This window comes from Chrysoperla carnea, chromosome 5 (genome assembly GCF_905475395.1).
Source record: "Chrysoperla carnea chromosome 5, inChrCarn1.1, whole genome shotgun sequence".
Lineage (NCBI taxonomy): Eukaryota > Metazoa > Arthropoda > Insecta > Neuroptera > Chrysopidae > Chrysoperla > Chrysoperla carnea.
This window is the reverse complement of record NC_058341.1, coordinates 46,627,942-47,667,500: the sequence shown is the minus strand read 5'-3', so window position 1 is coordinate 47,667,500 and position 1,039,559 is coordinate 46,627,942. Positions and strand designations below refer to the sequence as shown.

Below are 1,039,559 nucleotides of genomic sequence, written 5' to 3'. Positions count from 1 at the left end.
GTTGTTGTCACGCTATCAGTGAAGTTAAGAAATATTGAGCACACTTAGTTTTACGATGGGTAACCGCTTGAAAACACTATGTGGATGCTTTTTTTAAATTAATTATAATAGTTTTTTATACACACGTAAATAATTTCAATTTACAAATTATGAAATTTTAATTATTTATACTATAATTAATTAAAAAATTTAAAAAAAACAACAGTTATTTCAAAGTTTTAAGTTTTCACTCCCATCGAAAATCCCCATGACTGAAAAATTTTCTTCGTGTTTTTCAAAACTGCTGCTCTGATAAATCGCATTTCTCTTTAGGACAATTGGACAAAATCTGAATAAAATATTTTCTTTTATGGATGTTTGAAACAACGTTTTTGACAAAAAAATTCAAAACTATCATAATTTGTCTAATTATCCTAACCGTAATACATATAATTTTTGAATTCTTTTTACTCACAGATTATTTGTCGCCCTCTAGACGAAAGTCGCAGCACTAAACACCTCAAAATTATTATTACTTATTGTTGTTGTTTACATTCCTGGTTTGAGTGTATTTTTTTCAATTCTCTTTAATTAACCTCAAATTAATTTTTTTTTTTAAATCATTAACTCCCGAATTAAAAAAGGGGGGTGTTATAAGTTTTACCGCTATGTGTGTGTGTCTATCAGTCTGTCTGTCTGTGCCATCGAAGCGCCTAAACGGATTTTGATTTTTTTTAGTTTCGTTTGAAAAATACCTTCCGTACCTGAAAAAACTAAAAAATTGTGATGATAATCAAAATCGGTTCAGTTTGGAAAAGGCCTTAAAGAAAATAGTAATTCAATGGAGACACGTTTCAACTGCGAGTTTAGACAAAATTTGTCTAAGGTTTTGTAAATTTTATAAATTTCACTTGTTAAAAACTTAATTTTTGTAATCCAGCGAAATTTTAATGTCCCCTTAAGATAATCAAGGCTATTAAGAAGGATAATTGGTTTTATTTGCGCGTAATATTTTCTTATTTCATTATATGGAGTACTCATTTCATTGGTTTTTTAATTTTGGGTCCTGTGAAGCAGATATTATTTTTGTATTCACATAAATAAATAAATAACGAAGAAACGAATAAAAAAACAAGTCGTTATATCGAGAAATAAAAGTGAGTGAAAATTGTCGACGTAGAATTATTGTATAAAAGAATCCTTTTTCACATACAACTATTCGAAACTTTGGATTTATTCACGTCTCGTTTGAACTCTCCTGTCGCTTAAAAAAATTTATTTTGAGGAAATATACCATAAAACCTGTAAATTAAATCTAAACACCGAAAAATCCCTTGGCATAACTATCTCAGACATCATCGTCTTTAGGGTTGGTACCTATTTATTTCTCAAACTTTTAATATTAATAATGTTACCTATTTAAGTAATGTTTTATTGGTTGAATGACACAATAAATGAAAGTTAATTTAAATAAAGGGTTTTTGAAAATGGGTAACAACTTCAAAACTTATGTACCTACATATTTATGTATATTGTCATCACCTCAAATGAAATGAAAGGTGGCATCACTCTTGTCTTGAACATATTATAAGTTATAATAAAGTTGTTCTTTTTAGCTGGGTGTAGGTATTACACTAAGTGTAAGTAAAATTTTCAATTATAACTTTATAAACTAAAAAAACATGACTTTTTGTACTAAAAGATGTATAATAATTTTAAGTGTAACGTAAAAAAAAGAAAGCGTGTTTTTTAGTTTTTATACCATGAATATGAAATATATCAAAGTACACTAAGTTTCCTAAATCACCGAATTAGTCCATTTTCGGTTGTTTGTCAGTCTGTCTGCCTGTCTGTCTGTCAACACGACAGCTCAAAAACGAAAAAATCTATCAAGCTGAAATTTTTATAGCGTGTTCAGGAAATAAAAAGTAAGGTAGAGTTCGTAAATGAGCTTCATAGGTCAATTGGGTCTTGGATCTGTAGGACCCATTTTGTAAACCGTTAGAGATAGGACAAATGTTTTAATGTAAAAAATATTCGTTATAAAAAAATAAACAACTTTTTTTTGGAACATTTTTGTGGGAACATGATTGTTTACCTACAAGGGCGCTAATTATGTGCAAATTTTATAGCATGTATTAGTTAATATGGGAATATCAGTTCTGTGCGTGTGGCTATTTAAGTGGATATCTTTCTTTTATGTGATGTCAAAAAACAAACGATTGCGTCATCAACACTGTCTATACATGTTATTTCAACAATTAACTCAGTCAATTGTTTGTTTTCACTTGTTTTTTTGTATTTTTAATTCATTGTTTACACCGTTATAACATAGTAAAAAATATAAATACTGTTTCAAAATGCTGTAATTAAGTGTAAAAAAATATCTAAAATAGATAATACATTTGAGATGTTTAGACGCAGTCCTTTTGGCGCTCTCTGTTGATGACGTATTAATATATGTGCTGTCAATTGGTGATAGTTTAATGTACTGTTTACTACAGGTGTAATACCCACCTATGTAGTAATTATAGTATATATCCATGGTAATACCATACACATATAAGTAATTAATGCCAACACTATGTTAACAAATCTGACAAGCCACATACTATGACGTCACGCCCGCTTAACAATTTGAATTTCCGTTTTAGAGATTTGAATTTCCGTTTTAAAAAATTTGAATTTGTACTTTTATTAATTATCTTAAATAATTAAAAAGATATTTATTACTAAAAGAATGGTTTAGTTAAAATGTCCAGCCAATGAAGTTACGGAAAAAATACTTGAACCAAATTTAAATTTAATGAATATTCCCTATTACAAGTTTTATAACAATGTAATAACACTATTCGTCGGTTCTGCTTGCATCTACTTAGTGTATACACTATTGCATAAAAAGAACAAATGCATATAAGGTAGACAACATTTTATACAACACTAGACATATTATTTTATACTCGAGTTCAAGAAGAAGAAGAAAACTGTATACCACCAAGGGAGTGATGGAGGAGAGTCATACTCTTACAAGCACTTTATATATTATTTTGTATTATAATTTTAAATGTTAAGAGGGGAATGTGTTAAATGCAGAAGAAGGATATGCAAAAATATACATTGTGATCGAGGCAGAACATTCACTTTCTGATGAATCCTTTTGATTTACTAAAAATTGTTACCAACAAATGATGGCGCAGTTTTAGTTGAGTTTTCTGTCAACAACGAGCCGAGTTGTTTTTTTTTTAGCAGGAAGTTAACTTAATCGTAATATATCTCCGGCCAAGCGTAGTTTTAGTGAGTGTAGTGTCTTTCTCAAGTTTGAACTGATTTCTGAACCTGATATTCCAATCAAATGTAGTCAATGTGAGATTGTCAGCCATGGTACTGGAGAGGTTGGGGAAGCTATTCCACAATGGTAAATATGTAGGCTCTGACTTAACAGAAAACTGATTTCAGAATGGCTGAAAATCTGCTCATATGAACAATTAAGTCTAACAATCATAAATATTATATTTTCCGCAATGTGATAATAACAAGTGAAAACAAATAAGTGACTGACTTAATTGTTGAAATACCCTGTATGGAAAGTGTTGAATGTCAAGTTGCATTTCGAGAATCTTTCCAAAGACCACTAGTTGAAGCTACGTGCAAAGTCTGTTCCATTTTTATAGTTTTGGAGAAAATTGACACTAGAGTTTTGTTCTAATTGCCCTCAGGAGTGAACAGTGATATATTTAAAAAAATGTTTCAAACAAAAGTTGTTAATTTTTACAAAGGAACATTTTTTTCATTTAATCCTTTAGTCTTACTCTAACGGCTTACAACATGGATCTAAGGGACCAAAGAAACAATATACTTATGTTGCTCATTTACGTGCTCAAATTCATTGCCCTAAAAAGTGAATATAAATTTTAATTGCAATGTAAAATTCAAAGTGGAGTGGGGAAGGTTTTCATCTGTAAATCAGCCAATTCAAAGAATGTATGTAGAGAGCACTTCGCGCTTTTATTTTACATTTAAAATTATTATCCACTTTTTAGTGCAATAAAGCGTGTGTCGTTTTTGCCTGATTTTAGAATGATCCTTTAGCCTTAGTGGCATTTCAACATGTTACTTTATCATTGCGAGATTATTTTGAAATTAAATTTGTAACATCTGTGTGTCTATTTGTGGCAGCGTAGTTCCTAAGCGGATGAACCGCTTTATTTCATCGAAGGTAATTCGATCTAGACTGTTCTTAGATATGTTTCAAGTGCGAGTTTTGGATTCACCCATACATGCATATTATTTATGCAAATTGTATTTTTTTAATTTCTTATAAATCAATTTAGATCACAAAATTTCCCTCGCTCTATCGAATGCCGAAAACCGCATTCAAATCTAACTTACTGTTTCAATTTTTTGAACTTCATTGCTTCGTTTCTACGACTACAAACGAATTTCTTCAAACTTTTATTTTAATACTAGAGTGATACCCACCCGCTTCGCTGGGCTTAAAAGTAAAGATTGATAAAGATTGCTCTCGCTTATCCCCTTTCTGTAACACTCGAAATAATGGTAAGGATTGTTTTACACAGGAAAAATATATGTATAATTGTCTATTTTTTAAAATTTATAATAGTAATTATTCATTGAGCATATCAGAGAAGATGGCCGTGAAATATTGACTATTTTTACAGAAATCTGTAATTTATGGTAATGCCAAATGACTACTTTTACAGAAATGTGTAATTTATGGTAATGTTCAATGGCAAATTAAATAAAATTTTTTTTTTTTTTTAAATATATTTTTATAAATTATAATTCATGTGTTATTCTGATATACCAGCTATATTGCTGTACAGTTTCAGTAAAAACTATTCGCTAGTTTTAACGTGAAAGCGTAACAAACAAACATGCTTACTTTCGCATTTATAATATGTAGAGATTGTAAGTTAAACGTTTTCAATCACTCAGTATTACAATACATTTTAATATTGACACAGACACATAAGTTGTGACTTGAAAGTGACACAACACTAACACACACACACACACACACACACACACACACACACACACACACACACACACACACACACACATATATATATATAACAACCAGTACAACAGTACCAACATCAACTAATTAAATTAAAAATACCAATTTAAATTAAGCACAATTAAGTAAAGTACGTCCCTATATCCGTCGTCCGTCCATCATTTTATCACATTTATTTTAACAACCCTATTTTCTATTATATCATCTCATTGCTGCCTGCATTGAATGTTGGATGTGGAAAAACTACCATTCATCTCTCAAACCATTTTACACCATGCAAAGTGTGTACCAAAACATGATGTAACACGGTGTGGGAACGGCACTCATTTGATGTAGCATGGAAAAACAGCCGTCGTTATTTTCAAAATTAAAAGTGTTTACATTTTGGATACTTCACTCGTTTTGTTCACAAAAAAAAAAAAAAAAGATTAATACTAGATTATTTTGTATTTATTAATTTTTTTAAGTACTTTCATGTACCTAAGGTGGAGGTTGTCAACATTTTTGTTTTCACACTATGATCAGTAAAAAAATTTTTTCTGTGTTAAAACTTTTGTATATATTAATTGTATCAAAAACCTTATCTAATTCCAATTTTTGTATAATGTGACAGAGTAATCAACACTGTCTATACATGGTATTTCAATAATTATCTCAGTCAATGGTTTGTTTCCACTTGTTTTAAACTAATTTTAATCTGTCGAAAACGGCATCTTCAATTAGGATCCATTTTAAAATATGGTTCCCTAGATATCAGATCCATATCTGATATCCCAAATCTAAAATCGAATAATTTGACCAGCTCGTACCTCGATACAGACTGGCAATATGTTCAAATATATGCAATTTTCGTAATTTTTGGGACTAAATTACCAAAATTAATTATTCTCATTAAAATTAAAAGCCAAATTATTTCTTTTGCTTTTTTAATGGGTTTTATAAGAAAACCGAAAAAAATTGTTAATTTTATTTTGTCGCCAATTTTGTATGAGCATATCGTTTAAGACATATTTTAATCTGGAGAAAACAATGCCACCAACTAAAATGAGTTCCAAATAACGGCTTCTTGGGTTCATATTTCAAATCCCAAGCTCAAATGAATTGTTGACATAACAAACTTACAAAATTTTGAGATTTTATACATTTTATTTTCGAATCAATTTGCTCCTTTCTACTTTATGAAAGTTATTTGAAGTAACTGAAACAGTTGCGTTTTTATAATGATTATGGAAATAAAATTCTCACATTTATGACCTCTTTTTTTTATTTTTGCTTGTCATTTGAAAGACATATGGACAAGAAGACAGCTTGCGTTTAAGAACTAATTTCCATTTCTTTAAGAAATACGTTACAAGAAAAAAAAATTTGTTAATTAAATTAAACTGTTTTATTTATTATTTTATTAAAGGGTTTTTTGTTTTGGATGGGTGACAGTTTTTTTTTTTATAATGTTGTGGAGTAAAGAGACTGATCTAACAAATTAATTTTGATATGACGTTTAGTATTCTTATTACCATTATTTAAATACAGACATTATTTATTATTTGTTTTAATATTGTAATTTAGAAAATTGTAAAATGTTATTTATAAGTGAGCATTTAATATTATTTAGGGGAAAATGGGAGCATACATATAGTATTTTCACATATTAAAACTCCTATAGTAAAACAATCGCCTTGAAATCGGCAACATAATTTATGATGCCTCTGACCAGTACACAGATGATTTTGAGTACCCCTACTTTTCCTGGGTATAATTTAGTATAATTGGATATTAATTCGTTCTTTTGGTTGTAAAAATCGAGAAATGGTGCTGAAGTTTCTTTCCACTTTTGAGAAATAATGATTCTTTCTTCAAATTCAGGAATTTATGACTCGTAAATCACTGTAGATACTCAAAACCCTGAATGAATATTGGTTTTTTATTAATTCGGTTTCACTCTTAATTTCTTGTTTTTTTGTTACAGGTAAGCAGATCATTTGAAAGCTATATATCCTGTTATTCAAAATTGGAGTAAAGTATGTACTATAAATTGATAGTAAAATTTTGCTAAACCTCTATAAATTATTTCGGCTAAATTATGCTTTAGCTAACAACTTTTTTTTTTTAAATTTTTCGTTTTGGGGACATTCTATTTAGGCATAGAAATTATTTTATTGTTTCGAAAAGTTTAGCTGAATAACAAATGAACAAATCGTTTTGCAAACTAAGGACATAGAGAATGGGCTGAGCAATACACGCACAAAATTGACCGCTCTTTAGAAAGAGACAAAACGCCTGTGTGGCCAGTATCTGTCTCATTTCTATAGGTCTGTAGATTTTTTGGACCAAGACAACTGCTAGCCGCACAATCGTTTTATCTCTCTCATAGTTTCTTGTCCGTATTTATTCTACAGCTGAATAAGGAACACTCTATCCACTCATGCATACTTCATTTTATGCAGTGCAAGACAAAATTATTTTTAAATCTGTTTATTCAGATATTGTTATGTTAAAATAACAAAAAGAAAAAAATGGTTATAAGTTTATTACATGCTTGTCTGCGCAATGAAAAGCGTTCCAAGCCTTGTGAATTAAAACGCCTCACTTAAATACAATTTCGTCAAGTAAAAATTTGTTTACTAACCTTAATAAAGTTTCTATACTGACTGAAGCTCTCAAAAGGGATGATAATCCACGAATTCATCAGTAGAAATGTGGCATTACAATTGGCGCTATGGTCTCAGATCTATTATTATTATTACATATTTATAAAACTGTTTAAAAGTGTAAAATAGTTGACTGGTACTTTTTAATAACTGTTAAACGATTCCATTAAATAATTAACGTTTGTTATGGTAAAGTAAAGCGCTAGTGTCTTATTTAAACATCAATTTAAATTCCATTTTAAAAATAATCAACCATTTACACAAACAGAACTATTTCTAGTTTTAATTTATAACTTAATTTTTTTTTAAAGCTTTGTTAGTGATAGACATGCATTATTACAAACGGTTTCTAAAAGAGAGGTATTTTAATACTTTCCATTTTTTAAGTTATTTTAAAAATAGTTATCATAAATTACATAAATAAGGTATCATAAATTGTTGACAACTAATGTATTAGTTAATACAGATGACAACTAATTCTAGGCCATTCGTTAAGTAGATAGCCGAAATATTTAAGTATAACATTTTTGGAAATCAGATTGTACTTGATTGTCTTACAAATGATTTCTGAGTAAAAACGTGTCATTTTTTTCGAGGCACGATTCGAGGGTTCGTGTAGCTACAGAATTTTTTAAATCCTCATAATATTGAAAATCTTCATTCTCATAATACTGCATACGCATTATTGCTGCAAATGAAATTTTCCGAGTCATCATTTTATTTTGATACTGGACGACATTGTTTTGATTTTGTCTGAGGTGAATTATTGCCCCCGAAGTGTTAGCTTGCTTCAAGTCTTTTTCAGGTATGATATTAAGTATTTATTATGCAAGGACATTTAGAAGGGTATTTCTTCTGGGGTTTTGTTTCGTTTATATGAATTTGAGTAAAAATGCTGACAATTTTCAAATTAAAATTTCAAAACTTTTTATGTACAAATTTGGTGTGTTATCATCAATTAAAAGAAATCAACAATAATAAGGTAACCTTGTTTTCTGGAAATATGGGGTAGTTTGCGTGAAATCCGGCTGTTCTTTGAGCGCCAAACGCATCTTTGTTAAAAATCGGAAAAACTGAAAATTTCGGCATTTTTTCAAATTTTGAGGATTAATTCCATAAAGTACTAGTTTTCGATGGTTCCATTTCTAGCCATTTTAAAAGTAGACTTAATTTGCTACGATATGAGAGTAGAATTGACTCTGTATACTTTTCTTATTCTTACCCAATACTTTCGGAGAGTAAGCCTACCAAAATTTATCAAAGTTACTTTATACACCCCAGCTTGCGTCGAATCCGGTAGTTCTGATTTTTTGCAGCATCGTTTATGATGTTGGTCAAACAAATAACTGAAAAAAACCGTTGGGTCAACATCGTAAACAAGTTTGCGAAAAACCAGAACAATCAGATTTCATTTAAGCTGTAATGTATAAGGTGGACTACAAAGGTGATCATAGAATTCGATTTTTAAAATTATTTTTACTTTAAGTATGTTTATCTATTTTCTTTTGGAAGCTTCAACAGCCAAGATTGACATCTAGATGAAAACAATTGTTCGGTAGTTTCAAGATTATTACAAACTTTTTCCTGTTTATGTAGCAATCTTCCCATGGAGATATGTTCTTGTTATAATCAAAAAACATTCATGCATGCCGCATTTACTGCCTTTCGAAAAGGCTTGATGAGCAGCCTTCTATGTAAGGTTAGGTTATATTAACTGTCCACGAAGGACACACTTAGGCTATAGAGACCATTGTGATACCATATATGTGTTTTACTATCAATTCCGCTGATAATTTTATTTATCAGCTCCTCAATTATTTTCGTGATTGCACCTCCTTCATGCATATACTATGCATTACACCAGCCCATCACAACTATTGATTAAATTAATTTTGGTTGTGACCGCGGGAATCGAAGCTGTTATCTAGAATCGAAGTAGCCTCCTAGGACCAAGACAAACACATCTAAAAACTTCCTTATATTCTTGCGTACAGTGTCTCTTATTTTTATCCTCATCATTAATATGTGTTTTTTTTGTCTCCACGATTATAATAGATGAGATACAAAACGATAAATTTATATATAAACGATTATTATTATTTTAAAATGTTTTCGTTCATTCAAACGCCACGCCGCCCGTCCGTAATCTACTACTATCTATATCTGAGGAGGCCACCGTACAATATGTATCTGAGTTGTGAGTGTGTAATATATCACTTCTCATTCAATTCACGTTTATCATATACTTAGTGAATTTTTGGAAGAATGCCAATCTGTTGTGTATAGTAGTAGAGAAAGGTTTTTACTTTTTATACCATGTATATGAAATATACCAAGGTATACTAAGTTTAGTCGCAAGTTTGTAAAGCTTAAAAATATTGATACTATGAACAAAATTTTGGTATAGGTGTTTATAAAATCACCTTATTTGTCCATTTTTCGGTTGTCTGTCTGCCTGTCATCTGTCTGTCCGTCTGTCATCACGATTACTCAAAAACGAAAAGAGATATCAAGCTGAAATTTTTATAGCGTGCTTAGGACGTAAAAGTGAGGAGTTCGTAAATGAGCAACGTAGGTCGAATGGGTCTTGGATCCTTAGGACCCATATTGTAAACCGTTAGAGATATAACAAAAGTTTAAGTGTAAAAAATGTTCCTTATAAACAACTCTTAACAAAAATAAACAGCTTTTGTTTGAAACATTTTTTCGTAAACATCCCTGTTTACCCGTGAGAACGCAAACTATGCGCAAATTGTATAGTATATATTATATGGGAATATCAGAGTAGTCAACACTGTCTATACATGGTATTTCAACAATTAATTCAGGCAATTGTTTGTTTTCACTTGTTTTTTTTTTATTCTTTTTTAGTGTGGATACACATATTATGTGATATCATTGTATGAGATTTGTCTATAAGATTATTTTCATTCAAATTTCTTTTTAGTGTTTTTTTTTCTTGAATAAAAATGACAGATGTTGTAATTCTGTTTTCATCAATGTAATAGATTATCATTTTATTACTTTTCTAAATGAATAACTCAAAATGAAGGAAAAATTGAGTTTATTTAAACGTAAATTAATTGCTGCCACTTTGATCATTTTCTGGATCATCGGAATTAAAATTGTTTTTTCCCTGTACAGTTAAGGTCGTTGTGAACTTTTTTAGACGAGTGTGTTTTGTAGTTAATGGAAGACTGCTTCAGCAATAATTTAACAATAATTATACTTTTTTAAAAAACAGATAATAGGATTTTCTAGAATATCTATGGAAATTATCTCACACTATTAAATAGAGCCCTTAGAAAATATTTACTTTTAATTATTTTATAGCCTATTAGGCTTTCACGAGGAACTTAGGCTTTCACGGGTTTTTATTGTAGGAATCATTCAATGGACTATTGAAGAAGAAAAAATCGAGGAGTGCTATTAAATTATAGAGTAGAATTTGAAGATAAGGGTGAACTTCTGGTTTGGTCCAAATATCTCGTACACTAAGCAAAACTGCGAGAAATTTTTTATAAAACTTTTTATAGATAATCAAATTTTCCATCAGCTTAGTATTTTTCAATTTATAGAAAAAATTGTTTCTGCCAAAAACAGTTGAAACAAAAAAAAAGACAAAATTTCGTTTTTTTGTGGTTCTTTGTTTTTTTGCCTGTATTTTTTTTTTAGCGGAGATAGGTATAAGCATTGCAGGTGGCAAAAGAAAGTAGATTAAATTCCCTTTTACATGAAATTCTGAAATTGGAGGCTCAGATCAAATATTGGTATATTGAATCACTTGGAATAAAATTTAACATGGGAAAATAACGTAGGAGAAACAAAAAAATAAAATTCATTGAATTACGAATTCATTCAGCAGTAGTTTATTTATTTGCCAAACATCAGAACTAACATATTTTAACCACACATATAATTTTCTGATTCGCCCACCATACAGCAATGCCATACAGACCGTGGTGTTCGAGTTAGTTTCACATTCATATAAATAAAACGATAATGATTGATAGAATCACGTAATTTAGAACATGGGATAAAATATTTGTAAAATGTGATTTTAATTCCGTACGTGATATTCCTAGAGTAGCGGACACTATTCTCGAAGAGAAAACCAAATTTAATTAAATTAATATAGGTCATGGGCTAGTGTAGTGCATGGTACATAACATTGGCTGATAAGTCCCCGGTCTGACACATAGATGGCGTCGCTAGTATTAAATGCATATTATTTTTATATAGTACCAACCTTCAAATGATTCGTGTCAAAATTTGACGTCTGTAAGTCAATTAGTTTGTGAGATAGAGCGTCTTTTGTGAAGCAACTTTTGTTATTGTGAAAAAAATGGAAAAAATGGAATTTCGTGTTTTGATAAAATACTGTTTTCTGAAGGGAAAAAATACAGAGTCCGGAAACTCATTATCAAGCCAAGTTTTTGCTTCCACTGTATTTTTTCCCTTCAGAAAACAGTATTTTATCAAAACACGAAATTCCTTTTTTTCCATTTTTTTCACAATAACAAAAGTTGCTTCACAAAAGACGCTCTATCTCACAAACTAATTGACTTACAGACGTCAAATTTTGACACGAATCATTTGAAGGTTGGTACTATATAAAAATAATATGCATTTAATACTAGCGACGCCATCTATGTGTCAGACCGGGGACTTATCAGCCAACCTATTACGTAAAGGAGACAATATCACCGAAGTTACATTTCCACCTACATACCTGACATTAATTATAGATTTTAGCTTTCGTGAATCTGACCTCAGATCCCGAAAATACTTAACGAAATAAATATGTGAAACAAACTGTTGATTCTTTTCAAAATCTATTTCGAAATATTTAAACTGGAAAAATTGTATTTTCTTGAAATAGTTTTGGATAAAAAGCTTGATCTCTTATATATACGAAGTTAGACTTTGTCTAAATCGTCTCTGAAAACATTAGGGAGGGGGTTCTCGATTATTTAAATAAATAAACGACTTCAAAACTAGGCATTTTTAACTTTGGTCTTATGGGAAAACGGTAGATGGATGATATGTTTTCATAGAGTTCTCCAAAAACAGTAGGTGAAAAAAAAAAACTATTTAAATTGAAGGTAAACTCTTAAAAAATTATTGAAAACAAAAAAAACCTGTCGTGTCCGATTAACCACAGATCTATGAGTACGGTAGTCGGAAAACAAATTTAAAAAAATTATATATTTTCAATTTTGACGGTGGATCATGTTTTAACTTAACAATTTAAGACGAAAAGTAAGAATACAATTTTTAAAAATCTGGAGTACCTAATTTTCAAAGTACCGAAAATTGAAAAATTTGTTTTATTATTTTGATTTCGATATTTCGAAAGTCAAGGAAGATGTTGAAAAATTTTATTCTTATTTTTCATCTTCTTTCATGAAGTTATAACAAAATTCATTATCAAAGTTGCAAAGAAAGTACAAATAATTTTAACCACAAGTCTAAACTTTCAACTTGCCTTGGCGCTCGTATTACCTTAAAGTATATTTTCTCTGGAACTTCTCATAATGATCATAGTTCTGAGACCAGATTCGAATACAGCAAGTCAAAATCTATTACCTCGTTTGAAAGAGTTAATTTAAAAAGCAAAAAAAATCACTGTGCAATTTTTCAATAAGATTTTTTATTTAGGGATACATGTTAAAAATATCCCTATAATGGTCTTAAGATCTCAAGTTTTGTTGCGTTACTCTGATTTCAAAAAAAAAAAAAAGATACAAAATTTATCTAAGCAAAAAGTGTTGAAAAAAACATAGATGAGATTTGTAAACGTATTCTTTGATGTTCTTCTCATAATAATGCTAATAATAATATCCAGTAACACATAAACTTGATCCTTATATATATTTTTATATATACTATTAGCCTTTATAGGATTATCCCAATTCAATCCTGTGAGTAAACTACACAGAAATATATTTGTACATATCTACATCTGTAAAAAGGTATAGTAAAGGTAAGGCGGCTAAGGATAGGCTAAATAATAATAAGCATATTTATCTGTTTTTATCTGACACAACATAAAACATATGTGTTTAATGATAAATGCAATGGTGAAAATTATTTTAACGCATTGTGAACTATATGAACATTGTGCCCAAAAATAAAAATTTATGGTTTTAAAATTATAGACACGATCCACAAAACTAGTCGGGACTCTGATCTGGAGACTCCATTCAAATGAATAGGTAGTATATGATTATTTAATTTAACTTAAATTTATAACGAACTCGAAAAAGAGCCAAAAATTTGATATTTATAACTTTCAATTAATCGTCTGTCTCACTTTATATTATGTAAAAATCCTGATGTTAGTAATTTCAGTCTTGTCTCAATCTTATATCGATAGTATAAATGGCGTCGAAATTCAATTTGTGTAACAAGTCAAATTTACAAAATTTAAAAAACTCCCGAAAAATTTTTAGCTACGAAATACTAAACTCGCATTTGAAACATATGTAAGAACACTCTCCATTAAATTGCCTTTTTCCTTAAAGTCTTTTCCAAACTGAGCCAATTTGAAAGATTATCGCCAATTTTTTTACGGAACTCTAAATTCGCACTTGAACCATAGCTTAGAACACTCTCAATTAAATTACCTTTCAAACAAAACCAAAAAAAATTAAAATTGATTCATCCGTTTAGGCGCTACGATGCCACAGATAGGCAGACAGACACACACACAGCGGTCAAACTTATAACACTCCTTTTTTTAGTTAAGGGGTTAAAAAAGAAAACAATCGTTGCATCGACGTAAACTTGAATGAGAATTTATCGGAGTAGGCTGTACATGCTTGTTCCAGAGATTCTAACAATTGATGAGAGAGGAGTCCTGAATGTTTTATCTTCCCGGACACTCGTTCTATAAGAAAAACTGGAAAGTTGAATGGGGAAATTCTCATGGAGACTATTCTCCACAAGTGTATCACATTCGCTGGTGTAAAACAAATTACTAAAAAATTTCAATATTTATTTAACAATTTTAAAAAAGCTATCGAAAAACATCTCTAACGACAATTTGCCAGACGTTAAATCGCAAAATAGTTAGATAAACATATTTGGTTAAGTTTTGATTTATAGTTAAATCAACATAAATCTGTCGGTAAAGCAAATCCATTATGGTAAGTTATGGTGATCAATTTTATTCATGATCTCAAAACCGCAATCTTATTATAATTTTATGGCAGTAGAAAATATGGTTATGCCATTTTAATTATTAATCAAGCGTAGGTTTTTAAATAAATTTATTGTATATTTTTAAAAAGATACTTTACAAATATTTTAATTGGTAAATTAATTATCTGTTCAACAGTTTAGCACTGGACATTTACTAGTATTTAAGTTTTAAAAAACCACTTGAATAAATAATCTGCAACAGTCATATTTAATTAATAAAAATATTAAAAAAAAAAAAGTTGGTATTTCCGATTACTTTTACTATCTATTAATTTTATTACACATCTATCCACAGGCATAGTCGAGTCGTTAATAGAAGTGTTATGTTTTGATGTTTAAATTTAAAATCCAAATTTCTGTTTTGTACCAAATTTTAGAAGTAAATGTTACCATATTATTATATTTTATATGCCACTGGCTCTTAATGCTTATGCAAAAATTCAAGTATTTCCGTATCGAAAAAGAAGTGAAAAATTTCATTACAATTTACATACACTTAAGAAAGGATTGAGATTGTGCTTATACTATTACAAAAAATTTAATTCAAATTATTGGATCTATGGCACATTATCGTTCTGATTTGATTTTGGGTTGGGAAATAAAACCAAAAATGTGTAACAAAGAAGTGAAATTTACAAAACTTTAAAACCTCCGACAAAAATTTTTGGGTTTGAACCCTAAATTGGCACTTGAAAGATATCTAAGAACTCTCTCCATTAAATTATCTTTCAAACAAAACAAAAAAATCAAATTCGATTCATCCGTTTATGCACTACAATGCCACAGACAGACAGGTAGACAGACAGACACTCGCACATAGCGGTCAAAATTATAACACCTTTTAAAAAAATGAGTTGTGAAAATGAGCTATCAGAGGTTATTGATAGTATCCAGTAACACAATTAGAGCTATCAGAGGTTATAGATAGTATTTAGTGAAGATAATTTAAAGAAAGTACAAGTTTTGGTGTTATGTCATAGTAAATATACTGATCAAGCCGAATGTAATGTAGCATTTTTTTTGACAGTGAGTATACGCACATATTGGGGGGACTACAATTAATCAGAAGTTTGTCTTTTTAAAACTAATATTACAACTAATTCATACAATAAAAAGTAAATGTAGCTATAAAATTCAATTTTTTAAAGAAAGAACAAGTATTTGACTTTTAAAATGTTAACTGAAATTTTCAGCAAAAAACCTTGAAAATAAAAAAAAGCACTACGTTTATAAGGTTGGATAATGTACGAAGATACGAAAGGAACATAGTGCTTACCGGGTGTCCCACGATACCTTTCGTTCTTTTTATTATCACATTGGTATGCATAATATTATATCAATATAAGATAACTTTTGCAATAACACGTCAAAATTTCTTGATTAATAATTTCTTTCATAGACACAACTGATAGACGTGGGGTAATTACGAATTTTGGTGGGGTAAACATACTTTAACAAGCTGAGCAATTTTATTGACTATATTTTATTATGATTATCAATCTAAAATATTTCCAAAATGTCAGAGTAAAAAAAAAGCTTCTTTGAGTACTCTTAATTAAAAACTAATAAGAGACTCGTAATTATTAATTTAAATAAGTTAACAAAATATGAAATCTGATAATTATAAAAATTGACTCAAAATTATGTGTAGTAAAGTTTCCTAAAAATGAGCTACGTTTTCGTACTGAAAGCCTGAAATTCATGCTTTGTAACGAACATGATGACAATAAAAACATTTTTGGAACTAATTTCTTGATATTAACCCCAAATCTGCACTGTCTATAATTATACTAATAATACACCTCCCCCCCCAGTTCGTGTTCACCCCACTCTCCACCACACCTTTAAATATACCAAGCTGCCTATAATTGTTTAAGAAACCTATTATTTTAATATTCGATGTTTCGGTCGAGAGATTGAGATTTAGACACTTTTACTTGTATTATATGACGATTTTCATCGGTTTGATTCGCATTCAAATAATTTTGAATGAAATATCATGCAAAAATATCTGGTTTCCCATTTTGCTGGCCCAAGGTAATATTTTTGTAGTAGTATAATTTTTGTATACCGAGGTTCTATGACATCACTACGTACTAAATTTTTCATTTTGTGGTTTTTTATTGTTTACCAATCTTATTTTTTTACAAAGTAAGAATGTGTGTTTGAGATTTCAGTATTCAAATATATCTTTTCAAAACAGTAATTGATTCGACATAATAATTTTGTCAAGATATATATATTTTATACTACATTCAATATCATATAGTTTTAGGATTCCGATGATGAAAACAAACCTTTGAAAAAAATTATTGTTTCGTATGTTTAAAATAAAAGGGGAAATATTTTTCCGAAAAAAAATTCAAAAGTTAGATTACACGGATTCTGTCACGTCTTCTGAAAATCGTGCCAGTTTTTGTCAATAATTTTAGTTTTTTGGCACAAAAACGGCAAACTAAATGTTTATAAAAAATAACACGATTTTCGGAAGGCGTCATAGAATCCGTATAGTCGGACGTCGGATTCGTTAACAGCGGCCAAAATACCTCCTAGAACAAAGTTTCTACAGCCAATATTTAGTTTGCCGCTTTTGTATCAAAAAAGTTAAATTTTTGGCAAAAAATAGCGCGATTTTCGGTATACATGACGGAATTCGTTAATCTGACATCAGATTCGTTATCAGTGACCAAAAATTCCTCCCAGATGACAGTTTGGACGATAAATAATTAATTTTCCGTTTTTATGCCAAAAGCAGATTTTCTGATAAAAAATGGCTTGAATGTTTGGTATACGAGATGGAAATCATGTAATCCGACATCGGATTCGTATTCAGCGACCAAAAATACCTACTAAATGACAATTTTAAGCCAAAATAAGCATTTCCAAAATGGATGGAGGCCTAATACCTTTTTTTAAGCAGGTTAAGTTGGCTGAATGTTCTTAGGGGTCCTATAAACACGTTACAAATAGTTTGATTAAAATCGGTGCTGTTTCCCCACTTTTCCTATGCATCTCGGCTCACGTATTCGTTTTCTATTAGGAGAGAGCTAAAAGTGTTTTTTTGTATTTTCATAATCAATTTTTGGTGAAAATTTTACTTAATTTTTACCTACTGAGCCACTTTTCTTCGACACTGTTCACACCTACCGAATACAAATTTTTTTCTCCGTTCAAACTATTAAATTTACATATAGACAACATTTTATATGTTTGCCTGTCTATTGAAATGAAAATACCTTGACATTTGACTGACGCGGCGGTTTAAATTGTGATTCAAACTAAAATGTTTGCCAATTTTTCAAATAGATTTCATTGTATTTTGTATATATGTATATAAAAATATCTTTTTGGCACAATATATAAACAAAATCTGTATAATTCCCAGACATCATGCTCTTCTCCTAGGAAATAAGTAAAATATAATTATTCATCGACCGCACAAGATCGTGAGTACATAGTGAAATGAAATTTCCATGATTCGTTTTGATGATCAAAGGTAAATTGGGTTTTAAATACATTCCATATTTAAATCGTGACTCGAGTATCAAATTCATATAAATCGAGTTATTGGATTGTTTCGTTTTTCAACTATTCTTTCAGAAAGTTAAAGTTAATTTATTGACAGTACAATGCACAAGAAAAAACGCTTCGCAGTTTAAAACTTTCGAAAAGGTTAAATAATGAAGGATTATGAGAATGAGAAATCATTCTATTCTCCACCGCCATTGACAGTTGTGAACTTTCAACCGTTTTTACATTTGAATAATATATTCCTTTCTCGTAAGATTATTTTTATTGTCAAATTCATCTAAATCAGTTCTCAAAAAGACAGATTGAGAGTATGAGGAAAATTTCGTATAATAATGAGCTGACGGTCTCATAAGATTGATGATAGGAACATTTAGTATAGTACCGGATGATGTAATCTGTAAAAGTCAACAGGAAAGCAAAATTTACACTTACTCATTCATTTATTTTATATTTATTTGATATATAATTAAGTAATTTGGCGAACTTTTATTGTGCGAATATAAACATTAAGGATATTTATTCATAAAATTTATTATTTTGTTTTTTTGGAGTTTGGAAATGGAGCCAATTTTATTTAAAAGTGAGTTTGTTGTGACGTTGATGGGAACATTCGTGTTTTAAGACAGGGATTTTCGGGAATTAATTAAAATCCGTCTAATGTTTCTATTTCAGACAAATCCCATAATATATAATTGCTACAAGAACTAAGAATGTTTTATTCCTGAGATACAGACGGTTTAAGATATATTAGCTTTATCTTTTTGAGATTTGACAGCTTCTATCTGTTGTTTGATTGCAAATAAAGCCTTTTTTAATGCTTCGTCTTGGTTTACACAGATTTAACATACCAAGGAAGGTAATTAAGATCTGTTCTCAAAAACGACACCAAATGTGTCTGTAATACCTTTTCTTACTTTATGTATCTGTAATAGCTGGAATACCTTTCTCTATACTCAAATGTTCCAGCAGCAGCCAACTGTTTCATGGTCGAAAAATACATAGCGTGCGTTAGATAGTAATCCAGTCAGCAAGTCTAAAGAGAAGTGTTTAGATGGCACTCCCTAAAATTAAAATTCTATAATATTTGGTCTAGAAAAAATCTCGATGTTCTTCTATAAGGCTGACTAATCACTTCAAAATAAACTTTGCGGACCTCTTTTAAAACACCTAAGCATAACCAAAAAAAAACCCAAATGTTTATTTAAACATAAATATACATACATTAAATCATTATTCGTGAATAAACATACATAAAATGTAAAACTAAGCGTCATACATATACAGTATACAGCTCGTATTCACTTGTTTTTTGTTTTTTAAGGATGTTCCAGCATGGTATTTGCAGTTTCTATGTTAAAGCAATGGTACAATTTTTTTTTCGACAGAATTTAACTTAAAATTAAATTTAAGAATTTAATAATGCTTACTATTAATTCCCAAAGTTTCAGAAATTTTGACCGTTTAAAATGGGAAATAATTATGCCAACGTCCCAATTTCGATCAATTTACGTCAAAATTAATATCTCGAAAGTGAAAATTAATTTCTAAATTTTTTTTTTAGAATTGTATTGTATAAACATTTTTTTCTACTTTTTCTTCAATATATAATAATATCATAAAAAATAGTTGGAGAGACCGGACATTTTACATGCTTTAAATGGGACATGACCCTCAAAATCGCGAACTTTGTCTTTAAATATCTCGCGATCTAAACGGTCAAAAATTATGAAATTTTAGGAATTCATAAATAAAGCTATTATAAACCCGAGAAAAAAAATTCGGCCAAATCTGTCGAAAAGTGATTTCATGCTGGTACTACCTTAAGTATCCATCATCATTTTAAAAAACAAAGATACAAACACAACAGTGTTTTGTTTTATTGTTTTTATTGTTTTCAGATACATTAAAACAATGATAATAATATATAAAAAATAAAAGGAAATAACATAAATGTGAATACAAAACAGATACACACATTACTTATTATATGTTAAAATCGATAGTGTTTTGTTTGGTTTTGTTTCTAGTATACTTATGTATGTTACCGATAGAATAAATATGTTGAGATTATTTACAATTTTAAGTCATTCTATACAATACCTTAAAATGTCTATCCGTCTTTATTCTCCTAAGGCCCCTCGAACAATAGTTTGCACAAAATGAACATTATGCTTCAGGCCCAAGTTTTTTTTTGGATCGACCATATTTCTTTTTGAATCTTCCCGCGATGTTCGACACACGTCAAATTTATTTGATTAGTCTATCATCTATATCCAACCGGACTTTGAACCAATTGTTCCTTAGCATTAAGGTTAACATACTCCTCAATAAAAATTGGTACGTGTTTCTAAAATATAAACATCGATATCGCTGGACCTTAAAGCAAATATTTATTTTGTGTAAAAAATTGAATATTGGGCTTATATTCCTACCTTGGTCTTAAAAACTCTGAACCTTAGGATGTTATACAAAATCGTTTATCGAGATAAGGTATCTAGGAAAATTCATTACAATATCATTAATATATCAAGTAGATCATTCCCAAAGTGGTCTATATCGACCTTTGGGGATCGACTTCGGGACAAAAAGGGTCAGAGAAAATAATAAAAAATAAAAAAAAAAAACAAAAACCTGACTGCCTTTTTCGGGATCGATTTTGTTTATTTTTTTTTTCTAACGTATTATTTAACGTTTATTTAACTCTTTCGCTGTTAAAATTCGCCATTTTGTTTTGTTTTTTTAAACACCTATCTTAGAATATTTGGGTTTTGAGACAAATATACATATATTTGAAATGTATAAATCTAGCCGTTTGGATGATACGAGGAAATAAAGAAATTTACAAACAAATACACATACAAGATATGTACAAAAAGCATATCCACTCCTTGACAGTCGGGTAAAAAAAGAAGACCCATAAGAATCAATCTAGCATTAGAATTGGAACGGATTGTGCAGATTTGTTATTGAACGTAAAAATGGCAATTTTACCTGTAGAATGATGAATGTTCGGCTTTGTTAAATGTGGGACAAAAGATTTTTGGCCGTTTTCTTTATTTTGTTTTTTTCATATGTTCTTTATTTTAACCTCATGAAAACTTTTGTCCCACATATGGTACAAAATATTTTACAACCGTTGAGTACAATTGACAGATGAAGAAAATTTTTGTATTTCTTAAATTTTGATTTTAATATTAAACTACCCGATAATTTCAAAGTTAAAAAATAAAATTAACCTAATAGTTTTTCAAAATTTCCCGTACATGGCACATAAGATATCATAGTTTGTGATTTTTCGTCATTTAAAATGAATGTCCCATATTTGGGACAAAAGTTATCAACTGATGTAAAAACGAACTAATTGACTGGTCATCATGAGGTTAATATCGTTCTCAATGAATATGCAGCAATTTTAAGTTTTTCAGATTTCCCGAAAAAGGAATCTATAAAATAATAACTATAAAATTTTCGTAAAGAGGAGTATCAACAGACTTGTAAGGATTGTATTCGCTCCGTGCGTGAGTTTCACAAATTTAAATAAATAATTATGATAATTTACATTTGAAAAATAATATTTGTTCAATTTGATTTCTTATTTTCACAATTTTAAATGCATTAAGTTTAATTAATTCTTGTTTTTCAATAACTTTAATTTGACATTTCTATTACATTAACATGTAAAGAATTGCATATTAGTCATAACAGCCCCGTTTAACTCCAAAATTTTTCACTTAAAGCGCTGGCATCGATTTTATTGTCCCTACCATGACTACGCACACGACGAATAGAATACCTTGTTAAAACCATTGCCAGTAACCTGTACACTATTCCACACCTTTGTGTTTTAGTAGTAGGTAGTCATATATAGATTGTTGGCTATTGTGTGTAGATGTAGTTAGTATTAGTATACAAAACGACTAATAGTTAATTAATGCATCACACATACGATACGAATAGTATAATAATACAAATGGATAACGAATAACTACAAATATATCTTGAACGAAATATGGTAATAATGATACCTACCCTATATTGTTATCTACAATGTGATTCTGAAGTTGGTTGGTAAACAAATAGACATTATGGTAATAATCTGTTCAAAACTGAAATTTTTGAAAATATTGCAACACAATATCTTTTAAAAACACGATCATATTAATAATTTTACCGACCGATTGATATCACACTAGCTTTTATCCGCGGCTCTGCCCTCGTTTTTGTCCGTAAATAATTGGCAAGATCTTTAAAAAGTGAATAAAATAGTATGCAATTTTTTTTATTGCCTTAAAGGTTCATAAAAATAGAAAAAGCCAAAAATTAAATCTTTTATGTTTTATGAAATTTCAAATGATCAGTTTTCAATTTTTTCTCAATATTTAAGTCCATTAAGAATGTAAAGTGCTTGGTGTGCTTTTGAAACTTATATTATCGTTATTATGGAAATTTCGCTCGGTGCATGTTTTATTTCAGGGAGTTACCATTGCAACGACATACTATTTTATTAATATAATTGTATGGGTGGGCATATAGGTCAATAGATATTTACATTGAAAATTTTATACTATTATCTAACAAATTTATGTAAGTAATTGGATTAATTTACATTTATTTTCACAATTATTTTATTTTTTAATAATTTAAGGTTGAATTCTACTATACTATTTACATGTAAACAATTGAAAATTGGTCATTTTAATGGTTTAAGATCTGGATGACCGAGCTTTGCTCGGTTATTCGCCAATAAATGTCAGCAAGAGTCATATTTTTCACTTTAGACTACTCAAACGCCTCCTTTTTGTTATGTTATAATTTGCATTGTATTTCATTAACTACGTTATACACCAATAGATGTCTGATGAATTTTTTTCACTTTAGACTACTCAAACGCCTCCTTTTTGTTATGTTATAATTTGCATTGTATTTCATTAACTACGTTATACACCAATAGATGTCTGATGAATTTTTCATGAAAAGACGGATAAATCGACATTTCTGATAAATGAAACCTTGCTAGATCGACTTATCGCCCCAAAAAACCCCTACATTGCTCGTTTAAATATATAAGATAACAAATTTTGTGACATTACATCGTTTCCATCGATTAAACTCTCCCCTCCACCTTCTCAGGGAGCATCTGTTATTATCATTGGCCCATGGTTAAGACTTAAGAACTACAGTGGAAATGATTTGTATTATAGAAAATTGATTTTATTTAGCTTTGAAATATATTAGTCTATAAAAAACTTGATTTTAACCCCCATACAGTTTTGCATGATATATTAATCCTCAAGACACTTTTTTACATGTTTCCACGAAAATCATTTATATCTCAATAGAACTTTTTTTATACCAAGCGCATCAATGAAAATATTGATTTAAGTATTTACCTTTTCAAATTATTAAGTAACTGAGACAGTAGCTTTTAATTAAGTTGTTGTTAAAATATGATAGAAAATCAGTAATCAGAATGTCTATAGTGAATTCGTTTTTATAAATTTATGAGTATCTCGAAATAATCATTCCAAGTCACGCTTCGTTGACAATAATTTAAACGTATGTATATATAAATGTTTGTACTGACAATGGCGGCTATTGTTCTTAAAAGCTTAACATCTTCATAAAAGACAGTTTTTGTCCAGAAAGTCCACATATTTTCCATCCACATTTATCATAAAATATATCATTATCAAAGTCTTCAGGTACAAGGTACAAATAATGACACCTGTATATAATAAAAAACCCATGTAGCCAGTAATATAAATACCAACATAAATAAATCCCCATATACATATAAATATACATTATAAATATATCAGACAACAAAACATTTCAAGTTAATGGATTTTGTAATTAGGCAAATAATTTTTTTTGTCACATAAATAATGTCGACACTACAACAAACTAAAACTGGCACTACCTACTACTATAGTTAGTCACTACTGGTTTGTTTGTATGGTACACAATGAATGTAAAGTGATTAGAGGTAGATATAATTCTGATGACGACGCCAAAATTTTTACTGACAAATCTATGTATAAAAATGTTTGTATAACAAGTTTCAAAAATATTGAGAAGAAGAAAAAATTTAATAATATTATGAAAGCTTTTATGCATGAAAAACTATGTGTGAAACTTTTTATCCGACTGAACGACGCAAAGGAGTTGGTAATGCGTTAATCTTTATAATATGTATGTGTGTTCTTTTGTGGGGCACAAAAGATCAAACGCGTTGACCGATTTTGATGATTAAGAGGGTGAATGAAGATAATGCAGTAGAGAAAAACAAATAATTGAAAGTGGGCGACCTATGTTAAATGGGGTATCATTGGATGGCAATTAAATAGATAAATCGATTGACGTAAGAATAATTAAAATCGGCGCACGCGTTAAGTCTCTAGGACTCCAACCAAACACACATATTAAGGCTGAAAATGAAAGTGGATGAACCATGTTAGGGGTGTTGTATCATTGATTTTATAGGTACTGAAATTCCAAGCTAAAAAAAATAATTTAAAAAATCAAGAAAACGCGACTGGGTTAAATAAAAATTGAAGAGAAAAACAAGTACAGTAGTTTACATAGCGACTTTAACAGTCGGGATTCATTAAAATCCACACCGACTCAAATCTTCCCAATAATGGGTCCACGCTGTTAAAGTGGCCTTGTAGACTCATTTTTTATTTAACGCAATCGGAGTTTTTTGTTTCTTTAGTTGTCATAAGAAAGCTTCAATCAAAATAATTCACCAATTGAGGTACTGCTCAATTAGACAAACATAAAATAAACCGAATTAAAATAAAAAAATTATTTAAATTATTTACCATAAACGAATGTATTACATTTTAGAAAGTATTACGAATTCTACCTTCGTTATTTTACGAATTTCTTTTCGTGAGTTAGACATTTCCACAAAATGTTTTCACGTTTAATAAATAATCAAGGCGAAAATGTACATTTGTCAATAAAATGTCAGCTTTCTTCTGCTATTATTATAAAATTTATCACTAATATTAAATTTGATTTACGAGTGGATAAAATTCTCGATATTTTAGACCAATATTTTCATATGAATGCTTAAACAAGCTTTTTGTGATATAAATTAAAAAGGCATAAAATAGGATAGAGTTTTTAATTGAGATGGGTGCTCATTACATGAAATATGTAGAAGGCCTAATGTGTAGAATCAAACTTTCTTTCGATTTACAATAATTTTCAGTTCAGTTTTGGCGCCAGGTATCTCGCAATTGAAATCGGTTCCTGCTCTCAACCTTTTACTTTCAAACTCAGTATTAAGTGCGCACTAATTTTAAAACATCCTACCAAATAATACAGATTACGTAATTGACCCAATTGACCCAATAATGAGAGCTTTAGGATGTCTCCTGGTCCGTTTTCCTTTAATACAGATATGTAAAGAAGACATGCTTAACAGCAAAATTAGTTTTTTTCGTTTTATGAAAACTCTACATATGAGGAAATCTTTCTGCATAGAAAGTAGGTACCAATCAAGAGTATAGCAAGTAGGTGACCATGCGACAATGTTTTATAATCCTTTAGGTACTGAATCCTTATATGCATTTTAATTAGTCCTTAGCTGCATTATTATAATAAAAAATACTTTTAACAAAAAAAAACCGACTTCAAAAGAAAAACTTTTCCAGAACAAATTAAATTGCACTAAAAAGTAAAATATTAAGGATAATATAATGTAGTTAAAATTATTGTTATTTTTGGAATCGGTGTCAGCCAAGGAAACAATTCTGATAGAACAGTTTGCTACATTAGCTTGGCTGACACAGACTCCAAAAATAACAATAATTTTAACTACATTATATTATCGTTAATTTTTTTACTTTTTAGTGCATATTAATTTGTTTTGGAAATCTTTTTCTTTTGAAGTCGGTTTTCTTTTTGTTAAAAGTTTGTTTTATTTTGTGATTTTAAGTAAATCTGAAGTACACTAACTAATTTGTCACTAAAAAAATAATCATCGAAATCGGTTGACGTGATATTGAGTTATTTGTTATCTTGTCGTGCAAACTTAATGCATAATTAAGACTTTTATGCTTTTCTCATGGATGTCGTTGTCAGAACTGGATCAAAATGAAATGGAACCACACGGGAAGCACCAGCTTTTAAATAGATAAAGAATCATCAAAATTGGTTCACCCAGTCGAAAATTCTGAGGTAACATACATTAAAAAAAAAATAGTCGAATTGATAACCTCCGCCTTTTTTGTTTGAAGTCGGTTAAAAATTATGAACATAATTATGCGAATATTGTCAGAATTATTAATTATAATAATTTTAAATTCTTTATATAAAAATTTAAATTACTATCTTCAAAGAAAAAGCTATATTCTTTATTTTTATGAAAAGAAATAGAAAAACTAAACATGTCACTATGAATAAAAGAAAACAATATTATTTGAAAAAAAATATTTTATACAAACATAAAAAATCATTTTCATGTTTGAATAATTAAATAAACATTTAGATATAAATTACTTTAAAATTATTTTTAATAAATAATAATAAAAAAATATGAAACGATTGTGTTTTCCATTTCATTTTCATAATGTGTAGTCGATAATAATTTAATGTATTGTTATTGTATAGTGATATAGACTCATTATAATATCGTTAATATTTCTATTTTTCATTTTATAGTTTTTCCCTTTTTAAAATTTCCCAAATACGTTTATTGTAAACATTGTACATAAAAAAATCTGGTTTATCCTCTGTTCGATGTTTACGGTTTTTGATGTAGAAAATCGTAAAAAATCACCTTCAACTTTAACTTAAAATTGACTGTACTCTCCTGCATAATTATCCATATTTATTCCGATCATCTTTTGGTGTAAAATGTTTCACCCATTTTGCATTGAATTGTTTTAAAATCAGCTTAGATTGCAAAGTTAAATGAGCAACTGCTAATGACATAAATCTTTTGGTCTTTCAAATTGACGGTGAAAAAATTTCCATCGCTGCACAATCACCTTCAACTTTAATATTGCCATTTGTAAGTTTTATATTGACTCTCATCATCTTTCTCTTGGATTTTCTTACCAAAAACTGGGTAGAATTCAATTTTCCCCTTGCCTTATATCCAAGTATCAGCAAAGATTATACAACTTCTTCAAGATTGAAAACCTTCTCTCAGACAAGTGTAACGAGTGTAACGATTTTGCAACGAGTTTCGGTTAGTAATCATAACAACGAAAAATAACTACATTCGTATTGTAAAGTTTTGTGTTGTTTATATTCATAAAAATGTATGTAAAACTATAGTTAGTTCGACTACTACGAATTGTTTGCTACCACCGCCCGTGAGTTACCGTTTACTATATAATATTAACCAAGTGATTATCAGCACGCGAATATATCATAAATGCAATGGGAGAATGAAAATGGTATTCAAGTTTTGTTCGAACGAGATTTTCAATTGTATTGATAACCTTGTGTGTAATGTAAAAATCGGATAAACTAATTTGTCGACGCACTGTTCGATGTAAATTTTGTTCAATTGAACTTTTCGTTGTTTAAGTACAAAATCAACTTATATTCTGTCTCCACCAACGAACATCGATAGCTACCGAAATCACTATCTATAAATTTATAACTGTAGATAATTTGGGATAATCCTGATGTCGAATTGGCCAAATTACCCATTAAAATGTTAAAAAACTAAACTTCATACCATGACAAAATTTGAAAGTGAAATTAAAATTTATTGATAAAAAACGTCGAAGTTATAAGCAATCAAAAATTACATTTAAAGATTCTCCTTGGAAAGGCAAAGTTTTATATGTAATCTCTATGGCGATACCTACGTATGACGTCACTAGTGGGTATCTTTCTCTTTGTTTAATTAGGAATTTTAAACGTTTATATCTTGCATACTAGGAAAGATTTTTAGAAAACAACTTCCCTTTTTTATTCGTGAAGTGAGAATTCTTCATCTGAAGTGATAAAAATAATTTAGTCCGATCCCTTATTTCGTATTGCCGCTATATTTATACTATCCTACTGATGGTTTTAAAAGCTTTTTTTTTTAAATGCTTCACAAAATCTTGATTAACCAATGTGTTCGTGCCTAGAGTAAAATTTTAATTACTCGTGATTCAAACAGTTCGTTTTATATTTGCTTTTTGCTGTGGTCACATTTTTTCTAACGTCGCTCAAGCAAAGTTTTAAAATACGACTGTTAATTCCAGTTTGAATTTCTAACATTCTTCGTAACTCTTTTGTTTATTCGACTCATATAAATTAGGCATTAGTTCGATAATCTAATTTATTACGAAAATTATCATTCCATTATTGGATACGAACCATATATTTAACAAGCCAAACCATTGTATGGTATGAATTACACTCAATAATATTTTCCCATTTTTTATATATTCAAGACACACGCCCGACTGTATGCCAAACACAAAAACATAGCCACCACTGCTACATACAACGTGTTTTAGTAATCAGCATTTACTTCAAATGAATTGTTCTTACAAATTGAAATACAATTCAGCTTTTACTTATCGTTCCATGTTTGGCTGCTATAGCTGCACAAACCTTCAAGAAACAGGGCAGCTACCCACAGTCCATATTTATGACAAAGCCATTTCCCTGAGGTTTATTTTTGGCACTAAGGCAGACTACATCAACTACGTAGTCTGCCTTAGTGCTCTTTACTCTGAATTTCGGTAGCTTTTTTTTCCGTTCATATAATTAGTCTTATTAGCCAACGTAACTGTGAGACGACGTTTTAGATTTAAGTTTCAATTTGTTAGGTTAGAGAGACCACATCTGGTGTTATCCGACTTTTAATTTATTGACTTTATCAGTCTCTGGTATAGTAACGATCTTGAAGAAGTTCGTGGGTTTTTTTGATTGATTATCTAGCTTATCTAGTTTTTTATCCATAAGATCTTAACTCCGTGGTAATTAAAGTGAATAACGTTTTCGAAGGTACAATCAAAAGTAAGTTGTATTCATCATTTGCTTGAAAGACTGCAAACCCATGCCAACAATTTTTGGGTGAAATGTCCCATCAGGAATCATGTAGAAAAAAATGCTCCTATATGTGAAAGTACTTTAAAGCACGATGGTACTTACTCGAGTATTCGAATTACATAAATGCCGTACAAAAATAAATCTCGTAGGGCTTCGGAAATTGACGGGAGATCAAAAATTATTTTTAACTTCCTATTTATGTAATTCGCTTTTGAATATTTTTACCGAGTATCCACCAACGCCGTACAAAATTGTTCATGCAGGGGTGAGACATCAAGTGGTGTGACATATATATTCTCACCTCTACTCACCTGTACCGCGCAAAACTGACGTGCTTAAACTTAGTTTTACATATAGAAGCATCTTTTTCAACATGATTCCTGGTAAATCATTTTACCTGAAAATTTTTTGCATGGGTTTGTAGTCTATAACATAATTTGTTGTAATTTTTTACACTTCATTTTTTCTGGAATTACCACATCATTTTTTCTCTAGTTTGTAAATTGGGAACCAAATAGTACCCTCCACAAAGATATTATTTGAGACATTTGATCTGATACTATCATTTCGTTCTGAAACACTCTGTAGCAAGCGTAGCAAGCATAACATATGCATATTTATGTAGTATGAGAAAGAGGCGGGTATACTTTTTTTTAACCACTATTTTTGACAATATAAATCATTTGTATGTATGTAGGCATTGTTTATGATCGTAAAATTCTATATATGTGTGTTTACAAAAATATTCATATGGAAGGACCGACCTTGTCGGTTGTTGGTGGTGTTGGTGGTGCTAAATAATACCACCAATACGTATGTACATACCTATTATGTATGTGTATGTAAGTGTGTATGATCCATATGAAAATAATGACGGTTTTACTGGAAAAAGAAAAAAAAATTATTGCGTGTATATTTAGTTAAATTGGATATTGAACTGATTTATGTGTGGTAGGTTTTTAAAAGTATTACAAGAAGAAGAGGTTTACCAAGAAGAGAGTTTTGACAGACAATTAGAAATGAAGAGTAGGGGTACCAAGACCAAAGTGCCCTATTTTCCTGCTTCTTTCTTAGAGAGGGTTAAAAAGTATGCCAGCTTTAACTTGAATGTATGAACTCAATTTCAAAGATTAAATAACTTTTCTTGTGCACTAAATTTACTTTATGGTACAGTCTAGCGTTTTAAAAAGATCATGTGAGAAATAAGAACCTGGAAGATTTTTCCAATTAAAAGTATTAAAGAGATACCAAAAAACTACACAGTAAATAATGCCTGGGTGGAAGTACTTGCGTTTACTTAGCGCAATCTCAATCGCAAATTGAATAATATAAGTCTGCTTAAACCAAGAGAAGGTCGAGAGGTGTTCCGTTAGGAACCTTTTATACCTTGGTACATTTTAAATGTGGCGCACCTTTTTTTTTACAAGATATTTTTCTGAAAATTTATGGTATTAATTTTATAAGTCAAATACTTGAATTTAATTTTATAGCTTCTTTTAGTTTTTTCTTTATGAAATAATTGTTGTATTGATTAAAAAAACAAATACTTCTGTTTTAGCAACCCAATAAGTGAGTACATTACGTTTGGTTTGATTAGGATGTTTATTATGACATAACATAAAAATTGCTATGTACTTGCTTTAAATTGAGTCTCATGGCCTAACTGTAGAAACAAAAGTTTAGAGTATTGAAAAAAGAAAATGAGCAGCTTTTACCGTTTAGAGCAGATTCCAATACAAAGCTCAGTATTGAAAAAAATGCAGTTAGGGCACTATGACTCTTATGGCCTCAATTATCTCTGAATAACTTTCACAACTCAATTTTTTTATTGATAAAACACAAAATTTCGACAAAAAATACAAATTGACTTTATAAAAGATTTTTGCATTTTCTCAAAATTCATGCTACCCTGAATCGATTGAAAAGTTTTAGTTTCCTAGGTAACCTAGATGTCGGTTTTTGATGTCTGTAGAAGTTTTTTTGGCTTAAACTCCCAACCAGCAAACAAATATCATGCGATAAGGATCATAGTTTCAAACAAATATTTACTTGCTACCATGTCAAAAACATATTTTCTTGCAACTAGTAAATTTTTTTTAGTCCGTAAACAAAAATTGACTTCAGATCTGTAAATGCCCAACTAAAACTAAGCGCTCGAAAAGTTTTAAATCCTTCGATATTGAATTTACAACAAAAACCAGCGAAAGTTGTCTTTATTCTAGTCAACAATAAAATAATGGACAATCACGGAAATGAGACACTCAAATTTGCCACTATATTCTAATTAATAATAAATACTGAAGCATAATACAAATTTATAAATGATTCTAATGTTTCGAGAGTCTCTATATTTACAAACTTTTATAATATTATCTTAAAGTTTTACTAATATTATTTTCTTTTGTTACAGGTAAGCATCAGAAACATTTTCAAGGACTCATACCTACTTCTGATTAAAATTTAATAATCCTGTATCGCTGGAAAATTTCAACCCTTAAGTATTATCAAAAAACATTTTAATATTTTAATCTAACCAAAATATAGATACGACAAATTTTTAGTAGAAAATACATTTAAATTTTTTATCTCTGCTGTCAAACTTATAAAAGAAAGAGGCGGTAAAAAATATCTGACAATTCTCATGACTAATATCATAAACCTTTCTATTATGAAACGATTTTAAATATTAAATCTTTTATTTTAATCAATATATTTATGTATTTTATTGTAATAAAATCATTTTTAATAATCTTTTATGTAATACACAATCGAACAAACAAATCGAATTAATATTTATATATTTTGTGTGTGTGTGTTTTTTTTTTATAATGGTATAAAATAGTAATCGGTGTAATCTTAAAATATATTGATGAATATGCATTAATGCAAATATTATGCATAGTTATTATCAGTAAAGTGTATGTAGCATTGATGCATAGATAACTAAATACATGGTGGTGTACGTTAATATAAAAAAAGTCCAAGATCCCGCGACAGTGCGAAATACTTTTTAGTTCAATACTTAGCCTACATTAAAATTAATATAAGCTTATAGAATACTAGCTTGATATCCACCCGTTTTGCTGGGCTTAAAAGTAAAGAACACCGCGTTACAGCTTCCACCTCTCTTGCGCTCGCTTATCCCCCTTCCATAACATCTGAAATAGGAGTAGGGATTGTTTTACAATGATAAAATATATGTGCAGAATTCAATTTTTTTTTTATATATGATATAGTCTTCACTCACTCTTTGAGGGTGGCAAACTGCAGAGCAGGAATTGGATATGAATTATATGTCATTCACAATTTTACAGAAATCATTAATTTATCGTTCAAAATGATGATCATGGATGGCGTAGTGAAATGTCATAGACTAAATTTAATTTTTTTTAAATATATTTTTATAAATGATAGCTCGTGTGTTAATCTGAAGTATGAGATATATTATTGTACAGCTTCATTCAAATCTATTCGCTAGTTTTTGCGTGAAAGCGTAACAAACAAACAAACTAACAAACAAACAAGCAAACATCCTTATTTACAGTTATAAAATAACTAGAGGGATACCCACCCGCTTCTCTGGGTTTGAAAGTAAAGATTGATAAAGATTGCTCTCACTTATCCATATTTCTATATCACTCCAAATAATGGTAAGGATTGTTTTAAACAGGTAAAATATATGTATGGTTTTTTATTTTTTTAAATATATATAGTTGTAGTTATTCATTGAGTATATCAGAAAGGTGGCCGTGAAATATGATATATTAACTACTTTTACAGAAATCTGTCATTTATGGTAATGTCAAATGACTTCTTTTACAGAAATCTGTAATTAATGGTAATGTCAAATTAAATTAATTATAATTTTTTTTTTTTTAAATTAATATCTCTTTATAAATTATATCTCATGTGTTATTCTGATGTATGAGCTATATTTCTGTACAGTTTCATTAAAAACCATTCCCTAGTTTTAGCGTGAAAGTGTAACAAACAAACATGCTAAACTTCGCATTTATAATATATAGAGATAGGAATGTATTTTTATAGTTTTGACCATTTTTTCTTTGCTGTATTTTCAAAATAAAATATAATTTAAAAAAACTAAGAAAACACGCTTTATTAAAGAATATAGTATGGTTATATAGTATGAAGATCATGCTTTATTTAGTAATTTATTTAAATTATTTATTATTAAATAATGTAATACACATTACCAAAATTAATTGCTTCTGCTTGATTCTTTTTGAAAACTACATGTCCAAAGTATTAAACTAAAATGATACCGTTCACGCTAACTAAATATTTTCCTTTTAATGGGTTTCACGAATGAAATTGTTATTTCGTTTTCGAATCAGGTAGATGTTAGCGTATTATTGTATTAACTAACATTGAAATATTTCATTACATAAAGGCAATCAAGCTACTAAAAATTATCTTTTTGTATGTATATGATATGGAAATTTGTTGCGGTTCCGGTAGCTTGGACTAAACCACATATATTTTAATGAAAAACATAATAATAAATAAAATATATTCTGTTATGGTAGTTTTTTTTATTATGTTTTTGTTATGGAAATATGTTATGGAATAAGTGTTTTTACGGGTATTTTGATTTTATATTTCTGAATAGATAATATGTTATTATTCGGCTATACAGATTGGCTCAAATAATGATGGAGAATAATGTTTATTCAATATTTAAACTAATAGATTGGTCGCTGTTAGTTTCTATGAAACTCTTTCCAAATCTTTAGATAATCTTAATCAAAGTTCATGCAATAAAAAAAAAATACAGTTTTAAAAAACTATAAAAACACACTTTGTTGCACTAAAAAGTAAAAAATAAATTTAATTATAATGAAAAATTCAAAGCGTGGGGTGATATCTACATTAATTCTTTCTTTTAGTTGAATTGACAGATATCGACCACTCACGCTTTCAATTTTCCATTACACCAAATTTATTATTTATTTTGTAAAAGGCGGCTTTTTAGTTTTTTAAACTATGATTTAAAAAACTTAATTTTTTCATTTTTAGTGTCGTTCTGCTAAAAGTTGTGTAATCTTTGAGTTACATCATAGAGTTTAAGAAAAATGTACAAACCTTCCGCTCTCGTGAAGGTAGTAAAGATAGATTGCTCCTAATGATCCTTACCGGGATACTAGGACAAAATCGTTAAATTATGTATTGACACTGAGCCTTGGTATGTGTGCAAATTTGCAAATTAACCTACAATGAGAAGAAGGTAAAAAACTTGACTCGATTGTTAATGATTTACGAGAAATATCTTTTCTTGTGTATAATTATTTCGTATCTTTATATTATATTTTTTAATTTAAATCCAAATTACCGTTAAATCTGCGGGTTTGAAATAGAGTTTGATCGGTACCGCCTAGAAGACATGGCGGGCTTGTAAAAGATGGTGTGGTAAATTAAATTGAACTACTCTGCAAAGTAAACATATTTTGCCATCTATTTATAAAAATAACAAAACCAAACCACCAACATTCAAAATAATCGAATTTCAAAAAACTATTTTAAGTATATCTGATTTTAATGATCATCCGATCTGAAATATCTTTTGGGCAAAAAACATCCAAAAGTATACGAAAAGCGCTTATACTTCGTATGATTGAACCTCCCTGCCAGGTTGTCGATTTCACCATCCACACACTCGCAAGTTATCAACTTTAATAGTTTCAATGTGCCTCAAATATGTACTCAAGGGAAAGAATCAAGGGAATGTAGTTAAACTGAGTATGCTTAATTTCTCAACAGGTTTTGTGTCTCGTTTTTAATATTTTGTATTTGTATATGTACATTTATAGTTTGATAGTAATATTCATAATAGAACAAACATTATAGTGGTTTTTATTACAATTGTCATTTACTACTTAGATAGATAAAAATAATAATAGTTTGTGACAAAGTCTTCATAGTTCTTTGTTAGTTCATAGAACTATATCTATTCTATGGCCATGGGGTGTGGGTATGTGTGTATGTATATGTGTGGGGTGGTGTAAACACAGAACACATTACACGAGTGCATCTTTATTTCTTTTATTTGTCAATATTTACTTTTATTTTATTAAATATAATAATAAGGGTGAAATTATTAAATATTTTTATTCAATGTTCACATTCACGTTCACAATGGGAAGGAATAGACGAGAACATTTATATTCTATAATAGACAAAAATTTATATTATTTAAATAATATAAATTGTGTAATGATATATAACTATTATTTACAGAGTGGCCCACTGTGAAATAGTGTTATTGAGAGACAGTGCTGAAGTTTCTACCAACTTCACTATCTTGAAATTGATATATATCTGCTTTTTTTTCCTTTAAGCTAGGGTAATCGACTCTACGAGCCGAATTTTCACTCAGAAAATATTTCACTCGAGAAACACTCGGGATAGGAATGTGTTGTACAATTTCAAGGTGTTTGAGTACAAAGTAAGGTATCAGCTTTGACATCTTCCAAATATGGAAGTGGGAGATAGGTTGCTAGCGTATGATACAAAACCCTTTTAGACAATGGTTTCTTTTCACAAGCTCGAAAATTTTCGACCAAATTTTAAAACACACTATAAATGATTTTTTTGAATAATTTAGAAAAGAACTATTTAAGAAGTAAACCTATACCGGAAGACGTGCAAGATGTAAAAACATACAGAATAGTGGATAACTATGATGTCGACTTGGCCATATTATCCATAAAAATGTAAAACTAGACTTGATACCATGAAAAATTGGAAGGTGAAATTAAAATTGATTAAAACAAAGATGTTATAAGCAATCAAAGATTGCATTTAAAGGTTGCTCATCTCCTATTAGCAAAACTCTCTATGGCGATACTCACGTACGACATCACTAGCGGGTATCGTCCTCTTTGTTTAATTAGGAATTTTAAACGTTCATATATTGCATACTAGTAAAGAATTTTAAAAACCAACTTCACTTTAATGCACGTCCATTGAGAATTCTTCACCTGAAATGATAAAAAAAATTTAGTCCGACATCCTTAATTCCTGATTAACTACGTATGTTATTTTGAAAATCATGCTCCTGAGAAACAAAAATTTTATAGAATTGAATATTATATCGAAGAATAATTTGTATAACGTAACTCTTAAAGCTTCACAAACATAGTGGCAATATACTGTTCAAGGTAAAAAACGCAAATTAAAAAGCCTACCTGCTTTAGTTTTAAGTGGGACAACCTATATATGTATATTATACATGATTAATGTATTTATAAATTTTTTTCTATTAAATATAATGTACAAATGCATATATTAAAAATATTTTTCTATTTAGGGTAGGGGGTCGAAATAATTTCGGTTAATGTGTTTTGAGTTTTTAATCATATTCCAAAATTTAGCAGATAATTTAATCTATACAATTTATTCGATTGTAGATTAACTAAAATCCTTAATTCCGGGGGTCAAAATGTCGTGAGATTTATAAAATTATTACTAGAATATTATTAATTATGTTTAAAGCCGCGTATATCTGAGGGTGAACCCGTATAAGTGTGCCAAAAAAAGATTCAGGTTTTAGATATCTTTGAAATAAAAGCTATTGAATATTCTTGTTTTGAGATTTCGTTACATTTAAGTTATCAAACACATAAAGAACTGGAATTGGCTTGGCTAGTCACTTTTAACTGAATTGTTTTTTCAATTAGTTTTATTTTTGCTATTTCTTTATTTCTAGGACAAGTTTTCTGACTAATTCAAATAAAATAGAGAAATTATAGCGTGCAAACTAGAGAAGTTAAACTCTAACTGTATCATTCGGTGACATTCAATTTAAAAAAAATATCAAGTTTTAAACATATATCCCTTAATTTAAAACACGGCATAGTGTGAGAATTGCGATTTTAATAGAACTGTTGAAATGATTTTTGAAATTTTCTTAAGTTACTTACCGATAACTGTGCAAAAATTATTTTGCCTAACGAATTATTAAAGTACTCTGAGTATATAGACGATGGGACAGAAAGGGTGCTATGTATAAAAGGGTGCTATGTATAGTGATTAATTTATACTTGAAACTTCGTGAGTGGCTTCCTTTTGGCGAGTCTACCAAATTTCTTTCTCCGACTTCAGAGAGTTTGTCGTACTCTATGACCGCTTGATAACATTAATAATTATTAAGCAATTCAGCAAAATGAACTATGTATGTGTCGAAAGGCAAAATACTGAAGCACGGCATGTTCGAAGTTGTAAACAAGTTTATAGGTGCAGTATTTTTGTCAGACAAATTTTTTATTAAGCGGTCATAGTATCCAACAAATTCTCTGTTTCGTTATCGTGCTCCTTTGAAAACCCAGTATTTTCGAAAAAAAGTCCTGGAGAAGTTTGGTAGACTTGTCAAAAGGAGGCCATTGATGAAGTTTCAAATAAGTATGTATTAATCATTTTACAAAGTACCGTTTCTGTCCCACGTCTATATTTTTTGAACTTATACCTGCTAGACGACAAACTTATCGATAAATTATATCTCAGCGTCCAAGAAATTGTTTTATTTTCTTTTCAAAAATCATATAAAAAAATTCTTTTTTCTGAGATTGCCATGTAGAGAAAAAAGAACTAACTATAATAAATCCTTCTTAGTTTACTCTTTTTATCCACTGACAATTTTGAATAACCAGAATATTTTCGTTTGAAAAGACAACATACTTTCATTTTAATCTTCTGTACAATCCTATTGTTCGGTTTACTTCATCAAAACCATAATATTTTGTCGGTTGACTTATATCCATCATCTTTATTTGACTAAAAAACACAGACAAAGAAAATAAACAAAAATAGTAACCCAATTTCTAAGGAAATAAAATACTAGGTACCTTTTAACCTCAGATTTCAAATTAGATAAAAGTAAACTATTCCATTCCACTAAACTTGCGCTACTTATACATGTTTTATAGATACATTTGTTTATCTCACTCGTTTATCAACAAATTATCTATATATCCATCTACAGCATGCGAAAGAAACAAAAGTGAATACAATAATAATACCAGATATATCTTACCAGAAACGAAAGTACTCATAAACAAGATAGAGAAACAAGTGAAATGAAGCAAGAAAGGGGAAAAATTAATAAAAACCTGGATGGCATGGTAGCGTAAAAGAGAAAAGTTAACCAAATGTCTATATAGAATGTGCTAAGATCCTATGCAAAGGTATGCAAAGGCTGTAATATCATTATTTAACACGCTTACATTAACTTCAATTGTTTCAAACAATTTAATAAAATCTAAGAAGTCAAATTTAATTAACTTTAAAACTGTCTAATATTAAGATCACCAGGATATTCGTTGGATATATTTATTACTTCCATAATATTATCTTAGGAATCAATAGTACCTAATTTCGAGCCCGCTCCAGGTCAGTTGGAAACTCAGAGATGTTCATAGACTATTATTTTTAAATTCTACTTTGTAACTCAAAAATACAATCTATAAGGCGAGACTCAAAATTAAGAAAATAAATTATAGTTTAAAAAACTACAATGAATAGTTATAGCTGATTTGACAAATAACGAACATCCCGCGCTTTCATTTTTACATTACAATTAAAATTTAAAATAATATCCAGTTTTAAGTGCAATAAAGCGTGTTTTTTTTTTGGTTTTTAAACTATTATTTATTTTTATAAAATATAAGATTTTCAAGAAATTTTGATCACAGAACACATTGTACGTAAATTCAGTCTTAAAATGAAGACAAAAAAATTAAATATTTGTTACATACTCTATTTTTCTGCAATTAAATATTTTACTCAATCGGTCCTAACATTTTAATACTTAATAGTAAACATTCGTCCAAGTTCTAACTTTTTTCCAATTTCCAAATTTGTTGTTTCGATGTAAGATGTAAAAACTTGGAATGGCGTTAGAATCTTAGATAAATTGATGATAAAAATTCCAAATACATTTTCTGGTTTGTGCAGATTATGACATTTAGAAGTGCTTCCAAATACTGTAGATAGACCAGCATATAGAGCAAATTGATTAAAAAATCTAGCTCAGCTTGTTATAAAGCCTAGCAGGATGCTTTTGCTAAAAGAAAAGTTACTTTACTACATCAATTATCAAATATATTACGTAGAACACCAGTAGATTCGATGAAAACAAAAAATTTCATTGCATTAAATATTTTATAAGATATTTTGTTAATCACAAATGTTTTATAAGAATCAGAAAAACGGAAAAATATAAAATAATGATATAAATAAAATATAAAATTACAGTCAGATTTTTAGATCTTCTGACGTGGGCAATACGAACATTTCTGAAATTTAAGCAAAGGACTTTTGATGAGAAAACTAATAAAATTTTTAATTGAAAAAGTTTCTGAGATTTAACCGAAATAAAATTGCTTCAGGATATCGCGTATCGCTTTGAGTTATTTTGGGTCAAAATTATTCTATTTTGTTCAAATAGGAGACATTTTCTGATTTTTTATGAAAAAAAAAGATTACAATTAACGATTATTACAAATATAACGCTTTAAAATGATTTTCTTTAGCCTGACCGACATTTATCTCGCTGTTTTCTAATAAATAGAAGACAATTGTGAGACAACTGTAACGGTATTGTCAAAGAGGAGGGGGGGCTACAGAAAAATTTCTTTTCTATTTCATTTCCCTTTGAAAAAAGCACGAAAAACTTTTATAGAAGGAAATTTTGAACCAAAAAGTACAAAAAACCAGATTTATTTAGCGATGGCTTAAGTTAGGAGCGATTCTGGAGACGATGCTTTTTGTATTCTAATTTATCGAACTAGTTTGTAGACATGAAAATCTGGGTTCTTTATTTTACGATGGAATAACAAGTTTCTAAGGTATCAACTGACGGCATTGTATTCAACCCTCTTATACGATTAGTTAAATCGAAGAAAGAAAATATCCCATGTTCATATTTAAAAGTAACCAATACTTTTTTGGAAAATTTAACTTATACTTCCAATAATATATTAAAAAATCCAACGAAGAATAAAACGGACGTTATACGATATCGATAATATATAGAAAATTATTCATATAAATTTCAAAGTTCATAAAACTTTGTGATAATAATTTTTTTTTTCATACATAATAAAGTCTATTGAACAGTGAAATATAAATTACAAATTTTCAATTTTTATTTGAGAAAATACACATAATAAACTATTAATATAAAAATAAAATAAAAAAACGGTAAAATGTTTGTTGTGTGATAACATTTACCACGTATGATTTCACATACTATGTTCGAAAATGTGTATAGAAATAAAATTATACACACATATACGCACCAACGGTTAAGTGTACGACAAGGATTATAAATGTTTAGACGTGCGTAAATCAAACAATGTTCGGGAATAATATTGTAAACAATATAATAATAATCTAAGTTATTTAATTTTCTAAGATTGATTTTTGGAACGAAGTTCCTTAACACGGCTTGCCATGATGAACAAACAGGCAAAAAACATCACGTAACAATGTGGGGTATGCTTTGTGCGTGTGTGTGTGTGTGTGTGTGTGTGTGTCATATCTATGGCAACCACGATATGTTCACATACTTTATATTATTTTTATTTATTATAGTACACTTATTTTGCCATTTTTGTGCTATTTACATTCAAAACTCGTTATGAATACACATGCATCACTTCTTTTGGATGTAAACAGTACAAAAATAGCAAAATTTGTGTACTATTACTATGTGTGTCCGAGAACACTGCCTACTTGATACTAATCAAATAATCTATTGCTATTCTTTTAGCTGACGAATTAATAAACGTTAATTATTTATTAAATTATATTAACTAATTAGTTTATAAAGTAAGCAATCAAAAACTTTTATGTATTTATTTAACGTTTACATTTGTTTTTGTACAGTTTCGTAAAAAACTTCGTTCCTAACGAGGGTCCCATGAGTGCATTCTTTTTAAATTATTGATTAATGTAGAATTGATGCTCGGCCATACGAAACAAAAATTTCTACACAGCGGATAATATCAACCGAAGTTGTGATCTATTCAATTTTGCACATTTCCGAGGTATTGAACTCTTTAAAGCTGGAAAAAATTAAATTAAAATTTGAAGACTTAACATCAAGGAGGAGTAAAAGTATACCATCGGATCGGTTTTAAAGCTTTTATAGTATTCCAATATTATGTTTTCTGTCTGTTTTTTTTATACATCTTAGCAAATTGGCAATTGAACATATTATTTGGGGGAATTTGTTAAATTTAAAATGTGCCCCACTGGTGATGTATTTTTATACATGTGTGCCAAAAACTTAAAATGCTTTTGTCTTTCAAACTAATTAACAAGAGGTCTCCGATTTATTATTCTGCCAACTTTCTTAAACTTTCTGAATAAAAACTTAAATGAGTAGATTAGATAAAATCTAGAAAAGTTCACATTACGAGCATATAAAAATGTTTTGAACTTAGAAACTTTACTTGTTAACTTGAATACACTTTCTATGAACTACACGCTTCGCTATTCAACTTGAATATCAAATACAAAGATTATTGTGTTATAACCGTCACTTCATATGCCGTCACATATCGGCCTTTTGTTCACAATTTCTATCTATTAGAAAACAGCATCACATTTGGCGCTGATTTATAAAAAAATTTTAAATCCTTAAAATTGTAATTCATGTCAATTAAAATTTTGGAGTAAACTAGAAATAGTTTTTGGAGGCTTGACAATTGGTAATAGGAGTTCAAACCCATTTTCAAACTGTCTATATATAAAGTTAAATTCGCTTAAACGATTATTTTCCTGGGTACTGGATCCTAAAAGGAACGTATAATAAAGTATGAAGAACAACGAATATATGACGTTACAAACAGTACTCACACACATGATAAGGCCTATTTTTACATAGAAATAATAATAATAAAAGACTCTCATCCATCCCACACATAATTTTGATACGTTACGTACACAGAAGTTAGTCTAGTAGCGACTACTAGACTGAGGTGAGAGATAGTGGACCCCAAAACTATATGCGTACACGGTAATATGTTATCAATGTTACGCCTAATCATACACGTTGTGGTGAAGATGGCTGTTTGGGACTAGACCAAAAACTTTATTTATAATTACTGATTATAATAAAAGTATTGCAAATTTATAATCATTGACAAAATATATAAAAAATTTATTTTCTTATGGTAAATTATTTTATTTTGCTAAAAATAACACAAAAATTTTAAAGTTTTTTCTTCCCCCTTAAATCAAATATCCCGGTATATATTACAAAAGAAATGCAGAAAAAATGTGTAATTTTATAAAATCTAAAAAAATTGACTGTCTTCAATTGTGCTTTTAATAAATGTTTCTATTTTATATATATTAATACAGAAATTCTAACATTTGAGTGTACTCTCTCTTAATTGAATGTATTTTTCGTCAACTATCGAACGTTTGAAATGTTACGTCATTTGTCCAATCGTCAAGTAGACCCGATTCATTCTAATTAATACCTATTCAGAAATAGATAAATAATAATAAATACAACCTCAATACTAGTCAAGTACCTGTTCACAATTCTAGAAAAATATGGTGGGGGCGCAAATAAATATATTAGTATATCTAATATAATGCATTATTTATATGCGTTTCCACCACTTATTGCATTTAATATTTTGTCTTAATTTTCTAATGTTCTGCGATGATCTTCAAAATAGGTTCAGTTTGGAGAAGGCTCAAAATAAGAAGGCTATAAGAGAGTGTTCTTAGATACGTTTCAAATACGAGTTTAAGGTTCCGTATCCGAAAAATTATCGGTGGGCTTTTTTAAAGTTTGCGCCTGTTATTTATTATAGAACTACACGATTTTTGCATTTTTGTACTATTTGTATCCAAAAACTAGTTATGGATACATGTGCATAACTAGTTTTGAATGTAAATAATACAAAAATGGCAAAATTCGTGTTGCTATAATTAGGTACGTCTTGAAACCTTGCCTACTTGACAATACAGATTGAAAAGATTACCTTTATGTATTTATTTAATGTTTTGATTTGTTTTTCTACAGTTTCGTAAGGAATTTGGTTCCTAAGAAGGGTCTCACAACTTTTTCTCTTTTTTTTCTGCCACGAGTTGACATTCTTTAAATGTTTGATTTTAATTTTCAGGGTGAACACAATAATTTCAAATCAGAAAGTTGATAAATCCAGTCATATAGGTACATACATAGAACAACATTCCCTAAACGGCTTACGCATCATTACGCATTCACAAAACTTAATCTCAGTGTTGTATTATAGTACAGTGTATGTATAATAGTACGGTGTCCTTTTTACATACACAACACAACATACAGGATAAACAGGGGTCGTTTTAAACGGATCATTCTATTATCAAATGAAAATACCACACGGATGGAAAGGTTATCCGGTTTAAAGAAGACAACAACGAAAATCTTTGGAAAAAAAATTTAGGTACTAGAATTTTTTTTCTTACTTTTTCTTTTTAGATAATGCAATAAGTAGCTTATATGTATATTATAGACGAGACGACTGGATATGGAAAATATATTTAAAGATTTTTTTTTGGGACTGTTTTTTTAGGTTTGTGGAGAATTGTTTTAAATAACTAATCTTGTCTTAGGATAGTTGTTTTTGTTTGTTTTGGTAAAGAAAGTTGACATAAATTTTTTATTAAGAAAATATTTTTTTTGTTTTTGCTTACGGGAATGATTCGTATCTTTTATATGTTTAGATTTTTAAGGCTATTTTGTTCGAAGAGATAAATCTGTTTAGGTTGAATTTTAAATTAAAATTGAAATGGAAATATATGTTTATTTACTCATCTCAGATTAATGTACATTTCTCATTCTTTTGTATTAAGTTCACTTCTGTAAAAATCAACTCAAAAAATCAATTTTCGTTATCTTGTAGCTGATGCATTGATGTAAATTGATGTGCCAAGTGCAAAAAAAAATTTCTTGTCCTATCTTTTGAAACAAGACGTGTAAAAGCTAAGTAAGTATTTTTTAAAGGTAGCCTAAATATTTGAGTTGGCGATTTTCGATAGTGAAGTGTTTCTCAACAAATGAAAAATTTTTGCACAATAATTGTCCATTGTGTAAACTCATTTGGTCTCTCAATTATCATAACATAGTTAAGTTGCAGTATCAATTGTGGGTGGAAACGGATGGTGAAAATTTTCTTTTTACAAAGTTGCCCATAGCGATGGGAAGGAAATGCATAAAATGTTTACCATTTACATTTATATACCGAGGAGAGAGTATTACTTCACATTTACGTTTTTCCAACGAAAAGTTTGTTGGTAGGCCTGCTACTGAGTAACACATTGATGTCTTCGAGATGTCCCAAAATATTCAAAAAATTCTAGAATATATATTCTAGTACAAAGCATATTAAAAAATTCAGAAACAGTGTGTCGATGTGGAACATTTTTTCACATAAGATATATATATGGCAGAGCGGCCATTTTTAGTAAACGTGGCAAATAAAATGAGTAAACATTGAGAAATGTTGCCTTGCCAAATAAATTCCCCAACGACGGCACAATCGTCACATAATGCTAGCAGACAATCCACTCCTTCCCTTCTCGATTAATATCACTCAAACCATGTTCCCCTTTTTGAATGTTTGGGAGAAATAGAGGGGGAAATGTCTCCCAGCAGTATGTAATATTTGTGCGATCATTAGGGAGCTTATTTCATAAGTGGCAGAAATTTTGCTAAATATTTTCCCTATTTATTTGCCCCTTTTCTTCCATCTCGAAAAAAGCAGCTATGCCATATATATATGAGAGAAAATTCTCCACATCGACTCGGGAGCTTCTTTACCCAGCGGCAGAAAGTTTGAGTTTATGGATTTTTTACATACTATATCTTAGACTATTCTTGTCATACAAACTTTTCGAGAGAGGTTGAAAGAGAACAATACCTAATCAAAATATCAATTCAAAGTGTATATAAATAAATATATATGTTATTTAGAAAAGCGTGCCAAAATGTTCTAAAATGTTTTGAAACTTACTCGTGCAATATCGGATAGGGGGTTTTGGAACTGTCATTAAAGTTCTTGAGAAAAAAATCAATACTTCTAGGTTCAAAGTAAATATTTAATCTACTAATTAGTGTTATTTAATAAATATATAGAAATGCTGGAAAAACGACTAATTTAAATTAAAAAATAAAAATAATATCAAATGCCACGTGGTTAAAACAATTTGCAACTTTACATTCGTATTTGATGAACAATTAAAGTCTTACAATTGCAGACGAAAAAAAAAAATAAAAAATTTGTGTCAATCTATAAATAACTTTAAAAAAATATGTTGAATGTAATTTGAAATGATTATGTAAGCGTTTATGAATATGTATGTATTGTTATTATGATTATTATGAATATGAATACAATATCATAACTTATTTATTCAAATTCAAATAAAAACTAGCACCCAAATAAACAACCTACACAATATTTGTAAGTTTATACTTCTTACATGCATGTATCAAACTATCGAATATATTATTCAATGACTCTTGTATGTATTGAGTAAAGAAAAATATGTTTGGTTCAAATAAAATGAATTAACAGAAAAGTTTCTGTTGTTTTCTTACTAATCGTGCTGTATCTCTTACTTTGTTTTTTATTCGTGCGAAGATCATTTGTCATTTCGTTTATAAATCGAAGTGCACTGTTTCTATTCTGTGTGCATAATGGACACATCCTTCTCTATAAATGAACCATTTTGAGATATAGAAGAGATTAATATTTATGCTTAACTTAACAACTTTTATATCTACGAAATGTCTTAGCTTAATAATGCTTAGTTAAATAACTTTTTTTACCAAAATGCTTGTAGGCGGGGATCTCCCCCTTTTGATCAACGAATTTTTGAAAGTCGGGTGTTCTCTTCCCCGCGTTTTGGAAAGGTTTGGATCTACTTCACAAGCTTAAATTTGACGGAAATGTACTTAATTCTTAATCCATTAGGAAAATATTCAGACAAAGTCCAGGATAAAACCATTTTGGACTGGATATTCAAGTATCTTCCTTTTGGATATCTTCCAAAATGTCCAAATCCGATATCCGTCAAATTTAAGCCAGTGTGAGGGATTGAAAACTTTTCGAGCCGAGAGAAAAGAATTTTCTTAGATAAGGAAACTTGTTGAACCAAACATAACTATGCAACACAACAATTTCTGAAAGTGCATTTAACAATGGTAATATTTGTTGACGAGCATCGGTACTGTCCATTGAAATTTAGGTACGAGAAATCAGACACCTCGAATAACGAAATAATTGTAGTACATATGTACCTAGAATAAAATGGGCTCCATAGCCTAGATGTGTCCTTCGTGGACAGCCAATATAACCTAACCTGACCTACCTACCTAGAATAACGCTGAATTCACATCAACGTGACGGACAACAAGCGACAATCGAATGAGAGAGTCAGTTCATTTCATTGAACTAAAGGAAATCAACAAAAAAAATTTCATATAGTTTCTTGGAATGTGTTTCTTTAATCACGTGTTGCTTGACGTTGGTGAGAATTATTAATTTCTAAAAGACATAAACGATTCTCATTATATTTATTTTATATAGCAATGACTATATATAATTTATTTCTCCAGTTAAGTTGGTGGTTATTCAGGGTCTATCTATAATATAAAACACCCACTATCTAAAACGCAAGATAATTTTTTCTTTCTTTTTCAAAAAAATACTATTACATGAACCAAAAACATGTTTATTTCAACTTAGATTATTTTACATGTCTATTTATTATTTACAGCTGTTTATTTCAGTTTATTTATTATTATTTTCACCGGTGTATTACACGAAGGTGTTATGTCCGAACCGCCTAAAGTGTGTCAAGTATCTTGCTGAGCACAACAACAGACAGAATGTCTCAAAAATGGAAGGAAATTAAACATTTCAATTGGGTTCTTTGAAATTTGTTGAAAATAGAATGTACGCATTTAAGTATAATCGATTTTTTCGAATTTCGACTCCTTGCTAGTTCAATTCCTGTTCAGTTAGTAGGAATTTTTAATCCGGCAAATATGTGTGATATTTCGACTGGATGACATTAATATGAATTGTTCTTGAGTTTCTTTCAAACAATAATATATTGAAGATATGAAGTTACATGGGATTTTAAATTTGAGCCCTGAAAAGCTGTTATCACGAGAACTATAGTTCAAAACGAATAAAAATTTGAAGCAAATGTTATAATCCAATTGATACGATATTCTTAAAGGGAAGAAAATCCTTTGAAAAAATGAAAAAAAAAAAAATTGTATTTCAAATTTTATTAAGATAATTTTGTTCGTTCATTCATATTTGATTCCAAAACAGATAAATTCAAGATTGTATGCCCATGGTAAAGGCCAAAAGGCTATGCCCGATATACTTAAATAGATCTTACGTAATTGGACAATTATCCATTATCTAACACCCATCATAGTTTAATAACGATAATAAATTACGCAGCATATCGATCATAATATATTATTTATGACAAAGATTTAAAGTGCAGTTTTATATTGCATTATGTTATTCATTTGCATATTTATGTTGTTAAACATACAAGAAATATGTCTATTTAAATTAAGCTGGTATTTATACCGTGAGTCCAAAAGAAGTTTCAATGATTTTTTTTGTCTGTAATTTTCAAGATTGGTCAAAGTTAGTCCGATAATACAGAAAAATCAGGTTCTAACCTCCAGTTGACTATTGAATAGAATTTTGTCCACTAAGAATAAATCTTTTGAATAAAAATTTCTAATGATTAATCATAATATATAGATAACAAAACACAAAATTAATTTTAATAAAATTAAAGGATCATAAATATTTTTAGATAATAAGAGTACTGATGTACTTTTATGGTATTACGTCACATCATACGAAAGACTATGTAAGCTTACAAATACAAACACATGTAACATGTCATGAAGTGACATCATACAGGACGCCATTTCACTCTATACTGTTTTAGTACTAAATTTGAATTGGTTTTTTAAAATGCAAAATACGAAAGGTACCTAAATAGTTTTTTTTTTTTTTTTTTTTTAAATAACACTTTCTTGGTGTATATCAGATACTAATTTAACATATAAACCAATTTTTCAAATTTAAAGCAAAAGCGTATATATGAAAAGCTCATATGGAAATCGAGGTTTTCGATTCGCAATTCATTTGTGTATGTTCAAAAAAAGATATTTGTTATCCTTAAAATAAATGGCATTCAGTTTGCAACTGTTGAAAAAGTTATAAAGAAATAAAAGTTAAAAAAATTGAAAACTCTTGAAAAAAGAAAAAAATTTTACTATTTGTTTTTGTGCAATGCTTTCTATGTTGTTAATGAGTTTGTTTTAACTTAACTGCCACGAAAAATAGAAACGTACGATGAAAACCTCAGATTTTCTTATTTCCAAATCCACCCTTACCAATCTTTCAAAATGGAAGTAGAAAAAAAGCATACAAATTTTGTTTCACGATAGGCTCACGGTCTAATTTTAAAATAAAGGTGTGTTTGAATGAAATAAACCAGGTATTAAATAAACATTGTGACATTTCATATATTATTTAATTCCATATTTAATAATAATCGATTGATATATCTTTATCCATAGAATTGAGTATTATGATACAAAGAACTAACATTTTTTATTGATACGTGATCTAAGAAGCATTTTATCAATTTCATTATGTTAAATGGTCTGTGAAAATATAACATTGCTTAATCAAAATGTCTAATGCATTTTCTAAGTAATTTTTAAAGTTAATAACATTTATGAATTAAAAATATGAACACTCAGTTATTTCACATTTTTATTGCACTTTACAGCTAGGCTCTCCACCTGCGGCGAAAATATAAACCAATGTTGTTAATAAAACACTTGTTGTTGTTAAATTCTATAACCCGAAGATTGTTTTTTTGCAGATAAGTGAAAAAGGGCCCCTAAATGTGAATTTTCATAAAATGTTAATGGGTTTCGTTTGTCCATCATTTGTCCACTATTGAAAGTTATGACATAATTAAATCATAACACCAGAACTCCCAGTTGCAATTAAAAAAAAAATGCAGATATCAATTGTTTGACAACGATTTGTTCACTTTAGTCTGGTTAACTAAGAGGTCCTGAGGACCCATAGGTCGAGACCCAATTGACCTATGTTGCTCATTTTAACGAACTTAACCTCACTTTTTACGTCGTGAGTACGCTGTAAAAATTTCAGCTTGATATATTTTTTCGTTTTTGAGTTATCGTGTTGGCAGACAGACGGACAGACAACCGAAAATGGACTAACTAGGTGATTTTATAAACACCTATACCAAAATTTTGTTCATAGCATTAATATTTTTAAGCGTTACAAACTTGGGACTAAACTTAGTATACCATATTACATATATGCATGGTATAAAAAGAATCTTCGAAATCGGTTGGCGTAATATTGAGTTATTCGTCCATTTGTCGCGCAAATACTTGATGCAAATTTAAGACTTATGGTTTTCTCATGTTCATAGTCAGAACTGGATAAAATTGAAATGGGACCACACGGGAAGCACCAGCTTTCAAATAGAATCATCAAAACCGGTTCACCCAGTCAAAAGTAGTGAGGTAACAAACATTAAAAAAAAACAGTCGAATTGAGAACCTCTTCCTTTTTTGTTAGAAGTCGGTTAAAAATACATATTTTGTGTTGGTATTTATTAAACCACTTAAGTTGTTTATTTCTGAAAACATCTAATCACGAGGAATATTTTTGTTTTTATAAAATAACAGATTTCCGCAAAATTACAGTAGGAAAAATTGCTTTTGCCTGGTATTGTTTCCGTGTAAAAACACGATATATATGCCTTGCGATAGTTACATATTAAACCTTATTCGTTAAAAATTGACCATTTATAAGAGTACCTATGGATCTTTTAATATTCTGAAGACGTTTCCATCACAAATTTAATGAAATGCTTCATTTAATGTATTGAAAGAGCATCAAAACGCATATGGTGCTAAAAGTACACACGATATCCGGTAATTTTTTATTATTTATTTACCCCTTATATAAAATCAGATATTCTATACTCATACAAATATATTGACAGATTTTTATTTATGACAAGGGGATTGTAAAAGTGGTAGAAATGCAATGGTCAAGAAATTTTAAATTATGACTGTGAAATTATGTAGTAAGGCTACCCTCAATCTACAATTTTTTATGTGTATATGGTAAAGTTTTTATATCCTAACCTACAATATTGTGTATCGTATAACAAATAAGGTCTATACAAATGTACATACATTTCTCGCATTTTTTTTATACAGATTTTCGCTTTCTATTCTGATTAAATGCAGAAAAAAATGATGAGGGAGTTTTATTTTTTCCCATCACATTTTCCTTATTATTTTTTAGTTTTTTTTTTAGATCATTCATGTATTACGATTTGTTTTTGTGGTCTTGAATAAAAAATAAAGTATATTTTGAGTGCAAATAAGAAAGTAGATACTAAAGATGATATTGATTACGGCGGTAAAATTGTGATAGTTATGTATTAACTAAATATCGGATTCACTGGGCTTAAAAGTAAAAACCACCGCATATAGCCTCCACCTCTCTTGATCTCGCTTATCACCCTTCCTTAACACTCGAAAGGGTACGCTTGTATGTTTAGTTTTAAATTTTTTAAGTATAAAATAGTTCATTAAGTATTTCAGAAAAGATGGCCATGAATGGTTTGATATTAACTATTAACTATTAAATTTTTACAGAAATCTCCAATTTATGGTTAAAAATAAAAATTAAAGATAGATAAAGAACAATAAAATGTTTTTTAATTTTTATTTTTTTAATTTATCTATATAAATTATAGCTCATGTGTTATTCTAATGTATGAGCTATATTGTTGTACAGTTGTTGGGTTTACAAGTTTCTATTTCCTACATTACCAAAATAAGATGTGAAAATATCTGATTTTAAAATCAAATTAAGATAATTTTCAAAAAAGAATTTTTCATATTCTTTTTGGAATATAAATTTCCTTACAGCTTTTTTTTCCTTACCTTAACCTTCGACTAACAAAGAGGGATGTTATAAGTTTAATGTGTCTGTGTGTCTGTTTGGAGCATCGTAGCTCCTAAACAAATTTTAATTAAATCGATTTTAATTTTTGTTTCTTCATTTGGAAGGTTGTTTGATCGAAAATGTTCTTAGCTACGTTTCTAGTCCGAGTTTAGGATTCTCTACCCGATAAATGCTAGTAAATGTTAAGCTTTATAAAAAGGTAATGATCTTTAAACGGCTTCCAAGATTTTCTTGAAGCATAGGTAAAAAAAAATCTCGATCAAATTATCTTTCATAAAAGAAAATCGATATCAATTTATCCGTATAGGAGCTATGGTGCCATAAACGAATCGATCAAACCAGATTTTATGTCGGGGGTTTCTTTAAATTTTATATTTGTGTGTTATAAAAATAAATTATGCAAATTTAATTTGCCATAAAATTGGCAAAAATTTCGATTCCTGTACTACCCGAACCGCTCTCCGCAATGCGTAGGTCATCCCTGCCTCAGTTCAATAAGATAAGATTAATCCGACATTCTGGTATCATTTAAAACAATTTCTTTGTCAAACGGGTAAAATTTACAAAATTTAAAAAACCCCCGAGAAATTTTTGGGGGACGGTACCCTAAACTCGCATTTGAAGCGTATCTAAAAACACTCCGTTAAATTACTTTTCCAAACTGAACTATTTGAGGATCATCGCCTATTTTTTAGTTGTTCCGGGTACGGAACCCTAAATTGGCACTTGAAACACAGCTAAGAACACTTGCCATTATATTACCTTTTAAACGAAACAAAAAAATTTAAATCGATTCATTCGTTTAGCGGGAAAACTTATAACAACCATTTTATTGGTTCGGGGATCAAAAAATGGACTGACGGATCAAAAGATTCAATTTGGGCTGTTTTATTTCATTTTGGAGTCCTTCAATTTGTCCTTCAGTCAGTATGATAACTTACAATTCATTCCATCAGACAAATTATACTAATTTGACAACATTTACCACCGTAAGAGGTTTGAAGTCAAGATTTGTTAAATACAAAGGTCAGACAAACATATATTACACTAAAACAATATTCTATATACAATAGATATATATTTTTCGTACATATTTTCGTTGTTGTTAAAACAATGCCTTGTCCAAAACAGAACAATATTGCTACAAATAAATTCATACACTTGGGTGATTAAAGTGAACAAAAACAAAAACGAAAAAAAAAAAAAAACTCATATATGAGAGAAGAGAGAATATTATTTTCAATGTAGACGAAATGGAATTTTTAATAACGAACGAAAAACACAAAATGAAAACGAAGTATCTAAAAACGTAGTTGTGTGGATACGTAGAGATATTTAAAATAAAAACAAACATACGAAAAAAAAAAAACAATATATAATGTATAGCAAATAATCAAAAAACAACAAAACTGTTGTAGTTACACACGCATTAATATTTACTAGAAAATTCTTACGAGCGCCATGGCAAGTTTAGATTTGTGGTTGAAATTATTTGTACTTTATTTTCACCTGACTCCATATAGAGTATTGCCTGGAAAAAAACATATTTCTTATTATAATTATTTTGGAAAAAATATTTGAAGAAAGAATAAGAAATTCTGAAAAAGTCTTAGGAACTTTGAATTTCTCAACGTTTTCGGACTAGTCTAATTCAGAGTTATTAAGAGTTCTTTATACTTTTTAAAAAATTAAATAAAGACTTTTTCAGAGTTTCCTAAGACTTATTAAGACTTATTCTTTTTTCAAATATTTTTTCCACTGGGGTTGTTGGATGGGATTTAATTTTTTCTTTAATGAAAACCGAAAATGATCTGCTTTTCCAGGTCCATTTTGTCTTTCGAGAGACCAACAATACAAATGGAAAATTTGTGACAATGTCGGCGATAATTTTTTGTTATTTTCTTACTTAACAGTTTTGAAAGTATTAGAAATCATTTGATCACACATAAAAGTAAATGTAAAAAACATAATGAAAGTGAAGGCTTATTTGAATTTCCTTTTTTACACTAAAAAAATTATGGACCTCGATAATATCCTGTGGCAATAAATTACAACTTTAACCTTTAGTACGCTAACTAAACGCAGAAGCTCAGTAGCTAATATATTAGTCTAAAAAGCGAATAGATGGCACAATCAGTTTAGTTATACGCCTGATCCGTTTTACCTTCTTTTCCCTTATATAAAATTCTTGGTCCATTTTCGAATACATTTTAAATTTAACTTAAATGACTGATCCATATGCGATTTATCAAGCATTTTCAGTTTACTATTCTTAATATATAAGGCTTCGATTTCAGGTAAAAAGATTTAAATCGCTATATTTGGAAGTTAACGTGAATGGAATTTATCGGTAACGGCTGTAAATTTTTTTTAAGAGGAGTCTAACGATTGATGATCGCGAATCCCGAGCCATTTTTAAGGCTACGGGCTGGCCTATAATACAATATCTACGTATATTTTAATCATAAGTCATTATGCTCCAAAAAGTCAATTATATAAAAAATTGTATTATCTTTATTTCTTCTAATATCCAGACACACTTCTACGAATCATTATATTTAACATTGACGCGACAATGACTAATAATCTCACACACATTCCTAAAAAAAACTTTTATTATAACCATTAAAATAATTTAAACTAGCCGAGTGGAAGAGAAGGGCCGGTTTATATCTACACAAATTCATTCACAGACCCATACATCAGTGCTCGATAAAGAAAACTTTTACATCACCAATTTCGACCTTACATAGAAGAGGTAAAAGTGATACCCTAAGATTAAAAACATTTATGGCATGCATTTATATTTACAGTGTCCTTCAGAAAAAGGGTGCTCTCAAAGACAGTGGAAGAGGTTTTTTTATCGATGATAATTTAAACTCATAGGGGACACTTTCTAACGTCATTCCAAATCCGCGCTTTATTCAGAAATAGATACTAATTTGATTTTTTAAACGATTTAATTCGCAAAATTTGTAAGAAAACACGTAAAGAGAATAAACAAGGAAAAACGGACTGAGTTTAACAGACTTCGCGGGTGGGCTAGGCATAGTATAGCTGCTATTGAATTGGAGCTGCAGGTTAATTAAGATAAATAATCGCTGATTTATTTAATTTATAAAATTCATAGAACCAAAAAATGTCGAAAAAAAGCTGGTGTTTGAAAGAAAAAGTCCATTTAAGGTGGAGTAAAAAAGTAAATAAAATATTTACCATAATACCCACACCTTTTAATGATTTTCAGTATAATGGAAAGGAAAATTTAACGTAAATATCCATTTTGAATAAATTTATTTTAAGTAGTTTTCTTTTGCCTGGACGCATATTTGATTTTCCATTTAAAAATACGAATGCTGTTAGAATTTTATTGTGTATCTTCCTTTATATGCAAACATGGAGCGTATTAAAGTGGAAGGTTACATGCAGTGTCCACAGCAGTTTTTATAACTTCAAAAAATGCTTGCTTATTCCTTAGTTTTTTGAAGACCCGGTATATTTCTTCCCCTTTAACGAAAATGATTGGGAGTGAATGAATGAGTCACTTTTAATCTTAACGCTAGTAATAGTATCCCTTATAATATAAGATAGACATTGCCATGAATTGTTTTTTGGTATTAAATAGATAACATAGTGCATAGAACAGCAAGCAATAATATTGTATTAAAAAATATATTTATTAACCCTTACTAGGATAACCCAGTGTCAAATCAATCAATATTTTTAAGATTGTGTATTTAAGCTATTAAATTGTATTGTGGTCATTGATTTATTAATGGAGGGTTAAATATATAAGGTACTTACATAAGTTTAATCAGTTATGAAAACATATGAGACGTCAGTATTCAGTACCAAATTGAGCGTTTCTAAGCCTGACATGTTTCGCATATTAAAGAATATGAAGCTTTTAAAGTTTAAGAATTAAGAAAACTATAGAGCGATAAAAATTCAACCCATATATGAATATTCTTCTACTTTTTTTTAAAATTTAGTAAAATGTGCTTACTCGAGGAAGAAGATGGAGGATTAGTTTTAAAAGCTAGTTTAACAGTGTAATAGAATTGATAAATAAGAACAGAACATTTGCCAACTAGGGGAGTAAGATTCATTGCAGCTTCATGGTCGAGTATCTGTCATATTGTTTATGAGTATAATATTATACTTTTACAACGGTCTAATAACAGAGAAAATTAACATCAATTCGTTATTTATGAATTTGGTGTTTTGGATTAATAAAAGGTAGGAAAATAATCATCATAAAAATTACAAGTGAAATTTGCAAAATTTTATAAATCTCCTACCCCAAACTCGCACTTGAAACATATATAAGAACACTATCTAATAAATTACCTTTTTCACTATCTACTAAAGCATTTTAAAGATCGTCGCCAATTGTTATGTTTTTCGGGTTCGGAACCCAAAACTCGCACTTGATTCATAATTAAGAACACTCTCCGTTAAATTAGCTTTCAATTGAAACTAAAAAAACTTAAAATCGGTTGATCCGTTCAGGCGCTACGTTGCCAACGACAGACACACACGCATAGCGGTCAAACTTATAACACCCCTTTTTTTAGTTCGGGGGTTAAAAACTAACTCCGAAAACACTTCATCCAATATTTCATGTAATTTTTCATATTTTTATTATGCTGCTGTTAAAATGACTATTTAGACTAAGACTTAGGTTCGAATCCAGGCAGCGGCAGTGTGAACAATTTATAATTCATGGGAGTGCAGAATTGATAACATTGTCGTCGCTTGGATAAGAACGAACTAACCGATTCCACCCACATCGAAAATGTAATTGTAAAGTATGAATGTTATTTAATAAATAAAGATTAACAAATAATTATGTGGGTGGCCTCTGTGATAAGGCGTATGTCATAAAAACGGAGTTTTAATGACACAGTATTTCAACGGTTGTCTTACACGTTTTCTCCACTTTTATCGGATGAATTTAATCCTCACTGAACTGATTGTTTATGTGATTGATATGATTTGCTTTTAAAAAAGGGTGAAAAGTTGAAGAAAGTATTGATACTGTGTACTACTAAGCTGTGGTTTCTGATTATCAAAAACCTTATCGTATATGCAGCATACTTACACATTTTCCACCAAATAGTACAGTCTTCTTGATATTTTCGTATTCAGCCCTTAGATTTGAGTTCGAAGTTGAAAATGTTGATAAACAGTAAAAGTAACTCTAATTAGTTTCCACGTGAGATTTTGAAGAGGAAAAACATACTTTCACGTAAGTTTTTAAACAGTTTCAATAAATTTCTGTCAACAAGTTACTCATTCCGTTTTTTTAACCTTATTCTAAAATTTATAAACTTTACCTTTTTAAAATTTAACTAGTGGCCTCGAAACTTTTGTAAAAAATTTATGTAAGATAGATTTCTTCGAAATAATTGTTTTTTTTTTTGTTATACTAAATGCTGACCTAGACACGATATATGTTGACAAGTTTTCAAGACTTATAAAATATTTAAAAATAAAACACAGTTTTACGATAAATGAATTAAATAAATTATCCATTAGATAAGAATTTATAGATGAAGGTGGAATAACTTGTTCAAAAATGTTTGAACTTTTGTTAATTTTATGGATGCTCTAGGCTTTTTTCAAGTCCATTCAAGACAAAATAATAGTAATTACTAACTATTTGAACCTGGGCAATATTAAACCATTGGCAAACATCTGTTGCGAATTATAATATCTGGTTATAAATTGTAGTGTCGGGTTTAAAACTAATTTGAATTTGTTATTATAATACTTTGTCCAAAAAATAATATGAATTCCTTCCGCCTCGTCAACAAACAATATTATTTGAACGTTATGCGGCATTTGCATAACGCTGTCTGCCTTAAAAGGCCGGAATTGTGGAAAGACAATTCATGTTATTACACCACGATAATGTACCATCCCATACTGCACTCATAATTAGTGATCATTTCATCAAAAACTCAACCCATATCGTTCCGCAACCACCGTATTCACCTGATCTGACGCCGTGCGATTTCTGGCTGTTCAGCAAGCTCAAAAGACCGCTGCGGGGACAATCCCGGAAATTGACTACAACCAGTGTTTCGAAGATTGGAAAATCCGTTGGCATAAGTGCATTGCATCGGGAGGGGATTACTTTGTAGGCGATGAAATTGATTTGGAAGAATAAATAAAGAATTTTCAAAATAAAAACAATGTCACCTTATTTTTGGGCACAGTATTCACATCTCTAATTTTGAATTAGAGATGTGAAGTTGAGAGAGAAAACATTCTTGAAATACGCAAACAATGATTCCAATAAATACCATTATAAATTTCTCATTCAAATTTTTATAATCTTTGTACATTAAAAATTAAAAATTATTAATTATTTAGAATAAAATTATTTTTGGGGTTCAATATAAAAAAAAAAAAAAAACGTAAATAAATTTTTATCACATTAAGATTACATTATCTGTTCTTCACTTCTCCACTTCGCTTGAAGTTAAATTATCCAATTATCTTGAAGTTATTTTGAACAAATATAATGTCGACACAAAAGGTAGAAGATATATAGGTGTATATACTGTGTTCTATATATACACACATACAGGATGGGGCAAAAAAGTATGTGATTTTGAAAATCAATTTATCATTTTTTCAATTAATTTTTATATTACGATAAAATTAAATTAAATTGATAAAATTGTTCAATAAATTGTATTTTAAACTCAATAAAGTTAGTTAAGCAAGTTGCAAATTAGTCGGCTCTAAGTACTAACGACTTTTTTATATGAGTTTTGTAATAAAAAAGAGTCGCTGGTGGCTGAGAAACTGTATAAGAATAAACGAACATCAACGGTTGAAGTACTGACAAAATTTATGCTTGAGTTTTTATTTTAAAGCGGTATAAGTTAATTTTAATGTATAGTTTTAGTAAATTATTTTAATTTAGTAGCTGAAGTTTAATTCCTAGTAAATTTTAATCCCATTCCTAGTGGAGGTGACCTCCACTTACACGTACCAATTAGAGCTTGAAAGTTATTTATCACATTTTGCAATATACTGTCAGATTCTGTATATCAGAGCTTCAACATTGTTTTGCCAAAACGTTTTCACAGCGTAAAGATGACAATAGGATGTTCAACTTTCCATTGTGAATGAGAAATGACGTGAAAAAGTGATAGTTGAAATGAGAACATTGAATGTAATTTGCTTAAAAACACAAATAATTTTCTTCAAAACTTAAATTTTCTTCATTCCTACCATTTGTAGTTCAAAGTGGTAAAAAAGTTTCATATCAAAATTACTTTGGTAATTTGAACTTTGTTTTTAAACTTTTGAACATGTAAATTTGAACTTTGGTTATTTTAGAGTTGTAATATTCGAGCCTTGTGCAATTAGAACCTTAGAAAATTGGAGGATACCAAGTTAGACACCATCAAAGGCTGAATATTTAAGTCAAAAACTCGCAGATTCGTGCTAACTCGATCACATTAGAATACGAATTACGGGCAAAGACAGGATGCACGCACAAGTTTTTGTTATTCACGTTCACTCTTATGCAGTCAAGTTAACACGGATCGGCTTTTTTGGCCCTAACGTTCACTCTGTGATGGCGTCCTACGTGCCATCCTTCTATTTTCAAAAGTTCTAATTGATCAAGATTCAAATTGTAAAAGTTCTAATTGTGCAAGGTTGAAATAACAAAATTCTTTGCTTGTTAATTTATGGGCTCTAATTAGTAGCATAAGTGTGCGAGTTTTTAACTATAATGTTCACTCTGTGATGGCGTCCACTTTGTAATCCGTAGGTTGACCATGTCTCGAATGGGGGTATAAATTTCAAGTTATTTTGGTCCTGCACCACTAAAAAGATATAAGTCTTCTTACCTAATTTTCGAAATCGCATATTTCTCTGCACCATATTTTATGTACATTATATTACACATACCTCTACATATTATATTCATTACCATGTTTTGTTGGAGTATTAAGATAATTCACATGTTACAATAAGTACTTGAGACAATTAGAGAACTTGTGACATAGTAGGAACTATTTATATACCTATACAATACTTAGGTGGGTACCGAACTCATACCTTTGGGAGTATATTATGTGGAAGTACACGAAACGCCTTATCAAATTCTCATATATATTATAATACAGTGACAGGTAAAATTAACATTGAGTTTTAAGCGTGTTCTAAGTCATCTTAGTTCTAAGTCACCTTACGAATAATATTCCCATAGTATGTTTCAAGGAGAGAATCTGGGATTAAGAAATGAAATCTTACATTATAAGACAATATAAATATCATCAAAGGTAATAAATGAGAACTCTAATATATTTTGAAATAAATCTAAATTTTTTCCCCACTCTCCTAGATCTATTTGTTTGTATTATATAAATACGTATTTTGACTACCAAGTAGTCATCATCAGTATGAATTAGTTAATCGTAATTACTCTTATTGTGTATGTTCGACCAGTTTGATTACTTGCCTTACTTTCTTTCTTTCAAATATTCTGGAGTCAAATCTTGAGATATCTCCTAACGTCAACCCTAAGAGCTCAGTTAAATCGAAACGAATTCCGTTCGCGGTATGCCTAGGGTAGCGGGTTTGATTCCCGCCATCACAACAAAAAATAATTTAATTAATAGTTGTGATGTGCTGGTGTAGTGCATGGTAAATGCTTGAAAAAGATGCATTCAGCTTCTGAAAGTAATTGAGGAGCTCATAAATGAAATTATCAGCGGAAAAAGTGGTAAAATACATATATGGTATAACAATGAGCTCTATAATCTGTGTGTCCATCGGGGACAACCAATATAACCTAATTTAACCTAACCTTATCTAAACGTTATTTCATTGATTTCATCTGATTTAGGATACGCCAATTCCAAATGATAGTGTCTTTTGAGAAGGGTTCATTACGCCTTGTTACAGAATGTGAATGCTAGTTATCTCCCATTTATGATAAGTACAACAAAAACTTTTAATCGGAGAATTGCGGCTCTCATTCTTGGTAGGCAAGGGCGTTATTATTTAAATATCGAAATTTATCACATAAATGAGAAATATACGAATCTTAAACCTAAAAATCAATTTTTCCATTCTAATAAACAAAGACACCAATGATCTGTAAAGGTTAAAAAAGTTTTCGAACCCTAAAACTTTTAATTTCCAAATTACAATATAATCACCATGTTTAAATTTCAATATATGATAAGTATGTTAATTATTATAAGTCATTTTCACCAACTTTTGTCGTATACTGTATCTCTATCCTTCTTATGATCCGTCTACGTAGGTACTATATATTTGAATTTCTCTCTATTCAATAATATGTTACTGTTTTACTTTGCTTGTGCTACTTGACATTACAGAATATTAAATTGCAATAATAATTAGTTTCTGTTACTTGTTAATTAAATAAATCTACTTCTATAATAATGTATGAAGTATTTTATTCCGGTGTTAGTTGTAAGTGTATACGGATTTAATAGCTAATTTTAACTTTTTCTTTTGTTCTTGTTGTGACAATTATCCCGAAAAATTACTATTTTTATTTTTTGTAATTTGGTATTGACCAAATTTGTCTTCTTTTCCTGGACAAAAAACTTCAAGACATCAAAATATACGATCGAGACTTTTTTGTTTTTAACCCCCGAACTTAAAAAAAGGGGTGATATAAGTTTGACCGCTATGTGTGTGTGTCAGTGAATGTGCCTGTCTGTGGCATCGTAGTGCCTAAACGGATAAACAGATTTGATTTTTTTTGTTTCATTTGATTGATAATTTAACGGAGAATGTTCTAAGCTATTTTATTGTTCCGTACCCGAAAAAACTAAAAATTTGGCGATGATCCTCAAAATCAATTCAGTTAAGAAAAGGCATGACGTATAATTTTAACATATTATCATTAGTTACTATGGAAATGGATGGTCAAATAAACCTGACTTAATTCATTTCGAAAATTGAAATGGTAAAATAATTAGGTAATTCAAAACAATAATTAAAAAGAACAATGCCAACTCAAATATCTCAATTTCCATTAAAATATTCCAAGAATTTGTCCCAAAAAATGATACCTCTCTAAGTATCCTTTTCATCTCATCTAATGTCCTTGACCAACACTTTCAAATTGATTTAGTACGTCATTTACGCGTGTTTTTAGTTTTTTTAAACGATATATATTTATTTGTTTTGTGTTTTTTCTTTGGTATTCCTGTTGAATTGACTTCACTGTCATTGAAGAATCATAGATGCGTTTAATATAACTTCATCAATTGAAAAGCCTTTAAATGTTTAAATGTAAAACTTTAGTTTTTAAAGAAACTGAAGCTGAAACGCAATTTATAAAAAAAGGCTTGGTTTAATGACACGGTGTTTTAATCAGATACTACCAACAAACGTAGTTACATGGTTTCGCTGGAAAAAGTACAAAGCAAAGCGGTGTTCATATCGAAAAAAAACTAAAAAACTAGCTATAGTCATAGAAATCTGCCAAAACTTAAAAATGCGTCGAAAAACGTGAGAAACAAAAACGCAAACGATTAATTTATGAAGAAAGTTGTGATATATTAATAGAAAAGCCGGAAAATACATAAACAAAAAGTAAAGTGCGTGGCATGAGAGCAATTAATAGCTTGAACTATGTTTCATAAAACGGCTGCTAGGTGGCTATCAGAAATAAGGATGGTCTAAGATACCAGAATGGACAACATATACGAAAAAAAAGAAATAATGTTTACGTCATTGAAATTCAGCAGACGATTTCGCTGATAAATAATACGAGGCATAATCGATGAAAAATAAAAATGAAAAGTAGCTATGAATAAGTAGTTAAACGTTAGAAAACATATTTAAAATGAGGAAAACAAAGGCTGATAGTTTAAAGAAAAACCAATGTTCTAGTAGATTGATTTGCCATTTAGTCTTTTTCTTAAAGTTCTTAGTTCTTATCTATTTATTTATAAAGCTTATATTTTAGTTTTTGCCTTTTTTCTTAAAGATGTTTGTTTGACTTTTTACGAATGTTTTCAACAACCAGGTGCCATTGATATCTCTCAGATCTTAGGGCACTATCTCTATATAAAATTATTTTTGTCATAAAACGTAGTTATCCTCCTGAGGTTAAGAACTAATCGCAGATGGTATTTAAATTAATTTTTGATAATGAAGTTTACATTGTGTCCTCCTTACAATTATTCCCGTATTCCAGAAACCTATTAGAGAAGGTATCTCTTATACTTTGCATAGAATCACCCAGTATCGATATACAAACTTATAATTGATTCTATACAAAATTAAAATTAAAATCAATTTTATATTTGATTATCCCTTAATGACCATATAAATATATCAATTATTTGAATAGGAAAACAGTGTATGAGTTAAAAAGAGATGCTGTGTATATGGGTCCAACACACTCATACATATGACGTACACGTACAACAAACACACAATTTAAAAAAGAAAAAAAACTGTTAAATAATTATACGGGCTTTTAAAAAAATAGCCTGTGCCTATTGTGTATTAATATAATGAAAATAATTGTAAAAAAAATAACCAAAATGTAATGAATAATCCATTTTTCTATTATTCGTATGCTTTATGAATGTTTGTAGTTACAAGGTATTTAAAAAGTTTTGTCTTTCAATAGAACACGCTTGCAGTAACATCGACTAAAATTAATTTCATAGGAAATGTTAATTTTTTTTTTTAATATACCCGTACAAAGTCGTCAAGCGTAGAAAAAGGATTATATCAATTACTGGCTTTATGCCTTAATCAGGCTTATTCATCATGAGAGTGATCCCGGTAGAGAAACTGTGGGCTTTCTGCTTGACGCCTGGTCTCGACAGAATCCTATAACTACAGGCCGTAACAGGTCGTTCTCAAAGAGGACACAGAAGACTCTTGGTCTTGGTGCTAGGATCCCACTTGCGGTATCCCTTTTTTGTTATTATTATTAATCAAACTTAGCTCTTCAAGCTTAAAGGAGTCATACTGGACTATTACCAGCTTTTGAAGTGAACCATAACTGATTTTTCAAGTATTGGCTACATATAATAACCAAAATAAACGGCGCATTGGTTACACAAGGTAGTCATGTATATCCTTGGCTAAGCGTTGAAAAAAAACTTTGTAAACTTGGCTGCAACTGAGCAATGTAAGTCTTGAAATCAGACAAAATCATAAATTGTAGAAACATATCCATTGTTCAGACTATTATCAATAGCAGCTTATCTGAGAAAATTCGCCCGGTATGACGAATCATAGATTTTTCAATTAACTTTCAAAAAATTACTTTTATTTATCCAATTAATTGGTAACCATAAGCCTTTCATGCAGCCAAGCGTTAATCAAACAATGGATAAATATGACAATAAAGTATCGACCAAACCACGAAAGACATCACAAAGTTTATAAAAATATAAATTGGTCGGACGATCTAAGGCTACTCCATTTGGTTATATATGGCGCGAATCATTGTGATTCATTGGATTTAAGATTGTCGGTCTATAAATCTCTGATTGTTGCGGAAAGTACATTGTATGGAATAATTATAGGCTATTGCCATTGTCTATGTTTGTTAGATCTATGTTTTGCAGTGAGCACTAAGGTAACACATACTTATGCCATGAGTATAGTATCTGCCCGAGCTAAACTTTTCTTATTTCGTGTACTTTTATACTATCTAATGCAATTTTTTCAAACACGTGCTATAAAATGTACATTCCTCATAATGATAGCATACTTTTGTTAAACCCGGTAAAAAAATTAATAAAAAACTCATTAGGATAACAACTAATTTAAATTCAAATGTAATTATAATTAAAGTGTAGTTAGCTTAATTTAAGCTTAATAGATGCATCATACTTTCCCAAGCATATAGCTTTAATATACAAATATTATATGATATATACAATGGACAAACAAACCAAACAAATATAACCGTATTGTTCATAATAATAAAATAACAATAAAAAAAATAAAAGAATAAAATTGTTAGAAAAAAAAAATTATAAAACATTTTTATTCTATCTCGCTGAAATAATCTCATTTTGTATATTTTTCAGATTCATCATTTAATTCAGAAAAAAAAGTAACTACAGTGTGTTTGTTTTATGGTAAAAAAACCATTACCAACTTAGAAAAAAAAATACTACCTACACACGTATATATACCTACTTCAAACAGACTGCTAGTAGGTATTTAAAACAAATATGGCGACGGTTACATCACCAGTACAGCTAGGGTTCAGGATAACGACCTTAATACAACTAGTAGCAGTAATATTCATTTTTGTTTCGTCAACATCTAACGGTAAGTAGAGAAAAAAAATTATTTCCTTTTTTTATTATTTTTTCAATTTTTTTATTACTTTAGTAGCTTTTATTAAGTTTTTTTTTTGTTCCTCTGGTTCTTTTACTTTGGTTGTTGGTTATGGGAAGATAAAAGAATTTTTATGTTTTTTAAGTTTTCCACATTCGTCGTTTTTTGTGTTTTCTTCTTGTATGTCGCTCGTGTGTGTGTGTGTGTAGTAATGCCAACTTTGAAATGTCATCATCATCGAAGTTGTGTTCTTTACGTACGACGTACAACATTGTTGTGTAGAAAAGAAGAAAAGCTTTTGTGAAAAATTGTTATTTTTAAACATAAAAATATTTTCAAGTACAAAGCATTCAACATTCTTTGAACAGCTAATAGCCAGGATATCTGTATGACAAGTACTAAACCGTTTCCATATCCATAAAATAATAGTGTGGGTGGTCAATTTTTGACCACCACCACCACCAAGGTTACTAGTTTACCTTGGGACGTGTCAAAACAATTTTAAACATGTTGTCTAGAATTCAAAAAAGCTCATTTGGAAGAAAAAAATGTGGGCTTTTCATTTATTAGGACAATTCGGTAAAACTTTTACGACCATGGATTTTTATTGAAAAACCATGAAGTAAAGTCCGCATTTTTACGATGTAGAAAAGTAAATATCATTTTATTAGTTGAAAGTTTGACAATTATCTCTTAGAAGTTAATTTCGACAAAATATTGTGTTGCAGTTATTAAATTTCACTTTCGAACTGAATAAAACAACTTTTCGTCAATTCCTCGATTATTTTTGGTTGTTTAACAACTTTAGTTTTGTGACAGGGATCGGTAGGCTAAATGGGCAGTCAGAAATTTCTTGTATGTTCTGCTCCTATGAGTCTACTCTAAATTGTTATTCAACGTGGCAACTGACCAGTAATAATAATTATTATTTTTCCTTAAATGAAAAGAGAATAGATCATTTTCAATCGAGTAGGTTTGGTATCCGTGGTAGAGCTGTAACCAAACCTGTTAGTCTTGGTAACAGCTCTACTACACTATGGTATCTGGGTACGAACTAAAAATTAAATGGTATTGGCTTAACTCTCTCATGAAAAACTTTTATTTAATAAAATGTTATTTGATAACAATCACAACCAATATAATCCGTTTTCAATCACATGATAAGACCTTCAAAATGTAAATTTAGTTTGGATTATTTAAAAAAAACGAGAGGTGTCGTGGGACATCCGGTATTAACTATATTCCTTTCGTACCATGTTCATTATACATTATTGTTTGATTCTTTAAAGAATTTAATTGTATAGCTACTTTTAGTTTTTATTGTATCAATTAATTGTAATATTAGATTAAAGAAGACATACTTCTGATTTAGTAGTCAACCCAATGTGTGCGTACATTACGTTTGGTATGATCAGGATGTTTATTATGACATAACATAGAATAATGTAGTTGTAGTTAGGTATTTTAAATCATCTCTGTTATCTTTAACTTTCACAACTCAAAAATGATAACTTTTTAAATGATAAAACAATAAATGACAAAAAATACAAATTGACAACTATATTATTATTTTTTCATTTTCTCAAAATTAATTGCAAGCTGAATCGAACGGAAAAGTATAATTTTCTTCGTCTATCACTTTTTGGTTTCATTTTATTTTTTGTTGCTTGTTGTTTTTTTTTTTGGTTTTACCTCCCAACCAGCCGATAAATCAGAAAAATAACGTGTGATAAGGAACATAGTTTCAAAAGCATTCAATATTTTTTTGTCAGGTTACGTCCAATAGGTTTAAAACCCAGAATCACTAATAAATCATGACAATATATTTTATGCAATCAAAAAGCCTATTATTTCCATTGTATTTGCTTAAGAAATTATTGAACTATAGAACCAATAAGATATGAGACAATACGACAATAAAAACACTTAAAATTAAACTTTTGCAGTCGAGGCAATATAAGATCCATGCTCTTCCCATCTAGCCTTGTCCTGCCTCAACAATAGTACAAAATCTTCAATTTTACGTTTTTTCTAAATTCTTAAAAAGTTGAGTATTCAGTATAAAATATATTTTTAAAACGTTGATTTTTTGTTGTTTTCTGTGTACTTATCCACATACATACATATTCACTGAACAGTTGTTATTACGTGCATTTTCTCTGTGTAAAACACTAATAGGCTTTCTCTTTAAAGTAATTTAGCCTTTAAAAAAATAATTTTATATCTACATAGCAGGTACATAGACATTGTATTGTATGTGTATATTTATGAACTTATAGTATTCATTAAATCGTAATTTTTATATGTCCATGTATTTCTCCCGACCATATAGCTCGTAGCACCTACATTCAGAGAGAAAGAGCTTTGCAACATATAAAACTACAATTTTCTTATATATTTTTTTTTATTTCGGTTATATTTTTCTGTTGTTTTTATGTGATTAAGTTTTTAAAAAGTTTTTATTTCGATTTAAAAACCACTCATCGTTGAAATAAATGTAGATAATAATAAATCTTTATGACGTCACCGAGATGATGGATAATTATTTTACTAAGACGAGTCAATTTTGTAAATTTTACTAACTGAGAGTGTTTTTATGAAACGACGTCTTTCGAGCTTTGGTTTCAATTTAAAACAAAGCTGCTTGTTAAATAATTGTGCTTGGGGTTCAATGAAGTACTAAATACAGAGAGAAAGGGCAAAAGTGTGTAAGCAAATATCAAAAGAAATTATTAATTAGTTGAGTCTACGTTCTATTGATTTGTAAACAATTTTAATGTAGGCCACACGATTTTTACGATGATGAAACACGTCGATAGTTCATCAAATATTTTTGTGAACGTCTTAAAAACTATTTCTTACTTTTTGCAATTGAAGTATATTCCATTCGGGGAAGATAGTTTTGGTTTTCTTCTTAATCCATTATATTTTTGATTCTCAACAAACTATTACTTGTTTCACTAATACTTCATGGTGTGTCAACTTATGCATCCTCATTCTTCAAATTTGAAGATTTATTCTTATTATGGATACAATTTATTTTCGAGCTTGTCTAGATTTGGATCAAACTGAACAAAGATAAATTGACTAATTTTGTGATTTTTTTCGAAAAAAATTATATAAAAAATACAATATTGGCCTCTAGGGTAGCGTTTATATCCATATCGTAGACGAAAAAATAAGAATTCATTAAATATAGATAATTCTATTTGAGTGTATATGGACTATATACTAGCTTTACTTGTTCAAATAAGAAATGTTACTAATCATAATCTAGAAAATTCTACTCTGTTTTAAGTAGATATTTCATAAACAATATATCAAAAAAATTGATGGTAAAGTCTGCAATATATTTGTGTTTGTAGCATTGATAAGATTTAAGACACAGTGGAAAAGTGGAGAAATAATAGAAAATCACATAAATGTCAAGAACCGATCTATGAAAGGCTATGTATGCCTGCTTTGCACCTCCACCGTTCAAATCTCTATTTCGTTTCGCATTTACGAATTCTGTTATGCTATACAGGGTACATTAATTTCAAATAATTCAGATATCTGGGAATAAATGAATTATTTGCTTACAAACTGTATTATCTAATATCAGAAATTCTTAACAAAAGAATGGTTTTCGCTTCGTCAAAAATTGAATTATTACTTGGCCTAACAACCCCCCCCCCCCTTTGTTCACAAATTCATTAGCTTTAATTTTTTGGTACGGAACCATAATTGTTTTTCAAAAATAAAAGCAGCCTAAACTTCTCTTCATAACATCAACTATCTGCAAGTGAAAGTCCTGTCACAATCCCTTTAATTCTTATATCAAATGTAACAGATTTTCATTCAAATTCGCATTACCTTTTTCAAATCTAGGATTTCTACAGTTGAAGAAACCTACAACCAAATTTCATAGTCTTAGCCTCAGCAGTTTGTGCTGCGCGTTGGTATGTCAGTCAGTCAGTCAATTATTCTTTCATGTATTCATATAAATATACCAGCTTAACTTTCTTAACTAACTTTTCTCCATAGCTCTGAATTAAATTTTCAGTCAGAAGTAGGTATAAAGTTCGTTATTTTGTATGACAGCTAAATATAAAAGTTCCATTACAGGTCAAGCTGACAAAAGTGTGTTTAAACAAAATAGTTACTACTTAGGCTCAACATCAGGTTGTATTATTAAGGTGATGAAAGTCCCCAGTTGGTATTTTTTACTAGTTAGAAGTTGTTCTTGAGGAGCGTCTTATAATAATACTTACGATTTTGTTAACATTCGCTTCCTATATAACAACTTTCATATAAATTGATGGCATCATATTGTCCCATTTGGCAGGACGGTTTTGTAGACAGGAACAGAGGATATGTGTACATAATGTTCGATTTACATCCAGGCATATAAATATCAAGAGTATGATAAAATACATGCGTTATATACGATGCATCTAAGTGAGAGGTATTATATACATGTTTTGAAGCTTCGATATGCGTTGAGATAGTTGTAAGACACTTGAAGAGTTGGAGTTTCTTAATTGAATAGATGAACTACAGCAGATAAGCCACGATACAAGTCACTTTTGCAATTTTCTATAACACCTATAATACCTCTTACTTAAATTCATTGCTTATCGCATATACTCTGTCATAGTCGTGATATTTATATACCTAGATGTAAATCGAACATTCTGTATAGTTTCTAAGCACAAGAACTGTTGGGTAGTTGGATTTCATTGAAACTGATTATGGGGGAAGAAAAAGGAAATTATAGGGGGCGTTTTTTATTCTCCGATACACTGTAGCATGAGGTATTTAACCTGCCAAGATAAACAATATATTAACTTCTTTAATATGTTTGTTTAACTGTAAAATAAAGCTAATAAAAAAGTTTCCGATATTACATCTGATGAAACGGAATCCTAGAAACGTTCGAGTTCCTCAGTCTGTGTGTGTATAATATAAAACTATAACAATTTGTTTGATGAGTACAAAAATATTCTAACAACAAGAAATAGGAAAATAACACATTGAATAAATGAATAACTTGGTAACAAATAAACAAAACAACAATAACAACTATACTATACTACTCTAATATGAGCATATCGTATCGTATCGTATCGTAACGCTACGTGTGGAAGAACTATAGTAACATGCCATAAAGGCATTAAAGCAAGCAAAAAAAGTGTATAGTATTCACTTGTTATACCACGAAGTTATATTAACAAAATGGTTTGTATAAATGGCGTTATTACCAACTGTATGTTTTTCCTACGAATAATGCTAACGTTAATTTTGGAGTACCATTTTATGTTTGTATACATAGAAACAGAAAGATATATTTTTCCGAAAATCTGATAAAAAGTTTCTAACCAATCTTTTTATTGATTCCAAAAAATATCATACTGGTCTTTTTCAAACTTTTTTGAAAGACATATTGAGAATGTCTAAATCATCCAGCTCTCTGAAAACTGCGTATAAAGTAACTGTACAAACGGGTTTGAAATCATCGAACACATTTGGAAGCTGTGTTGATCATAGAGTTAGAATTGCCTCCGCTTAAAAGGTAGCTTAATTTCGTTTTTGCTGCCTTGGTGTAGTGATAAGCGAGACCAAGACCAAGACCAAGACCATGACCGTATTTGGCTGCCTTTGTTTAACGAATTTAGTTTAATGGGCTTATTATCTTTGTCTAATTCATAGGTTTTGGTCCTGCAAATCTTTTTTTCTCACTTTTATGTGTAAGACTAAGAGCAAAGCACCAAGTTTTCTAGACAGAAGTAGTTAGTTACTGAACAGGATCAAGGACCAAGGAGCAAGACCAATGTGTAAGGCAAAGTTCGATTCTAAGTGTGTAAGATAACGACAGCCAAATTAGTCTTTTTTAGTTTTTTAAGCGGTGACACTAGTTCCATGCAATGCGATTTTGTATCGTTTTCATGGTATATTACCACCCCACAGCTTGAAAATTTGGTTGTTACTCCACCCTCGCATGTTCTTTAGGATTTCTAGTAAGTAAGTAAAATAACGTAATACTATTGGTATAAGGCTAATTTTTATCGCCCGTTGGCAGGAATTATCTGATTTGAATTTAAATCTTTTTATTGGGCTTAAAAAATGGTTAGTACAAGTATTGCCACCTGGTGGTCGAAATTGTAACTATTGAATTTGGGTCTTCTTATGATTTTAATTAGTACGAATTATTGTCGCCAGTTGGCGAGTTGCAACTTCCAGTTATCAATAATCAACTACATCCTAATTATTAATATCTTCTACTCAGATATTAAAATCCTGAAAGACAGACGTGGTTTAATTGGCACTAAAATCGGTGAGGATCTGCTCTTTTGAAAAGAGTTCAATGAAGCAAATCACGGATTTACCAAACCTGTCCAATATGAGAATAAATTTAAACAACAGTGAAAATGGTAGTCCCTTATGCAAGAAGGTATATTAGCTTTGTACAATTACGATCTCGCCCACAAATATAACATAATCCCTTAAAATCGTAACAACAGCAGAACTATTCAACAATAAAGAATCTACACTTACCTGTTTTATATCTAACGGTGTTTATTTTAAATAAAAAAGTCAGTCACAATGATTCGATATAAAATAAAAGTTTATTTTGAAATGGATTTTAAATAAAAATAAATAAATATAGTTTTTTTGTTTTTTGTTTAAATCTGCAATTGAGTGAGAATGCATGTATTTAAAGCGAATACATAAAGAGAGTATTATCATTTGTTCGCCGTCAAGTGTAGAGGGTTTAAGTTAGCAAATGGTCATTTTTATCTAAGTATACGTGTATGATATTTTAATCAAACGCGGATGCAGAGATTTGTGATTTCCTATTTCGAAAAGCTGTACACGATGTACACTATTGGATAATAAACAAATACTTTGCATCTATAGAGTCATAATAAATATTAAGGCTCAGGTATGTTCTAACAAAATGTACTCTAAGTAGTTTGGTCAAAGGCTGCATTTAAAAGTAACTCTCTTGGGCGACATTTTATTAACTGATTCATTTATACACGACAAGAATTTTTTGTGAATATCACTATGTCAGTATTGGTGTGAACGCCATACTGATTTGGCCATTGAGAATATATTAACATTAGCAATAGTTATGGCGGACGAGTCATTGCAATATGGGAGTCAGGCCCAAACTGGTTGGCGATATCACATTATTTTTGGGGGATAGCCCTATTCAATACTGCCATATTACTTATGCTTTCATAGATACTATAGTATCTGTCTCAACATACCATACCAAAATTGTAGTAAATGCCATACCAGCATTGTAATAAACGACATCTTTGAATATAAATAGACCAAATCTGCATATGTGAACTTTCATTTGAAAAGCTTCTTAGTATAAAAGTATATCTTCGATTTGATTAAATATCATTTTCGAATGAAAGCTTTACGTGCCAGCTTTTGAACGATGTTTCAATAAATACCGACCCCACCAATTACTGAATTCAATTTTATTACTTTCAAGGTTAAAATAACCGTTAAATTTTTATTGAGTTTTTTCGTTCTGTGCAAAGGGTGCGTACCCTTTAGGTTAGGTTACGATAGAGTGGCTGTCCTGAGGTGGAACACACTTAGACCATAAAGTCCGTTGAGAAACCGAAAAAGGGTTGGCCCATCCCCGGCCACTACTCCATGAACCATTTGGAGCTGTTTAAGAACAGCAGGAGTACTTTGACGTCAAAGAGAGGCTGACTCATGTAAGTCCATTTCCTCATGGCAAGAGCTGGGCGGTGACAGAGAAGATGAGACATTGTCTCCTCTTCCTCACCATTGTGACAGCGCCTGCGGTAGTCGTAATGCACTGCCAGGCCCAGGCGTTCAGCATGCCTGCCGCTCAACCAGTGTCCTGTAATAGCCGCAACAACTTTGCTAATAGAGGCCCTTGGAAGTGATCTTTGGAACGCCTATGATTGTACTAAGATCATATCTGTCTTGTAGTACCACAAGTACGTTCTTCCCTCCATCTAAGATTGGCCCTTTTATAAGGTATCCTCTTTGAGGAGCAACTGGCAGTTCGCAAATGGAACTCCAGGATATTTATTTATGCCTGTGTCCTGCAGCATTGTGCTACTTCTAGCAAGGTCGTCGGTTTGCAACGTATTCCATAAAAATAGATTAATCGTGTCTTTTTGGCATTTGTATGTAGTTTATTGAAATTTCGCCTAAGATCGAACACAAACAGCGATATAAATGAGCAATTTTTGTTCATATATGACAACCATTTTCAATTTTTCACGATTTTTTCAAGTTAAAAAGCTGATGTTACCAGACAACGAAACAAACTAAAAATTATGAGAATAAATGATATAAACCCTTTATACCTGATGACGAAGAATATAGATTATGCTTACCACCGTACCGCTTCAGTTTCACAAACAAAATACATATATAGAGAATGTCCGCACCATTTGTCTCATCGATCGTCAACAACTCAGTATACACTACCTACCCCAACTTCGCATTATATTCCAGTATATGTGTTTGCATATTGGTCGAATGGAACATATTATAAACGATCGATTTTCTACCCGAAGAAACTAGATTATAAAAATCAGTTTAAAATTTATACTTTCTAATATTAGAAATTCAGAAAATAATACGTCATTGCTTCGGAAAGAATTGAAATATTACATAAATCATCTTAACTATGATGTTTTTGATGTGGCGCTGGTTCTACAGGTTTTAATTTTCTAATACACGTCAATTTAGCAAAATGAATTTCAAAATTTTTCAAAATTATTGTTCGAAGCAGTAACCTTATTTGTGAGGTGAATGTGTGTGTCTCGATTGGCGACGAAAATGACCCGCAAAAGTCAGTCATGCCTGTATTAGCGAAATGTGACGGATTGAGCCAAAAAAATTGTACATAACGAATTAACAAAATTTTATAAAATGCGGTAAATTTATCGAAGCAAAATATATAATCTAACTTTACCTTTTCAATTATTCAAAGTGAATTGAACTGTGTTAGTATACCTTGGAATCTTTTGACCTTATCGTTTCTTTTGAATAGGCAATTTAAAAGCTTTAATTTACTCTTTAGAAGTAAAATATTGTTATTTTTTCCTATTTTGATGAAAATAATTTCAACTTTTAAAGTTTGGAAAAGCTGATTCGAATAGCTGCGAAAATAGGATGTACATGTATATTGAACAGGCAAATAATTTGGAATAAAGCGTGGCAGAAGTGTTTATAAATTTATTTCTAATTCATCTCTTTTACTCTCGTATCTATTGGGATTGAATTTTGAATCAAATAAATTTTAATGTTTTTATTAAACGATATTCACAAAAACCATACTCAAATATTGGTTATATGCTATAATATCATACATAAAAATAAAAAATGCAAAAATATTTATTATTTTTATAACGTAATCAAAAATACTCGTGTTACCAACAATAATTTATTATTCATTTTTATTAAAAAAAATCAAAATAGAATCAAAGTATACATAGCACACAAAAAAAAGAATATTACTGCATACATCGTTCAGATTGTAGTAAATAGGTCGATAAGGTTTAATTCATAAGGAAAATTTCCTCCTTTGACTCGAGGGCTGGTTGGTACCTTATTATAACATATGAGATATATCAAGGTATACTATGTTTAGTCCCAAATTTTTAACTCTTGAAAATTTTGATGCTACTTCTTGTCACTCCTTGTCTATTTGCACGATGGAAGGAAAGGGTGAGAAATGTTATTACTAAATTTTACATAAAGTTAAGAAGCGTTTTAAACATTATTTTACAACAAAATTTTTAAGACTACTCGAAAGTTTGTTTATGTTTCTTCAAAATGAGCTAAAAAAGTTTCCATATGATGTTTTTGGACCAAGATATTTGCTTTCTAAGCGAAATTGACACTTCTGGATTGAAAATCGCACTGAAATTTCTTGATATCATTTTGTAAAAAAATTTTCCACTCTCAAATATGTCAAAAAACTGATTTTTTCCATATTTTAGACGTTTTTTCATCTTATAAAAAAAGGCGTCTTTAAACTCTTATCAGGATTATTAGAAAACTTGTAGTTTCTAGATTTGGAATCTATTACTCAAAATTTTGTTATCACCCCTGCCGATTTTTTCGTATGGTTGAATGACTGATTTTAGTTACAAGTAATATTTGTATATGGTAAGCTGTTATAAGAATAAATGAGGGGCCTCCAAAGCGTATTATTTTTGCGTTGTCTTTCAACCCTCCGAAAAAATCGGCAAGGGGTGGTAACAAATTTTGAGCAATATATTCTAAATATAGAAAGTACAAGTTTTCTAATAAGCATGATACAACTTTAGATAACGCCTTTTTTTATAAGCCGGGGTCCAGGTGAAAAAACGTCTAATATAAAATATGGAAAAAATCAATTTTTTGACATATTTTAAAAAACCAAAATTGAGAGATTGGAAAATCTTTTTAGAAAATAATACGCAAAGGCTTACAAGAAGGCAGTTTCAGTTTTCGAATGATATATTGAAAATATATGTTTTATTAGAGCATTTCTTGTTCCAATGCTCGTTGAAAATTCTTTTTCCAACGCTTCTTTGGTTTTGTGTTTTTTCAAGTAATCAACTTTGTGTATCCCGGTATCGATCACATGTGGGAATATTTTCCCGAAAAATGAGACCTTTATACCCTATCTATGTAGGGAGAGAGTGAACTGAACACAAAATATTGCTCATATGTGTCTACATCGTTAAGCTACTACTACTCATTCATTCGTACTCTACTGTAACTGTACTCGTTTGAGTATCTATCGCATCATATCAGTACGCCTCGCGCCAATGGCATATTATATTCGATAACAACATATTTATCTTGTATTATATTATTTTTATTTGTATACTTTATTTAATTTTTTTTTTCATATCGAAAATTTTTTTCGATAATGATACTGCGTGTTTCAAAATTAAAACAATATTTGATAAGAATCAACGAAATAAATTAAATAGTTTGCTGTTTACGTTTATCAATTAGCCTTTTCGTTGTAGTACCGAAATAATTATTGGTTCTAAAAGATGTAAAGTCTTTAATAGGTAAGTCTTATACCTACATTTCTTACTTTGAAAATAACAGAGTCTCAGAGTCTCAAAAATTCCGGCAAAATCTTTCTTGTCATTTTAATTCATTGGTTTTACGACGTTCAGCTAGTGCTAGTATTTTGAGAACTTTGTAGTAAATCTGTTGGACCAGGATGCAAAACTAGGATCGGATATCGGATATATCTTACTTTTGCTCTTCAATATCATAAGACATATTCAAAAACCAAGTTTGTTTTTGTCCGCCTTAGAGAGATAAATTTTACGCCACAAGTAGTCTTAATTTGTTCAGTCTTTATCAAACAAACTAAGGACGTATAAATTCAGATATCATTTAAGGTAGTCCTTTCTCTGGCTGGAAGTAAAGAACATCTGAAATGCAATAAAATAAGTATTTGACTTCTAAAAAATTAAAGTATAGCAAGAAAATATTGTCGTAAATCAAAGTATTTTCTTGCTGCCTTTTTCCAAGAACCAATTTTGCTGGTATTTTACTTTTATTTTATGATTTTTACTCAATAAATTTCTCGGTAAGTTATACATTTTAGTGCAAAAACAGAAACCTGAGTATTACGAAAACCTAGTTTTCAGTTTTTTTTTTCACTAAATCTCATCGATAACTGGTAGTATAATTCAGGGGAAGTTGGTAGCGTCTTACTTTTTCACAAACAAATCCTAACATTTTTGAAAAAAAATTTGTACGGTAAAGAATGATCGAAATTTCACGATACGATAGATAAAGACTTAAATTATTTTTCATTGTAATCTAATTGTTTAATTAGCATGGGAGGCGAAATACCCCTCTTAAAGATATGTTTTTTTCTGTTACAAATTCAATAGGGAATTTTCATTAAATTTTTTTTCGCATATCTTAACGAAATATCAAAATATCGTAAAAGAGATGACAAAAAGTGAAACTAAAATTTAAATTAGCCAATACAAATGGATAATATAAGCATTTTAAACTACTAATTAGGCGGATATTAGAAAGAGAGATCGAAAATGATATTCGACGTAATATATTTTGTTTGTAATAAGAATACAGGTGAAATTCTGTTTTGCTAGAAACAGATATATATAAATATTTGATGGCTTTTGTCATGGTTGTTTTCAGTTTTTCGAAAAAAAAAACACTTTGCTGTTTGTAATATGAAAAAATTTTATTAAAGACAAAAAAAACCATGAATATTCCCTTTTAGAATGAATATCATAGAATCTCCTTGCATTTATTAAAATTATAATTTTTTTTAAAGTTTATTGAATATATTTTTATTAAAACATATATATTTATACAGAAGTATAACCAATATAAAATTATTTCAAATGGTTTTAGTTGAAGGCATTCTGGGCCCATAGAGTGTGTATATTACAACAAATATTTAATCAATTCTATGTAAATTCAGTAGCTAAACTAAACTAAAGTGGGCATTTGTAATCTGTATACCAGCATAAAATAAAATATAATATAATATAGGGGAGAGTGTAGTACCGGAAATAATAAATTACATTGTATGATTAAAGTCAATGTTTATTTTTCCTACAAACTTTTGCATTTTTTATAATTTGATCTATAGTACAATATCATGATGTAATATTGATTACACGCTAATAAACCTAAGATCACTCCATTCAATTGTACCTACAATTGTACTCTTTAATTCCGTGTATGCGTATAGTGAAACAAAATTTTCAATTTTCGATATTTTGAAAATTACTCCAGACATCGAAAAATTGTATTCTTATTTTTCTTCTTATATTGTTAAGCTTTAACATAATTCACAATCAAAATATATTTATTTATTTTTATTTTTTATATATTTTTTTAAAATTGTGTCCCCACTACCTTGCTCATACATCGTTACTTAGTGGGGCACAACGGATTTTCTTTTTTTTTTCAATAATTTATTTTAAATCGTTTTTTTTTTTAATTTTCACCGACTAGTAGAAAAATCTATGAAAAAATATCATTTATCTACCCTTTTCCCATAAGACCAATGTTAAATATTCCTACTTTTAAAGTCATTTATTTATTTAAATAATCGGGAATCCCCCTCCCCCATAAAATTTTCCAAATTGATTTAGACTTGTATTAACTTCATATAAAAAAATTCAAGCTTTTTATAGAAAATTGCCTTGACGTTCATACAAGACTCGACCTTAAAAAACTATAACTTTTTATTTTACTGGAAAATACATGCGCATAGATAATCAATGTATTATATCCGAGGTTCTACATTCTCTCCTTTATATTATTTTATAGTATATATTTAATTTATTATTATTATATCAATATTTTTGTTGCTGGTTAGTTAGATTTTTTATATTTTATATAATATGAAAGCTTTATATTTGTTGTTATTACTTCCGATATAATATAATATAAATGTTTTTGTTTTGTTTGTGTTTAATAAATATTGTTCTTTGTGTGGTAAAATAAATACTGTTTTCTTTTCTTGTATATTTTATTGGACATTTTAAATAAAAATTAGTTTATTTTGTTCAGAACCCTTTAACAAAACAAGTTCGATGAATGTGGCTTTAAGGGTCAAATACATAACCAATAATAGTTAATAGAATTTTACTGGTAATGATTCATAATTATAGTCATTTTAAAGTTGTATGTTTCCATAAGTGACACAGCAGTCGTTTTATTTCCTTCGTCTAATTTCACTCTCTATAGCAATCATACAATCTGTAACAACTTCTGTGTTTCGTCAATGGAATAATTAATCTGTATTTTTTCGGAGGTCTCGTCATTTTCATTGGAAGTGGGTTTTTTCCCTATACTGCTATGATAATAATACCTTTGCAAAGACTACCTACTCTGGTCTATGACAGCACTTCCCTAAAATTCCAAAATCCTGATTTATTGTTTTATAATTTCTGCTTAACTATCTACCTAAGTTTTGGCATTTAAAATTGGTCTTTCTTCTATTCAATTACCTATATTCTGGCTTACCAAATAATGCAATCATTCTGTAGTCCCCCCAAGGTCAATCACAACAAAAATTAATTTAATTGATAGTGTATGCATGAATGACGGGTGTACTCAGCCGTCCAAAATGATTGAGTAAAAAAAGAAAGGTGGTAAAATACATATAATGGGAATAAAATACATAATATGGTGTAAGTGTGCCCCTCGTGGACAGCAATTATAACGTAACAAAATCTTATCCTCTCAAATGGACCAAGGAATGGCCAATGATTCTGAATGGGTGCAGTCCCTTGTACAAGAGTGCAGGCTCTTATTAAACTCAATTGCCTTTTGGGGTGATAGAAGATATTTCTGCACTTTTATTCCCAGAAATAACTTCTGTTCGTAAAGAAGACGCCGGTTATAATCATTTTTTACCAAATAAACAGTTGGAAGTACTGAATGTTTTTATATTAGAACCATAAAACCAGTGTATGTACATTGATTTTGTTTTTAGAGTTTTAGTTATAGAGTGAATATAACCATTTTATACAAACGATAAATGTACAAACCTATATGTTGGTTATATCATATATCAATATCAATACATATTGATGTTCATCGATTGGTATGGCAGCCATGATAGACCGTAAGATAATAGAAGGTCAGTGTGCCTCATTTTCTCGCTTTAGTCTTGGAAAGGACTAAAAAGTATAGCTAGTGGCTTGGGTGAGTGGAGTGCGATTTCCGTTGACGTGTGGTGTTGATAATTCGTTCACACACATATTCAATTAAAAACAAATATAATCTAGACAATTCTAAAAAGAAACAAACAATATCGTTTTATATTTCGTAAGCAAAGATAGAAAACTTATACAAGTAATATATATGCAAAATATAGGCAATAGAACATACGTGACAGTTCTAGAATTTGCTAGATTGTTGATTGTGACTATATAAACGGTGCACAGCGTGCGATACAGTCAGATTATAATACGAGTCAGATTACAATCGGTCAGATTACAAGAAGACAGATTACAATAAGTGAGATTACAATACGACAGATTACAATCGGTGAGATTACAATACATAACGAGTGAAGTGAAGAACTCATCTATCATAATGACATTAAAATAAAAGTGTTGTGAATTGTATTATATTTGTATGTAGTAAACGCTACAAACATATCAACAAATTCATTTTTGGAAACAGCTAAGATTTTATCGCCTTTGCCATGTTTACTGAATAAATTCTATTATAGAATGTAGTATCGGAAAATTATTGGTACGAGAGCTGGCAACGTTTATTTTAACAGGACTGAGTTTCAAATGTTTCTTTTCTTTTTGAACTTATTTAGGGATGAAGTACTTAGTAGTCCACCTAACAGCAGTTGTGTTAACTAACGCAATATGTGCCCTAGTAAATTAACATTAAAATAGCATTCAATTAGTATTTGTTTTATCGAAAGGGCATGCAAAATTATTTAAAAAATTGTCTTAAAATGATTCTAACATCAGCAATTTTGCAATTTTTTCGGGAATAGCAAACGCAGTAAATGCAGTTTTCTCAGATTTCAGGCGTTCTTCATTCCTACCTAATTTCAATGAGAACAAAAATATAGAAAATCCAGTCGTCTTGAAAATAACATTTCAGTGACGTCAACACTGAAATCTTTCTAACCCCATACCAAGAACGATTCCACAAAAAATGACTTTAATCTATCACTATCTTTCTGTCTATGACTCTGATCTAGATGGGTAGGTAATATAAGTATCACATTATATAGCCAGAATAGTCAGAGTCCAGTATATGTAATGAAACGATGGTATTTACTACTAAAACTATTTATTGAAAAAAATTACATCTCATTATTCTTAATGGATCAAATCAATTTGTATCAAATTATCATCAATATAAATTAATATGTTTAATAAAACAACAACCTATATATTTGTTGGCATGGAGCTAGCGTTTGATCGTAACGATCTTCATCAATTTTTATTAAATACAGAAAACTGTTTACTTTTTTTTTCGACGTTAATAAAAATTTAAAGCATTTTTATACCGTTTTTTTGTTTTTATACCATGTATATATGAAATATATCAAGGTATAATAAGTTGAGTCCCAAGTTTGTTACGCTTAAAAATATTGATGCTGCGAGCAAAATTTTGGTATGGGTGTTCATAAAATCGCCTAAATAGTCCATTCTCGATTGTCTGCCCGTCTGTCCGTCGGTCTGAAAACACGATAACTCAAAAGCAAAAAAAAGTATCCAGTCGAAATTTTTACAGCGTGTTCAGGACGTAAAAAGTAAAGTCGAGTTCGTAAATGAGTAACATAGGTCAACTGCGTGTTGACCTATATTGTGTATAATAAAACTGCGTATATGACATCTTGTAAACCGTTAGAGATAGAACAAAAGTTTAAATGTAAAAAATGTTCTTTATAAAAAATAGCGGGTGCTTTATGTTACGTATTATATGGCAATACCAGTCATGTGTGTGTGACATGTATGTAATTCTGGCTATCTAAGAGTGGCTATCTCTCTTTACATACATGATGTGAAAAAACAAACGATTCAGTAATCAACACTGCCTATACATGGTATTTCAACAGTTAATTCAGTGAATTGTTTGTTTTCACTTATTATTTATATAAAATTTATTTTAATGTTAATCTATAAATAAGGTCCAAAAACCAATTAACCCACAGAAACTGTTCTATAGAAATATTACGTTCTATGAAAGTTTTTATAGAACAAATGTAAGTAAAAATTTCTTCTTGATCAGTATGTTTTTGTAAGTGGAATGTACATTCCTCAGTTATTTGAAAACTAAGGTAGAAAATATTTACAGACTCGCTTTTTTGCCTGTCTAGCTGTTCGGTATTTCAACATGGATTTGAAAATTTCTTCACGAAGATACAGAAACAGTAAATTTCTCAAATGAAAGTTAACAAAAATATTGTGCTCGAGTTATAAAACTAAATTTTTTTTCACGTCACTCCCATCATCTTTTGTTGTACATAAGTGCTTCTTAGTAAAAAATACTTCTTCAGGTGGAATATTTTATTGCATTAAAAAGTTAAATGTTGTAAAAAATGTGTAAAAATATAGTCTAGAGAAGTTCACATCATAGAGCTTATAATCCATATTTACATTGTCTTTTATAGGGTGATCTTTTAGTAAGTTATGATCATTTTGTTTAGTGGAATAAAGAAATTAAAGGTAATTTGATCGGGGAAATGAGTTCAATCGCAGAATTTTACAAGATATAAGGTCCACAACGAAAATAAACAACCACTTAATTTATTATTGGCACTACATTATGTGATTCAATCCTTAAAAAAAAACTTTTAACAAAAGAAAAAAAACCGACTTCAAACAAAAACTAGTCCAAAACAAATTAATATGCTTTATAATATATAATATATTGAAGCTATAATTATTGTTACTTCTGGAGTCGGTGTCAGCCAAAAATAACAATAATTGTAACTAAATTATATTATCATTATTTATTTATTTACTTTTTAGTGCATATTAATAGTTTTTTCTTTAAAGTCGTTTTTTTTATTTTGTGATTTTAAGTGAATATGAAGTAGACTAACTACTTTGCCACTAAAAACCGAATCAAAATCGGTTGGGGTGATATTGAGTTATTCGTCCATTTGTCGTCGCGCACATACTTAATGCAAATTTAAGACTTATATGGTTTTCTTATGGATGCCACTGTCAAAACTGCATCAAATTGAATTGCGACCACACAGGGAGCATCAGCTTTCAAATAAAAAAAAAGAATAATAAAAATTTATTTCACCTAGTCGTAAGTTCCGAGGTAACAAAGAATAAAAAAAAAATACAGTCGAATTGAGAACCCGCTCCTTTCTTGAAGTCGATTAAAAATATATAAAATTGAAAGTTCGATTCAGCGACTCAAAAAAATAATAACCACAAAAGATAACTAAAAGCTGCCGAGGGGAAATTCTAATTACCTAATACTACCTTTTCCACTGAAGCATTAAAGTATTCTGGAACTAAAAGCTTCCACGATCTCAGCTCTTATGATACTGATTTATCAACCTGTACACACGTTTTTGTTAAGTACCTGCATACATTCGTAAGTTCCGTATAATGGTTAAAGTTACGTATATGAGTGAGCAGTATCCATATCTTCTGCTTGTATTATGTTGAATTCAAATGACAAAGGTACTTCCGTCACTATTATAATTTAAATTGTTATTTTGATTTATATGATTCATAGTTTCCCGCCATTGTCGCCATTATCGTTTATAACTTCTCTCTATACATGCATGTATAAATGTGTTTGTTATTCTCTATAGTCACATTTCTGTCTGTCTGTTTGTCTATCTATCTGTCTATGTGCGTCTGTCAACTCGTCTATGAACAATATAATAATTGTATAATAGTGTTTTGTGCACATCGGTAACAAATACATACATGTATAGATATAGAAACGTATGTATTCGTCGAATATTTGAGCTTTTACACTACGTGTGAGTATGATTGAAAGTGATTTCGATGTATCTAGTTATCTTTATTACTATTGAACTCTCAATAATAACACTCTTGATTCTAAAAGCTCGCGTTCGTAAGCGTCCAATATGTACTCGCTCTTAATCAATCGTTTATTTTAGAAGCAGCTAAAGGACGGTTTATGTTTTCTGTAATCAACGGTGTTTGTCATTGAAATTTGTTTCTGATTAAACTTCAAATGCTATTCTGGCGTTTTTTCTGCTTCTATTTCAGCCCTTTTATCTCCAATACAGCAATTCATTGTTTCAGACAATGATTTTATTTTGTTTAAACATAGAATCTGTTCAATTATTCATCATTTTCTATGCCAAGTTTCAAACCAATGAGCTGTAAGGTGTTAAAAGGAGTGTGCTTGAAAAACTTAAAAGTTCCTGCTTCGATTTAGCTTAAATTTTGACACAATTTACAATCAGCTTCCAGGATCGTTTTTATCTACTTTAAACCTTCGGGACTAATAATCCAATAGTTTCAAATCAAATAAAAGAGCATGGCGTGTACATTACGAAACTGTAACCCCGACGCAAGAGAATAAAGGGGGGAGGGGTTGAAAGTGGGGATGAATGATAGAATATTTTCAAATATACCCAAGTTTGATATCTAATAAAAGGATATGATATGTACATTAAAAAACTGTAAAATATACGACAGTCAGTTTAGGCGTTTAAAAATTTTGAACTCTTTTATCGTGGCTATGAACAAGGCCACGGCCTTCAAGTTATGCTTTCAAGATATGGACACTGGGTACTTAACCGATTTGAAAAATTATTTTACGTATAGACAGCTTCGTTATCAGAGAGTTACATACACTGTTTTAAAAAAAAAATTGGGGTTTCGTATCAAAATATCAAAATCTGAAAAATTATTTCACGTATAGAAAGCTTCATTATCAGAGAGCACCATAATAACAAAATCGACGAAATTGTGAACAAAAGGAGGATAAGTGACGGCATTTGAAGTGAAGGTTATAATACAATAATCTGTTAATTTAAAATTAAAGTTGTTAAACGAAGCAGGTAGTTCAAAGCTAATGTTTATATAATCTAACATGTCTGTTTTCCACGCTAAAATTTCATTTATTCTTTCTAGAGGTAAACTTGCCACTTTAAAACTGAAATTAATCAAAATCGGTTCATAAATCTACGAACACTATTTCATTCAATCGTATTCTCTTACTAAAGCTTGAAAGCACATATCTACATGTGTATATGATGGATGCATTTATTGTGTGGAATGAAGCTGTGCTATGTTGCACCAGAGTTTAAAGCTGCTCCATGCCTTTGTGTGTGTGTGTGTTTGTATACGTGCTGTGGGTGTGTGTATCTATCTATATCTGTTAATGTTACATGTAAAGCTGATGAATATAGAAACTATTATTAATTACAAAATGCATTATAGATTATGTCATATATTATTTTATTGTCTTTTTTATATTTTGGAAAATTTATGTGTTTGTGACTGTATGTATTCAAAGCATTAGTTTTTCCGTTCTGCAAATGTAGGGAAAATTGGATTATTTAAAGCATATATTTTCAGTGAATAGGATAATGATCCTGTGAACGATTGTAAATCTGTTAATTTTAAAAAACAAAATAGATTATTTTATAATTCAATAAAATATACAATATTTTGAGTTTCACATTTATTCTTTTTCATGTAAACTCTGCAATTCAAACATAATTATAACTATCATCTGCAATTATGCTTAAGTCTTGAACAGGCACATATGTCGTTAAAAAACTAAGCCCTCATGACAATAACTATAAAAAGCTCGAATAAGATTGGTTAAGTTAAATAAAGATAGAATAATAGTCGTTGAGAATCAAAAACACATATTCAGTGAAATTGAATGGATTGTTTCAGAGTTTTGATTCAAAAACAAAATAAACCCGTAACAAGAATACAGAAAGCGGCAATGTTCTTTACGTCATAAAACCCCTTTGAGTCCTGTTATTTTAAATGTAATTGACTTGCTGCTTTGAGTGTTGGGTGCTACAGGAGGCGTTTTACAGGTGTTACAAACAAGCACAAAGATCACGGATGACTTGTACATCATGTATTTTGTCTTGCTACTTCAGCGACGCAATGCTTTCGCAAAATTTGTAGCGGTTTAAATAATCGTAGAAATAAATAAATGAGTTTTAAATTAAGATGTTTATAAAATTTTTAAACAATTTTTTTATTATGCGGTATAGTTGTACGTTTATAATAACACTTGATCTGATGTAATTAATGTCTTGAGTGAAGAAACGTCGATTAAGATATCAAGGGGGAAGTTAAAAAATGGAACCTAGAAAATTTAGAGGTCATTCCTTCCCCCTCACTTTGAAATTTCGAATAACATCCCGAACCTTGTAGTAACTCATCTCAAAGGGAATAAAATTCAACCGCAATAAAAATCTATTCAACCGCAATAAAAAAATGAAATCGATCGATTTGTTCTTTACATCAGGCCAAAAGCTATTGGGGTGGATACCTACCATTTTCTCTGTAGTGTATCCTAGGAACCAATCGATCGATTTCAATTTTTTTTTTGTCAAGGAAGGGGGTGCCATTTAATATTTCAAATTTAGGTTAAGTTTGCTGGGAGTGAAGGGATGAAATATAAAATTATCTAGGTACCATTTTTGAAATTTTCCTTTGATATCTTAATCGGCGTGTTTTCACTGAAGACAATTATTTCATTAGGTCAAAAGTTATTAAGATGGTTATCTACCATCTTCTGTGTGGTGTATCTTTGTGATTTAAATTTTTGTGTCATGGTTGAATAGAAAATTTTTTGGCCTTTTAAAATGTGTATCGCAAGGTATCTAGGTATCTTAATAGACGTGTTTTTACTCAAGAAAATTTCATCAAGTCAAAAGTTAATAAGGATAAATATCTTCCATCTTCTGTGTGATGCGCCTTCAACCAATCGATCGATTTCAATTTGTTTTGTCGTTGAATAGAAATTTTTATATCCTTTCAAATGATGCATCGCAAGGTGGGAGGTGCCATTTGAAATTACAAAGTTAGGGTGGCCTGGGGATGGAACTAAATCGATGTGTTTTTACTCAAAACAAATATCACATCAGATCATAAATTCTTAAGAGTGGATACTTTTGAAATGAAAACATTGTCAAAATAAAATTTATAGTGTTAAAAATGTTTGGATAAGCATTTCTTTGAAAAATAATGTTTCGAGAGACCAATTTTCAATAATACCTTTTGTAATACCCAATCTCATTATTAATAATTTTTGTATTTTTGTAATTAATAATAAACATAAGAAAATAGGTTTTGTTTTTGATGCGTTTTTTCTTAAAAACAAACTTTTAGGAATATGATATAAAAATTTTTTTTCAATTTAATATTTGACTGTTAGGTTTATATTATATGCTGTATGATATTATGAATCTTTAGTTATAATAATAAGATTTTGTATATGTTTTTGACAAGTTAATCAAACAATACTATAACTTGTACACCAAAACCTCCATCCAACAAACACAAACACCTCACATTTCTTCTAATAATAATAATATAACAAAATATATAACATTTCGCACCCTTTTTATTTCTGTCAAAACTGAGGTATGTATGTATAGAGTAAGATATATTACTTATAATTTCAAGATTTAATACCCCATGTGTATAAAATATACACAAATATATAGTACGTACGTAAGTCTGATTTCACACGTGAACAATACTTAATCATTTCAATGGGGAGTTTGATGTAAGTTTTCATATTTAATATATACACTGTATCCAAAATTAACAAAGGAATCAGACCAGGAATCAAATTGAATGTCCAACAGAAAACTGTAATTTTTAACCCGGAATTACGGAACACTAAACTCGCATTTGAATCATATATGAGAACATTCTCCATTAAATTACGTTTTTCCTGAAAGCATTTTTAAGATTTTCGGCAATTTTTTAGTTTTTTCGGGTACGGAACTCTAACCTCGCACTTGAAGCATAGCTAAGAACACTCTTCGTTAAATTACCTTTCAAATTAAAAAATTTAAAAAAATTATTATCGTTTCATCTGCTTAGGCGCTTCAATGCCACAGACAAACACCCACCCACACATACATAGCGGTCAAACTTATAACACCCCTTTTTTTTAGTTCGCAGGTTAAAAAATATTATAGTGATCTTTATGACACTTTCGATCTTTCATTTGAGACAAATTACTACAAAATTAACGTTTTCTATCTTCGTGTGTCGAAATTTTCGGCAAAAATTATGCTCTCATGTACATTTTTATTTTTAAAGTAGAGGGTTTTGGGGGAATTTTTTTTTCTCGAGAAATTTTAATATAACTTCGAATGTAAATATCCACGAAATTTATTCTCATGTCAAATGAACTGAGAAAAAACATAAATTTCTTATGATCTATTGATTTGCTTAGAAACTCAAAAAGGAGCAAAGCAGTTTTTTATTTTCTCCCATTTCCCGGAAAAGTTACATAAAAAAGTGTCGTTTTGGGCACACGGAGCTAGAAATCGTAAATTTCTTAAAAGTAGATTGAAGTTTTGTCTTGGTTTTAGTAGTTGCTGTGACATTTTACATTTATAGCCACTTTTTAGACAGAGTGTCCTTCTTAGAAATTGTTGGGCGGTCAAATCAATTTCGGTGAAATGTTCTAGTGTTTTAGGGCATACCTCAACGTCAATGATCTACTCTCCTAACAAGAATAGTAAGACGGATTTGAATGCGGTTTTCATTATCCAATTCGTAAAGGCATCAGGAAATTTTGTGACCTAAATTGACTTAAAAAAAATTAAAATATGCATAATTAATAAGCATTTTAAATTAACCGTAAATATACTAAATTTACAATTCGGTTAATAGTGATGAGAATGGTTCCAAATTTGTTGCTTGAAGGTTTTTTGGTGTTGATGAACACGAATTTCGCGACAGAATCGGGCTCCAGGTACCCCGAAGACCAATTCTATCGCGATATTTGTGTTCAGCGACTCCAAAACCTCTTAGCTACGAGTTTGAACTGATTATATAACGAATAAAACCTTAATGAGCTTGAAATCATTTTCAACTAACCAAATTGTGTATTAAGTAGGTATATTTACGGTAAATTTAAAGTGTGCTTAATTTCTTAAATATCAATTTAGGTTACAAAATTTTATGACGCTCTAACAAATCGAATGCAGAAAACCGCATTCAAATTGTTCGCCTTTTTGTTCAAATTGTCGAACTGCATTGCTTTGTTTCCGCTTCTTATTACAAAAATTAAAAATCGATCGGTGTAAAACCTAATTTGTAAATTTGTTGTTAAGTCAAAAGTAAATATAAGGGATTCTTGATTATCGTTCTTTTAAAATTAACAGACCCATTATTTTTGAACACGGTGTATATTTATAAGTTTATGTGTATGTTACGCGAGCAAGTTGTTCCCTTTACGCCTGCCTGATCCATGACAAGCAACATGAATGTTGTATTTTTTATTTTGGAAACTTTTCTGGGAGTATAAAACAATGTAAATTTCATTTATCAAAAGAAAAATTGTTTGTAACAATATAAAATTTTCTTAGACTTCTCAATCTTTAATTATATCTGATTCTGTCAGTTGAATAGGTACTCTAGCTAGAAATAAATTTCCTAATGCAAAATGACAAAGCAAAAATTGAAGTTCATGCAGAATGTTTTAATTAGTCTTGATGTCAGAATTTCAATGCTCGATAAATAAAAGTAAGTGGCAATCTTCTGCCTATGATTTCTTTGCAGAGAAATTACTTATATTCTTCTATATACTTACCCTTTTTCTAGCTATGTAGTTGGATCAAAACGGCACTATGCGAACAGTTTAAACTGAAATATCAATCCTTAAAATGACAGGCGAAACAATTATAGAATTTTCACATTATTGTTGGATCACGGGTTGGATCACTGATAAGAATCTTGTCAAAAATATATTTGGTAATTTAGTAATATATCTTGTAAACACCTTTTTTTTTCTTTCCACATGTCCAATTTATTTTTTTTAAATAACAAATGAAATCGGAAATTTATTTAAGTATAATAATTAACAAAGATAAAAAGCTTCGCTACATATATAAAATTATACAACACTGAACACATTTTATTTATTTAAATCAGATAAGAAAATCTCTTGGTGAAACAACCCCTCATTGTTTCTCTTTTGCTCTCTGCTATTTATATCAGTATAGGAGCTGACATAAAAATTTTAAATGCCTGCTGGTTGGTAAATTAATAATTGTGTTAAGATTAAACTTTTGTTTTCTCTTCACTTGGTCGGTAGCTCTGCTGTTTTTGACATATTGGACCTTGGGCTGCTGGCAAAGTTTAAAATGATAATTTATTTTCTGCCAGCAACTATAGTGGGTGTAGTCTAGCAGAAAACATTTAATTGACACTCCATTTGTGGACTCATCAATAAAAAAAGGCTGTTAAAGGAGTTAAAACGATAATTTAGGCTGTTAAAGGAGTTAAAGCTCTTCCAGAAATAGTGTAGAAAAGACAGTTTTATTATCAATTTACTGGTAAGAGTCGAACTTCTAAGGTTTTCGTGGTTATATTTTAAGACAACCGAATTTCAGTTTTTTTTTTCCTAATCGAACGATTCTTCCATCTGATGCATCTAAGAGATATCATGCAAATTCCTTACTTATAAACCTAAATCATATTAAAACTATAACCCCACTAAACTCGATTGGCCACATTTTTTTTAATTATTAGAATAATATCTTAAAAACGAAAAACTGCCTGAATTTATGTTGCTATTTATGCACATGGAAAATAATTTGAAAAAATCGGTTCAATTTCAATTAGAAAAGAAGTGAAAACAAAAAATTTACTAAGTGAATTGTTGAAATACCCTGTGTAGAAAGTGTTGAATATCAGTGCTTGCATTATTTTTTTTTTTTCAAAAATTATGGCCTTCCGGCAGCCATTTATTTGATTTTCGAAAATTTTGATAATCGAGTATTGTCTTCGTTTTTTAGAATGTTTCACCAGGCTACTGCTTTGTTGAAGCTACCTGCAAATTTTCAACTCCCTATTTTTTTTTATAGTTTTGGAGGAAATGAACACCAAAGTTTTGTCCTAATTTGCGCCCTCACGGGTCAACAATGATGTTTACGAAAAAATGTTGAAACAAAAGTTGTTTATTTTTTTATAAGAAACACTTTTTACATTAAAAATTTGGTTATATCTTTAACGGTTTATAAAATCCAAGACCCAAACTCACGGATCCAAGTCCCAAGCCTCACTTTTTACGTCCTGAGCGCGCTTTAAAAATTTCTGCTTGGTATCTGTTTTCCTTTAGGAGTCATTGTTATCACAGACAGACGGACAACCGTAAATGGACTAATTAGATGATTTTATGAACACCTATACCAACATTTTGTTCGTTTCATCAATATTTTTAAGCGTCACAATCACAAACTCGGGACTAAACTTAGTATATCTTCATATACATTACATATAAAATACAGGATATAAAAAATTGAATAGTCTTTAAATCTCTTACGTGTCGTTGTCAGATGGTTTAGAGTTTCACATAAAAATGCATGTCAATTCCTCGACTAAATGCTTTTTTCACTGAATGTATAAATTTTTCTCAATGTTCATTTACATTAATAAAAATTCTAGATATAATGTATATAATTAAAAATATGATAATTACATATCTCGCTGTCTGTCTATGTTATATAAAGACGGCAGTTTTTTTTTAATGTAGATATAATTATTAGTTTGTTTATAAAAATCTTAATTTTTATCAGAATTATTTTATTAAGAGAGTCTCTTATTTTTTGTGTAATTTATTTTGACATTTTGTTAATGAATATATCATAATTTAATAGGGGTGTTGTTGGAATGTATTTTTATCAAAATATTAGGTACTAGTTAAATTTATACATACGTTAAAATCTTCACAATTTTTTTCTCATTCACTAGCATTAAGGTGATTGTTTCTCTCCATTATTGTAAAAAAGTTTTGGTTTATTTCACAGTACATAGATATAAACCAAATACATGCTTTGTAATCAAATTATGTGTTTTTTTAGCTTTATACCACGCAAATACAAAAATATATAATATATTGTGTGCAAATGCTGCTTATAAATTTAATAATATAGATATCGCTCTTCAATCATCAATACTCGTACTATAGTCGTGTCTGGTCATCGAATGATGGATCTTTGATGAACTCATAATTAAATTAAAATTTTGTTTTTATATCATCGGCAACCTTATATTTTTATGGTATTATTATAAACTACAAGATTGTCTAAATATTTTAGATAGTTTTTTATCACACTCCCTAGATTTTTTGATATAGAAATATTCAACTGAAAATGATAACCTATATGATCCACCATTTTTGCAGGCAGTCTTGAACGATAAAATAATAATTAAAATCCCGATAACCTAGGAATTTCTTGTGGTTTTTGGAAAAAATGTATTCATAAGTTTTATTGAAATCCCTACTAGTATTCAATCCTTGCATATCACTTTAAATGCTTTTCAGAAACTAGATGTTTATTGAGCAAGGGAACTCAAATTTTTAAGTGAATGCACTGGTGAAGCTTTCGAGTTCCTGAGAGTCCCCCATGACTGGCTACAAACAAAAGCATATTATAAAAACCTTCCAAAATCTACTAACCTATAAAAAAGAATCACAAACTCTACATTTATAGTTTTAGTGATAACAAAAATAGGAATAAGGTACTCGCTCAGATCAACAGCCATTATGTTATTTACAGAATAACTTAAGGATGATTATAATATGCAGTATTTAAACATTATGCTCTGTTAGTTGTAATAAATCTGGTTTAACAAAATTTTCTATTTTTGTTTGAAAAACAAATTAATACGGTACTCCACTACGAATATTGTATGCGCATACGAAGCTAAAATGAATCGTGATTATATTATTAATAATATTTTATCCATAGCATATACAGGGTGCCACATAAAAAGATGCTTTTACAAGTAGAATTTTTTGGTCTTTCTGATTCTCGAATATAAAAGATTTATAATTCAACATGTGGAAACCAACTTCTTTGTTTGTTGATTTACGAATATTAATTTACAAGTTATGTTAAGGAAGACACATTGCAACACGCAGTAGGTATCCAAACTTGTGAGTTCAAAAATTGATTTATAAAATTTTAATTCCAAAAATAATTGAAATAATTTGTGGCATTGTGGCTAGATTTTTCGTGTATAGAAGTATTTAAATTATAATACTAGAAAATTTTTCTCAACTGGTTTAATATTGTATAAATTTATGTATACAACATACCAGCATAGAATATTCTATCTCCATAATATAATTTTGTTTTGAAAAATTATTTAATAAATATGTTTGTAAATAAAGAATAAATTTTGAATAAAACCATTAATAAAGAATTTTTGAGTAAATTTGAATAATAATTTATAAAACGCTGGTCATAATTAATAAATGTATGAAATTGGAATGACTGAATTTTTTTTTCTTAGGTGAATAATTCTCGCTCCACGGGCAGGAAATAAAACTCTTAATTTACAAAGAGGAAGATACTTTACCCTAGTCGCTCTGGGCTCGATTCCCGCCGTCACAACAAAAATTAATTCAATTAATTGTTGTGTAGTGCATGGTATATGCATTAAGGAGGTGCACTCAGCCTCTGAAAATAATTGAGGAGCTAATAAATGAAATTGTCAGCGGAAAAGGTGGTAAAACACAAATGGTATCACAATGGACTCTATAGCCTAAGTGTGCCTTCGTGGACAGCCAATATAACCTAACCTAACCTACCATGAAAACGATTATTTTTTGCTATAAAATCATACTCTTGCTATAACACCCATATGGTGAGACGGAGTGGGAGGGGGGGTGTTAGTTTGCAACGCATTCAACATTAAAATCTAGAAGTTTTAGACAGACGCACAGGCAAGAAAGTGAAATAATTCACGTGTTGTAAAAATGATTATTAAATTGATAAAATTTCCTTGTATTGAAGCACACAATCTCATTTCACTATCCTTCGATTGTACCTTCATTCTTGAGTTATTTTTAAACATAATTTAAACCATAATCCATTCTCCTCTATGAGTATTTTACATTAATTCATATTACAGTATTTCTCCAGTTGTAAAGCTTGCTGGCTCGTTCAAATTGAACAAATTTTATTCATTTTGTGCTAATATTAAATAATATTTATAATAAATACTATGAACACAATAATAAATAAACAAGTTAACAAAAACTCATATTATTACTTTGAAATGAAAATGTTTTAAATTAAACCCAAATTAATACAATTAAAAATATGAATGATGTATAAATACTCCAAACTCACTTCTATGTATATGAATGAACTCAAAATAATTTTATATTAATTTAATATTTATAATGTATATATTTATAAATATTATATATTTTTGGAGTTTTTGAGGTTTTTATATTTCTGTGGAATATTATTTTATATATTATATATTAAATTTATTTTGTGGTATGAAATATTTATGATTGTTTATAGAGTATGTAAAATGAAAATTAGGTTTAAATATTTAATGTGAATTTTTTCACTACAAATAATTTAGAGGTTTTTGGATAATGTTTCTTATTATGATTTCGTTTCTAGTAATGTAACATTTATGTTTTAATATCGAATTCAGGATACATTTTTTCGAACATTTTTTTGTCTTAAAAGATTAATTCAATGGCTTTGTACTGAAACATAATTTTTGTGCATAATTTGTTCAGAATTTGGGAAATCCAACCTTATTGTTCAAAAGGTCAAAGAAATTTTTGCTACATACCGCCTATTGAATTGATAAATAATTAAAAGTTCACTGAAAAAAAATTCTTAATACCAACCGATATGAGGGTGTCTCTATCTCATCACGAGATCAAATACGGCGAATGGTGCCACGAATGTGATACAACTACCGTACGGGGTTGAGTGGTGAAATTGACACAAACGCATGAGTTGTTTGTACGAAACTAATATACTGCCTTAAAACTTTAAAATATTGTTGTTTTGAAATGAAACATTTTAAACAAACCTTTTTTTGATAGGTTCTACCACTTCTGTAAGTTAGTAACAACAATCTTCATATAGTTGGCTCAATCACATATGGACTAGACATGATAGATATGCGATCTTCATAACCAAATCCTCTATTTAAAGCAAACGCAAAGAAATTTTCTTTTAATTCATTGGTTCGCTTTATTTACACGATTTTCAAAAAAGTAAAATTTTATTTTCCATCAATAAAACGCATGACTTTAAACTAAAATCAATCTTTTTGATAGAAGTAACCATTTTGTTTATTTAACTTCAGTGATTTTTTGTCAATGAATTCATATTTTAAATTCTATTACATTCTATTGTAAATACAAATATTTAGCTGTACTTGTTCCAATCGTAAGGCAATTGTTTGAAAGTATTTTACTTTATTTCAATACTAGCTGTGAACTACCCGCTTTGCTGGGCAACATCCCCACTTGCATCCCTCCCTCCACATTTCCTTGCGTGGGATAACAGTTTTGTAATGTACACGTCATGCTCTTTTATTTGATACCCCACTTAGGTATATTTGTAAATATTCTTTGAAGCTGTTTGTATATCGTGTCAATATTTGAGCTTAATCGATGCACAACTTTTTTATTTTTTGAAGCATATCCCTTTCAACCCCTATTTCAACCCCTTACTATACTATAATATGGATGTATTATACATAAAAACCTTCCTCTTGAATCACTCTATCTATTAAAAAAAACCGCATCAAAATCCGTTGCGTAGTTTCAAAGATTTAAGCATACAAAGGGACATAGGGACAGAGAAAGCGACTTTGTTTTATACTATGTATTGATGAAACGGCCAACCTGAGGTTGTCATTATTTTAACTTTTTTTTCTTCAGTGTTAATAAACAGCAAAAAGTCGATACGTGAAACAGCCCTTACCAATCATACCTCTAAAATTTGATTGCAATTTTTTCGATAAATTTCCGTAAATCCTTTCACGGAGGATTTCACTACCTTTGCCGTGGCTCTTATCACCTTATGGTCCAAAATGACATACATTTGTATATGAAAGGTTATCTAATTTGTATTATATAAATGACCAATTTGGCGATATTCGCCATTGTCGTCGCATTGGCCCAAAATAAATAATAACTCGAAATGCAATTAAGCTCCCTTGTCGAACTATTTTGAATCACTTATTTTACTACCTTCACAATACTTAACGTTATGAATTTATCATATACATTTCATTAATATATACGTTTTCGATACCTTTTTTCAGAGTAGATTTTAACATAATAAACAAAATTTCAAAACAAATAATCTGAATTCCCAATAAGTACAAACGAAAAACACACACGAAACACATTTAAATTATTTCACGCAAAAAACAATTTTCTCATTTCCTCTTGTATGTACAATAATGTTCTATAAGGTCATTCATTTCATATACAGGTTGTCTAGTTAAGTTGGCTAAATATGGAAAACTTTTTTATTATTAGGTTTACGAAAAATTTTTATTTTTTTTAAAAAGCACTGCTTTCAAAAATATTAACATTCAGCTATTCACTTTTGTCGTCAAATATACAGGCTGTCCACAAATTGAGAATGTTTGATAGGAATGTTGATGGTCGTTCATAAACGTTAACATTTAGAACAGATAATAAAGGAAACGGTTCAAGAAATCACTGCCGAGATATCTGGAAGTGTACTTAAACAATTATATAATAAAACAATTACATGTATGGAACGCAATGGTGGATATGTTGAGGCAAAAACGAACTGAAGGTAACTGTTTTTACTTACGTCAACAATAATATAGTAACGCAATGTATGGAAATAAATGTTCTGTATTAATTATTTTGTTATAAATGTTTCAAATAAGCAAATAAACATTTTAATTATGATGACCAGTTAATTTAGATAACAAATAACGTGTTTTATAAGTAGGATTTGCAAAATTTAATTTAAAATATAAGTAGTCAAAACATTCTTATCGTTCAATTCATCCCCTAAACAGTTACCTTCAGTTCTTTTTTGCCTCAACGTATCCACCTTCATGTTCCATACATGTCTTTTACAAAAGTACACTCCTATATATCTCGGAAGTGATTTCTCGAACCCTTTCTTTTATTATCTGTTCAAAATGGTCTACATTTCTAAACAACCATTAACATTCCTATTAAAGTTTCTCAATTTATGGACATCGTGTATAATCGATGTCAAAAGTGAATAGCTGAATGTTAATAGTTTTGAAAGCAGAGCTTCTTATAAAGAATAAATTTTTTTTCATAAACCTTATAGAAAAAAAGTTTTCCATATGTAGCCAACTTAGCTAGACACGCTGTATTTACGTATATATGTACTATTAGAAAAAAAATGTATGTTTACATTTTAGAAACAAAGAACTCTAGTATTCATCACATAATATTAATTTGTTTTTATAATTTATATAAATTGACTTGATGTATGTTTTTATAAACAATTCTGCAACTGAAATAAAATTCAATTTCTATATAGTTAGGTATATTATATATACATACTTTATTTATTCATTTTAATCTGAATGCGTTGCAGTTAAGTGAAAAATATAATTCAGATTGTTCATGTATTCTACAGGCGTACGTAAAATACAGAGTGTTTACTTGCCAGGTGATTTTCTCTCGAATTTTTCCAAAATGAAATGAACGTAGAACTAGCAAACATTTAATAACTCTCGAACTAAAGAAAGAGGTGCTATAAGTTTGATCGCATGTGTGTGTGTGTTTGTCTGTCTGTGGCATCGTGTGAGAACATTACGTTCGGTTTGATCAGGATATTTATTATGACATAATATAGAAATTGCATTATACTTTAAATTATCTCTGTTTTATTTCTGATACTTTCACAACTTAATTTTTTTAAATGATACAACATAAAATTTTGATTGAAGTTCTTTTTCCTAGGTAACTTAGATTGCGGCACTTTTTTTAGTTTTACCTTCCAACCTGCAAACAAATCATAACTATACCGTGCGATAAGGAACATAGTTTCAAAAATTATTTCCAAATATTTAGGAAAAGTAAATAAACTTTCTCTTCACAAGACTTTCTCGATTTTGATGACGCTAACCTCTGGTTTCACAGTTACAACAAGAAAAATTTGATAGCAATTCTGCGCGTGAATGAAAGTAAAAAGATTTTGTTGTAATTGTGAAATCTCAACTTTTATCGCTAAAAAACAATTTTCAAGAAGAGTGTTTTGAAAAAATTTACAATCAACAATTAAAATTATCGAAGTAAGGTCATTTTTAACCGACTTCAAACCAAAAAAAAGGAGGTTCTCAATTCGACTGTATTCTTTTTTTCTTTTTTTTATGTTTGTTACCTCAGAACTTTTGACTGGGTGAACCGATTTTGATGATTCTTTATCCATTTGAAAGCTGGTACTTCTCGTGTGGTCCCATTTCATTTTAATCTAGTTCTGACAACGACATCCATGAGAAAACCATAAAAGACTTCAATTTGCATTCATTATGCACGACAAGAGGACGAATAACTCAATATCACGTCAACCGATTTCGATGAATCTTTATCTATTTGAAAGCTGGTGCTTCCTGTGTGGTCCCATTTTATTTTGGTCTAGTTCTGACAACGCCATCCATGAGAAAACCATAAAAGTCTTAAATTCGCATTCTTTATGCACGACAAGAGGACGAATAACTCAATATCACGTAATATCACGTCAACCGATTTCCATGATTCTTTTTTAATGAAAACCGACTTTAAAAGAAAAGCTTTTCCAAAACAAACGAATATGCACTAAAAAGTAAAAAAATAATGATAATATAATGTAATAAAAATGATTGTTTTTTTTTTTTTTTTTTGGAGTCGGTGTCAGCCAAGCTAATGTAGCAAACTGTTCTGTCAGAGTTGTTTCCTTGGCTGACACCGACTCCAAAAAAAAAAAAACAATAATTTTTACTACATTATATTATCATTATTTTTTTACTTTTTAGTGCATATTCATTTGTTTTGGAAAAGATTTTCTTTTGAAGTCGGTTTTCTTTTTGTTAAAAGTTTTTTTTCTTGTATCATCAAGTAAAACTACACAAAATGAAACCTATAAAGGAGACTGCACGCAATATGAATGTTAAACTGATTCAAAATTTTCGGATTTGATTGTACATTATTTATATAAATAAAACAGAAACCACTGAATTGCATAGTTTTTGTTTTTTAATTAAATTATATGTATTTTATTTACCAGTATTTAATTGACTGACCATTTGATAATGTTTATGTAGTCGTTTTTATTCGGACATCCATAATAATTTAAGGTTTGAAATGTTCTTTGTGTATTGAATAGACTCGATCCATTTTGAAAACACGATAGTTGTGTACTGGATGTCCGTCAAGACTGGATGCTGTCTTTGATAAATACATGTTTAGAAATTGTGTGACTTAGTTATACTGAGCTAAACAACTTTATCTTATGCGTAAATTCTCGTGAAAGTAGAGTTGTTTTTTAAGGGTCTTGAAAGCGCGAAAACATTCTTGAAAGCGCGGAGATTCTGTTTTTGACTCCAGAACTAAAAAATGGGGTGTTATACGTTTGACCGCTTTGTGTGTGTGTGCCTGTGTGTTTATCTGTCTGTGGCATCGTAGCGCCTACAAGGATGAGCCGATTTTAATTTTTTTGGTTTCATTTGAAAGGTAATTTAGCGGAGAGTGTTATAGGCTATGTTTCATGTGCGAGAGTTCTGTACACGAAAAAACTAAAAAGTTGGTGATGATTCAAAATCGATTCAGTTTGGAATAGGCATGACATATAATTTTAACATATAAATAATTACTATGGAAATGAATGGTCAAATAAACCTGGCTCAATTCATTTCGAAAAGTGAAATGCTAAAATAATTAGGTAATTCAAAACGATAATTCAAAAGAACAAGTCAATTCAAATACTTCAATTTCAATTAATAAATAAACCAAAATTTGTCCCAAAAAATGAAAGCTCTTTAAGTATCCTTTTCATCTCATCTGATCATCACTTTGATTTTGATTAAAGAAGGAGTGTTATAAGTTTAAAGTGTTTATCTATGCGTCCGTGCGTTTCTCAGTGGCATCGTAGCCCCTAAACGGTCGAACCGCCTTCTTGTGGGGGGTTTTTTAAATTTTGTAAATTTCACTTGTTTAATTATTCTTATAGAAAAGTAATTCTCTGATAATTTTAAAAGTTAATTTGTTCTGCACTCGTTAAAACGGGTTGTCTAATACCCAAAAACGATTTTTTGAATGATTGAAATAAATTTCTCTTTGAGTTTATTCTTTGAGTGTTTTTTCTGTATGATATTGACTAATACATTTATGAATATAAACGAAATTTACCGTTCAATTGATATTTTTATTTCTACCAAATAATAATTTTTACAACAATTTCTGCATCGATTGAGCTCAAATATTTACACTATATCAACCTGCATCGAAGATGGTTTTAATCTATATCTAACCCTCAGAGGTGGAAGAGTGGGGGTGGCAGTGAGGATGAAATTTTATATATGGAAAACTCATGTAAATAATTTTATAATCAAATACAGATCAACGTTTGCCTAAATGTCGTGTTACTAGGTTTCTTTAATTTCATTTGATCTTTATATATAAAAATGTTATGTTCGTTTGTGTATTGCTTATGGACTAAAAAAGTTCTGCATCGATTGGGCTCAAATATTTACACGATATAGAACCTGCTTCAAGGAGGATTTTTATCTATATTTCACCCCCCCCCCAGTGGGTGGAAGAGTGGGAGGTGGAATGAGAATGAAATTTTGTATATGAAACTATATTATGAACTCTTTCATCGGGGGTTTATCAAATTCCACAACATTTACTTGATACCATGTAACCATAATCCGACACCGACAGCGAAGTGTGGCGAGACACAGCTAGTTAAATAAAATTCCTAAATGGTTAATGTTTGATTTTTTAAATTATGAAAACAATTTGTAAGTGCTTTTCAAACAACGTTGTGTCACTCATGACCTTGTTGGTAATTCTAGTTAAAACTTCAAAGCCGTTTGTTATGGGTTTCATGTATGGAAGTTATGCGATTATGAAAAAGATTCCACAGAAACTATGTTTTGTTTGAAATGTTGAGAAACGTTTGAAATACACATAAAGTTTTAGAATTAAATAATAAAAACTTGAATGTAAAAGTAGCCAGGTATTTACAATAATTATATTTTCAACATGTCTACATATAAAATGGTTTTTATATGGTTTTTATAAACATCATATTCGTTGGCTTTGACAGTAAACAGTAAATTAATAATGATAATAATAATAATAATAATACTATATACTTGGTTATTTTTAATAAACATAGTTATTAATTTATTTTATATTTGTTTAACTATATTTATTTAAATAAATAGAAGTTATTTTTGTAATTAAAGAATTTTATTTAATTCTACGATTTGTAATTTTTAATCGTCGACCAAAAAGATGGTTGTACGTCAGTCTAATTTATTCCAAATTTAAGGAATTTTTTCAATTTTTAACCTACTAAGCAGCTAGCACTTTTCTTACTAAAACAGGAGCTTTATGTCGCGTTTTGAGACTTTAGTTATATTAAACATTTCTCTTTATCAGAATTTCTTGGAGGCATCATAGCTCTTTAACGAATTTTGATTTTTTTTAATAGATAATTGATTCGAAAGTATTGTTTTATATTGAAAGTGCGAGTTATGCTTACCCGAATTAACAAGATAAGAGGCGATGATCTTCAAACGGCTGAGTAGAAGTAGCTCTGAGTAGTTAATTACATTCTCGATAAAATTACCTTTCTTTCAAAGGAAAAAAATCAAAATCGATTCATTCATTTAGGAGCTACGACCCTACAAACGAATCGTTCAGGTTTATTTAAGTATAATCAAACCTATAAGGTACCTTAGCCTTCACTGTGTGGACTCATGAATCTTGTTCAGGTTTTTAATGAACATAAATTAGTACCTTGCTCTTCTGATGTGGAATTGACTTCCTTTTAAGAAGAAAGAACTTTATTGCTTGGACAAATATGCCAAAAATTATTTCTATTATTATTTGTCTTGGGATACTTTAATTGTTGTATCGTCTAGTTGTGTACCTTCTCTCGTAGAGACATTAAAGTCTAAGTAAAAAGAGCTACTCTTTCTTTTTTTCTTAACTATTGATTAGATTTTTCGGAGAAAAGCTATCAAATTTTGATGCAGATCAAAATATATCGACTCATATTCTTTATTCCTAGTTACACAAATTGACCAAAATAAATAAACCGCAAGATGATGCCACGATTCATCATTTTATTGTTGTGTGTTGAGCAAAGTGCGAGGAAAAAATTGAGAGGGATTTGGATGAATAACTTATTGGAAATTCGTTTTTATCCGCTCTGAAATGTTCACTGAATAAATTCTGTTAATATACCTAGCACCGGACAACGACAGACATAATGAAATATGACAAATGAGAAACATTTTTTGAAAAAACACATCAATTTTTTACGCTTTAGAATAGAAAATAGGAGATAAAGTAACTTTAAGTCCTTTTAAATAAAAACCGGACCAAATATTTCCCAATAATTAGTACTTTATGTTCAAGAGAAGTATCTTCTGTTCTCAATTCTCAATAAATCTCTTATGGTTTTGTCTTTTATTCTCTATTAGGTTTCAGCTTCGATTAGCCATTTGCGCCACTCAGAAAGCCGCTGAATGACTAGCAAAACTTTAGTATTTGAGTAATTGCAATTAATAGTGCAACGGTATTAAATTTTTAATACTTTGACAAATGAAGTTTTGTTGGTGTAAATATTGAACATTTCAAAATATTCCAAAAATTGCTCGAGCGTGTATCTTTATTTCGTTCATCGGAAATATATCTGTCACTTAAAACAGTACCTTGGAGCACCGAGTACAAAAATAATCGCTAGATGGCAAATATTCAAAGTCCATGTATGAATACTTTTCAGTCACTTCAAGGCAGAAACAGAAAAAATGAGGTTTTTAAATTTCCCACCATCTTTCGGTTTATACACATTTTGTATACAAAGATATATTTTTAGTTTATATAAATTTTTGTATCGAAATAATCATATTTTTGTGGTAAAAATACAATCGAACAATGAGGCGGTTATATTATATTTATCAGAAGCGATGAAATATTATGATGATCATGAATGAGATATCATGGCAATATTTTCTCTAGAAGGCATTACAAAATAAATGAGCAAATAAAGCGTATAGGCAACTGTTCATACACACACACATACATTCAAAGGCCACAATACATATAAATGATATAGTGTATAGACGTCGTCAGTTCAAACTACGACCATGTCAAAGTGGCCTTGCGGTTACCTTTGACATGTTTCATCAGAACGTTATATACACCCTTAGGGTTCTATATAGTATATGAGAATGTATGTAGGTACATGCATATACACATACTACAAATTCATTCATTTTCTTCGAACCCCTTTCCATCTCCCCAATTTCAATGTCGAACATAAAATTGTGTTATTTATCAGTGACTTTCAATATTTATTGAATTTTCTTTGATATTTTGTTTGAATTACAATTTCTTTTATATTGAGACAATGTAGTTATAAAATGGTTGATTAAATTTCAATCATATTAGATTATTTTTTTGGAATTTAAATTTAAATTACAATACGTATAGCAATTACATTTGATTTTCTTAATTTTAAGGTTAAATGTTCCTTAAATTTTTTGCATGGTTTTTTAATAGATTTTCCCAAAGGGCGCTCCTTAAGAAATTCGTTAAAATTCTAGAACCTATTTGTTTCTCCCATTTTCATAAACATCAATTGAGATTTTATTAAAACATCAACAAAATTACTCAAGTAAATAATTCAAAACAAAGAATTTATTTTTCCTTAAGAGTTCTGGGACAAAATTACCTTAGGAAATGATAAAAATTAAAATTAAAAATAATTTTTGATATACTTAATTTACTAGGTGGTATATTTTGTTGTGAATTTTTGACTAGTTAATTTTATCCTTGTTAGTCGCATCAATAAATGTATTTACTCGCGAGTCCTCAATAACAGCTCCGATTTTCATGATTTTTTTTTTCAAAATGATTCTTTTGGTGTATATTATTTCAAAATGATTATTTTTGTATATTATTTCAAAATGATTATTTTTGTATATTATAAAATCAGAAAAATTTCAGAGGGGTGAAATAATCTGGAGGGGAAATAGGCAATGTCGCGATTTATATATCGATGCCCAGTCGTACCCGCTAATGATAGAAGTTTGTACTTTCGAGAGGATATTGATTTAATAATTTCAGCGTAAATTCATCCCCTAAAAGGGTTAAATAGGGGATGGAAGTTTGTATAAAAATATATATAAATCGTCATTTTTGAGTTCACTACTTAATCGATTTTAAAAATTCTTTCACCTACAGAATGCTACATTATCGGCAAGTTACATGGGCTTTATTTTATTTTTTTTTTTAATTTAGGTGTTAGTTTTGTAGGATTGCTTAAGAATGGTTATTTTATGTATTCCTTTATCCTACTATGTGTTTACTGTTTAAAACCAAATACCTCCAGACTGTTCATAATTTACAGTAGTCCTTCGGGAAAAGTTGAGGCGCTGAGGCTTCACATTGGACAGTTTAAGTATCACTGTTTTAATTTAAGGTATATAATATTGTATGTATACTACTGTCACAAACATACACCAATCCATCCATACATGCACAAAAACATTTTCATACCAACTCGGTATTGTACATTCAGAACCGTATTTTATGTGGAGTATTATACTGGTTATAGGAATAGACGTACTTCACGCACAGGGTTTTCAAAAAGTGTCCGCTTTCGGGGTAGAAAAATATTAAAAAAGAACATTGTTTCCTCTAAAATTACTTTTAACAAAAAAAAAAAAAAAACCGACTTCAAAAAGTAATAAATAAAAATGCACTAAAAAGTAAAAAAAAACGCGATATTATAATGTAGTTATTATTATTGTTATTGTTGGAGTCGGTGTTAGCCAAATTAATTTAGCAAACTATTCTGTTACAGTTGTTTCCTTGGCTGACACCGACTCCAAAAATGACAATAATTATAACTACATAATATTATCAATTTTTCACTATAAAAGCATCATAGAAATCGGTTGGCGTGATATTGAGTTATCCGTCCATTTGTCGCGCACATATTTAATGCAAATTTAAGACTTGTAAATTAAAGACAAAATGGTATTGCCATGGATGCCATTGTCAGAACTGAACCAAATTGAAATGGTACCACACGGGATGCACCAGCTTTCAAATAAAATTGATCAAAATCGATTCACCCATTCGAAAGTTCTGAGATAACAAACATACAAAAAAATACAGTCGAATTGAAAACCTCCTACTTTTTGGGATTTGAAATCGGTTTATAATAAATCGGTTGTTAACAATTGTTCGAAAACCGACTAGATTCCACAAAAATTGAAAAATAGAAAATTAAAACAAATGTTTGCTAATAAAAACGGTTGCGTCCTAAAAGTTAAGCTTTTTTTATAACAAATAACTTTCTTATTTGAAATTTTTCTCTATTTCTTATCAGTTTCTACTACTGAATGGACAAAACAAAAACAGAACAGAAACTTGTGTCAAAAAAAAAAAAAAAAAAAAAAAAAACTTTAAATTTTAAGAAAATTTTTTAAGATTGGCAATGTAATGACCATAACAGTTTCAGTTTTGTTTTTGTGTTTCAACAAAAACTTATCTGTCCGTTTAGTGGAATCATACCCCCATTCTCCTAAATAAACGTTAACCCTGACCACTTTTCTTTAAAGTCTTTAATTTCTAAGATCAGAGTGAAACCGATAACTTTTTGAAAATCTTGTATGCATGCAAACATGTAGAACCAAACCCTTCAATATCCATATATATTGTGTGTTTGGAACCTGCTGCCAATCCTTATGTTGGTAATAAAATATCTGAACATCAATATATAAGTGAAAGGATATATGAGGTTTAGTTGAAAAGTAGACAACGACTTTTAACTATGAGTTTTTGGTGAAAAACAGTTCTGAAGTATACTTGCATGGTGCATACATTTCTTAGAAATTATTACTACTGGACGGCTTTTAGTTCAGTTAACTTTCTTATACATTTCAAAAAATTGAATCCGCCTTCGTTAAGTAGTAAATCAAATTTGAAAAGAGTAAATGAACTAAGAGGTCCTATTTAGATTTTTATCAGACATACTTCGAAATCGCAGGTATGATTAGGATAAATTAGCCGTGATTAAATCGTACTTCTTGCGAAACGTTGTATTACCAATCAAAATAAGAAGTTTGTTTCAAGTCAATTATTCGCGAAATTTTGCATGGGCACATAAACTAACATCAAAATAAGATAACAAGCATAACTCAAGGCGGGATACGGTAATTGTAAGTAAAAAAAAGTTGAATTTTTGAAAATATGCTTATTTTACTATTTTCTTGCTATTCGGGCTGATTCTAAGTTAAAATTTAATAATAAAAATAATAAAATGTCATAAAACTAATTTAAATATGTGAAACATGTCAGGAAAACAGTTAAATAAGATTAATTGTCGGCCCTGATCATTGTACTCATCAAAACCTTCGAAAAAATAGAAGCGCCTATTACAGAGAGTTATTTTCAACAACAATTTAACGTGGATGAAGCTGCAAACCTCAATAATGTATGTACACTCAAATAATAAACGGAAAAGACATCTTATGTATAATTGTAATTTATATTTGAATAAAATTACCATATCGGTAATGTTTGAGAACATTGACGCCGCCCTGTGTTCACAAAAACCATCTTCCTGTATGTTTGGGTGTATCTTTTTAAGTACCGTTATCACCGACAACTATTTGAACCTGAAGAAGAGACGAAGAAGAAAAGCAGACATGATGGTGTCTACGCCATAGTCATATCTATCTTATAGAACATTTGAATTTTGTTTATTAAGCTTCCGAAATACGTTCATGTATCTTATTTTTGTACCTTCGAGCGAGATAAAAAGTAAAAAATTCAATATCAAACGGGCTACCGTTGCCTTTATATGTCGTGATGGCAAATCTACCCTGAACGTCCAAGATATTTACAACAGATGATTCTCTTTTGCAAAAACTTGATGCGTTTATACTTCAAAGCTACAAACCAAGCAAAAAAGATCTTTATCAATTTTTTCATGAAAAAAATTATGTGCTTGCTTAATTACCATTTTGTTCTGTGCTTATAGGCTACAAGTGTAATTAGATCGCATATTCCCTTTTGTCCACCTTCGATTCTAGGATCTTTCACATGAAATTCATTTTACACATCTTTGTTTACATAAAATCCATTTTAGATAAAAATTGTCTAAAACTAAATTAAAAACATAGTTACATAGTTTTGTTTTTATTTGTTTTAATTTATTCAACGAATGCAAACAATTTAAGCTACTGATTATCCATCGACCAATGCTCGATTGATATACACTCAAGCGGTGAGGAAAGTTTTTAAATAGATTCTACAGTAGAAGCTTCATAGAAATTAAAATAAGGAATTCTCTCAAAATATATATGTTATATATTTTATAGAAACATAGACTTTAGCCTGTAGAATTTAATTAAAATCCGTCAAATTGATATTAAATTAAATCAATTCAAAAATAAAACATTTAATTTTATATTTTAATGTACGCTATTAAGACTTCGAACGTCTATGCGATGCTTTACATAAGGCTTTATATCTTTGTTTGATCAAACGGTTATTGTTCAATGAAACACTAAATATATTTTACCTATATCTAAAATCATGGACTTAGTTTATAACGTCCGACGTTCCGCTTTGCTTTCCCAGTATCCTTCACAAAATCTACAAGGTGGTCCAAAATATAACAGTAGGACTTCATCGAATTGTAGGTAATGTAAAATATAAAAACAATTTCTTAATATTCTCAAAGCCGAAAAACTTACATAAAGGGTGTCGAAAATTCGGAAAAAAGTATATTTTCGTGAATATTGCTAAACTACCGGCTTTAACAAATTGTAAATTTGACGGTTCGAGCTAAGGATCCTTCATTATTTATGAGAATAACGTCATGCAATCAATACTCCATGCTTGGAAAATTATGTGTCAAATTACCAAAGGTCACTTTTCTTACTATAAATGTGTTGAGAGATCTCCATTACTTTAACGTTAGTTACCATTTAATAGTGACGGTGCTTGGATGAAACATTGTTTTTATAATTTGAACCACTCTGTATATGAGATATGTAGACACGTAGTTTCGATCATCTATCTATCTATCGTATCGATACCAATATGTTATAGAAGGTACACACGCGTACACATCATGACAAAGTACTACATTGAAAACAAAAAGGTTGATTTTATTTATACAAAACCGAAAATAGAGAGAAGAGTAGATATTATTATTAGTCAGTGAACCGGTTTTTGATATATTGAGATTTCCGACCTTTCTTAACCAATATTTTGTTTGATTTTCCTACAAAGAAGATGTACACAATCTGTTTTTGCTTTTTGGTTATATTATATACCTACTTTTTCCTTTTTTATTTTTTAATCAAATTTTTTTTCTTACGAATATGGAACATGTATCGAAAGAAATATTTTATGAATATTTTTCCCTTTTTTGTGTTTATCATTTGATTTTTGAAGTAAATTACTTCTGATCAATTAAGCATTTGTTCAATTTAATTTTTGATTAGTATAAAAAATTGTAATTATATATGCATTACGCATTAAATGGAATGGGCTCTGAAAGTTCAGTTAAAAATGTAAAGGTCAAAAAAATATTGTTCTCACATTAAAAATCCAAGATCACACGTCAAACATTACAAAAATAAGTGAAAATCAAATTTTTTTGTTTTGATTTCTTTATCCTTTAAACTCTATTTAGAAAGTCTGAATCAACTCCGCAGAATTCAACAAAATATGAGATGCAGTCATGTTTAAAATGCGTTCAAAGCTGTATATTTTTAAGGAATAAAAAGTAAATTATCCCACTGGATATATAAGACTTGCCGTTGTTTCTTCTTTTTTTCCCCCTTTCATAGAAGGTTCACATAAAAACTTCTCAAATTAAATATATTTCTGATTCCATTTTTCGGTGTCTGAAAATGCGGCTTCTATGGTTAAAGAATCAAAATTATTTAAAACTAAACTTAAAAAAAAAAAAAAAATTTAAAAAAAAATTTATTTTTGTTTTGCGGTTGTTGAAAAAGTTCATGAGTTAATTCTAACAAGCATGTAATCGTGTTTGTTTTAAACTGAAACAAATTTTTACAAATTGTATTTTTACACCCAACAAACACCCATACAAACAGAAATATTATTTAAATAATAATAAGCTATTTACACACTAATTCTTTTCCTGTAAATTAGGTAAAAAGTATGTAAAGGTTCGTGGAATAAAACGATAATTATAAAACAAATAAACTTTGGAGTCGTTAACATTTTTATAGAATATTGTTTATTTCATATATATTGAACCATATTTTTGCTTGGCTTTCTGTAACTTGTCGAAAACTGCTCAATAAATGGATTCATAAAAAATAGTTCTATTCCTTGAAAATACTTTTGTTTTCTTATTACTTGTATCCCATTCTTTTTGTACTTTTATTGGTTCAGCTTAAATTTTTCATTATATTTTTGAAAAGTACTGTGAATGCTTTAAGGTTCTTAAACTACACTTTGTGTCTTTAAATCCATATTTTTAACCCCCGAACTAAAAAGAGAGGTGTTATAAGTTTGACCGTTATGTGTGTGTCTCTGTTTGTGTGTCTGTCTGTCTGTGGCATCGTAGTGCCCAAACGGATGAACCGATTTTGATTTTTTTGGTTTATTTAAATGGTAATTTAATGAAGAGTGTTTTTAGCTATGCAAATTTAGAGTTACTTCCTCGAAAATTTTGATGATCTTCCAAATCGGCTCAGTTTGAAAAAGGCTTTAAGGAAAACGGCAATTGAATGGAGAATGTTCTTAAATATGTTTCAAATGCGAGCGTAAGGTTCCTTGAAGGAAAAATCTGTCGGGGGTTTTTTAGAATTTTGTAAATTTCCCTTGTTTAATCACATTCTCGTGTTTATGTTTACTCTACGAGATAAAGAAAAAAAAATTATATTTTCTAAATTTCGAAAAAATGCAATTTCACTACTTTTTTCTTCTGTTTATATAATTTTTTTCAAACGGAAGATTTAAATTGTATGTCAAAAAACATCATAATATCAGACATCGTAGAAATTGTATAATTTCTATAACTATGAAATGAATAAGAATCGTTCTAAAAATGAGTTCAATGTAATTAATTTTTCAATGCAAAAGAAAAATACCATGAAAGAAAAAGGTAGGTACTTCTTAATTACATTTTTCTTTGTAATTAGTATTTAGTAACAACAAAAATTTCCTAGAATTTAAATATCAAACTAACAAAATGTCTTCAATATATTAAAAGAATAGTGAAGGATAAATTTATATGAAAACCTTGAATGTTTGATATTCAATATTTGTATTAAATCCAAAAACACTTGAAAAGGTAAAAGGTCTTTAAGAATTTTCGAAGAATTTCGAATTCGTAATAATGTATCGACGAATTCATTTCTGAGAAAACATTTATAAGGAGATACGCAAGGATTGAATAAACAAGGGATTTTAATAATACTTTATAAATACATTTTTTTATTAAGAAAGTTTCCAAAACTTTAAAAAAGATAAAAAATTCCTAGGTCACCGCGCTTTTTATTATTATTTAATCGATCAAAGTTGGCTGAAAAAATGATTCATATAGGTTATTCTTTTCAATTGGATGCTTCTATATCACAAAATCTAGACAGTGCAGTGTGATAAAAATCGTATCTAAAATATTTAGACAATCTTGTAGTTTATAATAATACCATAAAAATATAAGGTTGTCGATGATATCAAAACAAAATTTGAATTTAATTATGAGTTCATCGAAGATCCATTATTTTATGAACAAACACGACTATAGTTAGAGTACTGATGCTTGAAGAGCGATATCTATATTATCAAATTTATAAGCAGCACTTGCACACAATATAATATATATTTTTGTAGTTGCGTGGTGTTGTAAAGCTTAAAATAGCTCATTACTTGACTGTTGAAAAGCATGTATTTGGTTTATATGTATGTACCGTGCAATAAATCAAAACTTTTTTTCAATACTGTAGGTTTACAATCACCTTAATAAATGATATTTAAATTCAAAAACCTGGTACGAAATAGACATATGGTAGACTTTTAAACAAGGTTTTATTTTTATGAATTCAAAAATAAGATTGTTTTAAGACAAAATCATTACCTGCAAAGTAAGAATACTCGAATTTCGATGAAAAATGATAAACGGTTTCAGTTTTTGTTTACCATCACTTATTTAACTGTTTGTGTTTTTGTAATAAAAAAACTGTGTTACTATTTGTATGTATACATGTATGTATATGGTTGTCGTATTCAGTATTTATAATTACCTATTATTTGTTTGTAATTGAACTGAAAGCTTTTCATAATGAAAAATTCAATTAACAAATTAGTTTAAAAAAATAGGGTACAAAAATAATAAAATAATTTCTATGACTATCGTGCTAAAATAAATTTTCCATTCGTATATTTTCACAATTAGTGTATTATGTTATACGTGTCTCGTTTACACAGAGAATTTGTAGCATATTGAAGGTAGATTAACCTCTATTCTGGGTTTAGGTAGTATAATTACACCTATTGGATGGAAACTGTAAGTCAAAAAAACCGGCTTCGGAACTAAGCCAGTGTAAGTAAAATAGTAAATACTAAGTACAGTAATTAGGAAGGTGTAAGTTTCTCTTAAAAGCATTTTCCTTTCTAATAAGACTCTTTTCATTTCCATACTACGTTAACTCATATATTTCAACCGTAAATGTGAAAGTAAGAATGTTTGTTTGTTACGGTATCAATTTATAGACCTTTGTTCAACCAAGGTTATCAGATATACATCATACATTAAAAAAAATTGAAAACTGATTATTTGATATATATACTTTTGCCAGTGTAAGGACAAAAACGGGATCTAAGCCACGGGTAAAAACTAGTCAAAGATAAAATAACTGTACAAATAAGTGTCTATTATTTATAATGAGAGGTGAGTGCTACAGTGCGTACTTTTCAAAATTTAATCTGCTCAATATTTTACATTTATTTTCAAAACTTAATGATATATAATAACAAAATGCTCAGAGTTTTTTCTCAGTTACTTTTCCTCCGGTAATGAATCTTTGTTATCGTATAGTTGCTGTACCATAGATAAAAACATCCTTCAAGACTGAAAGTATTCTAGGATATAGCACGTAAAAAATGCATGAACTCTTACTTTATGCCGCGTGGTAAATAAGCTTCTGAGAGCAGCCATTTTATAGATAGAGGAAAAGAGCGAAATAAAATGAGTAAAAATTGAAAAAAGTTTTTGATCCTTTCCAAATAAGTTCGTAACGACCGCACAAATGTGACGTAATGATAACAAACATATGCCGTCTTCTCTTCGCGGTTAATATCAATCAAATTTTGATAGAAATTTTCTCAATTTTAACTAATTTTATTTTCCCCTTCCCTCTTATCTTGAAAATGGCCGCTCTACCACATATATGTGCTGGGAGAGAAAATGATCCACACCGTTTTAGTATCTTATTAACTAGAATAAAGGTTCATTGCCGAAATTCTGGAATAAAGTGCCATATCCTAGAAAAAAGGTACATTACCGAACACATTATTCTATACTATACAATTATTTTTCGTAGATTATATCATCTTCAATGTTGTTATAAACTCTCTGTATAAAGGAAACCAACGAGTAATTTTAAAAGTATGAAAGATGTCTTGTTTTAATAAGGACAACCATATCCAATATTTTAACACATTAAACAAAGACAGAAATATTATTATACATTCTCATTAGCTCAATCATATTTTGAATCTTATCCGTACACTCTTTTTTTCGAAATAAAAGTGTCTATGTAAAATATACAAAAGATATTGGTTTTATTATTTTTTTTCGCTCCCCCATACACTTTTTTAATTTAAATAATGGATCATTGGTAATTATTATTTGTTTTTTTTTTTTATTATTTAAATTATGAATATGCCTAATTGGTTATCACAATTAGACAAATGGAGTATAAAAAATTAGGAAAAGGGGTTTATATGATGACATGTATACACGTTTAAATTGTAATGCTACGTATATGACCTTGATTCTTTACATTGATTATTGATTTTTATGTGGGAGTATGTAAAAAATTATTATTATCTGAGGAAGCTATTTGATTTTTAATCTTTTTAAACGAATATTTCGCATTATTATTATAATAAACTTGTCACATTGCGGTTCGTTTTATTAGAACTTGTTACATTGCGGTTCCTTGATTTATGAATAGCAGTGGGTGACAGCCTTGACTGAAGCCGCTAGTATCTGATAGCAAATTCACTTTTTTTAGTTCCATAAAATAAAGAAAAAAATAATTTTGTTCATCATAATTTACCCATGACAGATTTGAGATAATAGCTGGCTGTGTTGCTCAAAGAGAACCAGATAAACCTCACATCTTTTCTATGACTTTTTATAACAGTATGACATGTTTTTTTTTAAATTGCATAAGTGTTTATTAATAATAATTTATAAAAATAATGATAATAATAGGGTTTAACCTTCGTTTTTAAGACATCCATCTATCACACAGTGACATTATTTATTTTAATCTATATCCGATTATACAATTAAATTTATAATGTGGATGAAGTCCGTTACTTCGTTCTTACCCAAGAGACGATAGTTTGATCAATTTAACTCCCTATTAATTATAATTGATCAGCCTGACGCTTCCTGGATTCAAACCCGCAACCTCCCAGTCAGATACCAAACTGTTAATGGCGATTGCACCTATACTCGCACCGCCACTGTGCCAGTTATAAATGTTTGTTCAGAAGTTTGTCGAAAATATTCCGGAATATCTGTTCTACAAAAAAATACAGAAAAAAATTTTTTTCACTAAATACAGAAAAAAAGTTTTTATTCATTAAAATTTACCACTGACAGAGTTTAAATAAGAATTGGCTGTAACGCTCGAAATTTCCCGGATAAGCCTAATATCTTTCCCAAACTGTTCAATTCAGTGTCTCGAAATTATTTCATAATATTTCTTATATTCGCCAGTTAGTATAAACCTAACAGTTTTGTCTCCTTTTTTTAGCTTTATTTAATAATCATTAAATCAAAAATATTTGTTAGTTACTCATTTTATATATATATATATATATATATATATATTTTATGTAATTATAATATTTTCGATTAAAACCAAAATGAACTTTAAAAAAAAATTAAATCTGTCTGGATAAAAGCTATAGACGACATTGACTTTTCAATTCCGACATTTATAATAATATTATTGACATTAAAAACATAGAAATTGTGAAGAGTATTAAAATTTATAAAACAGAAGATTAAATTTATTTAAATTATGAATGTTAGTTAGGTTATGTCTATTTGTCTATTCACAGTGGCAGCAGAACCGTGGCGGTATGCAGCGGCAGGTCTCTGACATACCAACAACGAATTTATATTCTAATTGTGAAAAACATTGAAGAGAAAACTAACATATTATAGAGTCAAATAAAGAGTGTGTAATTCATTTTGTATACATTCTATGGACCGAAAGTTAACAACACTTGTCTTATAAACTAGTGTTTCCTATTGATACATGCATTTAGTTGATCGTTATCGACATTGATTTCCAATTTCCATTCAGGCTTTTATTCGTATGCGGCTAAAAATTAATGTTCATAACTGCTAGGAAAACGTTATTCTTAAACTACTTTTGTCCAACACATTTTTGTCTTTATGTAGAATGTTATAAAATGTTAGATTTATTATTTTTTTAGTTAAATGTTGTTAAAAGTTATATCAGACTAGTTGATACCCGCCCGCTTCTCCGGGTTTAAAACTGAAATCCACCGCTTTATAGCCTCAACGCTTTCTTGATAGATACAGTTTTCAATTTTTTAAATGTAAAATAGTCAAAATTTATTGAGTATATCAAAAAAGTTGGCCATGAGTTGTTTGACATTGACTATTTTAAATTCTTACAGAATTCTTTAATTTATGGTTCAAAATGATTTTATTAGATCTGTTCCATCGATAATCATCATTTTGAACCATAAATTAAAAATTTCTGTAAAAATTTAAGAAAATGGTAAATGTCAAATTAAATTTATCTTTATAAATTATAGTTTATGTGTTATTCTGATATATCTGCTATATTTCTGTACAGTTTCATTAAAAATCATTCGCTAGTTTTGGCGCGAAAGCGTAACAAACAAACAAACATGCTTACTTTCACATTTATAGTATATAGGGGTAATTAAATCACATGATCATGATCACAAGCTTAATTTGGGTTTCATTAGGTGTTGAATAATTAGATGGATATTAAGAAACTATGGTAATTTACAGTAATATTGTTAGAATTGATCAATAAACTGTTGTTATTCATAGCCCTCTCTCAATGAGCATACTTGTTTAATAAGCCATTGCAGTTTCTTTAATATTTAAGATTGCTTATGACTACTATATTCCTAAAGTTAATCAGTGATTTTTTCAATTAGAATTTAATGATTTACTATATTTACTCATTAAAATAAAATAAGAGTATTATTTCTTTTTACGAAAAGAGGCAGGTAAATTAGCTTGACTCCATGTGATCAAATTTTAATACAATGTCCTATTTCATTTTTTCCAATTGGCAGAGCTTGTACTTTTTCTGTAACCCAAGACATAATTAACTCACTTAAAGAGATGTATTTATCAATGACAATTAATGCTGCTGGACACCGAGACAAACAGAATTTGTCTCAAAATATCCTTTTATGACTAAATCGCCGCTTTTTACCTAAAGCTGAAGAGTAAATAAAACAATTTCTTGTGTTTTAAGCTTCCGGTCTTTTGTAGAGTCAAATAAAGAGTGTATAATTCATTTTGTATACATCATAGACAGAGCATATCTTTACTTATACAGAATACTGTAGTAACATTGAAGTTCGTCATATACAGAACATAGATAGAACACAGAAAGACGAAAATAGTCGCCATTTTAAGTAGTTTTAAATGTAGAAATCTTTTATAGAAATGTATTCTAAATGCATATTCTGCTACTACCTACTACTACATATCGTATGTTATTTACGAAGTAAAACTATAGAATTTACTATGTGTTGTGTATGTTTCTTTATGTAGAATATATTTGTCTAAGAAGGTACAAAGTGGTGAGTAAAATACAACCCGAAATAAGAATATTAAAAAATGTTGTTCTTTGATTTTTGCTTGAAATACTAAAATTATGAATGAAAATACTTTTTTCATTACGAATCCTGTAATTAAGAAACTTATCTTACGCCGAAGATTTCAAAGTAGCACACATAATTGTATCCCAGGATTGAAGTTAACAAAAAACGATAGCTTTTGGAAGGCTGAAAACGTCTTTAGTCAGTTTATGCTTTATGCAGAAAATCTCAATCACATTGCGTTACGCAAAGCGTGGAAATTTTGTAATAATTCTTAATTCTGCCCTATTAACTACCTTATTTATTGCTTAGTTACTCCCTGACTATGATTTCGTTTTTAAGTGATTGAATCGTTGATAACGTGTGTCTATAATATCTAAACAGTCGTTTTCCACTTTTCTCGTTGCCCTTCTTACCTTTTTCATGCTGTTGATACTGTCGATGGGCCATTTTCTCAATTTTTTAATAGGATTACTATTACTGTAAGGGTAGATTCAGATCGTTCAAATAATCACAGTGTTGCAGTTTGCACTAATCTTAGATTTTCTTTCATCAGGAAAATACTGAGTATTTGAATGAAAAATAGTCTCTTTAGAAGATATGCAACGATTGTATAAAGTTTCTCAAAAACAAAAAAAATTCCTTGGTCATCGGGCTTTTTATTATTACTGTATCGTTCAAAGTTGGCTGAAAAAATAATGAATCATATAGGTTATCCTATTCAACTGGTTTCTATATCAAAAAATCTAAGGAGTGTGATTAAAAAAAACTATCTAAAATATTTAGACAATCTTGTAGTTTATAATCATATCATAAAAAATAAGGTTGCCTATGAAATAAAAACAAAATCTTAATTTAATTATGAATTGATCGAAGATCCATCATTTGATGAACAGAGATGATTATAACTAGAGTATTGATGATTGAAGAGCTATATCTATATTATCAAATTTATAAGCAGCACTTGTACACAATATATTACATATTTTTGTAGTTGCGTGGTGTTGTAAATCCAAAAATAACTAATTGACTACAAAGCATGTATTTGGTTTAAATGTATGAACCGTGCAATAAAATAACTTTTTTACAATGCTGTAGATTTACAATCACCACTAAAGACTATTAAAAATTTCAGTTTCCTTTATTAAATGGTTCTATGATGTACTGCTGAGTCCTGACTAATTGGGTCCATGGTACAGTTTTACAAACCAAAATGTATATATTTATTTACTCAAACAACAACAAAACAAAACAAAACCACCATACCTCTACCAAGATCCAAAGCTTGAGTTGAGTTGAGAGCTAGTAAATATATAATACATATATATAAAGTGTAGCAGAAGTAAGTAGAGTACTAGATAGCTATATAGCAAGCAAAGCAAGTAAATCTTGCATGTCTTCTTCATCATCGTGTTAGTTAATAAGATTATGCTATTAGTAAATAGGCAATGTTTTTGGTTGCCATCAGTAACGCTTCAACACTTTCAACTCAAACACATTAACAACATCACAAAACAGACAGACACTATTTATGTACAATATTATTTTATGCAGAGGTATATACTTATGGTATTATTCATGTTATGCTTAATTTTAAAGTATGGTTTTGATATTATTCAATTTTCTTTTCAAATCAAATTGTTTTTCAATCACTCACATGTATCTTTTTTGTCTCGTCTCATACAGACTTTATGGATGTGGTATTTTTCTAAGATTCTAGTTTGTAAATCTGTAGAAAAACAATGTCAATTTTTTAATGTTTTTGGTCCCTTTTAATTTTTTCAGATTGGCAAAAATTTGGGATGGAAAGTTTGACAAATTTCTATTATTACAAAAAGGGGATGGAAAGTGAATCACGTATGCGCTTATTTTTAGAGAGAATCAGAATACAATATCGAGTTTTTTGACGGGCGTTTTCATGGTCAAATTTTTTCGATGAAACTATGCATTTTTAATGTGTTTTTATTCTGTTCTGACCCCTATTTTCGGCACAATGATTCTCTCCTAATCAGCTGTTAGTTGTTTTTGATAAAAATTCAAGCCATAAACTTCAAAGAATGGTGCAAAGACTTGTGAGTTAAAATTCACCAGAAATGGTGTAAGGTTATAGGATTCTAAATCAAATAAGATTGACAAATATCAAAATAATGGAGAGAAAAGCAAAAGTGTTTATGATTTGTGAATCAAATTTGAAAATCAGATGAGCTGTGAGTCTTAGGCGAGATTAATTTTTTAAGAAACAAACTAATTCAGCTAGAAAAGCAAATAGTGATTGACATTATTTATGACTACCCAAGTCTCTTCTTCAGATGCCAAGTCTGAATGTTTGCTTTAAAGTTTATAAGCAAATCTTTTTGGTTTTTAAGCAATACTTAAAAAATTTTGTTCGAAATTTCATGACGAACGAAAGACGGTTTACGTTTTTTATAGTCTTCAATTATTATCACCTTGTCCGTACAGTAATTTAAAATTATATAAAAATTTTATAATACGTTCACAATAATTACTAAATATTGACCGCTAACATAAAATTGCTTTTAAAAACTTTTTTTACTTAGATATTAAAAATTTATTATAATTTTTTTATTTCGATTAATTTTTTATGGTACGATGCCTACAAAGTATCCAACATACACACCCATCAAAAAAGGTGACAAAGTTTGTATGTACTAGAAAAGGTGTTGTAAATTAATATTAAGTTTGGAAAATAATAATTCAAGTTTACTTTCAAGTTCAAAACATTTTATGGTAATCTGAATGGAAAACGAATTATCTAAATTGTTAATATTGCCACTGTATTTGTGAAGAGTGTGACAATATCTTTACTTATCTAATCACTATCGATCCACAATACAATCGATACTAATGTTTAACATCTGAATTTTTCTGCTAATTCTAATTAAAATAAACATCGCATATAAGACTTCTGCAACATCAACGCGATTAGAAGAGAGTGGTGTTACTCGTTATTAAAAGAGAGTTTGAATTTGAGAGTTTTTATCGTAACTGAATAAATTAAGCAAGCCTTCTTGAGAAAAATGAGCTAAAAATCTATCCCGTTCCTGTATGATATATACGAACCGTGAATTTTTTTGTGACAAAAATTAGCCTATGTCTTTTTCTGACCCCTAACTACCACTACCTTTACACAAAATCATGTCGATCCTTTGCTCTATGACAAATTAAAACAAATCTAACCCACGGAAATTATACATCTTACCGGGATAGCCTATGTGTTATTCCAGGCTATAGTCTATCTCCTTGCAAAATTTCATCCAAATACGTTCGGTAGTTTTTGCGTGAAAGAGTTACAAACATCCATCCATTCAGTTAAATATGTAAGTTTGTTTCGAAATAATATATTAAACGATTCTTTCTTTTGTTTTAGGTAAGAAACTTACTCCACAAACACAAAACACCTTTGGGTAATGTATTGTTGGCTTAGAGAATTTATTACTCTTATTTATCATCTAATTATCTCTTATTTATCATTTTTCATTGGAAGGATCATCAATTTTATTTTTAAAAATAAATTATCGCTTATATCAGTATTTTGACAATAATTAATTTTTTTTTAATAAAACAGAATATTTTTATCCGAAAATAAATTAGCTGTGATTTTTGTAGTTGTTTATTTTTAATTATGAAAATTTATTTGTTGTAGCATAAGCTAATGTAAAATGGCAGAACTTTAGGATCCTACTTTGGCACAGGTTTACCATATCGTCCTTTATTATATTATAATTTATTCACAGGCTCGGGTTTTCCTGAACAGGACACATCTTCTCCAAAGACCATACATTTTCGCAGGTTGTTCCTACTGAGATACTTTGAATTTAAGTTCAATTTTTCGAATTATAAGCAAATTTCAAGGAAGCCAGACAGCAAATGTGGTATGGGAGATGTTCTATGCTCCTTAACATAAAATAATAACTTTTTACATATTGATTCATTTTTTCACAATTTCGTGTGTACAATGTCAACTTGTTTTCGTTTAATGTCATTCATTGTCAAGGACAATTTATGATGTTTTACTTAAAAACTTATAATACAAAGTATATAATTTTATGTAAGAAGTTTTCAAATAAAATTTACACATTAAAATAATATCATACATACATTAAATTAGGGTAAGTAGTTAATATAGAAATTGTAGAACATTCACTAGTAATTGTTGGTGAAAAAGTTTTTTTTTTGTAATAAGTGTAGCATTGTAATAAAATGTAGGCTAGTAGTGTTCCCATATTAGTGCGAATTGTTTGGACAAATATTCAGGGTTACTTAAAAAATATTCTTGTTAGTTTTCACAAGTTAATTTGTAATGTGTTACACAATCCCAATATATTATAAATGTGAAAGTAAGGTTGTTTGTGTGCAAACTGTTTATAATAATATAGCTCACACATCAGACACGCAGATGTACTATAATTTGTAAAGATATAGTAGACCAGTTTCATGAAAAACAGAAATGCTTTTTGATAATTTTTTATGAAAATATAGGTCGAGTAGAGTCTGTAACTCAAAAATTACGCATTTTTAACAATAGAAACACTATAAAAAAATTGTTTAAAAGTAACAATATTTGAAATATTTTAAAACGATTTTTTTTTTGCTCCACCGCACACGTGATCTGTGATGTCAATCCGACAAGCAATGACAGTAAAACAGTGTCAACAGTTGTATTAATATATCACTATTATCAACTTTAAATGACGTCAAACCAACCTTCGTGTAACATCGTGTGTTTCCGGGTCGTTTTCGCCAATTTGAATTTTAATGAGTTTCACTGTCAGTTTTCTCGGTCATGTGGCTTTTAGCCCATTTAGTGGTTAGCCCATTTATCAAGACATTTACTTTCATTTAAAAAAATGTGAAAAAGGTCTATTAAAAAAAATTAAATATAACCTATGACATACCACTACGCCATCTATGAGCATCATTTTTATAAATTCAAAATGGTAACGAGATACAGTTCGAGGTCTCCTGTTTTGATAAACTCAATGAATCAAGACTAGATAACATTTAAAAAAAATCATATATTTTATCAATGAACATGTTATCAACGTTTATATACGAAGGGTATCTGCTTGACCTTTTAGGGCCCTATCGACTATATGTTTATTTATTTATTCATTTACCCAGGTTAAGCACGCATAAAGCTTCCCAATTTCATCAGTAAAGGAAAAATTGTAAATTAAATTAATGTTGTGTCCAAATTAGGTTAAATTTCAGTGTTTATTAAAATACCGGAAAATATTATGTCAATTTTTGAATTTTTTTAAACTCTTTCAAAATTAAACTTTTTATTCCGGTGTTCAGATAAAAATTTTTTTTGGGTTATTTGGATCCAAGTTTTACTGAAAGCGAATTCATTTCAGTGTTCGATTTTCAGTACTCAAAAATTTGAAGGTATTACAAGAGCCAATAAGACAATAAAACAAAATAGGAGAAGGAAATATTTTCAAGGGATTTGAAGAAATCTTAAATTAAAAATTTTTTTGTTGCTTAAATTTTAATAATAATCATTTTCAAAGGTTATTTTGATCCACAATGCAAATCAGTTTTGCCAAATTCGGATTTCACCATGGTGGTACTGATATCTTGAAAACCATAAAGCTGATCTTATTTTAATCAATGTTATGATTTTCGCTGTAACAACTTAAGTCCCAGTTTTTATCAACAAATATTTTTGAATTTCAGAAGTTTTTTGTGGCTGATTTTCATGAAAGTCATGTAGAAAAACCTATACGAATAGCTTCCTAAGACAGAATGATCATATTTAAAAATTTATCCTTGGTACTTGTCCAGAATAACCGCACTGTGTATTTATTTTCACTGTTTTGAGTGAGATAATTTAAGAAAATTTTAATAAGAACCATAAAAAGTATTATTTTACTACTCCACACAGTTGTTGGGTAAAATGATAATTTCTTTAATATTTAATTAGGGTAAGTTGGCAGATATGAACAAAAAAAAAATGAATGTACGAGTATATACTTTTGTATAAGTGAAATTTAAACCATAAAATTTTATGTATACTGTTTTTTTAAAAACCTATACGAATAGCTTCCTAAGACAGAATGATCATATTTAAAAATTTATCCTTGGTACTTGTCCAGAATAACCGCACTGTGTATTTATTTTCACTGTTTTGAGTGAGATAATTTAAGAAAATTTTAATAAGAACCATAAAAAGTATTATTTTACTACTCCACACAGTTGTTGGGTAAAATGATAATTTCTTTAATATTTAATTAGGGTAAGTTGGCAGATATGAACAAAAAAAAAATGAATGTACGAGTATATACTTTTGTATAAGTGAAATTTAAACCATAAAATTTTATGTATACTGTTTTTTTATAAGACCTTCTCTCTTTAAAAATTTTGTCTACAAAAGTTTTCGTACGAATCATAAAATTAGTTTTCATGTTATTATTTTTTTGCTGGATTAATAAAAATGTAATGGTCAAGGAGATGTACAGGAAAAATTTGTGAAATGACGTGAAAGATAATCTGTAGCTTTGCATAAGGAATCGATTTCTTATCTCCAATTCAGGGGAACGTGTAAATCTCTAAAACAAAAATATTTTCAAGAGGGTTTGTTTATCATTTCGCACCAATCAACCATTCAGCTTTTCCGAAAATAAATCTTTATGAGGTTTCTTATTTCATGAGGTCGGCGGGCGAAATGATTTCGAAAGTGATTGGTTAGATTTTCGATTGGTTAGTTACGAATCTTGCTCTTTCTTCCGAAATTCGTATTTTAGTGGCCACATGTTTTTTGTTTGTAGATCATAGTTAATATAACGTGGCTTGATATATGCATTATATTTTACTCGTCAGCTTAGTGGATGTAAAAAGTTTTTTATTTTTTTTTCGTTCAGTGTTCGAACTACCATAAATATTTGTTCAGAGTGCTTTAGAACAGGCATGGGGAAACGTGGCTTAGAGGAGTCCCTCAGATTTCTGTATCTAAAATAGGAGTAAGACAGTATCAACCTAAACAGGGAAAACAAAAAATACGAGTAAGACAGAGAGCCATCATTTTTTTCTATTTATCTCATTGTTATAAGAGAAACTGAGATACGTAGAAGAGTCGTATACCAGGCTCGCTTCCTCCTCTATGAGCAATGCGGTCTTGGATAAAGAAACACACAATGAAGTTTATGCCACACAATAAAATTATAACAATGGTGACTTTGACTTAAATGGCGAGTCGCCCATGCCTGCTTTCGAAGGATGCATACTTGTAGGTTAGGTTAGGAAATAAAATATATAATTGATTTTCAACCTTTTCTACAAAAAATTGCAATGTTAGAATAGAGATTTTAGATTCTGGGTAGTAATTTGGTTTCTAACAGGTATTTGAAGAAGTTTATTTTGTCTTTTTTGGTCGCAATACTTTCGTTTTACTGATGGCTTATTAAAATTTTTAATCAAAAGTCAGAAAAACGAAATTCCTAGATTATGTTTTAAACAAATACCTACATAATAGAACTATAAATGTTATTACAAAATGAAAATAGGTATTTCAACAAAATATTATTAAATTATATGATAATTTTAAATTCATATTCACTGAATATTTCATTTCTAAGTATTTATGATAATAAAATACATATATAATTGTATCTATTCTTTGAGCTATGTGAGCTATGTATGTTATACAGAATGTGTCAAAATAAGACGATGTCACCATGGAACCGTTGGTAACCGATCGATCAAATCGATGGATTAAAGAATATTTAAGAAGATTCTTAAAAAAATTATAAAATTTCATGCCAATCAAAAATGCCTATAGAGCCGTCTTAAGATAGGTATTGGTTACACTATATTTCGTGACGGCGTTATATGTGCTACACTACAGCGGCGCGAAATTTTCGAAACGTTTCGTGGAATTCCTTTAAATTTCTGTTAAATAATCTAGTGAGGCGACAAATCGCAACCTTGGCCCAATGCAATCTATTGACTCAATGAAAAATGTTGCTTATCTAATAGGAGAATAAACTAAAATGCAGTTTGGTGTATTTTTCATATGAATTGGGCATTTTCGCTCTATTTCAAACTACTTTTATCAATTTATTCAAGTTAGAGTTTGTAACGGGCACAAACTTGATGAGCTTTGATGGTCGTTTCGAACAACGTTTCCCTCTACGAACATTTTCCTAACTGTGATTTAAAGATCTCATAGGTGGAAACTCTCGAAACTTTTAATTGCTCCGCAAGTTTAAAATTGATCAGCATCCGTTTTGTATGATATTCCAAAAACGAAATAATTATTTAAAAAAATCAAAATTGATTTGTTTGATATCTGGCTTAAAAGAGTCTCCAAATATGCATATCTTTGTGTGGAAAAAAGTAAATAATCTCGACCTTTACAACACCTACAGAATAATTTTTGTGAAGAAAAGTTTTAAACTTTTGATTTCTGCAAATATTTTTAACGTTTCCGGTATATGTTTACGTTAAGAGTTACACATATTGGAGCTTCTTTCTCTAAATATATGTTGGTGGTATATATACCTACATATATAAGATACATTTTACTATATAGTTATTTAGCAATATACAAACGTATTACCTACATATTACAAATGCAACCAACCGTTAATACTGATTATATAATATATATTTATATAAAGCACGGGACCGAGAATTGTGCGATTTTTAAAACGATTTTTAAAACACATCAATTTTATTAAAATAATTTTTACCATGTTCAAATTCATCATAAAAATATTACATTAATTGTATTTTCAACTGAATTATAAACGAGATATTTAACTACATTAAGTAAAGTGTATTTTTAACAACTTAAGGATGTATGAGCACGGTAGTGAAGCGACAAATAAAAAAAAATTGATATTTTCAATTTTGATTGTGGAATTATATTATAACTTGACGATATAAGACGAAAAATAAGAATACAATTTTTCGATATCTGGCGTATTTTTCAAAATATCGAAAATTGAAAATTTGGTTTAACTATTCAGTTTTCGATATTTGGTAAGCCAAAGCAGGTATCGAAAAATTTTATTTTATTTTTCGTCTGCATTCATAAAGATAAACTAAAATTCATCATCAAAGTTGAAAATAAGATAAAAATAATTTCAACCCTAAATCTACCCTGCTCATGCCACCCTTATATTGATGGAAACATTTGGTTTTTTTTTCTATGTAATTGCTAATATGTTTACTTTCTATTAAAAAGTTTTTTTTAAATTTGTTTTCATTTGTTCGATGTGAAAATTATCAAAAACTTTCAAGATATGTCGTTTTTTGAGATTTCTCCATGAGAGCAATATTTTCAATGATATTTTTCTTAAAAATATGCATGAATTCTTGAGCTGAAATGTTAACCACATATTCTTTGAGTAAAAGTGTACCTATAAAAAAATTTTGAGCCTTTTAATCAAACAAACATTGTTGTCTTGCTCATATATCCTTAAATTGTTTAATTACATAAAAAAGCATTCATGAAATTTAAATAATCGTAACTAAGCCAAAACAATATTTTCAGTAAGGTTATGTCAATTCAGGAGTAAACATTCTCCCAAACAATCAATATATTCATAACATTTCGATAGATTTTAACTAATTATTTTGAAAATGGGTTTTTTTTTGGGATTTGTTGGTTGGCTATCTTGGTACAATTTCTCTCACTTCCAATAATTTTTTTTCCAGATGCAATCACAGATGTTATTCCCAAATTTTTAGATCTCATTTATAATTTAATTGACTTTATAAATACAATTTTTGTGCTTTTATTTAAATCGCATTCTTCTTTGCCCCTTCGTGTATATGTAAAACATAAAACATATATGCTTTCAAAATATTTGCACAAACATTTCAAGCAATAATCAAAATATATACCTACCTATTTTAAATAGTATACTACTGTCTGTTTGCTCTAAATTGTATAAGGGAAATTATCTTTTCTTTAATCTCATCATTTTCAAACAAACATTCTAAGAAAAAAAAAAAGTTAAACATTTAATTTAATTTAACTTGTTTAATCTACAATGTGTTACAGATCAAAAAATTGTTAAATAACAAACTTTTTTGTTAAAAAATACGTCTCTTTTACATGGATTTTTAAAATTATTTTATTTCAATTATTGGAGAGATGAGAAATCATATAATTAGGAAATTACCAAAATATAAATTTAGAGGCTTTATTATTCTATGAAATCGCTTGATACAGCACTAGAGTAGAAATACGTGGCGGGTGGTAAAATCACCTCAGGAACAAAAATTTTAGAAACGTTCAATCATTGATATAAAGATTTGAAAATATATGATTATACGATAAGACCGGAAGAATCGAAAAATAATTTTTATTACCCATTTGAAAAATTAATTTCTTTACTTTGTCAGTAGCCACATGAGAAACATGTTGTTATTTTTTCAGGATGACGTTGTTTTTTCCTTGAATTTTTCATGACATATGAAGCTGATATCTTGTGAACGACAATGCGGATCAGATTTAAGCCCATCGTATCGTTTTTTACTAGATTCATATCAAATTTAATTTTGATTTTATCACCAATTTCCTAGATCAATTTTGTATTATATACATAAAAATTTAATTCGGTATATCCCAGACTTCTCGTTTGTTATCTTAGATAATACTTATATAGGTTCATTCCATCAAAAAACTAAAATTTCAGATCAGATTCTTCTGAAATATGAAAACCAATTTTTTTTAATATTTTAAAATTCGAAAATCGTACTTAAAAACCTAAGCAGCAGTTGTAGTGAAAATAAAAAATACAATTGGTTAGGGGGAAGCTTGTTACTCATAGACTTGCTTATCTGATGAGTAAACCGCCTCCAATTCCGGAACACATGTCTATTGTCACGTTTTCTAAAATCTTACGATCCAAATAATTTAAATTTGACCCATAAAAAGTGACGATACCAAACAATAACCTTAATTCATTGTAATGCGCCTCTGAATCCGGTTCACTTGTCTATTTTTACGTTTTCCAAAATCTTACGACCTAGATATTTTAAATTGCAACCCCATAAAAAAATGACGATACCAAAATAATAATCTAATTTCATTGGATTTACAAGATATAATGTATAAAATTTTTAGAATACAAATATTTGCATGATATCAAATTCAATTCGTTTTTTTTTTTTTTTTTTTTTTTTTTTGTTGTAAAAAGATAATTTGAATGTAAAATCACTTAAAGAAAAATATGCTTATTTAGTAGAACTAAATAATATTTTCTCCTTTTGCTACAATATGTAGGTATGTATGTAATACAGGTTATACAGAAGCTAGTTACTCTTGTCCATAATGCACTCAATTTTGCACTCAAAGGAGTTACTTTTTTTATTTAAATAGGTTCAGTATCACGTACTGAATGTAAATGCAAAAAATCCTTACAAAAATTGGCGAGGAAAGTGCCTCCATTTTAAAGAAAACCGTTTTAGGCTCTATTTTCATAGCCGTGCACTTTAGACCAAAAATGGAAAAACCTTTATTGTAGACAATTAAATTACTTTTCCTTTTATGTAAAACAATTTCTTTTTCTATCACTAACCTTTTATGACTCATAAGACTATGACGATTTACTTATTGACTATTTGACCGATATCTCTCCTAATATTTGTTTAGTCAAGAAAATGATAATCACTTAACTTTTAAATCTACAAATTTCGTAAAATTTTTACTTTAAATTTAAACTTTTTTTTTCTAAAATTTGTATTATGAAGTTATAACTCGTTTAATGTTTCAACCACCGAGTGCAAGATTAATATAAAAGTAGTATCCATATTGTAATAATTTAGTGTTATAATTAGCAATTAATAATTTACCTTCTTACCGGAAAAAGCAGCGAGCACCCCTAGAAATTTTTTTTTTGAAAAACATAGGAATTTTATTCTCCAAATGTTACTACCATTTTTGGCACAAAGTGCACGGCTACAAAGGCCGTAACGGTTTTTCTCAAAATGGTTGCACTTCCCCCTCTAAATTTGTAAGAATTTTGTATATTTATATTCAATACGCGATAATAAACCTATATTATTAGATAAAAATAACTCCTATAAATAAGTGCAAGAAAAAATTCTCAATTATCTGTAGCTGTAATGCAATTTTGAATGCGTTATATGTTGAACAATATTAATTTTGGAAAGAAAAGTTTAAAGTAAAAGTTTTAGAAAATTTATAGATTCAAAAGTTAAGATGATAGCATTTTATTGTTTACACAAATATTAGAAGAGATATCGGTCAAATAGTCAATAAGTTAATCTTCATAGTCGTAAAAATCATAAACGGTTAGTGTTACAAAAAAAAAATTTAGGTAATTTAATTATCTATATTAAAGGTTATTACCGCTTTTGGTCTAAAATGCACGATTATGGAGTTATAGCCTAAGACGGTTTTCCTTAAAATCGAGGCACTTCCCCCACCTATTTTTGTAAAGATTTTGTGCATTTACATTCAGTACGTGATACTGAACACATTTTAAAAAACAAATAACTCCTGTAATTTAATGCAGAAAAAAATTCTCTGTAGTCTGAAGTAATGTATGAATGTATGTATTGTATTTGAAATAAAAGTTATCGTTTTGCATGCAAACAATTTTACTTTTTGCAATCGTACAAAAACTTTTATAATACAAAATCAAATATATAAGAATATTATTTAGTATAGTAATAATAATAATAATAATATGTAGTTCAAAACAGTAGTACCAGAAGAGATACCAACATAACACTTTCTTATGTGATACTCTTGACATCGCGTTCTAATTACAAAATACTTTTCTATGCTGCAAAATTTTGTATACAGTATGTCAAGCGCATGCAATTTTCTAATAATAAGAGATTTGAGAAGAAGAGAGAAGCAGAATCCTTAAAGAAAAATGGTCAGTATAAAATTGTTAAAGTGGCAGACATTTAATGCTCAGAAGTTGTTCAAGAAATTATCCGTTCCAAGAATAGTAACCTGTAAGTTTTATTTTCACTAAATTTCTTACAATACAATATGCAAGGGCTTACAAGAAGGCAGTTTCAGTTTTCGAATGATATCAGAAACATTTCAGTGCGAGGATTTTTTTAGATAATACAAGATGTTAAATCCAGAAGTGTCAATTTTGTTTGGAATGGAATATCTTTTGCCAAAAAGCTCGTATGGAAACTTTTTTTTAGCTTGATAAAATTGTATGTTAAAAAAGTTTTAAGGGATGTATGAGCATGACAACAATGTTTGATTTAAAGGCTCAAAATTTGTTTGTAGGTAGTCTTTTACTCAAAGAATATGTGGTTAAAATTTCAGCTTAGGTATCCGTGCAAATTTTTAGAAAAAAGTAATTAAAAATCGATATAAAATACATTGGCTCTTATGGAGGAATCTCAAAAAACGACATATTTTGGAAGTTTTTGATAATTTTCATTTGGAATGAATGAAAACAAATTTAAAAAAAACTTTTTAATAGAAAGTAAACATATTAGCAATGAATTAGAAAAGAAAAAAACTAAGTGTCACCGTCCATATAAGGGATGTAAGAGCAGGGTAGATTAAGAGTTGAAATTATTTTTATCTTATTTTCAACTTTGATGATGAATTTTGTTATAAGTTCATGAATGTAGACGAAAAATAAAAATAAAATTGTTCGATATGTGTCTTGGTTTTCGAAATATCGAAAGCTAAATAATTAAACAAAATTTTCAAGTTTCGATATTTTGAAAATTAAGCCAGATATCGAAAAATTTTATTCTTACTTTTCGTCTTATATCGTCAAGTAATAATATAAATTTATCATCAAAATTTAAAATATCTATTTTTAAATTTGTGCCCCCACTACCATGCTCATACATCCTTAATAGTTTGGTTCTGTATATATTAATATGTTGTATAAATTTCTTAAATCATTAGTTGTAAAAAAACAATTTAAAAATGATGATTACTGATTTGACTTTGTGATTTGGGTAACAAACTACCTTAACAATCCTGTACAATATATAAATTGTATAAAATATTTATAAGAAATTTTATAAATAAATAAAAGCACATAAATTATAAAAGTTTGATATAAAAGTTGTATGTATTTGTGCATTCTTATTAATATATTTTAAAATATCGTTGTTCGTGTGTATTTTGATTTCACACAGATATCATTTTCTGATATGTATTTTATATTATAAAATGTCATATTTTACATACAGGGTAACACAAACAAAACGGTTATTAGCCAATTACCGAAGGAAATGGAGATATTGGTTTTGAACTGATGGTGGAATTTTGGAAAATGTTCAAATGTTCATCGATCCTACCTAATAGACGTCAAAAATGACCTTTGTTAAAATTTATATGTATATACATACATATACATCATATCTATACATTTATGTGTCTGTAAAAGTGTAAACTTTTCTTAAGGTATAACATGGTATTGTTTGTTACATCCAGTATTTAACATAAAATGTCATATTTAATATATTAAATACAATATGCGACTGTGTTGTTAGCACCGATTCAATCCAGTAATATGATTAATTACTTTTTCAAAAATAACAATTTAATTTAGATATACAAAAAAACTTTTTATAAAGAACTTTTCTCATTAATTATTATTATAATTATTACTATGACTATTATGATTATTATTATTGAATTCAAAAAATAATTTATTAAAAAAAATGGAACTGTGAAAAAGATATTTTCTACCTAAATATAATGTTCGTTTACCTCTCTTTCTACAGTGTGTCGCATTTAAGATGAAGACACCCTCATATTTTCGTTATTTATGGGAATATCGATATCGCACAGGAGATGGTTAGAGATAGCGAAAAAAAACCATTAGAAAAAATTGCTTAGAATATTTTTTAATACAAATATACCGATTTTCACGACACATTTAATTTTAATTTCTAGAGGTTTTTTATTTATTTTATAACTAGTGTACTATGGAATTTAAAAACAGGACAAATTGATAATTTAATAGTTTTATATATTCAAGTATTTCAATAAATTCATAATGATTTAAATAAAGCCCAAAATAATGAAAGAATAAAAACGTTGTTTTGAAAATCGGTATATGAGTTTTAAAAAATATTTTAAGCAACTTTTTTTGTAATGTTTTCGATATCCCTCTGACGCTAGGCAAAATATTAAGAACTAATGTTTGTCAATTTGTAGAGTTAAGTAAAGTTTTGATTTCGGTTAAGTATCTTAAAAAATGTGACCCACCACCCTGTATGATTATGCAAAATTTCATACCGATAAAAAAAGGTGCTTCATCTTCAATGCGACACACTGTATATAGTAACTGACTATGTTAGACGAGTTTGTTAAATGAGTTTGTAAACAAAAATTTTAATTAATTTTTTCTATCATGGGTATTGATTTAATTAATATAATGTTACAGTGCTTTTCTGTGTGATTCAACGATATTCGATATTTTAAAATAAAGTGAATTAATTTTTGGTCACGTACTTTGTAAATGTTCGTTTATTTTGTATTTTATAAACGAGTTAAAAATAAGATTGTTGATTTTATAATTTTTGCTATTTTACTAAAAATATTTTAGAATTAAAAATGATGCACTTGTATCATTTTTATTTGGCTATGCGTACAACGAAGCATTTAATTTTCTATAAAATTTGCATTGAAAAACTAAATATGTTTCTCTTTTAAAAGATTTTTAGATAAGCAACTGTCATCTGACTCCTCCACTGGAAACTTAAAAATTTATAAAAAAATTATCACAAAATATATGTCATCAATCCCTCTCCCTAACTCATTTATTACTTTTGAAACGTTCAAGCCTGTAATTTCGTAAAATAACTGTTCGTTAACTCCTAAGGATACCAAGAAAGTTCAAGGCGTTATAGTCAATGTAAAGAGAATAATGATTAGGAAATTCGGAGATATCGCTTCACTCGTGGTTTGGATTTTAGCTTCCAATTATATATATATTTATATATATAATACAATATTTAACGTCATTGTAAATCTACAGTATTGTAAAAAAGTTTTGGTTTATTGCACGACATATACATATAAACCAAATACATGCTTTTTAGTCAAGTAATGAGTTATTTTTGGCTTTACAATACCATGCAACTACAAAAATATAAACCATATTGTGTACAAGTGATGCTTTTAAAATTAATAATATAGACATCGCTCTTCAATCATCAATACTCTAACTATAGTCGTCATTGTTTATCAAATGATGGATCTTCGATAAAATCATAATTAAATTAAAGTTTTGTTTTTATATCATCAGCAACCTTTTATTTTTATGGTATTATTATAAACTACAAAATTATCTAAATATTTTAGATAGTTTTATATTACACTCTCTAGATTTTTTGATATAGAAATATCCAATTGAAAAGAATAACCTATATGATTAATCATTTTTTCAGCCAACTTTGAACGATAAAATAATTATAAAAAGCCCTGTGACCTAGGAATTTTTTGTGAATTTTGGAAACTTTGTTCAAAAAATGTATTTATATTTATTGAAATCCCTTAAAAGGAGAAGCAGAGAATGGTAAATATCGGCTATCCAAATATTTTTTTTTTAATATATGATATGTAAAAAGTTATGGCTTTTGATAACTTTTTTTTCTTCAAATTAGTTCAATTTTTTAAATGGGACTATACCACAGAAAATACATACAGATATAATAAACAAGTGTTTTAAGTTCATGTTCATATAACATACAATATTTTATATAAGTCATGATTTAAATCGCATACAGAAAATTATTATTTTGAGTACATATGGTTGCCAAGTCACGCTTTGTCTCCCTCCGAAAACATGCATATACCACAGTTACAGGGTATATGATTATTATTATTTTCTAGAAATATATATATAGTTTACTGCATTAAATAGAAATATAACTTAGAAAATACCAGTCTATATTGTCTAGTCTATATTGTTATTACATTATATGTTATATTATAGATATAGTTTATTATACTTATGTATAAAAAGAAATATTACCAAAATTTGTTCATTTTTAAATATATGTTTGGTTTGATATTTATGAAATGATTTTCTTTGATTTGGTTACCTTTAAATAGGTGTTTCCTTTAGAGCACCAAGACCGAAATTCGTAAATGAGCAGTATAGGTAAATTGAATCTTGCCAATTTTGTAAACCATTAAACATAGATCAAATGTCTAAGTGTAAAAAGTGTTTCTTTTAAAAAATAAACAACTTTTGCTTGAAAATTTTTTTCGTAAACATCATTGTTAACTCGTTGGTGCGCAAATAAAGGAAAAAAAATATATGTTGTCTTTGTGTGGCTATCTTACTTTACTTACTTGACGTAAAAAAACAAATGATTACGTAAGCAGCACTGTCTATACATGGTATTTCAACAATTTACTCAGTCAATTATTTGTTTTCACTTGTTTTTTGTTTGTTTGTATGTTTTTTTTTTTTTTTTTTTTAAATATTTGATCCTTCAAGCCGCATTTAGATGATTTATTTCATTCCCACATGATTCATTTATCACAAATTTAAAAAATATAACCCAAAAATTACATATTTTTACCTCGACGATGGCGAAGGTTATGTGCTTGATCGTTATCTATGTTCGTCTGTATCCTCATAACTGTTAATCTACCGATCAATTGATATCTAAACTACCCTACCTAAACCACCTATCAATTGATAAATGACTTATCGTTAAAAGCGTCTTGATCGTCCGCTGGTGTGACTTTACTTTAAATTGAATTTGGCGCTCTCTAAAGGTCATAAAGTCATACTAACTAAAAACAAAGCAAATTCCTGAAGGCACAAAGTACATAATTTCGAAGTTTTTCAAAATAAAAAATTTTTTTTATTTTTAGAACAAAAAAATTTTAAGCAAAAAAGTAATCTTGTGATTTTTTCTCTAGAAGCTTAGTTTTCTATATATGAGCGCAATCGTTTTGGGCGCAAATTCAAAAACTTCCAGAATGAACAAAAAACTGAACCTATTTTATATTTCTTGCTTTTAATATGTAAATTTGGAGCCTAAAAGATAGTGAGAACTATTTATTTTATTGTTTACAAAAGCATATAAACTACAAAATTTCTATGAAAAGACATCTATACAAAGGCTAAAACCACTACACTTCAAGATTCTATTTGATACAGCATGCTGAAAGGAGAAAATTAGGCTTAATTATTAAACAATAAACAAGTTTTTAACCTAGTTTATGGTTTTTTTGTTAAGTAGTTTTGACATTGATGTTTTGTAGTATAACACATACAAAAAAAAAAAAAACTTTTTGTATTAAATGTGGTTTAAAAAAATAAAATAACACAAAAGTTCATTAAACAATGTGACAATATTAAGTCACTTCAACAGAGAAAACTTTTTTTTTGTGTATGTAGTCTCTGAAGTACAGTTTCAGTTAATAACATTATTGAGAGTTCACCGTACAAATTGATAATGTTTTTAAATAATAAAAAAAACTTTTAACAAAAAGAAAACCGACTTCAAAAGAAAAACTTTTCCAAAACAAATGAATATGCACTAAAAAGTAAAAAAATAACGATAATCTATTGTAGTTAAAAATAACAATAATTTTAACCACATTATATTATCGTTAATTTTTTACTTTTTAGTGCATATTAATTTGTTTTGGAAATGTTTTCTTTTTTATTAAAAGTTTTTTTTTATTTTGTGATTTTTAGTGAACCTGAAGTACACTAACTAATTTGTCACTAAAAAAAGAATCATCGAAATCGGTTGGCGTGATATTGAATTATTCGTCCTCTTGTCGTGCATACTTAATGCAAATTTAAGACTTTGATGGTTTTTTCATGAATTTCATATTCGTTGTCAGAACGCAAGCAAAATGAAATAGGACCACACGGGAAGTACTAGCTTTCAAATAGATAAAGAATCATCAAAATCGGTTCACCTAGTTGAAAGTTCTGAGGTAATAAACATTAAAAAAAAATACAGTCGAATTGATAACCTCCTCCTTTTTTGTTTGAAGTCGGTTAAAAGTTTAAACTAATAAAAAAGGTATTTTTTCAAGTTTTGCTCTGAAAACATTTTCATTTTGTTCCATTTTTACACTACTTCGTTTTTTTTTTTTTTTTTAAACAATTATTTGCATTGTGTGACACGTTTTAAAGTAATTATTATGTGTGTATTTTTTTTTAATTTTATTTAAATGTAGGGAAAAGTTTTCTTTTTTTCTGTGAACTAATTGATTTTTTTGTTGTTTCATTGAATATGTATTATTAAATAAAATTAGGGTAAACCTGGGCTAGTCAAGCAAATTTTGGCTTTTACGGTTGTACATCCTTATATTTATATGACTTATATATCGATAGATAAACAATTTCTTCCTTTAAGGAGGACTTATAGACTTAATAGACTAATTCCGATATCTCTTATTATTTTGGGAAAAACTAGTTTTAAGTGACGATGGTCGTAGCTGCTCAACTAACCTGCAATAGATGAAATCAATAAAATTACATTTATAAATCAATCATACATACATACTTGAATTTTCAATAATTATTTTAATAAATTAAATAAGTGGTAATCAAAACAATTGACTAAGGTAATTGCTAAAATACCATGTAAAGACAGTGTTGATGACGCAATCGTTTGTTATTTGACGTCAAGTATCATATAATGCATACTATACAATTTCTACCTAATTTGCGCCCCCGTGGTTAAGGAGTGATTTTTGTTTAAACTAAAGTTGTTTATTTTTTTAGAATGAACTTTTTTTACATTTAAACATTTGTTCTATTTCGAACGGTTTACAAGATGGGTCCTACTGACAAAAGACCCAATTAACCTATGCCGCTCATTTACGAACTCGATTTCACTTTTTACGTCCTACTGAGAGTATTTGTTTAAATTAACGCGGGCTACGCGTTTGTAAAGCAAATAAATAACTGCTCGGGAAATTAAAATTATATCATTGCTTATAAAACATACTAAAAAGGCAGTAACATTAATAGTATAGGACCTCGCAACGTTTTCGAGAGAGAATTTTATTATTGCTGATTTTATGATATGTTGTTCCCCTTGCTCCTTCTGTTAGAGCTTGGGCGGTCTGGCTGCCGAAAGTGGTTGCGTTTAGTACTGCGCAGCCTATATGTACAGGTCATAATACTAAATTTTAAAAGAATTTTATTATGTCTGTAATTTTAATATTATGTTATTTAAGTATACAAAAACCTAAAATAATTTGCCAGACGGTAATTCGGTTGCTAAACCTTGAAAAAAAGCGAAACGTCATTCCCATAAAAAAAAAAGCAAAATCCTATCGTCTTTATCAATTTTTTTTTTTGTGGCTTTACTATATATGCAGAGTATAAAAGCTCAATTCTGTAATAAATTTATGCATTTTTAATGTATATTAAAAACTACGAGGAGCTTTTTAAATAGCTTTTAATGTAAAAACGTATTAAAAAATTATTAATTCCTGAAAAACTTATTAAAAAGCAGTATTACGTGCGATATTATTAATGTCAATAATGAGAGAACCGAACCCATTTCGAGAAAAAAAAATTTGAGTGAAAAAAAAAAACATTTAAAAAAAGTTATGGTTGATTTATTAATACGGATATCCTGTTTTTTAAATAATATTCATATGCTTTGTAATGAATATGTATACGCATTCTACTCATATAGTAGTAGTAGACTATGTATGGAAAAATTGAAAAGTGGAAAATAAAAAATACATGATGGCAAACAAACCAAACCGTTTTTTGATGTACTACAATTCTCATATGACTTTCATGTGGGAATACTATTTGCATATCATTATTATAATATTTCAAATATATACCATTCAATCAAAAGTCAATTATTTGACGCCTTACGAAAAATTTTTTTGCAACATAATTCAATTTGAAATATTTTAAAAATTTTTTTGTATTTTAAATATTTTGTAATATTTTTTTTTTTTTTTTTGACATCTACTTGTATAAATCTTGTTTAATTTTTTTACTCAAATCAAGAAAACATGAGAACGGTGGTACTGCTTTTACTTCATCCTGATAATTTGGTGAAAACTTTGAGCCATATTTTTTTACAATAAGTGTAAAGCAGCTATTTTAAATATGCGTCTAATAACACTGTCTTTTAAGTCCAAGTGTAAAGGAAAATGATTTTGACAAAAATCATAAAACGTAAAATTGTCCATTGAAAGGGATTGCTTAAATTATTTCTGAATAAATGATCCCAACAAATACATTCTGTAAAAAACTACCCAAGTCTCGATGGAGCTGTTTGTTTATCTCTAAAAAGTAATAAAATCTAGACAAAGTCGTGCCAAGTCTAAGGTTGCTTACTGCGATTTCTTTATTATTATAGTTAATGTTGTGTGACTTAGCCGTTGAAGGGTACACAAGGGTACAAAACCAGGTGCTCCAAGAAGAATTTGCGCGTAGATGTGTAATGCATGAATTGGTTTTTGCAAAAATTTCATGCAACTTTAAAAACTAACATGAAAGTTAAATAGAAAAAAAAAATTTTGAGAGGGATCAGTCAACCAACAAGTTAATATCCAGTTTATAGTGACTGTTATGTATTATTATATTCACATTGCTTTTGCTTGCTATATTATTATGAATCAAGTAATATTTTCAAATTCACTTTTCCGGTTTTCCGCCTATCTCTTTCTCTTTCTTCCTCATTTTCAACACAAAACATTTCAACATAATTTTTTTCGCTCTCATATATGAATTATATACCAGACAGAGATAGATAATTGTATAATGAACGTAACTTGTAGTATATGTACAGTGTGGGGCGAAAGATTATATACAGTTATGAATAGTATAGTTTCTTTGTTATTAGTTGTTACCCAACGAGTAACTAGTTTTAGCACTATTGGTTTGCAGTTTTGGCACTATCTAAAACATACAAGAAGTTGTTTTATCGCTTCCTGTAGAACATTGTCATGGCGGTTGGACTGAGTTTTAATACATATTTTCTGACTGCAAAACAGAGCTAGCGCAAGTGATAACAAATTTAGCCCATATTAAAAAGAACCATAGGCAATTTTATCATTTAAGTGATAGAACTTTTGATTGAAATTTAATTTATTCATGAAACATGTAAATTGAAGAGAATAATTTATTGATTTATGTGCAGTTCCTAATGAGCCCTTCTGTATATATAAAATTGTAGCTGTTATACTATACATACTATAATTCAATGCTTTTTAACGCTTAATTCTGTCATACAGTAAATTATAAAATGGAAAATGTATGTTATAAGTGAAATAACAAAGTACCCTATGAAATATTACTTATTTATAATGAACTTGTTATCACGTCATATCGAAAAAAAACTTTATATAGACTTTATTTTTCATTCAGGTATAATATAACCCTTGAAAGCGGAAAATATTCGAATCTTTTTACTCTGCGAATTAATGGCCTTTTAATTGCAAGAATTTTAAAAGGTGATCTTTAAAAAGCTCTGAGTACATTACGACTTTTGATTGGCAATGTCCATAGTTTTACCCAACCTGTAGTGAATTTGCTCGCTAGATAATTTTCGTGAGAATTCTGTAGAGTGCTTTAAAAACAAAAAAGTATATTAATTTACAGCGACACTAATTTTTCTTCTGAGTCACATACATGAGTATTTGTAAAAGCTGGACGCTATGGATTAATAATATCTTGGATTCGGATCACTTAGAGTTTATACAAATAGTCTTGTATGAGTGATTCATTAGAAAAATTATTTTCTTGTTTTCAGTACAGTAAAAGCTTGTCCCTAAAAAGTAGCTTTTATTTTAATTTTCAAAAACTCAACAAGTGAAAAAACCAATATACTGAGATTGTTGAAATACAATGTATAGACTGTGTTGATTACGCAATCGTTTGTTTTTTACGTCATGTAAGCAGCGAAAGATAGTCACTCTTAGATAGCCACAGTCGTGTATGTATAACATGACTGTGATGCCGCACACATATGACTGATATTACCTTAAAATACATACCACGTAATGTCTTAACTTAATTTGCACCTTTACGGGTAAACAGTGATATTTGTGATTTAAACTTTAACGGTTTACAAGATGGGTCCTACGGACGGATGGATCCTGCAATCCGGCTTATAAGTATATTCATGGTATAAGAACGTATGTATATAAAATTTGGTGGAAGCTATTAGAAAATTAGATCATAATGCATTGCAAATTTAAGTTGCAAAATTAGATTACAAACAACGAATAGATTAAACTTAAAAGCTTGTAGAATAGTCTAAAACCGTTTTTCAAAAAATCAAAAAGTTTGAACATCTCTGAACTTTCAACAAGCAACTTTATATAAACCCAAAACGAATTTCTTGTGTTTCAGATAATTACAAATACAACATCAACATTTCCGTAAAAATAATTAAGCATCTCTTAATCAAATTGTCAATATTAAATTTATCAAAAATTTGTCACTCAAAATTTTGATTGATAAAATTATAGTAAAAATATCACATTTAAAAAAAACTGCCATTTTTGTTAAATCGTAAGAATCTTACATCAGAAGGGAGAAAAACTTTTACATAATATATAATCATATGACGAACATTTCAGTTAGTAAATAGAAGTAACCTTCCCATCATACCTCCCCCACATCATTCTAAAGTTAAAAAGCATTCATTCATGTGGCCTTTTATTATAATCTAATAGACGATGACGCTCTATATGTGTTCGTTGCTTGCTGGAATTCGGGAGTACGTTTTTTTTTCCTTATGGGTTTGCTATTGTGGGTGGGTATGATGGTTTGAGGAACCACGTAGTGAACAGTCACCATCAATTCAAACCTAGTGAGTAAATGCGAACCGCAGTTAGTAGAAACCGTTTATTATTAGATGTGGAGAAATAGATGACAATAACAACATCTTCGTATCGTCAAGTCTTGGTGATGACAGCAGTCAACACATCGTATCTACACTTACTTAAATAATAATACAAAATTTTCATAAATAATTGTGGTTTGATGTTAAAAAATGGTATACATATATATGTGGGAAGAGCATTAAATTTCTTTGGAAAATCGGTTGGTATGAGGTGATGATCAAATAAAAATTCTTCATTTTTTATTGTATTTTTTTTTCTTCGTAAGTTGATAATGATCAAGTAGGGTGATCACAATGGTATGGAGAAAAAGAACACCAAATTAAATTGTCTTGGGGTGGAAAGTTTGATCTAATTAGTGGTATTAAAATGTGTTATGTACAGTAACAACAAGTATGCATAATAATTGGCCTCAAAAATTTTGTGGTATCTACAAGAGGGAATCTTTAAATAGTACTCGAAAATAGCAGGCGTTTTTAAAACTGTATTACCTGCTCCTTTTTGGTCTATTTAACTAAATGTTTTTTTTTGCACGATTTATGCCTAAAATGAATGGAATGGACTAGGAGATTTGGATGTTCAAAGTTTTTGGATCAAGGGGACCTAACAGAAATTAAGCAAGCCGTGAATAGGGGTCTGGTTCGACTCTGGAGGTCCAGGCGAATAACTTCCTAGCATAATAAATAGTTATAAAAAATATTTAAAAAATAAAACTCGAAATGTCAATACCGATGTTATGCCAAATGACCATGGTATCAAATGACAACGAACGTACGTACGCACACACACATTGGTGTTAATGCCTTGTTCTGACTAAGAAACGTTAAAATATGTTGCAAATTTACCAGGAAGTTAAAAATCAAATTTCATCAATTCAATAATATTTTGGAATAAACATATAATTAGTCAACTAAATGCATGGTAAGTCCAGGTTTAGCGCCTCGGTATGCCCATGCTCGAAGATACTGACAGACTTTTTCAAGTAATTTATTACAAGCATAGACAAGTATAGACGTAATTATTGAGTAATATCTCAAGCAATTAAATCGAACTAGTATTATATTTTTCGTATTTATTTATAGAATTTTTTGTAAAAAAGTACTGTCGAGTACCGTCGATGACAGTTCTAAATATTGCTACAAAATTAAATAAATCTACGTCTTAATGGTGGTATGATTCTTATAATGATTTTCGTCAATATGTTCAAATTTTTAATTAGTCTCAAAAAAAAAAAAATTAAATTAAATTAACTGTCACAACTAATATTTTATATCAGTGATTAAGCTTCAAAGACCATAGCTGTATTTATCTTCATTTCGATTTTCCGACTTCATGAAAAAAACGTATAAAATGTCAGCATAATAAAGCGAGTAAAGAGTAAGTATCTGTAGATACTTAAGTTTATATTAAAATTTTTTTTTGAAACAAATCGAGCAGTGGATATTTTTTGTATATTATTTTTTTAATTCACTGAATATTATACACAAGTTAAGAAGGAACCACAAATGAATGTAAGATTATATCCTAGCTATTGCGCTTGCTACTATACGTTTTATACTTCTTGAACAAAGAAGTATGTCAACATAAATTAATGGTTTATGAAGCGTAAATATGTGACTATATGGTTTTTTTCACCATATTGTATTTTATTTTATTTGTATTATTATATTAAATTTATTATCTTTCTTTATTTTTTATATTTTTAAATATGTTTATTATTCTTTTATTGAATACTTAGTAGAGCAGAGAGTAGAGTGTTGTACCTTGGGTCGTCTTATTTCCTTCTTCTAAGCAGTACATACAAAAAGACAAGCTTAATTACTAGAAGAAAAGCAACTTACATAAAGTATATTTAGAATTGCCGCATCATCACGTGAATTGGATCGAAATAAAATCTTGTATCAGTGATCAATAAACATAGATCTTAATGTTCATTACTTTTATACCATGTATATTTGTAATATACAAGGAATACTTAGTTTATTGCCAAGTTTGAAACGCTTAAAAATATTGATGCTACCACCTAAAATCACCTTATTAGTCCATTTTCGGTTGACTGTCCATCCGTCCGTCTATCAACACGATAACTCAAAAACTAAAAAAAAATGAAGCTGAAATTTTTACAGCATACTCGGGGCGTAAAAAGTGAGATCGAGTTCGTAAATGAGCAACGTAGGTCAATTGCGTAGGACCCATTTTGTAAACCGTCAGAGATATAACAAAAGTTTAAAAGTAAAAAATGTTGTAATGTAAATGTAAAAAAACAACTTTTGTTTCAAACATTTTTTCGTAAACATCACTGTTTACCCGTGTGGGTGCAAATTAGGCGCAATTTGTATAGCATTTATTATAGTGGAATATCAGTTATGTATGTGTGGCATGAATGAATGTGTAATGTGATAAGGGCCATCAACATTGTGTATACATGGTGTTTCAACAATTAACTCAGTCAATTGTCTGTTTTCACTTGTTTTCTTTTCCATCAGTCAACATATTACATAAAACAAGTGGGAGAAAAATAGTTCTGTAAACCCTGACTTTGTAAAATGCTGATTTCCAAAGTTAATTGTAAAGTTGAAAGTGAATTGTAAAGTTCAGAAGAAAGCACCTATTATTATGGCCTTGATAAATTACAGTATTGCATTCGTCATGTTATATTTAAAAATTACTATAACAACATTGAGTAAATTGTGATCCAAGGTACAATAGTCTCTTTTTTTGGTTAGTCAGAAGACAAGTGAAGTAGATAGGTTCTGATAACGGCAAGGAGATGTAAAGAGGTGGTATATAATGTGACAGTATAATACGACTAAATTAATAAATTAAATTCATTATATTTTTTATTTATTTTGTTACCATGTCCTAAAAGAATTCATTCAATTGTGCATGAGGTTATTGAAAAAATTTGATATTTTTTTTTATATTAAAAGAGAGATCTTTTGTGTATATTTTAATGCTTTTTGACATTATTAGTTAAATTTAATTTCAAAAGAGGAGTTGCAGAAGTGAAAGGTATAAGGCATTAAAGCGTCTGTTCGCCTGTATATCTATTTGTGGCATTGTAACTTTCAAATGAACCGATTTCTTTCATGACTAAAAGTCATAAGCTGCGCCTGATGAACTCATATCCATATTCATAACTAGTTTTGGGTGTAAGAAGTACAAAAATGACAAAATTCGCTTACTAAAAGTAGATGCCCAAATTCATTACTATTTTGTTAACTGTCAAACGAACATCAATTTATAATTATTTAGTAAATTATTATAACTAATTAGTTTATAAATTTATTTAGGTAAGAAATCAAAACAGACTAGGTATATGGATTATACAGATTTATAAAAGTAAGTTAATATAAATTGGCAGTACATAGTCGTTGTGGTACTGAAGTCATGTGAGTGTGACCCCCTGTAGTCCACACGACTAACTTCCCAGAGGGAAAAAAATATTAAAAAAAAGGTCGTGTTATCCTTTATAGAGTTTTCTTCGAACATTTACTGCAGATTATGCTGGAACAATCAATATTCCCATAGATAAATGATCTGTTTTATCCGTTTTTCAGATTCTGTTTATTCAGTTTTTTAATGACCATTATAAAACGGCTTAACTAATTCTCTTTCAGTTCTTATATACGCGATTACGCGTCGAACAAGCCCAGTCTTGTGTTCATGTCATAACTGGTTCGCGAGATAATTGAGGCGAAAGAATCTGAACGTACATACGTACAAACACACACAAACATCACATTGAAAAGGTTTGATTCGGATATTGCGGACTTGAAACCTCGGAAATATGTAAAACTGGAGATTTTTAAATTCGGCCCCATTACATTAACTGGGAAGTTAAAAATTGTATATAAGTATTTATTTCACGTTTAAATTTGTTTTTGTACAGGTTTCGGAAGGCACTTCATTCCTAACGGAGGTCACGACACGACACGACCGCAATTTATTTTGTTTACTAATTACTGGTATATAAAATTTATCGGGTGTTGATTGGTTTCTGTATCAAGCTTTTATTAAATTAAAAATACTTAACTTACACTTTTTATTTTAGATTTAAAAAAATCTAAATGTCTAAACTACCGTCTTTATTGTAGCAAAAACTCAAAAAAATATGAACATGATTTTCTACCAACGTAAATAATACTTTTTTTTAGGCCATTATTATGTTAGAAATGTAAACATATGTATTATCATAAACATATATTATAAAAATTTTATTATACTTTAGTATTATAATAATTGGTTCTAATGCTTTATAATGTGTGTAATACTTTTATATGTTGCCAGACCTTAGACGATGATATACACACTTATTTTTACTCATTCTATTGGCTAAAAGGTGTACCTATAAAACTATAAAAAGACGATAATGTGTGGTTTTAGTCTGTTATATATATCAGGGGCTCTGTATTCACTCTTTTGAAGAAATATTTGACCAATTTACCTGACTGAACAACGCAAAGGAAAGTAGTAATGTGTTTATCAGTCTATGTCTGTTCTTATGTGGCACACTAGAGTCCAAACGTGCCAATCGATTTGTCTTAACCTTGCGAGTGCTACTGAAGATATAGCAAATGCCATATTGTGACAATAGAAAAAAATGAAAGTCGGCAAACAAGTGGGGTATTATTGAATGACTATTAAATCGACAAATCGATTAACGTAAATCGATCAATAAAATCGGTCCACGCTTTTGGTCTCTAGAGCGTCTCAAATGACCAAACATACATACATTGGCTGAAAATCCTAACTAAAAAGGGTAAAATAAAACAAAATATTTAAAAAAATCAATAACCGGAGTTAAATATAACCTGAAAAGAAAAAAAACAAGTCCAGCAGATTAAATAGCGACTTTTACAGTCGGGAACCATTAAAATCTTTACTGGCTTGAAACTTCCCAATCATGGATCCTGGCTGTTAAAGACGCTATGTAAACTGCTGGACTTGTTTTTTTTCTTTTCAGTTTATATTTAATTTAATATGCTATAAAATACTCGTAAATGAACTATATCAATGAACTAGTCCGTCCAATTTCATGAAATGGAACTAACGTAGTCAAGTCTTGAGAAAGACGTCGCCGCGATGCTTTATGTTTGGCCAAAATTGTCCTTAAATCATCATTAAATAACTCGGGAAGCGCAAAAATTCACTCACTGTAACGTTTAATTATTTGGAATGCCAACTTCTCGAGTACAAAAAGCTACTTCCGAATTCATCTAGGTCCCAGCAGTTTTATTTTGGTCATAAAATTTATGTCGACTTCAAAAAGGTATTCTATAGACAATTAATAAATTCAAATGTTATAAGAGAAGTAGGTATAAATGTGGGTTTATATTATCAAAAAATTTGAATGATAATTAAAAATTATTCCCAACATAGGAGTACGTTAAGGAAATAAGCTCACAAATAAAACACAGAAATGAATCGATGAATCGAAGAGCTTAAATGTCTCAGAGTTACGAAATTAATATCAAAACATTCAAAAACACGGTATCGATATTTTTTTGGAATTGGGTGTTATTTTTGTATTTTCTAAATGTCTTAAAATTTTGCTGTGTTTAATTTGTGGCTTCATAAGACTATTTTTGAATGTTTTCGTAATATCCGTATTCATACGTCATAAGATCGCTTCGTTTCTACCTTATTTAGAAGTGCCTTTCCTACCTCCGAATCTGATTATATGTATAAAGTGTGTATTTCGATTGAATCTCTATATATTTCTAGACAATGTTGATGCAGAGACATTTTTTGGTACCGAATCCTAATAATTATAGTTATATTACTTAGTTATAAATAAAATATCTAATAAAAATGTGTCACGATAGATTTGGTGTTAGAAAATAATTTTCAACACGATAAAACTTTTTTCACCTTATTGCTTTTATTTTTGTACTTATTTTTTCTTTTTTTCTATATACTTACAACGTCTTGATGAATAATAGACATAGCGTAATAGAAAGAGGTCGACGTTAAAATGGGATAGAGCATCTATTTATGATGACGACATGCAATCTTTTTTCTTCACACAGTATTATATATCAGCCAAGATTCCGTAGCAGCAACCAATACATTATAAAACTAAAAAAATGGGAGTGTTTAATAATATTATGTGTGTTAGAAATACATTGAAAACTTACTTACAAGTAGATACTAGCTGACAACTGCCCGATTTACGGGGCAACTTCAATTTTAAGTAAAAAGATTATTGTGTTATAGCCTTCTTCGCTGATAATGAATCTTTCTGTACGTGAAATAATTTCTAAAATCGGTAAAGTACCTAGTACCTATACCTTTCTAAATGAACACCTATTTTGCGCGATTGCGTTAATTTCATTTTTACATTTAGTAATGACTCCGTAATTCTCCGTATTCCTTCTATATTTTTATTTTATGGGCCGTAAGCTTTTTCGTCGCCGTCATCACACAAAAACTTTCATCCTCTATTTCTACCTCCTTTAGGATAAAATTTCTACAAACTTTGAATGTCGTATTTATTTATATCTAATTAAAAGCCTTAAAAATAAGTTTTAAGCTTCTAGCATTAAAAATGTCGTAGTTTCCATACAAACTTTCATCCCCTATTTCAACCCCTTTAAAAAGTAGCCTAAGTACTTTTTCAGGCTCTAGACTATCTCTGTACCAAATTTCATTTAAATCAGCTCATTACACATTTTAGTAGCATCTCCAACCTCTTACAATCCTTTTTTCCAATTCAAAAGTAGCCTATTTACTTTCTCAGGCTATAGACTATCTCTGTACCTTTCATTAAAATCGGTTCATTAGCTTAGGCGTGATTGCGTAACAGACAGACGGAGTATAAAACCAAAAAAAAAGGAATTACAGAAATTAGAAATTTATAAGTCTCTAGACATTACCACAAATTACAGATTTCTGTAAAAGTATTTATTTTACATTACCATAAATTACCACATTACCATAAATTACCACGGCCATCTTTTCTGATATACTCCATGAATAATTACAACTATTATGCATTGAATAAAATAGAAAACCATACATATATTTTACCTGTGTAAAACAATCCTTACCATTATTTCGAGTGTTATGGAAAGAGGATAAGCGAGAGCAATCTTTATCAATCTTTACTTTTCAACACAGCGAAGCGGGTGGGTATCACTCTAGTGTATAAAAAAAATATGCTTTCGAAACTTACACTAATTGCGGATAATAATTTAGATTAATTAAGGAATAATGTTTATTTATTTTTCAATAAATACGCTTCAGCAGAAAGTCATTTTAATAGGACAGACAAAATTCTGAAAAATAGCATGATGTGTTATGATTTAAATTTTTAAAATTTTATTTTATGACGTATTGATTACTGCTGTGGGACCGTGGATTTTAGTAGTGTAATTATTTATATGATATCAAGAAGAATGAATATTGTAAATTTATATTTCATTACTTTGAGTGGTGGTGGATCGATTTATGTAGACGATTTTTTTTCGTTATACACACATTTTGATGCATTCAAGTGTAAAAGATATATATAAAGCACCTATTTTCTTAATATTTTTTTTATTCAATGAACAAAAATATAAAAATTTGTTACGCAGAAACTGAGCAGTCTTAATTTTTGTAGATGAATCACAATTGCATTAAAAGTATTTTCGTTCATCTGAATCTCACAAAAGTAATTATAGATATCTTAATTATTCTAACAACAAATTTCAATATTACGATTCGTTATAATGTCCTAGATATATTTTGGCACCTTATTTTATAAAAGTAAGAAATATGAGAGCCTCTTGGCTGGAACACACCTTTGCCTAGATGATCATTCCTATCAGGAGGTTCATAAAAGTTTGATTACGCTTAAAATTGATGAAAATTCCTTGAGGACTTTATTAAAAATAAAAAGCTAGTTGAATGATAAAATGCAAAATCACTACATTTCACACAAATAAGTTACAGTTTAAAAAATCTTTAAAAACACGCTTCATTTCACTAATAAGTGGTTAATAATTTTAATTGAAATATAAAATTCAAATCATGCTCTTTACATTCATTCTTTAAATAAGCTGATTTGAAATATCAGCCACTTTAAGCTTTAAATTTAAATTTACAATTAGAATTATTATTCACCTTTTGATGAAAATAAAATAAACCAAAGTAAACTCTGACTCTGAACCCACAAAATCTTTATTAGAGAATAAGTTGTACTAAAAACGATTTTTCACGATTAGGCAATCATGACACAAAGAAAATATAGGACACTTAAAACAAGGTAGAATCAAAAACTCGCATGTGATACCGCTCACGTTGTCGAAAATGATCTTTCTATCGACAAATCTAATTTAAAACTTTTAAAATCAGAACCCAACCCTAACGAATTAGATGCTTATAAAAGCATCTATATTCAAAAACTGTATAATGAAACAATGAAATTGGGTAAGGGACCTAGCCCAGTTCGGTTTTTATAAAAGTCAAGGTTGAGTTTCTAGAATTAATAATAGATTTTGAAAAGGAAAAATTATTTACTTTTATGATTTATTTTGTATTTGTACTTTTAATTTTGATTTTTTATTTTATTTGTATTTGCCAATGCCAAAATCTGGTGATAAAATACTCGAATGTCATTAGCCTATAAGGGATAGCTCATTTTCCAATCACCAGTCACTTGGTTGAAGCTGATTGTCTGACGTCATAATTTGATAGATTCTTAGAACAGTATAAAATTTACATGAAACGATGATTGTCAAACATACACAATAAGAGTAATTACGATTAGCTAATTCATACTGATGATGACTAGGAAATTGGGGCAAAAATCGAAATTTCTTTCGAAATATCCTAGAAATCTTATTTATTATCTTTGGTAATATTTACTGTGTGTCATTCACAACAAAAGCCTACATTTTTTAAAGATAGATAATATTGATTCACAGATGTTATCTAATTATCCTTGAAAATACGAAAGTCGAAAACAATACCAAAACAAGAAAATGTCGTGTTTACAAATCATATAAAAAGATTGCATGAAACAAATACTGAAAATATAATAGTAAACAATTTGTTATTTTTGTAAATGACTTGTTTAGATATCACAAAAGAATGACTTTGAATGTCGGTTTCTACAATTAAAAATTGTGCATTAATAAAAAGGTACATTTATGTGTATATCGTTTTAATTTATTCTTATTTATACAAACAAATAGATAAAACTATTATTGCATGGCCAACCACAGGCACTAAATGGTGTTCTGTTAAATCAAAAACTAAATCGAAGTTTTACTATTATGCACACATTACGAAAAAAAGTTATGAGATATCGAGATGCGAGTTGTAATTATGCTCACCACTTTTTGGAGAGAAACACAACAACATCTTTAATCAACCAACAAGAACTTATAACAAATAAGTTATCAATAATTAGATATGGGTTGTGTAAACCAAAGTGGCATCAAACAAGAAAGAGTGTAGTAGATGTATTTACTACACTCTAGATGTATTTAGTGCACATATATGTGCACTAAAATCTTCACTCGCTTTTGTTCGCTACCTCTTTAGTTTCAGTCTTTTTCATATAAGCATGCAGATGCTTAGTAGCATGCAGATGCTCCTTTAGTCACATTATTTCGAAGTTAGTACTGGTTCGAATTTGCATGTGTTTTAAAATTTTGAAATGCAATTAGCAATTTTCGAAACGATATATGTTTACAAGACACACGATTTAATCAATTTACAGGTTGTCTAAACAGTAGATTTTTTTTAACAAAATAGTCAGTACTTTATAGGCACCCTTTATAAACTAATTGTTTAAATCAAATAAATTATTTTTAAATTTAAATAGATCAAGTTAAACTTTAAATGTAAAGTATTTTTATTGCATGTTGTTTTGTAATTTTCTGATTAAACTTAATTGGGCTTTTTCTTAATATTTGATCATTGCATTTGGATTTAAATTACGATTAGATTTTTTATAAGCTTGATTCTTCAAAAAGTTTAGTTTAGTGCATCTTTTTGGCCTACATTTATTGAATGTTCAAAAAATAAGTCACTGAAAGCAGTACCTACCTTACATACTGAAATTTTTTTTAAATTGAGAAATGATAAAGAATAAGAACATTTATGCGTTCTCGAGTTACTAATTACTAGTTTCATTTTGTTAAATTTTATTTTGTCAATCTCTCTTCAGTAAAATATCGGTTTCGTTTTTAATGTATTGACATATTTTTATTAGGTTATAAAACGCAGTTAGAGGGTTTAATTTTGAAATTTTAAAGCGACATTTTTTATTGAAATAATTTGACCCTTCAGTTGTAAATTCGATTGAAATAACATACAAGCCTTCTGCAAAACTGAAGTTTCTACCGGTTTTGAAGAACGTTTTATGGTGAATTAATTAAGGGGCATGTGCTAAGAAATTTTAATCGATCATTTATAATGTTTTTCAGACTTCTTCAACTGAATTAAAAAACAATTGTTGATTAAGAGAAATTTAGAGGGAAAAGTATAGTTATATCTATAGTTCTCTTCGGATTGCTTCAATAGTCTGTTTAAAATCCTAAAAGAGGGTTAAGAGAGTGATAGAATAACACTTTAAATTAGATAGTTGATACTCATAGTAGATGTCACTTAAAAATATGTTATTCATTTAATCGAAGAAAAAAACAAGCTAACAAGTTATTTTAGCTAAAAGTTTTCAATTATAATAGAGGACATTCAACAGTGCCCATGACTTTATCCAGAATTTCTAGGTTCAAGGTCATTTGACCTTAATCTTCAAACGATCTTGAAAATTTACCTGTACCAAAAAGTTATTAACTATTGACCGCTTCATTCTTGAGATACAGTTACTCAAAGTTATTTAAATTTTTTGTATAACAGAAACAATTATATTTAGAGTATAAGTAGTGTAAGAGAGATGTCTATTATATACAGAATTACAGATTTTTATTATCATGCTATTATCATACAGAATACGTGATAAATGGACAGACGAGTTAAAAGCATGTTAAAATTAATACTTATTTGAGTGTGCTAGGAATATCTCTATACGTACAAACCACTGATGTAGTATGATTAAGTACACTATTTTTACAATAATGTACAAAGGCAACAACCTTAAGAATATAATAATTTCAAATATATATGAATACCAACCAATAACTTTTAGAAAACCAGATCAATTTTCATGGTGGAACTGCAATAAACATTAATCGTAACAAATATAAATGTTTATTTCGTTATAATAACGATATACTAACTATAATAACAGAAAAACGATACAAATGGAATCACTGATCTGTAAGTTAGTCATCAGTTTATTTCCGGTTAAAGATGTTGTAGTTCAGGTCATTATAATTTCCGGTTTTATGTATGCCTGTGTGTGTGAATTACGTATCGATCAAAAAATATATACTCTGCATACTCTTCAAAGTAAGTGGAGAAAAGTTCTCTTTCCTTCCACATTTACAATCAACCTGCAGGAAAATATACATTTTAGGTATACCAAATAGTAAATATATCGGACATGGCATATGTTTGGTACCGGCGACAACAAGGCCCTTCTTATCAATATTAATATATCAAGTTTTGTGTTAATTACTGTATGAATTAGATATATATGTATATGGAAAACCCGTTATGGAAAATTTATTTGAAAACTATATTCAATTAATATGCAAAATAGCGTAGATATATGTTTTCTATATGTACCATATAGTTTATGGAAAATGTTAGTTACAAACTCTCCCGAAAATTATCCCTATATGGTGTAAATTTTAGATAGTGTAAAAGGGGAAATAGAAACTGTCATATCGTAAATATAATTTATAGAAAATATAAATATTTATTCGTACATTTCAATGCATATAAATATTTCTATTATTAATTATTAATTGAAATGTTATATAATTCAAGTCAATAGATATTTTATCTGGACATGTACTAAATATTTTAAAATTATGTTTTGAAAACTTTGCGGACATCAAACGAAAAACCATAAGTGAATTTGAGCAATATCACGGAAATTTATTTTGTTATGATATGGGGATGTTGTTTATGTTATAAATTAGACCGTGAAATTTCACTGTCAGATTTACATGCCTCATTTTCTTGATTCTTTCTGTTTCGGAGGAGGTCAAACATTATTTCAGTATTGTCTAAGATTGAGGTAAATATACAAAAATTCTGTATGGCAAACATATTTTAAAAAATTGCCAGTATATTTCACTAGGCCATTCGCAGAACTAATGTCTTTATTGCTATTAGAATCATGCTATTCATTCAATAAGATTTCATTCAAGCGAAGCGGGTGACTATCACTCTAGTCGGTATATAATTTTAAATCCCATAATATTGAAAACTCTCAAATTTAAATAAAATATTGAACTTGGAAAACTTTTGCGCACTTTAAATCTTGTAATTAAACACATTTTTATTTTTATTATTGTATAACATATAAAAAAAACCACAAAATAAAATATTTAAATATAAAATATTTTTGCTATACCTATATTTGTTTGTTTATAAAAACAATTTAATTTATTATTATTAATATTTATAAACAAATATGCATTTATTTGATATTTTTAAATATTAAAAAAATATTCTATTTAAAATATTTTAATACATGGGCACGTTTTCGTTCGCATAAATAAATAGTATTAAAATCTAATTGATTTTTTTTTAAATAATAATATAAACATATTCAGAATTCATTAGTGAAATAAATTAAATTAAAAATTTTTAATTTAATTGAAATGACGAGTAAATGTGATTTTACTCGGTGGTGTCTGGTTTTCAAACCTAGAAAAGGAGGAAACAAGGTGAGGAAACATTTTTTCGTCACCTTTTTGGTTATTTTCTCGATTGTTCCTCTCTTAAAAATCTTAGTCTTTCTTGTTTTACCATGTATATGAAATATACCAAGGTATACTAAGTTTAGTCACAAGTTTGTAACGCTTAAAAATATTGATACTATGAAAAAAAATTTGGTATAGCTGTTCATAAAAATACCTAATTAGTGCATTTCCGGTTGTATGTCGTCTGTCGTCTGTCGTTTGTCCCTCTATCATCACGATTACTCAAAAACGAAAAGAGATATCAAGCTGAAATTTTTATAGAGTGTTAAGGACGAAAAAGTGAGGTCAAGTTCATAAATGAGCATCATAGGTCAATTGAGTCTTAGGTCCGTAGGACCCATCTTGTGAACCGTTAGAGATAGAATAAAAGTTTAAAAGTAAAAAATGTTCCTTATAAAAAAATAAGCAACTTTTGTATGAAACATTTTTTCGTAAACAAGACTGTTTACCCGTGAGCGCGCAAACTATGAGCAAATTGTATAGTAACTATTATATGGGAATATCAGTTATATATGTATGACATGTATGTATGTGTAGTCATCAACATTGTCTATACATGGTATTTCAACAATTAACTCAATCAATCGTTTGTTTTCAATTGTTTTTTTTTTAATTTAATATACTTAAAAAATTATTTCTATGGAAACAAACTATACACAAAGTAGTATAAGATATACAATAATATAACCTATTATTGTATAACAATTAAATACATATTGTGCGGTTACAACATTGGTAGGTAAAGTAGATACCGGTATAAACACATACACATTCAGTTTAAACCCAACCCGTAGACACCCACAACCTACTACCCAACTACCACTAATACTACCCCATCTACCTACCATCATCATCCACTTATTTATAGATTTTAAATGTTTGTTATAAAATCATTGAATTGTTTGTTGTATATTGTGGTTCCGGTTTTATGATATGTATTCTATCTGAAGAGTGATAAAGACAACAAATATTATAGATTAAGAGCCCAATAGCTACTAACGTCTCTTATAAATAATGCTTCTGTAAAGTCTTTTTAAATCCCAGCCGAAAATTGTCTTGAAACCATAAGTGAATTTTAGAACAATCTTAAAATTTTTTTTTAGAAGCAGTGATATTTAAATTTACTACCCAAGATTCATACATATTCATTTTCTGCCCGAGTAACCTCATTATAGATGGTTTGAGATTCAGTAATACAAAATATAAATATAATATTAATTTAGTTATGACTGCTTAATAGTTTGTTCAATTTTACAACAAGTAATAACTCGCTTTCTTGTTTCTTTATTAGTAGGCAGAATGAATGATCGACTCAAATTTTGTATTTGAAATTTGTGGTTCGTATAAATACAAAGCATGAAAATACACAAGCCAGCGTATATGTATAAATTGAAGCACGTTACAATATTATTACGTAATAAAATATGATTGAAATGTGTTAATCTATAAAGAACTACCTAGAAAGTAACCCCACCTGTGAGCTTAAAGTAGGGGTCATTATTTCCAATCCATAAAAATAATATTACAATGGCATGTAAAATTTTAAGCACAAACATTTTTTTAAAGAAGCTAAATCATTCTAAAAAAAAAATCCGATTTGGGAAAAATAAAACATCCTTGCAAATATGTACCCATATCTATGAAAATCACACAAAGCAACCTCCTCATCTGTCTATATATGGCGTAATTTTTTCCGATTATATATACACTTTAAAAACAGTATTTTTTTATGTCTCTATGATTTTTAAATTCTAACTAACGCTTACTAGAATCTCTCCATGAGTACAGGTCTAGCTACGCCAATCTTATCAAAATTATGAAATACCAGCTTAATACTCGCTGGGTTTAAAAGTAAAGATTGGAAAAGATCACCATGTTATTATGGCTTTTACCTTCCCTTGCTCTCACTTATCCCCCTTCCATAACACTTGAAATAAGGATAGAGATTTCTTTACACATGTAAAATATATGTATAGTATTCAATTTATTTTATAAAGTGTAACATAATCATAATTCATCTAGTGTAACTGATGGTCATGAATTGCATTTTTACCACTTTTACATTTTACGTTTACCATTTTTACAGAAATCTTTAAGTTATGGTTCAAAATGATGACCATAGATGGCGCAGTGAAACAGACTAAATTTAATTAATTAATTGATTTTTTTCAAAATATATCTTTATAAAACTATAGCTCATGTGTTAGTCCGATGTATAAGCTATATTATTGTAAAGTTTCAATCAAATCTATTCATAAGTTTTTGCGTAAAAGCATAACAAAGAAACAAACAATCTTACTTTCACATTTATAATATAGAAGGATTCAGTTTTTATGATAGAATTAGAATATCCATAACCGTCACTCACATGAAAAGTTGCTTTCTATTAAGTTTATGACAATAATTCTTATTTGAAAAGTAGTACCAAGTATCGGTAGAATTTTCGAATGGTTAGCTCTTAGCCTAAATATGTTTTGTGAACAAAACGATTGAGAGAAATGATATAGTATATAGCAAATATGCATACAGACAGACGTACACATATAGGTACACATACAAACAAACAACAGTTTGTTATTGACCCCTGAATTTGTGGTTTATTTACAAATTTAAACAATTTTATAGCATAAATCATTTGATTTGAAATCGGTACATCCAGTGTGTATTTTATACTATATAGGCTTATTTTATTTGCCTAGATTGCCTGCATTTACGATCATCGTATAATTTGTAGGCAAATATAATATCTAAATGAATCATAAAATTTTTAACTGTTTAATATAAGTATAAACTCTATTTTATTCTACAATATGAGAAAAAGTAGAAAGAAATAAGTGAAAGAAAATAATTGACTGAAATCATTGTTGAAATTCCGTGAATAGACTGTGTTGCTACAGTAAAGAAAGATAGCCACTCTTACACACAGAATAATAACAGTATCTTTCTTCTCACTGCTTCAGTGGATATAGTAATAAACAAACTAATACATACATAATATATGTAACGTAAAAATTTAAAATATTTACAACACTTGTATGCATAGTATATAATGGTTTTTATTTAATAACGCCCTCACGGGTAAATAGTGATGTTTCCGAAAAAATATTTCAAATAAAAGTTGTTCGTTTGTTTATAAGGAACATTTTTTACATTCAAAATTTGCTGTATCTCCAACGGTTTAGAACATAGATCCTACCAATCCAAAGCCTCGATTAATGTTGCTCATTTACGATTTGGACCTCACTTTTTACGTCCTGAGCATGCTATAAAAATTGCAGTTTGGTGTCTCTTTTCGTTCTTGAGTTATTGTTTTCACAAATTACGTTCGCAGTTATATTTTTAAGCGTTATAAACTAGGAACTAAATCTAGTTTACCTTGATATATTTAATACATAGGTGGTATAAAAATTAATACACAAACCTATATTAAATGTTGAAATCTAGATTTTTTTATGTATTATTTTTTTCTTGGTTTAATTTATTCGACTAATTGTTATCGTAAATTATTTTGGTCTGGGAAAAATTTCTTTGTTGATTTATTCTATCGATCATCTGTTCACTCAATGTTAAGAGGGTAGGCCTTATAAAAGAATCTTTAGAAAAAACCTTGGAAAATTTACTTTTTATTTTTAAAAATAGAAAAAAGTATTTCAATGGAAAGAACTGACAAAGGCACTAAATGATAATAGAAAATGTTAATAGACAACACTTAAATATGACATGACATTGCAAAAATACTAAATGTTTCTTTTTTTTTTTTGTTTTAGGTAAGGAATAAAACCTTTTCAAGAACACAAAATTTGGGTAATGTATTATAATTTAAAGATTTTATGTTTGAAAAAATTTATTTGGTATATCATAAATAACAAAACACAATACCTAATGCTTTTGAAACGGTTTTCATTGCTCTGTACTAAAAATGTGGTATTTGAGCAACAATTTAGGGAAATAAAAAATAAAAGATAAAAACCTTAAACCTAATCTTAAAAAGATTACAAAAGGAGCTATTTCACTGAAAAATCATAATTCTGATTTCTTTTGAAATCTTGGGCTACAAACGATTGTATTTTTTGCTTCCGCGTGGTTGGAATTTAATATAGTTCTTAATACTATATTTTTTTCACCGCTTCCACCTTTATTCAACAGGGTACCTATTCTGCTTCTAATGTTTTGTGTGTTTGTGATCAAACTGTATAATAATGGTTATTATTTTCAAAATTAATGTATCCTAAATTACATATGCAATGACAATACACACATTCATACAAAACATACAGTTTTTGTTGATTAATTCAAAATATATTCAAAGATAAAATTAATATTCACATTACTACTAAATATTGTGTATCTATTTTCTAATTAAATTCACTGATACACTACAACTATCACTAGTACGAACTATGTTGGAAACCAGTATGTTGTAGACCAGTATATATATTTATACAGGACGCTTTTACAAAAAGTTTCAACCCATGTAAACGGAATAAGAATCTGCAACCAAAAATTTGTAGTTGCTGATTATTGCGTTCACGTATCTCGATTTTCAATTCCATTTTCGAAATATATATGTAAGCAAGTAAAATTTACAAAATTTAAAAAAACCCCGATAAATTTTTCGGGTATGGAACCCAAAGCTCGCACTTGAAACCTATCTGAGAATATTCTCTATTACATTTCCCTTTTTCTTAAAGCCTTCTCCAAACTGAACCGATTTTAAATATCGTCTATTTTTCAGCTGTTTCGGGTACGGAAACCTAAACTAGCACTTGACATATAGCTAAGAACACTCGCCATTAAATTAACTTTCAAGCGAAATGCCACAGACAGATAGACAGACAGACAGACACACTCACATAGCGGTCCAAGTTATAACACTCCTTTTTTGGTTCAGGGGTTAACAAATATAACTAATCATTCTGTATATATGTTAAATTGTAATAAAATAACAATATTTGTTAATTAATAATAAATAATAAATACTACGCTATATTATATGTGCATATAAATATAGATTCTAATAATAAATAATAATAATATTTTATTAGCAATAATATATTTACAATTTAAATTCATCATGATTTTTATTTCAATAAAAAATAATTGTTATTACAATAACAAATGTGTTATTACACCTACATTAATTATAGTTGGTAAAATGAATGATAAAAGTCATTAGACATTTTGTCAAAGTAAGAAAAGTGTTTAAGTTGCAAGCAATGTACACATTTGGCATGTTTTCACAGTGCTTTAAGCATCTTACATTTTTATGCCAAAATTTGAATTAATTTTGACTTAGATTGATTTCATAGAATTCGTTTAGGAACGCTGTATAAAATAATGTGACATTGATATTTTAAAGCCTTGCGGAGGAGATTTCTGACTAAGATGGTGGGGGAAAATTATAAAAATGGATTAATAATCGTTTTTTATTATTTCTTTTAATGGTATTTTTTCGAATTTTTATGGTGTAATTCCGAGCTTTAGGACTTTTTCTGTTAATTTTGGTATTTAATAAAATTTTTAAGAAAATTATTACGTTGTATTACTCGGCGGGATGGGTGAGCTCATAATTTTTTGATTTTTGCTTAAGTAACATTAAGTAAGAGTGGATATAGTCATTGAAAGTTTGCTTAAGTTACATTTGAATGACCCCTGTAATTAAATTCTCTATTTCTTCCACCAGATTTTCATTAATAGTTTTTTTAAATTAAAATTAAAAATCAATTTTTAAGGAATATTACCAATATGAGCTTTTAAACAAAAACAAAAACTAATTTTGAATTGAACATTCCTGATTGAATGTAGTAGCAGCATGGGGTGCTCGGGTTTTAAAAACCTTTTTAAGCAAAATATACAATTAAGTGTCGTAATTTTTTCAATAATAGGGAATATTACTGTATTTTTTTTATATTTTTAATTCATTGTTTACACAGTTACAACATAGCAATAAATACTGTTTAAAAATGATGTTAATAAGTGTAAAAAAGTATTTAAAATAGAGAATAATTTTGAGACGTTTAAACGCAGTTTCTTTTGGCGCTCTCTGTTGATGACGTATTAATATGTGATCTGTCAGTTGGTGACAATTCAATGTACTATTTACTACAGGTGTAATTCCCATGTATGTAGTAATTATAGTATATATCCCTGGTTATACCATAGAAAATATAAGCAATTAAAAAATACAGTCTGTCAACAAGTCTGACAAGATACATACTACCACGTCACGTCCGTTTCTAAATTTGAAATCCTGTTTAGAAATTTGAATGTTATTCACTGAATTTCTACTTTTGTTAATTAAATTTAAGTAATTAAAGTGATTTTAATTACTATAATAATGGCTAAGTGCAAATGTCCAGCCAATAAATTTAAAAAAAATATTTGAACCATTAAGCGGAAAAAAAATATTTGAACCAAATTTAAATTTCATGAATATTTCCTATTAGTAGGTAATGGGTGCTGGCTTATATAGATCGTTGATATTCGTAACTATATTCCCTTTACATGTCTGTTCAAAATTTCGAAATAAAAATGTTTTTCAATAAAATTTTCAATTAATTATTATTTTTTTTAATAATAATATAATAAAATATAATGATTTATATGTCAAATAACAAAAAATTCACGCTCAAAAAAATTCAATTGAATTGTCCGTCCATAACATATATAAAATAAAATAATTTTAATTTATGCAATAAATTTTGGTTGATTATTTTGTTGTTGAAAATTGACAGAGGATGCACCAAAAATTTGATTAATATTTTAAATAAATTTATTATTGTATATCAACAACAATATAATAGTATTTGACATAAATTATCATCACATGGAAATACTTACAGGAGGGAGCAGAAATATGCACGATTTTGAATTCGCTGTAACACAAAAACTTATCAATTTCAAACTATCATCTTAAAATATAAAAAAAAAGCATATTATACAAAATAAATTTAATTTTTAAGTAAATGAAGTTAATTAAGTAATTTTAATTTAGCCAGAAAAAAAGAGTATCATACGAAAGAGAGATATTATACGAGGATAGCTGGTCACCAACGGTTGAAGCAATGTACGAATGGATCTTACAAAAGGTGGTTTATATTAACGTCATTATTTAAGTTGCTAAATTACTATGTAAAATACAATTTTTAACGAATTGCCGAAGGAGATGGAGCTATTGCTTTCGTACTGATGATGGAATTTTGAAAAAGATTTCTTCAAATGTTCATCGATCCTACCTAATAGATGTCAAAAATCACCATTGCTTACATTTTTATACGCATATGTATATATACGTTTATGTGCTTGTAAACTCTCTAGCGGTCTCAATTTAAGTCTAATTTGAATAAAATTTGGTATCACGAAGGGTTTTGGTATTCGATAGGTCAAGTTGAGAAAAATCGACTGGTAAATAAGGGGTGGGGGATTGCACAAAGTACAAAATTTTAAATTTGTTTAAAAAAATAAAAAAAAAGAAGTTTTTTCTTAATGCTTAGTTTTTGAAATAAAAGATCTCGAAAAACTAAAAATGCAATATTCGATTTTAAGAAAAATGTTTTGTTTTTCAAACTCTGAGGGAATTCGCTTAGCTGACGCAGCTACTGCGTTACAAATTTTTTTAATTTTATTTTAAGTTAAATATTTGGTAAAAATTGATGGGTGATTTTTTATAGCGTTTTCAAAATCTCACTTCTCGATCCCACCTTTTTCAACGAATACAATAATTTTGATTCGAATACATAAATTAATTTCATCGAATATAAAATTATTAACGAAAAAAACAATAAAATCGAAAAAACAATTGGTTTTGTTCCAAAATAAAAAACAAAAATAAACGGTGAATAATTATTATACATCGAATCGAATCGTGGGCTTTAATATTTGTGAATTGTTTTAATTAGAAATCAATGAAAATTTATTTGTTATCCAGGCGAGACATTTTTATAGATATTTTAGGGATAATGTTTTTTTAATGGAAAATTATTTGTGAAAGTAATTTTTTCAAGGTTTTAAACTTTCTATTTCTTTCTTACTTTTTTATGTGTCTGAAGTTTATCTCTTTGTTAAAACCCTAACTTAAGTTTTGTTTTTGTGAAAATTGGTAAATAAATATTCATCAGAATATTTACGATATTCGCAAGAGACATTTCTTCTCGGAAAAATTAAAAAAAATATTTTAATTTTGGCTTTTCAATTTTATTAAGGTAATTTATACTAAAAAACTAGCCGACCCGGCCAACTTCATACCACCTAACAGTCGATTCTTTTTTTTTTTTTTTTTTTTTTTTTATAAATCACAAACACGCAACACTTTTTTAATTTTATATAAATTTGTAGCTTTTATATTAAGTAATATTATAAATGCACAGCAAAGAGACGTTTACATTTCAATTGACATATACAACAGACAATTTGTTTTTGAGTAATGTTACAATAGTATAAACATTGATAAGTATTCATTAATATTTATACGATACTAACGTCACTCAATGGTTTTGCTTTCCCAATGGTTTTGCTTTCCCGGAACCCCTCTACTAACACTTAAGCTTCATGGTATAGTATTAAAGTTCAAATTGACTTTTAATTATTATTACGAATCTTCTGTATGGGAATATAGAAAAGTGTTGTTTTTAGACTTTTTTAGGAAATTTTTTTAATTCCCCCCCCCCCTTAAGAATCATCCTCGCACTTCAAGGGATATTATTAAAAAAGAATTACCGAAATCGGTTCAATTGCTCGCGAGATTTGCGCTTGGCAACACATTAAGCGATTCATTTTTATGTTATATTGATTGATTTTTTAGAACGTATTTCAATGGATAACTTAGCAGATAGCTGTCTGAAGCCGATGTCTCAAGAGAACCATAACTCTTAACATATTTTAGCTAATGGTATCATTTTAGCCGTTTTCAAATTAACCAAAAATCATGCGGTAATAACAATTAGGAATAAAATATTTTGAATTTAAGCTCTTAACAGCCAAGAACTCGACCTACATAATTCCGAATTGACCTGATCTATAGCGGCATCGTTTCATATGTTAAAGTAAGACTAAATCCATATTTTTATGAAATGTGTGAAGAAAAAAGGCGAATCAAACAAGAGTGAATTTCTCGGTTCGAACTTCTGTTCCTATATTTTCTCATGTAAAAGTAAATCAAATCCTAGGTTGTTTTAAACTAATCCAACTGACTCATACAAAAAGCCTTTTTCACAATGTTATGATAAACACAATACAATTAACATAAAGTTTAAATTTCCATATTATTTTCACAAGTTTAATTCATTTTAATAATAACAAAATTGAATAGATTTCCACATATAATAATATTAATTATATTTTGGTAAGTTTATTTGTCACATTGTTTTTAGTTTTCACAGTTTAATAATATTGTGGTATATTGAAGGAAGGAAATGGAAAAGTAATGGGTCGCTTCACACATTTACGGTGTTATACGTTTTCACATATTTAATAATCACAATTTTCTTAGGAGAAGCATAATAAAGTAATAGTATTATTATATCAAATGTAATATGTGGTTCTAGTCCAAAGCTTATATTGTCCGGGACTATTATGATACGAATAAAAAAGTTAAAAAACTGGGTGGACAATACCCAATGCAGAGAGGTAAAACAAAATTATTGAAGCAACATAATGGTATGCAAAATGTATCGGTTTTAACGAACCAAAATCTATGTTCCTAGGAATGTGTAAACAATAGGGTATTATACTATTTTTGGAAAACATGCTTCAAAATGTTGATTTTCTCAATAAAAAGCCACAAAACTTATATTCTGGCAAAATTAACACTCTTTCTTGCCAAAAAATTAAATTAAATTTTAAATCTTTATTATTCTGTCAAAAACGCTGTCATCCATTTTGGTGACGTAATATTGGTACTATCTGTCATTACTTTAAAACATTTTGAACGTTTGTAATACTTATGACAATTAAAAAATGTGCTATTTGTTTCAAAAATTTATCACAATTATTGCTTTTTTTACTACACATTAGGTAATATAATAATGAAATCATATTTATTTTTTTGCAAACCAAATTATTTGCATGTTTTAAGTATTGATATTAATAATTTTTTTTTATTCTGTCAAAAAATCTTCTACCACACTTGTCACTGTATCAATACTTTTACCTTCGTCAGTTTTTCAAGCTTTTTTATCATGTCCTTAGTGGTTATTTCTTGCATTTTAAGAAATAAATAGGTACAAATGAAATTCACTGACGAAAGAACACAGTTAAATTTGACAGATATGTACCCAATTCTTTACACTGAACCGAGAGTTAATGCATTGTTAATGCCTATATGACATCATATCAGGACTCGCTCGTGTTTTAGGTCACATGATATACAGTTTAAAAATTACGGTTTTTAAATTTAATAAAAGAAAACAATTATATGCTTTTTTGACTCAAAATCAGTATATTTAAGTATATTTCTACATATATTTTAATTTTTATCAAATTTCATAATTTATTTTTCACTAGGTACGGAGAGTAGAATATTTTCTTAAAAGTGCAAAAACTAGATATTGCAGCAGCTCTAAGTTCCAAATTTTCAAGATTCGACTTTACTTAAAATGAAGTCGAGTCGTTTTATCACGAAAGATTTTTCCAGCAATAGAAACTAACATCTATGTTAGGTATTCTTATATTCTATGTTCTATATTCTAATATTCTAATATTCTAATATTCTATGACTCAACTTTTAAGCGTATAAGGTATAGTAAGCGTATAGTTGTGTTCTGCCTACAAAAATTTTTTAAAATGGTTTCCATTTCTGTGAAAAAAGGTATAAAACTCATTTTTTTTATCAAAAGAATCCTGCTACACTTTTCGTATATTACGTGAACGATAAAGAAAAGCACTATGAATTGGCTACTGACTAAAATCAATAATCACCCTAATTTGTGAATTAATAAGAAAATATTACCTAACTCCGTCATTCCGAGTACAAATGTCAAATGTCAAGTATTCTCAAATCAATTAACTATTACCAATGATTGATTAGAGAGAGTATTATATATTCAATCCTTGAATGCAAACATGTCTGTACAAAAATTAATTATAATAATGGGAGAATAATGTACGAATTACGTAAATTTTAGGACGTTATTGTTGGTAATATTTCAAGAAGAAAAAAAGTTAATAAAATTATTTTTCTATTATTCAGATAAATTTTTTGCAATTTCATGTAAACGGAAGTACGGATTTATAATATATGCAGGGGTTGAAAGAAAAATGGTTATTTTTAATTTAAATACCCTTTTTAATTGATTTTATAGTGCATTTACAATTAAACGGATGTTAACGTTTGAGTATGCTACTAATAATCGAAACATTCACTTCTATTAAGGTAAAATAGATTATTTAAAGCTTTTTTTAGTTTATGAAAGGTTTTTTAATTTATCCTCTATTTTTTACTATTCAATTGGTTTTCTATGAGACCACCCACGTATACTTAGGGTGTTACTATTATTATAATTATATTTTTACATTGAAAGAGCCTTTTTTATTATAAATCGAAATAAATTATTTAACACAAAATTTTACCAAAATTCCAAACAGCTGTGCCTCCTCGACAAATAATCGACTTTAGAGACATAATAGCTCATTTATAAATTTTGTGCAGAGGTGCCAATTTTGCTTGGAAAACGGGAACATTTATAGCTCATTTTCAAGAAAAATCAACAAAGTAAAATCAATTAACAGTTTAATTTTTTACATGTGCTTCTAAACTTGATATAAAATTTAAGAATAACATTTCTCACCTCTTCAACCTTCCGCAAAAAGCGACGAAATGTGATTTTTGAGCAGTACATTCCAAAATAGCAAAGTTTGTTTTCAAACTATTGCTGTTCTAAATTCGATGATTATTCACAGAGATAAGTTGTTTTAAATATTGCTAAAATTTGTTGTTTCAAAAAGTATCAAAAGTGTAAAAGTTATAACAGAAATGATTCCTCTTTAAATTGTACCTACAACAAAATATCTGCGAATAAGAATTTCGTGAAACCTACACAGAAAAAAATGATTTCTTGCCTCAGTAAATTTTTTTGCGATATTTATGGAAAAAAAAAATTATTTCAAATGAGAATAAATTTTATGTTATGTTAATTTTGTAATCAAACGAGTTAACACAATTAAACTTTTTTAGTTTGAATCCACAACCTTGTACTTGAAGCGATTATGGCTTTTTAAATGGCCAACGGCTTCAATGATTATAGAACTCCATATTTCTTCGTGCTATGAAATAATTTATCTTCTACATCAGATAAAAATTCATTATGACTCACCCTGTATCAATTATGCAAGTCACAAAAACAAAGTTACATTATAAAATTATTTCATACTTAATGAAAATTTAAAAGGAATAATCATGAAAACAAAAAAAGAAAGCACGTCTGTTCATTGCAGGTTTTTCATATTTCCTTCATATATTAAGGAAAACAAAATAAAAAAACTGGTGTGAATACTCCACAACATCTATGTACAGACATATTGTGAATATTTTATGTAAGGATGAATTCTTGTTGACTTCGAGTTGAGACATAGTTATTGCAATAAATACCACGATACTCGAAATAAAATGGGATATTAAGGAAATTCTATTTAAAAAATATAATTAAAAAACATACAACGGACTTACATGTCACTAAATATCGATATTTCGATTGCAACGCAATCATCGTCAGTAGCAAACGATTTACAAAAAATAAAAATACAAAAATGATCACAAATTTGAAGAAATTTTTTGATATTTTTTCTTCAAATTTGTGATAATTTTTGTATTTTTATTTTTTGCAAATCGTTACTGTTTTGTTGGTAATCTTTTACTTATTTATTTTTAATTTTTTAATTTTGTATAAAATGTTTGTAATGCGTTATATGAATTTTTGCTACTGACGATGATTGCGTTGCAATCGAAATATCGATATTTAGCGACATGTAAGTCCGTTGTATATTATTTAATTATATTTTTTAAATTGAATTGCTTAATACACCATTTTATTTCGAGTATCGTGGTATTTATTTCAATAACAATATTTTATGTATTTTTAACTGAACAGCATTTCATTTAATTAAAAAATAATTCATTTTTAGGTCATTGAAAATAAATTAAAAAAACTCAAAGATAATTGGTAGAACAAAGCTCGAAAAATGATTTCTAGTGGTGAAAATTTGGAAAGCAACATCCGTAAAAAACACGACCTTTCGCTTTATCACTCTTATTAGCTATCACAAAATATCAAATCATGATAACCCTGGTTTCCTTGCGGCTTTTAGGAGCCCTTAATCTAGAAAATATCTTCGATTAGCTAATTCATACTGAAATTAGTATGCTTATTGCGTGTATATAGAAGTAGAAACAAATTGAAATTAATAAATAAATTTAAACATTTATTTCATTTTCTACATAAATAAAATAAATGTAAAATTGTATTATAAAATGGTTTCTACAACTACAAAACTATTATTATCATATTTATAATAAATTTAACATAAACAGCTCTCAGTACTCGGTATGTTCTTGTTAGTCTAAGGCCAGGCGTAGCATTTGAAAGCTAATTCAAAACGGTTGACAATGCTGTTATCAAGACTTTCCATATCAATTTAATATCTAGCGAATTATTTTAGAACTGAGGACTTTTCTTTCATAAGACCAGAAAATGAATTATGAAATTTTTTTTTTTCATTAAGGGCAATTTTCAATTTTTAAATAAGAGGATAATTCTGAATACATATAGTCGAATAAAACGATTGTTACCTGGATTCGAACCTGCAACCTCCTAGCCAGTGGTCATAGTACGTTAAGGCGCTTTAGCGAGCTCGGCCACTGGACCGGTCGCCGCTGAAAAATCATCTTTTTTTCCGTCAATGTAAGTTCTTCGACCAACATCATTAAAATTACAATTTTGTAGGTGTCGAACAACGGGTATATTGTTATTTCGAGTGTCGAATACAATAATTTTTGCATTTTTTTTAATTATCCCATTAATTATATTCTTATACTCAATGAATATTGATCAATTTTATACTAAAAACGAAGTTACAAGCTATAAAGTTGTAAAACACACTTAGAGTTTTAAAATTAGATCTTGAGAACAGCCTCTCAAATTTCTAGCCGTTCTGTATAAGACAAATCTTTCGTCTGGTCCTAGATCGATAGCGGACTTCAACTCGAAGCTCTAAGCTCTGCTCAGTCAAGTTTCACACAATATTCTGTATGAATGAATAGACTTGAAACAACACTAAGGGTAACACAAAACTAACTACCCTAACATACATTGTATGCTATACGTATTTGTATAAGTGAATAGGTAAGTTTTAATACATATATACAGCACACACCTTTTTCACAATGTAATAGAGAAAGTTTATAGTTTTCATCGTAAATAGTTATTTCAGTTAAATACAAATTGTATATTCTGGTTAGTATTCAATAGACTGGTTGATTGATCAAATTTGAGCTTAGCTTAGGTCTGGATAAGTTTGTAGATCCTCTTAAACGTGGTCGTTACTCAAATAAACTTGTTGTTCATAGCCTCTGCTATATAATCTTTGAAATTCATTATCATTTGGAACTTAAGTTTTTACCCCCACTATACAATGGCAAGGGTTATGTGTTTGGCCGATATGTATGTATTTTCATCTGGTTGGACCTAACTTCCAAACTACTTATCATAATTTTGCAAATGGGGTATCGTTAGAAGCGTCTTGATTACCCGCTGGTTTAAGGTTGTAGTGTCACATTAAAATTAATATGGCGCCCTCTAGAGGACATAAAGTTATGATCGAAAAACAAATTTCGATTTCATTATAGCGTGTTTGGTATCAAATGAAAGGGCGTAATGATGAAATCAGTAAAACTGTCCAAACGATAATGAACTTGAAAGATTATACCACAGGCTATGAAAGTTTCATTTCTGTTTTTTTTTCATATTCTGGTTGGTATTCAATATAGCTTAGGTTAGGTCTGAATAAGTTTCTAGATACTCTTAAACATGGTCCTTACTCTAATACGGTTTATAGCCTATGCTTTAATCTTTGAAATTAATTATCATTTCGGCCTTTAATTTTACTGATTTTCCAAAGTACCATATATGTCTAAGACCAACAATGATGAAGTGTTTGTATTCTGTGGCACGAAATCTCTACAGTTATCGTCTTCTATGACTTTCCACTTTTTGAGTCTCCCGTTTACAAAAGTGGGCGTTCGTTTCCAAGTTGACTCAAAGAACTGAAATTATTTTTTAATTTTTAGTTATGTGAGTTTGTTCTTGTCTGTAGTTTCAGCTGTTTGAATGGCCTATTTAGTTGAAGTACAAATAATTCATTTTCGAGTTTGACGTCCTCTTCATTATCGTGATTTGCGATGTCGAAAATACAGATATTCACCAATATCTGAAATAAAATCTATTTAAAATAGTTAAGAAACTTTGATGTAGATCAGAGACGTCTTCAATAAAATCATATTTGTGCTTCTTTCAACAACAGTTGATCGATGATGACAAGTCATTTTCTTTTCTTATTCCTTCTTGTGGCAGTTTTTGTAGCCGTGATACATTTACTGTACGAAGTGGCAATGTTTCCATGTTCTTGAGCGAAACATTTTCATTCATGCGTAGCTCAAAACATCCAATAGGTTTAATGGATAATTGGTGACTAACAATGCTTGTAATTGAAAGCTTTCCGCTCTTTTTAGTTGTTCAAATAACTTATATGGCACCAGGTTCTACTTGTCCAAAATTCGTTATAGTTATAACTTCCACTTGGCACACACTGTAGTTATCTTGCTTGGCAGTTAGAATTTCTGCTGCAAACTAATAACATTAGCTTATTTTAGATCTGCCTTTCTTTTTCTATTTCTCTCAGAATCTTTAGCAAACAGATTTATCAGCAATATCTAAGTAAATTTCGATCGCTTTCACTTTGCATTATTTTTTATGATTCAGGAGGCAATTATTTATTTCATAAAGATACATTTATAAGGATAATTTCAAATTATTCAAATGTTTTCAATGGTCTTAGCCAATAATATATCGTAAGTAATAAAAATAATTAATAATTTTCTTTAAGTATTATGCTCGATAGATCACATTACTCTATATAAACTCTTTTAGTTAAAATATAAATCTAGTGAATAAAGCACATTTTATAGTTAATATTATTGAAAGGCGACAAGCATAACAAAAACACTCGCAGACTATTTTGAGTGGTAACTACCTGTATGTCTATCTGCCCGTCTGTTTAATAGGTATTTAAAATAATATATATATTTTCACCTATTTGAAACAATAGATTAGGAGTAACTCTCCTACATTTTATAAATGAATAAAATCGTTTTATATACATTTGAAATATCAAGAGACCATGTTGTTTTACAGTAGACTAAATTTGCACTTTGGTGTTGTTCGTATTTAATTCACACATTTCTAACTATAACCAAAGCTATCGAAGTACAGTGTACCGTCTATTTATTGTGAATTTATAAAACATTTCATTTATGAATTAAGTGAAAACAAACAATTGACTGAGTTAATTGTTGAAAAACCCTGTTCAGAAAGTGTTGAGTGTCAGTACTTGCATTATTTTTAATAAATTTGAAAAGTGTAAAAAACCATCACAATTATGGCAGCCGAAAATGTTTTGGCGAAATTTTTTTTTAAATTTTTGTTCGTTTTTCGAGAATCTTTCACCGGACTACTATTTGAAGCTACCTGCAAATTGTCAACTTTAATAGTTTTGGAGAAAATGGACACAAAAGTTTTGGCCTTGTTAGCCCTCATGTGTAACCATTAAACAATGATGTTCACGAAAAAGTGTTTCAAACAAATGTTATTAATTTTTTTAAAGGCACATATTTAAATGTTTTTTCTATCTCTAAACGCTTTACAAGGTGGGTCTTACAGACGTTTTGAAAAATTTTCCTAAATGCCACAGTTTGCACCACTTATGTATTACTCTGATATATTGAAATTGAAATGTTGCAAATCCTGATATATTATAAATGTGAAATTTTGATATATTATAAATGTGAAAAATAATCTGCTATATTATAAATGTGAAAACTATCGAATGGATTTGAATTAAAACTGTACAGCAATATAGCTCGTACATCAGAATAACACATGAGCTATAATTTATAAAGAAGATTTAAATTTTAAAAAAATCAATTTAATCTGACATTTATTTTACTGTTCCATCATCATTTTGAGCCATAAATTAAACATTTCTGTAAAAATTTAAAATAATAAATGAATTTAGAGAAATTTATGGCCATCTTTTCTGATATGCTCAATGAATTATGACTATTTTACACTTTAAAAAATTGAAAACTGTGCATATATTTTAGCTGTGTAAAACAATCCCTTCGAGTTTATGGAAAGTGAAATCAAGAGAGGTGGAGGCTATAAAGCGGTAGTTGTAACTCTTAAGCTCCGCGAAGCAGGCGGGTATCAAGCTAGTAGAAATAACAACCGATAGAAAAAAAATTATAAATAAATAGAAATATATTCCTTAAGACTTAATCTTCGAAACAACTCGCAATATTTATGTGTTTCTGTTTTACTTCCGCACAAAAATTTTAACAAAATTTTTTCTAAATTTGTGTGCCACGGTTTGTAACAGTCATGTATTACTCTGATCAATTACGAATACAAATCATTGACGATAGAAAAAAATTAATACCAAATCAATTTCTCGATATAGTTACAAGAAAAAGTAAAAATTGCAGTGGGCGGAACTTGACAGCTTATCACATCACCGAAGCGTTCATAGGAAACTTTTCTTTAATAATATGAAATTTTTGAGCACTGAAATATTACAGTACATATTATATTTAAAATGTTTTTGTAATTTGATTGTATCTTGTAAAAAACACAAAAAGCAATTGAAGCAATAATTTTTTATTGAAAGCATAAATGTTGGTTTGTTTTTAAAAAAATGATAGTAAAAATTTATAAATCATTTAAGTCGAAAACTCGCCCACCCAATATGAAATAAAAGTATTATTATTGTTGTTGTTTGAAAACATTAAAAAAGAATTCATGTTTGATGTGGTTTTACCATTAAAAAATTTTCCACATTATTTATTAAACAACCATAACCAATAATATATAAAAGTGTGGATGGATGTGGAGGCGCTCATTCACTCACTCAGATTGTGGCGCACAGTGTAAAAATAGGGGGTGAAACACCAAATAGCAATAATACCTCCACTTTGTGGGAGAATGTCGTACCTAGGATCATAGTTCACATTTATATGATCTATTCGACATTTTTTTCATCTCTAGGAGCACATATATTGAACTAAGGTTTCTGGTTTCTCGACCTTTTTTGTTTCTCGAGACATGATAATTCCCGACCAGAATTTTGTGAGTTTTAAAATTTATAATAAAGCAGGATGTTATTTTCAAATTTTTGCTTGATTACAAATTAGACTGATAGATGAGCTCAATTAATTCAAATAGTAAATTTTTAGTTAGATTTACCATTATTACGATTATCCACAATTATCTCTCTGGTAAGTATATTTTGTCTTTATATAGTTGTTGCTTCATAATTTACAATACTAGAAACTGTGGTCCAAACTGCATTTTCATCATGGTACAACGCTCTAACCTAAATAGCTCTCGGTACTCCATCCATCCATGGTTTATGTTCTAATAAATATATTGAAACATTTATATTTATATATAAAATGAAAAACATAGCTAAAACATGATTGAAAAACAAATGAATATGAATTTTCACAAACACTTTACTTCCTGAAATAAATGGGAAAATTTTATATAATATATAAACATTATTTTGATTTTTTGTTTGTTTTTCGTTGTGTTTAGTCACAAGCTAGCTAAAAAGAAATTAAGTTAAATCAAAAACTATTCACGCTGGTATCGTCGACGTAAATTTTTAATTTATTCCGTACAATAACAATTTGGAAAATGACGCTCAATTATTGATATATAAAAATTACATAAAACCATAGCTTATTCCTGTTGAGCTCCCACACTAAATCGCTTACCTTTTTCTTCCTTGTAAGTCTGCTTAAATCCCTGTATGAGGCGGAAAGACGTTTGTGTCCTCTCCGTTAGAATTATAGTGCCTAAGTTTGTTTATAATTATTTATCCCTTTTAAAAACGTGAAAAATGTGTAGCGAAAATCAGTTTAGTTAGTTTTACAGTACTTTTGTTACTTTTATACGTTTGATTTTACGTTTGAGCGTTGATTGGAACAAACTCCTTAAATGAATTTTGTGTCATTATTGAATGCAACCCTGGTGTTGGTGTTTTAATGAACCAAGAACATTGCCTTAATAAGCCATCGAAGCCATTGTTTTAATAAGCCATCGAAAATTTTTAATCATTAAAATATTAAAAATCTAGTCTAAACTTTCATCTATCTAAAAAATATCGAGCATAATAAATATTAACATAAAAATCGAAACCAATTTATGGTTAGTCGCTAGCGATTAACTGGACATAGCATTTTATTCGAGCATTAGCTTAACGTGAAATGTACGCTGTTGTTATAAACACAAAAGTCTTTTTTTAAAAACATTAAATAATAATTAGCTACAATAATGAATTAATTACAAATTGTGTATCAGACAAACATTTATAATGATTATCATGGCGGAGTAAAGTTAGTGATGCGATGTGGTGAATGAGAGATGCATAATAATTTGTAGTTCATACACACCAAATTACAGAATGGTTTAGGAATAGTGGAAAAGACATTCATTACCGCATTTATCATTTCAATTTGCACACCTCGATCATAGTTCAGGAAAAACGAAGTAGTACTTCTATAAGAAGGACAAACTTGTAGTATCACCATTACCATGATCATGATTCAACTGGTTTCAGTCTTTTAAGTTCTCTAAATAAATTCTGTTCTTATGGTGATGCTTGCACGACCGAACTGACTAAAGTTGAGTGTTTATTTGAGCAACTCAGTCGCATGAATGGGCGTCCAATCACGAAACTGGGAAGTTTTCAAGTCCTTGTACAACTTAAAGAAGTATTGTACTCGCAAAAAGACTCGGTGTTAAATAAAAGACCGTCCTGTACGCCCGTTTATACGTATTTTACTTAGCTCAAAAACTACAAGCAGCAAAAGTTTTCTAATTTTGGTTTAGCATTGGCGATATTTCTAGTTGTGCACTTGTGCTGTTGTATTTTTTTGAATACTGAGATATCGACTTTTTGGTTTCAATAGAAATATTATTTTTGACTACGTTTTTTTATGAGAGGATAATGCCCTTGTGATGCTCGTATCATATGTTTGGTTTACTCTAGGATGTAGCAAATTAGCCGGAAATTCACATGCACCTTTCCTTTCTGTAGATAGGATTCATAATTTTTAATTGAACTATATTTAGAAGTTTGGACATATGTCTTTCTCTCCGCATGGAAAGAGAAATAGACAAACTTTTTTTAAACATTCAGTTATTATATGTTTCAACTGGCTCAAGAGCCGAGCGACTTAAGGCATCTTTCCCTGCTTTGACTACTAACTGGGAGGTTGCGGGTTCGAATCCAGGCAGCGGTAGTATGAACAAAAATAGTTAATGGGGCTGTTCATTGTTCATATTGTTGTCACTTAGATAGGAACGAAGTAACCGACTCCACCTACATCATAAAGTTTAACAAATAAATAAAGATTAAAAATAATGATGTGGGTGGCTTCAGTTATAGATGTGAACTGAGAAACGGATATTAAACCTCGTTATTATGTGAAATTTTGTTCTAATATTACTGGACCATTTTGTATACTAAAAATTTAATCAAACATGCCCTACATAGAACCATCATTACTCTTTCCTCTCATCTCACCCCTTGGTACGTCGCGCCATTCTGATATACATAAACCGATTTAAATATGTTATATAATAGTTTATATATGAGTTTTAGTGATGTAATTTACTATCATGGTGGTGTAAAAAGTAAATAAAGAATGTTTAAAAAAATAAAATAAATAAAAAACATCCAAGAAAACGTGTTGTAGAAAATTCTAGTTTGTCTTCGTCTTCAACGTTCGTTGAGTCTCATTTAACTATTTTGCGCTGTACTAAACTTATGAAACATACAGAAAAGTATTAATGAGTTTAAAAAAATTATATATATGTACGTACCGTGAAAGTTTTCGTATAAATAGAAAAATATGGTTTTTACTAGAGTTACTTTTATACTCGTTGACAAAAGAAAATAGCTTCTTGAGTTACGTCAAACTTTTTTGGTATATCTGAAGAAAAAATGTTATGCAATATGCAAAGCTGGGACGAAGAGTTAAACAAAAAAGCATGAGATTTCTTCGTTAGCAAAACTTTAAATTTTTCTAATCGTTAACAGCCTTTGTATATATTTTGATTTTGACTATTAAATAATACTAATCCCTATGCATTTTTCTAATCCCTAACCCTCGAACGAACTTATAATAAAATTTAATAAATCATCATCAGTCATCTTAAAAAGGCTGAAAAGAATATCAGCTTTGACAAGACTTCGATCTCGTGTAATCTACATGTTCAAAAATTCGTTTTACATTTTTCGAAACACTAACGAATCTGTTGACTCTGCCATGTTGGCTGTAGAACTTCTATGTCAGAGCTTGGGAAACGAAAGACGTTTATAAGTTGCGGAAACGTTGAAATAAGGGTTTTATTTTCTTATTTTTTGTTTTAGAATATAAATTAAGAGGATATCCGTAAGGCACAATAAATGTTGAATAAGATCTACAAGTAAGACAGTGATGTCAAGGGACTAAAAAGTGATAATTAATTTTTCAGTTTGTTTGCTCGCGAGTATATAACGCTTCTTAGTTGACGAAGAAAACAACTATATTATATATCATGGCCATAGAATAGACAAGATACCAAGACACAGAATATCTTCTTAATAGATCTTATATTATGATACTCAGTGGTGGTAGCTTCAGCATGCAAAAATACTTTTTAACTGATGTTCAAGCTCAAGCTAACTATATCTACCATTGACTACATGGGAGTCATTATTTTTCTAAATATTAATAATAATATTTTTATTGTACAATTCATAGTCATTTGTTGATACGTCATATAATTTAAAAAAAGATATTCGGTCATGGTTGTAGTATAGTAGTCAGTGGGTCAGTATAGTATAATTAATTAAAGTTTCACTATTTGTACATTGAAATTATTAACGTGTGTATATAAAACTATTATAAATAATAAAAAAGCAACAACACACTATATTTTCAAGCGGTTATCCATCCTAGAAGATCGGGTGAAAACCATTAACCATTATAAAATCTTTATTCATATCAAGAACAATACATAATTAATTATACATATATGGCTTGTAATCATTAGGTAGCAAAACAGGCATTAGGTAATACCCGCCATGCGCAGCAAGAGTACAGGGTGAGAACCGTTGTTTACAATGTGGTATGTATGGAGCGTGAAGATGGCGCGAGTTCCATGACTTTTGTTCATCCAAAAAATTTCAAGGTGCCCAAAGAAGCCTTCACTTCTACAAAAAAAAAAAAAAAAAAAAAAAAAAAAATGTAATACTTTGTCATGAGTGATTGAACTCAAGGATATAACTCAACGCCGGAAAACAAAAGGCACCTGAGTTACAATTGAGAAAAGGGTTAAAATAAAGATCTGATTTTCTAAGAAATCATAGAATTTTTCCCGTTTTCGAAATGTTTTGCTAATCGAAAATATGTAAATCGATTCGCGCCTCCAAAAAACTATAGATAGTACTAACTTGGAGCTTGAAAAGGGGAAAAACAACCGAAAAACCATTATAAGTTACTTTATGTAATTTAAAACCTGTAGTTCATAAGATAATTAATAAAATTTCTCTTTCATTTTGGCATTCTAGTAAAGCTTAGAAAAATGATGTCAAATAGGGCTTAAAAAATGAAAATGAATTTTTGGATATATACTCTGTTTTTTCTCAAGTTTCACTTGAATTCAACCAACATGCTTGTGAACCTTGCTTCAAATACTTAAATGTTTTCAGCCTCTGAATCAGAAAACAGAAATAGAAGTAACTCATACAACTCATTTTTTTGAATGAAAAAACATAAATTTTGAACAAAAAATACAAATGTACAGATTGTAAAATATTTTTCAAATTGTCAAAATTCATGGCAAGATAACCTAAATGTCGGATTTTGGGGTTGTTTTATTGTTGCACTTTTTTTCGGTTTTTCCTCTCTACCAGCAAACAAATCATAACGTGCGATAAGGAACATAGTTCCAAAATTTGACTTTCTAAGAAGACATTTTTTTTCCCGTTTTAGAAATGTGTTACCATCGAAATGTATTGAGCCTCTAAATGAGACGCGATAAAATGAAGTACTAAAATCTTTCTCTATCTTATCTTGTAAAATAAGAATTTGAACCATTGACATTATGGTTTACCTACTCCACATGATTGAAATAAATAATTAGTAATGACAAAGTTAAATAAATCCATGTATAGTACCTACCATACAATAATTACATAGAAGACAATTTTTAACATTGGTATAACATACTGTTAGTTCTTCACCATATTACAACGAAAATGAGTAAAAAATAGTAGAAGCATTAACACAATTCTCTGCTCCTTATGGGTATAACATAGCCAAGAAAGTAAGCGTTGGTTAGTTAGCTGGCTCAGGGTAACTGACTGGCTGGATTCGATGTACGAACGATTTAATTTTTCATTAAAGTTTTCTTTCTAACAAGTTTCAACGTTTAAAGAACAATTTTAATTCCCGCACATAAAGTTTCAATGTGTGCATATAGATGTACAGAGTGATTTTTCTGCTAATTTTTTTTATACGGATTGGAATATCAGAATACGGTAAAATATGGATCTTTTTTTTTCGAGGCGAAAGAAAAAAAAGTGTCTAATTTTATTCTTCTAGAATTACCGAATCAAACGATGGTCAACTTTAGTTTTTTAAATCAAACTACCTCTTTTTTGTAGCAGCTTCAGATTCTTTGTCTAAAGAAAACCAATTTTTGTTTAAAAATTGTTCAATGTTTGCGGTACCTGATTTTACGGTTTTTTTCATTATAAAAACTTACTAGAATCTGTTCAAAATATTATGATTTAGAGAGTTTGTTGTTTCAATATTTTCTTGGTGTAAATTATTTAAGCTGAAATTACGTGCAAAAAATTGAGATCTAGGAAAAAATATTGTCGAACAAAATTTTGCAAAAAAGAATCAAAATCTGCCACCAAAAATAAATAGTTTCATTTAAAAAAACAGTTGAACATCGTTGACTTAAAGACCTGCCTTGGAAAATAAAACTTTTTTCATCCTTTTCGAAAATACAAATACCCAGATTTTTTTTTCCTTTTGTTATATTTCAATCCGTTTTTTGAAAAAAGTACTGGCTGAAAACTTTTTAACAAATCATGCTGTATATTAATAATGCATACATATTATAAAGCAACCAAACTATTTTATACTACTTTTAAGTACATACCATGTGATCATCAACTTATCCCCCCGCTATCACTCCCAATCCAGTATAACTATTTAACTATCTATCATATTAACCCACTGTTGATGAGTTTTGCGAACACAATGAGTCTTAAAATTGAAGTTACATCTCGATAATTCTATCTCGACTGAAATTAATAAATTGCTTTTAAGTATGAGCCAACTTCTTTTCAGAACTGTTCACTCCGCAACTCGTGGTTATAGTGGAGAAGTCTTTTTCCTTGCTTTAGTAAATGATGGAACGAACCATGAGAATTCAAAGAAGCTTATGACACATTCAAATTTATGGGTTGAACTTAAATACGTAATTAAAATCAAAGACTATAGGATAGACAAGAAGCAGAAGTATAATTATAAGTGACATCTGGAGTCTGAGGCGATCAACTATTAAGTTTGTAGGCCTTTGCGGGTATGGCTATTAAGTTTAACTACTTTGCGGGGGTGACTATTAACTATTAGGTTTGAAAGCCTGACTCGGTAGAGGCGCTGAAACTCGTATACTACGATTTTACATTAGCTCATATGGGCTGCTTCTCCTCTATCCTATGCTCTTTGATTAAAATATCTAACGTTTTTTAACAAAATGTTTATTTAACCAACCGAAATTTTGACAACCGTGATTGATCCACTTCTGATGGACATGTTTACATATTTCGTTTTGTATACTAATTCCAGCTCGTATCTTGACTCTCTACACTTCAATATAAAAAGTAAATGTCTACTTACTGTATATCTATCTTTATTATAGTTTTTATCATGAAGTGCATTAAGCTTTCCTGGAAATTTAAAGAAGATTGCCGTCAAGTTGGCAATTTTTGAAATACCTTGTGTTCACAGAAGAACAAAAACAAATAAAAATTATCTTAGAGGGTATGCATGAATTTAGAAAAAGACAAACGATATGCAAAAGTATTTGGAATAGTATACCAGAAGGAACAGCTGTACCTTGATGATAGTGCATGTTTTTCACTCTTAGATTGGAAAGAGATACTATCATGTACCTTCTATAAAAGCATCGTCCAATACTACTAGCCAACGACCTAAGGTAATTTTTGTTACCTAAATTGCTTATACTTTATTTGAAAAGGCGAAAGTCCGATTGACCTTGAGACAAAGAAGATGTCTACTTAAACAAGAAAAAACCATATTCATTCCATTACCTGCTGTGATAATGTTGGCTAGAGGGAACTGCAATTAAAACTATCAAGCGGAAGTAGAGGGTTTTAAAGGAAAATATGGTGATCCATGTTATAAAAATATAACTTTAGTTTTTATCTCTAACTTTTTTATACTTATAGTCTAAAAACGCATAGTCTGTGAGAATATAATGAGTAACTTTTTCCATTGTTAACAATCTAAAAATTAAATCTCGATCCAAGGTACAGCAATTTGCCATGTACAATATACATTATGTAAGTAAAATTCTCTTAACTTTTTGTTCTTATTAACACTCGTTGAATGCTATTAAATATCTTCCTCTATTACTATACTTGATCCATTTTTTTATCTTGTTTTTTTTTCTTCTTTTACTATATATGAATATTATCTTATTTTCATAACTTGGAAAACGAAATGAAAAAAATTTTCTACTTCGTTTAAAGTAAATACTGACTATACTAACATATATAAATGAGAAGAAATTAATTAAAGATCACGAAACTCTTTATACTTCTGTTTTTATATGTTGAGAAAGTCTGTTCAGTATTGTTTTCGATGATCTTTTTATACGATTTTTCTATATATTCGTACGCATTCGGAATACACATTCGATTCATGTTTTAAAGGGTGTTGCTGTAATTTCGTCAACTACTTCACGGTACCCTACGCTAAATTTAGAAGTTAATTATGTTTTTATTTCATTTGGAAAACCTTGCCCCAAAATTAAAGAATGCTGTCATCTGTGAGCTCTTAATGTCCTGTGACTCTGTGAGCTCTCGAATATCCTTCGACTAATCTTCAACCACTTGATTCTGCTATATATAATAGGTTAACATTAAAGTACCTTTATCGCCTATATTTGAATTTATTTTTATAATGTCAACTAACGTAGTTTTCATTCTACGTTCTACGTTATCAGTGATGAATCTATGAAATTTTGATTTTCTTAGACTTCTCGCAAAAATTACAGGAAATCATTTATTTTTTACGAGAGCGTAGGAAAGCAAGAAAATAAGTGAAGTGGTTGCTTTCGTAAGAGTACTTTTCACTTGCTTTGTGATTTACCATGCAATATCAAACGGGAAATTGTTCAATAAAAGCATAAATATTATGCACACAAAAATGTGCTATTTGTCATATTGAAAAAGCTAGCTATTTGTCGTTAAGGAAAATTAGCACAGAAATCGACCGGATTTTGATAATGAATTCGAAAAATTGTTGCAAATAGCTAATGCTTTTTTAATAGGTTTCTTTTGTTGTAAAAAATACAGAAGAGGAAGGAATATTTCTTGAATATCTCTGCTTCTATTAGTTAAAATCCGGTTAGTTAAAATTGAAGTCTTGTATCGGGGTAAAATTTATTACCCTTTTTTATGATCACAAGTCAACTCAATTCCTTCATGTTTCGAAAACTTATCCGAGAAAGTTGAAAATACGAGGCTACAGCGCTACGAGGGACCTGCTGTCGAGAATGAACGAATTGGGACTGATTATATAACGAATTTCTCGAAAATTGGGCACCAGGTACCTCTGAGACCAATTCTGTCGCAATATTCGCGTTCTGCGACACCAAAAACCTCCGTGTAGCAAGTTTGAAATCATTTTCATCATTATTAACCGCGAATGGTGACTTTATTATTAACGGTCAATTTAAAATGCAATTATAAAATTGCATATTAATTATGCTAATTGAATATTTTTAATTTCTTATAAATCAAATCAGGTCACAAAATTTCCTGACGCTCTAATGCCCAAAATCGCATTTAAGTCCGACTTACTGCTCAAATTTTTCGAACTGTATTCCTTCGTTTCTCCGTCTAATTGTACAGTATGAAGGTATTTATTATATTATATGCAAAACTCTTTAACAATATTGTACTTGATTTTTTTATACTGCCATCAGTGCTAGCAGCTATGAGAAAACTACTTTATGATGCTACTTTTAATGTTTTTTAAGTGTTTGTTTTGTTTTGTTCTTAAAAAAAGTATAAACTTTCAAAATGCTTTTGTTTTTTCCACTTTTTATTTCAATTTTAGTTTTTTTTTTTTTTTTTTTAATATAATTTTTTGTTAATTCGTATTATTCTAAGGAATTTTAATAATTGAACTTTATGAATTTATTTTATATTTATCGACTTCAAAAAGTTTTTTTCAAATTTCCCCCGGCAAAAATGCAGCGATAAATGTCGATGTTTAAAATAAAATTGTAATTTACATCATATATTTATTTATGTTTTGATATTCCGCAGTGCTCATTTAATAATTCAATCTTGATTGAAATGATCCGTAAAAAACTATTTACTTGGTATTTATTTTATTCAGTGTTCAGTATTCAATATAGTATTTTATTAGGCGTTCCGAAGATCTTATAAAGCTTCCAAGGACCTCTATTAGCAAAGTTATTGCCGCTATTACAGGGTACTGGCTGGGCGCAGACATGCTGAACGCCTGGGCCTGACAATGTATCACGACTATTGCAGGAGCTGTCACAGTATGGAAGAGCAGGAGACGATGACTTGTCTTCTCTGTCACTGCCCAGCTCTTGCCTTGAGAAGGTGAACTTATTTGAGCTAGTCTCTCTTTGGCCACCCCTCTGACCTAAAGTCCGTTGATGTCAAAGCACTTCTTGTTCTTAAACAGCTCAAAAGGGCCAACCCTTTTTCGGTATCACAACGGACCTCATGGCCTTAGTGTGTCCCACGCTAGGACAGCCACTCTAACCTAATCTAACCTAGTATTTTATTCTTCATTTATCTACAATGATAGAAAGTAAAACTAACGCAGTCATTCAACTCATAATCGTGATTTAAATTATGATTGAAACGTTATATTTTTTCTATCTGGAAATCCATTTTGTATGTTTTTTCCATCTGGAGATCCAATATTAGCGAAACAATTTAAAGGTGTATTTCTACAATAATTTTTCTGTTCTACTTCGAGGGCCTGAGAGAAGGTGGGGCACCTATAAATTAATTAATTATTACTTGGATATTTAATAGAAATAGGTAAACTATGAAGATTGAAGAAAAAAATTTCCATTCACATTTTCAGACACTATATCGATTTAGCATTGATAAAAAAAAAAAAAAAAAAACAAAACAAAACAAATTTCGTCGAGATTAAAATAATCTACTTGTGTATGACTGCAAAGAGGAATACGCATTTCCTTGTCCAAATCACAAAACAGAATATCCCTCGTCTTGTGGTTCGTTTTTCTTTTCAAAAGTTTCGTTATTATTGTAAAAAAAATTCATTGTTTTTAACGGAAATTTCCAGTTCGAATATTCTTGAATCCATTTTTAGTGGCATAGCAACCAATAATCGTAGAATGTTGTAATTTTTGAAACTGTTGCTCATCTTGCCTAGATTGTTAATTCATCGATTTCCTGATTTTAATAGAAGTATTCTTTCTAATTATCCCTAAATATATTTTGACTTATTTACGAGTATTCAACGTATTTCTTAGGTACCCATAATTTTTTTTAGTAAAATTTATTGCCTGAAAGTCACCATTAAACTTTTGACCATGATTAGTTACTGAATCCTTAAATAATTACAATAAATAAGCTTAAGAATTACACTCTGTGAATCATTGTAACACTTATCCTACAGGATATATAAGGATATATAAATAAAATATATATACATGTAATATTTAATATGAGGGTTAGTAATTTCTCTGAATGTCCATGTCCATGTATACAAAATAATAAAACGGGGGGATTCGCCTGTTCTATTTTGTGAGATTATTATTATTTAGTCCAGTTGTATATGTAATATTTGCAACTGGACTGTCATAAATTGTAGCCTGTATATTTGTAAAGCATGCATATACACGTGCCACTTAAAGCATTATTGCACTTTATGCTTGCTATACAAAATAGGGGAAAGTATGGTACCAGAAATCAAAATTTAAATTTATTTTTTATAGCCATTCTCTAAAATAAAAAAATTGGGAATACATTCAAAATCAATTATAGTGACATCGTTTAAACGACGAAAATGTAAGATCCCTGCTAAATCCTTACATATTGGTTAGGTTGTCTGTCTAGGAAGGACACACTTAGGCTATAGAGTCGATTATATTATCATATATGTGTTTTACCACCTTTTCCGCTGATAATTTCATTTATCAGCTCCTCAATTATTTTCTGATGCTGGATTCACCTTCTTCATGCGTATACCATGCACTACACCAGCCCATCACAACTATTAACTAAATTAATTTTTGTTATGACGGCGAGAATCGAACCTGCTACCTTAGGCATTCCACGAAGGGGTTGACATAAACACATACATCTATACACAATATATCTTCTATAATGCATCGGTTATAACGACATATTGTAAAATTATCTGGAACCCATTTTGAATGTTTATTTTGTATTAACTCATATATCGGGTATAGTGAACAATTTTCATTGGAATTTGTCACTAAGAGTGACCAAAATGTGTACATAAACAAATACAGTACAATCTCACTAATTCGGCACGTAAAATAATCCAACAAATTCCAACAATGAAATTCTATAAAAAAATTTCTAAAAATTTTTATTTTCGTGCCCGACATGATATTTATTATGCATTTTTATTTACAATTCAGTAATTCGACACCCTCTGGTTTTAAAAGTGCCGGATTAGTGAGATTCTACCGTACTTTCAATTTAATAAAATGTATACATATCGCTTATGATAACGAAATTAATTTTGACTGCAATGTCTGTTGACAGTACTATTTATGCTATCTATATACAATGTGTTTTTTTTTTTATGATTTTAATTATTAAACAGCTATCGATAAAAACTTGTGACAGAGTTACATGATTTGGGATACATGGTATCAGATATGAATATACCTATACATCTCCACTGATTCAACCTGAAGGCGAGCGTTCTCTTCAGCTTTCGATCTTTTCAAATATAATCTTACAGGCATTCTCTTCTTGGAACGTCCAGTATAAAAAAGAAAAAAATAAATGAAAATGTTAGAGTATTATGCATCAGTGGTACAGTACCTTGTTTGATTCAAGACACATGATTGTTGCATCTTTTCAAACTTTATCTTCTCCATATTTTACGTTTTGTTTAAAGCTGAAATATGGCTTTAAAAAATATCCATAATAAACCAGTGATTTATGTGAATTATGACTCAAAACACAAAACACAGTAACCTGTAAACAAATAAGCAAAATCAAATTTTTTTATTAGACTTGAAAATAACTGCACGTGTAAAATCATTTTCATGGTTGCTTGTCTTCAAGTAAGTAAGCTTTATCTTCATATAATTGCTACCCAACAGTAATATCTGTTTAGAAACTTCACGGTGATTCAAATTACTATTTATCGAGGGTACTAAACTTTACCAATTTTGTATAGTCGGTCATTTTGAATGCTCTAGAATCGATTACTTACTTGTTGTTATTGTGTTATTGTGAACTGAACCCACTTGTATTTGCTGTATACTAACAAACATCAAAGTATCATATATTTGTATGAGAGATGAGATAGATATTCAGATGGACGACTGGCTAAAACCATCTAATACTCTAATATTAGTAACACTTAGCAAGATTATTATTAACTAGTGAATGTGAATGAATGGTGAATGTAAACATTCACTGATATCATTGTTTACTTTTTTATCGGAGTAGTATTTTTTAGTTCATAGTATTTACGAGCAGCACTTTTTCTTCATAGCCCTCAAAAGACAATACAAAAAAATAATGGAAGTTGGAATTCAACAAAATTGTATGAAGATTCAATTAAAGTTAATTATTACATGCCGATAAAAAATTTCAATAGGAATGATGTTAATTGAGACTCTAAATTCGTTTTTCTCCTGGAAATAGACAAATGATTTGAAAATTTTGTGGTAGAGGTGGGATAAATATACTTTTTTCTGCAATTTTTAAACAATAACGACCTTCAAGTAGCGCTTTGATTTGAAAGTCGCTATCGTTTAAAAATTTAAGAAACAAGCGTGTTCATTTCGTAGGAAGAACACACTCCTGGTTCCTATGGTTGCTGACTGAGGTGCCTGCCGGGGTACAAAAATAAAAAAGTGATAATAAAAATAGATAAATGATTTGAAAATTTGAAGAAAGGGGTGGGGAAAATATACTTTATTCTGAAATTTTTTAACAATTACGACTTTCAAGTAGCGCTGTGACTTGAAAGTCGCTATTGTTTAACAATTTTAGAAAAAAGCGTTTGCATTTCGTAGGAAAAGCACATTCCCGGACTCCTATGATTGCTGACCGAGGCACCAGCCGGGGCACAACACGAAGTTGATAATTCCTCAGCCGTCCGAAAATATATTGCTTTTCCTACTAAAAACATATACTACTGCTTTGGTAATAAATAAAAAGGAATAGAAAGGATAATATGGTTTTATTGCAATATGGACAAATATAAAATAATTTTTGTAATTGAAAGTTCATGTTTCATTCGTCTCACTAATTGTTAGTTATGATGGTGCACTAATATCTTTTATCTTTTGTTTCAGGTAAGCAAATGCATTTTAACGTGGTGTTGTAAAGAACACGTAAAGTCGAATAAACGTGAGTAGCTATTTATCATAAGAGGTTATAATTTTAGTATGTATTTGTTATAAGTATCACTCATTATAATGTCAATATTATCGAGGCTCTGATTATCTGTATAGATTTTCGAAAGTTTCGATCGATTCAAGCAATTTTTCAAAATGAATTTTGGACACGTGAAATCTTTGTGACCCTTAATGGAACTCAGTCTACCAAATTTGGTTGAAAAAAATTCACAATCAAGGAACTTATAATTCGAAATATCATATAAAACGAACGTATTTTTTTAGGATTGATTTTTTGTTAAAAACTTATTCAAAATATACAATACAAAATTAGGGGAATCAAATCGAGAAAGAAATGCGTATAGTTGCACATTAAAATATACCTTATTATTAGTTTTCTATGTATGAATTCGACAACCTTCATTGCACACAGTAGTGGTAGTCAGTCGCAGCGCGTAACTATAGTAAAGTAGCACAGCAGTATCAATTGAGATAACTATGAAATTATATTATACAGAGTAGTTTTTACCATTTTAGGGGTAAGTTTTTACTGTATAACATAAGGGTACACACACGGCTGTACGTAGCTGTAGAAACTAAAAACCATATGTGATTCACCCACCCAAAATTGTACTATTAAAATTTATACGGGGTAATCATAATATCTATCGATTTCTATATGAATTGTGTTAGAAAGAGTACAATGGATTTAGTTTAAATATAGATTTAACAATAATAAAATATATTAAATGAGTTTTATGCGTTTAGAAATTTTTTTTCTTGTTAGATATTCTATCTTTGTCATACGTAAGTTAATATGCTCATTGATTCACTTCACTTTAAACATATTTAAGAAATAAAAGGTAGTTTCATACTATAATGAATGAAAAACTTGAGAGGAAATGTCATACTGTAATGCGTGTTTCGATAGGCCAAAATAAATGATATTCGCAGGATTTATTCTTTCACGAGAGTTTGAATATCAGAATAGGATAAAAGTGCACATGTAGGACACTAAATTTCATGTGAATAAATTATAAAATTTTTTACTCTTACATTAGTTTAACATCCATGTAACACTATGATGTGATTTACAATAGGGGATAATCCTGATGTCCAATTGGCCATATTGCCAAAAAAATTAAAAACTAGTTTTGATATTATGATCAAATTTGGAGAGTGAAATTAAAATTGATTAAAAAACGAAGAAGTTTTTAGTAATCAAAGATTGCATTCGAAGATTTCCCATCTCATTTTAGCAAAACCAAGTTTTATATGTAATCTCTATGGCGATAGGAATTAATTAGGCATTTTAAACGTTCATATCTTGCATACTAGTAAAGACTTTTAAAAACCAACTTAACTTTTCTAACTTAACACGAATTGAAAATTCTTTATCTGAAGTGATAAAAAAAAATTTAGTCCCAACTTTTATTCAGGTTCCATACACCTCTGGATATCTGAATGGCCTAAAATTTTGCAATTTATCAAGAACCGATGAAAATATAATAATACGACAAAACATAGAAATTTGAATGGTGGTGATGGTACAGAGAATGCTTAAATGTTCATAGTGAGAGCGATGATTTTTTAGTTTTAAAGTTTGAGGTTTCGAAAATGTAAATTATACTCTCATGTGTACCAAATAGTATAAAATATTTTCATTATGTGAAGTTCAATGTCAAAAAATTGCGTGTGTAAAGTATCAATTCTCAACAAAATTGGATTTATACCTACATAATATTATAAATGTGAAAGTAAGGATGTTTGTTCAGATTTCACCCAAAAACTACCGAATTGGGTGTAATAATATAGCTGATAAATCAGACTAACACATGAGCTATCATTTGAAAAAAAAAATTAAAATTTACCCTATGAAATTTTATTACGCCATCTATGAGCACCTTTTTGATCCACAAATTAAAGATTTCTGTAAAATTGTGAGCGAGATACAAGTCATGGCCACTTTTTCTGATAAACTCAATGAATCAAGACTTTATAACATTTAAAAAGAATTGAATTCTGTATTTATATTTTACCTGTGTAAAACAATTCCTACCCCTATTTCAAGTGTTATAGAATGGGGATAACCGAGAGCAATAGATGTGGAGGCTATAATGCAATGGTCTTTGCTTTTTAGTCCAGGTGGCGGGTATCAAGCTAGTTCACAAATTTTTATGTAAGTGTAGTGACATCGCTCTCACAGATCATGTAAACTATCTGTTATCTTGAGATAACATTCCTATTTAATGGCGCTCGCATAGAAATTAGTTGTACTTGAAGAGCATTTGACTTTACTAAATAATTGAATAAATATGTTTGGTAAATCATTTAATAATAAAAGCAAAGGAAAAAAGATCAAGAGTCGAATCTTATGCATCTTCAGACCAAATATTCCCCCATTGAGTTCCCCCATTTTACATACTAATTGTTACTTTTTCTCTAAATTCATACCGTATGCGTTTTGTATTTTATGGTGTGAATTTATCTTTATAATAGAAATGGATTTTAACCCCTTTTTACATAAATATAAATAATGTTACTTAAATTTGATAGTTTTAACAATATTTATACATCGTATAAACTTAATTAATTAAGTTTATTATTATTAAAATGAGAAATTATTATTAACAATAATGCTTTTAAATAATGAATCAAAACATTGCTTTATAGTGAATACTAATTTATAATTCACATATAAGATTAAGTACTTCCGTTTCGAATATCATATAGTATTGTTTGGTTTATTATGATTTATTTCAAGTATTTAGTAGACACAAACACAAAAAAAAACAAGAATTATGAGGGTTAACAATAAGGAATTAGTATAATTAAATTTTTTACCTTCTTGTTTTTGAAAGCTAATCAAGGATAACAAAAGAATATTTAAAAAGGAAGGGTGTGTTTGGCTAATTATGAAAATATCTTGGGGCTAATTTATGTTTGAGTGCTCAAGATTTAAGAACTATTCTTCTTCTTTGTTGTGTAAAAGTAAAGAGATGCTGCCAAAATATTTTTGAAACACAAATTGTAAAAATTGAAGCGCCCCCGGGTGGGCTCGAACCACCAACCTTTCGGTTAACAGCCGAACGCGCTAGCCAATTGCGCCACGGAGGCTCATGATATCAATTTCTATTTTGTTTGTAAATTATTTTTTTATTTTATTTTGTTAATATATAAAAATAATTAATCAACCGCAAATCCTTAAAAGTTTTTGAATGAAAAATTCCGGGAAATACGAACTTTTCATATATACTTTTTTGGTGTAGGTAATCTGATTTTATTGGTATATTATCAAACTATCTAACAGAAGTTTTTACATATTATATTTACTTTTATTTTAATAAATGAAAAATTAATGATTATATTTAACGGTTCTAAACCACAGAAATAATTAATCGTCAACCAGCAACGAACGAAGATAATTCAAAGAAGAAACGCCTTGTATTCCAAGAGAATTCAGTAATACTGATATACCAACGTTAAATTTAGTCACTCTGATGTTAAAGAAGAGAAAATCTTATACACGGATGACCTCATTGTCTTGATTATACATACTTTTCTTCCTAACCCATATTATCGTGTCAGAGAAATATCAGTTACATATATTTACATTATACGTAGAAGACCGCGAGCTTAAAACAAAGCGGATTTTTCTTGTTTCTTTTTTGTCTACCTTTTAGGAAATTCAGAGTAAGTTTGCTAACAAAGAAATTAATTAAGTAAGTTTAATCGTGGTCTGAGTATCGAATTTATGGAAAATTCGTGTTATTCGATTGATTTTTTTGTTACCCGTAAAAGGAAAAATAAATTAAAAAAAAATTATTGCCAATAGTATAGATTATTGGCAGAAAGATTGCCACTGTCGAAAGGATTGAAAATGATTTTATTTGTTACAATTTCACTTTATTTTCAACCCTTACTTACAAAAAATAACTTTATTTTAACATATTATACTGTGTCCAAAAAATAAGGCGACATTTGAATTTAAACTGCGCGCGTTTGTTTTGCATTATGAATTCTTTCCGTCCGGCCAAACAGTGTCAAAGGAATATTATTTGAAAGTTATGCGTCATTTGCGTAACGCTACTCGCCTAAAGAATTTTCAAAATAAATACAATGTCACCTTATTTTTTGGGCTAGTATATGGTAGAGAAAAATATGACGTTGTAAACACGAAAATCGAAAAATTCAATTTCTATTTAATCTATTCTCGAAAAAATTAAACCTTAAATTTCTTAAAGCTCAAACCAATCTTGATCAGTTCTTGAAGACAGACAAAATAAAAAATGGTAATTAATTATGGGCTTACGGTCTTTATAGCGTATAGCTATACCACGGTGTAGAGTACAATTTGATATATTATAACATGAGGTAATTATCTCAAGTTTTAATCGTTAACTTTTAATGTTTATTTATAATGTAGGTACATATATATTCGTAAGGCTATGTATACATAACCTAAATATTTGATTCTTATTCAATTATTTGTGTAAGAATGTTTACTTTTAATTTTTTATAACTGCGAATAAGTCCAGGAATATACACTAAAAAAATGTGACATTTTTTGTTTGGTTAAAATAGAACATATTATTAGACATTTTGTTATCATTGGTCCTTCTGGCTATGACTTTAAATGTTGCCTTAGCAATCGGAAATTGCAGACCAATTCCTTTGTCGTTTAACACTAGAGAGACATGACTTTTTGATGATTTTCCATAGATTTTTAAGATATACCGAAATAGTTTCTAATGAAAATCGACCATTATCGCAAAACTATAATTTTCTGAGATTACCCCATATTACCAGTAATAATAGTTCGTTTTTTTTTTTGCTTGTTTGATTTAATATGACCGAATTCAATATATGTGGTATATGAGCCATATTTGCAAATTTGTAAGCGAGCATATTTGTAATTTAAGGTAGTACTATCGGTAATAGACTTTTACCGATATTTATATAGATTTAGATTTATGTGCTCATGCTTTGAGAAAAAAGTATACTGTACACTTTTATTTCATTCCTTAAAGTAGCACAGTGAAATACATCATCGAATGACGTCTTAGTTTCCAACGGGATGTAAGTAAAGCTGACCTTTTGCGAAGACAAGTGGGTTGAAGGGTACCATTTGGATCTTCAAAGTTGACATTGTGTATATTGCAGTATATAGAGGGAATAAGTAAGGTAAAGGTTGGATCTCTAAATGAATCAACTATTCACTAAATGAATCATTATCACAAGCGATTGAGAGAAAAGTATACTGTATCACTTTTTTATTTCATTCTTTAAAGGAGCACAGCGAACTCCATGGACGAATGCCACGTTGTTTTCCAAGGGGATATATTCCGTAGAGAATCTTCACTACACCCAAATAACTCAATCGTACTCAATGCCCGCCTCGACTATTAGCTTTCGAATGTCCACTTTTGTATTCCATTAATTTCCATTACCGGTAATGGACCCTCTATAAAAAGTTTTTATGACACCGCCAAATATAATCTTATCAGCATATATAATATTTTTGTACAAAAAAAAAAAAACACTCTCTCAAAAGTTGTAAAAATTCAAATACATAAAAAAATCTACATACGTGCACAAAAATATTTTTAAACAAAAACCATAACTCGTGACTTTCCCGTCGCGACGCACGTTGGTTGGTGTTGGTTGTGTTATCAGACATCATCATCATCTATTCTATACTCACTTCTGCCATCATGTTATAAATTTTTTGATTGAAATAAATCGAATTTATTCCGAAATTCGAAATCAAAACATTAAATTATATTCTTTCATTTTGATGTGTCTGCAATTTCATAATATTTTTACACAAAATGATGTTTACGGAGATGACCGACCCTTGAGGCATGAATCTAATTAAATAAGTAGCCAAATCGCAACAAAATATAAAAGAGGGAGTAGTATAAATTTCGAATACTTATCGAAAATATTTATCGAATGCAAAATTGAAGAAACAATTTTTTTTCAGTTCATAGCCTGACTAATTTTTTTGAAACTCTAATTTTTACTTACAACTATTTTTGCGATTTTATACTCGAAACTCACGACGTTTGTGTTTGAAACTATTACAGTCCAGATATTTGTAGCTCAATTTTGATTTAGGAACCGGCCGCGGCCTCCTAAGGATTCAACGTATAACCCGTTATGTTGAAAAATCTTGACTTTATTATCCAGGATTGGGACGCGACTAGAACATTTTATATGAGCATCTTTCAGAGAAGAAACATATTTAAAAAGTTGTTACGGAGTTTGTGGCGTATGTCATTGAATAACTTATAAGAATGCTTACTAGAAAATAATTGTAAAACGATTTCGCTGAGAACAGCTGGACTAATGACCAAACTCTTTAGCTTTCGCATTGTTCACCGAAGCCATAATGTATACGTACCTCCAAAGTCTACATATGTTACGAGGCAAGACAGAAAATTTAGTTATTGAACCTCTAAAAATATCATTCACCACCGCTTTTAGTACCTAGGTATGTGTCGAATACATATAAATCATATCATATATGAAACATAACAGAAGATAATAATAACCTGTTTTTACCCCATGTATGAGAGTATAGAATTTACAGCTCCCTTGTCGACTTACTACTCCCCTGACCTGTTAAACAATAATACATATAAACAAATGAAGCTCACTGGGACTTCTCTGACTGCGATGCTATGTATGATGAGTGAATAGTTTTAATATCAAAGAGAAATCATCATTATTATTACGTCATATTTATTATATATATTTGTGGATATGTAATATTTAAATCAAAATATGCGAATAAATTTTGTGTTTGAGAAATTAAACGTGATATTTGTATTTATATGTTAGCATCAAAATACGAATTTGGATACTTTCTAAACAAGCTGTTCAGACAAGTTCTTCCCTTACGGCTAACATCATTAACTTACCTAATGATGGAAATAACTTTTCATAACTGCCTTTAAGAATGCAATATAAGTTTTTTTAACAAAGATATTTAGCTTCGAGACTACACACGCGCCCAGAATGGAAGGGATACAGAAATAAACGCTTGTCACTTGATAACTTGTAAAAATGACATACAAATCTTGAAAGGATATCTACAACTTTCCTAATATCAGTGTCTTAAAATTAAAAGAAAACTTATAAGTTTTATTTTTCAACTAACAATTACCCACCCGCTTTGCTGGACAGTTATAACTTGTTCAGTTATAAAACAAAGCCTTTCTACGGGTGAAAGAGCTTTTAAAATCGACCCAGTTGCTTTTCAGTTTACCCATTATAATGACATTTATAAATAAATTTTTGAAACCTTGGGTTACATTATTTAAATTTTCGTAAGGTTCTACAATTTTCGAAAATAAATAATAACTCATGTAACTCGCTGATAATGTAGCTTTATATCAATGAAAAAATTTTAAAATTGGTTCAGTAGTTTTTGAGTTTTTCCATTGCAAACAAGCAAAATTCGAAATTTTTCTCTTTATATAATTGGTGCAAATTTGTATTAACCCCCGGTCTAAAACAAAGGTGGTCTTATAAGTTTGACTGCTATGTGTGTGTGTCTGTCTCTATGTGTTTCTGTCTGTCTGTCTGTGACATCGAAGTGCCTAAAAGGATGAACCGATTTTGATTTTTGTGATTTCGTTTAAAAGGCAATTTAATGGTGAGTGTTCTAAGCTTATTTAAATGCGAGTTTAGAGTTCCGTACCCGAAAAACCAAAAAGATTGGCGGTGATCTTCAAAATCGGCTCATCCTTTAAAAGGCTTTAAAAGGCTCCGTATTCGAAAAATTTGTCGGGGGTTTTTAAAATTTTGTAAATTTCACTTGTACTACAAAAGACATTATTATTAATTAAAATTGGCTTCAGCAAATTTGCTATACAGCCATAAAAGACATTAAAAAGAATTTCAGAAAATTTCTTAAATTGTAGGTACTTTCAATTAAATAATAAATTGTATTTTTAACTCCCTAAGTTAAGTAAATTTTATTTTTAACAACTTTGATATAAAAAAAGCATTTTAGAAAATTAATTGCAACTAAGCAATAAGAAATTTCACGCAACCAAGTTATTCATGACAGCCCGCAGAATTTGAATCACTTTATTGTCAGTTCCCTTCTTTCAGTACTTTAATTTTTGGTGCTAGCTTATCCTGGGACTATTGATCTCCCTCCTGGATTTTGTCTTATCAAATAAACTCGCAAGTAGCTAGATTTGAATAATATATCACCTAGTTAACTTTATTTAATTAAAAATATTTTAAGAAAAACATTTGATGTGTTTTTGTTTTGTAGCTATTACTTATGTTGAGCTTTTTGTTAGAAAGTATCTAATTTCTTGTGCTGGGAATAGCCAATGCATAAATTTTATTTAATCATACCCATATTTATTCGACTATTTATTATCCAAATGAAAATTTATCTCTTATTTGTATAATTTAAACATTTTCCCTGAAATTAACTAAAATATTAATTTTGGTATGCCAAATTTATTTTACATGATTAAAGTCTAAAAAATGCGAATGGGTTAGTCCGATTGTAGTTAGTTATAGAAATCGAATTTACACAAAATTTTGATTAAATATTTTATATAAATGACCAATATTTTATCCATGTTTAAGGTAAATACGTGTTTTTCTAGAAACATAAATGATTCATGTGTAAGTAGGTATTAAATAGCACTCAGCCACAAACGCCAGTACAATCACTCACATAACTGATAATAAAGTCTATACAAATATTTGTACCGTATAATAAGTGTTTATAATATTGTACACTGATAACAAATATTTCTTCAATATTTATTTGTATCGAGAAATGACGCGAAAAACCTGTTGAAAAAATCCACTTCGTGTATAAATTAAGAGTTTTTTGTTGTTGTAAACTTAACCATCGGATGAGTTAGAAACCTAGGTGGTCAAAAAGTTTTATGTCTACTGGGGTTATTTTTAAGAGGCTAGTGATGTGAATAAACGCACGTTAACACTGCATGCTTAGATTGATAAATATAAATGCAATATTCAACCGATTTTCATTTACGTCCCTTTTAGTGTGTAGTGTCCATAACTAAAGTATATTACATGTTTTTTTGCGATTTATAAGTTAAATCTGTAAGAAATAAAGGAGAAAACAGAAATCAATAATTATAATTTTAAAATTTTTATTTTCAACCATTATTTTCTGAACTGTCTGATGATTCTGAATCAGATCCATTAACATTAATAATAATTTTGTATTGAATGTCATCAAGATGGTTTATCTAGCACCCACATTCTATTTTCAACTTTCGTAGCATTTTTTCCAGTTTTCAGAGGTAACTGAATTTATTGCCTCTTCTAGCAACGTTTTAACTTTTGCTAGCTTAAAAGTTTTTTTTTTTCGACATATCTTTTAACTTGTGCACAAATTAATCCGAAAGGGGTCAATTTGCAACGAAACGGTGGGAACATCAATACGACCCACCCCCTCTCTTTAGCCATATTATTAACAACATGTTCGTTATATTTAAACTTTTCTACTCTTACCAACTCCATAACTTGTACTTTAAGAAAACTTTGTTGGTGGTAAGCTATATTTTTGTCATCTTTTTTCCCACTACTGTTTACTTTTCTAGCTGCCTTGAGAGATGAGGAGCATTGTCCCTCACAATCACAGATTTCTGTGGTAATAATTCGAGAACCTTGGAACCACTGCTCAAAAATATGAGAATATAGTAATAGAAACAAATAAATAGCTTGAAAAAAATGTATATCGAACAAAAATTATTACATTAGTATTAATTTCAAGATGACAGCTGTCAAAGCACTCAATCAAATGCGTTTGGTCACGCATAATAATGAGGGAAGTTTATTTACATTGCTGGCCTATGTAAAGTAACACAAATATAGTTTTATTTTTTGGAGGAATTCATTGCTTTAGAAAGTTTGACTGAAAATAGCATTTCTCATAGAAAAATTGCAGGATTATTTGCAACGATTGTTGCGTGATACATATTATTTACTCATTAACATAAAATATCTAATTATTTTAAGAGAATTGTACTTCAAGCATCGAACATTCAATGCAATTGCTTTTTATAAAGTAATAAAAAGTGAAGTATTATTCTTTGTGTGTGATTCATCAAATATCATATTTACAGTTTAGGTATTTCCGTTTATTAATAGAATTCGCATTACAAAATAATAATCTTAATCAAACATACAACAATAAATGTTCGATAAGATGTTTTTTTTACCGTTCTATTGCAGAATGATAACAAATTTATTAAGAAATAAAACACTAAAATAAGGAAAATAAACATTCATCAAATATCCAACAAAATCACTATTGTTATATGAACAAACACTATGACATTTGCATACATAACGGAACATGTTAATAATTAGAAAAGATAGCGAGTTAGTTTATAAAAATATATATGGACTAAAAAGTAAAAAATTATTGTAATCTTCTCTAATATATAAAAATCTCGTGAAACGGTGTTTGTGGTTAAACTCCTCTGAATCTGCTCGACCGATTTTAATCAAATTTTTTTGGTGGGTGTGATAATAGGTGGTAATGTATTTGTCACCCTCCTACCTCCATCCTATTGTATATGGAAAACCCAGGTTAATAATTTTATAGACAAATATATATCAAAATCTGCTGAAATGTCAATGTTACTTAGGTTTCATGTGTAAAATTTATTCATAAACAAGCCGTGGGGTGGATCAGGTACGACTCCTGAGGTCCACACGAATAACTTAAAGAGTTATAAAAAATATATACATATAAATAAAACTCGACCGACTCGAAACTACTCGATCTAATCACAACGAAGTCGAAACTTTATTACATAAGATGAAGCTCAATTTTATTACATAAGGTGGGGCTTACTGTCACGGGCTCCATCGCTAACAAGCCTTACGAAATGAAATAAATATTTTAAAAATTATAAATAACTGAACTTTATTAGGGTACATTGAATAATTCATATATTTTCTTTTTTGCAAAGTGCTGCTTTTATACAAGTTGCTGACATACAAATTCGTGTACTAAATCTCTTTCAAGAGTAACAAATTTTCTTTTTCATTAATTTTTGTGAAAACACATTACTAATCCTGCCAACTTTAAACACGATTCAATAAGATATAATAAATTTTATTAAATTCAGTAAAGTAATTAAACAATATTTCGACATTTATTATAACAGATAGTACAAAAAAATAAATAAATATAAATTATATAAATAAAATACACACAACATGCAGCATATAAAATAAAAAAGCAAACATAACTACAAAACACAACGTTGTAAAAGAAGGAGTACGTACACAAACGCATACGGAACGAAGAAGATGCAAAAAAAAAAATAAAAGAACTAAATCCGTTTTTATCTATTTCTCAAGCACACTTTTTTCCCTTTATTTACAACGTGAATCTTTTTGAAATTCAAGTATAAATCTTGTTCATTCAAATACACATATCATATAGCTCTATATATATAGGAAGATTGCCAAGGTTAGATTGTTTTGTAGTATCCGAAAACATATTGGCTAACCTTGAATATTAGAATGGTCCTAATTTAAGGACAATCAATATTATTTTATTAATCCTGACCAGAGCAAGTACGTCATGAGGTTTAATTTTAATCAATATAAGTTCATATTACTAGTTATTTTCTATTTCTATTACGTGCACGAATAGAAAGCTTTTTCGCAAAACATATATGTTTCTCAAATTTTCCCCTATTTTAATGGTACAGTAAGAATATACTTCCTTAAGAAAAAATAAGTAAACGAACAAATTTCCAAGCTAATTGAAGAAGTAAAAAATTGCATTGAGACGAAATAGACTAGGGAGTAACCTAGACGACTATCTCTCACACATATGAGCTACATCGGACGCTTTTTGCTTGTGTATAGTGTACATAATAACATACATATAAAAGTGAATATATGAGTTAAAGGATAATAGCATTTTATCCTTGGTCTTTGGTCCATTTTATATTGTATGAATATAAACGATAGTTATTACAATGGTTTGCGAATACGATGTTCACAAAATATAGGGTACTGATGATATAATCAAAAAGGATATATCTATGTTGATTTTATAGCTTAAAAATTGTTTTATTTGCATGAAAATATCGTAATATTATGTGCTAATTAGCTATTTGTATAATTTGTTGGCAGTTTTAAATATCAGAAGGTTTGAATCTTTCCTTTGAAAATTGATGATCACTTCATTTTTGCGATATTATTCAGAGGCCACATTAAATTAGTAATAAGTTTGCACCAAAATGAATCAAAATCATCAAAATTTTCAGGGAAAGCATTTATATTATCGTAATAATGAAATATAAAATTAAATTAAATGAGATAAAAAGCAAACAACAAATTTGACAGACTCACCTTCTTTTGAAACATTTTTTATATAAAAAGATTTTTTTCTAGTCCATTGTGTAAGGTTAAAGCTCATTTAAAAAATGATGTTTTAAACACCAAAATTCCTTTATTATGAGGGTTGTCTTTTACACATCGAATGGTCTGATGGTATTTTACTCCAAACGTAGATCACTGTAAGATATTTCTGGTGTCGCCAGTGAATTTTCCAAAAATAAATGAAGAATAAAGGATAATCTTGTAACGTTCAACCTCTGTAGTTTCGATACAATACAACACCAGTAGGTGAATTCTTTGAAAACTTTGCTAAACTTTAATGTTTAATGCAAACATAATCCTAAATGCTAATTATTCTACACTTAATCAATTTTTCCAAATATATTTAATCAAATATATTTAACAATAACTCAACAACTATTCTCAACAGTGCACTATGACACAATCCTACAAAGGAAGACTTTATCTACCGATTTTTAATACAACCTTTTTATAGGTCATAATTATGATTGTTAATTATAGTAACACGTTGAAACTAAAAGGAGAAAATTTGAATAGTACAATATTTATAAGAAAAACACACAACAAGATAAAGTACAAAATTTGTATAAACCGTTTATTTTAAAATATTGCTCTCCTTGACTTTTTCTTGTTTTGTGTTTTAAAATAGGATATTACTGTTTTGTGTATTCGTATTTATCCAGGCATCAGCTATCAAGACTCAAAAGCCCGCTTTAAACACATTAATGCAAAATATCTGCACAAACAAAAATATATCAACGCATTCTATTATCTTTTTATTCAATGAAAACGATCAGCTGGGTGACCTAACGAAAAGTTCATTTTTTCATTATCGCGGCACTGAGATCTTAAAAATATACTCGAACAGTATTCTCCATTGACAATCTATTCGTTGTGTGCGTAGTCATGGTAGGGGCAATAAAATCGATGCCAGCGCTTCCAGTGAAAAATTTTGGCGTTAAAGGTGGCTGTTATAACTAATTTGCAATTCTTTACATGTAAATGTTATAGAAAATGCCAAATTAAAATTATTGAAAAACACTAATTAATTAAACTTAATGCATACAACATTGTGAAAATAAGATATCAAATTACATAAATATTATTTTTTAAATGTAAATTATCATAATTATTTATTTAAATTTGTGAGACAATAATATTAAATATTCAATGTAAATCATAAATGCAATTCATATAATTATATATGCATCCATACAATTCTATAATTAAAGTAGTGTATCGTTACCATGGAAACGCCTCCAATAAAACTCACACACGGTGCGAATAGGTAACCGCACTGTTATTTTTACAAAACCCGTAACTACAAATTTTTATGTAATTCGTTTCTATGAAAACCACATTCTATTTTTGATATTCGCACCATAAATGTCAGACTTAATTTAATTCTTCTAGAAATGACCTTAACAACCATTTAATTGATGATAGATATTTACAGTAAAAACGTTTTATTTAAAATGGCCTGCTGTAAAAATGGTACATGATTTTATCTAAGGGCTAATTGGTTTTCCAATCCCTTCACCATTTACATTAAAAATACACTATACGTTTTTATAAAAAAAAAAAACATTTTCTCAAAATTATATTTAATAAGAAGGCATTGATAAAAGTCATTGATTAACATGAACCCGACAAATTTCATCGGTGTAAGATAGTATTAAACAAAAAGCTTTGTATTAATCATGTCTTATCAATGTATACTTTTCCTAACCATTAATTTAATTTCTTTTTGAAAATACGTTTCACAAAATGATAAGCTTGATAAACATATCGCCATTACATTATATAAAATTAAATCTGAAAATATGCTTGAAGAGAAAACAAACCTTATTATTTACATACAAAATAAAATTCTGTATCGGAAAAATATAATTCGAAAAAATTGTAAAAAGATGTTATATCTTTATATTTTTCACACAATGTACGATATATGACAATAAAAAACATCGAACGAACGAACGAATCTCTTTCACAAATCTTTGTTATATGCAGTAAACCTTATAAACATATTTGCTAGACTGCACAAATAAAAACAGATTAAAATTGAAAAAAAAAAGTAGCGAGACCTTTTGTTATATACCCAACCTGTATATATGTATATTACATTCACACAACTGCTACTATATTGTACACACAGTATTGCACAAGTAAGCATAAGCAAGTTGCTTCCGTGGTTGGGATAATCCAGGATGAGAGAATGATTCCTGGTTGTAGTTATATTGTACGTGGCATGCGGTCACGTGTCCACTGTTTACCGAATAAGTGTATAGTTACACTATAAACTCGATGTGGTATGTATGTGTTTCAGATATATTATATAGATATATCACAGACTATTTACTTTCAATATAGAATGATTGTTATCGATGCAGACGGCTATCAAAAAATTGAGAATTCTTTTTGTCTTCGTTTAACTTTCCTATACAAAGTAAAGAAAGTATTTTAATCGTGGAAGTAATGTTAGCTAAAATTTAATTCAAGCTGATTAGCCTAATACTCTATGACGTTTATATTTACGTTTGTCGCATGCCTCAATTCGCCCTAGATTGTTAAAATTTTACTTTGAAGTCTGCTGTCCCTTTTAACGTAGGGGCATTGAAAATTTTCGTTTTTTAATTTTCAAATAAAATGTGATGTAATTTGCCTCATTATATTTCACAAAGAACTGTGTAACATGGTGTCAGTAAACAACCTTTCATTTCTAATTACTCAACATGAATTGACTCTTTTTAATTCATGCCGACTGTTTTGCAACAAGTGGATGTTGCAAGTATTGTCTAGCTCTAGAGCAACCCGATGCTGGAGGTACCATTTTGAGAAACTCGCAAAAAATAGTGAATGATTCACACTTCTATACTTGTATACCTATAATTTAAACAGATAGTCAAGAAGGATTCTTGACTATACTAAAATTGTAGGTACTAAAATTATTTAAAACAAGTGAAAATAAACAATTAGATATCGATAGATAGTGTTGATTACGCAATTTTTTTTAACGTGATGTAAGTAAAGAAAGATACCCACTCCTACACACAAAGATATAAAAGTATCTTTCTTCTCACTTCCTTAGTGAACAATATGCTATGAACAATCAAACACATACATAATTATGTAACGTATAAATTTAAAATATATACAATACCTGTGTAAATACTATATAATGTTTCTAACCTACGCCCTTTTGTTTATTTCTTTTTAATGAACACTTTTTACACTTTAAATTTTGTTCTATCTCTAACGGTTTACAAAATGGATCCCAAGATTGCTTGTTTGTACGTCCGGCGCAGGCTATAAAAATTTCAGCATGATATATATTTTCGTTTTTGAGCTATCGTGTTCACAGACAGGAGGGCAGACAGACAAACGGACTAACGAAAATGAACTAATTAGATGACTTTATGAACACCTATACCAAAATTTTGTTCATAGCATCAATATTTTTTAACGTTACAAACTTGTAACTAAACTTAGTATACCTTGACCTATTTCATATACCTATACATGGTATAAAAAGGTCACTTCTAAGGTAAAATAAGCATTAAATAGTAGAATTGTGATAAAATCAATCAACGCAAAATATTTTGAGCTCAGCATAAATTTTCATATTCTTCTTTATTTCAATGCAAAGAAGGAATAAAGAATTGTGAAATCCCTTCTTTAACAAATATTCGTAAAACGTCAATCTGGAACACTAGTTGAAAAATTTTGGTCTCTCATTATTTTGTGTAAGGCTTGGAGAATGGTACAAGGAGTTACAGTTTTGGTTAAAATAAAACGAAGTTTGTAACTCAACTGCGAGGATCATAGTTTCTATTTTCAAGCTGTTAATCGTATTTGGTTTCACACAAACTTGTACTGTATATCTCGCGCTATAACCTTTGACGATTTTGACTGCCAGGAAGTTCTAAAACTGCCTTTTCAATTATTTTGTCTATTGTTTTCCGAAGCTACGTTCTGTCGAGGAATAAATTAAATTAACACTTGAAAGTTGAAAAATCGTACCTGTTTCGAAAATTTTAAGTCTTAATAATTTTTTCCATACAAAACTTTCAATTTTCAATATTGCTCGATTGTACCAGCTAATGTAAAACCCGACAACATTTATTATGAAAAAAATCCTCCAATAATTTTATTTTATAGTAACCAAATAAACTTCTATGTTTATTGTATCTATATTTATTCCCAATAAACACGTACCTTCAACCACCATCTTAAAAATAATAATTTTGAGATATTTACAATATCTATGATACTCATAGATACCATCAATATCTTGTATATAATATTCTATATAGTATATATCTGTCAATATGGCTATGTTGTGGTATTGTTTGATTCAAATCCTACGAGACAGCTGTTTGATGGGGGATTTGACACGTTTCACGATATGAGAAAATCTCTATATCAATATTGGAGGAAAACTTGCAACCAATTTTGTTTAATACATCGAATATATATATACTAGAGTGATACCCACCCGCTTCGCTGGGTTTAAAATTAAAGATTATTCATTTAGTATATCAGAGAAGATGGCCGTGAAATATTTTATATTGACTATTTTTACAGAAATCTGTAATTTATGGTAATGTCAAATGACTACTTTTACAGAAATCTGTAATTTATGGTAATGTCAAATTAAATTAGTTTTTAAAGTTTTTTAATTTTATTTATTAATATATCTTTATAAATTATATCTCATGTGTTATTCTGGTATATCAGCTATATTGCTAAACAGTTTTATTAAAAATCATTCGCTAGTTTTAGCTTGAAAGCGTAACAAACAAACAAACAAACATGCTTACTTTCGCATTTATAATATATAGAGATATATACAGAACAAGGAAGGCGTAACACCAGCTTCAACCAGAGAAACACACCAACGATATGGTATGTTCAGCAGGTACACACAAACTAGGAAAACGGAAGTGAGTGAAAATGTGTGTATGTAGATGGGTGGTTATCATATCTAAGGAAAATGAAAATATGAGAAGATATTTATTGAAAGGTTTGATGTGAGATGTCGATGATACGAGACAAAGTAAATATGAAAAGAACATTTAAAATTTAATTGTTTTGATTGTTTGTATCAGCACTTAACTCTGTTCTATCATGTCACTTAACTCCCACGTGATCTTTCGTGTTTATCTTTTTTTTATAATTATAAGAAGGAAGAAATATACAGGTTGATCGCACTTAATATAAAGATTGAATATCACGAAAAAGTTAATTTTAAGGCTATATTTTAAATATTTCTTTTTTTCCCTCCGACTCCACAATAGAGAATAATCCTGATGTCGAATTGGTCAAATTACCCATAAAAATGTATAAATAGACTTCATACCGTGACAAAATTTGACAGTGAAATTAAAACTGATTAAAAACTGAAGAAGTTATAAGCAAGATTTCATTTAAAGGTTTTCCATCTCCTTTAACCAAATACGGCGATATCCACAAATGACGTAGCTTGTGGGTATCTTCCTCTTTGTTTATTAAGGAATATTAAACATGCATATCTTGCAAACTAGAAAAGATTTTTAAAAACCTTCACTTTTCTGCACGTCCAGTGAAAATTCTTTACCTGAAGTGATGAAAAAAATTTAATCCCGAACATAATTGAGAGCATATTCTTAACGCATTACCAGTATCAATAATGATACTATGATCGAGCTTAGAAAAAAAGTAATAATGTAGCAGAATAAAAAGTTGTTTAATATTCTTATGTTTTATAAGAAATATTTTTTAATATAAACACATTTATTGCTATATTAAAAAGTTCGTGACGATAACGAATTCTTTGTTTTATTGTGTTCCTTCAAAATGTTCTCATAAGAAGTCTAACTGAAATTAGGTAGTATATTTTTTTATGTATATTTTGTCAGACATCAGGATAAATACAAAATGCTTTGAATAAAAGATTGTGAATATATTAAACCCTAAAATATCCGAAGTGATTTCGAATTGAAATTGATTTTATTTTTAGTGAGAGTAATGAAAAATGAAAATTCCTCGTTGTTTTCATATGGGAAGCTAACAAACTTCCTTCTAGTTGGGTGATTTTAACTCCTCCAAACTAGTTTGGACAGCGATGCATTAGATAAATACCTGCTCTATTTCTTTCCGGAGGATACTTTTTAGTATGTTCAAGATAATATCAGCAAGGCATAGTAAATCAGTTTGTTAGTAATTATCTACTAAAACAAAATAATCTTTGATCTAAAATCATTTCAAACCTATGATTGTAAATAATGATCTGACTAGCTTACCAAGTCATGTTTAAAATCGTTCCGTTCCGTTGAAGTGTATTGAATCTTTTTGGATATTTACTTTAAACTTAGCTGGATTATGTTAGACCTTTAATGATTTATTTTTCCCCGGTAAAGTCGTTTTCTCAGGTATATCTAAGTAAAATCTTCTAAATAAAATTATGTATAAATTATGAGATTGAGATATAAATCAAAGCTTAGCAGTTCTATAAAATAACTGATTTTGTCTTCAACTTGCTCTATAATAAACATAGAAAACATTTAAATGTGAATCATTTAATGAGGAATGTTATAGTTATTATTTTTTTCTTCTCAAGGTTACTGTTTTATAACTTATAAAAGCCTAAGCAGTGGCTCTTGCTTCTGTTCTGTTTATTAAATAAGTAGTTAAAAAGTGATTGTGTAAGTTTACTTAATGCTTGTTGTTCTTTAAATGGACAGAATATTAACAAAAAAAAATTATGTATGACTACGTGTAAGTCATTCATAATAAAATTATGTCATAAATTTTATAAACTTTTAATATGCGTGAGAAAAACATTAAACGTTTCATGAAATCATATTGTTAGGTTAGGTTAGGTTAGGTTATATTGGCTATCCACGAGAGGCACACTTAGGCCGTAGGGTGCATTGCGATACCATTATGTGTTTTACCACCTCCTTCATTCATATACCATGAACTATATCAGCCCATCACAACTATTAATTAAATTATTTTTTTGTGACGGCGGGAATCAATCCCGCTACCCTAGGCATATCGCGAACGGAATTGGTTACGCAGTGGGCAAAATTTGATTCGGGCTTTTGTAATCCCTCGGAAATTAAATTAAATTTTTATTGTACGGCCACGAAACATCGGATCTCTACATTTCGAGCAAACAAACTGTCTTACATTCAATAATATCATAGATTCAATCCAAGCATATGCCTGCTGGATGAAACAGGACTATAATTACAAGTGTAGATCTGTATGTATATTGCCAACATTTCCTACTATATTTGATGGGCAAGGTATAGGAAAACTTGAATGTATGTATTCCTAGATGAAATCATTGTAGATTGTGTGAATTGAAATTATTCGATTTTGTCTTTAATATGGAAATTAAATAATGCGAAAAACAGTCGGTAAACATCTTTTTAGCATCAGTTAGTTGGTCAGACAGATACAGACAGAGAATTTGTGTATCTTCCACACAAAAATTATGAATCCAGGAAATTTACCACCAAAATTGATGGTCTAAAGTATGACATTTCTTGACAAATTCAAAAATCTCATGTGCTCAATCCAAGTTACTTTCCATTTCATAAGATCAAGTAACTTTAAATCAAATTCTCAGTAAGTTGTAACAAAAATAATAAAAGGTTTTAGAGTAAAGCCAGTAGTGCCCATTACATTTTTAACCATTCATTAATATTCTGGTTTGGTTGAAGTATTAAATGTCTTAATGGATATCTTATCTATAAATCTTTTTTTTTTCTTTTTTTTTTTAGAGAAATAACTAAATAAAAAATATAATATTAATAATAATTTTTATTTACATATATTTAAATTTTTGACATAAATATAATGGATGAAATTTGTGAATGAATGTTGTTTATGAAAAATATTAGGCATTCATTATTATAAACTTACTAGCTGGGAACTACCCGCTTTGCTGGGCAACATCCCCACTTGCACCCCTCCCTCCACATTTCCTTGCGTTGGATAACAGTTTTGTAATGTACACGTCATGTTCTTTTATTTGATACCCCACTTAGGTATATTTGTAAATATTCGATATTTCCTTCCCACTTTCTCGCTACACCTTTCTACCCTCCGAAAGTTAAAAAAATTTCTAAATGTAATTTAAAACATTCTGACCAAGTTTTGAACTATTAAAAGCCATAATTGAAAAATATGAATTTTTTATTCATGAACACCCCCGCAACCCCCCTTGTGGGTGGAATTTCGTAAAATCCGATTCTTAGCTGACCTCTACTTGGCAAAAGGAATATTCCTGCCAAATTTCAAGTCTCTAGGTCTTATAGTTCCAGAGATATCGTGATGAGTGACTATCTATATCTATAGAAAGTCTCCTATATATTTATAGATAACTGAACGCAGCTTTGACCCAAGTTCAAACACACATTTTTTCTTAATGAAATGAATCGAATGCACCTATATGACTTTACCAGAGATCTTTCAAGCCCTGGCAAGGATGAAATGATAGTAGAAGAATTTGATATTTGAATTTGTCAGTGTGCTCATATAGAAGTCGTATTTTTGTTTGTTTACTAAACAAAAATTAAAATCTCGTTACATTACAAAAGTTGTAATTAAGAGTGAAATAAAGAAACTTAAGGTTGATTGCAATTTTACAATAACTTTAAAAAAAAATTAAGATTTTAATTTGTGAATTATATTTGAGTCAAATTTGAGTCAAAAGTTGTATTTTGCATCAAACATCACTATTAATCGAATTTATGTATTTTTTAATGAATAAAAATTTGTTATTTTTTAATTAAGATATTAACAGACTATTTTCAACAAATCCTCGCTAGACTATTTTTATACCATGTATGTATGAAATATATCAAGGCAAACTAAGTTTAGTCCCAAGTTTATAACGCTTAAAAAATGGGTGCTACCTATAAAATTTTGGTATAGGTGTTCATAAATCACCTAATTAGTCCATTGCCCATCTATCCGTCTGCCTGTCTGTAAAAACGATAACTCAATAAAGAAAAAAGAGAGCTGAAATCTTTAAGGACGTAAAAACGTCGAGTTCGAAAAGAGCAACTTAGGTCAAGTCCTATCTTGTAAACCGTTAGAGATATAGCAAAAGTTTAAGTGTAAAAAAATGTTCCTTATAAAAAAATAAACCACTTTAGTTTTGAAACATTTTTTCATAAAGTTTACCCGTAAGCGCGCAAATTAAGGGCAAATTATATAGTAAGTAGTCTATGGGAATATCAGTTATATGTGTGTGACCTGTATGTATGTGTGGCTATCTTTCTTTACCTACATGAATAAACGATTGCGTAATCAACACGGTCTATACATGGTATTTCAACAATAAATTCAGTCGATTGTTTTTTTTTTTCACTTGTTTCCTTTAATTTGAACGTAATGTACAATAATTAATTTATAAAGAAGTTTTTACTTTCTAGTCTATAAAAGGTGAAGCAACATTATCGAAATTGTATGCGTTCATTCAACATTTTCTTTTTACCACATGTTAAAATTCCAATTTTTTATGATTTATTACTAGTAAATCCTTCGTCAGATTTAAAAAAATATATTTTATTAGTGAGCAATTAAAAACATATCTAAATTTAAATTTTTATCTTTACGTTGCCTTTCTTTACGGAACCTTAAGTTGCAGTAAAAGATATTTGGCTTTTATTTGTGTATTAGAAATTTCCGATTGAACTGTTGTCAACGCGTACTAAATAGTAATACAATAGATTTCCGTAAACAGCATCTTTCGTTAAGAGAATTTTTCAAAAACAACTTGCCTTAAGTATTTACTTATGCCGTTATCCAAATAATGCGCCCTGAAATATGTTCACAGTGGAAGTTGTATTCGTTCTCATAAGAACGTAAAAAATAGTAAAATTAACTTAAGGAAACCGCAAAACATGGAAATCTATGTAAAACTTGGAATCGATAATTATAATATTCATGATTTATATACTTTACCGAAGCTTATTTTGTGAAACGTAAAATAAAAAAAATAAAAAACGATAATTTTTAAGCATAGTCTAATTAAGGAAATATAATTTGATACTCGTTATCACAAAAATCACTGAGTAATAAATAGTGACTGTTCGTTCTGTTTTGTATTCGCTTGTAATCTAAAAACATTTACAAAAGTAAACCAATTAGATTTTTGTATTGTAAGTAATGTAATATTATACGTATGTAATAAAATTTACATACGATTAAAATAAAACTGTATATAAGAGCTCTTTAGCTAAAGGTAGGTTTACATCCTTATAATAATCATTCTAGTATCTGGAAGAATTGAAGAATTTCTTTAGGTGGTAGAGTGTACATTAAAAATAAATTTCTTAAATAAAGTAAATGCGTTTTCCTGGCTGTTGATATTCTTTAAAACAAGTAAATATTTAGTCAACCATCTTAATACTCAATTCTAGAAAAAAGGTATTCGATTGTTTAAACTTTACTCTCCTCTCCATTCTGTCCATAACATTTGCTTCAATGAAGTTTATTAGCTAAACTAAAACTCGTGCTTAAAGATGTTGTACCTCTCTTAATGTGTACGACACTTTATTTTAATTCTCCATTAACGTGGCTAAATTAACCTGGTGACACAAAGAAATCTTTAATATTCTAAGTAATTCTCTATTAGGTTTTTCAATTAGCCTGTTTTCTCTGAAGCTTAAAAAACGATCCGCTAGATGAAGGCACTAGGGAGGGGGAGAATTTAAATCCCCTTCACATCTCTGCTTTTTTTACGATCTTTGGGAATCTAAAAAATTTTTTATAGACTATGAGTATTGTTGAAATTGGGAGTTGCTTTAGGTTGAGTTTATCGACTATAGACTGCCCTGCTTGGGTTCTGAAGTTTTTAGCAATTTCGTTTAAAAATTGTACACTATCATAGAAATTTTTTTCGGTTTATTTTTTCCGGTTTTATTTTTTTCTTAAGTCCGATATTAAGAAACCACAGTTATTTGTTACAAAACTATTAAAATGTAGTAATGAACTTTGACATTCATAATACACTCTTTTAACGGTCCTGCGGTTCCCTAGACAACTGTTACTTTTAAGATTCAATCCTGCCTATGACTGCTATATCAACTGTCAAGCGTAATCAGTGATTTTCTCAATCACGGAAAAGTTTCCTTGTTCAAACATGACCCAATCAACATAATAACAGGGTAACAATGCCCAGATATTCCACTCTACAAATATTATATTTATCCGTGTAAACCTACCTTTAAAGAGTCTTAAACTAAGCTAAACAAAAGCTAACTAGCTGATATATCTTATACCAAGAATAATAATTGTAACATTTATTTAATAAGACGCGTACGTTTTTGTGGTTTATTTAAATGGACCCATAATTTACATACCCACTTTTTTATCTGATTTGTAATTAAATATTATTTTGTATGTAGTACTTTCTTTAAAATATCTTGTACCTTGAACAAGGTAACAAAGTTGATCTAATTTTTAGATCTTTCTCTCTAATGACGGGAAACATTAAATAGAAAATATATTTTTACTTGGTTTTGTAAATCAAGTGATTTGTGTTATTAATTTATTTCAATCAATCAGAATGTGTTCTAGATTTGTCGTTTTTAATAAAAACTAATAAGGTAGTGCTTTTAAGATCAAGCCTCTAAATAAATAGTGTAGGCGTCGATTTTTTTTATGTATTTTTTATTTTGATTGTAAGGCTTTCAAAATAACGTATAGAAAGTTGGACCATAAAAATTGGTCGCGTAGCGAAAAATACTATTTATTGAAATTCATAAAATATCAGATCGTACGTACTTTGTACGTATGTTTCCTTAATTTTAAATGAGATAGTAGTAGCGTATACGTGTATAAACGTACTATAGAGGATTTAGTTAAAAAGTTTAGCTAAAATCAAGGCGAATTTTCAAAAAAAAAATTGTAGTTTTTACTTAGTCCTACCGTTACAACTAAGAATAGAATAGTCCTATAGCATCCATCATTAACTTTTATGATTATATTTCATCTGCAACTAAGAAACTGCACAGGTTTTTCACTTTTTATTACCTCCTGAAACTGGGTAATAAATATATTACAAAACTTCTACCACGTCTGGTTTTCTATTATGAAGCCCTCTAACGATCGAAAATTCTAGAAATTGAAGGTGGTAGATAATATGGGTGATGCTGATTCAAGAAGGAACGTCGCAGTTTGAGAAATTGAAAACATGCTCGAAGGAGCTTTAAAAAGGCGAAAATGTTTCCAGGACAAGTTTTTTGCCCACCTTTGCTATCTTTTACTGTGGGTTAATTGTTTTATGTAATTACACAGTTATTGCATCCTCATACTGTAAATCGCTGTTGTTAAATGTTACCGTCTCCATTTATGTAACTTTCGCCTTTCCTCTTAATTAGTCTCATTCGCATTTATAATCCTTTAAAATCATTTCTCAATTACACATTCAATTTTGGCAAATGTAACTACAAAATTTGGACAGGTTAAAATATCGCTAATGTATAATTTAATGGTTGAGTGTTTCTAGCATAACAAAAAAGATCTTTTTTTCGAAAAATTAGTACGATTTTAATGGGAGCAAGATTTACCCTAAGCTAAATACTTTTACTAAGCCAATTATAAATTATTGATTAGTAGACGTGATACTCGTACTTTTACAAAAATATTGAAAAGTGCTAACTACTCCCTTTAATTTTACACCAAATACGCTATTATTAAATCGAAATTGGTTTTTAGATCATAACTTTATGTCCTTTAGAGGGTGCTTCATTCAATTTAATGTGACGCCACATAGCCCATAACCAGTGGGTGCTTCAAGACGCTTCTATCGATACCTCATTTGTCAAATTATGATAAGTAGTTTAGAAGCTAGATCCGAACAGATGAACATACATACATATCAGTCTCGTCATTGTATGTATAGTCGGGGTAAAAAATTATAATAATCATAAAATAAAAAAATCAATAAACAATTTAATTAAAGTTCCTATACACACTGATTTAATTAATCAATAGAAAAAATAAAATAAAATAAATAAATAATTCCATTGATTAGAAATAAACAATATCAATTAATAACTATATTTTATTACTGATAGAGAAATAAACAAATCAATGTAAGCAATTGTGTTTTTTATAAAAATGAAATAAAAATACTGGATGCATGATTATTTATAATACTTTATTGATGATGATGAAGAAGTATACATGATATGTTATTACTGTTGACTGTAATTGTAATCAAAACATTCACTATTATTATTATGTGTCTGTCACATAATTTCCTAGTGGCGCCAAGCAAATCATAATAATCATTTCAAAACAACATTCACTTATTTAAGTTGCTTATTTTACTGTACTAGTTGTAAACGATATACTAGCAATTATATTCATAAAAAAAAATGCGCTAGTCATCATCAATGAATATAATTAACATATAAAATTTTTTTTGTATATTCTTTGATGATTTGCGGTTATCAGAAAAATACAATTTTTTAGGCTAAATATTTCCCAATACATGATAGCTTTAAGAAAGATACCCTCAAAATCTACCTCAAAGCTTACGTTTGATACAAAGCATTCTGATATAGGTTACAACTTCAGTATTTATTGTGCCAATTAGTGCGGGATTTACTTTTCAAAGGACCGAAAATTTTTGATAGAAACGGGAAAATTAACAGATTTTTAGTTATTTTTTTATTTATTAATAAATTAAATGAACGATACTTCAAGTTTATTAAAAGATTACAAAATATAATTTTTAATTCATTTTCCGAATCTTCTGCTCAGCAATACTATCGATAATGTCATCAAAATTTAATTTTCTCAGTAGACCATATTCATTGGTCATGACCGTCAAACTCGTTAACCTATCTTGTGCAAATGCAATTTTTTTTTTCATTTTGTAGTGCCCTTATTTTGTGCGGGCCCATAGGCACCACCTAGTCCAGCAATACGGTAAACCCGGCACTGGTGCAAGTAGATATTTCCTTCATAAATTAAAACATCCTCCAAAATTATAAAATTTTAGTGATAACATACTAAACATACTGAATTTTAAAATATTAACAAATATCGAATAATAGTACTTGCGTGAGTTATTTTCGTTTAAAATCATATCAAAATTTTTTTAGTAGATTTGTTTAATTTTCTTATTTTGCGAATGATATGTCGTCTGCCTGTTTCTGTTTAAATAAACAATGGAATTTTTAGAAAATAAGATAAATGTAAAACTTTTTTTTGTTGACCCCTCCAAAAAGGCTTTTAATAACAATTCTTGGAATAATATCAGGGTATGAACCATTTTTCTGAATTTTGTAAAACGCTATCACTAGGTAAGCGGTAATGGTACAATTAATGTAGGTAGATAGAATCCATAAATCTCACTTGAAATTTCGAGTGTTATAAATTATGTTTCTATGGAGTTTTACACGGGCATTATTTATCTGTAAATAATTTTTTGATTATTTGTTTTATAAAAAATTTAAGAAAAATTACAGTTACACAAAATAAATAATAACACCCACCACCCAAGACATATCGTCCTAAAACATGCTTCCGCTGACTTTTTAATTGGCCGTACTTCTTTCACAATATTTAAATTGGCAAAGAATTGAGAAGTTTTAGTTAAGAATCGAAAATTGATTGAACACTGTCAATTTCTATCCTAATCCTTATGGTGATTTTTGACATGTTTTTTCTAAAAATTGTTTTTTTTAATTCAAAAGCTAAAATTTCAGCTTTTGAGTTTTAATGTAGGAATTGGAGTGTAAATTTTAACTCAAAATTTTTGAGAAAACGATCTAACACAAATAAATAAGTTATTTCGTTAATTTTTTTTTCTATACCGTAAAAAATAGAATATGATTAATTCTTCCAGGTGCACCACAAGTGTATTTTTTCCAAAAACATGTATCTTTTATACATACAAGCATACTATAAACAAAATTTGTACTACTAATAATTTTAAACGTTCATATTATATATATTTTGTTATTTTATGTTATATACAAAACTCTATATAATAATAACTATAATATAACATAACTACCAAATTCATGATGTAATAAATCATTGTAAAAAATAAAAATAATTTATTTATATTGTTTGTAGTCGCAGTCGACTAACAACTATTAGTAAAGTTACCCGCATCATCAATTCTATCTAATGTTTTTTTATTCTTTTTAACTCCATGCAAGGCAATAATTCGATTCACCTCGAAAATCGAAATTCAAAATTTTTTATATCGTTAAATTTGAACATGTCCCAATGTTTGCATACCCAATTTTCCGAATCTGTTCATCCATTATGATAAAAGATATCCTTAAATTATTACTCCCGTATTAATTCTCAGCCCATAAATTCTATTTTATCCAAATTGGCTGGACATAAAAAAAATTGATACAAAAACCAGTTATGGCATACAAAAAAAATCCATCTTAGCCCTTATACTCTCTTAAACCTTCACTTTGAAGCATTTTCAGCTACTAGCAAAATTGCTTATTTACTCGGTATTTTTTTTCGCTGCCTGTTTCAGACCGTTTAGAAGAACTTATTCCATATTGAAAAAAGGCACTTGCAAAAGGGTAGAGCAACGCTTCAGTAAATGATCCATGGTTTTTTTTTCTTCATTACATTCGCTTCAAAAGTTGAATTATAATACCTTATCTTTTGAAGTTCATCTCAGCAGCACAGTTTCCTGTGACAGTTCTAGTAGATATGCAAACTAGGTTATTTTTAGGATTCAGTAGTCTCTTGGTCCTACTGCTACCAATCTTCAGTCATGAGTTTCAAACAAAGACACAATCGTCTCGATAGCCCTTGCTTTTTTTAATAATTTTGTGGGAAGACTTTTTGGCGATTTACTGGAGAGTGAGTGGCGAGTGGGTTCAAAATTTCCACACGGTTATTTTCTACTGCAAACTTTGCCATTTGTTTGCTTCCATTTTGCTCTTCATATTTGTTTAGCTGAAAGCCCAGTGGTAATACATTTTGCGATCCAATAACTCATCACTATCGTTGATATCTTGTCTTTGATACTATGCATTTATTTGCAGCCTGGTTGTCTGAGTAAATTATGATATTCTTGGCTAGGCTGCTCTTCCCGGTTTCTAATAATCTTAGGTACTTCCCTTATTGAACAGGTATCCGCCTGCAGTTTACTGTAACCATTCTTTGTTCGAAAACCATTCTATATCATATTCAAATAAAGTCAGTAAACGAACTTTGATTTTTGGAGATTTATTGCATATTAGTTAAATGTATTCAGTTATTGGTCTGAATTTTTAGAATTACACTCGCTGTCACTTTTATTTCGTAAAAACAGAAGCGAAGATACAAGAAGTGAGACACGAGAAAATTCTTCCATCAATCCAAGATATATAAAGGAAAAAACTTAAAGAAAATTTAAAATAAATGAATGATATTCTTTTACACTGTGTGGAAGAAATGTAATGTCGTACTTTTTTTTCTGAATTTTTTTCTGTATTGTTTTATTTTATTTCATTCATTTTTGTTTGTTAAGTTTTAATAAAATTAATTGCTTTGTTGTCATTTTGTTTACAATTGCATTTAGTCTAAGTAGACAATGTTAGATTTTAATGGATACTGTAGCAGAAAAATAAGAACCAAGAAAATGTATACGAATTGTCCTCTTTTATTTCAGTTGTAATAACGGAGGCTTGCAACCGAAAATAAAGCCGATGGCATATTAAAAAGAGAGAGACAAAAATAAACAAATTTGTTTCTATTTTCATTTTCTAGAATAGGTCTATTAATAGAAAAACTCCAAGAACATATGCAGCAATTCAATCAATAATATCTGCCTGTAGCTGGACAAGCTGGTTTTTTGTGTTTTCTGATGGATGGTAGACTTTATTCATTTCACATAGTTTGTAGCATGAATCTCATTCTTCAGGATAGATTTCGATCTTATTTATCCAAAAGGATTAGATAGCAGATTTACCTTATTTCCTCGTTTCTGCCTGGGATAAGTATTTCAGTGTTAACTAAAACGAATAAAATTTTCCTGCGCTTGCATCATGTAAAACAATAACGTTTTCTATTTTTAAGGCACTTCACCTTGCTAGACCTTTCGCAGAATAGAGAAGTTGCATGTTTTTTTATTTAATTTATTTTTTTTCGAAAGATTACTAGAAATTATGAAGAAAAAAAAATTAATTGTTTTTTCAAGTAATTTTATAATTAAAAATGGTTTTTCTCAACTATAAATTCAAACGGCAGTGACGTCAACACTTCACTTTAGTAACGCCATTTCACGGAGAAATTATAAAATAACATGAATGATAAATGGTTTGTTTCTCAACTGGCATTTACTTCATAGATAATGATTGGGTCACAGTCTCAACGGAGGTTAATACGTCACTATCGTTTTATTTGTTCAAAAATATAACTTTTTTTATTAATTATTCATAAAATAATGGAATTATTAATTAAAAAAAAAAAAACTTAAATTTAGGTACTTAAGATGAATTATTCTTTCACTTATATATGAATTTGTGGCAAAAAAAAAAAAAATAATAATGCAACTTCTCTTTTAGTGCCAATACTTTCTGTGATCCTGATGGTATTCATATTTATACTTTTGCTTGGCAGAAAACTTCTAAAACACATAAAATTGCCATATTTTAGAAAATCAAATCCTAGTTTAAACCTTTTAATGTAAGCCTTTTACGTTAGCTTAAACTTATATTTTTTTAATTCCCATTTGAAGCGAGAAAATGAGTTAAATTGGCCTATAAGAATTCATTTTTGACTATGAGTAATTTAAATGTTTGCATTTAATTAAACATACGAATCATTTGCTATTATTTAGTTGAACAAGTATAACATTTTATAATGAATTTGATATTGTTTGTTCTCACAGTGTTGCTATCAAATATAAATCTTTTGTTTTTGACAAAAATAATAAAAATGAAACAACTGCTGTATATTCTTTTACAAACATTTTAATTGCACATACATTCGTAATAATATCCGTATATTTGTCGGGCTGTCTCAAATTTTTTCTTTTGTTTGTATGACCTGATTTAAGAATGCTGAAAGAAATTGAATGCATTTAAAGAAATGTATATCTGAAGAAGGAAATGTAATTTTTACAAACAACTTAAGGGAGTACGATAACTGTCACATCTGTAGATTAAACTTTGATTTTCTCGTTTAGGTAAGCATACTGTGAAATATAGTAGACAAATATTTTCTAATATGATGTATTATGATGCTAGTATGCTGACGCTGAATTTGAATTTAATCTTTTAATAGTACGTTGCGAGTTTTACGTGAAAAATGAAGCGATAAAGGACTTCACTCAATTTGTCTCTTGAAAGTGGAATTTTTGTTTTGAGAGAGAAAATATTAATAGAGTATTTGCAAAATGTTTATCTACAGAGCAAGAAAATTTGATGGATTGGCAAAGGATCGTACAATATCGTATCATCATATTGCATTATATCTTTTAAGAAAATTGAGTAAGTAAATATTCAATTCAGTATTTTGGAATACTCCAGGATTACTTTTCGAAAGTAGGTATTACAGAGAACCTTCTCAATAGCTTTTAGTTGTTATTAGCCCGCCAGCAATCGCGTTATGAGCGCTTGATTTAAGGCATAAATAACTTGTATTTACTTAAATGGCATATGTGGTTCAAACTTTTTCTATTCATATAATTAATAAATATTTTTGTTCAAGTCCTTCAGAAATTCGTGTACTTTCGGTAGTTTAATTACTTAATAAATTTTAAAAATAATTGCGATAGAAATATGGTGAAATTTACAAAATTTAAAAACCCCCGACAAATTTGTCGGGTACGGAACCCTAAACTCGCACTTGATACATATATAAGAACATTCTCCCTCCATTAACTTAAGTTTTTCCTTAAAGTATTTGGAATATCTTCGCCAATTTTTTAGTTTTTTTCGGGTACGAAACGCTAAAGTCGCACTTGAAACATATTTAAGAACTTTCTGCGTTAATTTACCTTTCAAACAAAACCAACAAATTTAAAATCGGTTCATCCGTGTATTCGCTACGACGCCACAGGTAGACAGACATGCACATACAGCGGTCAAACTTATAGCACCAGTTTTTTTTGGTTCGGGGGTCAAAAATAAATTTATGTAAAATTAAAGAATATATATAAAGCATGTGCAGAAAGTTAAAGATTACCGAACGGTTGACACGAGTACTGACGGATTATGTCGATCTTAATTTCCTGCCAATTCGATCCGATATGACTCGAGGTTTCAATTAAAACGGATGATAAATGAATAATGAATTTAAAAAAAAATGTGTCCTCAATTTCCTCAATTTCATTTCTATATTATTCGAAAAGGCAAGTATTCCACTTTTAGTGACACTCTGTATTTTGTTAGTAAAATAAATATTTTAACAAATATATTTTATTAATAAAATTTCATATGTTGTTGAATATAAATAATAAATATTAGTTACGAATGTTGTATATGTAATAATTATTATTTTGAATCGAATTGAATCGTATTCATTATATTTATGTGCGTGAACCTATATATATATACATGTTTTCCAATTGGATTTTAATTATTATTTATACGTGTGTTGATGTGATTTGTGTTTTATAACTAATTCATGTTTAAACGAATAGTATTTTAAATACTTTCTACCATGAATTCAATAATAAAATATTTTTAGAAGACGTAATTTTCTTAGGGTTGTCAGATCAATTCGTTTAAATATTGGAACTAAAAAGGAACATTTAATGTTCCTTATCACACGTTTTGATTTGTTTGCTGGTTGGGAGGTAAAACCAAAAACGACGCCAAAATCCGACATGTAGGTTTGCTAGGAAAGCAAACTTTTTTTAATCAGCTTGCCATGAATTGAGAACGTGCACACAATATTTTACAATCTGTCAATCTGTATATTTTGTCCAAAATTTATGTTTTGGACAAATAAAAAAATTAGTTGTGAATTATCAGTTGTTAAACATAATGAGTTAGTTCAAGGAAATTTTATGTTATGTCATTTCAAATATCCTTTGTTAAACAATTTGTGGGTAATCTACGCATATATTGGGTTGATTACTAAATCAGAACTATGTCGTTTTTAAATTAATTCATAAAGTAGAGAGTTAAAGTAGCTATAATATTTATTTCTTTAAACAATTAAGTAGGTATTTGTCATTTAAATTAATACTTTATATTTTCAGAATTACCAATATACAGATATGCAAACAGTATCGTGTAAGAAAAACGTGAAAACAAAAGAGAAACTTAATGGGGTTTAATCTCCGTTTCTCTGACACATACGCCTATAACATAGGCCATCCACATCATTATTTGTTAATCTTTATTTATTTAACTACATCTATATTTACAATTATATTTACGATGTGGGTGGAGTCGGTTACTTTGTTCTTATCCAAGCGACAACTATGTGATAAATTCTACCGCCCCCATTAATTATAATTGTTCACATTGCCGCTGCCTGTATTCGAACCCGCAACCTAAGTAGACAAACTGTCCAAGTGTAGCGCTTAGACCGCTTGGCCACTTAGGCTCGAAGAAGAAACAAATTATATTAAACCTGCAAGGTAGCGTTCCACAAAACTAATATTTATAATTATTTACTAATACAGTTATTGATACGAAAGGAACATAATTCCTACCGAGTGTTCCACAACATCTTTCGTTCTTTTTGTATCTTATAAAAGTGAAAACAATCAATTGACATAGTTAGTTATTGAAATACCCTGCACAAAAAGTGTTGAATGTCGCTGCTTACATTATTTTCAAGTAATTAAAAAGTATATGAAAACCGACACAATTATTCAAATTTTCGAAAGTATTTTCTATAATTTTTTATGTTTTTTGAGAATCTATCACAAAACTACTAGTTGAATTGATATTTTTTTTCGTTTTTGAGTTATCGTGTTCACGGACGGACAGATAAACGAAAAGGGACTAATCAGGTGATTTTATTAATACCTTTACCTAAATTTTGTTTGAAATACTAAAATAGCGACAAATGGAAAACAGAAATGCTTATCAACTTCATGAAAGATAATGCCGAATCTCTAAATTTTTTAAATCCGTTTCTACTATTTTCCTGCAACACGAGACCGATTTTTTCCATGTAAATTCTGATTTCAGGATAGTGGTTTTTGAATCAGTCCATAATAACTTATGTATTTGATGTAAATAACAACCATAAAATGATTGGTTATGGTACTAATTATAATCATAAACAATTACAAACATGTGGATAGATTGTTGTGTATAGTTTATATTATAATAATTGTAATTTTAATAAATTTTATAATATTTTACTCTAAAATTTATAATTAGTATGTTTTAAAATTAATATTTATATTATTGGAAATTATGTTATATAACAAACACTACAATTATAATATATTTAATGATGTATGGAATTTAATTATCATAAATATAACATTATTTATAAACCGCGGACATCCTTTTCAATAATATAAATAATTAAAAAATTCAAAGCCCGACTGCGTTAAATATATTTTGAAAAGGAAGATACAAGTCCAGTCGGGGCCCATACAATAGACGGGGCCCACCATTATTTGGAAGATTTGAGTCGGTCTAGATTTCAATCGCCTGGTGAAGTCACTATATGTAACTACTAAACTCTATCAAATTTTTTTTAACGCAATCGGTTTGATATTAAATATTCATTTTATTTTGTATCGCAACTAAAAAAGCTTCTTAGTATAATATATTAAAACTTTTTAAACCAATTAATTATTCCCAATTAAATTAAAATAATTTCCTTTTTATTTTGATACCTTATTCGATATGTTCGGTTAATTACTGTTTTGCGTAAAAAATCGTCATTTTCAAATTCAAATCCGTCAAAAATTTACAAACAGACAAGGTACGCAGGAAAAATTTACCCACTGCTTGACAGTCGGGTAAAAATGTAGGTACTTTGTGTGATTGAATTCTGTCATATTTTTATAATCAAAAGCAGAAGCCCAAAGAGATTTTGAGATTCATAGAAATTTTGAGTTATAAAGAAGAATAGTAAATATTTTAAGTACCTACTCAGAGATCCTAAATAAACATACAATTTCCTGTAACCATCGGTCCTACAATTGTTTCAGGAATATACAATATAACCATTTATTTCTGTAGCGCTTGAGAATGAGATAGGAAAATGGCTTTTTGTGAAATTTTTTCAAATCGCCCGTAAAATGTTCCTCGGATCCTTCTAATTCAAATCTCTCACGGCTACAAAATTTTTTAACGAGTATTTTCGCCCCGGGGTCTATTTAACTTTGATAATGTATGTGTAGCTTCCATCATTCTTAACTCGAAAACTACCCGTTAAAAAATTTTTGGTCGTGAGAGGTTTTGATCAGAACGATCTGAAGAACACTTTGGAGGCGGTTTAAAAAAATTTCACAGAAAGCAATTTTCCTAGTCACTGTAAATATAATATATGCGTAGCTTTGATCGCCCGTAGCTCGAAAACAACTGGTTAAAAATTTTAGTGGCTGAGAGAGCTTTCGATCAGAATGGTTTAAAGAACATTTCAGGGTCAAAGGAGGTTTTTTTGTAATAGCCTCTATCAAGTTTGTAGTTTCAGACGTAAAAGTGGCTTACACCTTTATGTGGAGAATATATATCATAGTTTTCAAGTTGGGCATATAATACACATAATTATTTAACATCAAATCTTCATTAACAAAATTAAATAACCTTAATGCCAGAATCCAATATCATCGTCTTTAATTTTAATAATATTAAGTATAATTATTTTGATCAAGTAAATAGTTTTAATTTTTCACTATGAATAACACACAACATATAAAGTTCTGATAATAATTTTATAGTAGGTATATGATAGAATTAATTTGATATCATTATTATTTAAATTTTATTTAATTAAAACCAAACAAACTTTATCATTATTATTATTATTATTATTGATACAATTTTAACTATTGAGACTGTTATATACCTGTTTACTGGCTGTAATCTATAAGGTAAGCTATTTACGATACAAAATAGAAATAGAAATGGTATCGAAGCTTTTAAAAATAAATTGCTTTTTTATTTTTTATCCATCGTTTCCATTATATATTGGTGCTGTCACTTTTTTTTTTAAAGTACAAGTTTGAGGATATAATACCATAATTTGAACAGAAAAGTGGCTGATCATTAGAGTAACAGTTTGCGTACGTTTATATTTCATGATGTTTATTCTTGTTTTTAATGTCCGATGTGTGATGCACTCTGTTAATAAAAAATGTTATAACAAAAAAAAAAAAAAATTAAAAAATAAAGTATTCCAAAACAAATTAATATGTACAAAAAAGTAAACAAATAACGCTAAAATATAATGCAGTTACAATTACTGTTATTTTTGGAGTCGTTGTCAGCCAAGTGAATGTAGCAAACTGTTCTGTCGCAGTTGTTTCCGTAGCTGACACCGACTCCAAAAATAACAATAGTTGTATCTACATTGTATTTTATCGTTATTTTTTTGCTTTTTAGTACATATTAATTTGTTTTTGGAATAGTCATTTTTTTTTGTAAAATTTTTTTTATTTTATTATTTTTAGTGAACCTGAAGTACACTAATTTGTCACTAAAAAAAGGAATCATCTAAATCGGTTGACGTGATATTGAGTTATTCGTCCATTTGTCGCGCCGCGCACACACTTAATGCAAATTTAAGACTTATATGATTTTCTCAAGGATACCATTGCCAGAACTGGACCAAATTGAAATAGGACCACACGTGATTGACCAACAAAAAAAAGAATCATCAAAATCGATTCGCTCAGTGAAAAGTTCTGAGGTAACAAACATTAAAAAAAAATACAGTCGAATTAAGTTAAATAGTTTTTTAATGATTTTTCACAAGTTGGTCAAAACAACACATTTTCATGAGATTTTATTCAACTGGGAATATTTTACCTTCTTCTACAAATATGGCGACTACATTGCCAAAGCTTCGAGACCATATTGTTAAGTAGGTACTTATATTTGAGACAATGATAGTTACATAGTTTAACAAGACACACCTTATGAGATACTCCAGAACTAGTTGATTAGAATTTTTGAGTTCGTAGCCAAGAAAGTGCCGACGATTTACATCATTAATTTCTCAGCGGGTTTTCTTAACTTATTTTCATATTTAAATGTAGTATAAGAATAAAATTAACCAAGCAATATTATATGTATAATATATAAACATGTTCTGTTTTGTTATAGTTTCATAGTCAAACACAAACATTGATGAATACATGTTTTGAATAAATAAATTATATTTTCATTATTAGAAATAGTATGAACATAATTTTAATATCTATTTTAAAATTCTGAGAGATCTCAGAACTCATTTAGAATTCATGATTTTGAAAGTTGGACTAAGAATATTCAGTCTATGCTAGACAAGAGAAATTTTTCGGGCACGGAACTCTAAACTTTCAAAAGAAACATGTGAAATATATCAAGGTACAATAAGTTTAGTCCCAATTTGTACCGCTTAAAAATATTGATGCTTAGAACAAAATGATGGTATAGGTGTTCATAAAATCACCTAATTATTTCCTTTCCGACTGTCCGCCTCTCTGTCTTTCCGTCTGTCTGTGAACAAGGTAACTCAAAAATGAAAAGAGATATATAGCTTAAATTTGGAAACTGAAATAGCGTGCTTAGGATGTAAAAAGTGAGCTGCGTTCGTAAATGAGGAACATAGGTTAAGATCTTGGGTCCCTAGGACCCATCTTGTAAACCGTTAAAGATAGAACCAAAGTAAAATAGTTTCTTATAAAAAAATAAACACCTCTTGTTTGAAACATTTTTCGTAAACCTCACTGCTCGTGAGGGCGTAAATTCGCTTAGAAACATTATACCAAGTGTTCAATTTACATCTAGGCATAGGCGTACCACGATGTATGAATACATGTGCCAAGCAATGCATCTAAGAAAAAGGTGTTATATACTTGTGATGAAGTTTCGATACGCTTTGAGTTAATTGTAAGACGTTTGGAGATGTAAAGCATACTTTTGCAATTTCATATAACACTTATAATACCTCTTACTTAAATACATTGCTTATCGCATATACTATGCCATACTCGTGGTAGACGTCTATGCCTAGATGTAAATTGAACGATAAGTATAGTATGTATATACAGATACCTATTGTTTATAATTTAAATTTATACATTACATATATTATGGATGTGTTTGTTTATCTTTCTTGTAAAACAAACCAATGCGCAATCTACATTGTCTACAATTTGATCAGTCAATTGTTTTCACTTGTTTAATTTGAGTTTTGTGAAGCTTATTTTTCGAGAAACATATTTTGAAACGAATTTTAATTATTCTTTAATTTGGTCTGCATAAAAATTAATATTTCCTGCATATATTTGGCGTTTCATTCATATCTTTAGTATTCCTATTTGGTGTTTAAAGAGTTTTAATTAATAATTTTTTATTTTTGATTTCAGGTAAGCGGACACTTTTTTCCTCTTGAATTAAGCAACTTTATATATGTAAGTAAGTTTTAATGTTTTAGAGCGGAGAAAGTAGGTACTGATCAGAAATATATATAAGGTATCCGAACAGAACCTACCTAGTTTGAAACACTTGCTTTTGGAATTGACAAGAATAGGAAAAATATCTCGGTATAATTAAAGTTTGCCACATTCATCTTGACGCTCTGTATACTCATGTAACAAAAATTTTATGTACAAGTCTCACATAATACTTACGGTTGATTTTGTTACATAGTTCAACAATATTGTTTTTGTTATGGCGAATAATATGTAGGTTTGGTCCTGATTTAATGGTCCATATTGAAATTGAATAAATCAATGCGATAAAAAAAATATATAATCTGTAGTACTAAAGTTTCGATGTAAGAGGTTTGGTTTATTCTAAAAAGTTTCTAAAGCTTGGAATTATATTAATTAGAGTTTAGAAAATTTTATAAATTTTAACAAACCTTATTAAATATATATGCTGTATAAACATAGAAATATAGTTCTATATCGAAATTTCTCCTAACACTTATAAATTACATATTTCATCTTAATAATTAAATCAACAAAGAAAATTAAAAAACCCTCCGCCAAATTTTTCTCGCACTTCAAACATATCTAAGAACACTCTTCATTCAATTACCTTTTTCATGAGTGCCTTCTCATAACTGAACCGATTTTGAGGATCATCGTCAATTTTTTGTTCCGGGTAAGGAACCCTAAACTCGTACTTGAAACATTGCTAAGAACACTTCCCATTAAATTATATTTCAAACGAAACAAAATATCAAAGTTGGTTCATCCGTTTAGGCGCTACGATGCCATACACAGACAGACAGACCTACACACATAGCGTTCACACTTATAACACCCCTTTCTTAGTTCGGGGGTTAAAATTAAGTTATACTAATCGGACTGTAAAAAAATCCGGACTGTCATGCTGCTTGGTATGACATATAGGGGACAGAAGTTGCCAGTTTTATGTAGACGCATCCAAAGTCTAAGGAGAATTGTAAATTTAAAAAAAATTATTAATAAGTCAGTCTCAATTTCTATTTGATGGCTATAGATAAAGTCTCAATGTGATAATATTTCGGCGTTTTAATTCTGGTTAAACAGGAAGAATCTGCATTAACTCCTGAGTTAATTTAAGCTTTCAATAAATGCATGTGGCCAGCTTTTTCTTACATTTTATCATGATAGATAGCGCGCGAACAAAAAATGATATCGAATTCGTTGAGGTGCCGATCGAAGCGCATTAACGGCAATATCATCCAAAAAGAATTTCATAACATTCGATCGAGTCGATCGAGTTTCATTTTTTTTATAACATTATATTTTGCTGGGAAGTTATTCGTGTGGAACTCAAGAGTCGCACCAAACTCTATCCACGACTTGTTTTTTTTTAGTGATCTCAGATTCTATCGAAATTATATTGTGATTGTTTATTGAGAATGGTTTACATTTTTGTTTAATTTTTGAATTGAACGTACCTAATATAATTTTTAATATAATTATTATTATTAAATTGAATATAATACATAAGTAATTTTACCATTAATTTAAAGTACAGTAAACGCAATGTTGATAATAAAGTATTACGATTTGGTATGGTAAATAAGTCCATAATTGAATCAACAAGATCATTACACAAAACTATATATACAATAATTCTCTGCAGCTTATAAATTATATGAATAATATTCAAGAGATAAATAATATACAGTATGTTTACTTTCCGATTATTTTTTGCTATTTCCTTACAATCCGTCCGTATTCTCTAGACACAGTGTTGCTTTGAGCCTTAGACAAGATTTTTCTTTCATTTGAAATTTATACATACAAGTATTCTATTAATGAATAAATTGAATTGAATAATGGTGGAAGCGGTGAAAAATCAACAAATTATATACATATTTACTTATACATATAAAGCCCATACACAATTTTCGAATCTCCGCTATCAAGGTTGCCGAGCTATCTAAGGACGTAATTGAAATATTTTGAAATTGAAAAGAAAATGTTGCTTTTTTTATTCCTATAATTAAATTTATATTCATGAATATAAAGTTACGTTTCACGTTTGACTTTTCCCATGCGAAGTTTTTACTATTTAGAAGCTTACTATTTATTCAATGAAAAGCTACAGTTTTAGACTTATTTTAAGTCATTTAGTTTAAGGTTTCTCCCAAAGTGCATAATAGGCCAGACGATTTTAAACAGAAAAAATTTAGTGACTGAATAGTCTTTGAATTTTTTAAATATTCAAACGACAGTAGTTTTAATGCGAAATGGGAAAGTATTATGTGGTCGTCTAAAAATTAGCACATTTTCGTAAGATAATAAGAAAGATAAGCGAAAGTTTATATTATAACGTTATCATACAATATCATATTCCTTCATTAAAAGCGAACACTATGATGAGTATTCAAGTGAAATTTACAAAATTTAAAAAATTCTCGAAAAATTTTTCTGATACGGAACCCTAACTTGCATTTGAAACGTATCTAAGAATACTCCCCATTAAACCCTTCAATCGAAACAAAGAAATCTGAATCGGTTCATCCGTTTAGGAGCTACAATGTCACAAACAGACAGACACACATAGAGGTCAGACAACACCCCTTGTTTTGGTTCGTGGGTTAAAAAGATCGGAATGTATCCTGTTGTTTCATTATTTCCAAAACAGTCCGATTGGCAGAATTATCAAACTCACCATTTCATCTATACATTAAATCTCGTAAAGAGAATCTGGAACTAATCGTACTGTAGGAATTACTTTCAAGAGATGTAAAATATTATGTATAATAATAGCAAACAATAATTTGTTATATAAACAATTATAGAAATGACCTGAGCATAATATAATACAATCATCTTTATTATAATACTTTAAATAAAATAATGAATTTCATATTCAAATGAAAATTGTAATTATTTGTTTATTGTTTGAAAGGAGACGTAAACACAAAATGACAGTTTTTGAGATGATATCAAGCTGGGTCATTGAACTTTGTTTGATTATTTTTGTTATTTAAATGTTTTTGTAAACAAAAGGTGTGGAATTATTTATCTATGCAATGTATTTTATCATAAGATTTATAGTTTTTATTATATTTGGAGTTTTAGTTCTCTAGATATTGGCGTTTTTGCTCCAAAATTACAAACCGTGAGGCTTAAAAAAACCTAAAAATGTTAGATTTACAATAAAATATATTTTACTTTTGTAAATTTGGATCAAAATAACAAAGAATAAATTTTCATGAAAAGTGTTTTCTCGAAATTTTTTACAAGAGTACTCTCAAGCATAAAAAACGCAAGTAAGCTCGTAAATAATGGAAACAAGTTTTTTCAAAAATCGAAAAAGAAGGTTTCAAGATATTCGAACTTCGCTATTCCTACAAGAGTTAAAACGATGCTCCTTAAGAAAATCACACAAAGCAATAAAATTTCTTTGTATCCTTTTCTGACAAAATCCTAGTTTTATAGGTACTATAAAGTTGGACCCGCCGAAAAAAAAGGAAACAAGGAGTCTCAGAATTATTTTTTGTTATAGCGCCATTAGTAACAGTCTGTCAAAATTTCACCTGTCTAACTATTGCGGACAGATAGCGGAATCATAGTAAAAAGGTCTCGTTGGATACCGTTTAGGTACGGAGCCCTTAAAAGAAATTTAAAATTGCTTTGATATATGTAAAAATTAAAATAAGCTAAGGTTAGCTTCTATTGGCGGTCCACGAAGGACACACTTATAGGCTAAAGAGCTCATTGTGATACCAAAATTGTGTTTTACCATCTTTCTGCTGATAATTTCATTTATCAGCTCCTCAATTATTTTGAGAGGCTGAGTGCACCTCCTTGATGCACATACCATACACTACAAAAGCAGTTAAACTACAAAATTTACTTATCTCTTTCTGTAATAAAATTTAAAACCATCGTGAGTTTTATTTATATCATAGCTTTTATTTGAATACTCTTGTTTCGATTAATCGATCAGTTATTTTCATGTGTTGCCAACTTCCAGGCTGCCTGATTCTTCATAGAGACTAAAAATTTTATCAGTTTCTATTGCACTATGTAAACTCTCAGTATATACTAAAATGTGCGTTTTTTGTGACACAGATTATATCATTACGATTCAAAATATAATTTTGTATAATGCTAATGATAATATTATATAATTGAACATTGAGCAGCATTATAAATTGTAGCATAGACCTATAAACTTTATTGGTACAAATGTGAACTATATGGCATGGTAGGTATACACATAAAGGATCACTCCATTCATTGATGAGTTGAGTTGATTTGTGTTGAGTTGTTGTACTATATAAGTGTACCAACTTGACAGAGTTAAGCCAATAATTTAATTATACAATTTCAATGAGTACTGAGTAGTGAGAGAGTTCATGAGATTCAAACAAACAAATTATATACACATACAACACAAATCTCATACATCTCCTTATTACATTTACATACATGTAATTGTATTTTACAAATTACGATTTTATAACGGGTGTTTTTATTAAAATATAATCCCTCAAATTCATTTCATAATATTGTCTCTGTAACCCTCCATTCATACTCTCGCGTGATACCCTCTCGAGTACGCTCGTCAAGCCTAGGCGAATTGAAGCACTCACTACCACTATCGCCTTACTTCGCATGTACCTCATTGCTATGGCTGACATTGAACTGGCAATAGCTGTTGCGGTAATGTTTTGTACGTATGGCTATTACAATAGTCTTCATGTTTATTGCAATAGAAACAAATTTTAACAATGTTTTATATAAGCCATAATAGTTACTGAACTACAGATATTATCATTTGTCGTACGTAAGGTCCCTAAAATCCATTTAGATTCACCCACGGTCAGACAGTGCAAGCACCGCCTTCCGATGGGGCAGGTTACAGTGATACGCCCAGTTAGCGCACCAAAACTTCTAGTGTGTCTTCCATCTTGGCTATCAAAGTCCCTACCAGGTCAAGACTTGCAGCGCGTCATGTTGCCATCCGACTTGACTTTAGATGCAACTAACACACTGCAGAAGTGAGCAAAGCTACACTGAGTTCAGGCTAGTTACTGAACTATACAAGTTTTAAGGAGAATATGACCCTTTAGTGAAGTCGGGCAAGGTGAGGCGAAGAGAGGCAAGATTCCACAAGTATCACCTTCGTTTCTTTGCGAACTTTGTGATACTTCCCGAAGGTGTGAAGGATTCATAATTTTACTTATAGACTTAATTTAAGACATGAAGTTTTACGAATGTTCGCAAAGGGAAGACAAAATTGAGTTTTACAATTCTTCCACCATGTTTCTATAATTTTGTTTGTCATAGAATAACATTGTCATTCGACTTACACAAGCAGCCAAACTAGCAAATTTATATCATAAAGCATAAATTTAACAGAAATGCTTATAGCGAGGGTATTATTCCGAATCTGCTAATATTATACGACTAAACTTTTAAGACACAACCCGTATACTAAACATGGTTTTAAGCATATTGTTACAGTTAATAAAAATTTTGATTAAAATTGATGTTATAATTAAGATAAACGATGCAGTCAGTCATTCTCCTGGTGATAAATAATCAAACTAATTCAATTTAGTAATTTGTTATTAGTTTATGTTTAATTGCAATTAAAAAGTTTTTATATGAGAAGGTTTTAATATCAATTATCGCTGATATTTAACAAATATTATTTGCTTAAAATTTATTTAGTAAATTTTTTTTGATTTTTTACTCTAGGAATGTAGAATATTTTATAATTGTAGAAGCTAGAGTAAGTTATACTCTCACTTAAACCAATAATATTATAATAAGCCTAAGGTATTAGTGTTAGTATGATATGTTATTTTAAAACAACTCTATAAAGCGACCTACAACTATATTAATAAGTTAATTAAAGTATAATTAAGTATCGATATTTAATTAAATTACCATTTTCAATAACTCTGATATCATCGTATAAACTTTTATTTTCAATATAGGTAAATTTTCTCTTTACAGAAAATTAGTAACTGGTTTTGTATTTGATAATTTCGAAACTGCCGTTTTATGGTTACTAAATTCATTAGCCAGGAAACGTAGACTAATTTGACTTGCTGAAACACAATTTTTAATTTTAATCGTTTTCTCAAAACGAATTTTAGTTGACGAAGTAATTCTTTATTTAATTATATTGTTTAATTTTTTGGAATAACTCAATAAGTTACAATTATATTTTAAATTTTTCGTCAGAGAAAATTCTATTATTTCACGCAGCCCTTGCGATAAAAATTCTTATTATAATAATACCAACACAGCTAAAAAGATTTAGCAAAGTTTATATTGTAAATCATTCAATTTCTTTAACGATACTAGGAATGGATTCGCAAGCATTAAATTTATTTTATAGTCAGTGATAAAATAGTAAAATTGTAATACGTTGACTTCGTATCTATATGTCTTCTCTATTGAGTTGAGAAATCTTATTATTGATTGTACTGTTGCTATGTGTTGATTATATTGCAAAATATAGGTCGTTTATTTAGAATGTTGAAAATGCATGTCAAGAAATGCTTCACAGAAATGCTTCACAGAAATATCAAGGACAATTCATCGAACAGCAGATAAACCAATTGTATTGTCGATTCTTTAACACCTATCAGTCATATCTGTTATGTTGCCTGAGTATTTAGTTCTAGTCACCCAACTCTGAAAGTAGACTTCTTTGACATTGAAATATGTTCAATTTGGTTTAAAAATTACAAGAAAGGTAATCTTCAATACACAGTATAAAACAAAGTTGTGTCCCGCTGCCTGTACCTATCATGTCCCTATTTATGCTACGGATTTTGATGTGGTTTTTTCTAATAGATAGAGGGATTCTAGAGGAAGGTTTTTATGTATAATACATGTAAGAGGTTGAAATAGGGGTTGAAAAGGATGAACTTCAAAAACTTAAAAAGTTGCGCATCGACCAAGCTCAAATATTGACAAGATATACAACCAGCTTCAAGGATTATTTTTATCTATTTTTAACTTTTGGGAGTGGAAAGCTGGAGCGAGAAAGTGGGGATGAATGTTTTCAAATATACCCAAGTGGAGTATAAATAAAAAGAGCATGACCTGTATATTACAAATCTATAACCCCTACGCAAGGGGATATGGGGGAGGTGAAAGTGGGAATGCTTCCCAACAAAGCGGGTAGTTTGCAGTTAGTTTTAAATAAAGGTCAAAAATACTGAACATAGTTTAAGTTTAAGTCTAGAAAATTGATATGGGATACTCTTGCTTTGTAGTAATATCGTATTATAATGATATAAATTTTATTACAAGTTTTTCTTTTACAAATTTTTTTTCTTGTGTTAGCCTCCTTTCAACATTTGTGAGAACACCTATTTGAACTGGAATGTTTTTCTTGAGTGCCTTCTGGCTTATGCACTCGATAATGTTGTAAGCTATGTAAAAACCAAGAAGATTGGTGAATAATTTGAGGAAACACTAAATGATCACACGTTGAAATTTTTTTATTTAATTTTAGATTTAACTGTGCAAGACTAAACGATTTAATTGGTGTTAACCCTTGTATTAATTTACTGCTAGAATAAATGAAATGGATAAACGTAACCCTACAATAAACCACAGAGCTAAACAGTTACTAAACTTTTACATATTTCAGGCTCTTTGCTAATAGCTTCCGCGTCTTATATTCTCAAAGTGCTGGCTTGTTTGCATTCTCAAAGTTAATCAAAACAAGAAGCAGAACCGATTGATTAAAATTCCGCATATTTCTGTACAATTAGAAGTGAAATTTTCGTTTCGATTGCCACGCGCTGGCTCTTTTAACCGAGTGAAAGCTTTTAGATCCTCCTAGTTAAATGTATATCTAATTTTTCAATCCAATCGAATAAGTTAAAAATTTTTCGAATATTATCAACGTTATCGTAACATGAAACTTTAATATAACCACCATGGTATAGTATTGATTCCCACACATATAATATAGTATAAATTCCCAAAAGTCGTTAGTTGATTATTCATTTCGTGTTTGAATATTATGATCATCACCCTCAACCTGCTTGTTGCCACCACAAGCCAATGGTGGTGCTCTGGTAAACTACCGTTGTATGAGTTTTTTTTTAAAATAATTACGTCACATATAGCTTTTGTCATTAATTTTATATTGTTATTTTAATAAACAACATATATGTGAATGACAAACAATAGACGGGCATTGACTGACGGACCAGAAACGATCATCATTGGTCGACAAACTGAAATTTATTATATGAACATGGCTTGTAAAAGAGGTAAATCGAGAAGGGAAATAAGAGATGATATTCATCTGTTGTGGAGGCAGATTGTTGTAAGGTTAATAAACAATGGTACATCTCCTAAAAGTCTTTACGGTTATATAATTTGTATACAGAATGATTTGAATCAAGCAACAAATACTGTAAGAAAACAATTAAATTTTCTAGCCTCTTAAGTTATAAGAGTAGTGCTTAAGTTTCTAAGCACTACGCCTGGAAACTTTTCCGAGCTGGTTCTGCATAAATTTGAGTGTCAATTGTGGGAGAATCGAGGTTTTTTTACATTAGGAAAATATTTCGAGGATTTGGTAGTGGCGTATTAACAAGTTAAACCAACAATTGACTGAGTTAATTGTTGAAATACCATGTATAGACAGTATTTATTACGCATTCGTTTTTTTATGGTATGTATGTAAAAAGATAGCCACTCTTACACACAAAGTAAGTGTGTAAGAGTGAAAGAAGAGATAAACAAATAAACACATGATAATATATGTAACGTATAAATTTAAAATATAAACAATAGGTACCTGTGTACATACTATATAATGTTTCTAAGCTTATTCCCTTATTGCATTTTACTCCCATAACTTTTTTAGGGAGAGCACCAATAACGTTTGTCTGAACTAAAACATGTATACGCATATCTTATTTTGTCAAAATTGTGCCGTTTTAGAGATATCATCCCTATAGGAAAATATCACCTCCTCGGTGGGCAAACAAATCCCAGTTTTGACTAAACTAAGAGACAAAGTCTTATTAATTTTCTGTCTAAAATCCATTTTTCAAAGAAGATTTTGTTTCGGTGGTGGATCTAACTTTATTGCTCAGTAAATTTTATAATGGAACTTACCATCGGAAAGCGATACATATGACTGCCAAGGGCAAAATGATTGAAATAACGATGTAATATTCGGAAGAAATATGACAGTTCTCGCATGAAGTATTGAGAAGTTTTCACATACACAAACACGCCAAATACAAGATAGAAGTGATAAATGTAAGATTCGATGTTTTCTGAGTGGTAACCATACACCATCAGTATCCAATTTCCATTTTTTGCACTCAGTTTCCTGTTTTTTTGTCATTTCGATCAGTATGAGTAAATACCCATTCAATCACACGGATAAATTAAACTTATATAAGCATGTATGAGGATTGAAAAACGATTCGGTCCTGAATTTCATGACATTTACAATTCTCACTTTACGACAAAATAAGGAGTTTTGAATACATAAAAAAGTACCGCAACTACAAAGAACGCAGCCGCCCTATTAGCCTAGTTGATTAAGGTAGCGGATTCGATTCCCGCCGTCGCAATAAATTAAATTTAATTAATAGTTGTGATGGGCTGGTGTGCATGGTATATGCATGAAGGAGGTGCACTCAGCCTCTGAAATTGAGGAGCTGATAAATGAAATTATCAGCGGAAAGGTAGTAAAACACATGTATGGTATCACAATGGTTTCTTTAGCCTAAGTGCGTCCTTCGTGGACAGACAATATAACCTAACCTAACCTACAAAGAACGCATAAATCACACCGTGTTCCATTCATCAAAAAATCTCTGATAATGTTTTTTCAAAAGAGTCTCAGTACTTATATTTCTTAAATAATAATTATTATATTGGTTAATTAAATTTTATGTTCAAAAAATAATTTTTCCTCCATTGTGTGTGTCATAAGCGTGTGAAAATAATTTATTTTAAAATTTATTTATGAGAAAAGGTTTTTGTATATTGTGTGATGATTAAATTGAATTAGGTGGTATAGTATGTACGTACACTCACTGTCAGAAAAAGTGCCACAGTTAAAACATTCTAAGCGTACGCATCATATGTTATGTTATAATAGTAACACTTAGAATGTTTTAAAACGAGCATTTTTTGTGACATTGAGTATACCTACTAATATAACGATATTAATAATAAGGAGTGAGACATGGAGAGATAGATTTTTAAAATATTATATTTTGGTGGAGCTAATATGTTGGTTAGACAAAAAGGGTGTCATATTTTGTACATACATACATATTTGTTGTAATATTTTATGGCTTTTTAATTGAATAAATTATTAAAATTGTTTATTTTAATTTTTTCCATATATCATTTACAGAATGTCCCAGAATTTTGGTCCATATTTCCCACTTTAAAATTAAATGTGAAATTTTCTTTTAATTTTTTAGAAACGAAACAAAAAATGGTGTAGTTGTTAACTATTGTGTATTACGAAATTTTTACCTTTCAAGAAAATTGAAACATTTATTCTACTCTTTAATAAGTAAAATTTAACAAATTTTCAGAAAATCCAAGAGTGAATCGAATTCTCATGGAATAATTCGACAGGGCTCTTTATTTTGTTTTCAATTTGTAAGAAATGGTCTTGTTTAAATTAACTGTGCTTAGTTTCTTTCTCTCTTTACGACGAGTGCAGGAGCTGTCATATTGGTGACGAGGAGGAGACAATGTCTCATCTTCTCTGTCACTGCCCAGCTCTTGTCATGAGCAGATGGACTTACTTGAGCCAGCCTCTCTTTGACGACCTCTCCGACCCAAAGTCAGTCGACGTCCAAGCCCTCCTGCTATTCTTAAACAGCTAAAAATGGTTCATGGAGTAGTGGCCGGGGATGGGTCAACCGCTTTACGGTATCACAACGGACCCTATGGTCTAAGTGTGTCCTACCCCAGGACTGCCACTCTAACCTAACGTAACCTAACCTATGTTTGCGTCTAATACTAAAAAAATTTTGAGTTTTAACTGAAAAAAGGTTGAGAAAAAATGTAGTAAACACATTTTAGGGTTCAGTTTCGCAATTTTTGGCCAGATAGCTAATGATTTTTAGATCTGAGTGCCATTTATCTTTGAATTTTAGATAAAAATTTCAACTCAGTAACAATTCGCAAGAATTCTAAGAGATAAAAATCATTAAATTACTTATTAATGTCTAAGTAGTGTTATTGAAATGAGGTATGTACAAGTAATTTCAACCCTAACTTTAAAATTGCTTTGGTGCTCGTACTACCTTAAAAAGCTTCTAGTGAGGTTTATATTACTGGATGAAATCAATGAAGCAAGATACAATTTCTGATCTACAATTTTTAGAACTGTACGTCCAGAAATTATGATTATTTTTATTCTGGCATATTCTGTACATTATGTTATATATGTTATGATTATGTTTTATATGTGGTTTATGTTGAATTTAACATGAGGGGATTCAACCAACTCCACTATATATACCAACTCTATGTGTGTTGTGTGTGTGTTTTTGTTCTGTGATTTTAAATAATATACTTCAAAATTCATGTCGCGTGGAAATTTTGTTTTTCTTACACACCCTTACTTTATGAGATTTTTGGTATAAATAAACGTATAATATATATACGTTATAGTATCGTATATGTACATCATGTGACGTTCTATATGGGTGTGGTTACGTTACGAAAATTTTTGCCAAATTACACACACTGCCTTTTAAAAGTAATAAATATTAATTTTTGGTTGTTTTGTTTTACTTATAAAAGTTTTTTATGCAATTTTTTTCTTTCGATCTAGTTCACGTTATTAGACATTTAAGACACATAAGAGCGTATTCATTGGACAATTTTAAGCCGATAGTATGTACTAAGATTTTTTAAATCCAAAATAACCTTGACAACCAAACCGAAATTAAATATTATTCGAGGGGATGATAATAGAAACACTGGCTTCGCGAAACTATAAGATTTCATTCTTGTTTTATTCATAAAGCTTTGCATAGAATTTTACTCAAAAAGGTTTGCCTTTAATTTTTTCTATTTCTCGGGCGAATGACTTTTGTTACCTTGATGATATATATTATTTCTTTAGCCTATTTTTTCCTGGTTACGTGAAATCTTCCTTATTCCTGTATCAAATTCCATGATTTAACCCTCATATTCAACCTTTTCGTGCTGGCTAATGATGAAAAATAGACTCGCTGCTTACAAATGTACAGCTTTGGAGAAATAATACTATGACTTAGTTTTATTCATTATGTAATTTGTATATCATATCTGTAAAAAAATTGCCTATACATAAAATAAAGTAAATTTAACTACCCTATTACTTATTGTTGTTGTTTACTTTTAATCATCCACACGATATTTACATCACGGCTATATTTTGATATAATATGTTACATACAGGCGTAAACTAAATATTGACAAATATCTTGTCCAGTAATCTTAATTAAAGATGGTTTTTACTTTTATGCCTAGTGAAGCGGGCGGGTATCAAGCTAGTATAAATATAATGATTGCATTCCAACTAGATTAGTATTCTTTAAAACAGTTTTATTAATTTTGTGTAATAATGAACATCAAAATAACATGTTTTTCTATTTTTTAAAGAGCACCGACATTTTTAACGCATTATTATATTTAAAAAAATATTATACCAGATAATTAAATTAAATCTTATAATCGTATTACTTATTATTAAATATTATAAAATTGTTAAAATCAAATTACCTAAATGAAATTAGTGAGTTGTGATAAACTGTCAACAATAATTTTCTTGTTAATGATTATAATATTAACTTTCAACTCAAAACTCACCATCATCATGTTATAATGTTATGTTAGCTTAGTGTATTTAAGTATTAAGTTGATTAGTGACAGTTGATTTACAAATTTAATATCTTAAACAATAAAATAGATTAGATTATAATATTACAACAATATTATGTGTTATAATATTATGATTATGTATTACATAATTATATATAGGTTGATCTTCCAGCTAATGATGTAGTCTGTAAAAGTAAGAAAATATGCTGTTTTGACGTACGGACTATTGAAAAGTATTAAATAATTTTAGTTGTGCAACGAAATTTAATTTTTAAAACTTATTACTCCACACTCCGATACAAAGCTTAAGAATGATAATGCAATGGTTATACTTGTGTTGTGTTGCCTGTTCTTGTTATGTACCCGAGTCAAAAGTAACATAAGACACTCAAGCTAGTGGCGGGCGAGTTTCAGTCCAAATTCTCGTGATTTCTTGTGTAATTCAGCAGCTATTTTTGCATATAAAATGCTGATTGCCTGCCAAATGCCATCATTTTGATTTGCTCAAAATTTAAAATTGATAAAGTGGATGAACCAAAATTTTGAGAGGACAAACTTATATACCTGTATAATTTTCGATTATTCAGACACCTAGAAGAGTATGAAAACTAGACATAATTACGACCCAGTAATCTATAAGATCTTCTAAGTCGAAGTTTGTGGTACGACGGTAATTGTTATAAATATTATGGATTCGAAATCATGGCGTGTCAAAGGAAATGAAATAACTATTTGGTTTGCTGCCTACCGCAGTGAAGTTTTAATCGAATTCAAAATGTGTTCCCAAGCATATTCAATTTGATCGAAGAAAGTATTTCGAAGTAAATCTCATCATTATTAAGATAAGATATATGAACGGCTATCAGGACCTTCTTATAACTCAACCTGTTAATGTTGTAAATAAAATGGTTATGATGAATTAAAACCAATTATAACTTCATTTATTCAAGACATTAATTTTCATAAGAGATTGCAGTAATTAATCAATTAACTTCACTTGGATAAGTCATTATTTTATTAATTATAAAACTTTACTAAATAGACGTTTACATATTCGTATTCTCCCATCTCAGTTGCTCGCTATAAGCATAAAAGAGGTATCATACCTTATTAACAACTTTGCACTAAAAATTGTTTCGACTCTAAAATCAAGTATATCACTTTAAGCTATCGTCTTTACCGTGTAATTTGCTATACCATACCTGATATGACGAAATTTTCAACAAATTTCAATCAACATGTATTCAAACCACATTATCGTTGCAGATTAACATTTTACCTCTACGCCAAAAAATTTTGTGTGGAATTGTGTTGTTTACTATTTCCATAATGTGATTAAGGTTTTTTATAATATATCATAATAGCCAAGTAGATTGCATTTACTTATGGTTTGCCAATTGATGCAAAATGTCTGTACAACTGCAAGCAAACATTACCTTACGTTAGCTAAAAAAAGAGTGAAAACTACATTTTCACGAATAAATGAAGAGGCAAATCTTGCAAAAGAGATAGATATATATAAAAAAAATGTAAAGAATATAAAAACATTAGTATTATATTTGTTAACGTGTTCTGACTGAATAAATAATCTTTTGTATATACTATGATTATTATTATTATTGTTTTGTAGATATGTTTGTAGTTCTACCTCTATACCTATAACACAACTCACAAAATGGGAAATAGTTGAGACACATGATGAGGTCAAAGATTATTTCGTGTTTGAACGTAAAAACAATACGCTATTAAAATAAAAATATATAAAATACAAAAATACTACATAAAACCATTTTGTTTGTATAATCAAAGAACTTTTCATATATAGAGATATACAGTATTGTCCAAGTTAAAACAGCAAAACTTAAATAAAATGGTTGATAACGTTAAAATATTAACAATTTCTCAATACACTTATTGCTGGGAAAGCGTCTTTGTCACTGTACAGGGTGTCGAAATTTTACAAATATAAAATGTTATTGCCAAAATGGTTGATTAGATAAACTTGTAATTTGGGACAATGTTTCAAGTATGGGAAGTTGTATACATATATAATGTATGTACAATAAAGTCATTAGTGTACCATAACTCTAAACAGAAATTTTGACAATATTCTCAAAACTTTTATTTTTTCATTCAAAATTTCATACCCTGTACTTGGAGAACGACTTTTTCGACTGTGAGTGTAATGACAAAATGTTATTACTTTAAAGTTTTCTACTATTTGGAAAAATCCTGCCGTTATAACTTTGACCACACTCCATAAAAGGGCTTTGAAAGTATTATTGGCAATCTACTTTTACTTTGGCCATATGGGTTAAATGTCAAAATGAGTATATCTCTTAGAAAATGAAAATCTCTGATAGACAATTATATACCATTTCAAGGTCAATATTTTATGTACTCTCTGTATTTCGTCCATATTTGAAACCCGACAGCTGAATGTACTATTATATTTATTCAAACAAAGACAAAACGATTGTTGTATAAAATTAGCCTTTTTTTTATTGCATCAAAAATTTTATTTCTTTTCTCTATTCTGTTCATTTAAAAATTCGATATGCTTAAAAAACACAAGCTTATTGAACAATTTTTCGTACATTGTTGTTTTTTATTGGACGAATTATTCCTCTCATGTGTTATAATTGTTTTGTAGGTTTGAAGTAAAAGCGTATGTTTTTTCATAATTTAAAAAAAAATGATTTCGTAATAAAGAAAATGCGTAGCAAAAATTTGTGTTTATTTCCGCAATTGGGTGATAGAAGTGAGTGACCACTTGGGTAATGATTTAAAAAAAAAAAAGATATTAGATTCTTGTGTTTTAGATTTAAACTTGAAATCTAATAAATGGTTGCATCTAGCATCCAGAGGTAAATAAAATAAATAATTTAAAAAATAAAAAACCCGACTGCGTTGAAGAACTGAAAAAGAAAGAAACAAGTCCAGTAGTTTACATAACAACTTTAACAATCGGAGCCTATTATTGGGAAGAGTGGGTCTAGATTTTGCAAAGTAAACTACTGGACTTATTTCTTTTTTTTCAGTTTTCTTAATTATTTATTAGATTTTTTAGAGTCCTGGCACTAAAAAAACCCTCCTATAATACTATATTAAAACTTGTAAACTTTATTATTCCTTATTAAATTTAAACATATAGTTTTTATATATTTTTGTAATTCTCTTTTAAATTCCATTATTTTTATACCCTACTCGATGGGTTTTGTTTTGTTTTTTAAAAAAACCAATCTATAAGGACACTTACGTTTTTGAGACAAACATAAAGATATCTCAAATGTTGAAATCAATTGAGCCGTTTGTAAAATATGAGGTAATAAAGAAATTTACAAGCAAATATACATACATACATACAAGATACGCATGAAAAACATAACCACTCCTTGGCAGACGGGTAATAAAAAGAAAATTAACTTTCTGTGTATATTTGAATTTTTTTCCATTTAATTGATATAGACATTCGACGAATAAAGTCAAAGCTGAAGCACGGAAGACAAAAAATATTGGTTTGTTTCACGTCGAAGATTTTTTCAAATTTATTGTAGGTATATTTAAATTGATGTTCTTGAGTTAAGGTGAAGATAGTTCATTTTCAATTGATTGTATATTGTATAGAAAACATAAGGGACCGAAGAACTAATTCAATGATAATTTCTTCCAGTAGCATGTTTGGCCCCATTAAGCGAAACCAATATATGTGCATTCTGAATATTATATCGTTGTTCAATAACATTCAGTCACCCAGATACAGGTAACTTTTTTCTTGTTGAAAGTTGAAAGAAAGTTTCAAGTATGTATAACTTACAAGTAGGTATTTTTTGTATTCTTCTGTACATATAAACTTAGATGAAATGTTACCGAATAACCGAAGAAAAAAAATATTATATATAAATTAACTTTATTTAGATTGTGTTTAATTCTCCCAGAAAATATAACGAATCTTAAATTCAGTGATGTAAAAATAATCTTTTACATGGTGTTATAGACTTGAAAATAAATTCCGTTTTTTTGTAAGAATATATCTTTTCATCGTTAAAAACAATTTTTTTTGTAAAAAATTGAAAACTTGTAAAATGTAGGAATCTATTTAAATTTTTTGCTTACATACATTCACGAATTTTTTAAATGAGAAAAAAATTGTAACAATTTTTTATAAAATGAAATATCGGAAAAAATATGCTTTGAATCATGTGAAAATATTCAAATCTGTAATATGTGTAAAATTACTTAGAAACTAAATTTTACTCGCAGCCTCGTATGTGCATAGATATATCTTCTTCTAATATCTTCTTATCTTATATTTATATTTTTATAATGATTTCAGAGACATGCTTTTATTAGCCCTAAAAATGTTTTCTTTTACAAACCACTTTTGCCTAAAATATAATAGGGAATATTCATGAAATATTGGCTGGACATTTGAACTAAACCATTATTTTATTAATATCTATCTTATTTTATTCTTATATATGTTTTCAGTGAAAAATTTAAATTTCTTAAACGTTGACATACTGTATGGTATTAATTACATGCGTGGGTATTACACCTGTAGGAAACAGTACATTTAATCTCCAAATGACAGATCGCATATTAATACGTAATCAACATAGAGCGCCAAAGGTGCTACGTTTAAACATCTCAAAATTATTCTCTATTTTAAATATTTTAAACACTTAATTACAGCATTTTTAAACAGTATTTATATTTTTTACAATGTTATAACGCTGTAAACAATGAATTAAAAATATAAAAAAATACATTAATATTCCATTCCCTATTAAGCAATTCTACCTACATTATCTATGTGAAAGGATGTTGAAAAGATAATGCATTAATATTATTCTTATTACAGGAGCCATGTACTTATCCGTTTCCTAAATTTTTGCATCTTCAACTGATCGGTTGAATCTCTTGATCTCGCTGGCAAGTTGGTCTACAAAAATTTCAAATTCTCTACATTTCCTTCTCGAATTCAGCAACAAAAGTATATCACATGGAAAATTATGTTGGAAAAGTAGTCACATCTTGCATTTAAAATTTCGGAGACTGGGCCTACGATCTTGATCATTATATTAATTTCCGCTTACAGCAAACATACAAACATAAAGGCTTAATAAATAACATATTCGGTAATGGTGAATGCGATTGAAAATTTTTGCCAATTCTTCCAAAACTAATGTTCAAATGCATATATTTTCGAGATGTTTAAACGCAGACCTTTTGGCGTTCTTTGTTGATGAAGTATTATTTTGTGATCTATCATTTGGTGATAGTTCAATGTACTGTTTCCTACAGGTGTAATACCCACGTCTGACAATCTACATACTGTGACGTCACGTTCGTTTTAAAATTAAATTAAATAACAATTTTACTGAAATAATGATATATTTTCCTGGAGATTATGTTGATTCCTCTTGTTCTGCTTTTATGTAACAAACAAACTATAATTCATCACATTTTTAAAATATGTCTTTTCTAAATTTAAAATTATACGCTTCGTTAACAAGATTATTTGAACAAAAATGTTGTTGTATGTCAAGAACCTTTGAACATTGAAAATGGAGAAACATAGAACGAATAAAAAAAGAACACTATAATATTGTTAAATTAATAAATCAATTAGAAAATGCTCTCAATAATCGATTATTTAAAATGTATTTATAATTAAATTTGAAATATAAATTTAATTTTCATAATACATGGGGAACTATAGCTGGTTCTGCAGAAGACAACTGAAGACGTTTTTCAAACTGACTCGACTCGAGAAACAAACAAATAAGAACAATATGAAAATAGAAAGAATTGAACATAAATGACAAACAAATTTATAACAAATGTCAAATTGATATATACTATTTCTCTTTACTGACATTTTTACTTTATGAAAAATGCAATCATTAATTTCCATGTCAATTTCTATTCGTAGAGTAGCATATTTTTAAGAAATTATATATTTTATATTACATTTTTAACTAATTTATCTATAAACGAATGAACAAATGGGGAGCATAAAGGAAGACAGAAAAACTAATTTGTTAATAAACGAAAATTCGAAATAAATTTTAAGATTGTAAGTTTTTATTTTATTTTATTCCAACTGTACTGACTTCGTTAGCCAAAAGATGAAATTTTGTAAGAAGAAGAATACTAGCACAGTAAAAGGTGTTACAAAAATCGTCTAATTAAGGAAAATGAAATAAACCGCTTACTGTTTGCTAAAACCTGGTGGAACGACTTTTTTAGGTGTAAACTTTTTTAGGTACAAACGTGTGACTTTTTTAGGTACAAATAGAAACATTTCTCCCACTAACACATAAGCCTTACTAATGATATTTGTCACTTAAAAAACACATTTCATCAGGTTTTTGCAAAAAGCAAGCGGCTTATTTCATTTTCCTTAATTTGTAACATCTTTTCCTGAACTATAAATGTGATTATTGAAGATTCTGATTCTATTTGAACGGATTCGTGAATGAAAATAATTTTCATTTAACATTCAATGACCATTTTAATCTTATCATTGTGCCTCACTTAAAAATATTAAATTTTTTTGTGTGGAAAAACAATTATGTATAAAACACAATCAACTATTTCCGTGATAATACTATTTTATTTTAAAATAACACATAATTGGTTGTTATTATGAAAAACAATCATAATTTTACATTTTATAAAAATATTTTCGTATTTTGAAGATATCCGAAGGTAAAAACATGATCCTTATCAAAGTAGTTAAGTGCTTCAAATGCTGGTATTTCAATACGTAAATGTCTTTTTGCAAAATATTAGGAATAGTTGAAAACCTTACCATAAGATTGGGGACATAAAGTGGCGTGCACAGAGTTTTTTGATAGGGTACGCAGAAATTTTTAAAAGCAACTATATAATCAAAAATACTGCATGTTGGTTTGGTTCAGCGTCATGATGAGTATATAATTATGTAGGTATTTGTAGCCACAAATATCCATAGATTGGCTGATCTTTAAATACTAGAATTAAATAAAAACAATTAAAAGATGGTGGTGTGAGTACACGGATTTTTTCCGAAGAAGTGATGCTTAGGAGAAGCTTCTAAGTGTTTTTAAGACAGATCGTTTTTTTTTTGCGGTCGTAGGAAAATTATGAACATTGTTGTAACCAGTTTCCTTACAGATCAACCTGTCAGCCAATAATATGAATCAGATCGTTTTGTGTTGAATTTACGATTGACTTTATCTTTAGTTTATATTAATTGTAAATTTGGTGTACAACGACCTTTCAAGATCACTTGCTTTTGTCAACGAAAGATTTTTTGAAAACGCATAATTTTTTTTCTGTACCCACACTATCTGAACAAGTTTGGCAGTGAATATTATCAACGATAAAATCTGAAACACATGATAATATAACCACAAGCAAACCAAAATAATCAATATTCGACTCGACTCAGTATAAAAACAATTAGACGAAAATAATAGTGCTTTATGTGCGTATGAACTCACAACGTTACAACTGATCAATCAAATACTTTTAGTGTAGGTGTATTTAAATGAATAAGAAACGAAGCTACTTCGGTAAATGTCGTAGTTTGTCGTGTTGTAAAAGACACTGTCTTAAGTCTGTCTTTCTATGTGTTCTTATGAGTGTCATTTTATTTTATTTATACGAACGAACACACATATGGTTATTGTTATAGTTCACATATAAACATTTAGGCAATAATAGCTTGTACCTTTGCCTGGAGGCACTGAGCAGCGCTAGTGCAGCGCAATGCGAAGTTACTTGAAATTCAATGTATTCCGTATAGAATTATAGATGATACCCGTTAAGATGTTGTGTTTAGTGATAGTACTCGTAGATAAATAATACTAGATATCAGAACAAGATTATTCATATTTGTATGAATTACGTAGGGAAGGCAGTGTCTTTCTGTCTATATGTAATACCACTGGGGACATATTAAGCACAAGCACCAAATTTTAAGAATTGTGTAGGCTTATTAGTTTGTTTATAATGAGACTTTGAATTTTTATTTGGTTATAAATTTTATAATAATTACCCTGTTTTAGCTGAAAACATTGTTTATTTCCAAGATATAAATCAGTTGGTAGCTATGAACTTGATGTTGGTTTCCGGAATCAGCCCAAATAGCCTTTTTCTTCGACCAAGTAAGCTATTTTTATTTCTACTAGGCTATTGATGTCTTCGAACCTTTAGTGGTATGAGATATACTCGTGTATTTGTCGAATGTGTGTTATATGTTCATTCAAAGAGAAATAACCGAAAATAAAATACAAAAAAAGCTTATAAGCACTTATTTATTAACAGCTAAATACACACACATTATATAAAAATAAATACATATTAATGCTCAAATAATACAACATTTATAACAAAAATAAAACCCTTATATCCTTAAATAATACATAAAAATTCATTATAGAACAAAAACAGTATATTTAAACATTTATTATATAATACATACATATTTACACATATTTTGAAGGATGTATATTAAATTAACGGAAAAATTTTGAAAAATTCACTAAAAAACATATAAGAAACGATTTTAGACTTGCGTGCAACTTACTCTTGTTTGAGCACTTAAATAAGCACTTTATAAATTAATCGATTGAAATATGACTTCTGATAAGCACGGTTTGTTCGATAAATACCTAATTTACCATTTTCGAGCCAATAAAGTGAAATTCATGGCCGAAAATATCACGATTTACGGAAGATGGGCCAAATCCAATATATGTGTGTAATCGGAGATCGGATTCGTAATCAGCTGCCAAAAATACCTCGTATAGCAAGGTTTGAAAGATAAATATTCAGTTTAGAACGAGAAATTCTTAGCACGTTTTTTCAGTATACGTGACAGAATCTGTTAATCTGACATCAGTTTCGTAATCAGCGACCAAAAATACCTCCTGTAACGTATATCTATATCTATTTCGAATCAAAAATGGTACGATTTTTGTAATACGTGACAGAATTTGTGTAATCTGACATCGGATTCGTATTCACCGACTAAAAATACCTATTAGAAGACCATTTTAAGCCAAAATAAGTATTTCAAATAATTTGGGCTTCAAGTGACCCCTGCTGGGAACCTACGCCCCTTAAGAACTTGGTTAAGTTGGCTGAATATTCCTTGAGGTCTTACAAGCACGTTACAAAAAGTTTCATTGAAATCGATGCTGTTTCCTCACTTTTCCACTTTCGACACTTATTTCTAGTTTATTTACTTTATTATTCTTTCAAAATTAAGAATAAAAAACCAATATGAGCTGAAAAAGAAATATAAATGATACAGATAATAATTTCTGTTATTTCATTTATAATAATTACTGTTTATTAAGTAGATATAATATAAGTAGTACTTTACTATGATTAACATTTTATTTTGCTTGGTTATAACATAGGAGAGTGCTATGCCTTGACTCAAAATTTGCATTTATATGCCCTTAATGTTTTCTTTATTATCTGTTTATTTTATTGAATCATCGTTCAAAAGATTTATTGTTTCCACTCTCGGTACATAGGGTGGCACGTTTTTTTCTTCAGAATTTTCGTTATATTTTAAACTCAAATATGGTATCACAAAATACCTACCAACAAACAGTGATTTAGATAGAATGCGTTTTGCATCATAAAGAAAGACTTTTTGGAACTATGTTCCTTATCGCATGTTAAAATATGTTTGCTGGTTGGGAGGTAAAACCCAAAAATATGCAACAATTTAAAACGACCCCATAATTCGAATATGTTACCTAGGACACTGAGAATTCATAGAATCAGAGAATATTATGAAAATAATTAACAATCTGTCAATTTATTGTAATTTTTTTCCAAAATTTATAAATTTGATTTATTTATTTTTCGTTCAAAAAATGAGTTGTGAGTTATCAGAAGAAGTTAATGATAAGAGAGATAATTTAGAGTAAGTAGAGTTCAATCAAACCAAAGTGGCACCGAGCAAGAGAGAGTGTATGATGTATATGTATGTGAACTCGTATCTATACTCTCTCTTGTTCAGTGCCACTTAGGTTTGATAGAACTCTACAAAGATATTTTATGCTATGTCATATTAAATATCTTGCTTAATCAAATTGTGGGTAATGTTCGCAAATATTTATAACAAGTATTTTACTTCTTAAATTAATACTTTAAATTTTCAGAACTACCAATGCACAGATATGCATGCAAACAGCATAGTGAGAAAAAAAAATAACACCTCAAATTACCAATGCACAGAAACGCTAACAGTATAGTGAGAGAGAAAAAAACCGTTTACAATAAACTAATGAAACTAAACCTGCAACGTAGTGTACCACAAAACTAATAATAATAATTAATTACTAATACAGTTATTTGTATTTTCGGGGAGCCATACTACAAGTAACACTGAATATTTTTTAAAAAAATAGACAAAAGGTAAAGCACAAAATCTTACAAAATTGAAAATGTGCAAAATCAATCATTCAAACCAGCAAAAAAATCAAAGCATGTATGAGTAAAAAAGTAAGTGCTACATTTAATATATACGAAGATACGATAGTGGCATACATGCATGTGTCCCACGACACCTCTCGTTTTTTTCTTTTATTTTAAATTTTGTACTTAAAAGCATATGGAAATATAGTTGTGTTTTATAGATATTTATATTTTTCAAGTAACTGAAGAATGATCCCAAAACATTTCTATCAAGGTACAACACTTCAATCTATATAATGTAAAATATATTTTTAATATAATAATAATATAAATGTCATTGGTATTATTAGATACATTACTACACAACAATATGTGTGTATAATAAAGATAAAATGATTGAGACTAAGCATACATGCATGAGTCGTAGTCGTAGTCGTGGATCCTGGTAGACAAACAAGATTATTACGCGTGACTGGTAAAAAGAATATGCCATTTCATTCAACAAACATATTTCATTTTGATAATTAATTGATTTTTCTCTCTTCATACTCTGTTGTTCAAATATCATTTTTTTTTCTAATTTTGTTTCATTTTTTTTATTTTTTTTCTGTTCATGGGAGAAGTCTAAACATATAAATATCATAATATTATACGTTGGGTAGATCTTAGAATTCCGTATCTAGATGTAATTATAGATGTAATTAATAATAATATATTGATTTGATTTGGTATTTATGATTTCAAGTTTAATTATTTCTTTTTCTTTAAGGGGTAATCCAAGGATTGAATAACACTAGGGATTTCAATAAAAATTTATTAATACCATTTTTTGATTAACAGAGTTTCCAAAAATCACAAAAAATTCCTAGGTCATCGGGCTTTTTATTATTATTTTATCGTTCAAAAATGGATGAAAAAATGATGAATCATATAGGTTATCCTATATATCTGGATATTTTTAGTTCTATAAAACTATCTGAAATACTTAGACAATCTTGTAGTTTATAATAATAGCATAAAAATATGAGGTTGTCATATTTTTATAAATAATATAAAAACAAAATTTAATTTTATTATGAGTTTATCGATGATCCATCATGTGATGAATAGAGACGACTGTAGTAATTGATGATTGAAGAGCGATATCTATATTATCAAATTTATCATCATCACTTGCACACAATATAGTATATATTTTTGTAGTTGCGTGGTATTGTTTTTCTCAAAATAACTCAGTACTTGACTACAAAGCATGTATATGGTTTATATGTATGTACCGTGCAATAAAACAAATTTTTTTAAAGATACTGTAGGTTTACAATCACCTTAAAAACCTCTGTTCAAAAAATCAGTTACTTTATGTTGTAGGTCAATGACATCCACAGGATTTCAAATAGAAACTTCAATTTAAAAACTAAAACGAGCTATTTGACCATTGGATATCAGTAACTCATTATTGAAGCCTTTAAAATGGCTTAGTTTAGCCTTCTGTAGGTAACTGAATTTAATTCAAACTTTTTGAGAGGGATTTATCATTCTACTTCCTTGAAGTAAGATGAAAACGAAGAAATATAAACTGAGTAACATTATGTTAAATATACAACAAAGAAAAAACTGAACAATATTTTGATACCATGTATATGTGATATATATTAAGTTATACTAAGTTTAGTCCCAAGTTTGTAACGCTTAAAAATATTGATGCTACAAACAAATTTTTTGTGTTCATAAAATCACCCAAAAGGCCGTTTCCGGTTGTCTGTCTGTTCGCCTGAAAGCACGCTCAGACAAAAAGGAAACGAGATATCAAGCTGAAATTTTTATAGCTTGCTCAGAACGTAAAATGTGAGGTTTAATTTGTTAATGAGCAACCAAGGCCTTGAGTCCGTAGGACTAGAACAAAAGTGTAAAGAATGTTCCTGATAAAAAAAAAAAACTTTTGTTTTTTTAAAAGATCACTATTTACCGGAGACGGCGCAAATTAGGACAAAACTATGGTGTCCATTTTCTCAAAAATTATAATAGAGGGAGTTGAAAATTTGATGGTAGCTTCAACTAGTAGTTTTTAAACTCTTCTAATTTATAAAAAAAATAATGCAAGTACTGATATTCAACACTTTCTTTACATGATCTTTCAACAATTAACTAAGTCAATTGTTTATTTTCACTTCTTTATTTTGATATTAAAAAGCGGAAGCTGAAGATAGAGCTTTTTAATATTAACATATTAAAAAGTAACTACAACATTAAAAAGTAACATTTATATTTTATAATGCCTTCATATATGCAAACGTGATTGAAAAATGTTTCTGAAATAAATTATTTAGTTATATTTTAAATTCGATTGTGATAAAAACTTCGTTTTTGAGTTCTGTGATAAAAGTTTTTTTACACCGCCGTTGACCTTGATACAAATATTGTTTCGCACTTAATCGAAATGATTCCAATGATGAAGCACTAAGCCTAAATATCACTCATAGAGTATGTGTGCGTGTACAATGTACATACATTCTATAAAACAGATATTCCTACATTGTAATAAATAGTTAAATAGCAAATAAAATACAACTTTATTTCCATTTCACTAAACATCGAAATATGGGATAATACTTCTCTACGGCTGCTGTTCTGTCTCAAATAATAATAGATTTTTTTTCCTATCAAATGATTCTTAAACACTTATTACCAGAGCAAGGGCTAGGCGCAGTAATTGAGAGTCATTTTATAACGGTAGAAAATTTGGCAACCTGTCATTAAATTTCTTCCTTTTTGTTATAGAAAGTCGTGCTTGTTTTACCTCAACGCAAATTTTCAAAGCCTGTAAATAAAATGAGCGACAAGTATCGTAGGACACCAGGTAGGAACGATGTCTTATCGCTGTAATTTATGTATGTTGAATTAAAAAAATTATTATTTTTTTAATTTAAAATTTAAAAAAAAGCTTTTGGCGTGGATGGGCTTCGACTGGACGACCTGAAGTATGAAGAGCGGACACCGAAACCGAAGACCACGTCCTCGTTGAGAATGCTATTAATATTTAAAAATATTAATCAAAAACTGTAATAATTTTTGAAATTAAAAGAACCGAACGATATAGTTTTCTTATTTGAAATCGCCGTAAATGGGTGTTTATCAGCAAGTATTTACCTTAGGTTAGGTTAGGTTATATTGGCTGTCCACGAAGGACACACTTAGGCTATAGAGCCCATTGTGATACCATATATGTGTTTTATCACCTTTCCGCTGACAATTTCATTTATCTGCTCCTCAATTTCAGAGGCTTTCTCTGTAATAAAAAAATTTCCATATCCAGGTTTCCCTCAAGAAAAAAGTTGTGGACACGCATTCTGAAATGACCTTCAAATTTTACGCCTGACTCTAGACCAAATATTGACGTCAAAGTACTGTAACATGTTATCAAGATACTCCATTTAAAACACAAAAACCTATATTTATGTGTCATTAAAACGTATTGCGTGGGTTTTTATTAGTATTATTAAAGTAGTGGAACATGGAACTTACATAAATGTTTTTGAAATTTTGGTTATTATTGTTAATCAATTTTAAAGAAAAACCAATTTGGTAATATAAATTTCCTGATAGGAAATTGTCGTATTTGCTTCAAAAATTGAAATACAAAACTTTAGGATACTTAAGGTTTTGATATAATTGTGGGAGTGAGAGAATTTTTGGGGAAAAATTATGCAGTCTGTATGAAATTACGAAATTCCTACAAAATTTCTTTGAATTTCTTATGAGAGTGTAATATGCTATAAATAAAATTTTAACCGAAATATGATAAAACACAAAACAAATATTTACGTAATTAAGAATTTATTGATCTGACCGGTAAGGGATACTTTGTGACTTGTGTAGATAGACTTCTATAAAAAAAAAAATAAACAAATTTGATATACCATTTGTAAAAAAGTAAATTTGTTTGATAATTTTGTTATTTGATAATGGACAGGAGTTTGCAAAGTAAAATAAGATATACACAGTTTATTGTATTTTAAAGTCCATAGTTTATTGTTCTTTTGAAGTGTTCTCTCAAATGCTCTCATAGAAAATCATTTTGCACTATCTACCTGCACAAATAAAAAAAGGTATTTGTTATCTGGTTAAACATTATTATTTGTAAAAGCGTGGTACACTCTCAAAAGCTCACTTAATCAAGCCATGTGTGAAAGTATTTAAATCGTGGTTAAAAATGATTTGACATCAATTTGAAAATAAGATGTTTTTCTCATAAAGGAGAAGCTTTATTTATTAATTTTCTAATTCCTTAAAATAACATCATATTTTAAATCCTAATTTTCAAGATGCCACATTTTTTCTTCCCTTATAATAATTATTATTCCAGACATTACACTTAAGGGAATTAAAATGTAAAATGTCAATTATTGAAGGTCATGACACATTTGTAATACCGATAAAGAAACCCATTGAACAAATCCATCAAATCCTCTAACCCTCAAAGCTTTAAGGTACAACACACATAAGCTTATTGTATGTTATTTTCATAATCAGTATAAAAAAATCAAATTAAAATTGTGAAATAACTTTTTGATTTGAAAATAATTAGAAAATAAATAAATAAATAAATAAAAAACTTCTACCCTCTCTCAGACTAATAACATGTGCTCCAAAAAAATAAATAAAACTTGTGTAATAATACAATTTACATCTAAATACGAAAAAATAAAATTACATGTATAAGATTGTTTACCAATAATCACACAAATATCTTTTATGTAGTCATCGTGTTACTTCCATGCCGATGAATTAAATTGTGCTTTATCATCTAAATTATGATATTAGTCATGAAAAGTGCAACACTCCTAACATTATATTACCATATGCAGATCTAACGTATTATGAGTCATTCATAAAATGATTGTTTGCTGACTAGACGATCTATGTGGACTTGAATTTCAAAACTATTGCCATGAAACATCGCATCTTATCAAACGTGAGATCTTCAATTTGAATTATTAATGGAAGTTCATTTTATTCTGTGTCATGGTTAATATTTCTAATAAATGCTGTTGATTAAATCGATCTTGATTTACAGAGTTCTTTTCATAAATGATTTTTAAAAGCAAATTTTATTCAAAATAAGTAATTTTAAATTTCTCAGGCACAACTTTGCAAAAATGATCTTTGTTTTTGTTTGAAAACATTTCTTTAACAAAATATTGATGATATAAGATTAATTAAAATGATACAGAAGAACCATGCACCCTTGGAAATAGTAAATGTAAAACAATTTATGGCCATCTTTTCTGATATACTAAATGAATTATGACTATTTAACAATTTAAAAAATTGAAAACTGCATATATTTTAGCTGGCTAAAAAAATCTCTTCCAGTGTTATAGAAGGAAGATAAGTGTGATAAAGAGAGGTGGAGGCTATTTTTACTTTTAGCCCAGTGAAGCGAGCGGATATCAAAAGCTAGTATATTATAAATGTGAAAGTAAGGTTGTTTGGTTGTTTGTCTGTGAAGCTTTCACGCAGAAACTACTGAACTGATTTTATTGAAACTCTACAGCATTATATCTCATACATCAGAGTAACACATGAGTTATAATTTATAAAGATATACTTAAAAATAAATTAAATTAAGTCTGACATTTCACTGCGGCATCTATGAACAACATTTGTAAATCATAAAATAAACATTTCTGTAAAAATGGTAAACGTTAAAATTTAAAAATGATAAAAATACAATTGACAGTCATCTGTTCTGATAAACTCAATGAATTATGCATCTTTTTCACTTGAAAACTGTGTAAAATCTCTCATTTCGAGTGTTATGTTGGCGGAATAAATGACATCAAGGGTGGATCTTTACCAGGCAGTATTTTTAAACCCAGCAAAGCGGTCGAATATCAAGCTGCTTGTATTGGCATACAACAATACACTAATAAATACAAATTTTCACTATTTAGGTAGTTTTTCAATTTTGATGAACTCATAAATATAATTTTTTGGATTAGTAAATTTTTAATGCAGCCATTTCTCTTTGCTTAAAATATTTTTAGTATGCATGAGTGATAGATGAATACAAAAAAAAAAAAAAAAAAAAAATAGAAAGAATACAAAATTTCAAATGATAAATAATTTATGTGACGATAAAAAGTATTGAAAAGTGTAACAAGGGTATATTTACACAATTTTTTTGTTTTGTTCATTTTTTCTTTTCTTATTATTCATTAATTTCTTAACGAAGCTTAAGCAGGTCTCTAAACTATGGCACTTACAAGAGTTTTTCTTGCCTATTTTCAAAATGAAACATGCTTTTTGACGCATTCAAAAAGTACATGTACCAATACCAGAATAAAACTGTTTTCTTGAATAAAGTATACTATAGATTTATGTTGCGATATTTCTAGGAGTGTGTCAATAGCTCCATAACATATTTTAATATGGAAGTGATAAAATATAGATTATTGGTGTATAAGAGTATGTGTAATATATAAATATTTTTTAAAATTGTACATATAGGGTATCTAAATGGGCGTTATAGTATCACGTCATCATAATAAAAATTTTGATATATGAATGTATTTACAGCAACAACAAAAAATTTTTAGATATATATATATATATATATGAATGTAGAATGGAAAAATTGAAGGGGGAGGTAATTATCCTCAAAATAAATAAAATTTCCACGCTCTTGAACATTACGTAACATGTGGCTAAATTTATATGCTTGTTTCACGCCCTATTCGATTTATATTAGGGGGTTGCTTTTTAGCTATGTATGTATGTATGTATGTATGTATGTATGAATTCGGTATACACGTCGCGTTCCTCCAGAGTACGAAGACATCACACATTGTTGTCTCTCCCTGCGAGATATAATGTTGTATATTATACTATACAGTACGGCCCATGAATTAATATATATTTTTGGGTGTAATATTGCAGCAGTAATTCCCCGTTCGTGCTCGTCTACTCGTATGAAGAGGAAAGAAAGAGACGTTTCCGATAAACGATATTTAATCGAACCAATTTAAGGGAAAAGAAACTCTTATAAATATACGGTTCTCTTTAAGTTAACTTTTTTTAACAAGAAAATACATAAATGTATTCGATGTATTTTCTAATTGAACAATTTTCCTGTTTGTGTCAACAAGGTTTTAGGTTGATATCCAACTTCAACTTTATTTTATCGTTGTGAGATAGCCTGAAAAAGATTAAATGCAAAACGAAAATCGGAAAGTAAATCCGTATTCTATCGCTTATGATAAATAAAATCAACTATCATATATTCAAGTAAAACAGCAAAAGGCCACGTGGTCGTTTTTTTTCAAAATGTATTTGGTGTTCCTAAGGCATTTTTTGAAGATACAGTGTTTTTGTCTTGTGTTAGTAAAAACAACTCAAAAAATTAGTTTCTTGTCTGCTATTCCCGCTGATTATTTAGATCCACAGTCCATTGCGATTAAATCATATTATATTTAGAAGAATAGCGGTTTGTTTATTCTCACTGCTGTTACCTTCGATTATGAAAAGGTACCAATTGTGGCTTAAAGCTCATTTTTGTTACAAAACTGCTCGTTAACGAAATCTTTATTTCAAAAATAAAAATGTTTTTGTTTGGAACTACATGTTTAATTTCTTGACTGGTGTCGAAAGAATATTGCCCTTTGTTATTTTCAGAGGCACTGTCTCTGCTCTGTGCAGTAGCAAGTATGTACGCGTGTCAACCTGGCTTAATATTTGCGTTTGATTCTCACTAATACTACGCCATTTGGCCTTCGATATTTATGCCTTGCTGGTCCTAGTTGAATATCTTTGCCCTGCAAGAATTATGGTAAGAGTTGTTCTAGAGTCATGCAATGTTACAATTGTAGTAACATCAAGACAAAACATGACATAAAAACTATAAAAGTGTGCCTCTAAATTTAAAATTGTCATTATTAAAAAAATCTTACCAAACCTAAATTCGGAGTTAATCTGTTTTATAAATTTATGTATTTTTTTTTTAAAGTCGGTATGGAAATTGTTTAATGCACCTCTGACACTGACCTAAGTAAAAATGTGTATTGCTAAATGTCACCAAACTTAAATTAGGAGCCATACTGTTCTATAAATTTCTTTATATATATATATATATATTTTTTTTTTTTTGGCAAAAAACAAACTACAACACTCATTCAAACATACATAGAGATTGAATGTTGGTCGTATGTTGCTTATATACAGTGTGATCATTTCAAAAGTGTCCACAACTATTGATGTGATTATTGTTTTGAGTGAAAACACGCCGATTTAGACATCGAGGGAGAAGTTCAAAAATGGTTCCTAATGGGAATTTTATCGACCCTCAGCTACATGAACTAACTCTTGACCCCCAGCTACTCTAACTTTGAAAGTTAAAAAGCCACCCCTTACCTTGTTATATCTTTTTGAAAGAGCATGAAATTATCTATTCAACCATGATAAAAAAAAGTATAATCGATGGATTATTTCTTAAGATAGACTACGCAGAGAATGGAATTCATACCTTCCATCTTCTGCGTCGTCTATCTTAAGAACCAATCAATCGGATTAATTTCTTTATCATAGTTGAATAGAGAATTTTATGCCCTTTCAAATGAGGTATTACTAAGAAAGAGGATGGAACCTAAGGGATGAAACCTAAAATTCTCTTACTACTATTTTTGAACTTCCCCGTCGCTATCTAAATCGACGTGTTTTCACACAAAAGTATAATCACATCTAGTCAAGAGTTTTTAAGGGTGGATACTTTTGAAATGATCACACTGTTTATGTATATATGTCGTCCTCAATAATATGTGGCAAGGCAATACTAACAACAACAGCACCAGGATAATAAGCAGGAGAGAGCATTGTACGTAGTACACCAGGATACTATACTCTTTATTTGACGTGTCTCGTTCCGATTCAGTAGAGAATGGTGACAATACGATACTTACACTCTTCACTTCACTCCGTGTGTGCACTCTGTGCCTCTGCTGTATCGGTGTATAAAATGTGTTTATGTTTTTTTGTTTTTCTGTATTTTTAGTGACTTTGTTTTTGTTGTTTTTTCTCTCCTGTTGTTAGAGAAAACTTTTACTCACACAAAGTGTACATGAGACGACACATGAAGGAACAAAAAAACAAAAAATGTTGTAACGTAGTAACGTCTTAACACCCTTTTTGATACTGTGAACGAAGGATATTTTGTTGCCTTACCTTCTTTTCGAAACAAAACTGAAAATCTAATATAAAATATTAAGTTAAATTTTATTTTCCAAATAATATTATTTGTTGTTATTTCAATTGTTTCTTCGTTCGATGTTTTATCGTTCTGTGTATCAAATGTTTCGCAATTCGATTTTTGGTAGGAAAGGCAGTAGAATAATTTAGAACGTTCCTAAATTGTTCAATTCTTTCTAAAATTCAATTGATTGATTGAGCTACGTCTTACTGAACACTGTAAGTTGCTAGTTTGTTAATATTAGTTGGTACAGAGCTTACGGTTGCGGCTAATAAAACACATTTCGATTCGGAAATTAAATCATTTTTAAAAAGATATCCAGAGAAATGCGGCAAGATTTAACTGTATAGAAATTCGCTTAATCAAAGGGACACTATTATTAACAAAATTTGCAACAAAGTAACTGCGTTTTCTTGAAAAAATTTCTTAGGTACACTTATACCACGTAAAATTATACCACATCGCTTCAGTTTTTATGAAAAGTTATTTTTCTATTAAACTTTGTTTTTAGAAATCTTTCTAGTTTTGAAATATTAATCCAAATTTTATGTTGTTATTCTAATCGTACAAATATAGGATTGTGTATGCTACATAATAGACAAGTAAATAATGGTCTATGATATAAATAAATTTACGAGTAGAAATTTAATGGTGGTCAAATTCGACACCTTCGTGTTTTTCAAACATTACAATTTAAATAGTCTAGAAATTCGAGATCGAGTTATTTTCAAATTTAGGCAAGGAGAGTGTAGCATTACCTTTAAAAATTCTGGCTAGCGTTCAAAAAGCGTTAAACTCATATCAGCATATTGAAGTATTTTTGTCATGACCAAATCGATAATATAAATACTTTTCGATACCAAATTTTATAACATCCCAAGGGAAATTGTTCTAGTTATATCAAATATAATCTTATTAATATTGTTGCAATCTTCAAGAATCAGTTCCGTGTGCATTTAAACTTGAATCTTCTTAAGAAAAATTTGCTTTTAAAATTGAAAAACAAACATTTACCCTTTTCATATTAAACTCGACTGTATTAAGAGGAAAACAAGTTGATAAGACTGCAGTACGCTTTCCTACATTTGTTATGATAAAAAACATGATGTTATATTTAAGAATAGTCCATCATTATGACAAATTTTCGCTTTCAAGATTGAATTTATTCATATACGATTTCTATAATTACTTTTATCATGGTAAATTGGGCCCCTGAAAAATCTTGTTCAAAACAAAGCCGCTACGCTTACTGTAACGCACTGGGAGGGACTTACATAGTGGTGGTTTCGGAAGATGATTTTTCTTAATTTTACACAAATTCATTCTCAGTTAACTTGTATATAATACTTAAAAGTAAAAACCACCGCTTAATAGCCTCCAACTCTCTTGATTTCATTTATTCTCTCTCCGTAACACTCACACAAATTGTTTTACACAGCTAAAATATATGCACAGTATATCAGAAAAGATGGCCATGAATTGTTTGACATTTACTATTTTAAATTTTTTCTGAAATCTTTAATATATGGTTCAAAGTGATGATTATAGATGGAGCAGTAAAATGTCAGATTAAATTTAATTTTTTTTTAATATGTCTTTATAAATTATAGCTCATGTGTTGTTTTACAATTTCATTCCAATCCGTTCGGTAGTTTTGCGTGAAAGTGTAAAAAAAAAATAAACATCCTTACTTCCATATTTACAATATATAGGGATTAACATACACCTATCGTCCATCATATTATAAGATATTTAGTTTTCAGCCAGCGGCACTATATTTTTTCTAAGATAAAAAAACTATTGAGACGAAGTTAACGAGGACATACGGAAGAGAACAGATGACAGAGGATGTTCTATAACATTATATATATTAGGATTATGTAAAACAATGTTTTTAACACGATATTGAATTTTTAATATCTAAGAAGTGAACTCTTTCCCGCCAGTATAATAATAATGACTATACTTAGAATTTTACTATTGGGAACTATTATATTTTTAGATCAAAAGTTCATACAACTCTATGTTTCATATGTCCTAGTTTTTTGTCTATGTGATACTATCAACTTTTCCAACATAGATATTAATATTAGTAAAATCGATGTATTGTGGGTAAGGTAAAAAAAAGTTGAAAAAAAGTCCGGTTTTTTTTCAAAATGAATGAGTTTTCTTGGAAAATTTTACTATTGGGGATTGGATTTTGTATGTGTAAATGTGAGTATTGGTTGTTCTGTGTAGACAAAACTAATGGTCAGTTGATAGTTTATCAACCATAACGATTGTCCTAGTTACTGGTGAAAATATTGACTGTGAATTAAAGAACACAGTCATTGGATTTTCTTTTGTACGATATAAATGTTTTTAGTTGATTTTTAGGTTAAACGATTTCTTTTTTTTTATTCTCTGAAAGAAGAAACGAAGGAAAAATCTTTTTTCTTTTAATGTTTTACTGTTGTCTGTTAAGGATATTCGACATTCCTTTTTAATTTAATTAAGAACTAAGTTTTATATATTCTGGTAACAGGCAATATTGAATATTTTCTATAAAACAATTGAGTTACGAACAACTACGCAGCGTGTGCAGGGCTAATATAATGAGCTCAAAAAGTATGAAAACGCTCTCTTTTTAACGCCAGATATTGTAAAGATAGGAGATTATTTTCATTGATTTCAATCTCTATCGAAAAAAATAAAATAAAGATGTGTTAATAGTTATATTTTATTGTCTGAAATTCTGGCTTCTGACGCATTGTCAAAAGCATAGAAGAAATTGCTTTATTATAATTAGGTAGAATTCGCGAATTTGGGTAGAACTTCTCCATCAAAGACCATCTTCTTTGCAGAGATATATGCTTAACTCCTCTTCATGCTTATACTAAAAAGTCTGAGCTAAACTAACTTTGTGATGAGCATAGTACAAAAAACAGACAAAAAGGTGTCTAATCTATCTGCTTGAAATATGATGTTCTTTTAAAAGAAGATTTTACCTAAATAGTATGTGATTTTCAAGAATTCTAATCAGCCTCTAATACAGCCACTTCTTTATACTATTAATTCTCTCATATCTACTTTACCCTAAAATTCAAAATACCCACGAATTTGCTTTGATATTTTATAAATACATTCCGTCTAAATAGGTTTCCATATACCGTTTTGTTTGAAGAACCTTAAAAAATATGAATTTAAAAATAAATTATCGTCGTATATATTTTATTTTAATTTTATGCCAATAAAAAATATGGAAATGCATCCATTCATTATCAAAATGAAAAAAAAAAAGGAATTGTGTCAAAAATTATGGTTGAAATGACCTATTTACCGAAAAAAAAAAAAAAATAAAACGAATACAATATAGGCACTATATAATCAACTCATCCGTTCGATGACGTTTGACTGTTTAGTAAATATGACTACTTACTCTACACAAATGACGACTGAATAAATAAAAACATACTGAAAACTGACAGGCATTCTGTACTTTCGACCTCTATATACGAAACGCGAAAAATCCTGAAATGTATTATAGGGTATTGATTTATAAATCAAATATAGAGATTGTAATTAAATTGAATATACAAAATGTAATATCGTAATATCTATTACGAGATTTATTCAATGGTCGTTAAATTTTGTATTTAATAATCATAACAAACTATATGTAAAACATGTTTAGAAAATCGTTACTCTTGTCCATAATGCACTAAATTAAAGGAGTTATTTTTTTAATTAAATAAATTCAATATCACGTACTGAATGTTTATGCACAAAATCCTTACAATAATATGCAGGGAGAGAAGTGCCTTCATTTTAGAGAAAACTGTTTTGCGCTATATCTACATATCCGTGCCCTTTAGACCCATGTGATAATAGTTAAGGTGATTGTAAACCTTCAGTATTGTAAAAAAGGTTTGTTTATTGCACGGTACATACATATAAACCAAATGCATGCTTTGTAGTCAAGTAATGAGTTATTTTTGGCTTTACAATATCACGCAACTACAAAAATATATAATATATTACGTGCAAGTGATGCTCATAAATTTGATAATATAGATATAATAAATTGCTCTTCAATCATCAATTCTCTTAATCATAGTCGTCTCTGTTCATCAAATGATGGATCTTCATGAACTCATAATTAAATTAAAATTTTGTTTTTATATTATCGACAACCTTATATTTTTATGCTATTGTCTAAACTACAAGATTGTCTAAATATTTTAGATAGCTTTTTATCACACTCTCTTTTGATTGTTTGATATAGAAATATCCAATTGAAAAGGATAACCTATATGATTCATCATTTTTTCAGCCAACTTTGAACGATAAAATAATATTTAAAAGCCCGGTGACCTTGGAATTTTTTGTGATTTTTGGAAACTTTGTTAATCAAAAAAATGTATTTATAAAATTTTATTGAAATTCCTAGAGTTATTCAATCCTTGGATATCTCCTTAAGTTCGCAGCAGGCTAAAGTTTGTATATAGAGGTTATGTGTGGTTTTTCACATAATATTTTTTTATGAAAAATTTTATATAAATGTAATATTATTTGTTATTTCTTTTGTTTACAAATGTGTATATGCCTATCTGGTATTCCTACTACTAACTCTTAGTCACTCACTACTTTACTTATACTTACATAAGGAAAACGGAAATATAGAATAACGTTTGATATATTTTAAAAATGTCAGTAGGAAATTGTTTGGAATAAATTAATTTTTTTTTTCTCATTTTTTTTCGGTTAAATAAAGTAAGTACTGTTGGATATGCTATATCAAAAAAAAGGTATATAAATTGTGTATTAAAATCGATGCTGTAGGAAAAAGAAGCGTAAAGCGATGACTCGGAAACTTCTTGCCATTTTAACGCACTTTTTTGTCATTTTTTTTATACATGTTTTCAACAAGTATAAAAAAACTAAATTGGAAGTTTTTCTTTACTACCAAGTTTGATCAACTCTCCCATACTCAGGGAAAAAAATTCGTGCTTTCATAAAGGCTAAATAATAATACAATGAAACCTGGTTAAGACAGAGTTGAAGGGTTCGTGAATTTTTTTTGCTTATAAACGCTTTCTCCGCTTATATTTTAAACTTAACTTAAACTTAAGTTTAAGACCATTTACTTTGTTTTGTTTAAGAAATGGTCACCTTGCAATTTTGAATCTTAAATTCTTGTGAACTGTTTGACTGAAGATCAAATCAAACAAGTGAAACAAACCATTGACTGATTTAATTGTTGAAATACCAAGTATAGACAGTGTTGATTACTCTGTCACATTACACATACATACATGTCACACACATATAACTGATATACCCATATAATACATACTATACAATTTGCGCATAATTAGGGCTCTCACGGGTATACAGTGATATTTACAAAAAAATGTTTCAAACAAATGTTGTTTATTTTTTTATAAGTAAGGATTTTATAAGGAAGATTTTTTACATTTGTTCTAATTCTAACGGTTTACAGGATGGTTCCCTACGGACCCAAGATCCAATTGATCTATGTTGCTCATTTACAAACTCGACCTCTTTTTTTACGTCCTAAGCACGCTATAAAAATTTCAGCATGATATCTCTTTTCGTTTTTGAGTAATCGTGGTGACAGACGGGCAGACAGACGACTGACACACAGAGACAGAGAGACAGACAACTGGAAATGGACTTTAGGTGATTTTATGAACACCTTTACCAAAATTTTGTTCATAGTATCAATATTTTCAAGCGTAACAAACTTGGGACTAAACTTAGTATACCTTGGTATACTTCATATACATGGTATAAGAATTGAGATGAAAATACCCATAAGTTTATGATAAGTCATTTGTATACGTTTTTAATACACAAACTGTAAATAAAAATTTCGTTAGTAAATTCCTAGCCCTCCATTAAAAAAAAATGCAAAAAATATACTACGAATGTAGCACAAGCAGAACAGCGCACACAACTTATAACCGTGTATATAAGCAATGTGAAAATCATGGTATGCCATAGCCTATACCAAGTACCTTACGCTACAAACTGTTATAAAGGTATATTTTTCTTTTCTACTTTTATTTATAAACATTTTTTGCGTGATAACTTGCTATTAAACTTTTTCTTTAAATGTTTTTATTATCATTACATTGTCTGTATGTTTCTCATCAAAATGTAATAATCCACCAAAATGTGTTTATAAAATTATTTATTAAAAAATTTTTATAATATTTTTTATATTCATAAAAAAAAAATTATTAAATTTTAAATTTAATATTTATATAAAAAATTGTATTATTTATTATTAATAATAATAAAAAAATTTATAAAATAAAATAAAAAATATTAAAAAACTTCTAGGAAAATTACTAGGTTTTATGTTTTTTATCGTTATCATTATTATTTTATTAATTTTATGCTTTATAATGGTGGATGGTTCGTTCTTTTTTCATTGAAGGTCACAGACATTGTGTCGTCTGTTATAGATAGATAATCATGGGTCAATCGTATATTGTACAATATATTTGATTAGATAATTGCAGTGTATAATAGATATGACATGGTTTTTGAAAGAATCATATTTTAGTTCCATGATTGTAGTAATATATTTATCATGGAAAACTGGCTTCCTTGAGCCTTTAAAGTAATAGATATACCCTTTTTTCACCCATGCCTTCTAACTCCTATCAGGAGGGATATATAACCCTCCAGAAGTAAAATAATTCCATGGACGGTGTTTCGATATTAGTTCATCGCTAATCGATTTTTTCCAAAAACGTGTATATTTGAAACGTTTTTAATGAATAACTGCTTACGTATATTCAAAACTTTCGGTGTTCTCAAAAAAATTAAGATTTCTAAATATGTATTCCCTTGTAATTCAAATCAATATATTTTAATTTCATAAAATTCTAGTACTTTTATTTTTATTTTGGTTCACAATAGAACTAAAAAATTTGCAATTATTATTAGCTAATTAATTGACTCGATTCGTAACCAGATTGGAATTTACAAAAACCAATAAAGAAACCATTTAAAAAAATACTTAACAAGTCTTCTGCTTGTGAAAATACCTAAGTTTCCTGTCTAAATACATTTAAGAATGTTTTAAACAGTAAAAATACAAATTCAATTAACTGAATTTTTAATAATATCGTTTGTAAATAGAATTCTAGAAAACCTCTTCTTTTTATTTATATTTTGGGACTTTGGGACACAGACAGACAACGATAAACTTTTAAAAAGTATATTTCTTTATTTAAAGACCGTTAGCTCATAACGAAGCGAAATTCCTATGATTCTTTTTACTTCCTTTTTAAGGATTTATAAAGATAAGTTTGATAACAAATAAATTTATTGTTTTAATAGTGAATTGATTGTCGATTTTATGTAAACCGAAGAGAAGGAGAAGAGGTATGCGTGTGTGTGTGTGTGTACGTACGAATGTAGACATTTTTTTCGTCGTCAATATCGCGCGAACAAAAAATGATATCGACTTCGTTTAGGTGTAGATCAATGCGTGTTAAGAAGAATATGATCCGAAAAAAATTTCATAACATTCGGTCGAGTCGTTTCAAGCCGGGCGAGATTTTTCTTAAATTTTTTCCTGACCGATTTCGCGCGAAGAATAAATGATATCGAATTCGTTGGGTTGTGGATCTAAGCGTATTAATTTCAATATGATCCGAAAATAATTTCATAGCAATCGGTCGAGACGGTCAAGTTTTTTTTTTTTTTAAATTTTTTATTACTTTTCATTATGCTTAGAGGGTATACGTGTGGACCTCAAGGGCCGCACCCACGGTTTGTTACGTAAATAGTTGACTTTGAACAGCCTTAAGCAATCTAAAAACCCGTATTAAAAGAATAACGGAAATTTCATTTTATTGTGTGCTCATGGTCTTTTACTTATATTTTGTATGTAATTAAGTTTGTTCATACACATTTCTAATAGTATGTTTTTTATTTTTGTTTCAGGTAAGCAAACACTTCACAAATAAATTGACTTCCTTCTGTTCGTGTACGTAGTGGAATAGCAAAAAAAAACGTAAGTTTTATCATCATCTCATCGTCTTAAATAATTAAATTCAAAATAAAAACCTGTTGCAATATGCTATACTTATTTTACACACCCCTCGATTCTAAATAAAGTTTAATTATTCCACAATGATATGCACAGTGCATTAATGCTTAATCTATTCTTTTTATTTTTCGTATATATATTTTACAAAAAAAGTTTCTTCGCTTGTTTTACAAGATGTACCAGATTATTATGTTTGGAAATATGAGCCGAAGATATTTTTAATTAACTCTTAGATATGAGCGCCATGGCAATTTTGGATACATGGCTTGATTTTTTTATTTCGACTAAGTCTAAATCAACTTTTAGGGGAGGTTTCCCGTTTATTTAAGTAAATAAATAACTTCAAAAGTAGGCATATTTAACAGAGGTCTTATGGGATAACTGTAGATGGATGATATGCTATCGTAGATTTCTGCAAAACTAGTCAGTAGAAATTAAGACAAAACTGTTTTAATTAAATAAATTATTGAAGAAAAAAACCATTGTACCCGACTAATTAAGGATGTATGAGCACGATAGTGGGGACACACATTAAAAAATATATTTTTTCAATTTTGATGGTGATGTTTTAACTTGGCAATATAAGACGAAAAGTAAGAATAAATTTTTTACTTTATGGTAAGCTGTAAAGGAGGTATAAAATTTGAAGAAATGTATCACCGAGACATTATTAATATTTGCAAATAACGAAAGATCTGAGATCCCCATTTTCTAGCTTCTGTTTCACATGTGGCGGAAAGTATATCAGTTTTTACAATATTGAAGGAAAATTCTCGAGGTTTCCACTTTAATGTGGAAATTGTCCGCAAAAATTTGGGCAATATTTCTGTGACTGGTAGGAAGATTAAGGATCGGAATAATTATTTCATATTTTAACCACGTTTCTTGCTCACAAACTACTTAACTTAGTCCAAATTGCCTTTCGTAGTAGAACATTTCGAGAACAGGATGGCTTTAAAATATTCCATCCCAATACTTTATATGGATTTGTAAGTAGTTGAAACCGGTATACGCGTTACCCGACAAAATTCAGAATTATTTTTCATTTGCGGATTATTCATAATTTGGAGTGATTGTTTCTCGGAACCTTTATTGTTGATAATAACGATATCTCATACTACCGAACATATTCAGTTATGGAAATCTTTGAAATTATTCTGCGACACCTTGCATCTTCAAAACAAAACGGTATTATTATAACTTGAATTTTTACTCAGCTCGAGGCAATGCTTTTTTGTCTTGTCTGTTTTAAAATAAAAATTCTGAAGAATAATATTCAATGTCTTCTCTCACACACTGGTGAATGATATGATAAAATTTATCTTTTTAAAATATGAAAATGACTTTCAAAAAATATTATATAAGACGCAAAAACAAAAAAAAAACCAAGATGAACTCAAAACAAAAGAATACTTTATATCATTGTTTTTGTAAAGTGATCACTTAAACAAAACACTTAATTTTACAGTGAATATTCTTTAGACGTATGTTTAAACTATAAATTGTTTTTGTAAAAACTGTCATGGTTTTTACTGTATTACAAAAATTAATTAATTTGGAATTGACTCGAATAGTTTTATTTGTTTCATATATAACACTTATTCAATATTCCACTCTTTTGCCAGCATAGAGCTGGCAAAAGAAAACAAGGATCCAACTCGCACTGACCAGATTCTACTGTGAAAAAATTGGTATACCTAGACACGCAAAACTTGAATACCAATTTGTATTCTACTCGACTTAATTTTTTCAAAAGGTTTAATGATTTCTTATTATCTCCTATAGGCGTCACATTGAGCTAATTGATCTTAAGGTATTCCTGGGGTACTACTAGTGAAATCTTAACTACATATTTTGCTGGAGAATTTAAAACATCGAAGTTCCTCGCACGATGCGACACTAATTTTTCTTCATTTTTTGGGATTCACTTTTGTTCTACGAAGGGACACAATTCTATCATCTCTTATTCTCATGCGAGGCTATTTGAGCATTCTATTTCACACTACTGTATTTTAGATCGTAGCAAAGGCTTTTACATCGCTTGTCCACAATAGCACTTCCAGCTCATTCTTATTATCGATAGGGCCATTTTGAACATTATGGCTTCCAGTGCCTCTGTGCGATAGATGTGTGATATTTCAATAATATTTGAATGCATTGTTGATTTTTGTTACTGAGTTTCTTTTTTGTTTGTTATTATCAGTTCTTCTGTCGTTTTCAAGAAAAATTTGTTTTTGATAATTTCTTAAACATTAGGAAATTATTTTCCTAGGATAGTGGATGCTTTTAATAAATATATGGATTTAAAGAAATCACATAAATTTATAATAACACTGTTCAACTCTTTGAATGGGTTAGACCTTCCTTAGAATATTCCTGTTTTTTATAAGTTTATAGCCAGCATATTGACTGTTTGACGAAGTAATTTTACCAATACAGACAATAAATAATTTTAAAGGCGTTCCACTGCATATTGTAGTAAAAATATAATAATACTAGCTTGATACCCACCCACTTCACTGACCTTAAATGTAAAAACCACCACTTTATAGTCTCCACCCCTTTTGATTTCACGTACCCCACTTCCATAACACTGGAAGGGATTGTTTTACACAGCTTAAATATATGCCCAGTTTTAATTTTTTTAAGTGTAAAATTTATGTCATAATTCATTGAGCATTTCAGAAAAGATGGCCATGAATTGTTGACAATTATTATTTTAAATTTTTACAGAAATCTTTAATTTATTGTTCAAAATGATGATCATAGATGGAGTAATAAAAAGAATAAATTTAATATTTTTAATTTTTCTTTTTTTTAATATAGCTTTATAAATGAAAGCTCTTATGTTATTCAGATGTATGAGTTATTTTGTTGTACAGTTTTATCCAAATCCATTTGCTAGTTTTTTCGTGAAAGCGTAACAAACAAACAAACCAACATCCTTACTTTCACATTTATAATATATAGGGATATATTGCCATTAATTTCTATACTACTATATAACTTATAGACTACTACTTCTTCTGCCAGAAGAATAAAAAGGATGGGACAGCAAGCTATACAACAAAATAATATTTTTGTGTGTTAGTAAAACATTTTATTCAGAAAAGATGGGCTTATCTTGATAAGGCATAGCACACAGATACAAAAAAACACCAAAAAACAGTCAAAAATAAAGTGTTATATGATGTGATGATCTTACCATTTATCATTTAAACAAAAACAAAAAAAAATTTATAAAAACCACTAAAAATTATGCTTAGAACAAAACAAAACATTGTTAACTGTTTGTTATGTTTGTACTTTTATGTATGTTTGTTATGTTTTTTTATTCTGTGAGAGATTTATATTCATCGTAATGTTTTATTCCGACTCCGATAACATAGTTTCGTATAGTTTGTACTAAGTACGTTTTTAGATGTTTGATATACGATTATTTCAATCTACATAATATATGAGCACGTAATTTGTATAAATTTATGAACTAAATAATTTTATTGTGGTGAGAAATAAGAATTTCGAGAAAAGACGATGTTGTAGTAATAATGCTAAACACACGATAGCAATTTCAAGGCGTACAAAATACCGCCAAGTTCATTTTATTAGATCCTGTGAGATTGGGCAGTAGTTTCTGTTTTTTCTTTATTTATTTACCATAAAATTGAAAAAAATTCTTAATACCAACTGATATGAGGTTGTCTCAACCACTTCGCGAGATCAAATATGGCGAATGGTGCCACGAATGTGATACAACTACCGTACGGAGCTTACTGGTGAAATTGACACAAACGCATGAGTTGTTTGCACGAAAGTAATATAATGCCTAACAAATTTTAAATATTGTTGAGAAGGTAAAAAAGATGAAAGTTATATACCTGCTAATAGGATTACTATTGATTTTCGTGTCCTAAGTCTGCAGCTTAACTAACTATGCTTTACTACAGATGCTTGTTATTTAAATACAAAAAAATATGTTTATCTTATGAAAATGATCAATAAATTTATTTCAACTTTTCTGTATTTAGTAACAACAATCTTCATGTAGTTGGCTCAGTCACATATGGACTAGGGCATGATAGATATGCAATGAAAGTAATCAAATCCTCTATGTAAAGCGAACGTAAAGAAATTTTCTTTTAATTCATCGTTCCAATCGTTAGGAAATTGTTTGAAAGTATTTTTACTTTATTTCAATATGAAACGGCCAACTTCGATGTGTCAAAAGATTTCCTATAATTTTCCAACGTATACAACAACCAACCGCTTTTAAAATAAATATTGTAAATGATTAAAACAATGGATATTCCTAGTGTAGCCACTATGGGCTATTTTCATCCCTACTCATTATATGTCTTTTGTTTCGTACCGTACATTGACTTAGTATCCATGAAATAATTTTAATCAAAAACAATAATTCCAACGAGTATATTTAACTCAAAAGAGTAAATAAAATAATGTTATTTTATTATTTACACAATGAGCCGAATAAAAACAGAAATAATTATTGTAATATTTATATATAAATAAAATATATAAAATAATATACATCAAAATATTACCAGATCAATGAACTGAAATTATATTTTGTACATGTTAGTGAAGTACATAATGATTGTTAAATCATATCCCAAAAAATGACATATTATTTTGTTTAAAAATTTATTTTAGCAAATTAATAAACATTGTTTTCATTTGAAACAATAGTCAGTAATCATTAAATAAAATATCTTTTTATATGTATTTTATTAATTATTTAATTATTTTAAATACTTTTTGAACATAAAATGTAACAACTAATGTGTCATTTAACATAATAATTTCTTGTCCTTATGAGATTTCCTGTGATTTTTTAATTCGTTAATGATGATATCTAATTGGTGTACCTGATAATTTGCGTTTTTGTTTAAATAAGGCAAAAACTTGTGTAGTTCATGAGGTTTCGGTTAGGAAGTAAGGTTATACACTCGAGGAAGGTGGGGCCTGGAGAAAAAAACAAAAAAATTTCATCGAGTTAAATTACATTTTTGCTTTCAGCTTTGAAGACATGGCAGTTGAACCGTTAATTTCAGGCAAAGGTCACCGAACTTCCGAGTGTTAAATACGTCAAAGAAACGGTAGTTAACACATTGTTCTATTTAAGACGACAAAAAGTTTTGTAATACTACAATTTATACAAAAATCCACCGATTGATCTAAAATTACATTCAAATTCTAAGAATCTGTTTTCGAAAAACAATTTTCGTTAGAAATTTAATTAAAATTTTTAAACATTCATTCCGTCTTAAAACGAAAAAAACAAAAATCTTTAAAGAATGTTTACAAGAAGAAATCTTCAGTTGTTGTTTAACAAGAATATTGTGTTTATTTATCATTACGTACTCCTAAAATAAACAAAAATACATATCAAACAATTTTTTTTTTCAAAAATAAACAACAACAAAAATAAGAAAACAAGAAAACAAAAAACAAACACCATGTATTTTTAATTAAATTTATTGTTTATTTATTATTATTAAAAACATTCAAAAAATTATGTATAATATAATAAAATATATAAAATTTAAAAAGAATAATATATTTTTGTTTGAAAAAATGAATGTGACACATTTTTCAAATGTTTATATAAAAAAAAAAATATTTTAATCAGATATTTTGTATCTCGACTATTTTAAATTATTAGTTTTTGTTGAATTGAAAAATACAACAACGTTGATACTACTTTTATAGTAAAATTCTTTTGAAATGACTAAATGCATTCTGGTACCATTAAATGATGCGCCAAAGTTAAAATCACGATGCCGAGGGACCTTTTTATATAAGATAGGTGATGCTCTTAGAACACTTCCCCGTTTTTTATTCGGAAGGTGTCCATTATTTTGAATTGAAATATACAGTCAGTTATCATAGCCTAGCATATTGAATTTACTTTCCAATTGAAAATTATAAATTAAATTTGTAAGAATTAAATCGGATAGATTTGTTTAAATGCGGTTTGACTATCACTTAGCCATTTATCTAAAGTATTTTCTAAATAGAGGTATATTATACTAGGTAGACCTTCTATCTATTTATATATAGATTCAAATGACTGTTTTAGTGTACCTATCTTGTTTAGCTGGTCATCTGTTCGTTATGCAAAGTTGGTGGACTAAGTCGAAATTAATCCTGAAAATTTAAGGGGGGTTGCCCGTATATTTAAATGAATAAATCACTTCAAAAATAGGCATATTTAAAATTGATCTTACGGGAAAACGGTAGATGGATGATAGATATGTTTTCATATAAAAATCCGTGCCAGACTAATTAAGGATCTATAAGCACGGTAGTGGGGACCCAAATCTTAAAAATTATATAATTTCAATTTTTGATGGATGATATGTTATAACTTGACAATACAAGATGAAAAGTAAGAATACAATTTTTCGACATCTAGAGTAATTTTCAAATTATCGAAAAATGAAAATTTTGTTCAATTATTAACTTTCGATATGTCGAAAACCAAGGCAGATATCGAAATTTTTTCTCTTATTTTTCGTCCACATTCAGGAAGTTTCAACAAAATTTATCATTAAAGTTGAAATAAGGTTCAATTAATTTCGACCAAATGCTACCCTAGACTTATATGTTCATCCATTAAATTACACTAATAAAGATCTGCATCATTACCATCAAAACTTCTGGAATAAAACTCATGCACGTTCCGAATACGCAGGTGACTGAGGGAAAAAATTTATTTCTTACATTTTTGTTAATAATAGAAAAAAGTTAAAAGCTTAAAATAACCCTTAAAAAATCGAAATCATTAAAAATTCCAGCTAATACATAGAAAGAATATCGACCACTTAAAATGAATTCATATTAAACTAATTTCATTGTATAGAGTGCGGCATAGCATCATGGTACAGTGCAGTACAATGAAGGTATATGATTACAAACATATTTTTATATACAGATATTTTAATTATTTGAAAAATTTTATTAACACTCCCCTTACAATATCAGTTAGATGATAACTTTTTTATTTTTTATTTATAATGAAATTCACTGTGAATGTTAACAACATTCAAGAGAAATACTTTTTTTTCAGTTGTTTCGTTATAAATTAAGTCATGAAGGAATTTCTTTATTTGTTATAAATTAGAATAAAAAATTAATTTTGTTTGTTAGAGATTGTCATCAATTTTGAATAGCATAGACTTTTTATCTATTATTTAAATTGAAATGAATGATAAAATATTTTTAAAATATCTTTGTTAGTCATGCTTGAACAATTTATTCGTAATATTTTAAAATAATTCGACTAAGATAGCCTACTTTTGTTTATAAAAGTGAGTAGATAATTCATGATTAATCTTGATTTGACATTATCCGTTAGTTACTCTTTCATTATTTTCTTTCAAAATTTACGAAAAAACTACTAATTCGGTGAAAAATTAAACGTTGGCTAAAAATATTCTGCTACAAGGTACCTGTCATTTGATTTCACTTTGCTGGAAGAGTTAGGATAATTTCATTTCAAAGTTAAGAAATTCAACCTTATCTACTATATATATTTCGAGTGTGTAGATATTAGTGACTGTACTTCTTCTAAACGGACTTCAATGAAATTGTTGCGTGTGTTTAAGTGAATCCGATGATGGTTTAGATATACCATTCAGCCCACTTAAACTGTTTTTGAGGGTTACGCACCAAAAAAAAATTAAATTTTATTAAATGGTGGAAGCGCATATAAATCATACATTACATTATATTACAACATTTTATGTACTACCTTTTAAGAGCCTATGTATCAAAAATAATATTGTTCCAATGTCAATGATTGCTTCTTTTATACATGCTTCCCTTCCAAGTTTTTTGTAATTTTTTAATGATAAAACTAGATTCAAATATCAAGGACATATTTATATTGTGAAAATAAAAATAATGAAATAATTCATAAACAAAGATCTAGATTCAAAGTTAAATGCAGGTCCAAGAACTGGTAACATTCACCGCGCCAGTGAATTGAATCGTGATTGAAATCTTAAAGGCATCGTTTTCAAAACATAATTGGAATTTCTTAACTATTTTTATATTCAGTAAAGAGTTTTGGATTTCGTAAAAATATGTATCTATTATTTTGAAGTCTGAAAATGTTAATAGTCGGTTACACTTGTATCGCTGATATTAAACAAAAAGATATGAAAAATGGCTATTTCCACTCAATAATTATTTATCCCACCGATGTCACCAAATTGATTATTCAAGTGAGAGTACATATTACTCTCTTCCTTATAGGATTGTTTTAATAAATGGATAACAAGAAAGGAACCACACATTAAAAAAAGTAAAATAAAATTTCAAACAAAATAAGATTAATATCAGTATAAATGCTTTTTGTGTTTTTATAAGATGTATATAAAATATAATAATGAATATCTAGAACACATAGCAGTATAGCAAAACCAAACCAAAAAGAACATTTTATACACATTTATACAGAGTGTTTCAGACTTGCACGTAATTATTTTAGGTTGCGAGATTTCTAGAATAAAATGAATCAAAAAATTCATATTTACTTTTATCTCTAAACCGGTTAAATACGGTTTTCACAATTTCCCGATTTATCATCGTAAGATTATTTATGCGCGGCTGGAAATCTATGTTCTATTCTTCGTTAATTGTAGCGTTAAGAGAGGTAAGGCATTGAATCGCGAAAGCTGTAGTAACTGAGAATGTTAAATAAATATTATTCGATAGTAAATTAATTAGAGACAGCACCGGTACCCGGTCTTCAATAGGCTACTCGTCCCTGTTTTATATATGAACTTTGTTTTTGTAGATTTTTTGTTAGAAAATACCTACACATCTAAAATAATGCCCTACATTTATGAAACATCCTTTGTACAAAAATAAAAAATGTCATTTAAACTGTGTGGTGTTTTGTGTATGTGTATATATAGAAAATTTATGGATAAAACAAAAGAAAAACAAATGAAAAGCATTGTGTAAAGTTATATTATTTGTGCTTTATATTTGCGTGGCTGTATTGTGATGCTACCTATATTATTATACCGAGTGTTTATGAAATAATTTTACGTAATATTAATCAAAGTAATTTGGAAGTGAAGTTTAAGTTAATAAAGAAGTATTTGCCGTTTCTCTAAGAACTAGTATTCTCTACGAAAATTCAAATAAAGAAAATTTTTTTGTCATTCTGATTAAAATAAAAAATTCCGTCATTTTTTCTGAAACATGCCATACAGTCAAAATTCGAATATGTTTTTGTTTTTTTATATAATTTTGAATAATTAATATTCAAAATACAAAACAGTTTGTCTCATTTGGTGATAAGATGAATATTTTTCTAGGTATAACGAGAATGCGTACGAACTGAAAGTTTTTCGAACATGATTTTAGGCAATGTTTAATAATTACTCACCTAATGGCTAGGATCCCAAATTGGGTTGCTATTTTCAAAGCAATACTACCTTTAAGTTGTTGTTGTCTCGCAATGGGCAAATCGACAGAAAATTGGTGTATAAGTGTATGCTTACTAAGAATATAATAATACATTTACCATAAAAATTTGAAGTCGATTGACCGTCTCTAACTCGAAATAAATTTAATTAAAGTTCGGATAATTCACATGCTGAGCAGAGGAAAGTTTGTGTTTTGTTGTGTTTTTAACCAGTTTCTTAATTTTAGAAAAAGAACTAGGTTTCAGATATTTTCAAAAACTAACTAAGCATACTTGTTGTACCCAAAATTATTGACCGCTTCATTCTTGAGATAATCAATCAAAGCTATTTTAATTTTGCATAACAGAAGCAATAAGATATATTTAGAGTAGAGTATAAGGATGTTTATACATACATCTTATTGCTGCGGAAGTAGTATGCAACATTTTTAGGAAACTAAATTTCGTTTGTCATTTTCCTGATTTTTTGAAAGGGTACAGTAACGATTAAGAACATGGTATATATTTTATATTATATGATCTCCTTTCACCAAATTATCTTTTTGGTAAACCCGGTATACTGCTACATATTCCAGTTAGTATGGCAATTATTATCATTCTTTTGTTTATTGTCTGTGTTTGTGTATCTTAGAAAAATATTCCAATTAAAAGAAATTAATTTGAATGTCAACTATTTTGATTTATGAATTTTTTTGTTTTTCTATGTTTGTTTTATTAAAGATTTACTTTGTTTTTTGTGTGGTTTACGTTTTGGTTGATGGTAAATTGTTTTTAGTCAAATTAATAACCAAATCTTATGCGGAAAGATTAAGCTTTGGTGAATTTTCTTGTTTGCTTTATTTATTTAAATAGAAAAAAAGAAATTTTGGTGCGAAATCTTCTAAATTACTTAACTTGCACATAAAAGCTAGGCAATTACGTGAGAAGCGGAAAAAAATGAAATTTGTATTCGATTTTGCTAATCACCTTGTCGATAAAGTCAATGTCCACTTCTATCAATTTTCTGTTACCACACTTAGCAAGCATGCACTAGCTGTTTAGCCTTTCATCTCCCATCGTTGATCGATTTCACGTCTTGACACGTTGAACCATACATTTAATACGTTCTAAATTGATAAATTGTAGGAAAACATTTTTTTACTTCTTAACTTTAAAATTCGCTATTTAGTAAAACTGATAAAATGAGCTTTACATACTTTTGTAGGAAATTAAATGACATATAAAATGGTCCTTTTTTTAATATATTACTATCAGTTTTTAAAGGATATTCGTAGCCAATGTTCAAAGCATGCTGATTTTTAATAAGTTTTTAATAATTGTCTTAGAAAATATGAATTTAATTAATTAATTTTTGATAATATCTGTATATAAAAGATTTAATGACTATTATGCATAAGCAGATTATAAAATTACATAGAAAACAAAACTTTCGCCAGTTCTTTAAACTTTGACCAGCAAAATATTTTAAATGTTTAGATAAGTAAAAAAAAAGAAAGCGGAAATAAAAATGAGAAATTTTGATGAGGAGAACTTAATATTAATAGGAGCTAATATAAGGAAATAATTTTCTGGAAGTGTATTTGAAATTATACGGTAATCCTGGACTACACTTTTATTGTCTGAAAGTTGCAAATATAACACACGAAAATTTACTGTTTTTAAAAGATTTTTTACTATTCACTATCGTAATTTAACAAAGAAAATATTTTATTTTATTCAAAAAGAAATATTTCAATACTATTATTGTAAAAATAACGATAGTTGGATGGAAAATATCTATCTGACTAATGTTGTTACAATACTATGATATCATGTTTCTATGATCAGTTTATTTTTAACTTTACTTACAAATACAAGTTGAGCTTATACAAAAATATTTCCTGAATTGATTGACTAAATTGAAGATTAATTTGATGGTAATATAAGATTCATTTGATGGAGTATAATAATTGTTATTCAATTTTTATAAACCATAATGAGTTGATATATCTTTAACTTATAAATTACAATTTTTCTGGACATGATGTATATTGTCCGATACGATACATCATCTGTATCATTGTTATGACATTAATGAATCAGACATAATGAAATTAATTTTTTTTACTGATAAATTCAATTTTCCCTTTTTTTTATAGGAAGTATAGTAATTTTTGTTAACACAGCTTGTATTATTTTCTAAAAACTATAGGCAAGCGTTACGACAATATTTAAGAAAAATAACGATAGTGGTATCATAAAAAATCAATGAATTTTTTTCCCGTGTAGATGAACCTCCCGGAAAATAATCCTGGTAGCATCTATGACACAGAACCATCGTTTTGAAACTAAATTATGTATAAGTACTTTGTCAAATAGCAAACAAATGATTATTAAAAAATATTGAATTTAATTATTGATCACTAGAGAGAGCCGTATTGCGTACATTTTATGTTTAGTTATTTGGCATTTTATACATAATACATTTAATACATAATAAATATAATAATATAGAAGTATAAAAAGTTATTTGTTTTTATGTTATGTCTAATAAAATCGATGATATAATAAATTAACAAATAAAACATTAATTTTATTAAATAAATAATATAATTTTCATGGAAATATGTTTTATTTTTTATTTTCTAATTTCCTATAGCTATTGTGTATATAGTCTGGTGCTGGTGTGTTGATTATTATTTGCACGCAATATACCGGGTGTAGCAAGAGGGGGTGGAATACAATAAATGACTTTGAATACAGTTTTAACGAAAAACTCCTTTGTGAAAAGTTTTTGAATCCAAAATGGAAAAGCATATAATGGTTTAAAAGTTCATTTTAATTTTAACCTTCAGGGAAATTTATCTGATCGATTCGGTAAACTCATAATTGGTAAGACATATAGTACATCCTATCGTACGTTACTACTGAAAAGAGAAAAATGCATCAAGGGAGAGCTGCTTCATTTAGACTGCATCGAGTGCGACTTTTCTATTTCATAATAGATCGTATTAGCCCATATTTGTATAGGTTTGCCTTGCTTTTTCATACCCTGATTGTTTGACCATAGATGTACTTCCAAAATATCGTTGGCTAATTTTTTCAGCCTGATTACATCGGAGTGTGACCAATTCATCTCCAGTTACTTTTTTCTTAAAGTTTTGTGAATACTAACTGTAACTTACGGATCGTAACGATTTGATACGCAGTTTGTGAAGGATAAGACAATTACTTGTTTTGGTTTGCGCTATTTGTAATAAAAGTTTAACATGCATAGGTCAAAACTGAAAAAATTAAACTTGAAGATCTTGATAGTATCGAAGTACAAAACGTGTTAGCGAGAATTGATAAAATTGAGACTTCTTATTGTATTCCTAATGAGCATACTCAGTTTTTGCAAAAATATTCCCGAATAAAAAATGTATTATCATGATCAACTTGCTACTGTGAAGACTTTTCATTTCATGTCTTATTTGTTAGAAACTATGACTATGAGCTGGATTTTTACTTGGATCCTACAGGCAAGGTAAAATTGATGGCTAAGCAGTAAGATATTTTTACCCCAAAAGCTTTTGATACATTTGGTTATGGCAATCTCCAATAGATGCTTGTAGACCTTTGTTACACTTGGTACGAAAGTATAGCACGAAATAGACTCATGTAGAATAGAATATCTCTGACGATGTTTTTATACTCTGTGTTAATATTATTATCATGCACTTAATAAAATTGACATTTTCAATGAGTTTTTTTACCTTGCATGTATCGAGATTATTTCTTTGGCTGTAAATATAGGTATAATAATATACAGAGTTGAGTTCCGGAATATCTACTCAATTTCCTCTAAATGAGTTTATCTACGACCATGAGATAAAAACTATTTTTCTCACTTATTTTGCGTGCGAAAAATTGTTCATTACCGTACTGCTTTACATTACCACACTCATTTTTCAATTTCTCATTTTCAACCAATCAAATCAGATTTAAAAACTAAAAACAAGTTACTATAATATTTAATGTTCTATTTTTTTCAATAACTCATGATAATTTTAAATTATAACTAAAGTTTATTTTCACATTTTATAGTTTATTTTCATAGTATTGTATGATAAACGTGTGATTACGTATTATTAACGTACTGCTGTAATGCAAATTTCATATGCGTATGTTAATCTATATACTCTTATCCCATTTGTATCGTAAATAACTATTACAGAATGTCAATCCATAATGAAGCAAAACTTTCATGATTTCTAAAGATCGTGAGTCAATCGCGAAGTGAAATTTCATTGATTTTTTTCAATTTCCATTTGAAGGTATGATTTATGTAGATAAATTAGGTAATAAAGAAAACTGAGGTATCTAAATTTTCGATTATGAAGTGGTATACATTTGATTATTTAAGAAAGGTAGAAAATCAGAAATATCCAAAATTGGTTTTCAAACGAAAAGAGGTGCTTTCTGATATCAATAATCGTTTAAGAAATCAAATGAAATGTTCAGAGCAACGTAACAAACATTATTACCAGGAGGGCTCGATTTTCCATTTAAAGAACAAGATTTCTTAAAACAGTAATAAGAGTTACAAAAAAATTTGCTTAAAATCTGTGCTGAGGAAGCAATATAGAATTAATATCTAGATAGGGTTCAGCTTGAACATGAATCTGCCAATATGTTTCTTACTATTTTATAGAAAAGTGAAAAGAGTAAATCTCGATTATTAACTAAGTCAAATTCTACATAAAAGTCGTGAAGGCTGCATCAAATTAGGAATTTTTGATATGTTGTTTGTAATGAAAAGGCAATGTTAAATCCAAGTTTAAGACATCGGCGAACGACCGAGTCATTCTTAAAAATAAAAATTTTGAACTTATATCCGTTTTTTCCGCGGAGTCCCCTGAGACCACATGTAAAAAAAGAAAAAATACCTGATTTGACGTAGCGTTCAATATTTAATTTGACTGAATTATAAGAATGTAAAATCAAAATTAAAAATTCATAATAAATAGATATACAACACCTTCGAAACTAAATCACAAACAAAAATTTAATTACTAGATAATTAAAACATCATTTATCTGAATTGAATTGAATTATTATTGTTTACGGTTTATTTATTCATCTTGAGTTGGTTGACGTGTGGGAAGACGGACAGTATTAAAGTAAAAGGCATAGTTAATAATACTGTCGGTCGATACAAAAAGAAAAAAAAAACTTGACTACACCTTAGTTGATTTAAATATAAAATTACCGTTTTTTTTTTCTGTGTGTGTATATTGTGTGGAAGAACAAATTGAATGGATATAGTATAAAGTCACCCCTATATAGATTATAAAATATAATATAATACATAACGCCTTTGACAAATAGCCGTGTGCGCGTCATCATAAAACGCATTATATAATTTGTATACTATACACGAGAGTACAGGATGATTGAAGATAAGAGGACTAACCGTTAATTTAACCGTATTAAAATATATGTACTTTCGAGAAAAAAAAACAATACATGATATCAATAGTAAATTTTGGTTTTTTGTTATTGCTTAGGCATTAAAGTTGAACTATAAAATATCGTTCAAATGCCCTCCACAAACTTTTTGCTGGTCTAAATTTGAAATCCGAAGGCTTTCAATTACACCAATGATTTGAATGTTGAATTTAATTAAGATCTTCAAATGTTTGTAAATGATTCACATAATATTTACTTCAGATAAATTCAAACAAAATAGATCAATAAGTTTAGTTTTTCATGACAAAAATTACAAAAAAAAAAAAAAAAAATTGGGATAGACTCCTGTTCGGGAAGTCGTGATAGATATTTACAAAATAATTTTGTCAAAAAAGTTGCTATATCTAAGCTCCACAATAGAGCACAATTTACTTTGATACATTATTTGCTTTAGTTTTTTACTCAAAATTTTAAGAGTGTCTTTGGCATTGCAAGCCCCTTTTCGCGGTTTTCTCTGAAATGTTAATAAGACGAATTCTAAAGTAAAGCTTTGCCGATGGTCAAATGGAATGGAAGGATCTACAGAAATGATAACTAGTTTTTCTTATGAAGTATGGAAATATATTCTAGAAGTATTTCAGAGGTGTTCTTATAATCGAAAACAGCAAAGGAGATGCGCTGAAGCCTCCAAAAATACTGAAATACTGAAAAAAGTTGAAAATTTTCAATGTTTCTACTCAGTTCACTTGCATGATTCCCTTCATTTCAGTCAATACAAAAAATCTTTCAAATTCAGTAAAGAATAAAAACATGGAAATAGGCACCCAAATATTTCCTTGCTAAAGAAACGGTGACTTAAATGAGTCCAACTCACGAATTATGGCAAGAGTTGGGTTGTGACAGTGAAGATGAGATATAGTTTCCTCCTCCTTCCCCCTATGATAGTCCCTGCCATAATCGTGATGCACTCAGTTGTTCAATGTGCTTACATCTCAGCGAGTGTCCTGTAACAGCCCCAACGATTTTGCTTATAGAAACCGATGAAATGATCTAAGTCCTTCGAAACGCCTACGATAGTACTCAGAATACATTTCTTGTAGTACCGGAAGTATGTTCCGTCTTTTATTTAGAATTGGCTTTCTTTAAGATTAGGAATAAGGTAAATCAAAGCCTACACCAAAACTAAGACTGAATTTGACTATATTTGCTCAACGAATTTAGTGTATTGAGTTCAGCATCATTGTGTTACTCATTGGTCTTGGCCTTGCAAGTCTTGATAGGTCTTCTATGCTGGGCAAAAGCAGTTAGTTTCAAAAGAACGTGAAGAAGTGTGTTCTGGTACCCATATCGGGATTACATTTATTTGTTCTGGCATCTCATTTAAGGACGTTCGGCAGTCTTGTGCTACTATTGAGAACCTATGATTTAACAGGTAAATGATTTGAAACATATTGTACTTAATATTTACCATATATAACCGTTTATGAGGGTTTTGTTCTACCTATTATATGAATCAAACGCGAAGAGCCGCTGTTGCCATCATAATATCATATTGTCGTAGAGTTTGATGGTTTTAGTAGCTGCTTGTCATAATTTAGGAGAGTTAGAAGGTTCGCTTATTATTATTATATAACATAAACAATAAAGACTTGAAGAGTATGGATGGATAGATGGTAAAATATAGGCGGGGTTTTTATTCTATACGTATGTAGTATATGTTTATAATAGGCGTCAGAATGTCGACTTGTCGAAACACACAACATTGAGCTAGATCTCTAACGTCGCACATTATTTTATTATTATTTACATGACGGACGCCACTTAAACTTTTCATTTTCACCGTTAAATGAAGTTGAAACGAAAAATTTGCCAATATTTAAATATGAAATAACAAAATGACAATAAAGAAAATGATCGTTCATTGGTAGTTTTTGGAATAGTAAATTTGTATTTTGTAAATAGATAATTGAATATTTAGAAAGATTTTTGCTTTATTCCATTCCGATAAAAATCAAGATACTTGTTCGAAAATCTGTCAATTACATTTATTGCAATATTTGAGAAAACGGTGAGGTATAGTTTATTAAAATATAATTGAGAAAATCATTTTGCTTTGCGACAACCGCTGCCTTAAATAGCAAAAGCATAATAGAATAGCTGAATATTAAGAAATCATAGTAATTTGTAGCAATATTGTTCAAACGTTGGAAGAAATAGTCTAAAACCCACTCTTTTTAATGACCGGGCTTGTCCATAAAGTACCGAGCAAGGAGTTGCTAAAATCGTGTAAAATGTCTTTTAAACCAATCTTGGGATGGTACGAGTGTCAAGGCTAATTAAGATTTTTGGTTGAAATTATTTGTACCTTATTTTCAACTTTGATGGTGAATTTTGTTATAACTTCATTAATTTATATTTTTTTTAAATTTCCACCGACTAGTTTTGGAGAAATCTATGAAAACATCGTTCATCTACCGTTTTGCCATAAGACAAATGTTAAATATGCCTACTTTAAAGTCATTAATTTATTTAAATAATAAAATTTTTAGAATTGATGAAGGCTTGGCACACCTTCATTAAAAAAAATTTTTTATCCAGAAAATGTCCTGGCACACGTACATCTTAAACATTTTCTGGGATTACAAAATCAATCAAACTTTCGTAAACTAAACTTCGCCTTATTAAATAAAGATCAAGTTTTTTATCCAGAATTAGATTTTTATTATTGCACTGCACTAAACTTCGCCGTAAGGCAAGCGATTCTTTAGTCTCAATTCTGTTTCGGTTAGTTAGCCTGGCTAAATAAATAATGGCATGCCGTGTGGTGATAATTGATATTTACTCTGTTCAACCATATATTGGTTTAAACTTCTTTTGAAAACATATTGCCTTCGCGCCTATTGCACCTATTGCGATTCGTCTGGATTTTTTTGTTAATTTAAAATCACTACGTTCGTTTTGATCGAATCCAAATTAGTTTTTAGAACCGTTCGTTACAAATTAAACATTTTTCACCAAGGTCCCACGAGCCTTGATGATTGTTGATCTCAGGGACTTTTTTAAATGAAATCAATATTTCGGAAATTTGCAAATTTACAGTTTCGCGGTAATAAAAATAAAGTATTATTTTCTGTGAATGTCGCTAGTTTCACAATGAAATTGGATCGGTTAACTTTAATTTGACAAAGAAACAAAAACCTATGAATAAATCAATCTACACTTAATGTTTTCCTATCGAAAAACCATTTCAAGTAAAATATATTTGTTATACATTTAATAACACTAAAAAAAAAACGAAATAACTTTTCGAGTTACGACACACACTACCTACTAAAAATAAATCAATAAGGTTTTTATTAACCTTTTATATAAAAATTTAATACCCTTCTATCATGTATGTATCTACAAAAAAAGAATATCTGATAAAATCAGTATCGATACACACGATACGAGTAGTAAGTGAGTATGTTTATATATATTTTTTATTTATTTATTCGATAACAAAAGAGACTACTTTATCACATTCGAATTTTTTTCCCTCCGAACTTCGATCAATTCGATGATGATGATGTCGATACTGTTTGAGAAAATGTGAGATATTTGTACATGGGGTTGTTAAAGAGTGAAGTTATGGTGTTATTGAATACTCTATCTGGGTATGTACAAGGTATAAATGTATATACTTAGTAATCTGTGCTTTTTGAACTATATTCTAGAAACGGTTTTATGTACGTACGCATTCTTTAATTTCTCCAAAATAACGTAAAATAATAAGCTTTCTCATTTGCTTTTACTCAATATATATATATAGACTATATCTCTGTACCCGCCTTATCAAACTAAAATCGTATTCGGGGGTAATTTCGAAGCAATATCTTTAATACGTATGCCAGTGTCACACAAAATTCACAGATTACATATGCTTAGGTTAGGTTAGGTTAAATTGGTTGTCCACGAAGGACACATTAAGGCTATAGAGCGCATTGTGATATATGTGTTTTACCACCTTTCCGCTGATAATTTCATTAATCAGCTCCTCAATTTCAGAGGCTCAGTTCATGCACTACACCAGCCCATCAAAACTATAAATTAAAATAATTTTGTAACGACGGCGTATAATCGACCTCGACAGTGGTATTTGAAGGCAATCCTACGGTTTGACTTGTGAAGTTGTAGAGCGAATGCAAAAAAAATTATTATCCTAGGGATTTTGGTTCTTCATGCCTTTTTCAACCACCATGACAGTGCAATCACTGTCCAATAGGTAGGTTCTTAGAGCTGCCTAATAAATAAATAATACAAAGTAACTTGGACTAACGTATAATGTTCATAACCATATATGATATGGTTGTGTGTCTTATTTTTATTTTTTTTTAAATCAAACTAACAAGTTCGACTGTATTTGTTCTATATGGACTTATAAATACATGTCTATGTGCGTTTTATCCTTGATATTTGTTGGTTATTTCGTATGGCTGTTCGTATGTTGCAACGCAGTCTTACTTATAACGACACTATATATCATATATATGTATTATTTATAGAGGACGTTAAGTACCACCACAGCAGTTGGCAACTCTAATTTGTTGAATGACAGCAAATAAGAAGAGGTAGAAAAAGAAGATAGAGATAATAACTGTACGTATGGTAGATACATAGATGAATATGTGTAATACACTCTTGTTTACAGTGTTTATATCACATATGATGTTGTTTTTCTGGGCTGTTATTTTTATGAATACGTAGTTTCAATCTTAGGAAAAAATATCTACTGTCTAAGAGGTCTTTTTAACGCATATATTCGGGGCACCTTGATAATTTGCGGAACACCTCATTTGTAAGTCGAGTATTCAAAAAGCTGACCTAACTATAACCGGCTTAGCTATGAACTCGCGATTAAGGTGTCCTACAATTGCAACAATGCCCTAGAATTGTGCATTCTCAACGGTTTGATTTGTGAAGTTGTAGAGCGAATGAAAAAAAAAAGTATTATCCTAGGGATTTTGATTCTTCATGCCTTTTTCAACCACCATGACAGTGCAATCACTGTCCAATAGGTAGGTTCTTGGAGCCGCCTAATAAATAAATAATACAAAGTCATTTGGACTAACGTATAATGTTCACATCCATCTGGACGGTAGAAACTATCTTCATCCAATCGCAATAGAATATCACAGTAGTATATATCCGATGTTAACCTGAGTAGCTCAGTGGTATATGCAGGTGCACTCAGCCACTGAAAATAATTGAGGAGCTGACAAATAAAATTATCAACAGGAAGGTTATTAAAACTCATATACGGTATCATAATGAGCTCTATATCCTAAGTGTGTCCATCCTGGACAGACAATATAACCTAACCTATATATCCGATGGAAAAAGACTTACGAAAATTACGGAAAAAGGTATTGTTATCTTCGCTGGCAGCCGAGTAGTTTGCCTGTCTTCCTATTTAAAGCGGTACCTGATTACCAGAATATTCTTGCTACAAAGCTTTCTAAGTGGTTTTATATTACGCAATAGTTACTAGCGCATTACTACAATGGCTGAAAGAAAAGTATGTGAAGTATTCAACCCTGCATCATTACTACACAGTGCATCATTGCTACCCTGAGGGTTGACATAGCGAGTAGAAATAATAAATCAATATCAATCTTCTTTGTAATGGCCATCTCTTGCTTTATGGAGACACATGGGTATTTGGTTAAGACATTTTTAGATAACTTGTGGAAGCTATAAATAGGTTAATGGCTGTCATGTGTAACTGTCTGTCCTCAAGTATTATAATGGGCCTTATGGTCCAATTGAACCCAACAAACCTCTTTTGGATATATATTTATTGGGTTTATCCTGATTTTAAATTAGTCAAGGAACCATGAATGTATTAAAATTAAACTACAATTTTTCTAGTCATGATAGGCTATAGTATAAAATAACTGCTACCTCTAATAATAATAATATATAAATATCATCATCATGTTGTTTAGTTTTTGTAATATTTTTATTTGTTTATGTTGGTAACATATGCTGATAGATATGTAACCAGATATCTTTTAAATATTTCCGCAAAATCATAAATACATATCTAAATACATCTTAATATATATATTTCTTGTGTGCGTGTGTATGTAATTGAACTCCTCCTAGACGGCTGGACCGATTTTGATGAAATTTTTTGTGTGTGTTCGTGAAGATTCGAGAATGGTTTAGATTTACAATTTGGTCCAGTACAACTGTTTTTGAGGGCTCCGTACCAAAAAAATGAAATTTCATTAAATGGTGGGAGCGCATATAAATCATATCACATTATGTATACTATGTGTACTATGTATTTTTAATAGTATTCAGGTATTGTCAATAGGCATTTATTAGAGCCATATGCGAGCGCAGCGAGCTCTACTATCAAAGGTCAGGCCAAAGGTCGAAGGTCAGGCCACTCCAATAAATAGGAGTTAAATTGGGGTTTAGCGGGATGGGTTTAGCGGACAGGCTAAACGTAGTATAGGTATTCATGAATTGGAGTTACGTTTTTACGGGACAACGTCCGTCGGGGCCGCTAGTATATATGTATTATTTCTTTTTTTTTGTGTTTATTTTATTTGTCAATATTTATTTATTTTTTATATTATGTAATTTCTATTAATTATTATAAGTTGTATTTTTTAATAAATTGCATTAAAACGGGATACAACATGTTGTAAATTTATTTTATTTTTAATATAATCTGTCAAATTGTTCATTATTTTATTAGAAGCTTAATACAAAATATTAAAATCTCAATTGCTAAGAAAAATATATCTTGGAATTTATCGTAGGTATTTTATCAAGCAAGAGAAAAAGATGTGAAATTTGTATACATTAAATTAATAATGTCAGCTTAAGAATAAAACCTCATATTCATGATTGTATAATAAATACGAAGTTTCCTATCTAAAACTTACATTGAATTCTTTTGAGATATGAGGCTAATCTATGTACGTTGAACATACGTTACCCCTTCATAGTTCCAACAAGTGAAAACAAACACCAGACCATATCGGTTATACAGTTAAATCAATCAATTGATTGATTTAACTGTTGAAATACCCTGTATAGAAAGTGTTGAATATTAGGGCTTGCATTATTTTTTTATAAATTAGAAGAGTTTAAAATACCAACATACATATCGCTGCCGCTATTTATTTATTTTGGTTTGGCTTTAAAATTTTTGAATTCCTAGAATGTATTTTCCATTTTTGGGGAATGTTTCATTATACCACAAGTTGAAGATACCTGCAAATTTTCATTTATATAATTAATATTTAATAGTTGAGACGGAATATGAACAACAAAGTTTTGCCCTAATTTGCACCCGACTATGTACACAGTGGCGTTTAAAAATCTGGTTTATAAATCGCCTGAAGCAAGAATAATATCCAGAAAAATGGAAAACCTATAAATTTAGATTTTTCTAATAATGTTATTATATACCATAGATAAACAAGCCGTGGATAGGGTCTGGTGCGACCCTTGAGGTCCACACAAATAACTTCCCACCATAATAAATAGAAATATAGAAATTCTTTTCGGATCATATTTCTGTTAATACGCTTCGATCGACACCTCAACGAATTCGATATCATTTTTTGTTCGAGTGAAATTAGCTACGAAAAAAATGTCTACAGACGTACGTAAACACAAATACTTCTTCTTAAAATTTGTGTCTAAAGCCTTGTCCTAACCATAAATTTGAAAATTTCGAATCCGAAAATCGGACCCATTACAATAAACTTCCTACACTGGGAAGTTAATAAATTAAAACTGTCAGCATAAAGATAATAAAAAATATAAATTTTTTTTACAGTTAGTTACTGCGTAAGCGTATAATAAGAATATTAATGCAATAGTTTATCATTTATCTTAAATATATTCTGACAAGAGTTAATACTTTTTAAAAACATATCAAATTACCCATTTTGTTTATGTAATAACAAACACATTTTTTTAAATGGATGTTACAATTATCTAGGGGTTCTACTTACTGTTGTTACTACCACTCCATTCATTCATCGTATCGTATAAATGTAACAATATATACATGCATATTTTACAAGTTAAAATACAGTGAGAACTATAGAAAATTGAACAAGAATGGATATTTGGGCTTAAGATGTTTCAATAACAAAACGATAGAGTTATATAATAATGGAGTTTGAGCTCCGTTTCTCTGGCATGTACGCCTTATAACAGAGGCCACCCACATTATTATTTGTTTATTTTTTTAACTACATACATATTCACAATTACATTTTAATGTGGGTGGGTTCGGTTACTTAGTTTTTATCCAAGCAACGACAATGTGATCAATTCTGCACCCCCATTAATTATAATTGTTCACACTGACGCTGCCTGGATTCGAACCCGAAATATCCTTGTCAGTAGCCAAACGGTCAAAGACTAACGCCTTCCATCCAGGCTAGCATATCCCTCGCGTAATCTATGTATAATATTCTATGACCATAACAAAATGTACAATTTTATTGTTTAATTCTCATTTTATCATATCTCATTTTCTTTTTCTGCTTCTGTACAAATATGCATATTTCGTACTAAAAAATATATTACAATAATAATAACATTTAAAGAACTGACTACACTATGTGTTGTTTACCATTACAGATGAGTGAAGAAATATTGTACTTAAACAACTAAAATTTATATTATTTCGTTAGACTTCATTAAATATATGTTAAATAGTAACATTTTGTTGCATACTGGCAAGGCAAGCAAAGCAGTTAATATATTTACATTGGGGTGGTGAAGAATGGAAAGTAAACTTGCGTCAGATAGCAAAGAAATGTTATTAAAAAAATATCATATGATCATTTGATATTTAAATTTTTTTCATATATTTTATGACTCATAAATTTTATAGTTTATGTCATAAGATTTTTTTTTACTATGAAGGAAACCATACGTATTTTAGTACAGCAGTTAGTTCTTCATAGATGGAAACTTGTCATCAAGTTTGTGGAATATTAAAATATAAATTTATTAAATGATATTTTATTTCAGTTTGGAACGGGTGTTTAATATTTTGAAAATTACCTACTAATGTGTTACTTATATTGACTTAAGTTATGATTTATAAATAAAAAGAACTATGTTACTTTCGTACATTATAAATGTATCACTTTTTTATTTACAAGATGTTTTTATAAAAGTTAAAGGTATTAATTTTAAAAGTCTGATGTTCGTGGCGATTTTATAGCGACTTTTAATTTTTACTTTATGAATAAATCGTAAGATTAGTTTAAAAAAGTTATATTTCTGATGAAGTAATCAATCCATAGATAAAACTATTACAATATCTTTGAGTCAATCCAATATGTGCGTACATTATTACATTTGGTTTGATCAGGATATTTATTATGACTGAACATAAAATTTTCTTGTACTTACTTCAAGTTATCTCTATTATCTTTAACTTCTGATAACTAACTTACACAAGTCTTTTTTTAATGAAAAATTATTATTTACTAATTAATATTCCTAATTTACGTTTTTGTAGAATCTGTTCATGAGAGCAAATAAATAAACTGAACCTAGGAATCCCATTTACATCAATTTTTGTAGAATGAAAAGCTATTTGATACACCAATTTCAAGCTCCAAAAATGGGTTGGGACCCTAATAATTTCGTTACTTACATCAATTAATAGAATACATGTTTTAAAAAAACATTTCTAGGGTACTCCGATATTTTTCATTTATGATTCATTCTGAATAAGTTTAACGAATCTTACATAAGTTAGATATTTAACTTAAATTTAAACCGGATTCGAAAAGTTTCGAGAATTTTATAGGCTGTCTACCCTCAAATATGTTAAATTCTTCTGATTTATTTTGAGCAAAAAATTATCCTTAAATTTTTATTAAACGAGAATGTGCTTTTTTGGAGTTGACCGATTTATCATTGGACCGGTCAATAATGCAGCTGCGTTAGAATTTCCAGGCGTGTAATTATGAATGTGCACATACTGATGTGCACAGGGATTATTTTTAATATGTCATGAATATTCATATTTTTTATTTTCCATATATATTTTTTTTAACTAATAGTCAGACTTGCCAAATTTTAGTGATACGATAATTACAGAACACAAAAAGTGGCTTTTCAAATTTTGTAGGTTTGATTCTTAATAAGTTGTGCAAATGTCAGTTCAAAAGTGAAATTTGGATTAAAAACGAGTCCCTTAACAATACAAATTCAATCAAACAAAGACACTCATCTTCAATTCGATGTTATCTGCTTTATACTCTACAAGCGTGAAGAAGCCTTGGTAACAGAGACGAACTTTTATTCATTCTCTTAGACATTTTTTATTCTATAAATTAAAAAAAATCTTTGGGATAAAAAAATAATACAAAACTTACAACTACTAAAAGTAATATCATACAAGTTTCATGGTTCGCCTTCGCTATATCTCAGTCACAACATAGACATCTGTTTTGATGAAATAAAACACGACAAGCCGACGAGCAATGCGACGGACGTAAGAGGAAATTGTCAAACTTTAAATATTTAAGTAAGGTCTTTATCACACACATAGATAACTTGAAAAAGAATTTGTCTGCATAGACAAGATGCGCGGCGTGAATAGCGTTTACAGTGTGTCCAAAATGTAGCAAAATAGTATACCCGATCAAATTAATATACTCGCATATTTTTGCTTTTGTCACTTTTTTTTTTGAATTTAGGCTGTTCTTCAAAATTTATATTAATATAAATTTGGCCATGATTAGGTGAAAAATGTTTCTCATTAGGGACCTCCGGAGGTCATGTTAGCCTTCGATTTAGATACAAAACAAAATAATTTGGAATGGCCAAAATCAAGATTTGTTTTTTAAAATTCAACAGCTTGTGTAGTCAATTCTTATAAGTCCCAGTATTTCACGAAATTTTTTCAGTTATTGCCAAAGGTTTCAAACTTTGTGAGTAGCTTTGTTTTAACGAGTCAACATTTTAATATTTAAACGTCATACTCTTTCATTTACAATTTACAAGTATGGAGTGTTTGGTCGTAAATAATAGAGAAACGGTTAAATTGACATGTTTACAGGTGTCAAGCTCGAAAACGGAACGGTTCTGATAATCGTCGTAATGGTAAAGCACGGTAGACTCAGAGGTAGGGTGGTAGAGTCAAAACGAAGCTATTCAAGCTTAAGGTTCCGTACCCGAAAAATTTGTAGGGGGTTTTTTAAATTTTTGTAAATTCATTTTTTATTATCTAGTTTGTTTTTTTAGAAATTCAACTGCCCCGATACTTCTAGAACATAGTGTGTATAAACTGAATGACTGCCTTTTCTTATTGCTTTTACTGCATATATAAATTACGCTGCCAAGAAGAACTATTATATAATGCTATGTATTTCGAAGATGATGTTCATATCGTCATACTATGAAACACATTGGTTCTGGTGTACAATATTGAATACAAGATTTTCGTGTGAAAAGAGTTTCTTTCATTTTATTTGCAGTAATTAAATAAGTTTTTATTAATATTTTGCTTGTGATAAATATCGTTGAAAATTATCATTAATTCAACGTCATTGACATCCACTGGATTTTTCAATTTCTGAGGTACCAACAAAAATTTTCTCTGAATATTGTATGACGAATTTTTGTTCTTGTCTTATCCATCTATTGCGTAATTGATGGAAGGCAATTTCGTAAGAAAATTAAAATTGGGCTATGGCTCAAATTTCAAATTTATAATTTTTCGATTATTTAATATAACTGTGAAATTCTGTTTATAAAAATTGCCAATCCTTCAACAAATGTAAACTTTCAAACATTTTTCAGTAGATTTCTTTTATTTCATCTGACAGACAACAAAAATTATCGTAAAGCACTAAAGTCGGAAAGATCCATTTCTTCGAAGTTCGAAGTTCGACACTCGGTGATAAACTTTAATTCTGTTTATTTCCAAGTATACCTTATCACCCAATTTTCGCCTTATTGCGAGTTTGGATGATACGATCCACATTTGCGGCTGGTCAAGAAATAAAAATATTACAATTATTAATCTATTTTCTCGGGTCCATACCCAGATAGTCACATTTAAAGTCTATTTTAAGAACATAAAACAAAATAAATACTCAGTTTAAATTAATTATTACTATACTTATTACTATCATTTAAGTGGTCTCTCCCATTTGAGTGATAACTGTTTTGGACAATGCCACGCTCTCATTCAAGTGGTAAGTACTCTATCTTTTTGGATAAAATTTCTCCTATATAAGTGGTAAAATGCTATTAAACAATCCCTGTAGATTTCACAAATCTTTTCGAAACTTCAACGTACAATTTTCATTTTATTTCAAATTCACAACAAAATTTATGATTCAAAAAAATTCAATTGTACCTTCCCTCGATTGAACTCAGTAAAATATGAAAATTTAAAGTCCACACATGTATTTATATAATATCGACTTGCAATACAAATACAAATAAATATATTAAACCAAAATATAATGTTCAATAATTATAATAATTATAATTTTATGTTTGTTGTATTATTTAAATGTCTTTTAATTAAAATAATAAACACAGGTATATATGTATATAATATACCTACCTACAAATATATAGATATTGGATACATATAACAACACATCAGTGTTTGTATGCATGCATGGATGCTGTTGTGGAGTCCATGGTCTGAATTTCATCCTATATTTATACAGTTGAACCTCAATAAGCCAAATACCTCACATTTTTGTAAATTATTACGGTGTAATATTTTTATTTTTTTTAAACAAAAGCTAAGTCCAAAACGAGTAAATGCCTTGAGGGTAGTTCTTACTGGTTGTTATCCGACTGCTTCGCTCAACGATCTCAACGTCAGAAATAATAATAATTATAAATGCAAGGAATAAGTCAATTTTACTCTGATTCTACTTATAACACGCATTATCCTTTTATCCCTAACCTTTTGCACTCCGTAAACTACTCCTTGGCTTCCTATTACTCCATCTTGATCCTCAAAGAGATTTTCAATGCATCTCTTACTCTATAAGGCACTGACCCATCGGAGTGCCCCATTTTTTCACTGCTGCGTCAAATATAAAATATATTTCTCACTTTCAATTAACAGAAACGCGGGAATTTAAAAAACTAACCGCTTACTTCAACCCTTTGGCCGTTTGTTATTCTTATATTTACCGTTTTCCGATGTTTTGCCTCTATTATCGAATTCTTTCTTATTTTGAGAAAATGATTGCTGTTCCGAAAAGAGGAAAATATTATTATCCACGCTGTTACCCAAATCAGCTTCGAGGTACTCAAGGTTTCACTGTATTTAGTTTGTTATAAAAGAGTTAGTTTAGTATGGTAGTATGAGTGTATAAAATGATGTTAAATTATAATTATTATCTATTATTATTATTTATTTATTTATCAATAATTATTTACTATTTATTAATATTTAATATTGGTTTTATTATTTATTAATTATTATCAATTTTAATATTTAATATTATTATATTGAATATTTAGAAACAATATTGTCAACATGTCTGTTGATTGATTATATTCAATGAATTTAATAAAAATTATGTGACCTTTGTGCTTACAGTAAAGAGTTCGGAGCACCAGGAAGGATGGATCTCGACTTAACTACCTACTGCAAGCTTTTTAAATAGTAGGTACACGAAAATATGTGCAGTCTGCCACCAAATTAGCAAAGAGTAACATACATACCTAATAAGAGTAGTAACGGTTAGCTAATCCATACTGATGATACGTATTTATATAATACAAAAAATTGATCTAGGAAATTGGAGCAAAAATAAAAATTTATTTCGAAATATCCTAGAGTTCTCATTCATTGTCTTTGAAAATATTTATACTTTGTTTTTATTTAATGTCTTTAAATTCAGTGTATAGGTGTAAATTTAGTGTATTATTGAAAAGTGTAATTTTCCAATCGATAAATAACATTCAAAGGGCTAATAAAGTATAAAAAACACATTGCTTCGTGTTTATATTAAAAACCGTTTTTAGGTATACCCTAAAAAACTTATATTTATTAAAACCATATAGAGATATGAAGATAGAGAAATCTAGCCTGTAAGTGGATGCGTTATGCGAAGCGAGAAAGACTGCCAGTAAGTTCCCGTGTGCCCTTGTCTAACACATATACTTATACTTACGAATACATACAATAAGTATATATGTACATACAATTATGACAAGGACAAAGGATAACTTACTGACAGTCTTCTCTCTCATTCATCATATCGCATGCACTTACCAATTGGAGAAATTAAAATTTGTTTTTGTAGATTCATGAAATGATAAACTAAAAAAATCAAAAGCAAACAAACGAAGAACTTTGAAAGTATTATGAATAGGAACATTCTTACTGTCACAAATAGTGCAACGATAGTACAACGTAGGTATATGTAAGCATGTTTTTATGGCCAAGCTAAGCTGAAAAAGGCGGAATTATTAATCTTTTAAGCTTTATAAAATATTAAAAAATTTAATTACTTGAACATAATATCATTATAAAATATAAATAGTTTTCTATTCGTGTTAAAAACTATTAACAATAAAATTTAATTTAAAAAAAGACATTATATATTTTAATTATTTTTAAATTGAAATTGGTTTCAACTGTACTGTATTTTCTGCAAGTTTTTTCCAGCACAGCAACAAATATAAAATAAAATACACATATTAACTATTGTATAAATAAATATAGGAGGATATTATTTTTCGTCTATTTACAATAATAAAATAGAATATCGTACAAGTGCTTGCTTATACAACATTTATATATTATTACATACATTCATTGCATTGTAAAGATCCATTATTATTATATTTTTATTTATATAAGTTTGTTGTATATATGTGCAAATGTAATGCAATGCAATGTGTTTGTTTATATCGCGCGCGAACAATGTTTTGTTCATATAATAGAAAATCTAGTATGGGAAGATTCAAAAATATTGGAAGTGGCATAGCTTCAATAATTATTGTAGTTGCTATGTCCTTAGTAGATTGTGTTTCCTTCATATTGTCAGAACGGAATATCGAAAACAATTCCAAACAACTGTACTTTTTACAATAACCTACTCATTATATGGGGCATGTAAGCACGGGGTACAAAGATTTTTGGGATTTTTGGAAAATAAATTTACAATCTGATGAGTTTGCTTGCAAAAAGAACGAAAATTCATTTTTACGGTAACATTTAAATTGCAAAACTAATATCGCATTCCGTCTATGATAGGCGATTGGCAGCGACAACTGATTTCTTAGTAGCAGGGCTATGATTCGATTCCACGTCATAGAAAATTTGTCCTATAACTTTTCGTTAACACCTAAAATAGTTATTACTTTATCTTTTTTTATTACAGCTGTTTTAATGTCAGGTATGACATTTTTAGAATTTCTCAACATGTAACAAATTTATAAATTTTTAAATGGATTTCTATTGCTATTGAATATTTTTTTCTTTGCTTTTTTACTGATAGTAGCACACTTGTGTGACTTATATTAATTTTAAAAAATTCAGTATGAAGTAATTATGGAAAAATTTGAAAAAGAGGCGTGAATAATCGGAAAACTAGCATTTAATGCTTACGGGCCCCTAATCTATCGTATTAGGTGTTCGCAGAACTTAAACTAACATTTTTTGTTACCCTCAGGGTACACGCTTTCATTTTCTTGAAAACATTTTTGAAATGCAGAAAATTGTATTCCTACAACGTCATACCATTTTAGCGAATTGCCGAAGGAAAGGGAGCTATTGCTTTTGTCTTATGGTGGAATTTTGAAAAAATTTCTTCATATGTCCATCGATCCTGCCTAATAGATGTCGAATGACCATCGTTAAAATTTATATATATATATATGTTTATGTGTCTGTAAACTCTGTAGCGATCGGAATTTAAGTCCGATTTGAATAAAATTTGGTTTCAAGGAGGGTTTTGGTATTTGAAAGGTCAAGTTCGTTAATGAGAAAAATCGACTGATAAACAAGGGGTGGGGGGGATGAAAAAAGTACAAAATTTTGAGTTTTGTCAAAATAAAGAATATTTTTGTATTTTTTTATCAGATTTAAGCAAAAAAGTACTCATGTGATTTTGTCTCTAAACGCGATTAGTTTTCGATATAAAAATTTTTGAAAAATTAAAAATGCAATATTCGATTTTTAGAGAAATGTGTTATTTTTTCAATCTCTAAGGGAATCATCGCTTAGCCAACGCAGCTTTTGCGTTACGAATTTTCTTACTTGCAGTCGTTAAATCTACCGTTTTTCGTAAGAAAGATTCAACCTTAGATTTTATTTATTATTGAAAAATCGTAATCTCCTGCTAGTTATTGGCGATCTTGATCAATATCTCTCACAGAATCTTTATACAGATTTTCATAAAGTTAGATAACCAAAAGTATTTGTTAAGGTGAACTAAAAGTCAAAAATGTAATCAACTTCCATTCAAGTAAACAAGTGAGCGTTTTTCAAATACTTATTTGGTTTTTTTTTTTCAATCAGATTTTTCATTTATTATTTAAATTACTTATTATTCGTTAATTCATTCAATCCCTTCATTATCGATTAAACTTTTTATATCGACGCAATCTATATTATATATGAAATGTTTTGTTTAAAATAAATACAGTTTTAGTTTTATAGTAAATAATTTATATGATTGCCAAAGAAAACACATAAATTATAGGTTTTGTGAATAACTGACTGCTATTTAAACTTTAAACAAATGAGTTTGTTTTATTATTTATATCTAAAATAATACAAGCAAGTATTGTTGTATTATTATGTATTGCATTATTTATTTTAAATAAAGTAAAGTGCATTGTCACATGATTTTACATTATTTTATGACACTAATAAACTATCGAAATATATATTTTGTCATTCAAATAAAAAGCCACTAAAATTTTGAATAGGAATTAGGTACCTGGGATAGATCGAGAAATAATAAAATTTAACATCAAAACTCAATCAAAAAGATTTATCAATCCGTGAATTATTTTATTGCTCAATCCATGATTGTTTATTTAAAAAAATTTAAAAGTTCTAAATAAAATTTTTTCCGATCAAATTAACGGTTTGCTTTGAAAAATGTCCAACTTTAAATTAAAGGTGTTGTACCCATGTGAGCGATTGAAAATTCTTTTTAAATTGTGATGAGTAATTCAAACCATTTTGTGGGATACATTATAATGTCTCAAATTGCTCCAGCTGTTTCGATAAATAACACTTTGAGGAGGCATGCAAGGATTTAATTTAGGAATTTTCAATAAAACTTTATAAATACATATTTTGATTAACAAAGTTTCCAAAAATCACAAAAAATTCCTTGGTCACCGGGCTTTTTATTATTATTTTATCGTTCGAAGTTGGCTGAAAAAATGATGAATCATATAGGTTACCCTTTTCAATTTTTGTCTTAGACAATCTTGTAGTTTATAATAAAACCATAAAAATATAAGGTTGTTGATGATATAAGAACAAAATTTTAATTTAATTATGAGTTCATCGAAGATCCATCATTTGATGAACAGGGACGACTATAGTTAGAGTATTGATGATTGAAGAGATTAATAATATATATATATTTCTTGTGTGCGTGTGTATGTAATTGAACTCCTCCTAGACGGCTGGACCGATTTTGATGAAATTTTTTGTGTGTGTTCGTGGAGATTCGAGAATGGTTTAGATTTACAATTTGGTCCAGTACAACTGTTTTTGAGGGCTCCGTACCAAAAAAATGAAATTTCATTAAATGGTGGGAGCGCATATAAATCATATCACATTATGTATACTATGTGTACTATGTATTTTTAATAGTATTCAGGTATTGTCAATAGGCATTTATTAGAGCCATATGCGAGCGCAGCGAGCTCTACTATCAAAGGTCAGGCCAAAGGTCGAAGGTCAGGCCACTCCAATAAATAGGAGTTAAATTGGGGTTTAGCGGGATGGGTTTAGCGGACAGGCTAAACGTAGTATAGGTATTCATGAATTGGAGTTACGTTTTTACGGGACAACGTCCGTCGGGGCCGCTAGTATATTATATATTTTTGTAGTTGCGTAGTATTGTTAAGCTAAAAATAGCACATTATTTTACTACAAAGCATGCATTTGGTTTATATCTATGTACCGTGTTATAAACGAAAACTTTTTTACATTTTTACAACTGTCGGGAAACAATCACCTTAACGAAAAGTTCCTCGGTGACTCTAGCACAATGATCTTCAATAGCATTGTGCGTATTTAATTTTAAGGGCATTGAATAAGACCTTATGGTTGAAAGAAGTTCGTATGTTGTCTAATTATTTGCTAAACCAGTTAATTAATAATCAAATCATATTGACCACAGCAGATAATACAACTTATTTATATCATACTACGACTTATTTAATTTAAGATTAATGTTTACACACTCTTTATAAAACATAGAAAATCCAATAGAACTGTATTATAAATGTGTACCCTAAAATGACTAAAAACCATTTAAAACAAAATGAATAATTATAAAAAACAAAAATTTTCCACATTAAAATAAAGGATAATGTAAAAAGAAAAAACATCCTCATTGACATTTCCTTAGATAAATTTCCATAAATCTAATAAAACAAACCCTCTCAACTTGACTTGATAAACTGCTTTGATAAAGAGTATGGGTGTACACATTATTCGGTAATAAAAATTCTGATAAAGGAAACTTAAAAGTGTTTACATACACCGAAAATTATGTAATGTTTATTTAAAGAAAAAGGTTTTCCTTTCTAAAATTGACTATAATGGTACATTATAAATTACCACAGAACAAGTATGTACATAGAAACTATTAAATTACAGCAATTTATAATAATGATCCTTAATAATAGCAAATCAGTTCAAAATAGAGAATTTATGATTGGCGGTTGTTTTAAAAAAGTGTTACTATTCTCAAATGCGCTTTTATTTGAGAATTTTAGTTGTCTACTTTAAATTTATTAAGTTATAGTATCTCGACCCGCACGGGTACTACCCTGTACTCGTGTATAAAATTAAACATAAACTTCATAGAAAAGTTTTTACATTAGTATTAGGAGAACATGTTTTCAAAATAGTTTAATGTGAAATATCTTATTAGTATCTGTTACTTCTGAATGATTTTTTCAATATAAAGAGAACATCTTTAAAACTGTTACGTTCTAATTATGTTTGCCTTATGAACCTATTTTTTAAACTTATTTAAGTTTATTGTTATATTTTGTCGTCAGCCTTTGAAGCCAGCCTGATAAGCTTGAAAATCATGATTAAATCATAAAATTTGAGAAAGGAATAAGTAAGATAAGGTTTGGACAGAAAAAAATGCTAAAGAAATAATATATAAGAATGTACTAATTTATTTTCTCGTCCATTATCGCTTCAATCATAGTGAAAATATTTTTAACAATAGAAAAATTTGCCTTGATGGAATTTCAATGTTCTTTGGTTAATGGTTTTTGAATTTTATATTATTCATACATAAACACGTACTGGATACATAAATACTCATAAGGATTATTGGATCTAGTTAAAATATACTTAAAGAGATAATCGAAATGAATATTTCTGTTGAAAAAAGCTTAAAAATTTATTCGTGGATGTACAATACTTCCTTTGCTTTGAACGAGAAAGTAATAAAAGCTCGAATTAAAAAAAAAAAAGAAGCTTTTTTCTAAAGTTTTAATTTTATATTAAAATTAATTTTTACAATATTTTGCTTGTGTTTTGTTGCAGGTAAGCAAAATAATACTACTACTTGAATTTTCAACATCTGTAATTATATTGCAACAGAGGTAAGTACTTTTTATACCCTAAATATGAAATATATATAGCTTGAGCATATTAAGCTTAGTTCCAAGTTTGTAACACTTTAAAATATTTGTCCAATTTGTCCATTTTGGTGTAGGTGTTCATAAAATCACCTAATTTTACCATTTTGGTTTGTGCATCCATCACCAAAGTAATTTAAAGACGAAAAGGAAACGAAGCCAAAATTTAAAGCTGGAAATTAAATAAAAATAAACATCTTTTCTTTGAAACATTTTTTCGTCAATATATATTTGTTTTCCCGTGACAGTCCAAATCAGGGCAAAACTGAAGTTTCCATTTTCGAAAAAACTCTAAAGGATAAAGAGTTCACAATTTGTAGCTTCAATAGTTAAGTCTTTTGATTCTCATTACATACCAAACCCATTCAAAAATATAAAAGATTTCAAAGCATGTAGATTTCAAAAAATTTTGAAATTTTCGGGAAAACAACTGCGCGGCTATTTATATTCATAAAAATAATATAAATACACTGGTATTTTACACTGTTACATATGTAAGGTATTTCAACAATTAACTGAGTCAATTGCTTTACTTTGTTATAAATATTTTGTTCAATTTCCAGAGAAACCTTTTTCTAACTTTAGAGTACTATTAATACAATTCATTTCTATGTTAATACTTTTTATGCGGTAAATTTTAAGTACCTTAAAACAAACATACAATACACATAAAACTCAAATGCAATTGTTCTAATTATTTTTAGTGTTTGGGTTATTATATTAAAATTTTATGAGCAGTTAACTGCTACATTCATTTATAATATGACCGACCGACCACACACATGTGGGTCTAGATCCAGTTGTAGTATTTGACACCGGTTGCAGAAGGCATAGAAACTTTCTGATAGAAATCTATCAGAAGTTCTGAAAAATTTTCAATAGGAGATAATCCAAATGCCGAATGAGCCATATTACCCATGAAAATGAACAACTAGACTTGATGCCATGAGAAAATTTTAAAGTGTATCAAAGATTGCATTCAAAGGTTTTTCTTGTAGCAAAACAAGATTTAATATGTAATCTCTATGGCAATACCCACATATGACGTAACTAGTGGCTATCTTCCTCTTTGTTTAATTAGGAATTTTAAACGTTTATATCTTGCATATTAGTAAAGATTTTATATGCTTTATTTTTCTGCACTTCCAGTGAGAATTCCTCAGCTGAAGTGATAAAATTTAATCCGATCCCTTATTGCATGGAAAGCCGAAAATTGATCAAGATCATCGAGGACGATAAACAAATAAGATAATTACAAAAATTTGGTATATTTCGTTTTGTCGGGTGTCGGATATGATTTTTTTACCCCCGAACTAAAAAAAAAGGTGCTATAAGTTTGACCGCTATATGTGTGTGTGTCTGTCTGTCTGTCTGTGGCATCGTAGCGCTTAAGCGGATGAACCGATTTTGATTTTTTGGTTTTGTTTGAAAGGTAATTTAATGGAAAGTGTTCTTAAGTATGTTTCAAGTGCAAATTTATAGATCCGTACTCGAAAAAACTAAAATTTGGCGATGATCTTCAAAATCGGCTCAGTTTGGAAAAGGCTTTAAGGAAAAAGGCAAATTAATTGAGAGTGTTCTTGGGTATGTTTCAAATTCGAATTTATGGTTCCGTACCCGAAGAAAAATTTTTTGGGGATTTTTAAATTTTGTAAATTTCACTTGTAATCATTCCAAGTCCCTGTGGTCGAAATTTTTCGTAAAGGAAGAATTTGCTAGGATGACAAGCTTGACAATCCCTTCTTAATTATGCAAAAATTACTAAAAATTACTACAGCTGGTCCTTGACCTAGTACACAGGCACAAACTCCCACCTCTAAATGACAATTTTGGTTGGTTATTCGAATAATATTACTTGGACTATTATGATAATTGTCATATGTATAATATTTATTTTAATATTATTATGAGTATTTTAGTAAATGTTTCTAGCGATATTAAAATAATACACTTCTACAGTTTTATCCAATTATTGTGTTAATTGTTTGATTTTCCTATTTTGTGGGTAGAATTTCCTAAAATCATTTACCCAAAATACAACATATAGTTTTAAATTCAATTTAGATATGTGTGTTTTATCGTTTTGTATGAACCCAGTGGGATTTTTGGTAATTTATCTTTTAAAATTTAAAAAATATATGTATTCATGTGTTATAAACCAGCTCGATAACTTTGAAATTAATATTTCTTTATAGCCATAGTGATATGATTTTAAACTTAAGAGGTTAACAGATAACGACAATCATGAATCTGTTCAATTCAATTGTTTTTTACAAGACCTATTTTTACGCAGATAATTTACACAATAGAATATTTTTTTTGGATATCACTATGTCAGTATCGGCGTGAACGCCATACTTATCGACCATTGAAGGAAAAGTAACATTAGCAATAGTTATGGCAGATGAATCAATGCAGTGTGGACGTCAGGCCCACACTGGTTGACGATATCACAATACTTCTGGTAGATACATACCCTTATTCAATACTTTAATACTACTTTTGCTAATATAGATACTATACTATCTGTCTCTATAACATACCAGCATTGTAGACAACGCCATACATTTCTTACCGTGTACTTATGATACTGAATTGGGTTCAAACGATGTAAACAAATGGCTTCGTTTAAAATTATTTTATTTGACCCAAAGCAGTCGTAACAAGGAATGATCTTTCCAAAAAACAAAATACAACTATTTTGGCCTCCGGGAGGTAAGCCATTTAACTTAACTCTTTCTGACCGTTCGTAATATACATTTTAATCATTTTACCGATCATTTAGAGTTAGGTCTTTTAAATATTTTTACCGATCACTTAGAGTTAAATCGAGAGATCATCTACACAGTCCAAAGGGGGCTTAGTTCATCTAAATCATAGACAATCAAAAGTAATAAAATTTGAAGGTACCTATTTATATGTAAATCATTATGTCAATGTATAAAATAATTTCAGCACCTTTTGTTCGCTACCACGCCTGTGATTGAGGTACTACAGTTTTTCACTTTCTAGTGCGAAAAATTTAAATGTTGGTGTAGAGATTCTGGATTGTTCAAATATTGGCTTTAGGTTAGTTATTAGAACTTTGTTCTAAACGGAATAATTCATTAAACGTAAACAAAGTTTTGAGATAATTAATATGGATTCAATTGGAATCTCTTTAGGGGACCAACCATGTAAAGGCTGTATAATTTGTTTTTTCAAAACGATATGTGAGTTTAGATGCATTCTTTGGGGATAAAACCATTATCTCCTTGAATTTGGAAATCATTCCGAATCAATGACATATTAGTTATATTTGACAATAAAAAAGGCATAAAAAATCCATGGTCATAGTAGCAGACATATTACGTCATCAAACGTGTTTTAATATGTTTTCTAACCTTAATGAATGAATGTTAATTAAAATATAATAATAATAGTTATTTTAAAAATATTTTTATTAATTAAACAAAAATAACAAACAGGCAAAGTAAAAACAATAATATTTTTATTTCATTTTGCATATGCAGGCTAATTAGTACCTGTTACAAGTTTGTGTTTATTTATAACCAGAATGAGTAAAGTAATACACCTAACTTTTTATAACTCATACAATAATTATAAATATATGTATCTTTTCAAGGTATCTTTTGCTATAAAATTAATAGTAAAAGATGTATTGTTTGTATATTTTTAGAATAGTGTTCGAAAGTTCTATTTTACACCCAGATAATAGAAATCAACAACTTTTTAATGTCTCTCAATCGCGGCTGTAAATTTTTGGTCGTTAAAAAACTTGGCTAATTTTGTTCCTCACAATTTAAAATTTACCGTGGCATTGTCTTGTTCCTTTATCCGTTCAATACTTAAACTGTAATACTACCTTTATCCGTTCAATACTTAAACTGTAATACTATGCCAACGTTGGCATAGGAAATAAGTAATACACTGCAAAATCTGCTGGAACTAAGCTAGCTGTAAACCTTTCAAGCACGCAATTTAAAATTTCTCGAATATAATTTTTAAACTGAGCAAATCTTTTATGATGTTCAGTCTGTAAATGTAAATAGAAAACGAACAAAGGCAACCGATGTATTTTTTTACTCAAATAAGATATTTAGGTACTTTAAGAGCTCAAATATATGTAGGTTTTTTGCAGGAAAACTTCTCAGTTATAATTCATACCTGCATTTCAAAGATATTTTTAATTCCCAATAAAAGTTAATGTAATCGGTTTGAAAATTCCAATCGAAAATTCCAACATACATTTACGGACAGAACAATGCATTAACACAACTTTAGGTGGAAATCGACACATTTTTCCTTTACGATTTATTGTGAAAGATGATGGTGGATCTTGGATTTACGCCATTCGTTACGGAATAACATCAAGATGTGCTTTAAAGTCTTCCAAAAGTCGCGCGTAGAAATAGAGCGTTTGGAGGAGAAAAAAACTTAAACTCGAAAGTTTTCGCCAATGTTTATGTTCGTTCGCGCAGTTTTCGATGAGTCATATCGTTCTTATCTTGGACGGGCAACTTGGATTTGTTACAACGTTACACTTAGTCTTTCATATTTGTTGTCAGTAATTTAAAAGACATTTTGAAACACATACGGAACCCTTATAATTTTAAAAAATATAATAACACAAAAAAGAAAAGGGAACTTGGGTACATTTACCGCAAGTAATCCTTCAAGAGTCACAGGTTGGTCCCCAAAATTAAAAAAATTTCATTGCCAAGTGTCGGGCTTAAATCTAAATACCATTTTCATAGGCAGTGAGTATTTAACCTCTAAGCTACCCGACTCTGTTTGACTTTTCAGTTATAGAAAGTATTTCCATCATCGAGGAAGTTGAACCAAACTTTACTGTTTTAGAACATATAATTGAATGAAAATGTATTGTTACCTTAAATGTAATATAATTGACAAGTAAGAACTCTGCAAGTTTTAAATCAGATGTACATTTTTACTTGTATAATTTACTCAAATTAAACAAGAATTGATTGATCTTACAACCAAGAGTCATAATTATTACAACTTGTTTTACTTTTGTATACCGCCTTTCATGAAATGTGTCTACAAAGTTTTGCATAAATTACATGTTTGTAAAATAATTATCACTGTTGGAACACAGATCTGCTATAGTATAGTTACTTTTGTTTCTTTTAAATAATAATATGTAGGTATATGTTACCAAATGTTTATTTATGTATTATTGTTTCCGCAAAATGTTACCAAGTTTAAAGAAAATATAAAGTTATGTACGTACTTGTTGTAAAATTCATTATTTAATGTTATGTTTCTTGCATTTTATTGTTTAATATCCTTTTAAGTTTACGAAAATTGTCATAAATGTATTAACAAAGTTTGTTGAACCTTACAATAAAAAATAATTATTAAAATTGAAATGTTTGTCTCATAAACTCTTCTATCTAAAACCCCTTTTGAAAGGTTATCATTTCGGAGCGATTCTTGAGCCTGCCTTGCCTTGGTTTTCGAAATGTTGAAAGCTAAATAATTAAACCAAACTTTAAATTTTCAATATTTTGAAAATATTCCAGATAACGAACGATTGTATTCTTACTTTTCGTCTTATATTGTCATGTTATGACATAATTCACCATCAAAATTGAAAATTTTATTTTTAGGTAAATTTGTGTTCTCACAACCGTGCTCATACATCCTTAATTAGTTAGGCACAAATGCTTTTTTTCAATAATTTACTCAGGTTTTAAATTTCATTTTAATATTTTTTTTTAATTTCCATCGACTAGTTTTGTAGAAATCAAACATATCATCGATCTACCGCTTTTCGATAAGCCCAATGTTAAATATGCCTACTTTTGAAGTTATTTCTTTGGTTAAAATAATCAGGCAACTCCCTCTAAAATTTTCAGAGTTGACTTAGACTTAGTCCAACTTCATATACATTAACATTAAGCCTTTTATCTAAAATTTTCCTGGGGCTCCTACATCCTTAAGGATTGAACAACTAGTTTTGAGATATCAGCTAAAATCCGTACGAAAATGAACGAAAATATTTTATTTCGTAACGATTCTGGTGATATTTTATAATACATTAACGTAAGTGTACAATGAGTTTGATGTTTATGTATGTTAGATCATTGGTTGCAAATTATTTGCTAATTACTTAAAATATTTGAATTTCTTACTTTTGCTTCGAGTACCCTTCTCTGGAACCGCGCCAATTACAAAACCGCTGAATCTCAAACTGAAGTGATCATATTCAAAACAAAATTCCAAAATTATTCATAAATATTACATTTGTCGTTGATACTGTGGCTATGTTTCAGATTTGATAGTATGTATGAACCATGGTACCGTATAACGCACACGCACACACAAATATATATAACGTTATTCGTTTCTCGTTATGTTCTCCGTTCTGTTCTGTCTATTAACACATACTCAAGTTAACCGATGCGTTAAACTAACATGCGTTCCAGTAGTACATACAAACTATAGCTACAGAGTCAGTAGTACTAAAAGTTGTTACAAAACCAACATAGATAATTTAATATAGAAATATTTCTACCATTTTACAATACTTGTTGAAAATTGAGATTATTTGTAGTTGATGAACTGAATTCATATCACTTGGCAGTAATAGGTGAAAAATTTTACCAAAATAAAATGAATATTCATATTATCTCAAAACATAGTTAACTTTTAAGTATACTAAAATTCTTCAGTAATCATTCGGAAAATCCACATGAAATTTTTAACACATCTCTTTGTTTCCAAGTCAGGATAATGTATCTCCACTTTTAGATGGAAATCAGTGTGTAGTTTTCCACAGTATTTATGCTCACGTATTTTCTTGTATTTTATTCACGCAATACGAAAAATTATGTTAGACAAAGATTTAACACTCGTTAGACTAAAATAGTAGAAGTGAGTCTCCCAAATTATGTCTTACACATTTAGATTTGCACCCTAGTTAAAGTGTGTCATCTTTCTTATTAAGTATGCGAATCTCAATCAAATATCATTAGCATTTATTTGTATTAAATAGGTCATCAATATTTATTTATTTTCTTTTTTTTTTTTAAATTTGTAAATTTACATTACATCTTTTTAAAATAATATACCACGAGTCAACAACTGCCTAATTTTTTCCGTGAAATTGATTGTTTGCATTTATATATCGATGCAAAATACAGTAAGTAATTATGCAAATATAATCGGAAATGTGCAGTAATCGGCAAACTTTTCGCCCGCTCTCACTTTCCACACACTTCTTAATTATGATATTGTTGTATACATCTGATATGATGCATTGCTATAATTTTAAAAACACACTAGGATCACAATAATTCGTTTTTATGCATTTTATAATGCATTTTTCCCTGTAATCCCAGTAATTGGAACAAATCTAGAAATCGAAACACTTATGGTTTTTCGTGATCTAATGTTCCTGTGATCTATTTTTGTGTTCGTAATATGGGTGTGAAATTCAAACTGGCCGTTATTATTAAAGCAATAATTCCATCCAAAGTTCTTCCACGATATGAACATTTTGCTCACATTCGATTTAAAACATTAATAATTTTTATTTTTCCAATGTTATGTTTTCAAATTTGTTTTACCTGTCTGCAGTTTCTTTAAATGTTTTCCAAAATCCTTCCAAAATTGTGAGAATTCCTTTCATGACATTTTTAAAGATTTTTAATGAGCTAGTGCATTAATAAATAAATTTATATAAAATTCTGTAAAGGTTATACTTTAAGAAGTTAAAGCTTATTTAAGCCTGAAAAATTTGACGCATGTGCAGAACGCTTGAGGAAATCTCTCATCACGTGACTAAAGATTACCAAACAGCTGACGCGCGGATTAAACAGAAAGATTTTGTTAGTAAAAATCTGTTTGATCGATATTGAGAGAGCATTGTGATAGGACATGTGACATAGATGCATTGAACATTGAACGGGATTATAATAAAAATTTTACCATTTTACAATGTGAGTATGTTGTATGTGTAATATCTCATCCACGTCTTTCTTTATACTTCTGTTAAATGGTATATATTCCCAACATTCACATACGGCTCAGACTCACTACATGTACTGTACACCAGTCACAATTTAACACAGTCTTGGTTAAATGTTTTGTATGTGCCTATATTTTGTGTTATCTAATATACTTGCTTCTTCTATCCAGACATAGAAAATGGTAGGAGGCGAAAATATATGCTTGCCGTGTCTTTATTTATGAAAATAGTATGATTTTTTATTTAGAGGCACTTGGGCTTTGAAATTTCCTATCCTGACATTAAAAATTTTACATTCCCTGAGCCGAACAGAGGTATGAAAGATTTCACAAACAAAAGTTATTTTATGTGGCTATCTGTTATTGACCAAAACCAAAAACTTTTAGTTTTTTTCCTGATTAGTACGTATAAAGTCGGTGGATATACTTTCTCAAACTGCTGCACAACTGATATGTCGATCGATTGAAAGCTTATTGAATTCTGATAAAAAAATTTACTACGCCACCTATTACTAAAATAATAGTGTAATAATTTCTTGTGCACAAATTTAAGTAAAAAATGTTTTGAACTATGCCATACCGAAATTGATATAGTCCTCCTTTGCGTGAATTGGATGGGAAAACCCAGGTGTATTCTCTATTATTTTGTATAAAATTATATGGTACAGATAAATTTCATTCAATTCATTACTACTTCACGTTTTTCCGATCCACTCTCTGTATTTTTATTTTGAGTAGTGCATGTAAAGATGTTTCACTTCAAGTAAAATTCTTTTAGATCATTTAATGATGAAAAATTGAAAAATGTAGGATTTTGAGACACTTTTCATAAGATAGCAAATTAATATATACTTCAATAACCTATTTTTAGATGCAAAAGAAGACATCGAAACCGCTTACTGCTTAACGAAAACAACTTATCGTACATAAACCATGTAGCAATTATTATGTATCAGTAAAATGTATGTCTCCTTAAGTTCAAAGATGTTACAAAACAATGGTATTATTGAAAGTGTTTTTAACCACCGAACAAAAAAAAGTTTGACCGCTATGCTCTATCTGTGTGTCTATCTGTTTGTCTGTCTGTGGCATCAGAGTGCCTAAACGGATGAACCGATTTTAATTTTTTTGTTTTTTTTTTGAAAGGTAATTTACTAAACAGTCTTACCTATGTTTCGAGTGCGAATTTATTTTTCCGTACCCCAAAATTTGTTGGGGGTTTATTAAATTTTGTAAATTTCACTTGTGTAGCTGTAAATATTATAATCATCTGTATAAAATCGCAATATTTTCTTTACATTTACAAATACTGTTCTATACATATGTACCTACTGACTATATTTATTATATTCATATGTATTGTGAATTTGTGTGTAAAATACAATTACTTTTGATTTTGAAATTACATTCCAAATTTAAATAGATTTTTGAAATGTTATTTGCGTTCTTCTTCTTATCCTTGTTCTTGTTGTTGTTGTTCATTTTGACAGTTTAAATAACGTTATGTTTGTACTTACGAAAAGGTAGGTAATGTACGTAAATATATTTTTACGTTACCACAATAAATATAACTTTTGTTCCACTTTTTATTAGATTAGGGGTTAGACAGATTGTTTTTGATTGAATTTTATTTTTTATTTATAAATATTAGGAAAAAAGCGTCACATTTTAAACAAATATAAAAAAATTGAATTCATTTTTTAAATTCACTGTTACGGAATTATTAATTTCATATCTTATTCTCGTCAATTCGCTTCGAAATTAAAAAACCTAAGTTCCTTTGACTATACGTCATATTCCCTTCCAACATTTCAGAATTTCTCAAGAAACCAAGTTTTACAACTATTTTGTTAAAAATTTCCAACACTGAAATCCCACCAAAGCACAGATACAATTATCATACTAGTTTAAAATAATTTCTCTTAAGAATAGGATATGTTAAAATATGAAACGCAGGCCCATTCGCGAAAAAACTTACAGAATACACCACCGCTAAGACTATGCATATATATGCTTTATATCATTGCGGTCAATGTATTATATAACAAACTAGCCACCCGCCCCGGGCTCGCACGTGTGCAATGCTGATACTAAATATAGTACAGAATGTCTTTATGCATGTATTATATATGTAAACCTTCCTCTGGAATCACTCTATGTAATAAAAAGCGGGATGCGTCTTTCTTCTATGCTATGTTCTGATTCTCGGTAAGAAGGCGTTCCATTTAATGGTGGTTGGAAAATATTTGATTGTCACGCAAGCTGTTAATTGAAAGATATCTGTTGTTTTGTTATTCTAACAAAAAGATAATAAATAATCAATTTCAAAATCACTGTTCTTTATTTTCAATATAGCAGGATGTTCTCTGACAAAAAATTGGATCTTGGGCCTGTGTACTATAAGTGTTCACCCATAAACCAGGGCCATTTGCGTAAAGGAATTATTAAAATTATTTCGATTTTTCTTCTGCCTCTGCTTTTGGCTTCCTGTATGTAAAAATTCTATATATGATGAAGTACCTACACGTCTTTAAATCACCTATTTTTTTTTTAAATACACTATGTCATCATTTAATTTTTGATAATATTCTGATTCTTATTAAGGTAGTACCTACACGAAAGTGATATTTCAAGAATTTCTCAAAACTCAGAATATAAAATATTTAATTCATAATACACATGCTGTTAAAATTAGAAGATGATTTACCATGTCATGCATGAGATATTAGCAATTAAAAGTGACGCAATTTGTACGTGTACATGGGAGAAGCGTATAAAAATACACAAATTTACAAATATTATATTTATTTATCAATGAATGACGTTCACCATCTCTATGAAAAACTAATATAATGTAGAATACTATATTTAGAAAATATATAAAAAAAAATAAAAATTATTTACCATATAGTTTCGATAAAAAACTTAAATAAATAACTCGTTTTAGCGATGTTTTTTTGTGGATAGGATATAAAGACTAATGGTAAAGGTATATATCATAGTGTGTGTGTTTATACGTATAGGAGATATAATAGTGAGTAACTACAGTCTTGTGAAAATAATATATGGTATATGTATAATAGTCATAGCACAGTTAATGCGCTGAATGATAGTATTAGTCCAAAACTTTTTGACTGGACTGTCGCGGAGGAACTACCTTAACCCAATTATTCATTAATTTTAATATGCCAAATAAATTTACCTCCAATAAAATTCATTTCCGTACAAATTTTAATAAAATATATGATAGAAACTAACACCTTTAAATTAATTTAAACATATAATAAAAAAGGTTTTAATTTATATTATTAAAATTCTACGATATTCAGCACTTTTAGTAATTGATTTTAGGTAATTTAAACCTAAAATTTTTAGCATAAAATCTTTTACACCTTTTTTTTCATTACAAAGCAAGGCTATTAAATTTTGATGGTAGGTAAAGATAAACACAATAAAAACCACTTTTTCATTAACTTAAGAATTTTGATAGTTTTTAATATATTCTACCTACCTACACTATCTACACTTATACAATGTAACTTGTATCCTAGCAACAATAATATTATTGCACAAGAACAATAATAACAATATAATCAAAATTAAAATGTTCCTTCTTCATTGTTGGAGCCTGTATGTATGCATGCATGTATTTTGTACAAATAACCTATTAACTTAATTGAATTTTACTCATCAAATATGTACCGTTTTAGTTATATAGTATGTATATGTATATAATATATTCGGATATATAACTATTATGGTGGTTGGTGAATTTCAAGCTAGCTACAGAGTGTCCAGAATGGCCACAAACTTATTAAAGAAATATAATTCTTTTCAGGTATTTCGATACCAAAAACATGAAAATCAGCCAAAGATTATATTTATCAATTAATCATCCTTTTATACGTCTTTTGTGAAAAATTCATATTGATTCTTGATCGGTTTAGGAGAAATTACGTATTTTTTACCAGAAAGGGCACATTTCTCATAAACTGTACAGAGAATCGATATGAATTCTTACAGAAGAGGAATTTTCTATATAGAGGGGTGATAAATTGATATATAACATTTTAAATTTTTGTAATCATTTTGATTTCAACTCTTTAAGGTTTTTCGATACCGTTTGAAAAAAAAAATGAAAATGATACCAAAGATTTGAAATTTTATATATCAATTATACGTCTTTTGTCAAAAATTTATTTCGATTTTCTGTAAGGTTCAGGAGAAATTAACTTTCAAAGTCAGTGTTTTTACCAAAAAAAGTTTTTATTTTTATGCACAGTTCTTAATTTTGATATGATTTTAAAGCTGAAAACTCGAGGAATATTGTTAAAACTTTTTTGTGTAAATGGTAAAACATTTTTAAAAGCACTTCTTGACTAAAAAAACAACATTTTTTACTACTTCTTTATATACCACCGTGTAAAAAGGGCTGTTTTCAATAATTAGTTTGAAGTCCGTCAATAATAAGGTTGAAGTTGGTAAAGAAAAGAGAAAAGGCACTAGTAAGTAATAAACTTCAAAAGCGGGTCTCTTTTTTATGTTTTTTAGAGAACAATACATATCCACTCACAGAAGATTGGTAATAGTGTCCCAATTGTTGTGCTTAGATAAGAAGTTGCAATAATTAAAGCTATTGTATACGTTCCATATTGCCCGTATAAGATACCCATTTTACTTTCAGTGTGCGGACAAATTGGAATATGCCAAAGTTTTACTCTATGAGGTGTTCCTGATTTTGGAGCCAAAATTAATTATTTATTTGTCCATTTCCACGATTTGTCCGATTTGTCCACGATAACTCAAAAACGAAAAGAGGTATCAAGCTGAAATTTTATAGCGTGCTTCGTACGTAAAAAGTGAGGCCAAGTGCGTAAATGAGCAACATAGGTCCATTGGGTCTTGTAAACCGTTAAGGATAGAAGAAATAAAAGGCAATTTAAAAGAGAGTGTTCTTAGATATGTTTCAAATGCGAGTTTAAGGTTCCGTAAGTGAACAATTTGTCTGGAGTTTTTTAATTTTTGTAAGTTTCACTTGTTAAGCTATTGTTTCCTGATTTTCATCATCCTGTACCATGATTGTTATTACTATTATTATTATTGTAATATTATACAATAGTTTACATACATATATATAAAACAATTTGAATTTGACCATGGTATTTGTTGTTGCACTAAATATATTTAGTTTAGTGTTTACAACAATGTAAGCTAGCTAGCTAGCTTTAGTAGGTATTAGATAGCGAAGTACCTTTACTTACTATAATACTGCAACGCTTGTATCCAGAAATATTTCACACAATGTATGTAATATGGACCGTAAATACAATCATAATAATCATAATAATAATAATCTATAATGTTTCTCGTATCTGTCATTATATCTCATAATAACGTTGCCGATGACACATAAGAACAATAATATTAGATATATGGGAGTATGTGTTTGATGCGGAGAGGGGGCATAACGCAATACAAAATTGGTATGTTCTACAATGAACCGAAAGGTCAGTGAATAATATTTTCTTCAATTGGAAACAAAATTCGACAACTTGCGAAGTCCAATGAAATTTTCTTTGTCGTAACTGATATTACAATAAAAGTAATTTTTAGAAGATAAACAACCTGGTAATATGTTTAAGTTGAAAAATTGAAGAACGATAAAGAATTGAAATTTTTTTGCAAAAAATCATTGGACCTTTTGCAAAGATTAAACTTAAAATTGCAGGTGATAAAGTATTAAATTTTTATTTTCTCTAACTTGTCTCTAAACTTTTGTGCGACTTTCAATTTTTTGATATTAATCCAAAAATTCTCAAAAACTAAATATTAGATAATTGTCGAAACTTGTCTCATTAAATGTATGTATATTGCATTGCCCCCATGTGTTTCTTCTGTAGTACACCTTATAAGTCCATATAAGTAGCAGACTTGCATAAACGTATTTAAATTGAAGAAAATATTTTAGATGCTAACCTTTCAAAGACTCGTGAATTAGCAATTTGAACTGGAATTCTAATACTTTAAAGTTTTTGAATTTGCTATTCATGCTCCATGCATCTCAATCTAACGCACTTCTCTTGTAATAGGTTAGTCCATATATTTCTTATGGCTTTATAGACTTCCCCAATGACGAATGCTCAGACATAAACGTAATCAGACATAAGACACCTTATTATTACAATTCATTTACCTCTAGACTGTTTAGCAAAATATTTGTACAACAACATGATAACTTCAGTTGCAAGTCTTGTCGAATTTGTCTTTTTCTACGAAGTCTGAATGTCACAAAACAAAGTCACAGAACAAATTTTTTCTACGAAGTCTGAAAAAACGCAGCAAGGAATTTATCGGATACTATGACCTACTGATAACATTAATAATTATTAATCAATTGGAATACATACATGATTTCTCCTTGCTGAAGTTTTTAATAACTATTCATGTTATCAAGTGGTCATAGTGTCTGACAACTTAAATATGTCGTTATCTTGTTCATTTGAAAACGCAGCACTTTCGAAAAAAAGTCGTAGAGAGAAAGTGTGGAAGACTCGCCAAATGGAAGCCACTAACGAAGTTTCAAGTATGTATTAATCATTTTAAGAAGCACCCTTTCTGTCGCACGGTTTATACGATGATGGGTACATTTTCGTATACCCTCCGGTATTCATTATGTCCAAAACCGTTGAATTTGACCAACCATCACCACTAATAATAATAATATCATCACCATCATCAGCACAAGCAAGAGCTAACAGATAGATGATGATCATGGGAATGTTTAGCATGTGTTGTTGTTTTGTGTTTGTTCCTAACATTGAGTTTGATGTATCCCTAGTATTAAAGTAAAGTCCTCCTCTGCTGATAGATGTTCTATGTATACGATGTCCATTCATGCTACCTACCTATCCTCCAGCTATATGATGACGATGCTAGCAGCAGGTAAATCAACTATATAATATTCGTCAAATGCATTATATTATGATGATGATGTTATTGTTGCTTACGAGATTATATTATTTCAACAATGTCATCCTCATATTTATAAAATTTCTGGTGTTGGTGGTTTTAGTTTTATACTGTAATCAAGCTTTTGATACTATGTTCCATCTAGAAAAATTCAATTAAATAGAGTCTATCAGAATTATTTAACCAAAATATTGTGAAAACCATGTGGAAATTTTATTACATTTTATTACACTATTGAAGTTTTCGTAGCATGTGTACTAAGCAGATGCCACACCTTAACAGTATTTAATCCTCGAAATAAAAAACATTGGTGTTATAAGTTTGATCGCTATGTGTGTGTGTCTTCAAACTATTTTCCGTCTACATTCATGAAGTTATAAAAAAATGCATCATCAAAGTTAAATCAAAGTCAAAAATAAGGTACAAATAATTTCAACCTTAAATCAACCTTGATCATCGTACTATCTTAAACCTAAATATTTACAAAAAAATTAACTAAAATAAAGGAAATTAATCGAACCTAAATATTCATATTACATTAGAAATTATAAAACTGTTTAAAGAAGTCATTGGACGTTCCCAACAGATATTTTTATAAAAAATAATCTTGTTGCTATGAGCTAATTTATTAAAAAAGGCTTCCCCATATACTCCAATCAAACCAACACATCAACACTCAAATCCACGCCGTATGTATGCATTTGTGTGTGAACTATAAGCATGGATTTAAAAAAAACAATAGCGAAATGCAATTTAATTTTAATGAAAACGTAATAATGCAGAAAATATTTTTAATAATAAAAAAAAAAAATAATAATAATAATAATACGTGCGACATTTTAAAACAAAAAAAACAAAAACACAAATGTATGTACCACCATTTAAATGCATTTAAAAATGTGGAGTCCATTCGCGTCCCATGTCATATATCTCACCTCTCACTTGTTAACTTTCTGGTAGAAAGTTACTATATTTATCCTGAAAAAAGAAATCGAAAACTTTATCGATTTTTTACTCTTACTTGGATGATCACAACTTTAAAACTATTGAAATAATATTTATTTTGAACGTAGCGTATTGCGTCTTTGCTAACTTCTCAATATCTTTCGACCTCTCCAAATTAGTGGCCGTTAAGAAGTCACTTAGTTCGTTTAAGTTTTTTTAAGTTGACATATACTTGAAACTCGATAAATAAATTTAATCGAGGAAAATGCTTCAAACGAAAAATATTAGTTTCAAAGGGACACATCTTATACCGGCATCGAGTTCACTCTAAGTTTTCAGGTTCAATTAAAACCTGAATCTGATTCATAATTGACAAGCAACTAAACGCTTTAAATTAGAATGTTGTTCTTTATAAATAAGCCAACATTTTTTGTTTGAAACATTTTTTAGTGAACTGAATAGCTTTAGCAGTATTTGATAGCAAAAATCTTGCTTTTTGAATATTTGTTTATTCAGTTTTAACCAAAATGGTCTATATAGAAAACGAACCACTTCTATTGGATTTATTGGCAATTTTTTTTTTGAAGAGTGTTTAGATTTGCCGGAACAAATATATGCAATAACAATTTTAATACGAAAAAAAAATCTGTCAGTTCGTTTTCACCTAAATTGTACAATTTGTGGAAAATGTTTCGAAAAAATATGCTTCCTTAATCAATAACAACTTTCTAATTTGAAGTGTTTATCTATCGATTACCAGTAATGGAGAAGAGTGAGCTTGAAAACCTAGGTCAGCGTTTAATGTCTGCGTAAGATGAAGAAGATCTCATCATCTCATCGAATATATAACTCATTTTGTTTTAATACATTTTTATCGATAAAAGATTTTTTTGGAGTCTCAAGCATATGTCAACTTAAAAAGACTCTGCAAAGCACTTTTATTTTATACTGAAGTTATCTCTCCAAAATGCCTTTTCTAACGTATTGCACTTTTACCTACACTTCATAATGACCTAGATGTTATAAACGCAGTATAATTTAATAAAAAAAAGAGAAAAGTTTTCTACATCATAGATCCTAAACACCAACGAGTGATTATTTAAATACAACCAGTTAAGTTAACTTTATATTAAAACTGCTACTGGGATTCTATTCGGAAACCATTCTATTGGATTGCTAGTGAAATAAGTGTAATAAAGTGATGCTTTAAGTCGAATTTCTTGGATTGGAGTCGATTGCTCGACTTTCATAATAGTCTATATGAAATCATTCATCAGTTTCATAAATGATATTGACACTTTTAATGAAAACATAAAAATTTACTAAATGGCAAGCAATCGAGGAAATGTTTGTCCACTTAATGCGTTAAAGTACTTGTAAAAGTAAAAACTGTTCATTTTACTTTTTTTAAATTTATGTTAGTAAGTTGACTCCTGTATTTTATGTTTTAGTCCACTTCCTATCTAAATCACTGCTTATTAGTAAGTATTTTGCTCTTGTCATTTTTCAGTTTTGTGAGAAACTAGAAAAATCAGAAAGTTGTTCACCTGAGTATCAAAAGCTGTATTCACGACAGCTTTATTCTATATGTATTACATATCCACTCAACATACAACTCAACCTCACTATATGGGTTCAAAAAAACAAAAGCCAATCATAAAAATTAAGTATTGAATTTCAAACTATTTTTATTATTTATTTATTCACAAAAACACGATTTGAAAATACCTAACTCTCTCTCATTGTACCCTCAAAACAATTATAATAATCAAAAACTATAATAGCCGTTATCAAATGCGTCTGTATATATCCATAGTGCTATGCTAATGCTCCACCATGCTCCCAGTAGTATTACTCCTCAAACTGTTTGAAAAACTCTGTAAATGATTCTACAAAACTTTATTTTTATAAATCAAACGCTTGTTACTTGATAATATAGTTACTTCAAGATCTTCATACATTATCCATGAAAATTTACGATAAATTTAAAATAAATTTAATTTATTTTTTCCCATTATTTATAAATAAAGGACGGTCTTTCAGACGCCATTTATTTGATTTCGAAATTTTCGAAAGTATTTTCCAGCATTTATTTTTGTATCTCGAGAATATTTCACAAGTCCACTAGTTGAAGCAACCTGCAAATTTTCAACTTCCTATATTTTATGGTATTGGAGCAAATAGGCACCAAACATTTTTGTCCTAATTTCCGCCCTCACGGATAAAGAGTGACGTTTACGAAAAAAATGTTTTACATTTATAAGGAACTTTTTTGCATTTAAACTTTTATTCTATCTTTAACGATTTACAAGATGGATCCTACGGACCCAAGACCCAATTCACTTATGTTGCTCATTTATGAACTTTTTACGCCCTGAGCAAGCTATAAAAATTTCAGCTTGCTCAAAATATCTCATTTCGTTTTTGAGTTATCGCGTCGACAGACAGGCGAACAGACGGACGGACAACCGGAAATGGACTAATTAGATGATTTTATGAACACCTACAATAAAAATAATAAAAATTTATTCTTAGATCAATATTTTAAGGTGTTGCGAACTTGGGATTAAACTGAACATACCTTGATATATTATATATATACAGGGTATAAAAAGTGGTAACCACAAAACTTCAAGATGGTGTTCATTGAATTTATTATTTTTTAACAATTTTGAAAGTCTTTGAATCGCAAAACCCCAAGCTTTTAGAGGGCTAAAATTGCATTAATCTTCATTTAATTACAATACTTTATTTGTTTTTTTAATAAAGTAAAATATGCATTCGCTGTTGCAACGATTCGGTTTTTATTATGATGTGCTGTTGATAGAATGCATTTTTTACAAGGTGTACTTTATAGTTTTATGTATGCACGTCTGGAAACACATCTGTTTTATAATTTTATTGAAATAAAAACAAAAGTAAGTTGTTATAAAGTTAATATTGCGTCAATGCACCTTTTAAAAATCAAATCAAACCAATTTAATTTTCGTCATGTTTCGCTCTTATTGAAATTAAGGATAAGAATCGCTGTGTTAAATTATTGAAGCATTGACTAAGCCACCAAGGCACCCAAGCGATAGAACAGCGTTGTTAATACTCGTATAGAAAAATTTCTAGGCTGAAAAAATTTAAGTAGTCAATTTATACTCTTCAAAAGTAGTCAAGAAAAGCCATAAACAAAAATAATATATATCTTTAAATATATCGCTTTTCTACTTTTCTATTTTTTATACTGACGATTATTTATAAAACTAACCAAAGACCAAAGTAAAAGCTTGAGGCGCTCAATATAAAATAGCAACAATGATTCGGAGCACCTCAATGTATATATGTAAACATGTTTGTTTGGGTGGAGTCTTGTAACTCACTTTTTATAACGTGCGCCTCAAGATTTTACAAACAGTCATGTATGAGTGACTCCTGTAGAAATTATTATCTTTTTTTGTACAATAAAAGCTGTCCATAAAAAGTTTTTTCATTAAAATGTTTTTTTTAGATTAAATAATATTTGCTGCAATTATTTAATTTTCTATGCGATATCTTTTTATGTTTGTGCGTCAAGTCAACTATTCAGCCCGGCCAATTAAATTAATTGTTTAGACGAGGCAAGCAGTTGTTTTTAATAATATAATAGGAATGAACTTTATATACGAGTATTTTGCAGTCAACTTTCTGCACGTTTTAAGGAGATTTGCAATGATTGAATAATACTACAAATGTCAATTAAACTAATACATTTTTTGATTAACAAAGTTTCCAAAAATCACAAAAAATTCCTAAGTCATCGGGCTTTTTGTTATTATTTTATCGTTCAAAGTTGGTTGAAAAAATGATGAATCATATAGGTTATCCTTTTCAATTGGATATTCCTTTATCAAAATCTAGAGAGTGTGATAAAAAACTATCTAAAATATTTAGACAATCTTGTAGTTTATGTTAATACCAAAAAAATATAAGGTTGTCAATCATACAAAAACAAAATTTTAATTTAATTATGAGTTCATCGAAGATCCATCATTTGATGAACAAAGGCCACTACAGTTACAGTATTGATGATTGAAGAGCGATATTTATATTATCAGATTTATAAACATCACTTGCACACAAAATATTATATATTTTTGTAGTTGCGTGGTATTGTAAAGCTAAAAATAACTGATTATTTAACTGCAAAGCATTTATTTTGGTTTATATGTATGTGCCGTGCAATAAGCCAAAACTGTTTTACAATACTGTAGGTTTACCTTAAGGCGAAATAACAATATAAAATCTGCGTTGGCAGTATTTAAGCTATCTTTATCTCAAAATAGCTTCTAAATTTTGCGGTATTGAGCTCATGAACTGTATTGAATAAGTCCCATGGGTAAAATTAAAAACCACAAAATGTTACAGAAAACAATGTTAGAACTATTTTTTAAAATGTTTTATCATTTTTAATAGAAGCAGTATGCATTCATACATTTTTATTGTCCTTAATATGAGAGCCAGTTAGTCAGTCAAGTAATAATCATTATGATAACTCGAAATACAACACCACTTCCTGCTGAAAAAAAAAACACTTTTAATTCAATTCAAACAACAAAACACTATTTTTAATTTATTTATAAATTTATTTTCTGTTTTGTCTATCTATAATACAGCACAATGTTCCACAGCGAGTAGAGGATACGAGTGTGAAATGTTTTCTATCCCATTTTAAATATATACCCATAAAAAAATCTATTCTAGTTTAGCACATTCGAATTTTTAAATAGTTCTATTTAGAATTGTGTTGATGGTGTTTAAGTGTGCAATGTTGTTTTTTAACTTTTACTGTATATAAAGCTTTGGCATATATTTATAGTTCTCTCTCGTTGTGTTTATTCGTTGGATAGTAACGGGACTGGTCAAAGTTTAATTCCCTAGAACAATATTTGCTTGCTCTGGTATGTGATCTCATTCACAAGTCAGAAATTTGGTAAACTTTCTTGTATAGGGTGATTAAATTAGTTATATTTCGAAATTGAAACAAAACATTTATAAAATTAACACCCGACTTAAAAGAAGGGTGTCATAAGTTTAACGTGTCTGTGTATCTGTGTGTCTATCTGTGGTACTAGTGTTCTTAGGTATGTTTCAAGTGCGAGTTTAGGATTCCGTGCCTGACTACAACTAGAAAAGAGGTGATGATCTTCAAACGGTAGAGCAGATTACTTTGAAACAAATTAAGAAAATTCTCAATTAAATTACCAAACAAAAGAAAAAAAAAGGAAAATCGGTTCATTCGTTTAGATGAACAATGTCCCAAACTAAATTAATATTATTAATTTTAGATATTATGTCTTGGCATTTGTTTTTAAAATTAATTTCATATAAATGAACACCAAACCGTTAATTTTTATGAATGTATACAAGATGGATGAACAGCATTCTCAACTCTACAGTGTCAATTTTGCTTATTCACGAAGCCAATAGGAGATCGGACTAAATTTTTTTGTCACTTCTGATAAACCCAACTCACTACTCACTTCACGAATAGAAAATTGAAGTTTGTTTTTAAAAATCTTTACTAGTACGCAAGATATGAGCGTTAAAAATTCGTAATTAAACAAAGAGGAAGATATCCACTAGTGACGTCAAACGTGGATATCGCCACAGAGATTACATATAAAACTTTGTTTTGCTAAAAAGAGATGGGCAACTTTTAAATGCAATCTTTGATTGCTTATAACTTTTTGGTTTTTTAATCAATTTATTTTTTCAAATTTTGTCTTGGTATCAAATCTAGTTTTACATTTTCATGGGTAATATAGGCAATTCGACATCAAGATTTTCCCATATTAACCAAAAATGAACTTCATTAATGTTTTCATGAAATGCCTCTCTATGCCCATATGAATTACGTCATTATTCAAAAAAATTATCAGTTTTCAGATAACTCGAGGATTATCAGCTCTTCAATTATATTTAGAAGCTGAGTACACTTCCTTTCTGTATATCATTTGTATACCTACTGCACTGCATCAGCCCATCGTAACTATTAATTAAATTAGTGCAATTTATAATTCAATATCTAATTAATTTTAGTTATAATAATAATAATAATAAATCGTTATCATTAAATCGTTAATTGTTTGTTATAAAATTTCAAGTTGTAAAATTGGATTGTTTGGGCAGGTAAAATAGGATAAAAACAAAAAATTTTTGCGTAGCAATGAGAATAATTTGTGTTTATTCAGACTGTCCACATTTTCAACCATTTTCATAAAATACATGACACAATAGTATGATTTCATTTAGAAAGTGTCGTGTATTTTTTCACACTAGACTTCACATTAGAGTTTTCGCACTTCAAAGAGCATCATATCATACCTACATTTCATATTATTTATTTTTCAAGGAGTTGCCTTCTACTCTCTGGTTGGGTTAGTTACTATACCATCTCCATCGCACACCGTGTTGGTGTGTGTAGTCACTATATAAGTGTGTATTGAATTTTAAATTTCAAATATAATATGTCATTGCACACATTACAATTATTCATTACTGTACTACAAAAACTATTTAGAATAGGAGAGTAGTGTAGTATAACAGATTGCATATAAAATGAAAAAAAAAAAAAACCTATAAACTTAATTGGGTTTGTGTATGTACATAGAAACGTAATATGGTTCAACCTCATTTTATATAAGGTAGGTCGGGTTGATTCTTTTGTTTGTTTTGATGTAAAGTAGGGATAATCACACGTTAGCTTCATAAGAACCCTTCAACCTAAGCTCACGTGAACTTTGTGTCGAATTTTTATTTTTCAGTTGTTTTTAACTACTGCATACTAATTAAAGTTTTAATGCAATTAACAAAGGTTTTAGCCCATAAAGCTGCTTCGTTTTAAGGAGACTTCTAAAATATTAGTTTCCCTTTACTGAGAATTTATTGCATTTCATGAGAGACATATTTAAGAAAATTTTCTCAAAGATTATTTCTGAAAATTGCAGTTTTCTTTAAGGCAATAATTAAACAGAACAATTTGCTACATGAGCTTGACTCCAAAAATAACAATAATTGTAACTAGATTATATTATCGTTATTTTTTTACGCCATATTAATAGTTTTTTTTTTTAGAAGTTGGCTTTTTTTGGTTAAAATTTTTTTATTTTGTGATTTTTAGTGAATCTGGTGTACAAAAACTAATTTATCACTAACGAAAGAATCATCGAAATCGGTTGGTTTGATATTGATTTATTCATCCATTTTTCGCACACATAATGCAAATTTAAGACTTATATGGTTTTCTGATGGATGCCATTGTCAGAACTGGACCAAATTGAAAAATGGGACCAAGCGGGAAACACCAGTTTTCAAATAAAAAAAAAAACCTTCAAAATCGGTTCATCCACTTGAAAGTGCTGAGGTTTCAAACATTAAAAAAAATACAGTTGAATTGAGAACCTCCCCACTTTTTTGATGTCGGATAAAAATTAGCAAACGCACAACAAACATCAAATTTCCAATTTTCTTCTTTCTCCTGGTACTTATTTTTTATTACTCTATTAATTTTAAAATCGTGTTAATAGTCCCAGTAGATATTAATTGCCTGACTTCAAATGGATTGTTAATTTTACTAATTAATAATTTTATTGCTTTAGTTTTTTTTATGAAATATCTAATTACTAAGTAATTAAAATTTTTCGGTCATGTAGTTTACCTTATTAACACTTGAATTCAGGTAACAAATTGGATAATTTATTTTTCATTAGAATAGAGATGCTAATTATATTATATGTGTCTATTATATAGGTAAGCAAAATAGTTTTTTTTTTGTTAAACCGTTCAAGTAAATTATTTTCCAATTAAAATTTTGTACATGATTTGAGATATAATCGACAAATTTATTATGATAAAAATTTTATAGAAATTATTTTTAATTTGAATATTAAAAAAACGTGGTGGATATAGAATATGAAAGTCAGACCATTAACTTTTTAAGTTAATAAATTATCGTAGTAATCTTTTTTACAATTTGCTAACGACAAATATTCCTATTTATTGGGAATTTGTATTTATAAATACCTATTTTCTTTCTAGATTTCTCTTTTTTGCACCTGATTTGACTAAAAATCGAATGGGAACGAAGGTTACAACTCCATTAAAAGTAAAAATTTCAAATTGATTGGGTATTTTGTTCGGGAACACTCTTTTTGTAAAAATGCGCAAAAATATTAAATGGTTATATTATTATTAATTTTTTGGTTTCAATTTGTAATTGAAAACAATGGCTTTTCAAAAGAAAACTAAGAAAAATTATCTAAAGTAAATCAAATTTAGAATAATCCAGCTCAAATTAAATCAATAGTAGATATGTAATGGATACCAGTAAATCAAGAAATATGTAATGGATATCGATTACCATATAATTTTGAACTCAATTAAAAATTATTTGAAAACCGAACGCCAAGGTGTGTTATGAAATGTGTTATGAAACAATAATTGGAGCATAATTATACAAAAATATATATCATTATTTTTCAAATAAAAGAGTCTTATTTTGAATACGTGAAGCTTTTTTGAAAAGTATGTTGTTTTATTTTGAATCTTTTGAATTTTCTTTGAAACAAATGTTATTAATTATGATTTATAAAAATACGAGAAAAATATCTACAATATAAATGAAAATAGTTGAAACAATCTGAAAAACGAAATACTTTAGTATTTCTATCTTTCCGTTGAAAGTTTTATATTAAAAATCTCTTAGGAAAAGGGTTAATAAATATTTAACTACAAATTCAACCGTCTCGAAAATCCATAGGGCTATCTTCTGTATCTTCTTAGACCCGTAGCCAGGCTGTGTAAACAGGGTAGACTTATACATAAAATTGAAAAATCAGTGACATGTTAACTTATAATTTTTGTACATATTTTAATGATTGTTGTAAAAAGATAATTAGAAATGCTGTAGACGTCGGTTTTTCTTCTGATTAAATTTTCTCAATTGTAAAGCAATGCTATTTATATACCGAATTTTAAATTAAAAATAAGGATTGTATATCAAGCAAGAATATTGGAATTTTTATAAATTTTCATTTACGCTGTGTCAATTTTTAAGTGTGTGAAGTCTTGATTATTAATAATTATCATATATATGATATATTATAATATGTGTGTAATTTGAACAGAGCATATTATATAAAGTATACAAGCAAGCTTTTATAATTAAATATAATAATATCAAATAATATAATATATAAAATCAGGTCATATATGAACAATTTGTTTTTGTCCTTTATATAATGAGCAATAATAAATGTCATATAATTTTGCATACATCATATTTTAATGTCAAAGTTTACATACACATATAAAGACCGTGAGCTTATAATGTAACCAAATTTCTATAATTATTTTTGTCTTCGATTTAGAGAATTGAAAAAAATAAACTTGGCAAGAAAGAAAACTGCCTATGCTTATGCATGAAAATGATTGATAACACAGGAAAGGTGGTGAAATGGAATGCAATTATATTTGATTTTTACTGTTGGAAACAGAATTTCCATTTGTTTGACATCCTAGTTACGATTAATTATTATTTTTCTTGTAGTATAAAATCTAAAATGCATTTTTATATTAATATCCTGACGATTGGTAAAGTAATGCTTAAAAAGCCCGGATTTTCAAGATGTCTCCAGCTGCCAAAATAGAATCTCGAAAAAATACTCGATTACCAAATATATAAAGCCTTGGTCGAATTTTTCATTTGACTATTTTTTTGGAGGTAAAACACATTATTGAAAAAAGGCTTCTAGAAGGAGCTATAATGAATATATTTATCTGAACGTATGTTACTAGGTTTATTTTAAACTCGATAAAACCAAAGCAGAATGCCTGACAAAAACGAGCGAGAGGTGTCGTAGGACATTCGGTAGGAACTATATTCCTTCTGTACATTGGTACATTATAAATGTAGCGCTTACTTTTTTATTTACAAGATATTTTCCTGAAAATTTAAGGTATTAATTTTAAAAGTCAAATACTTGTTTGATTCTTTAACTTGAATTTAATTTTATAGCTACTTTTAGTTTTACTGTATGAAATATTTGTAGTATTATTTAAAAAAAGACATACTTCTGATTTAGTAGTCAACCTAATATGCGAGTACCTACATTACGTTTGGTTTGATTAAGATATTTATTATGACATAACATAAAATTACATTGTACTTACTTTAAATTATCTCTCATTTCTTTCTAATTAACTGCTGAAAACTTTTTTTAAATGAATGATATTTTCTCAAAATTCATGGCAACCGGAATCGATTAAGAATGTTTTAGTTTCCTAGGTTTTTGTGTCTGTTGCAGTTTTTAACTCCCAACCAGCAAATAAAAATCGTGCGAAAAGAAAATATTTACAAAAAATTAATTTAACCGATTCCAGCAGTCTAAGGCCCAAAATCTTGAAAACCAAGTGGAGAGGAAACAAAAGTGTTTTGACATTATTATAAAGCAGCTTCTACAAAGGTACCAATCTCATCTTTATAAATTTCCAAATATGAGACAAAAAGAATCGTAGAAATTTCGTTTCAATATGAGTTAACGGTCTATTCGATGCTGTAGCTAGTTGTAGTACATAATATTATTTATTTTATGTAGCGATGTTGTTGCAACACATAAATATTCAACTAACTTTTTTAAATTATTATATTTTTAAATGGTTTTGAAAATCTTGTATGCATTCATTCACTACCAAGTCCACAATTTCATAATTGCAAATAATAAAAATGACATGAAATGCCGCATACAGTTTTTTTTCGTCTAATTTTTTCGATGAAGTAAAGAATTTTCCTTACTATTATATCTGAAAATATGATAAGGATTGTTATCAAATGTCCGCAGTTGTTTTCAAGTTGTTATTTAATATAAAATTGGAACGTATCTTTTTACTAGGCCAGCTATTATTGGGAATGTTACTAATAACGTCAGGCAATCAATATGGCAGCCATAAGCAGGCTTTATAATAAAATAGGAACCGTTTAATGAATGTCATTTCATAAAGTGAACTATTTTTAACACTCATTCCTAGCTTGACCTGTATGTACGTGCATATGTGTGAATTTAACCGTATCTTTCAATTTAATTTTAACCAAGTTGTAAAAGTTCGATTGACTTGAAAATTTACTAGTATCTTCACCAGGATCGCCAGGGTAAACGACTGATAATCTTATCGTTGTAACTTTAATAATATTGTCTGATATAATTGATATATCTAAACAATGAAACAGTGTTGTGGTTAGTATGGGCGCTGCTCCTGCGTTAGGTTGTCAGGTCGAAATCTTTACCCGTTATTCGAACTTTATTTTATTTTCTTTGTTACCCATATAGTAGACAGCCTTATCAGAACTGCAAAATAACAATTTGAACCAAAAAGTTAACATTAAGTTTGGAAGTGAACATCATGTTCTGACGTCAGATTGTGCGTAGTTCTTCCGATTAGTAAATCAATTTAGGTTCTTAAAGGTAAGAGAATAACATTTTAAATTAGAAACTTGATCCTCATAAAAAACTTTCTGTATTTAAAACATTTTTTCGAAAATCTTTACTTGGGGAAATGCAACATAAAAAGATGTCATTATTACATTGAATCTAAAGTTAACTTTAGAAAAATGGTAGAGCATATTATCCTCCATCAAACTCTAAACTTTTGTGTAAATTATTTTATGATTGGTATTATTACAAAACGAACCATTAGCCATAATTGATTAAAATGACCCACTCTGTACATACTAAAATTTGAAAATGAACAATTTTCTATTCCATTGTGTTCAAGGTGCAAGACAGGAGACGATGAATAAATGCCCCACTAATCCTAATTATCAACTTTTAGTATTTTACGCGAAAACATTTTCGATACCGCTACGTACAATGATGTACAAAAAGAGAGTGCCACAATTGGATATTACAACAATTCTATACGCGAGATATGCACATACATACTTAAACGTTTGTACAGACGTCATGCTGGAACTTACTTAAAGATTTTCAGCGGTGCTTTTCAATTGATGTTTATTGTTGAAGAATCACCATCGAATTTTTTCACATTAACCAAACTAACTATGTACAACGAAGTAAGTGAATATGTTTCTCGAGTAATCTTAAATATTTTAGCCCAAAAAAAAACTTAAAATATTTTATTCCAATATTTTGTTCCCATTCATGACAATCCGTCATTATATTTTCTTGAAACGAAAAAATTTAAAAACTATATCAAAAAGTTACGGAATACATAAAAATTTCCTTTTAATCGGAATGTAATAAACAACGGGATACATATAGATGATACCTTTATAGATTTTACGATACAAAATTTTGTTGTTTTTCACGAGAAAAAAAAAGATTATAATTTTTTTATTCAGTAAACACAAAAAAAAAAATCAAATTTATGAATAAAAAAACCGCCTTTAGTTTTTCGTATTTTTATAGCGGTTTTGTTATTTTTATGATCTCACACATAGATATAAAAGGTTTGTGTTAGTTTTAATACATTTTATGACTTTGCTTCCACTTCGATGTTCGCTAGTAGATAGGAAGGTACGCTCAATAGGTACAAAGCCAAACGTTGTATTTGATTGCCATTTCAAAACTGCTAACATTTTTTCATCCGAAATTACAATTTTGTTTCCTATGAAAGTATTAATAACCTTGCACTTATTTTTCAAAGGTCCAGGAAAAATTCTTGAGGGTTTTATTAAAAAATAAATGTAAAAATCATTTTGTAAGATAGACGAATCAGATTATCTGTCGCCCGCCACCTTGAAAAATGCTAATTTTAAGTTGTCGGGGAACGGATATTTAGATTTTTCGAATACCGTACAAAATTATTTTTACATTTTATATTCAACTTGCATGATACCCACCCGCTTATTATAGCCTTCACCTCCCTTGCTCAAACTTATCTCCTTTGTAACACTCGAAATAGAGATAGCAATTATTTTACACAGGTAAAAGTATATGTACAGTTTTAAATTTTTTTAAATGTAAGATAGTTATATTGCATTGAGTATATTACAAAATTCTGATTGAACTGATGTCCATAAATTTGTGCTTTACAATCATGTTCCTTTTAAATATTTTTCTCATGTGTTATTTTCATGTATGAACTATATTATTGTAAAGTTTCATAAGAATCCATTGTATTGTTTTTGCGTGAAAGCGTAACAAACAAACAAACAAACCAACTCACTTACTTTCACAACTATAATTTATAGGGATAGGGACTAATCTTTTATAAACCTCCGAACTAAAAAAAAAAGGGATGCTATAGGTTTAACCGCTATGTGTGTGTGTGTGTAGCATCGTAGCACCTAAACGGATGAACCGATTTTGATTTTTTTTTGTTTCATTTGAAAGGTAGTTTGATGGAGAGTGTTCTTAGCTACGTCTCAAGTGCGAGTTTAGTGCTTCGTACCCGAAAAATTTCGTACCCGTAGTTTGGAAAAGACTCTGAGTAAAAAGGTAAATAATGGAGAGTGTTCTTAGATATATTTCAAGTGCGAGTTTAGGGTTCCGTACCCGAAAAATTTGCCGGGGTTTTTTAAATTTTGTAAATTTCATTTGTTTGAACATCGTTCACAATGAATGTAAACCGGTTTTAAATCTCCCACGCAATTAAATTTTTGTTCTAGTCTCCCTAAAAAGTCGTCGGCTATGAAGATTTCGGTTGAGGTAAAAGGAGTAAGGAATGGAATTAACAGCAGCTCTTTTAAATTGTAAGACATTCTGAAAAGACTTTCAAATGTTACGCCTGGTTCTAGACTTATTAGAATCATGTGTGGTATATACCTTCCTAGAATATTATACATTCGATGAGGACAAGTAGACTATGATGATGATGCTTGATGCTTTAATGGTGGTTTTAGGTAGATGGTATTGGATTCAGTCAGCCATCCAATCACCGTTGTACTATATCGGTGGTTTTACACAATAAATCACCGATTTCTCATGAAAATCAATTCTTTATCTTTCAACAATGTGGATTCACACATTCATATAATGCTATGTTGTAGTCTTGTATTGTGTGTTCAAGGGTTTTTTTTCCATAAATGTATCCTACTTTCTCCCGGAAACTTATTTTAATCAACAAGCTACTTTCACCCATATTTCTTTCTTTAGATTTTATCGAGCAACATTTGGTCGGTCGCTTTTTTTTTAGAAATAGGGAATTTGAGTATTTATACTCAGTCGACAGTATTTGGGTAAACTCAGTATTAGCACAAATAATTTTTGCTAAGCAAAATAATTTCTGCAACAAGTTACAAATATCTTTTCTCGTTATATTTATTTTTTCATCTTTAATAGTAAATCTGATCTAACAAAAAAGTTATATTTTTTTATATTTTTGAAAGTGTAGGGTGAATGAATTCATGGAACTTAGAACTAGGCTCTGCAATTTGGCCTACAATCAAAAGTATGTTTTTTTCTCTCTAATAATTTGATCGATTGATGTATCGAGTTAAAAACGATTTCTTTAGTCAAAAAAAAAAATACAAGAGCCTTAAAAATAATTTATTCACAAAAATGTTTAATACTTGGACGTGTGTACTAAATAAATCCCAAGAATGGTTACCAGCGAAAATGTATGTAATTTAAGTTAACCCAAAGATGCCTCGTAAATTCGCATTTGATGAATCAATATTGATGAATTTTCTGATAAAAATCTTTCTTGGCAGTTAATTCCTACCTCTTTTAACCTAAGTCATACTGTATTGAAAATATCCATCGTAACGTTAACCATCATTTACGTTTTAACCTACTATATACACGTTACACGTTTTTGAATCTATCCATGAATTTATAGACACCTCCATCACACTCTAAAACGGTACTCACCCATAGCATGTATCTACACACATTTAATACATTACATACCTACATATATAGGGTACCATTTTAAAATGTATTTTAAAAATATATGCAACAAATACTCGTATTTCTCAATGTTTTAGTATTTGGTTTTTAAATAAAAAAAACTTCCGATCAAGAATGGAATAGTATTTCATCCAAATAATTATCTCGGCTGGTTTTGCATCGCCCAATTTTTTTTTTTCAAATTCTCTGTCTATTAGTAACAACAATCTGCGTGCGATTGCATCAATAACATATGGGCTGGACATGTTTTCATACTGACCTAATTTTATATTTAAAGCAAACATAAAGATATGTTATTTTAATTTGTATATTCGCTTTATTTACACGATATATTCCGACTAAGTACAATTATGTTTTGCATTAATAAAATGCATGACTTAAAACTAAAATCAATCTCTTTCATAAAAGTAATGATTCTGTTTTTTTAACTTCAGTGATTTTGTATCAATGAATTCACATTTTAAATTCAATCTCATTCTATTGTTAATACAAATATTTAGCCGTACTTGTTTAAATCATTAGGCACTTGTTTGAAAGTATTTTTACTTTATTTCAATATGCAACGGCCCACTTTGGGTTGAGGCTGTCATTATTTTAATTTTTTTTTCAGTTTATCCATGGAAAATTACCATACCATTTTTATTTGCCTCGCTGCAAATAATGGTCCAATAGATAATAACTTTTCAATGTTACGCTTTAAAATTTTGATGAATGAACTTTTGCTGTTGTAAATATTGAACATTTCGCTAGATACTTTAAATAACAAGTTTTCAATATTTGCATAAATCGAGTGTGTGTCGACTCATTTCGTTCGCCGGGAATATAATACTGAATTCCTATCACTTGAAAGGCTATCATAGTCAACCAAGTAACGAAATAACCTTTAGTTTAAAGACGAATCATAATATGTCTCACCCTATATAATATAAAAAATTGTGTGCAAATATTAAACTTTATTATTAAAGTTTACTTCAAGATGGGTGAATTTTCAATGAAATACATCTATGTAAGAAATAAAAAGTACTTGTAATACTTTTTTGATTATAAAAATTTTATGTTACATAAACGAACATAAATGATCCAATTTTATGTCTTTCTGGAAGAGAATATTTGGATTCGAAACTTGATCGAATGGGTTTTATATGAAAAATTTTTAAGTTAGTTATTTTAAATAAAGTTTTTTTTCTAGTATTTATTCTATCTATTGATTAATCAAAATGCAAATTATTTTTAACCACTTTGATTACTACGTCATTGTTTAACCAATCTTTGCTATATTTCAAATCTTCTAAGTGGAAATATCGTATTCAGGTAAAAACATTATCTTTCTCTCAGTGATGAAAAAAAACACTAGAAACAAAAATTTTTCGTTTTATCATCCATTTAATTGAATTGAAGAATTTCAGTTGGTGATAAAAGTTATATGTGGTATTATTAGTAAATTTCCGTGAATTAATGAAATATCGAAATTTTATGGTGTCGCAAACTAGAGATCTTGGTTGTAATTGATAAATATTACCAAAATTGGACAAAAAGGTTTACGATACCATAAACAAGATAAAATAGTTAAAATAAATTTAAGAAATGAAAAAGTTTTTGTATAAGTATTCAAACATAATTGAATTTGCTTGCCCAATCTGAATATACCTAACAAAAATGGAATGATACATACTCGTTTGATAGATATTTTTGAAAAGAGGTAGAAAATTTAAAAATTTATCTTTCAACTCAATCTTTTAAAACACCTTGGCTTTGATTTACAATTAAACTAAAATGAATTCAAATAATTCTCTGAATTATATAAGTACTCCTAAACCAATAAAACATAATTTTCGTTTTAATAATTTTTATCATAAAATTTAATTCTTCCATCAAATTAAATGAATGATAAAACGAATGCTTTTTCATTTTCAAGCGTTTTCTTTTTGCATCCCTATTTGAGAGAAAGGTAATTTTTTCACCGTAAAAATCGACAATGAATTTTTTTTTTAAATGTGATATCATATGATGCGGCTATAATATATAGTACGACTTCTATCATATCGCTTTTCAAATAAGAAAATTTACAATGTAGCAAATATTGGCAAATACTAGACTACAAGCTCAGCTTAAATTTTTGTCATGTTTTGAGTCATGTTGAAAAAGATGGTCCTATATTTAAAAGTAAGCTTAAACACCATGGTGTCAATTTTTAGTGGTACAGGTGAGCACAGGTGTGGATATGAATGCCACACGCTTGATATCTCACCCCTGCACCAGCCAATATGTACGGTGTTGCAGGATACTAACTCTGCGTAAGTATTCGAAGCGAATTGGAATTGACGAAATATAAAAATTGTTTATTCCTGAAGGGAATTTCTTAATTCGCTTCGAATATTTGTTCCGAGTTATTATCCAGCAACGATGTACATATTTGCTGGTGCAGGAATGAGACACCAAGGGGAGTGGTATTCATATTCTCACCTATACTCACCTGTACCGCGCGAAACTGATGCCATGGTGTATAGCCCACTAATCTAATATTTATTATTTAAGTTCTTGGAAAGATTCAAATAATTTGTACCTTGATTTTTTAGAATGATGTTCAGTAATTCGGATATTAATAAAAACAAGTTGATTAAAGTTTTGTCGCACTTCTGAGGGTAATTGGTTGCTGGCGAAATCAAAGTAATATATGCTAAATAGAAACAATAGATCTAATTGATTTGGTGAAATATCAATAAGAAATAAGAATAACCAGGTCGTTACACGCTTAACTATTATTGATCTGGACTCTTAAAGTCATATCAACCTCGGCTTTTTTTGTTTTTTATACATAGATACTTTAAAAAAGATACACCTATAAATAAGATGAGTAACATTTTATGTATGAGGTGAACATTACTCTTGAGGATTGTGAGAGTGTATGACTGTGTATATGTGTGTTGTTACTATTTCTTAGAATATCATTTATCCCTAAGGACATGTGATACTTCCTTCATCTTGCTTCATGATGATGACTGACAAACATATATGTTATGTATTTTAAGTGTACTTACTTATACAGAATGATTGGAACACAAATTAACGTTTAAACATTTGTTTTTATAAAAATGTTTTGTGTGGTGTTTTAAAAATATGAAAAACCATTGCTTGACTCGTTTTTTTTACATCTTTAGCTTATTTGGCATAGTGAAAGGCTCTTAGATATCTTGAACTTAGATACATGCAAATCAAATCAATAGAATTTCTGATATGCAACTTTAATTTTAACCCCCAAACTAAGAAAAAGGGGTGTTGAAAACAAGTTTTACCTCCATGTGTGTGTGTCTGTGTATGTGTATGTGTCTATCTGAGGCATCCTAGCGCCTAAACGGATGAACTGATTTTAATTTTTTTTTATTTGAAAGGTAATTTAACAGAGTGTGTTCTTAGCTTTGTTTCGTGTGCGAGCTTAGAGTTCCGTATCCAAAAAAACTAAAAACTTGGCGATGATCTTCAAAATCGATTCAGTTTGGAAAAGACATGACATATAATTTTAACATATAAATAATTATTATGGAAATGAATGGTCAAATCAACCTAGCTCAATTCATTTCGAAAAGATTAAATGGTAAAATAATTAGGTAATTGAAAACAATAATTCAAAAGAACAAAGTCAACTCAAATATTTCAATTAAAATTTTTCCAAAAAAATGATAGCTCTTTAAGTATCCTTTTTATCTCATCTGGATGGCCTTAACCATCACTTTGATATTGATTTAAGAAGGAGTGTTATAAGTTTAAAGTGTTTATCTGTGTGTTTCTCAGTGGCATTGTAGCCCTTGAACGGACGAACCGACTTGATTGAGAACATTTTGTAGCTAAGTTTTCAAAAATCGGTTTACAAGGAATAAATCGCATTTGTCGGGGTGTTTTTAAATCTTGTAAAAAGTTTATTTTAAGATGGCTGAATTTTGAAGATTTTTTCTTATTGAATATCTGGCACAGTTTTAGCAATGGCAAGACTTGAGCAATGATGATTTATTTTGCCAAAAGGACATGAAAAATTATCGGGGCATTCACCAGCATAGACGAAGGTTCGTGGTATTAGCTTTGATTGGATTAGCAAGTTGTCCTCTAACGTAAATCTCGTCGGTGGGGACTGTTTTGTTCACGATGCTGGGAAAACTTGTGTTGTTACTATGGTTGCTAAATCACACTGTGTAAAGTGATTTTTATAAATGAATGAATAAAATTGTGTCCAAAATGAAAATAACGCATACAATCAGATAAAAACGATGAGAAATGAACGACCATCAGTGAATCGTTGCTTTATATTTTATATAGTGTTTTCCTAATATCATCTTTTACCGATTACTTAACTTAGCTGACCGGCTAAAATACTTGCTTGTAATGTAAAATCTCTCATTCGTATTATGACTTTATGGATAGAAGTCTGCTAAAAACGTTAAAAAAAGTGTGTAATATATGTGTTTAAGTATATATGATAAATGTATGAAAATCTGGGACCAGGCGTAGGTACTACTTATGGTAATGACTGGACTATTTGGCTATGACTAACTATTTCAGTTTGACAGGAATTTAAAGAAGAGGGTTGTCCAAATCGTGCCAATAAAATTCATGTTTTCCTTTACGAAAATTTTTATAGTCTAGGTCTTCTTATTTAAAGGTCTTTAATTTACGTGGCATGCATAAAATTAATTTTTTCAATATTGTTTTTAATAAATATAGAACTATTTTGGCATATTGAATAAAACATGTAAAAATCATTTTGTTCGGCACTCAAAAGAATGGGAAAATAGCTCTCCAACAAGTTGAAATTTTCAAAGTTTGTGATGAAGAATACCTTACTTTCTTTAGGTAATTGTTTCCCTACAATATTGTAACAAGGTTTTGGTTTATTGCACGGTGCATACATACATATAAACCAAATACAAGCTTTGTAGTCAAATAATGTGGTATTTTTAGCTTTACAATACACGCAACTTCAAAAACGTATAAAATATTGTGTGCAAGCGCTGCTTATAAATTTGTTAATATAGATATCCCTCTTCAATCATCAATCCTTTAAATATAGTCGTCTCTGTTCATCAAATGATGTGTCTTCGATCAACTCATAATTAAATTAAAATTTTGTTTCTCTATCATCGACAACCTTGCATTTTTATGGTATTATAAACTACAAGATTGTTCAAATAATTTACTTAGTTTTTTATCACACTCTCTAGATTTTTTGATATAGAAATATCCAATTGAAAAGGATAACCTATAATCTATATGATTCATAATTTTTTCAGCCAACTTTGAACGATAAAATAATAATAAAAAGCCCGATGACCTAGAAATTTTTAAGATTTTTGGAAACTTTGTTAGTCAAAATGTTTTTATAAAGTTTTTTTTGAAATCTCTAGTATTATTCAATCATTGCATACCTCCTTAAGTATAGACAAAAATGATTTTGCATTATCTAGTCTTTCCCGGTTATGAAACTTTTTGCCAAAAATAAAAAGTAGCAAAACACCTATTTTACAATTTTGCAACCTCTTTACCCAATTTTCAGCCGTTTTGAAATGACTGACAACGACTTACCCTAAATCTATGTGTATGTTGGTTCTTTTATGTTCTCCATCGTAAACATTTCTCTGATATATCACTCATATACAGTCAATGAATAATGTGTGACAAGTTGAAAAACATTTTCCACTTTATTTGAGCTTATTCTATCTTTTTTGTACCCTATGTTTTACATATTATTTATTTAAAAAAGAAATCAATATTTGAGTTCATATTTTGTCAAAATATATGCAAAAATTAAAGTAAAAAATATTTTTAAAAGTAGGTTTTATTGCACTAGAACATAAAAATTTTTCAAAGTCATCAAAATAAAAACATTTAATGATGAAATATTTTGTTGTTAAAGCCATTTCTAAACAATTAATGTTGAAAATTCTATTTAAGGCAAAAATTTTCTTAATTGGTTTTAATTTTTTTAAATTGAATTTATATTTGGTTCTTGGTGGTACATACTAAAATACAATAAATAATTTTAAAAAATAATAAAAATTAATTCTATTATTGGTGTATGACTACAAGTTTTATTATATTTTTACACGTTGTTTTTTGAATTTTTCCCAATTTCAAACCCTTGTAATACGTTCATAAACTTCCCTTTCTCGCATGTGTGTAAAATTTTGAATTTACCGTTATATTTTGTGGCATTTAGAATGCAATGGTCTGAAAAAACTTTTTCGCAAATATTTTTTTGTCGAATGGATGCGCGATGTTCCTTTTTTTGTTAATTATTTACTAATACTTTTGATAAAGTTAAATTATTTGAAAATATAATCTTGTAATTATATTTTTTGAAAAAAGTCCCAATCAAAAACTTGTATACGGTAGAGAGGCCTTATTGTTTTCTTTGCTTGTATCATGTATGCTATAATCATGCTTCGAAACTATTTTTTCTTTTTCTATTTTCTTTTGTATTAATTTGTCTAGAATTTTAGGGTTGTATTCGTTAATTAATTAATTTTTTTCTTTCTGTTTCAGGTAAGAATGTTCTCCATTTCTTCAATATTTTAATACTGAAATACGTAAGTAGGGAGGTGTATTAAGTAATATTTAAAATAATTAACGTAAAACGAAGTTGTCACACCTTAATTAATAATTTTCAAAACTGAAAGCATGTAAGGTTGGGCAAAAGAAAACTGCGTTAAAATTGGTAAGTTTTGACTGAAAAATAAGAGTATTTAGCTGACGTTTGCCGAGAAGTGAGGAATTTTTATCCCACTACTGTTGATAGTGAAATAACTATGCGTACTAAATTGCTCTGTAAAAAAAAAAACTATAAGGATTCTCTTTTTTCAATTCTCTTTAATTATGATTACTAGACAAGTTATTTGTCAATATTTAGTTTACCCTGGTTCGAGTGTATTTTTTTCAATTCTCTTTAATTAAGATTACTTGACAAGATATTTGGCAATATTTAGTTTACGCTGTATGTATCATATTAAAAATTATCAATTAAAATCGAGAGACCACGATTTAAATAAATATCGTATACATGATTAAAAGTAAACAAAAACAAAAAGTAATAATAATAAATAAGTGAATAAACAAAGTAAAAATAAAAATTCAATGAGTTGAAAAATTGCACTCTGTGTCTAGAACTCGAATGCCTTAATTGGTAGGGTGCTCGACATAAATCAAGTCCGGGTTCGAGTCCTGGTTCGAGTGTATTTTTTTTAAACTCTCTTTAATTCTTTAACTATAAAGATTATTCAAAAAAAGTTTAACCAATGGATCACCACGATATACTACCGGAATTTGAACCCATAACCTCCTACACGTATGTAAATATCCATTTACATAACTGAATATTAATATTTTGGATATTCAGTTGGCTGAATTAATTAGAATATTATTTACACAAATTGATATCGATATTATTTACACATCGGGTTAACTGTCGAATAAATTAATATTTTAAAAAAATGTTTCTATGTCAAAATTATTTTATAAACTAAACTTAAAATAGATATCAAAAATTTTAAAAACTACAAAACCTAAAAGACTCTAAAATTAATTTTGACAGCGTAAAAAGGTAAAAGCCACATTAATATATTCCTACCTTCATTTTTAAAAAGGATATATTTTTTTTAAATGTACATTTATTTCTATTTATAAAATAAAAATATACTAATAAATTAAAGTCTATTTTTAAATAACGCCCAAAAAGTTTAAAAATAGACACAAACATAGTTATTAATTATTCAAAATAAAAAAATACTGCATTACCCACTAAACCTAATAAATCATAAATAAAAATATAATTTTTTTTTAATTTTTAAAGTGATATTTCTTATTTTTAATATAAAGAAAAATGTTTATATCTTAATAAGTAGATTTCAATGTTTATTTGAAACTGTATTTTATTCTTTAGGTATAAACTTAAATTCATCGACTTATAAAATTGATTTTAGATGGTATTTATTGAAAAATATATTACTTTCCAAACAGGATTTAATGCCTATGGTAATAATAATTTAAAAACTTTGAGGTTATAAGAATCCAAAAAGCATATAACTTTGATGAAGATGAATTTTTCGAGATGCCTCTTGAACTGTTCCGATATAAAAGACTGATTTAGAGAAAATGGAAAAAATATTCTTGCTTCCGCCTTTTCTTTTTATACTTCAGAATCTTGTTGTTAAATCACAAAATCCATTAGTTTTTTTTCATACTAATTTGACGATAATATTAGTACTTTTCCAGATACTTCCAGAAACGCTCCTCAAAATAGCTTTTCGGACATATTTTGAGGTGATATCTAGGGATTAGAGTAAATGTGGACCCAAAAGCATTAAAATTCTGCAAACTTGACAATTAAATCACTATTTTCGAAATATCTCTAGAATTGGAAAAAAAATGTTTTTCATACCATATTTTAAACAATTACTCAAAAACTGCTCACAGAATTGCGTATTTATTCAAATGCTTGCTTTTTTTGGGTTCACGTTACTTTATATAACAAGTTTCATCAAATTCTCAAACCAATATTTTATTAGCGAATTTCTCGATTTAAATTTAAGAAAAGCAATCGGGAAAATTGTTTGAATAATTTTCTAGAGTCCGTTATCTAGAGTTATTTAAATCCGAAAAAACGGTTGAACGTCCATTTTTTTGAGATAGTTGCTCAGAATAGTGCACGAACTGTTTAATTTCAGTAGACAACGAATCAAACTAAAAAGTAAAAGCATTGCTGGTATCTATTTCAAAGTATTAATTCAACCAACTTTGCATTTTACCGGTCTCTAGATATTCCATATCGTTTTATATACCTCACTAAAATATTTTGTCTAATTGTTAGTAAAACGTTAATGAATTGGAGCAGACTTGATGACATTTGGGAATAATATATATCTATATTATTAATATGACTTAATAAATAATATTAAATTATAATATGACATACATATATATGCTTTCAAATAATATATATCTACTCTATTATCGTCATATGCGACTAAAAAATATATAAATTTGTTTATATGTTGACAGTTGTAGGCTGGCTTTCCTCTGTGTGCACACACAAAAAATATATCGCTACGCAAGAACTGCGTAAAATAAGCGAATTATTTTTTAAGTTATTAAATTTAAAATTAAATCTTTATTTCATGTTGAAAATTAATTATATGATAACAAACATAAACTATATAGAGATCTTAAAATATGCTAAACAAATTATAGAAAGGTAAAAAAAGATAATAAATTAAGTTTTGGAATATATCTTCGACGAGTTTTTCTTATATATTATTTTACAGAAAGTATTAAAAGTTTTCAGAAAAAGCATAATTTTACAAAAATTAAATAAAATTTATTACTGCAAGCTTTGTAGTACCTACAAATTCTAAATTGTACGTTTGTTTTATATTGCTTGGACGTAGAGCCACGAACTATAAACGAAAGAATAATTTTCTATTGTTTGTACAGGCTTCATTTTAAGTTTTGAATATATTTGTTTCCTAGAAATTTTCTTTAAAATTATAAATGATTGTATTTCATAAATGTTGACATTTGTGCTCGGTCTGGTATGTCAATTATTAAAACAAGCAGCTGAACTTTTTTTACTTCCTACAAAGCAAATTCTTGCTCGCTATAATTTTCGTAATTACATTTTTTTTTCCTTTAAATTTTGAGAAATTCTTAGCAGTTAAGAATCATATTTCATTCCGATCGCGCATGTACTCATAAGTTTTTACCGGTGTCATTTCCGACATCTATTATTTTATATCAACGAATATTTGATGAAATTTTTTGCAAAATACCTTTATCGGGGTACAAAGCCGGTAGCTTATTTTCCTTGTAGTAGAAATTCATTAAAACCAAGTCCATTTATATTCGAAAATGTGTAATATATTTGTCAGTGAACAAAGTTTGAACGGAATATAAAACCAAACAATATTATATCCATCCGATATAATCATTTTCTACAATGATTCCCTCTTTGTTCATTTTATATAATTATATGTATGTGACATCTTTTTGTGTGTTTTTATTCTTTTGTTTATTTGGAACTTTTATGCTCATTCATCAATTTTTATTTAGTGAAAATTATGAAATTTATGTCTTTGATATTAGAATAAATAAAATTTTTCTATTTAACAAAAAAATTATATAATCTTACAGCAAAATATTTGTAAATAATTTGGGTTAGTTTCGGTTTTTTACAACTCAACCGAAAAAATGATTTCTAACTTTTGGTCGGTCATCGAAAATTCCCAAGCATCATTTTTGAGCAATATTGAAAATTCTAACTTTCTGAAGCATTTAATAAGTACACTACAATATCCTACAATATCCTACAAGTGTTCCACTGAGATGCCACTGAGAAACACACAGACGCTCAGATAAACACTTTAAACTTATAACACTACTTCTTAAATCAATATCAAAGTGATAGTAGAGCTATCTTTTTTTGTGAAAACTTTTGGAAATATTTTAATTGAAATTGAAATATTTGAGTTGACTTTGTTCTTTGAATTACTGTTTTAAATTAGCTAATTATTTTAACATTCGAATTTTCGAAATGAATTAAACCAGGTTTATATGACCATTCATTTCCATAGTAATTAATTTATATGTCATGCTTTTTTCAAACTGAATCGATTTTAAAGAACATCGCCAATTTTTTGGTTTTTTGGGTATGGAAACCTAAGCATTTGAAATAGCTAAGATCACTCTCCGTTAAATTACCTTTCAAATTAAACCAAAAAAAATTAAAATCGGTTCATCCGTTCAGACGCTACGATGCTATAGACAGACAAACACACAGACACACAAACAGAGCAGTCAAACCTATAGTACCATTTTTTTTAGTTTGGGGGCTAAAAATATCATATTAGAACTCAAAATTTAAGAAAAACAAAATTGTCATTGGTTTAACCGTTGTAAACAAATTTTTTCCATATATGTCCCATATAAAAGTTACCGTGAATATAGAAAAAATAATTTAGAAAATTGGTATCAAGAATAACTTTCATTTTCCCTGCTAAAACTTAAATATTTAAGTTGTTTTATAAAATTTTGGGAAAAAAATTTTAATATATTTTGTAAAGAGAAATGTAATAAATTATTGGTAATTTTGAATTATTAGGACATATTATGGCACACGAATTTTTTAGAACATTCTGTATCTATTTCGAATATGTGTATTAGAACTATATTCGTAAAAAAAATTCAATTTTACCTGAAGGGTACATAAAATCTCTATACGGGTACCGTATAATATTACTTTATACTTCTATATCTAAATTATTAAAGTCAACAAAATGTTGGTTCTATAATCTGTTTTCATATTTTAATATTATACATAATGTATACATCTATGTACAGAATGTTTCATTTATGTATGCAAACAATAAAAAACCTTCAGAATATTTTCAGGTTAATTTGACTCTTAACTTAGACTTAAAAAACTTCAAATTGCCGCCATTATTTTTATAAGTCAGTCTTGTATGACTATTTGTAAAACCTGGAGGGGCTCAATTTTAAATATCAAGGTTGATTCAAGCTTCAACTATAAAAAATAGTCACTCACATAAACAATTATATTCTACTTTTTGGTACAATAAGAGCTTGTCCCTGACAAATAAATTTTTATTAAAATTTGTATTTTAAAACTAAATATTGTATGTACATCATATATGGTGGAAGCGATGGGAAAATTGAATTATGCTAGCCATAAACAAGTATTGCCATTCGATTATCAAATGTTATTCGCATCGCATGCATTGTCATCCTAGCTAAAAGTGTATGCAACATTTCAGTTCAATCGGTTGAAGATAACTACTTTAAATTCAGTTGCAAGATTTGATCCGAACAAACATACAAAGATACATGCTTATATACAAACATTTGAAGTAATACTTATGTTATGTTAAGTGTTCCATTTTAAAGTTAAATAGCATAGCTTAATCTTTTCAAATTTATTTCCAAAATATTAGTCGTCAAATTGCGAAATGAAATTTATTTCATATTAAATTTTACAACAAAAAAATTTAAATGTAGGAATTCTATGAAATGTTTTCTTCTATAAAGGTTAATTTTTGTGTGATCATCAACCTTTCTATGGAAATTTAGCTTATAAATTAATTTTATTTATCGAAATGTCCAGTTTCCAATGGAATTTCACCGAAAAAGTAATAATGTATCTATTTTGCAAACTATATAATAAAATACATCATCATTGTTGATATATCATTGATGCAATTTGAAACATTATTTCTACGAAAAATATCAAAACAATATTACAAAAAGTTCACGCCGTCACAACAAATTCTTATTCTTTCTTATTATTTTCATAAAAAAAATAAATGTACATACTGGCCTATATATTTCATGAGCCGTTTTGTAGGTTACACTGAAATGAAGCCACTCACGAAGTACTGTAGACTATAAATATGTTTTATTAATATTAAATTGATAATCGGACCCATTACTAGCTGTATATCGTGTCCGGAATTGGTTACGCTTTAACCAACTGAGCCATCGTGAAACTCTCAGTATATTTATTTCGAAATTCAAAACAAAACACAATCTTGAGCCTCTTCTCCGCTACAAACTGGCATATAGAAAATAACATCACAATAACAAAAAAAAAAAAAAAAAAAAACATACATATACAAAAAAAAGTTTTCATAAGTATGAAAATAATACTATTAAAGTTTTCCTTTTTCGGTATTAGAATATAAAAAGGCCTTTAGGCATAGTATACACATTTTGTTTCTTTAATATAACATAGTTAGCTATATAAAGGATGATTTTTTAGAGGTGCACATCTTTGAGCTAGCAACACTCATTTGTTGGAAAAACGATTTTACATTTTACAGTTTCTTTGTTTTTTGTTTTATTTGCCATTCCATAATAGATAATGCCAGAAAGAAATTGTTTGTTCTTATAATATTTTCTTTGTGGATATGTGATAGGTAATGCCACTTACGCCGATACATCAAAGACGGCTTACAGTTGGAATGCATCATTCGACGAGACATGTGAGAAATACGTCAGCAATTAACTGTGTGAAGTCAACCATAGTAGCTCAGTTAGTTAAGGTGGAACTCATTTCATTCGCGGTATGCGTAGGGTAGCGGGTTACATTCCCGCCGTCACAACAAAAATTAATATAATTAATAGTTGTGATGGGCTGGTGTAGTGTATGATATATGCATGAAGGAGGTGTACTCAGCCTCTGAAAATAGCTGAAGAGCTGATAAATGAAATTATCAGCGGAAAAGGTGGTAAAACACATATATGGTATCACAATGGGATCTAAAGGCTAAGTGTGTCCTACGTAGACAGCCAATATAACCTAACCTAACCTAACCTCACTGTGTGAAGATTAGGCATCCGAAAGACCGAAATCCTTCTTAATCATAAGTATCCTAAAATTATCATTCCAATAAAGCCAGTTTCATTCATATTAAAAATATTTCTCTTTGTTTTATTTTAATTACCCGACTGTCAAGGAGTGGATGGATTTTTCACGCTTATCTTGTATGTTTGTATATTTGTAAATTTCTTTATTATCTCGTATCTTTCAAACCGATGGATTTCAACTTTTTAGGTTTCATTATATTTGTTCCAAAAACCCAAGTGTTCTTAGATAGGTGTTTGAAAAAATAAAACAAAATAGTGGATTTTTGGAGCGAAATAGTAATACGTGAATAAAAAAAAATTAACTAAACCTATCGAGTATGGTATTCAAATAAAGGAAATAAAAACAGGATCTCAAAAATATGTATATAAGTTATATGTTTAATTTTAATAATAAGTAATAAATTGGTTTAAAAGTTTAGTTTTAATGTATTATAATAAGAGGGTTCCTTAAGGGTTAGGACACTAAAAAGTCTTAAATAAAATAAATAATTAAAAAATAAAAAACCTGACAGCGTTAAATACAATTTGAAAAGAAAGGGCAAGTTCAGTAGGTAACAGTCGGGGCTCATTAAAATCTAAACCGACTCAAGTCTGACCATTAATGGGCCCCGACTGCTCATGTCGCTATATTTTATTTGAAGTAGTGAACCTCTAAAAAAACACCTATATTTATATGTAATATAAATATATTGAAAAAGCAACTTTGTATACATATAATAATAATAATAATAATACATCTGAAATCGAATATAGTTACATAGTGGTGTATTCGTTTTGGTAAAGCTTTTAATTTCTTACCTTCCAAGAATACATAATTGAATATCATTTAAAAATCAATTTATAAATATCTTTAGGTTATAGTTCAATTTAAATTATACTGGGTCCGGTAACATGTATTACCCAGTTTTACTTATGAAAATGTATTTAGTTGATTAAAATTAAATAATAAAACGGATTTTTAAAGAGTAGATTTTGCAAATTTTGTGACATGTTTTGACAGTTATGGAAATGGGGCATTATTTAAATATTTGTATAACAGAAAACAATTATATTTAGAGTAAAAGTGGTGTAAGAGAGATAAATTATATACAGAATCACAGATGTTTATTATTATTATTTATCATACAGAATACATACAGTACAGTACAGTATAATTAAAAGCATGTTAATACTATATTTGATTATGTATGTGTGCTATGGATGTATACATTCACAATATTCTGGCTGAAGTAGTATACAACATTTTTACTATATTCTACGGAGACAACGTTACGCGGAAATATATAACAATTTGATTTTGCGTGAGTGTATCCTAAGATTTGGTAGCTACCATGTTATGGAATAACCAAAGTAAAACAACACTTATTAATTTTTATTGCCAAACCTATTAAATTAAATCAACGCTATAAATACCAGATAGTTTTATCTGTAAAATCTTTCAGTTCAGAATGATGAATACAAAACATTTTACTATTTGTATTATGAAATATTAAAACCATTGACTAATTTAAAACGACTCTGATTGTATCTTTCAAAAACCATGTGAGTATTTGATGAATCTCTAATCTTTATTGAGTATAAAACAATATAAAATTTATATCTTTAGGTATATACAATAAATTAAATGCTGCTGTTAGTCTTTTGAGGCAGGATAATAGTCGAGATTGAGTAAGTAAAATTTCACTTTTTTTCTCAAGCAATTTTTTACTTTGGAATTTTGCAATTTTATATCATGGTTTCAGCGGAAATTCACGTTTTGAGGGTCCCTGATTGCAAAATCTGTGGTTTTTAAAAAGTGTTGCGTCCGTCGTCGTCGGTATGCCGTCCGTATGTCGTTATATCGGTATGTCGGTATGTCTGTTACCAAGCTGGAGCAATCAGTTTTCAACCGATTTTTCTCAAACTCGCTACATAGGTTCAGTTTGGTCATAATTCCAGACGATTTTTTCTTCGGCCTTTTTTCCAGGGTACTTCTCTCTAGGCCAAAACAGGATTTTTGGGGTTTTCTTAAAAACGGCTATAACGATTTCGATTAAACTTGGCACAAGGCTAGATCTTAAGGTGTTCCTAGGATTGGTATAAGCCACATATCCGTTAAAATTCGAGAAGGCACACACTCTAAGGAAAACCTTTCCAAATACAGGAAAATGGGATTTTCTAGGGAGAGGCTGAGGGGACAGCAGTTCGTATCAGGGTCAATATCAACAAAGTCCTAGGCTTGATATAACTCCCCTCTGGAGCCCTTCCCCTTGGAGCCGTGGAGTTGGAGGGGCTGGAATCGTCAAAAGTGGTCAAATCAACCCTAACCACAATTGAGCAAATATTATTTAAAATGTCTTTTTAAGTAACTTTTGTAACTTGGTAATCTTTGCTTAATCTCACCCTTACCAAACTACATTCTTCTAAATATTATATTAAATCCAACAAATACTTAAGCCTAATACTTCTGTTAATTATGTAAGGCAAGTTAGATTTTTTCGAATAAAAACTAATTCTTATAGGTTTTTAGTAAACTGTTTACGTTCAAGTGCAGGTGCAATAAAGCTTTTCATGCAAAAATCGCATGATAAAATCGCATAATTCAAATTTTTCACATAATCAAATAAATCAAATAAAGAAATAAATAAAACTTAATTAAGCCAAATTATTACTTTTTTAGTGAAAAATTATTTTGTTATTTCTAAAAGTTATTACAAAAGAAACTTCATAGATTGAGCTAATTCGATTTCTTAGATTTTGTGTGGTAAAAGGTAATTTAATGGAGAGTGGTCTTAAGTATGTTTCAAGAAAATCGGTTCTGTTTTGAGAGAGCTACAAGAAAAAAAAATCACGTTTTTGGGCTTTTTAAATTTTGTAAATTTTACTTGTTTATTGTTTTGTATTTGTAATTCGTTATCTTTTATCACACTCATCTCCGATCAGAGCCCTGCAGAATACAATAAATTAACGACTGCTATTGTATTTTATAAAGATTTGAATAACAATTAAATGAACAATATATTAACTAGCTATAATATAATTTTTTTTTTTGGTTTGATTTTGGTGAATGTACTACAACAAAGTAGTAAATTTTACAGTGCTATAAAAATGTCAATTTTGAAATTTTATTGTCTAGTTTTTGTCATTAAAAATGCTTGTGCTGCTTGTCTTCAATTTTTATTTATGACATCTACTTAAAATAAGTAATATATAAAACATAAACCTACTTATTACTTATGTATTGTTGTGTGTTCAAACATAATGTATTATTTTACAACAATGTCTTTTGTTTGGTGTTTTAGTTATATGGGCATTATAGAAAGTCGTTTAACCTAAAGCAATTACAATCAATTTTCATTTCAATTGTTATATTTTATAACAAATATTCAGTAAAAACTTTCAAATTTCGAGATTGAAATGTTCTTACAGACTGCAAAATATTCACATTATAAAATCGTAAGTCGTAAGCGAACGACGTAAACCAATTAGCCAATCAAGTATTTCGTCTTACGTCTTATTGTTTTTTATGTGTGATGGCCGTTAGACTTATAATAATGTATCTTTACCTAGATGGCCCTATTCCTAAAATGGTTTATTTTCAAAATATAGTACTTGCCAACTTAAAGTACTTGAAGTTGTATGGAACCACCATCCTTGTAGTGGTTTGTCGGTCGCATTGCAAATTGTATATAATATAACCTCAAATGCACGAACTTTTTAGAAAAATAATAGCTTTTGTGTTTTTTAATACAAAGCTACTTAACAATGCTGTTTGTATTCTTTGTTGGTTTTCATTAAAATGGGGTTTTTGTTTTCGGGAAAAGAAGAAAGTTTCGTAGATAGGTTAAGTTAGGCTAAGCCTAAGACAGCCTACCGTACAATTACAACAACAACAAAAATTATTTTAACAGATTGATTGCCTCAAGAGCTCATGTTTTAGGTTAAGATTTACGTGTTTTTTGTTTTGATAGCATTTATAAATTACTTGATTAATATCAGGCTTTAATAAGTACCCATGTTCCTAAGAACGCTCGCGTGAGTAGTTTTTAAAAATTTTTGTTTTTTGAATGAGGAAGTATTGCAAAAAATGGGCCTTAACAGATGCGCATACTTTATATATCTTGCTGAAAATAAACTACATTTACATTTAGTATAAACAATCACATGCGGGTAAAAACATTTATTCTTGAACTTGAAATATTTCTGTCAAAGGTCATCAGTTGTGATAGCTATTACCAATTCTCAGAGCAATCAATATTGTATCCTTCACCTAATTTCTGAGAAGGTTTAACGTAAATAAACATGGAATAATGTTTCAAGGCCATTCGCCATATTTCTCTGAAAGGAAATTTTTAAGAATTTCGCGTAGTTAATAAATCGAAAAATTTGTTCTTCATCATTTGAAGCAGTTTGAATTTTCTTTATCCTCATAAGTGGCATATGTAGCATAAGAGTTCAACTTTCCGCTTAACAAAAGTATGATAGGAAGGTTGGCTGTGAGGAAGCTATGGAAACGGATATCATGGCGTTATAGTTCATTCGTCAATTTCCCCTTATTAATTAATAGTCAACAATGAAAACCGTCAGAAAATGTTACTTGATATTTTCAACTGTATGAGATTTTACAAAAGTTTATTGAATCTTTTAAAAAGCATTACAGTACATTGTAACCAATTTCAATGCGATGATTCGACACACCAATAAAACAGCAATATCTTTTAATGAATTTTATAAGTCCATAAAAATATATAAAAGATTTCACGTGGTTATTAAAGATTAATTAAACTGTAAAACTTTTTAAAATTCTTTTTTTTATTGTTTTATGTAGGTTGGTGGCTAGCGCTAGTGTTGGTTGTATAATAATAAAAGATAAAATTGATTTATAACGATTTTATTTTAGGATACTAACAAATCGGGTTCCTTTGTTTACCTGTCTAGTCTCCTACTATTATTATATATTTCAATTAATTCGTTTTTTAGCCTTAATCGTTATTAAAGATTTAAATTATGTTATAATATAAATGCTTTAATTATTTAATTTTGTTGGTTCCGTAGTAAAAAACTTAAATCTTCAAACAAAATATTTAAACATTTAGGGCATGGTATAATTAGACAAGGTATGCTCTTGCTCAGGTAGAGGTAAGGTGAGGACATTCTCTCACTCTCGGTACTCTATCTCGCACGGTACCGAGTCACCGCCATATTGATTATTTGTTTACGTTCGAACTGTCAAGTTGGTCAATGTTTTGTTTACATATTTACAATGTCGAGTTGTTTCTTAAATAATTTGATAAACTTGAGGCGAAAAAATGCATTAATCATTAATTAATTAATAATTCATTGTAAAGATTATTTCATTACTAAAATTACGGATTGTTCTCACAAGCGTATTCACGTTTTTTACAACATTTGAATCAGGAAGCGGGAACAAAGTAAGATGGCGTCGACTGGATACGTGCGCAAACTGAAACAAAACTGTTCCTTCATCGTACATACCTTGTCTAATTCTAGTGAGTTGAGGGTTCCGTATCCGAAACAGCTTAAAAAATGGATGATGATCTCCAAACAGCTGAGCATATTTTCTCGAAATATAGTTTAAAACACTCTCGATCAAAATTCAACATTTCAAAGAAACAAACAAAAATTAAAGTCGGTATATCCTTTTAGGAGCTATGGTGCCCCAAACGATTCGATCAAATCCGATTTTATGTTGGGAAGACAAAACAAAAGTATAGGTTTCTTTATGGAGGTTTCTTCTATCTAATATACAGATAGAAGTATTCAAATGTTTTTCCAAATTAAAAATTGGAAATTTTTGAATTATAGTAGAAACCCCTGAAAAAATTTATGATAAATAAAGTTGTTCAAAATAAGTTTTATCGCTGAAGTAAATTCACTCATATATAGATAAACCCATTATTTTGTTATCTGTCAAAAACGAGCTAGAAGCTAGATATCGCTTTTGAAAGATAAAAAAAAAATGAAATCGGATATGGACTGGTGAAGTAAAAAACGTTATTATTTTTCCGTTGAAACTGTAGATAGTTTCATTTTAAACAGTTACATTGTGATTAAACATGGAAATATTTTTTGATACAAGTTATTAGATAACAACAAGAACGCATTCATTTAGAAAAACAACATATGCGCTTCACTTATTTATTATACCATATAATACTACCACGGTATACTAAGTTTAGTCCCAAGTTTGTAACGCTTAAAAATATTGATGATGCTATGAACAAAATTTTGTTATAGGTGTTCATAAATTCACTTAATTAGTCTACTTCCGGTTGTCCGTCTGTCGTTTGTCCGTCTGTCATCATGATTACTCAAAAAAGAAAAGAGATATCAAGCTGAAATTTTTATAACGTGTTGAGGACTTAAAAAGTGAGGTCGAGTTCCTAAATGAACAATTGGTCAATTGGGTTTTGGGTCCGTAGAACCCATCTTGGAAACTGTTATAGATAGAACAAAAAAATTAAAAAAACAACTTTTGTTTGAAACATTTTTTCGTAAACATCACTGTTTACCCGTGATGGGGCAAATTAGGCGCAAATTGTATAGTATGTATTATTTGGGAATATCAGTTATATATGCGTGACATGTATGTATGTGTAATGTGATAGAGTAATCAACACTGTCTATACATGGTATTTCAACACTTAACTCAGTCAATTGTTTTTTTTCACTTGTTTATTTTTTATATTAAAAGCTTTTTATGTGTACGTATGTTGATTAATTAATGGTTTTATTTGATATATTTATTTATAATAGTAGTATTAAATAGTCTCTATAGGTAGGTGAGGCCCTATTTGAATACAAATATACCTTAAAAGCGTCTGGTATATTAGTATCAATAAAATTAAGTAGTTAGTTACAGGTTTTTTTTTTATCCATTAAACAGACCATTTAGGTCTCATTTTGTATTTATTTATATTTTTTTATTATTAAATTAGATGTTATTTTTATAATGGATATTTATCATTTAATTAATACAGTTTCAAAACATTTTTTATTTATTTATTTACGAGAACTGGAATTTTAATAGTTCAGAATTTTTTTTAGGTTTTTAATTATTGTCTTTTGTTCGATTCTTATCGGCTCGAATTTTTAATTATTGTACAAATAATGTACAAATAGTTGAATCAGTAGGTGCATTTCAAACATGAAAGAAATTTGAACATGATCTTTGTGTCTGAATAATCGAATTCTGACTTTCAAAATAAAATTTAACTTTATAAATTTCCCAAATTATTCATATTTTATTCTGATGAAAGACAACGTAAAAAAATTTATTTACTAGTTAGATCATAACGCTACTTATGCGTTACCTTTTAGAAACTTTAGATTGTTTGAAAACGTAAAACCTTGTGAGTAACCGTTAGTTCATCTCGTGTCATACAAGAATAATCATGGTCAGATTTTAAACAAGTTCACATTCAATTTCTTAGTTTTAATTGTAAGAAGGACCCAATTTTTAAAACTACACCTTCTTTGCAACTTATCAATCGTATAATAGAAATATTACTGTATATTTTCGAGTCCGCCTTATAGCCTGAATCTTCTCTTTATAATATTAAATGTATTAAGTACATATGCCAGGCGCGGTTTATTTTCCTAAAATCTTAGCACTCGCAATCTTTAAAACTTTACTATACATAAACTAGTTAAATTAAAACTTTAACTAGTAATATTTGGAATTTTTTCGAATAACAGCGGAATAATTAATAGGGAATATTTATGTATTTTTTTAAAAAATATTTTTAATTCATTGTTTACACCGTTATAGCATAGTAAAAAGTATAAATACTGTTTAAAAATACTATAATAAAGTGTAGACAAATATTTAAAATATTGAGTAATTTTGATATGTTTAATCGCAGTCCTTTTGGCACTCTCTGTCGATGACGTATTAATATGTGAGCTGTAACAGGTGTAACACCCACGTATGTAGTAATTATGGTATATATCCATGGTAATACCATACAAAATATAAGTAATTTATACCATACAGTATGTCAACAAGTCTGACAAGTCTCATACTATGACGTCACCTCCGTTTTTAAATTTAAATTTTCGTTAAATTGTAATTGTAATTTCGTAAATTGTTTAATTAATTTAGGTAATTAAAAAGATATCTATTACTAAAATAATGGTTTAATTCAAATGTCCAGCTAATAAAGTTACAGAAAAAAAAAATTTTAATTGCATGAATATTCCCTATTACAAAGCTTTAATCCATTTTTACAACATAATGTAAAACAACAAAATTGAATAAGGTTCTTAACGTCTTTTCTTTGGTCAAAACATGGTCATTTTAAACAAACAAAGCTATTGAAACGAATATATTAAAAAATGTGCATTTATTTACCTTCTCAAAAAAAAATTGATTGAAATTATTCTGTCAAAAGAGTTATTTTTCTCTAGACAAACTTGAACAAACAGATGAAAGACAAGATAATATAATATTATTTATTAAGTGTAAAATATTTTCAGGAGATGTCATATTAAAAACATTTACGATCCTCTTCACTAACCATACATACATGAAAAAGAAAAGATAATTTAGATAATTGATGTTATGTTGTGTGTATATTATAATATATATGATGAATACTGCGTTATGCGAGCGAAGAGACAAGCATACGTACTTATTGCGTGAATAAGAAAAGATACAGTAGTTTATTATATACCGGATTTGAATATCCGATGATGGCTATTCCATTCTTTTAAAGACCTATTGCAAACAAGTTATAACTTAACAGTTCGAATAATTCAAATAATATGAAATTATTTTCAATCAACACTTATTTAACAGTAACAGTAACGCCCATAGACGAAAGACTACAAGTGAAATTTACAAAATTTAAAAACCCCGGAAATTCGTATTTGAAACATATCTAAGAACACTCTCCATTAAATTGCCTTTTTCCTTAAAGCCTTTTCCAAACTGAGCCGATTTGGAAGATCATCTCCAATTTTTAGTTTTCGGGTACGGGACTCTAAATTTGCACTTGAAACGTAGCTAAGAACACTCTCAATTAAATTACCTTTCAAACAAAACCAAAAAAAAATCCAAATCGGTTCATTCGTTTAGGCGCTATGAACCACAGACAGACAGACAAACACACATAGCGGTCAAACTTATAACACCCCTTTCTTTTAGTTCTGGTGTTAAAAATGTACGGAACAACAGTATATTACATATGTAGGCTAGAAAGAGGGACATCACAAAAAGCCCCGTGACTTAGGATTTTTTTGTGATTTTTGAAAAATTTGTTAATCAAAAACTGTATTTATAAAGTTCTATTGAAATCCCTAGTTTTATTCAATCCTTGCATTTCTCCCTAAATTTGAGTTTTCAAATATCAATAACTTTTTTAAAATTTACACCGTTGATTTTTTAACGAGTTATCCATCTTGTATTATAAGAAGAATGTTTAAAAACACAAACATATTTTTAAATACCATAACATACACACCAATACTATATCTTATGTGTGATAATGGTTAGTAGAGAGGTATATATGTAACACATCTGTGTCATCAATCAGATGTCATCATAGTTGTCAACATATTTTGTGACGCACATTATTTTAATATGAGGTATACATAACACACTATACTGTGAGTACATATCATGTTAAAATTACCTCATTATAGTAAATTTTTTTTTTCATTTTTGGTATGTGTTGTTTCGTTACTTAAATAAACTCTTACTTTTATAAATGAATAGTAACTCTTAGTGTTGCGGTAGTAGAAACAGATACAGAGGATCACAAATATTGATCCTGTTTTCTAGTTTATGCAATTTGGTAAGGGGCTTATAATTGTCAATCAAATTATGTTAAAATAGGCTTTTGTCCTAAAATTGAAAAATTGTTTTATTTGGTACATTAGTATCTGATTTACACCAAGAAAGAATTATTCAAAAAAAAACTATTATCTTACGTATTTTGAATTTTAAAAAACGATTTCTTTAGTCATGAATCTTTACAAGTTTTTGCAAAATATATGTGTTTGTATGTGTAAGCTAACATAGTCTTTCATATGATGTGACGTAGTACCATGAAAGTACATCTGAGTTGTGTTTACTGTCACGTGATCGGATGCCTAGTTTTATAAAAATTATTATCTAAAAATATTAATAATGATCCTTAAATTTTATTAAAATTAATTTTGTGTTTTGTTATCTACATATTATGATTAATAATTAAAAATTTTTATTAAACTGATTTATTCTTAGTGGGTAAAAGCCTATTGAAACAAAAAAAATCAAATAATTTTTTATCAAAATAAGCAAAAATTAAAATTTTTATTGAACATAATATTTTACAAATAATTTCGATTCATGAATATCCTAATGTTTTATTTGATACCAGATAGTGACAGTTGAGTTAGCTTCGTCGCTACGATTTTGGCAATTTTCTTGATCAAGGTCACTTAATTACATCTACAAAATCTAGCATGGGAAACACATAGACTCTAGCAGTTTTAAATTACAAAAGTGTAAATGAATTATGAATTTGGAAAAAAAATGACAATTTTCTGCATTTTGGAAGTTGTGAATACTATGAAATACGCAAAAAGTATAGCCTTAAAGTCTGCGAATGATGAAGTAAGATTAAATGAGAAAATATATGTTTCGATATAATGAGAAAATCATTCAACCATGTTATATACTTCGACTTTTAATCGCAAATTTTCCCTCATTTTAGTCAACATTGACAAGTTAGCCCGGGAAAAGCCTTAAAAACAAAAGCAAGAAAATGTGGAACCCCAATAGGCCACCACTTGATAATTTTATGGTGTTGACGGTACAAGAAGTAATCGCTCGTTTATATTTTTTTATAATTTTTTTATAAAAATATAGGTATGCATTAAGTCTTCAACTATTGAACATAAAATTTTCAAACAGGCAATGTGTACTGAAAAAGTAAAAATTTTGTCAGTCTATTAATTTGTTTATTTAGTAGGAAAAGAAATACTATTAAAACGGTACGGGAAAACTTCTGATCTGAGAAAGTTTTCTTTCCTGTTTTGTTATTTGTTTCATTGATACTATTTAAAATACCAAACAAATGAAACTTACAAAATTTAAAAAACCCCCGACAAAATTTTGGGTAAAGAACACTAAACTCGCACTTAAAGCATACCTGAGAACACTCTCCATTAAATTGCCTTTCAAACGAAACAAAAAAGATCAAAATGGATTCATCCACTTAGGCGTTTCGATGCCATTGACAGGCAGACAGTAATACGCTTAAAAGTCTATAGTTTCAGAAAAAATATTTTTTGTCAAGATAGTTTTAACTTTTTTGAATGAGTTTGTATATGACAACTTCTAGTAAAGAAAAGAAAAGAGAACCAATTTATTAGTAAGCGCCATCGATTTGACGAAATAAACAGACAATTTCTTGTATAATAAAAATAAATTAAACGTTAGTTTTAAGTCACAGAAAGTTAAAAGCAGTAATTATTCTTCCCCGATGTACGAAGTACGATATCTCTGCACTTTAAAATTGCAAAAACTAAAAGATAATAATCCCCTTGTACTGCTTCGCGTAAGTGGATATATATACATCCATAAGATTAAAACATTTATGAAAGGGATATTAATATATATACATGCGTGGATAATGAACTTCCCTCAGTCATTAGTACACCCTCTCACTATTCTCTGTGACAACTTTAGAGAAAAAAAAAAACATCCTACGTCCGTTCGTACGGTACAAAGGTAAAATGACATATATAAACATTTTCATTCATTTAAAATCACTCATCACACTGTGTTTGTATGACATAGATGGAAGGTAAAGGCCTCAGGTGTCCTAACATTACGAAAATTGAATTAATAATTTATATTTGGGTGTAGAAATATTAAGATTGGACCGTATTATAAATTTGGTACATTGACTGTATAAGATAGGGATGACAATATGGCAATATGTTAAATAAATATGGGAAAGGATAAAGATAAAACATGTTTATGGAAATTTTGATTAGTTTTGACTAAGTTTCAAATTTGAAGTTAATCAAATCTTAATTAATTTGCTTAAAGCATTATAAGCCCGTCAGCAATCACGTTATGAGCATTTTGCTCACGCTCTATTTAAAACAAAAACAACTTTAATTTTTCAAATGGAAATTATATGGTTGAAACTTTTTCAAATAATTCGAATTATTTTCGAATTATTAATTATTCATACGTTTCATCTACAGTTTTTTTTTCAAGTGCTTTAGAAATTGTGAAAATTTCTTTCATCGGTGTAAAAAAAAAAAATATATTAACTTCGGAAGTTTTCGGGCTTGTTTCGGGCTTGTGATTATTTTCGTTAGTTTAATATAATTCGCACTTTAAATTAGTAAATTAAGAAAACTTTTTATTTCGATTGTTTCGCTTGTCTAATATTTTCACTTTCAAACATCATTCAATAATCACGTAATCAAACTATTTTTCACTAGCTACTGCATTAAAAAATAAATTTACATAAAATTATGTAAAGAGGGTATGATTTACAAAGTTAAAGAATCTTTAACATGCGAAATATTTGACACATGTGCAGAATGCATGAGCAAATCTCTCATCATGCGACTACGGATTACCGAATAGTTGATGCGAGTGCTGGCAGGTTAATTCCCTATTATTTATTATTTGGTCAAAAGGTCAAACAATTTTAATTCAAAAGAGACATTTCTAGTTTGAAAAAAAGTATGGTGTACATTCATATTCAAATCACTAAAATTGAATAAATAATATTTGGCTAGAAAAATCCATTATTCAAATATTCTTTATATCCTTACTTCAACATTATTTTATCTTATAGAAATTCGATTATTTCATTCCATTGGCATATAATAACTCATTAAAAAAGACACGAGAAGTGGCATGGGATACCCGGTAGGAACTATATTTCTTTCGTTATAAATTATGTATTATACGAATTGAATAATAAGCACAATGAAGGAATGGTAATAAAATTAAAAAATTTTTTTCTAATTTTCATTTATACAAGTTATGAAATATATATTTAAATTATATACGAGCAGTAAGCTTACATCTATATATAAAAATATTTTATGAATTTATAACCTACTCATTCAAAATTATTTTTCAAATTTTAAGCCAAAAGCCATCTTTGAACAGTAATTAAAAGTTACCGAAGATCAAAAGTTATTTAATAGATTAGAATTTAAAAAAAAAAAACTATTGATGTATGGCTTCATTGAGAACACTATGAATATTTCAAGATAATAAACTATTTAAAAAAATTTCGGTTGATCGGACACTAGTTTTTGTCCAGGCCCCATGCTTCAAGCGCGCCATAAGAAATGTAGTTCCCCAAAAGAAAAATTATAAGGGAAAGGTATAAGATTTTATTCCCGCTAGATTTTCACTGAAATTAGAAAATTATTCAAAAACAGAGGAATAAAGTAAAATTTTGAATTTCGTAAGAATAAAGTGGCAGAACACTTTTCAAGAATTACTTATCAGATTATTCACTCTGTATAAGTCAAATACTATTTGTAGCAAAGCTTGCAGCTAATTTTTGTGTTAATTTTAGTATGAGGCAAGTGAAAACAAACAATTGACTGAGTTAATTGTTGAAATACCATGTATAGACAGTGTAGATTACTCTATCACATTACACATATACATGTCACACATCCATAACTGATAATCTCATATTAATACATACTATAAAATTTGCATCTAATGTGTGCTTTCGTGAGTAAACAGTGATGTTTACAAAAAATTGTTTCAAGCAAAAGTTGTCTTTTTTTTATAATGAACATTTTTTAATTTAAACTTTTGTTCTATCTCTAACGGTTTACAAGATCCTACGTATACTTCATACTTACATGATATAATAGAATTTTGTTTTTCTCACTAAAATTTTTTGCGAATGAGGTTGACTTTTCTAAAGACGACGAGATGAAGTAGGTTTTTTATGTGACAATAATATTGCAAATAATTCAGAGAAAGACTTTGCTGTTCCTTAATATTTAGGATCCTCATTGAGGAAACATTATGAAACATCAGAATTCCCTACCTTTTGAAAAATGCACACAGTAGGTAATCATTTATACAAACAAACATATAACATGTTTGTCTCTTTTAAGTTCTGTATATTTCAATGTTGACATTATACGATGAAAATGGTTGTTAGTTATTATACAATTTCTTCTCGTTTTTTTCTTTTTTTTTTTCTGCTGTTCTCTACCTAAATAAACGCGTTTATTTTTACCCATTTTAAGCCTTCCTTATTTTCGTGTGGTAATGAATATTAACTCTTTTTTCTTTTTTAATTAACAAAATGAATGACTATGAATGGGTAAAGTAAACAAAATTTAGTTTATTTACTAATTTTACTAATTATTTTAGTTTACTGCTGTGTGTGTGTGTTGTCAATTAATTCTGTTTTTTTTGTACCTGTATGAGGGAGTTTTTTTTTTATAATTGAATTAAATAAGGTATTATCATTATCATAGATAATAGATTTTGATTAATTACTTTTTCACATAGATGTATGAAGCAAGTATTCAGATATAATTTTCTGAAGCATCCTCTCGGCGTAACGCAATGTGTTTCAAAAAAACAATTCACTATGAATAAGTACTTGAAATTTTGGTTTATCCAATTTCAACACTCGTAGGCTCAAGTTACGTGTACTGTTTCATTTATTCTAAAACTTGAGTGATACCCACCCGCTTCGCTGGACTAGGGGTAAAGATTGATAAAGATTGCTCTCGCTTATCCCCTTTCCATACTTTCCATAACACTCGAAATAATGGTAAGGATTGTTTTAAACAGGTAAAATATATGTATGGTTTTCTATTTTTATAAATTTATAATAGTCGTAATTATTCATTGAGTATATCAGAAAAGATGGCCGTGAAATATTTCATTATGGTAATGTCAAATGACTACTTTTACAGAAATTTGTAATTTATGCTAATGTGAAATTTTAATTTTTTTTTTTTAGTTAATATATCTTTATAAATTATATCTCATCTGTTATTCTGAAGTATGAGCTATATTGCTGAACAATTTCATTAAAAACCATTCGCTAGTTTTAGCGTGCAAGCGTAACAAACAAACAAACAAACAAACATGCTTACTTTCACATTTATAATATATAGAGATATCTCCTTAACAAGACTCAAATTTTCGGCTTAGATTTAATGAACAGAATAGGTTATACCTTTGTTGTTGAATTCCTTTATTCTTCTCATTTTTATCCCGCAAGCAACCGCGTTATGAGCATTTGGCTCACGCTAGATTTGAAACATTAATTACTTTTATTTTTCAAATGGTTACATATGGTTAAATCATTTTCTATCTTCATATAACTTTACCTATTTTCGAATTATGTATTTTTCAAACTTTTTCAACCAATTAACATTTTTGAAAAATGTATTTATTTCAAGCCCTTTAGAAATTGCGGTCTCTTATTTCCCGAGGTGCACATAATTGTAATAAAAAAAATATGCACTTTGTATATTTTTGGATCTGTTCGAGTACTTACGGTAATTTGAATGTCTGCCCGCTAGGCGCTGTTCATTTATTTGTATAAATAAATAATCTAATGTCAATATATTTTTTTTTTATTAAAATATTTGTGATAATAATTAACAGTTATTAATTAATTTTAATGATAAGTTTAAAAAATGTCGATAAGTAAGTACGCTATGCTTGTAATTGTTTTATTGTAGATTCCAATAAATTTTATCTTCGTAATTTTTGCGTTCTAACCATGCGGTAACGAACTACTCGTATTTTTTTCAACGGGTGTACGTTTTGTTTAATGTATAAACTGGTGTCTATATAGCTATCATGTTTATGGAACATTGATTGATAAAGTATATAATGTTATATTATGTAATGGATACCTTCTGCATAGAATTAAATTAAATTAAAATTATTCTATACTTGAAGTAACACGAAACAATTTGTTCATACTATACTTATTTTCAGTTTTGCATTTTATATTATAATAATTCACTTCATTTTCGGAAAATGCAAATTTTGTGAATGTTTGTCCAGTAAAATTGGCTGTCGTAATGAAAACATTCGATCATAAAAGTATCGTCATAAAAAGAAAAAAATTTCGAAAATATCAAAAGTTTTCGAATCGATGAACCAACAAACTGTTTTCCGATGAACCTTAACAAACCATTTGAGAATTTCTTAATGACTTGTAAAATTCAAATTCTTGAAAAATGCAAAAACTCCAAATGAAATTAACAATTTCCTTATGAGCATATCTAAAAGCTACATACTTAGTCCATGTTTGAAAATCTACTGAATTTGATGAAACAACTATGAGACCGTCTGAAAAATATACTCTTTCAAACAAAAAATTTTTTAAATCGGTTCTTCATTGGCGGAGTAATCGGTAAATATTGTTACGTAACTGCCTTGCGTATGGGGTCCAGGGGAAGATGCTGCCACCAAAGGTCTTTTATTTAGTAAGGAGAGACCTTATGAATCCTTATTAATGAATACGACTTTTTTATTGTTGATAATATCACTTTATTGTTTGACTTGATGTTGAAGTTAATAGTTTTTAAAACTTAGTTTGTAATAATCACAGTATAATCGAATTGATGTTCAAGTTGTATAATCACTGTATTATAACGATGTTGTTTCAAGCTGTATAATCACTGTATGAATTTTGAATATTTTAGTTTGCCTTTAAATATAAAACATTTAGGTCAAAATATAAAATATTGTGACGTAAAAATTGAATATTGAATATGAGTTTTTGCTGACAAGTAATATAATCAAAACCATGCCTCAATTCAATTATTGTGATTGTTAACATACATAACTTAATAATATAAATTAGCTGACTAGCTTAATGAATAAATATTTCAAATTAGGTTATTTAAAATATTATTACTTAATAATAATAATTTGATTGATTTAATGTGTTAGAACCACGTTTTTAAGGATAACGCTGTCCAGGGCCTAACAATATACATAAAAATAATAATAATTATCCGAATTGGGCGACTGTAAAGAGTTACCCATGTAGGAAAGTATGGCGGGCCCAGGCTTGGCCCAGGCTTGGTCCAACTATGCAGAACTCTGGGCCAGACTTGTAAGCCAGACTTGGCCCAGACTTGGGTAAAGTCTGGAATGATAATGCTGGCCCAAGACTGGTTACCTCGACTGGCCCACGCCTGGTTGGCAGGGCTGGGCCATAGTTAATTTTTAAGTTTGGCCCATGCCTGGTTGGCAGGGCTGGGCCATAGTTAAGTTTTGGGTCTGGCCCACGCCTGGTTGGCAGGGCTGGGCCATAGTTAATTTTTAAGTTTGTCCCATGCCTGGTTGGCACGGCTGGGCCATAGTTAAGTCTTAGGTCTGGCCCATGCCTGGCTGGCAGGGCTGGGCCATAGTTAAGTTTTAAGTCTGGCCCATGCCTGGTTGGCAGGGCTAGGCCATAGTTAAGTTTTAAGATTATTTTATGAAGAATTCTATTTTGTGATTCATTTGACAGGGCCAACCCCAGCTGTACCGCAACACTGAGTCAACCCGCGGTAGAAGAGGAGCAAGCTCCTAACGATCTACCGTGTTCCAAATAATAGTTTAATATACTGGTCTCGCAATGCGAGGCGTACCATATATTGAGTTGATAAGAACACATACTGCACGTTGAGTTTAACTCATTGAGCCGAGAAGCGATAACATTGTATGTTTATATACACCTTACTAGAACATCTTACTAGTGAGAGGTTTTGAAAAAAAATATTACTTTGTAAAAAGGATAGTGACTAAAAGACAGAGAAGGAGGAAGTTATTGTAAGTACATGTACCTACTCCATAAACAGTATTACACATGCGCATTGTATACCTTTTGGTTGTATATGCCAATTTTTGTTAGGTATTTAAAATTTCTACAATGTCAAATGTGTCCATTTCAGGAGTTTATGTCATCAATGTAATTAATTAAATAATAATAATAATAATAAAATGACGATTTATTCTGCGATTTCCCTTCAATAATTGAATATTGTCAGCCAAGGCTAGGATGCCTAGTCTTGGCCCAAGACTGGGCTCCCTTGCGTTGGCCGTTCTATGGCAAACCAATGTTGGCCCAGGCTTGGATAATCATTGGATTGGCCAAGGCTAAGATGCCTAGTCTTGGCCCAAGACTGGACTCCCTTGCGTCGGCCGTTCTATGGCAAACCAATGTTGGCCCAGGCTTGGATAATCATTGGATTGGCCAAGGCTAGGATACCAAGTCTTGGCCCAAGACTGGGCTCCCTTGCGTTGGCCGTTCTATGGCAAACCAATGTTGGCCCAGGCTTGGATAATCATTGGATTGGCCAATGCTAGGATGCCAAGTCTTGGCCCAAGACTGGGCTCCCTTGCGTTGGCCGTTCTATGGCAAACCAATGTTGGCCCAGGCTTGGATAATCATTGGATTGGCCAAGGTTAGGATGCCTAGTCTTGGCCCAAGACTGGACTCCCTTGCGTCGGCCGTTCTATGGCAAACCAATGTTGGCCCAGGCATAGATAATCATTGGATTGGCCAAGGCTAGGATGCCAAGTCTTGGCCCAAGACTGGGCTCCCTAGCGTTGGCCGTTCTATGGCAAACCAATGTTGGTCCATGCTTGGATAATCATTGGATTGGCCAAGGCTAGGATGCCAAGTCTTGGCCCAAGACTGGGCTCCCTTGCGTTGGCCGTTCTATGGCAAACCAATGTTAGCCCAGGCTTGGATAATCATTGGATTGGCCAATGCTAGGATGCCAAGTCTTGGCCCAAGACTGGGCTCCCTAGCGTTGGCCGTTCTATGGCAAACCAATGTTGGTCCATGCTTGGATAATCATTGGATTGGCCAAGGCTAGGATGCCAAGTCTTGGCCCAAGACTGGGCTCCCTTGCGTTGGCCGTTCTATGGCAAACCAATGTTAGCCCAGGCTTGGATAATCATTGGATTGGCCAATGCTAGGATGCCAAGTCTTGGCCCAAGACTGGGCTCCCTTGCGTTGGCCGTTCTATGGCAAACCCATATTGGCCCAGGCTTGGATAATCATTGGATCGGCCAAGGCTGGGCAACCCAGCCTTGTCCCAGGCTCGGGCAATCGTTGGGTCGGCCAAGGCTAATTATTTCATCTTGGCTCAAGCATGGGCCAATATCGGGGCGCCAAAGCTGGGATCCCCAGTACTGGACCAGGCTAGGCCCCGTCGTTCAACTATGGCGGTTCCTACATGGGTATGCGTATTCATAAATTTAAAAAAATTTACGGGATAAATTGAGAACCTTTCTCCTTTTTCGTTAGTTAAAATCAAAATTAATTGAGATTGAAATATTTTTTAATTTGTTTACTTCGGACAAAAAAATAATATACAATTAGTGAACGCAAAACAATGATTATATGAATTTATACTTTAAAGCGTAAATGGGCTCTATAGCCTAAGTGTGTCCTTCGTAGACAGCCAATATAACCTAACCTAACCTAACCTAACCTAACCTAACCTAACCTAGCCTTAAAGCGTACCAGCATACTCGTCTCCCGGATGAAAACTAAAAGAATGAACAATCAATTTGCCTACACTTAGACGCGAAACTATATCCAATTTATATTGTACCAACTTCGAAGAACTTTTATCGGAAACAGACGACTGTACTGTAAAACTATGCGAATTTATAGGAAGAAATTTTTTGGTTACTTCGGACAAAAAAGTAAGATTGAATAAAAAAAACTTTTTACAGAAAGCAAATCGACTTCAAAGGAAAAACTTTTCCAAAACAAATTAATATGCACTAAAAAAATAACGATAATATAATGTAGTTAAAATTATTGTTATTAAGATATTAGTTTTGGAGTTGTTGTCAGCCAAGGAAACTACTCTGACAGAACAGTTTGCTACATTAGCTTTGCGGACACCGACTCCAAAAATAACAATAATTATAACTAAATTATATTATCCTTATATTTTTGTGATTTTTAGTGAATCTGCAGTACACAGAATCATCGAAATCCGTTGGCGTGATATTGAGTTATTCGTCCTCTTGTCTTGCATACTTAATACAAATTTAAGACTTTTATGGTTTTCTCATGGATATCGTTGTCAGAACTGGAGCAAAATGAAATGTGACTATACGGGAAGCACCAGCTTTCAAATAGATAAAGAATTAACAAAACCGTTTGACCCTGTCGAAAGTTCAGGTAACACATAAAAAAAATACATTCGAATTGATAACCTCCTCCTTTTTTGTTTGAAGTCAGTTAATAAGTAAACCCATAACAATGATTTTTTTTATTTAATCTTAAAGATACCTACATATATTTTTCAAGGAACTTTAACAAACGAAAACACTGAGCGAGAAAATACGGAAAATATTATATTTTATTAAAATTTGAAATTATTCAAATAAAAAAAAAATAAAAAAAATTGGTATAATAAAAATTTTGTAGACACCCCTTAAATATTTTTCGTATAGTCGACAAACAAGCATATAAAATTCTTTTTTATCCATTTTGTCATATAATTTGAACTAAAAATTCGTCTCATGTGTATTGTAATTTGGTAGCAAAGACTTAGAAGAACATACATGTCAACAACAGTTCGTACGGCATGGGAGTACGGCATAGTTTAAAGTATACAGAAAATAATAACATTAACATGGTAATATTCGATGGTATTACCAGCATAATAATAATATATGTATAAGTAAAATATATATATATGTAGTTATATTAGAAAATATTTTCGAATAAACTTTTTCGAGTATTAAATCTAGGGCCAGTCTTTGCATGTATTTGACTATCATTCCAGAATGGCTTGGAAATTGATGTTTTTGTCAAGGTCGTGCCTGATATAACATACGCCTACAAAAATTGTCACAGGAGAGTTCGCATTGAGAACGATATTCAAATGAAGAGATATAGTCTTGCTTAAATATATACATTTTCGCACTGTTTTGGAAATGCTTTATTTCATTTATAATGAATTGTTCTATAGAATACCAGTAATCGGAACAAATCCAGTAAATCCATAGTTTCTATAATATACAGACGCGACTCGGCTGTAATTGAATAAAAATGGGAAACTTATTTTACTCGATATTCAACAAAGGGACAGACTGTCATGTTACAATGGAATAAATTACAATAAGCCGGTCAAAAGTGTCGAAAGTGGAAAAAGTGGGGAAACAGCACCGATTTGAATGAAACTATTTTTAACGTTTTTATGGGACTTCAAGGGACATTCAGCCAACTTAACCTAGTCAGCAAGGGAAAAATTACCCCAGCAGGGGATATATCTAGCTTAAATTTTTTTGAAATGCTTATTTTTGACCTAATGCCATTTTTGACCAGAAATTCCACTTTTGGCATAAAAACGGAAAACCAAGTATTTATCGTCCAAATGGTTATCTAGGTGGTATTTTTGGTTGCTAATTACGATTCTAATGTCATACAAACGGATTATGTAACGTATTCCGAAAACCGTGCCATTTTTTGCCAAGAATTTAACTTTTTTGACATAAAAACGGCAAACTAAGTATTTATCTTCCAAACTTTGCTCTATGGGGCATTTTTGGCCGGTGATCACGAATCCGATGATCGATTCTATCCAAATTTCCAAAAACGTGCTATTTTTGATCAAGAATTTCATTTTTTTTGATACTAAAAGCATGCAATTTTAACCAACTATTATGGAAAGTTGGACTTCATCTATTACTCAAAAAGAAAATAAATATTCATAATCCAGCTGTGTTATAATTCAGAGCCTTTCGAAAGAAAAGCCTCTACCTATCAAATTTTTATAGATTACTTATTCAACACGTCCTTGAAAACAGTTTATCAAATTTCCAGCCATTCTAAAATAATTGAGAAATACTTTGCCTAGTGCCTTACACCTAATATATTAGAAAATATTTTCGAATAAACTTTTTCAAGTATGTATATAACTTACTTGTATCTATCTATACGTATGTATGTATGTATGTACGTATTTACGAAAGTATATCAAAAAGGATCAAAGTAAAACGACGACAAGAGTTATTTTTGAATTTCATTTAGTTTTCTAAACAGAAATAGTTTACCATGCTAAACTTGCACACTACACAGTACACAGTCACACAATATATTCTTCTCTCATTCATAAATTTCGTTGTTGTTGAAGAAAAATTGTAATTTATAAACTATATTAAAATGTTATACATTTCATTTATACAGGATGAATCATTAACAGTGTTAAAACATTCTAAGTGAAATTCTTTACACAAAAAAAGAAAATTAATCTCTTGAGAATAAATGAAAGCTTGAAAAATTTAGAGAAAATATAATAAAACTTGTAGTCATACACTAGTAATAAAATTATTTTTTATTATTTTTTAATTATTTATTGTATTTTAGTAGATACTACCAAAAACCAAATATAAATTCAATTAAAAAAAAGGATTCGTACTTTTTTGTAGTCGATATACATTATGGTAGTTTAGTGAGACAGAAACCTTTAAAACGAGATTTTTGAATGTCATCTGAGATGTTCATTCATAGAAATAAAAAAAAAACCACTTCTAAGGATATGACAAAAGTGATCTGGCACTTTTTTTCAGTTTTCTTCAGGCGGTTGAATTTACGATATTTCTCTCTTTATTGAACTTCAGTAGAGATGCAGTATGTCTGTCATGTATAGTGATTGCTTTAATTAACGTGGAATACGTGCAACCTAATTTCTGCCTGGAAAATTAAGGTTAAATTATGTAATAATAATATTCCATTATATAAGAACTACAAGTACACGAAAATGATATGTTTTAAAAATTTTTTTTGATTTATTGATTATTCATTTTTTACAAGACTGTCAAGGAGTAATTTTGTTTTTTACGCGTTTGTAAAATTCTTTACTACCTCGTATCTTCCAAACGGATAGATAGATTTCGACATCTAAGGTTCCGTTATATTAACCTTAAAAACCCGAAAGTTCAAAACCAAAGATTCTCAGATAGGTAATTTAAGTTTGAAAGCGTTAATTTGTGGAAGGTATTAACATTAATCAAACACATTTTTTTTTTCACACAACAAAAGAGTTTTGTACTACGATAATTTTAATCCTACATAATTGCAATACCAAAAGGTATATTCAAAATCCAACCGATTAGAAATCAAATTTTACGAGACGTTGCTGGCTCTGTTACCACACCAAAATGTAATAATTTAAAACATGCTAAACTTTAAGTGTACAATTTCTGTCAAATTAGCATAATTTAAAAACAGAAAACCGAACGTATTTTTATATATTTATTACCTATATATTCGAAATATATCTATATATTCAATTATTTTTTTGATAAAATAACTTTTTCCCTAAAATTCCCTATTGACAATAATATATAAACTCCAAACATGAATTTGAGATTAAAAACTAAATTGTTGCAGTTAGTTTGAGGGAGATAGACAGCTTTTCATGACACACACTCACATAACATTCGCCTGTCACATAAATAGTTTTTAAGTTTTAAAGAAAAGTAACTTAAAGTTCACAACAAATAGGGTGGTTGGATGGCTAACCGTCCAACTATATGTATAGAAAGAGGATAACTTGACTTCTTTCTTTTGAACATATTATACACTTTTACACGGTAACACATTTGAAGCACATTTCATGCGACTTTAACAAGATTTAAACTTTCTGATAGAACGATATTATTTTCATCCTAAAATAGAAATAATTACTTACATTTACATTTTGAGGTATATAATGTTAATCACAGGATATAGTTCTGATATGTTTGCTGGTTGGGAAGTAAAACAAAAAAAGTGCAACAAAAAAACGACACCAAAAACCGACATATAGGTTACCTAGGAAAGTAAAACTTTTTCAATCGACTCAGCTTGCAATGAATTTTGAGAAAATGCAAATATTTTAAAACTGTCATTTTGTGTTTTTTGTCAAAATTTTATGTTTTATCATTTAAAAAAATTGAGTTGAGAAAGTTATCAGAGGTTAAAGCAAACAGAAATAATTTAAAGTAAGTTCATTGAAATTTTTATGTTATGTAATAATAAATATCCTGATCAAACCAAACGTAATGTACGCACATATTGGGTTAACTACTAAATCAGAAGTATGTCTTTAAACTAAACGAATACTACAATTATTTCATACAGCAGAAACTAAAAGTAACTAGGAAATTAAATTCTTTAAAGAATCAAACAAGTATTTGACTTCTAAAATGAATACCTTCAATTTTCAGAAAGATATCTTGTATATAAAAAAGGTAAGCGCTACATTTATTATGTAACAAGGTACCAAAGGCATATAGTTCCTACCGGGAGTCCCACTACACCTCTCGTTTTTTTTGTTAATTTTATTGTAATGTTTTGAAAGTATTAGAAAAATTTTCTATCAGACCGTAAGCAGGTGACAGAGGCGTCTAAAAAGTATTCCGTTTTGTAAAAAATGATAAAATGTCGAACCTGCTTTCCATACGAAAATATCAACGAGTTTTCCACTTAATTTTATTTTGTTTTTGTCAGCAAATACTCTGAGCCCTTTTCAAAGCAGTTGCGAGAAAATTTGGCACTCGAATCTATCATCTTATCCTCTACATGATCTTATCATGAACATAACAATTTTCTAATAAGAAAGTTAGCATTCTAGCTTAGAAAGGGCATATTCACTGTGCCTAGTTTCTCAAGTACTATATATTTATATTTATTTATATATAGAGCTTTTTGTGAATGAGAGCTCTTTAGTTTGAAAAACTGTCAAAAGAAATATCTTACCTGGGTAGTGTACAACTTGAATAAACACAAACATAACCATTCAATATGGAGTCTTAGTATATAGACTTTATTATAGTTATTGCACAAACTATTTTACTTCTGTACGTGTATTATGGTGGCATCTACTACGAAAACCTTATTTATTTATTTTGTTTTTTAAACATGTCTCTCATTTCACCTGTCATTTTTATTATTTTATCAATAAATTGTTTTAATATCATTATTTATACATTTATAATAACATAGTCTGACTTCAAGAAAATTCGGAGAATGGGTGATTTTTACTTTGCTTTGAAGTTTCTATATCAAAACGTAAAAAGTCCTAATCGATCCGTGGGTTGTTTAAAATTTTAGTTCTGGCGAAAAGAGAGCGAAAAGGTTAATGGAATATTATGATTGATTGGTAGAACAAACAGCATTTTTAATTTTTCTTTAACAACGTATTAGAATTTGTAACCAAAACTATTATTTACTTACGTAAAAGACTACACAAAACCTTAATTGGCGTTTCGAATACTAAAATGTCAATTCCCACAGATTACTCTTTATGAAGGTGACTTGATAACTGTGTCAGATACGTTTCAAAAGCCTTCTGTTGATATCCCATAGCAAGATGTCACCTCAAAGATTATTTGAATTAGTCCAAATTAATGTTCCTTTTTTCAAACATAAATAATACTTAATCATTTTAGTGTAGGTTTGGGAATATTTGTGTAACCCTTCTTTGTTACTGAACAAATTAAGGAATTTTGTGAAGCATTTTTCAAATTTGAATACTTTCCGGAATTTTCAAATTGAATTTCATAAATTTTAATATGAAATATTCGACGATATAGTCAAGCTCCGAAAATAAAAGTTCTAAGCTGACAAACTATTTTGGTTAAACTTTCTAAAGGACACGTGTTTTGGAATTGTAAAATGTCAGGTCATCTTTGTATGTAGCCTTTACAGAATAATTGTTATATAAACAACTAATTGAAGCTCATATAATAAAAAATTAAGATTCCTGAATTTTCTATTCATCTTTTGTTTTTCGAGATTCTTAAAATTGTTTTGTTTTCAGCACAAAGACACTTTGTGCTGAAAACAAGGAAAAAAAGAAAATAATATTTAGAAAAATTGGATTTTTGCATAAATTTAAAAGACTTTTCGTTGCTAATGGGGAGTAAAATTAAATGTTCGTATTAACTATGTAATTTTTACAAGGAAGTTGAAGGAGATTTTCTCTTAGGAGAATTTAGCACCAATAGAAGCTGTACGGCTAATTGTACACATAACTTTAGATACGCAAGAATATCTAGAGGTGTATTTAGCAATGGCATCGCATATCCTTTCGGGCGCAGGGAATAATAGCCTCTCTCCAAATGATAAAATATCCTTCTACGCTTTGTCGTTATGTCCCTAAGTATAAGAGCACTAACAGAGTATAACATTACATTCCTTAATTTTAATGTATTTACAAACACATTTGTTGTGATAAAATGAAATACGCATCTTAATTACATTTATAAGAGATCATGTTACGAATAAATATAACAACACTTCACTTCAACAGTGATGAACAAACACAGAGCAAGCACGAAGCGTGGCAGTAGCGTGGTGGATGGAGAGAAGGACATCATCTTCTACTTTAACAGTTTACAATACTGTAGCTTGAAGCTTGTAATGATGACGAGGCTATGAAAATGATGACTATTTATTCCCTATGAGAACGAGAGTCGTCTTCGTATATTTTATATTATCTATCACTTTTCCTTAATTACTATTTGTTATAATCTGCAATACTCATTTTCGACCTTATTACTTTAAAATAAGTTATAATTTTAAAATAAATTTATCTTTGAATTGCAACATCTTACGACATATTTCGCTATTATCAATATTGATTGAGTGTAGACACTCATCTTGAATCCAAGAAGTCCACTATTTTAATTCAGTGGTTCATTTTAAATTAGAACCAAAAGTATCAGGATCTGACAGTTTAACGAGCCAAGTTTTTATTTATAAACTGGTATTTTTAATTGGTACCAATACTTATTTAAGGTTTTAACTTGATTCCCACCATGCTTGATTAATATCTTTCGCGCTCAGTGAAATTAGATGAATCCATATTAAAACCCGGAATCCATAAGGCCCGGCATTATTGAATAGGTTTATCACAATATAAAAAATTTTGGAATGTAACTTTTGCCAGGATAACCCTGCTGCCATTATTTATTAATTAATTGATTATTTAATAATCAATTATTTTATAATTTTGTTCTTTTGAATTTAAATGGAATTTTATAAGTATCATACAATAAAATGTTACCCTTTTATAAGAGATAGCTTACGTCTGGCTGTAAGTAACCGTAGCTTTAATAAGATTTATAGTGTAATATTGTATGGTATAGATCTTGTAAAATTCGTATAGAAAAATGCAAACAAACAAAATTTTAAATAAATAAAATAAAATAATTGAATAATATTAATAGCAGCAGAGCAAACCTTACAGAGATTACATTGCTAGGATGTTTATATTGTAATAAACCTATTCATTCATATTTTCATCAGATGAGACATCATTATGCTCATAACTCTCGCAGATTTTTAAATTGATAGCAAACCTTACCTGAATGTTTCCCAAATCACACTCCTTTCACTAATTATTCTACTACTGAACTACTCGATGCTAGTCAAAGTATAAGTAATGTCTTAAGAGGAGATGCAGAATGTAACGAAAGGTACACAAAATCAAGTAGTTTTTGAATTGACTTGAATCTGGCGTTTCATTGATAGCTCACTAAAGATACTTTCTACCGACATAAATTTACAAATTTAGTTTCTAACGATTAGTAAATATGTTACCAAATAAATTTTCACCTTTTTAACATTATGGCATAAAGAAAAGGAATATATGGAAACAGGGACTTATTTTCTATCTCAAGTAAACATCCTACAGGGTGTTTCAAAGGATAATACCTCGTGTATCTTGTACAAAAAGTGTCCCTGTGATCTAATAATTGTTGAGTATACGGTATATTTTTCAGTTCGTAATATGCTTGTAAAATTCCAACTGACCGTTATTATTAAAGCAATAGTTTACATACAAAGTTCTTCCACGACCTTTTTCTTGAAAAGTCTAAACAAGTGCCAAGAAAGTCGATGCTACTGTAATTAAGAAAATAAAACTTGATAATTTGGTGTTTGATTTCATCTCTTAAACTATGCTTCAAATCTTCAAATGCATCTTTATATAATCAAATTATTATTTCTTACATCTTTCGAAAAAAATTTGTTTCTCTGTAAGTGGAATATTTTATTCCTTCACATTTGCTTTGCTCACTTATTCTATTCTTTTTATATGAACCTCTCTTTTTGTGTTCCACCCAGTATATTATCTGTATCACCAAATTACGTATATTTTTCACCAGAAAAGTATAAAATTTTCGTTCTTGTTATAAATATAGAATACATAATTTACTTTAATCATTAAAATCTTACACAAAACTTTAAGTACTAATAATAACATGTAATGATGTCATAGGAAAATTTTGTTTTTCAACTATTAGTAGTAAAGGCCTTTAAGGGGCTTCTTTTCTTTCTATACATTCTGGTTTATTGTACACAATTAAGTTTGTTCTTTTTATTTCGGTTGTAGTAAACTAAGGATGTATAGAAAAGGATAGACTTATTACACTCTATAAACACTTTCTTTTTCTACTTAAGCATAGAGCTTTACATCCATCTAAAAAGAACAGATTTATCAAAATGTGTCAACTGCATCACATTTCATCTATAAAATATAACCTGAACTAACTTGTTCGTCTGATGGCGCACTGCTTTTAATATCAAAAATATTTTAATGAAACACAAGACTTATGAGATAAGGTTTTATGGCTTTTTGCGTTTAAGGATTTTAAAGGTTTTTAACACACGTTAAAATGTTTGTGTGGTATAGTTATGTGGTTAATAAACTTTATCAAAATCCTATCGCAGTGTATTACCAGCAATGATAGATGGAAAATTAAAAAAAAAAATGTATCGTATAAGCGCAGTCAAATAACGAATTTTAAAATATTTATGAAACTTTTATCTCTTCTTGGAGCTACTATTATTTAAAAATTCCCAGATAATGTCTGATTTTCCAGTATAATACATCACACTTTCCAGTGGTTTTAAAAAAAATTGCATAGCAAAAGTAATGTTGCGCTGAAGTTTAACGGACAATGAAAGATACAACTTCTGGTTTTTGCCATTTGACATTTATCCGGACTTTCATGATCAAATTGCTCAAAATTGAAAAAAAAAATTGGGGTTTTTGGACTAAACAAGATTTAAAATGCCGTTCATTTCACAGTTAGATAAATATTTGCTCTCTAGAAAAATTTTTGTTCCGGAATTTGATGAAACTCTGAATAAAAGGCAATTTTTACCCTAAAAATCGAGATAATTTGACGATTAATCTTGGGTTTTTATAGAGTCGCCGAAAATTTTATATGCAGCCTTTTATTTCATAGAGATTTTTAGCGGATTTCGAGAGCATCTAATTTATTCGTCAAATTCGGCAAAACTAGATGTTTTTTCTAGAAGGTTATAGAGTATCCAAGCCCAAATATTTGCTAAGAAGTCGACCTGATATACACAGTTTCAAATTCTAAAACAAAAACTTGTTTCTGAATTTTTGTTTTTTTCTAAAAAGTCGAATAAAACTGCATGTAGATTAAAACGCAAGTGTATAGGTATATTCTTTGGGGATTTTCTAGAACCATCTACAATCTACATACTATATCCCCTTCATATGAATCGATATGTTATGAACCAAAGATTTGAGTTATAAATCAAAGAGTATTGCAAGTTTGCTTGCTACTCGAACAAGATACACAACAAAATAAACTTTATTAATTATTTAAGGGCACACTTTTGTAAAATAAATTTAAAGTAATCTATGAATAAATTATTGGAAAAGAAAATAAATTACGGAAAGGAAATGTTTAAACAACGGAAATAAGTATACCTAACGTTTGTTATAGTTTAAGTAACAATAATAAATAATTATCTAAATGAGAAAAAATATTAAATAAAAATAATAATAATTTTTTAAATGGTAAAACTCATTTATTTCATTAAAATTTTAATAAATAAATATTTAATTTTAAGTAAAATAAAAAAAATAAAATATAACTAAAAGAAAAATACTTAACAGAGAAAATGAAGACACAAATAACAAATAGAGGAGTTATAAAGTATGTATACTTCTGTCTTTACAACACTACTCTCATTATTGTAAAGGTACTGTTGCTATACAAGCATATCAACAACAACAAGAACCAGCTTATTTAAAACAAATTTTTGTATAATGTGATTTGAAAAATTTATCTTATCTTCTTTCAGTTGCGCAGAAATTTGAGTTCAATTTTCGAACCTCATAATAGTCGCAGAAACGATGCAATGACGTTCGAAAAACTCAGATTTAAATTCGGTTTTTGGCATTTGATTCGTAGAAATTTTGTGACCTAAATTGATTTATAAGAAATTAAAAATTTGCTTGAATAATATGCATTTTCTAACTGAAATTTTATTAATCGTAAATATGCTAAATTCACAATTCGGTTAATAGTGATGAAAATGATTCCGAACTTGTTACCCTGGAATTTTAAGATTTGCTGAACATGAATATCGCGCCAGAAATAGTACCAAAGGTACATATTCTATTCAATTCAGACAGTAAAATCATTATAAATATGGATACATACTTTTCCAGTCCCTGCGGTCGAAGGTTCTGGAAAAATACATCGAAAGTTTTGTTTTATCATTTTCTACGGGTTTAATTTTGGGCCATTTGCATGTCTTACGAAATATTTTTTGTGAAATTCACAATTAACGCTTGCATACTTTAGTTTTATGGAAACTTTTAAAGCGCAGAAAATTAATACATTTTCTTTGAAAATCAAGTCCTAATTTAAACTGTTTTGTTATTTGCAAACTTTGAATCTGTAGTTAACTTGCTGAATTTTATAAAAAAGAAAGGTCAACGAATAGAAAAACTCTATAATTTCCTCGAATACTTGTCAAAACTTATTTACTTTTCATCCCTCAGAAGCATGTAAATGGGCACTCTGACCTGTCACCATCTTAGATTAGCGAAGATAGCAGACCCGAAGGTGTGTTTTCTTATAACAAATTAATCTGAAAAGGAAACAAGAAAGTTTTCAAGCGAAAGCTTATGACAATCCGGAAAAATCAAACTGTATTAGTAGATCAGCAAGGACTTCTATTCCGTACCCTGTGATAGCTACCATAAATTATCCTGTACTTAGGAACTTCAACCAAAAAGTATTGAAAAATAAAACATTAACAGAAAAATAAAGACAGAAAACAAACAAATGACTGTGCCAGAGAAAATAAAATGAAGAAAATGTTTTAATATAAATTTTCCTATCGTCATTTTCTCTTTATCTACTATTAATATAATAAAAGTGGATGTACCGTCATGTATGTATGTGTTGTCAGAGGAGTAGAGGATATGATGATGAAGAAATGTTAAAACGAGTGAATGTTTATTTTTACAATGTCGCTAAATAAACATGATTATAGAAAACGAATAAAAGTTCGTTTACTTTTGTAGGACATTTATTTCTACTTTCTATACAGAGTTGTCCAAATCAAATGTGCTCTTTTTTACCTTAGAAAAAAATTTCATTTTCTTTTTAGTGATCTATTTCCAATTTTTTATGTACCATATTTCCTAAAAAAACTTAGGAAAGTGGTATTTTTTATACTGTATAATGATCCTTGAGGGTAAAATGATCCCTCGTGGTTTTAAGTGAACCATTAAAGCCATCTAGTATATTTATCGGTAGATGGCTCTTACATGACCAAATTAATGGTTCAATAAAGGCTTATGGCGATGGTTAAGCCATTTTGTGTTTCGTAGCAAAAATATTAATTTTACTGCTTATGGTCTATGGTTACACAAATTTCAACGTCAAATTTCTTTTTTTGTGTTAGTTAAAGTCGGCTGGTTGTTTTACTATTTGCTTCTGGTGACTTTTAATGGTATTATAACACATTTTGAAAGGCGTATGATAAATTTTAAGATCCGTTTTTATGACGATATTCAAATATGTCGTTACGGGTAAAATGAGCTCCTTTATATACGTTAAAATGATCCATATTTTGCGTGTAAAATAATAATAAGTTAAATGATCCCCCATCATATGGTGGGTCTTAAATGTGTTGATGTAGATTATTTTACCAGTGATTTTTTTTTTATACTAATTATTGATGTACTGTAAAATAACAATTAATATTTTATGTGAACTGTTTCGTAAAAAATCCAATGGGTACATTTTACCCACCTATTCTCAGGTGGGTAAAGGTCAGTAAAACGATAACTTTTGATAAATATTTAGTAATTCTTAAAATTTTAGCAAATATAAAGAAATTGGCATGCCAATACTGCAACGCTTGAATAAAAAAACCAATAATATTTCGACGATATACATATCTCGAATAGTTTCACTATAAATTACATTTTTCTTAACGATACCTTTATAGAACACTTTCCCCTACTATCGTGCCTGGATGATGATGGATTGATAGGTTGATATTAGAGTACTATACGCTTTTAAAAAAAATATGATTAGTAGTTTGTTAGATATGAGTACACTCATTCTGGATTATCGCTTATTGAGCTACCGAACTTGTGCCTGTATAACTTGTGAAATATACTTAAATGTGAAATTAAACACTAGTCACTTCCGTCGTTGTGTAATTGTTTTTGTACCACCCTGTACATGTATATACACAAGGCAGGCACTTTATAACAGAAATCAATATGACAGGAAAATGGTTAGAAGAAAAAAAAACGTGTATATTATAGAAAATACTTCTTCGATGTCTCAGATGAATGAGTGAACCGCACGAATGTATTACATAACAATAAATTTATGGTACTTTACTTGGAGATGTGTAATGTTATAAATTATACACCGGCTAAGTATTTTTATTAATGTGTTTTAGTAATGAAATTTATACCCTCTTGGAAATTTTTGGTTGAGTCAAGTGTTTGTCAAATCGCTGTATAGTAAAACTAATAATATAGTTGGTTATTTGATAGGTCCACTGAAAACCGTTAAGTATAAAAATGGGGTGGCCTTTTTGACATGGTTGTTTTGCGAAACGAAGCAGATAGGTAGCGACTGATTTATGTGCGACTTGCACGAAATTTTGTCTACCTACATTCACTAAGTTTGGCTTTGGAAAAATCATGAATTTCATGATAGTTGGCAAAATTTATCGTTTAATGATTAGAAAGTCGTGCGCTACGTAACTGACAAATGTTTGGCAATAGATCCATTTCGGAGATATTTAAATTTGATAGTCTTGTATTTTTCTTTGATTGAGGCTCATTTGTTTGACTGGTATTAAAAAAATCGACGTAGCCATCTTGTACGAATTATAGTCTTTAGCAACTGATTTGATATTATAAAGATAAAGAAGTTCTTCATAGTTGACCAAGTTGTTCTGAGCGGCTTAGGACAAATTAACTAACAAATTCAATTTTTGTTAACCAAAAAAGAGGGACATTTTTCATAAACCGTACAGAGAATCGATATGAATTTTTTACAAAGGACATGGTGATTAAGTGATAAATGAAATTTTAAAGTTTTGTTATTATTTTCATTTCAACTATTTGAGGTATTTCGGCCGTAAATTGAAACTGATCCCAAATATTTGAAATTTTATTTATCAATTAATCCCTTGATACGTCTTTTGTGAAAATTCAATGTTTTTACTGAAAAAACTTTTTTATTTTTATGCATAGTTCTTTATTTGGTATGATTTAAAAGCTGAAAACTTGAGGCATATTGATATTTATGGAAATGATAAAACATTTTTAAAAACAATTAATGACTAAAAAACTAACATTTATTTCGACTTCGCCATATACCACTGTGTAAAAAGGGCTACGGAAAAGCGACTAGAAATTTTAACAGGAGGCGTACTCATTAAATTTGTTTTTCTGTCAACGTTTTTTGTTCGATTTGGGCATCAAAACACCTTAAATATAATATAAAAATTCATACAATAACGGTTAATATCCATAAAAATACATATTACTGGGTCCCGAATTTCTTAGTCTCACAAAGTTAATTAAAAGTTTTGCACAGAAGGATTAAAAAAAAGACAACACCAAACAAAATATATAGAATTTCCCTGTGACTGTCGCGATCATGACATCTCCTCCACTTTTGTCATTAATGTTATTATCGTTTATTTTTTTCTCTCCACCATTTCTCAAAATGAAACGAAATGAAATTTAATATTAAAGAAAGAAGTTTTTATGGTAATTCGACACAAAAAACTAATCAATTTTCTGTCTTGTAAATAATAAAAGTAAAGAGATATTCTATGACACATTGACTACAAAAAATATAGAAAACACTTCATATAATACGGGGTAAAGTGTAGAGCCTTGAACCACTTTTGAGTTTCTCGAAAGGTATTGCTTTGTATGTGATAGCAATTTTATTTACTAGGAGGAAAGCAACCTAGAGAGTGACTTTCGAAGTAAAAAATTTGCTATAACTGTTAATTAATTAACATGTTTTGTGTTTTAATGCTTACTAGTGGAAATTTTATTATGTCAAATTTCAGTTTTAAACATAACTTAAAATATCGAAATATCGATTCAACTCGATTCAAAATTTTGTAGCACTGATCTACGGTAATGGGTATGTAATAAACCTTACAGCTATTTTTTCATTTTATAAGGGTTACCAAATAAAGATAAGCCTAGTGTAAATGTGAAAAAAAAAACACTCATCCCGAGTTAATAAAAATTGATGTTGTTACTGGGCGCTCAGATTCAAATAATGATTCAAGATGCACTAGGATGTAATCCATTGTATACTATGATCTTGTACCTTGGATCACAAATAATTTATCCCGACTCAAAAAATTTATCGATAGCTATTTCTCATTTAAATTCTCTTAAATATACATTATATTTATAAATGAGAACTATTTGCATTGTTCCATATTTTTTAAAATGACTTTTAAAATCGTACACATAAATTTTTATCACAGGTAGTACACTCTCACCTATGCATGTTATTATTATTACATTACATTTAAACAACAAACATCACCCACACCATTATTTTAAAAACATTTCACAACATCTATCAAAAACAACAGAATAGCAGCAGCATAACAACAAATTCAACAAGTAATGTTTTAAATTAGTGACGACTTTTTAATTAAACTGAAAACAAATGAATAATGAATGTCAACTTTTGTGTATATATGAGGCTCATAGTTCAAGAGTTAACGCAACATTTATTACAATATTATTACAATTTTTTGTATTTATTGACTATGATAAAGGCTGCTCACATAGCATAATATTTTAACGCAGAGGAAAAAATAAATATAAATTTCCGGTTTAGTTGGTTAGATTTTTTCCATTCCATCATAAAATATCTATATTAAGTCGACAACCTTGTTGTACAAACTCTGAAAGCAACGAAGTTAAATTTAGGGGCAATCCATAAATTACGTCTCACCAATTTTACAATTTTTCAACTCTCCCCCCTTCTCACAGATGGTCACATTTTTGGAGCTCCCCTCCTTGGATTGATGTCACATATTTTATAATCTAATAGAAATAATTATAATAAAGCAGCATCTATTATCATGAATCATAATTAGGTTGAATATCACCTAATATTCAACTTAATATAATATTAGGTTTTTATTTTTTCTACTTTCGAAGATATTTAGAGGATGAAATTAAAAATGGTTTTTTCTATAAATGATTCTTGGGCTAACATTTTGTTGTATTAAACGTAGGTGTGTTTTGTGTTTTTAAAATGTTCGTGATAATAGATTGAATTATTATGTTATACATGTCGACTCGAAATCGAATCCGAAAATTGTTGTGCTTTTGTTGTGAGTAATGAAAAATTGTGGTCATTTATACAAATATTTAAAATAAAATAGTATGCAGACTAAATAATAAATGTAAAATTTTTAGGTAATAAAAAAATTTTAATAAAAAGTACTTTTTAAGGGGCATGTTTTTGTTGTACTAAAAAGTAGAAAATAATATTATCTATGAGTCACTCTCCCCCGACTATTGCTTGAGGCGCTCAATTTAAAATATCAAAAATGAATCGGAAGGCTTAATCTACTCCACATGCTTAATTATTTTTCGATGCATTCTTGATATTTAGCGCCTCAACCTTTTACAAATAGTCGGGTATAAGTGACTCATAGATAAATTTATTTTCTACTTTTTAGTACAGTAAAAGCTTGCCCTTTAAAAAGTATTTTTTATTAAAATTTTTAATTTAAAACAAAAAAAATTTATATATATCAAATATAGTGGAAGCGATGGGAAAATCAGGACGCCACAATCTTACCATGCATTGTCATCCAAATTAAATATGCAAAATTTCAGCTCAATCGGAAACCGGGAAGTGGATCAAATTTGTCTTGCAAGATTTGATTACAGACACTAACAACTAGATAACAGGTTGGAAAAAGGTAATTATTCATTAGTTTCAAACTGATGAAACAATTAAAAATTTTCAGGGTCCATAACTTCAAAAGGGCAAGTCGCTCGATATCGATCTTGGTCATTAGTGTGAGTTTGCCTAAGGACTACGTGCAGAGTTATTTTTGACTTGTTTCAACTAAGGCTAAGGAACCTATTTTTATATGTCGGGCAAATTTCTGCATATAATGGAGAAAAAATATTGAAATTTGTATGAATCATCTATCTTCGATTGTAGAAAAATACTAAGGGGCTATTCATTAATTACGTAACCATTTTGGGAAAGAGGGTTTAAAAAATCTATGTGCTTATGTGGTGGAAGGGGGTTAATCTCATTCTTACGTAAGATTTTATGAGTTGAAATTTAATATTAGAAATAATGTATGTAAATCGTGAACTATAATCTCTATGCTAAAGAATAAAAATCTTTAACTATCGTCATACTGTGAGTTTTAGTGTGACTGATCCTTTTCTTACAACGTTTTAGTCGGCAAAACGAGATTAAAATTGATTAAAAAACGAAGAAGTTATAGGCATTCAAAGGTTGCTCATTTCCTTTAAGCAAAACAAAGTTTTATATGTAATATCTATGGCAATATCCACATATGACGTCACTAGTGGGTATCTTCCTCTTAAGAATTAGGAATTTTAAACGTTCATATCTTGCATACTAGTAAATATTCTTAAAATGAATGAATATTTGAAATGATAAATAGCTATACGTTTTCAAAGTTTGAGGATCCTATTTGAACACGTTTGTGTAGGTAGAGTAGTCGAAAACTCACGAAGGGTTGTCTATCGTCTAGTCTTATTAATGCAAAAATGTTTTTTTTTCTTCAAAATATAGCAAAAATACAAAGTCTGTAGATCTCGAAGACTACCGTTCAGAATTTAAAGTTTTCAAAACTTTCAAATCTTTCGTAGCTTTACCTTAATTTTCCTACAACTAAAAGATTTGCCGGTAACAAATTTTTCGTTTAAAGTGAAAAATATTTATTCATAAAATGTTGCAAATATTATAGTGAAGGTGAATTTAATGTCATTTTGAAGTTGAATGTCTAGTACTTAGAGTTATTACTAGACACATTTTTGAATTTTTCACTGACAATAAAATTTTATGAATACAATTTTGTGTGTTGTAGTTAATCAAACATACACGGGCGAATGACGCGTCGAAGACAGCAACGACTTGATATTTGTTGTATTGCGTACGAATATACATAGGAATGTTTATTTTATTGTATTTTATATAGACTATTTTTTTTTGTAGTAAGTATGGAAAATAAATTTTTATTGGATAAAGTTATTTGCGTACTATTAAATTAGAATGTAATAATAAAATGAATGAAGTTAAAATAATACACACTCTAAACGTAGCTCAATATCTTTGAGCTTCCTATTCTAAGATTGTACTTATATAAAATTTTAGCTTTTATTGTACTAAAAGGCCTCTGTTAGCAAAGTTGTTTCGGCTATTACAGGACACCGGTTGGGCGGTATGTTCTGTTACTGCCCAGTTCTTGTCATGACGAGATGGACTTACTTGAGCCAGCCTCTCTTTGACGACATCTCCGACCTAAAGTCCGTTGACGTCAAAAGACTCATGCTGTTCTTAAACAGCTTCAAATGGTTCATGGAGTACTGGCCGGGGATGGGTCAATCCTTTTTCGGTATCACAACGGATCCTATGGTCTAAGTTTGTCCAACCCCAAGGCAGCCACTCAAATCTAACCTAACCTTAACCATTGTACTAAAAAGTAGAAAATAATTTTTCCTGTGAGGCACTCGTACACACCTATTTGTAAAAACTGAAAGCATTCCATTTAAAATAGCAAGAATGAATCGGAGCGCCTCAAGATTTCACAGTCCTATTTCCTAAATTAATTAGTCAAAAATTTTATAATTTGGTGATCCTTTTTATTCTATTCACTTTAATACCTTGTTTTGTAGTTAACCAATACAAAAATAACATCATGTTCTGACAATATGATTGGTTTTACAACAAGAGATATTTTGGTGTATAGATTTAAATGGCTCACTCTGTATATATAGCCATAATAACAATCAAATGTGTTTTTCTTATAATAATATCTTTATGTTACTTCAATGTTAAATACATTTACTTTTACGAACATGCTTTTACAAGGACTAGATATAAAAAAATTTTACACAATGGAAATGGCTCTGACTACCATATAAGTTTTTTATTACTGGTTAATGAAAATATATTTTGAAACAAAATATATTTTGTACAAAAGAGCAAATATTCACACTTAATAGCCTGATACTCCATGTTTCACAAAACCAAGAAATTTCATTGGTTTCTAAGTAATCAGTCAAAGTTCCTAACTGTCTGTACTGCAAATATCGCCGCAAAGTCATTCATGGTATATTTTACGACCTTCAATTTGTTCGCTTGTTCCGGTATGTAATACACAACAAACAGGCGAAAAGTCAATACATGAATTGAATTGGCGATGCATGAATAACAAAGTTGAAGTGGACAAATCTGAAGATTGAAAATTGCGGTGGACACATCTGTTTCTTGTCTAGTTAGAATAATAGTTAATTTTCAAGTTTAATTTGATTTAAATTCATTCTTTAATTGTTTATTTTTTGTTTCAGGTAAGAAAATTGTAATTGTACTACGTAAGTAATAAGCAGCACCGTCTCACATTAATAATAAATTTAAGCAATTTTTATAATACAATTCCTTTATATTATAAATGTGAAAGTAAGGTTGTTTGTTTGTTTATTACGCTTTCACGCAAAAACTACTGAATGGATTTAAATGATTTATGGCCATCTATTCTGGTATACTTGAATTATTACTATTTTACATTTAAAAAAGAACTTGAAAACTGTACATATATTTAACCAGTGTAAAACAATCCCTATCCCTATTTCCAGTGTTGTGGAAGAGGGATAAGTAAGCAAGGGAGGTGGAAGCTCTAACGCAATGGTCTTTTTTTTAAGTCCCGCGAAGCGGATGGATATCAAGCTAGTTATTTATATAATAGACCTATAGCTCGTTGTTCGATTGTCCAGTTGGTGTCACAGAAAATTATATATAGAGAACGCCATGGTCCAAAATATGCGATATGATGAATAAGAGAGATGACTACCAGTTAGTTCCTTTGCGTCCTTGTCTAATCTATATGTCATTGGTTAGATATTGTATACATTACACAAAATCTCTATGCATCATACGATTATGACATATGACTATGACAAGAACATACTGGCAGTCTTCTCCCTCATTCATCATATCGCATCCACTTATATATCGAGGCCTAGTATATCCCTCGTTTTATCTATGTATAATAGTCTATGGTTGGTGTAGTTTTGTACATGATTCGTTTCAATTTTGAATATTCATGGGCATGGTTTTTATGTAACTATTAAATACAATCTTTTAAAAAAACACAGGCGTAGCTTTTTAGTTCTCGTTTTTCTTTTGCTAGCAGAAGCAAAATGAAAATTCTATATATTTTTGTTTGCAAAATTATTCATTTATTTCAAAGTTATTTTCTCCATGATTCTCAACTAAATACAGTGCTTCATAATAATAAAAAAATAAGACATAGTTAGTACAACAAAAACAATTATATCGTTCATCGCAACCATTATATGAAAAGATATGCTATTAAGATATTATTATTAAAACTAACACATTAGTTTAAAAAATATTATGCTATAGGGGAATACGGTACATATACTTACTCATTGGTTAAAAGCCAGGCGTAGTATTTGACAGGTATGTCAGAACGGCTGGGAATTTTACAGATCTTTCTCAATCTTGTACATTTTCCTCCTTCCAAATTTTTCTCCCTGACAACTTCTCTTATAGAGGGATCCTGAAGTTTGTGTCGAACACTTGAAAACAGTTGCATCATGTATTTACGAGATAAATAAATAATTATGCAGAGGTTTTAGGGCAATTCTTAACAAAGAAAAAGCTTCTTGTTTTTTGTATTGTCGTAGAATTCATCGTTACCGATCGTGCACGGTTGTTTCGAAGCACCAATTTTTACATTTAAGTAAATATAAAGGTACAATTTGAGCCTCGAACGGTTTTCTTGCGAGTCTAACAAGCCAATAAAATAAATAAAGGTAAACAGTATTTTCTCCTGAAATTTCCATCGAACTTGACTTCAGCTAGTCTCAGTTTCTTCATTTTGTGGCACTACAACCCCTTTCGGTTTTTGTTTAAATGCTCTCCCCTCTTTCTTTTTGCAAAAAACCTTTCCCGTTTTCATAAAACTTCCGTTGAAAATCGAGAACGATAAAATTCATACATGATTTTATGGGGTGTTGTGAGTTTTACCGCTATGTGTGTGGGTCTGTCCGTGTTTGTCTGTTTGTGGCATCGTATAGCCTAAACGGATGAATCGATTTTAATTTTTTTGGTTTTGTTTTAAAGGTATTTTAATGGAGAGTATTCTTATCTATGTTTCAATTTAGCGTACCGTACCCGAAAAATTAGCGAACTAAAAAAATTGACGATGATCTTCCAATTAGTTTGGAAACGGTTTTCTTAAATATGTTTAACAGTTCTTACATATGTTTCAAATGCGAGTTTGGAATTCCGTAGCCGAAAAATTTGTCGGGTTTTTTTTAAAATTTGTAAATTTCACTTAGTCATTATCGAGGTATACTGTATTATATGTTGTATAATGTTCCAGTATAGCAAATTTAATATTATCTTATTTGAGAGGACTGTTATTTAAAATAATATAAAGTACACAAAAAATTTGAAACAAATAAACATTTGGTTTCAAAATGAAAATATGTTTATTAACGCTATTCAAATAAGATAATGGAATGAAAAATGCAAAAATTATTTGATTATATTCGTCCGTCGCTTGATATCTCAACAAATTGCATTTTTATGTTTTAGGTAACGAACATTTTTACTTTTTCAGGTAATGGATGAAATGATGTTTTATTCCATTATCTTCTTATTTGACTATATCATTCAATGATCAATTAATCAATTATTAAGGCTTGCATTAGAAATGTTCGAGGCCCTTGGAAAAGAAGCCCCCAACGAAATGTAAGAAACGTAAGTCGTTTTGTAATGACTGTCAAATACTACGTCTGATCCCAAACCTAGAATATTAAAGCTTGTACTATGGTGTGTTTTATTTACTTGTACGTGTAGTCTATATTATAGAATATATCAACACTGTGAAAGAAAGTTTACGTAAGAAAAAAACACCATAAACAATATTAATTTAGTAAAAAAAAATACAAATGAAGACGTTATATTCTTTTTAACATCATCATAAGTTGAAAAGTTATTCATAAATATTTCATAATTAAGAAGTAATTTTTAAATTTTTTAAATAAAGATGGGAGGAAATTATCTTCATAATATATTTTAATATTTGATCTTTGTTGTGAATTTATTTTTTTTCGGAATGGCTATAGCTACGAAGTTATTATTTAACAGTAGAAAAGGTATCTACACTTCTCTAAAAGGATACAACAGCTCTGTATTTATAGAATAAAATATAGAATATTCATTTTATTTCGGGACCAATTTTTTAATCACCGTTGGTCAGTTTAGAATTTTTTAAATTCAGGTAACAAGGATTAATGTTATTCGAAGGCCGTTACACCACTTTTTGTGATTTAGCCAAATGAGTATAACATAAATCTTAAATCTAAACCAGTTACAGTTTTAACAATAGGGTATTCTACTATGTTTGAAAAAGTACCTACTTCAAAGTTTTGATTTTCCTATTAAACAGCCACAAAAAATATTCTTCGGCAAAATAAACACGCTTGCCACAAATATAAATTAAATTTTAAACCTTCTTATTCTTAAAAAAAACGCTGTCAGTCATTTTGGTGACGTAATAGTGGTAAAAACAGCAGTCGTGTATGTAATTATTATATTTATAAATGGTAGACTATGGTGTTTAACTATGGCAGAGCCAATACTTATAATACAATATTAATACAATATTAATTTGTTTTGGAAAAGTTTTCTTTTGAAGTCGGTTTTCTTTTTGTTAAAAGTTTTTTTTCTTAAAAAATATCCAACACAAAGACATGACTGAAAACAACCTTTGACACATAACGAACAAAAATTTTCCCATGCAAACCAACATAAACCAATGAACCAAATCAACACCACACATTTCTATTTTACTGTCTGCCAATATTTTTCATTTTCTAAAACAAACGAAAACCGATCGACCTCATCTGATACATGTGACATTTTGAAACGATTGTTTTCAGATTATATACGTTCAATGTCTTTTTTGATAAGTCGATTTAAATTAGAATAAATGTCAGTGACTTCTTTTTCTTTCTCTTGTCCTAGGGGTCAAACTATCGTAATTCATGAGAAATATAAACAACAATTTTTTACACAGTGTTAAAAGATTTAAGGGGAAAACGAAAACTAACCTTAACAAACGTATAAAGAGTAAAATATCATCAATTCTCTATAATATGCTACTATTTCCTGGTTCTTCGATATTGTCGACAATCAATTTTAATAGGAAATGATGTAAGACTTACTTAAATAACGACTGTACAATAGTGCAGGGAAATCTAAATCATTTCTCATTGTCATTACAATTGTTATATGTATGTGTCCCTTTTATTCGAATGCATTTTTCTATTTGTGTCAAAATATATTCACTGACAGATGACTGCTCATCTTAAAGATTACAAAAATAATTTATTTTAACAATATTCTTTACTTGTGTATCACATATATTATATAGTTTCAATATAATTATTGTTGCTCGATGAATAACCAGCCTTACATAACTTTGTATCCACCAACCCATGTGCATTAGTGACACTTAAAAATAATGACGTTTTCTCTCTTACACAAAAATACCTTTTCTTCAATCAAATCTACAAAACAATGAATGCAGAAAGTTTTAAGAATGAATTAAAGTTTTGCCTAGTTAGGGTTCTCGCCAGAAAGATATGAGTTGTATGTCTGATAATAGTCTTGTCTATATTTGAAGCTCCTAATAAAGTCCAGGCGAAACGAGAAAAAGGGCAGTCGCAATTCTTTTAGGTGCCCAGGCAACCCTGTGTTATTTGACAACAGAAGTTAAACAAGTTAAAACAAACAATTGAATAAATTAATTGTTGAAATACTATGTGTAGATAGTGTTGATTACGCAATCGTTTGTTTTTTTACGTCAGGGAAGTAAAAAAAATAGCCACACATACATAAATGCCACACACACATAACTGATATTCCCTTGTAACACGTCCTATATAATTTCCGCCTACTTTGCGCCGTCACGGGTAAACTGTGATGTTTACGAAAAAATGTTTCAAACAAAAATTTTGTTTCTTTACAGGGAACATTTTTTGTATTTAAAATTATGTTCTATCTCCAACGGTTTACAAGACCTAACTGACCTATGTTTACGAACTTGGCCTTACTTTTAACGTCCTAAGCGCGCTATAAAAACTTTAGCTTGATATACCTTCCTTTTTGAGTTCTCGTGCTTGCAGACGGGCAGACGGGCGGACAGACAGACGACCGGAAATGGACTAATTAAGTGATTTTATATACCAAAATTTTGTTTTTAGGATCAGTATTTTTAAGCGTTACAAACTGGGGGCTGAACTTAGTATACTTTGATATATTTCATTGTATAAACATTACTGCGATAAAGGAGATCTGGAGCGATTTAAAAGGATTTTTTTTAAATCGGTACGTGATCCTGGATACGAGAGGCTTGTACCATGATAACATTACCTCCTATAAGGCTTGAACTATAGTCTATAATATTTCCCATTCTTATGAAACGAGTTATTTTCAAAAAATTCAAAATATTGAGAATTTGCTCTAATTACAATGTAAGGGCAAAGCCCGAACAAAAAATAATACAGACGGAATGGACTGTAATGAAATGTGGACTCACGTGTTTTTAATGGCTAAATAATTTAGAACGATGAGGTTTGGTTGGGAAAATACGTTGGAAAAGAGGAATTTAGGAACAATCAAACCTCCGTGTTTCATGACATGTTATACACGGCATCACGCTGATAACTTCAACAAAATAAAAACCATGAACTTCAAATTTGCTAAAATAATCCAAAAAAACACAATATATTAAGATTTATACACCGATTAGTAATTTAATTTTCATTTTATCGGAATATCGGAAAAAACACCGACTGGTACGCGGAATCACTCGAAGAGAATTACAAAAACCGTTAAATTTAAACACGAAGAATTACGCAAATAGTAAAAATAAAAATAATATGAAAAAATAGTATGAAAAAACACCTTTGATTAATGTGAAATATTGTTGGAGAGACTATGATTATCTAACGAAAAGAAAGATTCAATTCGATTTAAAACTTTGAAATTAAACTTCAGAAATGGCGTTGAGACCATGTGTCTCAAGCCCGAGCATAAACAGAACAGTAATGATTGATGATCCGGTAGCACGTACTTTTACAGTTGTAAATTGTAAGCACATTTTGAATTGTAGGTGCTACCAACTATCAATCATTTAACTGTCAAAAGACAGAGCATTTAGGGCGAGTTCAATGACGCGCTCTGAAATGGCTCAAACACACAAACTTCAATTGCTGTTGATTTCTTTTAAATTCTGTCGAAGTCATCGAGGCTTGAATATAAACTTTCTAGTTTTTTATTTTTATTTTAAATAAACAATTTTATTTATTTACTTCATAAATGTCCAAAAAATATTTGAGAAATTTATAAAATAAATAAAATATTTGCACGTATAAATTTGATTTAAGGATATAAATTATAATTCTAGTATCGTTTTGAATGAAAACAATAATACATACAGAATGTTTCCACCAAGTATAGCCAAATTGTAAATTGTGAATTGTAAGAATAATTATGCAGAAGTTCAACAAAAATTCATCCGTCAAGGAACTCGTCGCTTTCTTTTTGTACAGAAAGGTTAAAGAATGAAAGAACACTTTATTACAAAACAATTCCGTCAATTTATTACAAATTTAACTTACTTCTAATTTGTTCAATAATAATATTTCTTAAAATTTCTTAGACATTGATATTTGACATATGATAAGTAATCGGGCAAGCCCCCCTCCCCTTAAATTTTCAGGTTTAATTAAGACTTAGTTCAACTTCATTTAAATGAAATCAAACCTTTTATTCAAAATCGTACTGGCGCTCGTACATCCTTAACTTATTAAATATTAAGAGAATTGAAAAATTTGAATACTAGAGCAAATAATAAATAAAAAGTTGAAGTGCAAGGAGGTCCAAAAATCTATTTTATAAAGGGCTAGCCTTAAAGAAAATAGCATGTATGTGCATATATAAATACCTTATTATCAAAAATTTTTGGCAAAACATTATTTTTGGCAACGTCACATACTCAGTCAGTATGATGAAGAAGTAATTGAAATTCCACGAAATGTTATTTTAATACTGTTAAAATGTAATTTAAAATGCATTTCGTGTAGGTACCACCGACTATCGCATCATATCTATCTACCCGTAGCAATCTCTACCATCATCAAATGAAAGTGTTTTTTGGTAAAACTATTTCGTTTAATCAAAATACATGATTATTATCACATCTGTGGAATTTATGCAATTTAATTTATGGTTTTAACTAAATTATTTCATCAAAATTTTATTTAATTATTGTAGTCATTATAACTTTAAAAAAATAACAACTACAGTTTGTGTTAGTTATTTGGCTTAAAAATATTAATTATGCTGTATTAGTAAACAGGTGAGAGTAGCCATAATCTTACCAATCAACTTTGAAAAATGCAATTAGGTTGGCCTGTAAGTATGTATGAATATAATAAAATCTGACAATGTAATTTTCCAGAACTTTTAGTCGTTCGATCGACTTGATCGTTACAAGGGCTGATATTCAGACGGCAATAAAAAAATTTAGTAACTTTTTCCTAGTATCATCAGGATAAACGCTCGATAATATTATCTTGTAACTTTAATCATATTATCTTGAAATATAAATAGTGTTCTCAACGGTTAGATGGTGTAGGGGCGATATTCTGCCTCATTAAGCGGAAGGTCGTGATATTGAAACCTATCGAGTTATTTGTTTTTATTCTTCTATGTTACCCGAAGAGTACACAATAATTTACAAAACTAAATAACTAAAAAAAGAAACAAGTCCAGTAGTTTACATAGCGACTTTAACAGTATTGCCTAATATTGAGAAGATTTGAGCCGGTCTAGATATTAATGGGCCCCGGCTGTTAAAGTCGCTATGTAAACTACTTGACTTGTTTTTTTTTTCTTTTCAAGCTTTATTTAACGCAATCAGGTTTAAATTTTTTTAACGTATTACTATTTCGCTCCAAAAATCCGCCATTTCCTCGAAGAACCCTTTGGTTCTTAACACGAATATAACGATATACCTGAACAGTCAAAATTCACCGAGCTGTTTGCAAGATACGAGGTAATAAAGAAATTTACAAACAAATATATACATAGATACATACAAGATATACGTGCGAAAAACATAACCATTCCTTCACAGTGGTGTAAAAATAAGGAAATGCAGTTAGCTTAGAAAAACTAAGAAAACTTTGTAGTGAATTAAGGCATCTTTTTTTTAGTTTCTTTTAACTATAATTTATTTTAATGTTTTCTTTGTAAAATGATGGAGAATGGATTTGTATATACGTTCCCAAACACAAAAATTTTTCATAATTATTATGATAATTTTGTTGCCAACCGGTTCTGTAAATGATTCTAATTTGTTTTCTAAATGATACTCCGGTTAAGGAATTCATCGATATCCGCAATCAAAATGTTTATTGTTGATGATAAATAAAGTTAAATGCATTAATAATACACAAGGTTACAATTAAAACTTTAAATTAAAGTAATTTGTGCCCTTAAAACAGCAACTATATATAAGTAAGACTTAAGTAACTTATCGCACATAGTCACAGAATCGTAGTTTTATAAGAATGTAGAAAAGTTTAGAAAAATATTTAAATGGTATTCCTAACAGATCCATTAATTATTACGCCCTGTTTTCTAAAAAATAAATATCTTAATTGAATCGCACAGTTATAAAAAAAAAAACGCAACAATAAAATTAATCCTAAAATAAATATTAATAAACAAGAACAAAAGAAATAATTAATATACCAAACTAAACCTACGATAGACACCGTGAAAAAATTATAGTAGGAAGAAACATAAACCAAAAGAAAGAAAGTCGACAATAAGTAACGAACATGGACGGCAACGTAACTTATCGTATAATCCAACGCACAATAACAACAACAACGCGTAATCAATAAATTAAATTCAAAATTAACGAATATAAATTGATGTAGGTACACAAGAAAGTCGAGCCAAGATAATAATAATTCGTACAGTGAAAACTGTTTATAGATTTTTTTTCGATTATGGGCATTGTCAAGAAATTTATTAGTATTTGGAAGTTCGGGATCTAATATTTTGTGTGATTTAAATTGTAAAATGCTTTATTGTAAACGTTTCGAACCGTGGCTCAACGCTTTCTTAGTCATTTTCAGTTCATTATTTGACAATAAATTGAAATTTGCTTATGAATTTGACGTCGGGTTTAGTAAAAATAAAATCTCACAGGTTTCATTTTCCAGGTAAAGAAGTGAGCTTGTAGATGTTTTACTAATGGCTATTATATGGCAATTGGAGATTTATGGCTACTTTAAAAAAAAAGATTAAAGTTTCTACGTACGCACCGCGTGTGTCACGCCACTTTTATAAAAACAATTTTTAAACCCCTTAAACTAATTTATCTCTCTAATTTGAGGGGATTCATAGCGGTACCATTTTTTGCTGTCAAAATATGAGCGATTTTGTAATAGATGATTAAAATAAGCTTTTAAATTTCAACATCTCGAAATATCTCCAAAACTATGATAAATACGCAAAGAAATAACTATAGAAAACTATTTTATAATGGCCTGGTTTGTTTATTTTCTTCATTTTTCAATATTTTGGTTTACTTTAATTACAAGTTGCCTCAAATATATTTTTGGCAACAAAAAATTTTATGTTTGATAATATAGGAGCTCTAAAGATACCGCTGACCTCAAGCCCGGTCTGCATTTTTATATCAGGATATTATGGGAGAGGTATTTGACGAATTTTCAGAATGCCTCAAACACCTAGTCAAAAATGTCTGCCAGCTCTCCTACTATTTCTGCTGAGCCACTGTTTACAAAAAATAAGACAAGAGATGGTGCAAAAGTCATTTGTCAAAAATACTTTATTAGTATATATTATAACCGTTTAAAAATTGGCAACCTCGTCCTGGTCACTTTAATAAACGCTAAAAACAGTTTTAACTGTATTATATTATATTCTTTTTTTTAAATAACGCCCTTTTTTATATTCTGATTACATTTACAATTTAATAGTATTGTTTGTCGGTTTTATTTAGTTCTACACATACACACAATTCACAAAAAAAAAAAAAAATTAGCCATGAGAGAGTAGAAGACTTTCTGTGAAAAGACTATTCAACCCCCTATTGAGTGTAACTTGTTCACGCATCCGCCTATTTAGTTGTATACACTACTGGTAGCCTAGCTTCATGTATTATATCCTACCTTACATACTACCTACGTTGTCCAAGTCCATCTTCTACAATGTAAGAAGACAAAATCTCTCATAGGAGTTGAATAAAAATGTATAAGTAAAACTAACTTCAATATTCTCTCATTCAAACCACCTTTTTTTTTCGTTTGGGTTTGCTTTTCTCTCTTAGCGACTATTTCTATACTTCAGATTTTTTTTTTGCTTGCTTGCTTTACTTTTATGTACAAATGCCAACAACTGTTCAGTATGGTCGGCTGTTCAGTCTATTGAATGGATATAGGATTTACAGGGTGTCTAAAATGGACAAAGAAAAATAAGTTTTTAAGTACACATTTAAAAAAATTATTCGCGAAAAATTACACGATATATAGGGAACAGTATCCATAATATTAGCACTTAACTTTAAAAAGAAAATGTTTCAATTTGATTTACTTAACTTTTTAATGTTTTTGCTATTGATTAAAATGTCTCAAAAAGTACAATTTTGACAACCGGCTACATAAATGGTTTTCATCCATCACCTAAATAGTGCTCCGGTATTATACATAAAGTTCAAAAACTAAAACCCCGCCAACTACAAAATCACGCTCTTAAAAGTATAAAAAAAAGAAAATATTTTTTTCATCTAAAATTGTTATGATAAGAAAAATCGTCATTACAGTCGGGAAACCTCTTAGATTAAATAGTTTTCCATAGGACGGAAAAGAGATCTCCCGACTATAATGACGATTTTACTCATCATAACAATTTTAGATGAAAATATTTTCGTGTTTTTATACTTTTAAGAGCGTGATTTTGTAGTCGACGAGGTTTAAGTTTTTGAACTTTATTTTATTTGAACTATTCTAGGGTTATAATTTTGTAATAAAATATAACAAACATATTTGAAAAGTGATCATTATACCCTTTCCTTTGATATTTTACACTGTATCATTAAATTAAAATTTGCTTTTAAAACATGACTTTATGTTCTATGCTCTAGAGGGCGCCAAATTCAATATAATGTGACGTCACACAGCCCGTAACCAGCGGAAGATCAAGATGCTTTCAAGCCTAACTTTTATTTAATCATAATTTGTATGTAAAGTTTAGAAATTTAAGTGTACATTTTCGAAAACTATGTATTGGTATTTAGGAAATTTGAAACAATTTAAAAAAAAATTAACCCCTCTTTAATGAATTAAAATTTTTGTATGAAATTAATTTTATCAAGAAAATTATCGCAATCTTTTAAAAATTAAAAAAAAGAAACCAAATTAAAGTATCCAAATATTATAAATAATCTGATTTTTGCGAGTTATGGTAAAAGTGCCAAGTGCGAATTAAGCACTAAATACGACACGAGTAATAGTTTCTTTGTATTCGAACAGTATATTTTCTTTATTGTATGTATACCTTGAACCTTTTCAAAACACCTTGTATATTGTTGATAGTGTGTATTAAGGTGAAAAGAACACAAAATGAAAAGGATAAAAAATAAATTTAAAAAGACATCTCCATTAAAAACCAGCGGCATGCTTCTTCTTCTTCGTTCTACTTACTTCTTTCTTATGTCTATATTTCAACCCTCTACCACTCACTCAGTCACTGCTCGCTGCTCCATTATTAACATTAACATATGATTATCCACACTTTTTTTTTGCCTGTTCCTTTTTTTAAATAAATATATAGATTTTTTTTTAATAGATGAAATTTAAGTGAAGAAAAGAAAAAAAATTGTTATCTTAATTACCTGTAATGATGTAATTTATAAAATATTAACTTAGGCCCAAAGGGAATTTTTTGATTTCGTAAAGAAGATAATTAGTACACAATAGGTAGCGTGTGTGTTCAAAAAATGATTAATAATTTTTTCGCTTTGAGGTTCTCTGAGCTAGGTCCAAACCTTGAACGTTTTTTATTCGACTGTCAAAGAGAGTTATGTTTTTCGTGTGTATCTTGTATGTATGTATATTTATTTGAAAGTTTCTCGCATCTACCAAACGGTTAAATGGATTTCAACATTTAAGGTATCATTCTATTTGTCTCAAAAACCCAAGTGTTCTGAGATAGTTATTTGGAAAAACAAAATAGCGAATTTTTCTAGCGAAATACTAATACGTTTATAAAAAAAATTAACAAAATATATCGAGTAGGATATCAAAATAAATTGGTTTGTAAGTTTTAATATAGTATAATAAAAAAGTTTTTTTAGTGCTGGGACACTAAAAAGTCTAAAATAAAATACAAAATTAACAAAATTTAAATAAAACTCGAATGCATTATATAAAATGAATGAAACAAGTCCAGTAGTTTACATAGCTACTTAACAATCGGGGTCCATTAAAATCTAGACCGGCTCAAATTTTCCCAATAAAGGGGACTGTTAAAGTCGCAATGTAAACTACTGGACTTGTTTCTTTCTTTTCAGATTTATTTAACGCAGTCGGGTTTTTACTTAATATCGTTAATTATTTATTTTTTCTTTTACAAATAGTTTTGAGTTTGCGATTGTCATGACAACACTTGCAAGTTCCAGAGGATACTGGAGTAACAAATCTTCAGCCTCACTTCTTTGACTCTTTAAATATGCCCCCAGTAGATCCCAAAATAACCAAGAATAACAAAGTTACATGCTTGGAAATATTGTGCATTTTAACGAAAGAAAAAATGTTTCGTTTTTTTAGTGTATTATTCTGTTCGAATCTCAAAGTGGCCTTTTTGCAGTTCATTTTGAACAATACTTGTTGATATTTTTATGAGAAATATTTTTTAATTAAAGCTTTGTTTGGTAAATCTCTTTCGGTGTGTTAAATCGAATTGTTTTCGAACAATTTTGCGCTTACTTTAAACAACAAGTTATAAATAGAGTATAACTTGCTTTATAACTAACGAATTATTTTGCCAAAAATTTGCGTGAACTTATTATTCCAAAGACGACATATTAACAACACAGGCCGTAATTGTTTTAAATCAAAAACAATTTAATTAAAATCATTTAAAAAAATAAGTCGTAGTTTTAAGATAGAAACAAAAAAAACTATAAAAATAATGCTTAATTTAAATCAAAATAAAATTAAACCACATGACAACGACCAATTGGGGTTTAACGATTAAATGAAAATTTATAACTTAATTCTAATTCACCACAGGATACACAAATACAACGCACACACTGTGGTACCGTTTCTATAAATATTCACATCCATTTATAAGAATTTTTTTTTAGTTTTATCCTTTTCAAAACTTTATTAGTACTAGGGAAATAAATATTTGGTTTTTGAAATGTACTCTAATCATTTGGTTTTAAAAAAAGAGATTACCTGGAAAGTTTTACGGGAGTTTTGAAAATGAGTGATTGTATACATTTTGAGAGGTTTTTTTCGAATTTCCACTTTGCTATCTCGTGTCCTTGCCGCTTACTCCGCCATATTGGAAAAATTCGGAAAAAGAGCTAAATCTTTTCCTTCTAAACTTTTTTTGAAACTTTATTATTTTTCGAGTTCTTTAACGATAAAGACAATTTTTTCATTTTTTTCTAAATTTTTTTTTTCGAATATTTCGAAAACTTTGTATCCGAAACTGTTAAAACGTTTTGAGTGTATTGTCAGTACCTTATTAAAGTCAATTGGAAAGCAGCAAGCATTTATTTTAGTTCTTGTGATAAATTCATCAGTTTTTGTGCTGAATAAAACATAATTAGAAAAAATCTAATCTTTCACTTAATCTAGACACTTTGCAAGGCTCGTTCGCCGAACTTATTGATTTTCGCTCCACAATATTTTTCCAATATAGTGGAGCGAGCGGCAAAGAAACATGGTGGCAAAGTTTAAATTCAAAAAGAGCACCTCAAAATCTATAAAATCAACCATTTTCAAAACTCCCGGAAAACTTTCCAGGTAGAACTACCAGATGACTATACTAATTCTGGAAGAAACAGATTTTAGAGGTAAAATTAAAGTTTATTATATTTTCTTTGTTTACAGTGATATAAAAAGGATTAAAACATTATGTTAAAAAAAGTAAAAGCTCTTAAATATTAAATCTACTAAAGTTATTTCAGTAAAACAAATTTAAGTAAACAAATGTGTTCTGAAAAAGTGTATAATAGATTACACAATAATTTTGTGTCGTTCTTCAAAGCTAAGCATTATATACCAAAAAGTTTTTTAATAGCTTGTGTTCTTTTTTACAGTTTTGTTTTAAAATAAATATTTTTTGGTGACATTTTGATGTTCTTTATACCACAACACTGTCTTATTATAATATTTAGTAAAAATTTTGGTGAAGATAATACTTCTTATAACTTCCATTGTAGCTACACGTTAGCCAGATATAAATTCCACTTTCCTTTTACATATTCCACTGTATATTTATGTAGATAATCCCTAGTTTATAGCTACACGTTAGCCAGATATACATCCCACTTTCCTTTTACATATTCCACTGTATATTTATGTAGATAATCCCTAGTTTATAGTATTTATTTGTTCCAAGATCCCTTCGAGTGAATGTCGTCAATGCAGAACGTACCCTTCAACATGCCTAGCTTCCTCCCAAGTTCTGCATTATCCGTTCTGCATTATTCATGCTAAAAATTTCCATTTCCACGAAGAAAATTTTGTTCCCAATCACAAAACAAGAAAAAAATATTTCGCCGGATTAATGACCCGAATTTTTCATCTAGGAACAAAACAATATTGAACATTTATGTCAAGGCTTTTTCATTCATTTTTACATTTATCTCGTCGCCCTATTAGCTCAGTTGGTTAAGGCTTAACCAATTCCGTCCGCGGTATGTTTAGGGTAGTGGGTTCCATTCCCGCCGTCGCAACAAAATTAATTTAATTAATAGTTGTGATGTTCTAGTGTATTGCATGGTATATGCATGAAGGAGGAGCACTCAGCCTCTGAAATTGAGGAGGGAGTTGATAATTTAAATTATCAGCGAAAAGGTGGTAAAACACATGTGGTATCACAATGGACTCTAACCTAACCTACATATATCTTTTCCATTAATTTGGTATTTTAACATTTTTTTTTTTTTTTTTTTTGAAGAACTAAGGTGAAACAACCCCTGCCATTAATACGTCAACTTAATAATTTAACTGAAAAAGCATGGATCGATTGATGATTACAAGTTTAGTTTAATAGAATTTCAATGAATCGATTTCAATGTATAGTAATATTCGTTAAAATTTGAAAATGTGCGAAAAAAATCAATTGATAAACATGAAAGACATAAGAAATTAAATAATAATATTTATCTTTTTCTTTATCAAAACAACTTTTTATACGTAGTTTCTATAGGAGTCGCAATTTATGACGTAATCAAGTGCTATTTTCCTCTCTTTCTATTTATACTTTAAAATTTTTTATATTTTCGTAGTTTTTGGTGTTATACAAAAATTGATTTCTGACGATGTTTTGACTCGATAAAGAGCATCGATTGAGGCATACAAAATTACAGGACAAAAACCTATTGAACTCAGTATGTGAACTGAACTGTCTAAATTCTAACAAGCCGTAGGATGGGTCTTATGTGACGATTGAGGTCTACGCGAATAACTTCCCGGTATAATAAAGAGGTAGTCTTTTCGAATTCTATTGTCGTAAATACGCTCGACACCTCAAGTCGATAGGATGTTTTGTTTGCGCTATGTCAGTAAGGAAAAAATGACCACGAACGTAAGTACCCACACATACTTCTTCTCTCAAACTTAATGATATGTTAAAAATATCGATTTCGAAAATCTGTTCCACACATGCAATTTTCTATACAGGGAAAATGGAAAAAACAGATAGAAGTATGGAAAAATATGTCACAATTATTTCACAAAAACATCTACATTATCATAGATCCATATATAAGAGAAACTCAGAACAAAAAACGGAGTAGATGAAACCTTACAACCTAACAAACGAAAACAAAATAAGTAGTTTAAGAGTTTCTCAGTTTATTTAGAAAACAAGTGTAAATAATGTTTGTTATATGTGTGAATAAAGTATAGCAATAGAAATAAAAGTGAGACAACAAAAATGGTTCTTTTATACTTTTACATGTATAGTAGGTATATATAGTACTAGATATAGTACTAGTAATACTAGTCTAGTATATAGTACTTTTACTATTATAATAATACAGTGTCTCAGACATCGTCATCATCAACTTAGACAATTCTATGTACAAGTTTGGATGGAAATATTTGAACCCATCTAAAAAGTGATATATTTTCGAAAATCCTAGTATTTTCAAATAATAATTTCCAAAGTATTAGCACAAAAAAAAACATATAAGTAATGTTTGCTTTAAAATTCTTCAAGTCATTATGTCGTTTCAATAGGTGGTATTCATTTTTGTACCATGTATATATGAAATATAGCAAGGTATACTATGTTTAGTATCAAGATTGTAACTCTTAAAAATTTTGTCACCTAATTATTCCATTTCAGGAAGTAAAAAGTGAAGTTGAGTTCGTAAATGAACAACATAGGTCAGTTGGATCTTAGATCCGTAGGATAAAAAATGTCCCTTATAAATAAATAAGCAACTTTAGTTTGGTACATTTTTCCGCAAACATCATTGTCAACGACCCGTTAGAGTGCAAATTAGATTAGAACATTATAGTATGTATTATATGGGCATATCAGTTATGTATGTGTGACGTCACAGTCGTGTTATATTGACACGACTGTGGCAACCTAAGAGTGACTACATTTTCTTACTGACATGATGTAAAAAAACAAACGATTGCGTAATCAGCTTGCGTAATCATGCTTAAACAATTTGTACTGTATTAATGAAAACAAGATAAAGAATGCCCGCTGATAAAATCTACACAAAAAAATTCTAATGAAGTTCTTTCTGGATACATCTAGGTTGAAACTTGATATACCTAGACGTAATTATTTTAAATTTGGTTAATTTTTGGGGCCCTAAACATTTATATTTTATATTTATGGATAGTTTGAATTGAAAAAAATACAGAGAAACAAATATTCAATAAAATTTTTAGATACCTTCTATATTTGCAGTTTTGAATTCGAAAACATGAACATGAAGAACTATGGCAATGATTTCGAAAACTATATTGCTAAATGATTTAAAGAGTTGAAGAATCATTAAAGGTTTTTTAAATATATCCATTCGTTTGTCAATTTTGTAAAACAACGATTTTCATCTATAAATCGTTAAACCTTTTCAACTCACCACTTGAATTCACGTCTAGCACAAAATTTTCATTTTATGATGGCTGATTGACTTTAGACTGGAAACTTAACGATGTAATAAATGGATATTAAGTCTTTAAAAGAAAGAAATACTTAAGGTTCTCTTGATATCGAACTCTCATCTTCAAGCTGGGTCAGACAAAAAGTCGTTTATCTGTTTATGTGATTTATATAGCTCACGTTTCTTCAAGAGTTAATGTAAGGTAAGAGGATGAACCATTAACCTTCTCCTGAACCAATTCAAACTTAAGTATGAAGTGGAACTCAGTGATACTAGAAATTTGTTCGAGATGATGAAATATCTGGAAAGTCTCTTAATAAAATCAATTTTTCCAACAGAACTCAATCGAATCACTTTTTTATGATTCGTAGACCATGAAAATACATATCTCAGCACTCACAAGCGTATCTAATATTTTATAAAGAGTTTTTAGACAGTTGAGTGTGAGTACTCATAGTGGATGGCATACAGTGGGCGTAGTGCCAACATAACTTAAAACACACATATCTATCTAGTATAGAATAATATAATATAATATAATAAACATTCGTATACTTATATTGTCTACACTTAAAATCAAAACATCAACCCAAAAACATCAAATAAATTCGTGAATAATTTGTCTTTTGAATTAAAATTTATAGTGACATGCTTTAAAATAATAATATTGCAACATGTTTTGAATACTTCACTACATTCTTAAAAACTACTGATATTCGCATCGTGCATTAATTTTATTTCAGGAGTTTCCATGGTAATGACATACTACTTTGTTAATCTAATTTTATGGATGGAAATATAATTCTATAGTTTGTATACATAGTTTACATTGAAAATTTTATACTATTTTCTAATAAATTTCAATAAGTTATTATGTTATATTACATTTAAAAAATATTATTTATCCAATTTAGTCTCTTCAAAATTTCTAATGTCTAACAAGTTTAATTGATTGTTATTATTCAATAATTTTTATTTGACATTTACTATACCAATTACATGTAAACAAATTTAAAATAGTCTTATTTCAAATAAAACGTGTAATTTTTGAGTATTTCATTAGGCGCAGCGCTGCAATCAATCGATTCTTGTCTGTTCCATCTACTTCGCACACAACAAATACGATTATATTATTATAATATGTAAATATTTATTATTCTGCATTTTAAGGTCTCAGCTGAAAATATATATTTAATTCTTTAATAAAGTTTTAGGCATAATAAAACTAAAGCCTATTTCTGTTGCATTTTCACTCTAAATAATTACATAAAATAAAACGTAGATATATTTTTGATTACACGGTCCATGAACAACCTCGTCTAAAAAGCTAAAAATCTAGTATCTTTTTGGCCTAGATTTTGATGACTCAGTAATATGGTCTTTTCATTATAATCTGAATAGCATTTGTACTTTCCTTATGCCTTCTAAATTGAATATCTTTTTGAGTCTTATTAGTTGCATTGGATTGAGTCGTGTAAACCAAAGCACCTTTTTCAGGCTAGATATTTCCGAAATTAGAGGTTGCTTTTTAATCTTTGCTTATAGTTGTCTCAAAAATGATTTTCCTAACGTTTTCGTCATTACATTTCTTTTCCTCTAATTATTAATGGATATAATTTTCCTTCAATAATTTCGAGATATTGAAAAAGTTTGTATATATTTCAAATTGGTTTAAGTAGAATTTTTATTTTACACAATTTTGACTTTAGTACTAAATAATTAATTCCTGGGCACTATAAATGAATGTGAAACTTAACTTATAGGTTTAGAATTCTACAAGCAAAGTTAACCACTTTTCAAAAAAAAATAAAATTAAGGGCCGTTTTTAAGATAGTTGAGTGTGATGGCCCTTGTGTTCTTTTGAAATGAATTTCGCAGAAATTAATGCGCTGCAGCCTATTTTCATTCTCCGATTGAAAAGACACGTCCCTTAAAATAGTGATTTGATACCAGTTTTTTTACATTTCTGTAGAGACTCTATTGATTTAATTGTCTTTCTGTAACTGCTCATGGAAATTATATCATAATCTGGAACTCGAAGGAAAGTGATTTTGTACCTAGATATAAATTTTATGGCCTAGATTTATCAGTCTATGACGATATTTCTTAATGTCTGTCAAACTCGTGGTTAATAAACTCGTTAATAAAAATTGCATGCGAAAACTATTCGACCGATTGCCTAATTGATTTATTGTTCGTTTTATCAGGTTCGTTTAGTTTTCATGAATCACCGTGTACTTTTGTTTTTAATTTTTAATAAAAAACTAGTGGAAATAAACAATTAACCGAGTTAACTGTTGAAATACCCTTTATATGCGATAACAAAGAGATTATTTTAGAAACAAATGGCTTCCATTTTTACTCGAAAATTTCGAAAATGTATCTCCTTAATATTATCGCATGGGTTTAATATGAATTTAGAGTCAATAGACACACTTGTTGAAACTATTTACAAATTTTAAATTATTCATGTCTTATGGTTTTGAGAAAATAGAAACTTAATGTTTCTAGTAAATTTGGACACTCACTGATTTGTACCAAATTGAGCTATAGTTGCTCGTTTACCAACTCAAAGTCACTTTGTATGTGCTGAACAGGCTATACAAATTTCACCTCGATAACGCTTTTCCTTTTGAGGCATCATGCTCACGAACGAATAGACAGACTTATGGGCAAACAAAATTGAGTTAATTAGGTGATTTTATACATCAAAATTTGTTTATAGCATCAATATTTCTATGCGATACAAACTTCGAACTAAACTTAATATACTCTGATATATTTCATATATAGGGTGTAATAATTGAAGACATATCAGTTACTGCATTGTACACAAATAATTCAAATATTTAAAAAGATTAATTTGAAATAAAAAGTTTATTTTTGTTTTACTTTTTATATTATTCGTTTTATTCGAATTTAACGGGTTTTTTGTTGAAGAATTTCTCATCAAGATTGATTATATTAACATAGTAAAAAAGAATTTGTATAAAAAATTTATAGTTTTGTATTTTTAGAGTGATAGAAATATGTTTATTAACAAAAAACGGTTTTTTATTTTGTCTCACAAATCTGCTAAATTGTAAATTCCCAGACACTTTCTCGACAGATTTTTTTCTTCTATTTATGTTAAATTTAATGTCTCAATTTTTTTAAGCTTCTGGATAATCATAAAATTTTCAAATTACTGTAAATATATATATTTTTTTTTGTTTCAACAATTTAAAAATAAAAATAGAACGACTATCAACAAATGGCAACGACCATTTTATGTCGAATTTTTCTTACTCTTCAAAACGTAAACGAATTGATTTAATAGAGTAGTGTTGATTTAAATAATCTTGACCAATAAATTTATATATTGAATTTTTTCCAATCGCCTCACTTGTTTGGAACTGGGAAGATGGGAGTACCCTGAAGAAAATTTCTCAATAATTCGATCGCCTATCCTGGTATCTCTTTATTCAGTACGAATCTGTATTTGAAAAAAGAGGTGAGAAGTTAATCATAACCATTTCTTTAGCTAAAAATTGATTCATTTGGGTCGACTTCAAAACGTAAATGCTCACAATACAAGGAAGTTATTGATTTTAATTTAATTTTAATAAAGTACTGACTCTTTTTATTACTTGTTTCATTTCATTTTATTACATTTCTCGTTGGTTCTCATTTTTGCAAAAATTTTATTTTATACTTTTTTAAATTTTTGTTATACACAACTCAGCATAAATTTGAGAGGCAACAATAAATCATCCCTATTTTTCCACCCTTAGTGTAGGAATTTTTTTCCTAAATTTATATGGAATCAACTTCGAGACATATCCTATCAGATAAAAAAAACTATCAAAATCGAACTACTCAGTAAAAATTTATGCGTGTTGTTACATTTTAAACGCGTCCATTTCAGTATCTATTCGTAAAAACGAATAGAAATTGAAAATTGATTTTTTTAAATAGAATCATTTTTAAGTCACTGCAAAAAAATTTTATTTTTCAAAATTTATCATACATAAAAAACGAGCTAGGGGTAAAGTTAAAAAATAAAACTTTTACACACCAGAACCAATTCTAGAATCGAAATCGTTCATTCCAACACACTAATATAAAATGTATACAATTTTAATTACTACACATTCAATGTCGATCATGTTTATAAAAAGAATCGAAAAACAGAAGCTTTTTTACAACATAGTATTTACAATCTTGTTATTTTCTAGTTAGTCTCTCGTGTGTGTTATGTTTTTAACTACATTTCTAAGAAAACTTTTACGTTTTAATCTTTATATGTAATCTTTTTTGTGTTTTAGTGAAATGATTTAGTTAAACATCAACATTGAAAAGATTACGTGGTGTATTGAACTTTTTAATAATAAACCATATTGTCCTGTACAAACTGGCTTACAAAAAGGTTCACTCATGAAAGAGTTTCATTCAAATATTTAGCATACCCGTACAAGAAATACTCTCAAGGCTACTATTGCTTCTATTTAAGCTTTGGCTTAAATACTTTAAACTTTAGCAGTAGAATACTTCTACTTTAGCAGTAGAAAACAAGTTTGGATTTATTAAACTGGACTTAGGTTTGAGAAAAAATCAAAAAATTGGGCTTTACTCAGTACTATAAATGGTAAATTTCCCAATGTTTACTGACTCTCGATTGCATCTTGAATATTGGCATTTTCGTTCTGTTAAGGTATAAACACAACCAGTTACCACAGTTAAGGTGATAGTCAAATAATGTGTTAGTTTTAGCTTTACCATACCACGAAATTACAAAAATATATAATACTAGCGGCCCCGACGGACGTTGTCCCGTAAAAACGTAACTACAATTCATGAATACCTATACTACGTTTAGCCTGTCCGCTAAACCCATCCCGCTAAACCCCAATTTAACTCCTATTTATTGGAGTGGCCCGACCTTCGACCTTTGGCCTGACCTTTGATAGTAGAGCTCGCTGCGCTCGCATATGGCTCTAATAAATGCCTATTGACAATACCTGAATACTATTAAAAATACATAGTACACATAGTATACATAATGTGATATGATTTATATGCGCTCCCACCATTTAATGAAATTTCATTTTTTTGGTACGGAGCCCTCAAAAACAGTTGTACTGGACCAAATTGTAAATCTAAACCATTCTCGAATCTCCACGAACACACACAAAAAATTTCATCAAAATCGGTCCAGCCGTCTAGGAGGAGTTCAATTACATACACACGCACACAAGAAATATATATATTAAGATATCTATTGGATAATATAGAAATCGCTCTTCAATCATCAATACTCCAAATATAATTGTCTCTGTTCATTAAATGATGAATCGTCGATGAACTCATAATTAAATTAAAATTTTGTTTCATCATCGTCAACCTCATATTTGTATGGTATTATTTATAAACTACAAGGTTGTCTAAATATTTTAGATAGTTTTTTATCACATTCTTTAGATTTCTAGATATAGAAATATCCAATTGAAAAGGATAATCTATATGATTCATCATTTTGTCAGTCAACTTTGAACAATAAAATAATAATAAAACGATGGTCTATAGGAATTTTTTGTGATTTTTGGAAACTTTGTTATTCAAAAAATGTATTTATAAAGTTTTATTGAAATCCCTAGTATTATTCCATCCTCGCATATCTCCTTAAATAGGGCTACATAATAAAACACGAAACATTTAACTGAAAAGCATACTCACAAACCATTTAAATTTTTTTATAACAAAATTCTTATTGTGAGCCACTTTGTGTTCTTACACGAATGTATTTAAAATATGTATTAAATTAAATATGAATAATATCTATTTTAGAGATCATAATTCATAAAATACAGATAAAAAACATTTAACACATCTTTTAATTATTTTTAAAGAGTAGTACATACTTCTTTCTTTAAACATACATATTAATCACGATAGAAGGATATTGGTTAGTTATTTATATTCCAAAACCCCATTCTTTATTAAAAGAAAATTACATTTCAGAAATAACATACTTTTTGTCTTCGCATCATGATAGTGTTATAATATGCAATGATTAAGTGAATATGTTAAAATATTTTTCAGTTAATACTTTTTTTTAACGATTTAGTTAGTTAGAACATCTTCCGTTTAAATATGTTGAATATTAATAATAATTTTTTTTATTTCTACTATTATCTATTTTGTGTGACATGTGGTAGAAATATTTTTACGTGTAGTTTTATTTTAATTTCTTTTTTTATGCAGAAGTATGTATGGTATGGCTTTTAATTTCGTTTCCTTTTTTATGTTAAGTGTGTCACAAATAACATTGTCTAGTGCTCCCGCATTTTTAAAAATTCTTAGCGCAGGAGCTGCGTTGGCTAAGCAAATTCCCTCAGCGATTGAAAAAAAAAAAAAACACATTTAAAAAAAAAAATCACATAAAAAATTTAATGCAGCATTGGTAAAATAATGCACTATTTGGAATAATTTTTTTTTTTTAAATATCTAGAAGTCATTAAAAGCTTGACAAACAACAAATTGATTCAAATTGAGTTTTGTTTTTTGTCTACAGATTCAAATAACGCTTATAAATATTATCTACTTGAAGATTTGGTTGACAAATCATATTTAAAAAAATCATTATGAAATAAATATTATCATCATTTAAGCATATACAACCACATTTCTTTATTTTATTCCATAAAAATGAGTTCACCTTGTTTCTTAGAAATGCTGCTTATTCCAGATGTGAATACACGTGACTGATTTATCTTTAAATAAATTTCCATAGCACTGAATAATTCAAATTTGTTGTTAGAAAGTCAATCCAACACATAATGATTCATTGGCAACGGTACACTAAGCAGCTAATTATCGAATTAAAGCAGTTATAAACCACATTTTGCCTTTAGAAAGAAATACAATGTCCCAAATTCTCTCGTAAATAGAGTAGTTAAGTTGCTATCTGTTCTTATTGGTTAATAAATTTTATGACAATGAATTTAATTATTTTTCTTTTCTTTTGTCTTAGCTTTCAATAAAGCGCGATATTTTTAAAGCTGTATTTCTCTTTTAAGTCTACCTTTATAAAAAATGAATAACTTTTGTTAAAAAAATTAAATGATTTAACCCACGTAAGATTGAGCGTATCATTAAATGAAAAATAAAAATACATAAAAAAGACAATTCATTAATTTTTTTAATGATTACCCACATTTTTTTCTGTATACTTCTCATCCTCAGACCCATTTTTTTCTCACAATACTAAAAAAAAACTTTAAAAGAATTAATATGAAGTCCATCTCAGCCCATAATAACACATATTTATAAATTTGAAAAACTTAATAATAATACTCAAAATCTGGTGTGACGTCTCCACACAAACTCCATATAATTATAACCTATAAATACTCCCACATGCACTAAACTTTTTCAATTGGAACTGAATACAAATATACAAATACGACGAAGTTATTAAAATAACACAAACAAATTTTTGAAAGAAAGTCTGCTAAGGATGGTACTCCAATCAGGAAACATTTAAAATTTTCACAGCCTTAAAGAAATAATACTGATCATTTATATAACACAAAAAACTCTTTTTGTTTTGTTAGAAATTACATATATTTGCAGGCATGTAATTTTGATATTTTTGGTCTACCATGACTCACTTCAAGGATAAAGAAGATAGCTTAAAAATGGTTTACTTCAATAAAATCTAAAACTTTAAATGTTGTTATGGAAATCGGAAATTTTGGACTCTTTGTAATAGATAACATGCACTGCATGTGCCACACATCTCATATTTATCCCAATGCACTGCATGTGCCACACTTCTCTTAAACTATTAGCCCGAACTATTAACCCTTCCTTCATAGCCTTTTGATTTTTGTTGTCAAGATATAAGCAATTTTGTAAGCGGTGATGAAAAAGGGAAATGAAATAGTTGTATATAATTTTGAATGTATAAATTTTTAAACAAGATTTAATTCAAATTGCTTACAAATGTGTTCATATCTAGAGAACAAAAAATCGAAAGGTTAAGAAACTCATTTCAAATTGGAAAGGCAAATAGGCCTATGTAAAGAACATAACAGTTTTCATAAAACGTGCGGTGCGTCAAGGGAAACGTTGCATTAATTTTCCTTTTACAAATAGTCTTGAATTGTTCATGACCCCACTTCGATTGTTAGAGTATATTGAAGTAGCCCTTCTTCAAGCTTTGAATAGTGAATTCCCGCGTTCAGTCGTGACAGTCAGTAAGTCGAAGAAAAAGCCCTTCCCTTTTGCTGAACCCCTAAATACACGGTATTGATACATATTTGTACTCTATAATTCGCATTCAAAAAGAATATTTAGCTTAGTTGACTACATATGGAATAAGGTTTACGAAAAAATTTATTCTATATAAAAAGCTCTACTTTTAAAACACTTGCATTCAGCTCCTCATTTTCGACATCGAATGTACAGCGTGCCCACAAATTGAGAAAGTTCGATAGGAATGTCAATGGTCGTTTAGAAATGCAGACCATTTTGGACGGAAACGATTCAAGAAATCACTCTCGAGAAATGTAGGAGTATATATTTAAACAATTTTGTAAAGAAGAACAATTACATTTATGGAACGAGAAGGAGGATATTTTCAGTTCGCTTTTGCCACAACGTATCTCTTCTACATATCTCGGAAGTGATTTCTTGAACCGTTTACCTTATTATCTTTTCTAAATGGTCTATAACATTCCCATTGAACTTTCTCAATTGGTGGCTATTCTGTATATTCGATGTAAAAAAATAATAGTTGAACGTTAATATTTTTGAAAGCAGAGCTTTTTATAAAGAACAAATTTTTTTCGTAAACCTTATAATAAAAAAGTTTTTCAAATGTAGCCAATTTAGCTGGCACCCTGTATACATACCCCTTTCTAAGTCAAAATTTTAGCAAATAAATCTTTCGTATCTTAAAATACTTGTGAAGTCGAAAACTCATTTACTCGAATATTTTGTATTTCCGTCGACGTTTGAGTTATCGAGATTCCACTGTATATAAACTTTCCAGAGCGGCCAGTGCCGGATTTACCTCTAACGGGGCCCCAAGCAACCTCTGGTTTTTGGGACCCTCATTGTAAAATACCCCCTCCCCCGATATTTCAAAATAATGAATACCTAGTTAATTTTGCATAATCAATATATTTTACAGTTAACTTATAATTTACTATCTAAATTACAACTTTTTTCTACTTTTCTCAGTCGCAAATTGATGAATGACATCATCAAAGTCAGGTTTTTCAAGCTTGTCTTTTTCGATAAACAGTAAGCCTAAATCACTAACTTTTTCTTGACACATCGATCAGCGTAAATAATTAATAAGGTTATCCGATAACAATGAAGTAAAAGTGTTTTCATTTTTTAATCAATCATAGTACAATTCTGGTCGTTGAACTAGTTTTGATTCAAAGTTGAAGTGAGTTTTTTGTGTTATTGAAATCTGAGGTACAATATAATTACCTATTACTCTGTGTGTAAGAGACGATGATGCTTTTAGAATTAAAGCTGTTCAGACGAAGACACAAATACGAGCGACCGAAGCGCCAACTATACGCGGGAAATACAGATTTAAACTAATTTCAAATCGTTTGGGGACAATGAATGATCGATATTGTTGACATGGATTTTTTCTTTTTTTCATGTGTTATTTTTTTTTTCAAATATTCGAATGTGTTTTGAAAATTTTCCATTTTTGGGGCCCCTGTACAAGCAGGGCCCCAAGCAATTGCTTCATTTGCTTCCTGGTAAATCCGCTACTGAGAGCGGCCTCTATTACGCCGTATATAGAGGTACAAAGTATTAAAAAAAATCGTACAGACTATGAGTAATACAAACCATATATTTAAATATAAAAATATATATAATATTAAATAATGAAATACCATTTTGTAATGGTAAAATAACCTCTCAAACATCTGTCAGTTGATAATACATTTACCTGTCTGTTCTAACAAAACTCTATACCCATATATACATATACTATGTATGGTATACTACTAAACTAAAGTATATAACTTTAAATAGCTTATTGTTCGACTTTGATAAAGGTGCTATGCTATGGTTGTGTGTTATGTTGCCTATATAATATATATACAACAATATTCAATAATATTTTATGGTGTATATCTATCTCTGTTTTATATATGCCAAACGTTATCCTTCCACAATAAATAGTATGAAAAAAGTTTTCTACATATTAAATTTAAATATATTTTTATATGGAAAATATGGAAGACAGTGTGATTTATAACGGTTGAAAATATATACATATTCTTAGTCGTTTTTCTATTTAACGTGAGATTGTTTCTAGGAGTAACGAAGCAGTAGCTTCAAATAGACTACTTTGCTATTCTCAAATTGAGTTTCAACACGCGTTGTATTAAATTCAAAGGTGCTTAAATTTATTAAATGTACCGCTCACTTCGAGAATCAATTATTTATCAGCGCCCCCAATGCGTTTTATATTAGTCCTATTCCATTACATTTATCCTATACAAATAAGCCCTACCACACCCCTGTAGCACCCACAAGAGGGTTTTATCGCCCACTTTGCGAAACATTGAATTAGTTTACAGACATTAAGAAACCATGGTAATTTAAAACACTACTGTAAAAAAAAAAAAAATAGTCCACTCTTTTAATGGTTTAAATTTTCCATTGATCACTACTTTTTTTTTTATCTAATTATGACTACCATATTGACGTTTTGACATTAATGTTTAAATCATTAATGATTTTGCAAACAAAATAATATTTTTGGCTGCCGCTGATTATTTAATCCATAAAAACAAAATGATAGTCCTTAAGTCAAATATTTAATCTTTCTTATTTTTTGAAAATGTAATTTTCGGTATTTGTTTTCTCGATAGTTGGTGACGTTGAGGAAAGTTCGATTAACTTTGTTTGACATACGAATTGGCAGAAAACTGAACAAGATTTTTGGATTTCCTTACACTTTTCTTTTCCAAATCGTTTCAGAAACGAAACAGTTTTTCACGCTCTTTGGTTTGTTACAATTTGTAATTCATTTTTCCTTATATTTGACCAAATTTCAAACCTCAATATTGTTTATAACCAGGCATGGGCGAGTTATTTTAAGTCGAAGTCACCATTAACTTTATTGTGTGTCATATATCATACCACAGTTATAACTTTATTGCGTGTGTCTTTATCCAAGTCCGTATTGCTCATAGAGGAGGAAGCGAGACGGGTATACGAATCTTCTACCTATCTCAGTTTCTCTAATAGTAATGTTGTCTCTGTCTTACTCGTATTTTAGGTTGTCGCTGGTTAGTTTGTCACTGTCTTACTCGTATTTTAAGTGAGTAGTCCGAGGGACTTCTCTAAGTCTCATTTTCCCATGGCTGTTTATAACAAAACCTACCTTTATTAATCCTCCCAACCACAGAGCATCTACTCGATTTTGCTTCATTATGGAACTGGGTCTGTAACAAAATTTATCTCTAAATTGAAACATGATTTGTAAATCAGTATCGCGGAACTTAAATCACACATTTTGGACATACTTTATGAACAGAAATGTGAAAAAAATAAATATAATAAATAAATATAATAGCCAAAATAGTGAGCCTGTCGGATGGATTTCATGAAAAAAAAATCATGTCAGTTTTTTTTTCTTCAAATGGATGGCTGATTTTGTTAGTATCCACTATTTGTTCAATAAAATTAATAAATCGGATACGACATGCTCATAATACCATAAAATATACTTCGTATTTAAAAGTGCGTGTGGTCAGTAAAATTCGTCGGATGTTTTTGATAAGACATTCCTTGCATTAAATATTCAAGGCAATAATTCTTTACAAAATTAAATTTCTATAATGTAATTAAAAAAGAAGCCTTTCGAAAAAATGAGAAATTTAATTGCAATGTAAGCTAATATTATTTTTAATGTTAAACAGGAGTCAAATTCTTTGCCATACCAAAACAAAAAAATGTTGAAAAACTTTCTAATGTACGGTGTATGCAGTTTATTAGAATGAGAATAATTATAAATAGAATTTGAATCTAAAAGAAAACAAGTGAAAACAAACAGTTGAATGAGTTAATTGTTGAAATACCATGTATAGACAGTGTTGATTCAATAAAATGACAGTAGCTAAAAAATTTTAAATTTTGAAATAAATGATTCATTATTTTTTGTCAGATTTCGGCAAATAGAATTAAAAATCCATAATCTGTGTAGATATCAATAATTATTCCATACTATCAAATAGCCTATAAGAGATTTCTTGAAAAAATTGTCTATTCACAAGGGAACCTTTCTTGTTCTTTTTTTATGTCGAAATATTCATTTTATTTGATCCTCGATTTTATAATGAAAATTGTTATACCAAAAATTTTCATTTTTATATGAATTTTATATGTAAAAAGTAAGGGCTTTATTTTTCTAAAAATTTAAATAAAATATTTGTCTACAAATGGAATTATATTTTTTTTTATTTGTTAATAATAAATAACCGTATTCAATTTCAAATATAGAAATATAATTAACAATAGATCAGCATGAAATACTCTTATATTTACTTTTTCGTTTTATTCAAACTTAAGTCATATCCATAATCGAAATGACTTAGCTCCATAAAATAAGTAAACACATAGAAATTTATTACTCTGGGTTATCAGCTCTTTATGTGTTATTTTAGTTAGCATCTCACTATCTCAGAAAATACTCACCTAATGGTGAAACTCATTGATTTTTATATTTTTGGGGGTCAAAACAACTCTAGAATATGATATTTGTCAAAATGAGGATAATAATTATTACCGACTTTATCCTGTTTTCTTCAGGTTACCTTTTTGAAAAAAAAAAAAACACCAAGTTTTTACTCGGAAATTTAATGAAACCTGGACTGAAGGCTTTATAGGGCTTAGAATTTTTCGAAAACCATTTAATTCAAATTTATGAGATATCGGAGATATCTCAAAAAATACTCATTTAATCTTTTAATCTTAATGTTTTATTTAAATTCTCAAAATTTTTGTCTTGGTAGATTTTTACTCAAAGAATATGTGGTTAAAATAGCAGCATAGATATCCATGCAAATTTTTAAGAAATAATTATTGAAAATCGATATAAAATACATTATGGGGGAATCTCAAGAAAACGACATATTTTGAAAGTTTTTGATAATTTTCACTTGGAATGAATTAAAACAAATTAAAAAAAAAACTTCTTAATAGAACGTAAACATATGGCATAGAAGAGAAAAAAACCAAGTGTCTTCATCCATATAATGGATATAAGAGCAAGGTAGATTTAGGGTTGTTATGATTTTTATCTTATTTGCAACTTTGATAATGAATTTTGTTATAACTGTATGCATGTAGTCGAAAAATAATAATAAAATTTTTCGATATGTGCCTCGGTTTTCCAAATATCGAAAGCTGAATAATTACACACAAAAAAAATAACGCCAGATATCGAAAAATTTTGTTCTTACTTTTCGTGTTATATCATCAAGTAATAAATAACATAATTCACCATCAAAATTGAAAAATTAATTTGTTAAATTTGTGCTTCCACTGCCATGCTTATACATCCTTAAAAAGACAAGAAAAATTGGTTCTATTTTTTTTTATCACTGTCTCAGTATCTTAAGAGAGAGTTTTTAAATTTCTAAATTTAATGCTCCTCTGTTTTTTTCTTTTTAACCCGAAAGACTCGTTTTAATATTTTATTTTATGGTTTTTCCTCTCAATATGCATATCTACTATAATTTTATATATTTGGACAAACATACTAAACAACATTCGTTTAAAAAAAGTCATTATTAATAACTTCTTTTAAGTAAAAGTATAAATCACTATTTAACTGAAAAGGGTTGATTTCTTGAATTGTAGAACGAGACTTTAAATGTAATAATACATACATAAAAAAAGTCATATCTATAAAATCATATTTAACACATAGCGGTGTGAAGATTTTAGAATTGAAATTCCGTTCCTCTGAAATGAAACCCTACGTATGTTCGTTATATGCACGAAACGAGACGGGACGATAATGTAACAGCTTGAATGTTTTTAAAGATATAATGAGAAAAAAATTATTTTTACTTGTACACGCGTGTATTATGAGAAATAGTTGGAAGGTTGGTTATAGTTATCGGGGCCCGCATTTGTATGAATCAAATCTTAATAATTGTGTAATTGTACGGAATTTGTAATGTAATTCCTATAATTCAGAATATATATTCAATACAAAAAAATACATGCGAATAAACCTAAATGTTGATTGCTTTTTTCAAATATACTTACTATTAGTGTTTTGCAATGGACTAAAAGGGCGTCCAAGTCATAAATATATATATACATATATATTTTTTTAACCGGCTCAGTGGTCGAGCGGTCTAAGCCGTTGGTCTTTGACCGTTTGGCTAATAACCATTAGTTTGTGGGTTCGAATCCAGGCAGTGACAGTATGAACAATTATAATTAATATAATTAATTGTAAATATGTATGTAGTTAAATAAATAAAGATTAACAAATAATGATTTGGGTGGCCTCTGTTATAAGGCGTATATGTTAGAGAAACGGAGGTTAAACATTATTATTATTTATATATTTTTTTAACAAATAAAAACATACAATTGATTGAGTTAATCGTTAAAATACCATGTATAGATAGTGTTGATTATACAATCGTAATTGTTTTTTTACATTATGTAAGTGAAAAAATATATTCACTCTTACACACAAAGTAATAAAAGTATCTTTCTTCTCACTTCCTCAGTGTACATTGCAATAAACAAACACATACTATACAGTGATGTTTAAGAAAAACTGTTTCAAGAAAAAAATTGTTTATTTTTTTATAAAGAAGATTTTTTACATTTAAACTTGTGTTCTACCTCTGACGGTTTTACAAGGTGGATCCTACGGGTCCTAAAAACTTCAGCTCGATATATCATTTCGTTTTTCAGTTGACGTGTCCACAGACGGATAGACGGATGGACAGATAGACAGATAGACAGATAGACAGACAACCGCAAATGGACTAAGTAGGTGATTTTATGAACCCATATTTTAAAATATTATTCGTAGCATCAATATTTTTAAGCGTTCGAAACTTGGGATTAAACTGAGTATATCTCGATATATTTAATATTACATGGTATAAAAATTAAATATTTAAGAAATAAAGTTTTAATATTGATCTTAAAAACAATAGAAGAATAGATCCAAAGAGGATAATGGTAGTAGCTGCCGAAAAAATTTGGTAATGTTTCAGAAAAATTCTTAATTTTTTAGCCAACCACTATTGCGACAATATTCCAAGTTTTTTTTGGGTTCTACAGTTTCGCAAGCTTTATGTTTTACATTTAAAGTCTGAGTTTTGGTTTTCTTTTAAAGACTCCCTTAAGAAGTTATCTGAAAATTTCCACACTAACTGATTAATCTGGAATTATACAGAAGTATTAATAACCCATGCAAATACAAAATAATGTTACTATCCACCCGATAGTACAATCCACGTAAAGCAATAATGGCTCAATTACGCAAAACACATATGACCTAGTTGGTACAGGAGTTCGGTACAAATCCAAAAGACCCAGGGCTCGGCTACTTTTTTCAGTATTTCGGTTCGGAATTTTTTTAATTCAATTATCTTTAATTTTATATATTTAAACGAGTAATTCTTGTTTTCGTGAAAGCTAGTATGCAAGGGATTTTTGGGCGAAAAATCCATCTTGCTTTTATTTTTTGAAAACGTCGTTTAATCCGGGTTTTCAGGAAAAACTGAAACATTGATTGCAAAATATGACTCTTCCTGACATCTATTGGTGACGAAATAACGTACGTTACCGGGATATTCAAATTGGTATTTGTATAGAGACATTTTAAATTCTATATTATTGAAAAAATTTGTCCCTTTTTAACCCAAAAAATACCGAGTAAAGCTCGGTCATCGAGGTATTTAAGTTTTAATGTTTTAACGTTTAAAAATAATGTTTTAATGTTTAAAACTACCTCTCAACGCTTTAAAACAATGAAGTTTACATTTCCATTAAAATAGCCTTTTCCTTTTTAACCACATTTAATTCTTTTTTTAATTTTTTTTAAGTTTTAAAGGTATATTTTATTTACAGTTAACACAGATATACATATTTTATTTATCAAAAATAAATAATATTTCTGAAAACCATGCAAAGCCGTGGGCCCAGCTACAATAAAACCGAAATTCAAATATTTACAAAATAAAATACTATTTAGGAAATATAAAGTTTAATAAGCACTGCTACCAAAAAAATAACAGCTTCAATAGAAAAAAAATTATACACCTTTCAACTATTACACTATCTAAATTATATGGTTAAATAGATTAACTCATATTACAATAGACTAAATTTAGGGATTATAATTTTATTTTGATACAGATATATAAAATAAACATGATGCCTAAATCAAAATAGGACACCCTTCTTACCTCTAAATATAGAAATAGATTTTTTATTAACTCAACAAAAAACTAATAATAATCTATATCCATCAATAGTAGACCCTCTCAAAAAAAAAAAAAAAACCAATTTATATATTGCACCCGTCAAGGTTTGTGCAATTATATTATCGTTTGATGACCCAATTAAAATTGAAATTAATTAAATTTCTTGTAAATTTAAAATTAGTTTTTTAATAATTTTGTAATAATCTACGTTTTATATGAAAAAAATTTAAACAAAAAATAACAAGGTGAATAAAGCTTCTAAGCACCAGATCAATAACATTTTTAAAATGGCTACCATTTTCTTGAATTATTGAGCATTGTTCTAAAATAAATATAAAACTCTATAAAAATTCAAACACAAAGAAGCTAATTTATATATTGCACCCTTTAAGGCTCGTGCAATTCTTATTATTTGAATTTAAAATATCAATTTATTTCTTGTAAATTACAAATAAGTAATTTTTTTTTATACCATGTATACGAAATATATCAAAGTATACCAAGTTTAGTCCCAAGTTGGTAACGCTTACAAATATTGACCCTACGAACAAAATTTTGGTATAGGTGTTCATAAAATCATCTAATTGTCTGTCTGTGTATCAACACGATAGCTCTAAAAGCGTGCTCAGGACAAAAAACAAAAAAAAGTGAGGTCGAATTCGTAAATGAGCCACATAGATCCATTGGGTCTTGGGTTCGTAGGGCCCATATTGTAAGCCTTTAAATGTAAAAAATGTTCCTTATAAAAAATAAACATATTTTGTTTGAAACATTTTCTCGTAAACATCACTGCTTACCCTTGAGAGCGCAAATTATATAGTATGTATTATATGGGAATATCAGCTAAGTGTGTGTGACATGTATGTATATATGTTTGGCTATCTTTTTACTTCTATGACGTAAAAAAACAAAACTGTCTTTAATTGGTATTTAAACAGTTAACTCAGTAAATTGTTTGTTTTTGCTTGTTGTAATTATATTGTGATAAGCGAAGCTTGTATACTCAAAAAAGCAAGAGTTGTTAGATACGATCTTTAACTTTATCAGGACAAGACTAATAAATTTTTGTTTGATAAACCGGACCACGAGACAACGACAAATTTGGATGTGTTCTTTTCCTGTTCATATCGAACAATAAGTTTTTCTCTTTCCGAAAGAGCTAAGATTTTTTTAGGTTCTGGAAACTTCTGCCTTGGAGCTTACTAGAAATTAATATAAATGCTGAATCAATTAAAAGGAAATTATGATAAAATTTCATTTGTTTTCGAACACAGAAACAAACCGTAAATATGTCTCTTATTATGAATCTTACTAAAAAAATTATCAGAGGCAAACTGTTATAGCAATTCCCGCATTCAAAAGCTCGAACGACAAAAAGTCTCAATTCCATTTTCGGGATGAAAGTAAAATATTTCTACCAGTCAGTTAATATAAGAAGACCACGTTCCGTAATTGTGGTTGGGTTTAATTAGCGAATGTATTATGTAGGGAGAATATGTAATAAATCCTTTAATATCCTGAGGTAATATTTTTAATAAATGCAGTTTTTATAATCAATAAGAACGCTCATTCATTGTATGAATTATGCAAATTGAATATTTTGTTAACGAAAAGCTCAACGAAATTGGATTAGTAACAAGCTGCAAGGAATATATGTGCCCCCTTTTGTGAACAATGAGTTTTGTGAGGAGTGGATTTAAATGATCAAAAGAACAATGCTGCAAAATTAAGTTAGGAAATTACAAAATTTATAAGTTCAAGAAGGTTTTCTTAAGGTTTTGAACCCGTATTTAATGATTATTATACCATGTATATGAAATATACGAAGGTATATTAAGTTTAGTCCCAAGTTTGTAACGCTTAAAAATATTGATGCTAAGAACAAATTTTGGTATAGGTGTTTATAAAATCACCTAATTAGTCCATTTTCGGCTGTCTGTCTGTCTGTCGTCTGTCGTTTCTTTCTGTTTGTTTGGTATCACCTTCGAATATTCGTGAGTGGAAATCGTTTAACCCCATTAAAATTTGTTAAATATTTATGATATAATACTTGCATATAACAATGATTCCTTGCGCTTCCACCATTATTAAAAAAAAACTAGAAGTCACGTTTTTTTAACGAGCGCAAAGGTGAAAACATATGACAAAGAATGACGATGGAGATTTCAACAACTTAAAAGATTTGAATTTACAATCTCCTGCAAAAAATTTCCTATTACTCGAGTTCGTAATTAAACAGTCTGTTTATTTTTAAATATGGTTCTACCCCGCAATCATATTTAAATGAAATAGAAGGGCGAGAATTTGCATTACAAAATAAATTCAATCGGATATTCTTTTTATCGATTCAACGAAAAGAACAATGCGTTCTTAGATCCAAAGTCATTTAATTTCACTCGTTCACCTAAATCGAATTTAAACACACAGATAATAAAAGAAGAAAAAAAACTAATAATTTACTGCACATAAAAAATGCATCCAATATTTAAAGACATAATGACTATATGAGCTGAAGGTTTCGTTTTACCTATAATGTAGGTTGTACCGTTCTATTATATTACTCATATTTATTTCTCCTCAGGTAAAGTAATAGCTGTTATGTATTTTACCTATATATTTTAACGATATTATATACTACTATATGCACTCTTATATCTGTTACCGACAATGTATGAATAAAGTATTTTTTAGAGCAGTCATGGGCGAGTTATTTTAAGTCAAAGCGACCATTCTTATAACTTTATTGGGTGCCATAAACTTTATTGTATGTCCCTTTATCCAAGACCTCATTCTTCAAGCGAGACGGTTCTCTTATAGTAATGATATAGGTAGAAAAAAAATGTTGTCTCTCTGTCTTACTCGAATTTTTGATTGTCACTCTCTTACTGGTATGTTAGATGCAGAAGTGTCAGTGCATTCTCTAAGCCACGTTGGCCCATGCACGCCTTGGAGTACCTAAATATAGTATAAAAACCTAGTTTCTTGAATATCTTAATTATTCAGGCACTCAATACAGTTTTATATATTTCATACATTATCTAGGCATTCTCTGCATGGCCTACATATACTACAAATTGAACACTCTAAGAAAACATCAAAATCTCGGCAAGTGTGGTCTTATAGCCGGGAAGCACGCACTTGCGGCTAGTAGATAAAGAGTAAAATGCTATAAAGCCAACGCCTATAATGCCGAACTCTCACTTTCTGACGAAAAATACTATAAAGCCAAAGCCTGGAATGTCCAATGTCTGGTATATATAATATAAAGTCTTTATATCATATATGCCATGGACTTTGTCTTTCCATTCTTCTTCGGTTTCCCCCTAGTCATGGCAAGGGCGAGGAAGTATTCTCCAGGGATTTTTCCAGCTGAAAACACTTTGCAGCCTTTTTCGATGAGAAACTTCTAATAAAAACTCTTGTATGGTGTCTTACCCCTCAATATTTGCTGAAGTGCATACTCGTATATCATGTATTCTTTTATATTGGTTTTATTTGTGCTTTTCAGTATATCCAGTAATCTTTCTCTTTCCGGCTTAGAGTCTTATTATACTATATATGCATTCTTCGCCGATTTCACACTAGTTATGGCAAACTCGGAAGAGATGGATTTTGTGTATAGTCTTATTGAGTTATCAATGGTCTGCAAACAGGCAAGCAAGTATTCTCAAGTGATTTTTCCCAGTTGTAAACACTTTGCAGCTTTTTTCGATGAGATGCTTCTCGTAAGAACTTTTGCTTTCCCAGTTGTAAACACTTTGCAGCTTTTTTCGATGAGATGCTTCTCATAAGAACTTTTGCATGGTGTCTTACCCATCAATATTTACTGAAGTGCGAACTCGCATACCATGTATTCTTTTAGATTGGTTTTATTTGTGCTTTTAAGTATATCCAGAAATGATTTTGGATGGTTTGGTGGAGTATTACTGCCCATTTTAGACTATTTTTCAGGGTCTTCTCCCCGACGATTCGTGATTATCCGGGAACGTCGCCGATAGTTACCTAATTATGTTCACCTTGATTTTCCAATGGTTCGAAGTACTCATCAGATTCAATTTACTTATTTTAAGTGAATTCAGCGGCTAAGCGCAGTTCGAATGTCTAAATCTAATAGTTTATTTTACTTAGAAAAGTTCAATATTGTATAGAGGCGCTAGGGAGGGAGGGATTCAATAGTATGCCTACATTTCTACCCGTAACGTTTATAATATTATACAAACATTCACCGCACTAAATAATATTAAGTTAACTTATTTTATACCCCCTTTTTTTGTGAGAGACTCTTCCATCTAAACCCACCAAGCATGTCACTCTCGTTAGTATATATTCAACTGTTGAACCGTACACAGTGAATGTAGAAGTGCGTATGTCTTGCTGTGTGTCACATAAAAATATTACGTGAAGTTAACGTTAGTTCAATATTCATACAATAATATTTTTAATTTTCAGTGATAGTGTTTTGTTTTGTTTTTTGTGATTTTAGTTTAATTTATTTAGTGATAAATTTTACTCTGTGATTATTGCAAATTTTTAGTGTATTTTTTTTAAAATTTATTTTTGTGTTGCAATTCTGATTTTGTGGAGGAAAATGAGAATTATTTTGTTTTTATTGTTTTGGTGTTGTTATGGATTATGTGCTTTGAAAAATTGTGTTATGGATCGAAGTTCACAAGAATGTATTTATAGTGTCGATAACGGTAAGATGAAAATTTAAATGAAAATTTTATCACGTGCGACTTGTAAATATGTCAACCGTAGCTAGAAAATAAAAGTTTTTTACTCTAGCATTACATTTTTTTTTTCAATTTTAGTCAATAAAGTTATTTTTTGTCATGAATTAAACTGAAATTTTCGTACGGAAATCATAAAAATATTTTATATTTTTTTCTATAGAATTTATAAGTCTGTTTTTGTCTTATCGGAAAAATAATTATTAATAAAATAATTTATTTCGGATTATTTTAAAACAAGAAATAAACGGATTATTCAATATATTTTTTTATTAAATTTGGATATTATATTCAAAAATAATTTACGATTAATTTTTTGTCAACGGTCTATATAATTTTATTAATGTTTTCTAAATTAGTTGTGAAGTTTTTTTTTACTGCTATTTTTGAAATTATTTATTTAAAATAATTTTATGATTTTTGAAGAAATTTTCTTCTTTTTATTTTACGAATAAATTGAAAAGTGATACAGGAAAATTAAAAATAATGTTGGATGACAATTATTTAAACTAACATTCTTTTTCTAAAATATAGAAAATTTTAGAACGTAAAAGCTTTTTGTGCACTTTCTTGTTTATATAAATGGAATTTATGTTAGCACGTGCAAATTGTAAATATGTCAACAAGTTTGCCGGCCGGTATATTATGACGTAACCTAGACATATAATTTTAACAATTTTATTTTGTGTAGACAATTTTTTTTCTGTAAATAAGAAAATATTAGACAAAATTTTGTGGAAAATGATATTTATATTTTTATGGTTAGTGAAAATTTGATTTCTATCTACTTAATAGAAATTTTTTTTTTTTTGATACTTGTATTAAAGATTACTTATTTAATTTTAAATTCAGAAAATGAAATTCTTACGGATAAAGCTTTGACTTTTGAAAGTCAATTTATATTTTTTTTAAATAAAATTTTTTTATTTTGGATAATATTTTGTTATTATATGTTAATTTTGGTAATCCGATTTTTGTGGAAAATTTAATGAATTTTACGTTATTAGCCACAAATTACATAAATACAAACAAATTTTATTATTGAATTTTCTTTTTGTCTCTTAAAATCAAAAAATTAAAACTAGTCTTAAATTAAGCTGAAGTTCTGTAAATTTTTTGATTCTATATGAGAAAAAATTACGGAATCAATTTTCTGGTTTCATAATGGAACCGACGTAAAGAGTTAATGCACGTACGTTTATTAGAAACATGTGTAAAAAGTAAAAATTTTTGTTGGGCGCAGCCCCATATCACTATACCTAAGTTTCCCTATTGAGAAAGTCACGTTTGAGTTTTTTTTAAATGGAAAATTTTAATTTATATAAATATTTAGAAACAAAAACTCTTTAAGAAAAAATTAAGTGATTAAAAAATGATTTTCTTGAAAAATATTTTGTGCAAAATATATTTTTCCATAAATGAACAACAACAAAAAAAAAACGTTTTCCTCCTAAAAAATCAATTGTGTTTTTCATATGAATGAGAAAGCAGTGTAGTGTATGTTGAAGTATATAATAAATGAAAAATACAAAAATATAAAGATAGGAGAAATAGAAAATTGATCAAATGACAAACGATTGATGAAAAACCCATCCGTTTTTTTTTATTCACGGGGAAAAAATATTTACAGAGTACTGTGCGGCAGAGTAGAGCAGCAGTACCAATATATTGATAAAAAAAAAAAACTTAAAATCAATTAGACTGATAGCTTATTGTAAATCGTGCAAATCAACTAACATGACAGATGAGAAATTGATCCGGCGGAGACATATAACACACATACATATGCATTGATGGTAGTATATACTGAATGATTCGATACATTAAACGAAGCTAAACAAGAACAAAAATTTTTAGTCCTTAAAATTTTAAAAACTTTAGTAGTTATTAATAATAAAATTAGAAAAAATATTTTAATCGTTTCAATGGAAATTAATTTGAAATTCAAATTATTATTTTTTCTCGCTTAAAGTTCATTCATTTTCCTGAAAAGTGAAGACAAATAGAAATTCGACTTTTTACGATTTTTTCAAGGGTAGAAAATTTTCCATATTAATGTAAATCAGACATAAAGTAATTCTGACTCTAATTTGTGGAAATCAAATTTACTCCAGCGTATTGTCTGCCTACTTCAAGATATATCGTTGTAAATTCATTAAATTTATTTCCTATTAAGCTGATATCCCGAGAATTTTTGTTTTTCTTGGATAACCCTTCGGAGGAAACTTAAAAATTGCAAGAAAAATTCACCAAATTTAAAAAAAAATCCAAAATAATTTTGACCCACAATCAAATTAATCAGTTTTATTTGGAAATATTATCCGACAGCAATTGATTCTTTTAAACTTAAACTATAAAAATCTTAATTGTAAATCTTATTGGAGAAATCGAAGACCAATGGCAGTTAATTTATTAGTAATTTGGCGAGTGGTATAATTTTTTTTTTCGGCAGAAATTTAAAAAGATTAGTTTATGGACTTCTTTTATTTAAAAAAATGCGTTGAATACGATGGTGATAAAAAAAGTTGTTAAACCAAGGCTTCATTGTTGAAAATTAATTTTTTTAGCTGAAATTTCCATTGTTTCGGTAAATTTCGACTTTTTAAAGGAAAACAGTACTCCGGACAAAAAAAGTTAAGGCTCGTTTCGATATTTTATCTTTAACCCGTTCAATTGCTTTCAACAAATTAAGGGTAAAAAATTAACAATTTCTTTTTGACTTTTTTTCTGCTCAATAGTTTTTGTTGTTGTTATTTATTATTTCTCACGTATTTTGAAATTGTTTAAACAAATTAACTAATTTTTTTGCGACTCTCTGTCGCAGTTTTTTCACTTTCCACTTCGAGCGAGCATAATTTTATCAGGAACTAACAACTGCATAAGGTTATGTCCAAAAATATTATATTATATGTTAATAATTTTCTCGAAAAATTAAGTTCTTAATAGTCTATCTGAGAACAATATCTAATTTTCATTACGAAATTAGAATAAATTTTTTACACGATTGTTATATTTTTCGATGAATCACTCTGTTCATAAATAACATATGGACGAGTGAATAGCTCGCTTGTTTACTTGCTTTGAGAAATAGAATGAACGTATTTAAGGGGAAATAAATAATTATTTATTGGAAAAAATACATATAGAGAAAAATTCTATAGATATATGGGTTATTGATATATACATCCATCTATTATACCCCATAAACAGAGACGGAGTCCTTTTTACTAAACAATTTCCATGATTGTTTGTGGTGTTGGAGAGAAAAGTTACTTACTTAGTACAAAAATCAAAGGTAATAATTCTTATATTGTTATTTTTATGTTAGGTCTTTTTTTACTGCAATGACAATTAATTTTAAAAATATAATACACCTTTTACACACTCGAAGGTTTATACCTGATGTTTACAAAAAATGCCATTCATTTATCTATTTTGACTAGGACATAAATTTGGCATTAGGTATCTAACGTTTAACATATGTTAGTTCTTAAAATGCTCTATTATTTATGAAAGAATGAAATATTTTTATGGTAAAAGTTGTAATTTATAAAAATAAGGTCAACTGTTTTGTTTTCTTTAGAAGAAGTACCTCTAAAATGAAAAAAAAAAGTTTGCAAATTAAAAATTTTCAACTTACGAATCTTTTGTAAGTTATTTTTATCGCGGGGTAATATAGTTTTTTTAATCTTTACATTAAAATTAAAGTTTTTTTAAATAGTGCCCCTTTAAAAATATTGAAAAAATTCGATATTAGCTGACAACACCCTACCTTGAAATAAACAGTCGAATCACTCAAATACATTTTAGTGTTGTACCGAATGTTGTATTTTCTACTTTTACGAATGCAAATGCGTATGTGCTTCTCCAATATTCGCGAATGGGAATGTTAACTTTCAAATGAAACGCTCGCAAATTGTTATGTATTAACTTGATGCATATAATTCTTGATTACTGTAAAAGAGTCCGTCGGATCAAACCATTAACAACAAACCGTAGTGGGGGCACTAATTTAAAAATTATATATTTGCAATTTTGATGACAAATTTTATTATAACTTGACGTTATAAGACGAAAAGTAAGAATACAATTTTTCGATATTTTTCGTAATTTTCAAAATATCGAAAATTGAAAATTTTGTTTAATTATTCAGCTTTATTTTTTCGTCTACATTCATGAAGTTCATCAAAGTTGAAAATAAGATAAAAATAATTTCAACCCTAAATCTACCACATCCCTTATATTTACGAAGAGACTTGGTTTTTTTCTGTTCTATGCCATTGTTTAAATGTTTACCTTCCAATAAAAATTTTTTTTTAAATTTTGCTTTCATCCATCCCAAGTAAAAATTATTAAAAACTTTCAAAATATATCGTTTTTTGATATTCCTTCAAGAGCCAATGTATTTTAAATCGATTTTCAATGACTTTTTTCTTTAAAATTTGCACGGATACCTATGTTGAAATTTTAACCACATATTCTTTGCCTATAAAAAAATATTATAAGTTCAAATGGAGACGACAAATTCTGGATGGCGTGTGAACGGTAAATTTCCTAATCTGCTGCTATTAAATCCATAGTATTCCCTTGCATGTGACTTTTGAAATAAACTAATTTTAAAGTATGTTTGGTCCAGAATATAATTTATGTCTAACATGAGATTTTTGCGTAAACAATTACCTAACATGAAACTTTATTTAATGGTTATCTAACCCTCGATACACGTGTCCAAATCACACTTGACCTATTATTCTTCCAAATAAATCAATTAATAATTTGTATATACATAAATTGAACATTTGCTTTTAAATTAACCCTGATGTAATAAGGTTGAGTTAATCAGCCCCTAGTGTATTAATCCAAGCTGAACCAAATAATATATTAACATTTTTAATGCATCGATTCTCATGCCCATCATATTTGAAACAAGATTACAAAATCGTCTCATTTTACATTGATGCATCAAATATCTGTTGTAATATTTTTGCAGTGTTTTATTCAAACAATAGTCTTTTTTTCTTGTAAATTAATAGTTATTCCAAACTTTTTTCAAAATGCTGAACACTTTTTTAATAGAATTAGGTGATTTGACGTCAAAGGTCTTTTTTAACTAGGTAAAACGTATGGGGAAAATTATTGTGAAATTGAAAATATTATAGTACTTTTTGATGATATAACCATTTTCTACTGGATTTGCTGCTTTTGAAATCTGACACCTGAAATTTAAAACTTATTTTCAAGGTCATATTCCGTTATTGATTTCAAATAAAAAAACGTTTAATGTAGTGAAAGCCACAAGATAGAGCTTTGTACACTTTTTCGGAATCCGAAAGCTTAGAAACAACCGGACTTATGCTTGCAAAAACAATAAATGGCTTGGATAATTTTTTAAGAGCAAGAAATGTTTTTTTGTAGCGAAGAAGAATACTAATTAATCTCTTCGGCTTAGCATTTCCGTCCCTAACAGGAACACGTATCAATAGCTGTATGCAACGGAAATTATTGTTTTTATACCATGTATATGAATATATCAAAGTATACTAAGATTTATCCCAAGTTTGTACCGCTTAAAAATATTGATGCTACCAATAAAATTTTGGTATAGGTGTTAATCACCTAATGAGTCCATTTCCGATTGTCCGCCTGTCTCTTTGTCTGTCCGTCTGTCATCACGATAAATGAAAAACGAAAATGATATCAAGTTGAAATTTTTACAGCATGTTCAGGTTGTAAATAGTGAGGCCGAGTTCGTAAACTAGCAACATAGGAGAATTTGGTCTTGGGTCCGTAGGACCCATCTTGTAAACTGTTAGAGATAGAACAAAAGTTTAAATGTAATAAATGTTCCTTATAAAAATAAAAAATTTTTGTTTGAAACATTTTTTCGAAAACATCACTGTTTACCCGTGAGAGCGCAAATTACGTTCGAATATTGTATAGTATGTATTATATGGGAATATCAGTCATGTTTGTGTGACATGTGTGTATATGGCTGGCTAAGTTTTTTACTTATATGTAAAAACAAACGATTTCGTAATTCACAATGTCTTTACATGGTATTTCAATAATTAACGGAGTCAATTGTTTGTTTTCACTTATTTTCTCTAATTTTTTACAAAATAAATTTGATGTTTAAAAAAAAATTGTCCTGAAATTCTTTTTGTTTTGCAGGTTTTGACTGCTCTATCAAACATGTGATAAGCTATTGCATAATTTCAATTGAAACTCTGCAAAATATATAAAATAATTTTATCAAATTCATTCATTATTATATTATTTTTCGTCACGTGATACATGTTTGAAAGAGTGAGACAAGACAATAAATGAATACAATAATAAATTTTTTTTGTTACATTTTCTACTTCACGTTTTACTATACTATACGGTGGTGTTTATTTATGGTAGATTGCACAATAATAAGAGAGATAGAGATGTAGAGAAATATACCAATCAAAAACACTATTGAAATGATCCTAAATGAAATTGTCGATCCGTAACAATAATAATGTGCTACAGAGCAATATGTAACAATTTATGTATCTATCTATCTATGGTATCTACTATGTACCTATGATGATCATTGTGATGATGGGGTTTTACTGTAGATACACTTTTCACATCTTGTATAGGTTATTATTGTTGTTGTAAACACTCGTTGTATTTCCCAAACAATATTGTTTTCATTTTTATGTGCATTTTTCATAAAAGGAGTTTGTAAAATATTTACAAGAAGCTATAAGTGTAAAAGTAAAAGGCAGTGGTATATTTTAACCAATATTATAATTCAAACGTTTTATTTTTGTTAAAAAATTGTACTATTTCCAGAGTGTGCTTCTGATAAAAATTTTTTTTGGTATCATTTTAAAGGTAATTTAATGGAGAATTTTCTTAGCTATGTTTCAAGTGCGAGTTCAGAGTTCCGTACCCAAAAAAACTAAAAATTGGCGATGATCTTCAAAATCAGCTCAGCTTGGAAAAGGCTTTAAGGAAAAAGATAATGTCCTGGATAGTGTTCTTAGATAGGTTTCAAGTGCAAGATTAGAGTCCTGTATCCGAAAAATTTATCGGGAATTTTTTTAATTTTAGTAAATTTCACTTGTTGGATATTTGCATGTCTTCAAATTTTGTTCGTAAAATAGACCGTGGGACACCACGAGTTTTTTAAATGATAAATACATATTTGAAACTTTGAGAGTGGCGTCCTTTTGACGAGTCTACTAAACTTGCCCATACGATTTTTTTTTCGAAAGTGCTGCGTTTTCGAATGAGAATGATGACGTCATATTTGAGTAATTTTTCTGCAAAAACGTAGCAGAGAATTTGTCGGACACTCTGACCACTTGATAACATTAATAATTATTAAACAAATCAGCAAAAGTGAACTATGTATGTATTGAAAAACAAAAATACTTCAGCACGGTATACTCGAGGTAACAATAATAATAATTAGTAATGTGATATCATCGTGTCCAACAAACTCCCTTTCTTCAGACCGATAAAAATGCCGTCATCATAATCATGTGAAAACGCAGCGCTTTCGAAAAAAATAATAGGGAATAGCTTAGTAGACTCGTTGGAAGGAAGTCACTCTCGAAGTTCAAAGTATGTATTTACCATTTTAAAAACCCTGGATCTTTGGTTGTTTTAAAACTCGTAATAGTTCCAAATCATTGTGAGAAAAAAAATACTTTACTTTTTTTGTAAAATTAAAAAATATTTGTTTTTTCAATATTTAACGAATTCCCTATCCATTTTTATATTTTCGCTATATTTATTTTGAACATTATAAGAGATATTTTAGAACTACACAAACTGGCTGGCTAGATGGCTATGGCCTGTCTCTTTCCGCTCGCTTCGCTCTGATGATGATGTTGTGATCCAGTCTAGTAAATTGTAATAGACAAACAAATATCAGTAGACAGTTGGTTAAAAAATAAATTTTTACCTATGTAATACCGGATAACAAAAAACGCTTTTTGTTATATTGTGATAGGGATTTATTTTTAAACTGAATGTAATTTTTTTTCACACTATGTCTGTTTTTCTCATTCTCGTTTAGATCGCATCATATTTTTTGTTAATATTGTAATGATTTTGTGTCAAATTCATATTTGTAATGCGGGGGTCCATCGTTTGAAAAACTATGTTTTAATTTGGTGAGAAATTTATTTAAAGACCAATTGTTAGGACATCACAGGGTGGAGAAAAATTTTTATTTATTTTTTAGATATTGAAATGTTTTTCGGTAAAATCTGTGTTCATACTAAATAAAAGCGTCATCGAATTACTAGTGTTAGAAATTATACAAGTTTTTAGTGAATGGGATAAAATTTCGTGTAGGCATTCATATATTTCATTGAAATTCGGAAGTTTTGTGGCCTTTTTTCCATCGAAAATGGTTAGGCCAATTCATTTTATTCATTCAGCAATTATAATGCTAAAGAATAGAAAAAATAAATAAATTATGTGACGGTATCTTGAGCCGAGTGGCATCGTTGTCTTGATAACAAAACAGCAATGTGGTGTCATCATCTATGAAACAAACAAAGAAGTTTCTCAACAATTGTATACAGCTATCTCCTTATATAGGGTATTAAATAACTTTACATAGAATCAAAATGGTGAGTTTTGCGGATATAAAATAACTGCGTATATAAAAATTGGTCTATGAATACAGAGATCGTAAGTATGTGGGATTTTTCCACATATTTCTGATGTTAAGCCAGATCGGTTCTTAACAAGACATTGAAGACGTTAAGTGAACTATAACTAGTCGTTGAAAAGTGCCTATTTAACATAGGTATAAATGGAACTGCCCTAAAATACGGGTACAAGACGACCAAGCTGAAAACAACCGCGATACCGCTCTTACTAAGGCAGAGCAACTGCTTCTATTATGTCATTCAATAGCGATGCTTTGGATAAGGTAACAAAAATTAGTAGTATTTAAGACTAATGAAAGCTTAAATTAACTCCTGAGTAAGACAGGAAGTATTACTGGTACTCGCTATATGGATTGAATATGTTCATTTATTTCTTTCTATTTTTAACGGCTTATAAGAAGATTTTTGTCGAAAACGAAATGTTCATTTTGCCTTTTCAACACCTTGAGTAACATATTTAAAAATTTATTATCCTTTTGGGACTATTGGACTAACGTACACACGGTCAAACCGATAAAAGTCTAATAAATTCATTTTATCCGACTAATTAATTAATTTCATAAAGACTTTCATAAAAATATTGTCATAATTCTATCTAAGTGTATAAAGCTTTCAACTAAATTTAATATGTTCTCATATACTTTTTCATTTATGCAGGGAATAAAAATTTAAAAAAAAAAAAGCATTAAAAACACGTTTATATGAAAATTTAAAAAATATACAGCGTTAACCTAAATTATTGACCATCTCCAGATAATAAAAGAATAACTAAAATTACCTCGAATATTTTATAAACTCTACCTAGATAACAAACTCATGATGGTAAATATATGAAAGCTTTGTCCTTTTGTTCAAAAAACCATAATATAACGTCATTACTACAGCGGTACGAAAGCTGATGCTGATAGCTGGTAGTGTAAAGCTTTAGTTCAAACCAAGGAGAGCTTTAACCAAGTCAGTATTATTTTATGTATATAGTAAAGAGTCGTTTTATATAAAATGTGTATGTGTGGTCGGTCATCCATTTGTGGTCATTTATACGATCCCCGGTTATAGATATGGATACCAAAATCTTCTTTACTTTCTTACAAGATGTGCCAAATATTTCCATATTATTCTTTAAACTCGACTGTCGCATTTGTTTGTTTGTAAATTTCTTTTTGACCTCGAATCCTTGAAACAGCTCAATGGATTTCGACGATTTCGTCCTCAGATAGGTGTTACAACAGAAAAATAAAATTGAGGATTAAAAATAAAAAAAGGGATCACTAAATTATATCTATATAAATTATATGTTTAAATTGAATTAGGAATGATAAATTGTATAAAACATTATTATATACTATAAACAGGAGGGTCTTTTCTAGTGGCTTTTTTGGGACACTAAAAAGTCTAAAATAAAATAAAAAATAAAAACCCGACTGGTTTTAATAAAATCAGAAAAAAATGAAACGAGTCCAGTAGTTTGTATAGCGACATTAAAAGTCAGGGCTCGTTATTGGCAAGATTTGAGCCGGTTTAGTTTTTAATGTGCCCCGACTGATAAAGATGCTTTCTAAACTACTGAACTTTTTTATTTTTTTCAAAATTGTATAATTTGGGGTGTAAAGAAAACTTTAATCTGAATCGTAGAATGATAAGCTTTTTTATTTTATAATGTTTTTATTAATTTCCTGTTTTATTAATTAGAGTATAGAATAATCGAAATTATATAATTTCATTTGGTTTTTCTTTTTGCTTTCACCTTGTTGGAATTTTCGTTACTAATTGTATTTTCTTCTGTTACAGGTAAGCAAGAATGACTTCCAAACTCATGAAACTTTAGACAAGTGACTATTTGGTTAGAAAAGTAAGTTTTTCTGGAAAATGAATAATTATTTACCAATGGAGGTTCAATTCAACTATTTTACTTTTACGACATCAATTTTTTTGAATAAGGAAGATAAGCTTCCTACTTTTTGCAGGGCACTTTATTTTTTGTCGAATAGGTAATTATCTTACGTGGGCAATATATGCAGAAAATGATCGTATGAGATATATATTCCTAAATTTTTTCCAGCTTCTTAATCTCCAGTTACGAAATTTCGAATTCGTTATTTTTTGTTTCACCTATAAAGACGAAAGCATATTCAAAAAAACTCCTAAGAACTGTTTTTACCATTCTGTATATATATCTCAATAATATTTTAGTATAAAGATTTGTATCTTTAATGAAGTTATGTAACGATTTAGAATATCGAAAATAATAACTTGGAATTTTCAAAAACCATTATTGAAAACATATGGCTTATTTTTTGTATTTTTAAAATAAACATTTGTGTACCTGAATCTCTCCTGTCTGATAATGATCTTTTAATAATATTACCCCTTTTGAAATAAGCACAATGCAGGTAATTCGATATCGCATCGTTGCAATTTTAATAAAAACTAAATTTTTTCCATTTGATATGATTCGGACATTAATCTTTCCTTTTATTTTGCAAAGCATGGTTATGCTTCTTATTAACCATGAGTGTCCATTGTAAAATTATTTAATCAAAAAAAATTATTAAGTTTTTAAGAATCTCAAAAACATTCAATTGAACAGTAAAACAATTCAATTCAACAATCAACAATTCGCTCCATCTCTTGAAGTTTCTGGAGTGATTCTACTTCTAAGGAATAACCTACAAACAATTTGCTTGAAAAAATTAAAAGGAACAGATTTGAATTATCATAAAGTGTTCGTTCGTATAGTTTCAATGTCCTTAATTGATTTTGGTAAAATATCTTTACTTAATTTTCAATCCAAAGGAAATTGGATTCATTACATAATGATTCTACAATTTCCTAAACATTTAACTTTTGATCTGACATTTTTTAAATTCTAACCAAGTACAAATTAGTAAATTAGGTCATATATGTAGTTTTGTGTGTGTGAAAATAGGTCTTGTGAAAAATAAAATGAAAATCAATCCATGGACATAAAACCACTACTATATGTAATACATACTAGTGTGATAGTAGATAAAGATAGTAGTTAAATACTAAATAAAACTAACCATATGCTTATGGCCTTTTGCAGCAGGATCAATAACTTGTATTGAGTTTTTATTTAATTTTATTGTTGTTTTTTTAACATTGAATATATTTTGAAACGTAAGAATATCATTAAATTTAAATTTCACTTTTCAAAGTGAAATGAAAACCATGATTTCATATTTTCACTCTCCAAACTTTCCTAGTACTGCCACTTAACCTAATTTGACTGATTCCTTATTAGAAAATCCACTACAAATGAAAATTTTAAATTGGTCATATGATTTCATAACCACATACTAATATTTTTTAAAAGAGATTATCGCATCAAACTTAAATTACTGAATGGAATTAAACGCGTTTGCTTGGCTGTAAATCTAATAGCAAGTAAATATTTCTTGAGTCAGCAATATTTAATTAAAGAAAATAAATATTCGACAGCTTAAAAATTAAAGCATAGCATATAAAAGTTTGTTCTTGTTGGAATTATATTCTTTATCGCACTATGTTTGTTTTCTGGTTGGGAGCTAAAATTAAAAAAACTGCAACAGACACCAAAAACTGACATCAAGGTTACCTGGGAAACTAAAACTTTTTCAATCGAATCATATTGCCATTAATTTTGAGAAAATGAAAAAAATTCTCAATTTGTATTTTTTGTCAAAATTTTTATCATTTAAAAAAATTAAGTTCTGAAAGTAATCAGAAGTTAAAGAAAACAGAGATAATTTAAAGTGAGTAAAACGCAACTTTTATGTAATGTGAAAATAAATATCCAAATCTAACCAAACGTAATGTACTCACATATTGGGCTCACTACTAAATCAGAATTATTATGTCTGTTTTAAACTATTACGACAATTAATTCATACAGTAAAAATAAAAGTAGTTATAAAATTAAATTCTTTAAAGAATCAAGCAAGTGTTTGATTTCTAAAATTAATACTTTTAATTTTCAGGAAAATATGTTGTAAATAAAAAAAGTTAACGCTACATTTATAATGTACCAAGCTACAATGTACAAGCTAGGTATGTAGTTCCTACCGGGAGCTCACGACACCTCTCGATATTTTTTTAAGTTTCTTGCAACCTTTTTACAACATTTCGATTTTGTTTTTCGAGGATGACTCAATAGTTTCCAACAGGAATTTAATAAAATAAACACCATATACACACATCGAAATAGCTATATATGCTGCTGTACGAAAAACGAACCTATTTGGCACAAATCAATTTCGTAAATGTACTGTAAATGAAGTACCCATTTTATTTTCTCTTATTGTAATACTTACTGAAGCATTTACTGGCACTAGGGTGTTGTGTTGTGATGATACCCACCCGCATATGTATATATCTGTTTTATACACATATAGAATAGAAGTAAAACTTAGATATCAAACCATCATTTATGGGTATGTCATGTGATCTTTTAAATGTACAGTCATGCACTGGAAAATATCTGCAATATAATTATCTATTGTAACATCAAGTAACCTTCCAAAGTCTTTTATTTGTTCAATTTTTGTTAGATAAATTTAGGATCTGTGTGTATTTTCGTAATTAATTTTAACAAGAGAAGAATTTTCAAAACTGTTATCGAAGTTGCGTTAAACAGCTTTTTACGCTACAAAAATTCTCTTAATGTTTGTTCATAGTTTGAAATGAAAATTATTCTAGTCACTTGAAAATAATTTTTTGAATGTAAGAATTTTATCTGTGAATCATTCAATTTTCCTGCGTTTAGTTCCATGCCTTTTTTGACCTTTCTTTGTAAATAGATGTATCAGACAAATGATTGACATGGTAGGCTATGCAAATATCTTCCTTCTGTGCAGTCAATCGCTCACTACAATTGAAATGCTCTAACGATGAATTTGCAAGAAAAAATTGGTTTTCCGGCTGACATTTTAAATGTTATCCTAAAATGGTTCGTTAAAAATTTTTGATGATCGGTTCTGTTAGAAGTTAAAAAAATAAAACGAAAAGGAATAGTAAAATTTTTGGATATAAACCATCAATATATCGAAGATCGACGCTTAAGAGGAAATTTATTATTTACTTGATAAAAATGTCATTAATTTATTCAAAAATGTTATCCTTATTAAGAACAAACATCAAAAAAACCTCTACTTTATTGACAATTTTGATAAACAAAGATGAAATCGATCACTTTAAACGTATTTTATGGAAAACAATTTTCGCCCTCCATTGTTTTCTCTAAGGGAAAATTGTCATGTTTTTGTGTACTCAATGTAATTCAAAGTCCCTCATGCATGATACTTTTAATTGCTTTTGCTATCTCAACACATTGTGCCACTTAACATATGAGGTATTACACTTCAATGGATTAACGCACGTTACGTATTTTCATTTCAACAAATAGAAAATTCACAAAAGGATAATTCACAGAATAATTTGAAATTGATTTTCATATTCAAAGACAGTCAGAACATTTTTGATCCAAAATGCGTCTGTTAACATGCATCGTGTATCAAATTATGTTAAAGTAGAGTATCATATTTTATATAGCCTCATATACGTTTTATTGATTAATTTTATATTAAATATCGGTAGCCCCCCAGTGTATCTTTATTTAGTGGTCATACACTACCAAAAACCAAGCACACAATGATTGGAAAACCTTAAAAAGTAATGACGAAGAACCGAATAAATAACAGAATAAAATCAATAATAAAAAAAATATACCGGATATAAATATTTAAAATGTCGAACAGCAGAAATAACAACAAAAAGATAATATTGTTCCTATAAATACATAATTTATTTCTTCTTTTTTTTTTGGGAAAATACAATCAAAAAACACATTATAACAAAATATATCAACGACTGCTTCTACTTGCTACTGATGATGAGGTGCATGAAGTAGATACGTACCTTAAACCTCCACCAAAGTACCATTGAATGGTTGGAGATGAGGCAGACACGGTGAAGAGGATACCTACTCTCAAAAATAACAAAATTAAGAAACAACAAAACAAAAAAGAGAATGTATGAAATTTTTGAAAAATCAAAGGAGGATTTACTAGTAATTACTATGATAACCAGCCTTGTAAATTGTTTTTACAATTTCTAAGTCCTCATGAATCTCTCCTGTCTCCTCATGACGATCGTGTGTTTAAACCACTGGTATTTGAGTGTTTATAACCTAAAGAATCAATATAAAAGGATTAGTATCGATAAAACCCAATTTTTCTCCCTGTTGAATATGCTATTATGAGTTTCATCTTAATCAACCTTGTCCTTTGATATTTGAATGTAGCCGGATATGCGTGTGGAGCTGGCTATTTGGTAGGAAAGTTATTGTCATTCATCTGCAGTTCGTGAACAAATCTAACAACCACTTCGAAATCGGGTTTGCAAATTGGTTGCAAACAGGCCAACGCTAGCACTTGGCTGATTTTCTTGATTTTTTCAGTATTTTGATTTGAAATTAAATTGATGTTTGTAACACCTCATCTAATTACGGCACTTTAAATGTACCAATCACGCCGCAGCGATCATTATTATAGTGTGTGATCATTTCAAAAGTATCCACCCTTAACAACTCTTGATCTGGTGTGATTTTGTTTTGAGTGAAAACACGTCGTTTTGATATCGACAGGAAAGTTCAAAAATACTACCTATAAAATTATAGGTTTCATTACTTCACCCCCACCTCAACTTTGAAATTTCAAGGGGCACTTCAAACTTTATGATATTACAATTAGTGACACTTCGACCACAGGAAGTCTCAAATACTTCTTGTCTCATAGTACCTTGAATGCTAGATCTCATAGAACCTTAGAGGATGAAGTATAATAGTTATTTCTCCTTTAATATTTTCCAAACTCTTTGTATAATAAATACACGTTGTTTTTAACATTTGTATTAGATAAAGATAAACATATACCATGTGTATTTATAAAATAAAAGAAAATCATTTTTAGTTAAAGGTTTTCTCGTTACAGATTGGTAACAGGAATGAGAGTTTGTTTTATAAGACGCAACCAGGCGCAATGATACTGCACCATTCACTATATGGTACACCCTGCGATTCATTCGTACTCTATTCTATACGGATGTGTAAGGTAAAAGTGGGTTCCAGTGAAAAAAATTCATCAAGCATGTGCTAAACCACATTATATAGGGTCTGTGTAATATGAATAATGTATTTTGAACAATTTATTTCACATTAAATTTTGATTGATACAGAATTTTTCCTCGAATATAGGGCAGTATTACAAGTATGCGTATAGAATTTTGAATGGTTATTTTCTTTTGTTTTTTATTATTATTGCAGTCAATATTAATTCAATGACATATTTGTGGAATAATTATAAAATTTTCGAAAACATCTCGATTAAAATTTTTAAACAGAAACATTATACATATATTTGAAATTAATTTGTAGCTCTTTTTATTCATTAAAGAATTTTGCCAATAAAGGTTAATTTAAGGCATTTTAAGCAGAATGCTTTGAACTTGTACATAAAGTCATATATGAGTGGTTCTAGATGGTAGAAAAGTATTTATTATTGCTTTTGAGTAAGATAAAAGTTTATTTTTCTTAAATTATTTTGATTTAAAAATATAAAATAAGAACGTGTAGCGGAAGACAAAAGTACTTTTCTTTTACTTCGTTTCCTGCCTGATTTACACTTGACCTGCGATTTAGCTTTTATCAGAAAGTATCTTAATCTTCAAATTCAAAAATTGTTTTTGAAAAAGGAATACACTGACAGGTTACCAAGAAAGCGAATTAATAAAACGCTGGTAAAATGAAGAATTATCCTGGATTTTCAAAAAGAGAATTTTGAATTTCTAAACGCATATTTGTATCACAGCATAAATTTTTAGATATAAAAATTAATCTAAAGTTTTTGGAAGATTGAACTTTATACTAACATCAGGAGAAATCATGCTCTAGTTATCAATGCATTGATAAGCATTTACAACGAATACACGAATAAGAAAATGAATTCTTGCTACATTTCTTTTAATTACGATACTGATCACATGGAAACGATCATATGATAAATTTTTACAACTATACATTATTTTTTGTGCTTGAAGTTACTACCAACTGCGGAAAAGCGTTAGCCAATATTACAACCATACGTAGAAACTACATATACAGCTCTCATGGATAAAGAGACGAAGTTGCTTACTAGATCATGATGAAAAAGCTAACACACATAAACCTATATATGGATAGAAAATGGTGTATATAAAGTTTTTCCACGATGGAAGAGAATCAGACAGATATAGTTTTCTTTCTGGATATATTATGCCTTGTGTCTGACCATCGTATAGGATTCGAACAAACCAAACACAAATATTATTATATTTTGGTTTTTGTAAGACACACGAAACTTTAGTGTGATGTCATAAATATACTCAAAACAAATCGGATCACTAAATTATTGGCTTACAAGTATTGCTCTATGTTTGAAGATGATGGCCTGGGATAAATTCGCGTTGCGATTTATTTTCACCTAAAGTTTTTTTGAATTAATAGGATTCGAACAAACCAAACACAAATATTATTATATTTTGGTTTTTGTAAGACACACGAAACTTTAGTGTGATGTCATAAATATACTCAAAACAAATCGGATCACTAAATTATTGGCTTAGAAGTATAGCTCTATGTTTGAAGATGATGGCCTGGGATAAATTCGCGTTGCGATTTATTTTCACCTAAAGTTTTTTTGAATTAAGTAGTTTGAGAGCCTTAGTCTATTTTAGATTTAGGGTTGAAATTGAAATCAAAAATAGGGTTGTGTTGAATTTTTATTTTCAACTTGTATGATGAATTTTGTTATTACCTCATGAATATAGACAAAAAATAAGAATAAAACTTTTCGATGTCTGTGTCGGTATTCGAAATATCAAAAGCAAAATAATTAAACAAAATTACTCCAGATATATATACAAAATTGTAACATAATTTGCCATAATTTAAAATTGAATATATGTATTTTTTTAAAGTGCCCTCACTGCCATGCTCAAATACACTTGTTAGTCGTACACAACGGATTTTTTTTTTGTTTCCAATAATTTATTAAGGCTTTAATTTAAACTTAAATAGTTTTTTAATGTTCATCGATTAGTTTTGGAGAAATCTATGAAAACATATCAACCATCTATCGTTATACCAATTTTAAATATGTCTACTTTGGAAGTTATTTATTCATTTAAATAATCTGGCACCCCCTCCCCCGTAAAATTTTCAGAATTGATTTAGACTCAGTCCAACCTCATATAAAAAAACTAAGCTTTTTATTTCAAAGACTATTGAAAAGAAAAATATCCTGAATAACATATCGAAAATTTGCTCTTACTATTGTATCGTTTTATGTTTTCCGTTTTATAGAACTATTAAAAAACTTCTAAGACTTAATTTACTGAACATTCACCTTCATCCTACGAAGTATAACATTTAAACTTTAATTTTTCATACATTTATGCCATAAACACATTTAACCTTGTTTCCAACAATATTTTCATCATAACTGATAAAGAATCCATATGTATAGAGAATACATAGGTAGGCAAAGACAGACAAACGGACATATCGAATGGAGTGTACGAGAGTATAATAGTGTACATATAGACGTGAGAGTGTGTACTCTGCACAGCTTGTCGGAAAAGAAAGAAATCATTTTTGTGGAAACAAACGGATTATGGAACAGACAGTGAACATATAATGTTGTTCTATGATCTGTCCAAAGTCCATATACCATTCTATATAAATCCCATTCCAAGACCATATTTTTATTTCTCCACCGATTCATTTATCCAACATCCATATTTGTACCACAGAATCAAACCACATCTCATACCACATTTGAGTTTGTGAAACATAATATTAGTATCTGCTTTCATCTAAATACAGAATGGTTTACTACATAGAAATAGGGTTTCATTTTTTGTGGGTAATAATTACTGTTTTTCCAATTTGAATTATTTCCTTTTTTTAAATGTGTTGTTTTTTAACCCCCGAGCTAAAAAATGGAGTGTTTGACCGCTATATGTGTGTATCTGTCTGTTTCTCTGTCTGTGGCAACGTAGCGCCTAAACGAATGAACCGATATTAATTTTTTTCGTTTCATTTGAAATGTAATTTAACGGAGAGTGTTCTTAGCTATATATCAAGTGCGAGTTTAGGGTTCCGTAACCGTAAAATCTAAAAAATTGGCGACGATATTCAAAATGCCTTAAGGAAAAACGTAATTTAATGGAAAGTGTTCTTATTTATGTTTCAAGTACGAGTTTAGGGCTCCGAACCCGAAAAATTTGTCGGAAGTTTTTGAAATTTTGTAAATTTCACTTGTTATGTATATCGAGGATATTGAGAGAATTTATTTTTTTGAAGAAAGGAACCTTCCAATTCACTTTGACAATGGCCTCTATTAAATGGAGACAATAACTTAATAGGTCAGCTTTTCTTAGACGGTCTTTCCGAATTAAAATAGTTAAGTCGACATTCAATCTCTTCTGCTATACTTGAAGATCTCCGAATATTTAAAGAAGAAGGAATAGTATGAGACTGTGATTGTTCTTTTTTCATCTACTTTTTCACATTTTTGTCACACGTACAGCACCTTCAATCCAAAGTTACACAACCTGTGTGATCGATCAATAAACATTAGCTAAGATGCGGCTAGAAGTGATAAAATCTTAGGGGCTATAAATTCTCAATTGGGAGGAAAATCCAAAACTTTTGGATACCATATCGATCTATGTCCCATACCTGTCGCCCAGCAGGAGAATTTTGATCGAAATGTATAGCCTCATTTATTTCTGATTAATTTCCTATGAAAGCATACAAAAGTAACACCTATAGTTACTAAAAACCTGTTAACCGATAGGCTCCTTGTAATAGCTTGTAATTATTTCAAGTTTTAAAACTAAACTGTTCCATCATACGTTTAATTTTCGAGGGATACACCCTGTATATACCTATAGAGTTATTATCATCAAATATTTTTTTTGTTTTTTTATTATCTTTTTTCCTTTTATAAATGTGATATTATGCTTATTCACTTTTACTTACATTTCTATTACGTTAAAAACATTACATAATGCTTATGGTTTTTTTTATTTTTGAAAAACTACAAAACTATGGTTCGTACTTCATATGAATGTATGTGGGAAATATACAGAAAAATAAATAATGTTGTGAACTTTTATTTAAGGTTTAACAGAGAAAAAAAATCATATTTTTGTTAAAATAAACATTTTTCTTTTCCTTTCTTTTTTTTTCGTTTTTTCTTGGAATTTACAATTGGTTTAAATATGATTGGGTTGCAAGTTGATACAATAAATTTTACACTGTACATAATCATTTTTCTACGAAAACTCAATACGTAAAATACGAGAGGGTTTTTGCTAGTATCGAAAGAATTAATAAATAATTAATTCCATGTTTCAAGCTTTTTGAAAGGTGTAAGCTTTTTTCCATTTTTAAGGCATTATGTCGATGCATTTTTTTTTTAAAATCTAGAGTGGAATTGATCGCAAAAACACAATTATGAAGCACGTCAATTTCAATTAACACTTATATATACATGGTACGGTTAATATCTTTACTAACCTTCTTCAATAAAAGGGGAATGTTTCCCATTCGACAGATTTTTTTTTCTTTATTTGCAAAGCTCCTTTTATCAATAAGAGCAGATGTAAACGATCAAAGAAGTTTTGCTTTTGTATGGCCTCACGGTCCATATTTCATAACAATAGAGTAATTCTAAGCTTTTTACAGTCTAATACTCTAATTGTCAGAGTAGAAGGGACAAGAAAGATTAGGTACAGTGTAAGTGTTATTATGTAATGTCTAAATAGAAGACCTGATTGAAGGGTTCTGGAGCCTAGTAGATTTATACTCACATTCCCGCTCACTTTGTATGGTAATTATTAAAGTCTCAGCGTGCCTCAAATTTTTTCCATCCTTAATGAATTTTTAAATTTTGTTTTGTTTTAACCCCCGGCCTGAAAAAGGAGGTGTTATAATCTTGACCGCTATGTGTCTGTGTCTGTCTGTGTGTTTGTCTGTGACTTCGTAGCGCCTAAACGGATGATCAGATTTTGATTTTTGTTTCGTTTGAAAGGTTATTTAATAGAGGGTTTATTGTAACCGAAAAAAAATATAAAAAATTGATGATTATATTAAAAATTGACTCAAGTTGGAAAAAACTTTAAGGAAAAAGTAGTTTAATGAAAAGTGTTCTTAGATATGTTTCAAGTGTGAGTTTAGATTTCCGTACCCCAAAAATTTGTCGGGGTATTTTAAAATTTGTAAATTTCACTTGTTAAGTAATGCACCCAATTTCATCGAAAGCATTCTTTCCCTTAAAGGTAATTTATCATTAACGAAATACTGATATACTACTTTTAACACTCTATTCAAATACAAAACCCCTCTATTCAAATAAGTAAGAATTATTTTTTCAATCTATTATATAGTTTTTCTCATAATATGTAATATTTTCATTTTTTATAATAATAGCTCATAAGTAAAACCTACTTGCTTCAATCCAGTGCACTTTGTTAAGAATAAAGTAATTTTACCCTTAATATATAATCTATCTACTAGGGCTGTTGACGGATAAACAATAAGTTTTAAAAATTATTTTTAAAGAAAACTATACTGTAAATAAAGTTGAAATTGAACAAAAATTCGATTTTAGTGCTATTTAATACATCAAGAAGATTTTTACTATAGATTAACTGTGTCAATTTTTCCAACATAGATAAACCATTTCCGGTAAAATTGAAAAAAAACATCCCAAAAAGCTCATACATAATTTTAATTAAGAAAAAAAAAAGTTAATTTCTCTCTTACTATGGGTAATTAATTATAAAATCTATTTTTTTTCTTAACGTAGGATCTTTCGCATAAACTTCAAAAAAAGATGTTAATTGTGATCACTTGTATTGCTATACCACCTTAAATACTTAAAAAAGAAAGCCCTACAATCCTTCAGCCAGTTTTTCGTTTCAGATGACTAGTTTGACAAAAATTTTCATAGTCCCTCAAATATCTACCCCAACAAGTTTAACATCTAACCTATTAATAATATAGATTCCCAATAGTGGTACCATGAAAACAGGGTACAAAACACACTTATTATTCGATAGTAAACAAACAACTTAACGACTTGACTACCAAATAAATAATTTATGTGTAACATATTTCTGTCAAATGAAATAATATTTTAACCGCATTACAAATATGAAAATACCAAAAAAATAAATAAAAATATGAATGAACCATAAATCATATGACATACATATAGTACAGTTTTGAACCAATGAATTCATATAGAATAGTATTGCGCCTAGGATCACAATTTACATTTGTATGGTTTTTAAAGCTTTTTTTTTTTTTTAATCATAACAATTAAAATTGTCTCTCCTTTGAGCCCTATCATCCCTCAAAACTAAGGATGTTCAATAAAAAATTCAGCTATGGATAAAAACTGCTGTTGTATTTTATTCATATGTGATTCATAGTATATGACCATAATATACCATGGATAGTGCACGTATATTCAAACATCCCAACTGCTTGGACAGATCACTTTAGCGAACAATACCTTAAGTAATAATTGAAACATTAAACAATAAGTTTCTCTTTTTAGGCATTCTCTACTCTTAGTGCACGGTAACACTTCGGCTACTTTTTTGATTTACATTGAATATTACTTCTTTTTTCCCACTTGAAAAATATTCTAATCTAATTGAGAAAATTATAAGCTTTGCTTAGGAAAGCCCTTAACCTAAAGGTTTAACTTTAGGTTAAAGCAAGGCCTTTAACCTAACCAAATTTAACTCGAATTATGCATTAATAGCCTGTAACCCGTGATAAAATAATTGTAAAACTAATTTTCCACCTTATATGAATTATCAGTGCTGCAGTACGTTATTTGATCCAAGGTACAAGAACATGCATTTTATGTTTATAACGAAGTAGCTTACCCACCAAAAGCAGTGATTTAATTGTATGTTTTTTAAGACAAATCAAAAAAATTAATTTTAAATAAACAGTAAAAGAAAATTTGTTGCTTTTTGCTATTTTTATTTTGTGCAATAAGAAAAGCAAATTGATAATTTTTCTGTCAGTTGCGTGCTTTTGTTAAGTAAATTTTCTATTTTTCGACTGTTCCACACTCTGACGAAGTAGTTTGAAATTGGGTGAGGCTCAAGAATTTGGACTTAATACATGTGTTAAAAAGCGGTTTCTTGTACCCGAGATAGAGACAACACGGTTCACATAGACTAGTTTAGGCGTGCTTCTTTTCAAAATTCTCATTATTAATTGTGTAATTCGGCAGTGATAGACGTAAATAGATGTTTTTTCACCAAACAAGTAATTGTTGTCGTTAGTTTTATTATACATGAAGATTGTGGTAGTGGGTGCTTCACTTTGGGTTACTTTAGCGAGTCTGTGTAGCTACGACACTCCAAGTGAGTGTTGATCAGGGGTTGCAAGAAAGTGAAGGATGGTACAAGATACATTATTGTCTTCATGGTACAACAATATACCCTATGTATGTGTTTAACGACAAGAGGTTGGTGAGCGCCCACATTTAATCAACGAGAATATTAACGATTAAATTTTAATAGTTTTGTGTGTATAATATTATTTAATATAAATAAAATATATGTATATTTTACATGGATGTATGAATGTATACCATATTTAAATTGATTACTGGAGTCCCTATTTTATTAATAAAATTTAAATTTATATGCGTTGGTGAGTCGTTCTTTGGTGTTTTGGTGTGACTCTTTATATATGTGAGTAAAATCGTTAGCGATAAAAAACGAACCATTGTAAATTTGTTTCAACCTATCTTGAAATTCATACAAAAATTAACTGATTGAGGGGAGTTTTTAAGTAACATAGTTGAATTTCTTGAGAATGAACGCAAGTTCGAAAAATTTTGAACTCAAATGTTAAAAAAAAAGAACGTCTAGGCATACACTAATAATAAAATTATTTTTTATTATTTTAATTATTTATTACAATTTAGTATGTACTACCAAAAACCTAATATAAATTCAACTAACATAGTTTTGCATAATTTACAAGAAATTTGGCAAGAAATTTCTTAGACTTTTCGCCGACTATTTTATCTTTAAAATAACATCTCTTAAATACAAATGCATATTTTCATAAATTATCATGGTATCGGTAAATTATTATGATATAAGGCCTTTGGTAAAAACTAGCATTCATTTGTGAAAGAAAAAAATTAATATTTCTTATATGCAAAAGCTTTTTCGGTAGTGTCAACACTTATTCGTTGATTGGAAGCCCATTATTATCCCCTATTTCTAAATTAAATCACTAAAACTCGCTTTAATCTTTGCTTTGAAGCATTTCAAGTACTTAGCAAAGCTTATTATTTCCTCAATTATGTTACATAAGAATAACACAAGTCGAAAATAAGGAGTAGTCTTGAATGTAAATAAAAAGAGTACCTAGTTGAAGTTGTAACCGGGCACAAAAAGGATGACTATAAGGGAAACTTATTTTTCAATGTTTCAACTCATTCAAATTTTTTTGATGTTTCCTGTTTTTCGAAGGCATATCGCTGAAAACCAAAGTTAGTTAAGCAAAATACAATAATATTGTCTTGGCGTCAATTTTAACACGATTTTTGCATTGATTCAGTTCCAAATATCACAAAAAAATGTAGCTTAAACTTTTTCGTATTGATTTCTTTATGAGCATATGGAATTTATAATAATTGGTGGTGGTAATCGTGGTTTTGTGATAATTGGTAAATGCAAGCGGACGATTTTCATGTAATAGTAAATCGATTTTGATTATTTTTAGACTTGGAACTACAAATTTTGACCAGTAAGTCTTTACTTTCAAAAATTACTTCCTCAAGGCCGGTTTCAGGTTGGTATATTCGAGTTACTTTCATATCGAATAATAAAAATACGAATAATTTCAATTCAAGAAAGAAATTTTTGTTGAAAATTTAGGCCAGAAAGTTGGATTTCTTGGCGAGTGTAAAATAAATTTCGTATCACATACGAATATAAAGATCTTTATTTGATATAAAGATCGAGACGAACCAATTTTGAGGCTGGTGTTGTAATATATTATTTTTAATTATCAATGTATAATTTTATTTCTTTTTCTATTAAGTGCCTCTAAATTTCTTGATAATTAGGTAGAAATTCTTATAAAAATTCATATACATCTCTCTTCCTGTACCGGAAATTAAAAGAGGATGCAGGTTACAAATATAAAATTGTTTCAACATATTTGAACTGGATTACACATTTTTACTCCTACATATCATAACGCCACATAAAAACATAAGTTATGAGTGTATTCCTCAAAATTATGATTGTAATAATTATTTACGATATATTAACAATTTATTTGTGTAATAATAGGCAAGCAAGAACGACCACATATTTATGAAAAAAGATCAGTTTTTTTGAATGGTATATTAGGGTACCATACCAAATTAACAATATAATCAACTTGTATCTTAAAAACTTAAAAGCGATTCAGTTATTATTAATTTTTACATTATAAGCGAATCGAAAGTGAATCTAATTTATAAATAAAAATACCGACGTGTTATTATATTATAATTTTAATTGACAGTGAAACGAATTTTAAGTTAATTTATATTTAATTTCTTGATTACTTTAGAATAGGCCTAATTTAAAAGTGTATTTCCTGTGATTATGTTACTTGAGTGACAAAAACCACCTTATATAAAATCCTGTCTTTAATTTTTCAATTAAAAATTGTAACTTAGTTTCAATAGTTCAAAATAGTTTCAATATTTTAAAGAGGCTGTTAATAAAGAGAATTGTGTAAGAAAATTTGGTGTAAAATTTTTTTGGCCATGTTAAGCAACAATATTAGGTTACAATTTGTATAGATGCTGAGGAGTGTAATTGTTTATACGCAGAAATATATGATTCAATGTGAAAATCTCTTTACGTTAGCTACAGGTAGAAGCTATGTGTAGACGTATTTTTGGTTATAGTGTGCAGTCGTTTATTGTTTTTAGCCCCTGAACTAAAAAAAAGGTGTCTGTCTCTGGCATCGTAGCGCCTAAACGGGTGAACCGATTTTAATTTTTTTGGTCTCGTTTAAAAGGTAATTTAACTGAGAGTAGCTATGTCAAATGCGAGTTTAGGGTTTTGTAACCAAAAAATTGTCGGGGGCTTTTTAAATTTTATAAATTTCACTTGTACATTTCAAATATTGTGTTAAAAACCTTAAGAAAATTTTGTATGATATGTAATAATTTAGTTTAAAAAGCGTGGGATGAGCGATGTCTAAAAAATAGACCAATCATAAAATTAAATGTTGAACACCACATGCTTGTTAATTTTGTGTTATCAAAAACTTCTTTTTTCACTTTTTAGTCCGCATCTTAATTAATCAGACTTTTATAGTTTTTTAAAACTATACTGTTTAATAATCTTTTCCAATCTGAATAATTAAAAAGCTTTCCGTAATTCAAGTTCATTTTTAAGCACATATACAAAACCTGCGAAACAAATAAAATAATTGAATTACTTCAAAAAAAAAGCTCGTACTAATATACTTGTAAGCTTTCGTGTATGTGTAAAACACACAAATGGTCCTTGATTCAATTTCACCCTAGCTACTGTATATAAATATATATATGCTTCAACCCTTGATTCCTTCATAAAACATATACAAAAATAATTGTAAATAAAATATGAAAATCTTTGTCTCTAAATAAAAAGCTTAGTTTTTAAAGCACTTTAATAATATCACACAAAATCCTTTTATTCTGTGATGTTGCAGTATAAAATTTATCTCTCTTTATGCTCTCACAAACAACAATAACAAACAAATATACATGCCAAAAAAATAAAAGTGGTAATTTGTACAAGTATGGTATATTTTGTTAGTGGGGTCATCATATTTTTAGTTATACAAGGTCTTTAATCCATATATTCAGTTATTAATACAAAAAGTATTTATAGAAGTAAACCATTTTCCTTCAAACTACAGAGTTAAGAAAAGTATTATCTTTAGCATGGTAAAAAATAAATAATTGTTAAATATTTTCTTGTTATACTATAATTCTGAGACAATCAAACACTTAATTTCTTGAGTTAAATTTTGATATTGTTGACACAATAATTATTTATTTGTAGTTCTTTTATTAACTGGCCAGATTTTACGATAATCCATTCTTTAATGATAAATCGAGAAAATATAAAAGACTCGTTCAAAGTCCTAATCCAACTAAAAATTACACGATATTGAAAACCAATCGAAATAATTTCAAATTACAAAAAACACACAAAATCACTAAAAGGTGAAAAGGCTTTCATTAAAAATAATCTTTTTAATCCCCGAATCAAAAAAAGAGTGTTATCAGTTTGACCACTATGTTTGTCTGTTTGTGGCATCGTAGCGCCTAAACAATGAAGAGATTTTGATTTTTTAAACCACCGAACAAAAAAAAAAGTGCTATTAATTTGACCGCTGTGCCTGACTGTGTGCCTGTCTGTGTGTCTGTCTGTGGGACTGTAGCTCCAAAACGGATTAACCGATTTGGATTTTTTTAGTGTCGTTTGAAAGTTAATTTAATAGAGAATATCATTAGCTTTCAAGTGCGAGTTTGGGGTTTCGTATCCAGAACAACTAAAAAAGAGATGATTCTCATAATCGGTTCAGTCTGGAGAAGAATCTAAGGAAAAAGTTTATTTAATGGAGAGTGTTCTTAGATACGTTTCAAGTGCGAGCTAAGGGTCCCGTACCCGAAAAATTTCTCGGGGAATTTTTAAATTATGTAAATTTCACTTGTTAACAGTGATATGCTATCTTTGATATGAGTGTATAGCCAATAACTGTGTGAAAAAAATAATTTCTTTATAATTATCATAAAAATTTCTTCTAATGATAGGTAATTTATTCAAACAATGCCTGTAAAGGTATCTCTTTCCTTTACCAGATGCGATATGCTACATGCATTTGTACCCATTCATGCATTTGCATTTCTTTAGAGTTGACCTTCGTTCTCCCAGGAATGATAAAATCTTTCACCCAGAAAGTAGAGAATAGTGTTGATTTCCCTCAACTGTCAACAGTTTGGAAAATCTCTTAATACTCAGGATTTTGCCGGACATTTTTTCATATACTCAAGGTGAACATTTTTTGCATATACTTTTTTTTTGCAATAAATGCACGTTTCTTAAATACAAATATTTTTACATTACGTATATCTACAGTTGAAACTCTGGGTAGAAAAAAAGTAGTATTAAACAGCTGCTATCATGTAAATATGTATGGAAACACAGCTTAACTGAAATACATCCATGAAGACAATCGTTATGAATTCTTTGTTCATTGTCCTAGAAAACTATGGGCTTGAAATCGTTATTTATATTTGATGTGTCTGATCTAAATAAAATAGTTCCTGAATACGATTTTATAATCTCACTATAATCTCCTTGAAAGTAATACTTTGCTGTAAATAAATACAAAATATATTTAGAATAAATACAAAATATCTGTAAGTATTATTTAAAAATTTCTCTAAAAAATAATAAAGAAATTTTAAAGTATCTATAACTAAGTGAAAACAAACAATTGACTGAGTTAATTGTTGAAATACCATGCATAGAAAATGTTGATAACTGTATCACATTACACATACACCTACCTATACATGTCACACATAGGTACATAACTGATAAATCCATATTAATACGTTCTATAAAATTTACACCTAATTAGCGCCCTCGTGGGTAAGCAGTGGTGTTTACAAAAAAATGTTTCAAACAAAAGTTGTTTATTATAAAGAACATTTTTTATATTTAAACTTTTGCTCTATCTCTAACGGTTTACAAGATGGGTCCCACGGACCGAAGACCAAATTGCCCTATATTCCTCATTTACGAACTCGACCTGACTTCTTACGTCCTGAGTACGCTATAAAAATTTCATCTTAATATCTCTTTTCGTTTTTGAGTTATCGTGTTGCAAGACAGACGTACAGGCGGACAGAAGCCGAAAATGGACTAATTAGGTGATTCTATGAACACGTATACCAAAATTTTGTTCGTAGTATCAATATTTTTAAGCGTTACAAACTGAAATTGTTTCTGGAAGGTTATCGAACATTTATTTTTAACCGCTTCTCGAAGAAAAAAGTCTAATGGAGTCAAATCACATTTCTGCTTATTATGTGATTTCCGAAGATAGGATACATTTTTACCCATCAACAAGCCAGCTTCACGCACACGCTTCACAAATTGTTTCACAAATTGAACTGATGGCACTTATTGTCTGTACATGTTTTTTGCCAAATTTCTCACATTTTTGTTGAAGACTCACCACTTTGGAAAAAAGTTTTCCGGTTTTCATTTAGCGAATAGCCACCCATTTCGTAATTTTAGACTTTTTACTAAATATCTGCCACTTTCCGAATGGTATTTGACGTTTACAATGTCGAAATATAGACAGTTCAAATTTAAAACGCTAAATGGCTCACCCGTTATATTTCATATAAACATGGTATAAAAAACATTTTTTTCTTTTTAATCCACATTTGTATGAAAGACATTGTCCAATTAAAGTAATAAGCTTTTATTTATTTAAGGACAATAAAGAACCAATCCCATTTCACCCACATAATATTAATGGTCACTTGTGTAGTAAATATATAAACATTTTGAAGTGTATTGTGTTTTTACATTTAACTAATGTTCATAACCAAAACATGGAAAGAAAGACAAAAAAAAAAAAACTTTCTTATTTTTTGGGATACATCACTTTCGTTTCGAAAACAGTAAAATAAATTAATGTTTTTATATTTTGATTTCTTTATAGTAAGTTCGTTTAATTTTAATACCGGGTGTGTAGACGAATATTTCTTTTTGTAAATGAAACCATAGCTTTGTACAGTTTGTCTTTTAACCCACAAACCAATAAAAAAAATGGGTGTTATAAGTTTGAACCCTATGTGTGTCTGTCTGTCTGTCAGTGGCATTGTAGTGCCTAAACGGATGATCCGATTTAGATTGTTTTCGTTTCGTTTGAAAGGTAATTTAATGGAGAGATTTCTTAGCTTTGTTTCAAGTGCAAGTTTAGGGTTCCGTACCCGGAACAACCAAAAAAATTGGCCATGGTCCTCAAAATCGATTCAGTTTGGATAAGGCTTTAAGAAAAAGCGCAATTTAATGGAGAGTGTGCTTAGATATGTTTCAAGTTGCGAGTTGAGAGTTTCGTACCCGAAAAATTTGTCGGGTGTTTTTTAAATTTGACGTATTTGAATGCTTATAAATTATTCGAAATGGATTTAGTAGTAATCAAAATTGATACTTCTATTAAAATTTAAAATAAAAAACGTTTTCAAATAGGTACGTTTGAAAAAATGGCAAAATGGATTCACAAGAACCCATAATACATTTTGCTGAATATTGAATTCGGAAAATGTAAACTTGTCGATATTTGTTTCAGAAAGTGCAAAAAAAAAAAATTGCTACAAAACTAGATACAGTTCACAAATTTAAAATTTAAACCTTATACGGCTAATAAATTATGACCTATGCTACGTACAGGTTTGTTAAAAAATCAAATATGCCTACCTCACAAGAATCTGTGCTCAACTGTCATTGTATTAATACGTTCTTAATTTATCGGAATACAATTTTTTATTATTTTTATTCATTTGATTTTGCTCCCAAATTGAATTAAATCCAATCAATTCACGTTTTTTGGACAATATGTTATATAATTTAAGAAACACCGTTTCTTATATAAATAAATAATAATCTTAATATCATATCTGGATCAATATTCATATATATAATTCTGATTCCCCTTATTATAATTCTGATTCCCCATATGCTGACTATGTGTATTTATTATTGAGGAATCTCCCACATTTCGTAGTTCGTGACATTTGAGTTTTTTTTGAGATTTTCATGAAGATATAGATGAGAAATAAGAAAATTTCTGATTTTTTTCGAAGAATACATTACACTCAATATCATTGAAAAAACAAATGAACACAAACAATTGACTGAGTTAATTGTTGAAATATCATGTATAGACAGTGTTGATGATCCAATCATTTACGTCATGTAAATAGAGAAAGATATCCACTCATAGATAGCCACACACATGTAATTGATATTCCCATATAATACACACACACACAAATTTGCACTTAATTTGCTCCCTCGCAGGTAAACAGTGATGTTTAGGAAAAAATATTTCAAACAAAAGTTGTTTATTTTTTTAAGGAACATGTTAAATTTGTTCTATCTCTTCCGGTATACAAGATAAGTCCTACGGGCTCAAGACCCAATTGGCCTATGTTGCCCGTTTACTAACTCAACCTTACTTTTTACGTCCTAAGCACGCAATAAAAATTTCGCCTTCATATGTCTTTTCGCTTTTAAGTTATCGTGTTGACAGACAGACAGACATACGGAGAGACAACCGAAAACGGATTAATTAGGTGATTTTATGAACACCTCTACCAAAATTTTGTTGGTAGCACCAATATTTTCAAACGTTACAAACTTGGGACTAAACTTTATATACCTTGATATATTTCAAATACATGGTATAAAAATTGGAAATTAATGGAAATGTTCGTTTTTCTTTTGCCGCTTACAATATTCTATAGTAATATTTACAGCTTTTTTTTGGTAGTCATCATCCCTTTTATGTTGTTAACATCAAACACCAGAACATGTTTTTCCCCAACAATATTATATACAGAATATAAATTTAATATAAATACGTATATTATCATGCTTTTTGCTTTTTTTTGTGTCTGTGAGAGAGTTTGGAAAAACGAAAATATAGAGACAAGAAACTTCAACATTATGAAATATTATATTATAAAATGAATGTATTATATACACTAGTTTGCAATTAGGGAAGGATTTTCATACAAAACACGTATTGTTGATTTGATTTGAGTCAAGTTAGATTTTTAATAAATTTTGTTATTTTATTCTTTTAACTTATTCGTAAACAGTCAGTCAGTCATTAATGACCATGATTGTGCATGTTTTACAGTTCAGTCTCACATGAATAATATCAATGAAAATATTTTGATTCTATGACTATCAGTTCACTTAACAATCACTTTTATTCATACCAGACACATATATATATATATGAAATATATCAAGGTATATTTAGTTTAGTCCCAAGTTTGTAACGCTTAAAAATATTGATGCTACGAACAAAAATTTGGTATGGAGTTTCATAAAATTATCTAATTAGTGCATTTTCGGTTGTTTGTCAGTCCGTCCGCCTGTCTGTGTACACGATAACTCAAAAACGAAAAGGGATATTAAGCTGAAATTTGTATAGCGTGCTCCGTTAAAACTGAGGTCGAGCTCGTAAAAGAGCAACAAGGTTTAAATTTAAAATGTTTCTTATAAAAAAATAAACAACTTTTGTTTGACACATTTTTACGTAAACATTTTAATTTGAAAGGTTTTTTGAATGTAATATATTATAATTTTATTTTATTTTTAATTTTTTTTTTACCTAGTTCAATGACAATAGAATGTAAAAAAAAGAAATGTAAATTGTGATAAGTGCATAGAGACAAATCAAAAAATAAAGAATATATAATATATATAATTTGATAGGTAGTTTAATTGAGAGTGTTCTCAGCAGCTATGTTTCAAGTGCTTGTTTGGTTACGTACCCGAAACAACTAGAAAAGACGTAAGGATCTTCCAACATCTGAGCGAATTTTCTTGAAACATAAGAACAATATCAATCAAAATATCTTTCAAACAAACGAAAATACTAAAATCGATTCATTTGTTTAGTAGCTCGATGTCATAGACAAATCTATCATACCTGATTTTGGATCGGATGTTTCTTTAAATTTCTAATTGTGTTATATAATAATAATAATAAATAACACAGGTAGTACAATTATTGAGCCATCTACTGATTTAGTGTAACTTAAGCTTAATAATTAAAATAATCATACTGTGAACTTTTATTGTACAGCAGAAAGAAAAATATAATTCTACCTTGAAAAAACTAAACATCTTAAAAAAAAGTTCATATTCTTGCAGTTCATTTATGATTCCCTTCTGCATGCGTAATGCTTTTGTGTATAAAGATATAGAAATATTTCCATAAAAATATATCCTTGAATCTTTATATATTACCAGAGTGATACCAACCCGCTTCGCTGGGTTTAAAAGTGCAAATTGATAAATAATTCTCTCGCTTACCCCCTTTTATAAAACTCTAAATAATGGTAAGAATTGTTTTACACAGCTAAAATAAATGTATGGTTTTCTATTTTTTAAATGTATTATGAAAGGATGGCCGTGAAATATTTTATATTGACTTTTTTTCAGAAATCTGTAATTTATGGTAATGTCAAATGACTACTTTAACAGAAATCTGTAATTTATGGTAATGTCAAATTAAATGAATTTTTTTTTATTGATATATCTTTATAAATTATATCCCATGTATTATTCTGAAGTATGAGCTATATTTCTGTACAGTTTCATTAAAAACCATTCGCTAGTTTTAGCGTGAAAGAGTAACAATCAAACAAACAAACATGCTCACTTTCGCATTTATAATATATAGAAATAGAGAATGATGCTCTTTGTTTTTCAATCAGAAATATCTGTTTAAAGCTAATGTAATAATATTTTTATGCAAACTGTATAGAAATTTATAATAAAGTAATAATTTTATCTTTTAAAATGTTTATGAAGATGTTTCTTATTTAGAATAACCCTATGTATATTATTATACATAGTAAAAATTCACTAAATACATCGACAATTGTGTTGAGTTCTTCTTGTTCCATCATATAAGTATCTAAGATACTTGAGAACTTCTTGTAACATAGACGTTGTATATAAAATAAGAGACGAAAAATTTTCATGTCTAAAAGAATTTTCATAATAGTATAATAGCAAGAAATTTACAGCTAAGAATTATCAATAACAACTTCTTGCAAAAAATAGAACTCCAAAAAATGCACAAAAAAATTAACCTTCAATACTTTTTTTCTGATAATCTTCATTTTTGTGATTCGATTATTTTTTTTGCAAAAACAAAAATTTATTTTATACTTTAAGTCAATTTCGATAAAATTTACATGGGACCACTTCTCAGGGATGACTTATCAAAAAGAATCATCAAAATCAATTTATGATTGCGGGAATAATGGTGCAACAGACATATAAAAACAAACAGTCGAATTTGATAGTCTCCTTTTTTTAGAAGGCGGTTAATGATTTTAAAATTTGTATCAAAACGTTATTGAATACACTCAAAATCGGTTATAACGATATCGTTTTTAAAATATTAACCGGTTATAACCACGAAAATGAAAAGTCTCGGCCAGATTCCTGTAGAAACACAAATATGAATGTATCGACAATAACAGCATCGGTTATATCGGTTTCCAGATTGCCGTATTTGTATACTTTGAAACTGGACGTCCCCCATTTCCCCTCGCATTACCGCAACCACGCTAACAAGCTCAAGCTACTGCAGTACCATTTCCGACGCTATCGGCAAAAAATAGCGACCAATATTAATTGAAATTTCAAGTCAGCATATCGGCTATTATGACAAACATTTATGCCTTCACCCTTTTGAAATATGTACCTACTTTTTAGTTAAACCAAATCGCTAAATTAGAATCAGCTCCTTGGTTGTGTGATCTAAATCGTCTTTAGAATGTTCGTCAACTGACTGGAAGGGTTTGGGTTCGCATACCGGCGGGGGCGGTGTGAGCAACTATCATTAATGGGGCGGTAAAGTTGATCATACTGTCGTCGGTTGGAAAAGAACGAAGTTGCCGACTCCACCCACATCATACAAATTTAACTGTACTTTGGATGTAGTTTAAATTAAAAAAAAAGATATAAAGATCAATGATGTGAGTGGTCTCTGTTATAGATAGATATCTGAAAAACGTAGGCTAACTGCTTTTTTTTAAATTTCGTAATGAAGCTTTAATCAGATATTTAAATCGTTACCTGAGCCAAATAGGTAAAAATGAATAATAACCACAAGAGCAGTGCTTCATATGATTCTCTTTGTCACAAAGGCTTTAATAATAAATATTTAAAGTTTGTAAGCATCTTGGACAGAAAAATATGTAGCCGAAAATATATGTTTAATCCAAACAATTACTTTGATAAGTATAACAGTGAACAGTCTATGAACATTGTTAATAATCTATAGTTTTTGAAAGTATCTTATGAAATACGATATTGAAATGAGAGAAAAATAGGGTCTATATTTGCTATTTATAGCATAATAGACAAAGACTATACAAGATATACTTTTAAGAGTAATATCCAGCGTAGCAACTACAAGTATTGTACAATTTTATGTAAAAGTTTTCAAGTTTTCCTTCTCAATAAATTATTTTATACCATTTGTTTAATATAAAAATCACTCTTTTACGCTGCAAAATATAATGTCTTTAGATTTGTGCATCATTTCGCTAGCCATGCTATAGTCTCAATTTTGTAAACGCTATTGTATACATTTCACCTGTCATTACATCTTAAGTTCATAGAAAGTATAAAAAGTGAGTGAAAAATGGTATAAATGGCGGAAATTTGAAGTGTCATCATGTTACCAACATCTTTCTAGATTAAATGGATGCATATGATTCCTACAAGGTAAAGAAAATGACTTTGAAATGAAGCGAAGAGATTTGTCATCTTCAACTATTCTGTCACTTCCAGAACAAATGTCTGTCGTACAAATTTATCAAATTTTTTCAAAAATAACTAAGACAATCGTGATGATGATTTTTCATTCTTGATTAGAAAGTTTTAATTAAGATATTGAAAACATGAAAAAACAAATTTGGCCTATCTTTTTTCACAGACTCAGAATAATGTTAGCTGTGAGATCCCGAAGTTGCAAAGTTTCCTAGCTATATTTTACGATATTAAACAATTCGACTATTCCATCATTATCTCGTGTTTTAAAGGGTCAAAATTTCTGAAACTTTGAATTTAATAGGAAGTTCTATTCTTGGCATGCGAAAAATAGTTAAATTCTGTCGAAAAGTGGGTTTTACCATATTAATAACCACACTGGGAATACCTTATTGGTAAGAAAGCTGGCAACATTTTCCATATTTTAATTTTATGGAACTGAGAGGTGCGTAAGCTAATGTTGGATGCGCGTTTGTAAAGCAACTTAATTTCTTTTTTTTTTCGTTTTATTAGAAAAGTAAATTATATTAAAATTGCAGCCAGATTAAAATACCAGTTTTCAATTTAATTCTTAGAACAATATCTGGCTCGGTGTTACCAACGGTAAAACTGTTTATCAATTATAATTTATGTATTTAAATTATTTTAAAATCAGAAATTTGGGAACTTTTTTCCGAAATGCGCACTCGTAAGCACAGTAATAGCAACTGTTCTTATACGCAAGATGTATTTCGTCGTGTAATTCCACCCACCTTAAAATCAACTTTTCCATGCAAGTTCTAGCTCTTATATCATAAACATTATGTATATTGTTTCGAGATCTTATTCAAAGTATAGTATTATTATACATTGACTATAGATAGGTATCTTTCTACCTCTCTAGTATATGTTTTTTTTTATTTATTCAAGAAACAACAAAAAAAAAACACGAAATACGGGATAGTGTCATTCATTTCTTTAGTAAAATGAAATACACTTACAAAATTGTCTATTCTTTACTTTGTTTTATTAGATTCATTTAATATTAAATGGTTTAAAAGCAAGCGAGGAACGAGACTGTATACTAAAGGTTCCACAAAAAATATGGAATGGGTGGATGCACACCTCCCAATCGACAACGGACGACTAGACACACTAGTAGAGTAAGAAGAAGAAAGTAGAGACACGGGCTAGATGTACATGTAATGTCAAGTTACTTACTTACGTTTCTTCTCGTTTTTCTATTTTACTTTGGAGAGTATTGTGCTAAATTTATTTTATTTAGATCTATATACCATCATACTTCATTTAATTTTATCCTTTATCCTTTTTTTTTTTCGTTGTGTATTTATTTAATGTGATATATTTACATTTGGAAAATATCGTGTGACTGTTATTGCTGTTGAGAGTTTATTAAATTAATTTTTATCAGCTTTCTTTGTTGAAGTCATTGGTAAAAATACCTCTGGAAAATTACTGTTCAGCTTCAATATCTTTAGCTTGGCAAAACTTTCTTCTAAAAAATCTTTCTTCGCAGTGTGCGGAAATTTTTTCTCTTTGAAATTAGATAAGGGTAAAGTACGTCTGATACCTGAGAGCTATATTATTATACCAGGATATTTGACTATTTTTACCACCGCGGCAGCTTCTTATAGTTAAAAAAAATCGTAATCAAAATCAATTTTTAACCGACTTCAAACAAAAAGGAGTAGGTTATCAATTCGTCTGTATTTTTATTTTTTTTATTATATTTTATTTGTGTTACTTCAAAACTTTGGACTGGGTGAACCGACTTTGATGATTATTTATCTTTTTGAAAGCTGGTGCTTCCCATACAAGGTTTTACAATTGGCCCAGTCATGGTCCATTGCTGGTGGCCAGTTTTGCAGCAATGGCTGAGTACTATATACCATGACTGGGCCATTAAAATAATTTCATCGGATGATAACTTGGGCCCATTGATGGGTTCAGTTAATTGGCCAAAGATTGAAGCCAATAATATCCCAGTAATGGGAATAAATAAAATTTGTACTAAGCCAGCAACGATTTTAATGAAAAAAAAAATTTATTGAAACTAAAAATATTGAATTAAATTTTATTAGTTTAATTTTTTTTGGTTCGCTCCTTACGACCACCTTCGCGATCCGCTGCACCAGATAACCAGCGACCCACTTTTCCTGATAAATTTTTCAACTCTCCTGAGTCCGCAAATTGGTCAGAAAGCACTCCTGGAAAAACATCAATTTTATATATAAATATTCATCTTCAATAAAAAATTAATTGTTGTATAACCTTGTACGTACACTATAGTGTACATACTTAGCTTACCATCTAAACATTTGTAGGTAGCCGTATTGCTAAAATTTTTTTTCCCCAAGCCATTGACAGTACGACCTGTTCCCGAGTATTCTAACTCCACCGTTTTTTCCATGGTCACTTCCATAATCTTTTTTATAGCAGACATTATTTTTAATTCACCCCTTGTTATAATCTTATATAAAATCATCTGCAATAAAAATTTGATAAATTAATTTAAAAACTTCTGTAACTTACTAATTTTTTAATTTATTCAATTATTTAACATTAAAACATGTGAAATGTTTTATGAAAGACTTCTGAAAACATTAAAATTAAAAACAATAAAAATTAACAGATTGATAACTTACTAAAGATTCTTTGTGTTCATCATTCGCTCTGAGTTTATTATCGAAATCTTCGAACTTCTCCAATGTCAACGATCCATTTATCCCTCTCTTTTTAGCTTCTGTTAAATTTATCGATGTCGCAGATCCATTTGTAACTGTAGTATTTTTAAGTTCATCAGTTTTGTGCTGAATATCATACAATATGCTTCTTTTCGTTGATTCTATTTTTTTTTTCCATTATCAGTGTGAGGTTATAAAACTTTGTCTCCAACATTGTATCTATTTGATCTGAAAATGTCAAACAATGTATGACCATAAGTGAAAATCTTTGTAAATAATTTAAACATACTGAAAAAAGAATACTCACTTTTTAGTTCAATTAATTGTGGATCCGTCAAGGTTACCGGAGAAAACACTAATAAAAATAACATTGCGTTATACACATATATAGTCAACTGTTTTCTATCACTGCCTCTCTTTCTAATGAAGTAATGTAACAGCACAGATTTTTTGGTTATGGTTAAATAATAAACACAAATAATTTTTAGACATTTTAGTAAAATTTTAAATCAAAAATAATAAAAAAACACTAGACAATAAATACTATTCAATAAACGGCTGTTATTAATTATTTTACGTATTGTCGAGAGACCAATCGTTCTAATAGCACAGGGAACTCTTTCACGACTGCACATGTAAGTCACTGCCAATTGCCAAACAATAACAAAATAGTTATCTAATAAAAGTGAGTGTATAGTTCGTACAAAACCAAGTGGCACCGAGCAAGAGAGAGTGTATGATGTATATGTATGTGCACTTATATCTATACTCTCTCTTGTTCGGTGCCACTTGGTTTTGTACGAACTATACATACGAGCCACACGTTGCTCTTACATGTAAACAAATATTTTAATTCTGTTACGTCATCTGTTATGGTTATTTTTCAAAAATAAAAGATGAAATTTATTTCAAGAGAAGCCTTCGACTGTCAAAACTTAACTAGAATCGTTTTTTCATCGATAGTTATCATTAAAAAAATTATATAAATAACTGATATTTATTCGTCAACACTCAAACAGAGACACGGATTGTTATTTAATAGCCATGGCAAATGCATTAAAATTTCAAATGTATTATCCATTTTAAATTTATTGACTACCTAAATTTCCTAACATTCCTTTCAATTATTACCTTTTATTGTATCAAGAATTATGAAACTTTTTTAAATCTTAATCCTTTTACAATCACTAATTTTTATTTCATTAACATTATGTTTGGAAGCAACCTTTTATACATACATGGCTTAAAAGATTGCCTAAGTTGCATAAGTAATAGTAGATGATGATATGCCATAAAATTGCCGTTGATATGCCATACATTGGCTATATAAAAAAAATATATACTGGCTATCTCTATGAACCGTACATCGGCCTTTTCTTGGTTCTAGCAATGGCCCAATAAAAATTGCCAAGTACCATTAACCATTAATGGGCCAATGCTTGGCCACGTGTCTTAGTCCGGCGAACCCTGCTTGGGTTCCGTGTGGTCCCATTTCATTTTGGTTTAGTTCTGACAACGTGACCATGAGAAAACCATAAAAGTCTTAAATTTACATTAAGTATGCACGGCAAGAGGACGAATAACTCAATATCACGCCTTCAGATTCTTAAAATCTGAAGGCGTGATGAATACTTTAAATTCACTAAAAATCGAAAAATAAAAATAAAAAACTTTTAATAAAAATAAAACCGATCTCAAAAGAAAAACTTTTCCAAAACAAATTAATATGCACTAAAAAGTAAGAAAGTAACGATAACATAATGTTTAAAATGATAGTTAATTTTGGAGTCGGTGTCAGCCAAGCTAATGTAGCAAACTGTTCTGCCACAATTGTTTCCATGGCTGACACCGACTCCATAAATAAAAATAATTTTAACTACATTTTATTATAGTTTCTTTTTTACTTTTTAGTGCATATTAATTTGTTTTGGAAAAGTTTTTCTTTTGAAGTCGGTTTTATTTATTTTTTATTTTTTTTTATGTATGTCTGTAATTACATATGATTTAGTTTTATAATTAAAGACTGTAATTTAATTTTCCAGGCAGAAATTCGGTTGCTTTACTAGCAACATCCCGCTTTAATTTTCGTTTCTACCTACGCTCAATAAAGATAGACAAATGTGGCCAGTTTTCGTGCCATAACAGAATAATGATTAATAAAAAAAAAATTCCCATTTACTCATTCATCCCCATATTGTCTTTCATATTATTAAATCGATTTACTATATAATGAGGGCCAAGTAGACATATTATGTTAGTTTAATAATTTAAATCGGTTGAATTTAACGTTCTTGAGTTCGAAAAATAAACAATTAATTATAATATTAGTTTAGCAATACAGTACGTCATAAACAACTACTCCTTCCGTATTTTTTATTTTATCCTGCGGAAATTTTAAGCTAGGCTTAAATTCTTGCGGAAATTTTAAGCTAGGCTTAAATTCTTTATTTTTAAAAAAAACATAAAACGAAAAAGGTGATCAAAAATTATTTAACCTGCCTTCAGAATTTTGTAATCCAATCTGATATGTTAATCCTTTGGTTACTACTGACAACAAATATAAATACATTTTGTTATTTTCTTAAATTAATTTATCTGAAAATATTACCTAAGTTATACCTTTTTTAAAGGTGACTGAATTAATTTTTTCTAAAATATGGATAAAGATCCAAGCGGTTGTTTTTAACCGAAAATAATGTAGATTAAATTTTAATTAATAACATTTTATAAAATAAATACAAAGATTTTCAAAGCACATAGAATTACATATCTATTCATCGGAGTCAAGTACAAATTATTAAGTCAAAACTATATCCTGATTTTTAAAAGAATACAATTCTAAATTATGTTACAAATACTGATTAGTTTGTGAGTAGTAAGTTCACACACTGGTAGTCATGGTACCTAAGCGTCTGCATATTTTACTCACAAACTAATCAGTATTTGTAACATAATTTAGAATGAAATAATCTTATTGTATTCTAAATTTAAAAACCAGTTTTGACTTAATAATTTGTACTTGACTCCGATGAATACATATGTGATTCTATGTGATTTGAAAATCTTTGTATTTATTATACTTTGTATTTATATATCTTTTGGGGAATAATAAGTTCTTTTAGGTCAACTTCACTCTGTATTGCCAACTTTCTCTTACGGCTCACTTCGATCAAGTAAAATTACTTACTAATTACTTATTTTTCTTATCTCTTTTATAAAGTTTGTTTTAATTAACATACGTATGAGTTTTTTTGACTTGCTCCCTTTCTACCTGCCATCCAAAAATTATAAACATGTCATTAATGGATGTTAAGGAATCAATTCATGCATTTACAAGTTAATCCTATACCAACTGTTTTACAATTATTACATGTACATTATTACATATTTTGCAAGATAATCTTTATTACTTATGTATAGAATAATATAATACAAATGGTTTAATAAAGGGTGTTTAGGTTTTAGTAAGATCATGTAAATCCGAGTGTATATTATTTATATACGAGATGGTTTATTAATCTTATATTCTTCCAGGATTGACAGATCAATTCAAAAGGCGGTAGATTAAAAAAAGTGTTAGTTCTGCATTTTTACGTTAAAATTTCATAATTCAACCAAATTAATCTATCAATAAAATTGTTAAAAATAAGTGTGTTGCGATTTTTAGGATTTTACCTACATCAACTTTTAATGATAAAGTGAAATTCGTAAAGTATTTCACGAGTTTTAATAAAGTATTTTGGATAATAATGAATTTTTTTTAAGAAAATGCATGAAATCCAACCGAGAAATTGTTTTTCGTATGAGATTTTGGACAAGACCTCAAAAACTATGCTTCCCATCATAAAAAAATCTTAATTTTGTCATTTTTTGTGTAAAAATGACGTTGTGTACTGACCTGTATGAAAATGGGAGGAATAAATTTATTCAATTTTTTCTTTCAAGACATTCCAAAAGTCGTTCACTTTTGACAATTGAATAGCCGGATTTCGAGCGAGATATCAAAGAAAGTTTTAAGATTTTAAGTCATATCTCTCTCTCAGTATCAATTTTTTCGTTTTTGATTTGGTAAAACTCAGTTTAAGAGTTTGATGGAAATCATAAATACAAAAATTTTCTTTGCATTACTTTTTGTTTTTGTTTACTTTTAATAATGTATACGATATTCAATTGCACTCTGTGTCTAGAACTCGACTGGCCTAATTGGTAGAGCGCTTGACATGCATCCAAGAAATCCGGGTTCGAGTGTATTTTTTTTCAATTCTCTTTAGTTAATTTACTTACCATTTTGTTAAAGTCGAAATAAAAAGATTTTTCAACATTTTCCTATCTAAAAACCGAGTACTAAACCAGTGTTCACAATCCATTGTTGCGTCGTATATGTCTCAATATCTACTTTATAAACAAGTTTGTTTATTAAACATTTATCACTTAAATGAGAGAAATTTCGTCCAAAAACAGTTAACCACTTAAAGAGGTGACTCATATATTGTGAGTAAGCCATTGTCCTAATTTCAATTTCAATCTACATTTCGTTAAAATTTGAAAATAGAGAATATATGACAAGATATGAAATCGAAATTAAAATCGATTGATGAACATAAAAGATATACACAATTTAATAATTTTTTCTGTCTTATTATTTAAAACTTTTGATATGAAGTCTTTATGGAAATTTTAGGTTATGACGTCATCACCAAGTGCTATTTTCCTTTCTTTCTACTTGTACATTTATATCCTTCATATTTCGTAGTTTTTGATCCAAAAATTGATTTCACACGATGTTTTGGTTCGATAACGAACGTCTTTTCAAGCAATAAAAAAATTTAAGTACAAGGCTAAATTATATGATGGAAGTGTGTTCTTGATCATTGTCATTGATCCATAAATTATACATCCTCCCTTCCCCAATTAAGTAAAAATGTCGTTTTGGTCAACGTGTAAATCTCATTTAAACGGTAAAATTTTCTTGGACAAAATTTCTCTCATTTACGTGGCAACATCATACTGAACAACCCTGTAATTTCACATAAAACACCTTATATATTTTATTCAAAACATAAAGAATGACTACTAGACTACTGTATGAACTAAGTTGATTACATTTTATTTTATACATCCATAATATTTTATATTTTTGACATGGGTCGGTCAACCAAAAAACCTGCATAGAGATAGATGTATACGTACATTTATATCATTTTATTTAAAATACTGTCAAAAGTCATAAACAAAAATAAATATTTACACATATTCATTCATTCAAGATAGATACCTACCTACTTTCTCCTAGTAGGTAGTCAGTCATACTACCTACTTACCATAGTAGGCTTTTTTTAGTACTAAGTAAGCATTTTATAAACATAGCAAACAATAAAATGTTTATTTAAAATGATAACTGTCAGTTTAAACAAAATTACGTTTGTTTTTAACATTCAATTGTGTTCCTTATTTTTATCAAAAAGGGACCTTAAATGGATATAACTTGTTTGAAAGCTTTTTTTGATTTCATAAATTTCTATTATGTGAGTTTTAAAAACTTCATTAAATAGTTTATAATTTATAAGAAAGACATCATGATTATATTTTATTATAGACCAAAAAGCCCTTTAAATTACGGAAATAATTTGTTTAAAATATTTAATTTGAAATTAATTGTTTATTTTAATAATGATCGAACTTTTGACTCAGGCGGTAACTTAGCTTAGCTATTGAATGGCATGTGAAGTGGATACTTGTTAGATTATAGAGGCTGATTCAAGTGATAATAGCAGGACTTCATTAAACGGTGGAATACGTTAAAATAATAACAAAAGGGAATATTCATGTATTTTTGTTTATATTTTTAACTCCTTGTTTACACCGTTATAACATAATAAAAAATATAAATACTGTTTACAAAAGCTGTAATTAAGTGTACAAAAGAGTTTAAAATAGAGAATAATTTGGAGATGTTTAAATGCAGTCCTTTTGGCACTCTCTGTTGATGACGTATTAATATATGACCTGTCAATCGGTGATGGTTCAATGTATAATTTACACTTTAAATAAATGAATTTACAACACACAATTTACACACGTTATTATTGAGTTTCCTAATAAAAAGCCGTAGAATAATATAACTTAATGTAATACCGTACAAAATATAAGTAATCAATACCGTACAATATGTCAACAAGTCTGACAAGCCACATACTATGACGTCACGCACGTTTTAGAAATTTGACTTTCTCTCACGGAATTTGTGCTTTTCTTAATTAATTTTAAGTAATTAAAAAGATATTAATTACTAAAATATTGGTTTAGTTGAAATGTCCAGCCAATAAAGTTACGGGAAATAAATATTTGAACGAATTTCATGAATGTTTCCTATTGCTCAATTCACACATCGGAAAAACTATCTTTTTCTAGAGACTGAGCATTGAAATTTTTGAAAAAAAGGATATTATTTTTATTACTGGTCATAATCAGCTTGACAGATTTTCCTTGTAACTATTTTAAAAAAAATTTCGATTTGAGACTGCGAATCCAAGAAGTTTACTCTTCACGAAAAGAGTACCATGGCTATGCTTCGAAAACAATATTTTTTTTCCAATATAAAAATGAATTAATAAGTAAGATTACTTGGATGCCCACATAAGGATTTAACATTCAAAGGTTTTACCGTGTGTTAATAACTATCTGTAAAAACTGTGTAATCATGATAAAGTCACTTGAATGCTAAAATCACTCCAATAAAATTGAAAAATGAGTATGATTGATTCCAGAATTTTGATGTCACAAGGCGCAGCGTTTTTGGTTTATTAATTTCAGAATGTTAAGGACTATCATATTAAACACAATTAAAGCCCTAATTCTATTTATTTTTAAAAATTTCACCGGTAGATAGTCATGAAGAGGAAGAATTCGTATTTTGTATATTTTTATACTTTTATATTTTATTTTTCGAAAAATATTTAAAATTCTTTTTGAAATCATCATAAATATTCATGAAGCATCAAAAATATTTTTCAAATAACACAACGTATTTCCTTAATATTTTATTTTGCTTTGTTTTTAAGAATGTATATTTTTTGGAAGAAATAAAGGTAATATTTGTTTCATACATTAATATATCCAAATATAGTTCTAATGATAATAAAGATGTACTCATATAAAAACATTACATATTTACTTTATTTACAATGGATGTTCGAAAAGGATTTTTCAAAAAATTTATATCCATTGAAAATCAAAAATAAATAAATATATTTTTTGATTGTCAAACAGAAATTGAGATTTAAATGTATTTTCAAAAATAATGTAACAATAGATAATGTAAATATATATAGAGTTAAAGGTCATGCGCTATACAAATAAATGTATTGGGTGTCTCAAAATCGTAGGTCTTGAAAAGCTGATCATGATTAATATAACAAATATAACAAATTTTGCTATCTAAAGTAGAATTGGAACCTTCGAGATGTGTATATTTTTACATGGAAAAAAGTTATCAGGGGCTTTTGTTAACAATATATAGATAAACACTTTAGATCTTCAAGATGTTGCTCTGAAGAAGACAACCGAAAAACTTTTAATCAGAAATATTCAAAAATTGAGGAAGTTTTTTTAAACAGCCGAGAAGCCATACTTACTGAAGGTAAAAAACACGCTTATATACAACAATTTTCATAAAACTAACTCCACGAATAGTATACAAAGTATACAAAGTTGTAACATCGTAGAATGAAACAGTGTTACTCTAGTTGAGATAGGCATATATAAGACATTCGATATAGGCATATATAATAAAGAATTTGTTTTCACTAATACATATCCAAATCGTATGCTCACGAACAATACACAAATAGTATGATCTATATCTGAGAAAAAACACTGTTTTGGATCTGTAAAATACTAAAATGAGAAAAATTTTTTGATTTCATTAAGAATACATTTATTTTTGCTAAAAATTTCCATCTTTGACGTAAAATGCTTCGTCATTTGATGCAGTGATATGAATTTCTTGATCCACTATTCGTTTTCTACAAGACGATTCATTGTTGTAGGAAATCACAGAATAGTTTTACACAATTATATTATTACTTAAGCCTAAGAAAATTGCATTTCTTAACACAAACAATTTAATTTTGAATCAAACGATATAGGTTTACACAAAGAAAAACCTGTAAAACCCCGCAGACGTTTGTCTCCAGATTCCCATTTTTACAGTGTGTGTAATATATATCAAGGTATACTAAGTTTTGTTCCAAGTTTATAACGTTTAAAAATATTAATGCTACGAACAAAATTTGGGGATAGATGTTCTTAAAATCACCTAAAAAGTCTATTTCCAGTTGTCTCTCAACAAGATAACTTAAAAACGAAAAGAGATATTAAGCTGAAATTTTTATAGCGTGCTTAGAACGTAAAAATTGAGGGTTCGTTAATTAGCAACATAGATAAATTGGACCTTGGGTCTTTATTTCAACAATTACCTCAGTCAGTTGTTTGTTTTCACCCGTTTAAAAATAATTCCGAATACATTTTCTAAATAAGGAAATTCGTGGTTTATTGTTTTGAAACATCCGGTAATAAAAAAATCTCAATATAGATTTACATCAGAAATATAGTAAATAAGTTTGAACTGAGAAAGATTTAGAATGATGCTATTCTTATATCATAGACCAAATGCTGTATCGTTATAGTGAGTGTATAGGTAGTGATTGTGAGGTTACTTATGATGTCCATACTCATAGAATGAAAACGTACAGAAGAAGAGAAAAACCATCATCATATCTCTTGTAAGAAAATGAATTTATATGACAGACATACAACAACATCCCACTACTTCTTACCAGCACCAGAGAAAACAGCCAGCGCCAGATATAATAATGTTATATTTTTCTATGAAAAGTTAAGCTTTTTCTTTATATACAAAGATTTTTCTTTTCTTGAATTATCATATTATATAATAATTTTCGGTGATCGTTCGATGTACAACGTTCAATGGTTATTATTCAAGAGCTCGCTATGGTCAAGAAAATAAAATTTTTCTTTATTAATAAACGTAGAACTGAAGATAAAATTGGAAAATTAAAATGTTCAAGGTGATCAAACATAGAAGATTTATGTTATTCGTAGAAACGACCAATGTTGCTTTACGATCATAATGCAAAATATGGCCTAAAATTTTGAAACCGATCTTAGCACCTGAAAATTATGATTATTATTAATCCACTGTCGTAAAATAAGAAGGACTTTTGCTAATAAACACTCTAAATTTTAAAATTAACGCAATGAAACGGATTTTTATTAGAAGTATAAAAATATAGTCTTGGTCCGACTCGATTTCTCACATGGAGTATCTTGTATTTAGGTATTAACACCAATGCAGATACAAAATTTAAATTTTATTTCATGGTTTTTTGCTAGATGAAATGGAACCATAACAATTTTTAGCAAGACCAAGCAATTCGCCAATTCAATCAATTAATTACGAAAAATTAAATCAATTAATTACGGTTTCCAAGTCCAAATCATTTGACTTACTTTCTCTTCCAGATAAAGATATGCTATTGGTAAATATATAAATTATACTTCAATTTCCTAAATGAAATTTTTTTTATATAAACATCTACAAAAAAAAAGATTTTGCTTATTTGTATAAAAAAATTAATATAAGATATTCTACCTTAGAAAGTTGTAATCAACCAGAATAAACCGTCACTTTTTCAACGAGTTTTTCATCTCGTTATTTATATTTTATTCATAGATTTATTTATTACTTTAGGATCGTACTGTTTGCATGCACATGCCATACCATGCTGAGTGAGAGCTATATGCTGCTCGGTATGTGTAGTTTATTCATATGCAAATTTCCTCATACGATTCTTTTCGAATACATAATAAAAAACTTTTTCTCCTAGTTTTCTCTTCTATGCCCTGACGATGATGATGATTATATGGTGATCTAGTTATTATTTGTGTATAAACTGTGAAATGAAAGCTTTCACAAGCTTTTTGTGCTTTTTTTTGTACCGAAAATTGACGATGTATTTAACTAATTGAATGAGTTTGAGTTTTATTTTATTTTTTTTGAAAAAGATAGATTTTCATAAAATATGATTTATTTTTTTCTGGTATTAAAAAGGAAGAGGTAAATTTAATGTTTTGTGGAAAATTTGTTTCGATTTGTAATTTTAAAGCGAATTTTGTATTAAAAGCTTTTTAATAGAAGCAGCGTTTACTTATATATGTAAAATGATTTTATTATAATTTTTGTTATTTAAAGCGTAATATGTTTTTAATAATTCCAAAAATGGTTTGGGAAACGGAAATTAACTATCAATTTAGAATATGCCAAGAGTATACACGTTCGACTTGTAATTTCTTAAACACTCGTCAATCGTTGCCTTCCGATAAAAAATATGTACCTCTGTCTGGAAAAACTTGAATGTCATAACTTTATGAAACCTTTGTTCAAATAGTTTACCATAAGCTTTTATTTTAAAACTATTTCCGTTTAAAATATACTGCCATATCGTCCGTTACTTACATGACCAACATGTCAGAAAAAACTAACTTTCCAAACAATATTTTTTGTTTTTGCGGACTTAAATTTTCAGTCGTTACAAAATTGCTTTAATTACGAGGTTTTGTTAATGTTGGCAACGTTGAAGTATTTGTACCTCAATCAATAATAAAAATTAATATGTAGGCCGTTGCGACAAAAATCATTCCAGTAAAGCCTCATAAATGCCACAGAGTATAATAGCTTGGAGCTGGAGACTTATCAGCATTTTCGGCAATTAAACCGACACTTCTACGTGAAACAAGCTCTATTTGAAGTTGCTTATCGGTAAGCAATATCTAGCCAAATTGAGAAGTCTGATCTCATGCAAAGAAATCAAAGATATTGTTATGTTAGCTGGAGATGTTGCAAGGCTTAATTCATAACTGGAAGTTGCAATCTCGTCAACTGGCGATTATAATTGGTACTAACGACAGCCCGAAGCCGATCCGTTTTGAGTTGTTTCAATTTAAAATACTAGATGGCAATACCTGTACTTACCATTTATTAACTGGGTATATTACTGGAAGTTGCAGTCTCGCCAACTGGCGGTAATAACACATACTAATGAAAACAAGAATATGACTGGTTTTGAGTTGTTCCAATTTTAACTATCGGATTACTTACCATTTATTAATACCTAAATGATGAAGATATTGCTAGGCTCATGCTTGCTTTCATGGTTCTATATCGCCAATACCCTTAGGAAATTTGCTATAACTTATCAATAAACCATATGCAAATGCTTTCAGCTAATTAAGACTGATATTCTTTGTTACTTTTGTTCGAATCTGTGGAAAGATCACTAAACAAACTGATGTTTTTATATTTCAAAAATTGAATAAATTAAAGTGTTGAAAAAAAAACTTGGTTAAAAAACACAATTTATATAAATACATAAGCGCAAACTATCGTACGTTAATGTTTTGATAAAACTACAAAATTTGTAAACTATTGTACACAAATAAATAACCATTAACAGCATTTGTTTTAATAGTCATGTTATTATTATCATTACCACCACTGCCAACCTAACAAACAAACATCAGAATAGAAAACAAAAACACCATAAATGGATGTACCAAACTACAAATTCTAACCTATAAAAAAAGTAAAAATCGTATACAGCAACAATACTGACATATTGTTACCAAAACTATTTGTTACATTAAAACATCAACATTAAAAAAACATCACTTTTTTATGAGATGCAAACATGGTGAAGCGCATGGAGTTAAACACAGATCCCGAAAGCAAGTATTTTCAACCGAAACAAACAACTATCATAATAATAGTTGTGTTGCTATTACCAACATTAACAACAATCAAACAAAAAAACACTATTGTATATTACAAAATAACTATAAATATTTATCCATTTAAAACGATTGTATCCACAGGGTATTTCAAAAAATTGTGTGTCTAGTTTTAAAGATAAGGCGAGAATCATTGCGTTGTTTGCAGCAGAATGTATCTCTGTGGAAATTACCGATGAAATTGCAAAGAAACATTTTGGATGATATGAAAAAGGAAGAGAAAGTGGGCAGAATCAGATTATTTTTGACCATTATTTGAAAAGTTTAAAAGATTGATAGCAGTAGGAAAAAGAGACGAAAGAGTAAAAAAAAATAACCTTCTTCGATAACCACCGCTATTATCAGAAACTGTGAGGATCTAGACTGAGGACTATTGAGATCAACCACAATAGCGAATTTGTGATAAAGAATACGAAAACATACAGTACCTGCGAAGAAAGTTTTTAAATAGTCAAACGCATTTTTAAATAGCTTCTTAAAAATTAAAAGTTTTGCTAAAATCTGGAATGGCTTCAAAACGAAGGTTTACCAATGCTCTCACAATCTTAACCTTCTTTTGAACAGATCGAGGATAGCATGAAAATTCAATTTCAAAAGCAGCTTCAGTTTGCATAAATACTCAATACTGCGAAAAACATGCACAATAAAATGTTTAAATAATGTGCAGGTTTTTATTGATCTTCCCGAAAGGGTATCGAAACTAATGGCTTCTCAAAATTATAAACGTCTTTCGGATTAAAGTTGTACATTATTGTTTTTAAGTTCGTTTCTAAAGAGATTGCACACTTCTCTCAATTTTTAAAAACAAAATGCTGAAAAAGGTTAATAACAATTTGATTAATGGAGGGTAATATTGTTTGACCAAAGGCGTATTTGTGATTTGAATACGTACCGTTTTAACATGCTTGCAATTAGAAACTCCGCACATTTGCCAAGTACCGATGGCAATACAATAATTTAATAAGTTTTACTGATAATCCTGGTCATAATCTTTAGAATTACGATTTAATAATTCATATATTTCTGGTGGAAGCGCAGATAAAATTCTATAATATTAATAAATTATAAAAGTAAAAAAAAAAGTGATTGAGAAAAACATCATTTTAGCGTAAAAAAGCGTGGATTGATTTTTAAAGATATTTTATAATAACTTACTTTCACCAATATTTGCCAATTAATTAATTATTTACTATAATTGAAATCTAGCACCCCACGCTCTTTTACGATAAATGATTATTCCTTAACACTCCATTTTTTATTTCGAACAACCTGTACCTCTATGTTGATACTACAATACCTGCTGAATAATATTAAATGCGCGCGCGATAAGCTCTTTTTAGTTGAATAAACTGATGTTGCTATTGCTAATATTATCAAGGGACTAACATAGGAAATTGCTTATATTGACTAAAAAACAAAAACTCCAAAAACACTTATTTATGTATGTTTTTGGTGTAGGTACCCGAAAACACCGATATGGGGGCGTGTTACATACACGATGTATTATATACGATGTGTTCGCCTGTCAATTCATATAATGTGCCAGAAAAAATATAGTAATTATTCTTTTACTTGAGGCACTTATATTTTATTTTTTTTCTATATCACGTGTGAGATGTACAGTGTATTCACCAAATGGCTTTTCCAATAATTACTTTGATTCTGATACATAGTTGATTTTTGTTTTTTTCTTTTGATTCGAAGTTAAATTTTCGTACATGAAACATGCTATAAATTACATTTAATTTTTTAGTAAGGGGCCAGTAGCATTATTTGGCAGTAATTTCAGAACGGCTGGTAATTTTAAAGGCTGTTGTAAAGTTAGTTAGTATCTAATAACACTTTTCTGAACGGAAATTTTTTTAATTACATGGCATTTTTATTGTATGTTTGTTTTAAATAAAACAATACTTTCAGGTCGGAGAGGTCGTCAAAGAAAGGCTGGCTTAAGTTGGTCCACTTCCTCGTGGCAAGAACTTGACAGTAACAGACAAGATAAGACATCGTTTCTTCCTCCTCGTTCTCACTGTGACATATCCTTCAGTAGTCAGGCCCAAGCGATTAGCGTGTTTGCCGTACAGTCAGTGTCCTGTAGTAGCAGCAACAATTTTGCTAATGGAGGCCCTTGGAAGTGATACAAAATCTTCGGAACGCCTACGATTGTACTCAGATCATATGAGACTTGTAATCCCACAAATAGGTTCCTGTCTTAGTTCTATCAGCTCATTTAAAGACGTTCGTCAGTCCAATTCTACCTTTGAGGTTAGGTAGACGGAGCTAAAGAGTTTTAGTGCTGCTTGGTTGTCGGTGAAGATTAATGTCGCTACACATGAGAGTGCTCAGTCTTATATATTCACATACATCGAATTAGCCATCTTTTCGTCTTGATACACGCTACAATAATCGACCAGCCGGAATGATAGTCGAAAGATAAAAATAAAATCTTTAAAAAATTGCGCGTTTTTTTAAGACATTTTCGTTTAAACTGTTGCGCCAAAGCTCCCAATTTTAAATTAGAAGTTAGCGAATTGCTCAAACAGGCATAGAAACCGATTAACTCTTGGTAGCTAACAGAGATCTATATAATACCTTTTAAGTGCAACATAGAATATTTCAGTGTTTTGGTAGTAGAATTATTGCCAACTTACTTTTTCACTTGATTCTAGAACCTATCATTGTAACTAGTGGTACCAACATAACAAAATATTAACAAATATATACATACATACACTAAAAACAAAAGAATAATAAAAGAATTTTTGTATAATGATTTTTAAAGTATTGTTGTTATTATAAATAAAATAATATTTTTATTTGTTGTTCCCATGTTCCCATACAACTGTTATAGTTTTATTCCCGTGTTATATAAACTTCGTACTCCAGTAAAATAATAATAATAATAATAATTTTTTAAAAAACATTTAAACATACACCATTTTTGCAATCTCATTTGTTTTTCCTCTATTATATTATTTATATTTTATGAGTTTAAATAAATATGATGATGGTCGGACTCCATCCACTAACAATGGAATATTTTTGTTTGCTCAAGTTCTTTATATGTGGATCATTTATGTGAAAATCATTAGTATTATTATTTTTATGAAACAGAAAACCAATTGAAAAATCAATGGTTTTTTTTTGTTTGAACCAAATTTTATATACTTCACCTCTCTTGCTCCTCCTTCCATAACACTTGCAATAGGGGTAGAAATTGCTTTACAAAGGTAAAATATATGTAGGTACAGATGTCAATTTTTTTGGGAATGTTTTAGAGTCTTGATCAATTGAGTGTAACAAAAATGTGGCTATGAATTCTATCTAACACTTTTACAGAAATTTGTAGTTTATGGTTCAAAATATTGCTCATAGAAGGCGTAGTGAAATGTTATTGACTTTTTTTTTTTACATATCTTTATAAATTATAGTTCATGTGTTATTCTGATGTATGAGCTCTATTGTAGGTAAGTTTCATTCAAATTCATTCATTAGTTTTTGCGTGAAAGCGTAATTAACACACAAACAAACATAAAAACATCCTTACTTTCACATTTATAATATATAGAGAATCACATGTTTCTAAAAATACCTCGAGATCAATAGTTGTGGAAGATGATTGGCAGGAGATTGCAGGAACCGTACCGTGACCAACATCTCTTAGCATTATTTTCTAATTTCACATTAAAAAGTTGATACTGATATCATTTTACCATTGCTGCCTTATGAATTCTTTTTGAAATTAGCAGAAAGAGTTGAGAATATATTCTTAAAGTGAGTGCTCTTTGTATATATTCTAGAAGCCAATGAATTTAAGAGTTAACATCGATAAACTCGTTTCAACATTTCCTGTAAAATTGGAAATGTACCGTATTTCATTTCCGATTTTACAGCAAAATGTTGAAACGAATTAATCGATTTTAACTCTTAAATTAATTGGCTTCGAGAATTGGTCACGGCACTGTTTCCTGAAACGAAAGACACAGCGTCGAAATGAAGACACAGCGTCTATTTAATAAATTATAAATAAATTCCTGTTTGTAAGACATTTAGTGTTTCACTAAACTACTCAAAAGCTATAGCAGTGTTTATGAATAAAATGATTTTCCAGCTGAATTCAAATCTGTTATTGGGATAAATTTTTTATTCAAATTAATAATTTTTCTTAATTTCATTATTATTGATTGCTTCCATTACACTCTTTTTGTTTCGGATACGTTGATCATCGCATATTCACTGCAATTATTGTTATTTTCATATTTCAAATATATTTTTTGTTTTTTCAGAAATTTTCTCTATTTTGAACTTGAATAATATATTTATAGGCTAATGACTAATTATAAATTATGTTTATATTTTGAAATTTTTTATAATTTTTTTTACTGAAAAAACGGAAATATATTATTATTAAAATTACAAATATGTTATTTTGATGCTAATTAAAAGTTTTCATGATTATTTATTTTTGTTATTTTTTTTCGCGGAAATAATAGGAATTCAAAGAAAATTTTAGTTAAAAAATAATTTTGGTTGGGATAGTTCAGTATTTAATAGTTTTTATCCCAAAAATTTTTAGATTTTTATCATCATTGTTTTAAGCTTGACCTGGAGTATAAATAATAATAACGGTTTGTGGTCCACCTATGAAAAAAATATCTCAAACCAATTTCATCGGAAAAAATCATCTTAGAAAAGAACTTCGTCGCAAATAGAAAATCAGGAAACTCTTATACAATTGATATAATAGTTATCATTTAATATGAAATTTTGGCAAATATTCATTTTTATTCGATATTCAAGATGCTTCACACTTTCTGCCGAGTCACACAACACACATATTCTACCTCCATTAATTTTCAAACTTTTAAACTTTCTTACTAAAACCCATACATTCTAAAATTTGCAATCAAATATCTCTCACTTCTAATATACACATGCACATATACAGCACCAAGTTTTATAATTTTTAACATACTTATAAAAATGAACAACTTACAACTTATTGAGGTTGTATGAATTTTTATTATTACTATTATTATGATTATTATTATTATTATTATTGAGGTTCAGAACCTGCCCGTTTTAGAATTTAGTGAAAAGCACTTAATAAGTAATTGTCAAGTTGCTTGGACTAAAATTTCAGCCCGATATCTGTTTTGGAGTAATCGAGACGGCTGACTCATGTACTTTGATATATTTCATATAATGAGTATTTATGTTAACAAATAAGTCGACAAAGTAATAAATAAAAAATGTTATTTATTTTAATTTGAACATAATGTTGTTTTCCTGAATATGTATTCCGAATTTAATGAAGCAAATAATAATAATTTTCTACAAAATTATCTGTAACATTAATTTCCAATTCAATTCATTTGAATTTGGTTATCGTTCATATCCATAGATAATAATTAATATTTGCATTAGATAAACCTTTGTAGGTACATAATTATATAGATATGTACATAATAATAATCATGTCGACTTTATACTAATCATATCGAATGACAAAATTAGTTCTTTTGAAAACATTTGGATTGATCCTGGTGTTTGACAAATTTCCATCAACGAGATGCTTTGTTTTTTTTTTCAAAGCGGTTATTTTAAATTTGAAAATTTTGTGCAACAAGTGTAGGAAATTATAAATTAGAGATTAAAGTTTACCTTGAGATCCCTTTGGATCCAAAGATAACATTCTCGTTAGCATAAATCTCAGAAGTATGATTCCAACGGCTAAAAAATAATGTCGTATAGAATATGTTGAATATCACTGCTTGCATTATTTTTTAGAATTTTCTAGAATTTTTTTTCGTTTATTAAGAATATTTCACAAGACCATTAGTTGCGAAGCTACCGTCAAATTTTCAACTCTCTATACTTTATAGTTTTGAAGAAAATTAACACCAAAATTTTGACCTAATTTACGCCCTCACGGGCAAACAGTGACGCTTACGAAAAAATTTCTCTTTTAAAAAAGATATTTTTTACATTTAAGGATGTTCCAGCATGGTATTTGCAGTTTTTATGTTAAAGCAATGGTACAATTTTTTTTTCGACAGAATTTAACGAAAAATTAAATTTAAGAATTTAATAATGCTTACTATTAATTCCCAAAGTTTCAGAAATTTTGACCGTTTAAAATGGGAAATAATTATGCCACCGTCCCAATTTCGATCAATTTACGTCAAAATTAATATCTCGAAAGTGAAAATTAATTTCTAAATTTTTTTTTTAGAATTGTATTGTATAAACATTTTTTTCTACTTTTTCTTCAATATATAGTAATATCATAAAAAATAGTTGGAGAGACCGGACATTTTACATGATTTAAATGGGACATGACCCTCAAAATCGCGAACTTTGTCTTTAAATATCTCGCGATCTAAACGGTCAAGAATTATGAAATTTTAGGAATTCATAAATAAAGCTATTATAAACCCGAGAAAAAAAATTCGGCCAAATCTGTCGAAAAGTGATTTCATGCTGGTACTACCTTAAACTTTTTTCCTATACCTAACGGTTAACAAAACTCCATTAACTTATGTTGGTTATTTACGAACTTGATCTCTCTTTTTACATCCTCAACACGCTATAAAATTTTAGCTTGATATTTCTTCGTTTTTGAGTTATCGCTATAACAGACTATCGGACTGTCAGACACATAGACGTAACTCCCGACATGGACTATTTAGGTGATTTTATGAATACCTATACCTACCAAAATTTTGTTTGTAGCATCAATATTTTTGAGCGTTACAACTTGGGACTAAATTTAGTATACTTTGATATATAAAATATATAAAGAGTATAAAAACGAAAGACAAAACACTGAACTTTTATGCCATTTTGAAAAAAAAATTCTTCTTTAACAATGTTAAAGAAATTTAGAGTTTTTTTTTAATGAATTAAAAATGGCTTTTATTTGTATTTTTCTAGATTCATTCAAGTAATTGAAAATGAACTTCATATAATGTGTAAAAATAAAAATATTACATCATACACTTACCATACACCTAGTGAATGTAACATATAACTGTTACTAACGGAAATATTACATAACATGATATATGACAGGTTACAAAACATACCTCTGTAACAAGTTAACTTTATGTATCTATGTGTGCAAGTGAGTCTGTATGTTATATCTATGTTACATGAAAATAAAGTTACATAATTCACCAAGGCAGATGATGGAAAAAAAGGAAAAATCAAGTTCCTTCTGTTATATTTATACCATGTTTATAAGAAATATATCAAGGTATACTAAGTTTAGTCCCAAGTTTGTAACGCTTAAAATATATTAATGTTACGAACAAAGCTTTGGTACCTACAGAGGTTCATATCAAATACTTAGTCCCATTTCCTTAGTCCCATGGCGTGTTTAAGATCTAAAAAGTGAAGTCGAGTTCATAAATAAGCAACAAAGGTCATTTGGGTCTTGAGTCCGTAGGACCCATCTTGTAAACCGTTCGAGATAGATTAAAATGTTTAAATGCAAAAAGAAAAACCAACTTACAACTTACAAAAAAATAAACAACTTTTGTTTGATATATTTTTTCGTAAACATCACTGTTTACCCGCGAGAGCGCAAATTACGTGCAAATTTTATAGTATGTTTTATATGGGAATATCAGTTATGTGTGTGTGGCTATCTAGTAGTGGATATCTTGCTTTACTTACAAAAAAAAAAAAGATTATTGCTGCATCAGCACTGTCTATACATGGTATTTCAACAATTAACTCCGTCAATTGTTTGTTTTCACTTGTTTTTAATATAGTTTGTTAACTATGTAAATAAATGCTTACATAATCTATATCTATCTATACATCGTATACAAGAAAATCGCCCTCTGCGTTTGTCTGTTTGTTCGCTAACTTCTTCTAAACCAAGTAACGGATTTTGTAACGGTCTTTACCCTAACGTCAATAATTTTTTGTAAAATTTTTATGTATAAGACTTATTGAAAGGTCGCTAGTTCATAAAAAAGTAATAATAAATATTTAACACGCCAGAAGTTTCTGTAGACATAATCCTAGAAAGCTAACAACATTTGCCCTTTGCCAAAAAGAATATTGAAAAAAAGAATTAAATTTCTCGGCCAGCTTAAAATTGATTTTTATAAGAAAGCAAATATTCAATAATTTTAAACTGATGGGGCAGCTAAAAATTTGGGGGACCAAGAGCTTAAAAAGGTGCGAAATATCATAAAATCTGTCGCCATATCACTGTGTTGTTAGACTACCTAAGAACTACGCCCACACAATTATTTTTGACAGGGCCAAAAAGTACAAAAAATAAAGAGACGAGAAGGAGACTAATTCTTACGCAAAAGACCATACAAAATTCCTATGAATAGCGTTTCTTTTCGGGTGTCTGATGCCAGTTCTGTAAGTTCTGCTTAAATTGGTCAGGTTTTTTTCGAACTTTTTGATGCTTCTTGAAACTTCGACAGCAAATCAGAAATTAAACAAAGGGATTTGTATAATCAAATCTCTAAGCCTATATAACCGAAACCCTTAAACCAAAGTAAGATATTTCGAAATAAGTTCAAAGTTGAGGAAAAGATCGGAAAACTTCATTTTTCGCAAGAGCACCTGCTTCAGATAATTATAGTAGTTTTTTATGTAATTCACTGGTGCTCGATTAAAATTCTTAGTAAATATAATAATTTATTTCTTTGTGATTTACGTACGTCAATGGATTGATTGATAATATTTATTTAAAATTTAGTTTGGTATAAATGAATTTCTTGGCCGCAAAATATCAATATACTATTTTCAAGTCTGACTAATGTCGTCATTTCTAATAAAAAAATTGAATTAAGAATATTTTAAAAGGTTTGAAGGGAAAACGTACGTCTAATCTTTACTACTAAGGCTTAGCATAAGTAAAAATATGATTGCTTGAAAACAGTAAAACTATTTTATATATATTTTGATATAAAATAAGAAATATATTTGATGGCAATATTCACTGAATAATGTTGATATGAGACCCTTGGAGACAACTTTTTTTCTACTAAAAATGAGGAAAGCGTCTGCTATAGTGAACAACTATTCCCTCTGTATATCACACAAAAAAGAGTAATATTCGCAGTCACATAAAAGTATCAAAAACAAACATATTTATCCATTGCTCTTAGAATGGATGAATCTACCTATCTATATGGTATAAGTGCTAGCATCGGCTGGATTTATTAGCACACTTTTATAAGCTTTACCTGTATTTATTTATAAATGTAACAGAATCTTTCAACGTAGTTTTCCTCAACCTGTAGAGGTACGATTGACTTGAAAATTTGCACTCTTATCAAGGACTGATGGCACTAAAAGAATTTGATAACTTTATCCTAATGTCCTAACCAAGATCCAATTTTTAAACAGTCGATAATATTATCCTTATTACTTGAATAATGTTATCTTGAAATATTAGTAGTTTTCTTTAAATTAGATGGTGTATTGGCCATGGTATCCGCGTCTCATGTAGGAGGTGATAATTTTTTTACTCTATTTCGACTACCAATGAGTTCAGAATTTTTTTACTTTGCGAGAATAAAACAAATTAGTATAATTTAAAAAAAAAGGAAAAAAGATGCTTAATTGCATTAAAAAGTGGAGAGTAATTTTAATGCAAAGTTAAATTCAAAGCGACAGACGCTCGATTTCCAATTTTTAAAGCGATAAGCGTGTTTTTTAGTATTTTTTTTAACTATAATTTTTTAACTTCCCCGCATAGGGAGTTTTGTACATAAATACATTGAGGTGCTCCGAATCATTGTTGGATATTTTATATTAAAAGGGCCGCCCAATTCTATAATTCGAATTTTTAACAACATACCAAAGAATATCTACCACTACAACTCTTTAAGAGGAAATTGAAACATTTTCTTTATACCTTGAATCTTTATTCTTCAAATGAATGGATCCTAAACTCAACATAGATACTAACATGTAATTTTTTTGTATGACATTTTGTATACCTGATATTGGTCAAACACAAATAAATATTATTATTATTATTATTATATTATTATTGAGCGCCTCAACGCCTCAAGTTTTTACAAGTAGTCATGTTTGAGTGCCTCCTTCAAAATTATTTTCATTTTTCTAGTTTTCAGTACAATGAAAGCTTGTCCTTTAAATAGTATTTTTTATTGAAATTTTTAATTAAGACTAAAAAAGGTATATTTATATCAAATATAGTGGAAGCCATAATATAATTTGTCTATATTGGTTATTATTGAATTAAAGAATTTTCCAGATAGAAATTTGGATGCTTTACTATCGTGCATTCATCGTTAGTTAACGTGCCACTCCATTACTATCTTAAAGAAATATCCGAAATTCAACCATCTTTAAATAAACCTGCAAAAACGTTGCCAGATCTGGTACGAATATGCTTGCTAGAACGAACGACCTAAAAGCACCCGACATCATACATGATATGTGTACGTATTAAATAATATGAGAAATACATATTTTCCCATAAAATATGTATGGTGAAAATATACACATTACCCTATCACTTTTATATGTACGTATAGGAAAAACTCTGAAATGAAAAACAAGAAATAATAAATATACTCATGTATGAATAATATCAACAGAAAAAAAAAACAAAAATTTTTATATACAGTTTACGATACTTATGTTTTATATTCAGGGTGTTTTATAAATTGGTCCAAACTTTAAAACAAAGCAGATAATTTGCCTGATTTAGGCTACAGTTTATGTAAAAACTCTCGTTGTTATGCTTATCCTTTTTAAAACAAGTGCAATTTACAAAATTGAAAAAACCGCCGACAAATTTTTCGAGTACGGAACCCTAAACTCGCACTCTTCATTAAATTACCTATTTCTTTAAAGCATTTTGAACATAACTAAGAACATTCTTCGTTAAAAAAACTTTCAAACGAAACCAAAAAAATTAAAATTGGTTCATCCGTTTAGGCATTACGATGCCACAGACAGACAGGCACAAAGACATAGCGGTAAATTACAACACCTCCTTGTTTTAGTTCGGGAGTTAATGGCGACTTTTCAATATCATGAATGAATGAATGATGAGTCAGCTATTCGACAATATGCAACTTTTTGTCATAATTAGTGATATCTACATATATTAAGGGTCCTAACATTTATTTGCCATAATCTGGCAAAGAAAAGGATTGTTTATAAAAAAATACAAATCGAAAATTATTTATAAAATTTTTTTAAACTATTATATCGTGTTTGAGAACGGTCTGGATTAGTTGTCGTTGTGACTGACTGTTCCTTTTATACTAGGTACTATAAATACTAAACCTATTTGACTAAAAATGGTAGTATTGTCTTAGCTTTGCTTTAACAACTCTAGTAACGATAAAATATTATGTTTTCAGCAATAAACTAACTATTGCAAAATTTAACGCATAGTTGCCTATTTTATAAATACCGTTTTGATGGGTCTTTACCCGATTGTCAAGGAGTAGTTATTCTTTCTGCGGGTATCTTGCATACGTATGTATGTATTTGTTTGTTTGTATATGTCTCTATTACAACGTCTCTTCCAAACGGCGTGATGGATTTCGACAATTAAAGAATAGTTATATTCGTTTTAAAAACACAAAGGTCTTTGTTTGACAAATGTTTGAAAAAAATACCGATTTTTGAGGCCTTCAAAAAAAAATTGAGCCTTTCAAGTAGGGTATCAAAATAAAGAAAAGGAGATTAGAAAAAAATTGTTTAAATTTAATTAGAAATAGTAAAATAATTGTATAGGTTAAGATCCTTGCAATATAATTGTATGAAAGTAAGAGGATTGAAGAACAATTAATAAATTCCATTGAGAAAATATTTTTATTTATTGTTGCGTTTATTGATTTTTTATCAATTTTTATGAACTTTATTTGAGTAGCGTGACTTCAAACATTGTATTTTGATATTTTTGATTATAGATTGCCTGAAGAAGTATTAATTGAAGCACGTAACGTAGCAGAAATAAAAATTTCTTCTTAACGGAATTGATTAATTGTTCCTCAATCCTCTTACTTTCATACAGAAATAATAAATTGGTTAAAAAAGTTTAAATAAAATATAACAAGACGGTTTTTTATTGGCAAATTGATTAATTCTTAAAATCTGTTATAAAGTTACTGAATAAAATTGATTTTGTACACCTTATATTTCTAAAGACTATTTAAAATCCACGTATAGCAAAAAAACAAAATATAATCTAACAATATTCTGTAATCTAAAAATATTTTTGTTGGCGACTCTTTTTTTGAAGACAATATACTTTTTTGCTTGTATTTATTTATTATTATTATTATTTGTTTTGTTTATATTAATATTAGAAAACAAAATGCATATTAAAAATGGTAAAAGGTTGAAGGTTATATCATATATGTTTAGGTTTTTTGTTTTGTCATTATATTTTGAAAGAATCGGAAACGAAGGTAAATAGAAATATGTAATATGGTTTTTATTGTATACAAGAATATATTTATCAGTCAAGTAAAGAATCGTAAAGAAATTAAGAAGGAAAAGATTGTTGGACAGATTTTTGAACGTAAATTACTAAAAAGGCATTTTGCTGCGATTTTATAACTAAGTAAATGAGCTACTAAATGCTCGTTTCTAGTTAAAGGTACTACTAAATGTTACTCAGGATTGCAAGTTTTCTTTCATATGATATATCGCATACTACGACAAGCCTCAATTTCTGCAGGTTTACGTTTAGTTATACTTATGCTGTCCCTGATAAAAAAGTCTGATTCCTGAATCCAATTCAAGCAATCGGAATTAATAGGATTCAATTGGGGGAAAAATTTCCTATTAATTCCAATTGAAACCAATTAAAATTTGGAATCGAAATTTGATAGCAATGAATCGGATTTATTTGAAAATTCATTCCAATTGAATTCCGATTCAATCTAATAGATTTAATTGGAAATTTCCAATTGTTTCCAATTCATGGATGGAATCGAATTGGAAATTTCATATTGGACTCTATTGGATTGAATTGGAATTCAGTCGGAATAAAAGGAAAATTTTTTATCGGAATTGAATAGGACTTTTTTATCAGGGGTTAAAGTTAATGAATCTTTTAATCAGGGGTTACTGTGAATATGATCAATTTAAAAATCTGATGCAATCTCTCGCGTAAGTTTATTAAACGAAATTTAGTGTTGAGATTTCAAAGAAAAATTCTAATATATTTTGCTTAGTACACTATATCAACAATTAATTATATTGAGTATGTCTTTATTCGACGTAAAGTTGGCAACATGTGTGTGTACATCTTGAAAAATTTAAAAAACATTAACAACTAGATTAAGTAAATTTTCATAATTTTGAATTACTTAGAACTGTTGTAACAAATTTAAATTTGAATCCTTTTTGTGTCTCTTTATACAATCAGGGGATATTTTTGACTAATCGGCGTCAGAAATTTTATTTTCAAGTAAAAGGAGCAATCTTAAATTAAACAAAATAAGCCGCTTTTGGTACGGATCCTTTATTAAAATTTCCTATTTTATAAACATGTGATATATTTTATTTATGGAACTAAATAGAAATATGATTCGTTCTAAATATTATTTATGGTTGAAATACATTCTATTGCTTTTGTATTATTTCTATTATTATTATTATTATTATTATTAATATACATACATACATGTATGAACTTTGAGCTTTAATAGGTCACTATTTCAAATAACAAAATATATATTCTATTTCTAAAAGTAATCGTTCGTTAGAAATTCAAATGAATAGAATAATAATTGTCCTGTAACAATAATTAAAATGGAAATGTATGCAATGCTGTTTGTAGTAAACTATATGTTTTTATTTTATTAAGGTTCTGTATTAAAAATAGTTCTTGGTCGTCTGGAAGAAAGGGATTAAGTGACATAGTATGGAGATATTATTCTTACTACCTCCGCATTTATTTTACTTGCTTGTAAAGAGATCGTAACAAGAAATGGTTTAACAAGCTGGTCAAAATAAATCAATTTTACTTCACTTGCAAAAAAAAAAAAAAAACATATTTTTGCCTCAATGACATTAAGTTTTTTAATTTGAACTTTACATTACAACTCCATTTAAAAAGTTGTAAATATGTAATTAATTATATTTTACTTACTTCCTGGAGCTCGATCATCTATGATAAAAAAAAGTTTAAATACCTCCAAGTTTAGGATAAATATAGAAATTAATTTAATAAAGTATTTCAACACCGTAAAAATCAAAATGATATATAAAAATTAGAAGTTTTATTTATCAATTAATACATGCCTTAATACGTGCCTTTTATACCTCTTTTGTGAAAAATTCATATCGATTCTATGAACGGTTTATGAGAAATTAACTATCAAAGTTGATGTTTTACCAAAAAACTTTTTAATTTTTATGCACTTCATACATGAGGAATATTGATAAAAAATTATTAGGTAAATGGTAACATTTTTAAAAGCCCTTATTTTTCTTCATATACCACCTTGAAAAAAGGGCTGTTTTTAATAATAGGTTTATCGTAAAACGTACAAAGAATTGTCTTAAAATTTATACAGTAGGTGTACTAAATAATCATTAATTGACACACAAAATTTCTGTTCTTTGGAAACACTTTCGTTTTGGTATTAAAATGCCTTAAGATTAAATGAAAATCATGACTTCAATGTAAATTATTTTATCAGATTTTTTTAGCAGATTTTATCCAAAACCTCTATAAATATTAAAGTCAAAATATGTCGAAATCCACATTTTTGACTTCTTCCCTGTATACCAGACTGATTATAATATATATGTATAGAAATCAGTTATACATATGTTTATTAAAGATTTTTATTATGGTTGGAAATTGATTAGAAATAAGTTGATTATTCAATCAGAGTAAATAAAAAAATAATGATTCGTTGAATAGATTTAAATCACGCTGTGATTCATATTCCAGAGGCTCTTGCTTCCAGACCTAACCCAGAAATCTTTATAGAGTGTTCGTAAAACAAAATGAAATTTATTGCCTACTTATCCACCTGCCTTCCTTCATGATGAAGCTGGCTTAAACAGTTGGACATATTATCAAATTCTCTTCTATTGCGGCTTTAATCAATAGTTAATTATCATTTTGGTGGATCAATCAACTGGTATTGACGATATAAAAATCGGTCCTTGTAGTTATTTATTAGCAATAAAGAAGGGATTCCTAACAATTTGGAAGAAATCCACTAATGTACACTGAAACTACGATAAATTTTTCATTAGAATTTATCTATAAATTTTTTTTTCTGAAGACTAATTTTATTCCTTTTTTGTTGCAGGTAAGCTTCATGAATGTACATCACTAATGTTCATCTCAAGAGTACCTTCCAGTAAGAATCCAGATGTATAAGAGTAAGGTTTAATTATTAAGCAACCATGTAAACACGGGACCCAAGGAATTAGACATTAAATTCGTGGAGATGACTGTGTTTAAATTTGATTACTAGTCAAACATATCGTTCTATCTGCTATTGTAATATCGGTCTCGTAATCATTATCAAGATGGAGATAAATTCTCTAATTTGATATATTTCCCCCCATTTGCCTTCACTCAGGGAGGCAACCCTCTCCCTTAATTTTTTTCCCAAAATGATTTTTAATAGTAATTGAAAGTATGAAATCGAATTTGGATGCAAAACGGCAGACATGGCGATGATATCTTGGATTTGCAGGAAATCCAACTGGCAGTCATCTCGGTCAGATTTTCCTGTGCACCGTTCGGACGAACTTATTAATTGTTTGGTTTCATTTCAAACTACGATTTTGCATGAATAAAATTGATTTCGCCTCATTAACTAATATTTACTTTTGGTATGGATATAATAATTATAAGGTAAGATTATAAAAAGTTTCGTTTTTATATTTTCTCCCGTAAAAAATCACTGGTTTCCAATTATTTTTTTAATAAACTTTGTGTTTGATATTATTTATAAATAATCAGTTTTATTCGTATACAAAAATTAATGAATTACGGACGAGTGGTACATGAAAATAGCCGCTCGCTCTATCTAACTGGAAAACCTGCCTAGTTTAATAATTTTTTTTTAATTAACTGAACTGTAATTAGAAATAAGAAGAACACAAACCCAACCAATTTCAAATTTCAAACCACACAAAGTCCATTCATCTCTACTGTAGAGGAATGTTGTCTAGGTAAACTCTCTAGGTTAGGCCCTTGGTTTACGTATTAGACGTCGGGAAATTGATTTTTTATTTTTACTACCTGGTATAAAATTTGTATGCCTTAAATAGTTTTGAAAATTTTAGCAGTACGTGTGTCTAGGAATCAGTAGCATAAAAATTTAGGAAAACATTTCAACTTGTGCATGTTGATGAAACGAAAACATTGTGGTAAGAACTGTGAATGTGTTGTAAAGCTTTTATTTGAATATGTCCTAAGTGGCTGATTCAAACCCACAGCGTGATGAGTAACTAAAAGGAGCGATAGTACTGCTATAGTCATTGTCCTTATAGTTGGAAAATTTTGGCCAGAGTCGGTTTGTAAATTTATGATCCCTCAAAACGTCCTTAACGCAAAATTTCAATCAAAATTAGAGAAAGTCCATGTATAACCTTTCTACTAATTTCAAATTAACATATCTGAAGAAAATACCGATTGAATCGATTGAATTAGAACAGACAGTAAGAGCCACGAAAAGGTGATAATATCTTACAGACAATTAATAAAAAAAAATTTTACTGTGACATTTAAAATTTATAACTCTTTCAACAAATTCGGTTTAATTCTCAATAATAATGCAGAACAATTCAACACACTTGTATTTTCGTTTCAATTGATTTTTAAAGCTTTTATTTAACTTGCATCGTATGTATGCATGTTACGATTGATTCTTTGAACTAAAAAAACCGCCTCCAGCTTTTACAAATAGTCGGGTATGAGTGACTTATAGAAATAGAAATTATTTTTTATTTTTTAGTACAATAAAAGCTTGTCCCTTAAAAAAGTATCTTTTATTAAAATTTTTTTGGATACCATTTTCACTCATTTAAGAAATGGAAGTTTTGTGGATTTTAATAATCAGTCAACCCAGGAAAAAAGGATCTGTTAATGTTTATTAAATTTTTGAATGCATTTTCATCTTTTACGGAATCAATTTGATGAAAAAAAATTCTTGTTTTTCTTAAAAATTTGCAGAAATTTCATGTTGATTGTCGAATTTCTTCCTTAAAAAATTGTGTTAAAAATATAGCCACCATTGACAACCTTCCCCTATATAAAAAGGTAAATTGAAAAATTTTTGTGTTTGATATTTGTATTTTTTATAATGTTTGTTCAATTATATACAGATTTGTTTTCATATACCTTCTACCGTTCCCGTCTCTTTCATACACGTTAAATTTTTCTCTATCGTCATCCCTCTCATATATTCTGTTTGGTTGGGTGAAAAAAAATAACGGAACGATATCCTAAACAAACATTTTTTTTCTGTATGTTTATTTATATCAAATGTTTGCAGTTTTTTTTCATTTGCGTCTTTTTGTTTATTTATTGAGATTTTTTTACTCCCTCAATGCTGTATGGTTGCCCTGTGTGAAGTTGCAGTCAGGTTGTTGGCATATATAGAAAATAAAACTCTTGATTTCAGAAAAAAATTGAAGCAAAAACATGAAGTCCCGTAGTTGTACTTAAAAGTAAAAAATAGTTTTAATTAACGGAAACGAATCCATATGTCCGTATGGAACGATATCCATAAAGAAAACTATAATATTATGTCAAAAAATCATTAAAATATTCACCACTCATCCACACTCTCGTGAAGTATTCACTATACTTGCCAAAAGAAGGTGGAATGAAGCACTCAATACCACACTCTCGTCTTGCTTCGTAAGGATTTCAATTTTCCCCTAAAATTATTGGGAACGATTATTTTTCTTGTTCAAAAGACATTTTTTAGGAAATTATGCAAATCAAAAACTTTTGAATAACAATCACGGGAATGTAGAGAGGAAGCCCGCTTCGTCCTCGTCTGAGTGCCTTGTGTTGTTTTTTACTCGACTGTATTCACATTCTCTTAACCCGTTCAACATCGTGCTACCTAAAACATGACATTTTAAATAACATTCTTACTCAAGGATATTTACCCACTTGATGCATCCACAAATGTTTCACTTGGAGGTAGCAAGAACTACCTCAATAATGTTCAAATCAAATACCTGTTCACTAGATTTTGTGAGAACGCAAATGATGTTCAATTCTAGATAAATATTGTGCGAACGCAAATGAATACAGAAGTAGGTATATAGTAAGGTAATATAACGCATTATTTATATGCGTTTTAAACCATTTTATTTTAAAATATAGTTTGTCTTAAATGTTTTATGTTCCGCTCAACTTCCTGAATTTTTCTTTCATAAGAACCTTCTTTTAACAAAAGTCAACACACAAAAAAAAGAATTAGCGAAATTGTTTCATCCGCTCTCAAGTTATAGCGTGACCAGGAGAAATAAATAGTGGTTATACAAAATCTGGTGTCATTATTTTTGCATAAGTTTTATAATTATCACAAAATAAGTAGTAATTTCAAAAGATATGATTTTTTTCACTTAAAAAGTTTTTGTCCAAATTTTGGATTAAAAAACTGTCTGTTAGCGATTGTAAAAAAATTCTGAAGAAAAAATCACGGAGTTTTCAAAAACAAACTAAAACTACGAATGCTTTCCTAAATATTTTGCCTAATACAAAAATACTTTAATTAGTAATAAAATAATATGACATGTTTATTGTCCCGTTATGAAACATTTGTTCTATTTTGGAAAAATATTAGGTATTATTGTTATACAAATGGCTGTTGTATAATGACTTTTTTTATTTATTAAATTTAGTTAAAATTACAAACTATGAAAATTATTCCATAATTAAACTAAATTAATTTTCATCTGAAGAGAACGAAAACTGAATTTCAATTTCTAAAATTGTATATTCTTTAAAATAATCGAATAGCTTAATATGAAAACTGTTTATGCGTTAAACAGTCATATTATTTGTCAAAGTTCTTACTAAATAACATATATATTGACTTTCGCTTGAGGGTAAAACATTTGAATCGTGAATAATTTAAATGCTTTTAATCCAATTTACGTTCCGTGTAGTAGTATTTACATTTCTTTTATTTTAAAAAGTAAGAAATACAATGTTATTTCATCATTGTTCTCTTACACTAAACACTATAATATATTTGCTTTCTCTTCGTCTTTATCTTCGTCGACATTTTTACTCTTAAGAAAATGAAGTACATTGATAGATTATAAATAATATAAAAAAATGTATATGTATGTATATCCTACACGAAGATAGTGTAGGAAGAACAATTCCCAAACGGTTTTACATTTATTTAAAAGCATTCGAGTTGTAGGTCGGTCGTCACATCACGCAAGTACATGGATGCATATAGGTACGTTAACTGTAACTATATGTAACAGTTACAGATCTACATAAGCAATGAATATTCAGAAAAATCAGTTTAGAATACTTACATCGTCTGCCGTGGCTTTTCCGCGAAGTTTTTAAAACGTTGAAGCGAAAAGGTATAAGAAAAACCCGGTTTTAACTAATTTTGGTACTGTGAGAATTAAAAAATTTTAACACTGATTTGTTGTATCGTAAGCGGTTTATTTTTCGGATCAAAAGCTTTAAAATGTATCCTGCCTCGATCTCTTTACACATAACTTTTGTTAGAAACTGTCGATCTATAAGGTCTTATAAATTTATTGTTGATTTTGGTGTTGCTTTTATATACCTAGTTTTGATCCTGTATCGTACGATTAGTCCTATCCTTGATATTTTAGCCTCGCCTTGTAGCTAAAAGCATTAGAAAATAGGATATATTATTTCCCCGCAAAAAAATTTTTAATTTACGAAATTCTAGATTTTGATTTTTAAAAAAGGGCAGGAATAAAAAACTGAAAAACAAATTCGACTCCTTGTTCGGAGGCGTCCGATTCTAAATATAAAAGATGATTTTGAGCGCCTCAAGCTTTCTCAAATAGGAATGTATGACTCATAGAAATAAATATTTTCTTCGATTGCAATAAAAGCTTGTCCTAAATTAAGTTAAATTTTAAGTATATTTTAAATTTAAAACTAAAAAAGGTATGGTATATATCAAATATGGTAGAGAAGATGGAAAACCATGTAATGCCTACCATAAAAATGCATTGTCATCCGATTTAAATAAGCTATTCGTATTCTTCTCAGCAAACCCTTTCATTTGCTATACCCATATCATACGGGAGTACATACAAAATAACTAGTCTGCTATCTTGGGCGTCCCGGCATTATGGATATAGAGTGACGTTACTTAGTTAACTGTGTTTTCTTAGCTTAAACTAAACATATATACAAAATCTCAGCTTAATCGGTTGAGGAAAACTTCTTTTAAATTTAGTTGCAAGATTTGACCCTATATATTATAAACGTGAATGTAAGGATGTTTGTTTATTTGTTTGTAACGCTTTCATTTGACAATAATTTAACTTATACATCTGAATGAGCTATAATTTATAAAGATATCTTAAAAAAATAAAAATATTATATTTATTGTTTTGACATTTCATAAAACAGGCTGAAAGAGAAATAATTTTTAGACGCCTGTTTAACCGAGGTTATCAGACATACTTTTCATATAAAAAAAATTGTTAACTGATTATTTGATACATTTATCTGTTTTTAAAACAATCGAAGAGGTGTACTTTTGATTAATGAATATTCATTTTAACGGTTAGCTTTAACCCTACTTTCTCTTTATTAATTTTTTTAAGTAATAATTAATATGTTTCTAAACAAATTCATAAGTATGACTGATAACCTTGGTTGATCAGATGGCCATCAATTGTATCTCCTTCGCCCTGTTTGTTTCGTATTATTTAATTTACTTTTTTATATGAATATGATCTTTGCTAGTTATATAAGGAAAAGAAAGCGGGTGAAGCCGCGGATAAAAACTAGTACATATATAAAAGCATTGCAAATTAAATAAAAGCTTGTTTCAAACGATGGTTCTGAAAAAGTTTTGGCCAATGAATGTTTTGAATTACTTTCTCAATTTCTAACCATCACGCCTTTTATAAAATGGATGATACAAGTGGTATAAAATACCCTATATTTACTAATAAGACGTAAACATATTAATAATATGCATCAAAAAGGGTTACCAACTTAGTTTTAATATATTAATATTATTTGGTTCAATATATTATAGACGTTATGTTGTTTTTTTTTTTGTATTTGAAAAATTACTTCCACCTTTAAACCTCCTACTGCAACCTATTCATGTTCATGTTACCATCACTGTATTTAAAGTGATAAATGTAAACCAATAACGTGTAACAAACATTATTTGTGTTACAACGGAGCTGGGGAACTGAATAAGTATAAAACGGTAACATATGTTGGTTGTATTTCTAAACACCTATATTAATAATAAAATGTTTTAAGGTTGTGTTTTAGGTTATATTATAATAGAAATGCCATAGCAGCTAGTAAAAGGTACTGTAGATACTGTATTTAAGGTAATATTCATACATAATATATGTTATTTATATGTTTAAGTGTACAGGGTGTTCTGTCAGTAAATAAGCAAACTTTGAGGCTTAAAACATAAAGGAGACGACTTAGCTAGGTGACTGATGACTACTAAGGTATTTGTTCAACATATTTACCTTTAGTCACTTCCTATGTGTTGGCACCCTATTAAAAACTTTTTACACTCTTCCAAAGGTCAGTACCTAAAGTATACAATTAGCAATGTAAAAGTTAATATTAAATAAACAATGAAAGTTTTACGTACTTTTGTCTGGAAAATCCCCGTGAAAATAGCACCCCCCAAATGCGAATTTTCATATAATGCTGATTGTATTCGTTTGTCCATCAATTGTCCACATTTTTCCACTCTCTAATTGAGTTATGACACAATTAAAAATTTTTACATTAGCATCCTCAGATGCAATTAATTGTGTCATGACTTTGAGGGTGGGCAAACGAAAATTTGAATTCAATCAGTAATTTATGAAAATTCGCGTTTGGGGGTGCTATTTTCACAGGGGGGAATTAAGCGCTCATTGGCATATCTCGTTTATAAGTTTTTTTTTTAATAGCAGTTAACCGTATTATAACCTTCACTTCCCTATCCCCCGCCTAACCCCCTCTCCCTTTTACTATTTCAATGATTTTTTGTGTTTCGTAAATTAGGTTATATAGCTTAATTATTTAAATTTAGATAGTATAGCCTTGATATGTCCTCTCAGCTTAGACCCAGAACGCCTTAGCGTTCTTGTCCACTCGGCTTGTATGTTGGTATGGTTCCATATCCCTTTAAAGAATGTTAGAGAATACTTTATTCCATATTTTCCTTCTTTTCCGGAACTCTGCACATTTCTTCCAATGACATTCCATTCCAGGCCCTTAAATTATCCATCCAGCAAATTTTTTTCCTTCCAACTACTCTTTTTGTTGGAATTTTACCAAATATAGACCTTGATCATTTTATATTTGTTTGATCGAATAATATGCTTATAGTAGCTTAATTGTCTCTTTTTTACAGTCGTGCTTAGTTCTGGTGAATGTCCAGTAATTTTAATCACTTGGCTTGTAAGAATATCAAATCAATCTTGTAGGCTGGAACTGATTTACAAAAATACCCCAGATTAGTATCGGGAAAATACGTTTTCCATTATTACAAGACCGAAAAGGTGTTGGTGCTGACGTAGTTGGGCGATATTTTGAACTAAAATAAATGTTTCAAAAATGATGTTATATTTAAAAAAAATTTGAAACAAATTTAAAATCCCGTTATCAAAAACTTTGGAAAACACTGGACTTCATGATCAACGAAAGAAAAGCAATACATATAGAAAATCTTAATTAAAATTTTCTTTCTCAATAAGATTTACCTATTTTCTTGTTTTCTTAATGACAACTAATTTCGTGATATCTTCAACATAAAAATCATGCTATTTAACGTTTTATCTATTCACAGAGATTAAACAAAAATATATTTTTAATCACCGCCATACAAAGAAAACCATTTTGTCAATTAATTATTTTCGTTTTTCCGTGTATAATTCGAATACTAAAAAATTTTATATTTAATGCTTTTTCGGTTGTTATTTTAATTTACTAACATTTTTAATGACTATCGTCATATTAAATGTGTTTCCTTTTTTGGTTCTATCTTCGTGACCATAATAATATCATCGACGAACCATACACAATCGCCGTAAAATGTGACCAAAGTTTTGTTTGTTATTTTGGTGGTCGTATATCGTTTTTGTGTGCGCTGTGTAATAAAGACTTTTGTTTTGTTTATTATTACAATTTATAGGTTACTTTTTTTTTTTAAATATAATATTTAATGGTCTAGAAGAAAATGGCGTTGACACCATCATCATCATCATGATATAGAAAACGGTGTGTTTACTCACACGTTAGCAAGATATTAACAATCAGAAATAAAGTGCCTTGATAGGAAAATGTAAATCTATTATTTTAGTTATTCTTAGGATAGGGGATCGGACAAAATTTTTTTATTACTTCAGATGAAAAGTTATCACTTCACGAATAGAAATGTGAAGGTTTTTAAAATGCTTTACTAGTATGCAAGAAATGAACGTTTAAAATTTATAATAGGGTACTTTCTGTAGTGAAAATAAATTATGAAATTTGATAAAAATTAAAATGTATGTAGAAATGATTTTGAGTCATAAAAGCAGATAATTATTTTATTTTATTAAAATTAAAAATCGTAGTTTTTAAACTATATATCATGTGACCTAAAACGCAAGCGAGGCCTGATGTCATATCTTCATTACTCATAGAATATTATACATAGATAACGCAAGGGATATACTAGCCTATAAGTGAATGCTATATAATGAATGAAAGAGAAGATTGCCAGTTAGTTCCTATGCGTGCTTGTCATAGTCATATGTCATAATCATATGATGCAATATCTATCCAAGGACATATTGATTAGACAAGGACACATAGGAACTAACTGGCAGTCTTCTTCCTTATTCATCATATAATTCATCAAATTTTGGACCATAGCGTTCTCTATGTATAATGTTTTATGGCGTTAACGGTCAGTTCAGTGTAAACAGCTGGGTACATATCTGTCAAATTTAACTGTGTTTTGTCAGTTTCATTTGTACCTATTTAATTATTAAAATGCAAATAAAACCCCTCCTTGACATGATAAAAAAGAAGGTAAAAATTGATGAAGGCAAAAGTATTGACAAAGTGACAAATACGGTAGAAGATTTTTCGACAGAATCAAAAAAAAATAAAAATTACTAATATCAATACTTAAAACATGAAAATGATTTTGTAAGCTAAAAAATTAATATGCTTTCATTATATTACCTAATGTGTAGTAAAAAAAGCAATGACTGTGATAAATTTTTGAAACAAATAGCACATTTTTTTAATGACAAAAATATTAGAAACGCAGAATAAATAAACCAAGAATCAACATAGAAGTGGCTTATGGTACGAGTTACGCTTTGGGGAGAATGAATTACGGCTTCGAAATGTTTTGAAGTAATGATTGTTGATAATACCAATATTACGTCACCATAATGGATGGCATTAAAATTTCATTTAATCTTATGGCAAGAAAGCGACGATTCGACGATTGGCTTTTCAGATGTCTACCAAAATCGGAGGTGCTCGAGGAGCGAATTAGTCGTAATCTTTTTATCCAAATGCTAAAGCCTTTGATATTTGAAATTTTAGATGTTACTTACCTTAAATTTCTTTGTTCATCCCGATTAAAGTTTGTTGTTTCACACAATCTATCAAAAATATATGATGATGTCAATAGAAAAATAAGAAATTCGAACCTAAGCGTGTGAACGGTTTCAAGTTTGCCGTATATAAAACCAGAGAAAGATCGTAAAGTTTGTTGGAGAATCAACACAAAATAGATTCTTTTCCCATATATAAAATAGCTCTTTTTAACTTGCTTTCGCTTCATTCACATTCATCATAAAAATTAAATGAAAAACAATTTGATAGCAGAGATTATTATGAAATTTTTATATATATTAAATATATGTGGAAATTTATTGCAATTTATATTATTCTGTTATCAACAATGTAGTTAAAATGTTGTTTTGTGAACGGTAAAATGTCAGTATATTTATAACAAAACAGTAAATTTTTTAAATACATGTTTTTTTTTTTTTTTTTTTTTTTTTTTTTTTTTTTGTGATACCAAAACCATTTTACGAATTTTATACTCTAATGCGTTCATTATCCGAGAGTTGCCGTTGTTGGTATTTACGCTATTAAAAATTATTTATACTATTTAACGATATTACAAAAAAAAAAATTTATAAGATATTTTCAACGATTAAGCATTTTTTCCTTTTACGACTTCATTGTAAAAAAACGCTGTTAATGTTTAAACGGAGAATTTGTTATTTTCGGTAAGAAAATTTAATTGAAATATGTTTCAGTAAACGTTTTAGAACAAAAAAAGTGATCCAGAAAGAGTGGTGAGTCGCAGATGTTTAGCATAACTTCTTATTTTTTTCAAACTTTTACACAGATGATAATTGAAGGCAATTTTGCTAATTATCGCTGGTGAAAATTAGCAATACCTGAATTGTATTGAACGGCTAAAGTATGAAATTGAAAATATCAAAATGTTTGAGGGAAAAAATTAGGATACGCAAAAGTCATTTCAAATATAATAGGCATTTGTCCTAAATTTTAAAAATTGGTTTTTACGTTAGTACTTGATTTACACCAAAATAGTAATATTAAAAAAAAAAAAAACAAACACTATTTACATCATGAATTTTGCATTTTCAAAAACCAATTCAAATTTGACCAATTCACGACTTCATCACCAAGAAATCATTTTTTGTATGCAAGTCTAAGCAGTTGTGTTCAACTAACCTGCTTCGTTCTATTGAAATGTAATGTTGGTTGCATTGTGTTTGTTATGGCGTGACGTAATACTTTCAATACTTTCTAATTGGTATTTGCCGTCACGTGATTGAATACCTAATTTGCCAAAATTATTTAATTAAAATAATAATAATCCTTATTTTTTATGAAAAATAATTTTGTGTTTGATTATCTACAAATCATGATTAGTCTTTAGAAACTTTTATCTAACCGATTTATTCTTAGTGGACAAATGCCTATTCAATTTTGTTAACTCTAAAGGTTTGCAAAATCTTAAAAACCGAAAATGTATGCTTATGAAAATGCGCAGTTTTGGAAAACTTTGAAACTCATCAAATCGGTTCCCCTATCACCAATCGAATTTATATATAAATTTTCAAATCGGCCAACTCAATTTGGAAAACTGTAAAAGTGAGCAAAGCTACAAAGAACTGGTTTTCCTGCTCTCTACTATCTGTAAACTGTTTTAATCGGTAAAAAGAACCTGAATTAAGGATAATATGTTGTTAAAAATTAACTTAGGCATCATTTATTTCAATATTTCTATTTATCCGACTTTCACCACCCTTTTATTTCCGATTTTCAACTTTATTAAATTGGAAAACTTGAAAAATTATCTTATCTCATTTTACGAGTGGCGCCATCAGTTTTATTCTCTGGAAATTTGTTTACATCGTAACGTTCGGTAAACAGAATTATTTTCCATTTGAAAAATATTTATATGTTAAATGATTATAATCTTTTTTCAATTTAAAAAGAAATACAGTTTTAAACACGCATTTTTTATTACCAAATTCAACTCCACCAGAAATAAAATGGCAGTTTCATTTCTTAGTGCAATAAAATTTTAATACTTATAATATACTACTCATATGTATATGCGTAAAAATTAAGTATGAAAATGGGGAATGGAGTGTGTATGAGTATGAGGGTATTTGCATGATGACTTAGTGAATTACGCGTATACGTGTACTGTATGCTACGAACTTGTTGGGCCCACATTTGAAAGTTGTAAATTCTCTTTACTTTTGAAAGACTAAGGCTGGCTGTAATTTAATTTTTATGCCAAGTCCCATGTTTGATTAAAATGTAATGTCTTTTAGCAACATCATCAAACTTTGTGAAGAACAACGTTCCATAATATATACCTTTTTTAATTCCGAAACTAAAAAAAGGAGGTGTTATAAGTTTGACCGATATCATCTGTCTGCCTGTCTGTCTGTCTGTGGCATCGTAGCACTAAACGGATGAACTGATTTAGATTTATTTCGTTTCGTTTGAAAGGCAATTTAATGGAGAGTGTTCTTAGATATGACTCAAGTGCGACTTTTGGTTTCCGTATCCGAAAACCTTGTCGGGGTTTTTTTAAATTTTGTAAATTTCATTTGTTAAATCAAAATTAGGCGTCAATAAGAGTTCACTACTTATCGTATGGTAAAAAAATTTGAAATGACTAGTTTCGTAAATAAATATGGTTAATATAAACGCTTAGACAAAGTTAGCAAAACGTTTTTGAACCTGGTGAAAAAGAACGCCCATTGTTTAAATATTACACGTTGCCTCAATTGAATATAAAAATTCGACCATCGAACACATAGAAGACCTTGTGTCTTAGTAAGTTTAGAGTATTCCTGGATAGTGTAAGGTCGCTTGTTCGATTTCGATTTATTCATTCTTGTACATTCTGTACAATAATATTATTACTATATAATATATCTTGATAGTCATTATATTATATACTCCTATATACATATACATATATAACGATTCATCAATAATAATGTAATAAACTACATATTATAATATAACACACTTTTTTTTATAGTGCACACTAATATATTTTACAACTTAGTACACCCCTGTTGTGTAGTATTAACTATGTATTTACTAGGCTAGGCTAACTGTGCTATATCATTATTATTATCTTTATTACAATTCAAATTTAACGTGTTTTGTTGTGAAATGTATACGTTGCCTGCCTGCGTTTATAACGAGCAATAGCATCATCATTTTCGCTCTTAAATTTTGTGACTTTATATGTGAATTTTATTTATTATAGTAACAATTTTTAGTTGTTTTGTTATCGATTGAATGAAGCTTTTTCTATGAGATGTACGTTATTATTGGTTGTTTGTAAATGAAAATTTTTATCCTAATCGTCAACTTCATACACGAAAATTTATTTTGATAATGTAGTACTGATAAGGGACATATACAAGATATACTGAAAATATCGAGATACAGCTTTTTTGTTTTAATAATTCAATAGCCGTGTTACAACATAAAGAGGGAAAAATATTTAAAAATTAGAAATAAAGAAAAGTTACCTAGTTTGATTCTTATACTAACAACAATATTTTTTGAGGGCACCAGGATTCCCTAGAAATCGAGAGAAACAACAAGTATAGAGAAATTTTTGTATTCAATTTCCATCGATTGTATGAGTTGAACGGAAAAGTCGAATCATTTACGAACATTAAAAAATAAACTTTAATAACTAAGTCATGTTCTAAGGAATGTAAAAACAGGATAAATTGATAATATAATAGTGTTATTTATTCAAATATTTCAATAAACTTGTAATAAGTAAGAGTGTGGGCCAAACTAATAGAAAAGTAAAAATGCGAATTTGGTCATGAAAATCGGAATATGGGCATAAAAAATTATTCTAAGCAACTTTTTCAAATAGTTTCAGAATCGGTCCTATTTACCAATTTGTAGTACACTCAGTTTAAAGTCTGATTTTGGATAAATATGTTAACAAATGTGACCCATCACCTTTTGTGATTGTGCAAAATTTCGATATCCTATAAATTACGAAAATACGAGGGTGTTTTCATCTTAAACGCGATACACTATAAAATAGTTCGAACAATCTTGGTCTATCTTCAAAAAATTGTTAAAAATACAACAAAATTTGCTCATATCTATAAATCTAAAAATTTGTTATTATTATCTCTTTTGCAATATATTACTTTTTTGTTTGTAATATTATTAATTTTGAAACGTCACTTTTTATTTTTTAAAAGTTCAAAGCGTTTTTATTTTAACCAAACACTAAAGAGACATCTAATAATATAAAAAAAAATTATTTTATATCTTCTAAATTACAGGTATAAAATTTTTTCGCTGAATTTTCCGTTTTTCTTCCGTAAAAATTCAATTAGCTACTCGATAAGCGAATGAATTTGCTTTCACGTAGTAAGTATTAAATGTAGGGTTCTAGTTGCTATCCTTTACAAATTTATAAGGTATACGTTATAAATTAAAACAAAATGACAGTGACAATGAGGATTTCTCAATGAAGTCTGGGAATTTTACTCAAAAATCTACATTTCCTTGTAACTGAAGTTAACATTAAATCTTTAGAACAATATTAACTAGGCCACTGCCCATGAATGATAGACATTGGATTCTTAATAAAATTTTAAATCTCACTAAATGTCTGAGAAATTTAATAGTTCTCAATTTTATGACTCTATCGAATTCTATACGACTGTTCTGTCTTTTCAGTTTTTTATTCGATTTTTATTATACGCCATTTAATTCGTTTTCAATAATATAATTGATATTAAAATCGAATATAATTACGAATGGTATTAAAAATAATTAAAATAATTACTAATAAAACCTAAAAAATAAATATTAAAGTTCAACGACATAAAAAAGGACAAAATGACGAAGTTTCATGTTTTTTCTACTCTTTCGACCATTACTTCGATGAACGTAAACTCAAACACCATAACCCCAACCTTGGATGTAGAATTATTTCATAAAAATAAATTTTAGTACATAAATATATATATATATATATATAGAATTTCGAATAGTTTGAAATGTAATTAGCTGTCGAAAATGATTAACGATTTTCGATTTATATATGTATAAAATAAATGAAAAATTGTTATTTTTAATGTGATATAAAAAATTGATAGTAAAAGGAAAAAATTAATGAAGAACAATCAATTTTTTTGTTGATAACTTTTTAATAAAGATTTAATTTGTTTAAATAAATATAGACGAAAAATCGTTTTTTTTTTGTGTAATTTCACAATTTGGCGATTTTATCAAGTAAAAAACTATTTTAACAGAGCAGGACATTTTCCGTTCTTTTTTAAGCTTACTAGTCAGCCAAAAATCGGAATCCCAAAATCATCATTCTTTTTCGAGTACATTTGGCTATATTTCCGTCAGCAAATGATGCTGTTGATGTACACAATTCTTATATGAAATGCATATATATGCTTAGTCTAAAAAATTATTGAGCCGTAGTTGTCTAGAATAAAGTTAAATAAGAAGAGATTACAAAATTGGAGCCCTTTATAATTTTTGTCAAAACACGCAAAGGACTCCGTAATATTAGATAGAAAAATGATTTTCTGTGAAACTTTTTCTAACTCAATCTAAAATGTTGTTTAAATCATCCTCATCAAAAGCTCAACGGCCACAAAAATTTTTAACAAGTGGTTTTCGAGCTACGGGCGATCCAAGTTACGAAATGTGTAGCAATACTATAGTTTGAGTATATGACAAGCAAAATGGCTTCCTGTGAAACTTTTTCAAATCGCCCCAAAATGTTTTTCGAGTCTTTCTGATCAAACGCTCTCACGGTTACATAATTTTTTAATGGGTGGTTTTCAAGCGACGGCGATCAAAGGTACACATACATTATAGTTATATAGCCCGTAACTCGGAAACTACGCGTTAAAAATTTTTGTAGAGGTGAGAGCTTTTGATTAGAATGACCCAAAAAACATTTTAGGTTGGGTTGGAAATAGTTTCATAGAAAGCCATTTCCTCATCGTATATTGCGGGATCCTTTTCTACTAAAAACTACATTAAACATTATTTGCAAAATTACCATAGAATCGACAAATTTTTCACGATGATTCAATTATCGTATACCTCCCGTTCATTTTTTAGGAAGTCAATGGGATGAAAAATAGAAAAAAAAACACGCAAGTGAAATATTATACACGTGTATATAAATACTTGTCACACATATAGTGTTACGTATCTCATCCCCTAGGATAAGACCAGAGGTATGAGACTCACGGGTAGATATTCACTCGTTAGGTAGTATCGTTATGCGAAAAGACTGCTGTAAAACGAGAAGTGTATAATATACAGAGAAGAAAAAAAATAAAACAAACTAAAAGAAAAACTAAAATGAAATAATATTTGACATTTTCGCTGTGTATAAGGCAAGGCATGTAGTACACCTTCTTCAAGACTACCTAGTTTTGTATGTAGGTGAGGGATGATGGGTAGATGTAGTAGCAACTATTTGAGTGTCATGTCATTTCAATAAAGTATCATAAAAGTGATCTATCATTGGTAAAACGTACACTGCTATATATGTACGAAGGGTACCGTCGCGTACAACGATCCATGGAACTTGAAACATTGGAAACAGAAGAGTAGGGTTGATTTGATATTTCGTTGTATATACACTTCTTTTACAAGGTGTCTTAGATGAATTGAAAATTTGTTTCACTAATTGATTTTTATTTTAAAAGGAACCAATCTTAGTGACTCACTTGGTTAAAGTTTAATCAATTCCATACTTATTTTATCTAGGGTAGTGAAATCGATTAATTAAAATATATTATGGACCAGTGTAGTGCATGATATATGCATGAAGGAGTCCTTTCTAAATAATCAAGAAGCTGAAATAATCAGTATTGAAGGTGGTAAGACGCATATCGTGGGTCTCTGGTAGAACGCTGGTCTTCGAGTAAGTGTCGGCACAGCCAAAACAGGCCCTCACCTATATACATACTTTTTCTTTTGAAGTGAAAACTTCTTTAGGCACGTTGACCACTTTTTTGAATGAACAAAACTCATAGACCTCGCGTCATCGTCACGCGTTACGATGACCTAAAAAAAGGGGTGTTATAAGTTTGACCGCTATGTTTGTGTGTGTGTCTGTTTGTCTGTAGCGCCTAAACGAATGAACCGATTACAACATACATAGTTTACATACTCTGACTTTCTTTTCCTTTACACGAATTGATTTTTTTTGCTCGCATCGATTTGTAATTTTTCTTTTAATCATGAAACCGAAAAGTATGCATTGAATTTTAATATTAAATATAACGCGTTCAAGGCTTCTTTGACCGTGCAAAGTTAAGGAAAGTCATGAACCTTCGACTACCTTCAAGTTATCGATCGGACCCTTGAGGGAATAAAAGATACGAATAAAAACCCATCCAATAAATGAACTCTGTGACATTTGGTATATTGCCTGAGCTGCACTGTAGTATGATATAATCGTACTGGGTCTCTTCGATCACTATACTTACGGTTTTACTATATTCATTGTATGATAGATAGATAGTACGACGTACATATAACGAAATATTGGTCGTAAAATGACGCTCATAAAACTACATAGCTAACAGCTCCATGGTGGCGCCATCGTCAACCATCATGGTTGATATAAATATCACCAAACACTGTATACTACCCTAACCAATACATGTCATATTTTATGGATACCTTAAATATTTATTCGACTATATTCTTGGTTAAATACAGTCAAACCTTTTAAGACAGCATTTCTTGTCTTATATTTGTAATTATGTTGGAAAACGGCCACAGTGATGCATGTATAAAGACAATCTAGTGTGCCTTAGATTCAATTAACAATATTATATTTGATTGTTTACTTTTTGCATCCAAAATTCTTACACCTTGTTTATATTAAATAGATATTATTTTTTGATAGAAAAACATTTTGATCCAAATAAGTAAATTTACTGTAAACATCTCCACAATGTTTCGCAATAATCTTCCAACTTTACGAACCTCAACAAAACTATTCTCACAAACTATGTCAACCAATAAAGATAAATACTTAGCTAGAAAAACATATCCTCGAAAATATTTTCGATATGATATCGGCTTATTTAACAAATTTTACGAGGGAGACAATGTGCTTTTTTGTGTCATTTACTTAGAAGAAAAATAGTTTGTATTGAAAGTTTTTCACACAGATGATGAGTTCAAATGCTTTGTAACATAACAATGTATACGTTTTATGTCTAGTCTAGTTTCATGTTGTTATGCTTCCAAGATGTTCTCACAAAGACTTTGTTGAACAGTATTATAAACTAATATATAGGGCAAGCTGTTGTACCTCCGATACATTGAACCTTGAATCCTGAGTCTGATATATTATAAATGTGAAATTTTGTGAGGATGAATGAATGTATGAATGTACCAAACTAACTATATGCTACCCCATAGGTATATATTTTAAACATACAGTACATGTCACATTTGAGAGATACAATAATAGGGCTACTTTTTTCTTTTAATTCTGAACCGTTTTCTTAAAATCCCGATTATATACTGGCTATGCTTGCTTCTATTTTTATATGCTTCCCTATAAATGTTTGTTTGTCGTGTCATACACCTGAGTAACACATGAGCTATAATTTATAAAGATATATTAAAAAAAAATTTAATCTTACATTTGGCTGCTCCATCTATGATCATCATTTTGAACCATAAATTGAAGATTTCTTTAAAAATTTAGAAAATTAAATGTCAAACCATTTTTATATACTTAATTATCAGCTTTTTTGCTATACGCAATGAATTATGACTATTTTACATTTAAAAAAAATTGAAAACAGTGCATGCATTTTAGCTGTGTAAAACATCTCTCTTCGAGTTTTATGGAAGGGGGACATGTGAGATCAAGAGGGGAAGAAGCTATAAAGCGGTTGTATTTACTTTCAAACCCAGTGAAGCAGGCGGGTATCCAGCTATTCATTCTATAATTTCTTAGCAGATATCTATCTTAGAGATTAGATACATACTCGAACGTAGGCCACCAAAATAACTCATTCATAATCATTTTCTTTAAGTTAGATTGAAATAATATTTTCATCTAAATCATTACTTAATGTAAGGCGTTTTGTTCATATTTCAAGGTCAAGAGTAGGTAAAATTTGATAATCTAACAACATATCATACCCAGGAAATACATTTGTTGGTAGCCGAGCTCATTTATGTATATATTTTCTCCTCTATAATGTGTTACAAAAAAATAAAATTCTCGTACAAACTGACCTGCTAAAAATACCAATTGAAACTCTTACTGAACGCTTAGAAAATAATATGCTAGTAAGAGAAACTTGTATCGTTTTCAAATTTTCAATGACTTAAATGATACTATTCTAGTACATTATGATCTTGTACAAGTTTTTACCGATACCTATTTAATATGTAAATTCACAACTAAAACAATATATGCAGGTATAATAGTGTTATAAAGAGAGACTATGTCTATTGAATTTTATTTTTTTAATTTTAAATCACATAAATGTAAATTTGAATCCTTGGTACTATATTCTTCCCTAGTGTATGCAGTTTGGTAACATTTACAACCCTTTAGTGACAAATATTTTAGCAGATTTTAGTATTCATAAAATGTTGCATTTAATATGCTGGAAGGTTTTAAACACAAATAAGTAAATATGTTTCGTTCAACGTCGAAAAAAAAAAATTGGAAAACATATTTGTTTAAAACTGTAATATAAATTCCTGGTTGAAAGAAAAAATTGTATTCCTTGTAAAACAGTTGCCAAGACCTAGTACCGATTTATATTTTATTGAATTAAACATTTGCTTCTCCTAGGAACTTATTGAAAAGGCGTTTAAGCGTTCTAAAACATATTATTTCTGGGATATTTACGTGCAAAATAAATATTAAACAGCTTGAATTAAATCGTTAATTTTTGTTAAAATGTGATCTAAAATACAAGACCATAATGTATCATTGATCACACCCTTTCATTCATACTTTGGATAATTCCCACTACCTTGTTTCTGGGCATAATCTTTTCAACATATTGCTTCTGCAGTTAACTGTAGATGTAACAGCAGCATAAATGGAAATACTGAGATCCTTACCTTAAGTTTCTGTTGTAGACATTCTTTATCTTTTCTTCGAGCTACCAATTACAGTTACCATTGCCTGATTATTTCATATCATATTAGGTTATTTCATGAAACATAAAACATAATACAAAAAACAATAGCTTTCTTCAACATTTGTAATTTCGATCGAATTATCCAAACTAAAAAATCATGAAATTGAATCACTTTATTATATTCTAGATATACTCTGATAACAAATGACGAATTTCCCCTAAACTCGAGATAATACATTACAAGATATTATATTTTTCAATTACACATACCCCTGACGTAAATTCAGGTCTTATCTGAAGATTCGTTTGTGGAATCGTGACTCCTAAACGGCTTAACCACGATTTTTTTTTATTTGAAAGGTTATTTCATTAGGAGTGTTCGCTTCAAGAAAATTTTTTCAGTCGTTTGAAGATCATCCTCTGTTTTTTATTTGTAATCGATTTAATATTATTTTTTTGTTTTTGTTTGAAAAGCAATTTGATCGAGAGTGATCTTAGATATGCTTCAAGAAAATCTGCTCTTATGTTAGAAGCTCATTACCCTTTTTGAGTTGTAATTTGGTACGGAGTCTTAACCTTGCTCTTAAAACATGAATAAAATTACTATAGGATCAAATTACATTTCTGACATACTTAAATCAGAATCGGTTCTTCCGTTTAGAATCAACAATGTCACAGACAGAGGCACCGATACTGAGACGAAGTAAACTATTAATATCCGCCATTTTAGCTGGTTAAAAAGAAAATAAAATGGGTGACTTGACAGACTCAGTCTTGAAGTTTTTTTCACAGCAAGTGTATACAGATCACACGGTAAAACTATTTACTTGATTTACTTTAAAAGAATTACTTAATTATTAATAGGTTTAGAAGCGTCATATAATTACTCTTAGCTGTTTGGTATTCTTCAAGTTAATTTTAATATTCTTTTAACACTGTTCTCTATATAAATACGGTTTTATTTATACCTTTTTTTTATCCATTTTATGTAAAAATGCAGAAAAAAAGAAGTACTGTGTACAACATGGCAGCACGAGACCAAGAATATTGTCATTATAAAAGTACTTCACAACTAAGAAGCAATAAACATGAATATATTTTTTCGATATATAGGTTGATATATTGAAAAAAGGATTTCTTGAAGAAATTTTCTTTAAATTAGAAAATATTCTTTCTTGAAATAAGAATTCTGGCTGTGGTAAAAACGTTCCTTTAATATTCTTCAGCTAAGAAAACTTTTTTTTTTGTGTACAATAAAAAAATATGTTTTACCGGAAATAAAATAAGACATTTGAAAAATTCTGTATTATTAAATCAACAAATAAATGTGTTGAAGTTCAATAAACTATAGTTTTTTACCTATGAGTGTTTCATAAAAAAAATAAGTCCAATCAATTTCAGATGTTTTTAAAATTATTTATAGTTCGTTAATATGTGATTCACAGTACCAAACCATAATGTATCATTGATCAGACACTTCTTTATATTCTTACCTATGATTTTTTTCCAACAATCCCATTATTAATGTTTTTCTCGTTTTGTTACAGGTAAGCAGAGCAGTAACAAAATATATTTTATCGATTGAAGAACTTCTGGTAACAATGCAATTTGGTTTTTGACAATATTTGAAATTATTAAAATGGCTAGGTGCGATTTGACTAAGCAAGCAAGAAATCAGTTTAACAAACGCAAATTAGGTTTTAGGCATAGCCACCCTTATATTGACATTAATAATTTTTATACTTATTTCCGTTTTCTCAGCATTGAACACTGTATCAGCATTTTTCTTAAGTTTATAGAACTTATAACCATTAGTAAGGAAGAGAAGGATGATTATAAAGACTTGCAGTTGGAACATTCTAATCTGATTGTCTATGGACACTCGAATCTTAGTTTCAAGCATACGGGCTAATATCAAATTTATTTTTTCATTTCTGATCAGGGTATTTAAGATTGATCAATTGGTATATATTAAAGACATTTTGTAACATAGAACTTCAGTTGGATGAAGCTCGTTATAAACGCTTTAATTTTTAAAACTTTATATTTAGTATAAATATTAATTTCTTCGATAGTGCATCTTAACGCTTATTATTCCTTTAGAAAAGATTCCAAGTTTTTATCTTAAAGTAAACATAAATGTTTTTTCCAAGTTCCCCACTATAAATTAATTTTGATTTCTGTATGACCACTTAAGGTAGAATTTCCGTTATAGTCAAGCTCATGAAAATACACTCTTATATTAGTAGGTCTTATATTATTTAAATTTACATTCATCATCAAAGTTGAAAATAAGGTACAAATAATTTCAACCACAAAATTTAAACTTGCCTTGGTGCACGTTTTTGAAAAAATTTATATGTGTCAGTTTTACTCCACCGGTACGTTTAACTCATTCAAAAAGTTCCAACTTTGATAGTGAATATCTTTTTTAATTGACCATTTTGAATTAAACAATTCTGAAGAGGTCGGTTATTCTTAACATTTAATAAAAATTTCATTTCATTTTAATAAAAAGTGGGTTTATGGTCATTCTACCTTAAAATAAACTCACCTTGTAAATAATTTCTCCACTTGTATACCAAACTTGTTCAATGTTAAGAGTTAGCCGTGCGCTACAACGATATTCAACCAACATTTCCTTCAAACACTCTTCATGAGCTTTGTGTGCTAACATTCTATATATTTTCTATATATCTTTCTTCTTTAGTTTATACTTGTATAGCAATTTCTTGGTAAAGAAGAAGGTGACAGCCGGCAAGGAAGAAGCAATAGAAGATATGCTCTTCTAAAAGTACACACACACACACACTTAGAAACACACTAGTGTGTGGGTGTTATTTGTGTTGCAATAATTGGTAAACGTGCTTCGCACACTGTTAGTTGAATTAACAACAAACTTCTTGTGTTTAACTTAGCGACGCGTTAATCACCAACTAACTAGATATCTATAGTACTTACAAGGGTATGTGTTCGGTATTTGATAGTGTTATGACGATGATATTTGCTACCATATCGTCATCGTCGCTGTGGAGATGTGAGGTAGAAATTATGTTGAGGAGTATGGTGTATTTATGCAGGCATTGAGTGGAGATTAGAACCAATTATAATTATAAATATAACGAAAAGCTTTGAAATAATGAAGGTGATATTCTCTTTTGATAATTTCGATCTTGATTTGCTTTTCCTAGTGGATATTGCAATTTTTGCGAAAATACAAAACAGATGTGCTAAATTCTACAAAATTTACTATCGAATCTAATTTTGAACATTACAATTGATATTGAAAAATTTTATTCTTATTCTCATCAAAATTGAAATTATGCTTTTTTTTAAGTGTCCCCACTGCCGTGCTCATACATCCTTAATTATTCGGGCGCAATCGTTTTTTTTTTGTTTTCAATAATTGATTAAGGTTTTAACTTTAATTTAAATAGTTGCTTTTTTTAATTTCCACCGAGTGCTTTGGTTTTGGATAACTCTATAAAAACTTATTTATCATGCACCTAACGTTTTTCCATATGACCGATGTTAAATATTCCAATTTTGAAGTAATTTATTTATTTAAATAATTAGAACCCCCCTCCCCCTAAAGCCTTCATATTTGATTTAGACTTAGTCCAACTTCATATTAAAAAAAACATGCATTTTATTTAAAATTGCCTTGGTGCTCGTGCATTCTTGAAATTTTTATTTAAAAAAAATAACACACTTAAATTAACTTTCTTACCCAAATTTTAGATATAAGAATAAATCAGTTCAAGAATAAAAGATAAATGGATATTTAGTTTTCATTGGTATCAAATTTCCATTGGTGTCATTTAATGTTCATACATGGGTTGTTAATTCATCTGCAAATCTTTGAATCATTCAGAGTTTCGAAATGGATGAAACATCCACTAAAAATTTAACTTTACGTTACAATATTATTTCCCTACAAACTTTGGAATCTTTTTGTGAACTTTACCACTTTGAACATTTCAGAAAGTCGTTGTACCTGAAATGTTATATCAAATATAATAACAATATTGTGTTAATTTTTAAGTAGTTTGTGATACGTGTGATGTGTTTTCCATTAGATTTTCAACGGTAAACACAATTATTAATTTAATTGATAAGATCGATAATTGGCTGAGATGTACATCTCAAATAACTTGTTTACCTAAATTATATTTCTACCACAATCATTAATTTAATAAACATCTTACATACGAAATTTTTAATAGCAGGTATGCACATGTAATAGGTTTTGATTGGAAATCGCGACAATATTAATGCGTATTTTTTGTCAAAAAACTACAAAGTTTTAATTTTTAACCGCAATCATAGTTCGAATATGGAAAAAAATTAAATTTAGAGGAGGAGGAGAGGTGTACAAAGTTCTAAATTTTTAGATTTATTTGGCTAAGAGGGGATTATTTACCAGAAAACAAGCCGTAGGAAACTATTTGGTAAAATTTATCAATAAAATAAGTAACTTAATCTTGATATTATGGATCTGACTTTTCAGCATGGGTTCTTCTTAGCGGATTTAGAATAACTGATTTGTTCCTTTTAACAATTTTTAACCCCCGAATTAAAAAAAAGAGGTGTTATAAGTTGAATCGCTATGTGTGTGTGTCTGTCTGTGGCATTACCTAAACGGATGAACCGATTTTGACTTTTTTGATTTTGTTTGAGAGGTAATTTAATGGAGAGTGTTCTTAGCTATGTTTCAAGTGCTAGTTTAAGGTTCCGTAGCCGAAAAACTTGTGAAAAAATTTTAAATTTTTTAAATTTCACTTGGTAAAATTTTTAAATCATTTTACCAACAAAAACAAAAATATCTTCGAAACACATCGTTTTCTTAAACAAATTTTGTGTAAAAATGTGAAACATACTGTCGTTTATAATCATTCTTATAATATTTTTATAGATATTAATTCTATTTCAATTTTTTATATTATTGTAAAAATGATTTAGATTAAAATTGATTAATATCAAAAAACCTGTATATTTTCGTAAAAAATTTCAGTTTATGTTTTACAAAAATAGACTTTTGATATACGAAATTGAATAATTTATTACTAGTACCTCGATTTTTTTCTACTTCTTCTACCAAATATATCATGCCTACAATCAAAATGAACATAAAATTCAATAAGGTCTGACATTCAAGAAAGAAAAAATTTCATGTCTTTTTGCATTCAGAAATATTAAAAACATTCATTCACATGAAACATTTCAAAAGAGATACATATTTTGCAGAAAAATAAGAGAAAAAAAAATTGTGTTCAAACACACCTTAGTAATTTTTACTAGGTACAAAATGTACCAGAGGCAAGTTCATTGGAAGGATTTTAAAAACTTAAGACCTAGGATTGTCACAAATTTAATCCCCAATGTACATATATTACTTTGAAAACAGTTGATGATCGCCTCCTGAAAATTTATTAAATTTTTTTTTTTAATTTTATAATCCTGAAATTCTAGCAACACATTACTAAATATTTGATCAATTGAGAACGCTGATTCTGTTACATTTTATGAATATTGTTATACCCTAGTGAATGACTTTTCACTTAGTAAATTCATCATAAATACAATATTCAACCGCATTAATACAGCACGATCCAAAATTTCCTGATACAATAACCACTAGATCAAATTCGAATACGAAAAATATTCAATGTTTTATGTATTGCTTTTACCAATTTAATTTTTAAATATTCCAATTCTTCTCTCAAGTTCAAGGCTTTATTTTAATTTTACTTTATGCTTATAAAACGAATACCTCCGCAGAACCCTCTTATTATGAGAATAAATTTATGTTAAAATCGAAGTGATAAAACGTTTAAATGGCTTCAAGAGTTCAAGATGGATTGTGGGTCTGTGGTAGTAATACCAGATTGTCACCAACGAAACCAACGTTGGAACCGCAGTCGAGCCAAAATATTTTTATTTTAATTACATATATTTTTTTTATTTGCGTGTCTCTTATTTATATATATTTTCTTAAATAGTTTAGTACCTTAAAAGGATTTTTCACCTTGGTGATTGGAAATAGATGAAACCTTTGAGTTTAAATTTGAAGAAATATATAATTGTTATAAATCTAAAGGCTTAACGGTACCTATTTATGTAAAAAAAATCAATTTTAATAAAAAAGTCGTGGTGAAAAGTCTCCTTAAATAAAACTAATAGAGGGCAGGAGAAGTGAAGCCTATAGCGCGGTAGACTTTTTTGTCTTTATTTTATTTTCCAAAAAATTAGGGTTACGCATTAAAAAATTAGAACCCATGAAATTGGTAACAAAAGGAGACATAGTTGAAGTGAAACAGGACATCCAGTATTTAAAAAATTATTATTTTTTATTTGAAGACGTAAATTACGCCCTTTCCATCCCAAAAAGGAGCAAGTACAAGAACGTATGCATATATTTTTTTCGAAAATGAATGGTTCAATTTAAATGCCAGGTTTTAATAGGTCTCTTAATTCTAATGGCTTTTAAGATGACGTAGATGTATTAGCAATCTCGGAAACGGCTGCAACGATTTTCATGAAAATTAGTATACAGGGAATTTTGAGGAGAAAAAATCGATCTGGTAGGTTTTATTTTTAGAAAACGTCGTTTTATCCGTGTTTTCAGGAGAAACTTAAACATAGACTGTAAAATATGACTTTTTTTGACATCTTTTGACGACGAAATAAAGTACATTACCGGGACATTCAAAATAGTATTTTTCTGGAGACATTTTAAGTGGTTGTTATATTAGTGATAGAATTTGGGCCTTTTTAAGTCAAAAAATATCGAGTAAAGCTCGGTGATCTAGGTACTTGTATTTATGTGAGACATATTGTACAAGAAAACATTCATAATATTAATACACACGAAAAAAAAAGATAAGTGAGCGAAAAACAAATAAAGACGGAAATAAGGGTAATAAGGAACAGGAAAAAATATGGAATGTTTATTTCTTTTGCTGTATGTGTGTGTCTATGTTCAGTTACTTTGGTTTGAATGATTTGGATGGATACAAAACAGCACAGTTTTAGAGGTACTAGTTGTACATAATAGTAATAATACATGAAAATCATCATTCAAAATAAATGTCTATTTCAATTTGTTTTGTTGGTGGCATACAAGGGTGAACTTACTTTGCTAGTACATAGCCAGCATAGAGGTTACCAGTGTAAGAAATATTTTGTGCTACTTAGGAAATTATTTTATATGTGTAGGAGTGGTACCTTCACTTTCGATGTAGGTGTCAATTATTTGTAGTGTTTGTAATGTTTGAATTACTTAGAAAAATCAAGTTTTATTGACCCAATTTTGTTTTTACTCGAAACACAAATATTTTCTTTTGTGTAGAAAAGTACGTAAAGACAATCGTATTTAGCCATGTTCTGTTTTCAAAATTTACAGATAAGAGTTTTGCTTATGTTAAACTGTTAGAAATAGAAAAAAATATCAAAGTAGAAACTGTTTCTTATAATAAAATAAAGCACTTTTGTGAAACAATTTTTCATAAACATCACTGTTTTTTAAATCAAATATGTTTTAAAATCGTATCTAACAACTTTCTCCTCCAGTAAAAATTTTCCAAGTGTGAGAATTCTCTTTCTGAAAGCCGGAAAAATTGTTAACTGCAGAAGAAGCTTAAAATAGGATACTTGAATTATGCCAAAATCATTTTATCCGACAGTGAAAAAAATGGTATATCCTTCGTCTAACGACACGTTCGTTGAGCCGAGAGAGAGCCGAGTAATTTAAAGCTGTTTCAAAAAATGTAAAACTAGTTTTTGAATATGTTTCCTCGCAAGTAGTTCCTTTTTTTCCTGAATTCTGCAATACTTTTCAGCTCTTCTCGATTTGAATTCTATTTTTGAATAAATGTTTCGCTATCCTTTAGTTTTTGGCATAAGTATTTTCCTCAAAAAATGCAGAAATAAAAATTCCGAGGCACAATTTGTCTTTCTCAAATTATCATCAATTATTTTTGTTAAATTAATAATGAATTTACAAAATACAAAAATAATTAATCATAAATTCAACCCTAGTGTGCAAATTTTATTAAATTAACACAGAAAAACCTAAATAAAAAATAAACATTTAAAATGAAAATCAATATTCTTACTATAAATTACATTTAAAATGCAATAAAAAAAAAATGATTTAGAAAATTAAATTTATTTAATAATAATAAAACAACAAAAAAAGTGATTTCTTATTGTACGATGCGTGACATGAAAAATTAAACCATTTCTTCTTCTTTATTAATAACAATCTACAGTGTGTGTATTCGAATATTAGGCTATAGTATTTCTTCATTTTTTGTTAATGTAGTTGCAAAAGCCCTTGAAAACATAAAAAACCAAAACATATTAAAAATATTTGTAGAATCGCCACCATTGTTTAGAAATATTTGGCAATGTTTTAGAGTTTCAATGTTTTTGTCATACTACGTTGTTATCGGGCATGGGACACACAGGTTAAAAATACTGTGTGATATTGCCTTTTTATTATTTATAATAGTTTTCTACACCCATTATATGTATGTGAAAAAATTTAAAAACTATACAATTTTAATTATTCGTATCATAATTAATTCAAACAATATTCACGAAAACTTCGTTGACGTCATCAGCTCAAATCTTTTCTAAATGATCGTTCTAGAGATATGGGTTTCACAGGAATCAAATGAAAAATTAGGTTAACCAACGGACAATATGCCTATGGACATTATATTCCTTACAAGTGATTTTAATTAAAAAGTGATTTTAGTCAAAAAGCAATCGTAAAATTTTATGAAAGGTGATGGATTTTAATTGTTTTGGAATCTTTTAACTGTTCGAAAATGAAAACACGAAAACGTTTTCGAATAGTGATTCTCGAGAAACAATATCAAACGATTCCGAACACACATCGTATTCCACGACAAAACATTCTAAATATTTATACCTACACGTGGTGTGTGTGTGAAAAAAAGAAAAAAATATGACGTAATTCGGAAGTTAAAATGAATAAATATTTTTGCGTGTATTTTGTTTGATTCGAACGGAAAACATAGCACTCAAAAGAAAAAAATCTGATAGGCCATCACACAACTTCCTTGTACGCCATGAAGTCCATTTTTATGCCCGAAAAAGAATAGCCAAATGTGTCATGATGCCAGCGAGATACTTATAATAAATTGGTTAGGAATGGTGATAGGAATAATAAATTGGTGTAAAACTTTTAATTAGTAATTTTATATAGGGCCGGAGTTTATATTAAAAAGTCTTAAATAAAATAAATAATAAAAAAAATAAAAAACTCGACTGTGTTAAATGAAATCTGAAGAGAAAGAAACAAGTCCACTAGTTTATATAGCGAATTTAACAGTCGGTGCCCTTTAATATCTAGACCGGCTCAACCCTATGATGGACCCCGACTGTTCAAATCGCCACATAAACTACTGAACTTGGTTCTTTCTTTTCTGATTTTATTTAACACAATCGGGCTTTTTTTCTTATTATCTTATTAATTATTTATTTTTGGCGATGTTTACTTGAATGGTTTTTTTATAACATATATTTACAGAAGAAGATAAAAGTTGATACAACTTTCTGTAGATCCAGCAATAGATTCGTCTACAAAACACAGCTTTCAAAATCAATTAATCATTTTTTCGAACTCGTAATTTTAAGCAGTATTTCGGCACATTATAAAATAAAAAGCTCTCAACATTAAAACATGAATAATTATTTATAGATAGGTAATTATTTATAGATAGGCACTACTTTCGGGCAGATGTCACCACGAAACTAGCTAGGAGGCAGAGATGTTCAACATAGATATTGCCTAAGAAAATTTAACACTCAATATTTTCGCGTTTACACTACCTCCTTTCCATTGTACAAGGAAGTAAAATAAATAAATGTTTATATTCTCTCTCTTTCCCTTTCTATGTTTTTCGTATGTTGTTTAATTAAGACAAATAGTACGTTAGATTTTTATTAATTAAATTATTGTTTCGTTTTATATTCAATACTAAATAATAATCATAATATACATTTTCCTGTTGTTGTAGGTAAAATATAAGGTAAAATAACCATATTCTACCTTTTTTTTTTGCTTTCTTTCACTTAATTTTTATATCAAAATTTATCTATTTTTGTTTGTTCTGTTACATATAATATAATCTCTCTTTGTGGAAAAGGAAATAAAATTTCATTTTTATTGCAGCAAACAGGCGAAATAAAATAACGTAGATAATGTTCTCCAAGAAAGATTATTGTAATTACGAACAATATATTTTTATTAATTAGCTTTGAAAAGAGATGGATAGTTTATTTTGATACTTATTTATTGCAACGTATTTATTTTGTTTCAAGACCTTTTATTCTAGTAAACGTACTTTGATTTGTTGTGAGTTTATAATGATGTTTAGTTCGAACATAAAACGTTATATTTTTAACAATCCAAAACTCAACAAAAACTACCTTCTTCATTTTTACTCGACTGCCAAGGAGTGGTTATGTTTTTCGCACGTATCTTGCATGTATGTATGTATATTTGTAAATTTCTTTTTACCTCGCATAGGTTCGATGGATTTCGATTATTAAAGTATCGTTACATTCGCCTTAGAAACTCGAGGTTTCTTAGGTAGGTATTCTTATAAAAAAATAGCGAATTTTTGGAGCGAAATAGTTATACGTTAGAAAATAAATTAAACGAACCTGTCGAGTATAGTATTAAAATAAAGGTAATTTAAAGGAAATTACAAAAATGTATAAAAGTTTTACGTTTAAATTTAATAGGAATAATAAATTGGTTTAAAACTTTTAATGTAGTATACACTAAAAACTCTAAAATAAAATAAATAATTAAAAAAATAAAAATTCGACTGTATTAAATAAAATCTGAAAAGAAAGAAACAAATCCAGTAGTTTATATAGCGAATTTAACAGTCGGGGCCCATTTATATCTAGACCGGCTCAAATCTTCCCTGTGATGGGCCCCGACTGTTAAAATCTCTATATAAACTACCGGACATGGTTCTTTCTTTTTTGATTTTATTTAACACAGTCGGGTTTTTTATCTTTATAATTAATTATTCATTTTTGGCGATGTTTACTTGAAAGGTTTTTTATAACATATATGTACAGGAGTAGATAAAATTTGATACAACTTTCTGTAGAGCCTGCAATAGTTTTGTCTACAAAATACAGCTTTCGAAATCAATTAATCAATTTTTCGAACTCGTAATTTTAAGCACTTTTTTGGCATATTAAAAAAAATATGTCAATGATAAATTGATAAGTCAAAAAAATGATTTCCTACATTTAAAATTTTTGGATTCGAAGGCGTATTTGACGGCTATTTGAAGGGATCCGATTTAAGACGTTAAATTCGAACCCTCTTTTAGAAATGGTTTCTTTTAAAGTGTGTATCCATTCTGCAAAATAACAAAATATTGCTAAAAATTTCTTAATCAAAAATCGACTAAACATATAATAATTATATATGTACATTTGATTATGACAAGGACACAGGGGACCTCACTGACAATCTTCTCTTTCATTCATCATATCGCAACCACTTACAGGCTAGCATCACCTTCTCTGCTTATAATATTCTATGAATATTTGAAATGAATTACATTTTTAATTTTTTTACTGAAACTAAATACACAAAAAATGAAATTTTTTTCCTAACCTGGAGAATCAACTGAAATCTTCTCTAATAACACACACATCAGTCGTACCAGCTTTATTATATTCTACCTCAAAAAAAAGAACATATAAATAACTATCTTTGACATAACAAATATATTTACACACAGATCAATCATATATTTCTCATTTATATTAAAATATGTGTTATATATATTTTTTTTATAAATATATATAGTATAGGTAGGTACTTCATCTATATTATATTACAAAACTAAATATGAAGATAATATTCATATGTGTACTAAAAAAAAAAATTGATGTGTGTATATGAATGTGTGTCTGTGTGTGTGGGAGTTATATACAGTAGTAGTACATAATACATATAGAGAAGAATATTATACTACACCTTCATTTAATTTATGAAACGATATCTACAATAATCCAGGCATATACAATATATCATATTATATCACAAACATATAAAATGATACATGTTATATATGGAGTGTTTAAAATAACTGTAGACATGCTTAGATAAATTTCGATTACAAAAATATTTGAGAAAATCTTAATTGTATCATTAACTAGCTCTTGCTCTCACTTATCTCCCTTCTATACCACTGGAAATAGGGATAATGATTGTTTTACACAGGTAAAATATATTCAATTTTAATTACTACAAGACTGATTTTAGCAATTCAACTGATTTATTCAGCTTAGAAAGGTTTGTTCACCTCAAATTAAAATATCTTTGACGGAAACGTTCATGATGTTGATTGAGACTTTCTTCAATTTTTTTTTTAAATGTAAAATATTCATAATTCATTAAGTATATCAGAACAGATGGCCATAAAATGTATGTCGTCCACCATTTTTACAGAAATCTTTAATTTACCTTTGAAACGATGTTAATATACGGCGTAGTGAAATGTCAAAGACAAACTAAACTCTTGTTAATTGAAAATTTAATAAAATTATTTTTATTATTTTTAATTATTTATGATATTAAAGGATGTACTACCAAAAACCTAATATAAATTCAACTAACAAATAGAACTATTTTTTACAAGCTTTTATTTAGTTTCACCTGTTCCGTTGTCTGTCTGTAATCACATCTTGCAAGTCAAAATTGATCCGCTTCCCGATTTCCGATTGAGCTGAAATTTTGCATGCACATTGATATATATATATATACATTTTTTTAAGTTTTAAATTAAAAATTTTAATAAAACATACTTTTTAAGGGACAGGCTTTTATTGCATTAAAAAGTAGAAAATAATTTTATCTATGAGTCACTCATACCCGACTATTTGTAAAAGCTTGAGGCGTTCAATTGAAAACATTCGAAGAGAAATATCAAAAATGAATCGAAACGCCTCATCTATTCCAAATGCCTAATTATTTTTCGATTCATTCTACTTTTCTAATTTCTAATACAATAAAAGCTTGCTTACTACAAAAATTTTTTTTTTCTGTTTACCCCTAAACTGTCCAACCTTGACGAACCATTACAGCAGAAAAAATAAAAACAAAAATCAAAGATTATGCCGAAGATTGCATTTTTAAAAGTAAAACCCTTTGTGATTTTTGTCAACTTGATCGAGTTATTTGTCCGCCAGTTTGCCACAGATACTCATATAACATGGGTAAAGCTTGACAATGCTCTCTTCGACAATAGGGCAGTAGTCTAATTAGTCGAATTTGCCATATTACTCATAAAAATGTTAAACTGGACTTGGCTACCATAACTAAATTTGAAAGTTAAATTATAATTGATTAAAAATCGAAGAAGTTTTAATTATTTAAAGATCTTTTAGCAAACCAAAGTTTTATATATCTTCCTCTTTGTTTAATTTTAAACGTTCGTATTTTGCTTACTTCTAAAGATTTTCAAGCCAATTTCACTTTTCTGTCCGTGCAGTGAGAATTCTTCACTTGAAGTGATTAAAATTTTGTCGACAAGCCTATTGTCTTTAGATTCAGATTATTTGTTTTTGACCTTTTAAAATCATCCTGTATTTATTACTACAAACTTGAGAGAGAATTGAAAAAATATATACACAACTGAGTGAATAAAATATGAATACCACCTTTACTAGCTAGCAGCGGAGTCGAGTCATATTTATATGTATAAAAAATAAAATGATGGATACTTTTATATCTAAAAATGGTCATTTTATGAAATTTTAATATTATTTGTTAAAAAAATATTTATATTTCTATTACACTGTGTTAATTGTTTTATTTGGTCTAAGATCTTTTCAATTCCAAAGGTTTCTGGAAAATTATATATAGAAATCTTTTTAAGTCGCAGTCTAGTTAGCTTGAAGTTTTACCTTCTCTTTTCTTATGGCTGAGTTTTTCTTTTGGTTGTAAACGTTTTTGTGACTTACACACAAAAAGAATATTTTTTGAACAAGTGTTCTAAATTGCATTAATTTGCATTCCTTTTACGCATGATTTTCAAAATATGAACATTCTGAGGCCACATTCTAGTTTAAATTATTTAATAAAATGAAGCCGATATAATGGTACAGAGGAAGTTTTTTGATAATTTTACTATGAGGCGAAGAAATTCTCAATCTACATCATAAAGGTTTCCATCAAAGTTATTTTATTTTGAGGTGAATACACCTCTCTGAGCTGAATAAATGAGATCAATTACTCAGGGCAACAGATGCTAAAACTTGTCTCAGTAATATTGGAGTATTGTAGTATTTGAAGGAGAGATTGTAAAAAAGAAATTCTCCTTTGTAAAACTTACAGCTTATTCTGATAAAAAAAACAAGTGAAAACAAAGAATTGGCTGAGTTACTTGTTGAAATACCATGTATAGACAGTGTTGGTTTCGCATTCGTTTGTTTTTTTACAAACACATACATAAAATATGTAACATATAATCGTACAATAAGCTAAGTTTCTAAGCTAATTTGCGCTCTCACGGGTAAAAAGTGATGTTTACGGGAAAATGTTTCACACAAAAGTCTTTTTTTATAAGGAATATTTTTTACGTTTAATCTTTTGTTCTATCTCTAACGGTTTACAAGATGGGATTATGTTTCTCATTTACGAAGTCGACCTCACTTTTTATGTCCTGAGCCCGTTGTAAAAATTTCAGCTTGATACCTTTTTTCGTTCTTGAATTATAGTGTTAGCAGACAACCGAAAATGGACCGAATGAATTTGGTTTGTGGCGTCAATATTTTTTAAGCGTTACAATCTTGACACTAAACTTAGTATACCTTGATATATTTCATATATACATGGAATAACAATATCTAATAATACTGATTATTAGGTAATATTACAAAAGCTGTTTGATATTTTGCCTCGGCCCTTCAATTGACGTCCTGTATAAAAACTATATATATGCAAACGTTACATGGACATTAAACAAAAGCTCATCTGTCACAACAAAACTTTCAGAGTTGTCGTAGCAGAGCCAAACAGTTAGTACACAAGTAGTCAGAGCACGACGACGAATGTAGCAAAAGTATTATCATCGTCAACATTGTCAACTCACTGAGTTTAACTCTAACGAACGAGTTAGCTTATTATTACTCGACTACTTCTGTTTATTCGCGTTCATCATTCTGTTTGTTGAATTGTTTATTTATGTCCAGTACTGTAGGTGAAAAAGATAATATAAAACTTAAAAAGTATACAAGTTGAGTCACAAAGTAGAGGTACAAAAACATCATATTTTCTCAGCAATAAATCTCTAAAAATAAATCACAAGTAACATTATCCTTTAAAAGTTAAACGAGAATTGGCAATACAAACTTTTGATAACCTATTTTAGGTTAGATATGTCAAAAAATTAAATCAAAATTCACAATCAAAAAACGAAGGAAATACTTTTTAAACATCTAATACATTTCGAACTTCTTAGTTAATTATCAAAAATTCGTCATCCAGTTTTCGATAAAAAACATCACTTGCATATTAAGATGCATATGAAGCAAATATGGACAATGGTACGTTGTAAAACAGGTGAAATTTACAAAATTTAAAAAACCCATAATAAATTTTTCATATACGGAACCCTAAATTTTCACCTGAAACGTATCTAAGAACCTTCTCTATTATATTGCCTTTTACCTGCTTCAAATCGATTTTGAACATCTATTCTCTAGTTGTTTCGGGTACGGAATCTTAAACTCGAACTTGAAACATAGCTAAGAATTTAATTACCTTTCAAACGAAACAAAACAAATCAAAATCGGTTCATCCGCTTTGACGCTACGATGCCACAGAGTGACATACAGACAGACACACATAGCGGTAAAACTTAAAACACCTCTTTTTTTGGTTCGAGGGTTAATAAACTTCTAAACTTGAAAACGACTGTAAGTTTAAAGATAACTTTTAAACAGTCAAATAATTACTTTCTTAAATTATGTATTGGGATCGTTGTCTCAAGAACTATTTACTTGTAATACATGGTTTTTTAAATATAAAGCCTTCTTCTTAAAAACTCACATAAAACATTAGACAATTTTCTACTTCTATAAAAATTGATATTTTCTTATTGTATCCTCGATTATTATCCTTCTTTAAATTTTTTAATTCTTTTTAACCTATTTGTTTTTCTGGTTTCTCCTGGTTCCCGGTTCGCTCAAAGTTAGAACGATATTTCGATGAATAATAATAATAGTAATCAATATAAAACATTATGTCACCATTATTTCAGCGATGGCGAGTTTTATTATTTTATTAACCATAAGAAAATATTATTAAATGCAGCATAAAAAATCATTTAGGTGGTACAAAAAAATATTTCTAATTATATTTTAAAATATCCTAAAATTTTGACATACCAAGGTTTGATTTGTCACGTTTTGTACTCCATTGTTTCTCCATTCAATGATGACGCAACCTATATAATATCTGTTACATAGAAACAATCACACATTTTAAATATTTCAATATGTCAATCTTTTTTTGTTTTTGTTTTTAGATGAGGTTTTTTCTATCATTTTTTATTCGTTTTGTATTCTATAAAAAAAAAATCATAGAACTAAGCAAGCAACAAGCTAACTTGTCTCACGGGTTAGTTTATTATTATGAATATAAAAGGTGATTGTTTGCACAATATGTATGTATAATAATATATTGCTATAAATAGCTTATCTTGACAGTACCTGTTCTCTTGGATTAGAATATTATTATTATTATTATTATTATTATTATTATTATTATTATTATATTTTGCAATATCATACGCGGATGCAGACAATTTTTAAAAAGGTGCTCTTAATTTTTATTTTATTTTCTACCAATTTTATTACCTTGGATCGATTACCTGTTATTTTATTAAACTACTATTTACCCCGTCTATACAATGGCGAGGGCTATGTGGGAACCCGACTATACCGTGGCAAGGGGTATGTGTTTGCCCGATATGTATGTATATTCATCTGTTCGGACCTAGCTTCTAAACTACTTATCATAATTTGACAAATTAAATTTTTTGATCGCCCACTGGTTATAGGATATGTCACGTCACATTTAATTGAATATAGCGCCCTCTGGAGGACATAAAGTTATGATCGAAAAATAAATTTCGATTTGGTATCAAACTAAAGGGCGTAATTAGTACTTTTCAAAAATATATGTATTGTTATACTTAATTACGAAATTATATTCGCAAAATAGTTCAAAATATATGTATTTTTGTTTGTTCCCTCCGAGCTTCTAAACTACTTATCATAATTTGACATATGAGGTATCGTTCGATCGTCCGCTGGTTATAGAGTATGTAGAGGACATAAAGCTCTGATAGCACTTTTCAAATATAAAAAGGTTTTCATATACATGTTGCTACACTTATATAAAATCAACACCGTAAACTTAAACCCCGAAAATTAGAGAATCGTGACCTTTCAAGTATGAAAACAAGAAAATATTTTCATCTGCAATTGTCGGCTTGAGGCTGTACGTTATTACCAAAATAACGCTTGCTTCCCTACTTTGGGAGGATGATTCAAATCACATTCACATTCTAGAACCTAGTCCCTTGGCCGTCACTTTGATATGAACGCCACTTACATCAATTGTTAGAAACCCTAAAAAACATTCATATATGTTACACAAATTAATTCATGACGCGGATAAAAATCTATAACAAAACTGGGGAATGATGCAAGACTTTTTAGCGACAGTGAATGTTAATCAAATTCTGGACTCGTTTTGGAATCGTTTTTAAGTTTTAGCTAAATAGCAAATCCATATTGTTGTTTGTTGTTTCAGCCCTTTTTCCACTTACAATCCTTTCAAATGATATATTTACTCAGCATTTTCGATATGTTCCCTAATCATGCATAAGCTTTGGAAATTTTCTCCGACCTAGGGCAAACTTGGTATAATTACAGTTCACTTTCTAGACAGAAGTAGCAATTGGTAAATGAAGCTCCAAAAAATACAGTCAGTCAAGTGTTTCGATTAAATAACGTGAGTGGCACTGATACACTGAAATATCCGAAACTATTAAGATAAAATCAATAAATATAGTGGGCCTCCGATAATCCGACCCTGGCTAATCCGGTGCCACTTGTAATCCGAAATATTTTATTTATATTAAAGAATGGAAAATTGATACATATTCTTGAATATAACATATAGAATCTTATCATTGGATTTGTGATTTGTCGGATTACATGGGACTCTTTTGTAAAAATTCACGGTCTTAGACAGTTCTCCGTATTCCGACAAATTCGATAGACCGACAATGCCCTGCAAAACGTTTGTTGGATTACCGGGGGTCCACTGAATTTTAATTTTACGAATGTTTCCAATTTTGTTTTTTTCAAGAATTTTTATTATGTTTTTACACAATGTCGATAAAATTTAATATAATTTCGGTATTTTATGCAACAAATAAAATTACACAAAAAGAACATAAAACTGTTATACTAACCCTATAAAGAACATTGCGCGACGTGTCCAAAATACATCCGCAAGAATTATAAAAGCATCATACACAGATTGCACTAGTGTGTAGAGGCCCCTCTCAATTCCTGTTAAAAGAAAAAGAAAAAGGAAAACTGGCTACGTCTTTATTTTAAAACCAAACCACCAATTTATTCTTGGTCTAGGGCCTGAGAATATTGTTAGCTCATTTAAGTTGTTTATGTGTTGATACCTGGAAAATTTCAAATTTAAAGTTGTGTAACAACCGACAGGATTTTCTTTCGAGTGTCGGATAAACTGCATTGCACAAAATTTATTCGGAGCTTTTTTCTTTACGACACCCAACATAATTGCTAGAAGCCCTTCAACATTTATTGCCTACTCCAAATTTTTTTATTATTCAAATTGGAACTTAATTCTGTTTATACAATCGATAAAAGGTGCCAAACTGAAATTAAACTGTTAAGAGTAAAAGGATTTTTAGATGTTTGAGAGCACAGGCTATTGTCAGCAAAAGCTAATGTATATCAAATTCAATCTTTTTCCAATCAGATTTAAATTTAAGCTTAATAACTAACGGAGATGCTATTTTATCTAGCAGTTTCAGTTGTACTGTATTGCCATAAATGACGCTCATATTTAAATACGTTTTAACAAGAAAATTATCGGAGCAGGCTGAAAATGTTTTTTGAAATGATTAGAACAGTTGATGTAAGTGGCTTCAAATACTACGTATCGCTCTAGACCCATTAGTATAACACAATACTCTTCCATATGTCGGGAGACAAACATGTATTTGGTATCGTCATCAGAAGAAGGAAAGCATTAGATTTTCTTTATAAAACCATCATCTATACATACTCTTACCACATCTTGAAGAAAGTATACAAGCATAGAGGTCCACTTCATTCAATACTCTAAGTCCCATTATTACATATCTATTCACTAAATATTCTTTATCTTTGTCATATCGAAGCTTCTACAGTAAAATCTGTTTAAAAGGGATCAAAGCATCGTTAATGCTTTGTCATTAGATCTACCAACTTCTTGCTTTCTTCACTTTTTATCTTTACTGCGAAACTAACCTTTTGAGAACCATGATTCGGAATGTATTTAAGCATGTTGAAAACACTTTCACCTCGGTCGAATTTGCCTAAAATTGTATTCGTTACAATGGGAGAAAATAATTTTCTCAGTGAATCTGTGCATTTTAAATTTTCGCTAAAAGGGATTTCATCCAATTGCATCGTATTTAAGCCATAATCTCACTCAACTATTTTTAAAGAATAGAGGAACAATTTTTTATCGTAATTTTAAAGGTCCTGTAACAACCTGGTGATCCTTTCTTAAACAAGATCAATTAGATCAACGGTTACCATTTCGCATACTTTTCTTTGATAACGCTAACTATCGATTACCCTCAGTAAGTAGACTTGAAGCAAGGTTTTTCGAACTAGTATTCATGCTCCCTCAGACACTCACAAGTTAATGCATATAGCGGCTAGTATACCCCTGGTTTCAATTAAAAAGAAATTATTTTAAGGATTTTCACCTACGTAACTAGTTTTGAAAACACATTTTGAAAAATAGAAGATCCTGCTTAATAAATAAGATACCGCTAGTCCAATAACTTCACAGGGAAGTCAAATAACATGGATCTTGTTATAAGACGTGCAGTCTCTCAAATTGGCGTTTCTAGAAATTGATTTCACTGTACGTATTAGAGCAGAACAAAGATACATAGAAAAAGAACATTGTGTTTGGTAAGTGTTTTTATAAAAATATCAAATAAAATAGGTTACTTAGGTTATGTAATGTAAAATTATCTAGAGCTCTTCTGTTTTTTTTTTCGTTCGTCGATACCTACTCTCTTATATGTAGATATTGTTTTGTTTTTTTCTTGTGCCTTGTGTCTTCTCGATTTCTTTTGTTTTTTATTTTTTTGTTCTATGAAATTGAAACAAGGTCACAAATAATCGAAGTTTGTATGTAATCTTTTTTTTTTTGTCGCCTAAAATTAATTTGGTTTCAAATGCACTACTTGTGAGTTACAGCACCGTTTTGGTAATTAACATAAAACAAAGTTTGGAAATTCACTGTTTGTGGAGAAATTTAGTGATCCCGCTGGATCATGTGTATCAAGCTGGGATGTCCATTAACGAAGTATGGAAATGGATAGGACTAAACACTTCATGTGCAGTGACATTACTATCCTGACGGACAGCCAAGCTGCGCTAAAATCTATCATAAGTTCTGTCTACCAAACCTCAAAAGTAGCACAGGACAGTTCAACGTCCATAAATCATCTGGCGGAGGAAATGAATGTAAACCTGATGTAGGGATGGGACATTCGTGGGAATTGTGAAGTAGGCGAGCTTGCTAGAAATGGCAAAAAGGCATCGGATACAAGCATCAATAGACATCTGCTAGTTCCGTTTACGAGCTGCAAACTACTCCTGATTGAGGATATCTTATGAAAGGTCAATCTGAGATTAATGGAGGAACTTGTCATACTACAAGACAGATGTGGTATGAGTAAAATCGTAGATATTTCGTAGATATTACAACGCTTCAACGTAGATCTTGTAGAAATCACTTTAACGCGCCTTTATAATCTGACTGAGCCTACCAGTGCATCATGACTATATATGGCTATAGGAAATGTCACAGTTAGGAGGTATGACAACGGACCCTATGGTCTAAGTGTATACCACAAAGTGTGCGTGGCATTCTCTTACTGTTCTCCCATTGTCTAATTACATCGATCGGAAATTATATAAGAAATGGAAATGTGGGAACTTATGAACATCATTTGGGAAATTCCGTTTTGAAAGCGTTCAGATCTGTTGTGATCACGATTTATAGCTATTTGCAAAAGAAAAAAAGATCTATTTTTTAATACTTGTTTTTTCAAATGTTTATGTGTGAATAAGAAACTTGATACCATTTTAAGGCAACATCCCTGATCACAGTTTGAGTAATTATAATTAGCTCATTTTTGAAGATTTGAATTTTTAATTTCTCTTCTTGTTTGTGAAGATAGCTGAATATATTAGTTGTACCAAATTGTAAAGTTATATGGTTTCTCTTTCAATAATAAGAATAAATGTTCGTGTATAGAAATTATTAGAATGGAATGGTAAAAATAAGAAAAATCACATTAATACATATTCGTCAATAAAAGTGAAAATGTACTTCTAATAATCATTTCGATATAATCGCAAAAAAAAAAGTTATGTCGGTTGTTGAGTTCTTGACTTCTACCTTCTATCCACCTCTCCTTCGTTTTCGTTTCTCCCTGTAAAGTTTCCGATACCTACTTAGAGTTATTGACTGACATGTATATGGACATTATCGAAAATCAATAAGAAAGTGTACGTATGTAATATAGTATGTACGTTTGTACGTACCTTCGTCATGTTTCATTTTTCGTTATAAATTCTGACAGTATTGACAACATTGTGGGTATATTTATCAATTTTTGTATATATATTTTTTGGGGTTATGATTTGTGTGAATAAAATAAATAAAAAATGGAATAAATGGAAGTACATATAAACAACTTTACCATCATTTAGATTGTACTCTCAAAATTGTTTTCGAACCTCTATGTGTTTGCGCCTCAATTGCAGGAAACTATTTTCGGAAAAATCACAAATAACGTCAGGTCAGTCACTGTCAGTTATAAGGAGACTTAAAACTTTAAAATAGCAAGAGCCCATAGAATGACTAGACGTTCTAATTCAATCCACTGGTTATTGCATGTATAAAAGATTTACACATAAGTGGAGATATTGAGAAGTCAAGAATTCCGCTGACCGCTTGGTAAGTGTAACCACATTGCCTTTTATTCGGTTTGCGTTGCTTGATCTCGTAGAAGAAAAGTCATGTTATCCAAACTTAGATAGAACTGTTTTTTTGTGGTTTGCATTCAGCAAATTGCAATCACCATCAAGTGTCGACAAAGTGATTTTTCCATGTATGGCACAACTTTAAAAACTAATGAAGGTCTTGGTCGCAAAATTGATCGCAACGTGCCAGTGTCGTATGCTTATTTCTTTCTTTCTGTACTCAAATCAGTCGCCAATAAACAGTTTTTTTGTTTCGTTTTATGCCGTGTGTCGCATTCAAGATGAATGTACCTCCTCATTTTTTTTATTTATAGAAATATCGATTTGAAATTTTAAACAGTTATACAGGGTGATAGGTCACATTTTTTGAGATACTTAACCGAAGTCAGAGCTTGGCATGAATCATGACTGTTCAACATTTCTGCGACTCACTGTACATTTTTCGAGTAAAGGGGTGTTTTTAGTTTTTAAGCCGTGTAAAATACTTAATTCAAAAACATTAATATTGATATAAACGCTTGAAGGTGCAATCAAAATTTTCTCTACCAGTGAAAAGATAAAGCCTCGCTGTCAGAATTTTCGAATGTAAGAAATTGTCCAGTTGGACACAAACTGCACATATATAAAGTCTTAAATGAAAAAAAACAGGACGAGGTATTATTATTTATTTACTTTCAAGAACAAATTTGGTATAAACTTTGTACATAGTAGTCATATGACATTATATTTCTAAAATCAATTTTTATTAATTTGTTTATATTGTTTGAAATTTATTATATGTGCAGTTTTTTGAAAGATGTTTGTGATGGAAAAATTTCTTGATGGCTTTTAACGATGTTCATTTATGTGAAAAATTATTAAATCTTTTTCAATTATTAAAGCTTTCAGTTTTTAAAATGGTTGTCACTCAAAAAATACATTGTATTTTTTTATAAATTTTATTCTTATTTTTTTTTTTTTTTTAGTTAAATAAATTTTTGACATTTGATTTCATAAAAAAAAGTACAAAAATAAATCCATTTTCATTAGTTTAAAAATGAATTTGAACCTTTCAAAGTGATCAAATTTGAATTGTATATTTCCATTTATTTCTTCTTCCTTATCTTTCATTTTTCTCGTTAATAATAAGGAACAAGGTATAAAAATGTTATTTTTGGCTATTTCTAATTCGGTTTTTAGAAACCGGCTACTGGAAAAAGTGACAAGTGGTGCAAAGCGTTCAGAGGGTATACCTTGAATCAATAATATCAGAAAATAGTTAAAATTATTGCCGTTCAAATTGGAGTGTTTCCTAGAAAAATCTACCAAAAAATGGGAAGAATCCCAGTAGCAGCTGTGATCGACTTCCCACCGAAAACACATCTGATTTCTGTTTTCGAAATTAAAACAAACTTGGGACTAAACTTGGTATACCTTAATATATATAACGTATGTAGATGGCATTAAAAAAGTTACCTATTGGTTTTAATAGAATTGCACTTTCGTTCTAAATAGAATTGGACTACTTTTCTCTGTAAATTCCCTGTAAAATATTTTTAATGTGTATTTTGCTTGTTATATTCTACCATTCTACGTATTTTATTGTGTCTGTGAGTCTGTTGATGTTGTGTATATCAACTCTACGTCGATAGATTGATGATACACTGTTTGTTACTTCGATACTGCTAAATAAAACTTACTGACTCTACGTTCGAGTTCGTTTGCTTATACATAGATCGAATATACTTGAAGTGTTAAAATGATGTGTTCGTAATATTTTAGAATGATAACTCAGCGAAAAATGATACATCAGTGAATGAAAAAAGATGAAACATCAGGAGGATGTTATACAAGAGGTATATTATGTAGGTTGATCTATTTTATTTAACATAAAATTATGTCATAATAGTACACTTAAACATAAAGTGTGTTCTTTTAAACCTTCTTTAAACAAAAAAAGGAGGAGGTTCTCAAATCGACTGTATTTTTTTTAATGTTTGTTACCTAAGAACTTTCTATGGGGTGAACCGATTTTGATTATTATTTTTCTTTTGAAAAGTGGTGCTTCCCATGTGGTCCTATTTCAATTTGGTTCAATTCTGACAATGGCATCTATGAGAAAACTATATAAGTCTTAAATTTCCATTAAGTATGTGCGCGGATATACTATTGATGTGTCCATTTCAGATCAAAAATTAATGTATAATCAAGCATTATTATTGTTTGAGATGTTTTTTAAAATTCACCAAAAAGTACCAAAGTATCATTTTTGCAACTAGTTTAATAAATGGTACTCACCAATCTCCTAATGGTACTTCGGTGTTACATATAAGGAATTCATTAATCTCCAAAATCAAAGTTTTTTTATTAGTTATAAAATAATAGTTAAACATACAGTTAATAATAAATTTAATTGTTAATATGATAAAATTGCAACAAAATTGAATAATAACTTTAAATAATCAGAACTTACCGTACGTTTGCAGCAGGTCTGTATTGGTACCATTTTGAAAACTAGGTACAATTTTAAAACAATCAAAATAACCTCTGAAATTAATTAAAATATAATAAGAGATTGGGCTTGAATAATGATAACTAAGATTTCAAGTTTCAGCAAGATTTTGATCATCTTTTTTTACAATTAACTGTAGTCATACAAGACTGTAATTTTTTGTCAAGAATACCGATGTATCATTTAGTTTATTAATTGTTCGTCAAATTTTGCAAACAAATTCTCCAGTTGTGAGAAGATCGCCTGGTACGAAATTAGTACCGATACGAACTAATCTATTCTCCCTATTAATATGCGTAAAATGTTTATCATACAATTTTAGTGCATTTAACGCTATATTTATAAATGTGTTAAAAATGACTACACCGAATAACATACAAAATCGCGAACAATTTTTGATTGTACGCATATTTGGATCAGAATTGTTGGTACAGCTCTACTAGAACTTTCATTTGCAGTAAAAAATTTTTCGATTTGAATACTTATACACGAAAAACAATTTTCAATAACTACTATCGATCACATGGTATAGAGAAAAATATATATTGTTAAAAAACATAGTTAAAATGTAAGCAGTAGTCAGTAAGTATATATGTATATGGCCTACACTACTTGTGTATTGTGTGTATAACAACAAGGATAACTTCCTTTCTCATATTTTTATCCACCAGTTCCATATCATCCCAACCAACCACAATCACCATATTTTCCATTTTCTGTCAATATATGCATATACAATATATATCTTATAAATATACATAACATACGAATCGTCTCAAATATTTTCAGGGTGATGTCTTTTCATTTCTTTTACTACAGTTCTATAAAACGCGCTTAAAATATTGTTTCAGCTAGATTTTTGAGTCTTCTTTTGTATAGTTCTCAGGCGATTTATTGTTTAATTATCTTCCTATTAAAATAACAGAAAACCGAAATATCTTCAGTTGTAATCGCCATCGACTAAAATTTGTTGATCTTAGCATTACAATTAATTCGAAAACAGTATTTAACAACGATATCATTTGCTTTAAGACATCGAAACTTCTTCATGCCGAAGTTAGCTATTAACTTTCTTTTCTCTGCTTATATAGGGTGTTCTGTTATTGAAAGCAGAAAATTATATCAGTAAATTAAGCTTATCAAGACAAATGGAAAAGCTCTGAACGAAATTTTGATCTGAGGCCTGATTCGGGAGATGTGGCTATGGGAAAATAGAAAGATTTATGAATTCACAGACCTATCAAATTCATTAAAATAGTGGGTGTCACTTTAGAACATAGAGGGGACTATCTTTACGCAATAATTAATTTATTATTTCACCAATACAGAGACACTTAGATGTGGGAGGTATCAAATTATATATTAATACAGGTACGGGGGGGATTAAATTGTGTAATACATAACACATATGGTTTTATTAGCTTAATAAAAATAGGCTACGATATTATAAAGCTAACCATCCTTTATTAATAGAAAATAACAGGTTTCCTATTTTCACGTTGATGGTAAAAAATTTTACACCATAATCGAGCTTTGATTTTCTAAGAACATTTTACTGCCTCTTCAATTTTTTCCAACCGCTGTGTATGAATATGTATCTGAATATACATATTTTATGCTTTAGTCAACAATAAAAGTCCATCTCGACTATAAATATCGATTCCTTCACGTACATTTTACGTATCAAATATTATAATAAAATAGTGCTATTGCTTACTTCATAGTATATAGTAATGTTTGCTTGCTACGTTCATATGTACGGTATGTTTTAAATATCTCTCACCACTCTGTTCATGGACAATTTCTTTGAGTTTAAGCTGGTTACAAAAAAAAAACTAACTGGTAACAAAAGCTGCTTAACTTAAAAGAAAATATTTTAAAAACATATCGAATTTGACTTTAACACAGAATGTCATCTCAAAGTGAATTAGTGAATTCCAATTCATCACTGACCAGAGTAAGAAGACTTCTTTAAATCTGAAAGTTGTTCCTAATAAAATTCACATTTGTTCATAATAACGAGCATTTGAGATTAAAATTTTAAATTGTATATCCATTAATACAAAAAAGGTTTCAAAAATCTGTCTTATTTTAGATTTAAGGAAATTTCTGTATATTTATCAGGCATAATCTCTGATGTTGGCTATCCTGTTTTATACTTTATCGTTGGTTAAACTTTTCATGTCAAAATATTTGTATATTTTCGTATTTTAAGCTCGTGCCTATTTCGTGAGGGCAATTAATTTTATTTTTATTATTCAGAATCAGAAAAATAAACAGTGCAAAGAATTCAGGGACTTCTTTTTCATCTAGACACAACAATCATTTCAATTTTTTTTAATCTAAAACCACTCTAAATTTTAAATTTTACTTATTCCCTTGTGCAAATTCCAAATTTTTTTTGATATGCTCCACTTTAAGCCAAACACTTTTCACTTGAGACAGATGAACCGATTTAGATTTTTTGTTTTCGTTTGAAAGGTAATTTAATGGAGAGTGTTTTTAGCTATGTTTCAAATGTCAGAACAACAAACAATAGGCGATGATCTTCAAAATCGGATTAGCTTGGAGAAGGCTCTAATTTCTTGGGGGCATTTTTAATTTTGTAAATTTCACAGAGTGGTTACTGACTTATGGAACATAGTATGTACTTTATATGTATCCGGCTCACTAAACTATAGGCATGGCACCTATGCATACTTGTAAGAAGCACAACACACACGTTTCCTAAAGAACTTATAATATTAAATATATTTTGTATATAATATGATATAACAAATTCTTTTTTAAATATTTATAACATTGACGTTATATTATGTTAAAAATAGTTTGTATTTTATACATATAAGTGTATTATTTATTATGTGTAGGTACATGCAGAAAATAATTGTAATATGACGCACAAATTCGAAATATGACGCACAAATTATACTTTTTTATTATTACCTATTACTAGACATTATCACGTTATTGAAACGTTGAAAAGCCTACAAGTTTGTCTTTTTAAAGGCATTGTCTACTTTGTCTTATAGACATATAAATTATATACAATGAATATATAAGTTTTCCCATTGAAGATGTCTTTTTTATTTCGTCTAAAAGCAGAATTTTGTTGGCAAACAAGAAAAATGCGTCTTTTTTTAACTCCCGGAGCAAAACAGGGAAATTAGTTTGATCGCTATGTGTGCGTGTGTCTGTCTGTGGCATCGTAACGCCTAAACGAATTAACTACTTTTCATTTTTGTTTTGTTTGAAAGAAAATTTAATGGAGAGTGTTCTTAGATATGTTTCAAGTGCAAGTTTAATGTTCCGTATCTGGAAGAACTAAAAAATAGGCAATGATCCTCAAAATCGGTTCAGTTTGGAGAAGGCTATAAGGGAAAAGATAATTTAATGGAAAGTGTTCTTAGATATGTTTCAAGTGCGAGTTTAGAGTTTCGTACCCGAAAAATTGTCGGAGGTTTTTAAAATTTTGTAAATTTTACTTGTTTAAAATTCGATAAATAGTAAATAGTAAAAAACAAAAAAAGGCTTTTCCTATAAATAATTTAAATTTTGCAAAGTGGTTGGTTGCAGGATACTGAAATTTGAAACAATTTCATTCAGCTAAGATATCGCGATATCAGTTAACGCGATATCAGTTATCATTTTTTGGTTTATAATTATGAATATTCGAATACCTAATAAGCGATGGAATGAATATTTTTTATTTCCAACACTTTATTCCCAACAGGATATGTGCCAAAAGTAATATATTTTACTAAATGTTGTAATAATAAATGTTAAGATCCTCCTGTAATCTCTTGGGCGGGTACTCTTCCGGCAGGGGTCTCAGTAATCGGAACATCCTTAGCTGATATTGAGTCCAGTTATTCAAACTCTACTTTATTTATATATAAGAAAGCAATTTCCAAACGGGTGGACTCATGGAAACTCTTTTTTCAATGGATCTTTTTCATATTCTTCTTCTTCAATATATCGCGAAAAATTGAAAATTTTGAAACCAATATTTGCTTTTTGTTTAATTGCTAAAGATCTCTGATATTCTTTAACATCTTTAAAATAGATATGAATTTTCCTAGAAATTCCTTATTTAATAAACTTATATAAATTTTCTTTAACAAGTTAATCTTATCCTAACACGAAACTCAATCAATCTTTTTATCATATCAACACGTAAGAAAGAAAACCTTTCACCAACTCACTGTTAGAGAGATTTTACTCTAAAATTCATAATAGCAAAGTTTTTAAAACAAAGTATAAGTTGAAAAAAAAGAGATACTACAAAAAACAATGTTTCCTTATGGGAAATTAATAATTAATCAACAAAATTTTCCACACACTAACAAACCAATTTTTCTTTGATTAATTTTTTTTCAATAATATATTATTAATGGTAACGTACGAAATGAAAACCCATTGAAAAATGAAATGATTTTCTAGTAATCTGTATTCGTACCTTTTTAACAGGAAAAAAATGTTTAAAGTCTAGTCTGATTATTTATTTACAGTTTACAAGGAACCATTTTTCTACACAAATTTAAAAAATATTTAATAGAATGACTAGTCCAAATTTTCTACAGGTTTCAAGGACTACAGTGCTTGTTTACTTTTGATTCAATCTATTTGCTATATTTATATTTTAATAATCTTAAGTTTAATCTCTTAAGATTGAACGAAGTTCGAAAAATTTTCAAATAAAATAAAAAAATCTTGTAGTCATACACCAATAATAAAATTATTTTTTATTATTTTAATTCTTTATTGTAATATAGTATGTACTAGCAAAAACCTAATATAAGTACAATTGCTATATTTGTTTGATCACTACAAGAATTTTTAAATAGACACTACTATTAGTACTTAGTACTATTAGTGATAGACACTATCACTGTTACTATTTTATGAAGGACTACTATACGAAACGAGTTATCACATCTCATCTTCAAGATAATTTTATAAATATGATATTTCTGATACAGACGAGTTATCCAAACCTTAAACCATATATTACAAATCTTCTTGCAAATATTTAAGTTTCTAGGTATGATTAGGTTGGTAGGTATGTTTTGCAGTATATCTCAAAAACTTGATACCTTTTGTTTTCTATATATACACCTTCAACAATATATATATATCTATACTTTGTTTGTTGTTTCTGTACATTCAAAACAAAAACTTTTTTGTTTTTCCAATACACAGTGGAATTGAATGTTACAGTTTTCTCTTAACTGTATAGTGTGTTGTTGTTGTTGTTGTTGTTGTTGTTGTTGTAATAACACTTCGGTTTTAGAAGGAAGGAATATTATTTTATTTAGTGTTTAGTAAGGGAAAGCGTTAAACAGGGTGGACCAATTTAATATATTATGGATAGTAGCTTGTTTTGCAGCTAACCAATTAAAAAAAAAAAGTTACAAAGTTTGATGGGGGAATTCATTTTTTGATATCAGAGTCTCCTTAATGGTCAATTTAGATCCTAATATTTAAAGGATAGAATAAGACTATAAATCGTTACTTTTCGGAGGAAATGCGACTTAAAAATATGCCATTATTGCATTTTATCGAAAGCAAATACGCTAGCTTGAGAAAAGTTTTTAGACAAAAGTTATCAAGGACTATAAATGTCATTAGTCTGTTCTAGAATTTCAGGGCAAAGTCATGGACACATGCGAATGTCCTAAATTGCCCTTGACAAGTATTTTTCTGCAGCTAACGTGTTTTCTTCCAAAAGCTAATTGATAAAAAGTTTTTAATAAAAAATGTTGGTTTTTTATTTGGATCAACTTTCTAAATTAAACTGTTATCCATCTCTAACGTTTTTGGATCTTTATTAACTATTGAAGCAACCTGTCTCCCTTGGTTAATTACAAGGTATTGTAATATATTAAATGATCCACGCTGTATATTCTATTTGCACTGCGATTAGTAAGTGATTAAGGGATAGCTCGTGAATGAACGAACAGTTGCAAACGTAAGCTTTCCTCCCGCAATCTGAAAATTGCAATGAGAAAAATTCAAAAGTTATGACTGTTCCAGTTAAAATCGAAGGTTCCTCTGGATTGTTACGAAAACACATTAAAAGAATAGTACGTTAATGATATTTTCATAAAAATGATACTCTGGCCTTTAACTCTTTCAAACGAAAATTACCTTATATGCCCAGATGACGATTTTATATTTCAATTTCAGTAAGTATTCACTGAATTTGGGCAAGGGTAAATCTAACTAGTTAACTATCAAAAAAATATATCTAATCAACATAGCCCATCCAACGCAATGTTAATTGTTTTAAAATAGAATATTATTATTTTTATTTACCTATTCTTTTTTTTGTTCATTGTTATCAGTCAACGGAATATCCTGAAAATATATTCAACACATGACGTCAAGTAGAAAGTTTTTATGCAAGACACTGTATAAATAAGTTAGCTAATTCATACTAAACTTCGATATAAAAACAACAACAAAAAACTTTTACTCAAAATAATAATAACAAAAAAATTTTTCCCAAAATTTATATATTATTCAAGAAAATAATAAACAATGTTTATGAAATTTTAAACAACTTCCTTTCACATATAGTTTAACAAATCAATTTAACAAATCAATCACAAAACAATAACAGTTGGAAAAAAAAAACAAAATGGGTCTAAGAAGTGATGATGAGTGAGTGAAAGAGAGAAGAATGAGACAAAACCCAACACTCACATAAAACCAGGTGTGGCATATAAGGAAAAGTTTTTCATCCACTTGATATAATACTTTGAGTATGGGAAAGTGTCATGTCTTCGATCAAAATTTACATTTGTATGCCCCTTAAAGCTAGCTTTGAAAATATTACCGTGGAAAAAAATCCCAAAACCCACTACGTTTTTAAGAATTTTTTTTGTTAAAAATGTATCAATAGTATATTTACTATGTTGTACCATGAACAATACCTTAATGTGTACTTTGAATCATTTCGACTGAATATACATGAACGCATTCTATGCAACTTTTTTGATTGACTTAGGTTGAATAGGACTTTTTATTTTAACATGAACTACAATATTTGACCATAATTATTGGACAGGGGTATGAGACGTTGCATTGATTCAAGATACTTGACGATGTATCTTTTCAAACTTTAGCTTCTTAAAGGCAAATTTTTTTCTCTCTTGCACAGAAAAATTATAATATTTCTATTCATAAGAAAACAAAAGTACATGAACAAGTATTCTCCAGATCGTTAGCTCGCCTGAGACTTCATCTTGATACTGTCTCATAAATTGCAATATTTAAAAAGAAAAACTGAAGATTGATCCAAGGTAACATTGATCCCATGGAACAACATTGTTCCCTACTTTGAGTATATGTAGGCAGAAATAAGTTTTAGGTTGATGTGAGTCTCTTGATAAATTATGTACAATATAAATCACACATGAGAATTAGAGAAAGGATATATATCCTTAAAATATCCTTATTTATGTATAAATTTATGATGGAGATACATTGTTTGTTCATAAGTATCGATATTTTAAGCTAAAAGGTATCATCATATTAATACCACTTGGTTAAGAAGTTTTTGAATGTCAAAAATGTTTGTTTTGTTTTTTTTGTAAATAATTTCTTGAATTATGTTTGTGAACAAAAATTTTTAATAATCAGTCCCTGGATAGTTTGAATTGAAAAAGAAGATTTTGTCTTCTGTTTATTGTTTTTTTTCCTTGGATAGTTTGGGATTTATAAAAAATATTTGATTAGTGCTCGTTTAACAACTAAAAGTACAGGCTTTGATAAATTTTTTCTCAATTTGAGATATGGTGGGAGTTAGATAATCCATTTATAATAACTTTCTTTTTTCATAAAAAAAAAAGTTTTTGAAGCAAAATTTCTCTAACGACGTTTAGCGATTTTATTTTAATAGTTAATTAGAAAGGGGTAAAAATTTTAGTTTAATGGTCACCACGGTTTGACTCTTCTTCACCTCGGAAATGATATATATACCATGTTAAAAACACCTATAAGGCAAAAACTAAGGACAAAAACAAAAATAATGCTAGAAAACTTTCCTATAAAAAAAAAACTGTACAAAATTTACATAATTATGCGCCCAAGGCCAATCTTTGTATTGTAGATTTGCTGTAATTGTTATATTTTAATTAGATTATTTTAAATTGGATTTGTTTACGATCGATCACTTAAGCAATATGAGGCATACCCAGGACTTGGGTTGGATATCGCTTAAGGGCATTGTGTGTTATTGCCTTTATATTATATTTAATAGTTTTTTAAATTTGTCTATCTTATATATAAAAATTTACTTTCTGGATATTTATTACCAAAAAGCTCGAAAAGTTGTCGGCGGATTGACTTGAAATTTTGATTGTTGTCATTTATACTCAAGATTGTTTTAACTAAAAAAGGGGATAAAAGTCATATAAATGTCAAAATATGTTTCCAACTATTTTTGTTTACTCCCCTTTCTAATTATGAAATGTTAATTATTCGTACTGATATTACTTTAGAAATTAAAAAAAAAAAAAAAAACAAACAAACATAGTTATTCGAAAGTTTTATATTTTCACTTATTTCGGCAGTCTCAACGACACGAGTTTTTCGCTAAGAACTTGTATTGCTTCTACCTCAGAGAGGAGTAGAAAGTATTTTACTAGTGTGGTGCCTCACCTGAGAAAAATTTTATTAAAGTGGACAATGTGATTGATGCTTGCAAGTAAAGAAAAAAATGTACGATAAATTTTCTAACGCAGAATCAAGTTTAGGCGAGTCCGAATTCACTGTTTTAAGGTCCATTGTAGTGGTACTTCATTGGTCACATTTTTTTAAGGAAAATTGATATGCAGTTGTTTAATAATTAACTAATTTTATTATTTTTTTGTTTCAGGTAAGCAATTGGCCTTCCAAGTCGTTAGTTGAATAATTTTGGGAAGTTTGGTTTGTATTCAAATATTTTTCTGTAACCGTTATATAGTTTCGAATAAATTAAAGACGAGCGAATTTTCTAAATTAAGCCAACTTTCTAGGTCACACACTTGTAAAGATAATTAATGAAACAAGATTCAATAGTAATCAAGCTTTGAATATTTGATACACCATAACGAAATTTTCATTTTCCGAAAACTATATACAATTATTATTCTAAATAATTTTCACTTGTGAGAATTATTAATAACAGAATTATATATTCAAATCACGCTTTATACTATAAAAAGGGTTCCGTTCGTTCGTATCATGCATGCCAACATAAAGAAAATAAACAAAATACTACAGAGGAAATTTTTGTAATTATAAAGTTTTGAATAACAATAATATCAACCAACCAGAGAGCGAGAGTTGGTTGATGAATAATATAAATCCAATAAGTTTAATTAAAACATATTTGAAAATTTTGATTAGAAAATAATAATAATAATAATGATAAACTAATTTTTTATAATTATTGTATACAAAATCTAAGTAAAGTTTATGTGTTGATGAAATAACAAACCCCCATACATAATTACGGAAAGTTTAGGAAATATTGTTGGTAGAATTATGAATTATTTAATATAACATTCAGATTTAATTAAAGTATTCGTTGTGTGCGTAGTCATGGTAGGGACAATAAAATCGATGCCAGTGCTTCCAGTGAAAAATTTTGGCGATAAAGGACGCTGTTATGACTAATTTGCAGTTATTTGCATATTAATGTTGTAAAAAATGACAAATTAAAATTATTGAAAAATACTAATTATTAAACTTAATGCGTTAAAAATTCTGAAAATAAGAAATCAAATTGCACAAATATTATTATTCAAATATAAATTATCATAATTATTTATTTAAATTTGTGAGACAATAATATTAAATTCTCAATGTTAGTCATAACTGCAATCCATTCAATTATATATGCATCCATACAATTCTATGATTAAAGTAGTGTATCGTTGTCATGGAAACGACACTGTGCACGGTGCGAATAGAAATATTCAGCACAAATTGCAAAAACAAATTCATAAAATCAATTTATTATCGTAAATATTTCTGTTTTACAGAAAAAAGGATCAGAGCATGATTTATTGTTTTATAGATTTTCTCCAACTTTACGAATTACCAAAATTTCCAGTTTCCTAATCTACAAAAAAATTTTGAATTTTATTTTTCTCTTCATCTCCAACACCTCAATTTCTTTTTAATAAGAAATAGAATGTCCTGGCTTTTAAAAACATAAAATAAAACATAAAAATGTTAAAAACTTTTTAGATTTTTAAATACTTTACAATAACATCTTTATACTGGGGTGTTAATAAAACTATTTATTTTCATTTATGATATTCTCATCTATAACATTTTTCAAAATCTCTGTACGTACACACATTTATAATACATACACACTTCTCTCTAAAAAGTTAAATTAGATTTTCAATATTGATAATAAAACTTAAATTTAAATACATTTTGAAACTTTTATGTTACTGCTATGTTTGATATTAATAAAACTAAATAAATTAAAATTAGAGACGCTTGCTTGGTATAACCATCACTATATGTTTTATACAACACAGGTGAGATAGTAAAATTGTTAACAGGTTACACATTTTTTTTATAAAATATGGGGTGTGTTGTCATCACCTGTTATCAATGGTTAAAACGGGGATGATGTTTGAAACCATGGTAACATTAAATTTTTAAACTGATAAAGCGTAAAAGTTTAAACTAATTTGAATATGATAAAAATGGGTATATAAGATATTTTTATCCCGAAAGATACGAAACTCGGGTTTCTTCTGCGATGGGATTAGTTATTTTTGAGATATCGCCTAAAATTCTGTATGAAAATTTAATGTAGGAGAGATTTTAGGCATATTTAGAAGAAAGAACACATCCAAAAGTTAAATCATCTAGATTTGTATATTTATGATCCTACTTGAATAAATCTTGTATATTTGTTTCGGAATTTGGTAAAACTTGGGTATTTTTCGAACATCCTTCTATTTAACGTCACAAATTTTTTAATATAACGTCAACCATATACAAATTTATTACTTCGACTGGAGTAAAGTTACGTAAGGTCGTCAATATGACATTTTTATTATTAGATATGTTGTATAAATTTCAATATATCACAAATGATTTTCTGACAGAGCGCCTGGATGTGTTATACACACATCGTACAGGGTGGGGCAGAGAAGTGTGCGATTTTAAATCGCTGTACAAAAACCTGTCAACTTTTCAGAATAAGCATTTAAGGAAAAGCATTTGAGAAAATTATAAATTTTTAAAATTAAAAAATTGATCGGATCAAACAATTTGACTATGCATTGTAAAATTAAAATGGACATTTTAATTTAAAAAATATATTATGAGTATTAATTGCTTGTTATATAAACAACTCTACTATATTAGGTTTAGTCCCAAGTTTGTAACGTTTAAACATATTGATGCTACCAATAATTTTGGAATAGCTGTTCATAAAATCACTTAATTAGTCCATTTCCGGCTGCCCGTCCGTCGGTCCGTCTCACAATAACTCAAAAGCAAAATGAGATATCAAGCTGAAATTTTTATAAAGGTGTCAGGACGTAAAAAATAAGACTCAGTTCGTAAATAAGCAATATAGGTCAATTGGGTCTTATTGGGTTAGAGATAGAACAAAAGTTTAAGTGTAAAAAATGTTTCTAATAAAAAAGGAAACTAATTTTGTTTCAAACATTTTTTTGTAAATATCACTGTTGTTCCACGAGGGCGCAAATTAGGTGCAAATTTTATAGTATGTTTTATATTGGAGTGTCAGTTATGAATATGTGGCTATCTAAGAGTGAATATCGTCCTTTACTACGTCAAAGATCAAACGAATAGGTCATCAAAACTGTCTATACCATGGTATTTCAACAATTAACTAGGTCAAATTTTTTTTTCACTTGTTAACCTTATCCTTTGATATATTTATAAGCGGAGAACGATATTATGGACTTAAAATATAGGCCAGCTAGACAGATTGTCAAAATAACAATATACTTAATTTAGTTCAAAATACAGTTTATAATTAATTATTAAATATAATTAATGTGTAATTTTCTTAAAATATTTTTCAATGTTTTTTAAGATTGTAAAATAACAATTCGGAAAAATTGATGTGTTTTTGTTTTACAGTGTTGTTAAAATCGCACGTTTCTTAGCCGCACCCTGTACAGTGTAGATTTTTATTATTTGATTTTAAAAGTTTTCTCTCTTCAATAAAAGTGATGTTAGTAAGTAAAAAAAAAACTAAACCATAGCTATATAATACTCTACTACCCACCTTTCGTTCATACTTAAAGTGTGATGTTAAGTTACGTTAAGAAAATATATATACGTACTTATTAGTTTTGACAAGTTACCACATAAACATTACTGTAGTAGAAACTTTTTATAACATTTTTCCTTTTATGTCAATCAATGTTTGTGGGAAATGTTGATGTTTTTTGACTAGAGTTACCATAATTTATACTAAGTTGTTTTTTTAATTTTTTTTTTTTTAATTCAAGCTTCGATTAAGACTTGAGTATTTATACTTTATTTTATGATTAATTAATTAAAAAAATTTCCCAGCATGGTTTGTTTACATTAAATTTATTATCAGATTATTTATTACAGGTCCCGCAATGACATTATACGGACAAAACAGAGAGAAGGAGATTAAAATATGGACAAAACTAAGGAACAATTTCTAAGATAAACCTGTATGCCTTTATATTTACTATATTAAATATATCGATAATGCTAGAATAAAAATTTGTTACAGTCCGCCAATGATAGGGAACAAATTGAGAATCACAAGCAAAAAAACAATGCACAAAATAACTTGCACAAAGTATTAATAACGTAGTTAACCATATAGATTTGTTTTAAAATAAAAAAGGAACAACTTTTCATAGTCTGTCATTTAAATGAAAGGCAAGACTGTCCAATACACTAAAAATTTATTGGCAGGCAGTTTTTTCGTGTTAAAACTTTAACATAACAATAACAGTTAGTAAACAATTATTCTTATGTTAAAACCTGTACATGAAAAATCTTTTGTGTGTTGAACAGTCTTTTTTCATATTTTTTTATTCAATTATCCTCTTATTTTAAAATCTTCTCCAATGAATTTTAATCAATTTGAAGCTAAGAGCGTTCCGAATGAAAAGATGTTGAATTTCCATATAAGAAAAAGCTTTTTGCATTACTTGGGAACATTCTCTAAATTTTTGACCAATCTGAAATGATTTTTACCATGCCTTGTCTTAGACTCATTCGGTAATCAATCGAAATCAAGTTATTGCCTAGTCAATAATTTATCGTGTTTAATAAGAATGACCTATATATTTTTCAAATTGAAATGCCTTTTTGTCCTTTAAACTTGAATTATTCATTCAGTCAAAATCATAACCAATCGAAGTATTGGATTTGCAATTTTTCAAGCCTTCTGGATTAAAAAGTATAGAAATTAATCAATTACACAATTTAGATAATAATTTTTATCCAAAATCTAATCAGTTACAAATTAAACAAATAATATTTAAAGAAAGAAAGAAATAACTACATATACACATGAATATTAGCAAAGAATGATATTATTTATTAATGATAAATAATATTTTCAAGTATACCAAACTGTTTGACTAACAACACTTAACAGTCAAATATTAGATACACAAGTACCATCACATCACATCTTCATATTATATTATTAAATATAGTGGGTACCAACTACATAGTTATATGGATTGATATGGTGGAAAATTATATTTATATGTGTATATGGTGGTATTATATTACCAACATTACAAATATATATGTGTGTGCATTACATACACTAGGTGAAAACACTTCATAAAATGATACATACAATTTTTATATAGGGTTATTCAATTTTGGGTGTTTGAGATTACAGAAATTTTATTGAATTTTATCAATCTTTTATGTCATACCACACTGAAAAAAAATCTTAATATCAATCGATATGAGGTTGTTTCAACTTCATAGCGAGATTAAATATGGCGAATTTGGCAACGAATACGAATGTGATATAACTATCGTAGGGGGTTGAGTGGTGAAGTTGAGACAAACACATGAGTTGTTTGTATGAGATTAAGATACTGTTTAATATAAATTTCAAATAGTGTTGTTTTGAAACACAACATAGTTTTAAACAACAATCTTTTATTTATTGGTTCTACCACTTATAAATATTATAACAAAATACTGGTGTGATTGTCACAACTTCATGAGCAGGTAAAAAAATAATAGGTTTATAACTGTTAATAGGTTTATTTAAAAAAAAATTTGGGTTTCTTCGATTCGGATTGATTTAATGGTTTTAAGTCCACTGCTCTACCAACTGCGCTATCAACGGTTATTATAAAAGTACAAAAATATCCTGTATATTATAAAAATGATCAATTCGTTTATTTAAAATTCTCTATCTATTAGCGACAAGAATCTTCGTGTGGTTGGCTCAATCACATATGAACTAGACATGATAGATATATTTTCGTGCTAACCTAATTCTATATTTAAAGCAAAGATACATTAATTTGTATATTCGCGTTATTTTAATTTGTATATTTGCTTTATTTACAAGGTTATATATTCAAACTAAGTACAATTCGTTTTTGATTGTCTGAACTAGGGATTAAAATACTACACAGTTCAATGGATAACTAATAGTTTTTGTGACATAATGGTTTTGTAAGGTAATTCATCTTTTTAATTGAATCATACAGTACTTGTCTGTGGTAAATATAGCAGCTATATTTTCATAAATAAATGTGTATACGTAAAATGAAGTACGCACATAATATTTACGTACTATAGAAAATAATCATGAAAATAAGTGAACATTTTCACCAGATCGGTTGTTGATTGTTGATATATTTTATTATATATCTATTTAACAATCATCATCCAAACAGCTATAATAATAACAAAACAAACATCCTTCTATTTAGTACCAATTTAGCAAAAATTATATTTTTCATAAAAACTGGAATATTTTGTTTTGCCTTTATTATACCCGATAAAATTTATGGATCACAACTGATTTATAATTTTCGTAGTTAAGTTTTTTGTACTTGTTCCACAAACTGAGAATTATTGCTTTTGTATTCAAACTTAAGCGGTATTCAAACATAAGTCGATTATTGCTTTTGTATTTAAACTTACGTATTTCAGTAAGAAATAAATCACAATACACCTTAGTTAAACAAGTGAAATTTGAAAATTTTCGGGTACGGAATCCAGAACACACACTTGAAACATATCTTAGAACACTCTCCATTAAACTCCTTTTTTCCTAAAAGCCTTTTCCAAACAGAACCGACTTTGAAGATAATTGCCAATTTTTTTAGTTTTTTTGGGTACGGAATCCTAAACTTGCACTTAAAACATAACTAAGAACACACTCCATCAAATTACCTTTCAAACGAACAAAAACAAATCAAAATCGTTTCATTCGCTTAGGCACTACGATGCCACAGACTCTATTAAAACCTAAGACACCCCTTTTTTAGTTCGTGGGTTTAAAGAAAGAAGAAAATGATAGCAAAACATGATAACTTGAACATCTTTGTTCAATGAATTTCTGCCTTGCCGTTTTCGTAAAATTTTTGAATTAATTGTACAACACTTAAGTTAGAAACAATAATAATCCGTTCAAAAAATAACTAGATTAAGTAGTTCCATTGAAATGAAAACTCCAATATTTTCTCGATTGGTTTCAAAACGGATGTATTTATGATGACAATTTATATCTATTTCAGTCATACCAATGCATTATAGAAACAAAATGATCTTGTTATCAACTCTCAAAACATGTTTATTCATTATTGTTATAACCGAATGATACTATCAAATAATTCTACACAATACACAAATAATGTACACTACTGCCGCAAAATATTTATCGATTTTAATTAATTTGGCCAATGTAACAGATAAATATTACAAAGATTTACTTACTGAGTGTAAAAATGGTGGAAACGCAGAGAATTATGTTTACAGTATACTTGGTATGGTCAGTATGTATTTCCTTGCGCCAACACTCATTTTTATTAAAATATATCTATCGATTCTTATTTTGTAAGTATTCACTTCAGCTATCTTTTTCTTGTTTGTTTATGAACTCTTTTGTGAGGCAATGAACACTTTCTAACTCAATGCTTCGATTTGTTTTGGTATGTACTACTAATGAGTAATGAAGCTTATAACTAAGGGTAATGAGATAGTGCAAATTAGTGAATGTTTGTGTTGTCGATGAATAATAGATAGAATTTGATTACAAGAAGACAAAATAGAGAAAAATTTCATTCGTAACGTAGTATTCAATTTTTTTAAATTTCTTTAGTTTTTATTTTTTTACTATGACGCATCCTGGTGCCAGAAAATTAGGGACAAACTCTAAATATTTGCGGCATTTAAGGCCCGCATAAATTAACAGTGCTCTTAAAAGCATATGATTAGAATAAAGGAGTCAAAGTATACTTTTGTGCATAGTTCATAGAAAATAAAAGGCTGCAAAATTTTTAAACTTTAAGGAATATTTGACTTTTTAGAAATCCATTCCTTGGGCTTTTTTATACCACGGTGGTTTAGTAAGGCTTATTAAATAAAATCATAATAAAAGCATCCGTTAACTAAAATATATTCTAAATGAAGAAAAAGGCATTCATTTTATTGTATACGACATATTAAAAGAAAACAAACAGAGGTGAACGTTATTATATGAATAAAACAAAAACCTTTCCGTTTTTTAGTAGATGGAATGCTTCTTGTCTGCCCGTTAGCCGTTTACGAGTTGATTAGTAGAAACTACTGATGTTTCACCTGACAAAAAATCCGTTCCGAGTTTACGAGCTGGACTGTGAAAATTGTGGTGATTCTTACATTGGTCGTATCGGAAGGTGGTTTGGAGTCAGAAGAAATGAACATTTAGATTCCTTCCAAGACAAGCAATCTGATTCTACCTTTGCCAATCACCTCCTGGAAATGAATCATCAATCTGTCAGAGGATTCAAATTTTTGCATGTGCCAAATAATGGAACCAAATTGAGTCTTTTAGAGTCCTTAGAAATCTGAAGTTTGCTGATTATTTTGTAATTTTTTTTTAAATTAATTTTAAATTCACTTGACTCTGAAATAATTTATTATTTCATACCAAGTTTTTGTTTTTGTACATTTATTCACTTGAAACTAAAATAATTGTACTTCTTTATAACTTTTTTAACCTGTTATGTTGTCCTGTTGTTAGTCAAATCTATTGTGACGTACTTTTTGTTTTGCTATGAAAACAGTTGATTTAATGATTAGAATTTATTGTTTGAAATTGCTCTTAATACAATGAAACAATATTGTAAATGTATTAATGTCTTGGTATATTAATTGTTTATTAATATGAGTGGAATTTTGTAAAAAAATTTTGATTTATTTATTTAATAAGGTTGAGCATGGTCTACAAATTCCGCAGAAACCATTTGTTTTGCTTGCTTGATTTAAATTTTGGCTACAGTAGTGTAAAATAACGTTAACCATAACATTATTTGTATCAACTAATAATATATTAGTTTTAGTTTAGATGTTTTTGTAAGCTATGTGTTTTGTGTTTGTATTGTATTATTTTATTTTATGTGTGTTGACCGGGAGTCCATAATGAAACAAAAATCCCACCATCCCTTGTAGTTTGTAGATTGATAAACGTAAGTTCTGTAAAAAACAACACAAGCTATAAGCATAAATGGTTGGAAGTTTGTAGCTGCTGAAAGACTAACATAATTGTGTCAAATATTCGAAAACTTGCACAAAATTTTTAACCTTTTCGATTTTTGTAAACCTACTTTTACTTTCATGATTCCGTTGCTAACGTTTTTCTTTTTATATTTAGATCAGACAAAAAAAAATCATTCAGAGCAAAATAAAAAAAGACAATATCGATACGCGAAGCACGATTACCTTATTTTACTTAACAGGGTATGTTACTATGTTTAAAAAAGTACTTGAAAATGTTGATTTTCCTAATAAAAAGCCACCAAAAATTATATTATATTAACACGCTTTCTTGCCATAAAATTAAATTAAATTTTAAACCTTTTTATTCTGCCAAAAACGCTGTCATCCATTTGGTATCATTACTTCAAAACATTTTGAAGCAGTAATTCTTTCTCCCTAAAGCGGAACTCGTACTATAATCCACTTCTATGTTAAGTCTTGGTTATTTTTTTCTGCGTTTCTAATATTTATGTCATTAAAAAAATGTGCAAGTTGATTCAAAAATTTATCAAAATCATTGCTTTTTTTTAGTACCTATTAGGTAATATAATGAAAGCATACTAATTTTTTTGCAAACAAAATCATTTTCATGTTTTAAGTTTTAATATTAGTAATTTTCTTTTTTTTCTGTTAAAAAATCTTCTACCACATTTGTCACTGTATCAATACTTTGGCCTTCATCAGTTTTTACTTTCTTTTTTATCATGGCCTTAGTGGTTATTATTTGCATTTTAATAAATAAATAGATACAAATGAAATGCACTGACGAAAGAACACAGTTAAAGACACATATGTACCCAGCTGTTTACAATGAACTGACAGTTAATTGCATATATTATACATAGCTAACGCCATGGCCCAATATTTGCGATATGATGAATAAGAGAGAAGACTGCCAGTTAGTTCCTATGTGTCCTTGTCTAATCTATATGTCATTGGCTAGATATTGCATCATATGATTATAATAAATAACTATGACAAGCACACATAGAAACTAACTGGCAATCTTCTCTTTCATTTATTATATCGTATCCATTTACAGGCTAACATATCCCTCGCGTTATCTTTGTATAATATTCTATGGTTAATGCCGATATGACATCACATGAAGGCTTGCTTGTGTTTTAGGTCACATGATATACAATTTAAAAATTACGATTTTTAATTTTAATAAAATAAAACAATTCAATGCTTTTATGACTCAAAATCAGAATATTTTAGTATATTTCTACATAAATAATTTTATTTTTATCAAATTTTATAATTTATTTTTCACAACCAAAAGTACCCTATTACCAAGCTTACTTTTATTGATGCTCTACATAAGATTCAAAAAGAATCATAGAAGTTTGGTTTTATTATTGGCTCACGGTCTAATATATATGTAATATGTATCCATGTTCCATGTTATGTTTCAATTGAAACAAATCATTAAATGTGTGTTTGTTAAAATTGTATATTTAATTAACATATTATTATGATTATTGTATCTAATTATTATTACTATTTGATTATTGTTATTGGTTGGTTTTGTTTTTATTAGTATTGTTATTATTGTATTTGTTAGTTGATAGTACTTGTTTAGGTTAGGTTATTCTAACAATAATATATTTAATGATAACACAACAATGTTTTTGAAGTACTAACAATTGGTTTGATGTGGTTTGAATGGTATGGTAGGTACTAACAATGGGGATAATTGGATGTTTTAAAATATTTTGAAATTATTGGCTAAAAAATGCAGGTGTATGGCTAGACGTATTATTTGCCAGTAATTTTAAACCGATTTCTACTACGAAATTTGTAAAATTTTTTATTTCGAGTAGGGTATTCAAATACGAAGATAATTGAAGAAGGAAAAATTTAGTTAATCCGAGACTTGAAATGTTTGTTGTCTGACACTCGAAAAATTTTCAAGATGTCGAGCTATTCTGAAATGACAATCGAATGCAACGCCCAACCTTAGAAATATTAAATTGTAAAATTATAATTTTGAATTAGAAATGATTTCCAAATTCAAGTTCTCGTTTGCGGTATGTTGTGACTACTTTATTAAGGTAGAGGTAGGTAAGTGTTTATTTAAATTATGTGAAAATATTAAAAACTATTTAATGTAGTTTACAGAAAAGTAACTAATTAGGAATATAAAATTTAAAAAAAATTATTATTTTAAACTTAACTAAATTTTTCAAAAATACTTTTACGGTTTTTGAAGAATTTAGATAATATTTTGTTTCAAAGAAATACAGAGTAGATTGTCAATAAAAGGAGGTACTGTAAAAAGTTCCTACCTTCCACAAGTGAAAAATTGAAAAATTGATGGTATTTTTCTCTTTTCTTTTATCCAAAACTTAGCTTATCACGAATGAATTGAGATTGTCGACCAAAGTATTTGCATGACCATTTGTAAAAGCTTGTACCGAAGGAGTACCTCTATGTATGTATGTAGCTATGTTTGTTTTGGGTGAAATCTTGCAACATAGATTTATATTGAGCAAATATGGTGGAAGCGTTAGAAAAATCAAAACGCCACTTACCTTGACATGCATTATCATCCAAACCAAGCGTGCGTTCAAAGTTTTGCTCAATCAATTGACGATAACTGCTTCAAAATTGAGTTGAAAGATTCCACGTGGACAAAGATACACAGATACTTACATAAATACAAACATTGCAAGTGAAATAAAAGCTTCTAATAATAATAACGGAACTAATTAAGAATGACAAAAGAAACTTAAACATTAAGTTTTAGTATATATCATTGTCTTAAATTTTCTGAGTCAATTCGTCATAGCTCGGTTTTGGTACCCACTACGTGTATATTTTTTTTCATCTCATAAAATATACAAATGTAAAACTATTATTATAATAAACGTTTGTACGCATATGTTACAAATACAATTTTCCATACGACTACTACGATAAACTGTTTATCATGTTAACTATTAGTATGACATTCAAAAAGAAACCCAACAAAAAACACAACCCCTTCAAACTATTAGCTACATTATGTAACGACATATTATACACAGTCATACAAGCTAGAAGCACATTATTCATAGAAATATGGGAGTACTTGCATCACACGTTAGCATTATTTAACTTATACTTTGATATTTATAAGCGAAAAAGGATATTGTGTGCTTGAAATATTGTCTGGTTACAAAGAATAGATAAAGGCTCGGATCTGAACGCCACGAGCATCAAGTTTTAACATTCCTCCAAAACACATATCTTCTTTACTCTGATAATATTCATTTTATCAATAGTCGCATCAATGAATGATTTTGCTCGGAAGTCCTGAATAACAGCTCCGATTTTGAGGATTGTTTTTTAAATGTTTTATTTGTATATTATTTAAAATCAGAAACCATTCACTGGGGAGAAATAATCTGGAGAAAGAAAAGGTAATGTGCTGACTCATATATCGCCGCCCAGCCAGCCTAAATTGCTAATGATAGAAGTTTGAAATTTCGATAAGAACTAAAAAATGACGGTTTCACTTTTTAATGGATTTTTACTTAAGGTGCGGAGTCCTTATGTGATTGAAAAAAAAACTGCCCATGTTACTTGCTCGTCACCTTTTTAGAGAATAAACTTCTAAAAATCCTTTCTTAAATGACACCTAGGCTGGACGATATACCAGTCGATACATTGCCGTTTCCCCCTCCTTATTATTTATTCTCTGTTAAAGTTTTTTGATTTTAAACAATATATAAAAAGAAACTTTTAAAAAAACAATCACCTGTAGTTGTTTATGCGACAACAAGTTTGTTTCGAAATAATAAGATTAAGAGTTATTTTTTGCCATTTATGTCTGAAAGTGCTTAATAAATCGCTTACAAAACTGAAAGTGTCTAATAAATTGCTTATGACTCAATGATTTTACTGAAATTTAAACTCGATTCAAAAAAGGGAATTAACTCGAGAATTTTATATGCATAGACTTTTGATTAATTATCTGTCTCTATTTATCTGTTTTTTTTTTTTTTTTTTTTAATGGTTTATCGTCGTTAAGTTCAAATTTGCATAACAAAAACAAAATCGTTAAATCGCTATTTTTCAATGAATGAAGATTATCGGAGTAGGCTAAATAAGTTTTTTTTTGGGGGGGGGGATTGTAAGGGGCAATCCTACTCAGTTTTCGGGCTTAGAATTGGAAAATTCTGCATATTACTTACTAACGAAAAACTTTTTAATTAATCTTTTATCTTTTAGGAAAATTCTTGAAAAAAAAAAGTTCAATTTTTTAATTCTTTGTACAATGTAATGGAGAAATTCTCAAGGTTTTCAAAGTAAGATTTTCTCTCTTTTTTGATTGTTTACATGATGCAAAAAGGTCACGTTATTCAGATGACAGAAATATAAAACTTACAAATTCGCTATCCTGTGACAAGCTGTATTATTATAAATATGTAGATTGTTTCTCATTTAAAATACACGCGAGTCCTTTTCCCTCATACATTTTTGGGGTGTTATATTATTTTCTTCAATAAAATGTCTCCCAACTCTCTTTCACTCATATCATGGTCGTTTCGGTCCATCTTGACTCACATACACTCATTATTTGTCACGTGACTTGTGTACAGAAACTATAAGATTTAAATTACATTAAAGTTTCTCTTATAGCTCGCAAAGTGTACAGAACCGTACTGTTAAATATTTGTTTGTAATACTATTATATTGTTTTGAGATACATATACAGGCTGACCTCGTAGAGGGAAAGGTCAAGAATAGTTATTCCTGATAAAATAGCTTTTTTATCATAATGAAATAGTAGAAATCCATCGTTATTTTCAAATATTTTGACAAAACTATTTTTAAGAGTTGCGGATCAGTAAGGTTTGATCCGCAACTCCAACGTGCCTTTTGCCGTTTCTAAGAGTCCTTGCAGCCTACTTATGATTATCCAATCGACAAGTTTGTTTGATGCTGAATATATCATTAACATGAATATACAAAGGAAATACGTAGCTTTTTCAAATTGCATCTCTTTGATTAAAATCAAAATTCATAGTTAGTTTTATTCTCTTTGTGGCATGAAACCCTGATAAAAACAACCCAAGGAGTTGGTTATTGATGGCAATCGGCTTTGAACCATTATCTTACCAAAATTAGTCGCACTTCTATTTTATTTTGCATTTTTGTTTTGCAATGTTTCGGGTCATAATCAGGTTTTGTATCCTCTTGCGTCAAGGACACTCCGTATAATATACGGACGCAAGAATTTGAAACCTTATTTTGTTTTATCACATATAAGTATTGTTGAATGTTTGTTTGTTGTGTTTGTGTCCCTGTCCTTAAAGTTTTCATACTTCATTTGTTAGAACAAAGGAATGTGTGGGTGGTGTATATGGATTTAATTTGAAGAAATTGTTGTTACTATCTAAAATAGGTTTCATTATTACAAATACATTATACTACAAAATCAAATTGTGTATATATAGAGAAATCATTTATATTGATTGTCTTTCTTTAAACGGTCATTAACTTGATATTATTGAAGTTCAAATGAATGTATTTTGAACTATTTTAGACACATTTGTCACTTGATATTAAAGGGGTTATTTAACAAGTACATACGACGATACTGGAAACAAAATTATGTGTTCAAGTATGTTTTCTGAAAAATATACTAAACAAATCAATAATAAAATCAAATATCTACTTACGTTTAGTTGAAAATCACGGCAAACAAAATCTTTGTGAACTACAAAAATTGTTGTCTTAAAATAAGATGAGCCAAGTTTTCAAATATTTGAAAAAAAATGTCTTTTTTTTTTTCAACTTTTTTTATCTTTTAGTTAATTTTTTTCAGCAAAAAGTATTTGTATTTTTTATTTATAAAAATATATAAAAGTTTTTGTAATAGTCTTTAGTATTTTTTCAGCGCTGAAATTGAGTTATTTCGATATATTTGTCTCTTTTTAAAAACTCGTACATAAAACTCTTTTTAATGCTAATGGTAGTGCTAATTTCCTTCTCTTGAATAATTATTAAGAATGTTTTTAATTTTGCAGAAAGAATTAGACTAGATTGCTTCAAACAATGGGGAATTATGTATGCCCAATGATCGTTTAAGATTTTTCCTGTCCTTTCTTTCTTCTTTTAAAAATTCCCAAGGATTCCCAAATATTCATTTTTAAGCCCTATTCAACCAAGTGCAGAATTTTCATAACGCTAACCGCATTGTGACCAGTTTCCATAGTTCTCTTATTTTGAAATTGTGCCCTTGTTTGTCTTACTACGTAAACACTATCACAATCTCCACAGCACAATTCATATACTCCCGAAAGTAATTAAATAAATAAAAATTGTGTTTTTATTATTAATCAGAAAGAATTATGGCTAATTTCATGTAAAAGGTATTTTGCTGAAAAATTTAGGGCTTGCAACGATAAAACGAAAAATCGTAGAATCTTCATTAACGTGCATGGAAACACTTCGAAAATAAACCTAGATAGAATAAGACATTCGAATTGTTAATTTGCTTTTTCGGGAAAAGTTCAAACTCAATTTACTTGAAAAGTAGCTTGCAGATTTGCCTGCTTGATTCGTAATCAGTGATGGCTGAATATATTGAAATATTCTACAATCAAATACAAAAAAAACATGAAAAATTAAAATAATTATACAAAATTGTAAAACCTTTATTTGTGATTAAATTTATGTTTTTTGGTGAATGGTTGTTAAGATAACTACATTGCAATCGAAATTTTCATTTATAATAAAGAAACCTCCAAGATTTTTAAAATTTTCTAATCTCTTCTAATTTTTCTAATTTTTAAAATAAAAACATCGTTGCATTGTCACCCTATCGATTTAAACAATTTTTCTCGTCAATCATACTTTTATTATAGATAAATTGAATAACTGTTAAGAAAATATGAAGCACTAAATCATCGTAATTTCAAAGCTTACTACGTTTTGAATTCATCATTTCCTTCACCTGCTCTCTTTATAATAATAAAACATAACGATTGAAGTTACTTCATTGCAGTACCTACAGTGTAAAAGAAAATGATAGATTTTTCCTAGTACAATTTACTTTTTGTATAATATATATTCAAATTTGAAATTGAAAAATGATACAAATTGAATAGTTTTTCTCAGTGTTATAAATTACGTTATTAGATACACAAAACTATGGAACAATAGTCACAAATCAATGTTACATACATCCATACAAAGTGGTGAAAAAAAACTGTTACTCATTGTCAGTGTGAAATATTCAAAAATTTGGTGAACGAATTTAATTTATTTCTTAACAGATGACCAAATATATTTGCAATTGCAACTTGACAAGGCTCCCTGATTCCTACGCCAAATTTTCGATTGGGTATTCGAAAAATATGAAAGATGTATTTTGTAAATTTATCGGTTACTGAAACACTTTTAACAGGTCTCCTACTAGACATAAGATAATGAGTTCCTAGTACCCCAATGTTTTTTTGTTTTTTTTGTAGTATTTAAAAAGCACTCAGTCCAATAATTGAGGAATGTTCCAAGTGGCCAACGTAAAGAATAATTTTGTTTTCGTAACACCTTCAATTATGTTGGCTCTGAATGAAAAAGAAAGGCATGCAAAGACCCTATTGATATTTGAAGTTAAGTCAACAAGAATGGGCATCTCAGATGCAGAAGCGAAATAATTTGGCACAATAATCGGTTACCAAATTACAATCTTAACAATTTTAATCTTTCAAACTATTTAACTATTTCATAGTTTTGTAATGTCTTTGTCGCCCTATTAGCTCGGTCGTCCGCGGTATGCTTAATGTTGCGTGTTCGATTCCCGCCGTCGCAACAAAATTAATTTAATTAATAGTTTTGATGGGCTGGTGTAGTGCATGGTATATGCATGAAGGAGGTGCACTCAGCCTCTGAAATGGAGGAGCTGACAAATGAAATTATGAGCGGAAAGGTGGTAAAACACATATATGGCATCACAATGGGCTCTATAGCCTAAGTGTGTCCTTTGTGAACAGCCAATATAAGCTAACCAAACCTAATGTCTTTATCGCTTTAAATTTACATTACAAAACTTTATAATGGAATTACTTTCTTCGATAAAGAAATTTGAGAATGTCAATTGTTGTTGTTAGTTATTCCAAACTTGGAGTTTTTCTTATGATCTGTTCCTTCATCCTTCATAATTTTTTTATATTTCTCGAATATTTTAAACAACTTGATCTCCGTTACAACTAAGTTAATTTAAATTTATGGTGATATTTCAAATCGTTGCAATGCAATCGCTTTGTTTAATTTGTTAAAAAATGTAAGAATGTTAACATTAACGATTAAGGTTATCCCAAATTTTACAACACTGGGTATTTTCTATAAGATTTTGAACGTCACATGTCTAGTATTCAAGTGAAAAGAAATAAGAATTATTCTTTTCTATCCATTTTAAAAACTATACTATTACTATTACACCCAGACATGATACTTAATTCCCTGCTGACTTTGTCGCTGATAAATTATTGTTTAAAGTTGCTTGCATCTTAAAAACAAACTTTTCTTTCTATTCTATTACTTCAGTGTGTGTATATATGTATCTATGTGTTACTTTTCTATTTTTTTTATTTGACTCCTTAGTTTTCCTTTTAGGTCAAGGGTCGGGCATAATATTTGAGTATTCATTTCAGAATGACTGAAAGTTTGAAAGGGGATCGTTGCTTCTAGGAAAATTTTCATAGCTGTGGATTTCTCTAGCAGAGGGCATTGATGATTTTCAATTGTACCACTAGTGTAAATTTTATGAATATTTATTGACAGCAGTCTTTAAATATGAAAATAAAATTCAAAATTCGTAACCGAATTTCTACCTAATAAATTTATACTACATTATTTGATTATAAAATTAAGTCAGATTAAAATTACAGCTACTATAAAAGGGTTAGGAAGCTTATTTTTTATTTCCTACAAGTGAAATTTACAAAATTTAAAAAACCCTCGACAAATTTTTCGGTTCGGAACCCTAAACTCGCACTTGAAACATATCTAAGAAGACTCTTCATTAAATTACCGTTTTCCTTAAAGCTTTTTCTAAACTGAACCAATTTTGAAGATCATCGACAATTTTTAAGTTTTTTCGGGTACGGAACCCTAAACTCGCATGTGAAAGCTAAGAACACTCTCCATTAAATTACCTTTCAAACGAAACAAAAATCAGTTCATCGGTTAAAAATCAAAATCGGTTTATCTGTTTGGGCGCTACGATGCCACAAACAGACAGACACATTCACAGTCTGAAACTTTTAATTTTTATTGCAAAATGCATGGAAGGCTTTTTCCGGAATCTACACTAATCGACGAAATTACCGCAACCGCTCTCAATTTAAGGCTTGATTTGTGATTTAAAAATTTACAAAGTGAAATAAAAGCCCTAGTTTATGAAAATTTTCATTGAGAAAACGTTTTTAGGCATGACCTTGACAACCTATTAAATTTCTAGCCGTTTTAAAATGATTGATAAATACTTGACATGGCCACAGACCTATAAGCTCTTTTGTGTATATAAGTATAATAACATATACATATACTTTTATTTTTCGAAGTAAGAAATATATACCACTTTCCCCTATATAACTATTTATTATATATTATATTGTGTCTGCTTGGGAGCTCTAGCTAGAGCTATTTTACTATCCATATCGTAAATGTATAGTCGTCACATGCACATGCAACATTTAAAGAGAACTAAAAAAAGACGAATAATAATCATAAAAAATAAGAGAAAATACGTCAAGAATGTGTTTAACTACGTCATTAATGATTGAGAAGGAATGAACGCGCAATCTAAAATTAACTCTTAAATATGTTAAAATTGAAATTTTAAATCTCCAAGTTAAGTCGACAACTAAGTTTGACCTTCATTGATCTCAATATGTAGGAAGACCCTGTTAGAACAATGTTTTGAAAACAAAAAGGATATGCCTCATAATAAACAATTTAAATTAAAGAAGTAATTGATGATAGATAATTTTTATAAACAATTTTACGCAACATAAAAATTTTAACATTAATTCAATAACAATTAAAACAATCAATGATTCTAGTATACAATTTTTATTTGCGTAATGTGTTTCTGATTTTCTTCTCGAAGATCGTATGACAGTAACTTATTCTTTATAAAATACACCTACAAATGAAAGGGGATAATCAAACATAATTAAAAAATTAACCGTCGGATTACAAATACTGCTTTGAAGCTAGGACCATCTCATGATATCTTTTTTTTAAGAAAGGCTGAACTAGCGAGGAAAAAAGTATATTAACTTCACTTGTAGCTAACTATGTAATAAAGTTTTCAAAGTAAAATTTAACCTACTTCTAATAGTAAGCCACGGGTACAGGTAACCACGGTGCGGAATTCTTCAAGAGTCGAGCTCGTGAACTACATTTTATTTCTTATTTTGAAATTGCATTTTTCTCTATGTTATTTTCGAAAATTCATTATTTTTCATTTTAAAAATTTCAAAATGGATTATATCTTCCCCTCCAACTAAAGGAAGTTTAGTTATCACGAGAAAAGACAATGCTGAGAAAAGTATTAACTGAATCATGTTTGAACAATTTCGGCGTTACGGAATAACTCAATGTTTCACAGAGGAATGCTAAAATTTTTGATTATAGACTGCTGTATTTAGGTTTGTGTATCCCTACAACTCTTCCTTTATACTTCCTTATTCAAAAAACTTTTCCTGGTTTATAAAGGCTTGCAAAGAATTCATGCGATTAATTTCCTCGTTTTAATGATTCGTTAATGGAAACCTGGACAATAACTTTCCTAAATTAATTTAAAACCATTTATCCATAAAATTTCTATATTAAATCGATAAGTATTCATTGTTTTTTAACTTTTTTTAACTGAAGATACACAATAACTTTTCACTACGGACTCTCTAGAGAAAACATACATAAAAAAAACATATACTTCTCACTCCTCCAACATTTATTATGAAGAAATAAACATTTTGTTTTAAATGAAGCATATAGAGTTGAAGTAAGTAGCAAGAAGACTTCCCAGACCTAGTCAGTGTTCAGTGTTGTGTTCTCTCAGATATATTTTTGTTATATTCCGTTGCTTAACAAATACATTAAATTTATGATGCATATAATGTATTATAAAAACAAAGCTAATTACATACATACATATCAAACTGCGTTGTATTTTTTTTTACCCTCTCCGAAAGAAAAAAAAAACATTTTACCTTTCATTGGTACCGTGATATTCAATGAATTGGTAACAAAATGCAAGATAGAAGCTAGTAGGAGTAAAATATTCGAATTTTTGCTACATTTAAGGGAAACAAGTGAAGCTGAGTAAATTACATTTCCAAAACGCACTTTCTTAAACATACCTGGCACATAAATTTTGGACCTTACTACTAAATTTTATGCAATATTCAAGGTGCATTAATAAAGGCTGATCCAATTTTAGTTTCCTTTGTTTACAACATTCCGTTTACGATATGAATCGATTGACTCCGAACGTCCACACTCAAATTGCTCCTTTGTTCCGTCAATAATACGCCATTGCATTTCTTTTTGTGGGTTTAGGAGTTGCGTCGATATCAACAAATCAACTTTGAAGCATCTACAAGCTAGAATTTGCCAAGTTGTAGCTAAAATCCTCAAAACTTGTGAAAACCCATAAAAATTACCTCGAATGACTTAACTGCTGCAGAAGTACCCGAGGCATTCATTTGGCTATTATCATTTTTCATATTAAATTCCTAATATTCGATTAATAAAAATATAACTTAGATAATAGGAAACTAAATTTTCAAATTTTCAACCGTCTAACTTAATTAGGAGAAAATGTAGAAGTGAACTCCTTTTTTAAAAAAATTTTACTTGGGTGTAAGGAATAAAAGTTAATTGAGTTTTGACTTGAATTTAGGAATATTTTCAAAAGTTTCATGTTTGCATAAAGCGTAAAATAAGCATCCGACTTAGAAACCGTAATACCTACAAATATTATTTACTTAAAATCTCCTGAAACTAGTTTTTAGATAAGTTATCCATAGTTTACACCATAGTTTCCTCATTTCAGTCAGTGTCGGAATACTTTTTAGTTCCTCTAGAGGCAGAACTACATTTTTATTTCTTGCAAATGAATCATACTGTACATTCGTATGATTGTTATTACATTACATTATGTTTTGTCTCCTGTTTTTTTATGTTTTTTAAGTGAAGACAATGATTTCGTTTATTATTTTTGTAATGATATGTGTGATGGTTTATTTACTAATTTGTTTAGTTTTGTTCATAATTGATTGTCAAATGTACGTTTTTTTTAATAATATTTGTATTGTTTTTAGAATTTAAAACAAATGAACGATATTATTTTTATTTTTTTTACGTATGGCATAGAAGAATGCTTTTGTTTTATATGATTTAATGATAAATGTGCACATTTATTGCATAATTTCGTACGTTATTTCTAATTGTAAGACCACATGTGTTAATTTTTGTCTAAGAAGTTTAACAAGAGTAGGTTTTCTTCTTGTTTTTTCTGCACACGTTAATGTTTTACATTCAGAATTCATTTTATTTGTCGATTACACAACTATTTTTCAAGAAATTTACAGAATCGCTCCAAAAAAATACTTTTCGTGTATAATTTTAGACGATATCTTAAGAAATATTCCACAAATCATTATAAATTAATCCGATTTTGATACTTTTAAGGTCACAATTACCCTTAACATCAAGTCTCATTACGACAAAAAAGTTATTTTCTGCTTTTCTGGGTTTTCTTTAAGGTGTGATCCTGAAAGAAAAGTGAAATTGACAATATTTAAAAAAGCCCCGACAAATTTTCGATTACGAACCCTAAATTCGCATTTGATACATATCTGAGAACACTCTCCATTAAATTGCCTTTTTCCTTCCTTTTGCAAAATGAGCCGATTTGGAAGATCATCGCCAATTTGTAGTTGTTTTGGGTATGGAACCCTAAATTCGCACTCGAAATATAGCTAAAAACACTCTCCATTAAATTATATTTGAACAAAATCAAAAAAAATGACAATCGGGTCATCCGTTTAGGGTCTACGATGCCGCAGACAGACAGACACACACACATAGCGGGTAAACTTATAACACCCTGTTTTTTACTCCGGGGGTAAAAAAACAGTCAATTGCCTTAGTAATTTTGATCCAAAAAATATGAAAACTGGGGCTTTTTGTTCATTTTGCGAATAGCTTCTGAGACATCGATTAAAATCTTATAAAAGGTATGATTTCCCGGAGCAATTTCTCATACCTCAGAAATTTGTTGTTCAATCACGAAACTATTTAGAATTTCATCTTTTTGCAGGCAACGAAATAAAATTGGACCAGGGTAAATATATAATATATTTTTTAACTCAAAAAATAATCTGGCTATATTAGGATGGGATCGTGATTTATTGAAATAAATTTAAAATAAATTTGCTTGTTAAAAACAAGTGATTTAAAAACGCAAAACTTTTTTTGTGCGTTCACAAACGTGACATTTTTATCATTGAAAAACACTTTTGAAGATTTATATTATACAATAGTTATGAATATGTTTTCTAATCTCTTTTATGTCAAGGGGGAGGGTGAATGAAAAAGTTGTTATATCTGTACATTTGTCTAAAAACAAAAAATAAATGGATGTCTTAATTTCAAATTAAAAATTTTCAATTATCTTTTTTGACTGACAGGGATTTAAAAATAAAGCTTATTGTTAGTTTTTATATTTTTATTTTTAGGGGTTGTTGAATTTCTTTGTATTAATTTAAGTCCTTTTTTGTTTCAGGTAAGAGCACGCACGCATTTTAACTTCTCATTTAGATATTTGGTTTGTATTTAAGTTATCATTTATATAATTACTATCAACGATGTTTAGGAATTTTAATTAAAAAACTATTTTAAGAAAAAAAAAAAATTAGTTAATTATATTTAGCGTAGATCTTTTAAAAAATTTTGAAAAATTTAGCAGAAATTAATCCATAACATAAATTTGATGAAAGTTTGATTTTGGATTAAACAATTTGCTTTGAAAAGGTTAAGCACTATTTTTTCGGAATGTTTTGTGAAATACGACTGACTAGAACTCCGCAGGTATCGAATATAAAAGCATGAATTAGGTGAATTTTTTAGTAAATGAATTACCAATGAACTTTAAAGATGAAGCATAAAAATTTACTTCCTATTAACAGGTTTTTCGAAAAATAAAAGTACTCAGGGCAGATAGAATATGAATAACTATAACATTTCAAATCGATAAAGGATGTTAATCGCAGTTCTTGAAATTCAATTGTAACTTGGGAATAATATGAAAATACTAGATTGATACCCACCCGCTCTCTTATCCTCTTTCTATAACAGTCGAAATAATGGTAAGGATTGTTTTACACAGGTAAGATATATATATGGTTTCCTATTTTTCGCAATTATTCATTGAGTACATCAGAAAAGATAGCCGTGAAATATTTTATATTGACTATTTTTACAGAAATCTGTAATTTATGGTAATTTCAAATGAAATTAATTTATAAATTTTTTTATTTTTTTTATTAATATATCTTTATAAATTATATCTCATGTGTTATTCTAAGGTATGAGCTATATTGCTGTACAGTTTCATTAAAAACCATTCGCTAGTTTTAGCGTGAAAGCGTAACAAACACACAAACAAACAAACATGCTTACTTTTGCATTTATAATATATAGAGAATAGAGAAAGAGGTATGCGTATTGTAATTTACCCATAAAACTAGATTGAAACCGTATGGCTTTAAGGTATTAACACATTTATTAAACTGTTACTTATTGACAATATTGGGTAATTTCAAATAACCTTCTCAACATAAAAATAGTAACTATCAACCTTTACAAATTATATTTATATATATAAAGGACTATATATAACAACTAACTATAAAGGCTATTTTACAAAGCAAAAGGTTTTCATTATTTAAGTTGAATGCGGTATAAGTTTTGTGTTATATGTTTGAGGTTAGATTTCGTTTTTTTTTTTTTTTTTTTTTTTTTTTCATAAAATACAACACAAACAGTTTTCAATATTCTAATAAAATAAAGATAAATGGTTATACCATATAATATAACATTATTAATAATATAATATAACCCACTTTATACAGAGTGTTCTAAGAAAGTAGTATCAAACACTACTTCTGCCTCATTTCAGCTTTTTCAATCGAAGGATGCGGAAAGAGCTTTAGTGAAGAAAGAGCGTAAAGAGCTTTTTTAAAGCATTTATCTGTTTGTTTTAGAAAATCCAGAAGATTATTTATGTTTTTTTTTTTTATATATATATCTTTATTTTTATTCTTTGTGTTTTCCTGAATTGTTTACTTATTTTCATTTATTGTAACCTAATTGTATTTTTTTTTTATAATGGCCGTATAGCAGAATTGCTGCAGCATAGCTATCTTCTCTGATGTACTCAATGAATTAATTATGGCTATTTAACACTTAAAAAAAATTGAAAAACAGAGCGGTGTGAAACAATCCCTTCGATTGTTCTGCAATAGAGATAAGTGAGATCAATACAGCTGGAGACTATAAAGCGGTGGTTGTTACTTTTAAGCCCAGTGAAGCGAGCGGGTATCAAGCTAGTATTATATAATTTTCCCTGAATATCCAAAATCTGTTTACTCAGGAAGTGAGTTGGATTATGAGTCATTCTGTATTTAAAGACACACACACACACACAAAAGTATTATATTATAACATTTTGTATGGTTACTTCGTACGTTCCTGAATGCTGTGTGCCCTATGGACATTCACATACTTGTATGAACCGAAATAATACCTCATATATGTTATTATATACGAAAAAAAAGGTATTTTTCTCTATTAAATTTCATTCCTTTCTTCCGTTGTGTTGTGTAGTAAACTGACCTACTTTTTGGGCAATAATACACACACACACAAACACACACGATATATGCTACGGCTCTCTACGACCATAACTGCAATTGTAAAATATTACAATAGTCATGATGGAGTTTTACAAATAACACAAAAAAGAAATGAATCCGGTCGGTCGGGCGGCAACTTAACTTGGTTGTTAAAAAATTTCAGCAATTCATTTCATTTAAATCTTTAATTTTTTCTTTTTCTCTTTTTTTTATGGATGGAGAAAAATATATTTAAAGTCATTTCTTTAATATGTCATTCTTTATGGGACTAAACCGTCAACGATTGGAATGTTTAATTTTGTAAGAGAGAATACATTATAACGAATTTTAAATATATTTTTTTTTGCGTTTTTTTTTTCTTATTGTGAAGTGAATGATTTTTTCGTCAAAGAAAATTAATTTTGAAATATTTTTTTTTTTGTATATGTGAGTCTGAAATGATCAAGATTTTTGTGTTGGTTGTGAAATAATAATAACATTTAACAAGACGTAAAGTGGACCGTTTCGATACATATACATTGTGTTCATTGATACAGCTTACAAGAGTATACAAGAGAATTTTTATTTAATTTTCAACGAAATTCTCTGTTTTTCTAGAAAATACATTAGCGTGCACCAATCTTTGATTAAAATAAAGAGTGATAACAATTACTAAATAACAGAACTTCATAAATCATCAAAAAAAGATCAGAGAAACGAAAAGAAAGAGAGTCAGTCATAGGGACTGTCGATAGAAGTAAAAACTTAAATTTTTTTAAATTTATTTCTAGTTGATTATAGTATAAATAATTAAAATTTCATAATTTGTAAATTCAAATTATGAACATGTGTATCAAAAAATGTTATAACTTATGCTTGTCATTTTTCAATGCTGGAGACGTTTTGAAAGAGAAATCTCACAAAGTTTTCTTTAATCTAGTCAATCCTGAAAAACTATTCAAATCTACGTAAAGTGCATTGTAAACAACCATAATATTTTCCGTCTACAAAGGGTTATGATGGATTTGATTTTTCATTTTTTTGTAATTTGAAATGTTGGCCACTAAAAACTTTAGCTTTTTGTTATTTACTATGTACCAAGAATGAATGTTCATTTGATGATTTGATGACTAATTTGCAACATATGGATATAAATCGAACCAAAGGACAACGCAACGGCTACATAACGGTAATGAGGACACAAATTAAAAAAAATATATTTTTCAATTTTGATGGTGAATTATGTTATAGCTTGGCAAAATAAGATGAAAAGTAAGAATAAAATTTTTCTATATCTAGAGTAATTTTAAAAATATCGAAAATAGAAAATTTTGTTCCATTATTTAACTTTCGATATTTAGAAAATCAAGGCAGATATCGAAAAAGTGTATTCTTATTTTTCGTCTACATTCATGAAGTTATAACAAAATTCATTATCAAGTTGAAATGAGGTTCAAATAATTTCAACCAGAAGTCTAAACTTGCCTTGGCGCTCGTACTACCTTAAGACAATGCTGGACATGCTAAATTTCGATTAAGAAAGAGTTGATTTAAATTTTAAAATATTTTTTTAACAGTGATTTTGGAAGAATTTCATGGATCTGAATTTTAAGGAAAATGAAAAAGAAAATCCTTATATATTTACGAAGGTCCATATGATGAAAGTCTGTACAACGACTGTATAGTATAAGTATGATGAAATGACCTCCAGCTTTAGCGTCCTCTATTATTTCTTGTCGAACTACATACATCTATCCATCGTTATGAGACACGTTGTCATAGAAGCGTTGTAGAAGTGTGTAGTACATTCACTATCATCTACCTACTTTTCGACCAATAAGTTAGTAATGTGTGAAGTTGGTTTGGTTTTGTAGTTTGGTGTGTTGTCATCGTGTGTGTCTATCTATAAAAGAAGGGGCTAGTTTAGAAAGGATAAGGTAATGGTGATGGTCGATGGTGGGTAAAAGAGAAGCAAACCAACACCATATATAATCGTGCTTAGACTACTGACAACTATAAATCTACTGGGTGAGTTAGGGTCAATAATATGAAACGAATTAGTAAAATTTTGCGCAGAGGCGATATTGACTACATTATCATATTTTTAACAGTAAATCAAAACATTTAAGGCTTAAGAGATTTTTCTTACATGGATTTGCTTCAGAAGCTTCGTCTTTAGTTTATCAGACTTAACGTAGTCAGAGTGAATCAATGTTACTATTAACAATTATTTTGATTCGAAGCATCTAGGCCTCTTTATTTATTACGGTATACAATTTTGACACCAAGGGTTTCGACTCGGAGAAATGCAAGACTGAGTATGCCTCAAGAACTCGTTATCGTGATATACGAGTGAATCGTGTTAGTTTTTTCATGGTTTTACAATGCTAAATCATTTTCATTGAATCTATTGGCGGTTCGTGGTTGCTTGTAACTTACAGATTTATTAGCACTTCAATCCATGGGAACGGGTTGACATTTCTTTATTTCAAAACTTAATGTTTTAGAGAATGTCAGGGTCAGGAAGATCTTAAGCTTAAAATAAGCTCCTTCGCTTATTTTTCCATATTGGTAATTTTTGAAAAAAGAAGTGACACAAAGAGTTAAACAATTAAATTGATTTGATTGCATCGCAACCATTTTTGCATCGATTTCGATCTATTGGTGCTCGTTAAGTTTTATCTCGTTCTTTACTGCAGATTGTCACATTTTTTAATCAACAGACAAACGTTAGCACAAAGCAAAATTTTCGATGGAATTTTGAAAAGACACTGTAAGATTAAGAAGTACGTATTCCACATAAAAATTGATAGTTATTCCTTGCATTCCTGCTTTATGGCCAACATATCGAAAATTATCCGAGTTATTTATTTGTTGTCTTGTAATTGCTTTTTAATCACTTGCTAGAATTTTTGCATAGACATGTAGCAAAAAAAAACTTTCAAGGATTACTGGAACATTCAGTAAAACCGTTTCAATACTTACTACATATACAACTGTACTTACGGTACGGTTAGGATTGTAAAGACTAAAGTAATGTAAAGTTGAAGTAATTGAATTCTCAACATGTGTCGACACATTCTCTGCCATCTACACAGTTTCTGGTTCGTTCACACACAACACAACATTGTCGACATTTTCTACGCTACGTAAATAGAAAGAGATCTCTTTCGACATACACATACACAACTCATTGTGAGTCTTCTTTTCTCACTCAACTGTCTACACTCTTGCAAAGTGCAAAAAAAGAAACTTTAGAGTGGAAGAGGAACAGAAGTGTAGAGTATGGTGTGTACAAGCGGGCTGAGGGTTAAGGATAAACTGACAACATAGAGCAACTTCGGTTACTTACGTACGATATTATACGATAAGTCATCGATCTATGTCATGTAAATATGTAAGAGAAATGTATACTTACATATACAAGAAGATGGTATCATACCATGGGAGGGGGCGATGGTTGAGAATGATCATCAGCTTCACTTGAAATGTGTCATTTTATTATTAAAATTTATTAAGTAGTGGTTTTGTAAAGAGTTGTTGAAGCTATGTTACTCGAAGGATAATTATTAATACCTGATATGCAAAATCTCTTCAAAATTAATAATAATCGTTTAACTAACTAGATTTACATATCAATATATTATTATATATGCCATAGATTAAGCTCAATGTAGGCAGTAAATGGCCAGAATCCAAAATCCAGTAGTTATTTTCGGTACAATTATTTTGTGTCGAAGAACATGCGTAAGGGGAACTTGTACCCGGAATCACTGTCCTTCGAAGTAAGTCTTAAAACTGCGGTCATACATTTGGATTTCTATGGGTTTTGGATTAATTTACTCTATTATAGTGGTGAGAAATGAACCAAAACTATACTGCTAACAAAATAAATATAAAAACTACCAAAATGTGTTTGAGCATTTCGATTTTGCTAATTTCCCCATTGAAACCCAAATGTAGTCGAATACATAATATCACATTCTCCTAGCAGGTATAAAAGTATACGTTCTCTTGTTATGAGATACCATTTGCTAGGGGAGGTGGCTATATTTTTCTGAAATATTTTTAATGTCTAAATTGTTAATTCTAAGCATGCTTTCTCTCTTGCACAACATCTTCAATCACTCGCTCTTTATCGTTTTATATGTTTTTAATAAGGGCTTATTAACCTGTGCGAAACATGCTTTTACGTAGAGCCATCTTATTATCTGCTACCTTGTTCATCAAAATGGAACTTTGTAGCTTTACTCTAGTTTTTCTTATGGTCGAATCCATAAAAATAGTCATAATTTCGTGCCGTTACCAAAGCGAAAATGAGTTGCTATTGAACCAGCAACATATTTGGGAAAAAAAATATACATCATTGAAAGTTGAATAAAAATTTGTTACAAATTTTTAGCGAAAATCGAAACCAAATATAATTAATAAAATGTATGAATTGACTGTTCCCATCGGAGTTTTGTAGAACAGATATACGGTTAATTTATCAGAGCCAAAATGCCATACCTGTAAATCAATAACACTTTTTGAATCGGATGGAAAATATATCAACTTTGCCAGTAAATTGAAAGCTTGTAAAGTTCGAATCAAAGACCACATCTGAATATATTGAATATCTACATGATCGTCGTACATTTTATATCCAACAGAAATATGCTTTTTTGAAAAATTAAATCCATACAAACCATATTAATTTGGTTTGGAGCATTTTTCTAAAATTTGGGTTGATAAAAAATTAAAAATTTTCAAACCTTTTTTTCATGCAAAATATAAATTATTTTTAGAATCGTGTCCAACCATATCACAGTACAATTGAAATTAAAAAAAAATTATAATTTCATTTTTTATCACAAATTTTAATATAGTGTACCCATCGTGCACATCGCCGTCAAAGTGATGATGAAAAATGAATAGCAAACATAGGTACTACATATGGCATTGTTATATACACAAAAAATTTAAACTACTTTTTTTTTGTGTGTTAGTTCATATTGTCTAGCGTTGCGTGGAAAATTTTTAATTGGATTGAAATCAGATTTCAATTACAAACATCAATGTTTGTAATATTGTTAACTATTTTAGTTTTAATTTTTCAAATATACGCTGTTCTACATTAAAAACTGGACCAAGATGAACGAATTATTTGGACAGTATGAAAAATATTGTCATAACTTGTGATGTTTTCATAGATTATAGATTTAAAAATCTTTTTCTTGGCAAAAGAAAAAAAAAACACGAACAAAACTGGTTGTTGTTGTGACGAAATAAACAATTAATGAATAATATCTTGCGTTAAAATAGAACTACGATATAAAAGACACAAACTTGTGTAGCCCTTGCATAAATAGATTGATATTAAGAAGTCAGAGTAATTTACATTAATACTGTTTTAATGTTGTATTGATTTGGTTGACGCAAATTCTATAAATAGAAAATAAAAACAATTTTTGAATTTTTCGTAAAAATGGAATTAAATTAATAGTCGGATAAAGAAATACATAAAATAGCCATTCTTTAGGAGTCCTTAATAACAGCTCCGATCTTAATGATTTTTTTTTATATTATTCAAAATCAGAAACATTTCAAAGGGGGAAATTATCTGGAGGGGGAATAAGCAATGTCGCGACTGATTTATCGACCTTCAGCCAAAACTGCTAATGAAGTTTGAAATTTCGAGAAGATATTGATTCTATACAGTAGGTGTCACATAAGAAATAAGGGATGAAAGTTTGTGTGAAAATAAATACAAATCGTCATTTTTGAGTTCACTACTTTACCGATTTTAAAAGTTCTTTCACATATAGAATGCTACAATCATTTGCAAGTAAAATGAACTAGATTTCATTTTCAAAAAAATTTAGGTTCCGCATCAAAAGTAAAAATCCAATAAATAGTGAAACCGTCATTTTTAAGTTCACTACTGAACCGATTTTAAAAATTCTTTCAACAATAGAATGCTGCATTATCACCAATGAATATGTGTTGTATTTTATTCTCAAAAAAGTTAGTGTTCCGCACCAGAAGGTAAAATCCATTTTATTGTTATTAAGTTAAAAAAAATTTTTTTGGTGGGAAAAAATCACGCAAGAGTGATTTTCTTATATAAGTTGTACAAATATTGTTAAACAATATAAATAACTAGCAGTTATCCACGTTATAACCTTCATTTATCTGAACTTATTTTTGGTTCATTATTTAATGGATTATAACTTTTAGTGCGAATCCCTAATAATTTTGAAAAAAATACGGCCTTGTCACTTGCTCATAATGTAGCATTCTATAGATGAAAGAATTTTTAAAATCGGTTACGTAGTGAACTCAAAAATGATAGTTTGCATATATTTTCATACAAACTTTCATCCCCTATTTCACCCTTTTCGGGAATAAATTTCGGAAAACACTTTCTCACCTACCTACTGTATGCAATCAATATCTTCTTGGTATTTTATCATAAGCGAGCTAGGCTGGGCGTCGATATATCAGTCGCGACATTGCCTATTCCTCTCCTAGTTATTTCTCCCCTCTGAAATGTTTCTGATTTTAAATAATATACAAAAAGGAACATTAAAAAAAAAATATCAAAATCGGAGCTGTTGTTGAGGACTCTCGAGTAAAAGCATTGATGCGGCTATAATGCCAATCGAACTTTCGTAAAATGCATTTCTTTATAAGAAAAGTACATAGTATATAAATGTTGATCCCAGTTTGATAAATTATTGCAACCTGATTCAATTTTTCATATGGAGTAGGATATATTATAGGTGTGTATAATAAACTGTAGAGACATTATGTAGCGATAAATGAAATTTTTATTTCATTGTTTTATTTATTTTTTTTTTTGGGAGTGAAAATTTATATGTGTATTCAGTTTTCCCGAATATATTATTAAAACACAGTTTTGCTATGATATAGTTTAAATTGATTTTTTAGTCGTTCTATTGATGAAAATTGTCAGTTTCGTTAAATGTTTTCAGTTTTTGGTTAAATTTTGTTGTAGATTTCATAATGGTTTCATTTTGAATAATTGTAGTAATATTTCTTTCCTAAAAGCAGGATTTTGTTAGTAAGACAAATGAGGTATATCCAATATCCGATTTTGGCATCAGTTCTGGTAGCTAGTAAACCATTTACGAACACTTATCCAAAATAGTGCGTCTGCTTGACATATATGCCAAAATAATAGGTATCGATATGTAGTTTTTTTAGTTAATCATTGATATAATAGGCCACGAGCCCATAATGAAGCGAAACTTCTGTTTTTTGTAGAGTTGATAAAGGCAAATTTAGTACCAATCTTTCATAAATGTTAAAAGAAGTAATTGACAACACAATACGTGGAAAAAATTGCAGGAAGATTGTATCAGTCGGAATGGTTAAAAATTATTTTCTACAATAGAAGATCGAACTAAATTTTTTTTTTTCACTTCAGGTGAAGAATTCTCAATGGACGTGCAGAAAAGTGAAGTTGTTTTTTAACACTCTTTACTAGTATGCAAGATATGAACGTTTTAAATTCCTAATTAAACAAAAAGGAAGATACCCACTAGTGGCATCATACGTGGGTCTTGCCATAGAGATTACATGTAAAAGATTTGTTTTGCTAAAAGGAGATGGGCAACCTTAGAACGCAATCTTTGATTGCCAATAACTTCTTCATTTCATTTTAATCCTTTTAAATTTCACTTTCAAATTTTGTCATGGAAGCAAGTCTTGTTTTACATTTTAATGGGTAATATGGCCCATTTTGCTCCAATTTTGCGTAATTTCGACAATAACTGTCTTTTTTTATCCTAGCATATAAAATTGTCGAAAATACTAAAAGTTATATTCCTGTTTCCACAGAGTCTACACTCTACTAAAGGTAAAATCCCGAACTTGTGTATAAATAGAATTGAAGATGCTATAATTAACATCAAACGCGTTCGTGAGAACATAGATTTTTATTTTCAATTGAATAACTCAATAACTTTCCGTATTTTACAAAAGATCGTCTGGCATTTGATGACGTTTTATGTGGATATTCGATAAAAAGGAATTGAACTAGGCTAGTAAAAGGGCACTAGTTTTAATTTCCAAACTATATACAGGTAATTGTTTTATAATGTATTTTAATTATAATCTGCCACATTTATCTGGAGGCCATACATGGTTTGTTAACTATAATTCAAAATACACGTACTTTAATTAATGAATATTCTCGTCCATTTTAGAGCTAGTCTATCTATTATAGTTTTATAATGTCCTAGTGTGTGTCTATTATTGTTTTAAACATATTTAAAGTGTATATGTCCAGTCCAGTGTATCGGTCGTTGAATTTACCTCTATTGCACGTAGCAGTAACATTGTGGGATACTACAAACCTACCTAGTGCCCAGGAGTTGAGGTAATATTTTCGAAAATTTTAACATGTAAATATATGTTCAACCATGACTGACTTTCAAACATTTTGCATTCATTGAATACAGGTTACAAAAATATATGTACATGCATGAAGTAAACATAAAATATGTATAGAATATACCAGATGTTTACTGAAAATTAAGAACGAAACTGCGATTACTACGAGTGCTTTTAATGAGGGCTCGATTATAATGAGTGAGGGCTCTATTTTTTGCGTGTAGAACCCGTGCCTGAAAGTAGAACTATTATCGCAAGCCTAAAATGGGTTTCAGCTGGCATTGAATAAATAGACAGATGTTACGAATCCATTGTAAATAACAAAAATTCTGCTTAAATGTATGAATGATTCGTCTAATAAATAGCCCACTCTTTTCATGGTCTTTACACCCCATTGGCCACTGTATTTTTTTTGTTGTTGTATCATATTGATTGTTTTCTTTAGTGATTTTCTCAATTTTGTCAAAAGTGCTTCATACTTTCTAATGCAATTGGGTCACAAGACCATGAAAAATAATCCAGTCCAGCCAGTAATCACAGGCCATATGTCATTCAATAGTTGGGTTCAAAAATAAGTACGGTGAGCGTGGAAAGTAATCGCATCACTTGAAAACACACAAACCACTTCCCTTGAGCTGTTTATAACATCAATAGAGCTGTATTTTGACATGAAAATATGATTGATTTTACAACTAATCAACCAACTAATCTTCTTCGGTCAAAGAGACCCGCTTTTTGTACTTAAAACCACGCTAGCAAATAATTTTTCAGATTTTTAACAATTTTTAATGGATATCAAAATCAAAAAGTCAATAAACAAAATGTGATGTTAAAAAATACAAAAAGTCAATGGTATTCTAGGAAATGAGCCAATTTCGAAGCGATTCTGACGATGTATCTTTTCTCGAAAAACGCCTATCTTTTCTCAAAATAAGCAAGGTTTAATATGTATTTTTCAGGCATTGTTATCGATAAACATAAAAATCTAATTGATTTTGCAATGGTACGACAAATTTCTAGTGTATCGATGTAAGAGACCCATTATTAGGATATCACCATTAACAATAAATTTTATTTGATAGCACAAAAGCTCCTCATTTAGTATAATGTATTGCGACTAACCGCTTATTACAAAGATTTTTTTAAAGTTGATTAGTTAAAACTGCCTTAACTATTTTTTAGACGAAGAAGTTTCACCGTTTGTCCGCCTTAGGATCCTTGTGCTGGGATAAAACAAGTTCAACTTTGACTGATTAAATTGGAAACAGTCTCGTATAGCCTGAGCATCTGACAAAATTTTAAATTAATCGCAATTTTTTAAACAAAATTGACATTCTGTATAACATGTTTTACAGTGTAGACATAAACATGAACAAAGCACAGCAGTTTGGTTCAACAATGAAATAGGTTTTGTGGTATTTCATATTATAAGCATTCATTATTGTTCATACTATCTACTGCACAAACTTACAGTTTGTGGACATGCTATGCCATCCATGTATATATGGTGTATATATTCGAACAACGTTCCAACAATGTTCTAATATATATACAACAAAATAATATAATATGGGAAGGTCATCAAGTTCGATTATTTTTATGAATTTCATGTATAACTTTATTTGAAAGAATTTGGTAAATCCAAGAATATTGTTGCAAAAGTAAACTTTTAACAAGGGATATATACAAAATTTTAAAAATCTCCGACAAATGCGATTTTATTCCTTGTAAACCGATTTTTAGCTATAAAATTTTCTCAATCATGTTGGTTACGAAACTTAGCTATAAAATGTTCTCAATCAAATTCGTTTGACCGTTCCGGGCCTACGATGCCACTGAGAATCACACAAACGCACAGATGAACATTTTTAACTTACAACACTTCTTAAATTAATATCAAAGTGATGGTCAAGGACATCAGATGAGATGGAAAGGACACTTAGAGAGCTATTATTTTTTGGGACAAATTTTAGGAAATATTTTAATTGAAATTTATAATTTGAGTTGACTTTGTTCTTTTAAATTATTGTTTTGAATTACCTAATTATTTTACCATTTCACTTTTCGAATTGAATTGAGTCATGTTTATTTGGCCATTCATTTCCATAGTAATAATTTATATGTTAAAATTATATATCATGCCTTTTCCAAACTGAATCGATTTTGAAGATCATCGCCAGTTTGTTAGTTTTTTCGAGTACGTACCTCTTAGCTCACATATGAAACATGGCTAAGAACAATCTCCGTTAAATTACCTTTCAAATGAAACCAAAAAACTTAAAATCGGTACACCCGCTTAAGCGCTATGATGCCATAGACAGACACACACACATAGCGGTCAAACTTGTAACATCTTTTTTTTTTAGTTCGAAGGTTAAAAAAGACCATGAACCTTGGAATTTCTTGTCTCATTTTTTTCGTAATCTATGAATTTGAGGATCAAAACTTTCTACTCTGACTGCAAAAATGGTCAAACTTTGACGAAAATTTACGTTTTTTCAGCGTCCACACCACCAACAAACACTTTATGTGATACAGGTCTACCTTGGAATATTTTAAAACATGACTCCCTCCGTTCCTTGATCCATTGTTTCTGTTGTTAAATTTTTAATAAGTAATCAATTTTACGATAGCTTGTAGAAAAATTTACTTGGTCGCACTTTACTGGATCTGCGTAGACAACTTTCCCTTATAATATCTATAGATATAATATAAACGATATTATTTATCATTTATAACGAGAAGAAAATTGGTTTTTATCATCATACAAACTGCAAAACGAAACGATGGATTCAAACATATTTTTATGATAATTTGATTTTATAAATATTATAAAATATTTTTGGTGTGAATATGAATTGAAAATTATATTTATAAATGATGGGATTGGAAAAATATACTGAGATTATGATAACGGAGCTAGTTTTTAATTAATTTTTAGTATCGTTTATCGTAATTCTTTTTGGTTATAGAAAATTTTAATTTTGATTTGATCAGCTAAAGTTAAAACTATATACTTATCAAAATCATGTTAAAAATAAAGTTCATTCAGTTCATAGTGAAGTAATTGAAAATATTTTAGTGTTGACTTCAAAAAGAGACAATTTTCAGAATTTCTGCGTGGGTAACATCGCTAACCACTTCATTTTATTCTCATTTATTTGATTATTGTCAACGGAAATTTTAATTCTTTCAAAAAGTAGGAAACATATACTAGTCAAAATTAAAAAACCTTTCGGTCCCCTTCTAGGCAAATGGCGAGGACACCGTGATTTGTCATTCTTCTGTTTTCTGCTATCTTACTGTTTAATGTTGTAGTTGAACGATTTACATGAAGAGAAAATTCTTCCATTTGTCCGGTTCTTTTTAAGGATTACTTAATATGGTTACTGCAATACGATAACGAAGTGTAAGCGCCCTCATTGTTTCAAAATTTCATGTTTTTTGAGACAGAAACGAATTTCCCAGTTCTTCAATAACATCTATTTCTATCTTTTATATATGCTCCAATTTGGCGAACTTCATTGAACTAATACATTAATTTTGATCACCCATTTTCACTTGTAAAACATATGTTTTTCTCAAGTATTGGTTTCTCAATTTTCAGTTTCAAGATCTGAGAGAAAAAGATATTTTCTGAGATACATTGTAATTTTTATACTATGTATATATGAAAAATATAAAGGTATACTAAGTTTAGTCCCAAGTTTCTAACGCTTATAAATACTGGTATAGATGTTCATAAAAGTCCATTTCCGGCTGTCCGTCTATCCGCCCGTTAACACGATAACCCAAAAATGAAAAGAGATATCTGAAATTTGAATTAAAAAGTGAGATCGAGTTCGTAAATGAGCAACACGGACCATCTTGTAAATTGTTAGGGATGGAACAAAAGTTTAAATATAAATTCCTTCCTTATAAAAAAATAAACATCTTTTGTTTGAAATATTTTTTCGTAAACATCACTGTTTTCTATTTATATAAGAGTGGTTGGTATATTTCTTTACTTACATGAAATAAAAAAACAAATGATTGAGTCATCAACTTTTCTATATATGGTATTTCCACAATTAACTCAATCAATTGTTGGTTTTCGCTTGTTTTTTTTTTAATATCGTATTTGTTTCTTTTCTTCTTGAAACAAAATTATTGTTATCAAAAATATTATGTTTATTTATATTCCTTAAAAATTGATTGTTTACAAAATTTTCAATATTTATTTTCTCGTATAAATTCGTGATTGATCGTTATTTATTTACATATCAGAGCTCTACCTATTGTAAGTAATATATGATACAAATATATAATAATAATAATAATAAACTTGATATAAAATAAACATAATATTTTCATATTCGTTAGGTATAGTCACACGCTTCAATCACGTGAATTTTCACAGTAAACTTTATGTTTATAGTTCCCGATCTAAAAAAAAAGGGTTTTATAAGTTTGAACGCTGTGTGTGTGTCTGTCTGTGGCATCGTAGCGCATACCGGATGAACTGATTTTAATTTTTTTGGTTTTTTTAAGGCAATTTAACGGAGAGTGTTCTTAGCTATGTTTCAAGTGCCAGTTTAGAGTTCCGTACCCGAAAAAAATTGGCAACGGTATTTAAAATGCTTAAGGAAAAAAGTAATTTAATGGAGAGCATTCTTATGCTCTCCATTATGTCTCCCTTAATGCTTCCAGTGTGAGTTTAGCTCTAGTTGGTTCATTGAGTACTGGCCGGGGATACGCCAACACTATTTCTTTATCACAACGGACCCTATGGTCTAGGTGTGTTCCACCCCAGGACAGCTACTCTAGCCTTAATAAACCTAAGGTAGTGTCACCCATGCTTTTAGTATCGTGGAGGCTTATCCGCTTCTAGTACTATCTTCAATATTTCATTGCTATCTTGTGACTGTATACAAGATTTTCTATTATGTAGTCATCCATATACAGATATATACTTTGTGTTACATTGTCTTGTTTTTATTTTTTTTATATCAATGTACACAAATATTGTTTTCAAATCTTTCATATATTTATAAAATAGACAATCGTATTTGTATGTTATCATCATATCACTGTCATCGACAAAATATACACTTGGTTCGTATAACGTAACGATATACGTTGATACAACTACTGTTGAGGTCTAGAGGCAGGTGTAGAAATTGACATTAGTTTCAGAAAAAGACGTTATTGTCAACTTCGTGGTGAAAACGCAATCTTCTATAAAAATTTTGCTAGCCGGAGATTTCTCTTCGGCAATTGTACAATTTCTATTCCATGTATTTATGAAATATATCATAGTAAATTAAGTTTAGTCCCAAGTTTGTAAAGCTTAAAAATATTGATGCTACGACCAAAATTTTGGTAAAGGTGTTCCTAAAATCACCTAAATAGTCCATTTTCGGTTGTCTGTCTGTCTGTCCGTAAGCACGATAACTCAAAAACGAAAGATATCAAGCTGAAATTTTTACAGCGTGTTTAGGTTGTAAAAAGGGAGATCGAGTTCGTAAATGAGCTACATAGGTCTTGTAAACCGTTAGAGATAGAACAAAAGCTTAAGTATAAAAAATGTTTCTTATCAAAAAATAAACAACTTTTGTTTGGAACATTTTTTTGTAAACATCACTGTTTACCCATGACGGCGCAAATTAGGTGCAAATTTTATAGTATGTATTATATGGGTTTATCAGTTATGAATGTGTGGCTATCTAAGAGTGGATATCTTTCTTTACTTACATCACGGAAAAAAAACCATTGCGTTATCAACACTGTCTGGTCTATACATGGTATTTCAACAAATAACTGCGTAAGACAATTGTTTGTTTTCACTTTCACTTATATTGAGAATGATATTCAAAAGCGAAGATTATTAAACAAATGCAGAAATCATATTTCCCAACACTGGAGAAAAGTTTATTTGTTTTTCCGATATATTTAAATTGTTTTTTATAGGAGGTGATTGTTTCTTCATTTCTGCTTATTTGAATATCGTTCTCAATCAATATTTATCAATTTTATGTTTACCGCTTACTTAAAAATTTTCCAGTTCCCCTGAAAGGTAAGTAGTCTGTTATGAAAGTTTTCGAAGAGTATAGGTTGTTTGGCACGACCTTGAATGCAGCCTAGCCTCGTTAATGAAGATCACCAAGGTCAAAAGAAAAACTTTTTGACAGGCTTTGATCTAACTTCTACATATTGATCTTCTTGGTCTTGCCTACCTCTGATTGCACACTTGATCTTGCGCTTGCATATTAGCTACTCCAATTTCAAGACCAACGCTAGACTTTTAAATTTTCGAAGAGTTAAGGTTGTCTGGCACGACCTTGATAGCAGCCTTGCGTAGCCTAGCCTCGTTAATGAAGATCACCAAGGCCAAAAGATAAATATTATGACTGACTTTGATCTTCTAAATTGGATCTTCTTGGATTTGCCTTCCTCTGATTGCACACTTGATCATGCGCTTCCATATTAGCTACTCCAATTTCAAGACCAATATTAAAGTTGTAAACAAAGACGTAAAACTCTTAATACTAAGTGTGTCAAATATAGTCTTGTTTTTGTACAATTTCTCGCTGTTTATAAAGACTTTCAAATATTACTTATGGTCCTATACGCCGATATATTGTTCCACGATGTATAAAATAACATTTTAAAATTAGGTATTTTGTTTAACATGGATTGTATCTGTGTATATTTATTATTTATTTTCACTTACTACTCCGCTATTTTATAGACAAGCAATTGTGTGTTTTATTTTTTTGAGAGAATACAAAAGAATAATATACCCTTTTCAAAACAAATGTGACAACTTCGATTTATATGTGTATTTTGGTTTGAGGTATGTTTATTTTGAAATTTTTTTTTCTTGTTTTAATCAAAACATATAGAAGAAAATTGAATTTCAATTTTGTATTTTATTTGAAAAAAAAAACAATTAATTTATGTACACAATGCATACTCATAAGTTTTAAGCACTTAATGTTCAAAATCTTATAGACACCTTTTTAACGTTTTAATGTCTCAAGTATTTTATTAGTTCAAATTTTTTTTTGAAGTGAAAACTTCTTAGCGGTGTTGTACACCTTTTTTTATAATGGGTAAAAAATTTTCGTTCATGAAATTGTCATGTTTGTGTACGATAGCGCAATAAATAAATATTTTATTCTACCACATAAATGATAGTACTTTTATACTGATAATTAAAGCAATTCGTGCAAAATGATTCCCTAACCATTCCAAAATATCAAAAATGCACAACGTTAATATCCAAGTTTTCACTTCTGCCGGCACTCCCGGAGTTCAGCCCGTCGTTTTTTTTTTTCAAATGGACACTTTGGTTTTTCATATACTTGTTTTCAAATTACTGCAAATAGACTAATTAAATTTTTTTTAAATACCCCTAGACGAATGAACCGTTAATGATTGCCTTTTTTTTGTCTCAAAGTTTATTTGTGTAATTTAGTGTACTTACTCATGTTTCAAGAACATCAACTCAGCCTTTTTGTAGATCATTGCCTCTTTTCTGTTGTTTTTGTTTTTTTTTTGTTTGGGTATGGTACCTTTAGCTCGCGCTTAAAACATAGCTTGTTTTACCTCGCGATTAAATTACCTTTCAGGCAAAAAATCAAAATCGGCTTACACGTTTAAGGGGCCACGATGTCGCAGACAGATGAACTGACTGTTAAACACTCCTTTATTCTATCCGGGGTCTAAAAACACTTGTGTTTGCAAGGTAATTTGCTTAAGTGGTATTAGCCCCCTTGGTATACAATCCGATTTGATTTGCCTAAAGCATATTTAAATCCTGAGTTTTTATTTTTCAATTCGAGAAATTTTATCCAAAACTGTGTCATTTAACTTTCTTGATTTTTACGATCAACATTTTTTCTCAAATTGGGTTTATCTCAACTGACAAAAATGTTCAATTTGCGGGGTATTTCGAATTCTTTAAATTTTCTTTTGTAAAAGAAGTTCAAAGTTGTTTTTCTTCACTTCGAAAGAGATTCATTTGGTTTGGTTAAATATTTCCAAAAGTACAGAAAGTTCAAATTAAATTGATATCAGAAATTTTCAATGAACTTTACATCTCGTGAAAATAATGATGATTTTGCATCTCTTTGTATGTTTTTTATAAATCATTAAACATGAAACCAATTAAAAATGAATATTATCTCGTTCGTACGTGGAACAGAGCAGTTTATATCAAGTTAACCATAAACATTTCATCAATTCTACATTTTGTAAAGGGTGTTCCATTAAGAATGTTAGAACTTTAAGTTTATATGAAACAACTTGCGTATCAGATAACAATTTTGTTAAAGCATTTTTCTATTATATTTGTTTTGTACAAAGAGGTTATATACAGTTTTGTATGATTTTTTCTGAAAAATCAAAAAGTGTTTACTATGCAGATTTGCATATTGTCCAATATGTGGTCGCAATTAATACTAAATACACAATATACTTAGTACACAATTTGCTTATTTCAGAAATATTATAATTGGAATATTGATAGATGAAAGTGCACTTAAATTTAAATAATAATTAAAATGAATAAAACTTTTAGTTAATTTTATTAAAATTAAACTGTAGATTGTGTTTCCTATGTAAATACGTCGTTTCTACTTTTTGAATAACTTTTAATGTATTAAATAATATTCCATAAATCGTTTTTTAACTATTTACCTAATAGCAATAATGTAAACTATATGTAACCAATGAAATATAGATTAGACAAGGACACAGGGGAACTCCCTGGCAGTATTCTCTTTCATTCATTACATCGCAATTTTTGGTTCCTAACGTGCTCTAGTTTTATAAACTCTTTGGTATATTATGAATTGTCATAACAGATGACGTCATGTATTGAAGTGTTTTGATGTCACAATTTTTTTAATCGAGTTATTTATTGCAAAACACTTTTAAAAGTAAAAAATTGTATTATAGAAATAATTTCTTTGCTCCCTAAATCGATTCGAGGTGTTTTTGGTACATCGAAAAATTTACTGGAAGTGTCTATTGCTTTAGTTTAAAGTTTTATGATTTCTAATGGAAAACCTTATAATAACAGTTAGTAATTCGGTTAGCCAGTTAGTAGATATGGCTGCTATACTATTATAGCTATAGTCAATAATCATTAACTAGAGCATCAAACATTAATAGGTACAACCGAACATGAGTATTTTTTTTCCTCCACATTTAATTGTAACAATTTACACACATAAATACATCAAGTAGACGGACAGACACACGGACTGATAAAATTAAATGAATGTTTAACAATTAGTTGTTTTACAAGTCATCAGGGAGAACACAATTGTGTACCGATTTGGATAAATACATAAATGTGCTGTTATGAAAACATTTTAAAACTATGTTTTTGGGTGGAAATAAATGTTTTTTTTTTCGTTGTTGCTGTTCGCAATGAATAATTGATATAATGATTTTTATATTCAGTTATATCACTGTAATAGAGTTTATTTAAGGAATAATGAGCCATAAAAATTTAGTAAATTTGGGACAGAGAGAGATCATCCAGGTGTAAATGTACGGAACAAAATATTATCGATTGAATGTATTGTAGAATAATATTATACCAGATGTATTAGAGTAAATAGTCAACAATAAAGGAAATGGATTAAGTGCCATACCAAAAAAAAAATCGTTAAATGTACCAAAGCTGATAATTTGAGGATTTGTTATAGTGGGTGTGTACACACAAATGCTGCGGTCAGCCAAGTAAACGATAGAACAGAGGTAAGATTAATACTATCGAAACGGTAGTATTCGAATTTTTTTTGGCCTGGTCCTTCCATTAAAATAGTTGGCTGCATCGAAACAATAATTTTTGTTTAAGAAACATATTGTGTCGAAGTATTACCGAATCTACTTGTTTCATCAAGAATTGTGGGTATAATTACTTTTCAGTTTAGTTATAGCGAATTGTGGAAGACACAACAAAATTGTTAAAGAACTGTTGAAGAAAGAGCAAATAGTAAAATTGTTTCTCAACTGAAAAAGTTTAACCCTTACTGAAAAAGTCTTATCGAGCTTTGTTGCGTACCGAATTTTATTCCTAGAGAGGACAATCAAGGAATATATTTGTAATTCGTATTCAGCGTTTCGGACTTAACAGATCAATCGACAGCTTAATATGTATTTATATTATAAATAAATGCAGAGAATTAACGATACAATCGCTCTAGTTACAATTTTAACGAGGGAAGGTATCAATTATTTCTAAGTACAAGTAGAAGACAATTTTATAACCTACAATATCATTGTTACATACCTATAAACACGATTACATACCTATAACACATTTACGAAGGTAACTTATTAAAAGTTCTTGTATTCAAATGAATATTAAAAATTGTAAATCAACCATATACAATTTAAACTAATTTCTCTATAGTTTAAACTTCTATCTATAATAGCCGATAATAATAACATTAAGAATAATTATTCAAATTGGATGCTAACTGTAAATTGAATATGCAAATACTGATGAGTCGATTTTTACTCCTTTGAACAATGTTGAAATGAAGTTTGTAATTGGGAAAACAAGTGAAATTTACTAAATTTAAAACACCCTCAAAAAATTTTTGGGGTATGGAAACCTAAACTCGAACTTGAAACATATATGAGAACACTCTCCATTAAATTACGTTTTTCTTTAAAGCATTTTCAAGATCGTCGTCAATTTTTTATTTTTTTCGGGTACGGGCTTTTAAACTCGATTTCGATATATAGCTAAGAACACTCTTCGTTAAATTACCTTACAAACGAATCCATAAAAATTAAAATTGGTTCATCCGTTTAGGCGTTACGATTCCACAGACAGACAGACACACACACATAGCGGTCAAACTTATAACACCCTTTTTTAGTTCAGGAGTTTAAAATTGGTATTGACAAACTATTTTTGGCATATCTTAGTCCACTTTGACTATTTAAAGCGTGGCGTCCGTACTGTACGTTCGAATCACTGAAACCATTGCTCTAAGTTCAGATATCTGCTGTCTGTACTGTCCCTGAAAGCCATTTGATCCTGTTTTATTATCCCTGAATCCCATCTGTTGATTCAAACGTGATCGATGTCGATAAGTATGAGGTCTACTAAATCAACAATTGTCATATTATGTTGGTGCATAAGTGAACGAAGTCAATAAGTAAGAGATCTTTCTGATCGACAATTTGCAGTATTCACGCAATCTTACTGAAGCAACACTGAGGAGCGGCATATGGCTCGATATTTGTTGTCAAGTATTGCTTATTGTAGGCGTGCGACAACGTAACACAAAATTCGGTTTTTGCCGCACCGATCCGTTCACTATTGGATAGACGACATTTTGGTCGATTTGTGTTCCCTCTATCTCTATTGAAAGAGTATGTGTAGCAAATTTTTTAAATGTAATTTTTAAGTTCTGTTAAGAATATGAAACGAAATCTGATGAGATCTTAAACTTATTTCCAGATCTAATGAATTTTTAAAACTGTTTATAATCATAAACACTCCTATCGAAAATGTATGGAAGTATTATACGGAAAATAACAAATACCATTCAATATGTGTATTCCGATTCTCGAGGAAAATTGCTATGGATAAATTTTGAAACAAATCGCCTCACTTTGTATACTTAATCCCAACTTGTGACTTTTACTTTTCGATTAGTTTTAATAATACTCTGAACCATAATTTATTTTATTAAGTTCGCTGTATACAATAGAAATACTTTATAAATCAATAATAATATGTATATTTGTATATCGTTTTACCTTAACGCATATTTAAACAAGCTAATAATAATATGAGGACATGGGTTTTCCCTGGAAAATAAATAGGTTATTTTTCTAGATATGTTGTGAAATCAATTGTTAATATCATAAAAATGCGCTATTTGAAATAAATATATATAGAAAATACTGGTTGCAGTATTTTATTTAGTTTTTACATAGATTCGACTTTGACTTGAAATCAAAATTCTAAATAAGTAACAAGTGACCATTTTTAATAAAATTATCCTTGAAACCTCTACCCCAACCTCTCGTTATATGTTTCGTAACGATTTCTCTCGGAATACATAAAATTACAATTTCAAAATGTAATCTACATGATTTGTCAAAGCAGATTTATTAGTTAATTTTCCTGGCAGCAAATGACATCCTTCCCATTCATTCTAAGAATAAATCGAAGGTTCATCTAAGACCATATATATTCGATATTGAAAATTCTAGAAATTATGTAAATCCTCGAAGTTATATAATACATCATCGATTTCTTTTATGTTCTAAAGAGTTAATTGTCTAATTGATTTTATTTAATAGTTTGAAAAATAAATGTAAACATGATCGAGAAAAAATTTTTAAGCAAACATTGCTGTTAAGGTTTTCTTGAAATTGTTCGAAAACTTATGTTCTCACTTTTGAGATCCAGGTGATTTTTTGACCCAAACTATTTGTCTTGTTTATGTTTTGTCGGATAAAATTTATTTTCTGACTTATATGCATATGTCAATGTTTAAAAAATTCATGAACTACCTACTACTTCGATAAAATTCTATTTCGGAAGAAAATAATCGTTTTTTCGGGAAAAAAAACTATGTAGGTTCTATTGAGTAAAAACTTAACGAAAAATATCTTAAGGACGTTATCTTGGTACAATATTATAAAAAGGATTTGGGTTATATGCGCGGTATGAGTATATAAGCTTATAGTGCCATGAGGTATAATTTTTGCCTAATGCTATACCACACAACTGCACACCTATCGAAATCTAGAAAAAGACCGAGATTGTGTATTAATAAAAAATTCATACGTATATTGTAATACTGATTGTGTAATAAATGTCATTTTTAGTTTCCCAGTATAAGAAAAATACACTCTAGAGCTAAAACATGACATTATGTTCTTGATAGTTATGAATCTTACCCGGCCAACCCTGGCAATTGTAGCTTGATCTAATATTAAAAATAGGTTCTAAAATATTTTTTCATTTTCAAAGAATTGTATTCATATGTGGATTTTATAATAGGCTATGGTATTTATTCATCTAGATATTTTCCTTGCCATCTTACTATTTTCTAGGAGCTGACGTGAAATTTTATAAAAACATATTTTCCGTCTAATGGTCGGAATAGGACAAATTGCGTATTTTCCAACTTTACTGTGTGCTTATTGAATACTCAATAAACCGGTTACCGGACTAGAATCATATTCATATTTTCAACCACTTTCTTGGGGTCGCATGCTTTGTAGTCAAGTAATGAGTTAATTTTACCTTTACAATACCACGCAACTACAAAAATATATAATATTTTATGTGCCAGTGATGCTTATAAATTTGATAGTAAAGATATCGCTCGTCAATCATCAATACTCTAACTATAGTCGCCTCTGTTCATCAAATGATGGATCTTCGATGAGCTCATAATTAAATTTAAATTTTGCTTTTGACATCATCGGCATCCTTAAATTTTTATGGTGTTATTTTAAGCTAGAAGATTGTCTAAGTGTTTTAAATTGTTTTTTTATCACACTCTCTAGATTTTTTGATATAGAAATATCCAAATGAAAAGGATAACCTATATAATAATTTTTTCAGCTAACGTTGAACGATAAAATAATAATAAAAAGCCCGATGACCTAGGATTTTTTTGTGATTTTCAGACTTTGTTAATCAAAAATGTATGTTTAAAGTTTTATTGAAATCGCTCGTATTATTCAATCCTTGCATATCTCTTTAATCCTCAATACCTCGAAAAAGAAGGGATTGTCAGCCTAATATGGAAGAAATAAAAGTCTTATTAGTAACCTACTAACTATAAGGGTATAACTAACTGTTAGGGTATTAACGTACAAATTTATTTCAGCTCCTTAATTGTTAGTGATTATTTCTCATTTTATTCTATTTTAATACATTGTTCATTCAGTTCAAATAACCAGGCAATAACGATTCGACTTCATCTTCTTGAAGAAGAATATGCAGATATTTATATGTGCATTTGTATAACATTATTGTTTACCTGCAACATACATATTATGTATACATGTAAACAATTCTTCAGAATATGTATTGGGGGTGGTTTTGATGCAGGTTATGTTTCGTAGATGTATGTAGGGTATGTGCTTTAGGAGATGGTCGATGAAGAAGGCATCATATCATCTCAAATGCACGAATGCTTATATTATTTGACTACATACGTACAATACAACATGTAAGATGCATTTATTCATGTAATACAGGTCGTTTTGTACAGGGTGGTGTTTCAAAAAGTTTCCTACCTCATATTTCAAAATAGGAAATAAGTACATATTTTTAGTACGTTATTTTACGACTGATTTTAGGGCTGTTCACATTTATACATAGAAGTCTGTTTACTTTAAATAAAATACTTTATGGATATTTGTTCCCTTATTGATGTACGAGTTAGTTTCCAAAACTGCTATATAACAACACCACCAGATCAATTATCATATTATTATTATTAATTTACTTATTAATAATTAACTTTTATTTCAACAAATATTATTACCAATTAATTAAAATTATTTATTAATTTAATGGAAATTAATAGAATTTATACAAAATTAAAACTTGTTTATTTATTTTAAATTTTCTACTAATACCGCCATTGGGATTTGAAATATGTGCCGCTGTCTAGTGTATAATATTGTAACTAAAACATTATCATTAAAAGAGCCATGGTTTTGCCAGAAGTTTCAGATGGACATCGGAATTTTTGAATTTTTTTTTATAAACGTCTTCATGGTCTTTTTGTGGTAGAGACTTTTTCTTTGCCTCAAAAGAGCAACTTTAATTTGAAAATTTTGTTTCCTACGCTTCATGTTTTGGAATCAATAAAACGTGCAACAATCAATCAATCGAGCAGGAATCAAACCGACAACCTTTGGCGACATTTTGAAATGTTATTAAAAGATTTCATTTAACTTCACTTGTGTGTATGAACGTCCTAAAATTTTGCAATCAATATTTCACCCACTTGCACTGAAGCTTCTCGTGACAATGTAATAAATTGTAAGACCTGATTTTCTCATCGCTTCCGTCATATTGATATACATACATATATTTTTTTATTTAAATTAAAAATTTAATACAAACCATTTTTTAGGGACAATCTTTTATTGTACTAAGAAGTAGTAAATAATTTTTTTTATGAGTCACTCATACCTGACCTATAAGAAAAATTATTTTCTACTTTTTAGTACAGCTTGTCTCAAAAAAAGTTTTTTTACTTAAATTTTTAATTCTATGATTTCACATGATTGGGAAGAGAGTTTCTTACGAAATTTGTTGAAGTTAGCCCAAGTTTTTCTTATTTTTCTAATACAGTATATTCCAGGAATCATTAAAAGAACAAAAAGATCGGCAGGATTGTAAGGTTGACGATGAAATCTGAAAGGTTGGAAAAGGAAGTAGCTTGCCAGTATTTGGCGTTTTATACACTGCTAGTGTATTTTTGACTTTATACACTAATTATTTCGTATAGCAGCTAGACCTATACCTTTTCTTGATATTATTGCATTAGGTCCTAGATATGTTTCCATGCGAGGTACATATTTATGATTTACATATCTACATACCACTGGTAGATATTATTTTATTCCATTTCCATAGAATATTCACTTGTTTGTGACAACACATATAAGCCAATCGATTGGCTAGTATCCAATTATAACACGTTTTATCCAGTCTGAGTAAAGATGGTGTATTATTTCCAACGAGTGGAAATTTTTATAAATAAACTACAAAACAATTTGTTGAATTTTGAAGATAATTTTTCCCCGTACTAAATCTTGATTTGATGATTTTTATAAAACTCTAGTTTATGAGAAATATTGTTGTAATTGACACTTGACCTCAATTGAAGATAAATTGAAAGAGAAAAAAATATAAGTATAATTTCGATAAAATGTTTTCAATTTTATTAAAATGTATTCACAAGAAACATATCAATATAGGAAAAAAAAAATTGTACCAATTTTGTTGCCCTAATAACTTTTCAATTTTCTCAATAAAATATAGTTTCTCGTTTTTTTATCTGCGGTATAGATATTTTCTGTTGCAATAACATTTTTTATAGGTTTATTTTTAACTAATCTAAATATTGACGATCAAATCTGAGTTGCAATGACACATTTAGGGGTTCAATATACTTTAGGAATTTTGGGATGATTCTTAAAATGTTAATTTTACAAGAGCATTATTTATATCGATTATGATTTTGCTGTTTTTTCAAATCCTCGCCATTTTCGTAAGCGTAACAAACAAACAAACAAACCAACATGCTTACTTTCGCATTTATAACATATAGAATTACAATTTATTTGCCGACGAATAATTGTTTAGCCTCTAATGCATTTTCACCACGTCTTGCTCAATTTATTTTCAAATTGCGTTAAAAAAAAGGTAGTAGTAGTTTTAATTAGTTATACGTTCGAAAAGAAAAATTTTAGCCAAAAATCTTATAAAACTTTACTTAATTGAATCATTTAAAATGCGCTTTTCGTGTTATTGAATCAGTAAATAATCAATAAATTCGCTTGTGTAATCGAACCATATATTAATAAAGCAACCCTTATAAAAGTCACCTTTCACTTACTACCTAGTCTCTAGGCCTGAGTAATAAGGCGATGTTATTCTTCCCTTGAATCATATTAAATGTTAGAAGTTTATTTTTAAAACATGTATATGAAAAAGTATTACATTTTTATTCAAAGTAATATTAAAATCAGCAGGAGAGTTACTATTACAAAAGTACAATGTGTATCAAGTAAATTCACGTAGCCTCTTATTTTTTTGCGTATTTAAGCCCTTACGCATAAAAGCTGGTGTCATTAACAAATCCTCAAAACCCAATGATAAAAAAAACAAAGCCTGTAAAATAAATATCTCTGTAAAAATTTTAAAATTTAGTATTGGAACCTTTGAAACATAACCACTTAGAAAAAATTGGATGGGATTACCGACTTTCGTGTATTTTGACATGTGAACATTTATTCGGGAGATTCTGCCCTCCGAAGCAGAAGTTGAATTACTGTTTATTGATCTCGTACAAATATATAGTTTTCTTAGAATTACAATTGAATTCTTGGTTTCTTAAAAAGTTTCTTCAGTTTTAACTTATATTAAACGTAATCATTTTTTTTACGCATTGACAAATTTCTAAACCCAAAGAGGTTAATCGATTATTAACCAAAATATTTGCATTTTTTTATTTAAAACTTCCTGTACAATTAAAAAAGAAACATAAGCGAACCGAAAAGGGTGAACTTAAAACTGAACGACATGAAGGGAATTTCATTGTATGCCTTCCAAAAGGATAAAAACAAAGTAAAATACATAAGGAGACGAGGAGGATCGATTTAAAAGGTGGTATTAAAAAAAAACTTGTAGTTAATTAAAATACGATATGCATTTAATAGTATGGATGGGATACATACAGGGTAAAGTGTTATACCTTGATGATTATAACCATGAAAATCCTTATTTATAAACGTTGCTAACTATGGATGAAAACAGCTCTACGGACACAAAATTAGTTATCAGGGGCGACAAGCACTTACGTGTTCAAATTGTATAAAAATTTCATTTTTTTGGAAAGGCAAACTTTTTGCCTTTTCTATTTATTTAGTTCTTTTTAGGCCCCGACTTACAAAGAGAGATGTTTTAAGTTATGGTTCCATTTGCGGTACCACTTCTTATGTTTTATTATCTGCGTATATGTGTATCTGTGTGTCTATCTTTGGCATCGTAAATCCTGTCTACTTGTTGCTCCTAAGCAGGATGAACTGATTTTTAATTTTTTTGTTTTTGAAAGGTAGCATGATCGAGAGGGTTTTTAACTTTGATTCGAATGCGAGCTTAGGGTTCCGTACACGATAACACCTGGAAAATGGGTAATGATCTTCAAACGACTAAGCAGATTTTTCTAAAACAGTAATAAGAAGCCTGTAGATCAAATTAACTTACGAATCATAAAATCAAAATCATTTCATCCCTTTAGGAGCTACACTGCCACATACGAATCAATCGGACTTGATTTTGTGGTGGAGGTTTCTTTAAATTTTTTAATTATGCATTATATTCTTCTAACGTTATGATGAAAGCAGTACCATGATGATACCTGAAGTAAACTGTCTTACAAGTTTAAGGGAGCTATACCAGCTCCTCATTTTCTGTCATTCAAGGTCCGAAAGGTTGTAGTTTAATGTACATTAACGGCCTTGTATCATGAATCAAAATTATTTTAGTAAAATTATTGAAACCACAACTGTAAATTACCAAATTTAAAAAAAAATTATAGTGTTTTTAAATAAAGCGTATAAGAATAGTGATTCTCTAAGATGAGCCTATTTCTATTGTTATAATGTAAGGTGATCAAAGGTATAACAGTGTCCCATAAATAATATAGTCTTTATATACAACTTTTGTTTTGTACTTTACTAAGTAATATTATGTATAAATAGGGGAGAGAATTGTTATTATTACGAGGAAAAAAATCATTAAACGAATATGAAACAATGTATTACAATTAGTGTAAACTTGTTTTTTTTTTTCAAAACTTAATGATTACAGATTAAAATCCTTAGAATATCGAAGTCAAAATACCTGGTTTGTATTTTTTAAATTGGGGTTTGAATATATATCGAACTTTTTTTTAAATACTTACAATTTAAAAAAAAATTAATTTTGGTTTCCAATTTATTTTGTGAAATGAAGATTAATTTTATTGTTCTTAAAATCGATGACTTTAAAGGTACTTAGTCTAGGTATTGTGCTAAGAGATTTTTAATTTTGTCTATACGATTAAGCCACCAATTTTATTTTTAACGTCCATTTTAAGAAAACTAATTTATCAAGAAATTGTGTCTCACGTATAAGCCGATCTTATACATTCACGATCTGTTTAACATAACTACCGTGTCGTTTTTACCAGAATAGTGCAGTTTCTAACCAATCAAAGAGGCAATCCTAGACTGGCTTATATCGAAAAAAAGTAGCACTGTTTTTCGGAATCACTATGCTTGTAAATAATCGACTATTTTTTATTTGAGAGGATCATTCATACATTTCGTCAGTTTGTTTTTGAATTAATATGATTTCTTAACAAATTTATTTAATGCCTGCTGAAATTCAACTAAAGACACTCACTTCTATTTCAAGCCACCTGGTGTAAGACCAGGCATAGAATTTGATAGTCATTTTAGAGCGGATAAAAATTTGTAATTTTTTAAAGTGTGTATCTGCGAAATTTTTAGAACTCAAGATTTCTCTTCCAGGGGTTATGAAAGATTTTAATTAAGTGACAATCTAAAAATTGAGTAAAATATTTAAATAGAAAAATAATTAATAATATTTGAATAAGAAAAATGCTAATTGTCGGAGGATGAACCCTCTGCTTTGTTGAATTTCGGATAAAATTATTTTTGCATTTTTTATATAAATTATCTTCTTATATGAAAAAGAGAAAGAGAAGTTTTCTGCTATGAAAATTTTCGACAGTTGAAAATGTTATAAGACACTACTTTTATAATCGCGTCTTAAATTTCCAGCCATGACTGTCAAATATTCCTCCGGATCCTAGACCTACGATAAAATAGAGTAATTATATCACCGTGAATATTTGAAGCCGCGAGTGCGTGGCATCACATCTCTCACTTATTGATCAGTAGAGTGTCTTTATTGCAATTTAATCAGATTGCTTCTTATTGCTATTGTTTTCAAACCTCCATTTAATAATACATTTTTCATTTTGTGTTGTTTCAATATAATAAATTTTACTAATGTTCTTGACTCTAATATTAAAATGGAGTCAAGAGTGCCACAATAACTAAAATTAAATCAAATAAAAAAAAAACTAAGCTATTTTTTTCTCTCTCAATATATGAAATTTATATGATAAAATTATATCAATAACTCTTACATAACGTAACATTGTGAATATATCACAGCTTTCACAAATAACCGTGTAAAAATACTATTATGTTTATAAAAGTATAGTAGCTCAAGCTTGCATTTCAGTTACCAATACGCCAGAAAATACAAATTAATAGAATGAATAAGCCGACAAACTACTGAATTTTTACTACTATTCACCAGGAAAATGAATCACCATATACTGAATTTTTTATGACTTAAATGTTAAATATTAACCATTGATGAAAAATTATTAGATTTATGTTGTTTCCTTCCAGTTAAGGAAGGAATTAAGGAACTTAGTAACAGAATAAATGGCTTTCGTCGTTTATACCGTATGTTGTATGCTTTTTACACCCTGTTAGACAACTTCATACAAAGAAATTCTCGGTAGCATGGCGATCTCTTTTATTGGCATGGAATTTTAACTAATGAATATGCCTGTTTTGGCTATTCTAACAGGAAGATCACTACAACCCATTCCAGAGAATTTTTTTATGTTAGAAGTTTCCAAAAAGATTTTAAGAATATGCATACTAAGTCTCAATGGTGATTCAATGGGTCTATAACTACTTTCATTGGTTTTTTTTCCAGAAAACAACAGTTTTATCAATTTATCACATAAGCGTACTAATATAACATACATGTAGGGCTGCCATTTTGGTTAGGTCTCTCGCTCGGCACATTATGAGGGTGGTGTTGGGGGAGGGGATATTGCATTGAGAAGAGGGGAATTAAAAAAAAAGTGAAAATTTCGTTACATTAAATTTATTTAAATTACATCAAAATATAAGTATGAAGTAATATAAATATATTAGAAATTTGCATATTTTGTCCATCATTTTGCACCAAAACTATCAGTCAGTTTCTTTTGTGCAAAAATCCTTAAGTATCTATCAACACTTAATCGCAAAGTACAGACATAAAAAATTTACAATAGCATGACTCGAACAAAACGATCAAACATGAAAATTCGACACGAACGAGACTCAAATAGAACGAATATAAAAGTTTTACAACTGACTTCAACAAAATCAATTCGCACTACTCTAGTTGCTGATGTCAAATACATAGTAGTGGCGATTCAGCAATCAATTTAGCTTTTCGATCCTGATCCAAGACCCGACCGCCTGGTAAAACTTTCTAAGCCCATCACTCCCGGGCTAGGCCCAAGAAGATGATAATCCTACCCACATGAGAAATTCTAGTGGCCTGTATTGCAAATATTCATTAGTTTGCTATCTTTTTAAGGTGTTTATGATGTACTTCATACTGCCATAGGAACTTGAACTAAGTACAAGTAAAAGTAATAGAAAATTTCTTTTTTTTCCCTTCTTCTCTAACTACATATAATAATCATAGTCATCAACTTGACAATATTCCTCAATAACTACACCTACTATATAGGTAGGTATATATAGTGACATGTTTATACAGATAGATTGTAATTTAAAGCAAATAATTTAATAAAAAGTTTACAGTATAATATATTTGGCATGATGTTGTAAGATGTAAAGATGTAAGTGTGAAGAATGAATGATGGGGATAAATAAATTCTTCACATATCGTGAGTTATCGTAATGTAATGTAAGTCAATTCAATTGAATATATTATACTTATACGTGTAAATTTTTTTTTTACTTACATTTTTTTTACAATTCTTTTTGTATAAGGTGATTTAAAATATTGCGCAGTCAAAACATTTCTCCTATACAGTTTTTCTATTTATATAAGACTACGTTTAAATAGTTCTACGTTTAAATACTACTATTTCAATGTATTTCTACTTTTTAGTAATTATACTTCAATCAAATTAAACTCCTAAATAAAAAATAAATAATTATAAATCTGCTTTAACAATTATTTAATCCAATCAAATTGTAATCTCAAAACTTATTATACTTCTTAATATTCATACTTTTAAAGCCATCTACTTTCAAAGAACATTACTTATCAAAATTGATTCTATCGAAAAACATGTGACAAGAAAAACCGAAAGTTTTATATTTTGAGCAGGAACGAATATTCATTCGTGTGGCCAATAAATTTTTCAGTTGATTTCATCCCAAAAGATTAAAATTTGGAGGACATAATTTTCCAAAATTATAGAGTGTAAAATTCAATCCTGGCAAGCATATTAGACTATGTTCGAATTTTTGCACAATTATACACAGTGATGAGTCATATTTAAAATATAATTAACCTTAGTCTGAAATTTAAACTCAGGCTATAAAAAATTGACAAATAATGCCGATTCTTATTATTTTTGAGTAATAAATTTGAATAAAGACCAAAATAATGTTCAAATGAAAAATGCGAAAATTTGGTCGTGAAAATCGGTATATGGGTATAAACAAATATTCTTTACAACTTTTTCTATTAATTTTTTTTCGATATTTCTAACGCTGAGCAAAATATTAAAAGTCGGCCCTATTTGGAAATTTGTTGGTTGGGCTTAAAGTTCAGATTGTGGTTAAGTATCTTAAAAAGCGGACTCAGCTCGTTGTATGGCTTTGCAAAAATCCCAATTTGTATTCCTCTAAAAAACGAAAATATGGGGGTGTCTTCATCTTGTGAAATGCGACAGACTGTATGTTCCTGAAAACTAATGGTAAACAATTGAAATTAGATATAACTATTTGAAAGCAGAAATATTTCCTCTAGTTTAAACCTCTAAAAGTACAAATATTAGAACATATGAATCTTTGAGAGCATAATTATTTTGAAATAGATTTTAAGTCATATTATTTGGGAGAGTAATTTTGTTAAAGTATAATTCTTAAAAAGTAGAACTATATTGAACTAGAAATATTTTGATGTAAATACATTTAAAAGTAGTTTTATTTAACTTGGTAAATTGTCCAGTGGAAATATAAAAAGAAAATCAAATTTATTAACAAAGGTAAAAGCCAATGAACTGGTAACGTGAAGTCTTGAAAAAAAAGACACTATACTAAAGTGAATTCTATTTTTGTAATTTTTGGTTCAATAATTTTTCAATCCTCCTTATAACAGACAACAAAAAATCGTAGAATTTTCGAAACATTTAATGGGCTCATTATCTAATACCACATAAATTTAAATAATTCGAACCAAATCACCTAGTAAAATTGAAAAGTTTGATATTATTGGCGTTGTAACTACTACGATGTGTTGTGTTGTATAAACTATATACTACAGTCTAGTAATCTACTACTATAGTTGGTGTATGTATGCGAGCGTGTTAAACTATCAAGAAAATGAAATAATGTTTACACAGTTTGTGAAAAATAAATTTTATATTATTATTCGATGAAAATGTTGTTATAGAAATAAAATATATTATATGTACATTTTATTCTATATCAAAAAAAGGGGAAAATATTCGATTAAATGTTTTTTTTGGTATGTAGGTATGTATACTCAATGTCACAAAAAATGCTCGTTTTAAAACATTCTAAGTGTTACTATTATAACATAACATATGATGCGTACGCTTAGAATGGTTTTAACTGTGGCACTTTTTCTGACAGTGAGTGTACTTACATACTAACAGTGGCGTAACTTTAACAAAGTGCATTCAAATGTTAAAAATGTAAGTGAAAATCTTAAAATTTAATCTGATTACACAAAATTTGAATTTGGTTTTATTCGCTTAGTAAGCGGGGTGGAGCATTTTAATTTATACACCTAAATTTCTTATTTTCTAACTTACCAATCAAAACGGGTTTGACGGGGAACATCATGCTCTGACATCAGATTGCACCTAGTTCTTCGAGTTTCTTGAATAGTCAATTTAGAGCCTAAACGGTAGGAGATATAAGAACACTATAAATTAGAAAGTTGATCCTCATAATACAACCAACAAACTTTTGTTAAAACATTTTTTTGAAAGCCATGAGCTTTTGGAGGAAATATGACTTAAAAATCATTATTGAATTTAATGTATAGATTAATGGCCTACCCTGTACAGCCACTAAATGGCAATAAGATATTTATCACAATAGAAGCAATAAAATGGTTTTTTTTCTCACCTCAATAGTATTTTAAAGATTTTAAAAATAGTTATTTTATAAGAGTACCCTTATAGAAATAAAATTAATTCTCGATATCTCTAAATATTCTCTATTTCTATATTAGTTATTTTTTTCTCTTTTTGTTACAGGTAAGCTTGGATTTAAATCTACTATCAAAGAACTTCTGGTAATATAAATCGTAATAAAAGTAAAATCTTTCTTCAATTATAATTGATTTTGAAATTATATCACGAATTTTATACCCAGAATAAAGTAAAAACTTCCTGGTACATTGATGGTATAATGTCATTTCTTTTGTCATTTACATGTCATTTCCTATTGAAATAAGGTAAGGATGAGGTACATCTTGCATTTGATAGAAGTTGCGTTTACTGCATTTACCAGCACGCATTCCCGAAAAGTCGCGAAACTTAAAAAAACTAATCTAACAATAATCAGATGGTATTTTCATAACTTAAAAAAAAGTTTAAAAATCGTTTAAGGATGTACAAGTGCCAGGGTAATTTTAGATAAAGAGCTTGTTTTTTTTTATATGAAGTCTAAATCAATTTTAGGAGGCTTTCCCGATTATTTAAATAAATAAAATGCTTCAAAAGTAGGCATATTTTACATTGATCTTATGGAAAAACGGTAAATGTATGATATGTTTTCATAGATATCTCCAAAATTAGTTGGTGGGAATTAAAAAAAAACTATTTAAATTCAAATTAAAACCTTAATAAATTATTGAAAATAAAAAAACCCGTTGTGCCCGCGGGGACTAATTAAGGATGTATAAGCAAAGTAGTGGGGATACAAATTTAAAAATAAAAAAACGTTTTCAATTTTGATGGTGAAATATGTTATTACTTGACAATATAAAACGAAAAGTAAGAATAAAAGATATCTGGAGTTATTTTCAAAATATCGAAAATTTAAATTTTCGTTTACTTATTTACCATTCGATATTTCAAAAACCAAGGCAGGTATAGAAAAATTTTACTCTTATTTTTCGTCTATATTCATGAAGTTATACTAAATCTGCCTTGGCGCTCGTACTACCTTCAGTATAGTTGTAATTTTAAAAATTAAAGTTTATAAATTAAACAACGTATACTGTATGTCACAAAAAACAATATAAATACCAGGCAAAAATTTAGTTGCTTTACAAGCGCGTTTTTTTTTCTATTTCATACAAAGATTTCGCATTTAGTTCGTAAAAAAATAAATATCCGAAATTCAAACAGTCGGAAACTGTCGAAAACCAGCGACAGCGCTTGTACTATTTCTTCAAAAACATTATATTTTATCCAAGAAAGCTACGAATCTTATATTAGAGAAAATTTACCGATATATATCTATATTGAAAGTTCAACACTACTATAGTAAAACTGTATTGATTGAATTATTAGGTTCTGTCAAATAATATATAATACACAGCTCTCTATTTCTACTTTTGTATTATATTATGTCAATTTATTATTCTATCTCTTTTCTATTCATATGTATACAATAAATATAAATATGCCATTTAACTTGTACAAGAACCAAATAACAACCCATGTCTCAAATAAAAAGTCATAAAGTAACGAGCGACAAAGAGACAGGGAGGATGGGAGATTACGAGAAGTTCGAAGAGGCAATATTGTAATGAAGAAGAAAAAATATGGTTTAAAAAAAAAGTAAAAATGAAGAAAAAATCGGTCAATCATGTAAATACCAGTCAATTGGAAATGATAAGGTGTGTGAAAGAGTTTCTAAGTATAATTTCTTCGAGGTGAAAAATTTTTTTGTTAGTAAAAATCAGATAGAATTATGTTTGAATCAACATTGCGGAAAAATTATTAGGTATATTAAGCGTCAGAAATGCTTTCTTTTAAGGAACGATTGTTTAAGGAACTTTCTGAGACTGCCATGTACAAAGATTCTTATTATCCCGAAGTTTCAGAAATTTAACAACCGTCTAAAACACGAGATAATTAATGCCTAAGTTCCTCATTTTGACAATTTACGTCAAAATTAATATCTCGAAAACAAAACGGCGTGGTACCTTTTTTTTTTTTTTTGTTCTAAAAAAAAACTTTTCAACTTATTTTTTATTCAGTTCTGTTTTTGGATATGGTGAAAGATAGCTGGTAAGACAGTGAGTTTTACACGCTTTGACCCTTGAAATCGCAGTTGTTTATCTCGTGATCTAAACGACCTAGGCTAGGTTAGGTTATATTGGCTGTCCACGAAGGGCAAACTTAGGCTATAGAGCCCATTGTGATACCATATATGAGTTTTACAAACTTTCCCGTTGATAATTTCATTTATCTGCTCCTCAATTATTTTCAGAGGCTGACTGCACCTTCCGCATGCTGATAGCATGCACTACACCTGATCTAGGCTTACCGCGAACGGAATCTGTTACGACTTAACCAACTGAAACAACACAAAATTCGGCAACTTTGGAATCTGACAGCTAATATTATTCTGAGCCTGTGAAAAAAATAGACTTAATATTTCGACAAATGCTTGATTGCTGGAAAAAAATTTAATCCTCTTCCTATCAATAGTTAAATGTTAAAGCTGATTTAATATCCGAAAGACTCTTATCTATGTGTTATCATTTTATTGATCGTTTCAAGGTCATTAGCTTTTTTCAAGTGTCAATGGCTTATGTTATTTTAAAATGCGTTATTTCTCAATTTTTTCTCCATAAACAAACATTTTTTTTTTGTAGAATGTTTGAACAATTTCTACTGAATCCTTGTAAAAATTTAAGTGTTGTATTACTTGCATATTATATATAACATATACATTCGTACATCATCCATACTCGACTTTCTAACACTAAGAACCAGAAAGAACTCTTAAATACAAGAACACATACCAACACACATAAGAAATAAACAAAACAACATACACAGAAGTGAAACAAGAAGAAGTAAAAAAAAAACTTTTCTTTCTTTTCACTTGTTCACAAAACATTAGTGTGACGTTTAAATTTACGACTCTGTATGTACTTTTCCAATATTTATTTATTTTCTCTTGTGCACATTTTTTTCTCCTGTTGTGTAAAAAACCACACACACACACACACTACTTTCTAATACACCTCCACCCACCTACTGTAGTCGAACAGAGAAACAACAATAATGTCACTTTTTTGTATTTACGTTTTCTTCATGTGACATTATATACCAAATATGCCAGGCTCACAAATAAGGTTCATACTTTATTGAAATGTAATGGCATAATAACATCGGCTATTTTTAATTACGTCACGAGGTTTACTCTCGATTTTCTATAAATCAATGTTTTTTGTGTATGTAAACATCACTAGAAAATTCTCTTATGATTGTCTCATTTATTAAATATCGTATTATTTTTATAAGCTAGATTTTTATAAGATTCGTTCTTAGTTCAAAAAATGCTGGATTTCAATGCAATCATATCCATTGCTAGAATCCTCCAAAAATATGCATAAACTTCAAAATGCAATACTGAAACAAAACTAATAAATAAAGCCAGAGCAAACTAAAGGCAAGACAAACTAAAAGGTCACCCCATTTTTTGGCCTATGGTATTTTAATGCTAAGAAAGACTCCATCTAGCGATAGAAAAAAGATCTATAGATGTAAACTCGCATAGATATATAATATTTAACGAAAGTATTGTTTAAAATCTTGTATATTGCACAAGAGAGGTTAAAATAACAATTTTTGACAAAAAAAACTATGTTAAAGAAATGTATAAAGCATTAAAATAATTAATGTAAGTCTAAGTTTGTAGCATCATTATTTTAGTCCCAAACTTAAAAATATTGATGCTACAAACTAAACTATAGTAAAATTGTTCATAAAATCACCTTGGTAGCCCATTTTCGATTGTCTGTCTGTCAACATGATAACTCGAAAACAAAAAAGATATCAAGCTTAAATTTTTATATATAATATAATGCACAGGACGTAAAAAGTGAGGTCAAGTTCGTAAATGAGCAACATAGGTCAAATGGGTATTGGGTTTGTGGGACCCATCTTGTAAACCGTTAACATTACTGTCTACTCGTGAGGGCGCAAACTATATAGTATTTATTAAATAGGAATGTCAGTTATGCGTGTGTGACACGTATGTATGTGTGGCTTTCTTACTTTATTTACATGACATGACGTAAAAAAATAGCATTGCGTAATCAACAATGTCTATACATGGCATTTCGACAATTAACTCAGTCAATTGACTTCACTTGCTTTTATTTTAATTTGAGACACTATATCGTTTAAGCAAAAACTAGGGGGGCAAATATGGCATAGCACATTTATATTTATAATGAATTAGGTATCTTTTGTCTTTTCATTCTATGAACAAATCACCTGAGTCCCACAGAGAAGGTGAAATTTTTTTTTTTGACTATTAGTGTTGGTATTTGAACATAAAAATCCTATATGTCGCTAAGTTCTGTTTTACAGTTTGATGTGGCTTGCCTAAATTGTCTCATCTTGAACACCTTGTAAAGAGAATAAAAATATGGAGAGGTACTTTTTATAATACTTATACTACTTAATATGTGTGATACCATGCATCTTACTTGTGTACTTGTTATTTTATAAATTCATTTATATAAGTACAGTATATAATTTGGAGTGGGAGATGGTAGTGCTTTGGAAGGGAAAACTTTTTTTTTTTTTTATAAATTTTTCTCACATATTTACTTTGTAAATTTATTTAAGTTAAATTGTGTAGGTACTTGTAATCAGTTTAGACAAAAAATAAATATTCACGTTTAGTAAAATTTATGGGACTATTTATAAAAAAGAAATTTAGTTGGGATTAAAGATTAAAAATTGTTTCATAAAAAAAAAATCCTTCCAAAAGTAGTCAAATTTGAATCAAAGAACCTTAGTTTCATATATAATAGGCATTATTATATTAGAGTAAGAAATAATCACATCTCTGAGTGTTCACATCTCTGAGCGAATATATATAGAGGGTCATTTTAATATATAATGGATATAGGCTGGTTTTGTAACTAGCCAATCAAAATAACTTAAACAAAAATTGTAGATTTTAATAAAGGACGTCATGTTCTAACATTAGATTGGTCCTGGTTCTTCGGGTTGCTTTAATAGCCAATTTTGATTCTAAACGGTAGGAGATAAAATAACACTTTAAATTAGAAAGTTGACCCACATAAAAAACTAACAATTTTTGAAGTTTGTTTTCTGAGGAAATGCAACTTGTTAAGGAAATGCGAAAATATGTCATCATTTGCATTTAATGGAAAGAAAATTCGCCTAATGATTATCGATAATTGTAGGTAAAAGTCGAGGACACAGGAGAATGTCCTCTATTGCCTTTGCCAACTTTTGGTTAAAGCTAATCTGATGTCAGAACATGATGTCCTCTATCAAACTCTGCTATTTTTGTGTGCAATTTTTTTTATGGGTATACTATGAAACGTGATATTATCCATCATAGATTAAAATGGCCCACCATGTATTGTTTGAACGTAGCTATTTAAAAATTTTCAAATTTCCTTAAAATATCCTTTTTGAGCATCCCTGAATTTATTCTGATTAGTTTATACGTCTACTGGGAGTATTTTTTTAAGATTAAGAACATTTAAAAATTGTAGCACTAATAATTTTGATAATCTCTGTGAGAGCCCTAGATTTCATTTTACATTGTTTTTGGACTGAATGAAATATATTCTACAAAAATGAATTTTTAAGATATTCATCAAAAATTTTGTAAAGAAATTATATTTCAAAAGAAATATAGCTTTTCATCAGAATTTTAATAAATAAAACATTTTATTATATATTTTGTTTGAAATATAAAATTATTTTTCATTGAAATGAAAGTGTTAAGTTGTGCTTTTTATATTAAATATAAATATTTTATCTAACCTACAATTAACTGTCTCATAAATTTTATAAATTTTACTCTATACTATAGTTATTTTATATGTTTAACAAATTAATATACAAAGAGTTTTGAAAATTTGTTGGAATTTAAAACTTCAATTTCTGCATGATATTATGTAATGCTCAAGAAAGATACTTCTCTAAGGTAAGATACTACTCCTCAAGTAAAAGACCGTTTCATCAAGTCAAATTTACGCGTAAAATTATACTTGTGAATGTGTTGTCAAATACTCTTTTGTAGCAGCTATTCGAAAAATCCTTTGATAAGTTAAATCAAGTCCTTAAAAAGCGGACTTGGAAACAAGAAGGAACACTAAACCTATAATTAATCGGCTAACATTACAACAATAAAAATATCCGTTGCGCAGAAGCTGCGATAGCTAATCGAATTGCTCAGAGATTGAAAAAATAACACATTGTTCTTAAAATCAAATATTGTATTTTTAAGCATTTTTAATTTTAGAAAACGAAACGCCTAGAGAAAAAATTACTAGAGTACTTTTTACTTTGGAAAAATTCAATATTTTGTACTCTTTTTATTAACGAACTTGATATTTCAATCACAAAAACCCTACTTGATATCAGATTTTATACAAATTTTAACGATGGTCATTTTTGGTAATTGGCAATATCTCCATTTCCTTCGCAAATTCGCTAAAAGTCGCCTACTAATGTAGGTACAATAATATGATTAGATTTTAACAACGGAAAATGTTAAAAAATAAAAAAATTGTGCTTAACATGGATTTTTGTGATTCATAATAACAGGTAGAAACTAATCAGTAGTTTTTCGAAATCCGTTACGCCTAGAATATTTCGGAAACTTTCTGTATATTATTATTATTCTATTTAATATATTATGTGCTTTTTTGATTACTCAACCTAAAATCAATATTGGAACGAATATATTACGTATTAAAATTTTTTAATATCTATCGTGTTAACATAAAATTTTTTCGTAATTATAATTAATTTTTTTATTTTTTCGAATATAAATTATCCGTTTCATGAAAATTTGTATAAGTTAATTTATCTATTTTATAATATTTTTTTAATAATACACATTAAAATATCATTAAGTTTAAAAATATTATTTTGGATGTTTAAAAAAAAAAAGATAAAAATTGAATAACTGAAACTGAATCGTTGGTGGGCGACGATGCATACTTTTAATTAAAAATAAAAGGTTCAGTCTGCAAGATGCGTACTGATAATATCTATAAAATGACAATATATTTCGAAAATCGCAAAATTTGAAAATTAAATTCGAATCATGTTTTTAAGAAAAACGAAGGTTAGCAAAGTATCACTCCAGCTCAAAGGGGATTTTTGGTAGACGCTCTATGCAGCGGTCCAAATAGTGTATATTAATTTGTTTTGGAATAGTTTTTTTGAAGCCGGTTTTTTTTTTGTGTTTTTGTTAAAAGTTTTTATTTGTGATTTTGAGTGAATCTGAAGTACACTAACTAAATTGTCACTAAAAAAAGAATGATCGAAATCGGTTGGCGTGATATTGAGATATTCGTCCATTTTTCGCGCACATACTTATGCAAATTTGATACTTATATAGTTTTATCATGGATCCCATTGTCAGAACTAGGCAGAAATTGCAATAGGACCATAAAAATCGGTTCAACCAGTCGAAAATACTGAGATAACAAACATAAAAAAATACAGTCGAATTGAAACAATACCTTCTTTTTTTTTTTGAAGTGGTTAAAAACAGAAATGAAATAAACTTTGACAAGGCTTGAATTTTGAATTGCTTTAGAATTTCCTAGAATATCACAAAAGACCTTCGAGTGCTTAATCGGAAAGCGACGGCATCCTTCCTTACTCTTTCATGAAATTTTATAAGAAACAATCTCTATCTCTATATATTATAAATGCGAAAGTAAGCATTTTATAAGTTTGTTTGTTTGTTTGTTACGCTTTCACGCTAAAATTAGCGAATGGTTTTTAATGAAACTGTGCAGCAATATAGCTCATACTTCAGAATAACACATAACATATAATTTATAAAGATATATTAATAACAAAATAAAAAAAATTTAAAAATTAATTTAATTTGACATTACCATAATTTGCAGATTTCAATAAAAGTAGTCATTTGACATTACCATAAATTACAGATTTCTGTAAAAATAGTCAGTATAAAATATTTCACGTCCATATTCTCTGATATACTCAATGAATTATTACTATTATACATTTAAAAAAATAGAAAACCAGACATATATTTTACCTGTGTTAAACAATCCTTACCATTATTTCGAGTGTTATAGAAAGGGGATAAGCGAGAGCAATCTTTACTTTAAAACCCAGCGAAGCGGGTGGGTATCACTCTAGTCTTATATATTTCTAGTAACGGAACGCTAATAATAGAAAAATTAAATTTTAATAAAGAATTATAAAGAAAGAAATATTTTTTAAAGCATATTTTAAAAATAAATAACAGCATAACACATCATCATTCGTGTTGTAAGGTATGAGGTATAATAAATATAATGGAAGGTATGTGTAGGTAATTCATTCTTCAATTCTTCATTCTAGTAGAGTGTTTAGAACGTATCTACTACGAACGTATGCAAATGAATACGTTAACATTATACAGTTTAAAAACATTATTTATTATGTAGATAGGATAATAATTATAGATGGTACATTATTACATTTTGATGTATTATACTTAATATTTCTACTATATTTAATAATATAATGAATGTAGTATACACAGGGTATTTAAAAAATATGAAACGTCTTACATGGCAAGATTGTCTAGTTCAGTCATAGTTTTTTAACACCGCGAACCAAAAAATGGGTGTTTGTCAAACATAAATTTGACCTCTATGTGTGTCTGTTTGTGGCATCGTAGCGCCTAAACGGATGAGTATTTTTAGCTAAGTTTCAATTAAGAGTTTAGAATTCCGTACCCGGAACAGCTAAACAATAGGCGATCATCCGCAAATTTGTTCAGTTTGGAGAAGGCTTTCAGGAAAAAGGTAATTTAATGGAGTGTTCCGATATACATTTCAAGTGAGGGTTTCGAACCCGAAAAATTTTTCGGGCGTTTTTTAATGGTCAAGTAACATGTTCTAAGTAAATCAACAATTAGATCAACTCGGAATCAGGTGCCATAATGATAATGATTTTTGGAGTTTATTTTTTGTCTTTTCCAATTTATGTTCCATTGATCCCAAAACGTATTCAAAATAATGGATTATTATCAAAATAAACAAATCGATATAAAAATTTCATGGTGATGATAATTGAAAATAAAAATCCGATCTAGATAGTGCTTCAACCTAAATATTCTTTCTTTATCTATATATATAAAAATTCTGAAATTTGTTTTGTGATACAATTGACGCAAGTAACAACTACAAAAAAAAATTCAATTAGAAACTGATTTTCTATAAACAAAGATTTTAAAATTTTAATTAAGGCCACGACCAATTCTAGCTAACCACAAGATGTCGTCGTTTGACCTTCATAACCTTGGTTTAAGTTTTTTTTCTCATTAAACTTTTTCTTTTAACTGTTTAAAATAAAAAACATTACATTCATAGTTTTCTACTAAGCATAGTACAAGAGACGGTATAAGGTCGATCTTCACCCGTTTGATAACGATGAGACATATTTTTAATGAAATTTTATTGATTTTTAAACACTCCTATCAAAGCTTTTCTATCGAAAAGTGTTCATTTTTAAATAAATTAATTTGAATACAATTTTTTCTACGGACGGCTTTTTTTAGGCACACCTAAACTATTATTTTTGTAGCTTAATTATCTTTCTTCTTTTACCGATTGGTAAACAGATTGGTTCCTGTCATATGAACAGGTAAGACAATATAGATAATTACACCGATCTGTTAACTAATCGAAATTAGTATCAGAAGAAAGATAGTTTAATTACGAAAATAATAGTATAGTTTTGCCTGGAAAAAACCGTTGATGGGTAGAAATTGACTAAAATTAATTTAGTTAAAAATAGCCATGAACAATTTTCGAAAGAAAAACTATGATAAATTTGTTTGAAAATAAATAAAATTTTATAGAAAATACGTCTTGTCTGGTTGTCAGATGGGTGAAAATCGACCTTACCAGTCTCCTAGACCAACAAGACTAAGTCGGCCAAATATATCATACACAGATACATATTTTTAAAAATACTGAAAAAATGGTAATTTTTATTCTAGTATAGTAAGATACTTTACTGATACTTTATTGAAACGAACATTAATTAACTGACTGAAACAGAGATATTAATACATTTTGTTTTTGTTGTTTAAGGGTACTGAATAAAACATATTACGTATTATATTGAGTACCTATCTACTTTTTTTAAATAATAAAATTATATTAGGTGAATTATATAAAATATTTCTCTTTTAAAACATAATAATAAACATGCAACTTACAAATACATTATTTAATTAATAATTTATAATAATAGATTACTATAAGTTAAGTACTCCCAACATAATATATTAGTCGTAGAAACAAAACAATAAAAACGGTCAAAGTTCGAAAAATTTTAACATTAAATCGGAGAAATTAAAAATATGCAATATGCATATTTCTAGAGTTTCTGGGAGATTTGTTACGTAATCGGTCCGAATTCATTATTCCGGAGTTTTGGGGTAAAATTTCTACAAGAGGCGTTATCTTATTGAAAAAGGTATACGGATTCTTGATTGTACTTCAATTACTTGATATTTTATCAGTTCAAGGTTTATTTATAGAAAGCATGTGCGGGTGAGCTTGTAGTGAAATGCGGTATAGTTTGTGTCTAAAATTGTACCAGTGGAGCCGCCTCCCATACAATACTTAGTGTGTGGTAAGATATTTACAATGCTGCTAGTATAGTTGTTTCTGTTACAACCACAATCCTTTATTATAGTTCTCACGTGCACACAATTCTTTCCGTATTTTTTCCACTAACAACTATCCTCTACAAGTGTGATTATTTTTAATTTTTCACAGAAACTGATGTATAATTTTTAATTTTTTAGATATTATTAATTTTAAACTTTATTTTGCGAAATTAACAAACAAGAAACTTTAATCCTTCTATCACCAATAATTTCCCCGTTTAATCTGAAGTATCATAAAAACGAAAACAACAATAATAAACTTTTCCAACTATAACACTTTGTTTAAAAAAAAAAATACATAAAATAATCATCGAAACACATACAAACATGTATAATACTCATTAAAATACAACAATAATTACGTATTTATAATCAAATTACCCACACAAATATCAATAAAATTATCATTAAATTAGTGTATTTTGAGTGAATTGATAACAAATTGTAGGTGGAGTTACTACAGGCCTTGTTGTATGTGGTACTATGTATGTATATAATTAGAGGCTTTTATTATTACTTATTAATAACGTGGATGGATGTATAGACATACACTTAATTATATTAAAATAATTTTAATATATTATATTTTTTTGTCAATATATCTTTGTTTGTTGATCAGTTGTAAGGTAGTTTTGTTGGAAATTTATGAAAATTGGTTTCTTTGCGTAGAGAAAAGATTTTTTATTGCTTCGTTTCCTTGCTGTCTATGAAGACCCTGAAATAGCCTAAAAAACCCTTTTTACACCGACGACGGCGATAGTTATATCTTTGACCGGTATGTATGTATGTTCATCTGTTCCCTCCTTACTTCTAAACTACTTATCATAATTTGACAAACGAGAAACGGTTAAAAACGTCTTGATTGTCCGCTGGTAATAAGCTATGTGTACGTCACATTAAATTGAATATGGTGATCTCTAGAAAATATATAAAGTTATGAACTAAAAACAAATTTTAATTAAATGATACCGTGTTAGGTATAAAATGAAAGGGTATAATGAACACTTTGCAAATATATACAATAAATAAGTTGTTATACTTAATCACTAAATTATAACCCCAAAATAGTTATTAAATTAACACCCCCCTCCCCCGACTACAAACTTACGTTCTTAAAAGTATGAAAACAAGAAAATATATTCTGAAATTGTTATGATTAAGTATAGTCGTCATCACAGTCGGGGGACCTCTATTCCGTCCTGTGGAAAAGTTTTTAACCTTAGAGGTCTCCTGACTTGACATTTTACATATCATAAACAATTTCAGATGAAAATATTTTCGTGTTTATACACTTTTAGAGCGTGATTTTGTAATCGACGACTTTTACTATCCTTTTCTACCCATGCCGCCCATTTTAAAGTAGTTTAATTAGTAGAAGAAAATTCGCTAGAAAATACAAGCTAACTAAAACTGACATGTTACAGAAATCTGTAATCAAATCTTGCAAGTCAAATTTGATTCACTCCCCGGTTTCCGATTGAGCTGAAATTTTGCAGGCACATTTAGTTTGAATGACAATGCATGGCCAAGGTTGTGGCGTCCTGATTTTCCCATCACTTCCACCATATTTGATATATATATATACATTTTTTTAGTCTTAAATTAAAAATTTAAAAAAAAAAATATTTTGTAAGGGACAAGCTTTTGCTGTACTTAAAAGTAGAAAATAATTTTATCTATGAGTCTAACATACCCGACTATGAGGCGTTCCGATTCATTTTTGATATTTTACAAACAGTCGAGTATGATTGACTCACAGATAAAAATTTTTTACTTTGTAGTACAATAAAAGCTTGTCACTTAAAAAGTATTTTATATTAAATTTTTTTTTTTTTAAATAATATATTAAAAACAGATTTTGTTCAATAACAACTTAATAATAAATACCTTGATTTTGGACGAATTTTTTGGATATAAAAAAAAATGGTTTTCTTACGCGTCTTGTTAAAAGTATAAGCACAAAAATTAACTTATTAATATCAGCTTTGTATGTGTATAGTTTGGATATACATAAATACTATTCCTAGGTTTTAAGTACAGTAACACATCTGATGTGACAAATAGTGTGTATATTTTTATGAGAATGACTTTAAAGAAGGCACATTTTACCTTAAAGCAGTTATTACTTTTTTTTTTACTATATACATACTTTCGATATTTTTGGAGGACTTTAAGCAAAATTACATACAAATTGTTCAGGTTCGATTTTTATGTTACTGGCATCGATATTTACAGACATAATCGTTCAACAAATATTTTCATGTATATGTGTATGTATATTGTTGTTTGTGTAATGAAATACCTTTTTAAAAGACAATGACAAATAACAACAACAACAACAATTGAACTGACAAACAACATTTTCCTGGAAATATCCTGTATGAACACTGTGTAATGTTTGACATTTGACACGCAATTCTATTGTATATACAATACATGCTACGATATAACTACGATATATCTATCTATCTTTACATGTTTAATATCTGTACAGGGTAATTCAGTGAATGGAAATACTTACCATGAAACTGTGTTTTCATAGAAGCAATAAATTAGGTCAAATGATTTAAAATAGGACTAAATTAGATCATAAGTTATTATTAACAAACATCAAGTATTATTAAAACTATTTTTCAAATATTCTTCTATTTTATTTTGTCGTAGTTTCAAAAAAGAAAGAATATTTGTATGAAGGTTTATTACTTTTAAATGATTGCGGTTTGCAGTTAAAAAACCTCTATAGAAAGTTATTGATTATAAACCACAATTAAATTGCCCTCCTGCATAATATATTAGTTATCAAAAATTATCGTTTTTTTGGAGGTGTGAGCTAACAGGAAGTCGTTTTTAGATTATAATATTCTTCAAATGTTTTGTTTTTCGAGATTGTAAAAATGACCTTATGTTTTAAATGTTTAGAGGTGAAAGAACAATGTAAAATGAAAAGTTTATATTAAATTGAATAAAATAAAAAACTTAAATAGACCATTTAGAACATCTTTTTAAGGGAAATTTTTTTTTCAAGCTGTTTTACGTGGTACGAAAAGCCCTCAAACAAACCTACAAATGATGGATAAATTGACTCTATCATGGATATATTTGATCCAGTTATTCACGAAAGTTTCATGTGGTTAAGATTTTAAGAACTGGTAATAATCGCTTGGACCATGTATAGAGAATATACATACTATATACGCAAAAAGTCGTAGTGCACGAGCTAAGTTAGCTAAGCAAATTCCCTCAGAGATTGAAATAAATAACACGTTTTTCTTAAAATTGAATATTGAATTTTTCATTTTTCAAGAATTTTTATTTCGAAAACTAAGCGTCGACAGAAAAAGAAAATATATAAAAGAGTACCTTTTTGCTTAAAACTGGTCAAAAAATACAAAATTTATTTTTTATTTTTTATTTTGTACTTTGCGGAAACCTTCCCCCCACTTTTTGTTTATCTGCCGATTTTTCTCATAAACGAGCTTAAACTTTTAAACATCAAAACCCTTCCTTATACCAAATCCTATTCAAATTGGAGTTAAATTGTGACCGCTAAGCGGTGTAGAGTCACATAAAAGCATAGATTCATGTATACATCTGAAATTATTTTCTTTGCATTGAAATATCCATTCAGAGCAAACATACAAGCTTAAGGTATTTTTATCGGAGTAAAACAGATCACGGTACTTTAGAAAGAGAGGAAATATAATTCTTTAAATATTTAGTGTAGTAAATCTGCCAACTCTGCAATGCACACTTGTATATATTGCTCATCTGTGAACGCGGCATACCAGTTAGCACATGGTCACAGCACAGAAATAAATTGTTCAATTTTTTGTAAAAAATTTCAAAACATTCGCTAAAATGTATGAATTCCTTTCCTTTACGTGCTCAATATCGATAACTTTAAAATTAAATACATTTATAGTAGCTAACGGAGAAGTAAAATTCCATAATTTTTTTAACCTACCTCCTTGCAGTATTTCGTATAAAACTATTTTGGGGCTAATTTTTTTTTAGAAATTCCTTTAGAGACGTCTGTGCGTATCAGACACAAAGACTGTTGTAACATCAGCTTGCGTGACTCTAGTTGGGTACTTAATATTACCCAACCATTTTGTTTAACTTATAAACGTGCAAGAATATGGTGACAGATTTTTTCAGAAGTTCACGTCAGTTTACTGCTACATGTTCAATGAATTATCTATTACTCAATAATAAAGTAAATGCATATTACTAGAAATATGTCCCCGTACGGTTGTGCATTGTCCACATATAATACAATTTATCCATATACACATTTGTAGTTTAGTTGTAAACCAATACAACTTAGAGTTTTAAACTAACTATATCATGTTTAAAATGTTTGTTATGTGTTGTTGTTTGTGTAGTTTTACACCACTAATTTTAACTGTTAAATAATAATTTTCCAATAATTGATTTTATTACAATTTTTATTATTGATTTTAAATTCAATTTTCAAGTATAATTAATTACACTAATTGCAAATAACGAAAGCAAAAATTGTATTATTTGAAAATACATTTTTCATCATTATGTACAACTATACTATACAATTTTATTTTTGAAATGAAAACTTCTATAGGCGCATTAGACATATATAATATGTATAATAAATAATATTTGGATGAGTGAAATATTATGGTTTCGTGTCAGCAATATGCTATGAATATAGCTGCAGATATAGCACCGAAACCTAGGAAACTAAAACTTTTTTCAACCAAAAGAGAACACCTATGTAATAATAAATGAAGCTGTAATTTAACTATTAACTAGATGATTCTGATCTGTAGTAAATTTTGATTACTGTTCATAGATGGCGTTTGACTTCAAATTTGAATGATGATTAATTTTATGATTTCTTTATATTTTTATAAAAATAATTATTATAGTTGTTTTTTATACATACGTTATAAATTTCTATTTACAAATTATGAAATTGTAACTATTCATACAATAATTAATAAAAAAACGAAAGATGTCATGGGCACCCGGTGGGAACTATGTACAATTCTTACAATAACTATATTAGTAACTAATTATAAATATTAGTTTTGTGGTACGCTACCTTGCTGGTTTAATGTAATTGGTTTCTTTAATTGTTTTTTTTCTCGATACTTTTTGCATTTCTGTGCATTGGTTATTCTGAAAACTTAAAGTATTAATTTAAGAACTCTTTATTTTATGAATTATTTGTAATATTAATCACAATTTATATAATTGATGAGGATATTTAACATGGCATTACATAAAATTTCCTTGTACTTATCTTTAAATTATGTCTATTATTTTTAACTTCTGATAACTCACTACTCATTATTTTGAATGAAAAAACATAAATTTTGGACCAAAAATACAATTTGACAGATTTTAATTGTTATTGCATATTCTCAAAATTATGTTGCACTTTTTGTGGTTTTACCTCCCAACCAACAAACAATTAAAGTGCGATAAGGTACATAGTTCCAAAAACACAGTAATTTATAAGTTTTTCAATTTTTATTTCGTCGATAGTCCTTATAACTGACAATCTTTTCTTGTTTTAATTATTTCAGACAACTAATGTGGCAAATATATTGGGGGTCTGAGGTAAAGAACCCAGAGAGTATGAATAGCGGGTGATGTTGACTTTCTTGGTTGTCAATTATATATTCTACAATCTAGAAATAGAAGCTAGGAACGTCATGAAAACTTTAAATCAAAGACGGCTAATTTTAGTTTGTTTCTTTTATTTTTTAAATAAGATAGGGAAGGAATGGACCTGAGAGGGCTGAATTACTAGTGAGAATACAAGAAAATAGCTGCGAAAAAGATGCATTAAAATAATTCTTTTTCTAATAAATGATATAAATTAATTAATGCAACCGTTCTCAGGTGCAAGACGTAAACGCCGTCTTTATTTTAATTCAACATCGAAAGAAACATTCAAAATTCAAAGGCTTTAAAATAAACCTTAAACATGTAACCGCCTGTCGTATCATATGGGGAATACTTAATTTTTTTTTAAATGGTGAATAAGAAATTACGTTAAATTCTGCTAATATTTATTACCTTTTCATAAGCAAACACGTGAGGGTCGATGGTCATTTCTAAAGACCATAAATAGGAAAAACGTATCATCGAATAAATAAAATATTTTCAAAACCATTTATTACCCAGGTATAGTTTACGACCACATAGATATCATTATCTGACAGTTCAAACATAAATATTTTACTCACCATAATATAGTACAGAAATCGATCATGAAAATTTCGTTCATTGGTCATATTGGCCAGTCTGTCTCTTTCATTGATACTTTACAATGTGTAAATTTATTGACACTCCATCATATAAAATATGTTTGTTACCTTTTTTTATCTCCGTTGATTATATGAGCAAAAGGTATAGTTTTATATAACATTCAATAATAATTTAGTGGATCAGGTTATAAAAGTCATAAATGATACGACGAAGATCATGGTTTTGTAATGAAGAATGAAAAATATGACAAAATGATTCAGGATAAGTACCGACTTTTCACATTACATGTACGGATTCGCGGCTCCAGAGAGGACAATTTCTTCTTACAAAAAGTAAGAAAACAAACTATTTGCAGTGATAAGCAAATAGTTTTGATTTAAACCTTTTGACATAAATCGTAATACCAACAGTCAGATAGTTCATCCATAGCTCTCCAATTTCAATAAAAATCTAAAATCCAGCTTTCGCCGTAAGTTATATATGCGCCGTTGAAAGAGTTTTTTTTGAAATATCTCCAGAATCGCTCCGTTATAAGTCATGCCCGAATTAAGAACATATCACAAAAACTGTTATCTCGATTATTAAATGAACACTCCTTTTTTAAGTAATGAGAAAAATCGGTCTGGCAGGCAAAAATACTATCAAGATCAATCTAATATCGCTTCTGCAAGAGCAATACCAATATCCTATCAATATGAATTAAGATCAAGACCAAGGCCCAACTATGCAAGATAAAAATGTATTTGCGCAAGATTAGGACCGAATTTTTACCAAACTTATTGTTGAAAATAATTAATGAACTCCTAGAGAATTTTTCCATGTGCTTTTTTGGTATACATAAGTAAATGTAAATATAATCAAATTTACTCGATCGTAGACGCAATCGAAAGTTTAAAACATGACTCATGCAATATCGAAAACAAGACAAGATCTTCTACCAATACTTCTATTTAACAAGTGAAAATAAACAATTGACTGAGTTAATTGTTGAAATACCATGCATAGACAGTGTTGATTACTCTATCACATACATACATGTCACACATACATAACTGATATATCCATATAATACATACTATACAATTTACGCCTAATTTGCGCCCCCACGGGTAAACAGTGATGTTTACGAAAAAATGTTTCGAACAAAAGCTGTTAACTTTTTTATAAGGAATATTTTTTACATTTAAACCTTTGTTCTATCTTTAACGGTTTACAAGATGGGTCCCACGGACCCATGACCCAGTTGATTTATGTTGCTCATTTACGAACTCGACATCTCTTTTTACGCCCTGAGTATGCTGTAAAAATTTTAGCTTGATATTTTTTTTTCGTTTTTAGTTATCGTGATGACAGACAGACAGGCAGACGGACAGACAACCGAAAATGGACTAATAAGTGATTTTATAAACACCTATACCAAAATTTTGTTCATGGTATAAATATTTTTAAGCGTTACAAACTTGGGACTAAACTTAGTATACCTTGCATATTACATATATACATGAAATAAAAATAGACTATATTTTTATATCTATAGATTATATATATATTTAACTTATTTTATGAAAATTATTTTAATATTTTGCGAAATTTTCCGAAATAAAAGCTTTTTGTGGGGTCGTTTGTTCTGATTTTAAACGATATCCCTGGATATGCGAAATATACTCACATGTAAAAATCTTAAAAGATAACAAACCGACCGTTCCTCGTTAAACATCCTGTTAGAAATTCGAATAAAAGAAATACAAAACTTTTCGAACATATATCAGAATCAAGTGGTAGACTTCGAGGACAGTGACGGGCATAAACTGTTATAATATGTTAGAAGAAAGTTTTCGATGTTACAAATAACATAATTCACTTTCGACAAGAATGTGTATATAATTTAGAAGCAGACCGAATCACTTTCAACAAAGCATTAAATATTGATATATTGATGACTATCATTTCGATTTTAATAATTGATAATATCTTAACAAAACCCACATCAAAATTGGTTTTTTGATCATCGAACTTAAATTAAATAATAATAAAATAAATATATATTTCGTCCCCTCATTCTTGGGAATTGTTTGAATATTCCCCGAAATACCTTTGTACACGAATAGTCTTGATAATACTGTCTTAAATAAACACGTTATTTTTATTGGGTAAATAGTTTTCGTGATAATTGATAAAGTTTTTATTTATTTGTTTGTGGGAACGAAAAGGAACTTTTAGAAAAGTAGGGTGGGGCAGGGGTTGTTGTATGAATATTACTCTGAATCTCAGAAAATTGTCGTTCTATAGCAGGCACTCGTGTCTATGGATTATTTGTAGTAATCAGGGTCGCAAAAATCCACTTGATTTAAGTATGGGATGAGTACATTTGTACATTTCCTGAATCGATCCAAAATAATAAAAGCTTTTTGGGCAGGGCTTAATTAGATATAGCCCTGTCTAAAATACTCCCATATATCATATTCCCAAGAAAATATGCGGATTCTTTAGATTTTTTCAAAAGGATAATTTTTCCTTTTTCGATGAAACGAAATATTTTGAATGATTGGTTAATTGGATGAATCACTCGATTCTGAGATATTGACGTAAAACGTAGAGAATAGGGGATTACATGAAGCAATTCCTACTGTAGGGTCAAAATAAATATCAATTGGATTTCCGCGGAGAGTGAGTTAATTTTATATGTATCTTTATTGATTCTGCAACAGGATTTAGATTGCTTTTATTCGCACCGTGCGTGAGTTTTTTTTTTTTTTTGGAGGCGTTTCCATGGTAACGATTCACTACCTTAATTATAGAATTGTATGGATTGCATTTATGACTTGCATTGAAAATTTAATATTATTGCCTAACAAATTTAAATAAATAATTATGATAATTTACATTTGAAAAATAATATTTGTGCAATTTGATTTCTTATTTTCACAATTTTTAATGCATTAAGTTTAATTAATTGGTGTTTTTCAATAATTTTAATTTGACATTTTCTATGATATTAACAAGTAAAGAATTGCAAATTAGTCATAACAGACTCCTTTGACGCCAAAATTTACTGGAAGCGCTGGCATCAATTTTATTAGCCCTACCATGACTACACACACAACGAATAAATACTAATTTAGTTATGAAATATTTGTTTTACCGAATAGTTGTTTACTAAAAGTTCCACAAAAAAAAAAACTTCTTACATCATCTACATAATATTCTCGATTTCCTTTTAATATTCTTGACTTTCTTGTGTGTAGTATAAAAACATGCTCGCATATTCGAAGTTCTTCTTTGTAGACAGGTTTAAATGAACAAAAAAAAAAAAATCTAGAAATTTAAATACACAGAGTATAGTTGTGCAATAATAATTAAACGTCTTCATATTACTTTATATTTTACTTAAAGAAAATAATAATATGTTACCTGAGCTTTATAGCTCATAGCTCATAACTAAGCATATTATTTAACTACGAACTTCAAATGGAAAATATTGAAATGATTACAATTAAAATCAATATTGACTTTAAAAGTATCGCTCTTAGACACAACTTTATATTATAAAATAACACAAGGAGCTATATATTATAGGGGAGAGTATTGTTACTGGGATCAAAATTTACATGTACTTTAAAACGCCGGATTGAATTGAAACTTCACAGACTTATCAAGGACCGATGACAATACAATAATTTTATAACTTTGTACGACCTTATCTTCAGGTGTAATTTTTATTCATATTTGAAAACATTGCTTCTAGTTCAATTAAAAAGTAAATACAAGTGAAATTCACAAAATTTAAAAAATCCCCGACAAATTTTTCGGATACGGAACCCTAAACTCACACTTGAAACATATCTAAGAACACTATTCATTAAATTACATTTTTTCTTAGAATCTTCTCCAAACTGAACTGATTTTGAGCATTTATGCCTATTTTTCAGTTGTTTCGTGTACGGAATCCTAGACTTGCGCTGGTAACATAGCTAAGAAAACTCTCCAATAAATTAACTTTCAAACGAAACAAAAAAAATCAAAATCGGTTCATTCGTTTAGACGCCACGATGGCACAGACAGACAGACAGACAGACAGACACATACACACACACATAGATTTTGTACTTAAACACTCCTTTTTTTTGTTCGGGAGTTAATAAATATTTAAAAAAACTCAAAAACACGCTTTTATAACTAGGTGGACTGAAAAGTTTATTAATATCTGCCTTTATATATAAACTTATAGAAATTATTTTCTACAATTTGGTTCAACTACATACAAAAGCCATGTTTTTTGGTTTTAACAAATTTTTGTTTAACATTTACAACTTGTGTACTTGCAATATAAAACAGCTATCAATACAAAAACTGGTGGTCCATGGTACAAAATTGATATTGGTATAATCATAATGTACCGCAGATCACCTGCTATTATACCTAGAACTACCCCATCGATTGTACCTTAATAATTTCACTTCAACTTGTGTTAACATATAACTCTATGGAACAACATTATATAATGTATGTGTGAAATATTGAAGATTTTTATACAGGCACCCTCTTCTCTAAATCGAACTTCTTAGTCGAAGTTTCAACTTGTATTTACATTGACTCATGGTGAATGAGTCTTCTTTTTTTACACTTGTACTACGATAACTTAAAAACCGTTACCTATAAAGGACAAAATTATATTATAAAATTTATTACGTGTACTTATGATCATAACGCGTTCTAGTGGCACAGTAGGTTGATTGATTCAAGGGATATTACGGTAGTTTTTTAAAACTTTACCTGCTGAATTTTTAACGTGATTTAGACAAAACTGTGGCAAAAAAAAAAAATTCGCATCAAATTAATTTTTACCAAAAACTTTTAAACAAAATTATTTTGTTTTTATTTTACTTGAAAATAAATTATGAATAGTCAACTTCTCAGTTGCTTGTCTTTTGAGAAGTGTTGGAAAAATCACTAATAACGTTAAGCAGTCAATATTTCAAGTTTAAGCCCGTTATTGTAATTCTTTTTTAAGTTATCGTAAGGCATAGGTTGTTGCATGGCAAAATGATTTTCTGGCTTTGCTTAGTAGATATAGTTCCAGTCTCATAGACACATCTTTCAAGAAATAATAATAATTCAAGGTACAAAACATTACTCTATAGCGAGAGCTAGTCATGATGATGAGATATTAGTTAGCAGAGTACTACAAGCTTTGTATGGTGATAAAGTAAAATGATTATTTAATGAACCAAAACCACTGTGTGTTGTATAAACGTTGATTTGTTCAACTTATACTTACTTAAATATTATATACTTAAATTATGTATAATGATTATAGATGGAGTCAGGAGCGTAGCTAGTATGGGAAGGGAGAAAGATGTATTACTTACTGTGTAAGTTGCCTATGAATACTTCTATATATGTATATCGTAACAATATCCATATCTTAATCTATATTTAATTTATGTAGATAATATTTCTTGTACCTAGTATATTTAAAGTAATATTGTGGTACAGGGTGTTTATGATTGAAGGTTAAATAAAAAATTTTACTTATGGTAAAATCCCAAGTTAAAGAAGTAAAAAGAGCTTTTTATTTTTGTAAGAAAATGATGGCCATGAATAGTTTGACATCTACTATTTTAAATTTGTAAACAAGTCTTTAATTTATGGTTCAAAATGATGATCATAGATGGAGCAGTAAAATGTCAGATTAAATTTTATTTTTATTTACATAGATCTTTCTAAATTATAGCTCATGTGTTATTCTGATGTATGAGTTATATTGTTGTGTAGTTTCATTCAAATCCATTCGGTAGTTCTTAAACAAAAAATGTATTTGTTTACCTTACCAATCAAGTGAAATAGCTGATAAAAGTGTTCCAAGTAGACTTGATTGGTGGCAGTATTTGTTTTTCATTTCATGGCAAAAGAAGTGATTTAAAGACCAATTTTGTAAGAACTTCTTTTCAAACTCGTTAAAAATACCAGCAATGCTTTAAAATGATGGTAAAATGCTTTTGATGGATATTATCCTCAAGTTGGCCATTTTTATTTATTACTAGCTTTTAACTACCTGACCACCATGCACGGCAACATACTCACTTTGAATTGAACACCCCCCCCCCCCTTTTTCTATTCGTATAGGTTACAGTAATGTACACGTCATGCTCTTTTATTTGATACTCAACTTAATTATTTATTTGAAAATATTCGATTATTTATCCCCACTTGCTCGGCCCACCTTTCCACCCCCGAGGTTTAAAAATGGATAAAAACAATGCATGGTTGTATGTCTTGTGAATATTTAAGTTTAATCGATGCACAACTTTTTAAATTATTGAAACATACCCCTTTCAACTTTCTTCAACATTTATTATACATAAAAATCCTCCTCTTGAATCACTCTACCAATTAGCTTCCATCTCTCTGTCCCTAATCCCTTTGAAGAAACCGCATCAAAGAGATTAGGGACAAACAAACTGAAACGACTTTCTTTTACACTATGTATTGATTAATTTTAGTTAATTAATTCACGCAATGGTATTCTGAAACAATCTGTACATTTTCGATTGTAAATAAAGATTTATATTTTCCATACATAATTCCTTAGTGAATCCTTAATGATCAAATAATTATTATTATTTAATGAAATATTGCGGTAAAATATTATTTTAATATTCGTTGTTGTTTAAAATAATGTATTAAAGCCATATCTTTTATAGAATTTATAACAAACATATGTTGAAGTTTGATGTATATGTAAAATATTACTAGTACTCAGATATATAATAATAAATTTTTTATTAATAAAAATATGATTTATGGGTGTTATTTCTTGATTCCAAGTGTTTTGGATATTAAATATTTAAATAATATATTTAGCTACACCAGACAGAAAACGAAAAACAAAATATTTCGTAGAAAGTAGAAGAATTCTAGTGTTTTTTCTAGGTTCTGAAGATAAACTTTTTTGTGTGAATTATTTTGAAATATGGTTCCAAGACCACAAACATTTCTTTCATAATTTAATGATTTCATTATTTCAAAATATTATTTTAAAATAATTCATTTTTAGTACGATAAAACTATACATGTGAGCACTTATTGTGGCCATTTTGTCCATCGCGTCTATAATTGTCAATTGATCTTATTTATTTTAAGGGTTGAACATGAAGTTGTAAGGGCAATTGGAAATTCAAGTTATAAGAGTTCTGAATTTGTTCTAACGCACCAAAGGTGTCACATCCTTTTAAAAACTATACGACCTTTTAATGCTGTATTTTGGAAAGCTTGAGCGATTTTGTAAGCAGTGGCTAATTATGCTTTAAAATATAAAACAATTATGCATGATTAATCCAAAGTAATTAGAAATGAGGACTTGTACATGTATTTGAATGCATAAATTTTGTGCTTTATTGAAAAAAATTGTTGAACTTTTCTTGATTTTCCGATTACTATAAAAACTATTTCGCTCTTAGAAGTACATAGGAGTGCCGTATCTTCAAGCCAATTTTTTTACTCTTAAAATGAATAGGCGTTAGTAGAGTCCAAAAGTACCAATTACTAGTTACTTCCAAGTGTCAAGTTACTTTGGTTTGGAACAAAAATTTACTTTATTCTAATATTTTTAGTTCAAGAAATAATTACTTGATTTAAGTTAATTATTTTTTCTACACTTTGATCGCTATGTTTTCAAAATAATTTTTATTTACTAGTGCATTTTTTGAAACTGATTTCAGAGCTTTTTTATTTAAAACTACCATCGATTTATTATAATGAACTCTTCCTGTATCGGATCTATTCTATCGTAATTGTTTTTTTTGTTTTTTGTTTTTTTGTTTGTTTGTTTGTTTGTTTGTTTGTTTGTTTGTTTTTTTTTTTTTTATTTAAATTTAAACCTGCACCTTTGCTACAATGAAATAAATTATCGAAATTTATTGAAGTAAATAATAAAAATATACATCAAATAAATAAAAATATAATATTTTTATATATTTTTAAATTTACGATTTGTGATATTATTTGAAATATAAGTTGTATATCAAAAAATTTATCATAAGTTTATATACCGAATGTTTTTTGTATCACTTGATGGAAACATTTACAAGCAAATATTATTTTCATCTCCAAATTTTTACCTTAATTTCGTTTTGGTCTCATTTGATTCTAGCGAAAACGATTCCAAAATCTAATGTGTTCTGAATTAGTAATCTCGAGCTATAAGCTTCATAGGCCGCATATCGAAATAGATACACAACACGCTCAATTAAAATTGATTTAAGACGTTTATAATAAAAATTTCCTTGTAAACGAATGATAGCCAGTAAAATAGAAAAACTACAATTCGACTCAAGTTATTTTGTTATATATTAAATTATTTTACCAATAAGCGGGCTTTCATAAAAAAAAAAAAAAAAAAAAAGAGGACAGTAGTGGTCTATGGTAAGAACAAGCCATTAAAGATTGGGAAATTTTATATTAGCAATACCCGAATAAGGCCAAAATTTAAAAGGATTACATTAAATTCATTAAATTCTTGATTTTTATTATGATTAATTTCTATTTATTTAAACCCGTTGATCTATGTATATTTCCATTATAAAAAAGCGGCTTTTGATTCCTACGGTCTAAAGCCATGACATTAAAATAATCCAGGATACCAGGAGCCTTTTAACTAAAATTTTTATTTTAAATACTTTATTTTATTTAAAGTACTATGGTTTCTTAATATCCGTCTATTTTTCAACGCTTGCTGAAACCCTATCGATTTTCCCAATAGCGGTTCAAAATCATTTTTATTATATGTTTTATTCAAAAAAAAGACACCTGCTATGTCTAATAAATTCAAAAACAAGCGGTATATTCAAAATTATTATATTATATATATATTTTTACATATTTTATTATTTGTATATATTTTTTTCATCTATGTAAGTGTTTGAGTGACTGTTCATAATAATTTTATTTTTAATCAACTAGGTATAATATCATTCATTTTATAATGTATTGAAAATAAATTTGATGTATTATCGATATTAATTCAATAATATATTTATGTAATTACCCTAGAGGATCAAAGTGAAATTGAAAAACGTTTATCTTCGGTTTATTCCAAGTATAAAAATAAATTTATATCTTATATAATTTCTGTTTTTCTTTTTGTTTCAGGTACGCATTTCAACGTTTTTCTATAACTTTTCGTGAATTTGGTAAGAAACTGAGCAAAGGATTTGGTTGAAAAAATGTTCTTTCGTTATTGAATTTTATACTTTTCAAAGAGTTATTCAAGTTTCTGTGCAAACTAATACTAAATACTTTTCAAAGAGTAATTCAAGTTTTAGAGAAATTGTAAAGAGTTTCTTTAGTATAATTCAATTCAAAATTTGTAAAATTTATCCATAAAGCCTAATGTACAAGCCTAAGGTAAAATTTTATGTCAATACTATTGTAAAATATGCTATTCTTCAAGCCTACTCCAGCTGGAAAGTATTTTGTTGAAACTGTAATTTTTCCAGTAATGAAAACAAAAATCGTAGTTTTTAATTTCCTCTTAGTTTTTAGTTTTTAATAACAAACTTGCATAATTTGAGTTTGATTAATAATTATCACCAGAGGCATCGTGATTTGCTTATCTTAAAATTATTGTTGAAATTTATTCATACATAATTTTTGATGACAACGTATGGTTTACTTATGATTGATTTTATATCCAATTATACCAGGAGATACTAACGAGAAATTTCAAGCTATTTGTTACAAACATAGTAAAGTATCTTTGATAATGAAAAATAGTTTGATTACCTGATTGTTCATTTTAACTAATTTTACCATATTTCTATCACAAGCTTTAATTTACTGAATACGACTTATATTAAACTAACGAAAATACGCGAACAAGTATGGAAATTTAATATTTTTTTGCTTACACCTTTATTCTCGTGATGAGAGAAATTCTCACAATTTCCGAAAGACCGAGAGAAAATATAGTATTGAAAATTGCTGAAATTATATTAGGTTTTCTTAGGTTGAATAGTTTTTCCACAACTGTCCGAAATAATAGCAAATCGATGAAAAGGCCTATTGTTGCACATTTTTTGGTTTTACCTCCCAACCAACAAACAAATTTTAACTTGCGATAAGGAATATAGTTCCAATAAACACAAAATCTTCCCAAAGATCAGAGTAATCAGAGTAAATGGCTTGTAATTTGGTCTATGTATCGCCAAGTCTATGGTAATTACCATAAACTGTTTCATACATCAACATAAAATACATTTCAATATATGATTATTAGGTAAATGCACTTTAATAACTTATGTTTGAGTGCATTTTGAGTTTTGTGTTCAACATAAATTTTATGTACCAAAAAGTCATCATCATGTCAAAGTATTTATAGTATTCGAACTGTGTAAGTAGTAAGTAGGAGTTGGAGTTCATTCACCAATAAAGTTTCTCGAGCTAAGCAATATATATATATTTAGAAAGCATAAGTTAAATGTTATAAGATTTAAACACGGAATTGAAAGCAATTTATAACTTTAGATTTGCTTCGTCGAAGTAACACGATATCACGATATTATTACGATTTGTGCATTTATACAATTTACAGAATGGCTCTTCTTCAGAGTAGGTCGCGAATAAATACGTTGATAGATAATTTTGAAGTCAACCACAATCTTTTCACCACAAAATTATTTTTGATCATTTTAACTCAAATAGGATGAAAAGTACTAGTTTTACGATTTTATAAGCTATGCCATCCTTGTTAACTGAAAGAATTATCCAATGGAATTCCAGTGTAAGAGGATTTTCTGTCAATTGAATATATGAAAAAAGATGTCGTGAAACTCATTCAAATTTCACAATTCAAAATTAAGTAAGTTCTCCTGATATAACAATTGAATTGACATACTTTTCAGTACAAATTTCTGGGGAAGAAGAGAAAAAACGATAAACCCAAACATTTCCGAAGCTTATGGTACTATGAAGATTTATTATTTGAGTTTTTTATGACGCTATCTATCAATACACATTCATTTTTTTATGTAACCAAATGAATATAATAATATACGTTATAAAGTTTCCGAAAATTAAAAAATGCTATAAAAACACAGATGAACCCCCGAGCATCTAAGGTTTCTTTGACCCAAAGTTTGTATTTTTATTTTTTATCTTTCTAAAAACAAAAATTGGAACTTTATCTTAAATTTTAGATAATACCTGGTAGGTAGTACTTACCTTTATCCTTAATTTTCAGGTTTTTATGACACAAAATTTATCGTTCTGCTTACAATAGTATTTCATCGAGGCATGAAACGAGGTTCAAAATTTTAGGACTAGTTACTAACCGAGGCCATGGATATTGTTCTAAAACCGAGACAAGGCGAAGCGAATTGTACAAAAAACCTTGAGTCGGCCGAGGGCACTTCTCTCCCAAATTTAATGTTATAAAAATTAATAAATACTCCCGAAAATTTTTAAATTATTTTTTGTTTTATAATTTTAAAATAAAATATAATTTAACTATTACAATATTATATATCATATATAATATAATTAATAATATTTACAGATATAGAAATTAAAATTGTTGTTTATTTTCATAATCTCATTCAAATATCATTGTAGTATTGAGATTATATAATAAAGAAGAGATACCGCAATCTTATTCACGATTGTGCTTGATACTTTAATTTTGTTTGGCCAAATGTTTTTTTTGTTAACTGCTTTTATTCCAAGGATCATAAAAATTTAGAAAATAAGCAACTTATATTATGCCATGGTTTGTACATTCTTGAAAATTAAGTTAAAATGGTAAACATTTTACCTCGGCGGAGGTGATTGTAGTCAACATTTTACCTCGGCCTCGGTCGAGACGATGGTAGGGTTGTATTCATTCTATCGAGGTCGAGGCAGACGCGAGGCAAGGATCATTATAAAAAATATGAGGAGTATTGAGGTGATATACAAACCTCGCTTTACCTTCTGCCTCCAGAAGCTTATAAAGAATTTTCAAAGAACAAGTTATTGTTATTCCTTTAAAATTGCTCACCATCTAAACAAATGCAATGGAGTTGCATCACTATAATTAAACAAATGAATTTTCAGAAAATTCTGTCATGCACACCTTTTTCGTGAAACACTCTGTATGTTCTAAATGATACACATATACAATATCCTTATGATATGTGTTATGCAATATATCGGTTAACTCTTAGTATAGAATTGACTAAGAATCTTCCATCTTAGGTTTGAGTTTCTATGAATGTGTTGGTGGTGCTAAAATAGTTTTTCTTTTCCTCTTCTTGCTTTTCGTTACTATTGCAGTACAACACAGTATGCAATAAAATTGCAGAGTAACTATTAAGTATATATTTCAACACAAATGAATTATTGATACATTATTGAGAACCTTCCTTCAACCATATTATACTCACGCTGTTTGGGTAAATGGTATAAAAAATGATTATTACTATGGTATTAAATGGTAATGTTATAGTTTTTCTGTATTAAGGGGAGAGTTTTGAATCTCGGATAACCATAATGGAATTTAAATATTAGAGGTATGGATAAAAAACTATATGTACCTGATAGTAACATAATTGAGCGATGGAACAACCTGAAATGTACCACGGATCACACCTTAATATTCTTTGGATCACCCCTTTCGCGGCGGCGTACTCTTCCACATACAATCTTAACCGTTTTTTTTTTCTAAAGAATCAGATTAGTCATTGAAAAATAGAAACTAGTTAGTTAGTTACGTAATTAGACACCCTCCACTTTGAGCATCTGGTAACACTTTCAAATAATTACCTTTAATAAAGGATAGTATTTTTTCGAAAATATGTTTAAAATTGAAGTATTATAAACTAAGCTGCTGCTCATATTTCTCAATATCTTTCAAGATATTGACCAAAATGTAGACTGATCCAAAATGCATTACCATCAAGGTACAATATTTTACACTACAATGTTGTATTTTTTTTTTTCACTTACGAGAAAGTCAATTTTCTTTATTTTATTGATCGTATATTTTCAATTTTCTTCATTTAATTCAATTTTATTTGAAAGAATAATCGTAAAATTACGTTCATTTTCGACAATAAACACATGACATGTTGTTTTTTTCTTTTACGTTACGTAAAATTCAAGGTGAAAATGATTTCCTGTGTATGAATTGAATTTCATAATCGACACATAATGTTAAGTTATCTCGATAAATAGAGTTTGGAATATTAAATATACAAAATACCATTGTATTTTGGTAGAATTGATGTTCGTCCTCGGTAGCAGTGGATCTACACTATAATCTTATATAAAGCTGGTGTTAAATAATCGAACTTCACCCAACTGATGAGACATATTTTATTAATTTAAAAAAACTCCTATCATAGTTATTATATCGAAAATGTTATTTTTAATTCAATTAATTTTAATCAATTTTTTCCATTAACGATTTTTTGCAGACAAGCCTATACCAATTTTCGTAATTAAATTATCTTTCTTCTGATACCAGTTTCGATTCACCTTTAAATTTCATTGGTGAACATTAAGGAAGATAAACACGCCATAAAAACTAGCTCCCATAATTAACAAAAACTTCTTGGGACAAGTTAATCAGGGTTAAATTTTGAGTTTACTTTCAAGAAGAAAAGTTTTTAAAATAATAAAAGCTTCCATACTTTTTTCCCAGTTCTGTATATAACAATTATATTTAATACAATTCGTACAAAAAACAAACAAATCAAGAACCCGTAAGCACACAAATAAATATAATTCTGGAAATTGTTAAATACAGTTCAAATAAAGTGGAACGTTTTGATAATAAAATACAATTCAGTAGAGTCGGGTATAATCAGGACTCCATATAAAGCAGGGATGTGTCAAATACTATATTTATTCCGATTACTAGGACTGGGAAAAATTGTTTAAAAATAAAATAATTGCAAAAACACCATTTCAATGTCTAAGCTCGCGATATGCTGATGCGATATTGTTTTTACAATCATAACAATGAATTATATTAGATGTATACAAAAAAAAAATATCGTTTTCAAAATACGGGTGGACGAAAAGTGTTCCAATAACCAAACGTTTCGGATTATCGAGTATTCAAGCTATCAAGACTTCTTTCTGTATTTTGTTTTTAAAGCATAGATTACCAAATTATAGAATAGAATCAAATTTTGGTAAATTTGTAAATTTTAGCTTCAGATAATCATTGTACAAATACCCACACACATTTTTTTTCCAAGTCAATATTTTTTTTCATTTTTAACATATTAACTTGGGCGTTAAGTTATTATGTCCACCAATATAATGAACTTTTTTCCCATTTCGCTCATTTATTAGATGCCATGAGCCGATCAGAATTCATCAATCAATCAATATGTATGTGCATTGGTAATTCTGAAAATTTAAATGTAATTTCAGATGTCAAATATTGGTTTTATTGTTTAAAGAATTAAATATTACATCTACTTTGACTCTGTACTTTGTAAATTAATTGTAATATAAGTTTAAAAAAGACATACTTCTGATTTAGTAGCCAACCCAACATGTACATACAACATAAAATTTTCTTATTCTTACTTTTAATTATCTTTATTAAGTTTTTTCTAATAACTCACAACTCATTTTTTTTAATGAAACACATAAACGTACAAATTGAAAAAATTGTAAATTATTTTCAAAGTATTCTTTCAATTCATGGCTAATTGAATCGATTAAAAAGTTTTAGTTTTCTAAGTAACACATAGTCGGATTTTTGGGTCGTTTTAAATTGTTACACATTTTTTGGTTTTACCTCCCAATCAGCAAACAAATTATAACATGCTATAAAGAACATGGTTCCAAAAACATAAAATTTATAAAGATGAGAGTATACAGAATAGTTCATTATAATCTATAGTAGTTCAAAAAATTGAAAATTAAAGTGTACAAAATGGGTTTGAAAATAATTTTGCTCGGTTGAATTTGTGTTGGCAATACCGAAAGAGATATTCTAGTTTTATTTTAATTAAAATATGCAATTGTTTGTTGAATGCACCATGTACTAACTATTTTTCCTTTTTTATTTTTTAAACCAATTTTATTTTTTTCTATTTTTAGTGCTTTTTTTTTCATAGATTCTACTATACTAGCTCTGAACACTCGCGCTGCGCTGACTGTAGAGAAACAAACACAAAACTAAATTGTTAATTTTAAAACAAATTGTATATCCTATAAAATAACTCTCTCATCACTGTAATGGACAAGTTGAGAGATAGATAAACAAATGTGTTTTATTTTTTAAAATCTATCTGTGCTAATTATTTGTAAAACTCTAAATGAGATTTTACTCAAATAAGTTTCTCTAATTTGACACAAAATAGTGACATGTTATTTTTGTTTTAGTCGTTTTTGTTTTTATTCTCGTCCATATAGTCATAAATAGAACATTTTGTAGAAGTGATTAGCTAGAAATTGGACGTGGAATAAAAACTCGAGTTATTAATTATTCATCAAGCTGTATAAAGGAAACAAAAAACAGAAGGAAAGGACTTTAAACGTCACATTAAACAATATTTTGAATTATATTCACAAGGAACAGAAAGTTAAACAATTTGCCTCTTTAAGTTAATTACTATGGCAGGTTCTTATTTACACGCTTTTATTAGCTTCATATATATGTTAGTATGTTAGTATGTAATGGAAAATTAATGATTTTAACCCCCTTAAAAACGTTGGATTAACTCGAAATTTGGATACTTATCAAGGACCAATGACAATAAAATAATTTAAAAAGTTTATTTGATTACCCTGATCAGAATTTTCAGGATTAATGATTTCCATATCTGAAAATATCAAAAACTTAAAAACACAAAATAAATAATAGTTTCAAAAAACTAAAGAACACGCTTTTGTAAGGAGCTGAACTAAAAGGTAGAAAATAATTTCTTTAAATTCAAAAAAAATCATTTTATTTTTAAAAAGCGTGGGGTGCTTTTAAAGATATTTTATAATGACTTCACTTTTTCCAATATCTGTGTGTAAAATATTTACATTTACATACTTAAAATTTAGCACCCACACTTTATTACGGAAAAATTATTTTTTTGAATTTAAAGAAATTATTTTCTACATTTTAGTTCAGCTCTTTACAAAAGCGTGTCTTTTAGTTTTTTTAAACTATTATTTAATTTTTAATAAATAAATCTTTTCTCATACAGCCTGATAAAGAATTATATAAATTTAAGACGTCGCGAATTAGAAAATGACTTGAATTTTTATATCATGTTCAATTCCCTTCTAAAAAAATTCCGTTGAATTCATTATTTTATAGGTAGACAAATATAATATTCCATACACGTAAATTTAGAGTATTTTTAAATATTTACTTCGATATACATTCATAGTACCTACCATGATGATTTCATGTTTTTGTTTCACTTAACATACACATTATGTTTTAAGAATTAAAGATATATTATCAAATTTGCCAAGAATTCTTACTAGAAAAAATTTCAGTTGTCGGCCTACCTCGTCAACTTTATGCCAGTTACCAGTTTTCTAAGAAAATAATGTTAATTCCCACGAAAAAATAAAAATTAACACAACAATGTTATATACTTGGAATTTTCTTCGAAAGAATATCGCATTTCTATAATTATTTATTAAGAAGATACCAGATACATATAATATCGTTTTCACATTTTAGTTTCATAGCAAAATATCGTTGTCTCTGTTTTAATACAAGTTTTTGGGTGGAATAAAATATCTATAGTACTATCTACAGATACAGACAGGATTATTTTTTTTAAAGTTTCCACCTATGTATTTCGAAGGCATAGAAAATACAAAAATTCGAAAACACTTGTCGAGACATGTTTTGGAGGAACACAGTATTTTCTTTTTTAAAGAAGCACGTTCTTATGATCATTTTTGGACTTTAACTTTTGGAATCTGTATTTAATTGTTTTGAAGTCAAAAAGTTTCCACTAAGAAAAATTTTTAATAAAAAAATAATATTTTTACTGACTCTTATTTAGTATCGAAAAACTATGATCTGAAAAGTTTGTTTTTTAACCCCCGAACTAAAAAAAAAAAGAGGTGCTATAAGTTTTATCTTTTTTTTTTTTTTTAATTTGGAAAAAACTTTGAGGAAAAAGGTAATTTAATAGAGTGTGTTTTATATATGTGTTTCAAGTGCGAGTTTAGGTTTACGTACCCGAAAAATTTGTCGGGAGTTTTTTTAAATTTTTGTAAATTTCACTTGTCTATACGATTATTTCAATATTTTAAAAAAAGATGACAATGAGCTATATCGTTCTGCAGTTTCATTCAAATTCATTGGGTAGTTTTTGCGTGAAAGAGTAACAAACAAACATTTATTGGGAAACATATAAAATTTGTAGGGATAGAAATTGGTTCGGATTGGTAACAATGATTTAAACACCCGGTTAAATTATGTATAGAGGCAAGCATAGCCAGTATATAATCTGGATTTTAAGCAAATGGTTCAGAATTAAAAGAAAACAAGTGAAAACAAACAATTGACTGAGTTAATTGTTGAAATACCATGCATAGTCAGTGTTGATTTCTTTATACAAACATGTGACACATACATAACTGATAATCAAGTATAGTACATATTATAAAATATTCGCCTAATTGGCGCCCTCACGGGTAAACAGTGATGTTTACGAAAAAATGTTGTTTAATTTTTGATTAGGAACATTTTTTACATTTAAACTTTTGTTCTGTCTCTAACGGTTTACAGGGAAGACCCAATTGACCTATGATGCTTATTTACGAACTTGACCTCACTTTTTACGTCCTGAGTACGCTGTAAAAATTTCAGCTCGATATCTTTTTTCGTTTTTGAGTTATCGTGTCCACAGACGGACGGACGGACGGACAACCGGAAATGGACTAATTAGGTGATTTTATGAACACCTATAACAAAATTTTGTTCATAGTATCAGTATTTTTAAGCGTTACAAACTTGGGACTAAACTGAATATACTATATATATTTCATGTATACATGGTATAAAAATTGCCGAAATATTGTAACTCTAAAATGTGACATATGCTGTATGTTTAATAGAGGCCTAGCTATGGGCTAGCAGTTATAGTTACTTTGATACATTCATTCATCCTCACAAAATTTCACATTTATAATATATCAGGATCAGGATAAGGTGGGAAAGTGTCTAAAAAATCACCGTGTATATACAATGTAACAGTTAAGTCGAAATTAACAATGAGTGTCACGCCTCAAATATCAAAACGTTTGCTGAATAACTGATACATATTATAGTTAGTTTGTGCCATAATACACATGATACTATGATACTATTAGTTCGTGTGCGGGTATGTAGTGGAGGGTATGGAGGGAATGGAGTTTAGGTATGGGTATGATCATAGTCATCATCATCATTGGAGAAGATATTATTATGAAACTCTTTCAAATAATAATAATACTACATATTAAAGTGTATAGTTTATAACCAAACCAAGTCATAATATATCAAAAGTCATATATCTACTTGTCGTTTTATTTATATTTACAATTCTACCATGATCTAGAAAAGTATCGAGTTCCAAATAAATAGAAAACTTAGAAAATATGTTTATCATATTATTGATGATTATCAAGATTTAATCTCCGAGATAATAGCAACCAACAAATGCGAATTTTCATAACATACTGATTGGATTGGTTTGTCCATCATTTGTCCACATTTGTACACCCAGTATTTCTGTTTGAACATTCTCTAATTGAAAGTAATGACACTATTAAACATTATGACATACACCCCTAGATGCAAATTTTCATGAGATAGATGTCATTCGTTTGGCAAATAATAATAATATAAATATTATCGATGATAATAAATGAGAACTCTAGGATATTTCGAAATAAATTTCGATTTTTGCCCCAATTTAATAGATTAGTTTTTTGTATTTTATATATACGTATTTCGACTACCAAGTAGTCATCATTAGTAAGAATTAGCTAGTCGTGCAAAAAGTGCAGTCCGCCACCAAATAAGCAAAGAGTAACATTCATAGATTCAGATCCAGGAAATTGGGGCAAAAATCGTAATTTAAATAATAAGAAGTTTACACAAATTACTCAAAATAATTTAGAAAACTTCTTTTGTCTAAAGACCTTTTTTGAAGTTTAATTTATTTCAGCTTAAAAACAGTATGTGCTATTCAAATTGACGGTGAAAATGATTTTTATAACCATGGTTAGAAAATTGCTTTCTTTCGATTGATATCTGCAATAAAAACTCATGAACATTTATTTGGATGACATCATGTCTGCGTTACCTAGTACCTTTTAATTTTGAAACTTTTGGTAAAATTGGTTGAATTTGTAATAATTGCACTATTCCTCCAGCTATTCTATGTATGTATGTATATACTTCTAAATAAATATCAAAGCAATGTAAAACTATTCGCACACAATTTACAGCTGGTGACGTCGTAAGAGATGCTCTTTAAGTTCTATGTTTTCTTGTAGTAACATTTTGTGCAATTGTATGAAATAGCTTAAAATATGTATTATATAGTTTTGTTACAATTCTCTTTCTATTGTATTTATGTGCAATATTAACTATCTCAACTTTTAGTTCAGGAGATTAGAGACTCCTGAAGGAACTTAGTGTTGTATGACAGTCCTATTTCTTTTGTCAGTTAAAATAGAAAGGTTTGAGACAAATTTTGGAAGAAAGTGTTGTTAGTATTTTGTTAAAAATATACTCAAATTGTTTATATAGTAGATATCAAAAATGATTTTTTGGTTACGCGTTGATTAAAAATTTGTTTAAACAGATATGCGGGATGGTTCAAATTGCAACAGCACCACTTCATCAAATGATACAACGTTAAAATATTGACAAGTTCTCAATACACTTACAGTCGGGAAAGAATACTTTTCTGAGCAGGAGTGTTGAAATTTTGAAAGAAAAATAGTTTTTTTGTGAATATTGACAAAACGATTGCTTAATTAAATTTAAAATTTGAAAGTTTGGACTAGGAATTCTTCACGATTCAAACATGATGGTGATAAATTACAAAAAGTAGTGCTTGAGATATTTGTTTGTCATCTTAATTTCAAGGGAGAAAAGAATTTCTAGCGCCACTGTCATTGCAAATACAATAACTATGCTTGGGGCATTTTATGACAAATTTTCAATTTTTCTTTTCCAATATTTAAAAATTTGTTGTATCTAGAAACGTTATTCTACATTTAACAACTTGTTTATGCCTTGCTGTTACGTTAAACTACTCTGACGTGGAATACTTAGAGTATGATGATAAAGGAAAATAAGAATGAAAGTATGGAATTCGTTGATTTAAATCAGTTTGTTGGAAAATATCCAAACGTTGCTTACTCTAGGTTAGATTAGGTTATATTTTCTGTCCATGCAGGACAAACTTAGGCTATAGAGACCATTGTGATACTATATATGTGTCTTACTACTTTTCCGCTGATAATTTCATTTATCAGCTCCTCAATTTCAGAGGCTGAGTGCACCTTCTTCATGCACTACACAACTAATTTAATTAATTTGGCACTAAGCATACCGCGGATGGAATTGGTTTCGCTTTAATCAACTGAGCTAATAATTGCTTACTCTGGTTTCATTAAAATTTCATAATATGTTAACATCAAAATATGATGCAGACATTACATGATTTTCTTATATGCAAACGAAAATGGATTCAGTGGATACTCAAATTAGATTATTTATAATTTTTTTTATTTTTCAACATCGATTTTTTTTCGCAAATACTTCCTTTACTTTATAGAAGGAATCACTTTTTTGGAAAACAATATTATTTTTCTAATTTAATTGAGTAGTACAGCACCAGTTTCATTTTTCGACTGTTTGACTGTAGCATAGGGCAAAGCTGAGTTAAATTACAACTCAGTTCTGTTGTTAAAACTACTAAGATTTATAATAGCAATAATATGTAAGACTAACAGGCATTTAAACTATTATTACAATAATTATAAACTTTAATAATAAGTTACAACTTTTGTATGAAAATATACTATGTCAAAATATTCATACTTAAATAAAATATACCTTTACACTCGTTATAGTTTAAATATAATTTCATTTACATTTAAGGTAAAATCCGTAAACTCACTTTGTTAGAGAATGAAATAAAATTTTGGGTAGAAGTTAGGAATAATCATTCCTTGGACAATCTATAAGCCAAAATTTTTTGATCGTCAATTAAAAAAGAAATTCGGAATGAAAGTTAGAACTTTTTGCTTTAATTAAGTATACCAGTTGACTAAAACTTACACATTTTAAATCATACCTTAATTTTAAATTACATTTTAAATCACAAGTTTTTCAACAGATTTGGTTCAAAAAATACTCAATGGTTCCAAGAAAACGGTTCTTATCTGCCTTTTCTACTTTAAAAACTATTAATATAGAACTGTGTGAATTTGTGTTTGTATAGAGGACATTAATTTCTTTAAATATTGTTTTCAAGACTCGTAAACAATCCCCTTTTGAACTAGAAATGTGCTCGCTGTCTTAAAACGATCGCTCAACTTACTTTTTAATTTAAACAAATGATCGATTTTTCCAAAAATGTTATTATGTACTCTTGCTCCTCACGAAAGAGAAAAAAAAGTTAAAATCAAATTACGTTGCTGTAATAATTTTTCAATTAGCTTTCACCATTACTATGCTTCAACTAGTAAAATATAGGTGCATTGGATAATAACTACCTTCTACTAATTCCTTCTTTGTACAAATTATTAATGAGCCCCTTTTGTACCGATCCCACTAATAAACAAACCAATAAATTCGAAAGAAAAAAAAAACACGAATTTAAAAACATAACCTATAAAATGTGTATTATATGTTTAACAAGAGAAATGAATATCTGAAGGGTTTTCCATTAAAAGTGTCCATTTTTAAACTTGAATTAAATAAATTGTATTTGAGATACAATATAAAAGGTATTATTTTTATAAGATCATCGATCGAGACAACGCAATTTAATTAATATTGGTAATATCACTATTACATACCATATTGACCAAAGTATCCAAAACACTGAGCAAAATGGTCAGTCGAGCTACTTGGGATAATTGTGTGCTTTTCAAGGCTCATATTCTGAACTACATACAAAAACCCTTCACATTGATAAAAAAACATTTTGGCGTTTTTAAAATATTGAATTTCTCAGCCCCATTCTGTGTAGCATAAAAATGACATAATATACTCATTCAAACGAAAAATTCAAAATTTCAAAAAATAAATGTAGAAAAATTGTTTAGTAATTTAAAAATTTAAGACTACAGTTCAGACGCTCTTCATAGGAAAAACCCCTGGAATATGTATGAACGTTATGCATACAGGGTGTTTTTTTTTTAATTGGCACATACATGAAACTCGATAGATAAATTTAATCGAGGAAAATGTTTCAAACGAAAAATGTAAGATTCAAAAGCTCACGTCTTATATTGGCATCAGATTCGATCTAAGCTTTAAGGTTCAATTAAAACCTCACTCTGATTCATAACTGACAAACAAGAGATGAACGCTTTATATTATAAAGTTGTTCTTTATAAATTCGAAACCATTTTTTGATTGAAACATGCTTTTGTTAACCGAATAGTTTAGACCATAATTGATAACAAAAATCTAACTTTTTGTGCGTTAAGAAAAGTTAGTGATCTTTATAGAAAAACGAAACACTTTGATTGGATCTATTGAATAAATTGTTTTCGAAGAGTGCCTTGATTTTGCAAAAACAATCATAGGAAATAACAATTTTGATACGATAAAACAATCTTGGAAAAAACTATTCAGTCCGTTTTTGTACGATTTTCGAAAAAAATTTTCGAACAAAAAATGTTACTCTTATATTCAATAAAAACTTTCTGATTTGAAGTGTTTATCTATCGATTACCAGTTATGGAGTAGATTGAGCTTTTCATTGAGCTTTGAAAACCTAGGTCAAGTTTAATGTTTGCGTCAGATGTGCGCCTAAACACCAAATTTTTTTCGCTTGAAGCGTGTTACATATTTTTCGAGTTTCAAGTATATGTCAACTTAAAAAAGCCACCCAGTATATACGTATGTTTTGTGTGTCTGTGTATGTGTCATCATGATGTGTCGTGTGTTTTGTGTTGTGTTTGGGGTATATGAATATGGGAATATAATTTTGTATGATGTCATTTTAATTTATTTGCATATATGTGACTTAATATAAACAATGAAAATCCTACTGCTATAGGCAGGTAGGTATATGTAGAAGAACCCTAACACAAAACAACACAAACACCTCACTATCCAATTCAATCCACCACCTCCTGAAATACACACGCAAATGAATTAGAGGAATATAAACACAAACACAGAGAAAAAGCCTAGTTAGTTAGTTAGCTAGGCTAGGCTAGATATACCTGTGCCATTCACAATCATATCTAACACTTAATGGATAGGATGATTCAAGTCAAAGAGTTCAAGTACTTTCCCATAGGTATATTTCCAAAAACATTACAAAATAGAAGCTTTTTCTCAAATATTTTAGATTATATTTCAAAAACTGTCCATTAGAAAGTATAATAGAAACTCTTTATAAAATTCTGAAACATATTTCAGAAAATTGGTCTCTTTGGCGTTTGTACGATTAGAAATTTATGAAATCGCGAAACTAACCAAATTTCCAAATCACGGAATTATTTGGGACAATTAAACTCCAAAAAGCTTAAGAATCAAGTCTTAAAAATTAAATTATTTTTGGGTCAAAATTACCTTCGATTAAATACTTCAGCAAGATTCGAAAGAAAATTGTCAATTATAAAGGTTATTAGAGCCCAAAACAAATCTAAATTATTTGACAACACAGTAAGTACTCGAAATCTTTCAGAATCTCTCCAAGATAAAAGCTTTTTGTACATGATTTTTAGCGATATTTTAAAAACTACTAACTCTATTTTTAAATGATCCTTTTTTTGTATTTTTCGAACTGAAACTACCCCGTATAAAATAGTTCATCAAACTTCGAAAGTTTCCTTAATAACGAAAATAAGTAAAAATGTAAACAACGCTTAAGATAATAATCATTTTCTAGACTAATCGAGTCGTAATTTCTGAGATATCGAATAAAATTGTACATGAAAAATTCTATCCTAACGCATTTTCTTCAGTTCATACCACAGAAATTTGTCGTTCAATCGGAAAATAAGTCAGATATTCTTGTTTTTCGATTATTCATCGTAATTAGGAACATCAAAATAACGAACCCAAAAGGAATCATAATTGAAATGTTATTATTTGACAAAATTATGTCTGAAAAAAAATTGCAATACAACTATCAGGATAAGAGGTATTGTGGATCAAATAATTAAGCTCTCATCAGCAAATCTTCAATTGCAACGTTTTTTTATTTATTTTATAGTTTCTTCTGGCTCTATACATAAAATATACATATTCGTTGTGTGCGTAGTCATGGTAGGGGCAATAAAATCGATGCCAGCGCTTCTAGTGAAAAATTTTGACGATGAAGGAGGCTTTAATGATTAATTTGCAGTTCTTTACCTGCTAATCTTATAGAAAATGTCAAATTAAAATTATTGAAAAACACTAATTAATTAAACTTAATGCATTAAAAATTGTGAAAATAAGAAATCAAATTGCACAAATAGTATTTTTCAAATGTAAATATTATCATGATTATTTATTTAAATTTGTGAGACAATAATATTAAATTTTCAAGTCATAAATGCAATCTATACAATTCTATAATTAAGGTAGTGTATCGTTACCATGGAAACGCCTCCTATAAATCTCACGCACGGTGCGAATAAATTATTAAAACACTAATTTACTAAATCATTTTTAAAAGTATAAAAGCGTTAAAAACAGTTTTTCAACAAAATCTTTAAGTTGTTGTAGATTGAGTGAATCATCTTACCATAAATTAAAACAATATTTCATGAATTATGTACAATGAGTTGAGTAGAGTTGAAGTGAGTATGTGGTATGTTATTATTGTATATACTCTGCTGCCTGTGCCATATATACCTACGTGATGGGATTATTGATACAATATACGTGACAATTCATATAAAATATGTCCTAAAATTATCATTATTATTCATCAATATTTTGAATAAATATTTGTTAAATGTTAATTAATTTATGTTTTGTTTTATATACCATACATACATACATACATACCTTCTAGAATATGATGATTCTACCTATCTAGAAATGATAAATGTGTGCATACATATTTATAGAAATTCGTGTGTAATACACTCTACGGACCATCACATCATCATTTCTACCTGATTACTATTAGAGAGAAATACATCTCGATATACAGCGTACAAAGCGTACTGTTTTAACTTCCCAAAATAAGGAAGTTCTGGCAATCCATTAAAAACTCGAAATTTTCATCTTTGGGTTTGTGGCCAGAACAATGTATAAACATAATTTTTCGATGTATATGCACGTATGTGCGTTTTCAATTTTTTTTTGAATGCGAATATTTTCGTAATAACATCAAGCTTCTCAAAAGCTTCTCCCATGACTGTCAAAATTAAATTAAAAATTTTTAAATTTATTAATATAAAGAAACTGAAAATTTTTTTCTAGTGTGAAGTTGTAGAAAATCACATAAACAATAATTTATCTTAAGATTAGTTTTTCTTAAAAACTAATACAGAAATATTCACGAAAATTGAATTTATGAGTTTGTTTAACATGTGTACAATACAATTTTTGATAGTTAGAGAAAGTAATTTTCTTCATCTGAGACCATCAGGGTCCAACTCACATGAACAGCTTGTTTGGACCTATTTGCAATAAGTAATCAATGCTTATGGGTGTAGTCGTCTGGTAAGCTAAGATATAATAATTGGGTTTAACCTCCGTTTTTCACACCCATTAATAATAATTGATCAGATTAACGCTTCCATGATTTGAACCCGCTACCTCCTAGTCTCGGTAGCCAAACGGTTAAAGGTGATTACGCCTTTAATCACTCGTCACTGATTCGGTTTCTAACACTGAGTTGATAATCTAACAACACTGAATGAGGTGATATTGCTAGCTGCCCCCTTTAAATTCTCATTCCAGTAGAAAGATTATTGACTCTCCATCATTGTTGTCTTGATCCACAAAGCGGTGTGTACGTATTCCAACCTTTTGAAAATTTCAAATAGCTACATTACAAGCAATACCTTGTTATTTGTTGGAAAAAAGCCAGCAGTGTCAAGGAGTCGATTGTTAGAACAAGAAATAAAGGAGAAATTCATAAATTTTTTAACTAGTAGGGGTTCAAAATTTTAATGGTTTATATATCGCCCTTGCTCAGTGTTGTCAAACTACCTGAGAACAACATTCGCACAAATGTTTTAGTTGTTGCAAAACAGTACAAAATATGTATGCTAGCTTTATACCTACAACATACGATGCTCTAAACAATGTGAAGACCAGACTCATAGGTAATATTAATGAATTCAGATATAATCACGAAAACGTGCAAAAATAAAAATAAAAATATATTTGTTTTTGTAAAATAATCGTGAAATATCATATAATTAGTAAGAATGAATTATCGAAACTGTCATATATATAAAAATCGAATACATACTAATAATTTAATGTAATAAATGTAATTCACGAATTCGTCACAAATCAAACTGTTAAACAAGACTTCATCAAAATGATGACCATCTTTCAAACTTATTAAAGTAACCCCGATCTTAATGTAGGAGATTGTGAAACATCAATCCGAACACTTAAGTTTGCATATTTTTGTTATAAAATATTATATTGGAAATATTCAAGCACTGTTAGTACTCAACACTAAGTATTTTCTGGAACACTTTAAATATTATACAGGTATAGAAGAAAACGTCAAAAGGGTCATGGTACAATATCATAATGTACCATGGTGCAAACCGGAATGTGGCTAGAATCACACTGACTATATCTCAAGGTTATGTTTTTAATATATAGTCGGCAAACAGTTCTCTCCAGGAATCATTATCATAGAATATATGCAAATGAAATATTGAAAACCATACACATTTCTGGCAAATTCAAAGACTTGGAGTGACAGAGACTTTCTTCCAAAGTAGTTCCAAGTAGTCTGTAAATAGATATTCACTGACAACGGGTCTACCTTTATTTAAAAAAAACGCTCTCATTTCAATACAAATGCTTTTCTTTAAATTACCATATCTGCAAGAAACTACGGAATATGCTCTAGAAACTGTATTTTACCCCATAGAATTTCGTGTGGCTATGTAATTAAAATTAATTTGATAATTTAAAATATAAACGTGTACTACGCTTTCCTGAGGTACTAGAAATAGAAAAGAAGAAATATTAATGAAAAACTATTTTCTATAATTTTAAATAAAAGTTCGAAAAAAATTCAACATATAAGTAATATTTTAAAAATACCTACTTTATAATCGTAAATATTTAAAATTATTAAAGAAAAATATGATAATAAGTTTTGCATATTAATTTTTTATAAGTTTAAATGAATTAAATTCAAAAGTTCAATATACAATATGTAACAAGAACAGTAGTAAAAAAATTTCTTAGCTTTCAAGATAAAAATTGTAATAATTTTATATTAAGATTTTAATGACTTGAAAAGTCATTTACTATTTGTTAGCCAATTTACCGCCCGTTTAGATTTAGAACAAATACCAAAAAACCTGAATGATTACACATCAAGTTTTATCTCAAATACAATAAAATACATATCAAATAGTTTTTTTTTTTTTTTTTGGAAAAAAATTGGCAAACGCGGCTTGCCATGGTGAGCAAGCTGGCAAAAAAGTCATGTAACAAAAGGAGATATGCTGTGTGTGTTTGTGTTCCATATCCATAGCAACAACGCTATGTTATCTTACTTTTAATTATTTTTATTTATTATAGTATGGATTAAGAGCCAGGCCAAAAAAAATTCGTTGAATTTCCTAAAGCTGATAAGCGAACGATAGAACAGGGGTCAGACATGCTATTGAAACGGTTTTACGTGGTGCCAAAAAGAATTTACGTTGGCTGAAATTTGTTATACAGATTTTATATTGCATATAAATTACAGTTATGATTGTCAGTCAGTTAGGTGTTAGAACAGGGCTGGTCAGTCAGCCCATATTTATGAACAATAAATACATTTCTCGCTAAGTCAAATCTCGACCCTCGACTTCTCGATGAATTACACGGACTCGTATCTAGAGATATGACCTATGAATTAGTTTCGGTTATCTACTTAGAGGACATCGATATAAGCGGGTTTCTCTTGGAGCCCTATTTAAACAGCCTCCACCAATTATAAACGTTATTACATCTAGTACAATTTATAAGTATTATTATTGTATTGTGTAAACACGTTTTTAATATAATATTTTCTAATTAAATTATGCGGTTTTTATGAGATGATGAAGAAAAAATAAAAACAAAACACCATAAAGCTAGCAAATCCATTTACTTAATGATGAGAGAAACGAACGAGTTGAGTAATATTTTTAGTTGTTTATGTCCGCTGTTTTAACATAACAACAGAACGAATAGAAGCCACTGCCAGCCGTATGTGTAATAAATAATATCCTAAGAAATTAATATTCTAAGTAAGAACGTGTTATATTTTAAATATATATGCAGTTAAGGAAAGATAGTCAGTTTGTATTTCATATGGGAGAGTATTGTACCTTAAATCCCGATTCATATCTTGTCTTTTAATCACAATTCACAATTATTTTGTTTGTTCAAGCCATATCTTAAAATATAACAATTTAAATAATATCCTTTTTAACCCCCGAACTATAAAAAGATGTGTTATAAGTTTGACTGCTTTGTGTGTGTGTCTGTGTACGTGTCTATCTGTAGCACCGTATCGCCTAAACGGATGAAGCGATTTTAATTTTTTTCTTCAAAATCGATTCAGTTTAGAAAAGGCATGACATAATGTTAACATATAAACAATTATTATGGAAATGAATGGTCAAATAAACCTGGCTCAATTCATTTCGAAAAGTGAAATGGTAAAATCATTAGGTAATTCAAAACAATAATTCAAGTCAGCTAAAATATTTCAATTTCAATTAAAATATTTCCAAAAAGTTTATAGCGTGCTCGTGACGAAGAAAGTGAGTTTGAGTTCGTCAACGAACAACGTTGTCAACTGGGTCTCTTTTAAATCTTGAGATATAGAACCATAGTTTGTTTAAAGCATATTTTCGTCAACATTACTATTTACCCGTGAGGGTGCAAATTAAGATAAAATCCTGGTGTCCATTTTCTCCTAAACTATAATAGAAAGGTAATCGATTTCTCGAAAAATTAAAACAAAATTTTTAGAAAAAACTATAGAAAATTTTCTTAATTTTCGAAAAGTAAAACAAATGACGGCCGATTGGCCGCCTTAATTGTGATACTTTTTTATACAAAGTATTTCAACAATTAACTCAGTCAACTGTTTGATTTCAAAAGTTTTATATCTTATTAATTTGAAAACAAAAGTACACAGACAACTATTTTCTCGACTACTAACATTCTGCTAAGTAAAGATAAGGTAATCTAAGGAACACTGTCATCAAGTTACAACACTTTATCCTGTACAGATAGGGATATGTTCTTCTGGATGTAGCAATAATGTGCTCTTGTTGTTCGCACTAGTTCATCAACATAAAATTAAATACAATAGATATGTTTTGAGAGCTGTAAAATATATTGGTAACCACGATCTAAAATGAAAATCCATTACTTTAATTAAAATTATCTGCGTGTGTTTTGTGAGTGTGAGTGTAAATATAATCAATTTTATTGATTGGTTTAAAAAATAGGCCAAAAACTTGACTCTTCCATGTTTGTTATAAACATATTCATTAGTTTTCCACATTTTTGTAACAAAAAAGTCAATTTTGATATTCAAATTTTAATTGGAGTGTGTGCTATATCGAACACAATATAAAAAATTTTTACCTATTTACGATGGACAAGAAGAGTTTGATTTTACGTCACAATATTTTTTACCAGCCACAAAATAGCATAAAGACTAGACAAAAAATTATTGCCATTGTCTATATATATCTTAGCAAAATATCACTGTCTGACTAACACATCACGAAATCTGTAAAATTTTAGTCCCAATTGACTTGAAATTTAGCATAGTTAGACTTCGCCATGCAGACGCTCACCAAGAATGGTTTTTTGGAAATTGAATTCCTAAAGTAATGTAGAAGAAGATAAGAGGTTGCATTTTATTTTCAAAAAACTAAAGTTCCTCTGGAAAAAGTTAAAACCCACGAAGTTGTGAACAAATTGGGAGATAAGTGAGGTATCTCTTCGTGGGAAGTGAAGGCTTAATTTGGTAGTCTTTGTTTTAAAGTTAAAATTTCACGAAGACGCGGACGGATAACTTCGGCGGATAGTTAATGCCAGAAAGTTGTTACTCATTTACTTATACTTCTGTGTATATCGTACGCAGAAGAACTGTAAAGTTAATTATTTAATATAATTACCTAAAAGTCAATTTCCACTTTTTTGATGACTTGTAACTGAGTCAATTGCAGATCACTCACTTATGCGTTCCGTGTGTACCGTAAGAGGAAAGCCAATGCATTTCTATACTTCTCAGTGTGTGTACAGTGATTACAAATGTTAGTGAAATTGGTGATGCTTTTCTTACTAACCTTAGTGTGTTGAAACTATATAGCTAAGCGTGTTTAAATATTTGGATTAGCTTTCACGTTGGACTGGCTTGTTTTTCTATTAGCGAAAAAATTGACGTAATAAAATAACCAATATTTTCTATTCTATAAATAGAACTCCATAATAGACAATCTTTATTTTTCTATGCTTTTGAGTAAAAATAAAAAATTTAAAAAATATAGCGACAAGTTTGCTGTTCTCTGCCAGCAGTTGTACAAATTTGTAACTTTTTTAATCCTTTGTTAAAATGTACATTCTTGATAATTTACATTTCTGTTTACTTCGAAATATAACGATTAATTTTTTTTTCTGATATTTGATCGCAATTTGTACCAATACAAAACTAAAATTGCATGATAACTTAAATGGTAGTCATTTTTCGTTTAATTTGAAATGTATTTAAAAAAAAATTCCGGAATTATTCGTAAAAACTTTAAAAGTCTGTCTAGCCCTAAAATATGGAAAAACCCAGATGTCATTTAGCAACTTTGTTTGAGTTTTGTACTCTTTATCGTTGTATAAACAGCAATCAGATCAAATTAGCCATTCCAAAAAAAAAAAAAAAAAAAAAAAACGCCTTAAAGCGTTATATTTCGAATAAACGAGATTGAGAATTATCGAGGTAGACCAATTTAAAAGTAATTCTAACAATGGGTGAGGGTTGCTTCGAGATCAGAATCTCGAGCTATTTTTCGGGCTAAAGACTGGGTTTATGAGAATAATTGATTGATGTCATTCAATTTGTTTAAAAGAAAAACTGCTATAACTACGCAAATTTTAACTAATAAGCACCATGAACTAAATCTTTATCTTTTCATATTTACCATTGACTACCGAGTATTAAATAATATGACATCAATTTGTAGTAATTTAATATCAGGAAACTCGAAAACATTTTTAATAATATGTGATTCTTTACATAATAAATCGTTCATATTACATTGTAGTAAAATAAGTAGTAGTAAAATGGTGTAACAATCATTAAAATAGTTTTTGTTTGAAACAAAGAAGAAAATTCAAATATTAAATTAAGTTTTGCAGACATCTAATTATAAGTTTTAATACTTCACAATCCTTGTGCTTGTTCGCTCTTCTTGCTTGAGGAACACACAATAAAGTTACCAATGCAATGCATCTCTTCTCCATGTTCTCTCATAGATATATATATTATTTCCAATATTTGCCATCACATTTTACTTAATAGTGTGTGCTTGATACAGAAGAAGTGCAACCCGCAACATGCTACATATGTTCATTGAGATTCAATATAGAATTGACTTTGGGTAAAAGTATTACTGCACATCAATATCGTGGTTGTGCTGCAATCACAGAGTATGTAATGACTTTTTATAGAGTTACTAGCGGCCCCGACGGACGTTGTCCCGTAAAAACGTAACTCCAATTCATGAATACCTATACTACGTTTAGCCTGTCCGCTAAACCCCAATTTAACTAATATTTATTGGAGTGCCCTGACCTTCGACCTTTGGCCTGACCTTTGATAGTAGAGCTCGCTGCGCTCGCATATGGCTCTAATAAATGCCTATTGACAATACCTGAATACTATTAAAAATACATAGTACACATAGTATACATAATGTGATATGATTTATATGCGCTCCCACCATTTAATGAAATTTCATTTTTTTGGTACGGAGCCCTCAAAAACAGTTGTACTGGACCAAATTGTAAATCTAAACCATTCTCGAATCTCCACGAACACACACAAAAAATTTCATCAAAATCGGTCCAGCCGTCTAGGAGGAGTTCAATTACATACACACGCACACAAGAAATATATATATTAAGATATGCTTTTAATGAAAATTAATTCCGTCTCAAGTAAGAAAGTTTAAGCTTCACGATAGAATCCTATGCTATGTGGCAAAGCATTGGAAAATCTTGTATCAAATTTTGATAACTAACTGAATTTTTACAGAAATCGATCATTGGAACGAAAATTTGCAAATCTTTTCCTGCGCCTTTTCTTAATCTTACCAACAAAATCTCAATTTTTCCATTTTTATCCAAGTCTCATTTAAATCTAATAAATCAAACCTTTCTTTGTCAGTTTCAACATTTGCCCAATCTAGTAAGTCAAGTTCTGATTTACCAACTTTTACAACTATCGGCCAAATTGAATGAACTATTAATGGTTTATCACTTCTTGCCCAAGCCTTGCCTAAAGGTAGCAAAATAAGTCTCCGTTTGCTTGCGCTAGCACAAACTCCTCATAAGTCCACGTGCAAAAATTAAAACTTTTGAATTTTCAACAATACTCAGGGAAACTAGTGTTGGTTTGCTAGCCTTTGCATTTGCCAAAATGTACAAGTGTATTAGTTCTTCACTGTATTTGGGAGTTATTTAATCGATTGTTCAATATTAAATAGTATTATCTGCCATTTATAACTTTCATTCGCGGCCATATCTCCAGAGCTTACATCAAAAGCATTAAAGTTGGTATAAGTTTAAGGAAACCCAAGGGGAGTGTATTTTTTCCGATTTTCTATTTTAGGGACTTATTTCGTGAAAGGATACTTCTGTTAAACACTCCAGATAAACACGGCTCACAACTGTATAATTCAGCCATCTCACATACTATGTTCCTCATTTAAGTGTTGACTACATGAAGTCAGAGTAAAGTAAGTAAAACCCAAAATATAAAGTTGATCAAACACATTGTAATACGAACTAAATATACTTGTTTCGTTCTTCATACAATTGGTTGATTGGTTTTATCATCGTCCTTCATCAGTTGTTCATTTTGTTCGACGTTCGAAGTTCCAAGTCAAACTCTATCTATATCTATATATATGAATAATATTGTGTAATGAAACCAGCACTTACTTCCATTAATTAGTGTTATACTACTAATTTACTAAAATTAGTTACGAGGTGAATTTAAATGCATTGTATGAATCTTCTCTATACATTTGTCTTCATATGTTCTTCCTCTGTCGACTTCCTCACTAGTCTCCGACGATGATGATGCTGTTTTGTTTTTCGTAGTATAATAGTGAGTGCCTTGAACACGTTTGTCCTGATCGTTATAGATGCATAATATTGGTCGCCGTTTGGTTGTCGTCACTTTGGTTTTTCTATTTTACTATGTGTATGTGAGTGTTCTTATGCATATTTGGTTTTCTCTTATTAGTAATTATTTGTTCGACAATGAAAATGCCCTACTAGTACGACAGCTGGCAACGCTTTTTCGAGTTTATTTTAGGACGGATGCATTTCGGATATTTATTCAATGTATAATTAGTTTAGTCCCAAGTTTCTAACGCCTACAAGTATTGATGCTACGAACATAATTTAGGTACAGGTGTTCATCAAAGCTTTGTTTACACAGCTCTTACGTCGTGAATTTTTCAACGCTAGAGATATTTTCTCGCTTTCAAAATTATTTTGGAATTTTGACAAAACGATTGAACGACAAAAAAAGATGAAGGTATCAATTCGATTAACTTTGTTATGTATATTTGTGACATGATATTTTCACTAATCATGAACCTGTTCTATCGATTTTTAAATGCTTTTTGTAGAATTTTGCTCATTGAAGAAACATTTTTGTCACATCATGTTTTGTTGCAAATTTCATTTGTAAAATCAAAATTTCAAGAAATTCTGTGGTAAAATAGGGGCGAGGCTTGTTGACTTAAGAGAGAGCCTCGTAGATTCTTAAAATTGTCCGAAAGTTTGCTCAGAGATACATAACGACAAAGAAGAAAATATTTCAAATGTCTAAAAGGTAATATTGTTCCCAAGACAATAGAAAATTTACAAAAATTAAAAAACTCCCGATAAATTCTTCTCGACTCGACTCGTACTTTAAATACAGTTAAGAACACTCTCCATTAAATTACCATTGGAACAAAATAAAAGAATCGGTTTATCCGTTCAGGCGCTACGATGCCGCACACATACACACACGGGGTTAAAAAAAAGAATAAACTGGCAATTTCAGCAAATATTCATTTACAAAAATATTTCGAAATTTTCTTGCTACTCTAGCAATCCCTTCAATTAATTGATTTATTTTCGGGACTACTTAAACATATAATTAACCAAAAATTAACTTATGCTACTAAAGAATAGTATTTTTATTTATTTAAAAAGAAAAGAATAAGGTTCAAATTTTAAAAGCATGAAATTATTCACCATTTTTGAATAATAGTGTATTGATACAATTATTTAGATAATTAAAGACAACAAAAATATCAATTGTGTCTAGTCAAAAATGTATTTGTTTTTTCTCATTTCAATTGTGTACAATAAATGTACATTTTCTAATAATAAATTTTCCACTTGTTTTTCTATTAACTATATAACAATACATAGCCAATACCCACTATTAGAGTTTAGCTAGTACATGGTATACCATATAGTAGTTTTGTAAAGTATTATTGAATATATAATATTATTTGTATTACTACAGATCTCACCCTTGAGAATTCATCACTATCTATCTATATCCATCTTTATTCTATTTATTCTAAAGTAAATAGTCCACTATACAGTTATCTTTATTTAATGTTCAACTACTTTACACAATTTAATTCAACAGAGTTACAGTTGAGTTTGAATGTAGTTTTAGTATTTGTTTGTAATTAACCTAACTAATAGTATCTGTATGTATATTTAAACAGTGTTTTTCATTAGGAGTGTCCATGTATTAGAAATTAAATTAAACGAGTTGAGAATGAGGTATCATAATGTTTTTTAAATGTCTATTACCATTCGTGGTCCATTATAATCGACGGGCTAGTTAAATAATTTTATCGAGTGCCCTTGAAGATACCAAGCACGATCTATGTGATCGAGTCAACAAAGCATTTATTTTGCGCAAAACCATTGCTTAGGAAAATAGCGGTTACCATCTAGCTGGTGTTATATAGAGTGAGCCATATTTTGGTTCGTTATTGAACTAATGATTATTTCGGCACTCGGTGCTCCAAGGATATCTTTGAAGTGACAGAAATTGAATATTATATGCCCTGCGGAAGAAATGACTTTATGAATGTTTAGACATATTCAAAATGTAAATAAAAAATTGAAATGTTCAGAATTTAAATCGACAAAACTTCAGTTTTCCCAAAATTGAGTACGTAACAAATACAAACCTTGTATCGTCATCTTGTCCAGAGACAATAGACTTTTGTCCTAAATTTATAAAATTGGTTTATGTGTTACTATAATATCTGGTTTGCACCAAAAAAGTATTATTAAAAAAGAAAAAACATAATTTTCATTATGTAGGTATTTTGCAAATTTACTTCGAAAACAGTGTAGAGTGTCATGGGGTGTTGAATGACATCTTAACTTGCCAAACAATCATTTTTGTGTATGAAAGTTGTAAGCAGTTGTAAGTAAACCATTATTTTTGTGTATGACAATCAAAAGTAACTTGCTTCGTTATGAAAATGTAAACAGCATTCATTTATAGCGTTTGGCATGAATTTTTTTTCTTAAAATAATAATAATCTTTATTTTTTATAAAAAATAATTTTGTGTTTTGTTATCTGCATATCATGATTAATCGTTAGAAATTCTTACCCATCCGATTTATTCTTAGTGGACAAATGCTTATTAACGCTTTGAAAGACGTATTAAAGACGAGTAAATGAAGCTCAAATCAAACAGAGAATGAAACCATTGGAAATTTAGTTAAGATTGGGTTATAAAAATGGATTACTGCATGTTCAATACGAATGAAGTAATATTCCATTCAGATTCCAAAGGTTTGCTCTTCAGAATAAAGTACTAATAATTTATTGAGAAATTTTTGTTGCTGCCTATATATTTCATCAATTCAAGAAATACTGTTTCAAAATAGGAAAGAAAATTTTAATGATATTCTCTTGCTTTTCCTTAGTTCTAAATTTGGACACACTTTATGGGAAATTGTTTAACTATATATGTGTCTGTACTGAATGAATTAGTGTTAGTACAAATTAGATGTTAGATAAAATAAACAATATCGTGTATGGTGTTTTATTATTCTAGTCTGTATGATCGAAGAATATTACGAATACTGTGGTTGTGGTCTCTTATATATAATATCATTCGAAAATAATTAAATAGGAATTTTGGTTTAGTTTTGACGAAAAATATACCAGACTACGTTTATGAAATTCACTTTGAGGGCGGTAAATATACCACCTTACATTAATTTCGTCAAAACTAAGTTAATTCCAATTTTACGGCTAATGAATGAGTAGAGCATTAAATAGAGCAACTGTACACCTAAAGTATGCTGTTAATCGTGATTGTGCCTTTTTCTTTACGAGTTTGTGTCTCTCATTGCTTTGGTCCTTTTGGCAAGCTTAAATTTGTAGAATATCATCTTCATTCATTATTCAAATACAATTGAATTATCCTTAATGTAAAAATCATTTTGACTGACTCGAAACAACGCGATGTCTATCTTGTCTCATAGTAAAAATCGTACGGGTGCTTTGCGATTTACTATCTATTTTGGCAAATTACTACAAAAATTATTACAAACGCATAAGAGTTAAAATACTAACGATAATACATAAAATATTTAACTATTAGAACATTAAAGGTTTAAAAGGAAGAAGTGTTTGAGAAAAGAGAAAGAATTTCTTCTCACAGGCTGTCTCAATCAATAACAATATGAGGAGTCGCTTTGCATCGGTCCACCAGTCGAAGATGATAGTGATATATCAAAAAAAACCTTGTAGTAAACCTTAACACTTAGTCAAAATCATATCATTCTTTCGTTTCTCGAAAATCCCGGATTTTTTCTATGATCTCTTCATAGTTTACTACTCTAAACAATTCACCAACATTCTCTATACCATATGATACTCGAAGTAAAAAAAAATTGACTTTTATCGCCGGTGACTTTAAGTTTTCATTTTTAAAACTCAATATCGTAGGATTCAAAATTGTAATACATAACACCTGGACTGCAAACATCAATGGGCTGACCAGTTTTTTATCATGAGTGATAAATAAATGCAATAATCTCTCTATCTAAATTAAATATCAATAGTGTTCAAGTGAGTGGAACATGTTTTAAAATGATTTTATAAATTATCACATAAAACAATCCTCGATATGAAGTTTTGACATTTGATTAATTATTCCAATTTTAGTGTTTTGTAGATAACAGTACAGAATTTAATTAACATTTTTATAAAAATGTTATTAAGTAATCATAAAAATCATTATTATTGTTAGAAACCATTAATTTTGTAAATGATACAAAATAATGATGAAGTTTTGAGACACATGATAATAAAATAATTGATAAACATTTCAATAATTGTAATTGAAAATAATAATTAACGAAGATCGAAATTGAGATAAGTATGCCTCGTACACAATCGCTTAAAAAATTAGTGACATGTAAATTACTCCAAAAAATCTTTTTTTTACAAATCTGACACAAAAAGTTGTTTACGAGTGTTTGCCATTTTCTCAAAGGAAAGATATTTCTAGCGACATTACGAGTAAAAGTAGTTTTGCATGAAATATGGTTCTCAACGACATAAAGCTGCAAACATGTAAGTCCGTTGACCGTCCCTGTAAGCTGCTATAAATTTTCAAAATTGTCTATACAAAAAATGTAAAGAGTAGGAATTTATTCTCTTAAGATGACATTTTTTAACAGTTATAGTTCCCATTTTTGCTACAAAAAGTGACTTTGCAAGCAAAACCAGACATATGTAAATAAACATGGTGTAATTGACCGTTTAGTTTACAAAAAAAGAATTAACAAATTTTTAAAACATTAATTTTGGACAAATATTTGAAGCGTTGACAGATTTACTGCGCTAATACAATACGCCCATCCTGCATTGACTCGTCCGTCATAACTATTACTGATGTTAAAATAAATACCCTCAATAGTCATGAGATATTTTCTAATAACTAAAACAGTTGACTTTTTTTTCTCGTAAATTGCAATTGTCCCGACTCCTCTTCCTCAGTACAATGTAAAGAATTCAATAAGGATTGAAAGTTAGTTGATAAATTGTGGACGCTAGTTGATGACATAATAAGTCAATAATTTCCTTTGAATACAATTTACACGAGACGTTAAATAAGCTACAAGAAGAAAACAATAGTAATGCTCATTTATGTAAATAAAACAATCAATTTATGATCGAATAATGAGTTTAAACAGCAAAACATTTATATATGCAACAGTTTCATGTTATGTACTACATAACAACAATATAACAATTCTAATCAACAAACATGGCTTCAACCCTCTTCATCAACCGCCTTCATGTCTACACACTCATCTACTTACTCTCTAACGAACAAACTGTTCATTGTAAAATGTTAAAATAACAATGATTGGAAATGTCAATACACACAATTTTATGTTAATTTAAATTAAAATATTAATTTGAAAATAACAATTACTATTACTAGCATATTATATGAATTAAATACAGAGTGAGTCAGACAAACGCTCAAAATATTCATAAGAAAATTTTTTATCGCCATTAACCTTGTTAAAAAAAACAGCCTAAATGATATCTTTTTGTCGCGAGGATATTCGAGTATTTTGACACTAAATGCACAGTGCATCATGAAAAGAAGTTATCGAATTCAAATTTAAAGATGTTCGAGCGACAGGGAAACTTTAGATAAAGGGCTTGATTTTTTTAAATGAAGTTGGACTATGCTTAAATTAATTCTGCAAACTGTAGGGTTATTAGATTTAAGTACAATTAGTTATTTTTGAAGTGCTTCACTGGGTAATTCCAACTTTATATACAAATATTAATCCCTGACCCCTTTGACGCTATAAAGATAGAGTCCGGTAGATTGCCAACCAAGGTCCTCGTAATCATAGCCCGTCTCGCGTAAGCTACGGTATAGGTTCTCCTCTGTTCTCATAAAGTAGATTTTAAAAAAGGAAGTAGTGTACTCCAGAATTCGCTTGTTCTTTTGCCCTAGAGCACTCTTAGTATGATATTTACACCGCTAAAAATATAATACGGTATTTACACTTCCAATGTTTACACCTCTAAAGAAGGTTAAGAACGAGAGAGTGGTGAGTAAAGCATGAACCTGGCTTTGGATTTCGATCAGTTTTAATCTTTCGATCTCCATCCTCACTTTGCCGCAAAGACAAACATCGGAAGCATCATCAAAGAAGGAACATTTTGATAAAAATAGTACGATAGGTTTAATTTTTTTAAATATATCTTAAAATTTTACACGTTCAGCAATATTATGGATTTCGGACGGAGTCAAGAAAACTAGTCATATTATGTGCGAACGAACCTGTCTTAAATTTTGTTTATTAATATTTACATTTTCATTTCCATAATCTTATTTCTTTTTTTTTTTGTTTTAGGTATGTATTTCGAGTTTTCCGTATTTTCGGTAAGATTATTTACTTAAATAGTAGATCGTACCTGAATTTGATTCTAATTCTAAAACATTCAGTATATTAAACAAATACACATACACACAATAATATCTTCCCGGTTCCCAGTCCTGTTGGTATCTGATCTCCCTGTTATACGTAGCAGTAGTGGTAAACACTTCGTGGAAGTGTTTATTATTTGTTGTTATTGTGGTGTTATGTCAATGTTATATCATTGACACACTATTTTCTATATTGTATTTATGAAAACGTTTAATATTTATTTATTATATAGAAATATAAAAGTATAAAAATTTAAGTTTTTTAAATATAAGTTGCAATAAAAATTCGGCGATTGTAATTTCAAGTTTATTTTTGTAACGTTTAAGACGTGTCTTTTCCTTGTTAAAGTTAATAGTTCCTCAGTAGTTCAGGGATAACAATTTTTAAATATGGTAATATTGAGGGACGGCTGTATACAAAAATTCTAAATAAACATATTGCAATATTTTGATAATTAATTTTACAAAAATCACCTTGATACATCCGCAGAATTTCCTCAACTCTCCGGAATTCGTTAAAAGATAAAACTCAACCAAACTGCCCACAAATCATACCTGAACTTTTGTTAATCTCTCTACTAAACCACAGTTCTAATATGTTAATAAAATTTAATACATGAAAAAAAAGAAAATATAGAGTAAAAATGTACAACGAAACTCATGTTTTGTATTCGATTTAATGTTTCCATTACATTAAGTTCAATGGCCATGGTTTATATTTGTGTTACGCTTTCAACTGTTAAAAGTGTCCAATATGTGTTGCTAGAATACACGATGGTGGAAGCGATGTGAATTTACATTAAAAGTAAACATTTAATCCAATTCAGGAATACTTAATATGGGTTGAATCTAAATTCTATATTTTTTTATTTAATCAGTAAAAGAAATGTTCAATCTTTGTATTTTGGTAATTTTCTTATCCGCCAAATATTGTAATCAGTCGCAAATTTTTTTTTTAAGAAACTGATTCTTTTAAGAAGTTCTCTTTAAAATGGCTATTGGCTACATTCTTCTTATAAGAGGGATCTAAGGTTTCTATGAGTGGGTTAAAATTTTTTGGAAAAAATCATTTCTTAGTTGTCTTACTCTCTGTTTAAAATTATACGATATGAAGCGATCGACAACAACAAAGCCATTTTCATCTTCAAATATACGATCCCATTGGATCGTTTATAATTACACTTCCACGCCATTAACAAAAACCAAACGGTTCATAATAATAATAAAACGTAAGAGGAGTTCCGCAAATGAATCCCTAGTACTGATCATGAATTACCATGGGATTCTCTGTCCCCTCCTTGAAAAAAACCCGTCATCCGAAGACGAGACAAGTGGGATCATCATGAGCATGTGGGTTTACCGTAAAGGTTGAGAGATTTATCGTCGAGTTTTTTTTTTCAAATACGAAAATTCCTGTATTGAAGCAGATCCATTTTTTGACGCAAAAATCGATGAAAGTCATGTATGTTTGAATAGCTTCGTAAATAAACAAAATTAGCGTTTTAGACCTAAATACTGTTTTTAATAAAAAAAAATTTCACAAAACCTTACAGTTTTATATATTTTTTGTAGCAAGGAAAAATAAATTTAATACAGTTTCTGCAAAAAACAGTAAAAGACGTTCATTTACCTGAAATAATGTTATCCAAAAAACCATGATATCTCATACCGTTTTGCTATTATTTCAAATAAAAAATGTATAAACCCAATTTGATTATTCTAAATCTACGTATGGAGTAAATTCATACACTATACCTAACTTATCGATATTTAGCACTAGTCTAATGCTAAAGATTCAGCACTCAACGTGAAATTTGGCATGTCTAACTTATCAAATATTATGTTACTTGTTCTAAATCATCCTGTGTTTATCTATAAACAGTCTAAAATTCTATATATATATATATATATATTGTTGAATCAAAGCACGTCGCTAATAGAGGCAACAATACAAGAATAAGATGAATATAAGACGGAAGGACCATGAATAGACATCGGTTTTACTATCCATCAGTCCGTCTTCCTCCACATCGTGGGTTTATTCTTCTTAATATCATCATATTTATACGTTAAGTAAAGTGTGTATATACGATGTAAATGAAAGGAGTTTTACTGTAGTTATACAATCAAAACCATCAACTCATGGTATCATATGATATTACTTGTGTGCTTGCTTGGCCCCATTGCGACATCTTTCAAATAATGACAGACAGACGGACCATCAACCATTCACTTTAATGTTCCTTATTCTTTGGGAAAAAATAAATGAATACAATGATGATATATTTAGTTTTCTATGTATAAGCTTCTTTCTTTTTGTGGTAGTGTGTACTAAAGTCGAGTATTATGAATTATAAAGGATCAAATAGCCTCATTTTCTGAAACCGTTATCGTAACATAGTATTTTCGGAAGAAGAATTGAAATTTTGTATTGTGTAGAATCTCGATTCTCTTTTCTTTGTTATAATGGTATGAGTGCTGAAAATGGAAAGTAGGCAGTACGCCTGGCACATGAGAGCGGTTGGGTTATCTGCGTTTACTAGTATGTATCCCCGAAAACAGATGCAAAACTCTTGCCCTTCCAGCTATGTAAATTGTAGTATCAGCCATTAAAAAAAGTTTTCAATTCATTTTTGTGCGGCCGTATTTATGATTTAATTTTCATCGATGATGTACTTTTAGTTTACGTAATTTTATAAATATAGAATGTCTTTTAATTTGCCAGACAGCATGCGGCATTAACAGAATCTCACGTTAGTTAGTGCCTCCGCTGTTAGAAGTAGACGTACCTACTTAGTTCCAACTAATTTCAGTATGGAAAGAAATATCCGAAATTGAGATGTCTTAAAATTCTACATTCAAACCGTTTCAATATACCATAGTTGTCAAAACTAATTTTTAGACGGATTTTTGAACAGAAAGTACAATTTAGTTGGCATTATTTCGGTTTTTTTCCAAATTTTTGAATAACCAGCAATGAATATTTAATGGTGCCTAATTGAAGAGAAAACTACAGGCGCGTTAGACGATATATAATATATGTATAATAAATCATATTTAGTAGGGTAAAATTTTATGGATTCACGTCAGCAACATGCAAACAGCTACAGATATAACATCGTAATCTAGGAAACTAAAGCTTTTTTCAATCGAAAAAGGCACCTAAGCAATAATAATTAAAGCTTTACAATTCATTATTAACTAAGTGATTCTGAACATTGGTAACTTCTGATTGCTGTTCATAGATGATTGATATATTTGAATAACACGATGAATTTTATAAATTTTTTATATTTATATACCAGCTTAATAATTTTATTTTGCAAATTATGAAATTTTAATTATTCATACTAAAATTTTTTTCAGTTTCGTCGATCGTCTACACGACTATGTTTTTTTTTTGTAAAACGATTCTGAAAATTTCTTGTATAAATTTTTTTGAAATCCACCTGTTTTAAAAGGGAATTTTCATATGAAATTGTATACGCAACTGTAAAAAGTTGAAGCATAAATGTTTCAATTTTTGTTATATCCAATCAACTTTCATGCCTTCAGTCTTAAAAATATTGAAAATTTGTCAATTTTTAACAAAAGTAAGCGATATTGTGTGTCTGATAAAAAGTGGAAAATTTTTTACTTATACAAAATTATTTTCTAAAAAAGTATCCTAAAGGAATTCATGAACCGTTCTTAATATTCTGAAAATTTGTCAGATTTTATTGAAAGAACATGCTTTTATTCTTGGAAGGGAGCAATTCATTATTGTCAATTCCACGAAATTTTCTTATAATTTCTTAGAAATTAATTTTTATTGGTTTATTGGTAACAATATGTTAAAGATGATGTGGGTATAATTGGTTGTACTTTATGTCTGTATTCCTATAACTGGTTTTTATTAAAAATGTAAAAAAAAGGAATAAATAAAGAAAATAACAAATAAGTAAACAGAAAAAATTGATGTAGGGAAAAATACATTCAACACACACAAAACGGAAAAAATTTATTTATTTTCAACACCGCACATCCAATATAATACATTTTACCATCATTCGTTATGTTGTTTCCTGTAGGAATGTATAGAGGTACCGTTGTGGCGAGGTGATATTAGGTTGTTGTGTACATTTTTCTTTTTTTTCTGGCGTCTGGTTTTCATGGATAATAGATAAAAATCAAACTCCTTGAAACCTAATTGCTGTAGGTATTAGCAAATTTAATATATTTTGAAGCCAGTTTCCTTAGGACAAAACATTTTTAGTAATTTTGTTCAAATCAAGTTTCTATGATAATAGATACTCATCGTTGGCTTCAAAAGTTTCTAATTTGAACTCAAAATGTCTCTAATTAAATTTTAAGATACCTACTTACTTTTTTTGAAGTGAAAAGTTCTTTACTTGCGTTCTTTTTGGGGTTAAGTTCACTGACTTCACATGAACGTCACGCTACCGTCATGAAACTAAAGATTAAAAATTCAACCTACCTGGTAGACCAATGGTATCGCTACTGGTCCAACATTAAAAAAACCTGCGTTCGATATCTAATCCAGTCAAAATATATTATTATTTATAATAGTTCATATCATAATTAATTAATAAATTTAAAAAAACACAGTTATTCTAAAGTTTTTACTTCTGCCGAAAGTCCCACTGACAATCTTTCTTTTTTTTTAAATTCGATGTCATTAATGAATATAATTTAATACCTGCCAAAAAGTTTCCATGACTTATTTGGCAATGTCTCAAGCTGGGCAATAAATTTGGGTAGATACATATTCTCCAATTTATGTCATAAAAAATTGGTTATCTGTTTCTATAATAAATACAATATAATAATAAGGTAAAATTTAGAAATTTTTTTTACATTTTACATAATGATTTGCTCAACATTAGTCACTGTAACTACTGAATTTTTTCTTCGGATATAGCTAAAACTGTTATTAGTTAATTAAACCATGATTTCGAATGTTTTTCAGAGATTTTACACCTGAAACGATCTTTAAATGTAACCCAATTCAATTTTCGGTTAAAATTAGTAAATTGTACTACAAATTTTATGTATCGTGGTTCATGCTCACACTTTCCAATTGATTGATTTATTTTTTAATATTTCTTTTTTCTTTTTTTCAAAAATTAGTTTTGTTATTTTAATAATTCATTTTGTTTATCATTATTATCGAATCAATGAATAATAACAATTGATTATTGGTTATATATGCAACAATTTATGACACTAAAGATGTATATGTTGTGGGTGAAAATAGAAAACTACAATCGAAATATAAGGGATAGGGGACAGGTGGTAGAAAATGTAATGTATTTTTAGTGAATATTTTGTATATAAATAATATTTATTTGTCTATTGTTACGTTCCAACGTTTTTTATCCACAAACCTTGTGATTATTTATTATGACTTTGCAATAAATTTTATTATTTATGTACCAATTGAAATATGACAATAATTGTTAAATATTTTTTAATAATTTTAATAACAGTTTTTTGCAAAATATAATATGTTAGAGTAAGTGTAGCCAACCCTAGTGACTCAAGGTAGCGGGTTCAATACTCGCCATTATAACAACAATGAATTTAATTAATATTAGTTGAGATATATGAGCTGCATGGCATACATGAAGAAAGTGTACTCAGCCTCTCAAAATAATTACGGAGTTTTATCGGCAACCACTAATCACTATCGGTAAACAAGGTAGGGAAAAAAGAAAATTTTGCTTAAAAAGGACAAATAAAAAGTGACGTAACCATTTCACTAATTCAAGAGTATTTTGACAAAGACATAAACTAAGACTATTTAATCTATAGTAAATTCCAACAGCTGCCCTCCGTTTGGTACGTCTATGGGTGGGCTAGAATTGAAAAACATTTTTCGATCCTAATTGGTCGGTACAAAAGTCTAATTTTGTAAACAACTTTTTTCAAATATAAATAATAAACTTTTATCAAAAACATTTCTGCTTGAAATTATAATTCAAACCAAGCTTTTCAAGCTTTGGAAATAATTGTGTCTAGCGTTTCTGAATTCAACGCTGACTAGTCAAAAAAGTCTTTCAGATCATAGTTATCTTTTCAGCATACAAACCAGCCAGAAATGTCTTTTTACCCCTAAGTCTTATACTCATTTGCATGCAGAGGAGTTGGAAGTTAAGTGCAGCTTAATGATCGACAGTAAAGAGTGTTTATTATTCGAAATTTCATAATGTATTCAAAATTGTTCATTGCCAACTAAGATGGTTCGTACATAGTCGCGGAAACAAGACATTAAAAAACAGTCAAATCTCGAAAAATTTGAACAGTAAGACGGATTTGAATCTGGTATTCGATTCGTTAGAGCGTCAGGAAACGTAGCGTAGGTCAGTAAATTTCGGAAATGTATAAATAATTAAATTTTATAATTGCATTTTAAATTAACCGTAAATATGCTAAATTCACAATTCGGTTAATAGTGATGAAAATGATTCCACAGTTGTTACTAGGGAGGTTTTGAGGGCGGTATATTTACGAATCAATTAAAAAAAACAATTATAAAATGTATATTTTTAATTTCTGTCACAAAATTTCCTGACACTCGAATTCAGAAAACCGCATTGAAAATTGTCTTACTTTTCAAATTTTCGAGCTTCAGTGCTTCGTTTTTGCGACTCACAATGTAGTGGTTTGACCCTGGTGTACTTCAATCGTCTACCTCAAATCACATAAGTATAAAGCACGAGCCCCGAGAATTTCAAAAAGCTTGGGGAGTTCGAATCGTTTCCATACCTGATAACGATAACCAGAGCGTATAAAAGCAGCTTAAAGCTGTTTGAACAAACAATTGTCTATCTAGTATATTTCTTAATAAAGATGTGCATCATTATATTCGCATGCTACGCTATGCTATGCTATGGCTACACCGCACCACCCTTAAACATTGATAACATATAGATAGCAATACAATTATTATTATTGGTATGTTGTAATACTTACTTACTTACAAAGTCTATTCATACATGTTGTTACATAGAACATGTTTTATTATTATTCGTAAGACGTAAACAGTATACTAATGTATCGACATTTATTACGTCAATATAGTATAGTATACTAATGTACAAGTACAAGTGTAGATATAGTGATGATACAAACAAATAACATTCTACAAACTATTATGTATACCATCTAATACATAAACCAAACCACAAACATGGTACCTTTAGTTCGCTTCGAAATATCAACACTTGCAATTCTTATGATAGAAAAACTTAATTAAAATGCCCATTCTGAAAATGCATATGTAAGTATGGTCAAAACATTTTCATGGAAGGGAGACTAAAGTAGTTTTATCCGTTGCTTATCACGATAGAACTTACTTCGATAGACATTACTCGGCAAGATATTAAAAAATAGATCATATCGAAACTGTTCAAACTGTCTTCACGAAGATATACACTCTATCAAAGGTTTAAGTTATATTTGATCGCAAGATTATGACAAGTCGAAGTGTTCCATTATTCCTTTCCTTCTTATTGCGTGGAGAGCAGCTGAAAGTATTTCTGCTTTCATAATAATGAGAAAATACGTATCACCTTGAAAATTTGTTTTCCATTTGTATCAAGTTATTCCACCGTTTTCAACCTTTCTTGACCGAATGAATTTTGAAGTACAAAGTCGTTAACTAGTATTGTAAACCTATAGGGGTTGAAATAATGCCCAAATTTCTTGACACTTCCTGCGTTTATTACTTGTTTTAGAAGTATTCTTCCAAAGGAAACTATTCTTTCAATGGAAACAAAATTGGTATAATTTCAGAGAATTTGCGAGTGCGATTGAGATTTAGGATTCTAAAAATGGAAAAGTCCTCATTTTACTAAACATCGAAATATTTTACAGTTTTCTGAGAGGCAGAAGTGCCGAAATCAGGCATTTCTTAACCCACCTTAAAAGATGAAAAATATTTCGTCGTTACACCGAACGAAAGACGTTACGTAATAATGAAAAAAATAATATTCTCAACCATGTAAATAAAAGAAAGTTCCATGTCTTAATCCAAATGTTAACGGCAGCCAGAAAACCATCACGAAGCCCTAACCCTGCACCGACAGTTTAATTTAAGTTTCATCAATAGAACTTAAATAGTAGGTAACATCCTTTTCTATAAAATATACAATATTGATATAACGCCTGCTTAGAAAATTAGGAAATTTGAAAATATGACCTAAGGATTCTTCATAATTTATGTTTTTTGGTGACAAGTACGAAATCCTAGGTGATATGCATTTGCCTGGTTTGAGAAAAAAACTCTAGCGCCGTTGTTGATTATATTGAAAAAAGATAAATGTTTTACTTTTCCTTCATTCTCTAGACATTGTGTGCCAAATTTCCCATTTATCTTACCAGTCGTTTTAGCAATATTCACAAAAAATTGTATTGAGAAATGTTTTTAAGTTTCTCTTTCATTTAAATAAGTCTTGACGTTGGACCACCCTATAGACTTCTTTGATATTTCTGAATCTTGTATAGAATCTAATAGACAAAAGAATAACATTGTTCCATACTAACTATTGTATAATATAAACTTAAGTATACTTCATTTGTTTTCTTCACTCTCTCATCGAATTCATTCTATTCAACACTTAGATAGCTCCAAAGTACACCATATACAATATATATAAATAATAATGGCAACTAATTCCTGTATTCATCAGTGTTTTATTTGTAAAGAATTATTGACGAACACAAATGCTTTACACTTTATATATTATACATATAGTTCACAATTGTATACTTCTTTTAGTCATTTTGATATCATCTTGTATTCGATAGTCAGCTTTTAGATTTTTCTTTTTGGAGTTTACTCCTTAAGGGGACTTATCACCTTCCTGAGTAGAAAAAAAATGAAAACTTTGAGTGAAAAAAAAAAATGCAAAAATATAATAGTCATAATATGCAGTCTTTTTAACCCCCAAACTAAAGTTTGACTGCTATGTGTGTGTGTCTGTGTATTTGTCTGTCAGTGGCATCGTAGCGCCTCAACGGATAAACCGATTTTAATTTTTTGGGTTTAATATGAAAAGTAATTCAACGGAGAGTGAGCTATGTTTCAAGTGCGAGCTTAGGTTTCCGTAAACGAAAAAACTAAAAAACTGGCGATGATCCTCAAAATCGATTCAGAAAAGGCATGACATATAATTTTAACATATAAATAATTACTATGGAAATGAATGATCAAATAAACCTGGTTCAATTCATTTCGAAAAGCGAAATGTAAAAATAATATTAATAAGTCAACTCAAATATTTCAATTTTTTGTGGTTATTTTTCATGCCAAAATACGAAAATTCTTTAAAGCAACGAAAAACTAAATGATAAATTTAATAATTATTTAAGGCAGATGAAACTATGAATCATATAGAATTAGCTAAAATTGTAGATAAAAAGGATATTTTGGCACCCATTTATAAGATAGACTTGCTTTGTATATTCACTAAAATTTGCGGAAGTCATGAAAAAAATGTTTTAAGCATTACACGCTGACCGATCCATAATGAATCGAAGTTTCTATTATTATTTTTGCCTGAAATAATAAGAAAATAATATTCTGGAATAAAAATTCATCTGCCCAATTTATGGAAATAAGGTTTTCATACTTTGAATATCGTGCTTTAACGCTTCGTTTCTGTCAGAAAGTTTTTGATGAAACTTGAAAAATTTTTTTACTTTTCGAAAAAAATTTTTATTCCTTCCTAGGCCTTTTAAGACTTCAAAGTTATTGGTTTTTATCCTTTGCTTTACTAGTGTTCTATACTGACAAAAAAAAACCATGAGAAGATGAAAACTGTAAAATCAACTACCATAAATTTAAACACAATTAAAACTTTTTCTTCGTTATCCAACTTACCCTTTACCAATCCTCAAAATAGCAAATAGAATGAAATTAAGAAATATCACTTTATTATTGGGTCATTGTCCATAAATTAAAAAAGGTTTTAGACAGTTATATTAAAAATCATGAAGTACTTTTGTTTTACATGTTCATATTTGTCTTTAATATATTCCCTGCTGTAACCTCGAGCGTTTTGGCATCAAATTTCAATACCCTCGTAGTTGAAATTGTTTAAGTTGAAATCACTGTCAATGATTTTGTAGTATTGTAAATGAAAACCGTTACAAAATATTACATATTATAATTTATTTGATGTGCTCATGTACATATAGAACAAAACAAAACAAACCAAACTCAAATGTTATATGCTTTGCCCATAATGAAACAACCAATAATTCTCTGTTCTGTCTGTTGTTAACGACTTTTCTAAAACTGATATGAATTTTCAGTTAAGTAAATAATCCGATATTATGATGTATGATGATGTAATATCACATGCATTGACTGCCCCATCATCATGCTATACCGTTATATTATACATATAAACTTGTATCGCATTCATGTTCTATCAGCAATGGTAGGTACCTTTGATTATGGTTTTATTAATGGTTTGAGAAATATTCAACAACGAATTATATGTAAGGAAATGGAACAAGTGATGGTCCGGTTCGTATGATAGCTCATATTTATCACAGACAAAAAGGCAACCTCATCTATACAATAATATGGTGGGTTTTAGTTTTTAACTTTGGTTTCTAGTTTTCAGTAGTTTTCAGTGACATAGGTTAGGTTAAAGAGTGCTTAGACGTCGACGGACTTTAGGCCCCAGAGAACGTCAAAAAGAGGGGCTGGCTCAAGTAAGTCTATTTTCTCATGGCCAGGACCGGGCAGTAACAGAGAAGATGAGATATTGTCTCCTCCTCCTCCTGCCACTGTGACAGCTCCTGCAGTAGTTGTAATACACAGTCAGGCCCAGAAGTTCAGCATGCATGCTGCCCAATCAATTTCCTGTAATAGCCGAAACAACTTTGCTAACAGAGGCCCTTGGAAGGGATATAAGATATTCGGAACGCCTACGGTTGTACTCAGACCATATCTGTCCTGTAGTACCACAAGTGCGCTTATCTTTCCATCTAAGATTGGCTCTTTTTAAGATATTCTCTTTAAGATGCAGCCGACAGTTTGCGAACGGAACTCCCGGATGCCTAGTGATGCTTGTGCCCGACATCAATGTGCCATTTCTAGCAAGCCAGCTGGCTTCACAATAGACCTTTTTCATGAAAAACAGAAATGCTTTTTGATAGTTTTTTATGAAAATATAGGTCGAGTATAGCCTGTAACTCAAAAATTACGCATTTTTTACAATAAAAACACTACGGAAAAAATTGTTAAAAAGTCACAATATTTGAAATATTTTAAAACGATTTTTTTTGGCTCCACCGCACACGTGATTTGTGAATCCGACAAGTAATGACAATAAAACAGTGTCAACAGTTGTATTAATATATCACTATTCTCAACTTTAAATGACGTCAAACCAACCTTCGTGTAACATCGTGTGTTTCCGGATCGTTTTCGCCAATTTGAATTTTAATGATTTTCATTGTCTGTTTTCTCGGTCATACGGCTTCAAAAAAATCAGGGAAAAAAATTAGCCCATTTAACAACATTACTCATGTTTCCTTTTAGAGTTTAACATTTTCAGAGCTATTTAGATTCTTCTGAAATAATTTTAATGAAAATGGTTTAAGAACTCAATTTTTTAGTGATTCCAAATTTCAGTCTTCTTAACAGATTGGGTTGTACATTTCATAAGGATTACTAGTTCATTGCCAATAAAAATAAAAGTTTACCACCAACATCTTACAAACTTTCTGTAAAATTTGTATAGTCTGTATGTACAAATGTTACACAGTGAAACGAAATTATATAATAATCATATCTCTTTTAGTTGAATATAAAGGGGTTATTCCTCTGTATTAATATGTACACATATACTATACATGTATGCATATATACGCTTATATACGCATATTATAATGTAAATATTAACCGCAAATCATTTGTAATATACAAAACAACATTAAATTTGAATTCAACAGTAAATTAATAACCATAGATTGTATATAATAAATGGTAGAATGGTGGGACTCCAGCAGCTACCTTGCTGGGATATATTATTGAACAACATTTGGTGGAAAAAAACCACAAAAAATAAATATAAATTATGGATTATTTATCGAATTTAAATTGAGATGTATTCAAAGATAAGTCAAAAGAGAATTTATGGAAAAATTTATAATTAAAAAATTTATTTATTTTTGTCGTTTTCGTGACTCTATGTTTCGATATCTGGGGCTTGGAATAGGGTAAGAATAATAAATAAAAAAGTCTCCAATTCCATTAATCCCAGAGTCTCCCTGAAACATTGCTTAGAAAACTCTTGATCAAGTCACTTTTCAAACACCAAAAAAAAAAAAATCAAAATGGCTTTATTCGTTTAGAAGCTACGGTGTCACAGATAGACACAGAGATGCATCTTTAAAAAACTTTATTTTGTGTTGAAGCTAAAATTTAATAATAACTTCCAGCAGACAAATTCATTTATTTTAACAGATTTGTTAAAAATTACTGCTATGATAGTCCTTTTATACCACTTATTTTATGATAAGATGCCTATTTTCTCGCTAGTACCCTCAGAGGAAAAAAAATTATATTAAGTTTTAATTAGAACGAAGAAAACCTCCGAGGTTTACGATGGCTGAAACATCGACAAATCTGTTTCGGCATTGAAAACAGATAGGCACAGAAAAGTTTTGCCAATCGAAATAATGGAAAGGTCTGCAAAATTCAAAGTAAGAACAAGGTCTTGGAAACTAGGAAACTGATTTTTTCGATATGCATACTCGTAGAAACTTTGAAAATGTTTTCCAATTCTAGACAACACTGTATTTTCTAAGACAGGTCCAAGAAATAAAGTACCTACCCCAGTTTGTCTCTGTTTGTGTTATAATGCTCTGGAACCGATTAAGTGATGAAAAATTGTGCTTGGTGGTGATTTAAAGTAATTTTAAACGGGTGTGAATATGGTACTTACAGTTATTATAACGCTCTTCATATTAATTTGACCATTATGGTTCATTCTATCAACTTTCTATATGTTAGAAGCTAAACTACATTTTTAAATGAAAAAATTCCTTAAATTCATTTTTCGTCAATATTTCTTTTTCTGTTTTTTTCAATCTTTTAAGCACAATGCTTAATGTTATGACACAACGATTTATACAAATCCTAGGTCGTATAAATTTTCATTCACGAGAAATCTTATAAAATAATGACGAAAAACGATTTGTTGAATATTTTGATTTTCAGAAGTTGAATAAGTAGTCGAAAATGCACAACTTTAACAACAAAATATATTTAAATTTTTAGAAAAAATAGTGACGTTGTTAAATGTTGTTGATAAATTCAATATTTCCAAATTCACTTCTCTAACAAAAACAATATTTCAATAACAAAAATTAAATTTATGAAATATTTCCATGGTTTAATCCGTACATAAAACTCCAACAGATCCCAACAATATCCCACTTATATACAGTGCATTAATTACATAGTTGAAAGGTTTATAATATTATACAGTTTAGTTTAGTTTAACATAGATAGACATACATAACATATATATTGTGTATAATGCTTTGGATATTGTGTTTATGATTTGAAACTAATTCGCTAAAGGCGTCGCACCGGTTGGTCGAGCGCTCAACCAGAGTAGTTGTTGAAGAGCTAGCTGCAATATATCTATCCATTCTGGTATCCATCATCATAGCTCTCTTACTCCATATAAAATGAATAATTCGTATCATTTGATTGTGTATACAGGGGAGAGTGTAGTACCAGGAATTAAAATTTACAATATGGAATATTCATGTACTTTTTTTTATATTTTTAATTCATTGCTTACACCGTTATAACATAGTAAAAAATATAAATAGGGTTTAAAAATGCTGTGATAAAGTGTAAAAAAAATATTTAAAGAGAATAATTTTGAGGTCTTTAAAGTTAAACGCAATCCTTTTGGCGCTATCTATTGATGACGTATTAATATATGAGATGTTAGTTGGTGACAGTTCAAGGTATTGTTTACTATAGGTGTAATACCCACGTTTGAAGTAATTATAGTATATATTAATACCATACATTATGTCAACAAGTCTGATAAGCCATATACTATGACGTTACGTCCGTTTTAGAAATTTGAATTCCTCTCACTGAATTTGTAATTTTATTATTTAATTTTAAGTAATTAAAAAGATATTAATTACTAAATCAATAGTTTAGTTTGAATGTGAAAAATGATCGATTTCGTTGAGATGTCAATCGAAGCGTATAAAGGGCAATATGATCCGAAAAAATATTCAAAACTTTTGGTCGACTCGTTTCGAGTCAGTGTATTCGTTTTTCCTGATCGATATCGCGCGAACAAAAATGATACCCACTTCGTTGGGGTGGCGATCGTGTAAGCGGTAATATGATCCGAAATGAATTTCATAACATTTGATTGACTCATTTCGAGTCGGTCGTGTGTTTATTTTAATTTTATTTTCTTATTATACTGATAATTTAACTGTTTATTATACTGGTAAGTTACTCGTGTGGAACTCAAGGGTCACATCAGACCCACCTCACGACTTGTTCTTTTGAAATCCCACGTGTATGAATAACCATTCACTCAGTTACTTGCCTGGAAGTTAGTAATAGATAGCAATATCAATCGAAAAACTAGGTAATACACATTACCCTTTACACCACGCGTACTGTACTAGAGAGTTGGAACTACATGAAGCTGGGGGATGGATATACAACATAGATATTATTTCATCCATTCAATGTTGTAATTTATTTACAATATTTCATGCAAAGTTTGTATCGGAGTATTTCAGTTCATAGTGTTTCAGTTCAACGACCAAATAAAACATTTTTCTTACAAAAAAAATTTTTGTTACAAGTGAAGACAAAAAGTAACAGATTTAACTGTTTTTAGTACCCGCCATATGTTTGGTATTATATTAAAGTGTGATAGTTTGAACTAAAAAAAGGAAAAATTACGGTGAATTCTTTAGGAAAAACATATTAAAATCCAACCGAGGTAGCTTAGTTGGTTAAAGAGTTCTACCACCATACGCGATATCTCAAGAATTAAGCGTTCGATCAAAAATAATTTAATAGTTTATTGTGTAGTTACTACACCCCGTAGTGTGTGGTAAATGCATCAAGAATGTGCACTCTTAAGATGAATGAGAAACTAAAGAAGTCAGCGAAAAGTAGGTATCACATACAAAAGATTTTATGGCCTAATTAGTCTATCGTGGTCAGCAACTACAACTAATTCAAATTTATAATGTTTATGGAAGGGACAATGGCATAAAGATTGGGAAGGGAATTCACTTTCTGCAATTCAAGCCAATCTATGACAAAGCAGCCACAACAAAACGATCTTTATATTTTGAACCGAAAAGTTCTTTGCAGACAAAATTCACAATGAGGCGAATACCGCATATATAATTGGATAATATCAATAAATCCTCCAATTGATCGTAATGAAAATTGAAACAGGAAAATTTATGTTCGTTTCCCAGGGATCGGATAACCTTAAACACTTAATATTCTAAAAATAAATAAAAAAGTATGTGATTACATATTAAAAATATACTGTGTTTATTTTAAAAACATTTCAAAATGAAAATTATAATAATTTTTTTTATTTGGTAATTGTAAATATTTTTCCTGATAGTTGGGCTATAGGCGGAAAATACAAAATATTGAACCAGATTTGTTATTTTCACATAAATGTTGAGTTTTTATAATGTTTAAAACAATACGTTTATTTTATCATTTTATCGAATGTATTTTAAAAGTTTTCACAAAATATGATAATTTTTATTTGTTTTCTAAAATTTGTTAAAAAAACTATTTTTCAATTTATATTTGGTTTGCCTTGTATGGGTGCTAATTTGTTTATAAATTCCAAAATTGAATCGTTTTTGGATATTTATTAATATTTTTTCTAATAACTTTAATCGATTAATATAAAATTGATATATTTCCTATTAAGCTTACTTTTTTGGTTACATTTGACAGTAATTTGGCCAAATTTAAAAGCAACATTTCCGATTAAATTTATTGAGATCCGCAATAATAATGAAGACAAAAGTAATCAATTGCAAAAAGTATTACATTATTTAATATTACATTAAAAATAATAATAAAACACAAAATCCTTACTAATATTATAAATGCGAAAGTTACTGAGGTTGTCTGTCTGTCTGTCGACCTTCTTATGAAATTATCTTGAACTTATTAAAGGATGTTACGGGATATCTTAAAATCTAACTGCTTACATTTAATAACTTGAAATTATTGAAGAAATAGAAATTGAAAAAAAAATTGATGGACTTGTTGCTTGTTTTTCCGCTAATCTTTAATTATTTTTTGAGGATATAACACTATTTAAATTGCAACAAATATTTTCATAATATTTTAAATGGTTTGAGCTTCATTCAGACATATAAATATTATCAAAGATAATAAATGAGATCTCTAGAATATTTCGAAATAAATTTCGATCTTTGACCTAATTTCCTAAGTCAATTTTTGTGTTAAATAAATAAGTATTTCGACTACCAAGTAGTCATCATCAGTATGAATTATCTAATAGTACTTACTCTTATTGTGTATGTTACTCGTTGCTCTCGGCGTACAGCTAATTCATACTTGTGATGGCGTCTTGGTTGTCGAAATGCGTATTTGAATAATGCAAAAATTGATTAAAGAAATTAGGACAAAAATCTAAATTTATTTCATTCAAAGTCTCAATTGTCTCTGGATGCATGACAATTTCTGCTTGACGTGCCATAAATAATAGTTCAATGGATACTAAGTTTTCAATGATACAGTTTTAATATTTGGATAAATGATAATAAATTGTTGATGCAAATATTGAACACAAGCAGATACCCGCCCGCTTTGCTGGGAAATTTCAAAACTAAAAACAAAGACTACCGTGTTATAGCCCCCACTTTCTTTTACCTTACATAACCTTCTTTTTGTTCACAATTCAATGGATTTTTATTTTTTGGTACGAAGCCCTAGTTCTATAGGTGAAATAATTTTAAGCTGTCGTGGAATTATTGTAAGTAGCTGTAAAGTATTATAAAGTACCAACAAAATTTCAGCAATAATTGTCCCACGGGAACATACAATCGGGATAAAAAGCTATGCTATGTGTTTATCCAGGTTATAAACTATCTGTATTCCAAATTTCATCCAAATTCGTTTAGGAGTTTTTGCATGAAAGAGTAACAAACGGCCACACGCCTAGACATCCAAACATCCTCAAAAACTTTCACGATTATAATGCTTATTAGATATCAGATTCTAATACTTTCAATTTTTTTATATTTTCCAACGTTAATCATGCATAATTAATTTTTCGAATCGACTCATTTCGTTGAACAGAATAGTTCTTGACATTAATTTTGAAAAATTATTTTTGAACTAGTAACATTTACAAAATTTAAAAAAACCCCACAAATTTTTCGGATACGGAATTCTAAACTCGCAATTGAAACATATCTAAAAAAATTCTCCATTAAATTGCCTTTTTCCTTAAAGGCTTTTCCAAACTAAGCCACCAGCGCCAGGTTTTAGTCTTTTCGGATAAGAAACATTAAATTCGCACTTGAAACATAGCTAAGAACACTCTCCATTAAATTACCTTTTAAAAAATACAAAAAAAAAATCAAAATCGGTTCGTCCGGTTAGGCGTTATGATGCCTCATACAGACACACAGACAGACAAACACACATAGCGTTCAAACTTATAACACTATTTTTTCTTAGTTCGGAGGCTAAAAAAGTTGTAATCATTCAGCGGATCGAGTAGGTTACAGCTAGTTAATACAAATGAAATACAAATAAAAACAGAAGTTGATATAGAATAAAATAAAAACTGAAATGTCCATTTGTGGAAGGGCAAAATGTGTATAACCTAAGGCGATACATTGCCATCCACATATATAAATACAACAAACTACAATACTACTGAATATAATTAACTAATGGAAAAGATTTCTCTCATTTTTTTTAATTACAGTAAATTAAAATACCCGCTAGCTATAGTTGTGTTATCGTCATACCTCTCCAACCCTCACTTCCAACCAATACCTTCCTTCTCTGGCACGGGTACTCAATTCACATCAGTTACAGCCGCACATTGCCGCAATAATACATACAGGTTTCATATATATGCGAATTACAGGGTGCTTAGAAATAGTTGTATGATATAAAGCATGATAGAAATCACTTGAATATTAATAATCCTGATAGATTAAAGGCCCTCTATCATTAGATTTTTTTAATGAATAATAACAAAAATATGGGGTGATGCAAAACGATCGTATAGGAAAAGCCGATTGATGTAGATGATATTATTCCAAGAAAATTCTTTTGCAGTTGTACATCTGATACGGTGATTAAGTTTCGTTATTTATCGGTTGCAATTTTGAGAATGTTTCCATTCAAAATAAGCAAAGAAGAAATAGTATAATATTTTTATTGTTTTTAATATTTACTTATAATGCTCTAAAATACAACAATTTGCTCTAAAATTTCCAATGTTATATTTTAGTACTTTGAATTTAAATGTCTCTGTATTCAAAAAATTTCCATTTTGCGGAAGACTTATGATGGAGTTTTTGTCTCATATGCCTGATATAGTGTACTTTTCTTGATAACTGAGGAATAAGGACGAGAAACTTGATTTTCTCTCTAGTTCCAACTAGCCACGATGTTACTTGAAATTTTGGCGTGGCTATGTCACCAAAGATGAATGTGGCAACATCACGTAATATACCAGACTTGTCACCACACTTTGTACAACATATTTTGTTAAAAATTTTTATAAAAAGTAATTTGTAATGCAAAACTTTATATAATTATAATTTTTGGCTTATGCTGTCTTGATATTGTATTCAAACTTTATTTCTAATGTAATCTATAGAAACTATTTCAGTTTAGGGCTGATTTCAAAGATTATTTTTCGTATAATATATATTACGTTATTTGTTTTGAAATCTTTCAAAATTAATTTAATTACGTTCTACAATATTTGCTAATGAATTGTATTTCATACCTTCCAGTATATTCCACAGACAATATTAAATTCCAAAACATTCAAAAATTAGTTGTAGAATCCAGAAATAAACTAAAATATGGTTGACATCACATTTGGTGTTATAATAAAATACGGCAAAACTACTGAAAGGTTAAACTAATTCATATAATTTTGAATTACCAATTTTTAAAAAATTTTTTATCTAGTAAGTCAGACAAAATAGGTTATAGTTAATAATTACGTAAGAACCGTAATTCAAATATAAATATGAACAGGCATAATACATACAGGCAATTTATTAAGATTTCATGAAATATAATTGCAGCTTTAAGTTACTTAACAACAATTCTTCGAATCATCGCGTTACATATCGACTGACTATCTCTAGATGTTTGGATTTAATTTAGATGTTACATGTTCTAAATGTTATTAGATATAGTTTGAACATAATTAGTAATTATTAATTATATTGTCAATCAATGTTGCTTGCGTCTGTCAATTTTAATTAATAAATAGAAGAGTATTTCGATATAGATATATTATGTTGTGAGAGAATTATCTCTGATGTGGTAATTAGTTTAAATGCAATTCATTTACATATATTATGATAAACCACTAAATGATATAATTAACATATATAATATTATCACTGTCTCTTCATAAACTAGCTTCACTAAATGTCTAATTGATTTTATAAATTAAATATTTTCTATAACTTTTATTAATAATAAAATATGTTTAATATTTTTATTTAATATTAAGTTGTTGACAAATAATAATTAATTTTTACTTTACGAGTTACTTTAAGAGTTATGCAAGGATTGAATAATACTAGGGATTTTAATAAAACTTTATAAATACATTTTTTGATCAACAAAGTTTCCAAATATCTCAATAATTCCTAGGTCGTCGGGGCTTTTGTTATTATTTTATCTTTCAAAGTTGGAAAAAACGATGAATCATATAGGTAATCCTTTTTAATTGGATATCTCTATCGATTTATCTAAAATATTTAGACAATCTTATAGTTTATATTAAAACCATAAAAATATAAGGTTGCTGATTTAAAAACAAAATTTTAATTGAATTATGAGTTCATCGAAGATCCATCATTTGATGAACAGAGATGACTATACTTAGAGTATTGATGATTGAAGAGCGATATCTATATTACCAAATTTATAAGCAGCACTTGCAAACAACTATATATTTGTGTAGTTGCGTGGTATTATAAACCAAAAAAATAACTCATTACTTGACTACAAAGCATGTATTTGGTTTATATGTATGTATGCAATAAACCAAATTTTTTTATAATACTATAGGTTTACAATCACCTTAATTAATATGAATTAAGCTCAAAACGTTTATTGACAGATGAAATCGTTTTATTCAGGTATTTCTATACTCTGTATAACTATGAAAATGAAAATGATACCAAAAAATCGAACTTTTAATTATCAATTAATTAACCAAACGTATAATCAGACGTACAAAAGGCGCCTTTTGAGAAAAATTCATATCGACTTTTTTGTACGGTTTATGAGAAATGACCTATCAGTCAATGTTATACCTAAAAAAAGTCATTTACACCAAAAAATGCGATATGAATTGGTGTATTTGTCAGCACTTTTCGTGGTGACAGCAAGAAAATGAAGCATTTCGATTTCTTATCACTTTGTCGATCAATGAACCTGTAACAAAATTGCTATTGTTCCAAGTGTACAGTAAAAAAAAATTACTAAATTAGTATTACAAGTAAATATTTCTTGTCAACGATTCAATATTAAATAAATATTTGAGAGTTTAAAAATTTTCCAGTCTATTTTTTCATAGTGTAGGAATTCAAATATCTAACTTTGATAATAAAACCAGTGCAACGATTTCTGTATTTCCCTAATTTATCACAAATATTACAACAAAAGGAGAACTTGAATTTAAGTAGTTTCGGTAAAATAATGATAACGATATCTCATTTATCATATATTCAATAAAATAAATGATAGAAACCTGTGTTTCTCGTAAGTTGTTATACGTTTTACGTTAAATGTCAAGTCGTATAAATATTATTTTTTTCTATTCGTTATATATAGTATGTGGAAAAGATTAATACTCTAATTATTTATGTGAAAATCAATAAATGTCTAATTTAATAATAAAACGATTCGAATAAATACTTTATATATGTTTTTTTTTATCTACAGGCATAAATCAATGAATCGAAAAAAAATTATTTTAAGTTAAGAACATAGATTAAAAAAAGTGATAAAAGTATTGTCCGACAATTTCAACTATAAAACGTTTATGATAACTAGTCGATCTCCTTTCCATCCACGCTTGTTTCAGCAGAAAAAGACCTTTGAGCACTAATTACCAATACTGAAAAATCAGTTAATGAATGCTAAAATTTGAAAGAATAAGCAAATTAAGATATGACAGGATAGTGTCCGTTGGCAGAAGAACTATAGCAGTGGTCCAAAGTGATTATTGAATAAAAATAGAAGCAGTTGGCACATCCTTAGGAATATTCAAAAAAGGACAGATCTCATGAAATGGACCTCAAAAACAAAGGGATTACAAATAACTATTCATAAAATACCTTCAAAAATTATCGCTCAACAAATTTTTTGATTGATTTTTCTTCTGCCCAAAAACATTCACAAGAGAAACAACACTAAAAAAATCATATCATATCATTGCCCAGATTTTACCCATGCTTTTTCCGTTCTTTTTTTATATAAAAATAATAATATTAATAAAAATATTTGTGAATGATTAAATACAAAAAAGATTAAATCATTGAAGCTGAATGATAATAACTGTTTTGTAAATTAAACAAAATTTTCTGTTGACGTTTGTTTGATGATTCAGAAATAACATATTAAATAAATAACATTCATTCCAGGAGATTTGGAAATGAGAAAGATGGGATACAATACAGGAGTCAGTTACTAAACAGTTACACTACATTATATATATATATATATATATTATTTCTGTCTCTTATTCACATCGAGTTGTGTTAATGTGTTCTCTCACTTTAAAATCGTACCTCTCATTGCTGCGAGTGTGGAGTATGCTTATTATTATTTATACGTTGGTATTCATCATCAAAATAGTCTCATCCTACAGGATTCATGATATACAAATCTACATGCGTTGCCATCATGATCTATTATGCCAATGATGGGAAGGTTGATGGTTTGGGCACATCAAGTGTGTGGTGTATGTTATGACGTTTATTTTATTTTAACATTTTACCCTCCCATTCATACAGAAATTATATTCACACTTTTGTACAAACTGTTTTATGTAAGTACACTGAAGTGTGGGGGAATGAAGTTGGAATGGGATTACACTATTTTCCACACCTTTGAGAAAAATATGTATGACTAGCTTTTACCCGCGGTTCTGCACGCGTTTTTGTCTGTAAATAACTGGCAAGATCTTTAAAAAGTGAATAAAATAATATGAAATTTTGTTTTTATTGACTTAAAGGTGATATAAAAATGGAAAAGGCCATAAGTTGTATCAATTATGTTTTATGAAATGTCAAATACCTATAAATTAATCAGTTTTCAATTATTTTTAATGTAAAATGTATGCCTTATAATCTAGTTTAACAGATGTCCATAAGCTGTCTCCCTCACCCTGATTTATGAAATGCCAAAAAAATAAATTTAATTTTTTTATTTAAAAAAATAAATCTTTATAAATTATAGCTCACGTGTTAGTCTGATGAATAAGCTATACTATTATTCAGTTTTAGTCAAATCAATTCGCTAATTTTTGCGTAAAAGCGTACAAACAAACAAACAAACATTCTTACCTTCACATTTATAATATGTAGGTATTCATTGATTTTATAAAATTTATGATTTTTGTGACACACAATTTTGCCTGAGTGTCAACAAATACTCGTACTAATGAGATTGTAACATCGTTTATTTTAGAATTGTGGACTTACTTTCGCAAACTTTTTCAAACTAGACAAATGTATCGGAATTGATAATAAAATCGACAAATTTAATTTTAAACTTTTAAAATCAGTACCCAACCAATCGAATTAAATGCTTATTAAAGCATCTACATTCAAAAACTGGGTAATGAAATAATGAAATGGGATAACGGATCTATTCCAAAATCGAATTTAATATAAATAAGGTCGAGGTTGTGTTTCTAGAATTAAGAATAGATATTGAAAAGGAAAAATTATTTACTTTCATGTTTTATTTTTAATTACTTTAATTCTTTTTTAATTTTGATTTGTTATTTTTATTTTAAATGTCAAAATCAGGTGAATTAATACTCAAATATCATTGGTACATAAGGATCATGCTTATTGGTCAAGCACTATTCATCTGATCGAAGGTGATTGGCTGACGCCACAATTAGACAAATAGTTAGAACAAAATTGTAGGCACATGAAACCATTCATACATACACAATAAGAATAATTATAATTAGCTAATTCATACTGATGATGACATAATACAATACAAAAATTTATCTAGGAAATTGGGGAAAAGAGCGAAATTATTTCGCCTTCATTTTTGTCACAATATAAATTATACCCAGTTTTCTATTTAATGTTAATTTTTACCTTTCAGACTACCGTTTTTAGTTTGAATACTTTTGCCTATATTGAACTCGAAAGATTGTTGATCATTAACGCTGTTGTCTCGCTATGTGCATATCGACAGAAAATTCTAAATTTGTGTGTACTTATTAAGAATAATATCTGGATGACCGAGCTTTGCTCGGTTATTCGCCAATAGATGTCAGCAAGAGTCATATTTTTCACTTTAGACTACTCAAACGCCTCCTTTTTGTTATGTTATAATTTGCATTGTATTTCATTAACTACGTTATACACCAATAGATGTCTGATGAATTTTTCATGAAAAGATGGATAAAACGACATTTCTGATAAATGAAACCTAGCTAGATCGACTTATCGCCCCAAAAAACCCCTACATACTCATTTTCATGAAAATCATTGGAGCCATTTCCAAGATCCTTGATATATATATATATACAAGAATTGCTCGTTTAAATATATATAAGATAAGATAATAATACATTTACCAAATTTAAAGTCGACTGACCGCCTCTAACTCGAGATAAATTTCATAAAACTTCAGATAATTAACATGCAGATATGCCCATAGCGGGACAACAGCTTTATCCTTATTAAGTTGTGCTACTCCTCCTAGCGTACTTATAATATCGTAGATCTCATCCTAGAATATTCTATAAGTCAATTTGATAATGTTTTGTTCACAATTCCCTGTGAATGAACGTCATTAACCCTAATTGTAAAATAATAACGAAATAAAATAAAAAATATGTTTTACTACTTTTTTAGGTAGGTAAAGCATAATTCAATAAAAATATATATAATTGTTGATTTTTCTTTTGTTTTAGGTACGTACCTCACCCACCCTCATGGTGTATTTTACAAAATAATATTATTTTATCAAATAGCTTCTAGCGGGTAAGCAAAAACATACCAAAAAATACACATACGAGAATTTATATTATGATTTTACAAAAGTTATTTATTTTAAAATATTGTATTTTATATTTTGAAAAAAATCCTTTATTTTTTTGAAACATTTTTATTTAAAAAAAAATACAAAAAAAAAAAGATTTTCACATGAAAATTTTGTTTGAAAATCATTAAAATTTTTTTATATTTTCTGTATATTTTTTAATTGTTTTGGACGCCGACTATACTGTGGAACTTTAGGGTTGTAAGAGGTATTATGGAGACATTGGAAATTTTTGTAATCTTCCCTTTTTGTAAGTTTGGGATATCATTGATTGCAAATTATGTAGGCAGGGAAAAGAGTTAATCTTTTATACCATGTATGTCAAATATATCAAGGTATACTTAGTTTAGTCCAGAGTTTGTAACGCTTAAAAATATTGACCCTACTAACAAAATTTTAAAATAGGTGTTCATAAAATCACCTAATTAGTCCATTTTCGGTTGTCTGTCCGCCTGTCTATCCGTCTGTCTGTCTGTCAACACGATAGCTCAAAAACGAAAAAGATATCAAGCTGAAATTTTTATACCGTGCTTAGGACATAAAAAGTGAGGTCGAGTTCGTAAATAAGCAAAATAGTTCAATTGGGTCTTGGGTAGGACCCATCTTGTCAACCGATAGAGGTAGAACAAAAGTTTAAGAGTAAAAACTGTTGCTTATAAAAAAAAAGCAACTACTACATGAAATATTTTTTCGTAATGATCACTATTTACCCGTGAGAGTTATATTATTAGTCCGGAATCTGTCTTCTTAATTGGATTGTAACTGCAATCTAGATATAATATTTATTGGGATTCATTCAAAAGAGAATTCTAGAATATTATAATTCTAGATTAATTTATGGGGTACTTTTTCTTATGCGAATACTTAACATTTCTTATGGGCTTATTTATATGTTTTCTCACTATATATATTTTTAACTCCCGAACTAAAAAAAGGGTGTTATTAAATTTAACCGCGATGTGTGTGAGTCTGTCTGTGACATCGTAGCGCCTAACCGGATGAACCGATTTTAATTTTTTTGGTTTCATTTGAAAATTAATTTAACGGAGAGTGTTCTTAGTTATGTTTCAAGTGCGAGCTTAGGGTTCCGTACCCATAAAACTAAAAAATTGGCGATTAAGACATATAATTTTAACATGAATGGTCAAATAAACCTGGCTCAGTTCATTTCGAAAAGTGAAATGGTAAAATAATTATATAATTCAAAACAATTATTCAAAAGAATTCAACTCAAATATTTCCATTTCGATTAAAATATTTCCAAAAATTTACCCCAAAAATGATCTAATTCCCTTGACCATCACTTAGATATTGATTTAAGAAGAAGTGTTAAAAGTTTATCTGTGCACCTGTGTGTTTCTCAGTGGCATCGTTGCCCCTAAATGTTCGATCCGACTTGATTGAGAATATTTTATAGCTAAGTTTCCAAAAATCGGTTTACAAGGAGTAACTCGCATTTGTCGTGGATTTTTTATATTATGTAAATTTTACTTGTCTAGACTTATTAGTTGAGTAAAGTTTAAAGCACTATTTTCTGTTTTCGTAGCAATGTATGCATACAAAAATTTTAAGTAAATACACAATTAGATCGGAGCCATGACCCATTTATTGAGCTGCATACCGGTCTATATGTAATACGAAAATATTATTATAATTGTAATCGTATTTACATAAATATATAACAGAAATCATGATGAAATCATGTAATATTACATTCGTATAACGTCTATTTAATATGCATCTATGATTTTTGGGGATAAATAATAAAATGTTGCTTGTTTTCTGTGTGGTATGGAGCTTTATGCTTTAAAATAAACATTAATATGTAAAGTAAACTCTAGTAGACAAATTTAATATATTAATAATTTATTTATTTTGTCTTATGAATTGTAAATATACTGAGTGATATGGAAAATGAGACACATAAATTTACTAAATAATCTGGTAAGCAGAAAAAGAATACTATTTTTTTTTTCTTGGATTAAATACTTCGATTGCAAAATTTTTTCAATAAAATAAAAGTACTTGTACGTAAAAATATTTCTTTGATATTTTTCCACATCAAAATAATTTTCTTTTCAAAGCTTTATAATTTTAAGTATCCCTGAAGGAACAGGTATTAATTTCTCTTTAAATTTGAATCCCCTTTTTCTTTCAGTTAAGTTCAGCCCCAAATATTTAAATTTAGAAGTAGATTTCTCATAACAGAATTTAATATTCGTTCTTAGTCCGAATATTTTAGTGGTTTCAATTTTTTATGACATAGTCTAAGAGATGGTATAAGGTCGATCTTTACCCATCTAATAACCAGGGGAGACATTGTTTTCTTATTTATTAATAAACACACCTGTCACATTTCTATCGATTAGTGTCCATGGTTATTTTGAATTAAATTAATTTTAATCAATTTTTTTTATGAACGATTTTTTTTTCTGGCATCGTTATACCATTATTTTCGTCATTAAATCATCTTTCTGCTGATACCAATTTCGTTCGGTTAACAGCTCGGTCTAGTTACCTATATTGACTTAGCTGTTAATATGGTATGAATAGATCTACACCGATCTGTTGACCAATCAAAATTGATATAAGAAGAAAGATAATTTAATTCCGAATATAATAGTTCAGGCTTTCCTAAGAAAAACTGCTCATTTAAAATATTGAATAAAATTAATTAAATTAGAAATAGCCATGAACACTTTTCGATAGAAAAACTATGATAAGCGTGTTTATAAATCAATCAGATTTAATAAAAAATGTGTCTCACCTGGTTCTCAGATGGGTGAAAGTCGACCTTATACCTCATAGTAGTCTCTTGTACTTATAATATACCCATAGAAACAAACCATAAAACACTGTTATAATGTAGTAGTAGCAGTTGCATGTTTTTTAATAAAATTTTTTTTTTCGAAAATTTATTAAAAATTAATTTTTTTTTTTTTAATTTGATTTTTTATGTAATTTTACAATAGAAAATGGGTTTTGTAAACTAAAAATTCAGACTTCAATGAACCAGCACATCTATTTATCATAAAAAATAATTAATGGTCAATTAAACGTTATTTTCCATAGAAACCAACTGAAAGAAGCCACAGCCACCACGGGTGTAATTACGTAACCCTTTTTATCCAAAAATATAATAAACTCTTTTTTTTATTAATTATTAATAAAAAATAATTAATAATTACAAAAAAATTTACTTAAATATACTTTAGATGAATTATATTTTCCTTTATATATCAATTTGTGGTAAACAAATTAATAGAAGTTCTCTATTGACAGAAACTGCGTTCTTTTTCTGCCTCGGAAAAGACTATTGTGAGAATTAATTACCTGTTGGAAAATTCGTCTTCGTTTTTAAGATCCTAAATCTTACTTTAAAGTTTATGCCAAAATTATTTGTCCCACGTTTACTTACAAAAGCATTACTTAAGATCTCAGCCTTTTAGCTACTGGAAGCCTTATACTATCAATTTTTGATGATATCATACAATTATTTAATTCAACAAACAAAGTAAAACCAAAATTTTGAAAATGGGAAAATTTTTCTACGTTAGCCCAACAAAGCCTTCGCAATTTTCCTCTTATTCTAATCAAAACCGATAAATGTTAAGGCCCGTTCTTGTAAGTTATCTGACTTTTCCGCTTCTTACAATCTATACCCCACATGAAAAAATCTGTCAACCTTGAGAGAATATCTGAAAATAATTCGAAAAGTGATATGATACGTAATTTTTCATATATAATATTGAATTGGTAAAAACTGTATAACATTTTTTTTTATCCGAAAGAAAATGAAAGAAAAAAAAAATAAAAACAATTTACATAATGGTGGCATAGATGTCATTGCTTCCTTCCATCACGTAGATAGGTCACAGGTACCAACAATAATCGGATCACAAAACAGACTTGTACTTTATTCACCTCACCTCATTCTCCTTAAGCTTCACTCAGTTCATATTTTGTGCTCTATATGTTTCTATAATAAAGTATCTTCTATCTAAGGTTCGTAGGTAGGTATAAGTATTGTCTGTCACCAAGACAAAACAACATCATACCTTGTGCTTGCTTTTCATCATAATAATATTCGAGGACATACATACCTGTGTGCTTTGTGTTTCTTATTATTTTTAACCTCTATATACGAATAGCTTTTACAGCCTTAAGTCTTACACCGAAATAATGGGTGTAAATTTTTCGATGAAATGTCCCAAACCATGGTTTTCCAGATACTTCTTTTCCAGATAGGACTCCAATTTTAAATTTTGTAAATCGAAAATGTATACCTTAAAAATTTTAGTCAAAATTACTTAATAACGTTTTCTCCTTAAGGAATATAAATATAAAAGATGGTAAAGGTAAAATGAATACTTTAAAAAAAATAATTCTTGAGTTCAACGCCATTTTTAACCCCCGAACTAAAAAACGGGGTGTTATAAGTTTGACCGCTATGTGTGTCTTTCTGTCTGTAGCATCGTATTACCTAAACGGATGAACCGATTTTGAATCTTTTGGTTTTGTTTGAAAAATAATTTAATGGAGAGAGTTTTTAGCCATGTTTTAAGTGCGGTAGGATTCCGTACAGGAAAAACTAAAAATTGTCTTAAATCCAACGAACTAAGAATGTTTTAGGAACAGACAAGTATAATGCGTTAAGCTGAATGCGATTTTCTTAATTTTTGAAAACCCCAATGAATTATTTGCTTTAAAAAATAAACCAATCAATTTTTCATACTTTTTTAAGGTAACTTGAACCTGGGATAAACAAAGCGACAGGCTTAAATACGCTACGAGTTATGATTCTCATAATGTTCCCAGGGTTCAAATTAAAATTCAAGTGAACAAACAACTTCATATCAATGTTAAAATAATTTCAATTTCTCTCAATTTTCGTAATTTTTGGGTCGAAATTATTTTTATATGATTTTCATTAAAATTGAAAATGAAACATTATATCAAGCTTTCTTCCCCAGAGTAAGAAAATTGTTAAAATTGGGTATACATTTTTTTTTCAAATTTTACTTTAGTATTATTCAATTTTGCAAAAACGATGCTACAATCTAAGATCCGAAACAAAAATTTGTGGATTAGTAACAATTTATTCTTTATGTTTTGAATATGGAGCTTGTGTGGCGTACATACCAATTTTTGTGTGTGCTTTCTACGATATAAAGGTGCTTTCAATTCTATATTGTTTCATATACTTTTTTATTTATTTTTAGAATGAAATAAAATAACTATCTTATTTCAATATTTTATACATATTTTTATTTTTTTTTTGTTATGCAAAAATTTTTATTTATTTTATTGTATTTTTTCATGAAGTTTTTTAGTTTCTTAAATGAAATATAGTTTATGAGTCCAATGCAGATGTTTAACATGTTGAGAAAATATTTATGAGCGGTTATCGACCACGTACAAAATATTTCTCATTCGATTGTTCGATTTCTCAAGCATAAAGATAATTTCAATTATTTTCCCATGTAAAGTCTTCGAGCAATACACTTTTTTTTTAATTTTAAGGCTTCCGTTTTCTAGTAGTCTACAATGTACGTTATAGTATAAACTATTGACTTCTGTGTCAACTATCTTGAAAAAAACTCTTCTTTTCCGTTTTATTTAAGTACTCAAGAACTACCATTTCTAAATGATTTAGAAAATTTAACTAGAAGCCATTTTTTACCATTTTTCTGCAATATGACTTTATTCTTTGCACTTTTCTATTGTATTAAAAATATTTTTACCAAAATTGACATAAATAACAATTTTCTAGACGTTAATAAAAGAAGTTAATAAAAGGATTGCGTAAAAATATTGAAATTTATGGATAAGCCGGACAAATTTAGAATTAAAATTTTAATAAAATTATTATTAATAATTTTAAATGACTATTTAAACAATATTAAATTGTTTAAATTGACCTTTTTAGTCATACTATGGTATAAAACTACCCAATACATATTTGTACAGTAAAATTAAATTTTCAACCCTTACTTTAAACTGTCTATATTTAACCCTTATTGATCCAAATTCAATAATAACAATTAATATCGACTTAGTTTAGTTATTCATAATATGTATGTCTGTGTATTAAATAATAAAAATAAACATATTTTGGGTGACCGGATTACTAAAATGTAATATTAGTATATTTTATGTACCTAGTAGGTAATTTATATTTACAAATAGCTGTCTTTATATTTACAAAATGTTTCAAAATTATGTTTCCTTAATTTCATAACAGCAGTTCATCCATCGGTTCGAAAATATGTTCTATTTGGAATTATATCACAAGCAAAACGTATCTTGAATTATGGCAGGCATGTTATTACTTGAAAATTTGCGTGAAATTTCGTGCTTTTAATTTGGATATATTTTTTAACGCAATTAAAACACCAATAAATGAGGGTTATGATTTTAGACCATAACAAGTGAAAACAAACAACTGATTAATTAATTATTGAAATACCATGTATAGAGAGTGTTAATTACTCTGTCACATACATGTCACACATATATAACTGATTATCCCACGAGTAAACGGGCTCTCACGGGTAAACAGAGATGTTCACGAAAAAATGTTTCAAACAAAAGTTGTTTATTTTTTGATAAGTAACATTTTTTACATTTAAACGGTTTACAAGATGGGTCTTACGTACCCAAGAACCAATTGGCTTATGTTGCCCATTTACAAACTTTACCTGACTTTTTACGTCCTAAGCACGCTATAAAAGTTTCAACTTTATATCCCTTTTCGTTTTTGAGTAATCGTGATGACAAACGGATAGATAGACGACAGACAGACAGACAGACATCCGGAAATGGACTTATTAGGTGATGTTATGAACACCTTTACCAAAATTTTGCTTTTGGTAGTATCATTATTTTTAAGCGTTACAAACTTGGGACTAAACTTAGTGTACCAAGGTATATTTTATATACATGGTATATAAATAAAATATACCTAGTGGCAAGTTCGTATATATTTTTGTTTCTGTTTTTGATTTACATGGATTCTACGGTTGACTAAAATGAGGAAAATTTAGAAAAATTTTCACTTAGATAACATATCGAAAAATTCGTCTTATATTCTTGAGGCTATTACTATACTGACCTTTTAAAGATCTTATGGTACTTTTTTTTTGTAGGACTCACGGTATCCATTTTTATTGTTTCGATTGGAACAATTCTAAAATATTTGTAAAGCGCAAAAATTGTTATCGTTACCTAAAAAATCAGTCTTTTAACTTAAAAAAATTATATATTAAGTCAAATATTTATCCTTTCAAATATCATGGGAAATTAATATTTCTGGCTGAGCTCAAAGCAAGAAAATGAGGAACATGTAACGCTATTATTAACCGCAAACATAGCAACAATGCTTTCATCATCGTCCAGCAAACAATTATTCGTATAAAAATAATTGGACCCAAATCACTTCCTTGAAGAACTCTATCTAGGAAGGGTAGGACGAAACATTCAATAAAGTATTTTCAAATTTTACTTTGTGATAATTCAAAGAATATTATCGATTCAAGACTTTAATTTAAACAATTGGAACCCTGATTTTGTGAAACCATGTAGACATATATTGTAATTTATTTACAATTTATATATAACAAAGGGCTTTAGATCTTTCATATATAACACACATTCTGTATTATATTGTGTAAGCAATAATTACAATATCAGTGTTGCTTTTCCAATAATCCTATATTAGCTTGTTATTATCATCATTTCTATATATTCTGTATCATCTGTAGCAAATATAGGGACACTGGACAAGACACGGGGAGCAACAAATATTGTAACATTATTATTAATGTTTGTTATATTTCAAAGTGAAACTTCTACAATAATAAACAAATTTTTTCTTTTTTTGTTATGTTGTGAGAATGCAAGGTTAAGCAAATTATCCTCACGATTAATAAAAGGTGGTCGAAATTGAGCCTACTAACTTTAATTTACAAAAACACCAGTTGCAGGGGATTATTTCGGCTGTAACTTGGCGGAAGATGGCTTTACGATGCTCCAACATAGGTAGGTTTCTTGATATACACACAAAAAGAAATCGCTGCGCTACGCACGCACGCTACGATGATAAACATGCCTTACTCTGTGCTTTCAGTTTCCTCAAACTTTTTTAGAATGGATAACATTGGTCAAAATGTTCCATAAAGCCTATACATAGTTCTTACAGTTATACCCGTAAGACAACTGAACAAATTGAGTATTGAGCTTTAATTAAGTGGATTGAGCTTTAAACTAATTTGACGTTTGGAACAAGCGAAAGTATTCACAGCATTTTAATTTGTTGCAAACATTGGAACCTGAAATTGGATCATCCGTTATATTGCAATACCCGGAAATAAAATGTTGAATAAGTTGATATCCTGTATTTGATATTTTTAAAACGGTTTTTATAAGTATATCATACGTATAACTTGAGTTTATGAAACAAATATGACCGCCAATATTAATCTTACAAAATGCTCCTACTATAAAAATTTTTCTACCAATAATCGAAAATTTTATTAATAGAGTTTTTCAATTTAATATCAATAAATACGCTTTTTGATGGTATTTCTGGTTGAAAAACTTTTTTAAAATTATTTTACTTCAAGTATTGTCGATGCCACTGAAAACAGGCGTTGGAAGACACTCTATGTTCCAAAAAAGACAAAAATCGGGTTGTTTTTTTTTTTCAAAAAAAGTAATTCTCAAATTTCTTCAAAGAAAATAATCGTTACGTTATAATTCAATGAATTTATCAGAAAAGATGGTCATGAATTGTTTTACATTTACCCTTTTTACAGAAATCTCTAATTTATGGTTCAAAATGATAATCATAGATTCGGTAATTTCAAGTAAGATGTTATTTGAAATTATCTAATTTTTTTTTTAATATTTTCTTTTTTAAAGCAAACAAACAAGCATCCTTACTTTCACATTTATAAGATACAAGCTTGACACCCACCCATTCGCTGAACTTAAAAGTAAAGACCACCGCGTTATTACCTTCACCTCTCTTGCTCTCATTTATAATCCTGCATATCACTGGAAATAGGTATACGGATTGTTTTGCACAGGTAGGATATGTGTACAGTTTTCAATTTATTTTTTAAATGTAAAATAGTCATAATTCATTAAGTATAGCAGAACAGATGGTAATAAATTGTATCTCGTTCACCATTTTTACAGAAATCTTTAATTTAGTTTTATAATCATGATTATAGATGGCGCAGTGAAATGTCAAAGACAAATTTATTTAATTTTTATAAATATCTTTATAAATTATGGCTCTGGTGTTATTCTGATGTATTAACTATATTAGTGTAAAGTTTCATTCTAATCCATTCAGTAGTTTTTGCGTGAAAGCGTAGCAAACAAACAATTAAACAACTTAACTTTCACATTTATAATATATACGAATATTGAGCTAGGGATCTAGTATGATGTTGCTGCATGATTGTGACTTGTAACCTAAACCATGAAATTCATAAAATACCACTGACGAATTACACTAGATTTTAAAATATAAACAGTTTTGCTGTAATAAATTAAGTAAACATAATATACAATAAAGTGTTTGTGCTTTGTATTAACTATTAGCTAGGAATATGGTGTTTACTATAAGAGTTGAATATATATACGTCACACAAAATGAAGGTGTAGAGATAACCTAGGTTTTAGTTTAGGGGTACACAGTACCGTATCGTGTCGTGTAGTATTGCGAAACTGACGAACAACATAGATATAATTGTGGAATAACATTTCACATGGTTGTTATAATATATCTATATATTGAGGAATAACATACAACTGGACTAGGGAAGAGCGGCGGCTGGCTGACAGTGAGAGGTGAAGGGGTTGTTGTGTTTGGAAACACACGGGAAGGAAAGGACATTTTATACATATGAGAAGTGAACATGTCCATTGTACGCTTATTTCCCTTGAGATGTTACCACATCCAAATTGTATATGTATTCGTATCTAATGCATATTACATATATGAAATATATAGAGGGTGTCATGAAAATTTGGTATTCATAAAAAGGAAAACAGAGAAAAATGACTTTGAAATGCAGTGAACAGGAAAATATTTATGGTTAAAACATCAAAAAAAAGTTTTTTTTTCATTTTAAATTATAGTTCATATTCCTTTCTTGAACTTTTTATTTTAATGGAATATATTTTAAGAATTAAGAAATCGATTTTATATCCCTATCCATCCCCGAAAATTGTATTTTGCAAATTATTTCATTTGATAACCTTTTTTTAGAATAAGCTATAACTTAAAAATTATGAGTTCAACTAATTTTTAACTGTCACGTCATGTTAGAATTGTGTTAAAATTCATAATTTTTTTAAAAGGAAGATAAACAACACTCTGACACATTGCTCGGACTATGTTAGGCAAACTTAAGTATTATAGCTCTCTCAATATTGTCTTTTCTCAGTATTTCAACTAACTTCGTCAAGATAAATGTTAAGTTTTTGGCAACCTTACGTCATTAATTTTTCCAAAAGTTACATATGGGTGTAATTGAATTTTTCTTTTTCTATTTACTATCTAATTAACACTCTTAGGTGAAGTGACATTACTATCTCCACTGACAGCAAAGCAGCTTAAATCCTTCAGCTCAGTTCATTTAACCTCAAAGGTAGCACAGGACTACCGTACGTCCTTAAATGAGCTAGCGGAACTAATGAATGTAAACCAGATATGGATATCGGGACACAGAGACATTCCAGGAAATTGTGAAGGCGACAAGCTTGCTAGAAATGGAATAATGCTGTCGGACACAAGCATCAATAGGCATCCGAGAGTTCCGTTCGCTAACTATAAGTTGCTTCTTAAAGAGAATATCTTAAAAAAGGTCAATCTTAGATGGAGGAAGGAGCGTACAACCGTAGGCTTTCTGAAGATCTTATTTCCCTTCCAATGGCCTCTGTTAGCAAAGTTGTTGCGCCTGTTACAGGACAATGGTTGGGCGGCAGCCACTGTCCCACCCAATGACAGCCACTCTAACTTAATCTCACCTAACCTACTATCTGATTCCAAACTAGATGAATCACACCGTATAGTAAAAATAATTTAACGTATAAATTACATAATATATTTCTTCTATAACAAACATAACAAAGCTTAGGACAAAATAATTTGTATAGTAAGCTAAAATTTTATTTATTTAAGTAATGTTCCACTACTCACTGACTGCTGTAGCTTGGCTTGCTATGTTTGCTTACTATATTATTTTTCTTTGTGTGTGATGGGTGAATCATTCATCAACATCACTACCATGGTAGCAGAGCGTAACTTATATACATTCATGTAATGTGTTAGCTGTTGTGCTAATGCTTGTAAAAACGATTAAATGCTATTATTTATTTAAGTCGTATATAATTTTTTATACAAATAAATTTATATATTCTTTATATTCATAATCATATTTAATAATTGGTTATTATTAATCATCCATGTAAAGAGTAAATTAAATAAATATTTGGAAGTTAAAATAGGGTGTTATTTTTCTTTTCGGATAAAAAATCGCATTACCTATAGATTATTTTTATTTCTATTCTTAAAAATGCGTACACCGTAAATCCTACGACTATGAAACGCACATCAAATTAGAGGAGAAACAAAATTTCTTTAGAGAGATTTGAACATTTTTCCTGTTTATAAATCGTCTTGAATATCCGATTGCCATTGAATCACTTCGAGTCTTGAAGGTTATCGCATGTTCAAGCTTATCTTTTATGCATTTAAATAAGTCCTAGTAGACCAATAACAACAAAGCCTGAAGTGTATATTATGAGATTTGTATTAGTTCTGTATACAGATTGGATTTCATCTTATTTCGTGAGTTAAACCCCATTATTGCCTAAAATTCTTGATTTTACCTTACAACAACAGACCGACCCATACCCATATAAGGCACTAGATGACCCGGTGAACTTCGTTTCACCTATAATATATTTAATTGTAACTATTGATAAGCGATTATTAATCCTAATTAACGTGAAGTGTCAATTCATTAATAGCCATCCCTTATTTATTCCCTTGGACAGACCCTCATCTTTCGTGAAGCTTTCGGCAGTGGAGCTCGCTGCTCTCACATATAGCTCTAATAAATACTTATTTAAAATACACTAGTAACACTAAATACCACCTGCATACTATTCAAATACCTGTTCACAATTCTAGACAAATATTGTGGAAGCGCAAATAAATGCATAAGTACATATAATAGTCAGGTAATATAATTCATTATTTATATGCTTTTCCACCATTTATTTCTTTTAATATGTTCCGCTGAACTTCCTTAATTTTATCATTCATTAGAACATTCTTCCGATAATAATTAACACAACAAAAAAGAATTAGCGAAATTGTTCCATCCATTTTCAAGTAATACCATGACCAGGAATATGAAGGGTTCATTTATATATATATATAGATATGTTCATTATAAGGTTTTCAGGAAACTATCGTTTCATTTCTTGGGAAAAATACGAACGCAAAAACTTGTCTTTTGCAATGAGAACCTCAATTCAGACGAAAAATGTGAAGTAATTCTGGTCAAAAACCGATACCGTCTGATTATTGTACTTTTGAAACACTTTTAAATGAAATGATATAATCGAATTAATGTACAGAAAGTCTTTAGAGACACACTTCTTTCAAACAAAATATTCTCTAAATAACAAGTACTAGTTCCAAGAAAACATGTAGTGAAATACTTGCTTTCTTGAATTTATTTAAGAAATAATTAGCTATTATAATCAACAGCCAAATAAACTTGCTTACTTCAATCCAGTAATTTTTTAACTGTGTTTCCTGCGCCCTAAATTATTCCTGTTTTCTGAGTTAATCATATTTTTTATCGATCATAACCACTTAGGTAATTATGTATACTTTAGAAATTGTGACATTTTCCTTCGGTAAAAATTTAATTGTTAAAACAATAATCAAAAATATTGAACAAAGGAAAATATGGTTTATTATTATTAAACAATTAAAATAATACGTTTCTTGTGGGTGGTGTCATAATGATTTTATGATATACAACACAAAATAATTATTTTGAATGAAAATATGTCAAAAAATATAAATAATATCATTTTAATTTTTTAAGTAATTAGAAATATTAATATTATTTCTTTGTTCATAAACATTTAAGACAATAAATTGACTGTGAGAGAAATATTTATGTCAAAATTAATATATACATCGTATAGTATTATTATTATTATTCACTTCAATTAATTTTAAAATATTAATTGTACTTAGAATGATGCATTTAACAGTATGATTCAGATCAAATTCAATCAAGAATTTAAAACTTACCCTCAATCGCACTTTGTGAAATACAATGGAAGTTTTTATGAATTCATTTTGAATATTTTTGGCTTTGCATCCAAGTTCATCCTCGTGTAATGCCTTACACTGTGCCCTTTGAAGAATAGGGTATTCTACTATATTTGAAAAAGTACTTCAAAATGTTGTTTTTTCTTATCAAAAGCCACAAAAAACTAACACTGTCAAAAACTCTGTCATCCATTTTGGTGATGTATATATTGGTATTATTAACAGTCATTACTTCAAAACAATTCGAAGAAGGAATTCATTTTCCCCATAGCGGAATTAGTACCATAATCTGCTTCTATGTTGATTCTTGGTCTCTTTTTGTGCGTTTCTAATATTTATGTCCTTAAAAAAAATGTGCTATTTGTTTCAAAAAATTCATTACTTTTTTAACTGCACATTAGGTAATATAATGAAAGCATATTAATTTTTTTGCAAACAAAATCATTTTCATGTTTTAAATATTGATATTATTAATTTTTCCTTTTTTTTGGATTCTGTCCAAAAATCTTATACCACATTTGTCACTGTATCAATACTTTTGCCTACACCAGTTTTTACCTTCTTTTTTATCATGTCCTTAGTGGTTATTATTTGCATTTTAAATAAATAAATAGGTACAAATGAAATGCACTGACGAAAGAGCAGTGTTAAATTTGACAAATATGTTCCCACTTGTTTACACTGAACTGACAGTTAATGCCTATATGACATCACATCAGGGCTCGCTCGTGTTTTCGGTCACATGATATACAGTTTAAACATGACGATTTATAATTTTAATAAAATAAAAATATTAAAAGCTTTTATGACTCAAAATCAGATTACTTAAGTATATTTTTACATAAATTTAAATTTTTATCAAATTTCATAATTTATTTTTCACCACCGAAAGTATCCCTATTGTGCTCTTTTTTCGAATCTGTTTGGATTTCATTCTAAGAAAAATTATTCTTTACAAAAGATAGCAGTTTTTATTGTAGGCAATAACTTTCTAATAAGAGATTTTTGTCTATCCTTATCAGTTATGCGTCTGGGTTGACTTATGAATTTGAAAATCTTGGTTGGGCCAAGGTCAAGGTCGAAATCAAATTTATGATTTTTTATTCAGAGATTTTACTAAACTGCAATAAAATATAAAAATTATTTATGCGGTATGCAATATTACCATTGGGTTTTATAACAAATTTATTTTGTAACTTTTTGTTAAGAGGTAATTATTGGAGTTGTAGACCCTGTAATTTCTAAATAAGACTAGTAACTTCTATGGCAGTTTTTTAGAAAACTGAACATTTATTACATAAACAGATACCTTCTCAAGACAGTCAATAAGTATTTTTAGTTTCACACCAAAATCTATGTAAAATTACGGTGAAAGGTATGTGAGCTAATAATATTTCAGCTATTTTATTGTAGATAATATTTTAAAATACTTTGATATATTTTTGTGAATCACACTGTAAATGATATTTAAAAATTTTATAAATGTATATACTACATTAATTTACAAACATAATTATACAATTAAATATGGCGGTATACTTAATTTATATTAATAACAATATTACAAAAGAAGACTTCCGACTCCTCTGACTATATAACTTCTATCCACTGTAATATTCATTCAAAAAAGATGAGAATATAATTTAAGATGAGTGTTGTGTTCTATGTAAGTATTTAGAGAATATTTAGAGATAAGATTAAGGATATACCTACTTAAGTTTCTTTTATAATGTATATAGGCATTTTATTTTTTTTAAACTAATTAATCAATTATGTATTTAAGAAACGAGAAAAAAAAACAGGGACCGTTTATTAATTAGTAAAGAAAGATTTTTACATAAATTATATCTTTTTACACAATGCATATGGGAGATATATGAGAAGCTAAGCCTTAATTTTATAAAAGGTATTTTGAATTTGACCATGGAAAAAAATTTAGGTCCCTAAGAAATCATCCATATAATCTATTTCCATATTCTATAGTCGAAAATATCCAAAAACCAGACCAAAATTAATTATCTTTAAAAACAATATAGAATCTACCATAATTTTCTGAAACTACTAAGATTGTTGGCGCAAAAATTTTCACTAGTTGCGGTCTGCGATGATACCCGCGGTTAAAACAGATTTTGAGAGTTTCTATCGTTACTGTCTAAATTAATCAAGCCTTCTTGGGAAAAATGCGCTAGAAAAGTGTTTTTTGGGAACTTTTACAAAACGCTTTAAAAAAAACGGTTTCTGTATCCTATTCCATATGAACCGTACTTTTTCCCGGGATAAAAATTAGTATATGTCATTTTCCTACCACTAACCTGATACTACCTATGCAAAAAATATGTCGATCCTTTGCTATATGAAAAATCAAAACAAATCTTTTTCACGGGAACCATAAATTTTACCGGAATAAAAAGCCTATTTGCTATTTCAGAATATAATCTTAGTATGTGCCAAATTTCATCCAGATCTGTTCAGCCGTTCTGACGTGATTGAATAACAAACACCCATCCGTCCAAACTCACGATTATTATATATATCAGATGGATACACAGATGCCATATCAAATTTCAGCCAACGTTTTGATTAATTATGATGCCTGTGCGCGTCTGCAATTTATATAGAAGACGTTTTCCATATCCAAGAACTATACGCGTGGCCTCAAGGTGTGCATTTTAAAGTGGCGGTTATGGACTCAAAGAACAAAATATCGAATAACTTATCTACGCAAGTGAACATTTCACGAGATATTGTGATTTATGATAAAAAAGTTTGTGATTTAGCAAAAGAATTCTACACAATAGCAACTTTAATTATCCAAAACTTCATTAAACTTATTTTTACACGTCTGAAATGGGAGATTCAAGGGTGTTTCCTTTTTTATAAAAAAAAAAAAGAAAGCTTGAATGTTATGATAGGTGCTTAAGGTGTTGACGCTCTAGCTAAAATAGAGAAGAGTTGATAAAATATTGTAATTAGTTTCTGTGTCTCATTCCAAAAAAGTCTAGTTTATGATATTTATTTTTCTAAAAACGCATTATTAATCTAATACAACAACCCTCTCCAATCCAAGGGATGCAAATTAAAAAAAAAAAAACTATTTATTTAACCAATAAAATGAATTAAAATGAAAACTGAAAGTGACATGTAGCCATTATTACTAGTGAATAAATACTAAACATTTACTACTGATTGGTTTGTTGTGGTTTTAGTAGTTTAGTTTCACTACTAGTCAGTCACAAACAATAAATAAATACTACACTGTATTTATGGTTATATTACCGACTCGGTCGGCTATGAAGTACGTTCGAGGAATTTGCTTTCATTACTGATCCTCATTTATTTTAAAATTTTCGTTTTAATTATTTATATATGCAGGTTCTATGAAAATATTGTGTGTATATACATTTTCACTGAAGATCAATAAAGTTGCTACTTTCATAGTAACATTAATACAGCATTTAAAAGTTTTTGGCCAAGAGTCCTAAACATTTATGTCTATACAAAAATGATGGTTTTTATCATTTTGATTTTATAGAGGTTTTATCGTACTGAGCAAAATCTTAAGGAAACAAAACTAAAATTAAAGCTTTCGTTAAATCTTGGATTAAAAAAATTAAAATAAGTTTGACCCGACGAATGTTTATATATTTTGTGTCTCTCTACTTGGCTTTAAGTTGTTCCATTTAGAATCTTGGTTGATACTCCGAATTATCTAGAATTGATGACGTTAGAGACTGCCCTACATTATTTTAAGTATGATTTGTGTGCGGAGTAAGTCTTTGGAAATATTTTGTACTACGACCAGTTTGATACTCGATTTATTATTTCTACTTCCTAGGTTTAAAGCTAATTTAGAAGTCCTACTGCCGAAGTAAACTTCTAGGCTACCCTTTATTTTCCTTGAGTTGACATTTGCCCGTCATCAATGTCGTCTCAAAAAGAGGTTTTCACATTCTCATCCTTTCAACCCTCCGTGCAAAGCGGTAAGGTGTGATAAAAATTTGTGAGTAATACATTTCAAAACTAGAAAATACAAATTTTCAAACGAGCTATAGTTGTTCAAAATTCGAGATACAGCTGTTTGAAATTTTGTGTTAAAAAATTTTCCTTTAATACCTACTTTGGTTCAGTATATTTCCATTGTCATTGATCCACAATGAAATCGAAACTCTCCGCCTTAATATTTTGGACGTGAGACATGACAATGCTGAAACAGGTAGAAATATTTGCGGTATCTAACAACTATATTTTCAAATTCCTCCCAAACTCTACTGACTTACACATAGAATATGTATAGGTACCAGAAATAGGTATAGTACGAACATACAGAGTAAGTATAGACTTAATAAACATGAATAAATCATAAAGACCATTATAAAATACCCACACTAAATATTCCAACATTTATCTAACAACCTAGGCTAGGCTAGGCTTCATTCGACACTCAAATAGTGAGTGAATGAGTGCCTTTTACATAATGAAAATTGTCGTTTAATTGTTTTCAACATATTGATGTTTGTAAATCAGAAAGACGTAAACATCATGTCAATTAAAAATTTGTATACGAAATGATACTAAATTATCAAAGCCGTTATATTGAAATAATGCTAGCAACGTTATGGAATTGAGAAGATAGTTACACTTTTAAGTTAATATGCCACGAATGAATTTTCATTTTCTTGAAAGACAACATTATGATGGAAGAGTCAGGCCAAAAAAAAGTTCTTTGAAATTACTAAAGCTGATCATTTGAGGATTGGTTATAGTGGTTGCTTACACGCACATACAGCGGTCAGTCAATAGTTATACAGATTGTGGGTTGCCTATCAATAACAGTTTTGTCAGTTAGAGTTAAATGTGATAACAGAGCTGGTCAGTCAGCCCTAATGTATGTACAATAAATAACTAAGATTCAGTTCTGTCTGATCAGCTTTGTTCTTACATTTAACTGATTGACTGAGATAATTGCTATTTATATTCAATATACTACCTGTACAACAATATTCAGCTTTAGTTAATTCATCTAAATACCAAGGTAATCATAACTGAATCTTATTTATTTATTGCAGTACATACCCTCCAAACAAAATTACTGCATGTGTTGGGGTTTTTTTTGACATTTTTCAATTTGAAAATAGTAACAAGCTGCTAATGTACTGAGAGAAGAGGGATAATCTAAGTGGAATTATTATGTTATAAAATTTTAGCTTTTCTGTAAACCTCTAGACGTATTAAAAATGTCGTGTTCTCTTTTGGGATATTTTTTACAGGCATGCTGACTTATGTAATTGTGTTTGTAGAGTTGTGGGATCTGGCATAATCATGACACTAGTGCATTGAACTTGTAATTTTTAAACAGTGAAATTTTCATTAGTTAGAAAATATCAAAACTAAAAAATGGTGTCCTTTACTTTTCAGTAACTTAAAAAGCAAATCTTGAACAATGCCTTCTATTGATTTTAAAAAAAAAATTGAATTCTAAATATTGGGATTATCATTTTACCATGCAACAATCGGAAGTTTCAAATGGATCTAATATAATAACCGGATTCAGCTAGTTTTTAGCATGCGTTAGTAATTTACAACAATGCTTTTTAAATGTATGAATAAACTGTTTTTTAAAAATAGTCCACTTATTTAATGTTAATCATTCTAAAGACCATAGTTTTTTTTTGCAATGATTATGCACGTTTATGACGGTCATAATGACAGCTTGAAGCCATTAGTTATATTCTACATGGTAAGTTTTGTAGTATTTTTGTGAGAGAACTTACTTAATGGTAGACTTTTAACTTGTACATTTGTTATAGAACGTAGGTTTCTGACATTGATTTTATTTCGTATCACAGGACTTTTATTTTAAATCGATAATGCCCTTAAATTGTAAATTTTTGCATATTAATTTTAATGATTTTTTAATAGGTAAACATTTTGTTTTTTTCTTCTTTCTATTTTACCTTCATTGACATATTCCAGCAAATTCCTTTTTTTCTAATGGGATAAATATTAATAAATTAATGTAAACCCTAAATTAGTTTACATAAATTTCATTATTAATGAGTGTAAATAGAAACAACTATGTTTTGCAAATTTAATGGTGATTTTCTCAAGTCAACTTGAAAGTTTTATTAGATGTCCATTTTAAATGGTAATTTTATAGTAATTCTACTACATCACAAGGTCGAGGCTTATTTATTTATTAACTAGAAAACTTTTATATTTCGTTATATTTATGTAGTCATAATTACATTATTATACAAAGTTCTAATTCCAGGAAATAGTAATGGGAAATAAACTTAATGTAATCAAATTCCAAGGATATATTCAAATGAACGTCGTCGGAAATCAAGTAAGGATTAAATAAATAGCTTACTTCTTTTTATAGAAAATTGTGAAGCTATAGATAGTTTTTTTTTCAATTTATACGCGTAGAAGAGTATTTTAAATTCTTGGAATCTCTTCTTACATGGTCATTAAAAATTATTTTATATTATTAAGGTTCTCCTTTTTGCGTTTCTCCCAAAATAAGAAATTTACTAATTATTCGAATAACTTTGCTGTAGAATTCAGAAACTACTGCTACCAAAATTTTTTTTGGATAATTATTTTTTTATTTTATTTTAAGTTTCTATTTCTTGAGGTATACTTCCAATATATATTTATTAAGTATTCGAATTATTTTGTCGTACAATTCAGAGATTACTGTTACCATTGCCCTGTGGCAATGTTTCATTAAGAGAACTGGTCTTCCAAACGCTAATCTTTTATCCCTACCCATCCATTCAGGTCTTCTTCCAATATCATCCTTACCTAAACGTATTGTCCTTCATCAATAAGTCTATGAAAAGCAATTTATGGTACAAAAAAGTAGTTTAGTAAAATTGTTTAAAAAATGTAAAAAACACGCTTTTGTAGCTAACTGAAGCAAAAGGTCGAAAATAATTTCTTCAAATCATTTTATCGTAAAAAGCGTGGGGTGCTTTTTAAGATATTTTATAATGACTTTTCATTTACAATTACATTTGCCTGTCTATACAATATTTACAATAATTGAAATTTTACACCCCGTGGTTTTTTACAATAAAATTATTTTCCTTTTTAACGTGATATTTTATAAATTACTTCGAAATTTTTAGTTGACATAATTTCAAAGCAGATTTTTTTACATTTAATTTTGAAGCAAAAAATTCAATTTATCAGTGCCATTAATATATTATTTTCTTTTCCATAGCTTCCAACGAATTCTATTGCGTGAAGTGGAATTTCATTATGAAACAGCATTCTTATGTTTTTGCAACTGCATCATTTACGAGACAGCTATGATTTACACTCGATTCACTGCCCATTTAAATGTCAAAGAATAGCCTTTTTTGTTGACAAATATCACCAATTAATTTTTTTTTAATAAAAGATGAATTAAGAAAGTTGTAAAAATATTTAAATAAGGTGCGAAAAACTATGTAAATATATTTTATTTATAGGTGGAACCTATAAACCTACACACAACAAAACAAAAAAAAAAACTAAGTTTAAGGTAGGGGGTTTACAACACTCCACTGCTATGATGTGTACCCAAGAGCGATATACAATCTCATGGGAGCTTCTCCTTTTCTGACACGCTGCTTTGCTATGACTCAATCACCAGAAACAATACCCTCAGTCACTCAAGTTCGTGAACATTTCTCTCATAGTTTATATTATATACACACAATATCGTACCTTTTCTTTCCACGGTCTGATTCTGATTCTCTTCTAGTACACTATAACGTGTTCAACTTTGCCTAACATTTTATGTGTCAGCTTAACCACACCACCGTATCTGAAATAACAAAAGCCTACTTATAGAGGAGTGGATGGGTATGTTCTTGTAGGTGAGGTGTATAGGTTTATAATATAATATAGAAAAGTTTTTCTTTTACTATTTCTGTATCGTTGAAAATTTAGTTTTCGAACAAGTTACCTTGTTATTATTATTCAAATGTTTCCCTATATTATTAAAAATGTGAAAGTAAGTTTGTTTGTTTGTCACGCTTTCAAGCAAAATTTACCAATGAATCGATTTTAACGAAGCTTTACAATAACACATAAGCTATAATTTTTAAAGTTTAAGACAAATTATATTTATTTTTTTAAATTTCACTGCACTATCAATGAACATCATTTTAGAGCATAATTTGAATATTTCGGTAAAAAAGTTGAACGAGATACAATTCATGGCCATCTGTTCAACTAGGGCTTTTTGATATGCTCAATGAATTATGACTATTTTACATTTAAAACAAATATATACGTTTAGTATAAAACAATCGATATCGCTATTTTGAGTGTTATGGAAAGGGGATAAGTGAGAGTAAAGGTGATAAAGGCAATGGCATGGAGGCCTTTACTTTTAAATCCAGCGCAGTGGGCGGGTATCATGCTAGTAATACATACATAAATATAAACCTTTTATTTTTACATTCTAAACTAATGTAATATGTTGATTATATTGATCGATGTAATGAGAGTTTGTAAAATATTATGGAAAATATGAAATTAAATAAAAAAGTCGGGAGCCTTTTGGGGTCAAGATGATTTCTATAAAGGCAGGGTTTGATGTTTTTTTGGTCTTTATGTGTAGCTTTTTGTCATACTTAAAATATAGAAAAATATAAGTGTGCAAAATGTATTTTTTAACAGCCAAAACTTTGAAATTTCAAAAATTAAAAAAACGTGTATGGCAAAAAAAATCTCTACAAAAATTGTATGAAATTTAATTATGTATAATGAAGGTTAATAACATTTTTGCCCTAATGTGCACGATTACGGAGATATAGGACGAAATGGTTTTTCTCAAAATGTTGGCTCTTTCACCCTCTTTTTTGATCAGGATTTTGTGCATGTACATTCAGTTCGTGATACGAAACCTATTTAAATAAAAAATAACTTATAATTTAATGCATTATGGACAAGAGTATTTAGCTTATCAATTACTTATAATATAAAATTTAAAAAAAGATAAATCATATTGTTATCTTATACAGTTTTGTTTTTATTATAGCATATATATATGAAATATATCAATGTATACTAAATTTAGTTCCAAGTTTGTAACGCTTAAAAATATTGATACTACGAACAAAATTTTGGTATAGGTGTTCATAGAATCCATTTCTGGTTGTCCTTTCATCTGTTTGTCTGCCTGTCTATCCGCCTATAAGAAAACACGATAACTCTAAATCAAAAAAAGATATCAAGGTAAAATTTGTATAGCGTCATGACATAAAGAGTGGAGTCGAATCCGTAAATGAGCAACATAGGTCAATTGGTCTTGGGTTCGTAGCAACCATTTTGAAAACCGTCAGAGATAGCGCAAAGGTTTATATAAAAAATTTGAATTATTAAAAAGTAAACAACTTTTGTTTGAATCATTTTTTCGTAAACATCACTCTTTACCCGTGAGAGTGCAAAAATATTATCTGTATATTAGGGAATATCAGTTATATGTGCTTAGATCTGTATGTGTATGTGGCTCTCTAAGACTTGCTATCTTTTTTACTTATATGACGTAAAAAAAAAACAAACAATGCGTAACCAACACTGTCTATACATGGTATTTCAACAATTCACTCAGTCAATTGTTTGTTTTCACTTGTTTCTTATTGGATTTATTAATAATATAATATCTCTTACGTAATTAGCTTTTGTTTATGAGAAAATGTATTATAATAAATATAAATCTGTTAAGACTGTTTTATTCAAGTAGGTAATGATTTTTGTTAGCTTATCAACAGTATAAATAAAGTATAAAAATCGTTATTCGTTTCAGAAATAGGTATAAATACGATAAAAAATTGTTAAAAATAAAAATATGAAAATTTAATAGAAAAATGTTATTTACAGTACATCGAAATACTCGATAGGAATATCATAATAGAACAGGCTCTGGATGGGGTTGAGTGTGCAAAATATGAGGACTGCATTTTGTCAATTGATTCTTGATCAGAAAAGATTATATATTAATATTGTGAATCTTGCCAGAAACCTTATTGGTCCAATTTTAGTATACCCCCCCTCCAGAGAAACAGTTTAATAACATATTTTTGAATCAAGTTACACTTGATTCTATGGGTTATCTAACGTCAAAAATAAGGGTTTCAGCTTTTTAAATGACCTTTTTGGAGTTTTTCCAAACATTAAACTGTTAATATCTCGGAAACGAAGAAGTTTACGAAAAAATCACAAACAGCCTTTTTGACGTTAAATAACCCATGGAATTTAACTGTTTCGTTTGAGGGGGAGGGGTATACAAAAATTGGACCAATAGGGTTTTTGGCAAGATTCACAACATTAATCTATAAGTTTTTTTTTTTATCAATAATCAATTGACAAAATACGGTACTCTTATTTTGCACACTCAACCCCATCCAGCGCCGGTTCTATAATATGGTAAATAAAATGTAGGTATATAATAAACGTCTGAACTAACCTAACGCGTTTCGATTCTGATTTTGTGTGAAGTGTTTGTTACTCATATTTACTTGCAACGTCTATACATATCTATAGTGGGAAAATTGCAATAATACTGTAACAATTTTCTCGTTTTATTTTCAGATAAAAAATCAGAGATCAAAATTTATTACTATTCCAGTCCTTTGATAATTTTATTACAAAACCGAAAGTTTATTGAAACATTATCTTTATCACTCGATTTTTTTCGACATTTCTTTGGAACAGTTTATCAGTCCTTTTCGTTTATTTTTCCATTAAATATTTCATGCTTATTATTATCATGTAATTAAGCATCCTTACTGCTTTAAAAATCTACTCATGATTACTTTCATGATCTAGAAAACTTACAGGCACTGAATGCACTCACTTATAAATATTTCCAAATATGTCTAAATTTACTTGCAATCATTAAGAAATTCATAACCTCCAAATTTTTCCACAACCTTGGCAAATTTCCTTCCTATGTGAGTTTTCGGTTAAGTAATTGTCATAAGCGATAAAATATCAAAACTTTTTTAATACCATTTTGTGCTTATCTTGTTCACCCTGTAAGTATGACTTGGAGTTGGTAAACAGAACTTAACAAAATAGAATTGAAATCAAATAAATGTATAGTAAGCATTCACGAGCAAAGTATAAAACGTAGCGATTGTAGGTAACACAGATGTCTACAATAGCGTATATTGTGTACTATAATCCGTAGACTGAAAACAACAAACAACTGCATTTTCATTGCCACTGTTATACGTTGCATCGAACAACACTAACTGACTCACACTGGAAAAGGTATATTATAACCCTTACAGTAGTTCTACCTTTAGAGTACTCTTTAAGTTGCTTTGGTATGTACCCAATATAAACTTCAAGTACTTTTTATTTGAATGTTATAAAGCGGAAATAAGAGTTTTCCGCTTTTGATTTTCCAAGATCTGGTTTTACACTATTTTATGTAAGTGTATTTATACAATATTTTTATAATATTGAAAAATATTGTGAAAATATTATGAATGGCGTAATATTTTTATTATTGTAATATATTTATTATATAATGTTTCTATTTCTATTGTTTGAAACTATAATGTGTTAGGTATAATAGAAAAAGTTAGTTTTTTCCTCCTCATGTATATCCGTCTAACATGCATGTAGGGTGTTACAGAATGACCGCTTTCAAATAGTAAAAAATAGAATATAAAAATCTCTGCTTTAATGTGTTATGAAATATCAGTACTTTTTTATTTGTAACTGTTTAAAAATCAATTATTTTCTTGTTAAAATAACTGCCATGGAAATTAACTTATCAGTTGAGTAAGCCTTTTGAAATATACCAAGTATATAACAACTATAATGTTCTTAATCACACGCTAATGGGAACTAGATAGAAACAAGTGAAAACAAACAATTGACTGAGTTAATTGTTGAAATACCATGCATAGACAGTTGCTAATTGCGTTTACATTTTACCCAGAATTGCTTTAATCTAAGATCCCACTTTCCCAAATGAAAGCTTACCCTGATAAAAAATAGAAAGAGTATTAAGTCTGTTTGAGTCTTGAATCACTTTTGTAAGATACTTGAACTATGTGAGGCGTGCCATTGAAGTACACAAGAAAAATTTAATTAAGATAAAAATCAAAGTATCAAAATATTTGGAATAAATAAGAAAGATATCTAGGACATATCGACAAAGAAACTGAATTTGAAAGAAAAAAAAAGAGTCTAGTAATCAGATTAAAGTAATTATCTTGTAATAAAATTAAAAAATTGTTTAACTTTTGAAAACAATACGTATTACACCGCCAGTATGCCCCTGCCCCGTAGAACAGTCATGCACAATGCCAACGGTGGTCGATCGACGTGCTATGAGTGAAAGTAAATAATTTTGTTAAGACCTACTGTGTTGAAGCCGGCTCAACTCGACTCGGCTCCTATTTATAAATTCATGATATTCATAATTACATATTTTGTTTCAAGTATTAAATAATGCCCTTAATTTATTACATGTACTGCAACTCTGCAAGTCATTTTATTTAATATCAAGTATTTTATAACGCAATTTTACTGTAATTACCTGTGAATGGCATCGGTAAAGATCGATTTAACACGATCTTAAGAATTCAGTGCAAATTTTAAATAAAAAAATAATAAAAAGTTTAAAGCTTGTTTCTTTCTTGACAATCGAAGATACAAATAAGGTTTTTTATTTCGCAGTTTATACTATTTTACGCATATAGGGACTGATTAATCTAGTTGGGAAAAATGTTCTGGGAACATGAATTCTGGATATACAGGGTAGAATATTTTAATCTATTATGGCTAAAATAGTTCGTTCAGATTGAATCTAGTTTTTGGGGTTGCTTTATTAATCAATTTTAATCCTAAAATGTAAGAGATAGCATAACACATTAAATTAGGAAATTGGTTGAAAATATTCTTTCGAAAATTGTAAGATTTCGGAGGAAATACGACGAAATACGAAAAATATATCATTGTTGCATTGAATCGAAAGAAAAAAAAAAACCCAAGATACAGAAAAATGCTTAAGCAAAAGTTTTCCAAATGTGAAAATAATAAAATAATATTTGCAACTAATTTAACAGCATTTAGAATCGATATCCTAAGCCAATATTTTATTTTCTAGTGATCAATTAATAAATTATTAATTTATAAAGAAATAAAAAGCACAAATTTTATATTTTCCGGCATTGAAACTTTATGATACCTTCAAATATAATTTATATGAAACAAAATATTGAATCACGAAAACCATTGAATCTTGTTGAGTTGGATAAATGTTGTTTTGGATGACTTATTTACAAGAAACATAAAACAAATACTCACGTGTGCTGTTAAGTCTGTTGTTTGTTTAAATGTTTGTTGATATTATTTATATTCGATGGATATACTTGAAATTTTGGCAGATCGTTGCATTTTTAGCCAAGATTGTCATTTGTAACCCAAAATTCTCACTGTAAAAGAAAATCATTATAAAAGAAATTTGTATCCGTTTCCACACTACCATTGAGGTAGGATACATCAGCGCGTTTTTTTTTACGTGGTATCCCCTATAGGCCTAATCCACGATCTTTTCCTTCTATTTAAGTGCATCCGGTTACATTTAAACAGAAGAAAAAGATAAATAATCATCCAATTTGTCGTGACCGGAACATGACAAATTGAATAACATTATCGCAATTCCTAAAAAAAAAAAATTCACAATCCCCAAATACTATCAGCCTAAATTTGACATCACTTAATATAATTACAGGACAGGTATTCCTAAAATATAAGAAAGAGATAAAAAAAAACATAAATATCCCTGGAAAAAAATTCAATTATTTCAAAAAGAAAAGGGATAAATAAAAATTGCTTAATTTACAATAATCTTTATGCATAAATATTTCTGAAGGTCCATTTGAATTAACCATATCAACCTAGTTATAAGTAGACTTACCCCAGAATGAAACCAATCCAAAATATCACAGGCTATAACACAGGCGAAAAATCCATGTAATCAAGATCATTTTTTCCGTACATTATCTGTCTAGATATACCTAACTCACTTTAAGTGATGACTGCGCACGTTGCAAGTTCCGTCTCAACGTCATCATGAGTTGATACAATCCCCTATCGAGGCGCTTAGCTTCAGACAGACATAACGAGAAAAAATTGATTTTTGACTACACAATTTCTCATAGTGTTATAACACATGCAACAAATCGAACGAGTTTTTCCTGAGAAACATCATACTAACCTTAGTTAGTCAACGTCGCTTCTCAGGATATAGGGCAGACCGATTTTACAAATTTAAATTAATGAACTGATATTTAGAGTAAAATAAATTGAAAAAAACCAAAAATATCTCTGGGCATAAAAGTTAAAAATTGCTTAATTTGCAATAATATTTATGCATAAACAATTAAAGAAAGTTCTTGGATAGGATATGATAAAAAAAGATATTTCTAGGATAGGATATGAATTTTACAAGTCACAAACACAGAATTATACAAATGAGAATGTCGGAGATGAAAAAGCATAAATATCTCTGTAAAAAAATTCAATTATTTTAAAAAGAAAAGGAATAAATAAAAATTGCTTAATTTACAATAACCTTTATGCATAAATATTTCTGAAGGTCCATTTGAACTAACCATATCAACCTAGTTATAAGTAGACTTACCCCAGAATGAAACCAATCCAAAATATCACAGGCTATAACACAGGCGAAAAATCCATGTAATCAAGATCATTTTTTCCGTACATTATCTGTCTAGATATACCTAACTCACTTTAAGTGATGACTGCGCACGTTGCAAGTTCCGTCTCAACGTCATCATGAGTTGATACAATCCCCTATCGAGGCGCTTAGCTTCAGACAGACATAACGAGAAAAAATTGATTTTTGACTACACAATTTCTCATAGTGTTATAACACATGCAACAAATCGAACGAGTTTTTCCTGAGAAACATCATACTAACCTTAGTTAGTCAACGTCGCTTCTCAGGATATAGGGCAGACCGATTTTACAAATTTAAATTAATGAACTGATATTTAGAGTAAAATAAATTGAAAAAAACCAAAAATATCTCTGGGCATAAAAGTTAAAAATTGCTTAATTTGCAATAATATTTATGCATAAACAATTAAAGAAAGTTCTTGGATAGGATATGATAAAAAAAGATAATTCTAGGATAGGATATGAATTTTACAAGTCACAAACACAGAATTATACAAATGAGAATGTCGGAGATGAAAAAGCATAAATATCTCTGTAAAAAAATTCAATTATTTTAAAAAGAAAAGGAATAAATAAAAATTGCTTAATTTACAATAACCTTTATGCATAAATATTTCTGAAGGTCCATTTGAACTAACCATATCAACCTAGTTATAAGTAGACTTACCCCAGAATGAAACCAATCCAAAATATCACAGGCTATAACACAGGCGAAAAATCCATGTAATCAAGATCATTTTTTCCGTACATTATCTGTCTAGATATACCTAACTCACTTTAAGTGATGACTGCGCACGTTGCAAGTTCCGTCTCAACGTCATCATGAGTTGATACAATCCCCTATCGAGGCGCTTAGCTTCAGACAGACATAACGAGAAAAAATTGATTTTTGACTACACAATTTCTCATAGTGTTATAACACATGCAACAAATCGAACGAGTTTTTCCTGAGAAACATCATACTAACCTTAGTTAGTCAACGTCGCTTCTCAGAATTTAGGGCAGACCGAATTTACAAATTTAAAATAATATATTTAAAAAAGAAAATAAAAAAAAATTTAAAAAGAAAAATTAGGCAATTTTTCAACCCAGTTATAAGTAGACTTACCCCAGAATGAAACCAATCCAAAATATCACAGGCTATAACACAGGCGAAAAATCCATGTAATCAAGATCATTTTTTCCGTACATTATCTGTCTAGATATACCTAACTCACTTTAAGTGATGACTGCGCACGTTGCAAGTTCCGTCTCAACGTCATCATGAGTTGATACAATCCCCTATCGAGGCGCTTGGCTTATAGACAGACGTAACGAGAAAAAATTGATTTTTGACTACACAATTTCTCATAGTGTTATAACACATGCAACAAATCGAACGAGTTTTTCCTGAGAAACATCATACTAACCTTAGTTAGTCAACGTCGCTTCTCAGGATATAGGGCAGACCGATTTTACAAATTTTAATTAATGAACTGATATTTAGAGTAAAATAAATTGAAAAAAACCAAAAATATCTCTGGGCATAAAAGTTAAAAATTGCTTAATTTGCAATAATATTTATGCATAAACAATTAAATATGGCTCATTTAATCTTAATTTACCTTTATTAACATAAACTTACTTAGAAACAAACCCGAAAATGAAATTTAAGATTTGGAATTCAAATGAAGGGAATACACACTCAAATTAATTATATTACTAAGAATAAATTATCACATGAGATTTAGAAAATAAAAATAAAAATTTTACTTACCTGGATTTTGAACTCCATACCTGTGTAAGAGGAGTAGGACTCGCTATACTCTCTGCCACACGACTTGATGCTTGTTACAATTTAAACGGCCATAATCGGTGATAAAACTGGACCAACCTAATGAATAAATATATTTTAGTGATAAATAATTAAAATAATTAAAAATAATTTTATTATTAGTGTATGTACAAATATCAGCCAATTGATTCTCTGTAGGTATATGTTCAATTTTTAAATTATCTTTTTTTAATTCTGATCGAATGAAATGGTATTTAATGCCACTATATTTACTTCTTTTACTTTCCCAATTCTTAACTTATTGAATACTTCATTGATTATCCTCAAAAATTACTGGTTTAACGATCATATTAAAACATTCATTTTACAAACCGCAGCTAGCTAATGCAACAATATTCTGTTTTTTAGATTTTCAAAATATATTATTTCCAAATAATTGAAGGGCGTACATGCGTCAACGATAATAGTTGAGAAATAAAAAACAATATGGTAATGCGATAGTTTAAATGATTTTCTATGATTTAAGACAAGAAAAATAACCTGTTATCGAATTATTTTCATTGATTTTTAAGTTTAAAAAATTGATTAAAAGTAAGATTTAACATGGGACTAAATGGAAAATATAAATACGATATTTTTCTAAAATTATATCGATACCAATACTTTTTTTTACAAGCTTTTACCAGGTAATAATTATTTAAACTTTTAATAGAATTTCAAAAAAATTTCTATTAATTTAAAATTCTTTAAAATTTACATACTGTTTCCCTATGAACGCACGTAGCAAAACAGGTTCACGCATGTACGCGAACTTAAATAACATTTCATTCGATCAGAATTTAAAAAAAAATTGATTATATACCTACAAAAAATGAACTGGCTGATATTTGTACCAAAGGTTTATCAAATCAAAAATTTCACAAATTTGCTAAGTCCATAGGAATCTGTTTTGTTTGAATTGAGCGGAGTGTTGAAATCAATTGAATACAAATTTAGTTTTATTTATTATTTTGATAGAATTTTTTTCGATTTAAATTTTAAATTCAAAAAGTGACAAAAATTAATCTTTAACATAGGTTTAAATGGAAAATACAAATCGATATTTCTCAAAAATTATATCGATAACTATACTTGAAACTTTTATCAGTTAGTAATTATTAAAAATTTTAATAAAATTTCAAAATTATTTCAAATTTAAATATTGTTTCCATATAAACGCACATAGCAAAACAGGTTGATGAATGAACGTCTTTAAATAAAAATTATAATTATTAATATTAAAACTGTGTGTTTATTAGTAAACTCTACATCTAAAATAACACTAATGTCAAAAAATTTTATCGAACCATAGTACATATTCATTATGTTATATTTATTATAAATAAATTTTGTATAAATGAGATTGAATCTCTTGGGAATAAACACAAGCTCGAAAAATTTTGAAATCAAATAAAAATACTTGTAGTCAATCACTAATAATAAAACAACTAATTCTAGAATGTGATTTCAATTGGAAAAAATAAACAAATGATTCAAACATAATTTTTTTAAATTAATATTAAAAGTTTTGTGTAAAAAAGTATTTGGACAAAATGTGAAACAAATTAAATATAATATAGAACTTTACAATGTACAAAAAAAGAATTAGAAAAATGTAAATTAAAACAAAAACTTACTCAGAAACAAATTCGAAAATGAAATTTGACGTTTGGAAGTCAAATGAAGGTGAAACACAAAGCACAAATGTAACCAACTGTCCACTATGAACGATGAAACACTACTGATCTAATGAATAATTTTGATTGACCACACCCGAAAAAAGCGCGGAAATTTAACACGCATTTAAATTAATGAAATTAATTTGAATAAATCAGAACATGAAATGTAGAGAAAAAATTTAAAATTTTTATTTGCCCGAGCTTTGAACCATAGACCTTCGATCTACGAGTCGCACCCGCTTAACACCGAGCTGCGACACCTCTTATATGATGAAACAATATCAAGAGACATTATCGGTGATAAAGCTGTACAAACCTAATGAAAAACTTTGAATGACTAAAACACCTGTGGGATTGTTACACAAACTTAAATTAATAACGTAGGGAAAAAAAAATTTTGTACCTTAGTGGGTTTCGAACCTACGATCTTAGTACTAAGAGTCTGACTCGCTCACCACATCGCCATATGACCCGACATATATACATAGAATTTAAACAGGCAATATCAGTGAGAAAATTATATTAACCTAATGAATAAATAAATTTAACTTATTCCAAAATAAATGCGTATTCAAATTAATTTAATTGATTTGCAAAAAATCATGTTAATAAATTCATTAAAAAAAAATTAAAGTTTATACTTATCCGAGATTTGAGTGAGAAAACCGAATAAGTATAAACCGAAAACACATGCTTCTAAACCGAAACACATTAAGTCATTAGGATACAGTGTAGTAATAACTATTCATAGACCCTATTTATTAAGAATTTTTGGCTTCTATTATAAAATGTTCTATTACAAATATCAGGTTTTTCCTCGGTTTTTTTACTACATTTATGTTGTAGTTAATCTCTTATTCGAAAAGTTTTTTTACAGATTTCACATGATTAATGCTTTTTTTTCCACTGTAAATGATTAACATAATGATTATCATTAAAATTTTTCGATATGTGGAGTAATTTTTAAAATATCGAAAATTGAAAATTTTGTTTAATTATTTAGCTTTCGATATTTCGATAACCAAGACAAATAACGAAAAATTTCGTATTTTCATGATCAAAGTTGAAAATAAAGAACAAATAATTTCAACCACGAATCTCAACTTGATATTACTATGGGCCATTTTAGGAACCGGACTCTCTTAGGTCAAGGAAAATCCCAAATCGTTTGAAATATTTTCTAAATCGATATTAATGTATTATTTATGTATTTTTATTTATTCATATTCCAAAGTATTTTTCTTATTTTAAATACACAGTTCGTTAAAAACTTTTCCTTCATTCAATTTTTTTTTTCTTGATACAATTAGAAAGAAAACCAATTATTTGTGCACTTCCTTAAAAGGGATGACTTGCTCCAGATTACATACCTACACTACGAATTAATTAAATAATAAACATTAATTAGTGGGTATTTAAAAATACTTCGATTCGATCAATGTATACAGTTAATTAGTGTATATAAATTAAAATAAATTATATAAAACGTTATAAATTTATAAATTAAAAAAGTAAATACTTCACGCAATATTAAATAATTAACATACATCTTAAAAACAGATTCACTTTAATACAAATTTAATCATTAACCTAAAAAAACAAAAAATGGTATGCAATTTTAAAGACACCATAAACAATTGACTGAGTTAATTGTTGAAATACCATGTATAGACAGTGTTGATGCGCAATCGTATAGAAAGTGTTGACGTCACGTAAATAACAAAAGATATTCACTTTTAAATACACAACACACACACAACTGATATTCCTATATTAAGTAATACATACTATAAAATTTGCACCTATTTAACGCCCTCGTGGGTAAACAGTGATGTTTACAAAAAATGTTTCAAACAAAAGTTTTTTATTTATCTATAAGTAACATTTTTTACATTTAAACTTTTGTTCTATCTCTAACGGTTTACAAGATGGGTCCTACGGACCCAAGACCCAATTGACCTATGATGCTCATTTACGAACTTGACCTCACTTTTTACGTCCTGAGTACGCTGTAAAAATTTCAGCTCGATATCTTTTTTCGTTTTTGAGTTATCGTGTCCACAGACGGACGGACGGACGGACGGACAACCGAAAATGGATTAATTAGGTGATTCTATGAACACCTATACCAAAATTTTTTTCGTAGCATCAATATTTTTAAGCGTTACAAACTTGGGACGAAACTTAATATACTATGTTTATTTCATATATACATGGTATAAAAAACCCATTCACCAACCCAAAAAATTTTCCCATTTTCCCATTCAAAAACCCAATCAAATTTTAATTTTTTTTTTTTAAATTAAAAATACATAAGTTTATTCTAACCGCGGACTTATGGTTGCGGTTTCGCTTTTCATGCGAAAGCTTTTCAGGTCGAAACCCATCCACAACCGTAGATTTTATAAAATTTTTAATTTCAATCAGTACGAGCGCCGGTACAAATTTAGACTTTTAGTTGAAATTAATTTTACTTTATTTTCTTTGATTATGAACTACTTTATGAATTTTGTAATAAATTCATAAATGTAGGCGAATAATAAGAATAAAATTTTCGATATCTGCCTTAATTTTCGAAATATCGAAAGCTAAATATTTAAACAATATTTTCAATTTTCGATATTTTGAAAACTACTCCAGATATCGAAAAACTTTACTGCTATTTTTCGTCTTTGATTGTCATTTATAACATAATTCACCATCAAAATTGAAAAAATATTTTTTTTATATTTGTGTCCACACTACCGTGCTCATACATCCTTAATTTGTCGAGCACAATGGGTTTTATGCCCAAGTACAGTTCCTACGGGGTGTCCCACTACATCTTTCTATTTTGTTGCCACAAATTTATTAAAAGTTTGAAAAAGTACAAACTCATTTCTCATCGATATGCTCTGAATGCTATATTTTTTACGGCTTGTGATATTGGTATTTTGGTCGTGATTTGGTGGTTATAGATTCTTCTTTTATACGTGCAAATTTGTTGCGAATGAAATATGATACATACTTAAGGTGTCCATTAAAACTCTCTTTAAATTATTTTTGATTTGTTTGTAAAGAAATAATGCTCGTTACAATGGAGACAATATGGTATTCACGTTGTTTGTTTCTTGTCAATTTTCATAAATAACTTCCTAAATGTATACTAAATAATAATAATAATAATGGGGGTTTAACCTCCGTTTTTGAGACGCATGCATTATCACAGAGGCCATCCACATCATTATTTGTTAATCTTTCCTAAATGTATACAATTTAGATAGTAAATAAAGAATTAGTTTTTATTATAAACGTTCATTTTGTAAACATTTATTTGACGTTATATATTTACGTGAATTCATGTCCGACGTTAATTTATTTAATCGATAATTGTTATGTAGGCCATTACTACCAGATTTTATCCAGCCTGCATTTAATTGTTATACATTTGTGTGTATTGTCATTGAAATTAATTAAAACATTAAAATTAATGGACGATGAATAAGATTGTAATAGTGAAAATGTTTCAAGTTTTCAAGCTTTCGAAAGTTTTCAAGCTTTTCAACAAAATTTGCTTTTTAAAGAAAAAGTTTCAATACAAATGCGATACAAAATTTGTTTATCTTGAGATAATTTTGTTCAAATTAAGAGTACGCGCTACAAACTGTCAAAACTAAATTTTTTAAGCAAGCACGTTCGCTCGGAATGGCTCGGATTATATAAATTTTAGCTCGTGTGTTCTGATGTATGATCTATAATATTGTATAGTTGCATTCAAATCAATTCGGTAGTTTTTGGGTGGAAGCGAAATAAACAAACAAAGAAACATCCTTACTTTCGCATTTATAATATATAGGGATGTTCGAACTCTATCGTACTTGTTATTGTTAAATTTTTTCAAGGCACTTTTTTATATTTCGAAATACATCGACTTTTCGACTTTTACAACATCTATTTCATCACGTATACTTTAACTAATTAATTTTTTGTTTTTGTTGCAGGTAAGCCAAACAGTCTAAGCCATTTGTTTTCTTACGGTAAGGAAATATTCAGTCGATATTGTGAAATATATATTGAAAGTTTCAAGTTTCATAGTTGGTAATGAAAGAAAATTTTTACCGGTGGACAATCAGAGTCAAAGACTTTAAAATTAACTGCTTTTTTATATCATTGAGATTCGTTTTATGTTTGTGAATGCGTCAGATGACCTTTACCGGGTTGAATTACTTACAAAGCTCAAACATTTACCTCGTTGTTATTCGATTGTCGAAACAAAAACTCATTTTCTAATTTTAGAAACAATCAAAATCCTTAATTATTTGAATACAATTAAAATTTTTTGTAATAAAAGCTATCGATTGTTAGTTTATCACAATTTAAATATTCAAATCACATAACAATTACATTTAATAAAACGAAAATTTCCTTATAAATACGATAACAATTTCGGTCAAAATCAAATCAAATTCGTATAGAGAGAGGTATCCTGTGATTAAAACAAAAACATTCTAAAACAGTGAGATATTAAAGGACACACAACAATTTGAATACTATGTACAATGTCATCCAAACTAACCTGGCAGTGGAAACATTTAGAGACTATATGACACAAACATGTTGGTACGGGAGGGGGCAAAGTTTTCGAGGATCTCTTTTAAGACGGCTGAATTTAGAATATTGTTTTCCTCATCGAATTCTTTAATTATAAAAGGATGCCATGTGATAATTACACAAAATTATTTAAACATTTTATTTGTTTAGTAATTTATTTAGTAACGGCTTAACTGATTGGCAATAATAATTTATACTAGCTGTGAGATACCCGCTTCGCTAGGCAACTTCAATTTTAAATACAAAGATTTTTGTGACCTTCACTTCATGTGCCGGCACTTGGTCCCTTTTTGTTCACAATTTTGTCGATTCTATTATTGTAAATCCTATTTTTCAATCGGTTAAGTACCTAGTGCCTACAGCTATATCTAGAAGGCGGTGACCTAGTTCATATCCTCTGCTGCTTTCACATTTCTAAATGAATACCTATTTAACGTTATTGCGTTAATTGCAGTTCCACATTTTGTGATCACTCCGTAACTCTCTATATTTCTTCTATATTTTAATTTTCTGTGTCGTATACTTCGTCATCAAACAATAACTTTCATCCCCTAGTTTTACCCACTTTATGGTAAAATTTTTACAAACTTTGAAAGTCGTATTTATTTATGTCTATTCAAAAGCCTAAAAACTAAGTTTCAAGCTTCTAGCTTTAAAATTGACGTAATTTCCATACAAACTTGCATTCCCTACTTCAATCTTTTACAGACCTTTTTCCCAGTTAAAAATCCTGTATCGTTTCTCAGGCTCTAGACTATCCTCTGTACCAAATTTCATTTAAATCGGTTCTGTAGCTTAGGCGTGATTGCGTAACAAACACACACAAACACACACACACACAGGCAGAATTATTTTCGCTTTTATCATAATATGTAGTAAGGACAAGTAAGAATTGCTATAAGTAACACAATCGCTGTTCGGTGCCAAAAGTACTTCCCCATGTAATTTAATAAGAAAAAATTATCCAAGATTCAGCTGTCTTGAAAACAACTTTTTTGTGACGGTGTCTATTCTTATACTTTTAACAAATATAATTTTCTGGTTTAAATAGTTTTAAATTGCATCTAAAAATTATGGGAATTGAGACCTACCATTGCCACTAAAGACAGAAAATTCCACACCCTTACTGTCCCTTGAAATATACAAAATGTGATAATCTTATACACAATTTAAATAGCAGTAAAAAAAAATACCTATTCATTATTCCTTATTTTTTGGAAGACTCTGTATACAAATCCACCAACTGATAACTGTTCGCCCCTTAAAACATCCGTATGGATAAACACAACAGGTAATAACAAACAAAGGTTTGTTGTGTATGCTGTTTTGTAGGTTTAAAAGCTGCTGTTGTAGTAGTAGTAACAAAACCTTATAGATACAATTTAACACAAAATTTACAGATATAAAATAAATGGGTCAATGAGCTTTATATATAAAATTATCATAGTATGAATTAAATTGTGTAAACCTTTAAACTTCCACAAGCTGACTGGCTTGGCTCTCTCTCTCATATGGTCTGAGTGAATGAAACATTTGTAATTTAAATCGAGCGAAGAAGGACTTTATGTAGCAAGAGAGTATTGTAGGGCAGTAACTATATTCTAAACTCTAACCAAAAGATTCAATATAAACCATGTTGTGATCCGGTGTCTCAAAACTTATTTTTTTAAACCTACTGCATTGGAGAATATGTTTATGCATACAACAAATTTTTTTTAGAAACAGTTAAAGGGTTTCATGGTTTTAAAAAAAATATGCATCATCGTATGTATTCCATGACCGAGCAAAAAGTAGGTAGATTTTTTAGAAATTAAACTCTCACAATAGGGTATTATTTATTTAAAAAATTACTTCAAAATATTGATTTTGCTAATAAAAAGCCACAAAAATTAATTTCGGAAAAATTCACACGCTTTCTTGCCATAACTTTAAATTAAATTTTAAACCTTTTCTTAAACTGTCAAAAACGCGGGCATTCAATTTGATGACGTAATATCACTATACAAAATAACACAAATAAGTTTGATAGATATATTCATAGACATCTGATTGTAATAAATATAAATACTTATTACATATCTATGTATATATTATACCCAGGTGTCTACACTGAACTGATGGTCTATGACATCACAGCAGGGCTTACCCGCGTTTTAGGTCACGATATGATATACAGTTTAAAAATAATGATTTTGAATTTTAATATTTTAAAAGAAAAATGTGCTTTTATGACTCGAAATCAGAATCTTTAAGTATATTTTTACATAAATTTTAACATTTTTCAAATTTCATGATTTATTTTTGACTAACGATAATACCCTATTCTATAGGAAGCAACAACCAAAAGAGACATTTTCATACCAAATTATTTCTAAAAAATAGGTTTTTATTGTCTTAACAGTCTAAATTTGCTGTGCTTAATCCTGTTATGATAGAAATTCAGAAATCTGTCTCGTAATAGAAGTGTCCCTGGCAGAAAATTTTGTTTTAACAGAGATTATTATTACATAAGTTTATGAATTCCTTTCTAAACGTAAGTGCTTTCCACCATTGTCAAAAGTGAGGAGGGGATGAAAAATGGGCCTTGTTACTGCAAGTTCTATGCAGAAAAATGTGGGAAAATTGGATCCTTTAAAGTGATTCTCTAGTGATATCCGAAAGTCATGTTTCCAAGAATAAAACAGCGCCACCATGAAGGATTCAGGCTACATTCTTCTTTCTTTGTAATTATTACAAATATTAAATTATTTCAATTTCTTTCGGGCACGTTTCTTCCTAAACAATGTGCTTAAATTGACTTTTATACCTATTATATTGACGTTTCTTATTTTCTTGTTCTGCACTTTTTTAATTTTAATTTTCCATTTTAAGTGTCAAAGATGTCATATTCAAAGATAACTAAAAATATTGAGTATCATAAATTTTGAGATACTCAATAACGTTACATGTATTCATCTAATACATTTCGAAATCGTTTTTGAACAGGTAACAACATTAACAACATTATTGTGTACCTCGAAGTACCATTCTATGTAATAAAGAGACTATTCTAGACAGATCGACGGACAGACTAGTTCAAATATTATGTTATTATTCACAAGTAACTAACATTTTAGGAGATCTCACTAATATTAGGTTGCTTTATATTTAGAATTGTCTCGAAGAAACTATGACTTAACAGTAATAGAAAAAACTAAATTAGTAGAAAATGATCCAAATTTTTAGTATGTTGTAGTTAACGATACATATTATTAAATCAAAAATAAATTTGGGTATCTTATCGATCAATTAAGAGAGTAATTAATTAATTAAAAATACACTAAATAACATAGCATGATATGAGGATGGTATGTTATTTAGTGCATTTTTAATTGATAAAAACTCTCTTAATTGATCGATAAGATACCCAAATTTTTTTTTTTGATTTAATAATATGTATCGTTAACTACAACATACTAAAAATTTGGATCATTTTCTACTAATTTATTTTTTTCTATTACTGGTGAGGGAACTTCCGACATATTAAAAAAAATTTGATCTCATAATAAAAGTAATTTTCCTCATTCAGGCAACCCTAATAATAAAAGTATCTTATGTATGAAGCAACTTCAATACATATTATTTACTGCAGTGATTTCCACCATCCATTGGGCTTTGGAAAATCAGAAAATATTTCCATCTTACATTATATGTTATATGTGAATTATCAACAAGCGTATATTTATCTTTACCAAATAATTCAGAACAAGTTACTACATTGAGAAATAAAAGCATCATTTTTTCTGAAATAAAATTTAACTTTATATTTCCATTTTCTTTTTTACAATATTATTACCGTGTAAAATGATCCACATTTTCTTCATGAACAAAACAAATTTTCTTCATGAAGAAAATAAATTGCTATTAAATTAATTTTTTTGGTGTTTTTTTTAGAATATAAATTGTATTGGAAATCAGTGGGAAATGTTTTCATTTTACCAATCACTTCTTATCAAATCCACATTGAAGCCCTAAAGAGAGGCTCAGGCAAGATATAGTTCAAATGTCTTAGGTATGCTGCAACACACGATGAATAATTTCAATACTCTCGTGTAAGAATGCCTTCGCTTAGGCAAACTAACTTACAGTTTTCTTAACGTATTTTCGAAATTGCACGCTACTCAAGATCTAATAGGAAATTGTTCAAGTCATTTCGTGAGTTCCTATTTGAATATTCTTAAAAACTAGTTATTAATTTTTTTATTTTTTTCAAAACATATCATTAATATTTACGATGAAATAATATTCGATCTCATAGTGCACGAACTATCAAAATCAATTAATTATATAAATAATTAAATTTTCCAATTAAAAATATACACAAAAATAATAAAATAATTTTATGACATATATACACAAAAATATAACTGCATTTAATTTAGTTTATTTGTGTAATTGATTTAATAAATATTTCAAATAAAATTATATTTTTTAATAAAATATCGAACAAATAAATAAGTGAACATATATTTATAAAAATTATTAAATTTTACTATTTTAAACCAGGTCTCAGGCAAAATATTCTGTCATATATGTATGGTTGAGTTCATAAATTTATACAGATGATTTAATGTTAAAATAGACGGGAGATGTGTCATAGGCTACCGTTTAGATACTATGTCAATTTCGCTATAATCTACGTATTTTTAATGTTTACATAATTAAAAGTTAAAAATTAAAAACAAAATCTTTTGACGTGAATGGGTTTGGAACTGACGGCCTTCTTCGTGAAGGGTCACCACAACTGTATAGCCACAAGACCACAGCCTCATTGAGAATATTTCAAGATAATAATTTTTAGGCTATAAAGTTTCCATAAATACATTTTGTAGGTAAAGTTTTATTCCTATACTATTATGGCACTGTAATTTTTCACTTCAAGAAATTTTTGACTTTTTACTTCCGGCATTTGTCTTTTTATCAAGATTACTGCAAAATAGTGAAAACTCAACACTGGCCCCCGGACTGTTTATTTTATAAAATAAATTTTTAATATTACAGTCAGGTGGAGGTGCTGAATATTGTTTGTTGTCATTGACATCATGGATGATACCCTAGAGGGTGGCATGGCTCAATTTTACCATACTACATTCTATTCGCTTAATAATCATCGCTTTAAAGTGAATTATACAAAGAGTTTGTAAAATGGCAAAGGCAGAGTCGTTTTAAATGCTAAGATAATACTAACTTCAATGTATTCCAAGGGCCACAGAAAAATCAACTAATAGTAGAAATTCTTCATCAGAAGTTTTTTATTAGGAACTCCTAAAATTCGAAAACAAACAAAATAATGATTTGTAATAAAAACTATTCTTAAAGTAATATTAACCAAAAAGTTACAGAAATTTGTGTTGGGATCAAAGCTGGTCCCTACATATACAGGGATATCCCTGTAGTAGTGCTCCCAAATTATAATAGCAGGGCTTACTCAAACAATACATGGATATAGGGACGGGCAAGACGAACAGGGTTGGTCAAATTAATAATCGTATTAAATCGCTGGTCAGGCGATAGAAATTAGAGTCAGGCGATTTTAGACTGCCATTTATCAATCGATTATATAACTACACTTACTGTTATCGATAAGGCGTCGGTCTTACTTACTTGTGAAATTTAAAAAAAAATAAATATTGAACTAGAAAAAAATGTTGTTGAGGACGATGTAGATTTAAATTTTGTTGTAAAAAAAAATTCCTCCGTTAATAATGGGATTTAGCCTCCGTTCCTCAGACATTAACGTCTACAAGGAAGGCCATCCGCATCATTATTTTTAATCTTTATAAATTTAAACTACATCTGAATATACAATTAATTTTTCTGATGTGGTTGGTCGCCCCATTAATTATAATTGATCAGACTGCTGTTGTCTGGATTCGAACCCCCAATCTTCCGTCCAAATAGTCGAAGAGGCGAAAATATTTTCGAAAGTATTCATATGTGACTGGCACCTGTATTTTCTTGAAAATATTTCACAAAGTCTCTGTAAAATATTTTTGTTCTGTATGAAAATGGATGTAATTTATAATATTTCTGTTATAAAATATTTAAATAAAATATGAATTTAGTTGCAAATATAAACATAAATTTTCAAATAGCTTTGATGTTATTTTCATGTCATTTTACATTTATTATAGTTGAAGCAGAGCTAGAGCGAGCTCAAACAGCTCAGCTCAGCAAGCATAGCTCTGGCTGGCACACAACACATTCATATTGCAAACAAAACATCAAAAATATTTTGATGCACATCGACATACATATTATAACACTTCTGATATCATTGAAATATTTGGTAGAGAATAGGCCAAAATTAGTTATTTATTTGAATTCAGACTTACTATCAGATTTCTTATTAATTTTCACTTTGGTCATTTCCTCGTTCGACGTTCATTTCGGTCAAGTCAAAACATAGTCGCATGGTTAAAAACGTTATCCATATAAAAATACCCGATTTAAAAATTTTTTCTTGGTAGTAGTTACCTTATTTAAAAATTATAATTATATAGTAAAAGTACTCATAAAAGTTCAATAGCTAATTTCACTTAGGTACCATACATTTGCTGCTTGTTGTCTAACAGTGTTTACTTTATTTGATACCTTTTTTACTGCGAGTGTATGTGTGTATCTTCTCATAGCAAAAGCTTAGTTTTCTCACAGCAAGAGCTAGGGAAACTGAATCGCCCTTTCTGGTTTCGTTTTGACAATATCTTGCAGCAGTATTCATTGCGTATTGGGTAGTTGTTAGGCTTGGCCACCTTGTTTAGTATCGGAATATTCTTAATAAGTCAATGGGTGTCGTTACAGGATATATACCTATATAATAATATCGTTGATGAAACTATAACATTGGAGAGACATGTTCACGAAAAGATTTAAGTATACGAAAAAGAATAAAAAGGAAAATAGACATCGTATGGTGTATAAGGACACAATAGTCCTTAGAGGTAGAATAGTGGTAGGTTGAGAAGAAATGTGTGTGAGTATACTTTAAGATAGATATACCATACTTACAAAAGACGTGGTGGATCTTTGGATGCCACGTCTGTAATTTTCAAAGTAAATTAGCAAAGAAATTCTAATTTTCCGTTTTTATTTAAACAATTAAAAAATAATTTATCCCCTTTTCTCTAAATGCAATTAAGAGCAAAAAATTTTAAGACAAAATAATATCTTGAAACAATCAAACTTCATAACATGGAAAAGTTATTGTAATTCGAAAACCTACGCTTTGCGATTTATATAAATTAGCCCAGTGTAAATGAATACTGCCTGCTATTTGAATATATACTAGTTTAAGAAGTCCAAAGTAGAATTAAATTTGGTTGTAAGCCAAAGTACAGAAATCCTTTAAGATGGATAATATGTTTTCATAGATTTCCCAAAATTAGTCGGTAGAAATTTAAAAAAAAAAAAAAAAACTAAAGTTAAAATCTTAATAAATTATTGAAGACAACAAAAACCCGTTGTGCCCGACTAATTAAGAATGTATGAGCACGGTAGTGGAGGCGCAAATTAAAAAAAAATTATTTTTTCAATTTTGACGGTAAATTATATTATAACTTGATAATATATGATGATAAGTAAGAATAAAATTTTTCGATATGTCGAATAATGTCTAAAATAACGAAAATAGGCAGATATCGAAAAATTTTATTATTATTTTTCGTCTACATTCATTAAGTTCATCAAAACTAAGGAACAAATAATTTCAACCCTTAGTCTAAAAGTGTGAATATAAATGTCTGCTAACCTGGGACTGAATAGTGAATCCAAAGCTAAACTTGAAGTTCTTTTATATTATTATTTCCACTTTTGTAAATATTGAATTATTGTTTCCACTTTTTTAAATATGAGCTAACATGCACCAAATATTTGAGAACACTTGAGCTAACATGCACCCAATATTTGAGAACACATGAGCTAACATGTACCAAAAATTTTTACACAAAAAAAAAAAAAAAAAAAAAAAAAACATTGTAGACATCTGAAATTCTCAAGATACCATTAACTTTTTCATTTTCGAGATGAATTCAATTATTTTTTATCACGAAATTAATGTAGAAGACAGACAATTCCTTGAATGAATAGCTTGTACAACGGTTAAAGCAGAGTGTTGTGTGTGTATGGTAGTAGCGTCATGAGCGAAGCGTTCTTCTACATTGAGTTTGATGGTAAGGTGGCGTCATGACGCTTGGGGACAAACACTCTTAATGGAATTTTATATCCTCTGTCTTTTTATAAATATCCTTTACTACATATATATTCATTCACCAGCACAAAGGTATACATATAAATGTTGATTTGATGTTTTATGTCCTTTTTTTTGTTCCGTCATCTTTTAAGATTTGGTCCTGAATTCTTGAACTATTTTCTTATTTTTGTATACATAATACAGATGTATAATAATGTTCCAGAATATTTCATGTAAATATCCATACAAACTGTTTCAGACAAAAGAATTACTGGACCCAAAAATGGCTGTACTGAATCCTTATGGATTATGACCTCCAGACATAAATTTCATATAATTTAGGAGGTGTTTGTTCTTAAAAAAAGTTTAAATGGTCAAAAAGTTCAGTAGTAATTTATTCTAAATCAAGTTTTCAAAACAACAACTGTAATTCTGTTAATTTACGCAAAAATTGCATAAAATTTCACGCTGAGCCATTTATTTATACGCACAAAGTTGTTTAGATACACAAAGTGTGGTGTATTAAATCGTGTTTTTTTAATTTATTAAACTATAATTTATTTTATTATTTTTTACTTTCACTAAGCTTAAAATTGTATACTCATTGTAAAACAAGTGGAATTTAGAAAACTTAAAAAAACCCCGACAAATTTTTCTGTACGGAACCCTAAACTCGCCCTTGAAACGCATATAAGAACACTCTCCATTTAATTATCTATTTCCTTTAAGAATTTTGAAGATCAACGATTTTTTTCGGGTACAGAACCCTAAACTAGCACTTGAAATATATCTAAGAACACTCTCATTAAATTACCTTTCAAACGAAACAAAAAAAATTATAAGCGGTTCATCTGTTTAGGGGCCACGATGCCACAGACAGACACACACACACATAGCGTTCAAACTTATAACACCTCTTTTTTTTTAGTTCGGAGGCTTAAAAAATAAGAATTTTTTTAAAATCTGTTGAGTATATCATATACACTACACCATCGCCGCTGAGAGTATTTTCAATATTGCAAGATTATTAAAGAAATTATGATAACATCAAATATTCTGGTGATTCTGGTCAGAATAGTAGGATAAAGGAATAAAAAGGAATACAAGGCAACGAATTAGCCGACCAATCAGCTAAGGAAGCCACACGAAATGAAGATATCACAAATACAACAGTAACACATTGTGAGGCTAAGAAACACATAAAAAATGTAATAATGCAACACTGGAACCAAAAATGGCTACAACTTTTACCGACTAAGCTCCATGCAATACGCGATAATATTTTCGACAAGCTACCAACCCTTGACCGCCAAAAATATTGTACAATTGTTAGATTACGGATTGGACACACGAACATGAGCCACATTCATCTCATAACCAAGAATAACCCAAACCGATGCCAACACTGCAACGCAATAATATCGGTGAATCATGTCCTTTCACAATGTCAGGGATACCAGCATCAAAGAAACAAAAATGAATTACCCTCGGAAGCCAAGGATATCCTCAATGATCCCAAATATTTCCCAAGTCTCTTCAAGTTTATTTAGGACAATGACTTAATTATATGAACCCATTTTGTATTCATAATAATAAATGTAAATAATGTATAAGTCTCTGCGGTCGCTAATGACCTAGACGTTAAAAGCGACCTTAAATAAAAAAAAAATAAAAAAAAAAAAGTAGGATAAATTATTAAATTATTTTCATTGTATCCTGATATGTCCGCTAATTTTCAAGTTAATCGGACTTTTAGAAGTAGATAAAAATTGACTTTTAAGATTTTACAACATTTTTTGTTTGTTACAAGTGAAGTTCATATAAACGTGTAAGAAACAGGAACTTTTCCAAAAAAAAAACTTTTTCAAGCGTCATGTGATCCCCAATAACTTTCTAATACTATGTATGAATCAGTTCAAATGGATTCGAATATAGGCAAAGTGTTTATTTTTGTTTAAATATGCAAAAAAAAATTTTTAGATGTTTGTACGCAGAAAAAAGTTCAAAAGAGAGGTGAAAAAACTTTCGAAAAGAAAGATATGTAGGAGAATAAATATTTGAAAATGTGGTGGAAGTGGTGGGAAAATATGTTAAGAGTAATTGTAATTTCTTTTATGCATTCTGAACAAAACACTCATTATTTATTGAATACGGTGGCAATTCTTGAATAAACTTTAAAAATGAAATTTAGAATTAACTATCATCAAAACGATACTTTCTCTGTTGACAATGTATATACGTACGTAATCAAATATTAAGAGTTGAGTCATCTTCATTTTGAGTATAAAAATACCATATATATGTATACAATATAAAATAGTAGAACCCATCATCATGTCAAATGACAACCAACAAACACTAACAATAACCATCCTTCCGACCATCATCCGCCGACGACCCATACCATGTATGTGTGTATGTTTTTGTATCTTATACATTTTCTCATTTCACTATACGCCACCGTCGTCGGTCGTCCGTCCGTCTACAATAAATTCATTTTAAATGTCCCACAGGTTTTCTCATCACAGAATTTTATTGTTATTGATAAGGGACAGAAGAATGAATTTGTACCAAAATATATTAAATAAAGCAAAATAAATAAAATATCTACTTTTTATGTAATTTTCTTTAGTTTTTTTGGTTATATTTTCATTTTTTCTCAATTAGTCATAATAGTACTGGTGCTAGTAGCTTCACAATTTGTACGAGAGCTGGCAAAGTTTTCGCGAGCTTGAAAATGCGTTATTTAGCGCGGGATGTGCCATACTATGCTAATTTCTACCGACAAAAACGATTTGAACACATCCTGCGCTGTTAGTTAAAGGCAAATACTGTTTACAATTATAATATATATTGCTAAAAGGACATGAAAAATGACTTTTATAAAATCTCAACTTCTTTTTCAAAGCTGCAAACTAGAAAACGCAGTGAACGCAATCCCTATCAGGAGCCAGATTCACTCCAAAATTCAACAAACTTATTTGTGACGTTACCAGCAGATCTTATTTCAAAAGTAAAGGAATTTATAGGATGAAGTTTGGTCGAGTTTCCGTTTAATTGTTTCAAACGAGTGCTCTAATCAAAGCTATTTATGTGTAAAAAGGGGGGATAAGTGAGGGCAAAGGAAGTGAAATCTTTAATATAGAAGTTTTCAAAGTTGAAATGGCCCAGCACTGCGAGCAGAACTATTACTTTGATATGAACTACTTGAAATAATAAATAAATCGAACTTATTGTAAACCACTTGAAATTTTGTGTCAATGTCGAGATATAGAATTGCCGCTTGTCCCATTTTGCGTTCATGTCGAATATTATTTATAAAGATATTTTCATTTTGAACATCTTAGCGGCAATAACTGTAAAATTTATAATTTGCTTCGAGCATAATCCTTAGGTGACTAGCTTCCCACCAGCAAACAACATCACTTAATAAATACCTACATCCTTTAGAAATTCTTGTGTGGCTTAAGTAATCAAAAAGTTTGCGATCTCCATGAAAGAGAATGATATCCTTGCGAGAACTCTCCAAAGGGTCATAGTTTTTAGTTTAAGCATAATTAAGGCTTATTAAACTTGTTAGCAGTGTATTTATCTTTGAACTATCGACTGTGCCCTTAGTCTAATTTTTTATATACGTTCAAATAAAAATTCTAGAAAATGCTAAAACTATGTAAAGATAATTTACAAATAAAAGAACCATACAGGATGGTTGTGGTTAAGAAAAAAAAAAAGAAATAAACAGGTATGCAGTACGATCGAGAGTAAACAGGAGGTAAATGAATATGGTTTTTTTTTATATATACATATATACTATAAAAAGAGTTACTATACAACGAGTGAACGCTTGTTGAAAAGTTAAAAAGGTGAATGATGTCGAATACTCACATTGGAGTGAAAACAGAAAAAAAAAACATACCCTCTTATAAAAAAAGAACAGAGAGGGGAATAACACATGAAGAAAACTTGATTGAAAAAGTACACATCCAACTCTAAATATGTACTTATAAAGTTAGCAAAATCCAATCGGCATTTGAAGTACTAAGGTAAAATGACAGCCTAACGCTTACTTGGTGGCTCGAGTTTCATAACACTTATAATTATTGTTAAAAAATTATAATTGGCAGTTTTAAGCATAGTTTATTTCCCAATTCTCACATGTTCTAGCAAACTTCTATTTTTAGAATACGTTTTCAGAAAAATTCGAGTGGGTCAGATATTTTAGATCAGTCACCCACAATAGATTATTTTTTCTTCTTCCTCGAGACATTCCTGCAAGTAGTTGTCGTTTGAAATCCCCTACTTTTTTACTTTTCTGGCAATTAGTCTGACATCCCGGTTTTGGGATGTCAGACTACTCGGGAATTTCATGACCGAGTTTTTCTCCTCTTTTCATACCTTTGAGGCTTTGCTAGCACAACGGATCTTTTAAATAACTTTATTTATTTATTATTATTTTTTATGTGTGTATGTCTTTCGTTCTCTTTGTACCGGACGTGTAAAATACATACATACAGTAAGTACTTGACCAAGTAGAATTATTTGCTATTATCCATTCGACAAGTATGTGTATTTCTTCATATTTCTATTTTCTTTATAATTTTTTTATCTCTCTTATTCAAAATTTTGATTACTTTTCCTAGTGTGTGGGTTATGTGTTTGTTTATCTAATTATGTAAACAAATATTTTACTTAAATCACATTTCGTTTATGCCCATTTTTATGAATTTACTTTTAGGAAAACTTGAAAGAATCTTTTTAGTCAAGACACAGTTTACTTACAACAAAACCAGCAATAGAGTTAATTTTTTTAAAGAAAGTTGTAAGTAAGTGCGAATTTTCTAATTGTATTTTGAACGGTGGTTTGCGTTTTAATGCGTCTGGAGATAGTACACCAATTCTATGTGTAGGGAAAATGCAAATAACCCTCATTAATGATAGTCGGTAACTTAAATTTTTTTGTAAGACAGTTAAAATTATTTAATCTTCCTGTATATTCCTAATTTTAATTTGCTTACAGCCAATGCCGAAATTCGAACCCACAATCTGCTAGTTTAAACAAGCCAAGATTAAGATGTATACTTTTGTTAAACTATATATTAACATTACAATTTTCAATCACATTAGTAATAAATACGCCGGCTGAGTACTTCGGGCTCGAATTCTGGCAGCAAATTCTGAAATCGCTTGAATAAAACCACCCACATCGTCAATTTAATTTTATATGTTGTCGATGCATTTTAAATGAATAAAGGTTAAAAATAATGATGTGGAAAGCCTATGTGATAGACGTTAATGTCTGAGAAATGGTTGTTAAGCCCCATTATCATTATAATAGTAATAAGTTTAATACTAATTTACTGTTACTGAGAAATTTGGCACATAATGTTTTTCATTCTTATTTCAATTGGGAAAATTACTCACTCATAACGTTAAGCAGTTAAAATTTCAGCCGTAAGCAGGCTTAAATCTTAGAAACAGCAATGCTCTCTTTAGTCATGGAATGCAATTATAAAATGATAGATTGGTTTTGATCCCTTCTAACAAAAAGAGGTGTTATCAGTTGAACGCCCTTCTTTTATCTGTGTACCTGTCTGTGGCATCGTAATTCCTTAACGCCTAAACAGTTTTGACTTTTTTCCTTCATAGGGTAATTTGATAGAAAGGGTTTTCAGCTATGCTGCATAGATCCGTAGCCGATTGCAACTAGAAAAGAGGTGGTGATTTTCAAACGGCATCGATCTAAAAAAGGTTCATCCTCTTAGGAACTACGAATTGATCCCATTTTGTGTTGGGGGCTTTCTTTAACTTTCAAACTTTCAATTTATGTGTTATTACTAAAAAGGTAATTCCAACAGTTTGTTTAAAATTTTAATCAATTTACACCAAATGAAGCACAATTTATGTCGTTATCGTAATTCTATTTTAAGCCGCCGGTTGCCGTATGACAAAACTGCTTTACAAAAAATTAAGTTGTGAGAAGCATTTAAACAGAAAAAACTGCAATAAATACAACATCAGAAGTTGAAAAAAAAATTAATTTTTTTTAAAGTGCTTGTCATTTCTAACGGTTCGAAAAATCAAACGGAAAGCAATTGAAAAATTTTTCTTCGGGTGAAATATTAAAATTATATTTTTTAACATGTATTTCACAACTAACATTTTTAATACCCACATTCAAACATCGAATAGATGAATGTTTAGAGGGGTGGAACATCTAAAGAAACACAGAGGGTTTGACGTACTATACATTTATTTTTTGTTTATATATAATGCAAAACGTTTGATGTCCAAAAACCTAACCGACGTATGTTACAAATAATACAAACAGCAAAAAAAAAAAAAAATAAATCTTAATTTGTTTTTCAATTTTCCTTTTTCATTTCATACCACTCACTCATTTAATACAAACACACACATTATACCTACTGAAATAGAATTTTCTTTGTATGGTTTTTCATTCAGAGACAGACAATTTTACCACAATATTTGTGATATGAAGAGTCAACAACCATGAAAATAGACTTGATGAATTGTAATTAGTGTAGGATTTTATTCCATTTCTTCAAGACGGAAAAACCCGTTGAAAATTCATTGATCTCATAGTCTTCAGGATTTATTAAAATTATCAATCATTTTTTAAATAATCAAACAAGATTTTGGGTGATATATCAAACACTACTCTCTCAAGCGTTCAATGAACCCGATTTTTTAATTTTATGGGTCAAAATGACTCTATGTACTATGTTTTTGCGAATTCCAAAACAAATTTTTCGATTTCTTCGAAGTTGGACCTTAAAAAATGACAAAAAATCGAAAAATTGTTTTTCCTGTGAAATCATTTCCTAGAGTAAGTAATATTAACCCATAAAGTACAACATGTGAAATGTATATAAATCAGAAAATGCCTGACAAATTTGTGAGGTACAGAACTCCAAACTCGTACTTGAAACACATTTCACAAAAATATCAGAACTTTTTGAGTAGAGTAGACTTCTTGAAAATCGCCCAGAAATAAAACTTTAAATGCGGAAGCTTAGCAAAAGTTTCAAAAACATTCCTTCAAATCGATTAATGAAATTTTTTTTGTTGTCAAAATGGCCCTACATACCAATTTCTATCAGAGCCCGAAATCAAAAATTGATGATTTTATTGATTTTTTCAAAACGGCCCGTAAGAAAATTATAAAAAATCTACATTTTGGCGCATAAGTAAAATAATTTGATGGCCTTTGTCGATTGACAAATAGTTTCTAAGATTCAAAATCGCACATTTTCGCCAAGCAGTTTTCAAAAAGTGGCTACTTAAAAATTAGGTGGGACGAAAATCAATCCCACTGAATGGGTCTTAGGTTAATAACAACTACCATTATTTAATGGCCCCTACCACTCATCTATTCTAGCGTATTCTAACTTCTTGAATACTTAAAAACTTTGTTCTAAGATTTCTTATACCGAAAATATCTTTTTGTAAGAGAAGTGAAAACATAAATTGAATTTTTAATCCGATTTTTTCTTAGAATTCGCTCATACAAAGAAAATAACACATACTGCTGTACATAAAAGGAAAAATCATTTTACATATTAAAATAAAATTAATAATAAAAAATATACATATTTATACAAAAAAAAATCATGTTGTTTAAATACGCAAAAGAAATTAGAAAAAAAGGAATTCTATTTGTGAAAGAAATTGAAACAAATGAAAAATACTTTTTATATATAATAGCTTTCTCAGTTTTTCCTTTTAATTTGTGTTGTACAACATAACCTTTTTTGAAAAAAAGTTTTTCATTTTTTTTTTTAAATATTTATTTTCTTCTTTTATGTGTGTGTATATGAAACTGTTTTTCTTTTGCTTTTTTAATGTGCCTATTATTAATTGGAAGCAAAAATTGTTTTTGAAAAAAATAAAAATTTAAATAAATTGAAAGAAAATTTTTTTATTATAAACAGAATTTGTTATGTGTGTTCACGAAGTAAATTGAATATTTCTATTATAGATCATACAGTTAATTTTCAAAGTTAATCTATTTTTGTTTTCTTTTTAAAAAATAACTTTGAATTCTTGGAGCTGATATTATTTTAAAAATTCAGATGAAATTCAATAGGTTAGAAAACAGTGACGCATCGTACCTTATGATTTCGTGTATGCTCAGAGTGTGTTTTTTTGTAAAAAATACAGTATAATTGCAACAGAAAATTCGCAAATCATATTTTGTGGACCTCAAGCTATCAATTTTTGAACTTTCGATTCGCCTCAACTCTTAAAGGCATAAAATTGTCATAGTTTTTTCTAAAACACATCCTTATTTAAACCCGATTTTCAAAGGAGCCAAATCGTAGTTCCGTCGAAAATCGAAAACAAATTAATCAATATATCATCCAAGCTATTATTTCGAAAATTATCCCTCTTTAAATCAACACATTTCACCACCCTTTAAAAGAGAAAGAAAAGTTCGTTTAATGTGAAATTTCTAATAATAATAATTATTTCTTTTTGCTTACAGGTAAGCTGAAAATTCTGAATCATACAAATTTGTTTTACGGTAAAAAAACATTCGATCATCATTGTGAAATATGAATAAATAGGAACGTTAGACGTATAATTATCGCTAAAAGTTAAAACCGCAGGAACTTATCCTCATAGAAATTCAGGTATCAACTCTTATCGGCTGTCTCACATTTTGTTGAGAGCCTTAAAATCAAACGAACATTTAGTAATTAAAAATATTCAAAATAATCTCATTTCAGTGTTTTCGAACTATAAAAAAGTTGATACTGTCATGAAAACCTAATTCGAAATTTTGAAATTATCACCCGTGAAGTCTTTAAAATATAATATTTAAAACAATTTATTTCGTTATAATTGGAAAAAATTATTTCGAGTGAGTGATTAAATAATTAATTAAGGAAGGTAAAACATATTATAATCTCGCATCATGAAAATAAAATCAAATATGCAATTTAATTCTATAATAATCACTTCTACCGTAATGATGAAAACAATATTTAATAAGTTTAAAACGTAAAAATAAAATTATGATCAGCATCAATGAAGTATAAAAATATAATAGATAAATTGCAACAGCAAAATTGAAAATAGTGTTTTTCACAAACGGTTAAAGTGGTTACATACATAACATTAAAATGTGTACGGCTTAGAACCTTTACAATGTTTCAAATCTAAAATCAATTACATTTGTTATTAAGAATCGTTAAATATGCTTTAATTTTGTAAATCACAAACTCTACATAATTGGAACGAAGTTCATTAACGCGGGAGACTATCACGGAACAATGTGATGTATGCTTTGTGTATGTATGTGTGTGTGCCATATCCATGGCAACCACGATATGTTTAAATACTTTATATTATTTTTTAACCCCCGAACTAAAAAAAAAGGGGTCTTATATATTTGACGGCAATGTGTGTGTGTCTGTCTGCCTGTGGCATCATAGTTCCTAAACGGATGAACCGATTTTGAATCTTTTGGAAAAATAATTTAATGGAGAGAGTTTTTAGCCATGTTTTAAGTGCGAATTTAGGATTCCGTACAGGAAAAACTAAAAATTGTCGATGATCTTTCAAAATGGCTCAGTTTGGAAAAGGCTTGAAGAAAAAGGCCATTTAATAGAGAGTGTTCTTAGATATGTTTCAAATGCGAGTCTAGGGTTCTGCAGCCAAATAATTTGTCAGGGGTTTTTTCAAGTTTGTAAATTTTACTTGTATTTATTATAGTTCGAAAATGGCAAAATACGTGTAGGTTCTATAATTATGTGCGTCTGGGAACACTACCTATTTGACACCAACCAAATTTAACTACAGATATAAGTTATGCTTTTGTAAGTTGAATCCTTTAATTTCTATTGGTCAACTATCATCCTAGATTATTGACAATTTATCAATAAAGTATTCCGACTAGTAATGTTATCCTGATATAACAGTTCGTAACAACATCCTGATATAATAGTTCGAAAATTTGTAAATTTACTTATTTTAGAAAAAACATAGACCTTATTTCAACTGCTTGTTTAGTATCCGTAATAATCGCTCATGGTACAGTCTCAGAAATTTTAAAACAATTTTAATGTATATGTTGAAAGTGGCTTTATTGGAAAATTTTGTGTGAGCTAAAATAAATACGATGAAGCAATGAATGAGATAAAATTATATTATCCAATTGAGAAAATAAGATGAAATCTTTGATAGAAAATAATGATTATGAGTTCAGATTGGTTGAATTCAAGTGATGTAGGTACTTGAATAGATTCGTTGTTCGAATATCTTGTTTTTTTCTAGTACCCCTATGATTTTATCGTTATTTTAATTCGATTGAACCGAATTATAGCTAAAATTAGATGTTAAGGTTTAACGTACATGAACAGCTATTGTAAAGGGAAATTAAACGAACTAAAAAGTAACTAGGTGCCTTTTTTATAAAATTCGAAAAAGTCTAAAAATTTTATGATAGACTTCAATATTTGTAGAATTTATTTGTGAAGTTTTAATATAGATATTATCAACCCTAGTAGCTCAGTTGTTTAAAGTGCAACCATTTCCGTTTGTGGTATATCTAGAGTAGCGGGTACGATTCCTGCCGTCACAACAAAAATTAATTTAAAAAACAGTTGTGATGGGCGGTTGAAGTGCATGGTATATGTATGAAGGAGGTGCTACACTCAGACTCTGAAAATAATTGAGGAGCTGATCCACGAAAATATCAACGGAAAAGCAGGTAAAACACTTATATGGTATCACAATGGGCACTACAGCCTAAGTGTGTCCTTCGTGGACAACCAATATAATCTAACCCAATCTAACCCAATAGATGTTTTTGGAATCAAAGAGAAAAGGGGAATTTGAAATTATATAAAGTCAAAATTATGTTTAATGTAATCTATACTAATTTTATAAAAGTGAAGAGTTTCATGGATTGAACGCACTAATCTCAGGAACTACTGAATTTAATTTAAAATTCTTTTTTTGAGTGTTGGATTGCTGGACGATTTTGAAAACTACTGAACACATTTTAATGAAACTTTCAATTATATAGTCATACATCAGAATAACACATAAACTATAATTTATAAAGACAGCAGCTACCCGTTGTATTAATGGTAAGTCCATAAAGCTTCGCTAGGCGATCTCGTTTTTAAAAGCAAAATAATGATTTCATAATAAAAAGTAACATATATATTACTGCTAATTATCTTAAATCGTATAACTCAATAGAGGTAACCGTTGCAAGCGCAATGATAATTGCAATATCTGAAACTTTCAATTAAATGTTGAAATATTTCTTTTTCTGACCGTATAAAAAATATTTTATTAAAACGTTTACAATCATAATATTCAAAATATTGCAAATTACTTTTTTTATAACTTAAAAATTGTTCTAATTAATGACAAATCACAAAAACTATGTCGATATTTTGATTACACAAATAAAACATACTCGTAAATAAGTTAGTGTAGAAGTAAGTATAAACCCTCACAACAAATCAATCGAAATAAATCCTAATCACGCGAAATTGACTTAAGCCCAATAATTGTAATTACATTCGTATACATAAACTAGTATGTATAGAAAACATTTTATCCAATTTGTCAGAACCCTTTCTATGAAAGATATGTGTCTACTGATTACAAAATCCACCTTCAATAAAACTCATACTACGTGGCATTACCCTATACACACTCAACATACAACACCCCTTACAAACTAATTTCACTCTTCGACATTATTCTCGCACATATACGACCGATATACGACGCCGATATTCACTTACAATAATCTATCCATATATAGATTTCTAGTGTATTCGAGAATATATCGGGTGTCATAAAATTTCATCTTAACAAATTTAGAGCTTAACATGATATCATGACCCATTTGCTCGTTTTTAAGAGATTGGATAATAATATTAGTTAATAAAAATATGTTCCTTGATATGTTACTATTCAAATAATTTCGTAAATGAATAGTTTTTTAAAAGCACCTAGGTAATTAACATATTATCGCATCAAATCGATCGAGGTTTTTAAAAGAAAATCAAATAGTTTCTTCTGTGCAATAAAAAATTCTATGATCGTAGTTTTTGTTTGGACAAACAACTTATAGGGATTGAGAAAGATGACTTTGACACCACCTGGCCAGGCAAATGTGAAACAAAGTGATGGCAAGTGATATACAAAACAATTACAAAGTTGTTAAATTACTTACCCTTTGGGATTTTATTACTACCAATACTATTTATTGCACTGTTTTGATCACTTTCTTTGACATTTTTAATACTAGGGCGCTCTATTTTCAGCAGTAGTGCTGCCTCTGCAGGTCTGTCTCAATCCTTATAATTTTAACATTTTTCCGTAAATTTAACGGAAAAATGTTTAGAAAAAAAGTCTTTCTTAAAGCAATTGCCAATTTATCTTGCAAGAAAAAACACTAAGAATATAAGGTATGTTTAGTTGTCTGCGTTATAAAGTGGTGAACCTCTTTATATAACGATAAAATGAAAATTTTTGAATTTCACATTAGTAACTGTCTTAAGTGGAGCCTATATTCTACCGTTCCATTTTTCTGTAAAATTTGTCGGATCAAATGACCCACCAGGAATCATGTTGAAAAAGATGATCCATTATGTAAAAGTTAGTTCAAGCTTCATGGGGTCAGTTTTTAGCGGTGTATGTGAGAATATGAATGCCACACCTCTTGGTGTCTCACGCCTGCACCAGCAAATATGTACGGCGTTGCTGTTACTAAATCTGCATAAGTATTCGAAGCGAATTACATAAATTCCGTGCAAAAATTATTTTTTTGTTAGTTCAATGTCAATTTTCTTCTACCCAATTGAATTCAATAACTATTCGATACATATTTACTTTTCGAACACACAGTACTTTTATAAGTGAAGTAGTATTCGTGTAACATTAGTGGCTCGTAAGTTATTGGTTTTGTATAATATTGGATATTATGTGACCAAATAAATTATCTCACTTGTACCAATTTCCTGAACTGTTCAATTTTCATTTTAACATATTATTTAGGATATGTTCCTAATACTAAATCTTTTGTTTTTATATCCTTTATCTTCTAATACATTCATGCAAAAGGTACCATTTATATAACTATATTCCATCGTTATTTCTATATCAGAATTTAATTCTAAATTTCCATCAATTTTGTTTTATAGCTTTAAAAATATTCGTTTGTATAAATGATTTTTTTTCGCTTGTTAGATATTGTTGTTTTGTTTTAAATTGTCGTGTCGATAGAAAAACTTTGATAGGAGTGTTTTAAAACTTATCAAATTCATTAAAAATATGTATCATCTAGTTATCAGATGGGGAAAGTTCGATCTAGGTGCGACCCGAAAGGTCCACACGAACTAACTTCCCAGTAGAAAGGATTTTATATCAGTGGAATTGTTTTATATCGTTTTTTTACTTTTTTTGTAAATAATTTGTTTTTCATTTCAAATGAAACCTCTTGCCCGCCAGCGGGGGCTTTGCCAATGCACTCCCGATGACGTTAAAACTATATAAATGATAATACAATTTTTCATACTGTACGAAAAACGGTTCGACCGATTTTGCTCAAAACCTAATCAGGTCTAAGTTACATAATCATGCGTTAAATGAAACTGGTCCCATGTCAATATCATCATTTGTTCTCGAGATATGCGAGACGAAAATTGAATCCGAACATACATACATGTGCACACACGGACATCCTTTTAAAAACCATACTATTCGACTCTAAAGGCATTGAAACGTGAGATATGCCCAAATTTTCAATTTGCAAAATCGGACCCATTACAATAACTATCCCACTGGGAAGTTAAGAACTGGAAACTATGGCCATCGTTACTGTTTGAAAATGAATCAAATAATAAGTTTTTGCTTTGGCTATTTTTTCTGTAAAACTAATATTTATATGAATATTTACAGTAATTGATTTAAGGTATTTGTATAATATTCAAAAAAGTATTTTTGCAAGGGCCGGATGATAACTAAGTGCATAGAAAACGAGTTTCTAGCCTCTAAGTTATACGTATGTCGTACCATTAGGTAACTAACTTATTGGAGCTGTTTGAAATTTCAGTAAAAGTTGCAATTTTGTAATTGTGCCCTTTATTACAGGGCAGTGAATAATATAAATAATAAAGCTAAATTACAACTGATTTTTCGCCCTCTACTATAACTTACTAAACTTTGAGACACTATTTTACTTCAGTAGGATCACCGATTATATAGATGACCGAAAATTATATCATCTTCTGTGTAATATAATATGTTATTTCGACCATAAAATACCTTGCCATTCTCAGATAAATGTAACAAAATAAATAAAATAATTATACTAAAATAAATCACACTTAATAAACAATAAAAAAACCAAATAAATAATATTCATTTATTTATTTACTAAAAATAAAAACAAACACAATAAAAGAAAACAAATTAACAAAATGTTTTTCAGAGAGTTCTCAGTTTGAGTTTGTGAAATGTGTAAAATAGTATGCAAATTTTTGTGTTAAACAGCCACAAGATGCAGCAGCCAGTATCGTGTACACATTTGCACATACATAGATAGCATTATAAAATGTACATTTTCTAATTTACTTTAAAATATAGTTTGGTTAATGTACGGTATATACTACCAGTATATGCATATTAGTATTGATATCTATGTATGTACATCTGTACATTCTATTTGTATTTGTGTTACCTAAATACTGTTTTATTGAACGATCTTTATGGTTTAATGCAGCTTTTAAAAAGATAAGTTAAAGTTTAGATCATACCATCCATATTGATAATGTTAATTCACAAAAATAGGCTTTAATATGAATATCTAGCTTCAAAAAGAAAATCGAACAGAGAAGTTGGTGCAATAGTGTGTCCATTCCCAATTATATTATAAATTTGAAAGTAAGGTTGTTTGGTTGTTTGTTTGGGGCAAAAATTACTTTTATGTAAAAATTACTGAATTTATTTGATTGAATCTCACATGAGCTCTAATTTATTAAGGTATATTAATCAGGTGACATTGAACTCAGGATATGGAACCCTTAATTCGCACTTGAAACGTAGCTAAGAACACTCCATTAAATCACCTTTCAAACGAAACAAAAAAAATCAATATCTGTTTGCCCGTTAAGGTGCTACGATTTTGCAGACAGACAGGCAGACACCCCTTTTTTTAGCTCAGGGATTAGAAAATAAAAAAATTAAATTTAGTCTTAGATTTCACTGCGCCATTTATGAACATCATTTAGAACCATAAATTAAAAATTTCTGTACAGTAAGCTTTTATTTTTTGCATAACAATTATTTAAAAAAACAAGGCGGAACCGTAGCTGCCAGTTGGTATACATTATAGTTCTTTCTATTTTTTTATTTTTTATCTCTGGAAGAATGTAAAAGCTATCGATGCTAAGCCCTCTTTCATAAAATATCCCTCTTTTCAACTTACAAGTACAGACAGATTTATAAAATTAGTAAGGACCGATTTATAAAATTTCATCCATGATCACAATTAAAAAAATGATTTAAATTAGTGGTATTTTATAAATTTTTAGTTAAAGGGATTTTTCATTCAGGCATACAGTATTAAAGTCACTTCCTGTTATAAATACTATTACAAGTCAAATCAATCATTCTGTACAGAAAAATATGTTTGTGTGTGTTTAAAGTAAAATACTACCAGTACTTATTTTGTTTAGCTTCGTCGTTTTAAGAGTTGAAGCTTTTCCACTATTACAATAATTTAGATATGCACACAAAATATTGTGTAAATGAAATAGGTAAACATATACATATTAGTGATGAATAAAGATAGAAAGCTATAAAAACGAAGATGAATAAATATAATGTTGAGATGTGATGTAATTGAGAAATGTGTACTTAAAAAAGCATAGCGAGGTGGAAAAGTCTATTCTCTTGTCTTTCTATACTTATGCATATCTGATGTACCTATGTATTCAATTTAGTTGTTTGTCCGATGTGTAAATGTTTTTCTCACCTTAAAAATTACTAAAACTTATAATTTTTCATTCAAATCCTACGCCTTAGCAATTTGACGAGCGACAAACAAAAGTCCGATAGTTTACCCTTTTCTTACAAAATTTTTTAGATTAATTTGGCCCAGCGAAAACATTTAACAATTGGGGAACTTTATGTCTTGAAACAGACAGATAATACATTCGAATGAACTCGATTTTCGAGAAAATTTTATGTCAAAATTGCCTCATTAAATGATTTTCATTAAAATTTCAATTTTTAACCAATAATCAATGCAATTTAAACAAAAAACAAATGAAAACAAACAATTGACTAAGTTAATTGTTGAAATCCCAAGTGTACTATATGGTATGCGTTTAATTTGCCCCCTCACAGGTAAACAGTGATATTTACGAAAAAAGGTTGCAAACGAAGTTGTTTTTAAAAGGAAAATTTTTTACTCTTTTGTCTTATCTCTAACGGTTTAGAAGATGGGATCTACGTACCCAAGACCCAAATGCCCATTGTTGCTCATTTACGAACTCGACCACAGTATTTGCGTCTCTTATCATTTATGCAAAAGCTTTAAAACATTATTTTTTAACGGGTTATCGGTCTAGTATTTAAATAAGCAATGAGAGTAAGTGAACAGAGGGGGTGAACTAGATGACTAAAAAAAACAAAACAAAGAAAGATAAAATATAGTACAATTATATTCAAGGAAAAAGGAAAATAAAGATAGATGACATTTTTAATGTAAAGAATATTTAAAACTGAATATTTTTTTTATTCCTATATATGCTTCCATAATTGGTTTAAATTTTCTATTTAAGGCTATTACGCCACTGCGTGATACCACCCATTGATTAGATTTAATTTTAATTAAATTGGATTTTTTTTATTTGTTATTTGTTTTGTGTTATTATGTATATTGTATGTAGTCAATGGATGAAAATGATAATATTTACTTTTTTTTTATGAAAAAAGTGGGTTTTACGATTGAAATTTCACATTTAATCTAACATAGGTCACCCATATTGTATTTTCCGTAGATTTCACCACCCTCTGTATATTTAATATAATTGATATTTAGCATTTTATTTCATTGCTACATTGCATTGTAATTCAAATATAAAACAGCTATATTTATATTTTATTGATATGTAATGTTTATGATCTATGGCTCAAGAGCATAAAGTACCATTGATCACATTTTACTTTATTTTAGCTCTTTACTTCTTGTACCTTCAAAAATGAATAATGTATTAATACTGAAAAAGTATTTTTAAAAAGATATTTGTTAAAAGATATCATTGTTTTATTATTTCAAAACATCTTTTAAAGTTAAAGCTTGAAAATTTTGTGAGTTTTCTCACCAAACCTGGATTGCCCTAAATTCAACGTTCGATACACCGGATATTTTGAGAGAATGAAGATGTCGTTTAAATCTAGATAACCATTTTTATTTTAATTGCCTTTCTCATAGACTCGTGATCCACAGGACTTTCGCCCACTTATAGTACGGAACATACTTCCCTATAACCAAAGAGCGACATTTATTTTATACATTTTTCAAAATTGATAATTTTTTTTCTTGCTATATGACAGTTTTAATAAGTATATGATTTAAGACCTTACACTAAACACAATAAACAATAAAATTTATGGCTCAAAAGGATTTCAAGTTTTTTGTTTTGAATTTTTAATCCGAAATCTGTGTCAAAAGAATAGATTGTATGTTTTATCCCTTCAAAAGTTTCACTCGTATTGAGCGATCTGATAAATTTCTCTATTTTCATCAACATAAATGCTTCGATTTTCATGATCAGTTTTTCATATAAATTGCACAAAATTTCGTGGACAACATAATTATAACTCTCAACAATAATTTAATGGGGCATATAAAAAATAAAAATATGATGAAACAAAGATGAAATATAATTAAATCTAATAACAAAACAAGTGAAAACAAACATTTGACTGAGTTAATTGTTGAAATACCATGCATCGACAGTGTTGATTACTCTATCACATTACACGTACATACATGTCACACATACTAAAAAAAACTAACTGATATCCCCATATAATACATACTATAAAATTTACACATAATTTGCACCCTCGCGGGTAAAATTTTGTTCTATCCCTAACGGTTTACAAGATGGTCAAGACCCATTTGACCTATGTTGCTCATTTACGAACTTGACTTGAACTTTTTACGTCCTGAGTACGCTGTAAAAATTTCAGCTTGATATCTTTTTTCTTTTTTGAGTTATCGTGTTGGCAGACAGACGGACAGGCGGACAGACAGACAGGCGGACAGACAACCGAAAATGGACTAATTAGGTGATTTTATAAACACCTATACCAAAATTTTTTTTCATAGCATTAATATTTTTAAGCGTTACAAACTTGGGACTAAACTTAGTATACCTTGCATATTACATATATGCATGGTATAATAAAGATAGCTATGTTACCCACCCTATCTATGCATAATAATATATATATGTATATAAAAGATTTTGTGAATACTAACTATTAAAATGCATATTTAAATATTGTTTGTAATTTTATAGTGATCATTTCCAATTTTAATTAAGGTAATAACTGTTTCTAATTATTACAAGAGTGGATGGAGTCATATTATGTATACAGACGATACGATTGTATTGGGTATACAGAGTTGAGCGTAAGTCGATATATAGTTATCAAGTATTATATAAGTAAGTAGTTTTTGATTTGTAATGTATTCTATCGATTTGCAAACTATCTGTATGTTTCTCCATAAACAAGGCATACGTAGAAAGAATGTAAATTTTTGTAATTTTGACATTGATTATCCATAAATTCACATTATTTCTGAAAACTATTTAAGAAAATATCTTCCCTATCTTAATATATATATTTCTTGTGTGCGTGTGTACGTGACTGAACTCCTCCTAGACGGCTGGACCGATTTTGATGAAATTTTTTGTGTGAGTTCAAGGGGATTCGAGGATGGTCTAGATTTACAATTTGGTCCAGTACAACTGTTTTTGAGGGCTCCGTACCAAAAAAATGAAATTTCATTAAATGGTGGGAGCGCATATAAATCATATCACATTATGTATACTATGTGTACTATGTATTTTTAATAGTATTCAGGTATTGTCAATAGGCATTTATTAGAGCCATATGCGAGCGCAGCGAGCTCTACTATCAAAGGTCAGGCCAAAGGTCGAAGGTCAGGCCACTCCAATAAATAGGAGTTAAATTGGGGTTTAGCGGGATGGGTTTAGCGGGATGGGTTTAGCGGACAGGCTAAACGTAGTATAGGTATTCATGAATTGGAGTTACGTTTTTACGGGACAACGTCCGTCGGGGCCGCTAGTATATTATAAATGTTAAAGTAAGCATGCTTGTTTGTTTGTTTGTTAGGCGTTCATGCTAAAACTAGCGAATGGTTTTTAATGAAACTGTACATTAATATAGCTCATACATCAGAATAACACATGAGCTATAATTTATAAAGATATATTTTTAATAATTAAAAAAATTAAAGAATTAAATTTAATCTGACATTTACTATTTCAAATTTTTACAGAAATCTTTAATTTATGGTTCAACGTGCTGATCATAGATGGAACAGATGTATGATCATCATTTTAAACCATAAATTAAAGAATTCTGTAAAAATTTAAAATAGAAAATGTCAAACAAATCATTGCCAACTATTCTAATATACTCAATGAATTATGACTATTTTACATTTAATAAAATTGAAAACTGTGTATATGAGGGTAGAGGCTATAAAGCGGTGGTTTTTAATTTTAATCCCAGTGAAGCGGGCCTTTTTCATAGAGTTTGATTACAAAATTGACTTCAAATATTTATAGGCTTGTAAAATTGTTCTTATAACTGTATACCCATTTATGTATCGCTTTATACAATGTATAGTTATAAGTTTAACTATTTAGGTGTTGGGGCCGTTGTGAACTGTTAACGAATACAAGAATATCTACCACACCTTCAGTTTTGTTTCAACGCTATTTACGAATGAACGAATGAAAATTTTCTCATTCTTGGAATGTTAAATATAGAAAACTGGGACATAAAAACTCTGTTTATATCTAACGTTCAAGATATTTAAAGTAGTTCTTTCGTTGTACATTTTCACAATTGTCATACTAGAGATTTCTTGAGATTTGAAGCATGAGCTATGAATTCCGAGCTAAATACTTGATGGTTGCGGACATTCAAAAAGTGCCAGTAGCAATTTTTGGCAATTTCAAAAAAGTTGTTCATTATTGAAAAATGATGGTAACAACAAAATTTTGTTACAGGCTTTATGCTATTGATCACAGGCTAATTAAAAAAAAATCATTATGACACAATCGACGAAAATCATTATGTCAAACTTTTCTGCAATAGCCCCGCAACTTTATCGCCATTCTGATAAGAAAAATGGCATGCAATATGCTTTGTAAGATAATCGAATTTTCATCAATCAAGATTTCAAAGAAACTAGTATACCTACTTGTTAGAAAAACACCATAAGAATGTTTATTTATTACAGAAAAATATTTACCAAATTTTCTCGAAACAATCCTTATCCACACTTTTTTTAAAGCATTGTTTTACAATGTTTTTCTATATGTACATAATAGTATAATAATATTTATAATTTCACCTACAACCCCAGTGTGCGCGTTATCGTTGTTGTCGGTGAGGTGTTTTGTCATCATCATGAGAATTTAGTAGAAATATAAGGTGGTTTGGCTTGGCTGACCTACTTATTAAATACATATACATATACTTTCGTAAGTTGTTAACTATACTGGTTGGTCTACGTTTTTTTTCTAAAAGAGAAATAATATGTAAATAATAATTTAAGTGTTTTTATTTATAGGCAATTTTACTACAGATATGATATACAATTTACATAATGAGCAAACTTAAATCTTAATATTATTTCTCTTGCCTATTTTTTTCTATGCGGTACATTTTAAGACCGTGAGTTAATTTTTCATCAAGTGCTTTCTGTCAGTCCTAGCAAAATCATATTTTATCATAATCTCAGTTCATTTGACAGTGAAGTTTTATGTTTGGCGGCTTAATCGATATTTATTTTCATATTGAAAGTAGGTGGAAATGATAAATGCCTGACCTCTGAAAGGGAAAAGATATTAATATTAATTTTAATTTCCAGAAAGAAATTTTAATTAAAAAATGTTACTTTCATTTGCCTGGCAGAAGTTCGATTGTTTAACTGGCACGTACCCAAGCTTTATTCACGCTTTCGCTGTTAGATGCAATACATACTTCATACCTACCTAAGTTGAATAAAGAATGAAATATCCGAAACTCAGCCATCTTAAAATGATGTCTTGAAATCGTTATCACTGTTTGTATCATTTTGCTGGAGCAACCTGTAAACCTATAAATATATTTATATTTATAATATACAACGAAGTTATTATAATAATTTTCATAAAATTTATTTAATATATATTAAGTAATATAAATGACAGAAAATTGGACAGAAAATTACAATCTGAAATATTCATTATAAATGACACTTTACATTAAACACAAGTGTAAGGTACGATGTAATATTTTTAGTTAGGTTATGTTATTACAAATATTAAAAAGTGGGTATATGTTATAATATGTTATTAAAATATTGTTGGTAATCATAATTTTAAGTTAGTCTTTTTTAGTGGTTTAATTTTATGTTTGTATAATATTATTATTTATTCATGTTTATTTTTAGTTAGGTACCTATTAAAAATTTATTTAAAAACCTTTCTCTAATACTTGAAGGTTATTTTGAAGGATACTACTGGCAAGAGTAAATATAATCCCTGCGCATGCAGTCTTTGTTACATTAATGTATAATTTAGTTGGAGATCTAGGAGTAATATATGGGAATATCTCATGCTGCATTATCCGAACAAAGTCATCATGAGATATTCCCATATATTACTCCTAGATCTCCTAGATTATTAATGCAGTGAAACTATTCGTTCCAAAGGAATGAAAATATTAGTTTCAAAGGGACACATGGTATACCGGCATCAAATTCGATCTAATTTTTCAGGTTCAATTAAAGCCCTACTCTGATTCATAACTGACAAACATTAGATGAAAACTTTAAATAAGAAAGTTGTTCTTTATAAATACGCAAACATTTTTTGTTCGAAACATTTTTTTGTAAACCAAATAGTTTAGACAGTAATTGATAGCAAAATTCTAGCTTTTTGTTCCTTTATTTTCGTGCCATGATTTCGCAGAAACGGGAATAAGAAATAACAATTTTGATACAAAAAAAAAAAATGTATAACTTTTCAGCCCGTTTTAATCATAACTGTAGGATTTTCGTAAAAATGTTTCGCACAAAAAATGTTCCTTTTTTAATCAAGAACAACTTTCTAACTTAATGCCTTTATCTATCGATTACCAGTTCTAGAGTAGAGTGGCTTTGAAAACCTAGATCACATTTCATGTTTGCGTAAGATGTGTGCCTATGCACACAACATTTTTTGCTTTAAGCTTTTTTATCTATAAAACTTATTTTTCGAGTTAATAAGCATAATTAACATGAGTAAGCATATGTCAACTTAAAAAACCCTGTATGTAGAAAGATACTCCGTTCTTACCACGTGTCACACGAGACCTCTTGTACGTGCTTTGCTTTGGAATTTGATGAAACTGTATGTACAGTCATTTGGTGATAAATTAGTTGGGTTTGATAATTTTTTAAAAGTTTCCCGAAATTTTGTACGAAACGCTTGTATTGCTGAGCGAGTTTAGAGTCAAAAATATTTTCCGATTTTCTTCAAATTCTTCACTTGACATTTACATGTCAATCATTTTAAGTGGTGGTATAAAAAAAACCGTTTATACTTAAGTATGATTCCCTACCTTAGCGTTTTTAGCGACTAACATTGCTCTGTAGAGTCTCACTTAAGAGTCTTTTTGAATTCAGGATGACCGTAAGCAAAATTCTACCATCCTTCTATTTTGATGTAATAACGCATATGTTTACTAGATGAATGGAATTTAACTTTGAAACTAAATTAGATATTAAATATTGAGAATCATTCAATCCAACACTAATTATAAAAAATAAATAGGTACTAGATAAAACAAACATGGAGGAAGACGATTATTTTATAAAATTTACGTTTTTAATTAAAATGAAAGGAATTTAATTATATAATATTTGTACAAAAAAAATAATAATAATGTTTGGAATGTCTTTATTTTTTGGTATGACAACAATTTAACAAAGTTTTTTTTCTGCATTATTCATTTCCATAAAGCAGAAGGGGGAACGAACAGAACAGAACGAACAAAAAGTGGGATGATTGAAGAAAATAATAAGGATATTTTTTGTTATATGTATAAATAAATAATCTTTTGTTTATTGAAACGATTTACTTATTTAAGTATTAAAATTTTCATATTTATTTTGCTTTGATGTTCTGCGAGAGCAAAGACCATCAAAAATTATAATAATAGAATTATTTCAATAATTTTTTGTTTGTTTTGTTTGCTTTCTTGTGAATTATTTTGTTGTAAACCGAACAAAATTCCTTTCCATTGTTATGTTTTATTACTTATGATATTTAATAAATGCAGACGAGACGCAGGAAAATACCCGTTAAAGAAAGATTTAAAATAATTTTACTGTTTAAAACTTTCCAAATTTCCATTAAACAATCTGTGTCCGGAAATTATTGACAAATGCAATTTAAATGCAAAAAGCTTGACTTAAAAAATTTGAGTAGTTGCAAAGGATATTTATAAGATTCGATTAAATTAACTGGCTTAGGATTTTGACGCCGCTTGTAATGAATTCTTGTTTTTTAAGATAAAAGTCTTAGTCTGCTCTTCGCAGTCTTATTTAGTATATGAGCTCACATTGCCGAGCGAGGTGGCAACACAAAATTTGTATTATACAATATCGTTTCTCTCTATTTTTAAGAAGGTTTCATTTAAAACTAATTAGACCCTTCAAAAAAAATTTTATCGACTATAGTCGAATTTTTGAAGTGTGATTCCCTACATATCTGTTTTAGGAGGCTCAAATTGAAAATCCAAATATAACTGCTTACGTCTTATAATAAAATAAAAGGCAAATGCACTTTTCATTATCTTTCCATCAAAGATGTCCCAATAAATAATTTTAATTTAATTTTTTTTTTCCACTTTTATCAAGTGGGTCTTTCAGAAAATAATATAGCAATTCGAAAAAAAAAATTCCCCAGCAGATTTCACTGTAATTGGGTTGCCAAATTTCAACTAATTAAAATAATTCTACGTTCTTGAATCCGTTCACAATTATGATTCGAATCTGGTTAATGGCTTCAGTTGGCTCAAGTTTTGAGTTTCAATTACCTGGCAACTAAAAATCAATGGTTATTAATTTCGATATAACATCGATCAATGGACATAACTTGGACATAACTTGTAGAATTTTAAAATAATATATTTTACGGTATGTTGTAAAATGTGATTTTATATATTTTATGTCTCGAGAAATTAATTATTTATCATTGTATCATGCAGATCATCTTCGAAAACGTTTTAATTATTTATGATTAAATGAATTCGGAGAATTAACAGAATTCAATTTGCTACGTAGTATAATAATGTATCACTATAAGTTTCCCATTTTCTATCCTCGTTATTGAAAACACTGTGCAGTTGTTACTTGACGAAAAGCTTAATTGTAAACTCCGTTGTAATTTATTTCAAATTAACTACTTTTCCACGAAAAACCTTTTATAGAAGCGTTTACGCAGTTACAAATCACTAACGTAAAATTTAAAATTTGTGATTCCCTTGTTCTATCTCTGATTTGAACGGAATTTTCTTGAGCTGATGTTTCATAAACTTCCAACAAATCCAAAACTAGTCACGATTTCTAATTGATTGCATCTGTTTTCAAATTAACAAACCTCAAAATTTCACCACACACATGCTGAGGTAATGGTACGGTTTTGATAGCAGAGTAATTATGATAATTTAATGATAAAGAATATTTTTTTGACAAATTATGCAAAAATAAATGTGAATTTAACCAGGTGTTTTTAAATTATAAATAAATAAGAACCAAAACTAAGTTATTCATTCGTTAACCTTTTTGTTTTTTCAATCTCACATGTGTGCACGCATACAGACTGTCCTTAAATCCTTAAACTTTATAGAATCTATAGAAAAAGTGACAGAATGGTCAAAATAGCTCAAAGTGCCTACTACAGTATACGTTTATAAAGTCGACAGTATACGTTTGTATAATATCACTAGCTGACCCGGAAAACGTTGTTTTGCCATGTATATTATTTCTAGGAAACATTTTTTTAGTTCAATAAAAATAACTATCTACTAAAAGTGTTCGGGGATGTAATTATTATCGAAAGCGTTATAAACAATAAAAGTATGCTTTATTTAGGGTAATAAATTAATGTTTATTAAAGTAACGAATATATATTAAATTACAATTCTTGATAGCTATCTAAACATCAATTCTTCGTTCTCATCCCTACTCCGTGATGTTTGCTGGATGCGAGGTGACGACGGTAGACATCTAGCGGGGATAACTGATAGATTGATACTTGATCGGTTATCGATCGGCGAAGATCAAATTGAATTGAGAAAAAAAATCATAATTGAAGGAAATTATTAAGAATAAAAATCGCGATGGAAAAATAGGGGTTGATCGTAGAGGGTTGAAAATTCAGGGTTGTATGTATTTTCTAATGCTGTATCATAAAAAATAAAAAATTAAAATTTATCTAGAAATTAAAAAAAAAATTTAGGGGTGGACTACTCTTTAGGGGGATGAAAAATAGATGTTGTCCGATTCTCAGACCTACCCAATATGCACACAAAATTTCATGAGAATCGGTCAAGCCGTTTCGGAGGAGTTTAACCACAAACACCTTGACCCGAGAATTTTATATATAAGAAGATTTAAGACGAAAAAATAATGGAGCATAGAAGTGAGCGATTTTGAAAATTTTTCTTCACTGTTTTTTACCATCCTAAAATACATAAAAAATTAAGAAAATTACATAAATTTTATTTTCTAGTGAATTATAAATTTTATTTTTCGCTAAACAAAATCTGTTGATATTCAAGCTTTTATTCATCATATTAAGTTCCAAAACAAAATATGATGACAGCATGTCAACCCCCGATATCTCTTTGAAGTGTTCTCGATAATGGGTGGGAGTTTTTTTCGATGTTACGCATATCCATCATATTGTAAATAGTCTAACCATAAAAAAGTACCGATTTGTCCGAAATTGTTATTGTAGGTGAAAGTGATCAAATCTCAAAATGGATCGCAGGAAGAACCTTCTGCTCTCAGGCATTTTTTTGAAACAATATGAGGGTTAAATATCAGAAGAAATCGAACTGAAATTTTAAAACAAGTTGTTTTTTCGTCAAGAAGCTGCGGTACATTATTACCATGTACATCTTGTACCCAAATAAATATAAATATAGGTACCAGTGAGGTAACCTGTGCCGGTGTGCTTGGAGCTACATACATGAATAACGTTAAAAAAAATTTTTTTTTGTTCGTATGTGAGCAATAAAATATTAATTTTATGCTCTATAAATTTATGTTATCGTATAAATTTTATTTAATATTCTATAAAAACAAAAAATAAAATAAATTTTTTGTATAATATTAGAATAATAACAAAAAAACAAAGGTTTTTAAACGTATCTGAGCCTAAAATTGAAAAAAAAAAAAAATTTGGTGAGCTTTTGAGACATAGCTAAGAACACTTTCAGTCAAATTATCTTTCGAACAAATACACAAAATAAAAATCAGCTCATCCGTTTAGAAGCTACAATGCTACACAGACATACATACAGGTGACAAATTCCCAGTCACGTTAGACTCATAACCATGGAGGTTATAAAGAAGAAGAACGATCGCAATAGAAAATATTGTCCCCAAAATATGGACAAAATAAGTGAGGCGCTGGGATCGCCAAGTTGTCTCATTAAATGCGGGCTGTTGTGAGCTAATATACTGCTTGCCGACGATAGCGTGGCTGGTGGCTGAAAAATAAACTATAAATTCTACAAATATTCAGGGGCAGGTGCGCTAATGCTTTAGTACATAGCGATCGTTCTCCTTCTTTATAACCTCCATGCTCATAACACTCCTCTTTTTAATCCGAGGTTAGATAGCATTCCTTTGTTTCATTCATGCTTCAAAACTTGATAAAAACTAAAGTTTATCGTGTTTGATTTAAGTAAACCCATATTTTTACCAAAAAAGAAAATTTCTTATAAACTTTCATAATATACAACATTTTAAGGTGTCAATTATTTTCCCTTCGACACATAAACACGAAACAAAAACATTGAAAAAAACAACAAATGTTTAAGTGAGAAATGTGTGAATAAATAAATAATGAAAAAAAAAGAAAATCCCTATAAGAAAAACGAAAAAAAAACTACTCACAGTGGAAAACAGAAAAAACACACAAACAAATGCGGTTATAAAATAGAAGTTAATTAGGTAAAAAACAGATGCAATTAAACCGCCAAAAGGGACTAACTAACCCACTGTATACTACTAAAAACCAACAATACTAAACTGACTCCTTCAAAACATTAAGAGTGGATGTGAATAGGAGAGGTAAAAAAAGGAAAAATCTTTTGTCTTAAATACTGTGAACATCAACTTAAAGTACCCAAATCTAACTGTGATAATTTTTCTCTTCGTTTTCTCTTCTTCTCCTTCTTTTTTTCTACTTTATTTCTGTATAATGTCACCGTCATTTCTATTTAGAAATACATTTAGTAAATTGTCCATCTTACTTTGTTTGTTAACTAATAACTTCAATTTATTTTATGAATAAAAAAACAAACTTATAAATGTTGTCTTACTACATCATGTTACTTCCAGGATTGTATAGTCAAAATGGATTATTTTTGCTTCAAAATGTTTTAGTAACATAAAACGTAAGTAAATGGTCAAGTTCTCAGGGGCGCTTAATCAGTATTCACTATTTTCAACAAGAGAAGAAGACACAAATTACAATGGATAATAGTTCTAGTGAAATTTAATTTAAATAAAACCATTTGTTTAATCCATGCGACTACAAGTTCTTATCACCTACGTTTTAAAATAAATGAATCTACAAACGTAAATATCTGTCATTTAAGTCGTGAGTAAGAGAAAAAAAGTTCAAATGCAAAAGTTTTGTTTGAAAAATTTTTTGAAAAATTAAAAAAAAAATACCGTTAGGTCTTCAAAATAGGGCCAATTAAGATGTCATTTTTCTCATAGCGAAATCTGGACGATGGTAAAAGATTAATCATTGTTTCTTTCTCCGTTTCACTTCCAAAAGCTATTGCAGTAGCAGTAGTGATTTTTTAGGTCAAAACATTCAGTATATTTGCCTCCCAGCTAGTCTCTAGTAATATCCGGTACTATATCGCGTATAGAATTTCTTGGGGAAGAAATAATATATTAGAAACGCTTCCAATCATATACTCGGCACCTCGTTGTTTTGCAGTATTTCTGTTTGTTTGTTTTTTTTTTTTTTTATGGATTGCTTAATTCAGCTCCTCGCGTTTCCGTGGAACTCCTATAAGACCAAACACGCTTATCAAAGCCTCATCAGCCAACTTTATCGTCACGCTTGGAGCAATCAATATAAAGATGTGGGTCCTGGGCCTGATCAAAGTGTCATCCAGTCCTTTTTTTGGAAAATATTTTTACTTTACTTTTAACACCTGTTTAAAGTTGGAAGCTGAATGAACGTTATAAAATAGTTGAAAGTAAAATCGGTCTATTAGCTCAGTTGGTTAAGGCGTAACCAATTCCGTCCTCGGTATGCTTAGGGTTTGATTCCCGCCGTCACAACAAAATTAATTTAATTAATAGTTGTGATGGGCTGGTGTAGTGCATGGTATATGCATGAAGGAGGTGAGCTCAACCTCTGAAAATGAGGAGCTGATAAATGAAATTATCAGCGGAAAGGTGGTAAAACACATATGGTATCACAATGGGCTCTATAGCCTAAGTGTGTCCTTCGTGGACTGGAAACTGCTAAGGATGATTGAAAACAATTCGGAATGGAAAAAGCTCATTCATTCTCAATCACAACGAAAACATTTGCAATATAATGTCTCGGAAATATTTTTCAAAGGGGCTCTATGAACAGTTTATTCAGAATATTAATTCTCACGAAAAATAATTATGGAAGTAACGAAAAAATACGGGAACAAAAGCCATATTCTCAGAATGTTTAATATCTCTTATTTTTTTGTTACTTACCTTCCCGTAAATCCCAATTGTGTTCTGTATGTAATTCCTTATAACAATAATAATAATAATAAAAATAATAATTTCTATCTAATGTTATGGGAATACTATTTAGTAATGAATAAATAAAGTTTTTTTAAACATACAAAAATATTTTCATTTTTGTCTCATAAATATAAGCTTGCTACTGTTCGTAAATTATGAATATGGTAAAAAAAATTAGATATCCATTTATTTGAAATAATAAAAACGTTAGTTCCGTTTCCTAGTTTTTTTTTTTTTTTTTTTTTTTTTTTTTTTAAGGAGAAGCAGATTAACGATTTATGGAAGGAAGTGACATAGAATTTTTTTTACGAAAAACTCACTGTGTTGTCATCACTAAATTGAATTTTGATTAAAATCATATTCTTACGAAAAATTTTAAGGATGAAATAAATTTCTTTTAATGATATTTTGTCTGTAAGACTGTGTGGGTAGTTTTAGATTATTTAATTTAAAAAACAATTGAATTTATTACGAATTAAAATAGTTGCTTTCGTTTAAATTGAACAGTGTTAGATGTCGTTGTAATCCATTTATGTTAGGGTCTTTGTCGTGGATCGGCTTTCTTGCATTTCACTTTCTATCAGATCTTATCCTACCTAATTAAAGGAGTTTTTGAAGTTATATAAAAAAATTTTTTTTTACTTGCTAACATTATTAATTTCAATGTCACAAAATAATTTTCAGAAGTAAATTGTTTTTTTTTTTGCCCTTTGAAAAATAGAATATCATATTGGCAAACTTTTACGATATTTTTTACGTCCAATATTTTGTTCTCTTACATCTGTATAACATTTGATTCAAAAAGTTGCCTTTAAATAAGACCGTTTTGGACCACCAAGCAAAAATTTATTTCTGGCAACTTTCCAATGCAAGATTTGTTATACAACCTTGAAATTGAATATTAGAATATTCACTCTAATAGAACTAACCCTAATACTAAAATTATAGTAGAAAATTGTCTTTGAAATGGTCTTTGATGTCAATATTAGTTATAGTAAGCAGATCAGTAAAATTTATTTGAAATGCCAGTTTCAAATTGAAGAATATCGAATATAAGATTTCGATTTTCTTATAAAAATGAATTGAATAAAAAATAAAAAAAACACTTTTTTCAGAATTTTTGAGGTTTTCGTTTGTAGAACATTGGTTTGGATGAAATTTTTTACTAAAAACTCGCATTTGCGTAATCTTCGAGAATTTTTTTGTTTTAGAATCGGTAGGTTTTTGCTTCTTTTTTTTTCTGTTCATTCTGTAGGCTTTGAAAATCAAAACAGACAACGAAAAAGTTTTCTGTACTTATTCGTTAAGAATGAATTTCACCAAATTCTAACAAAATGCATTGTCAAAATTGGAAAAAGTAATCTCAAAACAGTGTTATTTTGAAAAATTTTTGGAACTGCACAAACTTAAAATCACCACTACCAGATTTAAAAAATATTTTCCGTCACAGTTTTCTGATTCTCACAAGACTATATTTTACGTTTATCTACTCGGAGAGTTGTTCTTTACTTTTGAAAGAGGGCTTTTAAATTTTTTACAGAAATTGTGACTCAAAAAGTGCACAAAAAAAAGCTTAAAAATAATATATACTTAAATATTAAATAAAACTAAAGACATAAAATCAGGTCAAATCGATTTGTTTGTGGTATCGTAACTCCTTAACGGATGAACCGATTTTTATTTTTGTTTGTTAATCGAATGATAATTGAATCGAGTGTTTTCATAGTTATGTTTAAAGAAAATTTGTTCAGACGTTTGAAACATACGTTAGAACACTTTCGTTAAAGCTACCTATCCAACAAAAAAGTTAAAAATTCATCCGTAATGATGCTACAGACAGATTTAAAGGATGCCACAGACGGATACGTAGATACATATTAAATGTAGGACTGCAGGTTAAAAAAAAGTCTGTCTCAAAATGCTGTGGTCAATTTCGAATCTATGAATATATAGTAATTTACATTAATATTCTTACTTAAACTATGACCATTGTACTTGTAAAACACAATACAGAAACCCAAGTCAAAAAATAGATGACTTGATGCCATACTACTAACATGGCTACACCAATGGATTCATCTCTCTTTCCTCTCTCTTCTCCGTATAACAAAACCAACCATTTGTTACAACCAAAAAGTACATTTGTTACATAGTGTATTTGACAGATGATTTATCAAGTTATTAAAAAATATTCTGAATATAAAAGGAAAAACTTATTTTATACTATAAGCTAAAACATCATGATCCCCTCCGCATCTACCCATCATTTTCTTATTCCATAGTTATAATATTCTTTATGATTTTTGGGTACCGTTCATTTCTTCTTTTTATAATAATATTTATTATAAAAGGAACACAAAACGATAACATTTGATTCAACAAAAGAAACGGGAGGCAGGAAAAGACGCTTGTGGGTATCAAAAAAATAATTCAGGTATTAAAATGTTTTGAATTGTGTTTGTGCGGAACTTTTGCTTGGTCATCTTCAAAAAAAAAAAAAGAAAGATATAAACGGATGAAAAATGTGTCAAACGTTTCGTAGTTTGATAAAAAAACATGTGTGCCTGTTTTTAAAAGAACGTCATGTTTGGAAAAATCAAACTCTAGAAATCCTTACACTTTGAAAACAAATGTCTTTATTTCATATTTTGATCAATAATATCGACTCAGTAAGTACAAGCGTCTTCCAAAGCTGGCAATGTAGTCTTAAGCGGAGTAGGAAGTATTTGAGGGGAATATTATTCCGAAAGCACTGGCACCGAAAAAAATAGACATGTCATACTCATAGATCGAGTCTTATTAAAATTCTCGCGGTGAAACAAAAGTAGACATAGTAGGAATCGATTACATTCTCGCAAGGTTTCGATGTTTATAGTTCTAGTGGGAAAGGGGAAGTCGAAACAGACAATTTTTGTAGGTATATCAGTAACGTCTGCAAAATGGTTAAAGAGAATTGAAAAAGTTTAATTTCAGCTATCAAGTCCAACCCATGTCCTTTGTAATAGATCACTGTTTTCAATGTAATAGAACACACGGATTAAAAGAAGAAAAAAAAAGGTGGAACAGAAAAAATTCTGAAAAAGAGAAAGCTCTTTCCATTATAGAAGTATTCCGTAATGGTAGTTTCCTATACAGTGCGTTCATTTTAAAAGTATTCAGCCTTAATAACTCTTGGCCTGATATGATTATTGTTTTGTTCGAAAACACGTCGATATTGATATCAAGGCGGAAGTTTAAAAATTGTGCCTAGAGAATTTTAGGTTTCGCCCCTTCGACCCTAGCACCTATTACTTTATTACGTCTCATTTGTAGGCATTAAATTCTCTATTCAACCATGATAAAAAATAAAATCGATCGATTGATTCCACCTTCTGATTGATTCCATCTTAATTACCAATCGATCAATTTCATTTTTTTAATCATGGTTTAAGACATGCCCATTGAAATTAGGTATTACAAGGTAGGAAGTTCATTTAAATGTATCAAGGTTCGGGAGTCTGGGGGTGAAGGGATGAAACCCAAAATTATGTTGGTACCAATTTTGAACTTCCTCGTCGATATCTAAATCGATGTTATTTAGGGTGAATATATTTGTCATGAAAACACTGTATATTAATTCTGAATTAGAGAAAATAACTTATCGCCAAAGTTATGCAACAAAAATTACCCAGAAATACTACTAAATTGTTAACAATTTCAAATTTCCGCTCTAATTTATGGAGATAAAGGGCAGAAGAATACAATTTTTTTTTGATTATCAAAACTCACGGTTTTTCAAATATTTGTTACACTTGTAAAGATCCAAAAAAGAAGCTTAAAAATAAAATTGTCTGAAGTTAAAAAACAAATCGTCTACCTCTGTATTCAATTATAAAACAATTTTTCTTTTGAATTAGAAATACGAGAAAAAAACCAAATTTCCAAAAACCAATTAAAACTAAAAACGGTAAAAAAAATATCTTAATTCAATTAAATTTAAACATAAAAAAAAATTAAGAAAAGCGAAACTAAAATGTAAATATATAAAAAGTTATTTTATCTTATAATAATGAACGTTTAGGGTATGAGATGAGAATTACAGTAAGTTTACGAAACAACAGGAACAGAATGAAGCAGGAGTTGGAGAATGGTAGTTGTTGGGAATATTTAAAGCATATTAAATTAAAATATGTTAATTAATAATTACATCCGTACATTACATTAGTGAGGTATATATTATATTTATAAAACAACAAACTACCAAGAAAAAAAAAATTATAATAAAAATTATAAAACTCGAATTACATTTATAAAACAAAACATGTAAACAAAAAGTGTATATATTCATAACTCTAGTTTCATATTTACTTAGTTTTATGATTTTAACCTCTATGTTATATAACAACTACGTTTTCATATAATGCATATATGTAATATGCAAGGTATACTAAGTTTAGTCCCAAGTTTGTAACGCTTAAAAATATTGATGCTACGAACAAAATTTTGGTATAGGTGTTCATAGAATCACCTAATTAGTTCATTTCCGGTTGTCTGTCCGTCTATCCGTCTGTCTGCCAACACGATAACTCTAAAACGAAAAGCGATATCAAGATGAATTTTTTATAAAGTACTCACGACGTAAAAAGTGAGGTCGAGTTCGTAAATGAGCAACATAGGGCAATTGATTCCGTAGGACCCATCTTATAAACCGTTAGAGATAGAACAAAAGTTTAAATGTAAAAATGTTCCTTATAAAAAATAAAACAACTTTTGCTTGATACATTTTTTCGTAAACATCACTGTTTACCCGTAAGGACGTAAATTAGGCGTAAATTTTATAATATGTATTATATGGGAATATCAGTTATGAGACATGTATATGTGTGACATGTGTGTAATCAATACTGTCTATGCATGGTATTTCAACAATTAACTCAGTCAATTGTTGGTTTTCACTTGTTCAAATTAGAAATGCGATATTAAGTTTAAAACGGATCTTTAAGTTTTCAGATAAATACCAAAAAAAGAACGACAAGTGTCGTTGAACATTCGGTAGGAATGGTCTTATCGTATCTTTGTAAATAATAAATGTAGCGCTTACTTTTTTAATTAGATTTGCTTTGATTTTTTGCTGGTTTGAATGATTGATTATGCGCATGTTCAATTTTGTAAGATCATTTTATGAATTGTTCTTCTGTCTATATTTTTAAAATGTCCAGCGTGACTTTTAATCGTTTTGCTATAAAAAAAAAAAATTCCAAAAAAATGAAAATCTACAACTGGGTAAAAATTATTTGAAAATACAAATAACTGTATTAGTAATTAATTTTAAATATTAGTTTTGGGGTAGGCTACCTTGCAGGTTTAGTGTGATTAGTTTCTTTTAATTGTTTTTTTTTCTCTTTCGATACTTTTTGCATTTTTGTGCGTTGGTAAGTTTAGGATTAATTTGTTTGTTTGTTTTTTTTTCTTGCACGTTACTGCTTGCATATCTGTGCATTGGTTTTTAAAATTCTGAAAATTTAATGTATTAATTTAAGAAGTCAAATACTTGTTTTATTGTTTAAAGAATTAAACATTATAGCTACTTTAAATCTATATCAGGATATTTAACAAGAAATAACATAAAGTTTCCTTGTACTTACTTTCAATTATCTCTTTTATCTTTAACTTCTGATAACTCACAATTCATTTTAAAACAAAATAACTTTATTCAATTCGATTAATTGCAATATAAACATTTGAAAACAATGGACTGAATTAATTGTGGAAATACCATATAAAGGGTTATATGTCTGTGCTTACATTATTTTTTTATAAATTAGAAGATTTTTAAAAACTCTTTCTTTTTTTCGTTTTTCGAAAATGTTTCACAAGACCACTACTTGAACCTACGATCAAATTTTCAACTCCCTATCGTTTATAGTTTTGGAGAAAATGGACATCAAAGTTTTGTCATAAGTGACGCCCTCGCGGGTGAACAGCCATGTTTATGAATAAATGTTTCAAACCAAAGTTGTTTTTTTATAAGAAATATTTTTTACATTTAAACTTTTGTTATATCTCTAACAGTTTACAAGTGCTGAAATTGAGCAGGAATTTATGTACATAGAGGACTTGGACCGCAATGTTTTATGAGGAAAAATGAAAAATATTTCACATATTTTTCACATTTGTTAGTAATTGAGATATTGACCTGATTCTGGAAACTTTTAATAATATATAAAATTTTAACAACAAAAATTTTGTGAAGTCATAAAAGAAAAAGCTTTGTAAATGATAATACAAAAGTTACACAAAACCACTTTTATTGTTCAAAATAAGTTGAAAAATTTTATTACTACTTAAAAAATAGTCGTAGATTTAGTAGATAGTTCTTTAGGGTAAAAAACGTTCAGTCTGACGGCTATTTCCGACTTTGTTGAGAATCTATATTTGCGAAAAAAATTTTGAAAACTTGCATATGTATCATATCGTTTGGATATAAATATTACAAATATGAGATTTAGAATGAAGTTATTTTTTAACATCAGTTTACTAGGTCGTGTAAATTATTGTATATTTAAATTACGAGATTATTATTTTACTGATGGTGGGCTTCGTTCACAACGTATATCTTCTATTCTATTGATTCACGGCCCATCCCGCCGTCGCAACAAAATTAATTTAATTAATAGTTGTGATGGGCTGGTGTAGTGCATGGTATAAGCATGAAGGAGATGCAGTCAGCCTCTGAAATTGAGTAGCTGATAAATGAAATTATCAGCGGAAAGGTGGTAAAACACATATATGGTATCACAATGGGCTGTATAGCCTAAGTGTGTCCTTCGTGGACAGCCAATATAACCTAACCTAACTAGCACTAAAAGAGAAACAAATTCAACATCATAAATTATATGACATAATGTCTTTTTTCAATACTTTGGCACACATTTCAAGGTTCGATGACAATATAATAATGTAATAATTTCCTAGAAGCCTGAGCATGATCACCTAGATAAACAATGTTGAGTCGTGTAGTCTATAGGATCTCGTTTCTCATGCGGTAGGTCATCAAGTTGAAACCCGTCAACTTAGCGAGACTAAAAAATAATAAAATAAACATACACACTTTATTTCACTAAATAGGATAATAAATTTAATTTTAATGTTAAATTCAAAGCTTAGATTGTTCGATATCTATAAAATCATGTATTTTAATATATGAATGTAAAGATCACCCCACGCTTTGAATTTTACATTACGATTAAAATTTTCATTCACTTTTTAGGGCAATAAAGCGTGTTTTTTCAGATTTACTATAATTTATTGACGTTAACATTAAGAATGAAAAATTAAACAGTTGAATGATCATCGGATCCAAGATTTACGGAATTCCAAGCCATATTATTTAAATGTAATATTCTTTGGGTTAAAAATTGGAATAAATTTTAGAAAAAATCACTTTTAAATATTTTAAAATTTTTTCGGTTATTATCTAGTACATTTATCCCAATTAATCACCCATTTCACAACCTAATACTGATACTAGAGAGTAATCTATAGTAATATTTGTCTTTTTATATGTCTACAAAAGAATAAAAGAATATTGAAAATAATCGGTTTGGTGAATTGGTGGCTGGTTCGATTGGTGTCACAACTTATCAAATAATATTTGTCGTATGCTATTTTAAACTATAAAATATAGCTATAGATTAATATTTAATTCATATATTATGGTTCGTTGGTCATTGTTCCACAATGTCTAGACATATCCATTTCTTTTATTTCCAAACCAATTTTTTTTATTTTTTAGGCACTCACTTATTGACCTTTATATATCATTTTTTTATATCAGTTTTTCATTGATTTATCTTTTTATCTGTGTGTTGAAAACTAGTCTAGATATATAGAAAGAGAAATGTATTTGTTCAAAGTACTGTGAAAATCTTAAAAAGTATTTTTCTAAAAAAGGTTCCAGATATACGTATACAAAAAGACGATAGTGAAAATCATAAGTTTTTATTAATTTTTTCCATTTTCAATAAAAAATGGATTTTCTTATTCATATAAATAAAATAGTTTGACAAAGGAGTTTTTTGTAACTGCATTAATCTTTTGTGTTAGAATATTAAAAGCTTGTTTTTTCTCTCTATTGAATTTTTACTAGGGTTATACTAGTACCTAACACGGGAGCGGGAGCCACGAAAACTAAACCATGTTAAAATTACAGCCACAATAAAATGATTTGACATCTTTTTCAAACTATGCAAATAATATCTGATGTGATGTTAGCAACGGCAAAAATGTCTGACAATTATAATCTATGGTACTCAAATTGCTCAAAATATTTTTTGTGATTTTAACTAAATGTCTAAAAATTTAGCTTAAAATCAACATAATTTGCGGGTGCTTTCGGGCTATTAGTAAATGCAGTTAACGCAACCAATCTCAGATGTCGGACATGCCTCCATCTATACCTAATTTTACTAAAAAAGAAATTTCTTAAACACTGTCGTCTTAAAATCAACTTTTTCATGACGTTACCAGAAAGAATTTTAAAAAAGTTATATTAGTTTCACCAACAATTCTTTCACCATATTTATTTGAAATGTTTATGCTATATTATTATATCAATCCAACGGGATGATGCTCAAATAAGCATCACAAGTAAACCGGCAGACAAATGAGAAAGTGAGCAAATAGAAAGCTTTTAGCCTTAAATTCAGAACTTATTTTGAATGTAACTAATTTTCTGAACGTTTGAATGGTTTTATCATTAAAGAATCAATACATAAACAAAAGTGGTCCTTGAAGCTAGAAAATGGCTATTTACTAAAAATGGAGAGAAAACGGAAAATACCCATTTACTAAAAATGGAGAAAAAACGGAAAATATTTTGGAAAATAAAATATCATTTAAGGATCAAGAAGTGTTAATTTCAAATTAATTGAAATATCAGAATTCAAACAAAAGTAAAATTAAGCTTTGTTTAACTTACGTATTTACTTTTCAGTCTAGAATTTTTTTTAACACAGCTTACTTCTAATAAATTTTAATTTATTTTATACTCAATCGCTTAGCGTAATTCATGATAAAAAATCTAATTATGTTTATAAGAAGTCAATTTTCAAATTATAATTTTTATATAAAAGCCCTTAGTTTTTCAAACATTAAACATTCAAGGATTTTTAAAAATATATAATCGCTTTATTATGTCTCGATGAATATAATTGACATGATCGTACCAATTATTTATTGATGCATGAAATAAATATTTTATTTACAAGACATTGTTAACTATTTAAATACTAATAAGATATATTTCTTTTAATTTTCAGGTACGTATTGCTATACAAACTTTCAAATCATTTCAAAATTACGGTAAGATGTACAAATTTTAAAGTTCCTTTAAGTTTATTTAGTCTCAATTTTTGGTTTGTTGGAATAAATATTAAGGTCCACCTTTTCAGGATGGCCTTCAAAATATTCGATAATAAAAATTTCAATTAAAATTGTAAAAAACCTGATAAATTCATTTATCAAAACATCTCGAATACTACTACGAGAATAAAATTTGATTTCGAATACAATATGTTTATTATAAGTGGTGGTGCTATCTTTGCCAACGATTATAGAAATTTTTGTCAGCAGTATTGTTCGAAGTTTAGGAAGGAAAAAATGATTGTCAAGATACTCTGCTATTTTTTTTATAAAGTGGAAAGTATCGTTTTCCACGTTTGTACGTTTCTTCTACTTTGTTTCTTTGGAAACGGAAATGATTACGAGAGTTAGTTTCACTGTAATACTAAAAATAGCTCTAGTTAAGGGTATAAATATTTACCAAACTTATCAGTTTCTTAAATTCAGAACAAATTTTAAACCTAAACCTAAAGTACCTTATTGATTAGTACTTTTTTTATTTCAATTAAAAAGAAAACTAAAAACAAACTTTAGAAAAAAAAAAAAAACAACAAAAAGAAATCTAAGAACAATTAAAAACAAAATAGTTTATAAGAACTTACTAAAAAATAGAGTACCTACTTTTGCTTCCTCTACGTCACAACAACAGGTACAAATGAAAACAGCAACAACAAAAGTCAAACGATTGAAAATATAACAAAACAACATTTAAAAAAAAACGTATACTTTTTTATAACGTATAGAAATGACATAGAAACATGTGAGATATGTCGAAGAAGAAGGTGTGGGGAGGGCAAACATGTACATGCATGGTATACACATGGATAAAGAAATTGGGTCACTAAATAGTTTAAAATGATGCCATACGTTGTAATAGGTGTGAATGTTCATTTCAATACAGAATTCGTTTTGGGTTATGCCTTGCTGCTTAAATGTGAGTACAGCAGAAAACAGTCTTACTAATTAAAACTTTCCTTACTAGCTTTATTGCTGATTCCCGTTCATTATGGTAAAGAACTTTGGGTCAAACATTATTAAGCTATCTATTCTAATTGACTTAAGTTCAAGTAACCACTGATAAAAAGTCTTGTAATAATTTTGAGTGCAGACCAAAATAATGAAAAAATTATGAATGCGAATTTTATCATGAAAATCGGTATATGGGCATAAAAAACATTCTAAGCAACTTCTGATAATTTTTTTTTCTATATCTTCTAACCATCTCTGACACTAGGCAAAATTTTAAAAATTTGCCCGATTTTTCAATTTGTGTAGGGTGTGTTTAAGGTTCGGGTTTCGGTTAAATATTTTAAATACCCCTCACTCTGTATGACTGTGGAAATTTTCAATTCGATATTTCTACAAGTGTGAGAGGTCTTTATCTTAAATGCGACTAGAATTAAAAGGTTCCATGGTCTTTTTTTCTTAGATGCACATAGCCTTAACCACGTAGATACTTGCGTCCCTCATTCAGCCGAACGATCTCAACTCATGTTGCTCAAAATCCATTTTGCTTAATGGAAGAGTAGTAGGCTTCTTTCTTGCAAACAAACATTTTCTGCCGTGTGTACTTTGTGATAACTGGGGCATATAATGATCTACCTTTATGCAAATTGGTATTGGAGATTAAGCTAAATAGCATTGTTTTATTTCGAAGTACCAACTTCCTTACGTTTCTTACTTTCATTGTGACAAATTATAGACATGCGGATCTTATCTAACACCCAAAGAGCATGTTTTTTCGATTATTCTCCACACTAACATAAAAAGGAAATTATTGATGATAATGATTTTATCTCTATTAACACATGACTTTGGGAAAATTGACCACGCCATATATTCCTTATCCTTTTATCAAATTCAATGATTTATCCCTCTAGCTTATCATGCAGGCTTCTGACAAAAATAGATTACGGTCAAAAAATTTACCTCTTAGGAAAAAACAGGCTAGAAAAGTAATATTTACATTTAATTTTTTCCATTATGTAATTTGTATATCATATCTGTTATAAAATAATGTGAATCACGCCACGGAGCTAATAATATTCTATCCCTTTACAAAATTGCATAGTCTTTAACTTATCGGCTGAAGTGGTCAATGTCTAAGTCGATAAAGTTAGACTTTATAATATTTATAGATTCTTTGCTCACAAGTGTACATACTTAGGTAGGTAGGTACCTACTTATGTCAAACAAAAGCTATCATAAACATCATATGAGTAGTGAATTGCTTGTATGCTTTTTATGTACGAATGAATACAATCAAAATATGAAAAAAGTGTAACAAGAAATGTATATACTGACTTACAAATACATATTTGTACCATTTTTACAAACATGCATTCTTTTTCAAGTAAAATATAATACAACTTGTACGAAAAAAAAAGAATTATGTTTCCATTATTCTACTAAGAGCGCATTTACTCTGATAAAATGCATACCAAAGCGATTATTCCTTCCATGCCGCTTCTGTCCAAAAGCGTCTATCTTCGGTTAAAGAAACTATCATTGGGTTATCGTTGATTAGCTATGTAAACATATACTTGACCGCCTGTAATGAAAATATCGAATGAAAAAAAAAAAAGAAAAACTATGATTTACTTTTGACGGATCTTTTTATTAAATCTTTACTATACCAGCGCGCCTTTGTTTTTATTGATCGTGTCACAACAAGCAAATTCGATGACGAACTTGCCTGTTAATCAGCTTATTTTGTGAGAAGTTGCTTGTTAAATTAATTTTTAAATGGTTTCACTTTTTAAAGCCTGTTGCATACAAAAATGTTGACTGGTCTAGAATAAATTCAAATGGAATGGCGACTTAGGATAAAATAGCCCCGTATAAGCTTTAAATTTTAAAGTGCCTCCTACATAGCCCAATTTTGAAAGTGATAAGTATATTTGTTCGACCCAATTAATAAACAAAATTAGCCAATTAGTTATTCACCGTAAGTTCATTTATTAATAACTTCATATTTTTTGTAAAATCTGTAAATTAAATTTTCAAAAGTTAGGGAATAATTCGAAATATTTCTTGAATTGACGATTGGGAAGATTGATTCAGCTTTCGAAATGTTTAAAAATGAACAGATTTCCGCAAGTTACATTTTTTTAAGTATATATTGAACTAATTATATTATATAATGTTATATGGATTATATTTTTTTAAATTTCGTGTAATTTTCTAGCTCGTTTCATGATGAAATTATATTACGAAAAAATTTTGACCGAAGTAAATAGAGATTTCCTCTAAATCGAATATCACACTTATTATTTATTAAAAAAGCCGAGAGATGTCGTGGGACACCTGTTTGGAACATATTCCTATCCTATCTTCGTATATTAAAAATGAAGCACTTACTTTTTTACTCAGATTTGCTTTGATCTTTTCGCTGGTTTGAATGGTTGATTATGCACATGTTCAATTTTGTAAGATCATTTTACGTTCTTTTATTCTATCTATTTTTAAACTATTCATTTTGATTTGTAATCGATTTGCAATAAAAAAAACACAATTCCAAAAACATGAAAAATACACAACAAGATAAAAATTTGAAAATACAAATAACTGTATTATTAATTATAAATATTATTTTTGTTCTATCTTGCAGGTTTAGTGTAATAATTTTCTTTTAATTTTAAATTATTCTTTTAAAGTAACAATTTAAGAAGTCAAGTACTTGTTTTAAATATGTGCGTACATTACCCACAATTTGTTTATACAAGGTATGTAATATGACATAACATAAAATTCCCTTGTTCTTTCTTTTAATTATCTCTATTATGTTTAACTTCTTCTGATAACTCACAACTCCTTTTTTTGATTGAAAATATATAAATTAAATTTATAAATCTTGGACAAATAATAAATTGACAGATAGTTCTCAAAATTCATGGCTGCTGAATCCATTTATAAATTATTAGTTTCCTAACATCGTAACATCTTCGAATTTTGAGGTCGTTTTAAATTGTTGCACATTTTTTACCTCCCAACCATCAAACAAATTAAAACGTGCCATAAGGATCATATTTCCAAAAACAGTATGTAGAAATTCCAAAAGCCTGCGAATTCATATTTGAAAAACACTCAGTATATTGACATAGTTACACTAAATGTATATAGTACAAAGTACCTCTAAGGTAAAGGTGTATACCATATATACATTCTCTCTTTACATGTAAAAGTATATCCACTTACATGTATAAAAATAATAGCCTAATATTTAGGTCAAATATTCTTTAGTAAGATATAGACTATATATGGGAGCTCTACATAAGTAAGATGTATAATATTACTGAAAAACAGAAAATGGCTATCATTTTCATAATTATTATTATATATAACGAAAGAGACTTATCAAGGAAAACGCTATTCATTCTTTTGGGGGAACTTGTCATATACTAATGATTATAGTAACAAAATGTAATTTATTTGATATTTAAGTGGATATATTATATTTATTTTCTATAAAAATATGTTTATTGTTATTCTGTCTAATTGTATAAGAAATCTTATCTGTTAGGTTTCTTTCCTGCGATTTTTCTCCATCAATATAGAGTCATATTGTCCTGGTAATACGACAACAGAGTACACATCAATGAATTAAGGATGTACGAGCGCCAGAGCAATTTTGAATAAAAGGCTTGATTTTTTTCTTATACGAAGTTGTACTAGGCTAAATCAATTCTGAAAATTTTAGGGAGAGGGGGTCATAATCAGGTGGTTGCCTGATTATTTAAATAAATAAATGACTTCATTAGTACACATAATTAACATTAAGGAAAAACGGTAGATGGAAAATATGTTTTCATAAGATAAGTTATTGAAAACAAAAAAGAAAACCGTTGTGCCCGACAAATTAAGGATGTATAAGCACGGTAGTGGGGACACAAATTTAAAAAAATATATTTTTCAATTTGGATGGTTAATTATGTTATAACTTGACAATATAAGACGAAAAGTAAGAATAAAATTTTTTGATATCGGGGGTAATTTTCAAAATATTGAAAATTGAAAATTTGGATCATTATTTAGCTTTAGATATTTCGAAAACCAAGGCAGATATCGAAAAATTGCATTCTTATTTTTCGTCTTCATTCATGGAGTTTAAAATTTGTTGAAATTAAAGTTGAAAATATGGTACAAATAATTTCAACCCTAAGTCAATAATTGCCTTGGGACCTTGGAACAAGTGCCTTAATTTGGTTATGTTTAATTAATCTAGTTTAGTTTAGTTTAGAATATAGTTTACTTAGGAATAAACATCAATGAATTAAATGTGCATATTTGATTAAATGCTAATTCTTTTATAAAAAACCACTCCTAGAAAACTTAAGTGTTTGAACTTCTTATAGCTTTTGTAAGATAAAAAATCCTATTGTTCACTGTACGTTCGCCAATAACTATACTAGAATTAATAGCCACCAGCAGACCACTACTAAACTTCTTTTTACATTGTTGCATAATGCTATATTGTTTTTTATTACTTTGCAAGCTGAATCTTGTTGAGAAATTAATGGAAATGGAAGTGTCATTAAAAATACCAGTTAAAGTTGTTATTATGATATTGTATCATGAAATACTCTTCGTGTTACGCAATAATAGAACTATGATTCATCTTCTTATTTTAAGAAAAAACTCTAATGTTTAATTTTAGGGACATTTTTTCCTTTTTAGTACAAATATAATTTTTTATTGAAGTGAAAACTTCTTTAGCGACGTTGGGTAATTTTTTGTAGGTGTAAATGTTATGGGTTGGGCATGCTTATAGCAGTATATCTGAAGTCATATAGCCGACGTATTGTGTAACATTAGTGCTGTGTATATAACGAGTACATTGAAATTTATGTAAATACAAATACTATCCACAAATCATATGATTGTATATTAATTGTTGTTTCAATTGAATTGTATTTATATTTTGTCATAATCATGTACAGCCCGTAATATATTTAAATATTAAAAAACCATATAAACATGCATATAATTGTTGCTCGGAGTCTCAATAGATGTGAAAACCAGATTGATGTTGATAATTTTAATTGAAATATTATGAAATTTCAAATTTTTATACTAAAAGTTCTAAGTTTTCACTTCTATCGGCAGTACCTATGCTTGCCAATTTTTTTTAAGCTTTGATATTTCGGCAATGAATGTAAAATATAGACAAATTCAAACATCGATTAATATTTACTATAAACTTCGTAAGTTTTTTACTGTTGAACAACTTCTTGAAACAAAGAACAGGTCATGACATAGGACATTGAACAAAACTATAAACATAATTTGTTTTAAAAGAATCCACTTTTCAAAATTAAATTTTTATTATGTAATACACACAGCTTTAGTTTTATATTGTTGCTTGTGTTTGATATACTTCATGTACGTACGTATACAATAATCCATATTATTGCACTTTTATAAATATCTACGTGCAAAATTATAGAATATAATAGATTAAAATATTATATTATATATTTTTTGAGGTCATATAAAAAGAGTGTTAAGTAAGTACTTTATTTTTTATTTATTAATATATTAATATAGTATTTTATATTATATTATATCTGAACTTATAGATGAGAATATTGTATAAAATGATTATTACTCACGCGTTTAAAAAAATAATATTAATATATTAATTTATCCTTTACATGAAATGTTTGTAGAAATATTTATATTTATCTTATCCATATATCTAAGTACATTTCAATTAAAAAAATGTTGAACTACTGTTAAAATACTTGCTCCTTACGTTTACTTAATGTACGTTTAATTAAGGTGTTAACTGAGAAACACACTTAACAAAGAAAGGTGTTATACTGTAATAATTGTTTATGGGTTTTATTTTAATTAAGCCACTGATAAAATAATTTTGTCATGCAACAAGCGACGACGAGAACTGAATAATCGGCTTAAACTTTGTCTCAGTGGGCCTTAGATACATTAATGTATATTGGGAAACTATTAATCTACAATAATTGCTATTCATAGGGAAGCGGACTCGATTCTCGCCGTAATTTAATTTATAGTTGTGATGGGCTGGTGCTGTGCATGGTATATGCATTGTGGTTGTGCACTCAAACTCTTTTAATAATTGAGGAGCTGATAAATGAAATTGTTAGCGGAAAAGATGGTAAAACACATATATGGTATCACAATGGGCTTTAAAGCCTAAGTGTGTCCTTTGTGGACAGCCAATATTCTAACCTATGACTATTCTCTCGTTCTCGTATTGACTCCTTAGCGCCATTAATTATTTTTCCAATTCTTTCAAAGAGAATGAACCAATATTTAAAAAAAAAATTATAAATATCTTTTAAAACTAACACTTTTCCTCTCTGAATTCTTTGTCTTACATGGACCAACATCCCGGTTCTTAACAGTTGGTATCGAGTGGATATTGACAGACTTTGAACGATCAAAAGTTCACTTATTAGACAATTTAATGAATTTTCCTTTCAAAACTATGCGTTCAATGCTTCTAAGCTACAATCTCATAATAATCAAATATTTGGTTATTAAAACTCCTCATTATTAGCTAATAATTTTTAGAGGCTGAGTAAACCTACTTAACGCATATACCATGCAATACACCAGCCCATAACAAATATTTGTACACCATAATTCTGTATTTTGTTTAATATTTCTTAAATTAGAAAATAAACTTTAATATCACAATTGTAATTATAAAAAAAAATACATTAAATGTAATAAAAACGCAACCGGTGAGAAATATAGAAACAGTAACTGAAAACGGTGAAAAAATATATAATTCTGGTTTCTTTAAATTTTTTATTTATTTTTAACGAAAATAATAATAATAATAATAATGTAATATAAATTGTAATATAATGAATTCTATACAAGGTTGAAACAATTTTTATTACTTCTAATAAAGTTTAAACTATAAAAATAAATTTTATGACAGTAAGCAGAGGGATGGATGGCAACAAATTTTTATGTATGAAAAAATCTGACAATTTATTATAATGTCTGTACGTTTGTGGTGGGAACAAACAGCGAAGGCTTTTCTTCTTATCGGGGTATAAACAAAACGTAAGGAATATAAAAAAACATTTATTAATATTGAAGGTGTAGTTGAAAGTACGTTTTGGTTGACCAAAAAAAATTTCGACTGTTAAGTTTTTTTACAATAACGTTTTTCAAATTATTTGATTTTGGGAATAATTCCTTGATTTCATGTAGAACAATAAGTTTTAGAAAACTTGTACACTGTATTTTGTATTTTTAAAAGTTTTTTTTTTTTTTTTTGTTAATTATAATGCATGGACATATATGGTGGAAGCGCAAATAAATACAAAGTATATTGTAAGAGTAAATATGTTGCCTCACTTAAATGCTCTTCCACCATTTATTTATTATACTTCTAAAGATTTTTTCTTAAATTTAATTAACTTGATAACCTAAGCTGAAAATTCAGGTATTTAATCTAGAAATATTTAGTTTCCACCTTGAGCTCCGTTATCATTATCGTAAACTATTGGCCGCGCAAGTAGGATTTGCAAAAATGTGATTTTGTACTTCACGAAACCACCGCATAAATATCAATCATTTTTTTCAAACCAAATCTAGATTACTATATGTTCTCTTTGAAATTAAGCCACACTTTTCGTATGCCTTTTCATTTCACGAATATTTTCCATTTCCGGTAAGAATGATTAGGATTTAGATTTAAGTATTAACACATTATTTAACTTATAAATGGATTCGAAGAAATTTTACAATGACGGGCCCATAGGCAGATATCTTCCAGTCCTGGTGATCTTGTAGAGAGTACGATTTTTCATTGTGCCTAAGAAATCTTTCGAATCATAGAAAGGATTCCGTAAGCAAAAGAATTTAACAGAATAATAGCTTGTAAAAATTACAATATTCATTTATTCGTAAATAAAGCCGTTTAAATTGATATACAACTATTCATAGAATTTAGTTTTTTATTCTACTAAGGACAGTTTTCATAAAAATTTTATATTAATGTAATGCTTTTGTCCATGAAGGATGTCATATACATTTTCAATGACAACAATATTTGTTATATTATCGACATGAAGTTTTATTATAATTTATATAAAAATTAATTCCAAGAAATTGTAAGAATATAAAGAAAAACACTGAAAACTTATAGAAAATATCAATATCAGAAAATCGTGGTTCGAATAATCAATTATCCTTTTAAACAAATATTCATAAACAATTTCCAATCAATATCAAAAGCAGTGGAAAAAAACTAAAGCACTTATATAAGTTTATAGAAAATATGTTACAGGAATACACCACACATTTCATCCTGTTCTCTTTTTTCTTCTTTTCCCTGTTCCTGGTATTATCAAACAACAAAGTTCTTTATACATACATATAACAATGGTAAAATGGTATAAAATGAAAACATACATACCGCCAATATTTAGAAGGTAACAGGAAATGAAGCTGGTTTAATTTCCTTTTACCGCAAGATGGCATAACGACATTCAGTTTAGGGGAAATCTAGTAGCCAGACTACCCTAAACAACAAACCTACTACTGTACTAAACTAAATGGATTGTTGAAAAGTAGTTTATTATGTAAGGTAGAGGAGAAAATTGTGTATTAACACAATTTCAAAGACCAATATTATATTTGTGACTTCTGTCAACGTTGTGACTTTGTACTCAGTTTGCGGCTAGTATTTTTTTTTTTTTTTTTTCGTACAAATAAACATTATATTGAATGTACTGAGTGTGGCAGAAAGAACTTAAGCATTTCTTCTTTATTCTAAATTAAATTTTGAATTGTTAAAATTTTGTTTCTAGCTTTAGAGATTGTCCATCTTTCAAACTATTTTTTTGCCTTACTTACTAGTAATAGTCCGTAAGATAGTTAATGATTCTGGAGCCTCATTTTTTTTTTTGGACAAGGCAAACTAAGTATTTTAGTTAGTTTGAAGCTAAATGAATGTAAATGAGTGATTGAACTTTTTTTTGTTGATAAAATATGGAAAATGAAAATTTTCTTTTTTTTTGCCATTTGCAAATCTTATATCAATTTCTTTGAGGTTTTCACGTTATTTAATTTCATACTTTCGATTTCCTAAAAATACTTAAAAACAGATAACTGTTATGTTTCCCCAGAAAAACGGACTCTTTTTTTAACCAGTCACCCACGGCTACTATGCATATCGTTTTTTTATGGCACTACAATAAAATTAATTTAGTAAGCATGACATAATCGACAAAATTAAAGCTGTTTAGAAAAATGGAAAATAAGTTCTTCTATAGACCCTGCTATAAAACCTCAAAAATACCCTTCCTCATTCCGGGGCAGGAGCGGCAATGTAGTCTTTAGCTTGCCATCATCCAAAGGTCTATAAGTTGTCCTCGGGCGTAACAACAAAAATATTGACTGCTTTCTACTCATGAAAAAATCTCGAAAAAAAAAATTTACGTTAGCTTTTGCTTGATCGTTTGTGTTTTGGAAAGGCCTCTGATACGGAATCTTTGATTACACACTTGACTAATGTTTTCAAATATTTATTTTACAATTCTTCTGTTTAAATAAAAACAAATGAAATTTTTTGTTATGTATTAAATTTATTTATATAAACAATTAATTTAATGGAACATTAAAACGTAATTTTTATGACACAAAAAGGTAGCTTTAAAGTATAATCTATGAAGACATTTTCAACAACAAATGATCATCTTATTCCATAGTTACAGCCTACTACCATGTTTCTATTTATATATTTTCAACATCATAATTTAAAATCAGTACAATTTTTCATTAAATTAAAAGTATATGATTATATATTTGAAATATTTAATTAAATCTAAAATAATCTTATTCTTATAGTGTAGTAAAAATATCCTTGAAATGAAATTCTTATAACGACATTCTTTTATTTTTACGATATATACATATACATGTATAGTTCTGTTCAAAAAATTTACGAAACTTTGAGAACACTCTGAAACCGTTAACAAAATTAGTTTCTTTCTGATTCATTTGAAAGCAAAATCATAATATTGATTTAACATGAAACAAACTAAATATGAAACTTCAATACTTGAAGACATTTTTCATATTGTAAAATCGATTTTCCATGCAACAAGCGGTTTCTACAAATAAAACCATGAAAATAGATGAATTTGCCCACATGGTGCCCAAAATTTTACCATCGATATTGAGAACGAAAATGGGGATATTAATGATGACGATGCTGATAATGACGGTGTGATTGATGACGTTTTAGGTAAGTGCGATGTTAAAACAAGCATTTATTATCGCTAAAAAAAACATATCTCGAAAAAAAAGAGTTTTATATAAAATTACATTCAAAAATTGTAGGTAATTCAATTATCTCCAACTTTTATTTAAAACTTTTATGTCATAGAACCTTTAGTTTTCGAGACAAGTAATAGTGACAGTTTTCGTTCCACGACTTTGTACCCCATGCGTTAGAAATCTTAACATTGAAATATGTTTTAATGATGCCAAAATAGTTAGGTTCCAACATTTGTTAAAACAACAGTGTACTTTTTTGGAAGTTCCATTGGCTTTGACTATGACGTCACTATGGTTTACTTAAAATTATTGTGTATGCTCCTTATTTACTCATAGCACTAAAATTACCAATTGTGGTCGATAAGGAGGTTTATCGCAATTAAGGAACATTATACATTGTGTCATGGTACACAAAGTCTTGCAGAAAAAGAGAACCATTCATGAAATTCGCTTTCATAAAAAGAAAGATTCGTAGAATTGATTGAATATATTAATATTTAATAATATCAATAAAACTATACCGAATAATTCTGATATTAGCACAAAATCACTTCTTTTAGGCTTAGAAACTATTAATAATCAAAACGAATGTTTCTAATTGAAATTTGTAAACTGAAAATGCAAAATAGAGAAAAACGTAACAGTTCGTAAGAAATCCGACATAATATTTATTATGCTTAAAGTCGAAGTGTGATCCGCAACTGTAAACAACCAACTAACCAACCATAGCAAATGGGTTTTGATTTCTGCAAGGTGTTTGAATACGAGTGATGTACGTAAATATGTAATTACAAGGATACTAAACAGTAGTATCTTTACTTTACAAAAGGACGCAAAAAATAAAATGGACTCATTATCATGACGTCATTCAAAGTAACTATTAGCATTCCTTCAAACAACATTACTAGCTTACAGATAATTTTCGTATACATTCATTTGAATATCGCGATATAATAGTGTTTTTCCTTATCACCATAAAGAAAATCCTTCCCCTGAATAAAATATTTCCCCCATTGAAATTTTATATGACAATTAAGAAACTAGAATTTCATTTGATAATTGTTATGTGTCCACTGATTAAGATATAACAGAACTGCATTTTTATTGAAAATCACTGTACTATAGCATAATACACATTCCTTCTAATAATTCCCTTTAGACCAACCATATCTTCCAAAAGACATTTATTCGAACACAATGTTTTCATCCGTACATAACAAACATATATGTACGACAATACATAGTACCTCTAGATATGTAGAGGGAATTCGTTATTTATGAAAGGTGACATTATTCTAATTATAAGAAATTAGATGCATTTATTTATATTAGCAAGAATAAATGTAAGGAACAAACATAGGAAGTTTTTATTTTTGGGAGACCTCTTTGTATTAGAATAGGATTTCTCAGTAAAGACGCTCCTCCTATCAGTAATTTGTGTCTTAAGTTTTATTGTTTGGGGGATATTGAAATAGAAAAAAAATTTTAAAGTTCGAAAACTAATTCGATTAAGATCGAAACAATTTTTGGTTCAGAAAGTACCACAAGAAAAAAAATAAATAATTTGAATTGTCATCCTTCTTTTGTCTTCCTTAAAGGGTTGTCACCTTTAAGCCAATGTATAAATTATCCAACCCAATAAACGTTGCACCACCAAAGAGATTTTTATTTATTCAGGATATTAAATTGGGAAAATTTTAAATTCACAAGGAGACCTCGAAGATACATTTTGTACTTTTTCGAATGATCGTGATATGTTTCAGCATAATTAACCAGTATTAGACTGCTGAGTTAATATTACACTGTCTGAATATCAATTGATTAATACCAAGGCGATTGTCCAAAGTTAATTTCTTCTTTTCAATTTTACCTCCGTACGTTTTGATTGCTTCGGAAGGCAAAATACAGCAAATCGCAAAAATGAGATCCGTATTTTTGTCAAAAACTGTTAAATTCCATGTTAGTTTAAGCCGCCACTTTGAAAACTCTCAAAATACGAGATTTAAAATATAAATTGGCTTTGAATTATGCACGTTCCGTATTATTCTTAAGAAAAATAATAATCACACTCCGAATTGTGAATTTTAGAAATCTTTCTAAAACAGTTTTCGAACTATCCTTCCATGTATAATCTAATCTTCATTCGGTTTTAGTAACACCCTAAATAACACCATTGCATAAGAATATCTCAAGAAAATTCCCTCTCATACCTACACCCCCAATTTTCTTCCAGATCACACTATATACAACTCGGTATGTTGTATGTAAGTCGTGTCTCAAATCTTCTAGCTCTCGTTCCATACATACTTCCACACTACTAAATTCATCCCAAAAACATTTTATGTGGTAAATAGAACACAACTAACTCCATCTGTGTGTGTTCAAATCTAATACTTTATTGTAACCCTAAATTTCTTGTTGCGGTTTGCTTACTCAGTGCAGTATAGTGAAATAATTTGATGAGGGGTAATAAACATTGTAATTCCTTTACTTTACCATCCTTTTCTCTTCTTCTTGATGATGCTTCTTAAACAACTCAACTAATATTTAACCCTCTTAGAGATAGTATTATAGTTTGCTATATCTATTTTCTTCTTCTCATCTTCCCGCGCCCGTTCATCCCCTCTTGCCTATAATCTTTGCCTAACATTCCACACTATTTTGTACAATGTTGTCATTGTCTTTTGTTTGCATTATCTATTCGACTGTTTTGTAGGTTTTGTGTGAGCAAACGAATGAATTTTGTAATGTAGTGAAATGAAACCAAACGAACAAATCAAATTTATATTAAACAGATATTATTTTGTGTTCTGTTTGCTTTGTTAAATAGAGTTTGAAAATTAATGATAAATACTATTTATATCGAAAAAAAAAACTTGTATTAAAACAAGTAAACACAAAAAATCAATTGTTGAAATATCCGGTATAAAAAATGTTGAATATCAGTGCTTTCATTATTATTTTATAAATTAGAAGAGTTTACAACACCAACACAATTATGGTGGCCGAAACTAGAAAGTATTTTCTAGAATTTTTTTGGTTTGCCGAAATGTTCACAAAACCACTAGTTCAAGCTACCTGAAAATTTTCAACTCCCTATCTTTTAAAGTTTTGGAGAAAATGGACACCAAAGTTTTGTCGTAATTTGCGCCCTCACGGATAAACAGTAATGTTTACGAAGACATGTTTCAAACAAAAGTTGTTTATTTTTTTATAAGAAACATTTTATATATTTAAACTTTTGTTCTATCTCTAACGGTCTACCAGACCCAAATGATTTATGTTGCTCATTTAAGTACACACCCTCATTTTGTACGTTCTGAGAACGCTATAAATATTTAAGCTTGATATCTATTTTCGTTTTTCAGTTATCGTATCCACAGACGGACAGACTGGTTGATTTTATAAACACGTATACCATAGTTTTCTTCGCAGCATCAACATTTTAAAGAGTAACAAACTTGGGGCTAAACTCAGTATACCTTGGTATACTGAGTTTAAATAAAGTTTAAAAAAAAAAAACAACAACAACAACAACAACAACAAATAACGTATTTGTAGTTGAATTTTTCTGGGTTTGCGATCTCAAAGTAATTTTTTGTCTCGAAAGAGTCTAAAAAGACAGTTTTGCTAGACAGTTTGCTGTTGGTTTCATAATTATAAAAAATGTTTCCAAATCATTTTAATGTGAATGTAATTTTAATATGATTTTATTAGTGCGCATACTGCGTTAATTAACACCACTTAACAAGTCCGGCGTAATTAAAATAGAGAGAGACGTACCTTACCTCTACCTAATTTCAATAAAAAAAAAGATACTGGTTTATAGATGTGCAAAAATTCGATGTACATTGAATTTCCTTGGAGGGAACACTTCACTAGTGATTAGAATATCAATTTTCTTTATAAGCAAACTTTTTTTTTATCCTGTATTATGAGCTCATGGTTTAAAAAAGCAGGCATTCACAGAGACAAAAATAAAAGCATAAGTGATAATATATATTTAAACAACGTTTTAACATTTAATTTGATTCGTTTTTGACATATCATTAAACGCTCATGACATGCATCATTAACTCGACCTACGTCGTCATTCAAGGATTGATATTACATACCCCTCATTCAATAAAAAGTTTTTAAATTAAAAACAAATTGAAATTCATCACAATATTTTGGTTCATACAGACGTATTGTTTATTTATTTATGCGTGGAGGTATTTTGTAAGAACAATATTTTAATTATTTTACTCCTTCAAAACTGTCACTCAAATCAGCACCACACACAAATACACAAAAGGTGATGGTGTATTCAAATAATGTTTATCCTACCTTGTTGTTACTCCTTCTATGTATTATTACCTTTCTGATAAGATCGTTGGTATTTGCACGTTAACTCTCTAGCTTTAAACTTTTTCTGCTCCAAAATTATTACGAGATCTAGCAAGTTTTTGATAGCGCGAGCAAGCCTACCTTTACAAGCAAGTTATCGGTTTCTTTTTAGACTAGAAGGGAGACAATTAGCTTTTAAATGAAAGCTCATCATTTTGCCCAATACTCGATGGAACGTCTTGTTATACACAGCTTTCAAGGTGACAACGAGCGGCTGGTTTTTTAACAGAATTTTTGTTGCATTTTCTATTCAATTATTTTCCTATTAGAATAATTTAAAGCTCGCCCGCACAATCATAAATTTTCCAAGAACCGTCAAAGAGAACGTCGATGAAATATTTGTATAGTTATATGCTGGATCTGAAATTTTTATAACGTGCTTAAGACCTAAAAAGTGATTTCAATCGTAAAATATTCCTTATAAAAACATAAACAATTTTTGTTTGAAACATTTTTTCGGAAACGTCAATGTTTACCCGTTAAGGCGAAAATTAACCTAAGGATCATTACATATTGTTGCGTAATCAACACTGTATATATATGGTATTTCATCATTTATCTCAATCAATGGTTTGTTTTCAACCTGTTTTTAACATAATTTTTGTTCCATTTTCTATTCGTTAGAGTTCGAGCGCTAGAGAATTTTTTAGTCGAAATAGGACAAGAACAATTACTTCACAAACGTTGAAGGGAAATTTTTTTGTAGCTTCCGACAAAAGTTTGATGAGTGTTAAAATAGTGTTTTCTTTAAAGAATAAATTTGTTTAATAAATTTTTGCAATCACAAAGCAATTCAGAACAATAAAAATTAAAAAAACAATAATTAAAAATTATTAACTGTTGAACTTAGATGCTAGGACCACCAACCCGTTATGCCAATTGAATCTTTTAAGCTCGACAAAATGAAGCCACATACGAATCACAGCAAACTTTGTCACTTATCTATCAAAACCCAAGGACTGTTATAAATAATACTAACATTTCAAATAGACTAAATCAATATTAAAAATTATTTAAAAGTTAGCTTGTGAATACGTTTGTTTCTAAAGTTACTTGTGGTGTTATTACCTTTATAACAAACTGATTTGTTTTGATAATATATGAAATTTTATTTCAATATGAAACATGACATAATCCAGCACAACACTTTAGAAGAGAAAATAAGGATTATCCCTTTTATCAAATTACTTTATACTACTACAATTTATATATATGTATATATATAATATTACTTCAGTAGGTACTCCTTCTTCTAACACAATAAAATACAAGATGAGATTAATAATTATACTTTAAATGTTATTTAAATTAAATCTTTTCAGTTCAATTAATTCAATATAGAAAATTTTATATACCTTATGTCTATCTATGTTATTATTTAAAAGTATTTTTAGGAGGTAGGTATGTGTAATTATGTATTTTATGAGTCTAATATAATGTATTATCAAAGATTTATTTAATGTAACAACCAACCCTTTGAGTAAGTTATGTGAGGTATATTTAAGAATAGATCATTTGTTATAAAAATAATATGTACATTTTATTTATTGAGATGGTGGAAGAGTTGGGAAATATTGCTTATATAACTGTTATATGTGTGTATGAATGTTGTTTAACTGCGCTTCCCCCAATTTACAATTATTAATTGAAATGTATTGAAAAACGTTCCGAGCTGCTAAAATTTAAACAAAATCGATCTAATTAATGAATTGCTTATGCCTTAGTAATTATTTTTAACTTATTGTGAAAATAGATAATGTGTAAATTTTTATACGATTTTAGTTGCTATTCCATCAATCTTAGAATTTTTTGTTTCAACTGTTAATTTTTATGCGTTTAAAGGAAAAATAATGTCTCTTAGCCCGTAAATGCTTCAATGCCTGTCTTTCACATTATTGCTTCAGTGGAGTACCCCTAAATACCTAAATAAAACCAATATTTCAAAATATATTACGACTTTAAAATGGTCGTCTCTCTGAAACACAGGTCAATATTAATATAGAAATTATTTTTTAGTTTTGAACATTTTTAGTATAATTTGGCATCTGTTTCGTCAAATTTTCTACATATTTTCGTAGCCCAAGTATATGCATTTATTAAAATAGTGTGTTTTTTTGCTAACGTTATTGCATTTATCTGTTTAAATAGAATTATAAAATGCACGCCATATTCAAAAAATTAAACAAAACATTCAATTGTAATCTTAATATATCGACTCTTTTAACTAAATGAATTCACCGCAACAGCGCTAAAATTAAAAGCCTCGGGACGCGTTCTGCTATCCCATAAAACATTATCGGATTGAATGTAATTAATTTCGAATTTCTCCAATTTCTGGGTTACTCCAACTTTTGGGTTACCATCCTTTGAAGCCTCAACTTAGTTTACCGATTTCCACAAAAACGAACCTGACTTTTTAAATCCCAAAAGCATATCATATATCAAACTTCTGTTAAATCGGTCTCACATTATGACTGAAGGAGGGACAATAATATAATGAATCATCCATCATGTTTATCAATTGTTGTCAAGGAAACCAATTACTGATTGGCTGTTAAATAATAATTAATATTAGTACAAGATCCGAATTAGGGTCGACCTTCACCCATCTATTTACCGAATGAAAGTTATTTTTTATGAAATGTAAAATATTAACAAATATTCCTGTAACGGGTTGCCTTAAAAAATATGGTCCAGACCATTTTTAATATAAATATCAAAACTTGGAAAGCTTGTAAACATTATTTTTGACCAATATTTTGTGGCCAATCATATGCCACCGTATTTGTAACAAAATTATCTTTATTTAGATATGCGAGTCAGTGAATTAACAGATGCACGTAATTACTATTTTCAACTTGTATAAATGCGATAATAGTGAACGAAAAAAGGCAGACAACATAGCTGCTGCATATTCTTTATGGCTTTTACTTTCGAGTAGATCAAAATTCGTAAGATATGCAAGTCAGTGAAAAATTTCTAAAAATTTTACTCTTGATATTTTCACTAAAAGTAGTCTGGACCACATTTTTTTAGGCAACCCATTGCAGGGATATTTGTTAACATTTTATATTTCATAAAAAATAACTTTCATCCGGTAAACAGATGGGTGAAGGTCGATCCTAATTGGGATCTTAGACTATATGGTATGTAAACTAACTGCGTGGCTTCAACGCGTTTGGTGAATTATTCGCTGAGCCATTCATTTAAAGATCAAAATTATTTTCATAATCAGTCTTGGATAAGAAACAAAAAATGATATTTTATATATCTATGAAAGCTTGAAGAAAATTAGTGTTATTCTAAATAACAAAAATTATTGGTCACATGATAATATTAATAACAAATTATAAGTTGTAGTTAATAAATGTTGTTTTAGCAAACATAACCTCAAACATGACACTTATCTGAATAATAACAATAATCACATACATCTTATATACCTACTCATCCACCGATGATCCACCATCAACAGCGAATTGCACTCAAACAATTTATGGAATAGGTTTGTGCCTTGGGTCTCGTTTAATTTATCTTTTACAATAATTTACTTCTAAATTTTCTCTAACTGGTTAAACATATGTCACAAAAAATGCACGTGTTGTATCATTCTAAGTGAAATAGCTATAACAATATATATAAATTACATGTACTGTTATAGTAATATCACTTAAAATGGTTCAACTTTTGCGTTTATTTTGACTTGTGTACCTGAACGCATTCTTTTTAATGTGTAACCCGTGCCATGCATGTGACTAAAACATTGAAAATCGTACAAGTTTCTCTTAAAGGCATCTTTTTCTATGAGCTTACAAATGGAAAGTAATAGCCCATGGACAAGCTTGCTGTCGATTGCTTGTTCTCTAATAAGTAATTTTAAACTTCATATAGTTGATGTATCATACATGGCAATTGTTTCAAGAAACTGGAGAGTAATCCAAGGTTCACTGTTTCCAAGATACAACACTTTAGCTTTCTATTCAACGCCAACGAACCGAACGAACCGTCATCACAAAGTGTGAAAATACACACAAGTAACACTGAAGAGTTGAAAACATTAAAACTGTGTGAAAGTTGGTGTTAGTGTACGAATTATTGTTAGGAAAATGTGACAAGATGAAAATAAATGGAATGAGAATTGGTGGGACAAGCGAGGGAAGGGGTTGGTTGTGTGTTGTAGATGCGATGATGAGAATGAAAACAATAGTAGTAGTCGTCATCAGTTATAAGGAGGACGGAATGAATAGGATGAGTGTTTGAAAATAGCGATGACAATGCATATTATTGAGAAGCAACTAAGGCTTCATTTCGAGGTGTTTGTGTTATTGTATGGAGAGTAGTTTCCTTAGATTTTCACAGTGAATAGATTTAAATTTATTTGTTGTTTCCTTTCTTAGTACAGAAAATTTAGATTTTTGCTTCAGAGAGTATATTTTTTCAAGCTTACCCTAACGAAAATGAAGCTTCTGCCGAAAGCCGGTACTGAATTATGTTACTCAAAGATATCAGCATTATAGGGCTCAGGCCCGAGCGTACGGTAGGAGTTGTGGAGCTCAAAATCCCTTCCATTGAGAATCTCTCCGCATATATTTGATTTAATAATATAGTCCTGTAAATGTATTCATGAAACACATTCCCACTGGCTAGTCAGATATTCCTGCATATTTTGAGTTCGTTACATTCTTTGATTTTGTCTTTGAGTTGAGTACTTTAAACAGAAAATCGGGATCTTGACGAAGCTGTTGAACTGGCTGATTCTGTGAAACAGATTTTGATTGAAAGAAAAGGAAACGTTCTAGGGGGGCTCTGAAAAATTTTCAAAAACGTGAGCGATGAATACAGTATAGAATTGCGTAAACCATGGATTATGAATCGATTTTTTAACCATCACAATATTTTATCAAATTTTGCTTGGCTCTCAACAAAATGGAATATTTTAACGAAAACTCTTGACCTCAAATCTTTTAATTAGACAATTCAATTTTGCACGATGATTCCCGTGACACCCGGGTCGACGAAGTTCAACTTTGGCGAAAACGCTTTGTATGTCTAGCTGTGCAAGTAAATCCAATTTTAAATTCCAAAATCGTTGGTAAATGTTTTTCATAAAAAATTAAAATAAATTACACCTAGTGTTCCGAAATAAAATTCACAAGCTGTTAGCGTCACAAATCTACGATTCACGTTGTTAGTTGTACGTCTATAAAAAGAAAAATTTTGTTTTAAAATTGCTGGACTATTAAGCTACATTGCAATTTTATTTGTTATAATGTGACACTAAACCAAAAAGATATCTACAACTAACACAAAGTAGCAAGGTGCTTGTTTTCTATGCTTGCCCTACCATCTTTAGTAGATGTTTAACTTTGTTGTAATTTGTTGTTGATTCTATCGCACAACTTAAAACAAACAAATATAATTTGTATGCAATATAAATAACAAATTTAAAATTATTATAATTACTATTCTGTGATTGTTATTGTACAGGGTGTGGCATAATACCCAATTATTTTTAATCAGGAAATAATCTACCGTTTTTGCTTTACCTCAAAGCATTTCTTCTTTAGTGTTGGAGACTGAAATACAATGTAAATTCTGTTAGAAATTTATTAACAGTCGAAATGAGTCTATTACCACCCGATTAACTACGACTCAATAATGAATAAAATTTCTGTATTTTCGTTGTTGATCCTTCGTTGCAAAAATTATTAGTCCATCGTACGAGTAAAAAAATCACTTCCATTGACTTTGAGTCTACAGCGGAATTCACCAGGTACTGTAGTCCAACTCACCACTTCAAAGAAATCATACGCGGATATGCGTTATTCTAACATTCATGATTAGAGCAATTCTGTTATGCAACAAGGCATATATCCCTGGCTTATCTATTCCTTACTATTTTCCAAACTTTTGGTTATTATGTCTCAATCTTTTTAATATTATTCGTACATCTTGTACCCAACGATTCAAACAATAATATTTTAAAGAATTTGAATGAATGACAAATGTTTCTGTTTGTTTGAAATTAAAGTAATGACAAAGCATTTTATTTTTTTAACTTTTTTAATAGAAAGACGTATTTCTTATAGCACGTTTCAATTTCGAAAAAGGTTATTTGCCGAGAAGTTAAATGTCATCTTTATAAAATCGATCACTTGTGTAAAGTTGACTGTCGTTACAATACTATAACTTGATCTTCAAATACCATGGTTGTGGCAGAAATATCTTTGCTTAAAGAAACTGGTCGCAGCGATCACCTTCTTTGTAAATATTCAAGTTGCCAGAAAACAATACTCAGTATCATTTTCAATCAGTAACAGACTGCTACCAGAGTCAGAAACCTAGAGCTATTGAAGATGACTTCTTGTGGTTCAATGAGCTGACATTTTGAATTTGTTTAAAAATAAATATTCAGACCCAGAATAAACTACATTATATTCGCAATTTCTCGACTGACATTAATGGCGGCGTCCTGTGCAGTCACTGATCCGTCTTGTAATTGCAAAAGATACACTTTTCCCAAATATTTAACAAGCAGTATTTCTACTTTTACGCCAGAAAAATCTGAACAAAAAAAAAAAACAAAAAAAAACTAAAATCGTAAAACGCGATGTAAAGCTGCTTTCTTGGTATGTTATAATCCGTGAAAAAGTGCAAAATTTTCGGACTTTTTGAAGCTCTTGCAGTTCAATTCAAAAACTATTAGTTTTTGACATTCGTTGAAAGAATCATTTTGAAAGAATATTAAATTTGAAATAATTGAAGCCAACCTACAGATCCGTATGTCCAATAGGTTTTAGGTATGAGGAAAATGGAAATGGAAAATTTACATTGTTTTCAGGAATGTTAAAATTTTGAATTTCACTTATAATAAACCGTTAGAAACAGAACAAAAGTTTATGCAAAAAATTTTCTTTATAAAAAGATAAACAATTTTGCTTGAAACATCATTGTTTTCTCGCGAGGAGGTTAATTAGGGCTAAATTTTGTATCCATTTTCTCAAAAAAAATAGAAGATAGAGAGAATAAGACAATTTGTAGGTACCTGAAACTAGTGAGCCTTATTTTGTATGCTATTTGGACCACGTAAAGGAGTGTGAAACTATGTTTTGCAAGCAAAAAAAATTGCTACCTGGGTAAAAGATAAAAACTGAATAAAGTTCGAAAATTTTGAACAAAACATTTTTTGCTTGCAAAACGTAGTTTCTTCTCTAAGATGACAAACTTTTTTTCATAATGACAAACAAGTATTATTTGAAGAATAAGAAAAAGGTTCTATAAAACAACCAAAAATAAGCATTAAATGCCAAAATGTGATTCAGATATTACAATATTATACAAGCTACTTAAATATAACAATTTTCAGGATAGAATGATGATATAAGAATTAAAATTCAAAATGGCAAGAAACAAAAAAATTACATACACAAAACGAACATCGAAAGAAAAAACATTAGAACATATCGTTCGAACACGAAGAAAATGGAAAAAGGAGCGTAAAAACAAAGTGTACATGAATACCAAAAGAGTAAAAAAATATAACACGTTGGAATGTGTCTTCTGTATATGTATTTATATATGAAAGAAAAGACTTTGAACTGAGAAAACTTCACACATTTCACAAATAATAGCCCCATAAACATACCTAAAAGCAAAATCAGAATAACAAACACAGACAACATTGGTATACTCTATGGGAATATATAGGCATATTATCTACAGGTGTTTCTTAATTTACTCAATTCTTCATTTTTGAGGTTATTTGATTCCACAGAAATTCGTGCGAAAAGATAGATTCTCTATCGTAAAATCGTAAGCTAAAAGGTCTTTTTGAAACGTTTACGAATTTTTGTAATATACATCCGTTGTTATTAAAAATCCTTTAATTTAAAGTGCGAATACATGCCTTTATAAAGGCAGAAACAGGGATGCATTATATTGAATAAATACATACTAAATACTTTGAGATCGTTTTGAAAAAAATAATTTAAACACTATTTTAGCGTCAATGAATTTTGTAGGTAGAAATTTTATGTAAATGGGAAAGTTTAACTTCTTAATTACTATAAAATTTTGTTTTTTATAGTAAGAGCTTTTTTAAAATAAATAAGCAAGTGAAAAAGAATCCTAATATTTCACGAAAAACTTCTATTTAACACGAAATCACGAAACTGCTTGTATGATACTGTCTTGCTCTTGTATATTCTTAACGAAAACATAAAATAAATAAAATTTACTTTTAATTCAAAAATTTCTATGTTAAAAGGCTTGATTTTTTTTTATATGTAGTTGGGTTAAGTATCTATCCCGGAAATTTTAACGGGGGTTGCCCGATATTATCAATGACTTCAAAAGAATGCATATTTTTTAACATTGGTAATATGAGAAAATTGTATATGGATGATGATATGTTTTCATAGATTCTTAGTCTAAGGCCAAACATATATAAGAGAATTAAATTTTCTTAACAGTATGTATAGTTGGTCGGAAAATAAAGTATGATTTCCAAGTTAATGAAAAAAAGGGAGAAGCCCCGGCTTAACTCTTACCGGCAAAGTTTAAATATAAAATTTAATATAAATTGTAGATATTTAAATTATCAACAATTTTTGTACTAACTTTGTACTCCATCAAAATCTCTTCGAGAAAAACACAAAAAAACGCATTTTTAGGTTTTCAATTTTTTTCTGGAACAAAAATTATTTGTTTCGATGAAAATCACTGAAGTTATAGATTTATTTCTGTTAAACATAGCAGTAATTTTTTTGAAAATATTTTCATTGCTCATTGTTTTCGTTTTCTTCACCTTACCTATGCAATACAAAAATATTGTTTGAAGCGAGAAAAACCAAAACCATGATTTTTCACAGCTCTTAGAATATGTATTGCAAGTACAATTATACTTGAAACTGGAGTAAAATAGTATAACTATCCTGTAGATATTTGAGCATATGACGCTAGAATCATTTCAATGCATATCTTTTTGTTTATATATGGATATCTCATTTCAACACGGCATATAGACAAACATTAAATGTGGAATTTTAGAAAATACTACATATATTCCGCTTTTTACCGTGTTTGAAATGCGAAAAACAATGATAATTATATATGAAATATATACTTTCATATTTACTAGCCATTTTATTTTTATGAGTCAAAAATACTCAAAAGGTTTTGAATATTGAGTTTGAATTACGAAATTTTTGCTAATACTACCTAGTAAATCATTGCAAATACATTGAATCATAATTTGGTTGGGGGTATACGATTTATTTTGTTAAAAGTAACCACTTTTTTCGACTATATTATTGAAATATTTAAAATTTATAATACGTATAAAATAAAATTTCTAGATTTTATAATCAAGAAAGGTTCACATCAAGAAATGAAAATTCATAACAAAATTTTAGCATCTAATAAATAAATTTCGCTTGTATAACAAATATAAATTTACTGAATCTGGTTTTTCTTTTGTTTTAGGTAAGCAACATTCCTATGAAGATTATAAATTTTTTAATCAAGATTTTGGTAAAGTATTTACCTTAGTTTGTACAAGTAAGGGTAAGAAATGAAATTTGCAAAATTTAAAAAACCTCGACAAATTTTTGGGGTACGGAACCCAAAACTCGCATTTGAAACATATCTAAGAACAATCTCCATGAAATTGCCTTTTTTCTTAAAGCCTTCTCCAAACTGAGCCGAATTGGAAGAGCATCGCCAATTGTTAGTTTTTCGGGTACGAAACCCTAAATTGTGCGCTAGAAACATAGCTAAGAACACTCTTTATAAAAAAACCTATCAAACAAACGATGTCGCAGACAGACAGACAGACACTCAGGCAGGCACACACACACATAGCGGTCAAACATATAAAACCCCCTTTTTTTAGTTCGGGGGTTAAAAAATAAATCGATTTTGGCGTTAAAACTGATAGATTTGTAGGGGTTTCAAAATATCCGTTTGGAAAAATTAGTTTTGACAGAAGCGATTTAAATTTTTAACTGTTATATTATGTGATTTCAAATGTTTCCAAGCTTATGCAGTTCATAACCTCCCTACGTGAAGATTTTTTGAAATTGAATCATGAACGCGAACAGTTTAAATTCGGAAAAGATGTTATTAGATATTCGGAAAAGTAAATTTTTCCTTATCTGTGCCTGTTTTATGCTCTCTTCAAATTTAGATTTAACATATTTTTAAATTATCTCTGACAATTTTAATCCCAGAAGATGCAATTTCAAAGATTTCCCAGAAGAAGTTTCCAAATCAAATATTTTATATTTATATCTATATATCTCTTCACAAACAAAATTAAAAAAGGAAAACGTATGACTTATGAAATAGATTTACAATTGTAAACTTATAAAAAAAAGTATAACAAATCTAAAAACATTTCTTCATATTTACAAGAAGAAAAATTTCCTACTAGTAACTATTAGATATATGTTATTGCCAACAACTATACTAATAATACAAGGTGGTGCAGGGAAGCGTGCGATTTTGAAAACGCGGTAAAGCTGTAATTGAAATCAATTATTGCTAACTTTTTTTAACAAAGTTATGTAAATTGTATTTTTAATAAATTTTTAAAATATATAAATAGCATTCGAGAAAATTAACTAAATGCAACTGAGCAACATTTTCCAAGGTGTCTATCACTACGAGCAAGGTATTCATCACATTCCGCAGAATTTGAAACACCTATTGTCAGTTTCGTTCTTTCATCGCTCCAACTCTTGGTGGTTGGTTATCCCGATACAGCTTCTCTCTGTTCTGATCCTGTATGTTTGATCCGACTAATTTATAACTTACCTAATTACCTTTGTTAAAAATACTGTTAAGTACCATTAAATTCAATTCCATGAATGTAATTTTTCTTCAATGTTTTTTAAGATGATGATAATAATATGAAAAATTATTAATTAAGTTGGAAATAATTTAGTGGTATTTTAAAGAAAATGGAAAATGTGTTAAAGAAGAAACGTGAGAATATCAACATCAAACAGCTTACAAACGACTTGTAAATTGTCCCATATAATTATATGGCCAAAGAATTGCCTGCACCGGATTATTCTCGAATCGGAACTGTGTTATCATTGCCCTTACTTATACGTTTCTCAAATGACTACTTCCAGATTTTGTTAAATATTGAATAATTAATGGTGAACGGCTTGCATAAGCTTGGAACTCTAACCCAATTGATTAAGGGTTCCTCCCTTATTGATTAGGGATGACCCCTTCCAGATTTTATATAATATTGAATAATTAAAAGTGGACGTCTTTCATGAGCTTTGAAATCTTACCCTATGGAGTAGAGGTCGAATACCATACCATGATTCCACAACCATCGTTGTAAATCACAACAAAAAAACCATTTAAAAAATTAATTTTTGAAGTAAAGTTGTTAAAAAATATTTTAGGACGCCTAGGATTGAACTCAGACTTACTTGGTAATAACTCAATAGAAGTATGTAAATACGTTGTCAATCCGCCATAACGACCGTTGTGAAAAAAAAAGAAATATAAATTTATTAAATTTTGGGTTGGGAATATTTTTTTATTTTGGACCAAAAGTACTTCTTTTTCTAGCTATGATTAAATCTTCATCATGATTCGTCTTAATGGAATTTAGTTTTCAAAATCAAACACTTCTCTACCACACCGTGTACAACTAAGCTAATACACATTTATAGTAGTTTTGCTTGTTTGATGTTGGTATTCCTATTTACTTTAACACAAGTTTATCATGCATTAAAATTGTAAAGAACGAACGAAACATATGCGAAATATGTATCGAAGAAATAACCAATTTATTTTTCTATATATGTTATATTTTTTGTTCGAAAAAAAAAACTTGCATATACAGAAAGACAACCTAATATTATTTTTATAACTTTGAAAAGTCATTCAATTGTCAAAAATTTCAATTTTCTACTATTTTAGTTTATATCGATGAAAATAAACTTTTTTTTAAACTGATGAAAAGTTGTAATAAACATTATTTAGTTTTATTTATGGAAATTTTTCTTAACGTTATCATTTGAACTATTCGGCATGCTTTCTTATATTTTCTACTTTTTAGTTTGTAGCAAGTTCATATTAAATGTTCCGTTGCCGAAATTGAAAAAAAAAATGTTAGAATTAATTTTGTTCTCAAATATGTGTCGATTTCATCAGATGCCAGATAATGGTATAATAATTAAAATCGATAATAGATCATGACAAAATTCGATTATGTTTTAAGTATTTAACTATTAATAATAATTTTCTTTTTAAAAAATTTGTCCTTCATGTTTATTTCGTTACGAAAGTAAATTATGCTTTTGATAAACACTACTCTATTTTATCCCTATCTCTATCTCTATATATTATAAATGCCAAAGTAAGCATGTTTGTTTGTTTGTTTGTTTGTTACGCTAAAACTAGCGAATGGTTTTTAATGAAACTGTACAGCAATATAGCTGATATATTTAATTTATATAAATATATTAATACAAAAATAAAAATTTAAAAATTAATTTAATTTGACATTACCATTAATTACAGATTTCTGTAAAATTAGTCATTTGACATTACCATAAATTACTGATTTCTGTAAAAATAGCTAATATAAAATGTTTCACGGCCATCTTCTCTGATGTACTCAATGAAAATTACTATTATACATTTAAAAAAAATAGAAAACCATACATATATTTTATCTGTGTAAAACAATCCTTACCATTATTTTGAATGTTATAGAAAGGCAATAAGCGAAAGCCCTCTTTACTTTTAAACCTAGCGAAGTGAGTGGGTATCACTCTAGTATATTATAAATGTTAAAATAAGGTTCTATGTTTGTTTATTTGTTACACTTTCACGCAAAAACTACTGAATGGATTTGAATGAAACTTTACAGTAAAATAGGTCATACATCAGAATAGCACAGGTGTTATAATTTATAAAGGTATATAAAACAAAAATTAAATTTGCCGTTGAGATTTCGTTGAGTCATATATGAACATCATTTTAAAGCTAAATTAAAGATTTCGGGAAAATTGGTGATCGAGATACAATTTACGGCCATCTGTTCTGATTTACTTAATGAATTATGACTATTTTACATTTAAAAAAGAATTTAAATTGAAAACTGTAAATATATTTAACTTGTGCAAAAAATCCCTATCTCTATTTCCAGTGTTATGGAACGGTTGTAAGTGAGAGCAAGGGAAGCCAAGGTTATAACGCAGTAGTCTTTACTTTAACTCATTACTTCCTTTTTTTTAGCAAATAATATCCTTATGTGTATACAGTTATTTTCTTATTAATTTATCAGAGTCAAAGATTAAATATCTCAAATATTTACCTTAATATTTTTTTGTTCCCTGAAAATGTGGTTTAAACAAATGATTTAAATGTAATCTTTCTCGGTAAAATATTTTAATAACAATACTCAAAACATTTCGTTGTGTTATATATTAATATTTGAGAAAATAAAATCTACTTCTCTTTAAGATAAATATACGAAAAACAAAAAATTTTAAAAATTATGAAATCAAGAAAAATGCGTATTTATCTTAGAAATGTTCAGAAAAATATCAAAAAACCACATGTTAAAAAATATATTATTATAATGTTGGTAAAGTAGATATTCTTCTTTATCTGGATAAATATTACATAATTCTTTTATATTCCTATTTTTTTAAACAATTTCTATTTGTTTATATATGCTATTGCACATACATCCATCTTCAAAAAATTTGAACCGATTTTATATACTGGTTACAATGAAAGTAAAGTTTTCATGTGCTATCGTTTTTTCAGACTTTAGCAAAAGTTAAGGTTGACTCATTGCTAGTTCTTATATTTTTTTTGGTAATTGTCAGTTTTTTATTTTTTTAAAGTTTATTTTTCTGGGGATAATGAACATTTTTATAAAATTAACAAGTCAATTCTTTTGTTTGTTCATTCATTTATATATTATAAATGCGAAAGTAAGCATGTTTGTTTGTTTGATTGTTACGATTTCACGCTTAAACTAGCGAATGGTTTTTAATGAAACTGTACAGCAATATAGCTCATACTTCAGAATAAGACATGAGATATAATTTATTATATTTCTGTAAAAATAGACATTATAAAATATTTCACGGCCATCTCTTCTGATATACTCAATGAAACATTTAAAAAAATAGAAAACCATACATATAGTTTACCTGTGTAAAACAATCCTAACCATTATTTCGAGTATTATAGAAAGGGGATAAGCGAGAGCAATCTTTATCAATCTTTAGGTATCAGTAAAATTATAGTCAGTTATGTGAATGTTTAGATTCACGTTTAAAAAATTTTTAAGAGGGAGATGAAGTCCTGTAATGGGTTTGTTTGATTATGTATAATTCAATGGCACAATTACTATTTTCGTCAATGATGAATTATTCGTGAATTCATGAATTCGAGGTCGATATTTAGGTTTTGATAAACGTCGAGTACAGGAAATTGGATTTCATAATGACAAAATGAAATCATGTTAATGGAGCGAGCTTTAGGCTTCAGAGTAAAGATTTGATGGCTAGTTTTCGAATGTTTAACTTCTAAATAGAATTTTTCACTATTTGTTTTCGATGATCGTTTATGGAACGGGCTTCATAATATATCATGTTTTCACATCTAATAAAACTTTTCACAGTTGTTCGATATTTTAACGTCGAGAGTTTTCTATCTTGTGAAATTTACAAGATGTTGAAGAAAAACGAAAACTCAATATTACTGTATGGGGAAAATAGCGTAGTATAATGAAAAATAACAAAATATGTTTTTATTAAAACAAATGACATTCTCGTAATATTTTTTATATACATTTGTTGTTTTTTTTACTGTATTTACTTTTTTCTGTTAATATTAAATTATATATTTCTTTTCGTTTTACAAAAAAAAAAAAAAGAAAGTAGAAAAAAATATCAAAAGCCGTTTTTTTCACTCTGTTTGAAAATTAATTTAAAAATTTTGATCTTGACTTTGGGAATTTTTCGGATATAAGAAAAGAAGAAAAGGAGGTATTATAAGAAATATTAATTTTTGAAGTTTTTGCACCGACCCACAGTTAATTGGATATAAACTAAATTGTGTCAATACAACAGAATACCAATTACGAAAATTGGTATTTTCAATTAATATTTTAAGAAAAAATTTTTTAAAGATAACATTCAAATTTTTTCCGTTGGATTTATTGAGATACATTATAGATTTTGTTGAATAATTGTGGGACCACTACCGTTTTTTACTGTTAATTGTGAGACCACTACCTTGATGACCTTAACTTTTGTAGTTTTAAAAAGTAGCCAAAATGAGATTTTAAAGGTAATGAGAGGAAACTGATATATATAATATAATAGCGATATTTGAAATGTCGAATAATGGCCAAATTTTTTGAAGTGAAAACTTCTTTAGGCACGTTGAGCACTTTTTGGGTGAACAAAGTTCATGACGTGATCGCCACGCTCTATTCATACACATTGAATCAACGGATCTCACCCGATCACTGAAGTTAAGCAACATTACAACATTGCAAATGCATCTGTCACTTACAGAATAATTTTGTGTTCAAGTTTAAATTCCTAAATTTCAGTCACTTTTCGTTTCTTTGTGAACCATAAATGTTGCTGTACAGGTATTCAACTTGCCCATTTTAATACCTGTTTTTAGCAATTTGTAAAAACATCTAGCCTTTGGCAAAAAACAAAAACAAAAAAAGGTGAAAAAAAATTCACTTTAAAATTATTTACCAACGATCAGACTTACTCCTACTTTTCAAAAAGTATTCAATTGCCTTCTATTTTCTTACCGTTATTATTTAAGGCAACCGTGTTTACATTTGTTTGGTGGTTTATGTACAATCAATATGTAAGAAAAAAAGTTATTATAGAGATTGAACCAGGTGTAAAACATTCTTCGAAATATCTAGTCGGTATTACTTTGTACACAACATAGGACTAAAAGAATGACACCAAACTAAACTTTGGATAGAAATACATAATAAAGATATCGTTTTCTATGTACCGAGAGGCCATCCAAAAACAATTTTTTTTTCTAAAGAGCTAGGAACCTCAAGATAGAGTAAAACCAACCCTCTGAAAATATTTCTAAATCTTCCTAGATCATATTATTCTATAATCTCAAAAGTAATAAATAGAAAAAGAATCCTTATTTCTCATAATTCACCATTTTTCATTATCGAAGCTATATACCTTAGTCTTCCTTCTTGTTTACCATCTCGACATGCTTTTTAAATCCATAATTGTCACTGTAAGCTAACATTCCCGAGTTACTTCAAAATTCTACTTTTGATAACGGTTCTAGTTACTCGGAGTAATTTGGATCCTTGAACTCCTTACATAATCTGATTTATGGTGTCAAATACAGCGTTTCAAAAAATTCACGAAGCATGAATCATGAAGCATTACATAGTGACTTTATGCGTAACGTATAAATTTAACAAAAAACTATCTACATTCAACATCGATTTTGTCGATAAACTTTCTATAATGATGAAATATTGTTGGGGGAAAATCTCGACTAATATTCTAACGAACGGCTGAAGCGACCAATATTCATTAGATATTCAGCCGATATGTTTCCCATAAATACCAATGCATATGTTATTCATACTTTAGGGTGAGTTGTGGGCCATGAATTTTTTTGAAAGTATGAATAGAGTATGTATTCTAAGATGAAAATCCCTGAAAGTTTTTTGCTCCAACCCACAGTTAATTGGATGCTAACTAAATATAGGCAAGATAACAGAAAACCAATTACAAAAGTGGACTAACTTGCGCGGAATAATAAATGGTGGAGAAGGGTAATGGTGGGAAGCCATATCTTATTTCGTTAGCGCGCTTCGGTAATTGATACTTTATTTAATTAATATCTAATTAACGATGGGTCAGATCTAAAATGTTCAATGATTTTTCGTCTTACATCTCATTCTGTGTATATTAATCATTGCACTATCATACTATAAAAAGTATGGAAACCCTGTATTAAACCGTACATACATATTTATTTATAGTATCTTTTAAATGAAGTCTTATTATGTAAGAGGGTAAAACATACACAGGTAATACTCATAAAACACTACATAAAGTTAATTGAATTAAATCTTAAATAAAATATAAAACTACAAGTCTATATTGTTGTTGTATATATTTATCTTATCTTACCTCCACAACTTTTTAATTCGCTTCTCCCTATCTACAAAGATACACTACACTATACTACATAGTATCACATAATATCTTATCTATCACATGATCAAGATATAGTAGGTAACTACTATGAGACTAGTTTAGTAGTAATAGGTTGACGCGACTGGTATATTATTATTGAGGGTACCACATTGCTTGGCTGGTGTATGTATTTTATTAATATACAAGTCTGTTTTATCTTTGAAACTAAAAAATTTATTTTTTAAAGAATGGTAGGCATATCGAAGGTTTTCCAATCTAATATCCCATAAAATAAGAGTCAAAAAGACATTCTCTAACATCACAAAAGACATTTTTTAAAAAAATTTAATTTTATAACGCAAAAACACTTAATTTTCTTAAGGTTTATAGAAGCGGTGGTAATTGATTTTAAACTAACTTCTCGACCAGCTCGAGACTTGAAATTTTGACCATAGCTTTGAAGTGGATGACAATGTACGAAAAAGAATAAGAAAAACGAAAAAGAGGAGAGAAAGATGAAAAAAACACTTTTTAGGGATGGAATTTTAAAAATAATAATTTTAAACTATCTTGCCGATGAGCTAGAAACATTAAATTGGGACCATAGCTCATAAGTGAATGACAATGCATTCACATAACCGTATCAAGAAAAAAAAATTTTATGTACTTACCATGTTTTTATAACGGACTAAAAAGTATACAAGAATTTTTACTTTTGATAGCTATTAAAATACTGATAATATTGGAACTGAAAAACATGAGGTTTTTCATCATAAAAAACAGCACCAACTCGTCCAACCTAATTTCAGGAAGAATTTCTTCCAATTACATGCGCCCCAAGTTTTTCGTTTCCAATCTTACAAGTATTTTAATAGCTATCAAAACTAATAATTATTTTATACTTCTTAGTCCGCTATAAAAACTCGGTACATTCAATTTTTTTTTTCATTTGCACACCATATCATCTTCTAATCTTATGCAAAGTATTAAAGAGTTCAATTCAAACTCAAATTTTACGTTATCTTACAGCATGTTAGAACAAATTTATCCTTGCCTACTGAAAATCGAAAACAAACCCAATACTTCTAACTTTTAAATGACAACAATAAATAGACTTGGTAATAATGTTTTTTAGTATTTCTGTACAATATTCCTTGTATGTCACATAAGGTATCCAGACAGAATTGTAGTGTGAGTAATGAAAATGATTCTCTCTTACCTATTTTATTATGGGTAAGCTTATAACAAAACTGACATCAGGTGTACATCTTCGAAAATAGAGAAACAGTAGAGAATTACTTACATTTCAAATTACTGCTTGTTTTATTTTTATTATTTTATATTTTTTTTATTTAGTTTTTTTAATTAGAAAGAACTGAGATACTTTAGTTTGATGTACGTACACTTACTTATTACATAAGATTAATACTCAGAGAGCTATAATGTAATTACAAGGTTTATCTTGTAGCACAAGACTATTTATGGGAAAACATGACATCTTATGTAGTAGATGGTATTATTCGAAAACAGTAGAAAGTGATTTGTATTTATCATTTAAAATGATTAAAAAAAAAATGTTTTATGTTCATTGAAGTTGTTATACAAAAACCACTAAATTGTTTTTAATGTGGTATTAATTTTTATATTATGGATAAATTAATTTTTATAAAAAAAGTAATGGCCTCGTCTATATTTGAGTCTGAAGAGTTGTATCTTTATTTTAAACTAACTCTTTTAATTTGATTGTAAGCCTACAGTCTTGTAAAAAAGTTTTAGTTTATTGCACGGTACATACATATAAACCAAATAAATGCTTTGTAGTCAAATAATGTGTTTTTTTAGCTTGACAATACCACGCAACTACAAAATTATATAATGTAATGTGAGCAAGTGCTTCTTATAAATTTGATAATACAGATATCACTTTTCAATCATCAATAATCTAACTATAGTCGTCTCTGTTCATCAAATGATGGATTTTTGATGAACTCATAATGAAATTAAAATTTTGTTTTATATCATCGACAACCTTATATTTTTATGGTATTATCATTAACTACAAGATTGTCTAAATATTTTAGATAGTTTTTAATCACACTCTCTAGGTTTGTTGATATGATTCATCATTTTTTCAGCCAACTTTGAACAATAAAATTATAATAAAAAGCCCGATGACCTAGGGCATTTTTGTGATTTTTGAAAATCATTGCATCTCCTCAATGACTTTAGTCGAAAATTAATAAAAAATATTTTTTTGTGAACTTAAGGTTTTTCCAGAATGGTATTTGCAGTTTCTATGCTAAAGCTATGGTAAAATTTTTTTCCCACAAAATATAACGAGAAATTAAAAAAAATTTAATACGAAACACGAGATAATCATGCCTACATTCCCAATTTTGACCAATTTACGCCAAAATTAATATCTCGAAAACGAAAATTAATATCTCCACTTTTTTTTCTTTCAAATCATTTACTTTCTTTCAATTCTGTCGAGATAATTTATTAATATCTTAAAAAATAGATGAGAGGTTAGTGAGTTTTATATGCTTTGAATGGAAAATCGCAAACTTTGCAGCTGATTATCTCTATTCTGAGCATCACGTTGCATTCACTTTCACTCTTTTAGTTTAAAGAATCAGTTAGTTTTTTCAAACTTTTTACTCTTTCCACTATTATGCCCATCTTTTTACAATGCTAGATTATATTAAGAAAATGTTTCGAAAAAAGAAATAAATTTTGCGGTATGAATTTAATACTTAGGTAATCTTTTTTAGGTATTGGACTTCCAAATACAAAATAGTTTTGTAGGTGACCGTAGAAAAAACCTTGACACAAATAAAACAAATTTAAAATTGTAAACTTTTTAAAAAATATAAATCATCATTGTTTTATTTTATCAGTATTTAAAAACATATTTTCTTTTTGCATTTTTATAAAAAGAATAAAAATATTTAAATATTTTTGAACTAATTTCTTTATTATTAGAATGTATTTAAGTAAAAATAAATATGAGATATATTAAAATAAAATTCAGATTAAATTCGCATGTAATACACACAACATAGCGTACATATATATGTATACAAATCTTGACAAATGGATTTTTAAAAAATGTAATAATTCTCAACACACAACAATGCATTGCTTGCTTACTGCTTGTGCTACTCGCATAAAATTATGTAATATATAATAATTTTTTTTTTCGACTCACTCCTTCTTTTTCATTCCCCTAAATATTATAATATAAAAATTTTATAAAAATAAAAAATAAACAATTTCACATTATATTGCTAAAGAAAAAAATATTATGTTGTTGTAAGTACAGGCTGGCCCTTTATACAAGGTTTTTATTTAACTTGCAATGATTGAGTTTTTATTTAATTTGCGTATAGTATTAATATTTGTATGCATGCGTCTATGTACGTGCATGTATGAATGTTTGTTTAGATCAAATGATGCAACTGAATTTTAAAGCAGCTATCCTTAGACGATTAAGCTGAAATTTTGTATTCATGTTTAGTTTGGATGACAATGCATGGTGAGATAAATGACGTCCTTCTAATATTCCACCAATATGGTGGACTGTCCAAGGACTTCTACTTATGATATGCGTATATAATGAAAGGGTTTGTTGTGAGAAATACGATAACATACGTAAATCGGATATTCATATTTGATATACAGAACTTTTGTTTTAAAAAAAAAGTAGAAATGACATGATATTTTAAATTGAGCGTCTCCAGATTTTACAAAAAGTCAGGTACGTGTGAGGCATAGAAATAATTATTTTCCTTTTAAGTTCAATAAAAGCTTGTCCGTAACAATACCTTATTACTTTTTATTTTAACTTTTCACGTAATTTGTAGCTTAACTAATTAATACTTAAAATTTTACAAACCTTTAATCAGGTTATTGGAGAAAATTATCTAGTTAACCCCACAGCCCAGTAGATTTTAGTTTCTGTATGAGATTACCTGAAATTGCTTAGTTTTAAAAAGAATGCCTTCGAACTTCGGCCTGCCATTCAGTCTTCAGCCTGGCATTCAGCCTTCGGCCTAGCCTTCAGCCTTCGTCCTTTGGTCGGGCTAGAACCTTCGCCGGTGGAGCTCGCTGCGCGCGCATATACCTCTAATAACCTATTCACAATACCTGAATAATAATAAATAATACCTCAATACTATTCAAACAGCTGTTCAAAAATTCAAAATTAATATAGTGGGAGCGCAAATAAATACATTTGAATAGTACGATGTAATGAAATAAGAGTTCAATTACAAACACCGATGACGTGAGTTCCATGATTTTTGTTCTTCCAAAAGGTGCTCAACGTACCAAAAGAAGTTTTCACTTCAGTAAATTTGTTTATAAATATATTAATTATTGCTTAAAAATAGAGAGAAAATAGAATTAAAACTAACCGTTAAACAAAAATTTTTTTTGTATTATGCAAAAATGATTAGTCCTTTTAAACTACTTCTTTTCAATGAATTTTCAATTTTTTTAAATGTAAGAGGTATGTCTGATACCCTTTTTAATACAGATATCCATAAATTGTTCTCCTTCACCCTGTCTTAGGAAAAAAAAAAAATTTTATTTTTTTAATTTAAAAAAAAAAATATATCTTTATAAATTATAGCCCATGTGTTCTTCTGATGTATGAGCTATATTATTGTTAAGTTTCATTCAAATCCATTTATTAGTTTTTGCGTGAAAGTGTAACAAAAAAACAAACAAACAACTTTACTTTCACATTTATAATATAGAAGGATAATCAATTCGTTGCTATTATCAATGGCGTTATATCCGGTTTTTGTTTTCTAAAAATAATTTCAAAAAAATAATTTTTTTGAAAACATCGACTCTTTAACTCATTTTGGTAGAAAATGTGCAGTTGCTTCTTGTATAAATTATATCCCTTATGTAATTCGTTGTAGTATTCATGTAGTTAGCTGTAAGCTGGCATAGAGAGCTAGTTGGTACGTACCTAAATAGTAGCTCTATCACACAATATACTTTTCCATGTAAATGAGTTTAATGCATATCACTGTACTATATAATGTGTATTACTAACAAAAAAAGTATAGAATAAGAGTTTTTTGAATAGACATTATTGTTATATAGTATTAAGGGTAAAAACACTTAATTTTCCAGTAAATGTTCTTATATTCGTAACAACCTACTCAAAATAATCATAATATAGTCAAAATTGATTATAACGACGAACTGGTAATAACGACGTAAATGAAAAATCCTGGCCAAATCTCAATATAAACACATACATGAATGTATCGATTATAACGACATATCGACTGTAGCGAGCAATATTTATGTCTTCTTTAAATTGACATATGCTTGAAACTCATTGTTCAAGCGAAAAATGTTGAATGGGTAGGCACACATCTAACGCAAACATTGATATTGCCCCAGATTTTCAAGTCCATAGTTTTCAAGTCACTCTACTCCATAACTGCTAATCGATAGTTGAAAACTTTAAAGTGGAAAGTTGTAACTCATTAGAAAAACATTTTACCGTACAGTTTAGGAAAAAACGGATTGAAAAGTTGTACTCAAAATTGTTTTTTCGTATCAAAATTGTTATGTCGTCTAATTGTTTCAGCTAAATCTAGGCACTCTTCGAAAAAAATTTTCCAATAAATGCAATAAAAGTGTAAGTTTAAGTGTTTTGATTGCCCCGTTGCTAATTTAGTGAAGGTCTGCTCAAATTACCTAAGATTACCATACAAAATATTATAATCTTTGTTTTTGAAGTGAAAACTTACGCGACGCGTCATGCTCCATTTTATATACCACATTGAAAACAAACATTGCATTTTATACCATGTATATATGAAATATATCAAGGTATAATAAGTTTAGTCCCAAGTTTGTAACGCTTAAATATATTGATGCTCTGAAAAAAATTTTGGTATAGGTGTTCATAAAATCACCTAATTAGTCCATTTCCAGTTGTCTATCTGCCTGTCCGCCTGACAACACGATGATTCAAAAACAAAAAAATATATCAAGTTGAAATTTTTATTGCGTGCTCAGGACGTAAAAAATGAGGTCGAGTTCGTAAATGAACAACATAGATCAAATGGCTCTTGGGTCAGTAGGATCCATCTTGTAAACCGTTAGAGATGGGACAAAAATTTAAAGGTAAGAAATGTTCCTTATAAAAAAAGTAAACAATTTTTGCTTGAAAAATTTTTCGAAAACATCACTGTTATCTGTGAGGGCGCGAAATTAGGTTCGGACATTGTACAGTATATGTAATACATACCAGTCGTATGTGTGTATGACATGTATGTATAACTGGCTTTCTCACTTTACTTACATGACATGAAAAAACAAACGATTCTTCAATCAAAACTGTCTATACATGGTATTTCAACAATTAACTCAGTGAATTGTTTGTTTTAACTTGTTTATTATTTATAATAGGTTTTTTATTCACACGTTAATAATTTCGGTTCACAAAGTTTTCACTTCCGTCGACAGTCCCTATGACTGCCTATCTTTTCTTTTTTTGGCTTGGCTGATGAACACTATTATTGTATTTTTCGTAAGTTTTCTATCTGTTAGAAAACTTTCACTGTTATAAAGATTCATTACAGACTCCACTGTAAAAGATTCATTTATTATGATCATAAATGTACTTAATATACCCATATTATTATAATAGTGATGTGAATCAAATAAGGCTTAATGCTGTCTATTGTTTGGAAATATTAACTTAATGTACATATGTTACAAACATATTACACCATATTCAGTCAGTATAATCTTATCTTCTTACCTACCTACGTATAACGTACGTATAACGTATATATTTTGTAATTACCTTTTTGTACTGCATGTAAAGTGTATATACACACTGGTAATACCACAGTATTTACTTCATTATACACCTGTGACATTTACCTACGTATGTAATATACGTATCTACGTAGGTAGTAGCTAGCTCACATTATTTATTATTTATTGTTTATTAAATGATGGATTCATTTTTAAAAAGGTAAATTGAATTTTGAAACAAACAAAAATGTATATGGAAAAGTTTAGATTATATAAGTTGATTTATTTGAACTTTTATAAATTTTTTTTAAAACTTACTTACTTAAAGTTGCAAGAAGTCAGGAGAGAAACCAGAAACTCGTTAGATGGTGAAATTAATCTAATTATTTCACCGAATAGTAATTCTGTACGATATTTCTGATATTTTTTATATCTAGTTTTTTCATTCTTAATCTCTATATGTTATATATATATATGAAAGTAAGGATGTTTGTTTGTTTGTTTGTAAGGCTTTCAAGCAAATAAAAATGAATGAATTTGAATGACACTTAAAAATAAAATAGGTCATACATCTGAATAACACATGAGCTATAATTTATAAAGATATATTTAAAAAAAAATTATATTTAGCCTATGAAATTTCACTACGCATTATTTTGAACCATAAATTTCTGTAAAAATGCTGAACTAGATACAATTCATGACCATAAAGATTATGTAACATTTAAAAAAATTGAGATCTGTACATATATTTTCCCTTGCGAAAACAACCCTTACCCGTATTTCGAGTGTTATGAGAGGGAGATAAGTGAAAGCAAGAGAGGTGGAGGCTATTACGCCAACTACGGTGGTCTTTAATTTTAAGCCCAGCGAACTGGGAGAGTATCAAGCTAGTAATTTAAATAAAGACTCTTCAACTAATCTAGCATAAAAGTTTCTCAGAACTGTTGTATTTACCTGGATGTGAAATAAGTATTCATTAAATCTTTTCATTTCAACTCTGAAGGATTTATGTTGATGACGGACTCGGGAGACACTACATGATTTCTGATCTGGTTACGATCAAATGGAGAGGTGGCAACCTTAATATAATTAGGGTGAAAGAAGTCTCATGAAATTGGTTTATTTGAATAAGTCAATATGTCTAGAGCTAAGCGAAATTAAAAATTGTGACTGATAATTAACCATAAAAACATATAATTAAGATATTGTATTATAATAAATTTGCCAAAATTAAATACAAATGTTTATAAAATTTATGTTTTGTAAAATTTGTAAAGCTTAATTAAAACAATTATCTTTCATGATTTCATATTATTATGTTAAATTACTATAATGAAATTCTCATCTTAATGCCAGACTCATTTGAATGTCTGTTAAAAAGACAATGATGGTTTCATTTAAATAGTAGTCAAATCATTTATTCGGCAAGAAGTTGAATGATGTAACTTAACATTTGGTTGCTAAAAATTGATTAACACTAGGCTGTTACTTCGTAAGTACCTACATAACTTTTCCAGTCTAGTCAACAGTATATATCTTCTTTCAGATCTTTTTGGTAAATTTTTTTAAGGAGCTCTTCACCCCGATACCGAGAATTCTCTTATGAAGTTGTCAAACATGCCATAAAGAGCAAATATATAAAGTCTCAATGGGAATACTAGTAAATCTTTTTGAGGCGTGGGTCTGCGGATTGTTCGCACATCGTTTTCACACCATCGCTAAATGGAAATAATTAAAATCTTTGTAAGTAATAATAATACCGACACTCGTTCTTCAATTATATTCTGCCTAATGTTTATGCTTTTTTTGTTTAATTTAGTGCTAAATAGAACTTTTAGAATAGAACACTTCCTTACAAAATATTTAATCACCCCCAAATTATTTACAACAGTTTAAGATTTAAACGCATATAGTTTGCAGTTTTTTTGTGTGTTTATAGTTAATAATTAGGTACTAACTAAGCCTACTACTATACTTATACTCATGACTAAACCCCATCATACATAGGAGTATAAAATTAACTCCCCGAACAACATACAAGTGAAATGTTAAGTACATTGTATGGTTACTATGGTGTAGTTAATAATATTTTGAATAATTTAATTCTTATACCGTTTAAAATCTTATTCACAAAGGAGGAAGTGAAGAATTATAAGACTAAGCTATGGTGCTTCTGTAATGTACGTTACCTTTTGCTTACTATTGTACTACAGCGACAGGGTGTCAAAGTACTTTTCATGACCATAATATCGCAAGCCATCTCATGACTTAAAAACTATTACTGATTGTTTTTTGGAATACAGAAAGCAACGGGGTCTGAAGTTTTAGTAGCTTTCTGGAGAATGTTTTGCAATGTGGAAACGTAGGATTAACCAATAAAGAGTTAATACTAGCATTAATTAAAGCAAAATATTAGCATTTCTTTGGATTATAATCAAGGATTATCTACGAAAACTTCAAGAAAGTGCATTGGTAAGATGACCAAGCTGGTTTGCGTACCAATTGATTTTGTATTCGATATTAAACAAAATATTCCCTTTCCCAAAATGCTCTTCTTATAGAAGTTAAACTGTCTATTGTTTCCAGTGCCTTCTAGCTGGTGACGTTTCAAATTAAAGAATGATTGCGAAAGTCCAAAATAGGGGATCGGACTAAATACTTCAGATGAAGAATTCTCACGGAACGTGCTGCAAAGTGAAGTTGGTTTTTGAAAATCTTTACTAGTATGCAAGATATAAACTTTTAAATTCCTAATGAAACAAAGAGGAATATACCCACTAGTACTGTCATGTGGGTCTCGACATAGAGGATGTAATCTTTAACTTTGTTTTGATAAAAAGAGATGGAAAACCTTTGAATTCAATCTTTGATTAATTACAACATCTTCGTTTTTTAATCAATTTTAATTTCACTTTCTTTGGTCATGATATCCAGTATAGTTTTACATTTTTATGGGTAATATGGTTAATTCAACTTCAGCATTATTCTCTATTGTGTAATAATTATTACATGACGATCATTGCAGCTTAGAAGAGTCGATTTTTATTGGTTAGCTTCGAGCAATATCTGAAAGTCTTCGACCATAAGTATCGTAAGAGGCTCCCTTTCCTCTAAAATCATATCATTTCTATTTATATTCTTTGCTTTCCTTCATCTTAAGAGAATCCTTGTGATATAATGTTTTAGCGTTAAAGTTTGCTTCTGGTGCTCGAACGATACCTATACTGCAGAAAGCATATTTGCTTCCAGAAACTTAAATAATAAACCCTTCATTCTAGACAGACAGACCATAAATATCAAAAAGTTCAATTTAATCAACAAAGGCTATGCGATTTTTCTCGGTTATTACCGTCTTGGATCAAGAAACAGTTTTCTGAGGTATTCTGTTTCCATGGAGAAGATTTTCTTAATAGTGTTAGTGCCTTAAAATCATATTGTTACCTTTATAACATACATAAAACTATTACCTGTGTGGGTAGTTTTATTCACCTATACACCACGTTTAACGTTTATGTTGTGTGTATAGGGACTACGATATATAACGTATATCCGAGTGTACCCGTTCTTCATTGGTTCATATGTAGATGTGATGTCAGTGAATTCTACGTTAAGTGTAAGCTAAGTAGTGTTCAAATAATTGGTTGGCTGACTCCTATTATAGCGTAGGATTCATCCACCCATCTTAACTCTTCACTTCTTAACTTAGTTTTATCAAGTCAAATGACCTTTACCAAGATCTTCAAAATTACTTCACTCAAAATTGCTTAACGCGAAAATTATACGCAAAACACATAAAACTATACAATTTTGGAAGAATGAGGTGGTTGACAATTTTTCTCAAAAATAAAGACGTCTGCCTCGGAGGCTACTTGGGCGAATATTCGATTTCTATTTTTGAACATGTTATTCGTTTGAAAACCAATATACCAAATCTTGTAAATGGTAGAAGGTTATCTTAGAGTTACCTTTTTAATATCATGTACATATGAAATATTCCAAGATATACTAAGTTTAGTCCCAAGTTTGTAACGCTTAAATATATTGATGCTACGAACAAAACTTTGGTATAGGTGTTCAAATTTTTGGTATAATCACGTAATTATTCCATTTACAATTGTCTGTCTTTCCGTCTATCTGTCTATTCGTCTGTCAACACGATAACTCAAAATCAAAAAGAGAGATCACATTTTTATAGCATGCTGAGGACTTAAAAAGTGAGTTCAAAATGAGCGACATAGATCAATTGGGTCTTGTTCCCGTAGGACTCAACTTGTAAACCGTTAGACATAGAACAAAAGTTTAAACAATTTCATGACGTAAAAAACAAATGATAACGTAATCAACACTGTCTATATAAGGTATTACAACAATTAACTCAGTCAATTCTTTCTTTTCACTTTTTTAACCTTTAACCTTCAACCTTACAAATAAAGAATGGTTAATTCGTCCACTGATATTTTATCTGTAAGACAACTATTGTATATGTTTACCGATTTCCCCGCTAATCGTGGATTTTGAAATTAATTTTTTTTAAATGGTATACTCTACAAGTAATCCAGTAATACTTCATATAATCTGTTCAATAGTTTTTAAGATATTAGACCTAAACGTACTAAAATATCTAAATAATACCGACTATAAATCCACAATAAAATAAAAAGAAATTAAATAAAGACTCCAATCAATAATTTCCTTGAGGGCAATAACGTTTTAATGTCGACGCTAAAACATATTCTTAGCAAATATCCATTGATTGACTTGAAGAATTAATTGCTTGCAAGGACCATATTAATTTTGGTATTTACCTGAAAGTTCTCTGTCACTTTTTCTGCATTTTACGTCGGTTCTATTTTTTCCATAAAATATACTGTTCCATAAAATATACTGTTCCATAAAATATACTGTTCCATAAAATATACTGTTCCATAAAATATACTGAGATCTAAAACTTTGAAATTGTGATAAGACCACAAGAAAACAATTACATCGTTCCAAGAAAAGTGAATTTTGTTTTCTCCGTCATAAAAAAAATACACTTGTGCTAGTGAAAAAATGATTTTCTTCATGTTTATGGTAAACAATGTTTACCATATGTTTACCCGTTGTTTACCAACAACGTTCTACAACTAACATACCCATACTGATTAATTTTTAAACATGTAACTTGTGAATCTCAGTTTTATATCTTACAAGCACAATGCCATAACACAACAGAGCTGCTACTATGCACGTTTCTGTTAATATTTTATTTATTATCTAAAAGATTCTCTCACTGTATTTAAAACTGAAAACCGTAGAATTACAATACAGAGTTTTTGAAAATATTAAAAAGGGACACATGATCGCAAGATGCTGCTTGCAACTTAATAATAGCTTTTGTCTTAGAAGTATTCGAAACCGATTAAAGTAAAATTTCCGTTATAGTTATAGTTCATAAAAATTATATACGTACACTATTTTTTACATCAGGCGTTTTATTGCACATAATACTTAGACATCGTACACAGATAAACATAAATTATACGCACAGAGATGTATACTTGATGAAATTATTTTTGGTGTTTATCAAAAAATGGTACCAAAAAATATGTAATAATTTAATGTATTATTAAGTTTTAGAAAAAAAATCATTAGAAAAGTTTTTTGGATATGTGTCAACTTGTAAATTTGACCATGCAAAAAGTTCAATGGCGATTTCATAGATCTTTGTAAATTGATTTTGTTGACTAAGCAATTCTTAAAGGGAAACACAAAGCGTTTAAATTTACCCATTTGGTGAAAGTCAACTAAACATAATTTATTTCGAACGCAATTTTTACGACGACGATTGCATTATTTTACTCTATTCTTCAAAAGTTGATAAATTTGTCGAATAAATTATAATTATATTATTAACTATGAACGCGATATATAATTGCGATTCATATATTATAACTACGTACGCTTATTTCTCTTCGTGTAATTATATCCGAGATATTTTGGACCAATTTTGTTAAGCTATTGTGTAAAATCATCGTAAAATTTTATTTTTAACCCCTGAACCAAAAAAGTGGTGTTATAGGTTTGCCCGCTATGTGTGTGTGTCTGTCTGTGTTTCTTTCTGTCTGTAGCATCGTATCGCCCAAACAGAGGAACCGATCTGGATTTTTTTGTTTTGTTTGAAAGGTTGTCAAAGTCGTTTCTAAAAATGTATATTATAATTTTTTTTAATAAGTTTTTTTGTTTAAATAAGTGCCATCGAAGACTGTTTAACACATTTACATGTTAATTCACACTCTGGAGACAAATTTTGAAATTCTAGAAGTCGAATTTTTTTTTTAAATAGTTAAAAAAAATTCATTTTATGTCGTTTACACCATTTTTATATATAACACATAATAATTTTAATAGCTTTTTTACTCTTGGATTTTGAAATATATGTTTTTCCATTGCTTCCACCATTATTAAATTTAAAGTAATTCAATCTTAATTATTTTACAAACTCTTTTTACTGAACCTAGTGTGCTCTATTGTCTTCTAGGAACTCTACATTGAAGTATATAAACATCTTCAAAAACAGTTAAGCTAAGAAAGTAGTATTTTCACTAAACACACGATATCTTATTAATAAATACGTCATAATGTTTATGGTAGAAAGGAAAATAACTTTAAATTTATTATTTAAAACAATAGTTAGGTTATTACTATTATATGTATAACGCTATAGTTACGAGCATTATATATGATGAATAAGATATCACATCAAAATCAGCTTTGAACAGCATGTTCCAGTATGATGATTAATAAGATACTAGGCAAATAAGCTCAGATAAGGCTCTTAGGAACCTGCCCAAAAATTTTCTGAGGAAGTGAATTCTATAACTTTGCTTATGAGAAGTTATAAATTTGGAATATTTTTTTAACCGACTTAAAAAAATTAGAAGGTCCTCAATTCGGCTGTATTTTTTATTTCTTTTGGTTTGTTACCTCAGAACTAAGGTTATTAACTTTTAGGTGAACCGATTTTGATGATTTATTTTTATTTGAATGCTGGTCCCGTGTGGTCCCATTTCAATTTAGTCCAGTTTTAACAATAGCATCCCTGAGAAAACCATATAAGTCTTAAATTTGCATTAAGTTTGTGCGCGATAAATGGACGAATAACTCAATATCACGGAAACCGATTTCGATGATTCTTTTTTGGTGACAAATTAGTGAGTGTACTTTACTTTACAGATTCACTAAAAATCACAAAATAAAAAAAAACTTTTAACAAAAACCGACATTTAAAAAAACTATTTAAAAACAAATTAATATGCACTAAAGAGTAAAAAAATAATGTAGTTACAATTACTATTTTTAAAGTCGGTGTCAGCCAAGTTAGTGTAGCAAACTGTTCTGTAACAGTCGCTTCCTTGGCTGACACCGACTCAAAAAATAGAAATAATTGTAACAACATTTTTTTTTTTTTTTTACTTTTTAGTGCATATTAATTTGTTTTAGAATAGTGTTTTTTTTTAAGTCGCTTTTTTTTGTTAAAAGTTTTTTTAATCTAAGTATGAGAATTACGGGAAACATAATTCGATTAGATTATTATTGTAATTGGGCAAGAACTTGATATTTCAATTGCATAGTTAAGGAATGTAGTTGCGTTAATTAAGATGTGATTACCGCTAGTAAAGGAACTGCATTTTTGTATATCAAATTAAAATTACATGCTTTAATAATAAAACAAAATTATATTGAAGCTAAACCACAAAATTAGAATAATTAAAACCTAATTGAATATTATTATTATAATATCTTATCTGGGGCCGTGCCAGCAACATTCAAATTGTTTGGCAATTAAAATTTATGTATTATTCCTTAAATAACATGAATAATGATTTTTTAAATTGCTAACAAAGGTTTTCCCAAAATTTATGTAAAATTTGAATGTTTTCCCAAGTGCGTGGTAAAATGTTAACAACCGGAAAGAAAAGAGTGCGTGACTGCGTTAAAGCTAGTAGTTGGGAATTTTTCAAATGAAGGAATGGACGAAAAAAAGGCGTTTTCACTCTTGAGAAAAGTTTAAAACATAATAAAGTTTAAGGGGTTGCAGCTCCCGGTTTTCTTATAAACTATGGCTGAAAAAATGATTTAGTTTCATGAAATGTGAAATAAATTTTAGAAATTCAAAAAGATTAGAAAACGGATATAACGCTACGCTCAAATCATGGAGTTTAACATTATTTGATTTTTACCATGAAGTGTTTTAGAGTATGAGGTTTCTGGCAACAAATCTATGATCACTCACGAGTTAAAGGAGAAAATTCAGATAGCTTTCACCACTATTCAGCTATATTTATGCAAAATGATCAAGGAAAATTTCAATAGACAAATTTCTATGTGCTAATAATATCTTGGAACTTTACCTGATAACATAACACTATACTGCAAATTGTACAAATTTTAATTAACACGCTGTTTTTTTATCAAAATTTTTTCTGCGTTAAGTTTGAGACACCTTTTGTCAATCAACAATTTTTTCACCTATTTTCGGGAATGCGCGATAGTAAACGCCTGGAACACTACCACTCTCAGGTACCAGGTTTACTTCGTCTCAACCTAGTATTTAACCCCCAAACTAAAAAAAGGGGTGTTATAAATTTGAAAGGCTATGTGTGTCTGTCTCTCTGTCCTTGGCACCGTAGCGCCTAAGCAGATGAACCAGTTTTAATTTTTTGGATTTAGCTTGTAAGGTAATTTGACGGAGAGTGTTCTTAGCTATGTTTCAAGTGCGAGTTAAGGGTTCCGTATCTTCAAAATGCTTTAAGGAAAACGGTAATTTAATGGAGAGTGTTATATATGTTTCAAGTGCGAGTTATCCAAAGTTCCGTATACGAAAAAATTGTCGGGGGCTTTTTAAATTTTGTAAATTTCACTTGTAATACTAGCTCTTGCATCATCATATATATGCCTGTTTAAAAAGCATATCTTTTTCCGGTGTTTCACCTTGTACAACGGTTAATTTTAGTATTATAAATAAGATATCATATCAAAATCATCTTTTACTTGTAGTGGATGGAGATCTTTTCTTCTTACTAATATTTAAGTAGGATAACTTTCATGTTAATTCTTGTGTTGTGTTCTATTTCTATATGGTTCTTTAAGATGAAAGGATGTATTATCTCATCACCAGCTTATGCATATAATCAAGTGTGTTTAGAGTTATGTGCTTCTTGAGTCCACAGATAAAATGACAGGAATTTGTTTTATATAATAGCTTAGTTTTGTTCATAAAGAAAATGTTTTGTGTACTTCAAACGACCGAACACAAGATTATTATTTGTGTGTGGGAATGATTTCGTTGGTTTTGTTTAAGAAATGTTTTGGGAATCCGTATTTTTATTATGGATATAAGCGAGAAATTTGAGCTTTGTAACCATCAAATAGACAATTGTTACAGTAACTTTATACATTACAGTCTGCATCATATCCGGTAGTTCTGTTTTTTCGTAGACTTGTATATGATGTTATTCCAATAAATAATATAAGTTTGTGACCTTGACCATCCAACGCAACTTTGTAAAAAATCGAAAAATGCGTGAACATTTCGGACTTGCCGATTATAACCCTAAAAGAATAGTTTTTTGATAAAGCCTTTTCAGAACGTTTTTAAAGTAGAGGTCTCAAGTTTGGATTATTCATTGGAATAACATCTTAAACAAGTGTGCTAAAAAATAAGAACTACCGAATTTGACGTTAACTCTGATGTATAGACTTACGTCGAAAAACTTTGAAAGGCTTTATCTCGATCCTTTTGAGTACAGAGTCCATTCTCATCTCATATTGAAGCAAATTTAGCCTACTTTCAAAACGTTTTGGAACAGATTTATCAAAGAAACTGATCCTTTAGGGTTATAATCGCCAAAAAACAAAATTTTAACGGATTTTTCGATTTTTTGACACATTGCGTTCAGCGCTCGAGGTCACAAACTGTATTCATTATTCATTAGACCAATATCAAAAAGAAGTCCGCAAAAAACGAACCGGAAGACGGAAAAACCGGATTTCATGCAGACTACCCCGTACTTTCAAACGCCAAGGTTACTGTATTAAATATAAGTGTAAACTACAAAACAAAAAATAGCTTTTCATTTCATGAATTCTTTTTATGCTTAGGTGAGATTAGAGAGCTTGGTCGGTAGTTCCAATATCCACTTGGGGTCTTGAGGTCCACTTTTTCTTCGTTTTCTGGTCTCAAGGGGTCATTCATTAATGACGTTAGCATTTTTGGGGGAGGGGGGTTAAATACAACCTTACGTAAGATTTTATGAGTTAAAATTTTAGAGATAATGTATATAGATCAAGTTTTTTTGTAACTTTTCTAACAATGCTTTGATCCTTTTCTAACAATGCTTTATTATTCTGAAAGGGGATTGCATCTTTCGTAAGAAAGAGGGGGAGTTCGAGAAATATTGTGTATGCTTACGTGGGTATAAGGGGGCTTTACTAAAAGAAAATTATTTTAACACAAAATTTTTACAAAAATTTAAACAGCTGTATCTCTGCGAAAAATCATCAAATTTGGAACCGCAAAAATTCGTTTGAAAAATTTTACTTTCTAGTTTCTGCTTAGAAATATCTTGCTCAAGAATTATTTTCACCCCTAACCGTATTGTACGGAGGGTTGAAAAGGTGAGAATAGGTTGAAAAGGAAATGTTATCCCTAAATTTTATGTGAAGTTAAGAAGCAAACCAAAATTTTTAAAAATATTTTACAACAAATTTGTAAAGACTATTCGAAAGCTGAAGTAAAAAAATTTTCCTTTAATACTTTGGTTGAGTATATAGGTATTATTATACCTTCAAATTAAAAGTAGTGATGTCCTGCCTTGGAGGTTGGGCATGCTGCTTACATCCTTTACCTAACGTTTGAATAACCCAGCGCTTCAATTTTTTTGTTCGATCTTATGGATTCAGTATCTTCGGTTCTTTAATTTAAATTTAAAGTTCTATCAATTTTAATGGGAAACCTTTTTATATCTAGTGTTTGAACAAATAGTAACGATAGCAAAAAATTTAATTTATTGAATTATCAATAGATATCATTCCCATTCTTACGTACATTGGTTATAGTGCCTCCAACCAGGTAAAAATTTTCTATAAATACACAAGAAAATTTCCATCATCCATATATTATTAAATTATACCATGAAAATTAAATGTAAACATTAAACTAGAATGAATAAGTAATATTTGTATATCTCATATGATAAACAATGATGAAACTAACATTTGATTTATTATATGCCAGAGTTTTATATTGCATACAGGGTGTTAAATTTAATCAGGAAAATGGTGGTTGGCGGAGAGAAGCAGAAAGATCCTTAAGTGTTTCTCATTATGAGAGACCGTTAACGAGTTAGGGCTTTGTGATTATTGATTCTAAGCAATTCTCGATTAATATTGGGAAAAACTTAAATTTTTGAAATGAAATTAGGGACGTTGGGTGCTTTTTGGTAGGGGAAAATGTTATGGGTTTGCGTTACCGATATGCTGTGCGCGCGTCGACATGCTTCTAGCATTATATCTGTAGCTATACAGCTGACGTATTGTTAACAAGTACATTGAAATTTATGTCAATAGAAATACTATCCACAAATCATATGATTGTATGTTAATTGTTATTTCAATTGAATTGTATTTATATTTTGTCATAATCTTATGCAGCCTGTAATATATTAAAAAACCATATAAACATGCATATAATTGTAGCTTAGAGTGTCAATAGATGTGAAAACCAGATTGATGTTGATGATTTTATTTCGAATATTATGAAATTTCAAATTTCATATATTATCAGTTTTCACTTCTGTCTGCATAAGTCTTCAGTCCCTATGACTGCCAATTCTTTTTATGATGCGTGAGCTGACTATTTTTTGGCTTTGTTTAATGTTTACGGAATATTGTACTTTCAAAATTCCAGAACAAAACATTGTCTGATAGTAAAATTCGAATATTAACACAATAATATTAACGCATTGTTAACAAAGCCTTAACTTATTAATGGTGAACCACATCGAAAAAACCATTGAAACTTTCGTTTCGTTGTCATTCATCATTATACTGCTATTAATTACTTTTGGAACACTCAGTAATCTATAAATATATAGGAGACTTTCTATAGATATAGATAGTCACTCATCACGATATCTCTGGAACTATAAGACCTAGAGACTTGAAATTTGGCAGGAATATTCCTTTTGCCAAGTAGAGGTCAGCTAAGAACGGATTTTACGAAATTCCACCCACAAGGGGGGTTGCGGGGGTGTTCATGAATAAAAAATTCATATTTTTCAATTATGGCTTTTAATAGTTCAAAACTTGGTCAGAATGTTTTAAATTACATTTAGAAATTTTTTTAACCTTCGGAGGGTAGAAAGGTGTAGCGAGAAAGTGGGAAGGAAATATCGAATATTTACAAATATACCTAAGTGGGGTATCAAATAAAAGAGCATGGCGTGTACATTACAAAACTGTTATCCAACGCAAGGAAATGTGGAGGGAGGGGTGCAAGTGGGGATGTTGCCCAGCAAAGCGGGTAGTTCCCAGCTAGTTATATATATGTATATTATTTATATAGTTGTGTTAATGTGTGTTTAGCACAGTTCGTTTTCAGTTCTCAATATTTATTGTGTGTGTTTAGTTTTAATTAAATTTATCACAATTTTTATTCTCAAATTAGTTTTTTTTTCTATTCAAATTTACCTAACATTTTATATTTTAGGCCTTTTTTTTTTAAACATCTATACAATATTTCGTATTTGCTAGCAACAAATATAAAGTTTTGGTTGGAAACTATACGGTTTTTCATTGAACAATTATTAGTGAGAAATTTTTGTAAGTATATTAACAATTTAACGATTATAACATGTTCTCAGGGTAGATGGAAATTATCCGTAAAGCAAACTAGACATGAGTATCGGAGCGCAAAGTTACAAACGGTACGTGCGTGGAAGTTAATTTATCAAAGAGCTGGTTAATATGCCAGTACTGGAAAGGGCCTAGAAATCGAGGGGCGCAGATGAGGTTCTTGCCTAGTGCGCTCTTGACATTTAATCTGCCTCTGCCTACATGTAGTGAGGAAGACAACTTTTGAAGTAATTCGCACTAACTTGCCCCTCACCTTTTTGTACAGCGCAGTAAGATAGCTAGTAGCTAGAAGGGAATACTCCTGAAGAAAATTGTATCCGATTTTATTAATGATTTTGATAAAACAAACAAAAATCAGGCTTTTTTTGTCGGTTGGGCCAATAATTTCTAAGACATTGACTTATACTAAAGATACTATTACTTCTTATACAAAGGATATATCCCGGGGCAATCTATTCAGTATATAACTTGTAACCTTGTCATTAAATTACAAACTTAACCACTTTTTCATATTTTGGATTAACTGGGTACCTAAAATTCAAAAACTATAAAAATACAGCTCATTTTACGATTAGATAAGATTTTTCGAGCATGACTACTTTTAACTAAAAGTATTTCGTTAAGGCTTAAATGACTTCCCAATAGAATGTTTAATAATTTAATATTTTGTACTCTTTTATGCCTTCTCCGACACACATTGTACTTACAAAAATAAAAACAAATCAAATCTCACAATGAATAAAAAAATAATAAAAAGATATATACGCTTACGAATAATAAATAAATACACAGAGTATCTAAAGTAACAAAAGTAGAAATAGAAAACGTAGAAAAAATGTTACAACAAATATACATATAGAATAAACAAATGTTCGTATTAGATCAGTCACTTGGCCGAAAAATGGGTCGGGATTCCAGTCGAGAATCAGTTTTATTTCGAAATAAAACGATTTATAACTTTCGGTTTTAAGTTTGACCGCTATTTATGTCAATTCAAAACTGAAAGTTTCAAATAACTAAGAATATGAGTTAGTAATTGAACCTAATTTTAAAATGGATTCGAAAAGGGCAAAGAACTTAATATACATAAATTTTTGCTTCATCTCGATCTTAAGACATTCAAGACCAGACATTAGTTCCAGAAAAAAACAGTTTGGTATGTATTATGAGCCGGTAGAATAATCGGTCCATATTTTCTCAAAAATGAGGACGACTAATACCAAACTGTCAATGGCGACCGTTATCGTTTCGTAAATTGTAATGCGTGATCTAGACTTTTTGTCGTTTGGTTCTGTAAAGCCCAAAGTCTATATGCATAAACAACGTACAATTGAGCAACTGGAAGGCAAAATTATTCGCATTACTCGAATCATCTCATTATAAACGGCCTCAATATCCAAATAACGTTACATAAAACACAAAAATCAATCAGCCAATGGTAAATTAAACGTGATTGGCAACTATCGGAGTAGATTATAAATGTGTTTTGAAGGGATTCTAAGAATTGATGTAAGTGGCGATGGAGATTTCAGTTCCGACCCATTTTTATTGCTAGAGGCCTGTCTATATGTATGGTATGTATGTATGTATGTTCATACCCGCTATTATATATTGTTTTTATTATTTGTATATTATATACCTTTAAGTAATATTTGAATATTTACTGATTTAAAATTCAAATTTGTAATATCCAGAGTCTCCAGAAGCTAGTAGGTAGTATATGGTTAAGTAAAGTACCTACTATTTGTTGTTTATACTTATTTTTATTTTAGTAGTTTTATTTCTGATCTGGCTATTTTAAATGTTTTAAAACCACATGTTTCAGGAGAAATGTTAATAATTGGGAATGCGTTACCAGTATAATACTTTTCATATTTTGAAGCTATAGGCTAATTTTATTTAACAAAGAATCCAAAAAGAGTAAATTGTTGGTAAGGTGTTAGGAAAAAGATTTATTCACTTTACATATGTTGGTTCTTGTAATGGGTCTGAAAAATCAAATCGAAATTTTCAACATATATTTATGTTTCATAGTCAGGATAATGTACTTTACACCACTTTTTGATTGATGTCTGTGTGTACTCATTTTTGTGAGTGTGTTCGGGTACAAATACTTGTGAATAAAAGGTGGTGAAGATCTCAGATTTGCTGCCCAATCGCTGCGTAAAAAGATAAAGATGTGTAATAAAGGTAAAAATCAGTAAAAATTCTCTAGAAAATGGCAATTTGGATGATAAAGTGGTAAAAATCAATTCCACAATGATGTATCCTTTGGCTATTTTGCCTTTAAATCTAATGCCGGTTTTCCACTAAAAGGACAGACAAAAACAAAACTCAAACTCAAAAAATAAATTTACTTTTCTCAAACTTTTTGAAGACTCGCGTGATTTGTGACAGCTGGATACTAATGAAATATGAGTTTTTCAACTTGGCCAAACCAATCTGTCTTTGAAAAAATAACGAAAAGTTAAGTCATTTTTTGAGATTGAGTTTTGCTTTTGTTTGTTCGTTTAGTGGAATACCGGCATAATATTAATATTTTACATTTATTCTCTGCTCAAATTTTTTCTTTTGACGCTTAGTTTTCGAAATAAAATTTATTGAAAAATTAAAAATGAAAAGAAAAATGTGTTATATTTTCAATTTCTAAGGAAATTCGCTTAGCTAACGCAGCTCCTGCTCCTGGGCTACGAATTTTTTAGTATGAATTTTAAACTTATTTTTAAGGTTTCAGATTCCGACGTTTAATGCATTGCAAATGTCATTCCTAATATATCCCCATCTCTTCACTTACGAACCATATATTGTATAATTACGACATACATATCTTATAATACAAAAATTTATTCTTTGTCTATATTTTCCACAAGAAAAGGAAAACCATAAATAACAATGAAAATCAGTAAAAACACACAAACACACATTTACACACATACACACACACATACATAAGTACATACATAAACAGTAAAATAATAGCTTCTAGTAGATAAAATAAAGAAGCAAAGCTATCTATACATACACCTCTTACCTTTTAAAATTGATCCAAAAGAACAGCAGCATATCTTTTAGAAGATAATGGCAAAAAACAAAAGAAGCATATCTCTGTATGTATTTTATGTATGTGAATTTTCAAACATTGATCTTTCTAGATTTTTCCACTTAGAATCTATTTGTCTATAGAAAATAGGTACTATCTTTTTGTATTTTTTTTATTAAAATAAAAACAATAAAAAATTTATTTTAAGTGTAACAAAACTATGACATCAATGGTTCTAATGTCTTAAGTGTGGATTTGAATAAAACTTGTATGAAATTTAACGTTAATCTATACATATAAACCTTTTTTTTGCGTTTATTTAAAGTCGCTCTGACAACCCAGGTCCTTGACAATTGCACTTAAAGACAAAGTTTTAAAAACTTATAGGTGAACAAATTGCAGGCGAGAACATTTGATCATTAAAGGCTTTTGGAGAAACGTTTGTTTTGAGTTCTTATTAGTTAAGTTTAATAAGTTTAACTCAAAAAATATTTTAGTTCAGAAATGAATTAATTAATATACATATATACTGTAGGCATAGAGGTCCATGCGAAAGACAAAAAATAGCAGCGCTATACGGAATATTTTTTATCGTTTCTAAAAAATTTTAAAATAAAGTTTCTCTCCCATTCTCTTTGATTTTCTTTTGTTAGAATTGAGAGATCAATATTGCAATTTGACACTCAGATTTATTGACATTAACTGCTATATTTTGAAAAAGACAGGCAAAATAATTCAAATAATTCATTTTTCGAACTACCTCGAACTACGTTAAAACTACTTCATTTAGTTATTTTAATTAAAATTGGAAACAACACAAATTTTGAGAGAAATATTAAACTTAATAAAATTTAAAAATTCAAAAAATTGAAAACATTTGATCGTCTCACAGTTCGAGTTACCGTGCTTTAAAGTGCTTAAATATAAAATTCAAATTTCCACTTTTATTTGAATCAGAGACAGTATGGTAAAGAAACATACTGTAAACATTATCTTCATTTGGAACTCACACTAATGATGATTATAAAATTATATTGAGGAATTGAAGAATAGGTGGTTGATTTTTGTCTACATCACCTACTTCAATATTTCAAACAATTTTGATGTATTGAAGGTAGAGAATGTAAAACTTTTTGATGTAAAATAAAACTGACTGCACCGACATAAGTAGAGCATTGAACGTCGAATATATCGCACGCTTCTACACATAGAAAGCGAGAATAGGCAGCCCTTGGTATTTCACTCACTTACAAAGTATTTTTGTATGTACATCGATTGTATTTTTCGTAAATTGTTTTTTTTTTCGCCTTACATGAAACGTTGTATTGTTTTATTGTTTAACAATTTAAATGCAATTGTTTCGACCTTTTTTACGCTTTGTTTTTGTATTTTTTTTGTTGTAACACATTTCAAAAAATTCAATTTTTCTCCTTTTCGTATGCTTTTGTGCTTTTTCACAATCGCTTTTGATGTTTTATCAATGTTGTATTTAAATATGTGTCAACCAAACCCTCTTTTGAGAAGTACATTTTAGAGAAAGTATTTTTAGTATTATGGTATATTCACTGGATCTAGAAATGGAGCTAACGTTGATTAAAAAACATCATTTTCATTGTCGGTGAACTAAAATATTGGAGTTTGTAAAACAAATTACAAACGTTATTACTTTGTTTATTAAATTATAGTTTAAAAAAAAAAAACATGCATTCTTACAATTAGCTTGACAGATATCGAACTTTTAGTACAATTTTTAGTTATTTTATTAATAATGTTTTTCTTATTTTATAGTCTTTTAAAGTAAAAGATTGGGTACTCTTTGGATAACAAAGTAGAATAAACGAAATTTAAGTAGAATTGGTTTTGATCTCACGATGTTCCGCAAGGAGCGGACACCATTGTCACTACACTATTTGATCTTTCAGAATATTATTAATATTGCAAGATTATTAAAGTATTAAAGTTATTATTAATATTATTCGGGTGATCCTGATCTATATACGAGGATTAAATTATTAAACTATCGTCTTGTAATCGATCCTTGATAAGAGTGCAATTTTCAAGCCCATGAGAAAATTTCTTTGAATGATTCCGTTACTTTTTCGCAAACAGGTCAAGCAAATAAAAGTGTGTTCAAAAGTTCGATCCTTATTTTATTCCAAACGCTTTCACTTTTTTATCGATAGGATATCGATAGAACTAAGCAAATTGGCTAAGAGTTGACTACTTAATCTCACAAAGCAAAAATTTTTGGCAAAAAATGTTTGTCAAATAAAAAGTATCGACCCAAAACTTTCTCCCTTAGGACGATCTATTATGTATCTAGTTCCTAGGCATCCTCAAGTATGAGTGCAGGCAGCAACGCCGTATGAAGTAAAAAATTAAATTAAAAAATTGAAGCAAAAAAGTAAATCAAATCAAATAATTTATTTATGACAAAAATTTTCTAAAACACTTGCTTTATGATTCAAATTTTACTTTAATCAATCAATACTGTATATTATATTTTACAAAGGTCCAAATAAATGGTCAGACTTGTTTGAAGAAAGGATGCTTGCTACAATGAGGATACATTATTTGGAACACTCTACATAAAAAATTTTATAAAGAAAAAAAACATTTTCTTATATCAGAAATATTGATACTATTTGTACCTGAAATAATAATATTTATTCACATTGATTTCTTTTTTGGCAAATATTCATACCAATTTTTATTATTACACACTTGTGACTACCAAAACTAAAATACTGATCGATTTTTTTTCTTAAATCATATTTCATCCAATATTGGTTCACAAAATAATTATTTATATATTTATTAGTTCACGAAATTCTGCGATGCAACACTAAATTATTCGTGAATAATGGTAAACTTCCTCGAACTTGGTAGTACAAACGGTCGAATCGATCAAACAAAAGCCCAAAAAAAAACCTAAGGAAACGGTTGGCATTTTAATAAAAATTATTCTTGCAACCATTTTCTCCATTGAAAGTCGTTTTCCGATGCTATATGTGTGTATTTTTAAAGTATTGTAAATTTCATATTTTCGTTATCAGTATCAGAGCCATAAACGTTTGTGGAGTTAAATATATCACTATCTCTGAGTCCAATAGTTCAACCTATACATAAATTAAAATAAGTTAACCCAAAATATGCCATTATTGATATACATTTTTTTGTTTCAGGTATGTTTCAAGATTTTGAAAATGTATAAATTGTTTGGTAAGAAACTACACTAAAAAGATCCAGACACCCAATTAAAATACTGACTTTATATATAAAAATATTTTGCATGTTACCTCCTTCAAGTGATTAACGTCATATTTCCGTCATAAAATAAAAATTAAAATATTATTACGAAATGCTGGAACATTTTAAGAGACGGTTGCATTTTGATCCAATAAATTTCGAAGGAAATAAATCCCTAAATATTAATTGTGAGACTAATATCTGGCACATAAAAAGTATCGCATTACAATTTTAGTTGCTAAAAGGGCATAAATATGAATTTAAAAAAAAAAATTGTCGGCCGCAGTTACACAACTTTTTTTTTGAGAATTCCATCAGTAAAATGTAACACATCCAGTCTTGTAAAATCAAATTTATCGTGACGTTTCCAGCTTTTTTACCATAATTAAATAATTATAAAAATAACGTTAATGTTTTTTAGTCCATACATATTATTTTATAGTGATAATATTAATGGTAATGATAATTTATGTGATAGAGGATTGAAATCATTAAAATAAAATTAAGTATAAATTATTATATTTACTATCTCTCTTAAATATGATTAAGTAAAATTTGTGAAAAGGAAGATACTATTAGGAAGAAGAGAAGGTAAAGCAAATTGGAAGATACAACTATAGGTAGCTTATACACATGTTCCTCTGCCTAGATATAGCATGAAGAGATATGTATCTAAATTATATTTAAGATAAAGGTATATTTTAAGTACAACCAACGGCGGCTTAGCAGCGTTCTGACGTAGTATTATATATAAAAAGGTATTAAATGTCCAATGTTCTTGGTTACCAAAACTTGAGTTAAAATTTCCCAGTTTAGTCTTATACCAAAAAATGTTTCCCGATAAATTATATTCCATAACATAAGAGTTAAGAGTTAATTACCTAAATGTCGAGGAAAAATAAAATTTTTATCTAAATTGTCTGTCTGCGTTATCCAATTTCGATTAAGCTCTAATAAGAAAGCTGTAAATTTTGAAAATATTTACTTTTTTTCAATTTTTTGTCAAATTTTTGTGAAAAGCGCCATGTGAATCTCTGTAATAAAATGGTTAAAATTTGCTCCAAATTAAGGCTTTCAAGATATCGAATTTTTCAGTCATTTCAGAACAGTCAAGTCTAACAACTGTCGTCTACGAAAATTTGCATGACTGGAGATTTCTCATTCAGGGGTAGTGAAATATTTATTGACTAGATACTCAAATAAATTTATAAATTTGCACAGAACATTTTGTATCCATTTTAAAGAATAAGCGTTTTTGTTTTATACCGACCTTTCGATTTTTACTCTTTGAGTAATTTCACACTTATTGATGAATCATTCTATATTGTTTAATCAAAATAATTGCTAAAGGAGCTAGTTTTTTACTACAGGGCGACAGGCAAAAGAACACCTCGGTTGATTATGCAGAAAATAAATAGTAGATCTATCAACTTTTAAGCAGAAATTGCTTAAAACTACAAACGTTTTAAATCATAACTACTACCAAGACCGATTTTAGGTTAGCAACATTATAGGTATCAAAATATCTTCAACCACGATTTGATAAATAAGAAGAAAATGTTTCCAAAAAATCGATTATCGTTATATATAATTTGCTTTATATTAGAATTGTTTTTGAAATCATGATATTTTTCGCAATTTAAATCTAAAATAGATTGTGCTATTGATTTTTCAACGGTTTACAATTCGTTAATGTATACTTACGTAACTACGAATTATATTATGAATGCTATAAAGACTTAACTAACGTAACATAGAATGAACACGTTAGCAATTTAACTCATATAACTTGTAATATGTAATAATTAAGAGTATTTCTATATTTTGATTATTATTTAATAGGTAAAACTGAATGAATATTAAGTTATATTTGTTTAAGATAACTGTTTTTAACCGACTTCAAACCAAAAAAGGAGGTTCTCAATACGACTGTATTTTTTTTTTAAATTTTTGTTACCTTAAAACTTTTGACTGGGTGAACCGATTTCGATGATTTATCTTTTTGAAAGTTGGTGCTTCCCGTGTGGTCCCATTTCATTTTGGTCTAGTTCTGACAACGGCATCCGTGAGAAAACTATAAAAGTCTTAAATTTGCATCACTTTGGAGGTGCTAAGTATGCACGACAAGAGGACGAATAACTCAATATCACGCCAACTGATTTCGATGATAATTGGCGAACTCGACATTACATCATCATCTCTTTTCATTTTTGAGTTATTGTGATGACAGACAGCCAGATGAACAGGTGGACATCCGAAAATGGAGTCTTTAGCTCATTTTATGAACACCTATGCCAAAATTTTGTTCGAAGCATCAATATTTTGTAGCATTACAAACTAGGGACTAAACTTAGTATATCTTGATATATTTCATATATATCTACATGGTGTTCTTAGCAATATTTCAAAAAAATCGGTTCAGTTTGGAGGCTTTGACTTTTTTGATTGATAGTAAACTGTACTGAGTAATTTTTGTTAAGTTTATTTGCAGTTTTGAATTATTTTTTTTTTCAATTCTTTGACGTTCTTTGCAAGACAAAGAACTTTTACATATCAAATTTTTCGTCATCCCTATTACGTCACTTCATACTTGTTGTTCCAACTCATGCTTCTTATTTAACTTGTAAGACAAAGTCTCTTACCAAACATTAGAATTACACCACCTCTAATGAGAACATTAGTACAATTTTGAACAATTCAATTGGATACCGATAGTTAAAAATTTCACTTATTAACGGTGTAGGAATTTGCTACATCGTTTCTGAAAACATTTGTTTAAAAAAGTGTAATTTCTAAAATGGAATTCTTTCTTTTTTTTGCTAAAGTCATCTTATAAATATCATGAAATGTTTTAGAAGAAAATCTATGTGTATTCTGAAACAAAATAATATCATTGATCTAAATCCACGAATCCATCCATTTATATTGACAATACAATTTGTATTCGGAAGAAAATAAAACTTCATCACGTCTGTGATAGAAGTTTAAGAACAAGTATGTAGGACGTAGGTACTAGTTGTTGCTATCTGTAAGCAGTAAACACACACAGGTAGATATCATTTAACCAAGATAGATAGTAGTTATGTACCTTATAAATGAATGAATCTACCTTGTTAGTACTAACCCGCATCATTCTAGGTTATTCCACCTTTTAACTAGGATATCTTATCCTTCGAGGAGTTAGTAGGTATACATATATAGTTCATACTTTAATACAAATATAAAGGGAATGTATAATATATTAATGATCAAACTATTACATTTCAGAATTGCGGAGCTTTTCTTGTTGGACCAACTCAAGACACAAAATTCACATTCCAAGAACTGAAAAAAATTTTCAATTTCCTAGCTTTTCCGCACATTTGGCCGATGTTTAGTTCAAAGTTACCGCGAATATTACCAAAATTAGAAATTTTGGTATTGCAAAATAATTTCAAATAAATTGAAAATCTCCATATCTAAATGAATCAAATTTCACGTAATTATGTAAACTTTTATAGTCTAATCAGAGAACAATGAACTTAATGTTAAAACTTTTTCGCTTATCACTAATTTTTGACGTGTTCTTGAGATCTCCATTTTCGAACCGTCAATTTTATTTCAGGTTCAAAAAATTAAATAATGCCTTCAAGATAATCCTCGTGTTCGAATGTACAAAATGACTTTGCCAAAAACTGAAACACTTACTTGGAACGATGTTAAACTCAGATGCCAGGATGGTCTTAGATTGGTCTTAAAGAATGTGGCGGATTTTTTACTGTTGTACGACCTTTTCCATACTTTTTTTTGACACCAGTTTTATTTGTCACATTTTAAAACTCATTCAGAACAATATTCTAAATAATTGAAAAATTATGCCTATTTTTTATATTTTCCTATTCAAACGCTTTTGTCTTCGATATTTTATTTTCAGGAAAGTATATTATGTATCAAAATGCTTTTCGAGAAATTTGCCTTAATAAAGTACCAGTTTGGTAATTATTATCTGAATCCAGTTTGTAACGCATAGAAATATTGATACTTTGAACAAAATTTTGGTAAAGTTGTTTATAAAATCATCTTATTAGTCCATTTCCGGTTGTTTGCCTGTCTGTCGTCTGTCGTCTGTCCGTGTTTCAGCTGAAATTTTTATAGCGTGCTTAGGACGTAAAAAGTGAGGTCAAGTTTGTAAGAGCAACATAGATCAATTTGGGTCTTGGGTACGTAGGACCCATCTTGTATACCGTTACAGATAGAACAAGAGTTTAAATGTAAAAAATGTTCCCTATAAAAAAAAATATCTTTTGTTTGAAACATTTTTTCGTAAACATCACGGTTTAACCGTCAGAGCGTAAATTATGCGCTAATTGTATAGTATGTCTAATATGGGAATATCAGTTATATATGTGTGACATGTATGTATGTGTAATTTGACAGAGTAATAAACACGGTCCATAGGATGGTGTTTCAACAATTAACTTAGTCAATTGTTTCTTTTCACTTGTTTTTATTGCGTCTGGCGTTCGTGTATGATATTTTTATCTGCGATATTTACAACCATACAGTCCAATCGAAACATGACCCATAAAGTGTTTAATGTATAATTATCCTCCAAATAGATTAAAAATATTGAAATTTAATCAAATATAATTTTAAATAACAGTTCCTTCGAAACTTGACCCATAAAACTATATAATTGTGTTTACTTTAATCATGTATAAATAACCTCCAAATAGATTTTTTTATCAAATATTAAAATTTAATCAAATATGATTTTAAATATTTGTTAAACCCTCCGTAATATACACGATTGTATATATATGTTGCTAAGATTTGTGTTCAGTAAAGCACACTACACATCCTGAATGTAATGAGGCTTTAAGCTTTAAAAGCGCCTACATCCATATCTATCCACTACATATATATATATTTACGTATACAAAGAGAATGAGTATGTCTTTCTAAACAGCTTACCAGTACATTCACCGGTAAACGTGCGTTGTTGAATATAATATTATGCATATATATATTGAGTGTATCATTATAAACGACTTAGATATATAGAACTAAAGCTTTTGTATGTGTATGTGTCCTTTTGTTTGTAATAAGATCATCTTAGATAATTCAATTAACAAGCGATATTTTGAATGATGTCTTTCAATTTATGGAGTTTTTATTCTAAAATGACAGTAAAAGAGTCATTTTAAAGAGGGCGACTCGCCAGTAAATAAAAAAAATAAATTAGAAGATAATAATTATATAAAAACAAAAATTAGGGTACTTTACCGGTCAATGGGGTATTTGCATTATTTTTTTGCTTTATTAAAAACTTATTCATAAAACATTCATGTTACAAACAGCCGAGAAAATTTTTTTTTTCAAATAACTATAAAAACAACCAAGATAAAAGCCAAGTTTTGTTTTTATCTCATTCTAGCAAAACAGAATTTAACATAGAGTTGCTATGGTATACCATATGTAGCATATGGCCGATAGACACACTGAAGTCATTGTTCTTGTTGGATTCTCTGTTTAATATCTGTCTTTAAAATGCTTATATTATCTGTATTTCTTGGATGATTTTAATTTTAATGTCACTTTTTGCCATCTCGTTTACGGTTTTTTTCATATTTTGTTCAGAAATTTAAAAAATACACTTCATGCATATACCCAATTAAGAGAGTAATTATTTTTTAAAAACATACTAAAGAACATTACTATACTCATAAAAAGTTATGTTATTTAGTGTATTTTTCACCACCGAACCAAAAAACGGGTGCTATAAGTTATACCGCTGTGTGTATGTGTTTGTCTGTCTGAAATGAATCAGTCGATTTTGATTTTTTTTGATTCATTTGATAGGTAATTTTATGTAGAATGTTTTTAGCTATGTCTCAAGTGTGAGTTTAGCGTTCCGTGCCCGAAATAACTAAAAAATAGGCGATTATCTTCAAAGTCGGTTCAGCTTGAAGAAGGCTCTAAGGGAAAAGGTAATTTAATAGAAAGTGTTCTTAGATATGTTTCAAGAGCGAGTTTAGGGGTCGGTACCAGAAAAATTTCACTTGTTAATTCATTAATTACTGTCTTTAATTGGTAAGGTACGTAAATTTTTGTTTTATATAATAATTTGTTTCGTTAAATGTTTAGCATAATTAAATTTCGGATCATTGTCTACGATGTGATTCTGAAGATCTCTCAAAAATACTCATATAATCGCCAAATAAGTAGAATTTTTATGTTTTTTAACATTTTTCTTTTTGTCTGGAAAAGTGGCGTAGGTGATCTTATCGACTTTAATATGAGTGTTTGTAAATTCTATCCGTTATGAAAGGTTTTATTTAATGAAAATCTACGTAAATAAACTTATTTATGGAGAAATAATTTGTGATCTAAAATAAAAACTGTTTTTATCCGGAGGATTGAATAATTTTTAAATTAAGTTGATATTAGAGTGATTCTCAAACCAATGGATGTATTGTTCGTAGGTGGTATACGATTATATTAACTACTCATGGTGAATATGGAGTGTAACGGACAAATCAATATTTTTCTGTTTTATTCAATTCACTAATCAGCGTGAAGATTGACCTCAGACCATTACGTTAAATTTTAATATTTCACTAGTACTTATGCCTATTATTTATATAACAGAACAAATATGTTTAAAAATTTTAGAATTATCATTTAGTTTAAATTTCAAACTTATCGAATAATTTTCGAAAACTTGGATGCAATAAAACTTTGTTTTGATTTTCTCAACAATTTTACTCACTTACTCAACTCATCATTTTTCTCTATTTGTCTGTGTACTAGAAATTGATTAATGCACAAAGCAACTCCGGTAAAATGAATTTGTTTGTAAAATAAGATTTGATTCACTTGGTGAATGCTAAAATTTCCCCAATTTTTGGCGAATCCTAAAATAATGCTAGCTGTTACATATATTTGAATATTTAAGGAAGAAATATTCGAGAAAAATTATCTAGGAAAATCTGTCACCTATTCCAACTCATAGATAACAAAACTTTGATGTATATTTTTTTTAAATATAAAAAAGTAATACGTATAAATAATTGCCACCTCAAAATCTTGTAATTAAATTTTTTATTTTTATTTTCGAGATCGAAATAGACACATCTTCTTTTCATAAATTAATTGTATGTAGATATTATTTAGTTTACTAGTAAACATTGAATATTAATATATATTAAAACTTTTGTTTTATTTAATAAATATTTTATTTGATTACATTTATTAATAATGTGTATTGTAAATATAGAAATTATATTTAGAGAAAAACCTTTTTACGAAGGTTTGTTGCTATGTTGTGTTTAAATAATAAATACTTAATTTTATTTTCATATTTTAATTTAAAAATTTTTAATTTTGTGGATATTTTTTGTAGAGGTGGGGCATCAAAGCATTTATTATAACATTTGTTACAAATTAAACTTTGGTGTTAGAGATAAATTTTTATACTGTGAATTTTATTTCCTGCACGATATTACTTCTTATTTATTCAGTATTCCTGAGCTACTGAAAACTTCGATATTAAAAAAAAGCTACGGAATTCGGAAATAATGTTGCGAACTATTTTTTTAAATCTGACATGTGTCCCATTTGCCTTGAAAATATTATATTGCAAAAAAAAAAATGCAGTAGCTACTGTGAATATATTGAAACTCAGAATAAACTGAAAGGACCGTCTCAAACGTTACAAAAACTAAAAGCTATCATTGCATTAAAAATAGTTTTAAAAAATTAAGAAAACTTTTATAGATTATAAGTTATAGACATTGTTTTATACCATGTATACATGAAATATACATTGTATATTAAGTTTAGTCCCCAGTTTGTAACGCTTAAAAGTATTGATGCTACAAACAAAGTTTTGGTATAGGTGTTCATAGAATCATCTAGTTAGTCCATTTTCGGTTGTCTGTCCGCCTGTCTGTGAACACCATAACTCAAAACCGAAAAAGATATCAAGCTGAAATTTTTACTGCGCACTTAGGACGTAAAAAGTGAGCTCAAGTTCGTAAATGAACAACATATGTCAATTGAGTTTTGGGTAGGACCCATCTTGTAAACTGTTAGAGATAGAACAAAAGTTTAAATGTAAAAAATTCCTTATAAAAAAATAAACAGCTTTTGTTTGAAACACTTTTTTGTAAACATCACTGTTTACTCAAGAACGCACACATTATATGCAAATTTTATTTTATGTATTAATATGGGATTATCAGTTGTGATTGTGTGACATGTATAAGTATATGTGTAATGTGATGGAGTAATCGATACTGTCTATACATGGTATTTCAACAAATAACTCAGTCTATTGTTTGTTTTCACTTGTTTAAATTCAAATTAAAAATATTTCTCAAAGCACTGCTTATGCTAATCAAACATGTGCCTTCGCATACCCCAATTTCTATTTTGTATCTAATAATTTAAGAATATTCAGACGTCTAAAATTGGGTGAAAATTGAATTGTAAAATTACATTGTATTCTCTCAGATCAAGCTAATAATTAAAAATGCATATTTTGTCATAATATTAAACAGTTTCTTTCTTATTGTTTCCAGTTGAACCAAACATTTTTATATATTATTTGTAAACAAAAATTCATGACATGTTTTTCAGAAAAACAAAAGATAAAATTATATTATACAATGCATATGCATATTTGATCAGTATATGTGAAAATCGTTTTCTGTGTTTTACTTTTATGCATGCATAGGGTATTCCAATAAGAATGATACTTTTTAAACTTGAATAAAAATACATATCAACCCCATTTATGCTTTATTTTGTAGCTTAGGCATTATTTTAGTTTTGTTGTGCACAAAATATCTAAAAAAATAAAGACTGATTTTCTTTGTACTGGACTATTTTCTTTGAATTTATATGAAAATTTAATATGATTTGAAACATTTGCATATTATTAAAACTAAAAATCAACATTCAACGTATATTTAATTCATAAAATTGGTGAATTGAAAAAAACTCACCATTCAAATTCAGAAAAAAAAGAAGCTGTGATAAACATTTGAACAATACTACACACAAAATAATTAACATTATACTTTAATAAGTTGAAATGTTTAGTTTAATTCAAATTTTAAAATGAATCGCTGTAACTCGAAAACCGTTAATATAAAACTAAAAATATTTATATTTGTTTTGTAAATAATATAACATTGTTTTTATCATCTTTACTGTTATTGTTTGTATCTATAGAATTCCTAGAAATTTCTATTATTATCTATTGTGCAGTTTATTTTAAATGTTACAAGGTCATATTTTATGTTTATTTATTTAGAATATAGTTCGAAAAATATTGTACATGATAATTCTATTATTCTAGGATATAAAATAGATATTGTTTCTCTCATATCCATAATCAAATATGAAGACAAATTTTGCTCAAAGTTGCTTTTCCGATGTGCAGCATATATCTAAGATCAATTCCTTGATTCTCTAGAGAACAAGTTCGTCTAACCAGAATAAGTCAAAAGTCTTGAGAAATTTTTTAATTTTTTGTACCATGAACAAGATAATTAACGTTTATAATTTTGGCTGATTATCGTTTATATTTGGAAGGAATTTTTCGATTTATTTCAAATTGAATGTTTTTAAATGATGGACGTTAAAATTTGTTTTAAACTTATAAATTTTTGCAAAAAAGAGAAAACTAGATTTGATACCATCACAAAATTTGAAAGTGCATTTAAAAGTGATTAAAAAGCGAAGAAGTTATGAGCAATTAAAGATTGCATTCAAAGGTTTCCCATCTCCTATTTAAAAAACGAAGTTTTATATGTAATCTCTAGGGCGATACCCACGCATGACGTCACTAGCGGATATGCCCTATGTTTAATTAATAATTTGAAACGTTCATACCTTGCATACTTGTAAAGATTTTAAAAAATCAACTTTTTTTATTCGTGATGTGAGAATTCTTCATCTGAAGTGAACAAATTTCTCCGAATGAAAAAAATTCCGATCCCCTATTTTACCAAGCCATCCTTAAATATTTATTTAAATAAAATATTTCATTTAAAATTGATCACAGTAGCTACTACTTACAAATAATAATTTTATTTTCGTAAATAGTTATTCATAAATACTACAAATATGTAATGCATATTAAATTAGTGTTGTATGCATTGTAATAAATAGTTCGTACACACTCGTTCAAGAAATTTACTAGCTACATTAATCTTTTTCACGGAGTTGGTAAATTTTTCTGGTTTTGGTCTAACAGTAAGATAACCTAATATAATCTAGTATTTTCAATAACGTATGACAAATTTTTATACCATGTATACATGAATGGATCATAGTATATTAAGTTTAGTCCCAAGTTAATAACGCTTAAAATATTGATGCTACCAACAAAATTTTGGTATAGGTGTTCACAAATTATCACCTAATTAGTCCATTTTCGGTTGTCTGTCTGTCTGTCTGTCAACACGATAACTCAAAAACTAAAGGAGATATCAAGCTGAAATTTTTATAGCGTGCTGAGGACACAAAAAGTGAGGTCGAGTTCGTAAATGAGCAATATCAGTTATGAGTGTGTGGCTATCTAAGAGTGAATATCTTTCTTACGTGACTTCAAAAAACAAACAATTTTGTCATCAACACTGTCTATACATGGTATTTCAACAATTAACGTATAGATAAAGTTTTGTACTTTGTGATAACACATGATTAACTTAACGTACTTCTGCGATTTTCCAACTACTTTTGATAAAATTGATGGGTTTTGTGTAAGAACATTTTCAAAATTGTACACTTCTCCACCCCATCCTGAACAAATATCAAAATATTCATTCATATTAAATTATAATTAATAAATTCTACAAATTCATTTCTAATGAATATTAAATCAGTGTTTCTGTATTGTATTTACAAGTTTGTTTGTTATTAAATGACTTTTATTTCATTATTTACGAACAATAAAATCATCTAATAGGTACATAATACACTCACTATACAATATAGTCAGTCTCTTATGTTGGTTGCTTGCTATACAATAAATAAATAATAATACTAGCACGCATTACTTACTTATACTTACTTTACTTGACTCTTCTTCATACGTTACGTATGTACGTACATACCTACATGTATGTATTGTGTAATATGTAACATGTAACATAATGTAATGTTATGTAATGTAATGTGTAACGTATGTGTATGGTAACATTGTTAAGAGTCAGCCAGTTTTACTATAATAGATATCTACCTAATAAATACATAATGTATTAGTTATTATTTACTTTGTAGATATATTAAGGTATATTAAATGCAAAAGTATATATACTTAGTGGGTGATTCATTTCTCTTGATGAAGCTATACGGAGTCACACGCTTATATTTCTTTAAAAACATATAAAAAGTGTTTAATGAACGCAAATAATCTGAACACGTAACCCACATTTCAATAGAATTCATCGTAGAAACACAATTAAGTAAAGAATTATACAGAAACCTAATTAGTTCTTAAATGTCTGTGTATCGTTTTATGCTTCTCTATTCGACAGTTAGTCCAATTAATCGATGATTATTAACACCCGAACAAAAAAAAAAAAGAAGTGTTATAAGTTTGACCGCTATGTGTGTGTGTCTGTGCCATCGAAGCGCTTAAACGGATGAATCGATTTTGATTTTTTGGTCTCGTTTGAAAGGAAATGTAATGGATAGTGTTCTAAGCTAAGTTCAAGTGCGCGTTTAGGGTTCCGTATCCAAAAAACTAAAAAATTTACGACGATGTTCAAAATCGGTTCAATATATATATGGTCTAAGAGACGGTATAAGGCCGAAGTAATATAAGGTAATATAAGTAATATAAGGTATAAGGACGAATGATCTAGAATATTCCAGTATTTTATTGAATTCTCCAAAATACTCGAAAAAATTAACAGAAGTTTTGAGAATACTCCAGAATATTCCAGAATGTGCAAGAAGATTTTGAACGTTTGATCTGATTTTTTGAACTGCGGGTTCTAGAATGCGTGATGAAACTTCCTACTTCGAAGCATTCAAGAACATTCTAGTTTAGTTTTTTTTTTTATCTCTTTGAAATCATTTAAAACTGGTATGTTCTATATGGTATAAAATGAAATACGATTAAATTGGCGTTTTTCTTTTAAAAATAAATTTCACTTTTCATTTCAAATCCATTTGATTAAATAACCCAGTATACACTTCATCCAACCATACCCACATACTATACTGTACAATATAAATGTATTTATTTACAACGGGTATAACATTATAATTTGTACATTGTAGTAATAACGACTTTGATCATAAAGAGAATACTTAATATACTATAAGTCATATTAGTAAAGCTTTTGTATATTAGCTATACTACGTACACTATACACGAGTACTACTACACTTACTAGACTAACTCCACCAAACCATCATCGCATCGTCATCAACATATCTCTGATTCGTGTAGGTACACTACCTACGTTGTAATAATATCAGAACCTTTTCACTTCTCGCTTGTATATTGTTGGCTCCCCAAGCAAGTTAACGTTAAGTAAAGTACATACGGTAAAGTACAAGCGTACCAAGTGTAAGTACAATCGGTGGCGAATATGACCATTTTAAACGACACGAATAGCTTTTTTCGATATAGCATTTTGTTGTAGTATATAATCTTCGCTTGAAAAAAAAATGATGAAAAAATCAACCATTTTCTTTCGTACACTTCATTATTACATCAGCCGATGTGGCATATTATCTCTATGTTACAATATCATATCATGTACGTTTTATATAACTTAACAGTAAAAATTGGCTATAATGACATTGAATGGGCCAGCAATTATGGGCGATATAGCTAATAGTCGCTATAAGTGATATTAAAGTCAAAAAATCGTTATTGTTGACTAATTCCAACGAAGATTGATCACTGTAACCGATATAAGAACTAATAAGGTTGAATAAAAAATTAATAAGGCTCAAAATAGTATTATATGTAACAAAAATACGTTAAGTAATTTATTCGTTTATTGTTATAACCGATATGCCAGCATACAAGGATATTGACCAATATGTCGCTATAATCGATATTGTTAGAGCCGATATTTGCATTCTAATATGCGGATATATTTATTCTAATAACTCTTGATCTGTTGTTATTATTCTTTTGTGTGAAAACTAGTAACGAAGGGAAACTTCAAAAATGATACCTAGAGAATTTTAGGTTTCAACTTTTCGCCCCCAGCCACCACAACTTTGAAATTTCAAATGGCACATCCTGCTTTGTAAAACCTCATTTGAAAGGGCATAAAATTCTATTGATAGACTGGTTCTTATGATAGACTACACAGAAGATGGAAGTTATCCACCATTAATAACTTTTGACCTGATGTGATTATTGTTTTGAGTGAAAACACGTCTATTTAGTTATCGACAGACAAATTCAAAATTGCTATCCAGAATATTTTAGGCTTCGTCCCTTCACCCCCACCCACCCCATCTTTGAATTTTCAAATTGCACTCTTTTGTAATACCTCATTTGAAAATGCATACAATTGTTTCTTCAACCATGATAAAAAAAATGAAATTGATCGATTTGTTCTTAAAGTAGATTACATAAGATGGGATTCTACCTTCCATCTCCATCCAGTGGGAGTAAGTGGGGGAAAAGGTGAAGGAAAAAGTGAAGGATTTATTACGGTAATCTTTGCATTGAAAGCTAAAACTTCCAGTGGAACTGGCGAGTAACTACTAGTTGACCATAAATTAAGTTTATGTTGGGTTAAAACTTGCTTAAAATATTGATATAAACGGAAAAGATGTAACATTAACATTCATTAATTAATGTTCATGCAAGTATTTAAATTTATAAATTTTACTCAGCAAAGCAACGCGATATAATTTAATTACTCGTACAAAAAAATATTGTTTTTGATTCGCGTTTAACTTTTAATCAAATAAATTGCTCCTCATTCTTGTAACATATTTTGATGAGACATGTCACTTACTCAATTGAAATATCCCAGGAAGATTTATTATATTCCAAAATTTACGTTTTTCAGTATTAATACAAAAACCTTTCAATCAGAAAGAGAATAAGAGACTTAGCTATAGAGCTTTTACACATAACATTATTGTGTGAGTATGTGGATGAGTAAAGCTCTTTTAACAAATATATTTATTAGTTGTTGTTGTTTGAAGATGATGTTGCGACAGAAAATGAAGAACCATAGATAAATAAATTTACATGTTTAGTTTGTGTAAATGAATCTATATCTATGGTTTTGAGTGTAAACAACCAGACTGAATTTTTATATTATGTAGACATTAAATGACTGAGGCAGGGTAGTCACGCCTAGGGCTTCGAACTTCGGAAAAAAGTCATTCCAGAACATTTCGAAAAATAATCAATAATTATGTTGGTCAAAAATTAATGATCAAATAAAATTATATTTTATATTATAGTTTATTTTTACATATAGTTCCACCTTCACATGTTCGACAATTAATCGAAATCCATAAATCAAAATAACTAACCTCACGGGACAAATGTCGTGCAGCAATATCTTTTTACGAGGTACTATAGAATGATCTAGATTTCAGAACGTTCCTGCAAAATTTGGGAAGGTTGTGCAACGGTAGAGGAGAGTTCCATTAAATCTATAATTTTATAACATTATTGCCAGCAACCCGGACAGAGCCCATGCTTTAATAATATTTTTAATAATCTTTTCAAATATTGTTTAAGTAAACAGTTTTTTATTAAAATCTATGTTTTTCTGTTTCAGGTACGTTTCATGATTTCTAAAATTTATCATCTATTTGGTAAGAATCTATAATATACTTTACTAGCTGGGAACTACCCGCTTTGCTGGGCAACATCCCCACTTGCACCCCTCCCTCCACATTTCCTTGCGTTGGATAACAGTTTTGTAATGTACACGTCATGCTCTTTTATTTGATACCCCACTGAGGTATATTTGTAAATATTCGATATTTACTTCCCACTTTCTCGCTACACCTTTCTACCCTCCGAAGGTTAAAAAAATTTCTAAATGTAATTTAAAACATTCTGACCAAGTTTTTAACTATTAAAAGCCATAATTGAAAAATATGAATTTTTTATTCATGAACACCCCCGCAACCCCCCTTGTGAGTGGAATTTCGTAAAATCCGTTCTTAGCTGACCTCTACTTGGCAAAAGGAATATTCCTGCCAAATTTCAAGTCTCTAGGTCTTATAGTTCCAGAGATATCGTGATGAGTGACTATATCTATAGAAAGTCTCCTATATATTTATAGATTGATCTAGCAAAGCGATTAATACTTTTGTCTAAAAACATACATTGACTAAGAAAAACTTTATTCTCAATGCTAACTTTTTAAATCTTTACAAAAGGTAAAATCAAATTGGTAACAAACATTGATTATTAACATACTTCAAGTTTCATACATATGGTGGAAGCGCAAATAAATGTGTAGAACATATAAGACTAGATATATTACATTATTTAATTACGCTTCCACCATTTATTTTAAGTTAATAATAATAATAAACTTTATTGTTTTAAAACACTCTAAGTGTTACTATTATAACATAACATATGATGAGTACGCTTAGAATGTTTTAACTGTGGCAGTTTTTTTGGAATTAAGTATACATTACGTATCATGGATACAAGTACATTGTCAAAAAACATATAAAATTAAAAAAAATAAATAATTAACTAATTAATTAAATTAAAATTGACTAAATTGACTAAAATTCACTAAGAGAGTAGAAGGTGTTGTCAATTAAAAAGGCCTTTTATTGTCTTCTAAACTTTGTACCGTTACCCTCCGTTTTAAATGGCTTGGAAATTTGTTGAACAACAAGAAGTTTGCACAAGTTGCACTTTTTTTATTCTTTCGTAAAGGTTTGGAATGATAATATTCCGGTCCCGAGTATGATGGTGATGTTGCTGACAGTTCAGCCTGTACAAATCCTTGTTATTTACATAATAGACTAAATTTATTGAATTTATTGGATTAAATGGTAGATGTTTTGAAAAAGTATTTTTGAATTAAATTTTTTTTAATTTAACGATGTTCCAGCATGGTATTTGCAGTTTCTATGTTAAAGCAATGGTACAATTTTTTTTTCGACAGAATTTAACGAAAAATTAAATTTAAGAATTTAATAATGCTTACTATTAATTCCCAAAGTTTCAGAAATTTTGACCGTTTAAAATGGGAAATAATTATGTCAACGTCCCAATTTCGATCAATTTACGTCAAAATTAATATCTCGAAAGTGAAAATTAATTTCTAAATTTTTTTTTTGAATTGTATTGTATAAACATTTTTTTCTACTTTTTCTTCAATATATAATAATATCATAAAAAATAGTTGGAGAGACCGGACATTTTACATGCTTTAAATGGGACATGACCCTCAAAGTCGCGAACTTTGTCTTTAAATATCTCGCGATCTAAACGGTCAAAAATTATGAAATTTTAGGAATTCATAAATAAAGCTATTATAAACCCGAGAAAAAAAAATTCGGCCAAATCTGTCGAAAAGTGATTTCATGCTGGTACTACCTTAAATAATGGATTGGTAAAGTAAATTACTGCAGCAGACTTAATTAGTTTTAAAAAAAATCCTTACCGGAGAATAAAAGAACCCCAAATAGGATAGGATATTTCCGGTTATTTATAAATAACAAATTTATCATAATTTCACAAATTTTTAATACTATATAATAAAACAATTTCTAATAAAAAAAAGATGAAAATAAAGCCGAAAACAAAAAGATTTTTATTTTCAATTGCCGACATGTGTAATACAATATCTTTTTGTTTTTATTTCAAACTGTTGTATACAAGTGAATAAAGTTGTATGAAAAATTGTATTATAAAAAAAAAGGTTTAGGTTTTAGGCTGTATGTATAAAGTATGACAGACAATAAGATTAAATATATATATATATATATCAGATATTATTTTTATTTGTCATAAATTTTATTTAACACATTATTTTTAAAAGTATTATAGTACTCAAAACCATATTTTTGTGGTATTTTTATAGAATTCTATTGTTTTTTTTGTGTTGTGTTGTATGTGTGTTGTGTTTTGTTTCCCTTCCCGCTTCTTCCTTTATCTTTGGATAATATAAAAATGATTTGAGTACTTTGTTTTATACGTATTTGTTATAATTTGTATATTATTTTTTGAGTATTCTAATATTGTGTATTTTTTATACTTGGTTTTATGTCTGTTTCGAAGAATGAAATCATATATATATATATATATATATATATAAAGAGTGCAAAGATATTGTTTAGGGATTATTTATTTTTCAATATAAAAATAAGAAATAATTTTATTATGCGCAAGCTTATCTTGTTAAGTTTCATCAGACAATATCCTGCAAGTCACAATTAAATGATATAATAATAACTTCCTGGTAAATTATCAAATAAAAAACAGAAACTTTCTTTTCATTAAATGTCGAAACGTTTTGGTGTGAAAATTTACTACTAAGAATAAATTAATTATAATTATTTTAGCTATTATTCTTTAATTATTTCGCATTCACAAGTTATAAAACATGAACTCACTTTCTGATTTCACAAACACTCACATGCACTCACTTTCTGATATCAAACTAAATCCCAACATCAAAATGAAAGCGTATTTGTGTGTGGTTAGCGTTGCCTTTTTGTCAGTGATAGTTTTTACAGATGCCCACGAAATATGAAACGAATTAGTTATTGAAGACATCTTTTCTGTGGAAACCGGACCATCATAGGTTCCACTACCTTAGGAGCAATTAAAACATCTAAAATTTAAATTTGTATTTTAACATTGCCTTAATTTTCGATCAACCGTGATTTACTATAAACCGTATTCCCGTCTAGTAAACTTTAAACAAATAAGCAAAAGTCACTGTATTACTACACCATATTCATTTTTACGTAAACTGTGTCATGAATCTTACTTTCGGAAATTTTAAATAATAAACTCTAAACTTAAAATAACGTACCTATTATATATGTATTTTCGGAACAAAAATGTTAGCGGATCAAACACATAATGTGTAGATGCCTTAATAGAGAGCAAACAAAAATCATTTTAAAATAAATTTCCAAGAATTTTTTACTTGTATTTGTATACACTTTATGTTTTGTTGAAAATCAAAACAAAAGAAACTAAATCCAAATATACTCAGTTTTTGTGTTAACTTGATCAAATATTACAAATTAAATATAAATCTTTCATATTTTTGTGTGTTATATTTCAAGAATAAAAATCTTTTTAAAAATTTATAAACAGAAATTATTGTTTACTCTTTGTAATTGATATTTTTTGTTGAGTATGTTTATTTTTTGTGAATAAAAAATGATGCTTATAAATTTTTGGCAATGACGATTAAGTAATAATAGAGTGGTTTAAAAACTCCTCTAGTTTCTGTAATGGTTTAAAAACCTCTGTAGTTTCGATTCCAAAAACTGTACGAGCACCAAGGCAATTTTAAACAAAAAGCTTGTTTTTTTTGTAAACAGTTCGACTAAGTCTAAATCAATTCTGAAAATTTTAGGGGGATTGCCCGATTATTTTTAGTAAAGCGATAGATGGATGGTATGTTTTTATAGATTTCTTCAAAACAAGTCGCTGGAAATTAAAAAAAAAAAAAAAACTACTGAAATTAAAGCTAAAACCTTGATAAATTATTGAATACAAAAAAAACCCTGTTGTGCTCGCGAAAACCAAGGCAGATATCGATAAATTTTATCCATATATTTCGTCTACATTCATGAAGTGAAAATAAGGTAAAAATTATTTCAAGAGAAATAAAAAATCGCCTTGGTGCTCGTACTACCTTAGTGCTAAGAAAATAGTAGAACAATACACACGGATATTACTACTTCTACGAGTCAAAAATTTAAACTGGTGAAGTTCCACATGGTAAGAAACGCATGGCGTTTATTATAATGTTGGTATGGTATATTGTCTTAAGATCCATAGCTATGACGTTATATACAACATAGCATTGTAAATAGCGCTTTGGAACATTCGGAAAATTTATAAAATGTATTATCAGATACATTTCGAGTGTCTGTCATTTTTTACCGTGATAGGTAGTTCAATAACACTTCGTAAGGGCATTTATGGAGTGAAGTAACCTCTGAAGTTATGAGCCTGGGAGTTTTTATCTGATACTCAAAAATTTATACTGTTTTTTACTGCTGGCAAGTCAATTATCTTCTTATCAGAATAGGGAAATGAACATCTTACTGAGTGGGTGATGAAAGCAAGACTTAAAACTAAATTTTTTACTTGTTTCAAACATGTTCAAAAATGTACACTGGCTTTGTACCTATACTGCCAAAAATATTTTGCAACACAAAGATCTTAAAACACAAAATTTAAAAAAAATAACAGTTACACTAGTCTCTTAAGCATATTATTCGCGCCATGTATACGTAACAAGCAACTAATTCATGTGTCGTAAAATAACATTCTCGATAAAATATTGATTTATTAATTTTTCAAAACTAAAAGAGCAAAAAAAACCATTGAATAAAACAAAATTGATTCAAGCAATAGATTATCAACATAAAAGCGAAGACTATTTTGATTTTCCATACAAAGTGTTTGTGTGGTTTAGCAAAAAAAAAAAAACAAGCATACATAAATGAACGGCACATAGAACCGATGTAAATCCTTTCAATATAAGTTTTATCTGTATAAAATATTTTTAATTTATTACAAGAAGATTAAATTTTTATTTATTACTCTTACTGTGCTGCATGCAGTTAGCTGCTAGTGAGTTAGCGCGAGCTATATGTACTGTACACGGAGCTATAGCACACAATCAATTTACAGTTATGTATGTATGCTATTACAATAATAGGTTATCTATCGTATAGTAGTTGTATAAAATATGTAAAAGAGGAGCTATGTTACTCAACTAAGTAACTGGAGTAGTCCAAGAAGTGATCACAAATCACCTCGATTGTAACTGGCTGAAGAAATAAGTGATTTTTACCAAATACTTGCTGAGATATCGACTAAAGTCTTAAACCGAAAATTTTTGTGTATTTTTTAAAGCGATTAGGACTTTTAATAATTGAAAATCCAGCTCAATTGAAAGTCGACTTGAGTGTTTTTAAATGATAAATATATACTTGAAACTTCGTGAGTGGTTTCCTTTTGATGAGCCTACCAAACTTTTCTCTACGAATTTTTTTCGAAGACTGCGTTTTCAAATGAGCATGATGACGTCAAATTTAAGTTATCGTTCTGAAAAAACACAACAGGGAATTTGTCGGAAACAAACTTGATAAAACTAATAATTTTCAACAATAAAGAATTTTGTCCGACAAAAATACTGCATTGATGAGCTTGTATACCACCTCAAACATGCCGCACTTTTTTTTTTTTGAATACATGCATGGTTCACTTTTACTGAATTGTTTAGTAATTATTAATGTTATTAAATGGTCATTGTGTCCAACAAATTCCCTACTGTGTTTTTACAAACGATAACTCGTGGACTCGTCAAAAGGAAGTCACCCATACGAAGTTACGAGTATGTATATTATTTAAAAAAAATCGTGCTGTCCCACGGTCTACAGCTCAAATGGATACTTTTTAGATATCCTGGCTGGCTTTGAAATAGAAGCTTTGTGTATAGGATATTATCCAATATCTCAAAAACTATAATAATTTAACTCAATCGTTAAATGAACCCAATTGTTGAATTTTTTGGGGTCTAAATTATTAAATTATATAATATCGTCAAATTTTTGAAGGCAAGATAAAATGAAATTTTTTCCAATTTTTGTCAATTACAAACAAATATGTCAAAATTTGTTGATAAATGTTTCTTAATTGTAATACTACCTCTTAATAATATTTATAATTCCAAATTTCGAACTTCAAATTCAACATTAGTTTTGCAAACAGGAGATTCTAAAGGAAAATTTCAGAAACAAAAGGTAATGACTACAATTGACACAACAACAACATAACTACCGTTGCCAAGGTTGGCTCCTGGATTATAGAAAGTTATATACCATAATACTGACTAGTGATGCATGGTTTTAGTAATATATTATTATACATGAGTACATTGTGTGTGGATGTATGCGGCGCTTAGTGGTTGTAAAGTTAGCAGATTATTTAAAACACCTTCACGATTACCAATAAACGATAAATCATAATTGATTTATTGTTTTTACAAATTTAAAAAAAAATTAGGTCATGCAAACAAATTTTCAAAAAAGAATCCACTAAATTTGATAGAAATTGTTATTTAAAATGAAAAACAATGAAAAAATCTAGATACGGAACTAAAAGCATTTTGGAAACTTTTTTCCGATAAAACTGGCAAGCAATACAGCAATACAAAAAAATATAAAATCGGTTTTTATTTTACCAAATTTCATTCTATTTTCCGTCAAAAAATTCTTGAAGGGTCACTTTGTTTGTTCAAAGTTTTTGAATAGGCCTACGGTCAGCGTAATAGTTGAATGACTTTAAAACGGCTGGAAATTTGAAACGCTATTTGTCAAGGTAGTGTCTAATAACGTAATCGTTTGTAATAAATATTGTTAAAGAATTTAATATCAATAAAATATATTCCAATTCAACGTGTTTGCCTACGAAAGTGTTATAACCGGTCGCATTTTAGGTAACTTGGTAAATTTTTCGCTACGCATAAAGCCCAAAACTTGACAAAACGATTTTCTTTCGAATGTGCTGTCATTTTCAAGATTATTTTTCCCAAAATTTTTAGAAACTTAATTTCATTCTTCTTTTAACATATTTGTGTAAAAAATTGCCGATATTTAAAAAACTTTTTTGATTAAAAAAATTGTCTACATATACAAAATTGTCGTGTACTTGTTTGGGGGGTCAGCCGGATGCATAGTTGGTAGTTCCTGCTTAAGGGTACGAATAACTAAAAAAGGTAGGTTGTCTGTCATCTGACATGTTGAAAATTGCTATTTTTAACACTCGAACTAAAAAAATGGGGGTGTTAAGTTTGATTATAAGCTATGTGTGTGTGTCTGTCTACCTGTGGCACCAAAGCGCCTAAACAGATCAATCGATTTTAATTTTTTGGGTTTTGTTTGAAAGTTATTTAACAAAGAGTGTTCTTATGAAGAGGTATGTTTCAAGTGCGAATTTAGGGTTCCGTACCCGAAAAATTGTAGAGGAATTTTTAAATTTTGTAAATTTAACTTTCTTATTTCGTTTCTTCGAGTGTCGGACAAAATGGTATTTGTATTTTAAAATATTTTCTTATATGAATATCGTCCTTTTTGCATGTACAACAATTTAAGCTTACTGTGTAATTAAAAATTTTTTACTCCCTCTGATTGAATTCCTCGTTATATTTTAAATAAAGCTTCTTTTGGAATAAAAGGATTAGCTAAGTCTTTCTGCTAACTTAACTCATGTCATCATTATTTATATATAAACATCTATACATTCTTTATAATACCTCTATGTTATAATACTACCATATCCATTTATGATAGAGCCACGAAGTACCTAGACATGTTTAGAAGAAGAACGTTATGGCAGTCAGTACTACTGTATGGTGTATGTTAAGCACACACATTTCATAGAGAAAATCACCTTATGTTATAGATAAAGTATATACATAATAATAATATTCTCTATGTATACGTTATATGTAGTATGATAAACGATTTACCATTTAGAAATTCATAAATGAACCATTTTATGTGCTCTATCTCTTTCTATGTACAGAGTTAGTTTCTAGTTCGCTCATAAACTCTAGTAAATAATTGCTGGAGCAGTTCAATTTTGAAAAGCACAACAAACCAAAAATTGACTATTTTGAGGAGAGATTATGTAAATAAAAGTTAAATAAAAGTTGACAATCAATAATTTTATATAAAGAGTTCTTCCATGCACTAATCATTCATAGGTGAGATCCTCTGAAGCTAGATCAATGCAATTTTACTCTCTACACTTTGAGAACGAGTTATCAGTGAAAACAAAACTTTCTAAATAATTATGACACGAGAAAGATTTCTTAATTAATGATGAAGAGTTTCGGCTATAAGACAAAGGAGTGACAATGTGAGTTTATTGTGAAATTTCGGGGCATAATGTTTAACTTCTCTATACGAAATAAATACCGCGTTTCTCAATTGAGTTAGTATTTAACGAGATATCTCAATCGGTAATTCTAAATACTACAACAGTTGCTTTATTTTACTATCTCAAAACAAAGAAGCGATACTTAAGTTCTTTTAGGCAAAAATGCTAATTTAAAATTTAGTTGACTAACTTGCCATGCAGCATTCCAAGGCAATCGAACCCTAATACTATAAGAAATCCAACTTTACCTTTTGCAAACCGTAGTCAATTTTTCGATAGAATATATTCGAACATTTCAAGGCTCTCATCCAGGAGACTCGGGTTCGATTCCTGGTATCGGAACCATAATATTAGGTTGCTCTTCCATTGGAATGCTGAAATGTGGAGAGAAATGAAAACAACTTGATTGACGTCTAGTCCACTTTCTGAAGGTAGTTAATTGGTTGTAAATGTAACCAAAGTAATATATGCGAGATGGTAACCATGGATCTCATTGTTCATAGACACGATCAATAAGACATAAGAATCACCAGATTGCATCCTCTATATAATATTGAATAACAAGCAAACCTGCTGAAGGTTGGACTAAACTATTACTAGATAAACTTACCACCACGAGGATGAGATAAATTATTTATTCATTTTCTCTAAACATGTTTTGATTTGAGTAGACGTCTTTTTTGTATCAACTTTTATGTGATAACTTTGCCTATTCTTAAGCAGCCAAAAATGATTTTGACTACAAGTACTGACTACGAACTTCTGCCATTACAGGTATTAAGAATATTACATAAACATGTGAAATATTGCACCATTTAGATATGATTGATTATTCTCTGAGGTGATGTGTTAGTTGGTGGATTGTGCCGAAAAAACCACACACATTAAATTAATTATAATCGAACATTTACCGTGATTAACACAACTACCAGATAAACTTCATTAGAGCCATCCAGGGTACTCTGAGGACTAAAATAATATTAAAATGCAAATGGCATAAAATGAAATATCACGGCAGTTGAAAATATTTTTAGAGAATTAGTTTTTACTTGAAGTTTATGAAAGTAAGAAAAATACCCGTTAAAATAAATTCAAATTCACCCAGTACATATGTATAATAATACAATATTTACCTAAGCAAAGTCAATATAACAAAGAACAAATATAACAAATATGGCGGTGTATATATCTATTTCTTGTTCTAGATGTAAAGAAGAGACAACTTTTTATTTTGTAAAAACCACGTTTTAATATTCTGTTAAATACATAGTTTAATATATGACTGTAAATTAACGCTATTAAGAAGGATGAATTCATAGCTCGTACCCAAAAGTTTTGTGCAGGGATGTTGCGAATGATAACACCGATGTTACGATGGCCCCCATTATACATTCATTGTCTTTGATGAATACACATCTAGAAATGTGATGCTCTTTTAGGTTATTAACTTTTTTTCGACGATAATTTTTGTGAGGTGTTCACAAAATCTCTTTCACGTGGCTTGAAAGGTTTTTGATTTCCCTGACAAAGAATAGGAAGGATAGCCATGTTTTTGTTTAAACTACAAAGAAAATTGAAATAACAATAGCAAAAATTGGTTTGCCCGATACTGAAAAGAAGATCATGGTCGTTGTGCAACAAACTTGAAAATTAAAGAAATCCGCAACTTTCCGGTGGTAAGGTTTTTGCATTTTCCTTTCAATTATCATTCTCATTAAATGATAAAATTGCATATATCCGTCAAATTGAAGCTAGAATTTTCGTTAATAAAAAGTTAGTAGGTTATTTATTATAATTAAACCCTACACCAATTTGTATAGAGGTTTTCTTGTCTATGCCAATGTATGCCAATGAAAATCGAATGAAAATACACTGAATAATAATAATCACATTTCAAAAACATATTTACTATTAAGCATGAGTAAGTAATGTGAGGTTTTAAAATTATATAGTAAAGCCGAAGATACCATTCCTTAGAAAATGAAAGAATCGAAGTTGCGAATCATTAAAAAAGGGGAATTTTAAATTCTTATAAAATAGAATATAAAAATGGTAATCCAGGACGAACCCTGTTTGTCTATAGTAGTCCTTTAAATAATTAAAAATTGATTAAACAAAAAGTATTGTATGTTACGAAAATTATTCTAATACGACTATCAAATCTGGATACTAAAGAAATCTCTAGAGATATACAAAATTTTCATAATTTATTCTCACCCATAAAAGATCTATACATAAATTACACTATTAAAATGTATAATCATCACCAATAGCAAGTATAAATTTTCCAAAGAGAAGATCATTTTACACTATAAAATATACGTATAATCATTATTATCTCTGTTTTTGACTAATACCCAATATCATATTGGGGATATTAACTTTCTTGCAGATACCTACTGTTTTCATCACGAAAATCGAAAACAATTATTTAATGCTATACTGACGATTTGAGATGAGACGATAATAATGCCTTCAATGTTTTATCGTTATTGAAAAAATGGGTGACATACAATGCTAATTATTAAACCAGCTAAGTGGCCGAGTAAAAACACAATGTTTGACTATTTAGCCTGGGAGGTTGAGGGTTCTAATCCAGGCCGCGGCAATCTGATCAATTATAATTAATGGGGCGGTAAATTAACCACACTGTCGTTTGGATAAGAATGAAGTAACAGATCCCATCCACATCATAAATTGAATTGTATATATTCGAATGTAGCTTTAATAAATAAAGATTGAAAGTAATGATGTGCGCGGCCTCTGTTTTAGACGTGTTTGTCTAAAAACTCCCTTAAGCTATAGACTCAGGATACTTAAATCAATAGTAATCCATATGTCGCCTGGTTCAAATCCGACTTGAAGAAATCTAATTTTTTTTAATAAACCTATTAGCAGGCATAAACCTTTTATTTTTTCTCAATTGCTCGTGTAGTTATGACAATCACATCACTATTTTGTTAAAATATTTATAAGTGATAGAACCAATCAAAAACAGATTGTTTAAAACTATGTTGCGTTTCAAAATAACAATATTTGAAATTTGTTAGACAGTATATTACTTTCATACAAACAGCTCATGCGTTTGTGTCAACTTCACCACTCAACCCCCTACGGAAGTTGTATCACATTCGTATCACTATTCCTCATATATGACGATGAGGTTGAGACAACCTCATATCATCGGTTGTAATTTTTTTTTCAGTGTATTCTTATTACTATATGTTCTGAATTAATAGTATTAAATGTTGATTTGATAAATTAGTAAAGCAGAAAGATATTAGTGTAACATCTGAAGATGATATCCATCACGGAATGTTTTATATAGAGAATATAGAACGGTATGGAATATTTTATCGAATATTGTAAATGGATAGAGAAACTTAATTTAAATTTATAGAATCAATAATTTAGATATCACATACATACAGCTACATATGTAGAGGAGAGGACGTCATAGAGACACATGTCGTGTATGTAAAATGTTAGAGACATGGATTAATTATTCAAATTTGTTAAAATTATCAGTTTCCAATAATTTGATTGTCACTAATATTAATTGTACTCAGTTGAAATCAGTAAACATTACTCATTTATATATTATATCTATAATGTATATGCCGTTCTTCATATCATGCTTTTCAAATATAGAAAGTTTTTCAAATCTTGAAGGTGTATTTTATATTAATGTTTTTTATAAAATTAAACATTTTTCTACCTTGTAATGATGCAAATCTGAAGTTTTTTGAATTTTTGTTTTGTAACTTTTCGGCTAGTCAGTGTTGATTTCTTTATCACATTACACATACAAACATGTGACACATACATAACTGATAATCAAGTATAGTACATATTATAAAATTTCCGCCTAATTGGCGCCCTCACAGGTAAACAGTGATGTTTACGAAAAAATGTTTCAAACAAAAGTTTAATTTTTGGAAATAGACTAATTAGGTGATTTAGTGAACACCTATGACAAAATTTTTTTCCTAGCATCATTATTTTTAAGCGTTACAAACTTGGGACTAAACTTAATATACTATATATATTTCATATATACATGGTATAAAAACCGATGATTTGCCTGAACTGTTGTTGAAATTTTTTTTTTTTAATTCGTTTTTCTCAAATTAAGGTTATGTATCGGGCTAAAATTTACCACTCTTTTTTATGGTCGTAAGTTACATCATTTTCCATAATTGCAATTCCTTCATTTTTCGAAAAGTGATCAAATAAAGTCGAAAATATGTGGTTATTGCGGTTTCTTGAGATTTTCAGTTTGCTACGCTCAGGATTAGATAGCCAGCAAGGCCGATGCAAGAATTCTTAACAAATAATTATTTTTTTCTTCGTCTTAACCCGATCAGTAGAAGCAGAGATATTTAAAAAAAAAAGGTCAGCAAAGAAAACAAGGTAGAGTTAGAATCCGGGCGCAGAAAGTCACACTAATCGTTTCCGAACCAGAAAATTCCTTTTCTGTTTTTTTTTCCAACAAAAGAAACCTATTTTTTTTTAAATTAGGCTTTTCCAAAAATTTTCGAATTCATTATCAAAATCCGGTATATTTCTCCAACTGTATGAGTAAATATCTAAATAGAAGAAAAGCAATAAATACTTTTTCTTCTGTGTAAAATTGGTAAATAATTCTTAATTAATGTTCTATTATTTTATTATTTGCCGATGCATTCAAGGAAATAGGACATAAATTGGCCTAAAATTTAAACTTCTTATCATGTTTTCCGTTAGTCTAATATTTTCAAATAAATTGAAATATTGATTGTTAGATAGTAAAATACATTTTACTACCAAGGATCTCGACAATTTTACACTATTTTCAACCACCTCCAATAATTTACGATCTCTGCGTAGCCTAGTTCAACTTCATAGAAATTAATTATGTAAATGGATATATAATTTTTACTATGTATGCTTCGAAAAATTATAGCAACGTCGATACGTTGCATAATTTAATTATTTACATCACGTTATTAGAATTACAGAATACATTGTCATAACCTGCATTACAAATAAGTTTTTTTGGAACTTAGAGGAAATTTCTTTATTTTTTCCCGAAAGGCTAAATTTCTAGAAATCATTTAATTATAATCCTACAAGAAATTGGACCCCGCATTATAAGATAGGAAAATGGCTTTCTGTGAAACTTCTTCTAACCAACCCTAAAATGCTCTTTGGAGCATTCTGATCTAAAGCTCCTACGCCTAGCAAAGCTACGAATATATTACAGTTTTAGTTTATGACTAGGAAAATGGCTTTCTGTAAAACTTTTTCATACCACACCCAAAATGTTCTTCAGACCGTTTTTTTATCAAAAACTTCACGCCCACAAAACTTTTTAACGAGTAGTTCTCGAACTACGAGCGATCAAAGCTTAATATACTAGTCAATATATAGCCCGTAATTCGAAAACCACTCGTTAAAAAGTTTTGCAGTCGTAAGATTTTTAGATCAGAACGATCCGAAGAACATTTTGGGGAAGGTTTGAAAAAGTTTCACAGAAAGCCATTTTCCTTGTCATTCAGGTACTATAAATAAAATATGTATGTAGATATGATCGCCCGTAGCTCGAAAACTACTCAATAAATAGTTTTGTAGCCGTCAGAGTTTTTGATCAGAACGATATGAAGAACATTTTGGGGGCGGCTTGAAAAAGTTTCACAGAAAACCATTTCCCAGTCATATAATAAAACTATAATATATTTGTAGCTTTGATCGCCCCCAGCTCGAAAACTACTCGTTAAAATTTTTTGTGGCCATGAGAGCTTATGGTCAGAATAATCCAAAGAATATTTATGGATGGGTTAGAAAAAGATTCATAGAATGTCTTTTTCCTATCTACTATCTAATATTGTGGGGTCCTTTCCTGTATGGAACAGCAAGATAAATTACCTTGTTAAGTTTAAGAAATAAAAATTATGTGTAGTTTATTATTCAAGTCTATTGAAAAACATTCTGTTATCTGTTGCTAAGACAAAATAGAAAAAAAAAGAATTGATTCGGTTACAGTGATTTATAGCATCGTTTTTTCTTATCGTAAAAAAAATATTCATTTATATAAATAAAAAAAAAGCAACAAGTTTTAACGGAATACAAAAACTTTAGACGGAGACTAAGGCAAAGTACTTTAGGAAGTAAACTGGTAGAAAATAAATAAATAATTTTTTAAAAATTTATATTAAACATTTAAGTATAAAATATCCGACGCTAATGGCTTTAATTATCTAGAGATTTATATAAAACACACACACATACACACATAAGAGATTTACTCGAAAAACTAGAATTATCTTCTATGTAAATTTTCCGTCTATCATTTACACAAACGACAGAATAATAGTTACTTAGAAAAATAATATTTTAAAAATAAAAGAAGCGTTTTTTTCGGGGGTGATTCGACGGTTTTCATATGCATACTTGTCTTTAAATAAATATATATTTTTGTGTATTACCGTTGTGTATAGTTCACTATATTACCGACTTTATGTTTATATGCCTATACAGTAAAATATATTTATGATATTTTTAAATTTAATGGAGAGGAAGTTCACTAGAAGTATCCCGAAGGATTATACTCGACATTATATCCTCTCCCATTGGGTTCACCCTTACATTCAAAAAAAAATTCTTGTTAAAAGTAGTAGCAGATATATACTCATAATAAAAATACATATATTTTTAATATAGGTTCCCATAGGAACCCCGCAATAGTCATTTATTTAAATGCATTTATGGAGGTAGATACATCGTTTGGATACAGTGGAAAAAGAAGAAAAACAAAAACACGTTTATATACAGGAAAATGTTGTACCTTGGAAGTACAACACACAATGTACCTTGGATCATCCTTAATTTTCTGTGAGACAGCACCTATTTGAAGATAAAATACAAAAGGCAAACAACCAACAGAAGTGTTTTTTTGTTTTCAAGTAAAATAAATATTTTTGTGCAAAATGCAAACAATTTTGTTTACTTACAATTTATTGCGTTTTACACAAATTTTACCAACATAAATACTAATTTATGAATAGTTTGTTATGTAATATTTTTGTTAATATCCAAAGATAAATAATGCAACATCATGTACCTTGGATCAAAATAACATACAGTAGTACTAATACATATACTTTTTGGAAACATGATTGATTATTGATAATAAGAATAGACTATGTTGTTCATTGCTATATTTTCAAATATTCTTTAAGAAAAGTTTTATTTAGAAAAATGGAAATTGTTTTCCCAGGTACGACACTCGAGATACGAGATACATGTGTACATGGGAAAATATGGAAATATGTTTTTTTTTTTTTTAAATAGGGAAAATTTATATGATGAATAAACAAAATTAAAGGTTTAAAGAGAATTTTATTCGCAGTTCGATTAAATGTTTTACAGTTTATTGTTAATTTTTTTTTCAGAAGAAAAACAAGGAAATTGATATAAAGCATCATGTTTTTTAAGTGGTGTTTCTTTTTTTACACTTATTTTTACAGCGTGTAACAAGCTTAGAGATTATAATTCAGAATCTAAATACTGATGCAATATTCGGCTTTAAGAAAAATGTGTTATTTCTCAATCTCTGGGGGAAATCATTCAAATTAATTTTGTCTATGGATAGTTAGTACAGCCCTTTTCAACCTGAAAAATGGTTTATATATGGGTTACATTAAAACTCTAAAAAAGTAAATCGGTGCAATTTGCTATTTTTGTATTTTATTTATTCTAAAGAATTTTAAAAGCTTATAAAACTCTAGCATACACCGTAAGTAAAAACATGTTGAACAAATAGAGATTAACTAAAGTTTTATTAAATAAAATAAAAAAATGTTGTATGAACGCCACACAACCTCTGTGTAAAAATAAATAGCCCCCATTTACTAAACATATTTCCCCTTTTAACACAAAAAACTAAATTAAAAACTAATATAAATAATCACGCGCCAATTTGAAATTGACCAGTCTACTGATACTCCAAAACTATATTTCCAACTGTAATTTTATGTCAGCATTATGTTTATAAAGACCTTATGACAGGTACCCATATGCGCTATAAAATGCTGTTTTTGAAGTAAGCTAACAATTCGCTAATATCGCATAAAACAGGTGATCAAATTGGAGTAATACATTTTAATTAGAAATAAAAACGAAACGATATGATGTATCGATATCTTTGTTTTTTTTTCATTTTTGATTTTATGTTTAATGATAAACCGCCAATGCTTTTGGTAACACAAATAGCAACACTAATTTTTTATGTGGTCCATTTATCCTTCCGTACCACAAACTTCGCCAAACTATTAATTTTTGTAAACGCAAACATTAATTGATTGATGATTGAATGACAAAAAATTTGATTTAAGCAATTCTCAAGGCATGTTATATCAAAAATTAAGTCAAACTTTGTGAGTTTTGTAAATTTTGTTGCGGGCCTTCTGCCTTAAACCAAAATGCCCTGATCCAATATCTAAAATATAAAAATAAACAACATATTGATATCTTATACTGTTTTGTTCTTAATAAAATTATATAACTCTTTTTTGACCACGCTTTATATAGAGGTAAAAACCTGTGTCCATAGCTTATTACAGTCCGCATACATACAACACATAGACTTCTTGAGTTCAGTGACGTTGTACAATACCTACCTAAGCTTCAACTAGAAGGTTTAATGGAATTCATACAAAGAGTTTTATGCTTATATAATTGAAGTTTTACGTTTTATACAACACAAACTTGTTAAGTAGATAGTTGTTACGTATTTAAAGCACAATAATTATATAACTATTCTAAATTGTGTTGTTTTTTTTTTTTGTACCAAGCGTAAACTTTAGAATTAAATTTTTTTTTAAATATTTAAAATATTTTTTAATAACTTTATACAGAGCTTATTAATATAATAATAAGTCACGCTAAATTTACAGAAAAAATTCTACAATAAACCAAATAATAGTTAAAAATAAGTTAATAATTTAATAATGTTTAAACTGTTATTTAAATTGAATATAAAGTCGAAATTACACGATCTGATATATTCCATATTAGACTTTAGTAACTATTTTAACTAATTTAGGAAGTGCTATTGGTAGGTATTGTGCCAAGGATAACATTTTTCAAAATATTCAGCATATTTTCATCAATCTTTAACATTTAAAACTGTGGTGAATTAGAAATGTTAACTTAACATATTAAATCTTAATCTTAATTTAGCTAAGAAAACAAACACACTTCATTAACATGTTGGCTAAAAAAGACAAAATGATTTTCATTGTTTAGTAAAACTTCGAGGGTGCTTCCACATTCATTCCTGTAATTGGTATATTTTACAGATATCGGCCCTTCGCGTTTTAGCATTGTATTACAATTATTGAAGCGAGTTGTCTTAGATCAGTAAGCTATATTTCATATTATATTGTAAGATAAAAACCACTGACGCAAACCATACGTCTTCTCGTAAACGTATCTACTCGGTATCGCATTTTCGAATTTCTTTATATCACTCTCTCAAACGTTGCTAATTTTCTTCATTTATATAATCTGGAGCAAATTAACCGACTATTACATATTATATTGTCATGGGTTTGTTAGGGAAGTTGACGTCTAAGGAAGCTGAATCCAGCCGGGTTGTCACTCAGTCGGAGTGTTGAAGCTCCTATTACCATTTAGTGTTTTACCAACTTTCTGCTGATTATTTAAGCGACTAAATTATTTTAGGTAGTGATGAACGATACTAAAACCAAAACCAAATCTGCATTTGTTTATCTTTTTTTAACGATTTAAAGAGTTTAGCATCTTTGTCTTACTTATTTTTTGGTCTTACAAGTTTTGTTAGGTCTTGCATATGTGTAAGGGAAAGATCAAAGTATGCAACATTAAGTATGCTAGACAGAAGCAGTTAATTACAACAAAACCAAGATCAATGTGTAAGACACAGAGCAAAGATCAAACCCAAGTGTGTAAGACAAAGACAGTCAAATAAGTTTTTTTTTGTCTTGGTGCCCATCAATAATTTTGAGAGGCTGGTTTTTTTTCTGTACGTCAATACCACATACTAAACCATTTCATACAAACTATTAATAATATTAATTTTTGTTGTGACAGCGAGAATCGAATGCGTTACTCAGGTATGCTAATAAAAATTTGAGTGCCACGCTTATTTCTTTGTTTATTCTTTTAACTTTTCAGATTTTCTAAATTTTCTTTCATCAAACAAAATATTTATTATAAACTATAAGCATATCTTCTTCTAATTAATATATCTTCTTATAAGCATTATGCTTCCAGGTAAAATCAGAAGCATCTCATAATATTATACAAATAATTATTATATATACTTAAAACTTCAATGTAATAATTAAATTAATATCTAATAATTAATTAGTTGTTTTAAGAATAGATAGCTTTAAATATCTTTGTGAATAATAATATTCCTTATCTCTCTGTTTTTAACTATATAAGTTTTCACTCTTGTAATATGTTCACATACAACGCATACCCTAAAGAATTATTTTGATAAGTTAAAAGCATATTTATTTTTTATTTTTTATTTTTATTTTATACATCTTGTAGTGAGAGACTAAAGATAGTGTAGTGAGTCGATAATAATAGTTAAGGAAAATTTTAATTAAAATAATGAAAGATTTTCTTAACAGGATGTATATGTATATGTATATGTATAGGTATTATTTTCCATATATCAGACAAGATATTATAAAATAATTCTTTGTGAAAATAGAATTATCATGCATTACGTACAGATATAAACTGATAAACGTTACCAATGTTTTTTTATAATCAATGCATTATTAAACACATATTTTTACCAGCTCAAAAGGCATCGTTATGGCCTCATTCGAACAATATAATTTATTTCTTACATATTATGAGACACAAAATCTCTCTCTAAGGAACTGTCTATCTATTTGAGCTTGTATGATTCGAAAATCTTTGGTCCAAATTATAAAATTATTATTTTGCTTATAAAATTAAAATTATTATTTGGTTCTAATAGCTAGACGGTATAGAGTATGAACTTTGTGATTTTTCCCAAATTATAAATATTTATAATAATTTAAATGAAAATAAAGAAAAAACACAAAAAAAAAGTTTGGTAGCGAAATTTTATGAAAATTTTACAAACCGTGATAAATATTAATGTATGTTCATTTTTCAAAAACTAATTTCAAAATACTTTTGCATTTTAAACCCCATGTCCTGTTGAAGAAGGATAGGTACACACAATATATTTTCTAAAATTCAACGTAAAATATACAACATAACTTTTCTCAAACATACAAGCAATTTCTTAAATAATGAAGAAAAGCAAGAATTTTATATTACAAATTGAACAAACTCAAAGAATACATCTCTCTGTTTTAAAATACTTTCATGCATTTACAAATATGTTACAAATAAAGTATTTTTGTAACATCTTTTAACGTACAATAAGGGATCATTAACAAATTCACAATGGATTTGTCCGATTTTCTGTTTAAAACCCCATATAGGTTTCACCTTTTTTGCCCATCTAAGCGTCTAGATAACACGTTTGTTTGAGGCAATAATCTCTTATAAATTGTTTTTCATAAAAAAAAAGGCTCTTTGATGTGATTCCACCCTCAATATTCAACAACCTCTCGATTTTAAATAAACTAACAGCAGTAAAATGAACAAGAAATAATCTTTAACGATTTGTTCTTCTTGATAAAAGTAAATCTAGAAAATATGTATGATAATACTTTACACACAACACAAAATGGAACGTGGAGCTATATACACACAACACAAAATGGAGCTAGCTAGAAATTCTGCTGTTGAAATCCTTTAAAACACCCACACACACACACATAAGATATGAAATATAATAAAATAAACACACAAACAGAATTATTAATTATGATTAAGAACATGCAGAGCTTTATACTCTCCCCGTATGAGAGCAATTTTTAGATTTAGAGTCAAATGGAGTATTTGGCACTAATTTCAGATAGGATGACTAGAAGTTTGAGATGTTGTTTATCAAAGTAGTGCCCAACAACTGTTTCGCTTAAATTATTTTTCATGAGTGAAAAATTTTCTTTCAGGAGGCTTTCTACATGTAGGACGAAATATGAGCAATTAGTAAATCTCCGTGGTATGTGCGTAAAGACAATATTCAGAGAAGGAACACAGTGCCTCAAGAAATTGTCCGTTTGAGTGATAGGTATTTGACTCAAATTGAGTAGCATCCATACTCTGAAATAATGAAGCGATCTGTAAACCAATCAAAAAAAATTTATTAAAATGATTTAATTAAAAACTAACTATGAACACTTTTCGAAAGAAAAACTATGATAGGAGTGTTTATAAATCAATATAAATTCATAAAAAATGTATCTCATCTGGTTATCAGATAGGTGAAGATCGACCTTATACCGTCTCTTAGATCATAATATGCAGGCAAAGTTTTTAATACCCCTTACGGAGCTAAATTTATAGATTTAAGCTGTTCCAGTTTGCATTTTTAACATACAAATTCTATATTTAAGTGATTTGTTCATTATGTCACACGGATAACTTTCTTAGGATTACTTTGGAAAACTAATATTCATTAGCTAAAAACATGAAAAATATTTTCCAATAAAGAAAATTATAACTCTTTTTTGCATAAAATACATTTGAAGTGATGAAATGAATGACATTTGTGTGTTATTTCTTCTAAAAGTGATTTCTCATAAATCTTTAGGCATCGATATTTCGAAATGGTCTCTATCGAAACAAAATTCTCTTTATTATCGTCTTTTTCCAAGTTCTCACAGTATCCACCCTGAAAATTTGTAACGGAAATCTTAAATAATTTCGTACTTAATACTTTCATCACTTAGTTGGAAACGTCTTTAAATATGTATATTACAACAATAAAAATTAATCAAGAATATTATTTAATTTTAAGCTTGTCACAGTATTAAAAAAATTTCAGGCCCTTAAACTGAAAAACCTGGACTATGCAAATTTTTGAAAAAGTGGTAAAGTTGTTTTAATCCTTTAAATTTCCGGCGATGTTGTAATGACTTTCAAATACTTCGTTTGATCCTAGACCTTTTCCTTTTTACCAGCAACCTACACATATTTTAATTTGTCCCAACCCCATAGTAAGTAAAACCAATATTCTCCAGTTGTATTTTTGGTGGAAGAAATGATTCAAAACAACAATAAAATGTGTTGTTTTTGGTATTTATATTATTGTGTATTTGTTTCATTTAGCATATAGCTCCAATTATTTGTGTTGTTCGTTACTATAGAGCTAACGAGCTGGTGTAGATTGTAGAGTAGCCAAGCAACTTTGTTTAAATACTTAATATTTAATGGAAATACTTGGTGTATATATGTTGGGTTTTTTTTTTCTTCGTTCTGTGTGTATTATTAACTGTTAACTACTTACGAACAATAATGTTCATTATAATTATTCTATGTCTGAAAATTATGCAAAATGGACTGTTTGGTTCTAAAAAGGATCTCAATGGCAACCATAATTCTTTTGAAATTAACACCCGCATAAACCATTTTGTATGGAAGAATTTCTTGCACATTGTATTATATGATTTTACTTTTAAGAAGCAAGCAACGACGGCATAATAACAATCAAGACAAATTTTATCGCGTTACGAATACTCGTAATATAGTATTATATGTAATCCGTGCATTTTTTGTGACACTGAGATACATACCTCGCATGGTGTCTTCAACACCAATAGTCAAACACCCGTAGTGTATAGGTTCATATCATCATGTTAGTTTTCGATGAAACTAGTAGGAAAATAAAATGCAAGATCATTTCATTCTGTTTCAGAATGCTCCGGATGCCTTAGAATTATTTAACACGGACTTAGACGACACATAGCCTAGAATAACAGAATCACAAAATGGAACCCTTTCGATAATTATGAGAAAAAGCACAGATACTGGATAGCCCGTATATTTTAGCTATAATTATCCCACATTATCAAAACTCTTTAAGTTATGGAGTAAAAATGAATTTTTGAATCCCTCAGAGAATCGGTAGCTAAAAGGGGAGCGAAATCACAACATATCGAATTTATATATTAAAACTATAAGCCTATGTTGCCATTTATAATAATAACGAAAATTTATCATAAAGCTCTACAATTGCATAGAAGAAAAATCATCCAAAATTTAAGATCGATTTTTAATGTATTCACGAATATATTTGCTTGGTTGGTTTAAGTTATTATAAATTGCAGTAGCAACAAAAAAAATTAATTTAAAAAAATCAGTCCAGTAGTTTACATAGGCACTTTAACAGTCGGAAACCATTATTATTGGGAATATTTAGACCTGTCTGGGTTGTAATGAGTCCCGACTTTTAAAGTCGCTATGTAAACTACTGGATTAGTTTCTCATTTTTCAGTTTGCTGGAGTTTACTCCTTGGGAATCGATTTTCATATAAGGTATCCGGTATGAAAACATTCATACATACATGCAAACGTACGTAGATACAGGATACGCGCGTAAAATATAATCCATCCTTGCCAGTCGGGTAATAGGTATAGGAAAATATGTTCTCATAGTAGAAAGTAACTTTTCTATGAGTGAATATTAAATAATATTGTTTTGGTTCAAGAAAATGTTTAAGCAGGCCAATACTTAACTATTGAGTTCATTGACTCAAGAAATTATGTTCTAAAAACATCAACAGTCAGCGATAAAGTAAACCCGTTTCAGTTTCAAATATCAAACAGCGAACTTTGAGGAAAAAATAACATCAAGGTTACTCATGTTTCTTAATAACATTGAGTGGCCATTTTTTCCTTTCCTTTTAGTATAAAATTATTCTCTTTTATAAAACTAAAGAGAGAATTTGTCTATCTTCATGTTGCCATACATGTTTATTTTAAAGCGTCTTTATCTAGATAATATGATGCTGTTTGTTGTTTATGTTTGTTTATATATGCTTGTTGTTGTTGTTGTTCTTGTTCTAAGAATGGTCTGTTGTCGACATTTTCTTTAAGAGGCAGTACTATAACATACATACCAGTAGAAGTAGTCAGTAAGAAAGAATATATTTTATCTATTTGTGCATATTTTTCCATTATAATCGTTAGTAAAAATAATTAAAATGAAAAAAAAAATTTCTACTAAAGAATAGAGAAAATACAGAAAAACAAAAATGATTTCTGTTTATTCAACTATTAAAACAACACAAATAATAACACACAATTTTTAATTTTTAAAATTAGTCATTAAATATAAGAAAATTGTATTTTAATAAATTAAATAATATTGGAGCACCCGCAAAAATAATTTTTTATTATGTATTATTATGATTAGGTTAGGTTAGGTTATATTAACTGTCCATGAAGGACACACTTAGGCTATAGATTGTGATACCATATATGTGTTTTACCACCTTCCCGTTGATAATTTCTTTTATCAGCTCCTCAATTTCAGAGGCTGAGTGCACCTCCTACATAGCCCATTACAAGAATTAATTAAATTAATTTTGTTTCGACGGCGGGAATCGAACCCGCTACCCTTAACCAACTGAGCTAATAGAGCGACATGTATTTTTATAAAATCTCTACTTCTCGTTCAAATAAATCTTTGATGTTCATTTCACTAAAATTTGCATGTTTTTTATTGAAAAGCAAATTTTAATTTTTTTCCTTCCGCATGAGTAGCAGGCACCGTGAACATAAGATCACGGCCGGGGCCCCTCATTGATCATATTATTCATTTTTCAAACTATTAAACTATAAGAAAGAGTCGATGCCGATTTTTGTCTAGCCCCCTTTTTTTGTCACGCGATAAGGAACAAAATTTCAATACGCAAATCATTTGCTTATAATACAGTTTAATATCCTAGCATACCTAGCATATGGTAAATGGATAATGAGATTTTATTCAGTTCCATAACTGAATTTCTTTTTTTGCGTTTTCTGAATTTTTTTTTAAAAATGTGCATTGTGATATCACCCCTCGTATTTAATTTAAGACAATATCTCAAAAACGAGTAGATAGGCAATATCTAACAATCTAGAAGAATTTAGAATGGCAAGTTTCTAAGACATCATACGAAAAAATTGCTCCGGATATCAGCTAGCATATACGATTTGCGTCGATACCTCTGTATAAAAATGTAGATCTATAAAAATTTAGATGATTTTAGTTCAAGATATATCCAGAATCCTCCTAAATAAACGCTATATAGGAAGAAACTTTGTCAAGGGTTTCTTTAAAGAAGAAAATTGGGAAAGTTTGTTTGAATATTTTCCCAAAAAATCCTTTCTTTAATTTATCACATACTTCACTTTTTTCATTTCATAAGTACCAATGTTACCAACCCAATAAGGTTTTTCAATCACCTCTGTGTCCTGTATTCCCTGCACATATATAAAATAACTGGTAATTTTTTTATTTTATTTTTAACCTATACCTATCAACACGTATATATACACGTATTCCAATAACACCTACTATACTTCCTAGAAATCACATGTAGGCAGGCACCTCCACAATCCACACATGTCAAACAATGAATGTGTAATGTATGTTTATATAAATGTAAATATTTAATTTGTCTAGACAGTGTACACTGTACATTTATTTTGTACAGTCCATTTTGGTCTAGGTATTGTATAGGGACACACTTATATTCCGGAATGATGGTTAGTTGTTGGTGTAACTAGTTTGTGGGGGACGGTAATTGAAATCATTAAGCTGAATAATAAAAAAAAAGGTGAGAGTACGTTTTAGGTAATTGTGTGAAAATAACGGAACAAAGCTTTTTATAAATGATAACTTAACAGAAAAGTTGAATTTAAAATCAGATTTTCGATATTTTTGGAAGGCTGGATTTTGATTTATTTTGTTATTGAAGTAGCACCCGAGAGTAGTTGTCTGAAAACTGCAAAAATATATATATTATATACATTTATCGACATATATATATTTTATTTTACCATTAAAATATACAATTTTAAATTTCTATACAGAAATTCGATGGCTTTAATAGCGCAAATCCCGCGCTGAAATTGTTCGGAAATGCAAGACGTAATTCATCCCTTTTTGGAATAGGCTATTCCCTATCTAATAAGAGACAAAATATCCGAAATTCAGCCGCCTTAAGAGAAAAATAATACCTAAGACTTTGACAGTTTTCTAACCAAAAAGCATTGTTTTCACGAGAATTGTCAGTTAACATGCATTAACAAAAATTAAAATTTTCTGCCATATTTCTCGACATTCGTTTGTCAACTATATTTAACTGATTTTTAGTGAATTTCCACCGAAAGAATGGAAGCTATTGCTTTTGTTTACATTCCCACATAATATATAAAAATAATCCTTATTGTGGGATTTCCAAGGTTAAGAAGATCTTTTAAATTATTTTATAATGCTAAGGTATTAAAAACGGAAAAGCATTTTAGTTCAGGATTGCCATGTTTACATTAACTTAAATTCAAAAATAGATTGGGAGTCTTTTTTCAATGCTCAATCTAGCACATTATACCGAATTGTGAAAAGATTACTATGGTTAAATAGAGAACCAAAAAGACTCTTAAATTATAATATTTTCAATTCGTCTTTACAAGGTCACTTATTTTCATTTAAATTTACAATTGAATAAAATATTTAAGGTGTGTTCTCTACCCCAGCCATATTCAGTGCGAACTGTCTTCTCCCTTTTTTGTCGCCTGACTAATTGAATTTGTACAGGTGCTTTTTAAGCAGAGCTTAATATACCATCCTTTGTTCTAAAAATAATATAACATGAATTTATTTATTTATTATTATCATTTCAAAACATAATCATAATAAAATCCATTAAAATGTAATTTAATGTTGAACACCAACAAAAGTAAAATATATTTATAATAAATATTACATTATATAATCATAATAACTAATTATAGATTTAAAATAAAAAATAGGTATGTAATAAGTTGACCACCCACATTATTGTCAACTGTTGGAGAATAGGTGCTAGTGATATAAAATAGTATTATATTATATAAATTATAAAACATATTTTTTACTATTATATTATATTATTTATTGTTTAGAAAAGTCATTACATTATTACTTTTGTATGATATTAGAAAGAAAAACACATGTAATAGTAACAGCTTTTACTTTGGAGCTGTTGCATAAAAACGAACACAATTTGAAATCAAAGCAAAAAACCCTTAAAACTACTTACTTCTACATATTTTAAAGTATATATACTCATTAAAAAATGGAAAAATCATTTGGTTCTTAATCATAATTAGTTCTTTGAACCACCCAGATTCTTTAGATCGAGAGGACTCGGATTCGATTCATAGCTAATGTGTAATCTTTTCGTTTCTTTATGTCTGTTGAAATAGATAATGTGCGTAAAATACTTGTATTAATGCATTGTCCTGTCTCGCTCACAATGTAATAATACATAATGTGATATAAGTTCTTATCTTATGTTCACGGAAGTAACAGAAAATAAAATATACCCAGAAAAGATTGAAAAAAATACCGATGTTTCAATCCTTTAAAATAAAAATTAATAATTTAGCTGTCAAACTGACTTCACTAATTTTCATGTGTTTGTATATTTTCTTATTTGCCCTATTTTCTGTAGTGTTTATAAACAGCAAAATTTATAGAACTACAAGAAAATTTAAAAAAATTACAATTTAATTAATTATAAGTCATTTAAATCTTATTCATTTTTTTTTTTCACACAATAAAGTCAATAATATTCATAATTTAAAATTACAAGTTTAATAAAAAATCGTTTCTCTTTTGTTGCAGGTATGTTTCATGGTTTTCGAAATATGTAAGCTCTTTGGTAAGAAAATACATTGCTATTTGCTGTTCATAGCTTCAGGCAGGACTCTTTGGATGGATTTCACTTTACTGATGATTCAAATGAGAACCTATCATTTACAAAAAACCCTGTCATCTCAACCCTCTCATTTTTTTAAATACAAATATATTCTGTGATTTCGATACCAAAAAAATAATCAAAAAAACTGGAAATTTTATTCATTAATTAATCGTTCGTTTATACGTCTTTTGTGAAAAAATCATATCGATTTTCTGTACGGTTTAGAAGAAATTTTTTGTCTGTCTGTGGCATCGTAGTGCCTAAACGGTTGAACCAAAAAAACCGTACCCGAAAAAACTTAAATTTGGCGATGATCTTCCAAATCGGCTCAGTTTGGAAAAGGCTTTAAAGAAAAAGAAAATTTTATGGAGAATGTTCTTAGATATGTTTCAAATGGAAATTTTGTAAATTTCACTTGCTACCAAAAAAGGTTTTCGATTTTTGTGCACAGTTCTTAATTTTGATATGATTTGAGTTTAAAACTTGAGGAATATTGATAAAAACTTTTAATGTAGATGGTACAACATTTTTAAAAGCAATTATTGACTAAAAAACCTACATTCATTACGACTTCTTCAAAGGCTGCTTTTAATAACTAATTTATTGTAAACCGTACAGAGGATCGACTTGAAATGTATACAGAAGGTGTATACTATTTGGCAAACAAAATTTCAGTTTTTTTTCTGGCAACACTTTCGTTTTGGTATCGAAACACCTTAAAAATATCTTAATTTAACTACAGAATTATTTTTTACAAATCTAAAATGAGCTAATTAAACAATTCTGCTCGAAATACAACATTTTAAGTGTCATATACCTGACCACAGTTGTTTTATATCCTGATTAAAAAACTCGAAATTACTTTTAAAATTTACCGTATCTCGAAAGTGCTTGTAGCAAATTGTTAAAAGTTTGTACTCCATTTTGACTAACTTCAGCAGATTTTTCATCAAAATATTCAAATTTTACTCGTGAAGATTGAAAATGTCTTTCATATTCTGTTTTATTGCACATTTTTGGAAAACCGTCATGTCATTAAAAACATATATTGCATAGTTTATGTTCATGTTTACCATATAACTCTTTTTTATCATATTTATTACTTATCATTAAAATACAATAAACATGAGAATACAACATTAGCATAAACAAAACAGAAAAAAACAACATATACAACACAACAGGTAAAATGTATCGCGTACGTATGTGATATGTAGATATGAATAAAAATATATGATTATTAGGGTGGTTAGAATACAAAAAAACAAAAAAAAACAAAGCTAACATCAACAAATCTACACAACCATGCAAACAAGCACAAGCAAGCTAAACAAGTAGATAAAAAACATTAGAAAAATGTAATGTATTACACATAGAAAACAAGACCATAATATTGTATTAGATTAATGGAAAATTTATTTCATTACCTTCTCAAACAATAAAATAATTATTATACGATTAGATTATTTTTTATATATTTTTTTTTTCTTTTATAATTTGAAAATATGTTTAATTAGTTATTTAAATTTATATTAAATCATTTTTATTTTTATTTTATGCATAATTTAACTTAATATTTCATATTTTATTAATTATTATCATAACTATTTATTTTGTCTATACACAAAATCTATGGTAAATTACAAGATATTTTTAATTTTGATTAAAGAAGATCAATACTTGAAGCTTATATTTGTTTGTCCTAAGTATATCAAATCGGAAAGAAATATTCTCTTGAAAGTGGATATGTTTTTGGAATGTACGAATTTTGACAAATAACTTACTTAGTCTGCAACCAAAGTCTGAAATTTTACTGTGAAATAATCCTTTATAAATGAATTTCAAATATATTTTAGCATGCTAACCACGGTATAGCTGTATAATTTTATCAATTTAAGAAAACGAAGCCGACACGATAGAGGCTTTTTGAACTATTGTTAGCCTTTTTACTTTGCATCGTTTGAGTATGGTTTCTCTGCGGCGCGTTCATAAAAGCTATTGTTCGCCTTAGTATCTTGCCTTTTTTTTTACCTATTAAGGATTATGTATATAATGTTACCTTGACTTTGATCAAGGCAAACAATTTTTTTCTTTTTCCATTGAATTTACTCAAAATATATAAATAATCACAGCCTTAATAATAATAATCTCCTTCTAGTAACAATAATAAACTTACACGCAAGTAAAGTCTTTAATAATTACATTATACAACCATAGTACTCATTTCTTATTGTTATACTATGTTATATTCGAACATGGCAGGCATTATCTTAACACATTATGTTAGTTGATATAGTTAACGCTTTTCATCTATCAGCTATAACCAAGGAATAATATTGTACATATAGATTCGTTTACTTATACTAAAGAAAAGCTAATGGATTTTAAATTATTATTTTATGCTTTTATGTTAATAAAATAATGCCTTTTTGTATTATTTTATTTATTATTAAATGTGTTATAATACACTTACTACAGTATTCATTCGATGAAGACGGCTATAACACATCATTTATACTTTAATATCATTAATGTGAAACTTGTTTTGATTAGGCTAATCGAAATTGAGTGTTCAATATTAAATAACGCAAGCTCATAAAGCGATTTTTCAATAATTCGGTTTATCTGTATTTTTGAGACAGATAATAGAAAAACAACAGTGGCAAAAAATTGCATTTGTAAAAAATAGAAATCTTTTTCTCCTAAAATTGTACTTCATTTTTCAACAGTTTCGGGAAATACAGAATTCATGCCATTATTTTAATACTTTATGCTGCCAATAATCATTATCTTTATTAATACGTCAGACAAATGGACATAAGTCGATACAAGAGGATCGAAACTTTAAAATCTGAAAACTTTAATTCCAAAAATTTGGCCAGCTATGGTAAAATGATAAGATTCCTTTAGAAGTCTACTTCCAGATGTGATATTTTTATTTCTCATAGCCTACACGGTAAAATAAGAGTGTAGTTTGAGCTTACAACGTAAACGAGAAAATTTTCCGATTCCGAATTATTGATTTCCATCGTCTGATCACTTTTAACCACTCATCAATTTAATTTTTTTTATCTTCCTTCAAAGAAGAATCAAGTTGAAGTGAAATAAATCGTGGATTTTGGACTTTTTTGATCTTTTCATCTTTAGACAACTTTTGATTAGCCTCTATTTTCTTTTGAATAATCGATTGAAAATAGAGAATTCTTATGTCCTATAACAAGCTTTGCATACTCAACTCCGGCTAGCATAACAATTTTTTTTTAAATATAAATAAAACTTAATTTCTATTATATTTTCTTTGTGGCTAATAACTTTATTAAGTTTAGTATCCTTTATGGTAAGAATTCCGTTAATAAAATTATTGTGGACAATTGTTGAGTAGAGTATGTTGTCACCTGGCCATGTTTATTTGTTTGATATACTCATTAATGTAATATAAAAAGTATCATGTCTGTGAAATTGTTTTCTTTGTGTCTAGACTGTAATTTTATTTTTCAATTCTAATTCGAAAAATATTATTTCTCTGAAAAATGTGGTGAAATAACAATATTTGCTCCGTGCATGATTTTTATTTTAGGAGTTACCATCGTAACGACAAACTACTTTATTTATATAATAATATGAATGTGTTTTCGAAAATGTTAAAATTAAATTTGTATTTTCTAAACAATTGTTTTTTTTTTTTTTAATTTTCATAGGGCTAACTAGTTGAAAGTACAAATTTTCATCTCAATTTGTTTTATATTTTTGGAGAAAATGAACACCAAAGTTCTGTCCCAGCTTGCCCACTCACAAGAGATTTATTTTTAATAAGGAAAATTTTTTATGTTCACTTTTTTTTGTTCAAAAAACGTACCAAAAAAGCAGCGATGTAAAGCCTTTTTCCGATTTTCGTTGTTTTTTTTTTTTTTTGTAAGATTTTATTGGCGTATTAAACCTTATCAAAATTATCATGACAAAGAAGGAAAAAGATTACCTAAAATAATTTTTGTAAATTTTGAGTACCAAATACAACATATATAAATTATAAGGGTGATTAGATGAAGGGTGTTTTTCTGTCCCGTTTACAGTAGCGAAGACTCGATGATGAATTTTTCCAGCAGGTGAAAACTTTTGTCAAGCTTCTGGAGAACCTTCTTGATACCATTAACTTAACAGATCTCGTTTTTTATATCCTCATTCCTGCAAAAACAATCTTTAAGTGTATCTAGGACAATAATTAACTACATTTCTCGTTCCTCTATATTTTGAAAACACAACTCTCTTCAGAACCTTGCCAAGTATGTTTATTTCACACTTAACAAATTAGTTTTTTCTTAATTACTAGTGATTTTTATCATTTTTAGTATTCTATGGGGGTAACACTAATCATAATTAAAAAATGTTGTTTGTTGTCGGGTACAATAATTGTTTTTTTTAATGAAATTGTAGTTTAATTGTTTTATAATTAATGGGGTGATATTTCTTATCAATGGTATGAGGTTTAATTAAATCAAAATATAGGTAGAAAGTTGATATATATAGGTCAAACAAATTATCTTAATATATCAAATGATGTAAATATTATTGATTTGGAGGTAGATTCAGTTCATTTGTAATTCAAACGAATATTTTTTAAGAAATTACCAAAAAAAGATCGAAAAATGGCTTTTCACTTACAATTTTGGAATTATATCTAAAAGAAAATTTCATTAAATCAACTAGAAGTTTTTACCTACCTATTATCTCAGTTGGTTAAGGCGGAACCAATTCCGTCCGCGGTATGCTTAGGGTAGCGGGTTCGATTCCCTCCGTCGCAACAAAATTAATTTAATGAATAGTTGTGATGGGCTGGTGTAGTGCATAGTATATGCATGAAGGAGGTGCACTGAGCCTCTGAAATTGAAGAGCTGATAAATGAAATTATCAGCTGAAAGGTGGTAAAACACATATATGGTATCATAATGGGCTATACAGCCTAAGTGTGCCCTTCGTGGACAGCCAATTTAATCTAATCTTACCTTACCTAACTCGAAATTTATATTTTTTGGCTAATAAATTTAAATAATAAGTGTATTTGGCAAACATGTTGGTTAGTCTTTACAGATGCTCTCCAAATACTGTAGACATATAATACTCAAAACATTATTAGGCCAACATGTTATATTTTACAAATGCTCTCCTAATACTCTAGACATATAATTACTATATTTATTACATGTTCTCCTAATATTAATTTAAGGACTTTTTTCACCAGTTTTCTACGAAATTTGTTGTTTATTGATTTTAGCCACGGATTACGGTAACTGCGAAATCGAAGCGATTCCGAATGGGTCAAACTTGTACTATATATTGACGATAATAAATGAGAACTTGAGCATATTTTGAATTAACTTTCTGCACAAAAAAGGATCTAGATAATTTGGGAAAATCTTAACTTAATGAACATTCTTTGTTTTATATTAGAATTTTGACAGTATTTCTAGACCGTCACATCCAGTGGTCAAATGTACCTTAAGTTTAAGCTCACAATCTTAAGTTATAGTCTTTAATAACTTTATAACCACACTATACAATACCAATATAATATATATATATAATTGTATATACGTAGATATTCGTATCCACGTAGGTACCTACAACATATACATATACGTAGTTTATACAATTGTACCTTAATTATGTGCGGTTTTGTGTTAGAGAATGTTCTCGACATTTGCATGAATAGCATTTAGGAGGTACACTACAAGTAGTAGTACATACATGAGATAGTATAGTATTAGATTCTATTACTAAATATTACTACTATAGCTTTTACATGTTACTAAGACCGTATCAGGTTATATTATCATCATCAATTTGTCTTTACCTATTTATGGTATATGTTTAATTGAAAAGACAGAGTATTAGATAATAGTCCTGGTGATGATGGACGTCTTTATTATATACTCCTTAGATAATCCTTATATATAAGATATTAGATAAGCCTCTTTATAAAAATTTCCTTAATTCAAATTTTTGGATTAGAAAATGCAAAAGTTGTGCTGGACCGAAAATAAATACAATCATCTAGAAAAAAATGATTCAAGGTTTTATTTTTATCTTCAGTACATACTAGAAGCCTTATAGCTCCAGGATTATAAAGTAGTAGCAACTTAACATTGAATCTGAAAGTTTGGTTACTTGATTAGTGAACAAGGCAGATAGCTCTTGATTAGTGAACAAGGCAGATAGCTCTTGATTAGTGAACATGGCAGATAGCTCTACGTTCGAAAGATTGTTTTACCTTTTTTTTAAGATAATGAAAAGAAATGTGCGTTTTATTGTATCTAAAATAAATTTTGACAATATCAATGATAACTCTTTTAGGATGATTTTTCTTTTAAAGTTAGTTATTTCGCGGTTTATTCTACCAATGGTTGAACATCTGACGATTACAAAGCAAAGAGGGTATTCAGACTCTTTTTAAATATAAATATGATCTTTATTTGTGAGTTATCCAATGATTATAATTCATTTATATAAAAAAACCTTGAAACTCCATGCTAAAATACTTTGTTTGAAATTTTTCTTAATCAACAGAAAAAGTTTATAACAAAAAAAAAAAAGTTTGAAACATAACTTCAGGATGGATCAATATATTTTATTAATCACTACTGACTTCAAATTTAATAATTAACAACATGATTAATTATTAATTAGACAAAACTACACGATATCCGAATTTAATAATTAATTTAAAACTGCACGCCAAATTTCTTTCAAAAAATTGAATTTATAGACTGCACTATTGACTGACAGCAAATAATAAATTCATATTTTTGTATATACTTCTGTAATATATTTTAAAAGAAGAAAATACTAGTTTTTAAAGAATTTCCTCGTCACAGGAAATGATGAGTTTTGTACCGACGATGAAACTTTTCAAAAGTTTAAATTCAAATACATATCGATCCCATTTTGTAAATATTGTTTATTGTTGATATATTTCGTGAAAACTTTATACGTTTATACCTTTAAACGTATTTCTATATAAGGAGGAGTCAAAATTTTTATATAATCTGAAGAATAACTTGATATTCACGATATTGTACAAATTAGAAATGTTAGACTGATCAATGGAAAAGATGTAAGTGTAATCAAACGAGCTACATAATTAACAGAATTTAGTAGTTCTTGGATGTTATTATCAGTAAAATTAAAGTTTGTATAACAAGCAAATAAAATTTACGAACTTCTTTTCTCATTAAATTTTTTCATTCAATGTTCTAAAACACCAAAGTAAAAATTTTTTGAATAATGGTTAATTTTTTGTTATAACTATGAGATAATTCTCTTGGTTTATCTAGCTTCTGTGTGACTATTTATTTTTTCCTAGCAGTAGTTTTTAATGAAAAAACTTTAATTTATTCTTTAAACTAAGAAAAAAATAGTGAATAAATACAAAATTACATATTAATTATTGATTTACTATTTGAAATACTCAATAAACTTATTTTAAAAATATAAAGTTATTGAAACAAGTAAATAAATAACATTTTCTGTTGTGTACACAAATATTATATTAGCTATGTACCTACCTTCTAACAACATAGAAAAAAAAATTACTACCCAGACATAGCAAAATGGGAGTAAGTAATGCTTATGTTTTTGAATCTAAATAATAACAAAACTAGTCATGGATGTGACCTTTCGCTCTCGAGCGGTCAATTCGAATAATTCTCTATGAAGGAAAATAATGAAACATTTTCGACTTATTTGACTTCTTAGTAGTGATATATCACGGTATTAAAAGCATTTCCTACAGCTATTCATGTTTTAAAAAAATAGGTACTTTGCTTCATTTATCCCATCAGGCTCTGACCTCAAGTACAGAAAAGTGTATTTGGTTTTTCAAAATCATTAAAAATGTTCCATATTTTGAACCATTAAATATCAAGTTAGACAAAGTAGGATAAATAACAGAAGTGACGCCCATAAATCTCCATAAGCACTAAATATGAAAGAGGCCTCGCAAGAAATAGGCCAGCAATAACCTTCGAAAGTTGATAACTTCTTCTTGATGTGTAATTTTACGAAGAAAATATGGTAACTTAAAAATCGTTGGATTAATGTTAAATTGTATTTAGAACTTATAAAGATTTGCTAACCCCTTTAGCATTATTATTAACTTTAATATAATGGGGCTGATTTTGATAATCTCCAGTTTTACATATTTCCGCGGCTCCAAGGCCGCAATATCAAACCTTTTCAATGTGATGTCAGAGTGTGTGTGTGTATTTTAAAACCTGGAAAAAACTGAATAAACAGAATCTGAAAAGTGGATAAAATACATCATTTATCTATGGAGATAATGATCGTTCCAGCATAAGCTGCAGTACATGTTCGAAGAATAATCTATGAAGGCTACCAAGACGTTTTTTTAATGCTTTTTCCCCCTCTAGGAAGTTAGTCGTGTGGACTGTAGGAGTCGCACTCACACGACTTCAGTACCACACCGACTATGTACTGTAAATTTATTTTTTTCGTTTTTAAGTCTTTAAACTACCATTGGCTACGCCCTTATATGATCACAAATCAAAAAAGAATATTTTTTCATTGAGCCATATCATTATTCCAGTTAAAATTATTAACCTTCTACGACAACCTTGTGGCTTCACAAACAAAATAATTTATAAAATTTTTTATTTCAATTTTCGGGGTGATTAAAAAAACTTTTTTTCTGCTTATGTTAATAAAAAAAATAAAACACTAAAATAAATAAATAAATAAAATTATATCGTGTTTAGAGTTTGTTTTACAACTAGCCTTACAGTTACATATATACAATACACCTCACTTCGAAAGTACGTAGCCAGTTCTAGTCTAGAACTTTTAGGTTCTCTATATAGAGAGTAGGTATATATAGAGATAGACATAACATATAAACACACAATAATAATAATCAGTTAAAATTGCATTCACAGCACGTGAATTATATTCATTATAGACTTTATATCAACTGTATTTACTGTTAAATATTTTATGATACTGTTAGCATGAAACAAGCATCTTAAAAAATCAAAAGAATCAAAAGAATCAAATGTTTACTTGAGAACAGTTATGCCAGACCATTTCGAATATAAAACGATAGCTTCGGTAACATTACGGCAAACTGTGTGTTTTTACTTAAGGTTGACCAGACAATTAGACATTGGTATAGATAAAAATCGCTATGTGTGTCTGTCTGTGGCATCGTAGCGCCTAAACGGATGAACCGATATTCATTTTTTGGGTGCGAACTTAGTGTTCTTAGCAAGTGCGAACTTAGTGTTGTTATTCTGTTTCAACTGCGAACTTAGTGTTCCGTACTCAAAAAAACTTGGCGATTATGACATATAATTTAAACATAAAAATAATTATTTTTATGGAAATGAATGGTCAAATAAACCTGGCTCAATTCATTTCGAAAAGTGGAATGATAAAAGAATTAGGTAATTCAAAACAATAATTCAAAAGAACAAAGTCAAATCAAATATTTCAATTTCAATTGAAATATTTCCAAAAATTTGTCCCAAAAAATTATAGCTCTCTAAGTATCCTTTTCATCTCATCTGATGTCCTTGACCATCACTTTGATATTGATTTAAGAAGGAGTGTTAAAAGTTTAAAGTGTTTATATGTGCGTCTGTGTGTTTCTCAGTGACATTGTAGCCCCTAAACGGTCGAACTCACTTGAGAGAGAACATTTTATAGCTAAGTTTCCAAAAATCGGTTTACAATGAATAAATCGCATTTGTCGGAGGTTTTTAAAATCTTGTAAATTTTACTTGTTGATAAATTAGGTATTAATTGCTAACGCATACGTATAAAATAATTTTTGAAATAGTTTGACCAAGAGTTTTCATGTAATTAATAATAATAAAAAATTGGGATTTTAACATGTTGTGAAGATCAAATATTGAATGGACAATATTACATACACTTTCAATAATGTTTCACCTTCTATAGATAGATTAAAGAGTAAAAATTAACTGCTTTGACGCTGACGTTGACGCTGAAACATTTTTAGCCTCTTTTGTAATCCCACTATCTTATGGTATAGGCTAGGTTAGTATGTCAATATTGGGTATCCACGAGAGACACACTTAGGCCATAAGGTCATGACACCAACTTTGCGCTGATAATTCGATTTTTATTGTACCATGATTTGGATCTCTTACATAATGTACAGAACTGTCTATAATATGGTTATTGTTCACACTTTGGTGTACAATATGTTACGTTTTTATTGCTTTGTAGTACAAATGTTTTTATAATTATTATAAATTGTAAAACGATACAATATACATTTATAAAATTGGAAAAACCAATTGATTGCTTTTTATACGTTTTGAAAAACAAAAACACTCATTCACTTCTCTGGCTGTGTCGGACTTGTTGTCTTTGTCTGATATGTTTAGATAATAAATTCCCTAATAGTATTCCTATTTTTTATTGTAATGTAATTGAAAACAATTTAAGTTGTCTATATACGATAATATTATGGTCAATTCATCTTGGAGGTCATTCACATTTTTATAAATAAGAAGTAATAGATACCATCATATACAAAAGATACCCAGTTTTTTCTTTGATGTTCGAAATCAATATCGAACAATATGTGGTCTCTTATAAATGGTTTTTCTTATCTTTTGTTATTGGTAAATTGAATAAAATTTGATTAAATGTATTTTATTTAAATTTGTTTTATTATTTATTTTCAATAAAATTGATTTTTTATTCGAATGTTTTAAATGAGAAGCAATACTTTCCTATACTAGTAAAAAATATTTGTTTGTTAATAATATTAAACTAAAAACCCTCGGCATAAAATCAGGTTTAATCAATTTGTTTGTGGCATCATCGTAAATCCTAAACGGATGAACCGATTTTAATGTCTTTTTTCTGTGTGACAGATGGTTTGATCGAGAATGTTGCTGCGTATCGAAAAAATTTAGTAAGCCATTTGAAGGTCACCGTCTCTTGTCTAGTTGGTTCGATTGCGAACCCTAAACTAGCTCTTAAAACATATCTAAGCTCAATTCGATCAAATTACCTTCCAAAGGCACACAGATTCAGAAACATGTTAAACTTATAACACCCCTCTTTTAGTCGGGGGTAAAAAAACTCTGTAAAAAACTTCTTTATACGTAGAGTAGAGTCGCTGGAGAACTAAAAGTAAACTGAACATAATCATAGTATTGTAACAATTTGAGAAACCTTTTGAAAGATGGCTTTCAATGAAATATTCTGAAAATTTGGGAAACATTAGTTCTTGTCGAATATATTACAAGTCTCAATAACTAAAAAACTCAAATGTTAATAGTTTTCGAGATATTAAAAGAAAAAGTCTCGAAAACTAAGAGCTTCCGAACCAATTTTGTGCGAACTAATACATTTTCAAAAAAGTTAGCCAAAACTGATTTTACGTAACGATGCACTACCTTTAGATTGAGAAAATTTTTTAGTATGGCTTCTCATAAAAATCAAAAATTTAAGCAGATAAAACTTCTCCAATTGATTTTAATCGATATTTCAAAAAATTGCTTATTAATAAGGCTACTATTGAACTAAATTTAAGTATTTGTATGGCTTATAACTAATCATTTTAAAATGTTTATCTAAAAACAACGAAAGGAATAATAAAAAGCTCATACAATAGTCGTGTTTTATTACATTTTTGTATACATATAGAAGTCTAATAAACTCTATAACCATTCAACTAAAGTAGTATTAAAAAAAATTGTTAGTTAGTTGGCTGTCATCAAAAAGTAAATAAATGAATCACAATGAACAACAATAAACGATCTAAATGTTTATACATATACCGTTAAAGGAGCGTATCGTGTAGGAGGACAAAAAAATCTTTACAATATTTATTATATCACAACGTGTATCTGTATTTTATACAGATGTACTTCAAAAATAATACAACTAGCTTCAACGGACATCTAATTTAAATATCTGTTATGAATAGATACTTGGCCAGGAAAAAAAAAGGCGTATCTGGAAAAGTAGGCGTATCAATGAATTCACTATCGATATGTATATGAAATAAGTCGATAAATCTACCATCCTTCGAGCTTGTGTAGGTTTTGTCAAACATTTTAAATTTTTTGTATAATAATACTAAGCGTCTCAAGCTTTCATTTAATAACAGAACCTATTCGTGGAGTATTTATCACCATATCTAACGTACGACGGAAACAGTTTCTACCTCTTTCAGAAAACATTTCTTCAGAAAGATCACTGAAATGCTTTTAAGATAAATTTTAATTTTCCAAAATTATTGCTTTCTTCTTTTCAATGCTGCCATTTTGTGAATATTTGTACCCTATTTGTATCTCCTGATGTTCGAATTCAGAAACCATAGGTATTAAATTTCGGTATAAGCGGTCTACAAAAATAATTAATTATTAGGACGATATTTGAATAAAAAGATAATCGAATGGTAATTGTATCGTCCTACACTTAAAAGAATCGGCAGACGCTGCTTTGTTGAGTGTCAGACAAAATCGTTTAATCAATTTTCTTTTTATTTTATTATCTATAGCCGCAAAATTTAAACTTTCCTAGGCCCTGCTGAAAGAGAAGTTCGGTCGTTCAGAAATAACTGTAAAATACTGTGTTTGGTCGCAGACCACCTAAACGATAAATTTAAATGTTATCATTGACAATTAATTATTTTTCACATTCTCTCTCATCGACTTACTCGCCGATGATGACGCTTTTGGTTTTGCTGTACATACGGGTACTGATGATGCGTTATTCAGATATAGATTTATTTTATTTATTTACATTATATATTTTTTATTATAATAAATATCAAAGATCCAGTAGAGATGATTTTCCTTCTTCATTGTGGTATAGTGTAGGTTTTGTGTACATATAAAACTCTGGATAGATTCCCATAAAGTCATTATATTCACTAGGATTATTGTTATGCTTTTATAAATGTTGTTCACTTTTTACTACCAAGTGTAGGAGGAATACAATAAGCTTATATTTTTATTATTTTTTTCCTCAATTTTCAGCTAAGCGCATACGGACGTTGCAAACTAGTTTAACATAGAAAATGGAAACTAACAATTGAAACTAACAATTGTAACACTTGTAACTAACAATTTCTAATTAAGTAATTGACGTCTAATAAAATCTTAGATATCAATTACTTTTAATTGCCCGATTTACTTGAAATTTTCCACCCGTATCTAGGTCCGATGAAAATAAAATATTTTAATAATATCGCAGTATCCTTTCCAGTAGATTACTTTGAATATTATCTTGAAATATTAATAGTCGTATCAAGGAGGAAATGGTCTTGTAGTATGGATACTTGCTTCTCATGCGGAAGGTCTTCAGACCGAAGCCTGTCAGCATCAATATATTATTTTTTAATTCTACTTTGTTGGCAAAGTACAAAGTACATAATTTTTAATTTATCGCGAATAAAAATAAGAAAATGAATTTTAGTTTAATTTACTGAAAAAAAAGGCTTATTGCATTAAAAAGTGGATAGTAACTTGAATTGTCATGTAAAATTTAAAGCGTTGAGAGGTCGATGTCAAATCAGCTATTTTAAAGAATCAATGTAGAGACCACCTCGCATCTTGAATTTCACAGTGAAATTAACATGATTATCCTTTTTAAGTACTATAAGCGTGGTTTTTTGATTATTTAACTATAATTTTTTTAAATCTGAAAATCTTCCTGGTTATAGTCACATTCTTGACAACGAAATGGTATACAAATATATTTATAATTAATATAAATTGTAAAACGATACAAAAATATACATTTATAAATAAAATAAGAAAAACAAATTGATTGATTCTTAAACGTTTTGAAAAACAAAAACACTCATGCACTTCTCTGACTTGTTGTCTTTGTCTGATCTGTTTATATAATAAATTCTTTAATAGTGTTTCTATTTTTTGTTTTAATTTTAGTTTTTTTGTTTTACTCCATGATCCATTCTCCGATTTTACTTTAATTACGAGTAACAAGTAATTTTTAAGCTCTACACGCTGTTGAGATTTATCTCAATGTCTTTTCTTTTGAGTAATCGCGATAACAGGCGGAGAGAAATGCATTTAGCTGGAGATATAACGAACAACTATATCAAAATTTCGTTTCTACAATCAGTATTTCTCTACGATTTAGATAACACATTTTAACGATTGATAATTTCCTTGGTGACTTAGATTAATGTTTTGCGGAATATCTGCAGAATCTCTCCAAAATAAAATTAACCAATTTTTTGTTTTTGGTCAAATTTCCCAAATATACCAAGTAGGTATCACAAAATTCCGAAAAAAAACTAATTTTTTCCTTTTTTCTCGATTTTTTTAAATGGGTTTCAGACAATTACTGAAGGAGAAACTAGTTGTTCAACCGAAAAATCAATCAAATTTTCATATCTCTATTTATCGATAATGTAGGTTAATAATGACCTAAAAATATAGAAACTCACGTCATTGTATGTGTAGATGAATATTTTTCGACATATCTCGTACCTCAGTTTTTAAATCAAATGAAAGAGTCAAAATTGACCTTGTAACCTATAAAATTGAGGATACGTGAAGGATTCCTAATCCTTTTTGTGCTCACTTTATTTCCAGCTCACTTTGTACTACAGGATAAAAAAAAAACAACTAAACATCATACATTTTATGTAAGTGATGTGTTTTGTGATATTTGGCCATTTTTGCATTGTTTGGTTTGTAGGTTAATGATTACATTAGTTACTTGACGCGCCATAAAATTCAACAACTTCCGTTTTTTGTGCTTTGCATGATGACAAAGTAACATTGGAGGGTTTGTTGCTGTTCTATATATGCTGTATATTTTTAAATACAATGTAGTAATAAAAATTATGACCCTTTACGATTATGCACGTAGATATGAATGGCGTTATTTACATTCGTTGTAGAAGTGTAAAACAAATTCAGGCGTATGCTAATTCTACTAGTCAGGTTTTATCGTATAATAATAAAAGCACATAGTCCGAGATATAGGCAGAAAAACTCTTTGCGTGATGACTGCGTCCTATTTAGCGTTTGTCTCTAAGATTTTATCTGGTAATCCCAATTATAATTGCGAAATAAACCTCCGAAATTGTCAAGGAAAGCTTTTCGACATGAGGAAGTGGACTTAATTTGGCCCCTTTGTTACTGTTTATATTTCGCGATGCAGTGATAAATTTGAACATGATTTTAGCCGTCTTCAAAACGTCCGATTAACTCGAAATTTGGCATACTTATCAAGAACTGAATACAATACAATAATTTTTTTTATTTGATTATCCTGACCAGGATGTTCAGGATTAAATATTTCCCTATCTGAAAATATATACATTTGCTTGCGCTCCCACCATATTTATATTGAATTTTTGATACATAAAAAATACTATAAAAAAATAAAAAACACAAAATTAAGTTACACGCTTTGGTAGAGGTCTGAACTAAAAGGTTGAAAATAATTTATTTAAATTTTTACCAATATATGTCTATAAATTATTTACAATAATTGAAATTTAGCACAACACGCTTTTTTAAGATAAACTGATTTTTTTTTTAATTTAAAGGAATTATTTTCTCATCTTTTAGTTCAGCTCTTCACAAAAGCGTGATTTTTAGTTTTTTTTACTATTATTTATTATTCTTGCTAAACAACTTTTGATATGTAGTCTCCATGGAAATTGCAGTCTATGGCGTCACCGTGTGTTATTTTCCTTTCTTTCTATTTGAACATTTAAATTCTTCATATATTCGTAGTTGTTAATGTTATCCAAAAATTGATTTCACGCGATGTTTTTCTGGATAATGAACGTCTTTTGAATGAATCAAAAAATTTAAGGACAATGGCCCATTAAAAAAATTACTATGAATACTGTCTACCACATCGTACAAGAACAAAATGGGTGATGCAGACCTCAGAATGAATAATTCTGAAAACAATCCAATCGTTTTCGCTATTATAATACTTTATTAACTTGTTAAAGTAAACAAAATTTTTAACCAAATTAATCGGTACTTGATTTAACATACTTTTTACTAGAAAACATGAACCAATTTTGTCAACTTGATTAATATAAACCATTAATAAAATTTTGTATTTAAAAAAATTTGTTTTGAACATCAGTTATGAACTTTATAACAAAAAAAGTTTCAAATTAAAAACTTTTTTACACACACAAAATTTCAAAACAACATTTTTCATTTTTATAATATGTACCGGAGTGGAAAGAGATAGAGGTTTACATAGAATCAGAGAGGATAAAGATAGAAAGGTGGTGTATCACGTTTAGCTACCTAGTTAGTAACAAAACGAAACGAGGTGTATATTTTTTTTAAATAATGTTTTTGACATTTTAATGAACTAATAAGTTAAATGCTTTTACAAAAACATATATAAATTATTATATTTATATTTTGTACCCAATTTTCAGTTATACGAGTTTATTAGTGACAAAAAATTACAACTTGTTTGTATTTATTTAAAACTTTTATCCAAAAAATTAGTTTCGATAAATAATTCGGTAAGTGATGAGATAAAACTACATCATTAAAGAATAAGTAGTAATTTGAAAAATTCCGTTGCTGTTATAGGAAAATGACCTATTCTCAAAATGCATATAATTATTAAATATAAGACTTCAATTAATTTTCAAATACATTTAAACTTATGTTGTTATTATCGAATCAACCATTTCTTAAAAAAGACCTACATTAAAGCCATTTTTCATATCTAAGTGGCCACCATCTAGTAGTGAAAATAGAAAGAGAAACACGCTTAGGGTATTTCAATATTACAATAAAAGAGTCTTCTTGGAGATTAATTGTCAGCCTTAACAACTTTTCAACACAAAAGGTCAAATGACTGTGAACTTTAGTTTGAATTGAAGTCGCGGTAAAATGTTAAGAGATCAGAACTTCCTTGATATTTTTACATTATAAGGCGTCTACACGGCTCTTTAAACTTTGGCAAAAGAACTTTGTCCATGTTAGAAAATAAAAAGATAATTTCTACATTTTTTCAAGTGCATTTTTTTTTTTGTATTGCCCGAGCATTATCTTAAGATGTGCCGTTTCAACTCTCATTAAAGTTTCGAAAGGATGACAGCTTTTAAAATCCTGGCCAAGTTATCAACGTGCCGTTTTTTGCACCCGACAACGGAATTATCAAAAGTGGTAAATGTTTGTACATAATTTTAAACCTCCGAACCAAAAAAGAGGAGTTAAAATTTTGACCCCTATGTGTGTGTGTCTGTCTATCTGTCTCTCTGTTTGTTTGTGGTATCGTAACGCTTAAGCTGAAGAACCGCTTTTGATTTGTTTTGTTTCGTTTGAAAGCCAATTTAATGGAGAGTGTTCTTAGCTATGTTTCAAGTGCGAGTTTAGAGTTCCGTACACTGAACAACTAAAAAATAGGCAATGATCCTCGGTCCAGTTTGGAGAAAGCTTTAAGGAAAAAGGTAATTTAAGTGGGAGTGCTCTTAGATATTGTTCAAGTATGAGTTTAGGATTCCGTACAAGAAAATTTTTTCGGGGTTTTTTAAATTACCTACTGTGAAAAAAAACCATAGTCCTGAAAGCTTGGGGTAACTATTTCAGAAACTATATTTTCCGTTTTGAATCTCAAAAAGGTATGTTTTATGAATCTGCTTCCCTTAATAGAACGCTAATAGAATGTTTTTCATCTAATTTCAATATATAGTAGAACTATTCGTCAATGTTCTACATTTTTTCTCATTCGATTACAAGTGTCGATCAAGTTTAACAACCTTACTCCCTCCCCAAACCAACTCCCTCCTCATAAAAGAACATTAAAAATACACAAATATACTTGAAATTTTAGTACAAAAGTACACCACACATTCGCTCTATAATCGTTGTTATTATAACCATACACGAATGTTTCTCCAACCAACTGAGTCTAGAGTGTTGATGACGATATTAAAAGTTCTCTTCATATTAGACACAGATGAAGAGCTAATTTTAGTATGTTCTTTTACCAACAATATCGAAACACCAAGCACAAGCAAGCCATCACCAACCGTGACACGATAAAAAGCCATGTGAACATCAACATACATGATGATGACGATTATCATTGTGTGACAACATACAACATACTAGTTGTTGCCCGCGACCTCATACACAGCTTCGAAGTTCTTAGAATTTATGACACGAAAATAATTTTCTTTATACCTCCTATTCTGTACTCCTCTTCTGCACCATACAATACTGGAAGCAAAAAGAAGAGGATAAAGGTGTGAAAAGGTGCCAATAGTTTAACTTTGTCGTGTCTTTCATATTTCCATCAATAAAGTTTAAATTGTAAATATTTTATAGACAAATATAGGTAAAAGTAAAGTTATTATAAGATATCTTAAAAAGCACCCCACGCTTGTTTACGAGAAAATGCAACAAAAACGTGTTTTTTAGTTTTTTTTAACTATTATTTATTTTAGCTTTATAAGAGTTTATCATTATTTTTTCTTAAAAAATTCAGTATAAATATGGTGGGAGCGCAATTAAATGTATTTATTTTCAGATAATCCTGGAATCCTGATCAGGATAATTATACCTAAATGTAGTTATAGTTTAACGAATTAATGATTTTGTTCACTGCTGCTTTTCTTAGAATAAAACTTGCCTATGACTGCCATATTGACTGCTTGTTGTCATAAGTGATTTTCCCAATAACTGATCTACATATATTTAAAAATATATCGGATACAATTTTGTTTACTATACTACGGAACACAAAACACCTTGCTTAAAATGTTTACTCAATAAAATTTTTCAAGTCGGTGAATTATAAGTTGGAATTTAAGTATTGCCAAGCGCCTTAACCAACTGGGCTATACATGCTCTTACCACAATGTGTAAATTTTGTCAACAACGTATTTTATCTTTGTTTGTTTGTCAACATTAACTTATTATATTCATTTACTAAATCTTGTATACAAATTTTTAAACGTCCAAGTATTTCTTTTATAGCTGATGTTAATTTATTCTGATATGTGTGTTTTTTTTTCCATTTCTCTTTATATATCATTACCTCGACCAGATATGTCTTTACACTTTACACCATTAATCCATAAATAAACATCAATTATAATTGAAAGACTTTGGCGTTTAAAAATTTGTAAACAACATTTTGTAATTAAACATATATAACAAAACTGAAAGTTAAGTAATTTAGTCTTACTTTTATAAAATTTTGTGAAGAAACATAAAAATAACCATTTTGATACCTTAAAAGATGTTTGCCAGTGATTACCACACACGGCAAAAGCAAGCTACTGTTTTGTAATATTATATAGATATGTACATGGTAGCTCATTCTAACGGCAATAAGAGGAAGCTCTTTCCGACGACTGCTAATGGTAAAATCGATAACACTTCATTCTGTGTTTTATTCACTTTGTATCGTTGTGTGTTCCGTTTTATAACTCATACTTTCGTCTCGAAAGTATTTAATGTGCATACAACATACTCGCATGGATAAATAATGGATGATTTTTTGTGTGTGTTTACCCTTACTAGATATCGAAAGTATGTTACTAATATGAAATCGTTATAGAAATCATATCCTCACTCTCATTACTTCATTCTATAGTTTTATCGAAACTTACTGTATAAGGAAAACTGGACTAAAAAATAATTAAAATTTTACCTTGCCGAACAATTAAAAAATTTTCCAACTCGCTTTTCCAACTAGTCTTTGCGATGAAAATTTGATTAACAAAAGACACATAGGTATTAAAAAGAGACTTCGAAAACAATCTCTTAAATTTGCAGCCGTTAGCTGAAATGACATCCGAACACTATGCCTGGATCTCTAAGAAAAAATAAATTCATTTCTTCTTAAGGATGATAATGTTTTGGATCGGAGGCACGAGAACCAGAGCATTGACTTATAAAGATGTCGTTTTCATTTGTTTTATTTTAATTTGTTTACCATGATTTAATTCTTCTAACTTCTTTCAGACACGCATGTTAATTCTTTGCTTCATTACCTTATACTAAAGAGTCAGGTCTTGAAGCTACAAAAGGGAAATGGGCTTCTTTAAGATATTCTGGTAAATGAATATTATAAAATAACCCTGTAGAAAGTATTAAACAATACCTCCCCATGAACAAAACTCTGGTTATTTGCACTATTTTGTGCAATGAATCTATGGATAGAATACTGTGATGACGATAGGGCCCGAGTATGGATGATGTCTGTATGTATATGTGCATCGGGTTTTCCATTAAGAAGGATAGAACTAAAAACTTCAATTAAACAACTTGAGTATGACATATACATTTGTTTTTGAAAGAAAATTTAGGAGCCAGGTTTCACTCGGATTCGAGTATGTAAAAATACAAATTTTCGATTACTGAAATTCTTAGATTCATAGTTCGATGAGCGCATAGATTATTCACTGGAATTGTTTGTGAATACTTAAGGCAACTCCATCAAACGTCATGTTTTGTCAGCATTTACACGTCTAATTGTTTAATGAACCAAATGAAATAAAATTTCTGACTTTACGGTATCTAAAAGAGCGACTTAAATTGACGATTTAAGCGATATAGACATTTTAATAGCTAAAAACTTTTGCTTTTATCAAAAAAAATATAATAAATTGCATTCATTATTCAACGTGAAATAAAATAATTGTATTACACTACCCAACGAAGCTTCGACTGCTATTTGCGACTGATAACTAAATATAAAAATATATTTAAAAAATTTTAAGTAAAATTAAATTTAAAAGTTCCATTTTTAATGGAAAACCTTATATTAGTAATCTCTTTCCTCGCTTTCGCTACTATTTTCATCGTGGATATGTTGTTGTATGTCTGTGATAATAGTAACCACATTTTAAATGTGAAATGGACTTAAATGTTTGCTTGACCATATTTTCGTTATTACTTTTTTTATTTCGTTGTTGTTGGTATTATGCATCCACACAAACTAACCGGTTTTTCTATGTATCTACCTCAAAAGTTTCAGAATAATAAAAAATTTCCTAGTGTTTTCCTGATGATGATATTATATTTTCCATAGTTTTTCTTCTTTTTTCTGATAGTTTATTATTATTTGACTGCGGCTGTAAACAATTGAGCTTTTTTTTAATTCTATATCGATATTCTCACTCCCTTGTACAAATTAAAAGATGTATTGTTATAGCTAAAAATTTAGTGTTTAGTTTTTAACGGAAATATCTATTTTGAGCATTCTCTGATTTTATTTGGATTTGTTTCGGCGTAACCTCTATACTCATTCATATTAATACATCCCGCATAACTCTAAAACCATTAAACAAGCTGGAGAAATAATATATAAGTGATACAAAAATTTACTTTCTTTTTATTTATAAACAATTTTATTACAAATATGATATGCAAATTACATAATGAATAAAATCGAATTTTAATATTAATTCTCTAGTCTGTTTTTTCGTAAGCGGTATATTTTTAGACCGTGCGTCTATTTTTCGTCAGTAATAATAATAATAACCTCCAAATCTTTGACCTATATGCCTATAACAGAAGCCACCCTCAACATTTTTTGTTAATCTTTACTTATTAAACTGAATCCATTTATACAATTACATTTATGATGTGGGTGGAATCGATAACTTCGTTCTTACCCAAGCAACGACAATGTGATCAATTCTACCACAACATTATTTTATAATTGCTCACTTTGCCTCGATTCGAACCCACAACCTAAATCTAAGTTGACAAATGTTCTAACACCCTAGACCGCTCGTCCACTTAGTCTCTTTTACGTCAGTAGCCAGCACGATAAGCTTGAAAATGGGGGACAAATCATGGAATTTGAAAAAGCAATAAGGAAGACCTTGCGTGGACATAAAAATAGGCCAGAGAGATAATAAATAAGATTGTGTCTTTTCTTTTGTACAGCCTCGTACGTTACGGAATCAAAAATTTTGTATTTTCAGATTTCTTATATCAAATTTGACTATCCATAAAATCATTTGGATTAGACGTTGAGCGTACAAGTGAGTCATGTGGTGTACACAACCTATTTTGTAATACCTACATCTAACGGCAAAAACAAAGATTTTTTTTTTAATTTTTTGTATTTTAAAAAACTAATAACAAATTTTTAATACTTCGTTCCAGCGACTTTAAAAATAAAATAAAATAAGTAAACTATCGATAATTTTTCAATAAATCAATTTTAATCATAACTTTTATGAAAGCTGGGATCTTCAAACGAAACCATTTTCTAGTCCTTATAATAAATATTTACCTCAGTCAAATTAAGAACAAACCCTAAGTGCAAAAATGCCCTTGTGTATATAGGTACACAATACCTACTTCCTTAAGAAAGAAATATTCTCCCCATGCCAATTAATAGAAATAAATTCCCTTAAATATAAGCAATTACAGGTTTAAGTGTTGTTTTAAAAACTAGTACACTTGGAATATAAATATATTTATCAATAAATTCCATCATTATGGTTATTACACTTTAAAATTGAATAATTTTCTAATTTAAAATAGGTTATACGTAAGTAAAATTGAATAAGTGAATGTTTTTCTAAGATTTAAATCTGCATTTAATTTATATCTAGAATAAGTTCAATTTTATTGCTAAATCAAACGTATAAAATTTAATAAACCTATATTTTAATTAAAACTTTAAAATATTTTTAAATTTGATAATTTCTCAAATCTTCTGTAGGTTTTTTTTTTCAATTTTAAAGGATGCTCAAGATGTAAGTTTTACGACCGCAAGCTTCCGTAAAGTCTGTGGTTTCGTTTGAAAGGCAATTTAACGGAGAGTGTTATTAGCTATGTCTCAAGTGCAAGCTTAGGGCTCCGTACCCGAAAAAACTAAAAAATTGGCGATGATCTTCAAAATCGATTCAATTTGGAAAAGGCATGACATATAATTTTAACATATAAATAATTTCTATGGAAATGAATGGTCAAATAAACCTGGCTCAATTTATTTCGAAAAATAAAATGGTAAAATAATAAGGTAATTCAAAAAAATAATTCAAAAGAACAAAGTCAAATCAAATATTTCAATTTCAATTGAAATATTTCCAAAAATTTGTCCCAAAAAATTATAGCTCTCTAAGTATCCTTTTCATCTCATCTGACGACCTTGACCATCACTTTGATATTGATTTAAGAAGGAGTGTTATAAGTTTAAAGTGTTTATATGTGCGTCTGTGTGTTTCTCAGTGACATTGTAGCCCCTAAACGGTCGAACTGACTTGATTGGGAACATTTTATAGCTAAGTTTCCAAAAATCGGTTTACAAGGAATAAATCGCATTTGTTGGGGGTTTCTTAAATTTTGTAAATTTCACTTGGGTTCTATAGTGCCATCAATATCAATATTGTGTTAATATTATATAATATATATGATGAAGGGTGTTTCAATTAACAAAAACTTGCTGCATGTATACATAGGTCCAAAGAATCTCTTTCAATAATGAATACCGAAATTGTGCGTGAAATATAAGTATTATTGCTTTTGATTCGGTTAACATTAAAGAGGTTGAGTTAAAGATGATTGAAAGTTGGTTTTAGTGTTTTTGGTACAGAAAATATTCTTTAAGTTTCTTAGAGCGGAAAAATTTTTACGGCTAATTTTATGTATTTTGTCTGTGGCATTTATATAATACGCCAGACAAATAGCATAACGTGATGTGATGTTTTTGTAAGATTTTACTGGCGTATAAAAAAAAGATGAAAAAAGTTTCCATAAACTATATAAATCACGGGTTGATATTGCTTTGTTTACATTTTGTATGGGATTTTTCCATGTAAACAAAGATATCACTACTGCTCTTAGATCCAAATATAGTATTTTCTATTTTCTATGAGTGTTTAACACCGTTATTTTTTTTTTCACTAACAGAAAAATATACAAAAAAAAAACTAACGATAGTTGAACATAATATTTTACAAATAATATTCAAAAACAAGTGAAAACACACAATTGACTGAATTAATTGTTGAAACACCATGTATAGACAGTATTGATTAGACTTTCGCATTATTACACATACATACATGTACACATACATAACTGATATTCCCGTATAATATGTACTACACAATTTGTTCCTAAATTTCCGCCCTCACGGGTAATAAGTGATGTTTACGAAAAAATTGAAACAAAAGTTGTTAATTTTTTTATAAGGAACATTTTTTATATTTAAACTTTAGTTCTATGTAACTGTTTTCAAAATGGGTTCTACGGACCCAAGATTCAATTGACCTATGTTGCTCATTTACGAACTCGACCTCATTTTTTGCGTCCTAGGCCCGCTATAAAAATTTCAACTTGATATCTCTTTTCGTTTTTGTGTTATCTTGATGACAGACGGACAGACAGACGACAGACAAATGGACAACCGGATACGGACTAAATAGATGATTTTATGAACTCCTATACCAAAATTTTGTTTGTAGTATCAATATTTTTAAGCGTTTCAAACTTGGGACTAAACTTAGTATACCTTGATATATATTACACGTATACATGGTATAAAAACTTTATATATGTTATTTTTATACATACACTGTTGCAAAGAGAATGAAAAATTTAGAACATTGATTATGAATGAAAAATTTTAAACAAACAACTGTATAGCTCAGGCTGGATACATCACAACTCCTTCCTTCCTCCTTCGTGTACACACCGAGAGAGAGACTTATAACTTCCACATTTTGTACGTTGTTTATTTTTCAATTTAAATATATAAAAGTTTGAATCAATATTAAGTTTTTATTTATTCATCATCGCATATACATATATACCTTAATGCAAAACGGTAGTTGAGCTTTCTAGGTACCTAGAAAAATTGGAATGAACAATTTTTAAAAATAAAATAGGTTATTGTTTAAATATAAACATTACGGTATTATTTATTTATTGATAATATTCAAAGTTTTTATATTTCTATGAAATATTCAGATATAAATTTTTTTATTATTACTGACAATCATAACAATAAAACTGAAATATTTCGATTGAAAAACTAATTTAATTTATCAAATATAATCTCGCTTTGCATCGGATGTTAAATATTTGTGTTCCAAAAGGTTTTTTTTATCGAAATTTAGAAACATTTTCGTACAATATGGCCAACAACCACATCAACTAAACAAGCCTTTTTTTTTTAGAATTCTCTGAATTTATTTGGATACTAATTTTGTTTGAACTTTTTGTTCTTTAAGCAGCATAGTGAGAAGAAATATATGATTGAAAAGATAGATCGTGCTAATGCTAGAGACGCATCTACCACGTGCGAGTAGCTATTGGGAAAATCACATGGCAAAAAAAGAAGAACGCTTTGATGTTTTGGGAGTAGATTTTTTGAATAGGAAAAAGCAGATATGACAGGCCTTTGTCCTGATGTGGGTTTCAAGATCTGAAATGAAAATAAAATAGATTGATTAACTAGAAATATATAAGGTAATGTAATGACATTGTAATTGCGTTTCTATCGAATGTACATATATTCGATAGAAACGTAATTACAATGTCATTACAACTTATACCATAGGGTCCCTTGTGATACCGAAAATGGTTGTCCCATCCCCGGCCACTACTCCATGAACCGTTTGGAGCTGTTTAAGAACAGCAGGAGAGCTTTGAAGTCGGCGAACTTTAGGTCGGAGAGGTCGTCAAAGAGAGGCTGGCAGAAGTAAGTCCATGTCCTCATGGCAAGAGCTGGGCAGTGGCAGAGAAGATGAGACATTGTCTCCTCCTCCTCACCAGTGTGACAGCTTCTGCAGTAGTCGTGATACACTACCCAACCAGTGTCCTGTAATAGCCGTAACAACTTTGCGAACAGAGGCTCTTGGAAGTGTAGTAACACAAGTACGTTCCTCCCTTCCAAGATTGGCCCTTTTTCAGATATTCTCTTTGAGGAGCAACTTGCAGTTCGCAAATGGAACTCCCGTATATTTATTGAGACTTGTGTCCGGTAGCATTTCTAGGAAGCGTCGATTTCACAATTTCCTGGAATGTTCCTGTGTCCCGGTAACCATACCATGTTTTCATTAATCTGTTCCGCCAGCTCATTTAAGGACGTACGGTGAAAAATCAATTAAAATCAATTAAATAATTTTATCTATTTTTTCTTGCAAAAAAACTTTTGATATTTGTTTCTATGTTAGTCACAAGTTATGACGTCACCATGTGCTATTTTCCAATCTTTCTATTTGTACATTTGAAGTAAAAAAAAAATTGATTTCACACCATGTTTTACCTTGATAACGAACGTCGAATGAGGCAATACAAAAATTTTAGAACAAAGGCCTATTAACTTAGTTGAGTCAAAAAGTGTTACGAGATGCCTCACATTTTTATAGATAGAAACCATTTTTTACGCGAGATTTTTTTACTATGGTTTTGGTGGAAGGTATCTTACCTATTTTCTGCCTGGAGCAAGTTCTATTGTTGTTTTTTCATGAATTACATAAATTTTACTTTAAAAAAGATATATTTTTTTGAAATTAAAAATTAAAATTGGTTAAAAATGCTTATTCGCTTTCAGTGCAATACATACTTGAATGAAAATAAATAATTTGTTATCCACAACTTTGTTGTTTGAATTTTATGTAAATACATTTTGTTTTTGTTGATATTAAATTGGTACGATCACTTTACGTATAACAAACAATAATATATGGAAAATCTTATTCATTTTTAATGGGAAATAGTCTGCCCTATTTTGTTTAAAAAATTTTATGTAATATTGTTGTTTAGTTTATTTCAAAATATTAATCATTTATTTAAAAATGTTTATTTTTCATAATTGAAAAAGAACAAGTATTATTTGATTTTTATATTAAATAACATTCAATTCTTTTGTGGATTTTCCATCTGACTAAGTTGTAGCCACTAAAGCTACAGCATATGGCGGTATATGCTGTAGCTTTGTATTGGGTAACAAAATGTTAAAAGATGCATCTGAACATTTCCTTATAAATTACAGAAAAATTTTTAACATTTAATTTTTTTCATTATGTTATTTGTATTACACATCTGTTATAAAATTGCCTATATAACTCAAGTATATATTATCTCTCTAGCCTGATTTTAGTTAGCTACGAGCACCGCACTATGGAATTCCGTACGGATCGAGCTAGTCTTATTTATTATATTCATTATGCAATTTGTATATCACATCTATAATAATGCTGCCTATAAATAAAAAGAAAGTAAATTATCACTCATAAATTATTTCTCCAGCTTGTTTTATCACGGATACCGCACTGTTGTATTCCGCATAATTGAGCTACTCTAAAACAGTTATGCTAGCCTGTTTAAGTATCGTTTCATTGGATGAATTTATTTTGGTGAATGTATTTTTTATTAATTGATGATGTTAATTATCTCGTAAATTAGGTATCAGATCCAAATTTCGTAAAGAGCATTTTCTTGTTTTTTATCTTACTTATTAAAAAAGCGAAGAGGTCTGCAATCAATTATAGAACATTCAGTATATCACAAAGTCTTTAAGGAAATCTGTTACGAGTAAAGTGATTATACTCGGGTGTTAAAATTCAAATGTGATTTTGGCTATTAAAGTTCATTTAATAAGGATGTGAAGGCAACGAGTTAATACTCGTTAACAAGGCTGTATTTTTACAAATTTTTTATTAACTTGCAAAGATTGTATATATGTATGTATGTTTGTTTGGGCTAACTTTGTAACTGAGTTTTAAAGCAGTTATCCTCAATTGATTGAGCTGAAATTTGCATACATGTTTCGTTTGGATGTCATTCTAAATCTAATATGACGGACTAGTTATTTTTTATGCACTTCCATGGTATAGGTATCATTGAAAGAATTTGTTTTTTATCACAATCATTTTTAATATTAAATTAAATTATTAAATTAAGCGCCTCCAGCTGTGTACAAATAGTCATGACCTTATTACAAAAAAAGCTTGTCCTATCGTTCTGCTCTTTTAATAAAATGGTTCTGATTTCATAATTTTTTTTTGTCGTGGCTACAATTTAACAATTATTTAAGATATATTGTCTATTTACAAAAAAAAAAAAGTATTATTTTGCATTAAAAAGTTTTCCACTAAAAACACTAAATTAAAACATAAAGTCAACTAAGATAGAATATAAGGTAGCTAACTTACTTTGGTATAGAAGGTAATTTTAATACCTCTGTCATTCTACTAAAACTTCAATATAATAAGAAAGTTATTAAATATTAAAACTAAATAGTTAAAATTAAGTTCTAACTGCTACAACAATCTTACCAAATATATGACATTAATTGTTTTTATATTATATATTATATTATATTATACTACTTATTATGTACAAAGATATTATTATATAATTTTATGTGGTCTATTTATACTTGAAATATGTTATATAAAGGATGATGACTTATTAGGCGTATTTCAATTGAATTGAATCGTTCCAATGTTTAGTTTTTGTTTAAATATTTCATTGGAGACGAAAATCAATCAATCATGTATTTCACAATGAAAGTAAAATTATCGAAACAAAATCGCGAGTCAAAATCTTATAGGTCAGCTTTAATATTAAGCTTAACATTTTAAGCTTTTAGATCAATCTAGACAACGATGGGCCTAGCTCAGGCATCAAAGCCTATCGCCCTTTAATAACAAAGAAATGAAGAATTGAAAACGCATATACGTCGAACCCAGGTCTCTTGGCTTCATGTCAATTAACCAATTGGGTCATACATGTTCGAGAGACAATGTATAATTTTTCAACGAATCGTTTTATTTTTGTTTGTTTGTCAACATTAACTTGTCTATTAATTATTTATGCTTCTTTCATAAATTTTGTATACAAATTTTAAACATCAAAATCTTTCGATTATAGTTGATGCTTTTTATGATCCAATGGCGTAATATATAAACACAAACTGCCTGTCGAATTAATCTTAATTAAAGAGAATTTGCTTTAACAGAATCATATTTCAACGAGTAATAGTAATTTTGGAAAATACTTAATCAAAAGGGTGCTGTTAATAGAAGCAATGTCTTTCGTATCCTCTTTGTGTTTTTTTTTCATATTTTTTGCTATTGCGAGTTGCAAAGCTTGTTCTTCATTTTTATAAAAACGTTTCTTTCATGCAGAAATTATATGAATTAGGCTGTCATACATTTGAGTAACTGTACAAATGTCAATATCAACAGACTGTAATTTTTCCTATACTTATACAACATTAATTTTATATTTGTTAAAAAGCTTCCATGCGCGATCCTCTTTGTAACCTTGAACCTGTATGCACATTGCCTTAATGATAATTTGCCTCTGAAATACATGGCAGAATGTTTATGACAGTTTTGGAATAATACTAAAAGTTCTTGAATTGTCAAACTAGACATAAACTAAATACCTGAAGATTCAAATTTCATATTCAAATTATTCATTTATGCCAAGTTAACAAATTATTCCACAAAGCTGTGGTACTTACCGGTGCTACTAAGGCTTTATATTTTGTATTTTTATGACCATCCTTTATATAATTTCATATGATGTATTTATACTAGTTTAATAAATATAATATACATAGATACTACTATTTGTTACCCCCTTCATGAAACTTTTCACTTTGTGATATTAATAAAACAGAATTGTTGTTTTGTTTTCTATGTAATGTGGTTTTAATTCTTTTTTTTTATTCACTAACTCTAACGCTAAGTAATAAATAAATCGTGACTCCGAAATAAAATCTTGTACGATCACACCGAAAAAATAATTTTATTTACCGAAATATATAGAAACAAAACTTTCTTTGTTAATGGAGAGAAAGAATTTTCTTTAAATATATATCTTAAAGTAGTATTTAAGAATAATTTGTGTATAGGCCTATAACAATAAACCACAGTTTTACTACTTGTAGGTCTTCAAGGACCAAAGAATTTTCCTATATAATTCCTTCCCAATGGTTGACTGAGTATGTTAATAAATGGTTGATAAAATGGTTGGATGTTAATAAAAAATGGTTAAATGAGTATGATAAATTACAAATGATGCCGTTGCCATATGCAAAACATTGTTTTGAAATTCCTATATATATGTCCTATACTTTTTGTAAGTTCGGGATTCATTCAATGTAGCAAAAACGATGTTAGGAAAAATATTTTTTAACCCTCGACCTGAAAAAAGGGGTGACATAAGTTTAACCGCTATGTGTGTGTGACTGTCTGTATGTCTGACTGTCTGTCTGCCTGTGGCATCGTAGCGCCTAAACGGAAGAACCGATTTTCATTTTTTTGATTTTGTTTGAAAGGTAATTTAATGTAAAGTGTTTTTAGCTATGTTTCAAATGCAAGTTTAGGGTTCCGCACTCGAAAAATTTGTTGAGGGTTTTTTAAATTTTGTAAATTTCACTTGAAAGTAGGTACATAAAGATGCTTTGATAAGAAAAGAAAATTTTGTTATTTTATCTTGTTTTTGAAAACAAATTGTTTTGTTTAAAAGTCAAACTTTTGAACTACCTTTTATAACCTGTCACAATGCTTAATAGCTTTATAACCGCTTACTTGTACATTTACACACGAAGTACACAAGATGCTGGTTATTGTCCGAATAACCACGGAAAGTAATCCCTTATTGCGGTGAAAGGTTTTTGTTTTTAAGAAAATTATAAAATAGCAACGTTTTTTTATACCTTCGAAGAAAATTCAATTATTCTGCTTTCTTCTAAGAAGATACTTGAATATATATTGCAAAACCCTAAAATTTGACAAACTAAACAGGATTGCTATCGTTTGACACCCTCCAAATTGCTATTTTCAGTCTTTCGGAGGACTATGCTCTATAGATGATCTCCGCTTGGTGAATTTTCTAGCTACTAATCCTGTATAAACAAAATTTGTATTAGAAGCTGCATGGTATAATAGCTCCAACAGTGAAATGTGCGGGGAGGGGGCTTAAAATATTTAATAATTAATATGTTATATGTATCAAATTAATCTAATTAATAATTACGTCGCCAAATTTTTTTATTTAATGCATTTTTGTTCAAGTAAATATCACTTTATTTCAGTTAAATTTTTGCTGTATACTGAACCCTAGTAAATACATTATTTTTAAAGATATTTTTAATTATGCAACTTTTTAAAATATATAAATAAGATTATAAGATAAATAATTTTTAATTAATTATATTTATTATTTATTTTTATATATTCACAAAAAAAATATATATAGAGCATCAAAGTTTTCCTCGTTTTTCTTTCTTTTTTTTTTTATTATTTTATTAAGGAAAATTTCTTTTTCTTCGCGTTTTTTAAAGACATTTTAATTGCAAATTTTCGTCTCTTTTCTCGTCCAACGTACCATTTATTATTTAATTATTATTCATTTGAATAAATAACGATACAAAAACATGAAGGAAATGTTACATAATGACATTGAATTATTTTATTTTACTCCCTTGTTCAATGTAAAGAAACTATTTTTTTTCAGCAAACACCTATTTTTTTACACAATTTTTAATATTTTCGAGATCTGAACATGTAGGTACGTATAATGTATATGTAAATACGTATTTAGAAAAATCTTCTGTCAAATCGGATAGCTTTGTTAAATAATAATACTGGGGTTTAACCTCCGTTTATCTGATATAAGCTTTATTCCAGAGGCCACTCTCATCATTATTTGTTAATCTTTATTTGTTACTTTACATTAATTTTTACAATTACATTTATTATGTTGGTGGAATCGGCTACTTCGTTATTATCCAAGCGACGACAATGTCAATTCCACAGACCCCATTAATTATAACTTGAAAGACTAACGCCTTAGACCGCTCGGCCATTTATAGTTTTGTTGTTTTGTTGAAGCCAAATCTGGTTCTTTTTGGACTGAACAATAAATTTCTTAGATATCCACTGAAATTGGCTCGGAATACAGACTTTTAAGTCGTTATCCCAGTAACTAGTCGCGAAATTGTCAAAAGGTAATGATTTTTGGATTAAATGGGTCAAAATTACTTTTGTTACTAGAAAATCATTTTTATTGAAATTAAAGACAAAAAAATTTTTCGATTATTTTACAATTTTTTAAGGGGTTAAGAAAATAATAAGCGATAAGAATAATAATATAAATATTTGTTTCTGAATTCTACGAAACTTGGCATATAGCTTCAATTTTATCCAAAAAGAATAAAAATCGGATTCATTTAACGATAGCGTCAGGAGTTTTTGAGATATCGCCTTGAATCCTATATGAAAAAATATTTTGTTTCGATTGAATTCTATAAGCGTCTAAAAACTAGAGTTGCTGTTTCAAAAACACCAGGATTTCGCTTCCCAGTTTAGGAATTTATTGTGTGGGTCCGATTTTCGAAATCGAAATTTTCATATGTTTATGTTTCATGGTTAGATAGTTTGGTCAAAGCATTAACACCAATTTGGAGAAGTGTGTGTTTGTGCTTTTTTATAACTATTTATTATGCTGGGAAGTTATTCGTGTGGACCTCAAAGGTCGTACCAGATCTTACCCACGGCTTGTTGATTTTGCGATTGAACCACATATTTATGAGGCAGCAATTTTCGTTTTTTAACAATTTTCTTAAATTCGATGAAGCTTGTAGTGAATATGATGTTATTAATCGTGTTTATTTACGGATTGGGTATGTGGTTTTTAAGACAACGCCTTAAAACTTTAAGATATCTCGAAAAATGATCGAATTGTCAAATTAGATTTGTAATAGAAATATGTTTTTATTTTATTTATTTTTTTTTGTTCAAAATTGAGTTAGTTTTAACTTTTTAACATGTGTACAGGGAAGTGAAGTGTTATCTATATCAGATTTTTTTAAAGAAAAATCACATAGGGGTACAAAGACGAAAACAAAGATACATAGAATTAGTTACTGCACGAAGCCTTACAAAGTTTTCTTTTTTTGCGTATAAAAAAATGATGATGGTAATTTTAAGAGATAATTATGTTTTATTTACTGTAAATTATCCACCTATTAAAATATAATTACTATTATCTTAATTTTAAATGAAAATTAATTTTACGTTATTTTAATTTTCTCTTTTTTTTTCTTTTTTTTTTAAAGAATTATATTAATTTTTTTAAATTTGCATATTCGAATCTGAAGTTAATATTTACCATCTGAATGCAGAATGATCCATTAAACACTCAAATTTACGATTTTTTTACGCGAGAATTAGCCCGTATTTGTGAAATGCGCATAAGTTTAACTCAAACAGACCAGGAAGATAAAAGTCTAAGAAAAAAAGCAGGTTATACAACTACATCGCTGAATAAAGGTTTTTTAAACTGCAGATTATTGTCATAAGTTTTCTTAAGGATTACATAATTTCTAAACCTTATTTCAAAAGCGGTTAGAAAAAAAATTTTTAATTAAGGTTGTTGTCTTGCTATAGGCATATCGACAGAAAATTCTAAATTTATGTATACTTGTTACGAATATAATAATACATCAACCAAAAAAATTTGAAGTCGATTAACCGTCTCTAACTCGAGTTAAATACAATTAAAGTTCGGATAATTAACATAGAGAGCATAGGAAAGGTTGCGTTTTGTTGTGTTTTTAACAAGGTTTTTAATTCTAGAAAAAAAGTAGATTTAAGATATTTTTAAAAAATTAACTGAACATTCATGAAGACGTGATAAATGGACAGTTGAGTTGAAAGCATATTAAAATTATTACTTATTTGAGTGTGCTAAGCATATCTATACGTACATACCACTGCTGTATGATGTAGTACACTATTTTTATAATATTGTACAAAGACAACCACCTTAAATTCAGAAATATAATCAAAGATTTACAAAGAAACAAAATAAAACTATGAAAGAAATTAATTTATTGATTTGAAATTGAAAAGTATTTTTCAATATTGTTTGTTGTGTAAAAGAACTACATATTTGTATCATTTTTTTTATAATCTCAGTAAATTACCATCCTTATATAAATAAAAAATTATATAGCATATTATACAAAGCAAATCTATATACAAATTTATTTATTTAATTTAAAATATTTATATACAAGATTGGTTGAGTTTCAATCGTAGATTCTGATTCTGTTCATATATCGATTCTAGTGGTTTGCATTTGTACAATACATTTCAAAATTTATGTTTCAAAGATACACAAATAATTTTTCATCTTCAAATAACTTAATTTCTGTACGAATTTTTGAGATAAGTATCATTTAGCACAACTTAAAAGTTAACGACTGTGCTTGGGATATTAGAAAATGAGATGTCTAAATTTAATTTTCGTTTTAATCAAAATAATAACTAAGATAAAAACAGTTTTCTAGGGTCTTCTCGAGTCGAAATAAGTATCGATATCAGGTGAATTTATATTTTACGCGAAAAGTCTATCACAGTCGGTTAATAACAGTCTTCACAATACTTTTCATGGGCATGACAATCGATACGATATTTTCAAAAAGTGTTGCCACTTTTTTATTTTCTTCCGTATTAATTCTCAATCCCTATGATTAATTCTTACTTAGTTTAGAAAATCTCTGAACAACTTTTTACACGATAACAAATTGTTTGTGGATATCACTATGTCAGTATTGATGTGAACGCCATACTGCATCGGTTTGAACGCCATATGGTATCCTGTATTGATGGGATTGGAACAATAGCAATAGTTTTGGCGGAATAGTCTATAAAGTATGGGCGTCAGGCCCATTCTGGTTGGCGATGCCACAATTCTGATTGGCGATCATTGATACTATGGTATCTGTTTCTATAACATACCAGCATTGTAAAAAAATTTCTGACCGTGTACAAATAAAAATTTTGGAAAAAGTGAATTAGCTTCCCGTGCACGTATTTACGTTCAAATTAATGTCCTTTTATTTAGAAAACGTTAAATTACGTAAAAATACTTAGATGCCGGCTTCTCCCGAAAAAAATAAAGCAAAATAATTCAATATCAGCAAAATAAAAAAAATTATTTTAATTCTAAGTATATTTTGCAGCATATTTTTAAACAGCTAATCGCTGCTTGTCAGTCATTTTATTTAAGCAAACATAGAATGTTTGTTCTTTTTTATACCGCATAATAATATTCTGAATAAAAACTCGGCGCATTATAAATGCCAGAACTTATGCTACATATATGCATGCATACATGAATGAATTGTTATTGTATTGGATCACAGTGGGATATTTTCTGTACGCTGTTGGGGGGTTGCCTAGTTATGTTGTTGTTGTATAACATAAAGGAGAAACAGTGCAACATCAAGCTCCATGCTTATTCAAACAGCTTGTACAATTTAATTTAAAAAACTTGAATAATCTGAATGAAGTTAATGACTTTCTGTGCTAATAAAATTTTTAAATAAGGGCGGTAAAACTATTTTTGGTCAAGAGAACGTAAACTATCTTACATGCTCAAGTAGCTCTATAAACTACTCAAGCTACTAAGAAAATTAGGGTAACAAAAAGCAATTATCTATTTACGCATTAGTGTACTCTGAATTGAGCGAAATAAATTGATTTCTTCTTCGATTTAAAGGCATGGTTCTTATGCTGCGACTGAAGCAAGCCTCTGACACTGAGCGACTGACGCTGTAAACTTCTACTATGAAATCTAATGCAAGGGTTGTATTAGATGCGTCAATGCGTGTGTTGCGGCTGCATCTGGTAGGAGCCGTGCGGCAATACTGTGAGCAGTTCTGACCACAAAAAATGATATATACAACAATTTTTTTAAACAACACAAAAACAATTTATTAAATAGTTTAAAAAAATGAATTCCAAAGAAGTATTTTCAAGTGTTCATAACGCAAAAGTTTTAGAGGTGATAGGGATATCTGTGTGACGAATCTGTTCCAATATCATCTTTTGTACGATGCAAAACATAATTAAACTGAGCTACCTTTTCCCGAAATAAACTGAGAAAATTCCCGGAATTTTTTGGCATCCTGCAGTAAATGCTGATTGATAAGTTTTGCAAAGAAACCTCCATCTTTCCTTGTTTTATGGACTTCAGTATGAATTTCCTAGTGTGGACTTCAGCCTTATCCTCAAGCTTCATTTATTTCAATATAATTTCTTCTGCTTGAAGCAATAATAGGTGTTATAGAATATCACGGTCACTCAGCTTACTTCAGTTTAATTAACTTCACTTTGAAGAGCCGCACACAGCTGACGGTTCAGAAGAAATAGCCCAGTGCGCGTCAGACGCTTGAATCAGCCGCAGCATAGGAATCATAACTTAAAGTAGCCTTTTTTAATAAAACCTCTTACTACCAAGAGAAACGACTCATTGTTTGGGTATCCTTCTTTTTAAAACTCCACAAAATGAACTCATCGCAAGTCAACGAGATGCACTACCAAAAGTTAAATACCGAATTTTATTTAAGGAAGTTCGTCAGTCAATTCGTCCCTTTCCTCTACCTCTTGGCCCCTAAAAGCTCTTTCAGATATCTTCCACATTTTACAGCAGAGTATCAATCAAGAGGCACTAGTTTTCAGGGAACCAACATTGCTGATCCCATTAAGAGCCTGTTTACATTTAGGTGAACTGATTTTATTGATCAGAGCTGTTCAAATATCTATATGTATACCTCCATGTATTTTTTCACACTGACATTACATAACCATGTGTACAACATCGAGTTATACATATTATATAGAAATCGCATAGTATTACTACTGCCATAACCTCACAATACCGTGTAATAGTAACAGCTATGGGACCCAGGTGCCTCTCACATCAGTGGTGGTATAGCAATATAACACAGTGGTGTAATCATAGTCATTAATCTAGATTGCCTACAAATAATAAATTTAAAGTAGCGAGACATACACAAATATTTCTCTATATGTGTATTATTTTACCTGTATGCCTTGTAACGCAAGCTCCCATAACAGTATCAAATACGTCCTAAAACACTCACAAATGAAACCTTGCAAATATCAGTCCAACGTTTTAGTCATAAGATAATACATTGAAAGAAATGACTTTATTCGGCGATTTAATTTAAGGCCTGCGTTAGGTTGCAAAACGGTAATATTATAATATAATATTATAAACAGTTATAGAGAATTGAAAATAAATTGGCAGTACATGGTCGGTGTGGTGCTGAAGTCATGTGAGTGCGACCCCTGTAGTTCACACGAATAACTTCCCAGAGTGTGAAAAAGCATTAAAAAAAAGATCTTGTTAGCCTTCATAGATTATTCTTCGAACATGTACTGCAGCTTATGCTGGAACGATCATTATGTCCATAGATAAATGAAGTGTTTTTTTTATTCACTTTTCAGATTCTGTTCATTCAGTTTTTTCCAGTTTTTTTATTACCATTAAATAACGGCTAAACTCATTCTGCTGAAAACTCTTTCAGTTCTTAAATACGCGATTAAAAGTCAAATAAGCCCAGACACGTGTTAATGTCATAACTGGTTCACGAGATAATCGAGGCGAAAGAATCTGAAGAAACATACGCGCATGCGTACGCACATATAGACATCACATTTGATTCGTTTGATTTGGATATTGCGGCCTTGAAACCGCGGAAATATGAAATACTGCAGATTTTTAAAATCGGTCCCATTACATTAACTTCCTCTGGGAAGTTAAAAATATACTCGCATCAGAACTCGAATCCAGACCTCTTGTTTCATGCCATGAATGTCCGGGTTCGAGTCCTGGTGCGATTGTATTTTTTTCAGTTATCTTTAATTAAGATTACTTGGAAAGTTATTTGTCTTTGCGTTTAGAATTGCTTACAAGCTTGTGATCAAAACATACATAATAAATAATAAACAGTTTTTGAAACTTCAGAGTTTTAAAATTAATAAAATATCTACGTAAAGGAAAATTTTCTGTTTATACGATCTCTTCAAAGATAACGAAAATTACATTAATAATGATTCTTTCTCCTCCAATTCACATATCGTTTTAGAAATAATTTTCGTAGAAATTATTTATGAAATATCTTTTCCTAGAATAGTTTTTTTTAAAAGAACGGTTTAATGTTAGAAGAGGAACAAAATTTTGCAGAATTTGAGAACGTGTATCTACCATAATATTCAAATGAGAAAAGTTCGCGTCGAGTGTCATATGGTATTCCAGCAAGCAATTTTTAAAACTCTTATTTATAAAATAATATGACGTACTTGTTCCTGTAATGGAAACTGAAAATATATATTTTCTCTCCCTTGGCGAGCTAACTCGCTACTTATTTACAGTTACAAGATGAAGAGAAAGATAGACATACTGAAAGTGAATGATTTTTCTTTTACTGTGTATATATTTTTTTCATGTATATTTTATTTAATAAATTATACGGTATTTTGAAAGTCGTATTATTATTTAAATAATCATAATAATGAATTATTATGGTTATGGGAAATTTTTATTAAATTATTATACACAAACTTATTACCCGACTGTCAAGGAGTGGTTTATTAAAACTATTAGAAAACTTTATCATAAAGATATATCATAAAGATTTTTTTAGTTTTCAAAACTAAAAATCTCGATATTAATGGTTTGATATCTACCCATAAATATATTACCTACGTATATAACCACTGATTTTCGATTTACAAAAGTTTTAAGTCTTATACTTGTGAGTGTCCGTCCTGTCGATGCTGAACTAAGCAAATAAAAGCGCAACATTTCTTTGGTTAAAAAAGACAACTTTTAAACAATAACATATACAAATTTATTGTAATAAATTTCGATTTTTGTCTCAATTTCCTAGATCAGTTTTTTGTATTTTATAAATACGTATTTCGACTACCTAGTAGTTATCATCAGTATGAATTAGCTAGTAGTAATTACTCTTATTATGTATGTTACTCGTTGCAAATATGTGCAGTCCGACACCAAATTATTCCCATTTATTATCTTCTTATTGTACTTTTACTGTCGGCTCATTTAAAAATCACTCCTATCTTAAGAAAGAATTTTACGATCATATAATTCATATAATATTGAAGAGATAAAGCCAGAGCAAGAGCATTAATATATCTGTTTCCACAACAAAAGAAAGCTACGAACGATACGATGTTAAAAACATTGAGCTTTTTTCTAATAATCCTGAACCAACGATTTCTTCGATAAAAATTTCATATAAAAGGATTTCGGACCAAATAAATTTTTCAAATGCATTTCTTTCCTTTTAAAATGATGCCTATTTACGAAAAGAATTGTGTAACATTTTTTGGATGGATCGAGATCATCCTCGAAATGCTACAAATTTGCCTGTTGTCAAATTATCAACATGAAAATGGTAGACGAAAGCAGATATCGAAAAATTTTATACTAATATTTCGTCTAGATTCATAAAGATATACTAAAATTCATCATCAAAGTTGAAAATAAGATAAAAATAATGTCAACCCTAAATCTACCCTGCTCGCACATTCCTTGTATGGATAGAGACTCTTGGTTTTTATAATAATATGTTTACTTTCTATAAAAACGTTTTCTTTTTAATTTGTTTTTATTCGTTCCAAATGAAAATTATCAAAAACTTTCAAAATATATCGTTTTTGAGATTTCTCCATAAGAGCAATGTATTTTATACCGATTTTCAATTATATTTTTCTTAAAAATTGGCACGGATACCTAAGCTGAAATTTGAACCAAGTATTGGTTGAGTAAAAGTCTACCTATAAAAATTTTGAGCCTTTAAATCAGTTATTGTTGCATAGCTCATATATCCTGAAGTTGTTTCAAAATTCGTGAAAACATGGCCTAAAAATAAATGAAAAATTGAGATTTTTTATTAAAATTTTTAATTAGAAATAGTTTATCAAAACTAAAAAATTTTACAATAATAATATTTCTTAATGTTGTTAAGATAAACTGTATTAAGTAAGGAGTATTTTGTTGGAGAAAATGAATGCGAATGAAGACAAGACAAGAAACATTCAATGGTACATTATTATATAACTTAAATATACATATATAATCTGTGTTACCACTTACAAATGTTCTTGGCAAAGCAACTTAATTTATAGGATAAATCCCGGCGACATATTTCCTCTTAATAATATTCTATAGCTTCTTTTATCGTACACAATTATATTGCTGTCTTTATCTCACTTATATTATACATTTTATTATAGACTTTTGTTATATTAATGTTAAGAGTGGTTCATGTTACTTAAAAAATAAAAGCTTTTAAAGAGTTGAAGAAAGTCTGTGAGTCTAAAATAAAAAAACCGATTTTCGTTTGTTAAATAAGAAATAAGGTTTCGCATTATTTCAACCAGTTCCATATAGTACTATGAAACTATAAAAATTTAACTCATAAAAGTTCTTGTTTAAATCGATTTTATCGATAAATTTCAGGAATTTTTTAGAATTCCTTTCATGTACGAAATATCTTAAATTTAATAATTATTTTTTATAAACCTTATCAAGTAATATTTTCTTTTCTTTTATGTTACAGCTGCTGTAATGGGTAGTTCGTCTGGTGGATGTGAATTCCCACCTGAATGGGCTGGTCTATGGTTTCAATCTGGGGCTCAATCGAAAATAAGAATAAATTCAACCTTCATTACAACAAAAGGACAATGTATTGAAAAGGATAAAGATAAATTTTTAATTCATGATATGTAAGTACATTGTTTAGACATGTAGTTTAAAATCAAGATCCTTTGCATTGTTTCAATTTTTTCAAATTTTATTTCCCTAAAAGAAGTCCGATTTATAAAAATGGCGGAAGAGCATATCAATTAGTTCCATTTTTAGAACCCAGGTTATTTTGGGTTTGAAAATTCAGACCAATTGGCCACGAAATGGTCATAATTGGTCAGGAATTATAAACAAATGATCATCAATACTGTCATTTCTATTAAGAGTTTAAAATTTCAAGGCCATCTAGAATATTTTAGCGGATCAAATTAATTATACAAAATTGGTTCAAAGTGATTTCAATGGATCAGGAAAACGTTACAAATTGGTCAATAGATTTTAGTAATTGGTCGCCAGGTGTGGGTAATTGGTTAGACAAAATGGTGATCGACCACGAAATTTTAAACTCCTAATAAAATGGCAGTATTGCTGACCAATTTGTAATAATAACTGACCAATTAACATTTCGTTACCAAATGAGCTGACTTTTTCAGACCCCAAATATCGCAACTGGGGGTGCTTAAATAATGAAACTATAAAAATACTTCTTTAATAATTATTGCCTTTAAAAAGTAATCAAAATTGTCCTTTACAATCAGGCGCAAATATAATTGGGCGCAATTACAACATTTAGCAAATAAATGTTTTGGACAAAATTAAAAGAAAAACAAAGCAAATATCAATTTATTTTATAGTAAACGTTCTTCGATAACTAAATCGATATTCACTTATTAAGTGTTAAACTTTCAGTTTTCCTCCGTCAGAAGCCTACTAACCAAAAGACAATTTCTCTGATTTATCACATTATCCCAAATAATTTGACGTCTCATGTAAACTTTCTCACTTTTTAAAATTTGTTTTTTTTTTTTTTTTTGTCTTTTCAGAGTCGATGATTGTTATCGATGCATTGTTATCAATTTACAACATCCAAGTGTCCTACAATATAAAGAAAGTAAGTTTTACTCTTCTTTTAATAATGCAGAAAAATTCAATTTTTATAGCAAATCATATTTTTTGTAGCATATTGTGGAACAAAAGGATCCTTACAAGAAATATGTTATGGTATAACAGGAGATGCTCCATTATATTCAATGTTCCGTTCTGAACCCAAAGCCGAACCTGAAGAATGTCCCTTCAAAGGTGCACCTTTTACTTTCACATATAATCGTGGGCAGGGTGATTGTGCAAATCCACCCTCACGTGCTGAAAGTTGTACCGATGATTCTCGACTTATATTGAAGTACCAAGCGTGTCCTGATGTTCGTGCTGCGGAAAGTACTGGTAAGTTTTACTCTAGATTTTTTTGCTTACATATACTCAGTGTTATGGATATGATTTTCGTCGAACTAGGTTAGATCTACACCAAATATCTTGCCTAAAAATTGCAAGAATACTCTTAGTAGAAAAGTATTTTAAAATTTTACCTCTGATCTAGTCTACTTTTTTGAAGCTTATTTGGGGTGGATCATTATGAAATAAACACGAACTTTGATATACCCCTTTTTGATATACTCTATGGTTCTATCTCAATCCTTCAAAGATCAATTTTTGGTTAGAACACCGCTCAAATATTTTAATAGTACTTAAAAATATTCAAAATCGATTATTAAAATTATTTTATCTTTCAATTTCCCACCCAGTACAGGAAGTTGTGGTAATGGGTTGCGATTTTTGAAATCGAAATTTTCAACGTATTTTTCGTTTCATGATCAGGACAAGGCATTAACTCCAATTTGGAGAAGCATGTGTGTGTGTGTGTGTGTGTTGTGGGGGGGGGGCGTACGTACGTACGTTCGTGATCATTTTTCGTTGAGCTGTCGATCGAATTTACGGCAATATGATTTGAAAATAATTTCGTAACATTCGGTCCGGTCATTTCGAGTCGGTCGAGTTTTAGGAAGTTATTTCTGTGGAGCTCAAGAGTCACACCATACCCACTCCTCGGTTTGTTTTTTTTTTTATGTAACTCAGTAAAAATAAAAATAATAGCACTGTACAGAACACTTCTGTTGGAGTCTGTAGACATTTTAAACTAGTTTAATTAATAGATTATATCTGAAGTATATTGAAAGAGCATTCTATAAATAAAATAAACCAATCAATTTTTTTATAACAAAATTAAATTTTAAAACATCGAAGTCAAGTGTGGATATTTAAAAAAAAAATTGACAACATCAGCTAAAAATGTCGATATTCTGACTTTCGAACAGAGTGAGGAGTGATTAAATCTTGTACAATTTCTTCGCAATATGTCAAGTGAGGTGATTATCGTCCCTTGTATCTTGTGATAGGCACTTTATTTTTGTTGTTAAAGTGATGTTAATGTGAAAATGAATTTGAACATTTACATTATCATGAATATTATTTTCTTAAATGTTCAATGTGTGATATTAAATGTTCAAACGACAAAAATATAAGACAAATGAAATTTGGTAAAATATTTTTTAGAATATTATATCATGAAAATCAATCTCAAACCGCTTCGTACTTTTAAAAGAGTTTATATGTTCATTATTCAGTGCAGAAAATTTTTTGAATCTTCATTTTTTTGAAACGAATTTTTCGTGTCAAAATTTAATTTCTTAGACTTTCTATGGTGAAATTTCTATGATTCTTTTTGTGTTCCGTTTGGATCGATAAAGTCAAGTTTGTTAATAGATAGAAATAAAGTAATAACTGTGACCCGAGCATACAGGCATTATAAGAATAGAGTTTCATGAGTGAAAGTGTCCGCAGGTAAGAGAGAGAACGCTGCCGAGCTTCCGTGTCTCTACGTGCTTCACCAAAAAGGAAATGATACTTTCTCTCTCTTTTCTGCTGACACTCTCACTCTCGCGCACTCTATTCTAATATTTCTAAGGACTCGCTTGTTGAATTTTTGGAAGTCGACTCTTTCAATTTTAGTTTGAAAAATGAATTGCAATACTTGCAAAAACTACAACGCTTCAAAAAATACACTTAGATACTTCTTTTTTTCTTTGTGAAACTTTATTTTCGTGTAGCATTGATTCATTAACGGGTAATTTTTATCTTTTTGATGATAATGATATTTAAAAAGAAATCAATAAATTCAAAATATATGTTGATAAAACCCATTTAATGTGTTTATTTATGGTGAAAAAATTCATAGAATACCAACATAGGCATAAAAAAATTGCTTTTTTTTAGTTTTATTATGGTGTATAAAAATTTTTATGGCAGCTAAAACCTGAACATTTGAAGAAAAAGTTTTACGTTTTTTTGAAAATATTATCGAACTTATGAAATAAATTTTCTTTAAATATTAAAAAATATTCAGTTTTTTGGAAAACGATTTTGCGAATTTTTTTTGAAATATAGAAGATTTTCCTCAATGATTAGATTTTGGGCTAGTCAATTGTTTATAAGATACTTGGTGAGAATGGCAAACAAATATTCATATCTACGTAAACTTGAAAAGGTTTTGTGAATGCTTTTATCCTAATTGAATTTTTTAGGTCTAAAACTATTCACAGTAGAAATTTTTACGATCCATTGAAGAAACACTTTTAAATTTTTCTCACAAAACTTGTAAATAACACTTTTGGAAATTGTCTTTTTTTTAAATTTCTTCAAAGCATATTATATATTTGGTTTTTTGTAAAGCTATCACTCCGAAACAAATCTTTTCAAATAAAATCCCAATTCTACTCAAATTACTTAATTTTTCGAAGGTTACTATCGTTCTGTTAATGAAATTAGCTAAAATTTTTCACATTGATTGGTATTTATCTCAATTTCCTAATCAATTTTTATTCTCTAAACAAGTACACGTTTGAAATATAATGGATTTTTCCGCAGTGTTTCTCAGTAGCTTAGTGACTATTTCTCGTCACTAATCTAAGACAAGCCAATCACTGATTTGTGAGCAGACTCTTGTTTATGTTCGTGAATTTTTTGACATACTTGCCTGACGTTCTTTTACGTTTCTGCCTGATTTTAATATTTTAAATTGGATTAAATTTTTTCAGTGATGATAATAGTAGGTACACAAAATTTGCAAGCAACTTTACTCAATACATTTTTTTAACTAAGATTGTAGATCGAAACATTCTCGAGATATACTCGACATTATCAATCATAAAAACATAATATAAAAAACCCTGGTCACAAAATCAGCACTGAACAATTCTTAGCGTTCTTCTTAGCGAGTGAAGATTATTATCCCGCTTCTAATTGTTATTGGATGCGTAACCCCGAAGTTGCACTTATAACATAACTATGAACACTCTCGTTCAAATTTTTATCTTTCAATCAATATAAAATAAAGTTCAAAAACTAATACTCCGGTGCCTACAAAATCGCGATCTTAAAATTATTAAAACAAGAAAATATTTTCATCTGAAATTGTTAAGTAAAATCGTCATTACAGTCGGGGTCAATCGTCATTTGTCATATTATGATAAGTAGTTTAGAAGCTAGATCCGAAAAGATGAACATACATACATATCGGTCAAACACATAACCCTCGCCATCGTATAGTCGAAGTAAAAAAAGGTTCAAATTCGTTGCATCCCTTGAAGAACTTCTTAGAAAATTTTAGAAAATTCAATGGAGATGTAACTTAATTTTTTTTATCACTTCAGATGAATAATTCTCACTCACGAATAAAAAGTTGGTTTTTGAAAACCTTTAGAAATATGCAAAATATGAAAAATTTACTAATTAAACAAAGAGACTTGTGAAGCCATTGCACTAGTGACAGTATCGCCATAGAAATTACATATAGAACTTTGTTTTTCAAAAAAGAGACAGACAGCAATCTTTGAATGTTTATAACTTTTTCATTTTTTAATTAATTTTAATTTAACTTTCAAATTTTGCTATCGTATCAAATCTACTTTTACAATTTTATGAATAATGTGGCAATTTCAACATCCGGAATATGTGGCTATCCTATTGTGGTTTTGTAATGTCACAGATTGTAATAGTATAAATATAAAAACTAAATTTTATTTAAAAAATACTTGTTTATAGACAGATTCGTTCTGCACCAATCTATTTTAGCATTATTGTACAGTATGATGTCATATATTTTCATATACATTTTCCTCTATATAATTTAGGCGTATGTTTAGAGGTAAACTTATATGATTGATGAATAACAATTCATTTTATTTTATTTTTATTACGAAAAACCATGTGTTCGAGGTTGTCATGGTTACACTATTAAATGAAATTCTATAGTATTGTTTTTTTTAAGTATCGATTTGAAATAAAATGAATATATATATAGGGAAAGAAAATATATTTGCAAGGAGAATTAAATTCTTGGTTCTTTTTGTCACAATATATTGTTTTAATGAGAACATATGCCGAGTTTTGGGAGTATAATGAGAGGCTAAAATAGTTAAATTTGTAAAAAAAATATGTGTTATAGGACAAATGATCAGGTTTCATCAAGACTATTGGATAACACTTTTCCTACTTGGAAGTAATGAAACATAACATGTATTTAATATACATATAATTCTAATGTGATGTTTTTTTTTCTTAGAAGACCGAGATTGTTTTTCAAATCATTAGAATAATTTGTTTTTTAATATTTTCAGTGAAGCTTTTCTTTCTATGTGTGCCTGAGTTACTTTTAAATCATGGCATCTATTTTTTCCTACTTTCAATTCTTACGCCTAGCGTTTTCCGAAGTCCAAGTATCTTAATTTCTCTTTTCTGTCTAGGAGAAATGATAAAAGAATTCATTTCCTAAGGTAAAGCCGCTAACGTCATAATTGTTTCAAAAAATATATAATATATATAATTTTTCGACTCTTCTCCTAGACAGAAAAGAGAAATTAAGATACTTGGACTGATCATCATCTTACGGACTATATATGTTTTGTTTTCTAAGCTTGGATAACCAAACTAAAAATAAATTGGAAAATTATATTATATTTTTTCAGTTAATTATCGTATATACGTTCTAATTATTAGAAAATAAAATTATTTATCGAGTAAATAGAAAAAAATTCAATGTTTTCCAAGTAAATTTAGTAGTATGTTGTTACTAAACCGAACTCGAAGTTATTATTGATATATGAAAAAAAAACTTCGATCGAGTGGTAGAGAGAATTGCAATAACCACGAAGAAGCAGATCAGCATTTGCTGTTGTTTTTTATATATCATTCATGAAATACCTACGTATACAAGATGCTTCAGGATAAGTTTTATTTTCTCATAGCTTGAGCGACAACATTTAGTTTAGATTTAAAAACTTTTCATTAATTTTTGCCAATTTGAAAAGCCCGTTTTAATAAAAATAAAGTCTTTGTGTTGGGGTATTTTGTTTTTTTTTTTGCGATAAAAAAATTTTGTCTAAGCAATGAATGTGTTTTACAATTTGAGGTATACAAAGTAGAAAAAATTATTAAAAAAACGTTATATTTGTACATTTCAATGAAAAAGAAGCATAGAATCATCATGGTGAGTGTTGTGAATGTATATTTGTACAGTTGCGCTGATTTTTGAATGATTGAAAAGTGTGTTTATTAGTCCCATAGCATATATGATCTGGTGGTGTTAACGTGGTGTTTGATCAAGTTAATAGTAAAATATATTGGAAAATTCACAAGTATGCCATTTTGGGCGTTTAGAGCCGAGAACTACCATAGATTGAAAATAGATAGAAAAAATGCTAAGCACTTCAGAACCCAATCAACTCCTCTTTAGTCGACAAACTCAACCCAACCAACTCGTAATTACAACAATACTTCATGTCTATATAATTTTCGGCCTATTTTTTCGGACTTTTTTTGCAGGTCTATTTTTTCCAATTACCTCCGGTATTAGTTAAGAAATGATATCATCTCAGAAACACGCTGTATTAGACAGATATAACCTGTAACTATTATAATATGCTTTACTTGTTATAATATATAAAATTTGAATTCATTCGATTAGATTGATTTAATAATACAAAAAAGGTTACGAGTATGACGAGTATGTATGTTGGTATATTGGTATATACGAACTGAACTGTTATCTACATATTCATTCTCATACCTGCAACTTTGTAAATATAATGTATGGAGATATATCAAGTATCTATTTACAATAGATCTAGTAAGCTTAATACAGTCAAAATCAACACTCCAAAGCAAATGCTTCAGTTTTGATACCTTAAAAATTTCGTTTAATAGTACAATCAACATTTTTTTTGAGTATTTGGAATCAAAAAAAAATCTATATAAGCCATCTCATTTGACGATAAGATTAAGTTTTTTAAACTACGAACAAATTCTTTAAATGCAACTGTTTTTTATATTTTAGATCAAAATTACTCTTTTCTTTTAGATTTTATTAAATTCCGGTGCAGCAATTTCTTTATATTTTTCTCAATTTTCTCAACCATGAACAATTTGTAACAAAACTAAAACAATTTTTTGACTCCAATCTCCATTAATAAAATTTTTTGGGTTAACAAAAATCATGGAATTCGCGACATCTTCACGCTCCTTAACATAGCACATTGAAAACAACGGTTCTCGCTCAGTCTCTGAAGTTAAGCAACATTGAGCCCACTTAGTTCTAGGATGTTGACCGCTTGAAAACACTATGTTTTGTTGCTTTTTTTATTATTTATAATAGTTTTTTTATACACACGTTAATAATTTCAATGTAAAATTATAAAATTTTAATTATAAATACTTTTAATTAAAAAAAAATACACAGTTATTCCAGAGTTTTAAGTTTTCACTTCCGTAGACAGTCCCCATGACTGACTATCTTTTGTAATTTTGATCCGAATTATACAAAAAAAAAGTGCACCTTTAACGATTTAACGAATAGTGTCTAAGAGATCGAACTTGATCGTATTAAAGATGATATCCCGGATCAATCTCTGCAATTGCCATGTCGTTCTTGTCATTTAATTTGGATAATTTACGGTAACTTAAACTCACAAAGCATAAAAAGCTTTGTTATTCTAAATTGCCCACCCAATTGTAAAATAAACCTCATTTTTGTATTTTTTGGGGCAAAATTACGCCATATACATTAGAAAGTTTCAAACTCATTGAATAAAACTCATTTTCTCCCAAAAATTCATAAATTAAGCCTATTTAACGATTGGGCGAGTAGCTTCTGACCTGCTGGTCAAAACAATATACGAAGTGGGATTATATCCCAAAGCAAGTAAGCAAAAAGTTCAGTAGGCGATCAAACAATCCGAAAGTATAAAATTATTAATATCTCAGAACGTGCTCATAAAAACTTTATATTATCTATTTTTAACGATTTTTATAAATCTCGAGCAGTCTGGATTTTGTCTTCACTTTAAAGGTCTTATGAGTTCAAGGACCAAGACTATCTGATATTACTCAACACTCACGCCCAAGACCATCAAACGCTTAAACTAATGGAACACATTATCATTTATGAAAACATTATCTTCAATCATATCTAACTTAACAGATTGCTTAAAGTTCCTACTTCCTACTACACATAACATGATGAATAATCTCGTTTTCTCTATCGTATTCACCTAGTGTGTGTGTACCAACTCTAGTCAACATATATGCATACATATATCACACAATCAATAACACATCCTTCTGCATATAGATAGTAGTTACAACCCATGATGGTTACTTCATCTTCATACTATAGTTATTATTATATATGTATCTGGTTCGTAGACGATGTTATACTAGTCACTAGTCACTCATAAGCTATTACTATCTACAACAGAAACTATGATAACTAGTCACTCATTTCTTGTCATTAGTGCATTCAATAAAGGTTTTCATTGCGGAAAAGTTCTGGGAAACGAAAACTTGTGAGAATACTTCCCTCAACATACTAAAGTTTGATACAAATTAGGATTAAGACGGTCTTTTCTACAGCTACTCGTATGGCCTATTGTATCTCCTTTGCCTAAATAGTGCCCAAGGTGTTCTATATGTTGAATAAGCTTCAGGATATCTATGCGTATCACTTCACTAGTTTCACTGGAGTGAAGATAAATCCATCCCAAGTAATTGCGTCGTGTGATATTAATGCGTTCCAGTTCACGCAAAATGCTCAGTCCGTTTTCCATTTTTTCACCGCAAAATTTGCAAATAGTTTTCTGTCAGATTGTTTTGAGACTAAGTTCAATGTGTTGCTTATCTATTTCGATTGGTCACTGTTGATAATTGTTATTTTGGAATTTCCAGACGGTAAAATGCACCTTAAAAATTATCTTAAAAAATGACCCTGTTAAATAAAATGATGAAGGTACTACTGCAAGACAACTATGTTCGGAGGCAATCGATGGCGTTACGGTGGTAATAACGCACTAAAAAGGGCCCTTATAAGCAGCACTATTTTAGGTTGAGGCACATACACTACAAATTGAACCTTATAGAAGATTACGAGCTTTGTAGTATATGTTAAAATAAGGGCAATGTCACTGACAGATCAAGTTTGCGAAGATTGACTGATGTAGGTCAGTTTTGACATTTTGCTGTTCTTAATCAGCTCCAATTCCAAATGATTCAGGTTGAAGTGGGATGATACTACTTTTCTTTAAGATACCATAACGGATCATACAGGACAAGCATTTGAGGAAAAATTTAGTCCTCTATGGATATAATAGATGCAATTTTTTGACCTTAGAAAAGGAATTTATTATTTAAAGCTATTCACAGGAGTTATTAAAATATTTGAAACTATCAAAGCTTTTTGTATCCCTGTAAACCTTTCAAAATGTATTTTAGTCTCCATTGACTCCTTTAATACACAAACCATGATAACTAGTCACTCAGTTGGAGTCATCTTCATATTACTTAAGGTCAATAAAATAATAATTTAATAAGAGAGGCTGGGTTGAGTTGATAAGGTATATTATTTGTGAAATTTAATATTGATAGATCATATTTATTCTATCGTAATATTAGGTAACTACTTTGTATATTTATTTAACCTGGTTAGTTATTAAGCCACATATAATATTACATTTTATAGTGAATTACCATATTCAAAAAAAAGTTATGCGAAGAATTTTTGCAACCATTTAAATTGATATAAAGTTTGTAAATGCATTGGTTGTTGTTGCAAAACTCGAAATTATTATTAATTTGTTCGATTTTTATATTTTGAGATAAGTTTCTTCCTTTCTAGATAAAACCAAGCATACTAATTGTGGAAGGGTTGTTTTACTTTCACAAAACACTGTACGAAATAGATCTCTACGAATTTTGGAAGTTAAAAGATACGAGCCCCTTGTTTTATTGGTCTAGATGTTTAGATAATCGCACAAAGGATCGTTAGATTAGATAACAATTTGGGCAATATATTACCTCTAGAAATTATTCTGTGGTTGCTCCACCAAATTTGTTTACTCCGCCAACTTTTACTATGAGATAACTTTAATTCATGAATCCGAGTGTGATAGCAGCGTTTAACTTATTTAGCAAGTGAAATTAACAAAATTTAAAAAACCCCCGACAATTTCTTGTACAATTTTTCTTGTAGGAAACCTTAAATTTGCTCTTTAAACATATCTAAGAGCACTCTTCATTAAATTACCTTTTTCTTTTCGAGAGCGTTCTCCAAACTGAACGGACTTTGAGGATCATGGCCTATTTTTTAGCTATTCTGGGTACGGAGCCCTAAATTCGCACTTAAAACATGGCTAAGAACTCTCCGTAGAATACACACGGACACGCAAACACACAGACAGACACACACACATAGCGGTCAAACTTATAACACCTCTTTTTTGGTTCGGGGGTTAAAAAGTGATATCATTAACTATGCTTGATAATTTTCAAGTAGAAGATTTCCAGCTAAAATCTTATACAAATACTCATGAAATAAAAAACTTCACCATATACAATATTTTAAAAGCTTTATTGTTTATAAATACAATTATCAATAATTATATTAATACCCAAATTATTATTTACAGTTGAGGAGTTAATATGCTTAGCAGTTTGGCGTGAAGGTAGTACACGCTATATGGTTGGACGTGTCTTACAACAAGATCGACGTTCATCACATGCCAGTGATGAGGATCAATATCGTTGTTTTATATATGAACGTGTCAATCATCCAGGCAAAGATGGAGCAAATGGACATCACAGTGGTGGCGGTATACGTTATAATATTGCACAATCAGGTGATGCAACCTGTTCAGGATTACAAAATGCATTAGAAGGTTCAAAAACAATGAAATTAACAACAGGTTAGTAATTCTTCTATGATTTGTATTTATTATTTTGTTTTGGTAGCAATCCTTTTGGGATTTCTGCTTTATATCAGTATTTTTACTGGGTGTTACAAGTACAAATTTTACTAGACTGGTTGGAGATTTTTTCAAGATTTTATATGAACCTCGCTATATAAAATATTGACACTTTACCTTAGAAAATCAATTTGTTAGCAATCCTTTTGTCACTTTAGCAAAATGGGAAAATAAAAAACTAAACATGTTTGTCAAAAGAACACCCATGAAGAACCCGGTAAATGTGGCAACTTAACTCGTTGGAAAAAATTTCCCCCTCAAGGATTATAAGGATTTATATTATCCTTTAAGGTTTTTCTAATGGCAAAAAAGAGAATGCGATATATTCAAAAAAGAAAAATATAGTTTTCTAAATAGTAGTATATCCTTACTTATATTATAAATGGGAAAGTAACTCTGCCTGAAAGTAGATGAAAGTTTGTGCAAAGATAGTCTAGACCCTGAGGAAGGACATATGCTACTGTTTTTTAATGCGAAAAAAAGGTGTAAGAGGTTACAATGATAAATTAGTTAGTGTTCTTCAAGTGTTTTTTTTTTTTTTTTTTTTTTTGAAGCCGTTTTTATTTTTATTTCAAATATACTTGCCTAATTTGAAAACTTGTTATTGGAGTTCTTTATCGCGATGTCCAGAAACTTCCATTTTCATTTTCTGCCATGGATGCATAAATTTACTCATTCAGGAAGCTATTGGTCTAGTCAGTTAGAGCCATATCTACTACAATTTTTATATCCACGAACACATATAATCTGATTTTTTGAAATCTTTAACAAATATAATCGAACCTATCAATAAAATATGATTTTCAATAACAACACTTTATCGAAACTTTTCACTGATAAACAATTTATTTACAAAAATAAAAATACACCCTAGAGATGTATTTATTCTTCAAAAACTATTTATTATTATTATTATTATTATAAAATCTATTTTGTCTTAAGAACTTTTTCTGGGACACCTTTACTACGTTTTTTATTTTATTTTTTTACTAGTTTGAAAATTGTGCAATCGTGTAGAAAAACTTTAATCGTAAAATAATTTATAATATATATATATAAAAGCCACAAAAATATTATATCATTACAAACAAGAAGTTTCCTTCTTTTATAGTTTGTAAGAAGAAACAGCACAGTTTTTCTTTTTTGTGTGGTTTTTTACTCTCCTAACGATGAAGGAAAAACTTTTAAATATTATAAAAATTTCTGTTGTTTGAACAATATCAATAATAACCTAACAAAACTACTTTTATTCGTCTCTGTATAAAAGTAAAGTAGAGGGTAAAGAATTTGAGTCACTTAATTATTCAATAATTTTGACGCAAATATGAAAAATTATCTTCAATAGAATATCCTAATGATGACAGAATGTGTTTGGAGCTTTAAATTGGAGCTCGAAACATATCTGTTTATAAATATGGTGGAAGCGCAAATAAGTGCATGTATGGTATACAGCCTGTGTTTGAAGCATCTAGGGATATAAATATGTCTGTAGTATGACTGAATACATAATACATCCGTTTAGTAGTGCATCTAAAAGAGAGGTATTATTCATGTATTGTAAGACTACAGATACGATAAACAGATACGATACGACAAGCTGTTGTATGCCTGCAGAGAGTGGGAGATTTGTTGCATACAAATATTAACTATGTAACTAAAAAACTCCCACCTCCAAGTGTCTTCCAAATAATTCAATGCATGTATATAATACCTCTCTTTTAGATGCATTACTAAACGAATGTATTCTGTATTCAGTCATACTACAGACATATTTATATCCCTAGATGCTTCAAACACAAACTGTATAGTAAGAATACGGTAGTTGACCTGATGTCGAATTTAAAAAAACAAAAAGGTAAAACTAGACTTGATACCATCAGCAAATTTAAAAGTGAAATCAAAATTGATCAAAAACAAATAAGTTGTAAGCATTCAAAGATTGTTGTTGCAGTGAGAATACTTCACTTAAGGTAACAACAAAAATCAGAAAATAGAAAAAAAATCAATTTGCACATATTCGAAACTCGAGCCATGATTAAAACTTCATATTGTTAATTTGTAAAGTTACTTTTATTAAACTTCAAAAGGCAGAATAAATTTATGGAAATTTTGTCCTATCATGGGCACACGGTCCAGTTATTTCATTTCCACGGGTTATTTAAAGAAAATGAGGTGTTCAGAAGCTATCACCCTAAGATATGCAAACGTTAATTAAAGAAGCCCAGTCTCTTTAATGAACTTTCACTGTTTTAGACTTGACTGTTTTAGAACAAAGTATTATACAGTTAAGGTTGTATGTCGAGTACTTGTCCAATATTAGGAAAAGAACTAATCACGTCAATATGGTAGTCATAAAGAAACATGAAATCTTTCAAAAAAAACAGTAGTCTATGAAATAACATGATCCCTAACAAAGTGGATTATTATATTTATTTGGCAGTTCATTAATACTTTTGTAAATTACTATAATTTTTTTAAATCCAATCTAAATATTCAACGCTACCTGAAACCCATTTTAATCATATTATCGTAGTTGTATTTTAAACTACCTACTTATAGATGGCGCAAGGCAAAGAGATTTTCTAATAATCCAACAATTATAAAAGTGACTGCTAAAAAAGAGACTTCTATGGAATTCAATTTCTTTGCCGGTTAGTATAGTTTTATTCATCTTACTCTGTATAAAAATTTATATAATAATGAATTTTATTATTTCTATAATGTTTCTAATCTTTTATCTTAAAAATTGTTATTACGGATAAGAGAGAAACTGTATCGAAAAATATTTATTAATCGTAAATTATATTATAACATATTTTCAAATATATTTATACACATTTATAAATATAGGTATCGAAAAAATAAGCTATTAAAGTTTTTTTTTCTGTTTAAAGCTTTTAATTTTTATTATGAAAATAATAATAGGTTTTTGTGTCGATATCGTTTTTATGTTGAAAAAAAAATGATTTTAATTTTATTAATTAGAATTTTATAATCAATTTTTAAACGACACTTTTAAATCTTTATATCCAATATTTTATATTTTATTATTTTAACATACCTAATCATCATTTATAGGTCAATCCTGGAAGTTGTGGAATACGATTTAATTCAATTTTACACATTAAATTTATATGAACAGAATATGGGTCAAATTGAAGACACTCGAATACAAAGTTTATTTAAATAGAAGAGACTCTTTTAATAGAATTTTGAAATTCCGCCATGACAGAAAATATATTTTAAATAAATTATTTTAATACTTCTTTGTACAGCTTTTGGCAAAAGTTTTTGTTAATTAGAATGAAAATCATTAATTGAGGTAATTTTGACCTAAAAATTACGAAAATCGGTTAGTTCATTGGTTTTTGAATTTTAGCATATGAAACATACATTTAAAGAACCATAATTGGTCGTAGTGGTAAAATATTCACCAGATTCCATTTAAACTAAAAGTTTCATAGCAAGTGAAATTTACAAAATTAAAAAAATCCCGGACAAATTTTTCGGCTGCGGAACCCTAAACTCGCATTTGAACACTCTCCATTACAGTTAAGAACACCCTCCATTAAATTTCTTTAAAACAACACCAAAAAAATTAAAATCGGTTTATCCATTTAGGCGCTGCGATGCCACGGACAAACAGACTCATAGACAGATATACACACACACACATAGCGGTCAAACTTATAACACCCCCTTTTTAATTTCGGGGTTAGAAATTAGGGAAAATCTAAAGTCTATCTTTTTCCAGATATCCTCTTGGCTCATTGATTTTTTTTTTATTTGTGGTTCGTGACGTTTAATATATCTCGAACACCCAAACTCAGCTTAAACCGATTTTAGCCAGCGGCATCCCTAATGCCGAGTTTAAAAAAACCTTAAACGAATTTTATGAACGATTGAAAACAATTTTGTATTTTCCGGCTCTGACAAAAAGTACAACTTGCATTTGATGAATTTATTGTACTATTGCATCCAAATTTTTTCAAATTTCTTTGCAGTTATTAAAGCAACCTGGCTAATTCTGGTTCAGACATCCATAGAAGGTATATTTTTGAACATTTTTACTGTACGAATTTTAACCTTACCATCGAACCAATAACTACGTAACCTGATTTATTTAAATGTGTTTCGATTCAAACTTAACAAATATGGTTTACAAATTAAATATTATACAAAATGATTTATAAAACTAAAAGTAAAAAGCATCATTAAGACCAAAAACTTTTTTTTTAAATATATAACAATAGAGTTATTTTTGGTTACTAAATAATTATCATTGTTATATAAAACCACATAATATTATACAAATACTACGAACATTTTACCTAATTATAACTATTTACATTAAACATCAACTTTTCTATTATAGGTAATTATTATAGTTTTTAATGTTTAATATTTCTATTTTAATATTTTTATCATGAAAAACTACCCAATGTTTTTTACAAAAAATATAGAAACAATCTGAAAGAATACAGGAAATTTTTGATAGAAGTTTTTTTCATCAATCTGGAATTAACAGAGGTGCTGCATACGCGTGAACTTTTGTTTTCGTAAATCATGAAAATTTGAAGCACTCACAAGCCCTGGAAAATCACAAAAAATCATTACAATCCCACATGACATGACACACCAAAGACAAAATAGTTGCTTCAACTTGGTGATAGAAGGGGAATTGTACGCTGAAAAATTTTAGTTTTAATTAAAATGAAATAAAATTTATAAATGAATTGCGTGGATAATTTTTCGCGTTTTTATCTTACTTGGTCATTTGCAGTTTTTGCGATTAGTAGAAATTTAAAGGGAAAAATTGCCTCAAATGATTCCTCAGAGAATCATTTCATCAATCGTTATGCCTACCATTTTCTGATTTTAAGTATATGCCAGAATTCATTTAGCAAACATAGAACCCACAAAACTGCATTGAAAATGGGAAAACGTATATTGAATATGTAATCTCATTCAAGTCAAAACTGATACACGTTTCAGTCATGCATTACCTAGAAATAGGACATCGTAACATCTGCCATGTTCCTAAGGTTTATGACTTTCTATGAAATTTAGGAACTTGAACCAAACAACCCCCTATCTAGTATCTTAGAAACAGAAAGAAAAATTTACTTTTTCGAAGAATAAAGCATCATAAGAGCTCCTTTTCATATTTTGATAAATTCTTTTAATTGTCAACGATTATCTGTATCTTTAGAAAAAAAATTCTTTAGTTATTACTCTTCATGATTTGAATTTATAATAACGCTCGAACTTGTATGTATACAAATTACCTTTACCAAGAGAAAATCTAAAAAGTTTTTTTACATTTTTTTTTATTTTAAAAATTTTTCATAGCTTGCAGAAGATGTTTAACAATTTCTTACTTCTTGTAGTTTGAACACATATTCAATCTCGAACTTGTGTATATTAAAACTAGCTTTACCTTTCCATAATATTAAAGCTGTTGTAATTTTTAAAGACAGGAAAAGTGTGAGAATGGATATAAAGGGTTTAGTATTACCTACACACTTTTCATACATTTTTGTGCTACTACATAAAAAATACACATAATTATGTGTAAAAATTGATTTTTTGCTGTGCCCATATTTATATAAGCTTATCAGTGTATGTAAATTCGAGAACAGCTCTCATTTTTTGAAGCCGGTGTTTTAATAAAAACTTGTTCATTATAAATATTGACAATATTTATATTGACATATAAAACGTCATCTACATTTTATATTTATACATATTTGATTGATGTAATTGATATATTTTTTCATTATTATTGATTAGAACAAACTAATAACTAACTTTTTTTTATATTTATTTTGATATTTTTTATATGATAACTTATATGAAATAATAACTGAATATATGAGTCTCTTGTTAATGAAGCTAACTTTTATTTTTTATATTTTTGTAATATTTTCCTGAACAAATCAAATGTCAATAAGTTTTGTACTACTCGTAATAACTATAAGTATTGTCCGTTAATGGTTTTGACATTTTGCATTAAAGTGTTTTTAAGTTTTGTATAATATTGTCGATGTATTTCGATAAAAACTATAATGACAATTGAGTGTTTTTAAAATAATAAATATAAAATTAGAATTTATTATTTAAACATAAATATCATTAAGTGTTTTGTTTTCAATTTGATGAATTAAATATTAGTATTGAAACGTTTATGTTTAGCCAGTCACCAGCATGTAATTACAGCTGGTGATTGGCCATAACTTACAAAAAAAAAAAGAGTTTTTACAACAAAAAATATTCCAGAAGTAATAGCTTTAAGGTAGTACTATCGGTAATAGACTTTGCATTCAGAATTTAATGAAACTTGGCATAGTTGTCCATTATTATATCATAATTAACCAGTTAAATTTTTAGGTGCCTTCAGAGAACTGAAAATCTGAACGTCCAATTTTGTGAAAAAAAAGTAAAATCTGCGATTTCCCATAAGGATCAATGTTAAAATATCTTTAAGATATCTTTGTTTCAGTTCTCTGAAGGCCCCTAAAAATTTAACTGGTTAATTATGATATAATAATGGACAACTATGCCAAGTTTCATTAAATTCTGAATGCAAAGACTGTTACTGATAGTACTACCTTAATAAGGTTTTTCAAAAAGTTAGAACGCCATGACAACAAAAATAATCAAAAAAAAAAAGTGATAATCAATTTTACAATGTCCAAGGATTAATTTTACTATGAGCTATTTTTTAACTCCCGAAAGGGGTGTTAGAAGTTTAACCGCTATTTGTGTGTCTGTCTGTGGCATCGTAGCACCTAAACGGATGAACCAATTTTTATTTTTTGGTTTTGTTTGAAAGGTAATTAAATGGAAATTGTCCTGAGCTATGTGCGGTACCTATTTAGGGTTCTTTAAAGAAAAGACAGTTTAATGGAGAGTGTAATGAGTCAGTAAAGGGATTAAGACTAATATATTTACTTTTTCCGATGTAGATAATAGAATGTTCGATGTAAATCGTTAACAATAAGAAAAAAATCGTTTTACTTCAGTCAACTTTATTAATATAATTTTATCAATAATTTCAACAATTTTTTAATAATTCATCAAATACATTTTCGGGACAGTTTATTTGAACCAAACTACAAATCAGTGCAATAATATTAAAATAAACAATAGTTAACATAAAATTAAGATAAATAATCATTAACGGTCCACTCTTGTCTCCATTACTATTTAAGTTATTCAATTTTTGTTTGAGTTTTATTATTTCTAATTTTAAATAGTTAAAATCACCATTTTTTTCTATTAATTTAATTTCTTCTTGTAGTAAATTCAGTTCCACATTTATAATATTTAAATTTAACGTCATTAATTTATCATTGAGTTTTCCTTTTTCAATTTTTAATAATTCATTCATTTGCAATAATATTTTTTTATATTCATTTATGAGTTTTAATGGTTCTTCAACTATATTTTTTTTATTGATGTTAGCTTTTAAAATTAAAATTTTAAACTTAAAATCAAATAATTCGTTTGTATCATTTAAGATAGATATAATTATTTCATCTGCTTGCTGATATCTTTTATTTCCAATATAAATATCAATTAATTGTTCAAATACTAAATAATGTAATTCGGACTCTAAAGCGTATGATAATTGATTTTGTAAAAAAATACATTCTTGTAAATCAATTATAGTTAAATTTTTTCTTTCTTCTAATTTTCTAATATTTTCATTTTTATCCGTTTCGTTGATATCAACACAAGTCTTTATATTTTCTATTTGTGTATTTATTAATTTTATTAATTTCCTAAAATAAAATATTCCTTTATGTAGAGACTCTTGATCCTTTTTTCTATTTTTCAAATTTATAACTACTTTTCTTTGATAGCATAAAGCTATATTATTATAGATGATACATTTTCGATTGAATTCTAAATCGATTAAATCTTTAAATTTAATTTGTTCAATACATTCTAATGATTTACAATAATTTTCCAAAGCGTATTTATCACATAATTCGTTTTTTAAATAACTATCTAAAATATATTTTTCTCCTAAAAATATATATTCACAACTTAATTGAAATAAAAATTCTACAAACAATTTCGAAATTGAAATGTCTTCTTCATTAATAAACGGCTTCAAAACGTCTAACCCTTTTTTGTAATAATTAATTCGTTTCTCATATTCAATTTTTGGTACATTTATTACAATATAGTTTCCGTACATGGCTGCTAAAGAATGTGCACAAACAGATTTAAGTGAATTGTCCACCTTATTGAAATAATAAAGTGCTTTTTCAAAAATCTCTTGCATTTCATTTTCAACTAACCATTTTATCTGGATTAAATCACCAAAAAGATTAATAAAACTGAAATAAATGAAATTAATATTATTAATTTTACTAAATATTATTGAATTATTATTTTTTAAATTATTAAATTTTGTTTCCAGTTGTTGTATTTTTAATTTCAATGAAATTATATCACATTTATCTTTGTCAATGAGTTTAACTTCTTCTGAGAGTATATTAAGTTCCATAAAAGTAATATGTAAATAAAAAGTAATCAACTTGTCATTGACTATTTCTTTTTCATTTTCTAATAATTGATTCATTTTTTTCAAAATTTTCTTATGTTCATTTATAAGTTTTAATGGATCTTCAATTATTTGTCTTTGAATTGTAGCTATTGAAATTAAAATATTAAAATTATACTTCAATTCTTTGGTATTGTTTAAAAAATATTTGATTAACAAATCTGCCTGTTGATGTCTGTCATATTGGACATAAATACTCAGAATTTTCTCAAATAACAGATACGATCCTGACTTGAAATCGTTTGAGAATCGATTTTTTATATGAATACACTCCTGTATACGAATTTCATTTAAATACGTATCTCTTTCTAATTTTACAATTTTGCATTTTTTATCCATTCCGTTAGTATTGTTACATATTTTTATACATTCTATTTGAGTATTTATTAATTTAAAAATTTTTTTATAAGAAAATATTGCTTTATGTAAAGACTCTTCATCCTTAATTCCATTTTTCAAATTTATGATTACTTTTCTGTGATAACATACACCTGTGTTGTTGTAGATGTGATATTTCTGTATAAAATCTAAATTTTTAAAATCTTTAATTTGTTCAAGATATTCTAATGATTTACAATAATTTTCCAAAGCATATTTATCACATAATTTACTTTTTAAATGACTACATAAAATATATTTATCACCTAACAAGGAATGTTCACCACTTAATTGAAACAAAAATTGAATTAACTTTTCAGAAATTAGATTGTTTTTTTCATTAAGATATGGTTTTAAAATATCTAATCCTTTTTTTGAATATTTTATACATTTATCATGTTTAATTACATTTTTTACAATGTAGTTTTGATAAGTTCCTGCCAAATTTATTGCACATTTAGATTTCATTAAATCATTATCATTAACTTTATTAAAATAATTATGTACTGATTTTAAAATTTCTATAAATTCTAACTCAGAACAATTACAAACACTAACTAAAGTACTAAAAAAACCAATAAAATTACAATACATTCCAGAAAACTCACTCCGAATTTCTGTAGTAATTATTTTTAAAGTATTAATTAAATCAGTAAATTTTTGTTCAATTTCTTCTAATTTTACCTTCCAAGAAATGATATCACAATTATTACCAAAGAAACTAATGTTTTCTTTAAGTAAATTAATTTCTGTGTGGAACATATCTAAATAAAGAATCACATATCTATCACCCATAATTTCCTTGATTTCATTTTTATCGTTTTTGAATATTTGATTCATTTGTAACAAAATTTTTGTATATTCATTTTTTGTGTTATTTGAATTTTTACCTGATCTTTTACACAAAATTGAATGTTTAATACTTAAACACACAAACTTAATAGTTGAATCTGCATTTGAATCCTCTAAAATCGATTCAATTAATTCATCTGCTTCTTCATATTTGTTTAACAAATCATAAACTTCCAGTAAAATTAATTTATGTTCCTTATTCACATTTGATAATTTTAAAAATCGTTCACATTGTTTTAAAACTTCTTCATCAAAATTAGTATTTTTTCGATCATAACGATTAAATCGTTTATATGATAAAACAATTTCAGAACATATATCAGTTAGATGATCATAATAATCTGAATTCAAGCCATTTAAATCTTTTATTAGTTTAATTTTTTCATAAATTAATTCAAGAAATTTATGAGCTTTATCAAACTCATTAATTAGGGTATAAGCTCTTAATAATTTTAGTATGAACATTAAATATAGATCATTGACATTTAACTGAAAATCTATTTCATCTTTAAAATGTTCCATTTGTGATAAATAATATTCTTTTGTATGAATTTCTTCAAAACGTTTGATACCTTCTTCTAAACATTGAATCGATTTCTTCAACATAAATAACTCAAAATAATAATGTCCTAATAAGTACTTTTGAATCAATTTATGGAGGTTTTTCCCATTTTTTAAATATTCATATGCATATATTTTAGATATATTATAAAAATGTTTATAGCCTGGTAAAATATATTCTTTAATTTTATTTCGTAATGATTCTCTGTTTAAAGAGAATATACTATGAGCTAATTCACATGATCTGGCATTTTTTGATGAAGTACCAGTATCATAGCTGACATTTGTCGATATTGGATCAATAAAGTTAGTGTCAAGTTTGATTAATTCACCATAATATACATCCTGCATATCTCTGGTAGACTGTCCAATTAATGAGACAATTTGATCCATAATATACTCTTCTTTTTTAGTTTTTATTTTTCTTTGCTCGATTTTTTTTAAATATTTCAATTCATAAACAATTTTATTTATAATACCTCCTAGTCTAAAAAGTAATTTTAGTACTTTTTCGGATTTATTTCTTTCAACAATTTCATTGTCATTAATATCTTTAATTTCCTGACGTTTCACTTTTAATTTATTCGCAAGGTTGATTATTAATTCCTTGTTGTTAAACAAACTTTCAGGATATGATTTGACTTCATCAATTAGTTTAATCAAATGTTTCTTATCATCTTCAAATGAAATCTTCATCCGTTTAGTAACTTGATTAATGTCTTCTAAAGCGAATAAACTTTGTTTCATACGTATGAACTTTAAACCGTTTGTATGATGGTTTATTTGTTCAGTAAATTTTTTAATAGCTTCTTTATAATACATTTCTGAGCCCTCGTTTAATTTTTGTTTGATTTCTTGATAATCTAAATTTAATTTTTTTAATAAATCATCAGGATCAGGTAATTTAATAAAAGCATCTGCAGCACGTATGACTACGTTTATTAATTTGTTGTATAATTTTCTATGTTCATTAGTAAAGTTTAAATTAATTATACTAAACTTTTCAATTTCCTTTGGTTTTTTTTTAATAATATCATTTAATTTTTTTGAATTTATTTTCAATAATTGTGCAGTTTTTAAATCGTTCAAATTAAATGTAAACATATTACTTTCCATGTCAATATTTATAACTTTTAATAAATTTATTTTTAAACTTAAAATAAGATTTTCCATTTCCTCTCTACTTTCCACAAAGTCTTCAATTTGTTTATGATTGTGAATAAACAAATCTCTTATACTATTTAAATTTTTCAAAGCACTCCATAATTCAGTTCCCTTTTCAATCGTTCCATCTTCAATTATTTCATGTATTAACTCCCCAATGATTATAAAAATTCTTGCTATGTAATATAAATCATCTTTTTGGCTTAAATCAACTTTTTCGAATGAATTTAATTCTTCAACAATTTTCTGAAGAGCAATTTGTTGGTATCGTTGGGTTGATAACTGTACAAAATTCGTCATATGATGCTTTGCTGGATTGTAATCTTTTTCTAAGTTTTTCATCTGTTTTAGTAATTTACCATCAGATGGGAACATATTTTCTTGACTTAGAATGTGTACAATAATATTTTTTAAATTTAATAAATTGATAATAATTTGCTGTTTTTCAGTGTCGTTGAATGTTAAATCTTTTTCTGTATCATTTTTTAGCTCTGATAAAGTATGTTTAAATTGATCGAACTTTTTAAAGGGAATCCCACCATTTATAATTCCATATTTATTTCGAATGCAATCTTTGTCTTTACTATTAAAAGATATTTCTCCGATTATCTTCCCGATTGTAATTAATGTGTTTATTATTAATCTAGAATCCAATGTGTCCCTTTCTAACCCATTAATGATTTCAAATGTTTCCACTAATTTCTGAACATCATTTTCTTTTCGTTTAATTTTGAGTTCAGCCATTTTAATCAGACACAAATCAATATATTTCTCACTCTAAATCGTCTTCAAATTGTTTTAATAATCTTCCTTCATTATCTTTACTAAAAAATAAAATTAACATTAAATTCCGTATCAAATTTTAGTTATATAATCGGACAAATAATGAGTTTAGTATATTTGCGAATAAGAATGTTAATGCGAAAATTTTTCTATGATATACTCAAATATACAAATATCAATCACGCAATTGGTGGCAAAAACACTTAATAACAAAATGTTATTTGACTTCACTACAAAAATTCTCAAAATGAGACAAGTTAAGCTCATCGAATTTAAATAAATGATAATATTATTATTATTTTGTTATTTGTATTTCGGCACAATCATTTGTTTTTCTTAGTGGTTTCCCTCAATTTCCGTTCATTAACCACAACGCATCATTTTCATATGCTGTATATATGGTATGTTCCAAAAGTCCTCAGTCACCCTTTAATGAGATATGTCTTCTAAAGTAAATCAGATTCAGAGCTTAAAAGGTTAGTTTAAAGTCAATTCGTTACCAGCTAGAGATAAAATATCACTTTTATTTAGAATGGTATTCTTTATATAACCATGAACTTTGTTTTTTGTTTTAAACGTTCATATATAATCAATAAGTGGCAGCAATTTTATGTAATAACATACCGAAACCATCAAATTTTAGCTATAAATTTTACATTTTAAATTTTATTTCGCATTATTATTCAGTTCCCAGAGGAAGTACATGTAATGGGGCCGATTTTGAAAATTTTCAGTTTTACATATTTCCGCGGTTTCAAGGCCTTAATATCAGAATCAAATCTTTTCAAAGTGATCTCTGTGTGTGTGTGTGTGTGTGTGTACGTATGTGCGAATGTACGTTCGGATTCTTTCGTTCGCCTCGATTATATCCTGGGCTTATTCGACGCGTAATTACGTATTTAAGAAATTTTCAGCAGAATTAGTTGAGCCATTTTGTAATGGTAATAAAAAAATTGGAAAAAACTGAATAAACAAATCAATGGAGTTGCTAAGGACTTTTAGCACATCTGTATGTTATACTCCAGCAGTGGGTTTATTTACTTATCTTTATGGATAAAAATAAATATAATGTTTACAAATAAGTTTAACATTGACATTCCACCGCATGCAAGGTATCTCCTCACTTGATCTCACTTTTTACGTTCTGAGCAAGCTATAAAAATTTCAGCTTGATATCTTTTTTCGTTTTTGAGTTTTCATGTTGACAGACAAATAGACTGCCTGGCAAACGGACACACAACCAAAAATGGGCTAAGTGGGTGATTTTATGAACACCTACACCAATATTTTGTTTGTAGCAGCAATATTTTTAAGCGATTCAAACTTGGGACTAAACTTAGTATACCTTGATATATTTCATATATACATGGTATAAAAAGTGGGAAAATTACATATTGCCCGGGCATCGAAATCAAGTCTTTAGATATTCGGCATTATCTTTAATCTAAAATTTTGATAAAGTTTTTTTCTAAGACAACTTAGCAATTTGGAGCCAATATGCAAAAATTTTTCTCTCTTCTAAATTTCTTTTCAATTTTTAAGCATTGAAGTACTGAATGTCAATTTGTTAAACGCTAAAACAATATATAAATCTAATGAATGATCTAATGAATGAAGCAGTGTTTAGATTAAAGAAAATAATATATATTTCCATACTTTAAAATTGCATATTGAATAAATTCCTTATATTAATGGCGTAGCTTGGTTAAATTTGCAGTATATTAGATATTCATTAAAAAATAATATCGATGCGTGTATATATATAAATTATAGATATATCTAGATATATAAATTGTTTTTTTTTTTTTACATTTAATAATGCTCTGATACCTTCAATAACAGATATATGAATATTATGATGGACTATTTTAAATAAATTGTCAATCAAATTGATTGATCTATTTTCAATATTAATTGTTTATGTATTCTGTAATCTTTATAGGAAATAATATAAAATAATAGATTTTATTATTAAATATACTTTTATTATTACTATTTTTTTATAATAATAATGATAACAATCATAATATTTATTCAACTGTTTTATAAATACAGTATAGTAAATAAATAAAAATTTGTAACAATTGTATACAGAACAGGATCCTTACTCTTTGTGGGAACAAAGTTTTTATTTTATAAATAAGTTTGTCCTAGATGCACTTTATCGAACTTAAGTTAGAACAAACAAATAAACATGCGTATACACAGGCATTTATCTATAAGTAATAATAATACATTGTCTTCACAATGAAACGTAAAGATCTACGGAAAATATAGATTTGAATTTTCTGGGCCATTACCAAAACTTCCCTATAATTAGAAGTTAAAAAATACAGAACATCTATTTTATAATATTAATGAATTGTATTATATAATATTATTAATTTTAAAATTTAAAATTATCAATTATAATAACAATCGTTAGTGGATATAACTTTTAGAAGAGAAACCAAGTTAAATTTTGCTTTCATCGATGAATTATCAGGATAATATATATCTTCTACAATTTGGTTAATCCAATTTTCCATTTTCCAAAAGACTAATAATGTATAGTCCAAATTTTGTACTTAAGAACATCATCAATCATAATAATCAAAACATTATCAGATGAAAAATTTTAGTAAAATTTATCTTCTACAATATTTTCTTATTATTTCTATTTATTTTACACTAGCAGCTACGCACCTGCTTTGTTGCCTTTCGTTGTTTTCCTTTTTGTTCACAATTTCATGGGCTTTATTATTATTTTTTTTTTTTTTTTGTGCATAGGTATCCCAAATTTGTTATTCCGACTATACAATGGCGAAAGTTATGTGTTTGGCCGATATGTATGTTTGTTCATCTTTTCGGGCCTAGCTTTTAAACCTATCATAATTTGACAAATGAGGTATCGTTAGCAACGTCTTGATTGCCCACTTTAGGCTATGTGGTGTCACGTTCAAATTAATATGGCGCCTTCTAGAGGACATAAAGTTATGATCGAAGATCAAATTTCGATTTAATTATAATGTGTTTGGTATCAATTGAAAGGGCGTAATTTGCATTTTTCATATATATATATATATATATATATATATATATATATTGTTATACTTAATCACGAAATTATAACCGCCAAATAGTTTAAGTATATGTATTTTCGTTTGTTCCCTCCGAACTTCTAAGCTGCTTATAATAATTTCACAAATAAAGTATCGTTTAAAGAGTCTTGATCGTCCGTTGGTTATAGGCTATGTACCGTTACATTCAATAGAATACGGCGCCCTCTAGAGGACATAAAGCTATGGTACACTTTTCAAATATATATATATATATATATATATATATATATATATATATATATATATATATATATATATATATATATATATATATATATGTTGTTATACTTCCTCACAAAATTATAACCCTGAAATGGTTTAAATAAAATAAAGTTCGGAAACTTAAACCCCGACAGCTACAGAATCGCGCTCTTAAAATTGTAAAAAAAAGAAAATATTTTCATCTGATATTGTTATGATAAGTAAAATCGTCATTACAGTCGGAGGAACCTCTAATATAAAACAGTTTTCCACAGGACCGAAAAGAGGTCCCCCGACTGTAATGACGATTTTACTTATCATAACAATTTCAGAAGAAAATATTTTCTGGTTAGAAAATAAGATATAACCCGTATTATTTGCTGACAATGTAAAATTCTATAGGTGGAATAATTTTTAAAATCGATGGACTCAAATATGACGGATTTGAAATCAGAGATCATTCAAATTGATTTTGTTTTATACTTAGATTACCAAAAAAAAATTGGATTTTCACAGAAAATCATATTTTCTGAAGAAAAAAAATCAAGTTTTCTGTGTCGCTCTCTGTGTTGTCCATATATAGTTTTATTCTTTCGCCTGAGTGAAAACAAATAACTTTCAATCAGATACATTAATATATTTTATAATACATTATCCAACATTAATACCTAATCAGTTAAATGGAAAATAATTATTCATTTTATTACAATATGAGATTAGATGGAGTGAGAAGTGGGGGTGAGCGTCAGTTGATGAGCTGGCATCTGTGGTTGTATGAATGATGGCGGGATAACAATAATAATAATAATAATAATTCAATAATATTATGTATTGATTTTAATTAACTGTACTATAATACATAATAATACATGGGGATAACAAAATAGTTTTACAAAGGTAACTACAAATTGTATAATAATATACAAAAGATGTACATACCTATCCTAGATTTATCATTCGGTTCTGGATTGCATGGATGTAGTGATCCAAAAAAAAATGTGAGATAGTGAATAGAACAAAAATTACATCCTATTAAAATAAAGTTATTTTAATGGGTCATGCGAAGATATTCTGGAAAGATTGATGAAATTGTTTTATAAAAATTGTGGTTTTGAAAGGGAAGAGAAAAGTAAAAGTTAAATTTTTCTGTTTTATTAAGAAATTGGATTTTATTAAGAAATTGGTGTTATAGATCGTGTATTTAAAGCTACAGTAAAGAGTCTACAGTATCTCTGCATAAATTATAATTTAGGCCCTTTTTAGAAAGCGAATGTTGAAATTTTAAAATAATGCTGATATTTCTTATTTGTATTTTCATATCTTTTTGTTAACCCCCGAGCTTAAAAAAAGGGGTGTTATAAGTTTGACCGCTATGTGTGTGTGTGTGTCTGTCTTTACATGCGAGATTAGGATTCCTTATCCGAAAAAACTAAAAAATTGGCGATGATCTTCAAAATTGGTTCAGTTTAGAAAAAGCTTTAAAGAAAACGGTAATTTAATGAAGAGTCTTCTTAGATATGTTTCAAGTGCGAGTTTAGGGTTCCGTAAAATTTGTCGGTGGTTTTTAAAATTTTGTAAATTTCACTTGTAAAAATATTACACATACTGAATAACGTTGTCTCTGTCCTTGATAGTTACTAATTTTTTTTTCTTGGGAATACAGTACACAAATAAAGTGTATTTGGTTTTTAATTTTTTATTACACATACTTTGATTTTTTTTAAAGGATTCCGTACAATCTCTTAACTTTGAAACCCTAATTAACACACTTAGGAAAATATTTTCTTATTACTTAGCTAGTTTCGTCTCTACGTTGATGAGTCTGTCAGACAAATTCTATCTTTATTTAATAGTGTGGATTAATAAAGTTGTAAAAAATGAATTAAAAAATAATTTATACCGTGATCATTTTTTTTTCTGTAGAGGTACTATTTCCAGAAATATTTACAATAATAAATTTTATGAATATTTACCGGGTATTTGTATAATTTGTTCAAAATACGTACGTACTTGCATAAGAGACCCATGTTTAGCGTTTAAGCTGCACATCATTTTTACGATAAAATAGTAACTATTTTTCAGAAAAAGTTATCATTTTTTTTTCGAAAAAATACATAAAAACAAAACTATTTTATTTTTTCTGTTCACATTCTGGGAAGTTGATGGACCATAAGGGTTGCACTCACAAGAAGGCTTGTTTAGAATAGTAGCTCAATTATTTTATATCCATGAGTACAGATGTATGTACTACATATGTATGTAACAATATAACATTTATTATAAACTAATCTCTTGCATTTATAATAATATCAATTTCTACATACATGCAGATACACATTACATATATATGCCTGTACTAGCTTTATACCCGCCCGCTTCACTGGACTTAAAATAAAAACCACCGCTTTATAGCCTCCGCCTCTCTTGATCTCACTTATTCCCCATCCATAACACTCGAAGGAATTGTTTTACACAGTTAAAATATTTGCACAATTTCTAATTTTTGTAAGTTTAAAATAGCCATAAGTCATTGAGTATATTAGAAATGATGGCCATGAATTGTTTGGCATTTATTATCATAATTTTTTAAGCAATCTTTAATTTATGGTTTAAAATGATGATAATAGATGGAGCAGTAAAATTTCAGAATAAAGTTAATCACTAATTAGGTGATTTTAATAACACATATACCAAAATTTTGTTCGTAGCATTAATATTTTTAAGCGTTGCAAACTTGGGACTTAACTTATTATACCTTTATCTTATATATTTAACCGAGAAATTCTGGTATTTATATATAGTGATAAAATTTGTGTCTCTTTAACTCAAAAAATACCGAGCAAAGTACTAAAAAAACCTGTCATCCAGGTACTATATATTACATATGTACATGGTATAAAAATTGTATAGATTTTCATTTTATATCGTTTTAAAAATCATACACTTCTCTGTCGCAACCCTGTAGCACATAATGCATATTATATAAACCTCTGACATTGTTGCCTACAATACTAATTGATTATATTAATATGTCTGACTATATAAAATACCTTTACTCATTCCAATCGTTGCCTGTCATCCTGTTGATGTATATATATGTGGAGAATTTACCCCACACATAATTAGTTGTGTGAGCACATAACATTAGCTAGTAATTATAATAATTATATTGTAATAAAATATACAAATATCTTACAGGAATTTCGTTGGAGGTAGAAAATAGAGAAAATTATCTCTGAAGAATGGTATGTGATAAATTTAAAGGAGTTGTCAATTATGAAGAACTTTCGATAAAGAATATATCTTGAGAAAAACTTTTTGTTTATTTTCAGTGCTTCCTTTTTGTAGGTTTTATCACCAAAGCCCCCTAGAATGGGATTATTAGAAGAGATATCTTCCACAAAAAAGCATTAAAAAATTTTTATTATCGTTCGCCCTTCCCAATATTCTTCGTCCTTAAATTTATCACATACCATTCTTAATGCGATTTTTTTGTAAACTTAGCTATTAAATGTTCTCAAGCAAGTCGGTTCGACCGTTTAAGGGCTACGATGTCACTGAGAAAAACAAGGACGCACAGATAAACACTTTAAACATATAACACTCCTTCTTTACTCAATAACAAAGTGATGGTCAAGGACATCAGATGAGATGAAAAAGATATTTAGAGAGGTATCATTTTTTGGGACAAATTTTTGGAAATATTTTAATTGAAATTGAAATATTTGAGTTGACTTTGTTTTTTTAAATTATTGTTTTGAATTCCCTAATTGATCCATGTTTGTTTGACCATTCATTTCCATAGTAATTATTTATATGTTAAATTATATGTCATGCCTTTTCCAAACTGCAACTGATCATTGCAACTTTTTTAGTTTTTTTCGGATACAAAATGGGTAAGGTCGCGCATGAAACATAGCTAAAAACATTCTCCATTAAGTTACCTTTCAAATGAAACCAAAAATTATTATATTATATATATTATTTAATTAAAATCGGTTCATCCGTTTAGGCGCTACGATGCCACAGACAGAAAAACACACAGACACACACACACATAGCAGTCAAACTTAAAACGCCCATATAACACACAAAATGGGAATTGAATGTCTTTTTTAATTCTTTTCAGAGCTTTATACCAAATTTTTATTTATCTCTTCCGAATCAATTTCATTCATTTGCTTGAGCTATCATTTTAGGTATCTACAAAAATCAAATAAAAACTGATTTTTATTACCTACATCTTAAACACATATTTAGTATATATTCCTGATAACATTTATTCACTTATAAAAAAGTGGAAAATTCCATATCGGTCCAGACTCACAGGAGACAAAAAGACTATTAATAATGAAATCTTTTCAATATGTTTTCATTTTATAAGCTTTTTATCTATGATCTAATAAATTTACACAGAGTGGAGTGTAAGTGGATATACAGTAAATAAATATAAAAATTTTGGTATCATTTAACTGTTTTCTTATGGATTTTGCAGAAATACTTTGCATTTTTGTACATTTGGTGATGATATATCCCTGAATATATCCCTGAACACCAAAAAGAAAAGAAATGGCTATAGATTTTGATTAATGAGTACTAGAGTACATGACACGTTGCAACTCAGTGACAAATAAAGAAGTAAAGTTTTTATACTTTTTCGTATACCACTTATGCCTCACTCTGTATTATAAAATTTCTGTTATCTATCATATACTACAGAAAATAAATATACTACCCTATACATACCCTCGAAGGTTCGGCCATGCACAAGATATTATTATTTTATTTTCATTTAAAAAAATAATAATATGGTATTATATCAAACAGGATATGTTTTTTAAATAGATTTTTACAATCGCAAAAAAGTCACGGAAATTCATAAAAAGAACTTGGTTTTTATTGAGTACCATAAAAACAGTATGTTTGTATGTTATTTTCCTTGTGCAACACTGAGAGAATGCTACGTACAGGATGGTATCACAAACTTTATTGATAATTAAAGTCTCACACCGTGTGGCTTGAGTGCTCTTTAATAGGCCTTTGCAACCATCAATCTTCAAGCTCTTGTTATCTAAGACCACTTTTCTTAACAAGTTCTTGTGAATTTGTGACAAGAAATTACAAGTCAGTCTCTTTATAATCATGAATTTATTTCAAAAAAAAGACACTTTTATTACAAGCTTTTCGATTAAGCGGAAATTTAGCATGCGCATTTAATTTGGATGACAATGCATGGTAAGGTTTTTTCGTCCTGATTTTCCCATCGCTTCCACCATATTTGATACATATATATATATATACATTTGTTTTAGTATTAAATTTAAAATTTTAATAAAAAATACTTTTTAAGGGACAAGCTTTTATTGTACTAAAAAGTAGAAAATAATTTTATCTATGAGGCACTTTTAGCCGACTATTTGTAAAAGCTTGAGGCGCTAAATATCAAGAATGAATCGAAAAATAAATTAAAGTAGGCTTTTGCAAATTTCTTTTTTTTACAAATGAACTCACTATACAGGTTCTTCCGCTTGTAAAATTAGGGTCACTCTATACAAAAGTAAATGAACCAATAAGAACTGTTTATTTTATAAAAACCTATTTAATAGTTTTATTAAGATTGTAAAATTTATAATATATATATATATATATATATATATATATATATATATGGTTTATTTTCTTTATAGAATAATAAAGCATTGAGTAGTTTCTCTCCATATCTTTATGGATTGTACACAAACGAAAAGTTATTACTTTTTAATCTTATATAGTTAAGTTTTATTTTTAATTCTTCATTGTTTTTATTTTATAGTAATATTTTAACGATTCGATAGATCAAAACGACGTCTATAGTAATAGAAATCAATCGTCTTTAGTACTTCAGTTTTAAAAGCCAGCCAAGCCAGAGTTCAAATGAGCCCTAAAAACCATTAATTGACAACATAGAAAAAACCTTGAACTTCAGAGGTATCAGAAACATGCAAAAAAATAAACAAGTCCTCTTTTCAAATAAGACAATTAAAGAGCACTACGATATCAAAAATCTAATGACGGTCTTAATATTATAGACTATCATTACGGGCGTAGCTACCGCCGTATCAGGCGTATCAATGATACGGGGCCCCCGGGCTACAAAAGTCTCTAAGGTGTGTAAAAAAAAATTAATAAAATTTTATGAACAATTAATTGCTCTGAAGGCATGCTTAAAATCTGAAATTTAAAAAATGCATTCCATTAAGGAACTCATGGACTAAAATGCATTTATCTACCCAACGCTAACATTTGGAATACTTAATTAGAGACGATCGGTTGAATCTGTCCGAGTATCCTTTTCCCAGAAGCGAGTATTACGATTGATTTTTGGTTTGAAACGAATGGAAACCTGCAACACATATTGATTAACAATATAAAATTCTTACTTTGTATGCCATTTATGCCTTAGAATTGCTTACATATATGAATAACTATTTGCACCAACGCCAAGAAACACCCCGTGTACCTTATTGGTTACGCGTATCCCTATAGGCCAGTCTTGTAATCAGTGCAAAATGGTCCGAGGCTTTGATCTTGATGCCACTCGCATCTATTGATAGAATACCTCCAAAAAAAAATTCTGGATAACACCAACAAATTACAATCACGCTCTTACTTCGAAATGTCAATTACAATTTTTCTGTCTGTGTGAATCGCATTTCATAAAAACACGAGGTAGAAAAAAAAATTCAAGATATGGAGTCGATAAAGTTAATAATGTTTTCTTATGGTTTATATTATTGTAACAATTTCCACCAACCAGCTAACAAAACCAAACAGCACCATTAAAATATCCTTATTGTTTCTAGAGTGGTTGACGATTGTAAAATTACAATTTTATAATGAAAGAAATAATAATATTACATTTATGACAAACTTAAAAACATAATTGAGGTCACATTTCAAAAATATTTTATTATTTATTATAGACAACAAGGGTTTTATTATTAAGGAGCGCAACGAAAGCGTTAAGTTTCCATCGCTAAAGTACTTAATTGAAGTCAATTTTATCATTATTAACTATACCAAGCTACTGTTCGTAGCAGATTAATAAACATAAATGCACCAAAGATTTTCGTATTTAAAAGTCGAATTTTTGAAATCTTTGATCTTAGTCAGTTTCAAAAAATTTGTTGTATAAAGTTCTCTTGTCATTTTTTGTTAAGGTGGATTGTTATATACAATTTAAATTTAAAAACAACGCAAAAAATGCAAGTTTTAAATAAAATTTTCGAAAGCCAAAATTCGTAAATAATCTTTTAACTTTATCTTACAAAACCCTGAAAGGTCATTACCTACAGAATATTTCAATTTATATAATACCTCCAAAAAACTTAATTTTCTCTTTTTAAGGTAAATACGGCCATTATTCTCCGCTCCTGGAATTTACAGGATATAAAATGTGTAATTTATAAAACAAGTAATAAATCTTTAAATCATAGTTATGACTACTAAAAAAAACAATATGAGTAATACTCTTTAAAAACCACTATTAAAATAAATTTAATTTTTTGAAAAACAATTGTTTTCTAACTGCAATGAAAATTTTTAATAGGTTTACCATTTTACAAAACTTTAAATTACACTCTCAACCCAACATTATAATTATATAATTCATTTACGTCTTTCTTTCCTCCAACTTTTTCCAGACGATAAAGATTGTAAAAACCAAATGATTTGAATCATTTTAAAATCGACTAATCTGATCTCCACGCGATTTAGCATAGTTAATAAGCCGGGATGCAGAGGAAAAATTGGGAAACAGCATCGATTTTAATGAAAGTTTTTGTAACGTGTTGATGATAATGCGATTTAATTAATACTGTTTAAGAAAAATTTTGATTGTATTTATTTTTGTTCCTTATAGTGACTAAAAGTTTTTTCTTCCTTTCCAGTTGATGACCATCACAATCGCTGTCGTTTCCCCCTTTGGCTTACCGAACATCACACCTGGCACAGTTTAGATCATCGTCTCTCATATCAATTCTCGTTACGTAATGCTACGCTAAAAGTAAAGAAAAGTGATGAACATCGATATGGTGGTAGTTCCGGTGGTGGAGGCAGTGGTGCAGGCGCTAGTTCGAGTTCAAGTTATGGATCAGCATTACCATATGGTGCACCATTATATAGTAATAATGCACCAGGTGGAGGTGGAATTGTAGATGATGATATTGGTGAACCATTTCATTCAGCACATACGGCATCGTTACAACAACATAACCATCATAATTTACATGCAGCTCATTTAGCTGGAGAAGGTGGTACTGTACGATTAATATGTCATAGTATATTACAAGCATTGGAGAAGAAAAAAGTACAGATTGTGGCACATGTTACGGCTGGATGGTATGTATTCGGTTTTTACCGATATTTATGTAATTAATCCAGCCCCTGATCTACACTTTCGCGGAATATCCTCGCAGAGTATACTCACAAAAATTAGCTGAAGGGAATTACCACTGCAGTGTTGCTAACTTTGAAGGAGGCTAATATTAAACATAAACAATAATTTTTCATCTGCTTCCGAACGAGTTTATTATTGCCTATGCGTTCAAGGATCAGTTTGACCAAAGGGACATCCTATATAGATGTAGAAATCGAATTATAAGGCAAAAATTCGAAATTTGAGTATTATTTTAGAGAAGTCTAGTCGAATAACCTAAGGACCTACCACAAACTAAACATAAATTATGTAAATGTATTATTCTAATTTTTATTTAAACACTAAAAAAAAACTTCTTTGAAAAAAAAATATTTCATATAAAATAAGTGTGGTAGAACCTCGTCAAACAGTACGGGAGGAACGTTCTAAGTCATACATTATCTCGAAGTTTTAACAATGTTGTCTCGTCATTTTGCCCCTGCTATAGATATTTCGATTTTTTCACAGGGAGCACTATATGCACTTTTATGAGCCTTTTTTGAGTAATTAATAATTTTATATTTTTTGTGATTATTATTTCGTTTGTTTCCTTACTTGATGATACTGATATTTTTGTATACTATCTGCGAAATATCCCCCTATATATGTAGTTTTGGGCGACAATACTAACACTATTCTTCCAATCATCAAGCGGATTTGAAAACTGATGGCCCCAAAATGTACCTCATTCGCCAAAATCGTTCCGGAATAGAAACTTTTCGTACAGGCTTTTCATTTTTTGGTTTTTAGTTGATTATCTTAAAAACCAATCGTTAAATAAATGCAACTTTTGAATTTTTAGGGGTTAAAATGATATTTACCAAATCCGAACCAAAAAAATTCGTGATTCTGTCCTGTTCTTTTGTCCGAACTACTCTATAAAAACGAAAATCTGGAATTTCCAAGTTTCCCAGGTATCAAATTAAGGATCCAAGAGTCGATAATTCAGCTGCATATTTAAAAACCACTGTAGAAACGTTACGACGTTAGATTTTAATAGCTATTTTTGTAGCGATACCGACAGTTTAACAAAAAAAAAGTATTCAAACTATTTATTTTCCTTATTCGATACGTCCTCTGCTTATAATTATAAATTAATTTCACTTAAAGAAGTTTTACTGTAAAATAGAATTATTATGCAAATCGTTTCGCAAGGAGAGACTTATTATTTTATCATATGATAATAACGCCATAGTTTGTTCTTAACTTAAATATAGTCTTGATTATTTATTAAATTATAACATTTCTTTTTCTTGTTTCATGTACACACAGTAAAAGCGGACATGTTTGTATGGTGTTTTATAAACGCGACAGTAATGTTATTGAAGTTCAACAATCAAGTAAGTATATTTTAAATTATTATCATACACATTATACAATTTTATTAAATATCCTGGTTTCTTTAACCAATGGTCCTTACTGTCCAGACACATACCAAAAATGTAACACGTAAACTGAAAACGTCAGAAAATTAGCCAATTAAAGTCAAATGTCGGTAACGTAAGACGTATGAAATATAATTGGTTCAATTTGTTTACGTATTTTGTTGACGTTTTACCCCTTTCACGTCCGATTAGTTGTATAAATCAGAAACCGAAATTAGATTTACCTTGAAGGCGGATAATAGCTCATTTAGAGAAAATCTGCAATCCCACATCTACAGCTCCTTAGCTCCTTCTTTTGCTATGATAAACCTCGTCATAAATGCTTGATATAATCATACTCAAGTGACCCCACAATTGAATTGAAAAACTCCCACATTCCCTCGGTCCCCTCCGACGAAATTTGATAGTGAAACGCGTAGATACCATAAGGGCAAATTTGTCTTCCAATTTCATCCCATTCTCAAACTTTATGCGAATATCTCCATACTTTTGTGGAGCACAGATTTTGAAATCTACTTTCGACTTGATGCTAATTCTGACCAAATTTGTCAAACTCGCTTGGGTCATGGTTGATCGTACCTAGTTTTTGCCTAATTTCAATTTCGAAAACGAACTTTCGCCTTCTGCTGCTATAACAGGAAGTGTTAAACATACTCATGTTTTTATTTTTGTTATTGTGTTTGTTGGTAGACTAGACAGTAGTGTGCATGCACTAACTTTCAGCCGCAACTTACCTTTGAATTTACCGCGTGTATTTGTTGGAATATAAACTGCAGCCATCGGAAAAGGTCTAAATTGGCTTGTACATCGCAAGTCGCAATATTGTTGCCTATATATATATATATATATATATATGGGTATAATGAATGTTTGTAAGTACTTTTCAAAATTGAATGCTACGTATGGTATGTGTAGGTGTGTATAAAAGTATACGGCCATCGACTGGCGCGCCCCCTAAGACTTTGGGCCCGGATGCCACACACCATTGTACTTGCGGGTAATGACAGTCCTGTTCATTAGTTTAAATTGTTTACCACAAGACTCCTTAATAACAACAATCACTTACCATTGGCGAGTAACGTTAATTTCTCAATGGGTTTCCCGTCTCATTATTTATATAAAAAATTTTCATTAAATATTCACAACTTAATATAAAGTCAAGAAACGTGGAGAATTGTTTTATGTATATTCTTACAAGTTATAACTATCCCCAGTGTGGGAACTGGGAAATTATTATTATTCTGATTTTTATTTGATTTCGAAAGCTAAATGGATATTATTATATTTAAACATTTTTATTTTGTACTCGGTCAAAGTTTTTTTTCTTAACTTTATTAAAAATTCAATTGCTGTAAGTCATTTGTCTCTAAAAAGAAATTTAAAATAATTTTGAAAAATGGAATATTCTAATTTCAAATAAAATTATCCGTTGTTTTTCGTGAGATTAGCATCGGATAGTTCATTATATCTTTTGAAATTACAGTTTTTCAAATTTTTAATTAATTTTTATTTATTTTAGCTACTATTGAAGAAAATCCAGACGATGCATGCCGAAATTTCGATCCAATTAATACACCATTTACAACTTTAATAAGTAAGTAAAAAATTAAAATCAAACTTGATCCTCGAACAAAGATTAATTTTGAACCATACTTATTTTGCAGCTACATCATTACATCCAAAGAAATGTCCACATTTGGGTCGATACACAGTTGTTAATTCAGCATCATTTGGTGAAAAACGTAAGAGGCGACAAAATAACAGTAAGTTATCTACAAATCTACCATAGAAAGAGAAAAATCCGAATAGGCATTTGAATTTATTTTTAATTTTTGTTTTAGATTCAGACAACTCGCAGTTTTCGAAACAGGATTGTACAAATCCCAAATATGAATCACTTTCCGTGGGTTGTGGTGGATCTTCTGAAATTATGGAACAAAAATCATCGTGTGGTCCACAATCTTCAGCGCAATTCACATCATGTAAGTTTTGGAAAGTCTATCACTTAACTACCCTACCAGATTAATTTATTAACGTATCTAAGATACTTGTTAACTGAAATTGCAAAATCTCAAAATAGTTTTTAGAAGATATGTTAATAAAATTTACCTGTTTCAAAATGAATGAATGCATCAATTTTAAATTTTAAATTTTTTACATGAGATGCCGGAATATTTACAAATTCCTTACTTAGAAAATTGTAATGACTCCTTCAATGACTACCGATTTTAAAATAGCATCTTTTCTGAAATAATACAAAATCGCGCACCCGGAAGAGTTTCCATTATCAACAAAATGTTAACAGAAACAGAAATATCAATAATTTTTTTTTCAAATTTTTTAGCTTATTCATGTCATGGATCATGGGAAGAAAATGGTACAAGCTATTTAATAGCATCACCAATTGCTGATAATCGTAAATCAACAGATCCACATCGTTACTGTTTTATATATAATTTTCCAAATAAACCAAGTGAATTATCACATAATTCTTTATATGTGGCTGGTACAACTAATCCAAATTATGGGATGTCACAAACACCTGGCATGAAGAATGGTTTAGGTGACGGTGGTCTACCAAAAGGTGGTCCATTACGTTTAACTGCTATTGCTGATAATTGTCACAGATTAACAAGTAATAACTATGGCATCAAACATGCGTGGACTATGAATTTAACCACAAACGGTAATCATTACTTTTTATTATATATTTATGGGTTATGGTTACTAAATCTGAATATATAACGGGTGATTCATTTCGAGTTAATTTTTTCAAAAGAACCCAAAATATCGTTTTTTACACACAATAGGTAAAAAACTCAAACCCGTTTTTAAAGTGTAATTTTTTAAAAAACTGCTTAAATAACATAATTTTCGCTCATTTTCCGTTCAAATCTAGTATTCTAGTTAAATATTTTCCTAGATTGTGATTTAATTAAATTTTCATTTTCAGGAACATGTGCTGATGCAGATGGTCTTACCGGTAACGCAACAAAGTTAACATCATCAATTCTAGTATTTTTAATATGTTCCGTTCTAATAACAATAGTTATAAGATGATTAAAAAAATTGAGCTTCAATATTCCTTATTGTAAGTATTAAGTAAAACAAAAACAAAACAAAAACCTTACCCAAAACAAAAGCAACAAAAAAAAAATTGATCGATAATATTTTACACTCACACATACACAGATACTGTTTTTATCAAGAAAAGAGAACATTTTTGAAAAAAAAGAGACTTCTTAGTGAAATATGCGTATATATATAATTAAAAACTATTTAAAAAAATTATATATAAAAATAAAATATATTTATCAACATTGCGGGGGTAGAAACTAAAACAAAAACAAGATGTAGTCAATTTTATAAATGTTTTTATCATCAGGACTGAAATGCGTTTAGAATTTATAGAAAGAAAAATCAAAACATTTAACAAGTTCGGTTGCTCAAACTGTTCACTCGGTGTAGAAACGATTAATGACGAGTAAACCCGAAATAACTACGAAGTATTACAAACGTTCAATGAGCTTTAAGTATATTCAAGCTTCGTTATTGATTCGGATCTACTCATCATCCCTCGTTTCTATTGGATTTTAACGCTAAGATGTCAGCGCCACGAGTATCAAAATGTAAGCCATTCTCGTTACAATCAGCTGATTATTTCAATGATTAAAAAGAAAGGAGATATATGCTTTACTATACATTTTAATGTGCTGTGCTATATTTGGCGTTCTGACAATAGTTCTTTTTTCTATCACTAGATAGAGTCTTTCTTAGCATTAAAATCCAATACCGTGCAGGTAGTGTGAGCAGCCAAACATGTTGATACAAAATAATAATAAAAACTACTTCCTTCATTTTTGGTTTTGTAATTATTTTATTGTGTATAAATATTATTATTATAAAAAAAACTATAAATGTTGTTTGATGCACACTGATTTATTGAGTTTTGGTTTTGAATCAAATTTTTACAAAACAATATAAAAATATATATGTCAGTTTTATTTTGTACTTAAAATAAATGATTTTTTGAAACAAATGTCAAAAATGTTATGAAAGGTTTTCGATTTTGTCTAATAAATATTACATCAAGAGAACGAATTAATCCTTCCTTGTTCTATGAATTTACTTTTTTAAAACTAATGTTTGAACTATTTTACAAAATAGGATAGGATATCCTCTTATGTCACAGTTTTTGACTTTTCCATCTGGATATACACAGCCATATGAAAACATTTTCTATAAATAAACCTGGAACTTGGTCAATGGCTTCTACCCACGAAGCCAGCAACTTTTTAAGTAAGGTGTGAGAGAATTCAATCGCCAGTTTAAAATTCAGGAGTATACAGAAGGATATTTGTTAAGGGCCACAAGGAATTTTTTTCTTCTCCAATTATAATGAATTATTAATAAGGAACAATCTATTCCACTTTGATGAAGACACGTAAAAATTTCTCCTTCATAATATTTCTGGTCACTAGACTGAGACGTTTGTTTCTAAAATAAAACTATTAAAATTAAAACTGACGTATTAACTTTAGCACATTTAAGTAACTTTAGGACATTAATATCGTTCCTAAGTTTATAAAAATAATTTTGAGCTTAACAAGAAAAAAACACTCACAAAAAAAAAAAAAACATTAAAATAACGTTTGAAGTGGAAAAAAACATTAGAAATAAAAAAAAAAAAAAAGAAAGTATAGTTTAAGTGAAAAAAAACTCTAAATGATAAGTTAAAAATAAAAGTTGTAAACGAATTGTACATAATGTATTACATGAAAAAAAAATTTTGAAAATGCTATTTGTGTCAAATATTTAATTATTCTACTACTGTTTAAAACAAATATCAGTCAGTCAGTATTTTCTTAATTATTTTGTTTTTATTTTATTATTAATTAATTAGTAATTATTTTTTTAAATTAATTAATATTATTTTTGTTTTTGACTGAATGTAAATAAAAAAAATAAATAAATAAAATAATGAGAGATGTGAATGAAAATGGATAGTAAAGAGAGTGTAGTGAAGAAAAATTATTTTAAATAAATAAAAAAAAAAACAAATATTTAAAAGAAAATGTAATTACCTCAAGAAAAAATTTAATTTTTTTGTGAACAAAATGGAGTAGATTTTCTATCAGATGTTCGAAAATATCATTTTACTTTTAAGCCCCTATGTATGATAGATTTTACATGTCTTCATTACAATGAGATTAAAGATAAATTAAATTGATAAAGACATAAGATAAAGATATTTTGATGCCATGCAAAGGTGCATCCTGTAGTAGCCCTGGATTAAAGGAAGCCATGGAAGTCAGTTTTAATGAATTTACTTGGATAATTTTTGTATTGCGTCCTCTTTCTTTTTGAAATGAAAGATAGCATCAATTTTACCGGTTTTTAAATTTTGGAAGGGCTAAAAGTGTTTGATTAGTCAAAAAAAAAGTTAAAGTTGATTAAGTAAGACATAGTCTCACATCTTTGTAATCAATATATCGTCTTGTTAGGGTATATATTTAAAAGTACCCTATATCAGCCTTTGTTAAAATAGTAGCGTAAATAAAGCACAAATAATGATCGACATAAGATACGAAAGCTATGTCATTTTATGTGTTTTCAAATTTTGGTGAAGCCAAAATTTTTTGTCGTGTAGACATCTCATACAAAATTTCATACAACATTCTGATAGAAAAGGTACTATAAGACAAAAAAAGCTATGCTGCTTTTTAAGAAACAAATCTATGGGGGACAAAAATATTTTAACAAAAAAATTTTTTAATATTTAAATAAAAAATAAATATTTTAAAAGAATGGTGCAACTAAAATATTTAAAAAAAATAAGTTGGTAGCTAGGAATTATTATGAAAATAAAGAATTTAAAAAAAAAAAGTATTCTGGGGAAATTTATAAACAAAAAAGTACAATACGTTTTGAAATGAAAAAAAATACAAAAAATTAGAAATAAATTCAATACTGCAAGTATGATAACAAGTTAGTTTTATTTAAAATTGTAGAATTTTTCGAAGAAGGACAACTGTAACCTTAGAATCTGTTCTACAATCATTCAATTCTGGTTCAGTTCTGAAACTACAAATAAAACAAATTCTAAAAGGTGCTAACATGAAAAGGTATTGAATTTTTTCTTATATTTTTGTTATTTTCCAATAAAAAAAAAGAAATATATAATTTAAAAGAGAAAATAGAGTTGTTAGTGAAAAAAAATTAATTTCTAAAAAAATTATTAAGCAGCTTGTTACTGTGATGCAACACTTTGATACTGAGTGGAATTGATTGTGTAGTACACGAAATGTTCATCATTTTTTTTTCAGTTCGGCTTAAAAATATTTGTGTTCTTTTTCGTTAAAATTTATTTTATTTTCATGAAAAACTGTCAAAAAACGTGATTTAATATTTGTATACGGTTCCAAAGCTAAATTCCAAAATAAACCCAATCTTCAATATAATCTTGCTAGATGGATCCACGGGTTCATTTATTCTGAGCATGCGTCAATCTTGCACAATAATTGTTAATTGAGTGTGAATTTGTAGGATCTTTCTTTGCAGTAAATTATTTATATAACAAATTTCATTTTGCTAAAAATAAAAAAAAAAACACAGATTTACTTATTGCAAAAGCGCAATAATACAAAATATTTTCCGTTCGTTTTAAAAAATTGTAAAAAGAAAAACTATTATAAAAAAATAAATATGAAAAGCGTGTGAATTAAGAATGTATACTATAAATAAGAATTTGACAGGTTAAAAAAAGAAAAATATTAGATACAAACAAAAAAAGCTCAATATTTTTTGCACAATTTTCCTCCTATTAATTTTTAATAATAGATTTTTTTGTTCAAATTTTGTTGTGTAAAAAATGTTGAAGTGTGGTTATATTTGTAAATTAAGGAACTTATTATTATTGTGAAATATTTGATATATTTTCCAAAAAATTAATTTATAAAATAAAATTTATTTAGTAGAGAAAAAAATTTTATTAAAATAATAATGAAAAAGAAACTATGCAACGAAATATTAAGAACCAATAATTTTAAAAAATATTTAAAATAAACATTACTACAAAATAAATAATTTTTCTATGATAAAATATAACAAATATTTCCAAGAAAAAAAATATTTATGTAAATATTTTTACTGTGATTTTATGAATGAAATTTTAATATATATTAATTAAAATAAATATAGCAGCTTTTTTCTTGCCAGATTGTATAATAAAAAAAAACAAACTTCTTTTTTTTATGTTCTGGGTAAAATATTTCAATTCATATAGGAATATTGTTTTCTATTTATTAAATGAATTTGTAAAAATTATTCGGTAAAAATTTAAATACTAGTCGCGAATATATATAATAACAAAATTAAGAAAATTGCTTTACTAGTTAGTGAAAAATAATATTTGAAAAATAAAAATAACCAATTTTTCTATAATACAAATTGAACGAAAAACAAAACAATAGGTAGTTTTAGTATTGGGGCCAAATAGAGCAAACGAAATTTATAGAAAACAATATTTTGAATTTTGAAATTATGAAAAAATGGGATAATTTATTATAATTTAGGTTTTTTAAAACGGTTGAATTGAATGTAGTTGTCCAAAAAATATCCAAAAATTTTTTTGTAGCCGCTGGAAACTTTTTATTGTTTCACGCCTACAACTTTATTGATTGAACAATTATTTTTAGTAAATTGGTTTATTGAAATAGTTTAAAGTATAATTTACTAAATTCTTTTGTGCTAATTAACTTTCTACTAATTGTAAGTTTCATTCCAATTCACTTTTGGCATGGTTTCGATATGATCTAATATTCTTGAACTAGTTGGACCCAGTTTAACCGATTTATGCTGGATTTATAAATTGCATTTTTTATTTTCATAAAAGATACAAGAATATAAGTATTCTGTTTTAAATTTATGAAAATTATTAAAAGAGTATAAAATATTTAGCAAAAACTGACATATTTTATATTCTCTGATTCTCAAATTTCGTATTAATTGCGTTATATTATAGAAAAATAACGTCAAAATGTAATTAATTTTTAATTGCATGAACCTTGCAAGCAAAATTCGTTCTAAAACCTAAAATATTGTAAATTGACCCTTGAAAAAAAATTAATTCTGCTTTTAATTTTTGTACTTTCAAAATAACAAACTAAACGTTTCCCCTCACTTTCTCTTTCAAATCATCTGTCAATGTTTTTTATTTAAAAAAAAAAATATTAAATTTAAATAAAAAAAATCATGTTTTGTTAACTTCAACAATCAACTCATCAAAAATCGGGTGAGTTTATTATTGATAAAAAAATGTAATAAAAAACAGGTACTTGCCGCCATCACATTATGGCTATATTTTATAAAAAAGAAAAAAGAACAAAAAATGGTAAAAAACAACAAATTTTAATATATTTGTTAAATTGCGAAGTCGATAAAGCAGAAAACTATAAATATCAAAAATCAGAATTTAAATGAAAAAAAAAAAAAAAAAAAAAAGGATTTTAAGACTGAAATTTATAGTTTTAAATAAAAATTAGGTACTATATAAATAGATTAAAATGAGATGAGGCGTGTATTGTAAATGAAATTAAAAAAAAAAAGTGTACAAATGATGATAATGATGTGGGTGGGCTACGGTATTTAATATGTTAAAATTTGTTGTCAGTTCAACTAACTGTTGTATTGCTTATATCAATATATATCAAATAAGGGTTATTATATTTTGAATAAAAAATATACATTAAAAAATTTTTTAGTCTTTTTATTTTTCGAAACCAACAATAATTTGTGTTTATAATTTTTTTGATTTATTTTTTGGTAACATTTTTTTTAAACTCTTAAATATACAGACAAAAATATACAGTTCTTTGTTTTTAAGGCTTAAGCCAATCACAGCTAAACATGGTGCTGTGAAATAGCCTGGAGTTTTTGATTTATAACAAGTTTATAGTAACCGATAATTTCTATGTTAAAATAACTAATTTCGATGTTCACTAACGAGATTAATGGCGAAAGTAATGCAACCCCGTTGAATATACGCCTTACAACCTGGTGATTATAAACGAGAGGTTGTTGTAGTTCTTTGAGATGGAACGCCGCTTGCTTCAAAAACACGAAGGTTTGTTCACCTCTCGGAAATCGTTTAAATAATCTATTTTTCGAAAGTAAGTACCATTATATATTTTTTGAAGTTAGACATTTGTAAAAGGCAAGGTAAGAATCAAATGTGAGCGGTATAAATCATCCAGATTGAGGAAGAATTTAAAATTTAGTTATTTTAATATCGAAATATCAATTATTTTCTAATAATACCATTAAAATTATCTTTTAAGACCAACGAAATTGAGATCTTATTTAAACATAAATTTATAAATGTAGGTAATATTTTTACTCAGAATTTTAGAACAATTTTGATTATCAACGCGTTTAAAGTTTAAGAAGTATATATATATCTACATCGAAAAGTTTTTAATTGGAAAATTGAACCCTGTCGAAATATTTAGGAAAATACATATTTGATTTCGTATAGTAGAAAGTAGATCCAATTTTTAATACTTTTTTGCCAAAAACATGTGACGAATTTATGGGTAAGTATAAACTTCGAATTTGGATAAATAATTATATATTATTCGTGAATCTTAATGTCTATCTCCACGATTTAAACAATCAAAATACTTAGAACATAGTATTTTGGAAAATTCACTAGTCAATAAATCGCTTCTTCAGGAAGCGTAAAATTCAATTCAGTAGTGTTTCAAATCATTTTGTAATGGGGGTGCCGAAAGCAAAATATATAATTGAATGGCCTATAAAAATATATTGGATCTGAAATTTTTGATTGAGCTTTCAAACTTTTTTTAAATGCCCTGATTTGCTTTTATAGATTTAGAAATCCATGCAGAATAAAGGCACACCGAAGTTTAATGGCATTTAAAAAGACAAAACTTGTGATTTTTTCTTTGACCTTAGCTTTACAGGTGGTATTTTGAAAGCATGAAGACTATAAGATATTATAGTCTTATAGTCTTGTTTGAAAGCCATACGTTAAATAGTCAAGTGATCGTGTTTTTTTGGGTGCTACCTAGTTAGCCTTAGTATTGATTCTATTCCAAACTGATTTAACGATTATTTGTGATTCAACTGCCAAACTTAAAGTATTACAAAAACAAATATTTATCTCTCTTTTTCAGTAATTAGAATAAACCAGTGGCGAATTTGATGGTGATGGCACAATAAGAATACAGGCCCGTCGTTTTTTATTTTTTTTGTCTTTTGTCAACGTAAATCAACGTTTCAGCGTCTCTTAAATGTTGCTGTCCTAGGCACATCGCGGGCCTAAACCTAAATTCGTCTCTGGAATCACAAATATGGAGTTCATCATTAGACAAATATTTTCTAAGAAGCGGATTACTTCGACCTTATTTCTCTTAAGTCTTTATAATTTGGATCGAAAAAAGTGAACCTTATTTATACACAACCAAAGCATTAAAAGAAAATTTTTTCACTCAAAATTTTAATAAATTTCAAACAGTTTGAGCACCTTAACTTGAAAACTTGTAGTTTCTAGTTTTGGAATCTATTGCTCAAAAATTTTTATCACTTCTTTCCGCTTTGCACGGGGGTTTAGAGCTAATTTGGCACTTCTTGTTGTTTCTTTTGAAATCGTCGTATCTTTGAAATAATGATCGCACTAAAACTTTTTTCATATCATTCGAAAACTTAAACTGTCTTCTTTTAGGTCCTGGCATATTGTTTTGTAAAAACATTTATCACTCTCGCATTTTTAGTTTTTAAAACATTTCGTAATTTATTAATTTTTAATATTTTAGGCGTTTTTTCACCTAGCCGCCCCCATTTTATAAAAAAAAGGCGTTACCTAGAACTGCTAATTCTGCTCATTAGAAAACTTGTTCTTTCTAGTCTGGGAATCTATTCCTCTAAAATGTTAATCACTCCCTACCGGTTTGTACTGAGGGTTAAAATGGTGAAAAATGTAAAAGCGTACAAAAATTTTAAAAATTACTTATCAACAATTTTGTTAAGACCATTTGAAAGTTTTTTTATTTTTCTTGGAAAGAAGTTATTAAAAGTTTCCTTAAAAGCTTTTTGGATCAAAATATTCGCATTTCTAGCAAAGAAAGCAATAATTTTTTATTTAGTACCAATTTCACAAGATACATCAGGATTGCTTGAAAGCGAATGTTCTTAGTTTAGAAAACTCGTACGGGTCTTTTTTAAAGCTAATTTTTAAGAAAAATAAACAAGCTCTTCGAGTGGTCTTTAAAAATTTGCCATAATAATTTTTAAAATCTTGTTACGATAGGTGTCTAAAATTTTGATAAAAATTTGTGTTAAAAAAAATTTCCTTTAAAACTTTGATTGTGTATATGATTTTGAATTTCATTAACCGAAAAAACGCTCCAACGATTATTAAATTATCGCTAAATTTTCAAATGCTGTTTCAATATCTTATTTTTACATATAACCTGAAGTACATTTAAAAAGTTTTAACTTTTTGGAATTAACAATTACATCTAGGAATGTTTTTCACCATGAAAAACGAATAGGGTCAGTCTATTTAAAACAAAGTCTTTTACGTTATTTATACTTTAACAATTTGACATAAGGTGTTATTCAGAGACTAGAAGAATATTACGTATTTTTTTCAGTTTCAGTTTTGCCAATCGAAATATGAGTATTTTCATTTAATTTATTACTCAGTCCATTGTATAAAATAATATTAATTAAATATTCGGCCTGAATTCGTTGAACTTCGTTCATTTGTCGAAGCTTATAAGCAATATTTATTCCAATATAGTGGAATTCATCTTTTCCTTCAATTTCTCTTGCAATTTTACGCTTTTTCAATGAATCCACTCCAATATTTGAATCATTATCATCCAATGTTTTTGAATTTATTAACAAATTCTCGTATGATTCATATTGTGAGGATAGTTCATTTTTAATACGATTTTTTGAGTCTATTGAAGCAGTATCGGATCCTCTGGATATAGGTCGTTCAAATGACGTACTAAAATAGCTTGGCGATGGGCTAAATGCACCTGTGCTACAAAAAATTGGTATTGGAAGATCATTGCACATTTCCTATAAAAAAAAAGAAAATTTTTAAATGTCAAGAAAAGTGGTCAAGAAAATAGTCCAGTTACACGATAACAAATAGGAATGTTTACTAATTTTTTAATCACTTCAGATGAGGAATTCTCAGTGGGTGGGTACGAAAGTGAAATTGGTTCTTGAAATTCTTTAGTAGTATGCAACATATTAACGGTTAAACTTCCTAATTAAAAAAAATGAATGATTTAGTTTTGTGATGTCATTGCTTGGTATCACCATAGAAATTAAATATAAAACTTTTAACTAAAAAGAGATGAACAACAATCTTTGAATGCTTATAAGAAAGAGGGAGATATAGTTTAGTGACGTCATTGCACGGTCTCACCATAGAGATTACATATAAAACTTTTTCTAAAAGGAAATTGACAATCAATCTTTGAATGCTTATAATGTCTTCGTTTTAGTGCTTATAATGTCTAATTTAATAAATCAGCCAGAAAAACTCTAAATAATTTCTTGGCAAGTTTTTATATCCCTACGAGAAGCATTAAATACGATAAAACCTACAGTAATTAATTTTTTCGAAAATCTGAAATGTTTTAAATTTTCTGATTAGTTCTGAAAAAGTGCTTGCTCTTACTTTAGCTAAATTTTCAAGAAATCTCTTATTAATTCTGAAAAAGTCTTCTAGAAGAAAAAATGCAGTCTTCAAATTACTTAGTTTTACATAAATTCACACTTTTCGGAATTTTTAAGGCTTACTCTTTCTTCTAGAATTGTTTTTCAGAACACTGCAAGACTAAATTAGAGTATCGGCAGAAAATATTTCCGCCAGGGTATTTATTATCTGCTAAACAAAATTATTTGTTTAACTCCATTCCTATAAAAAAATAGCGTGCTTCACATGTAATCTTCAGATGAACATTATCGGTGACTTATGACTAACATAAAAAAAAAAAGTAAATATGCGGTTGCGCTTTCATTTAATAGTTTAAACGATTACCAATTTAATTAAATTACCTCAATATCTTCAGTTTCATCGACAGTAGTGTCATCATCATTTGAATTCGAATCCTGTTTATTAAATTCTTCTTGATCAGCCGTAAATAATAATAAATTAAAGTACCATAACGATGGATTATATATTGCACCAGGTTTATTTTTTCTCACTTTTCTCAATTCCTTACGAAATGAACTACGTAAATTATTTATCTTTTGTTTCACTGTATCAATTGTTGCATTTGGCTCTACGGCTCGATATAATTTTACTAATTTTGCGTATGCATCTTGTTTTACCACTTTATTTGTATAACAACTATGCTTAATTTGCCATAGGCATGGATTCAGTTTATATAATTCAATGAATGCTTTTATGAATTCAGGATCATTACTCTTTTTCGACATTTTTTTATCTCATCATTAATCAATTTGTCGAAAAATGACTTCTATTCTACAGTTCACAAGTCATTTAATTTCGATTTATGGAACATCAACATAACGACGTACCTCTTTTTTATACCACAAATGTAGAAAAGGAGGTAAGATTTTCTCTTTTTTCATAGTATGTGATATTGAGCGCCAGCGTGATAGACGAAAATCAAATCAAACAATTGTTGAAAACATCATTACCACAACTAAAACGCAAAGCAATTTTTTGATTATAAAAATTCCAGACATAGTTTCAATAATCACAAAAAATGCAGAGACCCAAAAGACTGCGAAACAAATGAGATAATTCCAAATTATCTAGAAAACTGCATTAACTGTTGAATATAGCAGAAGGTATTTTTATCCTTAGATGTCTTGAGCATTGTTATGAAATCAGATACATTAACATTCATTTGTATAACCGACAGGGTGTGCTCCTTAAGATATTTGTTTATACCAATTTAAATTCAGAAAATAAATGATTTAGGCAGGGAAGTAAAAATTTATTATTACCTACAAACAATTATTTGAAAACAAGAGGGCTTATAAAAGGAAGAAAATGTTATGGAATTTAAACCAGTATTAAAAAGCCATCTCCTAACAGCACATAAAACTGTTGTTATATACCTAGAAAATAATTTCGATCAATATTCGATATATGTAGCAAAGTGAGTTGTTTGTGTATTACCATACTTAGATGTCGTGTACTGTATTCCCATAGTGAAATACTTATTTATGATTTTAAAGGCAAATACTAACAATATTATGTTATTTTAAAAATTTTCCTAAAGAGTCCGCCCGTTCATTTGTTTTTGCTTTATTTGTTAGCAATATCAAATAGGTATACAGGGTGGCTTTATTTTTAAGTTGACGTATGCTTGAAACTCGATATATAAATGAAATCTAGGAATTAAATACTTAAAACGAAAAATGTTAGTTTCAAAGGCACACATCTTATACCGACATCCAATTCGATCTAAGTTTTTGAATTCAAAATCTCACTCTGATTCATAACCGAAAAACAGTTGTTCTTTATAAATATGCAAACATTTTTTGTGAATCGAATAGTTTAGACAGTAATTGATAGTAAAAATATATAGCTTTTTGTGCGTTTGCTCATTCAATTTGAACAAAAATGGTCCTTATAGACAAACAAACCACTGTTATTGAATTTATTGGAAAATTTTTTTCGAAGAGTGCTTAGATTTTGCAAAAACAACTATACGAAATAGCAGCAATTTAATACGAAAGAACATGTTTGGGTAAAACATTTCTGTTTTTACCTAAACTGTACGGTTTACGGAAAAATGTTACTTTTTTAATCAATAACAACTGTCTAATTTAAAGTGTTCAACTATCGATTATCAGTTATAGAGTAAAGTGAGCTTTTCATTGAGCTTGAAAATCTGGGCCAAGTTTTATGTCTGCGTAAGATGTGCGCCTACACAGCCAACAATTTTTGCTTGAAGCATTTTTATCAATAAAATTTATATTTAGAGTTTCAAATAAATGTTAACATAAACCCTGTATAAAGGTGTTCTTTAAACATTTTCCACTTTTATATTTCGAAAACGGAATAGAAAATCACAAAACACCAAAGTACAAAGATAGTATTTAGTTACTTCATTTATAGGAACGTCTTTATGGCCACATCGGATTAAACTTTGTGTTTCTAAATGAAACTACATATTTTTATAGTGTTCTTTTTTTGATAGATCTAAATTTTCGGTACCCGATTTTTCAGTTATAAGACTGCAGAGTCCTATTAAAATTAGAAGGGCCCAGCGTTTTAAATGTGGCCTTAGATTATATTTGATACTTCTTATAATACATCTGTTGCCATTGATTCAATATTACAGATCTGTGGGGTATTTAAATGAGATAATATTTAATATATCGATTAAATCTAGTGTTAAGTTTAGAGATATGCATGAATTGACCTCCTTTTTCACTTTCGTCACTCTCTTAGCAACTCCATCAGTTATAAAACTTTTTTTTTTTTTGGTTCTACAATTCAAATTTTAGGGCTACATTTTGTAAGGATCTTCGATAAAAATAATAAATTTTAAAAATGTTTTAATTTTACGAAAAATGAAAGAAAATATTCGCTATTACACACGCGATATCTATTAGCAATTCTAAGAACTATTAAAAGCTAGACTACTGCAATGGCAAAGAATGCAGTAGTTAGTTTAGTTCCCAGATGTCAGCAGTGTTTCAACAGATAAAAGTTGTTTTAACAATCAACCATTATTAATTTTATTAATGAAAAATTTTTTTTTATGGTTCAGATTAACTTTTAATTAGAACTAAAAGTATATGTTTCTAATTAGTTTAATCGTGGCAACCTTGCAACGACTTAATTATATTCAAATAAATAAAAGTAAAAATTAAATGTCATAATCAAAGAATCATACTGTTATCGGAGAAAAGTAAAAAGTAGTTACCTACTCGTTGTTATTAAAAAAAAAGTATATATTATGTAATCAAACCACGTGTACTTTTTGGTAGCCTAATATTTGATTCTCTGTTATCGTAACACGCTACTCTCCATTCACTCAATCAAAATAACAAAGCATCTCCGTCTCGACGCCTTAGTGCGTCGTCGTCGTGACTAACATATACATATTATTTACAACCATCGCACATCAACCAACTAACATAAACGACGCTGGATAGAGAAGTGATTCCGAACGCCATGCCATGTGTATGTTATAACATTATTAGAGGGGAATTCAAGTGGATTTTGGAACATCGACGTATAAAACACAAAACGGTAGAATCGTTGTCCGTCGAGGGTTCAAAGATGTTGTGTTACGGCACGGTATATCAGTCGTGAATTACAGTCATACCAATACACATTTTGTTTCAAGTACGCGAATTCTTGTGAACAATTAAATTTTTTATTTTATAACCGGTTTTAAATGCTTTATTTATTTATGTTTTAATTATTGTGAATTTTTAATGTAATGTGATTTTTTTTCCTGTTTTATAGTGATTTAGTGATTTTCTAAGTGATATTTTTTTTAAAAAAAGAAATGAGGGTTGTTATTTGGAAATTTTTTAGCTGTGAGTATAATATAAATTTTTTTTCAAATTATTGATTAAAGCCGAAAAATTATGCAGGTTTGTGGTGAACAAATTATATATTATAGATTTCCATTGTTGTACCGAACAATATTAGGTATATAGGACGCATTGCTTTCAGTGTCATATGGATTATACTTCATTGTTTGTTTTTTTCTAAACAATGCCCTCATGATTCATATTTTTGTGAAGTATCCACTTAATGATTTCGATATGTAGAAGAAAGTTGTTTTGTATTGTTTTCAGGATGAAGTAGCTGCGAGGCTATGGTACTATACATATTTATATTACACTTTTGTGTCCCATATTTTAAAGATATGTAACCGATTAGAAAAAGGAGGAGGCACATATCCTTTGAATTCTATTTATGCATACATCCAGTGCTCGATTTCTAGATATATAGGTAACGGGATGGTAGCTTCCCCAGGGGGGGGGTAATTCCAAATCATAGGTCTATAGAAAGAAGCGCTTTGGATATACAAAAAAGAAAATACATAAAATGTAGTAGTAAGATAATAAAAAGGCAAATTTTCAGAATTGATTAAATTTCCTGATCAGGTGTAAACTATTGTTTATTATGTAGCTTTCGTTCCGGCTGGAATCCAATTCTGCATATATCCTTCTAACTATACTTATGCCCTATAAAAACCAAATTGGGCGGGGGGGGGGCTTTCATTTGCATAATGTATGAAAACAGTACCAGGCGGTTTTTCCGTTAAGACTGTTAATTCTCTTTTTCGTTGTAACTATATTACATATTTGCCTCAATTTGGTAACAAATATTCTTTTATTTTTATAAAATTTTAGAAATTTACCGCTTGGAAAGATGGAAAGGAACTTTTCTTGAGAGAAAATATATCTTTTAAACGATATAAACAATCATATTTTGAAACCATTGTGTTAAATTTCTTATCGTAATTGGATTCCGCGCCGAATCAGAAACGCATTTTATATATTAAAAAACAAAAATTTCTTTTATGAAATTTTTTTTCGGAGCATTTTATTCAAGTCAGTCATATCTTTTGTTTAAAAAGTTTTATTTTATTATAAATTTCATTTATATAATGGTTTTTAAGAAGAGCCTAGGTTTTGCTCGTATTTATAAACAGGATTGAATAATTTATTTCAAAAGGATTTTTAAAAGCTTTTCTCTAAAATAGGAAAGAATAATATTGTTAAAGGGACAAATGTAAATTTTGTATTCAGCAATACAATGAATTTTATTATCTTATTTTGATTTAAATATAGACCTTGAATATTTTGAAAATTTTCTATTTATAAATGATTATTATGAAACAGGAATTTTTCGTCTGGAGGGGGTCATGTCTGAAATTTTTGGTTAAAAAATTACATTATTTTAACAATATTTTGTCCTAATAACATACTAATCCAACTAAATCGATGTTAAACCAAACCTAGGGAATGGTAGCAGGCTTAACCTGCCCGCTCCTCGTTCACAAAACTTATCGTTTCATGGAATTTATTTACAATAATTATTAGTTTAGGAATTCAATAAAAATCTTCTAGGACTTTTATTTAAAATCAATTTTTGTTAACCGCACATATTATTATTAAAGCAAGACAAAATACTAGGAAATGAATTATTAATAAAAATTAAACCACCTGGTTTCTATAAAAGGTTCCTGGTATTTTGCTTTGAATGTAAATAAATAATATTTTGTTTGATAAAAGTTAAATTCGATTGAACTTGGCAAGCGAAAATCCATATTTATAAAATTAGTGTAGAAAAAATGTTAAAACAAAATAATACTTCGCTAAGTTTCTTTCTTATTAAGGTCATAAAATTTGTAAACATTTTATAAGGTTTTAAAAACAAAAACTTAATAATTGAAAAAGTTTCTACGGTATTAAAATGTTATCATAAAATATATACTCCATTCGATAACTTGTAATCATAAACAGGGTGTCCTTTTTTTAAGTGGCCATATGCTTGGAACTCGAAAAATAATTTTTATCGATAAAAATGCTACAAGCGAAAAATGTTTGATATATAATCGCACATCTTACGTAGACATTGAACTGGACGTATATTTTTAAGCTGAATGAAAAGCTCACTCTACTTCATAACTGGTAATCGTTAAATGAAAATTTTATATTAGAAAGTTGTTATTGATTAAAAAACATTAACATTTTTTATTCGAGATATTTTTCCGCAAACCGCAAAGGTTAGGCAAAGGACTGAAAAGTTTTACCCAAAACTGTTGTTTCGTCTTAAAATTGTTATTTTGTACAATTGTTTCTGGAAATGTAGGCACTCTTGAAAAAAATTCTTCTTAAAAGTGGTTTGTTTTTCTATAAAGACCATTTTTGTTCAAATTGATCGAACAAACGCACAAAAAGCTACATTTTTGCTATCAATTGCTGTCTAAACTATTCGGTATACAATAAAATGTTTTGAAAAAGAATGTTTGTGTATTTATAAAGAACAACTATCTAATTTAAAGCGTTCGTCTAATGTGTGTCAGTTATGATCCTGAAAACTTCGAATTCGATTTGAAACTAACACTTTTATTTTTTCTAAACTTCGATAAAATAAAAACTCGCCCAATTTTCACAATACGATTTTAAGGGTAGTAGGTACTAGCATAAATCGTTTGGAACGCCTAAAATCCGTACTGATAAATGGTCGTCGGGATATCACTTGATGTAATGCAGGTTCATCTATTATAATTCTGAATGATATGCTTTCAAGATATCAGCATTACGCACTTGGCTCAAATTGTAGTTTATACGTTTTTTTAATATAGAAAGGCATTTGTTTTGTTTAATTTTAGGTCGAAATTTCATGAATAAAATTCGAAGCTAAAGAAAAAGTACCGCTTCTCTGTTAAAACTTTATAAAATACTATACGATTGTATTAAAACTCCAGGTAATGACTAAATTATAAATTGAGTCTTTTCAAAGAACTTAATATTTTTATTGATATTGACTAAAATGGAATAGGACTCGAAAAGAAAATTTTATAGATACATAGATACTATATTTTCATCAACTCTCAATAAAGATTAATCCTTCGAGAATACTAGACAACATAAGAATATAAATGCTTTACCTTTTTTGTGTCTTTTATTCTAACTAAAAGGATGTTTTCTCTGTTAAGAAAAAAATAACTTTCGACATAAATTAATCCCATCTCAATTAAAGGTAAATTATCAAATATAACATTATGAAAAAGTGTCCTTTGGGAATTCAGTACATTTCTATTTAAAATTAAGTAAGTTACTTATAAATTTCTACGGGGAATATTTTCAAAAGATTCGTATTATTTTTCACAACCATCAGAAGTCATATTGTTTCATATTAAAATATTTATTTATATTTTTTTGTAAATAAATTTTGGAGTGCCCAAATTACAAAATTTTGAATTTTTTCCTAAATGAAAAATATTTTTGTATTTTGTTTTTTTGATCAGTGTCAAGCAAAAAAACACTCTTGTGATTCTTTCTCTAGGTTCTTAGTTTTCTAAATAAAAGAAAAATTAAAAATGCAATTGTCTGATGTTATTCGCTTAGCTAACGCCGCGTATTTTCTTTATAAGCTGCGGATGATCAAGCATCTTATTGGCTATAACAAATTGTAGAAGTTCGTTCTTCAACAAGTTAAATTTACGAAATTTAAAAAATCCCCGACAAATGCGATTTAATTCTTATTAACCGATTTTTGGAAACTTAGCTATAAAGTGTTCTCAATCAAGTCGGTTCGACCGTTTAGGGGCCACTGAGAAACACACAGACGCACAGATAAACACTCTAAACTTATAACACTCCTTAAATCAATATCAAAGTGATGGTCAAGGAAATCAGATGAGATGAAAAGGATACTTAGAGAGCTATTATTTTTTGGGATCAATTTTTGGAAATTTTTTAATTAAAGTTGAAATATTTGAGTTGACTTTGTTCGTTTGAATTATTGTTTTGAATTACCTAATTATTATACCATTTCACTTTTCGAAATGAATTGCGCCAGGTTTATTTGACCATTCATTTCCATAGTAATTATTTATATGTTAAAATTATATGTCATGCCTTTTCCAAACTGAATTGATTTTGAAGATCATGGCCAATTTTTTAGTTTTTTCGGGTATGACACCCTAAGCACTTGAAACACTCTCCGTTTAACACTCCGCACATAGCTAAAAACACTCTCCGTTTAATTACCTTTGAAATGAAACCAAAAAAATTAAAATTGGTTCATCCGTTTAGGCGCTACGATGCCACACACAGACAAACACACAGACTCACACACATAGCGGTCAAACTTATAACACCCCATTTTTTTTAGTTCGGGGGTTAATTACAAATAGAGTTCAAGGCTCAAGAAATGCTTTCAATAATTTATATTCATCAGGCAAGAAAATAATTGAATAACTCAGAAATCGAAAAACTAGAGGAAAGTAAGGTTTCCGTTAACTTGAGCCACTATAAAAACTACAATTTTCTCGATTGTTAAACTTATCATTATCAATCTTGCAAAAAGCAGACAATATATAATAAGCATGGAATTCTTACTTCATTCGATTCACAGGTTTACAATAAAATTAAATTAGTGTTTTATGGAAATTAATTACGTCAAAATTAAAAAAATATTTATTTTGATTCATTTTGTAAACACGAAGATTAGGTATGCAGAGGACACAGAGTTGTTTTTTTCAAGAGCAAAATTAACAGGAAAAAAATTAATAATAAAAATCAACTACCTTCTTGTTATAAATAATTCATTAATTTTTAAATAACCATATTGTTGCATTTCTTTGGTGCAGACACATAAAATCTAGCTTGTAGCAAGGTCACTCAATTATTATAATCTTATTAATAATATTATTTTAATTAGGAATTACATGCAGATATCAATCTATTACAGTCGTGTGACACTCTCACGAAATTCATAAAAATTGATATTTAACGATGTTCCAGCATGGTATTTGCAGTTTCTATGTTAAAGCAATGGTACAATTTTTTTTTCGACAGAATTTAACGAAAAATTAAATTTAAGAATTTAATAATGCTTACTATTAATTCCCAAAGTTTCAGAAATTTTGACCGTTTAAAATGGGAAATAATTATGCCAACGTCCCAATTTCGATCAATTTACGTCAAAATTAATATCTCGAAAGTGAAAATTAATTTCTAAATTTTTTTTTTTAGAATTTTATTGTATAAACATTTTTTTCTACTTTTTCTTCAATATATAATAATATCATAAAAAATAGTTGGAGAGACCGGACATTTTACATGCTTTAAATGGGACATGACCCTCAAAATCGCGAACTTTGTCTTTAAATATCTCGCGATCTAAACGGTCAAAAATTATGAAATTTTAGGAATTCATAAATAAAGCTATTATAAACCCGAGAAAAAAAATTCGGCCAAATCTGTCGAAAAGTGATTTCATGCTGGTACTACCTTAAAAATATTCATCAGTTCTAAGAATATCTAAAAATTATGAAATTTGAGTATCGTTAGGAGTCTTAGGGAAATGTATGAAAAGTTGCCAAGGATTAGAATTGAGTTAAGATGAAATTTCCACCATCGCCTTACAATGTTTCTTTTACATTCATAGTAATGCCAGTAATATGGTTCTTGTTTTTATACTACAAGACACTTTCGTTTTTACAGATTTGGATATTTTTCAATAAGAAGTGAAATTTACAAACTTTAAAAAACCCCCGAAAAATGCCATTAATTACTTGTAAACCGATTTTTGGAAAGTTAGCCATAAAATGTTCTCTATCGAGTCGGTTCGTCCGTTTAGGGGCTACGATGCCACTGAGAAACACACAAACGCATAGATAAACACTTTAAACTCATAATCCTCCTTCTAAAATCAATATCAAAGTGATGGTCAAGGACACCAGATGAGATGAAAAAGATATTTAGAGAGCTATCATTTTTTGGGACAAATTTTTGGAAATATTTTAATTGAAATTGAAATATTTGAGTTGACTTTGTTCTTTGAATTCTTGTTTTGAATTACTTAATGATTTTACCATTTCACTTTTTGAAATGAATTGAGCTAGATTTATTTGACCATTCATTTCCATAGTAATTATTTATATGTTAAAATTAAATGTCATGCCTTTTCCAAACTGAATCAATTTTGAAGATCATCGCCAATTTTTTACTTTTTTCGGGTATGGAATACTAATATCGCACTTGAAACATAGTTAAGAACACTCTCCGTTAATTACCTGCATTCCCAAACAAAAAAAAATTATAATCGGATCATCCGTGTAAAACAATTTATTAATTTGTCACTGCTCAACTCTTAACTTTAATATATAATTTATTCTCATTTGCATTTTCTTTAATGTTACATTTTCATAATGTTTGTGATTGTTTCGATGATATTTTTGTATCTACAGAACCCTGAGTGCAGTCCTTAATAAATTGTGATATAAAATACTGTTCATATATTAAAGGATATTGAACACATTTTAAAACAATATAAGCCGTATTGTGTGCAGTATTATAGTACTGTAAGTACTTTCTTTATAGCTATGCAGTATGAATAGATGTTTTCGTAAAACCTAGATCCTAATCTAGTTAGACTTAATCGTACTTTTTAAATTTTTTTCTTTGACTTTTTAAACTTAATATAACTGAAAAAACAGCGATTTCCAGTTATTTTGATCTTTTTTCATACTTCATGGTAGTTTAAGATAAGATATATTGACGTCGAGGAATTGCGCATATATTTAGAAATAAAAAGAACCATCTTGAAGGCATTGTAGAGAGAATTGTAAGTATTCATTTTTTTTAGATTCGCAGGCGCTAAGACATTGTCGGTTGCCAAGAGCATTCATCTACCTGGTCTTATAAGATCTGGAAAGCTGAGAATGGAATAGATACTGGACCAGCATTGTTTTACAAAATCTTGGTTTATTTGGTTTTGTATAAGCTTTGCCCATGGCTTATAAATCGACCCATGGTTGCCCAATCTTTACCCAATCCCTAGAAAAGGCTGAAAAATCAAGGTGTGGTTTTGTAGTTCTTATCTGAGGTTGAGTCAACATTAGTTTGCTAAGCACTGGTATGCGAGACATTTTCCCAAGACTTGTCCAATTTTAATGAATCAAGTTGGTTGATGATTGATATTAATGTTTTATGAAGTTATTTCTACATACTTACGAACACAAGCAAAATACAGGTAAAGAGCATTCAGTCTTAGTCGAAACCGGAGACTCGACTTTAGTCAATATTTGACACCCAACGTTATCGTCCAACGCTGATACGAGATTGGGCTAGTCTTGGTCTGACGAATAAGAAACTCTCTGTAGGCTTGAACCAATTTAGGTCCAGCTGTTATTTCACACATTAAGGTTTTGTCTTGTGGTAGTCTAAGTGCAGATTTTTTACGAACAAATTAAATTCACAAAATTTATAATACCAATATAGAAGGAACTCTTCCCAACTTCCATAGATCATTTTTAGATTATTTTACAACTCGGAAGTTAAATACGCTTTCTTTATTATGTAGGAGCTCTAACATCTCATGGAATTTATTTATTGTTGTTGACTTGAGTTTTGTGGGTTTGGATAATTTCAATATATAAATCGATATTTTGCATAGTAATGTTTCATGGTTGAACAAGCACAGTCTATCGTGACAAATTCAATGAAAATTCATCCAAATTCACATACACATCCAGTAAGTAAAAGTCAACAATGTCTCAAATCTCATGTTCATTGGGCCCGAGGCGAAGCCGAATAAAAAAGGCCAAGTTTCATTTCGGTCTTTTTATCACACGCGCTAGGAAATTCAACTATCTGACCTAGTGTCGTGATATACTATTTGTTTACAAAATATGACTATTTGGATCATGTATAGATCGTTGTTAGCGATCTATGTTTTAGTATTGATATTAATGACAGTAAAGACAGAATAGCTTATCTATTTTAATGGTTTCCGTGTAACGATCGACACATATTTCAAACATTGTATATTAAAATAGATCGTTAATTTGTTTTATAGTATTATCAGGAAATAATTAATTGTCTTACATCAGTGCAACAACACGAGCGAAAACAATAAGTTTATTTTTATTATTAGAATTGCAACAAAGTATTCTCGATTTTCTATTCAAATTTCTAAACATCTATGTTCATATTTTTGTCATGAAACCATACGTATGTACATTGGTTTCAATTTTTGTGTGTACTATTTATATATTCCAAAGTCCTTCATACATGATATACTTCAAACTACAGATAATTTTTTTCTGCACTAAATTACAGGAGTTATTTTTTTATTTAAGTTCAGTATCACGTACTGAATGTATATGCACAAAATCCTTACAAAATTAGGCGGGGGAAGTGTCTCCATTTTAAGGAAAACCGTTTTGGGCTATATCTTCATAGCCGTGCACTTTAGACCAAAAATGGTAATAGTCTTTATTGTAGATAATTAAATTTCAAACTATGTCACTATTATTAACATTTTTCATATATTTACTGAATTTTTTTCATTACACTATGTATACTTTTTTATTAATCTTGCACCCGGTGGTTGCAACATACAACGCGTTATAACTTCATAAATATTAATTTAAGAAAAAAAGTTTAAAGTAAACGTTTCGGAAATTTGTAGATTTAAAAGTTAAGTTATTACCATTTTCTTGTTTAAACAAATATTAGAAGGGATATCGGTCAAATAGTCAATAAGTAAATCGTTAAAGTCGTATAAGTCAGTGATATAAAAAAATATTTGACAAAAAAGACAGGAAATTTAATTATCTATATATACTGCTCATGGTTAAAAACTAATTTGAAATAATTTGATTCATAATTTTTCGTCGAGATATAAGCAAACATCGAATTTGGCGGAAAATACTGGACATTTGTTAACAGATCTCAATAAAGTATTTAATTAATTTCTTTCCTTTCATTTTCTTTTTTCTGTCTATAAGGCTGAAAATTAGTTGTGTTTAATAAAATGATTTAAGTGAATCGCTTGGATAATATATCGAAAAAATCATATATTACTTTTTATTGAATCTTCAGATTGACCATTCAGAGAGAGCCTCACGGTATCCACTTTTGTACTTTCGATTCGTAGAAACTTTCCACGAATTTGTATTGAAAAAAATTCTCAAGTTTTTTCCGTATTGAAATGTGTTACTGTTTGTTGACTGTTAATAATATCAAAAACGTCAATTTTAACGAATGCTATAACTTTGTCTCGACGCCGACGCTTCGTCTTGTATCTTGCGGCGACACCAATATAAAACTTTTTTGATTAATTACAGTGTTTATTTTTTCTTTGGATTATGTAAGTGCAACTGTTTTTACATATTTTATATCGTTAACTTTTTTATCGTCTTCTTCAGCGCTAAAAAAAATCATATAAATACATAACTATAATTTATTCTTTAATAAATTATAGTTATAAATTTATTTTATACTGTAAAGAGTGTTTCAAAATTCCCAAAAATACTAAACTTTTGAATATAAAATTTTCATAGAGTGTATACCTATAGAACCAAAACGTTTAGATGGGACTGATGAGTGCTTGTATTAAAAAATTTTCATTTGAACTCATAAATTATTTTTAGTTTCAAGCTATATTCATTTTATTTTGAAAGAACTCGAAAAGGTCGAACCTTATCAAATCACATTATTTATGGTAGTTGGCCAAGTTTCAATTATTTTGAATTTATATTTCAGCTCTGCAGTCGTTATAGAAATTTAAGTAAAATTATAGGAAAAACCAATAAAATATTATCCATTAGGTTTATAGTTTTCATGGAATTTCCAAATTTGTTTGCTTTTAAATTGTGCTGTTCAATGCACAATCATTATTTAAAAAATAGTCACAAAGCATTTTGAATTGAAATTTTCTATATAATTTTCGTATTTTTTTCACTCTAATTATATGAACATCGATTTAATTTACAGAAAATGAAAAACGTGGTTTGGCTTTTAAGATCTGGGGATTTGAAACCGTTGAAACATTTTTTTAGATTCATAATCCCCAAATTATTCAATACTACAACCAAAAAAATAATATTCTTTATCATTTCTGCTTCTATTCTAGGATATGAAACGTTGAAAAATCCATGAGCCCTAACTTTCTACCGAGTGGTTATTAAGCTACTGAATCGATGTAGACTATTTTCTCTCATAAGACATATATATGACAGAGATTTATCATTTTCGAAATTGAGATGAAGGGGAAAATAAGATGAATAAAAATTGGAAAAAGTTTCAGCTCCTTGTCAAATAAGTTCCCTAATCACCACTCAAATGTTACCTAATGTTAGCAGAGGAGAGAGGGAGAGATTGTCTACCAGCTGTTTGTAACGTTTGTGCGCTTAGGGAACTAATTTGGTAAGGGATATAATTATTTCTGAATTTTTACTAATGTTATTACCCTCTTTCCCTCTATCTCAAAAATGACCGCCCTGGCATATATATGTCCAATGTGACAGAAAGTTAGGTTTCATGATTTTTCTTACGTGTCATATCCTAGAATATTCTCATAGATTTAAAGGAGTATTACTGCTTTTTATTAATAGAGCAGAAATCGTTCTTTCAAAAATATAAATATTTAATGTTAGAAAATTAAAACATCCACTTTTGTTGTTATTTCGAGACACCCTTTAATAGTTGTGTGAATTTTTTTATATAATGATAAATTACATTTTAACGTATGATTTAAAGATGCTATTAACAGCGAAAAGGCGAAAAGCTGAGAATTTCTCGTTAAGATAAATCACATTTGAACAAATTTATATTTATTAAATTGGATAACACTTGATGAAGCTCTGTATAAGCTCCAAAGACTTAATTTTACACATACTAGTATTAACGAAAAACGTGTATAAAATAAATTATGTTATTTATACGAATTGAAATTATTTTCTTTTATTTTCCAATTTTTTAGTTATTTTAGTTTTTAATAAGATTTGTTTAAATTATTGTTGTGTGTAGAAAACTGGTATTTTTTATAAACCATTGCTTTGTCACGATTTTTGGTATTCGAAATTCACTTTTTAGAGTCAGTATTCTTTGGCATTGTCTGAAAAGAGTTAAAATTTGTGTAGACATAGTATTTAGGTAGCCAGGCCAGGACTGCACGTCCGCCACCAAATTAGAAACGAGTAACATGAGTAATTACGATTAGCTAATTCATACTGATAATGACTACTTGGTAGTGAAACACGTATTAATAAAATATAAAAAACTGATCTAGGAAATTAGGGCAAAAATCGAAATTTATTTTAACAGCGTACTCAGAACGTAAAAAGTGAGGTCGTGTTCGTATATGAGCAACAAACGTCAATTGGATCTTGGGTTCGTAAGACCCATTTTGTAAACCGTTAGAGATAGATGATGATGATAGTGTCATGTTTGGTTGCACCAAACGTTGACTAACATGCTATTCCACAGGCTTGGATCGTATGCCGTGTGGATTATTTTTTCAATGGTCCAATTTTCACAAGGCAGGCTGCTTAGGTAGCTGGCTCTTTTTCTACCCCTACCGGATTTACCCTCAACCTTCCCAGTGAGTGCCACTGCTTCAATGTCCCCCTTGCGAATAATGTGTCCCAAAAATTCCAGTTGCCGTTTCTGAATGCTTCGAACCAAATATTTTTTGAACCAATTTTCTCCATATTTTCTCTTTGGATAAAAAGTTTAAATGTAAAAAATATTCCTTATAAAAAAATAACCAACCTTTGTTTGAAACATTTTTTCGTAAACATCACTGTATACCCGTGAGGGCGCAAATTAGGTGTAAATTGTATAGTATGTATTATATGGGAATATCAGTTATATATGTGTGACATGTATGTATGTGTAATGTGATAGAGAAATCAACACTGTCTATGCATGGTATTTCAACAATTAACTCAGTCAATTGTTTGATTTCACTTGTTTTAATTTTTTTGTTATTTTAATCAAGAGCTACATCAAAATAAATGCATGATGATTATTTTGCCTGGCACTCAAAATTTCGTCGAATGACAATTGAAAAATTTATATTTTAAAAGAAACCGCTCGTTTTGTTAGTGGGGAAAATAATTTAAATATTAATCAATAGAAGCCTAAAAAATTTAATGATTTTACCTCAATATATTGAAGAATATCCTTTTTTTAATATTTTAGCAAGATATTAATATGTAATATAAGAATAAATGGAAATATATTGAATATCGGACAAAATGACATCTCCATTTCGCTCTTGAAATATCAAGTTCGAAAGTGTTGCCAACAAGTAATTTTGGTTCATGAAGAAAGAAAATTTTTACAATTTCCTCGATGGACCGAATAAAATTTCTCAATTATATAAATTATAATTCTTTTCAGATTAGTCTACCATATTTCCGGATTATACGGTTCAAGTCGTATAATATAAATTAAAACATCATATACAAAGACCATAACAAATTAAAATATAATTAATGTTTACGATTTCAATCACATGAATTTATTAAACATGAGTAGTAAGTAGTAAATCAAATGCTTTCAGTAGCTGGTGTAGTTTTTCAATAAAAAAAAATTAACACCATACATCTCCAAAACATTTGTATTGTGCCAAATTGTGTTAAACATTTATACCATGAGCCCATCCATATTCAAGTTAATTGTTTATGATTCTTTTTGTCTTTTTATTTAAAATGTTTCGTTTGTCAGAAGACAAAGGTCAGTTTTTTAGAAGAGAAAAATGAGGTTATAACCGTGTAACGATAGTTTGTGGAAATCGAAAGCCATTGGTAACAATTAGAACAGTGTTTGTAACTCACGAGTTAACAAGTGAAATTTACAAAATTTTAAAAACACCCTAAAAATTTTTTCGTTAAACGTTACTCTAAACTCGCATTTGAAACATATCTAAGAACACTCTTCATTAAATTATCTTTCACACAAAAACAAAATCGGTTCATCTATTTTGGCGCTAAGATGCCACAGACAGACAGACACACAAGCATGGGGGTCAAACTTATAACATCCTTTTTTTTAAGTTCGGGGGTTAATAATCATTTGGTAAATCAAAAAATTACACGCCTTTTTAAATCTCCTGTATGTATCTCAATGTCAAAAAAAATGCTCGTTTTAAAACATTCTAAGTGTTACTATTATAACATAACATATGATGAGTACGCTTAGAATGTTTTAACTATGGCATTTTTTTTGACAGTGAGTATATGTATTTTGTTTTAATAGTTTTCTTGTAATGTAAATGATAGGCAAAAAAACATTATCAAAAACGAAAATTTATTTACACAAATTCGACTCTGGAGCTACGGTTAAAACAGCATTCTGAACAGGCAGGCAAAAATAATCATTTGAATATTTCGGCAGCCAAAAATATAGCTATAGAAATTTCAGTTATTATGAGCACACGGCCTAACTGCACTCGCATTGAATATAATTCTATTAATATACAAATGGTTTGTTTATTAAAAATAAATTTTGGCAACTTAAAATAATACAATTGAAAATCAATTAATTAATTATACGAGTACAAAGAGTTATTAAAAATTTTATGGGGGAATCAAACTTGGCCCACTCATTCAGACTACTTAAAATTGTTCCAATTACTGTTTTGATTTGAATATTATCTGGCACTTCTTATAAACTGAGACACATTCTTAGTTTTTAATTAAAAATTTGAGTAATATTTCTGAATAATATTATGAATAAACTCACAACTTTTTCATTTTATTAAAAATTTCGTTTCAGGAGGATTTTATGCGAAAGTTATTTAAGGTAGTACCAGCATGAAATCACTTTTCGATAGATTTGGCCGAATTTTTTTTCTCGGGTTTATAGTAGCTTTATTTATGAATTCCTAAAATTTCATAATTTTTGACCGTTTAGATCGCGAGATATTTAAAGACAAAGTTCGCGATTTTGAGGGTCATGTCCCATTTAAAGCATGTAAAATGTCCGGTCTCTCCAACTATTTTTTATGATATTATTATATATTGAAGAAAAAGTAGAAAAAAATGTTTATACAATACAATTCTAAAAAAAAAATTTAGAAATTAATTTTCACTTTCGAGATATTAATTTTGACGTAAATTGATCGAAATTGGGACGTTGGCATAATTATTTCCCATTTTAAACGGTCAAAATTTCTGAAACTTTGGGAATTAATAGTAAGCATTATTAAATTCTTAAATTTAATTTTTCGTTAAATTCTGTCGAAAAAAAAATTGTACCATTGCTTTAACATAGAAACTGCAAATACCATGCTGGTACTACGTTAAACAACTTAAATAAAATTCAAATTACGACTTTTCAATTAGTTTTCTATCATAGTTTTCGATTTCATAGTTATGGAGAAGTAAATCATTTTAAATAAAGATTTAAGACCATAACATAAAGTAAATTTTTAAGTAAATTGTATTTTTAACTAAATAAAGTTAATTTTGTAAGTTATAAATTATTCAGATGCAGTAACTGATGTATTTTCTGGTGAGCTTACTTTAAAAGTAGGGAATCAGAGGAAAGAGGATCCTATAGTTCCTGGATAACGGATTACCAAAAGTTAAACATTCGAAAATCTGACAATAGGTCGTGTAAGATCTTGTTAAAGGTGATGAACAACTTGGTTATCTATTACTATAATTTTCAAATGCATTTTAAAAAGATAAAAAAATTTGGAAAGATTGATGGTTGTTTGTTTTCCAGAGTTTTCAAAAACGCAAACTCTGCTTCACCTTTAATTGTGAGTTGAAGACATTTAAATTTTGCCTCACATAAAGGAAGTGAAATTTGTTTTGTTTTCACACAATATTTATCGTAATTCCACCTTCAAAAATTTCACAAATCTTTATTTAAATAATTATTATAAGTTTAACTTAAAATTTTAATTAGGTTTGAAATTATATGTGGGTAATAAATATTCTTTGATAAATTAGCGGCAAAATTACTAGTTATAATTTTTCATGATGAAAAAATTTTTCGGCGCTATAATTTTATTTAAAATCTACATGAAATTTATTTTACTGTGATGTGAAAATTTTTTGCATACTTCTAAACAAGATGAAGAATCCTTACAGTATTTAAACAAAGTATTTTAATATGCTGGATATTTGAAAGAATCCTTATAGTTTTATGATGTTTGGTAATACTTCACTAGGATTAAAATATTTGTCACATGTATAAATGAGAATTACAATATTAGTTCCTTCCTCATATTTGCATTTCAATAAACTGTTGAAAAAATGTGTCATGTAAAAGTTTCCATTTATATTTTAAGAATGTGCGAACATAGTGTGTTCAATTAAGTTGGTACCAATTGGAAAGCTTTTTTTATTTTTTATTTTGTGAGTGAGAGTTAAAAAATTCTGACGACTCTTGTTTATAATAGCATTGATAATTTATATCTACCGATCGACCATTAACCTAATGTGTTTCTACTGCATAGTTTTGTGTATTTATCTCTTTATTTCATATCAAAATGTATCTTTATTTGTGATGTTTCAGCCTCATGATTAAATAATTCTTTAAAGATCAAAGTAAACTTTGTTCCAAGCTATCAAAATTTATTGTAAAGTGCGGAAAGTATTATTAAACGATATTAAAAACAAAATAAATCCGCCTCCAAATATTAGGTTTTAATATATAACACGATTGAAAGCGTGTATTATTGCCTATGTTTGTCTTTGATCTTCCTAGCTCCATTTTCTGTTTGAACATCGACTCCTTAACTTTATTTCCATGTAATGAGATTTATTTCCATGTGAGAGTTAAAGTAGCTTTAAAATTTATTTCTTTAACCAATAAAGCAAGTACTTTGACTTCTTAAATTTATACTTTAAATTTTCCGAATTACCAATGCACAGATATGCAAACAGTATCGTGAGAAAAAAAATTACCAAAGCACAGAAACGTAAACAGTATGGTGAGAGAAAAATAAAAAAATTTACAAGGAAGTAATTACACTAAACCTGCAAGGTACCGTACCACAAAACTAATATTTATAATTAAATACTTATACAGTTATTTGTATTTTCAAATAATTTTTCTCTATTTTTCATTTTTTTTGGAATTGTGCCACACTGAATATTTTAAAACATAGACAGGAGAAAAAACCACAAAATGATCTTACAAAATTGAACATGTGTAAACAAATCCAAGTAAATCTGAATAAAAAAGTAAGCGCTACATTTATAATATACGAAGATACGATAGGAACATACTTTCAACCGGGTGTCCCATGACACCTCTCGTGTTTTTTGTGTGTGTATATTGCTTGCATGTTCTAATTTTACTTTCATTGAATATAAAATATTTTAATAAAACATTGAATGGTTCATAATAAGATTTGCATATACCTACAAACTATCTTAAAGCATAAATAGTAGGCTATTTAATTGTAACCTTAACCGATGAATAAACTATGTAAAGTATTTTCTATTAAGAGAAACAAAACTATAAACTGAAACTTGTTTCTGAAAAATAAAATTTCTTTATTTGAAACAGTATTTTATGACGATTTGGGTGATATCTGCGATTGCCATTTAACTGGTTTCATATAGGTATGACACTAATTGTCATAAAATAGCCATAAAAAACACATTAACTCGGACGTTGATGCTCTTATAACAAGTAAATATTTTTTGAATCAACGATTTCAAAACTCAATTCAAGAGGGTTTGTGTTTGACTAAATACCGCGATACTCATACGTATATTAAAAAATAAAATTAAAAAACATACAACAGACTTACATTTTGCTAAATATTCATTTCACTTGCAACGCAACCATCGTCAGTAGGTAAATTTATTCATTATCACACATTACAAACATTCTTTACAAAGTTAAGAATAAATATGTAAAACATTACCAATAATTAAAGTAACACTTGTGAAAAAAAATAAAAAATTGTAAGTCTGTTTTATATTTTAATTATATTTTTAAATAAAATTTCTTAATATACAATTTTATATCGAGTATCGTGGTTTTTATATTACTAACTATGTCTCAACTCAACAAAATTCATTCTTATATTGTTTGACTGTTAAAAAGTATTGCAAGCAAATATTTTTTTAAACCAAGAAAATATTTGTTACAAGTTAAGAAAGAACATATTTATTATTTTCTTGCGGTTATTACAAGTAAAGTTGAAAATGAAATCATTCTGAATGGAAACCTTTTATATACCAAACAACTACACAAAATTCTAAAGAAATATTTGGTATTATCGCGAATATTATTTACATTCGGTTATAAGAAATATGTAACGACCATGTATAAAATAAAATATTTTTATGAATTTATGATTGAAAATTTACATGAATTAATTAATATAAAACAAAATGTTTTATTTCTACAATTTATTTACCAACGATGTAAACTTTCCAAACATTCTTGTATATTATAAATGTGAAAGTAAGGATGTTTGTTTGTTTGTTTGTTACGCTTTTACGCAAAAACTACCGAATGGATTTCAAGGAAACTGTACCATAATATAGCTAATATACCTGAAAAACACTTGAGCTATAATTTATAAAGATATATTTAAAAAGAAAAGTTTATTTAATCTGAAATTTTACTGCTCCATCTATGATCATCATTTTGAACCATAAATTTACTATTTTGTAAATATTTAAAATAGTCAATGTAGATTTTTAGAGTAAAATAAAATAGAAATTTATTCAAAATGATATTTGGCTATTTAGTTTTATTTTTATTTGTTTAAGTAAATTATTTTGAAATGGAGAACATTGATATTTAATGTCCTTCCCTCGACTTAGCAGTGGTATTTATATCTTTAAATTTCCATGATTTTACGTCAATTTTATGTTTTCAGGCAAATATATTAAAATATATCAATCCTATACAATCGGACTCCAGAGAAATGTTTTGTATAGGGGCCTGAGAACCAGAAAGTTTTTCAGACACAAAATTTTGAATGACATAAGTTTGGCACTCAAAATAAACTCTTTTATGAAGTTTCTCAGTATATATCATTGACAAGTAAGAAGATAAGACTCTTCTTAACCAACATTTACTTAAAAAAAGTAGCTTTTGGATTTCAAAGTAAATTGACTTTTTCAAATTAACTAATTATATGTCAGTACAAACCTATAGGGGCTTAATAAATAGTGTATTGCTTGAAACTTAGCTTTAAATTTTGACGAATTTTAATTAGACAGAGAAATATGATCTACTTAGACTTTTATTTAGTAGATGCCAAGGCTAATAATCATCTTTCATGTACACATTCGCCATAATCCATACCATAATCTTCAAATTATCTTGAAAACTTTCCTGTACTTAAAAGTTACTAACACAGACGAATGACCTTTATTGTCCTTGATAACTTTTGTCTAAAAAATTGTTCTATAGCTAGCGTAGTTTCTTTTGATGAAATGCAATAATGGTATCTTTTTAATACGCATTACCTCCGAAAGCTAACGATTTTCGAAAAAGTGTTTTAACTAAATGTTTTTTAAGAGAATCAACATTCTAATTCAAAGTATTATTCTATCTCTTACATTTTAGGATCTAAAGTGACTATTAAAGTAACCCGGAGAATTAGGTCCAATATAATGTCAGATTATGGTGTCTCCCATCAAACTTTACAACTTTCCTTAAAGTTATTTTTTGCTTGGTTAACTACAAAACAAGCTATAAGCCGTAACAGATTAAAATGGCACATCCTGTATGTAAAATTTTATAAGTACAAGTTTATAATATATGTATAAGTTTATAAGTACCAAACAAAAAATACCAATTTTGAGCATGCTAAAAAACGCAATTTGCAGAACAAAAAAAAAAGAGGAATTTGGCTTATTATATGATACTGGAGTCGCTGACTAATTATAGATTTTCCTCGAAGTGAGGCTTTACTAAATGGTTATTAAAACTATTTGACCTATTAATTAAAAATTTTCCTGCAAGTTGTTGAAAATAGCTAAAAAATCATTCCCCAAATGTTATTAAATCTGCCAAAAAAATAAACAATTTTGTTTATAAATTAAAAAAACAATACGACTTTTGTTTTCTTTCGGCGTGTATTCTAAACAAAAATGCTAAAAAGAAATCTATTTTTTTTTAATTGAAAAAAGTATTTTTTATTTACTTTTTTTTTCAATTTATAAACAAACATAATATATGTTGTACAAATAATGATGTTATTTTACTACAACCAAAAACTATTAAATATCCATACTATTGAATATTGCTTGAAGCAGTATATATTATTTCATTCAAAATTTGTGCTAAATTTGCTAAAATATTAAATTGCTTGTTATGTAATATTTACTAAAATGTATAGGTAATTATTTTTGAACAAACATATACATATATCTGCATAATAGCTTTGTAATGTAGTTAGAATGAATAGCTACAAGCATTCACTTTTTTTATGCCCTTTGATGGTGAAATATTGACAATGATTTTGAAATTAAATTTTTTTAAATTAAAATTTTATGTCTCAATAGATTAGGTGATTTTAACAGAAAAATGGAAAGGCGGAATTCAGTCTCCCTTTTTACATACTTAAGGCGCTACGATACTAAAACGAAAGTGTTAAAAAAATGAAATTTTGTGTGTCAATTGGTGAGATTTCATACACCTTCTGTACAAGTTTCAAGTCGATTCTCTATACGGTTTACGATAAACTAATTAATAAAAACAGCCTTTTTAAAAGGATGGTATATGAAGAAGTCGTAAAAAATGTTGGTTTTTTAGTAAATAGATTTTAAAAATGTTACCGCATTCACATAAAAAACATGTATCAATATTATTCAAGTTTTAAGCAGTTAAAATCATACCAAAAGTAAGAACTGTGCATTAAAATGAAAAAACTTTTTTTGGTAAAAACACTGACTTTGAGTTAATTTCTCCTAAAACGTACTACCGTACAGAGAATCGATATGAATTTTTTACAAAAGAAGTATGAAAGAATGATTAATTGATAAAAAGAATTTAAAATCTTTGGTATCATTTTCATTTTTACGGTACCGAAATACCTTAAAGAGTTGAAATGAAAATGATAACAAAAATATAAAATTTTGTTTCTAACTCTTGTGATATTTTGTGAAAAAATTAATAACGATTCTCTGACGGTTTATGGGAAATGTGCCCTTTTTGGGTAAAAACACTGACTTTGATAGTTTATTTCTCATAAACCGGTCGGAAATTCGATATAAATTTTTCACAAATATAAAAAGAAGATTAACTAATAAATAAAATTTCAAATTTTTTGAATCTTTTTCATTTTTCGGTATCGAAATGCCTTAAATAAAAATAGTTCTTAATGAGGAATGCAAAATTTGCCCTATGTAACACCTACGATTGCATAAAATTACGCATTCCGCAATAAGAACCATACAAAAGGTGACTGTATTCTATCATTCCACTTTTTTCTGTTAAAATCGCCCGGTCTAATATACAAAAGTATATTTAATATTGCTGAATTAATAAATAGAATTTTTGTGTGTCAATGTTAAAATAATAAAAGGTGGGCATATGAATTTAATCTTGGGCCAATTATTTTAATACATGATTACTGTTTACACGAATTAACACTTTGTTAAATCAATACTCAAAAAACTTGTTACAAGTTTGTCACATTTCAAACTTTTAGAGGCATCATTAAAGTAATATTTCTGTTTGACAATTTGTCTGGGTTGCTCTTTTTATTTCTTTTCTACAAATGGCGGATAATTTTATAATAAGCAAAACTTTACGAACAAAGTATTTTGGAACTATCGTGTGTTCGGGGAATGCGGCTAACCAAAAAAATTTTCCGACCCCGACCGATCAACATTTAAAAAAAAAAAAAAAATTCCGAAAAACGAGAGAAAATTACGTTTTATTTCCGAATTTATAAATCTAAGTATACGGTAAAAATTGGGTTCGTTTTGAATGCTGGATGAGTAGTTTTTGTAATATCGCCCTAAATCTTTTACGAAAACTATCATTTCGAAACGATTTTGGAATTATTTTTAAGGTGCAAATGAACTGAACAATAAATTGATTTAAAGACTCAAAAGGATTTTTTTATAGGTCGAATTTTACTCAAAGAATATGTGGTAAGAATTTCAGCTTAGGTATCCATGCAAATTTTTAAGAAAAATATCATTAAAAATCGATATAAGTAAAATACATTGCTCTTATGGAGAAATATCAAAAAACAACATATTTCGATCGTTTTTGATAATTTTCACTTGGAACGAATAAAAACAAATTTAAAAAAAAAAAAAACTTGTTAATAGAAAGTAAACATATTAGCAATGACATAGAAAAGAAAAAAACCAAGTATATTCATCCATATAAGGAATGTACGAGCAGGGTAGATTTAGGGTTGAAATTATTTTTACCTTATTTTCAACTTTGTTGATGAATTTTAGTATATCTTTATAAATGTAGACGAAAATAAAAAATAAAATTTGTCGATACCTGCCTTGGTTTACCAAATATCGAAAGCTGAATAATTAAACAAAATATGTACTTATAGTATATTTATATCGTCAAGTTATAACATAATTCACAATCAAAATTGAAAATATCAATTTTTTTAAATTTGTGCACCCACTACCGTGCTCATACATCCTTAATTACTCCAAGCTATCCGGGACGCTTTCTACTAATCATTCAACATATCTGACTGGCTACGGACCTCAATTATATTTTGAAGAGGATAATTTTTCTTATCGCCTTTTTCTGAGTGAAAGTTTGAAAAATTTATTTGTTAACAATAACTTTTCAATCTTAGTACAAGAAAAATAAATAATAAAAATATACGGACTAGAATGATCGAATTTAAAAACAAACACTCATTTCTATTAATATATGTATTTTTCCTACATTAAAATTAAATTTATTCTTAAAATAAATAATTATAAATGCTTATTTTAAAGTTCATTGTAAGTTAAACACAATATGTTGTTATAAATAAAGACAATCATATTTATGCTTCATAATATTACTTCCGCTTTGAACTAAGTGCATATATAAGATGTTTTATTTTTTTTTATTTTTTTGTATAAATAAAGGTCTACCACATGTGAATTAACTCAATTTAATTAATTAATAGAGTTCATTACTTACTTAGGGATATGTAAGTACTTTAATTTAAACAAAGACTCATTTTTTATATGTGAACAAGATGCTAGAGACCTACAACGCCCGTATATGAAGGTTATTTCGGTTCAAAATCTGTTATTGATTCTTTGATTACTTCCACATATTCGATCATGCAAAAATTTTGAAAAAACTGCTTAGGTAACGATATCACATTATTGAATTATATATTAGATAACGGAATCATTTTATCGATTCTTAAAAACAAGTTGTTTGCTGGGTGTATTGACTTGCAGTTTTTTGCATTGATTTCAGAAAACTATACTATACAAATTCTATGTAGATTAAAGCGGAACTTTTTAGTTTTAACCCCCACGCCATTGGGGTGAAGGGAGTTTATATCTTAAACTAAATCAGATAACTTTTAAAAGATTTGTAAATGGTCAAAATGCTAAAATAATCCAAAATAAACTCCTTTATGAACCTCCTACTTCCTTTCGGGGCTCTCTCAAAGACTCTTAAAATGAAAAAATTTTTTTTTGCAATTTAAGGCATTTAATGACGTGTCAGGAATTTTTAGGGTCGATGGTTTCGAATTTTTAGTCAAAATTTTAAACTTGTTACCTCTACCCCTTTTTAGCCCAAATAAGTAGACCGTTTTGTTTCTTCTTCAAGAGACTTACTAGTTCAAAATACCTACAAATTTTCATATCTTCCTCATTCACTTATAGTTTTAGAAAAAATGGACACCAATTTTTTGCCCCAATTTGCTTATTCACGAGGAAACGACGAAGTTTACGAAAAAGAATTTCAAACAAAGTTGATAAGTTTATTATAAGAAATATTTTTTGCTCTTAAACTTTTTGTTTTATTTCTAATAACTTTCAAGATGAAATAATTCAAGTAAGAAGATAAAACAAAATTCATTAAAATATCTGGATTAAAGTTTTTGAGAAATTGAGGTAATTAATAGTTCTGCAGGGCTTACTTAATAGTAAATTTAAGAGTCAAATTGTTGTCGCATTCTTAAATTTTTTTCAAAATCAAAAATTTTTAATGAGCTAGTATATACATTGAAAATGTATAATAAGATTAGAATGTAGAAATTATATGAATAAAATTTTATAAATTTTCTTATTAACTTTAAATATTAATATATACATAAATTTTTATTCACTAAATGTATTGTTATATAATTCATTGTTAGAACAATAACATTGTTTTCAAAAATAAAAATAAATTATTTAAAACAAAAATAAAAATTATTATCCGTATAAAAGTCTAACTGTTCGTTGCTCGCATGTAAACAACTTAAAAATAAAGGTTGATTTAACAACATCAATAGATATTTTGTTTTTTAAAACTATTGAAAACGATGGCATTAGCTAAAATTCGTTCCAAGATATAGTTTTCCAGGTATGATGTGCCATATCTAAGAAAAGATAGAAAATTTCATTATTATTTGGCCAACATTTACTTTAGAACGATTTTCATCATATTTGGAAATGAAAACAGTTTTCGTTTTTCTTACATTTTTACCAAGTTTTCCTCTTAAGGTAGCACCAAGGCCATTTTAAATAAAAAGCTTTTTAAATATATATGGACTAAGTCTAAATGAATTCTGAAAATTTTCGGGAGGCTTGCTAGATTATTCGCCTCCCGCTATAAAGAAATGACTTCAAAATTAGGCATATTTAACATTGGTTTTATGGGAAAACGGTTGATGAATATTATGTTTTCATAGATTTCTACAAAACTAGTCAGTGGAAATTAAAAAACAAGTATTCAAAATTTTGTCTTGGTTTTAACGATGCTACTGGTAAAAAGTCGTTCCGAACTATGGTTCTGACGATAACAGCTATAGTATTATCAAATTTAGAAGTCAACAAGTGAAAACAAACAATTGACTGATTTAATTGTTGAAATACCATACATAAACAGTGTTGATTACTCTATCACATTACACATACATACATGTCACACATACGTAACTGATATCCCCATATAATACAACATACTATACAATTTACGGGTAAACAGTGATGTTTATGAAAAAATGTTTCAAACAAAAGTTGTTTATTTTTTTATAAGGAACATTTTTATATTTAAACTTTTGTTCTATCTAACGGTTTACTAAATGGGTCCTACGGCCCCATAAGTCAAGACCCAATTGACCTATGTTGCTCATTTACGAATCTGACCTCACTTTTTATGTCCTGGGTAAGCTGTAAAAATTTCAGCTTGATATCTTTTTTCGTTTTTGAATTATCGTGTTGGCAGACAGACGGACAGACAACAGAAAATGGACTAATTAGGGGATTTTATAAACACCTATGCTAAAATTTTGTTTATAGCATTAATATTTGTAAGCGTTACAAACTTGGGACTAAACTTAGTAAACCTTCATATTGCATATATGCATGATATAATAAGTTTTGGGTCAAATTATCTTAATAAAGAAATAATAAAGTTTGCATTTTACACACAAAAAAAAAAAAAATTATTTTTATTTTTTTAATACTATGTATGAATGAAACGGAATCTGGCATCGCAATTTTCCTCAACTTGTAGATGTCCGATTGAGTTTAAAATAAGTAAGTAACTTTATCCTAGGATCACCAGGAAAAGAAAATAATATTTTAATAAAATTAATTTGAAATGTTGAAATGTACTATTCTTAATGGTGGTAAGTAGTGAAGTGGAAACCTGATTATTTTTTCTCCTTTATTACCCAAAGATGACATAGTCTTTTTATTTAGCGAGACTAAAAAATGATTTATAGTTTAAAAAAACTAAAAAATACGCTTTATTGGCTTTATCCCCTATTGGCTTTTAACTAAAATTATCAAATCAGCCATTACCACAATTTCATATGCTCGTAACAAAAAACAAAAGTGGATCATTATTTCTAAATTTCCCATGTGTAAAAAAAAACTGTTCATAGGTTGAATATTATCCATGTAGGTATGTATAAAAAAACAGTCAGCGTATAAAACAAAAACTAAAAGAAAAAAAAAAAAACTGTATATTGTTGCAAAATATTATACATTCATAGCTTTCAACAGTCGCGAAATGTATAATGCTATTAATTAAAACTGACCTGAATTTTACAATGTGCTTAAAAATTTACAAAATATATTTTTTGTTTTTTGTTTTTTTTATGACAGCTATTAGTTTTAGTCAAAAATTGTTTAATTAGTAAATGGAATTTTTTTTTATTCAGGATAGAACAGAGAAGTGTGCAATTTTATAAACTAAAAAAATACCGTAATTTTTTCCAAATTATTATTAACCCCCGAACTAAAAAATGAGGTGTTCTAAGTTTGATCGCTATGTGTGTGTGGGTGTCTGTGTGTGGCATCGTAGGTAGTGCCTAAACGGATAAACCGATTTTAATTTTTTGTTTCGCTTGAAAGGTAATTTAACGGAGAGTGTTCTTCGCTATGGTTCAAGTTCGAGTTTATTAAACCCCGAACTAAAAAAAAGAGTGTTATAAGTTTGACCGCTATGTGTATGTATCTGTGTGTGTGTATGTGTCTATCTGTGGCATCGTAGGGCCTAAACGGATGCACCGATTTTAATTTTGTTTGTTTCGTTTGAAAGGTAATTTAACGGAGAGGCTATGTTTCAAGTGTGAGTTTAGGGTTCCTTATCAAAAAAAAAAAAAAACAAACAAATTGGCGTTCTTCAAAATGATTTAAGGAAAAACGTAATTTAATGGAGAGTGTTCTTATATATGTTTCATGTGCGAACTTAGGGTTCCGTACCCGAAAAATTTGTCGGCGGCTTAGTAAATTATGTAAATTTCACTTGTTACCAACTTAAAATACGTAAAAAAGCATTTATGTACACTCACTGTCAGAAAAAATGCCACAGTTAAAACATTCTAAACGTACTCATCATATGTTATGTTATAATAGTAACACTTAGAATGTTCTAAAACGAGCATTTTTTCTGACATTGAGTATATATTATTTACAACTTAATAATTTAAGTAAGCTAAGTAAGTTAAGAGTATCAGAAGGGAGATAAACTATATCTGGATAACCGATTGCTAATATTTGAAGCTCTCAGAACGGAATTTGCAATAGAACGGAATTTACTCTGCGGGATATGATGGATTAGTTGGTCCCATAGAAGAATGTGTATGCCTGAATGTTTATTATATTACTTACTAGATTTATTTTTTGAGTGCATTTATATTTAGTTAATTTTATTGAGTGCTTTTATTTGTTATACAGCGTTTTTAAAATCGCACACTTGCCTGCTTCCTTTTGTGTGCTACATTTGAAATTTAATTTAAAAATATTCATTTTCTTTATGCAAGTATAGGGACCTGACAGATTTGGTCAGTCTTGTCAGATTGTTTTTTAGGGAGCTGTTTCACATGGCTACTGAAAATGTATATTAAAAATTGTTTATTGAGAGTTTGTTGCCCTCTGCTACCGGAATATCAAAAACTAACAAAAACTAACCCAACCCGGGGTATTTCAAGTATGATTTATGATCTTTCCGGTAGACTTAAAACCTGACGGAAAATTAATTATTACGGTTAATCTCTGTATAAATTTTTCTTTCAGTCACACGATACGAAGTTGGTAGTCAGGACAGCATTTTATCGCTATACCGTGATAACATTGAGAATTTTTGAAGGTGGAAATGTAAAAATTCTGCACGTTTTTTAAGGAGGTAAAGTTTATAGGGAACAATGTAATTTTTTAAGTACTTGTATGTATTTAAAATTGAAATTTCCCAGCGAAGGGGGTGGGTACTGCTAGTTAGATATCCACCCTTGCTAGTTAGATAAATAAAAATCAGCATTCATCACAAATGGAATCTAATTTAATGGAAGTTAATTTAACAGTTAATGAAGCTAGTACTGCAACATATACATATATTGTGTACTGTAAATTAATCAAAAAATACAAAAATGTGATTTTAATTAATTAAGTACAAACCATGATTTTTGAAATTCAATATGAGTTTTGATAAACTAAATTTGTATTAAAAAAGTGCCAGCAATGAAGTTAAAATTAATTTAATTAATTAATTTAAGTTTTTCTGTTGTGACAAGACAATTTATGATCTTTTGAACTTGAATCAAAATTAAAAATATTACGTAATTAGTTAATATCAATTAACAATTTTTTTTATCTATTAATTGTTACTAATTATAATTAGATTCGTTTAGTCAAAATGGTATGATTACGTATGAACTATGAACACAAAAGAATCATTTAAAATAATTAGTTTTAATCAGGCGTTCACATAGAAATTGATATAAATTAATAAATTAACATTGATAATAAATTCAAATCGGATATATTTAATCAATAATATTATAATGTCTTTAGCATTCTTTTTAGATTAGCATTTTTTGAGTAATTAAAGTTTCGCATTTTTCATGATGTTATTTGTTTGTTTGTTTCGTTACCTACTAACATTGGACCTTTTGTTTACTCGTAAAAACAAAGCAAAATTTAGATCTTTTTGCATTTGAGCTCTGCGGGATGTTGTCCTTCGCATACAATTTTAGTCAATATGTCAGAAATATTCGCCCAATTTTCCAATGGACTTGATATTTGCGTTTTCTGTATTGGCATTACTAGTAAACTTAATTGAAATGTTTTTAAGGAACATTACAGAAAGTTGAGAAAATAGCCCAAAAAACGATTGGCTGAATATTTTTCTCTGAAATCCTGTACGAAAAACTTATTTCTAAATGTTTCTGGAGGTTTAAAAAAGGATCTGGATTTGTATATGTTTTACTTACTTAAAAATAGTCTAAAGACGAAAATATGATTGAATTTGTGACTGGCTAATTAGTTTCTGAGGTACTGGCTGACGAAATTCAAAGTCAAACGCACCCATTATTTGTATTTGTTGAGTAGAAATATTTCTAGAAAATGGTACTTTAGTTAAATCGAAGCCACACAAATTTTTGACAGCTTTTATTCCGATTTTTTAACATTTTCTTAATGCTTTTGAAAAAATTAAGTAAATCACATTAAATTTTTGTTTTGACTTGAAAAATACGAAAATCAGATTTATTAACGATTGACTGAGTAGATTATGAAATATCACCTTAAATCTTGTTCAAATAGAGGATATGAATGGATATATCTCGAAACACACTTAAGTAGTCGGAAAATTAGCTGCATTTTTTTATATGCACATTAATTTAAATATTTGACTACGCTACTATGTGGATTCGTTACCTAGATTCGCGCTTGATTAAAACTAGTACTCTACCAGCAGACCACTGTAAGAAGACACTTTTAATGGTAAAGCTACTTTTAATAGTAAAGCTACTTTTAATAGCAAAGCTATATGTTATAGAATTACTAAGTCTTTTTTATCCAAGTTCTACTAACATATAACCAATTTATTTTTTATATTTTATGTCATATCCTTTAATGAAAACATCAAAGTTTTCGTTATAAAAGAAACAACAAATTTTAAAAAAAAGAAAGCAATTAATTTAAAATTTACAATGATACGGATTGTAAACAAAAATAATTCGTAACTTTAAAGCAAACAGTAATTTTACGCTTCATATTCCAATTGATTTGTTTAATGATCTATAAATTCGTTACATTAAATGTTCAAAGACGAATTTTCTTTTTCGTGCAAAACAATTATTACATCAAAAAACCAATTCTATTTGGACAAATAATGAAAACTGTATAAAATTTCTCATAAAATTTTAATTGAAATGTAAGTAATTTAATTATTCGAGAAAATGCATGAACAAAGTAATTATTTTTAACAATTTCTTCAATGAAAAACTTGAAATTTGAAATTATGCTAGGTATTGAAAGGTTTGGAAAGAATTTGTAAGCGTAATAAAATTAAAAGATGATTTCAAAAAATGCTTAATAAAATTTGACCTCAAGTTGTGGTTGACTCAAAATTATTTTTAGACAATATTTATTTAAAAACCTACGAAATAATTCAAAAACGATATTTTAGTTTATGTTTTCACAGGAAGACGATTTCTTATAAAATTTAAAGACAGATACAGTATGTGCTAAGTTTTGTTATTCTTGTCAATTATGTAGTTAACTCTTTCTCCCCATTTTTTTATGAAGTTTACAAAACAATTCTTACCTTTTCATAACTTTGTAGGATCTGTTTTATGGCTTCGCCGTTTTCAACCCATTTGAAATATGGAAATAGTTCGCTTAATATGCGATTCGTCATTCTCCAAAAAACGAATATTGTGGGCGTGTGAAACGCCTTAACCGATTCCACAAAATGTAATGTCGTTAGAAATGGGAGAGAGTTTGGTAATCTTAGCATAAGTTAATTCTTCTTACTTCTACCTTAGCGTCTATAATATCTGCCATAATAATCACACTATATGGGACAGTTTTTTTTGAATTATTTAAGCCATTCAGGTTTGTGAATGGCCTTAAAGTCTTTCTAATGTACAGTTTCAATATCTTATTATGGTAGGTCCACACGATACCAACTTCACACAGACTTCTATAGAATTTTGTCTGCGTAACAAATCAGTGCAAAAAAAGTCGGTATGATGGTAAAATCTTACATGAACATTTTTACTCAGACTTTCAGTCTGTACAAACAATAGTCTATCATATCATTAATGATGCACAACTTAAAGTCTTCATGATGCACAACTTCAAAAGCGGATTGCACCCATATATTAGTTAGACTGTAGATCTCCGACTACATGGTTTATCTAATAAAATCAAAGTCCATATTTTTTAAGGTATTTAGAAACTTTTTATTGAAATTGAACAAATTTTCCCCCTTTTCATTAAGAAATAAGAGATTGGCTAATTGTAAACTCGAGTTATTAATTTTAGACATACTTAATTTACTTTAAAGATGTGTGGTAACAATTCAATTTTGGATGTAAATATTTGTAAATGAAATACAAAATAAAATATAAAATAATTTTAATTTTATTTTGAACATTTCATAAACATTCATTTTCACTGGATTGTCTTACTAAAAATACTACTTACAAAAAAGATTTATACACTTTATTTATTTTACAGTTTGAGTATAAATATTATTATAGTTACATATAATTTTTGTTCGTATTAAAAAACTTTCAATAAAAAATGCTTTATAGGGACAAGACTTTATTGTACTTTTTAAGTAGAAAATAATTTTATCTATGGGTTACTCATACCATACAAAAATGAATCGGAACGCCTCATCTACTCCACATGCCTAATTATTTTTCGATTCATTCGCGCCTCAAGCTTTTACAAATAGTCGGGTATGAGTGACTTATAGATAAAATATTGTCTATTATAAAGTACAATAAAAGCTTGTCCCTTAAAAAGTATTTTTTGTTAAAATTTTTAATTTAAGACTAAAAAATATGTATATATATCAAATATGGTGGAAGCGATGGGAAAATTAGGACGCCACAACCTTACCATGTTGTGGTAATTATCATTCAAATTAAATGTACATGCAAAATTTCAAATCAATCGGAAACGGGTAGTGGATCAAATTTGTTTGCAAGATTTGATTACAGACAGACAACGGGACATGTGAAACTAAATAAAAGCTTCTAATAATAAAACTAACATCTTTCTTATAGAACCATCATAGTTCTTTATACAGAAAAAAAGACGACTTTATACAGAATAAAAAATAGTATGATTATATGTTGGGTCGGAGAATTTAAAAAATTGAACCATCATTTTGATGAATGAAATATAAAGAAAAATTTGGGCTTTGTGCCAAAATTACAAAATATGTATACACATATAATTAGTATGAATTATTATAATTTTCAACATCGTTAGTAAATAGAACTTTGAGAGCAAATCACCCAAAGCAAAATAAATTTTTTGATTCTATGGTAGAAAGATAAGGCTTTCATCTCGAAAATAAAAAGTTTTATAACATCGTTGTGTTTTGATGTGTTTATCATAATAAAACATCATCTCTAAATAATATCTGGTTTTTGACTAACGCTGGGGCATTATGATATTTTGAATGAATTATATATTTGCAAACTAATTGGGACCCAAAAAAGTGAAATTTTAGAGAGAAGAAATAAAAACTTTTAACTCTAAAATTATTCAAATAAGGTCTAATCTTCTTTAGCGATTTAATATTTTTAGAACTGTTGAGAAAACGTGAAATTTGAAAACATTAAAAATATTTGTAGGAAAGTGTGCCTGCTCAAAAATTAAATCATTACCACTCTGAATCAAAAAACATCCTTAATGTACCCATTTAAACCAACGGAAATGTTGGATTTTAACCGACTTTAAACAAAAAAGGAGGAGGTTATCAAATCGGCTGTATTTTGTTTTTATGTGTGTTACCTCAGAACTTTCGACTGGGTGAACCGATTTTGATGACTCTTTATCCATTTGAAGGCTGGTGCTTTTCGTGTGGTTCCATTTCACATTGGCCTAGTTCTGATAACGGCACCCATGAGAAAACCATAAATGTCTTAAATTCGCATTAAGTATTCACGACAAGAGGACGAATAACTCAATATAACGCCAACCGATTTCGATGATTCTTTTTTTAGTGACAAATTAGTTAGTGTACTTCAAATTCACTAAAAATCACAAAATAAAAAAAACAAAATGAAAACTGACTTCAAAAGAAAAACTCCAAAACAAATTAATATGCACTAAAAAGTAAAAAATAACGATAATATAATGTAGTTAAAATATAATGTAGTTAAAATTAATTTTTTTTGGAGTCAACTAATGTAGCAAACTGTTCTGTCAGAGTTGTTTCCTTGGTTGACACCGACTCCAAAAATAACTATAATTTTAACTACATTATATTATCGTTATTTTTTTACTTTTTAGTGCATATTTATTTGTTTTAGAAAAGTTTCCTTTTGATGTCTGTTTTCTTTTTGTTAAAAGTTTTTTTATTAATGTAGGTTGTTGCTTGTAGTATACATTTCGCATGAGATTTCCTATTAGCTATATATGTTAAATTTCCATTTTTATCAGCAAATATTATTCTAGTGAATACATAATCTTCAAACACTAGTAATCTGGCTGATATGGTTAACACGAGATATGACACTATTCTCTTTTGAGGAAAAGAAAAATTTAAAATGCCCTGTAGTTGTTTCGTATGTTCCTCAAAAGATTTGAAGACACTGTAATTACTGAAAGAGTGTTGAGTGGGAGAAAATGAAATATTGATTATTGTTTTGTTTACAAAATTCATGTAAAAAACATTTTAAAAGCTTTTTTGTATGAATAAACCAAATAATGAAATAAAATATCGAATAAATTTTTATGATACTTTTCAATCTTCGGGAAAACATATACATAAACACATTTGATTGACATTTTGTTTTTCGTCTATGTAATTTATATACTAACAGGCAAAGAAAATTAGTTATTAAGTGATGAAACTGAATATTATCACACTTTTATTAATTTGACCTACCTACTTGCATAAAGCTATAGATACTAACATAGGCAAATTGTTTTTCTTGGTATTGAGCCATTCAATTCTTGTGTATAATGGGCGCGTTTAGCCCCTAACCTGTACATCTTTGCTAAGATGCAAAGTGCCTTGTCTTTTACAGAATGTTGGCGGTTATTCGTTTCCATTCCATATTCGTTTCCATATGGATGATATTCATCCATAGCCGCGTTATTTATTTGACAAAAAGATTCGAGGCCTCATCACATCGAACCTTCTATTTTGTCAACAAGAAGACGCTTTAAAAGGGCATATTTGTGGTGACGAATAATGTGACCTAAGTATTCGAAACTAAGTTTTGAATGATGTTTAATAACTGACGTTGGCATTTTATGCAGCGAAACACTTCCTCAATTTTTATACGATCAGCTCAGTTTCTTTTATCATTTACTTTTAACATTCTCTATTTGAATTTTTTAAAAGCCACGTCTCACATTCATGTAACAGAGAGGACCACATACACGATTTTAATACTTTTATTTATGCCTGTGAGATAAGAACTAGTTTTCTCACTCAGTGTCGTAATGAATTCACTACCGCACTAGTACCTTAATGAATTCATTACCACACTCCAAATTACTGCCAAAATTTAAACTAATAACTAGTTACTATAATAACTTTTTTAATTTAAATAATTTATTACGATTAAATAATAAACGTTACAAATTTTTCATTATTATATACAAAAAGATTAAAACATTTTTTTTCCTTCATATTCTGGGAAGTTGATAATGCGGCCACATAAAGCTCATTGAAAATAATAATTATCTTGAAAATCGTGAATTATTTAATAACTTTTTTGGTTTTCTTTTCCTGTGAGTATATATTGCGCGTAGTGAAATGAATAAAAACAATTTGTAATAAACTTTTATGAGCCTATAAACAGTTTAACTGATATTTATTAGAAGAAATTTGGGAAATAAAATACTTTCTAAAACAAATAAATATGTCTACGAATAGTCATTAAAAAAACCAATTTTAACAACTTTTTCTTACATAAATATCTTAACAAATGAAAAATTGGCGAATAAAACTTTTAAATCATAATTGTACATATTTTATAAAATATTCAAATTAAATTCTATGAAAATATGCATATTCTTTTTAGCTGGTGCAGAGTGTAGACATCGATGAGTAAATACCCGTAAAAATAAAAATTTTCTTGATAATTTTGGAACAATAATAACTTGTTTTTTTGAAAAATCGAAAAAGACAAACTTTTAAGCCCTCTCATTTTTAGAAATTCGATCCCAGAATGGGTACACATGAAAATATCTATATAAAGACAATTATCAAAGAGAGAAGTATTATTATGTTTTACATCGAGATATACGAACTATCAAAGAAAAAATATTTTTTACATTTTCAAATTTGTAATCAGACGCTATTTTTGGTTTTGAATACATTTGTACTATGTTGGAAAATTTTCTTTGTATAGATTTTTACGTGGTCGCGGTTTGGCATCGTAAATCTTAAAACGTGGATTTAAATTTGATAATATTTTCTACCTCTCAACAAAAAGAAATTAATTGTACCAAAATCTGCCAGATAAACCTTTATTTTACTGACTTACAATAAGTACTGACTTAATAGTTAAAGATTGTAGTTAGATGTAGGTAAACAGACACAAAAAATAATGGATTAATTGGGTGATTTTATAAACAACTGTACTAAAATTTTATTTCACATTGGAAGTGCTCGAATTTTAAACTTAAATTAAAAAAGTTTTTTATGCGATAACATAATTTTTGTTTGTTTTGTAAGTTAAATAGAATATCATATCATTTTGTGAGATATAGAATATCAACCAAAAGAGCAACCGCAGTCTCGCTAAGCAATACTCTAATCAGTTTGGGCATTGCTTGTGATAATGATAATTGAAAAAATGATCTTTCCAAACCTATTCTTTTAGAAACGCGTTCAAATTATTGTACTTTTTGAATCAAAAGGAGTGCTTAGTTTGCTCTAAGCTATCCATTTTGATAAAAAAACAAAATCGTCTTAACGTGACATAAGAACGTCAATGATATCAAGTCAGATCCATTCAATCGAATAGAAAAATTAAATATATAGAGTCTAGAAATAAATTAAAAGTTGAGAGATCACTGGTCAGAACCATAAAAATGAGACAAACGGCATACTTTGGATATTTAATTCGTGGGAAAAATTACGAGCTACAAAGAGTAATTTTATTGGGTCAAATGAACTGCAACAAAGTAAGAGGTAGAAAAAAGGGCAAGTGGATAGATAATATAAAAGCATGGACAAATTTAAATTTGGAAAAGTTAATTATATACGCTAGTGATAGAAGTAGATGGAGGAAGCTGGTTTCCAACACTCCTTAAAAGGAATATGGAACACACAACAACAACAATAGCCTACTGGCACCGTGTCCATACAACCTTAAATAATTCTTTTTTTTTACTTTTATTTCATAAAACAATAAAAATTATAATGGAAATAACATCTAAATTATAATAGAAATACCATTCATAAAAGGAATATGAAACACACAACATTAACAAGAGCCTACTGGCTTAGCACCGTGTCCATGCAACCTTAAATAATTCTTTTTTTTTTACTTTTTTTTCATAAAACAATAAAAATTATAATAGAAATACCATCCAAAGGCATTATTTATACTGTTAATTATTATATATGAACTTCATTATATAATAGGTCTAGGGCCAGGCGTAAATTTGGTAGTCTTTTTTAGAATGTCTGCAAATTTTAAAGGTGATTGTAAAAGCCGTGCCTTTACATTTTTTTCTTTACGCAACTTTTCATAGCCGGATACTTATCGTTCAAGACAATTCAAGTAATCAGGACAATTCTAATAATGATGAATATTTTTAATATATTTGTTCTCGATACCAAGAGTGGGGCAAAATCAGTTTTAAATTTTGTATTCACCTTTAACTTATTTGAGTACTAGCTGAATTCACAAATTTCTAGCTTGTGTCTCGCAACTGAAAATTTTTCTGAAATAGATGACTCTGTCACCGGATAATTATAAGAATCGTTGGAATATAATAAATCTAGAAAGGTTGTAAACAAACGATAGAGTAGCTGTAATTTTAATATGATTTAGTTTTAAAGTTAAGGGATTCATTTTAATTTGTCAGATTGAAATTCTGTTGCTTAAGTAGCCCGAATCCATTGTTAAGTAGCGCAACCGTTCTAAGATGTCCGATGAACTTGATCTCTTCCTAATTTTAATAAGGAAAGATATATATCCGAAATTCAGCCATTTTTAATCTTTCGAAAACGTTGCCAGCAATTTTGCATTTAATTTAATAAATTTTTCGCATATTTCGTACCCATTTTCTCAAACATTTCGATTTGTTACTCAATAAACTTAACAAATTGTCGATTATAACAAAAAGACTAACAGTGATTGGACGATAGCGTGCGTGAACGGTGTTTGTTTTTAAATTAACGGTTGAAAATCATTAAATTGTAAACTAACCGATAACCATCGTTAGTTTATAATCCTACGAAAATAAAAACGTTAGATTGAAAAGCAACGGCTCTTTAACTTCTAGTCGTTCGGAATTTTCTGTAAAACAGTGCGCATAGCTCCCAACCTAAATGGTATGTGTGGATTTTATTACGTTTGCATAAAAAATAAAAAATAAAAACTGTATTGTTCTTACTAATTATATTTTTTTTACAATTTTACAATAAAACAAAAAAATATAATAAAATTTTTTTTTAAATAATAGATTTATTTTATTTTCAGTCTTGTTATATTTTTATTTTTATTGTTAATTAAATTGTTTTAAATTAGTGCAATGTTAGATATTTTATGTGAAAATTAATGAAATAATAAATGCAAAATTTATAATAATGTTTATAATTCATAGGTGAATTATTTTAAAACATGAAATAGATGAAATCGTTTGAGAAATGTACTTGCAAAATCCGTGCAAGATGACAGAGTAGAGACTTGAATACCAATCAAATTTTTTCGTCGTTTTTAAAAACAAATTCGATTTTGTGAACCCAACCAAGGGGCAATCTTAGCCCAGAAAATTGAAATAATTCCGCTAAAGCTTTATAACAAAGCTATACGCCTTTAAAGTTTTTCCAATAAATATGAGTTTCATGTAGGCAGGCAAAATTTGATGAAAAGTATTACATAGATCTACCATTATCTGTTCTTATTTCAAGATTCTTGAGTTCAAAAACTATACTTGAATTAAATTTTCACTTTCAATCTATTTGCAAAAATGTTAGCAACTAAGCTTTAAAGTCAACGCAAATGAATTGTTAGTGTCTACTTCAAAGCGTAAATGCTCACAAAGAAATTATTAATTAGTCGGTACTTAATTTTTAAAAAAATTTTTTAAATCAACTAATTTTTTTTTACTTTTTTGTGCGTTTTTGGGGTTGGTTCAAATTTTTATTTTGTTATTTTTAGTGAGTTTAGGTCTATGTTCGTACGTAACAAAAAAAATGTCATCTACACGTACATTAATCTATATTTGAGGAACTACTGAATCGATTTTGATGAAACAATTATTGGACCACCAGGAGAAACTCTTTCAAATTTTAAAAATTTTAAAATCGGTATCTACATATCTACTGCGTTGCTCAAGGTGAACGATTGAATTTTTCGACGAACGATTTAAAAGATATATTTGCAGATAGATAAAGAACATCAATAGTAGCATAACAAAAAAAAAAAAAAAATACAAATACAAATTAGGAAAGTTGGATGAAAAAAAAGAGAATATTCTTAAAATCGACAAATACGTACATTTCGATATAAATTTATCGACTATTCAGAAATTTTCTTTGAATAAAGTACATTTCAATGAAACTGAGAGAAGATAAGACTACAAAATTAACCATCACAAAGTAATAAAAATAAATTAGAAGATATAAAGCTGAAAAAATGGAGCATGAAAATCTTCATTTATTATTATTATTTCTTCAGCTGGTGTGTGTGTGTGTGTGATGATGAAATGTATTACGATGAAGGATGTCCCAAAACTAACCCAAGATTTGAATGCGTTGTAAAGTGTTGACAATGAAAAAGCAAAAACTGCATGACAACTGGCAGTTTAGGATTTTTTTAAATGGAGAACTCGATGAAAAAAGAACGACGTGTTCACTGCTAGGCCAGGTTTTTAAAATAATAAAGTTGACCGCTATTGAAAAATTCAGAGAGTCGACAAACCATGATAGACCGCCCAAATCATGATATTCAACATTATTGGATATTTTATCATAAGGATTTTGAAGTCTTAGGCTTAAGTCAGCGACCACTCTCGCCTTGAGGGAGAAAATTCAGATCTGTATCATTACTATTCAGTTACATTTATGTAAAATTCTATAAGAAAATTTCGGCAAAGAAGCTTCTGTGCCATCAAGATCTTAGAATTTTACCTGATATGCTATTCTATACATAACGCATTTCGGCAAACACTATGAATTAATAAATTTACAACTTTTAATTAAAAGTGTGTTTCTATCAAAATAATTTCTTGCGTTAACTTTGGGACACCCTTTACAAATACAGGCATTACTTTTTTTTGACAATCTTAATATCTTATCATTTTTGTATATCACAGAAAGTATCTTCACTTCTTTATGCTATTGTTATGTTAACAAGATCGAACAAAGTACATAGGTCCGGGATCTGACGTAGTTTTTGAAATCATTTCAAACGGCTGCTGTCAAAGTCATGTCTAACAACTTTTTTCTTCAAAATAGTGAAGACGGCATTAAAAAAAGAGGGGAAATTGAATATGAAGTGTAAAAATAATTTTGTCCGACTTTCGAAGGAACGAAAATGTAGCTTTCCTGTTGTCTTCCAATGGAGAGTCTGTCCTGTTGTGTGTTGGTCAAAATGATTTCTAACCCCCTGCTAAAAACAGGGCTGTTATAAGCTTAACATGTCTGTGTACCTGTGAGTATGAATGTCTATCTGTGGTTTCATAGTTCCTAAACGGATGAATCGATATTGATTTTTTGTTTGAAAGGTAATTTGATCTAGAGTTTTATTAGCTTTGTTTCAATTTCGATTTTAGCGTTCCGTGTCGGATAACAACGGGAAAAGAGGCTATGATCTTGAAAAGGCAGAGCAGATTTTCTTGAAACTTTCGATCAAATTACCTTTCAAACAAAAACAAAAGTCAAAATCGGTTCACCCGTTTAGAAGTTAAGGGGCTTTATGTGTTAGTCGTTTCTTTAAATTTTTAATTTAATATTATAGCTATTTTATCAATTATCTTCTTATACATATAATATGAATATTAATCAATTTTAAACTTGCTATTCCAGGCACATTTGAGCTTTTAAAAGTTATTATTAGCCACTACCTCCCAAACTTCCATTCATTTTAAAATGACTGTCAAATACTACGCCAGACCTCAGACCTTAAATATATTAAGAAAAATTGTATGTAATATGGTTATAGTATTAAATGATTTTAAACCATAGGCGGTTCTGTCTTTATATATAAGTGTACGGAAGTGCTCCCGCTGTGCTGGATACAATTCTATAATTTTTTATGGTTTAAAATCCATCTGGTTTTTCTTAAAGATTCCTATTCTATTTTCTTATATAATTTATTATATAAATTCGTTTTATTATTGTTGAAAATATGAAAATCTTTCTTTGTTGGTAGACTCAGATGCTCGGACAATATCCGGCAAAATACTATATGTTATAGAACTCGGCTTTACTAATAGAACTCATCCGAAATTTTTTAAAGTCAATTTTCGATGTTTTAAAGATCGAAACTGTTGTTAAAAACTACCAAAGACAGTTGATTTTTTTTTCTAAGTGACTCAGAACTCTCAACAAAACTTCGAGAACTTTCCATGGTGGTGCCAACGTAACACATGTTTTCTTAAATCGTGTGCAAGACAAAACGGCAGGGTTAATTCGACAAAGAACAATTGATCCCTAACACAAAAAAGCAATAGAATCATGAATTTTGTTAATAGCAGAAGCTTCCGGCATGGGAAAATTTCACCAGGGCTAAATTTTTATGATACTGAATGTATTGATTTCGCCACGAAAATCGATTATAGTCACTCGGGGAAAAAATGCAGACCATGTGTGGGACTACAATACAATTTAATTTTTGGATGGTTGTTAGTGGGGGATATAAATTAACCAATCAAGTGATAGTTATGCGTAAGAACAAAAAGGCTTTGATTTGATTTTCAAATATTTAAAATATTAAAATATTTTATTTCTTAGATATTTTTTACCTGTTATAGATTTAAATATTCGCCTTTGACCATAATGTTTCAAACCAACCGCCTTTGACCGTGTATAGATAATGTGTATCATCGTTAGAGTACAAATCACAAAACATACATACACTGCAATTACGTCATACATATAAAAAGTGTTCAAAAATTAACGCAAGGTTTAAATTTTACGCTATTTGTACGCCTAAATGTTGACAACAAAAAAGCAAAGATAGCCCCATAGCAGACAGTTTAAAGCTTTTAAAAATGGAGTGCTACACGGAAAAACAGTGCGTTTTCACTGATGAGCATGGTTTCATTAATAATGAAAGTGTGTTATCTATAACACACAATTTTTGTGAAAATTTGGTTATGATAGCAATTTATCTTCCTCGAATGTGAACATATAAATTTAAAAAAATCTAAGCCATAATTGGCTGTCCAAATTATGTGATTTATCACTGGTGGATTTTTATTTTGGAATTTTTAAAAAGCTGCAGTTCATTACATGTGTGCGACCATTCACTCGTTGAAAGAGTAAATTTAAAGCTATATAAACGAAATTTGGTTACATTTATTTTATGCAAGCAAAGTCATGGAGTTTTTCCGACAGGCTAAAAACTTTATCAGATGTTCTATTCCATATATAACCCTATATTGCAAACATTCCTAATATAAAAATTTCGTACTTTTCATTAAAACCTTTCTATCAATATTACTTCTTGCGTTAATTTTGGACCATGCTTTATAATGTATAAAAGCAAGCCAGAAGAAGACATTGATAACGAGCTGTCATATTTTATTATTCTACTACATTAAATAAAATGAAAATTCACAATTTTTTTTCCCATATATGTATTCTAGGTGGTGAAAAATTTTTTTCACACATACTTTAACAACACTATGTGTGACATATAATTGTCTTTTATGTTTGTACTTCACATATTATTATAATGAAGTACACATGTATGCACAAAAATTAATACCAACTTTATTAACCGTATACAGTCAGCTCCAGAGAGCTGGAAGACAAGGTCAAGAATTAAAGTGATTAAATTTCAATAAAAATACGTAAAAAAACGGATACCTAAAATTATAGGCGAATTAGTACAAAAGAAAATAGAAAAAAGTTTTGAAGCATGTTTATAGTGATACAGACAAAGAAAAAACTTTCGCTTCCCTACCGCATACAAGTTTTGGATCGCAAATTGGGACTTTTTTCAAAATAATAAACGAAAAAACTTTATATAAAGAAAATTCAGGTATTTACCAAATTAATTGTGCAGAATGTCTCGTTACGTATGTGGTGCAACAGGCCGCGTATTCAAAGAAAGAAAAGTGGAACATAGTGTATCTATTCGACTAAGAAACATTGGAGCAACAGCTTTTTCAGACTATTGCATTCTAAATCCCCATAAATTTGATGATAAATTCAAAATTTTACACACATGCGAGAAAGGGAAGCTTATGAACGTTTTAGAAGGGTTAGCAATTTGGAAAAATTCAAAAACAATGGAAAAAGTGGAGAATTCGTACAGACACTTGACACTCTTATTGCCTACTTTATGACTTAAATTTTATGCCTACTGATAGTATAAGCACAGGGAAGTAATTAAATTTAAATTACGGATATAGAAATTTGTATCTTTTACTCTTCTTGGTGCATCTACATTATCGTAAAAGCCATTCTCAAATAAACAATAGTTGACGATCTAAGGACTTTTCAAATTCCTTTGAGAATTATCGATTTTATCAAGATTTCATTAACCGCAAGAAAAAATCGCTTTGAAAGTAGTAAATTGTTAAAGAATTCTCTGGCAGAAAAATGGTGTTCTTTATAATTCGATGTTGACAATTTGAGAACTTTTGCGATACTTTTACAAACTTCTAGAACACGTTCGCTCGTTTTTCAAATTCGCCCGAATGATAAATTAATATTTTTGAATTTGATAGGTTTGTGCATACACAAAGCTTTCTATTTTTCCCATAGTCACATCTCCCAAATTAAACCTTAGATCGAAATTTGGGTAAGAGTCTTTCCATTTGTCTTGATAAGCTTAATTTATTGGTATAATTTTTTGCTATCAATAACATAACACCCTGTATATTTACTAAAATTTAAAATTGACAGTCTCCGGCTGCCAAATATTGTAAAGGGGTCATTAGGCAATCAAAGTGGTTTGATGATATCATTACGCAATAAAAGTGTTTCGATTATTTTATATCTGAGTGTAGAAATCTTCAACTGATTATAACAGAAGTGTATGTACGTATTTATCTATATAACTATTATACTTGAGTGGACAAGCTTAATGGTTAGTGTTAACAGGCTCTTATCCTTGTTATAATATATAACATGAAGTAGTTTAACCATTTCTTTAAGTTTCCTTTTATCGTTATTAAAAACTTATTAAATTATATTAAAAAATATAATGAAGACTATTTTGAAATAAATGTGAAGGAAAACAGACAGAATCATCATTAGATGAGAAAACTGACTCTATCGATCAGATAGGCAAGGGGGTGGTGATAAAATTGTTTGTTATCACTTCAGAATTCTCACTGGACCACCAGATATGTGAAGTTGGTTTAAACTCCTAATTAAACAAAGAAAAGATATAGAATAGTAAGTCATTGCACTGCATCGTCATTGAGATTACATATAAAATTCTGTTTTGCAAGAAAAGGTTATAACACTTCTTCGTTTTTCCAACAATTTTAATTTAATGGACCCCGGACTCGGTTAAAATTTTTGAAAACTATGGATAGTTTTGGTCATGCTGATCAAAAGTTCTTATTGACTAAACCGTAAAAAACCCTTCCCTTCCGAGCCCTTCATGTAGGCAAAACCTTTGAAGGACCGTAGCTTTGAAATGGAGGATTTTTGATTTTTGAATGCTTAAGAATTTTTGATCATCATGATCAAAACTATCTTAATCAATAGTTTTCCAAAAAATTTTACCAAAACCAAAAAGCAATATATTGTATCCTTTGAAATTTTCCTATGGTACTTATCAAGTCTACTTATGGTACTCCTACAATTTTGTGGGTAAAATGGCAAATTCTATATTATTATACTCAATTGCGTAAAAGTCAAACTATCCTAAAATTGCAATGGGCCTATCGAAGCTGTAAGTTTGGAGGTATCCTTTAAAAATACTTTTTTTGTTCGAAATTTTTGAATCAATACATTCATTCAACTTCAAATTAGTTTATCGAACGCGTTAAACGAACCCTTTTTCGTAAAAAATAATTATTATATTCATATATAATAAGTATATATATAATAAGTATATATATAATAAGTATATATATAATAAGTATATATATAATAAGTATATATATAATAAGTATATATTTATATATAATAAGTATTTTGATATAACTATGTATAGGTGTAGGTGCGAAGAAATAGTCATGAAGTATAGGACAACGGACGCTTTATTGAGTGTCGCACGCTATATTAGTCCATGTACGCGAGTCTTTATACCAAAATTTTTGTAATGAAAAATACAGGATAGGAAAGACAAATGTGCGATTTTAGAAGTATTGTTAAATAAAACCTCAATAAATTTTTCAAAATTATCTTTTACCTTCTTAAATAGATGTGGGGGCATTTAAGAATATAACATAAATTGAATTTTCAAGTGAATTTATAAAATGATTTTTTAACAAAATTATGTAAATGGTATTTTCACCCGCATTTAAAATGTTAAATTACATAAAAAATAATTTCAATCATGATGATGGCCATTCAGGAGTACACATTCTTCCTGCCGATTAAGCTACTTGTTATATACCACAAGGCTGAAATCACTTCAATAGTTGGTGATCGGATTTCTTGGTATTGTTTTTCTCTCAACGGACTATTCTTTTTACGTTAACACACGAGCAAATGTAGCAGATTTTTCTATGGGACTAATTAATAACTTCCTTTCTTAAGTTTACTTCATTAAAAATACCATTTAAATTTTATTTAAATTTATGAATGGGTTTTTATTTTACAGCATTTTTAAAATTACACGTTTCTCTGCTACATCTTGTACAATTTTTTTTGCTTATGTTTCTTTTTCATATTTTACTTTTTTAAATTTTCAAAAACGAACACAACCATTATCTCCTATTATGAATGGTAGAAATTAGAATATAAATATAATAAATTATGAAAAAACTTTTACGGAAGAATATACAATACTCAATGGCTGCTGCTAGCTTTTTTTTCATAAAAGCATAATTTTATTTAAAAATGAAAAATACAAATAATATTTTTATTAAAATTTAAAAAAAATTTAAATATGATAATTATAAGAAGGTTTATATAGAAAGTTTTCCCATTAAAAAATATTCATATTTTGTACAAAAAGATTTTAATATTTTGAAGATGAAGAATTTCGTTTAAAGGATGATTCAATTTCAGTTTCCTATGTTTGCAATTCTATCAATTACAAGTGAAATTCTTTCGTAAAGTGTCACTTTGAAATATTTCATTTACAATATGAGTTGTGAACGCTCAAATTCTTCATTTGTTTAACAAATATAACACTTCTGCAAGTTCTGTCTGAACTTTTAAGGGAATATTAACAATTCACATCATTGTGCAAAATTTAGAGGATTTAAGCATTGGAAATGGCTTTTAAGAGTATGAGCTAGATATTCAGCCAAGAGCACGCTATTGGTTTTTGTTGGGGGAAGATATTTGTCAATTTAGTTTACGCTGTATGTATCAATAAAAACATGAATTATAATCGAGAGACCATGATGTAAATAAATTTCGTATACATGATTAAAGTAAACAATAACAAAAAGTAAGAAAAATATCCTTACTAAATACTAGTAGCGATTATATAGGGATGGTTTTAAATTTCCGAAGTTTTTATATATTTCCTATGATTCTGCTTCACGACTTTTACTAAAGCCAGCAAAAGATTCAGATACTTGGTGCATTAATGCAGAGATTAGATTCTGTAACTCAATTTTCATGTAATAATTTTTAATTTCCCCTTGATTAATTTAAAAATTCACTGTATCTGGATGATTTAATTTATGTATAAAGAGTAAGTAATTTGATATAATAATTTTCACTCTTGTTATCTGCATTCTGCTTGTATGAACATGAAAATGTTCAAATAATTGTTGAGTAAGTACATGGTGTAGATACACACTTTTTAATGTTTAAATAACTTTCGACAAGAACTTTTTTGAGAACTAATTAGAATTATTTCATGCTATTTTATTAGCAAGTACTATTAATATGAATATTATATTTAGAAAAGTCTACAGTTTTTTGTTGGTTTAATTACAAAGTAATTAAACTAAAAAAAAAGTTAGAAAAAATTAAATTCTGGGAAAGTGATGCAATGTTATGGAAAATTTCACGATGATTGCAATGGCTCCCAAAAAGTTCACTCTTAAAATAAAAGTGTTAATAATATCTCAACCCCAAATGAAAAAATTATTCAGACAAAAGTTGTCTAAAATGACAATTTACTAAGAAACCATAAAAAACGGACCATCACCTAGAAAACCAATAAATTCGTATCTATATCTTAATCTTCTTAATTCGAATCTTAAAGGATGTTTTTTCAAAGGTTAAGATCTTTGTATTTTTAACAACATTTTGTTTGATAAATGATTTTACAACAGGGAGTTGTTTTATGTTTAGTTGGGTTTCCCATTTCATAATGAATAGACTTACGCCAGAGCAATGCTTGCAAATTATTGAAATTTTTCTGTTCGGTCAGATGACCGAAATCATATTCAATCGTTAATGATATAAAGTTATCTTTCCAATAAGGTCAGTTTTCTTGATATTAAAACTTTTTTTCTTTGTTTTATTTTAATTTATAAATGGCCTTTATCTTCTTATACCAAAAATGGCAAAGAACAAAATAACTTTGATTAATTCCTTACTATATTTGAGAAAAAACAAACCGTTTGCCAAAAGAGGATAGACGACGAAAAAAATGTCTTTCACACTTTCACGAAGCAAAGAAATAACTTAATCTGTAAGGCTTGTACAAAAACACGAAGGAATTTTTATCATTATCCTGATCCATTTTGCTCAAATTTGTTTTCCAAGTTAGAAATATAATTTCCTTAGCAAAAAAATCACGTAAAACCTTTTAGTACCTGTTTTAAAAGCCCATGTTCATCATAGTCTACAATCGTTTAACATGCTTCATATAAGTATATCATTCCGAGACAAATTTGTAGATATTGTTTCATGACATTACTTTTACATTAACAAAATTCCTCCAGTTTCGAAAATATTCAGTGTTCTTAACTACCTCGCGCGTATGTCATTAAAGCGAGAGCGAGTCGATAAAATATTTATTCCATACTAAACATTCTTCTAAAGAAAATATTAACAAGTGAGAACAAACAATTAACTGATTTAATTGTTGAAATACCATGTATATAGACATATAGACAGTGTTGATTACTATATCACATTACACATATAACCTATACATGTCACACATACATAACCGATAATCCCATATTAATACGTACTATAAAACATTGCATCTAATGTGTGCCCCCCTGGTGAGTAAACAGTGATGTTAACAAAAAAAATGTTTCAAACAAAAGTTGTTTATTTTTTGATAAGGAATATTTTTTATACTTAAACATTTGTTCTATCTCTAACAGTTTACAAGGTGGGTCCTACGGACCGAAGATTCAATTGACCTATATTGCTCATTTACGAACACACCCTCACTCTTTATGTCCTCAGCACGCTTTAAAAATTTCAGCTCGATATCTCTTTTCATTTTTGAGTTGACGGACAGACGGACAGAAAACCGGAAAAAGACTAATTAGGTGATTTTATGAACACCTACACCAAAATTTTTTTCGTAGCATCAATATTTTTAAGTGATACAAACTTGAGACCAAACTTAATATACTAAATACATGGTATAAAAACGCTTAAATAGGCAAAATATTTAAAATTTTATATGTGAAATTTTTGAAATACTCTATATCTATAAGGGCATAGTAATAAAGTGTTGTTACCAAATAATAATTTTCATATTTTCATGTATTTTTAATGCTCTATTTCGCCATTCCATTTCAAAGTAATAAAATTCTTAAAAATTTATTACTCGTGTGGCCTTGGATAATATATGAAAAAAATTTGTATACCATGTATATATGAAATATATATAGTATATTAAGTTTAATCCCAAGTTTGTAACGCTTAAAAATATTTATGCTACGAAAAACAATTTGGTATAGGTGTTCATAGAATCATCTTTTAGTACATTTTTGGTTGTCCGTCTGTCAACACGATAGCTCAAAAACGAAAAAAGCTGAAATTTTTACAGCGCACTCAGTACGCAAAAAGTGAGCAACATAGGTCAGTTGGGTCTTGGGTCCGTAGTACCTATCTTGTAAACCGTTAGAGATAAAACAAAAGTTTAAATGTAAAAAATTTTCCGTATCAAAAAATAAACAACTTGTGTTTGAAACATTTTTTTGTAAGCATCACTGTTTACTCACGAGGGCACACATTAGATGCAAATTTTATAGTATGGGATTATCAGTTATGTATGTGTGACAAGTATAGGTATATGTGTAATGTGATAGAGTAATCAACACGGTCTATACATGGTGTTTCAACAATTAACTCAGTCAATTGTTTGTTTCACTTGTTCTATCTTTCGTTCAATGTAATGGCAATCGTAATATGACCATATGTTATTCATGTTTTCATGTATTTAACATTATTTTGTATAAAAATTCTTTTAATTCTTTAAAAAAACGTCTAATCGATCAGTCCTTGACTCACATTATTAAAATTGCCATCTCTTGCAAACCAAACTAATCCAAAGGTTACGTTAGGTTAGATTGGCTGTCCATGAAGGACACACTTAGGCTATAGAGCCCGTTGTGATACCATATGTGTGTTTTACCACCTATCCGCTGATAATTTCATCTATCAGCTCCTCAATTTCAGAGGCTCAATGCACCTCCTTCATGCATATACCATGCACTACACCAACTCATCACAACTATTAATTATATTTATTTTCTTGTGGCGGCGGGAATCGAACCCGCTGCCCTAAGCATACCGCGGGCGGAATTGGTTACGCCTTACCCAATTGAGCTAATAGGGCGACAAACTAATCCAAAACTTCTTTCAAATTGTTTCCCAAACTAATCCAAAATTTTTGTTTCCAAAACAATAATCCAAATTTTTTAACAACATTGGTCTATTTCTAAGGAGTTTTGGAAACAAATTTATCGGGGCAAATGTCATTTTAATTTTGAAAAGTTTATTAACGTTTAAAATTCTTCTTCTTTTAGAAATTCTCAGTATATGCATCAAACAATGTCATAAAACGCCAAGCAGGAATATTTAACGAACCGAAACACATAAAATAATAATTAGCAGGCATCATTAACTTAAATTTTATTCAGGAAAATTCCGCTCATATTTGTTAAGTGAGTCGTTAGTTAATTCTCGCTTTATATATTCAAGAATATTTTTAAAAAATTTCACATAAATACATATGGAATATAAATTTTTGAAAGAAATGATATACAAGAATGATGTATGGATATTTTAATTATGTTAAAAAATTTAAATACACATATAACTACCCAACAATTTCAGTAATAAAATTTTCCATTTATAGAGGAAAGTATAGTACCTTATTTATTAATTCTTATTTTGTAATTAGTGTTCGTAATTCCACCATTTTTCCTAAGTTAAACTATAACAAAAGAGAAAATTTATGACGTACCGAAATATTTAGAATTCGCGAAGGAACAATTTTCTTGATCGAGATACGTGTCTAATCAAACTTTTTTTCCCATTTTACGGTTTATTTAAAATTGAAATATGCCATACTAAAATATTCTTCCAATATTGATTTAGGTGGAATAGATTTAGACCACAAAAAAAAAAAATAACAGTCAACCTGTTAACAAATGAATAGAAAAAGGAAAATTATTTGAATCACTAAAAAATATTATTTCAACTTTACTATCATGAAACATGAATGAAAACAAATGCACAACTTATAGAATGATTTTTTTCTTAGCTGTTTGTTTTTAGATAGTAAAGTTTGTCTTCATACAATTGCTATTTCCTTGACAGAAATATCTGTTTAAAAAGCTCAAAATGAATGCATTGGTACTACATCTTACCCTATTTTCATCTTCGTGAACAGTGAAAATGTAATAAAAATCTAAACAGTAAACGTAAATTATCCTTTGATAACCACATAGAACGATGAATATTATAGACGACTGTAGATTAATGTTTAAATTATTTACGAATAGTAATAAAAACAGAAATATGTCATTAAAATAGCGCATGATAATAATTGTGTACTTTTATTTCTTGCAAACACATCGTTCATGGGCTATAATAAAAGGTCGGGTGTTAAAGTATACTAATTATATGTCTTTATCGCATAAAATAGAGAAGAACTAGAAAAAAGTCGTATTGGATCAGTGAGGGAAATAAAAAAAAATTATATAATCTCACAAAATATAAAATTAAAGCCGAACAAGTAAGAGTACTAACTTTTATTTTGAAAAAAATACCCTCTTGAGTTTACTTTTTCAACGGAAGCAAAAAATCAGAGCAAGTCACTTTTTAATCGGCTTCAAAAAAAGGAGCAGGTTCCCTATTCGACTGTATATTTTTTGTAATATGTTTGTTACCTCAGAACTTTCGACTGGGTAAACCGATTTTGATTATTCATTTTTATTTGAAATCTGGTGCTTCCCGTGTGGTCCTATTTAAATTTCGACCAGTTCTGACAGTGGCATCCATGAAAAAACAAATAAGTCTTAAATTTTCATTGAGTATGTGCGCGACAGCTGAACGAATAACTCAATATCACGCCAACCGATTTCGATGATTCTTTTTTTAGTGCCAAATTAGTTAGTGTACTTCAGATTCACTAAAAATTAAAAATTACAAAATAAAAATAAATTTTAACAAAAATTAAACCGACTTAAAAAAAAAACTATTCCAAAACAAAATAATAAGCACTAAAAAGAAAAAAAGTTAATGTGGCACACAGTAGTCACAGTTGTTTCCTTGCCTGACACCGACTCCAAAAATAACAATAATTGTAACAACATTATATTAGGTATCCTTATTTTCTTACTTTTTAGTGCATATTAATTTTCTTTTTGTTAAAAATATTTTTTATATTCAATTTTGTTATCTATAATGTGGTACCTAATTAAACTGCGATTAAGATATTTGCTGCAACTAAAGTTATAGTTAATGCGTGTAGGATTTTCAAAGAAAAATAAAATATTGTTTCGTTTTACGCTATAACAGTGCAGTGGATATATATTCTATTATTAGCTATTAATATAAATAAATTAAATTTACTATAATTTTGCGGCTTTAACATAATCAACCAGATATTATAAGCTATCCAATGGATAACTGGCCTAGAGTGAATTTATTTTAAAATTAAACCACCCGTGAGAGAAATGGATTTGAAATTAATTGTAATGCGTTATTAATGCAAAATATTCCACGTCAGTAAGCAATGCTTTGTACAATCAGTATTCCGTACAATGAATTTCTAGTTCAGTTACGCCAACGACGCAAAGTACGGAAATCATACATAAAAAAATTCCCTCCTTCTGGCGCAGTCGGATAATAAAAATACATATAATTGAAAGACTTGTAAGATAACATTTTTTTAATCCCTGGTAGGTACTTATATTTGCGTTAATAAATGATAAAGTCGCTTAATATTTATTTCAATTAACTTTCAAGTTGATTTTGATCATCAATCAAAAAATAAAAATTTAATCATAATAATAAATTAATATACTGATAAAAAATTTACTGATGTATAAGGTTCCGCTTCCAAATATTCTTTCTTTTCTGAGCTTTAATTTTAATAGCAAAAGTATTTGTTTTAATTAATGAATTTGTCAAGCTACAGTGGAACCTCGATAATTCGAATCTCAAGGGAATAGCAAAAAATTTCGATTTAATGAGTTTTTGACTTAACAAGTAGTTCGAGATATAGAGAATTTAACTGGTTAATTTCGACTTAGAAAGACGTGATTGTATTTTACTAACTACGACATCATTATATTTTACTAATTAATACAATACGACTTGCGGAGTCTGTTTTTTGAAATTCGAGTTACAGAGTATAAATATATCCTATCAATACCTCGCAGGGAAATAACATTTCCTCACCTCCGTGCAGAAAGAGTCGACTTTCTGCTCACTCTGCAAAATGATATTGCCACTTTCCGCTTCCGTTGGGAAGAAAAATAGTATATAATCTCATATAGTAATAATCTCATGTTTGTCACCCTCGAAAAGGAGCATGAGATCTGAGACATTTTTTACTTTTGTTCCCTAGGTGTAATATACTATTTGTTCGAGTTACAAAGTCTAAATAATTCGAGATACCGTGTATTTAGTTATTGAACGGAAAGAAATGACATTTTCTTTCGAGTTACTGAGGATTACGACTTAACGAGGTTCGAGTTATCAAGATTCCACTGTATATGTGAGGCGGTGAGTAAAACCACAATTTTCCAAAAGTGGCATGCAACAAAAGTCCAAACGAATAACAAAATGGTTCTCATAAAATAACATTTGCATAGGAATAATAAACTTGAAAGACCTTATTAAACCAAGGTAAAAAATTGTGTAAAGGATTTTACATAAAAATGTTGGTCATTTTTATTTGATTTTGAGCATCAAATAACTTTTCTGTAGTTGGATGTTAATAAAATGTTTTACGAAATATTTTACAGCATCGACTTGCTTCATTCAATTTTAAACTGATAAGATAATCAAAACATTATCAACAAAAAATCATAAAAAATTTCATTGCAAATATTAAATAAATTTATTTTTTGTTACAGATTAACAACTTAATAATTTCATAATAAAATCGATTTCAAATGTGAAAACACAACGATTTTTTACAACAGAAATGGTTCAAATCCGAATTATTTATAATAAACTTCCAACGAAAGTAAATGTTTCAATAAAATAAGTTCAACAAAATCTATGGAAAAAAAACATGACGTTTTCCATGAAAATGTGACTAAGTGTAATTTTAAGTGTTGTTGTGTCTTTATGTGATGTGAAAATTAAGGAAAATATGTTGTTGTTGTGAAAATTTAAAGCTTAAACAAAACAAAAACAGTTGAAAATATGCCGGGTATTGTTGTGTTTCGAAGGCGATGGTCCGTTGGATCGGACGATTTAGTGGTACCTGGTGTATTTTTATTTTGTGTTCATTTCATATGGTAAGTAAATTTTTTCTATTTGATTTTCTAGTGAGATTATTCTTTTTCAAAATGTAAATAATTTATGAAAAACTAGATACAAAAAAAAATCTTTTACAAAATAATGATACTAATTTTAAAACTAGATTCAGGTACTTTACAAATACGCTTATAAAACGGAATAATTCGAAAGGCTTTATTAAATTTTCAAAATATAAGAAAATTATGTTTTAATACTTAAAAAAAAAGATAATAATTTCACTTGAAATGTAACCCAAGTTTTACTGGGTTTTCTTTCAAGAAAGAAAGTGTTTTCAGTTCCATCTTCTTTCGGTTTCTTCCATCCATTTATCACATTTTGTGGAGACCTATCAATTCATTATACGGAAGCAGTAAAGTACCAAAAAAAAAAAACTTTAAGAGAATAACTCATCTGCTTTTTGTCAATTGTGCATTCACTTTTTAGCTTTTTGGTAATGTTTGCTTAAGCATTAAACATTCGAATCAAATATGCAAAGTAAAGAATGCTGCGTATAAAAAATGTGAATGAAAAAATGTGAATGTTGTATTACACTTGTGGATAAAGAAATTGAACCACTTATCAATATTTCGGAAAAAGAATTTGAATAAATTTTCCAAAAACATATACACTTTTAAATAGGGCTGTTTTCCCAGCCGAGTTTTTAATATGTATTGATTTTTTCTCTTCTGGTAAAGTCGTTTAACGTCAGATGCCACTGAACCCAGGTTTTATAAACAAATTATTTTCATTGATAAAAGCAATCCATATAGGTAACATTTATCAAATTGGAGTTGAGCTCGATGGTAATAAATAAAAAAATTTAAAGAATATTTATAAAATTTTTTTTTCGATATCTCCTATGAGGAGTGTGTCCTTTTTCGTTTCTTACAAAATAAGAAATTAATAATAGCAAAATAAAAGGGCATGACATTTTTATTTTTAAATTTTCTTCTGTAGTGTCCCGTATTTTCGAACAAGCGTAATATCCGTCAGTATAATTTATAATACAAAAAAGTACATATCAAAATCGATTAAACATTTACATTTTCGTTTTCTTTTTGGTTCTTGCTTTCTTCATTTGTCAATTTAAAAAAAAAAATCAAATTATATTAAATATAAGAAATACACAATTTTTTTCTTCCCCTAGTTTATGTAAAATATTCTATCGGAGAAATATTGACGATGTTAGCATCAGTTTTGCTGTAGGCTGATTTTTGTATAAATAATAAGTCAAGAAGGAAACGGAAATTCGATTTATTTAAAATATATATCTACATAATATTATTGGAGGTTATTAATATTAAAATATTATTTTTGATATACCAAATGGGTTTTTCTTCAAAATATCGACTGATTTTATAAATAATTCTTATCTACTATATGTGCATTTTATGTCCAAAGAGCAGAATTCCTGATAAAGTGTTTCCGACTATACAGGGTGTTCTGTTATTGACTGCAGATCGTTAGCCTACAGAATAAGCCCATTACTTAGAACTGTGATTCGATAAAACTATTTACGTTATATTAACATTATACTAATTTATTTGGTTAATTATCTCTCAAAGTAAGCCTCAGATCGAAAATTGGTAAAGAACTTTTCCCTTCGTCTTTATAAGCTTATTCTGTAGACCAAAGATCTGCAGTCAATAACAGAACACCTTGTATAAGCCTCCAAATCCACGGTTGGACACCGATGTCGGTTTTTTTAAGTTATTTAAATTTTTGTTCTAACATAAGGTCTCGTTTGAACTTTCAATAAAGTTATTATAATATATAATATAATTTTTATATAAAATGTCGCTGGTAGATTTAATTAATTTAATTTATAATACTTATTATTAGATTTATATTAATTACAATGTCTGCATGTATGCACTACTAAAAATAGAATAAATTCTGAACTCTGAAATGCAATTCTTATGTTTTGTAAACAAATTGATTAACAGGATGTGGGTCCAAACTTTGTTTTTTCCATTACTTGGAAAATTTTGTAACAAAATTAACTGTCTAACTGTCTATTATTAATTTATCTGACCTTGTCAGACATTCAAGAGGATCATATTTTTAACAAGTTTGTAATCGATTGACCTTGATTCATATATTTATTTTATAATTTTGGTATTGAATTTTAGTGTATCAAAATTAAATAATTTTGTTATCAAAAAACTTAAAAAAAAATTAAAATATCTTATCGTATTCATGGCTAACAAGCCCTCGTGAAACCGTTGATCAATTCTGAAAAAATCTGATTACCTATTGCTTCACTTACTTAATGCCCTTTTATGTTCCTTATTCGAAAATAATATACTTCTTTTTGTACACTCCAATTTGACTGCCAAACTAATAAATTCTCAATAAAGATTGAATTTCAAACGGATTGGATATTCTATTTCGTTTTTGGAAAGTGAAATATATAATTTTATCTCAGAAAAATTAGTCTGTAAATTTTTGCAGCGATAAATATTATGCGATAAACAAACGAGAAATGTCTATAATATTTTCCAATGTGTAAATCATAAATTTTATTTGTAGAAACCGTAATTTATCAATATTAAAATCATAATCTGGTGGTTATTAAATATTTAAAATATAGATAATAACATTTGGTTAGATTGATAATTAAATAATAAACTGTCTACGGATATGTACAGTCTTAGCCAGAAAATTGTTTCTAACACAAAGAAATCAAATAATTTTATATACACATGATTATCTCTATTGACAGACTCAGTGTTGTCACCAGACGAGACGAGAGTATTAGTCTCGTGTATTGTCTCAATTTGTAAAAGTTTTCTATCATCCTGTCGCATTTTGTTTCTATCGTAGAATATTTTCTTTCCCAAAGTATTACTGCAGGCAAAGAGGAACATATTTAATAAGTTCAAAAGACTTTAAAAAAAATAAATATTAAAAATTTAAACAAAAAAAAAATTTTACTGTTAAGATTATCAGACAAGAATTTTAATGAATTTCTCGTGTTCTAAGAAATACGAGGCGGTTCGTAGAAATAAAACTAATTTCATGAGTTTTATTTTTTTTCAATTTGTGTGAATATAGTTTATGGCTTAATCAGTACAAATTACAAAATCAGTTTTTGTCTGCTCGTCGATTTTAATCGTTTTCTTTATTTAAGAATTTTTCTTTATTTCTGAATTTATTTCCATTTTCATTTATAAGAAACACAGAATGAAAAATCAATTCAGAGGAAATGTTATTTTCCTTTCATACTAATATAAACTGAAACAGGTCATGATAAGTTGCCAAAATACATGCAGTAGGTATTGAGAGCAAAAGTTTATTGTATAGAATATTATTTGCAGTATTTTTTAACTAAAACAAATTCGTTTTTGAGATTTATATGGACATTATTGTTAAATATTGGATAATTATATTGTATTTTAGGTCAATTAACAATATAATTAATTTAGAAGGCGTTTTTAGTATTCAAAATTTGAAACAAAAATTTTCCTCAAAGACAGAATTATATGAGCTGTGTGTGTGTCTGTTTGTGGCATCATAGCGGCTGAACGGATTAACCGATTTTAATTTTCTTGGTTTCATTTGAAAGATAATTTAACGGAGAGTGTTGTTAAACTATGTTTCAAGTGCAAGCTTAGGTTTCCGTAACAGAAAAAACTAAAAAATTGGCGATGATTTTCAAAATCGATTCAGTTTGCAAAAGGCAAGACATATGATTTTAAAATCTGAATAATTACTATGGAAATGAATGGTCAACTAAACCTGGCTCAATTCATTTCGAAAAGTTAAATGGTAAAATAATTAGGCAATTCAAAAGAACAAAGTAAACTCAAATTTTTCAATTTCAATTAAAATATTTCCACAAATTTGTGCCAAAAAATGATAGCTCTCTAAGTATCCTTTTCATCTCATCTGATGTCCTTGACCATCACTTTGATATTGATTTAAGAAGGAGTGATATAACATTTTAAGTGTTTATCTGTACGTCTGTATTCTCAGTGGCATTGTAGCCCATAAATGGTCGAAACGACTTTATTGAGAACATTCTATAGCTAAGTTTCCAAAAACTGGTTTACATGGAATAAATCGCATTTGTAAGGGTATTTTAAATTTTGTAAATTTCACGTATAATTCTTTCGAAGAAATTCTCATTAAAAGAAATTAATATTATTTATCTTGAAAACATTTCCCCTTGCTAATGCTTTACACACTCAAGTTATCAAACTTATCTTTGTTATAATATTTATTTATAATAAAATATGATTTTATTGGCATACATACAATGTGTCTTAGCAGAAAGTAAACGGTTGAATAATAATTTGCATAAAAGTTATTGAAGTCATTTTTAAGATTAAAAAAATAAAGTTCGAAAACTAAAACACCGACAATTACATAATCGCGATCTTAAAAGCATGTAAACAAGAATATTTTCATCTGAAATTGTTATGATAAGTAAAATCGTCATTACAGTCGGGGTATCTCTAAGATTTAACAGTTTTCCACATAACGGAAAGGCCCCCCTCTCAAATTTATATTGTATTAATTTTTCACAAAACTATAACCCCAAAATATTGATGAGGACTGTTATGACGATTTATTGATCATAACTAGTTCAGATGAAAATATTTTTTTTCATACTTTTAAGAGCACTATTTTATTAGAGAGTCGGGGTTTTAGTTTTTGAATTTTATTTTACTTAAAATATTTTGGGTTTATAGTTTTATGAAAAAGTAATACAATATAAATTTGAAATGTGTTAATTACGCCCTTTCATTTGATACTAATGTGTTTTTAGTTCGTGACTTTATGTCTTCTAGAGGGCGCCATATTCAATTCAATGTGACGCCTCATATGATATAACCAGCGGACAAACAAGACGCTTTTAAGGATATATCATTTGTCAAATTATGATCAGTAATTTAGAAGATCGGAGGGAACAGACAAAAATAATACACTTTAAACTATTTTGCGGTTATAATTTCAGGATTCAGTATATCGATATATATATTTCTGAAAAGTGCTAATTAAGTCCTTTTATTTCATAACAATCACGTGTTCATTAAATCGAAATTTGTTTTTCGATCATAACTTTATGCCCCCATAAAGGATACCATATTCTATTCAGTGTGACGCCAGCCTATAACCTGCGGGCGATCAAAATGTTTTTAAGAATACCACATTTGTTAAATTATGATAAGCAGTTTAGAAGCTAGATGCGAACAGATGAACATACATACATACAGGTCAAAAACATAGCCCTCGCCATTCTATAGTCGGGAGTGACGACCAACCTCAAGTGAAAATCAATAATTTTATAACCGATTCTTTGCCTTTGAATTAACTAAGTTGTTTAGTTGCCTTAATACTATTGATACACCCTGTATAATAAACATACAGTAGCTATATGATAATAAATAATAATATAATTCGCTTATCTTAATATAAACAAATATAATAGTATGACGTATTAAACCAAGCAGCAGACACCAAAGTAACCATGACGAGTAACAAGTTATGTAATCACAATTTAATTATACCACTAATTATCATAAAAAATAATTTTATGGATAAACTGATATGCTCAACACAAATATATTATCTAGTTTTTATACCACATATAATTATTTGTATTATTTTGAAAATGTGATAAAAATATTAGACTGTAATTAGCATATTAATTTTTTTTAATGAAAAATAAGTTGTATTAGAATAATTATCGGTTTTCAGGAAGGCCAAAAGAGTCAAGTCAACAACATAACGCACGGTCAGTTCTGCCATATTTTAATGATTTTTGGCATGAGAAGGCTATTTTTAAGAATCTCCCTGACGAAAACGAAAAACTGACCGAGGATTCAGTTATAATATTACACGAATACATATTTACACAGATCACTGATTCACTAATTGATTGATCTATAACTGGCCCACCATGCTAAGTTTTTATGCCGTCTCATGCTATTTTTTATGGTTGTCGCAGTAATAAAATCTTATTAATTTTCAATATCTTTCTAAAATATCTGTCAGCAACAATTCATAGTGATTTGAGGCAATATATTTTTAAAGTTTGGCATAATTCTTAATCATTTATATGTTTCCATGTGTAAGTAAAAACAAATGTGTAACTCACTTGTTGTATTTCGATTAAATGCAATAATGGCATATTTTTAAATAGCATTTCTTCCGAAAGCTGACGATTTTCGAAAAAATGGTTTAGATATAAATGTTTTTTTTTACGACAATCAACTTCCTAATTTAAAGTATTATTACTGTTTAGGATCGAAATTGCCTATAAAAGAAATACGAAGAACTAAGTCCAATCTTTCTATTTAGTTATTTCCATTTTTATATCACCTTTAAGCAATAGTTAATATGTTTCTAAACAAAATAATTATTTGACATTTCATAAAACATGAAAGATGTAATTTATGGCCTTTTCTATTTTTGTGTCACCTTAAAGGCAATAATAAATTTTCATATTATTTTATTTCCATTTAAAGATCTTTTGCGAGTTATTTACGGGTAAAGCGTGGGTAGAGCCGCGGGTAAAAGCTAGTATTAAAACAAGGTAATACCCGAGTTCAGTACCCGAAAAAACTGAAAAAAGGCGATGATCTTCAAAATCGGTTCAGTTTGTAGAACGCTCTAAGGAAAAAGGTAATTTAATGAAGATTGTTCTAAAATACGTTTCAAATACGAGCTTAGAGTTCCGTACCCCAAAAGCTTGTCGGAGTTTTTTTTAATTTTGTAAATTCCACTTGTTATAACAATTTATTTCCTTTTTATAACAAGTTAATTAGCCAAAAATATGACATGGTATGATACGTTACGTTACACTCAATCATTTATTTGCTTACTCTCCAGAGAAAATGCTATAAATTTTTTTTCTTCAAATTTACAAACCTTAAATATTTGTTTTTCATTTCCTATATCCAGAGATAGAAAATATTTTTATTTCATTTAGATATGCATATTATTATAGTTTACAAATTTAAGAGTCATATATACAAAGGTAAATATGAGAAATATGTATTTTTCACAAGAATGTTTGCTCCAACTTCATATGCAAATAGAATAATGTTTTTTTCTTATAATGTCAAGTGAAGTTGAAGTAACTAAGTACATCATATCTCATATTTATTACAATGTTTCTATGTATATAATGATGTACATACCTCTGATATTAGTGCCATTACCTGAAGGAGAGTGCTTCCAAAAATTTGAGATAACAGTATAGTACAGTAAAACATGTTACAAAAACCGCGAAATTGAAAGAAACCGCTCGCTGATTGCTAAAACCTCATGGAATGTGTTTCTTAGGTATCCAATATCATTAGTAAGGAATGAGTTAGTGATGCAAATGATTTATTTGTATTGTCTGTAGAAATTGTTGAATATCAATGCTTACATTTTGTTTTTATAAATTAGAAAACCAACAAAAATATGGCGGCCTTACAAAAATATGCCTTTCAAACGCCATTTATTTGAAAAAGAAAAGAAAAGAAGACCAATAGTCGAAGCTACCTGCAAATTTTATATCCTATCTTTTACAGTTTTGGTGAAAATGGATAACAAAGTTTTGTACTAATTTGCGCTCTTGCGGGTACAAAGTATCTTTAACGGTTTAGAAGATTGGTCCAAGACCCAATAAACTATAAAACAAAATTTTATATATCGTATCAACATACAACTTCAACACACTATGCATAGTGTGGTTTGTCCATGAGTCCACTGTCCGTTTTGATGAATACATGCTAAGGTATGTGATATCCGCACGATAGGTTGCGTACAATACTTAATTTACAACGAAAGGAAGTGTAATAAAAACTTAGTTTTATGGGTTAGTTTTTAAAATAATGTAAATAGTCAAATCGAGTTTTTTTGTAATAATTTGGCAATTAGGTCACTCCTTCACACTATGAGATAAAACACATAATCTATTTAAGTGCTGTTTAGTGGATGATTTTTATTTTGATGAATGTATTTTGTATTTATTGATTTGGTTAATTATCTCGTAAATTAGGTGTCGGTTTCAAATTTGGTAAAGAGCATTTTATTTTTTTTTTCTCAGCTTATTCAGGAAGCGAAAGATCTGCAGTCAATTATAAAACACCCTATATATACTACATTTAAGTATTCAAGTTTCTCATAACCGTGGTTTGTGTTAGTTTTTCGTATAGTATCCAAATTTGGTTTTTGATGTTAAAAAAAATACCAAATGTTTCTTGTACGATGAGTGTGCATCGTTATAGTTTATGTAGAATGCAAACAGAATAAAATGTAACAGATGGCTTGTTCATTTTCATGCCAGAATAATTATAATAAATTTGTTACAAAAATTTATTATCGCATTATATTTTTGTTGGTATTTTCTTAATTCGTTTTAAATGGTTATTGTTTTTGGCTACTATTTTTGTTGTATTGTCAGATAATCAATCAAATTTGATGAAAATATATTAGTAAACAAGATGTAGGTTGAAATTCAAACCAGTATATATTTATAGGAAGTATTTCTGTTCGTTCATTGACTTTATTTTGTCGTATATTGAATTTTATTTTAGTAAAGTAATATGATTCACCGTGATCCGTGGAAATTTTAAAGGTAATTGAGGTTGTTATCAGGCCACTTGTCTTGTGTATTTTGACGTAAGAGGTGCAGTAAATGGTATTGTCTATTGCCTCTGTCGAAAAATGATTGACAAGATTGAGAACAAAATTTCAAAATATTTTGTACCATTCTTTTGAATTTTAATATTTGATAGTCGTTACAAAAGTTACAAAAATAACAGCGAGCTTTGGAAATGCTTTCTTTTAGTTTACACTCAGATCCAAATTTAGAGATACCAATAGTAAAACTAAACTTAGTACTTACTAAAAAAATCAGGATATATTCATCGTAAAAATTCACCTATATTTACTCGAATCATAATAATAAGAAAAATAAGGAAAAATCAAATTTTTTATTGCTTTTAAGCGTCGAAAACGGTTTGCATATACAAAATATTTATTTTTGGTTAAGAAGTATACAGCTTCGGAACCCTAAAAAATTCTAAACGATAAAAGAGAACTAATCAAAAAAATTCTTTACGAGATTGTTTAAATATTTATCGAAACACATAACGTTTTGTTAACTACACAGCAAAAGCGCACAATATATGTAGTACATTATGTATCACAGGCACACAGGGACACATGTGACATCATAACGTTTATATACAGATAGACTCATATCACACATAGATTCCATTGTACACATACACAAAGCTCGATAGAGATAAATATATACTCATACATATAAACTCGAGAGAGAACATTGGAAGATGATTTTTGGTTGTTGGATGAGACTATATGCATACATACACGACTGAAGCGGTTTTTTTTACTATCGTTTTTATCCATCCCTTCGTAACTTATAAATTATCTGTAGATGGCTTAGGGTTAGTTACTGCTTGATATTACTTTACTCTGATATAATGTTGTGAATATGAATTGTGTGTGTGGCTGTTGTAGTGGGTGGAAATGGCGGTAAAAAAGTTTTTTCTGTATGATTTTGTTAAGTTATAGTCCTGTGTCCAACCAAAAATGAAAAGAGTCAACACTCCGATATAGAGGCTAGTCAATATCAATAAGGTTTCTGAATTATTTTGTTCTGTAAAACTGTGCATTCTGGCAATCAAGTATTCTGGAAAAAGCCAAAAATTACAAAAATAAAATGTATGAGTTTATTTCGTGACTCGCTTATAGCCTAGAGAAAAAATCGCAAGTGTATTTTTTTGTTTAAAACTGATAAAAAATACAAAAATATTACATTTCCTTCGGCAATTCGCTAATAGAGAAATTAGAAGCAAAAAATCAGTAATTTCGCTATGGTATGGGCTCAAAGTTTAGAAAGAATAGTATTGATTAATATTTTTAGACTGCAGTACCATGAATTTTGGCGCGAAGTATAATAGGAATGATTAGTTAAATTTCGTAGGCTATCTCTGCTATAACTTGGTGGATGGTATCTTTCAGATACCATCTAAAAGATCCCATCCAACGTTATATCAACAAACTATATCAACAAGTTTGTTGATATAGACGCGAATCTTGACGCCCTATTGGTATTTTGTAGGGTTTTATTTAAGAGTCTCATATATATCGAAATCTGGAGCACTAAAACACTAAAACGCATATTTGTCTGACGTGCTTTTCATATTTATAAATATATTTTCATATTAATAAAAATATACCTAAGAAAATATCACATTTTGTGTGTTTTAAAAAAAATTACAGTTAGGCAATACAATTAGGATTACACTTTAGATTGAACTTTAAATTTAAGACTGAAAGATGATGACTCGAACATCATGCATAGATTATTGTAAGTAACTACTTTTTATCGGAATATTTTCTGAATCCACTTATAAAAGTTTTCCACAAAGTTAAATGAATTGCATATTCTAGAAACTAGGCGTTTTTTCGGAACATATACCGGTCTTTAAGGCTTTGAGTGAATGTTTGGTTATCACAAAAACCACCCTTACAAAGAGTAATAGTTCTAATGGTATGAAGTACTTTCACAACCCTTGTAAATACTTTTAATGTATGTGTATGTGTGTATACCGGGTGTTTTTTAACTTGACATTTGCAGTAAATCAAAAAAAATAAATCATACGCAAAAAATTATTTCAAACAAAAGTTTGATGATTTGAAAGTTTCAATCAATTCCAAATACATAATACATTTTTTTAGATGGATAAGCTCTAGATGAAAGATGGAAAGGTGGATAAGGACTATTGTTCTTTAAGAAAATTCTTAGAATATATGAAGCCTTTCCAATTTAAACACAAAATCGTTAAGAATTTTTCAAATTTCTGTCATACATTTATTTATTTCTTTTTAACATATGTTAAATAAAACACCCGGTATATGTGTAACTAATAACAGAAAGCTCTTTTAGAATGAGATTATTACAAAGTTTTCAAACTATTTCCTAGGTTTGATCGTGTTAAGCATAGTAATCTATATATACAGAAAGTTTCAAAAAACTGAGGATACTTCCACTTTGTTACTTTCATTTCACATTAGTCATTATATGTTTCGTTCTCGAATTAAAGCTAAACTATTATTAACATTTATCCATGAACCAACATCAATTGGAATCCACAAAATAATCTGAAACATGATTAACGTATTGGGCTTCAGACATTCTCAGAATTCTTATGCTGTCAGCCATGCCAGGAGCGTCTTTCTAATCAGTTGAGTCTTAACATCATTACCTCTTGGAAATGGTTTGTATTATTGGTAGATATACAAGTTTTTGGAATAATGATCCTAATCGTGCGTTCGATGAATGGAGGCTGGACAAAAAAAAAACACTTTTAGATTCAATCGATTTTGTATATATATTTTATAAGAAAATGAACATAGATCCTACCAGGTTCCAACGACACTTCTTGCTCTTTTTATTTAAATATTAACTTTCTGGTTGTGGTCTTTTTTTCATCTTTTACAGAGATTCATTTGACACCTGATTAGCTTTAGCACAACTAATCTACATCAACAATCAATTTAAATACCTTTCAAATAAAAAAACCTGAGAGGTATACGCGGTTCGATCATCCTGTCTATTATTGGAATCAGCAAAAATTATTGAAAATATCTCAAAATAATTAAAAATTCTTCTTGCAGTTTTTTATGAACTTTCAATAAAATGATATAATGCCTTTATTAGATGTATGGTTCAATATATATTGATCCTTTATCTTTAATAGGATAGAAGGTGAAAAGTATTATTGAAGATTAAAACCATTTTCATTATCGCATTGAGATTTGTTACACCTATTGTTGTTGTGAATGACGAAGTAAGTTTGCTAGGTGATATTTTTCAACAAAAAAACTTTTTGATTAAAATGATTATATACTTCATTTTTGTTTTTAAGCTGATTATTTCATCAAAACATTTCGAGAATATTGAATACTGTCTCCTGTCACGCTATGAGGGAACTCTTCAACTTCTAATTTATGATGAAGTGGAAATCTATTTACAAAGTTTAGTAAAATAGAACATTTTATTCTTTCTTTTTTCGTCGTGCATTGCATGAAACCCATCCATTTTCAATTGTAAAACAGTTCGCATACTCTTGATTGTGGTTTTTTTTTTTTCTTAAATTCTATGTTAACAAATTGACCTAAAAAGTAAAGCAACGAGAAATCAGAATTTTTTGTCAAGGCATAAAATGTTCCAATTTTGGATCGCGAATAGACCAGAGTTGAGATGAGAAAGAGGATAATGTCATCTTGTCTTGTGTTGCGACAATTTTGTTCGTGGGTAAAAGGAAAAATTTGTAACCCAGGAGCTGCGTTAGCTAAGCGAATTTCCTTATAAAAGAGAAAAAATTTAAAATTTTGCTTTAAAAACATTTGACGTCGAAAAAAAATTTAAAATTTTGTACTATATGCAACCCCAACCCTTGTTTATCTGCTATTTTTCCAATTTTTCTCATTAACAACCTTATAAATACAAAAGACCCTTCTTGATACCAAATTTTATTCAAATTGGACTTAAATTGCGACCACTAGAGAAGTTAAAGACACAAAAACATATAGATACTCTGTAAGATTTTGGTATTAGTCATTAGAGGCACATAGTTCGTTTTACCCTTCCGCTATATTCGGCGAACAATTCACAAACACAAACTCTGTTAAATGCCAGATTCAAATAAAATCATTGTCTATGAAATATGATTAAAATGGACCATAAATTATTTTTGGACTCGAATTAAAAAGATAGTCTTTATATCCGAAGCAGATAAAGACTGATTTTATAGCGCTTTTTTTATTTGAAAGTTTGTGTATAGAAAATTCAATTTAGTAGTGAGAGGTAACTGAGAGTGTTACCGTTGACACAAAAATATTTGCTCTTTCCCACGGTGGGTTACATTTTACTAGTGCCCATGTTTCTATAGCATAATTATAACAAACAAGCACAAATTTTTTTCAGCTACAAATTATTTTTAATAAACCTAAAGGATAATCTTCTAAATGTAAAGAAAAGCATTGTTTGTTTTATCTCATCAACAAACAACCCTTTCTACAAAATTGAAACTAAATTCTACCACACTCATACATTTTGTTAAACAAAAACAGCAATAGAATATAAAAAGAGATAAACTAGTAAGCTTTCCTTCCTGGTATTCTCAAACATTGTTATGTTGACATAAGGAACAACGTTAGTGGTAGTAGTTTTTTTTAGTAATTTATAGTACGAATATTATTTTTCGTTTTGTATGTGTTTATGTGTGTTTATACGGTGTTGTCCATACAGTAAACTATTCGCATTTAGAGTTTTTCTAAACGTTATGGACGTAGATGTTATATAACGTTTTAAAATAGATGAAGTCTATGATATATTAATGCAACAAAAATACTTGAAGTTCAGCAATAAAGTTTACTGTCCCTATCGCTATCCCTATATATTATAAATGTGAAAGTAGGGATGTTTGTTTTTTTGTTTGTTTGTTACGCTTTCACGCAAAAACTAGCGAACAAATTTGATCGAAACTGTACAGCAAAATAACTCATACATCAAAATAACACATGAGCTATAATTTATAAAGATATAAAAACAAGATTAAATTTATTCGGACATTTTACTGCTCCATCTATGATTATCATTTAAACCATAAATTAAGTATTTCTGTAAAACAATTTATGGCCTTCTATGTTGATATACTCAATGAATTATGACTATTTTAAACTTTAAAAAATTGAAAATTGTGCAAATATTTTAGCTGTGTAAAGCAATTCCTTCGAAAATTATGGAAGAAAAATAAGTGAGAGGTTATGGAGAGGTGGTTTTTATTTTAAGTCCAGTGAAGCGAGCGGCTATCAAGCTAGTTTATATAATAATTTCTTCTGTATCTAATATTCATTAAGTTTCTATAGTTACCTACAAGGTTATGTTTTAGACCACAAGCCCGTGCTGAAATTTGTCGGGTGAAATTTGCCCACCAGGAATCGTGTTGAAAAAGATGCTAGTATATATAAAACTAACTTGGCGTTAATCTTGCGCGGTACAGGTGAGAATATGAATTTCACACCTCTTAACGTTTCATCCCTGCACCAAATATGTAAGGCGTTGGTGGAGAATAACTCTGCATAGGTATTCAAAGTGAATTACATAAGTGTCGTACAAAAATAAATCCGGTAACTTCGGTACCGAAAATTAAAAAAAAAACTTTTGATCTCTCGTCAATTTTTGGAGTTCTACGTGTTTATTTCTGTACGGAATTTATGTTATTCGCTTCGAATACTTAACGCCATACATATTTGCTGGTATACGGATAAGATACTAATGAGTTTGATCCTGGTGCTTAAACTTACTTTTACATATAGGAGCATCTTTTTTATCATGTTTCCTGGTGGATGAAACCCCAAAAATTTCATACGCTTGTGGTCTATTTTACTACCAAAAGTTAGCTAGTAAAATTAATAAGATAAATATTTTAACCTTGGAAAATAAAAGACTATAAATAAAGGCTTTCTTTTATTTAACCCGAATTCGCTGAGTATTCTACAAATTTCTTTGGATATTCGCTGGGATACTAATTTTACTTTGAACATGACCTATGGTTTAGCTTCTAGATTATTTTAAAATCAACAAAGCCTAAAGTTTTTCTTATTTATTAAACCACATTGAATAGCACACGTATCAATTATTAGCCTACTCCGATAAGTGCTTTATTAATTGTAGATTGGTTTAGTTATTTTGGTTGAATTTATAACCAATTCGAAAAAGAGTCGATCGTTTGATATACTAAGACTTTTGCTTAATTGCAATAACAAAAAAGAGAAACGTTACATCGTTACTTTTCGAAATAAATATCATTGAGAATTATTAGAGTTCTAGTAATTGGTTATTTGGCTATCAAATTCAAGTTTTTTCCTCATCAAATTCATGTTCTTGCTAACTTTATCGACTATGAATTCTTAAACAGTAGTTGTAAAAGCACCTACATATATTTTTCTTTATGTATCATGGTAAGTAAAGTGAATATATAAAATATATGCTACCATACTAGTGTAGAAGTGTACAGTTTATACCAACATGGTTTTGTTTGAGTGTAACATATCTATCTATCTAAAACCATCTATTTTCTAGGGTGAAAATTGTCTTCTTCGTAACGTACTTTAATCAAAGTTTTGCAAAAGATATACAGTACAGTCTACTGGTTGTTTGTTTGTATGTTTGTTTGTCATGTCTGTACATATTCTGTGGAGTCTTTTATTCTGTAATATAAATATAAAGTTTATAGTATTCTATAGAGTCTTTCAATAAGAGTGATTTAAAATTTGAATTTATAAAAAAAAAAAAAATCTGAAAGTAAATTATGCTTTATTTTGAAGCTTAGACATTGAAATTTTGTTGTAAACGAAATATCTTGAAAATATCAACAGTACCCCATATTTTCATTGAATATACTACCATTTCCTTTCCAATAAGCTATAATATTTTCTTGAAATATATCTGAAAAATAGATATGATGTGAATAATTTAGGTACAAATATAATTGAAAACTTAAAAATTTACATTGAACGTATAATTGAAGAATTGAAAAAAGTCCTAGAATTGGTAAACTTCGGCATTAAAATTTTGGCTGGAACATTTGTGCTGGCCATTTGTGCATACTGGCTGAGTGGTTAGTGTTTAGGGGTTGTGCGTAAATATCCAAGGGGAATATTTAATCTCTAAACGTTGGCATTCGATGTGGAGATACGAGCTCAAGTTGACGAAATTGAGACACACTTTATTGATGACTCTTTTGAAAATCACGTTTGTGTTACTATAGAATAATCCGTGATACAATAAAAAAAAAGGGCTGTCATAGGACACGCGGTAGGAACTATGTTTCTTTCGTAAATGACTGTATTAGTAATTAATTATAAATATTAGTTTTGTGATACGCTACTTTGCAGGATAAGTGTAATTAGCTTCTTTTAATTGTTTTTTCTCTCTCTCGGTGCTTTTTGCATTTTTGTGCGGTGGTAATTTTAGGTTTAATTTTGTTTTTTTCATTTTTTTTGCACGATACTGTTTGCATGTCTGTACATTGGTAATTCTGAAAATTTAAAGCATTAATTTAAGAACTCAAATACTTGGTTTATTGTTTAAAGAACTAAATATGATAGCTACTTTTACTCTATACTTTATGAATTAATTGTAGTATTAGTTTAAATTGACAAACTTCTGATTTAGTAGTCAACCCAATATGTGGGTACATTACCCAAAATTTAATTAATCATGATATTTAATATGACTAACATAAAATTTCCTTTTACTTTTCTTACTTGTACGCTCATTTTTTGAATGAAAAAACATAAATTTTGGACAAAAAATACATTGACAGATTGTAAAAATTTTTTGAATATTCAAAATTCATGGTAAGCTGAATCGATAAAAAAATTTTAGTTTCCTAGGTAATCTACCCGTCCGTTTTTGGTGTCATGTCGCAATTTTTTTGGATTTACCTGCCGATCAGCAAACAAATTAACTTGCAAAAGAACTGCTAAAAACTAGTGAGTAACGTGATTTAGACCACAAACAAATTGTAAATAAACGAAAAAAAAAAGAAAAATTTTGTATTTTGAAATGCCAAAAAATGTTATTTTAAAAGAACACGTGAATAAATTTTCTACTTTGTTTATCTTCTGGAAACTAAACTTCATCATATCTCATAGAGAACAATCAATAGCTGTCGAGAAATTAAAGAATGAACCAAGGAGTGGCGTTCTCTTGTACATCTTACCCTGTTATATTAAATAGGAATGTAGTAACAACATAAAGAAAAGGGACTACACCAATATAATCTAAATAATGTATAAGAATGTTTACCCTGCTATTACACTACTGTAATGCAAGTGCACATTTTCATTATTGTGTACTTATTCACAACTATCGTCAGTGACAGTACTGACTGTATAAATAATAAATATGTGATGGGAATATTTATCAAAATAAATACTATTCTGTAACTAACAGATTACAGTATGCAACTTTCTTTATTCAGTATTTATATTTATATATATCCTTGTCCTTTCCTATATCCACTATGAAATCCGGAAGTGAAGTGGATTAAACTGTAGTACTGACATTTGTTACAGTAGGCAAAAACATATATATATTACAAATAGTGGAAAATTATATTTTACAAATATTGTGCCGAACCCTATTTTCTATCTTAATGAATTACATCAATTCAAGTTTGATCAATTCATGTATATATGAAATATACATAGTATATTAAGTTTAGTCTCAAGTTTGTAACGCTTAAAATATTGATGCTACGAATAAAATTTTGGTATTGGTGCAACGTAAATGAGCATCATAGGTGAATTGGATCTTGGGTCCGTAGTACCCATCTTGTAAACCGCTAGAGATAGAACAAAAGTTTAAATACAAAAAATGTTCCTTATAAGAAAACAACTTTTGTTTGAAACATTTTTTCGTACATATCACTGTTTACCCGTGAAAGCGCAAATTATGCGCAAATTGTATAGTGTGTATGTTATGGTTATATTAGTTATATATGTGTGACACGTATGTATGTGTAAGGTGGCAGAATCATCAAAACTGTCTATACATGGTATTTCAACAATTAAGTCAGTCAATTGTTTGTTTTCACTTGTTTAGTGTTAAAATTTATAATAACACATTATGTTATTAAATATATAAAATTTCAAATAAACCTCAAACGCAAAATCAGGTTTTGATCGATTCGTTTATCGTATCGAAGCTTCTAAACGTGTTGCAAAGTATGTTTCAAGAAAATCTGCTCGTTTGAAGATCATTTCTTCTTTTCTAGTTGTTATCGAGTACGGAACCCTTAACTAGAACTTGAAACATAGCAAACCTATAAAACTCCTCTTTGCTTTGTCGGTGATTAAAAATACACAACAAGAATACTTAAATATTTCAGAAACAAATAGTTAGTGAAGGCATTTAAAAGCCAATGTATAGAAAATCTATTTTTTCGTATATCTTTGACTTTTGTATAAAACATTGATGCAATAAACGTTTCTAAACAATAATTCTAAGTAACTCTTATGTTAAATATCAAGTTTTTTAACGATATTACATTCGTAGGTAACTCAGGAAAATCGACCAAAGTTTGAAGTGTAAAATTCATTAAAATATTTTTCTAAGTGACGTAATTATACAAACTTCGGACTCTTTCAACCCAGAAAACTTTGTTTCAAATATCTCCAAATAAATCTAGGGATTCAAAATTCGTATTTTTCAAAGAAATCAAGTAAAACGCGATTGAAGTTTTTTCATGCTTTTTTGTATGTTTGACTTACATCACAAGTTATAAAATTGTTCGGTTATCGTTAACAAAATCGTTCGTTTTTTTTAAGAAAGAAAAATTTCACGGGAATGAAAAATCTTAAGGATATATCTGTAAGTTACTGTCAATAAATTAGAATCTGATTGAAAGGAAGCATAGAAAATGGTAGATCAAAAAAAGAAGCTTCAACATAATTTTCAAAAATTTATCAATTGGTTTTTGTGGAAAGTAACTGTAAACCAATTAAAATAATTTTATCTCTAAAAAAGTGAAATTTTATGAAACTAAACAATGAAAAACTCACCCTTGTTTGTTAATAAGTCTCTCTAATTTCTTCCTAACATTTTCTAAATAATTAATGAGCATTTTTCTTTAACAAAACAAAAAGATCACTAAAAACTCCCTATTTATATACGCTGCACAATTCCAGACAATAATTTTTAATATTTTATGTACGTATAGGTAATAGGTATGGAGTGTAACAAAAATAATTAAGTTTCGTATCCCCCGTATTATTATTTTTGTTTATGGAATAAATGATATACAACAAAGTGAATTTTGTAATTAAATTTTCTACACATGTATGAAGCGTAGCGTAGTGATATAAAATACGTGTCACAGGTGTTCTTACAATATTCTAAATTACAATTTATATACTATTTTATAGGTTATATTATACAAATATGTATATAATCATAAATATATATCAGGATTTACAGGATGTTAAAAATTGAGGGCTTAAATCTCACAAAAATTCTAGTAACAATTTTTCCTGCCTTTTTTTCAATTTTTCTCCCTTTTGCTCTTACTAAAAAATTATAGGTTTTTGGGGTGTAATAAAACGTTTTCAAAAACATTAAAGTAATTTATTACTAACCCTTAATTTGGGACAATTTAAGCCTTCATTTAGTGGTAAATTTTATTTTAAATTATTTGGTTAATTAATATAGTTTAAAATACGCTTTATTACACTTAAAAGTGGACAATAACTTTAATTGTAATGCAAAACTCAAAGCGTGGGGTGCTTTCTTCATTCATTCTTTAAATTAACTGATTTAATAGATGTCGATCACCGCAAATATTGAATTTTAAATTACAATTAAGATTATTATTTACTTATTAGAACAATAATGCGTGTTTTTTAGTTTTTTATATATAATTTATTTTTTTATATTTAAGGCTCTCTAACTTAAAGATTCGGTAACAAAGAAGAATTTAAAAAGCCATTAACGTAGCTGGGTTTCAACTTAAGTGGGCATGCTAACCACTCAACCTAACCTAATCGAGTACTATTAATATTTTTTCTTATTTAAATACGAATAAGTAGTTTCGGCTCAGAAATGCTAAAAATCGGAACTTTTTGATGATTGAACGCGTAATAGAGAATTGAATGTGTTTAATTTCAAAACGTTCCAATTTCCTGGACCAAAACCATTTCTTTTATCTAAATTAGGAACAACAAATTTTTTCTTTTGTTTACTTTCTATTTCTGTATTAGCTTATGGAATGTTGTATATTTCCGATGAAATTACAAACAATTTCGGTTCTTAAAACTTAACAAAAAATTAAAAAATTAACAAAATTGGTTTCATATTAAAACTAAGCAAGTAGTTTTTGAAATATCGCTTAAAATTCTATATGAAAAGCTTTTATTTGCTCAGTTATAATGATTTTGGGTTCTTCTAAAATCTGGTGTATTTGTGATCCAGCAGTATATTATCTCTCTTATAAAATTTCAGTAGATATCACAGACAATTCTCGTCAAATCGTCAAAGGTCATTATTCAGTTACAATATTTCATTGTATCCAAAATAAAAATTTCTTAATTCAATTCTTTGTAATAAGTACGTGTTTGAACCATTTTGTATAAATAATCATAAATATATATCTGAGGGTATACATGATACTTAATATTTCGATTTCATTTCGAAAATAATGGCAAATAATTAGTAATTCAGATATAGTAGTATTTTAGCTAGGTATAGTATTTTATACGATTATTATTATCAGCCGTAAATGTAATGTTTTTGAGGAATTTTATCTTCAACGAAAATGAGCTGTTGGTTTTGTACCGTTGATGTAATTTTTCAAAAAATTTGCAAATTTCTTTCGATCTAGCGCGGTAATAACCCCGTCGGTCACAGTCATTGAACACAAAGGTATCTTAGTTTCTCAAAATTTTCAATTAGCTTTCATTGCTTACTCCAATTTATAAATGACACAAAAGAAAAACAAAACCTCTCTCCCTTACTTGCTAAGTACTAAATCAGTCAGTTCATCTAACAGGAATGTTTAAAACTTTACACTTTACATGTCTACAAACAGAATAGCAAAGACCCTCGTAACAAAACTAATATGCAAACTTGACCAAGAAAATCAATCAAAAAAACCGACTTCACAACTGACTAGAAGAAAATTAAAAACTAACATCAATATTCAAACGGAACAAAGACCAAGATATAATTTCTAAATGCGCACTGCATATGTGGCATGTATCTGTTGAAAACACAGTAAAGTTTATATATTTAAAAAAAAATAGTTAGCTTAGATAGATTTTCAAAATTTAATCATTTCTCTATTAATATTAGCCGATTAACATAAGTAGAAATCGTAAATTGTACACTAAAGACATGTATTTGTGACTTCTCGAATTGCTGCCTTTCTCATTTAAAAAATTTTTTTTATTAGTTTTGATGTAGTACGATAATATATATATATGTATAAAAATGAACGCCTATTTCTATTGGCTACTCAATAACTTGAGAACGGATGTAACAATTTCGCTTTGTTATTTTGATATTTTTTGTCAGGAGAAGGTTCTTATGAAAGAAAAATTAAGAAATTTGAGCAGAACATTAGAAATTTTAAGACAAAATATTAAATGGTGGAAACGCATATATATAATGCATTATATCATCTTACTATGTTATTATGTATTTATTATATATTTATGCACTCCCACCATATTTATCTAGAATTGTGAACAGGTATTTTAATAGTATTGAGGAATTATTTATTATTCAAGTATTTTGAAGAAGTATTTATTAAAGATATACGCGAACGCAGCGAGCTCCACTGCCGAAGGCTTCAGCCAGGTCGAAATCCGAAGAACTGTCCAAGAGATTTGTGTAAAAAATTTGTGTTTAGCGGACGGGCTATGCAAGGGGTGGGCTTGAGGGTGAGATTAACGGACTTAACGAGCGGGCTAAGCATAGTATAGCTATATGAATTGGCACTGCAGGTTAATTAAAATTAATAATCGCTGATCAATAATTACAATTATATAAATTGTAAGTAAAACAAAGTTCACTGGGTTATCTAGTTAATCATTAAAAAAATTACAGCAACACTAAAATGGATTTTGTTTTTTGGAATTATTACAGTAATATCCGATCTAGTGTGAACAACGGCAAATCTGGCAATTATAATTCATATTCCTGAAATGGCATGAAAAATAATTTTGAAAAGATTGTCATCAAATGACTTGAATTTCACTTAATTTAACGCACTAAACACAACCATTCAAATATGCAAAACGTTCTTCATCACAAATTTCAACTTGGAGAAGAAACCCAATATTCAGACGTCTCTAAATCAATTTTTTCGTAATGTTGCTCTCTTATACCAATATTATTAATAATTTTGAAAATATTTTATCTAATTATAATTTTTAATTATTTTTATGAAGAAAATCCTTACTATGCGCAGCTCCTGTGTAACGAATTTTTGATTATTAGAGTTATTTGTATTAAATATTATTATTTACGTTCAAAATAAAAGTAATTACAAAATTTTAATTACTGATTGTGATTTATGATTTAATTATTTACTACAGAGAATAAATAAACATTGTAGTATTTTTGTAATAATTCTTTTTATCTGCAATCACGTATTTATAGAAAAAAATACTTTTGTCGCATACATATCTATATTTGTTCGATAGAAATACAGAGTGTTTCAACAATGTTCACAACAGAAAAATCGTTATTAGGAGCTAAATTCTAAGATGAAATGTGGCGTTTTTCGATTTGCTTATTAATTTTTGCATATTCATTTTGCTTCTTATAGTAAGTCAACTAGTAAAAACTACAATTTATTGCTTTCGATTTTCTTTTGTTCACTAATTTTAAGCCTCCTATATATCTATGAACACAAAGCATAGTTTAGCCTATTTTCTGGAGAAGCGTTCCAAAATTAAATAATTGTAGGCTACCGAAAATTTATTTAGACCGTCTCTTTTATCTCGCTAATCGCCAACAATGACGTCGATATAACGGCAAATAAATATAATTGGGCATTGCAGTTAAAGATTGGGCATAACACCCATAATATGGGAAAAATTTGGTTGGAGGCCGATTTATCTTTACAAAACATAAATAACATAATTGGTCAATACGTGATACGTTATGTTTAAAAGATATAGACAGAGCTAAATCCTCCAGCTATAGCCTAGATTACTATAATTTTGAATATCATTGGGAAACTCATGCATATTTAACATCAAAACTTCCAATTTCATTTTTGAGTATCTTTTGTCAATTGCGTACATGTGGAAATGGAAAGATTAGACTTAGACTGACAATCTTCAGTATTGTTTACGTAATTGACACTGAAGCTACCTGTACTGTTTTTAACCTTAATACCACGGATGATTTGCAGCATTTATTACTTGTGTGTCCGGTTTACTCATATGCAAGAAGATGCTGCCTATCTTCTATGTGATGGGATGAACAAACCTCAAGCCTTCAAGAGTTGCTTGAAAATAGTAATGATATAATTTATCTCAAAAAGATTTTTAATTTCCTCAAAACTTTAATATGTTCAAGAGTGCTCGTTCTTAACGAATCTGGTAATGGCAATATTGAAAAAATTGGCTTCATGAAGATTTAAAATTAGAAATAAGAATGTAAATAAAATTGAAATTGGTTTAATAAATTGACTCTAGGTTAAATTTTATTTAGAATTTGGCATTGACTATTTTAAAAAAGGCGATCAATTGATTGAAGTCTGATTTAATATTTATTATCTATTATATTATTCTCCCGTTGCGTATTATTCTCCCGTTGCGAAATTCTAAAATTGCCTTAAGTGGACGAAAGCTTTACAAAAACCTGTCAAATTCCTATCCTTGATAAAAGTCAAAATATCTCCAGTTCAATAAAATATTTGCAAATGAACAGTGTTAGATTCCAGAGAGTTCTTCCAATAAATTACGTATAAATCGACATATTCTGATTATTTTAAAATAAATTTCTTATAAATTCTTCCTGGTAAAATTATTTTATTGAAGTTTGCATTTGAAGAGTATTTGAATTTCGAACGTGTTTATATCCCCGGAATGATATTTAATTGAACCTCGAAAACTAGATATTTACTCAATTTTTTCTATCGTTTACATTACTTTTATTCCACAGTAAATAACCACATGAATTGTTGTTTAGAATTGTTTGTATATTTTTCCATCGGCATAAAATGGATTGAATGGCCATAAAATACGTGCTAAATTCAGACATACGTTTTAAGTCGAAAGATTTATTAACAATTTATTTTGTCGTCCGTTGCTGTTTTATTTCAACAATTGTATGTTACACTTTTATTTATAAACGTCAACTACTTTTCTATAAAATCAATTTCAATTCATTCAGCCTAGAACATATGAAACTAAACAGGAATTTATTTTGTTCGAGACAATAGAAATTTTACAATGATAAAAATTTAAAGATTAGAAAAGTGTTCCCGTATAATCTTGCGTAATTTTAAAATATAAAATAAAAAACCCAGAAAGCTCTTCACAAAAAGGGTGTAACTATTGCGTATTACTAATATTCGATTTTTCCTTTTCTAAAACTTAATGTAATTTCTGGTCACATAAATTTGGGAAGTGTTGAAAGTAGAAAATCATATCATGAATGCCTCACAGAGGCGAAATATTTCGGCTGTGTTTAATTACTACAATAAACCTGATGGTTGCAGAAACGATGCAATGAAGTTCGAAAAATTTTAACAGTAGGTCAGATGCGATTTTAGAGGATCAGGAAAACCAATTTAGGTCACGAAAACTGCATTCAAATCCGACTTACTCTTCAAATTTTTCGAACTTTTACCTTTGTTAGTTTTTCGTTTCTGCGACTATAAATATAATTGAATACGATGCAGCTTAGAAGGGTTAAACTAGCATCTACATAATTTGGGATCTCACGACTTGTATGAAGAGTAATGAAACTTCCCCTTCAGCAGAAGTTGTCTTCACCTTAGGGATTTAAAGGAATATCAGCTATAGCTCAATTCATATTTGGTGCAGGCAAGTTTTCGTGTTCCCCATTCTTTCTAACAAACTTGGATAGTTTTACTCCCAATAAAATTCATCACTAAGTAATAGCTTTGCCAACACACCTTTGCCTAAATCAGTCACATTCAATGATGACTTGCACAGATAACTTATTATAGTCTCCCAACTCTCGTTGAATGCATTTATTGTATGCTTCCCAAAAAGGTATGCAACCGGAATGTATTGAAACTCCTAAATTATCATTACGACCTAATTTCATATTGCCAGTGACTTTTCATAGTGTTAAAAATCGATATTAAAACAAAGAAACTTTTGCTAAAATAAAGCGACATTCATTAAATTTTTAGCATGAATACGCATTTTGTATGAAAAACCACACTAACAGTCTCTATTTAGAGTTATCGCATGAGTGAAATCCGATCCAGTTCAAATTAAGGGGGAGATTTTAATGTATTGTATAAAAGGTGTCCCAAAATTAACGCAAACTCTACAATATATATATACTGTTTTCAAATCATTTCCCAATATATGTATGAAAGATATTATTGGATGTTTGTATTGTTACAATTGTACTGCTACTGCTCATAAGAACACAAGGAGACATCTAACAGTATCTTTCTTAAACACGTTGCTTGGTGTATATGCTCTATCTTACACTCATAAATGTACTAATACACGCAGTAAATGGAAATGTATGGAAAAGTATATCCGGTAAAATTTGTATCATAACGTTTGAACTTCCTTGGCTTTACTGGCTTAGGTATATGAAATATAGTTAAATTTTCCATTACTGTTTTCTATTAATTTTACTTATTTTCGATTGCCTAACTCTCAATTACCTAATCCAAGATGTCGGTGGCAAAAACTTTCCTGTCTTGTTAGCAAAAATTCCAGGTATCAAGAATTCCAAAATTTAAAAATCCAAAGGTGTTAAATACCATGATTTTAGAGTTAAAATATAGTCTAGTTTCGTCGAATTTTTATACCTTGTATATGTATATGAAATATATTGTATAAAGGTAAACCAGGTTTAGTTTTAGGTTTGTAACGCTTATAAATATTGGTGCCAAAAACAAAATTTTGTAATGAGTGTTCATAAAACTACCTTATTAGTTGTCCGCCCATCTCATTTACGGTTGTCCGTTTGTCTGCCCGCCTCTGAATACGAGAACGAAATGACATATCAAACAGCCAAGCTGAGTTTGAGCTGTGATTACGAGAACTTTAAAACGAAAAGACATATCAACTCATAAATGAGCAGCATAGGCGATTTCGGTCTTGGGTCTGCTGGAAGCATCTTATAAAAAATAAACAACTTTTGTTTACAACATTTTGTTAACATTTTAAACAACATTTTAAACATCATTGCTTACCTATGAGTATGCAAATCAGTACAAAATATTGGTGTTCATTTTCTACAAAACAATGAAAAATTGGCAGTATAAAATTTTCAGATAGCTTCAACTAGTAGTCTTGTGAAAGGTTCTCGAAAAACAAAAAAAATTCAAAAAAATACTCGAAAACCAAATAAAATGAACATAATTGTGTTGGTTTTTAACGTCTAATTTATTAAAAATAATGCAAACACTTTCTATGCAGGGTATTTCAATAATTAGTTCAGTCAACTAAGTACCATAATGCGATCGTAGTTTGCATGAAAACTGTGAATTGTATTTTTCAAAACTTCTTGATTTTAAAAATCTTTCTCAATAGATTAAACTCGTCGCTTTTTCGGTTAGCACTCCATTTTAAAGAACCCGACCTTTATTATCAGCCGTTTCTCTGTATTTGGTTAACATTTTACCTCATTTTTGCTAACACTTTACCACGAAAAAAGCGTACAATTCAAATTTTGCGTTAATTATGGATCACCCTTTAGCCGAATTTAGAGAGAAAATGAGAGTAAAAACAGTAGGCTCCAATGAACAACCAATGTCAATTAAAATAAACACAGTAAAATGTCCATATATTGAAGTTCGATCAATGAGTGTAATGAGACATTAAACATTGTATATGTATTTTACGAACTGTTGTATAACACTATGAAAAGTCATCTATGGACTAAAATGATTTTTGCATAAAAAGGGGGATAGAGGTGGTCTCTGTTAATTATTTTCCATTTTATTAAATTTAAGTTTTAAATAACGAAATGCACAATTTTCTGTTAGGGTGATTTAGGAAGAAATAATTTTAAAAGAAACTGAAACTGGCATAATAAATATTATTTTTTGTGTGAATTTTTGTAGGATACATATTACGATCTCTAAGCCGCGGGACAGCACTTTTTGTTTAATGATCAATACATGAAACTTCGTCAGTGTCTTCCTTTTGGTGAATCTATCAAACTTTCTCTCTACGACTGTTTTCGAAAGTGCTGCGTTTTCAAATGAGCCTGACAACGTCATATTTATGTATATCGGTCTGAAAAAACGCAGCGGGGAATTTGTCGAACCTTATGACCACTTGATAAAATTAATATATTTATTAAACAATTTAGTAAAATTGAACTATGTATATATATTGAGAAAAAAATTACTTAAGTACGGCATATTCGTGGTTTTAGTCGGACAAAATAATTAATTGTTTAATAATTATTAATGTTATCAAGAGGTGACAATGTCCGACAAGACTACCTTATTGTAACTTCATTAAGCGGGAAGAACATTAAGTCAAACATTAATTATATTTTGGTTTGTTTACGAAACTTAAGGAGTATATTAAATTTACGTAGGGTACGTAAATAAGTTATCACAATAACTTCAAAAAAAAAATACATTTATATCATTTTTATATACAACAATTGTGAAAACAAAAAATTGACTGAGTTAATTGTTGAAATACTAAGTATAGACAGTGTTTATTGCTCTTTCACATTACACAAACATACATGATACACATATATAACTGGTATGCACATATAATACTACAATTTGCGCATAATATGCGCTCTCACGGGTAAACAGTGATGTTTACGAAAAATTGTTTCAATCAAATTGTTTATTTTTTTATCAGGAACATTTTTTACTTTTAAATTTTTGTTCTATCTCTAACGGTTTACAAGACCCACTTAAGGACGGTAGACCACAAACGATAGACGACAGACGACAGACTGACAGACAGACAACCGGAAATGGACTAATTAGGCGATTTTATGAACATCTATACCAAAATTTTGTTCATTGCATCAATATTTTTTAGCGTTACAAACTTGGGACTAAACTTGATATATATTACATATATATATGGTATAAAAGTTTACTGATATAATTAACTCAGTTAATTCTTATTTTTCCTTGTTCAAGTAAAACACAAATCTTTATCCATATAGTCTTACTATTTGTTAAAACTAATTTAGACAAAATATCCATCTTATCTGTGGAAACCCGTCAAGCTGTACAATCTGTCCACAAAACAGGAACAAATTACAATTTAGTATGAAAACCAACTTTGATGGACATAAAAGTTTCACTGCAGTTCTAAAGAAACCAATTGCAACTCTCATCATGTCGTGGTCAATTATTTTTGTACATGAATAAGTATCACGTTAAAATATTATACCGCAAGACCATTCATCATTCATCTAGACGTGGCTTGTCGGTATAGAATATGCTCCGAAAAGCACTAGTTAGAATGTTTCGATATATACAATATTGTAGTACATGGCTGATAGTAAAAACTATATAATGTCTTTCTCACTCTTGCCATGCTAAAAACTTATTAAAAGCGTCCATCGTGCAAAGCCATATCCTTTGTAAATGCCAATGCTCGAAACAATGGTAAAAATAAAACATATATATAGGTATCGTGTGTTTGCATAAATCCTTATATTATCTCGATAAAACATTTTCGATTCTGTATATCGAGAATTTAGAAAATCGTGTTTAAATATTTGCTAAAAAAACGGAGTTGTTTATTTTATGATATAAATAAAAAAAAACTTTTATGTCCGCTTTTAATACAGAGGTTTACTTCCATGTACATAAAAAATTGTGTCAGTATCTGGAACCAACTGTATTTACGTGGTCATTAGACACTGGTTAAAAATATAGTAGGCTTAAAACTGGGATGTCTATTACTGTCTTTGCATAGAAGTCATGAAGTTTTCTGTGTTGGCTTTTCGTTAACCTTAGAAGTATGTTGACTGTAACAGTATTTTGGAAAAACTCAGCTACAACTGTAAAATCTTTCCATTTGAAACCCTAATATAATCCTCTCCCTGCTTTTCAAAGAAATTAATATTAAATTATTAAATTAAGTAAGGGGATAATGATCCTAAGAAACTCCATTATAGACCATAGGATCTTAGAAATAAAAAGTTGAGATGATATACAACTGTTTCATGACGGCATAGGTAGTTCCATTTGAAAACTTTTTACGTTAAAAAATGTAAAAATTGTTGAAACGTAAGCCAAGGTAACACCTGACAGAAAACATTTACTATAGCAATAGACCATAAGTTTTTATTTTTTAAATTGTATAAAATTCTGCTTTAATTAAAATTTTTAATCACGCCCAAAACGAATTGAGTCATTAACAAATCAAGTATATTAACAAATTGAGTCACAGGAATGTTAGACTAGGAATAATAAACATCACAGTTGATCCAGTTGTACGTTTCGTCTCTATTTCACGAAGACTTCTTCAGCAACTACAAATTATAATCATCCTGCTTTAATTTAAGAGTATAAAGTAACAAATGGAAATATTCATTTAAAATTGAATGAGAACCGACTTCCATAAAGTAAACCTAATAAAAGCGTGTTAAAAATAAACTGTTTGCATAAATTGTGTCGGTAATTTCTCCTTCGATATTTTACGAAAGTCACATGAGAATGTTAAACAATTATAACTTTTTTTGTGACTATTTTTATATTTATGTCTATGGATACATTTTCTTTTTACCTCTATATATTAAGTACTACGAGGTCTATAATGCAACTTTTTTTATAGCAACTCATTATATGCATCTTTTAAAGACCACATTTTGATAAAGGCTCTTTTATATAAACTCTGATAGAACAAAATTCACTGTTTTTTAACCCCTGAACTAAAAAAAAGGTGTGTTATAAGTTAGACCGCTATATGTGTGTGTCTGTCTGTGTGTTTGTCTATCTGTGGAACCGTAGCACCTAAACGTATGCCCCGATTTTATTTTTTGTTTGTTTCGTTTGAAAGGTAATACAATTGCGAATCTTCTTAGCTTAGTTTCAAGTGCGAGATGTCGGCAAATTTATTGCGTTTTTATAAATCTAAAAATATGTTTTAAACGAATAATGCTCTCAAAATAAAACAAAGACTTCTGTATTAACTTTCAATTTGTTTCTTTAAGGCAAGGAAAGAAAATGAAAAAACATGGCTTATTTAAAATATACTTGTTAAAAATTAATAGCATAATCTGATAAAATGAAAGGTACCCTAACAGGGCGGGGGTGCAATAGCTACATGGCATTTGTATAATAGCCGTCGATTTATAATTCCATTTCTTAGAAAACTCGAACTTTCTTCGGGTTTAAATCCCCTCCCCCGAAGGGATAGGGATATTTTTTTGCGATGTTCAAAGAATATGTCAAGCTCTTCCAATAATTCATTCACAGAAAATGGAATATCAAAATGAACATTCAAAGATACAAGTCCATTCAAACGTTCTTGAAAAATGGTGCTCCGCAAGTATGCTTTTAGCCTTGGGAGAGTGGAAAGAGTGATTTGAGTGTGTAAAAGAAAGTAAGAACTAGATTTGAAAAGACTGGCAAATTAAATAAACTGGAGTTAATTATTAAAAATTAGTTAAGAGATTCAATCTTAATATGTAGGTATATTTTATTTTAGACAATTTAACTTCAAAATAGGTAAATGGTTTTATACTTAAGTGTTTTTATTTCATTTTTATGATTTTACTACTGTTAAGAACGAATTTTTTAAAGCAAACAAAGCCACAAACCAAAACCTCCGCAGAACGATATCCTGGATCCGCGCCTGGTATACGCTTTACGAATATGGAGGTTGTGTGATGGTCACACCAGATTTCACCCTGTGTTAAAATTTATAGTATTTGCAATAATAATAATACTATTTTTTACTATCTCCCTTTAAAAAGTATATAACTTCCCTTCTCGTGTTCAACAGGGCTAGTTATATTGTAGTAACAGAAGTTATATTACACCTTAATAATGTTACACACATATTCTGTGGGGGTACGTTATTCTGAGTCATATATATGTAAATTAAATAGATTTACCCCATACCGTAGTTTTTGATGTTGGGCGGTGGGTGGTATATTTTAAATATCCTACATTGGTAACGATATATATGTATACCTACGAAATATAATATTGTATGCAAATTATCCAATTTATTCCATGTCCAATGTCCTGAGTTAAATACTAAATATACCTACACGGAAAATACATCAGGTTTTGTTTTAACTGCTACTAAATATCGAACATTAGTATAATATATTTGACATGGATGTACCGTGAAGCTTATAAAAATGTAGCACTTATATTAGAACGTTCTTTAAAACAATTGAAAACAAACAATTGACTGAGTTAATTGTTGAAATACCATGTATAGACAGTGTTGATTACACTGTCACATTACACATACAAACATGTCACACATATATAACTGATATACCCATTTGCCTATAATATGAGCTCTCACGGGTAAACAGTGATGTTTACGAAAAAATGTTTCAAACAAATGTTGTTTATAAGGAATATTTATTACATTTAAACTTTTTTTCTATCTCTAACGGTTAACAAGATGGGTCCTACGGACCCAAGACAAAATTGACCTACGTTGCTCATTTACGAATTCGACCTCACTTTTAATGTCTTGAGCACGCTGTAAAATTTTCAACTTGATATCTTTTTTCGTTTTTGAGTTATCGTGATAACAGACGGACAGGCGACAGACAGACAGACAATCGTAAATGGACTAATTAGGTGATTTTACGAACACCTATATCAAAATTTTGTTCATAGCATCAATATTTTTAAGCGTTACAAACTTTCGACTAAACTTAATATACATACTATGTATATTTCATATATACATGGTATAAAAAGGTATTGTATATACAGGGCGTTCTGTTATTAACTGCAGATCGTTGGCCTACAGAATAAGCTCATAAAGACGAAGGAAAAAGTTATTTACCAATTTTGGATTTGAGCCCTAGTTTGGGCGCTACAGGTATGGCAAAAATTGATAAATTTGTCCATTCACTGACTATGATTCGAAAACCAGCAGCCAATGATAACTAGTAAATATAAGTGAATTTTATTTAATTATTTTGAACAAGAGAAGGGATTTTTTTTAAGTATAAATTGATTCAATTGGACTTCATCAATCCAGCCTACTTTTTATATTTTAACTATTATAGTATTGTGTTAATACATAAGAAAAATAGGAAGTCTTACAATCTATTGACATACCTACACACATATAGTCCAGGAGGAATCGGCACATAAGTACCGAAAACTATTCGACCTCAATTTTTTTATGCGATCCTTTTCAAATTGCCCTCCTAATGATATAAATGCATATTGCCATTTCGCAACCCGGTGCCATAAAAAGTAATATAAACTGATGAAAAAGTAATTTTAATGACATGTTCCAATTTATGCTTAAATAACTTTTGAAAAATTGATTTCAGAAAAAAATTTATTAAAAACAAATTGTAGACAATTTAATTATTAAAAACATTGCTCTCTTTAACAATCTTAATAAAGTTGATAGTTTTTAATATAAATGATAAATAATGATTCAAGACACAGAAGGGCCGATGCAACGCATGAGTCAGGGAGAGACAGCGATACTTAAAGGTAAGCGACGCATACTTGAGTGCGCGAAATTAACAATTAAAAAAAAGATATAAACAATGAAATTTGTTTAAATCTCTATTAACAATATTATTAACTATTGTATAGAGAATTTTAAAAAAAATATTACTCAGACAATATGTTTTTTTAAAGATATTTTCCATTGGTCGAAAGTTCCCAAATTTGAGATTTTTCGAACCTTCAAAAAAAAAATTCATATCTTTAAAATATTAACTTTATGGTGAAAAGTCATAGGACCTTTTTTATTGGTATTTCAATAAATAATATAAACAAATTTCTCCGGTTGAAAAATAACCATTCATTGCAATTGTTTAAACAATTTCGGTTTAAACAATATGGCACCGGGCTG

General features: G+C 28.9%; 2 protein-coding genes, 1 long non-coding RNA gene and 2 other non-coding genes across 5 annotated transcripts; 1 reads left to right on the top strand and 4 right to left on the bottom strand.

The window, feature by feature from the left end:
* The first annotated feature begins 64,631 nt into the window (after positions 1-64,631).
* Positions 64,632-941,488, top strand: LOC123300903. Its single transcript, XM_044883570.1, has 12 exons — positions 64,632-64,844; positions 901,352-901,517; positions 902,421-902,488; positions 902,557-902,817; positions 912,444-912,719; positions 936,326-936,776; positions 938,125-938,192; positions 939,757-939,831; positions 939,902-940,000; positions 940,079-940,219; positions 940,582-940,923; positions 941,191-941,488. Exons 1-12 carry the CDS (start codon positions 64,745-64,747, stop codon positions 941,295-941,297), a joined length of 2,154 nt encoding a protein of 717 aa, XP_044739505.1. The 5' UTR covers positions 64,632-64,744; the 3' UTR covers positions 941,298-941,488.
* Trnan-guu lies at positions 187,605-187,678 on the bottom strand. Its single transcript has one exon. It is a non-coding gene; the product is annotated as a tRNA-Asn (tRNA).
* Positions 359,591-359,784, bottom strand: LOC123301895. The gene has a single exon (XR_006535456.1). It is a non-coding gene; the product is annotated as a U2 spliceosomal RNA (small nuclear RNA).
* LOC123300933 lies at positions 456,918-458,119 on the bottom strand. The gene is made up of 4 exons (XR_006535415.1): positions 457,810-458,119; positions 457,464-457,730; positions 457,126-457,303; positions 456,918-457,025 (listed from the first exon to the last, which is right to left on the bottom strand). It is a non-coding gene; the product is annotated as an uncharacterized LOC123300933 (long non-coding RNA).
* An 8,058-nt stretch (positions 941,489-949,546) lies between the features above and the next one.
* On the bottom strand, positions 949,547-951,722 carry LOC123301208. Its single transcript, XM_044883943.1, has 3 exons — positions 951,339-951,722; positions 950,001-950,348; positions 949,547-949,570 (listed from the first exon to the last, which is right to left on the bottom strand). The coding sequence occupies exons 1-3, from the start codon at positions 951,720-951,722 to the stop codon at positions 949,547-949,549; spliced, it is 756 nt and encodes a 251-aa protein (XP_044739878.1).
* Positions 951,723-1,039,559: the final 87,837 nt, after the last annotated feature.

Excerpts from the sequence above, each read along its gene's own strand:
- LOC123301208 (XM_044883943.1), bottom strand. The coding sequence starts at position 951,722 with ATGTCGAAAAAGAGTAATGATCCTGAATTCATAAAAGCATTCATTGAA. Across the intron at positions 950,349-951,338 it reads ATGAAACTGAAGATATTGAG|GAAATGTGCAATGATCTTCC; the intron begins GTAATTTAATTA and ends TTTTTTTTATAG. Across the intron at positions 949,571-950,000 it reads ACGAAGTTCAACGAATTCAG|ACACCTATCGTAACAAGATT; the intron begins GCCGAATATTTA and ends TCAAAATTTTAG.
- LOC123300903 (XM_044883570.1), top strand. The coding sequence starts at position 64,745 with ATGGCGACGGTTACATCACCAGTACAGCTAGGGTTCAGGATAACGACC. Across the intron at positions 64,845-901,351 it reads TGTTTCGTCAACATCTAACG|CTGCTGTAATGGGTAGTTCG; the intron begins GTAAGTAGAGAA and ends TTTATGTTACAG. Across the intron at positions 939,832-939,901 it reads ACCATTTACAACTTTAATAA|CTACATCATTACATCCAAAG; the intron begins GTAAGTAAAAAA and ends CTTATTTTGCAG.